General features: G+C 38.0%; 30 protein-coding genes and 3 long non-coding RNA genes across 73 annotated transcripts; 16 read left to right on the forward strand and 17 right to left on the reverse strand.

Moving 5' to 3' along the window:
• Positions 1 to 14,178: 14,178 nt before the first annotated feature.
• Positions 14,179 to 17,436, reverse strand: LOC126878223 (potassium/sodium hyperpolarization-activated cyclic nucleotide-gated channel 2-like). Its single transcript, XM_050640792.1, has 3 exons — positions 17,201 to 17,436; positions 16,439 to 16,603; positions 14,179 to 15,370 (listed from the first exon to the last, which is right to left on the reverse strand). Exons 1-3 carry the CDS (start codon positions 17,434 to 17,436, stop codon positions 14,179 to 14,181), a joined length of 1,593 nt encoding a protein of 530 aa, XP_050496749.1.
• Positions 17,437 to 40,884: 23,448 nt separating this feature from the next.
• On the forward strand, positions 40,885 to 744,009 carry LOC126873807 (teneurin-a). Of its 7 annotated transcripts, none has more exons than XM_050635059.1 (26): positions 40,885 to 42,262; positions 245,326 to 245,361; positions 297,075 to 297,133; positions 311,296 to 311,541; positions 339,587 to 339,790; positions 340,560 to 340,727; positions 351,692 to 351,718; positions 354,127 to 354,297; positions 498,934 to 499,009; positions 696,399 to 696,679; positions 710,165 to 710,284; positions 710,872 to 711,515; positions 712,504 to 712,717; positions 716,506 to 716,770; positions 718,167 to 718,297; positions 719,072 to 719,218; positions 719,770 to 719,977; positions 726,049 to 726,075; positions 731,081 to 731,200; positions 732,956 to 733,140; positions 733,569 to 733,720; positions 734,024 to 734,682; positions 734,842 to 735,077; positions 735,175 to 738,497; positions 738,658 to 738,841; positions 739,154 to 744,009. In XM_050635059.1, exons 4-26 carry the CDS (start codon positions 311,307 to 311,309, stop codon positions 740,113 to 740,115), a joined length of 8,739 nt encoding a protein of 2,912 aa, XP_050491016.1. In that variant the 5' UTR covers positions 40,885 to 42,262; positions 245,326 to 245,361; positions 297,075 to 297,133; positions 311,296 to 311,306; the 3' UTR covers positions 740,116 to 744,009. The 7 variants fall into 7 exon arrangements, with proteins under 7 accessions (XP_050491016.1, XP_050491034.1, XP_050491025.1 ...); XM_050635077.1 differs by having other exon boundaries at positions 733,578 to 733,720; XM_050635068.1 differs by having other exon boundaries at positions 710,168 to 710,284.
• LOC126874104 (uncharacterized) lies at positions 543,450 to 555,713 on the reverse strand. The gene is made up of 3 exons (XR_007692665.1): positions 545,677 to 555,713; positions 545,278 to 545,491; positions 543,450 to 544,571 (listed from the first exon to the last, which is right to left on the reverse strand). It is a non-coding gene; the product is annotated as an uncharacterized LOC126874104 (long non-coding RNA).
• Positions 620,236 to 625,915, reverse strand: LOC126874100 (uncharacterized). Its single transcript, XR_007692664.1, has 4 exons — positions 622,647 to 625,915; positions 621,737 to 622,481; positions 621,555 to 621,661; positions 620,236 to 621,327 (listed from the first exon to the last, which is right to left on the reverse strand). It is a non-coding gene; the product is annotated as an uncharacterized LOC126874100 (long non-coding RNA).
• On the reverse strand, positions 724,190 to 725,943 carry LOC126874097 (uncharacterized). The gene is made up of 2 exons (XR_007692662.1): positions 725,465 to 725,943; positions 724,190 to 725,378 (listed from the first exon to the last, which is right to left on the reverse strand). It is a non-coding gene; the product is annotated as an uncharacterized LOC126874097 (long non-coding RNA).
• On the reverse strand, positions 742,111 to 746,901 carry LOC126874025 (leukocyte surface antigen CD53-like). 2 transcript variants are annotated; one of them, XM_050635578.1, is made up of 6 exons: positions 746,536 to 746,901; positions 746,274 to 746,456; positions 746,032 to 746,202; positions 745,842 to 745,931; positions 745,521 to 745,640; positions 742,111 to 745,327 (listed from the first exon to the last, which is right to left on the reverse strand). In XM_050635578.1, exons 1-6 carry the CDS (start codon positions 746,758 to 746,760, stop codon positions 745,271 to 745,273), a joined length of 846 nt encoding a protein of 281 aa, XP_050491535.1. In that variant the 5' UTR covers positions 746,761 to 746,901; the 3' UTR covers positions 742,111 to 745,270. The 2 variants fall into 2 exon arrangements, with proteins under 2 accessions (XP_050491535.1, XP_050491524.1); XM_050635567.1 differs by having other exon boundaries at positions 742,111 to 745,640.
• A 7-nt stretch (positions 746,902 to 746,908) lies between these two features.
• Positions 746,909 to 753,608, forward strand: LOC126873869 (DNA polymerase delta catalytic subunit). Of its 3 annotated transcripts, none has more exons than XM_050635203.1 (15): positions 746,909 to 747,097; positions 747,387 to 747,489; positions 747,678 to 747,713; positions 748,093 to 748,204; positions 748,275 to 748,447; positions 748,539 to 748,798; positions 748,878 to 749,104; positions 749,171 to 749,337; positions 749,439 to 749,684; positions 749,759 to 750,061; positions 750,117 to 750,587; positions 750,662 to 751,068; positions 751,142 to 751,795; positions 751,871 to 751,994; positions 753,365 to 753,608. In XM_050635203.1, exons 1-14 carry the CDS (start codon positions 747,045 to 747,047, stop codon positions 751,965 to 751,967), a joined length of 3,309 nt encoding a protein of 1,102 aa, XP_050491160.1. In that variant the 5' UTR covers positions 746,909 to 747,044; the 3' UTR covers positions 751,968 to 751,994; positions 753,365 to 753,608. The 3 variants fall into 3 exon arrangements, with proteins under 3 accessions (XP_050491160.1, XP_050491151.1, XP_050491169.1); XM_050635194.1 differs by having other exon boundaries at positions 753,312 to 753,524; XM_050635212.1 differs by lacking the exon at positions 747,678 to 747,713 and having other exon boundaries at positions 753,312 to 753,524.
• Positions 752,454 to 755,017, reverse strand: LOC126874084 (ADP-ribosylation factor-like protein 1). 2 transcript variants are annotated; one of them, XM_050635708.1, is made up of 5 exons: positions 754,562 to 755,017; positions 754,340 to 754,439; positions 753,952 to 754,068; positions 753,681 to 753,792; positions 752,454 to 753,503 (listed from the first exon to the last, which is right to left on the reverse strand). In XM_050635708.1, the coding sequence occupies exons 2-5, from the start codon at positions 754,393 to 754,395 to the stop codon at positions 753,294 to 753,296; spliced, it is 495 nt and encodes a 164-aa protein (XP_050491665.1). In that variant the 5' UTR covers positions 754,396 to 754,439; positions 754,562 to 755,017; the 3' UTR covers positions 752,454 to 753,293. The 2 variants fall into 2 exon arrangements, with proteins under 2 accessions (XP_050491665.1, XP_050491656.1); XM_050635699.1 differs by having other exon boundaries at positions 754,587 to 755,011.
• Positions 755,018 to 756,052: 1,035 nt separating this feature from the next.
• Positions 756,053 to 788,875, forward strand: LOC126873842 (ankyrin repeat and BTB/POZ domain-containing protein BTBD11). Of its 8 annotated transcripts, XM_050635180.1 has the most exons (15): positions 756,053 to 756,617; positions 764,278 to 764,403; positions 765,049 to 765,283; positions 782,727 to 782,931; positions 783,195 to 783,440; positions 783,524 to 784,003; positions 784,742 to 785,072; positions 785,480 to 785,715; positions 785,793 to 785,995; positions 786,112 to 786,846; positions 786,952 to 787,220; positions 787,300 to 787,505; positions 787,586 to 787,879; positions 787,953 to 788,135; positions 788,235 to 788,875. In XM_050635180.1, exons 3-15 carry the CDS (start codon positions 765,081 to 765,083, stop codon positions 788,439 to 788,441), a joined length of 3,798 nt encoding a protein of 1,265 aa, XP_050491137.1. In that variant the 5' UTR covers positions 756,053 to 756,617; positions 764,278 to 764,403; positions 765,049 to 765,080; the 3' UTR covers positions 788,442 to 788,875. The 8 variants fall into 8 exon arrangements, with proteins under 8 accessions (XP_050491137.1, XP_050491126.1, XP_050491119.1 ...); XM_050635169.1 differs by lacking the exon at positions 764,278 to 764,403 and having other exon boundaries at positions 756,054 to 756,617; XM_050635123.1 differs by lacking the exons at positions 756,053 to 756,617; positions 764,278 to 764,403; positions 765,049 to 765,283 and adding exons at positions 775,615 to 776,715; positions 777,314 to 779,257.
• Positions 788,876 to 789,071: 196 nt separating this feature from the next.
• LOC126874050 (syntaxin-12) lies at positions 789,072 to 794,150 on the reverse strand. 2 transcript variants are annotated; one of them, XM_050635670.1, is made up of 6 exons: positions 793,786 to 794,150; positions 792,800 to 793,003; positions 792,561 to 792,726; positions 792,351 to 792,478; positions 791,778 to 791,911; positions 789,072 to 791,705 (listed from the first exon to the last, which is right to left on the reverse strand). In XM_050635670.1, the coding sequence occupies exons 2-6, from the start codon at positions 793,000 to 793,002 to the stop codon at positions 791,530 to 791,532; spliced, it is 807 nt and encodes a 268-aa protein (XP_050491627.1). In that variant the 5' UTR covers position 793,003; positions 793,786 to 794,150; the 3' UTR covers positions 789,072 to 791,529. The 2 variants fall into 2 exon arrangements, with proteins under 2 accessions (XP_050491627.1, XP_050491616.1); XM_050635659.1 differs by lacking the exon at positions 793,786 to 794,150 and having other exon boundaries at positions 792,800 to 793,041.
• Positions 794,151 to 794,477: 327 nt separating this feature from the next.
• Positions 794,478 to 804,721, forward strand: LOC126873900 (eukaryotic translation initiation factor 4 gamma 2). Of its 2 annotated transcripts, XM_050635256.1 has the most exons (8): positions 794,478 to 794,633; positions 800,412 to 800,523; positions 800,653 to 800,869; positions 800,952 to 801,888; positions 801,969 to 802,106; positions 802,361 to 803,250; positions 803,451 to 803,753; positions 804,047 to 804,721. In XM_050635256.1, exons 4-8 carry the CDS (start codon positions 800,991 to 800,993, stop codon positions 804,152 to 804,154), a joined length of 2,337 nt encoding a protein of 778 aa, XP_050491213.1. In that variant the 5' UTR covers positions 794,478 to 794,633; positions 800,412 to 800,523; positions 800,653 to 800,869; positions 800,952 to 800,990; the 3' UTR covers positions 804,155 to 804,721. The 2 variants fall into 2 exon arrangements, with proteins under 2 accessions (XP_050491213.1, XP_050491202.1); XM_050635245.1 differs by lacking the exons at positions 794,478 to 794,633; positions 800,412 to 800,523 and having other exon boundaries at positions 800,642 to 800,869.
• Positions 804,722 to 809,529: 4,808 nt separating this feature from the next.
• Positions 809,530 to 815,357, reverse strand: LOC126874091 (V-type proton ATPase 16 kDa proteolipid subunit c). Its single transcript, XM_050635723.1, has 3 exons — positions 815,207 to 815,357; positions 812,927 to 813,116; positions 809,530 to 812,388 (listed from the first exon to the last, which is right to left on the reverse strand). Exons 1-3 carry the CDS (start codon positions 815,289 to 815,291, stop codon positions 812,184 to 812,186), a joined length of 480 nt encoding a protein of 159 aa, XP_050491680.1. The 5' UTR covers positions 815,292 to 815,357; the 3' UTR covers positions 809,530 to 812,183.
• Positions 815,358 to 816,315: 958 nt separating this feature from the next.
• On the forward strand, positions 816,316 to 820,680 carry LOC126873883 (periodic tryptophan protein 2 homolog). Its single transcript, XM_050635221.1, has 15 exons — positions 816,316 to 816,480; positions 816,623 to 816,735; positions 816,828 to 816,922; positions 816,999 to 817,127; positions 817,233 to 817,503; positions 817,573 to 817,757; positions 817,844 to 818,081; positions 818,171 to 818,675; positions 818,843 to 819,180; positions 819,275 to 819,422; positions 819,515 to 819,680; positions 819,756 to 819,899; positions 819,969 to 820,043; positions 820,112 to 820,331; positions 820,390 to 820,680. Exons 1-15 carry the CDS (start codon positions 816,463 to 816,465, stop codon positions 820,529 to 820,531), a joined length of 2,787 nt encoding a protein of 928 aa, XP_050491178.1. The 5' UTR covers positions 816,316 to 816,462; the 3' UTR covers positions 820,532 to 820,680.
• Positions 820,555 to 826,422, reverse strand: LOC126873963 (glycine receptor subunit alpha-4). 6 transcript variants are annotated; one of them, XM_050635438.1, is made up of 10 exons: positions 826,260 to 826,336; positions 825,909 to 825,979; positions 825,414 to 825,448; positions 825,124 to 825,223; positions 824,548 to 824,702; positions 823,818 to 823,973; positions 822,857 to 822,997; positions 822,534 to 822,763; positions 821,655 to 821,792; positions 820,555 to 821,153 (listed from the first exon to the last, which is right to left on the reverse strand). In XM_050635438.1, the coding sequence occupies exons 3-10, from the start codon at positions 825,415 to 825,417 to the stop codon at positions 820,899 to 820,901; spliced, it is 1,179 nt and encodes a 392-aa protein (XP_050491395.1). In that variant the 5' UTR covers positions 825,418 to 825,448; positions 825,909 to 825,979; positions 826,260 to 826,336; the 3' UTR covers positions 820,555 to 820,898. The 6 variants fall into 6 exon arrangements, with proteins under 6 accessions (XP_050491395.1, XP_050491376.1, XP_050491386.1 ...); XM_050635419.1 differs by lacking the exon at positions 825,414 to 825,448 and having other exon boundaries at positions 826,260 to 826,422; XM_050635449.1 differs by lacking the exons at positions 820,555 to 821,153; positions 825,414 to 825,448 and adding an exon at positions 821,179 to 821,343 and having other exon boundaries at positions 826,260 to 826,422.
• An 8,805-nt stretch (positions 826,423 to 835,227) lies between these two features.
• Positions 835,228 to 852,733, forward strand: LOC126874030 (elongation of very long chain fatty acids protein 4-like). The gene is made up of 7 exons (XM_050635593.1): positions 835,228 to 835,543; positions 849,931 to 850,012; positions 850,153 to 850,340; positions 850,421 to 850,501; positions 850,574 to 850,745; positions 851,726 to 852,003; positions 852,075 to 852,733. The coding sequence occupies exons 2-7, from the start codon at positions 849,934 to 849,936 to the stop codon at positions 852,225 to 852,227; spliced, it is 951 nt and encodes a 316-aa protein (XP_050491550.1). The 5' UTR covers positions 835,228 to 835,543; positions 849,931 to 849,933; the 3' UTR covers positions 852,228 to 852,733.
• Positions 852,734 to 854,284: 1,551 nt separating this feature from the next.
• Positions 854,285 to 858,708, reverse strand: LOC126873922 (coiled-coil and C2 domain-containing protein 2A-like). Its single transcript, XM_050635300.1, has 3 exons — positions 855,367 to 858,708; positions 855,129 to 855,283; positions 854,285 to 855,046 (listed from the first exon to the last, which is right to left on the reverse strand). Exons 1-3 carry the CDS (start codon positions 857,003 to 857,005, stop codon positions 854,507 to 854,509), a joined length of 2,334 nt encoding a protein of 777 aa, XP_050491257.1. The 5' UTR covers positions 857,006 to 858,708; the 3' UTR covers positions 854,285 to 854,506.
• A 782-nt stretch (positions 858,709 to 859,490) lies between these two features.
• Positions 859,491 to 861,575, forward strand: LOC126873962 (tubulin alpha-1 chain-like). The gene is made up of 3 exons (XM_050635403.1): positions 859,491 to 859,653; positions 860,072 to 860,294; positions 860,376 to 861,575. Exons 1-3 carry the CDS (start codon positions 859,651 to 859,653, stop codon positions 861,500 to 861,502), a joined length of 1,353 nt encoding a protein of 450 aa, XP_050491360.1. The 5' UTR covers positions 859,491 to 859,650; the 3' UTR covers positions 861,503 to 861,575.
• A 388-nt stretch (positions 861,576 to 861,963) lies between these two features.
• On the reverse strand, positions 861,964 to 864,756 carry LOC126873955 (E3 ubiquitin-protein ligase RNF14-like). 3 transcript variants are annotated; one of them, XM_050635376.1, is made up of 5 exons: positions 864,610 to 864,756; positions 863,011 to 863,889; positions 862,720 to 862,948; positions 862,439 to 862,611; positions 861,964 to 862,281 (listed from the first exon to the last, which is right to left on the reverse strand). In XM_050635376.1, exons 2-5 carry the CDS (start codon positions 863,887 to 863,889, stop codon positions 862,000 to 862,002), a joined length of 1,563 nt encoding a protein of 520 aa, XP_050491333.1. In that variant the 5' UTR covers positions 864,610 to 864,756; the 3' UTR covers positions 861,964 to 861,999. The 3 variants fall into 3 exon arrangements, with proteins under 3 accessions (XP_050491333.1, XP_050491323.1, XP_050491344.1); XM_050635366.1 differs by lacking the exon at positions 864,610 to 864,756 and adding an exon at positions 864,287 to 864,444; XM_050635387.1 differs by lacking the exon at positions 864,610 to 864,756 and adding an exon at positions 864,263 to 864,281.
• Positions 864,757 to 864,823: 67 nt separating this feature from the next.
• On the forward strand, positions 864,824 to 869,770 carry LOC126874006 (UDP-N-acetylglucosamine--dolichyl-phosphate N-acetylglucosaminephosphotransferase). Its single transcript, XM_050635531.1, has 7 exons — positions 864,824 to 865,018; positions 865,124 to 865,238; positions 865,340 to 865,785; positions 868,721 to 868,909; positions 868,982 to 869,052; positions 869,132 to 869,295; positions 869,489 to 869,770. The coding sequence occupies exons 1-7, from the start codon at positions 864,840 to 864,842 to the stop codon at positions 869,552 to 869,554; spliced, it is 1,230 nt and encodes a 409-aa protein (XP_050491488.1). The 5' UTR covers positions 864,824 to 864,839; the 3' UTR covers positions 869,555 to 869,770.
• LOC126873982 (beta-1,4-mannosyl-glycoprotein 4-beta-N-acetylglucosaminyltransferase) lies at positions 865,871 to 868,208 on the reverse strand. Its single transcript, XM_050635482.1, has 3 exons — positions 867,800 to 868,208; positions 867,230 to 867,519; positions 865,871 to 867,159 (listed from the first exon to the last, which is right to left on the reverse strand). Exons 2-3 carry the CDS (start codon positions 867,386 to 867,388, stop codon positions 866,032 to 866,034), a joined length of 1,287 nt encoding a protein of 428 aa, XP_050491439.1. The 5' UTR covers positions 867,389 to 867,519; positions 867,800 to 868,208; the 3' UTR covers positions 865,871 to 866,031.
• Positions 869,771 to 870,429: 659 nt separating the features above from the next.
• On the reverse strand, positions 870,430 to 873,483 carry LOC126873947 (mitochondrial import receptor subunit TOM70). The gene is made up of 8 exons (XM_050635354.1): positions 873,077 to 873,483; positions 872,538 to 872,711; positions 872,252 to 872,459; positions 872,023 to 872,164; positions 871,567 to 871,918; positions 871,192 to 871,416; positions 870,885 to 871,105; positions 870,430 to 870,765 (listed from the first exon to the last, which is right to left on the reverse strand). The coding sequence occupies exons 1-8, from the start codon at positions 873,317 to 873,319 to the stop codon at positions 870,600 to 870,602; spliced, it is 1,731 nt and encodes a 576-aa protein (XP_050491311.1). The 5' UTR covers positions 873,320 to 873,483; the 3' UTR covers positions 870,430 to 870,599.
• Positions 873,484 to 873,565: 82 nt separating this feature from the next.
• LOC126873926 (TBC1 domain family member 23) lies at positions 873,566 to 879,690 on the forward strand. Of its 2 annotated transcripts, XM_050635315.1 has the most exons (10): positions 873,566 to 873,702; positions 874,385 to 874,683; positions 875,194 to 875,414; positions 875,501 to 875,705; positions 875,795 to 876,031; positions 876,102 to 876,477; positions 876,541 to 876,754; positions 876,827 to 877,138; positions 877,499 to 877,631; positions 877,700 to 879,690. In XM_050635315.1, exons 2-10 carry the CDS (start codon positions 874,655 to 874,657, stop codon positions 877,971 to 877,973), a joined length of 2,001 nt encoding a protein of 666 aa, XP_050491272.1. In that variant the 5' UTR covers positions 873,566 to 873,702; positions 874,385 to 874,654; the 3' UTR covers positions 877,974 to 879,690. The 2 variants fall into 2 exon arrangements, with proteins under 2 accessions (XP_050491272.1, XP_050491280.1); XM_050635323.1 differs by lacking the exon at positions 873,566 to 873,702 and having other exon boundaries at positions 874,366 to 874,683.
• Positions 879,691 to 879,821: 131 nt separating this feature from the next.
• On the forward strand, positions 879,822 to 882,351 carry LOC126874016 (UDP-galactose transporter senju). The gene is made up of 6 exons (XM_050635555.1): positions 879,822 to 880,282; positions 880,654 to 880,768; positions 880,840 to 880,886; positions 881,241 to 881,380; positions 881,455 to 881,610; positions 881,688 to 882,351. The coding sequence occupies exons 1-6, from the start codon at positions 880,192 to 880,194 to the stop codon at positions 882,159 to 882,161; spliced, it is 1,023 nt and encodes a 340-aa protein (XP_050491512.1). The 5' UTR covers positions 879,822 to 880,191; the 3' UTR covers positions 882,162 to 882,351.
• A 930-nt stretch (positions 882,352 to 883,281) lies between these two features.
• LOC126873833 (uncharacterized) lies at positions 883,282 to 912,703 on the forward strand. Its single transcript, XM_050635111.1, has 27 exons — positions 883,282 to 883,492; positions 886,256 to 886,592; positions 887,093 to 887,380; positions 887,925 to 889,661; positions 897,326 to 897,490; positions 898,992 to 899,177; positions 899,294 to 899,470; positions 899,751 to 899,916; positions 900,139 to 900,247; positions 900,422 to 900,548; positions 901,356 to 901,422; positions 901,487 to 901,596; positions 901,677 to 901,864; positions 901,999 to 902,116; positions 902,201 to 902,391; positions 902,487 to 902,616; positions 902,696 to 902,916; positions 907,158 to 907,267; positions 908,352 to 908,545; positions 908,653 to 909,105; positions 909,423 to 909,665; positions 909,746 to 909,844; positions 909,937 to 910,091; positions 910,311 to 910,506; positions 910,579 to 910,727; positions 910,797 to 910,955; positions 911,039 to 912,703. The coding sequence occupies exons 2-27, from the start codon at positions 886,362 to 886,364 to the stop codon at positions 911,157 to 911,159; spliced, it is 6,090 nt and encodes a 2,029-aa protein (XP_050491068.1). The 5' UTR covers positions 883,282 to 883,492; positions 886,256 to 886,361; the 3' UTR covers positions 911,160 to 912,703.
• LOC126874015 (carbohydrate sulfotransferase 11-like) lies at positions 890,989 to 893,547 on the reverse strand. Its single transcript, XM_050635540.1, has 6 exons — positions 893,117 to 893,547; positions 892,852 to 893,000; positions 892,331 to 892,502; positions 891,623 to 891,782; positions 891,332 to 891,531; positions 890,989 to 891,249 (listed from the first exon to the last, which is right to left on the reverse strand). Exons 1-6 carry the CDS (start codon positions 893,258 to 893,260, stop codon positions 891,022 to 891,024), a joined length of 1,053 nt encoding a protein of 350 aa, XP_050491497.1. The 5' UTR covers positions 893,261 to 893,547; the 3' UTR covers positions 890,989 to 891,021.
• A 154-nt stretch (positions 912,704 to 912,857) lies between the features above and the next one.
• LOC126878224 (cilia- and flagella-associated protein 70-like) lies at positions 912,858 to 919,112 on the forward strand. The gene is given in 21 exon segments (XM_050640793.1): positions 912,858 to 912,923; positions 913,055 to 913,247; positions 913,339 to 913,506; positions 913,691 to 913,938; positions 914,084 to 914,260; positions 914,329 to 914,429; positions 914,539 to 914,669; positions 914,746 to 914,891; positions 914,963 to 915,114; positions 915,217 to 915,340; positions 915,587 to 915,730; positions 915,820 to 916,002; positions 916,109 to 916,242; positions 916,330 to 916,478; positions 916,601 to 916,761; positions 916,909 to 917,055; positions 917,177 to 917,307; positions 917,417 to 917,537; positions 917,651 to 917,800; positions 918,321 to 918,418; positions 918,420 to 919,112. Coding segments are annotated over 21 exon segments (2,970 nt in total). The 3' UTR covers positions 918,466 to 919,112.
• LOC126873908 (uncharacterized) lies at positions 918,186 to 924,001 on the reverse strand. Of its 3 annotated transcripts, XM_050635278.1 has the most exons (9): positions 923,821 to 924,001; positions 923,384 to 923,740; positions 922,834 to 922,908; positions 922,470 to 922,670; positions 922,211 to 922,375; positions 921,989 to 922,138; positions 921,822 to 921,924; positions 921,504 to 921,755; positions 918,186 to 921,419 (listed from the first exon to the last, which is right to left on the reverse strand). In XM_050635278.1, the coding sequence occupies exons 2-9, from the start codon at positions 923,390 to 923,392 to the stop codon at positions 920,029 to 920,031; spliced, it is 2,346 nt and encodes a 781-aa protein (XP_050491235.1). In that variant the 5' UTR covers positions 923,393 to 923,740; positions 923,821 to 924,001; the 3' UTR covers positions 918,186 to 920,028. The 3 variants fall into 3 exon arrangements, with proteins under 3 accessions (XP_050491235.1, XP_050491244.1, XP_050491226.1); XM_050635287.1 differs by lacking the exon at positions 923,384 to 923,740 and having other exon boundaries at positions 923,821 to 924,000; XM_050635269.1 differs by lacking the exons at positions 923,384 to 923,740; positions 923,821 to 924,001 and adding an exon at positions 922,999 to 923,348.
• Positions 924,002 to 924,350: 349 nt separating this feature from the next.
• Positions 924,351 to 929,858, forward strand: LOC126873936 (transmembrane protein 62-like). 3 transcript variants are annotated; one of them, XR_007692597.1, is made up of 14 exons: positions 924,351 to 924,872; positions 924,985 to 925,096; positions 925,177 to 925,314; positions 925,423 to 925,749; positions 925,957 to 926,089; positions 926,193 to 926,348; positions 926,446 to 926,593; positions 926,712 to 926,834; positions 926,917 to 926,998; positions 927,080 to 927,208; positions 927,294 to 927,468; positions 927,587 to 927,811; positions 927,955 to 929,136; positions 929,217 to 929,858. XR_007692597.1 is itself a non-coding variant. In XM_050635336.1 (13 exons), exons 1-13 carry the CDS (start codon positions 924,669 to 924,671, stop codon positions 927,986 to 927,988), a joined length of 1,986 nt encoding a protein of 661 aa, XP_050491293.1. In that variant the 5' UTR covers positions 924,351 to 924,668; the 3' UTR covers positions 927,989 to 929,858. The 3 variants fall into 3 exon arrangements, 1 of the variants encoding a protein (XP_050491293.1); XR_007692596.1 differs by having other exon boundaries at positions 927,955 to 928,207; positions 928,705 to 929,858; XM_050635336.1 differs by having other exon boundaries at positions 927,955 to 929,858.
• Positions 929,859 to 930,428: 570 nt separating this feature from the next.
• On the forward strand, positions 930,429 to 937,069 carry LOC126873987 (protein king tubby). Of its 2 annotated transcripts, none has more exons than XM_050635495.1 (8): positions 930,429 to 930,604; positions 931,083 to 931,218; positions 931,280 to 931,372; positions 931,447 to 931,622; positions 931,691 to 931,858; positions 931,934 to 932,279; positions 932,354 to 932,506; positions 932,625 to 937,069. In XM_050635495.1, the coding sequence occupies exons 1-8, from the start codon at positions 930,563 to 930,565 to the stop codon at positions 932,756 to 932,758; spliced, it is 1,248 nt and encodes a 415-aa protein (XP_050491452.1). In that variant the 5' UTR covers positions 930,429 to 930,562; the 3' UTR covers positions 932,759 to 937,069. The 2 variants fall into 2 exon arrangements, with proteins under 2 accessions (XP_050491452.1, XP_050491462.1); XM_050635505.1 differs by having other exon boundaries at positions 931,450 to 931,622.
• LOC126873894 (uncharacterized) lies at positions 935,126 to 941,966 on the reverse strand. Its single transcript, XM_050635231.1, has 7 exons — positions 941,472 to 941,966; positions 940,998 to 941,086; positions 940,777 to 940,922; positions 938,832 to 940,686; positions 938,547 to 938,753; positions 938,397 to 938,458; positions 935,126 to 938,310 (listed from the first exon to the last, which is right to left on the reverse strand). The coding sequence occupies exons 1-7, from the start codon at positions 941,591 to 941,593 to the stop codon at positions 938,119 to 938,121; spliced, it is 2,673 nt and encodes an 890-aa protein (XP_050491188.1). The 5' UTR covers positions 941,594 to 941,966; the 3' UTR covers positions 935,126 to 938,118.
• A 191-nt stretch (positions 941,967 to 942,157) lies between these two features.
• LOC126874034 (protein Abitram) lies at positions 942,158 to 944,303 on the forward strand. Of its 5 annotated transcripts, none has more exons than XM_050635616.1 (2): positions 942,158 to 942,438; positions 942,842 to 944,303. In XM_050635616.1, the coding sequence occupies exon 2, from the start codon at positions 943,194 to 943,196 to the stop codon at positions 944,034 to 944,036; it is 843 nt and encodes a 280-aa protein (XP_050491573.1). In that variant the 5' UTR covers positions 942,158 to 942,438; positions 942,842 to 943,193; the 3' UTR covers positions 944,037 to 944,303. The 5 variants fall into 5 exon arrangements, with proteins under 5 accessions (XP_050491573.1, XP_050491593.1, XP_050491583.1 ...); XM_050635636.1 differs by having other exon boundaries at positions 943,033 to 944,303; XM_050635626.1 differs by lacking the exon at positions 942,158 to 942,438 and adding an exon at positions 942,504 to 942,522.
• LOC126873997 (4-hydroxybenzoate polyprenyltransferase, mitochondrial) lies at positions 943,978 to 946,627 on the reverse strand. 2 transcript variants are annotated; one of them, XR_007692606.1, is made up of 7 exons: positions 946,030 to 946,627; positions 945,767 to 945,933; positions 945,560 to 945,707; positions 945,085 to 945,278; positions 944,793 to 944,981; positions 944,435 to 944,711; positions 943,978 to 944,337 (listed from the first exon to the last, which is right to left on the reverse strand). XR_007692606.1 is itself a non-coding variant. In XM_050635516.1 (6 exons), the coding sequence occupies exons 1-6, from the start codon at positions 946,376 to 946,378 to the stop codon at positions 944,520 to 944,522; spliced, it is 1,239 nt and encodes a 412-aa protein (XP_050491473.1). In that variant the 5' UTR covers positions 946,379 to 946,627; the 3' UTR covers positions 943,978 to 944,519. The 2 variants fall into 2 exon arrangements, 1 of the variants encoding a protein (XP_050491473.1); XM_050635516.1 differs by having other exon boundaries at positions 943,978 to 944,711.
• Positions 946,628 to 946,685: 58 nt separating this feature from the next.
• LOC126874059 (UMP-CMP kinase) lies at positions 946,686 to 949,363 on the forward strand. Of its 4 annotated transcripts, none has more exons than XM_050635686.1 (3): positions 946,686 to 946,834; positions 948,461 to 948,811; positions 948,919 to 949,363. In XM_050635686.1, the coding sequence occupies exons 2-3, from the start codon at positions 948,491 to 948,493 to the stop codon at positions 949,198 to 949,200; spliced, it is 603 nt and encodes a 200-aa protein (XP_050491643.1). In that variant the 5' UTR covers positions 946,686 to 946,834; positions 948,461 to 948,490; the 3' UTR covers positions 949,201 to 949,363. The 4 variants fall into 4 exon arrangements, with proteins under 4 accessions (XP_050491643.1, XP_050491648.1, XP_050491647.1 ...); XM_050635691.1 differs by lacking the exon at positions 946,686 to 946,834 and adding an exon at positions 947,855 to 947,984; XM_050635690.1 differs by lacking the exon at positions 946,686 to 946,834 and adding an exon at positions 948,082 to 948,401.
• Positions 949,364 to 953,788: the final 4,425 nt, after the last annotated feature.

A 953,788-nucleotide genomic window follows, 5' to 3' on the forward strand; every position in this document is an offset into this window, starting at 1 on the left:
GATGGGATCTGAGACAATTCGCAAGTGCTGCGAGAAATTCGAATTGCTTCGGATAGTATTCGAAGCTTAAACTCTTGAAGGTATTGATTCAGTCTTGAATCTTAATTCGAACTGTTTCAAGCCGTATCATTACTCTATGTTGGTTGCTCTGCTTCTTATTTATTGTCCTAACATTCCGTCTGTTCTTTCCCTTCGCTCCACTGATTCCCCCTCGCTAAAAATTAACTTCACCACGATCTGACAGGTCATCAGCGACCTCCGCGAGGTCAACAGGAAAGCCTTAAATTTATTTTAATAGTAGTGTAAACAGTCGTTAAAAATGATGCGTCGGTATACAATATACCATCGATATTAAAGATTTTTGAAGCAAAAAATGGATAAACGTAAATGGTTTAATTCTGGAAGCCTAATAACAATGTTGTGTAACGACTATGTTATCTGCTTACAACGCGAAACATTATAATCATCATCGTAACACAGAAGTTTATTACTATTTAGTAAATTAATTTCATTCTTTCTTCCCTCGATCATTATACTATTACAATTCCGTATAAAATATATTTATATCTGATACAGTAGTACTTTATAACATCAATTACTTATTTTATAACATCACCACTTTCATACACTGTGAATTTAATTCGGCACTAACCATCAATTATGTGTTAATTTAATGACGATTGTTTCCAAGCAAAACGCTTTCTACACGCAAGTAAAAAAAAAAGAGGCAACGTTGCATGCTCGCATAACGTTTTATGAGGAAATCAAGTTATCTACGTTATGCACTTCGGAAACTTCATTACCTGCTGCAATCTTCGATATACAGTACCGTGCAAAAGTCTTTATTTAAGTAGATCGAAATAAACTTTAACCAATATTAAGTATGGAAGTCATATTATATAAAGAAAGATAATATCACAAATAAATACTGTCTGCTGTTATATTTAAAAAATGGTTGCATTAAGGCAAGAAGAAGGAAAAGACGACTCAACCGTTTACAGATTTCTGCACGTTTCTATACAGGTTGTCCAGCAAAGTGTATGACTATCGAGCAAGATAAGATTTACGATTCGTATAAGAAATGAAATTCTTATAAATAAAGCTTCGTTTTCGAGAAAACTGAGTGGTTTTTTCCACGATCGATTAGCCGGAGAATGAAGTCTCAAAAAAAAAAAATTTATTTTCCATTTTCGATTAGTTCTTCTACAGAAAATCATACCCTGTTCTACGATATAATAGACTTTACAGAACACTTTATAAACACCGGATAAAACCAGTCAGTCATTCGACTACTAAAACGGCCGCGCGCTATCCTAACTCATCTAATAATAACTATATCGTAGAGCACAAATGTTTCGTTAGCCAATACACGATCAATTCCATTCAAAGGAATCATCCGATTAGCTTCAAGCACGATGAACGTAAGTACTTACTGAATACTCTCGTCCGTGACTGCCATTGCCCTTAACCCAACCAAGATTCCATAAGTACACGCTATTCAACATAAAGCAGGAATCGTCGAGGAAGCTTGTGCGTAAGTCGACGACCTTTCGTATCTATCGTTCGATTGTATCGTATGTTCCGTGTGGTAAATTCACGGGTAGACGACGCGAGAAAATGAATGAACTTCCGCATGATATCTCCTGTTAAGGTCAACGCGTGCATTGTAAAGAGCCGAATTTGTTGGCGGTGTTGCAGTCATGTGATTAACCTCGCTACGCGCCATTGCGCGCGAAAGTCGATACTCGAAGGAGTTACTTGTTGGAAATGCACGAAGAAAATTATTCGATAGAATACAGGAAATTTTTCTTATTGCCTAACGTGTCATGTACGCACGCGGTGAAATTGCGTACGTAAGTGCGATTACTATATATAGTGGACGTTATTTTCGAGTGAAAAAGGTGTGTTATTCGAATAGAAATAATCTGGTACTTTTTCGTTGATCGTATTTGAAAGGATAATTGTCGATTGAAAGGAGAACGTTGATTTGCACGATGCATGGAATTATAGCGCACCTGTTTAGACCAGTTTTATAGGATGGAATGGTTGATTACGTCTGAGAGTATATTTATTAACCTTGGAGAAACATTTCTGATTATTAGTGACACGATAATTCGTAATTATAGGATAACAGTATTCGGTGGTGTTCTAGAAATTAACACGAGTGTATCTTTGAAAACATTGGCACATAGAAGTAAGATAGCTACGTTAACGATCAAATTCAGAAAATGTTTTAATCGAATTTGTCTCGTTAAACCCACAAAATTACTGTCAACATGCGATAATCAATAAATAAAATACCAGAATTAATTCAATTTAGCGATATTTATCATTTCGCAACAGGAAGCATCAATCGCAATCGAAATACGATTAAGTCTCAATAGTAATAAGGACATTAAGCCCGTACTTAAAATATACATCGAAAAGTCAATTTTGCGGCTGCCTGGATGATAACAGGTTTGCCTGGGCAAGACCAAAACGGCATCGGCAACAAAGTTGCACGTCGCCTCCGATCTCCTTCAGTCAAACAGGCTTTTGTGGCACAAGAACCGACGCTTAAACGTGCTCCTTTTAAAGTTCATCGAATTATCCGGCCACGATCTACGATACAAGATGGGCAGGTATCGTGCGTAATTGAATTTACGCTTTAATTATTACATCGGTTCTCAATCCCAACTTTCGAAGTAATTTCTAATTGGTAATGCGCTTGGTTGTACGCGTTTTCATTCGGGAATCAAGAGAACTTCGATAAAAATTGCCTTACTCGATTTATTATCGTCGCTCGTTATAACGAAGGTCAATTAATCACCATTACCTCGAGTGTTACGAATGGACTTCGATTTCGTGCGTTCGTGCAATGAAGGAACAGAGGAGAGTTCCGCATCGACTCAGGTTTTGACTCTTCTTTTCACCTCGGGCATCGTTATCGACACAGCAGCCGCTGCGTCGAATTCGAACCGAATGATATACCGTGCCGCTGCATGCTCGCGGAATAAAGTCGCGTGATATAAGGGTGCAACCACCGAAAAGAGTTATAGGAACACGCTCGAGCATTCGTGCAATCGCGCCGAAAGAAAGCGCGCGCGCGCACGTCACTCAGGGATAAGCCGAAAGCAATTGACCGTCAACTTCAATATCCAACGAAATTTCTCTGCCTTCTGCCTTTTCGGAACGCGCAGAGTTTTCCGCTGTGTAAAGTATTTGTTGAACTTGTCGTGTTTCGTGAAGGGAACGTAGAATATTAAAATATTGTAAATTTCAAAATGAGGCAGGGGATATTGTAATGTACTGAAGACAAAATATAGGTGCTTACTTGATTCCTTTCATGTTTAACCTTTTTGTCTGTCGGATGAATTTTATATACGTCTTTCCTAAAACCTGTTCGAATGCTATTCGAAAAAGCACAAAGTCCTTCAAGTGTGAAAGTCCAGCGGTCCCTGAATTAAGCTGTCAAGGATTATAAGGATCATAAGGTGCCCAATATCTCAGATGTTAAAGTCTAACGTCCTAAAGTCTTCAAGATCTTAACAATACCATATTTTTACATGGTTCTCGAACCTGATATTAATTCCCAACTGCTCGACTCTTAAAATCTGAAACTCCATTTAAAAATCATCCAAATGAAACCGGAGATGACATAATCTGCCTTGAAATTCGCTGCCGAAACTCAAAGATGTCCATGCACCTTTCTATCTTCTTAATGGGAGTAATCCTCTTACCACAAACCCGAGCCATTCAAGTCGTACCGAATAACGATCCCAGTAATAAGACAAAGTATTTTCCAAGCCTTCAAGAAATTACTGTATTTCCATCGACAGGACAGTCAGGCCGGACAAGCACGATTTCCTTGAAACGTCATCCCTTGACCCGAAACGGGCAGGTTCGCCCAGGGAATTCTCCGTAACCGTCGCAACGGATCGAGCATCTCGCGAGCAAGAAGTCCTTTCGAAGAAGTCGATAATGAACTAAATGAGGAAAAGAAAGAGAGCGAGAGAGAGAAAGAGAGAGAGAGAAAGTGAGAGAAAGAGAGAGAGAGAGAGCTTCGGAACTTCAGCCATTTGTAATGGCGAATTATTCGTTGGAGGGCGTTACGGTACTGCAAGTCATAGTTTCTAAAGAGCACGCCGGTATCCGTCAGCTTTCATTATACGCCTCGAAGAAAAGGACTAGAAAGGAACGAGGACGGGGGAGAAAAGGGGGAGCAGGAAACGGGGAGAGCCGAGAAGTTTATGAATTTCGCGAATGCTCGCCCTCGTTCTCCGACGTTCGTCCTCCTTTATGTCGCGCGGAGCAGCCGCATTGAGAACGCGGCGAAAATCCAGCGCGACATGGGTAATTTCCGTCGCGCGCTCGCAATGAAACGATCTCTACGTGAGATGAAAGTAATCAAGACCGGGGATAGTTGTCCCATGGTCGCGAGGTTTTTCTCGTTCGCGTGCACACACGTCGATTAAATGACTTCATTTACGATTCCGCGGTCGCTTCGCATTCCGCGCCGATCGATCGAAATTTATGTCTTAATCGCATGTTCTGCAGCGTGCACTGTTAATGAGGCGTGGCTTTAATCCCCTGAAATGATTTAGAGAGTGAGCACATGGTTTTAATTGTGGCTTTTTTTTATTAAAAATTGGAAGATTGGAGGTGAAGAAATTAAATGAAAGTAGGTTAAATGGAAGGTTCGTGTGGAATGATTTTAGTGGGGTCGATACTTAATAAATTGCAAAGATAGTATTTATAAATAATTCGTGTTTATAAAGAATAGTATGGGTTCGCATTAACTTATATCTACTTGAATATTCTGGACATTTTCAGTTACAAAATATAAACGAACTCGCTTTGTGATCACGGGTTAAAAATTAGGATTTTACTATCAGTGAATCAATGTAACCGTCATACGTCCAAGACATTGCTCAAACTTGCACTAGCAATTATGAAATTTTCTACGCGCTATTCTCGACCTAAAAAGGTTCTGCAAAACACGATACACGATGTTGATCCAATTATCCGGCGACTGTTCGTGTTTTCTCGCACGACTGAATTAACAGGATCCTCGAACTTCACCATGTTCCATATAATACACAAACGCTCGATCTTCGTAAACGTTGGCCACCGCACGGGCAAAGAGCAGATATTGCATCACTTACCGTAAACATAAAAATCCGTTCGCGGTTTTAAAAAAGAATTCACGCTATTATATAAACGCAAACTGCCTCGTTATCGCGTGCAACTTGGTACACAATTTTAATTAGATGATTTTTTTCCAGCTCGCAGGCAAAAAGAAGGTGTAGAAGAGAGAGGGAGGAGGGACGAAGAAAGGAAGAAAAAAGGAAGAGAAAGGGAGGAAAAAAAATAAGAGAGAGGAAAAGGAAAGCAGTGGCCGCTGAGTCGCGATAATATTCCTTCAGCCGCTCGATTATGACGTTCCCGGCAGAGGAGCACTTCATTAACGCGTACCAGTTTCCGCGTAACGGCCAGCGGATTCGTATTTGCCCCATTATAATCGAGCTAGCGCGTACGCTAGCGGAAAAAAAGCCGAGCGGCCAAATGCCGGTCGAAGCCAGCGGCGCGCGATCGTTCCGTGAAACTTTGACATAGATTAATAACCGATCCCTTTTGTGCTTAGCTCTCCCCGTTTCTTTTGCAAAGCTGGCAGGGGCTCGCGTTTAAAGCGGCTACCTCCTCTTGCAAATCATGCCCCGGTCATATCTTCCGTTTTACCCACCAGTTGCAGTGAATGCCTTAACAGCCGCGAAAGATAATCGAGTGTTGACTGCGCGCGGAACGGCCGGATCGGAAGGTGAATTGCAGAAACATCCCTACGACGAGCCGGTCTCGTTAGCACGGAGGGTGCCTGCTACTGCAAAGACAGGGACCGGCTTCAAATTATGCAGATCAATTGGTACGCTTGGGGTGTCGCATCCTCGTACAAACGACGTTTGTTTCCCTCTCAGAGAAGCTGTTGATTTCGACGTATTATGTGTTCTAGTATATCCGCGCGGTACTGTTTAAAATTTAGAGAGGAAATTAGTAAGAAAACTAGCAGAAAATTTATTGCAGGTATAACTCGCTCATTCATTTTCAATCAACTTTGTCCTGATACAATTTTTCGTGACTAAGAAATTAAACAATCCGAGACAAACGAAACGTGTATACAAAGTCGATGCAGCATGAGGGTGGATATACTAGTTATGTATTAAACGCAAGACATTAAAAACGAAATAACAAGCAAACTTCAAGTAAAAACGAAAGAATCTGATACTAGGGAGCTCCTTCATCGCTCAGACCTGAAGGGTCGCGATCGCAAAATGCAGTAGACTTTTTCGAGCTTATGGGACGCAACGATTCTCTTCCGCTATTTTTTTGTACGGCCTGGTAAAAAGAGAGACAGGGAGAAAGGCAGGAAGAGATCGAGCGGTTCGGTTTCCTCGATCCGCATGCCGTCACCCGTTGAGCGATAAACGGCGACTTTAGCTCGGACAATGACGCTCAATGTAGCGTGACGGGATGATACGTTGCGGGTGTCTGACCGCCTGCTGGCACACTCCTATACTGCCTGGCCATGGGGGCCGCACATCATTACCCACCGTTGTTGACACTACCTTATAAACGTCGTCATTCTGGCTCGGGGATATGTGACGGACAGTCAACACCGTAATGCAACGTCACGGTTGGGAGCCGGCATTCGATAGGGGTAGCCGCGATTTCATTCTATTGGCCGCGCGCCCGACAGCCGAGCCCTTTCAGCCGATCCTGATAATCATGCGCGCACGCAAACTTACATAATTGACCGTATGTACCAGCGACAGTGGTCGCACCATGGTACACCAGGATTATTGTTTGTCCATGGTAATTGTCGACGACGTTGTGTCATGAGAGGAGTCACGTGAGGGCGATTCGACGAAGGGAATGGATGGGTGAATGAGATGATGATGTTGCGCGGTTTAGGAGAATGGTTTAACAGGGAAATGAAGTGGCGAGGTTTCACGATAGAGCTGAGGTTTCAAGTTTATAGCTTGTTCTTGCGAGTTGTCATTGGTAAGAAGTGTAAATTATTGCGGAAATAATTGCGTTTATTTGGAGTTCGTTAAAATTCTTCTGTATCTCTTCTCATTCATTTCAACGGTTATCTTTCTTCACTGTTTTGAACACTAGGAATAATCAACAGATCCGGAATTAAAATATTCGTACGTTTTATGCGGCTTCTTCGGTCTAAAATAATGTATTTATTGGAAAATCGTCTAGATATAGAGACACTGTACGGAGAGATTTATCTTGTGATAGAACTATTTCTATTTAGACGGTTATTTTCCATTGTCATTAATTGGAAAGCTCTACAAAATTAAAGAACCGAAGGAAACTGTAACCAAAAAACAATACTAGACTATGGTTAACCGTATGTTATAGTTAAATTATAATCTTCATAGTTCACCGTTCATTATAGTAGAATCATAATTAAGAGCTAATTCCTTACGCTCAGTCTGTGCATCGATTTCAATCCAATTCCGGTCGTTCGTTCATAGAATTATTGGCTGGCTCGCCCAACGTGTATATTTCCCAGTCGAGAAAAAGGGAACAGCAGAAACACGAAAAAGAAGGAAAGGAAACAACGAGACAGAGAAGAGAAAATAGGAGGAAAAAGAAGACGAGGGGGAAGAGATCGAGGTTGAAATATCCCCGATCCAATAGACAGCGCGGCCGCGCAGCAAACGGAATATAAGCCTCGATAAATCCGGCGCGCAGTTAAAAATTGATACAGTAGTTTCGGAAGTGCACGGGGCCACCGGTTAAGTTACGTATGTAGTCAACGGTAAACGGAAGCCCATATCGATAAGTATCGGTTGTAGAGCGCGGAGGGAGAGAAGGACTCGTGTGTGGAGAAAGTTACGACCGCGCGAGGATAGTGACAGACCGATCGTATCGCGTGGAGAGCGACGAAGAGAAAGGGGGTGGCGGAGCGGGACAGACACACACACAGGGGTTGAAGGGCAGACAGAGAAAATGCGCGAGCCACTGATAAAGAAGGAACAGAGAAAGAGGGACGAAACGGAAGAGGGAGAACGAGAGATGTGGTTGTCGGAGGAGGGAGGCGAGGGGTTGTATGGGCAGGCAGCCGGTGGTAGTGGTTCCGCGGCTGGGGGTGAAATAATGGGGGCGGACGAGCCCGACTCGAAACATTGATGTTGCCCGGCGCGCTTACAAACACACCGACACCAATCGAGCATGGCCTTTCCTATAGAAAACCAATCCAGGGGGCTCCGTTAGCTAGGCGGCCGGTCGGTTTCAAAGGGTGGGAAAGGGAAGCAAGACGGACGAACAGCGCAGGGGGAGGAGAGGCTGGTAGTCGGTACTGGAAGAGGAAGAGGAAGAGGAAGAGGAAGAGGAAGAGGTTGGGGGTTGTAGTATACCGGGAGAGAGGGCTAAAGGACTACGCGGGGTGGCAGAGGGAAAACGAGGATATGTATATATATATATGTATATATATATGTATGTCGTACAGCACTCTATGCCGTCGATGTGGCTCGTGTTTAACGCCCTTATAAATGTGTAATGCGTATGCTTGAAAGGTGGGGAAGAGCAGAGGACGTAGCCGCAACTCGCCGGCCGGGTCGTCTCTCTCTCTCTCCGCGTATCGATAAACGATCAATCAACCGGTACACCTATGGACCAGACCAGCGAGAAGGGCAAAAGAGAGGCGGCGGCAGCGACGGCGGTGGTGACCGGCGGGGAGACGTTGGATGATTAGACGAAGAGGTGGAAGAAGAGGAGGAACGGGAAGATGGTAGGGGTGAAAGGGACGAGAGAGAACGAGGTACGATGGTGGGCGAAGATGGGTACGCGAGAGCAAGCTCGGGGAAGGGGTGGAAACGAGAGACGGGAAGAGGGTAGAACGAAGAGAGATCGCGTTCATTGCGATGGAACGAGAGAAAGAGAGGTAAGGGTGCACGGCAAGAGAGCACGGAACAGGCTGGGGGAGGGTGGTGGCCCGCAGAGTATCGACCCACCGTGGAGGAGAAGGTAGCTAGGGTCGCCGTCGCCGGGTTTTGTTGCTATAGCTGTGCTCCGCGTTCCCGTCTATGAGGAAGCTGTGTGAAGACCTTCGGAGATCCGGACGCTCAGCGGAGAAACGCGAGCTTCCTCGAGGCGCCATTCAGTCCAATGCAGACAAACTTACGTACGTACATAGTGCTCTATCGATGGAAGAATTACTCTTTGTCTGAATTTTCATACGAAGTTATGTTAGAATAAGATTCTCCTTTAATAAAACACCAGTCTCTGTTCTTGAGACGTAACGAGGATTTTAAAAATCGATTCAAATATCAAAGGATTACATCTTTCACCCTATCCTCACACATTCAACAGGAATACCGTTCCAACTATCCCGCCATTCTGCAATCGAAAGCCATCTTACCTCCGCATCTTTCTGCCTCCCGCCAAAGTTTACATTTGCCCGGGCCTAGCCGGACGACGAACCTACACCTCTTCATCCCCACGCCCGCCTTCAGGAAGTCTCCCCTCCGGGAGCCGGGAAACCGCGTCATCTTCCATACTTTCCCTTATTCGCGACCGAGACGTCTCTTCCAGTACGAACGAAAGAATGCGAGCAAAGGGGTGGGAAAGAGGAAAGAAAAAACGAAGAAGAAGAGGCAGACAGAGGCAGCGTCACGGTCGATTCGAATTACCAGCGACACGTTCGCGTGACGGCATTCCGGAGGAGGATGTATCGCGATCCGAGTCACTCACGCTCCGTTAAACCCGTTAACGACCCGGGCCCGGGCGTTGAGAATGCGCGAGCCCGGAATACGTCCTCCGATTCTTCGTGGTCGTTGTCGCGGCACGATCGTTTGTCCTGCTCGTTCGTCGCGGACGAGAGAGCGCGTACGAGCCGCGAGCGCACAGAGCTGTTTCGCCCTGGCCCACCACCCTCTCGTCTCTCTTTTCATACACCCTCGGTTACCTCGTCTCTTCCAGCCGGTGCATCCAGCCACCCACCAGTCTCCCATCCATCCGAGCGCGCACGCTGCTCAAGTGCCCATGGAGGGAACAATGCAACCAGCGAGTACGTTACGCGCCAGCGAATCTGGCTATTGTAGGATCAGGTGGGTCCGTCAGTCGGCAGTGAGCCCGTTGGCTGGCTCTGCGGGGTGTGGCCACATAACCATAACCGCAACGATCTCTTTCCCCTTTTTCTCTTTCCTCTTTTTCCCTCCCTGTTCCTCGCTCGCAATCCGTTGTCTCGGTTGCTACCACGCGTCTTCCTCTCGCTCTCTTTTCATCTATACATCGCACCAATCGGTCTATCCTTCTCTGTTGCGAGTTCACGTTACTCGGTGCTCTGATAACAATAGCTATTACTCTCTTTGTCGCACTGTGACGCGCTATCGCGCTCGCGCTGCTCCGTCCCTCTTTCCGCTTGCGGATTTCGCGAGTAGGCAGCAGGAGGTAGGGATACGCGGCGCGCGTACGGCACCGAGCTCTACCAAGCAAGCGCATCGCCGACCTATTACAATGGCCAGCCTTCCTAAGCGTTTCATTGTCATCGGCCGCGTGCGCCACTCTGCCCATGCGTCGATGCGCACAAACCATTGTTTCGCCGGAATGGGCGGCCCTCTCTGCACCGCGACGCCATCGACGCTTGCCACCTCGATGCTGTGTCGTTGACGTGGCGCGGCGTCGTGACACGCTGATTTAACAGAGTAATTTTCGAAACGAACGAACGTTGCTTTGTTTCACGTAGGACAAGATTGCGATTTTGATGGAACGTAATACGATGATAGTTCGTGTTTAATGTCTAAGACTTTCTAATAAAGCGAGATGATTGTCGTTTAAAAGAACTCATCGCCTCTCGATTTTTGTTCCGATGGAAGACGAACAAGCATGAACTTGTATGGATAAAACCACGTGTTATTAATAAGCATGTATTTGCTCAAACGCAGTATAACAAAATCTACAAAAAGCCAGTGCATCAACAATTTACAGTTATCAACACCGTTCTCTCGCGAATCCATTTCATCGCGCCAATTTCACCGAAGCAACAAACAAGCGACGAAAATCAAGAGAAGGAGATCAAGCGCTGCGTATTAAAGCGAAAACACGGTTCTCGTAAAAAGAAGGAACATCGTAAACAGGCTGGCCATTCGACCGCGTCATTTCCGTCGCGGAATAACATTTAATAATTCAACGTAATAAAAACCGCTGAATAGAGTTTCTCCCTTCCTTATATGTAGAAGCAAACACCTAATTATTCTTCGATGAGCTATAAGAAAATATGTACGAATGCCATTATCTTCTGGTTATCCCGTACAGTTTGCCGCAATTAGAACAAACGAGAATTAATTAAACATTTTTAGCGCTCGAATGCGAAGTTTGACCAGAGATTCCGATATGGATGATCTTCGTTCGATCGCGAGCGCGCCAGAGTCGATGATTTACGTGAGTCGGTTGTTCCAGAACGAAGAGAGCCCCGTCGGTCGCATGTGATTCCACGTGACAAGCCGTGGTACGAAATCTCGTTACGCGAAGACCAAACAAAACGACGAATTCTCGGTGAAAACTGTGTTCATTAATAACGGGCCGCAGGTATCGTTGGATCGCGGCACGTAGATAGCCAACGTTGGAACCGGTCGCCAGGGATAACTCGACACGCGAATCTCGCCAGATAAGCCAGGGCATCGTGAAGTAAATCAGATCCGTTCCCTCTGTGCGCCTGTGCATTCTAAATGTAATATACGGAGGACGCCGGGGACAATCAAGCAGTGGACTTATATCCACGGACGCGGTGGATAACGACGTGACCGGATCTAGTAGTAGTTGGCTTTAACGAGGCCTGTCAGGATAACTTCATCGTCCGCTAAATAAAGGGATCGTAGAAGTAGTTTAACGCTTTATCGACGAACCACTTTTCGTTAAATGTAAGATGATTCATAGATAACGATTGTTAAGCACGATGTCGTATATGTACTTCGTGTAAAAGTATAATCAAAGAGTTTTCGATCTTTGATCCAATATCGTTTATCGAGGTCAACTTGAATAACTGGCACCTATATATCGCTGGATGATCGAGGAAAGTTTTGCGAGCAATAACCAGAAAACTATTTTGATTCGAAGTATTTTACCCAGAGGTACAACTTTCTTAACCAGTTTCGCTATTTCTTCATTACTATCAGGTGATTTCTAAGCCAGGATAAAATTAAAGAATTATTTCCATCATCGTAACTGCATATTCTACAGATATAAAGAAGACATTACTATCTAATTTTTCTCAAACGAAGAAGCCTATAAATCAACAGGTCGAAAGATCAATTCCTGTAACAGGTGAGAATTGTCGATACCAGGAACCGTCTAAGTATCCACCGTAAAGATGCCTTTTCTAAGAAACCGTATATATTCTAGCGGCCAAACATTCTTATATCCCTCCACTTAATCACACGGTACACAAAAGTCAAAGGCCACACCTACCAATGCGTCTAAATTCTCACGAAACGAATCTACACGAGGCATTATCATTAGCCGCAGTATTCGGTCAACGCGTTAACTTCTTTCGGAAAAAATAGCGCGCGATATTTTACACCGGTTTACCGATTATCGCCATGGATTATGCTCGCATGAAGTTGAATCGATCTGTGAAATACGCGCGATTGCAACGCGAACCATTCGCAAACCTACGTGACTGAATAGCATTTCGAAGTGTAGAGATCCGATTGTAGGAGAATGCAAATTTTTACTCCAAGTCACATTCCAGGACAATAGGCTTATTAGCTTGCGCAAAACGAGTTCTACACCAAATGGTGCACTGAATGACTGCTTTCTATCTTGTATCCGGAAAATTCTCCCCTTCGTTGAGGCGTAGAAATCGCTAGCAAAAATTTGAAATAAAATTTTTTAAACGATCGTGTTATTACCATGTAATAACGAACCACTTAGAAGCCAAACTCGTGAGCTCTAAATTTTCTAAAAATTTCTTAATTTTACCATCGAAATATCTACGTGATTAATGTCCAACTCTGGAAAAATCGATCACCGCATCTTAACGAAGTCGATCAGAGTTTGACGTTCGTATAGTTCTTGTAACGTCTGCGAAACATCATCGACAACTCGTCGATTTCCTCTGGAAATCGTTCCGAGAGCGTTCGTTGAAGACCGAACGACTAAATCAACGCTTTCGACGCGGTTTTTCTTCCCACGTTCATTCTATGGACCGCCGTAACGGGCCGTATGCTCACGGTGGAAATTGCAGTCCTGTCTGAGCTCCGACATCGCGAACTCCTCCGCCCCCCACCTCCTCTTTAAAGCAGCGCGCGGACGTGCGTACTCGCTCGCGAGCACGCCGCACAGCCTACTGTTACGCTGTGCAAAAATCGTCGCAATTGCGCCAATAAATCTTCCACGCTAATGCCAGGCCCCGGGAGAAACAGTTATCAGATGCTCGAGACACGATGCGCCTTTAACAATTTCCCGGCTATTATGCTCGCCACTCATTAACGATTCGCTGGACTCACGATGATCTAACGGAGGTTCTCGTCTCCCCTCCATCCTACTATCCGCGTATCTTGGCCTGGTATTATGGTAACAATATATCGACTCGTAATGTATTAGACGTTTACGCGTATGGAAAGATACCATTTATCTAGTGCGTGGAACTATGTGAGAGTGGATAAGGATCGTAAGTGAGCTCACTTCTGGTGTTTCTATTAGGTTTGTGAACGTGAAATGTCGTACCGTCGAATGAGGCTAGAGGCATAAGTAGTCTCTTTCAGGAAGCATCGTGTAGGTGGTTGGTACGTATAATTTCTATATAATTCTATCAGCGAATATCGTTCTTTAGATTAGCTTTCTCAGTCTAGTTTTGTTATTAGTATAAGTCTCTTCTTATTATTACGTTCTTATTTATAAAGTATAGGTTTATAAAGATTGAGAATGTGAAAAACTGTTGATGAATTACGTTTGTTTTATTCAAATTTCATATGGAACACTTCATTCGATTTTTCTATTCTCCTATAGATAGTTAAATCACGCTAAGTTACTAGTAAGAATACACACGAATGCTATAACGTCAATTAACTTTCAACAAAATACAAACATCCACTATATCTTCCAATAATTTCATCAAGATCGACAAAATTAATAATACAAATATCTTGACAAAAAAAAAGATCAACTTGAACGAATTTATCTAACAATCTACTGCTCGTTAAGTATCATCGTCTTCTCGTGTCTCTCAATCGCGATGTTCTTGATCGTCTCCCATAGCATGGGGTACGGGTGTATCGTCCTAGCGAAGTCGCCTCGACTTAACCGGTATAGCTCGCATACTTCAACAGCGACCACGCTGGCTACCCTCAACTCGTTGGGCATGACGAGTGCGATCTCGCCGAAGTATGCGCCGTCCTCCAAATGGCACACTTCTTTGCCCGAGTTCGTATAAATAGCTACAGTACCGGTAGCGATAAAATACATACAATCACCCGGTTGATTCGCTCGCATGATCACGTCGTTGGTCAAGAAGATCTCAGACTTCAATAGCGCCACGATTCGACCCAGCAACGACAATGGTAAATTATTAAAGAACGATACGTTTTCCACTAATTTACGACACGAGTGCATCCTGATTTCGTGACGCATCTGGATCGACAACGTATTAATGACTTCCGACTCGCGGAAGTATCGATGCTGAAAACGAAACTCGTAATATTGAATGATCCTTCTCTGAGAAGGATATGGTAATTGTTTGTGCCTCATGTACTGTCTTAGCTGAGCCACGGTACCTTGATACCTGAGACGAGAACTGTTGTGTCCTTTAAAGAATTGCATTGCTCTCGTAATGACGAACCAGGGCGCGACAATACCAAACAGCTGCAGAAAGATAATCAAGTAAATATCTCCTACGTTCTGTTGATGCGTATACAACAGATCAGCCCTCATAAACGTAGATATGGCGCGTAGGCTACTGGCCAAGTATTGCTGAGCCCTATGAACCTCCCACAGTTTATTCACTTCGATCCAGGAAGTATTGGAGGGACGTTCTGGTTGACGTATGGAGGTAGTCACTATGGGTATCAACCAGTGTAAGCAAGATTGCCAATGTAGTAACAGTATCATCCATAAGAGTACCAGACAGAACTCTTGAAGAGCTAAAGGGATATCGTAGGCAAAGGCCAGCTTGTCGACGTAGGAACTGAGGGAGAAGACACGAAAGATACACATGAGGGATGTCGTCTTGCGAGCCACTGTGAGATCCACCCATCTGGTTAGATAGAAGAGGTCCGTTGGAAAAGAACCAAGGAAATCGGGGAAAAAGGTGCTGTGTTTCACGTAATGACTGATTATCTTCTTTTGTTCTAGTACCGTCGAGTGCGTTTCTTTATTGAAATATCTAAGAGCGAAACGAGCATTTTAGACGAATCTTGAAATATTATGTGTGTTGTAAATCTGCAAAAAAAAATTTCTAAATTACGGAAATTTTCATTAAATGCCAATTGTTTATCCTTATATCCTTTTCTTCTGTGAAAGAAATAATAAATAGGCATGATGGTAAAATGATTCTGTCATAAATGACACTTCAGCCGTAGAGTTTGTTTGCAAATCGTTGTCATTAGGTTAAACCGTGAAAGTCTAAAATCACTGTCTAATACACTTTTAATGTATAGTTACGTAACGTTATGGAAATTATAAATGATTTAGTGTTCCGAACTTACGAAGTTAAAGGTAATCGGTCAAAAGTCAGAAAGTGTTCAGTCAACTTATGATCACCGCTTTCGATAAAAAGTCTTAGTAATTAACACGTTCACCACGTACGTCTCGGATTCGAGTAGGCATGTAATTTTACGATGTACGTGCGATACCGATTTAGGTGCGGGATGTGAATACGTAACAACGCGAGTTAACGTTCGGAAGCATGCAGATTTTTCTACTCCACTTTCTAATTTTACCAGATGTATTTATGCATCCAAATGAAAGTTCTGTCGTGTCACTGTTATTGTATGTTATATAACGTAATTATTACTAAAGTTTGGATGAATATAAATAAAATCGCCTAAATTAAATAAAGTCAACTTCGTCTTACATCATTAATCCTTTCACAAGATAAAATAACGAAGAATTCAGAATAAGATCATTTAGAAAATAATTATTCCTTTATCGTCCAAATTTTCTCTACACTTCTGGTATCAGATACAAAAGAAAAAGAAAGAGAGAAAAATACATACTTTCAACGTTCTATAGAAAATATAAATTTTTATAGATAGTAACGCTATCGATAGTATATTTGACCTGTCCAAGATTTCCTGGCGCTACTTTGTAAAATTATAAAATGTTTCGTTTCTGTCTACTGCGTTTAAAATCGGACGGATTATCAGTCAATGCTCGTATCGGTACTCGAACAAGTTTACCTGCAGTGACATCGCGACGAAATTCGGAACAGGCACACGCACGCGATACTTGCCCCGTTCTGAGGTTAACCACTACGTCCCCACAGCAGATGAGCAGCAAGAAGTTCTTGCTGAGGTTCCAGATCGATGACTTTTTCTCCATTTCGAAGGCGGCCTGATAGGGAACGAGTAGCAACACGCTGGTTATCACGAAAATCATCATGAAGTCCCAGTAGTGCCTGCAATAACGATCCGGAGCATAATGCGCGCGCCAAGTAGACCGGATGTGCTGACAGTTATTGGTAACTTTCACGAAACGATTTATCATCAAGTTAACCGTACGTTTTATGATGCACACTCGCGCGGTCTTTTACGGTAATAACCCTTTTTATCGGGTGTTGCAAGCAGAATCGAGGAGTTGAAATGGTAACCGATGCACGTAAGTACGTACATGAGTGCCAACAATGGAGATCTTCGGTATAAACGGTGAAATGTTGGTTTAAAACTGACATTCGTGATTGTAGCTTTATTTTGTGATAATTTTGAAAATTGGAACGAATTAGCGCTGCACATTGTAGAATTTGAAGAAGACTTTATAGAATTCATACTTGACAAGAAACTTACGTTTCTTTTTATTAAAAATTAATTTTTATTTTTCCGATGCTGTGATATTCATTATTTGAGGCATTAAGAAGCACGAGTAATTAATCGCAGTTATGTTTTAAATTTCCTAAATTTAGTACTAGGGTACATAGTGTCTAAAGGATTGAACTATAATCTTTATGTGTCACTCATTTATTATTTACGATTCATAACAGAATAACGGATAAGTATACCTGAACATGCTAAACGGGTGAATGATATAAGCGTAATTTCTCCAATGACGACGTATTTCGTTGATTATGGAAGCATTGCTTCGAAGAAATTTGTGAGCGGCTGGGTTTTTTCGAGAGGCTAACAGCGAGAGACGTACAGTATCGAATATTCTTTGGATTGGTCCCTTACCAGGAAGGAATACTATGTCATTCTCTTCATCCGGTATATCGCAAACGTGATCCGCATGAAGTATCATAATGAATTAGGATAATATATAATATAAAGAAAATCCCTTGAGAAGGTTAAGGATCAAAAATGAACGAAGGCAAGCATAATGAAATTATTAATATATCAGCTGGTTCCCTCAGTTAATATTACAATCTTACAATATCGATACTCAAATATCTCGATTATAATGTGCGTAGAAAGATGCTTTGATATAATTTGTTTCGTGTTTGAAATCAATTTAAATAGGATAGAATAATTTAAATTTATAGACACGTGTAGGTGATAGCTTTTTTTACAATTTAACGATGTCATAATTTGCAATTTCCGCGAGAATTAAATATCAAGATTTAAAAGGTACTAGGGCGACATCTACTGGAGGAAATATATATCAATATGATACTGAGAGATTGCCGATCGATGATAAAACAGAACATTTGGATTTCTATGATTACATACTTTTATTATCAACTGTAGATATTAGTAGATGAGGTTGCAGATGGAGGTAAGACAAACCGACGAGGTACAAAATAGACGTGACCATCGATGAGGTAGGTCAATGATGTGACACTGAATGCATTTTCATGTTCCACGTTTTTGGGGTTACCTGACCTCCCATACCATTTTCGTACCACATGCGACGTTATCGATTCGGTATGGTACTGACTTGGATTAAAATGATTAAAAAATAGGACATCTTATATTTGCAATGAATTATATAATTTTATATAATAACTGAGCAGTAAAAGTTAAATGATTCGTTTAATTAGTTTCAAATAAAAATGCGACTTCATATATCTGAAACATAAAAAATGTGAATTTTTAAATATTTTCTACTTTCATCTTTGTATTCTTAAATCAATTATTAATTATATATTACGAGTTGTAGGTAGTTTAACTCAGAAATTCGCGACGCAATTTATTGATAACCCAAACAGACAAATAACGCCTAATGAAAAGAGTAACAGACCGACGAAAGAAGTAAAAAATTCATCAGAATCTTGCATCTGTGAATAAATATCAATGTATATCAGTCAAGTACATCGATCTTCAGAAACATACTAAAACTAAGATTTAAAACTAACGATACGAATCAAAATTATGGCTGAAAATAAGGTTTCAGATTAAAGTTTAAGACTAAGACTAACAAAGAATAAGTCCCTCGTTGTTCCTCGCCGCCCAACAATGAGGCTTAAAATTAACCTTATCTGACTAATCTAGATCTTAGAACTAAAACCTATTTAAGAGCAAAATTAAGCTAAAAGCAGATACCAAAGATAGATACTAGATAGATACTAATTTAAAATATACTAGGTTGCAGGATTACTGGCAATCTATCGTATTAAAGATTTTAGCTTGGAACGAAATTTTAAAAATCATACTATAAATACCGTGATAAATCAATTGCTCTGTTTAATAATTTAATATTTAAAAGCATTAGATAAAGGAGCTTTTCGCTCTAAGTTGAGCAAAGTATTTTTATACAAAAAACGCGCACAATAGACTTGGACTAGATTATTTATCTTAGGGGACTAAAGTATTCGCTGTTTTCATTGAACTCACGAAGAGTCTGCATAATCTGCGTATTTCATATATTCTTCGAAATCAACATTTCAATGAAGTATACCATAACAAACAATTTACGAGTAAAATTAGAATTTATTTTCATAACTTTTTTCCCTTATTTTCTTCTTTTCAAGATGTTTTTATTGTTTTCAAAGTCATATGTGGAGATACTGACCTTATCATCTTTGACAATTGAATTGAATATAATCAATAATCATAGACGAGTCGTCCGAAATATAATTCCTATGTTCGCCGTAGCAAATCGTAGAGGGCGTAGGAAATACTCTGTTTTTTTTTCGAGGTCGGTATTTCAGAATGTGAAACACGAAATCCCATATAATATCAGGCCTATCCTGTATTTAGTCAATGCAATCACAGACGAAATACAAAATAGATGTGACACGCAATGCTTTTTTGTGTTCCACGTTTTGAGTCACTTGATCTCCTTACCATTTTCGTGTCACATGCGACGTTATCGATTTGGTATCGAACTGGTTTGAATTAAAACTAAAGCATTGTATAAAAGTACGAATAAAATATAGAACAGGATATCCTATAATCGCAACGAGATATAGAACTTTATATTTCTGCAATAGTCTAAAAAGTAACACATTTCCCTCGCTTCTACGATAGTTCAAAAGGTAAAACTTAACTTAACTAGGCAATGTCCCGGTTCTTCGGTGCTAGTATTTTCTCTTCTTTGTCATTATTTAATTAAATCAGTAAGCCCACCAAAATCGGTCTCGTTTCCGTTACAATCCTCATTTCTGACTTTCAAAGTTATCGTAAATGTTCAATTCAGCGCGTAACGAGTTAACCCCTTACCCTATAACTACGGGCACAGCTCGTAGTACGATGATCGGGCCAAATATAATATATAATATATAATTGCTTGTTTACGTTTTCGGCCCAAAATTCTCGAACGTAAATCATAGATTAAGGGGTTAAGACGAAAATTGCAAACAACCATCGCTCCTTCCTTTGATCGAAAGGAGAGAAATATCCAACGAAATGCTTTATCTCCGCGTAAATTGATTTTCACGAAAGCGGTTAAATTCCCATGCATACACCGAGTGCGTGAGTGGTACATCTCAAAGTACCATCTAATCGTGTGTGAATAAGGTTCGCGTAAATAATGATATGTAAATTCCCTGTATGTAACTCCTTTGCCTCCCTCGTTTGTCACATCGCACCATTACTCACATCGGCCATGTTTGATTTTCTCCGACGCTATTTGCGTTATATCTTTTTACCCTCTTGTTCTCCGTTGCTATTCCCCTTGTCTGTGAGCATCGATCTCTTTGAATACTTTCTCTTCTCTTCCGTATTTTTCATTCCGGCAAAAAGAACGGATCTTTGCTTACGAAAATCGCGGGTCGCGCTTCCAAGACAGATGACCTTGCCCGACGGTACATTTAAGTGACGTTATATACAAGTTGGTTTTACGAGGGCTCAGGGCTCGGTGGCGTGCACCGCATAAGAACAAATTTTTCCCGGTTGCATATTGCGCGGCGTGGCGAATTCTCCAACGTAACGACGAGGTTTTATGGACGATTTTATTTGTTCACCGTGTATGAATGTATTTTTACGGATGTATTTATTATATTCCTACCGATATCGCGTCCCAGCCATAAAACGTGTACTCGTTAGAGATTCAACGGTTTCGCAGTCGCGCCAACGACCTTTCTCTTTCTCTCTCTTTATATTTTCTTTCCTTGGCCCCTCATTTGTTCTTCTCTTTTTTTTTTTTTTTGCGAGTACATCGACATACAGTTCGTTTAATTAATGCTCGCACGTCAACGAAGACAATGGCGTTCAGCTGTATGGTTGAGGTATCATTACGCACCGCGATGTTTAAAATTTCAAAGCTTTCACCGTACACGCTTCATTATCAATGATCGTGACTTTCCCGCGTAGGTAATGTTCGTATGAAAAATAATTCTCTTGTCCCGCGGTGCTGGTGAACCTTCAAACCTGGAATTATTATACGAACATGACCTCCGATTGCATCGACGCGGCGTCGTCGTACAACGCGTACGCGTCGCTGTCAAAGTAAAACACGCACGATAAGATCTGCTAGCAGCGAAGAAAGAGTAGTTCTAAAATTATGTCTCTTCTAGAATTACTTAGTTTACGACGAACTCTTAAGGATGAAATACATGACGATGTCGCGATACAATGGTGCATTAATTCGTTTTTACGGAAAGGTAAAGAGATACCAATCTCTTGAAAATCCTAGTTCATTAAAAATCACGAAACTAGCAGAATACAAATAGCTGCATAGTGAATTAAAAACGTTATTTGGAATAAGTATTGTAGTATTTTGATATTCTATCATCATCGTAGTACTGTTATGAACGAAGTGGCATTAATAGAATTGCATACTTCTATATATCAAACGTACCTAATAGCTGAACTAAATATATTGTATGAATATATCACAAATACGTATGTGGCTTAGAGCTAAAATATTCAAAATAGACTTCATTTATTTATGGCCAAGAAATGAATAACTATATCATTGTAGCGCATGTTTGACGTTAGTCCGACATAAATAATGGAAAGCGACACACATATGTACATCTTCGTTCATACGTTATTATTGTCTTACTATGTCATTATTCTCATTATACATTTTCTTTCAATTTTTGCAAATGGTTTCTACAATTTTTTACTTTAACGTATTAATCATTTTCCTGATAATCTGATACAAGTGATAATCATCGAATTTTGCACAAGATTGATAGATGTGTTTCCTATCTCTTCGTGAAACTTCTCCAATACCGATTGATAATACGATAATTTGCCAATGTGAAACCAAACATCTTTAACGTGGACATCGAAAAGCGCTTGGAATCCGTTTCCTTTAAATCGATTGGTTCCGTGGTAACGCGTAATCTACAGTCGCCGCTCGTCCCGTCCCGGAAAAAAGAATTCGACGGGAGAGTCGAGGACACGGGGACTGAACCGGGATTCGTCTCCGTGTTCACCTTTTTCCTCGCATTTCGATAATAAATTTTCGAGTCGTCCGTCGGCGTCGTAGAACTCTGGAACGATGTTATGGACGATGCTCGAGAACAAGAAGGGTGGTTACACACAGGCTACGTTCGCAACCCTCTGCACATACTAACGTGGATTTATCGAGCCCATCCTGCCGCGTAACGACGACTGACTGCGGACGAGTCTATACTCGAGTCTGTCAGACAAGGACAGAAAGAAAGAGAGCGAGAAAGACGGATAGATAGAGAGACAGGGGTAGAAAGTTACAGCTACTCGCTCCACCAGCTGTATCAATATCTCGTTAGAAGGTACGATGGAAATAAAAGCGGAATACTCGTCCTCGCGACTGGCCGTGCAAACGAAATTGTAATCTTCCGTATGCCGCAGTATACCGCGCCATCTGCCCGTTTACGATGATAATCGTAATTCGAAAATAGAACGAGCCGATCGGGCGGTGGGAAGCTATAGATAATCGATAGCCGTGTGCAGAACGCGAAACGGTTCGACTTCGAAGACAATTATCGGCTGTTGGAAATTGGCGACAAGTTGCTCGATTTTCCCCGAATTCGGGCCGTTTTATGCTCGCCGCGTTCCCGATGCAAATGGAATAATGCACGATGTGAGTTGCATCGCGCAAAAATGGAAATAGAAGGGTATTGGTTCTCTCCTGGCCGGTGCTGAACGAATTTTCGAATACGTAGTTATTGCGAATGGTGCTGAATTGGTTTTCGTCTTTTTTCATTATTTTTTGATAGTGCGTTTGATTTCATTTCTTTCTTTCTTTGCGGCGTAAAGTTAGGTGCTTAACTTTGATACGAGTGGAACTCTAGAAACCTATTTCTAAGATTATCTTTGAATTACTTTGATAAGCGATATAAAAAAAATTACTTTTATAAAAATATAAAAGAATCGAGCCAAGAAGTATCGGCAATCGTTGCTAAACGATCGCGATAACGTGGGAATGTCGAGTACAACGGTATAGAGTCCGGGAAGTCGATTGGTCGCTGTTAAATGGCCTGTATGATTTTTGTTAGGTACATACAAACACATATTGATTTCATTACCGACGGGTGTCGCGTTTCACTGCTCATTAAGCCAGTAAATAGATCTTTTGAACCTTGTGTATCCTGACCGTCTTAACTCTCTCGGATGCCTAACCAACTTGAAACCTGATCGTAATTTACAGTTGGTCCACGCAATCGTGGCGCGAGCACCAAACCACACATACATACATACGTGCACGCCACTACGGTGCAAATATATGTGTACACAAGGGAGAAAATAATTCTCCGTTCACAGGAACGAAATTAAAATTTTTCCCGTACTGCCGCGCGCGGCACGCCGTTTCAATTTATACGGGCTGATATCTATTGCCACGCTGGCCCGTTGTAAAAATTACAGTTCGAGCAATTATTCCCGCGGCAACCGTATAACGGCGAATAAACATGCGAGAGCGCACTTAAATTCGTTTTCAGTACGCTGGGGAAAGTTACCGTGTGACGTGCGCGAAAGAAGCAACCGTTCTTTCTCCATCTGGCTTCGATAACGCTTTGTTCTTCGATTTGTGAAAGAAGTTACCTCGTAACGACTGATATAAGAACGTTATTACAATACGATCATATATTTAATTAAGTGAGTCTTATTAAGTAAGGCAAATTACAACTGTAGTCTGCTTATTTTATAATTTCCTTTGTTGCTACATTGTTAGGAATTGGCGTTAACCGTCTCAAGTAGTATGAAAAAATTCGAATTATTAAAGTATCGCACATTATGAAATATGTATGTGTTTAAAACAGGATAAAATGATTCCTCTTTAACGATAGAAAAACTTTCAAGATCGGTATTTTATTGGTAAAAGTTTTTCAAGGACTTTGCTTTGGAAAGCAATTCATGGCTATAACTTGTTTATTTTTATTGACACGATATTTCAGGCAGCGATTTATCGATAAACATACCTTTCAAATGAAGTATTTGAAAAGTTGGAAGGTGCCTGCGACATATTTAAATTCTACTTAGTCGCGTGTTTGACGCGCAGTGTAATACTAGTTGAAACGTTACGATGCGGTGAGAAGTAGAATAAGTCTTTTCCTGCTTCCTTCTTCACTTTTTTTTTAAGATCATTATTTAAAAAATCTCATTGTTTATTAAAGTCTCTCTATTCTTATATCGTTGAAATTTTCTATTAATACAGGTCTTGTATAATTTTGTACACTATATAGATCACATTACAAATTGTAGAATTTTCTAATATCATGTTACTTATCGTTTTACATATTTAAAGATCCTTACAATCACTATCTCGCTCTACCTAATTATATTAGAAAATGTGTTATGTCTAGATACGTATAACTTTGATCACTGTTCGCTTTTCATCAAATTAAGATATTCTTTTTAATTAATCTTTATTCTGCCCGCCACTGTGCGCTTATTCCGATATATGAAACGTCAGCGATGTTTTCATAGTGATGTATATAAGTATATATAGTTCGCGAAAATTATGCTCTTCTTGCACTTACGTCAACGATGACAGTACGAAATAATCAAAAGTTAAGGATAGGGACTCGAGTGTCTACAGCGGGTGACACTGTTAGAGCTACTCGTTAACTCATTAAAGCCATATTATCGAAGTCACTCGGTGAAGTCGCTTCATTTGAACAACCAAGAGCGGAAGTTCTTCAAGTCCCGACAACCGTCGGCACCGGTGGAGATAGGAAAATTAAAAAGGGGAAAAGATTACGTCGAATTGGCAGCAACTCTTAATCGATCAAGGAGTCGCATCACGGCGCAGCGCCACAAGCGAGAGCTCGATGAAGATCCATCAAAATGTCGTGGGTGATGCGCTTCGAGCAACTTTCATCCGTATCGCGTCGCTGCACCGTCAAGAATCTCTCACGGAAACTTTCGCGTGCCACCTTTATTCTAGTTCGGCAACAAGCAGTCTGCGAGCAACACTGACATGACTCGCGAGTTGTGCTTGACAACGATTTTATAACAACAAAATTTATATTGTCGCTTATTTATATTGATAATAGGTGTATTTTTTATAGAAGACAGACGATCTGTGCAATTAACAGAAGCTATGTCTTGGTATTAGAACGAAACGTTAAAAGAAGACTGTATTTTCAGAATCATATTTTTTTTATTTTCTTTTTAGAAACGATACTATAATATCGAAATTCACATTATAAAAATAGTAATAACTTGTAGACGATCAAAGTTGAGTCTCCTCGTTATATTCAATTTACTCTCGTGAATAATCTGAACTCTAATTCCTATATCTCGGAACTTCTAACATCTAAAGTCATGTTTCCTATATTACCATCAATTCAATAAATCAGCTTCCTACATAAAACATTAAAAAGTCAAAAAGTACACCACCAATACTCAAACTCCAGCCACTCCCCTCGATCCACAAATAATCAGAAACACCCTCCTACCATGCACCCACCAACGATCCTGTCCTATACATTCACACCCATTCAAGTTCGACCCCTGTCGACATAAAGAGCAGGCAACTGGTGGTCGTTAGTACTTATGTTCGCACGTCTACACGAACAGCGTGCACACGCATCGAGTTCGCGAGGGTGCCCGCGCACAGACGATTCGCTCGCCGATTGAAAACAGCACTTTCTAACGTCTAGCAGCTGGCATACGGCCAGTTTCGTGGCTAACACCCGTTTTGAGGACTCTCTGGTCCACGATCCTCTCTCTCCTCTCACTCTGTCTGCTCTGCCTGTCCCGTTATATGAGGATTAGCATACGCCATGTAATTACGTCCATGTATTCCACTCTTTATCGTCGGTTCGGGGGTGCGCCCGGACGCGGCCCAGCATTTGCATCCCGTTAAACGTCGTAAACTTGTCAAAGCGAGCTGCTACGCGCAGAATCCCAAGTCCAAGCCGTTGCGTTCGCTCGAGGCTACGTCTGTGGTTCGCCCATTTACGAGGCAAAGTATGGCGCCTCCTATTTGCGCCCCGTTATTCCCAAATCGACAGAGACCGAATGCTAATTTACAGTTAAACTTAACTTAAAGGAAGGATCAAACTACTTGTATTTCTGTTTGGCTGTTACGTTCGCGATATTCTAACCGTTGGGAAAGTTTAGGGTGTCTTAACAACGAGAGTTTCTTTCGAGTCTTAATTTTATTCAAGGGGAGTGGTAAGGTGGTGGTTGAGAGATTGGGTGTTCTCGTGTGACATTGGGACGGTGACATTTTTCTTGGTTTCTCATGCAGCTAGTAGGTGGATGTTTGTCACCAAGGAGAATTTTATGCAGCTTGCGAATGTGAATTATGAAATTTGCGGTGCGCGAGGATTTGTGGGGAGAAATCTTTCTGGATTCTATGGCTTGAATTTCCACTGATGACAAACGTAGAGTTGCATTTGAATTCGCGATGAGTTTATTATAGTTGTATAATTTTTGTCAAATACAGAAGTTACTTTATTTAAGTTTGATGCTGTATTGGTGAAAAGTTTATCGCATTAACATAGTATGTAATATATATATATAACCGTTGTTACACCTGGATTAATACTGATACAGGCACGCTGCCAATACTAAATATACTACGTACCGATTTCACTACTGATACTATTCTAATTAACATTAACGCTATACACGAACATATTATTTATACTTAACACTGATACTACTGTACTCGTGCTATAAAGGATAATTCACAAAGCTACGTTACAACGTTACAATTTCGTCTAAAGAAAATACACACATATCATATTGAAAAAACCTAAACCAAAAGGTGCCATTATGAAAATTACCTCCAATTTTTCAGTAACTGATCCTTTCTACGAAGGTTCTTTCACGTCAGTTCCCGTACCGTAACATAATTTAGCCGAGCTGTATTTCTACCCAGCAACGGATACACTGTCTTTAAAGCCAAATTGTCCGACGTATCGTAGCGGTGAGGATCATTATAAGGATGCGTGGTCGGCGCGTTTTTTCATTTGTGTCGTACGAAGACTTATGGCCCTATTAGCCGATAATGGTGAAAAATACGAGCATAGGGGTAACGATCTTAGCTTATAGTGATCATAAATGTTGGATAAAATGTCGCGCAACGCGAGGGGTAATACTGGCAATGCGGCCAGACCGAGCATAAATTCACGGTAAGTGGCGTGAGTTATGAAAATTTCATGGTAGAACCGGGCCGCTTTATGCATTCATGGTGCGCGCCGCAATAGTGTGTTAAAAACGATGCTTTCTTTCTGGCACGCCTGTAACCATGGTCTTAACGAACATCTTCCTACGTAGAACCCTTTTGCTTGAAGTCTTGAAAATTCACTTATCGATGCGTCATGTTACAAAGATCTGACTGGATCCTCTACTGCAAGATCGTCACCCTGGCTTTAAGGTGAACTTAAAGGAACTGAATCCTTCAGTAACAATTTCTAGGAATAATATTTTGTATGATTTGTTTCATTAAAGTAGGAATGGTGTTTCAATACGTATTTTTCAAATCATTATTTTTTAAATATTGGAAATGTACTTGCCAATGCAATGATTGACTGAAATATTTTGCCAGCAGAACGTTCGCAAAATTGTTCATTTAGCGGAAGAGAATAGAAGTAGAACAATTCGCGAGAAAATTTAGAAAAATGCGGGAATCGTATACTATGAAATACACACGAGCAATTTTTAATTTCTCCGCGTTAACAGAGTTACGGAAACAACATTTTGATGAAAACAGAAAAATAAAAAAAACAAGAAAAAGTAAAAATCACGGTAGTACCAAAAAATAATTTCGATGCCGAAAGAGGAAACGAGGCGAAGGAAATATTTTCCAGCGAGTATCAGGAAAAAATATTTCGGGCTTTTCCGTTCGTGGTTAAACGTTTCATAAATCCATTGGAAAGATACTCGGTTATACTTGACTGCTGCTGATTGCGTATTGCTTTAAAAACGGGAAACCTTTGATCGCAGAATTATAATATTTCCTCAGCGAGCACGCGTTGTTCTGCGAAAATTGGATATTCGACGACGGACGTCACCGCGCTTTCGACGACAAACGAGTTAATCCGACAACGAAGCGGCTCGTGAAATGACGTTCAAGACAGCCGGCTGCGATTTAATGAATATTAAAAGGCCCCCGTGTATCGAGTTAGAATCTGTAGTCGCAGTCATAGATAGCAAATTGGGAAAGTTGTTGGCGAAGGTAAAGGAACGAAAGGGGAAGAAAGGGGTGGTTCCGCTGCCAGAACGCGTTCGCGTCGTGTTGTATTATCTTAGAAAGTTCTTGACATCTTATAAGTTTCCAACTTTTGATATATACGTATTCAAAGTTGCGTCGCTACGTTGTGGCGTGACGTTATTATTGAATATGAAAGGAGTTACGCGTCGCTCAGCCCTTATCGACGTGTAAAAATGCCACGTGCCTTTTCGACGTTTAAGCTTTTGAATAAATACAAGAAACGGAGAAAGTGGTAACTTCTATCTGTTTAAGGCTATTCACAAGCTAGGTTTATCCTTATGAAAAAATGTTTGACTTCATAACCTATTTTTTGTCAAATCACTAAAACAAGTTTTAATTAAATTCTGAATACTGGAGCAATAATGATAGACTAATCGAATACGTGATATTTTTATAAACTTTTTCATATGAATATTACGTGAATTCCATTTCTTTCATTTTAGAGACAGACAGTCCGTGAACAAAGTAAGCGCAGTTGCTATGCTAAATTAGTTTAGAGATATTTCAAATTGTTTGATAATTTATTCATAATAATAATTTAGGAACATGAAAATACTCTTCTAACTAAATTAACATTAATTTCTTTCTGACAATTATTTAAATATATAACTTCATGCCTCACCGTCAATAAATCTTTATTAAATAAAGTCACGAAGAGTTCAAGAACAGCTAACTGTCCTATATATCTATTAAAATCTATTTTCGATTCGTCATAAGAGCCAGCCGTTATCGCATTCTTGTCCTTTTTAATTATAGTGATAATTCTGACCGGACGAACGTCGCGGAAGAAATTCATCGTACAATAGAATTTTCATCAAGCCGGAAATGTTTATTGTTTGCAGTCGGAGAGCTGCATTCCCGACGTTTAATCAGAATATTTCGTGCGGCGCTGCCGCCGGTGGCTCATAGTAACTGTAAAACTCTCGAGACGGATAGTACACACTTGATACATTCTTTGCCGAAGTTAGGGTAAACATAAACTTCAAACTCCACGGAGAAATAGAGAGCGAGGGCTCCACCGGGCGATATCTAATCTAATGTGCATTCCATTGCACCCTCCTAATTTTATATAAACGCCGGCATAAACAAAAATATTCCGCGTAGCCCAAGTTGATTTTGTTAAGGTATTTCTAGCGCAACAATGTCCCTCAAAAGTAAAACATGTAGAGACTCGAAAGTCATATTCTTCACGCATGTCTGAGATTCTCCTTCTAGGAAGAAGTTTCTTGGCTGTATGTATTTTCTATGCGCGCACATTAACAAACAATTCAGAAATGAACATAACGGACACTTCATGCATGTATTCGACATTTTGCACACCGATATTATATATTTTACATTACTTTCATTCAAAAAAAAAAAAAAAAAAAAATAATGAGAGTTAAATTTTTCCTTAAAAGAAAATTCTTCTAGCCATTTTACATATTAGTTTTTTAATAACTTTGTAACGACAGTTTTTCTATAATTAGTCAAAAAGTCAGTTTTTGCAACGGCGTACTGTAGGAAGTGCGTGTTAAAACCTTCAACTTTGAAGATGAACATTTCTATTTCCGTAGGTTCTCCAAAAATTGAATCATGTATAGACAATATATTGAATAAAGTATCGTTAACATTTGAAAGAATTTATACGAAAATTACTATATGTCACAGATATCTTAAATGTCGCGATCTGAGAGCTGTCATTTGTGCGAAGATATAAATAGTCGCCATCTTCTGGAATATTGGCTATTTGACTTATTATTATATCGAATAACTTGTGGCACGGATCATTCAATTATTTATTTAATCAATAATATTTATTTAAATATTCAAATTTCTCATATAATATTTATTTTTATGCATCATTTTCACTTTACTCTTAGTTGTACTTCATACGTGTATGCTGGAATAATAATTAGTGCTTTATGGAAACCGCACGGCGCGTTTTATATTTTAGTATATTATAATCGTAATACTTTAAAGTACGGAAGCAGAACATAAAATGTATGCTATATAATTAAAGAAATTACTTAGTTTTAACAATCTGTTCTCATGTAGCTATGGTTGCAGAATGTACACAATGCACGTTGGGTTCTATATTAAAATACGATGAAATGAAACACGTGTAATGATAAGAGAATGAAATGTGTCAGATATATAAACTTACAGTATAAAAAGGCACTTCCATTATACAACCTTAATAGCATAGTTTTGAAGCGGATTATATTAAATTATCCAACTGCTTTGTAACCGTATATAAAACCAAAGAAATTGAAATTTTAAGCCACAATGAATGCAAAGTGTAATTACATGGTATTTGTGTACTAATTAATTAGGAGTAAACATATTAAATTTCCTTTTGTTGCAATTATTGTAGCTATATTTGCCTAAAGGGAGGAGATGCTCAGTTGCAGAAGTGGTGTATTTATATTCACGCAAACAAAATGACGTCAGATGAATTTTAACTATCGTAATAATATACTGGGCATTAACTATATAAAATGTTCACCATTTACCTTTCATTTTTATATTTAGTACTTATTTTAACTGTACTTTTTTCATGACGAACACAATTCAAAGACAAATTCTAGCACATCTCTTACATTTTCTTTTAATCCTTCCATTATCCTATTACTTCATGAAGTAAATCTAAAATTTTTCATCATATTAATATTCTTGGTACGAATTGCTGTAAACTATCATCGTACAAGAGCTAATTATAAATATAGTATCTGCGTCCTGCCTTGTAAAAACTATTAATCGATCGAAACAATTTGTGCTCTACAACCATAAAATCACTTCATATAATGATCACTCACAGGTTAATAGCGCTGCATGAATGTTTCATGATTCTGTGTCCTTCAACATGAAAATAGCGGCCGATTTAAATGAAACATTTTCCATGAATCACAATTTCGAAGTTTTATATGACGCTTTTATGGAGTTACCAACACGGTATGCATATTCTAAAAATCACCACGGACCTTTGTCAATTCATTGACTTTCATAGAGTTATCAGTAACGAGCTTATCTGTTTCCCAACTAAAAAAGAGATAGAGGAAGAGAAAATAGTGAAGTTCGATAATGATGCAACACTAAACGACTATAGTACGAAATATAGTACGAGTGAAACGTCTTTATGAAGTGTTAGCATTTAAATATAATGGTGTTACTTAAATAGCAATAAGCGGGTACACAAAGTGTCCCGTGCTATCGCGACGACTTTATTACCAACGTAAAAATCCAGCTTAACACAGGTTCACTCGTAATATGTGGGTCAACGTTTTCGATGGTGATTTAGATTAGAGAGTCAACCCCGTTCGAGACGTTCAACCCTTATCTCTTTGAACACAACGAAATAAATTTTCCTGCTTTAAACGCGGAAAGAATGGCGTTCCTACACAATGCGCCTCTGCGAGGAGAGTCTTTTGAATAGGATACAATAATGGAGTTGTTAAGTAAGTAATTTACAAGACACGTAAAAATAAAGATGTACTGATGATTAAGGGGAACAATAGAAAAAAATTGAAATAAATTTGAAAGTAAAGTATTAAAAATATCAAAGGTGCATCATTTCTCATTAAAGTTTCATATTATTTTAAGGAATATACGTAGTTACTTACATCATTCCATTCCCTGTTACAATATATTATTCCCTCTAATTCGTGTAGTTGCGTAACGTCGACGTTCAATTTGATACGTGGTGGCGTTACAGATCCGTGGATTCCGCACGGATAATTGGCACGTTATTTTGAAAATTCGCATAATAGAGCCAGCTATCACGGGATGATGAGATATGAACAGCGGTATAACGAAGACACGTAGAAAGCACGCCGCAATATATCATGCATAACAAGTGACTACCCTGACTGCATGCCATGCACGAGCTGTCTAAGGGATGTTATTGCGTCAGACACAATCAGAATCATATTTCTTATATGATACGCAAGAAACTCGGTTGTCTTACCTTTCATTTTTACCCATGTCGCCGCCTTCCGTTCCGACGACCAATTTTTCTATATCAATGCTTCGCTCCTGTGCCGCTTGAAAATATCACATGACCACAATAAACGTTCAAGACTCCGAGACAGAGGGAAACTGGAAGCAAAAAAAGAACCATAGACATAATTTACGACTAGCAATTTTATCCGACACGCTGTACCGCTAAACGACGGAATTATTACTCGGCCGTATGTTTAACGCAACTTGTTCGAGTTGGATTCAGAATCATGGACGTAACAACAACTTTTATACTGCTTAAACGGTTCAAGGGATTTGGGATGCATACAGAAAATCTGTAACTTGCCCGTTGTCTCAGAAAATATAATAAACAGATCGGTCTGTGGTACGTGCCTTGAAATTTAGCGGAGAAGTTTTCCAAAATTATGTCGCAACGATTATGATCCAGCCGATTATGATTACCATAGGGCAAAAATTATTTCGAATAATAAAAAGTTAAAAAAGATTAAAGTATTTTCCTTCCCGAGGATCCAGGAAAATTGGAGAAATGATTAAGTGAAGAACGACTAAGGAACGGACGAATGAAGAATAAAATTTTATTCATTACTGAGATAACCAATATTGTCAAATATTTATGTACATACAAGCAACGAGCAAAACCGATTGATCTTATTTCAGCGTCTGATCAATTACTATCAGTCATCGAATCGCTTGGACGTTGATCGAATACATGATTAAACGTACCTGAATCGTATAAACCTATTTCGGACGGCGTTTGAATCGACTCATTGAAACTGTCGGGCAACAACATCCAACTATTGGATCGTATTCGATCGAACCGAGTTGGGATAAGCATCGATCGAATCCAAAGATGGTCGACCTAGGTTGGGCTTCGATGTGGACGTCGACGTTCAGGGTGCTTTAGCTTCAACCTCGAGTTTCGCCTATCTGACCGGTATCAGAGACTGTTCCGGGCGATTTGTGTTGTCTGGCCGACTCCTCAGGGAATCGAAGTTCGGCTTGGTTTGGAATTCGGCGACGACCATCTTCGTTGAAATCGTATCGGCCACCAGCCAATCGTGGTTAATCCTGGTGACTTAGGGTGCGACTTTAGGGAGGCTTGTCGAGCATTAAGGCGAAACGGGTTAAACGGGCCCGAGTTAAAGTAGAAGATGATGAGACTGGTAAGACCGATTTGTTATGGTTAAATGGTTGATGCTACAATTAAATACGGAGGATGCAAGTGATTATTCTATGAGAGGAATGTTGAAAGATGTATAATTTTTTTAGTGTAATTAGAAGTTACGATCTACACAGAATTAACCTTAATTAATTCTTAATTAATTAAGAAAATTTGTAATAATACAACTAAGGTACAGTGCTGTTATTTTTCAATCAATTCAATCATTTCAATTCATTCAAACGCGGTGGAAATTATGTTTTTCAGCTTTTAAAATGTGCAGCTGTATTTCATTAGTTGTTACATTTCTTTGATGTACTTCATTGAGTACGTGTTAAATACTGCGGTGATTATGGTATATGTCAAAGAGGCAACAAAATATAAAATAATCAGGGACTGCATTTTTTAAATATCTCTATTTTTGTAAATATGTTATTGCAAGAGTTATTGTCAAACTTTTATAATATACTCTAAATGGTATTAACCATTTGGTTTTATTTTAGGATGAGTATATTCCTAAAGAGTACTGTCTATGCAGAGGATAAACTTTTACCCATAAATCTTATCCACGTTAAACAAGAACTCTTCAATTACAGTTAACATTTAAAGTTCGCTTTCATATCTGTAGCGATAAAATGTAACTAAGCATTCCAACAACCTTTGACTACAGAATCCATCAGCATCTGTAATTTTCTTACAAAATAAGAAGCTCTCAATTTTCCCAGATAATCGCTTCTCGCTATTCCAACCCTTTAAACAGAACACTCATTTCCCGAATCGTTCATCTATATTAAAAAATCTCATTTACACCCACAGCAGCGCGATACAATAATTATTCTACTTGATTTTAAATGAAGATACGAACGCTTTAAAATTTTTATCTAACAAATCCGTAAAATCGAAAATTTTCTACTCTCCGAGATGATTATCGATGATTCGTTGCAATTAACCACGCACTGAACCCTTTCTCTTTAGAAAATTACCGAGATTCCGCCGGTACGTGACTTTGTCGAGTAATTCCTTGCAACTCGATGCCAGATTATCACGATGAACACGGCTGTCTCGTTACGCACGAAGTCTGTTCGATACACGTGCACGTGGCTTGATGCATTAGAATGATGTCGAGGTTCCCCGTTTGCTGGTCTCTATTCCGAGGCGTGCCACGGTTTGGTGAAACAGCAAAGGTGCACACAGCTCTCGACGTGTACATCCTGCAGGAATTAACGTTTTCACGTTACATCATGCACGCGCCATCAGATACGGGCGTAGGAACGTTAATCGTCAATTAATTTCCCACCGTTTCACCGTACGTGACGATTTCATTTTCACTTTTCTATCAGGGCTTATTAAATACTTGTACTTTTCGCTAGTACATATATGCTATATTACAAATGCGAAAGAATATTATATCCGACTAATTTCATGTTCACTTGAAACAATGGCTAACTCTCGTACGTAATTTTAACTATCTAATTTTATATTTCCAACAGAGGTCGTATTTTTAATTCTACTTCAACGACTCGTTTGCAACGCGAGAAAGAATGCTACGCGTATAACCGAATTTTATTATCTTCATACTATAGGCGTATCTATTTTTTGAAAACTGCACCTTCTCAGGACTTTTTACATCCTGAAAAAGTAACGAGCACACGTTGGGTATCAGATGAATTCCGAGCGGTAAAATCTGTCCCGCTGTTTGCGCGGTCCCCCTTTTTTTCTCTCCGCCGTGTAAATGACGCTAGGAAGATAAAACTTGTAGGCAAAACTTAAAACTTTGATTCCACTTTCAGCCCCTCGAAGTTAAGATTTACTCTCGAACTTTAAGATCTAAAATTGTCAACTTTCGAGCAGGAACGAGTACACTCTGCTCCTGCCTTTCCCTTTCCTCCTCAATCCACTTTTGTCACTCCACCGTCAAACATACCGCGATAAATATATATATATAAATATATATATATATATATATATATATATACATAGACGTGGAATTTCTCGTCTAGAACTTTTGTTTTCTCCGTTGCAACGCGAAATAACACGAAATAACAGGATTTCGCGAAAGAGTAAAGCCGCGAGGCGTTCGTTACAGGCACACGACGACGCAATTAACTCGCAACACGCCGAGCATCCATTGTAACATCCACAGAGAGAAATGTAACCAACGATCTGTATTATAAACCATACGATACTTTTCGTTGTCCTGTTAATTAAGTAATTGCCAAACTAATGACGATTGGTGTTTAACAGATTTTAACACGAACAACGAAAATATATTAAAGTTTTGCAAGACGATGGCTCCGAATAAATTATATCGGTTTAAAATTCTCGCACTTCGATCCCACTTCTGATCGCAAGATATCTTTTCGTTCCACCTAATCCAACAAATCGTGGTCGTGCCATGCCAAATAAGTGACTGAACGATTAATGTTTAAAGAGCCAATAGCAGTGTGAAATTCAACGTCGAATTACAGATTATGTGCTTTCACGAAACAGAAAGGGAAGAGAAGAGGGGCAGAGAGAAAGAGATGCGGTTATGTCCATGCGTTTCATCGAGCTATGAATTCTGTATGGAGTCCCGTGCATTAACGAAATGTAATGACCCGACAGAAACGGCCTCTCGCATTCACTTTGTCCGCCAACAAACTGTGTAATACCAACGCGATACACTCGGTCAATATAATATGGCGAATAATTTAGACAAAATCAGAGAGCACCGAGATCCAAGGGTATGGTTCGAGCGCCCACGAAAATCAACTCGTAAGCAGCGTTTATATATTATACTTAGAGTGTTTCATAACACGTACAGGGAAATTTATTTGTCGATAGAGGAGATTATACCGAATACGTGCCGTGTAAATATAATGTCGAACATTAACGGTTGGAAAGATACTGTCATTGGAAATCTTGATCGTTTTTTAAACCCCATTTAAATGAATTATAGTCTTTGGTACTATTAATTACTATTTTAATAATTGATAACATTTTCTGTATTTCGTTTAGAGATTGGATGTTATAATTCTCTCTTTTATTGATATTTGTTATGGATTTCGTTTAGAGAATTTCACCAAATAAATCTAGTTATGAGATACATACGATATAAAATTCCATTTTCGTTTGGATCAGTGCGGACGCGGAAGTGACGTTTGATTGAAATATTCTTTATAGTTAAACAGAATTTTGTATGAAAACGAAAGTGGAGATATCCCTATGACGAGAATTCTAGATTATACTTATATAATATTCTACATGTGAGCACTACGAAATATCTTATGCCCACGAAAAATCTACTGTGAATTCCTTTTGACCCATTAACCATAGTGTGACGTTTAAATCATCTCTCGCAGCCCATCTAACAATTAATTAGAGCAGAAGGATGAAGAGACGTGTGGAAAATTTTAACACTCCATCTTTCTAACTTAGTGGTATGAAATAGGGTTTTACCTAATTGCGGTGGTTCACGAATATACTTGTATGCTTACATTTATTCTATATAATGTGACATGTATATCAACGGGAAAGTCTGAAGATTATATCAGTTATAATGAAAAATTAATTTAGTAGATCATCAGTGAACTACAAAATTAGGTACTCCAACGATAGATAATAGTCGAGTGTTAAAGTCTACGATAAAAGTCGCAAATATATATATTCAAGTACGTCCCTAAGTCATTCTGTGTTTGAACCTCCGAAAGCATCGAAACATGTAAGTTCCACGGAAGGATCTGCGGATCAGCATCGCGATGCACATTGTTCCGAAGTTAAACTACGAACAAGGCGAGATTTAAATTATCCCTGTTAACGACGCGAAATTAAGCGCAAGCTTGGATTCCCCGGGTAACTTTATTTGACCCACTGTCTCGCTAATACGTGAGATGTTCAAGGTAACGTTCGCAAATTGGGCGCCGCCGCGCGTTGTTTGCATTGCGCGTGCACGCCGTGTGCTACACGCTGTTGTTTGCTCCAGCCCCGAAAGAAACAAACGTCCGATGCGTTAATGTATTCTATAGGCGTGGCCTGTTACACTGTTCCATCCCTTGCTTGTTCTTTTTCAGACGTTTCGACGCCAGAAAAAAGTTCTATCGTTGGAGTATTAACGTAGAGTAATCTAATAACGGCGAGTAATCTTTCTTTATGAATAATTTTAAAGCGAGGGTAATGCCGAATATCGAAAATTTACAGAAGTAGTAGGCATTTTATCGAAATTCTAAAGAATCTCTATTAAGACTTATAGTTTTCATGAAATATTCATGTATTAATCGATAATTGCACGATATGTATCCGTTCGTTGTTCCTCTTTTTAATTACGAAATAAAAAGTAAAATCTTTGTCGTTAAAAGAATCCCGTCCCGTTATCGCAAACAACTACAGAACTATACTACCCCGAAGAAGCGAAAAGTTACCTAAACGAGCGATATGAATCTCAGATTAATCGTCGTGACATCGCATTTTGTATATGCTCTAATATAGAGCACGTAGCGATAAACAGAAAAAGAAATAACCCACTCGATGAGAAACGAATGTACGATGCATTAATATATTCTACAGGCGTGGCTCGTTACGCTCTTTGTATCCCTTGGTTACTCTCGCTTGGACGCTTCATTGACAAGAGAAAAAGAGAAAGAAGAAAGAAAGAAAAAAGCAGACAAGTGTATCGTCATGTAGGTACCTTATGGATTCATATTCGACAAGGATATACAGCTTCGTGTCCCTCGTAAACATTTCCATAGCGTTGCCCACTTACCCGCTTCTGACTTGAATCACGCTTTAAACGCGCTGATAAATATGTATATTAAAGTCGGTGATAAACATAATTACACCGGGCTCGCCCCTTTTTCGTGGTAGTAAAGCCCTTCCGCTTGGGCGGCTAGGAAATTCATAATGTTCGCAAGAAATTGATGCACGCGAAACAGCGAAAGAAAAAATACTCCGAAATTAGTTCGTGTGTAAACGATATTAAAATATTTCATCGTGTTAGGCGGGTAACGCGCTGAATTTTCGCGTTCATCGCATAAACAGGATAACCGTTCGCAAAAAATATTCCGCGACCTACCGCGAAACTAGCGCTGTTGCAAATTTGAAAAATTACTATGTGCTCGGTGTAAAAAGAGGATGCGATACCGGCACGAAGGAAGCTCCACTAAAAGGAGCGCGTAGAGCTGTTTTCAAAATTAATTCAGACACGAGATAGATAAAGGAGAGTTGGAGTTTCGAATGTGAACCGTGGGAAATGTCGATGTTGGGCAGTTGGTATTATATTACTCGAACCAAAGCTTTCAGACTATCAAGACGCGTATCTTCAAAAACCAGCGTTTTCTAGCCTCTATAACAACTATCAGAGGCTAACGGAAAGAGTAAATGACATCATCGCCTTTTTATTAATTCATTTGACTAGGACATAGCGATTAATTCCATTGACCATAAAGAATTTTACTAGGCTATTGATATATATTATATTAATATCATTTAGTCAGTAAAACAGTATTCGACATTAATGGGGTACTACTCATTCTTTCACATTCCAGAAGTAGCATCAGCTGAAGTCCAACCAGTGTTGCGTGAATATGAGACGAGTTGGTTTAACCAGAACAGGCTTACCATTCCATTGAAGTCCTTGTGCTACTTGATACATGCCGAACAGAAGCAACCAGTTGCATATTGAATTTTAATCTACCCGAAACAAGTAGAAAATCTCTTCTAGCTTAATTAGCTAACTTGTCAATGTTGGACAGAAGACATTCGACAATCGACTTCTATTGATCTCGGGAAAGATGACAAGTTCGATTTCAAAAGAAACTTCTGCTAACTTCATGGAGAAGTTTGCTTAGCCCTGGACTTAATTTAGACATAACTCAAACTCTCCCAAGGAAATGACAAGTCTATTTCGGGGGGAATCCTGGCAACGTGTACGAGAGCAGTATTTCATCCGGACGTAACCCAGTCCAGACCCACAGGTAGTCTACGTCTAACCCCGTAGTCTAACCCCGACCTAACCAGCTCCTAAATCAGATCCAATTCAGGCCTAACGACCGGCGACAACTGTGCGACTGAAAATCTCGTTATTGACGTATTAAGATACAAACGTTCCAAAGATATATCTTATTTAGGTATCAGTACCTTCGAAATTCTTAAATTGATCAAAATAACGATACAGATTGGGGTTAGATTGTGATTGACAAGGTAGCGATTTTAAAACAACATGTACAAGAAATCTGTTGAACTTGGATCTAACCTAATTAGCTAGTTCTAATCAAGAACTAATATAAATATCGCGTTGATACCAATGCAGAGGGAGAATGAGACAAAGATGTACGAAAAATATATAAATAAATTGATTTTAGACATTGTTCGGTAAAAATGCATCTTTTGATATAATTTCCAAGAATAAACGAATGCAGAGGTATAGAATTCAATGTATAATCACGTTTATTCTACTTGATTACGAGTTAACATAAATTGAATCGAATATAATCAAATTAAAACAGTCTAATTCAAAGTTTGATAAATATAATCTCAGGATCAAAAATCAATTAAGAAGTATAATCGATTTATGGAAACAAATGTCAATGCATTTGGATACTCAAAACGTTTCAATTCGAATAAAAATTTAGTTAATAAAGTCCCTTAAAGCCGTAACTTCAATCTGAAATTAATGCAAATATAACCTCAAAATGAATCAAGAAACCGCAAGTGACACACTGCAATACGACCGCTTGGTACGGACATTTCACCTGAACCTTTGTACGAAACTCGATCCACTTTGATTTTCAAGAAACAACGACTTCGATTCGAACTTCCAGCAAAACCGGGGTTTCTACTTAACCAGGTCTACCTCTAACGAAACCACGAACCAATTGAGAACTTCATTCGACACGCGAGAACTCAACCGTCTCGATTTTGGTGACGCTTCGATACCTTTCGATACAATCGACTAGCGTTAAGATTGTAATGGCAACACGATTAAAACAGCTAGCAGCGCATACTAGCGGTGACGGGCAGGGACACGCGAACAGACGGGAGAGGGATCAGAAGAGCAAACAGACGGCACGGAACGTAGAAGAAGAAGAAGAAGAAGAAGAAGAAGAAGAAGAAGGAGAAGCGTTAGGAAGAAAGCAGGAAACAGGCAAACAAAGTGGAGAGCTTAGGCAAGAAAAAGCAAGAACCGAGCGAATAAAAGCTGTGCACGGAAAAGAGAAAGAGGAGGCAAGAAAGAGGAAAGGAAGGAAGGGAAAGAAAAGAGGAAGGAAGGGGAAGAGGAGGTGGAAGGTTTCTTCCTTTTCAAGTCTCGCCATAGTCGACGATAGTAGAAGGCGCGCGTGGCAAAGTAAAACGAACGAGTAAGAGAGAGCAAGAAAACGGTGTAGAAGAGGTTAGAGAGTATAGAGTATAGAGGCTGGAAGAGCTAGAGTGAAGCAGAATGGAGCAGAATGGAGAGCGCGAGACGCGTAGGTACACGTACACGGTAGCTGGCGTCTATATTTTATATCCGGTACACGAGAAATGTCGCTAGGGCGCAGACTCGAGGCAATCGGGGTCGGTCGGCTCGCCAGTTACTTTTCGCGATCCACCGTGGCCGCTCTGCCGCGGCGCAGGTACACACAGGTCGGACGGTCAGTCTCACCACGGAGTTCGTCAGTCCGACGACGGATAGGGAAAGGGGAGAACGTAGTGTTCGCGCGAGATCTCTCGTATCTAACCACCACGCTCCTCTCTCGAGATTTTGCTTCGCATCTCGACTCGGATGCCCCGCGTAGAAGAACCTCGACGGCAGGCAACGTGCGAACGTAAAGGAAATCGAGCAACGGGTGCGCATGTTGGCGTGCGTTAACATACGTTAACGAGATTAACACGCGTTAACAGAGGTTGACACACGAGGAAGAAATACGCACGGGAGAGGCAGGAGAGAAGGACGATAGTGGCACGCGAGAGAAGAAGGCGGGAGGCAGGTGAAAAGGGAGAGAGAGTAACTGTCAGCTTACCGATTGTACGGGGGCTGCATCTGCCGCACAAAAGCACAGCTTGCGCACTGTTACGCCGCGTTACCGAGCTACTTGCGCGAACCACTGAACTGTGCCGCTCGGTCATCCCTGCCGAGCCAGTCGAGAGCTTTCGTGCGAAGTGTTTACGTCGTCGCGCGGTGAAACACACGCTCCTGTTACCGCCTGTCTGTTTCTACTGTTCGCGTTATCCTTTCGTGTGTTCCTCTTACGCGTTTCCTTTTACCTACTTTGCGCTGATTCGTCTTCTTCTCTTCGTTCTCTCCTTGTCGCGTTCTGTTTGCGTTCTGTCAGCGGTTAAACAACCGGTTGAGCAGAATCAGCTGGTGACGTTGTTTTGTTTTGGACTGTATCGTCTCATCACGTGTGACACGAGCTTCTATCTATTACATAATCTTACATATACTCGTGAATGTCCGTAAATCAGTGAATCGTTTCGATCGACTCGTTTTTTAGCGCGTAATCGTGCATCCTAGTCGTGTTTACGTAGGGGACAGGTCTTGCCGCTGTTCGAGAAAGTGAAACGAGAACGAAACTTTCTCGTCGCGTGTGAGGGGTAAAAGGATTGAAAAGTCCCGGGGCAAACTGATCGGCGGCTAAGCGTGTTTCGACGAGAAAAAGTGCAGTGAAATGAGAACTGTTTGCCCGGTTTTCTGAATCGGTTAATATCTTCTTAACAACGAAGCGACGCGACGGTAGAAAGCGTACGCGCCGTCACATTCCCGTAGGATTAAACCGCGCGTCCATCCACGGAACCTTATCGTCCATCGTGGTGCTGTCGTTAATATATGCCGTTGTTAGCTCGCGTCAGCGTATGTGATACGGCGACGCGCGAGTAAGGGAGCCGTTTGGTCGATCTTGGTGAACTGTTGTGCGGCAAAGTGACCTCCACAAAGTGCAACGACGACAAAACCATACAGCCTCGAGACGTGATCGTCAGCATCAATGATAAACGGAATCAGAGCATCGAATTAAGGTGAGTTCCCTTGTGGTTACGAATACAAACTATACGTACCTATATGGATATCGGGCGGCTGGAGATATCTTTACCGCGCGATTCGATTGATTTGCAAACGTGAATTATTCGGGTTTGCATGGCTGGGATTTAATTAGAGAGTACGGCTGCTTCGAATTAATCGATGGGAATTTCGGGGAATGAAATTATAATTGGCTAGGGTAGAACTATGAATTGGGCACACCTACGGATACCGTGAAAACATCGTGTCGATCGTTTTACCTTTTTTTATTCCCTTTTCTCGGTGATTCACATGTACACACACTTGGAAAATGTTTTTTCGATGTCGATTAATCCCTTTTGCGTTTATTCCCGCGCAAAGAAACAGGAGTCGCCCGTAAATGTTCCGTTTAATTAAACGATGGGCGCTTTGAGCCGCGCGTCGCATCGCTTGAGTCACGTATTAAAGAGAGAAGAAAGTGGCACGGTTCGTTATGATTTTTATATTTCCGGTATTTGTTCTATTCCCTACGACCCAGATACGAGTATACGCTTTTTTACACGGTTGGTTGAAGCGTCCCGACGAAATAACGATTGTATACCGAGTAATTTCGAAGAGGGTTGCGGGGATTTGAGAGGACGTATTCACGAGAATAAGCAAAAAATATTTCCTTAATGTGGCTTTGCGCATTGATTTCGTGTACTCTTTTGTTATATTTTAAAATCTTACAATAAGGTATTGTTTATCATTACGTTTAGTTGGAAAACGGTGTAAAAAATTTGGGAGTGTGCAGCATTTGTGAAGGTAAACAGTAGAACAGTCGTTAACGTAGCGATCTGCAAATATAATTCTTATATTTTCTTGTTTCAAGTTGAAACATTGCAATGAAATACCTGTGTCTACGTACGAGGATTTGAACAAATTACAAATATTATATTACCATAAAAATATTGAGACGATCTAAAAGTGTACAAATGCACTTTGTGCGTCTTTTTATCATTTCAGTTTATTTCAAACGTGCAGTACCGTTGAACGCGTCTGAGCAATTTTACGGTATACTACTTAGGAATTCAGTTGATAGAGAAATCAACGTAGAAATTCTACGTAGCGATCTATGTTAAAATAAATCCGAAACACGTTAAACACGGAACCATGTTTATTTCGGGAAGTTATTATATACGTCGAATTTCTTTGTAAACATTTTATAGTTCCTGTCACGATACAAGACGTTACATTATATCTTTACATTATATTGAAGCCGTTAACCGCAAATACAGCAATTTCTCAGTGTCTGCAAAGTATATTAAAACAGATTCACGGATTTACATTAACCGGCTCGCGGCTTGTCTATTTTTATGAGCGTTATACACTTTTAAAACGTTCGACCCATTTTTCAGATCGCCCCCGTATTCTTAAAGCTTCGAAACTAAAGGAGATGCTCCTTTCCCTCGCAAACCTTCGAATTCTTCGAGAATCGCGCGAAACTTTCCCACGCGGCTGTACCGATCCGCTTCGAGCTCGCACCTCCGCCGCTTCTCTCTCTTTTCTCACGGATAAATTTGATATTTTGCGACCGAATTTATTCGTTTCTCGCGCTTCGACGTTCCTCAATCGCAGGTACAACATTTTTCAACGATAATTCCGCGCGTCTTCTGGTAGTACTTTTGTTAGTATGCTTTATGCGACATTTTTCACTGCGCCGTGACATGAAGGAAATTTACAAATATTCTTATAAGATTTTAGGGATTTGTGATACTTATAAATCACAGAATTTTTAAATATTTTACTGTCTTTAGTAGATTCATAGCTACCTGAGATATAAAAATAGTCATACGATTATCTTAGTCATTAATTTATGATTATTAAAACTAGTATTTTTTGCAAATATTCCCACACACATAGACAAGTATTTTTGTAGAATCGTGTAATGTCAAAAATATTACGAGCAATGATATTTTATGCAAATTGAAATTTTGTTGTTCCAGGTGGTAGATATCATATTCAGTACCTTACTATGTTTTCTGCATTTTGAGCGTATTAACGTTGAATTAGTATTGATTTCAGTTAGCCAGAGATCTGAAAGAGGATTGAGAGTTAAGAGCATTAAACAGTCACACATTCATACTTAAACTACGAGATCCTTTCTCAGTAAAACAGTCATTGAAAGAAAAGTAGTTTATAACCTTTAAAGGCGTTCAAAAATTCATTGATTACCTCGTTACTTTGCAAACAGTACCCTCTTTTGGCGATGAAACTTCTGAAATATTAGAGAGATAATAGATAATGTAAAGCTGTACAATATTGTGAAAAGTATTCCGGTGAAAAAAACTCGTACCGCGGATCTTATATTAATAATCGAAACGCTAAAAAAGGTCTTTACCTACAGCAAATATTTAAAGTATTCCAGAAAGTATAGAATATATCCAAGCTCTAACATCTTTCTCCTATTTCTTTACAGTCATTCTTAATTCAAATAACGTTCAACTTTGCGGCCATAATACTGTATTTACTTTGCAATGGTTCAAAGCTTGACTCTCTCCCTCTCTCTCTCCCTCTCTCTCTCTCTCTTACATCTGCTTTACTTAATCGGTGTATCGAAGAATACTTTTATCTCTTTAACAAATGTTTTAGGTTAATCGATTATCGTATTATTGTGAATTAAAATAAATAAAAATCTGACGATATTAATTTTATGGCAGCGGCTGCTAATACATTAAAAGTAAAGTTTACCGCAAATCTCCGTAAACAATCTGTCAAACAACGCGCGGGCTCCACGCGACCATGAATCGCGTTTTGCAAAACCCGCCAATGGCCTCGGCGCGATATTCGTTGAACGTAATTGCCGATTAAACCGGCGAGGTGTGTGCGCGCGCGTTTCGAGACCGATTAAATTAAGTTGGTCGCTTTTACAAAGCGGCGAACCACCGCGGAGGCCGCTCGTTACATGGTGCACGAACTTTTATCCGCGCATCGCCAATGATCCGGCCATAAATGATCCAGTCACGTGACAACTCGCCAGTAGCCGCAAGTTATTCGAGTAATCGTTTTTATTACAGAGTATGCGGCTAATTTCCGTGGCGTAACTCGATTTCACGCGATTACAAGTCCACCGTCGCTTTTAATAGCTATTAATATCGGCTCGATGACGTTTTTAAATGGCAACTGGGAGAAAGAAAGGAAAAAAGCGGACGTAATTCTTCTTGGTATTGCAACTCGATATATAACGTTAACGGCGATCTGCAGGCTTACGCCGATGAAAAAAAAAAGAATGTGGCACGATACGTCGCTCTATTGCTTGACCTGTGCTCTACAAAAAGGTGAACTCTTTTTTCTTCTCCTTCCGTTTTTTTCTCTTCTTCTTTTTTTCTTTTTTTTTTTTTTGTTGAGGTCGTGCAATGTTGAGAGCAATGTTTAGAAAGAGGACGAGTTTTTAATGCTACGTTTTACTGCGCTTTAACGCTGCGTTTTATTTATCTCCCGATGTCGCTAAAATCCCTTGATGTTGTTGAAACTCCGGCTGGGAAACGGAAGAAATCGACGTTTGTTTCTAAGAGAGTGCAATGCAAAAGTCTCTTTTCAAGCGATAAAATATATTCAAATTGAGAATTCATATCGTTTGAGCTTGCTTTGAATACTTTTATTACGAAAAAAGTAATTCTTTAACCAACTGCTAGAAACACACAATCACGATGGATAGCGAAGTATACGCAAATTAAATATTACTATGATAAATAATAGAGTTTTTGATTGAAATTAAAAACAGGATTCTCGGTCGTCCAATACTTGGCAGGAAGACGAACGAGACGTACTCAACCTGAAGTGACATTGCGTAGGCCACAGATGCATTTTCTACACGATTCTATCGATAATTTTTTCAACAAATGTCGCTAATTAGAGGGGCCAGCGAACTCTTGGTAAAAGTTAAGCTCTGGTCGCGTCGCCGTTATTTACAGTTTTATCAAAAGTTCCGGAATCTCTGACCCGCCGACGCGATTATTCCTCCGAGAGAGAAGATTAAATATACAAATGTAATAGAAATTAACTATGCTCGGGATACTTGAAGTTCTCGGCGTTTCTGCTTGATATTTCCGTAATTGAGAGGGAAATGCAAACGGCACTATTTTAAATTGCCAGCGAATCGTGAATGCGTATCAGAAAGAGAGAGGGAGATAGTAAGAGACAGAAGAGAGAACTTAAACGTTTCTTCTTAAATGTTTTTAACATTTTTCTGGTAGCCAAAGCTTTTAATATTGAAGGTTATTCCTCCGATTTCTATATCTGGTCTATAACACGTAGATTCTAAGAAGAAGATAATATTTCCTGAGAATTGGAAGATTGATTATCGAGAATTTTTAGTATTTTCATATATGATTCAGGATATTTTCTAGTTATAAGGAATATATATATTATATGGATATATCTTATTACAGAAATTTATAATTCTTCTATATTCACCATTCATCTAAACTAGAAAGTATCTTTCCTTGGATACCTTTAATATCTTTGGTATTCGTCACTCTTAATTATTCGATTTTTATAACTTCGTTTCCAATGACTACGTACAAAAATTTATCCATTCAGTTTAAAACAGTCAATTATTAAATTTGAAGTAATATTTCTCAATTATTGAAGAGATCTTCGCTTCATTTTGATATCCTGTTATATTTTATAACTAAAAATATTCCCCTTTTTCGCGTTAGAACGAATTCGCTTTTATCCCGGAAACTGCAAAATAGCATCGCCTCTTGCTATTTATTATGTGTTCTCTATTCTCACGTGTCACTTTTTGCCAACCAAAATTAACTGCCTTGATCAATGAAAGATAAAGTCTCTCACTGAAATGAAAGAAAGCTGTATTCCCCAATATTTAAATTTCTATCACTTTTCATACTGTTGCGGTATCTTCATTCAATCCTGCTATAATCGAGCAGCACATCGATCGTCAGTAACGAGTAAATAAGAGGAAGGAAAACATTTCCACGCGAGTTTTCAATTTCGCCCCGAGGAATGTCTAAACGGAGTCACGCGATCGTCGTCGATGCACGAATGATTGATCATGAAACCTTCTTTCTTTCTAAGAGTGATTCAATAAGTGCAATCAGATTCTTAACTAATCGTTATACATCTCGCAGAAACGCAGTCCGGGCGGCGGATGGTTCGATTTTCTCATCATTTCGTACGGACATACGAACGTCCATGTGACATCCTCGTAACTGTGAGTGTAACGCAACCGTGTGTGCGTGTACGCGCCACAAAGTAGAGTCTTATGCAAATATGCTGAAAGCATACCCGGAACGTTCGCGGAGTTTTAACGCGCTACTTAACCGCGTGTTACGTGCGCCGACAGATCGATTTACCTGTGCTGCTCCTCGTCGCACTGCCTTTCTCGTGTCCATTATCTTTGTCCTCTTCCACCATTGCGTTTCTCTACTTCGTTGTCGTTTCCACTTCTCGTTCCATGATCTCCGACCTGTTCACGAAATTTCATTGTTGCAACGTGGATCATTAGTGATGAAGGAACAGCGAATTTTGAGGAGTATGCGCGCTAATGCGAAGGTTTTAAAGAAGATTTGGATGAAGTATTCCTGAGGACTTCTTCCCTTGTTCATTGCATTCGCTTGAGAGGTTATACGATAAATAAAGTACGTGTGAGTGCCAGTGAGAATCATTTAAAGACGTGTTTCAAGCGAAAGCTTGATTTTAGGAAATGGGATTTTTCAGTCAGCCAATTATAATATTATCTTTTATCTTAATGTTGAAGAATAATGCGTATGATGTGCAGATGAACGACAGAGGTGTGCGTGATGACAGAAGTAATTTAATTTATGGTATGTTTCGTTGTATTGATATTACGAAGTGGAATACTGATTTTTGTGTTACATCGGAAGAGTTCACCTAGCTCGTTGGCTGATTGTAGTTTATTTTTTTCGATGTTGATTTGGTCCATTTTTTTCTTGCTCACTGGGATCGTTTGAGCGATCGAGCCATGGCTTGTTTAACAGATTGAATTCGTTTCGCTGCACCGTTGTATGCAAATCATCATTCGTGCAGTGATGTACAGTAGAAGTGTTCTTTATGCCTCGCGGATGTTTCTCGTGAAGATCGATCGTTTTTTGAAATTTATATAGCATAAACAGCGAAAACTATCTGAATTTATCTTTGATAGTCGACTTTAGGATTAAAAAATAATGAAAAGCAGCCACATTTTATATTCAGCAAAAATTTTAAATAGACTCTCGGTCGTAGTTTCGAATGAAGTGTGAATTCTCAGTTTAATTATTTTCATATATTTAGTATCGTTCGTAGTAGAAATTTCTGTTACAAATATACAATTGAACACGTCGTAACATTATTCGAAATTTTAATTTAACATTATCGATGAATATAACAAATAGTAACCGACCTAAATTTATATTTATGAAGTAAGAAGAAGAACCGTAGATTCTTGATGGAAGTATACGGTAGAAAGGTAAAATAAATTTAAAGCGTGTCATATCATAAAGCATTGCAATACATTTATATAAAAACTCTTTTCCGCGTGTTCTGTTGCCCATTTAAAATTGCAATTTCGTATTATAATGTTTATATTATCGGTATTATTTATAATTTCCGAATGCATTTTCGGCACTGCTACAAGTAGCTTCGTTAAAAAACCGATACAGATTTCCACATTGAATAACATTATATGATCGCGATCCGTAACATAATCAGTACTGGCATCTTTGTACTCGGTAAAACAATGCTCGTATCGTTTCTGCATACCAACGAAATTTTTAACAAAATACCGCCTCCCTTTTAATCCAGGAAATTCGCTGCGTATTCCGCGGGGCTCGTTACTCGGTTTTGTAACGAAATTTATGGAGGTGGAATTGGAAACAGAAACTTCTGACTTTAAACGATATTGCTTTCTCATTTACACATTTTACGCAACTTATCGAGCGAATTTCAATACACATAATAGGAAAACAGGTGTAAAAGTGAATAGAATGTTTAATCATCGTTTAACAAACTACATCCTCCGGTATTTATAAACGTTTGCAAGATTTATTTAGATTTATTATCTTTTAATTCATTATATTTGGATTCATCATCTTCTGTATTAAAATTGTTACATTTATACAGTGGAGATAATCTTTGAATCTTTAAAGTTTCTCTCAACGTTCACTTTCGAAACACAGATATTATTAATTTTGCATATCAAAATTTAATTGTTATGCCTTCTACTATTACAAAGTTTGAGTCGAGTTGCTCGAGATAATCTGTATAGTAAATACGAAGCAATTCGTTAGCTTTAAAGCAGAAAACAGATGCAACAAGATCTCTGTTACAAAGTACAGAGCAGCAATTGACTAGTAGAAAATTGATAAATTCCTCTCCTTTCTTATTATGCAGAAGCCCGTGATCTACGATTGGTTCGCATGACCGACTGCTTTGTATATTATCGAGCTTCGTTTCTCAGAAGTTTCGTACAAGGCAAACGGTCTACTGTCCTGCTGTCGCGGTGGAACTTCCGGGAATATCGAGGGGAAATTCATCGGAAAAGAAAAGTGATTACCGCGCCCGGTGGCACTAGGTCAAGTATAACTAGAAGCGAAACGTAAAAGCTGTTGTTACCGGGCGAAGGCGGGATTTCTTTCCTCCCTGAATTAGCGTTCTCTTCCGAGAAACTCTCCATTCGCATATTCTACTCTTTCCACCTCTCCACCCTCTCGCCCACAGAAGCGTTCTTTTATTATTCAAATGGAATTCCTCCTCTCGAATTGTTCCGGGGAATTTACGGATGTTTTTGTGCGCGTTTATTCGTCGTTATTAACGAGCAAAATCTCTTTGATACAAGCGTCGCTGTTGTATTCGCGGCAGATAAGTTGCGCTGATTCTTAATCGCGTGTTAATTTTAATGCGAATTGATGCTGTACACGGGTGTACTGTATATCATGCAATTAAACGTGATGCTCTAGCTGCAATTCCGAAAATTTCGAAAATATAATTGAGAAACGTGTCGCCGCAAATTTTAATAGTGAGTTTGGCGTTTGGAAAATTCTACAATTGGTAATGATTGTGATTAATTATAGTTATATTTCTCCGCAAATAACACAAAAATATATATATATATATATATATTATATGTTAAATTAATAAAAATCAAGTAAAGTAAATGTAGAGTCACTATCACAGTAAATTAATAATAATCACAAAGCAGCAATTTATTCCTATATAAATCACAGAGTAATAATCGCATTCGAAGATAAATGTACACTAATAAAAAGATCAGTGAACCATGGCATTTAATGTATGTACACGTACTCTCAACTTTTCCATTTCTACTGGCTCGATCCTCGAGCAAGGTTTTTTGCTCGATCAGGGGTAGTTTGTATCGCCAACTGAAAGGTTTCAGCGATTCACCGGGTACGAGGCAGGCGTCTGGCCAGAGACGATGTAGCACTTCATTCGGCTTGCAGTGCGCCCCATCTCCGCTATTCAATACCCATTAATTTTAATGGATGTTGGCGGTTAGTTTAACACGTTTCATATTCGCCGGGCACAATGGACGCCGTCGCTTCCGGGACAATTTCGTGACGGCGAACGTTAAACACCTGAGATGAGTGCGTGTAATACGTATGTACGATTGACGGTACAGCAGCTAGAACTCGCCGCAACGGGCTTCTCGCGTAAATTGCCGCGGCAACACATTGTAGAACTTTACGGCCGGTTCCGGAAGTGCTTTTTACGCGGTCCCGTCTACACGAACCTCGGAGTTTTTACATCCGCCGCGTATTACGAATTTCAATTCGCCAATGCCGCCGTCGGCACTTCGCTTTAAAATTCAACCGAGGGACGCGGTAGCATCAATTCTCTTTTGTACGTCTAAGGTGAATTTTATTCAAACGTTCGGGCGAATATCGCGTTAAAATAAACCATTTCCCTCTGCCCCTCGATCGAAATTTCTACAACAAGGGGTACCGCGGTTCTGCGGCTTTCAAGTCAATTTTTCGCAGACGGAGACCTTGCCTGGGTGAGTTGTCGGAGAAAGCATGGCCGGGATGGTAGTATTACGGGTTCGACGAGCTGAATGGGCAGGATTGGGTAATGGAGATTCGTGAATTAAGTGGTTTAAGGTAAATGAATTTTTGTCTGGATTGCGTGGATTATGTTCGTTATACAGTGTTACCATTCGCACTTGAGTTTTTGGTATCCGTAGTTGTATTCGAAGATGGTTCGTGTAAGATTATTTAGCTTCAACAGCTTTAATTAACTTTCATTCCATAACTTTCATTTAGATTGTCGTTTTGTATTCATAAGACTTCGACTTTTTATTATTAATTTTTTATTAAAGCGTCCCTTGAAATACATGCTCTCCTTATGTCTAATTACGGAGTATATCATCGAAGCTCCCTCGAAATATCGTTTAAACCCTTCATTATCAATACAAGAGATTTCCCTCAATTACGCCCTTAATTTGCTAACTCACCCTTCACAAGAGACCTAACCCTTCCCCATAACCTATCGCGTATTACAAGTTTACATGTTCCTATACTATATTTCTTTTAATATTTCACACATTCTGTTGTTACCAGACTACGAATATTTTTTTAAATATGTTTCTGTGGAACACACGGAACACGGGATGAATAATTAGAAGGGCCAAATGATTACGAGATCCTTTTGTCCCCGGGAGTTTACCTCTCTATCTGTCTCGCTTATCCCTGCCTCCCTTTCATATATATATATATATATACAATATATATGTATGTATACGTCCATGCGGCCGGTATCCAATACCCATTAATTTTAATGATGAACGCGGTCAGTTTAACACGTCCTGGACTCATTGTAGCAAGCTTGTAGGCAATAAATCATACGCCCTTGTCACTGAAAAGTGCATGACTCAGATAAGTGCGGGCGTTATTTGTTACACCCCGGCTGCCTATCCAGTCGCCTCCCTTCTTTGCGTTGCGTTACACCCATGATCACGTATACATGTGCACGTTATGCATTGCTGTTAGGGAACGTGATATCGTTCTGATACGCGATCAGAATACCTGTCCGGTTATCTAGCCTACCAAGGGGGATAAAGCTCCGTTAACCAATTCCTTTTTTCCTTTACCTTACCTTTGTATCCTGTTTTCTGTTCTTTCTTGGTTTGTTCGTCCTCAGTTTAATGCTGAAATTTTTTATTAATAGAACTCCAAGAGGATTTGTTATTCGTTTCAGTTTTCAATCGCTTTGTCTTTCCACTGTTAACGACCTTTTCTTCATCGGAACGTGTCCTTCGCTAGCGGATTTTGTTTTTTCCTTTTCCTAGCTAGGTATTTTCTCTAATTCTACTCTATCTATTCTACCTATATCACCTTGGTTTTCCTCTAGTCCTCACATAAACGCAATGATTTTTCGCTAATGTCCGAAGGGTAGTTGGGCTAGTCAATAATTAAAGATTTTAAGATTTTCCATAATTGTATTTTATTCTACAGATATTTATTCTTCAGTCTACCTATTAAATTTCTACCAAAGTAATTCCAAACATTCCATACATATAATAAATTTTGAACAGTAAACCGCGTTATCGAACTAAATATCTTCCAAGATCGTTTAAATTCTCTGGAACAAACGAGATCGTTGCCGGGTATTATACGCGTACCCTCGATAGTCGATCGTCTTGGCGGTTTTGCGCTTGGTAATCGAGGGTGCTTCGTTGAAACGATTTCAACTTGGCCGGGATTAATTGTACAGGGCATGATTTCCTCATTACTCGTGACGCGGCGAATACACGATTCGTCTCTGTTCCCCGCATGCCGCGGATGGAAATCCAAAATCAGTACACATCAGCGTGCAAACGTCAAGCCGTCAGTTACGAACAAGCCTCGGTACCTCTGGTATTGGTGTGTATACAAGTCGTTAAAATCAAACGCATACGTCAGAATTGACGTTTCCTCGCACAACGAAATCTGTTTAGTTTAGCTAGTTGCGCCGCGGATTGTTAAAGTTCCATGGAATTGTATTAATCCCGCGGAAATGGCGGAAGTTTGCCGGAATATCGCGGTCGTTCCCCGTGTCTACGTACTATGTATCGTGATATTCGTTGATCTTCCGCCAGTCATGATGGGATTATTCCATTTCTTGTACGATTTTGCGTTGATGAACAAAAACTAAATTTTCATTTATTCTAGACTTAAAATTTTGTTATTATATACAGCTTATACGACAAATACTAATTTTAAGCGGATTATTTTTCGATGAGAAATTTCTTTTGAACAGCAAGTCAAAGATCAATACAAACAGATTAATTTGTTTTTATTACAATTCTGGTAAGATTGTAAAGGTGTTAAATAATCTGAAATAATTACATTCAAGGGGATAGAAAGTTAACTCGTTTTTCCTAGTTGACGGAGTGAATAAAACATAATGACAAGGAACTGATTATTGATATAATAAGGTAATTTAAGCTAGGTAAGTATTTATATCCGATTTTGATAATGTTAAGCAGACCAATGTATCTCGATTAGAAAATTATACTATGATGTTTAAATGCAACATTTTACAGTAAATCGAATTCTAAATACGTAATAATGTTTAATTTGTGATATAGGTAGAATTTGTTGGCTTGGGTCATTATTTTGTAACAACATCTCTCGTACAGTAAATTAGAAATGAGGAGAGTTGTAATGGTGCGTCTCTATACGTTATACATACATATACCTTCGACACATTCGGGTACATGAACAAGTAATATTAATGAAAATTCATTAGTTTAATGGAATAAATACGATACTGTCAAGTGAATTTTTCATGCATGGTCTACTTGGATGGAACCGTGTTTTCTCAGTGCCCGAGTTGAATAAAAGTCAGGAACGAAGTTTCAGAACGAGTTTCAGTACCATTTATTTATCAGCTGTAGGCATATAAAATAGAATACTTGGAGAAAAATATGTGACGACTAAAATCATTTTAGATACTTTGTAATATTTAATATTTTTAAAATAATGTATTTGTACTATTAAATTTGCGTATACAAAGATTAATGAAGCTATATTAAAAGCATACAATGGAAAAATTAAAAGTAAATTACAAGCAATAAATTAATTGTTTTACAGGAATTAAATTTCTTGTAGAAATAAAAATTCCTAAACCAAATAAAATCCGATAACACACAGGAACCAATTTAAAGACGGCGTTTAAATCGATTGTATCGCGCGGTACAAAAAAGTTCGTGTCTCCGTGAAGAACAGAAAAAAAAAAATAAAGGATGGAAAGAATAGCAATGAACAAGAGAAGCGTTAATATCGCTAATATCCTGGCTTATCGATTTGGTTGGTCATGGCCTGGTGTACAGCGCTACGCACGCTAACCAACCGGCGAACACGCGATAAAGCGTACATGAAAAAAATGTTTTCTGCTTAAGCACTGAAATTACGCTAATTGCTACAGACAACCAGATTACAACTCTCCAATTACGTAAAAATGCCGGACGTTCATCCCTCTATGGCGCGTACACGCTGCATGTATTCGCGATTAACGAGAAGTGTCTGTACCTATACCGTTTCGCAATCTGTAATGCGAGTATTTAGCTATACAAAAATATTCAAGTTTCATTACCTAAGTGAACTATTTATCGAGGTATATTTGAAAACTAAACGATAGAATTAACGCATTTCCATTTCATCATAACAGTCAAGGGTTAAATACAAAGGGTAAATTATAATTAAAACCTAATGTAAATTTCTGTGTAGATGGGACTCACCTCACCTGTCCAAAGTAAACTTCGCAGACTCGACTCAGTTAGCCAAGGAAAACAAATGCGACTCGATTCACGTAGCGAAGAGATAAACAGACGGTCTTGAGACTCAATCGACCATCGTCCTCGTCACTTACCTTACATTGCTCGAGAGAAAGATTATATATATCTTTTGTACGACTGAATCAGTGACCCGAATTATCTTGTACATTTTCGTTCTGACTTATTATTCTACTTTTTCCGCTTGATGACCTTAAAAGCTCGATGCATTTTCTCCGCGAAAGCAGCGATATTTCCAGTTCAATTGTCGATCAAAGTCTACTTCGATTCACTTCTTACGTTTTGTTTTAAATTTACTTCGTGAAAGACCAACTGAACATTCCAGTTCCAATATAGTAAATTATGTGCAAGTTATTTCAATATATTAATAATCCTAATTGTGTTCTACGTTATATTCTTGTGATTCTTACTTTTATCGGTTACATTGAAACACTTTTAAAGAATAAAAAATTGAATATTATTTATATTATTTAATCTGGATTAATTTCTCTATTTATGATCGGTCGTTCACTGTTTCCGTGGCACGTGGCATTAGGTTTTTTTCGGGAGAAGAGATAAAAAGCCAAAAGTCTTCAGAAAATCATACACTATTATTGAAATTTTCCGCAATATTATATCTTATATACCTACCCTATTTCCATAATATTAGAATATAAGGACCTATTTTTAAATTTACTTTAAATTTACCTAGTACATATCCTGATAATATCAGACAACAGAAATGCGGTTCATACATCAAATTTTCTTACCAATTTCCATACTATACATCAAATTTTCTTTACAACCACTGCTAACTTTAATCAAAGTTATCTACATGCAACCATGTCTCGAATAATATAGTGAACTACTTCTGTATTATTCAAAAGTATATAATCCAAGACTTACAACTTGCACAAATTTTTTACCTCCATACAAGACTCATATATTATACATTATTAGATAACCGTTATTTGATCGTACGTGTAACTCCAAACTAAAAATCTAATTAAAAACCTACGATATAATTCGAGGGTTTGACGTAATTCTCCGCCGTGTTCTTTAATAATTCTCCCTGTGGTTCGAACTCCGTGCTATTCGTGCCTAATGCTTGTACTTCAATCGCATTAGCAAATTATCAACTCATTTTCTCATATCGACCAAAGGTCATCCCATAAAGCTACTGAAACTTCTGCGTAATAACTATCCATCAAAGAACACAACTCCGAGAGTTTCTTTTGGCGAGGCAAAGAAAGTGGTCGCGTGCTTGTGTCTCGATCGATTCCGTGAATATTACCGAATAGATTCACTGTGGACGAACACAACGGAAGAGAGGGATGAAGGAAGAAGAAGAAAGATAGAGAGTTTATCACGAGGCGAATTTTATCGTTGATCGTGCACTGGATCGATGAGAGAAGCTACGCTTATCGTGACGACGTTCCCGCCATGCCAGACGCTTAAGCGAGAAGACCATGGTCGTTGTTCCGTGTTCAATGTTGTCTCCGGCATTTCTGGCGATACTCAAGCAAGGTGATGCTCCTATTTCCTCGTACGTCTCACAGCGGTGACTCGTATGACACGGTACCACGGCGCGGGCATAACTCTTCACTATGTAGGCCAACGGTGCCCGAGGTTCCCGACTTCCGGAAGGATAAATCACCATGCGAGCACGCGCGAGATAAGCTTTGACTGTTTTGCATTCGCCGTAAAAGTTGAATAGTTTTCGACTCATTTTAGACTCCTCAGTCGACCCACTTTTCTCAGTTTAACCAGTTATCGACAACTGATCGATTCGTTGATTGAGAACTCACGATGAAGGAATAACGCGGTTCCTTTCAGACAGCGAAAATTTGTGTGTGCTTCGTGATTTTCGATCGGGTTAGGGTTTAATAGGCGTTGTAATTTGGGAGTCGGTAATGCAGTTTAACCCTTTTGGGGATTGATGGATCGATAAGTGTGATTAAGTAACGTAATTGGTACACATCGTGTGTATACATGCTCGAGCGTCTGTAAGTATTTGCTCGTGCATCGAATATTGTTTACTATCACGGTATGATAATGGAGAATAAATATGTTTGTGTAAAAAGTGTTTATATAGGGGTAGATAAAAAGATAAATAACAAAATAAAATAATAAGAGAAGATAAATATGATGTCGAAAAACTTTGTTAGAATATACCTCTAAACGTTCTTCGTTCATTTATTCCCATTTACCCCCAAGTTAATGCACACGTAAATTACATAATAACTATACTGGTTACTATAATTATATTTGTATCTATTCATACGAGGTATTCGAAATAATATTGGCTTCTACACATCAAAATATTTTCCAACGAATAATTTCAGCGAGTAAGTCTCTCGCAAAGAGATATCGAATCCACAACCAGAAACAGTTTAATACACGGACGAAATCGAATAAATTTTTCTCTGGTACGCTATATTAATTGCTGTGAGTGAATTGTCATCGTACTCGAGGCGCCACGGTTGGCCATAATTTCGATCCATTTTGTGGCGTGCACGAGGAGCATACGAAATTTACGTGTAGATTACGTAATAGTTACGGCTGTCACTTGCATATCAATGAATCAAGTATCGACGGGTGCTGTTCTGACTAAATATTAATAGATGAAAGTGCTTCCTGTTGAACGGAAACGGAATACAAGCGCGACAGTGTCCTTTCGAATCTTGCTAATGGACGTTCAACACGCGTGTTTTAATCCCGCCATTTTCCAAACTCGAGTGCGGTCGGTGGGACGCGCAGAAGTTTCGATAACAATTTATCACTCGCGGACTAAAGGTATGAGTAATTTATTTCGATTTGGCATTAGTTATCTAACTGCATTCGCCGCGTTGTGTACACACGTAATACTGTTACCGTTTATTCAGTGGAATCAGCGCGTTGAATATACTGCGTTGATTAGTATACTCAGCGTGTAATCGTGGTTGTTAATTATCGGTTAGCTGTCGATTTTCTTGTATAAATTGCGTTGATTGAACGGAGGCGCGGCAAATACGTTTATTGGTGGACGGAATCGGGTTTAGGCGAAATTAAAACGTGAACTAATTATGGGCATACAATTCCTGTCTGTTGGAGGATATTCCAACCATTTCACTTTTGACGGACAATATATCGCGAGGCTTGTCTCGTTATTAAAGTAACAAATGGGAGATGGAAATTTCATGTGAATATTTACAGCGAGTGATTGAGTTTCGAATGTTAAAGATGTGATAGATATGCGTGATAATAATTAATTGGAAAATGGCAACATGTTGAGAGGAAATATTATATTTATATTTTTATAGAAATTACCGAGCAAGACTCTCCGAGAACCTCGCAAATAATGTTCCAGTATGAATAACAAGGTACTGTCGCGAGATAACAGAGCAATCTAGTTGGAAGTAAATGTTTCGTTTCGTAAGTCTGTTTCGAGGTACAGTTAAGAACAAGCACGTTCACTTCCGGTTCCGTTACGTACCTCCGTTTGTCTAATAAGCTTGGACATGACAGCTTCCATTTGAACGCCACCATCTAATTTCCACTCATTAAGTCCGCTATAAATTTGCGTCTAACGTGTATATCATATTCGAAGTCGAATCTTTTGCAGTAGTCTCTCTATTTACATAACTTTGTGCAATTGTAATTTGTTCTGCCGACTTATTTCAAATAACGAACAAATAAATTTTTTAAAATTTATCTTATAAATGCTACAATTTGAAAGAATATAAAATATGTCTCTATATTTCTTCCGAAACTGTTCGTTGATCACGAAGCACGAGCAGATATTCCTGAAGCATTACCATGTTCTTGAAACGCGTCTATGTTCGGCACTCGAAAGAGTGCCATCAAACGTCTACTTCTCGATGCTTTGTTGGCCCTTAAGGATCCTCTGTTTCAGAATTTTTCCATGCTCGTTGCATATGTATGAAGACATTATGCCACGGAGGTCGCGTTTAATATCATGTGCTCGTCGGTGGGGTCTGCATAATTTATAGATGATTTTTAAACGGTGGCCCGGGACGAGTCATGATATAAAATAGATGTCGTGACAAATTCGCGTTCTACGGCGGCGAATCTCGCGGTATATAAACGTCGGTACCACACCGTACGGAGTAATCGGCAAATTGAGGATCAGTGTAAAAGTATGGAAACTACGTTGGAGATTAGACTTTGAATTAATGGCCGACCATCCGGGAAGGACTATAACGCCTATCGGGATCGCGAACCGGGCCGGAACGGAAGATTACCCTGGGCAAACTTTGTCATTTCTGACGTTCTTCCGGCCGGTTCATTGTGTCATCCACCTTGCCTCGCCACGTCGATATCGCCAGACCCGATCCAATTACTCTCCAATTAAGTTCCGCTCATTGATTCGATCATCTTCTGTTCGTGTAACCTTATTAGCGGCCATACGTGAAACGACTACCCTTTGCCACGTGTAGATTTTTATTTGCGATACGCCTGCCCTGGTGGATGCACGGTGAAATTAACCCGAGCAGAAAATGTAATCGCGCGATACGTATATCGTGGATGTATATGGATCTTGAAGTGAGGCTAAATATTTGAATTACAACAATTACGAGACGTGATTAGTCGACGATACGGTGTGTTTCGTTCGATACGAAATAAAAATTCTGTTATTACGAAATCTGATCCCTTTCGAATCAGATAATACAAGAAAATGATATGTGATTACTAAAGCTTTCATAAATATACGAGAAAAAGCAAGTAACAGATCGAAGACTTTGTTCAAAGGGTACATTATCGATTTACAACGAGAGAATTCTATTGTAGTCAGGTGAAGGTTCGGAATACTTGAGGTTGATTTATGGTGTGACCCGTACTGACCTATTTTCCCGAATTCTCCACCCTAAGGCCAGTGTCAGAACACAGTATACTATAAATATTACAAAAATCTCTACGAATAACGATAACCAAGAGTAACGCTCCATACTCGGCAAAACGATCTATCCGTTTAAAAAGAAATCAATCCGATCGGCCAAATAACCGGTGCATTCAAGTTTCTCGGTGCTAGCCATCATTATCGAGTACGTTCTCCATTCCCAGACTCAGCCCCAACGTTTCTCCTCCATTATTCCAGCCAATAAAAAATTACTTTCGGGGCGGAAGTGAGTCTAGGGTGAACAGAAGCCGCTTGGTGACAAAATCGAGCACGAAGACCCGGAATTGTAGAAACAGGAATCGCATTAACGTTGCCACGATAAGACGTCTGGCGAGCGGACTTCACGAAGGCTGCTCTCGTTATTCGAGTCACACACGGCAAGATAACGCTTTTCCCCTTTCGCAGAGAAGCGACGTGTCCCCCTTTCCTTAGCTTCCTGTCCACCGAGACCTCGTAAACCCGCTCTCGTAACAATCCGGTAACCTGCCCACTTTCCTGCTCTCCTCCGTCCTCTTTTCCATCTCCGTCGCACCTGCTCTTGGTTGTCGTGGCTTTTCGTCTGTGCTTGCCGTTTCTACCAGCCTCCTCAGCATCCAGCTAGATGCAACTTTGTCCAAAGCATCGTAAGATGAAAAGCGGTGACTGTTGCGACTAGACACGTGACCCATTCCTTTGGAGAAAAGGAAACGAACGAAGTGATGTTCGCGAATAAGGCATGCAAGCTGTTGATTCGCAAGCTAGGATTTAAATTTATCGTTTACTATTTTTATTTTCCAAAAGTGTCTTCTCTAACTTGAATGCCGTAAAGGTATTCTTGATGAATGGGTAATGGCAAATTTTTGTCTCGTCGAACTCGTATGAATAATTTTTCGTACATCGTTAATTTGTGTCAATTATAGTAATTTTAAATCATTGCATTTACATTATGAACGCGCGTGCATGGTAGCTGACGGAAATGGTTCCATGGCTCCTTCTTGGTCTCACCGACTAGGAAATTACGTTCTTTGATGGTCGCGTGCGAGACTCGCAAGAAAAAGTTGGCAAAATGAGCGAACTGAAGTGACTCCGGAGACCGGATACGCGCGCTGCCTGAGCTTCGTTTCCGCTACATCGTTTCCCCTGATCTTTGACTGACTTTCGTGGAAATTTCCCTTCTCTCGCATACACGTGTAAGATTTTTTCCTTTTTCACAACTGCACCAGAAGCCAAATTTCAAAGACTGTTTGGACTAGCCTAGGTTAGTTTGCGTCAAATTGCGCACCGGCTACTTTGAATCGCGTCAATTTTTGAAGTTACAAAGTTCTATACTGAAAGACCGAGTTTGCATGGTGCGGATTTTTGTGTAGGATGGAAGGCAGAGCCCGGTTTTCAGGAAAGAAGGATCGAAGTTCGTTTGGTTGGAAATGTACGAAATGAAGTTGAATAACTTTTTAGGCAAAGAGTGGAAAGAATAGAAAGGAAGTGGATTTAATTACTAAGTAGTTCTGCATTTAGGATTTTCTTGTAGTTATAGCGAGACAATAGTCATATAACATTCGCTCAGTGTTGAGTGCTACGTTCAAATATATCAAAGAAGGTAATTTGTTAATGCAAGAACAGATTCTATATAAAATTATTTAAATGCTTCGACTTCGTATTTTCAAATAAGCTGCCAAGAAGTTAATTAAGTTCTCAAGGCGAATGATTCACCGTCTTTGAATTCCTTTTACCAAAACTTCACTTTCAACGACCTCAAATTCAGCAAATCAAACATTCCTCGAACATTTGCGAGTTCACTGCTCACCTTGAAACAGTTTTACACACAACATTCGAGCTAACTTCCCTTTGAGATCCTCTTGCAGGCTCCTTTATAATCGTCCAAAGAGGCGTGTTTCTAATGGGTTGAACTACTAAACCACGTAAATCGAGCGTAATTCTCTCCGGATGGATTAATAATTTCAAATAGTCGTAGCGACCAGGCGTGAATATAACCGTTCGAATAATTACAGAGATGCTTATAGGTGCATATTTCAACGTTGAACAAATGTCAAAATACACCGCTGGGCGAGCGCCAAAGTGAGAACGGCAAGGATATATGTGCCGCTAGCAGGGTCATGGGAGGGAAACTATACGTTGCGCATAACGTTGGGTCCATTTTCCATTATATTCCGATGAAATATAAACCGTGCCGTAAATAACAATCCTTTATACCGAACGTTGCACAGAGGGCGAGTGAACGCGCGCACCTTCACACACTTATACGCACACACATAGCAGTAGCCGGGTACGTTAGTGCGATCAAAAGATACGCATGAGCCGTCCCGCAAATGCATTAGGCAAACTGAAAATACACGGCACCGTGTTTCGCACCATTAACATTAGAACGCGCCGCCATCACCGATCAATTAATTACGAGTTCGTTGTTATTCGCCTTGCAACGTGAAGAAGAAGATGTATGACAACCTGTGGCGGACGATTCTTGTGATCGAAGGCCCTGCTGGTTATTCATGAGGCTTTCGGATATTTATGCAAGAGAATATAAATAAATAACGTTTATTGAATATGACTGTGTTGATTAAATATTATAACCTTAAGTTATATTACTTCTAATGGAAGTTATTTTACTTTCACGTTATATTGACATTAAAATCAACAAGTCAACAAAATTTTACTTGTCATATTCCTTTCTCATAGTCTTCGTATATCTAGAATTATGAAGTACAATGTTACTGTAGTTGACAGTTGATCATAGAATTATAGGGTGCGAATTTTATACAAATGTGAAAATGTACAAATCGCTTACCTGTCATGCGATGGACAGAAGAATTAAAAACAAGTGTTTTTGGCTGCTAAATAATTTAGAAATGGAACAGTTAACAGAGAATGATATGAATAGCGTCGCTAAGGGATAGTTATGTGCGCTGTTTAGATTAACGAGTTATGAATTCGTTTAACACTGAGTACGGATATAGGATGACCCCCATACGCCATATCTGTTACAAATTAACATTGCAGAGCCAAGTTTGAATTTTAGATGAAACGAGGATACAGAATAATTTCGATCTTCGGGCGGTTGTTGGTTTATTAAATCGCGTGTTGCCCTAGGTTGGCGTACTCTTAGTTAGGTTGGCACACTCTGGTCTAGTTTTAGACTCTCGTTATAGTTAAAACTCTGTTTTACAGTTTGATAGTCTGCACAATTTTTCAGTCGTTCGCAGCAATGTAATAAAAAAAGTTAGTAAAATTTATCTGTGTTGCATGGACAGCGTGTTTGTATCATATTTTTCACAGTGAATTCATTTTCTTCATACTATATTGTATTATACGGTGATTGATATTAAGATGAGTTATGCGAATCCTGCAAAAGTGAGTTTAAATAATTAAACTTAAATAATTCTTCCAACTATAAATCCTCAAAGCTTATCCTTACGCTGAAATTATATCGCGAGTCATAGAAATCCATTCTTTCCAATCTTTGACTACTTTTTATCACAAAGATTGCTATTTAATCACCACGGTTTCCTTCAGAAGAAATATCTGAAATTTCTGTCGAAGTGACCCGACTCCAACGTGCAGTTTTCTTACCAGTTTACGGTTACAGATGTTTCGTTCGCATCAACGTCGATTTCCTCATTACTCTTACTTTATCACGGCATTTCATTTTATCCTCTTCGAGCAGAAGCAATCGGCGAATCGACAACAGGAAATATGTTTGAACCGGTATAACGCAATTTTCCAGCAAAAGACACTTATACGCTTGACCATGGCCATCGAGATTTGTGGTGTTTATCGAATGGCTCGTACCGGTGGTGGTTGCCATTTTTCTGTCGACCATCACCCTTCCCTAAGCACTGCCGGTGCTCGAACCTCACGAACAGTGTTCTCAGAGAATAATAATCTCTTGCGTTTTTCACTCTGTGATAACATTGTAATCGATACTCTGTCGTTTTTGTCATTAAAGTAGAAATATCTACATTTTTATAAAATGAATATTGTTATGAATATCTTTATGATAATTTCCCGTCTCTATTCTGTTATACATACTCGTTTTTTAATGGAAAATTTCTTTAAATACGAAATTAACAATTAATAAAGGCGAATTAATCATGCTTGAAGTGTAATGTTACTATAAATTTAGCTAAGAATGTGAAATCTGTAAATCTACTCATTTTTTATTACGCGTGAACGAAATAGTAATACATATTCCGCTTGGTGGTCCACGTAGATATCGAAGGACGTTTCTGGTATCTGTAAATACTTGAACCAGAGCAAAGCTTGTAAATTGAGTTACGAGCCCGCCTAGTTAAACGTTAGGTTCACGTCGCTAACGCGTGATCCCCGCGGACATCTTTTGATAAACGAAGTTTCGAGTTATGGCGCACAGCTCTTAAGTCAAGTCATCGTGCCGTGTGATTCTATCAGCAGAACTGGACCTCGATCTCGAAAACTTCAATTACGTCGCTGTTCCTTTTGAACGAGTCGGTATACTTGGTGGAAACGCGACCGAATCATTCGATCATCGTGGCCAGAATTTATATTTTTACTAAATCCCAAAGCAATAAAAAGATATATTGACAACTGTTAACCGTTTCGTCATGCGTCCAACGCCACCTATTTTCCGCTGTGTAAAAAAAATTATGACCGTTCAAAAGACTGGATTACAGGTTGTAGGCAATTGGCGAGGAAGTGCGTGTTGGCCCCTTATTGAGGATAAGTGGCCAGAAAGAAATATGCAGAGCGTGTATTGCTCGATGCAATTGGAAGTGATTTCTGATAGAGCGCTGGGAAATTAGTAGGTTCCTGGTTCCTAGTTTCTATGTATGAAGGATCTTTCTTCCACAGAAAATTTCGACGTGGTTTTTTAAATACAGAACATTGTTTCTTTTATTTCAAACCAATTTCCATATAATTCTGGCCACTTTCCTCAAGAATAATTCATTTTGGAACTTTCGAATCTCATTCTAAAGTAATTTGTTAGTTATGAAATTACGTGCATGATATTCGATTCTATTTATATGTATATGCCTATCATAGTGAAATAATCGAATTTTTCACGATTTTTAACCACCAGATTCGGCCATTTTCTTCTGTCTGAAAATGCCGAAACATTTCATTTGAATATACACGCATGTATATATTTCATGCGTGATAACCAGATATATTCAATTCGACATATGTTTTTGATACCATATGAATATATGAATATTCTATTGGACAATGAACTATACGAATGGAGTTTGTGATATTCACAATGCCACGCGTCATTACCTTTATTTCCGGCCATTAAGCCCGCGAGAAAAAGAGAATACGAAATTAGTCAAATGCAAAATTTTGTCATCGACGTGCAAATTAAAGAAAAGAGCAGACCAGTAGTTGGTTGAATAGTTGGGACCAATCAGCGTGAAGCTGTTTTCAATCATCGACGGGTTACACGGTTCGTGGAAACGCGATGTTGTGACCTACCACCTAGCCACGCCACGTTGGACGTGTTAATTAAAAACGTACGATGACTGGGTTGAATTTATCTCTGTCCCCTGGTGAAATTTCGCAATTCTTCTCGAAATAATTGCTTTTTCTCCTGAAACATCGGTGCATTGCGTAACTTTTTGTGGAAGAAATAATTCCAGTCGAATAATTTCAAGATTAGGAGTCATTCAAGGCAGTCATGGAGAAATAAAGGAATTTTCATCGTTCTGTAACAAATATTTCGTCACTCCCCAAATCGTACAAATTATAATTTTTTCTTTAATTATGAAACTCATCGTATGAATTCATTGAGAGTAAAAAAAGGCATTGACACACACTTTTGCTCACAGATAGAGGATAGGTGGTACGTACAAAAAGGTTCTATCATATATCGTGATGGACGACAAACCAAGATCGCTTCATTGCACTTTTCACTTCGCAGCACATCGAATAACACACTGTCAAATTCAATTTACAAAACCAGCTGTTACTGAATAGGTTAACAGTTACGATGTTCCATTATATGAATGAATTGATGAAACCGAGTCGGAAAAGTCCTTAACGCTTTTGCCGTTTCGATTTGTTTCTCATCGAACGTTAACACTGAAAACGTTGCGCGTGTCAACGCGTATCGAACAATTTTTCCAGCGACATCGATGACCACTCCGTTAATTCATCGCAGTTTCGCTGTTTTTTTTAAATTCTCTTTTTCTTCTTTTTTTGTTTTGCACGACTCGCGGGATAACCGAGGGACAGATTTAACGCGTTGGGAAACGCAGCATCGCGCTGCGTTCGCGTTTCCGTGCAACGAAGAAAAATGTACGCGTGGCGGGAACGTGGAAAGCAGATTTGCATAATTACGAAACGACCGGTAGATGGGGCGGCCTGGTGGATCAATCACCGTCGCTATTTTTCACAGTTGTTCTGTACCGAGAACGGAGCGTCGAGTTTGCGATAAATTCGCTTTTCACTGGAATCGAGTTACCTGTTTTTTCCCTGGAAGCTCGCGGTGTTCACGCACGTCAGCTTCGTGGATGCTTCGACGAAAAGTTGATTCGTTATGAGAAATGAGGCAACGTGCTCGTTAAGTTAAGATTTTCATTGGGAATTTTTGGGACTTGCATTTGAAGTTAAAATTACTTGCATGTACGTTCAAAGTTGGTCATCGAATTGTACTTACGCAACACTTCTTCAGGTAGTGCACCCTATTGTAATGCGTACCAACGAATCTATGTCAATTTCGATAAAAAAGTTTCTCTTTACGAGATTCACAGGATTTCTGTATTTTGTACTGTAATTAATTTGCTTTGTACTTTAATACGTGTAGTACACATTCTGAAAAGCATTTCAATTAGAAAGAAATTTCATGTATCAGTTCACTATTGACCTTCACAACCTAAATTTCTAGATGTTTTTATAAAATGCGTACGGTTTTAGACCAGATTACATCATTCGGTATCGCTAATTAATGTTTCAATTTACAACCTCATTATATCTCTTCTACCAAGTATACATCTCCTAATTAGCAATATTAATAATTCTCGGAACGCACAAAGTTTTATATTCTCGCGGAGAAAATGAGTCCGCATCGCAAGCTGATAATTAATTCAATTCGACGTTTCAACCAGAGCGATTCAAATTTTCATCGGTCCTCATCGCTATTTGATTATTCGAGGAACTCAACACGATAGAAACGCACATATAGAACGTGATAACATCGACAAGTTAACGTTGTTGTTCGACCATTTACGGAAAAGTGAAAAAAGAAAATCACCGAATGAGAGTAGATTTAGATATAACGGGACAGCGGGCAACTTGGCTTTTTGTTCTGGAAATTCCAACATCGCGTTGGTCAATGAGCACTTGTATTCACGTAGCGTTCTATCTCGGTGCTCATCAACTACAGAGTAAACCGCAACGGCGAATAAAGTCGCGAGAAGCTTTCCAAAAACATTCTCTGGTCAGCTATTCTCTTGTCGTTTCACGACTGAATCGTTGGAATTTTTAATATCAATTACGAAACGGATGAAAAACAATTCTATCTATCGCTTTTCATTCTCCCTTTCCTCTTTTCTTCTTTCTGCATTTTCATTTTACAAGAGCAAATTACGCGTAACTTTGTGAATGTTAATGAGTCGATAATGATGATATTTATTATATTTTATTCAAGTATGAATAAATTTTTTCTTCTTCGATAGTAGTGCTGTTTTATGAGCGTATCTTTTGAAACAAGAAAACGGTAGTACATTTCCAGGAGTTTGTTATCCTTACAGTTATCCTGTGTGTGACATGTCTGAAGGAGGAACGAAATGAGAAGAAATAGTCAATGTTTGTACAGGAAAGGAAGATAGGAGATATAAGAGAACATATTGAAGAAGTAACCTCTGTTTCTATTGAATCAAAAATTCCTTAAGGTCGTTTATAAGATTCTACTGCTTTTCGAAAATATTGAGACTTATCTAAGATGTGAAGTAAAAATCGAAGTTAATTCAAGAGGTGTAAGAGACTCATAAAATTTAAGATTATTCCAAGGTTACTTGAGAAGATCAAAATTTGGTCGTTCTCACCACGAAGTGTGATACACCTAATTGATCTAACAGCGATTCATATGAGCCATTCAGTTCGCACAGCCATTCAGTCGGCGCAGCCATTCAGATCAGACATCGCAGTACGGTCAAGAAGACGTTGAATATGCGAAACTGCTCGAGCTGGCTCTCTTCGTTTAGACGTCGGATTTGACTTGATCTGTCTCGAGTTAACTTTCCACGAGAAAGGGATTATACCTTCCCGGGTGACTATTCGGCTCTAACAGTAGAGCAGCTTGCTGTTCATCCAGCCGAGATAGAAGTTTCGGTGTAAGGTTTACTCTCGGATATCCAAGGAAGTTGATTTTCAGCGGAGTTAATAGAGAGAGTTCGCAATTTGTCGGCGCTTTTTCGCCGGACGATGCCTCGTATGATAGCTAAGCCTTTCTGGTGGAAGATGTCTCGTTTTCAAAGTAACAGACATAGTTTATTGGGACAATTTTGTTGTAAATTGTAGAATATGGAGGTTGCGTGCCGCGTACAAAGTAGAACCTTAACTCTGAAAAAATACTATCTCGTCTGAAACGGAAATAAAAAGCGTTTAACAAGTCTGAAATATACGTGTCCTGCAACTCGGTAGGTTTCGTGGAATTAAATTGCTTTCGATTTGTATAATTTAATCAATTTCATTTGCTGAACAAAAATACTGTTCCAAATGATTATTAAACACCACTTTACAATTTCATCTGACAAATTTCTGTCTTTCTGGCGTGGAATTACCGTGTGACAACCGCGTGCAATATTAACCACTGTGGAGAGACACGACCACTTCGGGAATCGAGCATTTAAACCGTCGGCAAGTAAACGCAAGTCGGTCCATCCGATAAAATGAAATCGTAACATGTCGAGGGCGCATTAATTCGTTCTACCGGGGAAGAAATTAATTAAAGCGAGCGAATAAATTAAAAGCTGCTCGCGACTGTACCGAAATTTATTTATCGGATGATAATTTATGAAAATTTATTCCGATACTTAATGAACTGAAATTTCTTCACGATTTAGCATCGCTAATATTTGTCAGCTGTAATTTCGATCGCGTTGTTCTCCTCGCGTTGTTCTCCGATAAAAGAGAATCAGATTCGTTTGTTTATCGACCATTTTCCACCATTCTCCAATTGACTCCAGTCTCACTGGGAGAAAACTTTTAATATTTGCGCTCCCACACATGAAATCCTATTGCTAACCATTTCGCTTTTTAAAAGAACACTTCGTCAATTTCCAATGAGTCTGTATACGTTCGCACACCAGATAGCGCGCTAGACTAGACACGCGCTAGACTTTCTCCTTTTTTTCACCCTCGTTGCTTTAGTCCTTGGTAAAATACGTGATACAGGCGATCGTGAAGAAAAGGAGGCTAGCTTAAACGAAATTCGATTACTTGGTTGTTCGATTATCCGAGCTTCCAGGTCTAGGAAAACACAGCTTCCAGCGATGAAAAGTGTTTTCTTTGGATCATGCATGCATATCACTTATTTGTTCCAAAATAGGAGTAGTGGGCATCAAGCAGAGTGTAAAAATTCCGATCTTTAAGTCTAATGTTGGTTTATGTGAAATTTTGCTTTCGAAATTTGATCATTCATTAACTTTTGTTCTACCGTTAATTAACATATTATGAAGAAAGAAATTTGCTGAAATACACGTGCCTGCAATGCTAATAAGTTTTATAATCAAAACATAAAGCTCTTGTTATATCAGGCATCACGAATAACCTGAATATTCATATGACTTTCTAATGTGAATTTAAATTCGGGAAAAGTGCGGAAGAAATTGCAGAAATATAAATTTAGCATTTAGAGAAGTTATGGAAATATTACGAGGGATCGGTGTTGCCTCGTGAATTCCTGGGTTGGTAATTTTTCATTGAAAAAGGAAAGTGCCATAGACTGTAACATTCAGAAGATATTACTGAATATAACTATAACCTGTAACGAAAAATGGATTTTGTATGATAATCAAATTACATTTGGGACAATGAACCGGTAAAGATGAACTCGCAAAACGTGTGGCAGAAACCAAACAGGGACATATCATAAACGAATAGATGAAATGTGTGTGGAATTAATAAAGAAATAACATACGTTGGTCAATAAACGTAAACCAATCCTGTTGCCTGATAATGCAAGAGCTTGTGTATGGACATTGGTCATACAAAAATTTCAAAGACTACAATATGAATTTTCCCATATCTTCTCTATACTTTTCCAATATTTTGCTAATTCTTATCTTTCGAAGTATTTGGACTCAATTGTTAATCACTACTCTTATATTTTTGGACTCAGGCAGTATCAGGCAATATTGGGAATACATGCAGACTGTGTTATATTTTTAATCAATATTCTCATATATTCTCGATTGCCAACACGTATTTCATTCATAAAACATGCAATTTAATCGGATTCGTTTAGGCATTTTTCATAAATATGTCTATATATCCTACCTTCCAATTTATTATATATTCTGTACATCCAAGTAGTACTACACCGTAATAAGTCAGGCTTGCTGGCAATCTATAGCATGAGAAATATGTGCTATAGAAATTCACTTCCTTTCGTTGCTTTGTTCAACAGTAGAACCACATAACACGAATTCCTTTCGTTACAAGCAACCAGCGAATTTGCTTGGTAGATTTTAGTAGAAAAATGAAGTAAAAAAACTTCACCGATCATAATATACGTTATCTTCAAAGTCAATCCTTTATATCGTTCTTTCACATAAAATAATATTCAATAATATTCAATAATAAATATTGAAAAATACACACGAACTTTTTTCACAACGTCGCATGATCAAAATTGCGTTGTAAGGTGCAGACAGACTAACATGTAAATATCTAATATTTCATCAACAAGTAACAATCCGACTATCCACCCTTAACAATCCACTCTTATGTTATCAAAACCAAAATACGTAAAATATCCGAGCTGCATTGCAAATATATAAACGTATCGTTCTCTCTCTCTCTCTCTCTCTCTCTCTCCCTCTACAATATTGGAAAATCTTTGCATTGGAACGAAGCAACCGCACAATAACAGGCGCATTCCCGTGTTCACGTACGTTACACGAGCATACGATAATGATAATGCTGTGGCGAAGTGGAACAGGTTAATCGCGATCTCGAATCTACTACTCGTACGCATTTGTTCAAAGGACAATATTTTCCATAATTGTACGGTTCGTTTGGAAGGTAGCGTACGCAGTTACCGAAACATTCGCATGAGTCACAAACGGGATTCTGTTTTGTTCGTTCTGGCTTGGTTTCACGGACTTTCTTATTTACAGCGTCTTTGTTAATTTTTGGTAACGCTACACGACTGTTTCTAACGTGCATGAATTAATGACTACACCACTATATGAATATTCATAGATTCTACCTGAAAATTATTTTTCGGCTATAAATTGTACCAGTCCTGCTTTTGTTAAATAGATCCTATATGACCGGCATCGTACTATAATTTGTGCTTTGATCTACACGTTGAGGATTTCCGTGGTACTAGTATGTTATATCAATGGCTCGCGACCACGAATGCAGTTCCAAGTAGAGAATATGTAGCTTTGTGTTTCAGTTGGTTGACGTTTGCGAGTAACGATGTAGATCTTAATGAAGCATTGTTTTGTAATTTGACTCATAAATTAATTTGTTTAGCTCGATTTGTTTCGGATTGTGGTTTGAATTTTTTAAGGATATATGTAATCTTTTATGCAAGTTACGAGATAATTTTCAGAATTGATGCCTCTACTAAGAGAAATTAAAATTTCCAATAACCTCGATGTTTATAAATCCATTAACTTATTCCACTGTTAAAGCAATTTTTATTAAGATACTTGAAATGTAATTTTTCTTTCCTAATGAAATTGCCAAAAAATCTGTGTCTAACGTTGCGAATCGCAAGTTTTCAATAGTGGAATCGGTCAACGCGAACGCAACGAGCGCGATCCTCCAGAACTAATTTACATTTTAATATAACGCGCAGGTAAGTCTCTTTTAATTAGCGTCACACGTTAACCAATGCAAATCTCTCGCTCATTCTCGCGGTTTTCATTACTATCCAGCTGACTGTAAGCGCATTTTAATAAATTATAGTAATCCGACTACGAGTTTCTGAACATCACACTCCAAATCTCGTGAAGAAAGAGCTACACGGACGAAAAATTATTAGTGTCAGAACACACAGATGAAATTTGAATTTTTCCGAAATTTGAATTTGACAAATTAATATTACCCATTAAATTTGGTACTGTCAAATTTTAGTAAGCATTGAAGTAAAGCATTTGCAGCAAAGAAAGGCTGCAATATACATGTATTGAATGATAAGATTTTTGTTATCAACTATAGCGAATAATTAGAATATACGTATAACCATTTATATAAATTTAGAAAACAATGAAAAAAGATCATAATACATAAATTTAATATTTGTAGAAAGTTATATAAATTTTAGATGAATTTATACATCTCGAAAAATATTCATGAAAAGATTATTTAAGATAAAACATGAAAGATTCGACAGAGGGAATTTTTCTATTACTGAAAACATTGTAGAAACGTTGAGATCCTCTATTCTAAATTATATGATGTATTGTCGATAGTGGAAATATAGCAATGTTTTATAACATGTAATAGTGGCATCGATTGACTCGGTGACATCCAGTACTTTATATTTCCCGACAGGAATTAAATTGAAGCTGAGATATATTTCATGTCTGTGGCTTGAATAAAAACATCCACAGTAACCACAAATTTATTTGTTTATTTTACTAAGCATATCACGGTATTTCACAATCTTTTATCTTTTCACTGATCCAATAAACACACTGTCAATTCTCCATAAATCAAATACTTATTTCTCACCAACTTAATAAATACTAAATAATTTCCTCCTGTTTCCATCATTTCAAAGTATATACAGATATTGTTACATGCAATAACGGAGACATTAATCACGGAATATTAAGCCAGCCTGTGACATCGTGGATTATCGCAATGCGCGCAACAAACGGATCAACGGGCCGTCTCTGATAAAGGAATCAAAGGGAACCGTGTTCGCTATTCGCATCTCGAATATCCAATATTCGATCGCCAGGCGTTGTTCAAATAAGAAATACGTCCCGGCGCCTTCTCTCTTTTACGCTTAATTCGGTGGTGGTGTTACGGACGTAGAAAGAGGGTGAGTCTTCTCGAAGCTAACACAGGGTAACGGATGAAATAAGACGCCCAGGAGTGTATCGATTAGCGTCGTGTGTTCGCTGGTAATTTTAAATTTAATAACACGTTCGATATATTAGACACGATAGCGAAATTAGACCGCCATCACGGATCGGTTCATCCATTTTCTCGGAAACATACACCCTACAATGTAATAGCAATGGTATGTGTTCTAACTTTAAACAGTGTATTTTTCAAATTTTCAATTTACGATACGTTCGGGTGTCGAGGACATTCGTTTGGTGGATTTTGACATTTTGTATTGTACTATACTCTGAGCTATAGGTACTCGTTATATTATGAATTTATATTACGAATTATCCTAGGTTAAGCTTGACTGGTTAAGTCTCTGTAAGCTTATCGTTACATCTCTGATATTTGGAAGCATGAAGTGTGTGGCTGTGGAAGGGCTTGGGTTCATTAGCGAACTTCATTAGCGAAGATTTATTTGGGAAGCTTGGGATATAAGATAGTGAATATGATTATAAGAAGATGTTAGAATAGAGAGTAAGGGTTTTGGTTTCGCCAGGCCTGCGGTATGCCGATCGATATTTTCTTCTTTGTACTCTTTTTCCTTTACCTTACCTGTGACGTAAAGGATACCAATTCTGAGGGAAGAATAGAAAACTAAATATAAAAATGAAGGAAGCACAAAAAGATGAATTACTAGAAGAAGAAAAATGAGCATTGGGTTACGTTGGCAGAATCTTTCCTGTAAAGACTCTAGCTTAATTGTCTTTGTTGCATGAAATTTTTACGAAAATGTCTTATTGCGAGCGCTATTTTAAATTTAAAGTATATCAACATAATCTTGGATATATTTTTCATACCATACTAGCTGTTAACTTGATTATTTGCTCGATATTTTAGCAACGGTATATTTGATTTATTAAAAAATAACGCTATAAACATTGGTAACACATTAAAGTTGATTAATAATCAATCATGTATAGTAACAACGTGACACAAATATATATGTAGGATAGTGTTAATTCGATTAACAATAAAAAAAGAGAACATTCTTTTCGGCCAGCAGAATGCCGTTACATAACGACCATCAAACGAAGATGGACAACATTCGTCAATTACTTTCCTTCGTGTATAATTACACTTCAATCGTCGTGCAGGACAAACAACTGTTCGCAGGGTATTCATTCGGCCGACATCTGTATCCTATTCGTGGGATCCTTTGTCTGTTATCGGTAGCTTTCGCAAAACGGCGTCCTTTGTTCGATGCTGGAAGCTTTCACAAACAAGCTGACAGAAAACTGTCGCTGCTCGTCGCCGTCTATGCCAATATATACACATGTATTGTTATTCTCTAATTGAGTGATTGGATTGCTGCCGCTACAATTATCCTGACAATTCGATTATCGACGCTGAACCGCCGGAAAGACATACATATATATACATATATGTCCTTTCATCGTCCCCCGTGTCGATTGCTAGCTGGCCTCCCGAGAGATTCTGGCAACAAATAACACGAGAACGATCATCCAAACGATTTCTTCTATCTTTTTGTTTGTTTTTAGGAAACTTTATCTTTGGATACTAATTAGATTTGAGTTGAGTTTCGTAAAGAGCAATAGTTGTAAATAAGAAAAGCAATCTTCCATTATAAATTAATGTAGCTTTTTCTCGTAAATTATAACAGCAATTACATGGTTCAATATGAGTATGTCATAGCACTGTCGTTTGCCATTTCTGTGGCATATCCTATAAATGGTGTTATCTCTGATTCGATGGCTTAAATTTTGTCGTATCTTGTTATCTCTGTCCTTATCATAAACTCTCTTATCCAAAAAAATTTTACATTTAATTCGATTCTCTGCTAACTTCATGATTAATTCTTCAATGAACCTGCAAAGATCGTAGAAAATGTCAGAGTTCTCATCTGCCGAACTGTTTTTACTGAAAATGTTGCATCCTTGAAACTGTAGCTTTCCAAAATTCGATATAACTCCCTAATCAACCAAGTAGTATAACCCGTCGACCTAGCAGACTAAAACTTGCACGCGCCAGACTTCGACTGTACGCCTCGAGTAAAATGTCACATAAAACTTAACCTCGCCGTCTCGATACACCGGGGAATAACCATTCAACCGATGGCGTACCTGAGGATCCGGCGAAAAAGGAAACGATGAACGCTGGAACCGTCGCAGTCATTCCACTACATTGGCGGCGCGAACATTGTCTTTTACGCTCGAAGCACGTCACTCTCGCATTCTCGGGGAAGCTCAGCGAACTAGCGATTCGCCACGAGTCGTTTGGAAAGTTGAGCGAACGATAGGAGTCGAGTAAAAACTCGCGACAGCCATTCCCGAATAAGCTGGCAGCTATATTACCAGCAGAGCCGTTTAACCGTTCACGGTATCCGAGCAAAGGGTGCTGGTAAATCTTTGAACGAGCATACTCGGGCGAGCTACGAGCAAACTGCCATAAGTTCTGTGCTCAAGACGGCATACTAAATGTGTTTCGTGTACTTTGGTGGCGCAACCGGTGCTCTCGACGAATCGGTATAGATTTCTATGCGCGCGATGACGCTCGCAATTATCCTTAATGCGATTGTCACTAATAATCCGGCCATTAAACGAGCTCGCGTCGAACAGCCGCGTGTTACGGTCTACGTGACGCAGATTTTAAAGGGAACCATGAAGCGAGCTCGTTGGTGATCATTCATGGACTCCTGACTTCAAACTTTCCTCCATTCTTCATGATCGTCGACGTTCCAACGTCGTGACTTTGTGGAATGTTGGTGGCACGGAAGAGGAGACAGTTATATGGAAGGTGTAATCGATACATGATTTGGATATATGTAGTTTGAATTTGTGATGATTGAACAAATGTGGAATTCTCTTTTAACGTATACTGCCGGACAATAGTAGTAGGATGTTTTTTCGACGTTTAATGCAAGTTCAACGTCTTCCATTGCTTTTACTTCCTGGTTATTTCGTTTATGTCATACGTACCTTATGATGTAAAATATAAAATAAAATAAAATTTGGTAGAGTTTCCCAACAAATGTAATAAACGCGTTTCATAATACTCGTGGCCAGCAGTAAAAGAAATTTTGATTGCAACTTTCAAAAAAGTCTTAAGTTACGGTTTTTTTGAGTTTCATATTTAGATCGACTTTAATTAGCTAGGTCTTCGTAGAAACCGTAGATGTATTTTTACGTTGATGCAACATCAGACTGGTTCGATGTAAATGTTCAGCGGTAAATTTGTTGGAGCCTGCTATGAGAGTTGTTAGCGACAATATGAAAGCTAGTTTGCGATTCCTGTGCTTGAAAGTTGCTGGGACTTTTGAAAGTCCAGTTTATGGGACAGACATCCGACACAACGAGACAAGTCGTTTGTGAGAGATATTTGGAGAAAATAAGTTTGGGAATTACGTATTACGGTAAAAAAGAAAATTTATCCACCCTGGTATTTTTTTATACGTGCTATCTAAGATGTGCACTTACTGTCTGATAATTTTAAAACTTAGTCCCTGAAAATATCGAAATAATTTTAAATCTGCATAAAATCTTTTTAATTAAAATTTGATGATGCCTAAAAAGAACGACTGCATCTCGCTTATGAGGAAGTCCTTTATTTTCAGGAGACATAAAATATTATAGACTCATTTTAAAATATAGCAATATGGCGATCTAATATTATACTTCTCACCATCTTATTATCGTCTTATTTTTACGATACTCTCAGAACGTTTTCCAATACTGAAATTCCAAAAGACCATGCGACAGTTTCTCAATTCCCGTGGCGGAAAATCGCGAACAGGAATTAAAACGCGCAAAATTCACCGAATGCAACAATTTCTGACTGCATCCTTCGCCCTTTTTCATTTACGAGTACCCACGAATCGTTGTAATAGAATGGAAACCTTTAACAGAACGATTTACATCGTAGAATATCTTTCGCCCTTTTATGGAATCCGTATAAAGAACGATAATACGATAGGACCCATCCATTGCATCGAAATCTGATAGAACATTCTTGGAATTCAGATGCGTTCAAGAATGAGATTCACGATTGGCGGGCGTGTGGTGACGCGAAACATTCCACATTGCACAATCGGCATAACTCGCTGCATGCATAAAAACCAGAATTCTTTCGCTATGAATCGAATTAAAGACACGAGTCGCGCGCTGGAAATTTCAATCGCGGCTGCGGTTCCGTCGATACTCATCGATGCCACGACAGATAAGGTCGGGCTTCATCCGCTTTCAGGCTCGTTCTCCGCAAATCTCGAGAAACGGTTGCGCCGTGGTATAGTCGGTAAAGCGTAAACGCGCGAATGTGTGCACACGTCGGTGGAAAAATGCTTTCGAATTTGCGATTTCCGCGAAGAACTTGTCCCGGCCGAGCTGATTCTTCGGTCGAAATGGAAAACCGCCTGAAGACGATTTCCAATACACAGAGAAAGATATGTGCATACGTATTTACCGTAGAGTGTCGCGTTATATTTCCACAGGGCCGCGTAGGAACGGATCGATGAAGCTTTGCAAATTTTATCGAGTGTAAATTCGAGCAGGTAGGGCGCCGCGCGTCTTCCGGTCATTAATCTTTTCCTCTGGCTGGTCTACGACGAATTCGACGATCAACGTGTGCCAGTTTCGTGCTCGTTCGTCTTCTGTTCGTTCCGTTTCTCGGCTCGATCCTGAAAGAACGTCGTCATCGAGTGGGAAACAAATGTGGCAGTAAATGAAAGGAACCGAGAAGATTAACACTGAATAAATTTAAAGACACGTGTTCTGCGACGATCTAATTTGCAAACGAATCATTGAAAATGAAGATTTTGCAATAAATAGAATCTTAACGTAACTATTATTAAACGCTATATAATTATATCATAATAAATATAATTATAAACAACTCAGACAAATGAGCGAGAGGTGTAAATTAGATTTTTGAAACATTAAAGTAGTTGGAGTGGAATGACAGAAAGCAAAAAATAAGTACATTAAAAAATTAATCATCAAGTATCAAATTGATAGGATTGTCACTATTAAACTTTCAGATAATTGCCACTTGAATTAAATACTTCATAAACACCGAAATCATAGCTGAACACGTTTGCACGATGTTTTATGTGCATTACAAACCGTCACGAACCTATATATTCGAGGTGGAGAGAGGCTGCAATCAATTCCTATGGTCTTTGTTCCTCTAATTTTCGCATTTCCGAGACCGACGCGCGGCGCATCCGCGAGCGATGTTTCTTCTTTCACGCTGCTTTCGACTTTGCGCAAATGGACCGTTAACCGGCCACGTTATGCCGCGTTTCCATTCGAAACAGAAATAACGCAATCAACGTGGCGTGTACCGGCCTTAATGGAAACGCGTCGCGCCACCGTGCGTCGCCTGCGTTACCGCGTAATTGATTTTTAACCGCTTTCCGCGTTTCAGCCTTCTGAGTTGTAACTCGACCATAAACGAACCGCGTCGAATTCGTGACGCGATGCGACGACAGAGTTCGTCGAGACTTTACATCGAGAAGGAAGCTGAAATTCTACGGTAGCACGAGGGAACGAGAGAAAATGTAATTAATCCTTGTCTTTACCATGCTGTATCCTGAAAGGGGTGCTCGAGCATTGAAAGGGAATTTCTCTTAGGTTTTGTTTAGGCGTTTGTCGCGTGTGATTGGATTGATTTAAGCGGTTATGGTGAGTGCTAACTCTTGTGAGAGGATGATTATAGCAAATCGCATAATGTCTATAGGAAACGTTTATGTTCAGAATATTCAGTACTTAAAGGTGAAATATGAATTTTTATTCGAATCTATACATTGAAACTAATGGTTTCTTAGCTTCAGTTGTAATCCACAACTATTTCTTTTTTGTCAGAGAGAATTTATTTGCGTTTTGATCAATAGCCATGCTCGTCGAACTAAAGCCACAAGACCAAAATCTAGATTTATAACTCTGTTCCCGTAACACCGAAAGACAAAAGAGAACATATTTCAAATGTCCTTGTATGCTAATTTAACCTGTATACGAAACGCTTCATTCTAATCTATAAGCAGATACGTCTTAGAAAGTACGGAGCATGAAATAAATCAACAGAATCATTAAAGTATACAATAAAAGTAATAAATGGTTTATTCCGTAGACAAATGGGCGGATGCGTTCAGTACGTTTTAAGATCAATTTTAAGCGAAGCATTATAGTTTCTTCCTTTTTGAATTAATAAAGACTATTAAGATCGCACTAAAGATTTATTTCTTGATATTATTCAATCGTTCAATTGTATAGTCCAATTATTTGTAATATTTGCTTTGTTCACGGTTCAAGTATCTCTGAAAAGAGGTTATGAACTTGGATGACCTTACCTGAGGTGTTTGAACTCATCTTACAGGGTTAAAAATAGAGTGGCGTTCCTAGCATCTCCTTCTACTGCTTTTTCTTTATGTGACCCTCCGATCGGCGATCCTTTGATTTTTCCGATTCAATTTACCTTCTATTTTACATTTCAGTAATAATAGAAGAATAGAGACGTATTATGCACATTAGGACACAACAGTGTAGATTATCTCGAATTATATCAGTGCATTAAGTCACGTACTTTATCACTATTATTAATGTAACAATATGTTAAATTGTCAACATTGCGGCATTAACATAACGTACAATGCAAATGTGTATTATGCTACTATATTATATCATATCATTAATATGTTAGCTTGCGTATATTACACACAATGGAAACAATCTCATTTAAGTAATGAAAAATTTTCACTTGGAAATTTTTAATTCGAACATTTTGGTAACTTATTAAGTTTCCATGGAAAGCGCGAACAGCCATCAGTAATAATACAAATTATTCATGACCCGCCTACAAAAATTTATCACGCTTGCGTTCGAGCATAAAATACCACAAAAATATACTTCCAAACTAGAGATATTCCAAATGAAACTATTCGGACTGTCAAACGAATTTTTATTTTCAGTATTATTAATTATACGAAGTAAATGTTAATTCTATTTTATCAAAGAGCACGTAATAAATTTTCGAATTCGCGACAATGATAGCCAAAGAAAATTACCTGAAGAATAAAAGAACGAAGAAATTTTCGCTACACCTAATAACATACGACGTAAAAAACTCCACCAACAATCCACAAGACACCAATAAACACATTAACACGTTCTCTGTATTAAGACCTTAAACCAGCAAATCCCTTGCAAACCTATTCAATTTCCGCACCGATAAGTGTCACTCCTCCAAAACTGCGAAACAGAACCGGTGCAAGAATACAAAAGTAGATATTAGAGGCATTGCGGAAAAAGGGATGCGAGGAAGAAGGATCGGAGGGAAACTGCGAGAGGGCCGGGTATTATTTTATAATCTGGCAAAACATTTTTCTGCCTTCGGATAACCTTTCTGAATGCGGCGTATTTCACGAGACGAGGCCGCTCAGACGATAGCTTACCAGCGAAAATAGAGCGAGACGGAAAAGGAACGCAAACGACCAAGAAAGAAGAAGAACCCTTAAGCCGTGGTAAGCCTACTACGGCCGCGCTTACGTCGGATTCTCCTGGGCTCTATCAGCATTCGGATAAGCTGTATCCGGTATTATGTTCCTCCGACGTTGCCAACATCGTGGTTTTGCCTCGCGTAAAAAACTGCAATCGAGCAACCGGGAGCGAACGAGAGGGCGTAGAAAAAGAGGGAAACGAAACGGCCGATAGGAAGCTAGTGGCAAACGCTGGCTGGCAGCCTCGAGACGCCAAGAGGGGTTGAAGAAAGGGGTGACACAACATGTTGCACGCTGCTAGCTATCTACCCGGCGGATCGAGTTACTTTAACAAACTTCCACGATACCAGCCGATACGCGATTGATATTGAATTAGTCGCTGAGAATGTATCAGCTGTACTCTGGCCTCGAGCTATTGCAGATCTAGGGGTGCGTTGGAATTTTCACTATCACCCATACCTCGTTTTCTCAATTTCATTTGTTCATTGGTTTATTACATGATTTATTAAATTAATAGAATGTCTACACGAGAATAAATGTACTATAAAATATTATTTTTGGGGAGTTCGATTTGAACAGACCAATATCATCCATTAGATTTTGTCCTATAATTAATTGCTACAGAAGATCTCATTAAACATCATATCGATCTACATATGGATCATCTTACATATCCTTCGTGATGCAATGATTTTCCAGAAATTCTGTCTATTATATTTCCCGTATTCCGCGGATACTTTCATGTGTATAACGTACGTTATACTCGAGACTGTATCTGCTTTTAAGACGCTTCAGTAGAAGAGTTTTCTCGACAGATTTCCTAGGAAACGAACAGCATTTATCGGAATATCTATTGGAACATCTTGTGCCGTATCAACATGACCTGCTTCTGTCGATAAAATATGCAGTTTGTATATGAAGCTGCAGATTTAGGAAACGTTACCTAACAAACGTGTCTCAACGAATACCTGAGCACGATGCCGTCACATTTTTAGCGCTGTTTCGCAGCGCAAACGTCAGCATATAGTAAATCACGATCAGTTATGTCAAACGCAACGTTATCGAAGCTGCGCGCTTCCACATCGCGCTCAATTTTTTAAAGATGAGAACGTTAACATTTCTTGTATTACTTTTACTACTTCAATAATAAAATTCAATATTGGAAATGTTTCAAGTGTAGCTAAAACAGCAGAATTCTAAGCTCGACAGCAGACTAAAGTTTCCCAATTTGGAGTGTGCTGTATAAGTAACGGAACAAGATTTGACAAGATATCAGATCACTCGATTATCGAACTTGTATATCTTTACTTTTACTGCCACGCATCAGGACGACATCATCTAACGATACCCAACCATGGACCATTTCCAATCTAATCTTACTCAAATCGGCCATTTTCTACTTTCGAATCAGCAATCTATCGTCATTAGCCATCGATGATCAATATATTAGTAAAAAACACCGTAGTATCGAAATTCGAATATTCTCAACCTATTACACACACACACGTATGTACTATAAATTACACTCGCTCAACGAAATAATGAGTGAGACGCCATCCCCCGACGAGCCGGAGTCCAACGAATCGTTTCATTAGACCTGAGCCAGAGTCGTCGTCGTTCGATTAACGTCGAGTGCCCGACGCGTTTTCCCCCTATAATCTTTATCGGGACAAAAACACGCGGCGGCGCGCGGGACCATGAAATTACAAAAGCTTCCGATCATGGCCGCTGCAGAAAGGGGATGGAAGAAGATAGGTTAGGGGTGCTCGCGCGGACGTTGTACGCGGCGCGCGATAGAACTATTTAAATTTGTAACGTGGGCTTGTAGACACACCGTGGGCGGGTGGCCCACCATAGTTCATTGGGGACAGGAACACGGCCTCGATTTTACGGACATACTAGATTTCACGATCTAGTTACACGAGTGCAGTTTCCCACGCAGTCTAAATGCGACTAAGCAGATTAAACCTTGTTGCGGCGAATGGGACCGTGGAAAGAGGGAATAGTTTCTCGTGACAAAAGGTGGTCGACAATTTGATGAAGGCGACGCGACGATTGCACATCGTTTCTGGTCGGATCGTTGATCTGAAAGTCGGTCAATTCTTCTGCGGGAAGAACACCGCATCTCGATACTTACTTTTCCATCGACGCGACGATTCGATATAATACAGCGCGGGACGATGATGGATCTAGATTTAATTCTAATTTTTTCATTTGCATTGGATGATATAGAATGATTCAGGAATTGAGAAAGTGAAAAGGGTTGATGAAAACAACAACGTGTTCGTATAACAAATGAATATTCGGTTTTCTTTTCATTGATTTAGTATCTTAAAAATGCAAATTTTGAACATTTGTAAAGCAATTCGCCATATATGAGGTCATACTTTGGAATCAATTGTATTTTGCTTAGCGTATAGATTAAAAATGCTGTTCTATTTTAATAGTTCAGAATTATTTTCAGCTTGAAACGATCGTCACAAAGCAAGTTATTTACTCGAAAACTCTAATTGAGACGCGTTACATATGAAAAAATACAAATGTAAAACTCAACCGAGGATGTCAGTCGTTCGAAAATTAGCACCAATCTAGCTCAGATTTTGCACCGTTATATTTCTTCTCTCTTTTACTCTCTGTTTCAACGTGGTTGTTATCGGCGTTGGAGATTAAAGTGGCCCGCTTTATTCTCGCGTTCGCGACCACCCAGCGAATAAACGAAACCTCTCATCTGTTATAATTTTCATTCGTGTAACAGAGGCGATTTACTCGCGCCCGCAGTCACTGATTTCGGATTTTCGTTTCTACCGGCTTGGGGCGAATTTCGAGTGAGGTCGCCGACTAATCCAATTCGTTCTGTTGCAAAAGATTTTCCGTGATTTTGATATTATTTTCTTGAAAAAAAAAAAAAAAAAAAACAGCCAGAGGGCAGAGATGGTGGACGTGGTTTATACGCGTGTTTGGTCGTAACGCCTCGGGTAACGTGGTAATAATGAACGAATAATTAGCAATTAATAATCGATAACAGAGGGTAAGCGGGAATTAGTCGTACCGCGGTGATTATTAAGCGTGAATTATTGAAAAAGTCACAGATTAATCAGCCGTTGGTTAAATTATATCGAATATTAATATGAAACGGGAGTTGCGGGGACACGCGGGTTTAAAAGGGTTTACCAGTACTGTTTGCACATTTTATATTAAATACAGTATTTTACTTTATGCCCAGTGCAGATGGCGGCCGATTTAGCGCGCGATCTCAATAAAAAGTTGGTTCGTTTCGTATATTCCCTATTACGATCGGGCACGTGCACCCCCTTATGACCACACGTGTGTGGTCACAGGTACAGAAGCTTCGAAGCTTATTATTGGAATCCAGCTACGAGCTCGAAACGGTCGGAATAATGAAATCAAAGGCGAGACTGATGCAACAGCTGCTGCGTATTAATAGGATTTTTTGCTAGTTACAGGCATCCGTTTTTCTTTTTTCTTCGCGTGTAAATTGGATCTGTGATATTTAACCCTGTCTCCGTTTAAAAGCAGCCTCGTAATATGGTTGTGCGAGGTGTGTATTGTACTTAATTGTGCTGATAGCGTTTTCACCCTTCTATGTATTAAATTAGTTAATTAATTACATAAAGTGCTCCAAGCCGTTTCACTGGAACGTTGTGGATGTCTAATTACTTTTCTCTTAATTTTTCCAATTTAATCATTTTGGATGCAGTAAATTTGGCGACTACTGGGGAGATTGAATTTTTGTGATCTAAATCCCTTCCATCCAATTTGTTTCTTTCGCGTGTTCCATAATTTTCTAAGTATCCGAATTTTCATCAGTAATTTGAACCAAATATCCACAATTCAATACCGTGCTCCTTGATCATTTATATCGTTAATAATTTAAATCTCCATACTCGGGCTTACGACTACAATCCTATTATTTCCCCAATGGTTGCCCAACTAATTATTAGCGAAATTTACCGTGACTGTGTATAATACAGTTTTTCGCTAAATATAACATAATTTTCCCCACGTCCTTTCCACAAATTAACCACTTCGTTTCGAAAACATCCTCGAAATTCGTCGGTTTTCATAAAGAAATGATACAGGACGCGAGTAGCACGCGGATTAAAAATAAATTCTTGTGATCTGAACAGTTTCAAAGAGAATAATTTACGATGAGTACTTCGTACGTAATGACCTAAGTACGTGCGAGCAGCAAAGATACGAGCGTTCGTTTAATTGAAATTTTTCTCCCCCTCCGTGAAACTTTGATCAAAAGCAACCAACGGCGGAGAACGGAAGAAAGGGATATGTGACGCCAAAGTATTCATTGATTCTATTAATCCTCTCACTTTCATCATTGCGTAGGAAACGTCCCTTTCTTATAAAAGAATCACGATCGACGAGGCGCAGGACGAGGAAACTTTTCAGCGTACGTTTGTTGGTGAATCTGTCACGTGTAATCTGCAGATAGCCGATTAATCCAGATAATGAGAAGAAGATAATGGTCGGGTAATTAAACCGCGGCGAAACCAAATTCAATCGGATCCGACGAGAAATCCGTTTCGCAAACGATTTAATAGGTTAATTTAGCTCGAAATCGGAGTTCCCTTTCGCGCTTTTTCGACTTCCCCTCCTCGCTCATCCATACCAAGAGGGAACTTTTATATATCACGGTTAATTAATCTCGAGTATTAATCGTACCGGCAGGAACGTATTTCGCGCGTTCGAGCGTCTCGCCCTGTGGCATATATACGTACATCCGGGAATGGGGTGGCCGTGCTGCCGCCGCCAGTTTGAAATATGGCCGACGATAATTCAATTTCGACCGCATTTCTTCCAACCACCATGCAAGTTTCGCAGGAGTTTCGCAAACTGGGTCGAATTATTCCGAAGAAGGTTTTTCACTCGTATGTTTCTTCCAACGTTTTGTTATATCGCGATACATCGAATGTCGTGTCGAAGCGATTCTTTTTGTTCTTTACTTTGAGTTTGGGAAAATTATGTCGTTCATGACAAAGTTTAGTGGAAATGAAGTGGAAAGTATTCATACACGAGTCCATTTATATTATCATGATTATTGATAATGCAATTTCATGCTTCTTCGGATAACAAAAATCCGAGCTTCGCGAATTTGCACAAATCGAATCGATCGATTCGAACGTTCATCATTTTCGTTTGTAATCGACATCATTAATATTAATCACTGGCGATTTTTGTCGAATCTCTAATAGCGAATGAACAAAACTCTTTACACAGATCCATACATATGTATATGTCTTCCACTCTTCTCTCATTAAAATTCGTGTATCCTCTCTTCATGGACGTACGACAAACGCCTATAATTGCACTTTACTCTGGATAAGAGGCAGTAACTAATTTCAATCTCTAGACACCAAGAGTAAATAAATTTACGCATCAATTACGACCGTGCGACGTTTATATAAACTCTTTGTTCACCGTTTTCCGTTTCTGTCTTGAAGTGGACAACGCGGCGAAAGACGAGACTCTATTTTTACCAATGGTTGCTGCGCGTGGAAGGGTGGTACGCGTTTTTCCTCTTTCGACGGTAATCCTAGCGTGTCAGATCGGAGACAGCTCGGTATCCCTTGCTGAGTGCGCTCGTCTGTTCCGCCTCGGATACCTTCGCCGTCGCTTCTTCCTCCGAACGTCCTCCCGTCCCTGCGTTCTTCGGCCTTCGCGCGTCCTTGGCCCGACAAGCAACTCGTCCGACACGTTTCGACCGACTCCACTGCCAAACCCATCCTCCTTCCACCCGGCTGAAACGATACCGATATTCACTACTGCTATCTGCGAGGAAAGCCTCTATCTGAAATCCAAAACATTTTCTGGGAGTTTTCCCTTTCTAATGGAACCAGTCACTCGCTCTCTCCGCTAGGTTCTGTTCCACAGGATCGACGCTCGAAAAATCCTTCACGTCGGGGATGAAGTGGATCCTCCTCCATCGGGAAAATCGTTTGCGGAGAGCTTTTGAATGAACTCCTTCGTTTGGTATGGATTGGACAGAGTTCTTTCGCTTAGAACAGTGTTTCTCAAACATTTTCCAGGGGAGATCTATTTTTGTTCTTATTTCGTTTCTAGCGAATGAGTCAATACGACGATGTTTTAAGATTTTTGCGCTACTAAATGTTGAAAATATTCGTAATAAGATTTTCTATAGAACTAATTTCAATGACAATGAAAGGAGCTGCTAGAATATCGATATTCAGCCATATTGCTGAATATTTTCGAGATGAAAGTTTCTACAATATATGTATGACTGCAACTAAAAATAATCACGGTTGCCACGGAAATAAATAAGAGCTGTGAGTCTTGGTCGTGAAATATTCTAGGAAAATAATTGCAATTAAACATAACCGCTGCGCAAAACACGAGAAAACATTGGTAAAATATTACCATGTAATCGTATTGAAACAAATAAATGGTGGAAATTTTCAGCATTGAAATTTTTCTATGGAAACAACTGCAAGTCCCGGAGCTTGGGAATCTGGGGTTTAGAAAGTTTTTCTTTTAGCTGCTTTGAGTTTATTTGCAGAAGGAATTGAGTCGATACTTTATTTATCGGATTAGCGGTGGAAGAGAATCGGATCGAATTATTTGTGGTTTCGAATTGATTTCTTTCTTTTTATTTAAAGGGGAGTAATTTCGTGGATATATGGTTTTCGAAGGATATGATAAGGCGTTCAGTTAGAAAATTTATTCTTGGCTTCGTGTCGGGAGAACGAGGTTATACCCACGCGAGAACGGATAGACATTTCCGAGAGATATTTGAATTTAATATTTTTGAAAAATGATATTTTTACGTGTGCAATCTGAAATATTTCAAGACAGTGTGATTGTAAAATTTTCAGGTAATTGTTTAATTATCTCAATAAATTTCAGATAATGATGATAGAAGTGTGATAAAATCATAAACATTTTGAAAAGTATATTTCGTAATCTGTACTCTAGATAAGAGATATTCTATTGAGTCATACAGTGTGAAATTGTATTTAATAATACAATTAATAACGCAATTACAAATCATCAGTAATATTAATCTATATTAATTTAGTGACAGTAATAGAATAATTGATATCTCTTTGCCAATAGGCATTATTGATTCAACTAGGATTGTAATTATGACGGTGTCATTGGAAAGCACGTCAAATGGTTGCCATTTATAACTGAAACTAAATTTAATCTAACATTTACAGGTATCTATGGAAATAATTTCCATTATTTCGAACTTGATTTCCAATTTCTGTCGAATTTACGGAATTTTTTATTAGGAAGAAAAATCTTCTCTGGAACAACTCTCGGTGATTGAATTCTTGTAATGTTTATACTGTCTTCAAACGAGGTCAGTTGGAATAATAAATTTGTTTCGGACAGTTTTATCTAGAATACGTTCTCAATGATCACTCCCAACACTGAACGCATAATCCTCGGTTAAACTTGTCCGAACAATCGTAAAATAAAAAATTAAAAAATTAAAAGCAGCATTTAATTATTGCTCATAATCGTTCTAAAAGGATTAACGACTTATAGCCGGATTTCTCTACGACTCGTCAGAGGAAAAAATTCTAGTTAATTCCAGTATTTCCCGTAGCAATGAAAATTAATAAGGAAGAACTAATAGCTACCGTAAATAGGTCTGTCTGTGGCATAATTATAATGTAACGTTGAAATAAAATAATACGGTGATAACGTAAATCCCAGCCTTATGCTTATATGAAAGTTTTAAACTTCGTGACCTATTTTCTATCATCTGTTAAGTCGCTGAGGCAATTTTAATCAAATTTTAATATACTATTATTTTGATGATAATGGTCTTTAAACACTCTTTTCAATCGGAGGTTATTTAATAATTATAACTTATGACGCGGAACTATACAAGAGAAAATTAAAGGAAAAGAGACACGAAACATAGTAACCATGACATCGAGAAATCGTTCCTTAAATTCATTTATAAGTGCGAAGAACGGGTAACTAAACGTTATTTACGTCGGTAGCAATGCTCCAAATGTACCGTTAAGTTAGCCTTAAACTTTCAATTACCAGTCGCTAAGCTCCGCGAAAGCCGTTCAGACGGAAAACAATATTCAGCAGTTATTCGAAGCTTTGCGTAGGATTTTTTTCATTATCGTATTACAAGCCGGGGTTTTGGCCACTCGTAAGGAGATAAATTGTTCCTCGGCAATATTGGAATATCGGGAAAGCATATTTCATTACGACGTTGGCGTGGGCACGCGTATATGCACGCGAGCTAACGCCCGCGGCGAGCCGAAATTTCACAGGAACCGCTTAAACCTGATACCGTCACGTGGAAATAAGTGCTTTGTACGACACAGTCGTTCTACCGGGGAATTTATGAATCGTCAAATATCATGCAGATTTCCGGTTTAGCGTGTCGAGACAGTGGCACCCCTTCCGAAGATGATAAACATCGGCCTCCTTTGTTCCGGAACACGTTCACCAGGCTAGGGCGGGGTTGTCACGGGTATTAAGCATCGTAAATTGAACTAGAAGAATGAATACGTACCAGAGATAGCGATTTTGCTTTTACGTGATTTGAGCGCATTATGTAATTTTTATCTATTTCCAGGTTTTTGGAATATTTTAGGAATTGGAATGTTGCTATTCGTGCGTATGATTTGTGGAAAAATGAATTAGATCAACGTTATTAAAGTGAAAATGAAAAAATGATACGTGTTCCTGCGACTAATAATAACTCGATTAATAATCTCCCTATATGTTTATCTTAAAGCTGTTCATTCCAAAGTCACGTTATTTGCAGGAAAAATGTGCTTGCTTCGATAAATTAACCAAACGCCATTTGATAAACGTTCAATGGAAAAACATTGCAAAAAAAGCGATGCAGAGCACGTGCATAGTCGGCGTACACATTTTTCTTGATTCTATGCGTCCAACTAAGCTTACGCGATGATTTATCGTCGCGCGCGTAATTTCGTCAACTTCTTTCTCCTCGGTGAAACGTGGCATAATGTACCGTTCGTCGTGCTTTACGATGTCTACCATATTGCAATTTCATTGGTATTGGTAACTAGGTATTAGCAAACCGAACACGCAACGCATTTGCCTTCGTCAAACCACTCCCATTTTTGCGTCTCTGCTTCCTAAGACTAGTGTTGGTATCGATTACGTCTATTATTGTCAGCTTAAATAGAATTGGAAGGACGTGAAAATGTAATTTCGTGGATCGATTATTGCAGTCATATTTAGAGGATTGGGTGAAAATAGAAAAAGACAGCGCGTAAAAATAAATAAAATATAGATTTTAGAACGTTAAACTTATCTCGATTGGAGCACTAACTATAAACGCAAACATCATTTGAAAGTTACTGTTATTTCGAGAAATTCCTTGAATGGAAAGAAATCGTTTCAAGTTCCAATCGTCGAAAGACGAACGGGCTAGGTGACTACAGAGGTGGACGCGGATTTTGGTTTTGACAGCCACTCAAGGATACAATTCCGCGAAGCTTTTACCAGGCAAGACTGATTAGCCATTACGGTAATACGTCTGCGAATGGTAGCGATCGCTTTTAACCGGATAGACTTCCTCGATCGAGCGTTCGATTGAATTGATACCCGTTGACAAATACGTTTAAGGAATGTCTACTCGGTCCGATTGAGCCATTAATTTATTCCTCGCTGTTCCCTCAGCCGCCGCCGACGACGACGATTTTTCACAATGGTAAATTTTCAAATAAAACGTCGTGCTCGACTAGCTCGCGAGCTCGTAGCGAGAAATACGGGGAACGAAAAAAAAAAGAAAGATAGAAAAAAAATGGAAGAAAAGGAAAGTAGGAAAGAAAGAAAAATACGCGAGACAAAACAGCCATTGTGCTGTATGAATATACACGTTTGCGTCGTGCATCGATTACTTTTTACACGCGTACCTTCTGCATAACATTTCGCGTAGCACACGTGAAACCATTTAAAAGCAAATGCAAATAAAAACCGGGCTTGATTGTAGCGCGAACTGTCGACGTCGTCCTGGTTTCCATGCTTCCTTCCCGTGTTTCCCCCTTGTTGGGAATGTTGCAACCTTGCTGTGACAGCAATTCATGCACTTATAAGTCTCCAACATTTCGTAACGAATATTTGCTGTCCGATCATTTCCATTGCTAATCATGATTCAACTATAAAAAAAAAACTGGCGAGTAGCAACATTGATGCATACATCACTATGCATTACACAAATTTGCTAGTTATGTCAGGATTTTATCGATATTACGATCATGTTCGCCGTCGTGTATAAAATATTTTTGCATATACCTAAGGCAATGAAATTGAAATATGAATCTGTGCTGTATCGCCACTATTTCAATTTGCCTGTCATGTACCATTAGATTTTTTAGTAATACACGTAGTTCCTCGAAGCTGAAACATTGCTGTGAAAATCATAGTGATCAAAGATTTCAAAAGATTGGTTCATTAAAGAGCTTTTATAGGCAGATTGTGAAATATAAAAATGGAAAATCTGATCGCGAGGATCGTTGAACTGAAATTCGAGTTTCATATATTAACATTTGAATTATTAGTTATATACATCGGAGATACATTTCTATTTTCCTATTTTTACATTTTCCCGTGTAATTTTGATAGTCGAAATATGAATCGAAATATCGGAAACACGATAATACTGCACCATATGCAAAGTTTAAAATAAAACGATTTGAAATAAACTAGAAATAAAATCCTCTCGACGGATTTATAAAGCGGAATTTATACACTGACAATAGACCTATGATTGCAAATTTGGCATTTGAAAATGAAAGTTGCCTATGTTTCAATTACCTTGCGAATATAGGTAAATATTTTTATCCCACCTATGAATTTTTACTGCCTACGAAACATCAAATACCTTGTCCATTACATTCTAGTAAATATTATGTTAGTTATGTTAGAATAATATGCTTTTGCTGATAATATCCTTCCTATGGCACATTATAGGACCCAATACAATTCCCTTTCGTCTGGAATACGCCAAAAAAAAAAAAAAAAAGAGAAAATACCTACATTTATAGATACGAAACTATACCTACGAAGAACCAATAAAACGAACGAAACGAGAAAGTAACGAGACCCAACAACCCTTGTTCGCACCCGAAAGCAATGACGTTTCCATTTCTCCGGCCATAAGGTCCCTCTGTTGGTATCGTCCGCAACGAAGGTTCGTTCGCTTGGCATAATGATATCTCGGTCGGGGCGTTTTTCGCCGGCGAAATTTATGGCGTGGTAATAGAGGGTAAATTAGAACCACATGACTAGTCGCGCCATCAATCTCCCTGGAGCGACCTACGCGGCACCGAGAGCCCCCTTCGAGTTGCTGCGAATAAACCGAACTTGTCGCGTGCCTATGGCGCGACGTGCGACGAATTCCTCCGCGACGGAAGATTAAAATCTTCCCGGCCGTCTTGTGCAACCCTTCGTTATCTAATTATCCTGCCAGCGGTTATCTGCACGGTGGAAATCAGCGCAGCGAGTCGTACTTCATAACCCGAAGCCCTTCGGGGTCCGGTGTAATATTTTTTCGCGGGCATCTTGCGTTCTCTGCGAAATTTATCGTTACATTCCCTCGACGAGAAACGCGCGAGTCGGTTGTTCGGTGCTTGTTACGTGTCGCGTTTCTAATTCATTTTCTTTTTTTCTCTTCTCCTGCTGCTTTTCTTGGTGTTTTGTTTAGCTGGAGATAATGATCGTAAAGAACGTTATTTTTAGATGATAATAGAACGTACATCAGATTGATAGTAAAATATATTTAAATATATTGGAAATGAGAGACTGAGTTCATGATTACTTGAAGTATTTTGTGATCATGATCAGGATAGTATGAATATCATTCAAAGTTATCTGAAACTGGCCAGGATTGTTTAAATCAGGTCAAAGTCATCTAAAGCACTTTGGTAGCCATGGCCAAGATAGTTCAGAGACCTTTCAAGGCCATGTCAACTTGGAAGTAGCTTTTCACATTAATTGAATTATCGAAACCTTTCCTACAGTTGCTCAAATACTTGTCTAACCCTTTACTTGTTCTACTTGTTGAACACCACGGTCAAAATACGTTGATAGAACATTCCGAGTCTTCGCTTGCATCTGCGATAGAAAAGATCGAGGTTAACATCTAAATAGACCTAACTGACCTAAGCAAGAATGCTATTACTTGACTCAGCAAGAATGAAGTTGCTAGGACACATATCCGACCGCATAAGTAGAAAAATATCTGGTACGTTATATATAGACCTTCGTAATATTTCCAACTGACTCTCAGTAATTCCTATCTTGTATTATTTGATCTTAATTTCACTTAGAAATTTAATTCTTTCTCTGTGAAGCTCTCCTTGTTTCAAGGCATCTAGTCTCAGGTATCTGGTTTAGTTGATCCACGCGGCTGTTGTCGTGTCTGCCACAGAATCGGACTACAAGCTAGCTTAGCCGGCTCATGCGTAGAAAACTAATTTCACGGTTCGTTAGATACTTACAAAAATTGGTACGCACCATAGAGACGCATCGCAGCTAAGCAGTAATTTACTCCTTACCGCTGTATGAAGGACCGTGAGAAAGAAGAAAAAGGAATGAAAGGAAGAAATAGCTAACAAACCGTGCGCTTCTAGGCGACCGCCGAAAGCCCAAAGACACCAAACTCCTATTGTCTCGAGCCAAAACGCCAAGCGGTCAAAACGAATTGGCCAGGCAAGAGAATATCGTGAAAATGTTTCAGACCAACGTCTTTCACCCACGCAGCTTTTCCTCGGTAGCGAGACGTTTAAGCCACGGCGAGATTCAAAGCATCCGCACGATGAAACGGCCACGCAGTGCCGGAAGGAAACAACGCTCGGAATCGCCTACAAAGGCCATCGCTGCTAATTAGTAAGATTACAGCGGTGCCGTGCCCTTGCCGCGGTATTGCCTCGGCTTCTTTTTAAATTCCAGATGAGCCTGTGTGAGAGTTACGAGGCGTCTGGTGTTGCAGAAAAAAGGCAAGGGAAAGAAGAAAAGTCGTGGCGCAACACGAGGAAAACTTTTAGGAAAACATTGTTCAAATAAATAGCATGGAAAACACCCTGGTTGCGCTTAGTTTGTCGCCTAGTTTATTTGTTAGAGTTAGAGCATGATTGCGCTATTTATGATAGGCACGAAAATCAGAGAAAATCTGCGGTTTTGGCAACACAAATTTGAAATTATTATACTAAGGTGTTATGTGATTTAGTCAAGTTTTAAAATTGATCAGTAGTCAAAATAATTAAAACGCCCAGTGGAAACAGTTGTAGCTCTTCTGTTCGTCTGACTATAACCAGACAATACTACTGAATTTCAAGCTAATCTTAAGTTTACTTTCTAAATGTCTTTTTATTTGACGTCTTTGTGTTCTCTGAATTATAAGGTACGATGGAATATTTCGCTTAAAATAGCAGCGTAAAAGAATAATAAAATGAAATAATGAAAAATCTTTGTGATTGTTTCGCTAGAATATCGTTCGTAAAATAAAAGGTCTTCCTGATTTGTTTGGCTAGAACGTTCGCCAACTAGGGTCGAATTTTTTGCATTTTTTTTTTTTTTTTGAACGAATGAGTAAGTAATAAAAAAACAAATAGCGATCGAACGAATGCCAATCGATTAAAACGCGAGTAGAATTTCTTTATAAAACATAGTTACAACGCGCAGCTTCTTTAATTCATCGATTCCAAAATTTTCAGTACTTTAAAAAATAAAATCCATTCTGTTTACACACTAAAGAAGTAAATTCGAACGAACTGACCTGCCTTTCTTCTTTTTTTTTTTTTTTTTTTTATTCCATTGATTTGCCATCGACCCTTGTTAACGTGGCTTTACCAAAGCTCGTATAATTTCTCGTTTCGGTTACAAAAGGTGCGCGGTACTTTTACTGTAAAAATAGAGGTTTTCGGTTATAAATTACTGGCCGTGTACATTTTGTGTACAAACACGATAGAGATGTGTAGAGAGATCCATTGAACCGTTTCAGTCAAGTGCGCGCGCACCGAACCGTATTTCAAAATCGATTTTCCCGAAAGCGGTGACTCGTATAGAAAAATTGCATTCTGTATTTTCAATTGAATTTTTTAAAAAGACCTACTTTCGTTTGGAATTACATCAAATATTTTGCAGCATGCTACGTGTTTTCCATATTCGTAAATGAGCGCAGCTTTCAACAGCATTCTACTATTACGAGCGCGGTTTTTTCTGTTTGTATATATCGCTAATTAATGCCTATATTTTTTAAATAAATTAATAAATTAAATAAATCGTTAAAATACTTTAAGGCTTGAAACGTAAATGGAGTTTATATCATTAGAATAGATACTTGTATAATTTCCTCATCTTTTCTAGATGAATTCAAATTACTTCCGGAATAAATTGTTTACATTGCACGAAAGAAGTTTCGAATAATCCTTATTTAATTTCTTCAATTTTTATATGCATATCTCAGTGTTATCAAATCTTGCGCATTCTCTAAGCGTCCCTTATATTACAAGCGACGATCACGTACCAAGATTCCCTCTTGGCCGGACACGTGGCCGCATTAGCATTTTTATCGTCGTTACAACTCCGCCCAATTTAAAGAAATTATGTGCAATGAAATTCGCACCTGCCTTCGCGATACTTTCACGTTCCTACATTTATCCTTGCTGCATTAAACATTAACGTAAGCGAGGATTATGTTTTCCAAGTATTGATATGTTAACATCTTCACATTCGATGGCATCAACGTGTTATCAAGTACAGGCCAAATGTTAGTATCCGATGACACCGCGTTAATGCCACGTGCAAATCGATTTCTTACGTAAACTTCATGAGCTTGAAATCTTTTGCCAAAAAACACCGGTTATTGGCTAACGTTACTAACAAATTTATGCGCATGGCAAGGCGTTAATATATCGCTATATTTAGGCTACGATTACAGTGGATACCTGTTCCGATGAACTATCATTCTCTCGAAAAAGAACACCAGAACAATCAAATACATAGTCTTCAAACGTTTCATTCGTCAGAAGGACAGTTGGCGTAATTTCGCGTCTATTGTAACCACGGTTTTAGAAACATCTTTTAATAGACGATTACACAGTTTCTAAACGATCGACAGTAATAGGAGCACGCGAGTGCTTCATCAAGCTCGACCTTCTAATTAATCGCCGTCTCGAGGATCAGCCACATATCCTCACGGAAATGTGGGTTAAACGTCGCCCCGTACAAGTAGCAAGAGACGCTGCATTGTTGTGGGCGCAATCGACGAAACGGCAAGTCGCGTGTGTCTGACTAATTAGGGATGCCCAGCCACGGCCAGAAACATGAGAATAGGAGACGAAGGACGAGCTATCAGGTCAGCACAACCCTCTCCTTCATCGATGCCAATTTTCGTTCATCGCTTTTTTCCCCGATTGAACACCAGCCGAAACTGTGCTCGGCAATTTGTCCTTCGAATAAATGTCACCGTCCATCTAACGAGTGTATTATCGATGCGGACTGTGGCTCTCTTTCTTCTGATCTCTCTACTAACCACCTTTTATTCGATGCCTCGTTTCTCCCTTTATTTTCTTTTTTCTTTTGCCGTTTTGAGAATCGCTTTTGGTCAATTTGCTACTCGTGGTGGATATCTGGAAACGAGAACAGATATAAAAGAGCGAGAGGGAAGAATAGGACACGTTGTGCTTGTTGCGGTTTGCTTTTCTTCTTCTTCATGTGTTTGCCTTTGAGCTTGTTTGGCATTGTGTAACCGGTTCGTAGCTTGCGTTCGCTTGATAAGCTTGCGTGTAGTTTTTGTTTTTGTGGAGACGGAAATTTGGACGAACGTGTTTAGATTTTGTCAGAGTGATTTGTCATCTCTCTAATGGCATGATCGGTGTTTCAAGTATTTACTTTGATTAGTTGCTGGCGTTTGTTTGATGTAGTTATCAGAACAGTTTGCTCTTCTCTTTTAAGAATTATCTTTTTTTAAATACTTGCTTTGAAGTTGCTTTAGTCGTGTAATATTAGTGGTGTACTATTCACGGGTTATTTATGTCCATGCAATGCGGCGAAGGCGAAGGGAAAATTTATGCAATTACTTCCACTTCGCAACCATAAAACATTCCGTGAAGAATAGCAATTTATACCGCATTGAACGAGCTTGGAGACCTTGTGTTTAAGAACCTGCGCAGGATCCTTGCAAAGCCAGAAGAAAAATGAATAACTCACGTTTCCTGATATTTATTACTCTCGCCACTACTGAACGCCGAATTCGTCCCTAACGTTCACTCGTTTGCTCAAACATAAAATTGTTAACTTAACAAACTAGTCACTCCAACAAACCATTCATAAAAAACCACAACGCGATTTATTAAATCTTTTACTTTCATCGATAACTCTTAGGTTCGATAATCCTCTACAGTTAATATCGATAATCCTCGAGATAATCAGAATCAAACTCCCCCCTAAAATTCTAACTAAAACCAAAATGTCGAAGAAACTTGTACGTCGCACTACCGAATAACAATAACATCGAACAAGCAGGCAGAACAGAACACTGGAGGAAAAAGCGAGCAAAGAGGAATCAGGAAAAGAACGTCAAACGTTACAGGGAAGTTACGATTCGCTAAAAGACAAAGAGACCGACAAGAGAGGAGGAGGGGCCGACGGTTGAATCGCTTAATGCCAGCGAAATTCGCGGTATTCAGTAGCACCGCTTCCGCCGGCGGCGCTTCCGCCGCGGTTATGACGTCGTCGTCGAAGAGAGAGAATTGAAAGGTGGTATGTACGGTTACACGGTTGAAATACGCTCCTCTCATCGGTTTTCATCCGGCTGCGGAAGAAAGGGCTCGTGCAAACTGCACTGAGATACCCGGGAATCTATTTCAAATTACTTGGACGAGAGTTCTCCTGATGGACTTATGAAGGCCATTTGTTTTATCACTGTTGAAAAGAGCCAAAGTACGGACAATGGGGCCAAAGGTTCAATGAATACATCGTGTCTCTCCACTCCCCTTTCCTTCTGCCGTCGTTCCGCCAGCGCAATCGCGCCGGAATAATAAGAGGTTGGCGTGCATATTTTCAAGTTTCGCGCAATTTCCTACTCATAGTATCGCGCAACGTAAACAAAAAGCAGCAAAGGGGAACGGGAGCAGAACGCTAACGAGCGTTATCCTGTTCTTCCTTTAAAAGTTCGTATACATTTTGCTGTAATCTTCCCAGCACCCACCCCCTTCCTTTTGTCGCTTGCCACTGTCGTCTTAAGTGACGAGCTAATTACGCGCTCTTGCAAAATTGAGAGACAATTGGATGATACTTTTTAGACAAAGCGATATTTAGGTCGCTTTGAAATTTATTATAGAAGTTAAAAAAGCTCTGTTAATGCTACTGAATGCTACTTTCTTTATCATTTAATCTGAGCTTTCGTTTATTCATGAAAGGAAAAGACTATAGTTGAGTGCAGCTTTTTATTCTAATTTGAAATCTAGAAACTAATAATTGTTGAAGAAATACAATTGTGAAGTAATGAGCTGATATAATTGTAAAAATTCATGTATATATAGATTCGATATTATTTTTACGGTAGTTTCATATTAAGGATCGTTATACTAGATTTCATGATCGTATCTAACCGTGTAACTTATGGTAGTAACTCTCAGGCAGAACTGGAAGTGTCACAATAACCGAGTAGGTACCTAAGCGGTGTGGCGGAGAGCAACTCCACAGTGACCTTGAACGGTCAATTGATTTCAAACAAACTATAGTACCCCAAAGACTTGCCAACTCACGTTATTAATTTCTGTTTCAGGTAAGCCATGCATCTCCCTTGGCTCTTTCCACGGTACAAGCACCGTGTAAGTACTTGAAATTAATCATTAATCTGTATATTACGATAAAATCAACGTGACCGAAATTCAAAACTCCGTCGTAATACAATTCACTTTCCACTTTCATTTGCACAGCGACGATTAAACTGTGTTAATTGAAATAACGTTTAAACAGAGGTTGACACGTCTAATTTGCCAACTGAGATAGGTTTGTTCAAAGTTAGCGAGTTACGGTCTTATGCAAACGCAAGGCGCGTCCACATGAGACGATCACACGCCAATTTACTATCTCGTTGTTGCCGTATTAATCTCTTAACTACGTCGTCCCTTAACTAAAAAATTTCCACATATAACGTAAAATAATTTCAAATGTAAGAAGATACGACATAATTTTTTCTAGAAAAAGTTGAGGATTCCAATAACGAGTTAACAAAATGTACCATAGTTACTATATTAATGAAAGAATGTTAACGCTATAAAAGAACATTTTAAGAATATAAACGCATGACAGGATTGGATCTTAAACAGAAGTCGGGTGAAAACAGCACGGCAGGGGACGCATTAAATATGACTGCGCGGCGACCGATGTGTGAACTACGGTAGAACTCCATTTATCTGAACCCATCAGGGGACAGGAGTTCGTATATAACTAAAGTTCATGTACTAATAGAAGTTCACTAATTCTACCCACCACTAACGATTTCTCGTTCAAATAATTTGATTTAATCGACAGAAGTTCATTTAACCGGGCACTAACTAAAATTTCATTTCGATATATGGAGTTCTACTGTACCTCCATACTAAAATATATTACGTCTGTGAAACGACTTACCATGTGCGAATGTACCATCCCTCCTTGCATTTTCCAGTAAAGTTAGGTATATTACATAATTAGGTTTCACTATTTTCAACTGCTGAGACTAACAAAATAATTTTGTCCAATTCTTTTTCTAAATGTGCACTCAATTACATAACATCGCATAGCTCGTCTTCTTCAAATGACCTAGATGAACATTTACACCCGTACCCGTTTCTTCAAACCCGTTTCTTGAGCTCGGTTCAAGGGGATCTTGATAATTTTAATAGTGGAAGTTTTAACAGGTCGATTCGCAAAGCTTCCTGTCCATTGCGAATCTCGTCAGACGCTGGTAAAACTTTTAATTCCTTTCGGATTACCATGTATCGGAAGCTATTTGCCGAGTATCTGACGCCCACCCCTCTTCTTTCGAACTCCATTTTTACGGCGCATTAAATCGCGATCGTTTGTCAGGGTTTCGACTCAAATCTACGGGAACAAAGCGTTTCCGTAAACACGATCAAAATTCAAGTGCCGACAAGTTTGCCCTAGGAACTTCGTCTCCCTTCGGGCATTACTCGAAAATCTCCCCATTTGCTTCCAGGAACGACAGAAAATTCATCTCAAGGATAGGAAGCATCTTGATGCACCGCTTTAATGCGCGCCGTTGTTACGAAAGATTTCAAAGGGGAATATAGGGACTGATTTCGAATATCTGTATATTCTGTAGCAATTTTTGTCATATTTAAATTTATCAGGAAACCTTGTATACGTTGATAAATCAAAATTCATGCAGTAATATCAATAATCGATTGCCAATGATCGCTTTGCGTCGAATTTAGGCAGAAAAGTCAGTGCTCGGATAAAAGATTTTTTTTTATTTATTTTATTTGTAGCAGTTATCGTTACATTACGGATCGTAATTAAAAGAATGGAATGTAAACAAAGCTTTGTCACGTCCTGCAAATACCGTAATAGAAACTCTTTGAATGTTTTCAATATTTTTCTATATTTCTTTAATCGTTATTACTGGAAACTGTCATGCAACGATGCTCCATTTCTTTTATGACGTACCATTACGGTATTTAAATATCTACTTGATTACAAAAGCTATTCTGTACAAAATTGTTTGCATTGTCAAAAATAACACTGGCTATTTTTCTCTTATGCTTCTCAGAGGAACAAGGCAATATATGATAAAAATTCTATCGTAAAATACGTAATAAAATCGATAACCGTTGTTGTATTTGCATTCGACCGAAACGTTCGGGATTTGTATTTGCATGCGAAATAAATTCAAGATACAGCGGCAAATAAATAAATAGGATGAGAAAGTAAGCGCGATTTCGTTGTAAAACTTGAATACAATACAAGTTAGTAGACAGGCCGTAGAAAATGATGAACGGTAATATAATAATAAAACCGAGCAAAGTGTGAACCTCGGGAAGAGCACCGTAGAGATGTCACGAATAATGGTCGGAAATAAATTTAGTCGCAGCACGCTTAAAGAGGTAGAAGGAACAATGGACAAAGCAATACAACCGAACGACTGGATATTCCTGTTATCGTCCAAAGTATGAACTGTACGAAGAATAATTTGAGAGTTGTAAATTTTTGCCAGTAAGTTGTTACGGACGACGAATATTTGGTCGAACTTGAGAAGTTCAAATTAATTAAGAAGTAATTGTTGAAGTTTGCAAGTGTTTCCGTGGATGTATTTAAAATTAATTTGCAGTAAAAATTGAACAGTCCAGAATTTTATATTATTCTATCTTTACATCCGAATTTTTTAAAAGTCTTTAAACTTCGATCCCCTCGGGACTTCTCTTTGTTCTTTAAGCTTCGATCCTCATTCTTTGATTGTTTGTCTTGGAAGACGGAAGTAATTCGTCCGCTCCTCGACCATTGTCTATTGTTAAATTAGTTACAAACATCGCGTACTACTTTAGATGAAGCTTTACGTAAGTTGGTGAAATTTATTTGATTTTTTTCATCTTAATTACGCCACATCTACTTTCTTCGTGTAACTATTGAACTAATATTACAGATGAATAGAACATTCAAAATGCATTAAATTTCGCTTTCCACCTTTTTCACCTTAATCTTTCTCTTCTTAAGTGACTTTCTCAATGGAGGCAATACATTTCGCAGTAGCCACTTCTCGACCTTTCGAAAGCGCATTCTGAGCCTAGAAAGGTCTGTAACGACGCGTCTGTCGTGCGCGTAAATCAGAGTCGTGTTATTGGATATTTACGTCGATCAGATATCGTCGCCAGACGTATCGGAGGAAACGAGGGGCACGCTCGTTCACGTCTCGGAATTTTCCCAAGAATTTCCCAGCTAGGATCTCTGCGTCAACAACGATGCTACCGATACTCCACAACGATTGTACGATATCCTCGGTATCTTACGCGTCAAATTAACGAACTGCAGCTGTTTTCTTTGCGCAAACGCTGTCGTAAGTTCTTTCATTTTCGTTTAATAGTCATCGCATTTGCATATTTCTTTACTTCTTTTTATTTGTACAAATATTTTGGTAGTTGGAAACGTGTGATTTTATTTATTTATTCAGAGCCGTATAAAAGGTCTAGCTAAATATTAAGCAAATAAATTACAAACAAAAATATAATAAAAGGATTTTATCTTGCGAATGAATCACCACGCTTCTCGCGAAATTTGAGGCTCAGCTGAGAATTCGAGCTGGCAGAGTTCGCCTCGATTATTACGCGCGCCGTCGCGCGGATTACGCCGCAATTACCATGAAGAGGGTTGAGGAGGGTGCATGGAGAGGCAGAGTCATCAGCCCCACGGATATCACGTAACGAAAAATCACATTACGCGGCTGGCGCCTTTATTTAAAACACCCAACCACCGACACTTGTCCGCGGACTTCATTCTCTTACCATTATCACCCTCCGGTACACGAGGGTGACTACAAAACTGTCGCGCTTTACCGTGCAACGGAAGGAAGTAGTTACGTTTTATAACCGACGCAATAATCGTTTCCACGGTCTACGGGGCGCTCGATGTGTCTCAGGCTCGTTGGGAGAACGCGTATCGCTCCGGTATATTCTACACACTGCCGAAAGCTCGCTGCCAAATTGATACAGCATGGTTGTTCGTGGTACGTTTTAGAATCGTCACAGTTTATGCGAGAGATACGCGTATCTTCTATTAAATGTCGCGAATGAAACGTTTTAATTGAAACATTTGACATTTATCGTATTGCTGTAAATGAAAATAGTTTTTGATTTATATTATATTATACGCTTGACAAGTTATTGAATATTTAGTATAACGAAGATAATATGAGACTGATAGGTTTCTTGAATAAAGGAGATTTGGCACAGAGAGAGTGATGAATACTTTGTACAGGCATTACGTGTGAATAATTGATATGATGGAAATTAACCTAGAGTGTTGAAGATTTGAAAGGAGAGTGTTTAAATATATTATTACATTATTACGTTATTCGAGCCATCATTTATTAAACGAACATTCTATTTACAAATTGCACATTTACTGCGTGTATCGTGGGAAATTCTAAATTATATTATGTTTCAGAAATCTTATTATAAGCTTACAATATTTTAATATAAATTAAACTTATGATTAACAGATGTTTAATAACTAAAACTTCTTATAAATTATTACTCTTTTCTCATTTATTATTAATATTAGTTTCCCATTATTTATCTGTTTTTTTCTCGGAAAAAACTGACACATTTTTCATTCCATATCGTTCACTCCTCCATATAATTTTTGTGCAAAAATGATTATTTATCAGTTATGCCTGAGAGCTCTGCGAGTGAAAATATAGGAGCAACACTCGACTGGCATCGCGTCGAAATTACGTTTCTGTAGTTGCTGTTTTGTTCGTGTCGATTGCAGGACGATGTTCAATCAGAAATATTGCTGTCGATCATAGCTCTTCTTCGAAAGCCCGCCGTTTTCAAGCCCGAGGGAACAATGACCCGAGTACCTTCTGATCCTTACGCGATCCAATTGATAGTTGCACCGTTATCCCGCAGTGCTGTCAAAACAATATACCCTTTTGCCTGCCTATTTGTGTCGTCGAATAAACCGAGCGCACGCGCCTTTATTTCACCCCCGGGAAAACGCGATGAAAGCCCTCGATGTCGCTTCCAAGGTTATCTCTGACAAATTTAAAAAAAGGTACGTGGTTGGTTGATACTCGCTCACAAAGCATATCAAAGGAACTTTATCGATTCGCATGTACGAAGATCATTACGTTATTGCAAGATCTACACAGTTACATCGACGATGGCATATGCGTAAATTATGTCGTCCGTTTTTGGAGCGAAGATGCAGTTATAGTAAGGAGAATTTGATATGAATGTTTATAGCGAGTGACTGAGTCTCTATAGTTTGATTATTTAGAATTATTTAGAACTTACACTTCTTTTAATAATTTTTCTATTCTCTAGTCTCGAATATTCTTTGAACATTTTTATACAAATTAATACTATAATTCCACAATAAAAAAAATACAAGATATTCTTCAATCCCACGGAAGTAGGAGTTAACTCTACGTTCTATCGGACTCGACGATCGGTCCCATTTTACGTTCTGTCAATAAACAAATATCCAGGGTCGTTAAGAACATCTCGAAGCTCATGGGACGTGGTACGACTTTCGTATTCCATTAAAGTGGCCTATAAACGCACGGGGAATTCATTTTTGCATAGGAGCCTGACGCGTACTTGGGGTTATTCTCCAAGAATAAAACTACCTCCTTCGCTGTCTGAAATGGCACCTTCGAAGAAGCCGAACGTCACATACGCGTATACACAGACGGTCTGTGTACGATAGGCAATAGAGCGGCGTCATAAAGCCATACATAGGATATGAAGTCTGTATAACCGACAATCTCATTGGATAACACACAATGCACGATAGCATCCTTTACGCGAACCGTCGATGCATCTTTCCTGTCTCGCAATGCCTGCAGTAGTATCAATTTCCCGGTTATCATACGCTTCAACCCCATTATGGAAATATTTCGAACAATCCCGCGAGTGACCATGAAACAGCCGCGAAAAGGTTCCCCGCGAGAATTACTCGATATCTTTTGTCATTGAGGTCGACATTGATCCGATTGACAATATCTTGTGAGAAGAGTCGGATAATTATTAAACGATTGATTTTAGTCCAAAGGGCAATTACGAAAGAATTGGTTCACCCCATGGACGTGTAACGTAAAAAATGAGTAAAAATACCAACGAAACAGCGGCGTCGATTTAAGCCCTAAATCGCAATTTAGTCACATGAATAGTCTCGAATGAACACGGGTTATATTAAAGATACGCCAGCACTAGTGTGGCACCCCTGCATTCCGGCGCTATGTGTAACAAGATAGATCATTAACTCCTGGCTTGACCTAACATTTGTGGATAATACGAAGAGGGACTGTTTCTTTCTTCTTCCTTGGTTCTACGTTGGCTAGGGACACCATAAAAAGAACTCGCCACGAGATTGAAACGGAAGGAGAGAAAAGCGACGAAGAAAGTGGGAGATACAAAGAACAAGATAATTTGATAGCCACAATTCATTCGTCGTCATAGATACGACATGGTGCATTTTTCCATGTTAAAACTTTGACTATTTATTCAAACACATTTGTTTTTACTTCTATGAACGTCGTAAGAATCAACGGCGTGCGCAAAACCGAATGTACGAAAGAAGATCGTGTACGAAACTGCTTTGCCGCGATAATAAGGACATCCGTATTTCGAAAAGAAGTCGAATAAAATCAAATCCGATGCAGCATCCCGTTTCTCTACTTCAGCGTTGAACCAGCGATAATACAAAGGAGTAAGAGAAGCTCGTTTCACCCTCGAGTAATACCTACACGGTGCTGATCTAACAGGCAGCTTGGCGGTAAACTGGCAGAACTTCCAGACATGGAAATCTCGAGGTAGGAGACGTTGTGCCAAACGGACCAGCCAACACGTTGGGATCAAACTTGATAGAGTCACAGGCTGCAATCGGGGGATGAAGGAAGGACAAAGAGACGAAGAGATACGTATAACGGAGTGTAGAGGAGAGAAAGAGCGACATCGATGGCAGAAACGCTGAGGGACAGAGGGAAATATCAGGGGAGGTCGGAAGAGAGGGTGGCAGGGAAATGGGTTCGGCTGTCACATACACGTACTCCCCGGAGCTGCAAACTGATAGTGGACAGATACTGCGCATTCGTGGCGCACGGTTAGAATTAATTGCCAATGTTTGGCTGGGTACGTGGATATTGGGATGAATGTTCGTTAGCGAACATGGCTCCCCTAACGTTAGTCGGTCGAAATGAGTTATCCTGTCAGAACGGTACTTATGTCGACCGGTGATGCACAGAAACGAGTACACTGCGTCCATCGATAATAGGCCCCACGGCCCATTAATCACGCGGATGATCCGCGAAAAACAATGAATCGGATTTTCACCGGTGAAAATAATCGGAGTTCGAAACATACATGAAATCCTTTTGTATCCTTTGACCGATGGTAATGCGAGGTTGCGCAACGCGTCAAACGCCACACGATGCCAAACAAATCGCATCGTTACGCTCTCGATAACTCGATAACGAGGAACTAATCTGCCTCCAGCGAATAAAACGATCATGACGAAGATGATCGTTCTTGCGATTGATATTAGGGTAATAATTATATGGAAAATAATTGGTTACAGAGTCCAGTCGAACAGATGAACATTATAAAACCATAAATCAATCGAAAATAAGACTATATCATCTACAGATGAAATAAATTCCATAATCCGTTGGACAGTTCATTATGGCGAATAATGATTGACAACTATCTCTTGGTTTTCGGAATTTTTCTATACAGGGTGGTTGGTAACTGGTGGTACAAGCGGAAAGGGGGTGATTCTACGCGAAAAAAGAAGTCGAAAATATAGTTATAAATATATAACCACCCTGTATATCTAAATAAATACGATATAAAGCTTCATAATAATTTTCGTTACTTATGACTAAGGACGTACATACATCCCGTGTATCCACAGACTAGTCTTTGTTCTTCATCTCCTCCATCTTGGGATACGTTCCACCTGAGGAATTACGATTCTGGCTTAACCGCGCCGGAAGCGGATTAACGCGGTTACATATCACCATCGGACTACAAGCGGTTGCAAAAAGCACGGCGCGAGTAGCTTAGAGACGTGGATATGCGGCGAGATTTAGCCACTTCTGCTCGTTACCATTACCCCCTAACCGATCCTTCTCTTTTCTACTGTTTGTCTTTTTATTCCTTTACCATAGTGCGCCATCTCGAGTAGATAACAGAAACGACCAGCGTTGGATCCGTCTCACCGACAATTTGGAAGTTAACGACTTTACAGGATACACCGGGATTATGTTAATGCGATGTTTCGGTGGATCGCTTTCAAGCAGCCAGATAGGGAGATGGGGGACACAGTCCGGTTGGCGTTGGTCCGTGCGTTGTCGCCCGATGTGTCTTCCTTTATGGATAAACGCTTCGGACCGGGATTAGCTCTCTCAGGCTTGCGCTAATCGCGTCACTCGTTCTCGTTTCAGCAGCCGAGTTAGGGTAATGTTATCGACGCAAAGAACGCGCGATGGAACGAGGCGGGTGTTAAGCGGTAAGACTTTCCAGTTTGCACTGCGAAGGGAAGACATCGGGGTTTATAACCCTTCAGATATGAAGTTCCATTATGCTCTTCTTCCGTTTGATTAATAATAAAATTGCAGGCATTCGTGCAGATTCAGTTGTGTTTTTAATTTATTTTTCTCTAAATATAACACAGCGACTAAAAGCGAATAAAGGTACCACGGTCTTCGTATTTATTCCAACATCTTTGAACATTACACGCTGGATATTTATTCTCTTGTTTAACATTACCATTTAACTCGTTGCACCCTGTTAACGTGTAATAAGCATTCTACATTTTACAAGTATTCTTTCCTTTCCCTTTTTGCTTTGTACGTTATGCAATTCGTTTCACGAACTTTCCAAGAGCCAACAAGGTTAAGACAAAGGATCACGTATAGAATTTTACAACATCGAGCCCGACGAGGCTCGTTGCAAATTCTCTACCGACGCTGGAATAAAATTCCACGAAACCAAACGAAGAAACGGTCGAATGAATTAAAATACCATTAACTCAATTCCCTGGTTTCTTGCTACTTTACAAATTCATTAGTTAGGGGTGGCCCGTTAATGGCAACGGTTAGTGAAACTGGGTTGCACTTTAATCCGTAAGGAGTTAAGTTTCGTGTTCGGGTAAATTTGCTCGGAAGTAGCTCGTATTGTTACAGGGGAAACGACCAGCAACAACGTCGGTTAAGTTTCCGTACAATTATTGGATATTACATTCTGTGAAAAATGTAAACAGGATGCAGATAATTTTATAATAAAAAACTTTCTTTCTTGGAGTAGATTATACCTTAAACGAGTTTTAAAGTTGATGAATCTGCATTACATATCTGGGGTAGGAAAAAATTTACGTTGAGAGAACGTAAGTTCTGACTAACCTCTCCTGTTAGGAAGGATCAAGGAAGATTTGCGCCTGACTTCACAATTTAAACTGCAATTTATAACAGTGAGAAACGGAGAGAAATTTCTAGTGTGTTACCAAAGAGAAAGGTTGATTAGTATTCGTGCAAATATGTATCTATTTAATTTACATCGAACACACGCTCGAGATCGGCTTATTTAGAAAGAAAAGAAAAGGATTTTAGCATCTTGAATTTAATTAATCTCACGCACTTGAATTCCCCATAAATCTATACATAACTCGTGAAACTAAAAGTAGGTCTCAAACATTTGTCTCTATCATCAAAAACAGAGAAACAAAGAGAATATTTAGGTGTTCCAGTTTCCGTGGAGCTTCCCTACTTCGGGCTCGTTGTTCCAGCGAAATATCGCATTAACATAATCCGCGCTGCACATGATTCTGTCGTAAACTTCCAAATTAGTGACACGTTAGAACCACAGGAAACCGGTTAACGTGGTCGAACTTTTGTCGTTACGGATGGAAAAATGGCCGGCTAAGAGCCGATCGTTCCCGTGTTTTTCAACGCTTTGATTGCTCCACGCGACTGTTTCCGCCGATAGTGTGTGGCTTTTGGGCTTGTTTTCGTAACCGCCAGTGGAATTTGTTTTAGCGGTTCGATGGTTTGTTCTAAATAAAATTGGCCACGGTAAGCAGCAGAAAAAAAACGAATTCTCCGAATTATTTCGAATCTCCAGGATCTTGAGGGTTTCTCACGTTTCTATGAAATTGTTAAGACTTTATATTTGCATAAGTGAAAAACATAAATATATCTACAATATAACGAATCAATAATTATTTGGTTTCATTTAAAAGGCTTAAAGTGTGAGATCTTGAGTTTGCTGTGAAAAAAAAAATTGTTCATAATGTAAAATACCACAAATCTCGTTAAAATCGCGTGGAATGTTGAAACGAATAGCTTGTACTGTGCGTTGCTGGAAAATGACTAACAGGATGGTACAGAAGTAAAGATTACCGTTCTTTATCGCCCACCGTCACGCGTTACGGTATTGTTTTATTTGTATGTGTTACACTCTCATGCAATATGCGTTCTTATCTTTATTATTGCGCTAGTATATACGAAACAACCAGATCCGCATTTCTTACGCTAGTCTTCTTTCTTGCGACGCTATATACGTGTACCTTCTCATTTTTTCATAAAACCGCGAAAATTCGTAAGTCTGCTCGTCTTTTGTGAAAGTGTGTGCAGGAAATGGCCAGGATCAGGTTTAATTAAACTCCGGGGAAGAGATTGGTGCCGTGCGAGGTACCGATAGTTTCTTTAACTGAATTATGCAGTTTATCGAAGTGCTTCCTAAAAGTTTCACAGTAGCGGATCGCTCTGGAATCGCCGCTGATCAATGAGGAAAAAGGGGAAGACCGGCGATTTTAAGGATGGCTATTTTTTGCTTCATCGGTAACATATTTCCTCTTCGCGAGACGAAAGTCCTTCGATCGGTTGATGCTCGCTGAAAATAATAACCGGGCAAAAGTTGAACGGCTGTTTTTAGCTGAAGGTGTTATTTCCATTCTCCATTCGATTACCCTCCGGACTAATTGCACTTTTTCGTCCTCGAAACAGACTTTTCGAGGCCGAAACGTTTTCAAAAGGCTTTGCACCCCATGCTCACGGTAAACCCCGCGAGCGAGGGATTGACTGATCTCCGTTTTCACTTGTTCGGTTCTATTAAGCGCGGCCAGTTTCGATGAATCGACTCGAATCGAATTTTCCTCGTTAAAAAGAGTTACAAGAATTTTCCTACAAGTTGAAATCGTAAATCGAAGATTTGTGCTGTAAACAATTTCAGTTGAAAGATAGAAGTATGCGATTCGTCAGAGTTTGCCGAAATTTTGAAAATATACTTGCGAAGGTTTTATATAATGGTCGACATTCTATTTCGTTCCATCCTTTTCACTGTCGAGCGAGATTTTTTGAAAATATACTTCTATGCGGATTTTATAGTTTTTGACTCTTTGAAGCGACGTTCTATATCGTTCTATTTCTTTCATTGTTTGTGCGGAGATTCATCGAACTTTTGAAAATGTACTTGTGGCAGCTTTGTAGCTTTGACGTTTTGAACCGACATTCTATTCTACTTCGTTCCGTTCACCTCTTCATAGTATGCGTCTTTGTGTGTTCGTTAAAAACACGCGGCGAAGTGAAAAAAATTGTTAGTTCATGATGTGATAAACATCATTAACGATTAAAATGAAATATTAGAAAATTAACTCGTCACTTGGAAGTACAAATTCGAGATTACTATTCATTTTTAAAAATGTTAGACGATTGATTTTATTCAAATATTGTTTCTTCGTCTTATTGTTGGTGAATACTACTGTAGCGGAAAACGTCGCTTTATGAAAGTAGACTGCTTTCAAGTATTGTTCACATCCATCTGATTAGAATTTAAATCGTGACGCGTGGCGGATTGGTTCGACGCTCGAATGAGATTTAAAGAGCGCCCGGAACAGCCTTATCTCGTAGTAAATCTTCGGGAACGGTGGCGCGGCTCGTGGATATTAATCGTAGAGGAACGGTAAGGTCGAACGAGGAGCTGGAAAGAGCGATGTAGCCGGAAGCTGACTGGATGGCGGATAAATTTCCCGAACAGGAGATTACACCGATACTAGTTTCCAGTTTTCCCACTATTATGGCCGACGTTACCACGTCGTAGATTCCTGACGGCGATCCTTATCGTTTTCGACTTTTCGAACGCTGACGCGTAGTCTGCGTGATGCTCGTTGTGTATACGCGATTCCTTGAACGAACGTAAAGTTTTTAGAATTATTTCTACCTAAGAGGAAACACCTTTGGGTAAACAGGAAAGGTTGTGGTTAAGTAAATAGCTCTTTTATTCGAGTATACTTCAGAAAGATTTTTAATAGTTGGAGAAGTTTATAAAATACACAAGAAAATCCAACTTTGAATTCTAAGAATTTTTTAAATTAAGGTTTAGTAAATCGTAGTTATAAAAAGTTACAAGTTGCAAAGTTTAATTAACCGTATCAGACTGTTTTACCACGGTTTACTGTTGTATTATAAAATAACGAATATAGTTAATGTGCTACGTAAATCTATAAATGTATAGTATATAAGTACATACACAAGCTTTTTTCTGACGAAAGTAAACTTTCTACCGATCGATAGAGTCTATTGAAGTCTAACAATCGCGCAAAATGTATGAAAAAATATCGGAAATTAACGTTGACACAAGCGTTTTAATAATATATCTTTTACAATGTAGCACAAGTAAGTAATTTATCGTTGAACGAAACAAGGAAAAACCGATCGGCTTTTAAAGTAGATAAACAGATCTTGTAAAATCTTTTGTTACGATATAAAACAAAATTCCACGTATACAAATCATTTACAATTATATATTTTCTTGTGCTCAATATTTATGTTTTTATTTATGCTTTTATGTGTAAAATCGTCTTTGAATTCTCAATCCTTCCATTATATTACAGATATTTAACACTACAGATATACATAATGTTAGGTATTACAGTACTAATTCTGAGGGAAATAAACAGTATTAAATATTCGATAGAATATTTAATGCAAATATTATAATACTAATATCATAGGATGAATTTTTAATAAAACGATCGAACGAATCCTCTTAAAACGCGAAAATAACCCGTCCCGAAGCTTGTTGTAGTCTCACGGAAATTACAGACGGGTATTCTCGTTGGATGTTCCTCATGGGAAAACTGTGCCTAGCGCTGTATCAGCGGAATGGGTATTTATGTCGTCGACGTCTTCTTCTCGGTGTCATTGCCAAACGTACTCCAGAAAAACTTCGCCGGCAGGTCGAATTTCGTTCGCGAACGATTCCGTCGTGTGTTTGAATCCATCGAATGAGAAACACCGGCCAACAAACACCGCAGGCTAACTTCTATTTGCCTGCCTTACTGCGACCGTATCGATTCTCTGAAACGTTCTGTTGATGTAAAAATGTATCAACAACAACTTTGTGTCGAATCAAGTTTGGTATTTTAAAATTTTCTTTCCATTCCAATGGCAAAACGTATGTTCGTGGGTTTCGAAAATTTATAGTATCGTGTCTCCGACAGCAAATACTTGGCTTTCCATTTTATAATACGAGATAAAAGCGTTGTAACGAGCAAAATAATGAAACAAAAATTTATGAGAATTCCTTTAGTGGGCAATTTGGAAAAGCCGCTATATTTCAAAATCGATTTTCTCGAAAATGCGGCCGCCGATAAAATAATTTTATTCCACATTTTCGTAGGAATCTCGCGTAGAAATTTCGTATTACCTCCGCATTTTAAAATTTCTACGGAACGTGTTTTTACGTCATCGATGGTAGAAGAGGCAATCGGATGACCTGGTTCCAGGGAAATAAGTATTTTGTTCGTGTATGGAGACATAGTTTTTATTGGAGATTTAAATCATTCATTGATATAATGCAGAGTACCACTCGGAAATTAATTACATCCAGAGAAGCTGGAAGTGAAAGAAGAATTAGATTGGAAAGGTGAAAAGCTTGTTACATTAGTAAATGATGAGAAGAAATTATGGAACGATGAAAATGTTGAAAAACAGGTTATCCTGATTTATCTATTATCATATTGTCGAAAGTTATTGATATATTTGATAAAAGTGCATATTCTAACAAACGCACGCCTATCTTTCTCTATCTTTAAGAAGAATATTAATAAAAACGAAGATTTTGAGAGGATAGAAACGCATTTTGATTATCACAATTTTTAATCATCTCAGACTAGTCATGAATCATCCTCTACAAAATCTATTTCCTCTCTTTTGTCAACTAAATATGTCACCGTTAGAAACATTATTTCCGAAGAGTACCACGTTTATTCTCAAGAGCCGTAATCGATCCCAAAGAAAAACTTAAACCAATCTGGATCGTAACTTCATCAAATAAAACCTAATCTCTCCGTCCATTCGACTAATGTATAGTTTTAGGTCTATCGTCCCGTCTCATTCCATTACCTTTACACTTTCAAACCTTTATATTTGCAGGGACGTCGATCTTTCACGTCTTATCGTTATAATTGAAACGAATTCGCATCAAGAATTGACTGATATCATCCTACGGCAAGAAATACGATGCGAGGATATATACATAGCTATCGGTGCGACTGGAAAAAAACAGGGAACGGATAAAATAACGCGGTCGTAAAGGAAAGCAATCCTTGGAACTGGGGAATCGTTCTTTACGTTCTATTATAATATATATTCGGACGTAGCGCGGGAAACGTATGTCCTCCCTTGGGTTCCGTGAAAATTGTGCCTGGATCTTCGGCCGGAAAGGCACGACATTTGCATTTCCACCCCCTTCACACACCTCGTCCCGTATACGTATTGCTCATGAATATAGACAGATATGATCCTGTCTCTGAATGCTTTGGCGTTAGCACGGAGCCGATCGGGTCCTTTGTGCCGTCAAGTCAATATGCTGTCGTCATCAGAAAGTGTCCACTCACCTCGATGACCCCATGTTCCCATCGATGAAAGGACTTTCGGATACACGCGACGCCAACGCCTTTGTTCCAAGGAATCCCGCCGTGTTATTGCTACTCTGAATACGACCAAGATCGTTTCGGTATATTCAAACCCGCTTCTTTGTCGCGTTGTTGTCTATACACAGGCTTATGAGGATCGTAACGCTGCTTCCTAGTTGTTTAGTGTACCGAAGAGAATTGAATTTCCGATGCGTGCTTCGTTTCCGTCTCTCGAATAGATAAAACAAGACAGTTGGTAAAAGTAAAGAGAGCCAGTAAAGTTAGAAAGTGCAAGTGATGAAATAGAGAGTTGAACTTCAGGCTGGACTGGTTGTGTACGTAGCGGAAAGAATAATTTTTTTCAAGATCTTGAAGAGGTAGAGAAGTTACGAAATGAAAGGAATTAACTAAAGAGTTATCTTTGAAAACGGTGTGCCGTAGTATGGTGCAAACGGAAAGAAAGATTTCTCTTTCACCATTTTTCCTGGATTTTCGAGCAATTTTAATGTCTGACTCGTCGTGTGTATTTGTTTTCTCTGCTTCAGTTGTTTTATTAAGCTAATTACATTTTCTAATTATGTTTTCATTATATTTTCTCGAATGGAACAATTCTTTATTTTATATTTCAATAAACGTTTCCGGGAATAATTTCTGATTCTACGATGTCAAATACCTGAGAAATACAGATTTCCTCATAATACATCGTGCACACGGGTACGCGATCTCCGCGTAAAGGCAAAGGAAATTTTTCTTAAGTATAATACAATAGCAACGTCGTAGACTCTTGCAGACATTTACCACAGTACGGATGTCTCTCTGACAAAATATTTGAAACGGGGGTGATTCCAAGAGCAAATTCTGCTACATCTAAATAAAACAACCCTTCTTTACGAGTCAACTATATAAAAACCACGTTAATCGTTAACCGTAAACGGTCGATGTTGATGTTTTCCTATATAAACTTAATTCTAATTCAATCGAAAATAAGGAAATTGGGAAGATTAATGTTAATCAATAAGTGATAAATATTTTGCATATTTAATCAGTTCACCAAACATCTTATACTTTTATAATCTAATCTTCTATAATTCACTAGTTTTGGAACCTCAATTTCCACCAACAACATATCTTACCTTCAATGTCTAAACATAGACATTTCTTATTTTTCGCTCCCTATTTTCTTCTTCGTACATTCTAAATCACCGCACGTTGCTACATATGTCATCATCGTTCCCGTAACATGAACGGATTAATCGCGTTCGCAGCTACAGCGAGTCTAACGCCTATCGAATTAATGAAACGTTAGGATCGAGTAGTACAATGGGCGGAGTGTCGGCAGTTTACAATTACGCGCACGTACTCGTAGCGACGCTTAGACGATTGCGTCGCTAATCACGCACAATAGGCGCCGTCTAGCTCGACACGGAGAGAGCAGAGACACCAGGGATCCCTCGAATATTGCGAAAACGCGACCGCCATTACGCATAATATCGTTCTGGCCGCACGAGGTGACGCTGATGACTGAACGTATCCTGGGGGCGCCCTCTCCCCGCCAGAAGTGGCTACGAGCCACGTTAAAACGGAACCGAGAGAGCGGAAGCGTGGAATTGTTGGGAAGAGCGTCCCTAATTGTAACAAACAACTCTCTTTATTCAAGGCTCCCACGATGCTAGGCCACATTCACCACGATCACCTTCTTTGTCGCGGTCTTCTTCTTACGGGCAGGGTGTGCCCGAGACAAACGCCGAGATTTCTTGTAACATTTAAGGGTCACAGTTTCGTATTTATACCGGAGGTCCTCGTAGTTTGTCGCACCGATGTCTCCTCCGATGTCATAGGACGGTTGCCAGCCGAATTTATCACCGACTACCGGGCTTGTACGTCGGGGTTGTATGTGGAACATGACTGGAATGGAGATGTTGCGTGGGAATACCGAGTTAGAGTAGCGCAATAAATTCTGTTTCTCGGGTTTTTTGTAAATTCTCCACGAAGATGTATAGGCTGGTTCTAGATATAGCTTCTAATTAAGGTTAATTGCTTGTATTTTGAGGAATTTATTTGACGATAGATTCACGGATAGCACGGGTGTTAATGTATACATTTTAGTGGGACTTCTTTTTAATCGACTAGGTTAACAAACAAAATAGAAGATCGTATCACGTTTCCTATAAACTTGAAATGGAAGATAGGACAAAAACTGGTAGGAACTTGAAACTTACTCGTGAAACAAAAATATACCTATCCAGGTTTGCTTCTTCCTCTGGAAACTTACTCTCCACGTTTCGTCGCATATACACAAGCAATTTAACAACGAGAGAACAGAGGGAAACCCAATATCTCTACGCGCGTGCAAGTTCTTCGTCTCGTTGTTCGAGCGACGAAGACGCGCGCGCAATAATTGCTTTTATCGGGGAAAAACTTCGCCTCTCTGGGTTGGCTTCTTTCAGATTACTTCGTGGACCGACGATATACGCAAACGTGGTGCGGGTCTTCCTGCTTTATCCCCGAACGTCGCCTCCTCTAGACAAGACTCTGATTCGAGTTTCGTTTACTTTGAGGTTGCCAATGATAAAATATAATTAGAAGGTATTGAAGCTGCGGACCTCGTATATAGATATCCAGGCGGTTTGGGAAATAAACGCAAGTGCTTATAGAGAAGCACTTAAACATATTGCGGCGAGGAAGCGAAGATTTAGTTGGGAAAAGGATCTGGTTTAATGGGTGTTCGGCCACATAGCTGTGGCGAACAACTAATTGTTGTAGAATCATAAACCAGAGGAAAATTAAACGCTCGATAAAGCGACAATGTAATTTTGAATAAAATTGTTTAACTTAGTCCTACTAAATTGACGGCACTTGGCTTCTTTCTACTATCGTCTTCTCTGCTTTGATGTCTTTTTCACATTTCTTCGGCTTGCAGGTATCAGCTACAACCGTCTACTAAAAGGTTAACGCGCAATAATCGAATATTATGTGAAACAGAGTGAGATTATCGAACGTCGAACGACGATTGACAATCGGTGACCTCTTAAATCTGTAGCAAAGAGACGGAGCGCAAGATGGCGATGGAAAGTTCCGCGACTCTTTGGAGCACGCTTTCCGTCTTGTTCTCTCCTTTATTACAGTCTCTCGGATGAATACCAGATGCGGTTAGAAGTTTCAGGTAGCGCAGAAGCAACTTCAAGACTATAATTGCTTTGTTCGATCTAACTTTTGTTTCCCGCCGGTAGGGGATCGGCTCCAACTTTTACGGTCTCGCGTGTAGTCGATTAAATACTACGTTTTCGAGCGCCAGTGTCCTCCGTACTGGTCATTCTCATTAAAATTACAATATTTTTTAGAGACTCGAAAACTTCTCCAGCTCCAAGTAGTTTACTTAGTTGCATGAAACATTAAACTAAGGAAAACGTTCCTAAGTTCATAAACAAGTTGAGTTGCATGTTTTCCTTCCTCTCCCTATGAAATTTATGCCACGATATCTAGTGATTTCGAAAATGTTTTCCAACAATAGAATCGTCACACCTTCGGTTTTTAAGTTTACATTTTCGTTGACAATGAATTTTTATTAACTTATAATCGTAATAATAGGATGCTTACTGTTTGGAGGATACGAAATTTCACAAAAATATACATATCACATATCAAGATACTGGAGTGTTCTAGAAGCGTCGATTGCAAAGAGAAAACCTCAGACCTTTCTTTAATAATATCGATAGTACAATTTATTGAATTTGATAATACACGCTTTCCAAATAAAACGGGAAAAATCGTTTTACTTATGAAGTAGTAATTTAAAAATGTTTTGTTCCATTTGGAACGGCCGTGCTTCTAAAAGGAAAGCAAAAAGTACGCTATATCTTACGGAATAAAATACTCATTGTGAAAATCCTAGGACGCTATCGGCTGCGTGCGTACACGCAGGGGCTCGATTCTCCTGGGTGGCGTGAAAGATCCTTTGAAAAGGAACTGGCGCGATGGCGGCTGTTTTATGCATCGACCGCTGCTAGCCAGCACGGCGGCGAACGGTTTTTGCGTGACGTAGACAAAAAGCAAGGTGGTGAGAGAGAAGGAGCGGCGCCGTCGAGAGAACCAACGGGGACAATGGTTTGACATATCGCCCTGTCATCGACACGGCGTTGCTCCAGCCTGACCAGGGCCCCGAGCCACGTCGTGTACTTATCTCGACCGGTTACGCTCGATCTCCCGCTTCTTTCGCCGGAAATTATCGTGGACCGTAGAATTCAATGAAACCACGCCGCGCGTTATCCTGCTGGCTGAGAAATATGAACGTTCTCGTGAAACGTTGGTGCTACGCGGCGAAGCTACTCGAACGTTACACCCCGACAACCTGACAGCTATCGATCAGCCAAGGTATTCTTATGAAAGCATCCAACCGTCTTTCAACGTCGTTGTGCCCTACCTACGTTGCAGTCTTCCGACATTGTTGCCGTAGTCTTCCTTATTGTTGTCGTCCTCGTCCTTGTTTTCGATGTCTTCGATATTGTAGTCGCCGGCATCGCTATTGTTGCTGGCTTCTTGTTCTTGCCTTCGACTTCGTTCCTCGGTGATATTTTTATCATGTTCGTAGTCTTCCTTCTTGTATCTTCTGGCTACAGTTATTTTCATTCATTATTTTGTCATCGATCTTTACCGAAGGAGAATTCGTCCTAGATACTTCACCTTTGTCTTCATATTGCACAACTTCATTTTTATCAATTTTAACTTCTTCAAATTCGTCTTCGATGCAGGCATCTTCCTCGATCTCAATTTCGTTATTTCCGTTTCCTGTATGCTACCTTTATCAACCTCATATCGCATTACCTTTACGTTTTGTCTTTGGCCAACGTTTCTTAACTTCGTCTTCTATTTTTTACTCTTATTTTTATCACCTATCTTCTATATCCTATTTTGTCAAACTTAACTGTAACTTAATCACTCTGATCTCCTATGTTTCAATTTTTCTCAATTTTACTCGTCTCCTGTCCATTCACTTTGTAACAAAACCGGCATTCTTTAAATGAAATAAACGTGGACAGTCGCATATTAATATCGCGAATCGCAAATACAAAAGAAAGAAACGACGACGCCACTGAGGCGTGATTTACATTGTTTGCAAGACTCGACATGGTGCGTCGAGAGGAAATGCTCGGCTGTGTCGGAAGTTGTACACAAAGGAAATGATGCGGCTCGCGTGGCAGCGAAGTTTTGTCTCTATTGAAACAGCTTCAGCAACGTTGGCCAGCGCGTTGCTGCAGGGACTTTCGCAAATGGAGGTTGGTCGATCTTTTCTCACGATGTAGGACTGCACTTATGATAACTAGACACGTTTATCGTAGTTGTCTGCAAGTGGAAATTTCGTCTACTGCATTTCATGTTCGGTGAAAAACATCGCTGTGCTTGTCGAAGCTTCTTCTTTCTTGAAATGTATTTCTTTGAAAAATATAAAACTGAGAATACTATGGTAATAATAATAATATTATATTATTAAAACGGATGTAAAAAATTTGAACACATTTTATCACAGAATAGCTACGCTCTTCTTCACATTTATTCTATAAACTTTGAAAATTATTATATGCTTTAAAGAAAAATATTTGCCAACAAAATTCCAACCTTTTTCCGTGATCTTTCTTTTAAAGTATCAAGGAGAATATTTAACTGATTATACGCATAACGGATGTCTCCATAACGATGTCGTTAAAAGTTTCTCGTAAAAGTCAAAAAGCTCTAGCACGACACCATGTTCACTACATAAAAGACCTCTTTCCAGAAAATTATTTCGATTATGTATCTCTGCCGCGAAACTTCGTTCGAACACAAAGGATTAAAAACGATCGTGTCCTGCCACTTTGTTCTACTATTTTGTAACATCTGATTCTGAGTGACACATTATGGCTTACAACTTTGAAAAAAAAAGACACGCAAAGTTTTATCCTCTTTCCTCGAATTTTGCAGAACTTACACCGACCTTTGAAAATGTAAATTTGCAGAAGAAGAAAGTTAGAAGGTTTTTAAAGCAACATCGTGTCAGAAACTGTGTCAAAGAGCTTAAAATTTCCGTTTCTAGTGTCACAATTTACGATTTCTTCTGTTTCAACATTATTTTAACCTACTTTTCGCCTTTTCAAAGTATTTCTCTCGTAAAAAGAATTGAATGGATACAATGGAATAAAGATTGTAATCTCCCTGGAGTGTTAACGTTCTCTGCATATCGAAAATCTAGAACTTTGCCGGATGTTGCTCCAAAATTGAGAAGGTGGAATGCAATGCGAAAAATCTGTCGAAGATATTTGTGGTTGGCTAATATTCGTCAAGTAATTTTGTCCTTTGGACAAAATAAAGTTTTCTTCGATCAATTAATCAGGAATAAGTGTTTATTTCTTATCCGTTATTCATCATTCGTTCCTTCGTTTGTTCAATTTGGAAAGGATCGTGACTTTTATTCATATATATATCATATATAGAGATTAAGTTAAAGAGTGATTAAGTTGAAGTTAAGTTTGACAATATAGGATATAGAAGATAGGTGATAAAAATAATACATATATTGTCCATAGAATCTAGATTCAAAAGTTAGTAAAACTTTTATTTCATTCCATGATAATGATATCCACAAACGAGTATTACGTGCGATGTTCTAGCCAATAAAAGTCACGATCCTATCCAAGAAATCCACTCATTTTCAATTGAGCAGATAGTATAATAGCCTTACTGTAGCGTGATACAATACTTTGCTCCTGTTGAACAGCTGCTAATGGTCCCCGTTTATGTAACTTTCAGAACAATACAATCAGAATTTTATGTAACCATCCATCGTGTATTTTAATATCGTACTAGCTAGTTACGTAGAACACGCTGTGATGAATAACAGATATTCTATAGGGCGTTATAACTCGGAAGTTGTGACTACTTTTGTATATTTATAAATAAGCATGAACGTTTGTGCGAGAGCGCAGTATCACTGCATTACAAACGAGTTTTAAAATATTCTTGGCCGTACACAAATTAATTTTGCCTGCAAATTTTGCCCGATGTTTATGTACTGATTCGCACAAATACAATTTTTCATGGATTATTTGTTAGCTTCAATATGCAGTTGCAATATTTTAATGGTAATTTACCTCGCTTCGTGCTCATTGTATATCGCAAGGCAATAACGAACATCATACATCTCGTTTATTTTAAATGTGGTATAAAATGTAAAATCTCGTTAACAGATTATTTTTTAATAATTAATTAATTTTTGTGGTAATGAATTCTCGATTGTAACTTTAATGGATATTCGCATACTGTTATTTAATTAATCATTAATATCATTGATGTGCACGTCATCAAATAGTTCGTATATTTTTAGAATCTGTATTTAGTGCGAACTAATCTTATTTCCTTCTTCGGAAAAAATATTCAAATGTACGAATGCTCAACTGCGTTATAACACAACTTAGTCCAAACTTAGTACTGAACATTCCAAGAAATCCTTCTATGGAATCAGGATAGTAATCTGAAACAACTTCGTAATATGAGGAAACAATTGTTAATCAAGCCCTTCTTAGCACAAGTGCAGTTTCTAGCAATACACTTAATGCCAAGAGCAATTCAATCTCGAGCAGCATCAACGCCGAGCCTTTAATCGCAGGATCTCGTATTAGATCCAATAACACAGATCCCTCTCGCATATTATGCCATTTGATCGACTAAATCTCGTTACCGATATATCCCCATGAATCGTGCGACGTAGGTAAGACTCTTTATGCACCAATGCTAATCACTGTTCGATGGAATTAGGGACTGTGTCTTCGATAGATCAACGAGAGGCGATATTCATCCGCTCGGTGTTGAAAAGAGTTATGGTATTATAAAAATCTGGATAATTCACATTTGAGTAACTTAAATCGTTGTATTCTACTTTCTGTTCTACTTATTATACTAATTATGCTTTATTCAAATAATTCGAAATTATGGAAACTTCCTTATGGGTGAAACATCTGGAATTAGCGACGATGTAAATTTTCATCTCTTTGTTAAAATTCTTCTTGATAATTGCGTTTTAGGAAGATTTAAATAAAATTGTTTGATATTTAAATGGAAAATTTCTTTTACTTCGATCATCCAAGTATCGCTTTCGACGACTCTGTCTATATCGAACGTTTCACTCGCATCTCGACGTCGTATCGAACGCGGGTATTTCAAGCTGATAATCCGCACAACTCCCCGAATATTAGCATAATCTGTCGGATGCACGGAAGGGAGAATAGCCGTGCAGAAGAAACGACTCAATCCTTTTTCCATCGACGATATTCCCGCTTCTGCTTCTGTAACTGTGTGTCTTTCTACGATACTGTCTCAGTGTACACGCTGTTTCCACGATTCCCTACTACTCTTTCACTACTTTTCTTCACTGCATTATGCAAGTGGAGCGTGCCATCGAGGGTAAATATCGTGGCTCTGCTCGATTTGGAAGATCAGGTCGTTTCCGTCGTTGTTTCACCACGCTTTCGAACGATGGCCGCTTATTTTATAGGAGAAAGTAAATGTTACTTTGGAAATCGACAAACTGGAACAGGTACTATTACTGGTACTGCACTTGTGATCGAATAGCGATAATAGATTTTTGTATGAATTTGATTGGTAAAATCGTGATAGATCTGACTGTAACGTAGAGTTATTTATGACTAGAATACGAATTGGATTATAAAGTAAAATTCCGTTCGAAACAAGTTCGAGCAAATGAATTTTTAGAACTGAGGTGTTCTCAGGGGACGCGACACGCTTGGAGAAATTGTCGTGTCAAAAACAATGTTTTGTATTGTTCTTTGGAAACCGAGTGAGAATCAAAAGGGGGGAAAGGAAACAGCTGATCAGTTCCCTGGCGTGATGCTGAAAACTCAAAGTAATGTGAATTCGAAAGAAATACGCCGAGATACGAAGGTGAATTTCAATCTCGCACGGTAGTCGCAAGGGAAAAGTATGTCACGTGTAACCGATTTGTTTCAGCAGTTTCTTTTTTTTTTTTTTTATTTTGAGTATTCTGACGGAGTGACTTATCTATATCAAGTCAAGTAAAACACACGTTCATAAAACTTGTTTTTCATCCTGTTTACATTCTTCGCGCATATTTCGATCTTAACTGCAGTTAATTCCAAATCAAATCATACGGAAATCTAATCTACATATTATCGAACACTTAACCCAAACCGGTCTGATACAGTACAAACATAATGCAGATATAAGTCAAACATAATTCAATGTAGTTTTGACCTAAATCAAACCGCGCTCAGACCTAACCTAACTCTAACCCGTACATAATCGAATACCGCGTTCGAGGTAATTCGGCCTAATGCAAACTTAATGTAAATGTGAGTCCAATCCAATGCGATCTGACGTTCACTGCAACTAAATCTAACTTAAGCATATTTTGAACGTACACGTGTTACCTGTTAATGTAAACTTAATCTAAACATAAATTAACGTAAGTTAGTTTGTCATCAGATTTAGATTTGATCAGACTTAACCAAAATTCGACTCGGCTAAAATCGTGCTACGTTTCAAACTAGGGATGAAACGAGATAAAATGTTTGAAAACTACAAAAATTCGTGCCTCTTTGCGAAATGAATTTTATTCTAAAATGTAAAAGCTCAGCAAATTTCGGCCCTTACCAGCAAAAACATTAAAACTGTTTCACTGTACCTTCTATCATCGGTCATCGATAAATTTCAAGCGCAGAATAAAATACACTTCGGACGATTCGTCAGTACACATGAAAAATAGGCAGTAATAAATCACAAAATATGATATCAACGCTTTCACACCCGGTCCTTCAAGCTTCCCCAACATGTTAGCTGCGATTAAACGTCATTTTCTGGCCATCAAATCGCCCAGCAAATTGAATAATTTCCACCGACAAATTACTGCCATAACTCGACGAATGAGCGCATGGTTAAAAATTCGTACATGCGTGGTAGGATAAAAAGCGTAGCGCTTTTTTCACGGGGATCGTGGAACCGATGGGTCGTGGATCGAAGCCATTAATCGTTTCTGCGTGTGTAGATCGAGTATTCTGCGGTGAATGGAGGCAAACCCTAACAGGGTACGCTTTGGTTCAAGCTTACGCTGTAAAAACGGCAGGTTGTCTGACTGCAGAAGAGTTTTACAATCAACGCTTCAACGTTTTCCAGTGAGATTTCGCGAGATTTCGCGTAACGATCGACGAAAAGTTCGTGGATTTTTTGTCCCTTTTATTTTTTGCAGCGTCCCGTTTTTTTACGCGAAGCAAATAACGCGCACTGCCCGCTCGAACGTCATAGCACGGACGTAAGTGTTCGTTCGGAATCGTCGAAAATCGGTTGCGAATATTCGAAAGGTTTTATTTGGAGCTGACACACGATTCGCATTTCAGCTCGGGTTGTTTAATTTTAGAAAGTGGTGCGCACGCGCCACGCGGAAAGATGAAGTGCAACTAAATGAACGGGATGTACCGACAACAGTGGCAAACGAGACAAGTTTCCGTTTATAACAGTGTTAAATGGGATAAAATTGTTATTACTTCCTTGGATCATGGAAAAAATGTGGTGAACTCCTGCTTCTTTATATTATTGTGTATACAACTCTCATGCATAGTAATTTAGCAATTAACGATATTGGTTAATTAACGGATTACGTAGTAGATAAGAATTTAACTTCCAAATTTAAAGAAATAAATAATAAAAATTTCTCTCTAACCACTGTACCTAACAGCGCACTATTTCACAATCTTCTTCATCAGGCACTACACTTTTCCACATGACCGCGCGTTCACGCACCCTCGTTTCGTATCTCCGAGTCGTATCATTACACAACATTTATTTACTCCAGCGTCGTTTATCGCGTTTGATAAACGTTTTCCCTTGTTCCATGGGAAAAATTCAAGCCTCCCTCGACAGCAGAGTCGAAACAAAACACAGAAAAAAACTGGAGCAGAGAGCAGATTTAATTGTAAGAGCCGGCGACGCCGCGATCGTAACTCTCTCTAAAACCAGTTACGCGTATTATTTACGACGGCAGGCGATAGTTACCCCTTTCTCCCCATCGAAAACTGTCCAAAGCCGCGTCCTTTGAATGAGGAAAATCTCTAAAATTAGCCTCTCTTAACGGGGGAAAGGGTTCTCATGTGCGCATGCGGAAGCGTATAGTACACGTACTTATATGTACACGCTGCGGTGTGTTCGTTGTTCCGTGCTGATGCGACCGAGGCAGGAAAAAAAGATCGAACCTTTGTAGGCAGACCCTTCTTGTGTGCATCCTGCGGCAATTGGGTCTCCCTATCTAGCGAAGAGGATGCGTTATTATGAAAACTTTATGCTTCCTGTTTTGAAAACCTGCGTAAAAGCCGCGGAACGCAGGCATAAAACGACGGACGTGAGTTCAGTCGACGACACGCAGGAGGCTGGAGGGGCTACGAAGGGTAATTGCATGAGAGCGACTCGCTAAACGGAGTGTTGCGAGTTACGCTCGTATCGTAGTTATTTTCTGATTCGCCGGTGCACGGGGCCAAGGGGTGGAATCATGAAAGTTCCGCGGAACGAAAACAGGCCGCGTCGATCGCGCATTAACGCGCGTACTACGGTAAACACGGAGGGATGTGTCAAGGAAGGAGAGTTATAAACTTGCAGTTAGAAATCGGGGTTAGGCTGAAAGGCTTGGAAACGTGCGACTCGTGTTTTATAATTTAATATGCGGTGAATATTATGGTGAAGCTTTAACCGAAATAATCAGTCATATTACGGTTCGTCGATCGTGTGTAGTCTACGTTTAATTTTTCACGTTTATTTCACGTAAAAATTGTTCATTGTGTATTGTCGCATTTTTGATGGGTTTCAAGTTTTATATCTCTTTTATTTAATGGTAGCCAAAATCGACAGGGTGATTTTGTTAAAACTATTTTTGATGAATGGACTTGGTATAGTATAAATTGAAAATGGACTGATGTATAAAACGATACATCCATTAACTTTACGTTTTAAAATCTTTGCTCCAAAATTGGCCATTAGCAATCTCTACATTTCCATTCCACGATTTCCTACTGAACGAAAGAATCACTGTAGCTACCATCACCAAACTCTTCGTAATTACAATTTGCTATCCCAGTACTACGGTACACGCTAATTTACGTGACACAGTACACTAGTGGTAACCACTATCATCGTTTAACAACCCCGTTCACAGCGTTTTCACACCGGAAGAGATACGTCCATTGAAAGAAGAAAAAAAAAAAGAAAAAAAATCTACTGGGTTCGAACCCTTGGGACGCGGCCCCTGCCAATTACCGCTTAATGAACCTAAAAAAATGTCGTTTCACAGCTAATTAAATCGTGTTTCCCCGCCTTACGCTGCAAATTATTTTCAATTCCCGATTCGCCACGGGCAACGCTCCGGCAGTCGCGCCGAAACGGTTATTACCCTCACATGTTACACTCCCTGCGATACACATTTATTCGTGCCTCCACCTGAAATATACAACGCTCCAAAGGAACCAATTAACTTCCTTCTTCGTTTTGCCTCCCGCGAGAGAAAAATGTATCACTTGGTCGCGGAGAATGGTACGTTCGGGGAGAAACGGTTCGCAGATGGTCCTCCCCATTCGAGGATTTAAATTCTTGACCCAATCCCTGCTGCGTTGCGTTATTAATTTAATAGTTGACCGAACTTTACGGGATTCGCTGTGGTCCTTTTCTGGCATTTTCGTTTCCAAGCGCTCCATACTTGGAACATTGTACCTATAGAAACTAGAAAATTGAACAGTAGGAATATACGCGTACAGAACAGTATAAAAGTTTTAGATTATCTTGTAGAAAATGTATTATTCATTTGAACTTAAAAATGCTTGATGTAATTTTGATTCTATCGTCATTTTTCTTAAATTGATTCGAGAATTGGTCATTGCCAATCAAAAAATCTGAAAATGTCTGTATAATAGAGAAAAATAAAGGATTCTATATACAAATGTATTTAATTACCATCACAAGATCAATGGCATAGTTGACATAAAACTTTCGCACAGTTTAAGTTTCGTTATTTCGTGTTTGATTCGAGTCCAAGATAGCGAGTTTCGTGAAAAATTCTCATTAACGTTTAGTCTGCCATGTAAAGGATATTTCTACTTGTTCTTTAATTCAATTTGTACCTTAAGATAGGGAAAATGTTCATTCCGTGGATTAATAGCGACGATCTGATCACCTGAATTGGATATCAATACACCTACACTGCGTGATTTCATCGAACACGTTGACAAACACGCACAAAGAATGTTCAACGAAGATTGAACTGTAGTTGTTTACGTAAAACAGTAATTAACTATTCAGTTGATTAATTCTTACGCGGTTACGTTGGAAATCAATAAATGGCTGATTTGTTGTAATACCACGATATTCACGCATAGGTACAAAACATTCAGATCTGTTATTTTATGAAACGTTTTCCATTATGCTTTGCAGAATTCAAGAGGAAAAAGACGATATGCTTTTTTTCACAATTCGTACATTATTATATTCCTTATTATAATTGAATATACGTTACATTGCAGTTTTCTTTTTTGTTGTTGTAAACATAAGGGATTGTTGTTTTATATCCTCTTTTATAACAACGCACTATAGAATTGCAGATAAATCCACTCTAGTATCAAGTACTAAAATCAATAATAAAACATATAGAAGAGGTACACGATGAAAAAAAGGAACCTATGGTGCGAAGTGAATTTACGAAGAATAAAATACAGGTACGTAGTTCTAAGAGAACAGGACATAAAACATTGTGGAACGGTGCCCATGTAACGGAGTGAAGAATGTTGCAGCAAATCGTCTTTACAACGATACAACCGTAGAAATATAAACGCGGTTTCGTTTCACCAGATAAGTATTGACTGTGCAACTGTAAAACGTCGGAAGACGTAACGTTCTCTATATTATCTGTAACATTTTCACGTAGCAATAAAGATTGTTAGCAATAAAGTTCCTCCATCGTTGTCTATCCTCGTTTCGCCGGGTTCTCCATGTATCTGGATCGTTTGAATAACTCTCAAAGCGCTCTATACCGTGTCAAGAATAACTTGATGGATTGCGAATATTTGCTTGATAGTTGTATTATTCATGCGACGATGCTTGTGACACACGTCTGTATTATATTTCATGTCAAATATGGATGTAATATTATATTTACATTTAAATATTATTTTATGTTATCAAATATAATATATTACGTATCACATTAAATATTTTATTTAAACGTAATTTACTGTTGTATCGATGTCGCTGGAACAATTTAATTCGTCAAAAAACTGGTCGAAAATATTCAGACAATATGAAAATCTTTTTGTAAAAAAAATATATCGATTAGTTAATTTTCCAGTTAACTTTAGTTAATTTTATTTTTAAAAATGTTTAAAATACAGCAAAGTATTGCTAGAATATTGCAGTTCGAAGATAAGTTTAGAGGGGGTAAAGCACTTAAAAAATCTAATAGACTGTGTTAATTACTGATCGTGGGGTTGTATTTCATTTTATCATTTTCTTCAAGGCCACATTTTTATTTGCCGTTTTAAGCTCAATAGATTTACAAGTTAACTTACGTATTTCAAAGTCACATTTGCATTGATGCAATCTGCCGGTTAGTTAAATACACTGCACCAATTCTGTACTTCATATTTTGTAGTGTCATAGATTTATTATGACGAATAATATTTTTTAATTGCTTTCATAGATAGAAATCTACCGAAGTGAAGGTGAATTCGTTGTGTTTCCTCCATAAGATTAATGATGACAGGTAACAATAAATTCGAAGAAATAGTAGATACTAAGAATCTCTCCGTCCATTTTTACTCTATATTACTCTACATTCTATATTCTATATCATAACACAACTACAAATTATTATCTACATTTCTCTATCAAGGAATTCAATTCCGATTCATTGAATGCGAAAATGTATGTGCTACAAGTGTAACTAAATCTAAAGTGAATCAAATAACTCACAGATAAAATACATGTACTTGTTATCACCTATTTTGTCACTCAACCCTATACTTAACCTGTTTCGCAATAAAATTATCCAATGACAAAAGCAGCTATTTAACCTGCTGTAATCTCTCTCATTCGTCCCAGTTAATCATATTCTCGTGATTTAAATAATCACGTCCGCCTATCGGCCATCCTTCCATATTCCTTCAGGCAAAATGTGCACCTTTGAAACGACACGTAGAAAAATCTCGGCCGTTTAGACAGTGGAAGAGAACGCGCGCGAGCACGCTACGCTTGTTAGAACACGTGGGCCTGACAGTTTAGCCTCCGGTTCCGGCATTAGATATTTAAAGTGCATCCGTACAGCTATGCAAACAGGTCGGCGAAGTGGGCCACCGATCAAGTCGCTTCTTATCTGATTTCAGCGGCGGCGACCGCTTCGTTACACGAGTCGATTCACTGCGTGCCGTGAGCAATCCCGTAGGCGACTTTCGTCGAGGCTTTGCTATGGAATTACATATAGCTGGGACATTGGAGAACCGCGATGTGCAGAAAGTACGAATTACCACACTACTGATTTGTCCAGTGAAAATAGGAGTTGTAAAAGAATCCATTCGTTGAATATGTAATTGCCTTAATTCGTAACTTCATCGTCAGTTGTTAAAATTATGAAATACATAAGTCATGGCCTGATTAACATGTGAACTAGTTGATTCTCTCATTTACTACTTCCTTCTCTTATTAAATTGTTACTCTAGCAATTAATTACTTAATTACTAGCCCTCATTTAGTCCTTGAATTTAATCAATAAAATACGTGTATGCACATTACTATTAAATCTCTCTAATAAATTTGAAAATAAAAGCTGTCCGTATTAAAACACCTCACGTAGATCAATCACAAAACGCCAAACGAGACCAAAATTCTAAATCGTAGAAAAGGTAGAAATGTTATGCACGTATGAAATCCGTAGACTCCAGTAATGGTCGAAAAATATGAAATCCGAAAAATAGCGGTGAAATCGAGTGATTTTCCGAAAATTGATCCAAGTACACCGATGGATTCTATCAAAGTGCACCCTTTAGTCGCGATTACTTTCGCAATCGCACTCGACTTCGACACGAGAATGCTTTTTCCTTGATAAATTTAATTTATATCGCCTTAACTCGCAGAGACCGTGGATATAACCCACCGCGTTAATCGTTAACGACTGCTTTTACAGTCGTACGCCCCGTGTTGATTGCGAAGTTGCACCGTGGTTTTACCGTGATATCGATTCAGCAAACAAGATGTTTATGTAATCTTGCAGATGAATCTACCAGGCTGTAACGCGAGATATGTTTGTTCATTCGGTAGAAATGGAAACATTTTATTGTTGTTTTTATTCATTTTCATTTGAACGCATTGATGAAGCGACGTGGCTAATTGCCAATTATTAATCAAGTGTAACATTTTTGCATTTTGCCATATGAATTTACTTACTATGGATTTCACAATCTATATTTTTCTTCCTATTTTCCCTCGTGGAATTTTGTCTACCGTATTATAGTAATCAAGTAACTAGTTAAGGCACTCATAATAAGACACGCTAAACTTTATGCTTCATTTTAGGTATACATTTTTATAAATTTCTAACCATAATACAAATGAGTAGTTTCAATAAATTTACAACATAATCTGATTGTATTGTACCAAGTCATATTTGTATTCTCGTCAAAGCTTAAAGCTTTTCCTTTAGTGACTATTCAACAATTTCCTCTTGAACAACGTAGCACGTTTTTCACTTTCGAAGTATAATACAATCGAAGTACAATCGAACGCCTATCGTGCCTTTTCATTTGAAAACAAACGAAGCATCTTGTATATAAGCTATCGGTCATGCAATTTGTATCGAGTTATTGCGACTGGCTGCACGTTCCATTACAACACGCCTTGTACGAGACAATCGTTATTGGTCGAATATATGTTGTAGCTCGAAACGTGTTCGCTGCTATAAAACTTTCATGGAAAACATAGACGCGCGAATCAGAGCGGAGATGCTTGTTCAACGAGAGTGTTCTTCATAGTTGAAATGAAAGAATGTATGGTTGGTTCGAAATGCTGCCAGTTCGTGGCAAGCACAGTTGATGGTATACCGCAAACGGTACACCTTTCCAATGTTTAATGCTTCGTTTATAGTCACTACTACGTAATGGGTGAAATAAAATATATTTTAGAATCTTTCGCGTGAAAGGAAGTTATTTTTTTTTATTGATGGATCGTAAGTTGCATTGGATGAATTGATATGATAGGAAAAATTGTATTAGTGAGCGGATTAGACTAACAAGTAAGTAAACAGTTTCGTTTTATATTCTTTTTCGTATGTTGCGCTACTAAAATTAATTTACAAGTAGAAAACAGTAGTACAGATCAACCATTGTTTCGTCACATTTGTTGTGACGAGATTTTGATGATTCCATCATCCTTTTCGGCATTTAACTAGCAATATATATTAAAACTGAAAAATATCACGATGCGTTTGTTGCTCTCGCGCCACTTTGACATCACATCTGGCTTCTCTGGTTACACCCAAACGAGTGGCTAGGATCGATCACCGGCCAATGAAACTCGATAGATAACTTGGATTTTGTCGAGCGGTCGACCCTTTAAATCGTCGGTTTTGCCGGCGATTCCGGTTTTCTCTGAAAACCGATTCTAAAGGCGTCTGCGGTCAATGGGGCATCCTCAGACGAGTCGTTTTAGAAGAATCTCGTTCGCCTTGTCGCTTGATAGTATCGATATACCATGATAAAAATCTGTGAAACTCTGTTCTATTCGCGTTCTCTCGAATTAATGAAAATATGATGAAATGTGTTGGAAGAAGCATGACCATACGAATCTGTTGAGGTTATTCGATGTGTAAACAGAGAAAACTCGTGGATAAATTTTAAGGCAGAAAATATTCTTAAATAGAAGTGTAATTATAAGTAAGAATACAATTTGAGTTGGTCCAGATCCGCACGCTAGCTGTGTTACCCAATAACTGAAAACCCCGTAGCCAACGTCGCCTGTCTACTGTTTATGGTCTGTCTTCGTCGCAGTCTTTTGTCTACACGCTGTCGATAGCTTCAGTGCTTGAGAAAACTAAAAAGAACAGATGTAGAGTTTTCTTATATGTGGTGACCACTTCAACAGAATCGATATTCAATAGGAATTAACTTAAAATATCGAAGCTATATGTATACATGTCTGTCTGTATAATTCGTTTACTAAAATTACGTTTCTACTTTGTTAGGTTCCTATGATTAGTATATTCGTCACTTACAGATTTCAAAACAAAAAAAAAAAAAAACACCGAACGATCTACACCAAGTTAATTAATTTATGATTGCGTTTCTGACCTACGGAAAATCAGGACATGTACCTTCTGTAAGATGGCAATGTCTGACTATAAACGATTCAACTACTTACGTGCCTTCTCTCAACTACTTGCGTCTGGTTATAAACGGTTAATCTACTTGAAAAGCTCATGTACCAACATCACAATTGTTTTTAGACAAATTTATGTGTATCTTACAAAAACAATAAAAAATACTTATTCGCATTTATAATTCCACCAAAACTAACACCAATCAGTTTACGAACGTCCCTACTACACCCAATTAAATTCAAATTTCCTAGAACTAACCTCTATACGAAAAAACTTCTGCAGTACTTTTAACTTCCCTACGTATTCCGAATCAAGCTAATTTTATACCATAACCAAAACCATGGAATAATCGTTTACCTGTTTGTATAGGCGCTATGTCTACAACGTATACGAGAGTATTCTTACGGAAGGAACAGGAAATTTCCGTCCCTTGAAAAAGGAAGGAAAGAAGGAAGAGAAACGAAGCAAGACGAGGACTGAAAATGGTCGAGCGAGGATAATTCCGTTTCGCGAGAAGCACGGCATTCACGAGTTCGGGGCCAGACTCGGCCGGACCAATTTACAGTCGAACTCCGTGTCCGGCGATATCTTCCGCTCCTCTGGTTGCACGCTGGCAGAAGCAAGCACGAAAAATATACGCCAGACCCACGTAGGGGAAATAAATTAGGTGGCTTGGAAACGAAGCCCGGAGCCGAAGACAGAGTCAATTATCGAGGACCCCATCGGTCTCCGGAGGCCACGATCTTACCGGATGCGTCTTCGAGCCTCGATATGCCGGTCTTTGCTCTCGCAGGAACCTCTCGAATAAACGAATAACGAGACGCGGTCTTGAAACGAAATTCGGTTAACCACACCTTATTCACGCTGTCTATCTGTGAGTCTCCTTTGGGTCGTCGTTTTTAATTGCGGTTCGTTCGTGTTGCGGAATACTGTTTGGTTGCTTCAATGCTATAGAGCAGCGTCTGGGGATCGCTATATGGTTTCTTACAAACGTTTCAAGATAGTCTGTGCCATGGCCTGGTTAAATCGACACTTTAAATTGCTGTTTTAAATTTCTCTAAAGAAACGTGTTTTGTCCTCTTTTATTTGCCATCTCGATCCTAGTTTTAAATCTAGGTTTCTACAACAAATTCCATATCTGACAATATATATTTTTCACTCTGCTTCCTCTTAACGAATCAACTAGCAGCGGCTCTGATCATTCTATGGGGATATCTAATAGAACATGTCTCAATTTTTGCTTTCATCGTCTCATTTTAACTAGCATGAAAATAGAAACTTTCATGGAACCGTATTAGACTGCACAGACTTGCGTTATTTCGGAATTCGTAACATCGATCGATTTCCAATTTATTCGTTACTTCCTGAAGCAAACTTCAGGGCATCCAAAATTGTACAACAACTTAACGGGCGATCGATCTTGCAATCGTAGAACATGAACGTAGTACGTTTCGTATATCTCACGCGAAGAACGAATGAAATTTTTCACGGGACATCGTGCAATTTATTTAAATCAAACGAGCACAGTGCACGGGGCGCAGTTGTTTGTCCATTGACCGGAGCGTCCGGGTTCTTTAAACCTGTTTTCATTTCCTGCTTTCATAAAACTCGAATGCCGTGTTTACGGATACACCAGCTTGGCCGGGTAAACGTAGTTATTCTTCTTCATTATCGTCTTTCTTCTGCATTCGTTGGAAACGCGAACGCAAGCGAGGGAAACGGCTGAAGGATTTCATTAGCAAACATGTAGCCGTGTTTGAAACGCTTTTGCATATTAAATGCATACGTATTTATCGTGATATTTGTTTCGAGACCCTACGTAAACGATAAATATCACCTCGTTACAAACGGAATCCTCTTCCCGTTTTCAATTCGTTCTTCAAAGCCTTCCATTTTGTTGTTACAAGCATACTTCAGATTACCAGGGATACGCAAAGGATTTTAGAGATGTAATTCTACCATTGCATCACTGACGTTAAAAATGTTTCTCTTTATCTTCTATCATGCTTCCAACAGGTATACATTCGCAATACAGACACGCAAACATTGCGAAATTGTAATTTATTAAAAAATAAATTATTCTCGTAATTGATAAAAATAACTAAAACACTAAGAATTCAATGAAAAATTAAGTCAACTTGAAGGTTTGCTTTCAAATTTTTCTGTTTCGCATACATAACAATATGTAGATTCTACGCACGAAAGAAGTAGCATTTGTCTATATATTATTATGTTTGAGCGATTGACAAATTTTCCCTTCCTTTGTTGGGGATAAAAACATGATGGTGTATCAGAAATTCATAGAATTTTTATCCTATTGTTACACGTTAATCTTTCACCAACGAATGAAATTAACAATACTTATTACCCAATTAGAAATATAATTATTCCATGACGCATCACATTTCTACCAACACTAAACTCTCACAGAGGCATCATAAACATCCATCGCATCACCCTCGATCCAAGCAAATCCACCCTTCTCTGGTTGAGATAAAATCGTCGCGACTAACGCAATCATTATTATCGAGTTTCAAACTCTCTGATTAAATATCAGGTAGAGAGGGAGAAAAAAAGAAGAAACCTGCGAAACGAGGTTGAGAAAGTTGGCAAATAATACGCAGAGAACTCGCCCTCGCCCTCGCAACTTTTCAACCCTAAAAGAAGGAGCGCGCGATGGTTAGGCCTGTCGAAGCTTACGATTATCGCGAGAGTTCTAACGACGTTGATCCTTTTTACCCCTTCTTCGCCTTTCTGTAATGCGAATATTATGTTCCCGTGTGATCGCAAGCGCCATTCTCGATTCGAGAAAACGAGAACGTTCCGCCGACACGCGTCGCCTTTCGCCAAAGCGTCCGCACTTTTACGAGCGAAAGGAACGACGGCGGTGACTCGAAACGGTTCCAGGCCACGAAACACGCGACGTTTCGCGGAATGCAACCGGTAAATCGCTCTTCTTATAACGTGCCCCCTCGTAAACATTCATATCCCGTTGTTTGACGTCGAATGCAAGCGGAACGGAAACGGCTGCGGCGGAACCGATGAAAAATCTGTGTCGTTCTGCTCGCGACCCTTTGCCTATCGATTTGTAACTTCCTGTTCGGAGGACGGAGTTTCTGCTACGGTGGTTTATGCGCTCGAGTTTCGGTGGTTTGTTGTAGTTTCTCTTTCTTTTTTCTCCTCGTGCTTTTTTTGGTGGGCCGGGAAATGGGTTGTTTATAGTTTCGGGGAAAAGCGGGGGCATGAGATGTTCGCGTTCCATGATCGTGAAATTGGTTTGCGCCATGTATATTTTTTGTTTCGCAATATTCTGTCTTTTGTATACGTTAAGATATATATGGGCTGTTGGTGAAGTAATGAGGCTGGTTCCTGTATAACTAGGATTGCGCAATTATTTTGTTGTTCGAAAAGGCTTGTCTTTCTTTTTCTTTCCTTTGAATAGGACTTTTAATGTAATTAGATTAAGATTTTGTTGAAGTTTGTACGTAAATATTTGTCATTTAATCGTGATCTTACAATTGGAAAGTTTAAATATGAAGGCTGATTTTAAAATCAAAAATAAAATCAGAAAGAGGTAGAATTTTAAGACATCTTCCTGTTTCAAATTACGCGTCTACGTCGCGTCGCTCAATTTTCTTAAAACGCATCCTTTCATATTTCACTCACGATCACATAAAGCATGCACGGTTTTCAAGACATGCTCCAGCTCGCATCTGCTTTTAAACTAAAGTATTCTCAGGATACATACACACGCCGCTCTCCAGAAACTAAACTTCCCAACACCGGAGACCAAAGAAACTCTAAACTGTAGCTGTTTAAATAGAAAGATACCCTACTAAACTATGTCTTGAACCTTGGATAAACTTCAGTCCCGCTTGCGCGCTGTATCACCGCCCGTAATCTCCTGAACAATTACCCAAAATTTACTCATCCATTATAAATAACCCAATCTCGATTCCCAGATACGAAATAATAATCCTGGCGATTAATGACAAACGCGTGACCGCGTAATAATGCTCGAAAATAATCAACGAAACAACAAACGAATATCTGCATGCGCAGCAACAAATTTAATTACAAGCGTACAGCCCATGGAAAACAATAACCGTCCTGATAAACGCGCAATCGTATAATTAAATTTTACCTCCCCCCTGCCCCCACGAAATCACGTCGCTCACCGAGAGCCAACTTAATAATCCCATCAAGAAGAGTCCGACTGTCTCTGATATCTGGTCCCTTCAGTGGCTGTGCGTCTATCCAACATCAGCTGTACACGTCCACGTGGACGCGCGTGACGTATGCAAAATTCGTCGACGAGGATCCCGGGTGACGACACCCCTGACTGCTCTTCAACCGTGACGATAACGTATAGCGGCTCTATGCGGCGACTATCAGGTGATTCCATCACACGCACAGCTGGACTAAAGCTCGTTCCCCGGGGCAGCTGCAGACGGGGTTCCGGCGATTTGTAAGCCGTTTAGAAAATCGTACATCGGTCCACGGTTCGATCGGCGGACGGTGGGGATATATAGGTGAAAAGGGCTGACCGGCTGGCAATAAATATCGATAATCGATAACCGGGTAGAAGAAGCGATTGGTATAGCGAAGCCGATGGAAGAAAAGAATACGCGAGGAGCAAGGGAGCAATGAAGAGAAACGTAGGACCAAAAGAAGGGGTAGGTTAAGGGTGAAGGGGTGGAAGGTTGGAAGCGATCTTCTTCGACGCTTTCAAAACCAGAAGTAGTTCTCGGATTCGTATTAAAAAGCTTACGCTCGAGAAGACACTTTCAGTCGCGCTGACCGACTGTGAACGGTAAATTTGCGACCTCCTTTGCAAAAGCAATTATGTTACTCCTACCCTCTCACCTATCCGTCGTCTCTCTATTTCTCCTGCTCCCTTTCCATCCTTCTTCCCTCTCCACTCCCCTTCGTCTCTTTTTCCTCTCTTTCGTTCTCATCCTTTCCTCCTCTCTCGGCTCGGTAACTCTCGAGCGGATGGCTTTTACATTTTCAAGCTTCTTGCACGGAAAGTCGCTCTTACATTCAAATCAAAAGGCTCGACCGCCTCGGTGGAAGTGGCCCTCTCTCTTCCACCCCGTCCCCCTAGGACCTCTTACCATTCGCTATGCCGCGGTTAAAGATTCATTCTGCAATAGTTTAATCCGAGGCCGAGCGCAATCTTCCTGCCTTGCTACTATTTCGCCGGTCGTCCGGTGATGAGGCAATTTCTATCGGCTCGCTCTTTGTGACCTCTTCGACCTTTATCGACGCGTATCTCGCTTCTCTGACCCTGCCCCCTCTCAACTCTGACCTCTCTCCTTTCCTCTGCTTTTGGTCCCTTTCTTCCTTTCGCCCCACTCGTTTCGCTCCTCGTGTGTTTGTTTGTTCTTTTTCTTTTTCCGTTCGTTCTTTTTTGTTGTACCAGCCTTTTTTCGACGAAAAAGAATCGGGCGGCGAGTCGGGCGAAAGGGGACGCGTAAATTGTGTCTGTGACGTCGGTGAACGTGTCCTAGAGTTTTCGAGCAGCTTGCACGACGAGTTAACGCCAGCTCGATGCTAGCCCCGTTACAAACGGAATTTTAAAAGTGCCCGTTCCTGGCCTTACGGATCTTGAAGCTTTTAATGGACAAATAGAACCAGCGCGCTGCTCGATGGGCGAAAAGAGAAGATATCGGCTCGTGAAATTCCAAGTGAGAGGGCTTTGTTCCGGAATTATATACCTTTTTTATGGGTCTCAAACGGCGAACCTTTTCAACGATGAAATTTGACCTTCATTCAAGAAGACGATTAATTTTGATCGAACGTTTAATTCCTCGGTTGAGAATAAATTTCGATCGAATTTATTCTGGAGATCGAATATCCTCGATTTTACAATTTTATTCTTCCACGTTTGAGGGATAGTTACGCGAAATTTTTTGTAGATCTTTTTATTTCCAAGGATTTCTGTTTCCATACCGTGGAATTATTGGAATTATTAGAAATTGCAATTCGCTTACGTACTATGTAATAATAATCTACGTGAAGTGTTTGATATTCTTTTTTTATATAAGAATTGGAAAATTTTGAAACAAAGTAAAAGCTTACCAATCGTTTGCTATTCTTGAATATTTCTTCCAGGACGTGTAACTGAACTCGATCATATTATAAGTTAGGAGATTCCTCTTACTATTTTTGCGAAATAAAAGAGAATAACGTACCATATCCAAATATTAGCGCTATCAATTTACACCATATTTATATAGGTTATTACTTCAAAAATTTGTCAAACTATTATAGTAAAATTCAAAACTCGCAAACTAACCCTTAAATTTTCTCCAAATTCGCTGGAATTACCCACTTTTTCTTCAAACTACAACCGCCGAAGTTCCACCGCGGAAATTTGACTAATACGAAACGCTTAATTTTGATCGAACGTTCAGTTGAAATTTACAAACGGTGAAATTCGAATTCGCAAAGTGTTCTCGGTCTCGTGTCCGCTCGCCGTTTCGTTTTCTCTAGCCACAGTGAAAATCGGCGGCTCGTATTACGCTAAACATTCCGGCCGTAAGTATCGGATTTAGCTCGTTGAAGATGAAAGGGCTGCTCACGTTTGGCTAATTGCTTCCTAATGGCTGCAAATATTACCTCTCGCTCTCCCATCCCTTTGTCGGTTTGTCTGACTAACACTCGGGCTTCTACGTTGCGCCATTTCACCAACGCTCGATGCCTCGGCTAACAGCTTAATGGCGGTATTATGTTGTTGTACACTAGACGAACCAACTGATCAACAATCGCGTGTTACGTTCGAGCGTGTTTTTGCAACGTCGCGAAACCAATCTCTCGCTAATGCGTCATGGTTTCGCATTGTAATATGATACCTTTTTTTTTGTGTCGTGTGAAAAAGATAAGATCCCTCGAGGCTGGAATTCTCAATGCTTCTAACCAAAATCCTGAACGTGAGAATTTAGCAATAACATATAACAAAGTTTTCAAGCAATTCAAAAGGAGACAACGAAACCGATGCAAAAATAAAACACACGATTCCGACAAGTCTATTCCTTTCAACGGGTAGGCATATAACTACAAAATTATGTCGCTCCATGAATATAACTTCCATTTAATTAAACCACTAGCATTACTGGACCCATTAATTTCCGACTGATATGATATAATACGTTTGTTCCATCGAATCTATTACCGAAAAAGAAAGAAAAAGAAGAAGTATCAAGAAGATTTATCCAGCAAAACGTCACGGCGAAATACTCGATTAGTCACAGAGTCAGGAGAGAGATATGGTCACACGGGGCAATGAATTTAACCACGATTTTTACGAGTAGCCGGTGCACGTCGGTGGGAAGCTCGTTCGGGGAAAAGTCGGAAGCGACAGAACGAAACTTAATAAATTAATAGCGTAAACATCGGGGTCGGTCTGTTTCGACGTTTCGCCCCAGCCATACGTCACACGGTGCAACGCGCGCGCACGTATGCACACACACGTGCTGCAACAGGATACAATAGCGTAGTCTATCGGTGAGAAAGAGAGGAAAAGCCATAGAGAATGGCGGGTCCCGTGGAAAATGTCCAAGTGTATAAACCGCTGTCCCGCGTGATATATTTACTTAATAAACGTTCCGAACGGCAGGAAAATTTAAATTAAATTTATTCAGCGAAAAGAGCGCGGAGGCGCGAGAACGGCCGCGGCATTGTTTGCGAGTGGACCAAACACGCCGAGTGGGCAGCGGTGTCACAGAGAGGAAATTGAGGGACAAGAATATAGGAACACAAAGAGGGGCAGGGTGGTGCGGAGGTAGATGTATATATATACACATATATAGATATGTATGATAGTGAAAAAAAAGAGATGAACAGATAGAGAAAAAGAATAGAAGTTAGAACGAATAACGAGAGAGACAGTAGAGAGGGAAATAACTGGCAAAGGACAAACTGTTATAATGAAGTGAAAAGCTCGAGAGAGGGAGAGAGTAGCGGCGCGTGTGAGTGACTACGTGGAGACGAAGCTAGGTATGTGAGGGGGGACGTGGAAATATGCCGTTGGCGCGCTTTTCGTGCGACGAAAATGTGTCAAATTCGCGCTCGTGCGTGTGAGCATGCTTCTGGTTGAAAAAGGAGAGAAAATCGCGATAATAGTAGTCATAGTCGCGTCAGAAATAGAGAAATAGGAAGAGAAACACAGAAACGCGGAGATAGGAGAAAATAAAATTACGCGTCACGGTGTTCCGTTTGAACGTGGCGCGTTTCATTGTTCGCGAATTGTTCGGAATTTTCTTGGTGAGGGTTGATTGTGCGCGAACCGGCCACACGTTGGCGCCACCGGATTCTCGTCAACCCTTTTTCGCGTGTCGGCACTTGTGGATTCTCGTGTGATGGCCGTGAGTCGTGTTTAAACGTGGTTGAACGTCTCTGCTCTTTGCGAACTTCTGCTTCGCTATTGTTTCTGCGCGGCGATTTAATTGTGCCTTTAATTCACGCAGCTCTAACGAAGCCAACTTGATTAGCTGTAGAACAATTTTTTTAGAAATGATAATTCGTTCCGGGCGTAATGATGCTATGAACTTGAAGCTTTGAATGGCTTTGAAACTTAATATTATTTGATACCGTTAATATTCTCAAATGAATTACATGTAACTTTTATTTTATTTCTATACTAAACTTTTAATGCAAATTGAAATTAAATTTCACGGAGTATTTACTTCCTATCACAACAAAAATCAGATTTTTGTTTTCTTAATTCATATAGTCAATTATACATTGATTATATATTAAACCATTATTGTCTTGAGAAAATAGATAAATAGTTTTTTAGTACAATATTTCCCAAAAGGCCGCAATTCTGTAACATACTTGAATTAGATCTCATGGTTGCCTTATATTCTACTAGTCAGCTTCCACGGCAATCTTCTTTCACTGTGGAACATTATATTGGAAGCATTTCAGAGATCCACCGTAAACAGCCTTTTCCGCGATTGTTTCACGAGCGCGCATCAATTTTCGCGTCTTGCAAAGGGAAAGGGAGGCTGCGGTGGAAATAGGACGTAGTGGTAATCGATAGTCAACACGGATATAACGCGGCGCGTCCGCGTGCCTCGGTGTGTCTACACTTGTCCTCCTTCCGACTCTCTTCATGCTGAAAGCATCTGGCGGATAGTGGACACTCTACTTAGCGGAGAAGATGGACCACCGAGGAAAGTAAAACGTGGCTCGCCAAGACGCGGGGATCCTCGAGTGTGTACCTATCGGCCCTTTTACATACATTTCAATCTGAATACAACTCCGTCCACTCGCGTTAGAAAAGAGTGGAGTGCTTTCAAGGAAAGTAGCGATGACCGGGCATACGGGCGACCAGCTAGAAAATCACGATCGCCTGCTAGCTTGAAAAATTGCTTCGTCGTTCTCGAAACACTTTGAAATCGCTTTAAAGAGATAGCGTCGATCGACTTCTATTGCCTTCGAATTAGGTTTGTTGAGGTGGATGATGTTATTCGTTGCGTAATTCAATTTAGAAATTATACGATGCAGGATAATTTAATGCGACGAAAATGATCGTGATATTTAAAGTTTAAATCGGTGTTTTGAAATTCAACGGTTCCGAAGCTTTTAATAAAGTTTCTCGAATTTTATGAGCGTTTTTTATCCAGCGGTTTTACATATCCAGTGATAAAAATAATAGCTGGCGTAAATGTGACAGGACTCGGATGTAGGATGGACAGGTAATTTCAGCGCTTTATAAGCTAGAACTTATAATACTTTGAACGTAATAAAAGTTATAATTAATTAAACCAAGTTAGAAAGGAAAGATTCATGTTGCTTGACTATTAATTTTATTTAGATTTATAGAGTTCGTTATTAATAAGGATTACCTTTGTTTATGATTATTTTGAAGAATATCGACAATTTTTCAAATGAAAGATCCTTTCTGTCCAACTTCCATTATTTTATTTATTCTCAAAAACAAATAATGTTGGTATAATATCGTGTAACTAATGGTCGCTGTAAAAAAGATTTAAGTTGCAAATTTAAATTGGGAGGTATACGAAACTCTTATTATAATTTATACTACTTAAAAAGTAGAGATTCACTGTGCGTCGTAAATAACAATTCATGTAACTGCTGGCAAAAGATTTATATTTGAACAAACAAAGGAATTATTGTAAATAAGGATAAGCATAATGCTTGTCGCAATAAAAGTTCATGCAACAGCTAAAACAGCAATAAAGATCGGATAAAACGGCCGGATCACTTACATTGCCAAAAACAAACCGAAAGCCTCGTATCGTTTGCTGCTCGATATTGCGCGCAAATTTTTTGAATTATTAGCTTCTGCATTCGGCTCGTTGTGTCCCCGTCCGCCGCGGCAATCGGTGAAATTCTATTTGCTGCATGGAGCACGGTAAAATGCGTTTTATTGCCGGCCAGTTGAAAATTCTGCTCCATCAAGCCTCCAAGCGGCACAATTACTGCTACTTTATTTGTAATATTTGGAAACTACATGCCCAAAAAATATTCGCCCGCCGCTTCATGGTCCCGTGTTTCCCACTTTTATATGCCCCATCCATGTAATTTTGTCATTCCAAGTCTGTCGACATAAAAGTTATCGAAACAAATGTAAACGTAAACGCTTGTTGATCATTTGAGTTTTAATTCGTTGTTGAAATAAATATTATGGAAAGAAAATATCTTCATACAAATTTCAGATATACTATGCTCGAAATCATTTCACGATAATTAAGTAACACACTTTTTGGTATATATCCTCTATTAGAGATTTTCAATATTTTGCAATAAATGGTACACAGGGTGTTTCATGTAGCTGTATGTAATTGTAATCTTTTTATTTGGACGTGGATAGTATTTGAATTTTTTTGTAAATAGAACTACGCGTTTCCCTCAACGCATTGTTTAATCCCGTACTTCGAAAGCTGTTTTTAATTTATTTTAGCAATTTAAAATTATTTTATTTTACCTTATATAATTACTTTTTGTCTTCAACATTGTTTTCTGTAGCTCCGGTCCTTTAGTGTCTGAGACACTAGACACTTTAACTACGATAATTAATTTAATTAAGTTCGCTTGTTCTGTATAACTCATTAAATACATGTTAATTCGCACTAGTACTACAGAGATTAACAATAAGATAAACAATAATTCGCTAAATTTATTTTCTAATATAGATCCCCGATATACTGCAATAAATAGTTTTCTGAATGTCATCGATATCGACAACATTCCTCCTCTATATCTCAGGCTTAATTACCTCTTAAATTCTGCATCGACAGCATGCCGTATTCATTACAAGCTTCTCGATTAAATTCTTCCCAGGTTTGTGCCACCGTTTACCCTGCCCCTCTGTGATTTTCTGCTCGCCACGTTCCGCTCTTGATCTGATTCCATTCCTTCCTCCATGAAATGAACAACGAATAGTTCTTCTATCGATGAGAGAGGAGTGATATTAGTTTGCAATGATGCGTCCTTCTGTTTTCGAAAAGTATGTGTTATAAAATTAGCGAATATTTCCAATGCGGCAACAAAAAATTGTTATGTAAGATACGATTATTTTATTTCAAAGACAGATTATTTTTATTCAACGGATTAATTCACTTTACAAAATTCTTTTACCAAATTGTCACACCATAGGACGATATTACAAAACTATAAATTCGTCGCATTTAACATACTGCCAGGTGAGAAAAATTCTTATTTTTATCAAGCAGAAGATTGTCATCGCACTCAGGTTCCTACCACGAGATCTCTCGATCGAATATGCATCGATACCACAAACAGTCTTCAACACCCATTTACACGTATCAGATAGCCTGCTAACTCGCCCAAGCAGTAAACATAAAAACGAGTCATTTCAATGGAGAAAAGCGAAACAGCCCAAGGAACGCAGATGCAACGTATTGCCCTAGAATCAATGCGGCAGTTTCAAGATTGGCAATTTGTTATGGTTCGTAAAGCGACGCGAGTCGGTCGTTTTCCTCGTTGCACGGTTCGAGGGTCCTCGGCGTGCACGTGACCAACGTATTTTCGCCTGGATCGTTTCCTCACGGGTCAGACGCTGTCGGCTAAACACGAAGGCAAGGTCCAACCGTATCCTATCGGTGAAAGGAGAATTTACAACAACAGCCGTTCCCTTTCTCGGTTGCACGGGGGCTAAATAGTAACGAATAGCGGGAAGAAACACTTCCGTCGTTATCGTGCGTAGGAGCGCGGTTCCGTTAAGTCGTAAACAGCTCGCAAATAATCAGGCGAAATGGAAATTATTGCGGGCAATGCTGTGCACCGAGGGCCAACAACACCTTACACCCGCGACCCTTCTTCCGGAAAAACTTTTCGTATAACGCCGCGGCGACTTGCTCCTCGAGCCGAAATTATGCGCTTGTTCCAGCGGACGGATAAAAGGAAACTTTCACGGGAAAAACACGCGTCGCCAAGCAACTGGATACGCTTCCGTATGAGGTTGATTTTTCGGAAGGAACTTTGTTAATTCACTTTCTCGTTCTTCCACGTGCTCGTTTCTTGATCTTGTTCGATTGCGAAGTTTCCCTCGTGGCGCGCGTGTATCTACGGTTTTTAGGGCGTTCGGTGGTGTGTTATGCGACGATGTAACGAAGATTTTTCGTGTTCTCTGTACATTTTATGGGGAGCTTTGTATCGTATCTGAGATCAGTTGATTCGTTTAGAAATTGGAAAAGTTCCATGGTATTGCTATGAAGACTTTAACGTAAAATTGGAATGAGATATCATAGATACTAACAAGAAATGTTTCAATAATAGAAGCACACGATTGCTTTAGAAATAACTCGAATAACGTAACAGCATTAAAATCGATTTGAGATGACAGTTTCGAAAAGAAAGACGTATCTGTACAAGTCAACTATTTTTCTGGGAACCGTGCTAAAAATGAAACGTCTGTGCAAGGCCTGCAAAATGTCAAATATTGAGAGCTATCATTCGCGATATCCACTTTTGCCCCAATTCCGTCACTTAGCTGTAAAAAATCAGCCGAATTGTTTCAATTATTGTGTTCCCCACGACGAACTGTATCCGTTGTGAATGTTGTTCTTTCCGTTTTGAGCTCGATACTGTTAAAATTAGCTGAAGGATTCCCGAAGCAATCCAGTTACCGATGGTATTCGAGAGGATGAGTACGCTCACTTCCATTCGCACGAGAGTTGTAAATTCCGTACCTACAAGGAATACCTGTGATAAAGTGTCTTGAATAGAAACAGTTGATACAAACAGCGCAAAACCCAATGATTGACACACTCGTATATGTTATGTACAAGATGTCCCTAGGAGGAATCTGACACATTTCTCTGACATATTTGACAGATCCTCATACTTTAAATTCATGCATACCGTTAGCTTATTTCTTCTAATTGTATAATTGTCGAACTACCTATCTATTAATCGTTTTGATAAATGGGGTTGTAATTTAAGTTTTAATCAAACTTAACTCACTTTAACCGAACCTGTTAACTACTATAATCAAGTAGAAACTTAACTATTATACTCATTTCATTTCAATTTCTATAGAGAATCTTTGAAGAACTTCCTTTCCAAATGGAATTTCATTATATCATGTACAAAATTTTCAAACATTTTTAGAATTTAATGACATTCTCTAATTATAATGGAAAAAAGAATCCAGGCGACAATCAATTTTTTTTTAATTAATCTAAATCTAAATCTAAATTTTTGCAGTCTCTGTATTTTATATTTTGATATAATTAAATTTTTGTATATTCTCCTAGTTCGATTGAAATATCTCTAGTTGGTGAAGAATGAATACACAAATGTAAAAATAAGAAAATAAGTTCCATTTTTTGCCAAAGGCAGATTTTTCATTCATTGTAGGTGAAAAAAAAAATAGAATTTTGCAGAGAAATGAGATAAATTAGAAGAATTCGCGACCTCTGTGACTCAGAACGATCAAATATATATGCATAAGAAATTCGTCAATTCCCCATCATGACACCTAATACACGTTACCGACCCGTTCTATTTCGAGGGAAGACTAGGTACCAAAGATCGATGTTCCAAATTGATGCGATTGTTAAATATTTCCCGTGTACTTTTCATCTGATCAAGCGTCGGCGTCCAGGTTATGTATTAGTTATCATACACTCAGACATTCACCCTCTCTCGAGGACTTGAGGCGCGTGCAACCCTCCGCGTATGGCCGGACTCTTATGTAAACATTTGCATTCCTAACCTAGGTGGCGATTTCTCCTATGTAATGCATCCGATCGATCGATTTAATCTCGATCTTTGACCGCAACGTGCATTTTGATGTTCCAAGAGTGTGTCAGATCCCTTTCACGAGTATTTGACCATCCCCTGTGTTGACTCATGGTTCCTCATTTACTTTGTTGTTCGAGGGGATGTTGTATGAAAGTGAGTCATTATTGTAATGACTTTTATAAATATTATATTCCGGAAATAAAATTAAGAATTGTAGCTTAAAGAAAATTTGTCTTGTCGGTTGGAATATCTAACAGGTGTAAATTAATCTTAGGTTATCTTTCTTTTCGTTTAATTTGTCTCTTGTGATTTACTTTCGTTTTTTTTTTTTTTCTTGATCGTGAAGTTGTAACGAAGTGAAGGAAAAGAGGGAAGACGGAAGAATAGAAGAAGGAGAAAAATATACGCTTCATCTGACACCTTCTAGTGGAATTGGCGCCTCGGAGGACATATTTGTATGAGAAGCATGATTAGGACGAAATTTGTGAGAATTTTATGTTGATGCGAACTTCCCTAGTAACTAATGAGTGAAAGAAGAGGGAGAAAAAGAAAATGGGAACCCTAGGAGAAACGTGACAGTGTCATAGTGCTAAAAAATGCTACTTTCAGACACATCAAAAACTTTTAAATTAACAATTTTAATTCTACCGTATGTAACTAGTTCGAAATCCAAGATAACGATGTATGCTACATTACATTACAGGAAAAGAATTTTATATGTCAATCTGAAATTCAATCTTCCCGTAATCACAACTTAATACGTTCTTCCACGACTCCAAAGTCTCATTTCCACGAAGACACCGGACTGGAGACAAAACCAACCGTATCATCAACCGTATCATAAACTGGATTCAATTCAATATTCTTGACCCGGGGTTCACGGAAAAACCTTTCATCCTGAGCGCAAACGTCAACAAAAACGTCTCCGTTATTTTTCCCTCGAATTTATCGCAGAAAAATTTTCAGCGTGTTGACTCCGGGCTAGGCATTCGTCGGAATTCGTTGATTTTATTTCCTACCGTTGGCGAATTACAAAGGTAAATATTAATCGTACGCGTAAACATTAGCCGTACAATCGATAACAGCGTTCGTCGACAACAGCGACGGCCACAATACTGTATATGCGCGCACTTACTCGTTATGCCTTGAATGAAAATATTTTAACGCAAAATCAACGTAGAAGCAGAAGTGAAAAAAACAAGATTTTGATTCCCTGCCACGTCGAAATTCGTCAGGAGCGGTTTGTTTCACCGAATTCCCTTCTTTTTCTTCTTTTTTTCGTAAGTCCATGGGATCAACCACTCCACATATAGACGGGTATATACGTACATACGCGAGGAGAATCGCGAGCTTTTCTATAGCGTAGGTATAAAATAACGCGGCCGCAAGGGTATCCAGAATTAATAGAGCAGGAGAGGGAAAAACCTTCAAAACCTTCGGGAACCCTGGATATCGAAAGGAAATTAAAACCGCAGTCAGCGGACTTCCAGCTCGCCCTTCTCTCACCCTTTCCCCCTTTGCGGCCACTCTTCCGCACACAAAAGTCACCCAATCGTCCGGATTTCTGGCTTCTTTTTTTTCGATAAATTGGCGGGATGCTCGAGTAAAATTAGTTTATTCGAGCGTAACGTCATACGCATCTCTTTTCCCGTTTGTTCGCTCGCTCGACGAGAAACGTCGGTATTGGTTTCGTCGATTGTAGCCGATGTTACCCGCGGTCCTCCCCCTTTGCCCGCAGCCATTCTGGTCACCGAATGAAATTTAATATTTGAGACTTTCATAAAGATTAATCAACGACGGCGGCAACCGTTAACGGGCTTCGAAGATCGCCGCCCTTCATTTTCATTAAAGATCAGACGCGCGCATCCCCATTTCAATTTTCCTCCCTGTTTTGTAAGGCATCGAATCGAAATTGCCATCATCTTCTTTTGTCTTCTGAAAAATGTTAGCAACTTTCTATCACTTTTCATACCTGACTTAGGATTTAACCACCCTATATGAAACGAGGGGGCGTTCAAAATAAGAAAAGGGACAAAATACGACATGGCTGGCAAACTAAAATTTATTGTCTTTTATAACATTCGGGAAAAGATTCGAACGTTCGAGTTTGTACAAGGCAATCAAGATTAGCATATAAAATTGGAGACAAAGAGAGTTGATCGAACGTAGAACGAATTAGGCATCGCTACTTAGCGATGCCGAGCTGTTGACAAATATGAGCGACAGCGTGGAGTAAAGTAAATGTTTGTAATGTATTACGGGCCGTATACCGCTCCTATTTCCGCAGTTATATAGACGCAGTTGTGTACTCGTTTCGATATGGCGGCTTCGTATTATTACAACTGCCGCCATAAAATGGAAGCGACTTCATTTTTCGAGACAACGAGAATAGACAACGGAGTGTTTTCATTACGCCCGGAAAATGAAATTGGATACGTACGCGTTTACTCAAAATTAACGTCAATATGACGATGCACTGAAAACTAAAAATATTATCCGCCAAGGACAGGATTTCTCCTGGTGGAAAATATAACATCCAACTTGCCTTGTATTAATATTTCATCCTTGTTCAGCATGTTAGTCCAAACGAGGTTATCTAAATATATCCTGTTCTTCAGATGAGAAATTTATGAATCCTGGCAAAACCCGAACGAAAATTGATATTCCCCTTTTAGAAATCCTTTCTGCGAGATTATACGAAATTAAACCGAGTCCTTAAAACTTCAAAGAATTATAAATCCTATGACCTCAGGCGGATATCGATATTCCAACTCTAAAAATCTGTCTTCCTCTGTAAGACAAATTTGTTTGCGATACTGTTTAAGATTATTTAAAGATCAACGCTCTACATACCTCATAATATATATAATTCTCTATCTCAACGACACGTTAACAAAAACACGACAGAACTGTGTCTATCCTTTCCAAATATCGATGATACTAAGACTACATTAAAATCCAATTTCTGTAGTAACATTCACTATCTTACCACAAGAACTATACCTAATACCCAGTAGACGACCAATCTGCCCAACTCAATTATTTATTATACCATTACTTCCGCCTCAACTTTCCCACATACTAACTCAATTTTCCTCGTGAGCATATCACTATGATAGACCTGTTTCGCGCGATTAAACTTAACCTCTCGAACAGCCCTTTCTTTGCCACAAATAGTCGAATTGACGCACGCATCGGCATTAGAAGCGGCGACAATTTCCAAAGCGTCGCGTCGGTCAAATAATTCCCTACAATGTATTTACGTTGTCATCGTTCGACGCTGGGAAACGGCGCGGCAATCGAGCCGCAGCGGTCGGACGTCATTGTTTGCCCATTCCCTAAGGCTAACCACCATCACCCGCAATATTACAGAATTACTACATGCCCTGGCCGTTCGTCTCTCGTTCTGTCCAATATCGTGTACATTACGTACGTACATTGGCGAGCCTCGTCGCCTCCAATATTAGTTCCGACGCCGCTGCGGAAATTGCATTGATAATGCTAATTAAATTGCTTCGTTTGTCTATGCTCAGCGTCCGAAGGTCTAGCGACGCGTTTCCAACTGATTAGCCACTGCAAGCGTATATGGCAGTAAAAGAATTTGGCAATAAACTTATGTGCGACCGGAGAAACCAATCTCTACGTCATTCGTACAGTTGGTGTATGAGATATAGTGAGAGAATGAGAGAAGGAGAGCAAAATTGATTAAAATTTAAAGTTTGTATATCACGATGTGATATTTTGGAGAGGATAAAGACCCAGAACCAGAAATTCAGAAATTTTATTAGATGACATGTTCTTTGAAATTAGTAGTAGTATGGCAGTAGTATAAGAAGTGCAATGATCAGACAGAGGAGTTTATAAGTACATTACTATTACTGTCAAGATTGAGAATATTTAGCAAAAGGCGAGGATAATTATTTTTACTAAAACATACATTACATTGCTGTATAGGATTATTATAAACGTAATCACATAAATATTACGATCGCGAGCGTGAATTTGAAAAAACTCAGTCATATCTCTAAGCTTTTGCTACAATTGTATGAGTATCAATGAGTAGTGGTGTAATTTATCTTTCGTCAGATTTGGTCTTGGCTGGCACACTGTTGATTTTGAGGTAGAGGCGAAAACCCGAGAATATATATAATTCTGAGAGACTCGAGTTCGACTCGAGGGCTACACTAACTGCCCGAAGCGATCGTAAAACGTTGCGACAGACGCGATACTCGATGAAACACCAATGCTGGCTTTTAGGTTATGGAATTCTTAAGTCGAGACTGCGACGAAGCGCGATGATCGTGACCCATCTTGTCATCCAACCATTTTTAAAATATTGAAGTAGGAAGTTGCATTCTCGAACCAATATCAAATACATCAATAGCAACAAAAGCGTTAAGAAGGAAGGGAGAAGATTTTTCTTCCAACCATGCACAAAACAATTTTTCAATGAAAATCTTTCATATTAATCAAAAACAATGTAGCTTCTTATATGTGCCAACCAAACCCCGCAATTTTATTTCAACCAAACGATATTCACTGGAGCCTTCCCTCGCATGATGTTAGAAAATCTCTCGTATTAATCAAAGATAACTTCCCTTTTTACAAGCTCGAGCGGACTGAAAGTTTCATTTAAAGCAGACGCTAATCATTTACGTTAATGATTCCGTACGACTCTAATTTCTAACAGCAAGAAATGTTATTAAGCTCTTGTACTTAGCCATCAGTCAACAGTATGACTCAAAAGATAAAGAACAGGAAGACAAGAGAAGAATAGAAGAATGAGGATAATAGAAAAAAGACAACGGACGTGTATACGCGTTTCGAAGCAACTCGAATACATATTGCTGTTCTTTCGACGCGCTCGAAAACAAAGACATCTGCTCGATGATATTCAATAAATTCAGCTGCAGAAAAACACGGTGACATCGCTCCGAGGATATTGTCGGGGCTGACCTTATTTCGAGGGAATTTCAGGCGGTAATTGTTCGTCATTGTCCCGCTTTGTGGCGGCCTCTAGGATAACGATTGAGAGAAACGAAGGCGGCGCAGCAGACTATTTATTCTCCCAACGCGAGTTGTCCCTGTTTTCCACTTTCAATCTTCCCATTCGGAATGGAACGTGTCCCCTCTTTTGAGTCGTGTACAGTCGTGGGACGACAAATCGGCTGGTCGCGACCAGAGAACTTCCTCAGAAAGAAATGAAATGTCCTTACAGATGGAAACCTGATTTTAATTTGTATCCTTCATGTAGAAACAGCACAGGGTGCAGGATGGGAAAATAAGAAACGAAGAGGAAGATTTCTGTATATCTCAACGAAAACAGCGTCTTGATTAAAAGCTTTCCGTCTAAAAGTTTCCCATAAAATTTTTATTTTTCCATCTTCATATGATTAATACCATCGTAAGAAAAAGCGACACAATTTTTTAATTAAGTAGCGAGATCTTCGACCTTCCTCACTTGGGAATAGATCCAAAAACTAAATTTCAAATTACAAAATATTTGGAGAAACGCTCTTCGATTAAAACGAAATTTCACAACAAGTACTTCATTCATTCCACTGATCAAATGTACCACGATTCACTCATTACACACTTACCATTTCTTTCCAATTTTACCAATTTTCTAAATATGCCATATACCTTTTTCCAGTTTCATTTCTCTGTCTACGCGCTCCTTAACACATTGACTCGGACCAGCAATAATCCCCAAGAAGCCGCTACTGTCATGTTAAAAATTAGTTTTTATTACCACTGACTTCATTTACCTGCCATAAGGTTTAGTGTTTGCCGTCGAGTCTCTTATTCTTGCGATGTATTGTTTAAATCGATAAACGTTAGGGCACGCGGGAGTTCCGCGCGTGTCACTCGAAGGTACGCTCCATACCTGCGAGTAACCTCTAGCTTGAGGATGGTCAGTACTCATTTTTTCAACTAGTTTTCCAACCAATTAGTAGGGTGACCGCTGTCCTTACTTTTTTACCGAAAATTGTAATTAACGAATCCGCTTGTCCCTCGCGCTAGACACGCCCACCTCAAGTTTCCATCTTCTCCACACACATCACCGATACTTCACTCATACTCAGCTTTGCGCACAAGACATACAGAAAAACGACACCGTTCTACTCACGCTTAACATTCATCCGCACATCCAATCTTCGAAGGTATCCTTTGTGAAATATGTAGTTATATTTGAACTATAAAACTCTGTGTCAGATTCTATCTAAATATCCCTATCATCGTAATCGAAGTAGAGAATCCTGAAAAACAGGGCGATCCATGGTGTCGATACCAACGGAGATGAAATTTTACGACTCTCGTTGACGAGTCACACCACAGACGCGTCTCCCCGCGAACACAGTAGAACAGTACAAAATATGTATAAAATATTGGTCGGATTTGCATAAACACCTTAACCATCGCGTAATTAAACGTAACGAACCACCGCTTATAATCCTCGAAAAACACGAGTTAACATAATGACTCTTGAGTATCGCCGTCTCTGTAGGCCACTTAATACCCCCCCTCCCCGCGCCAATTTCGGAATTGTGCAACAATTACCACAAATTTGTATGAACTCGATGAAACGAAATATCGCGGCGGAAATTTCCGGCTGGTCTACAGAGTTTGGGTGGTACCGCTGCCGGCTGGTATTGTTAATTAACGCATGAGCCATATTGTCGCCGTATTATAAGGATTCTGGGTTACCTATTATTAGATGGCTGAGCGGACGGCGGTGGACAGGGCACTTGCATATGTACGTACGTACGCGCGTAAGTCTCAATAATCAACACTGCGAAATTGTTCTGTTTCCAATAGCAAGCGAGCATTGTAATCGAAAGTAGGCCAGCTCGGCCGCACAATAGAACACACCACGGTCACATTGTACAGATCAATTATTCGCCACTTAAACGGAATTGCGTAGGCGCCGGGCTTACAATGCGGCATTTAGGCCGCGACGCGCGTAACTCGACCGGTATGCGTGGCGAATTAGCAATAGACGCGTGAAATGTATGATTTCATAAATGAACTATAACGCGAAATTATTCTCCGTTACTCGATCGTTCTCTCCGCGTTCTCCGACGTGCTAACAGCTACTGGCCCGAATGCGCGTGTGTTTTGATTGTTAGAGGTCATAACAACAACGTGTGTGAATAAGACGTGACGTGGAAGTATGTGATAGTAAGAATAGAGAAGTAGGAATTTATATTAAAACTCGTTCATTTGGTACATTTTTCTGTGTTTTTTTTGTGATTATTTTCGAGATATTAAGCCAAATACACGTGTTTACTGCTACAATTTTTAGGATAATTTTCCTTCCTTTTGTAGCCAGCAATCTGCTACGTTACAATATACTAAAGCTTAACAATAGCTGAATCGAGGATTCATGATAGACATTCAATCTAAAAGGACAATTTACATTCTCCAAACAGCAGGAGGGTCGCGGATGGATGTTCTAGAATCTGAAATTCATTCTAGACTTCTAAAATCCCAAAGGGGCTTTAAGAAAATGTAGAAGGAATTTCAGATACGAGATATACATACTAAAGTATTAATACTTAGAACAAAAAGGCACGTATTCTTCGACATGCAACGAAGATCTCACAATGAGGGCGAATGACGTGTAGTCTAGATGACCCGAAGATCTAGAGGGAAATCTAGACTGGAATTGTCTATCTTCGTATCGTCTTCCAAAATATAATCGTTAGAAAGATTAACCAGGGAAAGACATCGATTCTCAAAGAGTAACCTTTACAAAATAATAATAATCGTTGAAATTTATTTTATCCAAAGAAGAGTATTTACATCATAGTGCGAGCAATTATATTATAAATATAAGGGATTACAAATTTTATTTCGAATTACATGGAATGCTAGAATGTGTACAGAACAGGCGATAGCTAGCATTTAGTTGAGAATTCTGTCTGATAGTCTTCGTCCATCCTATTCAAATTCGCATCTCAGAACTATCCTAGCTAAATTCTCAGTCTGTCTGATAAGAGAACAGAGCGGTAAATGAGCTTCCGCTGTGATTCTACTGCCCTTATACCACTGTTCAGATAATGCGATGACCGCTAACTTCGAATGTTACGTGATAGCGCACGAACTATACCCATGATAAAATAAATGATTCTCCTGTAGATCAAGATCTTATTTCTTAAGATTCGTATTTTGATTGTAAACTTATACTCTTGAAAATGCAGTAGAATAATAAGCTGAATAATTTATAAATTTTCTTGCAATTCGAAGGAGCATTTACATTTCCGTAATATTACCTTCTTTTCCATAACGTTTTCAGTCTAAATACTTTTTTAAAGTTGGAACAGGTAGAATACAAAACTTTTATGGCCAATTTGATACTAAAATTCTAATAACAAGCGTAATGCTCGACCAGTTATATGGAAATGAATTATTTGCGCGCAAAGATATTTGATATTTAAATTTTGATAAATGGAAATGCTACTGGATTACTCGAAGTTTGATACGTAATACTGTATTGGGAATCGATAGGCTTTTTGCTGACGCACTGCATTTTTCTATTTGCGCTTTTGTTCGTTTTTCTCTTTCCCTTCCTTCATTTTATACCATTACCTTGATTGAGTTGATATTTGTTGTTATAGTAAAGCGTTCCCATATTTTTCTTTTTTTTCTTCCCTTTTTTTGGCAGGAACAATTTGTTACGAAGCTTGTATTTGTAAAGTACTGTGTAAATGTTTATTTAAGCGAGCCATAGAAGTAGAACATCTCTGAAAAACAATAAGAATATTACTATTTTTCATCTTTCGTGCTCTTCTCCTATTTGTTGCTTTTACATAGTTTTTAGATAGTTCGAAAAAGAAAACAAAAAACGTTTTTCAATTTATCCATGATAACCTGACTTAATGTTTCATTGTTGTTAATAACTTAACGTTTCATTGCGAAGATAAATACATCTTCTGACTCAACAGTGAGACAAAGTAAAAGTCGCGAAATGTAAATGTCGATGTTAATATTTAATGTTAATATTTATGTATTATACAAATACTTGTAATATAATCAACATCGTTAATTCAATTTCCTCCGTTTAAAATGCCATTCTTATACGACTTTTTCTATCCGCTTAAACCATTTAATCCACCCGATGGTCGAAATTTAATCCATTTGATTCATCGTTCGATATCTCAAATAATCTGTACGCGGTCTCGTTCGCCAAGACGTCAACGTTAAACATCCCCACAATCACTATAGCCTATTCTCGAAACCAATTCGTGCAAGAATTTCCTCTTGATTCGCGAAAGAATGGAAGAGAAAAAAATCGGTTGAAATATCCGATCTTTGCTCACCGGCCTTAAAGCCCTCCTTGCCAAGGAACTCGACTCGAGCAAGCTAGCTTGGAAATGTGATTAATCTGCTTCATCGGTCGGTCTTATTGAAATCAATTTCGTCGAGATCCTGTGGAGAAAAAGGAACTAAGCTAGGAAACGCTTTAACCCCAGGTCCAGGATCCCTCCGACCGATTTCACGTTGAATAATAAGTAATCGAATCCTTTTAATCTAATTGCAACGATATAATAAAACAAGAGACGGTAGAAGCGGTATCGTAACGTGGTTTAACGAATGAAATTCTAACCGGTGGTTAATGCATTTCGCTGATCGTAAAATGGTGTCGCGTTCTATTCGATTTGTCTCCCTGAATCACGCAAAGCGGTTCGATTTAACGTTTCGCAACGTATTAAAAGTGCAAGCTCTTCGTATGCGGTTGTTATATATTTATAGCGGACAGCTTGTATTCGACAATCGATCGTAACTTGTATCAAACGTATCGATTATTTGTCTGTTATTACCTGTTTCCTTTAAACTTTTCTCGCTAACAGTGCCACAGTGTGCAGCAATCAAAATATAATTCTCTGTACGATACTAATGCGTAAAGCGTTGAAAAAATTGTGAAACATTCTGTATATACCGATCTCGTGTCTTTTGTCTCTGTGCTGGATGCTTGCATCGATAAAGTGACGACGCCCCTGTTATACAGCCCCTATATTAAACATTCTTTCGCTCACCATTGTATCCATAAACCCGTTTACAAAGCGTTAATGTGCATTCAAATCCATGAACCATAATATCAAATTCCATCTAAACGAGGAAACTAATATACACCTCTGTCTGCACCCTTCAAAGAATTAACAAACGCCTGTAAATTCACGAACCCTACCAAATTCCACTTAAACGCAGTGAGAACCCTAGTACACATTCCCATCTAGAACCACCCCAAGAATAAACCTACGTGTTTAAACACATTTCCTTCGACTCTAAAGCCGAATTCCACAGTGAGAAAACTAATACACCAGACCAGACTACTTCTAACCATAACTCTGTCGAGCACCCAACCAAGCAATAGGAAGATAAAGTTATACAGAAGTGAAGCTGCACGGCGCTAGTCGTCTGCACTTGCCAGGGATAACACCTAAAGAATCTCGTAACTCGCGGTAAAGGGTGCGTCTTTGGTCGTCGTATATGGCCGGCATCAGTTTGGCACGCCACTTTCCCAGCCATTATCATTTTTCTCGGCAACCCGATCCGCGGCCTGGCGACGATATCCGTTGGAATAAGATATTTCTAAGGTAAAGATTATTATCCGGACTCTCATTACGCAGCCGGGCCAACGATAAAGATTACGGAAGTATCCGTGCGATAAAGTAGCGCAATTTGCCGGCCCCGTTCAACCCCCGCAGCTGCATCATTGTTGCGCGCCAAGAGGAAGGAGCAGGAGAAGGTTCTCGAGGGTGTGAGAAAACATGGAGCAGGGGAACGTGATAGAGTAAGACGACGAGAAGGGAGTGGGGGACAAGAGCGAGAGAGGAGGAGACGGAAACGGAGGCGGCGCAGATAGTCAGCTTGATTATCCGGACTCGACCAATCTTCATCATGCAGCTGTTTTTCCCATTCTACGAGCGACTTCGCCGGAGCGTTATCTCGCTCCTTCGACCTGGAAGAAATTCGCCGGCGAACCGTGCGCGCCAAGATCGCTCCTTTTTTCTCAAGCCTGAAATTAACTGACCTTAATAATTGCCGTTCATAAACATCGGGAATGAACGTTAACTTGGAGAACCCAGAAAGAAGAAATAGGAAATAGTTGGGCACTGGTTCTGTGCTACTATGTTATTATACTGGTATACTAGATTGATACAATACGTACGAGTATCGTTTAGTCAGGACAGGGGATTGGTAGTGGTTCGAGGAGAGAAATCGAGACCAAGAACGAGACGACCATCCACTCGAAGCTATTTTATCTTAACTGTCGCGGATTCTCTTGACTCAGCTCAACCTGGCTCCTTGCTTTAGCCTCGCCGTTAAGGATAAGAAGGTAGTTAGTATGAGGAGACATTAGTGGCAGCAATTGGGGCAACTAAGCATCTCCGTGCTTTCAGATTCCACGTGTTTCATCCACCCCTCTCCCTTCTCCTACGACTATACATTTGATGCCCCACTGCCTGACTATTCCACGCTACCCTCCCATGGCTCAACCATCGTCCTTCACCTCTCCGACAGAATTCTAGGCTTCACGCCGGGAATCGATATCGAAACGCTAAACGACTGACCGACTATCAGTCCTCGCTGTCCAGTTGAATCGCATTGGATCACGTTGAATCTTCGTGTCCCGGTTACATCCTGTCGAACGTGACTTCGTTGCTTGGACAACGTGGCTGAACGTGTTCCGAGGATGTAACCTTCGATATCCGGCGAATCGTGACGAGAGAGTCGACATGCGGAGAACGCGGTGTACAATGTGATCGGAGGCTTGTTGCAAATAGGGAGATCGTTGATCGGTAGATCCGGAGCGGAAGGGGAGGTGGCTGATGATGGTTCGAACAGCATGGGGCGGTTCCAATCTTTCGAGTTGGTTCAGGGGCGAGATCGATAACGTTGCTAAGTGAGAAAATAGAGATAGAAAGGTCGTGGATCGAGGAGTTTGAGGAATTTTGGGTAGGTCGGGTTGATTGGTTTCCTTCGTTGAGCCGCTGCAGGGAATTGGAGTGCTTGATGAAGTAATATTGTTTTAAAGAGCCGGAGGATTAAAATGTAAGCTTCTTTGGATGCATGGGAAAAGGATTTGGTTTGATTATAGGCGTTCTTGTATTTGCTATAGGAGGATATAGAGATTAAATTATGGTTTTTGCAGCCGGTGAAACAGGTTTGTAGGTAGGAATTGCATTCTTAGAGAATCTTTTTATTGAGGTGGAGTACATATATATTTCCTCGTCTCTTTATATATATATATATATATATATATATATATATATATATACACACACACACATATTTATATCGATCCTTGTGAGTATGAAATAATATTTCCAATTCAATACATTTTCAAAAATCTGAGATCACTCGAATTTTTTACTGTACACAGCACTAAATCCACAGGAATCTGGCATCGAATAGTCACCAGGTAACTCTGAAGTCCGAACGCCCATTCGAGGAATATTCTGCAATCCCAAAGCGATGGTGCAACATCGGTCACAAGTGACAAGTGTATTTTGTCTTGATAGGTTGCTGCATGTCCCGCGGCGTTTCCTCGATCGATGCCGCGAAGCGGTTAGGAAAATATTTTTATGCCCGACGCGATTCGTCGGCATAGCAGAGGTCGGCGCAGGAACGCAGGAACGTCAGGGGAACAGGGAACAGCCCGGGAATTCTGTCACGTCCTTGTATCGCGTTAGAATTTGATGAAATGTTCGGAGGCCGCGCGTTCGTGAACGCTCCGCGCCCCGATGTATTTTGACGTGCTTTCGTTCGTCGCAGCGCGGGCCAACCAGAAAAATCCTGCGTCGAATGCCAACCGGTTGCGAGGCTGCAGCTCTTCATTCATCGGCCCAGGAAAAATATTAAACTTCGTCTCCGCCTCGATCGACGATTGTTATCCTATTCGCGGAACCGGCTGCAGACGTGCAAACTGGATAAAGGGATTTTTCCAGAATGTGACGGGAAATATTCGAAGCCCACTCCTCGCCGTGTTCTCTCGCGGTCGAGAGAGAGAATCGAATTGTTCGTCGGTGGTAAAGCGTTGATCGTTTTGTACAGTACGGTGAAAAGGTTTGGGATTGAACATGATGAAAGATGGATTGAAATATCGTGTTGTTTTCCAAAGTATTAGAAGTTCCGAAGAAAGGTTAGTTTGTCGAAACGAACAAAACGATTAAAATATTTCTATGATTGGTTAATTTCTATTTCCATTTGTGGGACGTGCGGATTCAATCACAGTTTATAATTCTATTCGTTTGATTTAGATTAAACATGAACACTTCAGAGAAAACTGTAAAAGTTATGAAGCGAATGTGGTCCTTATCTCTAATGGTTCACACATGAAACAATTTATCGGTTTGTTTAAGACACTCTACATATTTCATTACCAAGTTCTTATAATAGTAAAACATTAAATAATCTTAATATTACCACATAAAGTATCGCTATAATCTTATCGTAATAGCTTCCGTTATGTAAAAGAAATAAAAACCAGTAGTATAACTCGCTATCGTGTCAGACAGTAATAGAGCAAACGATAAACGCGGCAAAGAATGAAATAAACACGGCGCTTGACACGTTCTATTTATTACGCGATACCTTATTCCAACATTACGTTAAATGTAAGAAAGAATTTCGTACTTTTAGAAATGAAACGTGTTTTGCAATCATTTTTCTCATATACTTCAACGACATCAATAACTTGTTGCTCTTCTTGAATTTCGGGTACTTAGAACTTAATAAACATTCGATATGTCACAAATTACTTAACAAAGTGGTAAATATTCTTGAGTAAATTTAGCAAAATCGAACGAGGCTCGTATTATTTTTGCAGATTGAAGTATTACAGCCTTGGCTTCAAGGAGGCCTGTTTAATTTTAAAACTTGCTGCTATACGCGCGTGCGTGCGTGCGTGCGTGCATGCGAGGGATGGGTAACGGTATGCATTTCTAAAAAGGTTGGAAGTGAACCGTAAAACGTGAAGAGAAAGAAAGTGCTTTAGAAAATTGACCCTAACCACGGCCATGCAAATCAGAACCTTCGGCAACGTCATGGATTCGCGTCTACATTTGCATTTCGGTTTAAAAATATCCATTAGTGGGTGTAAACTGTTTGCGAAGTAAAATATTACTCTATGAATGTATTGTTTTCTCCTAAAAATAATTTTTACCTTTACACTTTGTTGCAGGTGAGTCAGGCGATGCGTCTATTGACCACGTTGCGGGTGAGTCTGCCAGTTAATTCGTATCCGAATGTTTGCTTGTTTTTTATACAGTGTAATTTAATTAGTACTAATTATTAATCAATCAATGTCGATCGAAACTGTTTATTTATTTGGTTTGGATTAGTAAATACGTATTTTTACCACTTTGTACAACGTGTTTTCATAATCTACAAGAATGTATGATTTGTCATTTTACTTTCCGTATAGTCACTTCAATCATAATATCATGTTATGAATGAAAAAGTACTCCGTTGTGAATGAACAGAAGTTATATTTTGCATACCGTGCAATACTTTACCGTGCTTATATTTTAATATTGCGTGAGAAACGAATCATAAAGTACGATTTATCATTAGCATCAATGATGCTTGTCTTAGCATTTCATAGCCTATCCTTCGAGTATCTATAACGTTAACTGTCTCGGTGGTGTAAATATACTACAGAACGAATCTTTTTTCCGTGAACGATACAAATCGAATTTTTCAGGGCATAAAATCTGACAAATTTTTCCACCGTTCCACTTCGATTTTTTAACGCAAAAAAAAAGAAACAGATAGGAAAATACAAGGAAAAACGAATGGACAGATCGAACGCAGTTCCAAAGCGTTTAATTCGTAAGTTATCGCTCCGTTGCCGGTTTCCATCGAAGCATGGCAAAACCCCATTACCGACCTGCTATTTTTCATAACTTTTTACAGGCAAAGTATTCGGACGACCATCACGTTTACGCGAATAACACCTTTGGAAAATTACGATTCGTTGATAGAATCAACGGGTTTCTTCGGGTTCGCCCCAAGCTGGCCGCGACGTGCAAACGCCGCGCCGGCGTGCTTTCCAGGAATAGAAACACACGCCGTGCTTTCATCCGATCTGTCGTTCAGATACGGGGAATGCGTTAACCACCCGTTAACACGCTATCACGAGAGTTCGCCCCGTTGTTGGTACAACGCGAGTCCGAGGTGAACGCTATTTTAGAAGACGGTGTATTTATTTTTAAAGTCGACGGAAATGTAATCACGAGAATTAGAAACGGATATCGAATGGTATTTCGTTCTGTTTGATACTTACCTTTCTTTTTCGATGCTAGAACTATCAAATGTAGAGCTAAATTTTTTATCAAAGAAATTGAAATAAGAAATATGCAAGATGTATAAAAATCTTAAATTAATCGATTAATTTGGAATCATAAATCTAGGTAACTAATCTCTGTTCAATGTTTACCAAGGTTAATTCTTGTCTTCCTTTACGTTCTTCAATTCAGTAGATCTTCCTCTCGATGGTATATTGTATCTGATGTGTACACATTACACATCCGTGCATTAACTGTCGTAACTGAGGCGGAACAAAGAAGCCGTGAAGAAGAAGCAGTGAAGTGTCGAACGATAGAGTAGGGTACCGCTCGATAGCTTTGATCGGCCAAAACTCCACGTCTCTCCTTCAACTGCAGTAGATCGACATTAATTATACCATAAGTGGGCTGACTGATCACAATTAATTTAATTTAAAGTGCAACAATGCACAGAATAAAGTATGAAATATCTAAAGTATACTACCCTAATAATAATAATAATAATAATAATAATAATAATAATAGTAGCAGTAGTACAGTTATTTCAGAAGATCAAATTTCTGCTTAGGTTACACACTTTTAATTGTCTGTATAAAAATATAAATTTCCATAAAAATTCGCCGTTTATATATATTATTTTGACCAAAAGAGAAGCGTGCATCACGTCGATTTTTCAGCTAATCAAGCAACGCGCTTTGAGTCACTTTATTGGCGGGTGACTCTGGGAATTTTTGCATTGCGGCAAGCGGAACGGTAGCGATAAGAATACCAGATACAAAGCCAGACCGTATGATTTACAATGACAAGGCGATCGAAACCGTTTCGGTCGACCCATTTCGCGAAATTCTCTATAACGGAAGCCGAACGACCACAGCTATGCTCCACCGGTGATTGATCTCTATGCGCCTATGCGTGTGTGCCAGCCAGACCGTACGGGTATCTATGGTAATTAATCGAAGGAGAAAACGTGCTCCGGTAATAGTGCAGAGATTGGCGTATTCGAGAGCCTGGCTAGCTTCTGGGAAATTCATATTCCTTAATTAATTCCTGGTCCCGCGATCGATTTTAATGGACTTGTTTCTCCATTACTTTGTCGTTTCTGTTTACTATTAATGCGTTGCAACGGTACGGTGATTAAGAGTCTATGAAAACTCGGAATGCTGATATAATGAGAATGTATTAATGAACGTAGGGAAGTTTTAAATCGTTAAATCTATTTTAATTTTTCCATTGATAATAGATATTAGAAATTTCTAGTTGCAGCGGAGGAACAATATTTCTATTCTAAATTACAATGTTTCTTTTGACGCGTGTTTAATCAGCTATATAATAACGAAACTAGAAATCGAAATTAACCAAAGTTACCAGCTGACATTGTAATTTATGTCCCCAAAGTTGTAAAGGAACCGCTTCGAATAAGCTTTGACACCGTTACAACAGCCATAAATTACACACTTTCCATGAAAACATTAACTTGCTAACCTATGCCATCTTCTTTGCGTTCGGTCTATCCCAAAAGCCATTTGTAATATTTAACCCGTACGATCTGGCACGTGTAATTAAACATCCGAGGTTCTGTTATTCTCGGATAGCAGCGACGGCGCAATTGCAGCTGCAAATGTAACAGGCTGAGAACTCGATACGAATTCAGCGCAACGTTACGATATTTATAATGAACGAGGTATTCAAGCAACAATTAATCTAGTTAGATTTAAAGGTCTCGCGAGTACGTGGTACTGTGGTACCACCGACTATGGAAACAATTGTCGTGTGTCGCTTTTCCGCGACAGTTGCGATTTCGAAGTTCAAAACAACGGCGCCGTTGCATGTACCGTTGTTTCTACTGTCCCGCTTATTCCGAAATTCAGGCCACCGAGAAATTTCAAACGCGATTTGTTGCTTACAAATGAACTCGTTTTCGCGTCACCGTTATTTTGTTATCGAACAACCAACGTAAGTTAAAAAATAAAAATTTACTTTATCATATTGATTCATTTCTTGGAAATTATAAAATTATTTCAATGTTAACAGACAGGTTAATAAACTTTTAAATTTTCTCTTCTTATTTGCTCAAAAAAATATACATAAAAAAGATACGTTATTAATTATAGGAAAAACAATGTTTTAGAAATAAAAAAATTCATCGTTTCCTTTTCTCGCGTCTTCCTCCATCCCTCATCTATTTTTTCTTGAATCTTTCAAAAGAAGGGAAAGGTTGTATGTTATTTACGAGGAAAAATCCACGGGTCAAAGAAGTATACGATGTAAGGTGCAATCAGCTTAAAGAAGCAATAAATATTCTAACGACCAAGGTTGTTGAACAACTGGAAGCTTTAAAGAAGCAATAAATATTTTAACGACCGAGGTTGTTGAACAAGTACCAACTTGTAAGCCATTTTACTGCAACATGGCTCGAAAGTGTCTGAAAGTCTCGAGCGACGAGTTTCCTGATAGGATGTCGTTGTTCGTTATAATCGCTTTGGTAATTAATTACTCGTTTGTATGAAAACGTTAGGGTTAATTGATATACGTCTTATTTTGAATATAAAACAGTTCGTGCCTTTAGTCAATTTTATTCTAGCGGTATTTAAACATTTTTTATTATTACGATAACATTGTTATTTTCTTGTGCTTTTTTTTCATAAAAATGTGTAGAGTAATTTATAACTTTCTATTCAAATTGGATTCAATTCATATCTTTCACTACAAAATTCCACCACATTCACATATTTTCTTTCATAATTCCAAAACATCTACTAGCTCCTAATATTTTTATATAAAACAAAATTACGCGATAAAAAAAGGAGCAGGTAAACACTTGAAATCCAACTGTGAGATCTGAAACCATTCTCGGGGCAATCACATTTTTCCTCTCAAACGTATTACCTCGCGATAAACAACAAAATAACCTCGTTTCCCCTGCCACAGCCGGAATTATAGAGCTGGCGTGGTATTTCGATGGGTTGATATTTCACGCACGTAAAAATCCCGAAGAAAAAAGGCGCACGAAGATCAACGTGGTCGGACGGCATCCAGTTCTTCGGGTATTATCGGTAATTACAGCCTTCATGAACGGTAATACACCCGACAGGGAGCGTATTCGTGGCCGGCATGGGATCGTAGAGGGGATTACCGAAGTGCACGCCGGGTACCAACCGAGCGGGGCTTTCTCGACACGCGATTCTCCTTCCTCGAAACTCCAGCAAGCGTGGAAACGTTCCTCATGAAAGCTCTTAAGTTACTTTTCACACCCTCTTCGTCTTGCTTCACCCGATATAATGCTTTGATGTCTAACCTTTCCCTGTCATTGGTTACGTTTGTTTGCTGGAATGGACATTTTAATACGTTCGTCGAACGTGGTGATGAAAGAATGAAATCGTTAAGGAAGACTGTAATTGCTTTTCTTCGTCTATTGTTCATCTTGCGTGTCTTCGGGGATTTAATGTCTTGATTGCTGTGTTTTGTGGAGCCAGATCGGTTGGATCGTCTTGAAGATCTTGAAGTAAACGTGGTTTAACCGGTGTCTTTCAAGAGATTTATTACTTTTCTTTGGTAGCGAGGATCGAGGTATGTTATTTGAAAGAAAATGTTACGACCAATGAATGCTATTTGGTATTTTATTTAATTTAATATAATGGATCATAATATACTTAAAATATGCTGCAGTCGCTTTAAATGTAAAGGTGCTCGCTGTTTGGATAGTTACATTGTATAGTGCAATATGTTACGATACTGTGTAGTATATGACACAATTCAATTGTTATTTAGCGTGCTAGAATTCTACAGATTCTAATTAAAATTCGTTGTAACCAGTTCCGCGATAATGATTGATGTATAAATACAAATTTGTGTGCTGTATTAATATGTATTAATGCAATAAATTATCACGATCGACGTGATACGTAATTTACGATGTGTCTTGATTACCCAATGTAACTGAATTAGAGTTTCTCAAACATAAATCATTCGCTTCGTTCTTAACAACTGAGTTGTTATAAAATGTCTATTATATTCAATATAATGAAAAGTAAATTAACATCGTTATCCATTTTATCGAATTCATTTTTCATTGATAATGATAAGATATTTTGTAACTTTTAGCGAAGAGAATTCAACACCATTCAAGAACACGAAAAAAAGAAGATTCTTCTCATTAGACTTATCAGACACGTTTCGCTACGATACGAAATGTTCCGGAACAAACAAATCTAATTAACCTTTGATGTAATGCGCGAAAGAGGGGTCGGGTTTAATCTAGAGTTCCCACCAGCTGTAAAGTACTGTAAACCGAATGAAAAACCATGTTTTTCTCTCTCCTTCGTGGGCGATGCTGCAATTAAGTTTAGCGAGTGGAATACAATGGGCCAGGTTATTCGTTTGTCCGATTGAATAGACTTGAAAATGAATATGGTGCGCTATTTGATCTTGTTATCCGCAGATTATCTCGCAACCAGTGATCACCACTTCTACCTTTCCTCCTTTCTCTCCTTTTTTCTGCCCTGGCCCTCTCCTGTCCTCGTTTTTCTTCGTCATTTCTTTCTTCTCCCTCCTTTTCTCATATTTTTTTTTTATGGCGTCTCGATTTTAATGGCAGAAGCGTAAGATAGATATAAAACGACGACGCGGACGACGGTCGCTAACGAGATGGTCGTTATACGGCTGCAATTATCGACGATAATCGATATTTCGATAATTGTATATTTTGACGCTCTGGCTGAACCGATAATAAAATGCGGATAATGGCCGATAATAAGATGCGCACCGCTTAATAATCCGCGTTATCTAAGTGCCGGATCGCTTGAATTTTGCAACCCAATTATCGCACCCTGGTGAATAGGTAACCGGCGTTATTAAATAAAAAAATTCAACGTGGCCGGGCTCATATCCACCGGATCCATTCAAAATTGCCGCGCCGTGAATAATTACCGTCCCCTCCGATCCTTAATGAAAAACAACAGATTAGCGCGGAGCATCCGCGCGGCAATTTGAAATTGAATTCGATTAATTTAAACCTCAATTTCTGAGACAGCTCATTTCTTGCTAATCCCAATTCGTGTAATCTACTTTTTGTCCATTTTTAAAGCGTTCGTTCTCTTTTTATTCATCCGAAATCATTTTTCCTTTCTTTAATAGAAAACAGGCCAATAGAAAATAGGCATATAACATATAAAAAGTTCGAGAGATGAATGAAAATTAATTTCAACAGCAGAAGATTAAGAACTATGTATTAATAAATATCATCAACAAGCCTTATCGTGAACAATATTACAGAATTCCATTCGTCTTCATTCGCGTTGAAAGACAAACAGAGACATTACCAGACAGAAATCTTCGGTATCCTAATTCGTTGAAAGCCTTGAACGAAAGTATAAGCAAGATTGCTGTGTGCGCATTAGGGTCTGCCGGTGGTGGCCGCTAATTTGAAAACAGTTGACAGACCGAAGCCCGTGGAGAGCAACCGGGTCTCGGAGATAGATGAAGGATAAAGCTAACAGCGATGCGAACACCGGCGCAAAGAACGTGTACAGTTTTCTCGAGCAACACGCGAGCACCGCTCTCTGCTATTTCTACTTTCTATCTACACCTCACTCAGTTACTCTTGGGCTCACTTATTCCCCGGAGACACGAGTGTGACATTTTTATCCGCTCGCCGGCCCTCCAGCAATTTCAGACAGTTCCGTCGCGTATTTCCCTCTATTTACTTTAACTAAACATGAGAAAGCACCGGCTCCGGCCCTAAGGAACGTATATAACTTATAGGAATTAAGGTGAATAAAAAAACTTCGCGTGGATAAGAGCGTCGTCGGATCCGTCGAGGAGATGGCACGCCCTTAAGACATTTTTACCGCGTCCTTCTTCGTAAAACAGAACGGCAAGCCACTCAAGGTACCAGGATGAGTCAGTAATTATTCGGAATAATGTTAAGTCGCATATATGGTTGGCTGAAAATCATAGTGCTGTCAGTAGAGATTTCAAGTACTCGGATTTAGTCAGTATCATTCCCTCAATTAATTAAATTATCACAATTAATTAAATTACAATTTTATTCTTTGCGATACACTTTCACGGCTTGAATAAATATAACGAGCTTATCACAATAAACGCAAACTATTATCTTATAAAAGGCAGTAAGGACTGATTTACACCGCTCTAATCTTTAGCCGGTCATAGAAGTACGTTGATTCTTTCCTTACAATTTTTTACTGACCATGAAATTTACATTGTGAGTTGTGCATGTGTCGTCAAATCAGTTTCCTCCTTTGCGATACTGTTGAAAATATATACGTGCAATTAGTTTCGTATCACAAAAGAATGAGTTAACGAAAGTTCACAATGAACATCCAACAGAACGGTTAGATAGAATAACGAGATGGAAGTGGCGTTCCAATTTTTCCAGCGGATAATAACCTCAGAAATCAAATATCTAATACAAAGCGAGTGAAAACTACTTGCCACATTCGTGAGCACAATCTGTTCTGCCGCTTCAACGAGCCGTCTGCTCGCCGATTCAATTTCCCAGCGCTACGCTCTTTTTCCTCCCACCGACCGAATTTCGCGACGCCATCTATGTCGCGAGCCGCGTCCCCGATAACATTGTTCCGACTGATGACTAATTTGTAGTTGGCGACGAATAAATTCGCTGACAAAAAGCGGTCGAAACCGGGCCGCGAGTGCGGGTAGACGGTTACTGCCTGGAATTATATAGTAGGCAGTAACCTCCATACGCTCGACCGTTGGTATCTATTAACAATGTAAATACGTGTGTCCCGCGCGTGCCATATAGTGTTAACCGGCGAATCGGTCGAGATATGTAATTCCATTGTTCGCAATTGTGCCTTCTGTTAAAACTTGAATACAAGCCACGCATACGCGTTATTTAATGCCGCTAGAAACCATCGGCCGCTACTGGAAAAAATAGATGGCGAAGAGAGAGAGAGAGGAGATAGGTTGTAATCATGTTGCAGCGAGTTGTTGAAACGAGTATTGGAAAATCGCGGATTTGGGTAGTGATTATTGGGAATGACAGCGATCGTTCGGTTATTATTCTGTCACACATTGAAAGGGATGAAACAGTAGGAAATTGCAAACGCTCTGGTCACTATATAGGAGCGTAGACATTGAATTTAAACGCATAAATTTTTGTCTACCGTGTAACAGAAGATATTAAAAAGAAGTCAATATGATCAAATGACGGAAATTTGCTACAGTGGAAGTAAAATCATTCTCGTGAGGGAAAGATTAATTTTAAAATTTCCTTGTTTTTATTGCAAGATGAACATTTAAAGCAAAATCAACGTTCGCCATTTTAACGAATTCTAAGTCCCACATATCCACAAGATCCAGTAGACTCATTGTCTCCCAAAGTGCGCTAAACTTCCGTTTCTCGCAGTTGGTGATTACATGCAGGATCGATAAACGCATAAAACAGAGCCGGGACAAACCTGAGTATCCAATAAAATCTCCTAGCGCATCGGTACAGAGCAATCTCTATTAATTGAGGCGAGAAATTGTTATCGGTTCCCCGTCGTTGGAATACAATTTATGCGAGACGTTGCTTTCGTCGTTATTTTAATTACGCCAGTGGAACGAAGAAAGGAAGAAACGAACAAACAGCGCGAAGCTGCGTTATTGAATCCAGTTAAGTAGGGCCTTCGAGAAGATAGTACCGGGTGGCAAATGGCACCGAGTGGCCCTCAGTTGTAAAACAAAGTTGATAAAAAGGGGTAGCCAAAACGAAACAACGCTGCTTAAAACCGTGAACGACTTGTTTGACCACTTGTTTGACCACGTTGATACGGCTTTTCCTGCATTCCCCCACCCCTTTATTTTCCTTTTTGTCAACTTTTTAAATGAAACTTCAACGTTGTCTGAAACGACATGCCGAGTGTGATTACTTTTTTTATCTGGCGCGATGTTATGGCAAACGCGTGAAATAGTGCTTTAGAACTTAGTGCTTAGTGCTTTAGTACTTTGGTGCTTTAGTACTTTAGTACTTAGAACTTCGGTAGTACCTCGGTACCAAGGTAGTACTTTAGTACCTCAGTGCGTTAGTACTTTAGTACTTTAGTATTCAGCACTTCAGCACTTCAGTACTTCAACTTCAACTACAACTTCAACTTCAACTTCAACTTCAACTTCAACTTCAACTTCAACTTCAACTTCAACTTCAACTTCAACTTCAACTTCAACTTCAACTTCAACTTCAACTTCAACTTCAACTTCAACTTCAACTTCAACTTCAACTTCAACTTCAACTTCAACTTCAACTTCAAGTACTTTAGTACTTCAGTATTACTTTGGTAGTACTTTTGTACTTCGGTAGTACTTTGGCACTTTGATACTTTGGAAGTACTTTAGTGCGTTAGTACTTTCGTACTTTAGTATTCAGCACTTCAGTACTTCAGTACTTCAGTACATCAGCTTCAGTACTTTAGTACCTCAGTACTTCATCTTCAACTTCAACTTCAACTTCAACCGTTTCAATCATTTTTAACTTGCATTTACAACTGCAGTATGTACATCGTTTGCCATCAAACTATGAACCATAATCGCACGATCGTTCAACCACTCAATTAGAAATAACTCGTATACCTCTCCACATAATCTCGTACAAGATCATAAAAATCGACATGGATGCGCCCTATGGGATCAGTTCGATGTCCATGTTCCATCGAAGGCGAGCAGAATTGTTTCCATTGGCCGAGGAAGAATTGATAAAGCCGGTATTAGCGCAGTCTCCCAGGGACGAGCAATGGCCGGTATTTTTCTGTCGTCTCTGCTAAGCCAGCCCTGTATCGGCTTTCGAAAGAGATACAAGCGTAGATTACGTCGAATTGTCGTGGATTTTCGTATGATCGAGAGCACGCTGTGGAATTATCGTAGTCCTCCGGAATATCCGTGTTTTGTCGGGTTTCGCGGAAGAAAATAATCTTGCCGAGGTCTCTGGAGAAGCACCAGGCGAAAAGCGTATTTCGTTTGAAACGATTATTTCTGCCCGGGAGAATGGAGTGACCGCGAAACCTCACAAAGGAGAATCTACCGTCCGTTTCTAATAAATTTTATGGTTTTAACCGCCGCGTTACGGTTATTAGCCGTGACGGCACTGCCGAGAGGTTACTTTGAATCAAAGTAGACCATGGAAAGCTCGTGGGTTCGCGCGCATGAGCTTGCGTCAGCCATGTGTACGTGTGCGCGCACACGGCTATCCGTTATTCGCGTGTGAGTGCGTGCGTGTGTACACCACGAAGCATTGCCTGGGGCGTAAAACGTTGGTATTCGCCGGCTACGTTTTCGTTATTTCAGCGTCGACTCTTACATCGGCACGCTCCTCGTATCCGTCCTCGTAGATATTACATTTCTTTAAGTATTTACCTTGCAGTTTTCACGAGCCGCGTTTTCCGCGGCGTTTCTCGCGCGTTCTCCGGAACGGAAAGCTTATAACAGGGAATAAACAGCGTGTTTCGTTTCTATCTTCTTTTTTCCAAGTCTCTTTTTTCTATTCTTTTCTTTCCTGCCTCTTCTCTTTTCTGTCTTTTTACAACCGGGACAAAGTGAATCCGCTGGATAGAACCAATTACGGAGAACGAAACGCATCAACTTTAACCGTCCTCCTTCCGCCGTCCATGTCCTCGGATGTTAACGCTTTGTGTCGTCGCGGCGGAATGGAATAAAGAGAGCATTGCCCATTAAAGGCAGCGAGTATTAGCGGGACCGTTGTTATTGGAAAATCCTTCATTTCTTATTATTGCTGCGGATATCGTTCTTACGCTTCACGTACACCTGATTCTCTTAGGCAGAACTTGACAGTCTATCGAGCGAATTTATTATTCGTCTAATGAACCGAGAACGCGTGCCACGCTATCTGTCGAAGTTTCAATTACTTGCTTGTTTCTGGAGGCCACTGTACGTCCCCACCTCTTTCTCTCTTTCTGTCTCTCTATTTGCTTATTCCTTTATACTCTCTATACTTATACGTTTCATAATCGTGCTCGAGGTAAGAATCCTTACGTGTTCTGGGATGATCAAATAATTCTTATCTAAAGAAGCAATTTTAGCATCTTAATCTGAGAATTGTTAATCTTCTTCTTCAGTTAAGGGTTCTTCTTTAATACTTTCTTTTGAATCATGCAAAAGGATAATAGGTGAAATAAGTATATTCCACTGTATAGGTTTTCAATAGTTGGCTTCGAAAAATGAGTTTCGTGTAACTTTGCTGGCTGTGATGTGTACATGCGGATATAAGTTCTAATACGTTCTATAAGTTCCTAAGTCTTTTGCTACGAAGTTCTGGTTTATTCGTTCCAGCTCTACTAGCTCACTTTATGAGTTAAAACTGTTCGTGTGTATCTTATGCAGCATAAACATGTTTTAATCTCGATGCTACTTATAGCGTTTAATGAAAATTGATTTCCTTACTTTAGGAAGTTATGGATAAAATGGAATGCTGTGCAATGTTTGAAAATGTAATATGAACAGCTTCTTGAAAATCACTTTTGTTATATTAAAACCTAAATTCCGTAAGACGTGTTCTTTATAAACTTTCTTGTACTCATTACTATATTTCAGACAATTAAACGTGAAGCAATAAATCACTTCTTTTCTTATTCTCCACATGAACTCACGACTTTTAGCTCAGAGAAAATCACATTTTCTCCGAGAACCCAAGTAACAATAATCTCCCAAGCAATCTAACCGTAACAAACGTTCCTTTTCAAAGGAAAGCCACGATCATCTCCATCTAGAGCAAAAGTCGGTCACAAGCTCTCATCCAACATGCGTTCAACATGGAACCATGTGAACCTCGCGAGGGTAGAATTTGACGAGGGCTCGAAGAAAAATGGGCGAGCACGAAGGCGAAATCCTTTCATGCGACAGAGAGAAAGCGTTCGATCGTACGGAAAGTTTCGTCGCGCGATTGACTGTGCACGATGACAGCTGACACGCGTTCCTTTCGCAGAGGAACGAGAAAGGGTGGATTTCCCCGTCGCCGTGAAATATTCCTCGACGCGACAGCGCTGACGAAGTACGACGCGGGTCGAGGCGCAAAAAAAATTTATACGCCTCGTAAAATCGCCAGAGATCGCTCTCTTTGTGTAGCGTCGATTTCACGCATTTGCTAGACAGGCCACGGAAGGGGCGAATTCAGCCGAATTACACTCGCTACGGTCGTATCACTCCCGGAAGATCGTAACGGAAACGTATGTGTATGTGTACGTGGAATTGGAAAGAGCTGGCGCGTTCTCAGGTGGATCGTGAATCTAAGACGTTTGTTAGTTTCGAGAGATTTTTTTTTAGCGGAGTAGGTTAAAATAGTAAAATATTTCCCCTGCATAGGTTGTTCTTTGATACAATTTTAACCGTTTAATGTTACAGAATAATGAAAATACGTTAACCTTCTGGTAAGATTCTAAGATTTCTGAATAAGAAATTTAGATCTAAATTTCTAGGCTATAATTCTAACTTACTGTCGATGATGACCATACGTTTAGCATATTGAATTCGCTACGATATTAGATGATGGAGAACTCGGTGCATAGAGAGAAATGAAAAATAAATAAATATCTGATTACAGAGTTCGTAAAATATATAATTAGTATATTGCTGTTTTCAAACAACGTTCAAATGCTAAATGTCTTCGATCAGGAAAGAAAACGATTTATATAAATATTATATACGAACGTTTAAAAGCATTAGCATTGAGAAACAAGGATTTAGATAGAACGATGAAAAGCTTGTGATGGAGAACGCAGAAGGTGCTGGAATATTTACTTAGATCACGTTATTTGACTTCAATTTGAACTCGTTCAACTTCACGCCTACTCTCCGTTTTATTCTTTGAGATACGCTTCCGCGTTATAGCGCTTTCTTCTTGGTACACATTTTCGCGACGAGGTCTCGCAACATTGATACATTAGCCGTGTTGGCAAACAGCGATGTGTGTTTCAATTTATCTGTTAACGGACTAATGTTTATACCTTAACGAGCATTTAAAAAGCATTTGAAAGATATTCGAAAACAAGGAATTTCACGTTGAATTTCATGATAAATTCAGAGATTTTCAATATGCCTTAAATCCTCCACAATTCTAAGAACACTTACTACAAAAAATTTTAACTCGCAAATAATACTTTAACCTTTTCTAAATGTTAGCACAGTTATTCAATCAATTTAAGTGATTTGTTCGATATAAAAACTGTGAAATATTATATTCATAACTGAATTTTTATTTGAGCTTACTCGTATAAACGGGTTTTTCATACTTTTTATAGCTATGGGTGAAAAAATCAGCTTGAAATTTATAATAAATAAAATTCTTCTCGGATCTTTCCCTTATACAAGTTGAATGATTATCACTTATTAAGTAAAGTAGCATATAAATAATTTAAAAAATTTTGTGTATATAGTTTCATGTATATTTTCCGATGGCAGAAGTCGAGAAGTTACATACAGGGTGTGGAAACGAACCATTTAAATGCATCGAGTTGCACATGCACAGACGTAATTTAGCTAAACATTTTCTAAACTTGCGAAAATGGAGGAGGATGTGGGTACCTGGATTATTGCATCAATTGCGCATAATACATGTCCAAAGAATTAACCGGGGCTGCGTGGCCGTACAGATTTCGCTAAGCTCGTTCTCCGAACAAAGAACGAACTTTGAGGCTTCGGCCTTATCTAAAAGGATTTCCACTGTGAGTTTACGAGATGTGTATTCGCCACTCAAGGCAGTAACTTTTCGGCTTTCATTAACGACTCGAGTTAATTAAGAGGAAGCGCTTCGGCGCTCGTCGACCTTTCACAAACAGATTTTTCCTAGCAATGCCGAGTCACGGATCGCCTGAACCAGAAACGTTCGTTACAACAAATGAAAACTTTCCTTACAATTAAGGGAAAACTTAGAAATACAAAGTTTACAGAGATTCCAAAAAATTAAAGAGATCTATGTTGAGGTTGACTGATAGAGGAACGAGTGGATGAATTTGTAATAGAAAAATATATTGAAATAAGTATAGGTATAAGTATAAGTACAGGTATAGTACAGGTATAGTACAGGTATAGTACAGGTATAGTACAGGTATAGTACAGGTATAGATCCAGATCCTTACTCTTTCAGTGTTACAATACAATAGCAACATGATAGGAAGCACGTTCATGCATTTATAGCAAAAGACATTAGCAAAAAAGCTAACCTTCGTGTGTAGCTCTAGCTGAAGGCTACAAGAAACAGCAATAGAAATCTACTTATAGCTCTTTTGTTTCTAGGCCTTGTAACTCAAAACAAAATTTATATTCAAAGGCGCAATAATATGGATCTCTTCTTATTTTGAATTTTTTTTCGCTAAATTCTATTCTCTTCGTAACCGCGGTCTCCAGGTCACGGATATACAAAAGGAAAGATGCAGAGTTTTTCTTGAAGTAATTACTTCAACAATCTATAATGAGATGCATGCCTTAACATCGCATGAATTGAAACATAAAGATTTTTTATACTATTGTATATTCCAGTTAGTTTAGTTTGTTTTGCTTTATTAAAATGCACTATATTCGTTTCTCGTTAAACGAAACTCCAGCGCAATTAGTCACAACAGATCCGCTTTTATTAATTGGAAATCGTAGAACACCATCCGGAAATTGTCGCGGTCATCGACAGAAGAATTTTACGATCTGGTGAGATTTATATTCATATTGCAAACAACGATGCTCGATGAATCAAAATGTTTGCGTATAAGGCATCGAGGGTTATCGATCGCATCTCGACGTGTCAGGAGTTCAGGGATGAAGCGTGCCGACGACGGTGTGAAGAACTAAACAAGGGATGGAAGAAGCCAGAGGCCTCGGAACCGTGCCGCATCGAGGCTCACCTTTCTTGCTTGAAGTATAGGTGAAAGCTCGAGGGTGCCCGACACGATGCTTAAAAGCGATTTCCAATACGCGCCCGACAAATAATGTTACGATACTAACACGATACGTTAACATTACTACTTTAATGGAGGGAAAAGGGTTAGCGTGAAAATGTTAGATGGCCGTGTTCTTTTGTTAAACTATTCGAATTTTATACATTCTATTGTACTTTCTGCAAGTGACAGAAGATATACCAGGTTAGCAAGAAAAGTTTGTGCGTATAGGATAATTTATTTGGTGTGAACCAAGAATATTCAAATAGAATGATGGTTATGGGAACGAAGATGTGATTAATTTACATCCTTATAAGACTTAAAAATGTAAACTGTGCAAAATGTCTGAATTGACTAGTTGAGGATACTCGTACAACAGATTAAAAAAGAGCAATTACAAATTAGTAAGTAGAATGTTGTAAGTAATCATGATACGTTTAGGCTCCAGAGCCACCGGGAATTATCGATTCGAGTTACACGAGCGATGAATGATTTATGACTGCCGGGTACGGATACGGCGGAGCTTACGATTCAATTTATCGTTACAGACCGCGCGCCAGCCTTAAATTAGCATCGTTATTCGCGAGCCCGACAAACAGGATATCAATATCGAAACGTAAGAAAATGACTCTATGTGTATTGGCGATAAGAGCCCTGAAAAAGATAGAATCCTTATGGAACACGACGAATGTTATTTATGTATTTGAATCGAGTATTTTCATCAGATTTTGTAAATTTACGATTAATCGCTGTTTCGAATCGATAAGACGATTATAACAAATGGATGAGAAATTGCAATTGACAAGATATAGTATCTTAACCACGCGCAACTTTCTTTAATCAGCCAATCTTTTAACCAATGATATACAATTTCCGTTTCCGTGGAAGAGAAAAAAATTCTAGACTCACCTTTATGGAAACACGTGGACCGCTTCTGGCGATGCATCATCGACCTCATCGAATTTCATTGTTTCGTACCACGAGACCAATATCAAAGTTTCTTGTAAACGTAAGCACGTGATTTGCAGTTCCTTATTGCGACGCCTAGTTCGAGTGAGGTGCAAGAAGGGTTGGAGAGGTGTTTGGGGTCGATCGAGGCGGGGAAACTTGAAATTGACTTATGTAGGTGCAGGCTTATCTCTACGCCTCGAACAACTTGCGGTCCAAAACAAATGGTCTTAACCATGCTGTAATGTCATATACTCGCCGGAACTGCGCATAACGAAACTACATGCGCCTGGCTCATAGATATGATCCCCCGATACGCTTTAATCCCAGTGAAGCCCGCGTTCGTGGTAAGCAACATCGTGAAAGTGAACTGACCCGAATGCATTCTGTTACATCGCGCTCCACCCCAATAGTAATTCTAATTTGCAAGCATCGGCGGTAGGCAGAGCATGCTGGCCAATTGATAGGATTAAAATCAATCGGCTTTTTGAGATTATTTTTGCCACAGGCTTCTTTCACTGATTGTTGTGATTGATTAAAATGACGATTTTTTGTTCAAAATTGAATTCCATGAAATATCGAAAATCGAAACTAGCTTCCGCTTCTTGAGTTTCGTTTATATAAAAATATAAATTTCGATAAACATGTACAGTTTTAATCAAAAGTCGCATATTCATCCATCTCCTTTAACTTTATCGAGAGAAACAGTTTTTAAAGGAACTGCGTTCCCTTAATTATTACAATAAAAGGTAAAAATCTATATAGAGGAAGAAACTAAGAATAATTGTAACAACCGAGGAACGACCATTATTTTTCCGATGATAACGAGAATCGTATAAAATTCTTTAAGAGATTTCGAGAAGAAGATCCGCCATTATCTAACGCGCGGCTGCTCGTCTGCCACGGGTGCATCAAGTCAATCGTGAAAATTCGATACAACGGAAAATCCAATATTTCGTACGGTTTGCTGATAAGAGAATACAAAGTTGAAGAGTAATCAAGTGTTTAACCTAGATTCTCCGTACGTTCCTCAGGATTCCCTTGTAACGTTAGCTAATTTCGCCCCTGCCCTAATTCGGATGCAATTAGATGTTATTGCGTCGCACGTTGGATTTACGAGAGAATGTAATTCCTTCGACGATATGATTTCGCCGTTCTGTCACGAACAAAAGCTTCTATTTAATAGAAAGTTCTATTTCTTCGTAATTTAACGCTGATGGAACGGTACTGTTAACGTACCTGTCGGACGTAATATTCGTTACTGTTTGTTAGATAGTTCTTTGAATGCTACCTTTCCTTTCATATAACGCCATCAACGATCTTGAATAACAATCTTTCTAAACAGTTTAAGAAGTTATTATTCACGATAATGAAAATCGAGAAAAAGCATCAAACAGACATTCTTATATATGAAATTTCCCCATAGTCTTGTTGCCTAAAAATCACACGTTATCATTTACATTTTTTTAACAGTCTGTGGCGAACGATTCCATGCAATTACGCTATAAATCAATTTTTCAATCCCACTGAATCCAAAATTTGCCCCTTTTTAACATCGTCCGTTACTCAGACTCGAATTCGGCCTTGCTTTCACGAAGGACCGGAAACCATACGAGCCACACATAGCGCAAAACACATGACCATAACGTGTTACGCATTAAAACGACGAGGGCATGGTATTCAGTAACGACTCATCAGTTTACCGGTGGAGTTTGTTCCTTGGCGAGTGACGCGACGTGCCGGGGCGACGGTGACGTTAAGCTGAGGAAGAACAAGATTCATATCGAGAAGTAGGTCAATACGTAACGCGCGCGTGGATCGTTTCCCGATGGGTTTCTCCTGGCTGGAGCCGCTGCACGCGAGTCACGTGCATCGAATACGGGTGCATGTGTCATTTTAAAAGTTCGCCGCTGCCGCCACCATCGCCGCCGCCGCTTCCGTCCAACGATTCCATTCGATTTTGCGGCTTCCTCGATACACAGAGGTGCGGCGTTCGTCCTTGCAAAAGGCCCGGCCCGTTATTACTTCGGACGCGAATTACTGCGCGGTCGAGCGATTGATAGCGTACGACGAATGAAAAACGTTTAATGGAGGAGCGAGCAGAGTGTCCTCTAGGGCGGTACGTGCTGTAGCTACCCTGTGATACAATTGGTCCAGTTCTGTGATTTGAGCATCGTTTAATTTTTATTTGTTCGTTCCTTTCTTTCTTATTTTTATTTCGTTGCTTCGTTGGTTTATATGTATAGATGATAAGTTTGTTACAACGCTAGAACTACCAAACCTGTCATAGTGACGAGTTCCAGTTTTCAGTTTTTAGTAGTCCTTGTAAATTAAAATGTTGAATCTAGCAGAGTTATATCACTATGAATTTCAACCCGTCAGATCATACTAGATTTTGAAGTAAATTTTGCGAACCAAATCCGTCATGAATCCCATATTAACCTGGTTAACTCAATATTCTACCACGATATTAAAATTAATTCACACAGAAATTAATTGAATATTCTGCTTAACGGTCACGAGAAGTTACGTGAACGGTAACTTTCAAGAATAATTTCGTGACATATCAAAAATTTGTTAATTCTGCGTAGCAGATGCATTAGCGATGACTGCGCCAATGAACTGCGATGGTACAGAATGCTGCGTAATCATTATAAGTGGGTTAACAGATCACGACGGGCCAACCGCTGGAAAATTGCATTACGGTGGTTCGTTGCGTTCGATTCAATTCAGTGGACCAAAGTACTGTCACAAAGTGTCACCCCGTGGACGTCAATGTATTCATAAAGAGCAGCAAACTTTCAGACCAGCACTTTCCGCTCCGTCTTTTCGTATCTTCCTCTAGTACTTCTCCGGATGGTGTTTTAAGTGGTAATCGTTCCGGAACGTCCGCTGTGAAAAAAGTTCCAGATTCGAATAGAAATATTGAATGTCGCACGATTGATTTATATTTTTAATATAGCTTTTTAACCAGAAAATTCTTATTCAAGGGAATGTTTGTTACTTTGTTAATAACGTTAATTCTTATACAGTTCGATTCAGTAGTATTCTTGTATTTCGATCAAGAACAAGACTTGCAATTGGAAACCTAATTCTACCGATAGAGAAATAGCCGAGAAACTTCAAATTCTCAAACTGCAGAATTACAAAATGAAGGAATCATCTTCACACCATAGATTTTTAATCTGACCAAAAATTTCATTTGCTCTTGGCGGTCTACTCGTTATAAACATTTACACCAAATACACCATATTATATCCATAAAAATTAACCCGACTGCTACAAATTCATTATCATATTCACACCAGCCGCTTTCCAAATGCGAGACACGGAAAGAAAATGACAGTTCGTCTACTCGTTAAAGGGTGCGCATGGTTAGCTTCACGGCGCACTGCACTCGTGAAAGCCGACTGTTACCGCGCATTACAGAAATGTATAAATAACATTATGGTAATTAACGCGCCCCCTGGGCTTTATCTTCAGTTCGTGCATCTACGCGATCAACAAGTTCCGCGAAAATTATTTCTCGACGGTGAATGATTTTATTGCGTGACTTTCACTATCGCGCTACGCCGCCATGGTGATTCGCGCGCCACCGTTTTGTACAATTATTTATATCCGACCGGTGGTTGACGCTTTATCGAGAAACGAAACGCCCCAGGAAGCGGCGATCACCGCGACACAAATCGAGATACGAAACGCTGAAACGCGGACGCGACGGTCCCCAGCCAATTGATTTTACACCTCGAAACAAATCCTGTTCCGTCAATCGCATTAACGCACGCTCTAGTTAACTTTTTGCTTTTGCTCAAACGGAAGGGTTTGACGAATAAGAACGGTTTCACTGGCATTAAAAGGAGAATATGTATTTTGGTAGCAAGAAAGAGTAATTCAGAGTGGTTTATACACCATAGGCTCGCCAGGTATAATGTTCACTATATTGGGTAAAGTTTATGGTCAAGCCGTGGTTCTATTTCAGCTTCATTACACAGGATGTTCATGCTATTAATTTCTACTATTTTTATTATAAATGACGTATTTGTAGGAAAAATAGAAGAGAACAACTTCTTGCTAGTTATTAAATGATTGTAATGTGACGGTTCAAATGGATTTTCGAAATTTCTTACGAGGTTCACGTGAGTAGACTGTGTACGTTTTTAAATCGATACCTGTAAAAAGATTTCATAAAATTATTATTTAACTATCATGTTGACTTCGGAAAATCGTATACGTTAGAAATAACTGATAGTGGAACTTCGGGTAATATGAAATTTCCAAAGTTCCAGCATTAAGAAACACATTACGCATAAGCAATCACGCAGCCTCGTTCGAAATCTAGAACACAGCCCTTCGAAAGACACTCATTCCTTTCGATTTCATCACCAGCGCGAAATTAAATCGAAAGTCGATGCTATTGCTCGTTGGAAGGAGCGTTCGTTTTGAATTTCCTGAAATCCCATCGTTGCAACTTGTGTTCGCGCGCTCGTATTTTTCCTAGTCGCTGCGACGGCGACATGCATTCGTATTATGTGCGCCGGAGACGTCGCCCACCCTCCCTAAATATCTACCAATATTTCCTTCGCGGCATCCATTGTTACCATTCTGTAGTCCAACTGTCGATGAAAGTATCTTTGAAACATTACAAACTTTTAATGCCTTTTCTTTCGCTCGCTAGAAGGTAGCAACGTTGCTGAAAAGAATACAGGATGAATAAAAAATCAAAAGGTACTTTTATGAAATAAAAGTTGAATATTGTATTACATCTTAATTTGTACAATGTGTCTACTATTGTTGAGGAATAAATGGAGTAATAAAGTTTTAAAAATAACGGAAATGGAAATTGCTTATTTTGTAAGTAGTTTGTTACTGGCTACTCAAAGAAGTAACTTGTTATGTTCAATTTGTAAATATGTTAAAAGAATAGAAAATTATCTTTCATCCATTTTTCTGAATAATTTTGTTCATATTTAGTAAAAACGTGAACAATGAAAAATCACGTTAAAAACCTTGTTTCTTCTCTAATGGATCAAAGTATGAAAAATTAATTTTCCTTTGTTTTCAATAAAACTGTTTTGTCACATAACACTACTTTATGCACATCGATTATTTTTATGTGAACTCGCTACGTTGAAATGTTTTTAAATAGCGGTATTGATCGTGATGTTAATATGATGCAGCCGTAACCACCGATTCTATACGGTTCTGTGGTACCTAAAAGGTTAATCCTGAATTTAATGGACGAATTATTGAGTGGCATGTAACCATCGAGTAGTCAATCTGTTTCCTCTATTTGACGTGTATAGATTTTTCATGCGTGAGAGTCAAGGACCGTTGACGAATTCAAACTATACATCGAACCGCCATTTAGGGATAAAATATTTTACATATATTTTTGTACTAACCGGTCAATCGTTTATTAGTTAAGTCTTTAATCAACTTTATTGGCAATGCAACCCCGAAACTTCAGCAGACATGTTTTACAGCACAACTACGTTTATGTGAAACTATTTGAAGACAAGCAGTTTATATATCTGGAGTTCGTATAACAAAAATTCATTAATTCTCCTCACTATATGTAACATGGATCTTACATATATAGTGAGAAAAGTGGATTCGATTAGCAGTAGTTTATTTAATGATCTCATAAAGATCGATTAGTACAAACAATTTACACCAAATATTCATCTGCAGAATACTTATTAACATTAAAGAATATTTATTGCGTATCACGCATTCGATCTGGCTTCACTTTTAAATAACAAATCTTCAAAACCTGCGTAGGATCAAATTACTCCCCTCCCTATCCCGCCTCCCACATGGCTTCAATAAAGTTTCGACCAAAGATTGCACACATATTCGACGCGATTTCCCATATCAAATTTTCCTTGCCAACGATCGCAATACAAATACTCGAACACTTCTGATTATACAACCAGGCTGTATTCCATCCAGCGGCTATACACGCCATAGAGCGCCAATACACGGGAACGAGATAACGGGTCCGTGGGCTGATCGAGAAACGGAAGAAGAGAGAGAGGATGGGTCGGTGGGTGGCGCATTTTCAGGAAATTTCCCCGTAGCCCCATGTGCAAATATTTATCGGGAGTATCGGGACCCGTGCAAGCTGCTACGTACGGTACGTGTATAGTCGCGATGCACCATTCGCATCACCCTCTACAAGTACGAGCGCGAGCGCGTATGCTTGTATCCACTTGCACGAGGAGACAGAAGAGGGCGCGTGCACGTATTCGTGCCGCGCAGTATGCATCGGGGAATCGTGCGAATACATGCATAAAAATGTCTCGTCTCCGACGTTTCCCTCTGTCCCCTTTTCCTTCTCTTTTTCATCCAGGCCAACGCTTTCTCGACGATCGACGCTAGAGCGACATCGCGACCACGTGCACCGCGTGAAAATGTCTTTCCGGAACCGGGACATGCCGGCCGAATGTTAACCTTCTTGACACGTTGCAGAATGATTACGTTTCACACCTAGATCAACCCTGACGATGTCGTGCTTCTGAAAATTCATTATCGAGCCAGATCATAGAAGTTTCTTATTGGATCACGGTGTATTTCAGAGATACAAGCCAATCATTATCAGAAGCTGATCAATTTTATCTACTGAATATTGCTAGTAGAATCAGCGTGTTCGATTTCTTAAAGCAACCGCATTTTCTCTGCACAATTTTTCTACACAATTTCGACATGCATGTCAATAACCATCGTAACTTTTCTATTAGTGGATTTTTCACGAAATTATATTAAGAATATGGACGAAGACTTCTTTCTACAAAGGAGATTTTTTACGTTTAGGTAAACATAAAAATCACCATCAAGACGTATAAGCGTTGGCTTGCCTGTTAAAACGTGTGATTGCAACGTGAGCATTTTGAAAGTGCACGACGCGCGCGAAAAACGCCGAGAAACTCGGTCGGCCTGCTGGTCTGGGGGCGAAGATAATTTCCCACAGATAACTTTGACCAAGCGCGAGCTTTGATCGTCGCCCCCACGCGAACAGCTCTCTGGATCGTTTCACGCTGACCTCGTGTGCTTGGCCAATTTCCTCCGCCAGCTGCTTCCGCTTAGCGCCGTTTTAAAAGGATTTTTTTGCCGACGGAGGAACGCGGATGCGTTGAAACGCTATTCGTGGCCGAACGTTCCCACGATAGGGGATGGTAGACATGAGCGTGAACGTGAGGTGCGCTGGATAGAGCTGACACACGGTTTTGTCGCGATCTAGAACGTTTGTCGAGGCCTTGGATCTTTTCTCTTTCTCATCCTTTCTACGCGTTAGCTCTGTTTGAGTTCTGTTGGGATAGAAAGCAAAAGAAGGAGAGAGAGTTTTTGAATGTTGTTGAACAAGAGGTGATTTTTTACGTAGACACGTTTCCTCTTTCTTTTTCTCCTTTGGAAAATGTTACATGCGAATATTGCAACATAGTTACATGAAGTATTTCTTAAGAAAAATAATGATAGTTTCTGGAATACAGGATGAAGTAATAAGAATGCAATAAATAAATCGATCGATAATACAAGCACTACAACATAATAACTACGGTAATGATAATAACAATAGTAACAGTAATTTTGATAAAAGCACATTAAAATAGCTGCGATAATAGCGCCGTGTAATAATAATTATAATTATGGTAATAATAATCACGATACCATCAAAGCATTAAATTGAAAGCTGTTACGATCAATGCTTTTAGAACCATGCTTATCATTACCATGAATAACCTGCACAATATATAACAATTCCATTTGCCAATATGTAAAATTCCCTTTTAATAATTTCCTGATACTACAGTGTTAATCCACAACGGTTAATAGACTGAAGAGTTTGCAGTCAGACAGTAGTACGTACGTATAAGTCACTCAAAAGCTGTATTAATCAACTTCATAAATCAAAAACATTCAGAAACGCGGCATTACATATAAAATAACATAATTTTTTGTTGATGTCAACCAGCCACGGCCTACAAAAAGTTACACAGTTAAATATGTTAATAAATTAATATAAAATGTGTTACAGCGTCAAATACAAATTATATAAAACGTTCCACCCAACATGCTTTCTCTCTCTCTCTCTCTCTCTCTCTTTCGCTTTGAAACCTTTTAAAACCAACATATACATTAGAGACTACATCGTCTCTTCTTAGCGGTAATTCGTTTCAACTTCTGCAACAGACCGCTTTTAAATATACGTAACGTCTATTTCAGAGTTTCGGTAATCTCTTTTAGGCCAGCCAGGTCCATCTCCGCAATTCAAGCATTTTCCCTGCAATTATAATTTCTTTCCAAAAAGCTGTACTATATTTTCCACGTTTCTTAACACCTATGTTTACCACAAAAGTACAACGTTCGTATCAAAGTGCAGTTAGCGCGTTAAAAAAAAGGAGTAGATCGACCACGCGGTGATGTGACGGAAACACGAATTCGGCCAGAAGATTAGCGTGAAAAAAAGAGACGATTCAGTCGGATCGAGGAATGGAAATTCGCAACACCAAGCGGTAACTTCTGCTCCCTTAAACGCGTAACGTTTCTTTATAAGCAGGGATCTGCGAGTTGATTAATGGAACAGAGTACGAACCGTGGGGTGCTCGGGGGTGCAGTAGGACGAGGGTGGCTGGAATGGCGATGAGTCCGAAAGTAGGTCTGGACGACAGAAAGTATGAAGCAGCCGGAGTAGCGAGGTAAAAGCTCCGGTAACAGTCGGACGAACAGAAAGAGAAAAAGGGGCAGAACAAAAGCTCAACGGTTGGGGGAGCATTCTGAGGAGAAGGAGAGGGTAGGTGATTTGAAAAAAAAGAGCAGAAGTGGCGGAGGAGTGGGGAATATCCTAAGGTAAAGAAGTCGACGCATTGTAAGAGTATTTGGTGGCAGAAGAAGGCTCTTTGATTAATAGTAATTATGTTTAAGAGTTGTATAAAGGCTACTACTGAACGCGATACAATGTAGGTTTTAACTTTTATAAGCTTTGAAGATTCCACGTTTCTTCAGAAGTTGCTTTGAAACGGTTTTTCCAGGGATCTGTAAAGCGCCGGAGGTTGTTCCGAATTAATTAATCGTTTAAGACTTGTTCTCTGACCGGGACTGATTTTACGAACGAATTTACTTTACCTTTTTATCGTACGCTTCGAGCGAGAGAAATGTTAAAACAGAACGTACGTTACACTTTTTGATTTTTGAGGGGAAACGTGGACTAAAGCAAATGCAAAACTAGATGAGATATTCGCGCGCGTCGATTAAAATTGGGTTCGCTGTATAAGCAAATGATTGATTTCGAACGAACTACAGCGCGCTTCCAATATCAATCTGCGAAACTCCGACTACTTTCGGCAGGTTTCATCAACTTCTACGTTTCACATTTTGATATATTTCTAACTCTTTAATACTCCCTTATGACATCAAAAATTACAAAATTCTATTTTCAACGTGCAACATATTTTATCCCTTTTCCATTATACGTTTCTGATCATCAACTGTTTTACATGTACAAAGTTAAGTCCTCCGCATTGTAAATCTTTACCAATCTCCAACACCTCCTAAATACGCTTCTCATACATAAAGAAGTTCCTTCACCTCTGCTCCCTAAAAGTAACAGCTAAACTATTCCCAAATCCTTAATACCGTGCCTAACCTCATTATTATTTTTGGATACGCGTCAGCGTCATTTAACCTGGTCCGTTCGTGTGCTTTTGTTGCTGAGAAATTAATTGACGAGAAAGTTATATTGCCTGATGCGGCATGGGCCAACACGTAACAGAATACGCGAAGCTGTGGTACATTCACGTCACCATGGCCCCGTGGTGCCGTCAAGGGGATGGGTAAGCGGCTCTTTACTATACCCCAGAGGAATCAGCTGATCGATCCCACCCTTTCGGCCGATGTCCGCTATCCTTCTTTCGCAACTGCTGGGAAACTTCGTTCCGCCAGAAATGACTCCCTGGAAAAACGTTTCGTGAACGTGTGTACCGCCTCCGTTTGAGCGGAGGTTACGACGCGGATGTGAAACGGCAATGCTTGGTCCCGGATGTCGAGTGGATGTTCGAAAAAATGTTGCTGCCTCTGGTGAATAGGTCGTTCCGTTCTCGAACCGAGTAAATTGTCGATGCTCCATCCTCGATACATGCACGCTTATTCCCCTCGTTTTCCCAACCTGCGGTGTTTCGAATCTCGTTAAAATAATATTTTAGTATTCAAAACAATCTGAAGTAACTGAATGTAAAAATATAGTTTGTAAAATTTGGACATGCCTCTCGTTCAGCTGAATACATGCATCAATTATATTTTGTATCTTGTTATAGGGATTTCCTTGTTCTAAAAAGAATATTCGCAGATTTTCTGAACGAAACGAGAACGCCATTGAACGAGAAAGATCCTCGAGCCTATTGTCAAATCGAAGAAAAAAGTTAGCTTTGTTGTTTTAAAAGCTTCTTAAAGTAGACCTCTGGCTATTTAAGAAGAAATATGAAAATTTGGTTTCATGAAATAAATTTTGAGATAAAACTTCGCTAAAATACAGACGCGTAGAAAGGGAAGTAGAAAATAGATATAGTGAGAACGCAAGCAAGAAAAGATTACAATCACGAGTTACGTTCAATTAGGGCAACTCATTGTCATTCACGCATAAGGAAAGTAAAAATCCTATAAGGATAGGAACCTCGGAACATTCGAATTCCATAAAATATTTTATAGAACGAACGCTAAGGGCGTTTTATAAACGACACGATGAACCAAGGATGAAGATGGAGGAGGAAGGGTTCTTTGTTGCTAATTAATCGGATGTAAGTTGGATAATAAAGTGACCCTCTTCTTCGGGTTGCCCTCGTGGTTTTGACACTTGGTGAAGAATGCGACTTCTCCCCTTCCGCTATTGTACCACTTTTGACACGTCGCGTCGCTTTTTAACCCTGCGTGAAAAATCGTCTGGAATTATCTCTGCCCGGTCAGTCGGCAGGCTGCTGTCTTTCCCTCTTCATCATTTATTAAATTTAACGTTTAAGTCACTAAAATGTTTTTCAGATTACGTAATGTTTCTTGTATAATCTGTCAGTTACATCAAATTTAAAAAGAAAGAAGAAGTGTCGCAGTGTTATTATTGTAATTTGCTATATTCCTTATCAAATGTTGCTTATTTTGCTTCAGATTTTTATTCCAGATTATATCTGTAGTAAAAACGAATGAACAGAATTTATTGATCGCTTCTACGAACATGAATTCTGATTATTTAAAATGGGAGATATATTGAAGTTAGAATGTGAGAATGAATTCAAAGAATGCACGAGGTTAAAGTACATCGAATATAGGAAAAGCGTACGTGTCTTTTCCTGAGAAGGATACACGTCTTTTAAGTGCAAAGAATGCACGGCGAAGAGTTCAGTTCCTCAGAGAAAAATCTCTGTGATTTTCACGTAGGGAATATTCTCAGAGACAGATATAAAGATAAAGTAAAATAAAATAAAATACGGAGAAAAATTTTGCGTTATTATTTCTAATCTCTAATACTTTTCCTAATATTTCTTTATCCATCAAAAAAAGAGATAGGTATGTATATATCTTATACCTAAGATATAAAATACTCTAAGATATAAATAACTGTTGTTTATGTTAATATTATAAATTTTATAGAAAGAAATTAGTGTCATTAATAAGTGGATGAAAAAAAAAAGAATACTGAACTTCCAGGTAACCTTAATGGCAAGTCCAATCTAAATCACTTGCATTTCCGCTTCCTTTTCTATCCTTTTTTCTCTTCTTCCAAATTATAGCACTACAAGAATTACTAATATGATTCAATCAAAGAAACAAATCAAACACAGTAAAACACGCAATTTTGAATCACATCTGAAAAAGGGAAGAATTCCTCTCTTATAAATGTCAAATTCCAATCTAAGATTTGCAAGTAGATCAATAAAACTACTTCTTAGACTACTCTTTTCACTCCACTATATTCATCCATCGTATCATTACCACGAAATATACTACAATAAAAATACGTATTCCGTGCCATAGGGATGGCAGAAAGAAATTAACAAAAAATAGAAAAATTCTGCTTTCTATTTGTATACGTAGTCGAGTGTGCTCTTTTTTCACCGACCTATATTCCTCGAGAACATGCCTTTCATCAGTCGCTGCATGGTTCCAACGATGGCAACGACCGTCGCGAATTTATAGCGCGTTTCCCCCTCACAAACGACGATGAAATCGTGCAACACGATGTTCGTTCGCAAACCGGGATGCAAGTATCGTTGAATGCCCGTGTACTTTGAACACTGGCCTCCGATGAAGCTGGTCGTCGCCGATGCCATCTGCGCGATCCCCGTGCCAAACGGATTTGTCGTTTCCACGCGAAGCTTCATAGCTAATACAGATATCCAGTGATTTATCGCTGAAGCTGATCGTCACTCGTTTCCACGCCAGTTTCAGCTCACAACCGAAAGCTTGTTACCTGATGTTGGGCGTGTATGTATGCGCCACTGGAACACTATATTCAATTTTGTGTGTGTGTGTGTGTGTTTTTTTTTTTTTTGCGTTTAGCTCTGGAAGCAGAGATCGGGATATTTTTTGGTAAAACCGGTGGCTGGATTCTGTAAAAACAAAGTATTTTTTAATAGTTTTAGAAAAGTATATTTTGTTGGATGTATTGTCTCTTCCGATTTTTATATCGCTGATCTCTTCTTTCCATTGTTCTCAAGAACAAAGACAGTAAAATATTGCAGTGTACTCATATTGAATTTCTACAGAAATAACTATAACCAAAAATTGTACCAGAACAGATATTGAGTATTTTCTTTGACAAAGTTAATCCACTAATTTGTAAGCAAATTAATGTGTCACTTAAAAATTATTTTTTACACTATCAATTATAGTTAACACCGTCAGATTGTTCAACTAGAAATAGAGAAATAGATAACTTCGAATTGAGCGATCAAAAGACGTATTCACTTGATCGAAATTTGGTTTGCACAGGAGATTTTGAGTGACTAAAGCTCAATCGACTTGCTTGAGCAAAAGTTGAGCTACGCAAACGCGGCTTTACGAACAGTAAACTTGAATTGCTCATGTATACCGCAAACGGGAACTTCTGTTTCGCATGCAAAGAGCATCGATCGGCAAACGACGATAGAAATGGCATAAAGAGTAACGATGGTCGATTATTACCCTCGATTATCCATTCGTTCACTGTGTTATTACCTAGGCAGTGGAGTGTTCAAAGCGAATGGACGAGAAAAGGTAGAAAAACCAAAAAGAGATGGTTGAATACACGGCCGAGCATGTACCCATATGAAATAAAATGATGCAACCGTATCACCGGATACGCGTTCTCTCATCCTTTTCAATCGGAACCGGGCAAACAATCTGTAAAATCGAAACCAGGACACGGCGCAAACTATTAAAATATCGGGGGATAAATCTCTACCATTGACATCATCGAAACGCGAAAGGAAATTAAAAAGTGTGATTAAATACGATAATAATCGAACAGACCGATAAAGACACCGAGTTCGACTATAAAAATCTCTCATTTTGCTCTTTAATTAAAAAAAAATTTGAATATTCGCGCTATATTTCGCAAATTCTACGATTCTTTCAAATCACGTTATAGCAACATAATAGTATTTTTTTATTGCGTAATACGGGATCTTAGTGTGAATCTACATTGAAAAATATAGATTTATAATTTTACACGATGATTGGAAAAATATTCCTCGAAGTAGAAAAATATTCACGCAATATTTTATCATAAATAGAAAATAAATAACTACTTTAATTTCTACAAATTTCATACAATTTTGGAATTCAGAAGAGGTAGAAGAAACACAAAAAATCTTTTGACAAGACAAAAATATCGCACGAGTCTTTGAGATTCATAGTCGCAATATGAAAAAACAATTGAAAAATGTAGATCCGTCGAGGAAATTGCAAATGAAATGTTTCCCTGACGCAATAGATTCGAAAAGTCGTTTGAATTTACACGAGTGGCGCTGTAGGCGAAATCGTCTAGTCACGTGATCAGTATGATTTTATTCGCGTTGCGTCTAAAGTTCAGTGTCGTATCTAACATTTCACTTTGTGTTCGGATATTTGTAGTTTGTGTCGATTAATGAATATGTATTGTGATTAATACTCATTTCGTGTAATAGTGTTTAACTGATTTTGTAACATTACGTTGCAGTGATTACATAGTTAACTAATGCCGATTGAAACAGCTACTATAAACGTCATAAGGTAAGAGGTTAATTCATTTACGACGTTTGACAACACACTACGAAAATGCGTATTACTTATGTTTTTACATTTACCGAGATGTGTTTTCCTATTTTTGTTCACTTTCTTTTGTTTGTTTCAACCATAGTGTCCAAAGTGGAACTACCAGTGATGAACATTCGGAATGTTACACATGTGGCAGTCGATTCCGGTTAGATAATTCACCAGGTTAGCCATAAAAATGTCTATATTGATTTAAAGACTAGGAGATCTAAGATCTAAAAACTAAGATAAATCTAGTGGTTTATTCTTCAATGAGAAATAGTTCGTTTTATAACTATACTTTCGTGCTATTGTGATTAATAGTACAATATTGTGATTAATCTTGGTTGTTTGTAATTATTTATTGATGTTATACGCTACACATAGGACTATCATTGAATCTACTATATTCTTTATAATTATGTTAACCCATTGACATACTCAGTTGTAATGTATAATATAATATAATGTAACAATTAATGTATAATACAATATAATGTAACAATTCAAGAACTCAATGTTTAAGGATTGATTTCAGTATTGAATACTTTTTAGGTTAAAGAAAATTTTGTTTTAATCATATATATTTTATTAATTATATATCATATATAATAGTAAAAAATAGTAATTTTGGTTGAGAGAAAATACATATACATAGAAACGTTTATTGTAAAAAGATTAGTATAGCAAGGGGTTAACGATATGAACACAAAAAACGTTGTTGTATTTAAAACATTACCACTCACTTGAACGTGTAAAAATCTCGCGATATATACAATCTAGGTTTATATAACAATTTTCACTTGATTTATTGCTTGGATCTGCTTTATTACTTATTGTACACATTCTGGATGAAATTGCCAGGAAAGAGTTGGTATTAATTCCGAATGATCTTCTGTTAATAAAACTTTACGAGCCCAACCCGAGCACCCCTTCATCAAAAGCTAGGTGTGGGGATAATAATTTTTTATTATCCTTCCGTGGGTATTATCCCTCTACGTTTTGTCCACGTCCCTAAGTGGAAATCTCTTCCAGCTCTCATTTTTTGTGGACCATCTCCGTGAGCTATTAGAAATTCTGAATATCAAAATTCATTCCCATAGTATACCATCTGACGGTTCAACATTTTTAAATAAAGTCTTTGGAAAAGGTACAACGAGATGGGTCGAAATGGATCCGCCGAGTATTGACGTTGGCCTAAAAGCCTTGAAATTTTCGTTTCTCGTAACACGTAAATTCTATCATTTCACAGATAAAAGTCTGCATAAAAATCGGTGACATTCGCGGGCTTCTAATAAAGAATGCATCCGGTTTCGAATTATTTACGCGATATTTGATAGTTTCCAATAATTGAAACGTTGCATTCCAATCTACAATCGCAAAGCGTTCCTGTTCGTTTGAATATTTCATAAAAGACTATTTCTACGCTTTAACTAATTGTAAAATATAAAGGATGCGGTAACTTTCGAAAGTGAAAATTAAAGATTATTTGTCAGTGTTTACTGGTTAGAAATTGAGTCTTTTTTCTATATAGATCGAATATTTCTTCATTGCATGATATTTAACAAATTGAAAAGACCATGCCAATATCATTAATACTCTTCCGGTCGGATACTTTTAACAGAATTAATGAAACTGCTTCTGTGCAAAAGCAGCGATATTGAAAACATGGATTTATATCGAGCAGACAAATATTATTCATAAGCAATCTACCGTCAGTAAACTTAATTGAAATCAAAAGCAATCAATGATCGAATCGCTACTTTTATTATATATATGAATTAATGCAACAAAAAATCAAGTCGATAGAGAGGTTTTTCTGAAAAATTACTATAGGAAGTTAAACAATATCTTTTATGCCATAACAATATCAGTAGCCGATAGAAATTTCCACTATAACCGCAGTAACAAAATTGCACGATATTTTTTCTCATATAATACGAACAGTTTTTGCACAATGCTGGACGAGGACACGACGTTTCAGGAATTTAATATCTCTCGTTTTTCTATTCGAAAAATTTATTGATCCATCTTCACTCTCTACAAACAACAGCCGCGGTTCGTGCTTGCACTTTTTTTTACTGCAAAGCCCTTAATGCATAGAAAACATTTTAAAAAATTGCCTAGATGTGACAGAAATATTATATTTACCGTTTTAACCGCACTAGACGATTCAGCGTTACAAAAAAGGAACACAGAATACAAATATATATTATTTTCAGATTGGTTTCAAATTTTATCGACATAATCATAATGCTATTGAAATTTCTAAATGTTTTGTATGAAACACATAAACCATTCATAAAAAAATGTCTACAGGTGTTCAAATACTTTCGCGACCCATTGTGCATTCAACAAAAGAAATTGCAGAAAAATTTAGAACTCTCTTAAAGCTCTACCAACTGCTACAAACTCCTTCGCATAATACAAAATAGATCAACAACTATGTAGAAATTTGCACCTATACGTATACATACATCCTTTGAATCGCTGAATCTTCTCTCCATGGTAATGAAAGCAGCGCGCGGAGAGCGAATGCAAGAAGCCTGGCAATAGGAGCAAACCAGGCGTGTCGCTACAACCGCTATAATTACAAGGAGAAATACAGAGAGAAGATTCAGCATCGCATGGTGGAGGATATCGAAGCACTCGCGTTATCGAACGATCGCGTGCATTTACGTGCCGGGAACGGGCCAACAGCACACGGTCGGCTCTCGACTCAATGGGACAGAGTTTGCCGGAACGTGAAAACGCTCGTGAACGGTATTTGCGCATACAAGAGTTATTTGCCGGCAAAAATCCTGCCGCCTGATGCAGCAAGTTATTGTGCTCTGCCAGGGCCAATCTCGGTCAACTTCGGCCCTGGACCGATTCGTCGCCGATTTATCGACGCTCGGTTCCGCACGCTCCGGTAAAATGCAATCCTTCGCCAGAATTGCACACGTCGAGTCGTTGAGTGCGCTCCCTTTTTTCTTGCCTTTTTACGACGTTAACACCACCGTGCTGCGCGACTGGGGCGCATCGTACACGGTTCGTTGCGACGCGTGTTTCCACCGCAACGTTGCAGATTTGGTTTGGAAAGTATTGAAAGGATTGAAACGCTTGAGGGTTTGGTTGAACGAAGTGGAAGATGGAAGGTTTTGATGAAATTCGTTTAGATTTTAGATGATGATTAGAAATGTACGTGATTTGAACGTAGTTGGGATGATTAGAAAGTTTAGTGGTAGCTAAAATTTAGAGCGACTTGATTAATTTCGTTGTTGTATTTTCAGATCTGAAACCTTTTCCTCGCCTTCTTTGGCAAAAATACAGTCTGAATATCAGCGAAGACTGCTTAGGCAGTAATTTCAATTAAAAGTACAGACAAGGTATAGAATACTTAAAGTTAAAAGTTTTGACTTAACTATGACAAAACAGACTTGCAGTCAAATAGTGGTGAGGTATGAAATACAGGTTGTAGCACTTTTAGGAAGTCTGACTATACCGGTGGAAAAGGCGACAGTGCCTTTTTAGGATGACTGTGAGGAATGTCAGACCACTTACCCGGGAACTTCATGATACAACACACGCTCAAGTGAATTAACGTCGCAGTATATTGTACTGCGTGGTTCATATATTGTATCCATGCGATAAAATATTATAGTTTCCCATGAAATATTTCTAACACACGTGTATAATGTTCATTAGCCATACGTTAAACAGCGTGTTTTACGAGATACCGAATTATTCGATCGAGCGTTTTGACGCTCGTAATTCGCCGGGGATAGGAACCATAAAGTGTCGCGGAGCCGCGATTTATCGAATCAACTCCCGATATATAAGCGAAATCGTTTATATTACCCCATGTGCATCGGGATAATGGTTTTCGTTTTGCAATTCGATTTCGCGGCCAGGTAATGAATTAAACGAGTGTCACTTTTCTCATTGCTTCGGCTCATTGATCATTCTCCATAAAAATACCATTGAAAAACGACATAGATGAATTACGCTCAAGAAGCATTTTTCAAAATTATTTAATTAATTAATTTAATGTTTACCATTGTTTGTTAGATAAATGAAACTCTGAGTTTACATTTATGCAGTAATCGATGGTATGAAATAGCGTAAAATGAAGTAATTTAGCTCTCAAACTGTTGTAGCTCCATGTAAGTAAAGAATATTAAGGAATAACACAGCGCGCAACAAAAACGAACAACTCCCATGGGTCAGTCAATTTTCACCAGTATCTTCGTAGAAACAACTTCTGAGGTACATCAGTTTATACATCAGGGAACTTATGAACTTGCTACAACTGCCTCATAAATCTTGAATATAAAACTTCATTTTGCTCCATTCTAAGCATTTTGTACATTTCAATCTATTATTTAGTAAGGTACTGGTTGAACTCAAGTAAATAGTACTTTATTATCTCCCGATTTTATCAACATAAAATTTCTAAATTTCAAATTTTCTAACATCTGATTTTAATAACGTGTCATGCTTTTCTTGAGTTTTTATAAATTCAAAGGGGAAAATAGTTTCTAATCATATAGGAACAAAAATTACTTTCTAAATTTTATTTAATAGGAACCCAATTCTAAGAAATGATATTAGATTGCTGTAAGAATTGCTTCGTGAAAATAAAGCATTCTATCAGGAAATTGTTCACGAATCGCGATCTTGTAATCTGAAACACGACATTCGTCAAAAGTTCCACGCGAAGCTCGTCGTGAGGGTGAAAAATTTTCAATAAAAATTGATGAACGAGCGCGTGCCAACGGAAATAACGCAGGCCAGCTTGTAAATTAATGGACACGACTGACAGGAAATACGTGCCCGTGAAATATATGCAATTGACGCGGTTTAATTAACGACCCAGTCTTTATGCGATCGATTCTTGATGTCTCACGCCCTACCGTGAATACACGCGATTATAATTATTGTATACCTTGTCCACATGTAGATACTTCTCAGACATATACAAAAGTTACTTAAATCTACTGTAACCTTCTTAAAAGAAAATATTTTTAAAAGTTAGAATTAGCTTGCGCATTCATTATTTCACTTATTGTCAAAGTTTAAATTTTCTCCAAGTCTCGCTTAATCGGCTGACCTTTAAACAGATTAAGACCATCGCCAGCGTTCTAAATACATTAATACATGTATGTCTTCGAAAATTGAATTCCAGACCGAGGAAATTTTGCCTCGGTGGCGCTTCGTTCGCGTTAAAAATTCCCGCTATGTTACATATTTTATCTGGGAACTGGCTAGATATCTTTGTTGTAGTTGCAGATCGTATTTTTTAATATTTCATCGAAACTTTAACAAAGTTTCTATCGTATATCTGTTGTGTTATTCATTTAAAAATAGGCTTGTGAAATGTGAAACAGTGAAAGTAGTTCAATAGTCTCAATTTGGACTTCATATAGAAGTCATTGAGACACTAAATACTGCTTCAACCTTATTTTTCAAGTAATTTGGAAAAGGTTAAAAATTATCGAAATCATCATTCTATAATAGAACACGACCTTCCGAAGATAATGCAAATACCATTAAAGGTTATTAAAGTTCATGGCAGTGTCATTAGTGAACGTGATGGCATTTGAGGATGATTCATAATAAATTAATGTTAAACCACATGATGCATCTCGATTGGTTACCCAGTTTAGCCGGAAGCCATCACTCAACGATCGCTGGTCCACACCGCTGGACGTCGAGTATACACGTTGAACATTTGCTAGACGAGAGAAATATCTGTTTAGGAACCAATTTATCATCCACTTGATAAAGGTAATGAAAATACCAATTTTTTTGGGTTGGTAACTAAGTCGGTGCGGCCGCGCAGAATAGCAAATAAGTCGGTGCGCCGCTCAGACTGGTGGTGATACCCAGCATGGTGACACCTCTCGGAAAGGAACAAGGCCTAATGCTGGGCAATTTAGAGCGCAACTGTCCCCTGAAACCAGAGTCTAGGCATAACAATTCGGGTTACGCGGAAGCAGCAGACTCTATCACCCACAAGGCGGCGACAATATCAAAAGGACAACTTCAGAACGATACAGTATCAAATAAAGATCGACGCAATAAAGTAGGATGGCTACATACGCATGCAGCTGTAAATCCTAATCCATTGCATCCAATCGAATGGAAGGAATCTGAACAAACGGAGGATAATAAGATATCTCTTATTTTGCCTTCTTCATATAATTGGGCAAAGAGACTCTGCTCTAACGATACGACAAAGAGTCCACGGGTTAAGCCAGTATAACCAGCACGGATCATCATCAAGAAAACGCGATTCGGACGGGTCATAGGGGGGAACCCAGTCTCCCAATCAGTTAGAAACATCTTTCACACTTCCACGACGGATCTACAAATGGACCTCGCTCGCGCTTGGGAAATCGACGAGGGTCCACCAACGAAATACATGACTAAGACCAAAACAGACCACCCTTCAGACAACAGTTACTACCTGCCTCATCGCGACTTAATCAGGGACAGGAGCCAAACTACACAACTCCGCGTCATGTTTGATGAATCTGCACCAAGCACCACCGGAGTTCCTTTCAACGATACCTCCTGGGCCGAGCTGATCCACAACACTTCCTGAGCAGTGGATTCTAGCGGAGAATATAAACGCGGGGTCAATAAAATAGCCCATTACCTATCGATGACGAGGAACAAGAACCCATAGAACAAATATACACCACTACCAGCAATTTTTTGAACGGAACCGTTCGAGAGGTTCGGTATGTTCGGAAATTTGAGTGACCGTTCGTTTATAGCACGAACAGGCCCATTTTCTTCTTTAGGAAATTCGGAATTACACGTCCTCCACGAGCTATAAACATAATGACTCCGAGGTCAGGTAAAAAACCCCGGGAAAAGATTAGCCGGAAGAGCACGAGGGACAGACGAAACCCAACGGCTGGTAGGGAGAATCAGCAACGTAGGAAGACAGTTCATCAGACATCGTACGGGTGAAATACTTCACTCCCAACAAGATCTTATCACCGCCATGTTCCTAACATCACATCTTACGTTTATACAACAAGCGCGAATACAGTGCTGGATTACTCGACAACACTCGATCTATTAAACCTCCTCCATCTTGAGCGTTAATTCATTCGAGGTACGCGATATCGACCGATCGGTTTGACCTGACCGGTTGCTTTTTAGTCGATAATTTGCAACATATTTATCATCCATTTGGCAAAGTTCAGGAAAACCGCTCGATAATCGTCGAAAGTTTCGCCTTTCCGTGAAATTCTTGATTATTTATGTCGGCTAGTAAATCATCACTTCCGTTGGCAGAACCACCCTAACTCTCTAAACGCTTTTCCGCGTTGAGTATCGTGTCTCTGCTTTCTACGATCATTCGTCTCCCAACTAACTTGCCTGCTCGCTCCTTTCCTAATGCTTAATCTCCGCAGAAATTGCCTGGCAGTCGCGCGTCCCGTTTGATATTCAGCGAAAAATTGAACTTGGAAATTGCAAAGTGCCACGATGAAAATCTGTCCAAGATGTTACGCCTGAATTGATGAAAACGGAATATCGACGCAAGAACGTTTTCAAATTTTTTGTGTTCGGTTATTTCTTATAAAACGTCGCTTGGATTTTGATATAACTGGTGTTTGAATAATAACTAGACTGTCGATTTTTAAGCATTTCTGTAAGATTTAAAGGCTAGAAAATATATGAAATGCAAGTAATATGGAAAAATATGTAAGATATTCAAAGTGAAATACTCGTTATAATTTTTAGTAAGCGATACGAATTTCTATTTAGGTTCCGCTCCTTTAGAATTTGCATCAATATCCGCAGTCTAATAATAAGTTTTAAATTTTATTCGCTATTCAATGTTAACTGACCTCTATGTATGTATTATTTTAAATTTAACTGGAAAAAATAAAATTAATATGTTACTTTTTCGCGTGCATTTATCAACATATATCACAATGCCACTTTTGTGGTAAAGAAATTCTATATATTCAAGGAACAACTGTTTCCTTGTCCAGGATTTAGGTCACGTTTTGTAAGGTAACCTAAAACATGGATTCTTGCTTAAGAGTAATTCTGTACATTAGTATATATGTATATAAGGAAGAGCACTTATACCATTCCAGGAGATTATCTTTGAAATTGTTGGTCGTTTTAACGGAGGTTTCTCAGATCGAGGATTCTTCGTTTGCAGCTTTAAGTTTACTTTAACTTCCCCGACGAAATTGCGTCGAAAGATCTACACCATACGAGCTGACGTTTACGATATTATGCTAAAATATTATTCTGAAAAGCAAAAGTTTTAATTGACATCCTTCAATCTGTAGATTAATTACACAGAGCTAAAGGTAACTAGTAACGACGATATACTATAATTTTGTTGTTTTCTTTATGGATCAATTTCTGTATTTATTTTTCGAAAGTAGTCTTATTAATTGTTTAATTGGAGTCAAAACAATAAGATTCTTAGTTATGAAAAGCATGATATTCTAAGGCAAGATTGACCTTTTTCACCCTTCAATCCCCTTCTATTTATGAGTCATTATTATGGATTACTAACATCGAATCTGATCTCTCATTCATATTGATTAAATATAGCATTGATTTCATGGTCTTTATAAAGGTAAAGACAATATAGGATAAGGTAGAACGTTCAGGGATATCCATCTGAATAGCTTCGTCGTAAGTAGTTCAAGGCCAATCCATTATTCCTCCTTGTTAATCACTACTCTTTTCAATCATCCCAAACACAAAAACATATTTATTAAAGAAGAGAGGATTTGTAAAATATTTCTCGAACTTTTCCGATCTATGGTCTTTCTCTTTAGGCTCGTAAAGCTTGCTATTCTGAAATACAATAAAGCAGCCCTGCTCGTCCTATAAACTCTCATCCATTCAATGTCTTCAACCACGTCCACGCACGACAAGAGCCTACTGTTGTATTTTCACATTTACACACAGACACTAGCAGTTCCCTTTCCAAAAAGAGTATCCACAAAGAGGAGCAACAAAATATTTTCATCGCGGCGATATTTCACGGTCGGTTGCTGTCGACCTTGATGACACACTCCGCCGCTCGTATATCATTATCCTTGTCTCATTTAAGCCGGATTAGTGACGAGCGAATTCACGCGAATCGTTCCGTATTTTCGCCGCGTTAAATTTCACGTAATCGCACGCGACCCGCTTATTTTCATCTTTGTCATGTGATCCGAAGGGCGCTACCGTTTGCGTACTTATCTTCAACGCTATTCGATTAATCTCAACCGATCACATGCAAAAAATCAAACAGCTTTTCTTATCGAACTCTGGAGATGGCCAAGCCATTGAATCTTTTTCCATTCTATAACGACAGTCTGTGTGTGTGTGTGTGTATGTGTGTGTATGTGAAGGATTCCTTTTTCTGTTATCTTCTCTCCATACTTTCACATCTTTGTATCGTCGTCATTGTTGTGCCGGGTCGGTAAGGTTAATGATATCGATATATCCATTCGATAAGAATTTGTAAGAATAGTAGATATATTTATATTCTCAGTAGATAAGGTGTACAGATTTTAGCTTTTTACATGCTGTAGCTTAAATCCTACGCTTATGTCGATCCATTGAATGTTCAAAATCCTGTACTTGAACATTGACTCAATCAAAATATGAAACTATGTATTTGGTAATTGTACATTTGATAACTATGTATCTGCTACCATACAGATCCTCAGATCTTCTTTAGGTAATCTACTTAGTTAAACTAGGACTAATCAATCCATTTCTACGATTTCTTTAATTTTTTATGTCATAAAGATATTACTTTTATTTTTGGGAACATTACATTGGAAACAAACACAATAATTTCTTCGTCCAACAAAACCTTCATCCTCACATTTATTGATTTTCATTTTCACTTATCGCTCGAAATCAATAACCTGACGTCCATCACTGGTTATTTGCCGTGGCGAACAGAACGCCCAATAAATTCGTGGATTGCTCGAGGTATAGGTTTATTCGAGTTTGCTAAGATATTGCACACTGCGATTACGATGCCGCTATTCAGTTGTGATCCTGCCGCCGCGTCGAATTGCCTTTACACCGGCTACTAGTACCGCTACTCTGGTTGCATTAACATTTTCGAAACTGTGCACATTTAGAGAGGTTTATTTGACAAATGTATAGGGTGTACGAATAGATTACTGTTGTACGATGTGGAGACTTTTTGGTAGATGGCAATATTGTGAAGTCACTAGATTGTACTTGTTAACAAGGTAACACTAAGTTACGGCTAAGTATACTTCGTGACGTATAGATTTGGGTGTAACGTTATGTTTCAGAACAAGTTTAGAATCTATAGAATGAATTACACAATCGTATCGTGTATAAAAATCACCCGACTCCTACATCTCTTCGATTTACTCGTACGTCAAGTTCAACGTCGTACCCTTATACACACGCGACTACGCAAACCCCATCCTTGTTTCAGTCAACTGCATAAACACACAAATCGACAGATGCTCGATTCTAATCTCGCATCGACAAACGGAACGAAGACGGTAATTTCGCGGACTGTTTGTTTTCCGCGATAGATGCAGGCGCAGGATGTCTTAACTGCACCCGTAAACCTCGGCTTATCCGGAATTTATAGTAAAGCGGGTCGTTTCTTCGAGTCGACCAGCAACTTCACTCGGTACAACCATTAAACCCAGCACCAGGTAGAGCTTGCTTTCCTTGGAATGCGCCACGAGCTCAACCTCGTCGTTCCGTGGCGCTCGATGTCGCGCGTTAGGAAATACGACGCTTCGTTTCCCTCGCTCCGATCTTTTCTCCGTTGCTATCTCTATATTCGTCTCTCTCGATCACACTCAGCGTCGTGGAACTCGCCTGGGAAATAGGTTACGCTAGTCAAACAGAGAATCGCTGATCAGCGAAGATCTTTAAGTCTGGTTAACCCAGGATAAAAGAGACGACGCCGCGAGAATTATGGAGATTCGTTCTCGTCTCGCTAGGGGAAGAGATCCATTTGGCTACCGATTGCATACGATTTTTGAGTCGTTCCAATTTTCGAACGGGACACGGTCGTTGATCGATGGAAACGGTGTCGCGCGAATACATTAGGCGATAATTGCGCTTGTTAGGGTTTCTGACGAATTCAGAGTTTGGCGCTGTTACAGGACGCAAATTACTGAAGCTGTATCACCGGGTGACACTCTGTTGCTCTCTGAGTACACAACCTGGTATTAGCAAAAGAAGTATAGATTCTATTGTATTTGTGTTTGTATAAATTCTGTAACTTGTTTGCATGTAAAAAATAACTTGATAGAACCAAATGATTAACTGTTCGTCTCGTCGATCAATTATTTCTGATAGATTGAATATCATCATAAATATAGGCACGTGTATCGGTGAAAGTTTCATATTAACAAATAAAGTCGTATAAGAGTACACACTGCTGTGCCATCTCAAACGTCATCTTCTGAGCGACGAACAGTACTTGCTGTCTGAACTACCAATATGTCTTCATTCAGGCACTTTACGCTGATTTTTAACCAAATTTATGTGACATTTTGCTTGGAATTTCCGGACTTCACAACTTTCGGAACAATCGAACTTCTTACTCATAGTCGTCAGATCACTCGAGAATTCACCGAATAAAAACTTCGCACTGTATATCGAGGACCCGTAATAAAATCGACAAGACAAATTCTCGTTTCAACGTTAGCAAGCTTGTCGTAAATAATAAAAATAAAAGTCGACACTAAAATAGAGAACAGGAACAACTACCATCTGAGAGATTCTTGGCCGATTTTTAATTAGCGCATCGTCAATATCGCGATCAGTTACGTAATGAACGTCGACGATCGTCGCGGACGGTGATTCGGAAACGATACCGAAATGAGAGTCTGTCCTGGTCCGTGGCTAAAGAGAGCACCACTCTCGGTAATTGGGAGTGATTTGCATGCTGCGAATCTCGAATGCTTCTGTGGATCGATGCCGCAGAGTTACCAACCTCAAGTCGATTCTAAGGTCGCGTGTTTTTCTTGACAAAATTTTATATGTCTTTCGGTATGGTCTGTCTAACAGGAGCTTGTTTGGCATGATTTGTACTCGTACTTAGAAAGTGATATCGATTGGTATAATTTTCACTTCAAGACTGAGATTGATCGGTATAATTTTCATTAAAAAATTGCGATTGATCGGCATATTTCTTATTTGAGAACCGAGACAAATTGGTATAATTTTCATTTGATTACCTTGAAAACCTTCGTGCGGAGCAATCATTTATAGCGCTTGCCTTCGGTACTGTGCGAAAGCTCAGAAAAGAATATTCTTGGTTTCACAATAAAGATATTTGATTGAATTGAACAAGTATTTTACTTGCGATATTTTATATTATATATTTTTAGATATCATATGCATTTTATGAATTTCTGCATCTTTAAATTTATAAATAGGTAAATAGGTAGCTTTATATGCACACAATAGGTAAATAGCAAGTGTAGTGGTGGTTTTCATGACAGAACGCGCTCATCAGATGGCGCTCGAGACTTTTATGCAACGAGTACTTGCTTTGTTGAAATAAGTATTAGCAGAAACAGGATTATAAGTAAGATCAAAGGAATTACTCGTTTTTACATTGCATACAGAGACCCTTTTTATCCCGTTCAGTGGTTTAATGTCGTTTCTCGAGACGGTTCCTTTCGATGGAAAATATGGCGGATATCCTAGTCCGTGTGATAGTTAATTACAACCCTTAGGCTCTCTTTGACTACAAACGTTTTGTCGCGTAGAATTGTCTAGAGAGCTACTGAATGCATTACAAGGAAAGATTAATGCCTGCGATAATGGGATTTGGATGACATTTTAAAGAATAAATTACGCTATTACGAAAGATAACATTCGAGGTTAAAATTGGAAGATATTTTTACAGGTACTTTAAATAAATTTTTTAATTATTATGACGTAATTGCTTCCTTCGTATGTATATTGGAAATAATATTAGGAATGCTTCGTTAACTCAATGTAACATAGGAATTATAACGTAGAATTAACGAGATCTTACCTTGTTTTTCTTTCATGAATTATTCGAATTCCAGCTGACATTACTATTAAAATAGAACGAGGGCCTGGAACGGGATAATTATTCTCGAATAATATTCTCTTTCCATTTCCTCATTTATGTGACATCGAAAGAAAACCAATGTAAATAGCTCTCTTGTGGACGAAGAGTTTGATAACTTGGTTAAAACAGTTCATAAGCGTAGAACTGGAACTCGAACAGTATTTTTATATCAATTATCACGAGATATCCTGTTAATTCGATTCTCGCAAAATCATTTTCGAATATCGTAGATACTTTTGGAACAAATTACATAATTCAATGTGCATATTTTTAAGAATAGAGAGAATAGAAAGAATTAGAATAAGACAATTTTATAATGTAATTCATTAGGATATTAATATTTCTGCTGGAAAATTTAGCCTCAACTTAAACATCTATTTTCTTTCTTTATTAATTAATTCAAATTACCTTCCTGTCAAATAAGCGATTCCAAACTTTGAACTATATTGTACGACTTCTAGAAACCATCGAATTAGATTCTAAATGTTTAGACAAAGTTTAATAACAGAACTCTCCGATCCAACTAACAATTACAGCCAATTAACAAATATATATCACAGGATCCCATTGATTACAAACTCCAGCAAACATTGTCGCCGATAAGAACACACAATAACGCGATGGGAGATCACAGGGCAAGTGTAGCAAGAAATTAATTGTTGACCAATCCTGTAATCACCTGGCCTGTGTTTACGTAACACCGAGTGATCCGCGCTTTAATCACAAATGCTATTAGTTCATTGTAATCGGGCTCGCGACGTTCGGTTGGATATGTGAGCTTGTATTTGGTCAGGTGGCTCACAGAATATCTGAGGAATCGATTTAGTTTCTACAATTGGAGAATGATGGAACTCCTATAATTGGAGAAAAATGGGAGAACTGAAATTTCCTATAAGCCTGATTAATGTAATTTATGTTTTTGTAAACTTGGAAAACACTTAAAACACCTGACAACCTAACTATATTGGATCTGCCAACTATACGATTAAACGCACACGTTTGACGCTTGTAAGTAGAAAGTCCAGCTCTATTGCGGCAAAACGAGAAATCACGGGGAGCGCGGGTTATTCCTTGAGGTTAAGGTGCGAACTTTTCTGCTTGGATTCGAGAACTTGTTTCCGGCACTGCGACAGGTTTAGTGTATTCGCCAGATCGTTGATAAGCGTGGGCCAAGTGATACAATGCAAATGGCGCTATAAGTCGACGACGAAACGCAATATGGATAAAATGATTCCGGGGTTAACGAAAGTTATTTGAATTTCAGAGCGGCTAGAATCTTCGACTTGAACATAGTCCGTACTTGGTCCCTGCAGTTTCCTCGTAAAAGTTGAGGTTGTATCGATTCTTGAGGTAGGACAATTCGACTTATTTTTATTTATTTTTTTGCTCCCTGAAAAAGAAATTGAAGTATGTATAATACTGGATGATTTTATATTTGTTTATGCTTAGTTTAATTCGTTAAGTAGCAAATAAATGAAGTTCAAAGGCAATTTAACCTTGTCTACAAGCTGAAAAGGGTTTCAAAATCTTCGAAGTTCTGGGTCAAAAAATTTCGAAACTTTCAACACCTTCGAGACCTGACAAAATTTGCAAGCTTGTACGAGGCTACTAGACACAGAGGTGGAGCAAAAAGTTTCGAGACCTCTCCTGTTTTAGACTTTAACTTCAAACATTTTAAACCTACCTCACTAACTTAGTTCACTTCACATCTAACTTACTTCAGACCAAACTTACTTCACACCAACATATGTACAAACTTCTTCGCGAGTATTAAGTAAATAATATTGTTATTTTATACTATATTACATATAATGCTGAACAGTGATGCAACGTTAAGTTCGAGTAAATTCTTTAGAAAATTCTCAATTCTGCTTAAACTCTGATTTCAATTGGATCGTTCGTATCCGTATTTTTCACACGATACAGAGATTTCTAGAAGACATTCAAACACGTGGTGCACACTGTGACATGCTTTATATGCGGTGGAACCACCAGAACAGCGCTTTGAATAGAAAGTTCAACGTGGACAATATGAGACCCGAACAGCACTGAATATGTTAATGCTATAGTGTATGGTCTTGCTCTTTCTTCCGGTTCAGTTACATGTACCATTCTGATATTATAACAATCTTAAAAGTTTTTTAGTTTGCAATTAGAATATTACGTGACCGAATCACACATATATCAAGTCATAAAGTTCCGAAGGAAGCGAAAAGGAAAGAAGCGATCGCACTATTTTTAAACTTTTTCATATCCTTCCCAATCAATCGATTTTTCGATATCAAAGTTACGACACCAAACTTCGGATCACTAGTAATCGTTAGGAATCTGCACAATCTCGCTCGCACTTTCACTATCCATGCTCCTAATCTAGTGCTCGCCATAAATTGTTCGAAACTAAAATACTGTTGGACTAACTGCCTGTGACAACCCTTAAAATGCATCGTCGCTAGCATAATACCGTATCTGCACACGCCCATAAATCTTAATCTGAAAACCGTCAGCCAGAGCTCGCTATTCTTACTTGCAATACTCCTTGCAAGTACCACGTGACACGTATTTCCAAGGATTTTGGAAATTGCATCCGCATCGTCGTAAGTCTATCGAGGGTGCGGATGTAGCGATAAGGCTGCCTATAAATCCGTAGCAAGCGGGCATGAGACGAGGAGGAGGACAAGTGTGCGATGGACGAGGGAGGGGGCGGTTTTGGGGGTTGGGTTGAAGGGCGTGGGAGCATCGCGAGAACGGGACGCGAGAAACGATGGAAAAGAGAGAAGAAGAGATGGTGGTTGGGTGACGGTTGAAGGGCTGGCGGGTGAGAAACGTGCGAGAGAGGGCAGAAAAAGAGGGAGAGAAACGTGGAACTGGGGCACAGTGCTATCGATGCATTCGGGCGAAACCGTACTAGCACACTCTCTCTCCCTCTTCTACTTCCTCTTTCTCTTCATCGTCGTCCTCGTTCGTCGTTCCGTTCTCGCTCTTTCGGGGCTCGGAACTATCCACCCGCGGCTCTGTTCCGCGCCGAACCAACCGTTTTCGGAACTACACCCCAACACCGTTCCCTACTACCAGTAGCACACACCAACGCCTTCGCCTCCATCGACGCGCTATAGCACCGGTATACTCGGGTCACGATGGTGCAGCAATAATACTGCATCTGGCTGGACCCTCTTATTATACATACGTACACCTGAGCGAAGCTTACGTTTGCATATCAGAGAGACAGAAGACCCGTCGACGGTTCAGCGACTTTTTTGTTTGTTCCCGGAAACGAGTGTCCGACCGTTCTCTCCAAGCTTCGAGCATAATCGATTTTGCTGGCGACCCATCGGAGAATACCTGCACTCCGCCGGGACCCGCTGCTAAGATCCTTTGCGTCGTTCGCTGAAATTCGATGCTTTTTCAACCGGCCTTCTCCCTCCTTCTCCATTGACGCTTTTTCTCCCTCTACCTTTCTTTTTAGGGTTGTTTTCTGCTCTTTTGCTTTCCCCCTTCTCTTTCCTTTCCTTTGTTTCCTACATCCATAGGATGCTTTGAAAATCGTGGTGCAGTATGGAGCACGGAGTATTCAGATTTTTGGTCACTTTAGTTTTCGCATTTCTGATACCTGTATAAATTCTGAAAACGTAGTTTATGAAACGAATTATTTTTTAAATTCTCTTTATTATCTATCAAATATTTCGATCGTTTCGGCCTTTACGGCCAATCGAGCATTTTCTCTGAACTTTTCCTATTGCACCTGAACATCGCACATTTAAAACAGACTCTGGCTTATCTCTTGATTGTATCTCGAATTCACGTGAAAATAATTACTAAATTGCAACGGTACTCAATGGTAAATGCCTTTGCACCGAGTAGTACAGTCGTATTTCACTCGAAACAAAAGATCGTACCGGTGAATCGAATGCCGTTAAATCTCTAATGCATCAATTAGCATTCTCTTGAATAACCTTCTCTTTCTTCTTTCTCCTTTTTTCTTTTTTTTATCAAAGTTGGCTAATGCTGCACCTAGCGATTTAGCAAAGACCGATTCGAAATGAACAGGATTTTTAGCGTTCTTTGAAAACACACACGCAACACAGACGGTTCATCTTTTTTTTGACGCTTTTCAAGGATTTACGGAGAACGCGAGGTGGCAAGTTGTTAACGCTGGAATTCATATTTTCGCGCTGGAAGCCGCTATCTCCTTTACAATGCGGCAAAATGAATGCCGCTTTCGCGGCCACGTAAATTCTTCAACGTTACACTTCCTCTCCCTCGACAATGCGTTTTGGTTCCGCGTGCGCTTCAAATATTTTAAGCACGCGACAACAGTGTCTGGATGTATGCCCTGTAGGGTGATTCGGTATTGAAATACTTTTCAGCGATAAATATTAGTAGAACGCAATTAGAAGGGTTAAATGTAAACAATTGTCGCCAGTTGGAAGCACGTGTTATTCCTGGTTTATTGTAACGTACAGTTGATTTTGCATATAGTGGCTCATGGAGATATTTTAACACTTGCCATGAAAACTTATGTGGACTTAGTCCTTGTTATTGAATATTAACAGTGAGTAATTTATCATCACGTCATGGGATAGTTTGTCGTGTAACCGGTATTTGACTACCAAGGGGAAATTTTGAAGTGTAACGCTGATTCCTTAATGAGCTTTTAGCGTATAGGGCTTGAAAAACTGTAGCTAATGATGCTCAGTTTTTTTTGGATAGGTTCACAGTACGTGAGATATTTAAAATTAAAACACTGAAGTTCTCTATACAGGGTGGTTGGTAACTGGTGATACAAGCGGAAAGGAGAGTGATTCTACGCGAAAAAAGAAGTCGAAAATATAGAATAAAAATTTTCTTTTTTTTAATTTTTTTTTTAATTTTTCTATCGAGACAACGATCTACAGTGAGATCTGTTATAACGTACCGCACGCGAAAATTCAAAGTCGATTTTCTCGAAAACAAAGCCTCAAACGAAAAATTTTTATTCTATATTTTCGACTTCTTTTTTCGCATAGAATCACCCCCTTTCCGCTTGTGCCACCAGTTACTAACAATCCTGTATATCTTTTGAAGTATCGCTACGTTTATATACAACAATTGACGTGATCAGTAAATTTCAAGTTCATTTGCAGAAGCTTTTTGTTCTTTAAATCATTGAATATATTACAAAATTTCTTTATGTTTGTCGGATTTTGCTATTTCGATCGGAAGGAAATAGCAGAAGGAAAGTGGCGAATAAAAGCCAGCAGCCTACCTATCCTCGTTTCTTATTAAACTCGGTGGCTGCACGAAAGAAAGCGGAACGTTATTGCTCCCCAGCCCCTACTTCCGCGTACGAAACTAATAAATTGTATCAAAGGGACGAAATTAATTTCTTTCCAGAACGAGAAACTTTTTCGCGTTCATTTTGATTACCACTTTGAGTCGCGGTAGTTCAAAGGGGACTGCATTGTTTCTTCAATTTCACTGCCGTTGTCCAAGATAGACGAAGGAAAGAAACAATGGGAGAAGAGAGCACCACTAGGAGAGGGTATCTCCGCTATCTAACAAGCTCTTTAATCTTCATGGAATCCTGAATAAATAACTGAAGCAAAATTCGTTAGTCGAATTAAAAACGCTGTTATTGCTTGTCCGAAGTCCAGGAATGGTACAAAGCGATCTATTTTCTTTTCTTCCGCGTGGCATCCATTTCTGCTTCCTTTTGATGGCAGTCCTGTTTTCGTTTCGTGTCTTCTCACTGGACATAGTCGTTAGTTTCCTTGGTGCTTTTAATTTCGTTCCATAAAATTATTCGTGAATATGTTCGGGTTAGATTTGTAAGATAAGGTACTAGTAGAATTATCATGATCAAAATATAAAAATTGTACCAAAGGAATCAAAATAAAAGCTTGTATGAAAAACAAAACACAAGAACAAGTTTATACAAAAAAATCATTCAAGTATTACAACAATGCATCGTAGATTTATTAAATATGTATGAAATATTATTTGCGCTATTTTTGTATTCTTGGATAGTGCACGTAAGAAGTATACGTTTAGACACTACAATAAACACGAGCGATACGGATAAGAAAACTCTTTACTCTTTTTCTCTTTCTCATCTTATAGTAAACTGTGAAAACTTCTTTTGTGACTTCGGAAGTGTACGATGGAACGCGTAATTTATTGAAAAGAATGATAGGAAAAACAATTCACCGATAAAATATATCGACTCCTACTCTCGGCTATCATGAAATACCGGTGTCTATCTCTTTCGTATCCACCGTTAATCTAATAAACCGACAAATCAACAAACTACCATCGGAATCCTTTGTTCAAACGAAGTTTCACTATCGCGCTAAAAAATGGCGCTGCTCACGTGAAAATACGGCCTCAAAAGATCGAAAGGGGCTTTGACCAAAAAAAGGAAACGTATTGCACGACCGGTTCTCTTTCGCTGCCTCAACGAGACGCGTTCTCGCTTTCCATAGCTCGGAGAAATGTTTCAAATTTTGAGCCAAAGCGTAAACAACGATGAACCATGACGTGGAATATCTGGACGTATGTTTGGACCGGTCAGTGTTGCAGCGTGAAGTCATAAGTCAGCCCTTTCAGTGGCTTCGATATCGTCCAAACAACAACGCGCCATGCAGAATTTCAATCTTCCAGTTTTCCACCTGTTTCTCCTGGAAACAAGAAGAACAAGAGTATTGGAAACTTGGAATTTTCTATCGCTTTGTGGTACAATACGATTGCTAGAACAAGTTGTTCGATTCGTACGCGTACCTGCATTGTTTGCGCCTTTGATGGCTTTCGTCTCTTTGAATATTGAATGTGATGGAAATTGAGTTTTGCTTTTTAAATTTGTAATTTCCTCGTTATCGTATTCTTATTGTGTTTGCAAATTTATAATCGTAGTTGTGCGACGATATGATTAATTTTAACGAGAAAGTGTGCAACTGACGTATGACGACGTGATTAACGTAGGAAATATTTTCATATTCATTTGCAAGTAAGACCCTTACGTTTGATATCTGATGAAGTGGAGGATTAAATTCAAATAGCAGAATGTTATATTGATAACAGAAGACCATTTTCGAATTTGGAGCATTATTCGTTTCTGTTGGCATCTGCTTCCAATAATTAATAAAACCAGAACGGTTAAGTTGAAAATACTTTTGATAATTTTGGGAACTAAATTGGAGCGATCGTTAATCTAATTTTATAATTCATATATGAATATCATTAGTCCGATAATAGAACATCATAGAAATTCAGATTATGCACTGTCAATTTTAACAAGTTCTTGTTTTACATTGACAAAATACAATTTCAGTTTGATAAAAGCACGGTAAGCAAACTACGTTCTACGTTCATATCAACTTTCCTGATTACTTCTCAATTCACTTACCAACGAATTGGGTCTCATCCACAATGGCGTGCCCAATATATCATCAAAATCAATAAAGCCTTTCATCATCCTGATTCGAAACCATAGCCAATCACCTTGTTAGGACGATTACATAAAGATATCATCGATCTATTCATATCAACGTTATAACGTTATATTAATAGCCCTGCCATTTTGGCGTTTTTAAAACTCCAAGAGTATATGTCCTCTACGAGATATGGGAAAGAACGTGGTTGACAGTCAACGCGTTAAATAATATCTTGCAGCTCTTTATCATATTTATAGCATCGATATTGAATTTTCAATGGTATGTGTTTATTATTTCTAACACATAAAATTCTACCGCAATGAAAACCAAATAATAAAATATGTCAAGAGCACTCGGCAAAACCTCGCAACCGCTCTAAAATCTACCACAAATCCGCACCTATAGAAAATCCCATGATATCTCTCCCTATCATGCAGCTACATTCGAAGAAAGTAGCTGCACTCGTGCAGCTGCGATCTCTCGCTCGTCCGCCAATTAACGACTAAATCGTCCCAGAAATTTGATCGTCGCGATAATTTTTCGCGACCGTCCGGGGTCGTGGTGAAATTGTTATCGTTGCTCTCTCTCTTCTCTCTCTCTTTTTCTCTCTCTTCAGCTCTCGGTCCAAGAAATCCCTGTCGGCCGGGTCCAATTTAATTTTATGTTTATTTCATGGCGCGACGAGCGAAAAAAAGAGAACGACGTCGACAGAGAGTATATTCTGGTCGCGAGAACGAGAGAAAATCGGAGTGAAAAAGCGAGAGAAAGAGAAGGATAGAGGGAGAATCGTCGTGGAAACGATAACGTCGCGGTAACGCGAAATGAAACCGAGCGTAAATGTATGAGAAGAGATCTCCAGCGTCCTTGTTACCCGGCGCGTCGCTGTAATTGCGTTGAAACTTCATTTGGCGCGACCGGGCCGCGATAGGGCTACGCGGTAAACGCGCGTTAAGTAGTCGAATAACAGCCGCTGGTCGCGTTAATTGTAATGTTGTCAGGTTACGCGCTGGTACGCACGATCCCGTGACAAACGGGCCCGCTTTATCGCGCTCCATTAAACTTATCCGCCTCAGACTTTGGCCACGGATATCGAACGCTGTGTGCATTTGAAATCTTGCAGGTATTATACTAATGTTATTTGAAATGAAAAGCTTTCTGAAAAGATATATGTACACACTTATGTATAGTACGTAGGTAGAATATATATTATACACTCTAGTCAAATAGTCCTATTATTTTGAAATTCTTATTTATTGTTTGTAAATTGAAAAATAACAATGTCTTTTAAGAACCATCACGGTTATTATAAATATCATTCTTTATTATATAAATATTAAGGCTTTCAGATTAATGTTTTCTCAAAAATATCCTTTGTTTCGTGAACTCGATCACGTCAACAAAAGTATCTTATTCGAGTAATGTTTCATTCGAATAATGCGGTTCTTTGAGCTATGAAAGTAGAATACCGAGATTCGTGAAGCCACGTCTATTAAATTATAGGCAGCCATTTCTCGAATATTAGGATCAGAGAGAAAGAATTTGTCGATGGTCTGAATAGCTCAATCGGGGTAGCAATCTTCCAGTAAGCCGAATATCAGTGTTCGAATACTAGATCAGCAATCTGGGTTATTTACAGCGCTACTGTAGCCCCTTTAAATCTAAAAATGAAAAAACTCGAGTGCAATTTTAATATCAGCAGTCCGTGAGATTTCAACGGTTTTTTCGCTTCGTTATTACTACGGTCTGAAGCTCTGGAATTCTTGAAAAATTCGAAATACTGTTATCTCTGTATAAAACAATTGTTTTATAATGTAGATAATTCCTCCATTATTTTTCAGAAAGTTCAACGAGGTTTCTCTTGTTTCCTCTTCCTCCTCTAACAATGCAAAAATTGAAGGCTGAAACATTAATCTGTATAACTCATGCTTGAGCTACTAATTGCAAACAAGAAATGAATAAATAATTATTATACATTATCACATAACGCTCAAACAATTAACACGATTATGATACTTGTTTTTTGTTTCCAATTTCTATAATCATCGTTAATTTTTTACAATTTCTGTTCTCCACCACTCTGATAAAAAGATTCTACCAAACAAAATTCTGCGAGCAAATGTAAAGAAGCATTATTTTTAGGATTGTGCAAACTTTCTTCGAAAAACTCTCATAATGGACAGTAACGCCAAAGCTTGTGCATTTACATACATATTTTGATAACAGCCTGCATAATGTGTTAGCATCGAAACAAAATTGCAATAGCTTGCTAATTAACGGATCGATAGAATGTCCACGAATTTCCGAATTAATTAACTTAAATGATGCCCATTGTTTTTTAGGACATAACCTATTTTTCGAGCATGGCCATAAATTTGATCGTTCATCCAATAAGAGATTTTGCTAATGGAATATATCAGTAGGTCAATTTGTTTATCGATCGCGTGAAGGTGTATCATCCGCGGCCTGATTGTTTATGCCATTAATGAATAATTATTTGAGTACGAAATTAATTTAATTTTACATATATCATCCGCTTCATCGATCGCTGTAGCGGCTACTTTACTTTTAATTTACAAATCTCGCGAAATTAATTCAAAGATTCGTGGGAATAAGTACGAGAATTTCAATAGTTATTACTTTATACTTACCTATTTTGAAGACGGAAGGTTAGAAATTAAATGAATTATAATTAAACATGATAAATTCAAATTAGAGAAGAAAAAGATTAAATAGGAAATTATTCAATGGATTACTATTGCAGCATACGTATTATACGCGCTGTTGAACACGTTAGGAAACATATAATAAATTGGCAATAATAAAAAGATATGAATCCATTAAAAAGGAATTAATTGAGCGAAAGAAATGATATGTCGTGTAATATTAGTTCCAGGTCTCAGAATGTCGTCTTAAAGTACCTGCTTTTATTTAAGGGATGTCTGACCAGGACGAATTCGCCTTTCTATCTAATTTCGAATGTAAGAAAAGTAAATTGTCCAATTTATCGCGGACAATCTATTTTTGTCAAACTATTTCCAAACAATTCTCTGTAAATATATTTTTGATAGATATCCTTGAATTTGTACGTATTTTACATATCGAACATTGACGTAGCCATCAAACCAAGCTCCGTTTCCTCCAGACCTAGGGAATTCATTAAATCGCCCTTTACGCACGAGGAGCTCGATCTAGAGGAAATGAGAATTCTGAATTCCACGATTCTCGACACTTCGGCCGTAAACAGACTTTCTCGGTATGTTACCTCGAAGATTCACGGCAGAGCCGCAATAGATTCCGAGTCCAACTGCTTATGCAACGCGGATGCTCGCCCCGATTCGTAGTTTCCACTGTCTTTTTCTAGTTATAAAGCAACCGATTTAAAGCACTGGATTGTACTTACTTCCGACTGGTGAATAAACGGATACCTTGGTTCATGGTCGGCTTCGTGAAAGACAATTTAAAAAGATTTTGGGTTAGGTTCGGAGCAATAAGGAAGATTCCTGTTTTGCTTGAAGATCTTTGGTATTAAAATTCTATAGCTAAATATATACATTTTTTAGTCAACAATTTCTTATTTTTTTCTTTTTTTTTACGGAAATGGCAGTCATTATTCGGCAAATCTTCAAAACTTTCTAATAGAACACAGAGTAACAGTAAAATTACAAGGTCATTGAATGTAGAAACAACTTGGAATGCAGTGAACTTCGAAATGTTTAAAACAGTTTCTAATTTTCGAAACAGAATGACTTGCAGATCCACCAGCTTTTATTGCTATAAATATAGAGCATTTAGAGTCGATAAAATATAAAGTGTTTTATGCAACTACGCGGTGTTATATCTTTGAGACATTGACTTGTTAATAACTTTCTGGCGCACAATACATCGACCTGTTTCGACGACAAGGGTACAATTGAACGATATTGTACCATATCGAGGAACGGTTCGGAATTGACACGAGTGAGCCGTGAAATATGGGCCGCGACTTCAGTCGGGAAAATTAGTTAGCTTTCGTCTAGAGGATAGAGATGAGAGGGTTGGGTAAGGATCGTTTTCGAGCGCATAGCTATCGACTGGAGACCTCGATACCGAGTTAATACTAGAAATGCCAAACGATCGAATCGAACTCCTCGGCGAAATGCTTGCATCTCTGAGTCGAAATTGGCACGGATGTCCGACATCTCATAAGCCGGATCCTCTAGTGAAATGTATGCTATCGTGGCATTCGGAACCACGACCCTCGACGCCGTAATTATCTTTGATGGCGCGCCGAATCGCTGCCATGCTAATTGTTCGCGTTTCGTGCCTTGGGGCGAAGATTCATATGCACCCCATGCTTCTAACGATATGTCGATTAATCGAAAAATCACGCTGCATCAGCAACCTAGCAGATTGGAAAAAAATTAGATTGAAATTGAAGCCTTGTTCGGATCAATTTGCTTCAGTCCAAATTTCTGTTTATATAAGTCAAGTTAGATTACTTGGGTAGTAATTGACATCAGTTCACTGGAATTCAAGTTGTTTGATTCTTGGTGACTTCAACAGCGTCAAAGAAGGTAACGTTCGTTGAAATATCAATAACAATGACAATCAGGAATAGTACGAGCGAATGCGAAATTCATATTGTTCAAGACGTATTTCGAGTTTTAGAAAATAGAAAGTAATAGTATTAAGTAACAACGTTAAATGTACGGGTCAAGTAAAATAAGCTCAGGTTAGATCAGACTTCAGAAATCAAAGCGAAGTAAGTGATAATACGAATCATAGAATATTATTATATATCGATAGAATAAAATGTGAGATAGATCATCGAAGACAAAAATAAAAAAGATAAAGTAAAACATCATTAATGTTTGACATAGGGAAAGATTCTATGCTTTTAAAGCGATTGATCTATGCCGCCTACGAACCTGTCGATTTTTCGCGTATAACAAAAGTTTTCTCAACACCTTCGATGGTAATTTACATAGTAAAAGCTCACAATTTACATAGTATAAAGCTGTAGTTTGATCGATCATCAGCCATTGATGTAGCACAAGCTTGCGTTATATAAATCCACATTTTAAAAGTCTTTTAGTAAAAGTAGGACAATAATGTAGATATAGAATTTGTGCAAATTTTTTGGCAGAAAACTTCTGGGACAGTAGTACAAGAAGACATAGTGTTTTTATTGGAGGCACCTAACGAGGAATTCGTCCTAATTTTCTCTTAAATTTCCTACGACTCTACTTACATTAGCGAGCAAAAGTTTGGAAGCACTACGTGTTCCACGAATCCTGAAATTTTTAAAAATAGCCAGTTTAATTCTCCTATGTTTGAAAACTTTCGAGCATATATTTAGAAATATTTAAATTTTTACTTTAAACAAAGAACGTCAATATAGCCAGAATCGATTCTAAATTTTTGGTTAATAGTGTATGTTCGTGGGATTTAAGAGTTTCGAATTCTTGAGATTTTACAGAATTGCCATAAATTTAACCGAATGGGCAAGGAGACTAAAAATTGGCACGACGACAAGAATTCGGATAGTTGAATTCAAAAGTTGGCGAGTGCATGGGGATTAAATGTTTCTCACGTTGCTACTTTTAAAGTCCAAAACTTTGCTTCGCGAACGTCCAGTTCCAAAGTTCAGGCGTTTCAATCAACGTAATTCGAAAGTCTCTATGTATAGTTTTAGAACTCCGATGATTCGCATATTTCGCCCCTCTTTTTAGCTTCGAGCACCGTTTCGATATTGTCTTTAACTATATCAACGATTGAAAATGAAGATACAAGCTGTCATTGAAACAAATGACCGAATATACCATACAACAGAATGTTAATAGTGTGAAAATTTATTTTGAGCTTCTCTGTTAGTTTACCAAACGACGCAATATTATTTCGTAACAGTAAGTTCCAACTATATCTCACAGCATCCGACATTTTCTCGCCACAATCTGTATGAATGTTAACAACCAACAAAAGTTCGAAATTACCAAGAAGACGTTGAATTTTAACGAGTTCTGCAAAATTTCGCCGGCTTCTTCTCTCCTTGCACTTTTACCCACGATTGATCGACATACATCCCGGAAGTTCTCGACGCTGTATTATTCCTAGGGCAGAAAATGGGGCAAAGATAACGCTGGAAACAAAGTTTGTTCCTTCGATTTTGAATAATAAAGCCACCCGGCGCTCGCTCGAGTCCAATGAACAATGGACGCCTATTTATTTATGTAACGGTGAACTAATTAACGCAGTATGCCAACCTTGTTATGACTAACGTAGATCGCGACTGTAGCGACGAGTGGCGTCGAGTGTTATAATCGTCATTAGTGGACAAACGCTTCCGATAACGTCGTTGCACACTATTTGCGATCACGAAACTATGTTTGCTGTCTTTCAGAATCGATTCATGCCGAATAAATGATTGATGATACTTCGCATCGTTACATTTGAAGTTCAGACATCTATTGATTGGGAATGGTATTAATTAATTTTCAACGTGATAGATATGATCTTGAGATTTTTATTTGTAGAAAATTATAACTTAAGTATAATTGATTAGGAATTAATGTCTGTGTATGGATCTTGGGTTATTAGTCAATAACATTTGAAAACAAGTATTGAAAGATTAGTTATCAATACTACGAAAGAAGATCAACGATTGCTGTCATTCTTCTTAAATCGACATTTTTTTCTTATTGAGGAATTCTTTTACCTCAATTTCGGTACGATATATCATAGAATTCGTGATAGTTAAAGAAAATTGAAAGAAAACGTTCGTTTTAGCAATAAATATTCTGCAAAACACGTACCAAATATTCGTAACAATTCAATAACGAGCGACTGAGATCGCCCATATAAACGAAAGAGTTAAAAAATATTTGCGTTGTATGAAATTGAATTATGGAGAAAATTCGGGTCTTTATTGGCTACAAAAATGACAAATTTCGCGTGCAAAATGAAAAACGCGTATAACAGATGATGAGGGAATTAATTTCGCTCCCTGGTGTTTTATCGGCAGTATGCATTTTCTCGAAAGTTAGCTTTGTTCGCATTGTAAATAAATAAATCGATCATTTTTTCGCGATGGAAATCGTAATCGGTTAGAGCTGACAGTTTCATTTTTAATCGACAGGAATGAGCCATGTATTCGATATCGATTTGACAACAAGTACTTGTAATTTCGTAATTTCCACGTGCAGTTCCGATAAAGAATTCAGGTTTGTAATTAAACAGAACGCTGACCCAGATATGAATTGAAACGTTCATATCCCTTTGTATCGTTTCGATCGGAAGTCAAATATTTCGAGTTCAGCATTCGATACCAATCGCCTCCGAAACGTTCCTTTCATTTTTCTAGTATTCTACGCGCTGAATTTCGCTCGATTTCAACATAACAACGGCGATTATGGAATTACAATAATCGTTGAATTTATGTTCCACGCAATTCGCTTTTATCGAGATAGCTGCAGTACAAAGCAACTCTTCATTTAAAAATACCTATAAATAAATAAATAAAGGTCGTGAACAATAAAAAAGATCGTGTAAAGAAAGATGATTTTAAATGCATATAGATAATTTTTTTTGATCCTTAAAAAATGACGTTATTATTGACATATTAAATCATTTATTAGTATACCTGTATGCATCATAATAATCTGCTTTCTTAAAATTTTAAACATTCCATTTATAATTAGCAAAATAATAACATTTATGACAAAAATATATAGTTAATATATAACAAACAGCGAATAGTCGTCTGTTGGAACTTTCTTCAAAAGTTGGAGGTTTCGTTCGAAATATCCGACATCACAAATAACTTGAACGAAACTCCCGGATTTATCGACCAAAATTGAGTAGCTGGTAACTGTAAAACGAATTTCGCGTCTCATACGAAGAAAAAGAATCCGTCTATTAGATTGGTTGACCGGGTTACAAAGCTAGATCTATCCAGGCCATCGACGAATGCTTCTCCGTAAGCCTAATGTTCTAAAACTATCACAACCTGCACTCAGAAATCTTTAGACGAAGCCACTCCTCCGGCTACCTCATGAATATCGCAACATCAACGAATATTGCGAACGCAACGAAACGACTTACGAGATTCCTGCCATGAATAATCGATGTAACGCGATAGCGTTTCGTCCGCGAATCCAACAAGCCTTCTATGTCGTGTCATTATTCATGTGTTATAGATGTAAATGTCTAAAAAGTGAATCACCGGAATACTCTAAAATATTTCCGAAGTAATTTATAAAAATAGAATAATTTCAATTTTATGAACTCGTCAACTTATACATTATTAAGTCGATTATGAATAAAATTGAAAGACAATGCAAAACGCAGTACGTACTGTAATATAAATTGCAGTTATTATTAAAAAATATAGAACGCTCTTTGAGTCTTAACAAACTCAGAGCAACTTACCAAAGCTTAGACCTAGGAAAAAAGAAAAAAAAAACAAAATTAAACAATAGCTGATTTAATCTCTAAAAATAATAAATGTCCGATAATATTACTCTGGATTACGTACATGATTCAGAAAGATTATTGAAAAATTAAAATCAAGCGACTTAGACAGTACACGTCAGGATCAGGAAACATAGGATAGGGTTAAAGACCGGGACGTATAATCGCACATCTATCGAGCAACCATCCGGCCGTCTTACTCGCGTGACGCGTGTACTTAGCGGTCGTGTGCAGAATATATATTGCATCGATGAACAGCGGAGGATGTCTCGACGTAGGGTTACGCTGGGCTGCGCGTCGCGCGAGGCAAGTTGAGGCAATTGTCTGTAAATGATGAATGTCTGCGAGGCGGTCTAGGAACCGCGGATGTTACATATATACCGGGAGTTACCGGGATCAAATGACAATTACCACCGCAGAACGCCCGGTTGGACAATGACGTATGCGCCGTTCCCGTGCGATGTTTGGCCCGCCAGCGGCGTCAGCCCCGTATTCTAACCTAGAACAAAGGATAATGCATGCTCTTCGCGCTGCTAACAGGACGAAACGATGCCGTCGGCTACGCCGGAAACGGCCTGTGCCTGGAAAACGACGTAGCTTCATTTCCACGGACTTTCACCTTGCGTCTCCCCTCACCGATCCTCTTGGAACCGATTATACTTATATATGCTGCTTCGTCTAAATCGATCCTTCTATGCATGTCTTCGAAGCTGTTCGTTTGAAAAATCAGTTTTAATATTAGATTTAGAGGTAATTTGTGAGCGAAGTGGAAAAATTTCCCGGGATTTTGGACACTTGAAAAATATATGTGGATGTTATATAGGGAGGTATAAATTAATAATTGGTTGACAGTCTAATGCTTTCTAATTTCAGGCAGACGTTCTTTTTCAAAAATTCATCTGATCGGCAGTTAAAATATTCAGTTAATTATCCCATAGTAACAATGCAACACGCTTTCTAAATATATGTTATTTTTTAATTCCGATGAATATAATTTATAAAAGTCGATACGAGATTATAGCTCATCGTATAAATAAATATAGCGTGTCATTCATTATTTAGAACTTCTGTGATTGTAGATAATTCTCGACAATTTTTCATTCTTACTTCGCAAATAAAACTTGATCCTATAGAAAGATGGTCTTAAAAACGTGATAATTGGTCGGCAGCAAGACTGGTGAATAAAAAGGCGTTTCAATTCTTTATCCTGAAGCTTTGACCAAGAATACCACAGAGTTAAAATCTTGAATCAATTAACCTCGTAACCATTGTATACGGAGTAGATTAATGAAGAATTTTTTCTCAGCGACATTTGATTAGCGATCTATGAAAATTTCGACAATAGTCCGGAACATATGTGATAAAGTGTTTTAAACAGGATTTTCGTAATAGATGGCCTGCCGAGATTTCAGAAATGGCAGAGCGTGGATGAAGTTAAGGAAATTGAGTGACGTTGAATAATGAAGAGTATTTATAAAGCTCTCGAAATTTATGTCGTGTGTATCTGTATCTTGCTATCTGTAATTTTTCAACGTAACTCTTCGTCGGTAACGCGGTGCTTCATGGAAACACGTTTTTCACACAACGCAAATGAAAATTACCGAGTGCTAACCATGAAAAATACGAAACATACTTTCACCTTGCGGTTGATAACATTAAAAATTTGACGAATATCAATGAGCTCTTTGATTAGATTTAAAACTAGTGTCACACTTTTATTCAAGAGTTAATGAGGAGATTAATTTTGAAAAAGAAATGGCTATTCAGCAAATAGATTATTCAAACGATTTTAAGACCATCGATTTTTTTCAATGAAATGTATCTTCGTTCATATTTTCGTAGAATGTAAATTGGTGGAATTATTGATATAATCGAGCGAATTGAACCGTAGTTGAAACGTAATTTTTAGGTTGAAACGTCGCAATTTTACTAGCTATCAAATTTTTCTTTTTTTTCTGTATTGCATTTTATACATTTTATATATAAAACTTCTTCATAGTCTAAATAAAATAACATTCACGATGAATTTTCGAAACATTTCGATTATGCTCGAGTTCCACTGGAAACTTCGTAGCTGTCGAATCGTCGGAAACACGAAGTTAATTTTTAGCGAATCATCTTTTGGGATGGCAGCTTTGACTGCGGTTTTCAATAATTACCGCGTGCCGTTTTTGAAATAGCCGAAATCGAACATAGTTCGGTATTTGGAGCTGTTGCGAATCCGAAGTGCTTTTATAATTGTCGATTCAGTAAAAAATTCTCGCATGATTTCTTCCGCATATTTGTGTTTGTTACTTTTTGAAAGTCGAGCTAACGCTGGGTAAAAATTGTAAAGTGGCGAAAAATCGAACGTCCGGGTTGTTTTCTATCACAAAGTACGTTTTGTGCAATTCGATTTAGAAAAATGTTAAATTATCTTTGTATCAACTGCCAACACGAATAATATCGCTGTAAATATTTCGATATTAAATCGACGTGATACGACAAAGTTGTTAATATATTGTATAAGAATATGAAAAAAGTATATTTCACCTAAAAAAGCATCGATGAAAAGTTGTATTATTGACATTTTGTTCGAACAAAAATCTAGAATTATTTCACATAATACTTAAATATTATTTAGAACAAATATTTTAAATTTGTAGTCAATTTGGAGCAGTTGATCTGCCTTTTCTACGAAAAGAAGTATTAGAGCGGTAAAACAGTTAAAACATAGATTCTTTCTAGGACAATCAGTTCCATAATTTTTTATTGCAGAGGAATCAAATTAAGTTCCCTTCCAACGAATTCCAGGTTATCAATTGAATATCCTTTGGCACGATGGTGGTTCTTTTCAAACGGTTGGTAGAAAGGTCCATATTCTCAAAGAGTTCGGCGAGAGATCTTTTCCAGTTTCTTGGAAAATGATCACCGCTTTCGGAAATAGAGATCAGTTCTGAAGTTACATAGCTGTAGGTACGAAAGAGTCGTTGAACGGTAATTTCCGTATCCAAAGTTGGAGATCTGTTTATCCATAACTTTTACAAAGTTTATTGTTGTCTCTTTAATAAAAAAGAACTTGAAGCAATAACAGAATTGTATTTTTTCCTGGAAAACAAAATATATATAAGTATAGATACAAGAAACGATAAATGTCAAGATTATTTTCCTACGAAATTTCGATGGAAGAAAGTCATTTATTTACGGTAGAGCATATAATTTTCTGAGGAACGAACGATTTCTATCACTCAGCCGAAGGGAGATCTTCCACGAAACAGAGAGCTCGAGTGGTTCTTCGATTCATTTAAAATTTGTTTTCAATAATTCAGCCTGGTGAGCTCGAACGACGCGACAGCTAGGAAAGAGATGGAGGGGGCGGAGGAAAAGCAGAGTTTCGTTGGGATCGAGTTTAATTCACGGAGGAGAGTGGCAGGTATTAAGTAACGAAATTAATCAGTCTTAGGCGCGGCGACGTAATTCGACTATTTCATCCTGAATCGATATGAATATCGAATCATAGCCAGCTCGATAAGTAATTTACGAACGCGAAGCTACCGATCTCTCATGTGTTGCCTTATAGTCTCGATATTCGAAATTACACAAATGTAAATGAAATTTTATTTACGAAACAAGCACATAGATCTCTTGCTTGTATCAATTCAAATAGTAATCATCTTTGTAACAAAAGTATTCATTGTTACACTAGCAAGATTTAGCTTTATCTATTAGTACAAAATTTCATCTTCTCTGAATTGTTTCTCCAGCATCTACTTGTAAACTGAGACGAATAAAAGTGATGAACAAATTCCTGATGAAATTCACGAAACGTAGCACGCAGAATTAAAGATGTTATATCGAGTTCGAGCGGGTGGCTCGTTAAAGGTTATTTATCTGAGAGTTTTTTTTTTTTTGCACTGGATGGCGCAAGCTCGCGCGCAAGCAGATTGATACGGTCTCCTTTTTCGATATCGTCGCTCGTATATCAACTTCTATTCAATCAACGTATCTTGTTCTAAGCTGGGATACAAACCCACCTTAAGCACCAATCGCGGTGGTTGAACTTGATAGATGGTTTCAATTCATGGACGCGCGAGAATACTGGCAGAAGGATCTAGAAATTTGGCCGACGACAAACGCATAAAGCATTCATAATCTTCCGATACATCAATCAAACACGTCGATCGGCTTGGCACCCCATACACATCTAGCGATATAATCATAGAACAATTTTGCGTAATACACAATTTGGGGTGCAAATTCTACAAATACTTTAATATTTTTTATGCAATGCAATGTATTCTTTCATTCATTGTTTGTTTCTTGTTCACAAACTTTTCTGTCTGGTATCTGTGCGATATTTTAATCCATTAAGCAGGAAAATCATTTGTCAGCATCGAGATCATTTATCTATCTTACATTAAGTGTCATCGTACATTCAATGATTTTGCGTTAATAATAAATTAACTGCTGTTTGTATTTGAAATTTTACTTTACGACAATATTAAATTAGATGTTGTAGGAAGCAAAGCTTCAAACTGAATTTGATCATCTTCCAACTGGATCGTCTTCAGGTTCCGTAAAATATGAACGGTTAGATTATTCACAACCTGTAAGGGAAAGTGTTAGTATCTGCCAAATAGACGCTTTGCATGACAAACAAAGGATGGTAGAGCTCTTCTACGCCATTAATTTAACAGTGGCGGAGTAATAAACACACATAAGGGTCTGAATACTCTCTTACGCTACGTTAACCTCGAGTATCGCCTGTCCTAATAATTCATATCTTGTTACGTTCCTAACTAGTATATCTAGAATATACGCTGATTGCACATTATTTTCATTAGATTGATGAATTTTAACGATGTTCGTATCTTATAACGATTAACTTAAATTGTTCTTGAATTAATATTTACAGAATAGAAAGAAACTTTCTTTGAATACTATATATTCAGAATATATTCTATGCCGAATTTATATATTCTCCTCTCCCCCCCCCCTTTTATAATTCTATAACTATTTTTTTTTAAATATACTAAAATCCAATCTCAACTCCATCCTTAAAATATTACACTAAAACACGACGCTCGGTATTAATCGCTAGCATGGTGGAAAAATACGCGGGAACAAAAGTTAGCAGAACACAGGATGGTCAATCCTACGTTCATGGCCCCTAAATTTCACGGGGACGCGATTTTATCCCGTATTAATCCCGCGGATGGCAAGCTGTCGTACTCTTCACGCGGCCAGCGCGCTCCGTTTGCAACATATTGCAAATCCATTACGAGCGGCGTGCTTTGGCTCGTAAAGTTTATCGCGTTATCCATGGTCAGGCGTGCCCGAAATGCACGCGCAATATTCCTGTCGTGGAGTGCATTTCTATGCAGCCGTTCCCCATAAAAGTGAAAAACTTCCCTTTCAAAGTATCCGTAAAATTCCACGGCCGTTATACACTGGCCAGTGAACGCGCGATGGCGTCTATACCGCTATGGTTTTGTTTCGTTGCGCTCTCGATTATCTATGCGTTTACGTGAATCACCCAACCGGTCATATTCACTGTGCTGAACGGTTATTAGAAGAGTGATTTTGTTGCGTGTTTATCATCGACTTGGTTGTCAATATTTTGTTGAAAAATTGTTCTCTTCTTTTTAACGTTTAATGGCTTCGGATTTTTTGAAATATTTTCTGTAATTGATTTTATATCTTTGCATTTTATCTTACTTAGACAACATAAGTACTTAGAAAAATATAAGAATTCTAAGCACAACTTGGATCTTTAATGACGTTTTAATGTTTGATATAAATTCTGAACTTTGTATCACATTTTATAATAAAATTAGTATAGTAAAATTTTTGCTAAGTATCAAGTTATATAATGTTTCTTTTAACGATCGCTTTCCCCGTTTTGATACAAATATAGTAACTGCTCTAAGTCTGCTGAGCGAGGCTGAGACATTTGTAATCCAAAAGTAAAACGGTGAATGCGAAAATCTTGAATCAACACGAAGTGCTAACAACGTCGGATTGTCTGTGAAACACTTCGATCTGGAACGCGCGATAAACGCGCTCGATCTAATCCATTAGCGGCAACGCGAAACTAGCACGCGCATCCGTAAAATAAGACTGTCTTCCAGTCGAACGTCACTGGATCGTGTTCGGTCCCGAGTTTTCTTTATTTATTTCTCTCCGTCTCCTTTTCTTTTTTTTTTTTTTTTTGCTTTTTTTTTAAAAGGATCCGCGGATCGGTTTCTTCCGATGCGCGGGTGATGTGCTCCGGTTGACCTATTTCTAAATCCCAGTTACAGCGGTGACAGAGAGATCTGGGATCGTCAAAGAGCATCGAGAGTATCCGAAGATTCGAAATCCAGATGGATGAGCATGCAGATAGCCGGATCGAATGTGATGGCGTACAAAGAGATAGTGTTGACCACTGATAGAGACGTGGGCAGAAGTAGGGAAAGAAATAAGGTGAAGGAGAAGAAAGAGGGAATCGATGGGGCAGAGGGAATAGACATCAGGGAGTAGACAGTACTCTGCATTTTATCCGGATAGATAGAGTTGTTTCAGATAGAGGAAACTTACGTTGGTAGCTTCTGTTGTATACCAACATACGAAATGAAACAGGTACTTGGAAAAAGATAGATTCGATATTATAATATTACATAATGATATAATAAAAATGGGTGTAATTTTCGAAGAGAAAATCAAATGCGAGAGAAAATCATTCGTACGCTTTACGATAAAATTGTCATTGTGGTAAATAAATTCTCAATGATGGTTAAAGACTTAATCGTTTCAATTCATGGAGTTCATCAGTTTGCCACCTGAAAGGCGTAATTAGCCCACCAAAATTTTGAAGAAGGTTTGTGACAGATTTTTCATATAGATCGTAACTGAACACGATGTATGGCTACGATCATTGACAGAAGGTCAGTTTCGAAAGAGAGCTAGGATGTTGAGGAAAGATAGGTTTGACAATGAACAGTCCTCCAACATCGGTATGTTGGAATATTAAAGTGGTACTGAAAAATGTACATTTTTGGAGGATAGACAGGTATACGTAGACAAGATAATATTCCGGGTTTTGTGCAAGTTTTCCAATATTTCTGACAACGCGATATTTCACTTCCTAGGAACGTTTCTCTATAGTGCACAACGTCCAATAGTTAGAGGTTCCTAGACCTTTGACGTCATTCATATTACACTGTCTACACTCCATGAGTTCTGTACGCGAACAATGTAGCGGACAATTTGACAGCATACCGACAGATCTTGCTTCGAGAAATTTCAAACTGTTAATCCAGAAACTATTATAGTTATTCTTGTCTGTCCATTAAGAATAATTATCATTCGTAGAAATTGTCAAATTACGCTATCAATTAAATTTCTAAAATATCTTCCAACATGTAGATTACTATAGTAATAACAGTAATAATTGCATTACAATAGTCAGAAATAAAATTATTCCTACTAGTCGTGCAGATTGCCGATATTTCGAACGTAATCGTTCATCTATTCAGAAACTTCCTGTATCTTTAATATATCGTTATGTTAGTATTAAAATTAGATTGTCACGAACATACATGCCACATTTTGCACGAATTAAAGCGAATTAATTAACCTTTATGAAACTTTGACTTTGTGCCCAAAAATAGTTCCTAATTTAACACATTTCCTGTGACGTGGTTTACATCGTTCGGATATTCGGATGTTTAGTATAAAATCAGAATCACGTAAGTATCAGTAACTCTATAAAGTACCTAATTTTTATTTTTGTTTCATTATTATCTCCTAAACTATTTGTTACCCGAAAAGATGTTTTAAATGAAATTTACTTTATTTTGAAGAAGATATCTTACGATGAACACTTTTATCTAGGTGAAAGTACCATTTATGATCGTTTGATGTCCAACTTTTCTGTAGGTTCAAAAAATGTACCTTATCTTTTGCGTTCGCAAGAAGAATCCGAGTGTCAATACATTGATTTATTCTGTCCCTGAATGGTAGTTCTACCTCTTCGAAAGTTACCCTGGTAAACATGAGTATCGATAAATCGTATCGTTCGTGTGAGTTTACGTCACATTTATGACCATACCGACAAATTTCTATGGCGAGAAAAATCTTACAGCAGTTCAGTGAAGCTAGACATCGAATGCTCGTAAATTACCTTGAATGACTTCCAAAGACCCATATGTCCTGTGTCAATGAAGTCGTTTCGAAGCGATACGGTTCTATTAAAAGAAAAAGGCTTTGAAATGTTGAAGGTACATTGGTTTAAATTATTTCTTTTTTATAATTTAAGCTACTACTAGATAAAGTTTAAATTGTCTTAAGAGGTAAGTAAAAGGGAAGTTTGTTAGTAATCCAAGGATTAAAAAAACCTTAATAAAATAAACGTGGAAAGATTCTTCAACTTCCCTTAAGATCAGAAACTTTTCATTAATGATGTCCATTAATAAAATAATTTCACTTTTGCAAGCGTCGGTAAACATTTCAGCTTCTACAAACATTGTCATACGCATAATTCAACACAACGACCCCCGGACAGAGAGGAATCAGTAGGAGGATCGTCAAGTCGATTCCTCAGCTCCCTAGCTGACACCGCGATCCGTCATTTACGAGCAATTAGATGCTCCGAGTAGTATATGGCCAAATGGAGCATCGTCTATACGGGGAAGCTTCTACTTATCTATCGGCCATTCGATCCCCGGCGTGCCAGTATTATCAATCTAGTAAGCATATCGTGGTTGGGCAGTCCTAGCCTGTACCACCTATCAACCTAATCTACTTGCCTGGCTATATGCGTGTCTGTACGGTGCAAACATCGCCATTGTATCTATCTGTTGAACTGCAGTGCGGCTATACACAGGATAATAGCATCGAAAATGATTCTATTCTCGGAAATAATGGCATGGTCGCGCACCTCATAACATCCAATCAGAGAGCGTCAACTTCACAGGGTCATACGCCGCTTTTGTTACGATGTGTTCACTTTTAACGTTGATTATTCGTCAATGCGATTCCTGTACATCTTCCCTCCTAAGAATGGACAGCATTAGGGGGCATTGTTTCTTGATACGATCATTCTGGTGGTTGCGTCTTGGCATGTTCACAACACAGAAACAGGATTAGAATGTGTAATATAAGGACTCGATGATTTGACAAGTACTAACCGATGTTGCAGTATAAAGTACACTGATAATTCTCGTACTTCATTCGCTTTACACAAGCATACTCGGCTCCCCATATTATTTGCCCGCGTCTGTCATAATTAACGTAATATCACCGAATACTCAATATCATCTCTACCCTATATATTCGCGATCAAGCAGTTCCGCAGCCACAAATCAAACCCCTAACCTGTAAGCCCTAATCGCACCAAAATCCAACACAAACAAAGCTAATACCAGGCGATTAAAACAAATCACTCGCATCTCCATACGTGCATACACTGGATGTAAAATTTCAGTATATACAAAAGCGTTAGCTGGTCGAACGATACGAATCAATCGTCGCACGGTCACGTCTGATACGCGTCTGCTTTGACGCAAAAGCTTGGTGAAGTCTGACAGTGGCGCAGCCGAGCACACCGGCATTCTAATTACCGACAATAGAGTAGGGACCAATTCGAAAGGGGATAGAAACTGTATTACTGACAATGGGGTAGATATGCGCGACGCCGGCACGTACTGGTCGGAGTTCGTTTGTTTCGACAAATGGAATTGGTAACAGGATTATGACCATTACCTCTTTGCATCGCAACTACTGTTGCCTCATGCGTCTGCTTTCACTTGCTTCTGCTAATACAGCCGTTATTGCATCTGTCGCCACTGTCCTTTGTACGATCGACGCAACGTATGCATCAAAGTGATCTTTGATGATCGGTGATAATTCACTTAGTCAAGAATTTATTATAATTCTTCGCGATTAAAAAAATTGTCCTTTCCCTTCGCGCGGATAAGTAAATTCTATAGGTTAATTAAAAATTATGTTCACTATTTAAACAATAGATTCATATTTCTTAATATTTTCAAGAGTATGAATATATCTCGTGTGTAATTATAAAGAACAACAAATATTACCATGTAGCATCCACAGCTCTTTAAAGTGGTTAAGCAGAAAATATAATAAACGATTATATTTTATACCGCGATGAATATTACGATGCGCGGTAGCTCATTTTAATTCCTTATTATAGCTCGGGTATAATCGCTCACACGTCGTTTAGCTTACGAAGTAAAGTTTCACTCATAAATCACCGCGAGGATACGAGAGAAAGTAGCCTATATAGAATATAGGTAGAGGAATCCATTTACCATGTTTCGACACGATACTCGCGGAACAAATTGATTTACCGGTTCGTGTAATCGCTCCGAGTGAATTGCGTTTAGTCCAAGCATCCTTAATTTTCCTTTCAAATCCATGTAAATTCCAAATTCTCTTCCACCTTGAAAAAATAAATCGAACATCTTTTGACGTATTCTAAAAAACATATTTTCAAAGAGTACGCGTAAGAGAAATTGATGTCAAGCTCATCCTTTCTTTCAATTTTCCTGCGCTTCGTATTATATTTTCCACTCTATATATCATTCAACTTTTAGACGTGCTGCTTAACTAAACTCAACGAGCAACAGATTTTCGATATTCTATCAAGTAGATTTCAAGTTTTCGTGAGAGGAAACTTAAAATTTTCATCAATATAAAAGTACGAAAAAAGAAAGTAGAAAAAATGAAGCAAGAAAACATCGAAAACATAGTCTTTATAGCTTTTGATTTTATTTCATTGAAAACGGCTCTTTAAAAAACCTCTTCTATTTTCAAGGAGTGAAAGGAATGGTACTCTCGCTGTACACGAAAGTATCGACATCGAAACTTCATTAGCTTACCTGATTCGGCGGGATTGTTTCACTTTGGTTCGAGAGAAATTCGCCAGCAAAGTCACAAAGTCCGCGAATTAAGGGCTCGTTAAATAGCACGGCTTCTCGCTCATTACTTAGCCGCGTACGCTAATCTCCTTTTCCGGATGTGGACGATTCGCCGACTTAACTTGCGTTCGTAAACTACGTTGCATTACAAGTCGATTTCGAACACTCCTGAATCTTCTTTTCGCCCAGGGGAAATTTACAGACTCCGCTTTTACCTCTGAGCGTATCGCTGTTTCGCTTTAACGCCGAGTACCCAGACAAATTTTACGGAAATAGAGTTCCCCGGACGCATCATTATCGAGATGTTCCATTCGAACGAAATTATCGACATACGTGGAAAATGTTGCTCGTATAAAGTTATCAGCTAACAGTAATGAAGGATTTAATGATATGAACGGATTTTGATTCGTTAGTGTCACTATGGATACTTCCGTAGTTGCTAGAAGTATTTTCTTTTTTGATTAATAACTGTTTGGAAAATTTCAAATGTTTTACGTATTTTGAATACATACAGCACGTCTCATTATTATTACCATTGTTGTTCTAAGTTTCTATACGTCATAACCTGAATCACGCAGCAGATTATTTCAATTTACAAAACTAACTACAGGTACACGGAACTTCTAAACGACCAAAAAGAACAATTAAAGACATTAATCTGATAACTGAGTTTACCAAATGCCGACAATGCACGCGTACCTCAGAAACGAACTTTCCTACATATACGTCCGATGCGAGCGCTCCAGTAAACGTTAAGTGTGAATGACAAGTGTTTAGGAAACTGCATGGCCAAGTAATCAGCGTACCATTGTACCCCGGAACCGCGAGCATAGAAATTTCGATCGTAACTCATCTCTCGTTCGCAAACACTGGCCCAACTTTTCCCGGTCGGAATTTCGCGACAAAGCAACAACAAGAACAACAACGGCGAGAGCCGGTCGTCCGACTGACTTCGTCGGAGGGAAACATATACGTACATAGGATCACCTGAACGTGTCGTTTTAATTCACGTATCAAATGGTAATTCTGGATCGGTGGCGTGTCTGAGAGTATCGGCGGAATGCAGGCAACGACGCAGGTGGAAAGCGACTCTGGCAAGCGTATATAGGGCGTTCGTAGGCAGATAGCGCACAAGCAGCAGCGGCAGCTAATGAAGATGTTTGTCAATACTGGCACGTTACCGTATGCCGTAACTGTTACTCTCTCTCACTCTCTCTCACTCTCTCTCCCTCCCTCTCTCTCTCTCTCTCTCTCTCTCTCTCTCTTACACCCCCAGTTTGCTGTCTATATCGTCTTTCCTCTGACACGTATTCGTGTAACGGCGCGTAAGTGTTTGTATCGGTCTCTGTATGCTTTGTATATGCATATACATATATATGGAGCGATACACGTGTAGGTCAGCGAGCAGGTCGAGCATGGCTCGGTATAAGCGCACATAGGTTCTTCGTTAACCCGATGGTGCTTAAGCTCGTTGGAGTAGGCAAGACGTGCTTCGTTACAGTTAATATCGAGTTATAACCGAATCATACCGCGTTGCACCGAGTTAAATCTTACTTAGGCGAGCCTGACGTTACTCACCGACAATTATCTCGGGCTCGAGGCAAACTCGAGACGAGGCCAACTTGCGACGAGACTGTAGCGTTCCAGCGGATTTTCTTGCAGTGACACTCGTCCGCGCGCAACTGCGAGCACCGTTTTGTTTACGCCATGTTGCGCTGGCCCACGCGAGAGACCACGGGATACCGGTTTTAATCTTGGGATTTCATTTGAATCGCAACGAGAGTTTTCTTTGCGCTTGATGAGGGGCAACGGGACGAAGGAAAATTTATGATTTGCTCCTTGAGAGGATGGATGTTCGCAGAATGGTAGAATTTTGACGAAATACGCATGAATCGTGCAGCGAATGGAAAATGTAGACACGTGTGATGATCGTTCTAATTTTCACGAACGATGGCTATCACCAAGTAAGAATATCTTGACGGTATTTTTTAATATAAATTATTGAAATTATTTCACCTTTTTTATATTGCGTATACGCGATAAGCAAAACGTAAACACTTGCACCGTCAGTTAGAATTCTGTTTGAAATTGGAATTGCAACCGATTCAGCGAAATTTAAACGCGAAAGATACAAAATAATTTCAGATTAACAAAAAAATGTACATCGCCTTGATCGGAAGTCCATAGTACATATTTCGTTAATTTGGGAACTCCATTGAGAATATCAAATTAGAGTGATGCTTCGTATTTTCGTTAATTTCCTTTCCCTCCATTTTCGAATTGATACGATATTTTTATCCCTTCTTAATTATTTAATCATATTAGCCAGTCAGAAACGTAGCGATAACACCTGAACGTATCTGTTTTTCTTTACAATCAATGATATTACAAATAACAATGTAATTTCAATCGATCCGTATCATTAGCAACCGGCTGAATAATAAACTTAAGTAACAAGCAAGCGTTCGTTGGTTGTTTCAGTAATTGTTAGGGGTAAAATTAAACGTTTAATCGTGACGAATAAACGTGACCCTAGCGAGCATGTACAGAGATTGTACTATACTTATTGCATTAAATCATGCTACGCGTTCGCCTATGTTATTTGAACTTTGCAAAATACTACTTTCAGATTGTGTTTTCCTTTGCGTGCTAATACCACCATCATCGTAACGGAAATTTAATTTAGCTGAAAATTCCTTTTTCACTATCAATCTCTTAATTCGTTAAATGAGAGACAAACAAACCGTAAACCACAATTTTCCATTCTTCTCGGGATATCAATGCCACAAAGTAAATATCACGGCTACTATTACCAATTTACACGTAACGACGTTGAAATTCCAGTGAGCTCGGCGCGTTTGCTTTCTTCTTCCACCGCATCCAGGTTAAGACTCGATCGTTTAAGCCGACGACGCTCCGTAAATGTCCATAGTGAAACACATTCTGCTACTGTACAGTGTGTTGATGGGAGAAGGTAGGAAACGGCTAAGAAACGGGACATTGTCCGCAATAAATTTCAATCGGCACTTACATTTTAAAATGCTCGAAGCTTAAACACCCCGCTGCGTAATTTCAATTGAACGGCACTATCTTCCACTACGACCTCCCTTCGTTGGCTGAAATCGCGACGTGATTGCGACGCCCTCGACCACACTGCTGCTAACTCCTTTTACGTCCGACATTCGTAACAACCAGGTGGAGTACGCTAAGCAGAGAGTCTGAGAATGCAATAGATCAAATATTTCGATGAGAAGTAATCCCATCTATCAGTTTTTTACTTTGATTTTCCAACTTTATATTTATCACAACGTTCACTTAGTGAAATACAGATTTGCTTCTTATTGAAAGTATATAGATAGCTTTCTATTGGAACAGGATGCATCTTGAAGTTGTGAACTATGAAATTTCACACCCGTAGCATACTAAATTACTTTACAAAATTTATTAACTCGACAGAATTTAATACGGATTATCAAAATAATCGAACTGCAACTCGTATCGACTTTCGGAACGTTCCGCTACAATACCCAACGATTACTATAGGATGTGAAATTTTTTTATTGTCGCTATTCGCGCGATAGTAAAATCGCGCCATGTTCGTTTCACGATGAAGAGTTTAAGCGTTCGATGATCATCGTTTCTAATGTAAAAAGCAGCCTGCACGCGCTGCCAAGTTCTAAACGTTATCCTTAAGCAGAAACTGTAGATGTCGACCAGCTGGAGATTCTCATATGCGAGAGACCACGATAATGGAGATTACTCGCCGATTTGACGCTCCGACAACCTGCCATGTACACTGGCTTATCTCTTGTTGATAGCTACTGACTTGCGAATACGATATTTTGTCGAGCTCTTATCTCGTCAGCGTTGCCAGATGATATTTTGATGTAGTTTCGGTTGAAAGTTCGTGTGTCGGATATTTTACGTATTTATGTTCAGATTTATTTTTAGAGAATGACGTTACATGGAGAGGTACACCAGATATTTTGAATTTGAATTTTAAATGAACCGAATATTGTACTTCATAGTAATAAAGCAAACAGCCGAGCGAAAATACTTGCAGATCTATGTCATAATAAAATTTATTCAAAAAGTAGAGTTGTTAATACGGTTTGATAGAATAATAAGACAAAAACAAAAATGAGAAGATAATAAATGTGAAATATTTTTACGTCAGGATTGACCCAATTTGTTCAAGAGTTAAAGAGGAATTCTAATCTTAATCTTTATTTTTTATCTTGAAGAAGATATGTGAATATGCATGGCATATATCAATATATAGAACAACCAAACAGAGCGTTAAAATTCCAATTGGATGAGCATCTTAAACAAAAAAAAGAAGTTTAACCCTAGAAAGAAATATCCCAGCTGCGCGTTTCTCAGCAATATTTCAATAGCGTTGGTGCGTGATTCGCGAACGTTTCTCTCTTCTCCTCCCCGCGAGACATAATTATCAGTACCGTTAAACGGCTCACCGAAATAAATTTTTCGTCGAGATAGACAGCATCTCCCCGGGCCACGATAAACCTCGACAGCTGAGGCCGGCTGCCAGGATACACTTACGTGTGTATGTTACTGGGCAAGATCATCAATTTTAAAGTTACGCGGCGGAAGTTTATTCCACGCAAAAGGCAACGGGCATTGTGAAGTTGTTCAAGTTGTTGGAACCCGGCACCGACTTGTCCCTGTGTCCCAAACCCCTGTTCCCGCGCCGTCCTGCTCACCCAAACCGCACATTCGCGCACCCTGTCGCCCCGGCGAAATGCAACCGTGGCCTGGTTTAAAGCCGACCTGTACGGATACGTGCTATGGGACACGATTCTGGAGCAAATTCGTGTCCTGTTCGTATGCCCTCCAAGTACCAGTTACTTTCGTTCGGGATCATTTGTTTTTCTCGCTCGTACCTAGTCGAATTTTACATTCTAATCTCCTGCACATTTCTGGTACCTTGGATCGTGTAATGTCAAGGGAGCTTTTGGCAGATTTGGAGAAAAGATTCTGATTAGATGGAGTTTCTATTCGATTTTCAGCAAAGTGATAGAATCCCACCAACATAAGCACCCATTTTCATTTATCAAAACGTAAAGCTGAATTTTAGAACTGAAACGAAAAATGGACAATTTGTATATCCATCAGCTCTATTCGATACAATTTCGTCACACAGCTCACTGTTGTCGCATTGCGAAACGAACGTCCCAGATCGACATCGAGAACATTGGCAGATTATTCTCCCTTATCGAATCTACGCGTGATCACTTCCACGTTGTCGCGACCGAACCGTTTTTGCCAAGTCCCGTGTCGCTGGTGCGTGTTACGGTTTCCCGATAAACCGAATTAATTCGAACGACAGCAGCACCGCCGCTGCACCCGTGCTCGTCCTTGCACCGAATACGGTCGCGCCTCGCCGCTCGAAACAATAACCCAACACTTTCATTAATACGCACGGACGATTAGCGTTGGTAAATCTGTCGGGTGCACGCGCGGATCCGGCTATTTACGCGTGTCTTTTGTTCTGTCGATGCCGGGTCCGGCGATCGTTTGTCGCGAAAACGTACGGCACCCACGCGAATGCCTGTGAACCGACCAATACTGCGCGAACGGCCATTATTACGCTCAACAGAAATTGAACGGGTCGCCGAACGAACGTGTCGTGACGAACGATATCTACGCGTGGTGGCTCGCTAAAAAATTCCGCCAGATTAACGCCACGCAATGGATACATCTATACAGGTTGGTGAGAGGGTACGCGCGTATACCCGGCCGGAAACAACCAGATGAAAAACGAACCAAATGACGATTTAGTGGCGCGTGGTCGCCAACGGCCGGAAAAATTATTCATCGATGTATTGTCCATAAAATTGAATCGTTAATGAGTGCGCTTTGAAGTCGATGTGCATCGGAGCCAGGACCGATTTTAATATTCATTGCGCCGTATGTAGCGACGAGGTTCGAATCGTAACAACAAGATATGATTGAAAGGTTTGAAGATTGCCACATTTGATCGGCGTGAGGCTCTTTTTATGACATTAAATGTCAACGATAATCGGTGCCTCAATAGAAGCGTTGTAGGTCTTCCTATGGCAAATAGAGAGTTATCATTTGATATAGATAGAAGTGTTAATCTAATCGTGGAATGATCAGCGTTGAGAATTGCATGTTGAATATGGTTGACATTGAATATGAAATTTAGATCGATGGACTTTGTTGAAGATTAGATATCAAAGAAAATCATATATAAGATTTAAATGAATGTTCCTATATTCTTGAAGCATTTAATTATTTTACCAGAAACAAATAGTACATTCGATTTAAAATATATTTCCAGACGAAAACACTAAAAATGTTTTCAGAGACTAGAAACGCGTTCTCAGAATTCTAATTGGATCGAAATGATCCATTTGGAGAGGAATGGAGAAAGGATAGGACGAATAAATTTGCACTACGTCCTAGGAACGATAACAAATGACGAAAACAACACCAATGGTAAGACGATAACAACGTTATCCCAATTCTGGTAGGACAGTTTTGCGAGTTGTGGCTATTGGAAGATGTACGAGTGATTCGGTCGCATTCACCCAAGTCACCTTAATCGGATATTCGGCCACGCTTCCTTCCGTCCGTATCTTCCTGCCGTTTCACGCGGAATTAACGGTCTTAGCGCGTCCTATATCAATTCGACTCGATCTTGTTGACGTATTATCTGCAACGACGCGTCCTCGCTCCGAACACGATCTCCTACACGCTCACACAAACTCACAATCACATCTATACACGTTCGCGTGTTCGTGCATGCGCACCGATATCTGAGAGATGCGACACAACGAATGCAGCGTAGCGGCGGTAATTCAAGTTGAACGGCCAGGGTCGAGATCGTTAAACCACCGAGAAGGGCTGATAATGATTTTGACCCAATTAATTCGAGTTGGCGTCATTTACCACGGCACTGCCACCTCAACGGAAAAAGGACTTATGCCACGGTTTGCGCCTGCACGATCCATCTTGTTAGTGGTCGAACGTTCGACTGTGCTGAAAAAAGATGAAACGATTGTTAAAATAACGAGGTTGTATCAATGACTCGAAACGACTTCGAGCGTTACACGAAAGCAACGAACACTCTCTTTCGTTGTTGGTTAATTCTAAGAGAAAGCTACTTTCTACGATCGTAGTATTCTCTAGCAGTTTTTAAAATATTAATAGATGTGACACACACACACACATGATTAATTACTAAAATTAAATTTGTTTTCTTGATAGTGGGGAGATATTTGCGTTTCAAGTTTAGTCACCGTACGAAAATAACGCCATTTATTCTGATCCTTGAGAAACCAAGCACGATTTTAAGAAATATTAAATTTAAAATTTGTAATTCAATAATGAAAGAAATGTAACAGAATAACGGAGACACGGTGACAATTGACATGCTATTAATATCCCTAATACAATTACTACTTTTCAACCGCAGTACTTTCCGAATTAATTATTCAGAGCAGCATAGTATTAATTTAATGAAAATCGTCGTTAATACTTTTTGTAACTAAATTGGGTCTTGTTGATTTCATGTTTGGACGTTAATACCGGTTTCAAGACTGGGTATTCCTGCAAGAGAAACTCGCCAATGTCGCATTAATTAGACGCCCCTAGTCTTGAGCTGCTTCAATTAACAGGAACCTATTGTACTTGCTGACTTGATTGCTACTTGTTAATTGCTGCCTATTATGTTAAGGATCAAGTATCCGATTGGTAAATAAAAGACTGAATAAATTGAATTTATTCTTTAACGACGATTCGTCCCTGAAACCTGTTGAAGATTCGACAAATATTCTTGGAGTGTTTGAATTTCTTAAAGTACGTTTAATGCATTTTGCTGCCTTTTTATTGTGTAGATATACCAACGCGAGTCCAGCCGTAAAATAGAATAAACGAAAAGAATGCTTCGCAATGAATAACTCTTGTTAGTCCTCCTCCCCTGGTTTCGGTGGCAAAATTTCTCTCTATGTGTTTTTCTTCAGAAATAATGTCGCGAGATTAAAACCAGTAATTATAAAACGCTCGTGTACTATCGTGGACTTTATTGCTGGCCGGTCTAGGGCATAGGCTCTGGAGAAAAGGTTTTAAAACGCGCCGTTCCTCAGAAATAAGTTTAGTCAGGAGATTCCTTAGCTGCGTGCGTAACCTTAAATAACTCCGTGCAGTTTACAAAAATATAAATGCAAGCAGAGATAAACGAAATTTATGTTTGCGAGAAGAAGGTGATTAATTATGTGATTGAATTGTTCAAACTGCGCTACATATATTAATTCACTTAAAGAATACAGAGATTATGTAATACATTAAACGAAATAATTGTTTTCAAAAGTGCCGCAATATATTTGTACACCTTCAATGAGGATATACAAATTTTCATATAAAGTCGATATCAATGGAAAATCGGTAAAGTGTTCCCTAACGTTCATGGCATACAAAAAGGAAAATCATGACAGGAATAAAAAGTTGTTCCAACTGAAAACAATGTTAAAATTCAACCATCCACACAAGCATAAGCTTTCATAATAAATTCAAACATGTGTCATATACCCAAGCATCTATTTTAATCTCGTGTAACTAAGTTCGCGTTCCATTTCCTGACTCGCGTAATCTACTATGTACGTATCCATCCTTTGAAGCATTATGCAAACAAACCTGTTTTAATATCTGATCGACGTGTTTAAGGAAAATTTCACTGTTGCCACGTTCATGAAAATTCGTCGAATTTAACGCGATACTTTAAGTAATTAAAACCGACATTTATTAGCGCGCGATATATATCACGTTCTTATAATCCTATCGATGAATTACGAGAAAAGACTGGAAATTGTTTCGAATTCTGGCGCAACTGGGCTATACACCTACCTATATGCATGCATGTACCTGTACGTATATACACGTTGAAGCATCGACATCGATTCCTTTTTAGTGCATAACTCCTGCTGCCGTGTTGCAATGATGAAATGCTGTCGATTATTCGCATCTTAGAGCATCCAATTTGCATCGAGCCGGATTCGGATTTGGAAAAAATTTAAAAACGTGTCATCCCTGCGTCTTTTGCCTCGATTTTCGTCTTTTATTTGCTTCCAGAATTTGCTGAAATTTTGTTTACGTCTAACAAAGTATGGTAGCGGTTTGTGAAATCTTTTTAAATGCTGTTTCTCGTGAAAATGTTTTGATTACGCGAAGTGCTCCGCTAATAATGTTTAATAATGTTCCTTCGGAGCGTGCAGCATCGTTCACGTTGCGTGAGAAACGAAGTTTGTTGTGATTTTAGAGACTGAAAGAGAATATATTATTAAGGGAATATTCTTGTATATACATGAATCTGAAGGTAGATCATCCTCTTGAAGATTTTTTTAAGAGAAATATGAAATATTTTAGTTCATAATCTTCTCAATATATTTATTGATCTTTGAAGAAAATGCATGAGATTCTTCTCTTTTGCAGGACATTTATGAAATTAAATCAATGTTACGAATATCGAGGATAATTATTCTTGTAATTTATTGTTTTCATTGGGCACAAAAATACAAAAATATGTCCTATATAATATAAAAATATAATGTATATAGTATACTTGTATATAAATACGAAAATATAAATTATTAATAATTTTCGAAGATTATTTGCTGAGTATGAATCAGTTTGAATTAAGTGTAGAATGTAACTTGAACGGCAAAGGATTAATACATTATAATAATCATATATTTATATTTTAAATATATTTTATCTAAAATAATCTTAAATATAATGAAATCTTCCTGATACAAAGAAAGTTCGAATGCATATTTAAACATTGGGTAACAAACTGCGGAACATTTGTCTGACTATTCACGGTCTTATACTCCTTCACTGCTGTCTGATTCTCTGAGTTGTCTGACGAATCACATATCCAACTACTACATTACTGTGTGATACGCTTGAACAGAAAATAATTTTGAATATTCAACATTGTAATATGGCATTTCATATTTAATTCCGATGTTGTTTTTTAATGTTTCCAATTATTATAGATATCTATATTGAAATAAAAGTTATAATAATAAATAGATGGATAAGAATAGATTTGGAATCGAGGCCGATGTCATATTTATGACTAAATTATAAAATTACATGATTAAATTATTAATAGATTATGAACATTTCTCGATTTTAAATTCTGAGAACGACCTATTTTTGATCAGAAATAATTTAATAATAATAAAATATTTCACCCTCTGGTATCGTAATTCCATGTAATCCAATCGCATTTCAATTGCTTAAACCTTCCACGTTAAATGTGTACGTTCGCAAACATAACGTATTCGTGGAAATACTCGAATATAGTTCCGTTTATTTTTGCAGCAAATTCTCGAGAAGAACTTTTCATTTAACTGGAACATTGGTAAAACCTATTTTTGTAGGGTTTATATAACCGATTAAATAGCTCGAAACTCTCTGTTCCATAAAGTTCATATAGAAAAAGTGTTTGCGTGCATTTTTCTTTTTCTCTTACGTCTGTTCAGCTGATACTATATTTAGCCTTCCTTCGGTATCGGTTTTTCACAGTCAGATTAAGTTATTATACTTTCAAGCGATTGTGTTTCTTTATTATACTAACATACCGCTGTTTTACAACTAATGATACACATTAACTGTATTACAATGGTACGTAGAATATATTTGCCTATCGCGTACAGTTAAGTAGTTAATTTACGTGTCTCTGACTATAAACGATCTTATACTACTTCGCAAGTTGCGAAGACATATGATGGAACATAATCTAGTATGCGCAACGTTCTCGTTAATTTCATTACCGCGAGACTCGGCGGTGCCTGTAGCCAACCACTTTATTGTGACTGAGCATTGCGAATTTTTTAAGAGTCTTTCGTATTATCCTGAAAGCGACCACCCCGTTATATATTTACGACAAAAAGGGAGAAAGATCAGGCTGCGGAGGGAGGAGAAGAAAAAATGAACGAAAAAGAAAGATCACCCTTTGCGGGAAATGGGATACGTAAATAGCTTTATACTTGGTGCACCGGAGAAGTCTGAAGTGCCGTGGAAAAGTCTTACTTTGCGTACTACGTTCAACGATACCGTCAAGTATCTCTGCCCCCTCCCCCCTCTCTGTAAGGTAATGCGGGGAAAAGGAGGGAGTTGCTATTTATTTTAAAGCACGTTTCAACGATGATTACGTATTTCACAAATACGCAGACGGAGTCGGGATTTAAAAAAACGATTACCGCCAGACGACCGTAATAATCGATCGTTGCTTGTCGAGCTTTTTCTGCTCCGCTATTTTTGCCTTTTCATTTTTTCTGTCCTCCTTTCAACCGGGGTTCACTTCAATTCCATGTCCTCGAAATGTTACTTTTACGTGTAGGACTGATATAATTTCTCTTGATATAGCGCAATTTTCGGTCAGTGATTTTTCAAAAGACTCGAAGAGAGGAATCACGAGATCGATTTATTCGTGAACGAATCTTTTAGATTACAGAGGAATAAGTGTATTTTCTCGGCTTGGTTTATGTTTTACTTGATTTTGATTTAAATTGAATTAAATGGATAGCGGGGAACAAAATGTCTACAAGAATCGAATTTTCTTTTTATCCTCCAAATCGAATTTCCCATGAGTACAGAAGGTGAACCATCTGGTCGAGTTGACGTCTGGAAACGATCGACCGATCTCCAGAATCCCGTTCCTCTCATTCTTCCGACGAGTTAGCCAGAGTTACGTTTAGATAGCGAGAAAACAATATCCCGTCCCGTATCTCTCGTCGAGTTTCAAGGACTCCGTCGACGAAGTCAAGGAATCGTGCTAATCTACGACAAAGGCGTCCGTCTACGGAACACATTGTCCAGACTTACGGTAGACCGTTATCTTGCCATGACTTCCGGCCTTCCAACTCTCATTCCACTCTCGACCTTTTCTTGAGCCTAAGGATACTTGCGCGAAGAGCAATACGTTATCACGCTGACAAGATTCGAAGAAACGATTACTCCACAAGAGCCGGACAGTCGCGCAATAATATCGACCTGTACTACGTTTTATAACGAACAAGTATTTGATTTTATAAAACGCCAGCTCTTTGCTGTTCTAGATATTGATTTATCGATTGATTCTTTTTATTATTGTATTCCTTCATGTCAAAGGATATATTCGTTCACGCGAATCCTGCGCAAAATTTTCTCAATGTGTCCGCTAGGAGATTCTATCGTTATCGTTATGCGGTGTATTTATTTTTGTGCTTCGTATATGTTTTATAAATGAAAAATGGATAATGCTACGGCACGATGGTTCGAGTTCACAAAAAACTGACTGCTGGAATATTATAATACGTCGATCACTCGTTTCTTCGGTAAAACGATGCTAAAATATTCTACGTGAAAAAATAAGAAAAATATATGGTCTAAACAGAGCTTCATAAATAATTCATAATGAACGTTTCGTAAATCAAAAGTTGTAACAATAATACGAAGTATCAACGTATTGATTTCTAGTTGATTTTGACCATTTCGTTAAATTTATGAGCCTATGTTTGTTCGATGTTTATGTCTAATTTCCACGTACAGACTACACTGGCACAATTTTGCAGAAAGCTTTTCATCGCCTTTATAATCTGCCGCTAGCCTCCTCCATTCTTTCTTCAAACCACGCTACACAACTCGCTATTTCCGCAAACAACATTATTCTTCGCAACTGGCCAGCTCCAGGAGCGCGCGAAACACAATTACACACCCTCCACGCGGAAAATATTACGTAATCATTAGCCCTGGTAAAAAAGAACTTACAACTCGCTGCAGCGACTGGTCATCAGGAATGGCCCTATTAAAACGGTTTTTCATCGACCTTTCACGCGTCACGTCATCACGTCATACTACGAGTTCTCGAAACTTGTGTTATGTTCCATGCACGCAGTCACGTTGACTTTGACCAATTTGAAGAAAAACTGGCATAGTCGAGGAGACGGGGAAAAAGAAAAAAAAAACTAAAAGGAGAAACGAATAAAAAATATCGTAGGTGAGACAGCTTTAGGTTTTATAATGCACGTTTGCGTGTGCGTAGAACAGAACACACAACAACGTAACGTATGGCCGCATACTTTTTATGCGTCTGCGGATGAATCAGTAAAGGCATTTTTCGCGAACGCGAAGTGACGATAAATTACAGCCGCCTCAGCGACGTGTGCAGTCACCCGCGCGAGATATGCACGCGATAAATTCGATGGATAATCGTTCGGAATGGCGCCGTCCTGGGGGATATTCGAAGGAATTATCCAGTACTTTCGTTTGATCATGGTTTCATCGATCTCCGAGGAAATTGACACATGCCCAGTTGAAAATTAACGGAAAATAATTAAAAAGAGTTTGAAAAAATAGTTAAGGATTTAAAATAGATAAGGATAAGGTCGTTTCGCAATTAAAATAGTTTAATTTTAAAAATATATATTTTTGGTATCTTGTCATAAATCGTGCTAATAAAGATCTTTAATTAATAATTTACGATGCGAACGATGTTTAATGTCATATATTATATTTTAATGATGGCCAATCAAAGATTATACCTTGTAACTAATAGAAATAGGTGGACCTTTTTACCATATTAAAATATAAAGTAGCAAAGAAGCGGGAGAATGAAGTCATAAACGATCTAAACTGTGACGTTAATAAAATGCAAGTGAAACACTCGTCCATCTTCCCCTACTTACGTGCAGGTTACGTAGAAGCGACTTTGCTTTGATGGAAGACGACGTGAAGTAGTACGAGTCGGTAATAACGCGGTCTTCGATCATCGTAGTAGTAACGCCTTAAAACGAAACTACGCGTTACGGTTAACGAACCTCGGGACAGGTCAACATAAAATCCCAGATTGTAATCTATAAAATTATTTTAGGAGCCAGTACGGAGAGAAGTAAAGAGGACATTATTAACAGATTATTATGCTTAAAATCAACCTTTTAAACGAAAGTTGAATGGTTAGCCACATTAATATCGTTCCTAGATATTCTATTCAAGGAAAATAAAATTTATAATAATTTAGATAATTCTTTGATTCATAAAAAAAAAAAAAAAAAAAATAAGAAGTTAATGATTAGAAACTAAAAAATATCTTTTGCTTCGTTTCAAATAGTCTTTCTGAATATATACTATAAAACTAAAATAACACATACACATCAATTTAATCGCGCTTAATTGGATAATTCTTTGCGTCATGCTGCACGAAAATTTGAAACAATTACTCTGCTGCCTTACAATATCGAGTTACACTCGTGGTGCAAATTATAGTTCAGCTATAACAAACATGAGCTGCATCTACCATGAAATTTAATTTTAATCCCAACTTCGGATTCAATTTACCAAATTGAGGACAATTAAATACGTTATTATCTTTTACAGCGTTTCATCGATTAATTAGTAATTTCAACGTATATAATAATTACTTTAAAGATATCGACTAAAATATTATCCTAAAATGTAATTCAAAATTAACCAAGGAAACAATTTTTATCTGTTACATTTTGTATCAATGTTTTGTTTCGATATATTCGACGGATATATTCAATTTCGGTTAACGACGAAAGTACCGCTTGATTTACACGTTTCAAAGCTCGAAAGCTGGCAAAACGGACATAGAACATGCAACATTCATCTGTTAATTCCGTTCATTACTGACACACTGGTTTTCGGGCTGGAAGTATCGTAAATTAAGTTACACCACGTAGTTGGAAAGTACAAGCCTTCCTGCGGATGATGAGCTCGCGTCCACTAACCTAGTTGCAAGTTAAGTGATGAAGCTAGATTAGATGCAATAAGTTATACTTGGTCAGCTACTCTAATCTATCGCATCAATGCGCGGAAATTTCTTATGATAGATCAATATGTTAGATCAATATGATAGATCAGTGATAATTATAGAATATAGAACTCAGAAGATCACGCGTAATTAATAGTAATAGTACGTGAAACTCGTTTTCGATTATCTTAAAAGTTCTACTTCGATATTCACCAATCTTTCTTAAGTTTGAAAAGCAAAGCCTTGTTATTTGGTCCTGTTGGTACTTCTTATTATTTATAAAAGAAGAACGAGATGTAAAAATGTTATATCTCTTATAATATCTAGATCTTACTCTGAAATGTTATAACAGGATATAACTATTTTTGTTACAGGACGATCGCTGACCTCTCCAACGTCAAGAATAGTAGGTGAGTGACATCCGTGATGTATTAAATTATCTGTACTACCGTGGATCAAATTACGAATCAAATTATCATAGTTGTTAAGCAGAAAATATATATATGGAATATATAAGCGTCGAAGAAGAAAAAAGAACGATAATTTCAAAGAATTGTGTTACGTCGGGCGACACTCTACCTAGACCAGGCCACACACCGCGGGCAAGATGGGAACCAGATGTCCGCTCATCCTTACTGCGTACCCTCAATAGTCTTAAGGACACATCATAAATCTCAGGAATTTGCTAGCTAAGGTCCTTCAGACCGAACAAACATCTCTTTACTGAATCGTTTCTAAAGCTTATTGTTACTACGGGAAAGGTAGTTTTCTCACGTATGATGCTTCCCACTAGCAACTCTCTCTCTCTCGGGGGCGGTTAGCACCCTTCTTCACCAACCAACCTAGAAAATTAACCAATTAACAGCGAAGTCTTTCCCTCACTCTCCCAATGAAACCTTGCCCTTGACAAATCAGCTCTTTCTTGTAGATTAGACCCACCCATGACTAGCTTTCCTTCGACACAGCATTGTCGCTTTACTTCACTTATTCTTCATCGTTAGAATAGTCAACGTGTCATCATCGGGTTTTTATCCTTAAATCAATCACTTACTTAGCTTGTACATACGCATCAGTGTAATTACCTTCTTTACAAAGTTGCTGGAATAAACGTTAATTTATACCTGTTAATTCAGTATAACCTCAGTTGAACCACCACTATTATCGTAACAGAAATCAGGGGATCGATCAGTTCGTGGTGTCGATTATTTAATCGTAACGGGAATTTACGACTCTCGTTGACGTGCTATCTCGCGATCGCGTCTCTCCGCGAACGGTTGAAACAAATTGAAATTATAATTATAATTAGGATAATCTCGATTGATTTGAGGGTTAGTCACACGCGGTAAGGAAATCTTCTCGTTTTGAACTTTCGGTACATGTGTCATGTCTTAATCAAATACTGAACTGACATATATTCAACAAAAATCGGTATTTTGTTTATTCCCATTTGGCAAATAGTTAAAAGTCCGTATATTTCTACGTAGTGCATGTCCAAGTACGTAACAGTATACTGCCAGTGACGTAACCAACACAAACTTTTACTCGAAACATTTTTTTATCCAACGCATGTATACTTAATTCAAAAAGTAGCGTCGTGAGACAATTATAAAGGGACACTCTATACACATATGTACAAGAAAATAGCAAATGATGTTTTTTTGCTCGTATTTCGAAAACGAGCGTTTCGATTAGCTTTCTAGACATGGGCCACCTGTTCGCTTTTCACGTTGAACAAAAATCGCGCTCCGGCATGTGGCATGTGTTTTTTTAGAGCCGGCCGGAAACCTGGCGGCCGCTCCGTCGGAAAATCGAATATCGCTGATATCGTCGCCATCGCAGCTATCAACGTTGAACGATCAAAGCGCTTAGGTTACGCTAACCGTGAAAAATCTCGTGATTCGATGCAAGTCGACTTATACATCAACACGCAGTTAATAGATATTCCTGGAATTTTGTTTTAGCTTTAATAGCAATGGATTAATGATGCGTTAATGATGACTTAATATAATAATAATACATATGTCGCTATCACTGAGAACTATTGGAAGAAGTTAAGATTGTTTTATTTTTCGAGTAATTCTGACTTTTTCCGAGTTCGAGGAAGAAAATTTGTTACACACGGCTGCTCGACACTTGGGTGCCATAAAACGCGTCTGGCGCCCGAATATGCTGATCTTCCGGCTTTCATAATGGCCTGCGTCTTAACAATGCTTTTCAACTTTTAAAAGTACCATCCGTTTACTTTCATAGTTAACCAAGTTGTTATTTTGTTCACTGTCCCAGATATGTTTTTATAACTTCGGAAATTATACCGAATTTTTTACAATGGTAAACGTGAAACGCTATTTTAGGAGATGTCGTAGATAAATTACATCATTATGATCCTCAGCTTGTTACATCTACATACGCATATTGTTGAATCCACGAAATTCGTAAAAATCATTCAAAAATATCTGTAAATTATTTCTTCGACAATTTCTAACTAAATATCGAGTTTCTAATTCCATTAATCACTAATTTCTATCTGTTGTGCGTTGCTTAGATTAATAATAAATCATTGTAATATTATCGCAGTTTCACAAATTAATTCTCTAGAGTCAAATTCGGATGAGATATTACGGAAATACAAAATAATTCTAATTTTCGTTTATCGTCGGTTTATCAAATCTCCAATTGCACCACGTTAGACGTTTCGAATACCTGCTGTGAAGCCTGTGCACAACGGTATTCATGAACTAGCATCCTCTACGCCTGAAAGGATTCCAAGATCCGCTTGGTTTCTTGCATCGTGGAATGCGTTTCCGCGTACAGACGCCTTGAAATGGAGGATCCTAGCCGAAAATACAGTACGTATATACGCATGGTACACGGCTTTAATACACCGCGTGTACATGGCTGGAGTATCTTCGAAAGCGACACAGGCTTTCGGCTGTTAGAGCGCGTTTACACGGCTGCGACATTTTGTTGCGGAACGCACTCGAAACTCCCCGAAGAGGGTCGATTCTAATAGGACAATGCTCGTGAACCAACTCGAGAACCTTACCACGCTCATCGCTCGTGCAATCTGCGTCTGTTGCCACCCGAATAAGCATATGTTTCCGCGTCGAGTGTTTGTTTTCCACCTCGTATATACAAACGTGAGAGTTGCACACTTGGAATGTAGCGTATGAATATCGCCTTCCCATTGCTCTCGCGTAATTATGCTTTCGACTGATTCTTCTGTAGCGTTATGGCCACATTATCTACGATTTCGCGTGGTGTATAAAGTCAATTGTGCATCTAGCGAATAATTATAGGACCATAATTTGCAAAGGAGAATTTATTCGGTTAAATTGAGGGGCTCGCCAGAGGTACAGTCCAGGGGATCTTTTTCCAAAAATGATACATATATACAGAAAATGATACGTAATCTTAAAGCCTTAAAACGCACTTATTTAAATTTTCACCAATTTCCTCTAATATTAGGTCGTCCGAAAAGTTTCTTTCGTTTTATAAGGAAATAATGGATGCACAACATTTTCCGTTTTATATTATTGTATCCAATTACGTACGATCCATTTTGTTCTCTCAAAATAAAGATCACAACGTTCGACAGATTAGGTTTCATATTTGTTTAAAGATGCATCGTTATAAAAGACGTGTCTGTAAAAGAAAGACACTTTTCGGACAACCTAATATATACGTTGCGAGACAACGTTTTGCATTTTTAAATAACGAATCCTATTTCTGAAAAAACAGCGAGCATCTTCGAAATTCTCTGTCCATGTTCCTTTGCTCGTTCATTTCTAGGAGTATCAAGATCTCCAAGACGCTATCGCGTTCACTGAAGCACGAGGTCGTCTCCGAAAGAAGAACGTTCGGCCGTCGGGTATAGGCGCCAACGTCTCACTTGGCTCTGTCTTACCTTTTCACCTCGTACCAGCGGAGTTTCATCGTCTTTGTCCGATGTGTTTGCCCCCTTGCCGTCCCACGGCTCGTCTTTTCCTTCCTTCCTTCCTTTCTCTCATAGCACACGGGCCGCAGCGCCCCAGGCCACGTTGCAGCTTACAGTCACTGCTGTTTGTCTTCAGACGTGAGCTTTTGTGTTTGCGCAAGCTCTGCCGCGTGCAGACTCTCTCTCCCTCTTCCTCGGCCTGATCCAACCGGGCGTGTTTCGCCGCGGCCAGGCTCTACGCCGGACATTCTCTATTTATTTAGTTTTTACTGCCGGTTTGCGGAGCCTCTGCACCGGCAAGATGCTTAATTACCGTGAGTCCGCGCATCGTTGCTCGCCTTTTCAAAATATTTCCTCAAGGAGAGACTGCGTCAGGATTTTTGCCCCGGGTTCCACAGGGCTTTGATATTATGGGAACGAGCTACTTCCTTCGTGGATTTGGGGGTATTTTGTCCATGTCTATTTATTGTATACCCGGGGCGAAAATTTTGTGTGAACATTGAGAATGAAATTTTGAATATTAAGGTTTGTTAGTCGTCTGGTATTATGAAAACTAGGTACTTTATTCATGGGACGCATACTATTTAATCTTCCTGGATATTAAGTATATGTACTTGTGTACGTGTATGGTTACTTAGGGGGAATGTTTATTAAGAATAATTATGTTTGGAGTGAATAGAATTAGGGATGCATGGAAGGATCGAATGGTGTTGAGTTCGAAGTGAAAGAAAAATGTATGAATTGTAGAAGTTTAGAAAAATGATGATAGCTATCTGGGGGTAGGTGGAAAAAAAATTAACGGAATCCATTTTGGGCGAGCATCGATAAGCTGTGATTCTTATAGGGAATCGATTACTTGCATCATTATAATTTTTGTCGGTATTATTTCGAAGAACAACATTCTGAGAAGAAGAAATCCTCGGAACAGAGTAAATTCTATTTAATGCGAAGCATCCAATATTACATTTCGGAGAAACTACTGGGAAACATCATTTCATGTGTACGAACCTGATATTAAAACACCGCAAGGTCGCGCCACATGACTCATGTCACCCCTGGTAAATCCCAAAGGGGTAGTTAGGTTGCTTGTTCATTATGCAGTATCGTGAAATTTCGTGAGTGTTTAATTCATGAGCTTCAGGAAAGGGAACCTTAAGCGTGTTGTTCTTCGGCCTAAAGTATCGTCTTTCCGGTCTTAACCGAAACTAGTTAGTGAAGGGTTGACGAAAGACTTTCGGGGAGAATCCTTGGTTGAGAGTGAATCTCATGATGAGGCAGTTGAAAAGTTACTTAAAGAATCTCTGCCCTTCTCCTTTCCTCTTTATGAGAATTTCTTGCTTTTTTATTTTAAGGGTAATAAACTTCTGTGGAAAATTCATACGCAACAATTATCACCTATTTATATAGAAATAAATACCATAAATTGATACTTAAATTGTATACTAGTAAATTGATAATTGAATTGTATAATGTATTCATCTTTAGAACGAAACAAAATTATATGTCTGACAGCAGAAACTGAAACATCAAATATTGGCGATATCATCAAAAATAGTATAATTGAAAGTGAAGTGTGCAAGAAAGGTACACAGTATGCACAAGACAAGTCATAAAACAGTAAAATGGTATGCGTAAGTAATTAAGGTCAAATACAATTGAGGGTACTGAATAATATAACGACGAAATTTAGCTCTGGACTATGTTTGGACAAAGAGAATATCTGACCCACGCAACATGTCGAAGCTTCCAGACTACTGAATATTCATTTAAATAGATAACTCACCAATTAGCCTGGTATACGTTTGTTTTCGTATTCAAATATTTGTCAACATTCTACTGCTCCTTCAACTTCTCTGTGTTTTAGTTTGATATTAACAATTGTATTAAGTAGATAACATGTAAGAAATTTCTCCTGAGATTAAATACTTCGCATTTCGAGTTGTTTCGTTATTGTAAATGAAGATGAAACTAGTGAAATTCCCCAAAATATTAAAGTTTCTACCGTCTGGTAGATTTGTAAATCTAATGAAAAGTGCTGCCCTATCCATCACTTGAAGCGAAATGACTTTGAGTCAACCTGATATCTATAAACGAAAACATAATACTTAAAGAACATCGCGAGTGAAGATTGACCGCAGTACATCTTTCCTAAATTAAAAAAGTATCTGATAAAGTTGAACAAATGGAATTAAATGTTCTATTGTTATTCAATACTAAATGAATAGTAGAAAAATTATTGCTTGTCTCGGTTACAAATAAGAGCATCGCAATGACGTTATTAATATGCCGTTAATAACGTTAAAAAGAAATTCGTATAAAGTGAAATTTAACCCACGCTAGCCTTCAACAGTTAAGATCAACTTACTCAATGTGCGCTTCGCTCGGGATATTACAACTATTTAAAAACTTCCACCTACCCCTAAATCCATGAGTCACCTTTTTACACCTACACCAATACACAAATGCGTTAAAAAGTGGTCGACAGGGGAGGCAGGACGACAGTTGGTTGGAGGATGTAGTTTTTGCAATTAGCTTGATATCAGCGTAGTATAACCCGACGCGTCGGTGATCGTTGTTTATACTTGCCTTTCCAAACGGCTTCGGAAGGCCGCGTCTGGCGTTTCGCCAAATTTCCACCCCTTTCCTAACCATCCCTCTTTTTTTCTCCTAACTGTGCCTGGTGCGCCGGGCTTTTTCCTCGCGCCAGCATATATCGACGCCCAGGGCCAGACGCGTTATCAAACGATTTATATCGGTGTTTTGCAAAATTTGTGGAGCCACCGCTTGCGAGTGGCATGGCGAACGGCGCGGCGAACGTAACCGGGGAAACCGGATAACGAGGGAAACTCAGCTGGCTGCGTTCGAGGCCAAAAAGATATCGGGACGGCGTATTATCGCGTTTAATCTAACCCCTTCGCCTCCACCCCAAGCGGGATAGGGATTTTACTCTCCCTATTCCACCTGCTAACTCTTCTACTTCTTCCCTTTCTAGCGCTGATACACGAGGCCAGACCTCGAATGAGCGATTATTCTTTAACATGGTAAAAAGTGGTGGTCGTGATATCGCGTGACCGGACAAAAATGTAGCGGACCTGGGTTGGAAACTAGTTAGAAGCAAGTCAGAGGAGAATTTTAGAAAAGGCCTGGGGAAAACGCGGCGGAAGTTGCTTCCGCGAGGATGCTCGGTGGGGTACTGTGTGGTACCGTTGTCTGATCGATTGGCTGGCTACACGGAGCTAGTTAATGATTAACGACCGCCTTCGAACGAATGCGAGTCTTGTAGGAGCTTGATAGCTCTATGGCTAAGTGAATTGTGTTCGAAACGTAGCTAAACGTAGTTAAAAGTTTTTAGACAAAATTGCCTGTAGACTATTTGCCGGCGCTATTCGTATCCTTAGAATCTTTTATGTCTTCGTCCAAATATATAATACAATAACGTCCAAGCAGCGAGAACGAGAAATTCCTGACGTTCTAAAACTCAGAAAAGATATCGTCTTCTTCTTTGCTGAAGAAAAACTCATCGAATGACGATCAGATCCCGAATCTAAGAGAAAACTCCGCCAGACGTAGAAGCCTTTCCAACCATAATAGGCACAACTTAGATCTTTAACTATTGCATAAAGCCAACGTTCGTAAATTCTTCTTGGGATCCCAGGCGTAGTGTCCAGGATAATGCGGCCAAGCAAAGATCGGAATAAGCCGAAATAATTGGCAATTAGAAAACGAACCACGGATATTAACATTATCTCTCTGGGAGCGCGTCGTTCGGCGATCGCCGCGCTTTTCTTTTGCCGCCATGAGAATCCCTGGGAACCGTGCCAGTTACCTCGCACGTTCTCTTCTGATAACTGTGGAACGACCTCGAGATAAGGGATACTGTCCCACGACCGGAGAGAAAGCCGAACCGCCGCCGTTTCACTTCTTGCAATTATCGTTTCGGCCAGAGAGATCCCCGTGGCCGAACGAGCGAACGAGGATACCGCGATTCTTGGCGGGCTCGCGATGCTTTCACGTTAAGGCTCGCCACAGCCTCTCGGGACGGATATCAAGGAGATGTTGGCGAATGGCGGCAGTTTAAAACGATGTAATTACGAGGATTTTCTATAGTGAAACCAGGTGGCGGTGGTGTTAGCATGAACACGTTTCGGGTAGTTGCTTCTTGAGATTTGGAGGCGAGTTTTAAATAAGTCAGAATACTGGGAAGTTCCTGCTGGCGGAGCTTCGCGTGTTTCAGTGAATGTGAAAGTTTCTGAGGTAGACTTTGGTTGTCGAAAGTCGTGTATTGTAGTTCACTACATTCACTGTATTTGATTTTTCTTTAGGAAATTTGGCTAGGTACCTGCACTTTGGTTGGTGTAAGTTATTGATTAGAAGTAGAAGCGAAGTTTCTTGGAAAAGTTAAAATAATGTGAAGGAAACGAGAGAGAGAGAGAGAGAGAGATGAATTCGTAATATATATTCAACTGGCAAAGCAATTGCAGAGTGAGACTGCTGAAGTTTTGTTGTGGAATCAAGTGATGGTTAGCATGAACATGTTTGGCATAGCTGTTTGTTGAGATGTGAAGGCAAGTTTTAAATGAGTCACGAAATATAGGAGTTCAGGCACGTATGTTTCTGTGTCTATAAGGCGAAAGTTTCTAAGGTAGAATTTCTTGTTTTTCCTTCAGTCTTTTCGATATAGTTCGCTGTTGCTATACTTGCAACTCTGCTGAAGATGTATTCCACCGAGTTGAAATGGAATGAGCATAGAAACTCGAAGGAATTTCTAATATTTGTTTGTAACATATCTTTGATTGTCAGTCAGCCAATTGTAAAATGTAAAACAGTAAAGTAATTAGAGATTAGAATGATTCGTGGCAGAGAAACGAGAATTTCGTTAATTATATGGCACTGTTTCCAAACAGTGTTAAACAAATGCAGTTCCTCAGTAGTAATGAGAAGAGTTATAAAGAGTATAAAAGAATCAAAGAGAAAAATGGATTACGGACAGAATGAATCGTAGCGATAGAGCTTAATTTACAATGCAAATACCTTTAGAAGTTAAAAAAACATAGAATACTAAAGAGCCAAGGGGTATGCTTGTCCTAGGTTAGTGCAATCTACTAATGAAGCCCGAACTTACCGGAAACCCGTTAATTTAATACTTTCCGCCCTCATCCTATCCTATCGCTCGTAAATATTTGCACGTCTATTATTTATTCAGTTTGCTCAATTATATGAAAAATTAGAATAAGAAATAAAAGTAAAAAAAATTAACAATTGGTGAATCTATCGATATGTTACTTCCTCGCCAATTTTATTGGTTTTTGAATATATCGTAGAAATCAACATTTTGAACAACTTTTTCCTATAGATATAACCCCGTTCGACCTTAGTTTCCAAGGTATTCACAAAAAACTAGACAGTGAATTTTATCTATAATTGTGCGTCCGTATCAGCGTCGTAATACGACCGGATAAAACAACGCCCAACCCAAGCCTAATTCTTGTCTTTTGTTTATAGTTTATATAGGTTTGCGGTTACGTGCCGTTTTATCCGGCCGCCGCCGTGCCACGAAACGGTTGGCTACCAATACTAACTCATACGCTGTCACGGACGCACAATTATAGACAGAATTCACTGTAATGATGCCGTCAATTTTGCCTAAATAGCTCAGAAACGAAGCGAGATCGCCAGTAATAGGATAAAGTTATCCAAAATGTTGATTTCTGCAATATAAACAAAAAATCATCCAAATTGGCGAAGAGACAGACAACATACCGATAGATTTATCTGACAGTTTTATATTATATACGTAAATCATATGTACTGTAAATTGTACGCGTTAATGGTTGAAGAAAATGAGAAAACGAAAGAATATTGAACAGAAGCACCATCACAGACGCGTTAATTTGTTTTAACGTATATAATCAGATCAACAATAAAATGTAGAAAGCCAGATGAGTTACTCTTTTAATTGCATTCACCACGCGATTAATATTTAGCCGGCCCATCCTTCTCTTTCACGTGGCGCATCTTTCCATCCCCATGGGTCCATGAGATCCTTCATCAACTTTTTAAGCGAGATTCGCGTTTCTTCCTTTTTATATCCCGCGACTGTTCACCCTCTCCCCTTCCTCAGCCGATCCCTTAGGCACGTAATCTGGAGCCCCTCGACCTCGACTTCCCGCTGCGCCGGTGCTCTCGATTAAATCATAACGTATTTATTAAATTCGTCTTGGTTTAACTTCGATAAATATTCAAGCGCAGTCAAAGACAAAGGGGCGAATAAATGGTGAAACGAAAAAAGTTCATTATGGCCGCTGTTGAGTAACGTCGCCGAGGAGCAAAGGAGAAGCAAACGAGAAACGAAAGGGTCCGTTTGACGAATAATCACGTCGAAGTTACCTGACGGAACAACAAATTTTTAAATAAAATAATAAACGTAACTACAGTATCACTTATTTTATGTTTTTAATTGCTCGAAAATTTCTGAACTAACTAAATTACTATCTAACAAAATGTTCACCGTACCAATTATGAATTGAAGATATAAATATACTGAGTTGCGTGAGACATTCTGTGTAACTTCCAACTAACACAATGTTGTAATGTGTTAGCACAGCTCTTTCATGATAGAAAAGCAGCTCGTTTAATTCTATGTACATATATTAACACAACAGTTCGTTGAATCGTCGACCGCTCCTCTGCGATAGCACGACGAATCGATGACGCGATTTTATCTTTGGTCGTGGGTTTAATAATGCATAAGGAGCGGAGTGTTTGCCGATGGTCGCTCTTCCAGCCGTTCTGGCCACCTTTCGATCGGAAAAAGCGTATTAATTAGAGAACGAGTAATGGGAATTGAAAATGGCCGCGAGTCGAAAAACGCAAGAAGAACGAAGAAAAATTACGCGAAGGACATTCTCCACTCACTGAATTAATCATCGATCCTACGAATACGTACCTACTCGCGATCTCTCTGAATCCTCTCGATGGGCTGAGTCAATGTTTAAAGGGAGTATGGTTCGTCGAAAGAATTCCTCGAATTAATACGAGAGAGTCCTTTCGATTCTTTCTAACGACCCGTAGATCGGCTTAATTGAGATGAATGAAGATGACCGTTCTCTCGTAAAGTTCTTATTATTTAAATGAGACGGGAACTGGTGTAACTTTCGGAAAGAGGAAATTAAGGGCGATTGCATTTGTTACACAATCCTAGTGACCCTGGCGTTCGGGATTAAGAATCTTGAAGTATTTAACCAAAAAAAAGGGAATAAAAAAGAAATAATATGAATATTAGGGTATTGGATGATAAATGTCATCTCGAGAAAAAAGGCAATTTGAATAGATTTCTCTTTTGGTCTAAGTAATTAGTAAAATGTTGTTCATATGATAATTAATATAAATCATATGAATATGAGCATAAAAATTTTACATTGATCCATTTGATTCGATTTAACCACAGCAACAGAGTCGACCAGCTGAGTGGGTTACAGGTCTGGGCGTAAAATTAGGGTCGACACCAACGTGCCACGAGGTAACCACATTTAGCGAAGTAGAATGTGATATTTACGAGATCCTTGGAATTGCTCGTGATATTCATAGGCGGTGGTTGACTGAATCTGCGATATACCAAAAACAGGGAGTTAAAGTACGATTTGACGTATTTCATTTTGGCTTAATAGAAGTCTAGTTTTACCTTTTTAATGAATATCTTTTTCTCGAATATCGTTTACAGTAGCAATCTGCAGCCAGCAGAAATAATTCGATAAATTAATCGTTCGCCAAATAAAAAGTTTCTATCCACCATTGGCTATTGAATAAATTACTATAGTGTCTTGAATTTTACATTGCGTACCTAATTTCTACAACTATTTTCGATAGGTTTCAATATTGAAAGGAAAGAGGCGCTTTTAATTTTTAACCTCATTTTGCATTTTTTACATCTTTCATTACTTATTCTCACAGGAAAAATGAATGAGATTTAATATACGTATATTAAAATCGAATCTTTTGCAGTTAATGGACATCGAAATAACATTCATTTAGAATCTCTGTTATTTTTCTCTTCAATGATCTAAAATGCATAATCCTTATTCACTGTCCAATATCTAATGAAATTACGACCCTTGAGATAAATCGATCAAAAGCAAATACTTTGAATATTTGTCGTTTAATTATACAATCTGAGCCAAGGGTGGTTCAAAAAACATCCTCTCGGCGTTTATTTCTCCGTTGGCCGAAACAAAACAGCGGCGCTTATTTGGGAAGACCGTAACAGGAGCTGCAAAATTTTTTCCCGCGATCTCGTTCAAATGACAGGAGCGGGCGCGCGCGTGCACGCGAGTGAGCGAGCGTGCAAGATTTATTATCTCGCGCCAGAGAGCCGTCCACTCGCGAATGAATTGCTCGGTCGCAAGTTTTTCCCAAGGCCCTTCCGAGAACAAAGCTCGACTATAGATTCCGTGATTGGAAGGACAATGGAATTAATGGCTGGAGAGAGAATTTTTCCGCCCGTGTTGTCCTGTCTTGTCCCATGAAATAACGCCCTCGCACCACCTATTTATCGGACAGAGAAAGAAGAAATAAAGACAGAGACGGGGATAACGAATGGATGATCGAGAAAAGGATAATATTGGTTTGTCCGAAATGCTCGTAGTATTTTTGATAATCGATATCGTGTTCTGCTTTTTCATTTCAAATTGGGATGAATTATTCTGTCGAAAAATGGAATGCTGTATTTAAAAAATATTGCTCTTAATTGCACGTTTATTGTATAAATTAGAGGGAAGCGTCCGGTCTGGTTAGTAGATAATGTATCGGTTTTCAGCAGAATATCGTAAAATACTGATGAAAGCTAGGTATTCGATAAAATATTGGGAGAAAAAGTCAACTAATACCAATACTCAAGAAACTAAGAAATTCATTGTTTAAAATACATGCGAGTATACAATATTCAACACAGCAATTGATTTCTTTATGTTATCTGGATTTGATTTGGAAGAAATGAATTCCATCATTGCGGTAAATTAAGCTAGTCCTCTTTTACTCTCAATATCGTAAATATTAGTTCGTAAAGGATCGCGTTGGCTCAGTCGACTGCGGCTTGGGTTCGTATCCGAGAGATCCACTGGTTCGAATCTCAATGACTCCAGTCGATTCGCTGCCGGCACCTCTGCAATTCGATTTATTCGAAATTGTATCGTTCGTATCTCAGCGTGGCTCTGGTGGTTCAAAATCCACATAAAACATGTAAGTCCACCTTCACCATTCTTCCATAGTTCTCGCGTGTAATAGCTCCGCGGTACCATACCTGAGACACTAATGATCTTGGCGTCAATGCGACTTAAGACAATGACGAAAGAAACAATTAGTTCGTAGATAAAATATTCAACTTTATCTCCTGCCCATCAAATATAGCAAAGCACGGTTATTGTTTATTCTAATCTTTGCAGCACGTTTTTAACGAATTAATTACTCGAAGGATTTGATAAAGACTATTTGCAAAGGTTCATTAAAACAATTTATAAAAAGCTATCAATTGGTATAATATAAACATACATTATTTAATGAAATTCTAACAATTCTATAAGAAGTACTGCCACATAATTTTTCTTAAATTTCGCTCCAAACTTTCCAAACGATATAATATATTAAAGATAAGGAAAGAAGCAAGAAGAAAGGGAGAGGGAATGGGGAATAATGGCGCGAACTATGAAACTTTACGAACTCCGTCGTGGAGCGTGTTCTACCGTTATCGCGGAGGTGGTCATCGTTGTACGTCGTTGGAATACGGACGGATCAGAACGTGGCCTCGTTTCGACGCTTCCCATTTCGCTCACTTCGAGCTACGGTGCAGCGTTGAAGGGATGAAACGTCGTGACGAAGGGCGTACGTTCGAAAGATTGATGCGATTTAATATTAAAAAGCTTCCACGGGATAGTCAGTGATCCGGATAGGGTATTCGACGAAGTCGAATGGAAGATCACAGAGTGGTTCGAGAGAGCAGCGGAGACAGTGAAGAAGGGCAGATTTGATGTAGGGTTATGTGAAGTTGATCGTAGGGCAGATCGTGCAAACGAGCGAAAACTTGGGGAACGGTGAGTCTCTTACGTGAAAAGATTACGAATGGAGAAGGGTGGACAGGACTATTAGAAACAGGTGCGTGGTCTGGATTGCGTATGAGACAGGGATGGAGCTCGTTCGTTTATGTAACCCCTTGGATAATATCGAGTCACTCTTGTGACAGATTATGGTTCAACCATAATAAATGAGGATTATGTAGAAGATAAATCATTATTTCAAGTTTGATTCCAGTTCATAGAACTGAATATTATTAAACGTAAGTTGCAAGGAGCATCTCAGGGATCTAAAGATAACATAAAATCTAAAGAAACATAAAATGTTGATCATAGAATTTCGATGAAAAATTATAAATACTATAGATTAGCTTAATTGTAAAATGAGTCGAAAGTTTGTAAAAATGATATTTCGCTATTTAAGTATGCTGTCTTAAAATATATATGTTTTGTGAGAACAAATTTAACTTCCATTTTTCGGCCACGTCATACGTACGTACTTATATCTTATTCCTGACAAATTGATCAGGAGAAACTTCCCAACTTCCAAGCCTGTCTTCTGCTCTGACACGACTTCCACCTTTTTCCTCATCCTGATTCTTTCCATCTTTTCTTGCAATTCTTTTGATTTTCTTCGTACTTCTTTACGGCATCTTGTTTCTTGCACCCGCAAACACCACGTTATATCGAAATAAGAAGAGTTAAGAAACTAGGACAAAAGAAAACTTTTTCTTGAACATCTCATTCGATGCTCCTATCCGACAATAACCATACAAAACGTTCATTCTCAATACTTCTTGTATTTCGATAGAAATACTTTTTAAAATATAATCTTATATAGTGTTTCATAGGTGTAATCCTCCAAAGAACACAGTATATTTCAAGTAATGACAGGTTTACAACTTCTTTCACACACGATGTTACGCCGGGCGACTCTCTGCCTGGCCCAGGTCACACACCGTGGGCCAGACGGACCCCAGATGTCCGCTCTTCCGTACGGCGTACCCTCAATAGCTTTAAGCACCCGTCATAAACCCGAGTCACTTGCCTGCTAAGGTCCTTCAAACCAAACAAATATCTGTTTCCGAAGAATTTCTAAAGACTATTGTCTACCACGACGGGACAAGGGAAAGTTAGTTTTTCTCACGTACGCTGCAACTTTCCTCCCACTAACCACTTTCTCTCGAGGGCGGTTAAGACCCTTCGTTTAACCAATTAACAACGAAGCCTATTTCCCTCACTCTCTTAACTAACATCGGCACCAACAAATCCGATGGTCCCGTGCGCTAGACACACCCATCCTTAGCTTTCCTCCGACACAGCATCGTCACTCAACTTCACTTCTTCTACATCGTTGGAAAAGTCAACTACTAAGTCTACCGCTAATGCCCATCGGGCAGTCTAAGCATAACGCGAGAGTCGGTCTCGGTATTGTCGAGCCTACATTTCCTCTCCTAAATATCTTATAGTGCTACGTCCACTAATACATTGAATCCAATTACAAGAGCCCTGCTCTAACGTACATATCTATCTTAGTTTCGTGCGACAAGTTGTTAATTATTTATTTCTCTACGTCAGTGTAATCTAAGTGTTGGAAATATATAATTTATAATTCTGTGAATCACAGTGTTATATAAACTCAATCACCCCTATTATCTCAACGGAAATCAGGGAATCGATCAATTCGTGGTGTCGATTGTTATAATCGTAACGGGGATTTACGACCCCCGTTGACGTCTCTCCTAGCGACTACGTCTCCCCGCGATTGGTCGAATAAACACACGATCCTTGTATGCAGCTACTGTTCGCATTTATTGGCAAGCCTGGCTTGCTCCTTCGCCAAGCATTTCAGAGCTATTAATAGATGTTGCGTAAACGATGGATTTTAGATGCCTCCGTAATTAATAATGGAATGGATTCAAATCCGGGGATTGTGCAGCCCAAGTAATTGGTGCCTTCCCGTTCCATCCATTTAGATACGTATAGTTATATACGTATAGTTTGCAGCTTCTCAACTAGAGGGAGACGATGCATAATTGTGGTAACATTTACATTACAAGTGGAAATCGTGGTATATATGATGCAAAAGTTTGTTAGAAATATACGCTTCCATCGTTTGCACTGTTAAGATCTTCTTCAATGAGTTGAAAGTGGACTGTCTTACAGAAAATAATTTTTATTTTTCGACATATATTCTTTATTGGAATTTCTTCTGAATATATACTTTATTTCTTTTGTTCAAATAAATCAATTCGTTTCCAGGACATCATTAGATAGACGCCCATGAATATGCATCTTGTGCTTCAAATAACAATTATACACTGTGCTATAGTGATCCCTGTGCTGATTAGATTTGTTTCAAGCAAATAACAGAAGGATTAATAGACTTGTTGGCACTTGTTGCTTAGATTCTATCAATCTTTCACACATGCTTCATCCAGTCTATAGATAAGTGAAATTATACAATTTGCACTGTCGTATACACAGTGACTTCCATTAACCCCTTCCCGTACTTTAGCGAGTCAGACTCGCGATGAAGATTTTGGTCCAAACATGAATATCGCGAGTCTGACTCGCGACCAGATACTTGGGCCAAACGTAAACATAACAAGCCGAGCTCGCGGACTGTTTTTTTTTTTTGCCCATTACGATCGTGACTGAATGTTAGTTCCTGTTTACGAGCATCAGTCTGGTCTGTTTCGCGGAACTAAATGGCATGGGAAGGGGTTAATATTCGGGCACTCTTTAAGACAGAATAACTTTTCTAAAATTGAACCAGAGTCGACTTTCCTTGAAAAGTTAAAAGAATTAGTTATACTATACGATACATAAAAAAAATCGACTTTTGAAAAAATTACCATTAGTCGTAATCGCAAGGAAAAAGGTAAAGGTCTATTTTTATAATTTCTTTATCTGATCCTGGAATGGAAATTTAAACGGCATATTTTGAAAATAAATGCGAGTTATATACGTGCTAAAAGTTTCATCGAAATCGATTAAAATTGCTATAAATTTCAAGCAGTTAAAAATGGTGAAAATCACAGATTTTCACCGTTAAGTTAATTATTAATTCTCCATCGGTCTAAAACCTAAAGGTTTTTACATATTTCGATGCCAGTCGCCTGTTTCCGTATCAAACCGATTTCGATAAAATTTCCAACATGGAAATAACAAAAAATCTTTTCAATATCTACATTATAATTAAAAATATAACGATTGTGGCCATTTTATCTAGCCACATATTCCTATACGTAATTTTTTCTTTACCTTGTGAATTCATTTAGAAAAAAATTTCACACGTACAAGAACCTATCAGTGGCTTTCTATTGACTATCAGAGAACGCTTTTCAATGATCAATTGAACGTGGTTGATTTCTGTTCACGTCCACGGTCGCGCTGATGAAAACATTAACGATGGGAGTGGCAGTAAATAACGTTGATTCGATGAGAACATGGAACACAGTTGAAATATCAGTACCACAGGAAAATCGGTCGATTAACAACGGAAGAGAGATGAAGATCATTTTATCCGTTCGAATGAATCGCTCAGCAGTACACGACGCGGCATTTTATTCTGTTCTTCATGAAGAATTATTATTAAACAAAGCAGGAAAATTTCTCACTTCTTCGATTCACAAAAAATTGTAAACATTAACCGCGATTCTCATGTTCATTACGTCATTTAATCCGAAGCCTTATTATTGAGTAAATGTATATTTCCTTTCTTTTCTTTCGGTATACGTGTGCGAAACGTATAAAATAAAATTGAAACGACGTTTCGTTTCATTTATGGAAATTATCGATTAAATCTCAATCGTGCAGCGAATTATTAATTTTAGGCCAATTAGAGTGAGGCCGAAGTAAGACTTGATTAGCAAGGAGGAAGCCAAATTCTTTCACGCCAATCGGACCTTTCTTCCTGTTCAGGAAAAGTTCGAACGAGGCTCGAGGAGAAGTTTATTGATGAAGGTAATGGAAGTTCTAAAGTAGGTCGACTGTAGTATATAAATAAATGTCACATAATATTTCGAAAGTTCTTCTGGAGCATTGACGGAAGTTGGAAATTTAACAGACCAATATTCGCTGATACTTCGTAGGGAATACGGGGAAGATTGTACAGAACTGCCAAGTAAAAATAATTTCATAAATACGTGAAACAAACACTACATTGTATCGCACAATTCAATCTGATAGAGACACAGAATAACCAATTTTAAATTTAAAAATCTGAACTTGCATTATCCCGTGTCCAAAATCAACTGACTGCTCAAGATCTTTTCTCCTTCGTAATTGATTCACACGTTCTCCATTCAAATTACACTTATGTACAAAAGCACCCTCGAATGACCAATTAGTTCTGCACATAAAATTCACGTCACAAAATCATATCTCTTCTACCACTATCGATAGGCTAACATTCCTTTCATTCACCCTTCTCTACCGCAACCGCTATACCACACAACTCAACAGCACATACACTCCAACCACAAGTCCTTCGTACCTCCGACTGTTCCTCCAACTCTTCTCTCCAAAACCATCCACCCAAAGCACGACTAACCTAAGCTAAATCAAAGCAAACTATAGAGCGCCAACCACACAAGTCGAAACCCCTGTTCAGGTCAGTAAAAATCGGTCTCTCGTCTCACCGCATTAACAATGCTGAACAAACAAATTCTCCGGCAACGCAAGGTCTGTGTTCACGCAGCCGAATATTTTTGCGATTCGGCATCGGTGACCGAGGTGAGCTTAAGAACGCGATGCGGTGATTGCTGGACTCCTAGCGACGTTCGACGATCGTGTGCGGTAGTCAGGTGTCGTTTAATCCTCTGAAACAACCGCAATCGGATTTCGCGGTAACGATTATGCCGTGTCCGGGCCACAAAGGCGCTTTAACCCGAATGCATCTAGCCGCGGAGAGTTTCGCCCGACAAGTGGAGCGAAGACATTTGAAGCATCGTTCACAGGCTGACGAGCGAGGCACGTTAATGACGGTGTTTTGCCGGCAGCCGCGCGAGAATCTGTTAGGCGTGTGTGCACGGCCGGACAAGAAGAGCGGCAGCCAGCTGCGAGGATAATTATGCGCCAGTTTCCAATTACGTGTAACGCCCGAACCAAGTCCTCGCCGAAACTCCTCGCCGAAACTCCGCGCCAGGAACCCGCTGTCCTTGTTCCAGAAGAGCGTGCTCTCTTCCATGCTTCCTGCGTAATAGTTGGAAGTCTTCCGGCTCTTGAGAAAATCCGAGCACCCAAGACTCTGAGGATTATCGATTTTAATAGAGTTTTCGGCTATTTTCTTGAGACGGTGTGCCGTTTATGTTAATTGTTTTTCCTGTGGATTGTTCTCTGTAAGTTGGAAATGAGGATAGTAAGGATAGGTTCAAAGCGATTATCGAGCGGACTTGATAATTAAACGTGAGTGAATTCTGGCGGGTTTTGTTTCCTGGAATTTCGTTGTGATAGAAAATTCGCGGTGTAGTATGTCAATTTCTCAGAAAGTGTGAGGAAAGTAATGAGATTGGTCTTATAGAAATATTTCTACGTATCTCGACTACAAATTCGCGGTCCCTTTAAAAATATGTTCTTGAGAGGCTAAACACTAATGGAAACGTTGTTCCAATTACTCACAGCAGTGTTGGGAGTCTTCAATTGTTTTCAATTGGACTTTCACCGCCTCTTTAGGGCAATCGATAAGTCAAAAGCGAATATTTGTATCATAACTCGAGACTGGTGCAACGATTCACGGTTAAAGTACATAGTAGGTATACTTTAAACGCGTTAGAAGTTCAGTATAATGTGACTCGCTACCGGCTGCACCTCCGGCGAGTCACTAACACCGATCCCGAGTCTCTTTGCTTCATTAAGCAAAGTGAAGTCAACTCGCGATAACGATGAAATCGAACGAACAACTTCCTGCCACCTTTAACGTGCAGTACCCAGGCGAAACGCTTTCGTTCTAGACGTTCTTCCTCGATCGTCAATCTACCGGAAGTAACTTTACTTGCGCAATAACCTTTGCCGTCGATTTTATAAAAATAAAAATAGGGTCGAATAAACAGCTCTGGTCGTCGTAAAATATACATTATATGTACACGCAAATATCCATCGGTAAAAACCGATCAAACTCTCCCAAATGACGCGTTTTGCAATTTATTGAACAATGGCAGGGAAAATGGGACGAGCACAGATAAAATGCTGATTGTGATGTTTAATTTGGCGATTTTTTCTCTGTTTCCTCTTTTTTCTTTTTTCTTTTAATTTGCTTCCATCGAAAGATGCTGAAGTGGAAGAGTTATCGATCGTCGATAAGCTTGGTTCGTTGAAAGATTCACCTTAATCATCGGGATTCGCGTGGAATCCGAACGACGTAGTCGCAAGGCGAGCTTTATTGCTTGTGTTCCTCTTGTTTCTTGCACAACGTACCTTTGGGCTGTCCACGTTGCTATATTGGGTCAAGTATCGCGTGATAACTGGTGAAAATGGAAGAGGGACGCTGAGAAGGCTGTGTCTGCAGCCTCGGTCTGCCTCAGTCTGTTAAAAATTCGGAGGGATAACTTTCACACTTGTGTGATAGATCATTCTGTAATGTTCGGATCATGGACTAAAAGGGTAAAAAGATGGCATTGTGTCCACGTGAAATCGAAACATGATGATATTAAATTGAATCTTTCCAAGATTACTATTAATATCAGAATCAATTAAAGTAAAGTATTTGTATTTGGAAAATAAATTTCGTATTTTATTAGATATTTGTTGGTCTAGTATCGAACAAATATCCTGTTATTCCGTCAACATTCTATTTCATTTAGTTCTATAGCGAACTCTCTTGAGCAATTGAATTACAGTAACATATATTGCAAGTTTATCTTTGATATTGATTTTGTCCCTGAAGAGCTTAATGTATTCTAAAAACAATATTTAGACTAATCTATGAATTTTGCTATCTATAGTAAGTTCTCTTATAAATTGAACTAAGCTTTAAGCTAATTGATCTTTCATCCACTCAGAAGTATATGTAAAACGAATTTCATACTGATGCAGTTATAATCGTGCGATTACGAATATACGTATATCCGGAATGGATTAAAATGCTACTTCGGAGAATCCAGTTAAGGAACATGTTGCTTTTAATTAACTGGCCGACCGCCAGCTTCTCGTTAACAGTTTTCCAACTCGCGATACCATTCTACTTCTTCAATCTGCTTATCCATTGCTCTCTTCTCTATTTATTGTGACGTTGATCATTAAGGGCTATTAAGGGATCATTAAGAGTTAGTATCAAAAGTCATTTGGACATTATTTCGTAATTAATCATGAGGTTGGGAAGATTTTCAGTAAGACCAATTAAATTTTTTGAATTTAATAGATAGATAATGAATTGTAATAATATAGCTTCTATAATATATAATATACAATATAATCATTTCCATAATTCATAGAATTCTATCTCGGGAATTTCAATACAATTTTGTAATATTAACCACACAAAATCAGTTTGCTAATCTACATCGCGGTGACGTAGAATATATCGTAAGCTATTTGCTAATCTACATTATACCTAACACTTGATTTTGTATTTCTAGTTACAGAAATATCACCGATCATTAAATCCTAGAGAATATAAAATATTCATTATCTGATTATCCAAAAATGTTCATTTATGAAGCAGCCCAATTTAAATCACATAAATTCATCTTAATTTAAACGATCAGAATAGCTAGCGACACAATAGCTGGTAGAATAAAACAAAAAAATTAGGAAAATATTAACAAAGGAATTGCACGCAACGCGCAATGTTTGGCGCAATAAATCATCTTAATAATTCGCGGATCGACAGGCAACGTCCATTACGAGGACAAGGTTTGGTTCAGCGAGAAGGCTCGGATAGAATCAATTGTAAATCAAATCGAGGGCGGAACCCATAAATCTGGTTTCGGGATGAGGCAAAGAGGCAGAGGGGGTCTGGCGTAACTTTATTCCCCGTTTTATTTCGTCAACATGGTTCCGCCTCGCGTTCCATTTGCCAGCAACTTCGTCCGCGGGCAAATTCTCTGCGTCAATTTCGATTTCCGCTTATTTCCAGGGTAACGACTGCGGCCCTCTGCCCTCCGCTGGCAAGTTCCAACCTCGAAATTGTCTCTAACCGCGATCGAGCTGCAGCTACGACGACCGCTCTTGGAAATTCCGCTTTTCGCGCTTCCTATCGCGCTATCCTATCCGAAAAAGTTACCGACTGGCTGTCTCGTTAACATGGTACACGCTCCGCACCTTTTCCAGTATCTACTTTCTGTTTAATAAATTGAGAAATAAAGAGATACGCGATAGTGCCGTATTTAGTAATTATTAAGAGATTACGAGTTTTTATCCATTTACAGGAAGATTTAAAGATTTGCGAAAATGCATAGAGTGTATGTAACACGTGGAAATATATAAAATGTAGGAGTTGCAGTGCTCTCGTTGCAATATTTAATAGTTACGATATATTTCTATCTCTTAATTATTTTCATAAAAATATGCGTTTGCATAGATATTATGAGAAAATTTGTTATAATATTCTCTTCTCTCTATATCTTTCTTCTCTTACGTTATATTAATTTACAATTCTTCTGAGACCAAACAACCTTTGCTAGCAGATATTAATTCAAGAACTTTAAATTAAAAGATCCTAATATAATTTCAGATCTCAGAATAAAAGTCTGCAATCAATTAACTCCTCTTCTTCCAAGAAAAGAAACTTAAAAACAAAGAATCGAACTGGACAGATCAACATATTCCTATTCGGTAAATTTTCCAATTTTTTCGTAAGGAAATGTTAAGAATATGTAGAATGTGCAAATTTAAGGAAATAGGACGCCATATGCATCATCCTATAGGGGCACGATCGATCGACACATTTACTTTCCTATTCAATACTTTCGTCATTCTTTCTCGTGTCTCTAATTGAATGATAAATGGCAGATTTTTACAGTCCGGACAATATCAGTTCGCTACTCGAGAACATAACAGGTTACAGAAGTCGTAGCGTTGGTAGAAGACAACCATTTGCAGTGTGAAACAGAGAGACAGAACTTTGGTTTCCAAAATTTCAGGCCGATGATGTCTAATCCATATTGATTAAAAGAAATTAGAATTTCGTTCCCCATAGAACACTCCATGAGACTTAATACAAGTCTCTTGATGCATCACGACTTCGGTTGCTTGATTTTTATTTGCAACATCTATCGTTGTTTTAAGGGTCGTGAGATCACGGCTTATGGAAAGATAACGAATGAAAGAAGTTTGTAACATTTTAAAGCGTTTGTTGATTTTATAGTTGCATGATTATTTTAAAGATAGCAAAGGGCTCTTATTGAAATTTTGGAAAATTATACTTTCTTCCAAATATCAGAAAAAGAGTTCTTCTGTGCTTAACATGCAAAGATATACAAAATATTCGAAACGAAGTACTCGTTACAATATCTAGAGAAATAAATCTATATTTAGGTTCCATTTCTTTGCATCCATAAAATATGGTTATCACATAAATAATCACACAACAGGTATTTATCGATATTTATTCTACCCCATATTACTACTCTGCTATACCTGATATATGCAATTTCTGATTGAATATACCATTTTTATATTTAAATATACCATCACCATTATTTGTACCAAGAAATACAAAATCTATTACGTCCACTGTGTTGTTAACCCGATAAGAATCGAGTTTACATTGATTTCTATCGTTTCGCTCTCGTATGCCAACAGAAAAGTCAAATCCACGTTTTATCAGAAACGAAATTTACTAGTACGATAACTTCGTGTTAAACTTAACCCATTTCTGGCGACAGAGTAGAGATATTTCATAGTTTCGCTCGGAACATTGTCACAACTGACGTAACTATAGCGAGCTTAGTAATGACCCTTTTAGTCGAAATACCGCCTCGAATCCAATAGTTTTAGGTTAACAAGTACAATAAAAATTCTAGGACACTGGGAGTTCCGTAATTCATAAATTTATATTCACATACATTGTGAAAACGTTGAAATTGAATTCGAGTCATCTTTTATAATAGATTAAATATTTTTCGCGAGTATTCGTCGAACTCTGCCGCGCATGGCATAGTTTCAATTCTCATGGAAGACACGGTATAGTGGAATGGAAACTAACTTTAATCCTGTCGCTTTAGGCTAACAAGCACACAACAAGTACAGTCTAACCCGCATGCCGCAACACCGATTTTACTGCGTTAATAAAGTTGCCTCGAGTTCAACGCTGGTTTGATGGAGTCTGGTTTGATGTATTATGGTTTCTTCAGGAATTCTTAATCTATCAAAGACTATACAGCGAAATAAGGAGCGAAAGTTACGTAAGCGTAACATTATCGAAGAAATAAAATAAATAAAAATAAATAAATATGTCTTAGTTTATATAAAATTTATTAACTTACATATTGTTTTGTTAAAATTAGGATGGACATAATAAAAATTCCTTTTTCAAATTCTATGATCCTAGAAGAGTTTTACATTAAGAGACGTTGTAGTTAAAAGATGAATGGCGGGACAACTAGCTACGCTGGTTAAGGCTCAGAACTGAAGACGACGCCATCGCGAGTTCGAATCCTCAGTCAGCATGATGCACTACTACTATAAGAGGGACGGAAAAACCAAAATTTCTCTTAAAAGTACTATACTACAGGCAAGTGGCCAGCCCCTCCCTTGCGTGTGTTGTGGGGTTGTACTTTCTGGGAATGCTCGGTTAAAGGTGCTTGGTGATAAGCACACAGGGGCCTGACGGACGATCAACTCGCAATGGTGTCTCTACCGTCCCGTCCGTGGAGGTTTTAGCCGGTAAGAATCCGGCACTACCTTCTGCCCACCTGTACAAGGGTGGCAAGGTGTCTATGAAGATTTCCTCCACGTAAAAAAAAAAAAAAAGTTAAAAGATGAATACCATGATTTCACGCTGAAATACTGTACAATAAAATTTTGTCGGTAATTTCTAGTCTTTAGATGAAAATTGTGCTGCACGGCGTAATACGAGAAGATATTTTAATTTTACATTTTTTAAGCTAGCGAGAATATATAAGTAGGTCGCTTGTAACCTACATCGTAACCTAGGACAAATAGAATTTACTACCTTCATACTATGCAGAATTCTATATGGTCTTATTACATAAATTTATCCTCGATTCCAGCCTTAAAAAGACATAATGCTTTTCGTTCCGCGGGTTTCCACTTGCTCGTATAGTAACACCGTACAAAATTTATTGTGCATCATAATAGAAATAACATAAATGTATATATATATATGCTTTTAAAATTTGCTTTCAGATAAATCATGCTAAAACTTTTAACACTTTAGAAAATGTTACGTGCAAAGAACCATGGTACTGTGATGTTAGAAAGTGTTACGTATGTGCACTCTGTGCATTTTCCACTTTTAAATTTCTCATAAATACACAAAAAAATTCGCAATATACTTATAACTTCCATTCTAATTAAAATAAACTATCAGTCAGCCCTAAGCTTACACCTATCCAGGTTACAACACAGTACCTTCCTAACCTCATTCGAAATTCACAACAACTGCCTGGATGATCCATAGATCCTCGAGCTTCGTCCGCAGAAATCACACCAGCAATTTCACTCAGCAAGACGAAAAGCACTCCGTGACGTCACGCCACTTCGATTGCAGAAGTTTCGGCTGGTTGGTGTGTACTCGACGTGCAAAGTCTAATCCATATCCTAGCAACGACGAAATTTACTACTTTAATAACATGGGCTTCCGGGTGCAACACGCAGCCACATCCGCGTTATGCTCTTATGCATAGGTGGTTGGGTGACGTGCGCTCCTACAACTTGCCAGCAGCCACTGTCCGACAGGCAGAAACGATTTCGAGTATTTGGGTCAAGTTACGCCCGTTGTTTGCTTGTCGACGACCGTGTACGCCCGCGCGTCCCCGCGAAGCAGAAAGATCACGACTCGCAAAACGTATATCCAGCTGACACTGTCGAGGAAGTAAGTAGCACCGCTAATTTAACGCTGTAACATGATACGCGCTGCTCCAAGCGGCACTGATGATATTTCTAAGAAACGACACGATTGCTTTTCAACTCGCTACAGAGAGGACTTCTACACGTATGCGATATTTTTTGCCGTCTTGTCTCGTCCACTGAGACAACTTTTCGGACAGTAGATGGTCAACTTTTTATCAATTTCGTAACTTCGTTACATATGTAAATACGTATACGCGATGAATATCGAATTCTCAGAAAACAAGTAACTAACTTCCATCAGTTCATACATCGCAAGAAGACGTCACGTATAATGGCAACACATCGTATCGTACACGATCCGCTGAGGATCAACTCATACGCCGAAGAAACGAATAAGGCCGCTAATAAAACCCGCGCACACCGCATCCACCACACCTGACGAGCCAATAAATTCTTTACACAGCTCCAGATTCTTGCACATTTCCCACTCTACCCTTGGAATCCACTCGGTTCCAATCGATCCCGCGAAGACTGCACATCGCAGAGCAAGATAAATGAAAAAGTGGGCGGCGTCGCGTCTCCCACTGCATCCTAATACACACGCATAAATTGCGAGGTTGCAGATTGCACCAAAGAAGGTACCAACCGCTCCTTTATTTTCTCTTACCTGCGCGTGGGACGGCAACGCAGACGAAAAGAAAGAAAAGGAAAGAAAGTAGAAGAAATAGTAGCATAGAAGCGGCAGGGGGGAAGGTAACGCGAGACATGGGGTCGAGGGAACTGTAAGGTTAGGGTGGATCCTGGATACATAACGTAACGGATGGACAGGCAAGCTAAGGCTAGATAGGTAAGGCTATACTCGAAAGCTAAACTACTTTGCCCCGAGCGTGGCAGGGGTTACGGAGGCTTGAGTGCTAGCCGCTTGTTCTGTAATCCAATAGAGACCCTAAGACCTTTCCCGTCCCACCTCGCCGCTGCACACACGCGTGTACGTGTACGAACGCGGCCAAATGTGTACGTAAGCTTGATACACGCCACGGATATCTATGGAAATTTCAATATGGCGTGCACGACCGTGTGTGTCGAGCCTGCACGCCTTTTTCCATCGGATCATGGACGACGAACGGGGCAAAAACAATTCCATGGCGCCGGACCCGGAGAACGAGATCTACGACCGGAGAGAACCGTGAGAAAAATCGTCGCGCTGTTTACGAACGTCTTTGCGCTGCTGAATGATTCCACGTTGGTTACAGGTTAGGTGGAACCGAGTGGAAATACGCTGAGCGATGCTTTTAAAGCGAAAAATGTGTCTGTCAGAGGAGTCTTGAGATTGGGATAACGAGGACTAGGAAAATGATCGAACCGCGATGGAATAATGTAGGGGGATTTGAGAAATGCGCTTTAATTGGGGGCACTGGCTGTTTTCGGTTTCGAGATGGTCGCAGAATTGAGAAAAATGCGACGAATTATTTCAATTGGAAACGACGTTCGCTATAATGTTGGAAAAAAATGAAATTTTCAGATAATCTTTTAAGGTGAATATAACTTGGAACGTACGCTTAGAATTTCTCATATATGTTGAAGGAAACCCCATTAAGGAAAATATACATACCACGTTATGTTTTTCGTGTAACTATACAACCGTCCTAAACAACGTATTCACTTGCCCCTAAAACAATCTACATATTTATGTGTAGAGTTCTGCTACGACATCCTGAATGGATATCATTTACGAAAGACTAACTCACATCTGTTCTCCAAGTGTTACCATCCTTTGAAACCATTGCCCTGAACACCGACTATCATACGACATCAAAGAGTCGTATTAAATTCGCATCACCCATAGACTATTCCAGTGACTATAGACGAGGCTCTCGAAACGAAGATTTGACTGTTGGTGGATAACGACGAAAGAAAACCTTGTCGGAGCGTATACCAGTGGAGAGGTCATGGGTTGCTGCAAATATATCGGGCGAAGGCGAAGTCGAACGTGGTTTTTCAGCGCAGCCCGCGATAATGAGCGAATTATTTGCATATTCGCGGGGATACTGGCGTGGATTTACGCGGTATGCGGCCAGGACTGAGCATTAAAGAGTTATTATCTCTTTTGTGGCGGCCGTGCGTGGCATTCCTCTCTCTCTCTCTCTCTCTCTCTCTCTCCCTCTCTCTCTCGCGCGCGCGCACGAAACGACCTTACAAATGTGACGTTATTTATCACTGAAATGCCTGGCGCGGCCGTATTTAGGGAACGTATCGCAGGGGATTACTCGGTGGACAACTCGTGAAACGTCGCGTCGGATCGTTTGTTTAACGAACAAGAACCGACGCGGAACTCCGATTTCGCCGCTTGTCCAACTCCTCCCACCATTCTTGTTTACGTGCTTAATGAAATTGTGCCATTTATAAATTAATGTCTCACGGTAAGGTAGTATCCTTCCGCGCGTTTTGTTCGCGTTTGCTACGACCGCGAGAAATGGAAATTTCGTCGAGACTTGGCCGTCGTATATTTCATCCTGTTGATCTACTTTATTTCTTTTCCTCTTCGCTTCTTCATCTTCTTCTGGCTTTTTTCTCTCTCTCTTTTTTTTATTATGTTTTGCTGCTTTGGTGTTTTTGCTGGTTCGTTTACACTGAGAAACAAGGCTGCGGTCTAAGCGTGTTTCTGCGCGAATGCTTTTCAAAATAAGGAGAGATTTATCTCTGGTTGTTTGTCTCTGAAATGGTAAAGAGCCAGGACACATTTATATGGATGTCGTAATTAAAGATTGTAATTGCTACCGCACTCCTTGCTTTAATAATGAAACGTTCGATTATTCGTAGGAATTTAATGTAGGTATCATTTAATTCCTGTTTAAATATATTTGCATATCTAATTGTTATTTATTACTATTACTGTTTAATTATTTGATTATACGTGTACGAAACTCCCAGGTAATATTAAATTTATGAAATGATAAATAAGGAAAGTAATAATTCACTTTTTAAATGTAAAGTACTTTAGCTCTACTCTAAAAATGTCGTGCATATATTTTATATATATATATATATATATATATATATATATATATTATATATGTACTATTCAGGGAGATGCGCACAGAAGCAGAGAACAGTTGGAAACAACAAGGATTCAATATAGAGAGTAATAACTTTGCTTTTACGGCATATTTAGTTTACATGTACAAATATGTATTCTTGTTAAAATTGGTTGATTTGCAGAGGAATGTAACATCCAGCCAGAATTTTTATTCGCAGCGGCATTGTGACCATTTTAACATCAATTTTCACTGAATAAATGAAGCGAAAATAATATTTTTGTTACACTTGTCGTGTTGCACGTCCGAAGGTTATTTAAAAAAATAAGTACAGCCGGTTTTTAATTAATTATAAACCATGGAATAAACAAAGTACAATTACTATTTTTATTTGCCCATCGATGGATACATTGATACGTTTACTTCTTTGCTAATAACAACTATATAGTAGTTAACATAACGATTTAACGACTAATGATGAATGCACTTCCCTACCATTAATGGCGACGCTTAAATCTTCGCAATTTTTACTTTTACAAAAATTACAAAGTAATTCTACAATGGAAAAATTTTGGAATATTTCCAAACCTTCGTTTATTCCCTCCTCTAACTACAATCAGAACAAAAGACTAATTATAATTTGAATCATAATGGGTTGCCGTCGTCAAAGAATATTCAGACCAGTAGTATGGATGATTCTGAGGAACAAAAGATGCGGTAAATTCCCCTCAACCAGTCCGAATCTGAGTTACATGGACAACAATCAAAGGCTCGCTGGGTAGATTTCTGATAAAGGGGAGGGTCTGGCCGACAGCTAGGTGGAATTCCCGGTATTAGAGGCCCATCTCACGTAGCAGCTCATCAGCAGTTGAATTGGCCACTCCTGGCGTGGCATCGAGTTTTCTTGACCTGGAAAGTTCAAAACGGCACTTCGTCCGGTACGTGTGATTACGGAACATGTCATACGAGGGTAATTTACTTGCGGCCTCGTACGCCACTGCGCGTTTACGCTTTTAATGTCGAGCATGACAATCGCCGGATATACACATATCCGTTTTTGATGGTACGCCTTGGTAAAATGATGTTCGAAGAAATCCAGTAGAAATTGCTTGTATTAATTGCTAAGGAGCGTTCCATTTGGACGACTTACCTTCTCTCAGATCGAATCGTTATAGAATTGTCGAAGAATGACTGTTAGTATTTGGATTTAAAATTTCGATTAATTAAAACGAGAGAAACTGCTGATTGTCTTGAAACGTGAGAAATATTTTAGTGAAAATGAATTTTCCTTTTATCAACGTAGGGAGTATATTTTTTTACTGGTGTATGGTAGCTTAGAGGGTAAAACAGAAAAAAGAGGGTGAAACGATGGCGAGTTGCCGAGTGAGTGTTGATACTGCAGGGGGTAGTCTTGATGAGTGTAGTCGGTAAGGAAGGGAGACCTGTAGAGATTGCATAGGGGTAGTTATTACCGATCGAGTATGTTGCGAGACATCTGTCCGCAGGGTTGAGAGTAGAAGCGAACACAGGATGGAGCTGGCTGTACTGAGAACGGGGTAGCTTTGTGAGATCACATTTTTTGTACTTTGAGCTTATTTGGCAAGTAGAATTGGTCAATGTTCATACATACGTATAAGGTCTTTGAATACGTTACTACGATATTTAGCCCATCTTTGTTAGAGTAGCAAAAGAATATTTTAAACAGAAGTTCAAATTAATTCTTATTTAATAAAGAATTCTATAAAATATTTATCCAAGATTAATTCATCAACTGTAACATCTAAAAAATTTTTATTTACGTCTCTAAATTCAACTTCTCAAGTTTTCACTATCCAATAAAAAATGACTAACCAAACTTGAGATCTTTACTTAGATAAAAATACACATATACAAAGAATCTGGAACAAATTGCAAAATTTAAAAGATTTAAGATAACAATAACATAAAATACCATGTATCCACCTCATAAAAAAAAAAGATAAACTCTAGGTACTTCGGTTTTTCCCAAAATTTCGCTTGAAAGGCAGCATAAGATACGATACATTTCCCTATGAAATGAGCACGTTTGCCGGCTAGGCAGATAGCAGGATCGCGTACGAAGCGGCTCGGATTATCATCCGTATCGATAAAGCGTTCCTATGCTGGTATGCCACGTAACCAGATCAATAGAACCGCGGTGAAAGTCAACGTAGGCTGATTTCGCGTGGCGCCTTTTAGTGTAGCGATGGTCATAAAGGAGCTTGAATACGAACACCATTCGCGGTATCGATCTCATTCGCGGTATCGATCTCGTTCGCGGTTGCAGATATTCTTGCACGTGTCTCGCGTCGTAAACGCGGCTGCTCCTAGTGGAACCAGCCAGCGCCGAGTCAGACCTACGTCTGGCGATGCTCTTCCTTTTCTACTCATTTCTTTCCTCCGCTGAACATCTTCAACCTCTTGCTTCCAATTTTTTCAACTTCCTCCTTTTTCTTGATCGAAGAACTGTGGATTGCTTAGCAATTAAAATTGGAAACTAGTTTTGCGATTAGAATTAGAAATTAGTTTGCATTTATTTGACAAATAAGATTAATAAGATCTTTTCTACAGTTAAGAAATTTCTTAGAGTCAAACATGCGAGTAAATTGACTACCATACGACTACTTCTAAATTATAACAAAACGTATCTACTTCTAAAGTGGATAAAACTTCGTTTCAGGGCGTCAAAAGTTTTTGATTAATCCCCATGTTTTCTGGCAGTACTTGACCGGTATATGGGTTGATAGTAGCACTTTTATAGTTCGGTAATACTTGGTATTACGATATAATATTTGATATCATAAAATCGATATTACTATTACGACAGCAAGAACGATGCCGTACATATTCACACAATCAATCTACGAATTTATTGTCTTCCAATGGTATTGTTTTGACGAACGACCAGATATCATTTTTTACTACCATCAAACCGAATTTGACCCTACATAACTCTGTGTTATTAATGAAAATCAAGTTTAAATATTACTTGCCTATTGAAATTACACTTGTAAACCGACTTTACTTATGGAATAATCCAATACTATCAGGCATGCGAATATATGCGGTTGAGATAGAAGGTAGAAGGGAAGGCAGAATGGAAATCGATGGCGCTGACAAGCGTGCACGCAACAAACAGAGAATATCGCGGTCTATAGACGAGGCCTGTTGTACCTTGCCCTTGCGTTATCATTATCGCTCTGTCTTCACCTACGTGCTGAATTATCTATAGTGGACGGCGACGCCGGCGACGAGAAACAGTCGTGGCTATCTTTGCCGCGTCGCGACGTAAACGGAGGATAGAATATGCATGCGACAATCGAAGGGGCGAACGTTGCACAGCTTGGACGCGGGATGAAAAGTCGTGCTTCGATGTGCTATGCTAGGGGATTCTCGTCAGGTGATCGATGGGATTGTCATCGGTGCTTGAGAACACACGGGAAAACTGTTCGCCTATGCTTTGCTCTGCACTATCGGAGGCGATGCCCTGTGAAAACGATTACTTTTTAACACGTTACAGGCAAAAGTTGAATATGCACTGTAAATGGTGCACGTGATAAAGAACGCGTTAAAAGAAAATATTGTGTTTGAATAATAATGCGTATGAGTATTCAACTAATAGAACAGTCAATTATCCGTTATTAAATGCTATTTGCATGGATAGAAATAAAGAGAATTGGAATTTTATTCAGATAATAAAAATCAATTTTTTCATATTAAACTGTATTTATTCAGATAGGAATAAAAAATTGGCAATTTCTTTATTTGTTTATATCGCACGATTCTATATGTTATAGATTGATAAATTAGATATATTTTTGAACGTAATTCCGTGGTCGCAAATTTCCTGATACTATTATTTGTGTTTTAATATTTTTGCCAATATTATAGTGTTTTTACTACCTTTGAGCTTCTCGATTACTTTCATGGCACAGTGCCACTTCAGTTTAAATATCTTTATACATCTTTGGATAGGTAAATCCTATTATGTAACAATTCGCTCGTGTAAATTAACGTTGAGAACCGGAATATTAATATAATACGAAGTTACAACCGTGGAAAGATATAAACGATTGGAATCTTCCTTTCCTGTTAACGTGCAGGTTCAAAGCGTTGGATTATCAAAATAAATCTCTGGAATTTGAAGAAACTTGGCAGGATTAATTAGCCTTTGATGTCACCGCTTAACGAGACCAAGCATTATCAATGTTACCAAAGCTCGAATAAAAAGTTCTTAACCTTCAAATTTTTCCAGCTTCCATGTAACTGTCCATTACCTTACGTTCGTTTAATCGCGAACTGCTTCATATTCTCCGTTTGTACCACTCGTAGCTCGTTCGTTTCGACAAGCTACGAAACGTAAAGTAGTTATTAAAAAGCTCGTGCACTTAAGAAATTGTAATTACATGCCACTCGTATGGAGAGACTCCACTCGTTGAATCCGGATAAAAATCATATTGCGAAGCACTTGTGCGAAAAAGACAGGAAAGCACTAACGAAGTCATTCCGGATTAAGCTGACAAGCTGAGAATCGAACAAAAGCTGGTCGTTCTCGTAGTTGAGTCGTTGAAGATCAAATTAGCCAAGGAATCGCGGATGCAAATGTAAATCTATTTTAAGGCATTTGCATAATTGTGTCATTGATTGCGAGAGCCATTCCAATCGAAATTCTACTAAAATATTGGATTTCTCATTTACTTCCTACATTTGCTATTGTTTATCGATACTTGGTATATATATGTTCATCATAGTTTATTAATATCTGATATTCGTAATTATTAATAATATCGACTTTTGGTATCTTTATACCATCAAAAGATCCTACGATAATTGAAATCACATTGAAAGTATAGAATACGCAATTAATTAAAAAAAATTAGTAAAACATGCACTCTTTTTTTTACAAACTAGCCTTAAAGACCGGTAGCGTGCAAAGGATATATTTTATTACGCGCAAGTGTGGAAAGTAGAATGTTCGGGAACGAGATATTTCAAAACCGAACCTACGTCATTTGAAACCCCTGCAGGCAGATAAATTTGTCGTTCGCTATCGTTAAGCGAACTATTCAGTTCGGCCATATCGCCGATAGAATAAAATATGAAATCCTCTCTTTAACTACGGCGATAATATTTCACGAAACGAGTAGCTTCCATATAAAACATTACACTTGTATAAATTTGTCTTTAGTGTTTTATGAAGAATTAAAGAAAAAAAAAAATTGTCTGATCGCTAGCGACATCTGGTGGAAATTCTTTCAAATCTCTTCTAACTTCGATAATATCTGAATTTCTTTCTGAGATTTTACATGTATGCTATAACCGACAAAGAACTATTACGAAATATTAAGAAACCCTCGAAGAATATTAAAAATATCACCAAATGTTCTACGAAACCGTTTTTATAACCCCAAGTACATTTCGAAGGAGATAAACGTTACAAGAATTTGACTGTTGAATAAATTTCGGACCATTGGTTCACGAAAATCTAGTGGCGATAAGACATTGGGGCATTGGTTTTACGATCACCGAACGTTTTCTGATTGAAAAGCAGCAGAGCGGTTTTATTTCAAGTAGGACGACGTAAACGCGATGGGAGATGGAGCAACCGAATGGAGGGGGATGGAGTGAGCGCGAACATAAAGTTAATCAGGCGAATAAAGCGATAACGTCGGTCGTAAGTTATTACTTGGTGGCTTCGTTACCGCATAACGCGGCATTAAACGATCGTTATTGTCGTAATGCATGGAATTCGCGATGAAGTTAACGTTGTGTTATTATTGCGTTACTGTGGAACGAGGATTATAACGTTCTGGTATAATGCTGACAGAAAAATTGGCTCGTATCAGTCCCGGATTAAACGAAATATCTCTCTCTCTAACTGCGTTAATCGGTTAACACGTTTCGTGTACCACCCGTGGTACACGTTGTTTACTTTATGTATGCTAGGATATTGATAGTTATAAAAGATTAAATGGTAATAGTATCGAATTGTTGATGTAAAATACGAGTCGTATTTTAATTCCTTATTATTTTACTTTATTTTCTTCTACTTCTTTTCTCCTCTTATTTCAAGTAGTCTATATCAACGACATGCATCGAACGTACGCGACCCGCGTACTTAAACAGGTCACCTAGATAAACTTCGCGAACACACTCTCATGGCTTTCGCAATAATTCGCGAACATACACCCATCGATTATCCTCGCGTCGAATATTTCGAACGCAGGGCTCGCAGTGACGATCGTTAGCGCGTCATTGACCTGCAGGCACAAAGCTGCTTCATCTGCATAAACACCTCCTTTTCCTAGAAACGCGCGCACAGAGCGTGAAAAACGGAAAGCCAAACGAAGATAGACCGCGAGAAACGTGAAACGAAGGGAGGCGACGATACTTACGCCTTCGCTGACACACGAAAAAGAAAAGAAAGAAAACGAAGGAAAAGGGGGAGAAAGAAAGAAAGAAAGAAAGGAACAGGAGCCAGGCTGCTTTCGCGCGCATTTCTCGCATTTCTTTTTCCACTGACATTGGAGAGTGATTAAAAACTTGATCCCGCCGCGCCGCTCCATCTTTATCCGTCCATCCGTCCTCTTCGTCTTTCGACTCGCATCCACCCCCGGCTTCTGCGCTGCTCCTTTCGTTTACGATATAGGAGAGCGGACAATATGGCGGAGTAATTGTTGTTCAGAGGGAACCGAGGGTAGACGACGGTGGGGACGGAAGAACAGGCTGATGGTTGAGGAGCAACGGTGACTGCGAGAGAGAAAGAAGGAAAAAGAAGGTCCGATAGTGTCGGATTACTGCCGGTATTGTGAAGTCCAGACGCGGGGAAGAAGGAAAGAAAGAAGAAAACGGCGACGGCGGAGAGTACAGCGGTCGTTTTCAGTGGAAGGGGTGAATGAAGCAACGGGGGTTGCCAGAGATCTGAAGACCGAGGAGTTAGGGACGCAGGGGAACGTCGGATGGAGGGAACGAAGAAGAAGAAGTTATTAGAAATACCAAAAGAGAGTACAATACCAGCTAGCTCGAAGTAAAAGAGTAAGGACGCGAAGGTACGGTAGGTAGGTTCACCCTCATTCCTCGCCGAACCCTTGCCGACGCCGTCGTTTCACCCATCGCGCGGCATCCTCCAGCGACGCGAAAGTGTAGGCTTTCCAGAGAGACAACGAGAGTCTCGCCAGGCGAAACTGACGAGAGGAAACGTCGTAGGAACGGGATCGGAAGTAGAAAAGAAAGAAAAGGAAAATGGAGGAGAAGGAAGGAATACTCGGGAAGGATGATGGTAGCGATGGAGAAAGAGGAAGAAAGGAAAAGATCGCGGGAGAAAAGGGACAGAGGAAAGCCATATCTTAGCGCTTTCTTTATTTGCCGCGATTTATTTCGCTGTGTGCACAGAGAAGAGCGGGCAAGATGCCTCGGAAGCGGGGCCAGCCGAGTAGAAAAATGTGATATTCCCTGACAAATGGACGATGGCGACTCATGGCGGAGATCTACGTTTAAACGCGATTGTTTATTTCGTGCTCGATTGCCCGCTAATACCAATTTGCGATATTTCGTGGCATCGACCGCTGTATACCTCTCCTTCTCTCTCGCTGCCTTTCTCTCTTCCTCTTGCCAGGCTAACACCCCTCCATTTTTGTCCACGGACGAGGGAGCGACGGGATCAACGCGTGATCTATCGACGAAATAATTTTCGAGATCCCGCTGGCCATTGGGGACGAACAGGACGAGGGTAGTGGTGGAATCGCGATCGTCGCCGATGGTGCGTTAATTGCGTTCCCCCGCGATCCCGTAATTAAGTCCACTCTAATATGATAATTTCGATGAGCACTTTAATGAAGTATTCGTCGCTCGCTTTAATAACCGAACCGATTATACTTTATACGCTTGCCGATTTTGCCGCGTTCACTAGATACGTTCGTAGGAAGCCAGTTTTGGCGCAACGTGTTTCGTAATGGCTGCAATACTCGAATGTTAACGATTTGGTAAAGAATATCTGGTACTGCAAATTGTGAAACAGATGTAATTATTTCTTGTACGAATTTGTCGAAGTTTACGAATTTATGTTTGTCTTTGAATGGACGATTGGGCAAAATATTTAACATTAAATATCAGCGTTGATCTCCTATAACACTTTTGTGTTTTGTCAAGATTAAAATTTCGATAAAAAATGGACCTACTGTACCTGCAGCAAACTGGTTCCGTCTCTCCATCGGATACCAATTATCGTCGTCCATGTCGTAGTCTATCAATCCATGTCCCTTCCCCCTTTCATGATTTCTCACCCTCCACGCCCTTTGGACCGAGCAAGTAACACCCTTCTGGAAGAACGATTTCCCTCGTTTCACACTTACCGAGTCACTGCCTTCCCTTGGTCCCTTTTCACAAGTGTTCTTTTGTCGTGGATACTTAAGCAGAGCGACGCGTCGAAGTGTCGACGCGCAGTTATCGCGAGAGGCTGCACGTGAAAAGATTACGACTACTTGTTGACATCATTTTAGATTAGCTGGAGTGATAAGAACGCGATACGTTGCGTAATCTAGCGTGATTCGCGAAAATCTATAGTATATCGAAATATAAAGTGTCTTCTATTCCAAACAATCTTTACATCCCGAATATTTCGAAAAACGATTATATAGAAAAATCGTAATGGTAGATCTTGTATATTCTATAAATATAACTGTGTTTCATAGAAAACAACTTTAACGAATAAGAAGATAGAAAAATAATACGATTACTTAATGACTACAATATAAAAAAGATACAATATAATGGTAATTTCATTTTCAATTAACATTTTCTTTAAAGTAGCAATTAAAAACAAAGTTAGACTTGTACTTAAGGAAATTATTAACGAGGTTCCATGTTTACCACGATAAGAACAAAAACCTTTAATTAAGTTTTTCGCAGCCTTCTTTTCCTCGCTCTTCTTATCAAATATTTAATTATCGATTCATATTATCCCTCTGCTGTGATCATTTACGATGATAACAGAATACTTTCAGCGGCAAATCGAACGGATTAAAACCGTCGAAATCATGAGAGAAGGTTAACAAGCGCGTAGGGTGTCTCTTTGACCTGGCCGATGCCTCTTTAGAACGCGAAACGCAATTACGAGGGCGAAATCATAGCACGATCGGAGCGAAAGTTTTAATTGCCGGTATCAATTCGCATAACTGCCTTGATACGCGGCGAATTCGAGGCTCCGTTAGACACGCGGAACTAACTTCTCCTTCGCGTCTCTGCCCTACGTCAGTGGACGTGCCCAGCCAAGTTTTAATTGCCTGTGTCTATTAATACGAGGATTACGGCAACAATATTCGCCATTAATATCGACGATGTAAAACGTTTTTCAACGATGCTCGAGTTTCGACGCTGCGCCCTTGATATTTTACAACAGAGTTTAAAACTAGTCGCGCGCGTGTAACGTTTGTGTTAGTTTTTCGATGCGTTGGCTTTTCCGGTGGAAAATTAATCCCGTGAACGGTCGGTGATAGGAAAGTCAATTTTTCTCGCGTAGCTCAGATGAAATTCAAGGGTGAATTGCAAACAAATAAACGATTGTTTAGGGAATATTTGGCAACAGAGTAAATAACCAAGTGGAAATGAAAGTGTAAAATGTTTTCCAATGTTTTTTGCGTTCTGCTTTTACTCGGTTTTTATTCAGCGCGTTGTTGTCCTTTTTTTGACGAATTGCCTGGATTTTGTCTAGCTAACTCATTTTATTCCAGCGTTTTTAAACCAACTATCGGCTGGTCAACGCTGGCCAAAGCTAATCAATATTCAGGAACGAACTCCTATGAAAAGAAAAAGATATTATTTGTTTAGAATTTTTTTGATAGTTTTATATATTCCAATTGAAATACTTGTTATTTAGAGAGTGAAATATAACTCTGCTTAGCTTCGATCTCTTTAGACACGTTCGTGAAACATATCCACCGAAATACACATAGTCGGATGAAAGAGCGACTGTGTTACGCGATAAACCAAACTAAAATTCCAGATCTACCGACGATGTTCCATCTTCATTAAGAAGGCGAAATAGACGGCTTGATTCTTGGAAAACCCGCCAGACATACAGACACGCGTGCGAATGCTGCAGACGATAAATCTTCGCCCAATTATTCCAAGTATCACGGTTTTACACGTAGTTCGAGTCGACTGAAAAGGAGACGGCGTAAGTGGATTTAAACGAAGCTTGAGAGGGCTCTGGCCCGCGTTTTTCAAGCCGTCACAAATGGCGGATTCATTCCGGTCCATCAACTCTAGCAAAAAGTCTAGCGGCGGAACGCGTCGACGAGCATAGGCGTGACTCGTCGGTGGCTTGGAGTCCGCGTGAAAAAGTCCGAAGCCGCTAATAACCGTGATTCGAGATGCGAGAGCCACACGCATTAATAAGATAAATTAGCCCTATTCAACCGCGGTGCTCTTCCGCAGCTGGTTGCCTCGCCACTCTCGATCACCGGTTTGACTTATCGTTACGTATGCAGGGAACACATTTCACACTGATACGCTCCGTATTTGCGGCCACTGAATCGCGCTGATTGTATTCTCATGCAAAATATGTCGTCCATTATGCCCAGGACCCGTAGCTTCCTCTATATCTCCAATTACGGCGTCCTCGTGTAATTGTTATCGCGCACATTTTGCATCTTCTCGTATCTTTCCAATGTCTGTGATTATTCATCGTGGTACACACGTGTAAAGGACTTAGAAAAGGGAGCAGAACAAAGGAATACACGAGAAACGAAGAAATTTGATTTGTTACGTGTGGAGTAATGTTGCAGATGCGTCGCTGCTATTGTACTCGGTCTCTTACAGTCACCAAATTAAAATACAATTTTTAAGCATACGAAAGTACTTAATTAAATTTTCACAAATCGAAGATTCACATTGTAGTATTGTAGCAATTTTATCGCAGAAATGCGTTCGAGTTTGCAAACGAAGCGAATTGATAAATTAAAGAGAAAAGAAGCAAAAAAAACGTAATATAATATACGTAATATATATATAATCGAATAAAATTGCTACGCACGCTATATGACTATCATGGACAGACACAGTTCAGATGGAAACATTAGGAAACTTTCTGAACGAGAGGAATTTGTTTGTAGAAACAAAGGGGTAGACAGAAGTAAACTCGTTTAACGAAATGCCATTACCAGATCCTTGGTCTCCGCTTCAGATATAGGTGGGCCTAATCTTCTTTAGCTGTTAATAGGATTGAGACCTTAATCAATCAGACGCAGTACAATTAACGCAACCTTTTGACAGCCGTCCCGTCCACGATGAGAACACCTGACGTGGATTTCTTTAATCAGTCACCTTCCAAGATCAAGGTGGCGCGAAGGGTGAAGGGGACACTAGGCACAGTGGGGGGAGACGAACGAGAAATAAGTTGAAACGCGAAATGAATCGCGCAAGTGAGACTGACAGGTAATTTTTTAATCATTGAAGGCTTCTATCTACGAACTTAATCCACGAAGTTTTCCTCCCAGACCTGTACGTTATATTTATAATGTAATTAAAATCTTTTTATTTCTCATGCTGGTAGAAAGTTTCGAAATTTTATGCAATTTCTTCAGCAAGATTGAGAAATGTAATTTTCGATATTTTTAAAAACAAACTCGTCGAGTAATTTCGCAATTTAATTGTTGATACTATCGCTAATTTGTATATGTGTAAAATAACGTATAACAAATATCGTACCATGTACGCGAAAGTAGAACAATATAACATTACGACTAATAACCATCATTCGAGATTGGAAAATGGAATTATTTCGATAAATCTGTTAGAATGGCCGTGATTTGCAACATAACGAACCATCGTGGAAACAACTTCATCGTATTATTCGTTACTTTGTTCTCGCCCTTCGGCTCCGATTCATCCCTAATTTCAAGATCGCGCCCAACAATTTGACTTTCTTGCTTTCCACTTATCCCCGCTCCGACAGCTGCTCCGAGAATTACCGCTCGTTCTTCTCCGTCATTTGAGTCCACCCTTCAGCCTGCCGTGAGCATAAACTTCGAACTCGATGATGCGAGCAGTTCTCTTTTATTTTGGGCGAACGAAGCCGGTGACGATGCGTAGTAAATTAGGGTACGCGGAACGACAGAAGACAAACAAGCGTTGAAAATTTATCTGCACGTAGATGAACGTAAATTTTCTAGTAGGTTTTGAAGTTTTAATTTGCATGGAATATCACAGGTATTTTGAGTACAGAATTGTATTTCTCTTTTTCCTTCTTTTTTTTCTGTGAATGGTGATTTATAAATTGTTAATGAGATAATTAATTGGATACGTTGAAACATTTCTACAAAACAAAGCATAAAGATAAAAATGTATAATTCAGTGTGCAATATTCAATGTTTCAGTTTAACGCTGAAAATCCAGAGTTAAAAATTCGACTGGATACTGAAAATTCACAATTAAAAATTTCACATCGTTTCTATTTGACCTAAAACGTAAAACGTATTTTCATTCGCAAAAATCGCTATCCAAAAATATAGATAAACAGTAGATTACAATAATGTTTTTTCAATACCGTACGTTGATATTATTCTAACTTGTAAGCGGCGTCGCTGAAGCGAACAATTCGCGTCACCATGGGCGCTGTACGTAGAATAACAAGCCGCTTGTTTGCAATTTCACTAGTAATTTTCGACACGCGAATCGAGGTAAGCATTTGAATGTGTCTCATTTTCGTCGGTCACGCTAACAGAGAGATTTCATCATCAACGTGTATTGTGGCCCGTTACTGGGCAGAGGGGCCCGCGAACACGACTATGGCAAACACGTTATAACGCGCAGAATTTATTGGCATGGAATTCGTTCGCCTTTCATGCGTGTGACAAGCCACTGAGACCTCCTTTATACGCCACTGCCACGCACCCTGGTATTCCTTATAAGCGGCGTTACTACGTTCTACAATTTTGCAGACGCGAGCCTCCGCAGAGAAAGCAATAGATGCACGTGTAATTTGAATTTACGAGACTGTAGAAGTCCCGTGGTATATGAGAATGTAATGGAAAAATGTGGTCGTCTGAAAGTTAGAATAAATAACAAATAAACAACTTGCCATTTAACTAATTGCGTATTTTGGAAGAAAGAAAGTTTGATCCAGTGTTAGAATAGACACGTGTATACTAAGTATAATCATTTTTTGTAAGAAATAGAAAGTACACAGAAACATAAGGAATTTTTACGATAAAGAAATAATTGATTCTGAGTTCTCTATCGTTTTGTTCTATCCCTTTAAAGCGTTAAAGTAATTTCTTAAGTTTACAATTTGCAAGTTTCTAGCCCATTAACACTGCCAATACTTCACTCGCCTAGTAACAGGTCAGGATATAGCAAATTCTACACGCCATTTCTCTCATTATTGTTATAAAAGTAGTCCGAAAGATCGACAAATTGCGGCAAATAGGATTACGTGCGCACAACATGCGCAAAGTATGCTCGAGGGAAATTGTTCACGATACAAAACACGATAGACCAGCCTGACCACAGCGTGAGAACGGAAGCGGATCTCATGGAGACCATGTTAATAAATCTCTGGTAATTAGAAATAATGTAACAGCGGGATAAAATTGCCGGTGGGCTCGAGTCGGCCGGCTGATTCATTTTTTACGCCACACGAGCGTTAAGATCTTTTAGCCGAGCCGGTTATAAATGATTCGTGAAACCGGAGCGGCCCACTTCAACCTGTCGTGTATATCCACATCCCAGAACTACCGCCAGCCATCGCCTCATTAGTCACGTTGAATTCGTTTCAATTAAATCGCCCTCCCGATGCTTCATTAACCGCGCGCTCCGCCGAATCGTTTGGCAAAATTTTGCCCAGGGAACAGAACGTTTTCTCCACGGAGATCGTCTTGGATGGGTCGTTAGGCTTCCTCCTTCTTAGAATTTTGGTCTGTGATGATCATTTTTGGATCTGTTGACATAACGAATTCTGTATACTTTCAAGGACTTTCAAGGAATATCAATGCCTAAAAATGTTTTTTTATAACTAAATTAATAAGACACGATTTGGCGTAATATATTATTTTTTATTTTCTTATATTGCATTGAATAGTGCTATAAGGAAACCAATACATATATGTACACATTATTTTTTATTTACGTGTATCGTCTTCCGTACTTCAAATCTAATCTTGAAGTTCAGGTACTCGTACGATCGACAACTACTTCCTGCAAACAATAATTCAATCCAAAATACGATTTCCTAAAACCATCTCCATCACCAGGAATTCCAAGCTGCAGAAGAATCTTAACTACAGATATATCACATCAGAAGTTCGCGACTGGCTTCTCCATTAACCAAACAATATCAATCTTGGGTGGAAACAAACTTTCCTTCCTTTTTCTCCATTCCGAAATCACGAGAGGTTCTCTAACCGGATTACCGAACCGCGAATTCACGTCGGTGCAGCAACTTGGCGGCAGCACATTAACCCAGTCCAACGGGAGGACATCGAGGCAAGCCCTTTAATCGAGCAGATTAAAACGTCGCGAGTCGGCGATTGTCCTCGCGCTGCGATTAGCCTCGCAGCTAAGAAGAAACCTTCGTCTTTCTCCCACCTCCCTCTTTCTGCTCCACTCTCGGCTCGTAAATCAAGGTGGTAATAGTCCTTGGAGGCGGAAATATAGTTAAACGTCTCAATTGCAGCGAGCTCCGCGCCGTCGAGTCCGGTTGGCAATACTAATTAAGTGCCTAGTGTACCCTCTGTGTTGAAGGGAAGGCTCTCGCCGAATCCGGAAACGAGGGTAGATGTAATTAGGATGAGTTGTGACGCCGGCAGCAGCCAAACCCTTAGCTTCGTTGTCGGCTGAACAACTCCCTGGCCGTAGTCGTCGCCGACGATGGTCTACGTGTGCGTCGTCGTGGCAGATGCCGCGTGTCTACACGTGCACGCACACGCGCGTGATCGCGTGCCTCTCCGCGTAATCTGCTTCGAGCAGACCCCGAGCCGAGGTTATTATTGTCGGCTCGAAGCTTGATCGTTCCTATCGAGCCAAGCATTAGCGTACAAATAATGCACGCGACTATCTGCTCGATCCTCGCTTTAATTGCCCGAATGATCGGGAACGAGGTCGTGTAATCGACTCTCCTACACTGCTAAAGTATAGTCCCTCTCTCCCTCTCTCCCTCTCTCCCTCTCTCGTTGTTTTACGTTCGCGTATGCAGGCTTGAGCTACACGGATCTGCAGCTACAAATAGGAAATCGACTCTGTGTCTTGTGAAATATTTAGAATTGCCACGATATCGAGACACAAGTGTCGGGGAATGTTAAATTAATGGCGCTGGGCTTTGGTCAGAATTGTGAACGATGAAGTGAGAATTTTATGTATGTCATATACATACATATGCGTTATCAGGTAATAGAGTTTAGGATTCCTGGAAGATATTGTAGGGTTATTTGTAGACTGTAAAAGTAAGTTTGTTCTACTTACTGAAATTGTAATGCTGCATTTATTGACTTTGTCTTATCGCGAAGCGCGGCCTTATGCAAAAAGTTCATTAATTCAAAGACAAATCGTACAATGTTGCTGCACTTTTGCTTATCGTTCCATCTGACTTCTACAGCTTGCCTACTTTCTACCAGTGATTAACCTATTCTGATAAATCCACTATCCATAATTCATTTTCACTACGTGCACACTATTATCTAAAAATTTATAGACCTAACCCCACCATTTTAGATTGCTCTAAATCTATTTCATTATGTATTCGACTATGCGCAGAACGTGTTTCCTGACACTTTTTTTTTATAGGAATTTACAAACGAACTTGTCTAAATAGCAAATTAGAAGATGTAACCAAATCGATTTCGATTTTGCGCTTTGCACGTGCTGCAATGTAACGATGGGATTGTCCCGTGGTTTTTGCGCACGTAATTGGCGCGAGCGCAGTTTATCGCGCGATTAAGGGAAGCCCGTTTCCCTCGTTCGAATTGAAATTCACCGTAAATGAAGCTCGAACGTTTCAAATTAAGACAGTTTCTCTAACCTTCGCTATACCTCCGGATAAACGGCGATCGTAAAGCCGTCCCCGCTCCATTACCGGTCGAAGAAACTTTATGCGCACCTACTTTCTCTAATTGCTGGTCGCCAGGATCGCCACTAAATTTCCTTGACAGAATCAGCCACACCCTGTCTAGAGCTCATCAGGGTAAAAGTCCGGAAAGACGGAAACGGTTAAAAGGGTGCCGCTGGCACGGGTAATGGTAAAAATTAACTTCCTCTTCCCATTTCATTTTGTTAACACGCTTTCGCGAAAAATGCATTTTTTCATTCACGATCCTTCGTCTTTCTTTTCAAAGAAACTCGTTCCATATCTAATATAAGACACAAAAATTTAGACGATCTGTTTTGTCGATTCTTCTTTCTTTTTTATGTGTTCTCCTTAATCTCGTGATGCTATATATCGTATATAAAAGTCTATGTTTATGGGTTTGTATGATATGTTTTATTTATCACGACACAATCCTCCAAACAATTTGACAGCCACCGAAATATCCCATTGAATTCTAAAACACCTTGTACAAATGGGAAGAAACGGTGTGCAAATATCTCTTACTTCTATCATATTTCCTATTTTACAATTTCGAAATGTGCCTTATTTATGTGACGTACTCAGGCTATCGTTACACGCAGACAGCATCGAAAACGACATCGTCGATGACGGGTTGCTGAAACACGGCTCGCGTAGATTTTTCTTCGGACATCTGTTGGCCGATTGAAAGCCGGTCGATATTCGTGATGGGTGTCTTAAAAAAAAAAAAAAAAAAAAAAAAAACGGTTGGAGGAAGAGAAAAATGAGTGACGGGCAAAATGAAATACGTCATCGGTCGCGACGATATTTCATAGTTCCGGACGATCAATCCGGATGCGAGATTCCGGGGCTATTCGCTCACCGTTTCCACTACAAATTAAAGAAGCTTCTACCGCGTGGTGCCATTTTCTCTGGCAATCGTTGATCGTGTCTACTCTTCGTTTCCTCTTTCTACTCTTTCTTTTTATTCCACGTAATCTTACAATGATCGTTCGGTTCTTTTTCGTGCGAGTCTATAAAGAAATTTTAAGAAAGAGTCGTGCAGTACCAATCGCTCTAAGTTTTATTGTTGTACCTTGAGCTGGAGTCGATGAAAATCGAAATTTAAAATTAATTTTATGAAGTTCAATAATAAGAATTGGCAATTTGCAAAAGTAAAAATATTGTGATCTGTACGAAACAAAATATCAGCTCTAGAAAATAACTTTTAACACTCGGAATATGAACGTTTAACGTATCAGAACAATGGAATAAACAATATGTTTCCGAAATATGTTACACGGAATTGTTATATTAATTTGTTCATCTAAAGAAAAGTGCTAATATCTCAGGAAAAAAGCCAGATAATTTTCATCTGTACTACACGACTCGTCCCCAATATAGTAAAGCAGATAGAATTTATAATTATAAAATAAATTATAATCATTTGAAAAATAGCAAAGTAAATTTAGAGTCGGATAATATACAACACAGTAAAAAAGTCCCAACTTAGTCGGACATAAGACGTTCGGACGAAAACATCCGTAAACTTATCCAAACAAAGTTCAATCAAATTGCCCGAACAATCAACCATTTCTCCAATTACACTCTCGGCTATTATCATTTCTCCAAACTTCAGTGGCCCAAACACGTTTTTCCTGTGTGTTTTCAACGTCTCCGAAAATTCCGATTACAATTGCTTTGGTTAATCCGTCGAATTAGTACACCCCACCCGATCAAATTTCAATTTCTTAAAACCCGCCTCAGCGCGTCACGATCTATATATCCTGGAGTTCAGAGCAGCGGGAGAATCGGCCCATCAGGGTGTTCGAATAATTAGCGAGATGGGACACTTATTTAAGTATCCGCAGTAGGTCGCAGAATGGTGCGTCAGAAGGATGAGAAGGAGTGTGTAAGAACGTAAGAGAAAGACAAAGAAAGGGAGAAAGTGGGAAGATACGTCTTAGAGATACCAGAGGAAGTGTTCGGTTGGCTTGCTGGCGGTCCTGTAATTTCGATAATTACGGGTTAATGCGTTTAGCTGCGGCTACATACGTACCGGTAACATGATTCCAGCTTCTCGTAAGATAGCTGCAAATTAATTAAGCGGCTGCCATGGTTTGCCGAATAGTATGTGTTTATCGGTAGCTCGAGCGCTGGCATGTAGATCTTGTCTTTAGTCGAAGAACATTGCGGCCCGCGGAATTTATCGGCGTTCCTGGCTGCTCGACAGCTCGTACGCCGTCGTATGGTTAATAATTGCGGTGCTTGTTCTCTTCGAATTTGATATTTTGGATATTTTGCGCAAATTTCGATTTTTATTCCTCGTCTCCTCTTTTTTCTCCATTTTTTTTTTTAAATATTTTATAAGCGAATATAAATGTAATTTTGCGAATAAATCTTGTCAAAGATATAAAGCGTGTTCGTATATTTTTGAAAGATAGTATACTTGCACCCATTGCTACTAAGTTTCCCTCTATGACGAAACAATATCGTGCGTTGCCATTTTTTCGGATACCCTCGCCTCGTGTTCCCTCCACACTCCCTTTGCCGCACCCTCGCTCAACCACTCTCACGGTTTTCGTCGCCTCCACCCTATCTGCATTCCTAGTCCCAACGAGCCGCAAAGGAATTCCAATTTTAAACAAAAGTTTCCTGACGGCGGCAACCTCTTTGCTTTCTTTCCATCCTCCATCCGCCCTTGCACAATTCCGTCTCCCTCTTTCGTCACGTTTACCATATCTTACCCCTCTGTCGCCCATTTTACTCCTGTCTCGTTCTACTCGTCTGAATTTCTCCGTCATTTTCTCGTGGATTCTAAGTTCGCGTTCACGCAAAGTGCTTCTAGACTATTGCTCCATCGCTATTTTGTTTACAACCCATCCCTAATCGCTGGAATTTTTTCTCCTTACACGAACCTCGGGTGTTCGATACACCGACCAGGCGATAAAATTGCGCTCGTCTTTTAAGTTCCCTCCGGGGAGAGGTGATGTCTCTGTGACAGCGCGCTTGCATCGTCTAGCAGGAAAACCGGAGGCAAACGCGTGCGTTGATCGATACTTTATGCAGGCAGACAAGCGTTTCCACGATTTCGCTTCAGCGCACACGGGTAATCCCGTTCGAAGCATCGTGTACGACCTGCAGCTTCGTGTTCTCCAGAATTTTTGTCGTTACATGTTTCTCTGATGGAAGATCATCTGTTTCCGAGGAGGTTGAATAGCAATTTCTTAAAGTAACTTACGCAATAAAATTATAAAATTTATTGAAAATTAGGTCGATCAGTTTGTCTTGTGAGAGGTTCAAGTGACATCCCCGCGCAGCTTATGCAACGCAAACCCTAAGCAGCTAGATCGCGCGTCCTTCTAATTATACGAACCTCGTTCTATTTGTACGAACGAAACACGAAAAGGAAAGCGTTAACGGTTCGAAGCGAGCATCCTCGTAGAAAAAGCATCCCTCGGCGAACAACGAACAGTAGAACGTCGGGACGCGGCGAGGACAGCGATAAACAAACGCTAATCCATAAATCCTCCGGCAAACGGGAGAAAGCACGCACTATATATGCACGACGGCCGACTCGAGACGTATCAGTGCCGCGTCTGCTGCAATATCGATAAAACATTGATCCCCCATTCGTGCCTGAAGCCCGCCGTATAGGATTCGCACGGTTGCCGCGTGGCCCGCGCACACGTGCACACGCAGCCAGCTCGTGCATACGGGAACACCGTTTCCACGGGATTATATCCGACTGCACGGCGTGCGTACACCTCCTGCACGGTGGCATGGTACCTGCATCTATACGTGTACATACATATATACATACTTACCCCTTCCTCCTCTTCCGCCTGTTCTCTATGTCTTCCACCCTCTAGCCGGTATGTAGCCAGGACCTCGCGTCTATCGGTATCGCGATCCGCACGCGAATCACGAAGACCGCGCCGCCAGGAATTCGACGATGATGGAATTTGGGTCGACGGTCTGACGATCTTCTTCCTTCTCTGCTCGTTTTTGCTTCCCCTTTTTCTTTCTTTCGTTTCTTTTTGATCGTTACTCTTCGGGGATGGGGGTAGTTGAACGCGAGCAACGAACGGGGTGCAACGAACTCCAGTCGAGAGAACAGATTTCGATGCGAATTCGATATCGTCGTTGTCTCGTGGGATATGGTGGTGGAGATTCTCCTTTTGGAATTTATAGGATGGCGAGAATTCTTTTTTTTTTTTTTTTTTGAGGGATGTACGAAGGGTTTTATAGAGTGGAAAGTAATGTGAAACGTCCTTGGGTTTGGTCTGTTGTAAAAAGCGAACCGATGCACACGATTGCTCGTATCCGCTATTTCATGCCATTCCTTTGAACAATCTTGCTACTTAAGCCATTTACCAAGGGCATCGATTTGAAAAACAGATCTCATTAACCCACCCCTGGAACCGTCGCCTTGGCGCGATTAACTCGCGACATCAAACGCAATTACAACACATCGAACGTTTCACCCGTTCCCCACAGGGACTTTGTATTTATTTCGAACTATGAAACCCGAAGTAATCGAGAACATCGTCTGAGCCACGGTACACTCGCGTCCCATTGATGTCGGATTAATTTTATTCCCAGCAGCTCTGCGTTTCCCGTTCGCGATCATCTTTTCCGTTTAGCATCCGGATCAAAGCGGCGGAAATCACGCCGGCATAATCGCACGCGATTCCGCTCTTCACCGCGGAACGTCCCAAGTGTCCCCAGATACGGAACGAAAGAGGATGGTGAAATGGCGGGGGTGGCACCCGCTTCTTGGCGGATCAAAGCGCGGATTTCCGTCGACGGCAACGAATTGGCAAACTTCTCTCTCTCTGAAGATAGAACAGTAATTATAAGGTCGACGACGACGACGACGACGGGAGCGCGAAAGGACCGGGGGGTGAGAGACCAAGGGGTGGCCAAGTGAGAGGGGCGAAGCGACAGACGAACACGCGATGGTCTCAAACACTGCGGTACAAAATTCACAATCTAATTCAACTAAGCAAATTACCAGCAACTTCCTGGGCGGCAGCTCTACGCACGCTGTCCCTTCGGCCTGCATTCCCAGAAACTTAGATCAAAGGGGCCGTCGATCTCCAACCCCCGGCCATTTTCTCCACCCTTTCGCCTCCCCTTCCCTCTCAGCTCCCTTTCGCCCATGCTGCTCTTTCCGTCTCCTATTTCGGAATATCGCCCGGGCCCCCTTTCATCTCCGCGTTTCATACTTCCGGCTTGTCTGTCGCGCCCGACACGCCGACGAATATCGAATTCTGGCTGCTTGACCGGTGGCCCCTATGGAACCCTGTCTACGACGCTCGAGCCAGTGCTCTATCCGGAATAGTCTGACAGGTTAGATCGGGTTTGCTGCAACGGGTTGAGTAACAGGTTACGCAAGTCCTGTTTTATTGGAAAGGAACTGATAGGAATCTGCTGGATGTTTTTGTTGCGTGACTAAGGTTTGTGGGGCGGTATCGGGTACTAGAGGGAAATCTGATTGACGTACGGTGTCCGATATTGTTACGATAACTCGGAATATCTTTGTTACTTTTTTGGAGGGAGATTGTGGTAAGAGAGGGATTAAGGTTCAATGAAATTGGGTATAGTATTGTAGTTAACGTGGAATTAATGTTTTCGGTATTTCTTCGGTCGAATGGAAGCTTTCATGTCTATGAATTATTGATTTCTGAAGATTAGAATGGACAAAACCACTGTTTTGTGGACGACACAACAGCAGAAACACAGTGTATGATTAATAGTTGGAGCAAGATTACAATTTTTTTAAATCTCGAGAGGTAATAGAATATGGCACAAAGCTTTATGGTAAAGCTACCTAGTATTTAAATATAAAATCTGAAGAAATATTTTAGGAAGTATTTTATAACGATATGTTAAACTATCTTTCTTCAATCTATAGAAATTCTTTCTCTTTTTATACATAGCGGGCTTTCACTGCTTAGCCCTTGATAGGTTAGCAAAACTACAACGTCGAAAAATATTTAGTTCCAAATCCACGGGCAAAACGCCACTATCCCTGACACCAGCAAAATCAACGGTGAATCCCCAAAAACACCCTCTGGCTTCCATTCTGAATTTCCACCTACTCCAGCTACTGTGTCGCGTAAATAGCAACAGGGAGAGGACAGGATCAAGAGGGATGCTGACGAGTATACGTAGACGCGAGTAGTAGGAGGACGAGGGTGGCAGAGGACGCAACACTTCCGGGACGCAATATCATTCGGAACGAGGCAGATTGTAATTCCCACTTGCTTGGTCTTCGGAGGTAGCAGGTAGCAGAAGCTGCGTTTGTTGATTATCCGGCCGGTAAACAGGCGCATTGTTATCGATTGGGCCAACAATCTGCCGCCCCCCTCCTATATTGACGCAATACTGCCTCGCACTTGCATAATGAATGGTTGGCTAATGACCCTACGGAGGTTGCGGAAACCGCAGCCAGAGGATGGTAGGCCCGGGCCTCGAAGCACTTCCGGCATCAAACATGCACCGCTCGTGGATCCTCGGAATCCACGGGGTCTCCGGCCTGGCTCTCTCTCGACCCGTGTATCGTTCCAACATACCGTTCCGTAATAGGAACGCGGAGGTCGACTTTAATTCTTCATTAACCGAGCGCCAACAGAGAGCATCGCGCTACCGTGGCCAGATATCCGACTGGTTGGATATCCGCCGCGCGATACCGTTCGTAAATTTATTAAGTCCGAGTATAAATTTAACAAGGACTGTTTGTTACCTAGGTCGAAAGAGAGATTTGTAGATTCGCAAACTTGAGTTTGGTAGATCTTATTGGTCGACCTAATTGCGTCGGGGTTAACAGTAGTTGGTAGGATTGAACTTAATCCTTTGGACATTATGAATGCCGAATATACAACCGCGAGTAGGATGTTCTTCTCTTGTGAATGGCGATCGTAACAGGTGTGAAGGCACGATGAAACAGTATTATAGCTTATATCGCGTTTAAAGTGCGATAGAGAAATATCTTACGTAAGATTATATCTGCTCTATGGATATATTTTACATATTCTGATTTCTTAATTTTCAGCTCTACCGAGCACGCGGACTCCAACAAGCAGATTCTGACCACCAGTCTGACGTGTCATTGTAAGTATATACTTTATTCATCTTACACAGCAGTGAATTTTCGAAATTGTAGAATGTAATATATTATAGTTTAAAGAAGACAATTTCGAAACCGAATATCACGTACGCTTACTAATATTCCGACAAATATACAACGTATACAAACTCGGTATAAAATTTCATGTTGCTCCAGAACACGCAAAACGTAATCATAGATAGCACTACTAATTCAATTTCAGTTCCAGTTGTCCAACGCGCACGCATCTATAACCCTATCCTCTGTCGCTCGAAACAAATCTCCACACAAACCCTTCTTCCCTCTCAACCGTTTAAAGTCCAATAATCATCCACAATGGTACAAAGCATCAGGTATAAAGTACCTGCTTCGTCCCAGACTTGGCTCAATCAAATTGCCATCAATTACATCTCCCGGTACAAGTACTCCGTTAAGTATCGCCCGGGACATCGTTGAGACCCGAGGGAGAAAGAAAACGAGACGCGAGACTCGACAATCGCCGGCTTTCCTCCCAACAGTGAATCGCACGCTTTTTACGCCACCCCGTTCAGCCGGTTGTGTAACTTCGTCCGTTTAATACGGGACGGTTCTTTTGTGTCCGGCTTTCTGTCACTTTCGCGGTTTCGCCGCACCTTTGGAAACACCGCGACGGTAGCTGACGACTTTTCCGCGTCGCAAGTTTCTCTTCTGTACAGCCGAGGGACCCGCGCGCGCAATAACGACCCTAATCTCCTTACGTCGTACCCGGCGCTGTTTTTGCCACGGCCCGAACGAAAGTGCTTACGCCGTTGACCAGTCGGCTATAAGGGACTTACAATTTACTTGCGCGTAAGAGGCTTTATGCGGCGCACCGCGCGTAAAACGTCGCACCGCCCCGGCGGAATTTTACTTAATGTTCGTTCCGCTTTGCATTCTCGCGCCAGGGAGTTGACACCAGTCGGGGGAGAATAGCACGGGGCTTTATATCGCGGACTACGCCTCCGACTTTTCACGAGATCGCGGCTCGGACCGTCGTTAAAGGAGAAAGAGAAGAGGAAGAGAGGTTTTTCTCGCTGAAACGAAAGCCGGAATTATATACGATCCGGAAGAGGCGGTCACCAAGCAGAGGGGACGTTTTTGCACGTCTTGGGAAACGAGCATCGTTACGGGTCTCGTTTCGAAGCGGTAATAGCCCCTCCGGATTGGTCGTGTTATGGTCTGCAGGCAATTCGGTGACGTTTGATTTCGGGCATAGGGTGGGTTTACTGTCTTGGTTAAGTGATTAATAAAGCTGGATTTTGGGAGGTTAGTACCGTAAATATATGTATGATGATATATGATCGGAGAAGGTTATTTCTAAAAATTTTGGCTCATTTATGCCTCGTTCAGATTAGTCGATTTAATCCATTTCGAGTAATGTTATTCGACTAATGTGAAGGATAGAAACTTGAAAGTAGTAAAATAGTTGCTTGAATTCAAGCCTGAACGAAGTTGGAATATATATCTAGCCCTTTTGACGAAAAACATCAGTATATCTTACTTACTTTGCCGATTATTACGGCTCAAGTCTTTGGATTATTTTGAATGTAAATGAGATATATCAAATATGTGTGGAATTCCCATTTCACGTTATTAATAATGAAATATTACGAACCAAAATTTATTCGATTTGAATTTATCGTATAATTAAATATGCACATAATAAATGATATTCGGGACAATTACTAAAACTAATCTTATATTTAGATATTACTCGGCCTATCAATATGAATTAAATATTTATTCGGTAAGTTTGTGGCGAATCGATTAGATATTATGTTTAAATTTGTCCGTAAGGAAAGACGATAAATAATAGGTAATATGTGTGAAAGTAACGTAAAAATCTTTCGACACACCTTTCCCGTCAAATTTCGTTCGACGTTGAAAAAACTTTTACCAGCGGCTTCTATCTTTTCCTATTAAATAATATGGCGCGTTTTAATCCATCTATAACGGAAGGCAATCAGTCACAAAATAATGGACGAAACGTGTGCTCAAATTTTTATATACAGACTATTTCACCGGACTCTGTCACATGAAATATGTCTGTTGTATTTAAAATCGCAATTTTTGTACGAAACATTTTTATGAAATTCTAAATGGAGCAAAAATATTTCAAGTGAAAAAGTTCAGCCGAAAACCATATATAATACAGTTTATTACATACTTCAAAGTTTTTCACTATATCTATCGAATATGTTCCTCCTTAGATTGGAAGTTTTGCTCATTTTTTCCACCCTTTTCTTTTTAACAAAAGCACGAGGATTTTTTAACTTTTTACAAACATTTTCTTTCTTTCTTTTAGGAACGTACGACCTTTTTTAATCAAACATTTCCTCCTTTCGCAGTTCAATATTATGTTAATTTTAGAACGTTTCTCTAGAAATGTTTTCGTAACCCAGGACTGTTCGATTCCTCTTTCGATTATGAGTCGAACGCTTCATTCCAGTTTAGCGATTTATTTTCGTGTTTCGTTAGCGTGGTCAGCCTTCAGTTGGTCGAGTCGTTTTCTCACCAATGTCGTCAAGATAGCCGCCGCGTAACGAGCATTTCCGGTAACCCGCGCACGATGCTTCTTGAAGTTTAAATTACTCGAGCTCGATGGCTCTTCGCCGATGAAAAAAATTCATCAAAAGTGCGCGTGGCCTTAAGTGTCGTGGTTTAAGTTACAATTTTTTGAACTTTGGAGTTAATAGTGGTATACGTTACGTAATTAAGTTGAATTAATAAAGAAGTGCCGTGGAATGCGTTTTCGGTTCGTTTTATGATTAAGAACGCCAGCAAGTGAGTTTGATGAAAGTATATTTTTTTACGACGTTTGCAACTGAACGATTTCATTCGTTTTTCCTGAGAATACGAACGAATGTATGGGCGCGTGCTCTGTCATAAAATTAAATATATTTCCCTAACAGAGGATACAATTACGGGTGCTTTGGACTAAAAGTACGGTTAAAAATCCTTTTTTCTATACTCTGTATTCCAGTATTCGTCAAAGTTTACGACATTGCGCGTGTCAATAGGGTTACTGCTGAAGAGTACTTTTATTTATTTTAACTTCTCTTTTATTTTAAATTCTCATAAAATAACATTGTTCGTAACAGTGTTTTTCTTCTAAAAGAAAATGTTTTCAGAAATGTTCCTTCTATACTTTAGAATATACATTTTGTATATCTACGTTTTCTTCTATACATTCGTAGAGAATATCGTACAGAGTTTCCACCTGAACTTTGTTACCGTGTTTTATGGTTAAAAATAGCATAAGAGTATTATATGGACAAAGATTCTTAAAAGCTCCGTTAACAGGTTAAAACAAACGTAACGCGAAGATTATAGAAGCTATTTGTTTTTAGCAAGAAGAATGTGTTGCACATAAAATGTGCATAGAATAAATCCTATTTCGGCAAACCAATGTGCCATAATAAGCATCACGCTACATGGAAGTTATTTCTACTTTTACAATTTCATTTTGTTTTCCAATTATGTGGAATTAAGTTTCCCACGTTTCTCGAAATTCAAATTTCCAAAAATAGCAAATGCTTTTATCGTATCATAAATCTGTTACACTCCTCTACCCTTAACGTGACGTTCATCAATGCAACAATCGGTAATTCTCTAACTATTTGTTCTACATATACCAAAGTTAGAACACGTTCAAGTTTACTTCTCCACAAAACTACTGGCAGATCAAGTTCGTGAATTTCACGAAGTACCGTAATAACAATACAAGTCCAGCAACGCCATGAGCGAACGTTTACACAAAGACAGCAGTAAAACAAATCCGTTTTGCCTAGAACTCGGTAGGAACAGATCAAGGGCTACGCTACGTAATCTCGACGGGAGAGTCGTTGAATGGCCGCAGCGGCTCGGTATTGGTTAGGAGTGGCGGTCTAGCGGCGGCCAAAGTGAGTTTACATCGCAGTTAAGTTTCGCCTTAACGCGATGCCGAACTGCCTTCTCTCCCTCCATCACGTGGCAGTGTGTGACACGCGGATTTACCGACCATTTGGCAAATGAAGACGAAACTGCCTCATAGATTACTGTGACCGCGATACACCACCGACAGCTGGAACCTCTAACGTGTATACCGGGCTTCCTTCCAACGTGATCGAAGCGATCGTCTGTCGGAAGCTACCCCCTTCGAATGTGTCTTTGTCTCTGCTTAATAGCGCGTTTCGTGCTCTGTCTCATTACACAGTGCTTGAATGATTTAGTTGTTAATTGTGGTTGCTTTCATACACAACATTGTCCTCGGGAAATATGAGAGAAAGACGATGAATTGTTTAAGGAAGGTTGCGTTTTTTTCATAGAAGCGCGCAGTATTTCTTTTTAATGCGACTGAATTCCTTATCGACCAATAAGTAATTTGGAGAAAGATTTGTTCTGTCCCCTAGCTTTCAAAATATAGAAAATAGAGTTTGAACGCTAAAACTCGAAGACTGCGAAACATTTTAAATTTATATTTGTATTATTTTCCACACAACTCGTTTTTCAGATAATTACGTTTACCGTAACAGAACGATCCACTGTGCACGCTTTATTATTCGTGACGGATTTCAAATTTACGAGAGAAAATAACTATTCTGTTTTTTTTTTTTTCAGGGATCAAAAATTGTCATTCTATAAAGAGCATATCGAATATTTTACTTTGGAATATTTTGAATGTTTCGTACATGAAATATATGTATACGATATGAATTTTAAACGACGCGACTTCGAAGTGACAATTTTTGATCGTATAAAGTGACAATTTTTTATTAACTAAACGCCCCCTTTATCTTTTTTTTATAAAAATATTTTACAAAAGGAACTTCTTTCTTTATACTGCATTTTCAATCGAAAGCGGAACTAATTAGAAGCTATGGTCAAGTGTTTACCATCTGACACGAGTCTATGAAATTTATCACATTCTCCGGGATTACTGCCGAAATTGGGAGAAAAGGGAAGGTCGAAGTATCATTTTCCTTTATTGGAGGAAACATCGGTGGAATTGTTCATGAAGCTCAAAGCCATAAAAGGGGAAGAAACAGTTCAATAGCGGTGTCACCATTCGCGTCATGAAATTAAAAGCTTTCTTTCTCAATACCAAACAACCTTCGAATTATTCCGATTTATTAAACTAATAAACTTCAAGAAATTTAATAGACGAAGATTTAATAATGACTTCGAACGATGACGAATAACAGTAACTTTATTAGTTGAAAGACATGCACGATTATTTAATCCAAGAAATTTCGAATCAAACAAGAGAGTAGTAATGAATTATAATATTTTATAAAGTTAGCTAAAAAATCCACATTGATAATCTCACGAAATAGGCTGAAGCATTTTCGAACCTAGAAATAGACGTTGCAATCGAGTTCGCAATCACTGCAGTTAGAGCTACGTCTTCTCTTTCTTGATCTCAAACGAGTCGCTTTTGGAAGATCCAGCAATGGTTCCGTTTGTCTTCAATCAACTGGTGCTTTAACCTGTGCAGACGGGCGAATGTGGAAATTCTTCTCTGTAATCAATTAAACGGTAATTTCTTCGTTCCTTTTGTTTTCCTTTCATCAATTGGCGTAAAGTTTCCATTCGATGTGATATCGTCAAAGAAGCAGCGGGAAATTCAAATCATCGTTAATCAAATCTTATTTATTTCTTACTGTTAGAACAAGAAATATTAATTTTTGTCATTATAGTTAATTGATTACTGTTCATAAACAAGCGAACATAGGATATTTGTAGATATTATTTTACATCTGGTGTTTTTATTATGTAAGTTACTAAATGAAACGGTATAAACATTCGTATGTAATATTCGTACATTTCTGCAAACACAGGGAAAGAAACTTATCAAAGTGAATTTTAGTACAATTTGAAATTTTGTCCTTTAGTAAAGTCGTTAAAATATGCATATCCTTTGTAGTTGACTGGACACAAAAAAATTGCAGCTATTTAAAACTCTATTACAACTTAGGAGAGTACCTGAATTTTCATGAACAGTACAATTGTTGCAAATTGTTTGTTTTACATGCAGATACTTTTTTGAGTTGAGTAAAAACAAATGAAACATCGAATTGGAATCTAAATGGATGCGAATACCATATCTGAAGTACTATGCAAACAAGCTTTTCATGTAAATATTTTTTTAAAAGCGACTGAAATTTTTATATGAAAAAATACGATAACAGAAGTATGTTCTTCAATTTCTTCAAGTGTTTACTGTTCAGTTACATACCGGACGCCGAATAACGCGTCATGTACGCTTGTAAGTTTAATTAGAAATATAAAATATCGATGATCTTTCTAGAAAATAATAAAGTCACGGAAGATTAAAATTTGAAAAACCGTACAATGTGCTCGTTTGTTTGACCAAAAACGAGATTCACGCCTGTGTTGATGAAAATATAATACATTAAACTGAAATTTCGTTCATTCTGATAAATATGAATTATTGTTTACATTTATTTTAATCAATCAGTAAAAAAATTTTTTCATTATCCGTACGATCGTTGATTGTCAATGTATTCGATTTGTTTGAAAATTACACGGCGTACATATATTTTTCATGTAACATCGACTCACCCCTATGCGTCGCGGTTTTTCGATCTCACGGAAGCAAACAAAATTTATGAGTAAATCGTTTCACCGTAACGTTATAACCTCATCCATCCTCATCGATTATCGTTGCTTTTAATATTCTCTCTCTCGTCCGCGCGAATCAACATCGTCCCTGAGTGCAGTCACTTTTGGAATACATTTCACGTCATGGTTGTTCGATAATCGTTTCGCTCAAAAACTTCAATTATTCGACATCCTATCTGTACGAAACGTGCACCAAGCTTAATCACATAAAATTTTGCTTAATAATTCCAAATCTTTCTGAAATTTTTAAAGGACCTTTGATATCGACTAGATTAATAACATACCTAAATATCAAGCTCTTTCCTAGGCTATCTCTGTGATTTATCTTTCCTTTCCTCGTCTGCGACGATCAGTATGTCATAAATCAAAGTGGATGTTAAATCCCAAGAATGAAAGCTGTGCAATGGCTTTATACAAACTTCATACAACAACATATAAAATTCACATAGTTTCTCAAAGTGTCCCGACTAACTTTTCTATTTCTATTCTCGAGAACATCTCAGAAGATCAAGTCAAAAGTTGGAAACAGCTTAGAACCAATTTCTTTCCTCTTTGACAACTTAACTATACTTTAACTCCAACACTTTCCGCTGAAATTATTCACACGGAAATTGCGCGAAAGCTAATGTACGAATTTAGAAATAAACTCTCCAAATTTTCTTTTCTTTCTTTTTTCTTTTTACAAAGGACATTTTTTACGTTTTTACTACTAGACATAACTATAGAGAATACCACAAACGTATATCAAGAAAAATGCAATTCGAAACGAAAAAATAAAACAAAAGTTGGAACACGTCTGACCGCGTATGATAGTCTAACGAGTTTGCAGAGGCAGGATGTAATCACGATGGCAAAGGTCCCGATATTTAAATTCATCTTTATCCGTGGATCCGATCGGAACACGGCGATCCGTAACGAAAGTTAACGAGATGGTGTTAATTAAATCCAACACATAGAATCTCTGGACTGGTGGGAAAATTCGACAATGGACGCGCATACAGGACTATGTATACAGTCACACACGAATACATGAGAGGTTGTGATCGCGCATAAAGGCGCGTGTACGCGCTTACAGGAGAGGCACAGAGAGCAGGATCGACGAGCAGACGAGCGAACCGAGCTGGTCGGAGGTTCGATGAATCGATGACCGCTTTTAGTAATGATGTGTACATGGCAGGCGGTTCTCTCCCGATGGAACGTCCGGGGTCAGCGTAGTAGAACGCCGCGCTGGTACGTTGCCTCGTGTGTAGTGGCAGCCAGAGTTTGCCAAGGGGGACTTATTACGTCCCTGGAATTACCATATAAATTATCGCGTGATGAACCCACCGGAGTGCGAAACGGTGCACGCTCCGGCCTTTGTCGAGGTTTCGGTTATGGTTAATCGGCCACGCCGTTTAATTGACATTCTGCGCCGCAAAATACCGCCTGTCCTACGCCTCGTGTAATTTTCTTCGTCTCTCAACCGCCGCGAATCGCCGTTCGCTTCCTCCTTTTAGCAAAGGGCGATCATCGATCGAGTCGCGTCATGCAACTTGACTTTGCCCTTAACAAATTGGCGGATGTTGTCTTAGATTTTGATGGCGTGATTAGATCGACAGTAGGAATAGGCTAGATTATTTAACGAGGAAAAAATCGTCTTCTCCTTCCGACTCTTCCGACGTCAAGCCGCGTCACGTCGGTACGCGGCTTTTCGTTCGACCAAACAGTTCAACCTAAATACGTCGCAGCGTCTCACGTGCATTCGATGCGCAATGGCTGCGGCGTCACGCGTGCCACGGTATATGTAAAAGGCAATCGTGGATTCCGCGTGTCGCTTACAAAGCAAATTTAATGACGCACGTAATACACGACGAGAGTGTCTCGCCACGGAGAGACGTGATTAGCGGTTATTCAAATTTTCATGAGGAGAGCATAGTCATCGAAGGCGGCGAGAAGGAAGAACGTTCGGGGAGGAGAACCGAAAAGGACGTCGAGGGCTTCATCGACGAGATTACAGACAGACATAATTATCCAGTATGGCGAGATGATGCGAATAGAAGGCGGCAGGTACGGTGTCTGAACGTTTAAGATCCAAAGCGTGGCCTTCCTGTTGACGAGCGTGGAGGATCCACGTCTACGAGGCACGATGAATATGCAAAATTCTCGGTGTCGGTCTCACGAACCATATCCGACGGTACGACCGAGGCCACGGCCTATGTTTCATGCATTCAGATGCCCTTCTTACCATCGTGTCGTCCAGCTTGGCCGTGGAACAGTTGAACAATGTCGCCGGCTGTCGCGTTCATTAGGTGCCGTTTAAAAAGTCGCTCGTCGACATTTCACACAAAATTCCCGCCACGAGCAGTGCCATGCAAATCCCGCTCAATTCGCGCGAACACGGGGAAACTCTTAAAGCCTTTTATAGTGTGCCTCCTCTAAGACTGAATTCGTGGCCTGAAACTCCGAGTGCCACTATATTCTCCAGCCTAGGTATTACGACGCGACGTTTCTCGCGGTTTTACGTCCTGCACACACGTTCCACGGTATGTCCGCTGTGAGCGAGAGTACGCGTGTTCGTGTGGCTCCCTGACTTTTTAACCTCTCTCCGAGAGGCTCCCGCAGACTGATTTATGTTTACCAGGGCCGAGAGGGAGGTGGAATTCGGTGACCGCTTAACTTGTTCTCGTTCTTTCACCGTTCTTGGAAACTTGTTTGCGTTATCGTCGCAGAGGAACTTCGCTTGATGTTCTTTGAATTCGATTAAAGAATTCTTGAGCTGGCTGACGGGCTTGAGTAACGGTAGTTATTTAACAAGTGGCTTAAGTCACGAAACGAAGCATTGTTAGAAGGTAGGTACGTGACAATGTATTTTAGGAATGGATTTGCTTGTTACAATGGATATATCAATTACTTTATATAATTGATATATCTCCTATTTTCTTTACAATTACAAAGATATGATTCAAAAAAGTTTCACTAAAGTAAATAAACTAGAGTTGCTATTTGATAATACACGTTACAAGTATAGCGAAAGTGTAGAAGATTAACGACATTTTCCATCCAGTACGACGATTTTAATTGTAATAAAATCGTGCCAGTCTTTTTCTTCCAATATATTTTCGAAGATGTCAAACGAGGAGCCTGGAACAACGATCGTGAGTTCAGCATCGGTTAATAAATCCCTGACAACGCGCGGCTCGGCTGAAACAATCCCAGCCTCCGGTTCTGACTCCTACTTTTGTCCAGGAAATTAGAGTCATCGCGACGTTGTTTGCCCGACGAGAGGCAGCGGCGTCATATTTCACGCACGAGCGAAACTTGAGAATCGTAATTGAACGCGAGTGGAAACTCCCTCGTACTGGGAAGGAGGGAAGATTCGTTGGACACATCCGACGTCAAGACGAGCACAGGCATTAGGGAAAAAGTTATTCTTATTACCAGGCTGGGTCACACGTGTATATTATTGCCAAGAAGTTATCTCAGTTCTCCGCGGCAACGGACCAGCCAGAACGTGCAACTTTTTCGATACTTTCTTAACGACGATCTCGCGTCGCTTTCATAACCTGCCGTAGACATGCATTGTCTAAAATTCGGTCATCTTTGGCGATTGTCGTGACACCGATACAGATCTCTTTTTGTCGCTATATAGACGGACGACGTCATATTAGTGTCATACGAGTGTGATAACGTATGGTTAGTACATAATAAATTCGTAGTTTCATAAACTCAAGTAGGAAAACTGAGCGAAAATTTTTGTACCCTTAAATTTAAAATACTGATAATTTTCTTGAGAATTTAGCTTTCTATTTCTAGAACAAGCCTTATGACATAATGCGTATCGTCTTTTGACGTAACTGCAAAGTCACGAATTGCAAGGATGCTGAAGGGCCTGAAATGCCATCGGGTAGTAAATCAACTTTTAAAGCGCTTGGTGTTTGTTAAGTAATTTTTTCATCGGATTTCTTTTATCAGTTCGGAAATGTTTCGCTAGGATCCAAGGAAAAGCAACGAACGTAAAAGATCTATCAAATACATGCTTCTTACGAGGTAACCTCTTCCTGGAAGATATTCCCTAAGAATGGGAAAGTAGTTAAAGGGGGCATCACGCGGACCGTTTCATAAAAGAACGGATGGTCCTCTTTTTCTTTATATACAAAGCCTAACGTTTTACATCGCAGGAAGAATACGCTCGCTATGTATAGTCAGCAACTGCGCGACAGGATCCCGCGTTAAAGTTTTTATATTGTACAAGACTGTCATATTATCGGCCGTTAATGCCACGTGTTATAAGTTATAGCAATAAGAGTGCCCTACACGGTTGAGTAGTCCGCGTTTATAGCTCCTTATGAAAGTGTTCTATTAAAAGGACGGATGCTGTTCTTAATATGTGAAACGAACAGTGAGAGAACGATGGTCGTAAATGATGTGCCATAAAGTGCTTTATTTTGTAACATCACGCGGAATCGTCATTGTGTTTTTCGATAAACGAAGATTGCTCCAAAATCGAAATAAACGCAATTTATTCACGTAATTCTCAGCTCGTCATTTTTCGTTGTAACATTGAATGGACAAAATTTGTGCGATTTAAATAGGTTTTGAGATTTTGACGCACTATAATCATTTCGTGATTTTTGCCGCTACTCGCGTTCCTTTATCGTCACTGGGAAATTATTCAAAATAATTTCAATGCCATTTTTACGATATTTCGAAATTATTGAGGATTATTCGTGGTCGGTCAAAGGTCGTTTCGAGGATAACTCATTTTAATGCACTTGTGAATCATTTGGAATCAGTTTGCCAATATTCATAGTGTAAATAATCAGTTCGTCGTACTAAAGATATATCTGGTTCATTTACGATTAATCAAATCAATCGTTTAAAAGTAAACTAATTTCCATGGAATTGAAAATTACTCAAAGGCACTGGGGCCACGTTTAGTAACATCTAATCAATTAACCAATTCCGTGTCACGCTGCGATTGGAACTAAAAACCTGCCTTGCGATTCTCCGAAGTCAACAGACATCGAATTCCAAACTAATACCACAACAGCGATCAAACTTCGATTAAAGTGAGTTTCGAGTCTCACGAAATTTTAGCTTCCCCGCTACGGAGCTGTACGTTTCTGGCGGGGGTTGAGTAGGGTTCGTTAATTCGACGCCAAGTTTTCCGATTCACTTACGGTTTGACAAGTCCGCCACGTTCCGGGCGCGCCTACACGCGAGCGAAGAAGGAGTAGTCTGAAGGGTCGGTGAAACAAAACATCGTAAAGCACCCTCTCGTCTGTAGAGGATGCGACCTGTTAGCCCGGCATTCAGGCAAGTGAGAAAAGTGGCTGTTAGAGGTAGCCGGCGATGCATAAGGACTCGTTTCCAGAGGACAAGTTATCCGTGCCATTGAGATTTATTCGAGGTAACCGTCCATGTCATAATACATGTGTCAGCGTGTAGAAAATATCTCCTAAACTAATTGTTTTTTTTTTTCATACATAATTTAACGTTTTTATTATGAAAATGACGAAGCTGCATCCATTATTGCATATACACTTGTTGGTACGTTGAATGTCTGACTAGCGGCTAATTCTATATATACATACCTATGACGCACAGATGGTCTGACTAACAATTGATTCTACTTATGTACATGACACCGAGACCGTCTGACTAATGGTTAACTCTACTGACGTATACGATGCTTTAATTGTCTGTCTAATGGTTAATTCTACTACCGCATATGGTACGTTAATTGTCTGATTTGCAATTAATACTACTGACACATACATCGTGTCGATCGTCTGACTAAAGATTAATTCCACTTACGCAAACGATGTCCCGATTGTCCGACTAACTGTTAATATTACTGATTCATACGGTGCGCCAATTGTCTGACCAACGGTTAACGGATTGTCTGATGGTTAATTCTACTTACCCGTATGGTGCATAGATTGTCTGACTAACGATAATACTACCGATATATTCGTGTATGCTATAGTGTGCATAACGTTGCTAACTTGAGCGCTTAGCTTTTTCCAACGAATTTTTTTCACATCTCTAAGAATAGCATGGATAGTCTGTTGAAAGTAATTTAAAGTTATTTTACTATCGTATATATATATATATATATATACGATATATATATATATATATATATATATATATATATATATATATATATATATAATATTTCGTTGTCGAACGGCCACGCATTCGAAACGAACAGCAGCAACGGAGTATCACGTTTGCGTTTTTTGATAAACTTTCGACTAACGGGAATTTTTAGTTGCTCTTAATTTCGAGGCCGGCTCGTTCTCGCACCACTGCCTCTCGTTCGCCCATCCTCCCGGCTCAGCGCCGCTGAAATCGACGTGGTTCAAGTGGTTTTCAACGTTCTCCCAGAACCTGAATATTTATTTGCTCTTCCACAGAGATGTTGACCCGGAGCGTTTGAAATTGAAACGAACGTGGCAGCCGATGGTTTCTGGACCGTGTAAAAACCTCTGGTGTAACCGACGGATATACGTTGCATGAACATTTTTTCCCGCACCTCCTTCATTCGGTGTCGGCTTGTCTATTGTTACCAGTGTGGTATTTACTAAGCTTGGACAAGTAGTGTTAAATTAGATAACAAGTAGAAATGACAGGTAATTACCTACAGATATTCCGTGTATAATTATCAAACGAAAGCTGAGGATACGATTGAATGCTATTCAAATCATTTTTATCGATGAATTTTTCGAGATGCTCCTTTAATAAAAAGGAAGTGATACCAATACCTGTTCAGAATATTTAATTACTCGGGTTATCTCATCTGTACGTAGGACAGGGTCTTCCAAGATCGATAGCAGCTTGAATGTGTACGGGATCGGATAATTGAGTGGTGGATACCTCTCGAAATTCCCATGGAGACGTCCTCGTAGCGAGTAGCTCTCCCTTGATTACAGAGACAGCTGATTGATGCTTCGGGGTACGATCCAGCTAGCTCGATCGACCACCTTAAGATCACTCGCTGTTCTTTGGACTATGAAATTTCGGTTTCGATTCGCCGCCGCGAATGCGACAGACGTTACGCGTCATCTATATTTCTCTTCTGTTTAACCCTTCCGTGATTGCGAAAAATCATTTCTTATTTATTGGCGAATGGAATGGATGGAATTCAGTTCTTCATTTTACCATTGGGAAAATATTATGTGTGTCATATTTGTGTGTACACTGATTTCTGGGAATAAAGAGACGAATTTTGGAGAAAATATATTTGTACAAGTACCTCTCAATTATTTTTAAGACGATTTAATAAAATACATGCTGACTACGCGGTGTTATCTCCCAATTTATATTCTACTATATATCATATCCTGCTATCTTTCCTAAAGTTTCTTCCTGTTCAAAGGTACAAAGAACTGTTTTCCATTTTTCCCCAACTACCACCTCTTTTTGTATCTGAACGCTACGTACCTATAACTTGGCTACGAATTCCAATGAATTGAATATTCTACAAATTTGCACGCTTCGTTACAGGCAATTTCGCTGATGTGTATCCTTATGTTGGCAGATGCTGCAGTGATGGACGGTGAGGGTACGCTGGGCCGCGGTCACGGAAATGGGGGCCGTGGGCTGCGCCGTCAACGGTCCCTGGAATGGCGAGAGAGGCGCGGTTACGGGCCCAGTGCCCAATCGAGCAGCGACGACGAGGAAAATTCCCGTCACGCCGTTGGTGCCGCGTCCGTTTCATCCGCCGGTAGAGGCGCTCGCAGCCCAGGCCAGGTCTTCGCCTCCCTCTTGGCGCAGCAGTATGGAAGTGAGTGATGATATAATTGATGTTTAATGCCTTGATCGAAAGCCTCGCACCAGCCGTACGGGAAAAAGTTTGGCGGATGTAGGTGGCCGGTATTCGTCGAGGTGCCTGTGTTTGGGCAAAGGAACGGTGTTTGATGGGAGTTGCCGTGAAACGTATTGGGAGGGAATTGGTAATTTATCGAAGGGGCTACGGATTTCCAGGGTAGCAGCAGGGAAAAGTATTGCATCGCCGTGATTGATTTTATTCTGCCCGGAATATCAGTTTCCTTTGTCCGTCTGAGATCCTTTGGAATTTCTAATGGTTTTTCTAATTGATTGTCCCGTTGGAATAAATAAGAAACAGCGATAGTATATGTTGTCGTTTAATGTTACTTTTTAATCGATCGCTTATTAAAGGAGGAATCGATAATTGATAGTAATTTTAAAAAGATATATTCAAGTTGTTCTTAATGAAACGATGCTTCTGCGGTTTAAACACGATTACAAATATCTCTAACTTAATGAAAAAAAAAAAGAAAGAAACTTAAAAGAAATTAGAGCCGGCGATTTGGAGCAAAGTGAAACACTACGATAATTCTATACAAATATCTACAACCAGCGTAAAAAAGGATCTCACAACGAGAAGTACAACCGTTATCTTCATTAAGCGGAAACACGGTTCGCGACTCATCGAGCCCGTCCGCCTCCTAGACAAAAGAAATTAACGTAACGATTCGACTTCTAAGGCGTAGCTCTGATTGGATGACCCTTCGTTCGGCCAGTCTTCCGGCTGGATTCAAACGAACTTTAACGAGCGACTTAATGAGCAACCTATGAACTTTCAATTGCAACAATTAAATCGGCCGCGCGAAACGAACAGGTCGGGGAAATAGCCGCGCGAACAGGCGCGATCATCGAGTAATGGCCTGTCGAAGCGAAGAGAGAGCTTCGTTCTGGACGCGGCTTAACGATACACACTGGCTGACTGACGGCAACTTTTTCCCCTTTTTTTTATTTCTTTCGACTCGATCTGCCGCTGCCAATAATAAAGTTCACGGTGGCTCGTTCATCATATTCCATCAAACAGGCGCAGACCACGCTCTCGGCCATTCGGTTCAGCCTTCCTCTCCTCCTCCACCTCCTGTTCCACCGCTTCCCGCTTCCATAATCTTCCTTCGACTCCCTGGCAAACGCGTAGATTAAAGGATTTACGAAATTAGTTTTACTTCCTCGCGTCGTCTACGAGCGCGGCCGGATATTAAGTTCGGAGGCGAAATCCCAGATTGCCAAGCGTGGGGTGCTCGCAGCACCGCGTCGTGGACCGTGTTCCAGTAAACAATATCTTAAAAATGCAGCGCTGCCCGCTTACCATCCGCATTTGCATCTTGGTTAATACAGGTATTCCGTGACCACCAGTTGTATCTCTACTAAACAAGACTTTATAAAAACTTGGTTTCCACAATATGGAAGGAAAATAAATTGAATTTAGACCTCCTGATTAATAATAAAATACTATGGATCATCGTGATATAATCTTGTAGTATTGGAATCGTCATAATAAAAAAGAGTGAGATTCCAGCTCAACAATTGTCGATGCTAAAAGGACACCTTCGTACTTTCGCATGCACGACATTTCATCGAACGAATTAATCTCGTTCCGTGTAATTTCGCCCAAAATTTGTATCAAATTGGTAGTAACTATCTTTACTCAGTGAGATCGATTTTAGGGCATAGATTGACGTGGTGCGTTTAGAAACGAGGTTTCAAACGATGCGATCGATATTTGGATGGATATTTTCAACGACTCTGTATCCACGGATAATTATCCGTATATGATTATACCATTGCTTTCGTTTGCGATTCGTTTGCATATTCCGTGTATCGATTACGCGATTCGTTTGTGGTACGCCGTATAAATATCACACGCCACATAACTGCATTATCATTGACGGCTTATTTGGATTACTACTTACGCAAATAATAGTTTAATATCGCGCGTTCCGGTTGCATGACCATTATTTGACCTCGGATACGGCCGGTTATCCCGATTAAATCTACAAATTCGTACCCTACCACCTTCATCGTCGTATAATCTTTGTCCCATACACTGTGAGCGTGTCGTAATCCTCGCGTTTCAACAAATCTTGGATAAACTACTCTCCCGTGTGCTTTCTGCGTATATTTAATCTTGCTGGTTTAATAAACAACAGCGTATTTTGATGGAAGAATAATCTGCTGTGTAGAAACTGTAAGTTATTGTATTAAAAATGAACCTACTTTATTTAAGAAGTAAAAGATAAATCTGTAATGGTAAAATTAAGAAACGTGTAGCCCTAAACGATCAAATTGCAACGCACTTGTTGTACCATCTTTTCTAATCACGATAATTGTATATCGTACACATATAATATTCGTTTTGTATAACTCTGGTCGAAACGAAATTTTAGCTAGTGTCTGCTCAAATGAACTTCTGCTGATTGAATTTACTTACTTGAACGTAAACTGTTCAAACTATGTGAACGTAAGCTATGTGAACGAGAAATTGTAGATACCATTTATTTATTCGAATAAAATGTTTGGATTGAATGACTTTCTGTGGTCTGAATTATCTTATCTGTACAACGAAGTCGTATTAAATGAATCAAAATGAATTACAAATCGAAAGAATCAGCGACAAACATCAGCATATAAACCTGGTGTGCAAGTCAACGCGTTAATAGATTAAAGCTACTTATATCGAGACACGCGAAATGTCAGAAGGTTTCGTCCGATCCGAGTCCACTTCCGACCGCTCTTCGCGCGATCCTCGACACGACTTGCCGTTTCACTTCTCCCTTTGGAACGTTTCATCGATTCGTCTTGAAACCGGACAAAATAGACGAGCAAGATGGAGAAGGGGGTGGCCAGGTTACAAGGGACGAAAGGGGCGAACTCAATTAATACCAGTGCTCGGTTTATACTATATTTCTTGGTTGCGGTATCAAGCGAGCCAGCAGCCCACCTCGCGTCTGTCTGCATTTGTTCCAATTCACTTGCTGCCGATTACCGCTCCCTCCCGGCCTGGATACGCCGCTCAGTCTCGACCCCTCATCGCCGTTCCCCATTTTCATCCCTATTCTCCCATTTCCTCTCCGTTCCCATCCCCTTTCCGCCCTGTCCCTCTTTCAAACCCCCTCGCTGCTGCTGTTTGACTCGACTCGTTCGGTTCGACCAGTCTCGATTCGTCGCGGCACAGTGTCACGTAACCACACTCGAAGCGTGTCGAAAGAGAGCCACCGCCTGTCGGTCGCAAAGGGATTCGACTTGTGCCAGTAGCTTCTTTCCTTTCGTTATCGATGCTTCGTACATACTATACAAAGATGAGAAGACGAAGCTCAATGTTACGTGTTGCTATATCGCACACGTATTTCAAAAGTATCACAATTTTAAATAATGCAGTCTTATGTTAGAAGAACATCAAGAGTCGTTAAAGAAGGATTTCAAGAGAATGAACAATTTCAACAATAATATTTGATCATGGTTCCTTACAGACTATTCCTTTGCCAACGTTCAGTTGCTTAGTAACAATTTTTTGTAAGATTTCAAATAGCTTCTCGTTTCTCTTAAGAAAATTTGTTTGAGTTATGAAACTCCTTTGCCTAGCCAAGTCATAGACGCTCGATTCTTTTCGCGCTTCTTATCGTCAGGACGTATACGTAGACGTATTTGGATCGATATGACGGATACAACGTACGAAACACGTACGACGCTGAAGATAGAAATGGTTGTTGCGAGACACGCTTGATTGCCACACTCCAGACGCCGCGTCGCCTTGGAATCACGCGGTTAATTAACTTCACGACCGGCTGCGTCGCACTCGAGTACCGAGAACGATAATTGATGAGCGCTATGGATCACGTAAACGCGATCTGTTTCCTGTCGCGAGATACCCAGGTGGCGTTTGGATCGAAGTAAAATCCTTAATCAATAGCGTCTTCGTATAGCTACACAAACCCCTCTCAAGATTTATATTACGTAGATATTATGCCAAATTTTCGAACAAAGTAGATATAACATGTTATTAATTATCGATACCCTGAATTTAATAAGGAAAACTATTTATTCCTCGTATTCCTAAAATTTCTCGTTTAAATCACCTTTAATCAACAGACACTACTAACGAATAGATCGCATGCCTCTAATGATATGCACTTAAATTAAATTGCAAGTTCTAATGGTATATTGTCTGAATAGAATGTACCTTATGCAAACTTGATACAACTTCATAGAAATTGATACGAGATGCGACAAATTTAACATGTATTAGGTTGTCCGAAAAGTTTCTTTCGTTTTGCAAGGAAATAATAAACGCACAATGCTGTTTGTTTTATATTAGTTTATTGAATTATGCACGAACGTGATAATAGAAGTAGAACGAAATGGATCATACCTAATTCAATAAAATAATATAAAACAGAAACGAGAGAAACTTTTCGGACAATCTAATATCTTGCAAAGTAAAACATTCTTACGAAGAATGATAGACTCGTCCAGGACGCTATATAAATAATCATATTTAATTGAATAGACAATTAACTGTCTGAACGAAACCGTGTCACTATCACCGCGGGTCTAAATGGGTAATATAAACGAACCTTAACGCGGTGAACGTATACAAGGCTGACATGACCTGTTATTAAAGCTTTACTCGCTCTATTCGAGGCGAGAGATCGTAAAAAGTGTTTCGATCCGTGATATAAGACGAAGAACGTGCGACAATGCGGGTTTTACGAACGCGGCTTCCTCGGTAACAGGCCTGTCAATCGTCCGTAACGCGATCTGCTACTTACGCTTTCACGGAACGTAACGGTGATACCTAATAAAGTGTCCACGGATTATTTTTCACCGAAGGACCTCCTGCAGAGAGCCTTTGAATCGACATCACCATTAACGCAATATAATCCTCCTGTCGGACACCATATGTATGGAGAGCCAGCGGTGAGAAAATACCGCTCGGAGATCAGCCACTAGATAGCGGGTTCCATTAATAGTAGTTAATGTGTTTTCTTTCTTCTCAACGCTTTCTTGACTTATATTAATCCTCAATTTAATTCTAAATCATCTATATGTATGAAAAATTTCTTATTAACTAACCATTGCTATCTTTACCATTTATTGATATACATATATATGCATATATAGATGATCACTCAGGTGTTTGACACAATTTATAGAACAAAAATATAATTTTATAAATCGTGATTTCTCACTATAATTTACCATCTGATAATATTAATCAAATAATAAGTTTACATTGTAGAACTTTTTTTTATGATCTTCAAATTTTAACTCGTAAAACTCAATTACAGACTTTCTCATTCGGTGTACATACTGTCAAATTTGATACTGTTATCAGATAAAATTTATTTGCACGCGAAATTTACAACTCGGGCGCTTGGAAATTTTCACCGATAATATTAATTCGTTGTAAATATTAATAACAAATTTCAAGGATTTTTTATTTTCTTCAAAAAGTAGTTCTCGTAATGGCCGCGTTTCAGTGTAGATAACGTCCCTTAGCCTCTCCCCGTAGAGTCATTAATACATCGATGTCCACGATATCGAGAGCGCTCGCACCGTGTCTCCAGATCTACGATTCACTCCGTATATTACACTGTCAACTCATTACACACCGGACTACGGTTTGCCACATCACGCTTCGCCGCTTTTCCATGGAAAATATTGACCTCCGCGCGCGCGCCATTCCGATAACGCGCCGGATAATGTATAGCTTCCCGCGGCATTGTAAGTGTTGATTTTCCGCGTCGCGTTTACATAGACGCCGCGAACTATTAATTTGATGCGGTCAGATATAGCTACAGTGGCGAATCATGGGTAGAACTTACTGCGTTAATTACCGCGCCCTACTCTTCTCTGCTCTCGTGTGCAACATTCGAAGGAGGATTTTTGTCCATGAGAACATTGTTGGAACGTATAATGGTAGAATTGAAAAAAATGTTAATCCTACTATTCTCCTCACTTTGTGTTTGTATTTCTTCATATGTTTTTCTTTTTTCTTTTTTTTAGAATGCTTTATTCATAAAAATCGAAAAGTACACAGAATGTAGCAGGATGTACTGAAATACTCGAAATTCCTCGTTTTTTTGTTTCTACCTTTCATTCAAGATTATATTGTGTAGGCTATTATAAAGTATTAATTTAAAAGGAAAACTCCACGATTAATATAAAAAAAATTATCAAGTATTTTCGCTGTTACGTTCGCGTAAAGCAGTGATGGGCTTTGAAATATCGCGTAAAATAATGGAACGCGAAAGTCTGGAAAAGGGATAGAAAATGTGAGTCGAAGACACTTCAGCGGCGGTGAATCAAGATAGTCGTGGATCCCGAGTTTTCCGTCTCGGTAGCGAATATTTTCGGCTTACAACGCATTACGGAGTCGCAGACACGAGCACGTTCTTGCGGATCTTCGGAAACGATGTTAAGCCGAGAATAAATTTTTAATGGGCCGCCAGAGATTCCGGTTTTATAAAATACTGCCGTGATACATGCAAATGATCGGGACGAGAAATTAAACTACATGGTTTTTTCGCCAAGCGATAACGAAACGCTTTTCGCGCTATCGATTCGTTCCCGCGTTCCGTCGTTCAAAGAATCGAGTGACGTTCGGGAATAATTAAAAAAATACGCATCGAACGATCACGGAGCATCGCTGGAAACAGAGCTGCGGTTGAAACCGATTCCATCCGGTCAGTGGTATATCCAATATTTTTAATCGTTCGTTGATAATTACGCAGAAATAACAGTTTGAAGTTAGAATCATTTCGAATATTTAAATATCAATTAAAATTAACTAAAGATTATTTTTTCTGAAAAGAATTCCTAAGGTTTCTTATCGTCCTGTTATAGATGTTACATATATATGTTTTATTTAAATAAAAATGATGCTCTTCAAAGGTGTAGGAAAAATTTACCTTCGTAAGTGACTGTGTATAGTCACTCCCAACGGAGCACCGCTGCTATTTCTATTTTCCCAGAAAAAGGGTACCTAGCAGGCCTCTAACTCAAGATTAAACTTAACAACATACATTCGGTGGTCAGAGAGGCGGAAGACGCTAACGTATATACGAGATTAGGTGGAGAAAGTTCGAAGGAGAGACGGGGCAATGCTCGTTACAAGGTAATACGAAAGTTTCGCCACACAGGGAAAGAAAAGGCGGTGTTCACCGTTTCCACTTATTCTTTCGTCGACGCTCGAGAAACTAGAAAGAGAGGAAAAGAATATAAGAAAAAGAAGACGCGAGAGCCACAGCTCTCAGGAGGGATGAATAATTTAAGGACGTCTGATCGCGCGATCGAAATTCACGTGTCTGGGAATCGCTTTGAACGTCAAATTACAGGGATCCTCTCTCCTCAGCCGATCTCTTGAATAATTGTGTTACAGACGGTCGATCCATTTAAATCACTCTATTGCCAGCGAACCGGTTCATTAAAATGCACCGGATCGAATTTCTATCGGAACGACTGCTCTGCCGCGTAACAAGAAAACTCTGACAAATCTTGTCGTCTCGGCGCGTATATCCGTCTTCACTGCGCGTCTGTCGACAAACACGAGAATAACTCTGCCATGACCTTTCTTGGAGAATGCACAAGGTCTACGTATGTATATTTTTGGGATCTGATCGAAATCTGTGGCCGTGGTCTAATTTAGAAGAGATATTATAGAAATGCTATGTGTTGCGTGGAAGCGTGTATCCATCTCTGTGCTAATAACCATCATCGAGGAGAGACTATAATAGCATCAATCTCATAACGCATAAAACTTGTATAATATTAATCCAATTATAAGATCGGATCAATTTTGAAAAAAATAATTATGAGTTTGCTAAAATATATCTTTATATCTTGATTTCAATCCCATTCAAACTACCACATTTACCTATATCAAATACCATCAAATCATGCAAATTTTGGATTTTCAAGGAATCCAACACAAAGAGACAGCAAGCCAAACAACGTGTGGCAATCTGCGATGTAACATAGCGCATGACTAGTTAGTGGTATGCGGGAGCTGCTTCAAAGGACCTGGCTAATATTCGCATGACGTAAATGGCAGATGAACGGCGTACAGGTTAGGCCTATGCAACGAGCATAAGCGCGGATACAGCTTCCGCTGGCGGCTATATCGAGCACCAGGCGCCACCGCAACACGGTCCAGCACGTTGCATACGTACATGTGTACCTGATTGTCAATAAATTCTCCTGCAAATCCTTGCCACAACGCTTCCTTACACGATGTTCAGGCTACCATTAAAACGATAGCTACTCGTCCATCATTCAAGGGAAACCGTTGGTTTTTGGGATTGAACGATCGCGATGGACAGACAAGTACGATTGTTATTGCTTGTAGCGAACGAAGGATCGCGCGATTTCCGTTGAATTCAGCTTACGAAGCGCTGGCATTTGCAGGCAGTTTGGCGGAATATATTGGCGGTCAAGTGGAAATAAAACGTCTGCGTCGCTGGATAATGCCGGCCGTTAATATTGGGCTGCGACGCGGCCGCTCTCTGTGAAGTTGAATGGAAGATTTTTGCCATGAGATTTCTGGAACGTCGAATAGTTTTACACGAAGAGATAACGCGGTTCGTGAGGGAAATTTTGCTGCTTTTTAGAGTGTCTTGATAAATGATAATATAAAAGAATTTTTATTTTATTTTGAGAGGCGTAAGCGTAGAAGACTTAGAGATTGCCACGATTACGGTGTGTTTCAAAAAGATGAGCAAAAATTCGTGTATAAATTCTTTACGTCAATAGAATATCGATAATTGTTCAACAATCGTCAGTAACATTGAACAAACCATCTCGTTATATATTCATCGTCATTTTACATTTTACATTTTACATCGATAATCAAACGCAAAGAATGTGTACCTTGGTTAAATATTCATCATGAAGATCACAAATCGAGCGGTAATCGTAGAACCGACGCGGTGTTATAAAGCAACAGGCATCGCAATCGGCGCAAGAACGAAATTACTGGCTACACACAAATTACGAACTGGATACGCATCTCCCGTTTCCCGTGGCAAGCCCGCCCTTCCTTCCGCCGAGGCACAGCTTGATCATAAAGCTCGTTCCGGCTTCTACATACCGACCTCGTCGTAAATATCATTCTCGTTTTACGTAGATGCGGCTTCTCATCGGCAGAATAAACACGCCGGAGGTAAGGTTACCCTAACGAGGAAACGCTCCTTGCCCCTTGATCCAAAAGGGGGATAGACGATGTTTCTCTGGCTTTATTATTGCTGTCGAGTAATTAAACCGTTTTCCGTGCCACCGCCGCGACTTGAAATCAAACGCAACCTCTGCTAGTCGTCGTCCGAATCTTCATACAATTTTATCTACGATGTTATCTATACTCCAACGAGTACTTGTCGACATTCAAATATGTAATTTGATCGATATTATAATACATGCATAGCGAACAGAGCCTTGATGATTAGCGAATTGATTTTTTTTTTAATATCGATACGTTTCGTTTTTGCTATTATTTCTAATTTACCATTATTTGGTGTATGCTGCTCGCCTAGTATTAGACTTTCTAGGCTTAAACTTTTAGTATTTTATCGAGTAAAGGGTTACTTAATAGCCACGATATTGAAAATAAGCTGCTCTACGCTATTCACTTCTATCCGCTCTTCATGAGAAATTCGTCGACAATAGAACAGAGAAACGATGTTTCTATACAAAGACGTAAATCGTAGATATCACTGGGTGAAAGCACGAGTGGAATTACAAGAACTTTGCGTTGCATTGATCTTTGTAATGATTACTAATATTTGCACGAACGTGAGGCAATATTTTTGAACGTGAAAAGGAATGGGTCTCTTTTATCTCGTTTCAGGGGGGATGAGGTGAAAACGAATCCGGAGTTTGAATTTTGGCGTTTTACTGATTAAACCGAGCCATAGGGTTGACGGTAATTAGGTGTAACCTTTGTACGAAGAACTGTGTACACTTCCCTTTTGGTAAAACGGATAATAACATTGGCATACCGTTATAAATGCTCTAGTGCACAATACTCTTTATCGAATTGTTCGATTTATGTTAATTTACGTTACATGTCTAATTTAACAGTTGAACAAACGACACTTGATTTTATTTCGAAATAATTACCTTTAAATTTGCCGCGATTATGGGGGCGCTTTACCAGGTTGTTACGTTGCCAAGCGAACGTGTTTCCAGCACCAAAAAGATACTTTCCATGGTTAATGTAGCGACACTTTCAAACGAATTTATTTAAATTTCGTAAGCGAATATTATCAAACGAAACGAGGTTATTAATTAAGAATGGAACAATACTCCTTGCTTTGCTTTGTCATTCATTTGCCAGGAACGTAATCAAATGGAAAATTGTCGTAATAATTTTACCAATTTGGCCTTCAAAAATATTTGTACAACGTGTCTTTTTACTTTTATACATTTATTAATACCGGAGAAATTCCAAGCGAAAATATACAACGTTCGTCATCATCCCTACTCCACATCTCCAGCGACCGAAAGTGGGGTATGTAACCGCTGTACTTCAGTCCTAATAACATTGGCCTCTTATAAAGCCGCGCTCAACCTTCTACTATCCGCTGCACGGTACAACACAAATTTATTATGCGATGACCGTTCTACTAACCGTGCTTTATACTTCGATTACTCAATTAAGAGTAAAAAGTAGCCTCACCATGGTAATTACTTGGAGTAGTTAGATGAGTGGAGAGTAAAGAGTGATCGGCGAAGAGCCACAACGACGAGGACGCGGAGGGCGCTTCACGTCGAGTCTGTTACAACGGGTACAGTAAGGGATCGCTATGAAAAAAAAGGATAAGTGAAAACGAGCGTAGCCGGAGAGCCGATACACCGGGCTTTCTCATTATTTTAAGTGACTGGAGAAGCAGAGGGCGCTGTGTATATGCGTGCCATATATCACCACTTGCCACTCAGGCGGGCTGGTATCGTGTAATCGAGTTGTCAGGCAAACTACCCCTTACAGAGAATGGCTCCGCTATCGTTGTCGCCGCCGCAGACGACGCCGACGCCATAGTAGTCGCCTAATGCACGCGTTATTACGTTACACGCATTTAAAACTTGCCTCCTATTAGCAGTTTGCCGTCATCTGCGGCTGCCGCGTCGAGGATCGAGAAATTCGAGAGAAGAGACGAAGGCGAGGAGGACGAGGCGTCCACGTCGTTCCGCCATCGACCACCGCGATCGTCCACAGCCCTCCAGACTAACTTTGTTTCCACGTCGAACGGATTTAATACTTTGCCAGCCATTACGCTAGCCGATCTAATGGGTCGCGCGCGTAAAATATTTAGCCGGAGCTAGATGGCGCGTCCCTCGGACCACCTCCGCAGCGTTATTTTTCTTCTTTCGTGATGGCGGTGATTGAATTGGAAGCTGGAGCTGGGGCAGTCAACCTTTAAACGTAAGATAGGATCCTGAGAGAAGCATATGATTTTTTCAATAGAATTCGCTTTAATTAAATTGGGAGAATTAATAGCAGAGTGCTGCTGATGACCAGAGCTTTAACAGTTTTAGTTGTTTTTGTAATGTTGTACAATCGAATTAATCAATAACTGGTAATTATGTTTTGGTAGCGATTTGGAAAATACGCTTTGCGAGATGTTGCATCGTTTATTAATAATAAATAAGCGAATAACACATAAGCGAATAACCAGTAGCACTGGCTGTATAAATTTTTGAATGTTTATGTGATAAAGTGTTCACCATATAAGTTACGAATTAACGACTCTTTTCAGAAGCAACTTACGATAATTGTAAGTGGATGTCCGCCGTATACCAACGCATCAAGATAAATGTATATAGATATATATGTGATCGAGATGCTGGAACATATTCGATAGATCAGTAAAAGCACTACAGAGGTTAGCTATTACTGATAACAGTAATAGATGTGCCATTGCGTTTGCGCTGGTGCTAGGTACAAGGAATATGAATTAAAGATAAAATACTCTGTCAATATCGCGCATGTTTCAACGTTTCGAATACACGTCGAATAGAACGAGGATGATAACTCTTGTCCTTCAGAAATATTAGACCGGTATGCGTAGTTCCGCATCTATCGCTTGATAGCCACATCGTATCGTATCGAACAACGATCATAGTACAACTTTGGATATTAGCCGATCCCCAATCCCTTATCATTCGTGAGACAGTTTGTCACTTATACAGCCGAATCTACATTTACGATCGTGCGCAGATTACTAGTCCAGTTATGGCTTTGACGTTTAGATAGCTTTTGGATCTGCTACAATTGTGTTTCGTCAACGTGTACAGAATGATAGGAAAGGGAGAAAGTAAAAAAGAAAAGCTGTAAACGAAAGTAAAACAAACATTAGAAAAAAGAAAAGGGGGAAACCATATCAATAGGTTAGAACAAACGTAGAAGCGGGCCGAGGTACATAATTAAGGCAATTCGCGTTGGATCTTCGTCATAGAGACATTAAATATGATCAGTTTTGTCCATTACAGTGGTGAAAACGAAGGGATAATGACGACGGTCGCGTCGACGTTTTCGTAATTCGCTCGAGTATACTTGCGAGATGCATCTCGCGTAACGAGACCAGCAAACGTCATCGTCTTCGTTCTTTTCGAACATTACAGACCGGCTGGCTCAACAGCCTGTGAAAACAACACTTCCGCTGCCTGTTATTCCCAAGGGCGTGCATAGAAACATGAAGGTTCGTTAAACACAACGTGATTTATTGGTTTTTCGTCCGGATTTCCACGGTCCCTGGAGTGTTCTCGTTCTAGAAAACCACGCCGTTTCCTTCTTCTTCTATAGAACAGTATCGACTAGTTTGCGACGTTATCGCTCGAGTGCGTTGATGCTGCATCAGCTAACTGCGTTTTATGATTCTTTGTTGATAAATGCACAGCAAATGTAGGTATTATCATCTCTTTAATATTACGTTATCCGAAAAGTGTCTTTCTTTTACAGACACGTCTTTTGTAACAACGCATCTTCATACAAACATGAAACCTAATCTGTCGAACGCTGTGATCTTTAGTTTGATAGATCAAAATGGATTCCGTAAAATAATATAAAACGAAAAATGTTGTGCATCCATTATTTCCTTATAAAACGAAAGAAACTTTTCGGACGACCTAATAATTAAGAAACCTTAAGTAGAAATTAGTCCACAAAAAGTAAATCATCGATGCACTATCGGTTACAACACTGATCAACTTTGATAACAGAGATTTTATGAATTCGATATTTTATGTGATCGCATTTCCCTTTTGCCCCAAGATAACACCGTCGAAGGTTGGTAGTATTCATATCCGTTTTGCACCGCCACAACAGTCCAGCCTACGCTCGTGCGCGAGTCCACTTAATAATGCAGGTAGAGAATACCGGTGGTCCGGGACGCGGCTCGTGTAAGTCATGATTAATATTTCAGATGTCGACCATGCACGGGGGTTACTGGGCGTTTCGGCGATGGCGGCGACCGGGGTTAAGACTGACCATCGCCGGCCCGAGCGAGGTTTCGTTGTCCGGCAGGTTGTTAATTATTCGCAAAGGAAATTAATGCGTTGCCGGTAATAATTTATATCGGCCGTGAAATGAATGGTTAGCAGACGGAATTATTCACGCTACGCGTCTCACTGTTCGTCCACTGCATCTTAACCACGTTTCTAACGTTGTATCGCGAAAGAATTAAGTCTCGTAGGTAAATTTTGACTGAGACTTTTCAGTTCCTCTTTTTTACCTATACAGGGTGGTTGGTAACTGATGGTACAAGCGGAAATGGAGTGATTCTACGCGAAAAAAGAAGTCGAATTTTTCATTCTATAAAAAAATTTTCATTCTATATTTTCGACTTCTTTTTTCACGTAGAATCACCCCCTTTCCGCTTGTACCACCAGTTACCAATCACCCTGTATATAGTTGTGATTGATTGAATGCGGCTAAAGAACGACTCGCAAGGTATCGTCCACTCAAATTATTGGACCAGGAAATCTCTCAAACGCTTCTCTTTCTGCCGCAGATTCTTAAAGAATATTCACGAGTGACATTAAACTGACTGTTACCCGGTCACGTTGTCACATCAGTTTTTCAGCTAACGCAATGCAAAGCAGATCGATTAAAAATTCAGGGGATATGGACAGTAATATTTATCATTTTCGGAATTGCGTCACTCACAACAGTCGTCAATTCTAATTTCTAATCGCGTTACCGGATTCTCGTAGGTTAGATCAAAAAGCTATCCAAGAAAAAAGCAGGCTATGGTGTAAGTGATAAAGTACAGACGATTAAACGAGCATACGGACAACGCGTTATGCGGCTGGAAATTTCTTACGTACCGTACGAGCCGGAAGGAAGCTTTTAACTTCGGCGAACTTGGCTGATTTCGAAGTGTAAAGCGGTAAAATCAATCCACCGTACTTGGAAGTAGTTTCAACTTAGCCCGGTTTCACCCGAAGTAGTCGCCTCGTTATAATGAATTTACCGAGTTCGCTGTTTAACAATGCACATCTCACCGACATGGCTGTGTTCCGCGGCGAACGATAACCCGTTGAAATACGTTACGAGCCGACCGTTTCCGGGTCCGTAATACCGCGGGTTTAGATCTTCTAATCTGTTTGATACATAGCTCGCCGCGTGACTGAGATTGTTTCATGCCCGGAAACCGGCGTTAAATCTCCTTTCCGTCGTCATCCCAGCGAAGATGTTATTACTATTTTAATTGTGCCATGTGTCGTCGACGTATCTCGACACGGGACCTTGCCGACAGGAATTTATTCTTTCGAGACATTAAACCTTTTAGCGTGTAGGTTATACGTTCTATGGGCAAGTTGAATTCTGCTAAAGCGTTTAAGACTAGATGTTTCGCGGCCGAGATATGAAGAGCCAAAATGTTTAAAACCTTGTTCAGGTTAAGCAAGCGACTTGGAAGTAAGTGACTTCAGTTTCGGTTTTATCGCGATCAACGAAATAGGCGAATCGTTGAACGTTTTGAGGCAACTGGATCAGAAAATAGAAGGCAAACGGGGCGCTATGTGGTGTTTCGACAACGTTAATCTAAGATCTTGAATGTTTGGGCAATTAACTTCGAAAATAATTCTTTCTAAAAAAAATTCCTGTACCGTCATATCGATTTGCGTTGAGCCATCTTCTCAATTTCTTGCGTTCTATTTTAATTTCTCCTGTATTTGCCCAGGCTTAATTTCGTTTTGCTTCTCTTATTTTCCATCGCGACCAATCGTATCGACTGGAGACGTCGTGACGCCGTGCCGTGGTCATCCCACCAGGAAACGACCGACCTCGAAGAATATAAAATAAGAAAGTTGAAGGGGAACTCGCGTAGAGGGAAACTTTCCTAAGCGACGGCATGTTGCGGTTCTCCGCGCTATTGTCAGTACGCGAATAATGAAACGCTTCGATAACTAATTCATGGTATCGATGATGATGACGAGAGAAGTTGCGCGGCGGCGTTTGTGAAATATAGACTGTAACAGGTGTAGTGGCCATTCATTACGCTCGAAAATAACGTGACTTCAACGTTGAAACAGTGTAAATCCAACGAGGGAAAATACAGAACTCTGAAATTTCAATTTCTCTATCTTTACCGGTGTTTCTATTCCTTCTTTTTCTTTTTCATTTTTTTTGTTGCTACATCTTCTTCTTTCCCACATTTATTTTCCTTCCCGCGGAATAATATATTAAAATATTTTCTAGTAGCTCGTCGTCGATTAGCAGAGAGGCGAGGATTAAAACTCTACTCTGATCTAGTAACCGAATTATCTTGGTGCACGATGATCAATTCTGAGAATATTTATATCATTTTTAAGTTATACTGTGAATAAATTTGAATGGTGGAGTTTTTGGAATGTCGTTCGATTTGTTCTAAGTTGTTGGTCTAATCGTGGCTAATTCTGATTTTCACTTTCCTTCCTTACCAGGTTAATATTAATTTGACAACAGTTTTTATAAATTTTTGAAAATAGCTGGTTGCAAAAATCATAATTCTACTTTTTATTTCAACGAAACTGTGATTCATTGCCTGAGGATTGGTTGACTACGCTACTAGCCAGGACATTTACTTACCTTTTCACTTCCTATCTTTTTTCTGTCGCTGCATATTTATATTCAACGATAAAATCAACTTGGGCTATCCTTAAAAAAGAACTTGCCGTAGATTCGTTAAAACAACGTCGTTAAAATCACGATTTAACCCAATTTATTCGTATTTTTTCATCAGTGAACTTTTTTAAAAAAAAAATTATACGAATCACTTATATCATTTGTTCAAACTGAACTTTTTAAACTAATTTAAAGTTAAACTATTTAATAACAAATTTTGCTACTGCAAGTTTACTGTTTTTGATTGATATAATCGAGTCAAATTAGAGAGTTACCACCCGGCGCTGCGCGATTGTTGCACATTCGTTGGAGCATGTAAGTTCTATGAACGATTATGCAATCACCGGTGACGTAAAACTAATTTAAAACGTTAACATCTAACAGTAACACGGTTGCCGTTGCTAGCTGTGCGACAAAACGTTCCGAGAACGCCTGTCTTGTAATATACGTCGAAACGTTAATAGGGAACGGAACGACGCGCAAGAAAAAGGCAAATTGAACGGAGCACAAATTTCCAACAATATACTGCATACGCTGCGTATCTTCCTATTAATTTATCCGAAATTTTGAAGGTGTAAAAATACATAAAATACATACAATATCGAAAGCTTTCAAATTCAGAGAACCTGATATTCAAAGGTTTGAGAATCATGATGTTTAATAGGAGAAAGAAATTTCTATCGAAATTCCAGTTCTTCACTGGAACATATAAATATAAATTCCTATAAAAATCCACTGACTATATATAATTTTCACTGTATCGTATTTATGAATATTCTAACTACAACATGAAAGTGAAGATGAATAGAACAGCCAGTATGAGAACGCTATACAATCCAAATTCAATATTCTCGAACTATAACAAGCCAACAAGTGACTTCTTTCAGAAGCTAAGTGCAATTTTTCTTAGTTCCTCCGTCAGAAACATACATAACCTAATCACAACGAAAACGAAAGACTCTCCAGGGGTTCAAAGTGGCACTCTCCGAGTCCCTTCCTTTTCCCAGCCTCTCTTAAATTACACGTTGCCACTACCAACGACCACCTTTCCTATTTGACGTGTAATTCTCGTCACCACTGCTTTGTATACCATACCCCCAACACACACAGAATTGTCCTAAAACTGGCTGCTTCCTTTCGTTATCTTTCTTAGGTTAAATAAACAGACTGCAGCTGCACTCGAGAAACAGAGGATTCGTTAAATGGGACAAAAACAGCGTCGGCAGAAGCTCTCTGTTCGCGCGAAATGCGATTAAACGTTGCAGAAGCGGCGTTCCTACGGAGCAGTTGGTTTTTTATGCTCAGCAAAAGGAAGTTTCATCGTAGGCACTCGATTCGATGCGGCACCGCCACTTTTTACGTTCAATCGTGCGTGCAACCGTTTTACTCTTGTTCGATGATGACTTTATTTCGCAAATCGACGAAACAGGCTCGTTTATCTTCACGAAAAGGGGACATTTTATGGTTTATGGGGCATTCTATAATAATTAGATTACCGGTGTTTGTGCACATTGCAATTTTGTGAATACAGATAAAGGAATTGAACTTCAAGAGGAATTTCTGCCATCTACTAAATATCCATGAGTAATATTCTACTTTGGATCTTATATATTCGTGGATATTATGTGCATTCCGTGGATTTCTGTACCTTTCAATTTTTCATAAATACGTAAAAATCTACAGACTGATAACAATTTAGTTGGGAAGCTTAATGATCGAAGATAAATTTCTCCTTTGAATTTCCCTTCAATTTTGTTACTACAAATCAGATATCTTTGGCTTGCAGTAAGCTGCTTTCGTATTCTAATAGGTTAACGTGATGTGATGGATTCGGGAATACTAATGAGTTTGTGTGCTAATTTTTGTGCGAGAAGTTCTTGATTTAGAAATGTCTGTATTTGAAAATTGAAATGCTGTTGAACGCTTTGACAGATTGAGCTTGGACCGATTTGTACGCTTAATGATTGAAATTTTGCCAATGAATAATTATGAGTTATGTCTAAAATGTTTGAAAATGGGTTATTAATCTCTGATATATTCAACAAATTCATTAATCTTCATATTGCTACATAAAGTTATGAACAAAGATTTTCAATTTCATAGTTATGAATTATTATGTCCTGAACTTGTTATCTTGATTTTATTACTAATGAAGTATCAATAGTATGAAATATTAAATATAAAAAAGTAAAACGAATCAATTTACTTATCCGAAAAAATTATGCGATAAACTATTGAGATATCTCATTCTTCCAAACAAGTCTTACTAATCATTTACTTACGATACTGAGAGATTTTTCTAACAGTAATGAATTCGTCCCTAACAAAAACTTCTTCGAGTCCCAAAATATCAAACGAAAACGGTACCAGAATTCACAATTGAAATAAAGCAATAGGAAACGAAAGAATTTGTATTATTTTCCAATAAAATATACGCTATCCATATTTAATATTTATACAAGCACACGCATAGATGCACTAGTTCAAACTGAAACTCACACTACAACTAAATACGACACAAACTACATCGATTTCGTATGAAAAGAAGAGAAACGATAGTTATTACGCATACTCATTAGAAAATGTATTAGATTGCCAAACAGAGCATCGGCTTATTATGACACGGCGGTGGACCGCGGCTCGTTTTCCCCAAAGGTGAGCGCTAGCTTTAGGCCTTTCATCAAAGGCCTTGCGGTTTAAGAAGCGGAAGGAAGAGGAACGGGATTGAAGCAGGAGGCGAAACGAGGAGTGGCCCTTTCAACGGACGACACTTTGCACCTGTTGAAGATACGGCTTCTCCTCTGCTATTTCTTGCTCGCTTTTCTTTTTTACCCTCTTTTCCCTCCGAGTCCCATCCCACTCTCTTTTCCTCCTCCTCCTCCTCCTCCTTCTCCTCTTTTCTATTCATTTTTTTTCTCTCTTCTTCTTTTTTTTAGGAAATCTTACTCTCACACTGAAAGTGATCTCGAGCCACGGGCACCGGGGGTTACCAACGAAAATGTCACCGAAGTTTCTTTTCCCCGACTCTATTCCATTCCATTTGACGTCTCGGAAATTGCTTTTCGATAGCAGCCTCTGTAGACGGTCCCCGTTGTTCCCTATGCATATGACAGTTAGTAAAAAGACACATTGTGCGCGCCGGCTACAACCTCTTACGCGTATTTTCCCCCGTGCCCTTTATCGTGCCGCCGCGATAACCCGCCAAGCGTTCCGCTGCCTATCCTCTTCTTTCCGTCGACGAAAGCGGCGAGGGTGGTTCGCGTTCTCCGAGCGACCGATTAAGAACAGGATAAAAAAAAGGAAAGAGCGAGAGAGAGAGAGAGAGAGAGAGGGAGAAAGGAAGGAACGAAAGGAGAAAATAGAGGAGGAGGAAAAAGGGAATTCATTTCTGTGAGACGGCCAAGCATCGAGTGAATCGATGGCCAACGGTACGCGTGGAACTCGAATCGATTTTTGTTCCAACGATGCACCGTTTACTCTTTTCACGTTCTCTCTGTTCATCCAATCCAGTGTATACTTTACCGGTATTTATTCGCGTAGCCGGCACGTCGGAACGTTGTTCCAGCCTCAATGGGCCGTGGCTGTAAAACGAATTGTTTAGCAACCGTTCGTAGGAAAATGAAACGTAGTTTCTCTCGCACCATGATTGGGTTAGTTGTTTCTTTTTTACTTCTCCCTCTTCTCTGTTCTTTTGTTATTACACCAGTTACAGATTAAGATCAGATATTCTTTTTATCGATTTCTATTTATCCCGTCTTTGTCTAGACGCTCCTCTTGCCTTTTCTTCTTCTACGTATTGTCTCTCTGTAATTAATCTTTGATAAGAGGTCCCGTACTTTCTTGTACGCGAGCGATTTCATCAGGTAATTTGATGGATCTTATATCTCTCTATATATTAAATTTCGATACGTAAGGGCACCCGATGAGCAGCTCCCTCCCACAGACGTGTCCTGCTCTCGATGGCTCCCCTACGTCGCAGGGTAAAAGCTTCATATTGATTTAGGCTGCGTTGAGAGGGAAAGGCTAGCCTGGAACGCGTCGATGCTATTCAAATTTCGGGGATTCGTGTTTAACTTGGGAGGAGTGGCGAGAACTTTCGACAGTGGATTTATGAATCCCTAGTAAATCGATTTTTTATGACGATATTATGAGCATACTTCGAAGAAACTGTTCTGAATAGTTAATGACGTTTGGATGATATAGGATGTGAATTTTGCCTGAGTTTCGATATTGAAAAAACAAAAATATTTCACGTACTGTTCGTTATTCTTTCTTCTTCTTGTCCATTTTAAAATCCTTCTATAAAATTAGCAAAATCGTTTAATTTTCGATTAATAAACTAAAAGTCTTCAAGAACAGCGTCGAATTTAATTACAAGAACAAAAGAAAAGATAAACGAATGGGTCATGAGAAGATATTTCAATTTTGAACCAATTTTCGTAACGTTAACTACAATGTCCATTGTTACAGTTCTTTCAATTGCCATCTCTTTATTTCTAATTTGTATTTATCACCGAGGACTGGCCACGGGATAAACAAGTTTTGAATGCGCCAGCAATTTGCTGTAACCCCAATTTATCTTCTGACAGTCATATTTCATCGCGACCCTCGTCAAATGCCCCACGTTCGTTAGGCGAAACGCATAAAATTACCGACGTTCCAGATTAATCGTCAGGTTCCATGATCGAAGGGATTCTTCTCGGACGTAACACTATTCACAACTAATTAGGGGAGTTCGTCGAGTGCGTCAGATATCGTAGATTGCAATTTGATTGCGCTGTCCATTTTGATTACTCGTCGATATCGATTCCACCTACGTTCGGACCATTTCGAATTCTAACTTGCCAATAGTAAAGCATATTGACAAAAAATTTTCTAATTATAAAAAATATAACTCCAAGTTATACATTTTATAGCATTCTCTTAGCAAAACAGCCTAACTAACTCTCTGTATTCCAAACATATTGCAGAAAACTCAAAGTAAGAAAAATCACTCTTAACGTCCCTAAATCCTGAACCTACAAACAACTACCTAATTAACCTATTAAGTCAAAATCTCAGTTTAATACTACCAAACGTACCAATCTTTCCCAACCGCTACTTCATTCCCTTGAAGTTACCAGAGCCTTTCCCCTGCACCCTAAACCTAATACTCCAAACATCCCCTCGTGTAAAACATCTTCACACTTTCCTACTGGTCTACAAATTGCATCTCGTAAATTCTCAGTGGGTTAGGTTTTCGGTGAAGCGATTCGAGCTTCCTGGAACAAGGAATCCTCCGCAAGGATTGATCCTGGCTGGTAGTGGCCGGAAGCGGAATTCGCGGTGACCCATGTCTTTGACCGAGCGCGGGCTTTCTTCAGCTCGACGGGAATTCCTTCCGCGGTGAGAACCGTCGCGTCGCGGGGGGATGGATTTTGTTTGCGGTGGACCGTTGCCATGACAGCGGCGGTCGCTCGGTCATCGAATGCACCTTGGACGCGCTCTCGCGTTCCATCGAGCTTACTTGGAAAAGTTCGCCGCCCTACAACTCCTCGTTTTTCAGTCTTCACGCTAATACTCTTCAAAGGGATTCGCACGATGCGCCCAACTTCCCTATAATATGTATAAATGATGAATATCTTTGAAAACGAATATTTTTTATATCTTCGTAGAAATATTGTATATGTAAAATTTAATAGCTGTATCTCTACATCTTATGATTACTAGAATTATGATGCGATTGTGTATCGATTTTATTAGGTTGTCCAAAAAGTTCCTTCCGTTTTATAAGGAAATAATGGATGCACGACATTTTCCGTTTTATATTATTTTATCGAATTACATATGATCCTTTTGTTCTATCAAAATAAAGATCACAACGTTCGACAGATTAGGTTTCATGTTTGTATAAAGATGCATCGCTGTAAAAGACGTGTCTGTAAAAGAAAGACACTTTTCGGACAACCTAATATATTGTGCATGAAAATGTGCCGCCACAATTTCCTAATATTCGTGCATTCCTCTTAAAACAAATGTTGCCACAGATGTCAGTTATATCCACTATTATAAATCTCGGGGATTCGTTAAACCCGTGGATCCACGTTACCTCTAAGATCATCAGATTACACCTAGAGTCCAGCAAAAGCCAATACCGTCAGCATCGAAACTAATGAATACTTCATCGACCAATAAAATGACCGGTATATACGGGGAGTGGTCCTAATCGTTTCCAGCAGCGTATTATGTCCCATCGAGTAAGGAATCGAAGAAAAATAGTTGGGTCATTTTTCATCCGGGTGCGCTACCCTTCGTGAGCCGGACACTGAAGAGGGGACCAAGGCGATGCGAGTTTCTCGAAATATGACAATAAATCGAAGCCCTATAATACTATAACCTATACGAAGCCAGACGGTCTGTTATTTGTTTCGATCAACGGTGGATGCTGGTACGTAAATACGACAGCGTAATTGACAGGTTTCGAGAGCGGAGGCGCTCAAAAGATCGTCAGGAAACGGAATAAAAGGCAAACAGCGGCGCTTGTTGCACGTGCCGGGCCACGGTGGACATTGTTCTGAGATACTCGCGCCGGGAATAACGGTAAACAACGAACCAATATTTCCAATCAACGCTGGTCAGCACAATAAACTGTGCACAGGTACGCTAGCGCTACCGAATCAAAGCGATTCTATGGAACCGGCTCCGGCCTACCGGTGAATACCAGACCCGAACACTATTATTTTTCTAGCCGTGGTACCTGCAGCACCGGCCGATTTAGTTTTTTAACCGGAAGTGTGAGCGACAGCGACAAAACTGGCCGGCTGGACTATCGATTTTATTACCTGACGCGCGTACGACGCGTCGTTACATGTTCGACAATATGCGACACGTGACACCGTCGAATAAAGAATAACCATGGACACCGAGAGGTTGATGGAGGGAGGACGTGTAATGGGAGCACGGTGTCGAGTGCTACTGTCGTTTGTCCCTGTTATCCTGCACATCCAGCGCTCGTTAGCCACGCCGAATAAAGAACCGATATGGAGATGAATTTTCTTAAATACGAGGCTTTTTCGTGGGTATATGGCGAGCTGAAAATGACAGTAGCGTTAGGCAAGATTTTAAACAACTTTTAACAACTTTGAATTTATTTTTATCGAAGTAACTAGAAACTGGCTGTCACCGGTATAATTTTCAGCCCATCATACGGTTCAGTTGCTCTGAACGAAGTACGATAGGATTAGGTTTTGTGGGTTTTGGCACGTTACCTGTTAATGAAGCAGCTTAAACTGATATTACCGAGGTAATCGTAACTAAAATTTGTTTATTAACGAAATCTACAATACCGATACAAATTACACCTAAACGCATTCCTACCTTCGCGTATAATAAATCTCCAACCAGTCCATTACATAATACAGCATAAACCATCCAACCACGAAATATTTAATCCACAAACAGCCAACATTCCGCACCTATCCACGCTATTCAAACACATACATGTTGCAAACAGCTTCCAATACTAACCTTCTCAACTCTCGCCGAGTCATAACTCGCGTAATCCTGCTACGCATCCGAAAACCCAACCATCTCCGCAGCGTAAAGCCGGAAGCTACGGCGAAACGCGAATTAGAAAATCCAATCTATAGAAAACGCGGCACGAAATTGCGGGAACGAAGAGTACGAAACGCGACGGTGGGGGAGAAGAGCGGAAAGCTCGCGAAAAGGAGAATGGGAGAGCTCGAAGGGAGAGAAGAGGGCATAACACAATTACATGTGGGGCTGATGCGGGGCCGAGCTTGCTCTCGGCGCCACGACCTTCCGGCTAAAGGAAGGGAACGAAGGAAAGAGCCCAACGGTGGGTGGCAAGATTGAATATGAAAGTTTAATGCGAGCAATATCAGCGCCGCTGCCCCGGCCCTCGGCTACTCGTTCTATCAGACGTCTCGACTATCGGGCCTGCCCATCTTGCCCGTATCTCTCTTTATATCGCGGCCACGATGCCTTCTTCACCGGATTTCCATCTTTGATGTCGCGAGGATTGGTCTCGTTGTCGTGATAAAGAAATGGTAGATGAACGTTTGGGAGAGAGCGAGAGTAGGCATTGAGGTGTTGTAAAATCATCGACGAATGAACGAATTTTTAATTCTCTGATAGTTGTAAGCATTCTTAATTCTAAGCGGTGCTTAGTGTTATCAATGGATAGCGAATAGATGAGTTGGTAGAAACGGCATTTCGTTCAGGATTTGTCACTTTGCTTCACTTTTTTCAAATGAATTTCCTATGAATGTTTGCACGTTCTGAAATATAGAATTGAGTTGTTAACCCCTTTTTCATCTCATATGTTGTTAAAAAGGGTATCAAACACTTTATTCTTCTTGGTGAATAGCTACCATAAACTCTTAAAGAGACCCTTTTCTTCCTTAATACGCTGTATAATACCCCAGTATCTATAAAGCCTTTCTCTTCCCTTCAAACAAACTTAAATCCCGCAAAATCTATACGCGCAATTTATTTACAGTCCTCGAAAGTCTCGTTCTCTTCGTTTCCCTTTCGCTTATCGACGAGCCAGCGGCGGGAAGAAGGAACAATTAGGTGGACAGGGAAACGGAATGGAATGCTGATTACCGTTTATACCGGGAAAGATTATCAATTAAAAACTAACTTTCACGGGATATATTTTGCTTGCGGATGGAATTCACGGTCTCACTAAGGCGTTTAGTGACTATGCCATCGGCTATTTGTAAAACTTTCCTCATTAATTACCGACAAGATTCAATCCCCTCATCTCTTCTATACTAAACTCTTCCCGCTATAGCTTCCTGAGACGCCCATCTTTTCCCACTGTCTTGATACCCCTTTGTCCTTCGCCGCGGAAGGTAGTTTAATAGTATATTAGATCGCGCGTTCCTTCAACGAGCAATTATTCGCCAATTAACGAGACGAATATCGTATCCATGTCGTACTTCGGTCGAGTCAACAGGCGGTGACCGAGCATCGGTTAAACTTTGTTGCAGCGTTTAACCACAGTAGAATGCGAAATACAACTTTATTTCAGATGCTATTAAAATGCGTTTTCCTTCGCTATAAAGATTCACAACGATATGCATATATTGTACGAATAACATCTAAAAAGAGGAACAAGGAACATTGAAAATTAAAGAATATTTTTCTATTTTAAATTGGAACTTTCCAGGAATACTGGACAATTGATTGATACGCCCTGACCACTCGACATACGCCGAGAGGGATGGATTAATTGGCGGAAGTTACGTAGCGTAAAGATTAGCCAGCAGATTAAATATGGTTAACAACCGAACGAAGAAATTTTTTTTAAAAAGCAAGAAACGTGTGATATTTTCATTATCAAAATTTACGAACATTAAGCTCTTTCAACTTTATTTCTATGAAAAGAATTACATGAAATATGCCGCCTATTACAGGCCAGATCTCCAACATAATTTCAAATTGTTCTCATTATACCATAGCGAAGGTTAAATGGCGAGCAAAGGTAAAAAGAATAGCGGAACAGCGTGATTTTTTTAAGTACTCCAACACGTAATCTCGTACCTCTTTACACGCTGATAAATAGGAGCGAGGCTATCGAAACACGGGCTCTAACCACCTTCCTAATCCAGCCAACGAGCTACTGTTCTTATCCTCTACACTTCCCTCGATCCACCGTAACTTTTTCCACAACCATCCTGTTTTTCGAACGGTTCCGCACTTTACAGCCAGGATTAGCTAACCTGAAATATCTGGGCTACTTTATAGTGTCGCAATCCCAGTTCATGATTCCCTGCAAAATCCTGTTATTTTACATAAGTTCTTTACTGTCCGGATTATAGTGCAATTTGGTGGTATTGCAACATTTAGAAAACCGATACTATACTCTTATCTTTGGATTTTTTCCAGTGCAGATATCGTACAAAGCTCTAGCATTTCATCGCTAAACTGCGGATTTCTCTGGATAATTTAAACATGCTAAAATCCATAAGATCTACGCGATGTTCAAAAGTATTTAATCGTTTACAAAATAACTTGTTGCGAAAACTAGTCAAGTGCTGAAAAATGCTACAACTAAGGTTAAATCACGTTCTCCAAAAATTTCTACGTAAGGCTGCTGACGAATGAGAAGATAGCATTAAAATTTGTTCCGGATTAAACCAAAATCACGCCTGTTGAGCCGTGTAACACAAATGATAGGTACACTTACAGCGAAGCATCGTTGAATCAGCCGCGGCGTTGAATCGAGCCACGCGTACTGTCATTTTCGCGTCACGGACCGTCAAGCATCGTCGACAAGAATATTTCGACGTGATGAACCGTTGCCGCTGTGATGTGCGCCGATTGTCACAGCCAATCGGTAGCGCACAGGATGCCTGCGCGTAAACAGGATACGACGGTATGTGACGGGTGTCGTACGAGCTACGAGTGGCGATTCCACTGAAAATTGAAATGATACGTAGTAACTGCTATCGAAGGTGATGCGTGATTTATTTTTCCTACATTTTTTTGCATTTACGAACGGAACAAAAGCGAGTTAAAATGAATTTGCACGGTGATGGCGAATGCGAATGGACAAAATATTCTACCTCCAACAAATTAACTCGCTACGATGTCAGTAGAAAGTACTATTTTTAGTTTTACGTTATTACGATTTAAAAAGTGGGATTGTTCTCGCAACGTGCAACTTAAGTAAACGCGGACTCCAAGCAACGACACGGGTCGAAGTGCCCGTTGCAAATTGCCTATGGAAATTAATTACAAAAGAAAGTTTAACAAGGACAGGAGCAAATTGAAGCTTGCCAAGAAAGGTGGCAGTAAAATGAAATGACGGTGATATCGCGAGAGCACGCTGTTCTCGACATAGCTGTGCAGCGTATGCCGTGTATAACCGGATACGTCAAATCGCGTTGATGACTATACCCGTCATTAACTTGACACTACCGTTCATAAGTCAGTAGGACGTTGTTATATTTAAGTTAGATTATAAAGGAACATTGGAATTATAGAATAAATTTACGTATAATTTTTCTATTATTCTAAGCTTTCAATTAACTTGACATAGTCTTAGGATAATTATCAATTTATCAATTATATTTCTCTGTCTCTGTTATGAAGGTTTTTCAAATAAAAATAAAAACTTAGTAAAAAGAAATTCAAGAAATGAAATTTTGTTTGCCTATGGACGATTATTATAAATCTGTTTTAATAAACGTTAGGTTTGTAATTAACAAGTGATATGATGAATTATGAACGGTAGTGTATTCGTTCTTAAACGCGATGAAATCACTAGTCACCGATCCGTCGTCCGACAACCAGGTTTACATCCCATTTCGATCTTGAACAATCATATTTGCATAGTGAGCGACACGTCGGACACTCGTTCGGTTCGATGGACAAGCCGATGACAATGAGGCCACGTTTAAGAGCAGACGCGTTGGGATAGGCTTGACGTGGTCCGCTGAGGATACGGGCGACCCTTTGTCGATGAGTTAATGGATTACAATGAGAAAGGGAATTGGAGAGAGATCCGAAACCTTGTTTTCGTGAGATGAAAATTAATGATCTTTAAACGTCCGCAAAATATTCTCATCCCATTGTACGCAATTTTATATAGATGACAAAACGAGGCAAAATGACTGTGAGGAATACTTATATTTTGGTAATTTGAAAATATTTGGAAAATTATATTTAGTGTTGGAATTATTATAAAAAAGAAATACAACTTTACTACATCTTTTATACTACGTCTACTACAAATTTTAAATACTACATCTGTTTGGAAACTTGGAATTGATAACGATATTTAATTTACGCACATCGTCTCTCGAGGAAAACGATCAAACCATAAAATTCCGCCAATCCCAATTATCTATCATTGGCAATCTCAAGCACTAAAATCATGCAAAATTTATGATTGCAGGCGTTGGTGACCGATCGTATCGTACAGGATCCGACACAGAGGGCGCCGCTACTACCGATAATCCGACAACACCATTCCCAACGCCGCCTCCAACCTTGACGCCGAATCATCGACAGGCATCTCCGTTTCCCCTGGAGAGCACCAACTCTCGCCGGCATCATTACAATGGGAGCATATCATCGGAGAGATCCCGCAATGGCAACGGTACGGAGTTAATTAGAGCCGCGAGCGAGTTACGTTTGCTCGTATACACTTGCAACGAAGATGATACTTACAAATGCCACGAGACGAGTCTCGCTAACGTTATGTTGCGAGTCAACCCGGTCGACTTGATTAATGCAACAGAAACGCTCGCTACGCGATTCGGAATAACATTCACGATATCTCGTCTCTGGCTCTTGCAAATATTAACTTGCTGTTGCATCGATTGTCGGTTAACGTAGTCGGAAAGTTAGAGTAGAATACCAGGATTCTTTCAGAAAAATATGGAGAGTCGGTAGAAGCGTACTTGAATGTCTGAGAAACTTTTAATTTTGGGAGAAACGAAACCGAGTGTTGAAATAAGGAAAATTCGTTTAAACAGTACTCACGTGAAAGTTCTTATTTTATTATTTGTCTCGATGGTTTTTATTTCGTCTTAGTTTTTAAATTTGAATCTTCTTCGTCAACCTGTACTCTTTTTTCTTTTACAAAGGCACTTGGTTATAAAAGTACTTGAAGAATGAAAAAGTACGATATCAAGTATCCGTCTAAAAATTAACCAGACGTTTAAAAAATATCATTTCTGTTTATCCTTTTCCATTTCATTCCACGACGAATTCCCAGAGTAAATGTACAGTAGCTGAAAAATGTATCCTTATTCTCCGATAGCATATAGCATCTTTAAATTCCATTCGCTTTAACTGTCGCAAGACTCTACGAAAAGATATTCTAATGTACCCAAAGATATTCCAACGATTCTGATACACCGTAGGTGAAACGGTTTATGCGGCGCCATCGAAAAAGACGAGCACCGGTGGCGGGACCTTGGGGCGACGAACGCGACGAGGTCACACGAGTGCTTTGAGTAGCAGCTCCACGGCCAGCGATCGTTCCGAAACTGTCTTCCCAGACGAGCATTCTCGCATGCATCTCACCAATGGTAAGTTCACTTTCACATCATCTCAGCACCACCATTTCTCGCGCCATTCTCATTGCCTGTCATTGCATCATGCATTATTCGTTGTATTATTTGCCCATTGCATGTAGTCATTCCATTTGCCGCCAAATTCTCGTACTCATCCTCGCGCGCGAACTAAAGTAACGCCGTCGGAAGACGTACAGGTTCGTATTTTGAGATTTACGAAATTATCAAGCCTGCACGATTGCATATTGACAGTGAAAATTCTATAGCAATGACGTATAAGCATTCGATATATATATATATATATATATAAAATTATATATTGAATATATATATATTTATATATATAATTAATATATATATATAATATAATTAATATATAATTTATATATATAATTATATATATATATATATATATATATATATATATAATTATATATTGAAAATGACGAGATTAGAAAATACGTGTAATTACGAACTGAAAGAAATTAGAAAATTAGAAAGATTGTACATCGGTGGCAAGAACATTGGAGAATGAGGAATAGTGTACATAGGAATATCGATACCATGATAGATATCACGAACATGGGAATGCAGATCCGAGTATAAAGCTCCACTTCTGGCGAGAGATATAAAGCCACTTCCGGAGAGCAGGAAACACGGTCACGTGGCACTTTGGGGCCGCATTGGTCATTGGTAACTGACTCAATGATATATGGCAGAAGGAGAAAATAAATTAGCTAAGCATTTACACTGACTCACTCTTACTCGATGAAAATAAGATAGCGCTTGCGCGATCACAACCAATTATCAATGCAGTCTCAAAATACCACGTTCCCCGCTCCTCGGAAACGACTTCACCTCGCTCAGGTATTACTCATAACATATATTGGATCGCTCGGAAAGTTCGTTCGAATTTTTAAGGGATTTGGTCGATGTAAAAAGGCATATTAAACAGTTTTTTGGCGAAAAACCTGAGAGGTTCTGAAAGGATGGGATATTCAATTTGCGCGAAAGATGGAGAAAGATCGTGGAACAAAATAGCACTTATATAACTCAATAAATGTACATCGAATCGAAATATAAATCGAAACTAGCTTTCCGAACGATCCAATACTGAGAATTTTGATACGTCAACTGATGACAGAAAATTAACTACTGAGAGTATCCATATGATCGTCAATGTTTAAATGCACACGTTGTAAAAAACGAGCGTTTTTATATTTGTTTTAATGTCTTTATATTGATCGGTATAATAGGAGCGGGGTAATCATATGAGAAATCAAAAAAATGTACACGATGGAATTTTCTTGTAGAAAAAGTAAAAATAAAATACATAGGTATGCATTAACATATATTCTGGAATTCTTTGGAACAGAATAACTTTTTAAAATTGGATCAGACTGGTTTTTTTAGGAGTTAAAAGAATTAATTTGTTAGGTGGAGCGTAAAAATTTTTTCAAAAATATTGCAATTGGTTGGAATTGCGGAGAAAAAAGTAAAGGTCATTTTTTATAACCTTTTTTCATCTGAGCCTGTAATAAAAATTTAAACAACAGATTTTGAAGATTTATGACATGCTGAAAATTTCATGAAAATCGGTTGATGCAAAAACAAACGGCAGACATTGAAAGATGTAGATTTATTACAGTTATAGGTCGAATGTTGTGAGAAACTGCGATTTTCAACCTTTTTTTTACCCCTTTGTAGCTCACAGTAACGTTAAGCGATCTCGATGAAATTTTCATTTTAAATTTTCATTCCACGTATGAGGTTAGTAGACATTACTCGTCACGTATCTTACGACGAAGTAAATGCAATGAAACACGAAAGAGATCAGGTGTCAACAACATGGAAATTCGAAATTTTATACAAAGAATGCCGATTTCAAAAATCGGGACGAATACATCGGAACGAAACGCATCGAAAGCAAAGAGGTTAGGAAATGCTTACAATCGAATATCAAAAGTAACAAGGTTAGAAAATCCGCGCGCATTTCGAAACATTGGCTAGTTGCGCGCGAATAAATTCATTGATTGCCGCGAGCGCATCCGGTCCCGGAAATCGCAACGTAAAATCTCCCGCGAAGCGATAAGTTAACGATCCGTGCCTCAAATACGATTACCAGACTAACAGGATTACCGGCTGGTATCGAGCCCCTGGCCTGAGTTAAATCGGGTTTCGTGTAAACGTGTTTCTCGTTAAAAGCTTAATATTAATAGTCACCCTGTTCAACCGGAAGGATCTGAGATTTTTATCGGTGCATTGTTGTAATTCGATACAAACCCCGTGTCTTTCTTCCATACCGAACAGAGTGACACAAGTGACATGTAAATTGTGATCTGTTGTGAGTGACTTCATTTTTGAGATTTCTGGTGCTAAGCCAAGCTAAGTCGATCATAGATATTTTTAGTAAGTCGTGCCATGTACTCCTTTTATACTTATTTTTTCTATTCTCTGCATCGTATTATTATATTCTGTACCTACTCAAAACACGATACGCGATGTTAAAATTCTCCGTAGGAGCAAAGATTGGGAAAACGAGAAATAATATAATGTTTAACAAGGTTGAGTTCATTAAAAAAAAAAAAAAAAAAAAGAAAAAAGAAGTGTCTTATACGTATTAAACTTTTACGTCCTTCTGTAATTTCATTCATAAGTTTCATGTATAATTGCAAGATTCCAAAATGTTTGCTTCAAAAGTCTAACAAAAGTTTCCAAAAACTTAACCCAGGTATCTCAAGCAGATAAGAAAAGTCTTTGTTCTTTCGAAAGGTTAGAAACGAGAGATCGCGATAAACCAGGCGCCAAAGAATCTCCCGCGAGGATCCAATTCCGTCTCGATCTTTACCGCGGGCCGCGCGGGACAATTACACTCGAATTTCTGGTTTGCTCGGCGCACAGTTCCTGGCGTGGTAATTGCGATGCTTCGCGAAACGGCCGTAGGCAAGGGACTGAGCGGAGGATCTTGAGGCAAAGGCAAATGTTTCAGACGATGCGCCACCGTTACGCTGGCTAACAGCGTCGTAATCGACAAACTGCCTTATGGGTCGGCTCATTAAATAACCAAGGGACTCTCGGTTTTGAGAGATAAGTTCATTGTTGTCGGATCCTGCGGTGTCGTGGCTCGTCAATGTAACCGGTTACGAAGTTTCCATAAGGGCGACGATGTCCGCCTTACACATTTTCCTTTCGTAGTGTCAACGAGAAAACGACTGGTCCAAGCAAGCAGTCTCAAAGAAGGTTGCATGGAAATTTAAATTTCATTTGTTCGTTAAGTGAAGTTTTGTTTTATTGCTCAATACTGATTCGATTTGCACTCGTTTCCGTGAACGAACGAGCCACTCAGAATTTTAAAAAATGCCGGATTGGATATTCTAACCAAAGAAAGCAGAATTGTTGCGTAGCGAAATAAGGAAGAAAGAATTTTTTAATGCATTCGAAGGTAGCATTTTTTGATGATTGCATGCATGTTTCATTATCCCGAATAATTCAATTTTCCGAATCACCTCGGTTCCAATTGGTTCGGATAGTTACCTGTTTACTATATAATTATTTAAAAAATTTGAACAACACCCAGTACCAAAAGGAAGATTTTCGCTCTTCGAGAAGCGAAACACGAAACGATGGCGAAGAGGGCAGGGGAAGGCGAGGAGCTTGGAAGAGTAACCGAGTTAGCAGTTGCGAGTAGCGAGGCCGGACTAGTTAGAACGTAGGTCAGCGTTAGAAGTTAGCTGAGCGGCTATATTGTTTTGGAATGCCGTGGGTATTTAGGCCTGGGCTGGTCGCGGGTACGTCGTTCAGCAGGTTCCTCGGTGTGCCGCGTAACGCAGTTTTAGCGTTACCACGGAGATGAGAAAGTAGCTTTGCGGCTTCTCGAGTTCCCTGCCCTCTCAGCCACCGTAGCCGTGGCTCCGTCGGCGAGTTCTCGATGTCGTCGTGGCGAGGCTGGCTGCCAAACTTTTAAACGAAATTTCGTCGGATCTCGTTTGGCCGGGGTGTTTCGTTGACGCCGGAGCCCCGGCTACCAATTAGTCGTCTGCCGATATCGCGAAACAACGGCGATGTCGAACCGTGTTGGGGTGTTAGGAAAGCCGAGAGGCAAGACGGAGGATAGAAACAGCCGGGCAAAGATCGAGCACGCCGCGCTGGTTACGGGTCGTTTCGTCCGGGAATTTGCTGCTTCGCCAGCCATTGCCTCTGCTTGCCGAAGTGTGATCGCATTACGCGTAGATTCCGTGGAAATTAGCGGCGCGGATTAAGACCCTGCTTCCCTTCGTTCGACGCCTATGTAGAGCTTCTTAGGTCGCGTACATAAGGTTAGGTAGGTACATAGGTGGCGCAACGCTGCGAAGACAGATACTCGGCTCCGAGTCTTTGCCCTCCGGGCGCACTGAGGCGCCCGTTAAAGCGGATCGCTAGATCAAACTTCTCGACGTTGACGTATCAGTGACACGTGAACGACGACGGCATAGATGTGGGTATCTGTTGGTGCGTGTGTCGCCTCCGGTTACTCCGCCGATCTCATGTCCTGCTCCTGAGGATTGGTTAAATTTATTTTCGGACCGTGAAATGAGAAATTGTAAAATCAATCTAACGTTTGAGGGAGAAAAGATGGATGTCCAGGATGTTCGACGTAAGAAGGAGAGTTTGATTAGGATCAGTGGATTTTATAAGAGCGTAGAAATTTCTCGCTAATTGATGTAGATACATATGCTTGGATCAATTTTACGCTTATAATCATCGCCAGAATATAATAGGACTTCGTTAAAAAATTTTAATAAACAATTCGAGCGAGAAACTCGATATAATAAACGTCAAAATATTTATATGTTCCTTGAAATTTGCAAATCGTCAGGAAGCAAGAGTTTCATGGCTGTATACTCGCATTTAATACGTGTCTGGAGTAGGTTTATGTGGACGTGGGATCGTAATTGTGCCGAGTCCCTAGTGACCAGCAATTTAGTAACATGGTTTTCGACTGGCCTATATTAGACTACGCTGATCTAATGTAATATCAATCGTCTTTCTGACGGTGGCGAGCACGGGGTTAACGCGGGCAAGCACTGACCGTTGGGAACCATTTGCTAATAGATGCCACGAGATCCTCCATTAGACCGCAGGGACATTCCGACAGGCAATATAGCGTCGAAGATTGTCGAATTACGGATCTCAAGATGACGTTTACTCTGTATAAAATATTCTAGAATTAAGACTATTTTAATACCAAAATATCCTGGTACTTCGAATGAAATTTAATTTTGTATGAAAACATGTTCGGAGTTTGCCGTTTCCCACGTTAGTTGTTGAGGTTAGAATAGGCACAAGAGAGAAGAGATTAAAATCCCTAGCATTATGCTATATATATAATTTTCTTTGTGGAAAAAATACGATAAAATTCATCGTGTAAAAGCAAATGTATTTTAGCTGTTTTTTATTAGAAAAACTTTGTTACAAATTATAATTTTCATGTAACTTCCAATTACGTAATTTTCTAAATAAATTAGTTTTATCCGCAATTAATTAAATTCGTTATAACGTTTAAAATATCAAAAAAAAAAAAAATCTTTTTCTCCGTAGCAATTCCATCTGTGACTAAAAGGATATATGTAATTCAAAATCTAGTTCCGAATCGCAATCACTATTTTCAACATCCAATATAAAAGTTTATACTTCGAATGTCAAATCCATCACAACCGTCTATTACACACAGTGTATACATTTCAAAAAGCATCTCGTTTGGCGGCATTGCCGAGCGTTCCGCACAAAAATTCCCTATTACCGTTCCAATTACCATCGAAATAAAAAGACGGAAGGCAATTAAGGCGGTGAATCAAAGAACACGTGTGCCCAGCGTCGCGCCGGTGGGGCCCGGATTGCAGAATTTAATTTCCTGAAACGAAGCCGCGAGCCAACAAATATGATATCGATTGGTGCGATTGCCCTAGAAAATTTAACTGCGCCGATCGTGTGTCCATTCGGTTCGTGTACCAATGTAAATCCCGGCCCCGGCTGATATTAGCTTATTCGAGCGGGGGAAAAAATGTTGTCGAACCGGACGATTAATTACCGATCTGTCGGATTATTTAAATTGCAAATAATGCGGCCAACAAAGCCGCATCTTTGAACGGACCCAGGCACATCTGATCCATTCGGTCGGCAGTTTAATGTGAAATACGATCGGCCGGGAAATCGTATAAATTACAGGGAAACGAAAAAGCGAACACAAGAGGAAAAGGTGCCACACGCAGTGCTATCGATCGTGAATGGAATAAAACATTTGTCTTTTATTTCCAGTTTTATCTTTTTTTTCAAATCTTTCATCCATCTTCTTCTATCTTTTTTTTTCTTTTTTCTTCTTTTTGTTCAAATGGTAGGACCTGGTCTAGAAGGCATGAGACAAGCTGGATTGTGGCCAGGTTTCTCGAAATAGGAATAATTTTAAGCACCACTTGAAAACTATGCCAATAGTCCGTGTTCACCATTATCGTTACCGTTGTACTTCTTCCGCTTCGTTCCAGACCGAAAATGTACGGGCATGCGGTAACCTAATATCGAGCTTAATCGTGATACGTTTCGGCAAAACCAAATAGAGAATCTCCGTAGTTCTCGTTTATGGAAACTTTAACAGGCTGAACCTTATCGGATGTTACCATCGGCGAACGGGATTCTTAATGAGCCATTGTTTCGGTAGCTCGAATAAAAGTGATAAGCGATTATCGCTGCTGAAGATAAATAGAGTTGAATGTGTGTACTTAGACTTTACAATTTCGACTGTAATTCGTTGGCTGTTTAACTTTCTACGATGAGGATTTGATTTGTTTGTGGAAGAAAAAGATTATAATTTAGCGTAATTTAGTATAATTCAAACTCAAAATTATCCCAGATGTTTGTCATAATATCGTAAATTATGAATGTTATATTTATGAAAAAATTTCATAGGAAAATGTTTTACTCATGTGTGAATTCTTATGAATTATTTGGGGACGTGATTCTCTTTGATTCGAGCAACACACTTTTTATGCAAATAAACTTTATAACCCAGTTTTTCGTGTTAAAGCAAACAAATTTCGTACCTCGGTTTTTTTACGAATTTACTTTTAATTTAAACTACATTTGAAAGTTTGCTTTTTCAAAGTAACTAGGTTTACTCTACTTTTTATGTTTCGTATAAAATCACAAGTATTACGAATAAAATTCCGAATTTCTAGACATCAATATCTGAAACATCGGTATTCGTTGCTCTGAGTTCGGATTAGATACACATTCTTCTATCCATCCCCAATTTCCTTCAATGGAAAACAAAATTTACTAAAAATTTAGATGTAACAATAATCTTCAAAAATTCATTATCGACGTCAATCTAATCTTCTCTCATTAGATTTTATGCCGAATAATATTATCATAATTCGAATCGAGTCACAAATAAATTTCCGCCAAGCAAGATGAATCCTTGAGCAGTGTTGCAGTGGTCAACGAACGTCGCGACCGCAGCGACTGCCAGGAAATAATTCGTATTTACATGAATACGCCAGCTACGTCGGACGTGACGAAGGCATTAGAGCATCAAATCGAGTTAGCAGCGCGAATCGCTAACCGCATCAAGTCACTGTCGGCCACCTTGTACACCCTTGCCGGCGTCTGACTAACTCTATCCACGGTCCAGGGATAACCTGGTTCGCCCCTTTGTCCGCGGTCGCCATCACGATCCGCGATTGGTTAGCTGCGATTGACTAAACTTCCACTTCGTCAATGTCCTATCGGTCCTCGCGTAGGATTAAACGTGTGAATAAATAAGCGTCCTGTAGATAGCCAAGTTCGTCTATCGATAGTATACAAATTTATAAATTTATAAACTTATAAATTGCAACAGTTGTTAATCGAAAAAGAAAACGAGAGAAATTCGATTGGCTGAAGATTTGGTTCCAAGTTTTGTGACTGAAAATGATAATGAGAAACGGTTGAGTACGTGGAAATATGCAATGTAGAATATCATTACTTTTCTTCAAAGAATTTTATATCAATGTCGTTCTACCGTAGTAATACAATTGCGTATATCATCGGATTTTATCATTGTATTCATCTGACGTAAAGGTTTATCCGAAGATTGTTCCGAGTTAACATTTTTTTGAGTTGATGTTCTATTAAAAATGTTTAATTGTTCAATGGGGCACTTTTTATTTCAAAGTATCTTCTATCTGTCGGTTATATTCAAAATAGCCTAACTGTCAATTTTCATTCAATTTTTACAATTGTAAAAAATTCAAGCGCTCCGGTCATCAATGACCACCGTAGCGTCCGTGACTGGTCATATAAGACCAACGTGGCAGTCAAAGTGTAACGGTCAATTGTAAAGCTATGCCGAAAAGAAGATATTTTTGTTAGAATCTGCGAAGCACTCAAAATTCTACCGTGATTTAACGTTTATGTTTGAGACGCAATAAAAAGTGATTTAGTTGAATATTTTACGTGTATACACTCGCTATATGTTGAACGACGTTAAATCAAGTTATTAATTTTCCTGTTGGCGAAACGATATTTGGAGTCCATCAGAAACCACAATGCTCCTGAAGTTACACGATTTTCCGTATTCACGTAGCGGGCATGGTTCGGTGCGCGCATTCAACGAAGATAATTCTGGCGATCGCGAAAGAAAATTGATTTCGATTTGATGTACGCTTCGATATAAACGGTAATCCATCACAGATCACAATGCGATTTGAACCGCAGTCAATGACGTCGCACGGACCGTCATCGTGGCAACAATCGATTTTAACTCGATGCGGGCAACGCGTTGCCTGCAGCTAGCATTATGCCGTCGTATCCATGTAGAACGATTTCGCGTAGGAACGAAATAAAAACGATCGACTGACAAACGATTATAATCTACGATAGAAACACCGTCGTTGACAACCCTGACAATCCGTCGATACTGTTATTGTTGATAACACGCTACAATAACCTCCGGCGCATGCATCGTTAACCGCAAGTATAATAATAGATCTTGTAAATTGCGAATTGTTATAAAAATGGTAGAAAAATAAGGCCGTAGCGTGTAACGTGTCGAGTTTGCAATTTAATTATTTAATGGAGAAGTCGTAAATAAAAGCGACGTGACACGCTATTAGCTTTAAAAAAAGAAAGAAGGGTTTTTGTCATTTCTGTCGATTCACGAATTATTTTTACTAGAAACTCGATATGGAAATAATATATTGACTAAATTACTTTCGGCGAAACGAGCCAAACGTCATTTTTGTATGGAGTTGAACACTTCTATCGGGTCTCGAGGCGTCTTATCTCCCCTTAGATCGTCTCAAATTTCTGCTTCGGCTATCGACATGTATGTACTTTTACGCTCGATTAATTTACAACCTCGTCATATTTTTTTCTACCACATATATAGTAAAGTATAGTAGAAAAAACGTGAACGTTTTTCAAGAAGAATGACGATAAAAACGAAAGAAAATGATACGCTGCTATTCGTTTGCATCGTCGTCAATAAATGCAGGAGAATAACTCATCGGCGAGTCGCGAGATGCCGTGGCGGACATTTTTCTCGTCAACGTGGGCTATCGACTTTGTAATTGAGCGTTACAGGTGTTCCCAACACTCGAACAATGCCGGCAGATTGTTCAATAACTGCAACGAATGTACGTTTCGACGGTAAAGTCGTCCAAGATACGGGAGCGACGCGGCTGCCACTGACAGGAACGCATTGCGCGTTTCACGGTTCGCTTTAATTAAGCAATTATCACCGCTTATTACGGAAAATATCGACTAACACTCCGGTGCACCGAAGAGAAACGGTCTTCGTTTGTAATTCACGCTATTGATCGACGCACCTGGTTAATTCTAACGTAATCATACACAACAGGATAATCCTTGTGTCCATATTCGTGTATACATGTGTTACATTATGTATTATCTGTAAATGTGATGGATCTATTCTTGTCAGTTTCTAGAATTCATAATTCAAGTACATATTAATGGATCATTGAAAAAAAATTAAAATGTTGCATTTCTCTTAATTTCTTATAAATACGAGGCTGATTAGAACGTTGGATCTGTTGTCTGTGTCTAGTATCGAGTTCAATTGTTGTGGCACGTTTATTAGAATAATTATTGTAGATGAAAATCGATACTAATTATAAGAGATATTAAACATAAATTGAATCGCAATTCGATCCTGAATTTATTAGAGAAACGATAGAAGCAATACGGACATGGTTCGTCGGAAATATCAGAGTACACGTGAATTCTCAAGCAGAGAGAATATCGTTATAAGTTACTAAATAAATAACTATGAAACAAAATTGAATAAAAGCTTGCGTAAACACGATAAAAGGGCAAAATGTACCTCTCAAGTGAACCAAGTAAATAGAAATAACAATTCAAGATCGCTAGCAGGTAGAAAAGACCTAATCTTTATTCCTTCGTATCAATAGTATCAATCTAGCTTATTGCAGATCAACGACTCGCATGACGATTCGTTATCGCCTATCACGCTGTGTGAAAAGTGTTACAATTCGATTTCAATCATTGTGATTCGGAGTTGGACCTACGAATAAAAGCAACAAAAAGTATGAAATGACAAAAAAAAAGGCGAGGTTCGCGTTAACGAGCGAAGTTCTCAGCGCTGTCAACGTGGAAAGAGAGCTTGAACGGTTTAATTATTACCAGCGACTGATTCTTCGTAATTCAGGTCGCACGTACACGCGCGATTTCGTTACATCGTCGTTATCGTTCAGCGTGACGGCGCAACGTCGTGTCATTCGGCATTATTCGTTTATTTCTTCTCTGGCCTTTTATTTTTTTGTTTTCTTCTCTCTCATTCAAGCGGTCGTTCACACATCGCTCGACTTTTGTTCGCTCACCAAGCCGGCTTGCATCACGTAACAGCACGTTCCAATTCTCGCGTGCACACGCCTAACCTTGCCGCACTAACGCACTTTTCTCTTCTGCACATTCCTTCACACGCGCAGCACTGTCCAGGCCTATTTACTTCACAGGTACGTAACATTGTATGTGCGTTGCACTCGTTGCACGTAGTTCGTCGTTTTGTGCTTTGAGACAGTGTACTTGGATTAAGTACACCGGTGAATTTTGAAAGATACTTATGATTATGATGAGCTTTGAAATATTTTCCACGCTTAATAATTTTGATGAATTTTGAATTCTCAATAAAACTTCACTTGTGATCTGATAAATGTTGGATGAAACTGAAGTTTCTCATGAGTATTTTGAGTACTTAAAAGTTGATATGTTCCGCATTCTGAATCTTGATAGATCTCGAGCTATTAAAATTTTTCCTCGACAACTTGAAAATCTCGGAAATCTTACGCAAAACTCATTATTTTAGCACCGAGTAATTTTAATTCGCATTGTATTAGAATACCTTAATATTCTTCAAGATTTCATCAATGAGAGTTGACCGTGTCTCGTAGTGTAATCCGTTCGCCAAGCTCGATGATTAATAAAATGTCAACACATGTATAAAGCCAGCCTCGTGGAAAAAAAATGTTTTATATATCACGAAATAAGTCAGCTGCCAGCACATGAATATGAAATTAGAGAGGGAGCAGGAGCAAGTTGCGATCGCTAAGTTAATAGATTTTAATCCAGATGGCTGAAGAGCGAAATTCCATTATCCGGCGTCGGAGTTGCCGCAAACCAAGTTACACAGCTTCGCGAAAGCGTAATAAACCACCGTATTGCAGTTAACCTTGATTTACAATAATGCGCGCTGTAACATTAACAACCCCTAATGGTTATACATTGCCTCAATTATATATATGCTTAACGCGTTATCGATTTGCCGCGTCATCGTCCCTTATTGCCGGCAGTATCTATTATCCTCACGTGTTCTTACAAGATACACGGATCGCGTTTGCAAATTGCAATTTGCACGAGATAAGTACGATTAATTTCGGTTTAACTTGTTCAGTCGATGAAACCAGGGAGAAGAATAGTTGGTTCTTTGTACACGATGCAAGATTCTTATTATATGGAGTTCTTAAATATCCTTCGACGAGTAACGATTATTTTTAGAAAGATAGATTTGTTGTACGAAGAATAAAAATAATGTAAAAGAAAGTGTAAAGAGATTTCATTTTTAACTGTTGGAAAATTGTTATTATCGATAAGAATTATTCTTTCAATTTGTTCTTCGAGTGAATCACCTATAAATTCTACTAACTGCCTGTGCATCCACGAGAAAAGTCTCCATATTCATTAGCAGGATAGTGGGTTTTCCCTTCTTTTTTTTTTTTTTTTTTTTTGAAATTTAATTCCATGCACCATTCATAAACCCAAGAAGAACGGTCATGTACAATGAAGTGTTTATTTTTAGTGGATGCGTACGCGACGCCATTCGGGCATGCGTTTTCATGAATACGTGCCTGAACGGTCGGTCTAGTTGCTCGCAGCATGCCTGCCAGCCCTTCTTTTGTGCCCTTTGCATTTAGGTAACTTTAATTATTCGCCGGCAAGAGTTCCTTACAAGTTTGAATAACTTTATAAGCAACTCGACTACGGAATGCCCGCAACGTGAACCCCTAAGGGCCGGAACCGAGCACCCTGTCCGGAAATGAAAAATTTTTAGAATTACCGTCGCTGCTTTAAACGCCGTAATAAGCGTTCACAGTTAAGAGCAGAGCTGAATATTCGTATCGACTATCTAGATACGTGCGTGATTGATTTTTCCTATGTGTACAATAGAACATGGTTTATCTGTACCTGTCGGGAGAAACGGCCATCGCAAATTTTTTCGCTCTCTTTTTTTTCTCTTCGTATACCGGGCCGATATAGATAATCTGATGTAAAATACATCCTTCGTACCCGCATGCATAAAACGCAATTAGGAAACGGCCAGTCAATGATGCTGTTTAATTGCTCGCGTTTCCACTGGGCGATAATCGCGGTATCACGGAGCGCGGATAAGGGGACGCAAATGAGAGAGAATGGACTTTCATATAATTGTGCCGATATATGCAATAATTCGACCGTGAAATAAACGTTGTGTATCACGCGTCGGTGAAGATGCGTCCTTCCTACGGTGTCCCGTGCACCCGTGCCCCCATTGACGAATAATTTTGTCATGGTACGCGTCCCGCGGGTGGTCTCCTTTTTTGACGGCCTTGGTTGTTACAATCTTTCACGTCATTTGGAAAAGATAAAATTCATTAGCGAATTACTATAATATCTTATATTATATTATAAACGATTAATATCGAAACGTACGTTTGTTGCTAATTACATCGTAACAATGTGATGACAAAATGATCGGGCGAGATTAAAATTCAACAGCTTGCAAACGGTTCCCTGCATGTTTTAAATATAAATGCACGTATAAAATATTTATTCGATCTTTTAACACGACGGAACGTAGGAATCTAAGTTGCTACGCGATCTTTTACAGACACTGGTAGAGATTCGCCTCCAGAACCAGCACCACCGGAAGTACCACCGCGTGGTCCATCTCTGCATGCGACTCACACGCTACGTACGCAACAAAATCGAAATGGTTGTCCACCGAATGCCACGGGAAACTTCGTGCCAACCGAACAGATGCAGTCGGAGAAGTATTCGGGTAAGTGTCCGATTGCATGTCGTATTTCAATCGTATCGACAATTTTCCTTTGAATTGTCCACGCGTCCTGTAATATCACGTTCAAACTTCACAAAGGTTAAAGGTTATCCGCGTCTATAGATAGAACCTTTTCCAACTTTGCTACTCATACTGTTTCGTAGGAACTGATGGAATTTCTAATATATATTTTTCATACGATACTAACCAGACATTTAGCTGACTTACAAACGTGAGAGTGTACGTCAAGCATAAAGGAACATTCAGTATGGCAATATCGTATAGTGAACAACCCTTTCGTCTGTGTTCACGCACGTCGATCGCTGACGCATCAGATTAACATTCTACGCGATTACTCGGAATTAATTAGGGAACGGCTGACAAAGTGCACGCGTCGGCAGCGTTCCTCGTTATTTCCGCGGCCCTTCGTGCTTTATTGAATCCTCGAAGATACATTGCCAATGCAGCCCGTTAGTTATGAAAGTTTGAGAAAGATAAAATCTCCGGACGAGCCGGCAGGAAGCCGAGCAGTTCGTCTGTTCGTGTTCGAACGAACGGAGGGGCTTGAATGAATTTATTAAAACTGATTACTATTTAATTCGTCATCCGCGAACGAGAAAACGGATCGCTGGAAAATGTCGTGAAAATAACTTCCAGTAAGATGGAATGGTGTCTGGAGTTTCTTAAGGATTGTTTTATGAATGAACGTGAACATGAATCTTTAATGATTTTTTGCGAAAAAAGCTTTGAGGTTCGCGAATTTCATTGATATCTCATCGTTTAAGATTATTTTCACATCGCGATCAACATTGTTTAACCTGCGTTAAAGGTAGACGTGTTAACATGTCAAAAAATATTAACGTATGCGATTATACACGCTAATATCTGATCTTAGAACTATTTTACAACTATTAGAACTTAGAACTATCTTTTTACTTACTTCTACATTCTTTTTAGTCTTTCTTTCTTGCCCGCGTATTAGTTAAAATAATCTAGAGCTACCGCAGCTATATACCATAGCGTTAACCATAGTTATATGTACATATAATCTTATCTTAAACTGCTTGAACTTATCAACAAAGGTCACAATGTAACTCCAAAATTATAGCAGCTCCGGCCTATCCAATTCCTTCGATATCAAATATGTACTTCACCAATATTACTACAGTAGCTGCGCCGATATTCATGGAAGAAAGGCCGGTTATTGTTCGTACTGACCCTATTATCCGGCAAAGCGTATCATCGGCTGGCCGGAAAATTCGCGGAGGAGGATTCAGGCGTCCCGCCAGCTCCAGATAATGCGGTTCAGTTTTCAACGAGGAGTGTTTAATTTCGGCGCGCGCCCTCTCTGTCCCGGTTATGTAGATGCGAGGTCGCGGGTACGCTGGAAATCTGTTTAAACTAATGGCGAGTAGTCCCGGGGATTTTGCATTAACGCCCCCGTTAATTCATTGTAAATATACTCGGTGTGTATTCGTTTCTCTATATTTCTATGTGCATACACCATTAGTATATTGCTCGGCGACTAAACATCGTTTGTACCGCCCATAACAGCACTCCCCGCCACAGCCTTCTTTTCACCAAATATTCGACGTAACACACGTGCACGTCGAGCACTCGCCAGTGCAGCTACACCCCCGCCTCTACGCTATGTTATATGCGCGATTTACATACTACCGCGTTCGATTCACGTTTACCGATGCTATAAACACTTCTACGATAATAGGGACGCGGTATTAACCAGCGTGGTTATCGCCGGTCATTAATCATCCGACGTTGCCTGGAGACGATATTTTCGAGTGTTCGACCGTGTTACAACGTGTTTTCGGGACACACGACGAACATCGTCATATACAGCCGATCGAGTTCCGATATTCCGCATCGTAGCTCTCTTCAATGCTTTCGTATTCGCTAGAATGTTACTCCTGGATGAGATTCGATGTTTATCTTGACAAGTTGTCTTTATTCTTGGTATGTGGTTCGGTGTTTGATATGTAGATTGGTTTGGTTATGAGAAGATAATGTAAAAACGGCAGAGATAAAGCGACGAATCCATGAACTAGTACTAGCTGTTGTTTTCACTAACGTGCAGAGACACAATAAAATTTTTTCCAACTTTTTCATTCTACGGAAATATGAATTTTTCTTTGTTTAAAATAGTAGTAGGCGTAGCTAATTAATTAACTGACTAACTAGGAAACGATCCAACAAACATTAACGAGGCTTCTAATAATTTTCAACCACCATGGACGAAGGATTTATTATCGTCATGTTCCTTGTTTCGCTTGATACCGACTCCACGTTCATTATCCGCGATTTTCTATGCACGCAGCCGGGTAAATGTTTATATATTTTTGCCCACGGCTTTACCGCTTTGAAAATTGATTAAAAGTCCCTAAAAATATGCACGAAGATATTACGAATTTATTAAGGTCGCTCGGTGTTTGATTTAATAATATTACAGGACGCATCCCCACGCCACTTGCAAATCATAATATTTAATTTAATAATATTGTTCGATGCGTCCACTCGTAACTCGAGAATTAAACCTTCTCTGGAGCTATAGCCGCCATATTGCTTGCAAATTGTTTTCCGTCTTTTTGAACGTGGTATTATTTCAATTAAAAATTTCTATCGGCCAATGCATCTCACAGTTGAAACTATGCACCGACGGAATGCCAATTTTATACGAACCGTTTCGTTTAATAATGTTCAAAATGTGTTTTTTCTACGGTACAGGCATTCGCCGATTTCACCGTATTGCTTGCGTCCAGTATTTAACTCGTGTACCTGGGATTTCTGTGTCGGTTTACCTTCAATATTTATCGTTCCGATGTGTAGGTGATTTTTCATTTTCCGTAAATAACGCAGCCGCGTTTTCATTGGCTTATTTCCTACAGCTGTGTATTAATAATTTTTGAGAATTTTTTTCTCATATTTTCAGAGTGCTTAATTATGAATTTATTGGAAGATACAATAATGTGTACTAACATTTGGTAATTTTTATATCGTTTCGCATTGTTTTGCTGTATAAATTCAGCTTTACCAAATATTAATGGTACTTTAATTATATATGGTGATCAATTTATGTGGCTCATAAATCTATCATTTATAAATCACGAGTCACATTTCGGAAACTATATCGATGATAAAAATTTTATTTCGGAGTCTTAATCACTTCGAACATATTATCCTATGAAATGATAAGATATCACAAGATTCATTCTTTCAGACGAGTAATAAACATTTAAAGAATAGTTCAAGATCAGCAAATTCTGTAAATCTCCATATATATATATACTCTTCAAATATCCGTGAATCCATGAATATCTTCCACTTCCTTCAACCGAAAATGGAAAACCAACACCGTTGGAAAAACAGGCCATAAAAGAGATTATGAGCTGTAGTGGTAACCGCGCGGCGTTTAACCGAACGCGATTGTTTCCGGTCGCCGCCGGTACGAAGCAATACAAAACGATTGGCTGGGTTCTATGTGTATTTTCCTAGGATCACCCGAATTTTACGGGCTACGTTTCACTAGTTTGTGTATCGTTTGCGCTGGCTCGCGATTCGCTATGTTTACACGCGAATTTATAGTAATGCATTCTCGGTAAGCCGTATCGCTTTAACGGACCGCGAAGCTTCATTGAATACCTGCGATCATCCCACCCGTGCGGCAAAAAATCGATACGTTTATTGTCGACCTTGTTCCAATTTTTATGCCCCTTAAGTGGCGGAAAAGTACAAAACAACCGGGCTTCGTGGTTCGAGCGACGCGTCATTATCGCAGCCTTTCGTTGGCCTTCGATGAAGCATAAAGCGCAAACGATTTTGCTTTTTTCTTTTGCTTTTAGACAAACCTTCGTTAAATTTGCCTCTGTGATGTGGATTTAGAATACGAGGCGAAGCACGTAGATTTATGGGTCAGTGTCTCTTTTCGTTCGTAGTGCAGGAACATTTAATTGTGTATCGTTTCTTTTGTTCTTGGTTCGGTTATATATATTAATCATTTTGTAAAAATATATAAAGAATCTACCTTAACAAAAAAAAAGACAGAAAATAAATGTCATTCCGTTCCACGATCTTACCGAGCAAAGCAATCGTAATGAAAAGATTACGTTTCACCGAATTGCAGTCAGTCGACACGATAAACTGCAAACTTGCAACTCCATCGAGGTCCATCTAACTCAGAAGAAAACGCCTGATAACCCAGCTCGAGGCTCGAACAAAATCGAAATGAAACGAGTGGCATCAAAGAATCTCATAATGCCGGCTGACTAAAATTGAAAAGTAATCGTTATCACGGCGCGTTGAGTGCATCGATAAAGCGCGAATATGGATGGCGTTGACGGCGCGCAATGGCGACCGAAAAATCGCCGTGTTTTCCGGCTAATGCCGCGCATTACGAGGCAGTAACTAACTGACGCTACTACCGCGATATACATATATACAGTATATGCCCGGAGGCAATTCTTGCGTGGACAATAAAGCGACACTCCCCTCGAATCAACCAGTCGTTCTCTCCTCGTCGCACTCTCATCGTTTTCCGACCAATAATCAGCTTCAGCGTCCAGCGTACGTCGAATTATACACGCGCTAGGTAATTTTTACTGTTTTTTACGAGCCGACCAACGACGCGACAATAACGTCGAAATCCTTTTCACGCACGGTACGCGTGCATCGAATGTCAACGAGCGCTTTCTAACGGCCCTGCTCTATCCGACGCTGCCTATGTATTGCACTTTTGCCGCGCCAGTTAAGCGGCGTTTATTGCACGATCAACGCAACAATCCGTGCCAACTGCCTGGTCCGTGTTTAACCCTCTACCACCGCTGCTATATCCTCTCTGTGATGCATAGTAGATCGCGACCGATGGCGTTAGTGATATTTGGTATATGCTATGGCATTGGTATGGGCCATGATCAAGCTTCTTTGACGACTCGGCCGATTTGTTTTTGGGGATTAGTACGTTTTATGTGTAGATTCGTGTGGGTTGGTGTGAATTTCCGTGCTTGCGGCAGGCAATCTATGTAGATTTATCAGATTGGAATATTATATGTGGGGGATAGATTTTGCATAAGCTGTTTATAAAGACAATAAACGGTTTTCGAGTTATAATGAATTATTGCTACACTTTGTCCACTATTTCGTTTCTGGATCATTTAACAATATACTTGCAAATATTTGTCCGGTTAGATTTTAATTTGTGGGAACGTTTCAACATGTAGAAATGCGAGCACGTTATTTACATGTATGGTTTTATGATTAGTTATCAATATGCTTTTTATCCAAAAATGAGACTGTTTCGGTGTTTAAATATATTTAAATGCGCATAGAAAGCTGTTTAAATTGTTCATATTCACGATGAATCTAGTATATCGCGAATAATAAACCACAAATTTAAGACGAACTCGTATATTCGTCCGCAGAGTAGAGCGGAAGAAACGAAAGTAAAAAGTAATGCGCGAATAATTTACTGTGACATGGAAATGGTCGCGGTAAAAACTCAGTATATAATTCTGGATGCGGTTTTCTCTATTTTCCGAATAAAAGCCCGTAAAGACGCGACCGGTACCGAGCGGTTCGCACGCGAGACGGTATCGCGGCGTTCCCGAAGGTGCAACAATAATTATTTCTAATTTCGAGTTATGCAAAAATACGTAAAGCTTAAGTACCGCAGATAATAATATCCGTTTCAGTGTAGACACTCTCGTGGGTACGGTGAATTTTGTCCCGCGGAACCAGGCGACCGCTAACCCTACACCACTGGGTCATTTCGGTCGAAACGACGGTCGGCTATGCGTGGAAAATATGCATCGTTACTTTTCTTCGTGAACGACGAATCGTGGGAGTAATTCAAGTCCTGCGTATAATCCAAAGCTACGTATCGCACCTCAGATTTATTCTATAGGAGAAATAATTTTTTAATTGACGTTATCTTCAAGTGTAGTATTTTAATAACCAGATTCCAACAATAAGTTATTCGAAGATCGAAACTGAAACTATATATTCTTTCAGTGTATACGCGTATACTGTATACTAGGCTCCCAACTTAAAACATCAGCCATCACCGCAATGAAAGAGAGAATCGTGCATATGTAGAGGACTAGTAGAGGATTGTAATATAGAATAACGAGAACTTGCTGTTGCAACCCGTCAAATATATTTAAAATGAATAAGTAAATGAATAGATATAAATAATGTCGAGTTGCGTCTCCAATAAGGCAAACCACACCGTGATGTTTGAGGTTGCAGAGGAGGCATACTGATCGTTATATTAGCTGTAGTTTTGCTATCTTCGTTAGTGTTTGCCATCTCTTCGTTCACTTATCACATCGAGGCCACCAATTTGTAGAGGATGGTTGGTCGTGAGATTTATTAGACGAGATTGCTCGTCGTTGAAACCGTCGAGTATATTTAAAAATAATTAAATAAATTAATATACAGACAATATTCGCTGAGACGCTCGTACAGTGTATAAGTCGTAAAATAGGATCGCTGATAAATACTCGATAGATACTCGTAGATACTGATTAATAACTGATAGATAACTGATCGACAAATCATGTGCCGCTACACATACAACTGAAGCCAAGAATCACCGAACACAATACATACATACACAGAAGCGAATCGTTGCGTCGCTGGCACCCTCCTTTTTCCTTCTATTTATTTTTCAAAAGCATAAATATCATCGGATCCAACGAGATTGGTTATTAGGTTCTGCGAGTAGCACACTACATTATTTCGAGCAGCGTTTCGCGAACTCGTAGCCCTTGAGTCGGCTTTTCAAAGGGCTGCCTTAATCGCTTCGAGTTCCGTGGTTCCTCTGTGCATGCTCGTCGCGGGTAAGGGCGAATTCGATCCGCAAGCTCCAGAGAGAGAGAGAGAGAGAGAGAGAAAGAGAGGGAGGGAAAGACAGAGAGAGAAAGAGAGAGAGAGAGAGAACTGTTTACCCACGGAAAACTGACGAATGTTTGCCTTCTTCTGGTTACCCCGGACGGAAGTACCAATGCGCCTGGCCGCTGCCACAACAAAGTGCACGGAAATTCGATTAATGCGATCCAGGAACACGCGTTAAATTCGAAATACTCGGTTAGCGAGCGGAATTCACCGAATCTTCGCGATGGACGTGGTTGTTGCTTGCATTTTTGAAAATCTTAAAGAGTTTAATGCAATTTCGTGGATTTAATGGGAAGTGCTTCGAAGTTTTGAAAGCTTCCGCAAGATCCTGGAAGTTTTGTGACGTTGCAATTTCTTCTAGCTTGCAGAAAAATTAGTTTTCGCATCGAGTAAAGGATTGATTAACTGTGCTGCAGTATTAAGGATCAGTGAAGATTAGGTTGGATGGTTTTCGGATAAAATTTTCGGATTGTTATTTTTATCAAAATTCGTCGGTTAATAGTAGATTCAAAGGAATGAATTATTCGCCTGCTCGTTAATTTCTATCATAGGAGGTTGGTTATTGATTTTTTCATCTTTTTCGATTCTCATTATTCGTTATTTATTAGAATTCACTTGAAGATAAGATTAAAACTAAAGTGTGACATTCTGATTCATCATAGCATTTCCCAAGTCTTAAACGAACTTCGAGCTTCACTTTCGCAATTAATCCCTCCTGTGACTGATGACACAGTGCTACGTCTTTTAGTTTGTAAAAGTTGAAACTTGTTGACGTGCTACCCAGCCGCTTCACAAGTTAGACTATGACGTAGCGCTAGATTTCCCGTCCGTCATACATTTTGTTCTAGACGTCTGCGAAAAAAGGACATCTAATATGTTAATATCCTTGTGCGCGTGTATGCGAATAACTAACCCCTACGTTTTTCCGTAATATCCTAGCCCAGCTGCATTGATAGATAAGAATAATTTTAAACACCTCCCCTTTCTCGTACAGAATATTATTCAAATTTTTTAATAATAATAGCGATCAAATATGTGCTGTGATTTTTAATATGTTGTTGACAATAAGCTACAAGAAATCGAATTTTCTGTTTGTTAAAAGAAGGTCTTTCATTTATGACATTAAAAAAAATGTAGAGAAATGTATACTTTGAATTTACGGCTACCATAAAAATAATAATACATAAAAATAATAATAGATCTTGGTTTTATCCAAATACACAATTTTTCTCTGGTTTCTTCCAACAGGTTTTTATTTTTTATTATTACATTTTATACTTATGTTATTACTTCTATGTATTACATTGTTGCACACATATTATTAAAGCTTGTTTTTCTTTGTTATTATTTTCGTTTGCTCATCCACCAACTTACTAGTTATTTTATTAGTGATTCCCATATAGTATATACTCTGTGCATATAAATATGAAAGTATAAAGTCACTTAGTTTCCTCGCTTTTTCTTACGAATTCACTAACCAATTTCATGCCTATCTTACATTTCACAACGTTGCGTTACAAGCTCGTAAAATATAAATTATTCAATGCTTTCGTTTAATCTCCATCTGGTAATTATACTCGCTGGCTTCCCTTAAGTAATAAGAAACAGTGTCTCGCGTATAAAACGTGCACTATCGATTAAAGACCAAAGGAAGCATTTTAATACCCGCCATTTATTATCCAACTAGAACGATATACCACAAAGATTATAGTTAGCCACACCAGTTCCACGTTGATCTTAAAAATTCTCGCCCACGGAAAAGAAATTTTGATCCGAGAAAACCTCGTCCAACGACGTCCAATCTCATCTGGTATTGTTAACGATGCTGGGGTACTGTTACGTATCGTGCACGCACCTTCTTAATAAACGTTAATTAGAAGCTTTATGATTAACTCAAATAGAAAGTATCACGACGAGGTTGGAATATCATCAAGTTTAAGATCATGTTCATCCTCTTGAGATGTGTTACAAATTCTCTTTGGTTCTATGGAATCTTCTAAAATAATTTTACGAAGGTAGAAATCCTTTTAATCTTTCAACGTTCTTTCAAGGTAATATAATTTTGCCATAAAAAAAATATAATCTTTTATCAATTTTATACTTCATAAAAATATTTCTCTCATATTTTTCGTTGTATTTATTTGTTTTGGTTTTGTGACGTTTATTGAACAACGTGTTGCATGAAATATGATATTACGCAGATAAATCATAAAGAAATGAAGACAATAGAATAATGTTTTGAATTTGATTATCGAGGTGTGTTACAGAATCCGGAATTCCTTACTAATGTCGATTAAGCTACGTTTACATTAGGCAACTGAAGTCGATCAGCCTCGATTGTTTGAAAATCGCCCGTGCGAACCGAATCTCAATCAAATATACAGAACACAATTTCCATGTTTATTTTACCAATTCTCGCCACTTTTTTTTGTGTTTTTAATTCCTTTTTCGCCAATTCCCCAGGTTTATCAAAACATTATTTACAATATTCATCGAACCAAACGAGTCGCAAAAAAAAAAAGAGAGGGAGAAAAAGGGAAAAAAGAGTGTTACGTCCATCTATCGAATTAGGAACCACGGTGTCCCGATTCGTAGCCAATATTCGTGCCTGCGCGAAATTCGTCAACAGATTTTCAAATGGTCCGTGCATGGTGTCCCCGGGAAAGAGCTCGCGTTCGACAGAATTGTATTTTTTTTTTCACCGCGTTTTCGCGAATCGATACGCCAAACGCTCTACTATCAAACCCACCAAAACACTCAAACACGACAAATCTCAGTCAACGTCCAGAACCTTTGATCTCTTGGACTATCGCCAATAAATACAAACTTCTATGAGCTTAATAAGTTAGACTACCCAAGTAATCTTTAACTTCAATTTAACGTACTGTCCGATTAAATAAACTCTGTTCCATTGATAAACTCATTTAATGAAAACTCACAAATAACGAACAGAATCAAAGAACTCCTATTATGAAAAATGCACTTATATGAATTGTTCGCGTGTCAACAAATTTAAATAAATGCAGTTCTGTTATAGGGACTAGTATCGTTTATCTGGCGATACAGGCTTTCTTCCATAGGATATCCAATATACATCTAAACGTACTGAACCTTACATTTGTCTACCTTGGCGAGCTCCTGCCTATTCCAACAACAGTTGCCTCCGCCACATCTATCCACGCAAGTCCACCCAGAAATCGGCCACAGTCTGATGGTCCACCCGATATTCATAACTCACGTGGCGAATTGATACGTCGAAAACAAGCGGTCCGATAACAGTGGCGCGTTTCAGGAATACCTGTCCGCGGGTCTAACAGGCCGTTGCGACTCGCGTGATGCGTAACCTCCTATAAATCCTGGCCAACCTCCTTCCATCTCTGTCTTTTCCTTCGCCACTTGCTTCTTTCATCGTCTATATGTACGTGTGTTCCGTATCCGTAACGTCGGTTTTTCACCCCTCTGTCCACGATTCCAACGGACTCCCTTCGGGCGACCCTCGTAGTAGCAAACGTTTCCGCGGCGGCTGGCATAACTCAAACTGTCCTCGCCGTGGCGGCCGACTCGGTGTGGATTTAACGCGAGATCTTATCGCGGGGACAACAATAGCACCGGCGGTTGGCTCGCGGCACGCTGAAACACTTGTCGTCGGGAAATTTATAAGACGTCCGCGACACGCCGTGCCAGCCTGTTACGAAGCTTCGATGCCATGCCGTACCGCACTGGCATAAAGCATCCTCTCGGCTACCAGACGTCGCCATGCTCGCGCCATGGGAATTCCCCGACGTCCGCTCCATTGGGAATTAACCTCTTGCGTGACCGATCGAGCTCGAGGAATTGTCCAAAAAAGATTTATTTCTCTTTGTTTCGTTTTTTAAGCTGTGCTTGTTTTATTCCGCGGTAAAAGAAATGCGTAGTGATTTTTAGCGGAAAACGTAAAAGAACGCACTAAGAAGTGGAGAACATTAAAAATTGAGAATTTTCTTTTAGACCGACATGATTCACGCGTTATGTTCTATTTAATTCTGAAATACTTCGTGGACTTGTTATTTCACGTTTCTCTATAAATGTTATGATCTCCTGAAGATTTGCATTTTTACGGTGTGATATTACACTTTATCTCCCAGGAGATCCCTTACCCAATGAATTATTAAGTTCAAGATATTGGCAAACCGGATGACGAGCTAACTCCTACTTCCCAGTTAACGGGTTACATCGTTAATGGCGCATCCGTTCGATTATACAGGCAAAGCAGTTTCCGCTTGTCTCGAGTACGAGAATTTCTGATTACATGTCCGAATAATCGGTAGTCAGCGAATCAACATCCGTATAATTGGAAGTCCAAGTAATCAGTATTTGGACGACTGATATCTGTCGAGTCTATTGTACGTTGGAAATATTATTCGAACGAATCAGAAAACTCTATATTTAGTTATAAAGAATAAATAGAATATAGAAGGAATAGATAAGTATAATACATTTTTAAGTAGCGATCTCGATGCTTTGACGCTCGTAATCAGGCCTGTCTGACTAGTTACTGGCGTATTCTACTTCGAATTCTCTTTGTAGTACTGTTCTGTACTAGATTCGCCCATATGAAATATCCTTCCTCGAAAATTTGTATCATGATACTTACGAAGATTTGTATCACATTATCAACAGACAATGATTGAGGTGGAAACGCTTGAAAGTAACGATACAAACTCACCGCGATAACCAGCCAAATAAACGATAAAGTCGAGAACGGTTATACGAATTCGTTAGTTGGAAATAACGGAACCGTTTCCGAGGTAAGATTAAATTTAATTAGAGTAGAATGTGCGGAGTGCATTTCAGTGACGAAAACAGAGCAAAGGAACGTAAAACGAAAAAACAGCGGACGAAATAAAAAAAGAAGGTGGTGGGGGGAAAAAAGAAAATGGAGCACAGCTCGTCGGAAGAAGCAGTAGCGGATAGGGCTTAGAGAGGGAGAAAAAGGGGGTGGGAGTAGGAAGAAGGGGAAAAAACGAAACGAACGGCGAAAAATTTCATTACATTTTCCAGCACGTGAAAATTAAAATTTTTTAATTGGCTTTACCATCCTCCAATTCCGTCGGACCGACTGCGAAGATGCTCTAATTAGATGATTATAATTAACGAAATACTCCCACCTTTACTACAATCCCAGACGCTTCGTGAATAACGTGCGTTCCATCATGGATTTCTTATCTTGTGATATCGAGTCACAGTTGTACCATAAAATAGGGAATATATTCAGGGCGAATCCTCATTTTAATTTGAAATTCTTTTCTGTACGTAAATTCAGTTCGACCAATAGAACCATGTAATATATAATGTCACGGTAATTTCTGTTAGTAGAAGCGAAATTAAAATGAAGTCTCACTGACGCTAGTTTTCTGGCTTTATAATTTACTGAAGAGATAATTAAATTCAATATTTTCAGTTTAGATAAACAACTCTGTCTAATGGAAAGAGCTGTACCTTGGAAATTATTCGAATAATTATAGATTTCCGATATAATTTCTAATTTTTTGATATATTAATCGATATTACGAATTATAAAACGTACCAACAGAGTAACTTCATATCGGATACACGATTAACGGCAACGATTATCGAATTCATGGATCGAGGCTTAGGATCTGGTGAAAAATATCGCGGCACCGGAAACAGCCGCTTTTCGACCGAAAAGCAATTTTCAGCTTAAAGGCTTCCGTGGTTTTTACGACGTCGATATATTTTTTCCAATAATATCCGCGGTCTCTGGGACGATCCACGGCTTCGAATCAGGCAGGGATGGCGAAAATATCGAGCGAGGGAAAGAGAGGAGAAACGAGATAGGATAGTTTACAATCAAAATCCAGCCGGCGAAGCAGACGCTTAAGTAGTCTCTCCCATCTTGCGCCGGCAAAAGTGAGATTCAATTTCCGTGAGCTAGGGACGTTTTTTCCCTGGTAATACTGAGTTCCGAGTGTCACACTATTGCCAAATTTAAACGGCCCTTGAAAAGTTGTGACCAGGGGAATCACCGCGGCACATCTTGTAGCGCGAGATTTAAATATATCGTCGTTTAAACCTTAGCATACCAAGAGAAAACCGTTTAGGGACTTTAACATAAAATTTTTCAATTGGAATTAGATTGATTCTATGGATACGTAGTTGGTAATTTACAAGCATATGTAACTTTCACAACGTCATGTTTATGATAAATAATATAAAGAAATATTTGAAAATTATAGAGAATATTTCTTTAGATAATTAAAAAAACATTAGAATATGTTGGAAAAGATCCAAGTATTTCTCAGATACCTATATCAAGTTAATAACGTATTAAATGCTTATTACAGAACGCGAACAATATGGCAAGATAAACGAATATTTATATTATCACTTCCGTTCAAAATTCCAAGTCCTCCCAACTTTTTCCATTTCCCTTTCTACTTCCATTAAATCTGGGTTTCCTGTCTGGCTATTTTGCTACGTATCTCCCGGCCCTTTGCATATTCATTGTATCGAATAAATACCATCTAACGTTTTTGCGGCGATATTAGCTTGTTAATAAACGGAAGCTCGGGAGACCGCCGCATCCGCGCCAGGCTCCTGCGTTGTCCTCGTTGATCGATATTCTAAAGAACAGATTTTCGTATAATCGGAATTCCGGATAAGCGTGTTCCGATAATCGATGATTCACGATCTAATACATCATCGATGTAGATACTAACGTCAGGGCATGCAACCTTTTACCTCACATGTGAAATCTTCGTTCTACCAGTGCCTCTTCCAAAAATAAAAAAGATATCGCTACCATAGATACCATAACGATGGAAGTCTGTCTTCAAAAGATTACTTTTCTATAATAATATTTATAAACGATGTAACTACTATATTTATTTATATAACAAGATTATAACATAATCTCATGTATAACATATAACACGAAGTTCATCAAATATTGTATTAGGACAATTTTCTGAATTAATAAACCTACAGAATTACGAACGAACGATCGTCATCGCGTAAATCAAATTACCTTAGCATTTACGAAAATCTCTTGGCGAGTAACGCTTCTAAGAGCGTCTGTAAATCGTGGTAATTCTTATCAGCATTTTCGTAAGTTCCGGTATATTTTAATGGGCGAAGGAACCTGAAGGGGAACGAGGCTTTCACGTAGGACTGAAGAATATACGAGACAACGGCGCGGACGCGGCAAGAAATTGTTTGTCATGTAATTAATTTGAGATTAGGACTGAGGGAGAGCGGACAAAAGCAGGAAAACGGTTGGGTCGACCAGATATTTATCCTCTCCGAGGGAGCGCCTAAGCTTTTCAGAATCGAGGAATGCGGTTATCTTCGAAATGCTTTTACACGCAGCAGCACGTTCTTATCTTTAGTTATTACTATAATTCAAAGCTTTTTACGAGAATTGCTACATTGTCGTTATTATTTTACTTTGGAAATTAAAGACTAGCTCCATTTAATTTTCAATAAAATTCGCTAAAATCCAAAGCTTATAGAGAATTGATATACAAAAAGAAAAAAAGACGATAATGTAATTCTAATTCCATTTCAACTGCAACAATGATAAATTGAACAGCTCGTAATAAAATAAAAATAGCGTAACGATTCGTTCGATGGCTGACAAATAAACAGTACTTTTTCGCGAATTCAGAAACGACGCTGGATCGATCCGGTTTCCCTTCTTCCGAACGACGCTAGTTCCACTAAATCTTAGCGTTGTCGCGACTAGAGCAAAGCAGAGTGTGGCACACGGAACCTCGTTACACGAAACACCGGCTTCCGTGGAAATAAGCTTCCAGCTCAAAGAAGTTTAATAAGATAGGACGATTTAATGCGCGCCGCAACAAGTTCACCGTTTCACGGCTTCCATTCGCGTCTGAAGCTCGACCCATTTCGCGCATGGCGTCGATGCTTCCACGAAAATTACGTTTACGAGTTAATACGATATTCGTTTCGCATGAAATTATGTTGATCTTAACCGAGAACACGTCACTTCATGATTTTTATCATTTCCTACATTTATTATTAAATATCGCCGAAAATGATCCATCATCGTTAATATGCAAGCTACGACAAAACAAGACAAGTCAAATAATTGAAACAAAATGGAACGAGTGAAATGATTTACAAAGTCCAATTGCATCAACGATCGTTTATACATATAGTGTGCAATAGCAATCAAAGATGCAATACAGACGAAAATAGTTTAATATCATAAACTTCTTGTTGCAACTGAATCGACAACGCTATAATGGCTCGATGGTTGCTCGCTCGCTGCCATCGCAAAAAGATTGAAACGCAATTCACCGTACTACAATTATCGTTGATACCGTCGAGAGCGAATCAAATCGTTACAGCAAAACCGATTCAGATACAATATCTATTTTCCATCGAGATAGGCGATCTGATTTCGCGGGGAAAGTAAATTCGGAGCTTACCGTACCTACATTTGCTCGAAGAAGATCGTAACACGTGTATACCTGCGGACACCTTATGTAATGGTATTGCTATCGTGCGACACTTTCTGATATTGCTCTGACCCTTGTGCCGGATATTAGAAGGTAGATCGACGAAGGAACTCGACTTCTTCTGGTTCTTCTACGACCAGTAGTTCCGAAATGTGTTCTTTCTGTAACGCGCGAAAATTAGGTTACGCCACTTCAGAACCATATTGATATTTTTTATGGAATAATTATGACAGAATTTGTAAATAAATTTGTCGGAAGAAATTTTTCAACAGTCATTCGAAATAAGATTAATCCACGAAGTACGAAATGGAATTCATTTGTCGATCTCAACAGTTCTGCCAAGAGAATATCATATCATATAAAAAAAAAAAAAAAGAAAGAAAAAGAAAAAGATTTCACGGTTTGACCAATTTGTAATACCTTGAATTCTACGTCAAGTCAGATATTTATCGTTTTGGTGGCGCGTATTTACAGCATTGTGCAAGCGATTCGGGCGTCTCTCGACGTTGTTCTTAGGGAACTTGTCCGACTCGGCAAACTTAATTCGCATAAACGATTTTATTAAATTCTCTTCTCGAGATTCGCAAACACAGTTATATCGAAAAGTAACTTCCTCTCCGGTTACAGAAACAACGATCAAACTGGAGCTGGTGGTGGGAGAGAACCGAATCATTTACGACTTGAATATTTATGGAGAGACGAAAGTGAAGCGGACATTTTCGACTTAACAACTCATTAATAAGTTTCTTGTTAAACACGGATCGCGGAACTTTCGTTATAATTAATCGAGCGATTTATTTTACGAGTTCTCCTCTTTGGATATTGCAAACAACAATTGCTCAGACTGCAATTTCTTTATCCAATAATTTTCAAAAATAATGCAAATTTTCAAGAGTAGAGAACTTTTCTCTTTTATATTTTTCTTAACTGACATCCTGTAAATTACCATTAGACTGAGAGAGTTTCCCTATGCATTTATAGGAACATAAAGATACAAAAATACATGGTATGCGTGTAACAGTATTGCCAAATTAGTCGTGGAAAATATTTGAACACGAGAGTGGAATAAAAGTGACGTTAGATAAATACGCGCGAAGCACAACATTCATCGATGGATGCAGCGCGAATCTAATAAACTTGATAATATCAGAGAACGGACAAAGCCAGGTTAATACAATTAGTAATGTTCCAGGAAGATTACAGAGCAGTTAACAAGTCTGGCACGATAGGAAGGACCGTTTTAAATAATGATTAGAATGAACTATTATGCGCTTATCGCGGCTTACATAATGTTCTGCTAGTAACGATCATAAGTTGCATGCAAAAGCTAGCGGAATCTCGGAGGTGATGGCGTGACCTCGCAGCGTTATAAATGTGCATTGCGCTCGTTCGACTTCGCATATGTATGCAAATTCGTCCGTGTCTTTATACACGCATACGCTTACAACAACGGAAGTACTTACATGTACACGTTGCTATAAAAAATCCATCTTAAGTTTCGTTTATATAAATATGCTTTTCATGTTTTCTCCGGTGGTTTAAAGTTAGAAAATAGAGAGGGAATGGAGATTGGAGAGTATATCTGAAATAATTAAAAGGTACAAATGTGATAAATTTGCTAATTATATATATTTTAAAACTTGTCCGCACGTTAGTCTTTGAAGCAAGCAAGATAAAATTAATCCGAGTAATCGGTCCTGAAATATAAAATGTAAAAGCAGAATTTCATAAAAAGAACTATATTTAAAATTTAAGCAACTATCAATGATATCACGTGAAACACAAACGATATTTCATCCGTCGATACGTCCGTCCGCAGACGTATGAGGCCTGGTGCGTTTTCCTTGGCAACGGCGCAGGCATTCGCAGGACCCTCGTCGTCGCATCGCATCGAAGGGATGGGTCAGATAATCTGTATCGAACGGCCACCGTGCGTCTGCACGTCCCCTCCTGGGCGTAGCCGAATTAATATTCGTTGGCTTATTTCATTTCGCGCCGATCAAGGTGTTGCGTTCTTCAAATTCCCGGCAAATTGTCCCTTCACGCATAGACATTTTCTCGTGGTCTTCGTTGCCGCCGTCCCTTCGCTTCGTCACGACCCTCCTCGTGCTGTCTCCTCGTATTATTTCCGCCATCGAAGATGATATCCATTTTCTGCTTTCAACTTCCACATTGACGGCCGTGACAGAACTATTGGCTAGATAGGACTATAATTAGTAGAAATATTTCGGACATCGATGACTCGTGAAATATGTAATGGAGAAGCGAAGACACGGAAGCTAACGCGGGGCATTCTTTAACTGAATATTGCGGTGAATGAATCTGCTTTCATCGCTCGTTGTTTATTCAACAAAGCCACTTGATACAATCTCAAGGAAACTTTCACTGGAATCGCGTGCATGTAAAGTTTCTCATTCGCCGTCTCACGACGAGATTCAAAGTTTATGCTTTTTAAAAATATCCATAATGCATGCTTCAATGTATAATCTTCATGTCACAGGAATCTCGTTTTTTTTGCATGGCAAGAATCTTGCAACTCGACCGCTCCACCGGCTCAGACGGTATAATCCTCGTCCTTCTTTCTCCAGTTTGCACAAGTCGTTCTTAGCATTCTTTCCGGTTTACGACGCGTAACAGCCCTCTTCGTTCACGATTGCCATTTTCCTATTCGTTGGAATTACCAGAGTTGCTATATAGTACATTTCAAATAGATAAAAATTGTATATCTGGATATTACCATACTCCCAACTCCATTAACCGTTTTCCTTTAGAATCCTGGAGAATAAGGAATAAGGAAATAATATGAAACTAACAGTAGGATAATTGTTTCGCTAGTGCGTGCGAATTCGCGAAAGCTCTACTGCACTCGCAAGAATTGATGCAGGCATTACTGTACTCACTAGAATCGCGAATAATCTCGCCGAAATTCCACGAACTGAAAAAGAGGAACCGTCTTGGATTACTTTCCAGGGCGTCGCGGGCTACGATTAAACTTTCACGCCCGTGAAATCGCGCCGAGGCGATTTCAAGAATGCATAGGCTAATCAGAGAGGCTGTTCTGGTAGTAGAACGATGGTGGAAGTGAAGCAGGACGCAGAAATGTGTATAATAGAATAATACGAAACGTCTGAGTTCAACTTTAAAAAACGTGTGGTCAAAGAGGACATAATTTTTATTATTAAAAAGTGAATATAAGGAAATTAAACGTTTAGTGTATGAATGTGGTGAATTGGAACGAGCATTATCACGTAATTAATTTAAGGTTACATTTATGCTGGAAAACGAATGTCAGTGTAATGGCGAATAATGGCGAAAACAAAGGAAACCTTGACGTCCCTTAAAAGATCACAAGAAGGTGTTCACGACAACGCTCTTGCCAACCATTTGCCGTGTAGCCTCCGGTAAATGTCCCGCACATCCGAATTTAATAGCGAGCCGCGCGAAGGAGGGTCGAAGCTATGCATAGCGGATTATTTCGGCGGCTCCTTTGAAACGCTCGCTGTCGAGGCAGGAGTAGGATCTCGGACGAAAGAGGAATTCTTCCTTCTCCCTTTAAGGGAGGCCTGTGGCGCCCTCGACGACGCTAGTTTTCTCATCTAATGAATATTTACGCAGCGACGCGTAAGAAATTTGCTTGCGAAATTTCGGCGCCGGCGTTTAATTTCTCGAAGCGGTCACGCTTCACGACGAACTAAACTCGATAAAATGTCCAATTTTTACTAACAGCATATTGAAATTCTTCGCTTAGACGGTGTCGTTTACTTGGTCGATCGTTTTTCGTTTACTAAACGCATCCGACTCGCGGATGCTCGATCGTCGTGCAAATATTTGCCGAGGAATCCGCACGCAGGACGTTCTCCGACGATCCGAGCGCACCACGCGGAGATTTTCTTAACTATATGGATCAGGTGAATACCAGATGGGAATCCTGATTTCGTGAGATATAGGTTGAGTTTCGCACGATAGAATAGTAAGTAAATAGTTATTAAAAGCGAATTTGGCAATGTTTAATGCACGAATATAATCGTTCATCGTTCATTCAATCTTCGTGATCAATTTGAACGAAGGAAATTATAATTTGCAAAGTTGAAAGAAAACGGAATGGGTAGATCATCTCATGTCTTCATAGCTAATGTCGATGGAGCTGTGTTGTCACGCGTGAACATCGGCCAATATGGTATGTTTTTCTTTCTCATGACTGCTTATAGAAGCATCTGAGGTTTACTTTACCGGTACGTTTATGCATAATGTTTTGAGAGTTTGAAATTTCAATAGCTATTCACGCACTAATGGTACCGGGTAGAATGTTGGCTAACTAATAGGTTGAACAGCTGGCTGATTTATAATACAGTAAAATCACTTTCAGATAAGAATAATACATACAGCTTTCGGTAAAGACTTTAACGATACTACCAAGGCTAAATTCCTATCATACACGTTTTCCGAACAGACTCCGTTTCGAAATGTTTCGCGAGCCAAACGTGTCCAAAAGCTAAAATTCCTGGAATACGCAGGCTAGGCAAGTTACACGCCGGTAATTGTAGCTCTGACGAGCGGGGCGTGCGCGTGCATTTAAATTCGCGAATTAAACCGGAAGCCGAGCGTCTCCGCAAACACGAGACATTCGATGTCGGGTTTGCCGGATGTTTGCGCTCCGTGGCGGCGGAAAGACGCGAAAACCGGCGAATCTACGCGAAACACGCGACTGTGACTCTCCGCAACTCAGCGATTACCAATTTAAGGACCGGTTCATCCCGTATGGATTTCCTTCTCCTCAAGTAAGTCCAACTATCGACGTGCAAATTCTCAGGAAACTCGCGCATAGGTTACACACTGCGACGACGACGATAATTTCACTGTCTGTGTCACCTTCTGCGGTCGTTTCGACGCCAACGAAATCTAGGCTGTCGACGTTGGGTTACGTTCGAAAATGTAACAGACGGAAATGCGAAATGGCAAACGAGAATATGCTCTTGAGACGCAGACAAAGTTATATAGGTCTACATCCATAACGGTTTTCATTCATGAAAATATTGGAACATTTGTTACGGGAAATTTCGATAAACGTAGTGTATATGTCGGACAGAAATTTTTCAAATGTCACTCGAGTATTAAAAATTATAAATTCGCGTACAAATTATTCTTCTGTTTGTACGTATCTTTCTCTACTTTAGTTTCGGACAAGTAAAACTATCATTAGAATTCTGCTTTCAACAATTATTATTATTATTTCTTTCATACAAATTTTACACGTTAATCCATAATCCTACTGTTAAAATTCAGCTTTGAAACATCGTCATCCATACCAACATTCCCATCATCATCCGAGCTCCTCTTCCTCTTTCCATCCTCGATCTCCTCTGTGACGCGCAACCACCCAGGCCAAGAAGTCGTGTCAAGTTCGCTAATGGGATTTGCATCTTGGTTCACCTCGTCAGCCAACGAGAGATCCGTGTCGCGTCCGCTGGAGTAGTAACCACTACGTCTGGCAAGCGGCCGTTTGACAGATCGAATAACAATAATTAGCGCGGTAAGGCAACGCTCAGCTAGGAACGACTCGTTGTTTCAGAAAATGCATGAAATCGCTGTTTGTCACGCACCAGTGTTACCAAGTCGGCCAACTTTCTCCATCGTTGACGACGTCGTTCGATGTGTGCGTGCCTTCGATTTCACGTCGAAGAAGACGTTAATTAATTCCATCTCCTGCTCCGTCTCGCGGCCTGTTTTCCAGAAAATGGGAAAAGGGGTGAGAGCCTAGGGTGGAGACTCGTCTGTCTCGAAGAAAGTATAATATCTGTTGGCTCCCTCTCGTTTCGTCTCGAGACTGCAGACTGAAACTTAACCCTACTTTGGCAAAACTCATTCGTCCTGCGCAGTTTCCTTTCTTACATGTCCTCGAGACGTTAATCGTTATTCTATTAAAGCGTTCGAGGAGTGTGTTTAGTTGGCGGAACGATTTGGTACTGGGGATGTTACAGTTTAGGTGTTTAATAGAAATTATACCGCGATGTTTCGTCGATATTGCCACTGATCTCGTCGAATTAATACAACGACTCGATACTTAATACTCGGTCAGTGGTATTGGAGTGTCTATGACGATCAGTAGAGTATGCGTGTTTGCCCAAATTTATATTTTTATGTCTACGATTGAAAGTAAATATTCCACTAATGCATAAAACATTCGCAGTCTGATAACAAATGTATAAGGTGTTGTAAAAATATCAGATGTTCGAAGGCATTATAATACAAACGGATAAAAGATTCATAAATTTATGACGAAGAAGTTGGACGACAGGGTGAGAGGTTTCAAAAATTATAGGAACAACCAGAAACGAATTCACTTTCAGCAATCGATGAGAGGGTCTCCGCAGTCGGAACAAATGGCTGGTGCACCATACAGTTTGATCGCGTTCGATTCGTTTCCAAATACTGCGCACAACTGTGTGCAACACATCGAATTTCCCGTTACGTTTATTGAAAGTTAGCGGCAATAAATTTGGTTTCAGCACCGACAAATGATTTGGAAATGGTTCTTTACATAAACGATGAGTAACTAATAAACCGGAAAATAGGATCATATTCGGTTCATTTATGAATATTAAAGCGTAGTTACGCATGAAGGGGTCGTAACTTTATATTAATCGCATTTATTGCGAATTATTGCCGATAAATTTATCGTCTATCGGCTAATCGAAGATTCTATGTAATTATTCGAATGATATAGGCTTTCTGTGTAAAAGTACTGTACAAATGTTTGTCCAGGAAAACCTACGTAAATAATTTTTACGTATATCAAGAGAATTCTTAATATCTGAAAGGACTTAAGCATTCAAACAAAACTAACTGGAGGAAAAAAGAACTAGAAGAAAATACAGAGGGAAAATACGGAGAAAAAGCGAAGCTCGAATTCGCACGGATCGCGTAATTTCTCATATCCCGTTTAACAGGCGCGATGAAAAGGAAAGCAGAGCGCTCTTCTGACAACTTGTCCGTGTGGCGTGGCATTTCCACGTGGAGAACGGGCGTCGTTAGGCGAAAAGGATGTCGAGGGGGTGAGCAGCGCAAGAAGACTAGAAGCCCTTCGTGATTTCCTATTAGCACAGATATTGCTTCACCAAGAACGAAAGTAATAATTTATCCGACCACGGGCTCGTCGTAGGGTTGCCAACCTTTCTCTTTTTCCCTTTGCATCTATCTTCTCTTTCCCTCTATGCGGCGTGGGAGCCCCGTTAACCGCCCCCGAGCTTAACCCACCGCCACGTCCGCTCGGTTCATTGTAGCGCAAAAATAAGTGAGTGTATGATGCACGGGCGAGGGGAAATTATACGGCCTGTAAGTGGAAAAGGAAAGGGGGGTTGCCACGGACAGCCAGTTGTGGGGAGGATTGGGGCTGAATACTTTACCACCGCCAGCGACTCTAGCGCGCTGTACAGAAAGAGAGAGGGTCTCGAAAAAAAAAAGAAGAAGAGAAAAAGGAGAGAGAGAGAAAGAGAGAGTGAGAGAAAAGTTGAGTGAATTCGCTATTTCTCGAAGCCCCTTTGAAACGACTGCCGCACCTAAACTCCCCCTTTTTCTCCTCAGTTCCTGCATTGCCTTCTCTTTTCTTCTTGTTCTCTTTTATCACGGTCTTTATCTGCCTCCGAACTCGATATGGTCCCTTGCTACCTGGCTTGACTTGTTCTTTTTTTGTCTTATTCTACTGAATCTCTCACATATATGATGGTCTCTGTCTCGCTTTTCGGTTTCTTTTTGTTCCTTGAGAAGAGGATATGTACGCAGTGGAAAAGGCTCGAGTCGAACGAGAACCGACGAACGGAGCTAATCCTTCGCGCGCGGAAAGCAAAAGGCGGCCTCTCGAGTTTTTCACGGGGCTTTGGCGATTACGCTCCAACGGAGGGGCGCACGTAAGAGAACCTTTGCGACCGACTGTCAAATATCCGGGCAGAAGTAACTAGAGGACTGACGTTGCGTTGTGCAATTAACGACGAAGCTTTGTCCCGATGTTGCTGAAAACCTAGCCCATAGTTACTCTACTGCTAGGTAATAAGTTCTGTCGCAAATAACTAGATATAGTGGCGTCACGAACTGTCGCATCAGCCACCGACTTGTAGAATTCATTTTCTAAGGAAAAATATCGTTATAACTAGCTAACCACGCTAATAACCACTAGCTAACTATTAGGTTGTCCGAAAAGTTTCTTTCGTTTTATAAGATGATAATAGATGAACAACAATTTCTGTTTTATATTATTTTATTGAATTACGTATGACCCATTTCGTTATATTTCTATTATTATATTCGTGCATAATTCAATAAATTAATATGAAACAAAAAATATTGTGCGTCTATTATTTCATTATAAAACGAAAGAAACTTTTCAGACAACCTAATACTAGTCAGTGACGTTCTCATGATGCAAAGAAGAGTTAAACATATTCGAGTCTAGATATTAACGCTTCGATGTGTTTCGATTCTTGTTCCTAGCTATCTTCGAGATTTGTTAATTAGAAGATCGTCTCGTTGGTCGTAAGCAAGAGAAAGACGATAACTGTACAATGGTTTTTAACGAGACGAAATCTTGCTTCCGCGAGTTCTATGCCACGCCTGCGTGTACGCTTTTGCGACATGACGGCCTTTTAGCGAAACTTCTAATTAAATAACAAGTTAATGCAAGTTATTGCCAGCTAACGAGCCCAAGGTGTATCAGCTCGAGTTTATTGTTTTTGCTGCGTTGCTCGCTGGAAAGTTCCCTCGATTTTGGAAGTCTTGGAATTTCTTTCTCAATTTAGGCGATGGACTGGAAGTTTGAGATTAATTTGTAATTGTTGACTATCCGATTTAATTTCGGCCATTTGAATAACAAATTCTATATAGGATTTATCTTTTAGTAGAGTAGAATTTTATTTGTAAGAAGAATTAACTAAAAATTCATATTCGTGAGGATTAGAATTAAAATATTAACACTATAATAGAAATGCATGTTTCTTCTTTCATCTTCGTCACAGCTTTACTCTATAAGCCACGTTTAATATAGAAATAAATCAACTTTCTACGCACCAAATTAACACAGATCAACGCCAAAAGATGAAATCGTTTTCGATCATTCACAAGGCGAGAAATATTATCGCAATTAAATAATCAATACGGAAACATTCGGACCTTACAAATTGGAGCATGATGAATCGCTGGAAATCCCTCGGCCAATTTGTTCACGTCCATCGAACGACGTGCATATGGTGTGTCACCGTGTTTCACGGCGATCTCGTGAACGACGCCAGAAAAAAAGGGGTTAGCTACGTTTGTAAATGAAATTTTTTCATCAGCGGCGATTAAGCGCCTACGGGAACCGTTCTAGGCATTTTAACGGTTACGCTTCGGATTCTATTATCCACGGCGCTCGACTTATGACTCACGGCGCGGAAGGGAAGAGAGAAACGCCTCCCCGACAAATTAAAACCGCCATGGTTAAATTAACGGTGCCCTCCGCGCGATGAGCGTCTAATAAAACAACGTACCGTGCCGTGTAATAAGGGGATGTCTCGGATTTAATGTTCCTACGGGCTATGCTTGGCTACTGGCTACCGATACACAGCCCATTCGAAATTACGCCCTATAAAAGCCCTACTATAAACGATGCTTTCGATGAACGAGACGGTTCGTACATTCCTTACGTTTCGTTTTTATAGACAGCTTCTTTAACTCGTTAAGGACCAACGTTAATCCAACATTTCATTTGTAATTTCTCTTTCGGTTAATTTATGTTGTTCAACTCTGTTTCGTGATATCGTAATCGTAACACCAAGTTCTATGAATTTGCCTAGTGACGTATAATTTTTATACGCCCGGTATATCAGTCCACAGTTGCCTATGACGATTACGCAAAATATCGCACGTCCCTTTTGCGTCCCAATTTCGTCCACTTTCAACCAAATCCTCTTGCCGACGATACGTCCTTTTTCTGGCGAAATGAAAAAAAGAGCTAGAGGGACAGAGTAAAGAAAAACAAACTGAACGCGCACCAGCTAACTTTTTAGCTTGTAGAAGTTTCGCATGTTCGAATTTAGAACGAGTTAGCGAATATACGAGCGACGGGAAGCGTATCCCAGGCTCGCCAGAAGACGCTGTTGCTATGCAAGATACATGAAGCACGACGTAAGCGGGCAAAACGCGGCAGCTCGTAGCAATTACTTTTAATATCCGAAAGATTTATAGGGTGGAAGAGTCACTAGGAATCTCTGCTTTTCCTGCTCCGCTCGCCTTTCCTCTTCGTTCCTTCCTCTTATTGTTCCCTTGCACGAAAACGTGCGGGCAAACACCACCGGTTATCTCTCCATCCCCTTTCCTCGAGACACGAATGGAAAAACTGGCCTGCGATTCGTCACTCTCCCAGCTGACGCTCGTCCACTGATTTCGGCTCCGGAATTATTGCGTTGTCCGCAATCTCGCCGACAACTTTTTCACTGCCCTCTGTTCTTTTTCTCTTTCTCTCCCCCCTTTCTTAACTCTCCGGTAACCCTTTCACTAAGATAAAGAAACGTAGCCGATGAGATAAAGAAATGTTCACCCTTCTTATGAAATGGCACGTGATTTGCACGCGGTAGACACTGGGAAAATTATTGCGAAATGTAGAAATAATTATGTGGTCAAATAGGATAACAAAGAGAGTTTAATAAAATTTTAATGGTTAACCGGTTAACCGAGGAAGATGAGCTAAACAAACTGCGAGACACCATAAGTTTTTTGTGTAACGATCTATTTTTCTTCTATTTTTATATGTTTCGTTGCGGTACATCTACAAGCTTTAAGACCGACCTAACTGGAATTAATTTATCTTCGTTAACATTCGGATTTAATTATAAAAGTATCTGATTAACAGATTAATTCTACAGAACTAAATGAAAAGAAAAAGACAACACCTAAGACCACACACATAGAACTTGTAGAACTTATCCAAAGTAATTTTATACTGCGTAACCGCCACTTTCACGAACTCACCCTCTGACGCGTAACATAAAGTCCTCGTCAGGAGGTTAAACGCACAACTACCATAAATCAAGAATTCCCATCAAAAGCAGCGTAACTAAATCCAGCATCTCGAGGAAACTCGTTCGAGAATGCAGCTCAGAGGGTAGTAACGCATCAAACTCAGGATCCCCATCGACATAGTGGATCACGTTGCAATAATGGCGTTAAGCGCTCCAACGTCCAATGTTCGTTCGCTGTGAGAGGGCAGTGAGGTAGATCGGCACTTCTTATCGCGAGGAAAATCTTACAGGAGTAAGGTCCAGGTTCGCTCGTATACCGGCGGCTCCTCTCTCGTCTACTCGATGTTCGGATTATCGTAGATGCGATACGGGTTCGTGTGGACGTAGCGTCTAAAGTCTAAAGCGAGGGGACAGATAGGATCGCGAATGTCCGAACGCACTCGGGCGTGTACGACATAAACGCAACCTCGTGGATTATACGGCTGTCGCATCGTGACGTCTTCTTTGAGGAAATTTCGACGGTTGACAGATTTGTCACAATGAATCGTGGCTCGGATAAATATGGCCAGAGCTTCTTAAAACTGGTCAAGCGTGAAAGTAAACGTGTATCAAACGTCAGATATACCAGCTCTAAAAGTCGAAAATCTTAAAAAGTTTCATACATATATATATATATATATATATATAGTCAAAATTACGCAGATAATTAAGCTATATATATATTAATTTCCTATACGTAATAAGATATTTAAAAAATTGTTTTATTATTTTGTTTGTTCTCCTTACCTTAGTCATGTGTTGATTTATAAATTATTTGACGTATGTGTATATTGCACGTATGTATATGCTACCTACAAAAACCGTGACACGGTTTAAAGCGTTGTCGAGCAAGGATAGTCGTGTAAATTCGAAGCAGGCGAAGACGTGACGTCGATGATCGGTCCCATATGCGGGTTAGGGCAACTCTTAATGGCCATTCCATTGCCCACATGTGATTCGTGTTTATACATTTGATGGAAGCAGTTAGAAGCAAGCAATAGTCGATGAGTGGTAAATTGCTCGTAAGTGACGATTTAGGCTAATTTTGAAAATGGAGATCGATGTTCGACGTGTGTAGTTTAAGCTTCATCACGAAGCTTGAGAACTGTGATAAATTTTGTAACAGGGCAAACTGCATTAAATATTACGTAGGTGTAACTTATGAAGTAATTCTTAGTTCGATATAATCCTTTTAACTCTTCCGTTATCGCCGTTTAAGTAAAAGGTGGTGGTTCGCCGGTCAAGTTTTACATTTTCAACAGGTTACGTAATATAATATATTTTTACATATACAGAGTGGTTGGTAACTGATGGTACAAGCGGAAAAGGGGTGATTCTACGCGAAAAAAGAAGTCGAAAATATAGAATAAAAATTTTTTTTTTAATTTTTTTTTTAATTTTTCCATCGAGACAACGATCCGTTATAACGAGACGTGATAAAGTGCACGCGTACCGAGCGAAAATTCAAAGTCGATTTTCTCGAAAACAAAGCCTCAAACGAAAAATTTTTATTCTATATTTTCGACTTCTTTTTTCGCGTAGAATCACCCCCTTTCCGCTTGTACCACCAGTTACCAACCACCCCGCATAATAACATAAAATGATAAGTAGATAGTCCAAGTAGCTTTTAGAACGTGTATGTGTGTGACGATAAGAACGGAAACAAAGAGTATTATAGGGTTAAATATTTTATTATGACAGCACTGCCTCATTTTCTCTTAGAACTGAAGTTTATTTTTTAATTAATGGCTGCGAGGAGAATCTAAGCCAACCTAAGAACGTAATCATCTTAAGCTTAAGTAGGTAAATAAGTAGTTCGGGCATGAAATATTCCAAATGTAAAATATCACGCTACACGTTTCTTATGCAAATAGTCCCGCAAATACGTACCGTTCTTATCATCATAAAGCGTTTCATGATAAAAGTTGCAATATTGTACGCATCTAATTTATATCCCTGTTTATCAAGTTACATTAATTCCGCTGCGATAGCTGTAGGTAAACATAAATTGAAATATCACAATTAATTTATGATGAAGTATCTAAATTATCGAATTAAAATTCCCATTTATCGAAAACAATATCTAATAACTTTCATCTTTGCAATGCTACGTAACTATATACTATATACCCATTAAATATATTTCTGCTCTTACCATTAAAATTCCGCTATCTTTATATACTTATCGCAATAACTTGCAGCAAACAGAAATTAAACCAGCCGACACCCAATCTCGGCATAAATTCGCTCTGTACATTTTCCTCGGGCTTCCTTTCATCAAAGCACGTTAACGATCGCGAACCGGGCCATTTCACAGCCAAGTTCCAAGCACTCCACCGTTAGAAAATCGCGATGCAACGCACAACTCGAGGGACGCATTAACTGGAACTTGGAAAATAGCGGTCGGTTCGGGAACAAAACAAAATTATCGGAATGCTCGATTTATTCATGAGTCGGATTTCATTGGTGAGAATTTATTTGCGTTAGGAATAGAATCGAGCCTCGCATATTGAGCAGAGACGAAAAGGTTTGCGTACTCGAATGGTCGGAGAAAGTAGCTCGACGGCGGCGCATATGCATCGGTAAGGAGACCCATGGCCGATCGACTGTGTAATGAAATCGGCGCACGCCACGTACTCGCGCGATTAAACCGAACCAGCGAGAAAGGTGCCTACACTTAAAACCATTTACGTGTACCGCTCTATCAGATATTACATCTTGAGTTGGCTTACAGTCGCGGCTCGTGAGCGCGTCGAAACGCAACGATGGAAGTTCCACGACTGCTCCGTGGCATCGTTAAATGATGCAAATTGCCTAGATGGGCGCCGCTTTTTGTATACGAGTCGGCTAGGCAGGCGAGAATTTATGGCGTCGAGAATCTGCGATCTCCATCGTTGAAAGGGCTCTTTTGGAATTTTTTATGGGCTTTATGTTTCTACAGAAGTGTGCATCGCGTGGAATAGCGTATTCGATGGGATTGCATACCGTGTGATATTGTACGCCGTGTTTATTTTTATGTTGGCCCTTTTGAAGTTGTATCTGGATAATTGTTGATTTGTGATTTAGGCCGCTTTTCAACGTTGTATAAAATATTTCGTAACCATCATGTCAGTCAAGTGGGTAAAGGGAACAATTATTCGTGTAATGAAAATATATCTGATTTCTCTTTACGCTGTTGTAGTAAAGGGGATAAAGACTTTGGACGTCAGCCAACAAGCGATTCTTTTGTGCCAAGTTCCTCAACCTCATATGCGCATACGTTTTGTTATACATATAACTAAGTTTTCATCGATTTATCAATCTGCCCCGATAATCTATCACTAATTCGTCATAGCTATATCGCTCAAAAGCAATAAATCGTTTTCAAGCATTATTGAACATCGACATCCAACGATTCTGTTTCTTGATGAATTAAAGCGAACATATTTGCTGTCATGTCTCGGCATTAAATTCAGACGAGGAAGAATCTGTCAGCTGTCTAGTTACCTCGATTGACAGAGTACTTATCCAATAATCAAATCGATTGACTTTTTCTCCCCCTGAATAAAACGATTGGATAATTGATATTTGAATCTTATAACAACGCCCCATTACGTAGTCTTGCGAGTTACTCAAAGAACGAATATAACAAATATGAATAGTCGATAAAATTCATAAAAATATTAGATTATATAATATTTTATGACAATCAATACCACGTAAATCTGTGCGGAAAATCATACAGGATCGTTCCAAAAGTACAAAGACTTAACGATTATAAACTTATTCCTCGTACTTATCCCCCGTCATTCGTATCTTCAAGCGTACAGATTCTTCTCCAAATTTACCATCTAACAAATTCATTCATCTCATCTTAACTTTTACAAAACAAAAAGCTCAACAATTATTCCAGAACCGTCAGTGTTAGAAGCGTGTAGACACATGTTTGGATCAACTTCAGATACGCAAATCGTCAAGCTCTCCGCGACGTTCTCGTATTAATCATCGAAGGAAGGCTGCGTGAAAGATTGAGCAGTCACTCCTGCAACCTCGAAACTCTGTGCTCTCTTAGCTCCTCGTCTCTGTTCACACGAAGTCTGGCAAGCATGTTCTTAAAGGCTCATTTTCGCCCCCTTGTGTTTCCTTAAGTTCATCGGTTTCGCTCGTGTATCCTTCCCTCGTCCAATCGGCTGTATGATATGTTTAACGTTGAATGTAATTTGAAGGATAAGCGGCGCACACAGGTTGCTCCTTTGACGTTCAGAAATTATAACCTCGCCAACTTCCAGATTGAAACTACTTTCCCTAGAACGGGGATATACCGTAGTTCCATCGTTCTCTGCCGATCGGTAGCGGCGTTCGACTACACTCCATTATCCGCGCTTCCGTCGACGTTGATTTTTCAGCTGAAACTTTAATCAACGTACTTTTACCGTTCGTAATTATGCTCCGGGAAAACACTCGGCGTACACGTCGTTTTATTCCTGGGATAATCGATTCTCGCTATTCTTTAGTTTACTCTCGTGTCTTGTAACAAGTTTTCGATAATGGCGAGCGAAATAAGTTAACCTGCTTTCAAACGTGAGATATACTTGTTGCTAGTCGCGTTGGATGTTTGGTTTGTGTGGAATATGGGAATTGTTTGAAATTGAAGACGATATTTTTGTGAAATATTCTGATAATGGAACGTATGAGAATTGTTGCGTGCGTTTATTAACAAGTTTGTGTTTTTCTCAACTAAAATTCATAGTCTTCTATTCGTTTCTAATCCTATTCCAGACTTGTTATAGTTTGGAATCTGTGACGCTGGATCTTCCATGATTATGTTATTACTAGTCTGACGATTTTTCTCTGTTTATGAGAAATCACAAAAATCCAGAGGATGCATGTAATGTGTAAAAATGTATAAAATATCCAAAGTAGAATATTTTCTTGTGATTATGTTTAACGAAGAGACAACAAAAATATCTAGCACTCTCTAGTTCCAAATGCATCGTATTATATTCGAGGCATCGGTGTCCACGCTGACGCAGCTCAAACGATATTCCACGGTCGGGAAAGTTCTTGCATCGTAGTCGGTCGCATTAAGCGTTGATCACCGCTATCGTTTTCCAGCTCAGCCAGTTTTAATTGCGCCAAGCCAAGCCACTCTGGCAGAAAAATTCTTGTTAATATAAGGGCAATTGATGGACCGATTAACGGTTCGGCTCGCAACTGGCAAACGGCCCCGGACGATTAACCCCGCGTATATTGAATTCACGGACGTGTAATTCGCACTTTTTACTCGCAATCGTCATTACGTCGTGAAATTCCGGTAATCGGTGCCGATAAGCAACTTCCACCAGATAGCGCGCTAATCGACTCATCGATTTTCGATTCATTGTTCTCTGCTATTTGTTTCGGAACGTGTTGATAATTTTGTAAAACGATCGTCTTACCTCTTCCATTCGGTTTAAGTGACAGTCCTGTAGTTCATTATAGTTTCGGTATATTAAGTTATAGTTCGTTTCAATTTATGTTTATTTCTCGTCGATTCTTTTTTGTGTAAGAATATCGGAAAGAATATTCGAAATCATTTCAATAACAAATACAAGATCAGCACATACAATCTCGCTCTTATTCGAAGGAATTTCCATTTCGAGGAGGAAAACAGGGACTCAATACACGTTTTCTTGAAACTCGTAACCCGCGACAAGTCGGCGAATTCGATCGAGTAAACTTCTCGTCGTTTGACACGAGAAGTCAGGTTCGTATCGCCGGCCATTAAAATATTAATTTCCGGCCGGCACGCGTAAGCAAGCAATTTTTTAAACCACGTGGAACGGTATTCCTCGATTTTTAAAGTAGAATAACGTATTACCAAAGCCAATGGAAAATACCGCTAAAACGAGTCAGGAATTCGATGTACATAAACGCATACAAATTCGTACGTATATCTACACGACTTTTTTCTCCATGTATGGGCACGTTAAACGCTAGAATCGTAACCGACAATAACACAATTTCCGTGGACGCGGAGGAAACGTTACTGTGGAATCAGCCGAATGAGATCTGCGCGTTGTTTACGTTAAACGGTGATAGAGGCGAGCGTAATATTGCCAGGAAATCTAAATTAATTGGGCTTTCTGCAATTTAATACCCGTGGCATATTGATCGGTGGAATCTGCTTCGGGGGATCCGCCGCCTGGTTTACAACGGCGGTCGTGTTTCGTTGATCGAACGCGAATTATCGTTAATCAGTTATCGCCACGCGGAAAAACGTTTCGCGTTCGGTGCACAGGCTGTTCTTTGCCTCGCTTTTGGCTCGCGTGTCTCTTCTACGCGTGAATAAATATCGGCCTTCTCCTGTTACGCTGCTGCCAATTTGTTTTCTATGTATATTAAAAGCTAATCTGTGTCGTTGCACGAGTATGCGTATATATTGATGAAGAGCTTTTGTGGAAAGTAACACGAGACGGTTTTGTAGACAGAGTATTTTTGTTGTTTCGCTAAATTGCCAGTATAAAATGTTTGTGGATCTGTGGATGGAAGATATTGACATCTTTGACATTGACTTATAAATACCTACAACGCGGCAAATTATTACCACAGCTTTTGTGCAATCCTTACGATTGATACATTTCTTCTTATTTGATTGATATATTTCTGCTTATTGATCATGCATAATCTGCGGATTTTCAATATCAAATTTTTCGAGAATGAAATTCTGAACGCTATCTATATGTACATGAGATACCTTGATATTCCTGGAATTTCGATGCTTCGCTATGAGGAACATGTACAAGCGGATCTTTAAACAATTATATCGACGGGAACATCTCATTAAGGATAACAACGTTTTCGTTTTGTTCTGTTTCGGGGGAAAATCTGTACATCATTAGAGATGCAGCGAACAAGCTTGAAAGTGGACATGTTGTTCTGTGAGCCATAAGGTATTCTTCTATATTGCTAATAAACGTAGTTGATATATCAAATACCTTCGAAGGTAAAAGAATTTTTTGACTTTGTAAGTAAATTGAAGTTTCAAATATTTTCGAACTTCTATTCCCACTTTCTTGATTTCCTTCCTCTCTCACCTTTTTTTTTTTAAATAAAGTTTGTAATTTTTATTTTTAATCAGATCACTAAATACAATATAGAAATTTTAGAACGATGCCATTGTAATTTTTAATTATGATTCAAATGCTAGAAAGATATGCATACTAAAAGTGTTAGCAACTTATCAATATTATCTAATAACCTTGTATTCTAAGAATTAACACTTTCGTAGAACAATCTCTTCTTTGTTCTACGTCATTTTGGCGTTGTGCTAAAGGGATGCAATAGTTAACATCTAATTAACCTCGCAAAGGAAAATATATCGAAGAAAGAAAGTATTATATCGTGATGGAAAATGTACAATGAAGTGCCAATCCTGCTATGGAATTTAATTAATCTACTCAGTTTTCCTGGAACTAAAGCTTGTTAACGTAGAAGAAAAGAAAACGAGCGTGAAAAAATCAGATTAAATGTCAAAAGCATATTTATCGACGATTTAAGAGAATTCCACTTTTCGTAAAAATATAATTTAAGAAATATTTTCCTAGTACTAAGAAATTTCGATAGAAAATTTATTCATCAAAGCAATACTACTATTTCACAAAATTACAATGCCTCAAACTTGCATTATATTTGAATACTTTATTCCCGAAGCAACATTCTCATGAATCACCCACATTATAAACTTATGATATTTCATCTAGATTATCACACAATTAACCTAGTTTCCTCTATATAAAGTCCATTCACAAGAGCACGTCAAAGGTATTAAAAGCACATAGTCTTCTCTGAAAAATTATGAAAAAATTCTTACCATCACCCTTCCGATCTATAATGCATTTTACTCTGTTAAGAGTACAAGCAAACAAATCGTATCAAGGACATTAAACGCAAATCGTTCTTACCGAAATAATCAAAAACGTTCGTTTCTTCTAAAAATACTATTTCCACCTTTATAACCTATAAACCTTTTTATTCTCTGCAGCTTAGAAGCAAACAAAAATAGTGACGTAAATTAAAAATATAAAAAAAATTACACAAAATATCGGGGACATAAAGTCGAAGTACCATCAAATGGACGAGGGACCGTGGATAAAAAGCGTAAAGCTAGGTTCGAAATGCGCGACCCTTTCCGTGTTTGCCAATCCGAAATCGCGGACGAGCGATAAACCGGGAATGAAAAAATTCGTTAAACCGTGATATTAAGAGGAAGATATCGGGGTTTTTTACAGTGCGCATTACTCGCGGGCGAGAAGGGGAATGCAAAAACGCACGTGCCTTCCCCTGACCACCCTACAGACTCGGCCAAACCCCTTGCAACCCTCTTCCAACCCCTCGCCGCCGCTCCGGCATTCTTGCGGTAATATGTGTGAAATTGCGAGGGTGCATTTTTAGCTCCACGTTTTGAGATTGCATTCCGAGAATAGCCTCAAATTTTTGCCTCTCCGCGCCGGCAATTTTATTCTCGCCAAGCGTGCCAGTTGCTTCCATGTTCGCCGCGCGTTTCTCATGCGTGGATTTTCTCAAGCGAAACGGCAGGATGAAGCGTTCTTTTTTGCGATGGACACTGGAAAGGGGGAAATGAGCTGGAAAAGAAGAATACATTTTTCGGCTGTATGGCAACGTGACGTGGATCGATACAATTATGTATGTAGTACACGCCTGTTCATAGATACTAGGACACACTCAGCCGATAGAAACCGACAGTATTATTACGTGATTGACGATTTTGAAATTGTACGTTGTAGTTAAAAGAACGAGTGAGTATTAGAAGATTGCGACGAGTTATTATTAATTCACAAATTTTCTACAACGTTGATAAAAACGTTCATTCGACATAATGTTATTCAATTCAAGCGTTAATACGTTACAGACGAGCCAGTCGTTTCGCTTTATCTAGGGAAACGCCGTAGCACGTCCTTTGAAAGTGCGCGTACAGCGCAATGATGTCCATATTCGTGCTTACATTAAAGATTGCAATCTTTATTATGACGTTGCCGCCATAAACTCTCGTAATAACAGTTTCCTGTGCGCGTAAGTGAAGCCGTCGACCCATTTTCACTTCGTTTCCGCGGGTTTTACTTTTCGCCGCTTTAATTTTTCGTGTTACGACCATGGTCATTTCGTCGACTTTTCATTTCCACTACTTTTCTTTTTCCTTATTTTCTTCTCTATGGACATATGCAACCTCTCAATGACCGATGGTTGTATATCGAATAATATATCAAAACACGCATCTACTGTAGCCATAGCCTAACGTGCAACGATAAAAATACGGGAGAAACAAACTGGTAGACGTTGAAAATACGTCAAAGTACCATTTAAACATAAAAGTTATCAGTACGCGAGTTGTTGAGGAGTCGGCACGAGCAATTAATTCTCAATACAGAGTAAAAGAATGGCGCCATAAAAAGTAGCGTTGAATATTTTCTTTCTTCTCTTCCTTCTATATTTCTTTCATTTCCCCGCGAATCTTTGTCATAAGATCTCATCGCGTCGACGATGAAAAATTTTGCAGTCACAACAGGTAACGCGTTCATTTCCGTGCTAAAACGTTCGAGATGAAAAGGATTTTATTACCCAGGTCACTTTATATTAATGACAAATTTAAATAGAACGCGTATAAAATAACGTGGCGTATAATGAGCGGGCAGAAAAACGAAATCACGCTCGATATGTACCAGCGAATTAATCCGACCTGGTCGAGTATCGTAATAAGTACCATAATTTAAATTCTATTTGAACCGTTTGCGTGCAACTGGGCAAAGCGACTCTGACTTCGATATTCAAACTGGCTAAATGGCGCAAGACGCGAGCAAAAATGAAAAAAAAAAAAGAACAAAATATATAGATTTTCGTAGATATTGAGAGACTCTCGTAGAAGCTTCACGAACCTCGTTCTACTCGCTAATATTAATAAGTTATCGCTAAGCGAGTCGCGTCATGCAAACTATAACAAATGAACATTTGCTAAATGAAACGAGATATCGTGAAGCTTACGTGGTTACTGCATATATTTTATTTAAAAAACAGTTTATGTGTAGTATCTATATGAAGTATTTTTAAATACAGTAGATTTGTAGTAGAACTTTACGGTTGTCGAGTAGACTAGTCAAATAATGTATGAAGTGCATTACGGATGCCTTTTTCACTGGTCGAAACCCAAACGTAATTGCCCGTACTTAATTCTTAATTCTACGACTAAAGGAGTGTCTGACCAAGAAATTAGTCGGCCAAGCACGTCCCTTGTATCTGCAACAAAATTACCGCATTAACGCGAACACGCTAAAACATCACCATACTATACAAATCTTAAAAGAGAAAGGAAGGAAGAAAGAAGAACTAAAGAGAAAATCAACGAATAGATAGAAAGGGAAACAATGAATGTGCGTATCCGTCGAAGCAGGAAGTTCGTTCGTCTTTCAGGTGGACGCGATGAAATCGTGCTCGACAAACCGTGAACACCAGCTTCTCTCTGTAGCTTTTTCAGCGAAGGCCGTGGACGACGAAGGGTGAAACACGCCGAAGCAAACCCGTTCAGGATAAAACAGTCCGGCCGCGTGCAACGGTTTCTGAATGCGCACGCCAGGCAAACATGGCCGCCGAGGCTAACGGCGCGCACGCAATGTGCGCAACGACGTGAGCCGAGCCTTTTCACGTGCCGATACGTGCGTTTGAACGATCGCAATGAATCGGGTTCAAGTTTCAAGCTCGAATACTCGTTGGTCACGAGCTGCATCGAGTTGCGTCGAGTTACGGCGAAAAAAACGCGGCGATTTTCGAATTCGAGCCAGAGAAAAATGGAAACGTAAAATAGAGAGAGATGGGAAGAGAGAGAATAGCCGAGTGAAACGATGGAGTTCAATAGAGAGACGGGGTTTTGATCTCTGCTCGTCAACGATGAAACATTAATTTCTACGGTGTTCGTATTTTTTTTCGAATTGTTGACGGATGCGAGTTCCACTGTTTGAACAGCGTTATTGATAGCGGGCGAACGTGCCTGCCGAGCGATCTCCTTCGTTGTTGTTTCATCGTATATATCGACATCGCCGGAATTTTCCTTTCATTGCAACCGATTGATAAACCCTTCACGACGAGGCAAAGAGAGTACACGAATTACCTGCTGATTGCACATTTTCTTCGCTCGATGCAAATCAATGCATCCTTTTCGATTTCAAGTTTGAATAATTCTTTAAAGGCCAACATTCGGATCTCTTCACTTCCGAGTTCTTTGGAAATAGACAATTATGAAAAGAATTATATCGTACGGATGAAAATTTTGCGATACCAGTTAGTTATATTTGTTGAGAATTGTGGATCTTTGAAGCCGAAATAATGTTATAGAAACACTAAATTTATACTGAGGATTAATATTAAAATAGTAATATATTTATTTCATGGACGATTTCTTATATATTCATCGATACACATTTGCACGCGTCTCAGTACTTTCTTCTATACCGGACTGTTAACCGACTGAACAGTTTACATTCATCTGTTTTCGAGACGCCGCGCACACACATACCTTCACACATTGATATTCACATACAAGTATCTCTACTACGCATTTAACCCAGTCCAGCACAGAAAATTATACATATCTCAACAATATTTATCTTAGATACTAAGATATTTATATAGCAAATATTTCGTATACCTTGTTGCATCGTAAGTCGTTTTCTATTATAAAGAATTCGATTTGGTTTATTAATATGGAGCCAAAAAGTGCTTCGCGAGGTTCCAGGTTGTCAACTTCTGTTCTAAAACGATATTCCCTTCTTGCTTTTCGGCTTCACCGCTTAATCAATTTCTTTTTCTTTCTATCGTACATTTTCTCCTCTGATCCCATATAGTCCCCCGACGTATCTTTGTTTACCTCGCCACTTTTATTCTTATCTATCCTCGCGTGCAATTTCCATTCCGCACGCTACCCCCTTCCTCCAATCCGGTTTGTTTACGCGCGCACGTCTCCTTTCGCGATCTCGAGTGGATGGACGGCGAACAGCTCCCGCGGGTGCAATTGTCGCGGCACAAATTACCGTGGCTCGACATCGTCTGGGTCAGAACCTTCCTAGAACCGAGTCCCACGCCACTTGTCAAAGGCACTATTCGCGCGTGCCGATTCTTTTCGTTGCTCGTTCTCCACTCCCTGCTTTTTCATCGAGTCGTTGCTCCGTGAAAATGGAATCCTGCGGTCATAGCGCCGAGTTCCAGTCGATGAAACGTGAATTTCTTTTGTGTTTACTCGTGGTGAGTAATGGATGTCGTGAAATTTAAGTTTGAGGATCGCTAGCTGTAAGTGTGAATTTTCCTCTTAACAATAACATCCATTTGTTTAAGTTCTAGATAGAACGTTATTACGATACGCATAAAGATACTCGAACTATTTTTTAAACGAGTACTTTAATAATAAAACTTGAAGAAAAATTCCGTTGGAGGAAATCAATAGGTACCTTCGAACACTGCGTTTAAAAAGTTCTAAAAAAGGCGAGTATTCGAATCTCTTTGAAAATGTTCGATAACGAAAAGGAATCGTCTTTGGAAATATTCAAAGAGCAAAGGAACTTACAAAATATGACTTCGCTATTGGCTTAGCAGCCTACGTTTTTTAATACAATAACTTCATTTAGACGTTTTGGCATGTATTAAATAATTTAAAATTTGACGCATAGAAAATAAAGAGTCGTTGTTCGATCCAAGATATTGACAAGTTAGATGACAAGTTAAGTCGTCTTTCCAGGTTAACGAATTAAAACAAAGCGAAACACGACGTTAACCGAGCGCGTTCGAGATTTAAATTGAAAACCTATTCAGTGCCAGAAATCTATCAAGAGCGATTTAATACGCGCCCATACGATACAACGGCGGCTCTGAAACACTTCACGGACGTGCATCTTCAATTGACTGTCTCGGAGGTAGACGTAGGTAAACGGCACGGTAGATAGAGCCACTGTATGTCTATCTGTTAATGGCATCGTCAAAGTGACATTAAAGGAAATTGATACGCTCTGTACTATAGGGTGAGAGAGGCTTCGAAGTAAGGGACGCGAGAGGCTTAATCGTCCACACGGCCTCCCAGAGTTCTCTCTTTCGAGCTGAGCTTCGAGAAATACGACGACCTGTCACGAAGTACCCGGAACTTCTACCTTCTATTGCTGCACGATATATCCTACACTTTACATGCATCTTCCGTTTTGATTGTATACGCGCGAAGCTTCAACCGGAGGCCTCTTGACTTTCTACGGGGTTGCGACTTCTTAAATGTTAAAGATATTAGTGAATATTATAATTTTGATCGCTTACGCGTATATCCTTTTTAAATTACAGAGGGACACTATATTCATTTATTTAAAACACGTTAATATTTGTGGAAATAAATTTAACGAAGCGTCTCGTTGTATTGTTCCGTTTTGTGTGAAATATGGAAAATTGTAAAATTGTGGAGAACTAGACAGTCAAATCGATACATATGGAAAAGCTTTGTTTGCATTTACCATCGATATTTAATATTCTATATTGATATCCGTATAAATTCAATCTCTACACGACATTTCATACGATTGCCTAATATTATTTTGTCATAGATCACATACCCAAAGTACATGTCACGAACAACGTTGGAAAAACGTGGAAAGTTACAACGATACGAATCCAATGAACGTTAGTACCATTATCCAGCTTGCTCCCGCGAAGGGTGACGAAAAAGTTCTAGTAATTAATTAGTTCCTGTAACGAACGACTTGGTGCAAGGGAGTTAACAAGAATTATGTGTCCTCTGCTTTCGGAAGCTTACTAATTGGATCTCATAATGAAACCGAGCGAGATGATAAATTGTATAGGTTCGTTAAGCAGCTAGTATTTTCATAGTAGATAATAACTGTTCGCGGTTTACGAGCGCGGTATCGTTCTTTTCCTTTTTTCCCTCTTATCTCTGTGATAGAGACTCGCGATATACGGTTTTCTTCTTTTTCCTTTTTTTCCATTCTCTCCGCGTCTTTTTGCGTCGACGTTTTACTTCGCGGCGGAATATGCAAGTTGCCGCGACTTTAAGCACCTAAATCTTGTTTCTTGCGTGCAACATATTACGAAAGTTTGATATTACAGGGATATAAGATGCTCGAGAGAGTTTGCCCGCGTCTTTCTGTCAGCTACCCCAACGTCTGCCGATACGCGTCCTGTTTGCCTTCAATGGCAGAAGTGGAGCGTATTGACGACGAGGAAATGTTGACCGTGTTCATGTCGAAACTTTCTTGTAGTTACGTACAAGAATGCGAACGAGAGTTGACAACTTTATTTTTGTCATATGTTCACAATTATGATATTAATTCCGTGGATGTGTTTTTCCAAAGTTTGTAATTATGTAACTTTTGTACGATAGTGCTGATATTATTAGATATTAGTTTCATGGCATTGTTGAGATTAATTTATTCAATCGGTAGAATAATATTTTTAACTAATCGTACATTAAACAAATTTTATAATTTTTCAAATTAAATCATACTCTTCGAATAAGAGTAGCTTGCCTAAACTCGTCAATCCAATTCTCAATAATAATAAATTCTCGAAAACGAACAGTATCAGAACGCATTACTTATCTTTAATTTCTCAACAAGAGTTCACTGAAACCACTAAACAAGGCGTAAATACAATTCCAAAATAACCGATAAAAAGTCCATTTGGAATTCCTCTGAACGTCTAAATCTTTTCGAACTTTGTATCACCTGGCTCATACTTCTGACACACTAATCTAGGTGACAAAAAATTATACGCCGATTCTGTGTTGGCTAACCGCATATAATACAGCACAATCATTAACACCGATACGAGAGAACGCGTAAAGACAGAGGGAGACGTAATGAACAAAATCGCCGCCAGTGCATACCAATTTCGAATCCGGACAAGGGGCAGCCAGAAGGGATGAGAGCTTGTGCGCGTGGACGATCGGCGAGCGATCGAAACAGCCGGCATCGAACAATGGCCATTGTACCCAGGAATCCAGGAATTAGTCGTGAGCGGGTCCGCACGTTGGGCCTGTTTCAAGGATCACGGCGCGGCGATCGCGTCAAAAGGCTTAATCGCAACGCCGTCAAAACGAACGGCGCTGTCGTCGCGTATTATCCTGAATCCCCGGCGCTCTTGGATCGGATAGAGTCCATTGTCACGCAGTCGTATGTTACTATGGTTATATTTTGATGTAATGGCGTATAGTGTGTTACGCGTCTGCGTTTGGGACAATGTGTGCACGCGCTGTTTGATCTTCGTCCACGGTGTCTGCATTTGGAGTGGTGTATTGGCTGATTCGGTAATTAATTGGTAGCTGAATATAGTGTTAGAAGCGTTTGACAATGTTTTTTTAAAAGGAGGATCGTATTTGTTATTAGAGGCGCGAAGGAAACGTTTAGGTGCTAGAAAATTTAGTTGATGACATTTCTATTTCTTTGTCGGTAGTCTATGAAGGTTTAATTTAAGATATAATTTGGGGAGATTCAAACGAAGCATCGCTTATTCCTAGGTCACCCTATACTTCACTCTGTGCTTCTATTTCCACGCCACCTTTACTTTTAAAACTTTAATGCACCAATCTTATGCAACACACGTATATTAACTGGACCATTCTGTATAGACCATTTGCAGCTACGTGCACAGTCGCGATCTTGCGACAGAAGTGCAAAGTGAACTCGGGTGGAGAATCAGAGTGAGCGTCGTAGAGCAACCGTTCTCTTGGTAGCAAGACAAGGACACTGATACGAGACAGACAACGTACAGGACAACGTGCATGTTCGCCTGGCTCGTGTATACGCGAGGGCCCGTCTAAAGCAGCGCCTATCAATGCCACTTGTGCGACAATATGACAATGAACGGCCATAGCACGGCTCGACTAATACGAAAGGAGGCCGATACCGAAAGGTATATTACGAACTCGATTGAATGTGCTCGTTGCGAGCGATTATTAATATCGGTGCACTTCCAGAGACGGGTTTATCGCTTTTGCCTCGATCGAATCACGTTGAATCGAACATTACGCTTGAATGGCACCCGTGAACGACAACGTCGAGAAGATCGTCCATCGTCTTCTCGTTTCTTCCAACAATAACGTGTTGTACAGCGATGATCGTCGAGCGAAACAGAAGGCGCGGGTTGGCGAAGAGAGGAGGTCGCGACGATTATTCGAGAAACTTCTGGCAGATCGATGAGGGTTCACGGCGGTGCGGTGGTTGCTCGCGCTCGTTTTTAACGGGCCACGAAAAGCACCCAGGCTGACGTTAATTGTATCGTTTTTGAACGATCGAGTCTGTGGAAGGGAGAAGGGAGCTCCTTTCAGGGATCCGCGTGGCTATGTTGCGAACAGAGACGCGTAGACTGAATTTAAGGGCGACGCTCGTTACCCGTTTCCCTGATTTCGCTCGACCGTTTCGAGTCAAGGAAGTCTTCGATCACTCGTTAAGCGGACCTCTCGTTATTAATTATCGAGGAAGAGCAAAATTCTTCATCGAGTGTTTCGTTCATCTTTTCTTTTTTATCCCCTGCTTCTTGGACAACGAGGATAGTCGATTCGTTCTCAAAGAAAATTGCGATATTTTGCGTGGGTCACTTTTAGATTTGCCAATCAATCGTTAAAGAATCCTTGGGAAGCAGTTTTTAAAAGTATAAATTATATTAGTTCTATGTATCGATATATGTATAATAGACTAAGTAAGAAAAAATACGTTGGATCGTACTTTCGCAAAAAATGGCAACCACGATGAAAATAGCGAATCGAGCTACGCGAAATTCCACTCGAATCGATGACAGTGTGTTTTTAAATGTATATGAAAACGGTGCAGGTACTAGTACTACTCGTGGCCGGGAATCATTGCTACAACAGCGGAAACAATTTTTCGACGAAATTTTTCGAGGTTTGGGAGTTTACGAGTGTTCGCGTGCTACTAGTCACGCAAAAGCAAATACCGGTCCCCATTTCTCGCGATGAATCGCAACATTCGCTTAACTTTTCACTGCGATCGTCGTTCTCTTTCGAAAATTGTCGCTAGACGAAGATTTTCCGAACAATAAACAATTAATTAGTTAGGATCAAGATGCGAGAAGAATGTAATGTCTTTTGAGGTTAGGAATATTGCGAATATAACCATACTTTACGTACATCTATACTTGTAAACACGTCAAAAAGCTTGACACGAAAAGTATGATAGAAACTTGCTATTATTTTTGCATCCGAGTCGACGTTAATGTCTACAGGTCGCAAAAGAGATGTTTTTCCGGGAAACGTCTCTATGCTGAAGGAAGGCTGTATGTGTCTGGGGCAATTTTCCCTGCACGCTTGGTCGAAACGTTTGGGCGACTCGCGCGCAAATCACGAGGACGAAAGCGTCGCGCGTTGTGTACATTTGCTTGCACGGTGTGTCGGTGGCCGAGCACGCGTGTGTCGCCACCTCTGTTTGGACAGCGCGATAACATCGTTAAACTTTTTGTCGTGCCGCTTGACGAGCGTGACAGCCGGACCGCACGAGTAAACTCGATTTCAGAAACAATAAGATTTATTTTTCCGCGCGTGTGGAACGTACAATGCGAACCCCGATGTATCTATGTGTGGTCCTTGTCGGTTATTTGTGGTCGGTGTCCATCTCGTGTGTGAACGTGTACCAAGCGGTTCCAAGCAAGCGACCATGCTAGCGGATGTGTTCTTTAGGTTACGATAAACGTATTGGAATCGTCGTGTTTATTGTTCGTACCTAAACGTGCATGGTACTGCAGATGCGCGAAGATAGAGACTGACGATAAAATTGCGTTTAAAATTTCGTTTTTTTGAACTTTATCACTTTAAATGCTTTATCGCGTGTACACGATGGATCATGTGTTTTTCGTAGACCAGATGAAACGAACAGATATTCTTCCAGCTTCAATTTGTACAACATTAATCTTGCGAAGGATATTATTGGAAGAGAAGCAAAACTATCTATCTACCTTCTCATCTCTAACTGATTTTAAAGTTTCAGGAAGAATGACCCCGCCAAATGTAAGTAGGATTTTTGTACCCTAACCTATATTCTTGCTATATATTAATTATAGTAAACTCGATTTTAAATTTGATTTATCATAACTCAATCAAGACTGTTAATCATAAACATTGTCCTCGTTTGAGGCTTTTACACGTTTTTAACTATAATAGTATCCTAAATTTTTACAAACGGGATATAACTATATTGTACAATGAGGTCTTACATTGGCGTAAATATTACCTAGTTATTGTGTCTACATACGGTAGAATTAATATTGATATAACAAGTATTGTATATAAAGTACAAAGAATGAAAATATGAAAATTCAATGATAAGAGTGGTCTAAATTACCATTGATTGAGAATAACGTTGCTAATTTCACGCATTCTCGTATATTGTGTTTCGAATCGAAGTTAATTAATTTGTGTATGGTAAAATATTTATCGTATCACCTACGATCGATTACTTGTTTAATTAGATGAAATTTTGTTTGAGCTTACCTCCTCCCATTACTCCCAATTTTCCAGTAAGCGTAGTAAGTCAAGCAAGCCAAACAACGAACGCTGTAAACGTTTGTAATTGAAAAAGTAATTAATTACATTGAATCTGTTCATCGGTTCTTCTTTATTATTAGCTTTCACACGTACCACTATTATTATACTGCTCATCCAGAATCATTGCTGCATCTGTGATCAAAGTTAAATTGCTTTAAATGCATTTAAATAGTTGTACGTGTATGTAGCAAGATTAAAATACACAAGTTACAGAACAGATATAATGAAAATTATATCTTTTAAGAAGGACTATATGCTTCACCTACTTCGAAAAAAAGATGTAAAATGAAATTAACATTTATCGGTGATTTGCGTTATAGGGAATTAATATTTTCCTTTTATGAAAATAAATTTCTCTTACAAAATATGGACACTAAGTTCCCAAACTTTTGTCACTAAATTAACCTTAATCGCATTCTGTACCTAAAATTAAAAGAAGTGCTTGGTGACTGATGAACAGTTTCGAACGACTGCCCTCGTTCATAGCCATTTCTGAAAAACGTGAAGAATAGTGGGCACTTTCGTGGCAGACGTTATCTCGTCGCTGCTAGCAGCGAATTGGCCAAGTTTGGTAATACGATGATAAACAGAAACTGGAAAGGGTGCGCATTGTCGGGCTGCAAAATATCGCCACACATCATCCTCGGCTGTCTACGTCGTCTGCGGAACTCCCAAACGGTCGGGAAAAGTCTTCACCTTTCCCCGGGGTCGTTCGAACTCCTTCGTCCAACTTATCCAATACATATTTTTCTTTTCAATAAGGGTACATCGTCTTGTCGAGAACGTAAATGGACTTCCGGTGATATGATTTTTCCTGTGAAGTTTGGTGACGGTGATCGTTACTCTATCGTCGAATTTGAAATTAAGTCTGTTCCTAAGTTAGTAGTTACAGGTTAGCATTTTTATATCTTAGGAAACTTTAATAGAAACTAATCTAAAATCTACTTCAATAAAACTTCGTGAAACTTATTAAATACATCATGTTCGAATACTTCATCTCTTTGCAAAAGACAGAACAGTCGAATGTTCCTTTCATTACCACAATATCGATCGGCAATAAAATTTTTAGTTTAGCAAGCTCCTTATCACTTAGTGTTATTTGTGTCCTAAAAAGGGACGTAGGACATCATGCGATAATGCAGAAACTAATAAATAGAGTTGCCCAATTAAATTCATTTACTCCATTTTATCCATCCGAAAGAGATCTACTTCACAATTTATTACTAGCTATGAGCTACGCCATAGAAGGGATTGAGATCCAAGAGGTTCCATAAATTCTCCTTCGGCGCTATAAAATCCAAGAATTAATAGGATATTTCCACAAAATTAAAATGCTCGACAGATCCATTGTCTTGCAACGATATCCACAAGATCGTGCTAATAAAATGTCAGACGACGCGACAAGCAACGAGACAGGCAAATATCATCATCTATAGCAAGTATCGAACATCTACGTATAAGCCCATAAACAAGATGATACTATCTAGGTGTAACGATGTTTCCAACAAAATTAGAGGGAAACTGCAAACAACCTCGTCTCGGTTCTCTCGCCCGTCCGTCCCCGTTTAACCTCACACTCGTACATTGCCTCGTTTCTTCCCACCCTAACCTCTACCACGGTTTTCCCTCCCCTGGCGGCAACCAGTTCGCGCAGAACACCACGACAACCCTTCATTCGACTCGTTAGGGCGGCTGGAAACACGATACCAAACAGTAATGAAAAGCCTATCCTCCACTCGGTTTCTCCTAGAGCTGTTTATGCTTGCACCGATCCTATGCATAATGCACTCACACGCGTACTGTCGTTAGCTGGGCCGAATTATCGGCGGCTGTGTATGACAGATAAAGCGACCTTTCCTAAATGAGCAACGTCGGCTCGTTGTTTATTCGATTATAGGCTTAATCGTCGCCTGTCGACCCAGCCTGAAACGTCTTTGTGCGTTGCGACGACAACTAGCTGAATGAGGGACGAATGAGAGCTACGGGGCAAATTAAATATCGAAACGTGAATTCGATGCGAATGTGTTAGTTCACGGGGGTGTGCGCGTGTGTAACGTTTCGCGTCAGCCGAGGGATTGTAGATTGTAGCCCGGTTGGGTAATCTGAGTTTGTTATCAAATTGGAAGAACGTATGGTGTCGTATGATGAATCGCAGGGAAGAGGGAAGAGTATTCGGTTGCAAAGCTTATGAAGGTTTGCATTGAATGTTGTTTAATGGAAGTAGGCGTAAAGGGATTGTCGATGATCGAATTTGGATGGATCAGGTTCGGATAGTTTGTTGCATCGAGCTGTGATAATTGGCTACGTTATGCGAATCGTCGATTGGTTTGCTTCTGGTAGATTCAATACTTTAACGTTATCAGTGAATGCTAGCAATGAATTAATTGTAAGCTGTGGTTCATGTCATTGATTTCTTTCTTATCATAATTTTTTGTTGAATAAGATAATCAAATGAGTTGTAACGTGAAAATATTATTGTAAAGTTTGCTAGTGTTACGTGAAGATATTTGTTAATATTGGCAACTTGTCACTTATGATTGGTAAAATTGCAATAATAATATCAGTACAATTGCGTAAGACAGCTCAGATAACTTATGTTTTCTGTGCGATAACTAACTACGATCGCCAACGTAAACAAACTATATAATCCACTATTCAGAATTCGCACATATCTCGATGGCAGTGGGTTCTCGATTACTATTTGCCTCGCTTTTAAGCATCGGTCTGCATATTTAATGAAATGTCATCCGCATCGAGCTGCAGCTACTTATGCCTACTCCTGGACTCTACTCGAACTTTGATGTAGTGACTCTTCCGTAGAATGCTCATTGTTCTATTGTCACTTTGTTGACCGGTGACGTAGTGCTACGTCACGCGAGAACCATATGTTGTTTACCGTGGATGCTGCACTACGTCATTCCCGGAAATCGATATGTTTACCAGTGCCATTCGTATTGTATTACCGGCGTATAGAGTGGAATAATAACGTGCCTGCCGTCAATCATCGATACCGACGTACTTGCGGAATCTGCATATGTAGCTAAAATTTTGTCACGTGAAAGCTTTACGATTTCGTGGGATTCAGGCTGCTAGAGATATACCACGATACGGTTTAAACGTTAAAAGATTAACGTCACTGACAGGAATATTCATTAAAGGATTCAATTGATTGATTTGAAAGTTTCTAACATAGGTCAGGATTGATAAATGTAAAATATCAACTTTCGTTCTAGTATTATTCTGTTTCAAACGTTGTAGCAACATAGATCTCTTCCCTTTAGGTTCTTTACGATGGAAAATTTTTAATTTAGCTTTAAACTGATCAATGTGAATTATTAATTCTACTCTTAGTATTCTATTTCAAGCGTTATGTCTCTTGGAAACATTGACTTTTTTAGCAACGATAAATATAGCTTAGTTACTCAGGTATGAAATGAACGTGTTGAAAACGTTTATATTTGGTAGCGTTATAACAATATGAAATTTACGAATACACAGAAACCTGAATTCTGAATATTATAACATATTCTAATTCCCAATTGTGTATTATCTAAATATCAATTCGTGACACAATTCTTCTCTTGTATTTGACATTGGTTTTCTTTAATCTAAGTGTCGAAGACAGTGACAAATTTTTGTGCTGGAAACTGTCGCCACCTACACAAAGAACATACTGTTTTCGATCAGACTGATCGACTCATTTCCTAGAATTTGCTTCTTCGAAAACTCGATAATTTTTCGTATAAAACGAGGAGAAATCTGAAATCAGAAGATGGGTCCCTCTGCGACGGAAGCTCGATAACAAAACCGAACTTTGGCCATTCGTATACCTCCGCGTTGAAATATCGAGTCTTCGGATAAAAATCGTAAACGACCTCTCTTCGAACGTTTCCGAACTGTTCGATTCGAATAGCAGCGACGAAACTTATTTTCCGGTTTTTAATCGCGCAGGATGTTCCGCGGGTATATAACTTAGGAAGTTCATTTTATCCTTCGTGGAAGGGATGAAATAAATCTCTTTGATCCTTTCGCCGCGTACACTGCTTTACTGACTGTTTCCTCGTTCGTCTCGTGAACCAAGTTTCCAGCAACTTGTAACTTCGACCTGGAATGTAATAACGAAAGGTCTCTTTCGAATTGCCTTGGTTATTAAACGTTACCCCCTTGATCGACGCGATAACTAGTCACGGTATCGTAAAAATGCTAAACGTGGTAATTGCTAATAAAAATGCTGAATAGAGTAAGTGGTGTTGTAATAAATACCAATGTACGAAATTTTATTATCGGGGCTTGAGTCATAGATGAATGTGGATGAAGAAGTAGGTTTTTGCAATTACGATTCCTTTCGTTTCCATAGAATTGCATCGAAGAAAGATTGCTTCGTGAACTTTTTCACATTTTTCCGTTTAGGATGTAAATGGAACGTTAACACTAGAACTACTACACCAGTCAATTTGACTGGTTTGACAAGGCTACTTATACCAATACCAGTTAAAATGACTGGTACTTGTCAAAGCGTAAAAGGGTCCTGCAATCTGTTTATCGATCCCCAATTAACCAGTTTTCTCGTTTTGTACAACTTTCCACATGTTTTTACAATTTTTACTGCCTATCGTTCGATATGACGATATCAGTTATCAGGAAAATTCCGGATCGATCGCTAGATCGCTAGATGCTAACGCTAGAAACACCACACCAATCAAAATAACTAGTTCTACAATTTCTTAAATGTTTCAACCCTCGTTTAGGGATCATGCTCCTAGATGGATTAATAATACCAAAAATGTACTACATAACATGGAATTGCTTCTGTAAGAAAGTAATAAATCAATAAATATAAAAATATTCTGTTGCTACGTACTGTTTAAAGACCAGTCATGTTGACTGGTTTTGGTAGAAATAGCTTCGTGTTAACTATCGGTAGTTCTAATGTTAACCGGTAATTTGTTTCTTAAGAATCGAAATAATATCCTACATTTCCGTCTCTAATACTGTCTTTGCAATGATTTGTATTATAAATTTCATACATTTATTACGTGTACATACATTTAAAGTTATGTATAAGCAAACATTTTCCTCCCTTCTTGGCGATACAGTGTTGAAGGGTAGACGCCTAATCGTGGTTATGCTCGCGCGTTGTAAACTTCCGTCGTTGCGATAGAAGTGCTTGGACGACATGATCGATGACGAGCAGTGTCAAATGCGAAGGGGACTGAAATTTCTTAAGTTCCATCTCTTTAGATGGAGGACAACACAGTATAACTCATCGTCAGTGACGAGCGGTCATCGTTCACTTAAAGGCTAATCGAATTACATGTCCGATCACATTACTGTTATCCGATATTCATCATGTTACACATTGTATACATTGGCAAAACTTCAGGTGGATTTACATTGCTTATGTTACTGGCCAGTCACCTTTAATATAAATCTATTGATAAAATCTTAAATAGTTTCATTTACAATTGGAAATTCAGATACTAAGTGAATCTCTCAGAACTCATACTGATTAATTCAACTTTTGTAAATTTTTCAATTTTACTAGCCAGAAACATAATCATTGTTCAACTTCTCAAAAATCGTAACGATCACTTTCGCGAGTTTATTTGTCGAAAGAGGATCGTGCATATAGCAGTAAATGTCACTGTGGAGTTGAAAGAGTAATGTTTGCAATGTCGCCACTTTTTCTACTGTTCAATATACACAGTTGATCGAGGCGTGGCTTCTAATAAGCAGCTTCCAACAGTAACAACCTTGCCTCAACTCTCTAACTCCCATTACAATGCGTTCGAGGTGTCGAAGCAACGTCATGATGGCGCGTTAAATGAAGCGAGCCGGCTGGTTCTTTCGCAGCTTTTAAATTGTCTTTTGGTATACGTGCGCGTCCGCGGACAGGGATTTATTAGTATTTACGCTGGGGAATATGCAAAGCAGTCGACGACGGTTCTCGAGACTCTTCTTCGAGGAGGTTGCAACGCGACGCGAGCTGCGTGTGTCGGCGTCGTAATTAATTCGTTTGATTTATACCGGCAAAGGACTCGGCATGCTAATTCGTATTTACTTATTAACGCCGTCAGTGAACGGGACTGGCCCATATTGTTTTACCGGCTGGCTGAAAGCGTCGACAGGCTGGACCAGCAGCCCTCTGCTACGTCCACCCTCTCGTCTCACCCTTTTCTCACCCTTCCACCACGCTCTCCCGGCACGCAACTTCGCCCGCAGCCCGAGTTCGCAACAAAGGACACCAAATAGTCGAGTGGGTGTGCCAACGAGCGCGGGAGACACAGTCGATAATTAAAGTAGCTCCTTTGTTCGACTTAGATCGATAGGTTCTTTGACGATGGCTAGCAATCGATGGCGAACATTCTACGAAAGGGAAAGAAAACTATCCGTCTTCCATGTTTCCCATCCGGTCTCTTCCTGATGCTACGTCCGTAACGTATTTCCCGACATAGTGGAACTATATATGTAGTTCGCCTCCTGTTTATGGTTGCCCAACCTTTATTTGTCTTTTTGCGCCGCTCCGTGAGTACCGATGTAATCTCCTGGACAACTGGGTAGCTGTTGCTTACACATCTATATACAGGGTGAACCTCTGGCTAGCTAAGTCAAAAGCAGTAACAGTGTATGGCAGGCTTTTATTTTTTATTTTATACGCGGGATGTTACATTTAAGTGAAAACAATGGAGTATCTCGTAATGGATTGAAGTTATTGAAAAAAAAAAAAAAAATAAAATGTACTGTTTGATATAGGAGGGAACATTGTGAGCATCGCTGCTGCGATATTGCATTTAAGTTAGCTACAAGGAAGATCACCCTATATATGTAGGAACTTTCTAAAGAAATGTTTCCTCGATTCCGTCTTTTCGTCTAGTTTCTTGTAACCTTACGATGCTTTAGTGTTGTTTTTCTTTTAGTTCGTAGTTTTGTGTCCTTCTTTTTCTCCTTTTTTTTTTTTTTTTGTTTACTGCTCGCATGTAGTTGTTTTCTAAGACAACAGTGAAGCAGTGACGATTTCTTGGAAGATGGGTAAAGAGATTTGATAGAGTTGCTTGTACCAGAAGCATTGAATGGTGTGTTGGTGAATTTTGACCGCAACAACGGACCGAAATTTTTATTCGAATTTTATTTCAAACCTCGAACTGTTCTAGCCCTTTCATTTAAAAAACAAAAAATGCTTTCTATTTAAAAAATATAAAACCTAGTGAACTACACCGCTATGACTACACCGATTGTGTTTTAGGAACGCAATATACAAGATGATTTTCACAACTGGATCAAGCTATGTAAACCTTTTTATTTAGTAAATATAGTTAGAACCCGACGAAACTCGCGTATAACGATTGTATTTTAACAATACAATATGTACCTATACAGAATGATTTTTCCAATTGGGTCACGCTATATATTCGTATTCCGAGCGAAATAGTAACAAACACAAAAAGGATAAACGGAAAGGTAAATTTCGCGCTGTTTAACGGAGATTAAAACTTTTTATAAGATATAAAATTTGATAATATCGGCGCAGGAAAAATCGTGGTAGTTCATTTCATGAATGTCGTCGATTTCACGGGAATTGAACGTGTCGGGCATGAGCTTAACTTTCATTGCGTTAACGGGGCCTGCGTCATGTGGAATGAATTGCAAAATGATTTTCCAACAGGGAAGCGCCGCGCTACGAATGGTTTATATGCAAAATAGTTTATGATTGCTACGGGTCTACGGTTAGCTAAAATAGATTAACGTCGTTGTACATTAGTTAATGCCGGTGCCGTGCAGCGATGACGTTTAATATTGACGGGGATATCGTTCCGATATGCAAACGATAAAATTTGACCGGAACCAGGGTGAAATCCGATGACGGGGATGCGTGGGCGAGCTACGCGCAATTTATACCAACGCGACGTGATGGTATACAACGAAAGTTGGAAGAATGCCGCCGCGCAGTCTTTCAGAGCGATGGAAATTAATTGATTCTATTATATCACGGCATCATTTAAATAATTTCGACGTGTTCGTGTTCGTGTTCGTATTCGTAACTTGTTCGATGATGAATTTTATTCGTGTGTTTGAATGGATTTTGTTGTCGCGTTGGTCGATCGGGAATAGAGTAAATAAGATTGTGTTTTATGAATTCTTAGAACTTTTGAAAATTTGGCATTATGCATTATTTCTTTTATTTCTCCTGACTCAACCACTGTGAACATTCGATATATTCATTAAATCGTGTAATAAAAATACTTGTTAGTAAACGTACAAACTTGGTTGAAAAAACGTGAGAAAACGTGAACCCTTTCCCGAAACGTGAAAGAAATCGAACATCGGCATTTTTTCACCCCTTTTTTTCAACATGCATCTTCGGTACTTGCAAACGAGTGATTTACACATCGTTTGAGCTCGCGAGCAATCTCCGCGGGGTTCACGGTTGTATCTGTTCCTTTGAGCGGCGCAACAAAGCATTTTAAGCAAACTGCTCGCCACCCCGAGAGCAGAGGCTACGGAGGGGAGGAAGGAGGCGCCGTAAGGGTTAATTAAAGTATTTCAATGGGCACGCCTGCATCGGACTGCCCCCGGTCGACTTTTATCTACCATTCCCCTCCCTCTTAGCGGACACAGCAAACAACCAGCTCCGCAACCGAGTTTCCCGTATCGAATCTATACATATCAAGGAGAACAGGCGGGGGTGGGGGTGGGTAGCTTGGCGATGGAAGTTTAATATTGCCGACAATTCGCCACGTTCTTTCGTTCCCTCGGTTCACAGCAATGAAAAGGAGAGAAGTAGAAAAAGAGAAAGAGAGAGGTGGATTACCTGGAGGCCGTGGAAATGGCCGCTGAAATACGATTTGAATTCTGCTCGAACCTGGTCAGAACCTATCTATAAATATCCTCTCTCTTTCTCCACCTATCTGTCTATCTATCTATTTCTTTCTATTTTTCTCGTTTTTCTTCCGATCAGTTATCTTTTTGTTCTCTTTTCCCTTTCTCTTCTCTTCTCTCTCTCCCTCTCTCTCTCTCTCTCTTTTCCTTTTTTCTCTTCCTCTTTCCTTTTTTTTTTTTTTATTCATCGCTGAGTAATTGCAGCGTTCGATAGTGGTGTAATTGGACCGATTTCGGCCGCGATGGAAATGACCCACATACTCGTGGAGCCGGTCGATGCCACACGCTATACGCGTCCGGGTCGTCCGGACTCGGTCGTTGCATGCAAAATGCGAAACCGTCGGATTTGAAATACGAGCCCGATGGGTAGGAGAACCGCGTTCTGCAGTTTTCCTACGTCAACCCTCCCTGGCCCTCTGCCTCTGTTTTCGGCTGGGTCGGGGGTGAAGGGCCGTACGGGAAGGGGAAAAAGGGAATCGGGCCGCGAGTCACGTTCCACGGGGCGTTTGCGTGCCGTTGCAAGGGGGCTTTCGTTTCGGAACGATCCGCAGGCCGATCGACGATCCGTCCAACAACCATCGGTGGCAGATCGTTGCGCTAATGGCCGATGATTCGCGTTAGCGTGGCCTCGAAAGCGTGCTCACGCTTTGAGGTATCAACAGTGTAATGGAAGCGTGGGTGGTTTATTGGGAAAATGCGTAATAAAGGGATCAAAACGGGAGATTCTCTTGGGCGGTATTTGCTCTTTGAGACCGTTAGAATTGTCTTCCGCGTGTTTCTTGCACAGATGAAAATTTCTAGTTTGTTTGATCTGCTGGACAGATTTTTGGGAATTTTTAATTCTTTGATTACCAACGATAAAATGATAAACATCATCGTAACTGACATTGCGTACGAAACACTTTGACTAACTTGCTGATCCTCACCGTAGCAAAGCCTCCAAACTCACAGCTGTGATCATAACCTGAATCAGCGCAAGCTGAAATGTCTCAGAATCTCTCGCTCCCCTGCAAGAAAAGTCTCTAAATATTCATCTGCTAGTTGTTTGTCAGGTTTTTAGCGGATGTGAAAAACAGCCGCGCAGCACCTAAACACCGTTCCCATCCCCGTCTGGCCGCAAGTTTCCTTCGGCAAGCAGACGTCCGCGCGAAGATCGGATCACGGAAGTTGCAGGGTCCGCGCGGACCCGCGTTGTCCTCTCTTCGTGCTTGTCGCATAACCGCGCGAAAGCTGCTGAATAAACGGAACATCCTTACTTACGGTGGCCAGTTAACCATTCCCCGTGCTCCTATACAGTAGCCGCTAGTTCTGCAGCGCTCGCGTGTACGTGTATTTGGACGCACACGTTCGTGCGTGGCCACGGCCGTACACACACAAACTAACGGCGAACAGAAGCTGGTATATTGGTTCAAACCCTGCGCACTCAGCTCTCATGAATATGCCGGAGCACGATGGTTCAAGCCAACCCCCTTTCCTCTGTCTCTCGAACCCTGGTCAATCTCGGCCTGGGTTGCGTTGTATCGAGAAAGGGGTGAGCCGGCTAAGTTCCGTGTTTATATAGAACGATTTTCAAACGATAACGTCACCGGGTGTACCTTCGTTTCTGGCTCGATCGTAGCTTCGTCGGACTAGATGTAATAAAGGGGCATGCGAGAGGATAGGGGATAATACGAATGGCTAAAGATAACGTGGCTCGGTGATAATAAGTCGTGAGTGGAGTAGAGCAGTTCGAGAAGAATTTTTGCTGCTTCTATTTTTGGTTACATAAAAGTTACATAAAAGTACCGTTACTGGATTCGAGTTCGGTTCGGAGGATTTTTTTTTCTTTGTGCAATCGTACGTTTATAGAAGTAAATGCTATACAGACGAATGGATAGGGATGGGGCTAGTGCAAGTGGTTAGAGATAACAGCGATAATAAGTGGTGAGTGGAATTTGAGAGGAATTTTTGGTGGTTGCTTTTGTATTTGATTGCGTAGGTGGTATCGTTAGTAAATGTACTTTTATCTTTTGCTTTCATTCGTACGTTTATAAAGAAAAAATGAATAGCTATGGTTAAGAATGGTTGGAAAAATAGATATCAAACAGGCGTTGGATGGTACTTTGTAGAAGTTTGATTTACGAATATAGGATAGAATAATGAAACGATTGAAAGATAATCGTGCGCCAAAAACTTCATTGCGATTGACAATCTGATACTCGACGATACTCTTGTCAGAGATCGTTAGTTGCACATTGCGGGTCTGTTTAATTGATCTGCCCAACAATTAAAAAATCCACAATAGTGCTGCCTGTAAATATATCGAATAAAGGGAGCAGTACTTTCAAATAGACTCTTCAAGTAGATAGAACAAACTTGGACTCTACAAGTAGGCACTTGAAGGGAGAAAAGAGAACGGAGAACAAGGAAAATAGAAAGAGAAAGAAAATCTACTTGGAAGTAGAACGTTCCAAGTAAATTCTACTACTGGTCGAGTACGTTCGAAAATTGAAATTTCAATAGCAAAGGATAGAAAATACAAGAGGTTCGCGTCAAAGGAAGTCGACAGGGTAATTTTTCGGAAAGTGTCGCCAGAATAAGTTGAAAACGGCGTTATTTCGTGTTACACATCGGTATTCCGGAAGACACGCACTGTCACACGGTTGAGAATGTATGCTCGTTTCAATTCGTTAAGCCCGACACATTCTCGCCGGGAAATCTCATGAAAGAATGAAGAATTGCGTTTTCACGAGACAGGGGTGTCTCGCGAGTTGCTCCCCCTTTTCTAAATTCACCGGCGGTTCCTTACGCGCCGCGGCGCTGAGCGATTCGGAATGGCGGCGGCGCGGCGGCGTATTCATCTTCGGAGATCAAACTACATTTCCTTTTTCGCGTAGTAAATCTTTCCCAGCACTCTCTCGACGTCCGCGAGGCTTCGCGATCTTATTCTTGTATTCGTATCATTGTATTTCCTCTAACGCACGAAACCGAGCTTGACGAGTGCGTGTGCCTTCTCGACGAATTTTTATTAACACTAGAACTACCACACCGGTCAAATTGACTGGTTTTACAATTTTATCTTAAAATTCCTACTTGATGTTATATTTTTTTCAGCAATCATGTAATGATTTTCGCAGCGATAACTGAAAGAATAATATAATGAATTTTATTTTGTTTTTTATGTATTCAAACTCAAAATAATTGATGGATTAATAATACCAAAAATGTACCACATAACATGGAATTGCTTCTGTAAGAAAATAATGAATCAATAAATATAAAAATACTCTATTATTACGTATTTTTTATTTTTTAAAGACCAGTCATTTTAACTGGTTTTGGTAGAAATAGCTTCGTGTTAACTATCGATAGTTCTAATGTTAAATGTATACAGAATGATAGAACATTGTAGAATTTTTAGTGATTTCCAAAGATGATGCAGCATAATGAAGTTTTAAAATAAAGATTCACGCGTAAATTATCCGCTCGTTTGTTCTTCTTTTTTGTAAAAATATCTACTACTTTTAAAGTCTAAAAGAAATATTGTGGCATATGAAATTTGTCATGTTTCTGTGATATGTTTCTATTCGATCAAGCTGTCGTAGCTTGAAAACAAATTTTCCAATTTCAAAAGAAAACCACATATTGCTAGAGACTTCCACATATTTCTCCGAAAAGCTAGAAAATTTCTTAAAGAAACGAAGACTCGATTGAATGGAAAATGACCAGTTGGCTGTAACAGAGTTAACGGGTACATATTGCTTTCTAAATTGCCACAATATTACGATGGAATTCGTCATATCGAGTGTTACAAATAACCCTTCGACATTTTTATTCTAGTCGGATTTCGAACAATAAAAATCATTTTTGTTATGAAACAGATCGATGGAAGTACAAAAAGTGTAATAAACATAGGAAAATTGGTAATTCGAAACGAGAGGTTTAGAAGATTTATGTTTTTTAATGAACAGAGAATACACTCTGTTAAAAAGACGTTTACCAAACGGAAATATAACGATGAATATTGTTTAATCAAAATCTAATGTCAATTTTATCCGCTGTTGATAATTCATAAATTTGTACACGAAAATATCAAATCCGTATTTCTGGTACCACGCGGACCATACATTTTCCTTTCCACGTTTTGTTTGTACAGTCGAAACAAACGAAAGAGCGGCTGTACAATCACAGATTGAAGAGATAAATTTGATGACACGAAAAGATAACCTTCCCCCTATAAAGCGACTTCCTTGATGGAACCGTCCCCGAGGAACTTTAAACGATACTCATTTCTCTCCTTTTTACACATCCTCAACAGAGTATTTCTAAAATAAAGTAATACTCTTAAGTAATGATGGAATCAATTTCAATATGTACTTATACATCTTACGATTATTTGTCATTTATTATTTTATTCTTAATTATTTGTAAAATATAATTTCTTTCAAACTCACCAAGAAGTACGTCCACGTGTCAACTATCAAAAGTATTGGTACAGGATTTTCTAATACATCGATTATAGATGAGATAGTACCCGAGCGAGGCGGTGTGAAAAAGTAGCTAAGAATACTTCCGGTTCTCACGTTTGCCCGGTAATATGTCGCTGGAAGTTCTCGTGGACGCGTCTAGAAGTTTAAAGCCGAGCTTACCGCGATATAGCCGCGGTTTATTGCATGAAATATCGTGGTATTTCTTACTTCGCCACGGCTTAACGCAATTATTCAGCTTTGCGTCTCTCTGACGGCTTTAAAGTCGAGTAACTCGGCTCCGGCCATCTCGTTCTCGTAGAAGTACGACTTTAATTTCCCATGCCTTGGACTTGGACTTGTTATCGTTAACCCTCTGGAAACTACCCCGGCAAACCCACTCGGCCCGAGCGAATAAACAAAGCGCGTTGGAAGACCAAACAACTTCCGCTCTTATCGTCTTCGATCGAAATGGGACCGAATTCCCTGCACAAAAGAGGATGCTGAGGACAGACGGATGGATAGACCTTCTGTTTGCTCCTTATTCGTGTTTGGAGTTGTATTTAGTGGTCTCATTTGTTTTGTTAAATTGCTTTAAACAACGTTGACTTCAAGCGCGCTACGTTATTTCCACTATTTTCGACCCAATTGTATTTTTCTAACGTTGAAAGGCACCTCGAGCTTGAACGGAATATGAAAAAAATCTTATTAGTATGCATGATTTCTCGTTTCAGTTTTATGCTAAGCATCTTTTTAGAACATCGCAAATCCTTGTTGTTTGCTAAAATAAGAACAAGACCGAAATATGGAAATACGAGCGCAGCACGGTTAGAGTGAAGAATGTAGATTTGAGAAGGGAAATTCGAAAGTAGTTTAAACGATATATGAGAAATTTGCCAACTTATCTCGTTTAAACGAATCACAATTGAATTAAGCTGGACAAATCTGCAAATTTCGCTGAGTGTACAAGAGAGTGTGCAACTCATTAGCAAGAAATTAATTGTTCCAACAAGTTAACCTCCAAGACAGTCTCAAAGCTTCTTCCGTGTAATGATGCAATTTCTCAATTATACAAATCCTTTCTTGGATTACTCAACCGTACGTATTCTATATCTATGTTTATAATACCAACCAAAATTATAATTTATCTTCTTCGATCTAAGAATTACATAAATTCTTCCAACTGCTTCTCTTTTCACTAATCTATCAATTTAAAATAAATTAACGGCAACTGTGTTCCAATATTAAAATTATTCAACAATAGAATTTTAAACATCATCTTCAATTTCAATTCGAGATAAATCTACATACCCGAAAACACCATTAAACAATATGAAAGAAGACGCTGTAATTATACTGCGACACGTTGCACGTGTTACAGTGCAATCAACATTTTACAAGCATTTTTACTCCCTAAGAGTATCAAATCTACACGATCGTCATCAGCCATGCGTAAACAGCCGCGAGTAACGTTAGTTCCGTATTACATGGGACTCAAAACACGTTGCAGGAATGGCGGGAAGCATTCCCAGACATAGCAACCATTCAGAGCTGTCAACAGGGTCTTCCGAGAGTTCACGTACACACGGGAGCGTCATCGAGTTAGCCAAAACGGAAGGACGAGATTCAGCAAAGTGTCTGGCGTGCACGTGGACCCAAGTCCTCTTTGAAAAGGGGAAGACAAGTTCTCCAGGACGCACAAAGGGCCGCTTTGTAGGCTCAGACGTCCTTCCGCATCAGGCCAAACTACTCGGAGCATGTCCCGCGGAATTCATGTGGGCCACGAAGAGAAACCGTGTACTACATGGCTACCAGGCCTCTTCTATCTGCATTCGGAAAACTTATATACGTACAGTGCCTCCGGTTATTCTATAGGACTTTGCCGCCTGACCAATGTAAACATCCTGTTGTCTACCGATGTGAAACGCGCATTCTATTACGCTGGTCTGTACGAAATGTCGTTTTGTGCGATGGAATTGTTAACTGCGTATAGTTCCTTCAAAGCACATGTCTAGGTTTCAACTAGGATTGTCATATAGTCTTATCTCTATCGAGTATTGTCCTCTGAAGTCCTCTGGAAGATTGGATTATAATTTATCCGTTGAAAGAAAAGTTATCCTGTTGGTAAGAAATGAAAAGCTGGTGAAAATAAAAGAATTCTCGGAACAATTGAGAATGAAAGAATTTTTCTTTTAAGATTGGAAGTACGTAAAAACAGTCAGAGAAATTAATTGCACAATTTTAAGGATCCTAGGTTAACCTAACCTTAACTCTTGAACGACGATATTTTATATTACAGCGTACAAAGTCATTCCAAATGTTGTAATATTTCACACGTTCTGCTGAAAAGATTTGTCACTTTCCGGCTGACAAAAGACGCAAGCTCAGAGTGAAACTTTCTAGTAAAAGAAAAAGTGGCACAATACGTCAAAGCGTGCCAGCTAAAGAGACTTCGTTGTCGCGTTTTACTGTGTGGTCGTGGCGGTCGAGCAAAATTCGTCGCTTTGAAACCGTTTGTAGACTCGAGTCAACATCATCCTTGCACTTCACATTCGTATTTAACTTTCCCTCACCCAGTTTGCCCGTTTAATATTCGATCGGTCCGCCGTGTTACGATTGATCAATGCTCGAAGCAACGACGCTCAACTTCGATGTATCAGTATAAAACCATCCTCGTCTTCCTCCTTCTTCTATCATTTTGTAACGCAATAATTAATGCTTCCAAATGTACAAATCGTTTTCACAGAAAATTCCATTTCAGTATAAACAACGCGAACTAAACTATCCGACGAAACTCCCTTAGGAACACAAATCTAAATAGACTCAAACACAAGGTTGAAAGATTTAACCAGTTGGATCAGAGCGATTCAAAGTGTGTCTTGGTCGCGTAAAATCTCCAGGGCAACGTTTCCTTTCCAGTTTCCGTTTGAAACGAGCTTCTTTGTCGAAGCTAGAACATACATCAACGTCGTGTCCTCCGAGTCGGGACCTCACCGATGGGAAAGACTGGAAGGAGCGGCAAAAGTTCCAAGCGAAGCATCGGGCCAGGTGCAAGCTGTCGATTCCAACCTGCAAACTAACCTGCAAGCTGACCTACAAAATTAACGCGAAGCTGGCTGGCAGCACCATCTACGCGTTGAATAACTATATATGCTTATTGTGCACGCGAATTCCGCGTCCCTAATCGAGCTTCCGTGTCTACTGCACTTAGACGGTATGATGGTTACGCGGGTGACTACCTCAGGGCTTCGTACGGTGATTAGGAAAGTTACCGCGCGCATCAGACTCAGAGACCGAAGGCTACGCTATGGGTCTCTGTACTCGCACTTGTCGACCATCTCGAGATCTGTCGCTCCTCGTCCGGTTGTATCTTTGCTTCTCTCTATTCCGCTGCTTCGTCGATTCTCCTCTGTATATTCTCTCCGCGTTATATAACCTTCCTGCTCTTACTCGGCTCGATCTCCGTTTCTGTTGCTCGCCTCTCCTCGTATCTCGTCGCCGTTGTAATCCTCAATTAATGCACAAGTAACGCTAACTACGCAAACTCGCCAAGTTGACGCACACATCGCGATGGGGAGACTGGAGAAGCCGGGAGAAGGCCGCATTTCCAACTCACGATGTCGTCAAGACGAACGGCACACCGTGAAAGGATCACATTACGTTATCTGCTGTCTGGGATACCGTGGATATTTGTCGTATGTTTATACGGATATTGAAATTAAAAAGGATATTCCTGGAATTTGGATAGGTCTCGTTTTACCAGATGGCAAGAATACGGAGAGGATCTGTGCAGATGGAAATTCGATACGCTTTTAGGGAGCTTCAACTGTCGCCCGATAGGGAAACGTTGGATGAGAAAATATGGCACCAACATGATCCGAAACTTCGCGATGTACGTAAGCCGCGTTGCAAGAACCGGTCTCATGGTATTTGAACACCGAAGTTTCTACGAGATTGCTGCTACCTAGCGGCAGAGTTACGCGACAGACTGATGCTCCTCTTTGTCTTTGGTATAGACGCGAATGTTTCGAATCGTTGTTGTGCAAATTAACTGTGCTGAGTTATATCGACGTAAAGTGGAATTCTTGGATACTTTGATCTTGTATTATTTAGTCTTCGTTCGATCGACATTTCTTATTTTCGATGCTTCGCGAAAGATGAGAGCACTTATAGTTGTTGGAAGAGCCTAATTGAATCTCAATTAATGATATTCCGACAGAAGCATGATCTTCGTAAAAAATTTCTCCTACATTATACAGACGTATAATTGCTCTTTGCTACGTTTCTTTGCCATTTTGCTTTAAAGCTAGCGAGAAGAAGCTCACGGAAAGTGCTGTTAATTCAACGCAGTCTATCAACCTGGTTCTCTTAGCCTATAAACCTTGTCGTACTTGCAAGTAAATCCGACTCTTTCGAAACGAACTAAACATACGTGTATCTATTCGAAGAACAATGCTGTATATTGAATTTAGAAGACAAAGATAAAAAGACAAAATGCATGGAACTACAGAGGGTCGAAGGGATCCAGCAGGATTCAGCGTTACCGGTGGATCTCGTCGGGATTTTATGCGCGCACTGCGAGTCAATTTAAAACATTGCCGTGTCCCATCTGGTCTCTCCGCTCGCTCGCCTGCTTTTAACAAGCGCTACCTTTCCCCGGGAAAATAATGAGACGGTAACACGAGCAAACAATGATACGGTATCATGATCGTTAAAAGTTGACGAATTCCAACCGGTTCGAGTACGGGACACCGTTATACACGATGAACTGGTTTGGCGAAAGTGGGTGGGAGATGGGAACAGAGGAAAATGTTTCCGCGACTCAGTTCGCCTGCATCGATTTGTCGCATTGCCGACTCGTCGTACGGAAACAAAGGTTATCGTTTTCCTCCGCCGTTAATTATCGAGCACCGTTTGCCGCCGGGTGCAATCAAAATTTCTAATGAAATTAACAATTAGAGCACAAACAATTTAACGGCAACGAGAACGCCGGATGAATAGCGACATCCGATCAACGAGAACGCACAATTCATTTGTTGGACAATCGAATTTTATGTGTTGATATACGCATTGTTACAGAAGTTCGATGTTTATTAGCGAATTCGCCGATTTATTGGTAACCCAGTTCGATCGGCTTTGTGTTTACTCATTCAAGAATAGCGTCGTTGAAATATACGTGCGATTTAGAAAGAGCCAGCAATTTTCCTGATTTTCCTTGTGCTCTTCTATCAACATTGTTTTAGTTCCTTTATTTTTATCGTATAAGGACGGTTTCTTTTTACAGCGACATTTAATGTAGATATATTACCTCACGATGTAACATAAAAATAAGGGAAAATTACTTTTTAAAGTTCATGCGTACCCTGTTATCATATATCACATTTGTTGCCTAATACAGCGGGGCAACCGAGCGAAAAAATATGCGAACACGTATAAAAGTAATTGTTGAAGCAAAAATTATTTTATACCGACTCTTCCTTAGCTAAATGGTCCATTAAAAATCGCACGCCAAACGATACACTTAGAACTTAACACGGATATCCTCTCAATAAGTAAACAACTAGCAGGCAATATCTACAAACCAAAAGTACTATTAATCACAAACAGAAACAGTAGCCAATAACAGTTCCTTCGCCTCACGCTGTACCCCTATCCGCTTATCTAGACTACTTAACTTCTCTACCATCCACAAAGACACTTTACCCTTCAAGGATAGTCGTCCAACACCGACACGAACCTAACGCACCTTTCGTGAAAACTTAATCAATTAAAAGTCTAAGCATGCGATTTCGAAGGTTCGCGGAAACGAAAGCGTCGTCTGGGCCGCATTGTTCCGCAATCTGAAATCAAACGGCGGCATAGGGTGCGCTGAATGATTCGAGGCACGCGGCGATGTTATCTGGTCTTACGTAGAAAGCGTTAGCGTGCGTGAACGCGCGGACACGTTCGATAAATTCCGTTCGACAAATCGCGTTCTGACGCGACAAAGGGCCAATAAATGTGCGAATGGAAAAACACGTGGCCGAGAACAGAGATGGATATATATATAGAGAGAGAGAGAGAAAGAGAGAGATAGGGAGAGAGAGAGAGAGAGAAAACGAGAGAATGGAACGGGAAGGAAGGAAGGAAGAGAGGCAAATAGAGCGGCAACCGGAAGGGGATGGTGACAGGAATTCGAGCATGGACAACTAACTCGCTGATTAACCAAATACCGGTCTGCAGGACAAACGACCGAGTAAACATTGAACAAGCTGTCAGTGGCATGCCACCGGGGGATCAAAGTTCAAGGGATAAACGGAAAGCTTTTTTCGCTTGGCCACCATACGCCATCCCATGACGCTTGTCGCGTCGTGCCATTCCAAATCATTTCCCACCGGCGTATAGCGAGATTGTGTCGTAAATTCGAGACAGAACGAGAGTTTAATTGATATTGTTTAACTGGACATTGTGTTATGAGAGAGAGAGAGAGAAATGGATGTCATGGTGGGAGAAGTTGGGATGAAAGGAGGATCGAATTGAGTGGGCGGTGAGTATTAGGATTTGGCAAGTATCTTTTGATGGAATGATTGGATTGATAATCTCCAAGATGAATTTGGATCCGAGGATTATACAAGGTGATGGTGATGTAGAAATCGTGTTACAATTGGGAAGAGGATAGTGTCTTGCGGAAATATATGTTCTGCGGAAATTGTAAAATAAAATTTCTTTATTTTTTAAAATGATGAGAACAATATCTATCGAGTATATAGGTGTATTAATTTAATTCGCGAAATTGCAGTACTCTTAGCGCGTAATTTGTTCGTACTAACAGTTTAGGTTAACCAAAGGGGGAATGTATAGTTAAACACTGTTATAGATGCAGTTTTAATTGGAACTTAATGACAGTAATGGACGCAATACGATGTCATCGATTAATTAATTAATCTGTGTAATAACGGAGGGATATATCTATCTTTGTAAATAATTTAAACTGCTAACCTCTATTATATCTCTATTATCTTTTATATCGTAGAAGTAAAACATTCTGGAAAGTTAATTTGCTCGATTTAAAGAATCGATCACGCTGTTACCGAAAATGATTTATGACGCATCCTGCTATTTCGCAAGTTATCAAACGTAGAACAGTATTTACAGAACAGAATTCCATTCCGTGTGCAATATCGAACACATGCCAATATACATTCAATATTTGTTTATTCATGATTGTCATCAAAGCAAAGATCGTACATTTGCAAACCTAGCCCGTACTCTTTAATCTGTTGCAAACGAAAAAAAAATCCCTCTATTGTTTCCATTGCAATCGACGTCGATTGCAATATCTAATCCCTCACATTTAAACGATATACATAATTTTAAACAAATTCGCCTAATCTCCATTTTAACCGGTTAACTGCGCTAAAATTTAGTTTTAGAAATCTCTTATGGAGGTAGATCGTGGAGTATGGAAATAAATACGACAAGTATACGAAAGCGCACAAACGAAACAAGCGAAAATACGACAAGCGCACCGAAATAAAGTTTTTATTTAACGTGTATATTCGTCAAACGCAGTTAACTGATTAATTTTCCATTGCGTGTAATCTGCACAGTTCCCAATATTTATCTTTACGCATATACACGATACAATTTTCAACAACAAATATATTGTCAAATTTAATTCTTCGTTAAAATCTGCGCACATTCCAATTTCTATACACTCGCATCTCGACCAAACATATAATTCCTGATATTTCGACATTATATCCCAGCATTCTACACAGACGCAATTACGCACACAAAAGTAGATCAGATCCCAAGAGGCGAGTAGCAACGTAATCCAGAGACGTTCTGCGCGATCGCGTTCGCTCACGAATTCATTGCAGTCGTAATTTAAGACGCGACAGGCCACTGTGGCAGACAGTAACAACAGATGGCTCATGAATTGCCGATCAGCCACGGAGAGAAGGATCGTTCCAAGATACTTTAAACGCGTCGCGGTTTAGGATTAAGCCGGTGGATTTCGCGGGAACGCTTGACCATCTGGCAACGCGCAGAAACGATTGGAAACGGGACCTATTTCGCCACGGATCATCGGCCATAATCGCGAGGGTCGTGAAACGCAATCGACTTTGCTAGCCAAAGCGGGCTTGGTAGTCTTCTCGATTACGTTTGTTCAACCCCAGCGTTGGTATTACCGGGCATCGATTAGGGTAATGGAGGTAGTAATATTGGTATTACTTTATGGGCTACCTCTGTGGCGAATCTCCGTAACGAACGCGTGATTGAGGAATTATGCGTTTATATTATCGAATGGCACGCGTTTGACTTAGTGGTGTTTGGAGGAAAATACGCAATAGTATTATTATTTATATTACAATCGTAATATCGGTATACATATACATAAGCGAGTATAATATATACGCGAGGCTAAATTTGCGATACAAGCGATGTTAGGATGATTCTGTGACTGGAAATAAAATAAAAACGAAGGTTAGGTGTCTTCTTTCTGTTAGGTTGTCCGGAAAGTGTCTTTCTTTTACAGACACGTCTTTTACAACAACGCATCTTTATACGAACATGAAACCTAATCTGTCGAACGTTGTGATCTTTAGTTTGATAGAACAAAATTGATCATACGTAATTCGATAAAATAATATAAAACAGAAAATGTTGTGCATCCATTATTTCCTTATAAAACGAAAGAAACTTTTCAGACGACCTAATATATTTTTCTTCTATATTTCTTCATTGCATCGCAATACAAGAAATTCCTTACTCATAGTTTTCGTTATATTCTGATAATCACGTAGAAAATAAACGTATAACATTCTTATAGGGAAAAGTTCGAGAGAACGGTCAGACTTGAAACACACTGCGAGATTGTTTACGAAGCAAAGGATGACGACGTTTCGTGGAAACTCCAGGAAAACACATTCCCCCGCGAGCACATTACCATATTTGCTGGCGCTTACTCGCGCGAGCTCGAGCGCTTACTAGCAACGCGTGCACGTAGGCACGCGCATACGTGATAGAATTGCCCTTCGTTGCCGTATCCTGTTTACCCATGCCGCGTCGCGACGCTGCACCGGAATTCCCGTACCGCGAATAAAATAAAAACGAATTAACGCGAAAACAAATAATAATCCTTGGCCGCTAGCCCGGACCAAACGCACTGGCATGGTTGGGATTCTATGGTGGGAGGAATAATCGTCGACGCAGGAGCAAGTTTCGCAAGCTTAATAACAGAGAGGTTACCGCATTGTCTCTCACACTTTTGATTTTTCACCGAGTTGGAATTTCGATGGATTGGTTTATCGCTACTTTCTGAGATGATTGATGGAATTTTGATGAGTTATTGGATCGTTTCGACGTGTATGACGGGGTTCGGTTCTTATTTAGCCTTTGTTCAATTTCCGCGAAAATTCATGGTTCTGTGAATCATGAATCATTAGATTGTATTTTAGTAAACGTAAAAATTTGAAATATAATTTCTTTCCTTTTAAATTGATTACATATGGAATGGTTTTTCACATATTAATGATTTCTTTAAAGATAAACCGAGGTTTTAAAGTATGTCTTTTTAACCTGAACATCATTTGGTAATCTTTAAGACAATGAAGATTTTCAGTCGTTTTTTGGTAATTAATCGATTAAATTGTTGACCCACTTTCTGGAAAAATGGTCTTAGGATAACTCTAATCCTTTTATTTGTTCCAACATTTAATGAATAAAATTATGATTTAAAAAAAAGGCATTGTACACTAAAAGCTTCTGAACACAGCTTCGGAACCATCACTTTAATGATCGCCGATGAGATAATAACCGAGGGTACTCGCGGCGGCGATTCTAAAATTACGAGGGAGAACCTAATTTTCCGGTTGCTTTATTAATTATGCCCCGAGGCGTGTTACGCGATGACCGGAAAACGGCCTGCAAAAAAATTCGATTTAGAAAGCACGCGTTCGTAATAAACGTCGCTGGCTCTCGCAAAGCTTATGATAGATATCATGAAAAATGTGCATCAAACTAAATTCGACTTTAATTTGTAGCATATGAATCGTAGTTGAAACGTAGGATTTATTAAAAGAAATAACATGCAGGAGAAAATCTAAAATAGTATCTTCATATTAATATCTTCGTATTTAATGTGCGATCTTCATATTAGAAACATCGAAAAATGTTGTTACTAAAATTCTTAATACTTGTTTTCAGGAACAAATATCATGAGAATAAAAAATGAAAAATTTTCGTTGGTCATCGTTAGCATTGTTTCTTTTTTTCTCTTTTTATCTAATGAAACTTCTTTAAATATATTTTGGCATAAAACACTGGTTTGAAATAACCACGTGAATTACTATAAAAATAGCAATTTCAAATTCAACTAGAAACAAGTTGTGCCAAATATTTATACGAAATCAAATTGCTTTGAAAATGTTATTATAAAATTTTTACCTCGTTGAGAGCGTGCACAAAACCAATGAAGAAGTAAAGTGAAAATTCAATTATAACAATCAATGCACGATATATATTGGCAACAACTTTGTTAAATAACTAGAAAATCTCAAAGGGGATTGCTTTTGAACGACGCGAAAGTGTTAACGAAGTAATCATGCTAAATAAATCACATAAATTATTAACGTTTTAAGTGAAAATGGAAACAAATATATATGCACATACAACATTACAGAATATATTAACATAATGAGCATTCACATGAGCATTGAATCGTGTCTGCCTATGTAGGAGGTTATTCTCCTTGCTCTATTAATTCACTCACGCTATAAGCAAATGTCGCTACAAGCGATTCTAACAAAATTAGAGTTAAAATTCTTATAGACCAGTGTTTGTTATTGTGTTGAGGATTAAATAAATGAATACACTTAAAAAAGAAGGGAGAAGATTCACGTTGTTGCTGATTATTAATAGTCTGCTACATACTGATAATCTTGTGTACATGTTTTTATATACTAAATACCTTACAATTAATGTTTAATGAGCGAACTGCAAGATCTGATAAAAAAATGTTTTGCCAGAGAACACTAATGTATGTAAATATTTTCTGCAATTATCATGTACTCTTCCCCAGTAACCCACATGCGTGTGTCCCTTACGAAGAACAGGGGCATCGACACAGTTGAACTTTACTGACATTTTGTCGGCCGAGCTTCTAAATAAGGGTTAACTAAGTTGCCAGGTCATGAAATGGAAAATACAACACAAGGGGCAGGACACTTAGACGGCAACTATCGAGCCAAAAGTTTGTCTTGCTTTTGAGCTTGACACTTCTAACGAACGTGACTGCGACCATATACGCATACGCGCACGCATACCTTCGCACGTGGTAGCACACGGGCAACGGGACACAATTGTCGTTCTTGTTTCAACTTACTTCAATATCGCTTGTCAACGACCAATTATGCCGCAATTTGGCCAAAATTCAAATCGACGAAACTTTGGAATTTCCCACGGTCATAAACATTTCAAATTTCTCCTGGCTGATTCAACATGACGTCGCCATCTGTATTATAGCGTTTCCTATCGCAGTACACTATATGTTATAATTTGATCTTTAGTATTGTACGTATTGCAGGAAAGTATAGTGCTAGTAGATTTGGTAACGGTATGATTTGTTTCAATATCGTTCACGCCAACACAAAATCAAATACGATGCTCTGTCAGTCTATATGCCAGTCACCATTCGTCACTCACTCCTCCTGTTACAACAGTTCCAACGCTCTTTTTTCACGCTGACCACCCTCCTCGACAACGCTGACAACACTAACTTCTCAACTCACGACTGTCTGTTAATTCGTCTTCCTCCCTTAAACATCCCTTTGCCTTTTCTCATAGCCCCACCACGTACGTGTTCCACAACCATTCGCCGCCATGGTCACTCCAAGCCTTTTTTCCGCGTAACTATTCAACTGAAGAACCGACGACAAATTGATGTGCCGCTCGGCCCATTGAAGTTTCCAGATCCTTTTGGTCTGTCGGCATTTACGCTTTCTCGCAACATTGTTTATGGTTCACCCGATATTTCTTAGGCAATCTGTCCACGATACTACAGTATTATACGTACCATAGTATGGATGTTTCTTGGTATGGATCAGTGCATTGTGTATTATGTATCTAGCAATCGACTGGTTTTGCGTTAATAAAATTAATTGGAGGGAAATTATACTGAATAATTTAGATTACATAATAATTATATTACAGAAGATATAGAAAAAAGCGGTAGAATTTTTGTCGTTACAATATTACCTACTTGATATATCGTTGATATCATAAATTTATTGATCGATGAAGTATAAAGACAAAGCTGAGAACGATAGTCAAATTAATATTGTGTTCGATGATCAGAATGAAAACTCTTGATCGCTTCTTCGTTGTTTTATTTTACGTTAAGCATCGTTTCTTGAGACTCTCGATTACTTCAACAGGATATTCAATTGTTTTATCGTCGTCGTGGGAGTTGGTCTTCAGGATCGGTTATACAGAGTCGCGAATAAACTTTCTGCAATGGGCATTTTAAAATTTCTACTTGAAGTTCATTGGGAAACTTTCTTCATTAGCAACTTGTGTTAGTTGAATTCTGATTATTTATTATGTATATCGAGATAAGTCTATTGTGTTGTAAGAACTCGATCTATATATCTGTTACTTATGCGTTTCTCTTCAAACGTTTGTTAATTTTGTATTTCAGTAAAGCGTTATTTATTTATTACTTTTTTACCTTGATTAATTAAAAGTACACAAACTGAGCCAACATTATAATTAATTCTATTACTTATAAACGAAGCTCGTTTTAATCAGAACGTAACCATAATGCGCCACTATACATATAGTATCTTACTATTCTACCAATTATCGAACTATCAGCGCTAGAGCGCGTAGAATTCCAGCTGGATTTGAAACTCCGGACACATAACTAAACGCGAGCGTACGAAACGAACGAACCAACGGGACAAAAGAGGTGCGCGATTTAACGCTGGCGAACAATTTTACGACTGACAATAAATCGATAGGATCGAAAACAGCGATCCGCGAGCGGCTAATTCGCGCGAGATTTCATTTGGTGGTAGCGACGCGTCGAATATGAGCCGCGTCATTAGCCGTCAAACGAGCAAGTTTTATCTGCAATGGAACACCCGTGTTTACGACCGCGAGCTGCAAAATTGACAGCCGACCGCCGAGCCATATTATGGTGATGGAGTGACGAGCGACCACATGAACGCTCTCTCCACGCTCGCCATTCTACTACTACTATTTTACTCTATTCTACTGCCATTCCATTCTATTCTTGCACAACCATCTACCAACTACAATGTAGCCACTATTAGTGCAATCACACTCGTGTCCAGAAAGTTACATAAAATATTGTTATGTTAGGATGTCAATATTAATTTTCCCTAAATTGCCTACACGTTTTCTATCGCTTGAAGAGAAAGAGAAATTCTGAAGCCTGTCGTTTTGACAAACCGATGATTCTATCGTCAAGCATAGCTATGAGAAAATCGAAGTTTGACCCATCGATACGATGTAATTTACGTGACGTTATATAAAACAGTAATAATTGTTAATTGTATGTCGATAACTACTGTTTAAAAGTCAAACCGCAAAATAAAAGAGAAATATCCTATATTACTTCAATTACTCCAGAGCTGTCCGGTTATACGAATTGAACAACATTGAAAAAGAAACGTAGTGGACAAATTGCAAATAGATAGGCGTATGAAAGAAAAGCGATGAGAGGCGAGAGGAAGGAAAATAGAAACATAAAACTACGTGCAATACTACGCGAATACGCGAAAAGAGAATGACGAGAATAGAAAGCGGTGTACAATCGGTAATCAGGCACCCATTGACGGACGGCATGATATCTGAATGGGTGAAATTAGCGTTGGCGAGCTGTGTGATAATTGGATGCCGAGGCATGTGCGTCGAATGCGTGGGCGACTCGCCGCGCGTGTTTCCGCCTGTCAAAGGGTTAAATGCGTGTAAATGTCCGGCCTCGTGGCTCGTGTGATCGCATCATCGCTCTGTGCCACGGAGAAACGCCACTTTCTCTCCTTCCAACAGTCGCTTCTCTGCGTTCCCGATGCTTTCTGATCAACGCACAACCCCCTATCGATGATTACTCGTTAGAGATTGAATACGCGTGGCTCGTGATGATAACGGTTAGCAAATGGATGAAACTGTTGGTCGTACCGGATGGATCAATGGGTTTTGGCTTTCGGTTGATTTCGTAGGATAGATCAGCCGAAGATGGTCTATTCATTCGTTATCGGATGATGTTAGAACGTTACTTTTTCCAAATTAAATACTCAGCTAACGTAGAAGAGCGTTCTCTTTATCAGAATTTTGTAGGATTCGTTGGAATGGGCCTTATATTTTAATGGATGCTATTAACATTATGACGAAATAGATGGTTTTGAAATATTTCGTTTTATTTCGTGTATTCCAGTCTTTTGTATGAATAATGTACTACAAAAGAGGAGATATCCGAAGAGATATAAACGTGATTGTGGAACGTGCACAAAATCTGTAAGTCGGTCATGTGCGTTAAACGGTTAATTCTTTTCTGAGAGGAGATTCGAGGAAATACTTTTATAGGACACACGTAGTTCGTTGGAGAACGTGGAGAATTTCCTGATGAAAATTTCCTGCGAATAGTTGGCAAACACCGCGGCGATGGTGATCTTCATAACTTTAGGTATCGCTTTCATGGCGGCTGCTTGCAAGCTTCAACATTTGGCTATATTTAGTTTCTACGAAATCCTGTGTGTTCCTTATGTTTTCGAAATATCGGAAACTAAAAAATACAGAAATAAACAAAAGTATCTACTTAATTTAACAAATAAAAAACCTGGTTAGAAGATTCAACGATTGAGAAACACGAGCAATTAAGATTTTAATAAATCGTTTTGTTCCCATTCTTCTTCTTAATATCAATTCTGTCCATTAAATTTGTCGACAAAAATTTGAACAATTCCAAGTATTTTCATTCTATCGAAGGAAACAAACGGCGTTCCTACGAAACCTCGACAAAGGGAATCCAATAATATCAGTTTCCCTGTCTTCTTTATCCAAAGCGGATCGTTTTTATCACGTATTTCGAGGGCGAAGTTCGTCGAAGGTATATCCGAGCCTCCGTCCATGTTTATAAATCACGAGCCATAAGCGACGGTCGCGTTCGTGTTCTTTCGAGGAACGCGTACCTATCGTTGCTGGATTTACTCGTTATCTTTTAAGCCCTTTCAGAAACGAGACTCGACGTTCCCTCGACGTACACCCGAAGAAATCGATACCTTTCTTTGCTCGACAAAGAGACTATTTGCCGTATTACTGAACCTATATAGCGATCGCCTTCGAACGACTCCTGCGGTATTAACTCCTTTTTGCACCAATCGTGGCTACTCTGTGCTCGATTGCTCCGATGGTAGACACTCTTGGCCTCGATAACCAACGATACGAATTGCTTCCTCTGCGAGAAACAGAAAATTATATTAATCCACGTGATTACGAAGCAAATTAACAATCGACTATTTTACGGTGAGTCGAGAAAGAAACTTAAGATTTTGTCGATTCGATATTTCTTATATCGTGGCTGACACGGCATTGACACGTACTACTTGCTGCACCAGCGATCAGTAGTATAGGATAGGCAAGTCAGACACAGTGGCTGACGAATGTCTTGCGACATTTTGAAATTTCGTTAAAAACATGATTAGACACGATTATCGCGATTATGTTGATACTATTCGAAAGGATGCTGGAAATATGCGTACAGTCTGATGTGGTATTGATATATACTACTTAAGTACCAGTAGTACGGTACTGACTAAGACAGACAAAGTAGTAAGCTGCGTTTCTTTCGCATGCTATTGTTTATGTTCTACACGCTAAATCTTACGAGATTAATCGTTGTTAGTTAATGAAACTGCAGATAAATCTTAAGTACTTGCTCTACGTATCGAATTCAACGACATCTTTTTAAGTATTTCTCAACAATACAACGTATGTTCTGGCATTTTTTAAGTGAAACTAGGTACAAGAAACCATTCTCAATTTTGTTCATCGCGACGGACGAGAATCATAAGATTTCTCTCACATTGAACGTGTTAAGATATGCAGATGATACGTTTAAGAAGATCAAAGTTCAATACTCATAGCGAATTTTTCATTTCTCAAAACGTTGTACTCATTTCAGATTTTCCAAGCACACAAGATTTGAACCTATCACTCGAAAGTCCCAACCAATCCATTCTTTCAAGCTAACTCGCATCTCCTAACAGACACAAGCAATATCAGTCAACGAAAAACGCATCTAAGACGAACCACACACGATACAGTTACAATTTGGCGAGATCCCAATAGGAAGAGCAGCTCTCCTCGAACTAAGCTCGTATACGTTCGCATCAAGGACGCTCATGGTTGCCTTCTCCCACTCCTGCCGTCAGCCACTCGTTTCCCCTCCCACTCGCTGCACTCTAATAGCAATAGGAAGAGCGCGCCGGTGGCTCGAGTCACCTTCGCGACGTATTCCCTCTGTGGCAGCGTCGTCGGCGCACGCCACGCTCCAGGATAATGAAATTAGAGTCGTGTTCCATTTGTGAGCCTTGCGGGGCAATATTCTTCAATTATAGCCGCCGGTCGAGTAGCACCGGGGCCCACCGGCGCCGCACGGATCTTGCAAATAAGAGGGCGGCTTTTCCAAGCGCGCCACTCGGAAAATGCGATTGCCAAGACGCGTAGAAGACGACGACGAGGGACGAAAGAAGCATGCGGCCCGTCTCCAAGAAAGAAGAGTCTCGTGCGCGTCTTTAACCTGCTCGTATATACGAGAGTCACTCCACCCACCGTGCAACCCCTCGCCCATCGTCGTTACTTCGCTACGTTGCGCTGGGTTATTGGAGACGTCTCGGCTTTCCTGTGGAATAGCTTGGATAAACCAGAGCGTGTACCTTCAGCTAGATTCTATCGAGGATGATCGAATTGTTTAGCATCAACTGTTTGTTAGGGGGAATGCGTTTCTCGAGTATGGCTCGAGTTCGAACGATGGATGTTGCTTTTTTTATTTCTCATGGATTACATTCATTGATTACCGAACGATTATTATATTTTACTACTGAGATACGTACTGAATCTGAAAGTGAATTTGGATTTTTACTGTATGATACAGTTGAAGCTTGTGATCACATCATGTAACAGTAATATGTAACACTCTAAGCTTTCTTTACAATAGATGACAAACACAGCTGCAACACAAAATCTGCACCACAATTTCGACCAGAAATTTCAATCATTAAACGAAAGCAAATTGTTGGCGCAAGTTTCGAGAATTAAAAAACTACCGTCTATCACAGCCTTGTACCTCGTTTACACCATTGGCGGCAGCATACGTTGGACAAACGAAACACCACAATCGCTTGCACATTGATTTCCAATGCAGGTTCAAGCTCTTCACCATGCTGTTCGGCCGAAAATTGCAGTAGACCCGAGCAAAATAGCGTGTATGCAGAGGTCCGGGCGCGTTGATAACGCTCCAAAAGATACAGCATCCAGCGTCATTGTTTCCGCCAGTTGGCGGTTATCGCGGCGCATAAAAGTGATAGCGGGGGCAAACGGTAATTAATTTCCAGCCTCGATGGCCGAACGATAATTTATAACGTAATAGGCGGCTGCCCGACCACGCAAAATTATCCGCTTTTTATCAGTCCATAAATAAACGTGGTCGCGGGAAGAGTATCGGGCCGGTTCGGTTAGGCGGAAACCGGACCTAAAAAATAAGGAGAGAAACGTTCGAGAAGGATCGACGAACTCGTTCACAGATTCCCCCGTAGAATAATTTGTAGCTCGATAACGAACGCGCCGGTATAATGTCGTTTTGATAGAATCTAAACGGGTCAGTAATGCAAAAATCCCATTAATGTAATGCAGTGGCCGTGAAATATATCGCAGATAGTAGGAGGGGTACTGGTGCTGTGGCCGACCCGCCAGATAACGCTTGCGAACCAGGATAAAGTAACGTGAAAATTGATTGATTGGCGGTTATAGCAGACTCGAATTAGATGCTCGTTCCCAATACAATGACAATATTCCACGGGAATATATTTTTTTGGACGATTATTACGGGAGAGGTATGCGTATGTGACGTGGAAATTGTTCAATTGAATTTAATCTTGCACATATATTACGGATATATGCAATTAGTCAGTTAGATAGGACCTTTTCCTAGACGATTTTCTATTAAGTTGTCCGGAAAGTGTCTTTCTTTCGCAAATGTGTTTTTTACAACAGTGCAACTTCATAGAAAATCAAGTCTGTGAAATGTCACGGTGTTTATCTCAACAGAATAAAATGGATCGTACGTAATTCGATAAAATAACATAAAACAAAAAAACTCTGTGCATCTATTATTTCCTCATAAAACGAAAGGAACTTTTCGGACCAGCGGAAAGGGGGTGATTCTACGCGAAAAACGAAGTCGAAAATATAGAATAAAAATTTTTCGTTTGACGCTTTGTTTTCGAGAAAATCGACTTTGAATTTTCGCTCGGTACGCGTGCACTTTATCGCGTCTCGTTATAACGGATCTCACTGTAGATCGTTGTCTCGATGGAAAAATTTAAAAAAAGAATATAAAAAAAAAATTTTATTCTATATTTTCGACTTCTTTTTTCGCGTAGAATCAGCCCCTTTCCGCTTGTACCACCAGTTACCAACCACCCTGTATATAATATTAGATTACCACAGAATTGTCTAGTATTTTGCAAAGGTACGTTGAATTCCGTGCTTGTTTCAGGCGGCTTTATATTTGACTTTCGTTATTCGTAGAAAATTAAATAATATTGACTAATTGTAAAATAAAATACACAACGAGCATTGTACGAGCATTGTAATTTGTATTTGTTGCTTAAAAGTCAGTTATCCAATTAATAAGTCGAAACGAAAATAAATCGTGAAACGAATAATGAAATCACAATGTAATATCAGTTATCTTTATTTCCGTGACGTCAGGATTGTTTTAATACCATTTAGAGTATCACTGAGAATTCCACAGATACGTAAAAAATATCGAAACACGTTAAATAATATTTTCTCCGATCTTTGCTCTGTTTTCTCAATTCATTTACAAACTTAAAACGCAATCTACTTGTGTAAGTACATTGATTCGCTATACGCGTTTCCTTTCACGGATTCACAAACACGTTTTGATGGTGTATCGTAGGGAACTTTCTAATGTAACTCTTCTATGTACAACAACGGGGCAGAGAACGGAATTTCGTCGATCAAATTGAACACGGGTAAACATCGAATTCATAACGCCATCGAATGGCTGTTATCGTCGAAAGGACGGAAACCCGTGCACTCGTGCAGTCATAGTAACGAATCTATATAAAGACGATTTGTTATCGTCCGCGGTATGCGTATTCGGCTATAGAAACATAATAACTTTCTCTGCAAAAAGAATGAAAAAAACAGAAAAAAAATATTAAAAAAACATGGAGTAGATTGAAAGAAAACAACGAAGCTTATATCGTTCGCGTTAAACGTTCGCCGTTTCCATGACGGTTATAAATCGACGCGATGAAATTGAGCGTTTTCTCGCGTTCTATGGAGAGTTTCACGTTTATTTATACCACGACAAATAGAAAAGGTATACATACACGTATACAGATTGTTCTCGCAACTGGACCGAAACGTAACTTTAACACTGAAAAAGGTAGATGAAAGTTTCATCAGAAAAAATCGAATGATTTCCACAGCTGCATTTATAAAATGCATTTATCTCCAACATGGTGGCATTTCAAAGATTTCAAGATCGCTCCTATGTTTTTAAATTGGCCCATATATATATATATACATATATATTTTTTTTTATTCTCTATAAAGCTGCAGTACAGGATGTTTGAGAAGAATTAATTTAAAAAATATTTCGACCATAGAGTCGTTCTTTCTATATAATACATATATCAAATATCATTTAAAATTTATTTCGTGAAATTTTATCGACCGTTCTGTATCTACGTATTTTCGACTCTGAGTTATTTTATTACTCTGTTCTTCTTTTTTTGATTATTACAATCGCGTGGGGAAATTCATGGAAACATACGGACAAAAATGTAGCTTCAATTATAATGCAAGGGTAAACGTGATTTTTTTTTTTTTGTTCTATATCTCTTTTCCTTCTATTTCTTGTTTTTTCTTTTTTAATTTTTTATTCGCGTTCTAAAGATAACACAGCGTAATTATGGAACGTTTCGTTGGTCCTTGAAGAGCGGAAGACCGGAAATAAGAGAACTTCACCGCGGGCAATGTAATTAAGGATAGAAATGCGAAAAGGTTGTAGCCAAAAAAATACATCACCGGCAGGGATCGCAAACATCGGGCAAGTAGGTTAAACAGGTACGAATTTAATGCAACTTTGCTGCCAAGTTTAATCAGCCGGAGATCATTTTATATCTCTAGTTTCGTGAAAATTTCATAACTTTGAATGAAAAGAATATCTTTTCTCGATTGCGAAACCTAACCACTGTTTGGAAGTTTAGATACGCTTACTCTCTTCTTTAAAATTATACCATTTTATTTTACATCGCATTACGAGCATTCTGTCAGATATGTATAATATCTTAAAACCGCACGAGCTACGTATCTGCCTCTTAAAACATAGCTTCTCGTACGTAGTCGTCCGTTTTTATTTACAACAGTAACAAAAATAATACGGGACACTCCACTTAAACAACATTCTATCACGATGAAAAGAGGCGTCCTCTTCGTCTTAACTAGCCATACCAATTAACAAAGGATCAAATCAAAATCTTGGTACAACGGCAACTTAACCTTCCTATTATCGAATATCCCTGAACTGTTTTTCAAATGATCAGCAAAATAAAAACAAGCGCCACGTCGATGAAAAGTATGTTTTAATAGCGTAGTTGAATGGACAGTGGATTGAAATAAGTCGCCATCGAGCAAGGGCGGTGCTCACTTAATTAAGTCGGTTTCCCTTGGGCGTACGTGTCGCGTGCAACGGCGAGAAAAAGTCCGGCGAATGGACGGCGACCACATACTCGCGTACTATCGCGCGTAAGCGCGGCACGTAACTGCAACGCAACAACAGGAGAATGGCGACTGATTGCCAGGCCGTTGCGAATTTCACGCGGGATTCTCCGACGAATTTCGCGCGCGAGCCCGTCCGTGCCACGGCAGAACGCACGTTAACCGGCTACGGTTAAATTGTTATTGAAATCGCAATCGAGACTATGGTTAAAACTACGCGAAGGTGTTCGTTCTCTGATTAGGTTCGATTGATGTCGCGTGTCAGGTTGACGCCGGTTTTTCAAAGGATCGGTAAGGTTGATGCGTCTTTTATGATTACGGTGGAATGTGGAACGCTTGCTGCAGAGAATCGACAATGCTGATGTCGGAGCAAGCGAATTAGCGTTGTGATCGAAGCTACGATTGGGTTCGAAACGTGTAGCATCAATTGAACCTCCCTAAAGCAAACCTATCGACTCAAATTTTGATTAATTTCGTAATTTCATTCTAAGTACGCGATTAACGTTCGATTCTTAAGAAACTGTTAGGGAAGTGATACATTTACACTGTACATGAGAGTGTGTGTGTAAGGGTTAGAGGGCGTCAAGGTCTTAGTGGAGACAAAAGACTGTTGCCAGATGTTAGAAGGATCTAGGATAGTCGGTTGGCGACCAGTGTGCGTGCAAGACGTTCTTCAGAGAGTAATATAGATGTATAACTGTTGTGTGGGAAATATAGTAAATAATTTGTATTCCCAAATCCTCGAATTTCCTTAACAGAAACGAACTACTATTCCCATGAATTCATTCGTAAAAAAATTTGGGGTAAATTCTGTACTTCTCGATTTATGGATTTAATCAGTGTTACTCCTGAAGGACTCATACATCGCTTTAATAAACTGTTGATTATATACCAATACTTACAACATCGATTTCTCTTGAAAACAGCGAAACGCAAGAGCCGAATACAGCTGGCAAAATAACAACACGCGAAACAACACCCTGTGACAGTATCGAAATGACATGCGCTCGCAACCGACGAAAATCCAAATCTCGCGGACCTTGCCCACCCACCGGCTCGACAGGGAAACAGGAATTTCCACGCAGAAGAGAGCGTAACGAGCGCGTGGCACAGAGCTGTCATCGGGCAAAAACGTCGACGACCACCGCGCGCAGCCGGCCAATTACATTGCCGCGGCTAATGCGCCCATCCAGGTGGCGCGGCGGTCGCGTTCACGGAACGCGAAATCATACGATCGAAAGCTGAATAACAATTAATTCGATTTACGTGGCGGTCGGATGAATTAGGCGTGAAAGGGACAGCGGTTTTCGGGAGGGGATCGCCGCCATCCTCGCGGACGACAAGCTTTATCGTACGCGCGTTTTGACGTCCATCTGATAACGAGGCAGCCCGACATCGGCCTCAGCCATTGGCCAAGAACCGCAAATTCATTTTCGACTGCGCGTCGTCGTTTCCACTCCGCAACCCTGGCCCGACGTTTTTCGCGTTTCACCCAGCCTGTTTTTCACGCGTCCCATTTCGCGGTTCGATCCCCGCTACCATTCTCTGCTCGCGTTTCATAATTGGCCTGCGGCGTTTTCTGTGCTTGGCACGCTAATGAGCGTTATTGGCAGCCCATCTAATTTATCCGTGCTGGCCGCCTGGCCGTCGCTGATGTCGCTCATCCACCGATCGATTATCCGGCGTAACCGCCGCGTAATGGCTTACGTTACGCCACCGAGCATCCTTTCCTGCGACTCGTGCCCGCTCCTCTTCTTTTTTTTTTTTTCCCCGTTTCTCGACACGCGTCGCTTATTGGGGCGTGTACTCGTTGTCGAGTATAGTGGAGTACGAGCGGAATTTCGAGATAGGGTATCTTGGTACTTTGGCGGGAAACGTTCTTTGAAATTCCTGCAATTACGCGGTGCGGGAATTTTTAAACGGGCAAACTTGGTTGGGCGAATTTTTTTTTTTTTTTTTTTTTTTTTAGGAAAATATCTCGATTCTTCGAGAGTTGCTCGCAAGTCTAAAAGATCTCGTGTCGATAAGAGAATTTGCGAGCGTGTTTTACTGCTCTGCGTAAGAATGGACGATGCTGAGATGTTTCTTCGAGGGAAAATTCGAAAAAGATTGATCTGGTCGTATTTAACAGTCGATCGATATTAAAGTAAGGACGTGATTATGCTACGATTCTGACGATTAACTACTGCAATATTCTAAAGTATTCTTGCTCTAAAGTTGCTTCCTAATTTACTTACGGATAAGGAACGCTTCTCGATGAGAAATACTGAAACTATACGAAAACAAGGTGTATCTGTACGCTTCTCGTAAAGTTATACGCTTTATGTTGATAAATTGCAGACAATTGCTTATGTACTCCAAGAAGTAGACACGATCGTGCTTCGGTAAACGAATTGAAGAGCTTGTGAAGAATAATTAGGGTGAATAGCTAGAAACGGGTACGATGGAAATATATATAGAATGCGAAACTCTTTGAACTCTCTCTCGTCCTCTCTCTCTCTTTTCCCTCTCGGCTACGACGATGATTCTCGATTTCGGTATAAAAACAGTGGCTCTGTTAAACTGGAGAAACCAATTACGTTATCAAACGAGGAAGCGAGTATAACACACGTTTCGCAAATACTTGCGAGTCAAAGGATGTAATCTCCTAGGGTTATTGTAGTTTAATGGTTGGAAAAGGATGAAAGGAGAGGAACGAAGAGAATATTTTTAAAAGAAAGTAACACTGAAAGAGCAATAACGATATTCGTAATTAATTTCTTCTACTTTTATATAAATGTAGTTCCTTCAATTTTGTTTTAACGACCGTAGGATGTGCGTCTCCTAGAAATGTTTCAGTTAAGCTTCCTTTTTCTTACACGTTTTGTAGCGAATATTTTTCGATAATGCGAACAAATTTCCGATTAAAGCGTAGTGTTCTACGGAGAACAATAACCTACACGTCATATGACTACTGAATCTTGTATAACATGTCTTATAAAATATACATAAGATTTCGGTTGATGAGCTTAGGGTTGTCTGTTGACGTGTTATTTGTATCTATATGTGTTTGACCTCCTTATGTATTCTTTCTTTAAAAGAAAGAAAAGAAAAGAAAGTTTGTAGTGACTAAACACTGAAATGAAATATAATCTAAGTGTGTTAATTGATTTTTTGAGAATTAAGGAGAAAAATTACGATATTAAGGTATATAAAGAATTGAAAAAGTAAATCTCGCAATGTTTGAGGACAAGACATCGCCACATTGTACCGAGGACAAAATTTGTCGATCTTTTTATTTTTCTCGCTTGAGTTGATTCCGAGAATCAGTACAAGATAACTCTGCCACATATAGAAAATTTCATCTCGAATTTCTGTTGGTCGACTTTTGACCGGATAAAATAAAAGTGAAGGGTAGCGAATCGATACTTTCCCAACAAGCCTTCCGAACAAAACTCTCTGAGAAAAGTTTACGATTTGCTACGAACCCATGAGCCGATCAAACACAGAAAGTTATAAATGAAAAATCACGTTTTTCTATAACGCGAAACTTTTTTGAATCCCGTACGCGTGACAATAACAAAAAGGTAAGCTTGCAGATTATTATTTGAATCGCATTACGTAGGAACTAATACACAAAAATGAACAATTTCATACCAACAGTTAATACATAATTTTCTTTTCCTTTTCATGCGATATAATATTTCAGGATTATTATCTCACTGCGGAATAAAAGTGTTAATTTGCATAAAAATTTACAACCTCGTTATTAACGTCAAATTTCGTTTATATTATATATCGATCCTTTGCATTTAGATAGATTACACAGTTCTATTTATCTTGTTAAATCATCGAATTAATAAAATGTATTACAGCACTGTATAATTTCCAGCGCAATTTCGAATTATCGAACGATGTTTCACATTTGATCCGTGAAACTATTCCCCGAGCGTTCCTGACGCAAACCACGCGAGAAACCGAACGTTTTCAGCAATCCGTAACAGTTAGGGGATACAAAGTTAAACGTTTCCATTACCAGTGGTATTTCGGTCGATTCTTCACTCGTGACTTCTGCCCCGGGAACAGGTTCCACTTTTAATTTTCCAAAAGGTCGGTGGGTCTCAAGGATGGCTTAGTTTAAAGCCAGTCGAACGTGATTGTATTGCGAATCGTTCGCGCCGTGCCGCAAACTTCAAACGCTGTACGGCTTCCCGTTGAGATAACGAAAATCATTTGCTTCGGGGCGACATCACGTTTTCTATTTAATAGAAAGTATTGTGCTAACGAGACAGATGTCGAACTATGGAGTGGCGAAGCAAGTAATTTTTTATACTTTAATCGTTAACTTTTAATCGAAAATAGTGTTTTTTAATTTGTTTCGAATAAAGATTAAATTCGTACATATATATATTTTTTTTTCTGTAAAAAAATGTATGCATTTACTGCTGATATTTGACATTCAAATTAGATGATTAAATTGGTTTTTGATATAGGGATGATTTTCGCGTTTATCTTCGATTTTTTCCGAATTTCGGCTATTTGATTTTGATATCCGATATGCAAATTAAGTATATAAAGCGATTTCGAGTGTATAATGCGTGTTTATGGATCTTTCGATTGCAGGGCAATTTCACAGTTAAATAGTAGCTGAAAGATTTGTTATCTTTGCTAATTTTTAATTGCAAATAATTCATGAAGCAAAATATCTGTATTGGATAAATTATACGAAGAATGAATTTTATTCATTTCGGCTGATTATCATGGAATATAAAATCTTATTTAAAATTTCATTGGGAATTCGGCGGGATAGATCGTTGTATGTAAAATTCAAAATTCAGGAATTTTTGAATAACTGAAACGAGCGATATCGAATTTATGTAAAACCGTAAATGACAACAGAGTAGCAACAAATATTGAAAAATAGGAAATTTGTAGAAATTATTGCTTTATCAATCAAAGTCATTGTTATACGTATTTATCGATTTTGAATATTAAACCTGCATATATGTATAAATGAATAAAAGTCGCTGTATAACTTTACATAATTAGATAAGTTTCCTATCAAGCGTCAACCATAACATAGAATATTCCTTCTCATTCATACGGTTCTCCATCTTCGGCCTTCATTAACGGGTCCCCGTGAACATACGATGACATCTACCACACCCGCTATTATAGAGCTTTCCAACAATCTCTACTTCCGCAAGTTCTTGCCTACATAGCCATCGATTTTCAGATATAGACACTTCATCCTAATACCGAATATTCTCGTGTTTAAGCCATGATTCTACATTCAGATAGTTTCATAAGCTCTGCTATGAAATACCCTCTTTACCTGCTTTTCTATAATTTTCAAATCGATGTCAGTTTTAATATTCAACATTTTTTTATCGTTGATTAACCGTATATCATCCGCGGTTTTGGTTATTATACCTTTATATTCATACTGGAAAACGCATCGCGTTTGGCAATTTAATTTAGTAAAATTCACAACGTATTTTTCGTATCATTCTAATTAACATATTAACGGTCAAAAGAAATTGAATCTTTTACGAATCAATAACCAAACAGCACTGGCCAAATTAGGGTTGTTGAAAATGCATTTAACGGATTCGAAAGCGCGGAAAAACACCGTGGCATTCATAATCTCAAAAGATCCGTTTCAGGCAAAGATAAATCAACCTGCACGCGTCTATTCAACCTTCAAACCACGTTGAACTGCGAATTCCTTAAAAAAAAGCGAAAAGAGGAAGAAAAATCGCAATTAGTTCTCAAATAAACGCCACAAGGGCGAAGGATACATCCTCGAACGTGGGAGACAAGCGTCTCGCTTTAACTGGGTCGTTTAAACGGAGTCGGCGTTCGCAGCGGTGTTCCAGAGCTCTTTCATAAGCCGAAGACATTCACGGCAGGGAATTGCATTGAAAGTCGTTCTGGTTTCGAAATTTTTTAATGGAAAGAATAGCTGGCTGCGCTCGACATTCTGTACGCCGGTTAAAGGAGTCCATTCGAGACAAAATGCGCGAGCCCAGCCGAAATCCCGGAGAAATTAAAAGCGACAACCGTTTCACCTTCCCACTTTTTCGCTTTAACCAGCACCATCAGCTCCGCGAAACGAAATCTTTGAGGCGGAAGTTCGCATTCGAACGCTACGATGAAGCGTCCTCTATACCCTAATTATTCGCGCTGTAAAACTCCAGCCGAATATCCATTTATAGTATTCCACACGGTGGATACGCAACGTGGCTCTTTTAAACGCGATATAAATCGCTTTTCCTTCCTTCCTCGTTACGCCTTCGTCGCTGATGTGTTCGTCTCTCGAGAACGTACAAACCCGCTTAACCTATCCGAGGACCAGGCGTTAAAATAACGCGTGATAGTCGCGTAAATGTAACATTAGCGAAGAAATGTAGAGTGAAAATCATCTACGTATTGTTTTACAGAGCCGATATACGTCTGTTTATTCAGATCCATATTTTTCTCAGATCTAGTCGAACTTACAAATATTCCAATGGATAGTCTATTTTCGATAGTTCCTATATTTTTGCGAACGACGTGTATTCTGTGTGTTCTTGCATCTTCAAATTTTCCGTAAATAGATAGAAACTCCTCGTAAAACTCCTGAAAGTTTTATAAAACTGTAGCCTGTAGGTTGAGATCCATGAAAATATCGTGGAAAAAATTGTCATGCGAATTTTTCAACCGCAATACCAACAGAGTTAGAAAGCTTGCTATACAGTAATGCAGACTTTAACGGTGTAAATAAGGACAAAAATTGTAAATGAAATGTTACATTAACGCAACGTTAGCTCGCAATGTGTTAAAATTGTGTAGCCATTTGTTACACATATACCTTTGCATCGCATTACTTTACTGCTTGGTCCTTAATGGCTTGCAATTTTGTGGTCGCACTACTCTCAACAGCTTCGTGTATGCATGGTAGCGCCACCATATGCGTGGTGGCTAGAACTAATCGGTCATCACTTCGTTGACGATTTCATGATGGTCTGGTGTCCTGTTTAGAACCTGCTGGATCGTTGGGAGATCTATGAATAAGGGATAAGCGGATGATTAACGATGTTGGTGATCGTTTGAACGGTGAGAAATAATGGAGTGTGTCGGGTGATGAGTACAGGTTTTAGGGTGTCAGTCGAAAATTCGTGAGTCAACTATATCGTGGATTGTCAGGGAATATGACGATAATCGAAGCGAGTAAATTATCGGAGAGATATCGGTACATCCATCATCTATTGCGTAATATAATAGGAAGAAATTGAGACGTTGCTTAAAATCAACAAAAGGAATCCACACAGAGTGTCTAAAATTTGAGAAAGTTATTTTCGAGTTATTAACGAATAAAGTTACAAAATTGGTCTATTCGAAATACTATCTTAGATGAATGACAAAGTTCTGTGCTAAAATCCTTAGAAACTCGAAAACCTCGTTCATTGAAACAACGGATACGTTTTATTAAGATTCCTCGAGTGTAGCTACGAGTGTTAGAACTAGAACTAGTGTTTAAATGCTCCATCGCGAAAACAAACTTGCTACACATATGCCGAACTACACGGGAACAAATTCTGGAAATTTCTAAGAGTTAAAATGACCCAAATTTCATCTGCCACTTCGCGTTATTCTTCGCAATCTCATCTCACTTCTTCCGCGTGTTTGAAGAAAATTGAAAACGAGCACCTTTTCAGCTAATGCTGTGCTATGTAACAATGCTGTATGTATTCACTCGCGTGATCTTCGCGAGAATCGTTCCCCCACTCTAGCGCCTTTATGCTCCCCACCGCTGCGCGAATCGAGCGTATCGGAAAGGGTGGGGGAACAATGGCACGGGACCACCTGCAACAAGGGACAGAGCGTCTCCTTGGACGCATACTTATTCATTTCCAGACCGATGAGCATCAAAGCGTAACGCGGCGCGACAACCTGTAATCTCGTGGATATTGCCAGGTGCGCGGCTCGAGTCGCCCCCTATCAGCGTCACGAACGATTCAACGAGTAATGCCACGTTACGTCGACGCACGTGTCGTTCCATCCCGATCGTCTGCGAATCCGTCTGTTCGCGCTTAATGCGCCGCCCGTGTGCATCGTTCTGAATCGTTTAGGGATGATGGTTCTTAGGGGATCCGCGCGGGAATTAAAGCACACTCGACGAACTGTTCGACGAGGAATCTTCTGATATATCTTGGTCTTTCAACGTCTGTACTCTTTGATCGCCCGTATTACAACAAGTTCCTTATAGGACAGCCCCTATATCAGCATAAAGCTTGAAGTACGTGTTTCTTTTTTCTTTTTCCTTATGTAATTTTATCGTTTGTGCAACGTGTCGAGAAATAACAACACCATTTAGTTTACAAATATATCATTCACGTTACGGTGACAACGTTTCTTAATCGACGAATTTAAACTATGGATTTTCGCGCAAATACACGCACATCTTTCGCTCGATGAGCCGGCAAAGCAAAAATGAAAAAAGAGGAGGAAAAAAAGCAGATTAGAAGAAACTCATCGCGAACGGTCAACAAACTAGAACGTCAGAGAGAACGAACAAAGAGAAAGTTCGAATCAAAGCCGTTAATTATCGTTCTCGCAACGAAGTCTCTTCCCTTGACCTCTTTTGTTCGAACGAACGCACGCGGCCACGCTCTCTCGCATTGTTCCCGAAAATGCTGGCGGCGTGCATTGTAAGCGAGCTAACAAAATAACAAGGTCTTGTTCTTTCACGAGAAAAAGGAACCCACTCACATTTCTGATATTACGTTTGGTGTTACGAGTTTCCAAACTTTCCTCAGCCCATTGTTACTTCCTTCCTCGGCTGCTTTCGTAATCGTTACGTAGTTAATTTAGTGTTAATTAATTTACGTAGCTAATTCGCTGTTCATTTATTTTAATTCCTGGAACACGAACAAACCCGCTAGTTTCAACATTCATACTGTTTCTCTTCATCCGCTTCCTGTCTCTCTCTCTATCGTAAAAATTTACCATACGATCAGTCACGTCACCTGAATTCCAACAACTTGAGACCGCTTTACCACTGTGTTACTCGCTTGAAATATTCTTTCGAACTTGTAAGTTGGTTTATGATAACCAAGTTACTCGACATTGAGACGCTTGGATTCACGTAACTTGACCAATCTGAACGAATGCTCATGCATGAAATGACGCAGTGATACTAATTCGTCACGGTGGCAGTGGGCATATGGCCGGAATAGAGAAGCCTGATCAACAAACGCGAAGTATGATCGGGGGCCAACCCCAAGACGAATGTAACGACTACGTGCTGTGGAATACGTTCCAGGAGATTCGGTACGTTGTTGCTGAATTGGAGCTTCTCTCGCGTGTAAAAAGTTAGGGGAACTAATGTAACGGAGTATCGATGGGGGAAGGAGACAAGTCGCCGCAGGGGTCGCCATGCAATAGTAACATGATCTTTGCTATAGTTAGTCAGGATTAAGGCAACAAGGCACGTTAATATTGGAAATGAACTTTAGGATGATTTTATTTTTCCTATTATTTTCCAATGTCTGATTTGTTTCTTTTATTTCTAGAATCTCTTTTTATAAAGAAAGGAATAAATTATACATTGAACAATTTGTATAAATTTCACAGCCAAGTGAAGTTATTAACAGCACGAGCAACGTATATTGTTTACGATGACGTGTTGTGTTTACCATTGTTTATTATCGTTTATTATTGTTGAAATAACAATTGATATTTGTCCACATACATGCGATATAATATTTATCGTAATTATCATTGTGCAAAGATTATAATATAGTAGAATAGCGTTAATTAACTTTTATTAATACAATGATCGAATGTTATCCGTTTATGATGTCACGTGGTTTGAACGTATGTATCTATCTGAAATCCTACTGCTTTAAAATTCTCATTAATAGCTCGTAATTAATACAACAATAATTCTCATAACTATCTTAAAAAACTAGAAAAAATAAAGAAGAAAAAAATTAAGTAAGTAAGATCTACCGTACAAAAAAGTTGCAAAAGTTCGGAGTGCAACTTAAATAAATATCTCACTTCCGTTCATTCCGTGTTCTTTTGCCTTCGTCTGAATTGATTCACAAGTTCGCGTTAATTGCATATTTTTCATTCATTTTCACGATCATTATCCACCACGTAATTAAATAAACGCAACGGCGAAATAGCGAAAAGTATAGCGAACAAAAGCGGGAATCCGATTTCCCGCTAAAATTCTCGGTAGCTCGATAGCTGCTTTTCGTTTCCGGACGGGCCAGGGTTTCCGCCGGTGTTTCATCGGAGTTTATACCACTGTCGAACTGTAACACTATATTACGACATAAAATAGCTGCACACGAGCAAAAGGAAACAAATTCTGGGAAAACAGAGTTCGTGGAACAGTATCGAAATCTGCGCGTCGCCATAAACAAAAATGAATGTAACTCGCAACTTGTGAAGGCATTGAGCGACGTTAATTCTTTGTCTTGCTGTTTGCTGCTCCACTTTTACCATATTATTTTAACTCGCGTTTCGTAACATTGAATAATCGCAGAAATTATGACACAGATGACACAATTTTATTTTTCACTTTAATCAAACTTCATTTTAACCGAATTTTGATTTTAATACAAGTTCCTATTATTTGGAAAATTATGAATCTTATTGTTCTTTATTACCGAAACAAGAATATTGAATCGAAAATTTAGAATACCCGAGACAAAGTTTAACCCAGAAATACCTTGAATATATCGTATAAAATAATTTCACAAAAATACATTCTTCTGCTACGAACCATTCATCCTCTTGTATTAAAAAAAAAAACATTCCATTTAAGCACCGTAAGTTACCTTACGTTTCCAAAGTATTTTGTATCCTATTCCACCGATTCTATCACCTGTCAAGAAAAACCATCTCACTAGTCACTAAAATGATTCGCTAAGTAGACGGTTAAGGCTCTATTCGCAGGATCGATTTACGAACACTGGAACATCCTTCCAGTTTCCAGCGAAACGCGCCCGAGGAATTGCAGACAGACGCCAGGGACGGAGAAAGTACTGAAAAATTCATCTCTTATTACGTCGCTACCATTCATTCATATCTCCCGTGAAGATTCTCCTCCTTTTAACGGGTGGGGATAGAGGGTGGTAGATGATCGCGCGTCTATAATACGATGCCTACAGCTTCCGGCGAGGTTTCTTCAACACACAGAGCAGGACTAGCCTGTGAAAACGGAGAACATTTATTGTACGAAACATGATCGTCCGTTTCTCAAAAGAATCCTAGCAGGTCGTGTAGTTGGCGAATAAAGCGGAGCGCAAGAGGAGACGCGCGGATCTTCTTGAACGAATTCACAGCTACACAGCGACGAGACGACGTTACGTTTCCCTCTATCGATGATAATGCCCGTTTCGTTTCGTTTCATTTCGCTTCCTTCTCTCGTTTTATATCGCGTGATCTCTCGAATTTCCGGCACAAACAAGAGTCAGTGCAAGCGGATAAAGATAGATGGATGAAAGCTCTGGCATGATATATGATTAATTTTTAGTTGTTTTTGTTTTATTGGGTCGTTAGCAATAATGTTTCTTACATAGTCAATTTTAGTGTGGATATACGTATGGTATTTATATAGCTTTTGCATTTATATTCGTTTGAAGAGGGCCAGAATGGGGTTAGGTTAGTTAGACAAAGAAGTACAATTTATGTATCCAATTTACCCGAACCTAAGCTATGCCTAATATCTACGTGGTCCACTAGTAAATCCATCTTCCTGCTGAACTCTATTTCATAGGGAATCGGATTAGCACCTATCGAAATCCAAATCGAAATCACGCTAATCCGTCGATATGATGTATCAATATTTATACAAAGAAGTGTATTTTATACACCAAATTACCATATCCTGTCTACCAAAATCTAATTTACACCTAATCCACCCACGTGGCCCTCTAGTCTATCGGTAAAATCGCTGTAGAGACGATCCATCTTACTCGCTAGATTCTATTTTGTAGCATACGAATCAGAACAAACTGCAGCTTAGCGATAACGAGAATCTGAGTGGCGGGTGTGCAGAGCGGGGGAGGGGGGCTCTCGTCGTGGATACGAAAGGGAGAACGAAAAGAAGGGAGGACGAAGAAAAAGGAGATGGAAGGGGGCGAGAGGGTCGGAGACAAGGGTGAGTGAGACAGAATGGCATTTGCACTGGCTCCCGGCCAAATCCCACCTCATCAAAATGTCGGAAAGATGGCTCGGGACGAGTCAAGGCAACACGGTCTGAATGTCATCCCTTGAGGAAGTATCCTGCGAGAGCCAGGGTGGAAGAGGAGCTTGATATTTTTTGACGATGTACAATAGAGGGCGGAGGAGACAGGACAAATGCGAGGGGGCTCGCGAGAGTCATCGTTCATGCTGATCCGACCGGCTCTTTGATCACCCCGCTGTGCTGATCAGCACTTTCATGGCAACGCGATTAGCCGCCGAAAGGGAGACATACTTTTTCCCTGATATGTAAACCGTGGCCTAGAAGACACGTTGAACGTTTCGATTCTTTAACGTTTGTGAAAGGAAAGTGCTGTTTATGTTTGTTTAGGTGGGTGATCGTCGTATGTGGTGTCAAATTTGGAATGGAAGAGGGTGGAATATGGTGGGGGAAAATGAATGAAGTGAAAGGAAAAGAATATTTACAGAGATGTATAGAACAACGATAACAATAGAAAACTTTGAATCTATTTTTACCTGTGTAACAAATTCGGTGAAAATAATCTAACTGAAACCTTAGCTAAAAACACCCCTATTTTATGACTCGTAGCGAAAGCATAGTAAATACGTCTATAAATAACCTCGCAACACGTGCAGCCTGTCGTACACGGTAATCTTCGAAAATCATTAGGCCCCACGATAATCATAGCCACGACGCACCAAAAGGGAGAATTCACTTCTTTCGGACCCCGACTATTTTATTGCACGTCTAATCGCACGTTCGTCGACGGTGACACCCTGCGGTGACCGCGAAATCATTTTTCAGCGCGCATCAGCGCAATGCGCGACACGTGTCGCCTTCATTTCGTTCTCTCCGCCCGTTACGACTCAATCCGCGGCAAAAGGATCCCGCGGCGCGATCACGAGGCAATAACGCGTTCCTCCTAGCGTTTTACCAACCGCTAGCATTTCACAGCGGTAACTTTCACGCTAATGTCACGTGAATTTATTAAAAGCTGCAATTAAGGAGCGGGCGGTGCGTCTAGCGATTTACGGCTGACCAATTGATGTAATTTTAACGTAGTACGACTTGTGCGCGTCCGTCCATCCGTCAAACATGTTTCGTCGACGCGAGGAAACGAACAGAATACGGCTGTTTCATCGAGAATTTCTGCCCTTTTCCGCGACCACCGTGGTGCAGCGATGAAGTTTCCCGGGGAACGTGTTTGCGAAGAGATTGCGGTGTTTGAGCTGGAGTTTACCTTTGATGATGGAGTTGCCAGGCTTTTTTTCCTCTTTCGGTTCTTTGTATTCGTGGACAGTGAAGTGTATGAGTGGTCTTCTCTAGTTTGAGGATGGTTATTTTTGTAAATCCTTTGTTAGTTTGTGTTTGAATACACGGAAAGTACAAGGTCTATTGAAAATATATTTCCCGTTCCCGATTTCGTGGAATTTCATGATATGGTTTGTCACAGTAAACACGACTAAATTGAAGAGACTTTCAACGAGACGAGAATTTTGATCTTCAATTTAATATATCGTTTGTTAACAATTTCCCTTTAAAGCACATGCTACATGAAATACATGTTAGTACAGGAAGACTAATCTAAAACGAACTGATAGAAAATCTACAATTAGGACGTAAAATGTTGGTCTCTGAGTAACTTCCATTTAAAACATCGATGCTTGTTTTTTAAGTTTTTAAGTTTAACATTGTTTTCCTGTACTTCGCGACTAATATGTCATAGCAATGAATAGCTAACATCCGTTGAAATAACTCTCGAAAAGATCGTAAGGCAAGGGCTTAAAACCTTTGTCTCTCACCGCACCCCTAACATCGCCCATCTATCTCCGATCTAATCAAAAATCATTGTCCCACGGTAATTACTAAATCCGAAGATCCCCTCGGTCTCGTCCGTTCGCGGACGCACTCGAACCACAGGAAACACTGACTACATACACGCACACCTCTCTGTGGCTCTCCAATTCTGACGCACGTTCTACCGTCCAGTGGCAGCGCTCGGCATTAATCGTCTCGCGCGCACGGATTTGTGGGGCATCAAAGAACAGAGCCCTGACCCGTGCCGCGGACCCTCGTCGATTCGCAGCGACGTGTTCCCCGCTCGTATCAGAGGATAATGATCTAAATCCTAGGTGAATCCGGAAGCTGATCCGCGGGGCCACGGTGTGAAACCCGATCGAATCCTCGAGCACGGTTTTCCGCCGTGGTCTCGTCCCAAACGATGGGAATTACGAGGCTGGAGAGATAGGTGGGGGAAGGGTCGAACGATTACGCTGGATTTTCCTGAATATATTTTCAGCGGCGCGATAAAATATAGGATGAACGATGGGGCAACGTTCGAGGGTCGGAATATCGGGGTCACGTGGCGTCGCGGACACGAAATTTATTACTCGGCCGAGCGAGACCGATTACCCGGCGCACCTTCCGGCTGAAAAACTTGCGCCTCTTCGACTAGTATTATTGGATAGGGGGACCGCTGTCTCGATGTTTGGCTCCGGAACTCTTTTATTGCGGTTTAGGGGATGCATAGGTGGGGTTAGGTTAGGTTAGGTTACGTTACGTTAGGTTAGGTTTAGGTTAGGTTAGGTGTTTCGACAGTTGGTTAGGTTTATGCGTGCGTACAGCGGATTGAGACGTGTTAGTTATGGGTTTGCTCGGATAAATATCGTCCTACCGATGATTTATGTTGACTTTGACGTAAGTATCTGTGCTGTTTAGCGATTCTGGTTGTATGCAGAGTGAAGCTAATGATGTATGTAGATTTGCATATGAAATGTACCATATATGTAAGTACTTATGGTTGATATATGTATATATATAGTTACGTGTGTGTGTGTGGATATGAAGATAGACTTTGTACTACCTAGAGTTAGTATTGATATTGATATTGATATTGTAATCATATTGTAGGAATATTGAATTGTATATAAGTCTTGTAAGTGGAATCACGATCAAAACGACAATGGTTGAAAGGAATTTTAATAAGAATTTAATCGACGAACGTATAGAATGGATAAAATTTGCGTTAAATACGTATGTAATTAGGTTCAGCTAAGAACATTGAAGAGTAAGATAACAAAGAGATGTTAGGATTGAAAGATTCGATACGTAAGAGGAATTATATAATGTATAGTCCTGCATATTGGCACGTACGACTATTGTATTTGAAAAACACTTCTATAGAAGAAATATTCCTTTCAGCGCGGAAAAATATTTCTTCCTTCAAAGAAATTCCATACAACTTGGAATTTTCTTGCGAAGGGGAGGCATACTTATATAACGTTTTTGCCATGAATCGATATCAAATGCTATTATGCAACTCTATACGAACAGATCATTTTTGTACTTATTGGAACGATTCAGTTCTTTTCTTTTTCTTTCTTTTTTATTTTTTTTTCTTTTTTTGCTGGAAAAATTCTACTGCAAGTATTGCTCACTGTTTCATTGTAGTTAGTATTTTAACTACTTTCGTAACACAGCTGTCGTGAAACACATTTGAGCAGTCCAATTTAATTGTTGTTGACAATGTTGTTCACTTTTTGCTAGTCCGCACGTCGATTGTGTAAGGGGATATGAAATAACTCTGCCAAAGCTAATCGCACGTCACGGTGCCTACAATTACATTTCATACCTTTGTTTATATCTTTATACTTTTACCTGTTGGACAAAAATCGTGTATTACATTTTATATTCATAAACGCAATTGCACGTGAAACAGTAGGCCTGCAGCAGTAACTGACACTTTTCAACGTGAAACAGGAGGAGCTTTTGGAAACAGGAGATTGCGCTACATAGCACTTTAAAAAAAAAGGCTGCCGACAAATTGAATTTTGTAAAGAATCAGTAATATCTCTATTTATATCATGTTTGTTCGATGTTAACACACTGAATACACATTTCGTATTTATTTGATAAATGTTTCGTGAAACTTGTCAGCGGGCAATTTTTAAAAATAATTTACGAACTTCTGAATATTTTCCAGAATTCGACACCTGCCGTTTTTGTGATTGGATTACAGTATAAAAATAAATACTACGTGATATACGACTTACAATTAATCATATTAGTAATATAAATTACGGTATAATATTAAAAATGACGTATGACTTATGGAAACTAAAAATTAGTACTGGTATAAAAATTCAGCCTGGTGTACTTTTAATTATCAATTAAAATATGCAAATTAAAAGTAAGGATCAAAAGACACTAAATATGCCAGTCTTTTTTATGGTTTAATTTCTTATCCACTCCCATATTTGCTTATCGACCATCAAACGCAATGCTCTGAACATGCAATCTACGTTTACAAGCATAAAATTCAACGAGCTACTTTCTAATTAAGGTAAAATGGCATAATAAACGAAGTTACTTGAGCTTCATCGTTAACCCTAAAGTTAAGAGTTCTGTCGATCAATCGGCGTCGTCAACAAAGCCATAACTCTTCTAACTATGGAGTGACAATAACGATTTCGAGCGGATGGCTAGTACGTTTATCGTTTATGAGAATGGATTAAGATCGCCACATCTCCAGTTATTGCAGTGCATTCGCCTTTGAAGAATTTATTTCTAGGAAGTATAATACAACGAATTTTCTGTTCGTATGCAGACAATCGAATTTTATGGAAATTGCAATTAGAAGAGCGAAACAATGTAAATACAGATCTGATTTGATGTTTCAAGCTTTGAATATTTACTTAACCTTTTAATAATAATATAATGAATTTTGTGTTTTTATGCAGACAGTCGAATTTTATGGAAATTGCAATTAGAAGAGCGAAACAGTGTAAATACAGATCTGATTTGATGTTTCAAGCTTTGAATATTTACTTAACCTTTTGATAATTGCGATGATCTACGGCGATGATCTTACTGATCAGTGAAATAAGAATTAATTTGATCAAGGGATTAACGCTGACCAGAAAGAGTTTTCAATATAAAAAAACACCTCATTTTTACAGCACGAATGAAAGATATGAGAAAAATGTCATAGTTAAATACAGAAATTTTTTTATTCCTTGTCTCAGTGGCAGTGCATCATATGTTGGAAATTTAGGTGGCATTCCGCCATACAGGGACGTAGATTGCATAGTCAGAGCGCCACTATATTCGTCGGTGGCGTTGTAACGGCAACTCGACGTAATACAATGTAAAATATGGCGGCTGTAGTCGGCTGGACTCGTGTTCTAATTACGGCGTATCGCTCGGCTGTCTCGGTTGAGAGCATGTACGTCCAGTAAATGGGAAGTTACCGAGCGATACTTACTAATCGGGGCTAATCAGAACGGTAAATTCAACAATTAATTGATATTCCGACACCGGTGATTGAGATCTAGTTGAGCGACTGGTTTAATTCGTCTCCACATTTCTGATCATAAAATTACAGCAGCGCAACTTGCATTGTTTACGCCAAACCTCGTTGTGTCATGTTTTTCATGAGAAAATTAGTACACTGTACATTCTAATTACTTTGTTTTATCCTTGTACTTATTATAAGGCCTAAAGCAGAAACAAGAAATTTAAAAATAATCATCACCTCGATGCAATCGAATCATTCGACATACTCAAGTCCCGGATAGTACACGCGTTCGCCAAACACGTGGCGCGAGTGTAGCGATGCCCAAAACCGACCCCTTTCACATGCAGCCACCTGTGTTGTTCCAGTCGCACATTTCGTCATCGAACAAATTAGCCTCGTTACCGTTCCGTATCAAACTATAGCAAGGTTAATCGACAGCCTGGCAAGCCACTATAGGGTGATCTTCATGGCGTGTACATCGTGCAATGCCCGCTCCATTCAACTCGACGCGCCATCCACGATTTCATCGTCGGTGCATGTTGGATTGCAGCCAGAGTATGTAGTCGATTTCCCGTTCACGGACGTAAACCGGCGTGAAAACGAACGGGGACGAAGATATTCAACGTTGGTGGTGTTCAAAAGGGCGCAACAGATAAAGACGGAGAATATCCAGGTCGTTTACGAGCGTATTGATGAGAACAGGGACAAAACGAACAATATGAATAGGGGGTGAGGAGAAAGATCACAGGGGATTAACAGGGACTTCGGGGATTTCTTTTTGTAATTTGCTTTGCGGTGACGTATGCCCTTTAATTCGCGGGGATTAAGAAAGAGCGGAATTTATAAAGATTTATCGTTGTAGCTTGGTAAGGCACGCGCGCGCCTATGTCGGCCGAAGTTTCGTATTCATGCACACGTAGTCACTACAAGGATCTAATAAAAGCGAGACGAGAGGCTCTGGCCTCTTTCGTTGCACAAAGGCGACTGGCTACGTGCCCTTTGCACACGGCTCTGTGCGAAACCAACGAGAACCGGATTTCGAGTGCCTTGGCTCGTGTTTACGCCGGATGGAAGAAACGCGGCTCGCGAGGACGCAACAAGCGGCTATCGATTCCGCACGTATGTAAACAGTTTTCGCTGAATATTGTCCGTTTATACGACCAACGACGATGGAATGTATCGGTGAAATATTTGATCGCGTTTGCTATTGAACGAACAAAGTGGTGTTATTGGTACCACCACTGCTACTCTACATATGTTCTTGTTCATGTATTTTAATATCTTTTACATGGAAATCCCTTTGTAACATTTTTTCTACTCTCGGTTTTACCATTCGGTTTCGGCTATTGTTGATACGAGACAGCGAAGCGTCCTTTTTCTTCTACAGAATTGTTCTATTGCTCGCTTAATATCGACGTTTATTCCACAGTGGGCAACATCACGATCGTTCATCCAACTTACTTATTAAAAATTCTGCTTGCATATTTTTTTATTCGTTGTGTATCTTGATACCGATGAAACGAAGAATTCTCAACATATGAAAATGAATTCTGTTAGAAACCAGGCGTGATATTTACCTAAGGTTCGTCTAGGTAGCTAGCAGGAAGTTGCCTTTCCTCTTGTTTGAAACTCTTTTATTTGAGTTTGAATTAGTCGGCTGGATGCGGTTAAAGAATATGGACGGCGGAGAGTGGTTAGCGTTTCGGCGTTCGTGCTTTGTTTAGAAATCGAGCGCTTATAGCCGCGCCCAGCGTGCCAACATATTCCCTACGTTAGCGTAATTGGATCAGCAGGAATTACGGAAACTCGCCTTTAGCTCGGCCCCGAGCTAGCGGGCCGCGCCACTGAAACACGGATCGCTGCGTTCCGCGGTCTGATTCGATCCTTATTCGTGCGATAACGTTGCCAGTGTGATCGTCGCCTTTCGTTTCACAGGAAATAGTCGAGAATTCGGTAGCCGTTCCAGATTCTGTGACGAGGAAATAGCTTTTCTCGCTAGTTGCAGGTTACAATGGAACCTATTATATTACGACGCAAATTTTGCTTTGTTATTACTCGCACCACTTTTCCACAATAATTTTCAATCTATCTCGTGCAAAAATCGCAAGTTATATGAAAATTGTGGAATTGTAAAAGTCGAAAGATTTATAAACGCGAATGGTGAATCTAAAAATGTGTAATGTAACTGGACGAAGGAGGATTTGTGAATAGAATCGATATCGAGTGATACACGACAAAGGAGTTCCAAGGGTTAATCATATTTCGTGGAACAAAAAATTTTATCAAATAATGAAACAAAATTATCCGACGAAAAAGGATCCGTCAAATTATCTTGGCTCTTTCTCGAATATTCCTTAATCGCTTTTACCCTGGTCCCGTTTAAACGCAACATATCGAACTCCATTGAACCCTGCTGGAAAAAATTGAAGTTAAAATCCCATCGAATCCCCTAACTACGTCAAAAAGTAACCTAACGTTTAACCGCTGCCAGGTAGGTACAAATCGAAGCGCAAACAGCCAGCGATTCGGAAATCCCCGTGGCTTTTTCCACGACGGTGGTGCGCTCTCGCGACTCGACGCGTAAATACGCGATGATCCCATAGAACGCATAAAATATTTCGCCAAACATTCGACGAGGGACGTCGATTCCACGTTCTCCACCTCCTTCCCACCCTCCGCAACGCGAACGCAAAAAATTCCATGCCATCAGTTTATTTCCATACCAGTCGACTGTATATACCTCTCTAGCGTGTAGATCGTAAACGCGCTCGTGTATGGAGCGTTTCAGAAACAGGTGACCAAACAACCTTGATCCAGCAGTAAATATCGCAGTGCTTTTAGAAGATCGTACGGACACGAATACACACACGTAGTTCATTCCTTTTCGGCGAATACTTTTCTACGAAAATTTTTGCTTAGGTTATGGTTTATGATACGTTTATCGGTATACCGAAAGGTAAGGTGCATCAAAATCGAAATACGATAAAATCGCGTTTATTAAATCGAACGTTACAAAATTTATTGTGCGTTGAAGACACGTTTGTAGAACCACCTCAGGTTCAAGGGAATCAAAAGGAAGGAAGTCTTGCCTGGGGTATCGTTCATCGAACAACGTTGCCGAATATTCTAACCTCTTTCGTATCATTCAGTAATTCTTGTTGCGAAACAGCCTTCTAATATTAAAAACACAGCTGTTTAATAATTTAACACGTTCAGCAATGATATTGCTAATACGATCCACGATATAGAATTATATAAATTTATTTTATCTTTGTTACCGTGACCAAAGATCAGCCCTATAATTTAGTGACTCATACGCTGAAGCAGCCTGTAGAAATAGGTACGATGTTGATTGAATGTGACTGTCGCGATGGAAGAAATTCTACGACCAGCATCACAGCGGCGACCAACGGCCAGGATGAATATGAATGAAACAGGTTTCCGGTCCGGTTGAGTTCGAGCCATTTTTACATTTGCATCTGTATTTGTCGAACGCGAAGGCCGGGACTAATAAAAGCAGTCTAATTTTCTCCTCTTTTTCGACAGCTTTACGCATGCTGAAGAGCTCCTCTCCCGTGTTCACGGTTTTTTGATTAGTCCGATCCGCGGCCGCTATTAATTACACGTATATCCGGTAACGAGACCCATTTTTTCCCCGTCGCAAAGATGGAGTCGTACGCGACTGGGAAAAAAGACGAGCTAACGCGCGGTCTCACTTCGCGAAAGAACTAAATTGTTCCTCGCCATTAATTATCGGCTGATTCGCTCTCCAGACTGATCCTACCTTTTTTCGTTACCTTTGGAAATGATATCCAGTTTTCTCTTTGGTTTCATGGAATTTTCGGATTTTTTGAGGTATTATACGAAATGATATTACGAACCAACGTATGATTCGAATGAAATAAAAGGTTTCTACGTGCCATTAATTTTTGACGATATAAAACGAAGAAAAATGTATATTTGTAAGATCGATTAAACTTCGAAGATTTTATCGTTCGATACCTATGACATCTTTCACCCTCAATTTCATACAAAATATTCTATAATGTGTCATAAATAAATCTTATTTAATAATATCTAGCAATAAAGTTTTCTACTAAACTAGTGGAATAACTTTCTCCTGAACGATGATCCTTCCAACTCCTCTATACATTGCGTGAAAAACTTTCTACCGTGAAGTAGTTAAATCAATGAAATTCCACGTTGTAGAGTTCGATAACTATTATAATATTTAATTTTAAAATGATTCACACATCGAAGACGAACGAGAGGAACGAAAGCTCGCTCTCTAACGCGCTCTCGCACACGGCGTAGCTATTCGTGCCGTTTCCAATAACACGTTCGCAAGGCAATATCCTCGAGATCGCCGGCTCCTATCGGTGCGACTACGAATTCCCTTCGGAATAAACGATTATTTAAGCGCTTTAACGGTGAAAACGCTCGAGGAGGATCGCGATGTCTGCATTATTAGCGGGAGCCCCGGTGTTCGATTCGCGTCGTATCCTTTCTTATCGAGCGCGCCGATCCGTTTTATTATTCCGCGCTGCTCTCTTCGATAATGCGCCTCGATACAGCTAGATATCCGCTCGCGACTTGTGAATACAGGCCTCTTCTATCCGCGATCGACCGTTTTCCAATTTCGCCAGTCGTTCCGTCGCCGTCGCGCCGCGCCGCACCGCGTTCTTCGCTCGATTGGGAACAGCCACGCGATGTACAACCGGCGTTCAACGACACGGACAATTACGAAGTTTCGTTCCTCGGAGCGGAAACCGGGCCAATTCGATTGTTACCGAAAATTGAGAAGATGGCATATACAGGAAGAGGGTTCCGAGTTAGCGTTGAATTTAACTTATAGAATTTAGCGTGGAACGCGTCGTGTCGAGCATCAGAAAAGGAGGCAACACACCACAGGCAGCGTCATCTGGTTTACTTTAATTCGCTTCTTACCACAAGTCATCGTGCGTTTGTTCGATCTACTTTCTGCGTATTATATCGCGTAGAACGTACGTTGTTTGAAGACGAATACTACACAATTGTACTAAGATACGCGTTCTAAAATATCAGATTCAAGTGCAGATGGTTCATTGCCGAAAGAAGATTTTTAACGGGGCAGGTTATCAGGTTACGGTTTCCCAGTAAATTTAAAACCGTTTAAGAGCGGTCAATGTTTTATAGTATTTTTATTAATTGGTACAGCTGAAATTAGTTGCTTAATTACTTGTGTACGGCAACAGGTGAAACATATTGAAATATAAATAATTGCATTCGAATAAAGTATTTTCATATTATATCGAAATACGTACATAATCTGCATTGTAAATGAGATTCATATTTGCCGCGCTTCGTTCGCGACCTGCATTGCGAGTATGATTTCATTTTATGAGGCAATGACTTGGGAAAATGAGAGAAATTAATTTGAAACGGATACTGAAATTTGCACGAATTATGAGCGACTTGGATTTTTAATCCAAGATTATTTAATAATAACGAAGAAAATAAGGAAAATATACGTAGGAAAAGAATTCGTAGAAATGTTTGTTCCCTTTACACGCAAAAATTTTCTCTTATCTTCAAAGAAGCAAGAAATTGCTATATCGTATTTTGTATTGTATAGGCGGAAGTTGCGAAAGTTTCGTAAAGTGATCCGAAAATGGTGCGACGATACGAGGAACGTGAATTCAACGGTAAAGAATGGACAAGCGGACGTTAATAATCTGCATATAATTCCATGCGAACTGTACATTTCAACTGAAACGCTAATTGTCATTTTCACCGTCACGTGCTCGACGTATGAATAGCAAAATGCAATTGGGAAACATAGCTGTCGCTCAAGCCTCATTAGAAAAACTCTAGTGACAACAAAAGAATGAAATCGTTATTAAGCTTACACGTATTGCTGTCAGACGTCTCGTTACCAATTCGAATCTCCATGATAATTTGCGCCTCGATTACGTCAAAGTCAAAATTCGAGTATAATCATTAATAATTCTATAATTGGTATACAATTACATTCAATAAGCTAACTAGGTTAGATTTTCTTTACGTGAATTTAATCGTCTCACGTGGTTCGTTCTAATGCTCCGTATTCATATCTACTATATTGCTACATTTCTCGAGAAGTTAATCACAACGGTGAATCATGACTGGTTGAGAATCGTAGAACCGATCGATTCTATTTTTTACGAAATGATATGCAACGTTCATTGGCGTAAAATTTCGCTAGATTTTGTCGAAGTGACGAAAATGTATGGCACGTGTATCATTGGAAAATGAATCTGCCAAATATTTCACTCGCGTGCCGCAATCCTCACCAAATCTACGTTCAAACCTCGAACGTACGATCGAACGATTAGTCACGCGACATTAATTCTTCCTATCCACGCAACTTTATCTTCATCTGTTAAAACGCTGCTGTCCGAGCGAATACATCGCCTCGTCAATTACACACACGTCCCATCGATAGAAAGCAAGTACGTAGGGCAAGGAGCATCGAACACGCGATCGGTTTCTGATAGCGTTCTCCTTCTTTATCGATAGCAGATAAAGATTACGTTGGCCGAGTCCCTCGTTCATCGGTCGTCATGTAATATTTCTAAGTTGCAGAAATATATTGCAACAACGGCACAACGACTCGAGTACCCTATAAACCAGAGTCGCCTGAGTTCGAGCAGAGACGAGCGTCTAGTAACATGGCGTTCGATAGAAGAGGACAGAGACACGATCGTGTCCGGGCTGGAGTCGAAGCAGCTCAGCTTTCGTTGATATTGAGAAGCAAATTGAATCTGAACGGTGTCATAAAAGATGGATATCAGGTTGCACGTGGCTCGTCCCGCCTCAAATATTGTCTACAAATTCGTTACCAACTTCGTACCCCCTGTAACCCTCTCTGCTTCAGCGGACTTTATCAATCTCTCTGGCTGTCGGTTCGTATTCGCCATCGGCCAACTTTCAACCCGGAGAACGCGGAGTTCGATACGCGCGTCGCTGATGCATCCGGAATGCGGATGTGATCGATCGAGCGTGGCGGTGGAATCGCGAGTCGCCAACTTCCAACAGGCTGACGCGATAAAAACGCTGATAAACGGAGGAACGGTATAGATATCGGCATTAGATATTTGGCAAGGCTTTTGTTCACTGCTCGTGATCGTTAGGATAGCTTCGTTTTCACGTGGAAGACTCGTTGATGCTGCAACTAGGAATTTTATACAGACATGTATATAGATACGTATATTTGTACAGATATATAGAGAGAGAGAATTTTAACAGAGCTGGTATGTTACGCTGATGAGTGGATTTGTATTCTATAGGACTCTGTATCTCTTCTGATATACAGTAGGTTGTAACATATATTCGTCCCCTTTTCTTCGCTCGATGGTATAATAAAAACACTATGAATTTATGTTACGATCTAATTGTAGATTAAGCTACTAAAACAATATATCGAGATTTTTATCCTTCCAATTTTTCTCCACGAAATACCGAACCAAAAAAATACTAAAATTTATTCCTTTCTCCACGTTAATAACCCCATAGTTTGCACACACCAGGCATTATAAACTACTCGCAATTTATCAACAATAATTCAGTCCTCGTCCCATTTACAAGTAAATTAATACAAAATCCCCCTGCCAGAGGGAAAGATCGAATAATTCGCGCCATCGATTTCCACTTGCGTTTTTAATTTTCTGCAGCTGCGCATCCCGAGCATTCCCATTGCATTATCCATGTCAGAAATGCGAACGTTCGTCCGTGGATCATTTAAAATCACCCCTTGTCGTCCCACCTCTCCATCTCGTCCACATAATTCGTGTTCCATCCTCGTTTCGCTCGCGATAGACCGATCAACGATCGGTGTAACCCCTTGAAATTCCTTGTGCTCCCTTCGTAATTCCGATTCGCGAGGGGGAACGTTGACGTTGACGGTCCCCCGCGAATTACAGCCTTGTCCTGTATTATTTAAGCCGGAATAGCGTATCAGGCGCAATATGTTGTTCGCGATTGAGTGTACAGCTGAGATCGACGTCACACGCGTCGACTCTACGGCGTCTGGAGGGAACGTCGAAGACGAAATTTCTACAACTTGTTACTCGGCTTCTTCGATCCATATTAACGTCAACCGGAACGAGACGGTTGATATTAATTCCTGGTGAGGTTAGGTTATTTGGTTGCTAGGTGTTTGCACGATATCGAACAATATAAACGTCTCCGAGTAAATGTAGATTTTATAGCCGACTTAGTTCAATAGAAAGGCTGAAAACAATTTTGGCAGGTGAAATGTACATAGGGAAGACATTTTTTTTTATTATTTAATTTGTACTTTGCAATTTGTCCAGTTGAACATTTGGTAAATTTTTCTAGCTTTATTGCTAAACAACATGTGGTTGGCTACCCCCAGCGGGATACCGTCTTCGAGTTTGTCTATTGGGTTGGCAACTAAGTGATTGCGGATTTTGGAATTACCACCTAATGACAAGATCCGCAATCACTTAATTGCCAACGTAATATTTTATTTTCGAAAGAAATATGAAATATCCTTTGCGTGAGATATACGAGAAGAAGGTTTTCCGATTTTTCCGTATACGTACATTATCAAGAATAATTATCGGCAGAATAACAAACGACGATAGTTGGAAGTGACTTTAAAATAATGACACTTGATAATACAGTATTTAATCTGCAATGTGTCGAAATGTCCGAGGTTCGTGTCAAGATTGTGGATCAATAAGCCTGGTGCTTCTGACAGAATCGATATTTCTTTCTACGTTAGAAGAGTTACAATGTTCGAAAACTCGGCCATGAAACATGCAGGCGAGCGTCTACGAGCAAAACGGAAGCGCAGGAGCGAAAAGCAAATACCGCGTTGAATGGTGGCCAACGATGGTATATCCAGAGCTCGCCGCGATTCGTCTTTGTACCTTTCCAACTCGCAAACCGACGAGCAACCCTTAAAGTACCTACAAATCACCGGCCTCCCAAAGGACGTGTTTCCACTTGCTTCGAAAACTAAAGGCAACCCCGACCTCGAGAACCAGTCAATCTGGGACACTGAAATTTTAATCGACGCGAAGCAGCCACCATCTATCATCGTTACTTCCTTCCGTTACGCGTTCGATAAACGAAATCACATCCCCTATAGATTATAGTCGAGAGAAATGCACCTTTCAAACTACAAAATCATTTTTTAAATTTCGCGAAAAAATTCACGCGCGTGCACCGAGCTCGACTGGCTTCTAAGAGGTCGCGCCGAGAGGTCGTCGAGAAAGACGTACGAAGAGAAGAATTCGGACCGTCACGGGACGAAGAGAGAAAGTAAATGGCAATCTACTTGCTTCCATTCAATCAGCAATCGATTTCTTCGATTTATTGGACGGTTTAGGGAGAAGACGTATGGACGCCGGCGGCGTCGGCTGTCGTTACTTTGGTTTAGGGGATGACCGCCTATATTTCCATCCCCTGGCGTCGAGTCGTGTACGTGTGTGCACGCGGCGGCAAGAGGGATGGCCCGGTTGCTGCCGGTGGTGTTCCACCGGTTTTACGTGGCCCGCGACGACCGACTTTTCGGATTCGCCGGAAACTCGCTGACGGCCGTCTTTCATCCGCAATCGTCTTTTTTTCCTTCTAGAAACTTTCACGAAACTTTGCAACTTTTCAAATGAATAGAGAAGATATGTGTGTGTTTGTGTACACATTACTATGGTATGTGAGTTTATTTTGTAATAAACTTTATTTGAAATGTGTTGAGAATTGGGGATCTTAATTGCCGAAATAAAAGTAAAGGAACATTAAGGTTACACTTAGAATTCAAATTAAAATAGTTATAGTTTTATTTAATAAACGATTTTCAGGATCTTCGTCGATATACATTTGCACGCGTCTCAGCACTGTCTTTGTCTCACCATCTTCCATACCACACTGCCAACGGAACAGTTACATTCGTCTGCTTTTCGAGACGCCGCGTACACACGTACTTCCACACACTCATATTCACATACGTGTGTCACTACTACGCGTCTAATCTAGTCTAGCACACAAAATTATACATTTCTCAATAAAATGAATTCCTTTCGAATCTACTTTATTTAAGAGATAAGCTGATATAAAAATATCACACGCAGAAAATGATTCTGAACTTTTAGCTCTGCATCTAGTGTGTTCACCATATAAATCTGGAAATTCCAAAATTTTGTCGTGCACGTAACATCATCGTTTGTTTCATCCGCTTCCATCTCTATTCTCTGTTCGTGTTTGAAAATCGATTCCGCCGTACTTTCTTCCACAACGCGATACGACGACGTAACTCGTTTCATCGATCGCTGGAAGTAATCGACGAGCACCGATAAAGGTTGTAACGCCGTTCCGTGGTCGTAACGTCGCGAAAATGAAGCGATAGGATCGATGGATCGCGGCTTCTTCGAATTGGCGAGTCTGCTGGAACGACTCCTGCCCAACTATCCTCTTTTTCATCTTACAAGGATAGTAATATCGATGTGGATCATTATGCCGCGTCGGTCTAACGTGATGGTTATTGTACGAACACGAGAAGGCTATGAATATTTCGTTGGGCAAATACTCGCCGAGTAATAGAGAGAGAGAGAGAGATAATAAATAGGAAAATAGAAGAAGAAAATAGTATAAACGATGTTCGAAAATTGGGATCGATTGATGTTTAAATGGCAATTAAATAGCTATTACTATCTGATTACTTCCACGAATTTTTATCTACGTTCCTTGTACAAATTAGAGGCAAGAAAAAAAAAAGATAGAATTCACCCGTAAGTTACAATTTTGTTAAATATCGTTAAGAATCGATTGCCGACGCCAGCAATCCATCATGAACTCGTTAAGCGTAATCAAAACTGTAATTAATTTTTAGACTCTGACTTTGCACTGGAACAATCGTTTATCGCAACAAAATTTCGATACACCAATCACATTAACACGATTGTATCTCGAAACCTGTTATTCTCGCATGTTACCCTTTCACTCCCCTCTCCTTTTATCTCATCATTTCTCTGCCTGTTTGCCACGTGCACGCTTACACAGGAGGGTCCGTACATTTTTTCAAATGCTAATGCGAAGTTCGCCTGCCAGGAAGGTTTTATTCGCAGCGACCGATTCGACTGCCGGAAACTCGTCGAGCTGCAGAGTCGTTTCGGCGACTTCCTTCTGAGTTCCTGGAGGGGTGATGTTTAGATATCGCGAGCGGAAACGCGGAATTTGATTGCCCCGTGTATGCGCCTGGTCGTTAGGGTTGAAATTTGGGAAACTTGGACAGGGAACGCAGAAGAATCAAGGCGAAAGCCGTTAGGAAGAGGGGTTGGTACGCTCGACACCCTCGTTTATTTCTTCTCGTACAAACGAGCGTCCACTTAACATGGAAGAATTCCATTCTGAGATTGGAAATGGAGTTGTGAACTTCACTGCACTGCAAGCTGTATCTTCATTGACGGTTTCTTTGAAGATGCATAAAATATCAATTGACATTGCGCATATGTATTTGCGATCTAGTGAATTATTTAGTGAAATATGTCGTTGGTACTTACAGAAGAAAATTTTGAGAGAGTTCTCTCCTGCGATTAACTATAAAACGGAGAATATTTCGGTGAATTAAAATATCGAGGGAACGTGCATAGTCTCCTCTATATTCTTGCGCCAAGGAGATTCAAAAATTTATTTGCAAGATTCAAAAATCAATTTGAGTGAAAAGGAGGATTGTCGAAAATTGTCAAATGTGTGCACCTTCAGAAATCTAAAATTGTAATCGGGATTCAGTGTCCTGAGATATAATAAAAGTACAATCATTTGTAACAAATGTGATGGGAAAATTGTAAAAAATGTAGATGAAGTTGTCGGTGCTGCGGAAAGCCAATTGCAACTTTCCGACTTCAAATGATCATAGTGGTAACTTCGAAATGAGTGGATGAAATGCAAAAATTCAAACGCTGGTTTGAACCTTTACATTGCGTAAAGGAGAATCGATATTTATATAGTATGTAAAAACATGGCCGAAATTGTTAATTAACGACGATAAAGCACTAGGAATTAAGGTAATGTATTACGATGCAAATATCTCATAAAATGTAATTATACTGGAATTTACTTCTAAGAAAAGATGAAACGTATTTCGCTACACCGTCAGCTTCATCCACGTTCTTTACAACTTTGTACCTGTACTTTTATGCTTGAGGATTTACAGAATGACGCCTTATTAGAATTTTAAGTGGCCGAAGAGATACAAATTTTGCACTGTTTGACCATTCTCCTCTCCAACGCGATATTCTCGAGTTCTCGCGTATTCCGGCGAGTTACTGCGAAACAGAGAATATCAGGCGACACGATATCCCTGTGGTCGAGGACGAAAAGACAGGACAACTGGTCGAGTCAGGTCGTTTCGGTGGTGGACGTCGTTCCACATGGAATTCGTTTGCGTTTTAATGAACATGGGAATGATCGTGGTGCCAGGGGCGTTCAACGTGGTGCAACTTTCGTGTCCACCTGTTTTCCGCGCGTGTCATTCGCACGGTATTGTAAAACGGGCCGAGGAAGAAACTCGTTTCCATTTTGGTCAACTTGCCCGTCGTTCGGTTCCGCTGTTGTTGTTCGACGTTCGTCGCATCGTTTTCTATCTTGCATCCTCCTCTTCTGTGGCTCTTCTCTTTAGCTCCGATCACCACGACGGATCGTTACTGCGCTCGCGACAAACCATCGCGTTGTACACTTCGCTACACCGGTGTAATTTAAATGCCAGCAAACTATTTGTTCATCTTTGATTCGATGTATGAGAAAGAAGCGAGGATTTATTAGACGTTCAGGCTTTAATTAGTGTAGTTTGCTATAACGAGTTATATTTTTCTCATATAAAGTTTTAATGCATTCATTGCTTGCTTATGTTCTGCCTGACTCTTTGACCACATACTTCACATAATTTAGATTCAACGAAAATGGATTCGTCGCATTGCTCGAGTATGACGAGTCCTATTTGATCGCGTCTACAAAATACATAGTGATCGTATTCTATTACTTGATGTTTGGTTACCTTCACAGGAGATGTTGGAAATGTTAATGTTGCAATTGAAGCTATTGTTTGTAGAAGCCTTATCATTGATTTAATTACTGTATATATAGTACGGAACAGTAACGTTGCTTTGAAGCCAACAATGTAACTTGTTTTAGAGGAGTCTCAAGTTTCCTTTGTGAATCATGGCTAATTGCAAGAAAGGATCAGTCATCCAACAGTTCTCTACGTAAACTTTAGAGTACCGCGAGTACTTGAAATCCAATGAAAGCTATCATTGGTTAATGTTAATAATTCCAGTTCTTAAATAAGATTCGATTCTAACTAACATCAGCCATTTGAAGTGCTGTATCGAACCCTATTTCGTACTCAGAAAGCTACTAATTACTGCAAATCGTAGTATCGACGTCAAGCTGTCGTGTACCATACTCAATCCTTCCATACTCAAATGGTCAATTCTGACTCGAGCGATTCCGTTCTATAGAACAGCATATTACACATGGAATAAAATTATAGGTGGGCGATAAGCGGAAATCTTCGCGCGAGATATCGGGAAAAGACAGGAATATGCAACTCCCGGAATGAGGTAAGGGAGGCTGTAAAATTTTGCTGCGCTTCGCAGGTTGCGCGCTCGATGGCGCGATACCGACCCAGACCAGCCAGCACTCGTCGAATTCAGTGTTATGAGGTGGAAAACAGCTTCTAAAAATAGCCGAATAACGTGTTTCCGATGCGCATTTACGTATGTGCAGTAACTTCAATCCGATTATCCGGTGAACATATTTCTTCCGTGCAGCCACTCGGGCCGGCTGTCGTATAAATTTTCTAATGCTATCTCCATAATTCTGTCTTTCCTTCTCGCGCCGTTTCCCCGACTGTCCCACGGAAAATACGTTTGCTAACGGATCGAATGTAAAAGGAAAACCGAGAACGCTTCGTGGATCTTGCTCGAACTTGACGAAACGTTGCTTCCTTTCTAGCTCGAACCGGGTCTCCGATACAATTTGAGGGAATGTTGTTCCGTGTGCGATTTTTGATACGTCGTTAACGATACGTTAGATTTATTTCCTAAATTTCGATCTTTGCACTAACACTAACTGTAAAAATAATTTTCTACGTATACGATCAAATTTCAATGTCCTGTTTCGTCCCTAAACGTGGAATCCTAATGATAGTTTCTTGATAACATCGTGCGATCACGCGATCGTGTAACGATCTTAAGTGTCAATTGCGTAATCTCGGTGATCTTTCGTTTTCTGCTGACATTCAACGTCGATGTTATCGCAAAAACGTTTCACAGAGAAATGACGATTTCCTCGTTTAAAAACAAAGTCGATGACAAAAAGCACATACGCGTTAACGAAACGACTGCGATGGGAACGCATAGCAACAGCCTGCCGATATAATCTATGAATAACAATGCAAAAAGTAATGGAACGTAACGGGACGGAATGGGCGAATCTATTAGATATTCATGGCGACGAGTATAACGCACGATAAATGACCAAGAAAACAGCGTTCCGAAGGCCGGTGGAATACAAAACAGTCGACGTTGAATGAAGAATCCGTACGAAGTCATGCGAGGTGGAGAGCGTAGTGCGTGTATTGATCTTCAGGGTCCGCCAGCTATGGGGATACACGCCGTCAAAGGGGACAGAGGGAGCGGGGCAGATGAAACCGGAAAGGATGAGGTCAACGAAGAGTCAGCCGGTCCATGTCACTTTCCTCTCCGTACGTTTGCATGACACTGTGCATGGTTTCAGGGACGACCTTGGGGATGGATCGTCGCATCCATGAAACATTACCATCCTCTATTCGTGTCCCTGCGGATGAATCGAGGGATATTTTAGAATTCGTGGAACATCGATTCGAGAGACGTTGGTGTCCTTGAATTAGAGCATAGGCAAATTTTAAGATGAAATATACTTGGGCCATAATGATAGCGATAATGATAAGTTGTAAATTTCTATGAACATAGCTAGAAAACCCTATTTCTCTTTTGTCGGAAAGAATAAGGATCAGAGGAATTCATGACACTTTTGTAACATAAGGTGACGACTTTGCCATTGAAAAATGTATTTTGGAAAACGACAACGTTGTCCAAAATGTATTTTCAAAGGTGGAAGAACGGTTAGCTACCCCAGCTTAACCGTGCATATACCATATGGCCGGACGCATCCGGCATGGTTATGGCGAATGCGTCTACGTTCTTCCAAATTGCACCGACACCATCTCGGTCTATGGCTCTGAACGTTGGTGCGCTGACGCGATCGCTTCTTCCTCGTAGATCTGCTCGATTATCGCGCCTGCTGTCACGTATGGAAGTTTAGGCAGATTTCCCTGGCAAGTGTCGAACATGTGTCGAGTATATATTACTGCATTTGTTGAAGATGTCTGCTTGCAACCTAATTCATAATTCTTCGTTCGTGATTTCTTAACTTTGAAAAAATGCAATTACAGTGAAACGTAATTTATCTTATTTATTTGAACATTCTCGTTACGCGAATTATTTGTAGCCTGATGGTTTCAAATAACTAAAGCTCTACCATAATACGAAAATATCGATAAATAACAATTTGTACCTACACCTACACCTACAACTGTGTAACGACGACGACGAAATCCAGCTCGACTTCATTCAAAGCCAAGAACACGTTACATCATGATCCACCCACATCTTCCCCGGCTAACTTTCATCTTCCTCGACGAATGTGTTGCGCACATCCACATAACTAGAGGAGGAAGATCGACTCGATCTGCGTGTCAGTTCGCGTTTCACGAGCATATCTGCTCAGCCGTGTTCGGATCGACATGGGCAGCCAGAAGTCGCGCGCCCCATTCGAGGATTTATCCTCACGGCGGCGTAATCCGAGGGCCATCTCCGCTGCGCAACTGTCAGCACGAATAACACGTGTCCCGACACGTCGACGAGGCGACACGATCAAGATCTCGCGCACGTGACGCTTCCCGTTACCCCTCGAACCCATTCTTTCAACGTTTTTTCGAACACCCAAGGCGTACGCCCTCGTCGATGGAATATCGTTATCGGCCGATCGGACCCGAATAACATGCGTCGATATTAAACAGTGTAAAGGACGGGGCGCAAACCAATTCTCGCGGACGATAACATCAGGGCAGCCCGGTGTCCGAAACGTCGTTACCGTTTTCCTCGCCTCCCTTCGTACTGGATCCTAGTCAGAGGATGAGGATTCATGACTTCTGGGAAGATTCAGATAAGTTTTCCCACGTTTTAGTGTGTAGATTTTGGATACTACGATTTAGAAGTACTAGTTGCAATAAGGTTAAACGTCTACCGAGATTGGTAAATGTGTATAACCTGCAATTTGATTTCCAAGGTACATACGAAGTATAATCCTAATTGTCTAAAGTACTCCTGTGTCTTTGACCCAATTTACTTACTACGAAGTGTTACTATAGCCTCTCTATTTCTTATCGCTGTACGTATGAACTGATGTATACTCTATTTCAGCGCATATACGCTATTACAAGAAATCGTGCGTAAAAAAATTTCCAGTAGGAAATAGATCGAGTCGTATCTTACATCTCTAAGATTCTTATTCTCTTCTAACCTAATCAAAACATTGTACGATACAAGCTATCCCCTGAATCGAGCCGCGGCCCATTAGACACCAATTATCGGCATGCAAACCTCGCGAGGCGCCCATCAACAAATCCACGCGAGTTACAAAATAAACTTTCGTAGTATTCTCCGTCAAGTCCATTCCCGAAGAGTAATCGAGGGTTGCATCGGAAATGGGCTGTGCATCGAGCGAACCGTAACGACGTAGCCGCAAGCTACGCTGGGGAAAACGTAAACAAGCGCCGAGAGCATATCAGCGTGACACAGAGCGTTGCAGGTGCGCGCGCAGCGCTTGGGCCGCCACTAATGACGCGGTACATTTGAACGGCGACAGATATCAGAGAACCGAGATAACTATGCAAAAGCTATTTGCCGGTGATGGCGGGCTCACGCGAATAAAAGCATCGCCGTTTCAGAGCGTTTCGCAGATATTCGGACCGCTATCTCCTTTTATACTGTTCGATTGCGCTACCGGTGGCTCGCGTGCATTCAGGCAACCAACATGTGCGGCGACAGACCGAACACCAGCGTTGCTCCACGTGTCTATGCGTACGCGCATAATATGTAGCTGTTCATCGTATCAGCATAGGTCTGCGTGCGTGCGTACACATACCTGAAATAATATTACAAACGGAGGTTATCCGCCGGCCACGCTGCCAGTGGTGGCGGCGGTCGTCGCGATGGGGATGCTGGCTATGGTGGTGGTGGCGTTGATGGCGTTGCTGATGCCACTGGTGGTAGCGTCGGCTGCGATAGTAACGCTGCCCATTGCTCCGCGGTGATCCCCCCACTCAGCCGGCACGGCGTAATCATTCACGCGATATTCCCGTTATTGCCATCACGGATTTAAATAATATTCCCGTTAACTGATTTTTTTTAAGCAACCTCGTTATTTGTCGCTTGTCCATGCTGATTTATCAACCAAATTCTATTTTATAGTCAGGACTATCTTTTGTTTATGCCCGTGGTATGTTTAAACAGGAACAGATAAGAAATGTAAAGTGACATTTATTTAGTTCTTTTATTCATTTAGTTTAGTATTCATTCGCAATCTGTGTAGGTCTATTATCCTATTTTTTGTCGTCTGTAGCAATTTAATTCTATATTCGATTCTCTAATTTAATAACACTCTACGTAAATATATATAAAATGTTACGCAACATCTCAAACAGAAAAACTCTCCAAGTATCCATTCACGCGCCAGAGTTCGACTCTCTTATCGCCTTTTCTACGTACTCGTTTCATCAGTGGCCATGACTCTGCCATTTTCTCGAGGTTGGACAGCCTGGTAACTTTTATCGCAACGCCTTTCGCGTTTATAAGCGGGAATAAGGATCGAATGACGTTCTGGCGCGCTATGAAATTGAAATCCCGCGCGAAGTAGCCCTCACAGTCACCTCCTGCCCGTCAAGGCTGACCCTGTCACCTCGGTTATGGATACTTACGCGAAGATAGCGTAGATCGGACGGTCTAAGTATAAAGTATATGTGTTTTTATATGTGTTGAACGTGCAATACGATGTGCGGAATGTATCCAGCCATTTGAATATCTCGTAAACGTATCGCGTGATCTTGATGTAACTTAGCAAACGTTGAAAACAAACCTTATTGCGTATGTATGGACGATATGTACATATATATGGAGCTTACGTATCAGCTTATGCGCTCTGTAACAGTTGCATTGATAATCAACAAGCGATAGAAATTTGACTTTTAAATTTTAGCAATCTTTTGCAAAATAGCGTATCATACAGGATTGCCAATTTTTCTATGACCCAGATTTGGTTCCCATCGAATTCGAAATTTTTGCAAAGCTAAAATTGTCGTTTCAACGGAAGAAACTGCAAACGGATTGAATTTAATTAGAAAAATAGAAGGCGACGTTTAATTAAGAGATACAAGAGAACGCGACCAGGTAGATAATGGAGCTTTTAAAAAAGAAATCAGCAAATTGTTTTAGGAAGTGGAAGGAATGCTAGAATAATTGTACGAGGTTTCCAAAGGGAAATTTCCTTTAATATTACATTAGCTGGACGCCTTTCAATTGGGCATGGTATGTCAGAAACTCCGATATCCCAAATTAAATTGGAAAAGTTCTCATCTTTTTAGTCTTATAAATATAATATTTATAAATCTAACAGGATACATAACTCGATAACAAGGGGCGAAGGGAATATGTGATGGTTCTTACGAAACCATAAAAATTTTTCGCTATTTCAAGTTTGTAGAGGACGTGACAACGACGGAGATCGATTTTACTTCTTGTCATCTTCAATTTTGCCGTCTAGTGAGTTTATTTTTATGTGTTTGTTGAACAACTCTCTATGGAGGAATACATTCTCCTGATGATTATGGAGTACGTTTAACAACGGCAATGAATTCTTTATTCCTCGATTAACTTTCAGTTTGCTGATAGTAATTGGAAATTTGTAGAAGTTGATTAATTGTACGAATTAATTCCCGGAGATTTTCAAATGAAATTGGTAGGTAACCTAAATTGGTGTTCAATTGTCGATTGATCTACGCAAACAAGCGCTTAAATTGAGCATTTTATATCGAGTTGTATAAATTGGAACGTATTTAATTTATTGCGTGAGAAGGATGGACCAATTCATCATGTGAATCACCGTTGTTTTGAACGTACTAATTTACTTTTGGGAATCCCTTTGTATCAACGTTTATTTTTTAACATTTTCAATACAACTTACGTGTAGTATCGAGCTCTGATTAAAATCAGCAGACTCTGTATGAAAAGATCTGGAAGTTATGAAGAAACTACGCGCGTTTAAACCTCTAGTTGACAGCACATTGCGCTATTCTACCGACCATCCTCTCAACCAACTGCTTTCCATTTCACAGAACCCATTAAAATCCTTCGCAACTCGTATTAATTCAGCCGTGCCATTCCCAAACGACGACAAAATTACGATAACCTAGCCGTTAATTCTTTACATCCTCCACTTCCACCTCGAGAGGATGACCGTTTGAATATTAACAGGCCTCCATCCTACCCACCTAAATTCAAAATCCCCATCACGAAATCTACCGTTAATCGTTGGAAAGCTGTGCATGGAATGTACCCCCAGCGACGGCCGCGTGTCTACGGAAGCATCCACCGGATTTCGCATTTTCCTAAAACGGAAACGAGAACAGACTCGCAAGGCCGCATCTCCTACTTCAACGAACGAAGGCACGAAGACACCACGGAGGTGGTTGGCTCTTATCTGCCTTGAACTCGACACTGGTCCGTTCATAAAGTCTGCAGGTTAAGCCTGCACAGATAGTTCGAGCGATATCCTGCTCTTTCGTCACATTCACGTTCTCTCGCTCTATCGAGTTCTCTCTCTTTCCCTCTCTCTCTCTCTTTCTCTCTCTGTCGCTCTCTGGAGCTTCTCCACGTACGATGGCTTGTACCGGCTTGACCGAGGACGTATAATCCGCTGCACATACCGGCTACAACCCATTAGTTGCTCGCCCACCCCCCAAGTTAGCTGACGTCGACGTATCCAACCCTCTGGACGAGTCCACTCTCTCGCTACTCCTCTCCCCTTTAGCCGGTACCCTTAATAATGCATCCGGAAGATGCTTAATCGAGTCTCGCAACTCATTTGTGATTCGGTGGATGCGCTGCCGTAACTCTTCTCCTCCTACCAACCAACTCTTCCTCTCGTTCTCGTTCTCGTTCACGCTGCGAGTCGTCGCGGCACGTCGAGCTCCGCTGTCTTTTCGTCTACCCTTCCCTTTCTACTCTACCGTGTTCACTCTGTGCTGCACCCTCCATTGGTTCCTTCTCTGTTCGCGAACTCTGTTCCGTTTTCCTCGTTCCTCTAGTTCGGTTCTCTAGTTCTGCCGCTTCAGCTTCTTTCTCTTTCGCTGTTTTAGTAGGTTCTATTCTGCGTCCCGTTTTATCTTGGCCGATGCAATCCACGATCAAAGAGAACTTTTCGCTGGGCCAGTAGCTCCCGGCAGGTTACGGCTGCATCGACGAAAGCCTTGGAGAGTCCAGGGGAAATTGAATGACCGCGACTTGCCGTGAAGTTTCGATTCGTTGATTTAATCAGCTCGCTCTGGATGGCTCGCTTTCTCTGTCTCTTTCTTTTTGCTCTCGCCGGTCGGCGGAGGTCGCGTGACCCTGGCCGGGCCAATTTGATTTCCAACGCGTCACTGCCAGGTGGAATTCTGTTACCGGTTTTTGCGAGCCGTGTAACACGAATTAGGTACCGAACCGGTTCCCAGATTACGATTGTTCGATGGACTCTTCTTCCAGAGGAGTTGTGGTTCCGAATGAAGTTTCCGTGTCGTAGCTGGTATTCCATTGATCGAGATGCTCTCACGAGCATGAAGATTCTTCAAAACGTTTAGAAAGCCTTCATAAGCTGGTCGAGCGTTTTAAAAATGGGGATGAATTTTTTGTTTTTTTTTTTGTTTTTTTGATGCTTCAAGTTGAAAACGCCAGAACGTTCTTCTGTAATAGCTTTTTCACTTCAGTTAATCCCACGCTTGATGCGACGCCATAAGCAACGATGTATTTTGGAACTTTCATCGTACTTTCCTTTAACTTTCTTTCCGTTTCTCTTCTTCTTCTTCTGTTCCATGTTTACTCCATTCCCCTTACATTTTCCACCCATTTCCTTTCATTCTTCTTCCTCTCCCTCTTTAATTTCTTTTATTCACCCTTGCCCAATAAACCCGCAGAATCCAATACGCTCTACTTCGAAGATTAGAATTTACTGTACGGATCGTTATACGATGAATAAACTGTCCATAAACTCTGCAAGAGACCCGCGACACCCACCCCACAAAAACCATAAAACCCTATTTCTCGCACCCTCCACACCTTCCTATATACTCGTCATTAGATCTCCCCCGTAAAAATATCCTGAAAAAAGAGGAAAAACAGTAAAAAAGGAACAGGTATCAAAAGTCGCGGAGATAATTAGCAGCGGTGAGTCGTAGATAACGAAGTGCACCGTATATACGAAGGTAATTATAGCCTCTCGTTATACGTTGTATAATAACGAGAAATGCTGTCGTTCTCTCTCTCTCTCTCTCTCTCTCTCTCTTTCTCTTTATCTATTTATCTATCTATCTATCTCTATCTCTATCTCTTTTTCTCTCGTATGCATTCACGTTTGTTCGTATCTATCGGAATGCAGCGATGTCATCCGCGTTAATTGGAGATGCCGCATAGGTGCATTATATCCGCGCCGCGACGCCACGATCAACCACGAAGCGACGCGACGTTGCCCACCATTAATTTACAAAACGATGATTAGGGGACGGTCTGGTCGATGGTTCCGAATGGAATAAATCAAGTGGTGTTCATTCGGATTCGCCGACTCGTTAAAAAGAGAGAAACGATTCGAAAGAAAAGAAGGGGAAGAGAGAGAGAGAGAGAAAGAGAGATAAGGGAAGGAAAGAAAGGAAGGAAATTGGCCGATGAATATGCATAAACTGGAGGGCGAAGACACTTTTAACGATCGAGGCAAATTAGAACGTAGAGCCTTGTGAAAGTTACGTAATTTACCGGGTCCCTTGTAATTAGTGGCTCCCGGTGCAAGGCGTCGAATCCGTCGCGGCAGTGGTTTACTTTCACGGGCTACGTATCGTTGCAAGCATTAGGGCGCCGAAGGAATGCGCTAACGTTTACGTTAAACACCGAATTATACGCGCTGATGACCTTGCATCCGCGTAGACGGCATTACACGATTCTGTCGCTTAATTTTTCAACCCCTTTGGATTATGAATATGATCGTGTGCTAATTAAGGTGTTGGGTTACCGTAAGAAAGCGGACTACGTCCTTGTTTTACGTATTTCTATCATTTTTCCTGTTCACTTTTCACTTTCGCATTTAGATAATTCAGTCAAATGAATTGAAAATGACAAACATTAAATTCTTACGAATATAATCAACTTTCTCTGCGCGCCGCGAATAAATTATTAATTCAAGTTGTCGAAAGGATCAACACAAATAATTCTCACTCACTCGTTCTATTAATCATTTAAAAAAGAAACAAGATCCAAACGAGAAAGTATATAACAATTGTAGCTCCTAGGTGAAAACTCGAAAATTAAAACCACGTTAAAAAATTCAGAAACGAAGAATCGATTTCCTCGAGGTGGAGGTTTTACCGTTTCACGTTCGAATTCTATGCATTGGGGACATTTATGGAAATAACACGCGTGCACCCCTCGTGTTCTTTCCTCTTCCATCCCTTGCCGGTGCGCGGTCAATTTTCCAAAGTAATGTTTCCAGTCGAACGGGGACCCGGTTTCCGTGTAATTTAAACGAAATCATAAAAGTGCGAATTTCCAGCGCGCTAAAAAATCGCGGTAGGCGACGATGAATGACCGCCGTTTTACTTTCGTTATTTTCCAACCATTTCGCCGTACTGACGTCAAACGTCCACGCTGTTACAGCCCTGGTCTTTTTATCTCTAACGTATAACGATCTGTAACGTATAAAACATTGTTCGCTGTGCAGTTTGTGTTTCATCTATTTCGTTGCGGTTTGAATTGCAGTTAGGAAGGTTGCAAAGCTGTCTCATACGATTCAGACAATTTTTATACAGTGGCGAGCGTACAAATAGAAAACATTTTCATTCGATAACGTGTGTGAAATCCCGTGTAATATTTGTCTCTAGATTAATATTGGTATTAATAACAGACGAATAAAGCAAAACCGAGGAAACTTCGAGACACCAACGAGTAATAACAGCCACAGATTTTTGGATGAAACTACGTTTCTTTATCTACCTCATCGATATTACCGTTTCCTTGTAAGTACAAGGATTTCCTCCTTTTTTTCTCATTTCTTTCCCTTTTTTTCCTCTTTCGCTTTTTTTTTCTTTTTTATTTGTTTTGTAACGAGGAACGCGAAAGAAGAGAGGCATTTTTTATTGCAACTGAATAGAAATATCAGCTGGTTGAATCTGGAACGTGTTGCGCTCAATTTTTGAAGAGTTCCATTTTCACAGTAGGCGAATGCAAACCACCGGCGGGCCTCTCCAGCGATGCTTACCTCAAAGGATATTTTTTGATAGTTCCGAAATATTCACGGGAAAATAGTTCATCCGTTACCGCGGCAGTCGGACGAGAATGGCCGCGAGTTTTCATAAAGAGGACGCGCGCCAGAGAGAGGGCTGCGCTACGCGAAACAGAAAAACTTTGAAACGCGTGTACGATTTCTTTTCGCGCGACGATAGAATTATTGACACGTGAAAAGTCCGTTAGCGAGCTAAAAAACGTGGATATTACCATATGCATAGATATAGTAGTATTATTTTTACTTCTTTTTTTCCCTCTTCTTTTTTGCTTTTCTTTCTTTCTTTTTTTTTGATTTATGACACCAGCTATAGCGAACCTTTGCAGCAGTAATTGTTATCTAGAGAGAACTTCGTTTTCCATAAAGTATAGAAAGTATAGAAGTATTCTTGATATCATCTACACAAGTGTACATCAATTTTTTTTTTTTTTTTTTATATATATATATTTTCAATATCTACTGATTGGACTATTCACCACATCGACAATTTATATTAGATTTATATTATTATATATTAGAGAACGCTCCTCTGTTCTATACGCAATTTTGTTCTTTGGTTCTCTTCTCTTTTCGAAATTTAAAGGGCCACGTCAACCTGGAAGTCGATTTCTAGTCACCCCGTGCCATACATATGCGTAGAGTCCCCCTAGAATAGTCGCATTTTTATGGCGACGCGTTTCCAGCGATTCATTAATTGCTGACCTTGTTAGCGTAGCATTGTGGAAGCGATGGCGGTCCCATGACGGTGCTTGGGCCGCACCCGCGAGACTCCCACCGACCAAGGGGACAAAGCCGAAGTACAGAGAGAGAACTCGATGCTTGGGATCGGTGGAAACGAACGAGGAACGAGAATCTCGCTTGGCATTGTCATGCATTCAGCCCTGGCACGTAATAATGCCTGCCCTCCTTTGTCGTTTATGCGCCCTCCTGTTTTCTGGTTCTCCCCGGTCACGATCGCACTGGCTACCATTGCCCCGTATACCCCGTGTTTCCCAGCGAACGATCCACCCTCGTTCAGATCAACAGAAGAAGCCTAAGGACTAGTTTCCCTTGGAATTCCGGAATTTTCTTCCAAAAATCTATTGTGCTTTCGCCTTTATTTTATCGTTGATACTGGAAGAATCTTGATATGTGAAGATTTTTTTTCTGCGAAGAGATAATAAAGAGAAAGAGAGAGAGTGTGTGTGTGTGTCTTAAATAAAATGTACCGACAAAGGTATTTTTAATGAAAGCTTCCTTCAGTACAAAATAATTGAATAATAAATGAAATTTATATAATCGAGTCTTGGTTGAAATAAATTGTGCAAAAATAGCCTTTGCGGCAAGATAGTATACTACACATTCTGATGTCTTTTCTCTTCTTAATGGAAGAAGATATGAAAAATTCATCTTCATTTATCATGTTTTTTTATAATAATAAAAGAAAGTATTATTTTATCGCGATTGCCATTACTTTGCCAGCCATCTCAATAAGTACTCGATAAATACTATACACTCGATGTATCGATACCATGAATTCGTGAACAGCCTGTACATTACGAAAGTTAGTAAAGAAAGGCCCGGTTTGGATACGTTTGGCCAAATTGTAGAAGAGTGTTTTATCGGCGATAAAGACGAAGAAGTGTCGTATTCCCGAGGAAGTTGAGCTTTCAGAGGCTGCGTATCAGCGTGAACGTTCGAAGTAGCTTCCTCTAGTGGGATGCAATATCGCCCGGTGGATTGCCGGGCATGATCGAAAGTTCTTGCAGTATTCCGAATTGTGTAACAACCGTCTACAGTCCGGATCCTATAGTTTGGTAATTGTCCTTCCGTGAGCAAGTTGTTTGAGATGTCCTCGAGTGAGGATCGCAGTCTGAGAAGCATGCAGATCGTGCAATTGATTCGTCTTTGCCGATCTCACAAAGCTCCGACGCCTTTTGTTAAAAGAGTCGCTACTATACGAACTAGTTGCTACGAATTGATCGTTCGTTTATTATAAGAAGTTCGTTTATTATCGAAGATTTAATTCTGAAGAAAACTTTTCGTTTTCATTGATCCAATTAGTTTAGGGGTGCAAAGTTAAATTCTTTGTCAGTTTTCAACCATTTGTTTGAAGTGGTTAAAGGTAGTAATTTTTCAATAAAAAACAAACAGGAAGACATTGGTATGGAGATTGAGATCGATAACGAAAGTTAAAAAAATTTATTCAGTTTTTAAGAGATCGCATTTTATAACTTCCAATCCCATTCTTTCAACATAGACTAATTGTCACTCGCCTCACCCTGATATATATCTAATCGAATCTAATCTAAAAATTCATCTGACTCAATCGTGTTCATCCTATCTCTCTTTAAAATCGTTTAAGTCAAATTAATGAATCGACATAGGGAAAATAAGCAACATAAGAGAGACGAAGACGTAGGAAACATGAAAACGTGCATCTGAGCCTAATCTAAAACACGCTTCCCTCAATCATTCGTCTCTTCTTCAAAATCATCCAAATGAAAGTAACAAATCGGAACAGGAAAAAGGCAATGCGAAATAAGAAAGACGAAAATGAAGAAAACACGACGGTACGAATGTTGGAGCGGCCGCGGCGTTCTGACGAGGGACAACTGGGCCAATCGATACCGCAGCGAGCGACGGTGGGTCGGGGGCGGATGGGAGAACGAGCGGCGGCAACGGTGGCGGCGGTTGTAGGCTGGTGAACGTTTGCAACGCGTACGATGAGGACCGTAGATTTTGGGGGGTTGTAGGTGGCAGTAGGCAGCAGCAGGATGTTGCGGGGGTGTACTGCGTGTCGACGCTGGCGCGACGACTGTGATGGCGCCACCGTCGCCACTGGCTGCGTAGCGTGGCTGCCGCGCGAACAGCCTACTGCGCAGACTCGCGTCGCGGACCAGCGTTTTCCACCACAATGTTGTTGGACCTGTCGTTTTGGCCCGTGTTTCGATTGTTGTTGATATCGTTGTGTCGCCAAGAAAATTTCCATCGCGTCAATCGTTTCGCCGGTTGACGTTTCGTTCGTTTTCTCAGTTTATCTCCTTCTCTCTTCGTCCTGATTACACAGCCCGCCGGCTCGGCCACGCGAGCAACCGCCACCTGGTCGCCGAGTGTTGCGTACGTATACAGCATCCCGTTAAGGCTTTCACTTCTATCATAACCTTAAAGTTCGACTCGGAAACCTCGCGCGAAAATTCGAGTGCACCTCACGAGTGTATTGGCGATTTACAACACGAACACGGCACTGATACATTGTGTGTGAGTGTGTAACCGCGCGTACACGTAAACAGTGCCGTCGGCAAAGCAGCCGAAGAGCCGCGCGTCGATAGATCAGTTGGTTTGACAGCCACGTCGAAAATTAACCGCGTCGTGCGCGGACAAGGTGTGTCGAGGTAACCTGGCGCCGATTTATCCAGAGTATCATCGAGAATATTATTTACGTTGGTCTACATACGACCGACTTACGTTTCGTTGAACTATGGGACGAAGGGTGAAAGGTAAACGACCGTCGTTTCGTTCAGCGATCGTCGTGTGACTTGTTTACGCGTTTTTGCCTTTCGTAGATTGCAACTCGTTTTGACTTCGTTTGTCAAACCTGGAGTCTGGTATTGGGAGGGGAGGGAGATAAAACCGTGGCTTCCGTGGATTTAGATAAAGTGTTACGATTTGGAAACACAGACGAAACTATATACGGTGCAGGAAGTGGCGAATGGGCGGTCTCGCGACTGTTTGAGATGGAAGTGAGTAATAGCTGAGTAAAGTGACCGCTGTATTGGTTGTGATGATCATCGTACGGCCATAAACTGTCGCCCGAGTGATTCAATTGCTACCGCAAGCTGACCCAGCAGCAACGATGCATCACTACTATACGCAAGAAGACATAGACCGTGTTGGTAAGTGGAAGTTGGGTTAGTTTAATGTTTACCAGTTTGCCTGCGAGCCATGCTTTTAAATTTAATATAAAAAACAAGATGAATTGTTGTATTTATCAAAATTGGTTGTTTATTTTGGCTGAGGATAATTTATTTCTGTTTTCTTTCTTTCTCAATTTTTATGTTTGAGTTGAATGTCTACATTGTAAGTTTGCATTGTGTGTTTATTTCTTTCTTTCTGTGAAGAACTTTATTTTATCTTTACGTTAACCTACAAATTGCCTAAATCCAATATACGTAATTATGTTTAGAAAATATTTAACAGCATCCTAAGCTAAATGAAAAGTTTTTTCCAAAATAATATATTTTTCCATCCAACTGTAATTTAACCTAAAAATTCACGAAAAACGGCGAGGTATCTAACATAAATCACATCTTTCATTTACAAAATATGAAAGTCAATAACAAAATTCTACAAGCTAAATGGTTAACCAATCATACAAATAATTTACTATCGTTAGCGAATTCATAATTGCCCGATGATCGTCGTTGAACGATCGATCGTACGTGACGAGGTTAGGTCAATGGGTCCACTTTTAACTTTGACCCAAAACTGCACCTGTTAAAGGTGATACTGGAGAGCAACGGACGCTGTATCGAAACACCAGTACCGAAATAGGTAGCGTTGCTAATTATTCGGTGGAAAAAGCGCCAGCTGGAGAATTGTATACGATTACAAAGTTTGTCGGGCTGGGCTCCTTAAGCGATCCACGGCGCGGCGACATCGCCGATTTACAATGCAAATGCCGGACGTCGGGTAACTTCGTAGAATTATCGGTCAAATCGCAAATTTCATCCAGGCCCGGGGTTCCAGCTGTAAATTGTTCGTTCGCGTATTTACACGGAATTAAAGCCGCTCCTTCGAGACCGCTCAAATTACCTTACGACGTCATCTAATTTGCCGAGTTACGCCACGCCAGACGTATCGCGGTAAATGGAATTCGGCGATGCGATTGTCGTAGTTTTAGCTGCTTGCAACGGTGAACTATAGGGCTAATAGACGTTGCGGTAGTTGTTGCCGCTGTTTCTGCTACGAATATTACCATGTTGTGAACTAATCCCTCAAGCGGCACCAATCGACACTCGATGATACGCCATCCTATATACTCCACTATTATTAAGTTAAAGACAAAAAATAGTATCTCTTATGAAATAAATGCGTACTCAGCATTGCCTTCGAATAGGAACGAAACTACATGAAGGGAGGTGCAGTAGATCTCGGGACACGAACCTCCCCTAATATTTTCGTCACGGTTATATTTTTTTTCTTGCGCCCCTCCGCGACGGAAAAACACGCGCGCGGTATTCTTAACATTAACGCGCCTATTTGGGAAATGTATGCAGGTTAGATCCCAAGCGTACCGGCCACCCCTTGTACCCAGGATTATATTAGGTCCTTCAGGCTTTCCGCGCGACTCTCCGACGGAATATAAATTGGTCTGGATACGATAGCGACGAAATGAAGGAATGGAATAAAATTTGCAACGTCTTTTTCCGCGACAAGCGCATCGATTTCGCTTTCCAATCGAAGAATAAAAGATTCGCGTTCTGGATCGAGTACATGCAAATCACCCTCCCAGTTTGTTCAAAACGATATTCGCGAGAAAATATCTTATTGTAGTCTCGATAAGATTTCGTTCAACAAGTAATAAAAATATCTAATGATTAAATATTTTCGTCAAGTTAACGAGTCCTCACCTAACCCCTGTATCTTACCCTACTTCACCGAACAACAACCACTTAAGTAACCATCCCCTCGATCACTCCACGTAATCTACAAACTCTGGCCTTATCAGCCTACTCCAAATCCACAGTACCCCATTGATCCCCCAGTGACATCAATCGAACCTCCGAAAAATCCCACCCATACAAACAGTCCACTGTCAATTGTCTCCACCGCACCGTACACATTCACCAAACGATCAGACCCCGTGAAACGACGTATTCACGCGGAACGCCACTTGACTTCTTTATTCGGTCGCGTAAAGAATGTCGGCCGAATGGATCATGTCCAGGTTAGAAGCAGCGAAACAATAAGAAAAGGAGAACGAGCAGGACAGCGTCGCATTGTTCGCGCCATGGTGGTCGTCGCACGTACGGGTTCCCCGTAACGCATTCTGCTTTAAGGCCACGCTGCTCGTAAGCAAATTAGAATGGCGCACGTGGCTCGCATAAGTCGGCTTCGTGTCTGCGTGCTCCGTGTGGGGCGCGTCGAGCTGGATTTGTAAGGCCACCTTCCTCCATTCCGCCTCTCGTAGCCGTGACGCCAATGGGCTTTTCTGCCCGTGTTCTTCTCGCCCAAAGGGCACGGACGCATCGGCAATTACGCCACTTTATTGCTAGGGTTACGTGTCGTGCATGGAATTAATGCAATCCGCCCAGGCTAGGGTGGCGCTCGCCCACGTTTTTTACTGCGTTTTCACCACGGCCGACGTTTTCTCCGCGTCTCTGCGGCAATGGTCGCGAGTTTTATTCGAAGATTCTTCATGCGCGCCTGGCTAATTGAATTCGAAAGTATTAATTGCGCGCCACTTACCAACGCCTAGGTAATACATATTTAATGCGACGATTCTCGACCGAGGGAAACATTTTTGCCTTTTTTCTCTGATTGATTGTGTGTGGTGGTAGGGTTTCAGTGGAATGCATAGGATCACTACCATTAAGGGACAATGTTAACGCAACATTTCGTTTGCTTTTATTTTCAATCAATTTACAATATGGCAAACCATTGCTTGGTGATCTAGCTTCAACGAATTAAGAAAAAAAATTCCTGAAATTTTCTAAATGGTTGTACGGTAATTCTTAACGAATTCTGTATTTTACAAATATTCTGGATAAGGAGAAAATCCACAAATACGAGACAGAAGAGTTTAGCAATCACGGATCATGCGTTGATCATGAACTACATGTTCAGGAACACAGTAAATCGCGATATGTAAATATCTTACGCGAATCTCATCGAAAGCAAAAAAAAAAAAAAAGAAAGGAAAGGGGAATGAAAAACTTGACTGTGATGAAGCCATGATGCAACCGTGAAATCTACCACGGAAACCAGAACTGTAGTGGAAACGACGAGGCGAGTAAACAAAAATATCAGCGGGCGGATAAAAATGTAAATATCGACGTCGGGAAGGGTTGCGGAATTTTTATCTAAAATGAAATTACGGGGTGGAAGTGCTGGCTGCGTAAATACATTGTAGACGCAGCGCATCGCGTCGGTGGCGCACCCTCGCTCAATTTGAGTTTTATTTATATCCTCCTGGGGATAAAATGGGCATTGCTATCGCCGTGGCCGTCAATTGTGCTCTGTCATCCCTCGTTTCGGCTTTAGTCCGCGGGCTCTTGTCGTGCAGAAACGCGCCTCGGCGCAAACAAGTGTCTCCATAAGTGATCATCGTCCCCTTTAAATTGCAACCATCTCGTTCGTTCGCGTTTAATCGAGGACCAGAGAGAATTGAGGTGACTGTCGCGGCACTAGTGTCGTTTTTCCTCATCTGGGAATAACCGAAGTGTGCGTGAATTAATTTTATAATGAACGCGTTTAAGTTCACTATCGCATTACCTACATCGTCACGTAGTAATAGAATATTATTCAATTTCTGTGCCTGTTATTACTAACTGATATGAGTACTAATAAATACGTGATGTAATAATATAATAATATATACGTATAATCAGTCATCCTGTTACAGATAATAATTGTAAATTGATAGATAATAGTGAATAATAGTTTGAAAAATTATGTTCAGAGATTACTTAGATTAGAATTTCGTTTAATTTAATTTAGATTTGAAGAGGATATTAGTTTCAGTTATTCTTGAGTATGACGTATATCGGCTTAGTATTTTTATTTTTAGTAGTAAGATATCTTAGATGGAAATAATCTTATTTTAACTATCAATGAGCAGTAATAAAGATTTTAGAAATATTCGCCGTAGAAAGCGTTTCTCCTTACCGCCATGATAAAAGTAGAACAAACTACCGTTTATCCTTCGATAGTAGCGCAAGCGGACCACGATGAATCGAGCAAAGTTTCTATCGATCCTGCGAGACGGCTCCATCCCCCATCTTTCCTCTCTTACTGCAAAATTTACATGGATCCTGCGAGAATCTAGGTTCGTTTCTTTCCACGCTTTCCTTGTTTTCCCACTCGGAAGTTTTTATAAGGCGCACACACATTAAATCGCGAGACGACCGTCTGATTACCCACGAGGTCGCAACTGTTGAGAGTACTTGGAATACTCAAGAATATTACTATTATAAATTATAAATACTATCGCAGTTAGCAACAAACAAACATCGGAGACATTATCTCGATATAAAAAGTATTTGTAGCGGCACTCGACAACAAAACTTTCCAACAGTTTCGTCGGTACAAGTATCACCGAAGTGTAAGCGCCGACAGGCCTAATGAGCCATCAATATCCCTACGATCCTTCGCGCGTGATTTTTCGCGTAGAATCATCCCCTTCCGCTTCTTTGCAATTTGCCGCAACGACAAACCTTTATCACACAAACAAATAATACTGTTCCTTTTATCTTCACTAAGTGGCTTCAACTTGGATTAAGCATATCAAACTGAAAAGTAATCTAACAATGGTGTGAAACAGTTGACTGCGAAACAGTGGACAATCAGTGCTTATTGACAGTTTCGTTTCCCTGACATTTACATGTTATCTTCATACTATACTTACATGCTATATTTCTGACGAAACGTGCAAAACTGTAAACATTGTTTCAAAACACAATTATTATAAAATATTCTGTACATTATTAATGTTAATGAAAATGTACTATTACATTTCGTTAATCAGACGTAGCTTGTTGTTACTGTTATCTAATTTTCACCGATCACTTGAAAAATTAGTCGTATTATCGCCTTTTACATAAAATCAGCGGAGTGTGTTTACACTTTTGCACGTCACTGTATTTTATGGACTTTTAATTAAAATTCAATCGAGAAAGTATATCTATAATCTGGCCTATTAAAAACGATCTACCTAAAATACATTATTCATAACCGACAATAGTGCACTATAACACAGCATGAAGTCGAATGAATTCCAGAAAGTCCGTTTCCACGACAACGCCCAATTAACGTTTCCAAAGAAACCTCGTCACGAACGTTCATATAGGTTACCAAGCGACAATCGAGAATCCTTCAGCCATCGAATAAAGTGGTAAATATAATAGAAACTCGCTGGAAACTTTCTCCGTCTAACCTATATAATTCAGTGTCGAGAGCGTACGAGCGACACCAGCGAAGAGGACGCGGAAATCGCTAGAAAATATCGAAGCCTCGTTTCTCTAAAGCGCGCTTCGCACAATTTTTTTTTTTTTTTTTTCACCCCGTTTTCAGCACGGTGTTTCAAACGTTGGAATATCTTCGCTGATGGAATTCGCGCTGATGAATGAAAATTGTTCGCCCCGGCCGTATTGAATTACCCGCCGCGGCCGGAGATCGATCTATGAGATTAACAGTTCGGATTAAAACAACAACCAACCTCGATCGAACAAAAAAAAAAAAAAAGATGAAAAAAGGAGAAAAGCGCGAAAAAGAAAAAGAGAGGAACGGATGAAAAACGAAGGAAAAAAAGATATAGCGCGGAAAAAAATAACGCTTTGACGGATACGATTTATACAACGGCGAAACGAAATATTTAACGATTATATCGCTCCGTACGGAACGTATTGTTCGCGCGTCGATTGCGCGCCGCTCCCGACCAACTCGATAGGCGGCTATATTATGCGCTTGATGGGATTCCGCTTCTCCTATAAAAGTCATCCTTCCCTGGGGGTAAATATAAACCACTTTCCCCGTGGAAACAATGCCGCGGGGTGAGAAAAAAAAAAAGTACGACGTGTATTTTTACCGTCGCGTCGTCGTGTCTTCGTCGTACGTTCGCACGTTTCGTCCTACGATGTACCAAGTATTTAAAATGTGTTAATTCCGTTTGCGCGGAATTACGATACTCGTCAGAAGGAATGTAATTTGACGTGGTGCTAAAGATTCGTAATGTGTTACACCGTTAGCTAGATAGAGAGCTTAAGAATTTGTTTTCAATATTGCAGTAATTAATTTCGATTAGCTTTAAACGAGATCGCAATCTATCTATACACACTAAAGCAGCAACGATAATTTTCCGTGAGATTATGACTTGCTAACTAGTCCGACGAATCAGAGACTGGCCACTATCCTGGCGTTTCCATGAAACAGCATAGATTGAAATTTAATCTTCGCGTGTATATCTGATCTACAGATAATTGTACACGTCGTTATTTCAGAATTCCCTGTATCGCTGAATTACAATTCCGAAATGCTTGCCACTACGAACTAACATTCTCCATAGTGATATTATCTACGCGCACTATTCACGGCAGACCATCCTTCGCTTAGTAACGCTAATAACAAATTCCTCGTATTAAGAATATTATCAACTTCTTAAAAAATAACCTACAAATACATCACTTTTGACTCGACTGACACAAAACACGGGTCGCGTGGTATGCAAACGTTTCAAGTGATAGCTAATTATTAATCGATGATTTCCGAGTGATCGACAGCTGGCGGCGAAAGTAACGAACTCGCCCTTCCTATTTGTTGGGAACGATGAACAAGCAACGGGAACGGTTTAATGTGTAAAACTGCATTTAACTCGATTCCTGGGAAAATGGGTTGGCGCTAATAAGATTCATGCAGGACAAAAGCGGCCATGTAAAACAAGTTACGTGACGACCGTGACGCAAATGCGCGATTCGCCGGCAGCTGGCGCGACCAGAGGACGCTCGTTGCAATTTATCCACGGCCGTACACGAATTTGCCTCCTATATGTAATGCACACTGTTCGGCCCTAAAAGTAAATTCAGCATATCGATCCTTGCACTAGTAATTTTCCTTGTAATTCTACCGTATCGTTCCACCGTTTTTGTCCTTTTCATCTAAAATATTAAATTTAATATAATTATATATATAACATGTATCGTTATAATATTTAATAACGCGAGAATATGTTTCATAGAAATATCGAAATACGTGATACAGCTTGTAAAGCTAGGGTTGTACATAGGTATAGAGCGTAATTTAAATGGAGCTTTTAGAGTTTACTACCATTAATATGGCAACTGTGTTATAGCATTTTGGAAAATGATTACTAAGGGTGTAACCTCTCATTTAGAAGTTGCAGATTACATAGCTTAGAGTATTTTCTTTTTGCTCAAAATTTATCTATATACATGGAATTATTACTAATTAATTATTACTAACTTTAGAGACGAATATAATTAAACTAGGCACTCGGTATATCTACGTTTCTCATTTATCGCGCTCTTCGCTGTTACATCGACGATCGGTGGAAATAATTCGGAGGATGGCGAACGTATTAAAACGCTATCGACGAGTTAACCGGCCCGTTAAATCGTATAATCGTTTGTCTCCGACGCTAATTCACCGGTTGCTCGCGACTGCATTAACGAATCGCATCATTTGCACGGACGTTGTTTAAACGACTTCTCGCTCGACTCATTACATTAATGATATTTTATTCCGGCGCGGTGTGGCTCGTTTGTTCCTGTTCAATTTTGGAATAGCTTGTGCTTTATGCAGCCGCCACCGTCGTGATTTTTGGGGCACACCATGAGCGTTACTATTCATGGAACTTTCGTTACTTTCGAGGAACGTTGCGCCAGGTTTACCGTTAATTGCACGCCGGTAGGTTAATTAACTCGATTATGTAATTGAAAAGCGGCAGCTGGTAATTGTAACGAGCCATTACGTCGGCGTTGCTAATTTGAGTAGGTGACAAATATGACAATGATGTGGATATATGCGTTACTTTCGATACACGTAGTTGTTGACGACAATGAAGCTGTATTAAATTTTTAATCAATTACTCGTTCAAAGCTGTTGGAAGGTGTACACTTTGTTCTACTCCATCGCTGACCCTTTTGGATCATTCGCATTCCTGGCGAAACTTCACACGTACATTTCTCCAAAATAGATATTCATTTTTCCTGAGAAATCTATTAAATATTGAACTTAAAATTTGATTAACTATAACATACGAAAGAGTTCAATAAGTAACAGAATTAGGCGTGAACATAAATAATACAATTTACCTATAGAGAGCTGAATTTTATTCCGAATTTTGTGATTACTATATTATCTCTTATTTGATCTATTTTACGCTTTAAAAAAAAAAGAAAATCAGACAAGAAGCAAGGAGAGCGCATATTATGGAAGGATTCAATCAGAAGGATATTCGAAAAGACAAGAACACTATCACGCCTCAAGCGGCAGTTAGCCCTAACGAACGAAGGAGGAACGACAGCTACTTCCGACTCGTTGCAGCACGGCGATAACGGGAAAATTGGTACAGTGTCGAAGAGAGGACGAGCGGTTCGAAATAACCACGGCTGATTATCATTCGCTTATCGTTTTCATAATTAACATATTAGGAAGAAGTTTCTTGACGGAGGAAGCAAGAAGGAACGAGATAAATGGGGACGGGGCAAGCGGCGGAAGAGAGCGTACAGAAGTAATCTGGACGGGGGCCAGAAGCTAATTCCCGTAGTTTGAGTTGATGAAGAGAACGAGACCATTCCGCTGCGAAGCTAGTTAAAGTTCAGCCACTTCTATTTCCGGTTTTACTCCTAATAGCGGGCACTAAGCGCGAACGTGTACGCACGCGGACACCTACCGTACGTATCAACGTATGTACGTATGAACACGACGTGAACCTCACTACACGGCTGGATATTTCGATCTGCGAGCTGGATAAGAAATTTTGGTAAATTGAATGACCGTAGATGATGTAAATCTACTGGACGATGATAATTAAATTTTGGGTTTGCAAAGGTATGACGAGGCTTCAGAAGGTTGCGGCCGAATCAATTTATTAACAATTCGCGAAACTATGTGAAATACATATTAAAATACATATTAAAAATAAGGAATTTGTGTCGCGAGATTAAATAGCTGATGTCAAGGTTTCGTTAGGTTCCTCCTTTCGGAAGTTTGACAAGGTTTGAGCAAGTGATTTCAGAACAGAAGGTCCTATCGCTATTTTCCTCATCGACCAAGAAACACACAGAAGTCGGTCTCCTTTAAGTAGTCTCCGGGAATATCACGGAAGCGTATCTCGACGAACAGTTTCAAGCTGTCTCATCCCTTAGCTTGTGGATCTCGTATCAGGTTAGAATCAATTATTTCGAGGCACAAACGTCTAGACCCGTATCGATCCGTCTCGAGCCTGGAACGATACGTCGGCAGATCCTGTACTAATAAACATTCATTAGTCGCCAAACCGATAGGATCCTGAGGATATTGGCAACGAGTACGGTTGCTGATGCACGACAGAGGGGTGCGAAACGGGCAAACGTTTGTTGACAGAGAAGGGAAAGTTCGTTCTCTTTCTGAATGGTCGTCTTCTGTGATATATGATGCGAGATGGATCGTTTCAATTAACTGTTGTCGGCAAAGACCAATCTGTCCGATTCTATAAAGCCGAATAATTTGAATAGTGTGAAACTTTTAAAGCCTGTTTGGTGTTTGTTTCTTTGATGACAATTTATCCAATTAAAAGAGTTTCAATAATTGTATTGGCTAGATCGATTTTCCAAATTCAATTATAGCTGTGTTTTAACACGTCCAAGCAAATAGATGTTGCAAAAATTGACAGGTTAAATTTTTGGTAATTGGGTTTCTATAGACGATTACTGTGATTGTATTGGTCGCATAGATAGATTCTGAGCGGCATTTTATCAGAAAGTAAAACTATTTGCGGTAGCGAAAGGGCGCCACAAGCGCTCCACAAGATCAGACAGGCTAAATCGAGATATACGGTTGATCTTATTGCAAACGGGCTTTGCGGAAGCCTCGGTTCCTTTGTGAACAGTCGGAGATTACTGGTTGTCAGTTGCTGTTGGGCTACGAGATCAGAAGTGGAAAGGAATCGGTGCAATGCCTCTCTGTGGATTATTACCGAGCTTGCGCCACCGCGAAGCGGCTGAATAATGAAACGATGTTTGTGAAACTTAATATCGATGATTTTGTGACAATAATCAGAGAAGAAAAGTGTGCTGGATTTCTCTAAAAGTTATTTCGAAAGCGTATAAACTTCCTTCAATTTCGCCCCTACGTTTTCAACGAGAGAATTTATTTTACCTATCTGCCTTCCTATTATATTCGCTATTTCCCATTTTCTCAACTTGTCGCAATGGAAGAAATTCAGTTAGAGAAATGAACGATAAATGAGTGTTGAGAATTGTGGATCTTAATCGCCGAAATAAATGTATAGGAACATTCAGATTACATTTAGAACTGATATCAAAATAGTTTCACATTCATTTAATATGTGATTTACAAGATATTCGTCGATACATATTTGCACGCGTCTCAGTACTCTCTTTGTCTCGCCATCTTCCTCACCACACTACCAACGCAACAGTTGCATTCTTCTGTCTTACGAGACGCTGTGCACACACCTACTCCCACACACTCATACTCATATATGTGTGTCACTACTACGCGGTTAATCTAGTATAGCACACAAAATTACGCATATCTCATAATAAGAATTAAATATCCAAGAAAATAACCTAAGCCCTTCGCACAGTTTCCCTGGTAACATGGCAAACATGCAGGAATCGGTGTACCAGCAGCATCTGAATCCCTTTGCAGCGAGAACCAATGCAACAACAATTTCCGTAGCAAGAAACGCTGTTAATAGCCCGCGAAGCGCGAGAAACGCAGTCCCGACGGCATTTACGTCCGCCGCTAATTGCACCGCAGCTCGCCAGTCCGCGGCTTCGGACGACCCGTTCCCAACTATATTAATCCATCCACACGCTATTCACGCAAGAGAGAGAACAGCGTAGAGAGGGTGTGGGACAAGAAGCTTCCAATGGAAGCAACGATCGTCGATTAACCACAGGCGGCAGCGGTCGTCAGACAATATCCGCGGCTCTTCACCAAGTACTCTCTGTTAACGATCATAACGCATCATGCAAACCTATAAGGGGTAAAGCGGCGATCAGGATGCCTGGGCACGCACCCTCTTGGATTACCTTCGCCGTCCCCACGGCCCGTTGTTTCCATTGGCCGGCCGGTTTTCGTTGCACGATGCACCACGATGGTTTACCCTTCGTCGTCGCCGCCATAGTTCGGTCCTCTTCCATCGTCCCTACCCTTTCAAATCCCGCAATCGAGTGGCAGACTATCGGGAATCGCCCTAGATCGCCATTATCGTTAATCAAGCTGGTGTTTACGGAGTCTTAAGCGGCGCTGTTTGCGCCGCGAAACGCATCCTGCCGCCACGCACACTAGCGAGACGCGCGTTTTACGAGCGGATAGAATGAAGAAGAACGACGAGGTTACGTGTCGATGCGGGATATGGCGGAAGATGGCGGAATTGAGTTGCTGCAGGTCGCTTCAAGTGACCTTTAACGTTTAATATCGAAGGAAATGGCACGGGGCGTGGAAAAATTATAGGTGAAGGGGCTTACAGGTGATTCTGTACTCTTCAAAATAAGTTACTTTTTATTCTTTATACAAGATGGTTCCAGCAATTCAGTTACACTATGTTTATTTCAAGCGAGAATAACGAAAAATTGTGAAGGAAAATTTTCCACCATTTAACAAGCTTTGAGAAATTTCCCCGTTAGATTGAGCAAATATAATGGACCATAATTTGTATATAGACATTATCGCTGATAGACAAACTTCGTTCATGACGTACGAACGTTCACACAAACTTCTACGCAATTGCCGCATTCCAATTTATTCCAGAATTTAAGCTCACGTGTTTTGAAACATCCTGTAAACGTGCTGGGAGATCTACCCGTGGAGAAAAAGGTAACCGTCGCGCTCCAGAGATTCCCTGGCGGACAGCCAAACACCCAACAACCAAGAAACCCTTAGACTCAACTGTATCCACTCCATCCATGGACCTAGCCATCCAGCTCTCCTCTTTTTCCCTTTCCGTATCCGCTATCTCTCTCTAGCCACCGATCCCTCCACCTGCTGGCCTCCCAGTTCTTTGCTCGCATCTCTCGCTACCGAAATTCCATTTTCTAACGTGCAACGCTGCTCTCTCCACCTCCGCTTCTTCTTGCACGTCCTTTCGACTGTCACTCCAACTGCTCGCTATCGCGTCGGTTATCACTCTCGTATCCACCGCCTCTATCCTTTCTTTCACTTTTGATTCTCTCCTCGTTTCGTTTCGTTTCCACTTGCTTCTCTACTCTTCCATTCTCTCGTTGAGGTAGATTCCTGCATTTCCTTAGCTAACAGGATTCGATCGCTCTTGTTAAGACGGTGCGCGACACGATCGGGTCATGTCACTTTGGTAGAAGACGATGTTCCAGGGTGTGCGGTATAAATTTACTAACGAAACGTACTTTTCGACCGACAAAATTGATACAATGAAATTGTACGGTGAATTTCAGTGAAAATTCTATCTTTTAGAACTAAAGAATTTCTGCAAAATGCATCGATGAACAAATATAAGCGCAGTAAGATAATCGGTCGTACGATCGATGGAACGAAGCAGCCCGTGTCATTAACCGTACTGGTGCATCGACCCAGTTGTTGCCGCGCCATTAGCGGATAATGACACTTTTTCGAGCGGAAGTAGACTAGCTAGATCGGCGTCGATCGTTCCGCCCGTTTGGTTGCGAACGTCTTCGAACGTTGTTACTATTTGAACGAAGGATAAAGTGTCTTGAGGATGGTTTCATCGAGTCAGAGATCACCAACCTTTATTTTGAACGATTTTATTTTTACACGAGATTCTATGAATCGGGATATTTGGAGTTAATGTACTTCCTAAGTAGAGTTCAGGAACTTTACAGATTTCTAATGGCCATACGTAAATACATCGAATTATTCAAGCCGAAATTACATATTTATATTTATATTTCTTGATCTCCAAGCTTCCATATAAAAATCTAAACTTCCAAAGGCAGAAATGTTCTCTTCGACCGATTTAACAATCGTTTCCCATGCAACGATTTTCAATTTTACGGAAACGAAGAAAATATCGATCGAGGCAGCGTTAAGATGACGAGCCAGCGTTTCTAACAGCGGACGTCGCGATTTTTCACGGTGAAAATCGGCCGGAACACGAAACCACCGACGGAACTGGCAATTTCATCGAGTCGAGCTTAAACAGTCACGCGAGATGATTGATCTTCCCTCCCGTTGCCGATACGTTCGTTCTCCTGAAAGAAAAAAGAGGAAAAGAAAAAGGAGGGGGGAAAAAATAGTGTCAATCGTTCGCGATGTTCTGCATCCAACGGCGGACAGTTTGATCGATTCGAGGAGCGTGCTCGAACGGGTGCAGTGAATTTCGGCGTTTCAAGCGTGCATCAATGTGATATTGGCCGAAAACGGGTAGCTCTTTCATAATATTTCCTGAATTTGTAGAGTGAAATAGAGAAGACTGGTTTGAGCTTCAAGAGCATGAGATTTTATTGCGCGACGACTAAAGGGAATTTTGGACGATGTTTAGCGAGGAGCAGGATTATTATACGAGTGGTCTGGGAATTTCTGATCGTTGCTTAATTTGTAGAATAACGAGCAGAATTCTACGCATGAACAGTAGTTTGGATCACAGATTGACGTGTATTAGTTAAAGTTTTTCAAGCTTTTGAAAATTTTCATACCAGTAAATATCGTTCTACCTTAATATTCAGCCAAGAGAAATATGTTTGTTAATAATTCTACTGTAAATAATCACCAAAGAAACACGAGAAATTTGCAATATTAGAAATTGCAATGTGTACTCTCTTCGGAGGAACGTAAAATATCCACTACATCATACTCGTAGCGCAATTCATCTAAAGAAGTAGCAAACGTTCAGGAACAAACAAAGACATCTACGATGACAACCCGCAAGATCGATGAAGGATGTCAAAGACATAACCAGCGCAAACACAGTACAGCATGAAAATTTACACACGTGCACGATCAGAATTCCTTTCGCGCGGATTCGAAGGCGAATAACGGTAAAACGACCAGCCGAAAATACCGACGCATTTGAGGACGCTCAAGCGCGCCTTTCTCCCCTTTCAGAATCGTTTTTCAGTCGGCAATAACATTCCAGGAAAAAAACAACCACGTAAAGCACTCCTCCTTCGCGAGCAACCGAACGCTTCCCAACGAAACGAACTACCAATGACGACGAAAATCACTTCTCTACCACTGGTCAAAGGAAAATACGAAATATCGAAGCACTTTTTGATTGTTTCTAGCTATGTTCTTCGTTCTATTGCCATGATTGCGCGATCTGTATCAACTCTATGTACAATAATGTACATGTAAGGCATGTTAAACAAACAGAAACGTAAAAGTAAATTGAAGAAATATTGTATTTCAACGAAGAAACTTCGATATTCAGTCTAAACAGAATTATATTTTTGCAGAAATTGCAGATAAACTTTTATACGTAAGTGTATAAATCTGATGGCTAGAAGGAAGCTCATTCGTTGAGCACTTTCGCTTAACTTTGTTCTTCTTCGTGTAATTCGAACGCTTATATATTTATACAGGGTGGTTGGTAACTGGTGGTACAAGTGGAAAGGGGGTGATTCTACGCGAAAAAAGAAGTCGAAAATATAGAATAAAAATTTTTCGTTCGAGGCTTTGTTTTCGAGAAAATTGACTTTGAATTTTCGCTCGGTACGCGTGCACTTTATCACGTCTCGTTATAACGGATCTCACTGTAGATCGTTGTCTCGATGGAAAAATTAAAAAATTAAAAAAAAAAATTTTTATTCTATATTTTCGACTTCTTTTTCCGCGTAGAATCACCCCCTTTACGCTTGTACCACCAGTTACCAACCACCCTGTATATATTATATGTTTAACGAGCGGTTCTTCTTCCAGCTATCATTTACGAATTAATTGCACATCGCACAAATATTGAGGTTTGTTAGTATGGCATGTCTGTCATACGATTGAACAACCAGCGTTGGACTAAGAGTTGCTGGTACTTCATCAGAAGATGTCTTTTGCGGCTATGTAGTTTTTATTTGTTAGAGCGCTTACATTCTTTGATGTAACTCAGACTGTCTTACATTTTCCATTTAAATACGTTTTTAGTGTCCATTTGCCGGGAATGAGAGCTCCGAGCACTCTCTTGTCGTATTATGTGAAACAGGATTGGACGAGTGAGCAGGAAGCTGAAGAATTAAAGAAAAAAAAGCAATTTGAAACTGGTAATACTGAATCGCATTATAAGTTTCACGCATGTACTTAACGACTCGTTTTCGGTAGTTTTTGCGCGGCGTTACGGCTGTTTACGTGCGTGAAATGACCGGTGACCGCGTGTCTGACGCGCAACAATTTATGCTCGTTGTTACAAAGGGCGGCGCGTTCTAGCTCGATCTGTCACAGTGTCTCTCGCGTGCAACGATCAAAGCCTTTGATCTCGACCTGGACCCTCCGTCTGCAAATGACGCCGTAATTTCGATCGCAGCTGCGAAGGTACGTAAGGTTCAGTAGTTCTACATTCCTCTGATCGGCCCTCTATCGGTTCGCGTAACAAACATCTCGCGATTCTGACAATGGACTCCTCACGCCGTGTTACGTCTTTGCGTCCACTTACGCGCTGCTTTGAGAGTGAAATGTGTTTAACTGGATTGTTTGATCCCTGCAGAATGGCCAGCATGATTTGTGACATTATCGAGAGACAGCTGTGGCTGACAGTGTCGACTAGAAATGACAGTTTCACATGGTATATGTATTATAATTGACCATATTATTTTTGTGCAAATACTCGTAATACGTAGCTTTCCGCTTGCTTCACTATCAATTATGCGTTTTTCCATTTCTCAGATAGAAAATAGAATGAACAAAGGTTAATTTGTAGCTAGATCTAGTAGAATCCAGTAGAAATTCAGGCATAACCTTAGGTGCAGGTTTGCAGGACCTTTTCATATCAAATGTTTCATGATTTCTGAACAAATTGAATCGTTGAACAAAGTAGCAAGGCTAATCGTCAGTTGTTCGATTCGTTATTTGTTCAAGGTCGAAATTATCGCGACTGAATATCTCAAATAATTGATCAGAAAAAAAGATGACCGCGATCGTTAGAGTCAGCGCAACGTGCAAAACTATGCCAAGTTGGTAACTACTGCGTGTGATTTGCATAAGCAAATTTTACGCGGCATAAATGTTTCAGCGAGTCGTAAATTGGATTAAGCGAACTCCGTGGAAATTAACCGTACAGTTTTTAGCCAGTGCAGCGATGCTGCCTCCGCGGACTCGAGGTGTTTGCTAAGATCATGTTTGTTAAGTCAGCGTGCTCGCGCGTACGCACAACCTGCTTCTCAGGTTTGCTCTTCATAGTTCGTAAATTCTCGCCGTATGAAAGAACAATATCAGGAACAGTACGTGCACATGATCTCGCGATTAGTGAATGTGCAGTAGTAGCTGGTACGTACGCGGTATCTACATATATCATTGAATATAGCGAACATTCTGTATATAACGATATACGGTATGGGATATCTCACAGAAGTATGCTGATTAGAGATACGAAGCAAGTTTGTCTTGGTCCATTACTAACCGGCTAGGCTTTAGCAGCGTTAAATTTTTAAACAAATTTGCAGAAGATACTGTATCGTGAAAATTAATAATGCTAGTCAGAATTGAAAATAAAAATTATTATATCTGATAGTTTACTCTAAAGACTGTTTAAACATTTACCATATGTGAAATTGTTATAAGATAAATTATACAGAAATTAAAACGAACTGCGAAACAACTGCATCTTCAAGATATTAGAAAACGACCAATGCGTACGAACGCAGTTCGATGAGTTGTTAGTAAACACGAACAGGCTGTGAACACAAGGGAGTAGTATAATTGCACTGTACAGCTGCACGAATGGTCCAGTTGCATCGGATAGCTTGTGCAGTTCTTATCACGGGACTGTTCGGTACACACGTGTGACTTGAAAGTCAACACGGGGGGGAAACAATCGATATGCACGTTCATTGTAATATCTACTCAAATAACAAACAAGATATTTCGTTGGAAATACATGTTTGATAGGTGTTATCTAGATGGTCAATTCTGACTCACATACTTCAGTCAATGTGGTACCAATGGTCTTTAAAATGAAGGTCATTTGTTCATCACTGTAGAGATCACACTGACTTATTTTGATCGTAATCAAAATAATTGATATCATTGGTTGATAATATCGTAAACAAAGTTATATACAAATAATAGGAATATTAGCTTGTTAATTTAGAAGTCTAAAGGAACATCAACAAAATATTATTTGCTAGTAGTAATATTTATTCTTCCAAAGGATATCTATTTTTTATTGTTAAACATCTATTATTGGATATCTCGTATTTACGGATACGGATCAAATAATTTTTTACTTCTCTATTTACAAAGTTTCATTAAAATCCGGGAGTAAAACATTTTATGCGATTCTCTTGTCAAATATTTTCTCTCATTCCAGAATACGAATAAAATTTTTCGAATAATATTATGTGCTCTATCCTCTGCACAGAATTCCACATTTTATTTCCAAATAACCTTCTATCTAGCAGTATTTTATTTCCTTCTCAAATATTTTTTGTCATTCATAATATTATGCGCTCCATCGTCTATGGAAAACTCGATATTTAATATTCGAATAATTTTCAAACGTTCGATAATTTCCATATATATCCTGGTGTGGACTAGTCAAATTTAAGAACGTTCTTGTCCAGCAAGATGGCGCGCGCGCGCGCGCAAGTATTCTGCTTTTGGTAGTTCGTAAATCCTGGAGATTCGAAAAGAACAATATCGCGACGACGATTCGTCATGCTGTTGTGTACCGAAGCGTGCCCTGAGGATCCAGAGAATTTCGTAAAAATCCTGGAACGCGAGGACAGTGACGAATTGCCGGGCAGATAAAGGGGCGAAAGACGTCTTGAAACAACCTTGCCTCCGGTCCGATGAAGACGAAACTTTGCTGCGTCGAAGCGCAAGAAGGAACGTTAACCTCCTTTCTTCTGTTCGCTAATGACTCGCCGTTCAGCTTCAGTAATTTTTTTCTTTCTCCAACCAAACTTCTTTGTTTCCTTTTTTTTTTCTTCTTTCCTTTTTTCTATCCCCTGGTTTCAACGTTTGGTTTAATTGGTAATTTCAAGAAGAGACTTCAGACTTGAACTCTGGTATTCTATTCTTCTTGTGATGGGTGATGGGTGATGTGTTTAGGTGTTTGCAGGAATGATTTCATGAAAATCTGTTTTAACTCGCAAAGTTCATAACAATTGATACATTACTGTACTTAGGATCATTTAGAACTTTACAATAATGATCTATGCATGTATCTTCTGATGCTTGACGCATTGCTCGTTATTTTTTCCGCATAAACAAAGAAACAATCTACCTAACCTCACCACGCCACGCGTCCTAACCTCCAAAATCAGTTCCTCTCAAGCACTGGTGTTACCACTGAACTCTACGTAATTTAGAGTTCAGTGGGTGTTACCGACCGAGGAACGAAAGGTAAGACGATCGACTTAATCCATGGAAAGCGTTTATGGTGTTCTGAAGACAAAAAGTGCAGCGGCTGATTTGGTCCGATCGATGGAAGAACGTCAGTAGCAGCTACATTAGTTATGAAGTCATTAACTATACAGATAAAGGGAACGTCAGTTCGCAATGTTCCACGAACTAGAATATGCATGACATTTCGAGCCGCTGTTGGCTTCCTGGGACTGTGCATGAAGGAGGGCAGAATTGAATTGCAACGTCAGACTGACATCGACCGGGAAAGAAGGCTTAAAAATTAACCAGCAGATCCGACTCTCGGTGCGCTAATACGCGTTTCGATGCAGATTTCGTGGCGCTGTTGTTGCTTTTCTTGGTTATATCGATGTACCTCGTGTTTAATAATACGATACTTTATGCTCAAATGGATATAGTACTTCTTGCTTCGAATGTAAGGGCTAAGGGAATTTTGAATGACATTGGATGCTAGAAACCACTACGCCAAGGATTATAGTATGTATAATAAATAAGCGATGTGTATTCGTTTATGTACGTTGACATCAAAGAATATTAAAGAAGTATGAAGAGATGTTTGTAGATAAAAATTATCTGGGAATACTCTCACAGCTCTGTGCTGTAAGGTATACTTTTCGTTTGATGTTTCGTAGATTGCAATATACTGATATTATTCCTTGAAGAGGATGATATAGGTTTCTACGAACGGTGAGTGAGGTTAGGAAACTTTATGGAATCCTAACCTCCATTCTATACTGTGCTTCTTTATTATATCATACTAAAATGGAAATATTTCTATAAAATAAATATAATCTTAATTCTCAACTGTAGAATGACATTTCGGGAGTGTTATTGTACATTGATGATATAGGAAAACTATGTTGAACCTAATCTATAAGGGGAAGCAAGTACACCTTTAGAACGGTCTGCGTAAGCTCGTAAGGAACCGCGGAACTATAATTCGTGAACACTGGGGTAAAAGTCTGGCGACTCGTATCTAATAAATTCAATTATCTCGTGGCGGCAACGTAGGTCAAGTTGCTGCTACTAGCGAAGATCAGCCGCTATGTCGTAACTTCTGACGCTTGCCCCCGCTAACAAGACGCTAGTTACGTGGTCGTTACTTTTACGGAAGTTGCTCGTTGTTAATCTATAACGGCGGAAACGCAGGCCAGCGTCGGGTTTCAGTTAAGTAGCTGATTTTCTTCGCCTCGTTACCGGCCTCGTTACATTTCAATCGAGCCAATTCTGCGTGCCGTAACGCGAGAAATTGTACGTCGCTGCACTGGTTAAATTATCATATAGTTCGCCAGCAAATCAAAGATTCCTAGCTTTCCTAACTTGCTCGGATTTCTAAATTAAGTTCTATATTATTTAACGTTTAGAATGGTAAAATATATTTGCAATGGATTGTATTTAGGGAAGTTGGTACTTGAGAATTTAGAAGGAAAGGTTCAGAAATTTACAATACAACGGGTAGATCTATCGTGGACTATACACCCAACGATAGTGGTTAAATTATAGATTGGTTAACTGTACAACAAATCACGATATGTATTTTGCGAATCACAAAATTACAAATTTCTACTCTTTCGTCGATCCTATTTCTATAAGTTCAGCTCTCGTAACTTTGCCGCGCGTCTAAAATCGTCCCAACATTCACAAAACTGTTCACCTGAATTAGTTACAATAGGATGGATTAAACACGTTTCCGTTTGTTTGTTACAGAGTACTTGATGTCAGGGAATCCACGGAGCTACCCGGCCCGGTCCCCAGGGGTCGCTTCCACTCCGACCGTAACCAGGTAAGTGGTAGTAGGAGGTAGACGCGACGAATTTCCCACGCGAGATCTCGATCGAGAGCGTCGCCCGGCGCATCCATATTCGAGAAGGCAATAACACAGATTTCCGCGTAAGCCAGATCGCGTAAGCGGATTTTTCGCGCGGCCGCCAACAAATCCACGAGACTTATCGGTTTACCTAGTTGCCGGATTTCGCATGGTTGAATTAAGCCACGAAAAATCGACCGTGTTGTTGACTCTGCTTCGAAAACGCGTCCCTCGATCCGTCCCGAGGAACATGAAATCAACCGACTCTTCTCTGCTTCGCCGTTACGATCGATCCAATACGAATCATTTACGATTTTTCCCGAAATACGACCGACAATTTGAAATTGATTTGGCGTAGGAGGCGCAGGTGTACTTCGGACAGTCGATTATAGAATTAAGTTGCTTTCAAACTGGTTCTTTTCGTCCCCCAATTTTTTTTTTTTTTTTTTTTTTTTTTGTTAGAATTCTTGGTAGGGCGTGGTGTGATCAGTTTTCGTTTGATCTATTAAAGTACGCCATTTCTTCATTAAGATGAAAGAATCACGAAAGAATATACAGAATATACAGAAGGCGGTCATGAAAGAAACAGATTGTTCGTAAATAATCTTCACTTGTGTTAAATTTTCGTTGTCAACTTGTTAAAGCAATAGCGTTATCGAAATGTATTGTGAAAAGAAAAACACTACTTGGCAGGAGAGGTTCGCTATTGACTGAAGAGGAGGAAAGAACACTTGCCGTGACCGTATGGAAGAACATTGTCATTGATTTATTAAAGTGTCTCAACGTTTTATACTATATTTCAAATATATTCCAAGATACAAATGGTACAACTCTCGCAAGTAGTTGTACTTAACTAAAATAAGTTTTGTCCTATGGCTGTATAAACTATTATTCGTTTGTTACTTTATCTTATATTTCTTCTTTTCTGCCTAAAGTCTGAATATTCTGTCACTTGGATATATCGTACATATCAAATGATATTTCTGTGAGCCACTGTATATCCTATCCTACAGGATACTACAGTAACGAAGAAAAAAAACTAGCGAATAGTCAACATAACAGCATTCAGGGATTTGATGTTAATTTAACGCCAGACGCGTCCAACTCGTTCAACACTTGGCTGGTCTGTAATACGAGCTACGATATTAGCGACGTGAAAACAACGGTATCGAACCGCAGAAGTGCCATTATCCACCGCGAGGCTGTCGTTTACTGTCTCTCTAACGATTACAAATCTTTGGCTGGCCACTTTCGGCAATTAGCGAGTCATTAACGGTTCCCTGAGCTCGCGTTCGCCGTGCCAATAAAACCGACGCACGAAACCAACGCGACAATTTCGAATTCGCCAACGGCGATTCTTCCAAACTCTGGTGGCTCGTGGAATTTTAAAAGAATGGAGAAGTTGAGAATATTCAAATCATTCGGTTGAATAGAGCTCGAACGTGATCGGAAGAGCAATAACCGCGAATAAAATTATCGACGAACGGACAGGGACGACGATTCGAAGACATTTCGATTCAAATGAATCGAACTTTTAAAATATTTAGTACGTCGTCCTATGGATCTCCCCTCCATTTTATGGGGTGTCCTTCTTTCTTTGCTTTCGTAGATTTGTTCGTCGTTGACGATGCATATCGAATTAGGCCGCTATTTATTTTGTGTCGTTACTTTTATTGCGCTTCGAGTAGATTTATTGGTTTTTTAGATTTCTAGAGTATTTTTCCTTAGGAAAATTGATGGAAAACTGTCGAGTAAGAATTTTAGTGCGTAATATTGTAGCTTTAAAAATAATGTCGAATTTGTAGAAGAATTCGAAGTTTGGTTTTATTAATATTTTTATTATTATATATTTATTAGTTATATTTTATCGTATGAGAATAAATATTCGTGCACTGAAATAAATTCTCGGAACTCTGTGTTCTATGCTCTGGAATCCGGAATATAGTACGTTGATCAATTGATATTAAAATTTAAGATTCTGAAACGTTAAGGGGTTAAAAATGATCATTTATATACTACTTTTATGTTATTTTTAGCCGCTGAACATGGTAGGAAAGTTTGTATAGAAACCTGTGGGATACTCCGTATACGTATTGGGAATATTCCAATAGTCGAAGCTGTAGCATATAATATTATGTACATATAATGGAAACGTTCCAATGCATTAAAAACAGAGGATCATTGAGTAAATATTAGATCGATGCGTATATGAGATGTCGTTTCTTTGAATTTGATGGGTCAATGCCGCTCATTAAATTTTATCATATCATCACGCGTTATCAGCCAAGTTAAGAAATATGAAATTTATTCTGACACATATATATCGAATTTTAATGAGTTTTGTAATAGCCTTCATTATCAACTTTCATAAATAAAATGTACATGATATTTAACAACGTATGAGAATGTTATTTCATAAATTATTTTATAAATATGATAATTTTTTACAAATTTCATAATTTTGCCAGCCATATAAATCATTATATACAATATATATATATATATTATATATATATATATATATATATATATATAGACAAGCATGAAAACAAATTAATTAATTTCCTTTTCTGTTTGAGAAACAACGAACCTAATTTAGTCTCTTAAAAAATTGTTTAATGAAAAACAAAAGTTCGTGCAGGGTGGCGTGCATGATTTTCCACTGGATGTACAAATTTCATATTCTTATTGTTTCCCTGATATTTCACAGAAGAGTAATAGTCCGAGAGGAATGAATTTGCGCGCCGTTTAAGTGATATTTAAGTACGACTTAATGGAGTTATACTCGCGTTTAAACGGATGCAGTGTGAAACGAGGTCACAGCCGAATGATTCTGAGCAAACCTGTTTAATCGTGCGGTTTATGTAGTTTTTTTCAACCGGAGAAACGGCGCGAAAAATGATCCCTTCTCGTGTAATCGAACTCGTCGTTTCAATCGATTAAATATTAATTCCCACTTTTCGACAGTCTCCTACAATCCAAAAATAACCTACTTGTATGGAACAGAGTAAATTTCGAAATATTTGTTCGAATGTAACGAATACTCGGAAGAGAAATAACAACGAAAAGTTATAAATATGAAAAAAGAAAATATACGTACCAGTAAAAAAAAAAACAAATTCAACTTAGATAACCGTTACCAATAACGTGATATAATCCGTATAGAGTTCCAATGAACCATTCACGATTTCACCCCCTATACATCGGCCATTTCTGCTCCACAATATCCAGCTCCATTATTCGATCCACTAGGTTCACCAAAAACCATCTACGAAAAGCATTCTCTGGTCAAATTAAATTCCGTTCCTTCCAGCGATATTCGTAAATCGAGTGATGCCGTAAAAACATCGGTCCCGAATCTCGATGTCTCGTGGCTCCATCTGCGCGGCGAATAATTCCAACAGCGAACTCGCGAAACTTTCTTTTTTTTTTTTTTTCTTCCACCTCGTTCCACCACGAAAAATAGTTGGGCCATCGTCGAACAATGGCGGCCTTTACCGGCCTCCCCTGACTCTCGTACATTTTTTTTCCTTTCCTCTCTTCTTCGGAGACGCGTTCCAGCCGGGGTTGAAACGTCGAAGAGAGGAAAGGCCATCCGTGTCACCGGAAACGACGGGTCAGCGAGACGGAAGGTACTCTGTTGCTGAGGCAACCGGCAGCCGAAAGGACACACGCGTGTCCCTCGCCAAAGGTTTCATCCTTCCTCCCGCTGTTCCACCGCATCCGTCGGTCCTAACCTCACTTCGTGTCTCTTTTTTTCTCTCCACCGCTTTCGTAGAACGTGGATCGTTAACGACTCTCGCTGTTCAAGCCAGAGAGTGGTAATGATCATTGATGGTGTCTCTCGTGCTGCGAATTCCTTTACAATTCTTCCTTACAATTTGCTTGATCTTGACGACTAGAAGTTTGCTAAGATATATTAATGCGATTCGCAAGTCAAACTCTCGCTGCGAGGATAGGTTAGGTGAAGTCTGACTGAGAAACGGATTTTACGTGGCTATTTCACATAGGGTGTTTCCGAAATCCTACTACAACCGAGAAGAACGTGATTCTGTACGTAAAAGTCGAAGATGTAAGATAACATTTGTCTCGTACGACGCGTTCCGTCTTTGTATATAACCATTTTCATTGTTTCGCTGTCTAGAAATGTCTCATATATTTTTGGATATATTTTCTATAGTTTATGAAAGGGATTATGTATCGAATGACAGAACTTGGAAGTAAAATATTATTCGTTAATTAAATATGCAAAACCTTGTAAAATAACGTAACGTGTTTTGATGCGTTATTATCCTTTCCAAACAATGGCGCAACCATACTTTGAATGCGAACGAGTATATTCATGTTTTACAGGAAAGTAAACACATTCCTTCGTGAGAATAAACACGTTGCCGCCAAACCGCCTGCACGTACTTACGTAATTCGTTATATTATTTCAAGAAGTATTTCTTTACCTCTGTCGGTTTTATACTACAAATGGTTTCTTCTAACTTTTCTGCATAAGCTGCACGCAATAACTAAAATACCTTTGAAATTTACCTCCTCTTAACGTTATTCACATACAACAAACATCATCGAAGTTAAGTTAAAGAACGAAGTTTCCTGTTAGCTTTCGAGAACTTTCGTCTACGGAAAATTGCCAGTGTTTAAATTGTGTATCGCGTTTGTATTGGTATTCACATTTACACGATACCAAGATGAGACACTTTAGATTTGCAAAATTCAGAGGATAATTTCCAATATAGACGTCGATGTAACCATCTTCTGTTTCAATACGATCGAACAAAGGCAATCGTCGTTAGCACTTATCACATATTAACTGAAGCAATTTCGCTAAAAGAACCTCCGTCCGCACTCGATCGAAAGTAAAGCCTTTGGATTTTTCTCTTTTCCCGATCGTTGCCGCACCTTATCCATCTTTATCTCCTCGATATCGTTCCTCTCGAGACTCCTGACTGGTGGAGTCTTCGCAAAACAAAAACGAAGACACACACTCGTTATTGTTCGAAGAGAAGGAATGTATCGAGGAAAATGCTTCGCTTATTTATCAGTGTTTCGCTACTGCACGTATAAACCATCTAAACGTTACGTTTCATACATATAAAACTGTTCCAGAGCTTTTAATCTTCTTGTAGGTTGAGTTTTAATCCGAATGCAACATTATTATTATTCATTATTATTATTGTACGCTGTTATTTTTATTTATTAGGTGTTACGATCATGTAACATATATCAAAGGAATAAAAATATTTTTCTGATACTTTTTCTTTTCCTTTCCATTGTGATTTTTTAAATACCACAATATTCAGGTTGTCGGTGAATTTTTATTGTATAAAATTTAGCGAAACCATTTAATTGGAGACTCACTTCTACGCGATTTGTATACATTTTAAAATAAATTACAGTTTAATGTAAATACACAGTACTCGTGCTCCTTGTATGATAGAGAGGAAAATTTTCGAAAAATATTTTCAGTAATAACAGAATACATATGCAATGATATTCGTAACGTTCAAATTTGAAACGTAAATAACTGGAAACGAAACACAAGCATCGGCCGCAATGAAACTCCCGGAATTCAGAATTTCGATGTAGCAAAACTTGCCACGGTGTAATATTTTTGGAACAAATAATGTTGAACCTGCTCGTCGTGGATACAAAAGGTCATGACGATACCGATGGCTGCTATAGTATCGAAGGGTGTACGACGACCATCGATGTTTTACACGAGATCGTGAAATTATGAGGCGCGACGATAAGGCTTCCAAAAGATTTATCGTTAGATACCATCGTGACAGTTTACCTTTCTCTACTGACTTCCCTTTTTAATCGATATCCGCTGCACATTCCACTAGAAACTTTTTGCTTTGTCAAGGAATTTCTTCGACTCTTTCAATAAATGATATTTCGGAAGTACGTAATATTCAAGGAAATATCTTTTTGTTCCGGTAAACTAGATTTATAAACAAAAAACGAATGTTTAAAGTCATACATTCACCTATATAATTGCAATAAATATTTAATCGTGAGTAGAGATTTTAAATCGTAAATAGTTTCCATTCGAAAGCTTCGTTTAAATCGATTCAAGTAGAATGGGCCAGGAAGAGCTTAACGTCTGTGTCATGCATACAAACAACGTTATATAAATAATAATAATTACTAGAGATCAAATTCAGAAGAATTCTACCAGATGTCTGAACCTCCTAAAAATGTCCCTCGGCTATCTACTCGAGGTTCCAGTCTCGCGTCACCTATAGTCAAGGGGTTAATCCCCCCAGACGTCTTAATCTCGGCCTCAATTCACGTGACTCCAACCCTCCTCAGTTCCTCTATCTGTTTCCCTTCTTCTTACTCAGTTTTCCAGCTTTTATGCTTGCGTCGAATGCAGTAACAAAAAGGATCTTACGCCTTTCACGAGACGCAAAACGCGCCCGGGCCCTTATTTTTCTTCTCTCTTCGCTTCTTTATCCCCACCTATGCTTCTGCAAGGTGGCTGAGGGGGCAAGGGGACGTCTCTTTGGTTAGTACGCTCGAAGAAACACGACCGTAATTGCATTACAATATCCCCATTGTCGTTGTCGTGGTTGTTGTTATTGTTATTCCGCAGGATTGTAACGTGTAATTCACAATTCAAGCCTCGCTTGAAATTCGTCGAGGGTAATTGAGCAGAATGTGGCGTTGTGGCTTGTATGGAAGCAAGGAGTTTTTAATGTACGCGCCAGGAAATTTTTTTTCCTTCTTCTTTTTCGTCAGTTGTTTCGTTACTGAGTGGGAAATGGTGGTAGGGGAGCTGGAAGACGGCTGGTTTGTTACTTTTCTAGGACTCGGGTTGATTGCGATTCTTTGAAACTTTGAAATTTCCACCATTCTTCGACAGCTTTACGGCTTCGTACGCGGCACCTTCGGCCTGCCAGACCCGCCACGCGTCTAATCTAATTTAAAATTAGGATTAGAATATTCCCTCGAATCATTATAGCAGTACTCTAAGCGAAATTAGGAATACGTTGCCCTGGATTTTTGTCAAACCATTCCTACGAAATAATTCTTTCAAAAAAGCCTCGTTAGGACGTTTAACAGCGAAACGTAAACACAATGAATTTTCGCTGAACGAGAACGACACTTAACACGAGTCTAATCTAAGTAATACGACAATTCTCAACAGGACGAAAACTTTTACCAATTTCATTTTTATCACATTCGCGTATTGTCATCCGGACTGTAACATTTCCAGGTTAAAAGGGTAAAACAGACCAAGCGCGTTTTCCAGAGGTTAGCAGAACTGAGAACGAATGGGGCCCGTGAAAAAGAAGAATGCCGGGGCCACAGCTAACACGACACTGGCACCTGTGTTAATAACAATCCGCGTGCGCGTGCGTGCACGTTCGCGTGACACCGTGTGATACCGCGACGATAATATTTTTTCAGCAGCGGGCAGCCTCTTGGCCGGTTTACACGGCACAGGGCCCGTGTAAAATTTCACGCGTAAATCCGTGACAAGGGAACGTAATTTCGGCCACGACCATGATCGATATCGCGCGGCGAGAAATAGTCCTGAACAGATCGTAAAATCGCAAAGCCGAGTTCTCGCGTGCTCGCTGATTAAAAGTCGCCAGGTTCTGTCCAGGTCGTTTTAGAATTCGACCTGGAAATGGTTATTTACTCTACTGTGATCATGTAAGGGTCGCTGATCAAAACAGCGAGATACGCCCTTATCGAGTTTGTGGTAAATTAAGAAAGAAAAATTATTAATTGAATACAAGTTAAATTTTGTCTTAACGATATGGTGATCGGTTAGTTTCGATTGGAATTTTGTTTATATGTAGTCACATCATTTTGCACATTGCAATATCATCAAGTGAAATATCACCGATTGTCACAGTCTTAATATCACCCACACTTTGAAAAGCTTTGGAACTATATATTGGGTTAGCAACTAAGTGATTGTCATTAGGTGGTAATGACAAAATCCTCAATCATTTAGTTGGCAACCCAATAGCAAGCACTTTTAATTAGAAAGTTCTATATTCTTCTTGCACATATCTGTTTAAAATTTGAACAGCTTAATTGTTTAAGCCACTATTAAACCATTTTTAAATCAAAGAATGGCATTCGCTGTTATAAACGCGCTAATCTATATTCTTTTCTTGGTGCAAAGGTTAGTGACCTCTGTTCTTCAAATTCGGGACAGCCGTCAGCGTGGAATCGCGCGGGTTAATTTTCGTTTTGCAAAACTTTCTGTCATATTGGTAATTTAAATTCGTAATTAAACAACTTGCGCAACTAATCGTTAATTACGTGGCACGGCACAATAAAACTTCTTAATCAGGATACCGTACAAAAATTAACGCGTCCGCGTTGACGGGTGTCGTGGCCGTCGGAAACGGAAACGCAAGACGAGCACGTCGCGTGAAAATGTTCTTTTTCTACCCACCACTTTTTTTCGTCCTGATGGGAAAATTAATGCGCCATGTTAAGAAGATATTCAAATGTGGCACCGAATCGACGGTAATCGATTTTGACGTTGCCAAACATCTTTTTCTTCATAAACCTCTAACATAAAAGATTATTTTATCGCTAGGACTCGTTTCGTGCTACAAAACCTTCGTAGAAATGAGGTATTTATTTATTCGTGCTTCAGAACATCACATATTCAGGAAATATTTTATTGATACACAATTAATGCGTACGTAATTAATCGCTCATAGTATACGAATTTTTAATGATTCAATCGTAGTATTATTACTACTAGACTGTGAATATTTATACAATTTCACATTTTCATGGAGATATCTGAAACAATATAAAACCTAGACAGATATTCTCTTCGTCATTATCATAACAAGCACTTCAATATTTTATGTATTTTTTCATTATATCCATTTTTTAATCTTTGATTTTTCCATAAATGTATAAAAATCTGCAGTCTAATTATTCCGCTACATGTTGAGTTAATGATTACTGGCATCATATATAGCTCGTTATTCGTTAATTTGATCAAAAATGTTCTATACGAGTCACATTATAAATACATTAAAATCCACTCTACATATACACACATCGTATAGTTAATGCATACACTCGTTCAGCTTCTATTTTCGCGTACAGACCATCGAAGCACCAGGATTTCTCGATTGCACCGGTAATTACGGCGTTGCATGTGAGATGCATCGTGATCGGGTGTCACGTGGTCCGCTGACATAAATCCTTCTTCGACAGGGTAGCTGGGACGCGTTTCGCTCAAAAATTTCCGAATGCAGAAATTTGCATCCAAAGTGACGTGGCGTTCAACAGCGCGCACACTTTTTCGTAAACAAATTCATCAAATTGAAATCGAGAAAACGAACGACGCGGAATTACCAAATCACATTTGCTTGTGGTGAAGACGCAGATTTGTTTAATTTCAACTACGGACATTTGCATTCGAACCGTAATTGAAAGATTTTCTTTCTCAATTAAAGGCAATGATCGTGGGAAATTCGACAAGAACGAGACGCAAATTAATTGCTTCGTTTTGTTTAAAATTTTATAATCCCAACCTAACCCCAATTTTTTTATCACTAATTTTTTTATCGAGAAACAAATCGCTTACTTGCAAACCAAAAATTTAATTATCACAACGATATGATAATAAATTCTAATGTAAATATAATAATACTATTTGTAACATGGTCGCATTTTTCTGTTTTCTGCCTTTTGAGCGGTTCGTTCAAATACATCCCTTGGATATCTTCAATTTTTTTCTTCCACCAAAATTTGAGAGTTTTGTTTTTGATTCACCGCTATTAAATACCATGGTACAGAACATACACTAACGTCATATATCAGCGATAGAAATTAATCTCAGTCTTGTATTGTATTTGCCACGAATCTGACAATCAATGTTTCAACCAAATCATTCTGACAACGTCAAATTTTCGAAGCCACTACGTCACTGTTAGCACAGGCATTACCTGACATTGTCAATGAGGCCGTGAATACTTTGAACTGCCGTCCGATTCCCGCTTTGCCAGCCGACTCGGTTTCGCGTTTATAAAGCTCCCTCTCTCCGACCATAAACATTAATCTGCTTGAACACGCGCGCGTCTGTCGTAATTATAATTGATGGTATGTTAATTGCAATTTATGCAAAAACCTGTTCACCGCCGGAAGATATATTACGTGGTTGTTTCCGTGACCGTGGCTCGAACGTCGATGATAGATCTAATCTTTTAGACGACGGTGATTCACTTGGTGAAATTTCTCTTGATCAAACATTTCACCCTTTCCCATGAATGATGCGAATATTCTAAAATAATGAAATCGAGACTTTATTAAAGAGGAAAATGGAGAAGGCCAGGGAAGAAATATCGCAAATATCGAATATCGTTAATATTCCGCAGTTGTATAGTAGAAAATTTTATTAAAACAGAAAATACAAAATAAATTGTAATTTATCGCGTAATACGATGAACGTTTCACTAAGAAAATTCGAATGCTTTCAACAGAAATTAAAGACGACAAAATATTCTGTCGTTTTTTCCTAAAAAAAAGACAAGTACTGATAAGAATGATTTTGACGAGCCCATCGATTGTTGGTCATCCTGAAACGACGTTTATTGTTTCTTGTAATCACACTATCACAATTTCCTTGCCTAGCGAAATGATTCGATGATCGCTCGAATCTTATCCCAGCACGACGCTCTTCTGGAGAAACTATTGACGTAATTAAAAAAATTGCAAAGACTTCCTTGTAACGGGAAGAAAACACTCCATAAAAAAGAAGTCCGCTGAGAAAAGGGCACGCGAAGCGAGCAAGGCTCCAATTTCAATTATCCGCTCTCGAGGAAAACTCTATCCGACACGAGTCCTCTTGTTTTTCTTCTAATGGGCCAGCATCGAATTACCGAGATATTTATTTATCGTGAAGAGTCGCGAGTACGCAAGAGCCGAGATCAAAGCTCACGGATTTCTCTGTTCTTCTTCCTCAACCTCTCGTTTCTCAGACAACAAACTGAGGAGAAAAATGCTTCTGAATTTCAGCTGGTTAAATAATAGAAAATAGTTGATCGAGGCATGTAAATAGACTTTCGTGATACGTGAAGTTCTTGTTTTCGAGTTAGACAATTTATTGAATTATTTGTTAACAATTTATTAAGATTCATACGATTTATTGATACGTTTGTATAAATTTTTATTTCCTTCTTTGCGCATTCATATTTGTTTCCGTGTGCTCGAGTACCTCGAGAGTAAAACAACTTCCTCCGTAATCCTACTAACTCGCTATTTAAATTATTCCACCATCATAATCGCCTCCAAATCTCTGTTTAGTTGCATAATACTTCTTGGATATGGATATATTCCACAAAATTAACCAACTACGGTGAGCTGAACGTACGCAGATTATTGCGCGTCCGCTGTCAATTATCAATAACTCGTTTGCCAATCGAAATTAAACAATTTCTTCTTTTCGTTTTATAACAATTCTTTTTTATCTGAAATCTCTTGACCGTCTTCTTTCTCTTCCCTAAATCCTGCAAGCTTTCAAATCTTCGGATAATACGACGTTACTTCTAATCTCCTACTTACTAATATTATTTTCCTAAATAAGTCGATATTCAGCTAAATTAGGTCACTTGAATTCGAACGATACTTGACGAAGTGATTTCACTTGTACGAACATCAACTTATTTAATACAAACAACGTAAATAATCGGAAGAAGAGTTCAGGAAGCTTGGAAAATCAATCTGATGGTCGTTAGATTATAAACAAGACTAGACGCAGCGCGTCTTAGTAAGTTAGAAGAAAATGGCAAAATGGCGCGGCAGAAACAACGGAGGAACGAAATAAAAGGGAAAAAACAGGGCTGAGAGATTCGCGAGAACCGATATGAAATAGCAGCGGGGAGTCTGCGGCGTGCGTGGTGTACGGAAGACTCGGCGCAGTCAATATTATCGTTCGGTCGAACGTGGGGCGAACGCGAAAGAAAGCAATCGATATACTGGGACGGAGCTAACCTCGGATTCCCGGCGTTATTTTGCGATATCGTCGACTATCCGCGTAAATTTTTCTAATCCAATCCGACCGACTGGATGGCTCTTGCCGACACCGACGATCGACGGAGACCGACGAATTTCCGGCGGCCAAATCATTTTTCTCGCCACGTTATGGACAGTCGTAAAGAAATTTGCTCCTCGGTTCGTGTTCCTCTTAATTTTGTATTTACAGCCGACGATACAGTCACGACCGAAGGTTTGCTGAGTGAACCGTAAATGGTGGACGATTTAAAAATTGACCGGCTGATTTCGTTTTAAGCGACTTTACGAGGGTGTCTGACCTTTTATTTTATATTACCAAGAAGGTGGTTATTTTATTTTGCTTGGCAGATAATCCTTCTTATCCTGATTGATATAATAGAGTTAGTGCGATCGTGTATGATATATTTGAAACATAATCCAAAGGAAGGGATATTTAGGAGTAAATAACGTAAATGTAGATTTAGATTATTAATTAAATTATAAATAAGTAATATAAAGACAGAATTGGATACAAGAAACGCGATATTTTTATACGATCAACATTACAATCGTTAAATAATAATAGAGCGTTCGTATGGTAATAACGTCAAAATGGCATTCTGTAAAGATACGAGGCACGCAGAAACTTTTCAAAGTTCCCGTATCACGAAAATTCGAAGGAAAAAGAAAGAAACAAGAAAAGCTCGTTCATTTACGTTTTCCGTACAAATTCCATAGAGACAGCTGTACGCTCAGCCAATCCTAAATGAACTAAAAGGATCAAATCACCGTCAGAGTTATCAATTCAGCGAAATGTAATAAGAAAAGGTGTCGTTCGTAATATTCCATACAAAATCAGATAAGCCACGAAACCACCCTCGAAACTTTTTCCCGGTCACACCCACTCGACTTAGGGCTCGACTTTAATTCACGTTCCTCTTTTTATCCCTTTTTTTCTTCCTCGAATCTCACGCCGCCGCGGCCGAACTTCCAACTCGAATTATTTTCCTCGCTTCATGATTACTTCGGCGTGATTTAAATGAAAGTGAGAAGCATCGCGCGTGAGGAAAACAACCCCCTTATACCCCACTGGCTGTTCGAGATATCGCGGCGTGAGTTGCGTAGCAACAGGCCAGGGTCAAACGGAAACAGCGGCGAGAATATTCAAGCGAATCTCGAGTTGTAATAAAACTCGATTCGCCCCCGTTATAAAGATACATTAGCGACGTTATTCCGTGCTTTCGGGTATACGTTGTTTCCCTTCTCGGCGGCCATTATTCTTCCGGACAAGTGTGTTTTCTGCTCGTAACTTTCGCCACGCATTAACCGCTCCTTTCGTTACATGACGAAACGCGATATGAAAGAACGGATTTCTTCAATAGGATCTTCTAACTTCGATAGTAAAGAGAAATATCTGTAATCTTGCAAGCCTAGGCATTTATTTTTTAGCAGGCACCTTATAGTCGTTACGTTTAAAAGTTTAGAAGAATAAGACGTTAGAGATGATTCTTGAACTATTGAGTTGGCAACTAAGTGATTGCGGAATTTGTCAATACCACTTAATGACAAAATCCGCAATCACTTAGTTGCAAACCCAATATAACGATTGACATTATGTGACAATTTTTACCTACAGGACGTTGATAGGATAATTTCAGTTATTTTAGAGGATTGTTGCCGGTTCAGTTGATTATTTCGATAAAGATGATAGAGTTTAAATTTTGGTGATTATGCGGATCAATGTGATTTTAATTTTCGAAGAGAAGGTTCTAATATTAGGAAAATATGGATATCTTTAGTTTTACTATTTACATTAATTGTACTGCTATTTACATTTACCTAAATTTTATGCTTCCAAAATATACAATACTATCGTAATTCCGTATTATACGAAACAATAAACGTATAATACTCGGAAACATTGAATCGGATCAGAAAACACTTATGTTCGGTGAACTCGGTCGTTAGATACCCCCGAGACGTTATTTCCACACTTTGGATTCGTATCAAGCCAACCAGTCACATAATATTCCTTCCATTTTTCTACACCCTCCGCAATTGATTACACGCGATGAAGCACGCTACAACGAATTCCCTCGCCCCTTGAAATCGCTTAAACCGTTCCCGCGGAACAACGAGCATAACATTGCGTAACCACCGAATACCATGAACTGGGAACGCGAGCTTTGTCGCTGAGTTCGTGGTCGGTCGAAAGATCTCGAACGGGAAAAAGAGAAAGTGAGACTTTTAAGGGCATCGCGAAACTTTCGAGGGAGATCGTACGTTGTGTGTAGACAGTCGCGTCGATGGTAGAGTGCACAATGCGTCATGGTAAATGAAGAGAAAAAACATCGCTGAACATTTAATCTACATAACCCCCTACAAATAGAAAAGATCTTGAAACCGAAAGGAGTTCATATAATGTCTTCGCTGCTCGTTGCCGAGATATCGTCTATCTTCTTAGGATCAAGTGCTCATTGCACACGATTGAACTAATGTTATTACGTTATTTGAAGAACGGAATATTTATACTGTTTGAAGCAAAGATATAAAATCGTATACAGGAAACGTCTATAACTCGACAATTTATACGTGTTACTCGTTAACGACTTATTGCGACAAGAGGACCAACAACGTTACGATGATATTTCCAACGTGGATTTCATAGAAATAAACATTTAATTTTGAATAAAAACAAAGCTCGATTAACAGCTCTCACGGTTATTCTAAATAACCCTCGAACAAACTTCAAGCAAAGATTTTTCTATAATATTGCAAGACTATGGTTTTCGAAAAATACGAAGAAACGTATTCTCGTATCATTAGGATCACGTCATATAAAAAAGGGTGACTAATTCCATCTGGCACCCTAAATTCCATTTCCACTCGTCATTATTTCCCAGCGTTTCGATCTAATCTTCTTCAAAGAAACTCTTTCCAAGATTATCTTGTACGTTCCCTCGTTAGAATCGTGTCTTAGCCCCATCCTACACTGAGACACGAATCGGACGCTGTCGAAGGGTTTACGAGCCGCCTCCAGCGGGGGCTGTCTTCTTGCCACGTCGTTAAGTCTTATTGCTTAGGTCGTGGCTTCTTTTTTCTCCGTCGAGTACGAACACCCGGATCCAAATCGCAGACGTCTCGCTTACGTAGAAGAGGCCTCTCGAGACAGCCTGTTTCTGCGCTATTAGGAACAGGCCAAGGATTCAGAGAATTATTTTAAAACCATCCTATCGTTCATAGACGAACATATCTGGTATATAACTTGTTCCGGAAGTAAAGACTCGATCGAGCAGAAGGCCATAGAAACTAACGGGAAGAATATTTCATTCGCAGTTAACGTTCCACTGGATGTTACTTTTATTGTCGATTTCAAACAATTTCATCAACATCGATGACAAGTATACTTACTTCGCGTCTATTCACTAATAACGTCAAACTGAATAATTGGAGATTCTGGAACTCGGAAAACAACGATAAACGACCAGCAATTTCAGCCTTAAACCTATCGGAGTTCCGCGCGCACGCATTCGAATATTCGTAGAGGAGCGCAGCCTGGCAATTCGGAAGAGAATTCGATTTATATTTAATACGAACGACATGTCTGGCTGGAATTAAAGCAAACGAGGCGTGTCGGTATTCGCGATGAGCTCCGCTCAGTCCTCTCTCTTGCAAGGATTTCGTTCAACGAAATCGAAAAACCAAGGGAAAATTGCCGCGGAACAAAATAAAAAAAAAAAAAAAAAAAGAAAAGAGAAAAGGGAGTGGTGGGAGAGAGAAGAGAGAGAAAACCCGATTCACGCGAGTTTCCAATGAAACTCACTCTCTTGCCGACTGTGTGCTCGTCGAGCGCGATTTTCGTGTTTGAAACGCGATACAAGCCCGCTTGCCGAATAATTGCAACTAATAGCCGGAGGGATGGAATCGTTAATATTTTGAAATCCGAAACGACGCCCGTTGCGGATTGTTCGGTGTTGCGCGTGTAAACGTCCGTTTATGCGGGGATCGCTGAATAAATTGCATCCCGGATTACGTACATTAGACTCCTGGATTTTAAACTCGTTTCGGTTAATCGCGTCTCTCTCGCGTTTCCCACCCCCTCTGTCCCTCCCGTTTTGTCCCACCCCACCAATAGTCCTCTCACCCCGCTGTTCCTTCGCCGCGATTACAACGACCGGTTGACGTGGATTTTCGCGTCTTTTGTGCCTGTCGGTTGGACCGTGCATCTCATAACTTTGCAAATACGACTGATTCAGCTCGGTTTAAATACAATTATTATTTTAATTATTCGCCATGTCCTCGGTGGAAAACCGGGTTAAGCGCGATCTCGTTTCCTGAATATAACGCGCAGCGTTCGCCGTTGTTGTTCCGCTGGTGTAGTCATTCTCCGGACTCTTTCTAGTTAGTAATTCTACAGGGAAATAATTGGACGCGTGTATACGTGTACACTATGTGCGAAGACGAGTTATTGATATGCTTCCTTTTGTTCGGCAACGTACAGTGTGTCATCAGTTTTGACAGGCGTTTGTTATACACTGTTATACAGGTTAGATACTGACATTTTTTACAGGTAAATAAGCGGTTATAGTAATTTTAATATAAATAATAACAGAGCGAGATATTGTAACATTGAACTGTTGAACATTCGTCGTTTATATAATAAGGTCAACGATTAGTAATCAAGTTGGGTAAAAATATGGAAAAATATGTATTAGGTCGTTCGAAAAATTTCTTTCGTTTTATAAGGAAATAATGGATGCACAACATCTTTCGTTTTATATTATTTTATCGAATTACGTATGATCCATTTTGTTTTATCAAAATAAAAATCACAACGTTCGACAGATTAGGTTTCATGTTTGTGTGAAGATGCGTTGTTGTAAAAGACGTGTCTGTAAAAGAAAGACACTTTTCGGACAACCTAATAGATAGAAGGTAGTGTGTAAAAAATACGATCGCGTATAAACAAATATTAAGAAATAAAATATTCGCGTATCTGTGTCTTTGAGAGGACGAAAGACAACGTTGCAAGAAATACATTCGTTACGAATCTCTCAAAGAACGCCTTATTGGGTAGGAAATGGTAATTGGGAGGATTCTACCGATGACAATATTACATAATTATTACGAAGAGACTTTGTATCTTGTCCGATAGGTGCTTTGTGCACGGTATTGCTTGTTAAATAAAATTATGCAAAGATGTGCATTGTACCGGTGGTAGAAGCACGACTGTAACGAAGGTATGTAATTAGAGACAGTCAGAAAATATTCCGTTGATTGGCAAACGCTCGACATCCGTCGACATTTTAATTGAGATTATAATGACCATCTATGCGCTACAAGATAAGTTAGGCAATGAATTCTGCACGGGCAACGATCAAAGTGCAACGCGATTATTATACGTTGTTAGAGAAATTCGTGAAATATGTACAACTTGAAACACGATTTAAATTTTAAATAAAAATTTGTATCGTGCGGGCTACAGGTGAAAAAGAATAAACAACAGAAAGTCTGGATAATTGCAAACAAAATTATTTGTTTCTGCATCCTGATAGTGTTCGATAAGAATGAAATGGAAAATCGCTTAAAAACTTACCGATCTAAAAATCCGAAACGAGAGAGAGATAAAACATACCGACAGTCATTCGTCACACAGAAACAAAAGGGCAAAACATCGAGAGAAGGGTTGCACGCGCCAAGCCGTTTATTCGTCCACGTCTTTCCCTTACTTTCGTCGTCAAAATTGAGTTTGAAAAAGCTCGTTATACCGAGCTGCCATCTTTTCACCCCTTCACCACCCTCTCTGATAATAGGAAACGGGGTTGAACGGTTAAGCTCGTATTGTCTAACAATCGATACAACAATGGAATTATGCAGCTGTATACGAATGAAGGGTAGCAAAACGCGAAAAGCATCGAATTCCTCACCACCGTAGGAGAACCGTTCCTCTGTCGACGTACGCTGAGCCCTCGTATAATCCTCCTATATATATGTATTCCCTGATATACATCAAGGGGTGCATAATTGCATTCGGATAAAACAGGTGAATGGTAAATCAAACCTGGATTTGACCCCTTCGTATCGTGATTAACGCAGCTAATTAAGCCGCCACCCTCTTTCGATTCTTCTGACCATGAGGAGAAACGTCGAAGATTCATCACGGCAATTACGTAAGAATTTTCAGGTGAATTATATCAGAGATTTGTTTTAAGTTTTATACAGAGTGAAGCGAAATAATTTTGATCGTCTCGTGAGTAGGAAAAAAGATTCAGAAGGAAGAATAACAAGGCAGGTAAAATGAAACGAAAACAGAGAAACGAGACATTGTGACGTTCCATGGAAATCGCGATATAATTAAGCGCGAAGCTGCTATTAAATTTTCTATTTATCCGCGTAACAAATATCCGAAGGAAAGTTTACGGATGATAGAAATTTCGAACTTGTTGAATTTGATAGCCTAAGATCGAGCGCGCGAGAATCGTCATAAAATCAGGAACCGCCTTAGGGCAAGACTCACCGGAATGCAATTGCGTCGTGGGAGGAGGAGCAGATCGAAGCAGCAGGCATTCGGGCTAGTTGAATGCATATCGCTGCATAGTACGAGGTTTCAATGCCGTTGGTGTGGGTGATATTGTTTCTACACTTGGACGATATTGCGAGGGCTGCTTGTAACAAGCGCCGGTATCTTTGGCGTATACGTACGCCTGAGATCGCGTGCCACCGATGCGTACGACGAGTTATGGGTAAATGAAGTTTACCATACATTCAGGTTCTATGCGTAGCTTGCTCTGTTTTGAATCGTTGAAGGAAATTGTGGATGGTTGAAATGCGGAACATTTAGCTATTTATCTCGTAGCTCCTCTTCGTTCGCTTCTATTGTACCTTTTTTGAACGCTCTATGGTCTGAATTACGTGATTCTTAATTATTATTCCTATCTTTTGTATTGGATATGTCTACACGTATGATAGAAATATGATAGTCAGTCGTGCGAATCAAAATCAGTTATCAACGAGTTATCAGCGATCTTATCAGCGATTTACACACTGTCTTTAACGAATCTGTTAGTACGAGCGATTATTGTCTGTATTAATTTATTTATCATTTTAAAATACACTTGACGCTTTTCAACAGCCAGTTATCTCGTTATTTAAACACAACAAACCAATCATCCTCTACACTGACAACAATCGTCTACATTTCTTAGGATTATCTTTTTACGAACTCTATAGAAATAGTATTTTTAAGGACGATCAGAGGTCTAGAAATGTTTCTTTCAAGATAGCGTCTTAATGAAAATGCTACTTTAAGGTACCGTCAGAATTTAAAGGACTATGGAAGGTCTTCCGCAATGTTTCATTCAGTTAGACGATTAAAACTGTTATTTCCTAGATTTTGTTATTAAAAAAGATACCGAGATTGGATACACGTTTGTTAACAACATTCGATATCGATACGTATATCGATAAAAGTAAACCAATTACAAAATTCTCCACACTTTCAACTATCTCTCATTTTTAACTGAAAAAAAATAGGTTACCTGTTATAGTAGAATAGCAGTGCGAATAACGTAGAACATTTGCATCCAGGTATCCAGGCGAAAAAAAAAACCTGCCATTGTGTTCAGATATGAAATCTAACGTGAAATCGAAAGCCCGGAGAAAATATGCAGCCATCAACGGGTAGCCAGTAATAAGACGTATAATCGTAACTTCCACCTCGACTCGACGAGCTAGTCGTAAAAAATATTTAGGACTATGTCCCGGAAAATCCGGATCTTTTTTCCGCGAGCGTCGTTGTCGGTGTAGTTCTGTTTACGACCCGATATATAGCACCGGCAGAGGCCGGTTAAACCCACGGGATTTCCTTCTGCTAAACGTTACAACGTCGGATTCACCCCTCCGGCTACCACTGGCAATGGATTCAGAGGCCCAGCCCGAAGAGAATACATTATAATAAGGGCACGTTTGCGTTATCCCGCGTCACACGCGAACCTTGCTGTGTAAATAGACAGTTCGATGCGCGACAGACCGGCCCAGAGGGTGGGTTTCCACAAAAATGAAAACCGACCTCGTGTAATTTATGCACGAGTATCGAACCGGTTCGATGCTCGGGGAAAAAGACCAACTGAACGTCGATGTATACCGTAACTTATATAATTACGCGTGTACCACTGTACTTTGATATGCTGGCGGATATTAATGCAACGATAGCTTTTTTGCCTGTTGGGTGAATAGAATTTGATTTGAAAGGGACGAGTTGGAAATTTTAATGTGAATTGAGTTCTTTTGCCGAGACGGAATGAAATAATAGAGCGGAGTTTATTAAATGCAGCCTGGAAAAAATACGTTTATACGCGTGTACACTTTTGTTTATAAAATACACTTTTCCATTGAGGCTGTCGAACAAAGAACAAATATAGCATTCATGCAACTAAGATAATATTTCCTCGTTAACGACAGAGTTTACATTCGCAACAGAGATACACGCGCAACAAAAATAAATCGAAAACGCTATCGCGAACCGATTGTAAAGTTGAAAAACGAACGCAACGATTTTTACATAACTCCAAATATCCGCATTAATTCCAAAAACTGTCCCGTCGGTTCCAAAGGTATTATCCCATTCTTGATTGCGCCGCGACGTTGGATCCGGCGATCGCGTAACGGCCAATTACGCGTGGGCACGCGCGCAACCGGCTTTCGCTAAAGCCAGCCTCGAAAATGCGAAAGCCGAGCGCGGTGCGTTGAATTTTCGCGAAAAACAACCAAGCCAATTATTTTCCTTGCTACGTGTCGAACTGTCCGTGACCATCCATGGCTACGCTGTATCGTCGCCAGCATCGTGCGCCAACATCGTACATTTAATGACAGCGATATAGTAAGATTAGAAAATTGATGCCGGTGGAATAAACTCGCAGTTCGAGGAAAATCGTCGCAGGCGACGTCCACGCTTTAAATTAACCAGCGCCCAGCGAAAGCTGAATCCAGATAGATAGCCGGCATTACATGGACAATGTTATGATCCATTTGACGTTACAAGATGTTATATATTACGTCCACGGTAACCAATATTGCGCGCTAAGCCTGACGAACAGCGAGCGGTCGGTCTAGCTGTCTCGTACTCTATACTCTACGGCTATCGCTATGGCTATGTGTTTCTGCGTCTGTCCGTCTTAACGTGTAACGCAATGCCCCCTCACGGTCCAGCTTACGCCAACTTTGTACGTAGAGCGATTCAGCATATCGTCTTCGAGACAGACCACTCGTAACTCATCGTGCCTCGGTCACAAACGCAATTACTAATTCGAGTATTACCACACCAGGATTTATGTTGCTGTTCTGTTTATGGCTAAACATTCTCAAAACACCATTTACGTGTATTTTGTATGTAAGCGATACATCCTCGAGATATTAACTGTCACTGATATGATATAAAAATTACAGTGGATTTCTTAGTGGATTTTTGAGAAATTTAAAAGTACACGGATATACAGAAAATTGTACGCGTACAATAACGACATTAGATTCGAATGAACTGTTATCTGTCGAAACGTATTAGATAGACTCGCAACGACGTATCAAACAGGCGAGAAATATTCTTGAAAGTATAATTACGAAACGGATAATAATTGATTTCAGCGGGTGCGTGGAAATTCCTTCGCAGGAATCACAATACCTATGATACTTTGATATTCCAGTAGCGAAACGAAGTACAGGATGGAATTTCAAAGTAACAGGCAGGGAGAGGACAGAGGGTTGTGGCACCAAATGAGATATTACGATTTCATTACGGCATAGCGAAATTCGCGGTGCTCGTGGAATAAAATGACCGGGTGTTAACGTTTCACCGCCACGAGTCGTGCGCAGTTTCGATAACTTACGCAACGCAAACGGAACGTTAGCAGCTTATTTAGTTCACTGAGAATTTCGAAACGTGTACAATTGCGCTCACGAAAGTTGGTATCACCGAGAATGTGCGGCAAATATTTTCAGTCGGTGCTGTACGATCGTTTTTGCAGGCTTTTTACGCTTAATTATAGATATAGTGAATTATAGAATTATTCTAAAAAAAGATCATCGATTTAGATGACGAAATTCATTGGAGAATTTTCTTCAAATATAAATTTACCTATTTATTTGTATAATTTTTCTCTTTTTATAAATATTGTCTCAGATTTTTCGTAACCTCGTTGTTTGAGAATATTCGCAACGATAATCCAAGACGATCCGACGCCGCGTAAGCTCAACGTGAATAAACAAGAGAAAGCACACGCAGCCGTGTGCGACAGATCTACGTCGATTCTTTGTTTGCTCACGATTTACATTTGCTGCGGTGAAACACACGCGGTGTACAGAGTGGCAGAATCAAAATTGAAATTAAAACGGGCTCGGTGCAAATTGTTTCTCATTCGTACGAATTACTCGATCGTGCTATGTTACGTGTGGACGTGGTTCGTTTACACTGGCCGGCCACGTTCTTTCGAAAAACAGACCGATGGGATTATGCCCGTGAATTATTACCAGAGGCCGATTAATCGTACTCTGCCGAGCTCTTCTCGCTGATGGAACGAGTTTGTGAACGCTGAAAAATCACTTGCTCTCGATACGCGATAAATCATGTAACGAATTTTCCAGCGAGCATTAACGAAAATAGAAAGTTCAAATTGTACCGAATATTATTGCTGCGCTGATCGTAAAGCGGATATCTGCAATTTTTTATTACATATATGTACTTATTAATATACGTTTATTAATCGGTTAGGTGTTTTTAACGAGTCCTATCGGCAATAAAATTCAAAAATAAAACAATCGTTTCGTTACAAGTTAATTCTATATTATAACAGACAAACATACTCTGTGTTTGGCGAGTATACTCGTCATCGCTTACTTTTCGCGACACATGTTAAGTAGGTATTATACTTATCTATAATAAGTATTAAGTTATTATAAATATTTAGCCATGTCACTGCGCCACGCCAGAAAACATTACTGAAAATTCTCAATGCGAGAGTTGATTGTAAATATCAATAAATAAAAAAAAAAACATGTTAGGTACACACTTTTCAAAACTTTCAAAGAGGTCACTAACTGGTTAGTGCTTGAACAGAACTATCAAATATACGTATCATATAAATTTTACTAAATTCAGCGACCGTCCAAAAGATGAAAAACTAAGACGCCAGTCCATCTAAAAAAAAAAAAAAAAAAAAAAATAGAAGAAGAATAGGAAGCGCCGCTTGTTCTTCTAAGAGTAAACCTCTTACAATTTGTCACGTCTAAATCGATCAGTCCGCTATTAATATTAACGTTTATCTCTATTTAATTTACGATTTCATACGAAAAACTACTTCAATAACCCATTACGGGAGGCAGAAAGCGGTTGATAGAACAACGAAGACTAAAAACGAACGATCAAACGACCAAAAAGAGGTAGGAAGACGAGTAAGAAGAAGCGGGGCAGCTTAACCGAAAGCCGGAAACTCATCGTCTAAATTTCTCGTCATCGGGAAATACATCGAGCCGGATGGTCGACGAAGGCGCGTTTATCGCGTTGAATGAAAAAGGGCCATCCTCGTGAACGAACGAGAAAGAAGAAGGAGAAGATGAAGAGGAGGAGGTGGTGGCTGTTATCGGGGGATTCGGGAACAGACAGAGGACGATAGAGAAATAGCAAATGGGGACGATGGAGGGAAAGGAAGGACTCTGGTCCTCTCTGTAAGAATCCGCTTAATTATAACCGATCCATCAGCATTTCCCGACGGGATTTAAGTAATTAAGTCCGATTTAACGAAGAATAGACGCCGGCGACAGGAGTAAGAGTGAAATAGTCGGAACCAGCTATCATCAGCGACGATGGGAACGAGTGGAGATGCGGCGGAAGTGGATGGAACGGAGAAAGGAAGGAAGGAAGGAAGGAAGAACGAGGAAGGAACCCAGGTAAAAAGAAAAGAGAGCCAATGCCGAGTGGTCCCGATATCAAAATAATTGCTCCATCAAGAACTGCTTTCTATTTCTGTCTCTTTCTGTCTTTCTCATTTAGTTTGGTAGCCTAACGTTGTCTCTCTTGGCTGAGACGGATGGAAGATTTATGCTTTGTTTGACCGTCGTTAGGTTGCGTTAATGAGAGGAAATTATTTGGCGGCTCGGCAAGCACCGGGCCGCAAGGTCTAGTCGCAATTACTCCGGAATCTCTCCCCGCCCAGGGACCCAGCCGACGTCTATTGTATCCTCTATGGAGATGCTCCTTGCTTCGTTAAAGCATCTCGCGATTCGACGGATGTTAACGACATCAGAGGCGAGCAACGGGTAGCCACCGTAGAACGCGGAACCTTGCTTTTACCGTGGCTTGGATTGGATAACGCTTCGTGGCTCTTGATAGGCTTTTAGCGTAAACGTTCCGTTTAATTTTTAACATTTATTATTGGGACACGGTGCTTGTTAAAAGTTTCTGATCGAAATGTAAATTATTTCTGATTGAAATTGCATTATAATTGCGTAAAAGACCTATCAATGTTGCTATTAATCTAAATCTCATCTCGCTTGAATCCAATAAAAATTGTACAATTCGAGAAACCAATAACCGTGGAGCAAATATTTATTAACTTTCAAGTACAATTAAACAGACAATCTAGCCATGAAGCTACAAAAAAAAAAATATCTTTTTTTATGAGCGAAATATATATATATATATTCCAATCATCGAACAAACAATCCAATAAAAATTCAATAATTCCAGAAACTAATAACCATCAAAAAATATTTATTAATTTTCAAGTGTAACTAATACGCGTAACCGACAAAAAACATACCACTCGTAAAATCATCGAATTAACAATATAAATCTGTTAAAGCTAAATAACGTTTCTCCGACAGATATGATATTTCCATTGAAACGATACAGTTTAATTCCTTAATAGGGTTACGCAACCAACGATCGGCGATTTACGCTAAGCATGATCGATCGCACCTGCTGAACGCCAACCACTGTAGCGCCCTAAGGTTTCGTCACGTGGAGAGAACGCTAGTTTCTGCTTCGATGGTGGATCACGTGGCCTGCACGCGACTTTGTATGGTCGTTTCACGGCGATCGTAGGCCGCGCGGATCAGCCTGGAATGCGAAAAGGCTTGTTGATGGGAGAGATCGGAGTCTGGGACGGTTTCCATGGGTACACGGGGAATGATGCGTTACCTGGGTAACCCTGCCACTGTGGGGCTTTCGCAACTACCCTCAAAGCCATGTACACGCACGTGCAGGGACTTTCTATGTATGTATGCATGAGTTACGAATGTATAGAGGGTGTTTCATTATGACTGGAATCTGTATTAATTCATTGGTGAGTCGTGGATTAGGTTATACGAGATATTTGCTGTATATGCTTGATCTCTACATTTCCCATGATTATACATAAACTACAAAATAGGTATCAGATGAAATATCGTGAATCGAGACAAACATCGTAACTGAAAGTCAATGCTGACTAACTTCGTAAAAATTCTTCTTAGTTTTTAGATACGACATTCGAATCGATATAATCGATAAAAGTATGTAATTTTTCGTGGTCTTTATCGCGGGAATTATTTGAAGTTATAGAAGGGTTTATTATCTCGTTAAAAGTTAGCAGTACTACATTAAGTAGCGAATTAGGTTACGTGAATTCCTAATATCATAGTTTCGAATTTTCATAATAATTTATTCTAAGTTATACAAAGAAACTTTGTATCTATTTTATATTATAAAGTATGCTAAACGTGAAATTCATCTTTAAGTTCGATGAGAAAGAATTTCTGTTGTACCAGTAGCGAGGTAGATGTTAGTCGTGAACTTCTTACAAAAATGTTTTATTCAAAGGAGACTGTAAGTTCACTGCCACAAAGTATCGTAAAAATGTGTAATTTATGTGATCCTGCTTGCTAACTATTGTATATCTTCCAGGTTACGTTTTTTCAGATCCATCCTTTACCAGGAACTACCTCCAGTTCTAGTTTATTCCACATTTGACAATTTAACGCGTCGTACCTTGCAAGATGTTTATTACCTTCTAATATAACATTTTTATTTAACTCAAAAAAAAAAATCTGGTAAACCACTTAAGTATTTCTCAACTCTCTGTCAAATCTGTGGATAAAAATCGGTTCGCTATAATGGAACAGCCTGTACTCATGCGGGCCATGCGCATATATAATGTATGTAACGCGAGCACGTATAGAGTGGAGTCTTCGCAACCGGCGTCACTTAGATGACTCTGTAAATATTAACATCGGCAAGAATTGGATGTTTCGAAGGGATCCGGGTAGCGCGTTGCACGAATTTTTTTTCTGTACCTTTTGTAACTTTCAAGGTTTGAAGGTCGTACTTATGTACATGCGGTCTGCAGATATGTATGTGCTAAGTGTATATACATTACATGGGGTGGCCCGACCGAGCAGAAACAGTTGGATCACTCTGTAAATACTAACATGAAACCTGGTGGTTAGATAACGCTTAAATTTTTTGTACTTTTTGCTGCTTCCATCTGTTTTCAAGTTACGTTCGGTTATTTAACTGAAGAACTATCCGTAAAAGAGTTGGGACACGAAAGGTGTTTTTAACGTCCATCGAAAGCTGACAATTAATCGTTAAGCTGATAAGTATCGTTAATTGACCGTAAGTAATTGATTTACAGGGTGTTGGAATTATTTATGAAACAGATTCTTTTTCTGATGGTTTAAAAGTAGGTGAGAAAATTAGCTGCAGATTTGCTTAATTATTTAAAATTTCCATCTGAAGGTCAAGTTTTCGTTAGCTTGGTTATTTAAGAATTATAATATCTATAGATTGGTATCTTGATTATTTAACAGCTAGACTTTTCTATTTCGTTAATTACGCAAGAAATAATCTGAATAATTCGTCTACTCTTTTTAAAATGAACTCTTAGTATTAATAGCATGAAATTCTAAAAGTACACTGGCAACTTTACATCAGAAACCATGAAATTCAGGAATACTTAGTACTTTGAAGTTATGTCACAAAGTTACCAGAAAATGCGATCGGTAGTGCATACAATAAACGAATTCACCGTTCGAAAGCCAATTCGAAAAGTACATTTCGCAAAAGGTTTCTCGCTAAGCCCGGGCGTAGGTACGAATTGCGCTGCCCGTCGGCTTTAAGCGAAAGGACACGGAACGTGTATACATTAGACCGGCAAACGCAAACGAGATTACTATCACTAGCTGTGGAAGTGGGGCTGTGCGAGAAGCGATATATCACTACCTGAGAGCGCGATACTTCGCGATACACTTTCGCCCCTTTTCCTCTCCACGCACATTCGCTACGTAATTCGCTTCATTGCCCTCCCAATCACGTACCATTCAAAGTGACAGCTGGATCCTCGGGCGAACGAGCCCTGAATGCGACGACGTCAATTACAATCGTCGAGATACGAAAAATTTCGCCCCGGCGATATTAACGCAATTTGAATCGAGACCCTTCTATCTAACGCATTCAAAGAACGTCAGCATATCTCGCGAGCTACTTTCAGAAATCATATATATATATATATATAATAGATACATAAACGTGTATGTACATACACCGTGTAAAAGTTTCGAACAGACTATCAGAAGGGAATATGTTTCTGTCATCGATGATCGTAGTTAGACAGTGGATTTTTCGGTGGATCCATGTTTTTGAGGATATAACTTAAAAAATGAGATCTCGGTAAAAAATTGTTTTACCTGCCGAATACTATAACAAGCACTATATTTTGAATATTTTACATACTTTCTCGTATACTTTATATTTTAATATACTTTTTTATACCATATTTTATATACTTTTTATATACGCATTATGTAGATCTTCTATGATTTTGCACTTTCAAGGTTTCTATGGATTCATAAAAATCCGTGGTATAGTTGTAACCGACGAATATTTGTTCTTATTTCACTTCGATCTGAGACAGAATTAATATTAACGTTAGTATTCCTTTTCGATGTTAGAATTAATATTTTAATTCTGATTGTACCCGAACAAGTATTTAATCGAAGAATTAATATTTCACGCAATTCTTTTTTACACAAAATTTGCGAACCCAGGAGAACTATAAATAAAATACTAAAAAATGGAAGAGATATCTAAAGATTCTTGGCGAAGACCAGAGATGGTTTAAGGCTTTTACACAGCAGAGTACATAATGGGAAGGAGAAGATGGAGAAGGAAAAAGCGTAGAGTTACAACGCGTCGAGTTCGAACGAGATTTACAGCGCCACCCGAACGTGTATGGGTTAGGACGGCAAGGGGCCCCCTTTATCCCTAAAATGAAACCTGTCCAAATTGGATTTTCCCTTGATCACTCGTGAAAAGGATAGAAATTAAATTATTTCTGTTTCGAAACATCGCGCCCGACCGATCGGGAACATGACACTTCATTTATCCACGGCGGTAATACCTTGAAAAGCGATCTTAAAGTAAATCACAATAAGTGACAGTCGATTTTTCTGAGCCAATAGAATAGATCTTTACGTCTTTTCTCTTTTATTGATATGTTTAAGCAATCAACGAAACAACTACTACTAATCTGCAATCGTTTTTCATTACAAATTAGAAATCAAGGATACAGACGAGGAAGCTTATCATTGTCTGTTTAATTACGTGCAAATTTTCTGCAATTTTTTTTTTAATTTTCTCTCTGAAGTTATATCATCTCCATAGCATCGCAATATCTACTAAAATCGCCATTAACGCAAGTACATAAATTTCAGTTCACTCAACAAACGTTATCTACGTGTGCAATATCGACAATCAATCGAACAATCCATACGTAAATCGCCATACTCAAGAGTAAAGGTGACCAATTCGACGTGAATCAAGAGTCAATTCACGAAACGACCCCAGGCTAACAATGGTCGGCGCATTGCTCCGTCCATTTCATCCGAAAGTATTTATTATTGGATTATTGGAAGGCTTTAATGCACCCCGACTGGGCTCCCTTCATTTATTCTTCAACAGCTTTGCATTTTCCATCGATACATCCTTCTCACACTGAAGCGGTGTTCCATTGGTCTGTCACACGTACAAGCGTACAAGCTGGTCCGCCGCTAATCAAATCCATAACCGTGAAAAGTCGTCGATCGAATGCCTGATTCCGCGCGTAGACAGTCTGATTTCGAACGTCTAGGCGCGAGTAACGCGTGGCGCGAGGTGCGCTCTCTTCTGCCAACAACTCGATTTGTTCCATTTTATCGGCGAAGTGCATTTACTATGGGCGAACCCGCAATGTACGCGCCTCCACGTGTGCACCCGCGCCAGTACGTACACACCGTGTACTTATGTACGAACATAGACCTTCCATCAAGCCGGGCTCGGTGCTTTCGCTGCCGTGCAAATCACTTTTCATGCGCAATGGCACCGAAAAGCGACGTGAATTGTAGCTGCGTGCATCGATCTACGAATACCACCCTTCATAAGTATCCACTCTGGTTGGATTATAGCAACGGTATATGAGTCTCGCCTAAGTGAAATTAAGGTAGTATTAGTAACAAGAAGCGACACTTGCCATCTTCTTGTGGAGTCACGAGAGCGTGAATCAACTATTTGAAAACATAACAATGTTTTAAAGTAAGATGACCGTGACTACGAGTCCGTGAGAATCCCATCATACGGCTCAAGTGGCTAGGTACATCATCTGATCGGTAATCCGCGCATTATTAGTCTATTGATCTTTAACGTATAGCCGAGAAACGAAAAATTACGTGATCATAAAGTCAGTGGACCGGTAAAGTGAATCTGGAACGTGTTACGATAGTCGCGACAGCACTTTTGGATAAGGAGCTCGTATCTCTTTCGTTCGAGGTTTTACGACGTCGGTTTTACACGATCCACGCTCATTTCGTCAATGTCAAATTAGTGGAAGCAAATAAAATAAAAAATAAATAAACAAAAATGTAATTGCTCGCTTGACGCACTTAAATCGAACCACTCGTTCCGCAACAATTAAACCGCGTCTTTCTTCGAAATCGCACAAAAAGGCCAATTACCATATTTGCTGTTCTTTAGTAATCCAAATCCGTGTAGCGAATCAGCCTCATAACGTCGAATAGACCAGCCTCGATTCAAGCTCTCAGCATCCGAATAATCCTCCAATGGGACTAAAATCATGCAACCTAGCCAAACAATAATTGCAAATCGCGTTTCGAATCACCACTGTTCGTTCTTGAAAGCAAAATACTATTACCTTGTCTGGTATACGTGCTTCCTATAGAAACTCTAGCCTCCAATAGAAATGTCAGGGTGCATGACTGCATCGACTTAATCCGATCCGCGTACGGTGCACCTTTGATTCCTTGATCCGTGTACCTTGACGAAGATCACAATATAGCGACGTTTGTATTTTCCCGGGGTAGCAGATGGTACGGTTGCCGCAAGAGCTTCTTTGTTGTTCGTTACTCCAGCCCTGCCACGGGGTTCATGCTCCTTCAGCCGAATCGACGAGAAATCTCCGGGCGGACGTTATTGAACACCGAAAAAAAGATTATCCCTCTGACAAATATATATCTGCTCGGTGGATGAATAAAATGTACAGAACGTGGATGGATATTATGTGTCACCGAAGCTGGCAAACACTGTCTGCAGTTTCGTTAGGTTAAAGTACTCTACCTGCAGAATTTTTTCCTCTGCAGACGTATGAGATTCTTGACAGGGACTGGTTTTTTTTTGGATAAGTAGAGAAGGCGTAAAGAAGAAGGTCTATTCATTTCTTTCGTACGAAAATTCACGGCTGTAGAACTCTAACTTAGAAATAAATGAAACAGAGGAATTGCGCAGTTTCACAAAAAGTACTGAAGGCTTCTAAATCGACGTATATCGTTCGTATGATTCTACGTTTCTTTCATTCCTCGAAATTGTGTGGAACTCGTTCGACGTTTTGTCGAAACGTGTCTATCATTGATCGAAACCCGTGTGGATGACCACGAAAATACCCTCGCAAAATAGATGCACGTGTTCTCGTCGAGTTATCAGCAAAAAAGTATCCGCCGTTTCGCGTGGCGGATACTTGGCCATTTTATCTCGACGGCGGAGAGCCTCTTTTTCGGGAATGTGGCCATTTTCAGGGACGATCCAATGATATCGCGATTCCTATCCCCTATCTGGTAGTTTTTCATTTTATTAAAACGGGGACTTGGATAGATGGAACTTTTGTGTAAGTCGTGAGAGGTTAGGAAACGTCTGATACGTTGCACGAAACTGTCGAACTTCATAAAATATTGAAAAATCGTTATTATCTAAAATTTCCAAGTTCTTTAATTTATTATAAAAATTCATTGTTTATTCTAATGAAATAAATTTGTTCAAAAACGGATCTTCTTTCTTTTTTTTCTCCTTTTCCTTTTTGAGAATTGCGGATCGCTTCAGTAGCACCAAAACCAAAAGAGACCCATGAATATCGACACGATGGCAAGAAAATGAACGAAGAACTGATGCAAAGTCTGTGAAAGCGGTATCGAGCACGCCAGTGTTTACCAGCACGTAACGAGACGTCGCGACAGCCAAGTTTTGAGGGTGTTTTCCTTCTATTCCAGCCCCTCTGCCCTTCGCATCCCCCTTTTTTCTCTCCCTGGTTCGCATTTAAATTGAGTAATATCCCGACGACGAGCGGCTCCTTCGTCGGTGTTAGTGAAGTTAAAGACTTTGCATTTAGTGGCGCGCATTTTATTCCTACCTGATCCCATCCCTCTGTTTCTCTCCTTTACTTATTCAAGCCCTTTGCGTCTTTGTAGCGCTGCAACTGTATCGATCAGACGGTTTGTATAATCTTATTTTTCAATTTCTTATTGAAAAACAAAGAAGAAATTCACGAGTCGAAATTGTTAAATTTCTACCTATCGTAAACGTCACGAAACTAAACTAAAAAACACTTGGCGTCTCGTGCTCTGTACGAGATAACGTATTTGATTTTAGGGTAAAACGTGAATTCTCGTACTTCTCCATGGAAATAGTCCATCGCCGGAAACGTATTCTCAGCTCCATCCATTACGAATCTCACGCATGAAAATCAAGATGAATTCCGAACGCGCCACGCACCTTCACCCCGTCCACACAACCCTTCTCCCTTTCACCGTCGTACCGCCCCAAACCACTAACATGCTACACAAGCCCTTAACCGTTTATTCAATATCTGTCGAGGGGCAGGCTGTTCCACAGGCCTATGTGCAAGCCTGGATCCTTGCACGAGGCTTGTTAAACCGACGTAGAAGCACCCTATAGACACGTATTTTAAAAAGGTAGGCACGCAGCCAGCTGATTCGCAACCCTCGCGGTAACCGTGAAAACTGCGTTTCACTACGCTGGAACGAAGCCACCCCTGACCCGCAACCATCGTGCACGCGCGTGTGTGACGTAATCAACCGGTTTTAAATATCGCGCCCTACCAGGATTGTTTCCATAGCGCGCGCGAGTCGAGACACCTGGTAGGTTTATTAGACGGATCAGAGCGCTATAGTGGAAAATATATGGGGATGTATGCATATTAGGGATATACAGGGTGAAATAATATTTCTTGGTTGCCTTATGTATCTCTGTTACTTTTGAAGATAAGAGAAAAATTTATTTGCCATTATAATCTTCTTTTTGAAGTCATCTTCTTTTTGAAAAATAGAGGGTTCTTAAAGGTTTCGTCGTTTCTTCTATTTTTTTTCTGTAACGTGATGTACTTTTTTATAACGATATTTTTAGCGTCAGAGGATTTCAACGATCTATAATACAAGATCAATTCGACAAATCTGTACGTTTCTAATGCTTTCGAAGATAAGATGGTAAAATACATGCGTAACGTTTTAATTAGTTTTTCGAAGAGTTGCGCGGACAACAAACTCATACGTGATCAAAATAACCAGTAGCAGGGGTAGGATCAAATTCCCAGGGTTCTAGTGTTAAACCGTTACACCTCGTATATATCCACAAGCCACACTTTCCCTAACCCAACTGCCCGAACAAACCTTCATTCGAAACCACTCAAATCCACCAAACTACATCTCCACCCATCAAATCGAATCACCTCACTACCACAAACCCATCCACCCAGCCTGACGATCACATTTTTTTCCACGAAATTGCGAAAACATCCGGTGGACGCGATTTCGCTAAACCCCTTATCGCGTATCACCCATAACGATACGATCCGCCATCACATCACGTGACGCCATGATCGAACCACGTTCGAGAAGATTCCCTGTCCGTCGAAAGCTGTGTTCTCACTGAAACACCGACGAAAAGCTTTCCGTTGCCTGTCGTTGTCGCGTATTTTTAACAATATCCAACAAATACCAATTTTAGCAACAAGTTGGCCAAACGCTCGACAAACTGTACATACCGATTAAACGTTTGTTTCTGTCGCATCGTGTCGCCGCCTGTTTCTTACGCCTCTTTCATCTTTGCCGATGCAACAGCAAACAGACAGCAAACAACAACTTTTGTTACTGCGTGCCAACGAAAACATTAGGCAGCAGCCAACAACTATTTTGAGAGACGCGTATCAACAGCGAAAAGTTGAACTGAATGGTCGCGAGTCGGGAAATATCTCATATATCGTTGACTCTCGATATTATTATTTGGTCGCGCGCCATCGACAGGGAGGTGAACGTGTACGCGAGACGGCAGCTCGCCGGCTGCAATCTCGTTGTTGCACGCGAGGTGTGACCGGACGAGATACGCTGCATCGTCGATTGTTCGCGATCCTGGCCCGGGGAATTAATTCACGCGAGGCATCGCTGAACAATAAGCGCAGCGCGCGCTTCATCCCCTCCCACTACCTCGTTGCCACTGTGCCTCGCGCCGATTCAATGCGATTTTCGAAATCCCGCGCCATAAGGTGCAAAACCGACCTCCTCCGTTTCGTCTGGCGAGCCAAGCGTCGAGTGAGTGTATTTGTTTGCCCGTAGCTCGCTGCCATATGCCAGCTATGCCGCCACCATTATGCGCGTGGACCGTGCACGCGGAACCAATGGACCCTTTGTTTTCGTTACGCTTCAACACACCGATCACACATCGTCTACTCCGGGATCTGTCGTCGCAACTACGCGTCTCTTTCTTTCCTTCGCCACTCATTCACGCGTTTTTACGCAAATGCACGCGCGTGCATCGTCGATCTTGCTCGGCTCAGGTTAAGTTGTTAACCCTCTCGCTGCTGGTTCGTTGCTCGTGCGATCTTTTTTTCCCCTCTACATCGTGCAGCCTCTGTTGTTTAGACTGGCCTTTTTTTCTTCTTCCCTTGCTTTCATGGTGTTGGTGAAGTGCATGCGTCCGCGGGAAAACCGACGTTACGCAGCGCTTGCATTTTTGTGGGGCCGCAGTTGCGGATCTTCTGCAGCTCGAGTGGCTCGCGCGTGCATAGTCTGCTGGTTGTTCCGAGTTCGAATGCATTGGAATATTTCTGAAATAGATAGTATGGCGAGGTGAACTATGCAGCATCGCCTGTATTGAAGAACGTGTTGTATAGATGAATAGTTTTTACAAAGCAACGAGATTTCACCGATATGTTTCACCAAGAATTGATATACAAGTAGACTTTCTCTGGATAAATTATTCTGTGAAAAAAAGATGTTTCATGCCAAACAAATGACGAACTCAACAAAGAAAATAAGTCACGAGAGTAATATTTTAGATACTGAAATTCCCAAACATTTGTGCGTATCTATTGCATGATCAAGTTTTTTAATCAATCTTTCTCCGATTGGTAACCGCTGGTAAAACGTAACCATAAAAGCGCTTCATATTCGCACAGGGTTTCAATTACGATTCGATGAATCTTTTCATAGCACACATATAATTACCGTTATTTCTATCAAAAAAAAAAAAAAAACTTGGTCATTCGACCAGCCAACCGTTTACATCGAAATTACAAAAAAATAATACGAGCTCTTGTATCGAACTCTGGCCATTTTTATATCCGTTGCACAACTACTAATATTAACTCTTAATTTCCCTCTCCGTATATGAATACCGCCGAGACGAATTTAACCGAAATACCATCTAATTTCGTTTTGCGCAAATTATAATTTTCAATACAAACCGTTGGTCCGCCTGTGCTGAAAAAGCGTAAAGAAAAAAAGAATTATATGCGCACGGAGAGGACAGAAAGGAGGAAAGTTTAAACGATAATGAATCTCTTATTACATGGCAACGGGCACTGAGAGATAAAACATTTGAAAATTCCCCAGCCGAAAAATCGAGTCGCACCGCTGTACTCGTCTAGAGTTAATAACATTTCCCTGTATTCACACCGTCGCGTCGCATCGTTTAACGCAAGATGGCGCAAAAATATCCCCGCGTAAAAATGGTACAAAAGCTTCATAGAAATAACCCCTGCTTCATTACCGGTGGATACAGGGGTTAGGAAGAAAAATTCTAGCGAAAATTGACTTCGTAAACGGCAGGCCGAATTAAAATTCGACCGCTACTATCGCACAATGCCGCCGAAATTTTCACCGATACACAAATCCCGGCAATCCTCGCTGCGGGATTTTTTTTTTTTTTTTTTTTTTTCGTTCGGTGAATTTATGCGCTAATTGTGAAATGTCCATCGATAGTGGAATTATTTCGGATAGGCTTGGCTTTTACTGAAAACGATTTTTTCGCGTAATGTGTAGAAGGGGGAATCGGTCTGACCATTGATAGAATTTTTGTATGAATTAATTGGAGTTATTGTTTAAAATAAAAGATGGAAATGACTCGACTCATGTAACAATTGCTGAATGGTTGGTAATTGTTAGAATTGGAAATCGTACTTTCGATAACTTTAACGTGCCTCGTTTTTCGAATGTCGGCTAAAATATTTTGCTTTTGATTTATTGGAGAAGATATACTTTCTTAAATTCGCTTTGTTTCAACAACTTGCGTTATAACGATGAAAGTGAACGAATCGGATTATAAAGTAAAAAATATCAGATGGTATTTTTTGAAGCGTTGCTGCTTCGAAATCACAGTTTTCCACGTATAATAACTCGTGTCACGCTTTGATCTTTCTCTGAGCCTGTATATCGCTCTGTATTACGTTTGAGCATAAATTCAAAAGCTTATGCGTCAATGCAACGCACTACTACGATTATATTACTTGTTTCTCTCAGCTTTTAGTTCTCGCGATAATAAACTGAATAATGCTTTTTAAAATGGCGTTCCTTGCACAGCACAAGTAAATTAAATATGACATAGTACAACCGTGCGTGACACGGAGCTCTTGGTATAAAAATTCATCGGTTAATCACACTCGATTTTTAAACAAATATTCCAATAATGATAACCTGAAGAAATTTATGTAACAATTCTTATTTCATTCAAAACGCTTATATTTGGCTGCTTCGTTCCAAGAAAAATAGTAAAAGTAAACTCTTCAACCCTGTGAAATCTCTTCGCAGATTACATTTACCAAATTCCATCTTCGTCATAATGTTCTCTTAATTTTTCCCATATCCATCAAAACACCGAAACAATTTGTCAGTGTGCAGGTAATCTCTCTGAGAAATCAACTCGCTGACCCAACACATTTACGCAGCCTGCAACGAAACAACACACAAAAGAACGTCAACATCGTGGACGAAGCGATCGTCGAGGTCGCGTAACTCCATCACGAAAAATAACTTAATTTCCAAACAATGTCGTTTGCCGGCGCGGGGACAAGGCAGCGTGGGCGCAGGCACCGGTCACTCCGTGAGCAAAAATTTGACGAAGCTTTTAGCCGGTGATTCGATTAGCCGACGCTTTGCAGTGCATTATACACGCCGCTGTGTGTGGTCCTGTCATTTTCACCAACTACCGACAGGCTCTAAGAGCGTGCACGCCGAAAAGAGACGAGACGACGAGCAGAAGAGCGATAGAACGTGGCCGTAGCACAGTGGCAGAAGGTTACGAGAGGCCGGTGTCTGGTTCGCTTTTACTTTTTAAACTCTTACCGCTCATGCAAACTCGCTAGATAGCGACCTCTTGGTACGTGTCATCTATGACAGCGGACAAAAACAACGAATTTCGGCTAACGAGTCCAGCGACCCACTCGTACGAGACGAAGGGACAGATAAAAAGAAAGACCAGACTCTTCTGGTTCCTCTGTACATCCACCGCCGCGTCACTGAAATGTTTTCTTGCTCGGTCTGAAAAAAGAAAAAAAAAGAAAAAAAACAACGCTTATCTAATCCGTGTGCTATTTTGTGAGAACCAAGGATGGATGGGATATCTCTGGGTAATTTAAAGAACCCTGTGTCCATTGGAAGGGGTAGTTCACGATAGTGTCCTCCTGTAGAAAGACAGTGGTTTCAAGTAAGTAATCTCTGTATTACCGTTACGTTTTTAGGTTAGGTGAGTGGCTCCGGAGTCTGACTTTTATGGGATAGATAAGATACTTGGAAGAGGAATAGGTTGCTCGGTAGAAAGATGGTAAAAAATCATGGAATCTGAGCATAAATATATTATTTATTGATTATCGACAAATAGGGTAGAATTATTTGTTAATAGTAGAGCTGATGCTTTCATTAGGAATCTCTGATCGACGTTCAAATTTTGCCGATATACAGGGTGGTTGGTAACTGGCGGTACAAGCGGAAAGGGGGTGATTCTACGCGAAAAAAGAAGTCGAAAATATAGAATAACAATTTTTCGTTCGAGGCTTTGTTTTCGAGAAAATCGACTTTGAATTTTCGCTCGGTACGCGTGCGGTACGTTATAGCGTATCTCACTGTAGATCGTTGTCTCGATGGAAAAACCACCCTGTATAAACGTGAGAGGTCCTGGAAGGATGGAATATTCAAGTTGTGTGGAAGATGGAGAAAGGTTGTGGGAGAAAATGCCACCTATATGATACAATAAATGTATACTTTTTTTTTTATTTGGAAGAATTTTACAATCAATCTTCATTGAGAATTATAAGTAAATTATTCTGGCGTGGTACTATAACGTTTATAATAAGTGTTTATCGTATGTTTGATTCTAGTTGAATCAAATGTTTAAATATAGAGCAACTAATGGGTTTTGGTGGTTGTTACCTCTTATGTTATATCTGTTACTGAATTTGGATATTTGTTCTTTAACTGTAGGTATCTTAAGTTCGCGATGTATAATAAATGTATGTGGAGTTGAAATATAAATCGGGACTTTCCGAACGACACAATATTAGATAAATTTGTTCTCCTTTAACGTGGTTCGATGAAATTTAATGAGTAGTATTGTCCTGTCGAATTTTAGCATTTTGTATGTGCCAGTAAATATAATAAAATTAGTACGAACAGTAATTAATTAAAAACACAGAGAAACGGTCACTGAAAACGACATATCCGTGAAATCCATCCATCAAATCTTCTTCGAAACGGTTGCCCAATAAAATATAATTACAAAAATCACGAACACCGTGCCACGTCGACGCATTTCGCGCAATTAACGTTCCTCTCGCGTTCGATTCGAACCACGCACGTAAATAAGCGCGAGTAAACGAGATTTTCACCCGTTCTTGTTCCGTGTACGTCGACGTGGGTAACATGCGACCCACAGTGGAAAGACTTGTTTCATGACAAATATGCTGGATCGATTTGTTCGTTCATGATTCTTCGATTAATTATTAGTAATAATTTTCTTGATAACCTCGTCTCGCGTCGATCAACGTGATTTATTTCCATCTAGAATTTTCCATTCGGTGCGCCATAATGCGACCGTGTGGATACGCTCGACACAAATTCAAGAAACGTCAGCCGAAATATAGAGAAAGCGAGTTTCGCGCGACGATTTCTCCGCAATGTTATTTTTGATGGTCACGCGATTCGACTGACTGTCGCGCGTCTTCGCGTATATACGAAAACTAGCGCACGAGAACGCGTCACGAGAGGCGTTTCTTCTCTTTAAAGTAAAGGTTGATTTTTATACGTCGAGAGATATAGTATTCCCGAGGCGCGCTGTGAAATACACGTTGAAATGAATGTGGTGGGAAATATGTATGTACGTGGTAAATCGATCCGTGTGGCCACTTTGACTGCACGTTAATAACAACACTGCAAATATTTGATAGTAACTGTCGTTAACATTCGTTCACTTGCAACTGAAAGTTCTAGCCGACCGCACAAGAAATCCATGCCGCACCTCGCTATCGCGCACCGATCCTTTAAAAAAAAAAAATTACGTTGCTGAAACACGACAAAAGGAGCCTGTCCCCACCGTATCTGCCGCTGCAACGCCAAGTATTCATTCCACTTTTTTTTTCCTCCTTGCCCACAACAATATTCCCAGCCGCCACGCGTGTTAAGGACGCACGTGATTCGCAACTGTATAGAAAAGCACTCGTGAACACGGCCGAATAACAACGGACAGAGAGACTCCTTGTCAGAGCCGGGCGAAGGGCGAAGAACAGAAGGGAAGAAAGAATAAAAAGAAATACACGAGAGAAACGGAAGGGAAACAAAAAGGAACGAATACGCCATTAAAAAAAGGAAAAAGAAAAAAAACAAGAAAGGAAAGAAAGCACTCGTAGGAAACGACGTTGTTACAAAGAGGCACCGTGATTCCCAAATGCTCTAATAGGTGGGCCACTCGAGCAGACCCATGGAAAACAGCGGCCCAAAACAAATTCAGGCCGCAACAAATTCTCGGATGCGCCACGGGGCGTCTCGAACGCACATGCCTCGCAGATGCACGCGCACCCCCTGTTTCGACGGATGTACCAAAGAGGCTGGAAATTGGTCCCCCTGATGCCGATATTTCACGTGTGTATCACGTATTGTGTTACGCTACTGTCAGCGCTTCCTAAGGCCTCCTTTTATTTAGGAACACAGAGATGCGCTCAATCTGTGTCTATGTATGTGTCTTTCAGCGGTCATGCATGTATGCACGTGTATGTGTGTGGCAGAATGTATCGATTTGATGCGCTCGGTAACGAGCCAGTTTTTGATACACCAGTCTTCCCGAGTTCTGTGATTTTGACCAAGCCATCGAGCTCGGCTGTTTGTGATCTATGGAACGACGAGACAGACTGAATGCGGGTTTATTGTTTCATTAGAGCCGTGGTGTGGATCGGTATGTGGAGTGGATCCTGTGTGCCCTTTTGAGAGGGGTGACTAGGGATTGATGAAGTTTTTACAGATGTTCGAGTTAGGGAGCGGTCGTATTTATATTGTCATTCGAACTGCGAATGCTTATGCAAATTCATATTTTTGTGAATACGATTAATGTAGTGGAACCTAGCCAGTGATTTATTTTATTCACTATTGGGGTATTTTGTCTAAGGAAGGCGTTAATTATAACCGTATAGGATATTTTTTTTTTTATTTTATTTATTAAAATTTACGATCGATTCTCGCTTTGAGAATTTTCAGTAATGTATAGGATATTGAACCAAAGGAAAAATGAAGATTACAACGTTGCACAGCTTCCCCGAATTTATTTCGTTGTTAAAAAAAATTGACGCAACTCGTAGAAACGCCGTCTCTAGGTACGCGATCAGCATCATTCGACTACCTTTTTCTCAATTCCCTTTTGCAATCTCTGATTCTTTATTTTCTTCCAATTTTTCTTCAATTTCGCTGCGAATTTTCCGAACGATCCACCGCTTTGCGAAACGTCAACAGGTTTTTATCGAAAGTAACGCTTTCGTTTTACGAAAATACGCGTATAACGCGGGAAAAGGGCGAACAACGAAGGAAGAGGAAGATTCGGTGGGCGCGGAAGTCGTGAACGAAATTCGCACGTTCGCTTGCGGATGACGTTGCCGCCGTTCGTTTTCCAATTATCGTCGCGAAATGAATTACGCCCGAGACGAGGACGGCTGATTAAACGGTGGAAGCGCGCGAGTTTCGGATTTAAATCGAGTACGGTTGCATTGATTGAAATAATTGTTTAATTACACGGCTGCTTCCGGTAATGACGACGCTTTAAATCGAATAGTTGCTTCAACTTCTCATCGTGTGTCTGTGTATCTGTATCCCCGCCAATTTTTCTGCTTTAAATTTGTTTTTCCTGTCGAAAAGTTATTTAATCCGTAATATGTCTGGTAAATTCTCAATCATAAATGAAACTCCAAATATGATTGCTATGATACGATAGCTACTGTACCAATAACCTAGCATAAACTTTTTTTTTTATTTGGACGAATTTTACAATCAATTCTCATTGAGAATTATAAGTAAATTATTCTGGCGTGGTACTATAACGTGAATAATAATAAACGATTATCCTATATTTGGTTCTAGCTGAATCTAATGTTTAAATCTAGAGGGTAATGTCAGCATAAACTAAATCAACCAACGCCAATGACAAAAAGCCTTAGAAACAAACCACAGAATGAAATTATTGCCACTCGTGATCGATTATTCGAATTATAAGAACAAGAACAATATTGTTGCGTGATCTTTGAAGAGTGCACGCGGCTCAAATATGAGAAGAACGCGGCGTGTTTTCAAGCAACGACAGAAGCAACGTCGGATCAATTGAATAGAGCTTAACGCCGAAATTAAACGGAGCTTAGTGGCGGACAATGGCCGGCAATCGTTTTCGTTACAATTACTTATCCGATCGTTTCGAGCATTGTGCACGCGAGGCCACTGCGTCAGCGCGTTTTGTGCGTCTGACAGCTGCGATGAATGACGCTATTACCGGTAAGTGGCGAGCATTATTTACGCAGAAGCAATGGCAACATGTGCGCCGTGTCGATTGCTCTTTAACGCGTTAAGCCGAATAATAAACGCTGCTCGGACGGTACTTGAGACTCGCTACTTCTTTCTTGCTGTGACAACTGGTTTTAAAACTATTTTGCTCACTTGAAACGCGTCCGACCGATAGAAACGTTGGCGGTTTCATATTTTCTACGACGATTTCGAATTCCCTACGTTTCATGGATTGTATAAAAGTTCTTTGTACGGCGATTTTTTCCCACTTCGGGTCAGTGAACAAAGTGGATTTGTGCCATTACGCTTTTATAAGATTTGCCAAACTAACGATACGCGCTGAAGCCACATTTGTAAAAAGTATTCAAATACAACGTTATTTTATAACCTACCAGCTGGCTACCGAAGCGAGCAAAACTCTCATAGAAAGAAGACTAAAAAGAAAATACCCCACTGACCCCGCTAAGGAAATAAAGTAGTTAAACTCGAAGATGGTATCCCGCTGAGGGTAGCCATCCACATGTTATTTAACAATTAAGTTAGAAAAATTTACCAAATGTCCAGCTGGACAAATTGTAAAGTACAAATTAAATAAAAAAAATTGTACAACCCACGGTAGAAACGCGCGGCAAAAGTGGCGCAAATTTATTTAAACAATCATTAACATTTCCAATTTTTCTATCTCTAATCGAATGAGTCATAACGTTATTCTACCATGGAGAATCCCCCTAGCCAGAAATGAAATATACAACCCTAAGCGCTATCTCTACGCCCCTAAGACACCAAATGTTTCTGTCAGTCGATGATTTAATTCGCGATTTAGCTATATCTTAGCTCGTCCTGTATCAAATTTCCAGCTCTATACTAAAAGCGTTGAAACAGCGATGAAAAACGAAAGAATTGGATATCCTAATCAGTGGATCTCAACGTAGAACAATTTTATTCGCGGGTCGAACCGGACCCGTCCAATTATACACGGGCAAAGCCCTCTCCATTGGTGTTTCGTTTACCCGGACGAGCGGATTCAACCGGTGGTCCTCTGGCAGGAATTCCGCGTCAATTATTAACCGTTGTCTGCGAGGCGCAATTAAAAATTATCGATAGCGGGCCAGGAGCGCGCAGCTTTGTCAACAACGTTGATGAATTCAACGGAAACGTGTACTGACCCCCACGGGTAAACACAAAGAGTCACGCAATGAAAGCGCGGAAATTCCGACACGGTAAAACTACCATCAGAGAGACGGAAACGTTGAAAAAGTGAGACAGAGAGAGGGTGCAAGTAGAAGAGAAACGAGGAAGGAAAAGAGAGACGGGGATAATTACTCGCAGTGTCTTCTCATTTGCATTCTATTCCAGACGGCTGGGCGAAATCTCAGTTACACTTTTGTGCGATGGTAAAGCAAGGTTATTATTTAAATAACTCTTTGCTTTCAAAAGGCAAACGGAGGGAAGCTCTTCTCGACTTGCTTGTTATATACGACCGGCTGGCACTCCCCTCCGTTTGGCGTGTTTGCGATTGCGATACAACGGCGTAGCGAAGAAACGGAGATATCTGGAACCAACGCTAAGACTCTCAGTCGCTTGAAATCCTATACTCGGATCTTGCGTTACTGCGTCTCTTTAAATTCCAAACTATTTTTCGATACTGCCTTTCGATTATTCCTCGTTGGGATAGAATTTCAGGTTGTTTCAATGTTTCGCGATCAGAATTTCGTTCGCTTATCAGAGAAAGAAATCGTAGACGCTTAGCTACGACTCGCTAATACAACTTTTCTATTAAACACTGCTTACAATTAGACGAATTCTCAGAATTAACTTAACACTAGAACTACCGATAGTTAACGCGAAGCTATTTCTATCAAAACCAGTCAAAATAACATTTTTGGTATTATTAATCCATCCAGGGACCATGATCCCTAAACGAGGCTTGACAAATTTATAAAATTGTAGAACCGTCATTTTCACTGGTGTGGTATTTCTAGTGTTAGCGTTATCTAGCGGTCGATCTGGAATTTTCCTGATATCTGATATCATCATATTAAATGATAGGCAGTAAAAATTGTAAAAACATGTGGGAAGTTGTACAAGACGAGGAAACTGGTTAATTGGGGTTCGATAAATAGAAGACTCTTCTACACTTCGACAAGCACCGGTCATTTCGACTGGTATTGGTATAAGTAGCCTCGATATAAAATTATTTTGAGTTTGAATACATGAAAAACAAAATAGAATTCGTTATATTATTCCTTTAGTTATCGTTGCGAAAGTCATTACATCATTGCAGAAAAAAATATAACACGAAGTAGGACTTTTAAAACAAAATTGTAAAACCAGTCAATTTGTGGTAGCTCTGGTGTTAAGTGTCGTACTAACCGTCTATTTATACAATGTATAAACCGACCTATAGGCTGCGACGTACAGTATCTTCGACTCCACCCTCTACCCCACGACCATCGAAATCAAACAGCGAAATGCATCATATCCTGCCAATTACACCGACGAAGGAGCCGAGCGAATAATTAAAAGTATCATCAATCGAAATTCTCCGGTCGTAGGTCCGACCCACAAACAGAAACAGCCCACTCGAAGAAACCAACCCTCTCCCTAGTTATTCTTCTCCGATCCTGTCCTTGCGTGTATGCAGCACGCAAAAGCTCTCTCTTCTCGCGCTGGCAAAGGGGTAAAAAGAAAAAGAAAAAACCGTGTCTCTACAATAAGTGGTACGCGACGGCACTTTTGATCGTCGCTGGCAGCTCGCGCGGAGCAACATGTTTAACGCGAGTGCACCCGCGATGCACACGGCTGAGCGGACGTTGGGATTGGGTAAGTGCGTTGCACGAGGGACGAGGGGTTTAGGGGGAGTGGTGCAACAGCAGCCTTTTACCCTCTTCGACCTGCTGCAACCGCCGAGTGCCTGGCCGTGTGTTGCCCGTGAAATTGCTTGCACTTTCTCTCTTCGTCCTCTTGGCGTGCACACGCGCGTAAACACACCCTCGAACGCGACCCCTCGGCCGACTCGCGTCTTCCGTCTAAAATAAACTGACCGTGCAGAGATTTTCACGTGCAGCCGAGCTCCAATTGGGAAACGTCTGCGTGAAAGGGGAAGGGATAAAAAAAATGAAGCGAGTCGGGCCGGCTAAAGTCGACCGTGGAGGATACAAGGTGGGCCAAAAGTCACTCTCTGATTTCTTTGGGATATGGAATTTTCGTAAATGTAAACCGGACTGAAAATTTTAAATAATTTTTCAACTAAACGTAGACGATTATGGTAATACGAGTATTGATGGAGGGATGATTCTACGTGAAGAAACGAGTTGGAAATTTGATACGACATTTTGTCGGCTGAAGCTTTGTTTTTAAAGAAATCGACTAATCAGAGTTCGTGTGATGGAATAACACTTTTTTTATTATTATTTGATTGGTACTTTACAATTTGTCCTGCTGGACATTCGGTAAATTTTTCTAGCTTAATCGCTAAATAACACGCGGATGGCTACCCCCAGAGGGATACCATCTCGATAGAATTGGCTTCGTAGAACTTTCGTATAATTTGTCATACAATCCATCTATATATTCCTTATCGAATTTTTCAAAATACGTCAATAATTAACCGTATTTTCCAACTATTGAAATCTGATAAATACGAATAAAGATTACAAGCTGTGTTGAACAGCGTAGTAAGTGCGAATCGGAAAAAAGAGAAACGTGGACACTTTTCGACAGAACTAATAGTATTGCTAGTGGAAGGTCTTGGTTTCTTGGCGATTCTGCGGCAGTCGAGTCGACGTCCATTCACCTTCGCCACCGGGCGTGTATCGACTGTCGAGCGAAGCTTTTATTTCTGGAGTTTGAAGAGTGTTGGCCCTCGTTCGATTTGCGAGCGTTCGCCACGTTTATTTTTGTTGCTACCGTTGTTTGCTCTGCCGGCGTTCCGCTTTTTCTGAAACCATCCGCGACGTGATTTATTGGGTTTCGCTTGGATCTTTGGATTTCAGAGCCGGGATAGTGCGATGGATTCGTCGAACTGTTTTTTTTTTCTGTTTTGTTTTGTTTTACGACGTATGGGTTGTTTATTTGTTTTGAAAAGTTTGTTTTTTGTTGATTGATAAGTGGTGTTCGGAAGGGAAGCGTTAGTTTTAGCTGCAATTATCGATCGTTTATTGGTATCGGGTGAAAACTCATTAGGTTTATTTCTGTTTGTTACGTGTTTCTTTTCTGCTTGAAAATTACTTTAACTATATTAAAAATTCAATGTTTCCTAATTGTTAAATCGCAGTCCGTTATTGATTAACAATTTACACGCACGTAAATATTGCTTCGTCGAATGCTTAACCAGACATCGACTTGTGTTACGATCTAACGAAACGCTTGAAGAGCGGTCAAGTTAAGAATCGAAGCAAATATAGTTCTTGTTAACCATGTTGTTTGAACCTAATCGTTTCACGCGATTTCCTGTATAACTCGATAAATCTATTTTCCAAAATAGGAAAATAATCTAGATCCTGGAATTTTACTGACGCGTCATTATCATGAAGCTTAATTATTTGTTCGTCAGAGCAGTGGCGCGTTAATCGAGCGTGATGCGGCTGGTGCTATGACGTCGAGTTAACGAATCTCCATCAACGAGATCTTTCTTTTTTCCTTACCTTCGCATTTAAGAATCGATTCCAGAAAACGACAGGAATAATGCAGGGAAAATTAGCGAGTCCATTCAATTAACATGTTCTCTGGCTGCTTTAGGTTATAACGAGTAATGAACTGCTAATGAAGCAGAACAGTCCTTTTTTTCTTGCCAAAGAAACTCACTTTACATGCAGATATCATCGAAGAACCGTGGTAATACAAGCCTTGAACATAAATCTAAAAAAAGTCCCTTATTATTCACTTGCATAGGCAAGAACGTGGAATAATAGTTCTATAAATAACATTTTATTATAGCCTGCAGTCACTTTCTTTGAAAAGTCAACGACTTCGAGCCCGATTGGTCTCTGTTCGTGTGGCGACCACATCGATCGGCGACCTTTCCTCTTTACATACAAACTCACCCCTAATGCACGATTCGCGTGTCATCTGCCGACTTGTACAAATTACTCGCTTCGATCGGTCCCAGCGATTAACGTGTAAAAATTTTTCCGACCAACACCTGCGAAAAGAAACGGGCGAAAGAGAAACACGTATTAAAAATCCGACAAATTAGCGACAGCGATATTAAGGCCAGGCGTAAATAATGAGATGTTCCATTTACCGAGATCCTTTCGTACCGTGTCAAATATGTATCACGATCACAGGAATGTAATTAAAAAATGTTACCATTTGATATCATTTTAATTTCAAGATTATCCAGGACCTGAGTTCTCGATCTCTGGCTGACGAAATATATTTTCCAGGGCATCGCCAAGATCATTTTTTTTTTTTTTTTATCGAAGACTGGTAGAATTTGACGCAACTGTATTTCATTAAAAATATTCGTTTAATCGAAGGAAGATGGCAGGTTATATTTGTAGCTATTACAAAAGAGGATGTGTCGATTTAAAAAAGATTCGAAATAATGATCTAGTTAGATAGAGAAGAATATAGCCAATATTTCTCTCGGTTTATTTCATTTAAATTTGTCTGAACTTTTATTGGAAATTCAAGCAACAGAACATCGGTATACGATTGTTCTCGGTTTAATTAATTTCAAGGGAAATCGGCTCGAATACGAACAAATGATATTAATTACGGAAGCACGCAGGCCAAAATTACTACCTACTAAAAAGATACCAACGACTATACGGAAACGACAGTTTATCATTGATTATTCTTTCGTTAATTATCCGTTCGATTCAAAACGTTCTGAAGTGATATCTAAAAGGGTGGGAAAATAGGGGAGGGGGTGTCGGTAGATCGTTGCAAGCCGTTTTACGATCGAATTTGCATTTGCCTGGTGACGCGTAAGCGTTGCCGCGCTTTGATTACAGAGCTTCACTTTGCCAGCAGAAACGGAGCCTTATAAGATTAATATGTACAATTTGCATGTTAATTAGTACTTTCGTTGACCCAGAATTTTAAAACGTCCCCACACTCCGCTCTAATGTCTTTTCCGATATGAATTTCCCGTCTGTGAAAAATATTCGCACTCCCGCTGTGAGATGTAAAGGAAGTATACTGCAAATTAAAGTTCCGTAATTTCGTTCGAGTCTCTATCTTCTCTCCCTTTTTATATTCCTGTCTATGTACTGCTTATGGATACACATACATAGGCTGTTCAACGTATTTTTGATTTCTGTAACGTGTAAATAGATCGTCAATAGCTTTTTAAAAATACCTTTCCCTCTTACAGCAAAGTGAAAGCAACGTTGAATTTCTTAAATAGAATCGATAAATTATAATAATTTGTTAGAATCTGTGGATGGAATTCGGTCGGCTCGTTAGCCTAAATGACAAAACCGTTTCAGCCGTTCTATTCGATGCTCGTTGAGGTAATATATTGCATATATTGTTTCTCGGGCCAGTTTTATTCATAGGCGAGCTCACACAGCTGTGTAATTTGAATTTATGCAAATGCACGGCTGAATTATGTAACGAATTTGAACCGTACTACGCGAACACGCTTCCACGTTTACGGATTCCATAAAACGTTTCCTTCTTGTTGCGAAAGTAAAAGCGATGTTTCGCGCTGCTGTTCCGCCGCTTTTTGATATCTCTGATAGCCGCGCAAAAAACCTCATACGTGCTCGATGCAGTATACTTTGACGAAACGAAGATAAAATCAAGTTTTTGCTTCAACGACTGACCTATATCTCCTTCCAAGTTTCGCTGCTTTTTACCTGGTTTTTATAACGATTAGTTCATTATCTCGAATTACCCAGCTCTGCTAATTGCTTCAAGCATCCCAAAAGCCGACATTTCTTCCAAGATAGTCTGCAGGAATTTAATTTTCCCAAATCCTCCACCTTTATTGCACAGATCTCGTTCAAGCACGAAATAATAGTAAACGAAACGATTTTCTAATTATTCAAAGATGCGCCGGTAAATAACGCGATCGTTTGTTTTGTCGAGGGCTTTCCGGCCGGGGAGGAAAAAGCCGAGCAGCAGCGCAACGACGGCAAAGACGTTCGCGAGCGGAAGGATGCGTACGTGCAAACGTTATGATTACACTGGCTTCCTCGTGACGCGCAATAAACGTTGAGAAAAACGAAATTTAATGTAATTAAAAATGTTTTTAACGCGACGTCGTCCGCGTAAAATAGAGGAAAGAGAGAAAAGAAGGAAACGAAGAGGAGGCGGGAAGGGAGGGGCGGTGGGGCCCTAGTGGTTAGAGAGAAAAAGAGAATTAGAGCGGCGCGCTGACTGCGAAAGATGGGAGAAATAGGGGCGCAAAAAAGCTATGACATAGTGCGCAATTATGAAAATGAGTTTGGATGAGGCACGGCCACGGAGAGAACAAAGCTTTGAGAGATAACATTGACCAAAGTTACGAGGTTTTGCTTCTCCATTATTCAAACGAGAACCAGTCGAGCACGGTCTCGCTGTATCTGTCGCGTTTCTTGGAAAAATACACGCATGCGTGGACGCTTACAAACCGCGGCGATCCCGCGTCCTAGTAACTCGCCTTCATTACCACGTACCGGTGGCCACGCACGAGTGTCTCTCTAGAGAGAATCTCATAAATAGAATCAGCGAAAGGTGAGCTTTTTCAAAACACTCCGGTGGCGGTAATGCGTTTCGAGGAAGAATCGTTTGGCAAAGAGCGAACGTAACAGTGAAAATCGGGGCTCCTGTGTTTCTCGATGTTTCTCTATCTTGTGATGATGCGCACGTCACGAATTTCGTGCGTACACATGGTTCTTAGAAATATTTACGATTGATTACGAGGTTAAACACAGTTTGATCTTTAGCTACCGAGTGACTTTTTTATCGTAGCAAATGTGTCGTTCCGTACTAAATCAATTATAGACAAAATACGGATAGAAAGAAGACAGATGTACTGGTCAACTAGTCGAAACTCTAAACTCAGCATAGAAAATAAACTGAAAATCTACAAAACGATAATAAAACCAATTTGAACGTATGGAATACCCATTATAGAGAACAGCAGCAATGAGCCACGTAAATAAACTAGAGTCGCTACAACAGAAGATACTGAGAGCAATAGTCAACGTCCCATGGTATGTCAGAAACGAGGATATACGCAAAGACTCGGAAATACCAACGGCCAAGGAAGAAATCGACAGGTACGCAGAAAAATACAAGGAAAGAAGAGCAACACATGCAAACTACCAGGTTGCTGAAGCGAGCAAAACTCTCATAGAGAGAAGACTAGACAGAAAACACCCACTCACTGAAGAAATAAAATAGTCAAACTGGAAGATAGTATCCCACTGGGAGTAGCCATCCACGTGTTATTTAGCAATTAAGCTAGAAAAATTTACCAAATGTCCAGCTCGACAAACTGTAAAGTACAAATTAAATAATAAAAAAAAAAGAAAAATGTGTTGTACCAGGGTGCGGTTGAAGTTATCAACTATAATCTTACGTTTCATTAAGATCGTAGAATATAGTGGAAACGTTGTGAATTAGTTGAAAAATTCATTCCCTACATAACGTAATTTATCAAAACACAAGTAACGCCTTAAATAAAACCATGGGAAACCCATGAAATACGAAACGCAGACAACGCGTCAATTGTTTAATATATCGGGTCCGCTGCTATACGTATTTCCAATAACTGGAATGCAGCATAATCTTTAGTTTCATATTTTGTCGCACCGATGGCAATTATTTCAGAAAATTCGATCAGCGTCATTGAATAACGAGGCTAGTTAATTTGACTACACAGACGCTGGCGGATACGCGAACAAATAAACTAGGTTTCTAACCCTATTCGACGCCAGCGTACGACTGCAATCCATTCCGAGGAGCGCAGTGATTTTTAATCGAGTTTCGTGACATCAAAGTGCTGCTGTCATCATGTTCTCTCTCTCTCTCACTCTCTTTTCTCTCTCCTTCGTCCTGTCTTCCCATCTTTTTCGCCTGGCCACGTCCGTCTCGTTTTCATGCTGTGCTCGTAGCGTCGTTCGTCAGCTCGTTCGTAGCTGGAAATTAATCGTCGCTTCTGAAAATAAGAGGCGAGTCGAAAAACCCCGAGAACGGCGGCCACCGTCAAAGAAACTCGACACTGTTCACTATTTATGAACCGTCCGCGCTTAGCGAACGCGAACGCGCACACCACTAGTCAAACCTAATTCGAGGTGAAAGACGAAGAGTCCCGGCGACGGAGAGATTGAAGAGCCGGAATAATGGCCCGACCGTGGACTGGCGACAAATTCTTCACGCCACGTGAACAAAAATATTGAAACAAGCCGTGGCTTCTGGATACACGGGATACACACGAGACAAGATGCGGACAAGAATAAGCTCTGCAATGTCTTTAAAAGAAGGTTTGCTTGGAATTTCGTGCGATGTTTGCTGATGTTTTTACTTCAGATTTAGTCAGCATACATATTTTCTCGATTAATTAGATTTCTTTTTTTTTTTTTTTTTTGTTAAACAAGTCGAAGCGTCTTTGAATTTTAGGGTTTAAACATGCTAAGTGTTTTCGTCATTGACGTATTTTCAAGTGGAATAATACAAGAAAATGAAATAAAATGTGTTTCTTACTATGATACTGTAGACAGTCGAAGCCACAAATTTGTCGACATGAAGAAGAATTTTGGGCGGAAAGTTCTATGATAAAAATTTCTCTCGTATCGTAATTCAAGTACACTGAGAGCGGTTTATTAGATACGTTTTTCTGAATGCGAGGTTACAGCGTTGAGAGAAATTTGGCCCATAACTGACAGGACCTTACTTTATTTCTTTCCACGAGGGGCCATGTGCAGCGGGCCCGTTTGCTCCGGCGCCGCGCGTATCATAATTTTGCACCAGGTCTCAAGAAGCGTTTCCCGAACTGTAGCCTCGCCCAGGCCCTTTCTCAATGTCGAGGACTGTCTTTGCTCGCGTTCGCCAACCAACGATCTCCGGTCTGCAACAGTAAAGCATTGTATCGACGTTTTTATACATTTCATGTAACGTAGCGTTAATTTTAACTCCGTTTCTGTTGATATGATGTTTATCACAAATCTTCCGATATCGTCAACGTAGAATAGAACACAAGGAAAGAACAGCAACACATCCAAACCAACTGACTGCTAAAGCGAGCAAAACTCTCATAGAAAGAAGACTAAAAAGAAAACACCCACTAACTAAAGAAATAAAATAGTCAAACTTGAAGATAATTACTGAAAATTCTCAATGCGAGAATTGATTGTAAATTTTAATAAATAAAATAAAAAAAAAAAAAAACTCGAAGGTGGTATCCCGCTAGGGATAGTCATCCACATATTATTTAGCAATTACGTTAGAAAAATTTACCAAGTGTCCAGCTGGACAAATTCTAAAGTACAAATTAAACAATAATAAAAAAAAAATGTGTTGTACCAGGGTGCGGTTTCAGTAAGATCGTAGAATATAGTGAAAACGTTGTGAATTCGTTGGAAAATTCATTCCGTACATGACGAAAAAGAACACCCCACTGACCTCGCTAAAGAAATAAAATAGTCAAACTCGAAGATGGTATCCCGCTAGGGATAGTCAACCACATGTTATTTAGCAATTAAGTTAGAAAAATTTATCAAGTGTCCAGCTGGACAAATTCTAAAGTACAAATTAAATAATAAAACAAAAAAATGTGCTGTACCAGGGTGCGGTTATCAACTATAATCTTACGTTTCAGTAAGATCATAGAATATAGTGAAAACGTTGTGAATTCGTTGGAAAATTCATTCCGTACATGACGAAAAAGAACACCCCACTGACCTCGCTAAAGAAATAAAATAGTCAAACTCGAAGATGGTATCCCGCTAGGGATAATCAACCACATGTTATTTAGCAATTAAGTTAGAAGAATTTAGCAAGTGTCCAGCTGGACAAATTGTAAAGTACAAATTAAATAATAAAACAAAAAAATGTGCTGTACCAGGGTGCGGTTATCAACTATAATCTTACGTTTCAGTAAGATCATAGAATATAGTGAAAACGTTGTGAATTCGTTGGAAAATTCATTCCGTACATGACGAAAAAGAACACCCCACTGACCTCTCTAAAGAAATAAAATAGTCAAACTCGAAGATGGTATCCCGCTAGGGATAGTCAACCACATGTTATTTAGCAATTAAGTTAGAAAAATTTATCAAGTGTCCAGCTGGACAAATTCTAAAGTACAAATTAAATAATAAAACAAAAAAACGTAGAATAGAAGCGAAAGAGATAGATCGGAAGATTAATTGTAATAACATGGTTGGAAATCTATGTATTCTTACATAACCTGTTCTAACACCATGTACAGGTAAGATTCGCGCGGCGATAAAGCCAGTCGTCGCGACGGACATTTTAATTCGCGTCGGTATGACGAAGAGCCGTCGTAAATCCGGTTGGCGGGCGAAAAATTCGCGGGATGATATCGCGAGAGCCGCGTGTCTTCGACGCATACGACGGTGGCAACGATAGAATTACCCCCGCGTCCATGAAATTTTATTGCCATCGATATTTCACGGGGCTCGCGGTCCGCTCGTGTAACGGGCGATACGCGCGGCGTGCGCGCTGCGCCGCGTACAGCCGCCATTGTGGCCGGCACGCAATCAGTAAAGTGCCATACGCCGCTATTGAAACTGCTACTAATGAAAATTCCCCGGGGGGACGCGAATAAAACTGACTGGTATTCAGGTATTCCAATAATTAATGAAATAAAAACTGGCCGCGCGTCATTTCGCGACGTGGTTTCCGGAATGAATTCTATCGGCGTGATATAAAATAATAAAATAGAAAAAAAGACGGAAGAAAAAAAATTGTAGACAGGAAGAAGAAGAGGGAGAGGAAGCGGTGTAAAACGACCAGTGCAACGAATTTAAAGAGGATTTCAGATGAGCACAAGCGTGAATTCTTCATTAGCATCTGGCGAATTGCTAGGTACTGGATATCAGTTAGGTAGAAACGAGCGTGATTTTTGGAGAAACAGAAACGGACGAAACGCGAACAGGATCTTCATTTTTGAAGATCCGGTGCTCGCTATTCCTTCGTATTTACTGTTTTTCCCAGCAGCTGGTTTTTCCTCCTGCACTCGATAGTGACTTCAAGTCCGTTCCTCGAATGCTTCAGCCATGTGTTCTACGTGAAAGCTGCAAGCCATAAAACGATTGTAAATTTTACGGAAGTCCAATAATGTCACACTGCCGTTCTTCTTAGGACTTCTAATAGAAACGCGTCATACATGCGCACATATTTCTTACAACTTACATCCAAGAGTATTTATACCTGTATTTGCAAGTGTTGGGAGGACGCTTATGTAGAAACCAAGCGATAAATATACGAGACACGTACATATGAAGCAAATAAATTCGGCGAAAATCCACGGTACAGACATTAGTTATCGTTCGTCATTGAAGAAACCTAATCCAATAACAAGTTGACTAAATCCTTGTCTTGATTTCAATCACAGTGCTCGAGACGTCGGTCGCGAATCGAGACAAATCAGACTATCCCTAGACGCGACGTTCGTTTTTCTTTCTTTTTTTTTTTTTCGTCCCCCTGTTTCCACGAGAAAGAGCGAAAAAGAAGAAGGAAAAAAAAGAAAAGGGAGGAAATAACAAAATTACAGAGTCGCTTCGTCAGAAGCAGGCTCCGTTAAATCAACCGGTCCTCTCTTCCTCTGTCCGTGGCTCTCGTTTCACCGACACCCTCTCATCGTCTCTTGCATTTCACAGCGAGGTCCTTCCCCGCTTTCCTTCCAGTCAGCCTGTAATCTAGGAATCTATGATTCAACGACACTCGTGCGCCCCCAGCATCTGCTCCCTGATGGACGCACTTCAAACTGTCCCGCTCACAAAGCGAGCTCTGTTCTTAGGAAATAATGTTTTCGCCGGCGTGTCCGTCGTCGTCGTTGTCGTCGTTCTTCTCCTACCTCCTCTTCGTCTACCTCTTTCTCCCCTCTCCGCCGCTCTCTTCTCTCATTCTTGTGCAACCGCTTAATACCTTGCAGATGCGAGATAGCGCTCGACAGACAGGAACAGAGTTGAAGGGAGCCGGACAACGTTTTGTTCGTGGTCTAACAGGTGCCTGGTAATTCGACGTATGTATTCAGATGGCGCACATGTTCTTCGAGTGACGGTCCGAGAGAGCGAGATGCACTTCGGATCGCGATTGAATTATTGGGATTTCTTGGCAAGGGATGTCGACATTCTAAGCGCAAGCGATGCGGTTGTGTTAACCCTTGTAATCCACCGACCCTTTGCATTATGGTGACGTTGATAATTGGAAAATTATATTTCGTACCGGTTTCATCGACAGAAGTTTCATGTCTAGGCTACCGCGTAAGCTAATTTACAAAAATTTATAGTCTTTCTTGTTCTCGCAAGAATTGCTTGGCTTCGAATGGTTTTATTTCACTGGTCAGTTGTGACAAGATTTCTTGATAATTTTACATCCTCAAGAGAATATTATTCGATTAAACTCTCGGTGATTTGTTTATTAAAATTTGCATCGACGAAGATCAGCTATTTTTAAAGATGTTCGATTGCAAACGTGTTTCAAGGATTCCCTTGAAACGATAATTTCGTAACGGTTCTTCATATCCACTCGTCGAAACGTCAATCTTCGTCCACGGAATCGCGATACGTCGGCCACAACGATCGATAGTTCGTCTGTTGGCTGGAATTTACAATGGTCATCAGACGTGCAATTTTTATGCAAATAGCGAAACGTTCCAGTCAGACGAGCGTTATCAATACCGTGTAGACTCGAAAACGTCGATAGAAAATTTAAGTTTCCCAGCTATGCACGAATATGAATTTTTCAGTTGCGCATACCACAGATGTTGACCAATTTAGATTCAGTTCTTGTTCTACGCCGGCCAAGTGTAACAAATAGAAACGTGAATTTTATTCTTAGCAGTCACCACGGTTGACGTATTTATGACAGATACTAAAATAAACGAGGAACATATACCAAAGTAAAATGATAAATTACAAAATGAAGAGGAAACTGTGAACAACCGCGCGAGTATCACGCTACGTTCTCGTTTTTCACAATTCTCACCAGCATACTTTTTAGGTCAATTTTTTCCAGCTCTCACTTGGGTTCGTTCTCAATTGCCCCTTTTCTTAAATGTGCACCATCACCGGGCTCTCCTAAACACACATGTCCACTTTCTTCGAGCCAAAACACAGAGCCATACGAGAAAATCGCCACTTGATACCAAAGCACGCTAAACTTCTGTTTTTATTCAGCTACATGAAACTACGATAAACTCATTTAAATCTTTACGTGGAAACATGAAAAATGACAACCTTCTATTTTTTTAAATTGAACTATTTTTTTCTTCTTTCTTTTATATATTAATCGATGTATTTTATTATTCTTTATATAAAAAAAAGAAAAAACAAACTGAAGATGTAACGAGCGTTAAGTTTCATGCTATTCGTCTCTCTTCCCTCTTGAATCACCTGTGAAAGATTGTACCCATCGATAGAACGTGCCGAACCGGGAAAAAAGATGGAGAAAAATAGAAAAGGATACGATAGAGGTAGAAAAAGTCTGTACATAAATCGTTTGGAAGCGGTGTTCGGTGGCCATCGCCGTCGTATCAGTCCCGGAAACTGGGTCAAGCGAGTTTTTCCCGGCGACTTGTTCCCAACAAAGATAGCAACCTTCGACCAGCGTCGATCGCCCCTTTTTTTTTACACCCTTCATCTTTCAGCTTGCTTTCTTTCAAAGGTGAAGCGTTTCCTTTCAATGACGTTAACTCGGTACTCGAAACAGGTAACTCGAAAATTACGAACTTTAGAAGTGGATCTCGGATGGACCTCGAGAGTTGAGACTTTCGAGAGTTTCCATCGAAATATATTACGAACGAGGCTCTATTTTGACAAAGACCATATTTAGACTTCTGCTACTTTCAATGGGTCCATTCTTCGTCACACTTTTTCATGAGATTTCGTATTCAGACAAAACAGGCACCCTGTATATTTGCATATTCTGCATCGTCGCACTAATAGAAATGAGAACCGAAATAAATTACAAGTGAAACATAGATGATAAATAGTACAACGAAATTTCTCATTCAGAAAAAAGAAAAAAAGAAAGTACGATCTTGAAGTAAAATAATAAGCTCGATAATATTTTTTCTTCCAAAACTGAACTATCTAAATTGTATTGTACCATAAAAATAAATCGTTGCTTGAACAAAATTACGGCTATACCCTATATCGTGTCCATTCCGCGAACTTTCATGTATAGATTATATTTTCCATACAAAAGGATTGTCTAATTTTATAAAAAAACAGTCCCCTCCGGGTTTAACTTGCCCCACCACTTCTTTTGCTCCCGCTATGAAACTTTCCGGGGAAAGTTGATTGAAAAGCTCCGCGGTTTAACTTCGCCTCTAAAATCGGCTCGGTTCCGGTCCTGCAAAGTAGGTCGAGCCGGATCCTTTCAACCAGCTCATTGTTGCCCGATCTTTCACGAAAATTCACTCTCCGACTACCGGTCCTCCTCTCTCTCTCTCTCTCTCTCTCACACACACACACACACACACTCTCTCTTTCTCTCCTCCACGAGCGATTTCGTTTTTCGCGCACGAGAGAGGATCAAGTAAGTACTCGTAAAGCGGGAACAATAATCAGGGAAGGGGGTTCGTGCGGTACCCGGAGGCTAGCACTTTCCCCTATTTCCGGTAACGCCTAGTGCTACTTGCAATTTTTAACCTCACTTCGCTTTGAATTCAAGTGATTGTGTTTCTTTTTTCTCCTTCGCTCGGCGTGTTTCAGGGAGATTTCGAGCGAGGTGTACGGAAATTTGATGGCGTAACTCTGTTTGATAGGTTTCGGGTGTTTCGGGTTTATGTTTAGGTTACGGCGTCTTGTTAGGTTAGTATTCTAGGGAATTTTTGCACTGCGACCTATATATTTAAAAATCTTGACAGAATTTGGAATGTAATTTTGGGTTTCTAATGAAAAAGTACTAGATCTCAAGTTGGTGATTAAATTATGATATTTATTTGATATTTATTATTATACGATATCGTTGGTACGACATATGGTGTGACGTGGTGATGTTCCTTAGCTAGAAAACTTATGTGAAAAAGCAGTGACCTAAGCGTGAGATACTATGTAACCAATTAAAGCACTCAACAAGTCGGATTCTAATCTAAAATGGACGGCCAAAGTGTCATAAATAACGAATGACAAGAAACAAGGACTTCAATAGCTTCTTCATACCACTATCTGCTGGCATGCTGGCATTTATTTTCTCGACCACTTGCTCATACCTTATACCCTTTTTTACAAAGCCAAATAGGTCGTAAAAAATTCCAACATAAAATTTCACATAAAAGCAAATTCGACAATGATATTGTTTGGAACGATATCATATATGTAACAATATGAAATATTCTTTGCCATTTTATTTTCCATATATTACGTGAACAACATTAAAGAATATAACGAATTCTCTCTCTCTCTCTCTATATATATATATATGTAGTCTTCGCCATTTAATTTTCCGTGTATCAGAGAAACAATATTTAAAAAAATTACGATAATTTCGACTCTCAGCGAATCGACGAGAACGTATGCCGAGCAATCCCAAGATACACCGTCATTTTAATCCCGTATGATCTGGAAAAAGCACGAGGATGATCCGCCATCTAATCCGCTTAATTCCCTCGGTGGACCTGCCGCGTTTGCACTGCCACACGCTTCGAGATCAACGTGACTCGGAATCATCGTCATGCTGACTGCGGCAAAACGCACCAGGAAACAGCCAGCGTGTGTTGTAAATCAACTATACTGACTCGACTACTTTAACCCTCCCTCTGTGTCTTCTAGCGCGAAACGATAGCGGCACGAAACAATTTGTATTGCTATGCTTCATTTTAACACGCGTGAATTTAGTCGCTCCAATTTGCTGATAAGCACGTCGTGCGTCGTGCGTGATACGATATTGTACTAGCTCTGTAGCGATCACCCGCTTACTCTAGTGGGAAAATCCGTTTTATCTGTCTCTTTTCCCTTAACACTTTGATTGCCACGTCGAAATCACATGTTTCGCTCAGGACGCCACGTGAGTATTTTTATTATTCAAAGCATATAATGGCAGAATAATAATAAATTGATGATGCAAGACAACATTCTTCCCCAATGGACCGTTTATCTTATTGGTGGTCACGGGTGACCACTGTGATAACAGTTGATAGCGACATATTATAACAAGACTTCGTTTATTTCAACAAACCATTCGCATTCGTTATTTCGTCGTAAGCAAAACGTGTAGAAGATATTAGTACACGGTATTTGCTCACTTTATATACAGGGTGGTTGGTAACTGGTGGTACAAGCGGAAAAGGAAATAAAAATTTTTTTTTTATTTTTTTTTTAATTTTTCCATCGAGACAACGATCTATAGTGAGATCCGTTTTAACGAGACGTGATAAAGTGCACGCGTACCGAGCGAAAATTCAAAGTCGATTTTCTCGAAAACAAAGCCTCAAACGAAAAATTGTTATTCTATATTTTCTCCTTTTTTCGCATAGAATCACCCCCTTTTCGCTTGTACCATCAGTTACCAACCACCCTGAATAATAGTAAGATATATGCACACTTCTAACTTCAATTAGATGATTATAAAGCAGCATTTACGATTATTTTCTAAAGTGTATTTATAATAATATTCGTAGATCACCCCTTAAAGATATGGATGCAAACACAGTGCACCGTTAGATGCAAGATTTGTTCTCATTCTTTTATTGATGTTCTAATAAAAATATTTAATTGTTCAATGGGGCACTTTTTATTTCAAAGTATCTTCTATTTATCGATTATATTCAAAATGCCCTAACTGTTAATTTTCATACAATTTTTACAATTGTAAGAAGTTCAAGCCACTAATGACCAGTCAAAGTGCTTGCTTATGACGATGTGTCTTTAGCGATTTAACATTTTATCGTCCGAATAACTACTATCGTAAACTACTGTCAATCATAATCTTTTGTAATCGTATTATCTAATAACATCGATTCAACGTTAGATGATAAAGTGAACTCTTTCTAATGGGCACATACGAACTGTCAAAGTCTATACTTATTGCCTTCGTAGGAATCAGACGTGACAACTGTCAACCTAAATCAGTGCCAGACTCCTCTATTCCACCCTACATAATGTCCACTTCCGTTTGAATTAATCGTCTGAGACCAATGTCGGGGAACGGACGTGAAATTGTCTCAACCAATAGCGGTCATTTAAAAATCGTCATGAGTCTGGTACGCGACACGTAAATGGTCCGATGAAAAAGAACGAATCTACGACCAATGTAAATAACGGACGATTCAGCCGATACACGACGCTTATCATTATTTCAGAAATTTTCGAATCTGCCAAACTATTTTCACAAAAAGATACAGAGTATTAAATTCGCAATAAAGCAGGAACCAACGACCCCCCCCCCCCAAAAAAAAGAAAATATCGCATACACGCTGCAGATGAAAAAAGAACAAACCATTTCATTTGCATTCAACGATATTGAAAAATAAACATGTTACAAGCAAGATGACGACGCTACGTTCAAGACGTCCGATGCCAAACGATCACGAAAAGTCACAGAAGATGGAAATTGGCAGAACACTGGAAGAAATTCGTGACTATGTTCGTAAAAACCGATCCAGACCTAGAAACGGTTCCTTTATGACAAACAGACGCGCCTTGGGACGAACGCTCTCGAGAAATCTGCGTCCTATTTGCGCCTCTGCCAGCGGTGCATCTGCACGCGCCGATACGGTCATACTCGATGACATGCATAATAGAGCGGAGGATATAAAAGTAGCGTGGAGAGTACCAACGGAGAGGCGATGAATTTTTGATTGGACCGACGCGACATCCGGATACACGACTCTGATCTTATTCGGCCTATGTTCTTTCTTCCCGTCGTCGAACTTTTTCTTTTTTTTTTTTTTTTTCTTGCCTGTTTGACCCGTGATCGGCAGAGTCGAGGGGATACTCGCTTCTTGAAAGCTATATGGATGTATATACACAGCGTGGGAGAAATTGTAGAAGACGGGAGAGCGATATGGATTAGTTGAAGTTAGAGCAAATGAAATTTATGATTATGTACAGGATTATTTTCACAATGGAAGTTCTATGGCTCGTGAAAGTTCAGGTTAATACGAAACTTCGAAGAGATTACATTTCACATATCGTTCCATATGTGTAGGAATAACAATTACGAAGACTACTTGTCGAAAAATATTTTACACTGCATAAATGCAGCAAACATGATATTGAATTGGAGCAAATAACTTTGGCGAGTAGAAAGACTGATCTTAAATTATGTATTAATTGTTTTAATCCTCCTACTTGTCGAAACATATTTCCTAATAAACCTAAGATTAAATTTTAGCAACTAACTTTGGCAGGTAGAACGATTTTTAAATTATATATTAATTGTTCGGTTCCTTGCCTCTCGAAATAAGTTCTGCCATAAATCTTTGAAATGTTGAACCCCTATTTCTGAACATTCTATCGGTAGAAAAAAAAATATGAAAATTCCAGTTATTAAAGTTACATCGAGCACCCATCCTCTAAAATGTAGCTTTTCGTGGCAAGTAGGGCAAAACCGGAAATATACCTGTCCGTTGAAAATTGGAGTGTAACAGTTTCGAGATGACGCGCTCAGCGACAACGTCGAAAACGAGTAAGGAAAAATCCGAAGGTGGCGAAGTTTCTGGCCTCGGGGCCGGAAATTCCAACGCGATTACTGTAATCCCTGTTCAGAATCTAATAAGCGGTTGACACAAATTACAGAAGCACCTGCCCGACCTACGAAAGTCGGCACTACTTCCCTGTGATTTCTCAAAATTAGATGCCCCGTCCTAAGAAAACTTTGTAGCAACGTTCCGAATTCGGGTCACTGTCTTTTTGTCCTGTAATTTCTAACCGTCCACTACTCGCAGCTGTGCTCACGACGATTACCTGAATCCAGCGTTAATTGAGCGAAACCAACGTTCCCTTCAATCCTGATAAATAACCGTCCTTCCTTCTGTTGATTCGACATGTTTAAATAATTTTATTCGATTTGTCAAAGATACGAGTAATATAGGAAATTGTAAATTCGTATGAAACTAACAAAAAACCTGCTGGAAATAACACAGAACGTGTTATCCAAGTCTACCATAGACGCAATCCCCTAAAATTCATAACGTACAAAAAAAGACCTACCCTAACCTCTCGATGGTAACCAGCACCAAGCTAGCCAAACAAACCCTTCCCCTCGCCAAACAGATCACGCGAACTCCACAAACTCCCTTATCAAATTCCAGACCATCTCCACTTGTCCCCTTTATCCAACAGGCGAATTCAAAATCGCCGAGTGAAAAGAGAGCGTCATCGAGTTTTGCAACTAGGCGTCCTCCGCCTGTCATCCTCCGTGCGCCCCCTAATTAGACGATGGAAAACGACTGTTCGAGAAGCAATTTCACGCGGCTCGAATCAGCAGCGTTGGCTTACTAAAACGGAGTAGCCCGCGTGAATAGAAGAAAGACGAAGATAGAGGCAGAAAAGGAGAAAGAGAAAGAGAGAGAGAGAAGCACAGCAGTGCAAAAGCGAGAGGCCATTCAGCGGCAATCACCGGGGCGTAGACCGGTCCCTCCCACGGGACCGTGGATGTCCAGTCTGTCATTCATTCAAATTAATCTCCTGAATGTTTCAACGGGCATTGCGCGCCTCGTAAAACTCGCCGGTTTATAGTGGCCACAGCGAACAACAAAACGCCCGGATGAATTCGGGTTAATAAGTTGGATGGACTGTTTAACGAGGCCACGTGTTGTCGCGATTCAGATCGAGCGCTGTACACGTCGTCGTACCTCTTGCACGGCTAATTGGCATACTTGCGAAACATGCGAATCAATGAACGAATAAAATATTGAAACGTCACGGCTAAAGATTATTATGCAAAATTTGTCATTAATCGTTGAACAACGAGGACGCGGATCAATCGGACTATCAGAGTTAACAATAAGGCAAACTTATTTATTCTTCCAAAACTAGCCGTCGTTTGTCCATCGCGTTAACTCACTTGTCTCGAAAAGAAACCAACTTAACCCACACCAACGATCGTTGAATATTTCTTACCAAATGCATGTCGCAAACACTGCGCGTTAGTCGAGTAATTACCAAACTCGATCATTTGTAAGTAACGCCGGTCTATTTGCTTAATTAGTCATGCGATCCGCGGGCAATCACCGCTCATGTACCCGGGACGATAAGTGCAAAGCGGTGAACGGTATCATGGACGAATGGACAACAGCAGAGCGGACGTCATTGGCTAAGAGAGCCGGTAACAGAGAACACGCCATAAGGGTAGCCGGTCTCAGGGATCATTTTCATTAAGACCCGGACAATTAGATGTGCTTCGAATGGCGTCCAGTCTCGGGTAAGCTAGGAAGAAACTTATCCACGATACACCTTGAGCACGATGGCCCGACAGAACCATCGAACAAAAGGGGCGAACCGTGTTCCCTAGGGCGAATGGGGTGAGGGAAGCGGAAAGACGTTAACTGGAAGAGATTCGTAAGCGGGCCTGGTGCGGCAGAGGAACGAGAGAACGAACAGACCACTCCTACGGCCTCGACACGAGAAGCCCGCCATAACCTCGCCACTAGTAATTGAACGCAAGTGGTTGAAAGTACTTCTTGGCTCCCGGAAGCATCTTGGCTACCACCACCACCACCACCACCTCTGGGAGTCTGCGTTTCCTTCTTTTTTTTCTTCGTCCCTTCTTGTACTCTTCCCCCGTTTAGTTCTTGCGAGGAGAAAGAAAAATTTGGTCTTGTCGCCACTAATATCTCGTGCGCGACGATGTTAAGTTACGTCGCATTGGATAATCAGATGATCGCTGTGCTTTTAATTTTGGTAAAATGGAATAATTGATGTTTGTTTCGTGATCCTATTCTATTCTGTTTATTTCATAGTGGCAATAATTTTCAAGGATTTAACGTATATTCTAGTAAGATAAAATTTAGTTTAAATTAGAACTCGTGACAGATAAATTTGTGGTCGAAGAAATTAGATGCCGAGTTCCGTGAGAAACTGTTACCGATGGCTGCTTCGTTTGCTCGTAAAATATTCAGCCAAGCAGTTTCATAAAGACTCGGTGAAGCAGAGTTTGTTGCCTCTGAAAGCTACGAACCGGCGTTGTTGTTATTGAATCTAAGGATATGTAAATGAGTATCGGACGAGTAGCGGTTCCGTATACATCAACGTTTTTGCATATCTTCGCGTGGAAAGTACACAGTTCGGTTATTGTAAGAAACTTTACAATGCTTTATACCTTGTTAATTAATTAATAATTATTTCAAAATATCCACTCATCTACGTATTCTCAAGATATCCTTTTCATTAAATTTTTCCACTCGATACAAAATATTACATAATTCCAGCAACGCGTTTTACGTTCAAACGAACTATCAGAAGAAGCTTTAGATTACAACTTGTATCCATAGAATATGTTACAGAAGATAGAACGGTACTTGAAAATTGTTGAAATACCATTTAGAAGAGTACCGCTATCCCCAAGGATGCTCCCCTTTATCCACTTCGGCATTAATGGAACCGATTTTTTCGAAAGTACAATGGAAAGAGCTCTTATTGACACTACATTCTTCATTCAGTTTAAGTGGATTCTATCTGTAACCTCTAATTGTACCGAGGCACCGTGTTGTCAATAGATGACGATTGTCCCATTCTCGCAGCGAACCGCTGCTCTTAAGATAAATTGATATAATTGTAAGGTCTGCTTGAAGTGGACGCCTATTCGAACGATCAAGAGAACCTCAAATAGGATACAGAGATGTGTTGCGACATAAGTGCCGCAAAGAAAATTTACAGCCTTGTCACAACGAATGTCAGCGAACGCTATCCGGCGTTTACTAAATTCTTATCTTTGTAAATGGAAATTTAACACGACTTTCAAATATCTCGTTATGTCAGAAGCTAAGTACGAAAATACCAAATATCTCGCTATTTTCTTCGATATACATCACCTTCGTCTGCTGTAGCTCTTTTTGAATCGATTCGAGAATATTCCTCAAGCATGTGAAAGCCAAGACGTTCAACGCCCGAAGAAATGGGGCAAATTCTACTTTTCGATACATGGTCGAATGGGCGACTATGTGCGATTGAGTTTTTGTTCGTATGTCCCGTTTAAATGGCAGATACATGTTATGGAAATTCTTCGAAGGATTCCTCGGTTACAGTTTCGAACGTAAGTATGGGTTATCTTCGACGCGAATGAGAATTTGGCCTCCACTCGATCCCTCTATACCGAACGTTGTCGTACGTGATCTATGTTAAAATTCGTGTTGATATTCGACGTCTGAAGACATAACTATATAGAGTGTTAAATTTCAAGATCAACATTTCTTTCATTCTAAATGACCTGATCCTATGATATGGCCCTATATGAACAAAATTCCTTGCTTCCAATGATACAAGTATCTAACTCTTGAACGAATAATATTTTTCTATGACATTTTCTCTCATCATTGAAAACAAGATATTCGAGATACTCGAGTTAAGCATATCAATATATATAAAAGATATTCATCTATTCACTTAGCTTTTTATAAAAGAAAACAATTAATCCCTAACCGCTGTATAGTAGAAGACACTGACTGGTCTGGCTACGATACTCGTGGTCACGTAATCAACCAAGACGAAGTGGTCAACCAATCACCGAAGTAGCCATTTCAGGCCCGCTCTATTTCGTAAACCTACAATCTGGCGAATCCTCTTTCCTTCAGTATCTGTACCGGCTTGTGCCGTTATCCGTAATATATAATCTAATCTCCGATCGTTGGCCGTAACTTTCAGAAGGGGGTAGTCAGAAGCAGAAAGGCGGCTAGCAATAAGATACCAGCTGACCATTAAGTACGCTTTATCGGCGACAAATCTCTTTAATGGCAGGACCGTGTACTCGGTTAATAGACAAGCGGACTAGTACGCGCGAAATTGATCAGCATTTCCGTATCACGAGTAACGAGAGACACACCCCCATCGCGTAAATATTAATCTGGTTACCGCGTTAATCGTGCCAGGCCAACGAAACGAGTTCTCCTGGAAATTTCCTATGTCTACTCCAATTAGGCGAGGAAATTGCAGAGAAAAGGGGATTTTGGTGGTCTGATCGTTTGCCGACAAAACAGCGCGTCCAAACTCCACATATCTGTCACCGACGTTAAAATAAAGGTATTGAAGAAACTCGAGCCAAGAAACAACCCTCTCTCCATCGCCACAGGCAGCGCGTGGATCCTGTGTACCAGGACCAGGCGAAGCGAATCCCCGTCGTCTAAGCTGAATGTGACAACGGCACCCTCCATCGTCTTCAATCCTTTGTCGAACCCTTGTACCGGCACGATGCACAATAAGTGGCGGGCGTTATCATAAATAAAGAGCGGCTAAATTAGATTTTCAAATCAAGATGGCGACCGTATTGTCTACGACAGAGGCTGAATTAATTGGATTTCAGAGCCAACTTTGTCGCGTCTCGCACCAATCTGCTCCTCGTGCACCCCTTGCTCTTCCTTCTATAACGTTCCCCCCACTATTATTCGCTTCCCCCACTCTTGAGTCTAGACAGTCGAACATAAACGAATGTGCTCGAAACGCATTACGAAGCAACCCGCGTGACCTGACTGGCCGGTCGTGTCGGTTCCGTTCCGTTATTTTCGGTCGCGATCACGGTTTATGCTGGCGTCGCTTTCAACGAGCTTGAATTCAGGGCCCAGCACGGTTCGAGGGTCTGTACACGCGTTAAAAGGGGGCAAGGGATGAACCGTTCGGCTGCTCAAGGATTATTAAGGGATCGCCGAATCGGACAGATGGAAGGATAAACAAACCAGGCGTAATGAAGGAGTGCCAATCGCTTTGAAGTGCAGTCACTGGTTCACGAAAGTATCCCAACACTCGCAGAAATAGTAGAAATGTTTTATGAACGCACAACAAATTTTGGATATTTGAGACCATCTTCGTATAATAAATTTGTACGAAAAATACAATAAAAAGAAATTACAGATCTGCTGTACTCCAAAATGTTAGTACAGCCCCTTCGTAAGCGACTGTAGGGTCGCACCACGATCCTGTCGTTCTCCCTCGGGATAGATGTATTAAATCGACTAAACGGGTAGGTTCGTTTGGAACATGGGCAAGATCTCGTCGTCCATAAAACCAGTCGAGTCTTTCTCAAGCTGGACGAATGCAGATTGCGATGGACCGGTCCAACGAGATAGCTGTTGCTCGCTATAAGGCTAGATAAGCCACAATTGTGCAGAAATGCGTAAGAGAGGTTGGGTGTAATTAAGGTTGATATGACGCCGCGGGGGACGCGACTGCGGCGTTAGGGCGGGGGTGTAATTTGATGAGTCTGATGTAACGCGAGCGATGCGTGATTTCTCTGCGTATACCATGCTAAAGGGCGACTGGCACGGTGGCAGTCTCTGTTGTGATTAGAGTAAAAGTCCATTGTTTTAGTTCGTTGGGCGTGGAGAATAATTGGTGGATAGAAATGGAAGGTAGTGATTGGGGGAGATAGGAGAGTGATACGACCGTAACATTTTACTGTATTTGAAATATTATTCTTTCTGTGCCACTGAAAAATTTAACTTTGCATTTTAATTCAGTCATGCAATTTGGAATGTTGGATTATGTTAGAATTAGAAGGTAGGTGAAGAGATTTTTATCCGGCCACAAACTGCTGCATATCATTTTAAATTAAATTTCCGGCAAACACTTCACCTGTTTTCATAAACCTGATAAAAAAATCTCAAATTCCCTCATGTACAACATATCCTGAAATCCCTTGCCAACTTAAATCCCTCCGACTTACGGCAATCATGCTACCGTATTACCTCAAACCACTAGAAACATCACGCTCTGGGGCCAATTCGCTCACCGATTTGGTTTAACAAAATACCCAAAATCAACCCTGCTGAACCAACTCATAAACCAACCGCCCTGCTTCAATCACGCTACTTCATAACAACAATACTCGCACCTAGAACATGTATTCCCAGCAGGACGTAATTAGAAGGTGCACGTAGAACGGTCTGGGGCATCGAATTGTAGGAAGTTCTTAAAGGCCGCAATCCCCGGACGCAGATTAATTCCTGGGAAACATCCTCGTAATATCTATTGCTCTGCAAGCAGCGGCCTAGTCTTCGGTTTCCGTGTTGCTCGTCAGCTCGCCGACAGAAGCGTATTAACGCGCGGAAACTCGGTCTCGTTACTACAATACCGATGGATGCCTCGCTAGATATCCTTCTAGAATTTCCACTGGCTACAATTTCCCTCTCACCTCAAATTTAGCCTTAAAAAAGTTAACAACAAACGATCAAACCTTTTAACCATCTCCCTCGTGGAATTCTTCCTTTCCATAATCCTCACCCACCGAAACACCACGTAAAACTGGAAACATCCCGCAGAGAACATCTTCGACCTTGTCTTCGATCTTCTGAACTTTCAAACTAAAAATCCGTAATCTCGAATTCTGAACCTAAGCCAAGCTAATCAAAAATGTCACCCTGCTAAAAGCTATCAATAAACAATCCTTACCTCTCAGCCTTCCTCTCATCGTGGATTTCTTTCTGCCCACAATCCCCTTTTACCCCGATACTACCGGAATCAGCCCCCAAAAGGGCCTTCGACTTCCTCTCGAAGCTTCGAAACTTGCAAACCGAGAACCCGTAATTTTAAACCTAACCCAATCTAATGAAAAATTCGACCGTAAAAAGGTTATCAATAAACAATCCTTGCCATCTAACCTGCCTCTCTTCGTGAAGTTGCTCCTGTCCACGATCCCCTTTTACCGTGATACCACGCAAAACCGAAAACATCCCCCAAAAGAGCCTTCAACTTGGTCTCGAAGCTTCGAAACTTCCAGACCGAAAACCTGTGATTTCAAATTCCTGTTTCTCCGACGAAACCGAATCTAACATGTACCCCTAATCCCGGCACAGGAAGAAAAAGCAGGACACGATCCGTGAGATGGAATCTCCCAGTTTAAATACATTCGAGAGACAGTGAGAGGCAAACACAAAGCCACGCTGCTCTCGTTGGAGAGCAGCTCATCAAGGGGATTAAGGGTGCAGCACCCCCTGTCTTCGCGTTCGCGGTAAACGCAATCCATCAACCCTTCCTTTTCGACCTGGTCCTCGAGTGGCTGAGTCCCCTATAACCACGCTAGATTAACGTTTCAAGAATCGCGAAGTCACCGACGAAAATTACCGCACATTGACGATTTCTGGCCAGAGATCGACGAGTGGTGAAAGGATCGCGGATTACGTCGTGCTCCTCTCGCGTTAGAGGGTCCACGAGGATCCTTACGAGTAGGACGAAACCGCGGTTCCGAATACAAAGGACCTCGTTGGGATACGTATCCGCGGGAATTGCTCATAGCAGGATCGATTTTCGGTTCCACAGTAATCGGCGCATGGTCGACCGATCTGTAGAAAGGTGTTAACGATGGAATTTTTGACCATGATCGAGGTCATCTGCAATATTCATTCTAGCTTTATGGTTTCCAAAGTTATTTTTGCTACGGCGTTTGAAGTTATGGTTTGGATTAATTATCGCCAAGAGGATATATATACACACACACGCATATATATATATATATATATATATATATATATATATATATATATATATATGTATTAGATTGTCCAATAAATGTCTTTCTTTCGCAAACGTGTTTTTTACAACAGTGCACCTTCATAGAAACGTGAAACCAAGTCTGTGAAATGTCGCGGTGTTTGTCTCAACAGAACAAAATGGATCGTACGTAATTCGACAAAATAATATAAAACAAAAAACGTTGTGCGTCTATTATTTCCTCATAAAACGAAAGAAACTTTTCGGACAACCTAATATATTTTATATGTAGAATAATTGAAGTTATTGAGAATGAAATGATTATTTATTATGGAATTATAAGCTTTAAGACTGTGATTGTTAAGATACTCGTGCGTACATAAGAACGTGTGTTCCTCGTATTACACGTACAGAACCTGTGAACAAGCGTCGTTACAAATTTCTGATAGACCTTTAGTGGCCTATCATAATTTCTCTACGTAATTACTTCATAAAATATTCGTTATTCGTAAGTTTTACAACTACGACACCATCGTGTTCAGCGAGGTAAATTACACTTTGGGGCGGACAACTTGTTTGGCGTGCAGCGAAATTGTAAATGCTAATATCGAATAATCGTATATTGTCCCGAAGGTTGTTCAACCAGAGATCGCGTGACCGTCACGCTCGTGTGTTACGTCACTCGAAGAGTAATCTTTCTCCAGCTTGGCCCCCTCCCACGTAAGTTAGGTGTGCGTTCGAAGGAAAGTGTGAAACTTGAGGAACGATTTAATTGCCTTAAATTTTAGCAAGTTACCTGAGGCGGAAGTAATAAAGCAAAGTTGGGAGAATTTATTTGAAGGTATAGAAAAGTGCTGGTATTAATTCTTGAAAAACAAAGTAATAGACAACATATGTATTGTGTATTTTTTGTAATTGTATATTTCAATATGGAAAAACGACAATATTGAAATATACAATCATACTTTCAATTTTCTATTCTTTACTAATATTCGTGTTTCATGTTTTAAAATAACAATTTTAAGACACCAGTTGTTTAACGCTTTTGCCGTAGAGAGCGGAAAATTGCAAAATCATTTAGTTCTATCCTGTAATATTCTTCCATTTCTAGTTGTTCTAAAGATTCGTGCACTTTGTATAACATCGGATCATCACACTCGTGTTTTATTCATTGCTGTATGTTACTTTGTATATTTCGTAAATGAAACACTTTCATATCATATACAAATAATAAATCGGCGCAGTCATCCGAGAAACAATCTCTGTTACGCTTTTGCGTGTACAACGAACGTTAAACGCGAACTTTAAACGACCAGTCCACATTAATTCGAGGATCACGCAACAGTGTCGTGTGTGACTCGAGTATCGTCCCAGAAACGAATTTCGCTTTTATCGGGCCCTATTGTGTCTCGACTTTAGCACAAGTTAAGATCCGTTTCCACGAACACGTAATTTTCTAAATATCGTGTTTCATAAACTGTATGCGTTGTTAATAATTGATTACAATGTTTTATACACAGGGTGTGAAAAAAGACGAGTGTAATCCTGAACATGAAGACGATAGAGGACGTTCGCGTACAGAAATATTGTACGAGATTTATTTTTCAAGTTCTACGAAGTTTCTTCTCTGTTTCGCTCAGTAATTGATTACGTTTTTTTTTATACACTGAGCAACAAAAAAAAAAAAAAAAGATTTGGACTTAAACACCAAAGCAATGAAAGAGTTTCATACATAAAAATGTTGTTAAAAATATATCCTTCGACTTATACGAACAAAACTTCCTCTCTATTTCAACGAAATAGAAGGACATTAATCAAAGGATAAAAAGAAAATTGAAATTAATAAAATTTGCGAACGAACGAAATTAAAGATAAGATGAAATATTAGTGTCGTTTCACTCATAGTGAGAAACATGAATTATGAGTACGATTCATCGACTCGAACTACTACCGCTATATTATTATTTATAACTCGAGAACAAGCTTCATTTTTCTATGAACTTTTTTCATTATCTTGATGCACAGGATCACACCTCCTAAATATCCGTCCGCTCTTTCCCATATTCTGTATATTCCATAGTCTTCATAGCGTTTTAATCGAGCAAGCAACACGACACTCATTTCACACGGTAGATTAGCTGCCAGTAGAACCAGTGCGAATTTCTTCTCACAGAGAGCCACGTGCTCGTCGAATAGAACTAATTTCTGTCCAAACAAGCCGCGAGGCACGAGAAGGGAGATGACGCTCTTCGTCGCCGATGATTATCGATGTCGTCTGCCAATTTGCCCGAGCACAGTTCGGAAAGAAAGCGTCAAAGGATTTTTTCAGTGGTTGTTCATTAAAAGGGACCGAGACATTTTTCCCGCAGTCAAGCCGCCGGTGTTTGTACGTGAGCCGGGGAAAAATAATTTATTTGCCTCCGCGAGCGTAGTCGAACGATTTCGCTTTTCGACCAAAAGACCGTTCCTTTCGATTTTCTTCCTTTGCCCGCCAAGCGACCGTATTAAATGACTCATCGTTCTCTCTTCTTTTTTGTGTGTTACAGGTACGTAGTTTTACCTTCCGTTGGCTGCACCACGAATCGGGATAACGAACGAAAAGGACTAAGGTAAAAAGATTGGAAATACTTGTCGGGGCTGGGTTATCTAAATCTCACATCGTGCGTGAATATTGAAGTGGAAGGATTAGATGAGACAAATCATAATTTTTCTTTGGTAATCATTTTTATACTTCCAACCAACCAACGATTTTTTATTCAGAATGAACAGAGTTTCGATTAAAAAAATGTAGGTTTCTCAATGTATCTCATATTAGTCGCGCCTTTTACCAAATCATTAGACGACGAGGTATCTCTGGTCTGCGTATCTTTATGCAATTTCATATCTGTTGAAGTAATTACTTCAAGGAAAACTGTACATCTTTATTTGTGTATATCCGTGATCTGGAGACTGCTATTACGCAGAAATATTCTAAATAAGGAGCGGTGCATATTACTGTACCCTTCAATATACATTATGTTTTCGGTTGCGAGGTCTAAGAACAAAGGAACTAATAAACAGATTTCTATTTATGTTCCCTGTAACCTCTAGCCGAAGCTATAAAGTTAACTTTTTTGGTAGTCCCTTTGCTAGAAATATATGAACGTGCCCTATCGTTCCATTGTCTAGTAACAAAAAGAATAAGGATCCGAATCAGCATATACTTATACATTATACTTATACCTTTAATTTGTAGCGGCACGATCTCGTCTAATAAATCTCACGACCAACCATCCTCTACACAAGTCCTCTACAAATTATTTCAATATACTTCTCTATTACAAATTCATCCACTCGTTCTTGAATCAATCAACCTCAACCCCAACAATATCGTTATGAGCATAACTTGAATAGAGATCAGTTTCGATAAACGTTATAACAAGCTCTTTATCTTCGATTTTTTTTTTTACCTTCGAATTTCCTATAATTACATAAACATCCGTAGTCCAGTCATTTCACATGACAGTTCTTATTAACTCAACCTCGGTATAATCCGCGGACGAGCTGCTGTACGTATAATAAAACAATAGCTGATATCACGAAAGCAATTGGAATTTGCAACGTCGATCCGGTCAGACGTTCCCTCTCCCACCCGCCCCTCTTCGTGATTTTTTCAAAGGACCACGTCCGCGCGGCTCGGGGATTTACCTTTGACCGTGACATGAAAGGAATTAGAGCTAATAAATTTCGGGCGTCGAGGTCGCGTCCGTTTCCCCTCCATTCGATTGCCGGAGTGTATCCAGGAGACGGACGATAATATACGATCCGGCAGAGCGCGAATCGTGCTCGCTGAAAACGCGCGAAAGAGATTCTCCGTGAGATCCGCCGGTTCCCTGTCTGTCGCGGCAGGCCTTTGATCTGCTCTACCCTTCGAATTTTCATTCCCTTCACCGCCAGCCCACCCTATGCCTTCCTCCGTTAATTCTTCTTTTTTTCCTAGCGGTGACACGGCCCTGGCCTGGTAATAAGCGCGATGTCAGCTCGCTCTGCCGTTTAAACGGGGGAAACGCTTCAATTCTCTGTTCCCATCAACCGAATAGCCAGCGCTATCGCGTAGATAGATTTCGTGAGATTTCGTGAATACGGTTTGACGAGAGGCAATCGGTCGTAGGTTCAGGAAGATTTCTATGATTTCTTCCGCGTATAAAATACCGTGCCACGAAAGATACATCGTCGGCCTTGGGTGGTAGATGATGGGAATGGCGAATCCAGAAATCTTCCTTGGGAAGGCGAAATGTGTAGAGATAGATAAGTATTCATTCTTGGAACCTCTTTTACAGGATTTGAAATTTATTTGTAACTTATATTTTAATACGTCTATTTGATGCTATAGTCGAAATGATTGAATCAACGTTGATCATACGTCTAAAAGGTTTCTCGGAATATGATATGATATTTTCATGTTTTATTTCTCTTGAACCCTTGTGCAAGAAAATCCTATCTTTTAGATCCGCCACTGGATTACGGTTGCAATGAAACAAGTTCAATTTCTAATACGTATCAGCAGATGTCCTAATACTTGGGATGACAGTGCAGTTTGAGACACTCGTTGAGAACTTCGTTCTATGAAATTGGAAATCTTATGACAATCTGCCTATTCGACACGTGTGCAATTCAATCGTACAATCCTACAGCTAGTAGAACGAAAAGGTTTCAGCTTGCTTCGGGTCAGCTTATTTAATCCGCGATCGACCGAATCACATTGGGGCACGTATTTACAAGGAAAAGAAGGGAAGGTATCTTCCATGACAAATCGAATAATTGTAGAGCAGGCTGCAGGTCCTCGGGGATCTCAGTGAAACTATCGGGTTACCGGCTGCCACCCCAGCCTCTCATGGAAAAGATAAGCAACTCGATCTGGCCAGAGATTTCAAGGTACTCGACGTAATACCTAACGGGCTTTCAATCATCGATATAATCGAGAGGCATCCGTAGAAAAGCAACAATGCTGTATCGATACACGTACACATGTACTAAATTATCTTCTCTTCCACTGAAACATTTTCAGAACTATCGACGTTGTATTTTTATAAATATTATCCCTAGAAATATTAACTTTGTATAATGACACGTAATATACAGGGTGGTTGGTAACTGGTGGTACAAGCGGAAAGGGGGTGATTCTACGCGAAAAAAGAAGTCGAAAATATAGAATAAAAATTTTTTTAATTTTTTTTCTTTTTAATTTTTCCATCGAGACAACGATCTACAGTGAGATCCGTTATAACGAGACGCGATAAAGTGCACGCGTACCGAGCGAAAATTCAAAGTCGATTTTCTCGAAAACAAAGCCTCGAACGAAAAATTTTTATTCTATATTTTCCGCTTGTACCGCCAGTTACCAACCACCCTGTATAAGAAATTACTTGTTATATTCGTGCAACCAAGTAGGATGATTTCGTAAACTCAAGATTATTCCAGGAAAAATTAATTTCACTAAATCATACCGTATCGATTTTCGTGTCACTGTGCGTGTTTCCTGTCTGGACCTATGGGATCCAACTATGGAGAACAGCTAGTAATTCTGACATAGATATTCTTCAACGTTTCCAATCAAAAACTCTAAGATCCTTGATAGATGCACCTTGGTATGTTACCAACGAAACGATACATTGCGACCTTAAGATACCTACAGTTAAAGAAGAAATATCCAAATTCAGTAACAGATATAATATAAGAGTTAACAACCACCAAAACCTATTAGTTACCCAATTACTTGACACGACGGTTCAGATCCGCAGACTAAAAAGACATTACTCTCCAGATTTAAACATTAGATTCAGCTAGGATCAAACATACGATAATCATTTATTATTATTCACGTTATAGTACCACGCCAGAATAATTTACTTATAATTCTCAATGAATCGATTGTAAACTACTTCCAAATAAAAAAAAAGACTAAAGAGAAAACACTGCACTGACCTCACGAAAGAAATAAAATAGACAAACTCGAAGATGGTATCCCGCTGGGAGTCACCATCCACATGTTATTTAGCAATAAAGCTAGAAAAATTGACCGAATGTCCAGCTGGACAAATTGTAAAATACAAATTGAATAATAAAAAAAAAAAAAAAGAAATTGTGCGTGTCTACGTGAAAAGAAAACTTTCTGCGATTGAGTCGCGTCATCGCATCGCATTAATACTTTTCACTCGCGGTATCAGGATTATCGATCACCCAGAGAACAAGTTTATTCAGATACGAAACAATTAATTATCAATATAATTGATCCACTCGGTGAACCATCGACCTACTGTTTTTTTCCAGAGTTTTTAATTCCTTTGACAATTGATAATCCCGAATTAAAGGAAGAGGAACTGGGCTATTTGGACGTTGTCCAAGGAAGCCAGTTGCAGGATCAGCGAATGCTACAAGTTTAAATAGCGAAATTGTCTGGGTATAGGTAACAGGCTTGCAATATTTATGGGAAGCTAGTGAAATCCAATTGAATTCATTATCTATTTAATAAGAATGCTTCTGACGACGGGACACCGTCTGCGTTTAAATCGTAGCGATTGAGGTCTTAAGGAAGATCCCGTTTATCGTAATTGTTCGTTAAGAAGATGTATTCTGCGTTGCAAAGGATCGGATATAAAATAGATAAAAATACTCTGTCGATCAATGAAGTGATTCTCTTTCAAGGATCAAGCCTCCATAAGTGGATTTTTCTTTTCTCGCAAAAGGAGAATTTCATAAGCAATCGAGCAACTGTTTGTTAACGCTCGCTATAAATAGAAGACCGTCTGATAGCGATATAATGGTGCAACGATGAGATACAATTTTCGAATTAAGATAAAATATTTATTGAGAATGGAAGAATGTTGTGATAAAAGCTAATTCTTCAACTAGAAACTTTTGTAACAATAAAATTGAAAGTTGACGAAGACAGATCAATTCCAGATAAATTATTCCTTGCACATATGAATACGACATAATTTAATTCGAACAAAAATGAAACGCACAAAGGAAAAATATGGATCTATAGACAAAGAGTCCAATATTCAAGAGATTGGCAATCCGAATAACAAGCTAACTGCCTTTTACCAATTAACAAACACCATCTTCCTCCATAGTTGTTCAGAATACGGTACCAAAATTTGGTCACTCATTTTCCTGTCACCCTGTATAAACGGTGCATCTTTGTCAGAACGGTTGGAAATAACAGTCGGTCAAAAATTAATGCCCCAGGCCGGGAATGAACGACGAAAAGTGGGGTTGCAGGGACAAGGTGGTAGGACGATACGGCAGGAGAGCAACCCCCGTTGACAGGACCCTTCGCAGCGTGGGCGAACACAATGAGGATAAAGCGAGTTGAATGCAACGTGCACGCGGATGCGCTCGCGCATTCGCTTCGTCCACTATCCTTTTGAGGAGTCCTTCGTGTCCGTTTCTCGGAATTTCCATAATCTCTGTGGTCGAGCCGGTGGTCCAGACAGATTTATCCCTGTCCTCCTCTTCGCTATGTCCCTGAGGCTGGTCCCCTTTTTTCACGGAGCTCTTAAAGCTCTCGAGAGTGAAGCAGCTAAAAGAGGAAGGATGACTGTCAATCACGATGCGCTTTCTCTCGGAGTGTACGAAATGACGTGTTCTTCAGACGGACCACGAAGCGATTACGGACGATGGGATGAGCATTTTTCGGATGACCGGTTGTTGTTGTTAAACGTAAATCACGAAGAATTTGCAGCGGCGCATGAGCTAAAGGACAAATCGAATCATGTTGTTGTTTTGATTCTACCAAATGTCCAAACTGGACAAATTGTGAATGTAAAGAATTAAATAAAAAAAAATATGTTGTTTTGCCTCTGAGTATTAATTTCGTTAATTTCGTTTCGACGTTAAACCGTCAAACAAAATCGAATTTAAATTTTCCGGCTAAAATTCACTACTCCTCCGACCTCTTATGCACAGGTAGTTCAAGGAAATCAAAGCATAGTAAAGCATAGAAAAATAGTGTTCTCAGTTCACAAAACACGGATAACTTCAATAGGCTTGAAAAATTAATCACGAAACAAACAGAGAAAATTAATAACTTGCTATCATTGCTTACAATCATAGTGGACAAATTAACACACTCCGACGTAAAATAAAACCAATGCGCATAGCTCTTTGGAATGCTAACGATCTAACTCGACATAAATACGAACTAGAACTTTTCCTAAAACAACAAGAAATCTCATAATCATAAACACTTATAATCCAGGTTACAGTACTACGCCAAAATAATTTACTTGTAATTCTCAGTGAGAATTGATTGTAAACATTCTACCAAATAAAAAAGAAAAAAATTTTCCACCTCTATAAGTATAAATGAGTATAAAATAGTATAAATGAGTATAAGTATAAATAAGTATAAAAAGACCAGTATAAATAAACAAACGCAACCGTAAGGTGACTAGTTTTTCAGTCTCAGTCTCAAAATATAGAATAAAAATTTGTTTTTTTAATTTTTCCATCGAGACAACGATCTACAGTGAGATCCGTTATAACGAGACGCGATAAAGTGCAGGCGTACCGAACGAAAATTCAAAGTCGATTTTCTCGAAAACAAAGCCTCGAACGAAAAATGTTTATTCTATGTTTTCGACTTCTTTTTTCGCGTAGAATCAGCCCCCTTTCCGCTTGTACCACCAGTTACCAACCACCCTGTATATTTGACGGTTTCAACATCGAGTTATCTCGTCATTTGAACCACACGACCAACCATCCTCTACAAATTTATCTTTTTATATTCGTTGGCTCTTACAAACTTATTACGACGTTGATATTTCGTTACTCGAACTACTCTCAGAGGCTGGAAAATAAAACCGAGTAATCACGTACAATTCTGTTTCTAAATGGGACGAGATGTATAGACGTGTAGGACGATCGGTTAGCAAAGTTGGTACGTAATTGTTTTATGCCGCTTCTCTAGCAGCAGTACACGTCGTTTCATCATTCTTTCATCTTTCTACGTTTTGTCGTGTAACGTTCTTTGAGTAGGCCACGTGTAAAACGCATAATCATACGAAGCAGTAGTTGGAAAGATCGAAGGATGAAAAACGAGCGCAGTGCGGACAGAGTGAGGAAATGGGAGTAGAAAAAAAAAGGTAACCACCGGCGAGACTCGCGACCGATCCTCGGACGGGATAAAATGAAATAATTCTCGCTGTCAGTCGAGTTCGAAACCCTCCTCCCTCTTTTCTCCTCGTTCTACCGCGTTCAATCGGCGTTTCGTATTTTCGCGTCAGAGACGAGGATGGAGGAGAGGAGGAACCGTTCGCGACTCGTTCGCCGGATAATTCCGCGGAAATTAAATGCCAGGAAAGAGATGGAAATTACTAGATCGTTGTTATTGGCCAGTTTTCGCGGCAATTCTTTCGTCGCGTAGATCGCGCCTGATTCGTTCGAACAGAAAATCACGTTCGTATCGTGTATTAACTTTAATATACAGGTAGAAAGAAAAATTTGATAAATCGGCTGGGATTTTAGTTGGAACAGAAATTCAGGGGGAATCACGGACACTGCAATGGTAAATAGATTCGGTGGGAATCTTTTGGCAGACTCTGTATATCGAAGATGCTAAAAGCTACGAGGCCATGCTACCTCGAGATCATGAAAAGGCATCGGGTCAGTGGAATATCAAAAGGCTACGGTACTTGCAATACACCGTCTGTGTGGCGACGAACGAAACGTTACTACTTTCCTAGGAAATGTAGGCAAATCTGGTCGTGTCTTATTACTGTTTAGATTTCGGTTCTTTGTAGAGTCTTTCCTTCCGATGCAAGCAGCGAGAGATTCCAGTCACGTAAAATGATGTTTGGATGAACCGATGTTTAAAGGAATATCGTTCGAAAAGAATAATTTGGGATTTTTACATAGGAAGGTTAATATTTATCTTTAACACTTTATATATCGAAGAACCAATCCTATTTCACATTTTTAATAATAGTAATTTCCGACACTGTTCGATCAAGAGAAACTAAAAAAAAAAAAAAAAACACAGAAGAGAGACACGAGTTGAACGAAACTTAAATAAAAAGCAACGACTCCGGACAGCACGAAAACCAAATATATAAAGCGTTAATGACGCACGCGGCTCGCCATTTAAAAATTCCCCTTTTCCTCGCATTCGGAATAAAAATAAAGAAACTGTCTTATTCGCGAGTGATACGTTACACGCGCCATTTCCTCCATCAACTGGAAACGTGTCTCTTCTCATCCGCGAGCCAGTTCTCCACCTCGAGCAAACTACTTAAAACACGCTCTATCTTCCCATTTAACAGACGAAAAATTTTCTCAAAAGCCATTTTCCCTACCGCTCATCGGCTGCGAGGTTGTTATTCCACGTCCGTCCCGGCGAATTGTTTATCCGGCAAACAGATCCTCCAGCCGATGTCAAAAGAGCGTCGTGCACTCTTCATTCTCGCAAGGCTGTCCGTTGACGCGTCTAGCTTCAGCCAACGGGCGCGAGAGAGATGAAACACTGTGGGGTGAGCAACCGTTGGAGGTCGCCTAACACGTGGCTATGACAGTCTCGCCCGTTCGATCCCTCGAGCCAGCCATCCTGGCCATTCCCCGCGTCCCAATTCAACGGGAATGATGATATCGAGCGACAATAATTGGAAAACTTATTAAACCCTTTCCCCCGGGTCCGGCGTATTATTCTTTGGCCGGGCGACTGGCGGGAGTAATCATCGTCGTTGAATACTATGCCGTTTCTTCATGGTTTATTGTAAGTTCGATTAATAAGAAAGAAGCGCGAAAGAGTTGTTTGCTCGCCTTTGTGTCTCTGTTCCGGTTGATGGAGTATCGGTCCGGGTTTTATTGATGGACAGGGGAGCGGAAGTAACGTGGAATATTCTCGGAACGTGGATATTAATTTTCATTTGTTTAATTATTCTCTCTGTAATGCCACGTCACTTGGAGATTACACACCCCCGCAACAATATTTCTGCAGTTTTATTTCCGTTGTAATCAATTGTATCTTTGTTTTTTTTTTTTATTTTTATTTATTAATGTACTGGTGGCATGAAGTTAATTAGTTTTTGTATTTATAACATCACGACCTCTAGACTTTTACATTTTTATTAGATTGTCCGAAGTGTTTCTTCCGTTTTACAAGGAAATAATAGACGCACAATGTTTTTTTGTTTTATATTAGTTTATTTAATTATACACGAACGTAATAATAGAAATAGAACGAAATTGATCATACCTAATTCAGTAATAAATAATATAAAACAGAAATTGTTGTTCGTTTATTATCACCTTATGAGACGAAAGAAACTTTTCGGACAACCTGATAGTTGTAGAACAATTCTAGTTACGAAAGAGAAAGTAAAGAATTCGATAACGCGATGACTAGATAACACGTTAACTGTTGCTAAAGCGATACCGATACCTGTGATTACAGAAAAAATTCATTTCTTATTCCTCGAAACTTTTATATTGACCATCGTACGAATCAACTATTTGGGCAACAAAGCGTGGGGCTCATAGCCCAGTTCCGTCACAATATGAAAACTGAAAATTCCTTGTGACACGATAAATCACGCGATTCACGGATGGATATTGATTCTGGATACGCGAGCGCCATTCGACGAAACGCTGGCCGAGCGCATTCAACTTCTTATGTTCGTGCCAGTGCTATCGAAACTACGAAATTACGTTTCCCAAGCCGTAACTTTGACTCTTCTTCGAGTTTTGTTCCACGCGTCCAATGAATCCTACACATAGTTGTGAATTTCGTCCAATGGACATTCACCGGCATTTTGATCAACTTCTGCTCTAACTCGATCGCTTTATATCGTAATGTTCTTTCTTTATGTTGCAATATACGCGTATCTATAGCTTCAATCATAATTTCATTTCTACCGTATCCGAATTTTGAAGTTAGAAATTACTAATATGTAGCGGCACATAAACTAGAGAACAATTCAAATCATGTTGTTGTTTTGCATCGGAGTATCAACATCCTTAGGACATACAGAATGTAATAATAAACAAACTCCGGGCGAAACAATGTCGCCGCTACGTGCAACCAGATACAGTCAGATATCTGGGCACGATTCTGGGCAGAAGAATGGACATGGAAACGGTACATCGTAGATAAATCCAAACAACTGAAATCAAAACTAAAAAAATTCTACTGGCTCATTAGCAGATGCTGCAACTTAAACATGCAGAGTAAAATAATGTTATATAAAGCCATATTAAAACCTGTTTGGACCTATGGGATCCAACTATGGGGAATAGCGAGTAATTCCAACATAGAAATTCTCCGACGATTCCAATCAAAAACTCTAAGATCCTTGATAGATGCACCTTGGTATGTTAGCAACGAAACGATACATCGCGACCTTGAGATACCTACAGTTAAAGAAAAAATGTCCAAATTCAGCAATAGATTTTTTTTTATTTATTAATATTTACAATCAATTCTCGCATTGAGAATTTTCAGTCATTTTTTCTGGCGTGGCGCAGTGACATGGCTAATTATTTATAATAAGTTAATACTTATTATAGATAAGTATAATTTATAAGTAAGTGTTATGCAATAGATATAACATAAGAATTAACAACCACCAAAACCCACTATTTACTCAATTACTTGACACGACGGTTCAGATCCGCAGACTAAAAAGACATTACTCTCCAGATTTAAACATTAGATTCAGCTAGGATCAAACATACGATAATCATTTATTATTATTCACGTTATAGTACCACGCCAGAATAATTTACTTATAATTCTCAATGAATCGATTGTAAACTACTTCCAAATTAAAAAAAAAAAGAGACTAAAGAGAAAACACCGCAGTGAGCTCACGAAAGAAATAAAATAGACAAACTCGAAGATGGTATCCCGCTGGGAGTCACCATCCACATGTTATTTAGCAGTAAAGCTAGAAAAATTTACTGAATGTCCAGCTGGACAAATTGTAAAATACAAATTGAATAATAAAAAAAAAAAGGAGAAAGATTTAATTAGATTTAAAAAAGTTTTAAATTTAAAGTTTAATTAGATTTAAGCATTAGATTCAACTAGTATCAAACATATTATAAACTCTTATAATCCAAGTTACAGTACAATTCTCAATGAGAATTGATTGTAAAAAGTCTACCAAATAAAAAAAAATTTGAATTTTCCGGTACTCCCTCGACCAGTATAATTAGACGACCATGTTCCCCAGAAGTCAGTGAGTCAGTCGTGCAAATCAATATCAGTTATCAGTTAGTCTCGAACGATCTCATTAGCGATTTTTACACTGCTTTTAGCGAATCCGTTAGTACGAGCGTCTTAGCGAATATTGTCTGTATTTATTTATTAATTATTTTAAAATATACTTGACGGTTTCCAACTTCGAGTTATCTCGTTATTTAAACAACATACCCACACAACCATCGTCTAGAAATATTTCCCTGTTTTATAATTATTAAATTAAATACATACTGAATTCTGAGAATATGAAATACACAAACAAAAGATAGAAATGAGAAGGAACGTCAGGAAGGCAGAAGAGTTTAATAAATGTATCTATACAATTACTAGTGCAATGAGTACATTTAGTATTTAACATACTTTTTTTTTGTTTTTTATTCAAATTTACAATCAATTCTCGCATTGAGAATTTTCAGTAATTTTTTTCTGGCGTGGCGCAGTGCTATAGCTAATTATTTATAATAAGTTAATACTTATTATAGATAACTATAATTTATAAATAAGTATTATAAATAAGTAAATATTACTTAATTTAAATAACTAATTGAATCTAGCGTTTAGATCTAGCGGGTAGTGTCTCTTCAGCCTGCGGATCTGGTCCGTCGTATCAAGTAGTCCAGTAATTAGGGGGTTTCGATGTTTGTTGACTCTTTTGCTATATCTGTCGCTATATTTTGCTATTTCCTCTTTGACTGTTGGTATCTTGTGGTCGCGATGTATTAGTTCGTTGGTGGCATACCAGGGTGCATTTATAATGGATCTTAGCGTTTTGTATTTAACATACTAGCATATTTATTTTAAAGATCTCAGCGAATGTATACATCGAATAACGAGTGTACATGCTTGATACATTAATATATTAACTGTAACAACTGCATTAGTCTGTGAAAATACTCGGATAATCTTAAAACATATTGATCCAGTGAATTATACATTTATACGTTTCTAACACGAGTTTATAAGGTAGACAGCATGATAGGGTCCTATTATTTCTATGAAAGCATTCACCTACACGTTCACAAAGCAAACATCGTCTGGAACAGAACTTAACTGCTAGCGCTTCCAACGTTCAAAGGTAACTCGATTTCCAAGAAGATACCAAGGGCAGAAAATTTATGTCTCTCCTTAACACTGTAACAGATCTATCGCATCGAATAATAGTCGAATAATTCTTAGAATCCCAGTGTATACAAGCCGTGTATCATAATCTAAAACGCTTAATGCGGTGAATTAATAAAGTACTCGTTTTCTTCGGAGCGTAGAAACAAGGGAAAGAAGAAAGTCGTTTAATTTGATAATCGATATCGGTATGTTTAGCGTAGGCGTAGTTTTAGAAAGTTATTTTGTAATTTATAGTCTTCTCTCTGTTCGTTGCCCTTTAGAACAGTCGTTCTTAACTTCTTTCGTTGCAAATAGATGGAAAGTGGTATAGTGGAAAGTGTATCGCGATAGTTGTAATTCCATTGAACGCCAGAGCTATCACAAACCAATCGATGCGACTATGTTTGTTCTTTTAATCGAATGCTTCGTTTCAATTTGAAATTTATTTCACGTATATCAATCAATTTTCATACGAAACATCGTTGTATCGGCAATATCCAACACGATAATACTCCTAAGCATATTTTCGTAACTATAAACATCTCGAAAATGATATCCCGCTGGGGGTAGCCATCCACATGTTATTTAGCAATTAAGTTAGAAAAATTTACCAAATTCCCAGCTGGACAAATTGTAAAGTACAAATTAAATAATAAAAAAAAGACTATCGTAGGATCTTTACTACAATTAGTTTATTTACAATAAATGGATTAAACGGATGTTGATTAAACAGGAAACTATGGTTGTTTAACGTGAACTAATCACAATAACGTATTATAATTAAGACAACTAGATAGTTAATTTGCAACTCTCGTCACCACGGATCCAACGCTCTCTCGACGACGTCACGTAGCAGACACACGTAGGAGATCGCCGATGATCTCGAGTCGCAGTTCGAACGTTTCACGAATAAGGTGAAGAAATTGAACTTTGTATGTGACAATAGAACTTATTATGCAAATCCAACAGAGTGACGGTTCAAAGTGTTACAACAGAATGATTCAAAGTGTTACAAGAGACTGAGGCGAGCGCTTATTTTCGACGGTTTTCATACCGAGGTTATAGTCCCTCTGGAGGGATTGTCGTCTGGTGTATCTCAGAAGCGCCTATTCCGTTACTATTTGGTTATTGTTTCGATAGCTGTGATACGCAGGATATCTAGCCTATCCCTATTACTGTTTCTGAGCGGGTGGTCTTTTTGAGCGTATGACACTAGCAACACTCTCCAGACAACGCAATTCGCACTCTCTGACGTCTCAACTTGCAACGACTGTTAATTCGTTTTTGTCCCTTAGCAACCCTTTGTCTCTCGTCTTAGCCCTACGTCTTTTGTCTTAGCCCCGCCACGCACATGTTCCGCAACCGCTTGTTTATAACTCGTCCGATATCTCTTAGGCCTTTCGTCCACGATACTACGCTATAAACACATTTGTCAAGCTGTGTCGCTTCCTTAAATGATATGCAATATGTTATTTTCCCTTGCAACGTCGCAATCATCCTGGCCATTAAAAATTCCCGGTTCATACGGAAGGTCCCCTATTTCTCTTATCCCAAGACGATTTATTCTTTATTTCCAGTACCGATTCATTTTTCTTAACCTATCTAGCCATAAAGGGGATGATAGACTCGTCCCTCCTGCAGGACGTTCTCGTTCATCTTCGCATGTGTACACGTATGTACGTTTGTCGCGAGCATGCGCGAAAAGACACGTCGGCCTCTCTACACCAGCGTAAAAGGACACGCTGGATTCAGTAAAGTGTCGTATGCTGCTTGACTTCATAAATAAAGATTCCCCGGTGCCGACCTCTATCAGAGAGGCTTTTTAAAATCTGCTCCACGCAGAGAGAATGTGTAATACAAGCGAGAGGCGCGCGCCACTCTTAGCCTACGCTCACAGAGAGACGCGATCTTCAACCGTTGATTCCTTTTGCCCTTTCTCGCTTCGGGAAATATCCACAGACCGACGTAGACCGGTCGCGCTCTGCGGAACGTTTTTAATTTCGATGCCGCGCCGAGAGAACCTCTTTGCGCCGCTGTCGGCAACAGTCTCTTCCTCGGATCGTATTTCGATGCTAATGCGAATGGATTAGTGGTAGGTTAGGATCATTTCAAATTTTTGAGAAAGAGTTCTGTTGAATAATAACGTCGCACGAGCGAAAGGTTCTGCGAGAATTTTGAAAGAGTTTTATGCAGGTTGCGCCAAAGATCATGCGACCGATTTAATTACTCAGCCAATCATTTGTCTTTCGTTCTTCCTTTTTGATGATTGTCGTTAATTGTATCGTGTATGTTACTCCTTTTAGATTTTGACTTTTCTTCAGTTTCTTGAACAAATACATTATTTTGCAAATAAAATGTCCTGTACCCGTGTCACGTTATTCGAAAGCGGTAAGAAGATAAAGGCAGAGACAGTATACTATATTACTAGTCACGTGCAAGTCAAAATTTTGTGAATGGTCATTAAGAATATAAATCCTGGACAGATGTTGTTCTCGCTCGTACATTCGTAATATTATCCACAACAGCGTAGGAAATATACGTAGGAAACATGGAGAAAATATGTATAAAGAATGCAGCGACATAATTCTCGGAACATCCTGCTGCGAATGGTACAAGCATCTCTCGATCTCGTCGGTTCACGCTGTTCCTCTACGACCGAGTCCCGATTTCTTTAAGAAATGCGTCGGTACAGGATAATATTTCCAAGCAATTTCCAACTATAAAGAATACATTACGTTCTACAAACACGAAAGTTAATTATCGAAAGACACTAGGTTACAAATCAGAAGTTATATGCTTCAATTTTTATTTATGTGACTCTTATCTCATCTACCGATGCAATTATTATTCCATCGCTTCTCCCTATATTACCATAAAGTCTTCGTTTTATTCTTTACATCTATGAAAATCATTTTACGCAACACCAAAACGCATATCATTCTACCAAAATGTCCAAACTGGACAAATTGTGAATGTAAACAATTAAATAAAAAAAAAACCTTGCATATCACGTACTATACGTAACAGATTTGTATTAACGCGAACATAGAGTATAAAATTTCGTGCATTTTTAAACTAAAGCACGACAGTGATAAAATAAAAAATCACCAGCTAAACAATATGGCGTGTTCTTTTCTATGAGCGCGACAAATTGACTCACGACGACCAAGTCTGGAAACGGACGGCAGAGAATTTAACGAAAAGCCTGTATGGCGGAAACGTTTCCACAGAGCCTTTTTATAAACAGCTGGAGGCGTAGTCCACGGGATATCACGCACGCTGGTCGGAATCGACGTAAAACTGTGCCGCCGTACAACCGTTTGCCGCGCTAACAAGACGCTAGTTACAGTGTCATTACTTTTATGGAGGTTGCTCGTTGTTACTGCGTAATAGTACGAGTACGGTGAAAGCATCAAGTGACCATCTGAATGTCTCACTTCGTTAGGCTCGACGCTCAAAGCCGATCCTACTCTACGACCCTGTGAATAACTTCCTCTTTCAGAGATCTCGCTACTTTTCTCCAATATACACGCCCTCTCTTTTTTAAAACAAACCGAGAAAAGTACGCCAGAATTGCAGAGATAATGTGACAAACTACTAGCGGTGGTTTTTATAATACGAAAGAGCAGCCAAGTATTCCAACGTGAATTTGAAATTTATTCTGACGCGATAGCAAGAAGGTAAATTTGTAATAGCTTAATTTTTGAAATTAACCGGTGACTGCAATTTCAATGTACCTTTACACTGATTTGTCAGAAACGCAAATTTTCTTCGTAACCATACGAACTGTTTTTCCTATTTTCGTATCTGTTTCTTTTACTATTCTCGCATCTTAAATTCACCTCCGCGTTTCGCACATGCGGGACACCCCGTACGAACTCGTTACACGAACTGTTTGTTCTCCGGCGGATTCAGATAAATGGAGTTCTACTGTACTGTAAATAAAAGTCGTCTCGGAAGTTGTTCGGCGCACTTACGAGTAATCTCGCAGTCGACGTCCGCGTTCAGAGGCAGATATCGCGACGGGGAAGCCCCATTCTCTCGGAAACCGTATATAATTACAGACAGATTGTTTTCGCGATCCTGGATCCCCGTGTTTCCGCTCGATCCGTTCATTCCACTCTGTAATTATAAACTTCGCCAACGAAGAATGCTCTTTTATCGGGGCAAATTTTCCCGACCACTCACCCCCATCTAACCAGCCACCCTCCTCCCTGCCTCGTTCTTTTACTACGCCGAGATATTCCAGATTTTTCCGTTCGTTTTTCTCCGCTGCGCCAACTTTATCGCCAACTTCCGCGACGACGTAATGAGAGAATCGAAGAGTATCGTGGCCACAGCGATCCGTTGCCTGATAATCGTGATTCCAACTTCTTGCGTACTTGCTATTTACGTACCTAGTCTCTAAAATGGAAATGCGAACGTCACACGACCCTACGAAAGATAATTCTTTGCACAAAGTTTTACAAAGAGCGAAGAAATTAATAATATTTGATACGAAATTGCAATACTTAAAATCCAAGCGTTACACACGTATAGTATATAACGAAAAATCAGAAATTTATTGTTTCTACGGATTAGATAATTGTAACGTGAAAGAATACAATTATGCGGTGATCGGTAAGCCACAACGACCGATACCATGGCCCATTTAATTCGCTAGAAACGCCGATTCTTGTAGCGACGTTAGTGATCGGCTTGTCGCGGAAAAACCAATGACAATTCTTTTTCCGTTCGAACGACGGCAGCCGCGACGAAGGCGGAAGTAACATTGATTTCACGTCCCAGACACACCTTGCTGTCACACGGCGCGCTTCATCCTTTTAAACAGGCCTGTCCCGTGCGCGCGCGCGCGCACTCACACACATAGAGACACGCGCGACGTCGAGCCACATAAAATGCAACGGGGTTCGCGAGAAATAGGCGCGGTATGCTCGTTCCCATTTACACTCGACGTTTTCCCGTGTCTCATTGCTTTCCACGTTCTTATACATATAAACGCAAAGATAACTGTACCCCTGTCTGAAGGAAATTTTAGACAGGAACACCTGCATATCTCTTAGCGATAATTGGCACCCCTGTACTATGTCAGACACATAGCATTTTTGACGCTTCCTGTTCGCGTGGAATGTTAGTTTAGGTAATTTAAGTGGCAGACGGTTGCATGGCGGATAGTAAGACGACTATCTTTTAGTTAGTTAGTTTTACGACTATCTTATCTGTCTAAACTTAGATTTGGGCCATGTATGACCTCGACTGCGAGTAGTTATAACGTTGAATGGTAACAAGTTCTCGTTATTAGTAGCAAGTTAATGCCAGGAATAATCAACATCAAAAACTGCAAAATTTCATCACATCTGTCTTCCAATTAGCCAGCGAATCAATTGCCTCGCAAAACTCCACTACGTAAGGAACCGACGAAAAGGAAAGAAAAATCTGCGCGAAATATACGGCGGTCTTTGATGTGCGTCGTCTTCGAGGTTGTGTTCAACGGGATAAACCGGCCAGCTGTCTCAGCGTCCGAGTGGTGGTGCTGGCCGCCTCCTTACGACGTGATCATCTGACCCGGCGTTGTCCTGTGTTTCGCGAAGAAAGCGCAGACGTAGCCAGGAAGTAGCCTTCTCTGTAATTAGCGTCTTCGTTCGCCTCTTTGACAAAGCTTCGTTCCTAACGAGCACGGAGCACGCCGGCTAACAGGTAACCCCGACCACTGGAAAACCTTGCGCCTATTGCTCGAACAATCTTCACCGTCTCCGTCACGAAAGTCACTTCCAAGAACTGTCTGCTTCTCCATTGGCCAGTCTCTGTGATTTCGTGCGGTGCGGCATTTTACACGCTCCTCTTTCACTTTGTACATTATCGTCTTTTTGGGTGGGGCGTGGGAGGGGGAAATTGAAGAAGAACGAATGTACAAATAAACGAAGTTCCGAGAAATTCCACTTTGTATAGAAAACGATATAAGGTTGTTCCAAAGTTGAACGACAAACGCTATCGTATCGCAAATCTTCGATTCCTCGCGAGATGTTTCATCGATGTCCGCATAAAGAAGACGTCCTGTGTAATATTATAAATCGATATGTAGTAAATGCTCTTTGGCAAGAACGTGTCTACTAAATTTTTGACGGTTGGGCACGTTTGCGATATCATATGGAAAATTTCATAGGCAACGGACTAATACAAGGAGGAAAGTTCGGCTCTATCCGGCAATATTAAATCCGTTCGTCTTCCGCGCAACATCAAATCACGTCCCATCGACCCGTGCTCGATCAAAAATCGAACTTCCGCGACAACTCGGATGGCTTTGTCACGCGCAACTGGAGCACACGCTGCGCCATCATGCAGATGCGAAACAGCAACTGTAAAAACCGTCTCGGGCCAGGCGTAGGGTGAAAGATAGCGAAGGATGGGGAACGTGTACGAAGAAAGAAAGCTGTGGAAGGTGAGAATAAGGAAAAAGAGACTACGTTATTATGCGAGTCTGCGATCTACGTACGTTACATATTCACGACCGGTCCGCGTAACTTGTTCGTAATCTTTTATTTTATACGACGCGATGTTTTGTGAAAGTCGGATGTGAGTTTGATCTATGGATTGTATAGGGTGTCCTTGAAAAAAGTGAACAGAGGAAATGGAACGAAAGAAACAAAATACATATATATGTTAGGATGTTGTAAGATGTTAAAAGAATTATCTTGGTCAGGGACGCACTGTGCGTCCCTCGCATTCGTTGTTACCTTTCTGAATGTTTCATTTACGGATGAGTCGTTTATTATTTTACCGAGCGATACAGGGCAACGCGTATTTCCATTTCACATTCGAAAACGTTAGCTCGTATGGCGCGATGACGCGCGGAATATTTAAAAATTCGCGACGCACACCCAACGGGAGGAATAATTTTTCGGAATTTCGAGCTCCGCCCTGTTCTCCGGAAATAAATGACACGAAGATCCTCGGTTCGTCACCTAGTTTTGCCCTCGGGACGTCCGTCGGTTCCTTGCATCGGTTTCCAGAAAAATATTGACACGTTTCGCACGATTCCTTCAAATTTCCATGTTTCATTCGGACAGCTGTCTTATTTTACTCTGACAAAATTTCAGATATACTCGCGTCTCTTGATTTATATTTCTTCGTGTACGTTCGCTTTTTGTCACAAATGGGTTAATGTATTTGCCACAAATGTCAGCAATAATAACGTATCAGCGACATGTTAAATCGGACAATACCACAACAGTCATCAAACAGGACTACCCTATCCTACTGGCATAAAGTCGAATTATTTCAACCTTCCAAGCAAACCTAACCTCTCGAAGAACAAACACTTTATGACAAGAAAGCCGCAAGGGTCCCTTCAAACAGCCCTATACATTATACTCCCCTTCTTATGTTTTCAAGCACCTCGCTCCACCCTCGATCGCATAGCTAATCGATTCGTTAATTACCTCCCCGGTGACACGGATAAAAAATAAAATCAAAGCAACCGTCAACGGTCCCCCAACACTGCTTCACCCTCAGCCACTCTCCTTTTCGTATTGTTACGAACGTCCATCGCTAACATCCACTCGATGCAAGGAACTACGAGCTTTTTCTTTTTTTTTTTTTTTTTTTTTTAATGAATGACAGCCGTATCCGGAAGCCACGACATGCTGATTGGACAGGTGTGACACTTTTAATGTCCATAGAATAGTGCAGATCGAGCTTTGCTCACGGACGAAATCAATTTCCCCCACTCCGACTCGATGGGTTCTTGCTACTCTACTTCATTGAGCTTCCCACACCGAGGTGGTTTGCGACTTTAATAAGCTTTATCGCAATGTTTCCTGAAGTATCTGACCCAGCATTAAATATTAACGTGCATTTTAAATAATTTAATGGATATTTAACGATAAGTTCCCAACTTTCTACTCTATGCGACGTCAATTTTTTATTTTTACTCAAATAAGAAGACTAAAGTGTCCCACTCGTCGAGTGTATAGTAAAAGAAAAAATTCAGCATCAAAGGATTATCAGTTTAGGGGGAGGATGTTCTCGCGTAAGGGAGAGCAGCAATCAACGCTACAATTCTATGAAAACCGTGACATTCGCGACCCAAGGACAGCCTAGTGGGGGGGGGGGGGGGGTAACGCACTCCAAGGCTGTTTGACTTACTCCAGCGAGCGCATTATACGCAAGAGGCAGCGCGAGCCCGACAAGTCGTTGTTTGCGCGTGTGTCGCTGGTTCCGATCCCCATCCGGGTCCCTGTTTACAGTGCGCGCCGCCATCTTCTCCGAGGGGGTTTCAGAGTAAGTTCGTGGCCACGACTTCCTTTGCGGCGCAAACTAGTAAGAGAAGCCGCGGAGGGAAGCCAGCGCGTGATAAGCGAATGGCAGGCAAGGGATGTGATAAAGGGTGGACTGCTCTGGAGGTGCAGACCGCTACTTGCGGAGTCGCGTTTCTGCTTTTGTCGACGCCGCTGTCACCCCGGAGATTTCAACCACCGGCTGCGACCCATCTGGTGTCGCGAAGTTCGTCTGGTGGCTGGTTGCGACTCGCGCGACCGCGCTACTGCGAATTCGACAAAAATGACGGTGCAATAAAATCGGCCAGCGAATTTGCGAACAACGCATTCAGGTTCGTGATCTATCGTCCCGACTGTACGCAGTTATTGCATAATCGGATAGAGTAATAGCGACAGAGCTGCTAGGATTACGTTAGGCGCGGTTGCTAAATTTGTTTTACGTTTCGAACGTCGGAAATCGATGGAATATAACGTAGACGATTAATTTCTCGTGTCGGTGGAGGATCTTTTATTTGAATAAATTCGAAAGATGAGTAATATCTTTAAATGTTTCATACCGCCTAATTTGTTAACATTCCTGTAACCTAAGCTTCAATTGTATATAAACGATTCTTTGGTCAATTTGTAGAAAATTAACTAAGATCACCCCAAGTAATTCTAATTCATTTGCCATCTTTAACAAGACAGCCACTCGAAAAACAAGGTTTCAAAACGATTTCACCCGATGGCTACGCCGACCATGTGCCGTGTAGGAAGTTTAAAAAACCAAAAAAAAAAAAAAAAAAATATAGTACAGCGGCTACGTGGCTGCGTAATCGCGTGGATCAGGTTGAACGGCAGGCAGCAGCGAGAAGGTCGAGCGGACCGTTTAATCGCGAGACACGACGCTGTTGCTTGACACCTCGTAAAAACTTTAATCAAACTTAACGACGGCATTAATTTCGCGCCGGGGCTCTCGCAGCATAGCCATGTCACGGTTTATCGCTTTTCGACGTGAGAACCGGCCACGTCACGGTCAGTGCGCGCGCGCGCCCCCGAATTATTACGACCGGTGTGCAGTCCACGAGCTCGTAATGAAAATTTTCACCGCACGCCGACAAATACGATCGCTTAATTGCCGCGAAATCGAATTAGCTGCGAATTGTGCGCGAGAAACGACAGTCCGTTACGATTCGACACTCGATTGCACCGCGTTGTCGATTTAAGTCGTTTTGTATATTTCATTCCACCTGACACCTGATTGACCATAAACGATTCCTCTACCTTTAACAGCAAGATCGTATGGATAATATGGTACTTAAAGATTTCCCGATAATTTCATGAAGATATTTATGGATCGTTAAAATTAATGGGAGCAATTGACACGGAATACGATGCAAGAGTTTTTATCGTTCGGATCTGTTCGTGTATTTTCACTGTACAACTGTTCCATTCATTTGGCACAAGGATGTGAATGATTGAAGATCTTTAGATGTGTAGCGTCTTCTGTATCTCTGATCAGAGCCCTCTTGCAGCGATCAATTAATAATATCAATTTAATTATGCACGAAGATCTATAGATACATTTTAAAAAATATATTTCAAATGGTTGTAAAAGTAACAACACAAAATACGTCTTTTACCGACGTTTATCTAAAACATTATCGATAGCAACATCTGTCGGCTCTAACGACTTCTTCCTTTTATTTCAGCCATTTTGAATCGAGGTTAGGTATGTAGAGGTTATGTACGGCCGCATCTTGCGTTTTTATCTTAATACAGCGAAGACGCAACAGGCCAGTTCTCGTAGATGTTATCGCGGCCTGAGTAGAAGAAACGTGTTCATTCAAATTAATATGTTTTGGGATATCGTTCCCCGAGGTATGGAACAAGAAATGCGTTGATATCAGTGGAATCATGTCTCGAGTGACTATTACTGTATGCAACCGTAACGTTGCATATGCTGGCAGGGCCACCGTTATTTTGTATAATTGAAATGAATGGAATGTTATGAAAATGGAATGAGGAACGAATGGTTTCTACTGAAGTTGGTCTCGGAGGGAAACGGATGTAAATTCTTAGAATGGTTGGAATGCTTTGTTCGTTCTTGTACCTTAAACGTACTTCGCGGTTTGGTATTATTGTAGAACAGCAATTGTAATTTGGCTACGTTTAATGGAAACTGGAATTTACTGTGATTGCTTAGAACGTCATTTTTTAGAAATTACAATAAAATATTGCTAGAGAAGAGAGAATACGATATGTCAAATAAAAATATTTAATTGACGTTGTAATATGTACTGCTGTATAGCTGTTACGGATACATCATTTAACCGCGTTAAACCGTCCGCGTAAAATTTACATTGTAGACACTCGATGGTTCATGGGACATTTAACACACAATTGTCAACCTACATCAATGTCATATTTGTGTATGCATGTTATACGCGTAAAATAGTCGCTGATCGATCGAACAGCTAGAAACTTTAATCATTGAGCTTCCTTCAAGCTACATTTTAGATATGAGAAAAAAATACATAATAATTCTTCGTGTCTAGTTCGCTGTCAATCATTCTGCGTGCAAATACACCAAGCACGCCTAATCACAACCCATAACTTTAGTCACGCTGCTCCAAACTGTAATCATTATGTTGTCAATCACTTTAAAGATGAAGTTGCAATCGTACAAAATTAAGATAGAACGCGGAAAACTCGTGCAACGCTTCTTTCGTGAGCTTCGTATTTCTTCAAAAATCTGCCCGAGCGTATCTTGTACCCTCGATTGCACGAGGATCGAATCGACACACACGACATTAAACGGTCCAACGTAGCGGCGAACGCGAAGCGAAAGCATCCTACTGGTGCGTCATCGATTTCACGGAGAGCGGCGGAAAAATTCTGACTACGGTCGCTCGTCCATCAGCCGGTCCACGGAGATCATTTTAAACGACGTAATTGCTCGGCAAGCGAGCATGCCTCCGGCGAGTCGCGTCGTTTTCACGGTCCATCTTGCACGGTGAATCTCCCTATGACGTGTCGTACGCCATAAAGATCGCTCGCGAATAGAAAGACAGAGAGAAGAGGAGAGAGAGAGAGAGAGAGAATGAAAAAAGAAAGGGAGCGAGTCGAACGCCGCTAGCTCGTTGAAAGAACGAAACAGGGGCGAGGCCATATTGAAAGGGAACGCGATACAAGCGTACGGAGGGGTGTTTATTAAATCTGCCGGTTAAAAGGAACGGAATTAATTCCGTATCGGCATTCGTCCGCAAAAATTTCAAGGGCCGATAAGCGCTGCAACTTCTGCTCCTCGACGAGGGCTCATTGTCGAAATGAGAAACTCTCTGTCTCCGTCTTTCATATTCCACGTTTGTGTCTGCGCGTTTTTCTTTTTTTTTTTATTATTATTTTTTATTTTAGATCCGATCAAAAGAGGACGAGGAGAGACGGGGATTTATAGGAACTCGATGCGACGATGGACGAGGTTATTGATCGGCTGATTTATTGGACAAGTCGAGTGTCGCCTCTTTCTGTTTTTTCAAGTTGCTCGCCGTCGCATTGAAGAAATTTTGATGAATCGGGGTTAGGTTGATATCAGAGGCTGATACCGTTCTTTCAACCACAAGTGTATCGCCTCCTCGTTTCTAGAATTTCTTTACTGTGTCGCGTTTTCTTCAAATTTTCACCGTAGAAGAACTATGAACTGTGTGTAGAAGATCCGAACCGTGTTTTTCTGTCTTCTCAAAAACACAGTATGATTTTCAGGAAAGTCGTTTATTCCCAGTTATTACGAGTTACAAGCAATTCGACGATAGTTCTACGTATCTCGTCGATTCTTACAATCTGTTCAATATTAAAACAACGCACTTAGGAAATGCACATACTGACGATACAATTGCTGGCTCAACCCTTTCTTATTGTCACAACGAATACGATAGTATTCTAAATGAGGACGTGCGAGTTGCGTATGAAACGATAGAATCACGTGCCGCAGTCGGCTCGATCGCAATCGCGAATTCGAAATCGGTTCGCGGAACTGATTTATCGAACGGCGATAGACAGCGATTATTGCTGGTCTTCCGGGCGCGCTGTTCCATCGACGTACGAAATTCCCTCGACACGCAACGAATTTCAAACAATCTTTAATGATACGTCTCGAAGGGCGGTACGTTACCTCCGCGAAAACAGACAATTTCGCCGGTACCCGCTCATTACGCGTCACGTATCACCCTTAACACGAACCAAACGCGACAGCGCGGAATAATACGCGCAGTATGGCGCCGCATTGTCCACCACGCATTTGTATACGCGTGTGACGAAAACAAGGCGACACATCGTCTTGAGCTACCGCGGATTATTCACGCGCGTTTTGATACGTTTCGTATTATTGTTGAAACTCCCGGCAGCTTGAAATTTTGAAATACGCCGATCGTCTCGAGATAAACGACACGGCTAATGAAAATTATTAATGCGCGTGAATGATGTTCAGTGTGGCTATGACGATGCAGATTTGTGAATTGATATGGAAAACTGCATGTACATTTGTTTATACAGGGTGGTTGGTAACTGATGGTACAAATGGAAAGGGGATGATTCTACGCGAAAAAAGAAGTCGAAAATATAGAATACGAATTTTTTTTTTTAATTTTTCCATCGAGACAGTGAGATCCGTTATAACGAAACGTGACCCCTAACCCCAGCCTCTCATGGAAAAGATAAGCAACTCGATCTGGCCAGAGATTTCAAGGTACTCGACATAATACCTAACGGGCTTTCAATCATCGATATAATCGAGAGGCATCCGTAGAAAAGCAACAATGCTGTATCGATACACGTACACGTGTACTAAATTATCTTCTCTTCCACTGAAACATTTTCAGAACTATCGACGTTGTATTTTTATAAATATTATCCCTAGAAATATTAACTTTGTATAATAACACGTAATATACAGGGTGGTTGGTAACTGGTGGTGCAAGCGGAAAGGGGGTGCAAGCGAAAAAAGAAGTCGAAAATATAGAATAAAAATTTTTAAAATTTTTTTCTTTTTAATTTTTCCATCGAGACAACGATCTACAATGAGATCCGTTATAACGAGACGCGATAAAGCGCACGCGTACCGAACGAAAATTCAAAGTCGATTTTCTCGAAAACAAAGCCTCGAACGAAAAATTTTTATTCTATATTTTCGACTTCTTTTTTCGCGTAGAATCACCTCCTTTCCGCTTGTACCACCAGTTACCAACCACCTTGTATATGTATTTTGATTTTCTTTGCGGATAATAACTTGATCTTCTATAATTAATTCTAACTTATGATTGTATGAATTATTCATTACAATTTTTTTTATCAATTAAGTTAATGAAGTAGCCAAGATATAAGCAAAATACACAATATGTACGAAACTTGGAGAACGTACGTTAAGTTGAAAAGGAAAAAGATCGCGTGCGTTGAAATCTTTCGAAGATTAATCTAAGGAAGATTGAGTCAGATATCTGGGCATGATTCTGGACAGGAGAATGACGTGGAAACGACACATTGTGGATAAATCCAAGCAATTTAAATTAAAAGTAAAAAAATTCTACTGGCTTATTGGCAGACGTTCCAACTTCAGCGTGCACAGTAAAATAATGCTATATAAAGCTATATTAAAACCTGTTTGGACCTATGGAATCCAACTATGGGGAACAGCGAGTAATTCCAACATAGAAATTCTCCGACGATTCCAATCAAAAACTCTAAGATCCTTGATAGATGCACCTTGGTATGTTAGCAACGAAACGATACATGGCGACCTTAAGATACCTACAGTTAAAGAAAAAATGTCCAAATTCAGCAATAGATATTTTTTTTTTATTTATTAATATTTATAATCAATTCTCGCATTGAGAATTTTCAGTCATTTTTTCTGGCGTGGAGCAGTGACATGGCTAATTATTTATAATAAGTTAATACTTATTATAGATAAGTATAAGTTATAAGTAAATGTTACGCAATAGATATAACATAAGAATTAACAACCACCAAAACCCACTAGAGGTACTCAATTACTTCACACGACGAATCAGATCCGCAAACTAAAAAGACATTACTCTCCAGATTTAAACATTAGATTCAGCTAGAATCAAACATACGATAATCATTTATTATTATTCACGTTATAGTACCACGCCAGAATAATTTACTTATAATTCTCAATGAGAATTGATTGTAAACTACTTCTAAAAAAAAAAAAAATCTAAGGATGTAGTAAAGCTAGAAAGCTATGCCTGAGAATGAAAAAAGTATCAGATATTTCTTTCCACTATTGCACGCTCGCTTTACGCACTAATCTGCCATTTAAAAAGAAAAGCTGCACGCACTAGCAGCACCATCGTAACCTAACCTCGGGAGGCGAGCATACAGCAAATAGACGCGGCGTCAACTTCAGAGCCCCCGGACCAAAAAAAGCATCAGCTTACTTTCACTTTTCCGCTGTAAAAAGCACGTCTACCTACTCGCGTTACGAAGCGAGATCCGCACGTATTAAGGTTCGCCTTTTGCTTCTCGCGGATTGTCGGAAATCGCGAGACGGAGACGAACGAAATTTCCGCAGGTTCGTTACTTTTCCATGGCAAGACGACGCGTTACGGCATGGGATTTCGCGAGAGAATCATGACGACACGGCGCGTTATTGCGGGGTCGTGCAACAAAGTCTCTGCAAGAAACATCAAAGAGAGGCCGGTGCTCGTCATAAAGCGTTCACCGATTCCGTTTGTCCGTGGCATCAAAAATGGATAGTACCGCCACGAAACGGAATACGATATAGCATGCCACGTGAAATATCCTTGTTTCCGCTCGAAATCGAAATTACTCCGTCGGCCCTTCCTGCCGCTGTCGCGTTACGACTACTGACAAAGCTTCTTCTCGCTGAAACAGAGACGGCCCGTTGTGTACGCGCGTTAAATAATTCCCTATTAAACGTAGCCTCTACGCGACGAAAGATTAGCTAAAATTTTGAGTCGCTACGATTACTGAAATTCGACTGTTAAACGCGTAGAAAGTCTGACCAAAGTTTTGATCACCGAAAGCTACGTAACGAGAGAATCAATGGACTTTTTGCGGCTTTACGATAAATATTTTCTTTTTTATTTATTTATTTAAATTTTACAATTTGTCCAGTAAGACATTTGGCAAAATATTATAGCTTAGTGGTATAGTAATATAACATGTGGATGGCTACCCCCAGTGAGATACCATCTTCGAATTTGATTGATTTATTTCTTTAGTGAGGCGAGTGTTTGTTTGTTAGGTTATGTCCTTTGTGAGATCTGTTACGATAAACATGGCGCGAGGAAAAGGTAAAAGATCGATAAAATATCGAGGAAGTTGTTTCAATGTGAACAATCTAAACGTCGAATGCTTATGATTATCCGGAAATAAAAAATGTGTCACTTATTTTGACAGCGTAAAATGTTAAAAAATGAAATTTGAAAGGTGCCACAAGCGTATAATGCCGGCCGTTTAACAAGCTGGAAGAAGGTGGACGAGATCTGCGAATGCTCGTCGACAACACGTGTCCGTGCATTTTCTACGTTGAAATTTCTCAAGGGGAAAAAAGTGATATCTGGGTTTTCGTTGTTCGAGAAAGGTCAGGCGGAAGTCTTTTCAAACTCAAACGAAGAACGTGTCTGGGTCAAGGACGAACGGTCCCACCTTCTATGGCACACTATCCGACATAGAAATTTCAGATAAACGTCACTCGAGCCTAAAATCTCGGGTTTCGTAACTAACGGTGGCACGTGTTTTTGCCTGGAAACAGTTGTAATTGTAGGCTTGAAACCTAGAAGAAAGGTCGAAGGGAGAAAACGCTTTCTTCGACTTGGCTAAAAATTATAAGGCGACAAAGCCAGACTTTCTTTCTTAAGTACCTGTGACGTTTCAGTTTGCATGTAAGAACGGTATTTGTATAGAAAAAAATACTGTAGCTTTCCTCGGCCACATTCGAAGTCAGCCAGCATGAAAGTTATACGTTTAATAAACTTTCATTAAAATATTCAACGCGTTACTAAAATTCAGTCATTTTCATTTCCATGCAAATATACATATACTGCAAATATTGCTGTTAAAATTGTTTGAAGATTTATTAGAGTCAACGAACAACTCGATAAAAACGGTTAGCCATAGCATAACGAGCAATCATAGTATTGCGTTGGCAACTAAGTGATTGCGGATTTTGTCAATACCACCTAATGACAAAATCCGCAATCACTTAGTTGCCAACCCAATACTTACTGTTACTTTCTTCGTTTCTTAAATAAGGAGACGTTGTCTGAAAAATCAATATCAGAGAGTACTCTGAACTCCCAAATAGGAGAAATACCGGTTTCTATTCATTAGGGAATCAACCTGACGCTAGAACAAATGAGGTAAAAGAACGAAACAAAGGTCGAAGAGTAACGAAACGTTAGATACCCGTTAGAAACGCGAGAGTGAATGGTCAAAGACTATCGAAACGACGAACGTGAGCGATGGAGTCACGAAAGATAGGTTAGGTCGGTATGGAAGGAGGAGGAGACAGCGTGAAAGGGAAAACATGAAACGCGGGTAGAAACGGTGGACGCAGACAGCAAGGGCAGGTAACACACAGGCTATTACGCGGCTCTTTCTAGCGGCGCCCTTTTATTTTCTACGCCCCCGTTGCTACTCGTGCTTCGCTACCTTGCAGAATTGCCGGCACACGTGGAATACATCCATTCATTTGGCTTTGAACCTCAATGGTAATGTTATTGCATCGTTACCGAAGGTCGTCGTTGACTAGCCCTCTTCCTCGGCTACCCTTCTGATTTGACTAGCTTGCTGTTGCTCGCTTCGAGGTTCGTTTACTGGGCAAGACACTTTGCCTGTGTCTGCATAAGCGCCAAATTTCGACGGATAGTAAACTGGAACTGGAAGGCACGAAGTTTTGATTTTTTTCTAGAGAATTGGTGGCATTTTCTTACTAATTTTCAATTGCTATTGGTTTTGCGTAAAACGATTTGGGAATCTGAATTTACAGATATTAATCGAAGACTATAGTGCAGAAATCAGGCGAGTCCATCTGTCGGGAAAATCCTACTCGTTGAAGTTTTACGTATTCTTACGTTATGTTTGGAAAGGAGAATCGATGTTCAATTGTAACCTGTGTACGTGTGTGCAAATCGTTTAGGTTACCCTAGAATTTCACAGCGGTGCTTATTTTTAAACTTTCTGCGATATACGCGATATGTAAGATCTGTTATGTTCAATTAACCTCTTGATTAATACTCGAAAATCGTGTAACGTGGCCATAAATTTGAAGAGCAAGCAGTGTTATCGCGCGTAATAAAAAGAATTAACAGCCGCAAATCTGCCATTGTCAAGTCGCATTTTCCCTCGACGATAATCAAGTAATCCTACTCTGTAGTCTTCATCGGGCCGCAACAACATGCAGCAGTCGTGCGCAAAAACAGTGCCGTCGTCGTATCTAACTTTACCAACACGCTATTCACGTCGTCCCATTAAAACAGTCCCGACGAGTTTTTTCGCCAACCAGCGCCGCTCTCGTAATATTTACATCGCGAGTTGGCTCCACGTTCCGACGCGAATAATTCGCTGCTACCGCAACCCGATACCGCCACTCATTATTCCACCGTTGTATCCAATATTCCGCCATTCAAATCGTCGTGTTTTGCCGTCTCCTGCCATCTCTTTTTGCTCCTGTCGCTATCTTTCTTACACATGTACACAGGTAAACACGCACAGAGGGTCATGGAAGGATCCTCTTTCGTAGAAAGCGGTATCCAATTCTACGCGATAATTGGCACTTGCGATTGAATTTCCCTTGCCTCCTATCAAACGGCACCGGCGAGGAACGATATTCTTTCGCAACGTCGACGACGACCTCCGGGAACGAAGGACACGCCGTCGCGATTTCCCGCGTTAAATTCAGCGAACGCTGCTTTGCAATTCAATGAAAGGGAATCGAATTCGTAGGAAGAGGCCGGCTGTCGCGTCTTCTTGTTTCCCCTCGTCCGTGTCCTCCCACTTCACTCTTCAACGACGCCACTATCCGTCGGATGGACGGACGAATTCCTCGACGAAACGGGAGACCGCGCACGCGAGAGGCGAATCGGAATTTCGCAAGGTATAATCGCGATACCGTGAACGACGTGAGAAGCTACCGTGGCTAGAGATAGCGATCTGTTTGTTGCAACTACATAGATATAGATTATTTCTATATAGTTGACTTTAAAATTGGATTAAAAATTTGTTTGTAGTGGACACCAGCGCGATATGGATGAATCAACACTAGAACTACCAGTCAAATTGACTGATTTTACAATTTTATTGTAAAATTCCTACTTCATGTTATATTTCGTTGAAGATGGTATCCCACTGGGGGTAGCCATCCACATGTTATAATACTATATCACTAAGCTATAATATTTTACCAAATGTCCTACTGGACAAATTGTAAAATGAAAATAAATAAATATAAGAAAAGAAAAAAATGTTATATTTTTTTTCCACGACGATGTGATGACTTTCGTAACGGTAACTAAAAGAATGATATAATGAATTTTATTTTATTCTTTATGTATTCAAACTCGAAATAATTTTGTATCGAGGCTATTTATACCAATACCGGTCAAAATGGCTGGTGCTTGTCAAAGTGTAAAAGGGTCCTGTAATCTGTTTATCGAACTCCAATTAACCAGATTCCTCGTTTTGTACAGCTTCCCATACGTTTTTAAAATTTTTACTGCGTATCGTTCGATATGATGATATCAGATATCAGGAAAATTCCAGATCGATCGCTAGATCGCTAGATGCTAATACTAGAAATACCACACCAGTGAAAATGACTGGTTCTACAATTTTATAAATTTGTCAACCCTCGTTTAGGGATCATGGTTCCAGATGGATTAATAATACCAAAAATGAACTACATAATATTGAAATTGCTTCTGTAAGAAAGCAATAAATCAATAAATATAAAAATATTCTATTATTACGTACTTTTTAAAGACCAGTCATTTTGACTGGTTTTGGTAGAAATAGCTTCGTGTTAACTATCGGTAGTTCTAGTCCTAAAGTAATCGAAAATTTTCGTACGATATCCATCCCGTACGTTCTTCCAAATTTCACTACTACTGTATTGTAATATTCTAATAGTTCAGAATTTGTCAGCTCGAATATCGTTCTTCGTATGTACGTGTTTGAAATATTTGAGAAACTTCCACTTAATTACGTACCCCGATATTTCTGAAACATTCAAGCGAAACACGAACGAATACAATTCTTCTCTTATCAGTTGTATCACGACACGTTGACGTTCCGAAGGCCATCGTCTGTAAATCCGTCTCGCAACCAAGACGCGGTCCATAATTTCTCATTAACGAAGATGGCTAATGTAGTGACGTGGTCGGCCACTGTCGAGCCACGCGATCCAATTTCCAAGAGAAACCTGTCGACTGCGTTTGACGTTTCCACGAACGCGTACATGTACACATATATACTTATTCTCTCTGTTGTAAGCTTACTTCGAACCTCGATTTGTTCCAAGTATCTTTCCGATACATTGAACGTTCATGAAGGCGAAGTGTTATCGCGAAAAAAATTTGTACAAATCGTATAATTAACACGTATAAGTGATACTAATACATACAATCCTATTGAATACACGCCCATCGTATAAAGCAAATGGGAGAGTGGAAGAACAGGATACGTGCCAGGAAGAGAATCCCTCGGTTCGTCGAAGGCGACAAAAAAAAAGTCTATCGATCGAAGAGTGAAAGTACACACGTGTGAGAAGGAGAGAGCAGTCACGCGAGGGAGCCAAGAGCCGGCAGATGTTTTATTGACGGCGAAGGTGTGATGGATCGTTGCGATATTATTGCGTTGCGACGCAGCACGGCCAATCGAATACGTGTGCAGGGTGCAGGTTGCAAGGTGCAGCCACCCCTGCGTGCTACGTCATGCATTAAGGGTGCTGAGATGATTCGATCTGTTCGCTTTATATGTACTTGCTCTCCCCCCCCCCCCCCCACCTATCCCCACCTCTTTCTTTATACGAAGAAAGAGAATTCTTTGGAAAAAAATTGCCTTTTACTGGAATTCTTCATTTTCAATTTTTCTCTCATCTCGTTTTATCTTCTTCGATTCTTTCGATAGTTGGCATTGTGCGCTATGACTATCGTGACTAGTACTTGTTCCCTACTACACTTTGTAATGGCTATCTATCGGGTATAAATTGTAGACGTTAGTATTTGATAATGGTATCGATTATGATTTTGTAGAACCGGGATATGAGGCCATGTTTACGTAATGGGGATTAAAATTGTGTATATACCTGTTGCTTTGTTGTAGAGGTGTTGACTAGCGAGACTCCGATTTTGGTTTGTTAAATTAATCAATAGACCAGCAATTAAAATTGCACGATGTTTACGCAATTATTGTATTGTGATTACCGATGCGTATTAGAAATAGTTTTCATCATTGTGATATAAATATCCGAGAAATTGGCAAATAATTCTTTTTGCTATAAAACTTCAATGATATAAACAATTGATACATATCTGCAATTCTCTACATCGCGATACAATAAAATATTATAGCGTAACCTGAAATATCAAATAACGTTATAGAACGTTACAGAACGACCATTGAAATCTAACCAATTTATCCGTGCCCTTTCCCTTCCATAATCCCTCAACAACATACCCTGTTATTCCCACACGTCGAACGCCAAAAATACCCAGCGATTACTATAACCTCCGTATCCTCCATTTCGTGACAAGTTCATGACAGAATCGTCGCCGGCGACTATCGACGGTCAACGAACTCGATCAGTTTCCCTCGATCGAGCCTACAATTCTCGATGACAGGTCTCTGAAAACAGTTTCGAAAAGAAAAAAAGTACTCTATATACACACGTGTATTCATACACACGTCGACACAAGGCACACTGGAGAATTCTACGCGGACACGCGTCAAACTGCGTCGCGTGTCGTTGACAGTTCTCGTCTGTCGTGAAATAAGTACGATACTAGAGGGGCCGCGATTACCCTCTTTGTTCTGGGAGGCGCGTTACCCCGCTGTAATGTATACGTCGAAAATAGCAGCCCGCGAAGCCTTCTACCGTGAACGATTCACCGTGATCGATCGAAAAACAATTTGGTCGTTTTCATGGTCTTCGAGGCGCGCTTCAACGAGAGGTTGGTCTGTCTGATCGTCGACAAAGTGTCGCGACATTGTCTATCGTCAGCAGGAAAATGGAAAAGTTTCAGTGTAATGCTATCGTTCTATGAAAGCGTTTATCGAACAGTTGAAGGATATTAAAAACGACAGAGGATGTCCTGATGACGATGTTACGCCCCGAGGCTCTCACTATAGACCGTGTTCCTAAGCGTCTCCTTTGTTGCTGCAGTGTTGCGAACGGATCGTCTTACATGACCGTCGATATATACACAAAGTAGCGATAAACGCATAGTTGTCGTTAAGCAGCGAGTTCTGGAAACATCGTATTCGCCTTCGGTTCGTTATTTTATCTACACAAAAAGGTGGCATACGTGATCATAGGCGCGAGCGGTTGCGAGACCCGAGCGTGGTGGAGGTCGTCTCCCAGACAAAGACAAAGACAAAATCCAAGGGCAGACAGTGGCAAATGAGGATTCGAACGGTATGCATCGAGAGGTTCAGACGAATTTTTTTTTTTATTTATTTATTTACATTTTACAATTTGTCCAGTAGGACATTTGGTAAAATATTGTAAGTGGTATAATAATATAACATGTGGATGGCTACCCCCAGTGGGATACCATCTTCGAATTTGATTGATTTATTTCTTTAGTGTGGTGGGTGTGTTCAGACGAATAAATCAAAGTCGCTTAGTCAAACGAATACATCGAGAAATATCATAAAATCGGGTGGTATTACAGTAACAAGCTAATTGTATCATCGTTAAATCATTTGTGACGCGTTCATTATAATTTTAAATATTGTTAAATATACAAGTTTATGTTAACCCTGTTAATTCAGTGTTACAAGCATTTGAACTACCTCTGTTATCGTAATCGAAACAGGGGAACGACTGATTCGTGGCTTCGATTATCAGAATCGTAGCGAGAATTTATGCCTCTCGCTGACGCGTTTTCCTCGCGAACGGTCATAACAGACAATATAACGCGATCTAAATACGTTTGTAAGTTCGGATTAGTGAAATAACCCGCAAGAATCGGGTAAACAATATTATCGAAAAATATAGACTACGATAATATAAATCAAAGATCGAGAAAGATTTCCATAACTGAACAATGAAAGGAGGAAGATATGGGGCAAATCGTTGGAATTCTTTTTCATCGTCGCGATATTAAAGATCTTATCAACGAACCGAACAAAATTTTATAGACGGTATATTAACACCAGAGCATAATATACGCGACTTTAAAGTTCTGTAGGGCCGGTTTAACAGAATTCAAGTGACCATTGAACCAGTCAGGTGAGTGAACGTCGAAACCGAATTTCTGTATGCATTATTCCGGCGCAACGTTTCGCATAAACACATCGAGTCGGAGGTTAGGGCGCGCCTCCACGCGCGCACGTGTAACTCCTGAAACACGATACGACCGGAGGAAAGGAAGTTCCGCAAACTCGACTCGTTCCAGCATGTTAGACGAGACGTGCCTAATCCCGGCGGTTGCAGATTCGTCCCAGAACCCTCAGGGGCCGCGAGTTATCGCCTTTGGGCCAAAGTTCCGAGCAACCGGAGAGTTGATTTACCACAGCAGGGATAATTTCTTTCCGTCGCCGCATGGCTCTTCCGTTCAACGTCGAATACTCTTCAATGATATTTTTATGGACGGTTTGCATGTACACATTTTAAATTAGAAAAATGTATCAAATGTCCAGCTGGGGATATTGTAAAGTACAAATTAAATGATAAAAAAAATGTACATATTTCTTAAACTTTATTAATTTATCCAATTGACTGAGATTTTAATTATGCATTAATCTATGCGAATCGTAGATCCCACTGCCATTGACATCGTATTAAGAATCTCTTCATCCCAGGCTAACATTTCAATCGTTAAATTACGAGACGCGTATAATACATTGGCATCGATACAGTGGCTGCAAGAATTCATGCGTGCTCTTACCTCCAAAAAAACCTTTTTTTAATCAACTTCTACGTCTCACTTTTGCAGTATTATGTTTTTACTGTCACGTAAAAGATCTACTAAATTAACTACGTCTATACGTATATACAGGGTGGTTGGTAACTGGTGGTACAAGCGGAAAGGGGGTGATTCTACGCGAAAAAAGAAGTCGAAAACATAGAACAAAAATTTTTCGTTCGAGGCTTTGTTTCCGAGAAAATCGACTTTGAATTTTCGTTCGGTACGCGTGCACTTTATCGCGTCTCGTTATAACGGATCTCACTGTAGATCGTTGTCTCGATGGAAAAATTAAAAAAAATAAAAAGAATTTTTATTCTATATTTTCGACTTCTTTTTTCGCGTAGAATCACCCCTTTTCCGCTTGTACCACCAGATACCAACCACCCTGTATAAATGTTCAGATAAGTAGATAGTGTAGCAATATTTTCTACAGGCAATGTTTTTAAACCAATTATAGCACATATATAACGCGATAAGACCATCAACTCAGGCCATAAACGTCAAGAAAAAAACGCATGATTTCCCCCCCTTTTCCGTGGTCCCGTCGGGGATGGCCCCGCCAGAAGAATATTCACGGAGGGACGACTGCGCGAGACGTGAACGAGCGGCGTATACGCGCGAAACAGAGGGCAAACGCGCGTCGTACGCCCGCATTCATGACTCGTGCACGGCGGGTGACATGTGCACGCAAAGGGAGACGAGAAACACACGCAGTAATCCCGCGTGGCCGTTTGATGTTCACGGCAGAACTTTAACCCCACGTCAAGCAGCAGCAGCGGAGCGCCGTGTTTCCACTCGATCTTGCGGCGATTTCTATGTACTTTCCATTCTGACTCTGCTTTTCTAACTCTCTATTTACATATGCCCTCGAGTTACAGTTGAACGACGATAGAAATAGAGGGAATTATAAATTTACCGTTATATGTAATTTAGTTAGAAATAGTTGGAACGTGGATGTGTCTATAGTAGGAAATTACGAATATGTTTATTGTAGGAGAATTCTTAGAAACGGTGTAGCTTGGTCGTATCGTGAGCATAAATCTACCCAGCACTACATTTCATCGTCACTCTGGTCCAATTTCCTCTGTTTATATTCCAACATTCCTATTTCACCTGCATCGCAACTCTTATATCCTTTACTGGTCTTTTACATGCACGTTTCTTGCCTCAATCGATTCTTCTTGCTGTTAGACAATATATCAGTCAAATACGTTTAATTTATCGTTAGTCCGGTTACGTTTGCTTTTCTTAATCTAAATTTTAGGCTATTCTACTCGAACGTAGGCTCAAGTAATTTAGTTAGAGACGTAGGTAGCTTCAATTAATTTTAATCAAAGTTCTCAGTGTATTAATATTACTTTATTCAATATTCTTACTTCTCAAATTAAAGGTTTATCATCTCTTTAGCTTTTCTAAATTAATCATCCATTTAAAAGATCCACCGTAAATCATTAGTTACACCAATAAGCACAATCCACAGCTTAACAAGAGGCAGCATTGAAATGACAGTTGAACGCATTTCCCAACAAAGCGCGCGTTACAACGTCGCGTTATAAGGAATGATTGACCGTTCAGTCTAGAACCCTATACCCTATCGTTCTCCCTATAATTCACGGCAGAAGAAAAAAAAATGCGTTGTCAGCGTTGTTGAAAGTAGCGATCGGTTGTCAACGCGACTTCAACCGACACATTAATAAACTAGCGTACGGGGCTGGTACATACTATGGTTCACGACAATCGAGCCATCGAACGCGGTTGGCTCGTCCCCGCTCGTCCCTCTGGCGCAATTCTCGCGGGGAGAATTACCCTCTTCTTAACCCTCCGCTATTACGGTACATGTTTAGGATACGGTCGAATTTGCCAGACTCTCAAGGCTCGGCTCACTTTACCGCGTAATAGGTGTTAACCATGAAAACAACACGGTTTCGCAGTTTATACGGGGCAGCCTCGTACTTCAGAAAAATGGACTTTAGAGAATTTGCGATTTATTATTGAATTTATGATTTGTGTTTTATACTGGATGCCTTAAAAAAATATCATTTGTTCAGTCATTGATGGATATAAAGCAATAGATCTTTTATACGAAGAATAATAAAATATTATGTGTTGCGAATTCTGGACTAAAGAGTAACCGGTCATGAATTAACGCTCAACGTGGAGGAGGTTTGATAGATCGAGTGTTAGAGTAATCTAGTACTGTATTTGCACTTGTTGTATAAGTATAAGTAACGTTGATGCTATGAACACGGCGGTGGTAAGATCTTGTTGCGAGTGAAGTATTTCACCCGCACGGTACGATGTCTGATGCTGGTTCTGCCTACCAGTCGTTGGGTTTCGTCTGTCCATCGTGCCCTTCCGGCGGGTACTTTCCCGGGGGTTTTCACCTGACCTCGGAGTCATTAGGCTTACAGCTCGGGGAGGACGCGTAATTCGGAATTTCCTAAAGAAGGGAATTGCCGAACACCATGCCTCCGATATATTAATAACATTAGCATTGCCAATTATCGTTCAGATTGAAAGGGGCTGTTCGAACGATATTATCCGATACAAATTCTTTAAAATCTATTAATATTCGACAATACTATTATGTTTTTGCGCATCTTATTCCCCATTTATATAGTTCGATTGCATCGTTTCCATACGTAGAAAAATTGTGTTGGTTGGACGAACAGAGGTCAGTGTACAGAAGAGGCGGATCGATCGGTTTCCGAGTCGAAGCAAGGAATCGATCGCATCGAATCGACGCTTTATGTTTTTGCGAAACACGTGCAAACGAAACCATCGAGAAGGCTAGCTGGTTCCCTATAGTGTGCGTAGCCGCCGCCAGACGACTCGTTAATAAGCGATACTCCATGATATCAGGTTGTGTTTGTAATTGCATCGCGATGGAAACTTTACAAAAGCACGGTTAACGTTACGGGGAAACCTGTAGATCCATTATAAATGGAATTGTTGATTCTGATTGGACGCTGAGTGTTTCCTCGCATAGAAAATAAAAAGGGTTCGATTCAATTTCTTGCCAGCGTTTATTACTTATTATGGAGTGTACGTGTTATTAGTAAACTGCGGATTTTTATGTATTTAGGAAAATAGGAAATTTAAGGATGCAAAAGTGTATAAAATATTCAAAGTACCACATCCGTTACAATTTAGAAAGTGAAACAAATCTCTGCTTACATTCTACTGCTTTAGTCGTCCTCACGAAAATATGTATTTACATAAATATCCGGTCTAACGACTAGTGCCTATAGTAATAACTTTAGAATTCAGAGCCTAGACTTTTCTACGTGTTTAAACACCGCGAGTATCGTTTATTAAAAATAAACGTCTCATCTTCCAGGTAAAACGAGTCGTCCCGCTAGTAAAAGTTGGGAAACGATTAAAGAAATAATAAATTGGTTTCTACGAAACGCTTTATGCTGCTTCGTCGTCGGTGAACAAATTTTTAAACGAGTTTCAACCATCATTTTCCCCGTAATCGAAACTTCTTTTCTGTTTCCAAGAAGTTCATCAAGAAAAAGGTGATCAACCTTTGTCCAACTCTTTCCCTTGCTGCTCTTGCAAGTAAATTTTTACTTTGCCTTTTCCGGTTAACAGGTTAATTAATTTCAACGTTGTCAGTCATCGAACGGCTCTCATAGTGTAACAGACAGGTCTATGCAGTGCAGGTCACTGGTGATCCCCGCAGAAGTCAACCGAGCGGAAAGAATCTTCCTGCAATGAATTATCAAAACGAAAGTATGACGAACAAAACCTGTTTCACGCGACCCTCCAAACCGCCCCCAAACACCAGAAGCAACAAGTTCATACTCTCAGTCGCTCCACCTTCTTACCATCCCTTCTTAAATCATACCGAGGCGAAATCTAACTTAACCCTCCCACCCCGTACACGATCAAAATCACGGAAACGGCCGTCCAATGCAATTAACGTCCTTCCTCGTTGGGGTGGAAATTACACGCACACGCACTTATCACTCACCCACTATGCGAGGACGAGTGTCGAAAACGACCGGGTAGATCGAGGCTGTATTAGCAGGCATTAATTACACGACCCTCTCCGTAGGTGGCCGGACATGGGCTGCGAAGCCAGTGCTAGCCAATCGTTGCTGAGTAAAATCTGCAGGATACCGAACGACTGGCCATGGCCACGGGTCGAACAAAACGAGCAGACGACGAGTAAAGGGAGTATGTAGTTGAGTGCCTTCGCCTAGCACCACGCCGGTCAATCCTTCCACGGGTAAACATCGCGCGTCTCCTTGCGCTTCTATCAATTACCCCAACTCCGCCTCGGCTACGCTTTTAGCCTCGTCGTTGGAACGACCCAGGGCTGATCCAGCAGAGACGGTGTCGTTGTCGATCCTGACCACCCGTGAACGTTATAGCGCAGTGAGAAACGTCTGGTCTCGATGTTCGTCGTGGTTTATGCGCGGTGTTCTAGGATTTTCGGCTAATAAATACGTGCGACAGTAGTATAGGTGATACACCTATTTCCATGTACCGTGGAAATTCTTATTGTGTTATCGTTGGAAAGACGAGGTTATATATAAGATATAATAGTTTCAGCACAGATAATTTCGATAGAATTAGGATTAAATGTCACAAGGATAATTCCTATAATTTCAATAATTTTTTAGTGGAAATCGAACTCTTTACGTTGGCCATTTTAAGCGCGTGCATAGTCAGGATCTAATTGGTATCGGAGAAAGAAGAAAGATAGCGACGCTGGGAGAATTAAAAAGGTGTTTTACTAAGAGATAGGTTACGAACGACAACATGAAGCGAGTTCGTTTCAACCGTACTCTACCTTTCAGCTTCATTCTGGTCGGCCACTGGTCAGCCAACTAAAATCGTCCTATACGGCCCGATAAGATCCCATTAACTTTATCTGCAACCCCACGTTCCGCGTCACGCTTTATCTCTCGACGCCACAACGTTCGCGTGTCCTCGTGTGTTATGAATCGCGCGACCCGCGGTTTAAACATTGTCGCTCGTTGGAAGTGCGGCTTCAACCGAATTGCCCCCTCCCCCTCTTCTGTTCCCTTCGTCGCGTGCCCCACTATCTTTGAATTAATTAAGCGATCCGTGGAGACGCTTTGCGGGCTTCTCGTTGCGCTTTACACCGAAACCTTTGCCAGATTTTGCTTTGGTGCATTTTAGAGCAAAGGTGACGACAGGTTTTGGAAAATTGAATTCCTAGGACATTCCTCAAAGACCTTTCTGATACGAACAGTTTAGCGAGTTTATTTTAGAGAACGAATCGTCGAAGTTCTTCTCTCACATACAATTGGAATTTTTAAATATCGTACAGCATGTAATTTCGTTGATCTTTGTGTTTATGGATTAAGCATGGAACACGTATGAGAAGAATAAGGAAGAAAGAGAAAGAGGAGAAGCATGTACGTATCCATCTAAATCTATCGCAAGAGAATACTTTTATATTTTAATACGACGATTATATTTTTACGAATGCCATACATTTATGCGAGACAGATTGCTTGAGGGAGTTCTTACAACGTTCGAGGGTTTTACAGTCTTTGTATTTTATAGACTTACATTTGTACAAAAACGTTTCTATCAATATGTCTGACAGAATTGCGAGCAGAGAAAGAACCAGTTGATCGGATTATTGGATCAGGATTCGAACCTGAATCTTCCGCCATCCTTGCGATTGCTCTACCAATAAGATATCCAGACAGTTGACAAATTCTTTCTTCCAAACTTCATAACCTAACTGGTTATCGTCTGATAATACACGGATGAAACTTATCCAAACGTTTCGAAAACAACCTAACCTATCTTTATTTCCATTTTTATCGATATCTAGTGCCTCGTAATGTTCGATAACGAAATAGGAGATCTACGTGTAACAACTTTTACGTAACATAACCTATAACTAATTTCTTGCGACAAAATTCATACAAGAATTAACCATGCAATTTTTTAGTATTATATTTGGCTCGTTATTTCGTCATAAATTCGTATATCACAGTTACGAACGTATTTATTTAAAAATACATGTAATAGTACATATTCAATAAATAGCGATTAATTTTTTGAAATCAAAGACCCAAAGAAATCAAAGAAAACAGTGGATGCTAACGAATTCCACGTTCTGCGAAGGGATAGTCAAGTCGTTCAACGACACTCGATTCCAGATCTCTGTGAACTCGCGCAGAAGTAAGTTGCCGAGTCGTTGCTTTAATTATGAATCGGACGTCGATATATCTTAATCGTCCCAGTTTCCCCTGGCTCGTACCAAGAGGCACTCGTTAATCGATCCGTTCGATCGCAAAAATTCGCCAGCATGGAGCGTTCTAATCGGCCCGTTGAATAATTACGCCAATTAACGGTCGTTAACTTCGGTCTCGAAACAACATGGCCGACTATCGACGTTCCGAAATCGATTTACCGGACATTTTCTAATTTTTTTTCTCCAACCAAGATCCCGAAAAACATATCTTGTAAACAAGGAAACTTAAGACATTCGCCGTGGCGTAAAATTATATCGTCTCGCGATGAGATAGCGAGACGATGTTTAAAAAAACAGTACGAAACTAATTATTAGAGTCGTTAAACATCCTAGTGAGGAAATTAATATCCATGAAGCTAATAATTTAATTCGACACAACAGATAATTTTTTTTATTTTCGATTAATATTCCCGGTAGTGACCGATAGTCGAATTCCAGAAAGAAATATCGCAGTTTTTCACGCGCGATATTTCGTTCAAACATATCGAATAATTGCAGCGCAGTCGATGGTGGCGCCACTAGTAGTTACGTCTACGGCCAGTAGTGACAGTCAGCGTGTCGAACGAAGATAAAGGCGAATGAGATAACCGGTACAAGCGACGAGCAACAAAAGGGCGAGAAAAGGTGTGGGTGTAGCGTTATATTATTTATCGAGCCAGACAGAGAGGCGAGAAAAAACTGGTAGAGTATGGGACAACGTTATAAATTATACATGGCGGCGATTACATTATCATAATCGCGGAACACACCGGCGCGGCATTTTAAATCGTATATTATATGATCGCACGACGAATGCGAAAAACAAGTCACGCCCTTACGCGCGCCATCCACGACGCGTGGAATTCTTAACGAACGTGACAGGAACGATCGAGCGACACGAAGCGGAACAGGAAATAGGAACCGCGAGGAAACGCACTTTTCTTCGAAACGAACGCGGAAATAATTCTGGCGTGACTTTGTTATCGAACGAAGGGATGATCATGAGGAGACGATCCAGAAATGAAAAATCTCGAAACGAAGGATCCTGGGATCGAGAATCTAAAAACGAAGAATTCCCGAATGAAGGGCCTCGGAAAAATATTTGTATCGCATAAAAATAAATTATTTATATGTATAATATAATAAATTATTTATACACGGCGATAGTTGGCGTGACGAGTTAACTCGTCCCATTCGGTTAACAGGTTAAGCGACGGGCCAGCCTAATATGGCTTCGTAAGTAGTAGAGTGTCTTCGAGCGTGTGATTCTTCGTAATGGTCTTTCGCTTTCCGGGCCGTTAAGCTGCTACGCGGTCGAACGCTGGCATAGAACCGTCTCCATGTAGTTTTTCAGAAGAACCTCGAAGAAATCGTGTGGGTTCCATCTCGCCACGAGCTGATTCTGGACTTTACGGATGATTTTTCTGGATGGCTGATTAGTTCTACGAGGATTTTCCTTGAATTTGCTGCGAGAAACTTTTGGACAGAATGTATTTTACAGTCGGGAGGGAAAGAGTTATTTCCGAAGGATGAAATAATTTATAGATCGTGTTCTTCAGAGCTGGAGAAACGACATGGAGAGGGATGTTATTATAAAAAGTTCAGTGACGCGAGTTGTAACTGCACAGATTACAAATAAATGCGTTATCGAGAAGTATGCTTGACAGAAGTAGCGAAGTCGTAAAATCGGTCAGACATTAATGTGTATAGACATATTTACTCGGTCAGCAGACGATTCGAGAGACACAACCATTTGGAAGGCGAGTGCTTGCATCCACTTGGACTTGTGGTAGCGTTTTTTCACGCTGGAAATGATATTCCTTGTTTTTTAATATCCTACACGTCTTTATTTTTGTACCTACTATACAGGGTGGTTGGTAACTGGTGGTACAAGCGGAAAGGGAGTGATTCTACGCGAAAAAAGGTATAGAATACAAATTTTTTTTTTTTAATTTTTCCATCGAGACAACGATCTACAGTGAGATCCGTTATAACGTACCGAGCTAAAATTCAAAGTCGATTTTCTCGAAAACAAAGCCTCAAACGAAAAATTTTTATTCTATATTTTCGACTTCTTTTTTCGCGTAGAATCACCCCCTTTCCGCTTGTACCACCAGTTACCAACCATCCTGTATAACCCATAGATAATATAAGAACCACCATATTCGAAGACTACAATGGAAAATAATGATAAATCAGATTTCCATTTTTCACAAATAATCTGAAACTCTGTTACGCTGTCAATTAATCCCCGAACTGTCTCTTTATTTGGTTTTAGTTTAAGCACGTATTTTCGTGTCATCTGCCTCTTAGACATTCCGTGGATAAGGATCGGGTCAATGGAAAAATGTGCACCGGCGAAGATTAGAATGGAAGAACTTCGTAATTGCGAGAAGCTGTAACCAAGGCAAGTTTGCAATCGCAGGAATTACAAGCGAGCGAGCCGCAATCGCAGGAATCGTAATCGACAGAGTTGCGATCGTAGAAATTGTAATCGCCAGGGTTTGCAATCGCAGGAATTCTGGTCGACCGAGTTGATATCGGATTAATTGCACCGAAGCGAATTTCAATGGTAAAATTTGTAACCGTGCGAACAGTAATCGATCGGCCCTTACCAACGCAAGTATAATAATCAGATGACTTGCGTTTACAACCAAAAATTTACTATTCACTGTGTTACAATCGTGCAAGTGTCGAGTGAACGAATTACCATGTTGCAAGTAACGATCTAACGTTCATAGAAACTGCTGTCATGCGCTCATGCAAATTGCAATCGCACGCAATAGTATCCAAATTAACATAAACTTCCTGCAATCAAACGTGCTTCATATGAATTCCGTCAAATATTATTCTTTCCTTTTTTTTTTTTTTTTTTTTAAGTATAATTCCTTTATACGTTTTGATTAATAGAATTTACCGTTTTAATATTTTATGTCCAATCATCGTTTCATCTTTTGATCTTAAGGATTAGAGAGGTGGCATTTACAGGATTTGCCGATGGTAATTTAATCTAAAGGCGAGATTAAAGCGTTGTTTTGCATACTATTAATCATTCTCTTCCAATAAATCAATGACTAAAAAATCCCAATAAATTATTGTGAAATATGAAAAAAAAAATATGTTGGATTATATAGTAAATCACCATAGTGATGGAAAATTCTAGTTATGGGAAACGCATTACCAAGCCATTAATCATGAAAACGAGAAAAAGACGAAAAGCAAAAGTAACACGCTTCGAATTTAACCTATCAGTCCACCCTTTCGATTAACCTCGAATTAACCGATTGAATTAATCACCCACAGAAGCCACGATGTTCCCGTCCACAATATTCCACAACGTACACGCTATGACGCAAACGGTCGATGCACACGCTGTTACAGTTTACCGAAACGCCATCGAAACCTGTTTATCACGTCCACGGCGAGCAGCGGAGTAAACCGTGAAAACACGCTGACTTGACTCGAACGGCAAACAGGCCGGGTACCGGCTAAGCGATCTTGACATAAACAATCTACCAGTCATTTTCGACAACGTAAACGCTATTCGTTATTTACCGCGCTACGCTTCCAGCTACTTGCTCGCCTCCGTTATAATTCATAGCCGCACCACGAGATGCTATCGATCTCCATTTCCCTCTCTTTGTCTCGTTTTAGTGGAATCTGTGCAGGATACAGCTGTACATTTTGTAACACAAGTCTCATTGAGTAATTTATAGAAGGAGCTCACTTACAGCCGAGTGTAATAATATTTTTATCGAGAATTTCCAAGGTAATATTTCTCGTGTGAAATTGTCCGTTAATTAATCTCTCGCAGAGTGAAATGTTTTGCTGCACGAAAATCAGGCGACTGAAAATTTCGAGAAAAATAGTGCACGATTTCGCGAACCGTCGCGGATCAATAGGAAAATTAATAGGTTGTGCGAAACTCTGATCTTGAGAACTTTTTAGATTACGATTCCAATATATGGAACTTCGATTACCAAGTAAGAAATGATGAAAAGAGAGAGGAACAATACCTACTTTTTCCTACTTCCGATTGAGCATAAATTCTCAATTTTACCACTTAAACGGCTATAAACGATTCGAATAAATCTTGTGGAAGCTATTACGCAATCGTATAGTAATTTTAGATTATGTGTATTAGAATGTGCACCCTCCATAAGGGTCGCGATGCAACATACGCGAAGGAATTATCTTACGTTGTAGGTTAGAAAAATAATTTTTGCGATTATTTAATGGTCATCCCTCTCATCCCATAGATCTTTCGCCCTGCTTTCGCCCATGAATCACGATCGAATTGTGACGAAGGGATGGAACGCAATAACTGGAGCAATCCGGGGTAATAAATTAATAGAGGACTTTGCGAGCTAATAGAAAAAATAGACTGGAAAGCCTGCAACACGAACGGACATCACCCCTGAACCGTTTTCCCCAGCTAATGCAATCAAGTTTTATATACTGGGTGGTCCATTGGAAGGGGATGGTCTGAACACAACGTGCAACTTTTATGGAGTGTTTGTGCGTGTGCGCGCGTGCGTGAGAAGCACAAAGGGTAGTTCTTGTTTGTGAGCATTTTTGGAATTCGATTCTTTCTATGCTACGTTATTTTTAAAGGCAGATATTGCATATAACATAATCAATCTTTTCGCAGAATAGAAAAGATGAATGAAATTTTTTCACACCGAATGTAGATAAATGTTCTGTATTATAGCGTCGTGGAGAAAAATTGATATCGTTTAGTAAAAAATTGAAAATGGCCTTTAAATAGACAAGTAACCACAAGATGACGCATCGCGCTTCATACTATTAAACTACTATCAAGAATTTTTGCTGTATCTTCTCTAGTTGCCAACATATTGACTCGCAATAGATTACCTTGCTCGGCTTGTACAAAAACCCCCCTTATACGTCACTTAAGGCTGTTCGAAATCAATTTCCCGTTTAAGGCCATCAGAAGCACATTCCACTGTTCCATTAAAACTCGGCCGCTTCTTTTTTATCTATCATTGAATACAGTATCCTATACCGAAGTTAATAGGTACGTAACACAAGGTGCCAGGTCGAATTTTATTCAGGAAACGTATCATCGCCAAAGGAATGCTATCCACGCAAATCTCTCAACGAGTCGCAAATTCCAAAATTTCGCCGCACAAGGGAAAAATCGTATCCGGGATCGTCCCCGAACCGGTAATAGCCGCGGCATGTCGCGCAGAAGAGAACGACGAGCGGCCGGAAGATAGGTCGTCATTACCGGAACCAATTTTCTACGAGCAACCTTACGTACATCTCTCGAGTGCCCTCGTCGAGTTATATCTCGCGCGCGCACGCGTACCTCTGAGACGAGTATATACGCGCCGGTAGCAAGGGATACACGGGCCTTCTCAAGAAGTCGCTGGAAGAATGGTCGATTTCATATGAATGCATTCCATGCAAATGCGTCGTCGACCATGGTGAACGTTGAGTTGGCCGAATGGAGGGGGATGAAACAGTCGGCTGAACCGAACCGCTCTCGAGCACAGGCTCGAGTGGGTGGGGGAAGGCGAGCGACTGGAGTGGGGGAAGAATTCAGCACGCCGATGCGGAGATAATTGGGTGAATACATTTCGGCCCTTCGTACCGCGGATATATATTCTTCAGCAGGGCCTTCGTGCATTATGCACGCGCGCGCTAGGAATGTGCGCGTACACGTGCATGCGGAGTCGGGGACGGCGGAGTCACGTGTACAGCCATTGGAACGTATATACGAATTTTGTAACGGATAGATGGGTTTGTAGGGAACCTGTGCCTTTTGCGATTGAACCTGTCCGAGAGTGAAGATAGTAAAAAAGAGTGAAGATTTTTGGGGCTATGATGATCGAGGGTTTTGGAAATTGAATTTTTTTTCATTTTATCCACAGATTTATCGAACGAAGGGATTCTTTGTTTGTGTCTTTTTTTAGATTAGTCGAGATCCTTGGCATCTGAGATTTTGTTAGAGGAGAAAAATTTGGGACGAAAATTACGAGATAGAGGATACGTATCTGTTGTATTTTACGAATCAAACTGAAAGTACGATTTAGAAAGCTGAGAAGAATTTTATGTGTCTGAATGAAACATCTGACTATGATATTATTCGGAAAGGTTTCGATATTTCCAGTTACCGTTCTATCCTATATTTCGAGTTCGTTTTATGATTCTTGTTATTTTCCAAATGACAAGCAAAATATTCGCTGCGCGCAAAGATACCGAAGATCGTCATTTTCGCGTAAAGCGTGGCGTGTTTTGAACAGATTTAATCATCCGAACGGGTGCTATGTAAAGGGTTTTCGTTTTGTTGTTCTCATTGGGCCACGTTATTACTCGTTTTCGCGTCCCGTTAACGCACGGAACGGTTTATTAAAATATCACCGTTAAACAGGCACGTTCGTAATTACATTAAGGATACTTTTTCGAGTCGCGTTGCGCTTGTCACCGGCGCTGGGAAAAATAGCGGCGACGTTCGTTATGTGACAGATGACAAATGCGCTTCAAAACATCCAGCGAATTTAAATGCATCGTGACGTTTTAACATTTCGAAACAGCCGACTGAAAAACAAAAAAAAAAAAAAAAGAAAAAATGAAAAAAATATATAAAAAGAAACACGTCGATACTTATGCCCCGTCGAAACGTCGTTCGAAAGCATAATACACTTCACTAGTTGATGTAGTCAAAATATTTGTCGTCTATAGAAAGGACCGTGATTGACATAAATGGAACTATAATTCCGAATGGTCCGGTTACGATTGGTTGAAACGTACGATATTTGTTCAGACCGTTTAACGAAATTCCAAAATGAGAACTAAAAAAGTTGACTGCAGATTTGTCTACGATCTGTTGGACCTGTTGTCCACAAATAAATATAACGTTATCTTCGTGGTAATGTCCAACAGTATTTTAAGATTATTTCAATAATACTAATCACAATAATATCAGGTCTCATCAACGAAAATATTTCGGAAAATGTCACAATTTCTTTTATACCAAGACAACAACATTGTATCAAAGATCGTATATAAGAAAATAACTCAATTTACTTTCGATCCGAGTAACGTCCATTCAACGATCTCGACCGCGAAACCCTTTCATCCCTAAACACCATCCGCTACTATACAACGATCGAGGTAATACTCTTCGAGCCATCCAGAGAAGCTTTGCGAGGGAAAGAAGGGGCAGTTTCGCCGAGGTTGGCACGAACGGAACGACGGCCGGCTGTGATTTAAAAAAGCGAACGGTATTAAGGAGAGTTCCGTGGAGAGGACTCGTTGCCGGGCTGCCATTGTCCGCTCCTCGATTGCCCATTAACCGCTCAACCAATGTTCCACGAACAACGGTTCGACCTCTCGATCGTCGTGCGCCTTTCGTCTAACAGCGTTTTGCTAGTTCACGTGCATCGTTTAACGTCATATCTCGACGGATATTATGACGTCTGCGCCGGCAGCACCACCTCCCGTTGTCCTGGCCGCCAACGTAATTCGAGGCGAGTCAGCGAGAGTCCGGGTTCATACAGTGGACGGTCGCGATAACGCGGTTCCTGGATCTGCGCCAATTGTCAGATTCACCGTATCCATTCTCCTCGTCCCTGTGACGGGCCACACGGTGCGTTTCGCTCGGGGGGTGAAAGTGTGAATGACGAGAAACACGGGGTGAATGAACTTTTGCCGAGGACGATGGGAGAGAATGAACGGTCAACTGTTCGACCGTCATCGAATGACGGACTTTTAGATAGGTAAATGTAACTGGTATAGATTGCGTTAGGTTGGTCGGTCATTTGGAAGGAATTATATCTGCATACTTTTGCTAGGTAGGCTTCGATCTTTAAAAGATTGATAAATCTTGTTAGTTGTTTTAAATTAAAAATGTATTTTAGATTAATAATAATATAATTTGGAGGTAATTATATTTGCGCCGCGTAGATAATTATATTTGTAATATCTAGCCGTCAGATACCGGGATACTTATATACCGTTCGAACGTTACCAATTACTAGACGCAACAGGAAATTAATAAAAACATCCGTTTCTATAAATTACGGGCACGCGAACGCCGTTTGAGCAAACGAAGCGGGCCGTTCAATCACAGAGCAAACGAGGCGTCAACAGGCACCGTCCGTAAGAGGCACTCAAAGGACGCCCGCTGCGTTTCCGCGACAACGTGGACACACATCCAGCCGACATATTTACTCTGTCTCTTGTTTCCCTTCGCGAAATAAAGCGAGCCAGTTCCCTTTAATAAGCAGTCGTTGCACGTTTACGGCCTACGGCTGTCAGATTTCATGGCTGCTAGAGAATCGGCGAGGCAAGAAATAACGAGAAAAAGTGGGGAAAAAGGGCAAGATAGTTTCGCGTTGTAACGCGCATTCGCCCTTCTACAGATAGCGATAGACTCGAGACGCCACAAAACTCATTTATCGTGCTCGAAGTTTATGGTAAAATAAGGTTATTTGAAATTTATGCAGACTATTGAATCTTACTTTGTATCTTGATTGTTGCCTTCGATGTTTAACAGATTATTCGAATAAGTTTATCCATCAAAAGAATCTGATTATCCAACGATTAATTACGAATCTTTATCAATACGAATATCTGAAACCGAATGATCGTGCATCCTCCTCTACGTAATTTAAAACATTCAGAAGCATTCCAATGCTTGCAATGGTTCAAGAACTCGGGGGGCATCGAACGTCCACCGCTAGCTGGAACAATTCCGAGATCCTAAACATCGACTGGCGTGCTCACTGGCATGGCTGGAGAAATCAGTCCGTGCAGTCTCTCCACCCTCGTATTCCCTGTGGCGCGATATTACGACCAGGGGTTGACCATGGCCATGCGTTTGCAGGCTCATCCATTCTGCTCCAGTCTGTCGCCCCGAACGAATCCACCGTTCCAGAGATAAAGTTGGGAAAACCTTATCGTTGGGCACGCAACGTGTGCTCGCGCGAGTAAAATCGTGTTAGCGCGTTTGCTTCCCTGTCGAAATAACGGTATGCTTTCTGTATGCATAAAGTATTTGGAATTTTTCCCCTGCTTTTCTGTTGCGGAGAAGATCGATATAACAAAGAATGAATTTCAAGGAACAAATTTGTGTGACTCGGAAATTTTAAAAGTTATTTAAGATTTAAAGGTTAATTAGTATTGTATAATGTAATATAACTTTAATATAGTATTGTATAACGTATATGTACATATATATTTACGATCTCATGTTGTAACTGTAGGCGCATATACGTAATACGTTGGAGTAATCGTTTTCTTGTATTATCAAGATTGGCCACGGATACTATCCAGCTCCTTTACACAGGCTCTAGAATCATAATCATAATACAATTTCACATTTCGTAGTTTATAGCATTCTAAATAGCAAACAATGGATAGTTACATAAGCGTTCATTTATTCAATCATCGTTTACAAACGTTTCAGTCGTTTTCTTTATCTTTCATTCTCCTTCGTTCCTTTATAGCGATTCAATTTATCCATTTCCTGGGCGCGCCATATATTCAACGAAATACTCTACTTCTCTTTTGGCAAGTATATCGTAGAATCTTGATCATAAACGAAACACAGTAAGCGTATTTGTAGATGGACCATCTCGAGGCTGTTGGCGGGACAATTTGAACGTGGAAAGTCATGCTCGTTGGGACAGTTCGCGTTACCGTTGGATTTGTTCCGTTGATAACGTGTCTGGCGATCGGTGGTTTTCGTCATATATATATTTTTTCATGTTTGTCGCGTGTTCGAGCAAACAGCCGGTGTCAAGTGTCTCTGTTCCCCATATCGCAAGCTCGTATACGCCAGCGAGTAGCGCGGGCAAAAAAAAAACACGGCGTCGCGCGTCGTCGTGAAAACGATGTACCCTTGTTTCGAGTACACGCCCGACGGCCTGTATGGGTCGCGTCAGCACTTCAGAAATGCAAACGTCATTGTCACGAGAGATTTAATACGTTCCAGCGGGCGAAACTGGCGAGCGACGCGCGGGTTTCGTGTCATGTGACGAACGAAAGGAACGTTGGCATATCTAGCGATGGTGTGTTCATGGCGAAATATTTATTTATTTGCCAACGCATATCAGTTCATTATTCATTGTGAATACGTTACGTTGCAATGTATTTTTGCATTTCTGTTTCTGCAAATAGAAAAGAAAATTTATTTGTTTGCTATTTTGAAAGTTATTTGGCTCCGACTGAAACTTTGATACTGTCGAACTAAACAAAGAACAAATCTAACCTCGAAAAATTAAATTTATCTCATAAACAATTTACTAAAGTATTGTTAGCAGAATGAAACTAACCTCTCTTCTCTTGCGATTGGCAATTTTATAATATTTCTCATTACACGATGAAATACCATGAATCAGTGATGTGTATTCCTTTCGCTTTGAAATTGCTATGCACATCGTTGTCGCGGCCTGCTGGTAGTGGCGATAAGGCTGTAAGTGACGATAAAAATAACCTTACTTCCCACTTGTCCGCTTTCCTTTTATGCAACGCTAATGACACCACTAAGCGTTCGGTCGGTGACTCGCGAGTAACTGGTCGCGCGGGCCTGGATCTCCAAAGAGGGTCGAAGCCTTTAAGGAAATTAGTTTGAAATTGAATTAAAAAACTTAAGAAGATTGGACGCCGGACAATATCCATGCATATAGAACGGTTTAAGGAAATTAGTTTAAAATTGAATTAAGAGCACCGGGGGAAATTCAAAAGGCGCGAGCCAGCTTTACGAGCGAAATCGTGCCTCGTGGATCTCGATTGTTCTCGCGTGACCGTCGCGTGCTGCTAAAAAGATACGTGCCAAAGTTTATGACCATGGTACAAGTTAAGTGAAAAATCTTTTACTTATGGTTACATTCAAATTTCTTTTTTTTTTTTTTACCGAAGATTTCTGTTCGTTTCAGTTAGAAATATAATCAAATTCTTCTCGTTTCTAATTTGAATAGTAAAATTTATACGTACCTTTATCATTATTCTCGTTATGAAAATGAATTATTATAAGCTATATTTATATCTCTACCACGTGGAAAAAACGTTTCTCTTAAATGCTGGAACAGGTTAATCCTTTTCATGTTAACGGCGCTACCTTCTCTTTTAATTCTGCCGTTTTCGTGTTGTAATGGTTACAGGAAGCGTCATAAAGGATGCAGATGCCTCCTTCTGCCTTTTCATTCCATCGTGTTCTCGTATTAAGGATTAAAAGCGTCTGCGACGTTACAGAATGAAAATATAGGAAAATGTAGGAAAAGTAAAGGAATTTCTAAAAGCTACAGAAAGGAGATAGCTGTATTATTAAAAAGGTAAATTTTACGAATTCAAAAGTCCTCGACAATTAATCCCTGTTATAAAACATTAGCTTAAGAATACACATACGCGTCTAATTCTTTTTTTCCGCTATATTACGCCAAAATATCTCTCGCACTTTCCTCCATTTATCATCAACTATGAGTCGTAAAAATAAAAGGTCCAATATACGAACTTTCATTTTTCATATGTTTTCATTTTCTTCCAATAAATTCCACATACACACGAAACTAATACGTGCGAACCATACTCGGACCACGTTATACCGGCGACTGTACTTGTTCGACGACCGGGTAAACCGATAGTAGGTATCGATCTTACGTGTTGTAATTCATCATAGAGTAATTGAACGGTTACAATTCATCCAACTTCGCTGTATTACAGGAGCGACGCCGACATATACATTTGAGGATCAGTTTACCTAAATCCAGGGAATCAACGCTCTCACACACTCGCACACACTCCTCTACCATAGGTATACGTATCGATTTCTCGATGGACGTACGCGTTTACGATCTAGTCCGCACCAAGTCGTGTTCTTTGTTCCGGTATCCTTCGATGTTTCATTTCGTGACTGCCGTGAAAGTGTGTAATCATCAACGACGACGAGGTTAGAAAATCCGAAATGAAGTGCATGGAAACGCGGCCCGCCTATGCTCTGCGAATTTCGCTGTGCAAACGTTCTCTGACAAAGGGCGAGTTAACGGTAGTTCAACGAAGGAAGTGGGGTATGAGTTAAAATCACAAACGCCACGGGCAGTCGGCTGGTTTCTCGCAAAACAAGCAGAAATTTCGTATAATGCCCGCAGCGGGAGGGCACAGCCTAGGCGGGTTCGAAATGCAAGAAACGCGCCGTCAAAGCGGCCCACCGCTTGTCGTCTTCAAACGCGTGCTATCGTTCCTCGATCTGTTCGTCGTTCGTGCTCGATAAAACTCGGGTATTCGCGAATGAACCCCTTCCCCCACTCCGCTTCCGCGGCCGCTCACGTGCGCTCAAGATGGCGCACAGTCGCGATCGTGTAAGTGTAAGCGATGTAAGTACACATAGCGTATACGGACGGAAATTCCACCGGTATGGTAAACAAGGAAAGCTCGCGCGCTTGTCCGGATGTCCCAAAGGCGGAGAAGTGCCTACCGAGCAGATAAGGAGAACAAATGAGTGCTTATGGCAGAAGGACGATATCTTCATCGTCGCGGGGCTGCCAGTAGTCGCGGCGGCCTCTCAAAGCGGCCAGAACTAAAGGACTAAGGAGATGCGCGGCGATAAGGAGAGAGGAAAGAGAGGAAGAGGGAGATTCAAAGACATCCAACGTGCCGTGAGCGCAGACGACCGTAAGAAGCTAGCTGGCTGAAAGAAAAAAGGGAAGAAGGAAAGAAGGAAGAAAGGAAGGAAGGAAGGAAGGAAGGAAGGAAGGAAGGAAGGAAGGAAGAAAAGAAGGAAAGAAGGAAGGAAGAATCTAAGCTGTGGAACAGCAGGGGCCGACGTTTTCTGTTTAAGCGACATCAAAGGCCCTGTCGCGAATTTTCCTTTCGCCGTACCTATACCCCCTGCACCTTCCGTTTCGGGTCATAGCGTACTTTGCGTGCCTCTCTACAGGGTGTCCGCAATATATGGGAACTCGTATGTAAGATTGGCGAGATGAGAATGATAATGGCACGAGGATTTCTCTTTGTTACAGCCATTATAATTTGATATCGAGATATAGTATTTTCTTTACGGTTTAGCCCACTAATCGATAGTCGAGATGCTTTTCCTGAATGTGGCCGCAAATGTGCTTTATTAGTTCGTTCGAATATCGTCACAGATTTGCTTTTAATATAGGTTATTTTTAGAAAATTGTTAGATATCTGACAACCAAGTGTATCTAATACAAAAAAAAAGGCACTGACCAAAAATGCATCGGTCGATGAAGCATTAAGAAACACCCCATATACACGGTAAAACGGCGGAGCCGGGTAGTTGCAGAGACGGTGGTTGGAAGCAGCGGGCGAAGAATGGCGAGCGAGCCGAGTGGCAGCGGGGGTCGCCACCACTAAAAGGGTAAACGTTGTAGGCTGCCGTGGCAGATTTCGGCTAAAACAACTTCTCCATCCATCTAGCCCCCGTCCCTTCTTCGTAACTCTCGCCCATCGACGCGTCTCCATTCCGTTCATCGTGTATATGCGTGCGTCCGCGCGCGCGCACGATTGTTCGTCAGTATCAACGACCAGCAGGATGTACCGAAGGGGATAATTAAACTTCCCAGCGAGCGAGAGCACGACTCGTGAGAGCCGTGCTCTCGTCGGAATAGCTTCGAGAGTCAATAGTATCTCTATAACCCTCGTCGCATCTGCAAAGATGTCTAGATACAGTCAGAGGAGTGGGGGCAAATGTAGCACGTGGAGTGGGGGGAAAAAGCAGCGATCTAGGATCGCTGGCTGGCTGCACGTTACCGAGCGTACGAGAAATAACGATCGAGTATTTAATTATAAATTCGAGTTCTCCTCGACGGAATTCGCGGTCTCGTTCGAGCGTGGTGTAATCGATGCAGAGAGGGCCAGACTTTCGACGCGATTAAATCGACGACGAGTTGACGATGGCGGTACATAGCCGGGTTCTTTGACGGAACGGGAATCGTCGAAATGCCGATTTTACGAGCGGTAGGTTTTAATTAGCGGTAGATAGAGTGGCTTGGTGATACGTGACTGTTGATCGTCGAGCTGAAGAAATTGGTCCCAGTTACTTAACTGGCTATTCTCGTTACTGAATAGTTAATCGTTTCTATTACTTTTGAAAAGTAAAAATCAGAAGACGATTTATAAGATTTTAAAAACTTTCATTCGGGATTATTCTATTGTTTTTAAACATACAGATATATTGTTGCAAATACAATTGAAAGGAAATGATTTCAAAGAATAGATATAATTTGATAAATAAATAAGGATTCCAGTTAAAATTCTGTATTCAAATTAACCTTCGTAACAATAAAACGTAGGAAAAGAATATTTAGGTGAAATCCATTTCTGCTATCTTTGACCCGTTCGAATCGCACAACATCGTCCTCTATAACATTCTCGTATTTTTCGAATCAATAGAGATCTCCTGATATATACGTACACTGTCGCGGACATCTAATCGTTGTATATATACTATATACATCCATCGTGCAATACCGTTGCCCGGAACGACGTAATTGCTCGGGACATTTAACGCGAAAGGAGCAATTATTTTTACGATTTCAGGCGGGGATTGTTGCGACGGAAGTCAATCAGCACGGGACGTTTCGCCTTTTGTTTCCAGCGACGGCACGAGTAAATGATGTTGTAACGATATCGATTCACCCTTCATCCATTTATCGACCGATAATTGTAACAAGATATTATTAATTGTACATTGCACTTGCAATTAATATGCTTCAGATATCGCGTTAACGTTTGCCACCGTGATTATTATTATCCTCTATTGTCGTTTGCGTTATCTCTCCGTTCGAACAATACCTCGTACAACAAGACACCGTGTTCCACGATGAAACAATTAAATGGTCTGTGCCTCTGATGTTCAGGAAGGACGTCGTTACGCAAGGTTAGGTGGTTGCAGCACGATGCATTTCTTACGAAGATATGATAGGCACGCTCGTCTATACGTTCTGTTGTCTCAGACGATCGCTGATGGCGCTGTTTACATGTCGGCTCGCTTGTTTACATCGCATCCTCGTTTTCACTTGCCATGTTTCGAATAGTTGAAAGTCTGCGCGTTACGCCAAGTCTACGGATAAGGGTGGAGATTTCTAGTTATTGTAGAATTAGAAATTACAATTAGTAGATTTGAAATTCGCTACCAAATTAGTCCGTGATAAGTTCATCGCAATACGTACATAACCTGTAACGAGTAGAAGAATTTAAAAATATAATATAGAAGCATATTTTATATTGAACCTTGAAATATGCTAAAGTATGCGAGCGTAAAAACAGCGGAGCGTGTATGCAGGAGGGGTAGAATCTTCCAAGGGCGGGTTTAGAGAGGGAGAGTTCAAAACGAGAGTCTAGCAAGAGTATTAACTGGTGTTAGGTATCTCAAGAGAAAAATTCCTCTAGACAAATTTTGCTCTTCCCTTTTATTTCCAAGTCGATTTGTCGAAACATAAAAATTTGGATTTTCTGATTACGAAACGAGCGCTGAAAAATTCCAGTTGAAACGTTTCAATTTCAGCGAGTGCTGTAAAGTATTCTACAATGGGTCCGTTTATTACTTACGTGACTATACAACACTTTGCCGTAATCCCTCTGTGAAAACGTAATAATTCCATAATTCTAACGCAATGAAGGTAAAAGCTATGAAAATACGTCCATACTTGTAGAAAGAAAAGGCAATATTACCGGCGCTATGAATTGCGGACGAAAATTCCTTTCATTTAGCAGCGAGGATCAAAGGAAGATCGCGACATCTAAGGAAGTTGCACATAACCTATTATACGACACTGAAAATGAAGCTAATAAGAAAGAAAAACGGTCTACAGTGCTACAACGCGTATATAAGGAACAAAGGAACAAGTAAATTCACAATGGGGAAAGCAGCCTTTTCCGCGTTACACCGCGCGTTATTAATTTCGAATATGATAAAATTCCTATTTATATCTTCGTCGTAGCGTTGGTAACATTTAAAGAATCATTCTGTACATTTTTACACACAGCGGGAAGAAAGACGTTTGGATTTTAATAATTTCCAACTCGTTTTATTCAACCTTTATAATCCATTAAAATAACAACGATAGAATAAATCGTGGCTATATCTTTGTCATAGCGTTGGTAACGTTTAAAGAATCATTCTGTATATTTTTACACACAGAGGGAAAAGGACATTTGGATTTTAATAATTTCCAACTCGTTTTATTCAACCTTTACAATCCACTAATATAACGACAATAGAATAAATCGTAACAAATTTTTATTCACCAAATTCGCTATCTGAAAATAATTTTACCGTTAACTAGAAAGTTCCACGTTGATAGTACGCACGACAAAGTTTGTTTCATTCGACGTAAACGAGGCTCGCTTCACCTTTTTATATCGGAGTACTCTCGAAATCTTCACAACGGTCGCAATTCACGATAAAAATCAGCACACGCACCGTCATCACGTTTGACCGCTTCACGTCGACGCTTCTACATAACTTGTTGATACCCGACCGCACCGTAATCCCATACCGAACTACCCACGCACCTCTTCAATTCCACCGAATCACCCCGGCCCTCGTCCCCTTCCTTCCATCAAAAATATCCAATCAACCGCCACCGACAAAAACAGAAAACCCAGAACTTTCCAGCCTTCGTCCCACGAGCAATCTCTCTCGAAACTTTTCAACAGCGACGAAGTTGCGCGGATATCGACACCCCGGTGGATCCGCGTCGCAAAACAAGCGTAGACACGGCCAGTCGTAGCGATACGGCGGCCGCGACACCACGAGAACAAATAGTGAGCGCACCACCCGCATGGCGGCGTTCTCTTCCAGGGATTTCTCCGCGAACTGGAGGGAGAGGGGTTCGCTGGAGCGCGTGGCGCGCGTGCGCGTCACCGGCAGCGTGGTGGGGACACTCAGTGTCACTCGGTGCCGGGCGTTGCGGCGCCGTGGCCCTTCAGTCTTTGATCCGCAGCTGACGCGAGTGTGTACGTTACCCTCGAGCGATCTCTCTTTCTCGAACGACGAGATCGTTTTTCACTGACGGTACGCGATTAAGAGGGGAGTCGGCGACCACGGTAGATCGGTGGTGCAGTAACCTCTCACTGTACACTCTCTCCGTCGTGTCTACGCTACGGGAACACGCTGAACGGTGACACGAGCATCATCCCTTAGACCGTTTAGACGACTGGATCACACGCGATCGGAATACATATCTCGCGACGTGTTCAAACACGCTTCGACTAGATTCGTTATCGAAGCTTCGTTCTCCGCGAAGTGCCTGCAAGTTTTTTCCCACTTGTTTCTCTAACTACGAGTTTGGTCTCGCGAACGAATCGGAATTATCGTGCCAGGTCGGAAAGTCGAGCTGCCGAACTGGTTCAGAGGAATCGTCTCGAGTATTTGGTCCACAACGACACAGTCTCTTCGCTCGTACCCCTGGGACCTTCGGGGCACGCTGCTCACGCTCCACCGGTACGGATTTGCGTGCAGTTCTCAACCCCCATGACCCAATTAGTTCTTCCGTGACGAGAGTATCCGTTACGTACGTTCGTTGCTCGTCGTTGGAAGGGAACTGCTTCTGTCATCGGGATCGTTTGTCTAGTGATGTGCCGCTGAGGGGATCCCGCTGGCTATACTTCTTGCTCGAAGAAAACATAATACGACACTGTCTACGATCTTGGAATTGGTGAAGAAAAAGTGTCCAGTGTTAGAGCATCGAGCTCGTCAAGTGTTTCGCTCGCGGAGTGCAGTGAAAGGAATACACGTCGAGTCATCGAACCTTGCAAGCATCTATCAATCGTTCTTGCCAAAAGTGACCAACCCACGTCAAGAAACTTTAACCATCCACCAAAGATCATCTAACGATATCCTCGTTCATCTTGTCTCCCGTTCGACGTATCGCTCCTTACATCGAACAAATACAATCTGCGACGAAGCAACGATCGACGACGGGCCAGAGATTGGCATTACCCAGTTAGTCTCTTTCTCTCTCTTATCTAACCTCGCGCGGGAGTTCAACTTTCTCGTTGGCGTTGACAGATCGATAAGAAAGTTTGCGTACACGTTAACCCGGTCTGTAGCCGGTGGCCAGTCACGAAAACGAGACCACAACCATAGAATGTGTCTGTCTTAACGGAACGACCTTCGAAGCAACAGCCTCCGCCGATCATCACCGAACAAGGCAACCACTGGATCGTGGCTTTAGAAACGTGACATGCTGAAGTCCGAAAGGTGAAAAAGATACGCTGACCCGCTCGTGGAAGGACCTGTATGCGGACCGCGGCGCGTCCGCCGGAAATCTGACGGGCCGTCGCTGCTCCGGTCGCCGAGGCAGCCTGTCGTTGTCCCTCTCGAACCGGAAACGACAGTACCTGGTGAAATACAAGAGGAAACAGGAGGATAGACGAGTAGCCGAGGGCAAGGAGGAGCAACGGGGCTCCCCGTGGCCCGTACTCGTCGACGATCGTTCGAAAAAGGGTGCAACGGTGAAGGGTAACGGTGGATTCGGCGATTACTCCGCGGCGGGGGAGTTCGAGGTCTGGGGTGACGAGCAACACGCGTCGGATGGTGTAGACAGACAGGTGGCGAGGCCGCCTTCGCGGCAGCAACGATGCGAAGGCGGTTCGTCGCTGAGGCCGTTGCTTCACGTCGCCCATTGTGAGCTGCACTCGCCTCGCGAGCCGGAGCTGCTGCGACTCGACCATCTGGAGGCGCTCGAGCATAAGTCCGCGGCCGAGCGTGACTCTTACTCTATGATGGAGAACTTTCACAGCCCCGTGCCGCCGCCGCTGCCGCGACGCCACGTCCGGTAAGATCATCCGAGTTATTATCATTTTACCGTGCTGCGATATAATATGTACGTGTACGTGCGACGGGACGATTCAATGAAGTTTTCGGTGCTTGTTTGGTGGGAATTTTCGTTAAAGGTGGATAACAATTTCGGTCGATAGGAAATGTGTGCTAGCATGTTTCTTAGTGATTTTCATTTCCTTCTTTTTTTTTTTTTTGTTCTTTTTTTTTGTCTTGTTTCCTTGTCGGTGGCTGGTTAGTGGGAGATCTTGATGTATTTCACGCACTATAAGATGATTTTCTGAAATAGGACAATTGCGTACGATTCTACGGAGATATAGCTCTTTCCAGGTTTTCGTTTATTTTCTTTCATTTCATTTCATTTCTTATCCTGTTTTCTGCTTTCCTCAGAATCTTTCGGTATGTAACGTAGCAAAATTTGTGTCCCAGGAAGAATTCTCTGAGCCTTCGTGTGTGAATGTAGGATTTGGTTAAGCTGGTAGATCCATTCGCGTGACTCCTTTCGTAAAATATCGCAAATGGGATATCGCTGATTTTTTAGGAGAAAAATGTGAAAATCTAATGATGCAATGAATCGCATTTGGCGGAGGAATTCGTCGGTTGACAATCGCGAAGAATATAAGATATATGTTATTAAGTTGTGTTTCGCTACCGAGTTAGAGCTGGTTTTCCACCGCGACGATTCCGATAAAATCAGTGTAACTAATTTCATTCGATCGTTTGCAAATAGCATGGAACAGGCAGTATGCGTTTACAGTATCGGAATCGAGCGACATTTTCAACGTACCTAAGCGAATAAAAATTCAGAAAATGAAATAAAAATATCCCGTGATCACTTTCAGTAAACTCTCGTGAAAATAACGAAATATGTACGGGTTAACGAAACGTGAAACGCTATACACGTTCCCTATACTTGGCAAACAACAGAGTACGCGATAAAACGCCAGGATAAAGTGACATAACCCGACCGTGTTCGAATAATTCTTAAAAATACAAATTTTACAAAGAATCAACGAATAATTCACGCGTCGGTTATCGAAATAATTTCTACAGTTTATCTATAGCTTTGCTTACCTGTTGAGTAGAATTAGAATTTCATGACCGATAAGATTATTCTCTTGTTAAGTTGATTTGAACGAAAGTTATCGACTATTTGCCCTCTAATTCCTTTGGTATTTTGGAATGTTTTCACAAAGAGATTACGTTTCGTCGGTCGAAACACATAGAAATTCTCTGCTATATACACGATATTTATACCGGATAAAGTTACAGCCACTTCCAGATCAAATTCCGATACTATCGATGCGCAATATGTATCGCTGCGATTATTACATGGTAAGTCTCGTAGCAACAAACTGGTGGAACGTGTTTCGAACGAAATAAAGATTAAATTTTCCGGTTATGCTGATAATAACAAATACACTGTTCTCGCAATAATTCGCTGTACCGTAACTCATCGGAACAAATTGGTCCAACTCTTCTTCATGGTTCGAGTCCAATGAAAGTTGCTTCTATCGTTTTAAAACGTTGTATCTATCCTATCGAAATACAGGGTGGTTGGTAACTGGTGGTACAAGCGGAAAAGGGGTGATTCTACGCGAAAATATAAAATAAAAAAATTTCTTTTTTTTTTTAATTTTTTTAAAAATCTACAGTGAGATCCGTTATAACTAGACGCGATAAAGTGCACGCGTACCGAGCGAAAATTCAAAGTCGATTTTCTCGAAAACAAAGCCTCGAACGAAAAATTTTTGTTCTATGTTTTCGACTTCTTTTTTCGCGTAGAATCACCCCCTTTCCGCTTGTACCACCAGTTACCAACCGCCCTGTATAACTGACCATTATAGTCTCGAATACTGTCGTTTACGTTCTCCTGGTGGTACACGCACCAAGAACCATACGTTTGAACGTGAACGAAAGAAACTATCGGTTTCAAGATTTCTAACGTCGCTGTCGTCTCTACAAAGTACATAGGTTGATCGTTGGCAGACTTGGAATAAAAGGCAGACTTTTAACCGGCTGTTGTCGGTGCGCGAATCGCGAGTCGACAAATATCGAGTTTAATCACCGTTTTCGATTTACGACGGGGGAACAATCGTACCGATCCGGAGAGCTTCATTTACGCTTGCCCGGTGTATTTACGCGTTCTCAGTTGCTCGGGATGCTGCAATTATAGCACGAAAATGCCACGACCGATCGACGATAATGTGCGTGCTATTATTGTTGCGGTTATCGAGATTCGGCGCTGACGAACCCGACGAGTTATACAATAAAATTATGAACATAGACACCAAGAATTTAATTTAGGATCGTACATTTAGTAGATTTTTGCATGTTTGCTTGTGCCATTTTTTTTCTTTTTTTATCTCACAACTGATTTTATAAAATTGCACCGCGTGTCTCATTAAATGTGTCCAGTGGGTTGGCAACTAAGTGATTGCGGATTTTGCCAACACCACCTAATGACAAAATCCGCAATCATTTAGTTGTCAACGCACTGGACACATTTAATAAGACATGCGGTGCAATTTTATAAAATCGATTTTTGTAGATAATTTAAGACACATTGGGTTGGCAACTAAGTGATTGCGGATTTTGCCAACACCACCTAATGACAAAATCCGCAATCATTTAGTTGCCAACGCACTGGACACATTTAATAAAACATGCGGTGCAATTTTATAAAATCGATTTTTGTAGATAATTTAAGACACATTGGGTTGGCAACTAAGTGATTGCGGATTTTGCCAACACCACCTAATGACAAAACCCGCAATCACTTAGTTGCCAACCCACTGGACACATTTAATAAGACATGCGGTGCAATTTTATAAAATCGATTTTTGTAGATAATTTAAGACACATTGGGTTGGCAACTAAGTGATTGCGAATTTTGCCAACACCACCTAATGACAAAATCCGCAAGCACTTAGTTGCCAACCCACTGGACACATTTAATAAGACATGCGGTGCAATTTTATAAAACCGATTTTTGTAGATAATTTAAGACACATTGGGTTGGCAACTAAGTGATTACGAATTTTGTCAACACCACCTAACGACCAATAATATCTTAAATTATCTACAAAAATGGCGAAAAGGTGGAGGTCGAAAAGAATCAAAGTTGATACGACTTTATTAATTTTTAATCCCGTGGTTACGCCAACTGGTTAACAAATAATCGAATGGTTTATTCGAGGTACACATAGTTTATTTGAGGATTAAAAACAGGCTTAAAATGTATGCGCGTCGAAAGAGATTTTGGTAATACACGTGCCGAGTTTATTTAATAAAAACGAAAGTGAGTACGCGGATCCGCGCGTATAATGATACCGCGCGCAAATTCAAGTTCGATATTGTGTCACGCGATCCGGTTACCAGGTTCAGATATCTGAAATATTCAAGCGGATGATTCGAATACCGTGAAGATGAGCGGGAAATATTTTTACCAAAACGCTTAAAGTGTAGAGAATATTGAAATTCTTAAAGTATTAGATATTTTATCGGAGAATAAGCTTTTGTGTATTGGCGAACGTTTGCTCGGAAGTACGCGATGTATTATTCACTGACATCTACTACTTACAGAATTTCAGATATTCCTTTCGTGTTTTCCCGCTTCTTTATTAAATACAAAATAAAAATCTTTTAGTTGCAGAAATTTAACTTTCCACACGCTCCTAAGTTTCCATTATGGATACACGGAGAAAAAATTTCAGTTACATTTTGATTTCTTTATCGTAGCCATCGATATGATTACTAATACCGTAATATCAACAACCTTAACTTTAATTTACAAATGTGATCTTTTGTTTTAAACCCACTAACTATAGATATACTTTATTTTTTATTTTTCAGTGCTTCCCATATTAAACGAATTTACTCTGAATTACAATATTCTATATATTCGTTTCCAAGGGTATTTAAAATTGGTCAGAAGTAATTTTGTTGGAATAACGGGTAGTTGAAATTCAATGACTCGTGCTTGGCAATAAGTATAATTGTGTCCAATAGTCGGTCGTTTCTTGGAGTCGATGACCGTGGTTGTTGAGCAAGTGCAAACGAAAACCCAGGTGACCCGCACCGGTTACAAGTGAATTCTCTATTTATTGGAAAGTTGATTTCTCCGGCGACTTTTATCGTTTCCAACTGGGTTCAGTCTCGATAATAAACCGTTCCGATTTTTCGCCGTGGAATTGAATCGTCCGTTGTATCTCGTGCTTGATACTCTGGCTTTTGATACTCCATATTAAAGAGATCGAACCTCTTTTAATAAGAACACGTAGTCGATCATTCTCTATAAGAGAAAAAACAAAAAAAAAAAAAGAAATAAAATACGCATTTCGTATTAAAAGTTCCCCTGAAACCTCTTTTTCATGCGTCGTTAGTTATTCCGTTATCGAGGAAATCCCAAAAATTCTGCGGCCAGATATCTCAGCTTATAGCAACAGGGAGAAAGTGGAAGAACGCGATATATGGAAGAAGGGTGGCAAAGGGTTGAAAAAGGGGGTTGGTAGGTATACGAGGCCGAGGGTTGAACGGGGAATGGGGGATGGCTTCGCGAGTCTGCTTGCGGGCCAATATAGTAGGTGCTCGCACGATGGAATTGTGGCTCGTTTCGGAGGTTCACGCCCGAAGAACGGGGTTAATGACAAGCCGGCACTCGAGAGCGTTTCGAAATCGATTCGTGTTCGATGAGAATGCGCTGATTCGAAACGGAAAACTTGCAACTAACGGTCTGCACAGAGGTTTCCGAGGGTTTGACGGTTGAAAGGGATATATGCCCCCTTTGAACGGGGGCTCGGAGGCGGCGTTATTGCGCGATACCTTTTCCACCCGAAACGACGGAAAAGGTCACCGATACCTGTGCGATATTCGCTCGATTTAGTGTTATCGTTCGATTAGCGCGGCTACTTGGATCCTCCGTTTCTTCATTTTCCATTCGTTTTCTTCGTTCCATTTGGATATGCTAAAAGAGAAAATCGAGGGATCGTGTTTGTCGAAGTGTTTGTAAAATTGGGAGATTTAGTGGAAAGACGGGTGCTATGATTTTAGAGATAAATAATTTGCTCATTCGGCGTTAAGTTAACACACCATGGACCGATCGTTGCCGAATCTCCTGACGATCGCAGCTCTCGAGTGACGGATGCATCTCGGAAAAGGCGCAACGGATACCGGAAGTATTCGGCGACGCGTGGTCGGTCGTTTCTGAAACGTGGACGTAATTAAAAGCGAATATTAATTAGGGGCAGCACCCACGGCCATTAGCTGTATCGATCGTAATCGAAATGGCCAATTATATTAATTGAATCGCCGCATTACGCACATCAGTTTTCCTTCTTTTCCTAATTATTCTTTATGGTCTCTCTTCTAGCTTTAGATGCATAAATTTCATCGTTATCTTGAAATAGCATCAGAAGCTTATCCCCGAAAGATAATCGAAGAGAGAAAACTGTAACGTATTAGCAACGATATATTTTTAAATCGCATGCTGTACTTTTTTATTCTTTTGTTTTCTATTTTTTCTTCTATTATACCATCGTAGCGGTAAAAATTGATTCAGTGTTTGTAAAGCGACGCTCAATCATCCTTCGATAATTTACTATTCTATAGAATAGAATGATGTCTCCGCGGAGACACACAAAAGTCTCTAATCTGGATCGAGTTTACTCCCAAAAGTTCTTATTCCTTTTTTGGCGAAAACGTGGGTGTAGTTTTTGGAACCCGCCCAGAACCATTTCCATAAGGTTTAACGTGCCGTGACTAGTTGCTAATGTACCGTTGCTTCTAAGTCCCATTGGAATCATCGTTACTGCTAATTACTCGCATACACGTTACGTTCAAGCAAATTGTTGCTGTGTGAATTGCATGACATAAAATAACGAAAACTACGGTAGTATAGGTTTGTCTGTGTACATTCGATACAATTCGAAACAAATCCTAAGAAAGCGTACGTGGAAGCTTTTACGTAAAATTTCTAAGAATTCGCAAAAAAAAAAAAAAAGAAAAGAAAAAGGAAATTCCAAGCAAGTCGAAGTAAGAATTGGAACTATTTGATCGAATATCTTAAGAACACGTCGTTTAATTTTCACGAGTTACTATCTCGACGTAAAAAGCGAAGAGACGTTCGTGAAAAAAGCAACTATAAAGTGAAACTACCGAGGAGAAAAAATTCCAGCTAAACTTACGCCGCGAAGTCGGCGAGTTCGGTATCGACGAAGGCGTGCGAAGAGTTTCGACTTTCAAGTTTGCCGCGCCGTAGAATTTAAATCTGCCGCTTTCTTGCTCCGATACAGCGCCAACTACAATCTGCCAACTTAATCGTATCTGATAGTGTTTGGCAAATAGAAATCTCTGTTCCACGTATATTTGCTAACCTACTTACGTTATTAATAATATTTTCCAGAGATATTTCAAGATAAAAGATTCCTCTCTGTAATATTCTCGCTTCCATTGTAGTCGTACGACCGTGTATTTTGAATCGCGACGTAGCATATTATTTTCATTAATATGCTCATTAGATTCATAAATATATTTATTAATATATATAAAATATATTAATTTCGTCTGTAAAATTCCTACCTTTCCTCCTACGTAATTAAGAACGTGAAGTTTGCTTTCTATTTGTAATACGACTTACACGCTGCCTCTGTACATACGTGTCTTTTTATTGCACGTTCAAAACTGTGAAGCTCTAGCGAGAACAATAAGACGCTTATCCGCACCGTTCAAGATAAGAAGCTGTGGATGCAACGACGCGTGCGCATGCGCGGTCACACGTTCACCTACCGGTGAGTGTATCAAAGCTTCGAGCTAAGACAAACAAAGTGATACGGTGACGGCAACCCTCGAAGGTTGTTTCGAAGTACGAAAGGAAGAGAGAGGAGAGAGGGGCATTTGCATCGACGCAAACACGGAAATCCCAGTGCAACCTGTTTGCCCCGAGTGCAAGTTCGCCGAACGTAATGGAAGTCTCTCCGTTAAACGCTGTCTCGTTCTCGTTTCACGTCGCTCCTTGTCGCGAATGCGTTTCTGGTTATCGTACGATATCGTTTCGCTTTAGTTAAAACAAGTATAGCGCGCCGCTTTGAAAGTTGTCGCGAGTTTTGCTTCGTAAGTTTTCACGGGTGTTACTCTGCAATTTATTGCCAGATTAATTTCCAAAATTCTTGCTATTTTATATAATACGAATTGTTTTGTTACGCGTTTTTTTTTTAATTTATTCTTCTTGTTTCGAACTCTATATCGACTTTAACGATATTAATGATTATAACGTATGTTATCGATATACCTAACGAAGCTTTAGCAATCGGTAAATACATCGATATTTTAGCTTACGCGATATCTATGCAAATTGATATCGACCCACCTATTTAAACTACTTATAAATACTTTTCTCTTTTTTTTTTTTTTTTTATTTACGATCACTTAGATTTTTCGTCGACACTTAACTTTTGTATGTCATAAGTAGTTGGTGTTTTTTTCGATTAAATCGTTTGGACGAAGGAAAGCCTTAAATTCGAGCAAGGTTCAAAGCGTTCCCTATTCTTTGTGCAACCAAATTGTTCGAAAACTTCTCGTGGAGAAGCAATTGAGAGGGACACTCCCATCCGGCTGCCGTGCGCCCTGAGGAAACTCAATTTCGCGCGGAGGGTCAGTCGCTGACGTAACGAAGAAAAATCTTGGGAGGTTGACTCGCATGGTACACACGATCTAACGACTTTACGGAAGGTAGGAAAGGTTGAAGACGCACGAACCGTGTCGTTCAGCCACTTCTTCTCCAAATAAATTACTCGTCTTCTTTTTCTCTTTCGCCCTCAACCAGTCCATCTGATAAAATAGCAAACTCTAATATAATTATAACTGATTAATCAAATTTCAATTCTTCGCTTGTTCACCAAAGAACCGATATATTTTCTTACATTTAACGTAGCACATATTTATGCGATTTTCAAAAATTAAATTCTGTTTTTGATTTTGTCGTTAGGTGGTATTGACAAAATCCGCAATCACTTAGTTGCCAACCCAATACACTGGAAAACTTCTGATTGCAGCGAGCGAATTTGTGAAAGTAAACCACGTACGGATAATAGAAATTGCGTGGTATTTAATCTTGCACAAAATTGTCGCTATCGATCTTCGCTTAATTCGAAAATTCCCGCTGGACGTAAAATCATCCTGAAAGGACTGGTACCCCGAACGAAAGCAAAGAGAGAACAGGGTACCGTTGCATCCGTCGTTTCCGCGTCCGATCGATATACACTTGCGCGGGGATGGTTGGAACTGAAAGGTAACGCGGCGTACGAAAGGCAAACAAAGTGATAGGAGAACTGCGTGCAAGAGGAGATACACGAGAGGGAAGCAACGGGAAGGAGTAGGAAATAGAGTATAGGTGGTAGGGTTGCAGGAAGGCCAAGAGGAGCCGCGTGGAGTATGTAAAAGGCAAGCAAGCAACGCGGGGCGGCTGCTCGGCGCCGACATTTCGCGGTGAAGCGACCGACCCCATAGCCATGCATCACTCTGTCCCACCGACGACTACCTACTATATCCGTACTATATCCATACTAGTATACAGTGGTTCACGAAAGTATTTCAACATTTATCTAAACCGTATATAAATATCTTATTATTATTATTATTATTATGTGTTGCACAAAACATTTTGAAATTTTATTAGCACTAGAACGAGGCACGACGATCATAGTTGTATTGGTAACATTAGTTGTATTGGTTGTGTACTAAATTGTTGTTGAACGTATGTGCGCAATAAATATATGCAGCGTATAGAAATTACAAGATTGGTTACAAATTTGATCACGGTGCTAATAAAACTTCAACATTTGTAATGTAAAACGTACATCAGGTATTCCGTGATAAGTGTACAAATACTTTTACGAAGCACTGTACCATTGCCACGCGAGATCTATCTCTCCAACTTCGTCCGAACCTCTATCCACCCTTTTTCTCCTTCATCCTCTTCCTCCAACCCCTTCTCCTTTACCACGTTGCGTTCCGCCGTTTCCGGCCACCTCTATCTTCTCTTCTCCCTCCATTCATTTCGTTCTCCAACTCGTTCCATTGCGCCACCATAGTCTTCTTTCTCTTTTTCCTCCCCTTTCCCCCTCGCCTTTCACCTTTTCCCTACCGACGTGTTTTCTACCTTCCGTGCTGTCTACCCATCACCCTCCTCTTTTTCCGTGGGTCTTTCCTACCCGCCGTGAACACGCACCACCGGTCATCCACGTTTCCTACTCCAGTCTGTTCTACATGGTTTTTTCCCGCGCTTTTACACAATGCCTCGTCATAAAGAGACCGGTGTGTTTCTTCGAGCAATTTGCACGTTTGTCAGCAGGTCCCCCAAACGAGACCCCGGCCTGTTTCTCTGTATATCTCCTCGTTTGTACCCTGTCATTCACGTGTTTGATCCTCCCATGTGAATTCATAGGGATGCGTGGCGTGAGCGTACTCGGTGAAACCGATATTATTATCACTTCCATGATTGTATTGTTCGAATAAGTTATGAACCGACTCGTGGATATATTTCATAGTACTTTTAAAAGAAATGTAAAAGAAAATACCAGTACCTCGATGTTAAAATCAGTACTGTACTTTAACGATATTGTTCGTGGTTAAATAATGGATCAGCGAAAGAAGCGCAGGCTTGATAGGTTCATAATATAGAAGACTATCTTTCGTTGATGCAATTTTCAAAATAGGACATACTTATTTTTACTGTTAGCGACTTCGTCATCTGGACATATCAGTAGGTATCGGTACTCGAAGTTTTAATTTATTATATTATATCGTATCATATTCCTTTCTTCTTTATTCTGCTATATTCCTTGCACCAACTGTACGCTTCTCCGGGATGGAACGAGGTCCGAATCGTTCCGGGGTTTCTCGGTGTCGCTTCCGTCGACGCGCGGAGACGTTTCCGGCTCGGGAAAGCTAGACAGATACGGTTTTCGTGTATTTACCGATCGTTTATTTACCGATCTGGGTGGTTATGGGGGCTGGAAAAGTGGTTGAGCCAGTCGCTGACTTTGTCGAACGATCAGGTTTAGAGAGAAATTTTAGGAGAACAATAGTTCAACGACATTTAAATTACATAATGATCTTATGGTTAATAGAATTTAATAAATTATTCTGCGAATTGCGAAAACAAACTTCGTTTATATTTTATTTAAAAATCGCCAAATACCGTGAAATAGAACCCTATGGAACTTACAGCTCCTATCATCCTATATAACAAAAACTTCATCCATCAGCCACCCCATTGCATGCCAGCAAACCATACTAAATATAATAATACTATTCGATCAACTGCTATTCCATAATATCTTTCGTCCCAAAAATTCTTCTCCACATTGAGATTACCGCTAAGATCCGCTCCCCCAAGGTATATCGCTTGTCCAAGGATTGTTTGGATCGTTGGAACCCAAGCGGAAGTGTTGCCAGCCCTGCCAGTGATTTCGAGCGAGAATATCCTTGTCGTTCGATACTAACGCGACCACCATGGTTAGTACACTGTTTCTCTTTGTTCTTCGCGTGGCTTGTTGGCGTTTCATGGCGGTAGAGAATGTATTCCTTGTGGAGGATGAAAGGAGTTAGAGGACATACGCGAATAGAGAAAGAGGAAGAGAAATGCCTGTAGAATAAGAGCTTGCCGCTCTACGTGACAGCGCGGATGAACGATGGTACGACTTTTCTTTCCGCCAGGAATATTCCACTTGCAATGGAATATCGGTACACCAGCGGTATTTTTCCGCTAGATGGGGACGATCACGCTTGAAACGTACATATATTTCGACAAATCGCGGTTGGAATCGTTCTTTGTCCTTCTACATCGCTGGAAAGTGTACGATATTTTCGGGTGATTTTGTTCTTGGTGAGCAACGAATGCATAGGTGGCGTTAACCAATACTATTGCGTTCCTTCCTAACCTCCATCAATATCGAAGCATAAAACGCGAGAAAGTATGCGCGATACTCTTCTATGCTGGAACTTACGTTTCCATTAAAAATCGTTCAGAAGGCATGTTTAAATTTTAGCTCGCGGTATCACGATTAATTAACGTGATTTTACGACGAAATCGCGTTGCCAGCGAGCGATGGTGCTGCCAGGCGACATGGGAACGTAGCGGTGGCCAAAAATAAAGTTTCAAATAGGTTATCGCGAGAGAAACTGGAAAGGAAACGTCAGCCAGCTTGCGAATGTTTTGGACTGGCGGAAGTGTGTAAACAACGCCAGCCGTTTTACTTCCGCTCGACGCTTTGTTTACACGCGGCCAACCCACCGTAAAACGACAAGCTCTTAGGTTCGTGAGACGTGGAATCGTTGGAAGGAAAAGAATAAACTGATAGGGTGTGAACGAGATAAGGAGGGTCGAAGGTGATCAGGAAATGTTTAATTGAAGGATAAACTGGTTTTTGTTGAAGATGGAGAGAGATAGGTAGTGTTAGATTCAAGTTGACACTTAATGGCGGAAACTTATCGGTGAAACTTTATCCCGCCATTTTTGTTTTAATACTATCATCTCGTAATATCCGTTTAAGTATTAACGACCTATCGAATCATCAGTACGTGGAATGTAACAATTAAGCTGCTGATTTTTAGACATTTATAGGAACAGGCAAAAATATATAGATGCAGGCAATTATAATTTGATTAATTCTAACGCCGCGGGTCAACGATGGCGCCATTGACATGTCAACTATGTACACGCTAGTGACAACAAATAACATTTATACGGAGATTTGTGACGTTCTACATATTTAAATTCGCGAATGTTCGTAGCTATTTGCTGGAAAATAAATAATGAAGATTTAAATAAATTAGCACGGTATGCGTTCCATTATGAAATACTTTCCCATGCGTGCAAAATTTAAACTGAAAAATATCAATCTGCAAAAGTATATTAACACGTTCGTAGCCACTGATGTAACATTATATCTTTTTGGAAGTTACAGTTGGTTGCCGGTGACATAAAATAATTGATTTATTAAAGAGAGCAGAAACTCGGTGTGTTGCTGAAAGTGGAATGCAATTTGAACATCTGTTTTAACCATTTATATGTTCCTTTACGTTTATTTACATTCATTTACATTTCCGTTTTAATGCTTTTACGTTCATGTTGCGACCTAATGATCAATTTGCGGACCTGTACGCATTAGGTTGCTGCATATGAAATGTCAATTTGCCAAACTTTGAAATTAGTCAGTGGATAGCATATCTGTTTTAAATTTTGGCCTATATTCGGTTACTAGAAACCGCGTTAACTAAAAACGAACTGACTACGATGAACATTTCTTAAATATTACGAAGTGTATTCGATTACGAATTTGAATAAACATTTTCATTAATTGTAATCGCGAATCTTCGGAATATTCGCATTTTCTTTTTCTTTTTGTCAGTTTCAACTGCATCGTCTTATTGTGTCAGTAAAACAAATATTCAAGACGAATTAACACATTCTATACAGCACAGAAGCGTTTTCCAATAATTTACCCTAACCTCTATCAAAGTATTTTCCAATAACGGATTAACTCATCGTCTCACGCTAATATTAGGGAGAAGTTTGTAATACATACGCGTTACATACTCATCGCTAATAAAATTCTCTTCAACCGTATGACAGCCAAGATGAGAGAGAGCTAATATATTACTCTCCAATTCCTCGAGTCTACGTTGCTTTTCACTGGATGTCTGCTGTTCACCAACAGTGAAGTAGACATAATCTATAACCAACTACAGAAGCATATCCTAACCTTCAAATTCCATCATCCTTGCCCGGTTGTACTACGATTACCGCTTCGCCTCTACCCCCACCCCTGTGTAATAGAAGACGCCTTATCTGTATGCTACAATGTCGGACAAATTTATAACTCGTTAATCTAAATAGTATGCAACAATAGGGTTCCATGAGTAAATTGAGACGATAAACTGTCGATAATGCCGGTCCGTTGTAACGAAATAAAGAAGTATCGGTGTTGTAACAACTTTAGACGCTATTGAAGTGGTTGAACAAGGTTCGAACTGTTGGGAAGTACAACTAATAGTGTTACAGTTGCGCTATGGTAAACTTCGCAGGGAATGTGAGAAAAGCGGTTGGAGCAATTAAAGGGGACGAGAGTTCGACCAGAAAATCTCCTCTATAAAAGAACCTTTAAGCAGCACGAGCAATGTTTCAAACGGTACAATTTCCTCGGCCAAATTTTGAAACAATAAATTGTTCCAAGTATTCTAGGTATATTTGAAGTGTTTACTAAACAAATTTTAGTTACTAAGTCAGGAGTGCAGAAAATTTGTAGCCTGAATGATACAATTATTATGTATTTCTAGAACCTACAATCCGAATTGTAAAACCCCAAATGAAGAAAAGATCAGACAATTTTAGAACCGATCGAACGAAACATAACCTAACATTTACGTTCCGTCTCCATACTTCCAACTATTCCCACCTTTCCTATAGTAACTCGCGCTATCTTGACTTTAACTATTCCAAGTTTTACGATGACAGTTGAGAAACAAGTAACGCGCGAGTCACGGTTCGGAACGACGAGGTAAAAAGTCGGTAAGTCCCATTACTGGAACACGAAGAATCCACGTACACATGGGATGACGCTATCTCGGCGTATTTACGGAAAATCGACGTTGAGGAGTGTCTGTAGAATATCCAAGTGGGTATATCCAGCATCGCGTCACTTAGGCGGACTAGACGCAGTCTCGGCAATTGATAGGTAGTCACGCTAGGCTGACCTCAAGGGACATCAGTTCGTATAGCATGCTGGTCCCCCCTCTCAACCCTTCGAACCTATCCACCTTCGTAAAATCTACTCCCAAGCCGAGCCTTCTCGTAGCTTCTGCCTCGTATCTTTCGCCTCTAACCTCTCTTTCCCATTTTCTCTTCCCTCCTGCTTGCTTCACTTGGACTAGTTCCTCTCCAGAGGGCGCCACCGTCGCCAGCCCTCCCCAGTGGCGATCTCGCGTCTCTTTCGTTTTCCACGCTTTTCTCACAAATTTGTCAGATCCGAGAAAATGTTCTACGAAATAAAAATAAAACATTACAATTTGAAGTAACGAATCACGCACACATAAAATGGAAAAACACATATAAAAAAATTACTTCACTTAACAACCAAATGTGGAGATCATTCGGAAGGAAATCATGTTCTTGTTTGAGTCAGTTGAGTTCAATTCGTTCATTCTTTCAGCATTATCTCAAGCACCTAATAACTTAAATATTCGTTACTAGCTTGGATAAGCACTTTTCGAATATTTTATTCAAATAATATTCATCGAGATAATACCTAACTCTGGTTTTTCGTTGTCTTCGCGTTTTCGTCTTATGCGCCATCCAGACACCCCTTTTCTGCCTCATCACCTTCAACTACCAGCCTTTATCCTTTGTGTAAGCTCGGCCTCCTTGCAACATCTCGACGCGTCGAAGCTCCGCCGAGCGGATATCTCGCTGCACTTTCACCATCGCGGTTAAACCTCTACGTATCCTACCTTTATCAGGACCAAGCACGATGCCGCGTTTTGCCTACCTTTCCACCTCGTTTCCACGCATTTTAGATTTTACATCTTGCTCGTCTTTTCTTTCACTTTTTCTCCTTCTTCGGTTCTGTCTGACGATTCTATTCCAGCAGAATTTCTAGTGGGCACGACGTTCGTGCATTTTACGACGACTAGCAGAGCAGCCTGGCAGTAATATCTGCGCGAGTACAAGGTTAGGTGTCTTTTGATTTTATTTTTTCACGCGAACCATTTGGTAAGAACGATTTTTTGTATTAGATGCTGTGGCGTGTACGGGTTTTTTGTAAGCCGTTGCGTTTTCCAGCATTTGAGGTTATGATATGATATGTTAATCATGATTCTCTGAAGAACATTGCCTTCTCTCACTTTTGGTGGAGTCCGCTTTTACTTAAAGCTAATAAGAATTTTACTTTATCAAAAAAGAACAGAGAAAAGATCATCGAATTATGAAACTAACCATACTACAGAATTGATAAGAAAATGATTTTTTTAGAATTCTTTTAGATTGGGGGTGGTCGCGGTAATCCTCATAATTTGTAAGATAACTTAGGTAGCAGCATTGGAAGAGCTGGTAGTCCGCTCTGCACGTAGCCAGAGTACGAGCGTCTAGACGGAAGATTGGAAGGCGAGAGCTGCTGGTGGCCCAGTTTCGGGGCACAAGGAATGAAATTTATTTCATTAGAAGCGCCTGTGTGCGGCCGACGTAAACGGATCCTTGAGCCGTTTTCGATTTAACCTTCGAGTCCGCCAGAGGTGCACAGGGATGAAATTTTTCGGTCCGCTTCAGTGGGCAAGTATTAATTTAAGGAAAACTAAACCATCCAAAACGTTGAATTCTTGATCGTGCCATCGGCGAAGACGGTGGAATTTTAAAATTAGCTTTTTGAACAATTAGATTTTCTATTTCATTTTTTGACTACCTATTTCATGTGAATTTTTGTCAAGCTTCTCTTGATAAAGATATTTGTAAATCTCTATTGGTTTAGTTGTTCGCAGGAATATGTTGGAAACTGCAAAATTTATGGTAGGTATTGAACGAATCGATTAGGTATGCATTCGTGTTTGAAATTCTGGGGTAAGTGCCGTGCTGTTCTTCACAGTTCTCTTATAAGCCAGGGGACTGACAGGTTAAATTACGGGTACCATCGCCTGGAAGCTTGCAAAGCTTGTGAAAGAACACGATTGTATTCTGCACCTTCTTCGCGGCTCTTCTTGCTTACATCAAATTTTAGGGTCGTTTTACGTAACTTTCTGTAATCAAACTTCTCTATTTGCTTAAGTGTAAATAATTGATTACGATTCTTTGATCAAAATATTAAATCGTATCATCGACGGAATCTGTCTGTAATTCCCTTTTCATCGTTTCACCGAGCAAAGCATTCGGGGATTGTCCTCAGAGGACCTTCCATCAGGGAGAAAATTTGCGCGGAGCGAGCGGACGTGTTTATAATTACGTGCGCACAAAAGAGTATAACTCCGAAAATTAGTGGCAGCACCGGAGGGGAAATTCGTGGCCGTTACTACAAAGAAACGCTCCGCTGGCGTGCTCGCTACAAAAAACCGTTTATATCACGGAGAGCCCGCATACCGTTCTCCCTACTCCGTATTCTATCTCCCAAAAAAGAAAAAAAAAAAAACGAAGAAGATTTTAATAAATCTCGTCGAGCGTTAAATTACTCGTCGTCGCCATTGTTCTTCCTATCTCGATGATTGTCTCTCTCATCGTTTGTTTATGCGTCCGCGTGTCGTCTGTGGATTAACTTTCTTTTAATCGCGTAATTAGAGCGCGAGAGAAGAAGACTTGGCGGCATCAGTGTCGCCAATGTGAACAGACGCGATGCCACTGAAACGGTAACGATTAATACAAAGAAACTAGAGTGACCGGGTAGGTGAAACGGACGAGCTAGCTCTGTTAGCTGGAGCTTTCGCGAGAAGTGGGGCGAATGAGACAAGCGGGCGAGTCGTAAGTGCAGAAGAGCAGTTGGACCACCTGCCGACCGTAAAACCGATTTGGCGACGCTTCTGTGCCTGAGAGGTATTCAACGCGGCCGTCTGCAACGGACTTTGTAATTTAGAGTCAATCTCCTTTATTATCCGTAATGCGCCGCTCCGTCCCCGAGATTCCTGCGTAAAATCTATCTCGCCCGAGCTTGACGCTCGCGAGCGCCACAGTATTCTACGAACGAGGCCTGTGGATACTGAAACGACAGGATGGAAAGGGAAACAGGGGGAAACAGCGAAGAGGAGGTAGGCTCCGGCTTTCGCGTTACGCTTCTTCGGTCTTCGGGACGAGTCTCCGCTTCAGTTCCGTTCGATAAGAGGCACGAAGCTTCGAGTTACTTAATACCTCGTAGCTCGTCTCCGTGAAACTGGCCGCGGCCCTTCTGTACTGATCAAAACCATCGTCTTCCGTTTCCCTCTTTCGAGTTGCACTTTCTTTCCCAGATCAAGTTCTTTGGGCGTTAGCTTGTCTTTCTTCCTATTTCCAGCCTGTTCCTTTGTTCTTTCTCGTTTTTCCGGCTACTTGGATTCTGCCACCGTGAAATTGCATCTCGATAATCGGTAAGAACGCTGCGACCGTTTGATGAACTAGCGATTCGACATCTGATCTCTGATTACCGGCAGTTTTTTGGTGACAGTGACGCCATCTGGACTGCTTCTTCCGAGCGCGGTTTCGTAGCCAGATCAGTATCGTATAGATATTCGGTGAAGTACGGGTGGATTGGTCTCTTTTTACGAAGATTTGTTCTCCTTACAATGCAGTGAAAGGAAGCAGTCTCGTTTGAGGATTTATGAGCGAGTTTTGCCTGTTGTCTAGTCGAATGAAAGACTCCGGGAGATTGATATAGTCGGGCAGAGAGGACTGTTGATGATAGAAAATGATATACTGTTCATTGACGCAAATATCAGAGATTCGAAAGGAAAGGAATAATTGCAAAGTATGGATTGTGTCTTTAATCTTTTTGGAAGGTTGCAATTACAATTCGAATCGTTTTTCGTAACGAAATAGTAACGCGGCTGAATATACGGGACGAATTACCCAAGTTAAGGTACCTGTAAGTTGTAGTTCTAGTAACATAAATTGAATCTAAACAGAAATGCAAATTGTGTTGCTAACATCTCTGTTTGTGATGGACCGTAAATTGATGGTCTTGGAACTTGGGCCACTTGCGGAACTATCAGTACTGTATACTTGATATTAATTACCAGTAATCCAGTCACATTTGCATATTTCTGTTTCTATCCGCGTGTATGTTTTAAAGGCGAAATGTGGCAGTTCCGCCAATTTTATTTCTATTTTATAATCAATTCGAAACAAAATTTATAATAATAATAAAAAATGATTTATAATCAATTACAAAAGTGTTATCGAAAATACGCGAAGTGTATATCGATCAAGATGGCGGCGTTCACGTCACGTGATCGTGAAACTTGCAGCGCCATTAACATACGTACGATTCGTGCATGATTTGCTTGCTCTTGCGTTGCCGTCAAGTGCAACCGGCTGAATAAATAAACGCAATTGACTTCGCGCGGGAATAACGTACGCGTATCGGCTAGTTTATAAATACTTGAAGACGATGAAACGGTTACGTGTAACTATGCGTAAAGAAACAAAAAAACAAACGGTGGCAAAAGGAAACAGCTCGATGGCAGCAGTGGTACGGGATACACCGAAACGCGATCCTAGGTTGGATGGTTGTGGGAGAGGAGTTCAGGAGGTTATAAGTAATTCATCGCTTGGTAGCTGCAACGAAACATTGAGATCCGTCGTTGATTCGGTATGTCTCTGTGAAAACCATACTCCCTTCTCTCTCTTTCTCTTTCTAGTTTACTTATGTTAGTGAAAGTTAATACGCTTACCGCTATGTGGAGCGCGAATTTTTGTTTAGTAAGAGTTATTTGTGGTTCAAATTGTGTTTCGTACATACTGAATAGAGTATGTTTATATATTTTAGAAAATAGGTTGTGATTTTCATAAATGGTCGGGTTTCAATAAACGATAGTCATTATGTTAATGTATTTAAGTTAGGTGAATTTCAAATACATAAACCTCTTGGTGATTTTGGCATAGAATGTTTTACGTTGAATTTCAAAGGATATAAAAGGATAAAATGTAGAAATTTCTTATTGATACATTTTGATTTTTAATACTTTTTATAGTCACGATAGAAACAAAAAAATATTATTGCTATCTAATAACTCAGAATTCTTTTCCCCATAAACATAACCAAGATATATATGTATTTTTCGGACTATAGCAGAGAATTGCCCTTTTTGACTGAATACGAATCCCAATTTGCTTCAAACAAAATATTCCTCACCCCTTTTCCTATTCTACTCACACCCTCCGTCTACTTGCACTCCTATTTCCTTCCTACATCGTTTTAACTTTTAACACATCCCTTTATGCATCTCTCTGCTCTCTCAGTCAGAGTGCTGCATCTCGACATATTCCGTGTCCCAATGTAAATAAACGTGCGCCAGTCGAGTCGACGGCCGTTAACCGTTAATGACGAGACTTCGTGTGGCAACGAGCAGGGAAAATGCTTACGCCGCTCCACGCCTGGCGAAAAGGAAGCAAGCACATAACCTCAAACCTACAAAATTTACGCGGTTGGTTTTGGGTGGCACGTATGTAACGAGCAACACCAACTCCCTCCATAAAAGCAGATCGTAAAGATCGGCGCACGGAGTCGAATGTAGATTGTAAGGATCAAATAGATCGTATGTAAGGATGTATCAAGTTGCATGATGCATCGTTGAGATGGTCGCAGTGAGAACCTATGTCGAGACAAGTCTCTGTTATATTTACATGCCGCGTCGCAACTGAAAATTCTAGAAAGTCCGAAATTTTTGGTAAACACTTTCACAATAGAATATCAAAAATTATGTATGTAGCGTTAACGATGAATAAACAACATTATACCTGAGACCATCTCACATGAGACTAGCGATACAAGTCTCTTCGTGTGTGTGTGTGTGTGTGTGTGTGTGTGTGTGTGTGTGTGTGTGTGTGTGTGTGTGTGTGTGTGTGTGTGTGTGTGTGTGTGTGTGTGTGTGTGTGTGTGTGTGTGTGTGTGTGTGTGTGTGTGTGTGTGTGTGTGTGTGTGTGTGTGTGTGTGTGTGTGTGTGTGTGTGTGTGTGTGTGTGTGTGGTGCTTAACGTGCGAAACAGAGACATAGAGAAACGCGGAATAAGAAAAAGGTAGGCTAGAAAGTGGTGAAGGTAGTGGATCCGCCACAAAGGGTGGTGAGAGCACATCGACACACGCAGACGTAGTTATCTGTTCCAATTAACCTCTTACATTTCGTTCCCTTCCACTAAATCCCTCTTCTACCGTTGCGTCCCGTGGCGCTGCCTCCCCATCCGATCTCCTGTCGCTCTGTCACCGTCTCTTTTTTTTCCTGACCTCCTCTTTCCCTGCCCATAGTCTGGAACGGTGAAATTGAATCGACGCTCTTCGTCCCGTGTCCCTGGAACGGGAAGACGGCATCCAAGTATCGTTTCTGTTCGGCTTTAAACGAGCGACGGATGGAGGGATGGGGTTAAAGGTATCTGTCGGTCAGGCAGTCTCCTTGATTCGCCGGGAACCATTGATATTTTCGACCAGACACTATCAAGACAATATACAGCGTAGAAATTGTGCATTTTAGGAAGATACGTGTGTACGTGTATTTATGTGGTCGAAGGTATAGAGATCGATTGAAGCGAATGGTATCGGGAATTATGAAATTGACGCAAATTAATTGATTATGGAAATACGGAAGTTACGAAACGCAGAATATTAATAAGGATAGCTGTTATTTTTTCTTTCTGTCGCTCTCTCGCTCTCGGCTTTTTTGATCGATCGCGGCTGGAAACAACAACCCGATCGTTCGGAACGGTTATCGTACCATTCCACTCGGAACAGTACCATTCTTTGAATATTTAATTGGGAAGAATTTTATTTTAGCCAACGATAACGTATTTGCTTCCGAATAGAATTCATGGTCCTTGGTACTTGTTTTAAATAGATGGATTTCGTAATTCTTGAACTTAAAATAAATGACCTTTCTTTTAACGTTATACACGAGACATAAAAATAAACACGAGAATGAGAAAATGCAAGGTTATTAATAGAGAAGAATTTCTGGAATTAAACCTCGACCAGCTACATTTCTGGAATTTCCGCATACACCGACGTCTTCTTTCTATCCGCTTCTGAAAACACGATTGCTGGCGTGCACTTATGCAGCCAGTACTCCCTCCCTCTTCATCCGTGGCGCGGACATATTAAGCAGCGTGAGTTGCAAATACGTGGCGCATTAAGTAAGCGAATAAAGTATTCCGTTGCATGCACGTAACGCACGTACTCTTTCTCGTTTTCGTGCGAGCCACCGCGACATATTTCGTATGTAATTCTTATGCAAGATTACCGTGCGCGCCGCTAGGGGAAAATTAGTGGCGTTCGCTAGGGACAAAATTAAGGACGACTGCCTGGGCACGAACTTAACGATGCTTCCCGCTAGAATTAGGGATGCTCGCCTGGGAATAGATTTAGGAATGCATATAGGAAATACGGTTGACCCGCGTCATTGATTTCTGCGATGACTGTACGAAATTTCTAGTGAATTATTAGTATCCACATACAAAGAATTGTTAAATAAAAGACACGTTTAGAATTTTCAACAGGATGATATAGTTTTTTGCTTTTGAGCAACAGAAAATTCTTATTTAAGTTAGAGACACCTTAAAAATGTATAACTCGACGGTGCAAAACTTTGACAAATCGATATCGAATTCACGTTTCATTTCATCTGGCGATAACAATGCTACTCGCTCCACTGCACTGCCCAAAAAGTTTGTCCAGTGACCGAGTTTGATCCACTCGCGGTCCGTGTTGCAGTCACGTGTGGGGCGCGCTCTCGCGTTTGGAAGTCTGGGCGCGTGGATTTTCGAGCGCGGATCTCACGTTGTGTGACGTATGCAAACAAGGAGCGCATAATATTTCGTCTGCCACGTGCAGGAAAACGGCACACAAAGTAATGACTGGGCGGCAGCGTCACGTCGTCGCGGTCGGATCAATATCGGCCCCGGAATAGAAAACAGAGACGCGGGCGACGACGACCGAGCGAAAAGTGAGTCGACGCCGACGGACAAGGAAGCGCAAACGAAGCCGACGTTGACCCGTTGGCCTTCGTCGAGTTTCGGTGAAGCGTTGCAAACTCTCTTGACCGCGCGCGAATGGTCAATTTTGCATGCGATCCAGTTTTTCCCTACCGACACGCTCGGGTTCTGCATAAAAATCGCCAAGCGTTCGCCGCGATCGAAATTTCCAAGCAACGAATAGGAGTACGTGGAAGTGGTGGGAGTCTTTCATCGCGACAGTTTGCAAGCCTGCCGCTGCGTACTCGGAAATATCTGGGGAATTCGAAATTTTCGTTTCAATTCTGACGTTCTCGCAAGTTACCACGGTTGCCCGAGACTTTGAGTTAGATCGAATTCTTCGGTGAAAAGGTAGAGAAGTTCGCTGGCGCGTTCCAACTGCTTCGAGAAAAGGGGAAAGGCAACGGCGAAAAACGAGGCAACTGTCGTTTTATTGAAATTCGCTGTTTTAGGGTGGATTTCGCTAGAAAGTGGACGTCCGCGCGTTTTCGAATATTCACGAGCGCGAACACGCGTATATTCGTGAATATGATGAAGCAAGCGTGGTGGGATGAAGCAAACCACGAGATCTGACAATGAAAATCCACGTGCGCGGACCGATATTGCATTGTATGTTTCACTGAAAAAGGGATAGTATAAATAATAACCTATACGGACGAAGAATGCCAGGCCCAAAAAGTCATATTTATGTAGGATGAAGCGTATTCGATGACGAAACATTTATTCGCGAAGGAACCGTGTATAATCTGTAAAAGTGATCTCTACTTACGAAGTATAGAGTGCATATATCCAAAGAGTGTTATTGCCTATTTGAAAAGGACGTATGCGTACATTTCGAAGAAGTTTCTTCGCGAAAGGGTCATAGAAAACGTACACGCCCAATGTAAAATAACCTTCGCTGAAGAAAAGTGTATACTCGTCGAAAGATAGGTTTCCAACAAAATTTCACGTTGTTGAGTTTCCCCCATTTACTATCCTGCAGCAGCGTTCCATCACATCTTCTCTACGTGCACACATCTATACTATAGCTAATTAACGACTTGTTCAAATAGATTGGCTTTCTAACGCCGAACGTCCCCACGCGGATTACCTAACCTCTCCGACGAGTCCATTAAATACACGTCTCGTTCGTTTTTGTTCTACCGTTCCTTTTCCTCTCCGCGCTTTTCCATGAACTTTCGGGGATCAAACATCTTCACCAGCACCGGCTTATACACGGTAATTCTAGAAACTAGGACGAGCTCATATCGTCCTCCCCTGAGCGAAGATAGAGAAAATTGGTAGCGAAAAAGGTTCAATGCTTTAGTGAAAAGACTTTTCTCCCGTAATATGACTTTTTTCCTAGGCGAAATACGATACAAGACCAGCGTATACAGTTGCGCTTGTCTTTTTCTCCTCTTTTTCTCTTTATTTCTAACACAACGCACTTGCCTTGCTTTCAATTATATCCACCAAGGCATTTAGATAACCGATAAATGGAATTTTTAAATTCCCCTTTGTTTCACCGTTTCCTCTCTTCTTTTTTAAACGTATTATTATGTTTCTGCTAAAGTGCTTTGTCCTATAAATATTTTCCAGCACCAAAATATATATCTATTTCGACAGTGGATGATTAATATACATATATAGGGTGCCCTGGTAACTGTGGTACAATCGATAATAGAATGAGTCTATGTAAAAGAGCAAATTGAAAATGTGGAGTAAAATTTTGCCTCGTTTCTGAGAAAATCGAGTTTGAAAATTTGTCAAGTATACTTGAAATTGACTAATGCGAATTGAAGAAGAATGAACAATCGACAAGAGATGATTCTACATGAGAAAATTAGCAAAAAATATAGAATACAATTTGTTCAGAAGATGCTTTGTTTTCGAGAAAGTAAATTTGAAATTTTATTACGCGCGGCGTCTACTACAACAGTTCTTAACTAATCACGTTCAAGCACGATTTTCTTGAAAACAAAGCTTGAAGCGGGAAAATGTTATCTTACGTTCTTTATTTACCTTCGCACGTATAATAGCCTCCCGCTGATCGTTTACTTAAGTCTTGTTTGTAATTATTTAGCAAATTTTCAAACTCGATTTTCCCAGAAACGAAGTGTCGCATGGAAAATTTTTATTTTATACTTTCGATTCACTTTTTCACTCTGTTGTCGATTGTACTACCGTTGCCGGTACATGTCGTATATATAAAAAAGTTTGTGTATTGTAGATGTATCGTTTTACGTTGTCATGATAAGAAGCCATCGAAATGCTCTAATTGTCACTTCAGACATGCCTATCATTTGTCCCCTTCACAAGCGACATTCGATACCATCCAACACACCAATCTTCTTAACACTAGAACTATCGACAGTTAAGACAAAGCTATTTCTATCAAAACCAGTCAAAATGACTGGTCTTTTAAAAGATGCATAATAATAGAATATTTTTATATTTATTGATTTACTACTTTCTTACAGGAAGAATTACATATTATATAGTACACTTTTGGTATTATTAATCCACCTGAGACCATGATCCCTGAACGAGGATTGGTACATTTATAAAATTGTAGAACCAGTCATTTTCCCTGGTGTGGTAGTTCTAGTGCTAATGTCAAGATATTCTACACATAGCTTAGGACATTAATCTGCCTATGTCCGTCAAAATGACCAATTCCTTTATTTTATACTATTGCTACAGCAAAATTCAGCCCACATATTACAAAGGCAAATAAACAAAGAAAGTATACCTCACAGAAAAAGTTCTCAGGCAGTATTATTTCACGGTTTCCCTCGAACAAAATGGATCTATTGTTCCGTATCAAAAGCATCGTTTCCCATAAAACCGCGTTCATCGAGACGTAGGCGACAGTAACGTAGACGTGCACGCGCGCGCGTCAGCCTCGAGCGAAAGCTATACGAACTGCTTCGCGTGGTCGCGTTTCCATCAAGGATCCGTTCAGAGGAGAATCGTAGGAGGTCCGCCAGCGCGTGCAGTGACAAACGACTGGGAGTCGCTCGTCGCCACGCTCGACTGCTAGCTTCGAGTCTCGCGGATTCGACCGTCATGATTAATGCAGGCCTTTCGCCGATGAGACGTTTCCCAATGACAGTAGACACCACACGAAAATTTCTCGGAATGTAACCCTCGCCCGAAAGCACGCGGTGATCAGACAGAGATAGGAAACATGAACTAAGAGATAAAAGTAGAGAGTAGACTCGCGCGACGGTATAAATAGATACTGCACCGGATAAACGTTGGTAACTAGGATTCGAAATGAAAAGGCGGCGCTGCGGTCAACTGGCTAGAACTAACCTCGCGAACGTGTTAACGATGTCCATCGATCGTAAATTTCAGGATCGTCGATCGATCGCCTGATTTGGAGATTCGTGTGAAATTTTGAGATTCGATGTTCATCTTGTGGCATGGATAAAACAAATGTGAGCGATGTTGCGGCTGCACTCTCGCGTCCGTGATGTATTATTGTGTTTATCTGTGCATTGTGGTCACTGGTAACTTGGTTATTTCTCCGTCCGGTAGAAGTGTTAGGATCGAGAGGTTATTTATTATGTGGATGGTTTTATTGCATCGTATGTTATGTGGTATGAATATGGAAGGGTGAAGAGGCGATAAATATAAAGGAAAAAAATCAAGTTTTAGTAGTTTTTGTTTGGGAACAGAATATCGATTTATTAAAGTTGCGATCGTCCAATGTGAATTCACGAATAATATCTTATAGATCTTACAAATCTTGAAAGATATTCGTGATATTAACTCCTCGTAACTCCCTACGATCAAGTTTTGAAAGCAATTTGAAACTCATATTCAGTGGAGAATACGTTACGAGTTTGGACAATTCGTGTGTAATATCTTCTCTAAAGTTTGGTAGTCTACGCATGTCAATCATTTTATCGTATGTGTCTACATATCTCTGTTATTTAGGGTAATGGAAATTTCTTAGTTTGGTTTTTATGAATTTCAAATATAGAGATAACAAACATGGCAGATAACAACATCTCCCGTCTTATACACTCGAACAAAGCGCCGTATTGTTACTGTATGCACATTAACCAATTACCAGTTTTCAACTCGCATGCGGCATAACTTTGACTGGTTCGGTGCTTGACTCTCATTTTCGAAAGCGTAGATATGAGTTTCGATGTTTGTACATTTGTACATCGAAAATATGCGACGAAAATAAATGCAAAGCGGAAACGTCACAGAACCGTGTAATTGCGTTCCTCATTGGATTGTTAACTTTTAACGATGTGCATGCATTCGAAAAGTTTTTTTCTCATCTTTTTTCGTTGTATATATACGGTATGTGAGTGATCTTTTATGTGGATCTGCACTGACGCTGGTAGACGACATCGAATTTCCCTTCCCCAGTCTCCGTGGCATATGCGAAAGGAAATAACGAAAGGTTTAATGGCGGCTCATGGTTCGTTAATCCGTTCTATATAACGATAAAATCAAGGTCATCGGTAAAACTTTAAATAGAAGATCAAGTATTAATTTAATTTAATTTAATTAATTTGAAATCCTTATTCTTTTATACTTAGGTATATTTATAGTTTAAGGAAGAAATGAATTGTAAGCTACTTTCTACTAATTCAGTAAAATTTTTATCTTCGGTCCTGAAGGAATAGAATATTTTATTTAAATTACTGTTCGGTTTTAATCATCTCCAGTGATAGCGTTACGGCTATACATTCGATCATTTGTCGCGTCATTGACTACATTACGAAAAATGCATTTAATTATGTGAAGTCACGTTCTACCGTTGACTATAGTCATCGTTGGTTGTCGATATCTGCAAACACACCGGCTGCATCGTAAATCACTGTTAGTTGACAAATCAACGGATTCATTGTTTATTAAAGCGATTTACGGCACGTTGCCTCGACGTGTTCGCGACACGACTGTTCTTTCGTAACGGTGGGCACAGAAATATATCGCGGCGCCACGGTCGATCGTCGTAGGTCAGACGTGTATAGCCTGCACATAAGTATGATAGATTATTCTTTCAACCCCTTGTTTTTCCGCGAAGTAGGTTCGTTAACCATGTCATGTAAAGCGACCATGCGTTCCGCTCTAATTTATTCAAAGATGCGACCACTTTTTTTTTTTACCAAACCCGTTCATTCTTAGCCTCATTGCCACTCTTCTCTCTTCTTATACATTTGCTACCAGCGATTTTTGTGTTCGTTCTAGAGCCTAGAATTTTTCTTTAAATACAGTCAGTATTTAAATAAATCATTTCTTTCTCTCGCATATATATTTCTCTCCCATACAATTCATTCAAAAAACATTTTAAATTCTCTTTAACTTGAATATGCTGCGTCTTATAGATGGGGTCCTACTTAATAACGCCACTAACTATACGCACTAAGCGTGAAGTATAAACCTATTTCGCTGTCTTCGCCATAATGCTAGCCGCCATTATTCCAATGAAATATCTCATATTATCTTCCCTTCGATACGGAACATCGTTGGGAACGCGGCCAACAGGATTTTAATTATATGCCAATTAACAGACGCCAGTGGGCTCGGTTGTTGTTGCTACCGCGTCTCCAGAGCCACTACCGGTGACGTAATTAAAACGCGGCATGGTGGCGTCTCTGGGCTACACGTATCCCGTGGTGCAACAAAAAGTCGGCGTTTTCCGCGACGCGCGTGCATTTATCTCTGCAGTTTTCGAGCAGAGGTTAATTTCACGCGGCACGAACTCCGGCAATTGCGCTTGTACATCGTTAAGCGCGCGAACGTAACTGTTCGACTTAACCCGAATTGGAGCTATTCTAATCCGGAATGCGCGTTCGACTGCAACTACTGAACCGATTGAACGACATTACCGCGGTAAATATATCACCGAACAGATCGCGATCGAGATCAGGTTTTTTAAAACGGTGTTAGATTTAAATTGCTAGAAGCTGGAGTGGAAAAATTAATGCAAACAGATTGGAGAGTATTTTAGTTACTAGATCATTACGTGCTACAATCGTCTCATTTTAAACATTCTACACTTAAGTAATATTCTTTCCAAGTTCCCCATAATTTCGACTCCATGAAATCTTTTAAACATCCACTTTTTGGTATAAATTTCCATATATATAAAATAAAACCCCGATCATAAAGAAATTGATCATTCTATTCAATAAAATCCCTAGATTCCGAGTCTACCATTGAAACAATATTCTCTGAAAGATAGCAATAAGCATAGCTCTTTTTAAAGCTCGTTCATTTAAGATCAGTTCAAAATTCGTTGGTGAATAGAAATTGATGAATTCGTGGCGTTGATTAGGAAAGTCTAGTGATACAGCGTAGGTCCGCGGATCTGTCAGTTGGTCAGTTGATTGGATATTATAAAGCGTGTTCGCAATCGATAGCGCGACATTCGCGTCATATTTACGTTAGGAACAGCTCACGTTTCGTCGACCCTCTTGTGTATCGTCACGTTCGTTTGACGATATTAACGGTTGGCTAGTCGCACGGATACATATTGCTCCGCTGTCACCAAAAGTCACGTGGTCTCTAACCAAACACTCATTGGCCGAAATCGCAGCTGCCACTAGCGCGCCATCGTCCATTGTTACGAGCCGTCGCGTTTTCTCATTTCACTATGACGCCGCGTGCCGTTGCTTCGTGCCAGGAAATTAAGAGCAATTTAACCGCGTTAGTTTTCAAATATCGGCGATGGTGTGTACGACGAAAACGCGCGTATTCTATGAGACAATTGAAGGAATGAAGCAGAAAGTCAGAAAGCGTTGCAATGATTAGTGCATGGTAAACCCTCAGAGAATTACAAACTATTATGTACGATAAGGTAAGGTTAGGAGTTAGTTTAGTATTTGATGAAATTATTGAGGAGAAGAATTAGAAATAACGTCCATGATATCAGATAATATGGGATCATATGATATCAGAAAACGGTGAACTGCTACGCAGGATAAAGTGAGGTTAGGTTTAGTACAAAGTTCTACAAGAGTGACATTCTGCATTGTTATGATAATTTGTCTTTATCATTTCAATTTATGCAAACTTAAATACAAATGGTTTTCTTATTGTAGGTATCATTTTGATCGAATATAAAAACGTTTATGATAATTTTTTAGATAGATCCGTATCGTGAAACTGTAAGACGACCAATTTGATCGTTAAGGAGAAGTACGGATTCGTTGCGGTGGAAACGCGATTATGTTAACGGGGACAGTCGTGAACTTGTTAGAAACTGCTACCGCGATGTTGCGTACGATGAAATTTCTGAATGGCACTTAAAACTGCGCTCGTTGTTCGCGAATGTTGTCGCTATGATGGCGACCAGATACTCGTCCGCCGTTTCGCGGAATGGGAATTGCCCTCTAACAAGCTATAACCATGTATGTTGATTTTTATGGTATAGTACATGCTGATACTTGATCTTGCTTAAACGAGTGCTCGCATACATTGCTTTTGATTGCAATAATAACAATAAAGCATACATTTATAACACTGAATAGCTTCAATTCTGAAGGAGATGTGACTTGTTCAGAGGGAACGTTAGTACTTTAAACATCGGACTTAATGCTGAGTTAAAATTTACTGATACATTTTTCTTCGTGTATCTTTCTATAGTGACATTACCATACTTAATATCTCCGATCGATGGGGATATGATCTCCCATTTTTCTCTAGTGAGCTGTAACTTCTACTTGAGAATTACTCTTCGTGTTCAGAACATTAGATATTTGACATTAAATAGACTTGCTAGATGCACTATTTAATGAATCCTTTTCTATACAATCGCAATCAAGTAACATACTAAAAAAGTAACAAAATTAATTGCAACTAAATATAATTATAATTATAACCAATTTAATTCAGTCTCATCATCAGTCAAATCTCTCATTTGAGCTTCAACGCCACCAATTCAATTTGACCAAGCGCTAAAGCGCCCTACAGAAACCGAGAAAAAAGAAAATAAAATTATAAACGGGAACAAAGGTGGAAGGAACCGCGTCCTTTCGTCCAGATTTCTCGAGGGACAGTTACGGTAGTGCTTTCTCTCCGGTAACGACGAGTCACCGCGCGTGACTCTCGCCCGTGGCTGGAAATAAATTAATCGCGTGCGAGCCGCCGTGCCGTGTAATTCTCTAACAGCTAGAAGATTCCACCGGCCGGCCAACTACAGAAAACGCGTTCTGGGAAACGTGTACTTCCCGCAAGAGGGATGCTATAGAGACGGAAAAAACAGGAACTTAATGAAGAGGAAGAAGGGTGTAGGTTGTACGGTAGTAACGTAATACATTCGAGATTCGCAAAACGCACGAAAGGAAGGAACTTGCCAAATACTCACTCGAATAGATTTCATAGAACATTCCATTTCCTTGCAAAAACATCGGCGGTTACACGAGGAGGTCACTTCTAGATAATTTGATGGAAAACTTCAATTTCATAACTGGATCATGGAGATTCGTATAAGCAATGGGAGAAGTGTGATCTGGAGAAAAGTCGGAGGAAGATAAGTACGAATGATTTCCGAAAATATCGATATCTATGAATTAAAATGATCGGTTATCATAACGTGGAAGATAGAGAGAGTATAAAACAGAATAGAGAGGGCGGCGCAATCACGTGAGCTCACGGAACGAGCATAATACCATCATTAGAGGGCGTCGTCGGATTCTTCCGGCATACAAAACTCAACACGGGGGCAGAACCGTTCTGGTCTGGTATAAATAAGGTCTGAAAGGGGGAAAGACGTGAAATCCCCAGCTCGGCGCTCGATTTTACCAACCTAGAGAGGGTGAAGAGGTGACTGGTGCAGCTCGCGAGAATAATATCTGCCGCTTATAGAACGGAGAAGGTAGAGGGCGTACTAGCGCGAAGAAGCATAAGAAAAGAAGAGCTCGATAATTAATTGGCTTCGCATAAGCTTCGCCCCATTTTTCTTTTCTCTTGCACGGGGGGCTCTTCTTCCTCGTTCCTTCGACTTCCTTCTTCTTATCCCACCAGAGAATTCTTCAAACTGAACTCGAGTCTGCCGATGGCGTAGGGCGTAGAGGAGGTTAGGTTCGGCAGGAAGGCGCTGCTAGCAGCGTGGAAGAAAGGAGAAGGATCGATTCATAATTTAAACGAAAATCTTGGAACATTCGCGTTTCGAAGCTCTGGCTGTGTCGTTAGGGATTTAATACTAAATGGGAACTGGGATGTACTAGTTGGAAAGTTTTGGTGAAGTTTCGAGAATGAGTTCTAGAGCGAAAATAGATGATTGAAGCAATTTTATTTTGTGAACTATCTTTGTGGCGATGAGAAAACATTTTATGTAATAGATGAGTTACTTGTAGATGATATGTGTATGGTATGAAATTGTACGTATATTTGTTGAAAATATGGCACACGGAGCAACCTTGAAAATTATAATTTGCTAAATTAATATGATTCCTGTCACGGGGGTTCGAAAGTGATTGATAAATTAGCATGGAAGTAACAAGAATATTAATAAATTAATAATAAATATTATTAACGATAGTTTCATGGACAATTTACCGATACAATTTATATCATCATTATTAATTGGTTACACTCATATACTTTAATTGATTGCATTCATTACCAATTTCGATGTTCATTTATTCTTATTCCTACAAATTTATGATTCGAAATTTTTCAATTAATAAACGATCAAGTCGCAGATGTTTCTTTTTTTTTTTTTTTTTTTTAATTTTCTATGAAACTGACGAGATTTTTACGTAAACCATAATTAATGCATATTCCACGTGAAACCACCCTGCCTTGCCCTAAATTTAGCCACGATTTTCTTTGAAAACAAAACTTTCCGCGACGCCCCCAAGAAGGGGTAAAATAGGAAAGAAAGTAATTTCAAGATCCTTGCCAAAAGGGCCATCCTGTACTCGATTGTACCATGGTTTCCCGCACAAAAGCCTCGTCCCTCTTCCTCTCTCCTGGATCAGGAAGATTTAAGATTCCATATTAACCGCGAGCAAAAAAGTTCGTCTTTATTTGCATTCTATCAAAGGGCTTTTGAGAAACCGCCTTGAATCCGCCGTACTAAGCCATGGCGGCGGCTTTTCAGCGAACGTTATTTCACGCCGGTGTCCGGTACACGCGGAGGCCAGGGTTCCGGTCCGCGTCGATCCTCGAAATTTCATTGTGACGCCAACAATTCGCCTAGACGATTAAAAGTCCTCAGGACTCCTGACCGAACACCCGGCGAACGTGGCAAAAATGAACGAATCGCTGCTAGCTTTCCTTATACCCTCAATTTATTATTAATTTGAATACCTCATTGTGAATATGAGATTGAAAAATTCCAAATTTCTGTACGTTTAGTGGAAAAGATAGAAGAGCGAAGTTTTGATGACTTCGATGACGTATTACGATGGAATTTGACTATCGAGGCTTTAAATAGAGAAACACTTTTTGTGTATGTACACATTACGTGCAATTTCATCCTTCTTCTAAATGACACTATAGCCAGAGTATAGCGACTCTAGACACCACTTTAAGCTGCTACAATCTAATACGATGATTACTAGGGAAGTCTATCGTGAATAACTAGATAAGGATTGAAGTTATTGAAAGTTAAACTAGATTTTATCTGCTCGGCAGAAAATTACAGTCTTCGTCGCACGTCATATCGTTGCAATTGTAGAAGAGGCGTCCGTCATCGGAACTGATTATACGTGTCAAAACAGAGACACTACAAAGAGAGTAAAATGTTCATTTGGAGAGAAAAGAGCACGCAAGCGAAGAGAAGTAAATAATTAAATAAATAAATTGAAGGAAGTAGAACAAAACGAAGTGCATGGAGGAAGGCTGCGATAAGAAGAAAGAAAAAGAAAGGTTAGAGGGATTGTAGAGATAACGGCGGTGGGATGAATAAAGCCGAAGACGACCAGGCACTTGACCGAGGAACTTTCTAAGAAGGCGCCATCACTGGGACCTCTTTAAGAAAAACTGATATAAAGTAATGGATTTCCAGGGTGTTCGGTAATCACACTCGCGAAAAGAATCCCATCCCTTTCGCAGCTCCCTCTATAACCACCTGACGCTGGAACGGAAGGAGAAGCGGAAGATGAAGAAAAGTGGCGGATGCCTGGCGAGCTGCGACAGTCTGAGAAGTGGCATTACATCTGTCGATATCTCCATCGGTTCGCGATCAACTAATAAAACTACGATCTTCCTCTGATCTCCTTCTTCCACTTCTTCGTCCTTTTCATTTCTACTTACACGTTTCTTCCCCGTTTGTTTCTCTTGAACCGCGTTTCCTGTTTCGTCAATTCCATCCGGTTTCTAGTTTCGCCTCTGTCTCTTGGCCACTCGAGTCGACGAAGTAATTACAAGTTCGTCGATTAGATCCCATAGAAGCTGACGCATGCAGGTAGGTATGTGTGTGTGTGTGCAGGCGCGCGCGTCGGTACGATACACGGACGGAAGTTCTTCGACGACAGTCAGACGCCAAAATCCAACAGACGGATTGCCAGCGCCGCCTACTTGGCAACTTCAGAGAAATTGGAAATCTGACCGGGAAGAAGACCCGGTTATATTCCTGAACATTCTTGCGTGTAATCGAAATAGGTGATCGTATGTTGGTTTCTGTACTATACTCACTAAGGATGATGAGAGGTTATGCGAATATAGATCAGGAAACTTTTTCCTCTCAGGATAATTGGGATAATGTAGTTATATACGTTCTGGATTGTAGATATAGCAAAATTTGATTTTACTAGTATTTTACTAGTAAAAACTAGTATATCGGCATATAAGTTGTTTTCTTCGCCATTATTATACTGTTGTCGATGTTAACGTTATTGGCGCGTCGTTTATACAGCGTCAGTGGTTCTGCGGTGGATAGACTAGGACCAGAGTATTTTTTTGTTTTTCGTTGAGAAAGCGGGGAACGTGCGTCTAGCAAGTTTAGAGAGGGAGTTTGAAACTGTTGCAAGAGAAACTCGCTGCCGTGTTTGTTTTGCTGTTAACGTTAGCTTCGGCCAGGGGTTTCTGAAAACAACTCCCTACCGGTGTGTTATGGTTTCAACCGATGTTCCTGAGTGTCATATCTGATTGGTTACAGTCGTCTGAGTGGATTGGCTACCGTGTGTGTATTTTGTGTTCGAGTTGCGCTCTGTCAAACTTTGAATCATAAAGGGTTGAGTTGTTGAAGTTATTAAGGTAGAAGGTTCTCAAAGAGATGTTGTTTTAAACGTTCGCAAATTGACAATATCATTCTCTTTGTTACGGTAATAAACTAACTTTTAATTATTATTTCGAGATAGGTAATAAAAAATAAGAAAGATTAATCATACAATAAAATTAAAAATTAGAAATTTTAAGTAGATTATAAAATGTAAAATGTAAAATAGATCACACTTAAGCCCTGCACGCAAATTAAAATTCCAATGCTTACACTATTAATTATGTTTATCCTATCTGTTTGCATCTGTAGCATTCAATATGCCAAATTTCGAAATGAACAATCCCAAAAATATGTTCGAGCGATACATACATAGTTGCGATTCTTCGAGTTGCCTTGGGAATAGCCACAATCGCGTGAATTTCGATCTTGACTGAACTGCAGTCACGATAATTGCAAGCCTGCAAGCTGCGCTCGTAACAATCATGCGAATTGCAATCCAGCAGCTGGAGCTTTCGCAACTTGTGATCGGAGCAGTCGCGATAATCCGACCCATAGCCGCGATAGTCGCGATTATCCGAATGCACGCGACCTAAATGGCTGACGTCCTGCGAATTGTGACCTCGTAAGATGCAATCAGAACTGATATTGAGGTTAGGGTTGATGCTGAAGACTATAAGGAGGAATGGTAGTAGTGAAAAGGGGAGGAGGTTAATGAAACCGGTTTTTGATGAGAATCTTGATAATATTTTTCTCCTTTTTCTTTTTTTTTTTTTTTTGTAAATGGTCGTACTAGAAATGTAGGTTATGTTCTTCGAAGCATGGATGAGAAATCGAATATTTCGCTATTCGTTTAAAAAGTGAGAAATAAGAACAAGCATTATTCTTTCTTTTTCGTTTTAAACAGTTCTTGTGACGAAAGATTGGAAGGAAATACGATGGAAATCTATTTTGTCGTACGATTGAAAATGTTCATAGATTGAACATAAAACATATACGTATCTGCATAATGTTTAAAATTATGGACATTAAATTAGGTTAGGTTGGATAGAACTGGGAAATGAGAGATTTTGCAAAAATAAATCCATAAGGGGAAAAACGATTAAAAGAGCGTAATTTAATTATTATATATGAGAAAGACATAGTTTAAACATAGATGATATAAAATTTCTTATTTGAAACATTAGCGATTGATAAAAATTTCTTTGTTTGACTGATTTCCATTGAACTGCAAAGTTTCTTCAAATCTGGTTCATTCTCACCCTATATATACGGAAAACAATGGCGAGGCAAGAAGTTGCGAGAATGGGATCCAGCGGAAAGCCCTCTAGTGGTTTCATCGTGGTTGTAATTGCGCAAATTCCTATCCTCTGAGCGGTGATTGCGCAAATTAGAATCGTCTGAGTTGCGATCGCAGTAAAAGCAAGCGATAGCGACGACAACTGTTGTCACGTAAATAACAATTACTTAACAGGAATCGCGCTACCACATTCAATAGGAAAATATAAATTCTATGATGTATCACATACAGTTGTCAACAAATTTTCGAATATTAAAGAAGATATATGCGAAATATATTTCTTAACTCGTACGTTCATACATTTATGGGAAATCTAAAGATTGTACAGAATATATACAAAATGCAGAAATATATAAAATATCGAAAGTAATGCGCTCGTTGTAACATTTACTGGATACAATAAATTTTGCACTCAACAAAATATACAATTGCATACACATCCGTACATTACTTATCGGATAACTTCATACGATGAAATTCCAAACTTAAACTTAACCAGAGACTAAAGGCAGCTTCGGTACAAGTACCACGTGCAAAGACCTATCATTTTCTCGGTAACAGATCGCCGAGAGGGTGCTTTCTATTGGATGTCGAGACCAACAACGATGATAACTAGCAATAAAAAGTTTCCCTCATCGGTATCCGAGCTAAAGACGTCTGAAATTACGAAGGTGCGGTCCTCTTGCCTTATCTAGCCAAAAGGGATGACGACGTCGCAGAAATGAGAAAACTCTCGCATTATCTGCGAGCATTAGCTGGTGCGGTCTCGAACTGGGTCAATCCGTTCGACGTTTCCCCAGCCGTCGAGGCCGGCCATCGACCGTCGACCGTATACCTGGAACACAGTCCAAAACAAGTTGGAAAAATAGCGCTGGCATCCTGGCCGAACAGAGAGATTGCAGGAAACTCTAACGATTGAAATAAAAGTCCTCTCCGCCGTTTTCTTTCCCTTGATACCGGAGACGCTTTTGCTTCTGCGCTGTCAGATAAATATTATCATTTTAAGATAATATTTTCATGCTGCTTTGGAATTGCTTTTTATATAGCGATCGTAAACGTCGATTCCATAGAGTCGAAATGTGATGTAAAATGAGTTTTTCAGAATCTGCATTAGATTAGAGAAGAATTTAGGTTACACAGATATACTTACTTCTTCACTATTGGAAGATGGAATAATATGTGAAATGCATCGTTCTTTTGATAAGCTTTGAGACAATATTGAGTATATATTATATATCGTATACCGTAGAATATTTCAGAGAATTTTGAACAGGATTTTTTAATAGTATAAATAAATGCTATTCTCAAATGTCACGTTACGGTACCATGTTTTAATGTACCGCTAAAATAAGATTATATACTTCTGAATTTATAGAGGCACCTATGTTTAATCTTCCCTCTAGGCTATCATATAGTTTCAATTCAAATGATATGCAAATTTGGATTTAATGTATTCATCTTCAATAATAAGCTATTCGAAATAATTGGAATGGTCCACTCATTGAAATAAAGTAACCGATACTTTGAAAGATACTTCAGCGAGATAAATTGGCAAACTTTTTATAAAACATTTCTCAACATAAAATGTAAACTGTCCCAAAATTGAATATTTAATTGAATACTCTTCAAACGTGAAGATCCTCTAGTTCTCAGTTCTTTAGTCCGTTCATAGTTAAAAAAATTCTTTCTAATTCGAGAAATATCGAAATCAAGATCGACACCGATGTTTCTTGATAATTTACAAAGGCAAAATGGAAGGGGTAAACGCTGAAATATTATCGTGTAGCGCGGTTTCGTATTGTGTACATGTCATTATTCTCCAACTGGAACGCTTTGAAGTCCTGGAGCAATTCAGTTTTCCCGCTTTATCTGCCTCGCTCCTCTCTGTCTCCCTGTTTCGCTATTTCCGTCGAGTATTCCATCCAGTTACATGCAGAACGGCATCAGCGGGCGAAGTAGGCCAGACCGGGATACGGGTACATTGGGAAATTCGAATTTAAAAGCGACCTAGAAAGAACAGCGAGAGCCACGGTTTCCTGTGGCTCGCGAGCTTATCCTGGCCTGTCGTTGCCTCGATAACACTACGAAAAATTACCTTGCCATGCGTGTATATCGATGGTTCGAGGATGTACAGGGAACTGAATGAATTTTGATTCCATTTCGTTGGTATTGCACTTTTATCATATGGATTTATTGAGTTTCTATGATATAGAAGGAATGTTGCATCGCAGTATCCCAAATATTTTCCATGTTCTTTTATCCTTCATGCGATTGTCTAAAATGTAATAAAAAAATAATATTCACAACCAATTTAATTCTGTTCTACACAATGTTTGTCCCATTTGCATGGAATTAAACTGTGGAGTACTATAAAAGTTCCTGCAGTTAGTACATCCATTTAAAATATTCATCACGGACTAAGTAATCTATAAATAATAAAAAATCATTCTCAATCTATTCAAATGTAATCTATTCGATCAAATCTATTCTCAAGCACAGCGTTAAACTATCCTCAGTGATATTCTAAAAATCATTCAAAATCTGATCGTCACCATCTTACCATTGTCAGAGATTAAAACGTTCTAAAGACCACACCATTGGGAAACATACACAACTCTGTAAACATCAATCACAATCAATCAACAAATCCCTGTCGTAACAAGGATTGGAAAGTACACGATCGAGGCGGAAAAGCAAACTAATTGGCAAAAAGGCGAGGTCGTAACAACGCCTTGTCTGGTGAGTACTGAACCGAGAGGGAGGGGAGTCGTGCTCGTTAAGAATGAAAGAATCCATTCGGGTCCCCGCACCAGGCTACTGCCTGGCCCGGTCAAATATTTATTTTGTCTGCAAATAAAGAAGTTTCTTTTGAAAGCTGCACCTCATCGCGCGCCATCGACTCTGCGAATGTTTCCCCCACTTTTTCTTACAAACCTTCCTCCTCCGCCACCTACCACCTTTTCCCTAACTCTCTGGCCGCGCGGAAAAGCAAGCTAACTTTCGGTAAGTTGAATCAGTCCAGGAACAGGTTGCACACGTAACTCGACATTGTCCCGGGCCTCGTTTCCAATTCTTGTCCGTTGGGTGTCGAGTTGAGAAAATAGGTTTTTTCCACCGAGGGAATTGTCGACCCGTTGCGTTGTAATTTAAGGGATGGTAGTAGTCTCTCGGATGCGTTAGTTTGTTTTAATGGCAGCGATTTCGATTAAATTTGAGTTCTGTTTTCCGAGACTCTTGCAGTTTGATAAGTTCGAACAATATTGTAAATTTAGTTCTGTTCAATTTGCTCGAGATTTTAAGGACATAGAATTGTGCTACATGTAATACATAGCGGTTAATAGCGTTATTTATGAAGAAGATACTTTTGTATAAAACGGTTGGAATGTTTGTTGATTATAATCAGTTCAATTGTTGTGATCATGTTAACTGTACGTGTAACGTTTAAGAGTTTTGGAATATTTCTCCAGTAGAGAGCTTATTATCATACTTCATGCATAAATATGGAATTTGTTAATTGTTGTGGAGTTAACATTTTAAAGCAACCAATTCCGTGACCTTCATTGCGAAGTTAAAACCTGGCATAAAGTTTATGAAGCTGTACTGTATATGGAAACTAATCTTCGATACTTTTAATCTTATTTGGTTAATCGTTGAAATTTACATACGCTCAAGCTTCTATGTTGTTATAAACATTATTTCTACTCTGTTCTCAAAACTCGAATCTTCCCACCGAAGAATCGCACGTGATGTTACTCGTTGACACACATTACCGTCGTACAGCTCTGCACACTGCTTCATGATTCCTTCACCACACCATAAATCCTCCAACCGAGCTTGACAAAAACATCCCTATCCCCATACCACGACACCATTCTAACAATAAAGTTCAATTCCCATTTAACCCGATGAACATAGCCAGACGCCAAAGTTAAGTCCGTCAAACCTCCATAGAACATTGGACAGGCAAACACACGACGAAACTTGGATAGACAGACAGACAGACAGAAACGGCACAAAAAACCAAGCGAATCACCAGAATCGGGACAAGCATTGAAGGAAGAAAAGCTATCCGTGCTGAGCGGTGCTCCTCGTCCTGGGTTACATCTGGTCGCATTGTGATTTCAATGGGGCGGCTCGAATAACCGTGAAGACCGTGGCTAACGATAACAATACGATGATGAATGCTCACTAACTAACGACCATGCAGTTACGCCGAAAAGCCTCTCCGTATTGCCGCTTTGTACTCGGTTGGTGCGCCCGCGAATACACGCGTGTGTCGTTTAGCGCGCGCGTCGCCACTTGTCCCGTTCGAGGGGCACTCGACTAGGAGGGGTGTGTCACCGTAACGACCAAAAAGGATACTGATATATCGCTCGAGCGACAGCTTTACGAATGATCCGAGTGTCGCCTTGTTATCTTGCGAGATACAGTCGTGCCGGTCCGATAGACTCTCCTTCGCCCCTTGTGCGAGGCGCGAGTCGGATCGCGTGACAGTAAATACGCCCTTTTCGATGAGCAACAGGACTTCGAACGGAGGGTTCCGTCGAGTTCCCAGAAAGATGAATGTTATTATTATATTTGAAGTTAAAGATAGCGGAGGATGAAAAATGTTGTTTTTAGATATCTGTAGCGTCGTTCACTTCAAAGTTAGATACGCGGAGTATAGATTCGATGAAAGGATATAGAGGATATGTTACCCTATGGTGATACGTTTGTGAAAATATTTTATACAGCGTGATGTAAATTTATCGCAAAATGTACTTAGTAGAAGTTCTAAATATTTCAAGCAACGGTCAAAGAATTCCGAACTACATGGTACGAAGACTTGAACGTTCTAAAGTTACTAGATTAACATTGGAATTGTTTATCTTTGTCCTAGCGCTATTTCCAACCTGTCAATTATTAATATATCCCCATAGCCCTTTCCGAAACGACTAAAGTTACTAGATCAATGTTAACGCTATCTATTTTCCTTCTAGCTCGATTTTTAATTTCCCAGTTATTAACATTCCGTAGAAGTAAAATTGTCTTAAACGATGTGCTTGGAAACCATTCTCGGTTCAACGCAACACAGTTTCGTTGTTCATAAACTGGCCGGTTTTGAGAAAGCGAGTCGAGAGAGGAACGGCAACTGTCCGACGATGCAGAACGGTCACGTAATTCTCGCGGAATTATTCCGCTCAGCTTGGTGACTCGCGGGACGCTCGAAATATTATATTTCCACTCGAACTTCCCGAACTCTTCTCCAGCGGTGTTTGCGAGCGTGCGGCGCTGGTAAATTATCGTCGACGACGCAAAACGGAGGGAGGAGTCGCGCGGAAACGCGTCGACAAAACGTCGCGCCGCCATTTCCACGGTCCAAAGTTCTCCGCCGAAGCGGCACGGACAAACGTCTTCATCAGCGATCTTAACGAGACATCTCGTGGACTTAATTAGCTTTCTCTCGCCGGTTTCTCAACCGTTTTTTCGAACCTACACAGACATAACCTGATGTTTCGTCTGTATCGTTTCGTCTCTCTACCCGGAGACACCCAGTATCTCCATTTAAACAGACTGCATCCAGTAGAGAAGAAGAGCACTTGCGTGTTTCTCTGCCTCAGTAACTGACCAAAAGCCTCGTTCTTTTCAAATAGTCTCTGATTCATCAATTGCTATAGATATGAAATATTTAGTCATCAATCGCGACGGACAAGCGCGACATCTAGCGTTTTATCGCAACGACTAATCTCCGTGGAAACGATGACACGAGCATCGACTAATCTGCCCCACCCCTTGAGCAGCTCGTAATTCCTATTGAGACCGTTATCTAAATGTCTATTGGCATTCATGACGGATCCGGTGGGTCTTTGTACGACAAGCTCTAACCAGCGGCTCCCCGCGTCTAATAATCTCCCGAGGGATTCACGCATCGCGCGATGGATGTTGCTTCGGCCATTCGCACAATGCCACTAATACCGTTCGCGCGAGACCACGCTTTTGTCGCATGCTTTCGACATGCATCGTTACCCTCCACCGGTTTATGCGTTTGCTCTGATCGAGAATGATTGTTCGACAGGAGGAAACAACGCTAAAAGGGCGTGTAATGAATGCGCCGCTGTATAGATCAGATTAACAAGGTGGGAGGTCTTCGATCGGTCACATAGATCATACAGATTTTTTATTTTATAGAGGGTGGTTGGTAACTGGTGGTACAAGCAGAAAGGGGGTGATTCTACGTCGAAAATATAGAATAAAAATTTTTTTTTTTTTTTAATTTTTCCATCGACACAACGATCTACAGTGAGATCCGTTATAACGAGACGCGATAAAGTGCACGCGTACCGAGTGAAAATTCAAAGTCGATTTTCTCGAAAACAAAGCCTCGAACGAACAATTTTTATTCTATATTTTCGACTTCTTTTTTCGCGTAGAATCACCCCCTTTTGCGCTTGTGCCACCAGTTACCAACCACCCTGTACATGGTTCGAGCAAATACAAAACTCACAAAAATATGAAAAAGAATGCTGTTTACAATTGGTTTAGCAGCTTTATCTTTGTTTGTTGCGTCTCGCTTTTGTCTTTGTCGAGATTAAAAGTAGATTGGTAACGCGATTCTCTTGGGTGCTTACCGTGGTTATGCATTCGTTTCTGTTTCACGATCCGAAGAATTGTATTAAAGGACGATTGTATAGATGTTACAATAGGTAGATGATAAGAGGATAAAGTTTTGTAATTTCGCGAGGATTACAGTTGGAAATAAAAATTTGTATTCGAATGGCAATCATTGGTAAGATTTCGCATGGATTTTGGATTGGCGATCCAGATAATACAACGTAGAAAGGTTAGAGTATTTATATGTTTCCTGGTAGGATAAGTTAGGATTTACACTTTCCATGCATTGCATTACACTTCCTTCTACACATCAGGCTTGCACGCTATTTTTCAATGTTTGTTGTATCAGGTGTACGATTTATATCTTCAATGTAACAAATGTTTACTAGCTATCTGCAGATTAGAAAATATGTTATACACGAATGTACTATAAGTCTTTTTTAAAGATAGTTTGATATCGCAAAAGAGGTTAATCTACGTACGGGTTATTCTTCATATAATCGTATCAAGATCAACTTCAACCATGTTAAATGAAACATAGTAATCTGCTATACCAGATCGCTGAATATTGTTTGAGGGTAAAAACGCGTTATTATTTCACTGTGGTTACTTGCAATTTCTTTTAATCGCAAACTGTCGCTACGATATATAATTTAACTAATTTCTCTGATTATAGAAGATTAAATCTCTACTAAATAAAAAATATAAAATAGTTTGTATTTACATTAAAAAATACGGATATTTCGCAAAACTGAAGAAGATAAACATATTTTAGAAAAAAAAACAAAAACAAAGAATGGCTCTATGTAAATTTACAAAATTCACGCGGAAAATACGTACCACAGAAAAAAACCTCGTCTCATACTTTCGAAAATGTCAAAGGTTCATTTTTATCGAATATTCAATTCGATTACACTGATCGCTAATTGAGTTTATATTTCCAGTACTGTCGGTAAGGCAGAGTAGGGGACAAGTGGATTGCCCGTGCGATACGATAATGTGTTCCCGGTTGTTATGCTATTGTATTTGCATTTTGCGTTTACAAACGGAGAACCATGACTACGTTACACGCCCCAATGCCGCGTAATATTCTCTCTAATGGTGATTGATCAAACGAACTGTGTACTATAATACAGCGTCCTGTATTTTATTTGCCATCCCGAAAAAAGGGTGGGGAGAACAGTGCTATTTACAATGAAAGTATAGACGCGGTGATCTCTCCCTAAAGGGAGTAGAGCAACGATCGCGGTCGTAAGGAAAATTAGCGTGACTCGCAGTTATAAAGCTTTCCATCGCACCTGGCGCGCTCTTAAAATCTACGTCGGAGCGAAACGACAAGTTTTCTGGCGTGCCGGACTGCTGTTACGCAACATTGTAATTTCTGCCACGTAAAAAATCTAAAAGCCTGTACCGACCGGGTAATGCGTCCCCCTTTTGAACGTCTGGCAATTTGCTAAGCTTCCCTGTAATCTGTGTCGCGGCTATTCATAATTAATACCGCGAGAATGGAATTTCGCGACGCTTACCAAAGCGACTTACCGCGGCCACCGAAGAAAAGAAACTCATCGACGAAAGAAACAAGCGACGAAGCTTCTTAGGCTCCCACCTATTCGATTCTGTGATTTATCGCCTTGAATTTACTAGCCTTTAAACTTAATACTGGTTATCGTGGATCTGTAACGTTGATACACAGGCAATGATAACTCTGACCTAGACTATTTGAATAAAACTGAGGTTAAAATATGGAAGCTGATGGGTATCAACGACTCTTGGATTATTAGTCGTTAGTAGGCTAAATGCCTTCTAATTAATATAAAAAATGGGTTGGAACATAGAGATCAGTTTAACGAGACGTTTGATATGTTGCTAGTTATATATTCAGCAGCCTTAATTCCATTTTAATGTGGTTCTAACTCGCTGGTTACGTGTATACACGTATTTCTGGTATTCTCTTTACAAATTTCATCTTGTTTCCAAAATTTCTATACGATCAATCAACTTTATTATTCTGTGAAAGATCTTAGGTCTCTGTTTGTATTGGACGTACCTCTTTCAATTACGAATCGTAAATATCTATGGGGTATGTTTACAAAGGGAGGATAAAAATGACAAAATTAAAAGGAGTCGTTGAAGTTTCAAAGAAATGGCTGGAAATTCTTGTAAATACTCTTGTGGAGTGGGATCAAGGCCGGCGTACTTCACTCGATTTCTTTCAAAGGAATTCTCCGGATCAAAAATTCTCAATCTTTCGATCCAAGAAGTAGCGAAACGAAGCTTCGTCGTCCATTTGGAGCAACGTCCCCGTTAAGAGCCGGTCGCGAACCTCCCTCAAGTAACTCGCTCTTAATTAGAAGAGGCCCAGGTGCGAGATAAACCGCGTCCATCTTCACGATCTTCCGGCTTTTCTGCTTCTTCTAGCTCCGCCTCTGGCTCGATTCTCACCCTTCGATTTAACACCTACGGCGACTCGATGCCCATCCCCGTACCAGAGCTCCCTTATTCATCCGGAAAGGAACGACCCTTTCTGCCTTCTCCTAGTCTTCTCACCCTCGTCCCTTGGTGTTTTTCTTCTTGCCGCTTCCTCGCCGTTAGCCTCGCAACTCGCCTTGAAATAAACACTATTCGACTTCTTTGGATGAGGGTTGAAAGGGAGATACAGAGAAGGGTGAAAAGAAATGGCACGGAGGGAAAGTAGGAGGAAAGGAAGGAAAGAAATGGAGGAAGTAGAGGAGTTGTAGCAAAGGTGTACATACGTAGATGTATATAAGGGGGAAGAGTTATGGCGTACACATGGAAACGTTGCGGCGATGCGTGACAGATTGGGCGCGAGGGACTAACAAACTCTGTCGGATATATCCGTCCGCGACCAGCCCACCAATTTGTCGATATCGTTCTTGTATCGTTCGCGTCTACCGATCGATCTGTATTGTTGCTCTGCTGCTTCCACTCACGCGATACCTTCCGGGATATCTGTCCTGATGATCGTTTTATCGACTTATGCTTTATTCGAATCATCTCAGATCTCGGTCGTAAAACCAAATGTTGAATTCGGTAAATTGGTCTGTTTTATCGAAAATCGCGATCAGAATCCTTTTCTCCTTGAAGCATTCACAATTTATCTAATGTTATACATAGATATGAATACACGTTTTACTCAAAGTCAGACGTTTAGGGTATTATACTCGATTACACTGAACACAGCAATTGTATAAAGAAAGTGACATTCCACGCAGCTTATAAACCTGCGTACGCACCGCATAAATATTCAGAAAGTCTCATTCTTACTTCTCAAAGGAAACATAGCCGTACTCGCCTCGACCATACGTAACTTCGACCCGCGCTCAATATAACGAAAAAAGAATTACCAACTCCCCATTTCCTGTCTGCCGGCACACCTGACTTTCCAACGCCGTGCCTAAAGAAACTCGCAAAACGCACGTGTCCCGAAATACATACACGGTCCGCGAGCCAAGTTCCCCCGTAAACGTAAGCCCGGCTCTCTTCATTCGTCCATTCGCCTGCACCGCAACGATACGAAGCAAAAGGAACAACGGCGAACGCCTAGCCAGCGGAAGTCGATAAATACCCAAGGCCCTTACTCCTCATTTTCTGGTAGTTTCCTCGTGCGGGCATTCGAGCCTTGGTTAATTTCGTCTGGCTAGGTGTCTGCCAGTCCGAAGACGTAACTATGCAGCAATATCGTGTGCGTGGCCCATACGAAAACGGAATCTCCGATGGCAGCCGGTATGTACACCGCACGGAGACGGTACGGACGAGAGGGAACGATGAAACGACAATTACGTTGAAATAGTGCTTCCGCCAGGAGACGCGCCAATGGTACTCTCTGCCTCGCGAGCCATTCGCGTTCACTGGCCATCGTTCTCCGGTATGCGACCCTTACCGGTGACGTATCGTCGATCTTTATAAATTCAGAAACACGTCTTCGTGTCGCTAATAAGAGCTATATACGTTAGTCAATGGTTCGAATTGATTTATGCTCGATGAATGGAACTAGTAGTACGGCATAGGGTGGTAAGGCTTTACTTTAAATGAATGTTGAAGCTTGTTAGGCTATCTATAGCAAGATCTATCGCTCTAGCTTCGTATAATGGAACGTCTTTAGTGGTATAAGAAACAGAGGAAACGCGGTTCACTGTATAAATTAGCAATATACATAGGCAATGTAACATTGCGTAACAAAGGCACGATAACCAAACGTATAACTGGATTATGTAAATGCGGCGACTATTTATTATTTCCTCGTTTGTCGTCGGTAATACGCTGTCCGGAAGAAATGGCATCGATCGGTAGCAAGCTTATTTCGATATCCGGGATAAGTTCCGGAAAAAAACTGTAAAGTACATGCCCCCGATGAAATATTGCCCGTGGATAGATTTGCAACGGATCGAACCGGGTTTCCTGCTATCATAAATCTTGCCCACCTGCACAGTTTAAGGGCAATAAATAGAAACGATTCGCAGGCACGCGGTAGCCAGAGGTTAAAGAATTCCCTTTATTCGTATTGTTGAAAATTGTGGATCTTTGAAGCCGAAATAATGTTATAGGAACACTAAATTTATACTGAGGATTAATATTAAAATAATGAAATATTTATTTCATGAACGATTCCTTATATATTCATCGATACACACTTGCACGCGTCTCAGCACTTTCTTCTATACCTGTTAACCGACTCTTAATCGACTGAAGAGTTTACATTTCTTTGTTTTCGAGACGCTGCGGACACACATACTTCCACACACTGATATTCACATACAAGTATCTCTATTACGCATTTAACCTAGTCCAGCACAGAAAATTATACATATCTCAAGACGTATCGATAGAGGGCTTGTTTAATATTTGCATAAGGTAAGTAGAACACAAGATGTGTGTCATGAAATTGTTAAGAAATGAATAAAACAGCTTGTCGATTTTTACTGCATCAGGAAAAAATTGTAATTATCGCAAGTTGATCTGTTGATTTTTCCCACGCTGTAAATATTAATATTTAATTTATTTGCTCTTATACACGAGCGTTTATTCATCGTAAAATATTCTCGGTATAAAAAACACGACCTAACCTAAACACGTCACTCTTTGAAGTAGAAATTTATCGCTACATAATGCAAGAACAATAAAAATCAACAGAAGCTTAAAAGCACGTAAATCGCCGTGTTGGACCATTTTTAACCAAACTAATCGACCCATTAAATACTACTCTATCAAAGCCTTTCCACTAAACCTAAAAAACCAAGCATCTGGAAGAAGCTGCTCCCTCTATCGAGACCGAAATTTAAAAAGGAATTCCGCACCTTCGTCATCGTCTCCATAAAACGAGCAAGTAATACGTTCCACGCTTCTCGCGTGGTAGAAAGAACGACCATCGATCACTATGCTAAAAAGCAACCGCGATTATTGTTCGACCAGCTCTTCCGTCTGTAGGCGTGACACATTGAAAGAAGGTATCGCGGACTAGTTGGTCGACGTCGTCCACCAGTCGAGTAACGGCCGGTCTTTTAATCTCTAACCTCTAAATTATCATCCAGCTTTTCCTTTTTCTCCTGTTGCGCGCGCACGCGAACGCGCCGGCTTGAATGAACGGCGCGCGACACAGAAGAAACCCACTCTCCACTTATAAATAGATAAATACGCGACTAACGTGTGTATATAGGGCGTCAAACGAGGAACGGAGGTTATGTATATCCCGTGGTCGGAAGTGGACGGGCGAAAGCTGGCGCGATCAAGTGATTTTCGAGTTCATTGGGCGGTGGAAAGGGGCAACTGTGATCACTTCGACACTTATCGGCCGTGATAAAATTAATTTATACGTACGTTGACTAATTACGGTCTAAACGTTAATTTTCAGACACGACAATATACAATACCTGTAGAAAATTTGTTTAGAATATTTTTATAATATACAGGGTGGTTGGTAACTGGTGGTACAAGCGGAAAGAGGGTGTGATTCTACGCGAAGAAAGAAGTCAGAAATTTTTTTTTTTAATTTTCCCATCGAGACAACGATCTACAGTGAGATCCGTTATAACGTACCGCACGCGTACCGAGCGAAAATTCAAAGTCGATTTTCTCGAAAACAAAGCCTCGAACGAACAATTTTTATTTTATATTTTCGACTTCTTTTTTCGCGTAGAATCACCCCCTTTCCGCTTGTACCACCAGTTACCAACCACCCTGTATAATATAGGAAATAATATTTTGCTAAATTTTTAGAAATATCACGAAGCTTTCGAACAATTCAATATTATACTGTATCGTAGAAGGATATGTACAGTAAAATAGATAAAATGTGACAGATAACAGATGTGTGGAACGATTCTAACAAGTAGGTCAGGTTACAGCTCTGTTTCAAAAGAGGTTCGAAAAAATATCGCAGAGAAACCTCGGCCAAAAAATGCCAAAGAAATGTAATTTTACGAGCACGATTATTGATATATTCTCGAATCTCTTCTTTCGTGTAAATCTTGCACGTTTCTTTTCCTTCAATTGGTAAGATTAAGAAACGGATGGCTTTGTAAGTGATATACAATATTAAGCACAAGCCAGGGAAAAAGTCTTAATTGTAAATGGCGGCTGCACAAATTGCGGAGCGTGGTAAATTGGCTCGTCGCAGATCCTACAAGGGCCGCTACTAATTTTTCCATGAGTCACGAGTGAAAAGACGCTAAGAAAATTAGACGGAGAAAGGACGTGCCACTTGTTCCTAAAACCAGGCGTCCAAACGTTGGCCAGCTCGAGTACCCGGTCTGCAGACAGAGCATATATAATGCAACGTACAATCGTGACCCTTGAAATTAGATTTATCTGGCCCGCAGTTGACTCAGGACAACAGAGGTCAGCTCTTCTGGGGTCGGATCGAAGTGGAAGAGGCCACTAAGTCGGATCGAATTGAGACGATTTGAAGTGGAGACAGGCGAGATATGACAAGCGTTATGAAGAGATAATAACCGGTTATTCGCTGTTGCAAATCTTCCACAGTGTCCCATTTAAATCGAATCTGTCTTGTTACATTCCGTTAGATTTTTATTCCGTTTATATCCTGTTATTTTCTCTTTTATTTATATTTCCTTTTATATTCCGTCAGGATGCCATCTATACAAATATTCTATAATTACCGTCGTAGGTGTGTTAAAAAATAAAAATGTACGTATTCTATATCTCGATGGAGGATTTTGAAACACACATGGCTCACAGCAGTTTCGCGATCAATCTTCTTTCTTACACAGTACTGCCAACTCAAGAACTTTTTACACTAACTCGAAAAGCAATTGAATTACCAAGTAAATATTTACAGAGACGACTATTTGCATTTATTGGTGATATTGTATCGAAGAAGTGGTTTGATTAGTTTATCAATAACTTTCCTACGTTTGATTCAATTATTTCCTTGAAACAGTGAAATCACGAATCGAACATTGCGTCTACCTTGCACCGAGAGAGCGCACTCAACCGAGTCAATAATGTTCCCTCTATGGAAGATACTCGAGCATAATCAAACCGCGAATATCGTCACGAGCGTCGTTAACGCTCGCTTCGCACCGTTTATACTGCAATCATTAACAGGGGCTCCGCTGAATAATTAGTCGAAAAGAAGCTAATGATAGCTGCGAGCCGAGATAAAAAGCGAGCAACCCGGTCGTCGCATTGAATCAATTAATTTCGTTGGTCGGCCGGCTACGTGACGTTCATTAATTATGTTGTTCACAACGATTTCTCGCGAGCCTAATAAATTCGAACTCGTTTCGAAAGAGCGTGACACGGGACGACGTTAATCATTACGTATGGTGATTACTCGTAGCAAAAATCACTCGGAACAAAGTCGATGTTTTCACGACCGATGACGCGCAGCAGCTCGACGAGCGACGCGCTATCTCAAAATTGTGCGCTAACAGAGCGATAATTTTGCTTTGTGTTCGTTCAGAATTGTGGATCCTGATCGCCGAAATAAATGTATAGGAACACTTAGATTACATTTAGAATTGATATCAAGATAGTTTCACATTTATTTAATATGTGATGTACAAGATATTCGTCGATACGTATTTGCACGCGTCTCAGCACTCTCTTTGCCTCGCCATCTTCATTATCACGCTACCAACGGAACAATTGCATTCTTCTGTTTTACGAGACGCTGTCCACGCACATACTTCCACACACTCATACTCGTATATGTGTGTCACTACTACGCGGCTAATCTAGTGTAGCACACAAAATTACACATATCTCAAAAGTGTTGGCGCGTTTCGAATTTGAATTATGAAATGACAGGTTTTAGTGATTCAGGTTAATATGAACCAGATGCGTGATAAGATGCAAAGTCCTTAACCGTTGCCCAAAGTTGATAAAGATGAATTAAGATAAATTATACGGCGAGTAGGCGGTTGATCGACAAGAGATACTTCGTGTCAGACAATGGACTGGCAGCATGACTAAGTGGCTGCTTGAAGAGTACGGTGCTCGGGGTCCACTCGTATGAAGAGCAAATATTATTTATCTCGTAACAACTCGTTGGTCGTAATTGCGTCGATACGAATGTTTCCACGTGAACCGGATCACGCTTGTTTTCCGCCCTAATTCACAGTATTTTTTTCCGCCTCTCTTACAGGCTCTGTTTATACGTATGCGATACCAAGTAAATACATTTTGTTTTTTCTATCGATACTCTAAATCGTACCGTAAGAGAAACTGAAAAATGATAATAATATCCATCTATCAAAAATGAAACTAAATAGAAGACAAAATTCAAAGTAGCCAACAATTGAATATACGTACACGATACAACCTGCGCGTGTACATTAAATATAGAAACCTCCATCGTACGATCCACAATTACACCGGTTACACAAAAGAGAAAGACATAAAAAAGAATGGAAAATAGGGTAAGACACGTAAGCTAAAAAAAGCAACGGAATAGAGGGCGAGAAACGGCGGACTAACAATTACTCGACACGTTGGCCATGTTTGCCGGCGGGTCCCCAGTTCCTCTGCGAGTTCTCGGGTCATTGAAGACAGCTGCGGACGGATCGCGCGCGTTAATGTCGCGTGCCGCGTAACGATCCGGCCGCATTTGTTATTCCTGGGAAATGGGACGAGCCGAGCGGACGAGTGAGCCGTGCAAACACAGCATTATCATCGTCGTTAGAGAAAACACCGGCCTTTCGAGTGTTTCTCGGCTCGTCGGCTCGGCGCCGCTCGTCCTCCGCGTCGCACTCAAAATAATGATGGCTCGCGCTTCGATGTCGCGGCTACCGTCTCGCTTTCTCTCCCTTCTCTTCGCCTTTTCTCCGCCTTTTCTCCCTGGCTCCGTCTTTTCCACGAACCATTTCGAAGCCTTCGCGATTTTTCTTCGTTACGTCACTGGCCGACCTTCCTTGGTACATCGAGTTTCCTGTGGCTAGAGAAGCGGCAGAAGGAAGGGGACTTTCTTCTTCTCGATTGTCTTTCCCGCAGAGAGTTTTCGAGCGATTTGGTTGCGAGCAATCGCTTTGAACGTTGCTCGAACTCGAGCCAGTTCCCTGGATATCTTGCAGCGTTGGTAGCACCGAAGCGTGCTGTTATAGCGGATCGAAAAAGAATTTCCATGGGAGGTTATTTTTACTTGAAATATATCGTGGTACTTTGATAAAAGCGGTGTACAGTTAAATTTAAGTCAGCTTTCCCGTGTATTCAAAAATCGAAACGCGATGCATCTTCTTGGCAAAGATATTTTAATTTAATACGTTTTACAGATGTTTCGTAGTTTTGTATTATCGAAGTATTAAACGAAGACATTTTGGAATATTTCAACATTTCCAGTCGGAGTCTCTCTGTTAGTCAGGATTTACGAGTATAAAATTTTAGTCATACGAACGGACTTCAAAATATTTTTGGTTCGTCGTTTTTCACCATCATCGTTCGAGAACGGCGAACGTCGAAAAGAGGGTGAAGCAGGAACGTCAAAGCTGGACTCGTTTTGTTTCCCCGTTTCCGGTGGACCGTACTTGACTTCCCGGATTTCCAGGCTAATGGGACACTTGGAGGTTTTGGAAAAGGAGCACTAGCGACGATTCGTGTTCGAGGAAACCGTGAATAATGTCGTGGCCGGCCCCCTTATGGCTGCTTTCCAACGAAAACGTGATTAGCGACGATATGAGCTATGCGATGTGATAGCGAATATACCAGTCGGAATATTTTTAAGATAAAATAGAAGGTGATTCGATATTGCTGGCAATAGCATTATAAAAGGGACAATTCTTAGAATTTCCGTAGATCGATTGGTAAATTAATTCGAAGTAAATTTCATAATGAAGAAGATATATATGCAAATTGCTTTGATAATTTCGTAGACGTGGATTTTAATATAATTTTCTGCGCTTAAATATCAGAGGAAATAGTTCAAAGAAAATTTTCTATAATTCACCGTTCAGGCGAATCCTATCATCTAGTTTCAAACTAGCGATGAAAAGATGAAGAAACGATTTAGACTAATTTACAAAAAAAGTAAGTATGTAGATGTTACAATTTCCATCGCAATTTTTTTTTTCTGCATTGTTCGAATGCTCAAGATATATCAAACAATATAATTAATGACCCATCCCGCATATAAATTAAAGTCCCCTAATAAATTCCCTATCAGGTTATCCCTAGCCCTTTTATTAACCCCACCCTCTATACATATCCCAAAGGTCTACCACTGTAACCCCGCTTTATTACCATTCTTTTCTCAGTTCCACGCCACAGAGCACTAATAAATTCCTGTATACCCTTTCGAGCCTAACCCCATGCAGCCGAACGACAGCCGAGGCTTCTCAGGACAGAACCCAGGTGTACCGAACTTAATCAGACCTCGGCAAATCATTCCAAAATTCCCCGAACACATCGCGACGTCCCTTCACGGGTATAATCATCTCACGGAACTGAATTCAACTTTCCCCCTCCCCTTTTTCTGTTGTCGGCAAGTCCGCGCCAAAGCTGGTAATCGTCGCGACCGAGCAAAAATGAGACAGGCTCTGGCGAATCGAGCGTCGCCGAAGAAAAGGACAACGCGATATTCGGTAGTCGAGGAAAAGGAGGGAAGAAAGCATGGGGGCGGTGGCGTTGGTGGGAGGGGAGGGCTTGGAGATAACGAGAAAACGAAGGAACGCGAGTCGTGAGAAGACAGGGGGACAAAAACGTCCTCGGTGGCCAGGTATTTTTGCATTATCGTCACGCGCGCGCGGTCTTATTACCGGCACACGTGGCGTAATATTCTCCCCTTCCCCCTTTTTCGCATCACCCTACTCTCCCAGCCTTCTTTCTCTCTGGACTCGTTCTCGCCGCCTCCTCTTTCTTCTCCGTCGCGTTGTTCGCATTGTTAGAATGCGACAGGCGGCGCTCATCCACCACGGAACAGCAGGAGGGTGGATGATCGAATAGTGGCAAAGTTTGCAACCAGCCACCACCACGCCGATGATACATCCCTCTGTCGATCCTTCGACGAAGCCACGCGTCGTTGTGTCGTGGAATGGCAGAGACGGAGAACGAAAGAAGAAAAGGTGTGTACGAGACGATGCGAACGAGAAAGACGGAAGATGGCTGCCACGGTACCTAACCTCAAGCGTCTTTGTTCTTTGCCATCTTTTTCTTAACTCATCGCCTCTCATCTCGACACGTAGGCGACCGACCTTTCCCCGTTCAAGCTGCTCCGTTCGTCCGTGTCTCGTAATAACGTCTCTTCTCTCCCATCGGATGACGCTTCTTCGTCCTTTTTTTTTTTTAGGCGGGTGTACTGTCTGTCTCTCTCATTGTACGCGCTCGTTTGTTCGGTGCGGCGCGCGTGTCGCGAACAGCAGCCACGGACGTGACCGGTTTCGACAATACCGCCACCATTATGTATCGGCCCCCGTGATCCGATGCTGCGGAACGGTGTTTTGAAGTTTTAGGCGCCGATGTGCATAATTTTGGAGCTTGTTAGGAACCAAGCTGTCAGATGGGGCTACCGTAGGGTTCAGAGGTTTCAAGGACTGTAGGTTTAGGGTACCTACATATCGGTGGAATTTATTTATAAGCCATTCATTTATGCGCGTTTATTAGAGGTACTTCGTCGTTCAAAGTAATTCAAATTTAAATATTAAATGACCGTGTTGAATCGTATACATATATATATATATATATATATATATATATATATATATATATATATATATCGCGCGTTAAAAAATTATCATCTTATGTTTCAGAAGTTTGAGAAAATAATCGAATGTCTGACCAAATATTGACCTATACTACTTTGTCAACACGAATCTCACCAGTGCCGGTCAAATGATCGGTTTCGAAATTTAATTTAAGATCGCACGTTGTTGTTTCTTTCGTTTGTTTAACTTTATGTAAATTCTGATATTATCTGATTAATCAGTTTCTCAATTTTTGTTAAGATAAGAATTTACATAAAGTTAGATGAACAAAAGAAATAACAACGAATGTACAATTTTAAATCAAGTTTTGAAACCGGGCCTGGTATGGTTGGCGTTAAGATCGCTTGCTGCATACGTATCCCGTTTTTCGTCATCACTAAATGTTCAATTACAAATGTAACGGGAATTTGTCAGTTACTTTCAAGCGTTGAATTCTTAGATTACTGTAACCTCGGAAATTCAACAAATTTTTCACCGTTTCTGCATATTGCAAAGCAGCAACCTGGTATACCTAGTGCGCTTCGCTGTAGCGAACAAATAATATCCGAAATGATCTACGGCTTTCATCGCGCGTTCGATATGATTCAAAAGGTTTCGCGTGTATCTCGGCGGGAGCGCAAAGCTTTCAAGTCAGTCCCCGCGAAAGAGCAACCCTTTCGCTACGGAAGGCCGCGCACATGCACTCCGACAATGGCGGTGTAGCTTTTTAAAGGATGCAAGCGCTGCGTCTAAGAAAGAACCCCGACGGTTGCGCCACGCGAAACTCGACATGCCTGAGTAATTTCGTATATTCGCGTCGGTTTTGCGTTTGATACTACTCCCCACAGCGAGGATGTTGCACGACAAACGTGTAATCCATTACATAAATTCTATCAGAGAATGTCATCTGTACAAAGAATTTCGTCTAATACGTGCACATGCATTGAATATTTTATATCGTTAAAGTTAAGTTTACCTGATCTGAAATATGCGTTGAAAATTTTAAACGAAATCGAGATGTTTTTGTTCTCCACTCGATATAAAAGTAGTGACAGAAGCGACAAATCATAAATGGGGTTTAAATATAGTTATAATTGCCATGCACTTAGACCGACAGAAAAAACTAGCCAGCTCATTTTTCTTGATTCATTAAGACTCTAGAAATAGATCTCTAGAGAGCCACAAATAACACAGGCTTCACATTTCGTGGCCTATATCCACCCCGGCCTTTGAAACATCTGCTCGAGGTTAACGATCAGCCCCCGCAAAAACCGGAATAATAAATCGGAAGCCCTCTTGTACGAATCAACCACCGGAAAGTCGATAAAAATTCTCTGCTGATGAAACATTCATAGATACTTCAGAAAGGCTATACACACATGCACGTACAACTATATGTCGTAAAACATGCGACGCATAGTCGAATCTAACCGTAGCAAAAGCTTAAAGAAAATCGCTCACAGGGACGTCTGGACGAAAAACGGTCCACTAAACCCTCTCGTTAGCGCGTCCTCCAACGCGCTCGTTCCAAACGTTTTTCTCGCATTACTCGTCTCCTCTATCGATGACTTTGAAACGCTGACAATTTTCGAGTCGACGCATACAATGGCCCCGTAACGAATTGAAACGGATATTACCCGTAGTAAACGGGACACGGGCCAAAGAATGTAAGATAGGCGAGTTCGTTGCAACATTTGAACGACAAAGGCGCTACGTAGCGTGACAGCGTGCGTGAATACAAAGTTTTTTTTTTTTTTTTTTTTTTTATTTATTTGTTGAAATTACAATCAATTCTCGCGTTGAGAATTTTCAGTAATTTTTCTGGCGTGGCGCAGTGACATGGCTGTTTATTTACAATAAGTTAATACTTATTATAGATAGTTATAATTTATGATCTATAAGTATTATAAGTATTATAAGTAAGTGCATATGCTTGATTTGGATAATTAAATGAATCTAACGTTTAGGTCTAGCGGGTAGTGCCTCTTCAGCCTGCGAATCTGGTCCGTCGTATCGAGTAGTCCAGTGATTAGGGGGTTTCGGTGTTTGTTGATTCTTTTGCTGTATCTGTTGCTATATTTTGCTATTTCCTCTTTGACGGTGGGTATCTTGAGGTCGCGGTGTATTGTTTCATTGGTTACATACCAAGGTGCGTCAATTAGGGATCTTAGCGTTTTCGATTGAAAGCGTTGGAGTATTTCGATGTTGGAGTTACTTGCTGTTCCCCATAGTTGGATTCCGTAGGTCCAGACAGGTTTTATTACGGTCTTGTAGAGGGTAATTTTATTCTGTAAGTTTAGTTTGGAGCGTCGGCCCGTGAGCCAGTAGAGTTTTTTTAGTTTGTCCTTTAGTTAATACAAAGTTAACGATAAAAAACTCAAGCAGACCTTTCGTAACGCGTAGACTTGGGATCTTTATGCGTTTACCTGGAATTTAAAAGCATAGAACACGTAGAACGCGAATAGTATGTGAGAATACATAAAATATAGAAAATAGGGTACTTGTTATGTAATATTTAGGTGGTGAGACGAATAAAGAAGATTTGTAGAAGATCAATAAGACGAGAAAAGATGACAATTTCGTGGAAATGTGCAGCGTTCATAACAACGATATTATGGTTGAAACATTTTATAGAGAATCATGGTCACCGGTTGCGTTGCAACTCGTTTTATTAATCCCCACCTCGGCTCTAGCCAACTGCTGTTGCTGATCACACGACGCAGCCGGCAGAAGGAATGAGATTTCGCGGACGAATCGACGAGTCGATTTGGCAGGCTTGTCGGTAGATTGCAGCGTAGCAACAAAACGAGGAGCAAGCAGCGCGCCGTGCCGGCTCGTTCGTTTCGACGCCTCGAAACGGGAATTCGTGATTGTCAGCGTGCCTGTTCCGTACCTGAAATGCCAATTTTATTCGACAGCTCAAAAAAGAGGAGGAAGAGGAGAAAGATAAGCGATTTTCGATGTTCAAGACGATTCCACTGATTTCAGAGTTTGCATGGCGAGATTAAGGTTTTTCTTCTTTTACGAACGTTTGAATAGTCACAATTTGATTACAATAAAGAGAAATGTGGCGATGAAAAAGATCATAGCTCTCGACTATTTTATACTATTCGCCATAAATTTAATATTTTACGTACCATCCATGGTATAGTGAAAAAAATCTAGCAAACTACAGTGGCGAAATGCATCGTTTCTTCGACAAATTATCTCTTGGTTCTAACATGAAAAGCTTCGCTAAAAGATCACTAAAACGAAAAATAACCAGATACGCAGAAATTCCAATTTCTCCTTTAATGTCTCACATTCTATATTTTTCTCGCGAACGCCGTCTGACGGTATAAATCTGCGTTAAAACTATCGGCGAAGCGAATCTCGAAGTCCGTCGTGCGTAAATTCCTCAGCAGACACGCCACACACTGACTACACGCAAAAGCAGCGACGACCTGACACAGACGTATTCACAATAGTATCGCTTCTTGGTGAGTTCGCCTTTGAATGCAGAACGTCCATTGCATTATTCAATTCCGATCGGCCGCAATAAAGAAGCGGAATAAGAGACGGAGGCTATCAAATGGCAGACGGATGTTGCAGCATTTTTCTCCACGAGATAAAAGTTCTCGCGTGAGTTGGTCAGCTTGAGCGATGCGCGCGCACACGCTCTACTTTTCGCGCCTATTTCAAACCGTGATTTGTAAAACAAAGCAAAAGAATTCTATGAATAGCATTCAGTTATACGATTACTAAAGAACAGAAAATATCTTTAGTTAAAGAAGATCTTATCATGCTTTTTCGCATCAACCGGAATTCACTAGAAATAGAAAAGCAGACGAAGAAATTCCCCAAAGAGAATATCAACTCAACTTCATAGTTCTTTCACATCCGAGCTCTGTTCATCGTTGAAAAGAAAATAGGCGTGCACTCGAGGGACAGGGAAATACAATATGAAATATCAATAGATGATGAAGGGAGATTACTCGTCCACGCAGTAAACCCGGCTTGACATACAAAGATCAGATTTTCGTTTGGAACACGGCCTGTGAAAGGGGAGGGGGGGGGGATTCCTTTCACGTGCCACGCGATTTTATCTCTCTACGTGGCGCTGTGCTCGTGGATCGAGAAATCATTACTGGACTAACGCATTTCGCGAAGAGATAGTTCGAAAGACGATCTAACTCGCCTTGCCTAATTAGAACCTAGAAGCCTAGTTAAAATAAAACTTATCCTTTTATATTTACTATTAAATTGTTTGCCATTGTACGTTGAATGCGTAGAACACTCGTTTAACGTTTTGCGCATCGCAAAACGCTTCTCATTTTTGGTTAGCGTAAGACGATTTAATGGCTACGTGTATAAACGCGAGGGATTCGATTTCCAAGTAACTTCGTCGCTCACAGTCGGTATCCTTTTAACGCGACGCCGGATAGCAATAAACCACGTAAGCTGGTACAGGGCGTGGAAGAAGAGACAGGATTTACGCGGGATTGTATTACCGAGCGCGCAGCAGCTGCCTGGTGTCACATTTTATAACGTCGCGACTGACATTAGCCGCCGTTGCTTCTCGTGTTCAACTGTCGGAGAGACACTGAGAGACTATGGAACCCGTTTAAAGATTCATCCGCTAGCTTAATAAGAGCCACTGACCGTGAACAGCTCTCCTACGAACCAACCTTTATGCCAGTTCCTCGAACCATGGAACGATGACACGTGATTTTCGGAATGGACATTTTCGTCTTTATGCATCGTTAACACAGTGATAGTAGATTTCTTGTAAAAGCTAAAACTTCGTTGAACTGTCACTTTCAAGACTCTTCAAATTTATTACATATTGGTTGTGTTACTTAATTTTCACTTGGCAGTTTTATTAGAAAGTTTATATGTGATTTGGCAAAAACAGATACTAATTCAAAACCCCTAACAGATTCTCATTCTTTTTATCGTTACATTCATATATCATGTCAGCCAATTGTCTTTATCACTAGCTTTTGCCTTTGTACTCCACGCGAAATACAAACCAGAAAAAGTGACAAATGTTTGAAATACGCGAGCCAAATAACACAAGCAATCCAGCAAGTTCGCCTAACTCGTACCAACAGTAAAGAACATCGACTTTAAGAATTCGAGCCACAAATATTCTCAATGTCGTTTCCGCGTCATGAAGTGCTCAACAGTTGCCAAACACCAAATCATAGTTTCGCCTTACCTTTAGAACGATTCCGAGAGTCATCGTTGGCCAATTATTTGCCAAGCGACAATGATCGTTCCCGTGATACGCAAGCGAATGATCTTTCCGTCGTTGCGTTTCCTTGTTACTCGGTGAGATTAATATTCAAAGGGCACTGCATCATGCGGGATTTCCGACTCTATGACGGCTGTAAACGATGCGAGGTCATCGAACGCGCGAGTTCCGGAGATTCCTTTAAAGTCATGGTAACGTCTCGATCTTTTGCTCGTGGAATCGCCTTGAATATTCAGCATCGTCGTATCTATTAAGCTTAAGTTTACCGCCTTTATTACAGAGGGAAAGTAAAGAAATCAAGGCTCGTTGATTTGGAGGTTAGGCGAGATTGTGTTTACGAATTATGTCACGTGGGGCGCTACCAGCGCGATAATCGACCAATTAAGATTATAATTTCAATGTGGTCATGCTGTTGTACCACAGGTTGCTTCTAATTAATGTAACAAGAGCAACATTAATATGTAATTAGATTGGAGTCGCTGTTAGCTGATACAGCTATCGAATGTTGATTTACATGTTCTTTAATGTGCTCGGATAGTAATTATCTGCTTTCCACATGACTATTAAGAGTTTCAATAGAATCTTAAGAAAACTGCTATTTGCAACTTTTTGATCGCTTTGAAGTTGGTAATGAGTTTAGGAAAATACCTACGTGTTTTAAGAATGAGTAATTAAAATCCTTTAATTCTGCAAGTTTTTTAGTAACTCTCTCACTAATGAATAGCTGGTAAAAGTTTGTGCCGCTAAGTCAGCCACTTAAATAGGGGAACGATGGATATTAAACCGAAAAGGTGAATTATTCGAATGCTATGGCATGAGACTTCCAGATTTCTTGATTGAATTCGTATAACGAGCTCCATAACGAGTATCCATTACCATTCCAGTGCTGTTGTTCAATTATCTCTGACAAGAGTATCTCGTGTTCCTTCTCAATTATGTACAATTAATTCATAGAATCAACATAATCTACTTTTTTGATTGCTGATTCTCAAGCATTATACAATTGTTTATATAAGTTATCAGATTTCTAAAAAAAAATTGATCTGTTTAAGTTTCGTTCAACTATTTAATTACAAATATAAGGTAAGAGACGCTGTTCATCTCAAGCAGGGTAATATCTCGCTTTTCTTCCGTCATACGAGCGGACCTCGTTATTCTTGTTGCAGCAGTAACCATAATTCTTCCCTTTCTTATTTTTTCCTTCTTCATCTGGAAGTACGATTCAATTTCAAGCGACGACGACCCCTGCGTCGGGTTACGGATCTTCGTGTCGCTTTACCTTTCTTTCGAGAACGCGCCTGAGGTGTCAGATTTTTATTAGAATTCTTTGGACGTGTCTTCCCTTTCTGTCTGTACATGCGCGCCAACCTTACGATCGGTCGCGTTTCCACGGATCGTGTTCGCAGTGAATAAAGCCGACTTGTCGTTTCTTTGCATGCAGTTTCTTTACTAGCTTAGCGAAAAGGGATCAAAATAACGATTGTTACGAGAATTATAAGTCTATTTAATCTATCGAGTTGCATTGATAAGCAAATAAATAAATAAGTCACGTTTGTTACTTTCTAAGCCACTTTTAAATATTACTATATCAAACGATACAATTTTATTTTTCAAGCGAATTTGATCATCACATAGAAACAAGAATACTCTTCAATCGGTTCTCCGTTTTAATCGTATAAAATAAGATAAAATATAATGTTTGCAACAGCAATAATTTGACATCCACTGGACCAAGTTAACTTATTCTCCTATTTCTAAAAGATCGACTTTAAACACTCTGCCTTTACCAAAAACGTTTCCTTATCCTCTTGATATTCCGCGATCCTCTTGTCCCACTCTTCTTACTCTTAAAACGTGGCGCGCGCGATTGTCAAGGCAGCAGGAACGGACAAGTCTTAACGAAGTGGTCGGACCTCGAGAGAAAAGAACGTTTGATGTCTGACCACGGTTCAAAGCCTATACTCGGTGTCTCGTTATCGAGCGTGTTCCGAGTAACGACGCGTTCGTTACATCATAATTGGATCACACGCTCGGCCCTATCCTCGGGCCTGCTCCAATCTTCCACTCAGACAACACTCGACTCAATATGTGACAGCAACGCCACCCGCAATTACCCTTTTAACTTCCAATATATCAGACAGCCGGTCAATTCGCTTAATCGGTGTAGGTGTCGTAGCCGCGCGCGCTAGCACGCCACCGTTGGATGTTCAACGGTTGGTAGCGCACGTCGGGACATGCGATGGTAGAGAGGAAACAGGGATGTACCACGCGGCAGCTTGGAACGATGTACCTGAAACGTCGAACGTGCCTGGAATTAGAATATTGAAGAAATGATGGGGATAGAGGAAAGGGGGGGGGGTGGGGAAGATTGCAACAAAAGCAGAAACTTTAGCGATGCCATGAAGGACTCCAATGGCTAGGGAATTTTGTTCAAGCTCAGCTTCGTTTACTCGGGATTCTCCCTACACGAAATTGCGCCCTCTGGTGCGTGAATTTAGTTGCTAAATTATTTTGCGACGTTTCTTGTATCACTTCAAAAACACATATCGTATCCATAGAAGCATGGAAGATAGAATGGAAAAATGATGCACAGACTGTGATCGAGGATCCACCGAATGTACCAACGACTAAGCTAATCCATCGTATCGATTAGGAAATATAACCCAATTTCAGTTAACTGATTTACTCGCGCAAATGGATTAACTCAGCTTGAAGAGGGGGCCACAGCGTTAACACGCCGAATTGCTGCTTACTCCGTTCTTCCGCCATGCTTTTCCCTCTCTGTCTCCCATTCCCTTCTTCTCCTCGGTGCAGTCGTTCATCTTGTTTTCAGCTACTCTCCCCTCGCTTCATTTGTCCGTTACGTGCAATCAGGAATCCGGTTGTCCGTAGTGAAACGACTGTACAGCTGTCTGAAGCTTCTTAACCTAAGCTGTATTTATTTGTCACCGTCGAAGAAAATTCGCCGCGCTCGTCTGCTACTCACTCTTCACTCTCCTCTCGCTGCGTTCGCAATCTCATTAAAGCTTTATCCGCGCCACGGGAGTTGATTAGTGCTGCGCGTTACGGAATTGCGTTTCCGATGACAATTAAATGTTCAAGCTGCGAACGTGGTCCTTTGCTTTAGTCGATTCTAGCGACGCTTTCGTCTAAAACGGCAGAGAGAGAGAGAGAGAGAGAGAGAGAGAAAGCGTTGGATCTTGTGAAATATTGTAAAACCTGTTAACTCATTGTCTCGTTATATGGATATTACAAAGATTCCAATAATTATATACTCTTCCATATACACAGTATGTACAGTAGTACTGTATAGGCAAGAGAAAGATTTATGATCTACGTTATTGAGACTATAACCACACTGAAACTTAGTTATACAGCAAAATTCACTTGTTTCGTCAAACTTCTCCTTGTCATTATCATACGGGGATGTGCACACTGCGTACAGGAATCTTCCATTAGTATTATAATAGATTTAATTAAATCCAGAGATACGATGCCGTGTAACACGACTAAACTCGCCTGTAAAGCATCTTTATCACGAAATGATATACTTATAAGTCCGATTCGAATAATAGAGAGATCTTTAACCTGTACGATAAAAAATATTCGTTTATCGAAAAAGAATCGGACATCTCGGGAATAGAATGTCATATTCGAGTTCTTTAAGCGACATGCTTTTTGCAATAAATTACGGACGACTCGCGGTGACGAGCATAAACACAACGATCCTAGAGACGCGTAGGGTGAATTACTGGGCGAGACGACGATTCAGAGATCGAATAAGATGTCACTGGCCATCGTCCAAGTTTTAAGACCCCCATTATTTCGCCATTAAAGTTCTTTCGCCGGCCGGTTTTTGCCGGCCGCGACGAGTCCGCCGATACTTTTAGTAAATTAATTTTCTGCCGCCGTCTGTTCTCAACTTAATGATCCCCAAAAGAAAAAGCAATATTTATTGCTCGCAACTATTCCTTTCCTCGTTTCTTCTGTCACCCGGTCGGTAAAGCACCGACATCGGGACCTCTGCCAGCGATATTTTCCTTTTTTTCTTCCCCCCCCCCCTCCCTCTCTCTCCCTCTCTCTTCTCCTTTCTACGTTTCACTCTCTTACATTTACGTTGCTTGTGTTCTTCTTTTTTTCTATTCTGGTCCTCTCTTTGCGTCGTGCCTGATTGCTTCCTGGCCGGAGGAAATATGAGCAGACGTTTATAGGATCGCGAAGCGGCAAGAGCTGAGCGCGCGATTATTTATGGCGTTTGTCGAGCGTTGTTAAATAACTGATACGTTACGCGAGCAAGGTGAGACATCTTAATGATCCCTCGCCAGGCAAACACGAGAATTTCCCGGTCCCGGCGAGGTCGATATAAAAAAAGTGATGATGTAGTGGCCGAGAGTGACCCGGTGATTTTGTCGCAGAAAATTCCTTTGACATTTCGTTTCATAAATTTTTTGCCAGTATTCTTTTGCAGCGCTTGCGAGAAGTTCCTCGAGCTTGTTTTATAACGAGCAAATGTTTTAGAAACATCTTTGGATCTTTTATTCCAGTATGTAAGCTCTTTGTATCGTACAGCAGTTAAATTCAAACAAAGAAAAGGGAAGGAAGAATAGAAAAATAATCTCAAGTCTGAAATTAAAGAAAATAGCAGTTTCTTCGATCTTCCCCTAATTCCCCTGATGATGATGAAAGAATAGGAATTAAACTCAAGTATCCAAAATTTTCGATATGATTCGTCTCATCTCTTCTGCCGTGAAAATTAACCGCTTGTCCTAGATCCAAATGTTCCTTCGCCATTTTCCACAGTCGAAGATGCGGCCAGCAGGCTATGTCCCAATTCGCGCCGTTTCCAAGCCATGTAATTCCCTCCCGTTGCTACAACACCTGCCCATCGTCGGAAGCTCGGCTGAATCTTAAGCAGAAAATTCAATATTAGCGCTCCGGGATGGTATTGTTAAGTTCGTGTAGCCGCTTAGACCGATTTCATCTGACTACGGTAGTGGCATTATTCTTCTACGGAATTTTCCGCGCTAAAAAAGTTAAATATTGGGTGAGTCGTCCATGGTGCGAGTTTTTGGCGGTTAAATAAAGTGTATGTTTCAGTAGAGAGCATTTCGAAATGATTATAATCGAGAAAAAAGATCAACATCAATATAGTTCAATAAATAAAAGACTTCTAGAAGTCCTTTCAATTTAAGCTATAGTTAACCTATAAAATTGACAATATACATCGATGTAGCTCAAAATTAAAATGATTATTAACCTGTCTTCTTTCGTTATAGTTTACCTATCGTTTCAAATCATAGAATATATGTATATTTATTCGGGAAACCGTCTTTGGATCGCCCTGTACTTGTTCATGAAACCGTATTAAATCCCTGTTTCGACGTTGCCCTTTTCACCCAGCGATGGAGAGCTAGCTCTCGATACGGGGATGAAGATAAATATCGTCTGTGATGAAAATAAAATCCTTGATGTAGGTTCGACGTGACTCGGCTTTAACATGTCACCCCGAAGAGGTGGCCTGGCCAAAAGCGTGCTCGACGTGCCATACAACCGCGTCTAGGTTAATAGGAGCGATTTTTACGCGCTGTCTTATCACGTGACCACTAAAGCGCGCTTGGTCGCGCCCCCTTTTTCTTTCATTGGACGTCCATCTTCTTTCTTCGATGACATGATGAATTCGATGGGTACAATATGTTCTTCGCTTGTTTCTCTGTCGCGTGTTGTTGATTGAATGTTGAATTAATGAAAGTTGTTTGTCAATCTGGATAACCAACCAAATGGATTGCGTAACTTGGAAATTGACGTTATGAGTGTTAGATATCGGTGTTCACAGTGATCTAACAGTAGCTATGATAATAGGTTAGGTTGGTAGGAGGAGAGAATTATTCAGATTGTGATTATGGAGAAGAGTATTGTGAAAAGGGTTGACACGGTATATATTCTCCCATGTGTTGTTAAGACTATTAAAAGATTAAACCGTTTATGTCAACGTTGGTTATATAATGTACACTGAATCTAGTATTTAATTACTAGACTGCCAATGTTTATGCAGATTCATATCTTTACTAATACAATTAAAGAAGTGGGACTGAAGCAAAAATTTGATATAAACTAAAAATTCTAACCCACACAAATAACCTTAGAAATACAATGCCAATTTGCGAAGTAATAATGCCGATTCTTCGCTGTCTCTATTACAGACTTCCGCCGCCGCAGCAGCAGGTGACAGTCGGTTCTCTGGGTGGTGGTTTGGGTGCAGCCGCTGGAAATGGTGGTACAGGCACGGTGGGCGCCCAAGGTCAAGCCATGGTAATGCCAGGATTTCCACTTCGCGCTGCAGCGGTGCCGCATTATTCACCGTATTCGCCGTCACGTTTTCACATCGACAAACGGTGCCAGCACAGATGCTCCTGGAAGTGTTTCTCGATCGCACTGATCCTCCTCGCTGTTGCGCTGACAGCGATGCTGGCTTACTTCGCCAGTAAGTAAACAAAATATAACCTGGAATATTCGATCAACTAATAAGCTTACGGGAAGTCTCGTGAATTTTAAAAAGCGTCCATGTCTCGTCATTCTTATTTTATTTTTTGTTTGCCTTGAAAATTAAGTTAATGGGATATTTGGATGCCAGGGAATGGGATTTAAAACGAAAACTGATAATGATTCACAATATAGGATATTGGTCTCGAATTCGAGGTTAGGTGTCGTGAATGCAACAATGTTGAGTAGACGAGTAAAATCAATTCTTACCAATATTCAATAAAAACCGTAGATATGTTTTATCCATTTTATTTTATTTTATAACTATCGTGAATCGATCAGGTTACCTAACCTTGACATCACCAAACCAAAAAGCATCAAAAGTTTAGCACTTTCCACCAGGTTCTGTCGTTCGATTCCATTGAAATTCACCGTTAACCATATCGTGAATTTTTGGAAATTCAGAGGACTCGAATTTGGTTTGTGGTGAATCGATGCACAGGCATGCTGAGAAATTCGCCAGTGCGGTTCGCGGTAACGCGAAAATGGCCGCGATCAAAGGGTCGTCTGCGCGGGAATCAAAATACAGTTAATTTATCTATTATGTATGAGTGGGTTCGACGATCGGTCGGTAGCTAGCTCTTATTTACGCCGGCCTCCGTGAATTTATCGCCACTCCGCCCGGAAAATCCTTCTGCCCGTTAATCCGCAGTTTACGCTACAATAACTCATTATCAAGTTGCAGATTTGGTTAGGGAGACGAGATGCTCGGTCGAAATTCACCTGGACTTCGATTTGCCTAACTTGCAATATATAATCTGGCTGCGGACGGAAACACGAGAGTTTCTCCTCTCCGTTGAATTTCGATTTAATGAAAATGATTCCTTGAGACTGCGGTGTATTGTTGGCACTACTGGATGTCAGAGAGAATGGAAAATTTAATAGAAAAAAGATTTTATATGATATGTTAGTATTTTAGTTTTAATATTTAACGAGTATATTTCATCCCCACTTTCGGAGGTTAGGATTTATACAGAGTGTTTCAAAATTATGGACACATGTTTAGACAGACCTGTTACCAAGTATGTATTATTATTAAAATTATCATTATTAATTGTCAGATTATAGAGCTGAAATTAAAATTCATCTAGCGTTTCACCTGCTGCTCTATATCACTCGCATGGGTACTGTTAGACGCAAAACGAGGTAGGGATCGAAAATTTTTCACGGTGTTTCCCGCTTTTCTAACCGTACCATTCCATCTCATTTTCCTACCCGCTGTGAAATGTATTCACCGGTCCTCTGTCGCCAAACGACGATTCTCTTTTTTAACATAATATTTCAATAAAATTCTGCTGTCTGTGAATCATTCGATAAAACCTCTCTATTTTCAACAGGATGTTTTAGTCAAAGTTGATCAAACCATTAATCGGTGAAAATCTAGTTCTTTTTCCCATTTGCAAGCGAGGATGTGTCTCATTTGGTTTATTCTTTGTCCACTGATATTGGGTTTTTAAAGGTAAAAATATTTAGCAGCAACGTATACGACATTATTTTCTCAGTAAAACTTCCAATGTTAAAGAATTTTTTCCCAGTGACAATTTTCAGTGAAAATCATATAGTTGTAAAATACTGTAGTCTGTAGCTGTACAAAGCTGCCTTAATTTCCACCGAGCAGAAAGGGAAGCTGCTAGATCTAGCAGCGAACGTAGATATTCTCCCTTGGTCTATACACCGGCGAATTAAATACCGTTTAACGACGGAAGTCCGGATCTTCGATAGGAAGCGCGCGGAGCCGCGCAGTAAACGTTACTAGCGCAATGGTTCGTTTAGTAGCGAGCGGCGGTTGCCTTCATCCGGTTGGGGGAGAGGTGAAAATATTGCCGACCGATGGCGAGGAAGCGCTTCGACAGCGTGGCCCGTGTTTCCGGCCAATAATGATCAGCCTCGAGAAACACTATGTTCTCTCTCTCTCTCTCTCTCTCTCTCTCTCTCTCTCTCTGCCTCGTTGTTCATTGGGGGGAGTGTAAAGGGCGAGCTTGAACGGTCACGCGAGAATCGATCGTGCGAGAAACGGCGGAGATATCGGCTCGATTTTGACACCTAGGGAAATTGAGAGACGAAAATTTCTGTTTTGGTATTATTAAGTGTTCACATGTTTATATCATAATTTAAAGAGGTGATAATATTATTCTTAGTTGCTACGAGGTTGTAGGTATATTGTTGCTGATCTTTTTCAAAATTTAATCAATTTAATTGGCAGAGGTTAAATAGGTTAGGAATAACATTTCTGATATGTTATAGCATTTTACAGATAATTTCTGATGAAGTAAACGATAATAATAGTTAGTGCAGTCGAAAGTTGTGGACTTTATTTATAAAATAAGTAGATACGAATTGGAACGAAATATTATATGCCCGCCGTAAAATATTTGGCCGTGACTAGGGGATTATAGTGACGTTTATCTTTATCCGTTAATAAGATGCCCGTCACCATAGTTGCGACTTTGAGACGTACAGACGATACGTATCAGGTTTTACTGGCAATAAATTTAGGATCTTCGGGAGCTTATGAGGTCGATTCAAAGAAAATCCTTCCATTCCACGATAGGCATTAACCTCAAATGGGAGCGGCTCCGGCGGTTCTTTCTTACCATGGTGAAATGTAGAGTGCGCAGTTAAGACCGTATTTTTGCCTCTTTCTGTCTCCTGATAGTCGTGTTTATTGTAGATTTTGTGGCTCAGTTACTTGGAAGGATAAATCGATTTATCTTCCAACTTATTAGTTGATGGTTTCGACGTTGACCTCTCTGAATTTCGCATCTACGCTTTTTATTACATATTTTTAGTACTTTTCTTGAAAATATGGTCAAGTATTTGATTGCTCGATCATAATAACGAATGTCTGTGTACAGATTTTACAAATTCAAAAAATCAGTTATACAAATAATTGCTCGAAGGAATAATTTCCAACAGAAGGTATTTTTACCTTGTCTATTTTTAAATATCTAGGAGAGAATCTACGGCATAAACTATCCTCCACTAGAGTCCAACCTAGACGCTTACGCGAAAAGCCACATACTTAAAACTGACCTATAACACGCACTGAAAACACTTAAAAGCTAGCTGGCAAGCACTTTGCAATAAAACTTTCACGAGTTCCAACCCACGTTTCTCCTGGCTCCTCCGCTGATTAACTATTCCGCGCGGTAGTTGTGAAGGGGCGTAAGAAACGTGAGATCAAAGAGTAGCACTGGTCCGTAGTGGTAAGAATCCAGGGAAAGAGTAGCTTAGTCGGCACGGTTACACGAAAATTGCATCGACGAAACGGTGGAAAAAAGGGACGACGAAAGCCGGCTAACCGATTAGAGAAATTAACGCCTGCTCGTTATCTGCGCGAAACACTGGCTCCCTTCGGTAGTGATGCGGTAGCCTGACGAAATTGCGTTTTTGCATTCGGTCCGACTCGACAAATCCCTGAATCCGAAGCCCTCGCGGTCAAGGTCTTTGTTGTGCCGGAATTACGGTTTATCTTTTCGAAGGTGGAATAAAGGGGATTTCGCAGGAAAGAAGGGAAGCAGAGTTAGAGATTGATCGTATTGTTTCTTAGATATATATAGTTCATGGTAAAACTGTGTATCGTACAGTTTTGTTATTTTAGATGTTAGCAGCACACATTCAGAATTGTGTACGAGTAAAAGTATTATACAGGAAATTGTTTGCTCTATTATGTTAATATTATTAATGTAAAAATAGCGTTTTTCTTTAGTTATCAGTGTAAATATTTATTTAGACTTTGGAGGAATTAAAGAAGTTAATCGTGGAAACTTAGGTAGAAAGATTGTAGGTTATTCAATACGATGGTAGTGACGCGTCTGATCATTGCTAGTTGTTTCTACGTAGTAAAGCGTAATGAATTGCCTGATTATTGCTCGCCGTTTCCACTTAAGAGAGTCGCGACGTATGCCTGACCATTGCGCGTTGTTTCTACTTAAGGGAGCTGCGGTAAATGTCCGACCATAGGGCGTTGTTTCTACTTCAGAGCGCCGTGGTAGTAAATGTCTGTCTATTTCTTGCCGTGTCTACTTACAAGAGTGTTTGACCATTGTCTGGATTATCTACTGTCCAATGATCTCGCTAGTTTTCTATGCATTACGTTCGCATTCTACCTATCTGTAGTTCTTAACTCGTATTACAACGTACCTGACAGATCTGTTGAAATAGATGAAACAAGAGTTTCTTCCGATATTGCGTCTTCTTTTTCTATAAATATATCGGATATGAGAGTTGAATAAAAATAATCATTCATGTATAGGAAAACGAATGCAATTTGTACTTGTAAAAGTATTACGTCGTTATTTATCCTATAATATCGTAACCGATAAAAAAAAGCACATTCACAAAAGTGCTGCAGTTCCATTTGAAAGACACATTTTGTACAAAGATGGGAATAAAGAAAGTCTAATTTAAAAGAATTGGATGTTCCCGAATATAATTCAATTTTTGTAAAACAGGATCTTTTATAAAATTCATGGAAAGCCCTGAAAATTTCGACACTTTAGTAGAATACTCTGTATATAAAACATTCTCGAGTTACCCTTACTGAACTGTCCCTTGAATCCGGCGTCTGCATTCTTCTTTCTCCTCTTCTTCCGTCCACCCCGTGTCCCTTTCTCTCGCGTGTCTGAAAAGCGGAAGGAAGAAAAGAGGAGAAGATTGCAAAGCCGGATCGGCCTCGAGGAGACTTCGCCAGCTGTTATTTCTGCATTCCGGTAAATCGAGTCGGGAATCCAATCTGCCTGTTTGCTACTGCATCCAAACTACCCTCTTCCACACCCACGCCTCTCTTTTTTCCCTTTATCTCTGTCTCTTTCGTCGTTACCCTCATTTTCAGTCTGTGTTTCTCCCTGGTCTCCGAGACGGTTCAGGATTTTCCTGGCTAGACCGACATCGTTCTTTGAAATTTTCGTAATGTGATTTCTCAAATGAATGTTGTATATTTTTATGTAAATCATTATTGACACTCTATGTATTTGTAGATCCATTAAATTTTTCGATCGGTATTCTTTTCACCTGTATATTTGTTTTACGCTTGTTTGTTTGTTTTAGATTGGCTAACTTGACATTTATTAGATCTAGAAACGATTTAAACAATAAAAATTATCCGCGAAAATGCCACATTAAAAGGTTATTCGTATAAATATAATTACGAATGATTCAACGAATAAAAAAACAGAAATGGAGAAAAAAAGAAAAGCAGATTGATCGGGACAGCTTCGGTTTTTCGACCCGCGGCTTTAAATATCGCCCTCATTACAGTGAACGTGCTCGACGTATTTGTTGTTGCTGCCACGACCGCTACCGAATCGTTGGCTATTAATAATTGCGAACGAATTTTTGCTCTCATTTCTTTTCACCGAACCGTGAACAAGGAATCGAAGCGTTTCATTGAAGACACCGTGCTCTAAGAGGAAACGAATCACCTCTTGGCCACCGACATTTTTCCTCCCCCCGTCGAATGCCGATATTTTGATTTCTGCACGATTTCCTAGAGTTATCGCTGCGATTAACTACGTGAACTTCGAAGGAAAATAGTTATACAGAATACTGTATCATAGAAAGTATTCTTCAGGATTAAAATCCATTTACTATATTTACCTCACAAAGCACATTCACAAAAAGGCCTGGACTCCTCGCGTAAAATTACTCGACTGTCTTGCAAATGAAATGGATGTACCTCTAACAATTTCAAACCTGTATAAACGAGACCTGTTTCGAAAATAAACCATCTAAACTTTTTCGAGTTCATTTCACGAAATATTTTAATATTGTAGCAACATATATTTGCATTTTTAACATGTTAGACATTGCAACGCGATATAGAGGAATCCTCGAGGCACTTCCACTAATTTACTATACATAAATAACTAGGAAAAAGAAAGAAAAGGGCAGAAAAAAGAAAAGTATTATCTCTCCGGCAACTTATATTTATACGATATTTTTTCCCCCGTTTCGTGCTCCAGATTTATCCCCCTGAGGTATTAACGCGCGGTTAAGCGTCACAACGTATACCTTTGTGTACGCGTACACCTACGCGTACCTTTCCATTTAATAAATTAGAAAGGGGACCGGTCTATCGTTGTCCCGACAGGATGCCTGAAAATTAAATCACATTTATGTAGCTGGCACTCGAAACGATGGGTCGCGAAAGGAGGAGGAAAGAATAGGAAGCTTTTTCGACATCGATTAGTTGGATTCATCGGCGAAGTTTACTTGGCAAACTGCGATTTCGACAGCGACGACGTTACGACCTTACGAATTTCTCGTATGGAATTTTGGTGTCTTCGAATCAAATTAATTGGTAATCTCGAAGAAAACATTTTCTACAAATAAAAAGTTCTTCGATTTTCGTTTAGATATTTCCTAAAGCTTTCTTCCGAGGAGACTATATACTTCATCGCGTACGAAATTTCATTTAAGAGAAATAACGAGATTCTTTTTGCCCACTTAGCGACCACCGTAGAAAAATTTCTTATACATGAAATGCATCGATTTAAAAGTATTGAAATAAATATCTACAATGATTTGAATGAAAACTGAGATTGTAGATCGTAATACCTTTTTTCAGTACCAGTGAAAATTATTTACATATTACATTTATTAATTTACAGGATATTCCGTGTATATTTAACTAAAAAACGTAATGTGTAAGACTTATTCATCTCTTATAAAGCGACAATTTTTATATTCAGTACACTGCCAACTAATTCTACATTGCCAAGACCGTTCGTTTATTCGATTCTGGAATTATTAAATAGACGTTCCCATTCTCTTGAATATTTTGAAAATATCGATGGCCACTACCTTAATTATGCTGCTAGCTTATTTGCACAACTCCATGAATTTATTACCTAGTTTTAAAACGCTTTTGTTTTCCTATCTGACAGATTGTCTCTTGTTTATACCATACACGTAGAATCTATTTATACAAAGATCTATTAAAAACCCAAGAGATTTACAAGTAACTTAAAGAGAATATTTTATTCGTACGAGTAAATTGTAGAAAATGGAAAACTTTTCAAAATATTGATAGACTATTGTAGCGACTTGATTTCTTGGAAATTATACTGCTATCAGTGGATTAGAAGGAACGACAGTCGGATCGATGGTAAACATTTCATTAAAACGCACGGAAAGAAAGCGGAAGCATAAGGTGGGCGTGGAAGAACGGATAATCCTTCGATAATCCGGGAATCATTCTCGGGAATGAATCGCTCTATCGATCCGAGGGAATATAATTGAAAAAGTTGTTCCTTTGCTCTCGTCAGTCGAGTTGCCTGTCGTTGCCAGCCGACTTCACCTTTTCCCTGTCTGGAATCAAAGGGTGAATTCAGGTGCTAGGCTGGCTGCCCTGTTAGGATAGAAAGGGGGGGGGGGCGTGTTTCATCCTTCAACCGATTTCAAATTTCCGGCGATTTTGATGATGAAAGTTCACTGTCTCCGCCATCTCATACAGTTTCCTTTTTAATACGTTTGTTACCTGTAGCGTGGTATTATGCTTTTCACAGTTAAAAGCGTGTAATAGCCATTTAAAAATATTGGAAAGCCGACTACCTTGTGATTACCTATTATTATGCGTTATATTACAAATTTCTCGTCGTTTCTATTTTTGAAATTTCACGATGTTGAATAGATCGATGATTAATCTTGCTGAGGAGTTCTCGTAGTTTATCAGTTTGAGAATACGGTGCAAGGGAAATTTATTTAAGGCGAACAGTTTTGAATTTACACGAAATATTCACGCAATGAGTAAGGAATTAGGTTAGATTAAATCTTAGGCGATATATTTTAAGTTTAAGGAAGCACGCGTTTAGTAGCCGTACAATATTTCAGCTTTCAACCGTCGTTCTGAAAACTACAACTTTCTACATTAACCTGGGAAACAAATTTATTTATTAAAAGAAATAATAACAATAAATTCTACCCGACCAACGTCTATTTCACCAACTCACCCAATTTTAATAAATTATTAAACTCCGATCCTCTCCATATTTACCTGACAAATTTCGTGCGCCCCTGACCTGCAGCTCGCCCACAGGGAAATACCAAGCTCATCTTCAAAGTCGAACTTATTTCGAGTTCCGCTATCGTGAATTTCAATCCACTTGTGCTACGGTACAATAAAATTCACCAAACGTACCTCCGCACGTACTCGTTTTAACGTGAAAACACAGACAGAGCGAAAGAGAAAGAGAGAGAGAGAGAGAGAAAGAGAGAGAGAGAGACGAATTCGCAATTCGAGGGTTAGCCATGGTTTCATCGTGATCGGTATACGGGTGCGCGTGTATATACGCATGCATGCGGAAGAGTGGCGGTCGTGTGACACACACGTAATGCACGTAGAAGGGGCGATTGGCGATCGACGCGAAACGAGGACGAAAACGACGCCACGGTTGCTCCTGATGCTCGCGAAATAAGGTCAGTTCACAGTTCACTGCAACTCAATTTCTAACGATAGTTACATAACGAGCAGCGTCGATCTCACGGGGACGCTCCTTCTTTTCCAGTTATTTCGCAGCGCACGGTATCCACAGCTAGAGTTAGTCGATTCCCATGCTCTCGCGTGCATAGTGCCAAGGGAGGTATATAGAGGTCGCATGCGTGCTTTTCCACGCGCGGACAGTAATTTGTCTGTCACCGCTGACGCGTGGAATCAAAGGGACGATGCTCGTAATTGGAGTTGCACGCTTGGTTCTTGGGGTTCGTTCGTTGTATCTTCTTTTTTTTCCCTCTATTTTTATTTTCTTTTTCCTTTTTTTTTTTTTTTTTTTTTTCGACGGAGAGGTGGAAAGTGCATTGACGGCAGACTGTGTGATGAAGTTGATTGAGAATTCTGATGGAGAATAAAGGTTGAATATGTATTTTAGTATCCTTTTTTAATTGCTAGTCGTGACAATTAAAAAAAAGGAGGATAGCAAGTTTTGGTACGCGCTTTTGGTAAGAGGTATCTGTTGCTTCTATTGTACTGTGTATGTGCGATCAAATGAAAAAAAATAATTTCTATTAATAGGAAGATAAGAGAGATTGGAAAAAATTGATCTTACCGTTAAATGCGCAATCTGACACCGAGTAGATTCTGTATACGCAACAGACAGACGATCTGAATGATCGACTACATGAACATCAAATAATCGGCATAACTAACAAAAACCGATGATACCTAACAAAAACCCAATACAGACAGATTTGTTAACAGACCGCAATCAAAAGTCGACCCGACAAATATACATATCAATCGTCGACGCGCTAATGGAACACGCTCGTGCAATGTCGTACATGTGAGAATTCTATTTGTCAGCCCATGAATTTAGCCGGATGACGCGGGAAAGAAAATATTAGCCGACATACAAATTACCGTTTCCATCGGTATGACACGGACCTCATCTACGATTGATCGGTTTTCGTCTCCGTAGATCACGCGACTTCTATACGCGAATGTTATTACGGATGCGATAAATCGAAGGAGTAGCGTCTTATTCTAATTACCTTATCATTGAATCTTTTCACTTTCTTTACATTTAAAATTTAATTCGTATTTGGATAACATAGAAACGTTTGGAATAACGTTCTTATTCGATCCTGTTAATTTAAAGGCTGAAAAGCGATTCGTTTTATCGAATAGGAGAACAACCAATAAGAATATAGAAATGTATATTTGTGCAAGGAAAATAGCAGATAGGTAGATATCGATAAAGAAAGCAGTAAAAAAGCAAATAAGCAATCGATCAACTAAGGAGCGATAGTTTATGTGGAAGCGCGAACGAAAGGAATTGTAAGCCAAAATCCATTTCTAGGCTGACGAGACTGAAATTGATTAAAATAATCAAACGAAAATATCGAAAAAGAAGAGGAGGAAAGTAAAGAAAAAAGAAAGAAGAGAAATAGACAAGTTAGTGAGAAATACTGATGAACAGAACGTGATTTTCTATTTGTTAGATTGTTCGAACGATGGTAATACGTTAATTCAATTAGCCAAGAGCACGGAGGCAACGAACGCGTTGATAAGCCAAGAGGTCGTTAGACACGTTGTATTGTAAGTGGTATGAGGAAGAACGGCAAAGGGGTGGGATGTTCGCTTTTAAAAAGTCTCGTTAACCCGCGTAATTAATTCGCTGCTGGCGGACGCGAACGCGGCCACCGGGACAGATAATTAATTCAGCCATGACAATTCTCAGCCGCGGATAAGGATTTTATTGTGAGATTCATTGTGCCGCTTTAAATTTGATCGAACTGCCCTCTCATTGTCTGGAAGACATTAATATAGGAAAATGAAGAGACGGATGTTTAGCGAAACTTGTGAGAAGTACAGGCGTTATCTGTGTTCATCGTACGAAAAGATCGAAGAATTAAGTTAACAGATTCATCATAATCTCGTGTTATTGCTTATCTTGTTGAATTACATAAATATCGCACGTAAGTATAGTGACCCACGTCTAATCGTTTTGCAAGCATCGGCAAAGTACGGTATTAGGAATTAGCTTAAGACAGTGAAAAATAACGAAAGTAATTAATGTAAAAATAGAAAAGAAAGAAAGTAAAAAATGTAAAAAAAAATATGGGGTATAATAATTTGGTATTATTACTGGTTATACACATATATTTAAAATGCGAAAAGATTAATGCGCCTGCGGATCCGTTGAAGAAATATCACTTTGACAAATTAGGGGGATTCCTCTGGAATTAGGTTTATGATGCTATAGTTACGTACGGAGGGTATTTACGAGAGAGAATACCTGAAATTCAGGTCACCAATTTGGCTCGAATTTTGTGCAGAATTATACGTGTGTAATAATATCCGAAAAGTGTAGGGAGCAGCGTTCGAATTTTCTGGGAAATCGCATTTCAAGCTGTAAAATTTTTATGGTTAACAAGATTCTGTTAATTAAACGGTGGCATTAAATTAATCGAGCTTCGAAGAATCCCTTGTTTTAAACGTATTTCTCTCTGTGCTCGTAATTCCTTTCACGTTTTTTTAGTAGGCTTAAAAAATGTTTGAAACAATAATAACAATAATGATAATCATACAAACACATTACAAAACAAATTAACAAATTTTTGTTATATTTTTCACGTATAATTAAGTTTCTGTATTTTTTTTTTTTTTTTTTTTTTTTTAATGATCTTTACGATTTACGTATTTTAATTGAAACTCTAACAAAACTCTAGCTAGTAGTTTTATCTATTTTCGTTAAAATTTACGTCCTCCATTCAATCTTCAGCTAATGTTTCGTTCATAAATACGTTGAGTATGTATATACAGACCGCCATGAAAGAGTATCGGGTGGCCTACTTCTTTTACAACCCCATTAATGTCGCGTTTCACATAAACAATATCGGCTTCTGAAACTGTATTTGTAGAATGTTACCGCGAATATGGCGAACGAAATACGTTAGCGGCGTTGTAATGAAGATCGTGCGTTGCCAACCGAACTGCAACTTACTACAACTGTTTATAACTAACTAGAATCACCGTTGTTTTGCAGTGAGAATTACTCATTCCACACAAACCATAGCCATATGCAAGAAAATTTACGGATTCGCGAAGAAAATTGCACATCAAACATATATGACACAATTTTTGCAATAAAAACAGTGTCTACGTATATACAGGGTGGTTGGTAACTGGTGGTACAAACGGAAAGGGGGTGATTCTACGCGAAAAAAGAAGTCGAAAACATAGAATAAAAATTTTTCGTTCGAGGCTTTGTTTTCGAGAAAATCGACTTTGAATTTTGGCTCGGTACGCGTGCACTTTATCGCGTCTCGTTATAACGGATCTCACTGTAGATCGTTGTCTCGATGGAAAAATTAAAAAAAATAAAAAGAATTTTTATTCTATATTTTCGACTTCTTTTTTCGCGTAGAATCACCCCCTTTCCGCTTGTACCACCAGTTACCAACCACCCTGTATATAAAAATAAAAACGTTTCGCATTACGTATACACGTAACGTTCTTCCTATAACAAAAAGTTGGGTAGATCGACCAGAGTCGATGTTTTACTATTCCAATCATCGTTTCTGATAGTTACGTCTAGATTTTACCACCATAAAAGGTCGAAATCTATAAAGATCCTATGCACCTTCAACTTTCACACAAACGCAATTAAACTAAAACGATTCTTAGCCTAATCATAACCAACAGAAGGTAAAGTGTACCGACTGAGAATTCTATTCCTAAGAAGTAAAAAAAATCTACGGTTAAAAATAACAAAGAATTTGATAAAATACCGTAAAGTAGAACTTCGTAATCCGTTTGATCTTGAAGTAGAAAGAACGTATATTTTTATTGGCAAACAGGGAACTGGACCAATTACCAATGGCGGGTATTAAACGCAGAAACAGAGGCGCGGCCTTTGTCGTTCGGCTCGCCGCGCCGCCTTGAAAAGTTACCAAGGGTGGTCGGGCCGTGGAAATCTAGTGTCCCATCGTAATTCGAAAGCGATTATTCGAATTTATGAAGCCATTAGGACGCCACGGGACATTCCACCAAAGCTCTGTTCCTGATTCCTGGCGCAATAAAAGAGTCGCGTTACGGTGGTATTTTGTCTGAAGTGGCGGCCACCTACATTAAGAATATAACAAGCTGATTGCGTGAGCCTTTGTTGTATGAACGAAGCGTACGGTGTACGTGAGCGCCTCTGTGTATGTTTATAAAGAAAGCTGGCCGACGATGGCACCGTAAACTTTCTTACGATGTAATATCGCGGTGGTCCAGCAACGTGGAAATTCTCGCGATTGCGCCATTCTTTCCAAGATCGAGTGTTCTCCAGCGAAATGACGAATCTATGGCTCGTATCTTCCGATTGGCGCGCAAGCAGCTTGCGTTTAAATGGATAAATGTAAAACATGAAATGGTTGCTTTCTTATTTTACTCTTATGTATATATATAAAATTATGTATATATATAAAATAGGAATATATATATATATATTCTGGAATTGCTTTTCTAAAATAATAGGATTTTTATATTCCTCTCGAACGCAACGATTCGGTAGAACATCTTCCGGTTAAAATTCTTTGGTTCTCTTAGGTTTTCGTAGAAATGACGCGTAAGCAAAATTAAACGAAAATTCATGTTTTAGCGATACGTGAAAATACAAATACAAAGCGACCTTTAAACGAATAAAATAACTTTGACGTCTGCTCGTAAAACAAAAAGTGGCTCGATCAGTCGATATGCTTTTTAAAATCACGCGATCTGTGGAAACAAAGTTTTCATGTTCCGTTCCACTTTGCCGTGTGTCGCTCTATAATACATATATCTCAAAGCTATTTTGAAAATTCAAACACTGTAAAAACATGATCAAGTAGAAAAAAAAATCTGTTTACTCTAAAACAGGACTGATCCTCCATATGTGTTATCGATATATCTCCTGTGAGACGTACGGTGTTTGATGTTAAAGGGGAAACTCTGTTTTCTTTTCAGCAGTGAGCTCCATGCGGCCGATAGACAGCACGAAATGCGTAGTGGTCCAAGACGTGAAGGCTGTCACTCATGAGAACGCGCACGTTCACGACCCGATATCAACGCAAATACCTACCGAAGGTAAATATCGAGCGGTATCAATTTGCATCCACTATGCATGATGTAAATACTCCGGCATACGACGTCTCGCGGTAATTGCTTTTGGGAGGCGTCTGCTACGTTCGAATGGCTTCTCCGGCCTGATATCGGCCGTCTCGTATATAACCATACAATGGCCACACTGAGAATAATATCGGTTCTGATGTGTAGCTACGTTCGTCGAGTTATGCTACTGGAACATTTGTCGCGAGACTAGGAGACTAAATAGCGCGGCAGACGTTTCCGCTTTGACCGTTAAAGTCGTTGAAGACACCATCGAAACAGAATACCCATATTTTCCTCGATTTGAATTTTGTAATCTTTATAAAAAAAAATGTCTACTTGAGGATGTGAACTCAATCACACAGTTATTCAATTATTATACATTTTCGAAAGAATATTCTGTACTCTCGTTCGTCGAATATTTTTCGTATCTTAGCTATCCAAATAATATCTTTGTATTTTCACGTTCACATAAAGAGGAAACTTTAAGATACTTTTACTCTAAAATACGTAAAATTACGCTTAATAAGAGCTCAGAACGTAATCGAATTGCTGCTGCTACGCAGAGTCGCTGCCGACGAGCACGGCAGAGCACTCGAGTGCGTCGGACAGTGCCGGGGACCAACAGAGTGACCCTCAGATTCAGCAATCAGCACAGCAATGGCCGGCGGTGCTCGAGCTGCAGGCATACAACGTGGCTCACTCGGCTGTGATCTCGCCTTACCATTTCTGGAACACCGAGTTCCGGAACAAGCAGCCCGCCTTCATCCGACTGAACCTTACTCTACCCTGGGGCGCGAACTTCGCCGTCTACGGAAGACGAAACGTCGCTCCGAGTGTCACGCAATACGATTTCGTAGAATTCGTGAAAGGTGGCAGAGTGGATCATAGGCTGAAACGAGACACTAGCTCAGAGGCTGTCAGTTTCATGAAAACAGCTGCGACTGAAGCGCGATCTAGCGACAATCGGTCGTACCAACATGTGCTGATCAAAAGAACGATCGTAGAGCCGATGATGGTGAACGTTAGCCTGCTACAGTATCTGGATACCGGACGTTGGTTCCTTTCGGTGTATAACGACGAGTTGCAGCCATACAAGGTCACCCTGGTCGTGACAGAAGCCGAGGGGGTATCGACTACCTGCCCCAACGACTGTTCTGGAAGAGGATCCTGTTATCTTGGAAAGTGTGACTGCATCGATGGCTATCAGGTGTGTATCCTTAGGTTTCTTCGAAGACTGCCGCGAGGTTAAGAAGGTTAGGAACTTTTAGGGTGGTACAGTTAATGAAATACATGAAAAATATCTAGTTTTAATTGAAAGAACAGAAGGAAAAAAGATAAAGAATCAAAAGTTGTTTATCTTTTAAATAACTTTAACCTCACATTCTATCTTTTTAATGGTATGTTTCAGTACGTTCGATGCTTGTATAATATATTATGTGTACTGTGTGCTAAATTTGTGTCGAATCATTGACCTGTACGTTGTGCCGCTCCCCTGTTAGCCTCAACTGATGAGGTGAATACCTGTTATATAACAGGCAAGGTGGGGTCACTTTAATCGAGATCAAGTGGACAGGTAGAATATACGCTTCAGCTGGATAAATATATAACCACACTTACATTAATGTTACGTTAATTGATTACGGAACTGCGAACATTAATACATGTAATAAATTGCTGTTTATCTACCCACGTGCATATAAGCAGAACATTTCAAAAGAACACGTATGGTTCCGGCTAGGGATTAATTATTTTATAGGTAACATGAAAAACATTTCAACGTAAATTTCTTAGTTGCAATTATCTTTATTAATTACTAGTTTTTAGAAAGTCAAAAAGGAAAAAATCTAAAGCACTAGTTCGAAAATCGTAAAAATGAGAATTCACGATCGTACATAATCGTCGTATTTCAGTCTCAACATAATACCGACAATCATTCTAAAGAATAACAGTCTTTTGCCATCCAATACCACAATTTCCTAGACCCACTGTCACAAATCTTGCACATAGTCGCAGGAAATCACCACGAACGATTCAATTTGTCCATCAACCTCCTTCACGTAGCGATTCGAAAAGAATTACACAGCGATCGAAGCGATTAGATCGCGAAATGGTGTCGCTAAACTCGCTCGTCGATCATATTTATGGGAGAGCAGAGAGAATGGAAGATAATAGAAGAGAATCGATGAAAATTTCAGGGGGCCGATTGCAGTAAGAGCGTGTGCCCGGTGCTGTGCTCGTCTCATGGACAATATGGTGGTGGTATGTGCCACTGCGAAGACGGCTGGAAAGGTGCCGAATGCGATATACCATTAGGAGACTGCCAAGTTCCTGATTGCAATCAACACGGACAGTGCGTTAGAGGATCGTGTGTTTGTAATCCTGGCTGGAAAGGCTCCTTCTGCGACGAACGTAAGTTAAAAACGTGTCTGGCTATTATAGATACTTAGTAGTTACTTTAATACAATTTAAAGCTCAGATTGGAATCAGCAAACAGTTTTAAAGTACTCGCTGCTTCTGTTATCGATTGAAACGTGGAAAATGTTTGCAACGATTCACGAGAAGGTTGTCAGCAACATGATTTTCGTAGGAAAGCAAATAATTTAAAAATTTTCTAACAATTTTAATGACAGCGCTAAAAGATACGGGATGCTAAGTACAAAAATTTAAATACAAATTTAAGCATCATAAAAAATACTCGAATTTCATAATGGAATGGCCTAATAAAAATGCTAATGATCTTAGTTGCGTAAAAAAAGAAGAGAAAAGGTATACGAGGGTAAGGCGAAATACGGAGTGTATAAGCGAAGTATGGAGAGCAGTGGAGTTCAGTTAGGCGAACGATCTAAGTCTGCGTTCGACGTCTAGTAACGACCCCTTAAGACCGATTGTTTAATCGGCTTCTCGCTCACCCTCGAATTACCAACGTTCTTGGCGATAAAACCGTGCAGAACTTACTTTCACCTAGCTGCGAGCCCCCTGGAACGCAGGGTGCACGTCTATGTGATCTGGATTAAGATTGACATTGATAACGACACTGATAAGACAAGATTGACATTCTAAAAAAAAAAAAAAAAAGAAAAAAGAGAAGCAAAATATTCATCAACGAAAAGATTTATTGCAATTAGTTTATTAGATGATTAGCTCGTTTTTGATTAGCTCATAGTTAGTAATGCATTTTTCAATTTAATGGCACTGTCACTGTATTACACCTATCTCAGGATTTAAATATGTGCAAAGCTTGAGTTTGTTTCGCTTAAAAGCGTCTTTGTGTAATAGATGTAAAACAAAAAAAAAAAAAAGAAAAAAGAAAAGAAATACCGCGAAACATGGAATGTAAATGTGGCCTTAAAACGGGACAGATGATCCAACTTTTGAGTTCATTAACGGCGACATTATGGGCAGAATGTGTACGAGCATGCGCACAACATCGCGCCATATTTTAGCGTTAAAAATGAGCAGCGGAAACGCGAATGCCTCTCCGACGAACGTTTACCTCTCGTCTATTTCTGCGTCGGATGTTGTTTCTTCATATTTGTCACACCGCCATTAATTTCCCCATAATTCAACCGTACGTCCTGCCCTCTACCGTACACCACTATCCGGACAGATTCAAGGTATTAGTAATGCACGTTCCCTCATCCGCCAGGCGAGCGTATACCGTATGCCTCTGTGTATAACCTATAATTAATGCACGTTCTCTCGTTGAATTTACATATGGGTCAACCATTGCGGCAATTCAACCGGGCGATTAGTTTCGTCGTATTTAATGGTCGTTTTAATCCTTTCGACGAGCATCTTGCTATTGTTTTTGATTTAGTGTAACTGTGTCCAAAAAGGAACATTGTAGAGACGTTTAACGTTACGATCCCATTAATCTTACTGCGGTCTACAAATTTTTATATCCTAACCTTGCTCTCGTTTTAACGAACAAAAAGATCTTCTGTATTTTAAGAGAGACTTTAAACGAATAAACAATGAAATTAGTATTAAAATAGAACTTTTAGAGACAATCGAAGAGCTGCAAGTCAGTCTATTGCTATTATTCTATAAAACAACAGTATTCTGTATTTATCGTTAATTATAGTTTTTCAGTTCATGAACGATAATGAAATACTTTTAAAAGTCGAAGCACGTGAATAAAGCTAGATACGTATACAATATCTTATTCTTCATAACTACTATCATTTACACCACTATGATTTTCAATCCGTCGATTGGAATTAGAATTACAGTTTACAATTACAATTACAGTTTGCTACTTGCAAATCTTTCGCATCTTTCCGTTTAATGATATATTTCAGGAAGGAATAAAATTTGAGTTAAACGTCTTGAAAGTGTTCTTTGTTAGACCCATTCCACGGAAGCGGGAATGGAAAAATGACGTTGTTGGAACGAATGGGGAAATTATTCGCGGGAAAGGAGACGCTTTGTCTCTGACACCCTTACGATTTCATCATAACGCTTCTTTCTCAATAATTCTTCAACAAACGATGGGATATATTCGTTTCATATTAAGATCTCGCGTTGGTACCGCGATGCAGAATGCATTTGTTCGATGATTAGGTTACTAGAATTTTTGTCTCCGACACAGACCAAAGAATCTGTAGCATTCGAAATCGTAACATTTCCAGTGTAATTTTATAACATAGAGATTATCCGATAACTTTGTTCTCGCAAATGAAACTGCTTTTTTATTTTGAATCGCTCATTAATGCTTTTAATTATTTCACGATGTTATCAATGGCAACTATATGACACACTCGTGGCTTTTTCTGGTATATGTCATTAACGAAGTTTGAATATTTTAAGCGTTCATATTAATAACAGTTTCCAAAACTGGTCGAACTTCGTAGATTAGTTTTACCCTGGAAACTGGAGCCTCAATAGGTAGAAAGAGTACGTGTCGCGTAATTTTAACGCGAGTCTCTTTACACACAATTACATTGGTCCTCTGCAATAATGTCGATTATCACTTCACATAGAAGTCGCTTTTATCGTGTACTTCAGCGTTGTTAATTACATTTCACGGAGTACCATGTAGCTTTTATAGCTCCACAAAAAGGCATAATTAACGTTTACTGCATGATTATTATCATCATTCTACTCTTCGCTTCCTATAGTACCAACCAAAAACATGATAAAATGCATTCTTGTTGATATCTTCGTTTCAACGAAACTTTATAAGTAAAATGAAAAAAACCGTTCTTCCCCTGCAATCTTCATATTTATAGAACATCTTACACAATTTGAATAATGCAGCTGCCTCTCTTTTGTTACACATCTTATTAAAAAAAAAAAAAAGAAAAAAAAAGGCTAATGTGATTTTTCTAAGAATAATCTGTTTCCTTATTGCTTCACTCTGTATAAAAATACCAATGTATCGCAGCGACAAACATGCCAATATATCAGTCGGCAAATACTGAGAGATCGCGTATAACCGGCCCCATACGACGCAAATGGCAACGTGCATCCCGCCGCCAAGGACGCTTCGGAATTAAGTTTCATAATTTCCCCGGGGCAGCTGGGATCCGCGGGAATAATGCAATTGTCCCGATGCCATAATTTAAAAAGTTGGTCCATTCGTCGGTGCCCAGGGCGCAATCACCGTCGACAGACCGGAAGATGCCTCGTGTTCTTAAAAACAATGTTAAGCGTATTCATAGCAGCAAGAGGTCATTGCAGAAAATTCGAGATAGTTGTCATATATGCCAGTCCGGTACGGTGAAGTTTGTTAATAATACGCGTGATTCGGCAAGGAAATATTTGTTGGTAGATTGTTGGGTTAGCTTCAAGAATTTCAGTTTCACCGTTCAGGTGCAAGTAGTTGTTTGGATAAAGTCACAACCACTGTTGGACGCTTAAAGTTGAGCAAATTTTACCTGAGCTTTTTAAATATATACAACAGAAAGTTGTATGCCATCTTATCTTTAATTATCAAAAAGTGATGACAGTAAATTTGTAAAATATTGTACGATTAATAGAAACGATCTATATGTTTAAAATATATATTAATATATATTTTTATTATAATTTAATTATTTTAATATTAGGAATATATTAAAATATATTACTGAAATTTAAATCTATTTCGGATCATATAGACCCGATGAGAACGGCAAGGTTTACTAGTAAACATAAATTAATATAGCAAATATAACTTACAATGTAAAATAAATGTAATTAACAATAAATTACAGCTGATTGTTCGGATCCAAACTGCAGTGGTCACGGCGCCTGCGTTGCTGGCAAATGCTATTGCAAAGCAGGTTGGCAGGGTGAAAGGTGTAACCAGGTCGACCAGCAGGTGTACCAATGTCTGCCTCGTTGCTCTGACCACGGCACGTACGACCTCGAATCCGGAAGTTGCGTCTGCGAGGGACACTGGACCGGTGTAGATTGTTCGCAACCAAGCTGTGGCCTCGATTGCGGACCACACGGAACCTGCGAGCAGGGTCTTTGCAAGTCAGTACACGTTGTATAGCGCTACACTACTACCACATGTTTCCCTGTCGTCCTTTATGGGTCCTTCGCGAATTTGAATTGGGTTACCTGGACGCGTTTCCGTATTCAGTAGGAAAAGTGATGCGTATCCTTCTGGCCTTTGCTCTTTAACCTCGTTCCTCGCTGTGTGGGTTAAGTCAGCAAGATTTATTTTATCGCGATTTCGGTTACATATCGTGTAACTTTTCGGGTATTTGGCAAGAGGAATTTTGCGAGGGTTAGAGGGCTCATATTGAAATCATTCCTAGGTAATTTCCAATTCTTAGAAATAGAATTTTAAATGAGTTTACGTGAGTTAATATTTCCGTTTGCATGGCAAACGAATATTATAAACGTTGCCGATCCTTCGTTCATTAATTTATAAAACAGAATTTTAGCAACTTGGAAATTGCTCCGTTATTTTATTTTTTTACACAGAACCTTAATCGAGATTACAATATTTCTTTCTTCCTCCGGTCAAGCTATTTTCTTTATTCCAACATTCCCGTCTTCGGAATCCTGTTCCACGAAACGCCAACTTTCACAACAGTCTGATTAATTCAGATCCATCTACTCTTCACTTAAAATATACCTGGAAGACATTCAAAGATTCTTCGACCGAGTTTATCACGACAAGTTAGCAACGGTTAAGAGAGAAAAAAAAAGGGGGAGAAAAATCGTAAAGTGTTGGAATCCTAAGCAGGGACAAGGAGAGGAGGTGGCGTTAAAGCGTAGAGGCTAAAAATGAGTAAATTGCCGACGAGATCGGAGGCAGGAAAGTCGAGGCTAAGGAGGTGAAAAATTGCGAGAAAAAGGCTCTATCTTAGGGGTGGCCGCCAACTTATCACTACTCGAAGGACCGCCCTACCTTCCCGACGTTCCTTTGTCAGAATCAAGGACACGAAAGAAGATCTCCTTTCTCATATTCTAAAGTTGACGCCTTTCTCGTCTCCCTCTCCCCTCTTGTCCCGTGAAAGAGCGTCCGTAAGCGCAAAAAGTTCCCACCGCGGCAGGACGAGTTCGGAACTTGCCGGAATCCGTGTCTTTTTCCCGCTTTCCTGAAGGGTTCCGCGCGGAGGAAATCAATTTTGCATTTGGACGATAAAGCTGAGCGCATTTTTCTTCAGAAATTGTGCAGGACGCCTTCGGAACATTGGTCTTGAATTGTATATGTTGAGCCTTCAAAAGCTGATTTTCGCTTGTCTCTGAGGAAGAAGATTACAAATTTGATAAATAGTTGGATATGATGGCATCTAAAAATTGATGTCAATATTAAATTGGCAAACGTTATTAACGTAACGTAAATTGAAGTAACGATAGACTGCAGGAAAAAAAAGAGGTTTGGAGTTTGAGTATCTGAAAGGTATGTGATTTTTAGGTGCAACGACGATTGGACTGGAACCAAGTGCGATCAAAAACCGTGCGATGCACGCTGTGCGGAACATGGCCAGTGCAAGAATGGAACTTGCGTTTGCAGTCAAGGATGGAACGGGCGACATTGCACGTTGCGTAAGTAAAATATTAATGGCATCGCCGGTGACGCCGTTTAAATTCATGATCTCTCCATTTTTTCCCATGGAATGGTAATTGTAAAACGTTGATGTAATCGCGGATCAAGGACTTTGGATATTCAATGTCATTACTTTGTTATTTTTATTACTGTTATTACTGTTATATTATCGTTATTGATTGTTTCCGATGTTACTCGTAATTAGGGCAGTAGATTCGAAAAATGATATCATTCTAAAGATAGATTGTATAAGAGTAAAACAACGTAGATATAGGTATAAAGAGACTTAAGTAGAGGAGGTCGATACTTTGTCAGACAGAGCAGTAAGAAACTATCGTTTAATAATAATTTAATAAAAACAAGTAGAAATGATTTTCAAATAACAAATAAGTGATATCCCAGTACTGTTATTTCTCTTATTTTTATATAATTATTTATGTATTTTTTTAATTACCTAAAATTTCACTTACTACGTTATACAACTATGTATGTATGTATGTATATACTGTAGGATATTGTTAGGAGTATTGATCGATCGAAACTATATTTCACTCAAATAATTTATATTGTAACGTTATATCAACCAAATGTTAATTAAAACTATACAAGAATTGTTCCTATCGAAAAGTTATTTCCTCTATCGCGAGATATATTCTTTCATGGAATCACATGTATCGTTTATTCTCCCAACACGGGGCTAGTATCGATTTTCAATTAGCTCCGATCGTTGCCCGATATCTTCAATTAAAACATTCACGCCGTTCCCTTGACAGCTGGATGCGAGAACGGATGCAGTCGCCACGGACTGTGCACTCTGCAAGATGGCGAATACAGTTGTGGATGTTCAACCGGCTGGGCGGGAAGGGATTGCAGCATACGACTCGAAATGGAATGTAATGACTTTATTGACAACGATCAGGGTGAGTGTATAAATATTATAAGTAGAAAGAAATGGTAATAGGAGGAACAGAAGATTATTAGACCAAAGCAATTATAATCGTGTAATTTTTCATAATATATACTTTTTCTACTGCTTTACTATTTCACCTATTTTGATCTAACCTAAAAAAACGAAGGCAAATATTTATAGAAAATATAGGTGTCTGATTGTGGAACAGCCTTAAAGGCTATTCAAATATTTTCTATTACAGTAATATCTAATTTTTTCCTACTGCCCTGAAGATTAAAAAATGTTTTAAATTTCGACGGAAGATTCAAAGACTGTAGTGATATTAAATACACGTTCTTTTGATACGTTACAAATTCCTAAAGTTCCAAAAACTTCTAAGGCGATTTCACAATTCCTATAGAATTCCAATAAAATTGCGAACTTCCTAAACAGCTCTAACAAAGCTAAAAATACCTGAAGAATTTCAATAAAAATCGAGTTTTATCCAAAATTAAAATTAAACGATAATTTCTTAATATGTATATTCAGCGAACGTTTGATATAAGAAGTAATGTTTCTTAGATGGCATGATGGACTGTTCTGACAGCGAGTGTTGCTCGCACGCAGCTTGCGCAGAGCATATCATGTGCCTTACTAGTAATAATCCCGTGGACGTCCTTCTCCGCAAACAACCGCCCAGCGTGACCGCGTCCTTTTACCAGCGCGTGAAATTCCTCGTTGAGGAGAACAGCGTACAAAGCTACGCTCATATGAACGAGTACACCGAAAGGTAAGATCGACCACTTCTTCTCACACGGTTCTACATTCAGTCAATCATTCTAATATTTATAGAGGAACGCTTAGTTATATATACTTTATTTTTACGACGTCTAACAGGATATAATTGCGTTTAGAAGAACGAGCGAGTCGTTGACATGACATCAAGTGCATTGAATTTTTCTTCAGCTTCTAAGAAAAATCTCTTTCAATTAGCTGATTCAATAGAAAAATTGTATTAATTACATCGGTGACAAGCAAGAAGGGACATGAAAGGGAAGGTTTGAATGTGTCACAGACTTTTACAATTTTGTAATCGGAGTTAATTAGTGGAAATATTTGAAAGTTGAAGTGTATATTTGAAGTTGTCAGAGAATAGAATGTTTGTCTTTGTAATTAGTAGAAACTACTTGAAATTTAATTCCATGTTAAATAGAGGGTTTAATTCATCCTTGAAATATTAAAAATATTCCATTCTTGTATTGCATTAATGTATTTGTCATTGACACATATGCATACCATGGGAGAATCTGTGTATTTTAAATATTCGAAAAGAAAATATATTTTTTAAATTAGCATTGCCACATCTCTAGAAATTGAAAAATATAAATAACCGGTCGGAATGTTTTATTTAATAATAACGAATTTCTTCGATCTTTAAAACTAGATACTGCAGGAAACATTCAATTGTTCCCCCTTTCGAGTATCCAACGGGATAAAATGGAAAAATCTGGGAAAGATTAATTTTCAATCATAACAACGTCTGGCTCGTTCGATAGTCGTCGATACTTACACGTACCGTTTAACTAATGAAAAAGAAAAGAAAAGAACAAACAGAAAAAAAGAAACGTATAGCATAGCTGCGTGTCATAGTTTCTGGCCTTTTACATTTTTCGAATGCGTTTGACATATTACGCGGCTGTTACTTTCCTCGTTTTTATCATCCACGAGAACTGCGCAGATCATTGATTTCATTCAGAAGGGACATTGTTTTTGTTTACCCGTACGGTACGTTAACGATGTGTTTCACGTAAAAAAAAAAAGCCCGAAGAATATATGTATACACATATGTGCAGTATGTGTTATATATACATGCAAAAAAAAAAAACGTGAGAGAAGCACATCGTATCATTCGAGAAGCGTAACGTGTCTGATCACACACGGACGATGGTTCCGCCGAAGAGTTTTGTTTACGTGGTCCATTTTTTCCGACGAAGCTTCACGATGGGGCAAAATAGTAAAATACCATAGGAAAATCGTTCGTTGCATAACTTTCGGCAATCTCCCCTTTCGTATCGATCTGTTACGATAAAATTATCAAAGTTCTAAATTGTTCTTCAAATATTACATGGATTATTAAAAAAAGAAAAAGGAAATATTTTTTATAGCGATTTATATACTACAATAGTTGTCAAATATTATTACACTTCAGTTTACAAATATTTGTCTTTAATCGTTTTGCTTTTTTTTCCTTTTTTTCTCCAAATATATCGAAACATAGAAGATCACAACGAGAAAGGAATTATTTAAGGGAATTGTTTCGTTGTTAAACTGTTTTCTTGCACTCGAGTAGCGTTTTCCCCATCGTGAGCAATTTTTCAGTGTCGAAAAAAAGAGTGGAAAAGAAGAAAAAAAGATTGAATCAGATTTACTTGCACCGCCATGCCAAACAATCCGGTATATCCGTGACAGCTGAATTATCAAGAGAGCCCCCGGTGGGTGACAACCCTGCCAACCCTCTAACCATCCTATTCCTCGTGTTTCACCCTCTCCCTCCCCCGAATGCCGAACGCGTCAGTGATCATCTCGGAAGCATTGTCGATCAAAGGAGCTTCCTCGCGTGCATCTGATATTAATTGCTAGCAGTTTAGTCCTGTTTCATGCCACGCTATGAATCTTGTCTCGCGAGATGAATTCGCGAAGGTTCTTCCAAGCAATCGCGTTTTGCAAATCTTCTTCACCTTATTAAACTAAATCGTTGATATTTGCTTTAGTAACTTATTGTTTGATAAAATAACAAAATATGCGTTTTCTCTGTGTCTTAAGAATAGTGAAAGGGTTTTGATAAATGGGTTTCAAAACTGTTTGCTTTGCTGAATAGCTAGGGAATTTGAAATAGACGTAAAGCGAACATAGGGTGAAACGAGAGAATAAAGCTATCTAGTAACTTTATAAGTAACCATATAGGATAAAAATTACTTTACGTGCAGTTTCAATGCTATCCAATCGTCGCCTACCGTTGCAACAAACGAATTTTATCCTATTGTTAAGTTAACCTAATTTTGTAACTTGCCAATATTATAAATATAGCTTTGCGAACAATCAGCCTCGGAGATGATGCCCCAGCGTGTATTTTGAATGAACTAAATAATTATAGAACTCCTTTTACTGAAACCCTTCGCTCAATTTCAAGACGTATAATACGCTTCGAATCCATCTATTAACTCAACAAACCAATGTTTTATTTTCCAAGCGTTGGTAGAATTATCCTTTGTGTCACATAGCCTCCGAAATAAAGAAACCATTCTGTTTACGAACAGTATATTCATCTGTTCCCTGTAACATGTAGATAAAGGAGTAATAACTTCATGGAAGTATATCGCGAATATACGTCACTTTGGTAATTCGATAAGCGAATAAAAGCGAGAAATTTGATCGGGCGCGTTCACGGTCAGCATCCTTTGTTCGACACTGATGAAGATTTGCTCGGGACGCGTGCTGACCGACGCATCGGAGCGGCAGCGAGCGTATTTCGGGGGATTCGTGTATTTTGTCTAGTGTTTATCCTCTGTGTGTACCCTTGCCACCACCAGATCACCATTCACCCTACAGCCGAAGACCGAAAGAGGCTCCGTTCTACGTACAGACTGTGAAGTACAGACCAAAATTCTGTCGAAAGAAAAAAAAAAAAAGACAGAAAAAAGATGAAAAAGAGACAAAGAAATTGAAAAAAAAAGTCTGCACACGGAGAAAATATTCGAGAGACTGAATTTTCGGTATTCTCGGTCGGTTAGTGGATTAAGTTATCCGTGCGAAGTTTTTTCTTTTTTTTTTTTTTTTTTTTTTCAATATACAGCTTCTAGGCATCGCGTTGTTCCGTAAAACAAGCGCGTCATACGAACAGAATAATACTTAACCTTTGAACGGTAACGCGATAAGCAGACCGTGTCGTTTTCCAAATTTCTCTTGTGACTTACCAGCTATTTCGGCCATTTGTTTAAGCAGTTCACCGACAATGGGAGATTCATAGATAAAGCGCACGAGGGCGGTCGAGTCGCGGTTTTTATCCGGAGATATTTTGATACAAATATCAGACTACAATCTGTTGTTGCTTTTTCTTGAATTATTTTAGTACGAGGGAACATCGATAGAAAGAAACAACGAATTCCGAGAGTCGATCGCCCACGAGTAAAATTATTACTAGAAATGGTAGACACAAGTTTGAAATCTGCCGCGGTTCGGTCGCTTTTCTCGCGCGTCCACTAGCAGTTCAACACCACGAAATCGAACGTTCTGCGTATGATACACGATAGTTCCGTGTGTGTCCGAGAAAGAGACGTACGGAGAGCGGAACGGAAGTTTGTTTGGTCCTGTTGTAGCGCCCATTGTTTCGTCGCGGTATTGATCACCGACTTTCTCCGAGCACCCTTGCTGCCGCCTTGAAACGCTTCTTCCACTTCGATCCACATGGATAAAATTTTTTTTCTTTTTTTTTTTTTTTTTTTGTATGTGCTTTACATACGCAACTACTCTGCTTGGGAGGCTACGCGTACGTGTTTCACCGGTCGAAAGAATGGTATAAGCTTTGTACAGTCTGCATTTAAAACGCTGTTAGAATTACAATCTCTTTTTATGGTGAGGGCACTTTAATTGACTAAAGGATACGAAATTAATATGTAAATTATGGTTGGAGACGAGAATGATTCTTTGTAAATAAAACATGTCAACGCACGAGAAACAAAATTGTTATAACCAGACTGTCTGTTTTTGCATTTGATTAAAATGGTTTTTATTTCGTATTTTTTACTTAGATTTTTATTTAGTTGTTTCGGAGAGAAAATTTGAACTTTGACAGAAGGATGTACTTAGAAAGATATGGTAACTAGATGAAAAACATCCTGATTAAATATATAAATATTTTGTGTAACGAACAAAGAAATTGTGGTTTACAAGATAATTCTAGGAACTGAGGTAAGCTTTTCTACTTACAATTAGTGAAAGCATAAGAAAGTGGTAGAGAAAATATTTGTATAATAACATGAGCTTTATTTTTCTTCAAATTCACAACATTGCAACCTACAGCTTCTATCTTTTTATATCTTTTGCTTAGTTTAAACATTAATTCTATTTCAAAATTTCATATATTTATTGATACATATCACATGAAGGAATTTTATTTGACCTTATTTGTTCTTTTTATGACAATCATTTGAATGCTGATGTAAAACATGAAACCCCTTGTGAATTATTTGCTTTTTAACATTTATCTTTGATACATTTACACAAATATAACAATTTGCTGAATTGATAATAAAATTCACTTAAAAATGGTGGCAATATATAATTACATACATAAAATCAAATGCACGAATTTCGTTAAACTTAACAGAATCATCTTCTATCATTTTTTCAAGCTTTCATAAATGAGTTACAATCAATTTTAACGTTTCGAAGTGCTTTTAATATCAACATTTATTAGTTGAAAATTCAGGACAGTCACGATCAATCAGATAACTTCTATCAAATATTCAGTCATCAATCAATCAATATCAATATTCAAAATTCCCGCCAAGGCGAAGCATACTCGTTTCTTAACTTTGATTTATCTCTACATAGAATCACCGTTTTCCAATCATACTACGGTAACTACTTTCTCCTTTCTGGAAAATATATAAAATTAAAAGGTGTAGAGTAGGACTTGCAGTTTGTATCATAGTATAAAATTAATTTGGATCATTCGCGAAGCGAAAGAAAGAAAGGGTCGTTTTTTATGAAACGACCCAGAGAACGCTAATTCTCCCCACCACTTTCAATGGAATCTCGAGCGTACAGACTGCATACAAGTATCCCGGTGAATCAGAAATTCAGGTTGGCATCGGGATTGCTCGGACAGAGCGTAATCAATATTCGAAGATCGTCTGCCAACATGGCAGTCCAAGCTCCGATGGAATCTCTCCTCATTGTCAGTTCGAGGCTCGGCTTCGATGAGCGACGCGATAAGAGGATCCTTCGTGCGACACCCGTTACTCGTGACTCCCTCGATACGGGACGAATCTCGAATCGACGTCGATGTTGGATTCCAAACGAAACGACGACGGCCATGTCTCGTTAACGCGTGTGCAGTACCCGTTCCAAATGCATCGATCACGCGAAGACGCGCTGGAGCTCTCCATCTCTTTCTCTCTTTACTCTGCCTTTATATATTACATATACATATATATATTTACTTATATATGGATATTATTATATATACATACATATATATATATATATTATATACACGTGTATAATCGTCGTATATATACAGATGTGTGTGCGTAGTTTCCAACTTGTGTCTGTCACGTGTATTACCACTCTATGTTGGATGAGTCTGTGAGTGACTGCGTTCATGTTGCGTGACTGGCGAAGATCGCGTGTGTGATGGGTACGCTTGATTAGTGTGTGTCTACGTCTATTGTTTCTGTAACGGCGTGCGGAACATTGCGATAGAGCATTCGATTTTCGCCGCGAGATTCGCGCGTACACGATCAAACTTGGCGCGAACGTGCAATGGGGTGGGGGAGATGTCTAGAGTCGTGTAGTGGGGATGAACCTTCGGAAGTTAACCTCCGATCGAAACAATCGTAGAGAGGGAATCGAGGTTCGCTATATCGAAACGGTTATGCCGCGATCGCGCGAAAATTTGAAATACATAAATGAAAAACGATGCAATAGAAAGGGAATAAAGTCAATAAGGTATGATTATGCGAAATAGACGATTGCTCGCGCAATGCTGCGTACGCGCGTCCGTTTTTTTGCCCGCAAACGCGGGTTCTGTGACCGTGGTAACGCCCTTTCTTCTCGTTGGTTTTTTCCCACACGTAGTACGTTCTGGAGTTCCTTTACACCGCGGTAAGTTGCAGCTCAAGCTCTCTCGCTAATCGTTCATTAATCCAAAAGAAAAAAAAACAGAATTTTTTTTTAATGAAAGAAAAAAAGCAAGAAAAAGTTACCTTCTATTTGCTCGTTTCGCTCGTAACATTCATCTTACATGTTTTTTCGTATGTCCCATTATATGTAATCTATCTATATATGTATACGTATGTTCATACCCTTAGCCTGCGTATCACGTCTCTCTTTTTCTCTCTTTCTCCGTTTCAGTTATTGTTTTTGTCTCTATACTATTCTATATATATTCCCAGTTGGTCTTTTTCAACGCTCTTTATATTTCTTCTATTCTATCGACCCTGGTTCAGCCTGTTATCGATTCAGTTACGTTACCAATTATGTTTGCCAGTGTTTGATCATACCTCGCTTATTTGACTCGTCTCTCCGCCCTTTCAAACCCTCTATACTCCGTTTTTAATCGCCTGTCTATCGTTTTCCTCTCTTCTTTCCATTCTGTCGCTCTGTCATTTTTTAGTTCCGTCGCTACCTTTTTACCTATCTACCTGCGTATTTATTTCTGTCATCTCCGACTCGACGGCTGCCGCTTACTGTTCGCGTGAAAAACAAATTTCGACGAGGTTCGATGGTCCAGCTTCGTTAATATCACTTTTGTACGACACAGGGAATTCGAGTATTTGATAATCGAACAAAATTTACGCTGATTCGTTTAGCAGTTGAGTTGTAGCCCTGTAACGATACCAAAATTCGAAACCTAAATCGCATTTGTTTCGCCTTTAATCTAGGGACTTTGACGGGTCGATAACAAAACGAATCTACTTTACCGATAGCCTTCAAACGGGGAAAATTTAAAATCAATCGAAATCGCGTGAACGTATCGCCACAGCCAAAGGGTCGAGCACTCTCTTCACACCTACATTGAAAGTATAATCGTATCGAAGTGTCTCTGTGTTATCTGTGATATGTCGTCGGATGATCGTTGTCTATAATCCTGCCGTTGTCCGCCCTTCTCTCTACTTCTCTCTTTATTCTGTTTCGTTCCTTCTCTGTTGTTCTGTTTATGTATTGTCATCTTGTCCTGTTTAGCGCTGAGTTCTTAGCTACTATTACTATGATCGCCCTGATATATACCGTAACCGGCTACAAACCAAGTAATAGTATGTTTGACAATCGTGTAATTTTTTACGTAACGATATATATCCTGTCTGGTCTTGTGTTGTTTTTTGTGTTGCCAGGCTTGCACTTTTTTATGTACGTTGTGTATTTCATAACCCCTTGTCGAATTTGTTTCTAGTGACTTTTTGTCCCCTAGCATCTTATACACGAACGCTGACTTTATTGCGCGCCTCTTGCGTCAAAGACATATATATTCTTGCGTTCCAATTTTTTGTTCAATTGTTCCTTTCCGTCGTTTGTCGAGATAAATTGATGATATAAAATATTATACATCATCATTATCAACATATATATATATACATACATATGCAGTAGAGGAGATACAAAATCGTGGTACAAAATCAAATAAAATATACATATATATAAACGATGAAAACGAGAATGAGAAAACGTGTTCACATCACGTTATATTGTTCCGAATCGACGGATCGGCAATAATTACGAAATCGGAACCGTTCAACACACAGCTTTATGATACAGGATATGATACGAAGGACCCGAACGACCATTCCCTCTCTTGTCCCTTGTCTACGTCTGTTATCACCTGTCTACAATGTGCCAATAACCCCGTTACACCAAAAGCCCTGTGTCTGTCTTTAACCGATCCGTGCTATCTACCCACCGAAAGTTATATCTCATACCAAAACACGACAGAAACCCTCTTTTGGAGAAAATCGATTCGTCCGTATCCGTCCGTGGTTCACGTCAAAAACCGGAAATAATTTCTTATAAATTAGAAGACAGCAAAAAATTTCCTTCAATTAATATCGCATAACCTCGCGGTTCGAATGTTTCAATTTTATACGAACGTTTTGAAAAGAACAAGAATCAAGAGATCATTTGAAATCGTTTGAGAACATGTTATTTTATTCGAGAATGAGAAACGGACGAGTATCTGAACCACAGAAAAGTTTTCAAAACGAGAAAGAAGAAAAAAGAGCAGGCAGAAAAGAGGAAAGTCATTGACACGTTTGAAAGTGAGCGCGCGCGGGAGGAAAAGAAATATGGCGCGATGAAAGATAACTTAGATAACCGTCGTATCGCTGACCGAGATGGAGGGAAAATTTCCAAACAAAGAGAGATAGAATTCGGCATTGCGTCGGTGTATCGCGCGATCTCTCTATCGAGATACCGTCATTCTTTGATTTTTCTTTCTTTACTATTTTTCTTTCTTTTTCTACGTTTCCATTATTCAGTCTTGCACACATCTAGGTTCAGTATCCGCCGCCAGATGTCGGTGTGTCTTGAAATTGATCTACATATATATATATACAAGATATATCATGTACATATATATATATATATCCGTTTCTCTCTTCTTTCCGTTACGTTTTTTTCAATTTGAGTTAAACTGATTTGCGTTTCCTTTTTATATACCGTTCACTCTGGTTTGTGGATTTTCTATTCTTATTTTTTTTTACCAGTAGTAACAACTGTGCCTGCCACCTTGCTATGCTCGTACTTGGAGGATCAGAACCCCGGTAATGTTTGATCCCCAAGTCGCCGATGGAACGAGAATGGTGGCACGGTGCGCGCAGCCGGAAGTGCACGGCATTGCTCACTTTCCGGGACGATGATGCGATCATTTGTCCCTTGGACGAATTAGATATCGTCTGACTTTCGATTCACGGGGGAATGTGTGGATCCTCCAAGAACGAATCATGCCCCCATACGCAATCCCTTAGGGACCAATGAATATATATATATATATTTATACATATATCGAATGCATCTATGCAGCTTGTTGTACGTGTTCTATCATATTTTCATATTTTGCTAAAATTGACAAAGGAAAGATGATTCTTCATTACGCGAGAATAATTTGGAAAATATATTCCAGTAGATGAGTTTGAAGGGGCACTGTGAATGTTAAGAGAACTTCATTATTTTTTATTAGAACAGTATTTCATGGTGAATGTTCAAATATAAGATGTTTAACCTGTTTATAAAAGTGAAACTAAATTATTGTTCTAATATTATTTATTAGAACTATTTTCTTGATTATAAATTCGGCAAATGTAGATGTAAATATCTCGACACCCCCGTAGACTCATTCTATGTAAATTAAAGGTGTTTTCACGTTTCATGAACTCTAATGAACTAAACAGGATAACTTACAATAAATATTTTAAATTCGAGTTTCTTTATGTGAAAACAACTCTATCGTGATTATAATTATTTTTTTAAGGAAAAATACGTTCTATTCTAATTGATTTCTTTATACATTATTAAGTCTCAAGAATGAAAAGTTATCGACTTTCTCAGTATTCTAAGATGTTTTTTATTTGCGGATATAGATTACTTTCTCCATATTCTACAAATGCGGGAGGCATTTATGGAAAATATCTAATCACTGATACCAACCTGTTTGTGATTTATAGGTATTGTTGAATTTTCATACAGCATTCTCCGATTAAACAACTTTTTGTACAATTCTCCAACAAATATGATACCCCAAACATGGCGCAAAATGTTTTAATCAGTCGCAGCTTCCGACTGTACAGATTGCACTTTAAATATAATCTGCATAATTTTTATACATAAAGTAATTATAAATGATTATTAATATTATAATTTCTTTCAGTTCCATTTTTTACTTAAATCAGTGTCTCACAAACATATAGAGATGGGTAATTAAGAATCACCGTATATAATATCTTCGTTCACAAATGTCGTTGCTCATTACACAGCGCCCCATAACAAGCTGCGTACGTATGTACCCGATTCACAGCATATTCTCTATATATTATTATTATCATCATTATTATTATTATCTTACCTACCTATATCGATCTCATTATATTCAGCACTATTACACAAATCGCTTAAAATATTCAGCTTCAACATACTCCAACTTTTATATATCGCAGATAATCCAGCCCTGAAACTTATTACGTACATATTTTCATTGCCTTTATTACATATCTATTTATACATGATTATATATGCATGCAGTTCTACTCTCACGAAAGTTTACTACCCGCCCTTTATTTATTATTATTATTATTATTATCCTGCCTCAGGACGATCGTGTTCTTTTTTGCTCCCGAATTGACAATCTGCTCGATACTCTTTTAAAAAAAAAGAACAACTACCCACAGTCAAGCAAAAAAAGAAGAAATGAACAAAACCTCTTAAAAGAATGCAACCATGAACAAAATACCATGCAAATTGCAAGAAAGTGAATGTGACTGAAAGAAAATGTTCCCGCGTCGTTGCCAATACGATGCGACAGCTAACCTGTAAGCATGATCGAGAAACTGACGCTGGCGACATCTGGGTTCGCTGCATACACGCGATGCCGCGTGCATTGTTCCGTTTGTAAAATCAATTTGTATCGCTTTTGGATTCAACCAGTGGCATTAACTCCTCTTGCGCGAACTATCGCGGCCGGTAAAGGCCGGCTCGAATGGAGTTGCGGATTGTATTGGCAGCGAAGTGAGAATATTGGATCGCATTGAACCGTTGACCGCGGAAGCTGATTTGACAGACAAAATCGATTGTTCGCGCTCTCGACAACTTTGTTTTGGAATACATGCGTTCCACGATCGAAATTTTAGTCCAGAGAATTTCCTTTTTTTTTTTTTCTTTTTCCTGTTGAATCTATTTTTATTTTTATACAAAAAATTGTAGAATTTGTAATATGTGTATATTTCCTCTCTCTTGTCCTTTTTCGATGATATTTTTAGTTTCTTTTTCTTTATATTGGAATTTCATTACTGTTGATTGGTACACGATAGGATTTAAAATGTTTCGAATCAGCGTGCCACGGTTCAACGGATCAACGATACGATCCGATCTCGAAAGATCTCGATATATCTTTGATTTATAACAGTCGAGTTGCGGTGATGCGAGGCCAAGTTGTAACCGAACAAGGAATTGGAATAGTAGGCATCAGGGTGTCCGTGGACAGGGACCCTCGCTTTGGATTCACGTTAACCAGAGCTGATGGATGGTGAGTACTAATTTTTACTTTCTATCACATTGTATCACAAAAAATAGCGATTGAAATTATACATGAAATTCACTCAATTGACTGGACCAAGATAATTGTCAATTTTAGTTCAGCTTAGCTATTATATATACGTGTAATAGATTTTTATATAATTATTACATATATATACACGTATATGGGAATCCTATATACATAATTTCTGTAGCAGATTTCTATATTCTCGTATATCAAAATTACTAAGAGATGATGAAAGGAACAGCAGACACATGTCTAACAACCCACATTCAAATCAAATTCTCACACTATGCAAAATTCAAATCAGTACCTCAGCAGTTCACACCGTCCAATCGAACAACCCAACTCAATATCCCCACTCCTGTTTAAAAAAAAGGGAGAAACAGAAATGTCAGAATCGCATATCAATAGATACACAAACATATGGGGTAATATAGTAGTATTTGCGCCTGATGGGCGTGTATGGCAGCTTGGGCGTCCTTCCTAATAGGATCAAGGGTGCATTGTAATGAAGGGTATGGGGGAACTGGATGGAGTATGGGTAGATGGTGAAACACCTATATCAAACAGGTATATAGTAATCCTGGCGAGGATAATCCTGAAACACGGAGCCGGAGGAGTTGGCCTGGTAAACCACATCAAAGCTCGAGCTAATGATGTCGAAAGCTTCCTAATTACTCCGTGCAAACCTGTGTGATTAGTCTGACCTGCGTCTATCCCTTGCTACCCCCTCCGGTTGGATCGCTGGCAAAATTTTACCATAATATAGTGAACTGTGAACGTGAGAGAAATTATACATTGACGGAACTCGTCGAAACGATAACAGTTCCGCTTCTACCTATCTATCTATCTTACTCATTAGCGTCATCTCTCTCTCTCTCTCTCTCTCTCTCTCTCTCTCTCTCTAACTTGCAGTTTCATGTAATCCCAAAGAGAAGTTCGAGGTAGAATTCCCTCGTTGTATTCACGGGTTAATGAATACAGGACCGTGATAGATTGGCAGTTATTGCAGCCAGACTGTCTGATAAATACGCGTTTGTCGTTGCTTGATTACGAGTACGGCTTATGATTGAATCTGTTGTACGCGAGACGTTCCTATGATTTCTGTTCTTGTAATGCGACAGAGGACTTTCAAATCGGATTTCAAACATGTTCAGGTAAAAGTTGCGGCGAACTGGACCCAATGGCATAGTTCAGCTTGCCACCTGTCGATGTCGCTTCGTGACGAGAACGCGCGATTAAATGAAAGTCACAGGAACGACTGATAGAGGGCACTACTCGGGCATTCTCTTAGAAGCCAGTAACGATATTTGAACACATATTGTTAGAAATTTTTATATCCACAAGCTCTGCTGTTGCTGTTGGTGAAAGAATATATAGTTATAAATATTGCTGAAAATGTTTATTTTAATTTGAGCTTCCTAAGGTTTAGCCACAGGAGATTTAAGCTCTGTATTTTACCATAGCATCCAAATTCCATTTACTTTCCTCTATTCACAAAAATTCACTCGGCGTACATCGAAGAACATCAAACTCACTCGCGAGAGTTTTTGGTCCATAAAATAAATTGGGAGAGTGTTACTACTCTGAACGTTAAAATTAACCCCAGAATCGTGAATTTCGAGACGGTTAAGGGGTTCTAGCGACGCGTATCCTTTATCGATCATCCATAGCCTGTAAACCCGATGTAATACCGGAAGCTAAGGTATAGTTTGAAATGCATTTACGTACTTCGATTAGGTTCGACGTGTTGGTGAACGGAGGCGGTGCGGTGACGCTTCAGTTCCAGCGTAGCCCCTTCAAACCCCTCACGAGGACGGTATTCGTGCCATGGAATCAAATAGTGGTTCTGCCTCCTGTGGTGATGACCCTTAACGAGGAAGGCGAATCTCATAAATCTAATCAACCTCCGAGTCCAGCTGTCGGTAAGTATGAATCTCTAATTATTATTTACTTTTCTTTTTGTTTTTCTACCTTTTTTCACGTTTTGTCGTGTCACGGAATCAATTGGTGTTAAACATGAACGGTGGTCCAAAGTGTCTAATGTTTGAAAAATTGGATGACTATTTATAATAAGTATTTATAATAACTATTTACAACAGTTGTTTGTAATAATTCCTTTATTTACAATTTGTTGTTTTCTTTTTTATCAGTTCTTATTTTTTTTTCTCTTTTTCATATTTGAGAAATATGAATGTTATTTAATTGTTTACTGCTTCATCGTCATCCTTCTTCAACGTGCAAAGAGGAATTTATAAGGGACCCGTTGCTGCTCGTGTGTGCCGTCTTTGTTCCGTCCTTAAGTGTTTTATGTTTTTAAGTTCCTTACCATTTATGGCATACAATATAATAGGCTCCCCAGGGATATCGATGGGACTATTTAGCGAACATGGCCCGTGCCTCGAACACGATCACGAGCTGTTAAGGCCCATCATCGTTAGCACTTGGATGCCAGAAAAAGTGGGCGACCTTCCAGGCAAAAGTTTGGTCTTCGCTGAAAGTCAGGTAAATTATTTTCTCTTACATTCTTCGTTAATTATTATATATTGGAAACTAACTTTATTTTTTACAATGTAATTCACAAATTTTGGGCAATTAAAACCAAATATGGCTATTGCTCCTAAACGTCCAAAATTCCTAACCTTTACCCTACAATTATTATGCATCATATAATCCCATATTCACACTTCATACACAGGTCCCTTTTCTGATCTAAAATTCAGATATCCAATCCAGAACCAAATTTCTGACAAACACAATGTTTCCGTTCTCCAGTTTAGCATCCCATTGAATCCTTTCTTCTTGCAGATCGTCCAGGAGAGCATCGCCATCCCGGGCTCGAATCTACACTTGATGTACCAGAGCAGCCAGGCGGCTGGTTACTTATCGACTGTGAGAATGCAGCTGACCGGGCCATTCATCCCAAAATCGCTGACGCATGTGCACGTGCACGTAGAGATCGAAGGGTCACTGCACACGAAGACCTACGAGGCAGATCCAAATTTGACGCACACATTCGCCTGGAACAAGCGAAACGTTTACAAGCAGAAGGTGTATGGTGTGGCACAGGCGAGAATTTCGATCGGCTATCAACATTCCACTTGTCCAGCAGTGATTTGGGAGACACAAACAGCCACGTTGCAAGGCTTTGACGTAGATATCTCGGATATTGGAGGCTGGGGTTTAGACATTCACCATCACTACAACTTCCACGAAGGCATACTTCAAAAAGGAGATGGTACCACGATGCATTTCAAGCAGTATCCTCGCACAGTGAAGGTGGTAATGGGTACTGGACTGCAGAGAAGCTTGGTGTGCCAGGATTGCGATGGTTTGGCTAAGGATGCTAGGTTATTGACACCCGTAGCGCTTACTAGTGGCCCAGATGGAAGCATTTATGTAGGAGACTTCAATTTAGTCCGCAGGATTACACCCGAAGGAAATGTATATACTGTTCTGACTTTGAGGTATGTTTGGAGCAATATAGGAATTTGAAAAGTAGAGAGATATTTAGGAAAAGAGGAAAGATCGAGTTATTTATTGAAATCTTTCTGAATGGTCTAATAGTGTTATTAATCTCTAAGATCAACGAATTTCTGAATGAGCTATGAAATATGTATTTTCAGTGCAACTCAAGTGGCTTACGAATATTATCTCTGCGTTTCTCCGGCGGACGGACACTTATATATCAGTGACCCAGAAAAACATCAAATATTAAAAGCTTTGTCGCTGAAGAACGTCCAACATCCTAACCTCAATATCGAGCCCGTCGTTGGAAGCGGAGAAAGGTGCATTCCTGGCGACGAAAGTCATTGTGGTGACGAAGGTCCAGCTATCCGTGCCAAATTGGCTCATCCAAAAGGTAAACTTCAGATCAAGTTTTAGTTATTCATTTGCCTATTATCATCTTCTTAACCTAGTAAACAGATAAACTAATTCTATGCATTTAACATTAACAGGAATCGCTATCGCTGCCGACAAGACCATGTACATCGCTGATGGACGGAACATACGCGCGGTAGATCCCCACGGTATCATCCACACGTTAGTGGGACACCATGGACACCATAATCACTGGTCACCAGCTCCATGCGTCGGTGCTATACCTGCTCATCAAGCTCAACTACAATGGCCGACTGGATTAACCTTAAGTCCTCTGGATGGATCTCTTCACTTCATCGATGACAGGCTCGTTTTGAAACTCACCAGTGATCTAAAAGTTCGTGTAGTAGCTGGAACGCCTCTGCATTGCACTAGTAACACTAACAGCAACGGAAACAACAATGATAGCGATCTGAAAAAGGTGAATGTGACGACTACTACCAGTATAAAGAAATCCGATGAAGTTCTTGGTTCTGTACTTGCTGTCAGCTTCAGTCCAACTGGAGAACTTTACATAGCAGAAAGTGATTCACACAAAGTGAATTCTATCAAGATCGTAGACAGCTCAGGAAAAATGTCTCATTTTGCTGGACAACAGCAAGAGCGGTTGCGTGGCCAATGCGAATGTAATAATACTACTCCAAGCACTAAGGATTTGGAAAGTTGTTCATGCACCGATGACACCAGTAGTACAGAAACCTTATTGTCATCGAACGCCAAGTTTACCGCCATTTCTGCTCTAGCCGTGTCACCAGATGGCGTCCTACACGTGGCTGATCAGGGTAGTCTTCACATCCTTGCCTTACAACCCTATCTTCCAAATCACGACGAAAGTGGAGAGTTCCATATTCCTTTCCCACCATCGAACGAGGTGTATGTGTTTAATCGATATGGTCAACACATTTCCACGAAGGACTTGACGTCTGGTAAAACTCGATATTCGTTCTTGTATAGTAAAAACACGAGCTTTGGAAAGTTGTCTACGGTGAGAGACAGTGCTGGAAATAAGATTCAGTTCTTAAGGGATTATAGTAGCGTGGTCAATTCTATAGAGAATACGCAAGATCACAAGTCTGAATTGAAGATTTCTGCAGTTGGATTTTTGGAAAAATTGTCTGAACGTGGACGAGCCGAAATTGCACTTGCGTATGATGGTTCAACAGGATTATTGACAAGTAGATCAGGAGGCGGTGAAACGTACATCTACAATTACGACAATTTGGGTCGTGTTACTGACGTCATTCTACCCACTGGTGAAAAATTGAAGCTATTCTCAGATCTGTCCGACGACGAAGGTTTATCAGTTAAAGTATCAGCCCCGCTTCAGGCTTTGTCAAAGGGCGATAAGCAGAGAATCGTGGAATTCAAGATGAAGAACGAAAGATCAAAGGTGTTAACGATTACTGATGATACGAAGATCAAGAAAGCGATCGCATTCACTAACAGCAGCCTAGAGGTCCTTCTTCCTGGTGGTGGCAGAGTGCTAAGTGCAGCCACTACAAAACATCCTCTCCTGGAAGCTGCACTACCTGTGGAGGCTGAAATGTTGCCAATGTGGAGCTACCAACTGATGTCTTTAGGTGAACTAACCAACACAATGACTACCACCTACAACCTTGTCGGCGACGTCAGCCACACTCAACAGACTTTGAACAGAGAAATCTGGGTAAATGACACTCGCGTGATTGGTGTAGAATTCGAACAAGCTTTCAGGCGAGAAACATTCTATGACAAAGCAAGAAATCCATTGTTGACTGTTACCTTTGACCCTGCTGGCCTTCCTCTGACCTGGCAACCGCATGAGCAAGGTTACAACCTCAGTATCATATATGATAGGTTCAATCGGATCGAAAGCTGGAAATGGGGCCCGTCTGATGAGTCTTATGGGTACGATAGGCACGGACAATTGGCTGAAGTCACTAGCAATCAGGATGGAACCAAACGATATACCTACAACGATTTCAACGTATTATCCAATATTACCCTGGCCAGCGATAGGCACTTCACCTTGCAATATGACGATGATGGTGGACTACGTCATATCATCCTCCCATCAGGAACTAAACATTCGTTTTCCTGTCAGGCTTCTCTAGGTTTTCTTAGAGTGACCTATACTCCACCAGGCAGCAGCAGAGCTTACCTTCAACATTATAGTCACGATGGAAACTTATTACAAACTGTATTCCCTGGAGATGGAGCTCGTATCGTCTACAGGTATCACACTTCAGGACAGCTTGCTGAAGTTGTTCACGGTGATGGAAAGAGTGAAATTAGATACACAGAAAGTGGTTTGCCTTCAGAAGTTATCCATTCTGAACGAGACGTAGAGTACAAGTGGGACTATCAATACAGCGCTGGTCTATTAGTTGAGGAACGTATAGACTTTGGTGCAAAGACTGGTCTCAGCAACGCCAAGTTTACGTTCGATTATGATTCAAACTTCAGATTGATTAACGTACAAGGTAGAATTGGTGGCCAGACCCTTCCAACTCATACCATGGCATATAGTCCTAGAACAGGTATGCTAGAGCAGATTGGACAATTCAAAATAACCAGACCTCAGCCTAATGAAACCACCGTGTTCGATGGAACTGCGTTATTCTCAAGAATCACGGATGATAGATTTTTGGAGACCCAAGTGACTTTGACGATTCATCAATTGGAGGTCTTCAGGATGGAATTCACACATGATACTCGCGATCGTATCAACCAGACTAGAACTTATACGCGCAATGTTGCTGTTAATACTTACACCAATGTGAAAAATTACACCTGGGACTGTGATGGTCAGCTGACTGGGGTAGAAGCTCAAGAACCATGGGGATTCAAGTACGACGCAAACGGAAATATGTTGTCATTGACATATCGAGGGAACACTATACCTATGGAATATAATAGCTTGGACAGGATTGTTAAATTCGGTGAAGGATTGTATAAATATGATAATAGAGGTTTGGTGGTGCAGAATGCTAGAGAGGAGAGGTTCAACTACAACGCTAAAGGACTTTTAGTTCGTGCCACTAAACGTGGACGATTCGATGTCAGATATTACTATGATCATCTAGATCGTTTGGCTACTAGGAAAGATAATTACGGAAACGTCACCCAATTCTTCTATAACAATCAGAAACGTCCTCATGAAGTCAGCCAGATTTACAGTCCAAGGGATGGCAAACTGATGTCATTAGTGTATGATGACAGGGGACACTTAATTTACGCTCAAGTCTATCGGCATAAATATTATATCGCCACCGATCAGTGTGGAACTCCAATCATGATTTTCAGCCAATATGGCGAAGGCATTAGGGAAATTATGAGATCACCCTATGGACATATCGTTTATGACTCGAATCCTTATTTGTATTTGCCTGTTGACTTCTGTGGTGGACTCTTAGATCAGGTAAGTTAGAGATGGATAGTGTAAAATTATTAAACGATATAATGTATATAGGATTTTAGTTTTAATAATAATATTTTAATGTAATATGATAAAAATGATAAAGATCTAAGGTTTTATATTCTATATTTAAGTACATCTTTTTAAATCTTGTTCAACTCAGGTAACGTCCTTAGTGCACATGCCAAACGGCAAAGTTTATGATCCACTGATAGGTCAGTGGATGTCTCCTTTGTGGGAGAATGTTCTGGACAGAGTGGACACTCCGACTCATCTACATCTATACAGGTTCAATGGAAACGACCCTATTGATGTTAGACACACAGACCGACCAAACCAACCAACCGGTAAGCTTACTCCTCTCTCGAGGAGAGATACCTTATTGAAGATTTAGTGGTTGCATAGCTAGTTTGGTCAATATTGACGCGTTCTAAGGTGGACCGCGTCTACTTAGTCATCTCTGAGAATCTAATTACATACATGTCTAGTACTCTATATAATACAATAGTATCTATGCAGAGTTAACTATTTTTATATTAAACAATACTTGACTCGCGAAATACATATATCAATATTTTACTATTTACTCATCATCACAGTTCTCTTATCTTTATCTATCTTTCTATTTATTTATCTATCTACCTATCTATCTTTCTCAGACCACATATCATGGCTGTCGCATCTCGGCTACGACCTGAAAAGCCTTGCCCCTCAACTTTTCCCTGACGAGCTTCCAGACAGCCTCGTTCCGCCATCTTTGGGTCCAGGTACTTCCATATTTGGCAAGAAGAAGAGATCCAGAAATCTTGGTGTGCAATCAGGTTTCCTAGCCTACATCGCACAAAGACACTCAGGAGACGCTGTCAGTTTATCAGCGCCACCTCGTTCAGCCCTGAAGAAAGACACCAGTGACTTGATACCCAGTCGCCTGGGTGCAGCCTCGGATCCTCCATTTGGAAAAGGAATCTTGGTTTCAAGGACTGCTGATGGTCAAGCCGTAGTGTCCAGCGTACCAACCGCTAACGCCATCTATGGCGATGTTTTCACCTCCGTATTCAATCGGTCGTATTTCCTTCCGTTCACATTCGTAGTGCACAGTGCGCAGCAGGACGCCTTCTATTTTGTCAAGGAAGAAACTTGGCGAGCTAGTGAAGATCGTGGTCAGTTAAAACGGTTAGGTGGTCAGGTGAATACGACTTTCCACGAAAGCGAGAACGGAAGTGGTAGCAGTTCGCTGATAGACGTGAAGATACATGGCGCCAGCTATATAGTGAACCTGCGTTACGGTACCACAGCTGAGAAAGAGAAACAAAGACTGCTACATCACGCCAAAGCGACTGCCATTCGCAAGGCTTGGCATCGAGAACGCGAAGCACTGAAAGCAAACACACCAACGGCTATTGAGTGGATGGTAGCCGAACAGGACGAGATTCTAAAATCCGGGTCCGCGTCCAATTACGAAGGTGAGTACATCCACGACGCACAACTGTACCCTGAGCTCGCGGAGGATCCATACAACATCCGATTCGTAAAGAAGGCAGTTGACCCGTCGAGCAAGAAACGCCGCAGGAGGAGAGGCGCGCCCACGTGCAAACTCTGGTGGCTAGATAAAATCTGCTAATCGGGCCAAGGTACCGTTAAAACAGGGAGTCCTCCTCTCCTGACACATGCCGTTGCCAGGAGAATTGTCCAATCGTCGAAGTAACAGGAATTTCCGAATTGGCGTAGGTAGAGCGTGTTGTGACGTATTTGGAAGAGTATGAAAAAGAGGATCAGAAACGGATCAAAGAAGAAAGGAATAAGAGGATTAAGCTGCAGCGAGCCAGCTGTCCTCCGTATGAACGTACTGAACACTATCAAAAGAAACAAAAAAAAAGTTTTATACCAAAGTCTATTTGTGTATTTCGAAGATGCCAAAAACATTTAACGTTATATCGATTATATTGTACCGCGATTTAGGGTGTAGTGTGTAAGCATCTCGGAGAAAAGTTGGTCTCCGCGCGCGACCGTGCTATCACAACTCGCGGTTTCTTCGCGAATTAGCAGAAGCATATTATCGTCGTCGGCCATCTTAGGAGAATAGAATACGTTCCGGGAAGCTCACGTCCTTGTAGCAACTACGGGAAACGACAAAGAGCTCGTCAACTTGTTGTTCCCCTGCTCGCGAAACAAGAAAGAGTTCCTTGCGATTACGACTGAGGGAGGAATTGTCGAGGAAAACATGGAACGTGTTTATGTGTGTGTTCATCATTAACGAATGATCATGACGAGACATCGCGTCGTCATTGAACGCGAGGGAAGAACGACGAAAAGAGGAATGCAGGAAGCAGGCCATTCGTCGTTGAGGCGAATCGAGTGAGAGAAACTAGTCAATATATAGCTTTACATTGACGTATAAACTTTTTCCAATAGAATAAGGACACGAGGCGCGATCGTCGATGTACCACGCGAACAAACAAACTTTGTGTAACCCATTCGCCCATTGTTTACCCGCGCGATACCTTAATCGTACTTAGATAAAAAAGAGGATAAAAGATCGATCAAAGAAACGATTCTGTCGAAAATAGATACACAATAGGTACGAACATAACCTATACGGATCGCAAGTGAACGTAAAAGGAATACGCATGCGTGTATCTCAACAATGAATGGCCCTGTATCGAATAGGATCAAGAACAACGTCCTTTGCTAGAAATGACGATTGATCAGCGTCCAAAGTGTCAATGAAACGTGAGAAGATGGTGGAAGAATGTTGGTGTCGTTCGATAGAGGCGGCCGATCAACATGGCGCGTTTCGAATCGATATTCCGAATTTAAAAGGTTAAAGTAGGTGATTGAAAAAGATGAGAGAAAGAGGCGATGTTTATGGTGTATTATAAAAGTGGTGCTTTCTCGCGCGAAGAAGAAAATATCGGTGCAATGTTCGACAATGGTGAGCGTGACTAATTACAGGACGTCGATGTACACGTACACACACACTCACACACACGTACACTGCATAACGTCGCTAACGTATTTTTAACGATGAATGTGTCCTACCCAACTCCCCTCATTTAGCGCTAGCGTCCACTTCCTCGGAAATTGATGTCGCGTCACGTACGAATTGTTGTTCAAAAGAGAGCGAGAGGAAGAAAGAGAAATTCTATCGTCGCGGGAACGATGAACAAGAATACTATAAACAAAGATCTATCACCATTTTGCTTCCTGCGACAAGAATGACTAGGCAGAAAAAAATGTCGGACGAGCCAACCGATGTTTGTATCTTTAAATTAGTATTGAAATGAATGGAGATGTATGCGTGTGTGAGAGAGAAAAAGAGAAAGAAAGAAAGAATAAACTCCATTATCGGTAATAATACGTATACACGAGATATTATTGCATATTTGTGCTTGCTGGATATGAATAACGGAACGTTAACTATGTTTCTTCACTGAATACTAAGTGTGTATATCTAAATTTAATGCTCGTCAGTACCGATCGTTTTTGCTGTGTACTGAACGCCATATACACCTACGTACATAAGAATATTATTTAGCACCAACCTCCACCCTAAAACCCCAGTTACTAGATCACTGCCCGTTCCACGTGCATACGTCTTGAACTTTTCTTAATCCCACCCTTTATACTCCTACTCCGTCCTGCTCTTCGTTCAATTCAAACCGTACCTATTTTTCTTTATCATCTCTTTTCTTTTAATCTCAATTCTGCCCTATTATTTTTCCGCATTTCTTCAAAAAATTTCATACTTGTCATTGAATATTTTGCGAATATGGCTTTAGACAGTGCCGTTCTTAAAACAGATAGATAGCGGTACAGCAACATTATCGTCTGGATAGATGAGAAAAATTTAAAAAACATATAAAAAAAAGGAATTACCTTACGCTGAATGTATAAACGAAGAAAAATTACAAAGTATATATATAGAGAGAGAGAGAGAGAGAAAGAGAAAAACAAAGAAAGGGAAGAAAGAAAAAAGAGATTATATAGGAAAGCTTCATAAACGTATTTTTGACTCGAGCGAGTGTTTAGAGCTGCATTGAACATCAAAAATCCTCCAAACTCTGTGGTCCAAGCAAGCTGTCGTGACCTAACGAAATTGAAAATTGATTTCTTCGTCTTTTTTTTACATTTTTTTTTTTTTTATATGACTCAAATACGTTAAAAATTTGTCGTTTACATACTCGATATCGTATATATTCGATAATTAACGTGTTCTTTCGTCCTTCCGCCATTATCTCTCGAACTTATGCTGCCAATATCATAATCACACCATGTGGCGGAAGGGCGAGCCGCTTATACGCGATAAAGGACTACGAGAACATTGGTGGTCAAACCACGCATCGATTCATGGATTTCTAAACACTCCACATTCCTTAACCTTGATCCCAACCTGCCCCATTCCTCCGGTTCCCCTATCCTCGAGCCCCAGTTTATTCGTATAATCTATACATACATATATAACGTGTATAACCGTTGAATCGGCAATGGCGTTCAAAGAATCGACTATTTTTTAAAACGGCTAAGAAATGAAATGAAGTATCAAAGTGAGTGTCAAATTATTAAAAGCGGATCAGGTCGGCGCGAGTTGATCAGCGTTTTAAAAGGCGGATTCAACGTGCAGGGTCGCGAGAACCATTTTGTCTCAACTGTACTATTCGAGTAACTAATTAGCACTAAAGGAGAAAAAAATAGTAAAAGAAAAAAGGAACGAAATGAAAAAAAAAAAAACAAGTGAACAGATTCGCTCTCTTAACTTCCGTGAAGTTTCATCTCGTCTCGCTAAAAACTTTCTATAAGAGAAATAAAGAAAAAGATAAACGAACGCGTTCCCCCGAAGTTTTCGATCGCGGGGTTTACACGCGAAGCATACTTATAAATACGAGTATAAATATAAATATATAAATATACGTATAAATATATAAATATAAATACTTCTGGAATTAACGGGGTAGAGAAAGCTCGAACGAGAATATGATCGTCATTATTACTAATTATTATTGCATTAATTATCACTACGACGCAAAGATACACGGATTGTACGGGAAACGAACGCGAGATGTCGTTATTAAATAGTTATGGCCGAGCTAGCTGAATCCGTCGGACCACACGTGGTGTACTCGATTCTCGCGAAGCGAACTTCGTCCTTCAATGATACCAAAAATGAAGTCGAGATCAAGAACAACACAGAAGTTTGAGCACAAGTTAGAACATGAGGGTGATCTATTCAGAGTGAGCGAGCAAGAAAAAATGAAAGAGAAACTAGAGAGAGTGCGCGCGTGAAATAAACGTATAAAAGAGATGAATGAATGCGCAATCAGTCATGCTACAGCTACTACGACCACTACCCTAAGTAGATTATGCTACTTCGCCGCTGATCTAATTGTTTACTGTCACGTGTTGCTGTAAACCTAAACTAACGATACGATATATTTTATTTATATAATCTAATCGACTGTATTTATTGTAAATAGTCACGATGTTTGCTATGATATAATATATCTGTAATTGAATGGAACTTGCCTGGAAACTGCGCCCACAGCCCTGTCCTCTATGATCAATGATTCACTGTACACGTATTCACATAAACACAGACCTATACATCAGACTGGCGCGTGTCTCACGCATACACACACACGTATACGGATTCACACAGAGGTACTAGATATTATATGCATATGTATACAATAACACCCGGTTAAGCGTCCACGAATAGGGTCCATAAGAAATGGAGTCTATACCAGAGTCTATCTATATGTATAGGAAAATTAAAAAGTTCAGAAGAAATTTCAAATAGAGATTAAGAATCTAAAAATCACATTGGATTTTATTAGAAAGAAGTGATGGTATATATATATAAATTCCTGATACTTTTATCTTCTCAATCTCTATATTGCTTATTTCTAACGATTCGAAGAAATATTTAAAGTTAAAGAAATTTTTAAGCTCGGTGGTTATCATGGGCTATTCATGATCTACGGAGAAATATACGGAGGAACTAAGGAATTTTTGTGATTTATCCTAATTAAAAAGAAAAGTGGGCGCTTATCTGGGGATTACTGTACATGATAACGAAGATAGATGCCGAGACATTCGTGGGACAAAAACGTAAGGTGCAACGCACAGACGCTGCTTGCGTGACCTATCGACGATGGGAGAGATAAAGACAGAAAGATTCTGTGTATCGCGTTCGACGAATTACATACATATTACGATGTCAATATTTCGTGTCGCATAATATAACGACGAGATTATCCGCGTCGGAATTTTGCCCATTATTATTATTATTAACTATTACGACGAATTTCGTAAAACCCGGTAAATTCGCTACGCAACAAAGGCCCATTTTCGAGGATGAAAGCGAACGATGGTCAGACAGAATTTTTATAATCTTATTATCCAGCCGTGTCACGCGGTGAAAAAAAAGAAACACCCTCGACGAAACTGCCATCCATCGATCGATGGTTCCATTTGTTAGAGAAACGTGAAGAGAAATTTTTTTCGAAGCAAATTCCGCTGTCATACACGTGTGTCGCGAAAAACCCAAACCAGCATGTCCAGTAACAATTACAATATTACTATCATAAGTACAATATATTAAGTGTTTTCAGAAAATATATGATCTATATATGATAATAAAAGCGAGAAAACGTTTCACAGCGAGTTTGTCATTGTCTCATCTATAGTCATTGATCCTCGTTCACCTTCGCCTCATTCCGACTAAAATTTTACCGTTTCTCGCGTTTTGTTCTGATATTTTTCATTTCGATTACTCAACTTCAATCTTGTCTCTTCATTCTAGCAAGTATACAGAGCACAAGAACGAAACTCATTAACTGAAACAGGAAAATAATTGAGTGACTCTGATCTGCTTTGAGTACAGGCTGTTTCAAAATATGTGGGAAGTATATTTATCGTATACTGTCGTAAAGTTTTTTTGTCATTCTTATATAACGTATTGACACCTAAAATCATGTCTACATATTTTGATAAGTCCCGTATATTCACACAAAGAATTATTCTACTCACTATGGTTAGAAAAATCAACAGCACAGATATACTAATGGTGTGTATATGAGACTTCAGTAATAGTATCGCGTTTTTTAGACATCCTGATTTATATGCCACCGCTTCTGTCATTTGTAAACACTGTAAAAAATTGTTTTTATAAATTCAACATGAATAAGAGGATGAAAGATAATGATATCACGTTTGTTGATATATACAAGATGATTTTTATGAAATAATTAACATCACATTAGAATACAACTGCGTATTACAAAACGGTATATGTATTTCACAATAAGGACTAATATTAGTATAATTTTCCAAAAAAACAAGAAAATGTACTTGTCCGATGGATCTGGAACAACAGCTTGTCGGAATTTCAACGTGATACTTAGCCCAATCCATTGCAGACTTTACTCCACAACATTTCAACTAAAAAAACAGGTTTTCTTAACAGTTGATTTTTGAAAGATAAAAATTTGTACAAGATCTTTCAGAGACATCTTGTGGTAAGTACGAGATACTCCCTTACATATCTGTGGGTATTATCCCAAGCTTCTCTGCTCCAAGACGAAGAATGATATCCTTCGATGGCGGTATTCATGTCAAACTGAATCCTCTTCGTGATTTCTTCGAAAATCCAGAAACTCATTATAGCGCTGATAAATATGATGCAGAGAAATGTCAAGTAACACAAAGCATACTGTAATAAAATAATCTTTTAAGGTTCTTTATCGCCGGTAATTTCTAGTATTTAAAGACAATGCAATGTACAATATTTAAAAATTTCCTTCTTCTTCGAAGTACACCAAGAATCCCCAATGACGATACTAGTGATCCAATGAAGCTAATAAATAATAGCGATGTAACATGAAAGCGTTGATCTATCAGCCTTGTCATTATTCTATTGTCAGTGAAAATCCATATAGAGGTTACAATGCCAACAATGCCTGCAATCTTTAATTATTTTTTTTAGGAACAAAGTTCTATTTATAAACCATTAATAATTTGTTACTAATTATATTGTAAAACTCACAAGAGTTGTAATATTGATTATTAAGAAAGCCAGTTTAATACATTGTTGTGGTAAGTCATTATGTGAAAGTTTATGAAAGTGCATTCCTAGAAAGTGTGATTTTTTATCGGTGGATACAGTTTCGGTGCTATCAGTGATATCCTCATCATCCTCCGTTTCCGTCTCCTCCTCATTCCCATAATCCCCGTGGTCTGCTGTACCGGTAAAAAATTTGTTCCAGTTCATAAAAATTTATTCCAATGACTAGAATGTAGCTGAGATAATAAATGAATAAAATGACTAAAAAATGATAACAGTTCTATGTTAACTATGTGATTCGAAGTTTTTATAACGCTAGCTATTTATTTTCTAATATTGCACATAATGTCCTGATTGTAACGTCATTGAAGTAACTAGATATTGAAACTTTCTCGCGCCAGTTTTATACAAACAGTTGCCAATAAAAGTTACATTTGAAACATTTTTGTGTTTAATGTATGCGTCATTTGGTTAAAATATAACAAAATAAAATGAATAAAAAGCAATTTCCGGTACCTTCTGCTGTAAAAAGAGCAAAATATCGGTAAATACTCGTAATATTTATTTTAACCTCACAAATTCATAGTAACGTTATTCTTACTTTGCCCAAATCTCTCATTGTTTCTCTTGAATAACAAGAACAGACTGTATTAAAACAAATTTGGTCTAAATATTGTTTAATTAATTTACTGTTACCTATTCCATGAATAAAATAAAAACGTGATATAAATAAATTTTTTATTGTGTCTTCATTGTTTTATATCTTTTAATCATTATTATTTTATTACCATATTTCTTTTCCATATTTTATTAATTTTCATATTCACTAATAGAGACGATGATGAAGATGATTATCCTGGTTCATTTGAAGCCGAACTGGCTACTATGGATGAAATGGAAGATGAATTTGGAGATATATCTCAGGTTATGGAAGAGGTATATAAGGATTAAATAATATACTACCTCTTTGTACTGCTAATACACTATAATATGAAATTTTTGCAAAATGATATTTCATCAACATTGATTACTACAGTATTGCATATGTATTAAGAGTAGCATTATATAGTATTATATTAAGAGTAATTTCAATATATCATTAAGTAATATTTCTATTATCCTAGCCATCTGAGGTACAACTAAGTAAAGCAGAAAAAGGAGTGAGTTAATTCGTATAAAAGACGTATTTGCTAAGCATACTGTGAATATTAGATGCATCAAACTGTTGAAATGCTATAAACTATGTTATTTGCTAATTTTGTTATGATATGTGTCTTTTCATTCATATAATAACACATTTTTTCAATTATTACCACCATTTAATTTATATTATGTTCATAAATAATATTAAATGTGATTTATTATAATTCACTCAATGCTAGAAAAGTTGTGTTTTATTTGCAGGCTTATTTTAATTTGTGCTTGCTAAATGCTTTTCCTTGTACATGTATTTGATTATTTTTATGTATTACATATTTTGTTATGTAAACTTATTATATAGCATAAATTCATTGTTTAATGAATTTGTATTCTTATCAGGGTCCTGCACAAGAAAATACATATTCGAAATGGAGTAGACCTCCACCTCCAGAGTTAAATCCACAAAAAGATGCATTAATCTTTCAGCAAATAGAAATAGACCATTATAACGGTAATTAATACAACAAATAAACAAATTCTATCCAACTACTCCAAATTAGTTAAATTGTATTTTTTTTAAGGTATACCATTGCCTGGAATGCCTGGCAGTAACATACCTCCTGTACCAATAATGAGGATGTTTGGTGTTACAGAATTAGGAAACTCAGTTTGTTGTCATGTACATGGATTTAATCCTTATTTATATGTCACAGCACCACAAAATTTTAATGAACATCATTGTAGATTATTTAAGGTATATAATTCTAGAAATTAGTAGTAGTAATTAAAAAGATTTTTTAAAGTAGTAGTCACAATTCGTAGTATGATCTCAATATATTATTTAGGAAGCTCTAAACAAGGCTATGTTAAAAGATATGAGGTCAAATCCAGAGAATATTCAAGAGGCTGTATTAGCTGTTGAGCGATTGTATAAACAAAATATGTATGGCTACACAGGAAACGAAAAATCGTTGTTTTTAAAAATTACAGTGGCACTTCCAAGACTAGTAGCACGTTGTAAGAAAGTGGTAGAAGAAGAGACCATTTTATCCGAATTTAATCATTGCTATAGGGCTTTCGAAAGTAACATTGATTTTGATATTAGGTGTATAATTGCATCATGTTTTCTATTTTTTAAATATCTGTTTCTCATTCCTGTCTAACTAGATAATTATTTATTTAAGATTTATGGTTGACACATCAGTAGTTGGATGTTCATGGATTGAATTACCACCAAAAACTTGGAAACTTCGACAGCATAATGGACATAATTTACCCTTTACTTCAAGGTGCCAGTTGGAAGTAGATATTGCATGGGATGCTTTCATTGCTCATGCTCCTCAAGGAGAATGGTCGAAAATTGCACCATTTAGAATTCTTAGTTTTGATATTGAATGCGCAGGTCGCAAAGGTAAAATTTAGCTCTTGACTGAATATTCTTTTATATGTACAGGTATTTTATTATTTTTATGTATAGGTATTTTTCCTGAGCCAAATCATGATCCCGTTATACAAATTGCAAATATGGTGATAAGACAAGGAGAAGCAGAACCTTTTTTACGAAATATTTTTACTCTCGATACATGTGCACCGATTGTTGGTTGCCAAGTTTTAAGTTTTGAGAAAGAACAAAAAATGTTAGAGGTATGAATATATCCAAAATTTAATTTTTGAATTTAGATCGTAAAACAATTAGTAAAAATAAAATAGTATATTTTCAGTCGGTGACATTTTATTTTTCATAGAAATGGGCGGATTTCGTGAGACAGTTAGATCCCGATATTTTTACAGGATATAACATAAATAATTTTGACTTTCCTTATCTGATTAATCGTGCAAAACATCTCAACGTGAGAGACTTTTACTTTCTTGGTCGAATAAAAAATATAAAGTCAGTAATTAAAACTCAAGTACTTCAAAGCAAACAGATGGGTCGACGTGAAAATAAATCCATTAATTTTGAAGGGAGAGTTCCATTTGATCTATTACTGGTAAAACTAATTATACTAAAAATTATTATAAATTACTACATTTAACTGTACATTAAGTTTACATTCACATCTAGGTATTGGTTAGAGATTATAAATTAAGATCTTATACTCTAAATGCCGTTTCATATCATTTTCTACAAGAGCAAAAGGAAGATGTCCATCATAGTATTATCACGGATTTGCAAAATGGTAATGCGCAAACACGTCGAAGACTTGCCGTTTACTGTTTGAAAGATGCATATTTACCACTTAGATTGTTGGATAAATTAATGTGTATTTTCATCTACATGGAAATGGCAAGAGTCACTGGAGTTTCCATATGTAGTTTACTAACTCGGGGACAACAAATAAAAGTTGTGTCGCAATTATTACGAAAGGTAATTCTTCTTTTTTATCTCTTTAGAAAGGTATGCCACAAATATGTAATTTCAGACTCGAGAAAAAGATTACTTAATCCCAGTCCATCGGAGTCAAGCTAGCGACGAACAGTTCGAAGGCGCAACAGTTATAGAACCAAAACGAGGATATTATAGCGATCCTATTGCAACTTTAGATTTCAGTTCTCTGTATCCCAGTATTATCATGGCTCACAATCTATGTTACACTACATTGTTAAAACGCGATACGGAAATTAAACTTAAAATTGATTCAGATGACATTACTGTAACTCCAAGTGACTCAAAATTTGTTAAAGCTACTCTTAGAAAAGGAATTCTTCCAGAAATCCTAGAAAGTCTTTTGTCGGCTAGAAAAGCAGCAAAAGCTGAACTGAAGAAAGAAACCGATCCATTGAAACAAAAGGTTTTGGATGGTAGACAATATGCTTTGAAAGTATCTGCTAATTCTGTGTATGGTTTCACTGGTGCGCAAATGGGGAAATTACCCTGTTTAGACATTTCTGCTGTAAGATTTTAATATTTCGACTTCTTAATAATCTGCGTTTTACTTACTTTCATAGGAAAATGGTTAATTTTCAGAGTGTTACCGCATATGGACGTACTATGATAGAACGAACAAAGCAAGAAGTAGAAGAACAATATTGCGTTTCCAAAGGATATAAAAATGACGCAGTAGTCGTATACGGAGATACTGACTCTGTTATGATAAAGTTTGGTGTGAAAACAGTCGAAGAGGCAATGGAACTCGGCCGTGAAGCAGCGGAATATGTGTCCTCAAAGTTTTTGAAACCGATAAAACTGGAATTTGAAAAAGTATACTTTCCATACCTGTTAATTAACAAGAAACGATACGCTGGTCTATATTTTACCCGTCCAGACAAATACGATAAAATGGATTGTAAAGGTTTAGAAACTGTACGAAGAGATAATTGTCCATTAGTAGCAAACATGATGAATACCTGTTTACAAAAATTACTGATTGATAGGTAATTAAATATTATATTTAAATTATTACAATTAAAACTAATCTAATTTTCTATTTTTGTTCCTTTTTTATAGAAATCCCAATGATGCGCTGAATTATGCAAAACAGATTATAAGCGATCTTTTATGTAATCGTATAGATATCTCTCAATTAGTAGTTACAAAAGAATTAACTAAGACTGATTACGCGGCTAAGCAAGCGCATGTTGAATTAGCAGCCAAAATGAAAAAACGAGATGCCGGAAATGCGCCAAAGCTTGGTGACAGAGTTCCATATGTTTTCATACGAGCAGCTAAAGGTACACCGGCTTATCAAAAGGCTGAAGATCCCATCTATGTCTTAGAAAATAATGTTCCTATAGATACAAATTATTACTTGGAAAATCAATTAGCCAAACCATTAGTACGTATTTTTGAACCAATTCTGGGCGAAAAGGCTGAATCACTTTTGTTGAAAGGAGATCATACGCGCACAAAATCCGTTGTTACGTCGAAAGTCGGTGCTCTATCTGCATTTACACGTAAAAAAGAAATATGCTTGGGTTGCAAAGCAGTTTTAACACCGGAAAGAGAAAAGATGGCATTGTGTAAATATTGTGAACCAAAAGAAGCAGAATTATATCAAACCGAATTATATCTTGGTAGAAAATTAGAAGAAAAATTCTGTAGATTATGGACGGAATGTCAAAGATGTCAGGGAAGTCTTCATCAGGAAGTGCTATGCACAAGGTTCGTTCTGTAATCAACTAGTGTACATTTCTATTGTGTATGTGTGATAGTAAATCTAATATTATATTCTTTTAGCCGTGATTGTCCAATATTTTATATGAGAAAGAAAGTTCAAATGGAATTAGATACACAAATGATACGAATTGAAAGGTTTGGAATTCCAACATGGTAAAGTTAGATAGATTAAAAAACGTGACAGGTATGTTTATAATTGTTTCTTGCACATGCAAAAAAAATCGCTATTTCATAATTTCAATGCAAAATTAAGATATAGTTATTCACAAATATTATATGATTAACATAAAATATTTAATCCTTTTTGCAAGTTTTTGTACAAATTATGTATCAAAAATTTATAAATTTGTATAATAATTAATATAGCGATATTATTCGCTATAATTGTATATATATATGTAAATCGAAAAATCTTTTTCTGTATATATATATAAAACACATTTTACTTACACTTAAAAAATTATATTTTATAAAATATAAATGCAGTTAATATTTATGGAATATTTATTATGAAATGGTATTTATAAAGATTTTTAAATACATAAATTAATTATCAAATTTTAGTACACTGCTCAAGTAGTTTATTTGAATAATGTACTTAATTATTTAATATTATTTGGCAATAAAATTAAATAATGCACTATTAAATAAAAACTAACAAAATGTATTTTATTTTTCTCAAATATTAATTTCAAATGTCTTGTTTTTTACTAACTAATCTTGTTCTTTTACGGTAGTATTATATCGTTCAAATCCTCTGTATTAAATTTATAAACATTATTGTGCTTTAATTTACGCCAAATCTTCATATAATTTTTTGTATTGTGTTTTTTATAAAAGAGAACGTTTTACATATGTATCTTAACGGTATATGAATGAAATTAAATCAGTTACACATATTTACATAACTATTCACACAGTATGTCAGAATGTTGACATTTCAAACAATTACCAATTTTACTGCAATATTTATAAATGATCTTTTTGGCTAATATAAGTAATAGATATATTTATCTATATCAATATACATTACACATACCATTGCCAATATAATAATAAATTTATAATTTTGCAAATTGTTTATTAAATGCCGATAAACTTTGTATTGCCTTGTATAGTAACAAAAATTATTTATCCAAAGAATGTTATGATATCATTAGGTAATAAAAGCTGCGTAGTATAGCAATGATAAAATCATCCGACAATGGTGCGGAAAAAAATATTTAGATTGAACAAATCTCTATGTTTACTTTATTTCAAGTTGTGTAGAAAGATAAAATTTTTGGTACTTTTATTCCTTGCTTCACATTACGAAAATTGTGACAAATTATAGAATCGCCTTCCGATAGAAGGCTATTTAAAATATAGTTTTAATAAATAGACAGAATGAAGTGCCCATCTTTGCATGGGTCGTTTAATTTGACAGTCATATGACTAGTCTCCTTAATAAGGCTTGGGTAGAAAAATTTTTTAATAATATTAATCATTTTCTACTTTGCAGTGCATTTGACAACCAGTCCATTGCTTGATCAAGTCCTTCACCTTTTGTTGCAGACGTTTTAAAGATTTGGAATGTTCTGTTTTTAAGAGCATCTAATCCAAGTGCTTGATGCACCTCTGCAACACTTAAACATCCTGCCATATCTTGTTTATTTGCCAGAACCACTAAAATAGCACTTTGCAATTCTTCTTCCTAAACATACACAGAAATATATATATTTATGTTTTTTATGGTTTTAACATGGTATTATATTATTATTCTGTATGTTAGGAACACTATATTAAATCAGTTTATTGTATGATGTATTTTATATTGAACGAATGATGATGAATTGATTTTCTATGTTTCTAATACAAAAAAGATAGTTACCCTCAACATATAAATTAATTCATCTTTTGATATGCCTATCCTATCCTTATCTGCAGAATCCACAACATAAATTATTGCATCCGTGTTTGAGTAATAACACCTCCAATATGGTCTGTAAATTTGAAATATAATTACATTTAATAAATGTAATGTGTAATGTAATTCTCATTAATCAATGTCATGTAGTTCTCATAAATATTACATCATTTCAAAATATTAAACCAAGTGAAACTAAAACTATATTTGAATTCACATATATTATATAACATACCGTATACTAGTTTGACCTCCCAGATCCCATACTTGAAATTTTAAATTTTTATATGTAACCTGTTCTACGTTAAATCCTATAGTAGGTATTGTTGTAACCACTTCACCAACCTGCAATCTGATAGATATAAGATTGAAAACAAAATATTATATACATAGTGTATCACATGCAAGTTTTAAATTTATGTCACATAAACATACACTTAATGTTTGATTATAAACATTATTGGATACAAATGTTGAAACACAAAATAGATAAACTATTCGTATGTAGAAATAAGTAGTGTATGAAGAAATAATTGCAACGTGATAGCACATGGAGAATGTGTATATATTAAAACATAAACTGTCAAGTAAAACATAGCAGAGCTTGTCAATGTGAAGCACACCTGTACAAGATCGTAGTTTTTCCGGCTCCATCTAAGCCTAGAATTAAAATCCGCATCTCCCGGCTGCCGAGTAAATTACGAAAATAACTGAGTAATCCACCTGGAAAGACAAAAGTGCCAAAATTACATTGAAATATTAATGGAGAAAATCTTAACGAATTATACACCGACCAAATTTGTATTCACACGATAAGATTCAGTCCCGATTTCAGAAACATGTACCTTCATGAATTATCACACAACTCACCCATATCTCGATTACGTATTATTTCCAATTCATATAGTATAAATTAAGATTTATTGTCAAATATAATAATCACAATTGTATCCAAGTAACCGGGGCGCACACCCCTTTGACTGTCCACGGATGCAGTCCGCTTCAGATCACTTGCTGACTTGTGTCGTTACCGAACTTGCTTGAAGTTGTTTCTGTTCTCTGTGTATCTTCGATAGATCAAATAATGCATAAATTGCTATATTCAGCGTACAGTACTGCTTTGTGAACTGACCATGCTTCACCAATTGACCATCGCTGTCCCCGCCATTTCTTTTATTTCACTATGTTTTCTGGGTTCTTTTGCACACATAGGATTGAATTAATATTATTAACGAAATTTTGCAAGTTACAAATTATAAGTTACCGGCGTTAATAAATTCTCTCCTTAATAGTAACAAGTTTGGTAATTAAATAAAGATTTATAAATGAATTTTATAAACTATAGAAATCAATCCTGTTTAACATAAAATTCTAAAATTATAGAAATCTGTTTATAGAAATATCTGTATGATAGAAATCTATAAATTATACTTGTTAATTCACTAATATTATTAATTAGTGTATATTGTGTAAGAAGGCCCTGAAATACTGTCCCTTGTTAACTGGCCAAATTTGGTCCTGACTCACGGTCAATTCATAAGACATACTATATTTTTATGTGACTTGATTATTAAATAATATATACTTTGTTTTTTTGTTAAATAAATTAACATATAGAATTTGTGAAATAAACCTTTTCGAAAACTGAAATTTTTTTTTCAAAATCTTCAAGTTTACAATTAAATTTTCTGATATATTTTTAACAATATTTTTACACATCTTTTGTTGTTGAAAATATTAGATCCCAATACAAACGGTCTCATGTTTGTCGATATTTACAATGAACATTCCTCGTGCTTTACGTTATCTAGAAATATTGTTTTCTGTTAACTTCTCGTGATTAAAAACTTGTTTCAATAAACTGATAACGTATATTGTCATAATCCTTCCTTTGAAAGAATGACATACGTATATGTGCTATATTTGATTCCTTAGTTACATCTAACATATGAATAGTTGTGATATATGCTCACTTAGAACAAACTATTCGAGTAAAGTAATCAGCAGTCCTTAAATGTTAGTTATGACATAACTCATTCTAAATTGATATTAAACCTAATTTCTTTACAAGAGCAATTATAATTAAATTACTTTTTTTATTTAAATAATATATTTTAATAGATAAGAACAAGATTAAAAAGTATGTTAGAGAAGCAATTGATTAAATTTTAAGTTTCTCCATATTTCATATGAATACTTTTATTCAATATTCAATTCAATCTTGAAACAATCATAAATGTATACAAAATTTAAAATATACGTTTCTTAGAACATCGTTTTGGCTCTGTTAATAACGGGAGTTACGACGCTAGTTCTCACAACGATTGATAGATGGCAGAGATATCGTCTTCTACGTTGGTTTCTTGCATGAGAGTACGAGAGATTTTTTTGTTCATAGCCTGGACCGAAAGTGGTTCTGCTGGGATGCTGCACAAACGCGGCGCCTGTGTTGCTAGTAATTGACAGCTGCCGAAAAGCGGCGACTTGGTCGGATGCGTGTGCAGATATGTTGTCTCGTTAATGAGATGGAAGATATTACTCGCGAAGATTTGAAGGAAACAAGGTGAATCTGTCTCATCTCCGTGGCCCCCGGATTCGTTTCGACACATTATGCATTTATACCAACATTATCGTCTGCGTGCTACAATTTAAAAAGTTCGTATGTGTTTACAGTTTCGCGAAAACCGTGAAAAACGTTATGTACACCCTCGCGACGTGTTCAGGATATATACATGTATCATATCCTTGATAGAATAGTGAAAAGAAAAAAATGCTCACGCAACGTGAACATTGAACGAAAGTGAAGTTTTTTGTTGATAATTTTATCGAGTGTTTCTCGAGTGTCCGTCATGTCGAATACGTACATATGTTCATCCCTACCAATACGTTGAGAAAAGTTTGGTAAGCTTTTTAAAACATTTCCTATTACAATACATATCTTTAGACATTACTACTATCAAACGATAATAGTAAAAATTCTTTAAATGTACTATTTAAAACAAAATTTTATAAATTATATCTCAGTGCAAGATTTATTCGGTAACATAAACTATATGATATCATGACAAAACGATATAATCTTTTATCAATTTTTATATTTCCATAATTAAATTGAGTATTAAAAATATTTAACAATCATCATAAAATATTATTTGATGGTGAAAAAATCTCGTAAATGAGTCAGTTCAGAAAGTTCGCGCACTCTAACGTCTAATAGCCGCTGGAAACCGGTTTTCCCGAAAATGAAATTTTTCTCAAGTGCACGCGATGTTCCTATGGGAGTCGTCCTCTGATTTGGTTCTATCCCAAAACTCAAGCACCCACCAGCTCCGATTTCTTTGTGAATCGTAAGGAATATATATCACATAAATCCTCGTGAAAGAACAATTTGGACCTCTGAAAGGATTTACAGCTAACCGGTTGTCACGTAGGTTGCACACTCGCGAGAACCTTCTGATAGATCGTCATGATCCTCCTCAGACTTTCGCCTGTTCAATGACGTGCTTATATATACATATGTATACACGGAGACGCTCATACAAGTTCAGCATCGAACTTTCCTATCTAATACCTAATGCATAGTCGAAGACCGATCGTCCTGTCAAAATCATATATCGTTACGTCGTTACGTGTCGTGTTGAAGCCTTTGGTTACGGTGTTCTGACGAACTTTTATTCTGACGAATGAAACATTTGAAGATCGAAATATACATATATTTTCATTTCTATTTTTCATTTTCCGATTCTTTATTAAGTTGTATATTTCATTTTCGCAGTATCAATTTTTGTAAGTTGTACTATTGAGTGATGTAATTTAAATTTAATATATTCGAACCTAATTAATTACTATGTATGTGGAAATACACTTTGTAGCCACTGTACTCATAACAATCTATATATTTGATTGATTTGATGTATTCATAAAAAATTGCATCCTCTGTAACCACAGCCTTTAACCTGTTGAGATTTTGCTTCATGTCTGAGATATCATGCTCATAATTAACATAGAAAAGAAATGCTAGAGATTTTCTAGAAATAAATCTTCTTCGATATGATTAATCTTTGGTTAATAAACAAAGTACTACTGTATATATACATTTATGACATGTTTGCCCGTAAAGGTATATAATTCACACAACTCGTACCGTATATGACAAGTACAATTAATGTACCAAAGCCCACATATTACGCATAATTTCCAGTCTTATTTGTTTGAAACTTCACGGAGAATCGTAAACATAGTGCTTGGCATCATAAAGTTTGGTTTGCGTGGTATACATTTACCCAGGACTTATTAAATCGTCGATCGTTTACGTTACACTGCGCCGTATCCATGGATCCGCCAGCTTGTAACGATCTCATAAATCGTGTTGATCTACGGTCCCGCAGGGGGGAGGGCGTTTACGTGCATCCTACTGTAACATCGCGAAAGAAATGACGAAAAGAACTGTTACAAGCAGCCGGTAATGTACGCCGCTGTCCTCGATGATACGCGACGAAGGAATGCATGCTGGGGAGCGGTGTGTGTCTCTGTCTCGGAATCGATAAGACAGTGAATCCAATCGTGGAAGGTATAAAGCAATAATGACAAATGGGGAGAAGGTTCGTTTCTATGAAAGGTCATTCGGGTTTCACGATGTTTTGTGGGAAATTTCGTGATGTCCTCCGACTGTGGTTCATTCGATTTCCTAATATACAATAAAAAGGATGACGCTACAGATAGAGATAACACAGGTTCATGAAAGTATTTGGACACCTACCATAGAAACCTCTTACAGATATTGTACGTGTTACATAAAACATTTTGAAATTTCGTTAGAACTGCTATCAGGTATGATTCAACATACATAATATGTACAAATATTCATAAACGTGTGTATGTAATAAATAATACTCGTAAACATTCGAATACTTTCATAAACAACTATATATCAATTCACTATCGAAAAGTGTTTTTTTCTTCAATTTCCTGATATGGGAATATTTTAATGTACAGGGTGTCACATCAATTTTACCCACTTAAAATCTCTTTGTTATTTTAAATAAAAAATAAAGTACTGAAGATGTTTTTATTTCAAAATTTTTCATAAATGTTAAAGATGAACAGTCTACTTATGACAGTCGATATTTCTCCATCGCTAGACGGCACACGATGGACCGAATTGATCGAGAAATTCGTTGCGAGATCATGGCAAGTGTCGTTGTGATATTGTAGGGAGGAACGGAGACAGATAGAGAGAGGTGGAAGGAAGGGAGAGGGAGCCAGAGAGGGAGACAATGTAAAGCCGCGTTTCTCCTGCGAAGAGGATCGCGGTAAGGGTTCGAATAAGAGGCACGGTGGTGGGGGTGGACAGAGTGACCAGAGTGGAGTGGGTAAAGAGTAGGACAGCAAGGAAAAAGAGCGAGTACACGGGTGAAAAGAGAAGAGAGGAGCGAGATGGGTATACACGATATAGGTTTTGGTTTGGGCAGCCGTTGGAATGCGGTGGCCGCGGGGCGGACGGCCGTACGCCATGCCACGCCGTATATACATACATACATACATATACACTCAATGCCGCACGGCGTAGCCGGTGTACAGGACCCAGCGCCGCGTCCAGCACATTCTGTGCCCGAGGCAGAATCATACTTTTGTTTACGCCCACGTGCTCCTCCCTGGAACACGAATTTTCGATTGCTCCGCAGGTAAATCACGAGCACTCCATGACTGTCATAGTATTTCCACTGTCACCACTCGCAAGCGTAACAAATCACTCCATGTGCGAACGAACTTTTGTAAACTATTGTATACGTTGTCTCATAGACATACTCGATAAAACAATTAAAAAGTTGGCTCATACAGCATATAGAAATGTTCTTCTTAACATTATAGTTTAGATAACTCGTTCAGATATGAGGAACTTTAATTCTCAACAATTAGTTGACGATTATGGAAGCCAAAAGAATCTGTTAATATTGACAGATGGTATTTATGTTGAATGAAAAGGATGTGATACACCGTTATCTTTTTATGACGTGTTAGTTTCAGATTGTTTCAAACATAATCAAATCACATAAATACGTAGGATTTACTTCTTTACATTATGTGTATAATATAAAAACTATAAAGATTTCGAAATTTTACTTCCAAATCATCATTCGGTGTGTTTTACGCATGATAATAAAGTGAGGTTAAATTTCAACTATGGAAAGACTGATAATGAGAAATATGCTAAAAATATAGCAGAACCCGAATACGAGGAGAAACCGAGTCATAACGAATTGTATAAATAAAAAAGGAAAGGAAAACGTCGGTTATGTATCCTAAAAGAGTAAAAGAAATAGTACAAGACCAAAGCTTTCGAGTAAGTGGGTCACGAAGAACTATACAGCTCTGTTCCAAGCGATCTACATTTTAGAATTATTGTAATACAACATTACGCATCATACAAAATTACATACTGTGCAGCTTTCTGCAAATATATCAATAGTATTAAAAAATATTATTAAGCAGACCTGGAATATTTCGGAATACAATTTCTTTATTTAATTTGTTCAGATTAAATGACAAGAAATTCAATTCAAGTTCAATCATTTGATTATCGACGGGCCAATTTCATAATCACTGGCAAATTTGTACTGAATCTATTAAAATGCACTTTGCTCCTTTTTCGCGTGTAAAATAATAGATTAAAACGCGTTTATTATTACTATACCAACAAGAACTTACGATAAGTAGCGTGACACAAAACCAGCAGACGTCATGACGATAGGACGTTTTTAGATCTGGTGGAAGAACGAGGATCGGAACACAGTTACTTCCTCTGGTAAAAACGGTGGAAGGATCTTAAAGAATGTCGACATTCCGCGAACATCACGTGGATGAAAATTCTGCGAAAGGGCAGCCAACATTGCGCGCGTGCTTTCACTTCGCGTGGAAAAGGGGTATGAAGGGAATGGCGGGGGGAGGGCGGACGCGAGACGCTCTGTTCCTGATATGCACGCTTAAGGAAGCACTTTGGGAGCCAGCCAGAGTAATTGCATACAAGGGGCCGTCAAAGCGAGCAACACGAGACCACGCTCTCGTCGAGTCTCGTTTGCGGAAACTTCCAAAAAGTTTTAGGTTTACGCTGTACCATTTGTGCTTCATATTTGCAACATGAATTGATGCTTCTTTTCGTTATTTTTCTTTTTACATCTCTTTTCTTCTTTGTCCCTTTTTCTTTCCTTCTTTATTAATTTTATAGTATAGAATATTCTATGTTTCCTTTTTTCTTGTTACTCGTAAGTTATATTAAGCTTGGCGGGAAATTTGGAGTATTGTATAGCAATTGGAATATTACAATATTGTAACGGATTTATGAGAGTTTGTTTACAGTTGTCAAATCCCTTTAGTTTTATTAGAACTAGTAAAGTGGGATATGGTTTGAGCTATGCTGCAGCTATAAAAGTATGTACAAGATTTTAAATAGGGACTAAATTGTTACTTAGGTATCTCGCTTGAAGTTTCTCGACTTCGTTAGTTGATAGAATTTCATTCTATCAAAATAAGAGAATTAATTGAAATAAAATGGCGATATATATAGGCAGTATAAATAGATAGCAATGAAAGTCCTCACTTTTATAGATATTTTAATGTAATTAGAAGATAATGAGGGAGAAGTTAGTGAATATTCCACCTAATGTACAATCAAACAGAAACTATTTATTGTGCGATTTAAACAGCTGAGTTTCACTTGACTAATATATATTTCTTGTACTAATCTCAGAATATTCTAAGCTTTTTAGACTATGAATTACAACTATTTCGGGAATTCTAACAATTCCATCTATACAATTATAAATCTGTTAATAACACGTAGCTGTGAAGCATTATTTATCGTCGATATTATTGACCGATTTAACGAGCTGAAAACTGCGTTCTTCAGTCCACCTTACGCCTACACGATGAAACGAAATGTAATTCGTGCGGTTGGTTAAACAAGATATCGATCCGTGAGTTGCCCCATATGGCTCTATTCATTGAGTTATGGGATCGGTCATGCGGGGAAAATTGCAGTTCTTCAAGGGGTTAATCCAACTACACTGCCAACCTATAGCCATCCACTTATGCAACGGGACACCATCGAACCGCACCCATCGCTGTTTACTCTTGTGCATCGATCCGTTCATGTACTTTGTACGTCCATCAGCTTCTTATGCCTCACTATCTTTCTGCGGAAGTGTTTGACTTAAAGGGATATTTTCACTAGAAAATTTGCTTTTCAGGAAAGTGTTCTAGAAAATTGTTACATCAATTTTTTTAAATCTTTTTGTTTCTAATTGGTCATTTTTCATTGAGTTTGTATAACTTCCAAAAACCACCTGTTTCATGCAGGTCATAACTTCTATTTGTACATCTGCAATAGAATGTTTTTTCTTTCATCATCTAGGTTAGATCATTAGTGCACGCACAAAGTAATTCATTTTAGATATATACAGATTTTTCTGTTGTAACCAATAACAAAGTCATTTGTAAATTCTTTTCTATCGTACAAGAAAACCAATTTACATCATTATAGAAGATTTACAGAATCCATTTTATACCTTCTATATTATATCTTATATAATGATAAATCATAGTTCGTTAAGATCTGTAAAACTTCAAATATCAAGCAAATTCTTAAGATAATTTAGAACTACGGTAAATCGTTATTAGGACATTATAAACTTTAACATCTAAGTGAGCACATCTTATTCAGATTCCGTTGCTAGATATAATAACTATCATCTTTCAATAGAACGTAGATACATGTGTACGTGAACGTCCAAGTCAATAATTACCGCAGAAAGTCTGTCATCTATGTGATATCGGGGTCCGAGCACGTTTACGAGTGACTTATTGAAAACCAGTTATCAACTGGACCGCCTCCCGGAACAGATCGCGCTAACATCGGGGTTAAGGGAGGCAACGGTTCGCCACGAAATAGGAAAATTAAAGGCGCACGTGTTACAACATTTTTTTTTCGTGATCGTTCATTCGTGACTGCGATCGTTCGCAACTATTAGCGTTCGTCCATAGGAATGTTGCTCTCGCGTGTACAAAACTTGGACGTTCGCTTTTCCATATGTATGTATTTTATATAGGTATAGATTCTAACCTCTATTCTAAATATCATTCATCATTTTGGCCGCATTGGTATGTTTGTTATTAATATTTGAAATGAAAAACATACGCTGAAGGTCGGAGATTCTTTTCAATGAAGTTTTTGGTGGTACTGATACCAGTAACTGAGGTTAAATCTCGTATGTAAATAGTTTAACCTGTTTTGCGTATGATACTCATTCTCTTTGTTTTTTGTCTAATCTGTCTCTATTTTTCCAAAACGTTCTTTGTTTCTTCCTTTCTCTTATTATATCTGATATCTGCTGTCCTTTTTTTTATTGACGTTGGATATCTGGTATCACAAACCAATTGCAAAGTAAATGATGTAAATGGAAGAACGTATTATATATTTATAGTCATCTAAGGAAAATGTATAAATGAGATTCCAATTATTTAAATGTATTGCGATATATTAAAGAATATTTAATAGTATAAAATTCATGTTAACTCAAAACATATTATGTACCTATGTGTATAAAATGAACGATTCTTTATAAAGGTACATTCAGAGGTTGTAGTCTAGAGTCTAGGGGAAGTAGTTTTCAGGGTATTCAACTTTCTAATTCGTAAATCATAAATCTCTTTTCCCCTCTTGTCTGTAACTTATACTATCCTAACTCATAGAATCTTCTTCCTCTTTAAATACTAATTAAATCTCCAGTTTCAAAGTTGTTTCAATCCTCATGAAGCTTATAATACTAAAATACTATAATACTAAAAAATAATTCTCTATTTATATTCTATAAATATTAATTCTTTAAAAATTAAAGAATGTAATTATTTATTTATAACTATAATTATGTAATTATACGTATAATCGTATAGTGAATTTCAATCTTTACTTGAGAAATTAGTAGAAAGACTATGTCTATATGCTCCAGAGTTCATAACTTAATTGCGGCCAGTTTTAACAAAAACAACGTAGACACTTGCTAAAACCGCAGTATTTGTACATGTAGAACGTGTTTATTAATTTGTGTATGTTAAAAGCGGCAGACCGGTCTGTCCACCATTGTTGCTACAATTCACCAAATCCATTATTTCACTTTTTTTGTTATCGTTAATGAGTTGCGTATTGCGTAGTGAACGGTTAGCAAGCGATTGACCTCAAACGGAGTTTATAGAACGGTTATTAGCCCGTACAAGGATTGCCAGTTTTGCAATATTACATGCTGGTCAAAGAATATGTACATGTTTTTAAGAAAAATTATTTTTTCATCAATTCCTCTTTATTACGTGCAATCTGATTTTTTATTCACAAATAACATAATTTATTGTAGATAGAGTAATCATTAATACAAAATATCCAAATAATCTCAAAATAAAAGATCTGCAAACTATATAATTTTCCAGCGCTGTAATAACTACATTCCTAAAAGTTTTCCCCTCATTTGAGAAACATCCTGAATATCCTCTAATTCATTTAATCCTTTTCCAGATCACTCTATAAGCGGACATATTTTCAATGGAGAAAGTTGCAGCAAATTTTCCCGAAAGGCATTGGAACCTCGCGCGAAATGAACGATACGCTCTTCCTATTAACATATTCGGCGTGTTTCCAACGGTAATTAGCGGCACGTTCGCAGCGCGACAACAGACACCGCGCGTATGAACAGAGAAATAATTGTTTCCTCCCGTCAGCGATGCTATCGCGCTGCTAATTATTCTCAGAATCATCCAGACGCTCGTTAATGACCTTCGAGACCGAGAAGAAAGTTTCGCATAATTACTTTCTACCGAAGATTTTCCCGATCGGGAGCAGATTTCTCGCGGCGAATTTCTATACGCGTTCACAAGCTAGCTTTGCTCGCGTTTTTGATAAGAGAAGAGTTACTATTATGTTATTATGTTTCATTACCTCATGCAATTGCATTGAAAAGTATACTCAGCGAAAGTATAGTATAATAATCCATTAATTTATAAAATTTATTAAAGATTTATAATATTTTTGCGATTTTATGATTCTGTTGGCACGTAAGAAAAAAAAATAATTAAATTTAAATTAATAACGATAAAATTGCATTCTGTATCTACATTATGATTTAAAAAAAATAAATAATATCAGTATCTTATACAATAATAGAATATCCAGTAACTTCCATATTTCTACCAACCTAAATTCTTCTAGAAGAATTTTTCAAGAAAAGTGAAATGTACTAAGATGTTTTTTTAACAAGAACGTAAAATATTTTTATTTGAAAATTTGTAGGTCTTCCAGTGCAATCCGCAACGGGAGGCACAATGAACGTCGAACGAGCCACGATGGATGGTTGCGGGCAGCAACCGCTGTTTTTGACCGGTACTTCCGGTTCTGGCGGTATATCCAGTCCCCAGCAGCAGACCGTCCAAACCGGTGCGCCTCCAGAACACTATGGGGGACCATTGAGCCTGAGTATCTGCATATCCGATTCCGGTCACGAGATACTGCGACCCAAGCCACGCCGGTGAGTCTTCTTTTATTTTCCATGAACCCAGTCGCCGATCCACCAGCGATCCTCTGTAATCGATATCGATCTTAACGAAGATCTGATTAATGGTCGCGTTCACGGTGATCCGCTAGCCCCGATAAGGATCGATTAAAACCGCCCGGGAATCTTGGAACGTTGACCTCCTCTTCCTACAGCACCAAACTAGATATTGTTCTATGCTACAATAACTATCGTTCCTTTTTTTATACAGCTCTCATAAATATATCTCATATACAAATTAATATTCAAAATTGAGCATTGACAAGGTAAATTGGATAATTTCCATGTATTATCCATTTTTTATGTAGCAGTATTGGATAAAAGCTATTAAATGAAATTGTTATCTAAATGCAGTGATTTTCATTCTTTCTTGAATCAAAGTAGCTACTAAATCACTCGTAAACTTTCATTACTTGACTTACTTGTTACTTTATTAGCTTGATAAAATGTCGTATCTTGTTCTCACAGATCGTGGATTTTATGTAAATCGAGCAATTTATGATTGTGCACAGTCGGTGATTTTGTTGATGATGATAACGTTCATAACGTTGATAGAGATATTGGCCATCGTTTGAAAGTTATAAGAATCACTTGCCACTTTCTTTTAATCGGTCATTTAGTTGACAATGTATAACTGGCTATCGATGATCTGTAACATGAGCACGGGCTTCTTAAGAACATAGTGGTGAGCCAATATCGATACGGCATCTGAACCTCACGATCTTGGAGAAACGTAAAACGTTCGTCAAAGAAGACGACATTTAATACCGGAAACTTCAGATGGGAGTGATGATAAAACAACTTGAAACATGAAAATATTGTAAATTGATATAATGTAGATTATGAAATTTCTATTGACCTCTATGTCAATATACATATATATAGGGTGCTCTATTTGTACCATCGGTCAAAATTTACTTAAAAAGTATTAAAATGTACCAAAACAAAATGTTCAATATCCAAGTGTGAGTACGATAATAATTTTGATTCTTTAAGTTCCACTATTTAAAGAGGTTTATTCTCGGAAATCCAGCGAATGATTTTCTTCAATATTTACGAAAGGACCGAGTTCAAGGGCCTTTGTTCTCTGCAGAATGTTATTTTTTTTCTTTTGGACCGATGTTTAGCGGGATCTCAAAACATCACCGTTAAAAGAAGCCAGTCCACTTGCCGATCCGATTAAGGATCATTAAAATTTACGATGTACGTAATTACGACCGATTCGATTAACGATGTCGAACGAGCATATATTCGTAAGACACACCTCCCCTTTCCCCATCATTTAGTTCCATCGACACCACGCCGCGCACCACGGCTTCGGCCCTTGAAAAATCTGTTCGGCATACAAATAGGCACTGAAATTTAAGGGTTCACGTAATAGGCCCACAAATTCTCAAAGTTCGTTCACCCGGTGTATACACGTAACGGAGCTCGTACGCGGTAACTAACGTCAAATGTAAATAAACCATGTGGATTTTATTTAAGACTCACATAGTGTTCTCTATGTACTAATTGTCAAAATTATTCTATGGATTTTTCATATCTCAAATTTGAGTTACAATTATCAGAATTATTCTTTATTTCTTGTACATTATGTCTTGTATATCATAGAAAGTATTTTCAATTTGCCGTGAATATTATAAAAATTAAAACTGTATTTAGAAAATTTTTATTTATTTATACATGCAAATATCTCATCACTTTGCTCGTATAAAAATGTTAATCTAATTTTTACCTATTAAATTACTTTGTTACTTAATCAGTTATTAAGGAAGGGAAAAACGAAACAGATGAAAAAATTTGCGTGATTTTTAAAAGGCAGAATCGTTTCGTGACATGAAGGTTAAAATTTCTAGGTCGGGTGTATTGCTTTGAGATTCTGTGTATGCATGGTTCATTGGTATTCCAGCGCGTTAGCGTGTCGTGTGCACGCTCGGTGATTCGTATGTAAAAGACGGCCCATTGCGGCCTTATCAATATGTATGACACCGAATTATAATCGATAATAATTGCCCATCGATGCGTAACATTAAAATTATCGATTGCGTATCGTATTGCTCTCGATTTTGCCCCGATATCCGGTTAAAAATAGCTTTCAATGTGAAAACGGTCACTGACCTGTTTTGAGATTAGACTACATTTGAAAAAAGATCTCCCAGTTTCTAGCCACGATTTTCTATAAATTCGAAGCGTGTAGTTATGTTTGACAGTGTTCGAAACTTCTTTAATCACTGTAGCCAAGATTTCAATTACTATGAGATTTACAAACATTATGCATCCCTAAATTACTCGACCATACAAAACTTCTAACCACTCAATCTCGCGACAATTTTATATCCCTATACAATATTCATACTATACAATTTATACTATGTATTCAATTATGAAACATTAATTTAGCGCGTAGTAGCATAGACTACCATAGCTGTAACTATATATGTGGCATACAACAAAGACATTGTACTTTGCGGACGCGTAAGATGGTATAAAGGGACGCGTCTGCGCGTGTGAGTGCGCAAGGTAGTTTAAAAGAAGCTTAAATGACGGACACGTTGTATTTCGAACGAGTCAACGACCGCAAAAAATACGCCAGTCATCTTTCGCTGTAATCGTATATACGTACGAGCATCGTGGAATGCGCAAATGCAATCTCTATGGTATGAGAATGATCATCGTCGGGGATAAGGAGACGAAGTGACGCGTATCCTCTAAGCTTCTTCGAAAGCACGCGGTATTATTTATTAAATCAACGGGAAGCCCCATGAAACGCACGGTAAACGAGTAGCCCTCGTCTGCTCCCCCCCCCCCCCCTTCCGCACCCTTACCCTTTCTAACTCCGTGAAAAATCGAAATTTATTTCTGACATGGTTGATCGATGGCTCGATGCCTCTGTCTCGAGAGTTAAGCCGAGTTTGCATTGTACCTGGTACTCGCGGCAAAAGGAACTGTTCTTTAAACTTACATCTTTTAGGTTAGGAATATCATTCTGTTTCGATGGAGTCTGTGTATGTATATCGAGTGCAACCTCAAAAGAAGGTGATAGATGTTTATTTCAAGTGTTTTAAAAATTGTTTTAAATAATACCTATGGTGCTGATTACCAATGACTACTAGAGCGTCACTGAAAGATTGGAGCTGGTCACAGACGATGACTATTGCGGTCAACGTTAAAATATATGGGGTAATAGTCAAATCATATGTTGAAACTATACTATATCAGTTGAGGTTATGATGTCATTTTCAATCGAATAAGTCTTCGAAGGAATTCGTCTTGAGTAAGCAAGTCGTTTTAATTATTTTAAAATAATGAAAAATATAAAAAATATAAGGTAGTAAAGGTATAGCGGTGAGGTAATCTTATACACTTTGGAGTATTATCCTTTGCAGTTCTTTAAAATTTATATACATATATTAGAAACTCAATGGGGAGAAAATAATCCTATCTGTATCTAAATAGTAAGTTAGGATTTACTTAGATTTGTATCTTCGAATGGAAAGTGACCACACAGATGAATAATGTATTAACTTGTAAATGCTAAACGATATTTATCAGGCAGATCTTTTTGTGAGTCCGTTTCGACTGATTTCAAAATCTAAACTTTTATAATAGTTCAGTTTCATAAAAAAGCCACTCACCTAAAACATCACATTTTGTCCACTCTAACCAATTAAATTACATCCTGTTTGCTTAAATTGCCATATTTTATCATGTACCGTAAACTCCGCAAACTATTCTTAAACATCGAATACCTTAAATCAACTCGTGGAAGCATTGACGTGCAATTAAGAACGATTTCCCATAAAATAGTCGTGGGGACAAATCGTTGGTGGAGTATCAATGAATCGCGAGACATGAAGTGCACGCGCACGCGAGCAGACGACGAAGATGCGCAAGCGCAAAATATCCCGCGTGTCGAGTCAGGGTTATCGAGGGTTATCGAAGAGAAAGCCCGTTCGTGTAGCTCGTTGCCTGACCGATTTACGGTGACGTGAGTCTCCTCTGGGTCCCGTTCCATTAAAATACACTACTGTCCACGTACAGGATGTAATACAATATATAAGACCCACGTGAAAGATAGATAAGTAATAGAAAAGGTGTTGTAAATTCGTATATTTTAATTTGAGATTTATTATACTTTATTCGTTATATTTTGATATAAATTGCTTTTCGAGTTTTAATACATTAGTATATTGTAATAGTTTGTTTGATAGAAATATTACATTATTAAGAAAAAGATTTTAACCTTAAAAAGTAAGAACCAGTAATATTGCACGTATTTACAAACACGTATTTATCTGACTTCTGAGTTTCTTAAGTTACATTATATTATATAACACAATTACATCGTAGCGTTAAACTGTATCACGATCGTGATACGCCTTGTATGTATACGTCGAATATTTTCCCTAATATTACAGTAAAGCAGCCATTAAAAAGGATAACAATAGGAGAATTGTTCAATTTGAATGGTTTTTGCTATTGTTTAACCTTTTCTCAATTTCTTTCTTCTTTTCCGTTTTCTTATACTTTTTAGTTTTTATTTGTTACTTGTGAAAGTTCAATTAGTTTGAATGTGGGAAATTGAGAATGTGGGATATACTGGTTGCTGGAATATATGAGAATTACATTACGTTTTTAGGCTGTCTGGTTGAACATCATAATTTTAAGATATTATTAGAATCATGTTCTATTTTTTATATGTATATATATAAAATATGGTTTAAATTGGGATATAGCATCTATTCAAAATTACATGGATGAAAAATGTTAACATAAACCCATAATGAAAGATATAAGTAGCACATAAAAGTAGTAGAAATAAATAATAGCAGAGACGAACAGTAGTAGAAACATAGACAAGACTGACGAAAGATGTATGTACAGACATAGTTATCTAATAGCGTTATAGCAGGTTTCTTCCTTATCACGATTTCTAACAATTGAATATCAAACAAAGTTTAAGGTTCGATATCCACATACTAATTTAAAACTTTGAAAAAGAAAATTTAATGTGTTCCAATTTAATAAGACAAAATCAACCCAGTTTTGTCGACGGATGGTTACGATCAGCCACGCTGTAAGGGAAGAGGAAGGAAGGGAAAGGAGAGAGGCCGTTAACCTAAATATCTCGACCAGATCTGACTAAGCATCGGTGCACATCCTCTCACGCGCGTTATTATCGCGATCACCCGGTTCCCAGATAATGTTTCCCCTCTCGGCACGTTTTCCTCTACTTTCAGATAACTAATTAAACAAGTCCGCAACTCTCCTTTCACACGATCGCGCGAAATTCTTCAGAAAATTTCTATTTCGTCGTCCAACATTAGAACGGAAGAATGGGGGGGGGGGAGCGAGGATAGTTTAGGTTAGGTGTACAGGAATAGTTCTTTCACGAAAGCGGCGAAAAGCTATCCGCCGATTGAGCGACGTGATCTCTTGATTAGATGATGAACGAAAGGAAGGTGAAAGATGAAAAGTGAGAGCCAATGAGAGAAAGAGAGGGGAAGGGGAGGAGAGAAATGTCTATCCTTGTTTCTCAGTGAATCGAATAAAAGTGGAAAGTGTATTGTTATTCTTATTAGAATAAGAACTTGTCAGGGAATCGATTAAGTGTGTTAAACTCGGCCGCGTGAAGGTTAGGTTTCTTGCGTATGAGATGTCGTTTCACCAAGGTTTGATTATCATTTATTATATTTTGTTCCATCGTCAATTGTTATCGCCTTATGTTAATCGCTTATTAATCTCATACCGTTTCAGTTTAAGCTTTAGGTTAATATTTCTGTTAGTAAAGTACAATGTGTATCTAAAGAGGCTGCTGCAATAAGGAGGCAACTTCACATTCCTGTGATTTGAGTAAACAGAAGTAGAGCAAAGATGATCTAGAAATCAAGCATATTTTGCTTATCGCATCAGGCGCTACGGCTAATTCAATGTTTGTATATATTGAAATTTCCGCTCTGATTCGGTCGTATCCGCATATCTATTCTCCACTTGAGACTGAAGTGTATAGCACTTTTTTTCAATCCCCTCGAACACGTGTCCTTCCGTTTTGAACAGCGTTGATCCGCTCGGATCTGTGTCACTTCACTTCGAACAGCTAGGATTCCGGCTTCAAACAAGTTCGACTTGTAGCATTCTATTTGCAGCAACTTAAATTTACGCCAACCGATTCTGATCGTGTGTTCCGCTAATATGAAAAATAAATGACAAAATACAAGACATCTATAGGTTACCTTGCTTCTCTTCTGAACCTTTTTCTTTTCTTTCGGGATCGGTAACATCTTAGTTACTCATCTCAGCTCGGTAGGTCAAGCGTGTATCTTCCGTGGTCTTCCTGCTTCATTCACTTTCTTCACATAATCTCACTGGTAAGTGTTATCTTTAAAAACATACTATTATTACTAAACAATATAACATTCATTGTTCATCTCGTTATTTAATTGACCATGAGAAAAATTTGCTAAAGTTATAGTCGTATCTAGATGGAGAATCTTTTCTTAGACGATACCTTTTAATATTACAAACATAACTTAACTGGTCATTCCACAAGGGTGTAATTTCTTCCTTCCTTTTATACCATTCCGTAATACGAAAAAGAAAATTAACAGTACTTCTGTACCAACTTTAAAAAGTTAAATGCGTAGATATATACATACCTACATCAGTTTCAGTTAATCTCGAGCAAAATTCCCGCCATTCCACAATATATTCCGGAACTCGAGAAATACCATTTTATTGGCCATACCGTGTTACAATTAAGCACGTATATTCACAAATAGCATGGAATAAATAATGCACAATAATAACCGTATCATTGAAAAATCATTTCCACATTCTTCGGCATTCAATAAAAAATATCAAACATTTAATGTTCACGTGCTTTATATAAAATCGTGTTTCGGTAAAACTGTTTCGACTAACTTGGAAAATGACAAAATCTATTTCCTGTGGCTTCTGCTCATTCTGCTCAAACACGAAATGAAACATTCAGTAGGCAACTATGAGGTTGATGGAGGGTTTTTATTTGTCCAGAACCGGTATGATTGAAATGTAATTTTACACACTTGTTCATTGGCCCCTGAGATCTGTGTTAAGAGTTCATTTTAGCGGTGCTTCGAGTGGTTTGTGAAGGTTTTATAAGATTTTCAGTTGATCGAATAAGTGATGATTTTTATGAAATAAAATAACATCGATATAATATTTGGTTGGTTATCATTAAGGAATACGAATACAGTAGCAAACGCAATATATTATGAATAACGGCGAACTGACTTTCATTTTCACTACAGTGTGGCTAAAAGTTACCTAACAATGAAAATAAAAACACGATGGACCACTATCATGGATAAAATACATGAAATACCTAATTTCCTAAAAGTTGTTGGTATTATTAATCAAAAGTTGTAATAAACTACACCAATCAATCTTTTCAGCGAAATAACTAGTTTCATGAATTACTTGCATGAGTTGGTCACATAAGATACCTATCTAGTGCATTTATATGTAGTAACAGTAGATTAATTCTGTACTGAATCTTACTTTCATCATCATTTGTAGTTAAAAAAAAGCATTTATTACAGGATGTATGTCTATTAAAATTTTCTTTGACACAGCACTATACGTTTCAAGTTTCTGACTTCTTTTTTAGAACACCATACGTTGTAGAGTGTTTAATTGGAAGAAGATGACCTTAGCCCTCGGTTAAATGAAAGAATGAGTCAGGCTTAATTCATAATTACTGAATGAATGAGTCAAGTTTCAGAAGAACGTGAGCTTTGTATTAGATTTTAGTTCCTTTGTTGCATCCACGAAAATATAAATTTATATAAAAATTCGTAGTCAAAGGAAATAAATTATTTGTAAACAAAAATCTTTCCAATTTGACTCAAGGCAATTTATTCTCGATCAGTAGAAATTTTCTCATTTTCATTGGAAACTCGAAACTGCAAAACTCATTCCTGTCTCGTTATAATACATAGTATACTATAATTTTATAGAGTGGTCCATTTATTATACAAAGTAGGTAACTAGAATAATTTCTAACACAAACGTTGCGTAAGCATGATGCAATGACAATTTTTGTTACAATTATAAACTACAACGTATGGTGCCGCTAGAGGAAGGCACGGTTCGGTAATTAATTTAATATCCTCCGGTTGGAATGGTTGTCGCCCTTGACACCGGAGTTTCGCCAGATGAGCACGGACAATATACGCCTTGAACTCTTCCTTTACAAAACCTTTCTTGTGGAGGGCACGTTATATTATAGATTAAAGACTTCCGCCGTTGTTTGCGTGCGTTCTCGGAAAGGATGCATCAGCCACGAATAAAGTGATGGGCCGAAACGTGCCGTTTGTTCATTGAAGGGGTATTCAGGGAACCGATAATTCAGATAAATTTAATTGGCCTTTAATTAGCGGCTCAGGCGATATGGAGGAGAAAGATGGCGTTGTTTCACTGCGACGAAAGTGAATTTATGAATGAAGAGTCATACAGTTCTCCCTCTGGAATGTAACAGTGACGTTGAAGAAGAGAAGATGAATTGAAATGATGGTTTTGTGAGATCTTCTTCTCTTTCCTGCTTCTTCTATGCCTATCTTGGAATTCTTATTTAATCGGTTAATGAAGATTTAAGTTGATTATTAAATTAAGTACATGTCAAGTTCCTTTTTGCATTTCTGATTCATTAGAAAATTTTGTTCAAATTGGCAGTTTAAAGGAAGAGATTAAAACATATATTTTCCAACAATATAACGAACAAATGGATCTATTTGTAATAAATCGCGATGCATTATTAGATAAAAAGAAATCATTGTCTGAATTAATATACCGCGAATTGAAAGGTGATATCGTGTACATTTTCCAAACACGGAATTAACTTTAGGTTTAATAATAATACCGCGTACACAGCCTATGTTCGCGTACACGTAGAATGCAGTTCATAAAGGGGGGAAAAAACGAAGACCGGTTTGTCTAGGGAGTAAAATTACCTTATGACTTTCACGCGAATTTATCACGGGCGTATTTCAACGGGAACAACGCTATTCGTGATCAATTAGAACGTTTTATTATCTATACTGGGCGTTATTGTTTCTTCAATAACGACAAATTAATATTTTTATACTCTCCATTTTACTTATTTTTTTCAACCGAGTTGCACTTTATTATTTCTTGAGCAATTTCCTAGTTTAAGAAATATATAGATCTGTGCTTACTCAATCATTTCTTTTTTAAATATAAAACACTAAAAATTTCTTGTAACTTTGTTTAGGCAATTTATAGGCAATTTTTAGAGATTAAAAATCAAATACAAAATGGTTTTAGAATAAATAAAAAAGAAAGGTATTTGAAAATCATAGTATTCTCTGATAAAAGTATATCTAAAAGAATTTTGGTCTACGCTAATTATACTTGGAAAACACCTGAGAATCTTCCTTGACATTGTTTAAGGTACCGGAAACTGTTAACATTATCCGGTTGCTTTCTTCCATTATGTATTTTCTTCTTCATTTCGTGACCTCCAAAGCATAAATTATATTATGTGCATCGTTTAAATTCATTTTGGAATTGTTATATTTTTTTTTTCCATCATTTATTTTTCTAATTTATATCTATACGTTTCCTTCTATACGATGTTGCATTGTTTGTCTCGTATTATTTTAAGGGCCATAAAACTTATAATTGGAGCAGCTGCTTCATCAAAGCTTTCTGCCCTGACGTGCCTTAATTAACTTGAATTCGTTGAACTCCGTCATCCCGGGGTTCCGAGCATGATCTTATGTCTCAATTCTTCACCATTTATCTACGTATGAGCGAAAACAATTTCAAACTTTATATATAAATTCGATAAAAAAAAGAATAATTTTTCATACAACGGTACATTTACAAAAGTAGAACCGTTCATGAAACGTTTCTATCTCCTTTCATTCACGCGCCATTCCGTTGCTATGTTTCCTAACATGACCAGTTAACAGTTTACGCCCTTCAATCGCGATAAACGCGGTTTTTGCATAGAGAAGGGATCGGCCGAGTGCGATGAAAGGATCGAAAACAAGTAACGTATACAAGAATCGTCACGGGATGTGGTTAGGGCGATTCGAGTACACGGTCATAGGAAGTAGGATGGTCGGCGGAAATTCTCCCCCGAAACAAACGTAGCAAACTCAAACGCTTCGTCTGCATATGTATACAGTAGTATGCATGTATATACATATGTAACACGTACTATATGGTGGGGCTTCTAAAGACACTGTTCGTTTGCACTCTCCCGTTTCCTACGCTCTCTGTCCGGTGAAAAGAGCATAACAGTTTACAAGTGGCAGCCAGCACTTAACCATGCCACGGAGCGGGACAAGAAACTAGCGCCGCGTGCGTGATAACCGATCGCGAATTAAAGTGGAACGCTCAGCGTTTAATCTTGTTCTATTGCGAGACGTTTTGTAGAGAACTCTACGCATTCGTGTCCGCTGTTGTCATTCTCACCGTTACAGTTTCAATTGTAACATCTATTCAATTGTACAGTTACAGTTGCTCTTATTCTTTCGTAATTGTCATTTTGCTCACTTTTAATAGCTTCTTGCGATATATAATATTGTGCCTTAAGAGGACGGATTGAAGATTCGAAAGTGTAAAAGAGTTCGACATGCAATTGTTGCTCGATGTTGTAATCGTCGTTTGATTGTGCAGTCGTGAAGGTTATTGTGATTTGTGAATGAAAGAGAAGGCGTGAAGTGAAAAGATGCGATCGATGAGAGTGTAAAGTGATTTAGTGTGGAATTGTCCCTTATCGTTTCTGTTGAATCATAATATTCTTGGGTTTTGATTAATTGTCATATCGTAAATGTTTCAAGTAAGCACGGTCTGGCACGAGATATGACTGTTTAAAAAGCAAAGTGATTTTTCTTATTCATGACATTTTTGCGTATTTAAAATAAAGTATCGTGTTATTTTTTTTTTTAGTAAAGTATTTTATTTTTAATATACGTATATTTGTCAAATTACTATAAATATGACTAGAGTGATACGCAACATTCCTTTAGATTGCAAGTCGTGATTGATTCTAGACTGGATTTAAATTTAAATCTGCAATTGAAAGTAAATCCTGTTAATATTGAATTTTCTTAAAAACGATCAATTTATCGAATCAGCTAGTTTACCAACCATGAATTTTTCTCCTAAAACATAACATCTTACAGTTAGTATCTGTAGCTGCGCGTAAGTCATTAAATTTTATTTATCTTTAACTTTTTCAAACAGTATTTCCAAGACATGCATAATCCAAATGACTGAACAATTTTATGAAATCGCATAATAAGTCAACAACTTCACAATCAAGCGAGGTAGAGAAGTAGGTTCATACAAAGTATAAAATGATCTTTATAAAGTAATCTGCGGATGAGCTCTAATAGGTTGGTGGACGTTGCTAGAAATTGGAGATATTTCATTTGGAATCAATTTTCCACGGAGCAGAACGGTGAAAGTCTGGAGCGCGAATGCGCGTAATTGGTCTCTTATATTCTATGTTTGGCATTCTGGCGAGCATTTCGTACAATTTCTCACGAATTCTTGGATAACGAAATTTCTGCCGGTCAGAAATGGGCTTACCTGCAAATAAACGCCAGTCTCTCTTGCGAATCGCGTTCTGTATGGAAGACTTTAGTAAACTGTTGAGGATTTGAATATTGTTTGAGCAATTATTTAAGTTCTGATTATTATTCGGTTGATATTTTCAAGAATTATACGAGTTTTAACATTATGGTTATCGTAAGCATTCTGAATATCTTTCAGAATTGTTTGAACATTATTTAATATCAGTCGAGTACCTTACAACCCTTTTCTACCATTGTATTCTATCTTAACCTAAAAAACAAAGTATTAAAATTTGAGACAATTTTTACAATCATCGTTTCACCGTTCTGTTCCATCAAACATCTTCTAACCTTAACCTAAAAAGGAAGACAACCAAGAATTCTCCGCATAATTTGAATTACCGCTCCCTTCATACAGAAACATAAATCATATCACGGAAACGTGCAAAGGTGACATTTATTGTCAATGCCTGTCCCCCATTACTGAAAAAAAGTAAAGAACACGCAAAGAGAAAAAGAAGGAAAAAGAAAGAAAGGAAGACGTTCTCACGCGATAAACGTCCAAGCTCCCGCTTTCGTGATACTGTTACGTGGTGCCCGGGGGGTAAAGAAGCAACGAAAGGAAAGTGATACGGGAGCCGTGCTCTATTCGCCGACATTGCGGTCCGCAGAGGAAGTGCACGCGTTTCACCTGCTGATCCCGTCGCCGCAGACCATAGTGTTTTCAGTCGCGTGCCGGAACGAGGACAGGTCAAAAACCACGCAAAACCACGCTGATAATTCTTAGTGATTCGCTGTTACTTAAACGCGATTTACTTCATTAATAGATTGTGGATGATTAGACAAATTAGACATATTCCGGTAATTATGCAATTTAGTGGCAATTTCCCAATTGCGTTCTCAATTACTAAACGGCAATTGTGATTTTTGTTTGTGATTTTCTGAATGGATTATGGAGCATTTTGTAATTTGAAGTTGCCCGTGATATCTGTGAGCAGAGGTGACTTAAATTGCATTATAAAATAATCTGTAGTTGATTGCAAAATTTATTGGAGTACTCTTTTGACTTGTACCAAGAAATATCGCATTATCGTAAGTCAATTCAAATTATTTAATCAAGGTACATACGTGCATCGCTATAATAAAGTTAAAGTCAGTGAAGTTCATTAATATAAAATCATTTATTCAAAACCGTTCATTAATAAAATATAAAATCGATCGAAATTCGTGGGTCTAAAAAGATCAGTGAACTTTTTCAATGATATAACATCACAAAAGTGACTCTCCCAGTTCACGTCTGCAAAAAATTATCTCCTCCCACTCGCTGTACTCAAAGAACCCAAGAAACCCATGAATCCCCCATGAATCAGCGTCTGTTACCAACAAATTACTCAGCAAATTCTCGCTCCCTCCGCATCGAGGAAAGCATTTCATCATCCTGATAACCAGAATCATTCGCCGAATAACCAACAAAAAGCAGGCAGTCAGCGGACATCCTCTCAGATACCGACCACTCGACCACTGTATACTTAGAATACCCCGTTTCCGGTTACAAACCATTCCCTTGATACATCTGTCCGACTTAATTTTTCCCCCATCACACAACCAAACCAAGGAACTCGACGACGAAATGCATTTACGTGAAAGCATCGGATGACATGCCATTGACGGAACGAAGATCATGCAACAAGAAGGATTGCAAATGCGTGATATGTCGTGAACTGACCAACTACAGGATGCCTGGTAACCTAGAGGCTCCACCTCGTCGCGAGGGCGTCAACTTCATCCTGCGTCGCGCCCTGCCTTTTACTAGTAAATCACCGTCTAAAGAATGGTTAAATATAGGTAATAATATACCCAATTCTGGTGACCCTAAAGATGGTACCGCGATGGAAGAAATTAATCACAGGGAAGAAATGGAGGGTACGATGATACCGGTAACCGGCTGTAACATTAAAAAGAGTGACAAGGAGATAGCTCATAAGACTGTGATCTACTTCGGTGATACGAATCAGAGACCAAATCACAGATTCAACGGTAAGGAATCTCCAGCTCAATTAACGAACAAAGGCGAGTTAAAAATAATGGAGTCGAAGAAGGAAGAGCAAGTTGCTGATGGTCTAGAGGACGAAAGGTGTGGTGGAAAGGGACAAAACGAGAGGCAACGGTCCACGGCGAGTCTGGTAGAGGAAGAGGACGTCAAGGTCACGCACGAAATCGTGGTGAACGTCAGCCCTAGCAGGGAGGACGTGCTGAAGATCGAGGAGGATGAAAGCCAGGTCGAGGATTATTGGTCCTTGCCGGGGGACAACACCGGGTTCAAGGCAGACTGGAGCTTCGTTCAACAGTGGCGCCTGAGGGGGTAAATCAAGCGAGCATTGCGTTTACCATGACGATGAAAAATGAGCATGTTACCCGTGAGGCCCGCATATGGAATTCGCGTAACCGCTTGGCGGTTCGGTCTTCGTCGTATTTAACGGTTTTTGCGGAAACTTATAAGTGGTCGCGGGAAATGGATTGTGAGGTTTGATGGACGACACACGGTCGGTGTTTCGCTCATGGTCCGTTGGATGAAATGAAGTTATGATGGAAAAGTTTAAATTATCCGGTCAGTTTGAGTATTTTTATGGAAAGCTTCGACAAATTTTTATGTTAGTTTTAGATAAATTCCAAGTTTGTATAAGTTTCCATCGATAGTTGAATTTTCAGATTTTAGAAAGGCAATTATTACTCGAACTTCCTTTCATCTCATCCATTTGCAATGGTTTTTTGCCTTTGGAAATTTATAAACAGCTAATAAGATTCACTAACGCGATACGAAGTTAACTAACAATAAGAAACGCAAAAAATTGAAAATATTTCAGACTACAACCTGGTAGATTATTTAAAATCTTTTTTTTTTTAATCGTAGTTAAATAAAAACGTATAATTGAGGCATCCATAGGTGGAACAGATGCTTTGTATGTAGAAATTGGTTGCTGAGGTAAAACTAGTTATAACAGAGCATAGAGATCGGTATAATAAAACATTTTAACAACAGGTATAAAGAACACAATTTAGCAGTATTAACAATTTTAATTGCATCGCTATGTACAAATAAATTATTTGTATAAAATAAATTAATCGAAATACGCATGTGCTATAGATAAAAAAAATGTCCGTGATAACTGCAATGATCTTTTAAATAGAAATCATTATGGTTATAGTTTTTGTCAGTTATCACGTTTTTTTAACCTATTTTGATCGAATACCCGGCTCTAAAAGAACAAATTATTCTCACCGGGCATAATTGGGTAAGCCCCTGTGAATGAAACGTTTATCAGCTGCAGCGCTCCTCCTCGCGACTATCTGTAATTGCATTAAGGGCGCGTTTCCACTGGTCCGCATGAAACACGCGCATGCGGAACAGTTCAAGTAAAAAGCAGGTGCATGATTCGGAGGCTTGCACGTACCACGAATATTAATTTATATCGAGTGAGTCACGCGATTTAAACATACGAAGATCACAGGAAAAGGCACGATAAGTATATCTTTATTAGTCGCTTTCATTGTAATATCACTTTGTAAGACTAAAAATAACTGAAATATTATTTGTTGAACTACGCTTGCTATATTATTTGCAAATTCGTTCCGGAGATGAAATATTTATTTTGTAACTTCAATGGTGGGATGGTGGCGTAATTTGAAGATTAAATAAGTATAATTTCCATCGGCTTTTTCCTGTTAGGAGGGTAGACTAGTTTGCTTGATGATGAGCATTAGACGGGAAGAAAAGGGATATTATATCCAAACGTGGAAGCTTACTGTCATTATATAATACAAGTTTTGTTTTTCTTTGGTTTTGTTATCATTAGTTGTACACGAGTTCTATTGAAGATTGTGTTACCGATTTAGGGAAACAGAGGGTGTGTTTATATCATTCGTTAACGGTATTAAGTACAATTTTAATTTCAGAGGAAATGGTAAATAAAAGTGTGAAACTTGTTTCACCAGAACATTACTCTTCTAGGTCAGTTAGTATCTGTGAAATTAGTACACTGTGCAGCTAACATTTACTTTTATATTTAATATAGTATACACAAATAGTATAAAAAGGTTAGAATACTGCATACCTAAGTTACTTTGAAATCTGCACAAATTTCACAATAAAACTTAACAATCAATCCTCGTACCTTGCACCATTAACCCTTTATATACATTGATTTACTAGTAGAAACCAGCCGATGTCGATTTGTCTCCTCTCCCCTGCATCACAGCTACATCAACATTATTCAACCGGCAATGTATATAATTTCCTAGAAAATTTCCATTAATCAAGTCACTTTTACTTAATGTTAATCCATTAAATCTTTATCCATGTGGCTCTCGAACTAAAGGTTGGAATTTACCCTTTTTCAACGACTTCAAACTCAACGTCAAAATACACACCTGTACGTACGATGGAAACGCGACCTAATGGGAAACACGCAAGCTCCGTCGCTTACGCAGAAACCGGCTCGTACGATTAATTACAGGCCCGGGAGGATCGCCAAGAAGACGACCGTAGATTTTTGGAAGGCGATACTTTTCTCTGAATTCGAAACAAATCGAATTTATTTCCGAGTCGGGTCGTTTGCTCATCGAGAAAGAATTTGAAGCGCGTGGACGCCCTACGCGATCAACAATAGCGAGAAACAAAGAGGTCACAATCGAGATACACGAAACACATGTAGACCATGATCTACCTTTCCCAAAACTTATCGAGCACGTGAATCTCTTGCTATTTTCATACGGCTACAAATATTGTTAATTTGTACGCTTGAACCGTGTTCATGTGTTCATTCGTGATTCGTTCGCATGCAATCCTAGATTATATAATATTAGGGCAATACCGGGCATAAAAAAATCAACAAATATGTAAGAAACAACAACTCATAACTTTTATCGACCGCTTTTATCGATCGAGCGCTACACGAACCAATTTCCGTGAATAGAGAGCGCTTTTAATGAATCAATGAAATAGATGGGGTTAACGATTAGGCTGTGTAAACAATTATGTATCATGCAATTTACGAATGAAAGTATTATATATCATTGTATATACATATTGTATATATAAATATTCGGTTAATCCTAATATAGAACAAAAACAACAAACCTCAAATAATCAAAAGCATACGATAAGCGATAAATATCATTCATCACGATATTACATCAGAATACATAAATTATTACATATATTTCGATGCAGTGATCTTTCATAATATTCTATTATATTTATCTCTCCAATCTCTGATGAAGACATTGAATACTTTTGTTGCTCCATAGATTCTGAGTTCATTCGAGAACGTGATTTCTTTCAAATCGTTCTAACGGAATACGCGGTAACCAAGTATTTTTTCAATGTTCTTGCTTTTTCAAGGCGCAGTGGAAAAGAAAGATCGAACTGGCACGGGCTTCGCTGGATTATAATTATTTGGCGGGCAATTAACGAGAAACTTGCCTAACAGGATATCGAATAACGTGGTCCCCCGTATATGCTCTACACGCGCAGCTAATGTGTAGTAATAGTAGACTTTATAGAACAGTAGTTTATTTGATTATATCAATGTAGATAATCATATAATTTAATATTTTTTGGTTAATTAGTTAAATTATTTAATTATGAATTCTTTTGGGAAGGAATATCCACTTCTTCGAAAAGATAGTATATGAATTAATTTACGTATTGTATTTACGTAAATTACGTATGGATTAAATTACGGATATTTATGCATTTATGGAAAATTTTCAAAATTTAAATGTGCTAAATTTATTTCAAAAATTTGAAATGATCTAAAAATTTTTTATAGACCGGCCGGTGGCAGTGGACGAGAATTATACTGTCCTCCATACTCGAAGGACTTCACGGAAAGTTCTCCAAAAAACGGTGTTCATAATATGGTTCACATGGTGGCAGAAAGGGACACAGACAGCGTTGCTCCAACGCCAACGCCTCAACATCCCCATCACTCTCAACACTACCATCTTAGTTTACATGAAATTCGCGCGCTTCAGGTATTTTAATGTCCTTTTTGCAATCTGAGTATTTTTTAATTCATCCATCCATTCATTAGTGTTGTGATAGTGATATGAACGTGGTATTCGACTTTCCATTCTCATTCTCAAGAACTTAATCATTATACAATTCTAAAGATACTAATACTCCAACAATCTACTCCTTATTCCTTATATTCCTTCTTCACCATCCATCATCATCTCACGATATATTATCATGATGTTGAAGAGCAAACGCTATAAAATATGAACATCTTTTGTAGAGGCGACCAGAATGTACCGGTAATAGTTCATCAGATGAAAATCGATCGTCAGGACATGCAAGCATGTCGGACACAGGTGGCCACACGAGTAGCAGTTCACCACCGCATCGTCATCATAGGGCACACAGTCCACAGCAGCTGAACTCTGTGCCAGAAGACGATCGTTTATCGGCCTCGGTTACTCAGAGAAATGGCAGGAATAGATCTGGACAGAATCGTAACAGACACAGAGCTACACCCGCTAAGGTGTGCTTTTTGCAATAACATAGAAATCCATTGTTGATAAAAATCATTACCTTAAATTTCTTTTTCCAATAACTATATTGTAGTTACAGGTGCCATGGTCAGGTTCTGGCTTAGAAGATATCAAACTAGCAATTCAGCAGCTTACTATGCGTTCCCATAAATCGTCTTCCACCTACTCCTCCTTGAGCGGATCCGAGAGTTCAGAACCAGCTGTAAGGAGACTGATGAGACACTCCAGCCTAGAAACCATAAATACCAACGTAACCAGTGCTGACGAGTTCGTCTGGGTAGACTCTCATAATCGGCTGGTAGAGTTACAGCAATTACCATGGACGCACCACGACGTCCTTCGCGTGTTGCAAAATGGTCGCACTAGAGAACACATGGAGCAAGTCTCTATGGAAACGATACCGCGTCTCTCTTACCTGCTGCAACGGGCGCTGGTTAGAATCGGTCGAGAAACTCAGAGACTGGCTAAACCTGTTGGTCTATGCAGTAAACACGAGGTATACAGCGCATTCAAAATCGTGCTTTGTCCGGCCTTAGCAGATTCTTGTACCAAGGTACGTGAAATAAAACACGTGATTCGTTGATGTGATAATTAAAGATGAGTAAATTGCTAATTTAATATACTAGGCATAAATTGCTTATCTAAATACCCTTTATTATCTTATTCATTAATCAATATTAATAGTAATAAAACATATTATGTTACACTGATATTAGCAAAGGCTAAAATTGAGCTGATTAAAATAAATTCGTCATTGTATCCCTCAGGATTCATAAAGGTATAAATTCAACTTTACACCGTAAGCGTTTGATCCGCGTGAATTTAGAAGATGACGGGTGTCTCCCTGCTTGCATAGGAAATAACCCTAAGCGGACAAAGTACAAACTCTGTACTATATAGCCATGCACTAATTTTTATATATGTTTGTTCTATACACGCTTGCTTTAACTAGGAATCACTTACAAGGTAATAATATAGTAATGTAAAAACAGATAATACAATAAAGATAGGTAATGTTATAGTAACATAATTGGCTCATAAAATAGGCTCATATCAGAAAACACTTATTCTAATAGCTAAGTTTGTTTATATTGAATGTATTATATGTAAACAGCAATATTTGAATAATATTTAGATAATCAATCGAGAAAGTACGACCATAAAACTAGACAACTTCTTGTCCCAGTAATAGACGGGTATTATATTTTGGCGACCTTGAATAACAGACAGATTTCAGGCAAATTATTATTACGTTAGTACAGACATTCATCTACTTATTCTCTTTTTATAGGCCTGCTTGCGTGCTGCAGCGATGTTCGCCGTATCTGGCGATCAATTAAAGCAATCGAAAGCATCTCGATCCGGGCTACAACTACCAGTGGGAAGATTTCTTCGTTGGATGTCTGATGTACGACTAGGAAGAATGATACACGAGTATGCAGCCATATATTTGACCGCTGGAATCGAAAATCTGTTGGAAGAAATACTATTACAATGTATACCGACGGATCCCCATACAACATTGACTGCAACCATGTTGGAACATGCTATTGCAAACAGTGGAGATTTATGGGGTCTTCTGCAACCGTACGCGCATCTAAATGCTGGTCGAACGGCATCAGGTAAAATTATTTTGTTAGGAACTAAGCTAGATAGGCAATAATTATTTACGCGAAAAGTATTCTTGTATTTCCCAACGTGCTAATTAATATTATTTTAAAATTCATTATTTTCCGCTTTAACTCCATTATGACCCCATCTACTACTTAATTACTATAGTTAATTACGATTACTAATGTAATTCTTCTCTTTTTTTTACTGTTAACCGATATATTCCAGAACTTATTAAAAAATTCATCAGACAATAAATATTCCTAGTAAGCTTTGAATTTTCTTATATAAATTATTAGCTTTTTAACGTATTAAGATGTATTATAAATGAAATAAATCGATCATTTAATCCATTTTCTTATCTTAGGAGAATACTCCCATATTCCATAATCTTAGGAGAATCTCATAATGTTCGCAGGTGCACTTGCCATGCCACGTTGGGCCAGTATCAGTTCTCTAAATTCCTCCTCATCATCTCGCAGCGGAAGAGATGCAGCGGGATCAGCGTTAGAACCGTCGCTTTTAACCACCTGCGTAGGATCAATGTCAGAACTGGTAGATTTAATATCAAAAGTAGCTCAAGCAGGACGTTCACCTATACCTTTAACAACCAAGGCATTGAATGCTCTCTTTTATTACATGAGGTGTTCGCAGGTTTGTCCATTTGATCCTAATCTTTGCTCCCCTTTTCTATTGTCTGAACGTAATGTAATGAAACAATATTTATACAGTTGGAACACGGTGAACGAGGTTCCGGGATACAAGAACTCGCATACGAACGAGCGTACGTCGTACTTCCGCCACTAGTTGAATGGCTAAGAGTTGCGACCGCTCATGCAGAACACAGGCACGGTCTAGTTGTGGATCAAGATGACATTAATCAAGCTGCCAGATTGCTATTGCCCGGAGTAGATTGTCCTGTTAGACCGATATGGTAATACATATTAGAATTTACAGAGTGATAAAAGTACCTTGGATACCCTATAAGGCAAGGTCCCAAAATATAACGTTAACTCTTTAATAAGGTTTTGTAATAAACTTCGTTCACAGCTTTGAGGAAGTTTCAGTCTGCTCGAAGCGCATTGACGATTCTGAATACGTCCGGCTCCTAACTATGGATATGGCCTTCAAGATGCTAACAAGCGGTCGTGCAGATTTAATAGCTCAAGCCATGCCTCTTTTACCGTCAACAAAGATCAACACTGTGAATGATAATGGCTTCACTGCTTTAATGATAGCGTGTATAAACAGTGATGAAACCGCTGTTCTAGCATTGTTAGACGCTGGCGCTGATTTAAACATCGAAAGTCCACCTCCATCCACTGGACAATCAGCGAACACACCTTCCAAGGCTCCAGCAGCTCTAAATGTATCAAATGCTAGAAGTCCAATGACGTCATCTGCTGTAATGACTCCAGGAAAGAATGTGCAGTCTTCAAATTCGTCTTCCAGTTCACCTAGCGCCTCTAGTAACGTTTCTAATAGTACATTCTGTAATCAATCTGGATTCAATGCAGAAACGCAACATTGGACTGCTTTAACCTACACGGCGTTGTTAGGACATTGTAATATTGCTAGAATATTATTGGAGAGGGGTGCAGCTGTTGAAGGTGGGGCTAAATTGAGCGAAGATAAATCTACGGTTACACCATTGCAAGCGGCTACGGCATCTGGCAATTATGAAATGGTTGCACTTCTGTTGGCTCATGGAGCTCAGCCGTTTTTATCTACTTTGATAAAAGATTCATTTTCATACTCTGGTTCTGCTCAGCGGGGCTGTTATAGGCAAGTAAAATATTTATTTTAATTTTCCTGATGACAGATCTAATATAGTTTATTATTGTCCAAAAAAGTAGTAAATTATAATTGCTTTGTATTCTTATCTTACAGTGCAATATCAGTAGCAACAGCTCATGGTCAGAGGAGTTGTCTTCATCAACTGTTGTCTCACCCATTAAACTTCTCTGCCAAACGAGGAGAGAAAGAAGTATTGTCATTGGAAGAAATTTTGGCAGAAGGTAGTGCCGGTACTAGTCCTCAACAACAAACTGTAGATGGAAGAGGAAATAGAAGAGAAGGCAAAGAGCCAGTCTTTAATAAAGTTCAAACTAAAGCTTTACAAGAAGCAATGTACCATAGTGCTGAAAGCAACCACTTAGGTAAAACAAATTTGGAAAAAATCATCTTAAAAAAGTATACTTATATATTTTTTGTATAAACATATGAATTTTTACACAGATATCACGATGGAACTTCGCGGATTAAAAGTGGGTTGGACGTTACATTGCTGGATGCATAGTCTTGCAACAGCTCACGAAATAAGATTAGATTCGGTAATAGATCAATTACTTCAAGATTTTCTTCAAGTTTGCCCAGATGACTATTCGACACAATTCGTACAAGAATGTCTCCCATTGTTGTTTAACATTTTTAGATATAGTAAAGTAAGTTATATTTCAACTTGATTAAAGTTGAGTTGAATAAGGATATTTCTTATATCTTTCGGCTTGTATTTTTTCTATAGAAAGAAGGAACGACGCTTCTCCTCGCGGATATTTTCTGTACGTGCTTTGGATGGGAACCAATAAAACCTATTCGAGATACAACACTTTCTAGTGGATCCAGAATAGATCCCAAGTTTGTAAATAATCCAGAATTAAGCGATGTACAATTCAGAGTGGAGGGCAGAGTCTTCTATGGTCATAAAATCGTTTTGGTCACATCGTCACCGAGATTTAGGAATATGTTAAGTTCAAAACTGTGCGAGGGAAATCCTCCTATTGTACAAATTAACGATATTCGATACCACATTTTCCAGGTATATAATACTCCAAAAGAGCTAAAAAGCCTTAGCTTTTTACTTAAGATTTAAACCATATTTTAATATTCAGATGGTTATGGAATTTCTATACCATGGTGGTTGTGCTACATTAGAAGTTAATCAAAGTGATGTTCTGGAGTTAATGGCAGCCGCAAACTTTTTCCAATTGGATGGATTACTTAGGTATTGCGAGGCACAATGTTCTTCTATGGTTGATCTCGACAATATCGTTTCTATGTATATTCACGCAAAGGTATCTTGTTTAGATTTTTTAGATATAATATTATATACCACAAACTTTTTGTTAAAGAGGAAATATGAAATAAATGATTTGTCGTTTAACAATTTCCAGGTTTACAACGCCACGCAACTTTTAGAATATTGTCAAGGTTTTTTACTACAAAATATGGTCGCTTTATTAACTTACGATGACTCAGTTAAACGTTTATTGTTCGCTAAGAAATTGCCTAATCACGATGTTCTCGCAGGCCTTCTTCTCACTTTACAAGCAAGAATAAAAGCTAGACGATCTCAGCAACAAAATAAGATAACAAAATAAGCTTAGAGATACGTTAAACATCATGCACGATATTTATATTAGCATCGTCATTATCATTTTACTTTCGCTATCGTCACTTGTAGTGATAAACATATCCACGTATGTTTAAATGACATCATTTATGAAAAAAGACCCGTAAGCGAACTAAGACTGAGTTTTTCATGATTTATTTTTAACTTTTTTCTATCGGTTATTCAAATATAAATTATCAGCAATACTTATTGATTTAATATTAAGCATTTCATTCGGAATACTAATGAACCATAAAACTTACGTTTCTGTTATGCATTTGTTTTATTCTTGTATAGTATTTCTAGTTTAAGTATTTTTTGTAAACTACGTGCTATAAATGTACATTAGATACTATACGAATTATATAAATTACTGCTATAAATGAATCCCATGCGTATATACTATAATTAAAGTATTAATTTTTTTTAAATTAATTTGTTCATCACAAATTTTTAAATCATGTAAATATAAAAATAATTTAGAGTATAGACGGTGGTATATGCTGTAAGCCTTTAGTGATAGCAAGCTATTAATATATATAACAAATGAACATATATATTTTGTATATAAAATAGGCTGAACAGTTTAAACGCGATAAAGAAATGATAGTGCGGAATATTCAAATGTTATCTCATGTATTAATAATACAACATAATTTGTACATCTCGGTTGCAATAAATTATAAATATTGTGATAATGAAAACATTAAATGATAATTGTTTCACTTCTTGAAGCCTAACAAAACTGTTTATATTTTTCATCACAATCTTGTTTACATAAACTTTATAATTTGTATCACAATGACACTTGCAGCAACTCATAAAAAAATGTAAAAGATCAAGAAATTAATGCAAAATGTTGCCCTCTTTTCATGCTATCTGTATTTCAACTGAGGCTAGTATTTTTTAATAAAATGTTACAAAGAATGCGGTACATTTCACAAAGAAAAAGAAGAACAAAACACAATTTACAATTAATACAGTGAAACATCATAGAGTTCATTATTGTAACAAAACTGTTGTCATCTGTATATATGTCAACAACGTAACAATGTTAGTATCATATATAATGCAATTTATTTTGAATGTTAGTGGTTAGTTGTATATACAATATTCAAGTTATAATCTTAATGATAATGTAATCACTGAACTGTTAAATTCTGGAATGCCTAATAATCATATAAGAGACAAATTGATTTATAGAAAATGGCTGTCTCAATCTTATGATAATCTGTACTGTATTCCTTTTTTAATGTTGTAACCTTCAGCAAAAATACGCACAATTCATAATAAACAATATTATAATTCTATTAAAGAATGATTATAAAAAATTATAGTATATTCACAATTTATACAATTGAATTATGCTTAGATTAAGAATATGATGTTTTTATCTTTTATATGTCCTTAAAAGTTCTCATTTACATAAATTATCATGTAGTTAATAAGAACTACATAGTGATATATAGTCTCTTGTAAAAATGTAAGCTTGAAAACAGTTTTGAAGAAGTCATCAGTAGGCATTCCCTATATTATGTGACATAAATCGTAAACTGCGATAAGTATCTTTTAATATTTTCTTAGTACCTGTGTTTGTATATAAAATAGTAAAATGTTTCAAACACATGAAAAATGTAAATTATTGTTTTTTCTCAATACATTACATATTTTATATTGTAAAGCTGTTTAAAGTGACTGATCTGTAAAAGTAAAGCTGCGTGCGCATACATATAAATACATGTATTCGTATTAATTTATACATAACTAAACATAGATGAAAAGATGAAAAGTGATAAGTAACAGTATTCATGACATAATTATATAATCAAAATTTCATTTTCAGTTTGTGCAAATTTATATTTCTAAAATAAAGAATGGAGACAACATGTTATATATTACTTTTATAACACATAATTAATTATTCAATAATACGAAACGAATTTATTGTTCCAAAATGATAACATGTAAATGACAAGCTAGTAAAAGAATATCTATTTTACAAAACATAATTTCCACTTATCACTTCTCATTACATTCAATTGATTAATAAAGTTGAGCAGAATCTATCAGTATGTATCATTTATCTGAACGGTAAAATATATGCAATATAAAGTTACATTTTTAAATAAAAACCAGGGTATAGAATAGTAATTACATATTTATAGCGCACAATTATAAAAAATGTTAAAACAAGATATAGTTCATTTAACAAATGCTATCTATACAAATCTTCCAACATTGATCAATGTAGTGCCACGTTATTTATTTCACGTAATTCTAGGATAAATCTGTATCTTTTTTTAATCACTTTATGCTTTCATTTGTGAACTTCTAATATCAATATAATAAAACGTTAAATAACACGGTTTTTAAAGATTTATCATAATAAATAAATTAATGAATAATTTTACTACTTACATTAAGTAATTGTTTAATTATGATAAGTATATATCAAAATGTTATATATAGTCAATCAGTAGAGTACATAGTTTTAATATAAATGTTTAACAAACAGTATCTATTGCTATAAAATTTGAAGCTATAATATAACATTAACATTCTGCTTCGATGCTGGTTGCATTTATAATGCTGTATAATTTATTGAAAAAATAATATATAATACAATTAATAACAAAATGACTTATCAAAGTTTTCGTTAGACAATAGCTTGCAGATACAACAAAAATTAGTTACTTTGCAATATTCAAAAGTTTGTTTCTGCTATTATTAAAAGCCTTTTATAAAAAATGACGCGGATATTTAATATCTTTGTTATGCTTTGCTTCAATCTGAGTTATTAAATTGAAATTGCCTTAAAATGGAAAATAAAAAACAAGTTACGCGGTAAGAACATTATAATATGTTTTACAAGTTGGAAAGTAAACAAGGATAATACGTTTGAATTATATTAATTAATTTACAAATGAATATAAAATAAGTCTATCCTCTCCCCATATTGCATATCCAATATATAAACTGGCAAATTATATTTTTCCACGATATTAGTACTACGATCAATAAGATAGATTGAGACAACCTTTTTCATTTGTTCGCAGTATCTACGATGATTAGGAGCGCTAACTTAATTTAGTGACTAGAATAATAATTAATATAACGACAACTATAAGCACGAGTAACAGTAGGACAAAAACTTTCCGTCGATATTTACTTAGGTAATTACTTCCCTTAACTAATTCTTGTGCTCCCAGTTCAACATTCACGTGGACATCTTCTATTTGATTCTCTATCGTGTCTACAATAATAAGCATTTATAAAAATATGCAAAAACGAGATATTTTTATAAAATTTGGACAGAATAGCTCACTGATTGAATCTCCTTGCTGATGCACCAATGCTACCAGTTCGCGTATTATTTGGTTTACATCCAAAATATCACCTTCAATTCGTTTTATCCTGTCTTCTCTCTCTAACAATATGTCCTGTTGGAACTCAAGATTCCTAAGCACATCAGGAAAGAGAAGTACTTGTAGATTACTTTTTTATCATTTTATGTATGATCAATAACGTAATTTAAAGGACTTGTATTATGTATTAGAATATCGATTAAAATAAACTTACCATACACTCAAATGCATTTTATAACTTTTCTATATGAATAATACACACTGTAATTATTTAATCTTTTCGATGAAATTTTTAATTCAAACTATTTCAATATTCATACTATAAAATCTATGAATTAAGCTCATATTACAAAAATCATGAAAAAGACCTATTTGAATATTCATTTTTTTAATAAAATTAGTATAATGTGAGCCATTTCCCATCCAATTGCTTGTATGCAGACTGTGAGAAATAATCAAGCTCTTTTCACTACGAACATGTGCAGGTATAGTTATGTATATCTATCAAAATGAGCATATAGTTTATTTCAAACCTTTGTGTCACTTTGTGTTCATCTTCCTGAGCTTGAAGTAAACGTTGTTGTTCTTCTTCCTCGGGATCCATAGGATTTTCTATACTAGTTGTAAGCAAAATATGTCTCTTCATTTTTTCAGCAATTGACTACAAATTCCATAACAAAGAAATTATAAGTACATGATAACATTATAATTAACTACGACACAATTAATAAAATATATTTTACCTTCTGCATATCTGAGTATCTTTGCAATGCATCTTTGAAATCAGTGGTAAGTTTCTCAATTTGCAACTTCTGTTGTTTATCACCTCGCCTCATTAGCACTGTCAGTCTTGCAATGTCTTTGCTGGTTTGGGTTACTACTTGATTTGTGCTTAACTGTGTGACATGCCTTGTTACAAAATAAATACATAAATTACTCTAAATTATTTGGTCTTTATTTCAAATTTATTATAATTACTTACACCTTATCTCTTAGACCCTGATTATCTTTATTGGTTCCAATATTTTTATATGCACGTTCAAGCGTCTTCCAACTTGTATTTATTGTATATATGTTAGTAGTAATATTTTCACTGAGACTATAAAGTTCAGTAGGACTAAATCCTACATCAGGTACATCTGTCCGTTGATCCGTGGACCCATATGTTTGAGAACAGTGAGCCATTCTAAAAATAAATATAAGTTTCATTAAAATTTCTCTATTTTTAAAAGATTCAGAGACCTGCAAAATTTAAAAACAAAAAATAAATACATTTAAAATTTTGGCGAATAATTCTTTTACGTGTAACTTTATGTTTATATATATAAACACACAATGAAATCATGAAACCTATATGACACATCCATGAATAACACTGATAAATTATCACATATATGAATCACTATTAAAATTTTAAGGACATGTAAACATTATAACAGAATTTTTATGTATTCCAATGTATTTAAATTAACATCATCTTTTATTTGTTTATAATTGTATATAATTTCTATTCTCCTAGATTAAATATATTTAATCTTACTTTTCATAATACTGTTAAATGTATGTACCTATTACACGTATTTCAAGTGTCTTTCAATACTTATACAAAACACGTAATGTTCAAACTTTTAAATTTTCTGTCAGTGGTAATATTGTTAGTAAATGTAAAATTTATTGAACCCTAGGAAATACAATATAAATATGTATCAGATGAATGTTTTGAAGCTGTCATAAAAATGATATATTAGTTAGAATAATATAGTATAATATTATATGATACACATATTATATAGTAAATCAAAATTTTAATCAGCATGTATTAAAATTCTGTTCTATTTCTATTCGTCATTATGCAGCTGAATAGCATTCGGATCTTTAATGATATACGGCAAATACGTACACGAAAGAATAAAATTAATACGAGATAAAAATGCATAAATGAATATGTGACAAATATGTAAAACAAACCTGACTTATTTTATCACAAATGTTCTTAATATCTAAATATAAATTGCTTTATTAATTCACATTTAAAAATCAAGAGAACTATCTTTATATACTGAATCTTAGAAACTGACAGTTGCCTAAATGATCTAATCCACCGCCTATGTGACAATAGCCCCTTTGTATACGAAACTGCGATTCAGACAGATTTCCACATTATCGGCGTTTCATATTTTTTAAGTCCGGACTCGGTATCTGTGTAAATAATCCATTTACTTATCGACTAATAAAGATAGATCTATTCTCTGATAATAAATTATTAATAATATAATGTACATCTTGCAAATTTCAAATTAGTTTGTAATATAAAAGGAATTTAATATAGTCTACTGTGTCTATAACACCGTCAGTACTACTAGATTCAAAACACCACTTGGTAAACACTGTTTTATTTTATTATAATAAACAAATATAAATTGTAATCTTTCATATAAAGAAATTAATTTTTTTAGAAAATTTCTTGTTATGAAAAATAAATAAAAATATTAACCTCCGATATAAAATAATTTTTTATCCATTCATAGAAACGAATGTCTGAAATACCGTCTTATATATTACTACCGCTAGGATCAAAAATAAAACTAACGGTACATTTATTTTAATATATTTCTATACGTTTAAAGCAATAAAAGGTAAGAAAAATCCGTAATAAAATTTTTCTATTGAACAGTTAAACCGACTAATAAGCTACTTTCCTGCGGGACTACATGTTAGTCGCATGGCGGACATTGGCTTGACAAGACGTACGGTACGGAAGTTCCCGAGTACGACCGACTGATTGCGAAAGCCTTCAGAAACAACAACCGTCGGCCGTAAGTAAACGCTATTGTGATTTCTCATCGTTTTACTCGCAAAAATCATACATTTTCATTTGTCTGCCTGTTACTATAACCAATTTAATACTAGTTTACCACGTTGCGTGTATTTTCTTCACAAAAAATCTGGTTAAAAGTTGGGAAATTTGATAGAATTTTCTCGAGGGTTGCTTTCGAGTCAATACAGCTCGTACATAGGTCGTGCGTCATGTCGGTTCCGAACGCATCTTCCGTTCCGTCGACTCCCTATCATATTTTACATATTTCATATCTTGTTCTAATTCCAATTTTTTTTATTCGATCGACTAGTTCTCGTTTGAATAACAGCAAAATTAAACAATGCACGAGTGGTAATTGAGTGTTGTTTGCAAGCACCTACGCAACTCCCTCCCACTTTTGACATTTTAATCGGTGTGACTTTTGGTGTAGGTCCATTCCTTTATCTTCTAGCATGTTTTATACACGTTTCAAGCTATGCAAATCTCGCATTTTAATTAGAAGCATATTTTCTTTTAAGCTATACGTGAAAGCAAAATTTTCGACGTTTATAATAAATCTCCTTCCACCATTACGTTCTGTTGCCTAGCTTCCTTTTAGATGAATTTTGAAATTAGTACCTTCCTTTCTTCGATTGTTGGTTACTTTCTGTTCAGTTGCAAAATCGATTCGTTTATTTAGAGAGTCCTATGCACACTGCTTACGTCAAAGGTTTCTTTAACTCTGCCCTGTTCTTTTGCTCATCTTCGGATCAATCGGCTGTTTCTTTATTGTTATAGGAATTTCTTAAGTTCACTTATACTATCGAAAAGCCATTTTTGATGCGCATAATTTTATGTAAATGCAAGAATTTATTTTAGTGAACTCAATTTTATTTTGCTATTCTACAACCCCTTACAAATGGGGGTAGTGCTCTGGTTCCTACGCCCATATTGGCCATATTTTATCTATATCATACTTCAAAAACGAAGATATATTTTCACGTAGCTCTTAAATTTTATTGGCGGAAGTAATAATTCCGGTAAAAGGATTAAAACATTAAAAGCTTTTTTACTCGTTGAAAAAAAGTGAAGTTGGAATGTAAAAATTAACAGGGTTAGTCGTTTCTTAAGAATTTTTCTAGTGATATATTCTAGAATAAGTTTGAGAAAAAAGTGTTCGTTTCGACAAATTTTTTGCTGTTCGATACACTTTGATACATTCGTTTTGTGACGGATATGGAGACAGACTCTTGTAAACATATGTATGCATGGAGCACACATACGTATTCATCGATCAATGTGCACGTATACGCATAGGCGTCACGAAACCAACCAGCCGTACACTGTCATGTTTCTGACGTTCCGCTGGAATTTTTGTACATATATGGTCTAAAATTTTCGATTAAGATAGATACTTTTCATGTTCTTCATTTTATATATTTAAAATTATAATGTCGTTCCTTTGGTAGATTTTACATTTATAATTCATTTATCTTTCTATTCATTGTTGTTCATTGTTGTATGCTATGGTTGAACAAAGAAACTACAAAATGATGCCATACTAATAATATATTGCGTTATCTTCCTAACAGAGAACGAATTTTTATAATCGTTTTTATAAATTTCGAATTTCTGCTTACTTAAAAAAAAGCATTTCGTCATAATACTTGAGCAAGTGATCTTCAATTTCATTTTTGGTTCATTGTGTTTTTCTCATTAAAGATTTTTTGTTAATATATCAATACATTGTTAATATATGTGATTTCTTTCTTCAAATTTAAGTTAGAATCTTTTCTATGATCAAAGTATCTTTTTTGTTAAAACGAAAACTAAATTAGGATATAAAATTCGAAGATTTATAAGCATAATTCGGTTAGAATCAATTTTTAAATAAGAGTATATGTAATTCGTTCAAAATTAATTTTCGTTTCAATGTGAAAAATTTGCCACCTCAGTTTCTATAATGCCATATTAACGATCCAGAATTCTAACGATTACAACCTCGAAACATTTAATACTTGGGGCAGAGCGTGTTACAACATGCGCACCCGTGGCGAGCGCGTTTGCTGTGCGCCTTTAAATGCTCGGCCATATGACTGTTCCTATGTCGGACGTGTGACGACCGTATGTGGCCTCTTTGTTACACCAAACTTAAACGCTTATCGTACTATGAATAGACGTACTGATTTTCTTTCAGCTGTCCACTTTGTGCGGCTAATTTGCACTTCGCCACGTAACTATGTCACTTGCTAGAAATTTTTGGTAAATTCGGTATCTGTGTTTCTGTGCATGTGCTAATTATGCGAATCATAAAAACGATCATGAATGTATAAAACAAAATTACAACTCCCCGGTAATTAGATTATAGTTGGAATGTCGAGAAATTTTTAAATTACATGAAATTCATTAAACAATGAGATGTTAAATAATGTGCATTGTCATGAAAAATTTTAGAGGCAAGGAATTTTGGTCTTTTTTTGTGTAATGCTATTTCTCTAGCGATTATTGTTTATAATGTTGGTAGTATTACCATAGATCTATTTGCTATTTCTTTCTTTCTAGAAACATTTTAGAATATTATTAACGAGAAAATATTCTTTATAGAATTTGCTTTAAGTGCTTAGTGAAAAATTTCATTTAAATTAGAGGTAATTTACTTTCTTTTTCCTACAATCGCTGATCTTATGCGTTATCGGCCTTCAAAAGTTGGCAACCTTGTTCTAACTCGTGGAGTGCAGCCGTCACGGCGCATCAATGACGTGTCATGAGGAAACAGAATAATGGAGTGTCTGAAGTATTCAAAGAAGGATAGCAACTGCTCGATCTGAGTTTCGTTGCTATCTCTTTGTTTATTGTTAGCACGTGGCTCCACTTGTATATAATTATTTTTTAAGGCCTCGTTTAACGTAGCTTTACACTATGCATTGTTCAAAATTGTTAAAAATGTTACTGTCCTCACTTTTATTTATTTAATTATATTTTCATCAGTAATTTTAATTTTATTTAGGGGAAAATACGCAGTATAAATTATTACAAGGTAATAGCTATTTTGGTAAACATATTTAAAGACATTACAAATTTTGGATTATTTTTTGCTTTATTTTACGATAATAACATTCGTAGATATACTTATGACATATTCAACTTGGCATGCGCTGTAGCTTCAAAAACTATAAAATTGGTATAACTGTTTCTTTGCAATCTTGAACTTCCGGTGTCATAGTCCCAGAATTCCATAGACATTTAAATCATAGAATGCATTATTTTTATGATGCATTTCAATACAAGTTTTGTATACAATTTACGATGAAATTATCAATATTTAAAATTATTATTGAATTATTATACAAAAAAGAAGAAAATTGCAAAAAGTATTTGATTATAGTTTAATTATATATTTGTAAAATTATTTGGATATAGTACTTCGTTTGTCATGTCCAAATTGAAATGTTCGGTAGATATTTAAATGCGTATATTTAAATTTAAACAAGATAAATTTAGAACTACTAAGAAATTTCAATTGTTATTTTGGTAATCGAACAAGTCAAAGTGATTGCCTTCCCTAAACCTTCGTGTACTTGTCTGACAACAAAAGTAATATAAATTTAAAAGGAAACGAAACCAAATACCGGTTTAATGCATCAAAGAAATTTTCAATGTCGAAGCATGTTGCAGATAGCGACCTTCGTCGTGCAACCCAAAGCAATACTTTTTAAGTCACAATATATGTATGTGTAAGTACATACATATTCAATGGTATTTAGTTTCCGCTTTTACCGAGCGAGAATTTTTGTAACCGTACATTGATATTCCAAAATTACATTGTTCATCCAAATTTTCTACATTCCTAAAAATCATCCAAAATAATTTACAGCAATATCGTATATATCTCCCATTTATACTATGCTATTACTGTTAACAATTTCAGTTTACTCTTGGAATTATTTTAATCGGAAAAAAAGCTTGTTATTTCAATACATTTATTTTTCATCATAAAGTACATTTATAAAGATAAGCAAAACACTGCGTAGATTACTCAAGTTTCATTTATCGCGTAAATTACCATAAATGCATACAATAATTACACATTAAAACTCAAATTTATACATGTATATTTGTCTGACAATTTTTGCACATACTTCTAATTATTATAGATTCCACCTTTTTCATCTTGTATACAGAGAGAAATCTCTTCATGGTAAAAAAAAAAGAAAGTCTATAATACTGCGATTCAAAGAAAAAGAACATTGCACAAAGAACCGTACATAGAATTGATATTGGAATCTTTTCTGTTCTCGAGATAAAGCTATTCTCTGTTTTCCTCCATCCGGTAGCATATAATTGAAAACAGACCGAAGGTTTTCCAGTCATGCACCCTAAATACATGGATCGCTTAGTAGAGGCGGTCAAAGGCGACCTTAGTCGAAGTCAGGACGAAGTTGTCCGACCTCGCCCGATCATGCTGGCGATAGAAGCCGAGATCGGTCGAGGTGAGACGACGAAAGGTTCATTGACCGTCTGACCATGAGCCGCGCCCCACATACGATCCTCTCCACGTTTATCGTCCACGGCTTTTGGTTGTTTTGTTCGTAACCGATACCTCAAGATCAAAGCCGTTTCCCTGGAGAAGGTCCTCGTCCTGCCCGTTGAAGACCTTCACTTGTGAGCGCAATAAGGCTGCACACTGTTAATCCGTGCTTCCTGCCGTTAGAAGTCTTATTCTTACAAGTAGACTGTGGATGTTTATGCATCTATAGGAACCTTAAAGCTCCAGAAATTCACATAGTATGGAAAACTATAGTTTGTTCAAAGTATAATAATATTTGCTGTAATATTTAGTAAACGAAATAAATTTTTGCTTTAGATTCCATTTCTTTAATTGCATTCCAAAAAATAGAAATTTACATAAACATCTAGCAGCCTACTTATAAAGCAATTGATATTTTGTTATTATATACAATAGATGGAAGAAAAGAAATTTAATTTTATTCTTTTTTAAATTTGTTTTGTTGTGATTTTGTATTTTACATGTTACTTTATGCTCGGTTTCTATTTACTTGACTCCAAAATGATCTTTATTATCAGAAGAGAAATAAATAGATGTTTGTGTTATGTTTTTATGATTTATTAATTGTTGGACAAGAGTGAATGTTTCTCACCCATTTTGCATAATCATATTTAGTACTACAATGTTGAAATGTAAAGAAGAAAAAATCTATGTTCCTTTTTCTTTACAAAAATTGTATGTGTTTGAAAATTTAATTTATTTTTGGAAATAAACTTGCATTGTACAGTTTACATGAGTATTATGTATTTAATGTATTGATATTAGTAAATTCTTAAAAAAGTAGGGTGTTCTTTATTTGGAAAATACTTTTCAATTGTTCTTTTCATAAATTTATCCCTCCGTTTGAGAAGTCTTTCATAGAAACATTTAATTTATAAGATATTACATAATGATATAATTACCACATAATAATTTGATGACAATAGTATAAAATTCATTAAATATATTATAGTACACATAGTTCAAAGATTGCTTAGATTTAATGGAGAAATAATAGGAATGCATTTTGTGCAAAGAGATAAAATTATAATATACTTCTTCAGACTGCACACGATAACTTGTACTCTAAGCATCCCAATTGCATGTGTGTTAATACATCATATTTTTGCATCATTAGGTACAAAAGGCTGCGATATTAATAGTCAAACATGGATGGAGTAGCATGCGTGTAAGCAATAAATTATTGATGAAATGACAGGTATTCTTATTGTAATCTTCTTTTTGTTTCAGCTTCCTAAAGGAAGATCTGTGTGCTGTGATTTATCACTCAGGGGGCCGAAACACGCGCAACAACGGACAACCCCACAGGACCGGGGGGTGCTTCTCGTGTCTCGGGAGGAAGGTCAGGGTCTAGAAAGTTACCTTGACTGTAACAGTCATACACGAGCTGCTTCTTTTTACACCCAATCAATCTTCTGTGTTCACTGTTATTTGTAACACACTGAAATTAAAAAAATTCGATGCCTTCCAGGGACGATATTCGCTCCCTATCCGCTGAGCAACGCTGGATCCCTCCTTCAACTGTTAGACGCGATGCACTCACCCCAGAAAGCAGAAATGATCTCATCTTTAGAAAGGTGCGGGGTATTCTTAATAAGCTTACGCCGGAAAAGTTCGCAAAGCTGAGCAGCGACCTGCTCAATGTTGAGCTTAATTCTGATGTGATTCTCAGAGGTGTCATTTTTTTGGTAAGTAGATGATAAGTGCTATAATATGTAAAATAAAATCAAAATCTGTATAATTTAATATTTATTACCATTACACTTCTAGATCTTTGAAAAAGCACTTGATGAACCCAAGTACAGTTCTATGTACGCACAGCTGTGCAAACGGCTGTCTGACGAAGCTGCAAACTTTGAACCACGAAAAGCACTCATTGAAAGTCAAAAAGGCCAAAGCACATTCACAGTTCTTCTTCTTAACAAGTGCAAAGACGAATTTGAAAATCGTTCAAAGGCAAGCGAGGCATTCGAAAATCAGGATGAACTTGGCCCAGAGGAAGAGGAACGCCGACAGGTGGCTAAGCGCAAAATGCTTGGTAACATTAAATTCATCGGAGAACTGGGAAAATTGGGAATCGTATCGGAAACGATTTTACATCGTTGCATCCAGCAACTATTGGAGAAGAAAAGGCGAAGGAGATCCAGGGGGGATACTGCCGAGGATATCGAATGCCTTTGTCAAATCATGCGTACCTGCGGCCGTATCCTTGACTCGGATAAAGGCCGCGGACTTATGGATCAATATTTCAATCGTATGAACTCCTTAGCTGAGAGCAGAGATCTTCCTCTACGCATCAAGTTTATGCTGCGTGATGTCATTGAGCTACGCCGTGATGGCTGGGTACCGCGTAAGGCTACCAGCACTGAAGGTCCAATGCCAATTAATCAAATTCGCAGTGATAATGAAGAGTCTTCGAGGGGAAATGGCTTCCATAGACGTGAGGATCGCCTCGGAGCTGAATTTTTAAGAAAAATGGGACGTAGCGGATTAGACATGGATATGATGGGAAGTATACCATTGACTTCTCCATCGTTCGGCATGCCATCCCCATTCAGCCCTAACGGATTCTCTGGATCTTCCGGGGTTACTTATGGCCGTCACAATCAACGTAACCAGCCGGGTTACTATCAGAATCGTAACCAAAACAACTATCAAGGAAAACACAATCAACAGCAACATAATTCACCACAAAACTTCAATAACAGTATGTATTACTTTATTAAATGGTAATTTATTATTAAAACACGTACTTCTTGCTAATGAATCTGTTTCATTGAATTACAGATAGCAATAAAGAACAATTACGCTTCAATAAAAATAAGATGTTGATTGGACATCCAGAAGAAGTATCACTAAGACCATCAGCTAATTCTATGATGTTTAAACAAACCAACATCAATCCCAACCTACCTCTCAACAGTGGTATGTATTTTAGTTAATAAAATATTATTTAGTTTTGCTAATATTAATTTTTCAAATGCTTAGCGGTAACTGTTACAAATAATGTATACACATAATTTGGTTGAAAAAGATAATAACATTAACATATGGTTCAACCAAATTCATATTCTTCTACTTAAATAATCATATCTAATTTAGATGTTCAAATTTAACATATAAATGCTAATACGCATGGCCGCATACAGACAATTTCTAATTATTATTTCAATTAATAGATCTGTTCACAGGACGAGCATCGGAATTACCTCTTCTACGTACTAGCACATTAAAACCCAGCTCGCCATTATTGCACAAGGAATTGTCACCAGCAATCGTAATAAAACAAGGTCCTGTAGATAAACGAGAAAAAGCTCGTGATAGAAAGGACAAAGGAACCTCTAGAGAAGAGATACTGAAAAAAGTGAACTCTTTGATGGACGATCTTGCTTCTCATACGAATATACAGGACGCAATAACAGCTTTTCAAGATCTTAAAATACCTGAACGATTTTTACGTCATGCAGTTTATACGTTATATTCTAATACATTAGACCGTGGAGATTCTGAGCGTGAACTCGCAGCTAAACTTGTAGTTGAATTGGAGAAAGCAGACATGATTACCGTACAGCAGATACATGAGGGATGGAAAGAACTAGTATCCAATATTCCAGAAAAAGAGAGTACTGTGCCTTGTGTAGCTTCTCACGTTGCCTTCTTAACAGCCAAGGCTATTGTGGATAATTTAATTCAATTAACCGATCTGGTTGCTGTGACAGAAAACGGTCAGCATCATCCGTTGTTTTTACTTACACTTCAGCAGTTACATAAAAGCCAAGGCAAAGCAAGACTCACACAGATCTTTAACGAGAGCAAGGTGAATCTTATTAGCCAACTACCTGAAGCAGACAAAACAAAAGAGAGACTTGCGGAGATCTTGGAGGACAGAGAGTTGACTTTCCTTTATCCACTTCTTAAGATCCAGGGAGATATATGGCGTCAATTAGAATATGACCCAAATCCTAATACTCTTTACAAATGGATCAAAGAAAAGCTAGAACCTTCGCATCATTCTGATTCAGAGTTTATTAACGCATTGATGAACGTTCTTCTGAAATACATTACACATGTTAGTATAAAAATTAATTAAAATCTTTATGTTACTATATTTATTAACTACGTATAATTTCTTTTTATACTTTTATTAGTATTGTATCAGTATTTAAGTCATTTTGTTGGTATTGTAAATAGTTAAAAATCTCATGTCCTCTTTTCCATACTTGATTTTGATATCTTTATAATTATTTCTATTTTTCATGTTTGTATTAGGAAACAATACTGGCACCTGGGGTTGATCCTTCTAGTGTAGGAAAATCAGTAATAGATAAGGAAAAAGCATTACTGGAAAAATATGCACGTTTGATGCGTTTACTCTTCGTCGATATAGAGTCTCAAGTGACTGCTCTCCATGCACTTCAAGCATTTTGGTTCTCGCACAATTTTCCAAAAGGGATGCTATTGCGATGGTTTGATGGACTTTATCGATTAGAAGTGATTGAAGAAGATGCCTATTTCAAATGGAAAGAATGTGTTACTGATGCTTATCCGGGCAAGGGTAAAGCATTATTTGAGGTAAATAGGACTTCAAATTTCATAATATTACATTAATGTTTCAAATTTTATGTATGTTTACAAATTAGCACAATATTATACAGTACAATATGATCAGTATTTTTTATTGGTGAAATGCTCCTGTGCTATAAAAAGTACGCTTAATTGCATAACAATTTCTATGAAACTCTTGCCCAATCTTCTTAATACCAATATACTTTTTTTGTCTTTGACATGTGATTAGTAATTTATATCATGATAACAAACTAAACTTAAAGAAACATGTATTAATTAATAATGTTTAAATGGTGTAGGTCAACAGTTGGTTAACATGGTTAGATACTGCATCAACAGAAGAGGAAAGTGATGATCATAACGACGATGAAGACAACAATAAAAATTACAGAATGCAAAAACTGTGAGAACAATACGTTCTTCCAGTTACCTATAATTTGGAATAGGGTTTTGCTATCTATATTACTGGACCAGGCGGTTTCAGTTTACTAATTGAGTTGTCTCCATCTATTGCCACAAACATCTTGTTAGTCTGTGTCAAGCCCTCGTTCAAAGAAGATGAAGAAGACAAAGAAGAAAAGGACTTTACAATCATGTCCACAAAAAAAAAAAAATACGGAAAACATAGTTTGCAACCCATCGAGTGGTTTGCAGCAGACTTTCTAAGGAAGAAGTTTTAGAATGTTTTAGATAATTGAATATTGATATGATTTGTTATCATATTGGGCCAGCAGATGTATCAACATTCGCCGCTGTATGAACATCGGTGCAGAAAGAAACAAGAAAAAAATTAGTCTGGTGATTTGTGTTGTCAAAGTTTTTGTCTAGTATTGTGCATGTGTCACGTTTTTGTAAGTCTTTTTGTCCGCGTCACCAGCGAGTCGCTTGTTATTTCTGTGTACCAGCTTTTACATTTATTATGAGGAATTATTATCTATTATTAACTATTATATTATTATTACTATTATATAATTCATCACAACAGTCGAAATACATCTACTTTTCCTAAAGAAACAGAAAAAGATATCCATCAGAAACAGAGGACTGACTCAGTAGTATAGTATATAAAGTGCGACTAATTAATTCTCTTTAAAAGGTAAAAAAAAAAGAAAAAAAATTGAGTTGAATTTGTAGATCTTGAAAAAACGGGAAAACACTGAGTCAAACTTATACACACACCAATCAACCAAACACCATTTTTGTCCATGTACCTATATTTGCTGCTCCATTAATTCTACTCTAAAATACTAATCAAAGCAACCAGCAGCCAACATCACAATTCACTTTAACGTAACATAACATAAAAAGAATTTAGTGACACGACTAAATCGTATTTAAAAATAAACATACCTTGGTGTAATTTATTACAGATGGCCCCCTGGTTGTTCTGTCGATGAACCAACAGCCACCTTACCTTCTTTTCCTGCCTATAGTCTCTCCTAATTAGAATTCTACGCATCGACATACAATATTTTTTTTTAATTAGTGCGTAACTTTCAGACACGATGCCATAAGTTCGCCTAAAAGAAAGTTAGTGCAATATCGCAGCTTCTCATGATCGGTGAAAGAAGAAAGCAGATATTATCAATTTAGAAATTAATCCATCGACTTTTGCTTTCCCAATAGCACATTCGAATCGAATTAATTTTGTTAAACCTCCTTGTACGTAATTATTATTATACACCAATTAATTAAACATAAGAATTTGGATACTTTTTTCTTTTTTTAATTATTTATCGATAATATTCCAGGATAATGTACGTATCAAAAAAAATTGTTAATTGCTAAGTCGCCCCCTAATTTTTGTTGCCGTACTGAAGAATTTAAATTAAACTGCATCTTTTTCCCACCATGTAGTAGGTAGTTCACACCCAGAGTGTCGTCAGTCCAAATACTTATGTTGAATCGATCATTGTTAAATTTATTTCTTTTTTGAATACACATTTATCGTAGGTACGCATTATTCACAAATTAATTGAAAACTCGCTCTAGAAAAATAAATTCATTATTCTCGATACGTTTAATTCAAATCGTGTGTATCAGATGTGTATTCATTTACTGTTTTATTTAATTCTCAAAGATAATGACTTAATTCTCGCTGCGATAAATTAATGCTAATTTGAAAATATTCTTTGTACGTGGAATATATTTAATAGTGACATTAGTGTAATATTTTAATGAATATTTGTGGTATAATTATGTGTTTTGTTTGTTGCCTTCTTATTATGAACATGAAAAATAAGAAAAAATAATTATCTACATAAATAATTAGTAAATGATTAATATCAATAAGTACTATTCAATTTTTCAGCTGCTATGTAACATGCGATATTGTACTTCAACTTTATTAATTTATTTTTTTCCACGTATATTAATTATAAATTAATTGAAAATGAACAAAAAAAAAACAAATAATGCAACGTACGAATCATGTATAATATCGTCAGTATTATTTCTCACATAATGGACTACATTATAATCGTTTTTAATTGATCATAGACATTAAACTGATAAGAAATCTCTTTTATCTTTATCAATAAAATTTGTTCCTAGGATTATCATCTTTACGACTTTGTGTCTGTCGTTCTCTCTTTCACCATTCACTGTTCATTTTCACGGTTAGCAAAAAATTTACGAAAGTATTAAATTTTTTCATGATAATTTTCAAAAAAATTTCTTTCCTCATCTTGCATTAACTTCATTATCACAGTATATGACATTATTTTGTCGTACTTTTAAATTATTATTTAAATAATCTTATAAAAATATCAAAATGGTACTTTACGCCCTTTTCTCATTATTTAGTTCTCTCGATTACCATTGTTATACTCACATGATAATTTTAATAAATGCGTACAGTGTGTATATGTATATACATACATACATCCTCTTACTAACATAAGAATCTCTATTTACAATGACGTGTATTGCTTTACAATCTACTTTTGTATAAATCACGTTTATCTTCATCATCTCATGGACTTCTGAGACATCATGAATATTCTATCTCTATCGCATACTATATAATATAAAAGCGAACAATATGTATATTCAAAGATCAATTCAAAATTGACATACCGATTTTTTGTGTATATTTTGTTCTTCAAAACTATTCATATATATATATGTAATAGCGATACTAATGTTAAATTCCGTGTTGACAACTGAATATATGTATTTCGAGTAATACATTTGAAAAAAAATATCATGTTATTGAAACGATATAAGTAGTAGATAGAAAGCATCATCTAATCGAGTTTATCAACCAACGATTACAACTCAGTGAATGTCCTGTTGATAATGGACATAATAAAAAAAAATTCTTTAATTGTAAACGCGATATAATTCGCACTATACATGTGAACGTTGAAATTTGTCAAAGAACATGATGAAGGAACGATGAGCTACCGATATTTCGACGATATCTCTTTCACAGCACTTATAATGTTTCATGAATATGAGTCACCTGATATCTTTTTTATGTATATTTCGCGTGGAAACAATAATCGTACAGGGAAAAATTCTAATTGACCAAATACATGACTAAACTCGACTTTTATACGCATACTTGTCCATAACTTACGACATACGTAACTCATAAGAAGGCGTATTGATAATGGATCGTTTAATGTTAATCAACGCAAGAATCAAGATTTCTGTTTTTTACCTCCATTGTTACTTACCTCCTTTCCTTTCGTCACATATTTACGGCGAGAAGGGTAAACGAAATTAAAGTTTTGAACGTTGAATTGTCAACATTTTAATATACAAAATAGCACTGTTGGACTTGTAAAGCAAAATCGCTCAAAAATGATTCAAAAAGAACATTTCTCGTACCAATATTCCTATTTATATACTGCACATTTAGAGGTATATATACATATATTATATATATTCGATAATGAAAACAAATAATACAAATATATGGAGATACGTGATGATTTTCTGGGATTTTGAGATTTATCGAGAAAAAAACTTCGACTGAAATAAATAACTATAACAAAAACTTGATATTATACAAGAGAAAGTGCGTTCGGTGTATATTATTACTGCATGCAATATAGCATTACACGTGTTTGGCTCTAATAAACAGTGTTTATTTGGTATACGTGTAGAGCCTTTTTTGAAAACACAACTCTGCATACATATAAACAAATTATAGTTAACTATAATTCTAAATACGCGACGGTATTTCAGCAATTCTCTTTCTTTCTCTACGAGCGTTTCAATTTTTTAAATCTATATTGCTAATAACATTTACATTAAACTGATGTAACATATTATCAACTGCCATTAGTATATAGTATATATAAACGAAATATAATGCTTTTATCATATTGTAAAAAGTTATATCGAGTACATTCGTACAACGTTACTTTATAATCTTACCTTTAACAAATTTTGCTCATTCTTTGTTTTTTACTGATCCCTTTACAACAGACTTTCGCCGCGAAATCGATGAAACAAAAACGGATTTCAATGTTATCTAAAGAGGTATCGTTTCTAGATGTTACCTTCTTACGCGAATCCCGTTATCGTGTCGAGGACATTCGATAATCCAGTTTACATTTTGTAAAAGAACATAACTTGTCGCTAAACGTTATACGGCAAGTATGTGTGTCATGTATGTATACATAGTCTAATTGGCGTGCCAGCGTTTCCAAATTATGTGTATGCGTTCTACGGCACGATGCAAAACACTTTGTCAAATGAGACACAATGCAAATATAGGATATGTTTTAAAAATGACGCGTGCGATAATAATTTGTTCTTTTATTTTTGTTGTTGCGCGCGTACGAGCGGCCTCTCTCATCAATGATCCAACTTTAACGACTTTAATAAAACTGAACAATCATCGCGGAGAAATATAAATATAATATAAGATAAACTAATCACAGACTCTATCTTGATATATTCTTTTTAAGGTATTTACATTAGCAAGGATCGATCATTAAAGCAATACTTGCTTTATATGTACTTTCGATACAAGTCAACTAACATTTCTCAAACAAATTATATTATATTATCTGATAAACTGCTTAACAATGATAGTTGTACCATTTTAAATGAAAGTAAGATGGGTATCGATTTATTTTAGAGTACGACCTGATTTTACTTCGGCTACGCAGCACATGTATATATATATATATATATGCGCACGTATGTATGCATGTATGGTTGTGTGTACATGTTTTTAGGGATATGTGAATATATGTGTGTGTGACCGCATAGATAAAATTTCCTATCTGTAGAACAAGTTCGATTACGTAACAAATTTGCATTTCCCTTCACATGCAGTTTTAACAGTAATTTTCGTCCAATGTTAATTCAATTTTCAACGTTTACTGAATACATTACGTAAACAATCATTTATATTCACAAGCGAGGAATAAGTATGTTAAGATTGAGTATCCGATGAAATATCGTTTGATCGTTAAAAAAGGTTAAAACTAAAACGTTTTGACAAATCAATAAAACTATTCTTTCTTCTGTATCGTATTGACTTTTCTTTCTTTTTTCCAGCTACTTTTTTACACAAATTTTTCTTTATCTCATTCTCTAGGTTTTGTTTCTTTTTCTTCGAACACGTAAAACATCGAACAATGTTGCAGTGAGACGCGATTTAGGTACCAGTGATGTAATATAGAAAGCATGGTTCTTTAAATTGAATGGCAGTGATAAAAAATGGATCGTCATCATGCGTTTAATTACTCTTATCGCTAGTAATATAGTGTATGTATACAGCTAGGTAAATTTTCGATGATACACAAGTGAGTACTGATACTGTTTGTCCAAATTAAATTTTTATTAAACACGGTTTTCTTTTCTGTAACATCGAGGACGAATTATAACATAAATAATTATTATTGATCAGTATCACTTTTTTGCGCTCAACAATGAGTCTATTTTTAATATAACACTGGAAGATAGTACATGAGGGGCGGCGGCGGCGGTGACAGCGGTGTCTTTCCTCCATCTGCCAGTGCTCTTTTCTCATTTATTTCCCTTTCTTTACTTTTTGGGCTTTTTCATTCACTCTTCCTCACATACACTAGCATTCACCAGACTTCCTTTCTTTACCACGCACACACAACACACACATACACGCCTATTTGCACATCAATTTTTACTTTCGCTCTCAACTACACAAGATTTTTTGGTATACAATTAATACCCAACCTAATCTAGCCTAAAAAACTCTTTTTAATCGTATTGTGTAAAGCATGGCGGGTGATATATACATTGCACGGGAACAATTTATGATTAGATAACAGATGTTTCTTTCTTTTTCTTTTAATTATCATTATTAGATAGATAGGAAACATATTTAGGATGGCAGGAAGAAGGGGGAACAGAGGTAATTGGCGTAATATATTCGTGTGCTTTTTTGCATTTTGTTCGAATATAAAGTTGTGTTTTGTTTAAAGTGAAGATCGCTCTTGCGCTTTCTATCACTCTATCTTTCCTTCATTCTATCTCGTTGCAGAAAGCCACCACCACCGCTCCCCGGCTCGCATTTGCGTTTCACTTGTGTTATACTGCTAGTTACGAATTATTCACAAAAAATGTTCAATTTTTCTTCCATTTCCTTTACGCCATTTTTACTCCGTTTCTTTCTATCATCGTTGTTAAGAATTTGAAAAAAAAGAAAGCAATAGAATTTCTAATGCCTATTTGTTCAAAAAACTGTTATTAGCAATGCAATTTAATATAGGTATATTTTCAAGCGAGAATCAATCAATAATAAAAGGATATCTCAAAGCTAAAATTTTTTTCTCCTATTACTCGTGCATTTGTTTCTTTTTTTCTTCTTTTTCCGATCAGATAAATTCGAAGAAATGGGATTCGCATCTTTTTGGTTTCATGCGCTATTATCGTAAACTGAAATGGTTTTGAAATGTTTAGTGTTTTATATGTTTATTTCTCTCCCGGAAATGCGCCTACATGTTGAGCTTTGTTGTTTTTTAGATAGAAAATACTGCGCAGTCAATAAAATTTGGCAAGCGGGCGCAAAGAATTCTTGTCCTCGACCGTGACACGATATATTTATTACGGGGAGAGATGGTGGCCGATTAAAAGGCCATAACACATACATCAGAGTTCACCGTCAGCTCCTATAACAATGAACCTCCGAAAAAAGTTTCGTTTGCATCGTTTTTCAACCCCATAAATATATTTATTTAAAAACATTGTCACGAAAGAAAATGTGAAGTATCGAACGTATAATTTGTCCTTTTTTTCTTTCCCAAAAAACCTACATTTGTCGCGCCATTACAAGCGCCCGCTCGCCTGCACAAAACGAACTTAGTATGGAATGTACAAATGATTTTTTTCATCATTATTATCTCGTAACCCCTTTCTTAGGTAGTCATACATCTGCTGGAACGTATGGAATCTTTTTTTTTGTGATGTCTTAACATACCTTTCACTTCATTAACTTATATATATATATGTATATATATTTCTAATGAAACGTGAAATAAGTATGTTTACAGCTAAAAGAGGGGAATTACTGCTGGCCTATGCAGTCATCCAGAATTATTCAAAACCATAATAAGTGCAAATTCCTAATACGTCCAGCAGTCTCTGAATTGACTTAATACTATCATGTATCTGTCCATTTTCTACTCACATTCATTTCATTTTCCTCTCTAAAATTTCATCCCACATACTATACTTTGTGTCTTATAATTTCGATTGTACAATATCTACGTTCTTTCCTTTTTTTTGTTCAAGATATAGTTTGTACAACCATTGCATATTATGCTGTTTCTTACATGCAATCTTGCATTTTTTTTCCCACTTTCTGATTTAAATATTATAATTTTATGTAGACGTTTGTCGTAAAAGACGTTCATCTGCAATCTGTATACTGCCACTTCAATCGCGTTTAATATATGTAATTGTGCTAAATATTCTTTTATCATTAACAGTTTTTTCCTTTATACACTCAGTAGAGCCGATTATCTTAATTGATAATTCAATGTCAAACTACGCTACAAATGATTACTATACAGTGAAAGAGAAATGTTCGACATGGGATATTTGGGGTCTTTCCTCAGTGTAACTCCCTGTCGCCTGTTGCTTTTCGTATCTTCTGTACATACATCCTCTTCCTGCAAGACTGAATTATTTGTTTTTTCAATTCAAAATATTTAATCAATTAATTAGATTTTCAGCACTCTTGTTACTTGCTTGCAGCATTTTTCAACAATTATGTTATTTATATAATGAATATGTACTTATTAAATGCTTGGACTCTAATATATCAACTTGAATACAGTATTACAGAAGGATGCTTAGATGAGTCGATGTGAGTATGTATGGAAAAAATGTGTTTAAGTAAAATGTCGAAACAAGTCGTAATATTTTAATAGTCGGGGAGCGCTGTTGGTTGCAGGCGACGAGTCTTGCATTCCTGCTACTAAAATCATTTTACTTGGCGTACAAGTAGATGGCAACGATGAGACCGTAGAGACCCAATACTTCTGCGAAGATTAGAATCAAGATCATACCAACAAACAGGCGAGGTTGTTGTGCGGTACCTCTTACACCTGCATCACCAACAATACCAATGGCAAATCCAGCAGCTAGACCAGAAAAACCTACGGCTAAGCCAGCACCCAGATGAACAAAACCCCTAGTAAAAAGACCAAAAAAATCTCTTGTTAACTATGGAAGAGAAAAGTGATTGATTACAAATGAAACTACTAACATTTAGTAAAGCAAAAAGAATTAAAACTAGGTAAGCCCCAAACTGATTAAGTAAGAATATTTATAGAGAAGCATTGCTAAGACTTCTAGAGCAATTAATTCATGTAGATTATGGTCTGTAACAATCTACCTAGGCATTTCTTAATACATAGAAAATAAACTAGAATACTGCTTGTAACATAATCAAATTGTATTTAATTTTGTTCGAAAATTATTTCTTTTAATAGCTACAACACAATATTTAGATAACTACAATACTTTTTATCAAATATATCAAAAGAACCAAAACATCAAATTAAACCTCAATATAATATGAATCTATGCTTTAAATATAATACTTACAGTACTAAAATACATAAAGAATAAATATAAATCTGTCTCCTATTATATAGAATTGTTACATTACTATTGACCTAAACTATTTTATAGGATATTTGAATAATTAAGTAACTTGTATAACATACTTGTACAGACTGTATTTACTAGGTTCTTCTAGACCACCAGCAATGAGAACAGCTACTACAAGGCCATAAATGGCAATGATACCAGCCATAACAACAGGAATGATAGATTTCATGATAAGTTCTGGCCTCATAACAGACATGGCTGCAATTCCTGTACCTGACTTTGCTGTGCCATATGCTGCTCCTAGAGCTGGAAGTAAAATAGATATCATATAAAAATAAGTAACTTTTAATTGCATTTATCAATTAAAGATTTATATTACAATTAAATACAAGATTCTATGATTATACAATACATACGTTTCAATATAATATTTAATAAAATAGTAAAGCATGGTTACTCAGACATAGTATAGAAGGTTTTATCCATAGTATAAGTGAAGCATTTTATACTTTGATAGATATTTATACATATCTATGTATCGAATGTGATATGAGATAAGAATTATCGAAAAACAACGAATGAATATAAAACGATTGGAATTAATATTATAACATGCGGTTATTTGAATATCTTTCTTTTAATAATCGTGCAACAAAATACATAATAAAAACTTTGACAGATCTCTGTGATGTGTCGACGATATTTCCTAGCCATCGAGAGCTATCGATCTCGTTTAATATTGATCTCTAATGAGAAGGTCACGGACCCATTTCTATGGCATTATTCGATACTGTAGCTATTTTTGTCGACATGTCTCTCAAAATTTTGGGGTTTTACATTGGTAAAAAGAAAAAAAGAAACAGAGAAATCTCAGGTAATAGTCGTCAAATTATTCCGCTGTGACTGGAAATCGTCACATGATTCTCACGTTGGCAGTCACATGATAATCATGTAAGTCCCATCTCGTGAATAGGGGGCGTGGCACAACCAGAAAATCTCTTTTCTTCCTTTCAATTTTCATGATTTGATTAGCAAAAACAATTTTTGATTTCAGCAATAGAAGAGAGCAGCGTCCAGAGAAAATTTATTACACACGCGCACACATATGCAACTATATAAGTCGTTGACAATTCAAACCGATAAACTTTAGTCTTTGAAAATTTCTTAATATTAGTATAATTAATTATTATGGTGACATAGATGATTGTCGTTTAACTTGCTTAAAACCAAAAAATTAACCTCGATAGAGTTGATCAGTTTAGCTTCTATGAGTAGCTCGTATATAGATATAATAAAGGAAGAATGAAAACATAGAGATGTAGAGTATTCTGGACAAGTGGGATAATCCTGTTTGAACGAAGATCAGGATTTTTCATACATTCGAAGCTCCTCGTGGTTCTAATTCGTAGGTCAAGCTTTTCTCATGTGTTGCCGTCCATTCAAGACTGGCGCACACGGTAAAAGGGATTCGTATTGATTTCCTTGATAGGGACCCACCGACGACGCTTCAAAGTTTAAGTTTGCGCGCTTGAACATGCTTTGCCTTCCTCTCTCCTTTCTCCATTATAAGAGATTATCGAAAAAATGTTTTATCCAAATTTAAAATCTAAATCGATAGATAATGATATCGATAGTTGCATCTGGTGGAATCTTCCATCGATCCGCGTAAATCCTCTGTATTAGTTGCTTTCCATACCCGTCAACTCAATTCATACAGACTTTTATTCAAAAAGTATCCAACGAGGTCACCATTACGAAATAATATAGCCAATATCCCCCGGTCGTCCAAACGCGGCGCACGAATGTTTCTCTCGTAATGTAAAATTAAGCTTGTTGGACTGCATTTACGGAACATTACGAAATCCTAGATCTACGTGCCTAGAAAAATGGCGCTTCAAAATTGAATCTCTATCCTTGACATGTTCGGCGTGTAATTCAGATTAGAAGGCACCTGTATCGCAGACTAATATTATATATTACCGGATGACAGATTTGACACGGTATCAAAATATATTCACGAGATAGTGGAAATAGACGTTCATTCTCATTGATTGTTCTACGAATCTAGTTTTTTATCGGTAATGACTGAAGAATAAGATGAGTCATATCGTGAACGATTAACGAAATTAGATATTCCCTAGAGGGCTGTTACAACTACATAATAAAAATTTGTTAATCCATCGTGATATATTCTGTTTTTCCATACTTTATGCAGTTTGTAACAAAGAAAATGGCGTGCGTACGGTAAGAACTGCCAATGTTAAGAGTACATTTATTGAGCTACTCTCTCATCTATAATTGTGTCATATACTTTGTCATATAGAACATAAATTATTAAGTTCGCGCTCTCTTCAAATCAAGTGTCTCTAGAGCAATTTCAAACAACTGAAACTCACCAGAAAATATAATGGCTGAGGCGGCACCCATTACTCCGAAAAAGGGAGCATAAACAGGAGATCCTTCTGAATATTCACTGCTCATTTTGATGCGTTTAAGACTCGTAGGTCAAATCGATCACGAGTATTTACAGGTTGTCGAAAACGCGAACGTGGGATGAAGAGCGATCTTCACGCACTCACTTCGCTAAACTAGTGCCACTGTCAAATATGGCCTACCGTACAGGAGTGCGGGTCATGTGACGAGTGACGAGTGAGAGAAGAAGAGCCTGCCGAAACTCGGTAATGTCTATTCCCTTCCTATTGGTTCGCGACTGCGGACTACACCGTTCCAAGCGAATCCAGTCGCGTCTTTCATCTTTTATATCTGACGTCAGCCGTGCTATACGCTCTGTACAGAACCACTGCGCACCTCCACTGCGCAAGCTTTTGCTTTTCGGACCGCGTGACATACGTTTCCTTTACTTATTTATCTCTTATGCTAATTTCTATAATATACTTTCATCTAGAAATACAATGAAAATTGCTTTCGAAATCTCATTTATCCGTCCGACTTACCCTTACAACATTTATCATGCATTTTGAGGTTATTTTACTAAAATGTACGCAGACACGTGACTACGTTTAAACAGAGATGTATACATTTGTAATTTCATTTTGGAAATGTTAGTTAAAGTTACAATGATTTTTCAAGTTAGGTGGTTATTGTATAAAATTTAAATATTCTTTTGATTAATATATCGATGGAATAGTTAAAGATTTATATTTACACGTGCAATTTGATGCACGCATTTTGCTATCGTAGGCGCTTATTTTCGTTTCATTCGTTTCATGAAAATACATGTTTGATTTTTTAAATGAAATTTTCAGTTTAAATTTGTATTATAGGCGTGAAATCGGTTCGTGTAAAATTCATATGAATTGTAAGAAGTTCTTATGATGTATTTTGCAGTATCCTTCTGGATATGCATGCGTTGGAACGTGAAATACATAAAAACAATAATTTAACGCTTTTATCATTACACTTATAATTAGTTATAATATTTAATAGGAAGTTACTGAAATGTTGAGCCAACACCTATATTTTAACACGTGATTCGATTCACCGAGCGGAAGTTGTGCTACAGCGGAAGTTGCAATATAATATGGACGAAGCACTATTCAAATAAGATGTTGAACGAATATGATGTTAAACGTGTTCTATGATTTTGAAATATATTTGTAATAAAAATTGTATATTTATACATTAAAACACCATGAAGTTTGCATATAAGGTAAGAAGAATGTATTTGTGATTTATGAAATAATAACTTTGTAATGGATACTGAAATCTGTACTGTTCCTAACCTCATCTTGTTACGTACTATATTTCAATATTGTATGTAGTTTTATACTTATTATAAATATTTTTTATAGTTCAGTAATCTGCTGGGCGCAGTTTATAGTAAAGGAAATTTAATATTTTCTCGAGATGGATCTTCGGTTATTAGCCCAGTGGGAAATCGGATAACGATATATGACTTAAAAAAGCAAGTATAATATTTATTCAAGTATTTCACTCGAATAATTATGATTCCTAATCTAATAATAAATGAAATAATTTTATGAAAATTATTTTCAGTAATAAGTCTCAAACATTACCTGTGGAGAGTCAATTTAATTATAGAAGCATAGATTTATCACCCAATGGGGTATTACTAATTGCAATTAACGAAGGTAATTATATCATATTATATGATTGAAGTTAGTCTTAAAATTTCAGTATAATTTTATTTGAAAATTTTTGTAATAGTGGGTGATGCTCATATAATTACCATGATTAGTAAAATGGTAATACATAAATATAGATTTCATCAACCAGTAAGATGTGTAAAATTTTCTCCAGATGGTAAACATTTTGCAGTGTGTAAACAAAATAATGGTATGTCTTTCATATGATATGTAATATATATCATGTATATATAATTAATTTTATTTATTCATTAAAATTGATTAAAAAATTATATTAATGACAATTATTTTTCAGTATTTGTTTTTAATGCACCTGGTTTGCAAACAGCTGAATATAATCCATTTATTATGGAACATGTATTTCATGCAGCTGCGGATACCACAACTTTTATTAATTGGTCTTATGATTCAAAGTTATTAGCTGTTGGTTCTAAAGATATGGCTACAAAAATTTACAGTTTAGAAAAATATGAAAACTTCAGATATATTAATCTTGGTGGTCATACTGATGAAATTGTAGCATGCTTTTTTGAAAAAAGGAATTATGATTTAATTACAATTAGCAGGTATGTATTTAGAATATAATTCTCATGGAAACATTTCATTATATAATATAATATAAATATATTATAAAGAAATGGACAATTGTGTATTTGGGAGTGTACAATTGATCCAGAAGATTTAATGCCATCCAACGTACCTCCAATTAAAAGAGACAAGAAAACAGATAGTGATGAAGAAGATGATGTTAATATTGAAAAAGCTATAGAGAAAACAGACAAACAGATTAAAGCTCATGAACGCAATTTATTGAAATCAGGTAATTTTTCTTTTATAATTTTGTATTTAATATACAAATAAATTAAAGAAGGACATAAGATATGTAATACAGATTATGTTTTACAGGAGATTTAACTGAACCAATTGTAGAAGGTTCTGAAAATGAAACAAAAACCAAACAATTACGTTATACTAAATTGGGTCGTCATTATCTAGCTAATGTAGTTCAAAGCCAAAAGAAAGTAAAAATAATATTAACTGCAGCTGCATATCATCAACAGACTAATATCCTAGTAGTAGGATTCAATATTGGTGCATTTTATTTATACGAAATGCCTGATGTAAATATGATACATTCTCTAAGGTATTGTTTAATTAGTTATATTATTTAATATAGTATTTATATTTTTTTAACATTAATGTAATTTATTTTTAATAATCTTCATTTTTCAGTATATCAGACCAATATATTACATCGATTGCCATAAATTCAACTGGTGACTGGATAGCCTTAGGATGTTCTGCAGCTGGTCAATTATTAGTATGGGAATGGCAAAGTGAAACTTATGCCATGAAGCAACAAAGCCACAGTAATAATATAAACTGTTTGGCATACAGTCCTGATGGCCAATACATTATTACCGGAGGTGATGACGGGAAAGTTAAATTATGGAACACTATGAATGGATTTTGTTCTATTACATTTCAAGAACATACATCTACGATAAGAGGAGTGATATTTAGTCATAATAGAAAATTTATTGTTTCTGCATCGCTTGACGGAACTGTTAGAGCATATGATTTAGCGAGGTACAGAAATTTTCGAACTCTTACCTCTCCGCGACCCGTACAGTTTTCCTGCGTTGCTTTAGATTCAAGTGATGAGTTTCTTGCAGCTGGAGGCCAAGACTTTTTTGAAATTTATTTGTGGAGCGTCAAACTGGGAAAACTTTTGGAGGTATATTTCTGGAAAATATCTTAAAATTGCACACATTGAGAATTAGCGATTTAAGTTCAATTAAATAAAATTAAGAAGGATTTATATAAGGTCAATCTTCAACGTATTAATGTTTCGAAAATTTATAGAATTTTTACTAAAATGTTATTGTATATTTTATATACTAGATATTAAGTGGACATGAAGGTCCAATCGCCAGTTTGGCATTTAATCCAAGTGTTACAAGCACGGAATTAGTATCCGTATCTTGGGACAAAACACTGAAAATATGGAATGCGATTGAAAGTGGTTCTTTACATGAAACGATACAGTTAACTGCTGATGGTTTATATGTTACATACAAACCAAACGGTGAAGAAGTAGCAGTTGCCACTTTGGATGGGCAAATTTCATTTTTCAATTGTAGAACAGCGGTACAAATTGGTAGTATCGAAGGAAGAAATGATCTAGGCAGTGGAAGGTGTGATACTGATCTTATTACAGCTAAGCAAAGTCTTAAGGGCAAGTACGTATTTTTAAAAGTATGAACATACCATACATAATGAAATAAAAGTAATTTGGGTACAATTAAAATTACCTTAATTAAATCAAATTTTTAGGGCGTTTACTGTTCTTTGTTATTCAGCTGATGGTACGTGCATATTAGCTGGAGGGCATTCTAAAAATATATGCATTTATAATGTACAAGAATTTATACTTATAAAAAAGTTTGTTGTAACACAGAATAGATCACTGAATGGAGTTGACGTAAGTAACTTTTTATGTCAAATTTAAATTATAATATTTTTACTATTTTCTGGGAGGGAATATTTTTCTAATAAAAATTTATTTTTACATAGGATTTTATAAATAAACGAAAGTTAACAGAATTTGGAAACATGGCATTAGTGGAAAAACGAAGAGGAAATGTAAATTTACAATTACCAGGCGTCAGAAGTGGAGATATGGCGAGCAGAAATACAAAACCAGAAGTTAGAGTATATAGTTTACAGTTTTCTCCAACAGGTTGAATTTATTTTCTAATTTATACCGAATATTATTATGACGTAATTTTAATAACAAAACAGTATTTACATATAGGACAGGCGTGGGCTGCGGCAACGACGGAAGGATTATTATTATATTCGTTAGATGCTGGATTGGTATTTGATCCATTTGAATTGGAATTAGGAATTACACCAGAAGCTGTGAAAAAAGCTTTGAGTCAAATGGAGTACGCAAAAGGTTTGGAATTTATATATAACTTAATTTCTTTAGAATAAATAAAAATGCACTAATAAACGAAATTTTCAGCATTAATGATGGCTCTGAAGCTGAATGAAAAATTATTAATACAATGCGTTATAGAAAATATTCCGTGCTCAGATAGTAAGTTAATAATAGTTTATTAATGTAATATTAGCCATCCAATATACTTATTATATCTCTGATTTCAGTTGATTTAACAGTAATGGTTTTATCCAATATCTATGTCGAGAAAGTTTTAAAATTCATAGCATCGGAATTGGAATTTACTAGGCATATACATTTTTATCTTCTTTGGATAGAAATTATATTGACTAGTCACGGACCAAGAATAGATACGGCTCTTCAAATGCCGATATTGCTAATGTTGCAGAAAAATATGCAAAAGAAATACGATGATTTGAGTAAACTGTTAGTATATAATTTTTATGCGTATTATTGTTTAAAAATATTAATATTCTTTTTACAGGTGTGATTTCAATCAGTATACAATGAGTTATTTGAAAAAAGTTGGTGCTTATAAAGCCAAAAAAGCTGTTTCCAATGACAATTTAATGGAAACTGATGAGGAATCTGGAAAGTCTTCGGTGGAAGAAATTGAAATTGATTAAAACGTTTTAATGATAAGACTGAATAATAAAGAAATAGATTACTATTCACATAAATATTTCACGAATACAATCATAGAACTATTTCATACACGTGTACAGCTTATTTATAAGTTTTATAGTAATCTTAAATAAATTCATCTAGTATCTTATTTGTTATTTTTATTAAATGTATATTTCAATTTAAGAAATAACATGTATTTAAAAAATACATCAGACCTATTTACTTTCATACATTTCTAGTACAGTATATCTATATAGTCGTTTCCAGCCCTAAGGTATTATAATTATGAAAAACTATGCAATACGTGATAATTTCGCTAATAATAATTTATAGATTTTTATTTAATTATATTATGTATCTATAGCATTACGTTGCCTTCTTAAGTAAGAGTATCGGCCAATACAAAATGACGAACAGCATAAATAGTATAGGAAAACCTATTCTGCTGTAATTGTCAATTTTTTGTGACCGTGTTTTGCATACACGTATCATTGGATATTCAGTATCTAGCCAGGCATTTTGTAGAAGATGTTTGCTACCAGCTCTTTTATTTCTTGCTTTTGGTATATATGTTGAGTCATAATCCCAAATACTTTGACCCTTTTCCATGGCAACTATACGCTAAAAATAATGCGGAACTTATTAGATATATAATTTTGTATGCTTTTATTATTAGTTATCCAATACAAATTTTCTAATGTTTTATGTTTTTTTTTTGCTGTATTTTATTTAACGTATTACTTGACGCATTTATTGAATCTCTTGTTAACCATTAATCCGCAGACTTCTTTGATTGATTAATAGTATTGACCTTGCAAAACACACGCATCTATATAAGGTGTTAAATAACTAAGGATCTAAGCAAGGTCGGGACTTAATGCAATATAAAATTGGGTAAATATTAAAAATATTTAGGTTTCGAGAAATAGTTAGAGATATATTATTTAATGTTAATATAATGGCGTATTAATAATATACAATGGTATAGAGATAAGCAGATAGAACAAGAATTAAATGATATAGTAACGTACAGGGATAATAAATTAATTTACATTTAGTATTGAAAAATTTTGGTACTCTAACTTGTACTTATGACAATAATGTCAAAATTGCTATACGAACTGTTGAATAATGTCGGGACATTGACGATTGTAGATCATATTCCAACTGGTACTGCAAGTCGAGTACTTTTACAACAACGAATTCACCGAGAGCAGCAAATACAAACATCATGCAGCCTGCCATCCAAACATCTAGTGCCTAAACGCATAAAGATACGTTACCACAATGTTTATCGGTCAATGTTTCGATATATTAATAAATCTTCGAATTATTTTGCTATCTAGAAAACTAGAGGTATTAACATCAGAATAATTTACATAAACATTGAAATAGTTTAATATATATTCGGTATCATATGTACCAAGATCGGTTTAGATTATGTGTTCAGACACAGAATGTGTCGTAATGGAACGGTTCCATTCAGACGAAGATATAGAATTGATGTTATCAGTTCATATCCGATAATGTCTGATACAAAAACGATACATACTTCTCCATCTCATACAATAGCTATCATTTGATAATTTCAAAAGATTTCTGCCGTATAGCATTATTACGTAACAAAGATGATAAGGAAAGAAAACGTCACTGTGCTATTTACAAATAAAAATGTAATGAAGAAGTATTAGGTATTGTTCAAAGAACTAATGAATGACGCAAATGATATGAAAATTCCATTAGAAATCAAGTTACAAGTAAGACTGACTGAACAGAATGTCCTTATTATCATGTTCGCCTAAACATATCCTGACAAGCTCAGAAATGTACTTTGTAAAACAAAACATTATTTCTGAGATGGTCAATGAGAATTTTTGTATGCTTCTATGAATATAAAGTATCCCCCTCCAGAAAAAAGAGAACAAGTGTAAAGAAGGAATAAGAAGAATTATACGGTTGAACGATTAGTAGTAATACTCTTTGAATTATATTGGAACCTACTTTCACGTAAGCAACTGGCGGAATATCGCTTTTCAGACCAGTAAACATAGTAACCAAGGTCAGCATACTGGTTACTAAAAGAGCCACACGACCAGGGATCGCATCTAAGCCCAACCAGAAGCTAAACCAAGATAACATCACAACCAACGTGGATGGTGCGAAAGTTTGTATCAGATGATGACCAATTTGCCTCTCGAATCGGAAGAACACTACCAGTCGTGAAAAATTTCCTGTAAATTATAATATATATGAAATATATAATATGAAATATATATATATATATGTCTGGATATCATCGTTCTACATCGAAACAAAAATCGTACCACTTTTTTCGAGCATATAATCAACAGTTTCTTCAGCAACCACCGGCTTTCCGATATCATATTGTAAAAGCTTCAGTTCTGGGTTCACCGTGACTGCGCCCAATCCCCATCTTAAGCGTAACTTCTGTTTGTGATAGGAAACTATCGCGAGTAATGCAGTTTTCCAAGTTAAAGTAGTGAATATGTTGAGTTTTGGGATTATAGAAATGGATGGTGATCGGATAGAAATGGATTAGAATATTACAAGAGTCCACAGTATGAGATTACAAGGTCGTTTCAATATTTAAGATTTGAATATTTGAACATTCTCATTTTAATAATTTAATATTTAAATATGAACTTATACAATTGACTATTTGTTGATACCAAATAATAAATAATAAAATAAAATTAATGAAATTAAACAATGCGTGTTTAAATAATAAAATTAAACAAAGTTTTAAGGGATTAATTGGTAATGAATATAAATATAAAGAAGCGTGGCGTATTAATAAGAAGATTGAATTAAGAAGCAGGTGTTTCTACATCAACAGTTCAACAGTGTATATACGCACTAGATCTTAAATGATTCCATTCCGTTCCATTCTCCATTGAAATTTTAAATATAAATTGCAATAATTTGTTTCGACAATGATCTATCGCTAACTGCTGCAAGACTTCTGTGACGTTCTATAGTCTAAAGCTGCATACAAGGTGTACCAATAAATTTATTCATCCACATTCACATCATTTGTGTTATTTTTAGAGATATGACGAAACTTGCCAGTAACAATTTTCCACATGTTTCGGCAATATAATTAAACCGCGGATATTCATGTAAATTTTTATTTTTATCGTTACAATTAAAAGAACAGTCTAACTAAGTATGATTAAAGCGAAGAATGATTAATTGAAAAAAATAATAAAAATGCAGGAATGTGACATATCCTGTTAGCAAGTCTTGTTCCGTTATTGAACTTACAACTTTCTATGTAGATAGGGCATATTTGAATGTCCATTGGGTAGAGTTGAAATTCCATTTGGCAGGCGATGATGGCATGCATCCGTGCTGAATACTTGACCGTTTTGTTTCTATACAACGTAACAGATGAGAATTTGTGATTTAACGCCGCAATTTCTGAAAAAGAAAATGATTTTAATTCATTATTAGATATTTCAAAGTTATTACAAAGTTTCATGGTCACCTCAAGACTATTGTAAGATCAAACATGTTTTGGACAAAAACATATTAAAGTCATTATGAAAGTACATTTAGTTTACTTGAAGATCATTTCAAGGCTACTTCAAGGTTATTCAGAATTTTACGGATCATTAACGCGTATAATATCCATATCAGGTAGATCGTTATCGGTTTTTCGACGAATGCCAGATACAATATGAATACTTATTATTAGATAAGTAGTGAAAGATATAATAAATGATTAATAAAAGACTTCAACAGAGTATTAGAAAGTTTAGTCAATATAGATAGGAAATAGTTGTTCATTTATCATCCTTGTGCTACATTGTATCAAATATCAGTCTTATTCCTTTCAATTTTATAATATTGTGAACTTTCATTTGTAGTAGAACTGGAAGTGCAATGTTATTGTCTATACGTGCAGTTAGTAACGTTTTAGAAATTTTAATCTAACATTATTTGCGCATGTCCTTATATGATCCATATATATAGCATTTATGACAAAAATTACCAGAGACTTTCGCGTTTAAGAAGTAAAGATCTGGCTGCCATAAACTGTCGAAGAATTCAGGAGGCAGTGTCACGTAATCATCGCCCTCCTCGAAAATCTCGTCCGGCATATCAAGTCGAGATTCGATCCAACTCTGACGAACGAACATGTCTACCCTATTTGATGTAATTCTATTATTTCTGTGGCAACTGTTGAATACGTAACATGTAATTATTTGATATAGTAAAACACAAATAGATAATATATCGACTGGAAGTTATTCAATATATGTATTATACAATATTATATTCCCAACATAAAAATATTTATTATGTAGGAGTAAAGGATGGTTATTTATTATTTAATTTGTCTATTATAAAAAAGGACCGCAAGTCAAAAAAGCTTACTACCTAAGTAATATGTATAGAGTTATTAGTGCTATGGTAGTAAATTATATTTAGTAAAACGAAATCAATTAAAATAGGTCGAATCTATCTAGTGAAATATTATTTGCACATTTTTTAATATACTTTAGCGTGCAAAACACGTGCATATCAATCAGTAGCATGATCTCATTAACATACCATCTCCACTCACCGGAAATCCATATCCTCTACATTTATTGAATTGATATCAGCTACAAAGATATTGAAGTCCACTACCACTGGAAAACCTTGCTTCGATGGAGGCCTGATCTCTGCGTTGTTTTTTCGCATTTAACCCATGTTGATTAGCGTACAATTACACGTACAATCATACAAACCGCGCATATACAAGGTGCCCTATTTAGCGTGGCCAAAATAACTTTTCAAAAAATATGATCTTTAATAATCAAAATGGGACACCTTGGATAGTGGCTATTATATCTAAAAAGTATTCACACATACCCATGTCTTTCAATGAAACGTACTTTGATTCAGGTCTGCATTTCATTTCCACGACACCAGATTTTTGTAATTGCATAAAAGTACGTTTAAGTTAGTAGGAAACATATATTTAGGCCTACTTAATCAGTGTATGTTACAATTACATAAGTACGGAAATATCAAAATAAGTACCAACAGAATACAAATAGTTTCACTACTCACTATACGTACATATGATACTTTCAAACAAATTTACAATTCTAATACTATGTATACGTATAATCGTGATATAAGCTAATAGTTCGTTTGTATATATATATATAGTATAGTATTTGTGTGTATATATATATATATATATATATATATATATATATATATATATATATATATATATATATATATATATATATATATATATATATATATATATATATATATATATATACACATATGTGGAATGCATTTTTGTATATATATTATTCAAGGAAAAGATATGTCATTGAATTGTTGACTAACCTTTCACGTAATACTCCGGTAGAACTATCCTCGATTTTAATGTGGAGTTTTTCGCGTCATCGGTCAAGAAGCTATGAAAAAATGATAAAAGATAGAAGGTAAAATTATAAAAGAATTTATACAAATATTTACAACAGTTTGGAAAATATACAGAAGAAGGTATACGAAAGAATATACAAAATGTGAAAACTAGTAAACGTGAAAAAAATATTGTATGTGACGAAAAGTTTCTTTGAAATATTTTTAAATTGCAAGTACGATGAAGAAAAAATATATTTCGAAAGTTGCAAACTTATTACTTTTTGATTAATATTTTAGTGAGAGACAATGGGCTTTTTTTAGTTATAATACCTTGCACTAGAACGCACTTCCGCGAAAAGTTTCAGACATGAATAAAAAAGTACTGTTAGGATCGTGTTCTTCATCCTAAGATTTCGACAACTGTCGATGCATTTTGATCAGTCATCTTACCAGTTACGACGCGTTCCAATTAACCTATTACAATGGCAGTTACACGCAATCTATTTCAATTGCAAATGCTGTCGAATATCTTCAGTACAATGCAGTAGTTATTACCTTTTTTTTGTAGTTGCGCAACGATCCTGCGAAAAAGGTTATACAGTCATCGTCATGTTGTTAAACGCAGTAATATTGTTCCTAAAATATCGAATTAACATGATCCATTTTTTCAGGATAATCTATTTTATTTAATGAAACTTTTCTCTTATAAAAAAAAAGATATGAATTCTCTTGAGATTCTTCATTCGGAAAGTCATTCTAAAAAGAATTGTGATTATAGAACTGTAATTATATATTATATTTTTATTAATGATTATAATTACTTCATTCTTTTCTATCATTATTTTATACAAAAATTCTGGAATAAGAGAATAAGTTCATTGATCACTACTATAGTATGTATTTGGGACAATTTTCATTAAGGTTATGGTATATTAGTAAAAAGCTTAAGAGTGGAGGAATCCAATAAAACGGGTTTTAGCTGCCGCAAATCTCGATTTTTGGAACGTCTATTTGTCCAGATGAGCGATCGGGTGTTTACAAAGTATGGATGCTTAAGATGCCAATAATGTACTTTGTTAGATTAAATTAAGTTTAGGTCAATTATTTTCTAAGTAAAAATTTTGTGATAATCACAACACCTTTTGTTGAGCTTCTTAAAAACTTAGTATAAAGCTTCTTTGTGACTTTAGGTATTGATACAATAACGATTAGATTAGACATTGTACTGATATAAAAGCAAGATTTTTACAAAAGAGCAAAAAATTCCATAAGAAAATAGGCGACCACAGTATCAACTTTCTTTTATCTTATCTTTTCTTCATTTTTCCTTTATCTCATTTTAATTTAGCAATTGATACTTATGGATTTCCAAATTTATCAAGTGACTTGAGCGCCACTGTTTTTTGATATGAAAATTTGTTTTACGAAACTATTTTGTAACGCTGTTAAAAAGAAAAAGGGAGAAAGATAAAGGTGGAAAGATGAAAGGTTGTAATCATCCGAGATCTACCTTCGTGAATTTATCACTATGGCTTTCGAACAAATTCGTGCCTAGATGTAGACACAGTGGAGGTCAGATCAAAGGACGGATTTGTATGATCATGCTTAAGCGAGATATTGTGACAATTCTACATATGTATGCGATGTGAATCTTGTAGTGACGTGTACTAGAAGCGCTGTCACACGTTATTTCTTCTTATACATACAGGGTGTTTCAACAAATTTGTATACAAGTTCTATTAAAACTAGAAAAGAATAATAGAATGAATGGTACATACATAATAATATCATAAACATGACAAGTCTTTAACATAGCAACATAGTAAGATCTCAATTACAGCGCTAATGAAATTTCATAATATTTCATATGACACATATAATACATATATTTATATAAAGCATCTATATGTGTAAATTATTTCGTGCATCATTGTATATATTTCGTCTCTAATTAAATGCATAGATGAAGAAGACTGAATTAACGGATTTTTCAATTTTATTCCTATTTATCGACGCATATACATATGGTTCTATGCCTATGGTGTCTGATTAGAGTACACAATCATAGAGGGCAGTGATGGCGCAATTAAGAATTGTCTGCAAAAAAATGTGAAATTTAAAAAATTTTTTCATTTATTTAAGATTTATTAAGAATACAGCCAGGAAAAAATCACAATTAATTTATTATTGTCAAATATATTCATGTTAGTACATATATAAGTTACTTCTTATTTATTATCTATAAACCTCTAAATCGATAAATTGATTGATAAATAAAGATAAACTCCATATCTAATATTACATAATTTCATTGTTTGTATAAATCAAACAATGAAAATTTACGTATTAGTTTATTGATTGCAATTGAATTATAGTAATTCTCTTTTCAACGATAGAGAATGTAAGTAATTGATTATATTAACAAGTAATAAAATTCGACATTATACAAATAAAGAAGAATTCTTTTAATCCACAAAATTCATTAAGCCAAATCAAATAAAATTTAAATCTCTTCGATATATAAATCAAAATTTACCAATTTTGTCAAAAAGACATTGTTCTCTTTGTAACAATTTTATTCATTTTTTTAAATTGTTTAATTAATATATGGATTAATAACTCTCCTTCACATAATTTCAATTCCGTTCAGGCAATATAAAAACTCAATCCATCATTCAAGATGCCCATATCCCATTAAAATACCTTTTTACATTTCCGTAAGTTTCAATAAGTTGTTCATAAGCCTAAACGAAATTAGATCAGGGGAGTTCCCAGTGGTAATCTAGAATGTTGTTGCAGACAGGTTACTGAATCGAACAACTTGCCTTTAAGCTCAGATAAGACATTAAATATATGTATACCAGCATAACCAAGAGAAGGAAAAGAAAAAAGAAGAGAGAGTGAGTGGTACTGCTAAACAGACGTCAGAAGAGAGCCCGAGATTCCAATCTCTCGACTTCTCTCTGGAATTCCCACTTCCCCAGAAACTGACTGCTATAAGAAGACAACGGTACTAGACTTCACAGTAGTGTAAAATATGACTTTGCAATGCAGGAACATGTAAAGTTTGCATAATCGTTATTATCATACACACCGATCACACATTAATGTTAGGTCACATTAAAAATACTGAGTTTTAGAAATTTTTGTTGAAGATGAATGTTTTAGAAGTTTTGGAGACTATGGGAACTTAATGTTAACGAATCGGGTAATGCATATTTTATTTGATGAGCTAAAGATTTTTAATTTTAGAAATTAAAAAATTCGAAAAGTTGAAAATTGAGAAATTGAAAATTTGAAAGTTTAAGAATTCAGAAATTTGAAATTTTGAAAATTCGAAAATTTGGAAATTTGTAAGATTGAAAAATTCAAAGAGTCAAAGAAGAGCCCGAGATTCCGATATTCTAACTTCTCCATGGAATTTCCCCTTTTCCAGGATATGATATTTGCGAGAAGGCAACGACACCAGCATCCACATGCATCACGATTAGACATTACAGTAGTCTAAAACTTGACCTCGATCAGCGACCTCGATGAGTCTTCCTCTCGTCCACTTTTCCCTGATTTCTTTCCGTGGTTCGATTTAACTTGATCTACCGTTTGGATGTAAACTAAGCTTAAACGATGTATCCCAGTCAATTACATGATCTCTGTAATTTAACTTAATATTAGTATCCCGTAGAGATAAAAACATAGTGAAAATTTGTGAAAAGTATAGTAGCAATTGCACAAAGTAATTGTAATGATTTTTTATAAAGATGTATAGATAAATAGTATTATTTAATAATATTTAATATACTTAAATAATTCCGAAATTATACCCATAGTGTTATTAATAAAAATTTAGATAATGAAGCATTACATATTTCGAATATTCGAAATAACGCAGATTCGAGACAATCGAATAATCAAATTTTTGGAATAGCGAAACGATTTATATTAAATTTCATACAAGAAAATAATCCGTGGCCATAAAAAATTACAAAGCAAAAACCATCGCCTATATAGAAAATTATACTTAACAGCAAGGGAGTCGATAACCTACATAAAAGGAACATAATATACATATAATTTCCTAGAAACTATTTGAAAGTCGTGTTTCGCGACGTGAACAACTATCGTTGACAAACGAAAATCATCGGTCACTTCCGCATACCTCTAGGGAATATTATACGTTGATTGATGTTAAAAGCTCTCTTTCTCTGAAACCTTCACAGATAGCATAATATTAAATCATTCGCTCCACAATTATTATCCTTCCTATCGATTTTGAGTAATTAAACTTTATTATTTTCCAGTTTTTTAACCAATTGGAATAGCCATTGATCTAATAATAAAGCTGTATCGCATGTATATAAATCCGTATCGATTCGGATCCAAATTTTTAATAACTATCTCATATTTAGTTACTATGTATGCGGATTATTGTCGTGCAGTATCTGATAAATTATTTTCTCACTTATATCAAATTGTTGAGAATAATGTCAATCGTATTGAAGGTAAATTTAAACGAATAAGTTTGTAGTAAATTTGTAAACAACTTCACCATTCAATACATCGAAATTCATTTAAAAAGAATAGAGATCTTTGTCTTTTTTTAAGTTATAAACATTAGCTATAAGATTTATAAACCTTGCATCGGAACTGCGCTTTCTCGTATCTACCACGTACAAACGACGTAGGTAATCAAGAGTTTATTACCTTAAGCGTTAAGTGACTTCAATTGAAGAAATCCAATCAAATTGATTGTGAGTTAGTGGAACGAGACAGTCAGCGTGAACCATCTTGAATCGATTCTTCCGTTAACTGCAAGAATAATCTTTTATTTTGAGATCTACTAATTTAAAAATTTAAATTAGTTAACACTTTTGCATAAATTTACACAATTTAAAATATCCATATCATAATTCAGATACAATTTAGAACATTTACATAGTCGTCACATTATATATCTAAAATTTAATTTCATACAAACCTACAAATATAAATATAGCATTTGTAATAATAAAAATTTTCTATGTTCAAACCAAATTTATGAATATAGAATTCTTAGAAGTATCAACTAATTTGAATGACAACAACCGCTCCAAAATTATATATACAAGTTTTCTCAAACATATCACGTTAATCTAAATAGTTGCGTAAAACAAATTCGCACCAAACAATATATTTACTCAATTTCCCCTAGAAAACACATTTCAAGCAACGGTGTAGGCGGAAGCACAAACAGCGACTGGGTACACGACAAAAAGCCTCAACGACGCAACATAGCTAGAAAGTCACGGTTGTGTGACCGTTGAGCTTGTCCCATTTACGCTTCTCTCCTCAAACATAAAAGTCACACGTTTAAACACCTATACACGCTTCTATATTTTTCATTCTCATGGAAATATCAACGCCGTCAGCTGGCGTCGATATTTTTATACATACCTAGTGCTAGTAGCCAGAAGTTGCATTGGTTTATCGGTAACGCGCCTGTGGTGAAATCTCGTTGCTCGCAAAAAGACAGCTACTATAGTTTCCTATCCGTTCTAGCGATAATTTAAGAATGTTTTCGTGCGCCTCGCTGTCGCTATTAATTATGGAGAATGCAGCATTTCTTTTATGCTTGAATGCTTCGGCGTTTTGTAACATTCTGTAAGATGTCGATGTAACAGAATATATTGTTTCAGCTATAAGGAAATGCGTCTGTTCCAGGGCCATGTAAGGTTTGCGCGATTATTGCTAGAAAAAGTTAAGAAGCTACGTGGTATACTTGAGAAACTTTCGTTGGAGAGGCGTGTTTTCTTTCTGTAGTCTTAAACAATGTAAATTTAGAAGTAATAAGGCTTAGAACTTTGAACATTTGAAAGTTAAGCAATTTTTAAATTTGAAAATTCGAAACCTTGCATACATAAGTCTATAAACCTTTTATTTTAAATAATCTTAGTTCAATTTAACATATTATTTGATATATTATAAAAAATGCTAATAATATCTTATGAAAACTTAAATAATCAAGAAATGTTAAATGTGTGCTACTGGAATAATATTAATGTGAAATATCTTTCAACATCGTTGCTATGTAATTTCTCTGACATATGCACAAATCACGGAGCGGGACATGCTGTAGATTCGCGAGCACTTTCTCTAACACAGATGCAATGTTATCGTTGCTCTCTAATAAAAATTTATATTCTTCCTTAATTATAAACATAAATTGCTCACAATCTACTAATTAAAATAACACATAAATTTTCTATCTTTAATAAAACTATCTTTAATAAAACTTATTTTCATTTTATTGTACACATTTAAGGTACATATATTGTATATGTGTACTTTATTTTAATGACGGGTCGGTTTTCAAGACAACAATTTAGTTAGTTAGATTATGTTCTTCTTACGCGAGTATCGTTAATTATAACTTAAGAAAAATGGTGAATTACATATGAGGTACATCATTCAGCGCAGTCAGCTAGAATAATTCATTGAGTTTTCAATGTTGTAAATTTTCGAACTTTTAAATTTATATGTCTATCTTTTCAAAGGAACTCCTTTTGTTAGCAAGATGTTGCAATTCAATCGGAACGGAAACTCAACAGAATACAATTCAATCGAACAAGAACAGAATCTCATTAGGGACATCTAATATAACTGTATACAATATAGCTATCAGTATACGGTAAGCTTTTACGTACGTATAGTTCGAGAAAGCGTAATATAATCCCTAATTTATCTTTGTGTGAGATGCTAGCTCCTCTTGTTGCATGTAAATCCGACTTCTATCGATCTGAATCACTTTTTAACATTCTAACCTTTCAATACTTGAATTATTTTATTTTGTGTAATCGTCTAACTCATTTCATTTATAATCCTTTTTCTCCTTGATATCTTTTCCATAACTATTTTTTCTTCTATCGAGATACTATTTAAATATTTATGATAATATGATACACTATTCTTTTTTTAATCATGGGAATTTCTTTTTGTGTCTTTTATTCATGCAGTGGGCTTCTGTAGAGTATTCATTATTCTACATATTAACAATACATAAACCATTTACACTTTTCAGTAATATTGTATTAACCTAACTTTTATACATTATTTCACTGTTCGATCGTTAATGGGTTAACTGAAAATTAACAACATGTTCCTCATGTCATGTTATTGGTTTCGTGAGAACAATCGTGTCTATTTTACACTTGCACCTGAAGAGGTCTGTCCTGAAGAAGTAGACTGTTATGTCTATGAAATGTCGACGCAAAGTGCAATTACAAGTGCAAGTTATCATCGCGAAAGCTTGAAATCTAAAATATCCTTAATGTTTAAACCTTTACATTCAAAAATAATTAATTCTGTAATTTTTATTTAAGTCTATAAGAAATAAAAGTACCTATCAGCTTTTTTCCTGATGTTATGACTGCCATTGTGTTTCCTGATTTTTAAACTGTCATACAGTAAACTTCTTGCCACATAGTTTCCCGCGGAATAAAAAGCATGGTGTTCTCTGGAATGTGCCAATTATCGTAGAAATCGTGTCGAGTTCGAACAACCAATCAGAACCGAAATAGAAAAAAGCGAGGTCTAAAGGACGACCGATCAGGAAGCGGATATGCGTTAATTAATTTTTACGAGTGAATACATATTTGAGAACAATTATTTGTCAAATGTGATTTCTTTACTTTCGTTCTTTGACGTCATAATATGTATTTTCTATATCCATCAAGCTTACGTGATACGAAAAACGTAGATAACTTTCTGTTTCTATGTGAGCTGATTTATCGAATCGGCACAATTTTTATTATGCAGCACGAACTTTAAATAAATTATATATGGATTCGAATACAAGAAGTGTATTATTAATGAGGTTAAATTTAATAGTAATTCCTTAGAATTCACTAATTACATAATTTTACCTCATAAATGTGTCAATTTTAAAGTTTCAAATTAGAAAATTTATGTTTAGATAAGGTTAAAGGTTAGGAATTAGCTAACATCAAACTTTACAAATATGTATATGAATGATATTATGTAACAATGTATAAAAAACATAAGAGATATATGGATAAATAAATTACTGTGTCTAAAATATTGTTATCCATCTTTCTTTATTAATCGATTACTTAATCTTTTTATTATAGCAAAATCGGTAAATTGTTATCACTGACATTTTAATATTAGATTAGCTGTTTGTACGTAGTCCTCCAAATACATATAATAGTTGTTTATAATATACATGTAAGAATAGATTCAGAGTAATTACTAACGTATAATTTTGTATAATTCAATTAATTTAAAAACAATTACAAATACGTTCCGTACAATACTTTCACGCGAATTTCTACTCAGCGTGTACCACTAGTTGCGCACATTATGATAATATGTATTATATAATTTAAAACAAGAATATTATCGGTAGTGTATACTTATAGGTGGCATGAAGCGTATTAAAGATTACATTAGTTTGAAAAATTTATAAAGCCCATTATAATATACGAAATAAATAAAGAAACTAAGAAAGTGTGTAAAATACTTATTCAAAATTACTATTATAACATAAATATAATTTTACAAAGGAGGACAACAGTACCGGTAAATACAAAATCCAGCCCAGAGTCCAAAGTCCAAAGAATAAATAGATACGTCACTTCGTTGACATCATCACTTCGTAAATTCATTCAAAAACTAATCCTAAACGAATTTATTTTAACTCCAATGACACAATCAAGGAACGATGAGGAGCGCAACTCATCTGCGTCGGATTCTGGATTTAAACGAAACTGTACATACATACACATATATTTCATTGAATATCCTATAGCATTAAATGCACATGAACAATAAAACGGCTATGCATATTGTAAATATCAAATGTATCCAAAACATTGAACTATTTTTATAAGAATCTGCAGTAATCATTTGCACGAAAATTTCGTTCTATGTATCCATGTGGTAATACATAGTAAGGGTTAATATCTTATATCCATATTGGGTACAATTGATTACGAATATACAAATGAAGAGCATACACCATAAGAACTAATAAGAAGTATACAGTGGACTGTAACTGTGAACCATCCGATTGGTCACTTCCTTTATTGCATGAACCTCGATATCTAGATATTTCTTCAATCCTGTTTTGTACAACAATCGAAGTTCTATTGTACATATTTGATTGTTCTAACATATTCATTAGAATATGGTTTTTCAGAATCCATTGTAACCAAACGGTATCCTACGTTCATCCTAATATCCCATACAATACGACGTGAGCTCCCCTTAGTTAGCAGTTGTATTGATTTCTATGATGGCGGCCGACCGGCGCCTGCACCGTCCACACTCGAGAAACCTAAAACAGCTTTTGTCGTGTTTTCCTCGAAATGCATTAATGAATCGTGTACAGTGTCTTCTATCTATGTTATATATTTAAAGATTAATCAGATGTGCATGGCATACATATTACGTGAGTTCCTTTGTTAAATTTGGGACTTATTAACTGCGGAATAACCGACGAAACGGCGAAGATTCGACAACGACGATGATGTTCGTATGTCTGCGAGGTCCTTGACGCGAAACCACCACTGGTGTTCAAATTCCTGACATGAGTCTCGTGATAATTTAAAAAAAAGACGGTGAGTAATTTTTTCGAAGGGATAAATGGTGGTTAAATACGAAAGAGAAGATTTAAGATGTTTTTGGTTATGTTCTGGGAGGTTCGTTAGTGCGGACTGGAACAGCGTGCCGATCAAAATAGTTATAATAAGTTATGTGTATATATTTGATTATATAGAATGAATCACGTAACAGTCACACTAAGATTATTAATCCTCAATTAGAGATCTATTTTGATTATTTTTTCCATTAACATAGATGTATAACCTTTCAGATCATTTGGTACATAATTTTATTTATTAACCTATTAACCGAATTATAGCTTAAATCGCCATACTATACAAATAAATCCAATTTAGCTATTTTGTTCAATGATATATATGTGTTTGTTAGGATTTTTTATGAATAAAAGTGTCCAAGTGTCTATGTTCCTATTATTATTCACTAGATCTTCCCCTAGATTACAACCAATAGATAATAAAGTAGAAATTCAAACTTTTTTCAGAGGCAAGTTGACTGTGGTTAACTTTGGTGTAACTATTTAGTTCTATTTTTACTCCCCATTCACTTTTAAGTCTGGTGTAGACTTGGCGAACAGTCGCGATCGACTCTAGACTCTAGAGGGTTGCACCAAGTACATATTATATTTTAGATAAAATGCACGTGGCTATTTTTTTACTTTTCTTTACAATATTTCAAATTTTGTGCCGTATTCTACGAAGAATACCTTCTTCATTCTTATATGTTGTATTATTTTCGATATATTTAAAAATTTCTTTTTCTGTTCTGTTTAATAAGAAAATGTTTTGTACAACTTCTCATCTTCTTCACTATACTATATTCAAATTAATTACGCGCGATAATTTAAATATTCATCGAAATAAATATTCATTGTTCGCCGAATAACAGTGAATTTGCTCAAACATAGAGTAAAAGTTAAACATTTGTACAACTACAGCTTGTTCCTTTTTTTTGTAGTGACCTTCGAAAAAAATTTTGCTTTACGTAAATGACATTGCGTGAATAGTTTTGATGAGTAATTTCGAAGTTTGCTAAATAAATAGTATCCTCTTACGTGATGAAATTTAACTAACAAAAACATTATATAAAATGTTCTATTCTAATGATATTTATTCTTACTCAATGTTTTCATTTTTCTAACCTCAAAATCATTGTTTTTTAAATCACCAGTTTGTAGTATATACACAAGTAATTAATCGTAAACATTTGCGTTATCGAATAGTTGCTTTTCTTTCTTTAAGTAACTTTCATTGTCCGGTCGCTCGGATAACACTGTAATTTACAAGTTAAACAAATCGCGTTTAGGATTAGATGCGTGTGGTATCTCGCCATGCTTGTTGCATTGGGGAGATTTCACTTTCGCTGCGTCTTCAATCTTAACAGGTAAATTCGCGGTTGGAAATGCAAATCGACCCACGGTGAAATCGACAGATAGAGAAAGAGTACCCGATCGAAAAGACAGACATAAAGCGTAATAACTGATCGATTATAAGTTAGGCGATGTCGGTGGCGTTCCTCATTTTGGTTAGATACGATATCAATTGTAGTTGAGGAAATACACATGGATATTTTATTTATACCCTTTCGAGTTATATAAAGAATTTAAAAAAAAATAACTTTAAGGTTATGGTCATGAGAATACTAATGACAGCAAATACAAATATTGAAGTAAAAATAACATATATATATATATATATATATATATATATATATATCTTTTTCATATATACATTATATCAAATACATAAATGTATTCTAGTACATCATTAATTCTGAATTATTTTTTATTGTAACATAAATCTTTTATTCTACAAAAAAAATTTGAGACGCAGTTTTGACGATTCAAATCGTCGGATGACGGGATAATTTCGAATCTTTAAATAGAATTGTCAATAGATTTGAATTTGTTATAGCTTTTCTTGTGATTAGAGTAACTTTCACTAAAAAGTTTTCAAAATAATGCCGCCACGATACAGCGAGATATAAGGTGATATGTGATTAATTTGTACGATTAGAAAACAAGAGAGAGTCAAACTACAGTAAAAAGGAAAATAGGTTGCCTATTGTCAGACATTTTTTTTTAATCAATGTGATTGAAAGTGCATGTGTATACATAACAATTAAATCTTATCGCTTTTCTATAAAAAAATAATTTAAATATTTAGGTATTGTTAATGACAGTTAATGACGATTTTATCTAGAATCTTTAGTTAGATCTTAGAAATGTAATTATCCTTTCTATAACATTTGAATTAAATAAACATTAACTAAATCAACACAAATATTATTGTTTTTTCTTAATTATTTAGTTCCATTAATTTAAGCAGTATATATAATAGCGTATATAAATAAATATTGATATGAAAGTTCTTGCTGTTATTAATTATCGTATATTTCTCGCTATTCTCTCGAGTCTAAACATTGACCTGAAAGTGAGGTTGATCGTGGCAAGTTCAAGCAACCGGTACAGAAGAAAGTGCGAGCCAGCCTCCGATCAAATCATGCATCAGGAAAATGTTGAACAAATTGTCTTTATCGACATATGCATGCGCTGACATTGGCATTAGTTGCAATGAAAACGTAGTTCATTATAAATTTCCTGTCTAGACGAATCTGTTAATTTGTTTCATGTTACATCAATTGAAAATTTATATTTCCGACATACACAGTAAATGTTTCTTTTTTTTTTGGTTATTTCCATGGGTAATCGTTAGAGCATCTTTAGAAGCCTTTAAAAAGATTTTGAAAAGTTGTTTAAATATAGTTTTGATCTGTCTATTCATATTTTCAATTTGTTACGTTATGTAAAATTTTCTATATTTTCCTAAACAGTTCGAATCAAATCAATTTTGAATCATCTTGAAAAATAAATTAATTAATAACCTTAAATATAAAGATAGGATGCAAAGGCCGAGATAACCTCCAAAAACAAATAACATCTTGTAATGAACAATGATAAACAAAAGTTAGAGTACAAGGTAAATAACAAGACACTGCAAAGCAAGAACTGCTTTCAAAATGAAACTTGTAAAACGTACGTAGTATACAAGATCAATCACCTTTCACCTTTTAAGATAGCCACGAGTTGGATGCTATCGGAGCTTGCTTTTCACCATGTCTATTCTCTCAGATTTCCTTCAATATAATCTGCTTCTATTAATGACAATGGCTTATACGTTACAATATTGTATCATTCGCAGGAATCGATAGAAGATGACAGTTGATACTATCTAATGTCTATTCGGTGTAGGGGAGGGGTATTAAACTCTGTTAGTAGAGAAATCCGTATTAAAGCAGACATAGTGTTCTCAGAAGATGAAACCTTCTGAATGTTATGGGAATGAAGTAAAATAAAAGAAGATTTTTTAATTTACTTCTTAACTGCAAAAGGAAACCTTTACTAGACATTTATCATGGTTCATTTAATACATACTAATTGAAGTGACAAAAAAGAAATAGCAGAACAGTGAAAGGATTAAATGCTATGGAAGTTAGTAATAACTGTTCATTAGAATTTATAGCTAAAAGAAAAAATAAATTCCTACTTAACGCAATTGTACAGAAGAAATTTTTAGAAACTCAATAAATAATACGCTCATAATTGAGGAATCAAATTGGCTTCGATTCATGTAAAACACGTATACTATCTCATTATTTCTTCCATAATATATTTCTGTTTTTTTATCCTTTCCTTTTTCGCTACTTCTAATCATGTATAGTTATTCGGTAACTTGTAAATTCGATCGCATTGGAGGTCTAGTTATCGGTTGATATGTGTAGATTCCTTCTTTATCATTGGTCTGAATTTTCTGAATTCAACGATGAACGATAATAATGATTTCACGGTTATAACGATCTGAAGGATACTGATGATTTCGACTGATTATACGTGTAGTTGGTTAGCCTCGGGAGAAAGGAAGTGTGGTAACCACTCTCTACCTGACAACTTTTTCCTTCGTTTCGACCGGTCGTTTCGCCGGCAATCGACTATCGCAAGGCTCTGGAAAGCAGTTTCACTGAATCAACTATTTAGATCATATGCCAGATATAATAATTTCAAATTATTCCCCAATAAATAACGATTCGTGTAAAAGTTTTCATTTTTCCATTGCAGGCAATTCGAAATAAAAATGTATAAATAGATTCGCAGACAATTCCTCGAAAAATATGACGGAATTTAATTGTTCGTAATAATCTTTGATCATTTTGTAATATTAATTTTAAAAGGAATCAGGGATAAATTTTGTGTTTTTATATTTAAAATAAGATAAATTGTTTAGAATTTTGTTTTTTTATATTTACATATACGTTACGTTCCTTTTAGATACACATATTTTTGTTCGGCTTTAGGTGAGTAACCATGTACGTATATTTAGTTATAAACAAAAATATGTGTATCTAAAAGAAACGTAACGTATATGTAAATATAGAAAAACTAATATGTACTCTTTGTTGCATTATAATTATGTAATTACTATAGGCAAATAATTGCGAGCTCTTTGAAATCTGAATACCATGTTTTGTACTAACGGGAATGATTTTCAAATGTAGACTAAACTATCCTTTAAAAATTTAGAACCTTTTTTTAAGACCGATTTCACATTTCTATAAGTAGTATACATCAAGATTATCCGCCACTGCCGCGCCGATTGCGCTTCTGATGTTATGTAGTTTCTTACTACTAGCAGTGAGGTTAGAGTTCGTATGTTCTACAGTACAAGTACAGTACAGTACAGTATAACACATCCTACACATATCAAGGTTGTGAAAATTCTTTTCATCACATATGTATACATATTTTATCGGCTGTATGCTTATATTTTCTACTTGTTTTATCGTAAATTGTTATTTCATTCGTATGATATAGAAGACTAAGAATCATAATGATGTAAGTCAGACCACTGCCATTTTTCGTAACGATATAATATAATTTTCATATAATATTTAAAATATAAAATTTCGAGTTCTTTCCTTTAAACAAATTGCAAAAAGATCTAAATAAACTATCGTTCATCTAAATAAGCTATGTGTAAAGATTGCATTTCGTAATTCTGATAACGACGGAGGGTGACGATTTTTAAACAATGAAATATTTACGACCGGTTCTCGGGACGTTAGTAACAGTCAACAAATATTTAACGAACATAGTTAAATATTAACTCTTTGAATCCACATACATTTCGCAATATTCATTTCCGTGATACAGGTATCCACGAATTCGAAGTATGCCAGTAGATCATATTCTCTCGGCACGTATTACATATATGTATAACTTATAGAAGTAGATATTCCATTTGTCGATGCACGCGCCGTCGTGGGAATAATTAGCTTATATGATTTAATTCCATTATTCGAGTTAAGATAACCGATTAATCATCGAATTTTTTCAATAGTTATTAAAAGAAAGACAACGAGATCATGAAATTTTTATGATGTTAAAGATAATAAACATGAAATTAATCAAACGTTAAAAATGATATGTTTAAGTCGTACAAAACATAAGAAAGATACAAAACTGTGGTCAGGATAAAATATACTTTTGCTGTGGTTTAGTGACTAAGTGTTCATATTTACTGTACTTCATTGTCTTTTCTGGAACATTAACTTATGCCCCTAAGCAAGTGCATACATTATTCTGATACAGAATACAAAATTACTGCTTCTTGTTTATATGACAGTAGTATCTGCATATTACTTGCTTATCCCTGATATAATCTTGTCATACGTTTCGCAGCAATTAACCAGCTGTCTGTTCACTGTTAATTTTACGGGTTACATGAATTAGGAATCGCGAGAATGATTCGATATATAATTCTCGTTTACTAAATAATTTTAACGAACCAAAGTGTATCGTTAGAGCAATTAAACATGTCATTTTTAATTAGAAAGATATGAATTATTAATGGAAACATATAAAGCGTTCAATTAACCTTTTCCCAAAATCCCCAAATAAAAGAATTTTAGGGAATTTCAAAACGTCGAAAGAATTCATACGTTGTACTATATAACAAAGATAACCTCAATTTAAAAGAGGGACTAGCTAAAAAATCCTGGATTGGAAGAATTCTAGAAATATATAAATTGAAGAAATTTTTATTATAAAAAATTAGGATAAATCAGAGTTCTATACAAAGTAGTTGACGTAGAATGTGTTGTGGAATCTAAGTCCAACTTTCTCTTGTAATTTAATGAGAAATGCGGGAATCTGAGAGCATGTAGTTTATGTGTTCTGGCACTAATAAACGTACGTTATATTCTTAAACGTTCTGATATTCAATTAGGACTTATACCGAATCCTGATGTGCAGAATAAGCGTTGATATTATGTAAATGTTCTTTTCAAAGCATGAGTTCTCGATTCGTACATACATGTATCTACATACATATACATATGTATAGGAAAATTGCAGGTTAGATATACATATATACAGATATATGTATACATATGCATAGGGAAACTGGAGGTTAAATTAAGAAGTGGTTAAGGCTAAGATATATTTGCTTCTGGTAAGATATTTTACTAGAAAATTTGGTCACGCCATATTATGCCTAGAGCAGTATGCTAACTCTCCTAAACTTATGCATTCTCCAAATTCTAAACAGTTAAGACTTCTCGTAGAAGATGTCTAATAGTTTTATATTAAAGTGCTAAGTAATGAAAAAAATATTGGTTATAAATATTGGTAAATTTTACAAAAGTTAATTTTCTCTAAAATGAAATTTCATATCAAAGAAATGTATTTCATATTTTCCATTCGTTTTTGCGTAAAGATCACGATACATTGCATAAGGATGAATGTGTAAAATGTGTAATAATTTTGAAATCACGTAAAATATTTCTCCGAGAATTGCAACTTTGATGACAAGTATACCGCTTAATTCGCAAATTTTATAGGTTATAAAAATGCAAACGCGTACAATTCGCGTGCTATTGCATCGTCATCGATTAATTTCACAAACAAGTACTGTAGCGTTCTAATTACGAGGTCTTTAACGTCATTCGTTTGCAATGAAAGTAAGAACTTAAATTCAAAACTTATCAACAAAAAAGTTATCATGTACAAGATTAAAATGGCGTAGAAAATGAACAAGAGTACTTTATGCAGGAAATACAATGTATAATTAAGCAAAGCATTATATTTTCACGGTTGTAAAATATGTTTAGGATGAAGTCTCGTGATAGTTTGTTAATTGCAACTTTCTCTAATGTGATATCAGATTTACAATATAGCAAACACATAGTTTAAAGAAACAGAGAAAATAATCGAAGAGGAAACAACATCACATTTGTTATATTAATCGTTCCATAAGTATCATTTTTTTTTATTACTATAATTTTTATGAAATATTAATCCCTCTATATGGATTACTCAGTTTATTATAATTATTTCAAACGCTTTTGCTTATACTTTCACTGCTAATAATAAGGAGTGTTATTTCGAAAAGTAAACAGTGTGATTAGTGAAATATTTTTATCCAGATTGCACACTATTTTTTAATTGATATCAATGACGTTTCTACTACACGTATAGTAATTGAGTTTTATATTATCACATCTTACATCTTTATAATAGCTATGTATTTCATTATCAATAGTGTGGCATTTGCTCATGGGCTATGCGTACGGAAGAGGGAAAGAAGTAAATCCGGATGAAAGTTTGCTCCGGGCGCAATTGGGTTCCATTGATCTCATTTTGTCCGTGAAAACAACTTTTTTTATTTTTACCAATTCTCATTAACCACGCGAATTATTATAATTAAGGTCATGAACCATTGTAATAACACACAAAGAAAATTATCTAATTTTTAAGGAAATTTGGTAAAACACAAAATTCATCAAAAATTGTATTTTGTATTTTATTAATCTTAAAATGAATATTTTATAAATGAAAGTTTTGATCGAAGTTTCATATGAATACAAATGAAGAAAGTTTTATATAAATAACTGTTTTGATTCAAGTATGTACTTATTCGAGTGAGTCTTTGTAAAAGTAGTCATTTAAATTATATAAATAACGTAATAAGAATAAAAATTTCTGTTTTGAAATATTTAAATTCTATAAAATAAGAAAACATCTTGCGCGTGTATGTTTTTGATAGGTTATCTAAATCTTTTTAAAAATATTTCAAGTATAGCACAAGATCTCTTAAATCCTTAAAATTATTAATCTTAGATCGACAAGTCCAAGGTTATTTTATTAACCGTATTCCGAAATTCAAAAGGTCGATTGATTGATTAAATGACGATGCAACGGAACTTCTGCGTGAACGAGCAGTTTCTTGACCGAGATAAATACCAGGCCGAGCGAAAAAGAATGAAGCCGAAGCGCGAAGAAAAAAGCACAGGCCGGACTGCTGTATACTATACGCGTGTACGCCGACGAAAGTAACCGGCCGCGCTTTCTCCTTCTGCAGTCAGATTCCTTCAACTGTTTCTTTTTTTGTCTCCATTTCCTCCTCCGCCTCTAACTTTTGTCAGAGCACGAGAAAAAAGGATGGGTCAGTGATAGTTATGGACATGATGGGCATTCACAGGTCAAGCTTTGAAATGCCTACAAGTGACTTAAGAGGTTATGTAGCACAACAATGAATAACCACCAATTTCTTTAATCGTCTTTCTTTCTTTTTAACTTTTTCAATTAAGCTTAAAGATCTAACTCAAACTATAAAACATTTACAAGTGATACTGTGCTCTTTAAGAGGTCATGATTGTTATGAAAGCATTATACAATAATTGTGTTATAATGAGAGTAGTAATCAGGAGATAAAATAAGATTTGAAAAAAAATAGATAAATATATACATGCATATATAACTTGTAACACTTACGTTACATTATAGGAAGATAAATCGCTTTCATCATCATCATACGGTGTTAGATACTAAACAGAAAATTAGACATTAATCATAACAAAAAGAAATTGGCTTTTGGTTCCAGTAGACTTCTTTGCTTCTAGCAGAGGAGTGTTAATTTATATTGTACTTTTTAGTTTTAATGTGGTCTATGCATCGATTATTGCAATGCATAACTGACAGAAACATTCCAATTAGTTGATCCCATTAAATATCTATGAGATGAATCGAAATCGGTTTTTCCTTACCTCCGTTTACGGATTCCTCGAAAGAAGCATATGCTTCCTGTTCAAATTCATCCATATTTTATCCAATTTACATTAGACAATTAATTAATGTTATATCCTTCAAATTAGGGTACAGAAAGTAGGATTATGTATTCAACGATTTTTATGTCAAAGAGATTTTGACAATTGCGAATCTCATGAATTATTTCTCTTTTTTTGGGTTTTTTAGGTTATCTTCGAACAGCTGCAGAATTTTTATCTAAATGCTAGTTGGTATGGGTTAAGTTTTGTCCCTCTCTTTTACATTTTATAATTTATCTTGGGACGGATGCAAAACGTTTATTTAAATGATGTCCCAAATTTTGTAGTTGGCAGCTAAACATTTATGCAAATAGCGAAAATAAATCTTTTTTAAATTGCTTGCTATGTGATAAATGGAAAGGCAACTTAACTTGCTATTCAAATATATTTATAGCGCAATAAAACACGTGGGTTTGTGATACGAAAATTTAATAGATTCGTTTAGGAAACGTAACTTTTCGTCTGAAGCTTATATTGAGGAATAAATAAGTTTATATTTGGTTTTAAATGCCTAAAAAATGTTTTCAAGTAAGAGATGATTAAGAACTAAGAATTAGTGTATTTAAATATTCGGAAACGTGTTTTACGGTTAAAAGAGGACCACTGACCTGTTTTAATTCATCACTCGAAAGACGAGTTTTATGTTGTGTATCGCTTTCTCTTGGATCCATATTTACATCCTCACATCTGCCCGCGCGACATCTCTTAAAAGTCTCGTAAATAGCTCTGTGCATACTTCTATCGACGCTTATACCACATACGAATTTGCTTATAACCCGATACTACTTTGATCCAATTTTGAATCAATGAATATGGAAATTTTTCATTTCCAAAAACTATAATTTCTATAAAACATAACCTTCCTTAATTATTTCAGCTTCATTTTATTCTCAAAGAAAGCCAATATTTATCTGAAGCTATTCAACAGTCTCCCTTAAATTGAACCATTTCCCATCGCGCACTCACCCTCCTATAATGGTACTATTTTGTACTTCTTCCTTTCCCTTTCTCTCGACCAGCAAGCATCTCCACCTGTCAAATCATTCAACCAAAAACGAGAGAAAAAACCCCGGCCGAACATCCTAACCTTCACCTCGAAATCGAGGCCACGAACGAAACAGTCGTGTAACCAGTGCTCTCGAAACCGATCCGGTTGTGGTTCGATCTATCAGCCACACACAGCGTCGTCGGTAACGTTCCACAGTGGTATACAAAGTGGTAATTTCACAGTCAAAATCCAAGTTTTTGAAACGTAACTTGGACTTTGATCGGTCTTCATAATAACGATTTCTCTTGCGCATCCAATCTTCTATAGGGCACGAATTTGTTTATTTCAACGTGTTTCTTAATAATATTAATCAAATCCAACCCAAACCGATATTCAATTCATTCCGTTAATCAATCACCTGCCGATACATGTAAGTCATAAAACATACATAAGTATGTGTCTAAATAAACTGCACGATATGCATAAACTTTTTACGTATAATGTAAATAATGATCTCCGCATCTTAAAATTAATATTTTTGGATATTTGGATCATCAAAGCAATCATACATGTTGTAAAAAAAAATCACAAATTCGGTGTTTTCCAAAACGAAGTTCAGCCCAGATTTGTATTGGAAAAAGATAGATACATATAAAGACATTTACAATTTTGGCGACGAAGTGCCACTTCTCAAAGCACTGTACATTCGAAGAACTAACACTCCCCTCGATTATAGCCCCTCATTCGCTGTAACAGCAGAGGGGAGAGGAAAGCAAACGAATCGCGCGGGGTGGGACACGCGCCTTCATCGTTTTGACCGATTCCAAACGATCTATCCCCACGGGTTCGATATAATCTTCGAAGTAGCGGAGGGGTTTTGGCCTCGTTTAACGTTTCACGTGCCGATGAAATCGTACCACCTCCGGGAACGTGAGGTTACCACCAGCAGGAGAATCGGCAGACGGACGACACCAAAGTTATAAAGTGGACCGGAGAAGAGGCTACAAGGCGCTGCCACTTTGCCGATCGACCTCGTCGTATGACGATCCTCTCCTCGTGTGAACAAGTACAAGTACCGATTCCTAGCGGCACCTCCGCTGGTGTCAGCTGTCCGACAGTAGATTTATTAAAACGTGTCATGTCACTTTGACAAAACCGCGACTGCGTGCAGGAGAGTAGATCGCAGAGTAATCGTAGAGGCGCTAGTGACTATTTGTTCTCGATATATACGATATTAGACCGCTTTTGTATAATATTTAATCGTATTAGACGTTCGTCGTTGGTGTGTGCGGGGAAGAAAAGGATCACGACGGTATCGCCGTTAGCTTCTTGACGATCAGTAGTATACGAGGTAAGAAACTCCCTGACCTTCTTGTGCTGAAATCTATTCAACTGCTCTTTGAAAATTCAACTTTATGTGCAAGTGTGAAAGAAAGACTTTAACTGGAGGTCCTGTGGAAATTTATCTGGAAAATATGTGATTTTTGGGCATTTTTGAACAAGAGTAAGTCTCTATGAAAGTTTTGGATCCTGTTCCTGAAATTCTAAACTTTCTGAAATAGGAAAAGAAAAAGAAAAATTAAGAAAAATTGTAAATTCTTATCTTTTTTTTTGTACTCTCATAGAGCATGTAATTTAAACATTTTTGGGGAGAAATATAGTTTTGATTCAGGTGTCCCTAATGAAGTTTTGGATAGAATTCTAGATGAGGTTCCCAATGAGGTGTACTTTTCCTTTGAAGAGTTTGTAATTATTTTCATATCCTTCGTCAGAGATTGAAAGAAAATCAAAGAGATTAACAGAAGAGTAGCTGCTAACGTTATGATATAGTAGAACCTCGATTATCCGAGGTAATGTGACACGAGTCTATCTCGGATAATAGAAAACTCGGATATTGGAAAAAATTATAAATATTGCAAAGGCTATTAGTATTCATAAATCGTATAATAAAATCATAGAAAACATTTTGATAATGCAACTAAATAATGTTTTGATAAAATACATATATTTAAATTTAATTAATTATTTAATCGGTTGAAAGTTTAATTAAGTGCTTTTACAATATCTGTCTATTTATACTTTTGTACTTTTCGTGTTAAAATTCGTATTAAAATCGTTTAAAACTTCGAAAAAGATGGTTATGCTAAAGTTCAAAGGACCTCAGATAATACGGAACTTTTTAAAAACTTAAAAAAAAAATTAAATTTCACTAACAGAAAGATGTAAATACCAAAATTAAATAAGAACACAATTAACTACTATGTGAAAGAATATATTTAAAAAAGGAAAGAGAAACGAATGAAAAACGATACACCGTAAACGAGGGTGTCTAGAAATTAACATATCGTTCGACAATGAACAGCTTGTATCATGTGTCGATTGTGAGATATCCACGGCGCATTCCATTGCTTACAGCAAATAAACTAGTCTTGTAGGTAATTTCACTCAGCTTCCAGAGATTACAAATTGATTTATCAGAGAGACTTTCTCCCGAGAAATCATTCGCTCGTTGCTCGTACCAGCCATTTGAAGATCAGTGACATTGTAGCTGTATATTCTGCCAACGATTAATAAAAATCACAATTTATTTTCTTCAAAATCGCATAAAAACGTCGGTTCGTTCCAATGGTTTAATCACAAGGGGAGAAACTGTTTTAGAAGAAGTTGTAACTTCTTTTTTCGGGTAATTTAACCTCGATGATTGGCCGTATTTGTTTCTTTAAGTGAGACTCAAAAATGATACTTTCGGTGAGTGAATGTATAAATTGGACGAAGCGCTGTATGGTAGTTCCAATTGCCACATACCATATACGCGGTGTCTTGCAATAAAACGATAAATTCGAAAGTGAAATGATCATGTATATGAGAATGAATCAGAAATATAGAATAAAGCTTTCTAATGTAAAGCTTCGTTTTCAAAGAAATTGAATTTGAAAATTTTCTAAATATAACTACGCATAAACAAATTTCTACTGACGCTATTACTGTTAGTCCTCCGTCTGCGACCTTACGTTTACTGACGCCGTTTATATATTAGATCGTCTAAATCCACGCAGTTTTTCTCAGGTTTTTGCTTTGAAAATCCCTCGAAATTCTTGAATACTCTCCCAAGTCTCTAGAATATCATCCAATAGCTTTTATTTGCTACATGTTACCTTAATTTTTTTAAGCAAAGCAAAATTTAAACAGAAATATAGAAATAATGAAAAAGTGTTTAAAATCATTGATCGAAAATGACCCAACATGCAGATGGAGGGTTAATTATACGTCGATAAATAATTAATTTTCCGATATTGGACGGTTTAAATATAAACAAAATTTTCCATCCCTTGATAATTCTATAAAATAATGAACGCGAAAGAAAATAAAAAATCTTATACAAAGAGAAAATTTAATATCAATATCTATGTGACAATAATTCTATCATATTTTCTTATATATATATTTAACAAAAAATCAACAAAACTTTAAAGAAATAGTCGAACAAGTTTCATTAACAAGAAGCATGCAAACAGCGTCAGATTTCGCGGATCCAATCAACGCTCCATAAGGTGGTTTAATTAATGCAAGATGAAAGCTAAATTTGCCATACCGGGGGGAGAACATGCACTTGCACTTGCTACAAGTTCACGGCGAAGTTAAACCGCAAATGAAAGTAGACATTCCTAAGTTGCTGTCGGAGCATCGACCCAACTCGAAACCCGAGCTGTTCGAAAGATCCAACGAAACGTGTTTTCCCGCAGACGATTAGGGAGATAGCGTTCGGTTTGACAGGTATAACGTGAAAGTTACATATGACGTTTCCAACTTTAAGTGAACGGCCGGATAACGCGCATAGAAGCTGCTCATTAAGCGTAGGATAATGGTGGTAAATCGCACGTGCACAGTCGTGCGCACGTTCCGCACAGGAAATCTTTGATTCATTTTTATTATAATCATTCGTTTAGTATGTGTACCGTTTGACCGGTCTCATGAAAATTCTGCTGTAATTACAAAAAAGTTATAAAATTATAGCTGACTATTACAGTAATTAAATATTCGTTTTCTATAATACAAATGTAAATTAAAATAGGCATGATAATCGTTTGTAATTGGAGATAAGCTTATATATGAGCTTACAGTCACTGTCGTGAAATGCATTGTAATTTACATTCAGTTTACTTTTTATTAAAAGTACACTCCAATCTCGAATCTGGAATTATCCGTTCACAAGTGTAATACGATTTAATCTTGTTTCAGGCAATGGCAAGCTTAATTAATTCCACAGCAACTTTAATAAATGATGCCTACAATTACTACCTCTGGACGCTATCCCTTGCCGGTAAACAGCCATATTAAAATTACAAATACAATTTTCTTTCGATACTAAATAAAAAATGCATTATTTCGAACCCTAATGTACTTAATTATTATAATTTAATAATAGTTTAACAATTAAATTTAGTAACTACGCATTTACAGATGAACGAACGAGAGGATGGCTTCTGGTCGATTCGCCAAAACCTACATTGATATACACTATGTTGTATTTACTCATTGTATGGGCCGGGCCAAAGATCATGAGAAATCGAAAAGCCTTCAAGTTAACGTGGGCACTCGTTCCGTATAATCTTGCGATGGCCTGTCTTAACGCGTACATCGCGATACAGGTACATTGTTTTCGCTATTAAGAGTTGGTTATGCATTTTATAATCCTGGTATCTTAATTTGTCATACTTATTATTTGCAGTTATTCGTAGCTTCCACCAGGTTACGTTATAGTTATGTGTGTCAGCCGATTAGGCACGTGACTCGTCCAGACGAATTGCAGGTACATACTAATATAAATTTTTTAATTTAAATTTAATTGATTGAAAAATAAAATAACAATTGTTTCCGTTAGATTGCTCATGCAGTCTGGTGGTACTACTTTAGCAAACTTTTGGAGTTCTGTGATACGTTTTTCTTTATCTTGCGGAAGAAGGATAATCAATTAAGCTTTCTTCATGTTTACCATCATTCCACTATGTTTTCGTTGTGGTGGATTGGTATCAAATGGGTTCCAAGCGGATCTAGTAAGTATTTATCTGTGTCCAATTCTTTCCAGACAATTATAGAGATATAGATAATTGACTACGTAAATACATAACTTGCCACTTGTGTCATCGATTATAATTTATTTCAAGTTAAACTACTACCGATCCATATAGTTTCTAGACACTTTTATTTACATATTTATTTTTTTAATTGGAATATTCGAAAAGAAAACTCATTTTAATTAAAAATAGCATCGAAATTAAATATAAAGTAAAAAAAAATTCATTTTTTAATCATTCTTAATTTCAAACTCGAATATTTAAATATATCAATTTATACTGCTTTATAGAATGAGCTATTCCAGTCAATAACTTTTTTTTATTTAAAATTAATATTCGAAGCGAAAACTTGTTTATATTTCTCATTAAATTTTGAAACGCAACTATTCGTCCACTTTCTCCTTCTTACTTCTAAACCGTTCAATGACTGTTTAAATGAATATCATTGGTAAAATACGATAAAAGTATAAAAACTGCTAATAAACATCTGCAATAGCGTATCCCACGTTAATTACTAACATATCCACTTTCTAAATAGCGTTAAATGCAATATTATTATATTATGTTATCGTATTATGACTAATATGTAATTCATTACATTGTAGTAAAGCTTAAGCTTGAACCGTATTAAACAATATATTTTTTCTAAATTTGTTTAAATTATACACATTAATTCCAGTCATGCTAATCGACGAATCCAAGATTTTATAGAAAGTTCACGCAATTATAGGAAATTATAATATCTCTTGGTTTATGTACAAAACATATCATAATATCTCTAGACATTTATGAATTACGAAATTAGGAGGGAAATCGTAGGGTCTCGTTTTCACTGAAATAAAAAATACTTTTTGGAGTATATAATCACATGTGTATTAAATTTTTTAATGTAATATGTATTCCTTTTTTCTTTTCAACTTGTTAGAATGAAATGTTTAATTAAAAATCCTTTTTTTTAGCTTTCCTGCCAGCCATGGTGAACAGTTTTATCCATGTCCTCATGTATTCATACTATGGCTTAGCCGCATTGGGACCCTCTGTAGCTAAATATCTCTGGTGGAAGAAATATCTGACGATTCTTCAATTAATCCAATTTACTACTGCCTTGATCCTCGGCATCAATGGGATTCGGTCGGGATGCGATTTCCCACTCTGGATGCAGTATGCTCTTGTCATTTACATGGTCTCTTTCATCGTTTTATTCGGAAATTTCTACGCTAAAGCCTACATTGCCAAGGTAAATTTGTTGGAAGTCTCCCTATATTGATATTAACTGTAATATTAACATTTCTAATAATAATTTTTTAGGGTAAACAAGCATACGCAGAAAGACAGTTAGAAAAAATGAAGGCGGATACGCAGTTGAAGAAAACAATTACCGGCGCAGCTATGTGTAACGGAAACATTACGAATGGACACGCCAATGGATATGCGAATGGTGTATCTAAGAAGATTCAATGAATAATACACTCCTAAGTCCTTCGTTAAGATATTAAGATCGCTTGAACTACGGTATATTTAGTTACAAAATAAAAGTGAACGGAAATTCTTGAAAAATAATTCGATCGGTAATGATAACTTAGAACCGGAATCTTTAGTTCTTGCAACTGCCACTTTTTTCGTGATGAGTGACGTTCAGTACACTATACTTATACATATATCGTTGCAGAAAGATCGAGTTTAATAAAAGAAACCGATATTTCTTTGACGAATTAAGGTAAACGCGACTATAAACTTACCGGCCTGCGATTTTTTAATTCTTGGATCAGCAGCACAAAGTTCGACGGATCGCTGGTCTAAGGTATTGTAAATACAAATTAGTCGAGTATATTAGCAGTTTAGTCGTCAGTAGGCGAATTACATAAGATCCAGTGTGATCAATTATGATAACGTTATATAAGTTTAAACTAAGCGATCTTTTGTGTTCGACGGTTCAAATCTGCCTTGTAAAACAAAAAAAAACAAAATGAAACAGATCGTCGTGTCGGAAACTGCCTTTAGATTTTTCTCTCAGTAAATCTAAGGTTAGAATTCAAATATGACGGTCACGTTAAAGTTGTAAGTACCAATATTTGCACATTTGACGTCTAGTTAATGCTGTATCGTGATATTCGAGTATGTTGCAGTCTCTCTTTGAATAAATGGAAAACAATATTCTAACACGATCATGAACTAGTATTCATGAAAATGTAAAGAATTTGAATTTAAATTTTGTTGTTATACATCTAAGATTATCTTTGTACATTATTTAATGATATTTTTAATGAACGTGTTTTTTTTTTGGAGTAACAAAAGATATTCTTTTATTAGTTATACTCGAAGATTTGTTTGTTTAATAACAAACTAGTAGTAATGTCCATCCTTTCGTTCGAATTTAATTTGTTTCGTTCGAAACAAAAGTTGATTCACTATGTCAATTGGTAAGATATTGATAAGTTAGATAAATATTTATACAAAACGTTTTTCTACAATTAATATTCTACATACAGATATAAATACACATAATAAATTAATTGCGTGCAAAAAATTTTATACGTTCCAACCAAAAATATCAAAACAATAAGACTTTTTATACATAAAGACTTTCTGGAAATTTAGATGTTTTATTGCACAAACGAATAACTCGTCCGTGAAGACATAGATTATCGCAAAACTTTTACAAAATAAATGATCATGATCGTTTGTAAAAATTAATTCGAATTGTTTAGGCATGTTTGTTTATTTAAACTATTTCTAAACATTATTAGTCAACAAAACACTGTTAATAAATTTTATTATTGGCGTAATATGTAAAGAACGTTGCAACTGTTATAAAAACGGCATTGCTGTGCAATGCAAAAAACTAAAAGATGCATTATGTTTATTTCCAATAATATTTGTTCACTATAACTTTCCAATAATATTAAAAAAATGACACAAACCAACAGATAAACTTAGATATAAAAGAGGTTATAAAAATGTATTATGTTGTATATTGTCACTATAACATAAACATGTACGTATTAAAATCAGGCTAAAATGTCTGTTACTGTAAGGATATTTGTTTCTTGTATTAAATTTCACTGGATGATATAATGCTGTAGTTCCGGAATAAAAGATGCCGGGTTTCGTTTGATTAAAATTTCGAAAAACTGGTCTATCCACCTTTTTTGTACTATTGCAACAGGTATGAATAACATTAATGAAAAAACCATTTATCCTTACATGATTGTTTGGAACAAAATAAGTAAATAAATTATGGGTATTCACTGATTCTCTCATAATCTCTCAAAATCTAAAAAAATTTTCCAAGGACTACTGTATTATACACACAAATTTGATAAAAATGTATATTGAATTTACAAAAATTAGGATTATAAAAGCTTGCGTTTTTACAAAAAAAGGTAACATAATTAAAAAGACAATATAGTTGTAATTTTTAATTCTTTTATAAAATTATTGTATCATAAACTTTTAATCTCATATACAATTATTATATATTATTGAAGTAAATAATTCGATAATAAAAAAATGCTACGTTATTTTACGAAAGTTTAATATTCTATTAGTTTGTTTATCAAAACCTTATACAAAATTTCGGAATATGATAAAAAGAATAACTATCCTACTTCATGAACATTGTAATATTAATTTTAATGCAATATAAAAATATGCAATAAACGAATATAATCAATACTAAATACTAAATTCTAATTAATATGTCACTTAATATAGAAATTGATATTAATTCGTACAGACAACTAATCACGACTTTTAAGGATTATAACAGCCAGCCAAATCGAAGAAATTTTACCGATGTAAGGCTGTATCTGACATACCACAGCAAATTCAACTGGATCATTAATATTATAAATCTTCGTCGCATGTAAATACTCGCTCAAATCATCGATGCTGCATTCACGTTTGTTTAAAATAAAACCATGAACGTGGTAAGCTCTGTATAATTGTTTCAAATCCCTTTTATCTAATTGTACTTCTGAAGAAGGTTCTATTTTAGAAATAAAATTTCGTAAGATAGTTATTGCATGTCGATTAAAGATCGTCGTTAAACCGATTGTGCTACGCCAATGAGCTAACTTATCTTTTAAGGCCTGCTCTAAATCCATAGCGGTCTTCTTAATTTGCCTTAGTTCTTCCTCTGTAATACTTAAATCTAATACTTGCACAGTATGATCATTTTTAGTTGACGTCGTAATATCAATGAATCGCCATTCTTTGCTTAATTTCACGTCGTATTTGAGATTATGGGCCAAAATAGATTTTTGCAAATTTTCCCATATCTAAAAAATATGTTATTCGTAATAATTAAAAAGAATTAATATTATTTTAAATAAATTGATGTGTAACTACAATGATACTAACACCAGAATGATTAATTAGTCGAGACACCTTCATTAAAGGACAATGGGTATCATCTAATTTATAGCATTTTCCAACTTCTGCATCCCATAGCGTATATATTCCGTTTTCACTGATGCTTAAAACAAATGACGTCCATTTACTTATTTGAGAAGAACCTATTATATTAATATAAAAATCATTAATACATTTTTTTGTTTACAATTAAAAGCATAGTAGACTAAGTACGATTACTACACACCTAATAAAACGTATGTCTGCAGATTGAAACCTTGTAATAATACTGCAAGTAGAGTTGCTCTTCCATAGTGATCCACTTTACGTATGTTTAATGTTTGACGTGGGGTGATTGGCCCATAATGATTAGGTAACGATGGTACAAGCATCACTAATCTCGCAGCATCTTTCGGATTTTCGACGCCGTCAATTTTATATGATGTAACGAGACATCGTTGAATTCCTTTCAATAATGTATTTATAGTAGTACTTTCAACCGACTTAGGAGTACTTGAATGATCCATTTTCATCAGAACGTAAATACGAGTACATGATTGACCAGGACTAGCTTGTATGTATCCAAATAACAAATTTGGGCTAAATAATGGAGATAATGTAATCCATCGCTCAAGTTCTTGATAATTTCTGTGATGTTCAAGAGGAATTCTGGCTTCACCTATCCACTGTTGACCCCAAACAGGATGCTGATCAAACAAGCGAATCTTTATACAATGCTCTTCATTTTGTCTTGGTAACTCAAAGTACATTGTTTGGTGCCATATAGGTGCCGAACCTTCTGCTATGGCTGTTGTATGTGCTGTGTTACCCCATTCAACTTCTACAAATGGTTGAACTAATGCAGACTCTTCTCTAATTGGTATTTCTATTCCTCGCAGAATAGTTACAGACAAAATTGTTTTTCCTATTGTATGGTGTCTACGGGTACCAGATGATGATTCTAGTGGGTGTTTAACTTGGAATAAGTTCCTGAATGATATATTGAGCAAAGAAAATGCAGGTTGTTCTGTTATGACTATGTCTGGAGATTTTGTTTCCTCTGTTTGACTTTTCTTAGGTGTGATAAATTCTGAATTTCTGCCAAAAGTTAATGCTGGGTCTTCCAGTAAAAAGTATTTCACTTGCTTTTTATGAATACTTTTCGATGGCTTGAGTAAAGACAAATGATTTTGTGGATCATTTGGATCATTACTTAATTTATAAAAATGAGATTCATATGACTCTTGTTCATTTTCACCATAACTACTTAAAGTAATTGTACAAGTGACGGTTCCAGCGTGTATTCTACCAAAATTGTCACTTATTGCAAAATCTATTTCTGCTGTATGATTCTCAATGTTGCGTTTTGGCAATGGCAATGGTAAGATGCTAGATTGACCGCTTTTAGTGTGTACTTGTGTAGAAAGATTATTGCATTCTGAACTCTTTATTAACAATTTATGCATCTTTCTATTAAAAGGACTATTTACCTTACATATAATTTTCTTTTTGAATAACAGATAAACAGATGTGATTTCTATAGAATTTGATTGATTGGTATTAATGTTTACTTCACGAATTACAATTTCTAACAATTTGCCAGAGAATTTTCGTTTTGATTCGTATTGTAAAATTTTCATGTTACTAAGTTCAGAAAGTTTAATATCACTGTAAACGAATGGATGATTAGAAGAATATAATCCATCCTCAACTAATGTAGTTTCTTGACATAATTTTCGCAGATTTTTAGTATCATTAGTAAGAACATTGATTTCTGAAACTTTATTCATAATGGGATATGCATAACAAAGACTTAAATCTTGTTCTTTTCTATCTTCTGTATGTTGTGCATATTCCTTAATGAAATCGATATCCTTCTTGAACATATTTAAAACAATAATGTCTTAATCAATTACTGTAAATATATATATATAGAAATTTGTTGCAAAACTATCAATATAATTGATATATTTTTATTATTTCATTCATTTATATTCCTTTCATCACAATTCAATGTTTATTTTAAAAAGATTGCCTAGCAACGTGTAAGTGATGAAAGCGCCATCTAGAAATTCAAAACTTTACCAGTATCCTCTTATTAAATGATTCGACCTTTATCAATTTAATGACTTTATATTTAAAGTTAAATTACACCATAGACAGTATATAGTACAAATAGAATTTCGTATCACGTAAATTAAGATATTGATCTTAGAAAGAAAAACATCAATAAATTTACTCTACCCTTTACAAATTAGAACGATGAACTTAGAAATTATATTTAGTCTAAGAATAACAACTTTGCAAAATTTTACGTATGAAATACATAAAGAAAACTATGATAGAGAAACATAAAGGCATAAACGCAAGTACTGCTTTACAAAATTAAAATTAACAAGCACTATATTAAAATGTGCATCCTAGGAGCAGCTGTCTACCATAATATTCAATCATAAGATGGAAAATACTTGTACTGCTTCTTATTCTTTAATACTGAAATATGTGTAGGCTGTGAAAGGAAATTCGTGATTTCATTCTCAATAATCTAATCATCGATATATATGGCCAAGAATTAGTAGATTATTAGTAATAAAGTTATTAGTATTATTATTATTAAAGTAATTAGTATTATTAGAAAATTAGTAATAAAGAGTTTGGCTAATAAAGGCGGAATCTGTAATTTATTCCATTTGTTTCAATTGAGAGTTGATAATATACATATGCAAAAAATTATAGTGATAGACATGATTCTATCCATTTTAGAGATAACCTCGCTATATCAAATGAAATAAAGAAAATATATTCGAGTGAATTGTTTTATTATCATTCGAGTTGCGTTTCTTGTATGATTTTACGATTGAAAGATTTCACAAGACCAAAAGAGATACAAAACTGTAAAGAGGTCAGAAACCACAGTAAGGTGAGATCGCAGAATCAAGAATAGAGAGCGGATACGGTCTATGCTTGTGGGCAGGAAGTAGATCAACTACAATTCATCGTATAATCAATCTACCGAAGTTTACATGTCGATCTTGGATGCATTCCTTACTTTAGTCTTATGTTATCTTTCTTATAACAAATTAACGTATCTGCTTAATGACTTAAATAGTTGCTAGTAAACTACAGTATACATTCGCAAATTTTGTTTAAAACTCATAATGTTAAATCAGATGTTTGAATATTTTTACATTATATTATTCTCAGTTTTATTATTTTTTATTGTTATTAATATTTCAGTATATTAATTTTGGTGCTATTTTTTATTTCCCGATTATAAGAACTAAAACTGTTTTCCTGGAATGTGCAATGTAGCAGTTTTAATATATTTTTAGGAAAATTCAGTTATGTTCATATTTGTAGAACACCCGGTATACGGAGACAAGATCAATACCTAATATGGGTGTACATAATACAAATACATATTATAAGATCCCATACACCTCGCCAACTCGAAAGGTTCTATGTCCTTTTTAATGCACATGCTACATTTCAATATATTTTATGACATTATGTATTATAATATTGTATCGAAACATTAAATATCAATTGTTTCTGTGAATTAAAATATTTAAATGTACTTTTGAAGGTACATATATTGCATATTTACTATAATATACACAATTATAAACTTCATACAGAAAAAGTTAAGAAAATATAAACAAATGTACCGTTTAATAAAAATTATTATTCATTTTATAATTTACACTTTAAAATCCTTATATTTTATATTAATATGCAAATTAAATTACCGTCCCAAGCAGATGCTAAATGTAATTGGAAATAATAAAAAAATTAACAAATGTTTAAATTATTCATAACACGTACGTATGTATATATATATATATTTATTTATTTATGTTATCTTATTTAACATGAAACATTACTTAACATTATTTATGTATCATGAAAAGCAATAATTTTTTAGTAATCTTTAATCTATTATCTCTGAAATAATGTTTTTAGATTTGCGACATTTCGGAATAAAAATGCATTACATTTTGCTACAAGGGTTACACGAGTTACATGAGTCACCAATAAAAATGCAAAATCCAAATATGGAAGAAACTGTCGCGCATCGCAACTACATTTTTCTATGAAAATTATCCTCATTTTCCTAAAGTTTGTTCAGATGCTTTGGCTAAAAATTAATTTTTATTATTGTTCATTTAATCTAACGTAATAAATAAACATATTGTCTAATATCAGAGAAACAAGCAATTATATCGTTAATACGAGGGACTATATTTTCCGTATAAGGACTGTGTGTTCAGTTGCCGTGGGTACTGCGGTCGAAAAAAGACCAATCACGAAAGGGAATGAGGCCACCGACGACCAATCAGCGTACAGTGACGAAGTTGCCTACCGAAGGTATAAATACCCGTGCTAGGAGCCGGTGATGCATTCCGATTTTTGGGCGGAGGTGCCGTAGTTGTTAGCGAAAGCTCCATTACTTGCTTGAGCCAACTATCGACGTCTTACGTCTATTTCTATTTCTTTCTTTGAAGAATTTTGAAAGACTTTACACTACAAAATGGTAAGTTTTAATTTCCTTTTTATATTTTAAAGAATGTTAAAGAAAGGTGAAAAGATAATGATACACTACTGGAAAGAAAGTAGCCATCTTGTAACGGTTAAATGCCGGCCGGCTTCCGGCTTTATGCTGAGTTAACGTATTTTTGGAATCTCTTTTTATTTCGATTATTCTTTATTTAATATCTTAACTTTTTATTGTATATATTAGTTTTTTCATGTTTTATATATCTATTTAAATGATCCTTCTTTTTTTATTTTAACAGTTAAGTTCATTGAACTTTAAGCATTGAAATGTTAATTTATCATCCTGAAGAAAATTGATATTCATTATTATTAAAAATTTAAGTATGGGGATTGTTAAATATGGAATATTTAGTTATTTCTGTAATTTATAAATGTATTTTGTATCTTTATTTTAGCGTGAATGTATCTCAGTTCATGTTGGACAAGCTGGTGTCCAGATTGGTAATGCCTGCTGGGAATTGTATTGTCTGGAGCATGGCATCCAGCCTGATGGCCAAATGCCATCTGACAAAACCATTGGTGGGGGTGATGACAGTTTTAACACCTTCTTCAGTGAAACTGGTGCAGGGAAACATGTACCAAGAGCAGTCTTCATTGACTTGGAACCCACAGTAGTTGGTTAATATCCCTTAGTTCTGTTACATTATAAGATGTAGTTGTTTATGTAAATTTGTAACCAAATTGATTTTCTTATTTCAGATGAAGTACGTACTGGTACCTACCGTCAGCTGTTTCATCCAGAACAACTGATCACTGGCAAGGAAGATGCGGCCAATAACTACGCTCGTGGCCACTATACTATTGGGAAAGAAATTGTAGACCTTGTCTTAGACAGAATTCGTAAATTGGCTGATCAATGTACTGGTCTTCAAGGATTTCTTATTTTCCACTCCTTTGGAGGTGGCACTGGTTCTGGATTCACCTCTCTCTTGATGGAACGACTTTCTGTAGACTATGGCAAAAAATCGAAGCTAGAATTCGCAATCTATCCTGCTCCACAAGTCTCCACTGCAGTCGTCGAGCCATACAATTCAATTCTGACCACGCATACCACTCTTGAACATTCCGACTGCGCATTTATGGTTGACAATGAAGCCATCTACGATATTTGTCGCCGTAACTTAGACATTGAAAGACCTACTTACACTAATTTAAATCGATTGATCGGCCAAATTGTATCCTCCATCACAGCTTCTCTGCGATTCGACGGTGCACTGAACGTTGATTTGACTGAATTCCAAACAAATTTAGTACCTTATCCCAGGATTCATTTCCCTTTGGTAACGTACGCACCCGTCATCTCCGCAGAGAAGGCATATCACGAACAGCTCTCTGTATCAGAGATTACAAACGCGTGTTTCGAGCCAGCCAATCAGATGGTGAAATGCGATCCTCGCCACGGAAAATATATGGCCTGCTGTATGTTATACAGAGGCGATGTCGTACCCAAAGATGTAAATGCTGCGATTGCCACCATTAAAACAAAACGTACTATTCAATTTGTCGATTGGTGTCCAACTGGATTCAAAGTTGGTATCAACTACCAGCCTCCAACTGTGGTTCCTGGTGGTGATCTTGCCAAGGTACAGCGTGCTGTTTGCATGTTGTCAAACACGACTGCTATCGCAGAAGCCTGGGCTCGTCTAGACCATAAATTCGACCTTATGTACGCTAAACGTGCATTCGTTCATTGGTATGTCGGCGAAGGTATGGAAGAAGGTGAATTTTCCGAAGCTCGTGAAGATCTTGCGGCTCTTGAGAAAGACTACGAGGAAGTCGGCATGGATTCCGCCGAAGGTGAAGGAGAAGGTGCCGAAGAATACTAAATAGCTCGAGTATTTACAACTGTTTTGATATCTTTTTTTTTTTGGTAATAAAGAGACAGATTGTCTTCAGCAATGGTGTGTCCTTATATTAAAAAATCCTAGACCTTTTTATGTTGAATAATTGTCTTTTTTTATTTATACATTCGTAAATATCGTTTACAATCTGTGTAACTTCATTCCCACGTAATTTAGATATATATATTAATATTTTATACAAAAATTTTTATAAAATTCTGGAAAAATAATTCCCTGTTTAATTGATATTTGTATGATAAATCGATAAAAATATACATAATTTACGTTTTTTCGTACAAACACGTTTATAAATCAATATGCGGAAAACAGGTGCTATTTATGTAAACAAAATTTTACAACTTTTTATGTATTGTCTACAACTTGAATATTCATAATTAAACATTCATTCGCGAATTAATAATTTATGAAGCAATAATGGCTACTAATTGTCTGAACGTGTATGTTCATGTTTTATTTTCATTTTATATTACAATGTCCTCATAAAAATCATCATCTTCTGATTCATAATTTGGATACAGTTGGAAATTATGCCACATATATACGTCATCTCCTATTTCGTCTTCACCATCTCCTTCGTCATCGTTATCTTCAATTGGCATTCCATAATATAACATGTTATAGCACTTAGAATCCATATCTTGAAAATGTTCGTATGGCTTATTACGATCGAGAACAGTGTTGCATAACCAACAAAAATATGTATTGCATCGCCAACACACCATTTTGTTGCAACCATCTGATTTCTGTGAAATAATTGCACTATATATACAAAGTACTTATTTTATACAGAGTGATCCTATTGAGTTAACTCTAAGGCAATACCATCTTTATAGCAAGCAGATCATTCTGTATTACATATGTGTATATTAAATAACATTATTGTTTATTATCTGATAATACCTCAATAGCAGCTTGACATTTAGGGCATTTTTGGCTATTACTTTTAATCCAATTCTCAGACATAGCATTTTCTACCAAAGTTTGGAGTTGTTTTTTACCATAACGTTGCTCCATTTGCTGTTTCTTATCATCAGGAGCTTCTTGATATTCAGCTATCACTTTATGTATTTCAGCTATATAATATAGTAAATATATTTGAAATATTAATGTTTTTAATATTACATATCATGAGCAATCATTTAATGATTTTAAACATTAAGTAACATTTTGCAAAAATATACCTGAATAAACTTTGCATGGTTCTATGCCATGATACACCATTTTGCAATAAACGCAAAATGCATATTGACAGATTGGGCAATTTGCCACTTGTTCATTTGGTTCACGACTAACTGGATACTGACAATTACGTCTTGGACAATATACTATGTCTCCCATAGTATCTAATGTGGCATTCAATAATATAGAATCATACTTTGCAAATAATTCTGAACTTACTAAGTCTTTTATCTGAAAACATTAATATAATCAAAGGAATAGAAACAGACTTTGAAATGAACAGAAAAATTCACCTGTGCAGGAGTTGCTTCAGAGGAACATTTTTCTTCTGGACAATAAATATTTTGCACATTTCCATCTTTGATTCTTATTTCTAGGTAACCAGCTATGCAATCTTTACAAAATACATGACCACAAGGGAAAAATTGTGTACAATGCTCTCCTAATTTGTCCACAAAACAAATCTTACAAGTATAGAAGTTTTTTTTGAATTCAATTTGGTTACGTTTCTCATTGTAATCGATCAGTGTTTGTATTGGGTTTCTTCCAATAGGACAATCTAATACAGCCCTTTTATCATGATACTTCCTTACTAACTTACTTAACTGCTTGTCATTAACTTTTTTCTTTATGGTATTCTTTGCACCTTCAATTGTACATTCTTTGTCTATATTATCTATTTTATTCTTATGAATGATATGTGCTATTTCCAAAGTTTCTTTATAACGTGTATAAGCAGGACTCATATTAAGATTATCTTGTATATTCAAGAATTCTAAAGTTTCATCATGCAGAAAGGCTACCCACGTAAATAATATTTCTTGCTCTTTACTTTCTTCCCACAACTTGTCTAATTTTTTACATAGTTTAGTTAACAATGAGAGATGCAACCAAGATGAGCATAAAGTAAATTTAGGTGGCAACTCCGAAGGATAATTTTTTGGTAGAAGTACATGAAGCTTTAATGGCGGTAAATGAGATATTTTAATCTTTTGTTCCGGTTCATCCACTTGCCTACAATCCTTGTATGTTGCTTGATAATCTACAGGAAGATTTATGAATATTGTAAAAGTACATTGGTACTGATCATTCTCCTTGTGATATGAAAACTCTTCTGAATTGTAAATACTTTCCAACGCGACAATCTCATCTTTTTGCTTTTCACTATCCATCTGTATAAATTAGATGATCAATTATAGAAAAATATAAGATTAAATCTGCACTGAAATAACACAAAACTTAACAAAAGATGTATAAAATGTGTATGTACAGTATACATACAAATTTTATAAGTAACTAATAATATAAATTTCTATATATATAATTTGTAACGTGCTATTTTCATGTTATTTTTTTATTGCAAAGAAAGATATACTTTATATTTGACAGTTCTAGGTTAAGTAATATTAAAAGTCATTTAAGAAAGAAAAAATGTTATTTCTGACTTTTTAATTACAATTAAACATCAAAATTGATAATTTGTATCAAAATCAAAAACAGAAAAGAAAAATGTAAATTAATTAGTCATATTTGTATAACAAATACTTCAATATTGCAACATCACATTACCTCAATCGTATTACGCGAAAAATACATGCACTAACGATGAATATATATTTATTCAAAGGAAATTTTCACCAAAAACAAACAATAAGAATAAAGTGTAATTTTTAAGCTAAATCTTAACCATTAATAAAATTTGATGTAATACGTAAGAATTTTCGGTCACGTACAAAAATGAAAGTACTGTTTTTACTGTAAAATATCGAAAAAATATAATAATATTATGTAACAGAATTATAGGTAAAACAAATAAAAATATCTTGTCAGTATATTGTTATTGAAAATTTCCCGATTCGAAGTTAACTTTTGTAACGAATTTTTTCCCCTACCTATGTAATTTTCCTGAGAATATTAAGCGTTCGATATGTTCACATTTGAAAAGAAAAAATGTATACATTAACACATCGAGTTTTAGTGTACTATTTTAAAAGAAGTATTACTGTATTTACACTATCTACACAAAAGAGCAATACATAATTGGTAATATCAGTAATAGGCCACGTCAATCATTCGCTTAAACATATGATTCGTTTTATGTTGTTTTCGTACGATCTTCAAAATGTTGAATGTGATATACGATGACAACAGTTGGAAATTTATTTTCCCAATTTTAATAAATTTCGCGATGTCGACCACTGTGTACTTTTTAACTATACGTTTAATACCGAAGATAAAAGATATGTTTGTCAAAGCTAACCTATACGGTATTGATATGAATAAGAGAAGTGGTGAAAAAGTGTGAGTGAATTTTTTTTAGTCGTATAATTTTTAGTAGCCTCTTCATTTCTTCTAATGGGCACTAATTTCGCTACAGGTAATTTGCACATGTCAATTTTTTTACAGGCCCGAAGCTTTAGGTGTTGTCACTGGATGTCTTTTTCTTATAACGCTCTTTCTTTTTATTCCTGTACCATTTACAAACTATATATTTAATGACATAAACTTCCCTCATAATGAGGTATGCAACAAACAATTTTCATTGGATGTCCATGTCTTATATGGAAAATTTAGTACTAATTTTAATTAAATAAATGATAATATATCAAATTTCAATTACAGTTTATGGAGTTTTTGGCAGCTTTACTCTCAATTTGTTGTATGTTACTTTTGGGGTTTGCTGATGATGTTTTAGACCTACGTTGGAGGCACAAATTATTATTACCTACTATTGCTTCCTTACCACTTTTAATGGTGTATTACATTAATTTTAATTCTACATTAATTATTGTGCCAAAACCCTTAAGACCATGGTTTGGTCTTTCAGTGGATCTTTGGGTATTTTATTATTTATATATGGGAATGCTAGCAGTGTTTTGCACAAATGCTATAAACATATTAGCTGGTATAAATGGTTTAGAAGTTGGACAGAGCTTAGTAATTTCAATAAGCATTCTTTTGTTTAATATAATAGAGCTATCAGGAGATCTGTGGAAAGCACATCAATTTTCATTGTATTTCATGCTTCCATATATAGCAACATCACTGGGGTTATTAAAATTTAATTGGTAAGTTGTATATAAAATAGGTAAATAATAATGTGTAAATTAAATTCTTCAGTAATATATGAAATGATATTCAAATAAGAAAAAGTAATTACAACTGTTTTCTTTATAAGTTATATGTATATAAATCATTTAACATTCACAATTCATTCAACATATTATTTTGGTATATAAATTCAGTACAATATTATATAGTTTACATTGAGTATTGAGTATGAGTTAATATCACAGTCAGGTGTGACCAATATGTCAATAATAGTCTAATTTAGCATAGAAATTTTCTACTAGCCAGTCGTATTTCCATGTATTATTAAGTATTGTTTCAGGCGCAAAATAGAGGTCCTGAGATTTAGAGACTCTTAAGAGATTAGTTTTTCCATCTAACCATAATCCACTTCCTATTAGGTCCTCAATGAACGGTACGTCGATAGTTTTTTCTATTTGAATTTCTTTGGATTTAACTTTATTATGCAAATTAGTTATAATATTTGCAGGTGCCTGACATAGGTAACAGTACCATCCTCCATAATGATTTAAATCTCCTATTACTAGGCCTAGGCTATCTCTTTCACTCAAATCTCCTTCCAGTTGTTCTAACATAATAGAATTTGATTGATAAGCTTCACGCATTAATCCAATTGTACACGCACCAACTGTTATCGTTGTCTTAAGTGGATGTTGCCAGAAGAATCCATAAACAGACCATCTTAATCTAAAACCAATAGGTTGTGGCCATCCATTATATACTTTGAGGAACATTAATGCCCTGGAGTTTAATATTTGTTCTGGTTCAGTCGTTATATAAATATCATCATCCCTTAAATTTCGTACTACAGTCTTCAGCTTGTCCCAAATGTATTTAGATACTATTCTCGATGGTTTGTGCATCTTTGTTGCTATATTAATATATAAAATTTTCTTTTGTTTCTGTTGTAATAAACCTTTAAATAGCTTATGATGAAAATTATCCTCTGCATTACTGAAATCACAGATTACAAAAAGATCCACTACATTGTATAGTTCTTCTACTATCACTTCTGCAATTGCTGAGTTATGTTCATGTAGAAAAAATGTATGAATAATACGTCTAGCTATTTTACGATGCTTTAGATTAACATTTTGCTTTGATGCCATGATTGCTCTCCAGACAACTTCTGGTTGACCACAGTCTGAGCCATGCCACCCATGAATACAAATACATTTCTGGAGGTCTTCGCTACTTCTCATTTTTTGATCATCCACTCCATGTTTCCAACATATTGTATGATTGTATACTTCAAACAGAGTGAAAGTCTTGATCTCATTTAATACTACTTCTTCATTGATTGTCTGGTAGATGGGAAACTTTTTATGAATAGTTAGTTGAATTTTTGGTTCCTGAAATGTAATATATGCTTAACATTTTTGTTAGACTTAAAAATAACATATAAAATAACTTGTATCTTACCTGTTGTTCTTCGAATTTTACAAATGTAACAGAGGTATGTGTTGTAGACATAGTTAATTCAGAAGATGGAGTTGTAGCCACATAAATCATAACAATCAGTACTTGGAGAACTAATAATGTATATAGTAAGGCCAGTTTCCCATCTAGGCGGGGCTGCATGGCACTATTCTTTGCTTTAATTTTGTTAATTTCTCATTTTACACCTTCTAGGAATTTTACATTAATCATAACATTTTCGTTGCTAAAGAGGCCCATCCATAAGCATGTATACAGTCAATGTATGTATAAGTCTATGAAATGAAGGTTTAGCTTGATGATACATTGTATACAAATGATAGTTCACTTTTTTTTTATATTTAACAAGCGATATCTAGCACTTAGAAATCATGTTTAAAATATAAAAGGAGCAAAAAATTTATTTATATGCCAGATTTTATTTAAAAATTTCTTTTACATATAAAGCGCAATTTTTGTCATATGTTAATAAATTTCGGCTATTAATTAAAACGTTAAATAATGTTCAATGAGGTTTTTGATACAAGGTATACATAATTCGTATACGAAACTCACAATATAGTCTGACGCAAATGATGTGAATGTCTTCGCGTCGTGACGTTTAAATCGAGATGTCACCGCTCTCCGGCGTGCCATTTAATTTTAAAAGGCCTCAATCATTCATTGACAACTTCTTCAACAAATAGAACAACGTTTCCTAGCCAACTTTTTGTATTTTACTGATCGTACAATCGTTCGCATCATAATGCCACATATTTTCACCTCCCCCGACTGATCGAATTTGTTATTGAAAGATATCCCGCCGTTCCATTAGCATCCACAAGAAGTATTCCTGGACCGCCTGCCAAAAGGAGCGTAACCAGTTGGAAAACCACGCCCGAATGCTTCCTTCTACTCAACCTCTTTTACCTTACTTCCGTATCAAGCGCGGTCGTAACTCCACTCAAGGCGCACGCGTCTCCAAGTATCAATTAATTAATTAGAAAGATTTATTATTCGCGGAAATACGAATAACGAACGAAAATCAGCTATAGAAATTAATTTTGGATCAAATATATTTAAGCAGAATTTTTTGTATAATTTTTAGATACTTAATATTAGTTATTTAATTTCTTTGTGTCTTTTGAAAATAAATATTTTATGTACAATAAATGATAATATTGTATTGATATGATAATAATATATTGTATTGAATTCAATTTATATTTAGGAATTTCAATGCACTTTGGAAATATCTAATTTTAGAATTTCTATAATTTATTTATGGAATTTATTTTTTATTTAATTTTTTAATCTGTTTGCTTTCTTTAAAGAGATATATGTTATTTAAAATCCTATTCTTACTCTTTTCTTTTAGTCTGTTAGAAGAGATTACCATCTTTTATTTTTTATTTTAGTTTAATAATAAATTGTAGTACATAATGTGACAATACACAATAAAATTAATTTTTTAAAGATTTCATCTTTTTGTTCAAGGTACCCAGCACAGGTATTTGTGGGCGATACTTTTTGCTATTTATCTGGAATGACATTTGCTGTTGTTGGTATAATTGGACATTTCAGTAAAACAACTTTATTATTCTTTATTCCACAAATAATTAACTTTCTTTATAGTGTACCACAATTATTTCATTTGATACCATGTCCTAGACATAGATTGCCAAAGTAGGTCTCAAAAAATCAACTATTCTTTTGTATTATTTTTTATGAAGTATTACATATGCAATTTATTTGCAGATACAATAAAAAAACTGATAAGTTAGATATTAGTACTACAGTATTCAATAAAAAGGATATTGGTTCTGTGGGTATGAAAATATATGTTTTATATACATATATATTAATATGAGTTTAATTTAACAAATTTAAACGAATTTTTTTTCATAGGTAAATTCATAGCATGGATATTTAGGAAACTAAATATAATAAAATGGCAAGAAGATGATCAAGGTATTGTTACTTGTAATAATTTGACACTAATTAATTTCGTACTTATTAATACTGGCCCAATGAATGAACCTACACTTACATTGATTTTGTTGCTAATTCAGGTAAGACATTAATATTTTATGCCTGAAGCTTAACAAAATAGTTTCTGATAGTTTCTTAAATATTTTTAGTTTTCTACAGGAAATATGAAAATATCATATTTAATCTATACATTTGCACAGAAGTGCAAATGCTTTGTATATTTACCATTTACATAGTGAGTTCTAATATGTTAAAAATTTATTAATGTTTCAGGTTGTTAGCAGTTCATTAGCATTTCTCATAAGATATCCTCTTGCTTCGATTTTCTATGAGGTTTGAAAAAGTACATATTTAGAAAGTACAAAGTTATTTTGTTTTTTCATATTGAAATAGTGTATCTGTTATATTAAACTTCTTTTATAGAAGAATTTTCCAATATAAATGTACTTTCATACTTTGTAATTATTATTATTTAATATATATTTATTAACAGCTTTGGATTATGTGAATATTATTTTGTTACACTATTATCAGGAAATAAAGTATGTTTCTTTATTTCTTGTAACATTTAATGATCATTAATTATAAACATCACAATGCACTGGGAATTGGGTTAGAATAAAATAACTTTTATAACATTTGGAAAATAATATAACATATTAATATTTTTATATATAAATTATACATAACTTGATTAAAAATGTTTTATAAGCTTTATACACAAAATAATACAAAATACAGTTTTTTTTTATCATGATTATGAGATTTGTTAAACTACTATAAATTATTATTAAATTATGCAAGTTTTCAATTGCTTTTTATCTTTCTCTCTCTCTCGCGCGCGCGCTCGCAGTAGCATTTACATATATAAAATATACTTTTCTAAATATAGCAAAGAATTTTTAGGACACTTAAGTAATCTAAACATAATTAATTACGACAAATTCGTGAAACAGACGAATAACGTAAATGTCATATAATCAGCGATTATAGTAATGATAGGTGTCTTATCTTTTGTAGTATCGTAGATATAATGAAAACAAGTTAAATATTTCATAAATGCAACTTTCAAAAGTCTTATTTATAGAAATTATCAACAAAAAATATTATAATAAAGTAATTACAAAATAACCATGATCGATTCTTATTATATACTTGAAATTTTCATAGAATAGGTAGGTTTATGAATCGAATAATGAACGAATACACATGTGTATGGTTGCAAAATCAATCAATGATTCTATTATTGCAGAACTTCTATTAAAACCCTGTACAAAATTATGTTCATATTGCGTATATGAAACTTGATTCTTTAATTCTGGTAACCACATATATTTCTAATTTGAAATTTCGAATTTAATCAGAATAGTTTTATAAAAACTTATTAAATATTCTGGAAATTCAACATTACATCAGAACCTAATCTTTCTTTTATCGTGAGCCGTGTTTTTGCGGCGTTTCTCAAACTGAATATATGTGTAAGTTCCATAGCCGTGCGACCTAATGTTAAGGCCTTGTCAAATAGTTTTATCGCTTCCTCTACGTTTCCCCTATTAAGAAATTGAAATTATGTTTCAGATTAATATATAAAAGTTGCTATTACATGCTACTTATCTATTTACACTTATCTACCAAAAGAAGAGATATATATTTCTAAATCTCAATTTACCTTTGAACTTCAATCGTTCCCAAAGTTTCATATCCATATTCACACTTATCATCCATCTCCAATGCTTTATTAATATATTCTATAGCTTTCTCAACATTACCATGCCATTGTAGTTGTAATAAACCTCTATGTACATATACTGTAGCATTAATTGGATCTTTTTCAATTGCTTTAGCAAAGTAAGTGTCTGCTTTCTGATATTCTTGTAATTCCGTTAACATCTACACCATAAAACATCCGGCAAAATATAGTGAATTTGTATATTATTTAGTAGTGATTTTGGAATATTTAGAATACTTATTTATACCTGCGCATAGAGAGTGTAACATTCTGAGCAGTTTGGGAATTTCTCAAAGGCAGCTTCAAAATTTTTCATGGCTTCTTCTATTACTTCTTTACTTCTCTCTACTATTCCATAACGATAATCTGCGTAACATTTTTGTACATATCCTACTCCAAAGTCAGGATTGAATTCAACAGCCTTTCTGAAATCTTCTCTGGCTTCATCTATCTTTTCCATAATTAAATTTACCTACAATAGAATAATACATCTTTTTTAATTATCATATTATGATGCAACAGTAGTACTGTCATATTTGCAATTTTGTTTATTTGTTTCACTTAATTATGTATATTTAACAGATTTTTTAAATATTTCATAGAAAATTATAAAAATTGATACATGTCCTCTATGATGATAAACATCGCCACACTCAGGATCAAGTCCAGCAGCAGTTTCAAAATCACAAAAACTCTTGTCTGGATTTTCTAATTGCATAAATAAGGTAGCTCTCTTTATTAAGGCATTCACTTTTATGTCTTTTGAAACACTCTCATTGTTTATAATTGTTCCAAAATCTTCAATTGAAGCATCATGTTGTCCTAATAACATGTAAAATGTAGCTCGTAAGAGTAATACTTTCATTTTATGTGGCAATGTATTTGGATCAGAACTGTTGATTTCTTCAGTACAGATTGGTATTATATCTTCATACTTTTGTTCTTTTATATATTGTAAAGCTTTAGCAAAACCCCTAAAGCACAACACACAATTGCCAAATACAAACATATAAAATTTTAATTATATGAATTAGTAATAATTTAGCAAGATAAAATTGAAAATAATATGAATATTTACGGTGATATATCACTATAATCGGTATCTTGAAGCATTGAAAAAACAGGATCCTTGTGGAAAGTAATAATATATGTTTTGATGAAATATTTACTAGGCATAATTAATTTCTTTTTTGCCAAATATTCTGTTGCATGTTGTCTACCTAAAAGAAATTTCAGATTTATATCTCTATTTACATTTTACCTAAGTCTGTTAAATGCCATAACCTCATATTACATGCACAATTTACCTAATTGTTTTAAAACTCTATCTGCCATCATCATTGCAGTTTGATTTGAAAAGTTTTCCAAAATACAAGCAGCAGTGACATCCTCTAGAGCTGGTTCTAATTCATTGGAATATTCCATTGCTCTTGCTCGACGTAGTAGTGCCTTTGCATACCTTGGATTCAATTCTAAGGCTTTTGTACAATCTGCTTTCACGCTACTATATTTTTTCTGTAACATGTCATTAGTAATATGTAATTTAAACTAACATTGATATCAATATTATAACATCTGAGAATAATATATTACCAGTTGTTCATAGGCAGCTGCTCTATTCTGATAAAAAGTAGCTATAGCTTCTGAATTCTCTTGTGGACAAGTTTCAATTGCGCTATTGTAGTAACTTATTGCCTCGTCGTATTTTCCTATTTTGAATTGCTCATTCCCTAGATTTTTTAATTTCTGAGCTTTTTCCAATGGAGTCTACAATGATATATCTTTGTTTAATATACAAGACGTATTATAAGAATTTATCTTTATAACTCATTCAACATCTTAACTCACTATGGGCGATTTAATAAGTCAGAAATTAATATGAATAATCTATAGTAAATAGTCTATTTATGCAAAATTATATTTTTATAAAACTAAACATTTTCATAATTAAAGAAATAGAAGTTAAAAGAGATTTGTTTCCTATTACCTATTAAATATCAAGCACTTTACATATTTTATGATTCATTGTATTATGTACATTTCTGCACATTTAGATTCCCTATAAACGCATAAACATTCACCATCTATTGATAAAACAAAAATGAAAATGTAATAATCAAAATGTTCCTAACCTCTGCATCATTGGTGCTTTTTGGTGGATTCTCTGTATCGATTGATATTTGTTTATCGGCGCATGTCGTGCCATTTTTCTTCAAGTTGTTTTTCGATTTACCGCGACTAGGCTTCGATGACGGTTTAGAGTTTTTAAAATATATGTAACCAAGGCCCAACGCTACCGGCGCTGCAACAACCAAAGCGAGTTGCCATTTTGGCAGCGGACTACCGGCCACGCTCGCGCCACTTGCTCCCGTCATTTTGTCGCGAATTTCTCGCTGTCCTCAAGTGTCAAGGATTTCTCTCGACTTCGCCTTGCTCTTCTAATCTCACCGATATAAAAACGAACAGTGAGAACTAATATAAAGTCGAGCGACCATGCGGAAAGATCACTATAGGCATTTGCAAACGAATCCTCGAAGAAACGAATCGTTTAGTACACATTTTCGCCGCTGTGTGAATTTAGCGCTAAATGTTATCAACGGTCGCAGTCACAAGGTACCCGTGTATACGACCGTGACAATATTGTATGTATTAAGGCCGATATACATACTCGTATAACGTTGAATTTTAACAATTTCTCATTTTACCATTGGATTATAGTTGAAAACGATTATTGTTCTGTTTTCAGTGGCTCATGAAGGTATTCAAACAATTGTAGAAACCTTTTATAAATTATATATATTATATATTATATAATATATATATGTGTTATACGAAACATTAAAAAATTTCATTAACATTATAAACAGTAATAATGAAACCTGACTATTATTATGAATATATTAATAAAATTTGAAACCGATTTTAAAATGTATACATAGAATATACAGTATAATTATGATAGTTGGATCTCATTACAGCGATAATGAAATTTCAAAATGTTTTATATAACGCATCCATTATATATATATATATATATATATATATATATATATATATATATATATATATATATGGTTTCTACGGTAAATGTTTAAATACTTCCCGAGTCAATGTATATATCGTATAAGAGTGGATTATCATTTTCCTTGGTATACTATTACTATACAAACATTTCGTAATACGACCGCAATAGATTAGATTAAATCAATGATGTAAGCTTCTAAAACAACGTTTTTTTATTTTTTATTAAAAATTAAAAGGAATAATGTTTATTTTATACAATATTGATTATTAATTAAAAATGGAATTTTACTTGTTGCAAATAAATCTATGTTATAGATAAATATATCCATATTGTATAATTTATTATTAAATTCATTATTATATATAAATAAATGTATTATTATGAAAATAAATTCATTCTAATATATGTAAAACAGGATGATTAAATATTCGCGCGTTTTGTTACACATATAAAAATTTTATCTAAAAGATGGCAACGATTTGTCAACAAGAGCGAACTTTCGTCTGTGCTATCTATAGATCGTTGAATTTTAAACAGAACGTAAACCACAAGAAATGTGATGAAAATTGTAAAACTCGACGAAGAATGCTAACTGATAGAAAAAGTTTATTCTCCTGTAGAAAATTATAATTTATATCGAATTCACGATTTTGCACACTACGATACAAGTGTGACGTTTACCAAAATGGCACTACAAGAAGATGAAAACACCTGGTGAGCTAATTTTCAAATTTCTTTATATTTTTCAAACGAGAAGGAATTCTTTGTTTCAATAAACATGAATTTTAGTCGTTCGTTCCATCAATGAAATTTTCCAACTTATTTTTTTGCGACTTAATATCGATTGACATCTTGCGGTACTTTTATCTTCTTACTTTCTTCGTATATTGAAAAGCAATACTAGCATACCAAAAATAAATAAGTCTACGTATGATTATATGCAAATTTTACATATCATTCTGTTAAATAAATTTTTTCTTAATCCTTCCTGGCTAAAAAAGAAGTATGGTGGATACTTAAGTATTTATGTCTTTCTTTAAGCTTGTTCATATGTTTGCAAATGTTTATTAACTACCTTGTGAAAAAATATGTAAACATTTGTCATATATTGTAATATTTGTATTATGTACCATACACTTTATCGATACTAAAGAATAATAACACGAAGTTGAACAAATTTTGTTTATTATAATAAATGGATATAAATATGAGATAAACATTTAGGGTATTGGAGCTAGAAGCAGCTTTACTTGATACACAAGCACCATCAGCATCCGACATATACGCAATTTGTAAGGGACAAGCTGTTCCTGCAAATTTAAGACATGATGTATGGCAAGCATGTTTAGATGTTATCGATCGGGGTAATCAATTAAGTCAATTTAATGAAGTTTTTGATTTACCAGAACAGAATATTATACGTGATGATTGTCAGCAATTGGTTGGTAAGTTATTTGCATGCACATTATATGATTTATTTATATACATCTGTCTTGTTATAGATTTTATAGATTATATATTTTTGTTGTAGCAAAACTAGGAAACGATGATGAAGACAAAGTTTCTGTTGTTTCTGATTTAGAGTCTATTTTAACATTTTATTGTAAGAATAGTGGGAAACAATATAAGAGAGGAAATGGCTGGATAGAGCTGTTGGGCCCCTTAATAGCTTTAAAACTTCCACGAAGTGCAACATATAATTTATTTGAAGCAATAATAGACTTTTATATACCTAGGTATATAATATTTTACAATTAATTATCCTTTCTTCCACCATTACTCTTTCCTTATCTTTCTTATGAGTAATATTATTTTATGCTTACAGAGGTGAAACATACAGTTCTGTATTAAGACTATTACTACTCTATCATGAACCAGAATTATGTTCTTTCTTGGATACGAAAAGAGTATCTCCTGATCAATATACAAAAGGATGGGTAACTACATTATTTGCTGGTGTATGTTCATTGCCAGCTGTTTGTACAATGTGGGATCTATATTTCATGCAAGCTGATCCATTTTTTATGTTATTCCTTTCACTTATCATGGTAATAAATGCTAGGTAGGAGAATTACAAAACACTTCCCCCCAAAATGAAATTACTATGAAATTTACTATACTATTTTTTATAGGGAGCAAATCTTAAGTATGAAAGATAATGATAAACAAACTATAATAGACGCGATTGCTGCTATGCCCTGTGCATTGGAAGCAGAAGATGTGACAGACTTTTGCTCTTTGGCACAGTATTATGCAATGAAGACACCATCATCTTTTAAACAAGATTTATATCCTATTATATTTGACGATGGTTTCGATGAAAAATGTATATCTCATGCGCTTTGTTTACCCGTATCAGCCCAAGAATTAGTTGAAAATTCTATCGAGAGTCCGTCCATACCTAATACCTCGGTTGAATCGGTCAAGTTCTTTTTAGTAGACTGCAGACCTGCTGAACAATACAATGCAGGACATTTACCAACTGCATTTCATCTAGATTGTAATTTGGTATGTTTTTTTTGTCTTTTTTATATATAGAAGTTCTTTTTAAATTTATAAATTTCATTTTAGATGCTTCAAGAACCTGCTGCTTTTGCCACAGCAGTACAAGGATTGTTGCAAGCACAACGCCAAGCATTAGCGGTTGGATCGCAAGCTGGTGGTGAACATCTTTGCTTTTTAGGGAGTGGTAGACAAGAGGAAGATCGTTACACGCATATGGTAGTTGCATCTTTTTTACAGAAACACACGCAATATGTTAGTATGGTCACATCAGGATATCAAGGTAGTTATTATATTATATTCACTTAAAATATTTCATTCAAAATAAATATTTTGCAAGAGCATTTCATTGCAGCCATACATGAATACTTTGGTGATGAAGTCGTTTCTAGTCTTGTTGATCATAATTCACAGCACTGTTTAGTATGCAGTGCTAATATTTCGGAGACAAATTCGAATGAAACAAGTCCTGTCAAAGTTAAAAGTAATAATTCCGATTTCTTTGGAAAAATTAAGAAAGTGAAGGGAAAATTATTCGATTATATCGTCAATCCGTCAGCAAGTGTTCATAATAACATAGAAAATAGGAACGGCAAAGACTTGGATTTTGTTAAGCGACAAAAAAAGACAGGCCCTGTATTTAGTATAGACGATGATCAAGAATTGGGTACGTTCTTATTTGAATTCAGATATTCCTTAAATTGCATGCTTGATTGATTACTATCTCAAGTTATTTTATACGAAACTCATGGTTTGAGCGAATATTTATGTTAAAGTATCAATTGTGAATGAAGAGCGATTTGTAGAATGCATGTGGAGAGATGATATGTGAGATTTATAAGAGTTGTGATATAATCGAGATTATTGAGATCGAAATTAATTTAATTTAATTAATCGAAAATCATACGAGAGTTATGCTTTATATCAGTGTTGTAGCGTTGATGGGATAATGCAGTTTTATAATAAATTGCAAATACATCTTTATTTATTTATTTTATTAATATTCTATAATTATTATATGCCGCAGATATGACAATGACAAATAATGAAAGTGAAGAACCTATTGAAGTTGTATCTATCCAACAGTGGCTGAAGGATCCAAAATTGTTACATTCCTTTAAATGTCAAGAAGTGAAAGTCAATGGAGATCTTTGTGATAGGTGAATATTTAAATCAAAGTGTTAATTTATTTTGTTACTTAACATTAAAAAAAACATTTTTTTTTCAGTATACTTTTGGTTACTGATACTCACCTTGTAGTACTTCGGGAAATACAAGAAAGGAAAGGTGCAGCACATGTAATTGTAAAACGTCCGTTGACGAGTGTCGTAAAAATAACATCTAGAAAGAGACACTCGGATTTGATTACATTTAAGTACGGTACAACGCAATATAACGATACGGTTATTTCAGATATGGATAAATTTCTTATTCCTAATGCGAGTGAGGCTACTAAATTGATCACGCAACAGATTTTAAAACAATTGAAAACATCAGATTGATATTGAGTACGCGCTGGTACGCGAGTGATGAAATTTTATTCGTTTTAAACAAATTTTATCGAATGAATATCCGAAATGAAATTTTTTATTTGTTCGATCGGCTAGAATTTTCTTAATTAAATGGTACTACAAATACAACGTATAATATTAGTATAATTAAAGAAAATAGTATGTGAAAGATTTTAACGATAAATCGAATGTTTCGTATATGAACCTAATATAATGTACCATCGATAAAATGGCTAACACGATTTGTACTTGGATTCTAAGATTTTGGTGGTTTCTACTAAGTCATTACTTTTATCAGTTATATTTACGCTTACCATTTTTCTTCACGCATTTTCTTAATGTTCTCAAAAATATTTTGCTTTCATAAAACTGCATTTTTCCTATTGCTTTTTGTAATAATATCATATCAATGTTAATAATATTTGATTTAGTATTTACTTTACATATGGCTAAACAGTGGCCTTACTATAAAAATGAATAGGAGAGGTAATGGACTCTGCAAATCATTGATGTGATTATCTACGATGGAGTGTAACGTGCCATGAATTAAAATGTCATTGATTCCTTTACATAAATATGATTCGTAATGTGATACCAATGTTTATAGAAATGCGAATAATTTATTTCTTTTCCTTACAGGACACTAAAAACTTCGAATCACAAGCTAATATGGCATTTCATGCATACATATATTACTACATAGTATCTGTATGTTATAATGAACTGATAATTGGTCCTAATGTAATACGATTCGAGAAACATTAACAGAATGGTTATAATATTTGCATTTTATAGCATATAGTCTTGCACTAAATGTCTTTATAAAATATTTACAGAAGGTACAAAATATATTGAAAAGTAAACAGTTGTATCACTTTTACAGGCATACTTATTACACTGCCTGATTATATTTCGAAGAATTTTTAAAGTTTTCGATTTACGATCTTTCGAACATATATCATACAAAAATCTTTCATAGCGAGATTTTTCTGTCTTTTTCTCTGGAATTTGTATTTAAAATATTAAGTATCTAATACGATTTTTTCCGAATTTATTGTTAAGATTATACTGGTAATAATATATCAATAGAAATCATCCTCATAATGGGTTTTCGTGCACACTGTTGCGCTGTCTTTCTGTAATCCGGGACAATATTGTTCGCAACATACGTTCATTTTTGTGTAAATTACGAACACACGTTTCAGTATGGTTCTAATTCCACCATTGTAGATTACAGAGATTATTTATGATGTACATTAGCGTCTATTCTATGTTTAAAGATTATAAAAAGCATAATTTAATGTATACTTAATAAAACTATTGAAATTTTTGATCTTGTAGATAATATGTCAGCATTGTTAATATTTTTAACAATAGTATCTGTAACATATTTCTTGATACACAATAATGAATTCTATGTATAAAAAAAACTTTTTCTATTTATGTGCTTCCACGACGAATGAAAAGCATGAATGGCGGGATAGTTGTTACGTAAAAAATTATAGAAGTTTAATAAATTATAGTATATTGTAAAGCACTTCTTAAATGCAAATTTTCCATTCTATGTATGTAAATAAATTTTATGTAACGCATCAAGAATGAGTTTAAACGATAGATGTTTTCAAAAGATTGTAAAAATAAAATATGTACTTATGATTATCTTTATGTATTATAAAAAATGATTTTCATTATATTTCAAATATCTCAATTTGTTTTATCATCATTAATCGTTCATTTAACCTTGCAAAATTTTCCGAATAATATAAAATATAAAATATATTACTGTCATAAATTTTATTATAAAAATAAGATTTAATTAAATAAGAATTAATAAAGTTAAAAAATATAATAACTTTCTCCTTACTTCCTACGATAATTTGCGTAGGAGTACACGTTAATATTCAATTAACAAATAAGGCAAAAGTTGGAGAATAATGAAACAATACTGAAGCATATTTTAGAAAAAGGACATTTTTATCAGATAACAGATATTATCTCTTTATATAACTTCAAATGAACAATTTTATATATGTTTGTACAATTTGATGTATGTTTGTACAATTTGATGTATGTTTGATACGATAAAAGTGTATCGTAAATCGTGATTCTTGTTATCAGTTGTTAACAGACGTCCCGGCAACGAAGCAGTTAGCAATATATATATACTTTACAAATGTTTTTTACGTAATAATATCTTATAATAGAGTTTATGATGGGAACCATCAATTGGGGTGAATTATTCCCAGGAAGATGGAGTCCTGTCATTTTTATTTCATACATGGCTCTGTTTGTGAACCAAGGTACATGAATGTGGTTATGTTTCTCTGTTTGTTTATATTCTTGCCACATGATTTTACTTGTTACATGATTTTATTTGTTAATATTTGTCAAACAGAAACTACTCAGTAATGACAATACAAAAAGAAATTAGCATTAAACTATATAGTTATTTATGAATATCGTGTGCATTATTTTATCAGTTTTAGATATGATTTAAATGTTTTGTAGTATATAATGTTTAGTAGCATATGGTACAGGTTACTTCGTAAATTTCAGGAAATTTCGTAACAATTTCTATGTAATATTTTGTAAATTTTCCCCATTGCTGTTTTGTAAAAATATACATTGTATTTTTTTAATTAAAATATTTCCAAAATTATTATTATCTTAGGTATTATTGTAACTTGGTCTCAAAGAGATGGTCACTATGAATATAATATTATTATGGTAGTATTGATGACAGAAATATTAAAGTTATTTACTTCTATAATATTCTACTGCAAAGAGTAAGTAAATAAATTAAATACTATTCTTTGAAATTTCTATATAAGTACAAAACTTATTATTTTATCTTCAGCAATAGCTTTGGAAGTTTGTGCCAAGAAGTAACGGAAAATAAGAAAGGTAAATATTGTATATTATTTTGGAGAATTCAATACATTAAAATAATTTAGTTATGCAGATAAAATTTATATTTATTTCTTAAAATTGATAAACTATTTATAGCAAATCTTTGACTTACTTTGGTAGATGTAATTAAGGACTAAAAATTATCATGTTGAGGTATTATATAAATAGAACACAAGATAAGATAAATTATTGATTCCAGTTTTATACACTTTTTGAAAACTAAATATTTCATAATATGATTATTGATTTAAATAAGTAGACTAAAATCTAGATGTTCTTTAAGTATTCATTTAATTTGTGAAATTAATATAATAGAAAATAAAGTAAATTTAAATATTCTTATTCTAGTGCTATTGCTGTACATGATACCATCATTTTTGTATTGTTTATACAATAATCTGGCATTTATTAATTTGGCCATATTTGATCCAACAACTTACTATGTGTTGTTGCAATTTCGTGTTGTCATGACTGGAATTATTTTCCAGGTACATATCAGAAACTTTTGTTATAACTTACATTGGAGTGGAAAAAAGTATTTTCTAAAATATAGCTTTTTTAGGTCGTTTTTAACAAGAAATTATCATTGAAACAATGGTTTTCGCTAGTATTACTGACTATTGGATGTATGGTGAAACATATAGAATTAGACTTTAGCGTCAATATATTTAATGCTAAAATTAATTTGAGTAGTAACATCATTTTAGTATTTATACAGGTATGTATAGAATCATTAAGAAAAAATATTCTTGATCCAGAAAATTTTAATAAGTTGTAATCTTTAAACTTTTTCAGACAATTTGCTCCTGCCTAGCTGGAGTTTACAACGAATATTTACTTAAAGAGCAAGGGGCAAACATCAATATTTTTGTACAAAATGTGTTTATGTATATTGATAGTATCTTTTGTAACCTTATAGTTTTTATACTATTTTTTATGTCAGCAAATAATGCCTCTAATATGTTGAACAGTGCTGATCTTGGTATACTTATGCAACCAAAAATAATAATAATAATGCTGAATAATACAGCAATAGGAATTATCACAAGTTTTTTCTTGAAAAACTTGAACTCTATCTTAAAAACTTTCGCTAGTGCGTTAGAACTGATATTCACAGCGGTTTTGTGTTGGCTGATATTTAGTATTCCAATCCATTTAAATACTGTACTTTCGATCGCTATGGTAAGTTATGCAGTTATATTGTATTCGCAAAATCCAGTACAAAATACCTGGACCAAAGAACGAACAAAGGCTGATAACATAGTTTAGTAGACATCAATTAAAAACCTTCCTTAATTATATTCTGTACATGGATTTTTCCTGATGTAAACCTGTTACTCATGTGTCTGTCCCATTATGTTTTATTGTATAGCTTTATGTATTGTATATGTATAAATGTAACTAATTTGAAGAACTTTTATGTTAATAAGTATTAAAGGAAAACGATTTGTTATAGAGATATGAATTATATTTCCTTCTTTTGTGTTAAATATTTATATCTTATACATGTATTTATGAATAGTTAATTCTAATTTTATAAAATATTACGATTCTTATTATTCCATGTGTAATTGTGTGGTTTAATTAAGTGGTTGAATCTTAATTGTGGAACTTAAAAAATTGTGTTATTATATACATAGTGAGTAACTATATTATTAGGAAATAATATATAGATTATTATAAAAGTATTATTATTATATATTATTTGTAAAAAAGAACAATGACAAAATTATATTTGGAATTTTATACCGTATTTAAAAGAATACAGTAATAGTTTCTTTTTTCGAAAGCATTACATATTTCATACATATATATAATAATAGTGATAAAGTAATTTATTAAAAGCTGTTTATAATAGAAAGTACTTGAGTAATAAAATTTATTAAGCAATACATATTTTTATGTACGCATTATGTACAATTTCAAACCAAGAATTCTTCGATTTATCGAAATTCTATTTGGCGGGAAATTTGAATGGAATCAAACATCGACAAATTTTATTGTGCATTATTAACCCTGCTGTGATACTCGAAGTTTTGTATCCCAAACTTAATTTTATTTTAAGAAACAGAAGATTATTGAGCTTTTAAGAAAATCTTTATCATGCAGTGAAGATGGCAAATTATACATATTAATAACGATTTTTTCAGAAGCACCTCGAATTTGAGAAATTCATTAACCATTAAAAAGATAAAAACAGGATTAGATTAATAAAATAATCGAAAGGATACAACAGAGTCAATATCGACTAATGTAAATTACTTTTTCTAAGATTAGCTATTCTTGCAATTCCACCTATTGTATACATCTACAGAAGACCATTTTTCGAGAAGTGGGGAGTGGATGGTCGATATTACCTGCAAATCACCTTACTTTCGGAATAGAGTAGCGGTAGTCACATGTTGGCTGCCGTCACGTGAAGTCCGTATTGGATTTTTTCGATTGTCGCGCCGTTTGTAATGAAATGTGCATTCGAAACCGTACAAAAAACTTCAAACATAATATAATAAATTATAGCATTACAGTTAAAAAAGTGTGAAATATGTTACTATAGTTAAAAAAGTTCTTGTCTCACTTATACACGAAGAGAAAAGTAAAAGGTAAGTAAGATCATATTAATATAATTTTTGTAATATCGTTATTTGTAACTTAATGATTATAAATTGTAAATATCTGTTTTTAAAATATGTTATCTATCTCCGTCTAAAATAGAGATTGTGTGTAGAAAAAATAGTTTCTATAATTGTTTTTCAAGGATTTTTGAATTATTTAATTATGGTGGTTCATATAGAAAAAGTCTGATATTATTTATGGATTGGAGAAAATTGTTAAAATGATATTCTAAAAGCGTTATGAATGATGTTTTGTTAAATAAAATATGAGTAAATGAGGGGTTAAAGACTGTATTTTCATGCGCGATACTGTTTATATAAATCAGCTTACATATTACGATCTCGGGCACGTGACAATTTAGTGATACGTGATTGGTGCGATTGGAAAATCGCGCCAAGTCAACAATAAAATATTTTATTTTTTTCTATAAACAAATACTTCAACAACATAAATTACCTTATATTAATTGAACTATTCAGGAAGAGGTGCATACCTGACATAAATTGGTCTGATACTAAAAATCACCATTCTAATATCCAAGAGGTTAATAACATTACACGAAGATTCTTATATATGTATTAGGTTGTGTAATAAGTTTGTTCATATTTCTTTAAAACAGTGCTAAAAATTATTATTTCTATATAAAATCTACTTTACCAACGACGTATTGTTTTGCAAATGGATTAAGTAATGTATTTAATCTATGATTCCAAACTTTTCGTCCTTTCATCAAAAAGTTGTGTATTTTTAAATCAATTTATTGAATGATTATTTAACAATTAATATTTGCCAGTATGCCATTTCTTTCATTAAATGATGCAATAACAAGCAATACCTATTCATGCTACTTGTATATTTATCCATTCCAGTTAATATAAACAGCTAGTAAATATACTAATATAATAAACATGATTTAATCCACCACAACAGTGCATTTGTCAAAATTTTTGAGTCAAAAATTTCAACTGTAATCTGATGACGCAGGTTAATTCAGCAAACGTGCACTTGAGAAAGAAGAAAAATAAATATATAAGGAAAAAATCACGGTTGACGCGAGGTTAAGTGCGCTGGAAAAGTATGTATGTATGTATCCTTTATTGCTGCAAGTGGACGGCCCCTTTCTTCTTTCGCGACTCCTCGAGACGCACGCACGTTTTCTTTGGATTATGCAATCGCTTTCGTGTGTACTAGTTTTATGCGGTGTTCGTGTCGCGAGATCCGATGATAAACTTTGCGACTTCGTCCCTTTATTTCTTTTTTAAAAAATATTTGCCACAGGGGCTGGGATAACGTGGCTCGTTGGCATACTGTTACGAAACGAAAATCACACGGCTGATTTTTAACAACTAGGAACGTCACGTTTCTATGGTTCATAAATACTGCGGAAATATTCGAAATATAGAAAGCGGAATTATTCGTGAAATTATAAAATTATTATAGATTTATATTGTAAAATTGTAATTTTATTGTAATTCTGTATAATATTGTTTAAAGAAGATCATTATCGTAAATTTGACAAAAAATTAAATTCGAAAGTAATTCCTTCAGATTTATTCCATGTAACATTAAAATAATATTTAAAATTAATTGTATTTTATTATCATTGTTAAATTAATCAATTTTTAATAAGAAAAGTTTGATATATCCCGTAATGAATTATTGATTTTCTTATTAATGAAAAGACAAGCGTTTTAATGCACATTAAAGGAGTATCGATTAATAATAAAACTGATTTCGTGACTACGGTGATTGATTCTGCAACTGAAATCGGAAATGGGATGTATTAGCGGTTAACCGGTTAAAGCTTTACCAATGTCAATCATTTTATACATCCGTATGTAAGAATTGCTGCCGGAAGTGAAGGAAATATCCTTTAGTTTCTATTATGGAAATCAAAATCTACCGTTAAAATCGTTAAAATATTAATTTGTGTTAAATGAATATTCGTAATAAGCCTGGATGAATTATTTGAAAACTATAAAAAATGAGACAATGATAAATAATAAAATAATGAAGAAATGATAGATAAAATGATAGATAAAAAATATCAAATTACAATTTATTTTCTCAAACTTTTTATAATCTGAAGAATATTATTTATTAGAACATGTATACAGTATACTAGAGATTGAAAGTAAGGACGAGTTAACATAGTCTATGTTAGATGTGGATAATTTGTGCTTAGCCACTACGTGCGCACATGTACTTACATATACATATTAGTATACAATTCCGTGCTACATACTTTTAACTAATTCAAAGTTCTTGTAAGTCCAAGTATACTTAGTAAAAACATTTTTGTTAGCTATATCAACGATGTAAGTGGATATATTGTATACGCATCTCGATAAGGGAAATGATAGTTTTCAGTGGTACACATCGCTATAGTTGTATAATTCACTTACATATGTGCAATTCCACTGCTTCCATTGTCGTGGTATACAGAAAATTGTAATACTCAACAAAATTATATTACAAACAAGAATTATATATTTTGGACCGGAATGGATCATTAATATAAATTAATAATATTACTGGATAAATATTAATTCACATCTATCATTATGATTTCCACTTGATTTAAAAATGCTATTTAAAAATAATTTAGAAAGTGATAAATAAATTTTAGAATATTATGTTGTAACATTTCACTATGCATATAGGTCATTGAATATATCGAACATCACAGGTGTACTAGCGTTACAGCGTTACTTGGCCCACAGTAAATATCTAACGAATCTGTCAATCAGGCCTGTCGCTTGCGTGACTCGATGAACGATCCAGAATCAGAAAAACAATCCTCGTGGAAGACGATGAAGGACCCATGGTTTCCTTCAGACGAGACGTAACGGTGGTATGTCCAAGTGCCTGGAGTTTACTTTATCTATGACAGGATCGACGAATTCGGGGCCTCTGCAGCCCCAGAAGGATTCCTCGCCACTTCCGGCACGATCCTCTCCCCTCGATCTTTATTCGACACCTGAGAGCCCAACTCTTCGAGCTCACCGTCAACGACACTCTCGAAAGATGACATTGACCTCACCGAACGGCCAACCAATACAACTGACTCCTCTTTGGGAACATGTGGTTTGTATAGTCGTGCTATCTGATTAATGACTTCTGTATTTGATGGATTACTGATGAGCAACAGAGATTGGTGATGACGAAATAGAATTAACGAATGAATAAAGATATTTTCTGCAGAGAAAATTGGAGAAGAATTAGTTTACAAATGAAGACCGTAGGGGAAAGTATGATAAGCAATTTAAAATTTAATTTTATCAAAAACTGTCGTAGTATTATATATATATATGTATTCTACGTTATAAATTTCATAGATTCATTTATATATAGAAGGCTCACATCTTTCGATTTAAAGAGATTTAAAAAATCAACAAAATTGTACTTGTCAACTTTTTTCCATGTAGTTTTCAAATGGAAATGTTTTGTTTTTATGTATATAAGAGGGTCTAGAATTTCTTACATTGTTCTAGAAGAAATTAAAAGTTATATTACTAATTACATAGCAAGAATTATAGAATTAATATGTTTTGAACTGAACGTCTTTTATATGTATTCTTGTACAGGTACGCACCCGAAAATTTCCAAGCGAAGTGGATACCCATTTGACGTTCCTGGAGATATCCGAGAGACTGCGTGATCCAGAATGGGAGGTGCGCCAGCACGCTCTTCGTGTGCTTATAGACGTGTTACCAACTTTGAATGCTGACATCGTGGACAAGGTCATGCAACCAGTGGTACCCGAGCTGGTCAATAATTTGGGTCACTCTGCTCCCGCCGTTCGTAAAGGCGTCTTGGACGCTTTCCGAGTTTTTCTCATTCATAGTCACGACAGGGATAACACTATTAAAAACGTACGAATATTTTCCAATTTCCAATTCTAATACTCGTTTCTGTCTATTTTGAAATTTTACGAACTTTTACATTTTCTTTATTAGATTATCGTAAACAACTCAAAAACATTAAGCTGCGTTCATATTGTCTTATCATGCTCATTAGAAGGGACCCATGTATATTAGTAGCACAAATACAGAACAGCGTACAATACTCGCTCAAGAGGCAGCACATTAATGTATTACGTTGAAGTAAAGAAAATATGTTCGCAAAAAATTTGTTGTATTTTGTTTGCAAGCTATTCACAAGCTCCAATGCGGATACGATCTTTATTTAGTTCATAATCAGTATGTGGATGCTATATACTAATATTAAATTTAATTCCATTCTCTTTTCCCTTTCTACATCAATCATCTTTACCGATCCCAGCTTTCAAAATTTTCGACAAACATGCCGGACATGTCCGTGATGCGCAAGCAATCCATGACCTTGTAATCTCCCCACTATCTTTGTATTATCGTGGATCGATGTCTAAATGCAGTTGCATCGACCATTTTCTTGCAGATTCTTCAGGATGGGCTGAACCGTTCGGAGGTACGGGACTCCTTCCAGACTAACGTGACGACCGGTGTGATCTTAAGCGTGCCTTCGTTGCTATTTCCATCGACCAACAGCCCACTGCCCGATCCTCGACTGGTGAAGGACGCGACGATAGCTCTAGCCTCGCGTTTAGCTCAGGTACCGCATCAGGAAGCTGTATTAAAATCGTTAATGAAGATCCGGGACGCAGTTGGCATAGCAGAATTCGAGAGTTACTTGGAGGACTACGACAACAAGCTGAAAAGAAATATTGAAATCTTGTCCAAGATCTACAATGTAAAATCTGCTAAGAAAAGTCCTAAGAAAGATACAGGCGTTAAGAACGTGGAGAAAGTGGAGAATAAAAACTTGGAAGGTAAATGGGAGAGCGATAGTGACACTTCCGGTATTGCTGAAGAGGAGGACGAAGTCAATAATACGACTATGCCTGCTGCTAGGATCGTATTAGAAACAGAGATTAAGTTTAACGAGGAAACAGCCATCACTATGACTATTCTTGAAGAAAAAGATGACAGTGAACAGGAGCAGGATGGAGAAGAAGGTGGAATTGATGTAAAAAACGAAGCTGAAGGGAAGGAAGATCCTAATAAAAGAAAAACGCCCAGAAGAGTTCATTTTGGGGGCGAAATTGTTAAACTAAGAACTCCAGATAGTGATGATACAGAGTCTCTGGAATCTACTCCTAAAACTAAGATTCCACTTCCGGTTTCTCCAGTTACCAAAATGCCCATAACTCGACCTAGACCTTCTTCTCAGCCCTGTAGTCCTCATAGAGAGTCTTGCAAGCCTAGAAGAGCGTCTAGATCCGTTTCTAGTAGTCCCAAAAGAGAAATGTATACGTATAATGCGGATCTGAGTCCTAAGAAGAGTATTCTTACTAGGACTAACAGTCCATTGCTTAGCGGAGCTAAGGCTCTTGAGCAGTTGAAGAAGAAGAAAACCGTGAGTAGATCGGAGGATAAAGATGGTAAACATAATATGGACCAGAATGGAGACGTTAAGTGCATGAAGATTATTGAAACGGGTGGGAAGGTGAAAGAAGTCAAGAAGGAAGAGATTAGGTTGGTTCAGAATGCTCAAAATGTCATTTTGGATTCAAATGTAAAGAATAATAATTCTGAAAGTTCTGAGGATGAGATTTTATGGAAAAATGAAAAGCAAGATGTTTCGTTGACAATGGAGCCCGTAATTTCTAAAACCTCAAAATTAGAATCTGACGATTTTGGAGCCCAAAATAAGAAATTAGATGTTAATAGGAAAAGTAATTTAGAAAATAAAATATCCGAAAATGTTCAGAAGAAGAATACAGAAGAGGAAAGTAAATCTTTAAAAAATTACCAGGAAGTTGATTCTTTCTTTGGTTCTGTGGTGAAGAATAACGAAATGGAACAGAATTATTCGAGAATAAATCAAGATCAAATTAAGGTGAACGAGAATGAAACTGTGCAGAAAGATTTTGCGAAGTTAAGAGGTTGCATAACGAGTAGTTCGAGGAACGATAATGGTGATCGTGAGTCGTTGAGAAATGTTGATTGTGAACGAACGTCGAGGAGTGATCGCGATAAAGGGGGTGCAAGTGTGATTGAGAAAAGTGGCAATACTATTTATGGGGTTGACGAGATGGAATCTATAGCAGGAGAGCCAAGCTGGGAGGAACTTGGACTGGTTGACCAGGAAGTGTTAGAGGATCTGCATAATAAAGTAAGTTTTGCAATAAAGGATTTTATTCGTGCATGTGTATACATATTTTGAATTATTTATTCTGTATGGTGTAGTGATTAAATATAATTTTATAATTAATTTAGAGCATTAGATCTAGTAGAAATTTAGAGAAATAATTTCACTTTTATTTATACTATTAACTTTTATCAAGCATTTGCGGACATACTACTTAAACCTAATAATTTTAATTATTTACATCACGAATTCTCGTTCCTCCACTTACCTAGATACTTAACTGTAATGAAACTAATTATTTCCATCACGAATCAGGTTTCTATTTTTCTGTATACTAGATACGTATGCACGCGCGAAATTATAGCTGAATTCCCTCGAATCTAGTCAATTCTCTTGTACGTAAGTACATATCAAAACAATGAATGTGCGAATTTCCTCTGTTTCTGTAAAGAAAGACGCTGATTTCTAAAATATAGTTTATAGGAATAAAATTTCGCTCATGATTAAAATCATAAAATTTTTATAATGGAAATTATTCCACGATCTATCGTGTAGGAAGGATAATAAGAATGGATATTTTTCGAGAGCCTAGAAGAATCGATGCTCAACAGGAACGGCACTCGTAACATAAGCACTCGACGTTAGTTGCTCATTTACGTGACTTTTAAGTTAATCAATGGTCTACGTTAATGGCCTATGGGCCCGTTCTGAATTTTTTATCGATCGATGCATCGAGTATATGCACAGTTGCACGCGAAAGCTATTCGGAAATTCGGGAAAAAAAGAGACGAGGGAAAAATTGGACAAAGAAACAAAGAGTCGATACACGCATAAGCGATTCTAATTGATGGCGTTTAAATCACGTTACACCACGCGACGAACTTTTGCCGTGGAAATCGATTGACCTACTTCGGTGTAATGTATCAGAAAGATCTGTCCTAAAGTCGATGGTTCCCCTTTTCGACGAATTAACAGCTAAGAAACGAAAAACTGACACGCTCTGTAACGATTCATTGTTATAACAGGAAAATCCTGTGGTATGACGCTTACTTTAGGTATAACCTACTAATCAGATTATTTATTAACTGGAAGCAGCGTTGAGTCAAAGTTATTTCGAATCTTTTTCATTGAAAAATTTATTCCCTTCATTAAAATTCATTACTACTACTATTTACTGTTTAAGTTTGAAAAGTATGAAAAGGCAGTTGTATAAATTTTATAACGTTAATCAAATTTCTCGAAGAAATATTTTTCGGAATCAGTTGGTTATGAGAAATAATAGCTAAGTTTTAATTAACGATAACAGGATGGAAAATGGATGGACCAAGGGTAGAAACCATCGATCGAAAGATCTCGTTTCTATAGAAAAATTTATTATAGAATTTTAAGAAGCTGTTGCGTATTGGTAATAGTCGTCTGGCGAATAATCGAAAAGCTCGAAATCCAGCTTAAATTTTTCATAAAACTTTTGTACCAGTTCTCTGTTCAACTGACCAAAATATATTTTCGATGCATTCTGATAACCACCACTATGTCGCCATCTTGGTTTAATCACATCTTCAAGATGCAACTTATGGATCGTATAAATCTGATCCTGCCATAATGTTTCTACCTATAAAACGTTATACTTTACGACATTCTGACATATTTGAACATTTCTGTAATCTAATAATAACATCATGCAATTGATCTACCTTCGCAAGAATGTCGTAATCAATTGCACAAGGCGTGCAGTACAAATAATACGGCATCCAATGATCATCTCCATAATTAGCCAAATCAGTGTGAATTAAGTATTGCACAAATTCGCGGAAAGTTGGCTCGATTCCCGCTGGTGGAGGTTCACCGTTTCGTCTGATTACCAGATCTTCTCCAGGCGGCATGAAATTCGTCTCTTAAAAAACGAGAGTGACAAGCCTCGCCATTAACCCAGTGCTCGAGCAACGAATAACGTACATCACGGTCGATAACTTGTCGTGACTTACCACGGTACTTTTCAACAATCTTGCTGCCGTACTTCCGATAAAAGTGAAGTGTCCCGTGTTCCCTTCCAGCCACAGAGTTTTCCAGCTTATCGCGATACGCGCTCAGCAATCTTTCAAATGGGTGCCTTACTACCAGTAGTTTCTTCGTCGCTCTTAGCGCCTGCGTAAGTTTCACGGGTTTAGTCACTTTTTACACTGTTGATCGCAATTTAAATCACTGGGCTCTGAGAGAGCGAGCGGGATTAAGACTAAGTTTCTGGAATTAATACTGTTGCGGAGTTCGAATTTTCAATTCTGCTTCGTTAAGAAAGTTATTCATTATACGAAGTTTGAGCAAAATATGAAGAGGCATATCTGGTATATTTCACTGGAACTTAATAGAAAAGCAAGATATAAAGAATTTACTAAGGTGTATCTCTCTTGATAATTTACAAGACAAAGTTCTTATCCGTGGTCAGCTAGCGATACGCGATTGTAATAAATAAATAGTTACGTCTTGTATCTATTTATACCTTAATAATTACATCTTGTATCTATTTATACCTTAATAATTACATCTTGTATCTATTTATACCTTAATAATTACATCTTGTATCTGTTTAATTTCGTTAGTTATATAATTGGGAATTATAGATATACCGTACACATATTAAACGTGTAATTAGTAAAATTGCGTGAGTAGAGTTTCGATGACAGATGGAAGTATACCTCGTCCGCTTCTGGAAACTCGAGTTCCGGTATCGCCTTTCTGGCGATGGTCGATATCTGCTCCTTTCCACTGTTTAACTCCTCCTCCCTCACGTTCATTAGGAGACATAAATTGTAAATCCACGTTGTACTGCCGGCTTTGTAAATTGGACAGTATGAAAGATCGCGTGATCTGCGTGGCAAATAATGTAGATAGTGCTGCTAATTGAATCGGTTATTGTTAGAATAATCACAACGACCGATTCTATTTAAACACTACTATCTTCAACGCGTGAAACGTTCCCCTTCATTACTCATTTGAATTGATCGTGATGTTTATTTTTTAATTTCGTGGAATATGTATTACTGCTATTAAATGAAGTAATTGAAAAATTAAGACTTTTAAGCATTATTCAATATAATGTCTTAGATAAATAAGTGGCAGTTAGAAAATGGTATTTCTAAGTATTGTTTAATATTTTAGTAAGTAATATGTTAAATTAAAATTAATATTTTCGAAATAATTCACTGTATTTACAAACCTGAGAATGTAAAAAACACTATACTGCGGTGCTGGTGGATGTTTAAATGCAGAAGGCTTATCAGGATTTTTGTACATCCCTAGATTATATTTTTTACACGTGTTTCTCACGGTCAACAACCGCTTTGAATTCTCCACATCTGTTGTAATCTAAAATGACCAATTTTGAAGTTGATACGTATTATAGACACGTAGTAAACTCTTTTCTTTCCATTTTTATTTCGTTTTCGCAAACTTGTTTATAATTATTAAATTTATTCACCTACCAGTAATTTCTCCAGATCATTGAACTTTGGTATTTCTTTATTTTCATCTCCCACGAGTAACGATTTTATGATGCAAAAGATCAAGCCACAGCCAATAACATATTTCAAAATTTGGATAGTGATTCTTTTATGATTTCTAAACATGGTGAAGTTTATTCGTTCTAAGAATTATTATTAAATTTTAAAGATTATTTCACCCATTGTTATATGATAAAAAAAATTATTAAACACTAAACGCTTTTTGTACACTGTCACAAAGATGATCAAAGATTATTTTTAAAGATTGATTAAAAGATTTCTAAAAATATTATGTAAAAATTGCGTGTCATTTCACAGACGGAAAGAATATTTAAGAGAAGAATGAAGTAAATATTCGTTCTTCCTTCTGGCAAGACGCTGACTGACCGGTTTCGTGTTGTGTTCTGACACTGATGGATCTAGCAACTCTCTAAACCCGTGCCAAGTATCTTCACGTCGAAATTTTAAATTTTACATTCAAATTCTCCAAGCTAATTAAATATTTTCCTACGTGTTTTATTTAAACGTACAGCAAAATATTGTCTTAACAGTAACATGAGTATGTTCAAGATCTAGAGTCATGAAAAAATTCTTGTTATCACAACACAGGTTGCTTAAACGTTTGTAAATAAAGAAAAATGTATGGTTACGTTGATAAACATTTATTTACACTATAATCTAGATTAAAGATATCTGGTGCTATCAGGTAAAGCCGTTCCTGGAGTTAAGTTGAAGGCATTTCAGCACGAAAGAGACTCCGTTGCATACTAATTTGGTTCAGATATTTCGATGGTCAGATCGATGAGTAGATAAAAAAATATATTCTCGTACTGAAATTAGATCGTGTAACGTTTAAATCTTTTACGGAATTTTACTAGAACAGAGTTAATTATGAAAATTACTTGATTAAAAGGAACCAAAAGTTGTGAATTTTCTTTTTAAATCGTCTTTTACATTCTTATATTTTCACTATTTGAAGATTTTTGTATTTTTGATGATAAGAAAAACATTTCACGTAACATTTCACGTTGAAAATAGACATAATTTGCAAACTAAAGGTAACATATGTATAAGTAATCTTTGATTTATTCTTTATTATGGGTCGATGTCTTTTAAGTTTTATTCAAAAATGTTATACGAAAGCTAAGAATATTTAATTTTGTAATTTTACGATAATACGATATTATTAATTACTCATATCTTAAGTAATACATGTATGTTTTGTGCAATAATCTGTTAATGTCAGTGATTTAAAACTGATACACTTTCAAAAGAGAAAGTAATATAGCTTTACGCGATTATCGATATCGTGAAAAAATGTTGCGCTCCTCGTGACCGTGAAAGTACCTTTCTTTCATTCAGTGGAAGTTCAAGGTCGCTCTATGCTTTTCCATGAATGTCGCGCACTTACATACCGTGTAATAAGAAGTAGAAAAGCAGATAGAATCGTTTAATATCGATTTTATACGTCACATATCTAATACTCAGTGCAAAGTAGCGAGATTCCTTTTCACACACGAATTAATTATTTATCTAACTTTTGACTTTTTTATTCGGTTTTCAATCACCATCTTTTTAATAATCGCTCTGTCAAGAAACGGGACAATGCATAGTAAATACAAAATGAAATATATAATGGAAAATGATACAGTGGAATTTCGTTTATCCGAACATGTCGGGGACAAGGCAGTTCGGATAACCGACGAGTTCCGATAATGGAGTTTACCAGCTATCACAACCAGCTGCTTTTATTAGTTCCGACATAATAGGAGCCGACGTTCTGATAACTTAAGTCCTGAGATTGAACAATAATTTCGACTCAGACTTTCAGTTGCGTATCACACGTGTACGACTTTAACCCTTTGACTACTGTTAGTGTCTAAAGGCGCTTAAAAAAGTTGCTCTTATGACATACTGTAGGCACCTATAGAAGGTCGGAAAATTTTATCAACTATAAGTTCCAGCAGATTTCACTTGAACCAGATGTAAGTGAATGTTAATTCAACAATTACATATTCCGTTAATCGTATATTATTTAAATACGTTTATTTTACAGTTGTTTCTTGTTATACCCTGAAAAAGGAAAAATTGGGAGAATAAAGAGGTCAGAAAAAGTACACGCAACATAAAACAACGAATGATTCATATTCTGATTGTGTGGAAACAAATGACTTCGAATAAATGAGAATACGAATGAATAAATGACATCGGTTTAATGTAGTGGAATTCAGTGTTTTAATTATTTCAATATACTTTCTCAGAAATGCGCGCCTAACAAAAAATTTAGCCTTCCTCGGTGTATGTTGCGACTGAATTCCTGTCATATGGTGCGTCTCAAAGACTCAGTCTCCATATTCAAAGGATTAACGAATGAAGAATAATAGGAGCTCAGTTATAAGTTCGTATAATTCGATCCTAAACAATAACTTGTTCGTATAAAGGAAATCATTTTCTATATGTATATATGATCGACCTTTATTTAATATAAAATGATACGTATTTAGAGATAAACACAACAAATTGTCATTTCAAAACAGTCGGCTACTGATTTACAAAAGCCCCATAATCAACCTAATCCTGTGAATACCTAAAACAAAACGTTGTATTTTTTACGTTTCAAATCAGGATTCTGATTTATAAGTAGTATGTAAATACGTCAACTAATACGTTGATTTTATTGCTCGTTATCGCCTTTTTCCTCGTAAAATTTCTCCACCCCTAACATCCATAAAGAATCGTAGCATACTACACGATTAGCTGGATTAATCGCACTTCCACCAAGTATTCCCCTCTCGACGACGTTCCCATCCTCGTGACAGTGAAACACTGGCTGAATTATGCATGCTGTTTCGTTTTCTACCGGTTGGACGCCATTGAAATAGTCCTTAGGCGTCTGGACGGCGCTAATATGAATATTCTACGGATGAAAAACGAGAGAGATTTCCTTGCGCGCAATATTATGCGCCGCCAAGGGAAACAAGACTCGTGAGTAACAAGAAAATAATCAGGGACGTTGTTGCGTGCAACACGTCGCCTCGCGTCGAAAGTTTCATTTCTGTGTATATGCAAATCTAGGTGGCAATTTCAGAGTTCCACGATGGATCGGATTTTACGGGGAATCTTGAAATTCGTTACGGCGAAATGCAATTGATGCTATGCTTCGTTTCGATACACCCAAGTACGCGTAATCAAGATGTGTTTAAAAGTGTGAGAAAGAAGAATATATTTAAAGAACATAATTATATAGAGTAAAATTCAGACAGAGTATGGAATTAAAAATTGATAACTTCAGGAATTTCAATCATTAATTTAATAATTTAGAAAGAGGGATTAAGATATAAAAATCAAATGGGCAGATTTATGCAGTGGTCAAACTTTACATAGTTCCGCAATTTTCCACAGGTTCAATGGAATTATGTAAAGTCGATAATATTGATCATTTCCGTGTAAATAGAGGCGAATCGAAAAGTGAATGCAGATGTTCCAAGTGCATTGCATTCAGACTTGCTGCAACGATCGATAATGTTCACTCGACGACTGCTGATTCTTGACCAACGGATTTGCGTATAGATGATATTTTCCATATGAGCGTTCTGACAACACAAAAGTTAGTTTGTCATTGGTGATATAACAAAGAAGAGAGCGGTTCTTCAGGAAAAAATAAGTCAATTATGTCGTCAATAACGGACTATAGACCGTATATAGTATATTCATTCTTCACATATAATCAAACATATCAAATTTTTTATCTTATTAGAAGATCAAGTTAGACAAGGCGATCAAATAATATATGACAGAAAGATTCTTATAGTGTCATAAACTAAGAAATATATGAATCAAATTAATAGGTAAAATATTTCCAACTAGTAAATGTCAAATATAAATGTCCACTATATTTAAAACATAGCATCATAAATAGAAATGTAGATGTAAAAATATGAAATGTTTAATATATAAATATTAAAGAAGAAGTAGTGCCTTCTAGATTATTTCTGAAGTAGAATATTTATATACAACCCTATTCTTTGTTCTTACATTTCCTTCTTGTATTCATCGTTAAAGTGGTGTTCTTCGTATTAAGGTAATCCTGCAAGAATTCATAGTAAACAGAGAATTCATTAAATATAAAGAAATAATTAAAGAAATAGAAAAAGTTAAATGGAATTATATAAAATGAGAAAACGATTACAGGACGACTGGCGTGCTCGTGTCAGAGGTTTAGAACGAGTAGCGTCCGCCTTGCGAACGTCTTCTGCTCTGATCGCGATAGAACCGCGATTAGGATCTCTTTTGCATGCAGTGCTGGGCTGTGAAAGGAGCTGTCGTGTAGCTGCTGCAGGCTTGGCCGTGGCGAAGGTAACTCGCAAATTTGCCCCCTTAAATCAATCTAACTGCTTTACTCATTCCTATGTATTACTTTCTAATTTAACGTACTGTGGCTCACCAATACATCCTCGTCCTGTTACTTGTACATTTCTGTGAGACAAGTGACTGACATATTTATTCCACGTTTTAGTTTTGAAAGTAATATTTTCCCTCGTGTGTTTGAAGTATTATTATCAACTAAATTTCTAATTCAGAGAACATTAGTTAAAATTCTTACTTTTGCGTATATAATATTCATGTCTGGTTGAATTCTTTTTGTATTATGTTTTTCTTCTATTATATACATAAACAATAAGTGTCATTCTGCATCTCATGATTTACAAACTCATGGCGATAAAGATATCATATTATAAAATGCTTTGGAATGCACAAAAGCCATATTTACCAGCATGCATTCTTATATACATACATACATATATTGTAATTTCTTATTAATATCGTACAAAATATAATTGTTAATTTGTACCATCTTTTTCAAGAAAAATGTTGGTTAGTATAATTGTGTGGATGATACACGGGCTAAGTAAATTTATCATAGCAATGTACCGCCACGAGTTGCTTGTGTCTGATATAGAACGTCATCTTACTTATGTGCTCTAATACGGGCGATTCGATGACAGTAGATTCATTTAACATCGCTCATACTATGCTATGCTTCTATTTAGTTTGTATTGACAAATTTGAGAACTCATTCTTATTTTATTTTCATTATACTATTTATTATTACAAATATTGTTATTCTTATTTAGAATATCTTAAAAATAGCAATGTTTCGTAAATAATAACGAAGTTACAGTTTGAAACTTTTCTCATGAACTTTAGTGTAATTCTGCATTGTCAAGCATTCTTTAAAGTCTACAGTCTACAGGACTTAAAATATCACCTAGGTCATGAGAAAATATTCTACAGATTGCTTGCTACTTCTGGTCACGTAAACATTGAATGGCACATTGCCATTTGATAAAAATACATCGTTTTTGCTTCATGAAATCTATTTTTTTATGAGTGCAAAATGACATTCATACGAAATAAGAAAAAAAAAGAAAAAATTTTCAGGTTACATTACAAGACCTGTTGCTTTACATTATTTAATATTTCATTTGTAAATCTAATATTGGTAAAGGACAACGCAATACTTGTGCTAACTATAAAATTCACATTTGTTCTACTATAATATAGTATGACCTAACAGAGAGCAAATATCGTTAATCAATTTGAAACTACTCCACAGAAATATAAAGTTTTCTTTAAATTAAACTACAAACTTGTACCTATACTAGTAACTGGACCTCCAAGCTTTCTTCACGTCAGTGCTTAAACATTTTAATAATATGCCACTAAATTCTACTTTTTATGGACATGTGTCACGAAATAAAACCGTTGAATCGAGGTTTATTTTTTTCCAATTTCTTATGCTTCCATCTAAGATTCTTTTTATGGGAAAAGATTTTTAATCATTTATTGTTATTAGGTAGTCATAGCTGGAGTAAGCGATGAGGCCTTGAGAAAACGTTTGCCACAATTGGCATGGGGTTTAGCGAGACACGGTGGCCCAAGCGCGGCTCAATTGGCCAGGATCACGATGCTTAGGCTCAGACCTGCTCTTCTTCTAGAACAGTTTCTGCAGCCGCAGTGTTTGAATGCAAGAAACGCCAAGGTGAGAATTTTTTGTATTGATTGTCTAATTAAACAACATTATATACAGTTTTACAAATTTAATTAATTTCTATCAAATTTAATTAGAGATTAAACTTTTTTTTTTATTCATTACAGACTAGGGAAAATACCTTACAGTTGTTAATTTTCTCGCTGGTAACGTTTCCAAGTACAGAATTCAAAGTGGATGCAGTGGCTAATAAGGTGGCTAAGATGGTGAGAGATCGACGACGCAGGGTACGACAGGCAGCGCTTGATACTTTGGCTGTATTGGCTCAAATCTATGAGTCCGAGGTACGTATTTTATACTATTCATAAGAGAAACTTTATTTATACTGCATGTACAATGCACAATATTTGAAGAATTTTCAAATTAAATTTTTTCGAGATATTTCTCAATATTCTCACCAAATAGCGCACTAATTTGTCTTTGATGGGACGCACGAATTATTCAAAAACTATTGTTATTCGATTTAGTTCCTTTTTTACGTATCTTAAGTGGTGTAATATAAAAATATCTTTTATATATATAATTAAGGAAACGTTAATATAGAATTATTAATCCTATATTCAGGAGGTATTAGCAGCGGGGAAACGTGCATCAGAGGGTTATCATGATGGGGAGGCGATGATGTCTGCCATTAGAGCTCGTCTGGCACGAAAATCTTTGCCTTTAGTCTCTGCTGACGGTCTTGTCATGTATGGTTTGCAAATTTCACCCAACGTTCAAATAGCTACAGGTAAATTATAATTATTTAACATTACCTTTGAATGAAAAATTTTCAAACTTTTACGACATAACTTTTTATTAAAAGTTATTGCAGAAATAAAATTTACATAGACATTTTGATATTTTAAAAGAACAGAATGTAAAATTCCTTTGAATATCCTTTCGATATAGGTATAACATTTAATACATTAATATTGAAAGTTATATGCAAAACTTGATTACATTCGTGTAGGTCCTGATGTCGATTGGATCGTGGCCGGAAGTGGCTCAATCTCACCCAGTATCGGACGTACTAAAGGCCAGGTTATAGCAACGAGGTCAGAAAAGGAAAAACTTGCAAGGTAATTTCCTAAATGATACGAATATAAAGCTAGTATCCATTATTTTCCATTTATGTTTTTTATCATTCTCTTTAATGTCATCATATATCATATATCAAATTAGTAACTAATAGAAAATAGTAAATAATACAAAATTTAGTAAATAATAGAAGATTATAACTGTATTTTCTTTAGAAACGAAAGTGCAAATTACCGTGAAAACCTATGGAGCGACAGACAAAATTTCGTTGCACTTGGAGTCGGTATGCGTTCTAAGCCAGAACAACCTGTTGTATGGCAAATAATTCCAACACAAAATCAGGTAAAATTTCAATATAAATTTCAACAATAACAAATAAAGTACCATACCTAACAAGTAATTATTAGAATTCTTGGATTATATAGATTTCATTCATTTAATTCATAAGAATAGAATAAGAAGGAATGAGAAACTGAATTCCAGCAATTATTAAAAATTTCAATGGGTTTATTAGTAAAACATAAACTATAACATAAAACATAAACATAAAACATAAATTAGTAAAACTAAAAAAAGAGACCTTAAGCTCGTTGTTGACGTTCACTCACTTTATTCTGGAACTGCACTTGCAAGAATTTAAATTATGGTGTATAGCTAAATGTATCGTTTTACAATTTTATACTTTTTACCAGTATGTTAAATGCCCTATTAACAAATAAAGAAATGGAATTATCATATGTTACACGATATGTGTGTAGATCATGATTCGCAATATCTATATTAACGATTAATCGTTTCACGTTACTTGTGAATGAATTCAAGACATTGTGTTGAAAATACACATTTTTCTGTTTTTTTATTCGTTTATCGAGTAAGTAGACATGAGAAAATTTATTCGTAGTGTTGGGTTATTTTTAATTCCGTGTAGAAGATCGATGAAAAATAATTCCGGTGATGATCGATTGGCATTATGTCCCATTTGAATCTTACTGATTTATTAGAGATATTTCAGGTTAGTAGTTTAGGTTGCTGTTAATCAAAAATATGTGGACTATTATAATAATAGTTATGACATATTTAAGCTCATAACAATTGTAATAATTTATTAAATACTATAATTTCATATAAGTGTATGTATCTTTTTTCCAGAACATACAGTGTGAAAATGAACTGAATTTGCAAGCAAATCGAAATATAAGCACAAGTATACGAAATGGTATGTATTATAATTCCAATCTTTTAATATTAATTATACATGCTAATGGTTTTGATATTTTTAGGTGAAGCTTTCAATGCAGACGTAAAATCTCGAAATCAAACGAAAATTTCAGGAACTACTAAAGAATCTGCGAATTATCGTAATATCATCGAAAATAATTTTGAAAGAAAGGTAAATTTCATAAAATATATCAATGCACTGTAGTAATAGTAATTATAATGATTTATATCAATTGAACATATATGTTTCAGGAAAACAACAATAAAACGGAATCTAGAATTCCTGTACTCTATACTCGAGAATGTGTACCAAAGTCTAGTGGCCTGCTAATGGATAAATCGTCTAATTCAGAATTAATGAATGTTAATTTAAAGAGGAGACTAAAGGACAGCACAGAAAACTCTAGCGACTGCGCAAATTCTCAAGAAGAAAATGTTAGGTAGTGTATCTTAATTATTGTGTTTTTTAATTTATTCAAAGAAATAGAAAAATGCATAACAATTTAACATCTCTTGAATGAGTTAAACTTTGAATGAAGAAAAAGATTGAACACAATTAATGAAATATAAATAGGAGCTGTGGGACTATGTATCATCAAAGAAGAAGAAATCAACAAGAAAAAAGTACAAGTATGCATCATGACAATTATCGATCAGTAAAAAATTTAAATAATGCGAATATAGATAGTAATGTAAGTATTTTTCTCAATTACTAGTATTGGTGATACCATTTAAAATTATATGTACAACAATTATGAACGTGATGAATATTTCAGAATATGGATGAACGTACGAATCAAACATTTTCGGACGGTAACTCTAGAATGTATCAAAAGTTTATGGGAAGAGATCGATATTCAAGGAAATCCGATGCCAAGTCTAAATATCCTCGGTCGAGTTCTATTGAAAGCAATCAGCCTTCACTATCGAGAAATATGCATCAACAAACATTTGTTATGCATAATATGTAAGTGTAATTTATTTCACGAGAATAATAAATAATAATAAATATATATGTAATTTATTTTAGTGAAAATTTAAACTCTTTTTTTTATTTTTCAGCTACAACACATCTTCACATAGAGAGGGACGGTTTGTGGATGAAAATTCCTTTCGACCATTACAAACAGCTCCTGCATTAACATATGGGTATAATAAAATTGAAGAAAATAATGATAAAAATATATCACGGGTACTTATTCATTTTTATCAATATATTTAACACATGAAGTGGCGATAAGGTACTATTAAATGATATGTTTACATTATAGATGAGGTTTCATCGTAAAACGAAAGATGTAGCTGCTCAAAAAATTACGGATGTTGAAGTAATATCATCAGATGCCCAGACTAGTGAATATCTTCCTGCAATATGTCCCGAAACCCCTTACAGAAGAAGATTACGTTCTCTGTCTCCATCCCAATTGTACCACCATCAACACTTGGTTAGAACAGCTTCTCATGAAGTCCATGCATTGTCCATGTTTGATATGTAAGTAATATTTTTATTAATTCTTTTCCTTTTCAAATTAATGCGATCAATAACGTAGAAAATTCCTGGAATATGGTTACGATTCGATAATTGTGACTAAAATGTCACTGCGGGTGGTACAATATCTTTAGTTTACAATTAACGGTGCAATTTTATGGTGGTGCTATCGATAGTCCCGTATTGCTGTCGCTTTTTCTAGTTACTATCTGTTGCCTTCGGCCCCTTAGACCTTAGCAAATGATTATTTCCATACTCACATGCATGACAAATTACTGGCTATAATAATGCTAGGCGTATCGTGCAAACTTTTATAACTTCTTAACTATGCTTCTGGGAAGGCGACAAATGCAGAGTTTCCGTAGTTTTACTATCATAACCGCATTGTATATATATACATATAGTAGCTGAGGGAAAATTTCTTAATGGCATTTCTAAGAACACGACAATTCACTTTTTAAGAGCAGACTTTACAAGGATCATTGAATCGGTGATATCAGCACAAAGCTACTCTATTTACACGATCGATTTCATGGCAGGGTGTTGAATTGAAGGTGACTCACAGTTTTATCCTTTGAATCGTCCTTAAATGGCGGCGCTTCCATTCTTGTGACGTTGTATATCTAGCCTTTCCAGATTTTTAGGTCAGCTAAATTTCACTGAAAATGAATGATTATAGTATTTCAAAGTGTAGCAAGCTCAGATTATCTATTATTAGACTACGGATATTTATGCAAATTCATATTTTTATAAATATAATTAAAAAGATATTATTTTATAAAATGATAATACTTGCTTTGATATAATTTTGGTAAATGTTAGCAGCTACAGTGTTTGATTTTAAGAAAAGCAATTTTATGTTATAGAAAATGAGCAATAATGCATTGAGGAATACATCCTCGTTCTCGTTTCTGTTTCCCTGATTTACGAACGTCGCGTGAGAGGAAAATTGCGATTGTATTTCGGTTTGAATAACCACGCCACTAAGTGCTATTTACATAACAATTTCAACTCGTTAAGAAGAAATCTCTGCGAATATTGTGTTGCAATTTAGGACGTGGATACCCGAGAAGTTGAAAATATATGTACACATAGAGTGTTACATATATTGCTAGATCATAAGGTAGATCACATTGGTAGATTAATGTGCCGTGTTGGAATTCAAAAACATTCATGATTTAAATTACGAAAGAATTTTATGTTTCAACATTATGCAAATATGTATTATCGCAGATAACCTTTTAGTACTATTATTAACTTACTAACTTCGATATAATTATCAAGGATTTATTTATTAAAATAAAAGCCCTGTATACAATGTTATATGTATATAATGTATTTAATATCAAAATAATAATATCAATATTTTAATTTAAAAAATTGGAAGAAGTGGAAATTTAATTGGAAAAATTAAAAATAAAATGAAAAAGTAATAATTGATTTACCGGAAAGGTTAATAATTAAAGCAAAAAACAAATTCAATAATTTATGACGTGATAACCTTGGCATGATCTTGGGCTTAGTTACGCTTCCTTAAAATGTCTGTAAACAGATCAATTTTTACGGCTCCCAGGGATTAAATATAATCAATACAATTATATTCTTAATAAAATATTTGAATGGAGAAAATTATATATGAAAAGCACTTAAACCAAAAATATTCTACAATAGATGCGGATAACATATTCATACGGGAAAGGTTCGCAATTGGAAAAGGTTAAATTACATAATTATTAGGTCATAAATTCATGTAACATTTCTCTACTTCTCTCATAACATATGCAACCATTGGTACGGTCTCAATAGTAAAATAGTAAAAATAAAAAAAAATAAATGTTGGAAATGCATTAAAAGAAATAAAGAAATAAGCAAAACTTATAACACAAAAAGAACAGTCTGAAATGTCATAATATAACACTTGTTCATTTTCACTTTTGACGCCTATACCCTCGTGTACGTTTCCACCCCTATGTCTAAGGGGGGTTCTTGCGGTCAGTGTATAGCCATTCAATATGGTATCGCGGGGTTACAAGTGAACCGAGAACCAGAAGGGGAGGTAGGAGTGAAGGGAAGTGGCAGCGGTCAGCGTCGAGACAGCCGACGTTTAACATGAGCACAGTCGTGCATGTGGCGTTATTTGTCGCGTCGTTAGAATTCTCTTTTTGCCCTCTCTCTATTTTGTTCATTGTCATTCTTAAAAACCAGAAAAAAAATCCATTGAAGGATTTTCACTTTGGTGAAATTTGTTAAAGTGATTTCAAAACGATCCGAAGATTAATAGTTCGCGATTATGTGCTCGAGTGTGGTGTAATTTCAGTTTAACAGTTCAGTTTAATTGCCGCGAAACTACAACGATCGATCGGTGCGTGCGCCATAGATCCAGATAGTTTTCTTCGTAGCTTTGCTTTTTAAATTTCATAAGGAATTTGGTGATGGTAAAAGTTAAAAAAAAGTAAATTCGATATTTATCTTATCTGGTATCAATTTGTATTAGAAAAGTAGTGTTTTGTTATGGAAATCTGTTGATTTCTTAATTATCTCAATTCTTCTGTATATTTTTTTTTTTTTTTTTGATAATTTTCGCCCCTTAGAGTGTACGTGTAATTTGGAACTTAAGTTTCTATTTGGAAATGAAGTTTCTATTGCTAGAGAAATAGGATACTATAGTTTAATAATGTTCTTTACTTCTATTTAATTCGTTATTTTATTTAATATGTTGTTTAATATTATTTAATTTTTTTTGTTTAGTATATTTTGTTAACTGTTAATGAGCTCAAAATTTTCCGCTATATAATTATACATATTTGCGTATGCCGTCAGATAAAGAGCGTTCCATAACAGGTTGTTAATCGATCATTCGTTAACCTTAGGAAGATAAACATGAAATGTAGCAGAAGCTCCAGAATAGCATATGAAATTTGAATTGCATATTGTCTAGACACGTGAAATCTACTGCTTCAAAATATCTTCTAACTTCCGCAATTACAAAAGATATTACTATAAACAGAATATACTTAATTTATATTGAAAAAATATTGTATTATATTATTATAATTTTCAAAAGACTACTGACTATTATTCCTAAGGTCTCTCATCAGATGTATAGCCGAACAAAGATTATTTATCGATTGTACTGTATAGATTCGATATAATTTATAATTCACTTGTAATACTATTTTCATGGTAGATCAATAATCAGTTTGTAAATATCTTTGCGTTGGTAAATAAATTACGTTCGAAAGGATTGCTTAAAAATGATATCTTTTCAGGATTTGATATATTTTTTAATTAATAAATGAAAAAATATATAAAATACTATAATTATTACATTACATGATAATGTGATAGCATAGTAATTAGTTAATGTAGTACAACCCCTTTTGCCATCATCAAATAGTAAACAATTAATATAATACTAAATATCCTATAAAAAATTTTCTATACATTAAATAATACGCAATTTTCTAAAATTATAAAGATAACCTGGATCATTATAACTATTAAACACAAATAAACTAAAGACGTCAGATATATTTGATTAATTGCGCCAAGTGTAGAAAAAATACGAGTGAATCGTGAAAGGTAAAGAATGAGACAAGTTAATAGTGCTAAAATAACTTCGATAAACTACGTAAACAGCGCTAGTGTCATGGCAAGGACTTTCGATCGTGATCGATGAACCATTATCAATCAAAATGATCTTTAAGTACTGTGCTTGGCCTGAAGAAGCCGACAAGGCGACAGTGTTGAAATGCAGAGAGTCGAATTCGATCGAGAAAGATGAGAATTTCAATGAAGAACCTGGTAATCCAAGGAGAAAGGAATATAAAATCGCAAACACTATTCTTCGTTATTGCCCGTGCGCCTTTAGATGTAGGCAACCAGTGGATATCGGAAAGGAAGAGGAAGATTCTATTTCGACAATTGTTACCACTGTTAATACCACTCCTGTAATTCCTTTGAGGTTAAATTCGAGTAATGACACGGTGTATGTTTTCAAAACAAATAAATAAAATATTATAACTATGTAGTACATTATAGCTGTATAGTTTGTGACTCTTCGATATTCATCAAAATAATGTTTTATGCAGAAAAGATAGCCGTGTTGATACGTATAGAAAAATCTATAGTGTATAACGTAAATTATAATAGTATACGATGAATCGGTACAAGTTTTTGTATATTGTACTTTTTATGAATAAAGAAAAAATAATCAACTTTCGTCGTCGAAAATTTTGTTTCAGAGATAAAGCAGTGAACGAAGAAGAATATAATGAAAAAAATAAACATCATTTTCTACCAGACGACCATTTCGGTGTGAAAACAGTAGATGCAATTGAAGCACAATATGAAGGTATTTATAAGGTGTAATAATATTAGATACTAAATAATTAAATAATTAAATAGTTTATAGTAAATTTTGATTAGATAATTAAATAACAATTTTTCAATCGAAATTATGAAATAAATTATATGAATAAATTCTTAGGTTTAAACTATATTATAAAATTATTCATCAAGAAATTTCTTATTCGTGAAAAAGTTGAATTTAACATCATCTATAGCCAGACAAATAGATTAGAGCTTGAAAAATGGATTATAAAAACCATTGAAGCGTTCAAGTAAACTTTTAAGCATTAAAAGCGATACATAATAACCTGTGGGACCTGCTGGAACGATCGAAAGTCCACGAACTGGAACGCGAGGTTCTTAACCTCGGACGATGTAATCAATATTTTGCTCGTAACGTTTAAATTACCTAAACGAGCAATTTTTTACTAAAAAAAAAAAGAAGTAGGAAAAATCTTCTCTCCTTATAAAGAGCAATCAATATTTTTCTGACGTAAAGTTTGAAATAATCGTAAATAGGCTAAAATAAAAAAAAGGGAGACTAAATTTCTCTACAGTCTTAAACTTTCAATGCCACTTAAAATACCATTATTAACCATGGAATAATATCTGGTCTCTTTCTTTCTCATTTTTATTTTTAAGTAATGAACTACTTCGTTTCGAGATATAGATGAATCGAAGATAAACATATATAAAGAGAATGGTTTGAGACGTAATTTAGATCGAGATTAGCATAAGATACGCCATCATGTATGGAAATATCCAGACTGATTCTTGCGTGGATAATATATTTCAGCATTTTTCATTTCATTGCGTGGCAGAATATTTGTATGTTGTTTCCTTTCTTTCAGTCTATATCGTGGTTTAATTCGCATAAATATGAATATTCAGCATATCGATTTTGGTATTTAGATCGGAAGTCAGATAAATGAGTCTGCGGTCTAGACATTTGCGCGTTAGCTCATTATTATAATTCTATATTATAAACTTTTTTTTTTATTTTATTCAAAATATTGAATTATATTAACACTTAAATTCTGAAATATGTTATTACTATCTATTATTGAATAGCTTGGTCTACTTTTCAGTGGATGACCAAGAACTTTCATCATCAGACGCCTTAGAAAATAACTACCACCAAGATACCGAACAGGACGTACAAGATACTCAAGATGACAGTGATTCCAGATCGTCTACTCCCGATAGACAAAATGTGGACGCTGCATTTGATATTATCAGCGGTCAATCGAGTCCTTCTGGTCGAGACACCGTCGATTTTATTGTAAATATTAATCCTAACAGTATTTCATAATAACCAAAGAAAAGATATTTATTTATTTAAATGTATTGCGAATGAATTATAACATAATTATAAAAATCTTATTTTAGATTACATTGGACCAAAAAAATGGAACTGGAACCGAAGCAACGATTACGTCGATCGACGACGATGGATCCAAAGACTGGAGCAGCGAAGAAGAGCTAAAATTTGGAAGTGAAAGCCGTGTGGTATCCAGAAACTCGGAGCGCGTTAAATATCTCGAAGATAATCAAAACGAGAGCGAATTCAGCACGTCAGATGAAAATGCAAGAACAGATGAAGTGTCGAGCCTCCAAGAAAGATCTATTGTATCCATTTTGACGGCTGAACGAGCGTTAACAAATGAAAGCTTACAAACATCCAGTGATATTCTGCATTCGGACTTCCAAAATGAAGAGCCATCGCTTTCGAGAATGTCCACCAGTCCTAAAAAATCCAGTCGATCACCAAGTAGAAATTCCGTTGATTTTGAGACATCGAAGTCACCAAGGCGTAATTCTCGAGGCAGTCCGCGTAAATTGGTTGGTTAATAAATATAAAATCATAATTAGATTGCAGACGTTTATGCAACTACGAGTAACTTAAATGTACAAAAATATACAGAATGCATGCATTATATAAAATGTTATAGAAATATATATTATGTAATGATATTTGTCGTGGTTTTCATTTAGAGATCATACAGAAAAATTTGTTTAAATTTCATAGCATCGATTGTAATCTATAAATGAGAGAATTGTTTTTTTTTTGAACTAAACAATATATTTTGATTAAACCCACTAAAAAGCAATTAGGATCTTAAAAATTCTAAGAGTGTTGTATTATGTTCTTTTCGCAGAGTTTTGAATTGGAAGATAAAGATTCGGCGGATTCGGGTGAAGACAAAACAGTTTCTTCTACGGTGCAGTGCGATTCTATCCAGTTGGAAGAACCAACCCAGTCACGCAGGGGATCGCAATCAGAAGACTCCCCAGCCATCATCATTGCCTCCAGGCCTCATTCATCCACTGAGGTTTCCAATTATGTTGAAAGTCATTTAAATAGTGCTATCCAAATAGAAGAAAATGATAATGCCCTCAGGGTAAGCCACTAGAATACAAATAAATATTTTGATTTAAGGTGTTTTGTGTTTTCATTGATAATAAAAATACTTCCTTTCAGTTTGTTAATGAATCTAACGAGAATAATAATTTGGAAGATGGACAAAGTAGAGATAGTTCCAGTGAAACGAATACGGAACCAGGAATTTTAAAGATCGAAGTAATATAATTTTCCAAAAACATTTCTTTAAATCTTGAGGACTTTTATTACGAAAAATATATTTATATATATTAAATAATTTTTGTATTTAGAGTCAATCTGTGGAACCAATTGTTACGACTAAACGAAAGCCCTCCAGGGTCCCTCGGGTTGCAGTAAGAGGTCGAAGCAAAGGAAACTCGGAGAAAACGGAAAAGATAAAGCCGACAGTACAACAGTGTTTTGCTCAACTTGAGAATAAAGACTGGTAAATATCACCAAGATAATTAAATGGTTAAATTAGAAAAAAAATTTTACATTATTTAAAATTACTATAATCTTAATTTAATTGATTAATGATTAGTATTGTTAATATCCTTCTGCAATATTTAACAGCATATTCAACTTCTAGCCTTTAATGGAACAGTTACAAAAATCTGAATAGATGGGATCAACTGCTATAATTAGATTTTTATTCTACTTTCAGGGAAATTACTATGAAAGGGTTAAAAACTTTGTCCCAGATCGCAAAACAACAACCAGAATACCTGGACGTATGCGCTGCCCCAACGATAAGCCGGCTTTTAGGTCGCCAAATAAAAAGTCTCCGATCGCAAGTGGCGAGAACCGCATGCTTGACAGCTGGCGATATTTTTAGCTCGCAGATTCGTGGCATAGATCAAGTAAATTATTATAGCATTTTTTAAATACATTAATCTCTTCATTCTTCTAATGAGAATTTTTATTTTTGATAGGATTTCGATGATATAGCCGGGTCATTGCTCCACAGGACAGCAGATACCAATCGATTTCTTCGGGCAGACAGTAACGCAGCCTTGGACCGAATGATAGAACATCTTCCACCTCATAAAACGATTGCTGTCATCGTACTACGTGGTGCAAGGTAAACTATTTATCAATTAGTAATATATAGAATTCATAATTTATTCTCATTTATGTATTATTTACTTAGTCATCAAAATGCCATAGTAAGAGCAGCCACGGCTAGATTGTTGGCTTCTATAGTCGATCGGATAGGACCAGAACATACTCTAATTTTACCGAGGGACGTGAAGGATAAGCTACTTTCTACGGGTGCAAAGTTATTAATCGATGGAAATCTCGATACTAGGTAATAACATGTATAAGTTTACTCATAATTTTCATGACTTTGTACCTATCATATTATTAATATTTTTATAAACGATTTTATAGAAACCACGCAAAAAGGATGTTCCGACGTCTTTCGCACTGCGAAGGATTTCGAAAAGCTCTAACAGATGCCGTGCCGGAAACAACTTTAAGACATATCGACAAGACCTTGAAAACCCTTTAGTCAACCAATTGGTCGTGTAATCTCGCACGTCGCTTTGCCATCTAGATCTAATTCATCCAACAAAACTGCTTTTTGCGAAAAGTGAAACTGAAGCTATTAATTTGAGTTTCAGTAATATATTCAATACGATCTTCGTGCACGGGGAAAAATGATAGGATTTCACGTAGATTATGGAAAAAATTTTCACCTTGTTGGTATTTTTTCCTCCATGCACGAATACGTATTTCTTCCCTGACGTTTAATCGCACGATAGCTATGGACGAAAAGTGGAAGCATGATTGCTCTAGTCGACTGACTTTAACTTTCCAAACATTTTGATACTCTGATGTACATCCGTACATTTCTTTTTTATACCATTGTATAAGCAGTGTACTTAGAAACAAGAGAGAAACTTATTTACATAATGTGGATTTTTAGGATTTTGTTTTCCTGAGCCATTGTCACTTTATGATACGTTTGTGTGTGTCTCTTTCTTTTTGATAAAACTTAAGAGAATTTTCAAGACTTCAGTTTTTAATAAAATGTTTTTTTGCATCTTTTGTTAAGTGAATAGATAGCTGGATAAATTTCAAATATATAGAATTCACATTATGTAAATAATCTGTGCTCAATTATCAAATATAAGCATCATTCTGAAGAAAGAAGAGAACATATTAAAACTAGGATATGTAAAATAATTTTTACTTTTAAACCTAAAAGATGAAGAAATTTAATGTTATATAACATGTTATTTATCAAATAATATTTCACTTTGTAGTCAACAATTCGTTTCAATTAGGTGAAAATTATTTTCAGTAACGCTTGTACTTAAAACATTGTGCCTTAAGAAACTAAAAACTTTTATTATAATTACAAAAGATTTATACAAAGTTATGTTAATGAGAATTACATTTGCATTAATGTAATGTAATAATGATTTACTAAAATCATAATGCTCAATCTATTAATTAGACGAATTATAATTTATAATAATCATTATTGTTTAGTAAAAATATTTATCGGAATTAAAATTTAGTTGTTCAGTAGGTATTGCAAATTTTAATAACGTGAAACTAATTAGATTATAAAAAATGAAGGAAACAATTTATTTAAATTTCTCAGATATTTACGTATGTATTTTCATTCGAACAAACACTCGTCCCTATACACAACTGTTAATACAATAAAATGTGATATAAGAGAAATAGTATTATGTATCGAGTTCTACTAAAAACTAAGTTTTTAAAACCACATAAATCTACAGAAAGAAAGATTGTATGGGAATTTAATAATGTTTTTTACTTCACCAACTCTTCTACAAGAAGTTGCAGGAAGAAAATTATAAGTAAATTTTATTGAGAGAAGAAAGGAATACATTGCTGATGGCAATGATTCCATTTCAAACAGACCAAAATTCACTATTGTTCATTTAGATAACGATATTACAAATATTATTTACGTCAAATAATTGGAATATATTATTTTATAATATAATATAAAATATTACATTATATTAAAGATTATAATAAAAATTTCGAAGTATCAATAAAAATTTATATTAACCATTTTGAAAACGTTATACTACGATCCATCTTTTTAATTACAATTTTTCATAAGTCTTCGTTCCTTTTTTTATAAAACAACTGAAACACTGAATTGAAGTGATATCTTCACGTTGATTATTAATATTAAAGGTTTATAAAAATATTTTCCCCTAGAATGGAGGAGTGGATTTCAATGGGCGAAAAAAATATCAAGTTAATTATACATACCATCGAAAATATCGTAAGTTTCGTGGCAAAAGGAGAAGATTTTTTTATAATATAAAAAATTTGTTTATAGTTTTTAAGTATCTATATCGTTGATCATAAGTAAATATTATTAATAATTTAATAATTTATTATTTAAAAATTTAGATAAGAAAGGAAGACACGAACATATCAATCACAGTAGAACATAATGGTGTTATCTTGGGCGAGAGTAATCCAACATTAATCAAATCGGATTGTAAAGACAACACAATTCATGTTATCGATTTCTCTGTTAATTTGCCAGTTACTTTAAAAGATAAACAAATGGTTAATTCAGTTGTATCAATTCCTGTACTAAGTAAATATTAATTTATATCGCTCAGTTAATTATTTATTATATAATAATCCTGTCTGCCTTTTAATATTAATAACTGCACGTTTATACATAGTAAAAACTGTCCAAATCATAAACGACGCGATGGAAGCACAAACTCCATCAGATGAAGTTAACAAAAATGAAGTTAAGAAAAAATCAATATTCAGTACAAAATCTGCAGCACTTCCCACACCACAGTTATTATGGATATGTAATTTCGATTTGATGCCAATAATATTAGGTGAGTAACATAATTTCAAAATTATAGAAATTAAAAATTTATAAAGTTCAAATTTTCTCCGATGCTCTTAAATTAAAGATTTCTCAAATTAAAAAATTCAAGCATCGACTAATTCAACAAATTAAAAATTATTTTCCCTGCAAAATTAGAGCTAAATTGAAGTAAGAAAATTTAAAAATTTTAGGGGGAAACAATTTCACCGAGAAGCTAATTTTAGAAACACCTACCTTTTCCTTTGATGGTGAATTAATTTCGTGGCAGAATCTTCCGCGTCTTACGGTAACAGCTTTGCAAGATCATGTACCGATTTTTCAACCAAACGAAGCAATGAACTTTCTTCACGTTACCATCGAGAGCATGTATAATGTACCAGAAATTTTCACAGAAAGTCTTCAATACAAAGCTGGCACGATAGCGTATATTAATAACGAGGTACTTATAATGAGCAAGATGGTAAAAACTGTAGACATTCCTCTATCATACTCGCTTATTTTGTAATATCCGGTGAGCGCTAAAGAACTTAGTCAATAAAGAAGATTGTATATAAATATTTTGTGACATTTGTGTTTCGTTTCAGGTTCCAGAAAACATAATTTTCGATCATGGTCTTTGGATGAAGTATCGAGACATCGAGAGAACAAAACGATGGAACAGTTTACGTCATATAGATAATCGAGCTCAGTTATCTAAATACAAACTAGACTGCGACTTTATGGGAGTGAAAAATAAATTTAATAAGCAGATTGACTTAGCGGTACCGGCTTACTTTTGCATGATGTTAGTTGTGTTGTTTATTAACTATTATCATTATCCATTTTGTAGAAGAAAATATGCGAAGATATGCCACGAATAGAATGGAATTCCTTGAATCGGTGTATCTTATGGGAGAGTGGAATCGAAGCGATGCGGGATCATATTAGAAAGTAATAAATATTTAAATATCTTTTATGAAAATACATAATAATAGTTTAATATTCATATTATATAATTATTTTATCATAAAAATATTAATTACGAATGATTTCTGTGAAGATACAAATATTGGCCCTTTCAATTTGAAATAACGGGGAAAACTTCTCCGACGAAATCGAAAAACGCTTCATCATTTACAACACAGCTGTATCAATGCTACGTCGATGTCTCCGAACTTCTTTTTCCAGGCAGTAAATTCTATCATTCTACAATATGCAAACACTTTATTGCTAAATTCTTGATACGTTAAAAATGATGCTTACACAGGAAAAAATTGTCGAGTCATAGGACAATTGTATAAGTTCAATCCGTCAGACATATCTGAAAAAGTAGGGCTCGAGCAAAATATTTTTAGTACAGGAACACAACGCAAAGAAGTGAAAGAGAAAGATAAAAGAAGTAAAACATCAAAGGTAAAACATACAATATTTCAATATTTCGATATTAGTAAAAATAATATTAATAGAGAAATATTTGATTTTAGAACACGCAATCGATTCAATCGGAAACTGAAACAGCACAAAAAGCAAGTGAACCAATTACTATAGAGAATGGAGAGCCGACAATCATAGTAATTGAAATAGAACTTTACGAACCTCTGGTCGCTTGTAGAATCGAAAAGGATTTCACAAACTTGTAAGATTTGTAATTTTAACCTATTTTCATCCTATTCGATTACAAGTTCCATCATTTCAAAAGAGAAATTTAATAAGCTATCCTTGTTTAATATTACTTTAGAATAAATGATATGATACCTAAATCGGAAAAGAAACAACATTATGTATATTCTGCTGACGTAGCGGAAGCGCAGTACATGCACTGCATTCAAAAATTGGCGCAAGTCCTCACAGAATGTTATCGAGTATGAAAATGATCAATATAATCTATATATAATTTATGAATTTTTATTGTTAAAATGTAATATATTCTATAATTAATGAACTCTTTATGTTTTTTAAGCTAGGATTTTTGTGACGAGAATAAAAAATTGAATAGTAAAGGGGAGAAACCACAAGAAAAATATTGCTTCGATCCAGAATCGGTAATGTATTATAAAAATATTTTTTAAATATACTTCAGTAATCAAAGGGAAGTTGATACATTTCAGGACGAGTTAACGTGTTTCACTCAATACCTTTACAAAACTGGAGTATACTTATCTGTACGCAATACATTGAGAATGAAAGTTCCCCTCCTGATAGATCAAAAATTCAAAATGCCTAAAAATTTAATCGATTCTAAGGAATCTCATGTACAGCTCCTATATTTTCCTGTCTTCTTAATATACAAAATTTTTGGGTTGTTGAATTTAATTAATTACATTACCTAAAACTTTCACAGAATTTTATCTGCTCTGTATACACATATTTAGTGGAACAAATGCATCTTGCCATAAATCAAATGCTCGAATGCCGATTTACGCAAGATTTGGAAAACGACCTAAACCTGAAGCTGATATATTTCTATGCTGAAGAAGCTTATGAGCTTGGAAATTTCGAAGAGGCTAGAGACTATTATACAAAAGTAAACCATCTTTTTCAATTGTAATATAAAAAATTAAGTAATTTCAATGAAACAGACATCTTTCTAAATGCTTTTAATATCTAAAATCTATAATTCTTGTCATCAGGTAATAGCATCGAATAAAACTGACCCGCATCCTTGGACTCAATATGCCATATTTCTTAAGAAAATAGGTGACATCGAACGTGCAAAAGAATGTTGCTTAGAAGCAATCACTTTAAATCATCAACATGCAATGGCGTATGTAAAACACCATTATCCATTACAACTCGTTATTAATATAAACATAAAATAAAGATACGTGATCGTAAATTATAACGGTTTCAGATTATTAGTGTATGCGATGATTCTTTTTGAAAATAGAGAATACAAAGAAACTGAGATTTTCCTCAGAGCTATCACTTATTTATATCCACGATTTTTTGAAGGCTGGACTATTTTACATCTTTTTTTTATACGAACAGAATACTATCCAGGTACGAAAATTCTTTATCTTCTTGCGATTATTTCTTGTTGGTAAAGAAAAATATAAAGAAAAAACTGAAATGAAAAAATCAAAACAATACAAGTAACTGAAAATACATCTAATATTATTTAGGAGTAGATCTTACGCTTCGTATTGCAAAGAAATGTATGCAAGACAAATCTCGTACAATAATACTAGATCAAGAACCACTTTCTTGGACCACGATTCACTGTCCCAATGATAATGTGTATATAATGGTTACAACATTTTTACTAAAACTGAACTTTTGTGAGGTAAACGATTTTTAATATAAAATTCGTAATTTTACTACGTATTGTTTTACTATGGCAAAAATAATTGAATACAATAAATAAAAAAGTGCAATAGAAAGTACTTTACATACTAATGTATCTTTGAAAGCATAAATTAAACGGTTCCAGCTAGCAGCACTCGCGTTAGCACAGGAAATGGAAAATTCCGGTCGATCCATGCACGTTCTATATTACATGGCAGTAGAACATTATATGTCTGGCAAATACGAGAATGCATTATCGCATCTAGAAGAAATTCGATGCGATTATGGAATGGTCTATATCTTTCAATTATCAAATGCAAAAGTTAAATCACAACGATATATTTTATAAACGGAATATAATTCCAATAATGTTTATGACAGATTTTTCAATACCTCTCAATTTGTCTATCCAGGATTATTCGGTCAGTAGTTTAACGGGCCATTGTTACTTCAAAATAGGAAACACAGAAAAAGCAATAGAATGCTACGAATTTGCACGTATGCTATTTGATAGACCTGATGATCTACATTTAGTGGAAGTTAGGTAATAATAGCAATCATCCTATAAATTTCAAGTAATAATAAATAAGTCAATGTATTTTTAATGTAATACATTTTAAGTAATACATATAATCTTTTTCAAATAATATCAGATTGGGATATTATTATTACGATACTGGAAATTTCGATCGCGCAAGAAAGATTTTTTTGAGCGCATGCAAATCCTCACCAACTTGTCTAACTTGGCTAGGAGTTGGTATCAGTTGTTATGAGGTAAGAAATAATTGTTTTAATATTATCTTATATTATAATCAATCAATTGTGAATAGTGTCGTTATATGCCAAAATTTATAAATCTTTTTTGTAACAGACATATTTTGTTTCAGTTGAACCAGTTTCACGAGGCAGAAATGTCTCTGTCTGAAGCAAATAGGATTAATAATCACAATGTGGATGTGTGGGGCTATTTATGCCTTTTAAATATGACGCTTGAAAGATACGACGAGTTTGCGCAATGCTATACGGAAATGATCAAAGTAAATTTATATTTTGGTATATTTTTTTAAACTTACTAAAGTGTTATAATATATTATCATATAAAGTGGAAATCTCTTAATTATTTGTAAATACTTACAATGATAATTCCATTGAACCTTAAGAATTGTCATAGCACAGCCAATACTAGACAATTTTTTAACTTCTGATAGTTCAAATGAATGTTTAGAATCCACAGAATTAATTAAAATTAGTTTTTTCTAGATGTTCTCTCTAGTTTTTTAGTTATAAACAAGTTTTAAAATTGTGCAATCCATAGACCATAAAACATTATAGCCTAGCAGCGATAAAGTCGAATTAATTTCTTTACAACGAAATTAAAAAATGAAGCTCTAAATAATCTAAATCTTATGAGGTTTTTTATTAAAAAAACCTCATAATTCAAACGCATTTTTATTTTTACAAATTTGTCAACAGGTAACTTTTTATATGACTAAGGGAAAAGAGACAACAAAATTTTACTAACAATTTTTATTGTTTTTTTTTCTTTTTTTTTTTAAGTATCAGAATAATCTTAAAGATAGAAAACTGTGGCTGAGAATAACGAATCTGATGAAAGCTTTGGATTACGCACCACCAAATTTGAAACAAGCCAATGATGGAAGATCATAGCACAGAGGGGTTTGAGGAACAATTTGAAAACTAATGGCACCTAAACAAAATTAAAAAAAGACACGAACTCGTAAAATGAAGGATTACGATGGCACTTATTTTTAATCGGTGGAAATAATTAAAATAACAAAAAAAGAAAACGAATATAATTAATAAAAAGTAACTAAAATCATTCTATCAACGTTTATAATTTTGGTCATTACAGTTTATCACATATACTTCATAAATCTTAGACTTCATTAACTTTTTATCGAATAAAGAATTACAAATAAACATATAACCACATTTCTTGTTTAACCAACAATATAAAAAATAAACAATTGTGTGTTTTATGAATTATTTCCCTCTTTGAACTACTAGAAATCCAATTCTATTGTTTTTCTTTCTTCTTATTTAGTATTTAGCGGTGCATCTTTCAGCCAATTTGTTAATATCTCATCTCATAAATGAAAAATAAAACATGAAGCAAGCATGTAACAAAATATTATATAATAATAAAAAAAGGAAACGTGCAATAAATAATCTTTTAGTAAAAAGATGCAAATAAATTATATAAACTATAAAGTAACATAACATTGCTTTTGACTAAAGATAAATAAATATAGCCTATCTTTTAATGTTATAATATTTAGAATGTTATAAACGATTGCTTTTTCTTTTTTTTTTTTTTTTTTTTTTCTTCCTTTCTAAATCAACAGCTCTCGAAATATTGAAGTATACGACTTTTCCTCTGTATACATATATATCAATCTCCAATATATAATTAATTGCTATAGCCAATTATAAAAATATCATTCGAGCGGAATATCTGAACCGATGTCAGTATTCTATTGTCGTAAAATTTGATATAAAATATCAAGAAATACGAGTCACGGCCTTGTCAATTTCTATGTATTGTAAAAGAACTGTAGTGATTAACTTTTAGTGCGCTAATCCTTTGCGGTTTTTTACTTTTCTAAAAAAATAAAAAAACAAAGATTAAACTTGGATCTTCAACAAAAATAACATTATTTATGTGACTTGTGATGCTGTAATATTACGAAGAAAAAAAAGAGAAATAAAGAAAAAGGCAAAGGAGAGTGTTTTTTTATCTGGAGCCTACTAATAAACTCACTAATTAATAACCCATCCGGCAGGCCTTGTGACAATTACAGGAGAGTCGTTAAAAGAAGTAATGTTACCGCAAAAAATATTCAAATGTAAATCCGCAAAGGATTAATTAAATAACATTAACGATTGTGCGCAAGTATGATCACTTAGTTATAATGATTCGAAAATGCGTTATTTTAAAAAATGTCTTTCGGATACTTTGCCAAAAAGATTAAAAAATTTAAAAATAAATGTTTCAAATTTTTTAACGCTGATGAACTGACCAGTTAAAATGCACTTACTTTTATTGCTGTAAAATACTTTAAAATCATAAACTGAAAATTAATAATCTAATTTCTAATGACTAAAAGAAATTTTCAGTAGTTAGCATTTTCATAAAATTTGTTCCTAATTATATGTTAACATAATATTTTTAGTCGTAATGAGCATTAGAAATGTTTCTAACATCAAAAAGTACCAGTATAACTACGTTATTGTACACGTGTTATTAAGAACTGGTACTGTTTTTATTGCAATATGTTTTTTCATTTTCTTCATTCACTTTTTCCTCTTTCTCGTCCTTCATTTTCTCAATTTTCTCTTTAGTATCTTCTACTAAATCTTCTTCCACATTTGCAGGACTAAGAGAGTTCTCAGATTTTATTTCGCAAAAATTTAGAGCATCCTCTAAATTTTGATTAGGTGATTCAGTCTTGTTTTCTAAAACAAGATCCGTTTGTTTTTCTATATTCAATGTTTCTTTCTGCACTAACTGTTCTTCCTGTACTAACTCATTATTGCATACCGACTGATTATTACTTTCTATCACAGAACATGTTTTATCTTCGAACAAAGAAACAGAATTATCTGTTACTTCCTCTATACTTCGTTGCACCGTAACTTCGCTTTCAATATTATCACAGTCGTCGTTTACAAGCTGCTTTGTAATTTGTTCCGATGATTGTTGATCATCTTCATGTAAAAATGTAGTATTTTTCGCAACAATATTGTTTAATACCTCATTACTTGCGTTTGGCATAAGTTCCTCATTAGACTGAACATTATCTGGAACCGATACCTCGGAAGACGTATTACTATTTTTTTGCAAATCTTCTGTTACGTTATTTGCAAGAGAATCTGAGCACGCTTCTTTATCTTCAACATTATTTTTATTCATACTATCTTCAGCGATGTATTCAGGATTATCTGTACCTGATATCGAAGTAAAAAAAATTTTTTCAGTTTCTCCATCTTTCGTTGACGACACTTTTTTCGTAATGTCATTCTCAATGTTCGATTGCACATTTTCCATATTAAAACTTTCATTTGCTTCAGATTTAGTTTCCTGTAATGTGTTACTATCCTCTGCTATATCATGTTCAGTATTCTGTTCTGGATTTTGTTCTCTATTATGTTCAATATTCGGTTCAAAATTCTGTTCAAGTTTTACTTGATCAGAAGTTGAACACTCTTCAGCATCGCGTTTCTGTGAAGCATTTACACTTGAAGAATCGTGTTTTGTTATCTTCATATTTCCTCTCGAAAGCTTTGGTGATTTACTAGAATAAGATCTTTGTTGATCCTTCTGTGTGTAAGATTTAAATTCATTATCATAATGCTTGTATGAATTTCCATCGCTATCTTCCTTCTTTATATCTTTCCTTTGATGGTACTGATATTTTGTCTCGTTCTCTTTCTTCTTTTGCGAATGAGACCTCTTCAAATTAGAGAACTTTTGATTATTAAAATAAGTTCCTTTCGACTTATCTTCAAATGACTTTTGGCGAAAGAAAGGTTCACCTTCGGACGGAGGAACGTCAACATCTGAATGACTGTACGTTACACGAGTTCTTTGTCGTGGCCCAACTCTTCCCGTTCCAGCTATGCTTGGTGAATTCACTAAAATTTACATTTATATCTTAGGAAATTTATATTTATCACACTTGTTCAAAAACTAGATTTACATAACATTTTTTACAATACCTTTTACGCTCATCACTGGTCCTTTTATCAAATTGCTTTGATTTACTGTAACCTTGATACTCTTATCAGTTGCAATAACAGTTCTTTCTTCAGAAGTTGGAGAAACAGAAGTTTTTGCTGATGCTGCTGTATTATTCCTATGTTGATCATAGATATTATGAGACCGATTTTCATAGTTACTATAAAAATTCTTTGTTGAACCACGATGAGCACGATGACCACCACCGCGAGTGTAATTGACATATTCATTATCTAAAAACAATATTTCAACAATATCTTCATAAAATATGAAACTTTAATAATAACATTTGAACATACTATTAGCATGATATTTCCGGTCGGAATCTTTATGATCTTTTTTCGTAAAGTCTCCTAATGTAGGCCTTGATGATTTTTTTATTCCATCATCTATGATATGAACCTACAATTTTAACAATTTATCAATCTGATATTGCTTCATCCATAAGAAAATAATTATTTATTACTTTATCATTATCCCATTCTCGACGCCAATTTCCCTCTGCAGTTCTTTGTCTACTAATACGATCCTCGTCGATACGATTCCTTTCTGCTCTCCAGGCATCATATCCTGGTTGAGATTCATCTCTGTAATTTCCTTTGTTTGGTTTAATATCCTATGTATAAAAATGAAGTCTCTTACATTTGATATAATTAATTAAATTTATAAATAAAATATTATTACATACTTTCTGATTACCCTCTCTTCCACTAATCTTTTTTCTGAAACTCCCTCTTGTTGCTTTATGATGAGACCTATTCCCACTATTTTCTTTTGTGTATTCTATAGTAGGTTCTTCCCTTTCAGAATCTGCCAAAAAATTATATTTAGGATCCGGTGGTGGTCCTTCTCCCTAAATGATATTTCATTCTCATAATTAATAAACAAATATATTCATACACACATATGTTAAATTTAACACAGTAGAAAATAAATTCTATTAATACCTGAGCAAAAGAGTGAATTTTTTTCCCTTCCCCACCATGAGATTGCAATGTATATTCATATTTTTCTTTGGTTGATTTCGGTTTGGTTTTAGGAGGATTTGAAAACTCTGGTGGTTCTTTCCTTTCTGGCCAATCTGTTGATGGTACCATTTGCACCAAAGCATTCAGTTTGGCTGCATTTTTTTTATCTTCTTCAACTTCCTAATGCAATAAGAATGATTTGTGAAACATAAAGTGTATATTTATTTAATTTTGACCTCACAGTCAAGGAATAGACTTGCTTTACATATATAATGCAATATTGAAGCATAAAGTGTATATGTATAAAACTTAATATAAACTTTTACTATATCATAATACATACCTCGTATCTCCTCCTAATTTCTTCATTTTGTTGCCGAATTTTATTGATCTTTTCTTCGAGTGCACTAGATGCCATCTGAAATATTATTTTTCAAAAAATCAAAATAGATAGAAACATTTTTCATTTGATAATCATCTGCTTTTTAAAAGTGATATAATTATTTACATTAACATGTTTCATATTTCAAATATCTATACTATTTCTCACTTCCCCTTTTTTACAAATAAAATTAGTAAAAATAAGAAAAGTAATATTGAATATTTTATTTTAAATAGAAATTAATTATTTATATGCATTCATATAAATTTACATAGGAATTAACATAACTAATTTAAGGTCGTATAAAGTAGAAATTAAGCGAATAACAAACGCTATAAGTTCGATAGATTAACCGTAATAAGTCAAGCATTTTAAGTACTAAAGTAGATATTCGTGTCACGTTTCGTTGCTCTACTTCAAAAGGAACTTCACTTCCGAATTTCTCATCCTTCAATTGAATATTACGATTGATCATACGCAATTTATTATATGAAAAAGATTTATATTTTACATTTATCATATTCTTCCGCTCTGTATGCGTGGAACCAATTTATAAGAAAATATAAGTTTTATTATCAATAAAAGATTAACCATAAGTTAATTAACAACTATTATACATCGTATTAACCAAACTATTTCCTACTCGACGGCTTAAATTTAAAATCGATTTCAACCTTTTCAAGCCATTAAAAAAATCTAATCTTTTTAAAGGTGAGCTTATCTATATATAGACATTCACATATATCCTTGTCAGTTTATATAAATTAAGGAAATCAGCACGACCACAAAGATTTCTGCATAAAGTCGGCATATTAATAAAGCTATCATTTATATAAAATTAGGTTATACAAATGTACAATCCGTTTCTCTGAAACGTAAAAATGGAATGAATCGAACATATAATATGTAATAATAATATACGTTAAAAAGAATTAAAACAAGACGTACGGTTGCAAGTAGCTGCAAATAGTGTCAAGAGAATAAAAATTAGAACATCACGAAGGAGAGCGTTGCGTTGCTTCAATTAAAAATCAGCCACATATGTCACTGTTGAGCACTACCCTTATTTTTCCTACAGGGACACATTGACACCGCACATACACTCACGAACAGCGCTCACGGATTTGTTCTCGCTCGAATAAGAAAATTATTAGTGGTGATGGTTGCAGTGGTTTTCATCGTCACCTTTAATTTTACATTTTATCCATAAAGCATATTTTTATTACATACTTTATTATAAACATGTTAAATCTTCAAAAGACCTCGATATATATGTAGCTATAAAAGTTATATACATATATATTAATGCAATTTGTATGTAACATGTGTTATTAAATATAAATTATAATAACATGAGCCATCAGAATCTTATAAGATTTAAAATTCGCGCTAAAATGTTAGAACATTCGCAATCATAATCGTGACGTATCAAGGTAGATACGCAATAAAAGAAACACAAAGCTAGCCATAATAAATGTTTCATGAGCATCACTGCTAAAATCTATCATGCGCAGAACATGTCAATTCTTTTCTTCGATGCTTTACAATGATCAGATACTTGATTGTGATTATATTGTGATATATAATTGTCAATCGATCACGGCAAATTGTGAAACTATGAAAAATTCAAATTCCAAATTATTTTCCGGTCTCTATAAACCGTGTCATTCCAGATGTCATATGTATCTCAAACTATAACCTAACATATAGAATTTGTAAACATTGAAAGTACATAGAACGTGGTCGGCTCTGATAAGAAAATTGTCGTGTAAAGCATTTAAGGAGTCCCTTTAGAAATGAAAATAACGAAATCCACCGTAATCCTCCTAGTCTTTGTACTAATGTTATCGATATTTGTAGCAAATGTTGCTGATCTGATCAATGTTGATAATCATATACTAGATGATACTTTGCATAACAAGGATGTGAAAAAAGGATGGTCAGAGCCAAAATTTTATGATATTGGAGAATCTTTTGACCAGCTAATGTGGTTTTTACAGGTTTGTATTTCTCATAAAAATATTTGTGTATTTAGGAATTATACATAAGTAAGTTGTGTCTGCCTTTAGTTGATTTCTGAATCAGTGTTATTTATGCCTTAAATCTTTTTAGATATCAGATATACATATAAGCATATTTCAAGATCCATTTAGAATAACAGAGCTAAAGGAATTTTGTAATGTTACTGTGAGCAGTATTAAACCTACTGTTGTTCTTGCTTCAGGTAAATTTCATTTGATATTAATAATATTCTTTTATAAAATAAATTTTATACTATGGATAAAATAATGAATGATTCAACAGGTGATCTCACAGATGCAAAAGCCAAGGATAAAATGGGATCAAAGCAAATATTGGAAGAATGGAAATATTATAAGCGTGTTTTAGATGATACTGAAGTTACCAGAAAGACTTTGTGGTTAGATGTGAGAGGCAATCATGGTAGGGATAATAACATAGTACACATTTTTAAGACCAATTTTTATTAAAAAAAATTATATGCTAAAATATATAATATTATTTACATTATATTATTTAAATTTATTTCAGATAATTTCAATGTATTAAGTCTTGAATCAAAAAATAATTATTATTCAAACTATTCTATTCAAGGACAGAAGCACCCAAGATCTTATATGTATACCATAAATGTTGGTTCAAAATATTATACATTTATTGCAATAGATGCTTGCTTAAAACCTGGCCCGAGAAGACCATTCAATTTTGTTGGCATGTTAGATGAGCATGAAATTAAAAGTATATACAATTTAGTAGATAAGTCCAAGGATAATAATGCAGATTTTATAATATGGTTTGGTCATTATCCCACATCCTGCATACTATCACAAACTAATACCAGCATTAGAAATATCATAGGTAATAATTAACAAAATATATACTCTTACATCTAAACATATTGGATTATTAACTTATTTTATTATTGTTTCAATAAGTAAAATCTTGAAATTCTAATTTTACTTTAATTTGTTTGTGCAGAATGATGTATGATCCCAAAATTTTCAATGATAATACATATTATTTTAAAAGTATAATTTTTAGAGAAATTCTAAAATATACTTTCAGGCAAACATAAAGAAAGTATGGTATATCTTTGTGGACATTATCATACGCTTGGCGGAGCAGTACCTAATATGTACACTCTACAACGAGGAGGATTCCTTGAATTAGAGTTAGCAGATTGGAAAGATAACAGAATGTAAACTATTTGTACTTTATATTCATTATAATAAGAAGCACATTCGCTTATTTGTTATATTAAGTTATAAATGATTGTAATATTTGTTTATGTTTATTTTCAGGTATCGTTTAGGAGCAATTGACCATGGTCAATTTTCGTTCATTGATGTAAAACACAAAGAATGGCCTGTAGTACTAATAACTAATCCTAAACATGCTTTGTATACAATGCCCAGGAAAGAGAATATAATATCTGTTATTAAATCTACACATATTAGGTAAATATTTTTCTACAATGAAGTGTATGTTTTTTCTTATATTTAAATATTGTATATTATTCTTGATTTTTATCGTTACACGTTCTTGTTTTTGTAGGATATTGGCATTCTCGATAGCGTTAATAAAGATTGTCGAGGTTCAGTTAGATGATGAACCTTGGTCTGAATGTGAACATGTTAAAGGACCACTCTATGTTTTGAGATGGAACACCACAGATTATAGAAAGGGAATACATACTATTCGAGTTTAGTAAAATATGTTCATTTACTTTTTGTTATTTTTTTGCTTTATAACGCTAAATATTAGTGATATTACATAACGCTTTGTGTATTGAAAATTAATAACAAAAAAAGTAATCACAGGTAAGGGTTTCCGACATGGATGAAAGAGAAGCAACAGTAGTTCAACCATTTGCTCTTGATGGATCACGTTTATCATTTCGCGTTTTACCTAGACTTATACTTATGTCTAACGTTAGTAATATTGTAAGTAGCTTAATAGATATATTACAAAATAATTTCCTGTTTGCGCAAATTTAGGTATTGATATAATCTTTTTCTTATCTAGTTCCAATTCCTCTTTGGAACAGTATTAGTTTTATTAGTAATCCCATTGTGTGTACTTCGTTTCCTTCATATATTGTGTGAGAGTGAGTAAACTTTCATTAAATATTGCTAGAAAGTTCTTAATGTTAAGTAGAAAATTAAAATTGGAACTTTTCCCTAATTAGGGAAACAGATGCATCGACCAAGATTCAGAATACAATTTTTTTATTCATGGGTTAGAAAATTATGGATATTATCTACAGTTGATCGTCTGTTTTTTCCATTAGTATTGTATACATTATATTTAACAGTTGGTAAGCATTTAATTAACTAGCATTTATTAATTTATCATATTTGTTGAACATGCAATTTTACAAAAACGAAATATTTACTTTTAAGGTCCATGGGCTGTTGGTGAAGTAATAGAAAATCAGACAGGTGTAATTTTTGCATGGGGAACATTTATTGGAAAATCTTTCTTACCCGGTGCTTTTACTTATGCTTACGGATTTTTCCAATTATTTTCTTTTCATCTACCATTGATGCTAATCTTAGCTAATAGAGTGGATAAACGGTAAGACAAAATGTAAACAAAACGGTAAGACTTTTTGTCACAGCTTGCATTATATTTATGCATATCACTAAATAAATATACACATAATGAAACAAAATTTAATTTAATGATTTTACAGGTTACAAAATATTAAACCAAATGAGAAACCATTATCTAAGATTTGTTTTGTCCTACAATATTTACCAATAATATTATTAATCATGATGCAAACGTGTATGGCTTATTTCTTCTGGCTAGCATATGGGACATTGGCTACCATATTATGTCCTTTACGCACTTGGAGTATATTTTTAGCAATCATGTTGTGGCATCAAGTAGATACAATGCCATATTCATGTCTAAGGTATGTATTATATCAAAATTTAGATATCCTAAGAAATTTAAATTACTAATCCATGAATTATTGGATTTAGTAATAGTTTATTGCTAAATTTCTTTTATTATATTTTCTACTTATATTAATTATGATTTTTTGTTTATATAAAGGTCTGCTGCAAAAGTATGGTCTCCCCTTGGTTAGTTTATAGAAAATATAACTTACCATGAAAGTGTAGCAAATTACCAGTATTAATTTTATATAGCTGGAATATTTTCACGTCCTCACGTACATATTATGTAGTCAATTTATAAAAATATACATTTACATATATATGTATATTAGGGAGGCGCCTTGACGAAATGTATAGAGTTGCACATAGTAGGAAGCCCTCCTCATTTTTTTCAACGCCTACGTATATATGTATGTATGTCTATTTTTATTTACTTACTTCTGATATATCAAATTGAAATAGGCCATTATAAATTTATTTCTTGTCCAGTAAATATGAACTTAAAGTCATTATCATATAGTGTATATCAGAATTAGCTATGATACATTTCACAAATCTAGATTAGTGTAAAAAATAAAAATTTTATTGCTTACGTTATCAAAAAAAATTGAAATAACTGTAATTGTTATTTATAATCGTACATTACAATCAATAAGTTCCTTTAGAGAATGCCAAAGAATTTATCAACTGGTGGAGTTATAGCAAAGACTGTTAATATTTTTTACACATTTAATATCCGTAAATTGATTTTAATAATTTGCATGTGCTCGAATGTTTTCAAAACAGTAATTTAAGAACATGTGTTCTGAATGACTAATTTAAATACTCTCTAACTATCTCTTACAATTAATTTTAAAATAATTTCCGTTCATAACAATTATTAACGTGCTTCCATGTTGTTTTACAGAAGTATTTGCATAAAATATGTTATGTAAGGGATTTAATTCAAAACAAGAAGAAAATTTAATTATTTATTTTACGCTACATATTATATTTTAGCTAAAAATTAAATTAAAAGTTTATCTATAGAAATAAGAAAAAGAAACTGCAATAACATATGATATTAAAACGTAATAACATTATATTTTATATATAATATAATAGAAGAAACTGTCTGGCTTTATTTTAGAGATAAATTTTTAATAATAACTTAAACAATAACTTATAAGTATTTTTGTTTTAAAATTTAATTCATCATATATTTCTGTGTGTTAATATTGCCCAGCCAAACTTTATCCATGTAATAAGAAGCAAAATTAATTTAAAAAACTGAAGATAATATAAGTAAAATTGATAATTTTACTATTTTCAATTGATGAAAGGTATTATTTTTCCTGAGGTAAATAGCCCTAATTCTTTAATTATAAATTTCTTTAATACCTTTTTATATTTTACTCATATAATTATATTTTGATTTAGATGGTTCAGGCAAAAAGAGAATGAAACAATGTGTGGATAATTGACATCTTTTTTAAAATACAAATCAATATTTCCTTAAAGAATAGGTTTTATTGCTATCCTATATTTTTCTACAAACTATCTAACTGTTATTGTTCTCAAATATGATCTCAGAACTGTAAAAATGTGATCTCAGTAGACCAATGATTCCCAATCATTAATAATTATGAATTTCTTCCATAAATATGCCAATACATTTTCAGAAAACTTTAAGAATGTGATTGAAAGTTCATTTTTAGTTATTATTCATAAATGTATACACAATATTAATTTACAATATACCTACAACTTTTTAATAACTATAGTGCCTGTTTTCATGTACTTTTTGGTTTTGTACAAAACAATTTTCAAAAGTTTATGAAATTAATAATTATTGGGAATCATAATTCTTTATTTTATGAAGTATGAGCATTTAATGTATTTTATAAACTGCTACAAGAAAAATAAGAAATATTATTTTCAAATAATTAATGCATAACATAAAATATATCTTTAATCACTCGACTGAGTAGTAATATAAAAAATATGTAAAATATATACTATGAAGTTTACAACACAATAACGCATGTAAGTGTTAATAAATGTTATACATAGCTTGACTAATTTGAGAATTGTATAATTATTGAATAGACTACAGATATTTATGCAAATTCATATTTTTATAAACGCAAAGAAAAAGCTAAGTGGAAATTTATTTCACCTACTAAATAGTGCGAGCAGTCTAATTTAGATATTTTATATATTTTTGCCTTTTTAAATTTCTCATAAATGCATAAAAATCCGCGGTCTACTTATTAATCATTTCGACTTTATTCATTTTGATTACATTACGACTTTAAACTATCCCAACTATCCTAATTGTATCGCATAATTTAAGTTTCACCATTCTATGTAATGTTAATATTTGAATGCGTAATGAAGAATATATCTAATAATTCTCGAAAGTTAATAAAGGAAATGATTCGAAAATGCTTCCTTAAGATTCATTTCTTAAATGTTCTTAAACTGCTTTTAAAAAGAAATGCGCGGGAATTAATTCTGCTGAATGGAAATGCGCGATTTATTACTACTTATAATAGTTGTAGATGCCTTTCCATGTAGTTTTTTGTAACTTTTCCCCGGCATAAGTACCAACAGAGCTAAGATTTCTCCCTAAAAATATGTTAGGGTTTTCCATCGTATGGTTGCCTAGGTAGCCACGGACGACGAAATATGTTTGGCGTAAACAAATTGGTTCTCGTGAGAAGCTGAATTATTTTGTGAAAATCAATCGCATATGACAGTTCTTGTTAGTACATGTCGGCAATATGACATCTCTAGATTTAAGACAACAGAAACTCGAACAGCAGGTACGCAAGTAATAGATTTAAATACTTCTGATGATAATTTTGAAATGTTGAATTTTCATTTAAATCACAATCATGTATTTTGTATTTGTAATACTTTAAAAGATGAAAGAATGTTATTAGAGTACATATCATGTTGTAGGAAGACAGAAATAATAAAATTATTTCTTTAGCTGGAATTTCAAATTATATTATACTATTATATATATATGTACACGCATACGTATACATGCACAGAAAGTAGGTCATTTAAATATTTATAAATTTGTATATAGAGCAATTATAATATAATGGTCCTTTTATTGAAATTTGATTTGACAAGACAACAAATATTCTATTTTGCATTGAATTTGTGAAAAAATATATTTATTTTATGTTTTTCACGTTTTTGATATATATTTCTTATTCATAAATTCCAATTAAAAATTATTATTTCAGTTTTCTAAAACATTTGGTGTTATAATGATTTTATCAATTACAGAGGCAATTAATTGCACAAAAAATGAAACAAAAACGACAAAGTGGCGCTGGTGGAATGGTACAGGCATCTAACATATCAAGCACTCAGCTTACAAGTCATTCTACAAAATGGATGAATCCAAACAAAGAGCTTCGAGGTAAGTTTAATGAGGTAAGAAAGTTAATTATAATGAAATATATAATTTTTGTTTTTCTTAGGATATGATGGGCCATTACAGTTTAATATATCACATACAAACCCAGATTTAAATACCTTTGCAGAAAATAAGGATGTGGAATCAAGAATTCATGGTATATTAATTAGATGTTTAATTTAATTTAATTGTAACTATAACAGATATATGAATGTCACATTTTTGTCATAGAAGTAAGCACAGAAGGAGGTTTTTATCAAACTATGGAAGCTGCAGATTGTGCAGATGAAGAATCGTCACCTATAGATATACACTCTCCTTCGGAATCTTTACCATGTCCTTCACCTCTTAGAGTAGCTCCATCAGATGGTGCTAGCACACTTATCAGTAGGGAGAATAATTCTTCAGTAAGTTTGCTTTTAACTAAAAAAAATTATATATCATCTAAAACATGTATCATTGATTTATCATTCAGAGTCCAGAATTAGAGGGAAACGTGGAAGGGAATATAGAGCATTTTGTATTACAACCAGCAAATAAAAAAATGCATTACAAATGTAGGATAACACGTGATAGAAAGGGTATGGACCGTGGCCTCTACCCAACTTATTTTTTACACTTAGAACGTGATTATGGGAAGAAGGTATGTGATTCTTTAGAAAATCTCTATAGAACAAATACATCTACAAAACGCAAACAATATATTTTTCATTTATAGATTTTCTTACTAGCTGGACGTAAAAGAAAAAAAAGTACAACAAGTAACTATTTAATTTCTACCGATCCTACGGACCTTTCAAGAGCAGGCGAATCTTATATTGGAAAATTAAGATCAAATCTTCTGGGAACACAATTTACCGTATACGATAATGGATATTCATTAATGAAAGATGATAAAAGAGACGATCGTTTTAATCCCAGACAAGAATTAGCGGCGGTAATATACGATACTAACGTTTTAGGATTTAAAGGGCCACGTAAAATGACTGTCATTATCCCGGGAATGACATCGGATCAAAAAAGAGTTGAGATTTGTCCACGGGATGAGTCTGAAACACTTCTTGGTATATATAAACTATCATTTTAATGCAGATATTATTGAATCAGTATTTTTACTCTTTATTTTTTATTTCCTCAGAACGATGGAAAACAAAAAATATGGACAACTTAATAGAATTACACAATAAGACTCCTGTATGGAACGATGACACACAGTCATATGTACTTAATTTCCACGGACGCGTAACTCAAGCGTCTGTGAAAAATTTTCAAGTGGTACACGATAGTGATGGTTTGTATTTTATGCCTTTGACATAAGGAAATATTTTAGATGAAAGAATACTTGGAAAGTTTATAATAGTCACACTTTTGTAGATTAAAGAAAATCACTTTATGATTTTGTGTTTTAGTTGATTACGTTGTTATGCAATTTGGCCGTGTGGCAGAAGATGTTTTTACAATGGACTACAGGTTTCCATTGTGCACGCTTCAAGCATTTGCCATCGCTTTAAGTAGCTTCGATAGTAAGTTAGCTTGTGAATAATATAATTCATAATTGAACGTAAAAATGATTATACATCTATGGGCGATAAACTACACTGGTTAGAAGAATCCGCAATGGACAATCAACAGATTGTAATGATGTTTTTCTACAAGCATATCCGTAACAATAACTATTCTATTGATATCTGATGTAAGGATAATTGATATAAATCGTGTGTTCACTTTTCTTATATATAGATACTGTTTTTAAATGCTAAACATACATTTCACATTTGATGCATTGCGCCCAAGGATTAAGATAACAGTTATAACTGTATTGTTGTTGATCCTAATATATTGTGCTATAATGTGCATTTCGATTCATATTGCACATGCAATGTTTTATTGTTAATACTTGTAATAATAATATTGCCTATAGACGTTCAGTGATGAATAATATACATGGTAAAGAATTATAATTTAAAAACAAACTGTACAATCTTTAATTTATATTTTATTAATTGTTTGCTCTCTTATTCAATATTTGAAATATTTTAAACTATGTTTGTGCAATCAAATGTCTGGTATTTACAAGGTTTACATTTTGGTATTATCATGATCAGGTTTTTACACAAACGATATTTTATAACAATGATATTAATATTGATACACTGCACAATTTACTGCCTAAACAGATGATAATGAATCTTTGTATCAAAAGTATATGGAATACATATATGTCGAGTTATTTTTATGCTATATATCTTTGCTTGAAGATATCAAGCACATTTTACACTCATGATAATAAAATAACACAAAAAATTATATGAGAAGTAAGATTAAAGGTAATATTTATCTGCAATGTTTTTTAGAACTGACATTAAGGAGATAAATGATCAGTTATTTGCAAACGGATTTGTATGTAATTTATTACTTTTTCTTAGAATTGGGAATAATCTTACAAATGACAAATATGTTTTTATTTACATGAAAATATGTTGTGTATAGCTCCCAGTGCATAATATTGTATCTCACTGCGTGAAAAATTTTTTAATATCTAAGTGCACTAGTCAAAGATATTGCTATAGCAGTGTAACCACAATTTCAGTGTACGTATTATAATGGATCTGTTAATCATTGTCTAAACGTATCATTCAAAATACATATCAAGTATTTTTATTTGATATACAACTTATTGTTCAAAAAACATGTTATCATTGACATAAAATCCCTTATATTTATAAAAATACCAAAGATATGTTGATAGTTATGTATAATGTAGAATGAATTCATTAAAGCATTGATAAAAATATTTTTATGCTGTGCCTTTACATAACATTAATTGCACATTAGGGAATTGCAAAGAAAAACTTGACAATTTTTATTTCATTATGTAAATCTTCATCCAATGAATTCGACATTTATAAGCATTTTAATAATCATGTACTATTTTCATCAAATTTACAAAAGGTAAAGTTCATTATTATTTTAAAGTTTTGTAAGATCATTTATTAGTGTGTTTTATGCAGCTGGGAATTAGATATATATGGTATTAAATGTTCATATATATATAATAAAATAAGATAAAATAACAAAAAGTAAAGTGAGATGTAAACAAATGTAAAATTGCAACGCGAAAAACGACATTATAGAAGTATTGGAGAAAATTTGTAACTTTATAAATTTTATACATCTTAAGTTTTGTTTGTGATAAAGTACTGCTATTTATAAGAAATGAATGTGTATTTTATCAAAGAAAGGTGCTACTTAAAGGAAAATCATTTTTATCAAGATAAAGCAAAACCAATTTAAATACTATACAAGTAAACAGTATTAATATTATTTAGAATGTCAATTAGACATTTTATAATTGTAATATTTCATATTGGACTTATTTTTTACTTCAGTAATGTTAATACCGAATAGCATTTAAGATGTATTGATAATACTTTAATTGCGTGTGAGTGTGCGTGTACACATTAAAAAGTAAAATCTGTAATTAGCTTATCATGTTTAATGTTGTGAATTGAAGTGTTCAATGGGTATTATATTTTCATCAATCTGAAAATAAATACAAATTGCAACTTTTTATGGTTTGTTTTCAGATCCATAACTTAAATAGATTTATATGAACATTAATTTTGTATATAATAAATCATTCTTTAAAAGATATGAAGGAATTATAATCCTTGGCACAAAAGGAGTAGAAAATGGTTGAAAGGTTGAATATTTATGACCATAACATTTATTAGTAGAGACTTTAATAGAAAAAGATCACATGAAAGTTTTACACCAATACTGAACGATAAGATTAGTGAACAGGTAATTAATTCCCTTAGTTTAAATGTATAAAAAAAATTTTTTGTATTGAAATACAATGAAGGCACTTAAGGTCTAACATTCAGAGATATAAATAAAGGATATAATGTGACTATCACTTTTATGTTTATTATTTACAACATGAATACAAGTTCTCAAATTTTAATTGAATATTTGTTTAATCAAAAGAAGAAATGATATACAGAAATACTATTCAAGAATCTTATTCTTGTGTTTTCCACTGTCATATTAAATATATTACTATTTTCAATATTGTTTTATTTTCATCAATATTTTTTTCTTTTCTATTTAAAAATATATCCAAACTAGAATCTTGTAAAACTAGACCTTCCAATTTTACTTTTTACTTCTTATACCTTAATTTACTACTATAGAGGGGTGCCAAATTAATTGCATAGAATTATTGGTATTCGAAGAACATTTTAAAATATGATCAAATATACTCTATATTGTATATGTTATAAAATAACTATAAATCCAAGCTTATATCATTACAAATTCAAACATAACACAACAAGCGCAACGATTTATCATAAAATATGTAGCATTAAAATTCAATGTCAAATGAATTCAATATCGAAGTTGTAACCATGCGTAAAAAACTGATAATAACCTTAAAACCACATTAATGAATGAGCACTTTATTGCTCCTCTTGCTGTTATTGCTTCAAGCAAAGAATTACAGAAGAGGAATGTTGAACAGAGCGTCAAGTATCAGAATACTAACTAAGACAAATCGCTTGCAAACTTGATTTAAAGAAGCAAAATATATCATTTCATATAAATGTTTTTCCATGTACATAAAACATACTTGAAGAGTCTATAATATTGCAAAGCCTTCTTTACAAATGAGTCTTTTGAAAATACCAAAAACTGTTCTATAAAGTCCATTGTGAAAGCTTTAAAATTTATATCATTAAAAAACTTTTCACGGATATCCTAATTATAATTATTACTTGTTTACTGATTTATTTATATAGAGTTTTGATATTTGATGTATTTACCATAGCATATTATTTTATCAGCAATTAAAATAGTAATGGAACTTGAATTTAATATATATATATATATAATATAATATATAGTATAATTGTATATTAACTGACTATGCATTTTTCTTAAGCATCTGTACGCTGTGATATGTTATAATCTTCAATTTCTTGGTTTAATATAAAAAATGATGTTTCAGGACGGAAATGAAATGCACAAGGTATACAATAAATGATGATTTATTGTACACATTGTTTAGTAAGCTCCATAGCATAGGAAAGAAGTGACGTCATTCAGAGATATTTATTAAAGTAACACAGAATATTATTTTTTAACAAATAATACTTTTTGATTAGAAACAGTAATTAATTTATTCTAGGAGGAGCTTACTCTATTTGTCCTAAAAGATAAATGCGGTATTTCACAGATATTCTAGTTTTCCATTTTTAATTACATTTTCTAATTTCAAATGAATTATATTTTTTATAACTTTATGGAAGGCTATTGTAGAATGTATTACAAAACATTTCAAGAGTTTTAAATATTTTATATACATTTTTAATACGAATGATTAAAATTTTCAATTTTCAGCGTACTAAGCATATTTTTTGGTTTCACTTTAATATATAAATAGAATTATTAAAGATTTGCAATTTCTAGTAATTAAATTGACATTGACCTCTTCTATAATATACGAACAATTTTTTAATTAACTTTTGGTAACTATAATTTAAGATGTAAAAGTTTATAAAATCAGAAGAGCATTCCACTAATTCTCATGTATTTAAAAGCATTCATTTCCAGAATATAGAAGTTATTATAAAAATCAGAGTTAAAAATATAAATATTGCAGATCAGCAAGAAATTATGCTCAAGGGTATTAAAAATATACAAATATATCGCATAGAATCGATAATATACCATAAATTGCTGTGTATTCAATCTAATTATTTACTTTAGTACACATCATAGGCCATATATATTGAAAATGGTACTACATTAGTTCTTTTTAGATGATTTTATATACTTTACATTACATTATCGTTATAAAAATTTATGTAATAATGATTAAACCCTAAACTTTTAATACTGTTCTGTAGAAAAAAATTGCATTAAAAAATTTCGATTTGATGTTCTTTCAGGCCTATCTATAACTACATGTAATACAAAATTCATATTTTGTATATACCCCTTTATGGAAATTATTATTTTTATCACTTGAATATTTTTGTTGTAAATTTTTATTCTCTTCAGTTTTTTTTTACGTGGAATGTGATTTTTTTGTAATAGTATAAAATAAACTTATTTCTAAATACTTTCTTAGGTTTAAATACTTTTCATATCAGTCCATTCTCACTGTTTCATGTGATTTTCCTGACAATAAAGTTTATAAAAATGTCAGATCCAAAAATTTCTCTTATAGCTACACACAGCATGTTACTGGTATATTATTAACCCTGTAAGTGGAATACACACATCGTGCATATACTCTCTTGTTGACATACAATTCCATTTTATATTTAACAACATTTTTATAAAAAATGATTTTTATATATCTACACATGTAACAGGGATTATCTCATGCTGCAAATATAGCAATTCATATTCATTATATTTTTGCATTTTCGCAATATATGAAAATCATTCAGATTAAAATATAAGGACTCTATAAATAATTACTGAAAAGCTAAAAATTTGGAGGGGTAATTTTTGGTTTTAAATATCTCAATATTTTTAAAAAAGCAATTTAGATAAAAGAAGGTTAACATGAAACATTATATTCTAAATAGTCTTTCAACAGATCATTTGATAAAAATATTTGTACACCAAATTGTCATAAAGATATTTCATTTTTAAATTTGTTGTTTTCTTTATAAACATAAACAGTCTCAAAAAGGTTAGGAGTATGATATAAATTCAATTTGTTCTATTTTTTATTATTCTTGAAAATCTAATAATACTGAATTTTATCATCTTCCCTCCAAGGTCATAACTTAAAACATCTTTTATACAAGTTGCAGTATGAATACAGATTAAATTACGAATATTATTTAAAAACGCATACTTTGATTATGGATACCCCTTATAATTTTACATATATCCTCGTTTTATATCTCCTTGAATATTCTTTGCGGTTGGCCTGACAAATCTAGGTGCTGGTATGCGTGATGGTGGTCTAGGAATAGCGCTCATAAGATTTGAAGGTCTATTGCCTGTGTTCCAATTTGTTGGTTGTCGCAGTCTCGTTTTATTTTCAACTTTCATAACTGGTTTATTAAAAGCCTGTATGATAGTGTAACATTTAACAAGTAATCTTAAAAATTATTTGTAAACAAAGTTTATATACATAAAACAAACAAAAAACTCACTTCAACTTTTTTTACCATGTCTACTTCATTCTGTTGTTTCAATACAGTTTCTGTAGATAGATCTTAAAAAGACACATTAGTAAGTACTTTTTATATAGTCGAAACAATCAAAATTATACGAATATTGTTAAATACACTATTGTAACTTACCATCAGTATTTATTGACTGACTAGATCTTGTAGGACTTAATATTGGAGAGCTTGTTTTAACATTGAAGTCAATACTTAATGGCGAATCACTGTCACAATTATCAATACCATTCTTTAGTATAGGAGAAGACAAATCTTTTTTTACATCAACCCAAGCACTTTCTAAAACTCGCCTATTTAATCCAGATGTTGCATCTTGTTTCAAACCTAAAATATAGGGAATATAAACATTATGTTTTATATAACATAATGTATTTTTAATATCATGATATAAATATTACTAACTTTCTTCTTGCATCCGTACTATCTGATGCAGTTGTTCAATATTCATTGGCTGTGTTGTATATGAATTGTGGCTACTATCCGAACATGTACTAAGTCTATCATCTAAATCAGGTGCACTATGAGCACTATGTGTACTTTCAATACTTTCTGTAGATCCTGCAGCACCTAATACTTGAAGTTCCCCAACACCTGTGTTCAATTCTAAAAGGCGTTGTTCAGAACCACTTCTCATTTTTCCGAGAGAATACAATTTGTTTGCTAGAGTTTTTTCAACATCTCTTACAATGTTTGGTTGCGAACCTTTCATGTATCCATAATTAGACACATTTGTACCTGTTATGTTAACAGTTTTCAACGAATTTGATACAAGATTCGGATTAGACTTTTGAAGAAACTGTGGCAATTTTGAAAACATCCGCGGTACATGTTGCTTCCGCTTCTGTAATTTTGAAATTGGTTTTACGAATGTAGCGTCCGCATTATCAAATGATTCTGCATTTTCCATGTCAGTTTTGCCACCATGATTACTACTCTTTTTTGTGAATGTATAATATTTCTTTTCTGGCGAATTTTTAATACAAGCTCCTGCCTCGTCTGCTATTTCGGCATGAAGTTTAATTTTGTTAATTGGTGATTCCTTTTTATATGTATTGTATCTATTTTCTATAGGAATATCATTCTTGACATTCTGGCTTAGAGCCTCATTGATTTCCTTCTTAGTTTTCCCAATTTGGTGTTCTTTAATTACATGATTGAAGGTAAAATCCAGTCTATGATCTTCACTTTTGTGTATTTCCGATAATAATTCTTTTCTCAATGTCGGCGCTTTAAAATTTGAATTTAAAGCTGTGTTGTATACTCGAGATGATTCTAAAGGCTTAGACTTGGTAATCGTTCTATGCGTGAAATTTAACATGTCTATACTTTTGGGAGTTGACTGGTTGCAAAGAGGAATAGGCAACTTGAATATAGGGTTGAAAGCATCATCGTGAAGTGTAAAAGAAGAATCTGTAAAAGGTATGGAAGGTTCATTATCTTTCAATATATCATGAACTATACCTTTTTGCAAATCATATACTTGATCTTTATCACATTGCATATCATTTTTACCAGTTGAAATTATACCATTAATTGCTTTTTCAGTATCTGCTGTACAATATGTAGTATCTAAAATATGCGAATTTTCTGCTTTTTGAAAAACCGAAGGATATGTAGTGTTTAAATTGCATAATTCTTTTCTCTCACTATTTTCTGATTGTAATATTTGTGTATTAGTATCATCTTTATTTACATATGTGGAAGACAACTTAGTTATACTAAATCTATCTTTATCTGAACTTGATAACACAACCATTGCAGAAGCTTCATCAGCATTATAAGTTTCATTTAATTCTCTTTCAATGTCATCAGATTTATTCGTTGTGCTCAGGCAGTAGCTTTTGTTATTGTCTGCTTCATTACTTTTTAAGAAAGTTTCATTGACATTTGAATCTTTAATATCTTCACACTTGTAAATTTCTTGACTGCACAACTGAGTTATATTTAAAGATTCCTCATCTCTGTTACATTCTGTATTATGTAATGAATCATCTCTAGGTAATGAAGTGATAGATGAATAAAAAATAGAAGGTTGTGAAACGTTCATCAGTGGATCACTAAGGCCAGGTTCCATTAAATTAATAAATGAGTCAATTCCCTTTGATTGAGACATATTTAAGAATACTTCCATGCTTTCTTGACCTGATGTTACAGGCTCATCAGGGAGAAAATTAATATTTGTATTAGGTGCCATTTTTAACATAGGAGGCACAGCTTCTTCTTTGTTTGTAGTAGATATGTCTGAATATTTGTTTAACTACATACGAAAAAGAAATATACTTAAATTTAAACTTACACTTTGAGCATATATACTATATGTATAATATATAAATATAAATAAACTTACATCTTCCTCTATATTTGAAAAATTCGAAGTTTTCCATGTATTTGACACAGGTGAAGATAAAGATTCCAAAATAGATTCAAAAGTAGTTCTACTAGACCGCTTTTTTGATCTTGTAAATGTTCTTGTATCAATAGATTTTTTATTAGCTGAATAAAATATATATAAATTAAACATATAAAATAAATATATTGTAAAAAAATAATGATTGACATTTTCAATACCTGAAAAATTTAACTCTGGTTCAGTTTTTAACCAGGTGTACAAATCATGGACAGTGGATTCCATTTTATATTCTGATGGTATGTACAACCTAACAAGAGATATAATTCATAATCATTAGCTATTGCTTCAACAGAAGCTTACATAGACAAATATAGAATCTACCAAATGATTCATTAAACTAAAATACATATTCTTGCATACATTATGAAATATATGCTTCTTAAATTCTTAAAAGCTGTTATATTTTTAGTACTAGGAATAAAAAAAAATATAAGCTTAAAGAGTATTTCTATAAAACATCAGCGAATTTTTTAATTAATTTTAAAAAAATTAAGATTTTTAATGGATGATAATAACAAAGTACGATAATCTTATAAGAAAATGACAATTCTTTTGAAACTTAAACAGTAGCTAAAACAATTCAACTATTGTAAACATTTGACATAATTACAAATTATCTTAGAACTACTTACCAGCCATCACTATCATCAAAATCAAAAACAGACACATCAATGATTTCAGTTTCATCAATAAGGCTCGTATCGTTTGTATACTGCTGCCGCACAATTTCTGTATCCACTTTCCTTTCTGACATGTTTTGCTCAGATTACGATATTAAAAGTTTCGATGAACACATATTTTACCGTTAAAGTGCCTTTTCCCGTTCAGCTCGATGACGTGGTAGATATATAAAAATAGTGTCACGTTTTGCCAAGTCATTTACAAAATTCCTCGGTATTCGGCACCGTTTACAGTTTAAAAGTATATATATTAAAATGAATTGAACCCTTGACAAACATAACCACAGATACGACAATAGGAACTTTTATTCGGGATTTTCAATTTGTTTTCAAGAAGAATCAACGCAGACCACGGTACAAAATAAATTCATAGAAGGTTCGTTTTATTGCGTTTTCTTTCAACTTCCTTTGACTTTCCTTTTATAGATATCACTTTATTGTGGTTTAATATCTCTTTCACAATCTGTTTTTTCCAAGTTTCATTTGCCCAATAGAGTCTTAGCAAATCTAGGGAATAATGAGTAATAACCTTTAGTTTTTACTTCAGAACATGCCTTTAAAAAACAGATTGTAAATTTAATTACTGATAGAGGGTAACAATTTTTTTGCACTAATTATACATATAGTTAAGTAGTCTTTTATTTTTCTCTCAGAATTCTTTGATACATGGTTTTAAAAATTTTATCCTAGTCTATGTAGAGATCGTGCTTTAAGAAGTTTAATTATATATTAGTATTCGTTCGTTTATGATATTAGCAAAAAGAAGATTAGATAATAATAAAAAAAACAATAAAAGTGTTAATAATCTAGTAGAAAATATTTTTAACGTTCAATTTCTTTCCCCCATGTGTAGTATCTTATCTTTTAAACTGAAACCAAGTATGTTATATATGTACTTCCTCCCTGGTTATATAAAATAGTGAGTATAAGATGTTCGAATTTCTCCGATCGAAGTCAATTCGACTTTAGAGTTTGTTAGGATCAAAATTTATTAGTACATCTTGTAAATATAAATACAGAAAAGATATTAGATATGTCTATATAACATCGTAAATGTTTTTACATGTTTTTGCATATTTTATATTTTGTAAATTAATATTAAATGATTGAATGTAATTAATGTAACTAATAAAATTTAGTTACTACAATAAATTATTTAATTATTTTGCAACTTCTTATGTTCATTAATAATTGAACTTAAATATCATACACGTTATATTAGACAGTACTACAAATTCATTTAATAATTATCGTTTGTGATAAATAGTCCCAAATAAAACTAGTAAAGTGAGAAATGATTGACATGCATTACATATGTTTAGTTTAATGTGGATGTAACCTAACTTTTTTCATGATTGTTTATTGTGGTGTTTATCTGTGGTAATAAGTGTAATTATATTAAGAAACAACCGATTTTGTGCATAACATAAAGACGTAAGTTTTAAATGTTACTTCTGAATGATCAAAATTCCTTAAGTTTCGTTAATCTTGTAATATAATATTTTGTTTCTAGCGAAAAAATTGGAAGAAGTTAAGCAGCAATATTTTTTAAAAACAACAAATTGGATTAACTATATAATCTAAAATGTACATTTAATGTACAATATCTACCTTAACTTTGTTAAACGAGCTTTAAATAAATCTTCACACTATTAAAAATTTATTATTTTAATAATGAATATTAACTCAGATAACAATGAACCAGTAGAAAAAAGAACTAAATTTAATGATATAGAAAATGATTCATTCAGTGTTTTAGAGGATGAAAGTGACACAGATAAACATTCTGAATGTCAAAAAATGGTGGATTTAATAGATAATGAAGATGAAAGTATTTTGCTATCAAATAAAGATGATGATGATGATGATGATAGTTTATTTCCATTTCCTCCTGACAATGATGTTACAGACATGTTGGAAGGAGTAAAATATCATGGATCATTTCCTACAATTACAGATCGATATTTTACTGCTTATTATAAATTAGATGTACAAAGACCCGCAGATGACATTTGTATTTTAATGCATAGTAACCGAATTTGCATGCTTACTCTTGCTCCGAGTCACGCAATTCTTCAAGATGATAAACATATAATAAAAGTAGACTTCAAAGTTAGCAATAAATTAGATAGAGTTCAGAATAAAGTTTCTGGTAAAAGTAAACATGGTGCTCAACCTTTACAAATGAATTCTAATATTTGCATAATTACTTGTTCAAACGAAAAAACGTATGTTATAAAATGTTGTATAATTGGCAAATTGGTAGAAGTAAATGAAGCACTAATACAAAATCCTAAGCTCTTGTTGGAACCTCCACATAGAGCAGGCTACTTAGCTATAGTACTGCCAAATATAAAACTTTTAGACAAAATGAAAAAATCCTTATTAACTCAAGAACAATATGACTTGAAGATGCTAGAGCGACGAAGCACTACAAATCACTTGGAAATATCAGAAATATGCACATCAAATACTTTATTAAAAAATGACCTAAAAATAATAAATAAGGAAATTTAATTACTTACTATAGTGAAAACCAAATTACATCATGTAATCTTATTTCTAATTGATTTCATTTGGTTAAATAATATTATACCATTTCATTTAAACCTTCAACATGTATATACATACAAATATTTACTTATATTTTTGTCTATTATAATCAATATTTCAGAACAGTAGTTCCAGTAACTGTTTTCTATCTACACTGCTGTAATCTTTGGTGTACCTTTCAGTTCATAAATTTGGAATAGTATTAAATAAAAATTATTTTTATTTAAATTACTCCGAGTTGAATTGTCAATGATACTAAAGACACCTTGGTAAACATTGTAATCAATAATTATTTTATGGCACCTAACATATAATTAAAACTATGTAATTCCTTAATTTACTGGAACCAGCCAGTTATTTACCTCGTGCTTTCTGTCTATTACATATAATTTGCCTCTGTAGTATCTCAGTTCGTATATTTAATAATCATTTATAATAGCGATGCAACTACTCTTGCTTTTCTTTGATAAAAGTAAATTCGTTTTCTGATTTTTGTACGATATTGTCATCTTTGTTACATTTAGTATCTTTTATGAGATTCCCTAAAATAATTCCTGCAAAGAGAATCATTCCTATCCTGTGATTAGAGATGAATTTTTTGGCACAGTCTGCAGGATTGTTGATATTCAAACTATAAATCTAAAAAGATATGTACATTGAATATTTCTTTAGATTATAACTTTTCCTTATACACTTGTTTCAAAATTATATAATGCATACCTGATTAACAAGATGTGTACCAACTAAACCTACTGCAGTGTAATATGGCCAAGTCTGTGCAGTTAATATACCTGATGCAAGTAACCCTGTTATCATGATTGTGCTGAATCCAGATAAATAAAGTTTAGTCTTATTTCCGAACTTTAAAGCTGTTGATTTTATGCCTACTATAACATCATCCACTTTATCCTATAATTAAAAAGTAGAGAATATATGAAAGCACATTAAAGTAAATTATATCAGTAAATTATGTAACATATTAAATCAAATATATCAGAAAGTTGAAATTTACCTGATGTGCATATATAGTATCATACAAAAGTGTCCAACAAATTCCAGCAGTATAAAGTGGCAAGCATACAGACCAATTACACGAACCATGCACTGCAGACCAACCCAAAAGAGCACCCCAGTTAAAAGTCATACCAAGGATCAATTGTGGCCAATATGTTACTCTTTTCATAACTGGATATACTATTACTAAGACTGTAACAAAAAGTTTAGTGATTTAAAGATATTTACTTTAACAGTATTTCTAAATTTTAATTAATAATTTTCTGAGAAAGACTAGTAAACTGTAATCATGAAACACAATCTTTTTTATATCCTCTATTACTAATAAGATGATCTCCAGTTGCTTCTTTATTTTTATATATATGTAATAAGTTATAATAAAGATAATGCTTTGAAAATTGAAAATGATTTGGCATTAATTAATTGATAAAATTAAGAAATACTGTTTTATATAAACTGTTTAAAAGTAGTACCTAGTGAGCTTGCACCCAATATAATACTATAAAGATTTAGTTGCAACAATATAAGCAATCCCAAAGTTAATTGGCTTCCAAGGAAAATCAATGATTGTAGGGGTGAAATTTCCCTAGTAACCAAGGGTCTATCTTTTGTTCTGGCTACCTAGCATTAAAATGTCCTCATAATATCTTATCTTAAAATATTTGTCAAGACAATATTACCATCCCATCAATATCTTGATCCCACATATCATTTATGATGCACCCTGCTCCACGCATGATGAATGCACCCATCCCAAAAAGAGATAAAAGTTGAAGGTCTGGTAAGGCACCTGGTGCTGCTGCCATGGCTATACTCCAACCACATGGCCAAAATAATAACCAAGATCCTACATTTATAAGTTACTGATCATTATTTGTATAAGTTACATTCATTTTATATTATGATTGTAATAATAATAATTTTTAACTAACTTCTTTCTTACCTATTGGTCTATCCAATCTTATGAGTTTCAGGTATGGTTTTATTTTAGGTGGAGAATTATTTACTAATTTTGCAAATGTGAGTTTTTGTTTTGACCGAACATTTGCTGCTTTAGCAAATTCTATTGTTTCATCACCCGTATTCGATAAGATCTTAATTGACTTTAATTTCTCTTGCGTTGGTGTTTTATCATTTTCATAATTATGTTTATCATACATGCAAGATATGGTATGAACCGTATTGCAAGAGTACAAATAGTTTACAACACATTTTCTTTGATTAAATTGCAGGTAAAATTTTAAACATTTCCCACGTCCAAATAATTGTTGATACAATTGCATCATTATCATAGTTTCGTGTTTTATTAGTTGTAAATAATGTTTAGGAATCTGACATAACCTCAATTTCCTTTAATTCACGTCATGTTGTGGTTAAATATAAATTACTGCAAATACTAATCGTACATTTTGCTTAGTAATGTTACTAAGTATATCTTTTAAGTCATCTTGATAACAAACCTTGTGGTACTTTTTACATTACATAAGAAATGCAATAAAACGTGCTATAAAATTGAATCGTCATACTTTATAGCTGTACTACATGGATGTAATCTTGCGTAACACATACTTCGCATGCGCACAATACGCAATCGCGTAGTATATTTCGATACGCCGATACTTAAGATGATATTGTACTGTCAATATAATAAATACATGGTAAAGTAACATTTCAATTATTCTGATTCGAATCTGCTGGCATATTCAAGAAGATCCTGTTTAATTGTACATAATATTTTCTTAATTTAAGTAAGTATAAATTAAATAAATAATAATTAGATAATATAGAAATACACTAAATAAAAATATACTTAAATATTGCGTTATATAGAAATAACAAAGAGATAAAGATGCCTATAATTCTATTTCTTTAAAACGTATTTCATAAAAATATTGAGATTTATATACGTATACGTCACCATACATGTATGTCATAACTATGATCATAAATAAATTAAAAAAAATAGTATTTTTTATACATATATAACACTACACTATATATTAATATATACGATAATAATATTATCAATTATATATATACATTAATCAATTAATATTTCACAAATGCTTCTGATGTTAGTTGTAAATGATAGGATTATGATAGATAGATAGATAAATCTTTAGCGAATATGTGGGAGGAGGGGAGATCCTGCCTCTCCCCCTGAATTTCTCTTTCTTTTGTAAAATATAACCTAGCCTAATCTAACTATCTTAAAATCCTAACATATCTACCCTGTAAACGTTAATTTCATAAACACGTTAATCTCATAGACGTAGAAATATAGTGACCGAATAATAACTGAGGGGGGTGAAGCGACTTCAGCGGGAGAGAGGCGTAACATTTGTGACGTTTGTGACCGAAAGCATGGATATGTTCATGAGTAGAAGTGAATCCGAAAATTGGTCAGGACAAAGTTAGCACCTCAGCGGTACTACCAGATAGAGCTACTATGGCTCATATACTCAAGTACTTACAATATCCTCTCTCTCCGGAAGTGACATCACACCCCACACCAGCCAATCAAATTTGTACTAGGTCCCTGTATTTCTATGTCACAATTAATTCATCAAAATAACGATTGTATAAACAGGTCTCGACACTCACCAGGGAAAACCTAGAAAATTGGGCCATGTTTAGGCATGAAAAATCAACATAAAAAGTCAACAAAGTCTGTGTTTTTGCGAGATAGACAGAGATGGGTGGAGAATCTCTGTCTCTATCTGAGACATTTATAACATGTCACGCATGCGCAGAACGAAAACCTTCTATGTTGATTTCTTACAACCAGCCACGGCTCAATTTTCGAACAATTTCCCCTAGGCTTCAGTATATGGGTGTCGAGACCTGTTTATATAATCGTGATTCAAATTTATTTATCTTATATCATCTACATCCTATGTTAGTAGGATGATAGGATAATTAAATTGATATACATATATTCTAGTATATAGTATACATATCAATGATTTTTCTCGACTCAATTTTCGGGTGGTTTTCCCTAGCAGGTGTTGAGACCTGCTTACAGGACCGTGGTATAAACTGAAGAAATGTTATATTTTTATTTATTTTAACGAAATAAAAAAGATTTTTAATCTCATGCATTTAAAAAAAAAATGACAATAACTGTACTATTTTTTCGATCTTCCCCGATTGAGTTCTTCTTGTAATAGTAAAATAAAGCTTCCTAAAAAAAAAAACTGTTGTGAAATAGTCAAAATTGGGAAAAGTCGTTAAACTGTATACCAAAAACCTTGTTCTTGAAAAATCCCCATAATATCTCCATGTTAATATTCATAGGACGATAGATGAGTATAGGTACTTACTACGTGTAACGTGTAACTGATTACGATTACTGGTGTTATTTTATGTTCAAGGTACTTTCAGGAGGACTGCGGCTTTTTAAAATGTCTGCAAAACAGAAATTCGAAGTTTTATTTATTTTGGGTGGTCCTGGTGCGGGTAAGGGAACATTGTGCAGGTACATCACTAAAAAATATGGTTATGTCCATTTGTCAGCTGGAGATCTGTTAAGAGAGGAACGTATGAAGCCGAATTCAAAGTACGGAGAACTTATCGAAAATTATATTAAAGATGGAAAAATTGTGCCAGTCGCAATTACTTGCAGTCTTCTAGATAATGCCATGCAGACCAGCAATAGTCCGCATAAAAGGTTCCTGATTGATGGTTTTCCAAGAAACCAGGACAATGTTGATGGTTGGAATGAGGTACAAAGATAACAATAAATATCTTGTTTAAATAATGAAAGATTCTATACGAGGACGAAATTGTGTAATGCTTACCTTCTTTTTATAATACCTTTTATTTAATTTAGGCAATGTCAGAAAAATGTGTAATAAAAGGGGTATTGTTCTGTGAATGTAGTAAAGAAGTATGTACCCAGAGATGTTTAAATCGTGGTGCAGCAGGAAGTGGCAGGTCTGATGACAATGAGGAAGTTTTAGTCAAAAGACACGAAACTTACATTACAAATACATTACCTATAATTGAGTATTATGAGAAGCAAAACTTTGTATACAAAGTTAATAGTATGCAATCACCAGATAAAGTATTCGAAGATGCTAAAGAGGTTTTATCTAAAATTGGATGGTTATGAATTAGTAGGAAATGTTAATTGATCTCAGTGAGATCAAGTTATAATCCATTTGCATTTAATGTTATTTCATAAAAGAAAAAAAAAATGTACATATATATGTATATGTATTGTAAGAAAATTTAATTCATACTAGTGCAATATATTATATTTATACTGTCTTTAATTACATGTCGGGAATATTTATTTGCTTTGGTTTCAATATATACCCTTAGTATTTTTTAATTTCTTAGTACAGGTAGCATAATGATCCATATGCACACTTTTTTAACATTACAATAATTTTCTACAAGAATCTATAAATATTTTATTGCGATTTTTGTTATTATCTATATGGGAGAGCATTTGTAATAAATTTGACATTTGTTTAAAATGTTTGTACTGTTCTCATTTGAATGAAATGTATTATACTATATAAAATATATTTTTGCTGCAATAATAACTTGTTTTTTACTAGATCTTTATTTATAAATTTGATGCTTCAATTACACTTTCATAATTGAACATTATAATCGAAAATATTGATTTTATATTACATAGCATTCACAAAAAAATATTATCAAGAGTTTAATTAATTGATATTGAATTGATTGTTTTTTGAAAGTACGATATCTTTTTCATCACTTTTCAGTAATCATTCTTGTTATAATTTATAATCTCTTGGAGGATATTTATATATGTATATGTATATCATTACATAGGTGGTTATCATTAAGATAAATGATCAGTCTTTTCATGGTTATATATTCCATTTTTAAAATAAGATAGATACGTGATCGTACATATCGAAAGATTCTTTTAAAATTTTAACAATTTGACTTAAATATTGAGTTCCTTTAGAGAGGCAACCAAATATACGTTTGAGTATAAGTTTCCCATACTACAGGCGATAATGGTTTCGTATTTTTATTTTTTAAATATCTAAAATAACTATTATTTACTTAAACAAATATAATTATTTAGATAAAATATCAAATGTTTAGAAAATTTAGGTACAAAAACTTAACTGATTATTAGAATTCTCTAAAAAGAATGCATTTTATTGAAAAGGGTAAGAAAGAATAAATTCACAATGCAATTATTTGAATTATTGTAATATAGATATAAAAGATTTTGTAGGAAGAGAAAAATTTATTTGTAAACCCTGCATTTATCGACAACCATTTTCGAAATACTTTTAGAATATATAATAAACATACATAATGTATAACAAATATTCATAGAATGAAGCATATTACTAATGAAAATGTAAACAATATTAATTGACAATGACGTATCCGTTCCGAGGTCACGTATTAGCCTATGAATCATTGAACTCTCAAGATATTGGATATTGTGTAGCACAGTGTACACAGATCATCTCGTAATTCAGTTCTTGTTGAAAAGAGGATGATTTCTTGTCCTAAAATAGATTGAAAATCTATTTGAATAAAAATATCTTTATTGGAATATTTCTAAAAAAACTTATTCTTGAACATAAAACTTTCATAAATAACATTCTATCAAATACATTTCATCACCACTTTAACTATAGCTTTCATAGAGCAGAATAAAAATGTTATTCAATAATAATTCAATAAAAATTCTTATCGAAGATATATAATTTTACTGAATGTATAACATGTATTTTACTTAAATAAGTAGAATTTCTATTTATGTAATTTTTTTTATGATAAATGATTTTTGTTACGTTAATCTTTGATCGTGAATTCTGAATAAGAAAAGAGAAACTGAGCAGACGAAGTTTAAAATCTAAGGACAGGAACCCGAATCGGCTGCACGTGTGTTCGATTTCGAAACACTTTCCATACAAAAGAACTTCATTCGACGTCTTCAAGTTTTTTTCTGGATGAAGAATAATCTCCCGTTAAAGCTATGAAGTTCACATTACGTAATCTCTCATGCTTTTAACCTAAAGACTAATTAAGTTTTAGATATATTGTTAAGATTTTTAATAGATAAATACATATTTTATTATATCTATATATATATATATTAAAAGTTGAGAAAAAAATAACGTTTTCTATGTGGAAAAGATCGTTTATAAGATGGGAGACAAAAGGCAAAGTAGAAGTTGAAATTCTGTATTGAAAGGGCATTGATTTCTTTCCTTGTTCGATTATAAACTGATCCCCGCTCCTGTTTTAACGTGCCTTCACCAACGAAAGATTGACCCGTTTTCAACTTTCTCATCGAGGTAGCCGAAATATATATCGTAAATGAGCCACCACGAACCAGAATCCCTGATGTGTGAAAATAATCCTCAACAAAGCTGCCAATGCCTGTACGTTGGTAGTAATTTCATGAAATTTTCCACAATTCATATCTTTATTCAGTATCAAATCACTCGGTTATCAGAGTTTTGCGTTTAATAACCGCGACTCAATTTCCCTGTATCGATTATCTTGGAATAAACCGCATTTCTATTCCACACGGTAATCTTTATCGGTCATGCTCTCTATGATCTCTGTAATTTTCTTCATATACCTTTTTTCATTAAGTATAGAACAATTTCTGAAACCACGAAAGAGCATAATAAAAAATAGATGAAATCAAAAAGTTGATTGTTTAAAAAATGTTTTTTGTTTTTTAAAGAGAAATATGAAATATTTTTGAAATATTCTATCTGAAATATTTTTTATTCTTTATTCTATAAAGAATCACATAGTTTTTTTTAGATCACATAGAATTTTTTTAGATTTAATAATTATGTTTAAGTTTCAAAACTCATTTCCACAATTCATTTCTTTCTACTGCTGCGGGATACCATACGCGTCTAAAGCGACAACTTTTGTGAAATTTTAAATCGCGTGATAGATGTGTTATCTATTATGAATTGTAACAAAAGTATCTTGGTTGTTTTATCATAATTATACACGTAATCAACAACGTGACTCCTACAAAAATATCTGATTGGATCTACAACCGAATATCTTAAGATATTCGATGGAGATTCGGTAACTATACGTTGACATAATGACAAATCGAGTGAGCTATCGACGAATTTATGAACAAAGTCCGTCCAGTTCCCTCAAATTTATTGTTAATATTTGTCTTCTTCTTATATTTACTATGATTTTTCTGAAGTGACTAATAGAAGTTTCTTCGTCTAACGTTCTTAAATTTCTAAAGATAACCAACTCTCTATGAAAAGACAATTTCCATACGTAAGTCGCCACAGTCGTCCTAAATTCTATATCAGATGTACCAGAGGTTCCGTAGTAAATTCTTGTTCGAATGAAAACTTATTCGTCATTCGAATAAGATTATACCTGTCACTGGTACCAAAAAACCATATCGATCACGCTAGATTCCCATTCAACCATATTTTCTCTATGGTCAAGTTAAGTTTCAGGATACTGTCCCCAGTGATTCACTTGAGAAAAGAAGGGGATTCATCTCACCCCTCTCTATTCTAGTTCCCTAGATATGCGCGCGTCTATTCCACCATGTTTCCGCCTCGGCGCTATACCTACGTCACTCGCCATTTTCCAATTAGAACGCCAAGCACGTTGACTTCCTTTTTTTCCCACCAGAAACATTCCCTGGTACACGTGATTTCGGTCAGTGAACTTGTCGCGAACTTTTCCGATATTTTCCTCTAGTTGTATATGGCAATTACATTCTAAACATGTGCCAATTCCACAGGTTTATGTAATGCTACAATTTTCTTATATTTTTCTTTCCACAATTATCTTCAAACGTTGAGTTTTCCTGCATAAATAGACTGGGCTGATAGAGTTTGTCGAGTCGTGATATTTTTCTCTACAATCGAAATTTTCTATAATAGTGTCTATCCTCTGATTTTATGTTTGGTGTGTCGTCTTTTTTCTATTAAGTATACCAGAGCCAATTGAATTAATATTATTACCCTATCTATAATCTGTAACTTGGAAATTCATTAATAATATTAGTTAAATTATTCTGCAAAAAGGAGCAGACAAATTTCATAAGTTTTTGGATTTTCCACAAATACATAAAAATTGGCAATTTAGTTATAAGATATCTATAGTATAGTTGTCGAAAGGAATTCGAAAGACTCGATACAGGTTAGTTCGCTAATGGTCAGAAAGTAGCAGTAAAGTTGACCAAACGTCACCATCAAATTCTACGTGTTTGTGTATGTAAAATATAATAAACGGGATATTCTTTTATTACTTCGGGTCCACTCTAAGAAAGCATTCGATACTAAAAAGAGACAATAAAAAAGGTTCACATAAACGTACGACCTACTTATCCTTGTCATTGGGTTATAGCTACTTTGTGGTTCCGTTGGTCCTCCTTGAGTAACTGAGCCTGAATAACTGAGCTTACTGAACCGTATGCAATTAATTCTTAAACTATAAAGAGAGAGATGTAAGAATTAATAATCTGTGTAACATTCACGAGTATGTTCAAGATCATATTAGGTTAGGAAGAATATACGTGTGTGTACAAGTTTCTAAGTTGTTGTTATTATCCCGATATTAACACTGTATACTCTTAAAGGTCAATTGGAAATAATAAAAATAAACGTTATTTTCAAGTACACTATCTTCTGTATCACAGATGAAAATGGAACAGGGAGTCGCAATGATCTACATAAAATTTA

This window comes from Bombus huntii, chromosome 2, assembly GCF_024542735.1.
Source record: "Bombus huntii isolate Logan2020A chromosome 2, iyBomHunt1.1, whole genome shotgun sequence".
In the NCBI taxonomy this organism is placed as follows: domain Eukaryota; kingdom Metazoa; phylum Arthropoda; class Insecta; order Hymenoptera; family Apidae; genus Bombus; species Bombus huntii.

Coding starts and splice junctions, on each gene's coding strand:
- LOC126878223 (XM_050640792.1), bottom strand. CDS start 17,436: ATGATACTTCATGCGGATCACGTTTGCGATATACCGGATGAAGAGAAT. Junction 16,604..17,200: donor CACCCGTTTAGCATGTTCAG/GTATACTTATCC, acceptor TCGTTATTGCAG/GCACTACTGGGACTTCATGA. Junction 15,371..16,438: donor GTGGTTAACCTCAGAACGGG/GCAAGTATCGCG, acceptor TTTCGCTCTTAG/ATATTTCAATAAAGAAACGC.
- LOC126873807 (XM_050635059.1), top strand. CDS start 311,307: ATGGACGGTGAGGGTACGCTGGGCCGCGGTCACGGAAATGGGGGCCGT. Junction 716,771..718,166: donor TGCGAGCAGGGTCTTTGCAA/GTCAGTACACGT, acceptor TGTGATTTTTAG/GTGCAACGACGATTGGACTG. Junction 738,842..739,153: donor CCGACCAAACCAACCAACCG/GTAAGCTTACTC, acceptor TATCTTTCTCAG/ACCACATATCATGGCTGTCG.
- LOC126874025 (XM_050635567.1), bottom strand. CDS start 746,760: ATGAACTGGAACAAATTTTTTACCGGTACAGCAGACCACGGGGATTAT. Junction 746,457..746,535: donor TAATCAATATTACAACTCTT/GTGAGTTTTACA, acceptor AAATAATTAAAG/ATTGCAGGCATTGTTGGCAT. Junction 745,641..745,841: donor GTTCCAGATCCATCGGACAA/GTACATTTTCTT, acceptor AATTTTTTACAG/TGTTTACAAATGACAGAAGC.
- LOC126873869 (XM_050635203.1), top strand. CDS start 747,045: ATGAATAAAAAGCAATTTCCGGTACCTTCTGCTGTAAAAAGAGCAAAA. Junction 748,448..748,538: donor ATCATTGTAGATTATTTAAG/GTATATAATTCT, acceptor TATATTATTTAG/GAAGCTCTAAACAAGGCTAT. Junction 749,685..749,758: donor TTCCATTTGATCTATTACTG/GTAAAACTAATT, acceptor ATTCACATCTAG/GTATTGGTTAGAGATTATAA.
- LOC126874084 (XM_050635699.1), bottom strand. Junction 754,069..754,339: donor AAAACTACGATCTTGTACAG/GTGTGCTTCACA, acceptor TATATCTATCAG/ATTGCAGGTTGGTGAAGTGG. Junction 753,793..753,951: donor GGAGGTCAAACTAGTATACG/GTATGTTATATA, acceptor TCAAATTTACAG/ACCATATTGGAGGTGTTATT.
- LOC126873842 (XM_050635123.1), top strand. CDS start 778,554: ATGCCATTGACGGAACGAAGATCATGCAACAAGAAGGATTGCAAATGC. Junction 784,004..784,741: donor TAGCAGATTCTTGTACCAAG/GTACGTGAAATA, acceptor CTCTTTTTATAG/GCCTGCTTGCGTGCTGCAGC. Junction 787,506..787,585: donor ACATTTTTAGATATAGTAAA/GTAAGTTATATT, acceptor TTTTTTCTATAG/AAAGAAGGAACGACGCTTCT.
- LOC126874050 (XM_050635659.1), bottom strand. CDS start 793,026: ATGAAACTTATATTTATTTTTAGAATGGCTCACTGTTCTCAAACATAT. Junction 791,912..792,350: donor GAACACAAAGTGACACAAAG/GTTTGAAATAAA, acceptor TGATGTGCTTAG/GAATCTTGAGTTCCAACAGG. Junction 791,706..791,777: donor TCAGCAAGGAGATTCAATCA/GTGAGCTATTCT, acceptor TTATTATTGTAG/ACACGATAGAGAATCAAATA.
- LOC126873900 (XM_050635245.1), top strand. CDS start 800,642: ATGCCTTCCAGGGACGATATTCGCTCCCTATCCGCTGAGCAACGCTGG. Junction 801,889..801,968: donor ACCACAAAACTTCAATAACA/GTATGTATTACT, acceptor ATTGAATTACAG/ATAGCAATAAAGAACAATTA. Junction 803,754..804,046: donor AGGGTAAAGCATTATTTGAG/GTAAATAGGACT, acceptor TAAATGGTGTAG/GTCAACAGTTGGTTAACATG.
- LOC126874091 (XM_050635723.1), bottom strand. CDS start 815,291: ATGAGCAGTGAATATTCAGAAGGATCTCCTGTTTATGCTCCCTTTTTC. Junction 813,117..815,206: donor CTCAGCCATTATATTTTCTG/GTGAGTTTCAGT, acceptor TTTTACTTCCAG/CTCTAGGAGCAGCATATGGC. Junction 812,389..812,926: donor AGTAAATACAGTCTGTACAA/GTATGTTATACA, acceptor TCTTTTTACTAG/GGGTTTTGTTCATCTGGGTG.
- LOC126873883 (XM_050635221.1), top strand. Junction 816,736..816,827: donor ACGATATATGACTTAAAAAA/GCAAGTATAATA, acceptor AATTATTTTCAG/TAATAAGTCTCAAACATTAC. Junction 818,082..818,170: donor AATATGATACATTCTCTAAG/GTATTGTTTAAT, acceptor TTCATTTTTCAG/TATATCAGACCAATATATTA.
- LOC126873963 (XM_050635419.1), bottom strand. CDS start 826,333: ATGAAGAACACGATCCTAACAGTACTTTTTTATTCATGTCTGAAACTT. Junction 823,974..824,547: donor CTTAAACGCGAAAGTCTCTG/GTAATTTTTGTC, acceptor TTTCTTTTTCAG/AAATTGCGGCGTTAAATCAC. Junction 822,764..822,856: donor TTATATGCTCGAAAAAAGTG/GTACGATTTTTG, acceptor TATAATTTACAG/GAAATTTTTCACGACTGGTA.
- LOC126874030 (XM_050635593.1), top strand. CDS start 849,934: ATGGCAAGCTTAATTAATTCCACAGCAACTTTAATAAATGATGCCTAC. Junction 850,502..850,573: donor CTCGTCCAGACGAATTGCAG/GTACATACTAAT, acceptor TGTTTCCGTTAG/ATTGCTCATGCAGTCTGGTG. Junction 850,746..851,725: donor ATGGGTTCCAAGCGGATCTA/GTAAGTATTTAT, acceptor CCTTTTTTTTAG/CTTTCCTGCCAGCCATGGTG.
- LOC126873922 (XM_050635300.1), bottom strand. CDS start 857,005: ATGTTCAAGAAGGATATCGATTTCATTAAGGAATATGCACAACATACA. Junction 855,284..855,366: donor GCAGACATACGTTTTATTAG/GTGTGTAGTAAT, acceptor TTAATATAATAG/GTTCTTCTCAAATAAGTAAA. Junction 855,047..855,128: donor GACTAATTAATCATTCTGGT/GTTAGTATCATT, acceptor CATATTTTTTAG/ATATGGGAAAATTTGCAAAA.
- LOC126873962 (XM_050635403.1), top strand. Junction 860,295..860,375: donor CTTGGAACCCACAGTAGTTG/GTTAATATCCCT, acceptor TTCTTATTTCAG/ATGAAGTACGTACTGGTACC.
- LOC126873955 (XM_050635366.1), bottom strand. CDS start 864,313: ATGTATTTTTCGCGTAATACGATTGAG. Junction 862,612..862,719: donor ACCATGCAAAGTTTATTCAG/GTATATTTTTGC, acceptor TATATTATATAG/CTGAAATACATAAAGTGATA. Junction 862,282..862,438: donor AATGTCAAGCTGCTATTGAG/GTATTATCAGAT, acceptor ATTATTTCACAG/AAATCAGATGGTTGCAACAA.
- LOC126874006 (XM_050635531.1), top strand. CDS start 864,840: ATGTTGAATGTGATATACGATGACAACAGTTGGAAATTTATTTTCCCA. Junction 868,910..868,981: donor CCTAGACATAGATTGCCAAA/GTAGGTCTCAAA, acceptor ATTTATTTGCAG/ATACAATAAAAAAACTGATA. Junction 869,296..869,488: donor TGATTTTGTTGCTAATTCAG/GTAAGACATTAA, acceptor TTAATGTTTCAG/GTTGTTAGCAGTTCATTAGC.
- LOC126873982 (XM_050635482.1), bottom strand. CDS start 867,388: ATGCAGCCCCGCCTAGATGGGAAACTGGCCTTACTATATACATTATTA. Junction 867,160..867,229: donor TAAAATTCGAAGAACAACAG/GTAAGATACAAG, acceptor ATTACATTTCAG/GAACCAAAAATTCAACTAAC.
- LOC126873947 (XM_050635354.1), bottom strand. CDS start 873,319: ATGACGGGAGCAAGTGGCGCGAGCGTGGCCGGTAGTCCGCTGCCAAAA. Junction 871,919..872,022: donor GATTATAGTGATATATCACC/GTAAATATTCAT, acceptor GTTGTGCTTTAG/GGGTTTTGCTAAAGCTTTAC. Junction 871,106..871,191: donor GTTACACTCTCTATGCGCAG/GTATAAATAAGT, acceptor TTTATGGTGTAG/ATGTTAACGGAATTACAAGA.
- LOC126873926 (XM_050635315.1), top strand. CDS start 874,655: ATGGCACTACAAGAAGATGAAAACACCTG. Junction 877,139..877,498: donor AGACGATGATCAAGAATTGG/GTACGTTCTTAT, acceptor TATATGCCGCAG/ATATGACAATGACAAATAAT. Junction 877,632..877,699: donor AATGGAGATCTTTGTGATAG/GTGAATATTTAA, acceptor TTTTTTTTTCAG/TATACTTTTGGTTACTGATA.
- LOC126874016 (XM_050635555.1), top strand. CDS start 880,192: ATGATGGGAACCATCAATTGGGGTGAATTATTCCCAGGAAGATGGAGT. Junction 880,283..880,653: donor GGCTCTGTTTGTGAACCAAG/GTACATGAATGT, acceptor TTATTATCTTAG/GTATTATTGTAACTTGGTCT. Junction 880,887..881,240: donor AGTAACGGAAAATAAGAAAG/GTAAATATTGTA, acceptor TTCTTATTCTAG/TGCTATTGCTGTACATGATA.
- LOC126873833 (XM_050635111.1), top strand. CDS start 886,362: ATGTCCAAGTGCCTGGAGTTTACTTTATCTATGACAGGATCGACGAAT. Junction 899,178..899,293: donor TGAATGCAAGAAACGCCAAG/GTGAGAATTTTT, acceptor TATTCATTACAG/ACTAGGGAAAATACCTTACA. Junction 909,666..909,745: donor AAAATGATAATGCCCTCAGG/GTAAGCCACTAG, acceptor ACTTCCTTTCAG/TTTGTTAATGAATCTAACGA.
- LOC126874015 (XM_050635540.1), bottom strand. CDS start 893,260: ATGTTTAGAAATCATAAAAGAATCACTATCCAAATTTTGAAATATGTT. Junction 892,503..892,851: donor AGTGTTTTTTACATTCTCAG/GTTTGTAAATAC, acceptor TTTGCCACGCAG/ATCACGCGATCTTTCATACT. Junction 891,532..891,622: donor GATTGTTGAAAAGTACCGTG/GTAAGTCACGAC, acceptor TCGTTTTTTAAG/AGACGAATTTCATGCCGCCT.
- LOC126873908 (XM_050635269.1), bottom strand. Junction 922,376..922,469: donor AAATTCACTCTTTTGCTCAG/GTATTAATAGAA, acceptor AATATCATTTAG/GGAGAAGGACCACCACCGGA. Junction 921,756..921,821: donor CCGGAAATATCATGCTAATA/GTATGTTCAAAT, acceptor TATTGTTTTTAG/ATAATGAATATGTCAATTAC.
- LOC126873936 (XM_050635336.1), top strand. CDS start 924,669: ATGAAAATAACGAAATCCACCGTAATCCTCCTAGTCTTTGTACTAATG. Junction 924,873..924,984: donor AGCTAATGTGGTTTTTACAG/GTTTGTATTTCT, acceptor AAATCTTTTTAG/ATATCAGATATACATATAAG. Junction 926,999..927,079: donor CCTTCATATATTGTGTGAGA/GTGAGTAAACTT, acceptor TTCCCTAATTAG/GGAAACAGATGCATCGACCA.
- LOC126873987 (XM_050635495.1), top strand. CDS start 930,563: ATGACATCTCTAGATTTAAGACAACAGAAACTCGAACAGCAG. Junction 931,373..931,446: donor TGTGGAATCAAGAATTCATG/GTATATTAATTA, acceptor TTTTTGTCATAG/AAGTAAGCACAGAAGGAGGT. Junction 931,623..931,690: donor GTAGGGAGAATAATTCTTCA/GTAAGTTTGCTT, acceptor TTTATCATTCAG/AGTCCAGAATTAGAGGGAAA.
- LOC126873894 (XM_050635231.1), bottom strand. CDS start 941,593: ATGTCAGAAAGGAAAGTGGATACAGAAATTGTGCGGCAGCAGTATACA. Junction 940,923..940,997: donor ACCAGAGTTAAATTTTTCAG/GTATTGAAAATG, acceptor TATTTTATTCAG/CTAATAAAAAATCTATTGAT. Junction 938,459..938,546: donor TCAGTCAATAAATACTGATG/GTAAGTTACAAT, acceptor TGTCTTTTTAAG/ATCTATCTACAGAAACTGTA.
- LOC126874034 (XM_050635616.1), top strand. CDS start 943,194: ATGAATATTAACTCAGATAACAATGAACCAGTAGAAAAAAGAACTAAA.
- LOC126873997 (XM_050635516.1), bottom strand. CDS start 946,378: ATGATAATGATGCAATTGTATCAACAATTATTTGGACGTGGGAAATGT. Junction 945,934..946,029: donor AAGATTGGATAGACCAATAG/GTAAGAAAGAAG, acceptor TTATAAATGTAG/GATCTTGGTTATTATTTTGG. Junction 944,712..944,792: donor GTACACATCTTGTTAATCAG/GTATGCATTATA, acceptor ATATCTTTTTAG/ATTTATAGTTTGAATATCAA.
- LOC126874059 (XM_050635682.1), top strand. CDS start 948,452: ATGTTCAAGGTACTTTCAGGAGGACTGCGGCTTTTTAAAATGTCTGCA. Junction 948,812..948,918: donor ATGTTGATGGTTGGAATGAG/GTACAAAGATAA, acceptor TATTTAATTTAG/GCAATGTCAGAAAAATGTGT.